The sequence below is a fragment of the Eumetopias jubatus genome, unplaced genomic scaffold (genome assembly GCF_037043125.1).
Source record: "Eumetopias jubatus isolate StellerSeaLion01/CBP00866 unplaced genomic scaffold, mEumJub1_p1.0 scaffold_9, whole genome shotgun sequence".
In the NCBI taxonomy this organism is placed as follows: Eukaryota; Metazoa; Chordata; class Mammalia; order Carnivora; family Otariidae; genus Eumetopias; species Eumetopias jubatus.
This window is the reverse complement of record NW_028274815.1, coordinates 44,092,150-45,245,582: the sequence shown is the minus strand read 5'-3', so window position 1 is coordinate 45,245,582 and position 1,153,433 is coordinate 44,092,150. Positions and strand designations below refer to the sequence as shown.

The 1,153,433-nt window shown below is 38.8% G+C and overlaps 2 protein-coding genes, 1 non-coding gene and 1 pseudogene across 8 annotated transcripts; 1 reads left to right on the top strand and 3 right to left on the bottom strand.

The window, feature by feature from the left end:
- Positions 1-122,399: 122,399 nt before the first annotated feature.
- On the bottom strand, positions 122,400-123,475 carry LOC114202673 (guanine nucleotide-binding protein subunit alpha-13-like; annotated as a pseudogene).
- Positions 123,476-185,043: 61,568 nt separating this feature from the next.
- On the bottom strand, positions 185,044-185,146 carry LOC114223520 (U6 spliceosomal RNA). Its single transcript, XR_003612174.1, has one exon. It is a non-coding gene; the product is annotated as a U6 spliceosomal RNA (small nuclear RNA).
- Positions 185,147-199,154: 14,008 nt separating this feature from the next.
- On the top strand, positions 199,155-1,143,365 carry CTNNA2 (catenin alpha 2). 6 transcript variants are annotated; one of them, XM_028122403.1, is made up of 21 exons: positions 199,155-199,256; positions 296,536-296,731; positions 398,028-398,194; positions 411,064-411,183; positions 414,818-415,084; positions 447,412-447,615; positions 541,183-541,191; positions 872,610-872,619; positions 874,762-874,778; positions 878,575-878,655; positions 911,612-911,764; positions 1,028,313-1,028,405; positions 1,028,987-1,029,143; positions 1,035,515-1,035,715; positions 1,055,171-1,055,322; positions 1,064,432-1,064,545; positions 1,072,269-1,072,450; positions 1,098,214-1,098,319; positions 1,102,233-1,102,367; positions 1,112,958-1,113,101; positions 1,143,078-1,143,365. In XM_028122403.1, the coding sequence occupies exons 1-21, from the start codon at positions 199,155-199,157 to the stop codon at positions 1,143,363-1,143,365; spliced, it is 2,898 nt and encodes a 965-aa protein (XP_027978204.1). The 6 variants fall into 6 exon arrangements, with proteins under 6 accessions (XP_027978204.1, XP_087882319.1, XP_087882318.1 ...); XM_088026193.1 differs by lacking the exons at positions 872,610-872,619; positions 874,762-874,778 and adding exons at positions 718,219-718,226; positions 843,104-843,122; XM_088026192.1 differs by lacking the exons at positions 541,183-541,191; positions 872,610-872,619; positions 874,762-874,778 and adding an exon at positions 1,140,364-1,140,480.
- On the bottom strand, positions 789,306-791,216 carry LRRTM1 (leucine rich repeat transmembrane neuronal 1). The gene is made up of 2 exons (XM_088026191.1): positions 791,186-791,216; positions 789,306-790,897 (listed from the first exon to the last, which is right to left on the bottom strand). The coding sequence occupies exons 1-2, from the start codon at positions 791,214-791,216 to the stop codon at positions 789,306-789,308; spliced, it is 1,623 nt and encodes a 540-aa protein (XP_087882317.1).
- Positions 1,143,366-1,153,433: the final 10,068 nt, after the last annotated feature.

Here is a 1,153,433-nt window from a genome sequence, read left to right as displayed (position 1 = left end):
CGTTCTGCAGCATGCCCAAGTTTGAGAAGCTCTGCTCTGTTCTATTACACAACCATCTGTAACTGTTTAACCTGGCCGAGCTGGGTCACCAACACTTCATCCTCTAAACATGACCAAACCTTCCCAGTGGGCCATGTGGGATTTACAAAGGGAAGGTTTTGGTTCTCTTTCTCCACCTGACAATTAAAAGGGCATTATTCTCACATGACCCCCAAATGGTCATGAATCCAACATGCTACTCTCTGTTTAGGCACTGAGCCTCACAGGCTCCATAAAATGAGGCTGAAAGCACACTTCAGGTTCATTTCTGCCTCTGATAGCCTGTGATCCTACCACTTTCCAACTAGAGGGGCTGTGATGATTTTTGTGCCTTTATCCCTGGACTCCACAAAGCCCACCCCATGCTCTATTGTTCCTATTGTTATACCCCTTTTTAAAGAAGGAATGAGAGGAGTAAAGGCATCAGCAAGCCTCAAATGCTGGGCAGCAGTCATGCGGCTCATGCAAAGTCAGTAACCTCTAGCAGCTGGGCCCATCTCACCGTGCATGGAGGTGCAAAGGCAGAAGTGTGCTGGGGAGCTTGGATTCCCTCCAGGGTCCGGAATGGCAGGAAGTACCCTGAAATTCACAGGGACGAATGTAGGTGAGTCCCTGAGAAGTTGTTTTTCTGCCTCTTCAGCCTTTATTTCACACTATGGGCCCTCTTTCATCCAGCAGTGTTAAAATCTGAGATGGTAGGATCCACACAGCCCAGTGATGAATGGTGATCAACCATCTTGGTTTGCCAGGGACAGTCCCATTTTTAGCACTGAAAATCCCACATCCTGGCAAACAAAACCTCAGTCCCTAGGGAAAAGTTTGGTTGGCTACCCTAGAGCACAGTGTTTTTAATGTTAGCACAACTGACATTTTGGTCTGGATAATTCTTTGTTGTAAGAGTCTGTCCTCTGTGTTATAGGATGGTCAGTAGTATCTCTGGCTTCTTTTTCTTTTTTAAGATTTTATTTATTTGAGAGGGAGAGTGTGCACGAGAGGGGAGAGGGTCAGAGGGAGAAGCAGACTCCCTGCTGAGCTGGGAGCCCAATGCAGGACTCGATCCTGGGACTCCGGGATCATGACCTGAGCTGAAGGCAGTTGCTTAACCAACTGAACCACTCAGGTGCCCCAGTATCTCTGGCTTCTATCCACTAGTTAGGACTCCCTCGGTTGTAGGGAGCCCCACATTAGTTGTAGATATTGCTTAAAAAAATTAAAAATCTTAAAAAATTTACTTGGAGTTTGGGATGGACATTTCTCCAAAGAATACATACAAATGGCCAGAAAATAAATGGAAAAAAATGTCATCAATAACTAGGGAAATGCAAATTAAAACCAAAATGAGATGCCACTTCACATGCTCTAGAATAGCTAAAATAAAAGGACAGACATAAATTATAAGTGTTGGCAAGGATGTAGAGCAATTGAAACACTTATAAATTGCTGATGAGATTGTTAGCTCGTGTAGCCACTTTGAAAAACCATTTCGGATATCCTTAAAATGTTAAATATAGAGGTTTTATATGACCCAGCAATCCCACTCCTAGGTGTATATCCAAGAAAATTGAAAACATACCTCCAGACAAAATACCATACACCGATGTTCATAACAGCATTATTTCACAGTAGCCAAAAAGTGGAAACTTAATGTCCATCAACTGATGAATGAATAAACAAATGTGGTATATCCATACAATAGAATATTATGTAGCAATAAAAAGAATGAAGTACTGATACATGATACAATATGGATAAATCTTTTTTTTTAAAGATTTTATTTATTTATATGACAGAGAAAGACACAGCAAGAGAGGGAACACCAGCAGAGGGAGTGGGAGAGGGAGAAGCAGGCCTCCCACTAAGAGCCCGATGTGGGACTTGATCCCAGGACCCTGGGATCATGACCTGAGCCAAAGCCAGACACAACGACTGAGCCACCCAGGCGCCCAACATGGATAAATCTTTAAAACATGATACCAAGAGGCAGAAACCAGACACAAAATACCCTACTGTCTTACTTGATTTATACTAAATGCCTAGAACAGGCAAATCCATAGAAACAAAGTAAATCTGTGGTTGCCAAGGTCTAAGAACAAGGGAGGGGGAATGGTGTGTGACTTGTTAATGGGTATGAAGTTTCTTTTGAGAGTGATAAAATTGTCCTACAATTAGATAGTGGTGATGGTCATGCACTTTTTTGTAAATATACTAAAACCACCACATTGTATATTTTGAATGGGTGGATTGTATGGCATGTGAACTACACCTCAATAAAGCTATTCCTAAAAAAAAATAATTATTGGGCACCTGGGTGGCTCAGTTGGTTAAGCGACTGCGTTCAGCTCAGGTCATGATCCTGGAGTCCCGGGATCGAGTCCCACATCGGGCTCCCTGCTCAGCAGTGAGTCTGATTCTCCCTCAGACCCTCCCCCCTCTCATGCTCTCTCTCTCTATCTCATTCTCTCTCTCAAATAAATAAAATCTTAAAAAAAAGTTTTTTAAAAAAATTATTATTATTATTATTAAGGATCTTGTTAAAATGTGCATTCTGATTCAGTAGGTCTGGAGTGGGGCCTGATTTTTCTGGGAATCATGCTTAAAGAAATCCCTAGACCAGGGTTCTCTATGTTCCCTAACCAGGAACATTAGAATTACCTGTGAGTTTTTGTCAGAAAATACAAATTCTCAGACTTCACCCCAAATCTACTAAATCAGAAACTCTAAATGTTTTAGAGTTTTGGCCTAGCAATGTTTTAACAGACTCTCTAGGTCATGTGTGCCAACATTTGAGAACCATGCTCACATCACCCCCCACCCTGATCATTGTATGTAAACATGCTCTGGGATAAACCATTAATTTTTACTGAGAAAATAATTATTTAAATTAATCATTAAATTTAATATATATCTTATTACTTTAAAGAAATAAGCCTTATAGCTAAAGAAACTTCCATATAAAGATATTTTATCCTTGCATTTTGGGGACCCCAGTTTGGCCCCATAACATTTGGTTTATTATGTACTGTAAGATTCCATTAAAAGCTAAAATTACCTTGCTTCAAAAGTGTTAAGTGAAAAAGTACACATGACTTCTTTGCATATTGCTATGTGTATTCTAACATCATACTTATGATATCCACCAACAACATGCTGCTTGGCATGAAGAGGGAGAGGAAATACATAGAGAAGGAATGGAGAAAGAGAAAAGTGGAGTTTTAGAGAGAAATGAGGGATTGGGGTACATTCTCTCCCTGGAATACGTTCCCAGCTCTGGAATCAGTGGACTGGAGAGTCTTATCTCTAGGCCATACCATCTTTTATGTGTGTCGTGGCTCAGTACTTGACTGTTCCCTTCATGGGAGGAAAAGAGAGTGCCTATTTTTAATGCTACTTACACTGTTATTTTCATTACAAAAGAAAATACTGTGTTTGTATGTTTTTGGTTTGTTTCCTAGGGAAGATTGGAACTGTAATGCAAAGACATGATACTTGGGGATTCAATTCCACAGAGCCTAATACACCTGGAAGCTCAATAACAGTCATTCACACAAGTGCCCTCACAGCCTAAGTGAAGCATACACTTCATTAAGTTATCCTGAGTTCTTTATTCACTAAAGAGGCTTCTCCTGGTCTGAAGAGTGAATGTGCTCCCCTGCGTCTCTAATTTATTTCAGAGAAGGGCTTTAGTTTTGGGAAGACTTAGGTCCTTCTCAGCTGATCATTGACTGACAGCCCCACAAATAGGATAGAACTTCACAAGCTTTTTTTTTTTTTTTTTTTTTTTTGCCCCTCCTAGTCTCATGGCTCTCCAGGGAGCACCACAATGGGATTCATATTGTCCAGGTATCACAATATAAGCCCCATCATTTAATGTATGCAAAATATTTGTACAAGTTATGGCAAATAGTGGTTTAGTGCCAAGCAATGTTCTCCTTAGAACCGTCTCTGAGAGAAGATTCACATATCCCAGAGTGGACCAATTTACTTCCTGAGCAAATGCATTCTTGTCCAATGAACTGACCTAATTTAAATACAAATAGTAGATTGTCTTATATAAGGAATGTTACATTCATCTCCTTCTTTAGACTATGGCTAAGTACTACCTCCTTTAGAAACCATACCAAAGTCAACTTTGCCAGTTATCTAAAATGTATCACCACTATATAACTCAAAATATTTCTATGATTATTGTGATTTTATAGTTTTATTCAGTGTGTGATACTTATATTGTAAAATCATTGACATAATGTATTTCAACTCCTAATATGCCTCTACCATATACATACCTTCATCTTAATGAATGATGCCATCATATACCCAGGTACTAAAGCATAAAACCTGGGGACCATTTTTCTGGCTCTTCCCTTTACATCATCCAAAACACCAGCAAGTCCTATTAGCTCTACTTCCAAATATGTTTTGGATCTGTCTCTTCTCTTGTTTCCATGGCCAACATCACCACATGTTCTAAACCACTACCATTTTTTGCCTGGATATCTTCAATGGCCTGCCTCATAATGCTCATGCTTTTGTTCCCTTTTTAATTCATCCTCTACACAAACAGTTGAGTGAGCTTTTAAAAATATATGTCAGATATCCCTCCTCATTTGAAAACTCTTCTATGACTTCCCATTGTATTTGGAGTAAAAGTCACAATCTTTACAGTGACCTGGAAGATAGCAGAAGAGTTGTCTCTAACAGTAGTTTCCTGCTAATTATGGATCCAAAGGCCACATGGGCCTTCTTTTCAGTTTCTAAAACAAGTGTTGCCTATGCAAAGCCTTTACCTTTAGTGCCGCATGTCCATAAAATACCATTCCCATAGTTCATACATGGCTTGTCATCCTTCATGGCTCCACCTGAAAGTCACCTCTCCACAGGGATCTTCCATAACCAATTAGCAATTAGTTATTCTCTATCATACCACACAGTTTATTTTTCTTTGTTACACTCTGCAGGTGTTTTAAGTATATATTTGCCTACTTGTTTATATCCATTTTCCTGACCTTAATACATGCTCTACAAGGGAAGAAACTTGTCAGTATATTTCACTATTTTATCCTTAGTGATTAGTACAAATAGCTTTCATAAAATAAGCTCCCAAGAACTATGTATTTAACTAATGAATTAACATTTATTAAAAAAAAACATTTATTTTTGTTCCACATATGCTCCTAAAGAATAGGAACTGGTCTATTTATTATTCAGCAATCCAAGGGTACATATAGTGCCATTCACATAAAAACACATGCTAATTAATGAAGTGACATAAGGATTTCTCATTGAAGTTGCCTAGGCAATAACATAAAGGCCTAATTTTCAAAGCTCACTCCATTTCTTTGCTATTCCTCTTCTCTTTTTTGACAATCATTATAAATATATGTTTTCTGCTGTTACAAAATGATTTACAAAGTAGTTTGAGAAATGAAGAAATAGCTTATCTAAATCCTTCTTAATCTTCCTATGTGGTTAAAGTGAAATAAGTATTATTAATATCATACACTTCAAAAAGGGATTAAGAACTTATTTATTAGATGTACTAGGTAAAAATATAATATCATCAATTCCTTTTTTCTCTCATCCTTGATCATAAAGTAGGAGGCTCAAAAGGGACATTTTTTTCTCAGACTGAGTATGGTCAGCTTTACGTGCAATGACAGCCAACACTCTTAGACCCCATTTAATTGCTTTGTGTATCTATAGGAGGCGTATTGTGAAAGGGTGAATTTTATTTCATAGCAGAGTAGGAGGACTATGGTCTTCAGTAGCAGTCTCCCACCATCTACCACTCCCACCTCCCCCCCACACATGTACATTTCTGAACATCAAAGACTGATTGCACTCTTACTGAGCTTTCCTCATCAGAGATGAGGGCTCACCTCTTCCAGATATATTTCACTCTAAGACCCTGTCAGAGGAGTCAGGGAGGGGTATATTTCCTATTCATCTGTCTTAATTTACTGTGTAAGATAGAATTTGACTAATTATAGAATTTAAAACCTTCTCTGACACAATTGAGTTGTCTAATACACTTTTCTCTCAGATTTATAATACATCTTAAGCAAAACATACTTGCTATCTAAGACTCAAACTGTAGTAGGCAGCTTCTCTCCTAGCTCCAATGATTCCCTACCTCCTGGCATTCAGACCTCTGTGTAATCCCTTTCCTTGAGTGTGAGCTGGACCTAGTGGCTTTCTTTTCTTAGTGAACAGAGTACTGCAAAGGTTATGACATATCAGTCACATGATCAGATTACAAAAGATGGTAAACATTTTTTCCTCCCAGCCCCCTCCCAGGTTCTTCCATATATTTGCTCTGATGAAGCAAGCTGAAGAGGCTTACATGGCAAGAAACTTAGGGAAGAAACAGCCAGTGAGGAACCAGTCCACTAGCTCTCAGGGAACCAAATGAGTGGGCTTTGAAGCTGATCTTTCTCCAGCTGAGCCTTCAGATAAGAGACCATAGCCCCACTTTGATTGCAACCTGTAAGAAACCCTAAAGCACAGGGGCTCACTAAGCTATGCTTATATTCTTGACCCACAAAATCATGAGATAATAAAGGGGTGCTATTTTAAGCTGATACATTTCGGGGTAAGTTGATTCATAGCAACAGATAAATAGTATATATAAATAGTATGATGTTTGACTTTTTTTTTCAGGGGGAAAAAAGACAACAGTATTCTATTGAAAAAATGCAAACATGGTTACATAGTCATAAAGAGGAATTCAAGAAATATTTTGTAACAATATACACAATTCAAGGAAACAGGTATAATTGTGGTGAAGGTATGGAGTGGAACATAATAGGCAGTGTGTACAGGAACAGAAATGGCTATAAAGATTTCCTTTTCCACAGGTATTCACTAGGTACCAACTGATACTCTATTAATGCTATTTGCCTTTCCATGCCTGCCTTCTCTATTATCTTGCCCTCTATCCATTTCCCCTCTTTTGAACCCCCAGTGGTTCTAAGCAGTCTTTTCTGAACTAATTAGTCCTGTGATTTTTTTGTTTTCCAGGAACTCTAAATGTGAATATGGGTCAAATGATGGAGTTGTATACATATCATCTGTAATTTGGTCCAAATGAGGTTGAGAGGAGCATGAATATCTCTCCAAAGGGAAAAAAGGGAATTAGGTCACCATTTAGATGCCTGTGATGAAAGTTCTGTTAGTTTTGTTAGTTCACTTTTGCTTACCCCTGCTTTGGAGTTGCTATGTTAGAAAAACCTAAGAAATTACTCCTCTGAAAAGTTAATTTGCTGATTTCTCCGGAGGAAGGGACTGATAAAGAAAAGTTAAATCTGGCTAGGGTCTTCTCAAAGGTCAAATAGAAGTACACAAGAATACTACTGGGGTAATTTAAGATGTATCATACTTGGCTAAATAAAGCAGTAAGTTGATTTTGAAGATGCTACACAGGCGTAGTTAATGAATGAATCAAATATATGGTGCTTTGTGTCACTTCAATTTTACCATGCTTATTTGATACCTTTCCTCCCCTGTGTCTTTTGAAGAGTAGGGAGTTTCCAAAGAGTCTGAAATACAAGTCAGAAAGTTTTGACTTGCAAAGGACACGGGGACTTTACCAAGGAGTCTGACTTTTCAAAGACTGGGTCAATTTGCAAGATGCATTGTCCTCAAAGCAGAGAAGTCAAAAGGACCCAAATTTGCAGAGTTCTGATCTCCACTCTGATATTGATTTTTTTTACATGGCCTGTGGCCAGATGTTGAACCTCCCATGGTTTCTTTTCCTACTTATCTGTGAAATGGAGATGAAAATTCTGAGCCTCAAAGTGATTTGGTGGGAATTAAATAATAGCTTAAAGCCCTTTGAAAGGGTGAAGTGATAAGTGTTTCCTTTTAGCTTCTATCAGATGTTATACAATTTTCCACTTAGGTGAAAATTAACTTCAAACATATCAAACTTCAGTTTTGACCTAATCACCTGTTGTTGTAGGTTCTAAAAAATCAATTGTGGGATGCCTGAAACAGCAAATTATGAGTGGCCACACTGAAAGCTCATATCCAGAGTAGCCTAGGATAAAACCATGCCTTTGATGGCATCCTCCCCCATAGACCATTTCACAGCTCCTGTCCTTCCAAGCAGATGGTATATGGAGTCTCACTGAAATTTAAAATATTATCCTTCTTGTCATTTAATTACTTCTAGACAAATATAGAACATTTATTTTGATTTTTCCATTAATATAAAACAAGAGCAAGTATGTTTTCAATTAGCATTTTTTCTTTCAAATAATTGTTACATTTACAGTGTTGAATAATTCCTGCTCAGCAGGCCAAGTAAATTCTTTAGATGCCAGAAAGCAACCCATAGGCAAATTCACAAAAGAGTTAGGAAGACTTTGAGAGCAAGGTAAAGTACTGACCTGTCACAAAAGCAGTAGAGCACAGTAGGTCGCATTTGGACTCCAGAATCAGACTCAAATTGAACTCAGACCTCAGATCATTTGGGTACAGGCAGTGTGTTCATGGACAAAGGAAACTAGTATTTTTATTTTATTTCCTGTCGAGAGTTTCCTGATGTCAACAAACATGCTGTATTTGCTGTCATATCTGAGGCACATAACACATAGTTTGGGCTTGATAAGTATTTGTTGAATAGATTAGATTAATAAAGTAAGGACTGTACTGCTTCACAATATTCTTCGGATAAAGTGGGCTGATTTGTACCCCCATGAAAGGCATCCTAAAGTGACACCACATTGAGAACCAGAAAAGGGAAAGATGGCTTTCCAAGTGTTTCCCAAGGGCAGTTTTATAAGAATTTGCTTCACTAGCATTTAGAAGAAGCTCCTATTCAGAAAGCACAACAACAGATGCAGAATTGCTGCTGAAGAAATCATGTGCCCTATTAGAGGACACCACAGTGGTTCCTTTCAAGCCAATTTGCTGAGGGAAGTACAAATCTCTTCTTGCACAGGAGCAGAATTACATTATCCTTGGCCTCACATAAGCTTAAGTATTTGCCAAGGCTGCCCAAAGCCCTCTGCTGGACTATTCCTTTGATGATGGAGAATGAGTTCAATGTGCCCACAATGCTGATGTAATATAACGTGCAATTGACTTTTATTGTTCAAAGGGACTCCAGCTTTTAGGTTGAGAATGAGGTAAGTTGGAAATGATAGTGTCATCTGGAAAACAAACTCAAAGCTATCATTCTGTGGCTGATATAAAAAGTGAACTTAGAATTTCGACTTATTAATGCTGAAGATTATGCCAAAACATCTAATCCTAAATTTGTCCTATACCAAGAATTGTACAATCCTGTTTGATTTCCTTTAGCCCATTTTTTAAGCTACTGTTTAATTTTTCCTCCAAATGTCCAGTGATTTATTATCAAATCTGTATTTTTGTCTCCATAAAGGCTTTGAGAAATAATTGCCTGAAAATACAGATGCAATTTTAAATAGGAGAGCCAACACACTCCTAGGGACCCACTTATATACAAAAGAGTAGTGCAGGTAACAAATATAGGAAAAAGTTTCAGTGGGCAGTCAAGAGACCTGGGTTTGAGTCCTTGCACTACCATATCCAGCTAGAGCCTTCAGGAAGTTTATTATACTCTGGACATTGGTTTTCTCATGGGAAAAATGAAAAGGCTATGCTACCAGATCTCTAAATTGACCAGATTATTGCTACTGTTTCCTCCAAGCTGTTCTATAAACCCTCACTCACCAAGGGGACAATTGTTTTATGCTATGAAAATTATTTTCCAGAGAAGTTTATATTTCATCTTCATGCTTATTCCTGAAGCAGCACGATTTTAGGAATAGAATTCCTGCTGTCTTCCTAAAGGATGAGGTAGTAATACAGCAAGTACCTGAAGAAAGAAACCCAAAAATGTGTGATGGAGGTGGCCAGAAAGAAACTGCCTAATGGGCGCCTGGGTGGCTCAGGTGGTTAAGCGTCTGCCTTCAGCTCAGGTCAGGATCCCAGAGTCCTGGGATCGGGTCCCGCATTGGGCTCCCTGCTCCTTGGGAGCCTGCTTCTCCCTCTGCCTCTCTCTCTCTCTCTCTCTCTCTCTCTCTCTGTCATGAATAAATAAATTTTAAAAAATCTTAAAAAAAAAAAAAAAGAAACTGCCTAATGTTCTAGGGTTATAAAGTGATCTTTTAAGGTCTCCTACAGTCCTTGGTTAGTTCCTCATACAGTTTATCCCCTATTGTTCAAGATCCCTTGAATGGGAACTGTATAAAATGTCAAGGACACTGGATTTTAAATCCCACATCTGCCACTTACTAGCTGCTGACCTCATCTGGAAAGAGAGCAGGAGGGTTGTAACTTACCAGGTTCCTGGGAGGGTTGGAAGTGGCATTTTACACAGAAGTGCTTACACAGTACCCAGCCCACAAGAAAGGCCTAAGACATTTGAATCTAAATCGAGTGGATTCTGTTCCTATTACCACATGTAAACTGCACTTGTACCATAAGACTTTCAGGCAGCATTGATTTAATTGGAAGGAGAGGGAAGAAGTTCAATCTCTGTCCCACAGCCCTTTTGTAAATAAAACCAAATAATTTTTGGTCCGAGCAGGTATTGGCAGTTCTATAGAGGGAGTGGGAAAGAGATGGGGGAATAATTCTGATACCTAAACTTCTGAAGTTAAATTTCCAGACATGGCAGCCTAGGAGTATTTGCCTAGATTTTCTTAAAGACAGTATAAATGATGTTCCTAGATAGATCATAAATTTGGGATTTATGGCAATAAAAATAATTTTAAAAATTTTCATAACAGTTCTGATGAGACCCTAGTGAATCTCAAGCCATTCTGAACCTTATCACATACTGCTGTGGATTTACACTGGAATAAAGAAAACTTTCTCCAGATCTTGATTTCTTCTATGATCACTTATTATATAATATTCGTAGTTTTTATAAACTGTCTCTTCAGATTCTGGTAGGCTTATTGTATCTTCAGATAACTTCAAAATGAGTCATGTTTGTGTGTAAACAATGTTTTGATGTATTTATCCAGTTGTTTTTTTTGTTTTTTGTTTTTAAGATTTTATTTATTTGGCAGAGAGACACATTAAGAGAGGGAACAGAAGCAAGGGGAGTGGGAGAGGGAGAAGCAGGCTTCCCGCTGAGCAGGGAGCCCGATGTGGGGCTCGATCCCAAGACCCCAGGATCATGACCTGAGCCGAAGGCAGACGCTTAAAGACTGAGCCACCCAGTGGCTATCCCTATCCCGTTGTTTTGTAACAATGTAACAATGTTTGTGACAATGATTAGTCTAATCATGACAAGCTTTCAAGTTTATTGTGTCCAAAGGATTATTAGATTTTTTTTTCAATGATCCAGATGAGTAGAGTGTGGCATGCTTTTGGAATTAGAAGTTGACGTAGAGCAGAAGGCACTAGACCTCTAGTATAACTGTCAAAACAAAGTAGCCACAGGTGAAACCAGTAGAGGACAATTGGTAGTTACAGGCAGAAGTTGGTATCTCTGAGTTCCAACACGGGGTGGTCAGAATAAGTTGACAGAATATAGAGCCTAGGAACAAAGAAATAATATTCAGAAATGGAGATAGACAACTTTGGTTGGTGTGACAGCTATTCTGGCTGCTCAGAGACACAGTGGCTAACTTGTTGTGTCATTAAGAATTGATATCCAAATGGTTTAATGGGAATCATGACCTGAGAGCTCAAATTCTGTAGACTCTGTGGATTCAGACTTGTCTGAACATGCTTTAAATAATTATTTAAGTGGGCCCACCAAAGCTCTATGGACATAAACAATCAAGGGACCTTATGGGAAATAAGTTATCCAAAAGGAAGAGAGTACAAAACACACATGTGACTCACTTTCATTGGTTTCTGATTGAAGCAGAGGCCAATTTTGAAACTGATGATACACTCAACTCAAGTTGGCCCTCAGGGTAGTTCCAGTGACTCATTACTCAGAGTTTTGAGAAGAGACTATTACAAGAAATGAAAGAGAGAGAATTCTAGAATGAAAGGTCCAGCACACAAAAATATCTACAGGAAATTGGGAGTACAAGAGCAGCAGGGTTTTGTGAGCTTGTTAATCAAATGAAAAGGGAAAGAGTTTTCTCCACTTCAGTGTGAGAGAATATAAGCAATAAGAGATTTAAAAGTACATCCTTCTTTGGAATAGAAGAGAAACAGAAGATCTTGTGTGTATAAGTAGAAATATTCCCTAAGGAACTTGGAAGGAATGAGCCACATGCCAAAATCAGAAACAAAACAGCAGTACTGGGGATACCACCAGTGTGTTGGGATGGCCTTCTCCTCTAGCCTATGAGAGACTGAGTTGGTCAATCAAGTCTTTTTCTATTGCAAGCAGCAGACACCCATTCAGTCAAGCATAATGGAGAAGAGGGATGCACTGGCAGCTGTAGGGTAACTCATGAAACTTGGAGGAAGTGTCACCAACATTAATTTACCAGATCAAGGAAATCAAAGACTTCAGAAGCAGTTTTCCTCTGTTTTACACTATGCTTTTTCATTCTTTCTGCAAACTGCCCGTTTCTAGTTCATCAAGAATATTGTGGAAAATGACTACCACCTTGCTGTTTCACATCAGCTTTTAGTTTCAGAGCCTTAAGGTACCAGCACCCTAGTCCCCCAAATAAAAATTCCTGTGAGGGAAAATCTAATTGTGAGTGCAGGTACTCCAACAAATATCCACCATACAGATATTTCCTATACTGGTTTCTTCCAGTACCAGTTTGGAGAAAATTATGGAGGAGAGGAGGGATTGGAGGTTTTGCCATTCTGTTGAAGTTGTCTGAGACTGAAACTAATTAACATGACACTCTTGTGTGTTCTAGAATGACAGTGCCTCAGAAATATGTGCCACATATAAGTCCCAGGAGAGGTAGAAAGATCATTAAAAGAAATTTGATACCAGTTTTGGAAAAGTCTATTATTCAGATATTAAAAGGTTAAAGAAGGAAATGAATATCAGATTCAATGCTAAGAAATCATGCCATGGTCCACTTGTATCCAAGTCATTCACAAAGGCCTACTCTACATACGTTTGACCAGCCCTCCCATATTTTAGATACAAGCTTCACCATATTTTTATGTCAAATTTATAAATATAATAGATCAAGGGGTTGTCTACCATGACCATTCCTGTAGTGGCAAGAAAAGGTTCACATTTTAAGTTTCAAGAATACGTATTACAAAACTGTTCCATAAAATGAAGCTCATTTTTGCCATTTACTTTTCATTTGAATCCAGCCATGATAAACATGATGGAAGTATCCTGAGATCATAAAATACTATGTTGTAAGTGACTTGAAAGTTCACGTCTTCATGAGATTGCCAAATTTATTCAAATACGAGGACCCCTTTCTAAGGTCAAAACAAACAAAAACCCCTATGGATATGCAGGGACTGATAGTTTCAATTGATTGAGAAATTACATTATTACATATAGCTACTATAAAATAAGTGCTTTTTGAAAAATTTTATATCAAATACACTTTAATGTATTATGCTTAGGTGAGTAAATCATTAGACTACCTATAAGTAAAACTTAGTGCCTATTTGGAATTTAGACCTTGTAAAAATAACTCTCCAACCCCCAGGAACGCATGGCTCACAAGTTAGTAAACACCATTTTTTCTCACAACCACATTTTTAAAAATCTACAGAAAACTGAGTGATTTTCCCAAGGTCAAAAATTTAGATTATCGGTGGGAGAATGAGCACTGAAATTTGGGCAAGGATATCAAGATTCTTCTATCCAAATTAAAGAAGAAGTTGCTTTATTCTTTTTATCTTTATCACTACTTAGCTTGCATTAAGTTACATAATATGTATCTCAAATATAGACAGTATATACATGTCATACATAGATTGTGGGAAAAATGTATAATGAGTAATATATATGTTTTTTTCTTCCACAATCCAAAATATCATAGCCATTTTCCACTGAACAATGTCTAGGTACTCTGGTAAGAAAATGGTAGTGTGAATAAAACCTCACACTTTAGAAAGCTTTCCTCTATCCTGTGTGGGAACATTTTGAAAACTCTGAACTTACTCCAAAGGGGCAGCTAAAATTATCAGAGTGTTTCAACATATTTCTTCTTCACTTTATTTTTCTTGCTAGTTGATAACATTAAAAACATTTTACCAGAAATATAAGGAGGAAATAAAAATTAATATATACCCTCATCATAACCCCAAAGACATGAGTGCGCAGCTGAGAAGGGCAAAAGTGCCTTCCATTGAGACCCAAGGTTTATGCCAGTCTCTAGAATCAGGTGATGAGCCACCACATTTTGGACAGACTTATTTGGGGGCCCCTCCCAACCGCAACCACTAGATATATCCTCAAGTTCAGTTACCACATCTCTGGCCTCTACTTGGAGAAAAGAAATGCCTCAGCCCAAAATTGGTTTTATCTCCCCTATTATTTACTACCAGAGCACCTACACGCTGGTGAAATAGAACTGTGGTATATAACTTACTTCTGTAATAAAAATAATTACCCAGATATGGTAGTTAGAAGGATTGTCCCTTCCTTTCAAAATGAAAATCCACATCGTGCCCCAATATTTTTAGCTCCACTTTACTATTTGGAACCAATTTTGTGAAAGTGCACATCATCATAGTCATTTACTTCAGCCATTTGGAGGCCTACATTAATTTCTGCAGCATCTTTTAAAAGATAAACCATATTTAATGGCCATGTTAAATATTATGAAGCCTTCAAACATCCGAAGGACAGCATGGTAAGTCTCCACTAGATTGAAGAGGACATTCATGTCCCATTTATAAGGATTCCTAATGCATTCTTCATTATCATTCCAGTCACTCATTGAATTCCATTATAACTTATATTGATTCTATTTTCAGAGGGAGTCTGGGGATGAGACAAAGAAGTAATTAAGTAGTTTTTCAAAGGATAACCACTGCCACCTAAAATCGTTAAAGGAAAATAAAATACCTACCATCCTCTACCATATCAAAATGAATTCATAGCTGCTTAAAGAGTAAACTTCTGAAACATTAAAATTTAGAAAATTTGGAGAATTTGGAAGCATAACTAACTGGAACTGACTGTTTTTACGAGTGCCTGTAGATAGTCATGATTTGGTGTGAATTCACATCTGTCTTGGATATCAGCTGTGTTCCAGGAATAGCTGCGGCTCTGTGCCACATCCTTGAAAATGTGTACTTTAAGAATTAATGTCCTATATAAATACTATATGCACTTTGGGCATATTCCTATGTTAAGGCGTTGCTTTGTGGAAAACTGGTGTTAGTTTTAAAGCATTCAAATAAGGTCCATTCAGGGGACCAAAAAAAAAAAAAAAGCTGTACCTAAAAGGAATGGTAAGGTGAGCAGTATCTGTTTTAAATAGAAAATTTAAATATGACTCATGCCTCTGGTACTTTAATTCAAGTAATTGATGTGCTATGTGTATGGCAATGAAATGTATAAAAGGAGTGGTAGAAATTTACAAGCTGTTAATGTGTATAGTCAGATAAGTTAAAAACAATCCGCTCTTTGTGTTTTGCAAGAGTACCTACCCGACCCAGAAGCAAACCAGCTCAGAGTAAGTCACATATGATCCTTTAGCAAATTAAGTAAGGTTGGCTCTCTGTAAGTGGTAGGTTCAGATATTTCCTATAAATATGAGTAGTAATTTACAAAACTACAACATTGTTTTTCACAAAAAAGGATGGTGGGTCCCTTTAATCAGGACTGGAAGCAAACTTAGTATTCAATCAAGCTATTCATGCTTTAATCCCAAAGATATACAACTGAAAAAAATCTCTTAGATGATTGGTTCAGTGATTTTCAAACTATATTCTTCAGATGTGTGTCAGAGGCCCTGGAGGCAGGAACAGGGAAGTGGAGGTAGTTAGAATAGATAAGTTCCCTGCACCATCATTCAAACAAGAACAATCACCCCAATAGTGGACTTCTGTACAAGATAATAAAGAAAAAATGTTCAGGCTGAAAACGTTTGAAAATCCATTCTTATTATCTTACAGTTGAAACCTTTTGGTTCTGGAGGAAAGAGTTTGCACAGGCCTATTAAATTATTAGAAATAGGATCAGAAACAGAACCTGATCCTAGGTCACACAGACAGCTGAGATAATTAAAGGTATGTGTGTTACCCTTCAGGGTCTGAAGGTCTTCATTGGCGGGGTCATTCTTTTAACTCCTAGGATTTAGTGTTTCCCACCCAAATCCTTCTGTTGCTCACAGTGTTCTTTGTTTTATTTAAAATTTTGTTCTGTGAATAATTTTAATTTCATATTGCTACAAAAAAGACTGAATTCTGACTGATAGATTTACATTCACAATTGATGTAATTTCAAAAAATTGGGCAATTCTATCACATTGCTAGTACTTAATATCTCTCTCTCCCTATCTGTCTCTCTCTCTCTCTCTTCCACATACACATAGTCACACATTTTATAATTTCATAACTCTCCTACGCTGCTTTCATGTTATGCTGATAGTATAATAATCTGAATAAGAAATTAATATAATGCAATGTTGGAGGGTATGAACACTTACATGGAAAGCATTTGCACACTTCTTCCTAAGAGGCCCCTAAAAATGACCTAAAATATCTTAGGGAAATCACCCTGCTCCAGGATCCTATCCAGTCTTGAAGTCTCAAAATACCATATTAACTTTAGGTCTGTCTTTTCAGTATGGACTCATGTTAATCAAAATCAAAAGGAAAATAAATTTTCTGGAGTTTAACCAATTGAATCTCCATAGCCAGGATATATTTCTAGCATGCAGACTCACAGGAGAAGTGTCATCATAATCACTTTGCCATTTTATTCACTGAAATAAGGAGAAACAAATTGACATACAGGCAGACTCAAATATTTTTGTATTCTATGAAATATGGCTGCCAAGTGGACACTCGGCAGACATAGGCCTATGAATCTTTGTCCATATCTTTCTTGTTATCTCATAACAGGAATTTCTTCTATGTATTCATCTTATCTACATGACAGTGCAGTGGCAAGGGCTGGATCAAGTCAGCTCCTCATCCACAGACCTAACAGTCCCTCAATCATAGAGCATGCTCAGTCCATGTCACTGAATGAGGCAGTTTTAGAAAAGTTGATTTGAAAGCTAGAATGGTTAAGAATAAAGGGGGTGTCAGACTGAGTGAGAAGAGAAGGGTAAGAGACTTAAAAATCATTATGCTCATCTTGCATTACAGGACATAACTAAGAATTCCTAAATCTTAATTATTCTTCAGTCACATTTACTTCATATCTCTGGTCAAAATCTAGATCACAGGAATGGTGGTATTTTTAGATTGGGATATGTGCTGAGTATCTTCTTCATGTACCTCCATATTGGTTCTCCACTCTACTGTGCCAGGACTTTGGGTTGGGTCCAGCCAATGGAGAACATAAGCAGGAGAATAGAGGAGGGGAAAGGAGTGAGGCCATCATATTCAATCCTGAGCTCTCTTGCGGTAGGGCATGGCCTGGCTGTGTCTCATCACCAAAGGTGTCTGGGTTCCTGTAGGGCCACCCTCTCTCTACACACATCTCTCTGTTTCCAGGTTCTGGCAAATACACCCGTTGCTCCTATTTAGGGGAAGTGTCACCCTTCCCTTACTAGCTCACAGGGTACTCCATGATCCCTTGTCATTCTCTGTTACCTGCACATACCTTTTCAAATAGATTGTGTTTTTTTTTTTAATCAAATAGATTGTTTTAAAACACTTTTCAAAGAACTCAGTTCCTATATGCCATCAGCTTCCTGCTCAGATCCCAACCCATTGCAGGATCAAGGAAATAAATAATTGCACAAAAAGTCTTGTATGTAGGAAATGGTCACCACAACTCTGGCCATTTCCTTAGTATGGCCCATAACATAGTCAAGTTTTGGGGAACTGCTTTGCCATGTATAGTATTTTGTACTTTTGGGTATTGTGACCCATTTTCTCACTATTGAACTTTGAAATTTGGAGAAAAGAGACACACTGGGTATTAATTATAGATTTGTTAAGATAATTTCCAGGGCATTACTTTAAAATACAACACAGGCCTGGAAGTATCTAACAAAGGTTGAGGATATCTTGGTAGGGGATTACAATGAAAAGTAACTTTTTTCCTTCAAGGTAAGTGGGTGACAAAATCATTAAATCAGTTAGCTTATGATATCCCCTAAAACTGAAATAGTCTTTTGTTCTTTAAAGATCACCCCCCTCCCAACAAAGGCTTAGGAGAAGTTGATATCCTACATCTAGCACAAAAGCTTCCCTTTTATATTTTATTACTGACAATAATTAAACTTCTGTATATTCAGAAATGAATGCAATCCTTAAGGCCATTTTATTAATATTTTTGTAGTAATGAAATACATAAACATTAAACACAACCACAGGTCAATTACAGTTATTGTATGTGGTTGTATTTTAAGAAGTTTTTAAAATTATATCTCATTTGGTGCTATATTAAAATAGAGTGAAATTGGGTATTGTTTCTTTAGAAAAAGCTTTGACTTTCTCTAGTCTCTCCAAGGGAAATTGGCATCAACTTGCAGATTCTGTTCTGTTTTACAACAGGAGCCCACTATTGTCCCAAATTCTGGCGTATGTTTTGAAAAAGAATTTTTGCCACTCTGGCAACAATTGAAATTTAGAGAGTAAAAGAACACTTGCTTAGAATGCTAAAATTGCTAATCCTGCGATCTCAGCACCAGAGATCTGTCTACAATAGAGCAATCTAATGTTTTTGTTTTTTGTTTTTTTCCCTAGTGTGGAAAGAAGGGAAAGAAAAGTATAACTATATGCAGTGGAATAAAAATGGAGTAAAAGCTGATGGAAAATTTCAAAGGATTAAATAATAGAATGCAAAGTGTGCAGTTAAAAAGAAATTATGAAATAACAGGTCTATTACATTCAAAAGGAATAAAATCTTGTCTTTTCCCAAAGCCTAGGGCATGGATTTCACAGTGAAGAATGATCTATTTTTTTTAACACAAAAGAAATAGGAGCTTGGTTTTCAAATATGAAAAAAAAGATGACTGTAAATACAAGTAACTAAGGTCATTTAGTGAAAAAAATTTACTGTATTCTGTTATGTGTCATATGTAGAATTTTATCAACTCTTAAATCACCTATCTAATGAAACCAAGACAAACCCAACTAAAAGATTCTTATGAAAAACTGTATGTCAAAAAATAGCCTCTTGGGAAAGCTCAAAGCTTTTTCCATACCTAACTTCTTTACTGAACCTCTCTCTTTTCTTCCCTACGTGTAGGGAAAGGAAGGAAGGAGGGGAGGAAGGCTGGGTGCAGTAGATTGACCAGGTCCAAGAAGATTACATTGTTTATGGGGTTAATGGAGAAAGAATTGATGACATGAAAGTAAAATATTGTAAGCCCACATGTGCACTGGTGCTCTCTCACTCTCTCACTCTTTCTGTCTCTGTCTCTCCCTCTCTGTGTCTCTGTCTCTCTAACACACACACACACACACACACACTCTCTCTCTCTCTGTGTCTCACTCATTTCATTTTCCTCTCACTCTCAGCTGGCATCTGATGCCAGGAGCTATCCCCCTGACCTAGAAGGGACTAAAGCAGAGGTCTCAGGCTAGTTCCCACCACACACTGCTGACAGATTGTTCTGGCACTAGTGCCCTTTTCTCACACTGGGGAGGAATAATCTAAAATTCAGTTGTAGGCTTCGTGCTGGAAGTATCCTGGACAAACTTAAGCTCCAGTAACCCACACTTCCCCTTGTAGGTAATCTCTCTGTGGAGTTTGAGCATCTCAGTAGGGACTGGTTTTGAAGATTTGGGCCAAAGCCTCAGCAGAAAATAGTGTTACTTCTCCTTATTATAGAAAGTTCCTTATAGATCCTCAGGGCTTTTGGATATGGTCTAAATATTGCTATGTTCCCTGGCAAAATACTGAAACACTATCATTTTATTTCTTATAAGTCATGAAGTCTTCTCTTTCATGAAATGATAGTTTTGAAGAAAAGGAAAAATAATTCTTAACAACCAATATGATGAGACTGAGCAAGTATGAATGGCCTGTGCCCTTTCCTGGGCTGTAGTTTCATTAGATAGCAGTTACTGTGCCAGTGAGATCCTGATTTTAGAAAGATTTTGAGGAGTGCCTGGTTGGCTCAGTCGGCTGAGTGTCGGCTCTTGATTTTGGCTCAGGTCATGATTTCAGGGTCCTGGGATAGAGCCCTACTGTGGGCTCCATGCTTAGTACGGAGTCTGCTTGAGGATTCTCTCTCCCTCTGCCCCTCCCCGCACTTGCATGCTTGTGCTCTCTCTCTTTCCTCTCTCTCATAAATAAATAAATCTTTGGGGAGATAGAAAACTGAAGTAAGGGGCACCTGGATGGTTCAGTCAGTTAAGCATCTGACTCTTGATTTCGGCTCAGGTCATGTTCTGAGTCCTGGGAGAGAGCCCTGCATTGGGCTCCATGCACAGCAAGGAGTCTGCTTGAGGATTCTCTCCCTCTACTCCTCCCCACCCCCCCATGCTCTCTCTCTCTCTCAAATAAATAAATAAATCTTTAAAAAAAAGACTTTAAAGTGATATAACAAAGTTCTTCTACTCACTCATTGTTTTATCACAATAGACTTGTTAATAATGATAAGACCATGCTCTAGTTCAACCTGGTACAATACAAGCCCATCAAAAGGCCATTTTCCTTGTACTTGACAAAGGCGAAGAACTGGTGCCCTCTCAAGTTCAAAAACAAAACAATAAAGATGATTATATATTTGCCATTGTTTACATTCAAAACTTTTTAGGGAGAATGGATTTTGGCTGTAACTTTGTCTATTTTATTTTCCATCTCACACCCTGCAACAAATACAAAAATAATTAGGGTCTCCTCCCGCTGAATTAATTTCTTTATCTATTGCACTTTTGCCCAGAAAAAGATTAATAATCCTATTTTCAAAGTGAAGCTGCCCACTGTGAAATTTGTTCTCCTGCCATTTCTAAAAAATGCATGCCACAGAAAAGCTTCTGCCTGGCTTACAGCTAATTCAGAAAATAACTATCCTGACACTACAATTCTTGCCTGTGAAAATGAAATGGATAAAAAGAATTGGGTTTTAATGCACACTTAAATGCATTAGCAGTACTAGTAAAACCTGACAGAATTTAAAATATAATTATATCTGAAATACATTCAAATTGAAAACTTCTCACAAATTCTATTCTAAGCAACATAGAAAAGCAACCGAATAATGAATAATGAATTTGAGGGACAAAATCACGTATCTCAAAAGAATCTTCATGGTTTCCTATTCAACACCCAAGACAAAATACTGCATTGTAGATAAAAATAATTTGGTACTGTGAACTTCTACACTTATTCAAAGAATGGAAAATAATCTAGTTTACTTTTAAGATCATTGGAAGTGTACCAATGTTATTTTCCAGAAAAAAAAAAAAACAGTTACAAAGAGAATAATACTTAAGTATTATGACTGAAAATTAAAAAAAAAAAAGATTTTATTTATTTGACAGAGACAAGAGAGAGAGCACAAGCAGGGGGAGCTGCAGAGGGAGAAGGAGAAGCAGGGACGTGGGGCTTGATCCCAGGATCTGAGCTGAAGGCCGACACTTAACCAACTGAGCTACCCAGGCCCTGAAAATGTTTGTCTTTATTCAAAGAGAACATCAGAATGTACCCATTTTCTTCAATATGGCTTGAGGGAGCAAGGCTTTTCTTGCCTAAGAACTGAGATATCTATAATTAACTTGGATAAAAAGTATGTGATTTTTAATCCTCTAAAGGATTCTAAATTCTAATATTCTAAAGATGACTCAGTTTTACTCATGGGAACATTATGAAATTGAGAGATCAGAAATATGGTGAGATTTGTTTTAAAATCAGCAATCAGAACGGGGAAGCCAGCATTCCATATGCTCACTCTAGCAACTCTGATTGCAAAGGCAGAGTCATAGACCCTTGAACAAAATTAAGGAGCAAATCTACTGATTGTTCACTACCTTTAGCATCGGTCGTCTTGAACACTTTCCCTTGACACTCTGATGCCTCTTGCTTTTGATTTTCCTTCAGTAATTTGCATCTACTTCTCCTTCTTGGTTCTTTGCAAATAGTTTTTTTGTTGTTCATCCAACTCTTAAATCTTAGCATCCTTTATTCTTTCCTTATTTTTAATAGTGTGAAATTGTATTACTTAGCATTTGTCTATTTGATTATTGCTATTTAATACAGAAGCTTCTCCAGAGCAGGAGCCTGGTCTTTCTTCCCACGTCTTTATATCGCACGTACCTATGCCTGGCATCTTCTGTTGGCTCTTTTCCAGGCATTAATACTGCTGACTTCATAATCTGTATCTTCATTTTAATCCTCTGTCTTAAACTCTAGAACCATATATCATTTGAATATCTCTACCTGGGAATCTTATATTTGTTTTAAACATACTACATCCAAGGAGAATTTATTATATTCCACATTCAGACCCTCTTGTGATCTTTTGCCTCAAAATCTTCTCTTTTATCTCCTTTGATTTCAACATCTACTCTATCACATAGGCCAGAAACTGTAAGTTATTGTAAACTCATTTCATGTGTTTCTCCTACAATGAGTTGGTTGCTATTTTCATTCTGTTATCAAAATCTCTCTCAAAACTTTCATATTTTCTTCAACTACACTGCCACCACAATAGGTCAAGCCCTCACCTGAATTAAAGCTTCCTAAATAAGCTTTCTGCTTCTATTCTTCCTTTGTTCTGTCCATTATCCACACTGTTGCTTGAACGATTTTTCCTACTCCTAGCCTCCCTATGTCTGGCCTGGAGAGCTTAGTATCACATCTTTGAAGGGAAAGGATTTACATTCCTCTCTACCCCACCCACCAGACCACTCCATTGTGATCACACTAACAACCCCAGGCTACACATCAAACTGTACTATTTTAATTTTCTCAAATGTGTCTTGCTTTGTCCTATGGGCCAGTAATTTTTATCTCTTTTTACATAAGAGAGCTGAAGTTGTAGGGCAACCAGCCTACCCAAGATATAAAGAAAGACCGGCACCTCCAAGAGAGGGCACCAGCACTTATTTACCAATAATAGGCAGGTGACAACATACAAGCAAAATTTCAGGTAAAAAATTTCAGGGAAAATGTTAAACAAATGGCTAAAGGCCAAGGAAACACTAGTGGGAGATTATAAAACCACTAGGAGCCAGAGACACAAAAGGAATATTCATTTGCTCTCAGTCTCACAAGAAAGACTGGAGTTAGGGTAAGAATTTTACCTTCATGGTCCATACCTACCAGAGAGGAACAGCAGACATTTCAAAACATGAAGACTTTTTTGTAATGTCCCCATAAAACAAATGTCTTTATTTAAAAAGGATTTATTCATTTATTTAAGGGAGAGGGGGAAGAAAGAGAGAGAGAGAGCAGGGGGAAGGGCAGAGGCAGAGGGAGACCAGCAGACCCCCCACTGAGCAGGGAGCCCAACTCAGCAAAGCAGTCTTGAGCAAGGAGAACAAAACTGGAAGATTCATACTTCCTGACTTGAAACTCTATTACAAAGGTATACTAATCAAAACAGTGTGGTACTAGCCTTAAAATGTGTGCATAGACCAATAGAAGAAAATCGCTCAGAATTAAGCTTATGCAAATATGTTTAACTAATTTTTGACAAAAGTACCATTAATATACAATGGGGAAAGGATAGTTTCTTCAATAAATGATGCTGGGAAAACTGGATATCTGGAGAAGAAGGATAACAGATTCTTATCTTACACCATACACAAAAATCGACTCAAAATGGATTGAAGACTTAACCATAGACCCAAAACCGTAAAACTCCTAGAAGAAAACATTGAGTGTAAACTCCTTGACGTTGGTCTTGGCAATGATTTTTCTGGATTTGACACCAAAAGTACAAGCAATGAAAGCAAACTGAACAAGAAAAACTACCAAACTAGAAAATTTCTAAACAGCAAAGAAAATAATCAACAGAATTCAATAGAATGTAATAGGAAAAAAATATTTGCAAACTATTTCTCCATGTATCCGATAAGGGTTAAATATATAAAATTTATAAGGAACTCATACAATTCAATAGTTAAAAACCAAATAACCTGATTTAAAAATAGGTATAGCACCTGAATAGACATTTTTCTAAAGAAAACATGCAATGGCCAAAAGATATAGGAAGAGATGCTCATCAGGAAAATGCAAATCAAAACCACAGTGATATGTCACCTGACATCTCTTAGGATGACTAGTATCAAAAGTCAAAACATAAGTGTTAGAATGATCAAGAAAAGAAACACTTGTGCACTGTTGAAGGGAATGTAAATTGGTATAGCCATTATGGAAAACAGTATGGAAGTTCCTCAAAAAAAAAAAAAAAAAAAGTACCATATGGTCCAGCATTTCTACTTCTGGACATACATATCCAAAAGAAATAAAATCACTATCTCAAAGAGTTGTCTGCATTTTCATGTTCATTGTAGCATTATTCACAATAGTTAAGATATAGAAACAACCTAAATGTCCCTTGACAGATGAATGGATAGAGAAAATGTGACACACATGCACTCACATGCACAATGGCATATATTATTCAGTCTTAAAAAAAAAAATCCTGCCATTTGTGTCATGAATGAACCTGGAGGACACTAGGCTAAGTGAAATAAGCCAGACAGAGACAAATATAGCATCATCTCACTTGTATATGGAATCTAAAAAGAGAAAAACCTCAAATTCATAGCAACAAAGAGTAGAATAGTGTTTACCAGAGGCTGGGAGATAGGGGAAAGAGGGAGATATTGGCCAAAAGGTACAACCTTTCAGTTATAAGGTGAATAAGTTTTGGATTCTGAATGCAAAGCATAGTGACTTTAGTTAATAGTTAGGTACACTTGAAATTTTCTAAGAGAGTAAATCTCAAGTGTTCTCACCTCTGCACCAAAAATGGTGATAGTTATGTCAATTGGTTTGTAGAATCATTTCACAAAGTATACATATATTGAAACATCACATTTTATATGTTAAATATACACATTTTTTATTTTTCAAAAATAAAAAAAGGAAAAGGAAATTATGCATGCCAGAAAACAATGTAGTGTTGTTATTAAAGTGATGAAAGGAAACATAAAAATCGTTGACTAAGAATTCTATACCCTGCAAAAATATCTTTCAGTAATGAAGATTTTTTTCAATAAAACAAGAACTAGGAAAATTATTTGTAGATGAATTGCACTACAAAAAAATGTTAAAGGAGAATCATCAGGCAGAAGCAATATTTTAAACAAAACTCGGATCTACTGAAAGAAAGGATGTAAAAAGTTAAATGGAAATTTTTTTCTTAATTTAAAGGCTCTAAAACAGGCCTATATAAAAGAACTTCCCATAACAAGGAAACTATCAATAAAGCTAGCCACATATGCTATTGAACATGTTAAATGTGGCAAGTGTTACTGAAGAATTGTATTTTAAATTTTATTTAATTTTAGTTTAAAATTAACTACATGTGGCTAGTGGCTACTTTCTTAGATTATGCAGATCTAAAAGATAACTTATTGTCTAAAGCAAAAAGAGGAGCAAAGCATTGTGTGTATAGCATATAGTAAAGTAACATGACAACACTAACACAAATGATTAGTGGGAGAAATAGAAAATCTAATGTTATTCTCGGCTTTGCACATACACCTGTATGAAAATGTTTGTGTTAGCTTCACTCATAATTGGCAAAAAGAAAAGGAAACAACCTACATATCCCTCAACTTGGGAATGAATAAACAAATTGTACATTTATAATACAAAATAGTACTAAGCAATAAAAAGGAGTGAACTACTGACACAAACAATAAGGATAAGTCTCAAAATACAATGCATTAAATGAAATAAAACAATGTCAAAGTCTATTTGAACATATTACATGCTTCCATTTGTATGACATTCTGGAAAAGACAAACTATATGTACAGAAAAAGATCTGTAGTTGCTAGGGGTTGGGGATGGGGGAGAATTTGAATACAAAGGGGCATAAAGCTATATACTAAAAGTTTAATTTTACTGTACTTTAATTATACTTTAAAAAAATGAAATACCAAAGGAATAAGATTTATATAATGGATAATCATCATATTTTCATTTTAATGTGTATTAAAAATGCCTTTAGTGTCTAAGATATGGTTCATTTCCAAAAGAAATGATGATTCTTCAAGAACATGGTTTAAAATATTATTTTGCATTTTCAATTCAGTTATCATCAATCCATTTAGGTTAATGATTCTGACATTCCTTCTCTCACTCTGTTCTCTGCACCTCTATATAGTGCCTTTATTTTCTGCAATCTCTTCCCGCTACCCTGAATCTGCTCCAGAGTGCAGGCTTTTTACAGCAGTGGTGTCTGAGTGTCTGAGATTCTTCCACCTCTCCATGAGGAATGTCACAGAAAAGAAAATCCCATACAGCCACATCAACTTAAGGGGTCTTCTTTACCCAGGATGAAAATGTATGAATGGTATATTGGGCATAAAGAAGTAACCCCTAAATCTAATACAAGTAAAGACTCTGAAAAATTCTCATGTAAAGAAACCTCTTTTGCTTGCCTCAGTTTCCCATAAAGTTTTTCACTTTGAAATTATTTTTCAACTGACTTTTTTTTTTCCTTAAGAAACTGTGGCATACAATTGAAAATGCATAAGTTGCATTCTTTTCATGAGTTATGTGGAGAAAGATAAAAACCACCTACCAGGAAAAAAACAGGGCTAGAAACTTGTCTCTTAGAGGTAGCATTTTTTTCCCTTTGTTCTAGGTACAAGTCCAGGAAAAAGAGGTAAGGCAAGTGGAGCAGGAGGTGACAGAAGTTAATTCTCATGTTTTTTTCCCCTTAGGGAGCATCTACTCAGTAATCTTATTAATGGTCTTTCACCTTGTGCTAGCATTGAACAAAACAGATACGGCCCTTTCCTCTATGGAGATTACAGTCTCATAGGAAGCATCAAAGGGGAAAGACAAATCAAATTCCAATGAATATGTACCATGAAATTTTGTCAATGCCATAAGAAGAGGGCTTAGTTCTTCTGGAATATAAACCAAGACTCTGGTAGAGCCAGAAACCTGGAGTATAGGCGCAGCCATCTTCTCGGGTTCAGAGACCCATAGAAAGAACAGAGAGATCCTAAGCATCCAAGAGAACTCCGCAGAAGGAAGCCTAAGTTGCAGCATGGCTGTTCTACAGGGGCACTTCTGAGAGTCGTTATTTTATATATATATTTATATATATATATATATAAATATAATAATATATGTATTTTATTAAAGCAGGTTCCTAGTCTGCTCAAGTTCCTATACAAAAACACCATTGATTGTGTAGCTTACACAAGTATTTATATCTTACAGTTCTGAAGTCTGGGATGTTCAACACCAAAGTGACTGTAGATTCAGTATCTGGTGAATGCCTGCTTCCTCATTCATAAACATCTGTCTTCTTTCTGGGTCCCCATATGCCAGAAGGGGTGAAAGAATTCTCTGGGGTCTCTTTTATAAAGGCACTAATCCCAGTAATGAGAGCTCCATCCTCATGACCTAATAACTTTTTAAAGGCCCTATCTCCAAATACCATCACATTAGGAATTAGGTTTCAACATGAGCTATGAAGGGACACACACCTATAGCACAGACTTTAAGCCACTCACAGTAGCAATTAATTTTTCAGAATTCTGCTCATAAATTGTATTTAAATCTAGATATCATAGAAGGGCTATGAAATGGAGAGAAAACATGGCTGGTCTACTTTCATCTCATCCAAATGAGGAATATTTAATATGTGCACTGTTTCCTTTGCTACCCCCAACTTGACTCCTGCCACAACTCTCTAGACCTTGTCATCTTTTGATATCTCAACCCATTGCTATCTGGATTTTACTTTTTTACCCTTCTTCCTGAAGTTTCTGTTGCTAGGGTCTATCTTACCCTATGACAATTTTCTCTAACCACTGACAGTCTTTCTCAGCGAACTTCACATTCATGTCACATTTGTATATTCATCTGTACTCAATAAAACTCAATGCCCCAGGAAACAGGTAGGAGATCTCAGACTCTCTCCTGTTTAGAAATATGAAGGTATCTTTACTAACCTTCCTATGACCTTGGCCAGAGGTTCTTCTTCTAGTCTGCTGCCTTCAAAACATCCTACATGAGAATATAAACAAAAGTTTTTTTTTTAACCCATATCCCCCTAAATATGAAGAGGGAATCTATAATAATATCCCCTTGACAGATTCATAATGGTGAGATGAATAGCTTCCAACTCCCTTTTTTTTACCTTTCAGAACTCTGGTGTCTGTGTGTGTGTGTGTGTGTGTGTGTGTGTCTGTGTGTAAAGGAGAAAAAAATAAGAATGTCTTAAAAACATGTTCTGCCTGTTTGCATTCCAGCACTTTTTGCTCTCTCACAGGTGGATGATGCCTGTGGTGGTCCAGAAGTCAAAAATATGTCACCTCTGATCATAGGCCTGTGAGCTTACAATTCCCTCTGGAGTTAACTGAAGCCCCAGGCCTCCTAGAAATGAATGGGTGCAGGCACCGCAGAGAGGAATAAAATATGCCAGTTAGTGTTTCAAGTGAATGAAAGAATTTATGTAACCAGTATGCTAAACTAGCCCAACTGGTGGGATGCAATCACAAGGCAATTTAATTTTACATCCCCATTCTTCTTTAACTTTGCTCAGTGGGATTAGTTTTGCCCCAGCAATGAAAAGTCTGGCATTACCATATCTTTTGTAGTTACTTCTAAGAAATGTAAAGCCCTGAGATTATTTTAAGACACAAATCATAATCTCAAATTGCTCCTTAAAATACCCAATCCCATATATATGTAAAGCTTCCAAACTATTTAAAGTTGCAGTTACTCCCCTGCTTTCAATGCAGGACCACAGCAAGTGAGGGACAGATAGGTTTCTGCTCTATTCCCCAGTTCTTCCTTCCCAGTTTCCAACCCTTTGGGTGTTATAGGCTGGAGGTGGTAGACTGGAAGAGACCAGCTAGTTCTCATCAAAACCATTTCTTCTTTCTGGGCATGCCATGTCATCTAAGTTGGACCATGTGACTAGTTTTCCCTGATGGAATGTGAGTGGAAGGGATGGATCACTGGCAGTCTGTCATAGTTAAAATAGCAGTAGGTTAGGTGTACCTTCTCCATGCCTTCATTATCTCTTGGCCAGATACAGAAAACCCAGTAGAACACTCCAAGGCAGAGTCAATAAGTGAAAGCATGTTCTCAGTCACTAGATAGAAGGCAGTCCACCCAACACTCAACTGCACTATGATGGGAATGGAAAATAAGCCATTATTGTATTAAACCACTTAATTTGGGGATCATTTGTTATGGCAGCCAATGCAACCTACCTTAATTAATCCTAGGAGGGAGAAAAGATTTAAAAAAGAAGGAATATTTATGCTTGGCTGGAACAAATATGGTGGTTCGTAGACTATACCTTTGGGCGTTGCCTTATACTTCTTACCAGCAGCTCTCTTAACTCAGATGATATATTTTCCTCTTACTGATAATTTACTTCATCTACATCTTTTGGGAATCTGAGGATTACATTTTTAGCTTTTCCCTTCTGATCCTAGCCTTAACATCTAAGATAACACCCAAATGACTCTGTATCATGCATGACCCTCACCTGATCCACTGGAAACATTCACACAGATAAATATGCATTTAGAAAATTTATTTTTTTCCATGGGAATTCATACATTTAATCAGAGTTGTTCAGTCTCTGGACTCAGATCTTTATTCAGGGAAATTATCTTGTTATTGTTTAAATTATTGATTCTGTTAACCTTAAAAATAAAACAGTCATTTTACCAGCAAAAATGACTTTATACTGGAATAACAAAGAATAACATTTTGGGACATGCAACTATGGCAAAACCACAAGCAGGTCCCACAGATGAAGGAGAGGAACATCATTTTATGGAGAAGAAGGAAAAAGTTGAGAAGGGTTGTTTTGAATGAAAGCCCATAGGAGAAAAATGAGTCCAAGATAATGACAGTCTCTTGTTGGCTGAGTAGCAGGAGTGGAGTATTTCTCATAGGAGAGCAATGTACCTCCTGTTGAGGCCTGTAATTGATAATTCTTTCTCATTGACAGTTCTTCTGTTGGGGTCTGTAATTGATTGTTTTTCCTATAATTAATGTTGAGTGGTATGGATCTGCCTTCTAGTTCCTCCTTCTAAACTCCCTACTCCATTTTAGTGAAGTTTCCCTGTATTCATTTCCAAAATTCTGTGATATTCAGTGTGAACTTGTCCTTCTGGAAATTCTAGCATATTGATATCAAGATTCTTAGCTATATCTTCCACATTTCTCTTTTCTCATTTCATTTCATTATTTCTTTGAATTCTTAGATAATTCCTCAAGTTAATTTACTCATTTCTTTGTTAGCAACATCCATTCCATTCATTATATGTGTGTTTCTGGTTAATTTCAGTCATAATGTTTCATACTAAACATTCTGATACTTCATTTCCTCCTTTTTTCATAGCAATCTGGTCTCATCTAATGCAACAATCTCTTAAATTTTATTGAGAAAATGATTTTCAATTTTCTTGAAGTTTACACTTGTTTACTGCATTAATCCTGTCTTTTTGAGGGTCATTTGTACTTAGTGTTATATTGGTCTCCTCCTTTCAACTGATAATTTTTCTCAGTCTGATGATAAGTATTTTATTGTCTGATTATACACCTACCTCCAGATTATTGCCCTTACTGCAGTTTTAAAAAAAAAAACGGGCCCAAAGCAAGTAGCTATTATTTTTTATTTCACTAGAAATATAATTAATTCCCAAAACTGCCAGAGTCACACTAATTTTTCACATGAATAAAAAGTTTTTTTAGAAAAAAGACCTAATTATGAATAAAGTGAATATTAAAGAACACTTTCACCAGTCCGATTAAAATGCAGTTATAATTCTTTAATTGGAAAAAATTAGGTAGGCCACACCAAACCATTCTGGGTAAAGTGTCTCTGAATTTTCCCACTAGTAAAGTGTATCCTAAAAGCATATTTTTCTAATTACATATTAATGAAAAGACAACAAAAAGATGCTTTGCCTCTCTTTCTCATAGTACCTGTCCCTCTACCACTTGTCTTCTTATTTTCAAAATGGTAATAATCTGGAACAGGCAACTTTTGCTTAGTCATGAACAGGACAGATCTAGGTGTAATGAGGCAGTGAGAGGAGATAGTAGGAAAAGCCCTTTTTCTTTAGATGATACAGAAGGCAAAACAGTACTTAACAATACTGTTTTGTGCACTTAAAAAATTTTAGAAGGTAGATCTCATATTAGGTGCTTTTATCATACATACACACACACACACACACACACATGGGCATGAGGAAACTTTTAGAGATGATAGACATGTTTATTACCTTTATTTGGTGATGGTCTCATGGGTGTTTGTATATGTCCAAACTCATGAAATTGTATATATTTAATGTGTATTTTTTTTGTTTATCAGTTATAACTGAATAGAGCTGTGATAGATAAATGGACAGATAGATCGATGATATAGACTTTACAAAACATAAAAAAAAAAAAAAATAGAGGCCAGATGGAAGACAAGTCCTGAAGCTCCTCTGTGCTGACTTTGTCCTCTGAATGTACTCCAGGCAGTGTTTGATTTGACAGACAGAAAGTTAGAGGAGGAGAAGCAACTGAAGAGTAGGCTGAGGTTTATTAGATGGAAGAGGCCAAATACGTATTACGTAGCAAAGAGAAATCTTACACTTATACCAGATTAAACCCAGAGTGAAAATGACACTTTCAGTCAGCTAAGCTACATAGATCACATCGTGGCATAATTCAGAGTAAGATTTTTTTTCTTTACAATTGAAAAATATTATGTGTTAACTAGGAAAATGATAAACTATTTTAATGAATGTATAATGGATTTACTTTAATGTTAATTTCAGTTGAAGATTCAAAACCATGGAGACTACATTCTAAGTGGAAGGCCATCAAGGATTTTTCAATGAAGTGAACACAAACTAGTTTTCTCATTTTAATCTCTAGCGGACAACAAAGATCTAAGAGGATTAGGAGTTGGAGATTAAAGAAGTACATTTCCTTGGGGAGATGCCCCACCTCTTTCCGCACATACAGAGGTTTGGAGGATGACTTCTCCTGACCTCAAGCCTAGTGGGAATGGCTTCAACTACATCACTCAGAGTTTGAATGATATACCAGGGAATTTGGAAACAGTGGACTGGTTCCTGGATTGAGCCTGAGAAATGTAAAGGGTCAGGAGTTACAGCTGCACAGCTACTCTGATGGTGGCATATTGGGATCATCCTGAATTTCCAAATTTTACCCTGACAAAGTTGTTTTCTGTGAACTAGATGTGGGCCACATACTGAAGAATGTGAGCATCGGATCATTCTAGTTTCTGTCTCAGAGTTCTGCTTGGGGAGATAAGAAAGCCATGATAGAAAGGGACTAAAGAAAGAGTTATCAGAAATCAACCAAAACAAATGAATTCATTTACGTCAAGAGAACTGCAGATAATGAGAATAAGGGAAAACTGACCTTATCAGTCAGGGTAAACTAGAACAGTGGTTTTTGCCCAAGGATGATTTCGTCCCCCAGGGGATATTTGGCAATGTCTGGAGACAATTTCGGACATTGCAATTTTGAGAGACAGGGAAGTGTGTGGGTGGTGCTACTGGCATCTAATAACTAGAGGCCAGAGATTCTGGTAAACATCAAACAATATACAGAACAGCCCCTTACAACAGAGAATTATCTGGAAAAATATCATTAGTCCCAAGGTTGTGAAACCCTGTGCTACAGTATGCTGATTTAACAAATAATCCTCACATCTTGGTGGCTTGTAACACAAAGAATTATTTCTTACTTGTATGGGTGTCCATTGAAGATTGGCTGTGGTTCTGTTTCATGTGCTTTCATGGCAGCATCCAGCCTCTAACTGGAATACCAGTCAATATGGCAAAGCAGAAACATGTTTAACAATATACTGACTTGAAAACTTCTGATAGAAGTGACAAACATCTCCTCTATGTTTTATAACATTCTCCTCTATGTTCTAAAACAAGTCTCCTTATCTACTGGTTACCTATTACTGTGTAACAAATTATCCCAATATTTTTTAAAAGATTTTATTGATTGAGTGTGAGGAGGGGCAGAGAGAGAGAGAGAATTTCAAGCAGGATCTGCACTGATGCAGAGCTCAATCCCACGACCCTGAGATCATGATCTGAGCTGAAACCAAGGGTTGGATGTTAACCAACTGAGCCACCCAGCACCCCAAATTATCCGAACAATTAATGGCTTAAAACAACATATACTAGCTTTTATGGGCCAATAATCAGGCACAGCATAGTTGATTCCCTTCTTCAGGAAGTCTTAAGAGCTGCAAAGTATTAGGCAGAGCCACAGTCATCTCAAATATCAAATGGGACCAGATCTGCTTTTGATCCTACTCAGTGGTTATGGGCAGGATTCAGTTCCTCATGAGCTGTTGAACTGAAGACCTCAGTTTCTTGCTGACTAGTGGCTACAGATTGTCCTCAGTTCCTTGCCAGATATCCTTCTCCATCAGAACAAGCATGCATGAAGAGCCAAGGAAAGAACACCAGCAAGATAGAAGTTACAGTCTTTTATAACCTGATAATGGATAATGACATCATATCACTTTTCTATTCATTTCAAGCAAGTCACAAGATCCAGCCCACAGTCAAGGGGAGAGAGTTACACAATACAACTTCAGGGTTCCTGAGTTCAGCAGAGTTGGTTCCTGAGTTCAATGACTGTGGCCCTGCCTAATACTTTGCAGCTCTTAAGAGTTCCTGAAGAAGGGAATCAACCATGCTGTGCCTGATTATTGGCCCATAGAAGCTAGTATATGTTGTTTTAAGCCATTAATTGTTCGGATAATTTGGGGTGCCTGGGTGGCTCAGTTGGTTAAGCATCCAACTCTTGGTTTCAGCTCAGATCATGATCTCAGGGTCGTGGGATCGAGCCCTGCATCAGCACAGATCCTGCTTGAAATTCTCTCTCTCTCTCTCTCTCTCTCTCTCTGTGCCTCCTCACAATCAATCAATAAAATCTTTTTAAAAATATTGGGATAATTTGTTACACAGTAATAGGTAACCAGTAGATAAGGAGACTTGCTTTAGAACATAGAGGAGATTGTTATAAAACATAGAGGAGATGTTTGTCACTTCTATCGGAAGTTTTCAAGTCAGTATATTGTTAAACATGTTTCTGCTTTGCCATATTGACTGGTATTCCAGGATGTTTAATCCTTTCACAGGAAGGAGCACCATATAGGGAAAACCTAAAATATTGAGTGCAGACTGATACAATCTGCCTCTCCAAACATTTTCCTCTTTTCTAATTCATCAGGCTCAAACTGGGGGAGGAGTGAAGTCCTACTTTTAAAAATCATGGTTTTGAGTTTTGAATTATTACATTGAACTGGATATATGAATTTCTGACTGAGAGGAAAAAAACTGTATTTTATGACTCAGAGTAACCCGAGGACCTTATATCATCTAAGAACAATCAGAAGGGTTATAGAACCACCCACAAATTTCACTCAGGGGAATGAAATGATATAAACCAACTCCACACAATAAATTTAAAGAGACAGTGGAAGGCAAACATAAAGTTGCATCATATCCCGTGAGTCTATTTGTTCATTCCTTTACTCAACAACTGTGTATTGATTACCTACTATGTGTCAGGCTTATCCTAGGCAGGAGAACACCCAAATAAATAAAACAGATAAAAACTCCTATCCTCATGGAGCTTATGTCCAGATGGGTTTGGGGAAGATGATAGACCCTAAAAGAAATAGTTTAGGTATATGGTATTTCAGATGGTCATAAGTTTTACAGAGATAAATAAAAAAGGGAAAGAGATGAAGAACATGAGATTTTCAGAGGTGAAGAAAATCCTCACTAAATAAGATGAAACTATGTGCCATGTGAATATCTAAAAGACGGTCATTCAGTGTATTGTTTATATAGTTTTCAAAGGAGTTATTTTGAACATTAACATGAAACACCATCATTTTAAGTCCAGCAAGCAAGAGACTTTTTCATTTAAAAACACATTTGTAGTTTGTTTGGAAACTGGTTGATATGGTTTTCATGAGCAGTTATGTAGAATGCTAATTCCTTTTTGCAGACCTTACCTTGGTTTCAGAGCTTGTTGAGTTGGGGTCAGTGGTCTGACTCCTACCCTTGAACCACATAGGTGGATGGAAACTAAATGTAAGATTTTCTCACTATTTGTAACTGGAAGCAATAAGTTAAAAAAAAAAAAAGTTCTTTTTTTTTTTTTTTAACATGGTTGGTTTTCTTCTGAGGGTACCAGCTAAAAGTAAGTAATCCAGCTGCTGGGTCTGTGGCACATTGCTTTCACCCTACTCACCCGTCTTATCTCACTGTTGCTTGAAAACTCTAAGATTTCCATTAGTTGAATGATAGGCTTTATAGTTTCTCCTAATGAGAACAGAAATTTTCTGTCTAAATTACCTGTGCTGTCTTGACAGGAATTTGGGGAAGAAGGAGATTCTACACCCTGTGTAGTCCACACTCTTTTTCCAGAATGTGTTATAGTGCTATATGAAAAGAGTTGGAAATGAAACAGATATGCTGTATATCCCTATCTCCTTTTCCATCTCTGTCTCCATCTCTATGAAGATTATAAAGAGATACAGAGAGAAATAGGCCAAATGTTTAACAGTTTCCACTTTGTGCAATGGCATAATATGCTTCTTTTTAAAAAACCTATTTGTACATTTAAATTTTCCTAGTCTGGTCAAGCAATGCTTCTATACTAAGAAAAAAAAAACAATAAATTTTTTTTTTAATTTAAGCAAATGATAGAATCACAGCATGCCATTTATCTGGGGACTATGCATCTAATAGAGGAGCTATTTTAAACTGAGGGGACAGCAAAAACTCCATAGCTTTTGAAGATTCACTTTAAAGTGTTGGCACTCATGCTTAACAAAAGTGTTTCTACCTAGCAAATTAACATATTATGCATTATGCACAATACAAATTTATTTTGGGACAATCATAAGACACTACATTTTTATAGTGCTCTTAAATTTGCAAATTGGTTTGACATTTCATTTCATTTGATCATCCTAATGACCATATTAAAACAAAGTCAGGTTTTATTAACCCTGTTTGGATGAGGAAAAAGCAGCACAGGGCATTCCATGATGCACATTGATCTCAACACAGACTGCCAAGCCATTGCTTTCTCTACTTAATAATGTTGATTTTTATGCTTGTAGGCTGGATGTGGGATTGAAGGAGGCAAGACTCCCCATTAACTGAAATAGGGTCTCATTCCTCAGTATATGCAACATTTTACTTTTATTTCAGTCCCATGGATCTCCTTTCTGTTTTTGAGATGTGTTTTCCATGGAAAAATATCATGCTCAGTTCTCTCTCCTCTAAATAGCATCGTATGCAGAAAGAATAGGTATATATTTACTTCATAGAACTTCTATTTAATGATCTAAAGTTAATAAGAGGAAATATTATGAATAAATACGCTACTAATTTTTTGCATTTTAGCCAGTAATTCTTTTTTATTTAAATTCAATTAACTAAGGTATTAGTTTTTGATATAATGGGTAACTAGGTGATGGGAATTAAAGAGGGCATGTGATATGATTAGCCAGTAATTCTAAAATAGTTTAACAGATGAGCTAATATTAACTATCTTGACTATTTAGAAATTTAACCAGTTTCTGTTTTCATGATCTGGTAATAATAGATTTGATGATGAATGTGAAATCAGCAAGAGACTGATAATAAGCCTAGGGGAAAGAAAGATTGGGAATATTCTATACATTGCAAAATAAGTATCTTTAGTTATTTTAATCATGAATAGGGGTGGTAGAAGCTCTCCTAAGGTGAACTGTATCAGCTCCTTCTTTTCTATATACATGCTGCTTTTCACATAAAAAGTAGAAACTCATTTTATTAGTCTGGAATCAGAGATGTTCTGAGTGGTTTGCTTGATCAATAGAATGTAGTGAGCATTCAAAGACTACTGAGCCTAGATCTGAAGAAATCTTATAGCTTCTTCTCAGACCTCTTGGAGCACTCACTTGGAATGCTCCATCTGGGAATCCAGATGGCATGCTGGGAGATGCCTACACCACCCACAGAGGCAATGTGCAAGTGCTCTGGTGGTCAGCCCCAGCTAAGCTCTCAGCTTTCAGCTAGTATCCTGTAACTTAGCCATCTTGGATGCAACCCATCTCAGCCTGTAGATAAGTGGCCACTACTCCCATTATAACTGCATGGACAAACCCTAAGTGAGAACCACCCAGCTGTGCTCAGCCAACCAGGAAAACAAAAACCATGAGAAAGAATAACAAATGATTGCTTTAAGCTACAATGTTTTGGGGGGATGATTTGTTGTCTAGCAATAGATAACTGAAAAAGTGTGATCTGAGAAGTAAATAATGAGTTAAAAACTAAAGCAAAATTCTTCATAATGAAGCAGAATGTATACCTGGGCTCAGGTTCTGACACTAATTGTTTTAAGATTTGGAGATCAGTAACATACTCTATGATCCAATTTCTTCATCTTCAATGTGGAATATTGAGGTGTTAAAAGAAAATGTAAGTTAAGACATGTGTTGCTCTCTGACAGACTTCTATCTGCTCTGCAGTGAGGGTCAATAAGTGTGTCACTGACATTGGGCAAAAAGTATAGAATAGGTGATCAAACAGCTAGTTTTTGAAGACAGAAATGATTACTAGGAGCCAATATAGCTTGGCAATGATCATGACCTGCCAAAACCAACTTATTTAATGAAGTATCTAATGAGATTGTTGGGCCAGTAAAGTGAAGCATGTATAGACATTGTTCATCTATAACACTTAGCTCCTTCAGAATCTTGCTGGATTCCACTATATCTTTTGCACAATTACTTATTTCTACTAGGCCCTTTTCCTCAATCAATAATTCCTTGAAAGTATTTTTAATCCTATGTTTCTTCCTTTGACTCTATTCTCATGGTACTGGTTTTATCACTTTCATGTCCCTCCTTAAAAAACCATTCCCAACTGTTCTGCAACAAGCTTTCCTTGTTTTGTTGTTTCAATTCCAGTTCTTAGCAACTGTTTATGCTTCCATTATTCTGTTGAAATTGCCTATCCAAGGTTATCCATAATATTTTATTTTTTTTAAAGATTTTATTTATTTTTCAGAGAGAGAGCACAGCAGGGGGAGCGGCAGACAGAGGGAGAAGCAGGCTTCCTGCTGAGCAAGGAGCCTGACGTGGGACTCGATCCCAGGACCCTGGGATCATGACCCGAGCCAAAGGCAGATGCTTAACCGACTGAGCCATCCAGGCGTCCCTATTCATAATATTTTAATTGCTAATCTGATTAGCCTTTCATCTGTCCTCATCCTCTGCTTTTTATCTGTCCCATGTAACTGGGTTGACAGTTCCTTTGTTCTACGTTCTCTCCTTTACTGTCTTCCATAGTACCTTTGGATCTCTCTGTATTGCTCTGATTGCTTCTATTCTGTTGTCTGCTGTGTTTCCTATTGCTCCTTAAATGTAAGGATGTATCTTTGGTCCCCTTCATTCTCTTATTCTCAATATTATATCTGTTCTGTTATTCATTCAATGATTTCCTTTATAAGGATGCTATGCTAATTGATATCAACTCCTGTGCTCTTTTCTGAACTTGAGGCACCAAATATGTCCTGAAACTACATATTAATCACAAAATATTAGAGCCCTATTAGATGGTAAATGATATGGTATTATAGTCAGGGGATCCAGGGATACCTGATTTTTTTTTTTAATTGTAGCCATCCATCCTTTCCATGATTTCATGAAGGAAAGTTATATTTAAATAAGAATAATGGTAAATGAGAAACAAGGAATCAGTTAATCATTGTGATCTAAGCATGTCCTTGTAGTCAGTGCAGTGCTTTCTGGTAAACAGGACTTAGGTTGAGGTCCAACAAAACATGAAATCTTGTCAATTAGTAGCCCCCTTTAAACGATGTGTTATTTTCATTGTAAAAGAGAAAATAGAATATAACTACATCTAGTCCAAGGAGTCAGTTAGCTTCTTCTATTGCTTGAGTGAAAAGAGATGCCAGAGAATCAGAGAAAGAATGGAAAGCAGAGTGAGTCATGTCTATGTTTATGGACTTCTGATGACTGTAACACAATTTATATATAACTTTGGCAAAATCATTATCCTGAAATCTGACCCAATTCGATCAGTATTCCCTTTATGGAGAATAGGCCAGCATGGGCATGGGCAAGAAAGCCAAATCTTCTCCTGGTTCCCTCAACAGAGAATGCCCATCTTTCATGATCATAAGTTTCATTTTATGTTTTGATCCCCACTCTGTACTCTACTGTTTGCTTCTTAATATTCTATGACTGGAACCCAGCTCATTCATTTGGTAGCCTAGTTTTTACCAATTTCATCAATAAAATATGCTGTGTCTTGTCTCCATTATTTCCAACCTCTCTGTGGAGACATGCCCTGATATTCCCAGATCTTGATACTACTCTCTGACTATGTATAGTATACATATTTCCTACAACTTCTTGCTCTCTTACCCCTTCTATAGAATTAGAATTTAGGCTTGCATGAAAATGCCAAAGTTTGGCATATTCTTTGATCCTGTGCCATGAAACTCCTGTCTGTCCTTGATGTGAATAATTTTGTGTCTGGGCTGGGTTTTCAATTTGCTCTTGGGAGTGGAATTCTGCTATTCTTCTGGTTACCTGTCATTGGATATTTCATGTTCAATCCTGAGTCTTCGATGATAAAGTCAATGTGAGTCAACAGGACTATGAGGACTCATAGAAAAGGGCTTCTATGTTAAACTGCAAAAAAAAAAAATTATATATATATATATATATATATATATATATATATATATATAGTACTTTGAGATTTTAGTTGATATTTCCTTCCTACTCACAGTAATTTCTGCTGAAAACATGACCATCCACCATTCAGACAGCTAAGCAATGAAGGATCTGTTGTCACACTGAAAAGCTATTATAATAGAATACAGAAAGTGAAAAAGTATAATCATTGGTCATTGATGTTTTTGAGATGCAGAGAGTGGAACTTTTGGAGCTTCTTAGGCTTTTGGCTTTAAAGGTTATGTTAGAAATAATACATTTTGAAGAAGACATATTTGGAATATGTCATATTCCAAAGACATATTTTGGAATAAATATTCCAAAAGATTTTATGTTTTCTGTGGATCTGGAGAAATTTTATGATCCCTTACAGAAACAGTTGTTAGGAGAACCAGGTGGGTTAGGGAATCTTTTAAGAGAGGGAGTTTGGGAAATACTTCCCAGCAGAATCCAGGTGAATATGACTTCTGTGTTTCCCCGTGCCCCAGTATGACATATGGATAGTAGTAGAAATGGTTGTATGAATTGTCTTGGCACATACAATTTCTGTTAAAGTGTAGATGATTATATTAGAGAAAGCTTGCCACCAAAGAACAAAATGGGTAAGGAAATCCCAAAAGTGAAAGAGGAAGTAGAAGAGATGTGAGAATTACTTGGAGCTTACTAGCTCTTCTTTCAATAACATTTGTTATATGCCTATTCTGTGCACAGGTTGGAACTCTGCTTCTTACAATGTGAGTCCATTATTTTATTATTTTATTCTAATTAGGATGCATTTTATTTATATTTCAATTTGCACATTGTTTTGAAGCCTGTGATAAAATGACTATAAAAAGGGGATCAGTGTGACAGTCTGGAAAATAGAATTGTTCTAGTGTCTGCTGTCCCAGGTCTCATATGCAGCTGAAATCTTTGGTGGTTAGTAATCTTGAGTAATGTAACCAGTATATGCCATCTTTGTTGGGAAAAATTCTTGAAATGCCAAGAAGATTTAGGCTCAATTTGCCATAGTTAATGGAATCCAAGGGCAAGAAACACAAACTATGTTAAGTACACTGGGGATTGGAACCTTACACAAATCTTGGAAGAATTAGAGGGCTTGGATCTAGACTGAGCTGCAAGGAAATCCTCCCAGAATAGTGACACTGAACTGGGCCTCCAGGGAAGTTATAATTTCTGCTTCAATTACAAAGACAAAGAATCTGAACTCACCACTAAAACTGCTGAGTTTGAGATCTCACCATTGTAGAAGAGAATCAGGGATTGAGAAACTACTACTGTTGCTTCAACAATTCCCTGTCCAAATCCAGAGAGCTGATGGTTTGAATCTGAAAGACTGAAAAGACAATTCTCCCAACCATATTTTTATGCAGCAATAGATAAATCAGTAAAAAGGTGGCCTTTTCTTATTTTAGATATCTAAATCTGATTTATATGATGAAACATTTTTTTAAAATTTTTATTTAAATCCAATTTAGTTAACATACAGTATAGTATTAGTTTCGGGGGTAGAATTTAGTGATTCATCAGTTGCATATAACACCCAGTGCTCATTGCATCAAGTGCCCTCCTTAATACCCATCACCCAATTACCCCAGTCCCCTCCCCAGTCTCCCCTCCAGCAACTCTCAGTTTGTTTATTTCCTATATAAGAGTCTCTTATGGTTTGTCTCCCTCTTTGTTTTCATCTTATTTTATTTTTCCTTCCCCTCTCTTGTTTTTATTATAATAGTTTTTGGTGTGGATTTCTTAGGATTTTTCTATATGCCAGATCATATCACTGGAAAACTGAGATAATTTTACTGCTTCCTTTCCAATTTGGACACATTTTAATTTTCTTGCCTGACTATCCTGGTTAGAAATTCCAGTACACTGTTGAAGAGCAGTGGTAAGAACAGATATCCTTATCTTGCTCGTGATTTTAGGGGATTAGCTATGGGTTTTTTATACATGCCCTTTATGAGGTTTAGGAAGTTCCTTTTTATTCTAGTTTGTTCAGTGTTTTTATAATGAAAGGTGTTTGATTTTGTCATTTTTTTCTGCTTCTGTTGTAATGATCTTGTAACTTTTGTCTTTTTTCTTTTTTTTTTAAGATTTTATTTATTTATTTGAGAGAGAGAATGAGATAGAGAGAGAGAGCATGAGAGGTGGGGAGGGTCAGAGGGAGAAGCACACTCCCTGCTGAGCAGGGAGCCCAATGCGGGACTCAACCCCGGGACTCCAGGATCATGACTTGAGCCAAAGGCAGTCGCCCAACCAACTGAGCCACCCAGGTGCCCTGTCTTTTTTTCTATTGATATTATATATTACATAGATTGATTTTAGATCTTAAACTAACCTTGCATGTCTAGGATAAATGTCACTGGGTGATGATGTATAATCCTTTTATATTTTTATTATTTTTTTGAGGATTTTTGCATTCTATAGAGATATTAATTTGTAGTTCTATTGTATGTCTTTGGTTTTGCTATGAGGCCAATAATGACTTCATAGAATTAGTTGGGAATTGTTCTCTAAGTTTTAGAAGAGATTGTGAAGAATTGGTATTCATTCTTTTTATATATTTGATAGTGTTTTTTAAATTTTTTTAAGAGTAAGCAAATTATGAAAGTTCACATTTAAATCCCTAGTTTGTTCTTATGCTTTTTTATTCAGATTACAAATCTTCTATTTTCAAGTATAGCAATCACTTTTGTATATACTCTAAGCAGTGTTTTGTCCTGCTTACAATGGTTAAATACTTCCAACATTTCAAAACATATATATTTTACATATTCAATTTTCTTCATAAAAACTTGATTCTTTAAGATATAAAACCTATCCAAACTATTAAATAATTCTTATAAATATGTTAAATAAATTCATAAAAACAGTGAATGTAAAGTTCTCTTAGATGACCCAAGACTCGGAGTAAATTTAGTAATATTTCAACAAAATCTCACATCTCAATTAATATGCCATAATTGTACATTTCAGACTTAGAGTTAAATATTGTTATTCTTATAGACATTAAAATGTATAAATTTTATAAATATAAAATATATAATATCTCAATAAATAATCTCAAACAACATAAATATGTAAAACAATAGAAGTATATATTGTATATAAAACAATATAAATATATATTCAGATATTATTTAAGTGTAAAAATATTAATATTATGATTTTGATTCTCTCAAAATAATAACTACTATGATTGTAAAATGTTTCTCCTATAGTAACAAATATAGCACCTGAGAAAGCTAGATGGGGGTGTTTCTGCCTCTTCCTAGTGTTCCTCCTGTACTGCAATGGCTACAAAGCTAAAGCCTGCATTTCTAAAACATCTTTGCAACTAAGGTTCTGTGTGCAAAATTTGTTTCATCATAGTGGTACACACACACACACACACACACACACACACACACACACACACACACACAGGAATATTACTCAGCCATCAAAAAGAATGAAATCTTGCCATTTACAACAACGTGGATGGAACTAGAGGGTATTATGCTAAGCAAAATAAGTCAGAGAAACACAAATACCATATGATTTCACTCATATGTGGAATTTAAGAAACAAAACAGATGAACAGATGAATATGAACTTTGTGAGGACAAGGAAAAAATAATAAATGAATTTAATGTGAATAGATGATTGGTATCAAAACTCAACTGTATCTAGATTAACAATAAAAAATCTGAAATGAAATTAAGGTAAAATTTAATTTATAATGTAATCAAAAAAGAAGAAATAAGGAATAAATTTAACAAAATAATTGCAATATTTGCATTCTGAAAACTATAAAATATTGTTGAAATAAATTTAAAAAGACCTAAAGAAATGTAAATATATTCCATATTCGTGGATCAGAAGACTTAATAATAAAATGGCAATAGTTCCCATTTGATCTGCAGATTCAATACAATTTCTTTCAAAATCTCAGATGCCTTTTTTCTTACAGAAACTGACATGCTGATATTAAAATTCATATGTAAATATAAGGGATCCAGAACAGTCAAAGAAATCTTTAAAAAGAGCAAATGTGGAGAACTCATACTCTCTAATATCAAAACTTACTACAGTGCAACAGTAATCAAGACAGTATAGTATTGGCATAAAGATAGATATAGACCAATGGATTAGATAGAATTGAGACTCCAGAAATAAAAACTTCATTGAATGGCCAATTGGTTTTCTACAAAGGTGTCAAGACAACTCAATGGGGAAAGGGCTGGGACCACCACATATCCATATGCAAAAAAAAAAAGAAAAAGAATTTGGATCCCTTGTTTACACTGTACAAAAATTAACTCAAAATGGATCATATATATACATGTAATAGCTAAAATTATGAATTTCTTAGAAGAAAACACAGGCATAAACCTTTGTGACTTTGGGTTAAACAATAGTTTCTTAGATATGACCCTAAAAAGATAAGTGACAGGGTTGTCTAGATGGCTCAGTCAGTTAAGCATCCAACTCTTGATTTCAGCTCAGGTCATGATCTCAGGGTTGGGAGATAGAGCCTTGTGTTGGGTTTTATACTCAGTGGGGAGTCTGCTTGACTCTGCTTGAGGTTCTTTCCCTCCATCTCTCTTTTCCCTTCCCCCTCCCTGCACTCTCTCTAAAAAATAAATAAATCTTTAAAACACACAAAAAAGGGCGCCTGGATGGCTCAGTTGGTTAAGCGAGCCTTTGGCTCAGGTCATGATCCTGGAGTCCCTGGCGGGGAGTCTGCTTCTCCCTCTGACCCTCCCCCCATCTCATGTGCTTTCTCTCTCTCTCATTCTCTCTCTCTCTCAAATAAATAAATAAAATCTTAAAAAAATAAATTAAAAAAAAAACACACAAAAAAGATAAGTGAAAGAAAACATAAACTAGATTTTTTTTTTTTTTGAGAGAGAGAGAGAACATGTGTACACATGCACAAGTGGGGCCAGTGGGTATGGAGAGGAGGAAGGAGAGAAAGGGAGAGAATCTTAAGCAGGCTCCACACCACACTGGGCTCAATCTCACATTGCTGAGATTGTGACCTGAACTGAAATCAAGAATTGGGCGCTTAACTCATTGAGCCACCCGGTTACCCCATATACACTGGATTTTATCAAAATTAAAAACTTTGAGCTACAAATGATATCAGCAAAAAAGTGAAAAAAAAACAACCCACAGAATGGGAGAATATATTTACAAATCTTATACCTGATACGGAACTTATAGCCAGAATATAAAAAGAACATTTACAACTCAGTAATAAAAAGATAAATAATGGGTTTTTTTTAATGGATAAAGGGTTTGAATAGACATTTCTCTGAAGAAGGTAAACAAATTGCCAATAAACATATGGAAAGATGTTTAATATCACCATGCATTAAGTTAATGCAAATCAATAACACAATAAGATACTAACTGACACTCACTAAGATGACTAAAGTCAAAAAGAAAAATAATGTGTTATCAAGGATGTGGAGAAATTGGAACCCTCATACATTCTTATGAGAATGTGAAATCATGCAGCCATTTTGGAAAACAGTGTGGCCGTTCCATAAAGTGTTAAACATATCATTACCATGTGACCCAGTAATTCTCACCTACATGTATATCCAAGAGGAATTTAAACACAACCACACAAAAAAAACAACACAAATATTTATAGCAGCATTATTCATAATTGCCAAAAGGTGAAAACAACCCAAATGTTTAACAGTTGATGAATGGATAAGCAAAATGTGGTATCCATAAAAAGGAATATAGTTGGTAATAAAAAAATGAAATACTGATACTTGCTACAACATGGATGGAATTTGTGAACAGTTTAAGTGGAAAAAGATAATTATGAAATATTACATATTTTATGACTGCATTTATATGGAATGTCCAGAATAGGCAAATCTACAGAGATAGAAACTAGATTGGTGGTTGTCTGGGACTGGGTGGGGACAGGAAGGTAGGCTGAGGAATGACTGCTAATGGGTACAGGATGTTTTTTGGGGGTGATAAAATATGCTAGAATTAGATAGTAGTGATAGTTGCACAGCTCCATGAATATATTAAAAAGCTATTCAGTTGTATACCTTAAGTGGGAAAAAAGCAATAAAAAAATTGTAGCAAGTATTTTCTCTTAACCAAAGGCAGAGGGTATCAAAAGCAACTGATTTTAGCACATTCTTCACACTTATAAACTTTGGAATTTTAAGTATTATGTTTTTCTTAATATACAAATTTTTTATTTCTTTCTAATCAATTATTCTATATCAATGTAAAAAAGTCTAAAAATATTCTACCTTATTTTTTAAATGTAGCTTGTATCCTAAAAAATGGGTCTTCAGAGAATGGCTACTTTAGAGGTATAATTGTTTTTTGAAAGTTGGAAAGGTGAAAACTGGTAAATGTAAAACTCAAAACAGGAAAGATATTTTTAAAGGTGTGTTCTTTGACTAATTTTTTCATTTATTGGTATACTACTATTTCTCCTTCTAATTTTGGTTGAACCCATATTACTTTTATATATACTCTTATAGATCTATTTATTTAGCTTTATCTTCCTTTTTATATGCAGTATGGAAGGAGATATAATTTTATAATAATGGTTCAAATTCTATATGACATTTTTAAGAAATATTTTATTTTTAGGTAATCTCTACACTGAACATGGGGCTCAAACTAACAACCCCAAGATCAAAATTTGCACGCTCTACCGACTGAGCCATTTTGACATTTTTAAGGAAAATTATTAAGCTTAAATCTTTTGGAGTGTACCAGCAACAAAAGAAGAAATAAGTGAAATTGTAGGAAGTTCTGAATTTCAAAAAATGGTCTCTTTACCAAGAGAGATATTAGTTCCTAAACATTTCCCATAAGGCATATGTGGGAAACTTACGGCTTTAGGTTCCAATCCACCATTCAGATATGTTGGATTTTTGTGGGTTTTAGTGTGTGTGTGTGTGTGTGTGTGTGTGTGTGTGTGTGTTGACCTACTTCGTGTAGGCTTACACAGTGTTTTAATTTGAATTAGTTGTTAACATTTTAAAATAAGAACATTTTTCATAAAATCTGGAGTTCCAGAGTATATCACAAATTGAAGGGGCGCCTGGGTGGCTCAGTTGGTTAAGCGACTGCCTTCGGCTCAGGTCATGATCCTGGAGTCCCGGGATCGAGTCCCGCGTCGGGCTCCCTGCTCAGCGGGGAGTCTGCTTCTCCCTCTGACCCTCTTCCCTCTCGTGCTCTCTATCTCATTCTCTCTCTCTCAAATAAATAAATAAAATCTTTAAAAAAAAAAAAAAACAAATTGGAAGCTCTGGTAATTTCAGCCCACAGTTCTGCATGAAAGGATCCTGCAGGAGCTGAGGAGCAGCAAATGGGACATGTGTTTTCTCAGCACAGACTCCAACACCTCTGTTTCCCCAACACCAGGGCTCGGTGTCAGTTGCTAGTGGCCATTTAGCATCTTACACATTTCTGACTTTATTGATTCAGTTATGCCTAGGCTTTTGATTTTGTGTCCTCAGCTCTGGGCTTATCCTATTGCTCTGTTAGTTGCCATGTTGGTATTGATCCAGATGCTCCTAGCATTTGTTCTATATCACCTCTCATCCAGAGTCACCAAATGGTTATAGTTCTCTGTCCCTCCAGTTCTCTATTCTGTACAGGAAGATGTTAAATCAGATGATGTCAGATCAGATGATATCAACCCAACTTTGTATGACTTTAAATTCTCAGTGTCCTGTAAACTCATTCTCTTCAATGTTCTGAGGTTCATCTAGGCACACCCATGGCCACTAATTCTTTTCTTAATGATGTGGAGTTAGGCTATGTCCCTCCAGGAGACCCCACACTAAATAAGAGTACTACAGTATGCAAAATAACATTTAGTGATATTTAGTGTGCCTATAGTTCTTCTCCCTTATCTTTACAAAGCGCTATTTTTCTTTCAGTTTTGTTTCAGGCAACACCCCTTCCAGGGATTATGTTTATAATCTGCATTTGCATGTCATCTGATTCTTAACTTTGTATTCCCCTGTCAGGGTGAATTTGGATACAAGACAGAAAATCCACTCTGAACTTTCCAAAAGACGAAAGAATTTTATTGGCTTGTGTAAAACTACAGCATGAGGCAGGTTCATGCAGTGGCCCTAGTTTTGTTTTTGTTGCTGTTTTTTAGCTCCTTAAACTATGCCTCTCTTTTTACTTTGTCTTTGTCCTAAGAATGCACTCATCATAGTGTCAAAATAGCTGTGGCAGTCCTGGTTTTATCTCTATCTACCATGATAGCCATTAGCAGAAAATAAGGATTTAAAAGTTGGAAAAATATTTCCCCAAAATGACCATTTCATTAAAAAATTGTGCCCAGAAGAATGCCACGTCTTTGTTATTACATCTAGGTATTTAAATCAATAGTGAAGGGAAGGGAATAGAAATCATTCTTTTGGTTATAACCAACCAGAGTTTAGGATGGAAAATTTCCCTGATCACAGGATTTTATGGGGGAGGGTTGGACACCTGAATGAAAATAGTAATACTGTTAGGAAAAGAGAAGGGGAAACTGATAAAGAGTAAGCACTCAGCAGTGTTAACCATAATTAAATATCTTAGTCACCAGATGTTCACATACATCCTTCCCCCTATCTATGCATTTGCAAGAGAGTCCATGTCCAAAGGAGAACACCTAAAGTTTCATCCATTCTCTTCCCTCAGGTCCAGATGTAGCTATTTATATTTTGCTGATAGTATCCATACCAACATCGTGGTGGCAAGGGAACTGGACACCATCAGTAAAGTAAACAAACAAACAACAGCAACAAATAAGACAAAATAAAGTTCTATGAACAGACACTTCTCCAAAGAAGACGTACAAATGGCTAACAGACTCATGAAAAAATGCTCAGCATCACTCCACAGCAGGGAAATACAAATCAAAACCACAAGATACCACCTCACACTGGTCAGAATGCAAAAATTATTCATAAATGATTTGGCTTTTGAAAAAAAAAAGAAAGGGGATGAATGGGATCAGAAACGCTGGAGTTACAGGAGTTACAGGGTGATAGTAGACATCATGTCCACTTGGATAGGAGTGATCAGAAACGCTGGAGTTACAGGGTGATAGTAGACATCATGTCCACTTGGATAGGAGTGTCGAGCGTCTCATGATCTGCCAGAGAAGTGAGATCCTTGGTGAGCCAAATTCCAAATGCCCAGTTCTACTTTTAGGATTTTTTGGGGTTCATTTTCCTCCATGGTCATATTTTAAATGGACATTGGAAAGTTTGTCCTTTCTAGGGATGGGTATGACATTTGCAGTCCAGTCCCAGCTGGTACAAATTTGAGGATCCAGAGACTGTTCTGGGTTTGAGTGATCAAAGACCTGAGTGTTTAGCCAAGTATGGATTTTTTTTTTTTTTTGGCCTTACAGTTTTCTTAAAAAGTTAATAGTTTTTGAGCTTTTGCTTCCAAAAATTTACAAGCATGGTAGTCACACACAGTAGTTAATCTGGTCAAAGTCTATTCCAGTTATTTCATTCTCTCTCTTAGCAACATACTTCTATGCACTGCCAATTCCTTTGGAAATTGAATGGCACCTTCATCTTGACTTCTGTGTAAGAGCAATTAAAAAAAAATAAACCTTAGGTGAAAGGGCACCAAAACTTTCATAATTATCCCAGAATAAATCCCATCTGCACCTTCTCTATGGCATAATTAACCACTTCATCATTTGAAAATGCTCAGCAGAATTTTCTTGACAGAAGTCTGAGGAGTTAAGCTCATCTTCTTCTCATTTTGTCACCTTCTAGGCCCCCCACCACCCCTGCTCTGTTAGCAAATATCTTAGCTTAAGTGTAAAGACTGGGCATTCCCAAACCTATCAAACTCCATATTAAGTGGGTTTGAAATAATTTGGATTTCATCCATAGGTAGAAAAGAATGATATTTTCTTCCATTCTTTCTCTTCCCTATTTTCAAAAACTTCAATTTTAACTAAGCCATTATCTCTCTTGTAGACTTTACCAAAGGCTAGAAGACTAATCCAACAGTTTGATAGTCTGATTTTTTTTTTTCTCAGTCACCCAATATTTCACCCTCTGTAAGTACATGGTTGTTTCCTAAGGGAGCAGAGTTGTCATTTTACGCAGACCATATGTAACTGCTTTACAGAGATCACCAACTTCTTGGTCCAGGAGGGAGGGATTCTTTTTACTGACCTTGAGTCAGCACCACACACTTGGTAGCAAATTTTGCTTCAGCAAGGATCATGATAGCTACAAAAATAGAAGACTTAGCTCAAACTATCTTAAACAACAACAAAAAGAAATCAGATCACATAACTCAAAGTCCACGCGCACAATGGGTTTCACGAAGCTACCATATCTTGCTTAGTTTGATACAATATTCTGCCACCTTGTGTCTGTGCTTCTGAATGGGTTCCCTGAGTCAATTCTCCATATAGTGATCTGTTGAAAATTAAAATCAGGTGTGTCTCTCCTCTGACCAAAATACTTCAATGGTTTTTCATCAAAATAAGAATACAATTCTCAATTCTTCCCATAACCTCAGATATTCTTTGTGAGGTGGCCCCTCTAGATCTTTCTGGCCTTATCTGCTGTCTCTACTTTACTCCATTCCTACCCACTACTATTACTACTCCATTTCAATGTTCCTTGAATGCTATAAGCTTGGTCTTACCTCAGGACCTTGACATTTGCTGCTACTTATGCCCAGAATGCTTCTACATAGAGCGTTGGCAAGTACCACTCACTGAATTAATGAGGGTTCCCCAGAGAAAGAGAACCAAAAGGCTACTTACTTATTTATTTAGACTACTGTTTGTTTATTTTAAAAATATTTATCTATATATATATATTATAATAAGGAAATATATCTATATCTATATTACATATCATAAGGAAATATACTTGTATCAATATTTATTATAAAGAGTTGACTTACATGATTATGAAGGCTGGCAAAAATTTGTAGTGTGAGCCAGCATTTTGGAGACCCAGGAGAGTCAGTGGTACAGATGAAGTCTGAAGGCATTTACTAGAGGATCCTTCTTTCTCTGGGAAGCTGGTCTTATTCTATTTGGTCCTTCAATTGATTGGATGAGGACTGCCCATGTTATGAAGAGTAATCTTTTTACTGAAAGTTTACTGATGTAAATGTTAATTTCATCCCAAAACACCCTCCATGTTGATACATACAATTAACCATCACACTCATGTACTTTTTCAGATCTGTGTTCATCCATCACCTTCTCAGACATTCCCTAATACCTGTATTAAGAGGCTCTACCAATTCCTATCTCTCTCTACCCTTTACTATACTTTACTTTTCATGATTTTATCAACACTGAAAATTATATTACATACTTATTTTTTGTATGCTTTTCACCGGTCTCCATTTCCAGAGTATCAATATTTATTCTTATTTGCCACAGTTTCTATGGAATACAAATAATATTTCTTATATATAGGTGCTTAACAAACTTGAGTCAGATTTTTATATTTACCTGGGGGGACAAACACAAAAATTTTTCTTAGCCAAAAGGAAATGACTTATACACAGAAATACACAGAAATGACTTATGCCCCCAAATAAATCTTTTTGCCTGCATTATATATTTGCCTTTGTTTCTCACAGTTTCTCTGCTCTGAAATTCTGGGTACAGAAGACTACAAATTACATTGCTTAGCCTTCCTTCCAAGCTGACGTCTACTGAGATTCTTCCAAAAAATGATACCAGCAGAACATCAGATAGTTGAAGGAATACAGAAACTATTGTTCTTCTTTTCTCTTGCTCTTCTTCTGGCTGTGTTTATGAGCAACTGTATCCTTTTTGTCCATCAGCAACCCAGCTTCAGCTTCAGTGGCTCCACTTCCATAGTCTGGCACAAACTTCAGGGCCCTAGTCCATGGTCTCAGTCTATCTAGACATCACCCTAGCAGGGAAGCAGTGAGTGTTCTTCTGGACTCTGATTACACCATCTTACTTCTTTTGCTCTCCAAGAACTAGATTAAGTAGCCACTAACAGCAATTTCTAATCTCTGGTATACCTCATCTTCATCCCCTTTTTATTTCTCTCAGACTTTCTAGTAAATATATAATAATATTCCTGAATTAGATCCCTGAATTAAAGACCCTTGTTTGAGATCATTAGAATCCTTTTGGTTTTTTCAGGTTCTGGAAAAAGGACTTCAATAACGGGATTCCTAAGTTATATACCTTGTAGAGCTTGAATATAAATATGGCCTTATGACCAGTGGAAAATGGTTACTTCTTTTTTTTTAAGATTTTTATTTATTTATCGAGAGAGCTAATGATAGAGAACATGAGGCGGGGGAGGGAGTCAGAGGGAGAAGCAGACTCCCCGCTGAGCAGGGAGCCCGATGTGGGACTGGATCCCGAGACTCCAGGATCATAACCTGAGCCGAAGGCAGTTGCTTAAACAACTGAGCCACCTAGGCACCTGGAAATGGGCTACTTCTAATCGATGGCATGCACTGGCATCTCTTGCTTTGAATGAAATGCCTACTGAAGTCAAAGCTCTGGGAAAACAAGTGGTTAATGTATTCAACTTCTCTGGTGGTAATGATGACTACAAAAGCTGAGGGCAAGATTTTTTTTTTTTTTGAGACTGCATTTGATCACTCACAGAAAGAAATTGATAAGCCCAGGGCTCTAATCTCTTAGTTTGAGGCAAGTCAGGGACTCATAGAGATTTTATTGTGCTTCTAAAATAATTTCTCATGTACTGTGGCTGTAGGGGAGATTCCAAATTACATCCCAAATTTAAAAGGTAAAATTCCAGAATTATAAATGTAAGTATAATCCATGGTCCAAGTATCATATGTGAAAATTAAAGCACATTATCTTGTGTAAAATTTAAAGCATTTATTGGAAATAATTGAACTCTGGGGTTTGACATAAGCACATCTGGGTAGACATGGATCAATTTGAGTTTCTGAACTCACAAATTTCCTTGAACTTCCACTGTTAGCAGAAATAATTACCCATATCAATGGCTATTACTTTTGGACTCTTTGGAGACCCTGTAGTAACCTTCTATAACGGAGACCCTGTAGTAACCTCCCATAATGAAGTTGCTTTGCAAGTGGATGACTGTTCCTAAGACAAATCTCCCCCATGCCTAATTGCCTTTGAACATACAACTTGAATCAGATATTGGCATACATCAGGAGACAGGTACAAAATCTTATCCACAGGGATATGACTTATACATAAAAAATAATTGTAAGAATATTTTTTACTAATATGAGCTTAAACGTGGGGAAAATGTGTGAGAATGGATTCTAAGGATTTTGGAACAAACAGTAATTTACAGAGATTCTATATTCAATGTGCTATCTTAAGCAGATGGGGTGGCTCAGCTGTGGACATAATCAGCCTTTCATGTGGTGTTGGGGTTAATGTAGAGCATGAAATCATCCATAATACCTGGCTTGCTAAAAAGTAACATGGAGGCCGCTGGGAGCAAGGGAAATTTTTGGAGAAGGGCGTAGGCCTTTGGAATGCCCAGGCCTGCAGAACCACTCTGCTATAGGAATGCCTCAGGGAGTTGCCTTCCTGAAAGCTTTCTTAGCCCAAATAGCAGCCCTGTGATCTAAGAGATGTATGCATTGTCCCCTAGGCTATGTTTAGCAGAACTGGTAGAACACACAGATTAGCATATCATGTCTTTCCCGTAAACAAAAGTTCCTCCTAGTTCCTATAAGACCCCTTGTCACACATCATGTGCTTGAGAAACAGTGATAAAGATTTGTGATTACCCTGAAGGACCAATAAAGGTGGGAGCAAAGAAGAGCAAAGGGTCTTCATCTCTGAGTGTTGACCCCCTTGCCTTCTCCTCTTTTTCACGACAAAGTTTGGAGTTATCTTTCATCTGTCGGTACAGGGAGTTCTGGCCATTCCCCTCAATGTGGTCTATATTCAATGACACTGAGAGTATACAATTGCCCTGGCATAATGAAGAAATATTTCACAGTTTGGGGGGAGACTGAGTGGCTCAGTCGGTTAAGCATTGGCCTTTGGCTCAGGTTATGATCCTAGGGTCTTGGGATCGAGACCCACATTGGGCTCCCCGCTCAGTGGAGAGCCTGCTTCTGCCTCTCTCTCTACCTGCCGCTCTGCAAATTTCAAGGTTTAGGAAGGTAGAAATAACAGAGTATATTTATTATTTGCAACTTGGTCATCTCCCAGTATGGTTCACAGATGAGTCTAGAGAATACTCCATTCAGACATTGAGAAATATATTAGTGAGGGAAGTACTGGAATCTTAAAAAATTCAGTGATTCAATGGGTGGATACAAATATAGGGGGAAGAAGATTGGTAGTGAACTAATAATTGTTGAAGCTGAGTGATAGGTATATTTAATTATACTATTCCTCATCTTTTATATATTTTTGGAATTATCCATAGTAAAATGAAACAAAATGAGTTTTTTGGTAGATTTCTTTTGTTGGCTGGGGATGCCATTGCAAGAGGCCAACTTTGAAATAGTCTCCCTGATTTCATAAGAAATGATGAGATTCCTGAATGGCAGAAGCCAAGCAGCAGTGCTTTACTCTGAGAGAAAACACATACATGAGGACCTAGACTGTAGATATCAGCTAGACAGCAATTTCCTAGCCTCTATATCAGAGCGCTTAATTCATGTGTTCATGTGCACGGTAGCACAGAAGTTCTTCAGAAACCTTAGCACTATGGACCTTCTCTTACTAAAGCTATTTGACTACCGTCCTTACTGAGTGCACAGAAGCCAACAGCAGAGGTCAAATTTAGACCCTGATTGGCAGTGTTCCTTTGGGAGACAAGGCAGCCACCTGGTATCAGATTGATTGCTTTGGACTTTTTCCAGCTTGAAACAGTAAATGACTTTGTCTTCACTGGAACTGAAACTTATTCTGGATATTGGATATTCTTTTCCTACTCCAATGCCTCTTCTAGCACCAACATCAGGAGATGTTAGAGTGCCTTATTCACCATCACGTGATTGCTTCTGACCAAACAACTTGCTACAAGGCAAAAGAAGGACAGTGATAGGGCCATGTAGTTCATGGATCTTACCATATACTTCTTGACTCAAAGTAGCTGCTTTAACAGAAACATAGAATTTCTTCCTAAAGTATTAGATGCATAACAGCTAAGAGACAATAATTTGAAATTCGTTTTTTTTTTTCCTATACCACGCAGTATCAGATTTTGTTAGGCACCATATGATACTGTTTTACCCTTACTCTGTTAATTAAGAAGAGAAATGAACCACTCATTTTTCCCCCATGCACACAACTTTGGACTCTGTTGGTTGAGAGTTCTTATTTCCATAATGAATACTATTTTAACCAGGAGACATAATTATTTCATTGAAATGGAAGTTACATTTGCTACCTGGTCATTGTGGGCTCCTCATTCCATTGAAACAACAGACAAAGAATGGGTTACTGTGATTTATGGAGTGGTTTATTCTAATTACCAAGGAGAGATTGGGTTGCTGCCCTAAAGTGGAGGCAGGCAGAATTATCTCTGGAGCCAAGGAGGTTTCCTGGAGTGGCACTTAGTATTTTAGTATTCAATAGGAAAAATTAATGGAAGTTTAGACAAATCAAAAAGACATCCTCACTAAGCAGTCATACCCTCAGGAATGAAGACTTGGCTCATCCTCAGTAGGTAAGGATCCTGAGATCCTGGCTGGGGCCAAAGTAAACATGGAATGAGTAGCAGATAAAGGAAGTTGTTCATATGTGAGTTCTAGAACATAGTGTGTGTGTGTGTGTGTGTGTGTACTTTTAAATGTTAGCTAATTTCTTTTTCTCTTTTTTAACATAAGGAATAATAATAGTGAACAGAATATCCCCCTGGACTTGTGAGTGTGAATGAAAACAGACAGATGATATGTAAGTGATACGATTTTGTATTTTCCATTTTGCGGGAAAGGAGAGAATATCTTTCATTATGCAAAGTGTAGTTAAACCTAGATAAATTGCATCGCATCACTGTCTCTATGTTGTATTAAAATTTAAGGTAGAATGCATATGGATGTTGAGGTTTGAATGCAAATGGTTGAATGTGTTGATTATTTGCCTACTTTCTTTCATCCTCTTGCACACTGTTCTTTATAATTCTGTGGTTAGGGAGGCTATATGTTAAATTTTCAGGCTCTGTTTCTGGCTACTCTTAAATTATGCCAGTAGGAGACACCGGGAAAAGATCAAAAGACAGGAAGAGAGGAGACACTGTTATTACATCTCTCTTTTTCTTTCTGACAGTACTTCTAGAAATAGATAAACTCCTTCAAGGACCATGGTTTCAGCAGTAGAGCCCATGCCTTTCATGGTTCCAGCACTGACTCAAATAGTTCCTCCTTGGTAACACCACCACAGCACAGCCCTAGCTCTGATAAAACCACCTCTTCCCTTATTCTCCCTGTCCTGGCCTTATAGGTGCTTCCTAAAGTTGCTTATCTTTGGTTTACTCTGTTTTCTTTTTTACTCTTGCAATCTTTCAAACACCTATGCAATCAGTTCCCTGCATGAAATTCTATTTGTTTAAACTATCTGTAGTAGTTTATTTTTTTCCTACCTGAACCTGGACTGATAGAAAAAAAAGACTGTGTCATTTCCTTGCTTTATACCTATATGCCACTTAAAATCAAAAGAAAAGTGGATGTTTCTTCTATTAGCACTCTTGAAAAGAGAGTTATTTTTCAGAAGCCACTTAAAAAGTTCTCTTTTTGTCCCATATGTGAAAATTCCATCATAGGTCAATTCTGAAATCAAACCATATGGCCAGGGAATGAAAGGGAATAATGAGCTTAGGCCTGAACTTCTGAACAAATACCTGTGGCAAGGTCAGTGGGAGTCCCTTTTACCAGGCCTAGTCTTGGAGCCAGAGGTGAGGCTCACTTCAGCCTAAAGCACCTGGGCTACATGGTGGAGAAATGTACAGCTGTTAGAATGGCAATAGAGAGGAATAGATGCTGGATGAGCAATAAACAGTATGCTCTGTAAGCTCTCATTGCATTATACTGCACTGATCTCTTCTCACTTTGCTCCATTAAACTATGAGATCATTGGTGGCCCAAACTCTGTCTTAATTTATCTAAATAATCAACATTGAGAATTGTGACTGTAATCTCCTAGGCAAGTGTCCAAAAGTTTCCTGAATGGATGAATGAATCAATGTGCCAAAGCTTTAAAGGAAGGATTTTGAGCCTTTAGTAAGAATATCATGATAATACACAATGCAAACAGGCACTTGGAACAATAGGATTTGTAGAATTTGAGACCTGTTTGTTCAGCGGCCTTTATATTTTTTCATCACCAGAGCACTTTTCAAATAAAATGTAGGAATGTGTGCATGTATGAGTGTATTTGTACATAGAATAAGGACTGTAGATGTTTATCAGGTAGTTTAAATCTTCTTTGTTTGATGGAGCATTTGGTATTTTATATTCCAAAATCCTAAATCTCCTTCCTAGTGGTTGCATGTCTTATAAACAAAAAAAAAAAAAAAAAAAAAGAAGAAAGGAAAGGAATCTGCTTCAGTCACCTCACAGCTGAACTAAGAATTTAGTGTTTTGACTAGAAGGAAGGAGTTATTTTTCTTCCAATAGTAGGGAGGTAGTAGATTGCTATGAACAGAATACTGCACCCTGGATCCAGGCTGCATGGATTAAAAATTCACTTCTACCACCTACCTCCTCTATGACCTCAACTATACCCAGAGCCTTATGCACAAGAGTGACTTTCAGTTATAGTCAGGGGGCAACTCTTATTAAAACACCTTGTGTTTCAGATTCCTCATCTTAAAAATGTGGATAATATTAGTAATCTCATTAGTTAATGTGTGGAAAGCTCTTAATACAGTCCTTAGCACTATTAAATATTCTGTGATATGTTTATCATCATGCATCATCAAACCTTATTTGGAAATCAGTAGTGGTAGAGAGCGGTCAGTCAGGAAATCCTGTCCCAACATTTTTTTCACTGTGGTAATCAGGACTGCTTACCACATACTTCAGGTTCCTTGTCTCCCAGGTGTGTGGTGGTTCTGAACTTCAAAGCCCCTCGTGGTTATGTGGGCTATGTGACTAGCAGGATCCAATATATAAGTTACTCCTAGGCCAGACCAATTCATTGTTTTCTGTTCCTCTGCAATGATAATGAATTCGATTCCAGGTAGTGGCTGTGCAGTTAGCTTGGGTCTCAGGAGGAGAATCATGTAACACAGCACATGACCCTCTGAGATCTGGTGATTATTTGTTACCTCAACATAACTTAGTCTGGGTGATTCATAATAACATCGAGTCTGTTTCTCCATCTGCAAAATAAGGAGGTTGGATAGGAAAGATTATCATTAAATTCCCCCTAAGTTCTAAAATGGTCTTTGATAAGAATAATAATGGCAATAAGAATCAGATGTTTTTTAAATCAAGGAAAAATAGAAATAAGCTTATTACTAAGCTGTGAAAATCAAAGAATAAGAGAGTAAGGTGAAAACTAAGGTCAGCTTTTCCCAAAGTATGTTCCTTAGAATCTAATCTTAAGAGATGCTTTGTGACAGAGGGTTCCATGACCAAATAAGTATGGGAAACACTATATATGATATCTTTCTCTTAAATAATCTTCATGCATATTATCATATTCTAAGTATTAATAAAGGAAAACTTTAAAATGTGTTTCACCCAGCACTTACCAATACAATTTTACTGTAGAAATCACTTTTTTAAAAAAATATTTTATTTATTTATTTGATAGCGAGCACAGGTGGAGGGAGGGGCAGAGGGGAAAGGGGAGGGAGAAGCAGGCTTCCTGAGGAGCAGGGAGCCCGATGCAGGGCTCCATCCCAGGACCCTGGGATCATGACCTGAGCTGAAGCTTAATGGCTGAGCCACCGAGGTGCCCCCAAAATCTTTTTGATAATTCTCTTCCTTTTGCACAAAGTAACAGGAGTGGGCATATGAACCAGAAAATTCCATTCTTCTGGTCATAGTAATTTATTCATGTATGAACAAGACCCCAGCAAACCCAATCAGAGCCTTCAACATAATTAATATTTTTTGATGACCCCTTAGATTTAGGTGAGTCTCACCAAGACACACATTAGACTTCTCAGATATGTAAGCCAAAATTTCCCCTTTGCTCAGACTAAATTAAGTTGGATTATAGTCACTTGCTTTTGAAAGAATTCAAACAGGAACTGTTCCTCCTTGGAGCAGAGTTTGGAAAATGCTAGTTTCAGGGTAACAACTGAGAATAAAATGATACAATTTTGAAATTTATTAAGCAATAGACTTAGCTTTCTCTAGGGATAAGTGGGTCTATTAGGGAACCTGAAGATGGAAATGACATATTTAGTATGAGAAGACATTACAGCCTATTTTATCTTTTAAAAAAGATAATTTGGAAAAAAAAGATAATGGAAACAAATCCAAAATGGTCAAAACATACCAAGGAATAATCTTATTTTAAAGTCTGTTTCACTTATTCATATTAGAAATGTTAACTAAAGGAAGAGTACAACATCTACTTATGGAAAATAGTATATTGGAAATTTGACAAATATCATTTCATTTATTTCTCACAACAGAGGAAAGTAGATAAAAATTGCCATCATTTTTCAGATTGTGAAAATAGGTCTTATAGACATTAAGTAACTTGCCTAATATCACAGACTAGAATATGATAACACTGGAATAAAGGAACTTATAAGTGCTATTTAATGAAGTTCCTCCTTTTTTTTTGCAAATAAAGTAATTGATACAGAATTTCTACGTGTGAGTTTTCCATCACTGAATTCCCCTAAACTTAGTAACTTAAAACAACACAAATTTGTTGTTTCACAGTTCTGTGGTTCAGAAGTGTAGTGGGCTAGACTGGTTTTTCTGCTTAGAGTTTCACAAGGCCACTATCAAAATGTTGGCAGGTCTATGTTCCTTTATGGAGGCTTTAGTGAACAATTCATTTCTAGGCTTGTTCAGGTTGTTGGCACAATTCACTTCCATGTAGTTTGTAGGACTGAGGTCTGTTTCCTTGCTGTCCGTTGACCAGGAGTTGTGCTTAACATTTAGAGGCTGCCCTTATTTTCTGGTTTATGGCTCCCTTCAAAGCTAGCAAAACCATTCAAGTCACTCTCATGCTTGGAATCTCTCTAACTCTTCTCCTGCTGCCTTATTTCTTTAATGTATCTCTTGACTCTGCCAAGGAAAGATTCTCCATTTTTAAAATGACATGTAATTGTATTGAACCCATCTAGATAATTTAGGATAATCTCCCGTTCTCAAATTCTTTAACTTTAATTACATCTGTAAAGTTCCTTTTGCCATGTAACATATCATATTCATAGGTTCAAGGAAGTAGGCATGGGAATCTTTAGGGGTCCATTATCTTGCCTACCACATTCTATCTATATAATGTCACAGTTGAAATGTTTCAAAATGAAAAAGGTAGAAATTTATGATTCCTAAAACACTTTCTCTATTTCCTTACAAACATAAAAATTGTGTGTGTGTTTACACACACTAACACACCATTACACTATATACACACGATTACCTAGGGATACAAATGTACAAATGATGGATACGTTTGAAAAAAAGGAAAGTTAGAGTTGAAAGAATAGGTAGAAAACAAGAATTCTAAAACAATTTAATGCTTGTTTGCTTTTTTAATAATGAAAGGAGTACATATAAACAACAGTGAGAGTTTCATTGATATTTTTTAGACAAGAGATGAAATCTACTACGTTTGTGAGAACATGCTGAATCATAGAAGAGAAAATCCTGGGGTATGACTCATATGTAACAAATATTGTAAGAGGGTCTGAAATATTTAGGAGATTATTAAAAAGTGAAATATCTATATTCTCTTTATTCATAATTGCCAAAAGTTGGACACAATCAAGATGTTCTTTAGTGGGCAGACAGATAAACAAACTGGTAAAACCAAACAATGGAATATTATTTAACACTAAAAAGAAATGAGCTATGAAGCTGTGAAAAGACATTGAGGAAACTTAAGTGCATACTACTAGGTGAAAGAAGCTAAGGTTGAAAAAGTTGAATAGGCTACATACCGTATGATTCTAACTGTATGATATTCTAGAAAAGGCAAAACTATAGATACAGTAAAATAATTGTCAGGGGTTAGGGTCAAGGAAGGATGAATAGGTAGGGTATAGATTTTTAAGACAGTGAAACTATTCTGAATGATACTGCAGTGGTGGATACATGTTATTTATAGGCCTATAGAATGTACAAGCTGAACCTTAGTGTAAACTACACTAAGTGTTAACACTTTGAATGATAACAATGTGTCAATGTAGGTTCATTGTTTTAGCAAGTGTAACACTGTGGTTGTCAATAGTGGGGGAGGTTTTGCTTGTGTGGCAGCAGGAGGTATATAGAAACTCTGTACTTTTTGCTAAATTTTGCTGCGAAACTAAAACTGCTATCTACTAAAAAATGAATTGCACAGGAGGATTTGATAGAGAAATTTCAGGAGCTAACAGACTGAATGAGGGTCCCAGTATGTAGTGACCTAACATTTAAATGTATAAGCATGAGGAATAATTTTACTTAGAATTGTCAGTCTTGGAGTCTATTCTAAAAATCTAGATGTCATGTTATTGCAGGTTAAATTGTACTTTAAATATATACAATATTTTTACATTTGCACACGATAATATGCTTCTTGTTATTAATGTTGGTATAAATCTTTAATATGAATGCGGGAGGGGAAACTGCTTGTTTTTCTGAGGGCTTATCTGTTTATGTCATTGAAATGAAGGACAACACTTAAATCAAAAAAATTGGAAACAGCCAGATTCACAAGAAGTCTCAAAACAAAAGAAATAAAGGTAAAAAATTTATCCCCTTGGCTTAGAATGGGGACAAATAAAATGATAGCTATTCAGTATCCAACGATAGCTATTATTTAAACAAGTATGTTTAGACTGTTATCAGAAAGAAATAAATATAGCTAAAAAATAATACTCAATTTGCATGTTTCCATTGGAGAAGGTAGGGATGGAGGGCCCCTTTTATCCAAAACATAAAAGAGTTAGTAAATTCTTTGGAGGCAGGGAACAAAAATCTTAGCTGCCATTTGCCTGCTGGGAACTTAAAGACATTGCCTGGACAATTTCTTATCACTATCTGATTGACAGACAATAGTTTGGTGCATTTAGAAGGAAGAGTGAGGGAGGTCAAGGGTCTGAGAAATAAGGGATGCCTTTTAGGCTATTAATTTTTGTTAACTGTAAAGCAATTGCATGGATAAAACCTTATAAATATTTTACAAATGACTTTTAAAGGTTTCTCAATAATACCTAATAGTTTTGAAAGTCACTACAAAACAAAAATGAAGGAAATCTCATTTTGACAAGACAACACTGGATCTACATTAGTTGTTTTTTTTTTTTCTGTCTGCTGTCAATTGAAACAGAATTATAAATATAAGCCTAATTTAAAACAACTCACAAACCTATAAATGAATCCTCTCAATGTAAAAGAGATGAACTTGTCTGATAATTCTTTGGCCTGTATTTTTAAATTTATCCCCTCCAGCCTGATGAGAGAATGAAAAATCACAGTAATAACAAAAAAGTGTCAGTCCTTGAGACTGTATTCTACCTTATTTAACTGGGACTACTTTACCCTTTCCATATTCTTAGACCAATTAAAATCAGAAGTGTACTCTGCCTTCAGGAAGATATGGTGCAGTAGTACTATGAAGTATCCCTATTTTTATTTGAACACTTCCCTTGCTGACTTATCCTCCTCTTACCATTTTAGGGTCCAGTGATGTCTCCCTAAATGTTACCTACTCTTTCTTCAAAGTCTAGCTGAAGGGCCTACTTCATTCCTACCTACTCCAGTCCATGGTGTGTTCTTTCCTTTTTCCAATCTGTTCATATCTTTTGGCACAGATCATTTGGTGTTCAGCATTTACTTCTTGAAGCGCATCCTGTGTCTAAGCTGAGCTTAAGGAAAAGGCTTGGGGAGAGGAACATGCGGTGTCACTGTCCGTGGTCCTGAACCATCGTTGTCGGCTAAGGAGGTTTTTCTTAAGTGTACACTTGATTCCGGTGCACCTTTTCTCTCAGGAATTTTTATTTTTATTATTTTTTTAAAGTGGTGAAGTGCTGGTGACAAGGAAAATGTAAGGCAAGAAGAATTTGGAGAAAAAAGGAATGGTTAGAGATAGAGCTCTCAAGCCATTGCCTGGAGAGAATAAGACAATTGGCTTTGACATTATTTTCAAACAATCGCAGATGCCAGCTCGGGAAGAAGGGGATGTAACATAGCTGACATAGTCAATAAAGAAGGAGTGTAAAAAACGCGTGTACCAAGTGATATAAAGCCGTACAAGTGTTGGCTCGAACAAACACATTGATGCTGGTGGGCGAGCAGACCAGAGAAGTAGCATGTTGTGAATGCAGCATAACTTGTGTCTTACCAAACTGCCATAGATTTTGTTTTTATTCTCTCTTGATTAAAAAAAAATTGTCACTTGGTATTGTAGCAGAACAAAGATAACTGTAACTGAGTAGCTTGTACCTTCTTCATTTCTAGCATTTCTGTAACAGTTACATTCCAGCCCCAGTTGATGGTGATGGGCAGAGCATAAACTCCCTACGATCTCTATGTAAAGTCCCCAACTAAAGTATAACCTCCGCGAGGACAAACACCGGATAGTAAACATTTTGTGATATCTTGAAATGCTTAAGTAGAGTGGCTGGTGCAAATTGGGGGCTTAGTAATAATCTTTGCATCAATAGAAGAATTAGAATGCCTTCCACATACACAGCACTCAACAAAGGCTCGTGAAATGAGCAAATGTTGCATTTATTTTAACACTTCCATCCTCTTCCAGGTCCTATTTTAAAGTCCTGATCCTCCTCCCTTTGGTACTCCAGGTCCCAACAAACCTACCTCCCGTATCGGTCTCCACCATCCTGCACTTAGGCCCAGCCCTCCTCCTGCCACGTGTCTCTGCCCTCTCGGGCTCACCCTTTCTTCCCACTCGGCAACCCCCGTTCCTTCCCGCCTCCCACCCACCGCCCCAGGACCTCTCCCGCACGGTGTCTCAGAAACCAGTCCTCGCGGCTTCCGGCCAGTCAGCTCCAGGCCCCCGCCCGGAGGCTAACGCGGTTGTCATGGACACGGCACCTGCGCCCTTCGGCGGTGCCCCTTCGCCGCCATCCCCTCCCCCCACCTGCGGCTTGGAGCTAGCCTCTCCTCCCCAGCTCCGCCCCTGCCCCTCTCGCTGGGCGCTCCCTAGGCCGCGCGCGCCCGCGTCCCCCCCTACCCCGGGCCTCCCACAGCCCCGCGGAGCCACGGGGACCACGGGGGGCGCGCGAGCGAGCGAGCGGCCGCGCTTGCGCACTGGCCACCTCCCCTAGCGGCGATCCGGGCTGCTGCCGCTCGCGCCTGGGCAGGACGCGGGGCGGGCGGGGGGAGGGGGGAGCGGCTTCGCTTCCAGCCCTGAGTAAGGCGGAGACCCGGGCTGGCGGGCGGAGCAGGAGGCACCGCACCTCGGCCAGAGGCTGCTGCCGCAGCTGCTGCCCTCGTCCCCGCCGCCGCCTCTCCAGTCCCTTCTGTGATTACCCCTCCAGCTGTTGGGAACGGGCGAGAAAGAGGAGGAGGCGAGAAACTCCCACCGACCCACAGAGGTGAGTCTTGGGCAGAGCATCCTCCATCCTTGCCTGCCTCCCTCCCACCCTACCTCCCTCCCATCCTCTCCATCCTCCCCTCCCTTCTCGCTCCCCACCCTCCCGCCCTCATCCTTCCCAACATCCCTCTCTCCTCTCCCCTCCTTTCTCTCTTCCAGCCTTTCTTTCATCCCTTTCTTCCTCTCTTCCAGCCCCACTTCCTTCCCACCCTTTCTTTCTTCCCTCTCTTCCTTTCAGCCACTCGCCCTAGAGAGCCGCTCTGCATCCTTTCCTCTCCCCCCCACCCCCCTTCCTTCACCTCTTTCCCGGTGGGAGATCCCTCGCTTGCTACAACTGTCCGGATTCAGGGGCTTCAGAAAATTGGGCACATATACTGAGAGATACACTTCTTGCACAGCGGATGCCCTGCAGGTCCTTACATTATTTGTATTAAGGGTCAAGTTGGATGGAGTACTGGGACCTGGAAGGAGAAGAGGGTCGAAGAAGAATCTGTGGATTTGTGCAGTATTAGGGTGGGGGTGGGGAGGACTGTCACTTAAACATGTTGCCAACAACCCCCACACCCCCTTTTAGCAGTTTCTTTTTTCCTCCTGGGAATTACATATTCCCAGCGTGTGTCTCACTAATTTTAAATTAGCAGCTTTCCTGCTTTGACAGTCCCTGTGAGAAACCACAAGGAAAGAAGAAAAGAGAGGAAGAGAACAAGAGAGGAAGAGGGGAGGGGAAAAGAAGGGTGGTGGCAGTGGACGTTTGTATTCTTTTCCCCTAGGCCTCTTTTGATTGATATTTTCAAACCACCCGCCTAATATTTGTCTTGGAATTGAACCCGTGTGTCCTTAGTCCTGTCACTATCTCCTTCAAAGGCAGAAACTCTCTAAACTTTAATGCGTGTGCCCCATAGCATTATTTATGGAATGTTTTGGCCGGCATACAAACAGGAAGGTGCATTGATCTGGGAAAACCGGGAGCAGAAGGGTGGCAGAGATGCACTTTTGTTCATAATGGGTTAACTTCTAAAGGAGGACAATGGATAGATAGTTTTTGGAGTAATGAGGTTATACTTCACAGGCTTATAAATACCCTATTTTAATAACATTAGTCACGTTATAGTCTTTAACAGATATTCTTAGCCCTTCTCATCCACCTTACAGGACTTGTAAAGATCTTTGAAGAGAAACATACTGTGTAATTGTGTTTGTGGTTTACACCAGTGGAAAAGTTGAATTAGCTCTGAGACCATTATTGACAATTTAAAATTTCAGTTTCACTAAATGATATATTTCACTTTGCTTTCTTTAGCTTGCATTCTAACGCCTTCCATTATATATTTTAAGAGTAATTTTTCAGTCTTCCTTTTTGCAAGCATTGCTGCTGAAAAGTTTATTTATACGTGGTGGGACAACCATGCCTCAGAATGTTTAGTATATTCATCATTTTAGAAAGCTCCAACAAACAAAAAAAGTATAAATCAGAAATGGAGTATTTGGAAGCTTGTGTTTTGCCATATCTGTATTCTCTTTTTAAAAAAAGACAACAAAACCCAAAAACCTTAACATCCATAGAATAGCTGTATTTTATGTTTAATGAGTATGTGGGGAGGAACTGAAATTAATGGTGGATTCAGTGAAGCTGACAGTAAGATGCTGTGCTGTGGAGCAAATTATTGATTTCTTTCTTTTTGTTTAAATTATTATATGTCAGTAGTGCAATATGCATTTTGGCATTTTATGGGAATGTAAAGTAGGAGTTGAGATGAAGAGAATTACCTTGCAAAGTGATTGAGTGCTGATTTGATGAAGAGCTGACACTGTTAATCATCTGAATCAGTTTTGGAGAAGTAGGTGTTATTAGGAATGATGGACCTACCCCCTGCCTAAACTCCCCTTGGTAGGAATGCAATTCCATTAATGGCTTGGCTGACTCTTAGGACATGTGGCAGAAGCTTGGTTGAATTATCAGTGTTACCAACATCCTAATGCAGAATTGCAGTCAACCCTGTCTGTATTTGAGTGGTTACATTACTTAAAAGTGAACACAATTGTAGATGGGAGTGTTTTTGTATTGTTGCTGTTGGTTTTCATGGAATGCCACGAAGCTAGTGAAAGACTCTGGTAGTAATTGTATATGAATAAAATACATTAGTTTTATTCTAATTTACTCTCAAATGACTTTTCCCCTTCCAACATCTCTACTGCTCTTTCTTGGTTGGGCTTCATAGTTGAGAGTGTTGCAGAGGAGGCAGCCCCTCGGTCAGCCCTGCTCTTTCTTTGTTGCAGTTTTGCTACACAGAGTGATATGGGTGTATATCTCAGTTCTAATAATGTGCTTACTATGGAAAAAAAGGTACCTTTTATTTGTCTCCTTTGTAAACGTTTGTCCACTTAGTGAAAAAAAAATTTGCAAGTTTATTCAAAAATAGAAGGTAAAATGACATCTGTTTACAGTAAGATTTTGAGAAAGATGAGTACAATTAATAAAATATAAAATAGAAGAGGAACTAGTATCTTCAAAAAGCAGCCAGCTACTCTGACCATAATCAGTTTGCAGATAAAGACCGACTTTTGAGGAATTTCATTTCTGGAAGCTTCTGCCTTTAGTTGACTGGACCTTTAAGAATGTAGGGTACAGATAAAGGCCCAACAGAACATTTAGTGGATGCTGTAGGAAATATTCTGGGTACATTCTCTGTGCCTCCCTCACTCAGAGCTCTCCAGTCCTATGGTATGAGGTACTGGAAGGAAGTAAAAGACACCACTCTCTTTGACCTTAGCTTATAGTCTGGTTTAGGAGAACAGGCATTTGCATGAGGTCATATTTCACAATGTCAAACAAGATCTTTGAAGAGAGTTTTAGATTTAAATGCATGCTTCACTTAAGTAGTAGAGAGTGTTGTACCCTTGCTTACTATTTAATTCTTTTTCTTCATCAACAAAATGGGGATTTTAGTAGACTCTGATTCATGGGATTGCTTTAAGAGTTAAATGTGTTAAGCACAGTACTTGGTACAAACAATGCGTGTATTGGGTAAACATTATTGTAATCTGGAGAAATGATTTTAAAACAATCCAAGACAACATATGATTATGTACTAGAAAGAAGTGAGGAGCAAGTAAGTGTTAGAGGAATTCCAAACAGGACAGATGTTTATGTGGCTGGGGAAAGATTATATTCAGGAGTAGCTCAGGAGCTTGGACAGATACTCTGAGAAAGGTTTCATGCAGTGTGTGTACCACAGCTGGAACAAAAGCAGAAAGAGAAGCAGCAGCAAGGTGTGTTTGGAAAGACTTTACTGGAATAGTTGGTGATGGTATTAAAAGGTATTAAACATAAATAGTCAGTATAGTTATACTATCCCTTGAGATGAGACAACTTGTAGTGTAGGATCTATTTTATTATAGAATGTTCAGCCACCCAGGGGGTTTGTATTAGTTCCCACCAAAAGCCAGATCCCAAGGCACAGAATCCAAGGTTCCAGGTCACAGCGAGGATGCAGACTGTTTTTGTTTTTTTTAAATCTCTTTTCTTTAAATTTCAAGGCAGAGGGTAAACTTGACCTTTCTAAACAACAAAGGCTCAGTATTGTGATTATCACAACTCTCTCTTGTTTTGCCTTAACCCGAGGATATTCCAGTACTGTATCTTGGAGAATAATTTCCAGGATTATTTTATTTTGACACACATGAAGCTGGTAATTTTAGGGTAATTGTATCTCCAGAAACTTTATTTTTATTACATTGTTGACTTTTCCTAATAACAGCAACCCCCTCCCTTTTTTTGGTGTTCAAGATTATTAATGGTTCTGTATGGATTATGCTATTTCAAGTGTTTTCCTGGGAGACAAAGCTGTGACAGCAGAGGGTCTGTTTGGGAATGTGCACTGAGCAAGTTAAATATCTGCACTGCATGGATGGGGTGCCAGTGGCTTCTTGGCTACGTCTGTTGGTGCACTTTTATTTTCGGTTGGTGGTCATTAACTATTTTGAAATATATATCCATGAAGCAATAAGTGATATGAATTGTGTTATTTTGTCAGAAAAAAAAGATTTTCAGACAATTTTACCTGCAAATTAAAAGTGTTAGTATTTATAGTGCTCATGTTTAATCCATTTTTAGTAGATTGACACAATTTGATTGCTTTATCCAAAAATAGTAAAATGCTCCTTATATTTATATTTTCATAGTTTTAATAATACAGAAAATGTTCTCATGAATATTGTGATATGTAGTTATAAACATAAATGTATTTCCAAAAGCTAGCAATCTAACAGACCAGAGACTGTAGCATTTTTATTTTCTATTTTGAGGTTTATTCTCAATATTTTGATGTTTTAAAGATTCAGCAGACCTAAATAAAACATTTTCAAATGTATGACTTCTAGTCAGTTCTGTATTAAAGCACCAGTGATTTTTGACAGACTTTACATTTCTATTTTCCTCATAAGTGAATTTTTACCTTGGAGATGAATTCTAACTTAACCACAAATATGCATTCTACAACTCTTTGAGATTTGAGATTACTACCTGTGACACGTTATTAAAAAACACAAAGTGATAGTCTGATTTTATAAAGCTTAATTTTATAGGGCTTTTGTTCCTTTTTATTTCAAGGTTGTATCTGCATGTACAACTCTTAGACTATTATTTTTCAGTCGTGAAGACAGTGTGCATTAACAGGAGTGAAATAAGTAATTGTCTTCCCCTGTAAGTTAAGGTGGTGACCAAATGGAGAAGTGGAATAAAGATGAGATAAAATGAGTTTATTTTGTTTCATCTATTGAGCTGAAAGGGGTTTTCTATATTTTTTTCTGTCATGCTAATTAAATCCACATTTTACTTGTTTAGAAGTGTACACACACACACACACACACACACACACACATATATTTCAGTTAACATTCTTCAAAACTAGATCATAGATTAAAAAATATGTATGTAAAATCAGATGTTGGTTTTGCATTATTTTGCTCTCTTTCAGTATCTTGCTATTTTGTTTATTTGCCTTTTGGGGGGGAACCAAGTAATATAGCACCTGTGGGAGCTGCCTGATTGGGATCAAGATCCAAATCAAGTAATAACCCAGCTTGCTTCAACATTCCTACCTTAAAATAATGGACATGCCACCAGGGATGAGGTAAAATAAATAATTTTATAAGATTATAAGGACTCTAGAATCATAACTGAAAATTAAAAGGACATGTCTGGTATGTTGATGTTGTCTAAATTGGACTTATGTTGTTCATTACATATCTGCAGTAAATCCAAGATCTTTTTTTATAGTACCTTGATGTTTCACAGCCAAAGTCATGAACTCCTGATAGAGATATGTCAGTTCTCCCACAACATAACCGGAAACCACAGTGATTCCATAAATGAGTAAAGGATCTGATATTCTCATCTGATTTTAATTGTGATTAGACAAAGATTTGGTATGAATCCACTTTCACAAGTTTATCTTAAATTCAAAGTCCTGAAAGCTGTTAAATATCATTAATACATCTTTCAGTAAAAAGGTAGAAATGCTTCTTAACTATCTTGGAAAGAGCTAATAGTCTTCAGTTATTTCTGGGAAAGGGGATTCCATAGTTCTTGAGAGTTTACCACTTGTCTTCATTTTCTTTCTTTAGACATTGATACCGGCCAGAGTAATTCCATAAAATACGCTCCCCCCTCCCATAATATGCAGAAATAGCATAAAAAAGTATATACAGAACTTGTTGGGGATAATGTTTGCATCTAAATTTATCTCAGTATTCACTTATCCTTTCTTTGTCTTTTTTTATCCTATTACCTAGCGTGAATTTATTCAACAGGTTTTTTGTTTTTCGTTTTTCTAAATATCTGCTCTGTGTAGAGCACTGGGCTAGAGATTGTAATTTTATAAAAAAAAAGCACCAAATCAGGAATCAGGGCACCTCAGTTCTTCCTTGAGGTTTTCAACTAACTAACTAGTTATATGACTAAACAAGCCTCACATTCTCCAAGGTTTGCTTATTTAGTCTGTATTTTAAGTGGCTTGGACTATATGATACAGAGAGTGTTTTCTAGCTATAAAATTCTATAATACTACTTGTGAATTTCCCTTAAAATTTCAAAGCATAATGATTTATTTCTCACTGTGTCCCATTTGTTTTTTTCTTTTGAAACATAAACTGCTGCTATATGAGAAAAACCTTCATCTTCAGTGGCATATGCTTTCCCTTTCCTGAGAAAATTGCAAATTTAGCTTCACAGAGTCTCTGGGCCAAGGGAGAACTATGGCACATTTCCCTTTCTTACCTTTCCATCCTTCCCTCTCTCTCCTTTTTATTTTTTTAAAGATTTATTTATTTATTTGAGAGAGAGAGAGAGAGAGAGAGGGAGCATGAGCGGGATGGGCAGAGTATCTCAAGCAGATTTCACGTTGAGCACAGAGCCCTACAGAAGGCTCCATCTCACGACCCTCAGATCACGACCTGAGCCTGACCTGTGCTAAAACCAAGAGTCAGACACTTAACCAACCGCAACACCCAGGAGCCCCTCTCTCCTTTTTAAAAATCCTTCCTGGACTGAAGTTGCTACCTAGCAACTGTCAGTTGCTACCTCCGTTCAGTGACTAGTCCGACTTGTTTGAGTAATGCCACTGTCTTTGAAAGACTCTATGGCATTAATGAATTTAGAATAAGGTGATATTTATTTAAGAAATCATATGTGCTCCAAGGTTAGTATTTGTGCCTTAGGCACAGTAAAGTCTTGCTTATCCCCTAAATCCTATCCCATAAGACTGTGTGGTCACCAGTATTTCTAACAAACTCCCATTAAAATTTTTAAAATCAAATTTGTTGAGGTATGTTTTCTATATAATAGAGTATATCCATTTTTTTCTTTTTCTATATAATTTTTTCTATATAATAGAGTATATCCATCTTTTCTTTTATTAAAGTGTAGCTGGCATATAATATTGTATTAGTTTCAGGTGTGATTCAACATTATATTCAACATTATATACGTTACAAAGTGATAACCATGTCAAATCTAGCTACTCTCTGTCACCAAGCAAAGTTATTACATATATTCCCTATTTTGTACATTTATCCCTCTGTTTTAATTGTTTTATAACTGGAGGTTTGTACCTTTTAATCCCGTTTCCCTATTTTGCCCATCCCCTCACCTCTGGCAACCACTAGATTGTTCTCCCTATTTATGAGTCTGTTTCTGTTTTTTTTGTTGTTGTTTATTTGTTTTGTTTTTTATATTCCACATATAAGTGGAACTGTATGGTATTTGTCTTTGTCTGATTTATTTCACCTGGTATAATTCCCTGTAGGTCCATCCACATTGTCACAAGTGGCAAAACTTCATTCTTTTCTTATGACTGAGTAATAGTCCAGTGCATGTGTTCACGTGTGTCCATTCATCTCTTGATGGACACTGAAGTTGCGTCTGTATCTTGACTATTGTAAATAATGTTCCAGTGAACATAGGGGTGCATATTTCTTTTCAAATTGGTGTTTTCACTTTCTTTGGATAAATACCCAGCTGGATCACCTGGTAGTTCTACTTTTAATTTTTTGAGGAACCTCTATATTGTTTCCATAGCAGCTATGCCATTTTACATTCCCAACAACAGTGCCTAAGAGTTGCCTTTTCTTCACATTCTTGCCAGCACTTGTTATTGCTTGTCTTTTTGACAACATTTTGACAGGTGTGAAATAATATCTCACTGTGGTTTGGGTTTGCATTTCCCTTATGATTTGCCATCTTAGTGAAAAGACACATCTTTTCATGTGTCTCTTGGCCATCTGTATGTCTTCTTTGGAGAAGAAATGTCTATTCAGGTCCTCTGCCCATTTTTCAATTGGATTGTTTATTTGTTTGATACTGAATTGTGTGTTTCTTATATATTTTGGATATTAACACCTTATTATATCATTTGTAAATACCTTTGAGTAGGTTGTCTTTTCATTTTTTTGATGGTTTTCTGTTCTTTGCAAAAGATTCTTAGTTTGATGAAGTCCCATTTGTTTATTTTTGTTTTTGTTGCCCTCGTTTAAGGAGACAGATCCAAAAATAATGCTCAGGCCAATGTCTAAGAGCTTACTGCCTATGTTTACTTCTAGGAGTTTTATGGTTTCTGGTCTTACATTTAAGTCTTTAATCCATTTTGAGTTTATATATTTTTTTTTATAATTTCTGGGGCCCCCTTCTAGTTTGTTTATTTGTTTATTTTTAATATTTTATTTATTCATTTGAGAGAGAGAGAGATAGCACAAGCAGCGGGAGCAGCAGAGGAAGAGGGAGAAGCAGGCCTCCGCCGAGCAGGGACCCCGATGTGGGGCCCGATCCCAGGGTGCTGGGATCATGACCTGAGCAGAAGGCAGACGCCCAACAACTGAGCCACCCAGGCACCCCTTGAGTTTATATTTGTATATGGTATACAAAAATCATTGAGGTTCTTTCTTTTGCATGTGGCTATCCATTTATTGAAAAGACTGTCTTCTCCCCTTTGTATATTTTTGCTTCCTTTGTGGAAGATTAATTGACCATATAAGGCTGGGTTTATTCCTGGAGTCCATTCTGTCCCAAAATGCATCCATTATAAATACTGTTGTGTGTTGACAAATATACCTATGTAACCACTACTGCAGTCAAGATCTAGACTATTTCCATTGCCCTAAAAAGTTCCCTTCTGCTTGATCTGCTTTATTTCCCTGTTGATTAGTTTTTCCTGTTCCAGAAATGGATATAGATTGAATCATAGAATATGTACTCATTTTTGCCTCCTTTCATTGAGCATAATATTTTTGATATTTGTCTATGGCTTTGAGTATATAAACTTCAAGAAGAAAATATCGGAGAAAATCTTTGTGTTTTTGGGGTTAGGCAATGATGTCTTAGGTAGGACTCAAAAAGGACAAGTTTTAAAACAAATAAAGATAAGCTAGACTTTTTCATAATAATAATAAAAAAAACTTTTCTTAAGAACACAAGATTTGCTAGATCTCTGTATCTCTATTTCTATCTCTATATATTGGACAAAGGACTAATTGTCCTAACTGTATATAGGACTCTTGAATCTCCATAAGAAAACAATCCAACTAAAAGATGGACAAAATATTTGAAGATACATTTTACTGAAGAAAATATACAATGGCCAATGAGGACATGAAAAGGTGTTTCACTCCATTATTTGCCCAAATAATGAAACTTAAGAAGCACAATATGATACCACTGTACAAACACTAGAATGGCTTAATTTAAAAAGACTGACAATATCAAGTTTTGGAGAGGGTGTGAAGCAGCTGAAGCTCTCATACATTGCTGGTGGGAATGCAACACTTTGGGAAACAGTTTGGCAGTTTCTCTTAATGTTAAAAATACTCTTACCATACAACCCTGGAATTCCACTCCCAGGTGAAATGAAAACATATGCAGAAAGACTTTTACATGAAAATTAATAGCAGCTTTGTTCATAATAGCTTCAGACTAAAAACAACCCAAATACCCACCAAATTCCCATTTTAAAGTTACTCTTTAAACTAGAGAATGAAACTGCTGGTATATATATTTTTTGAAATTGTGCTATTTGTTCTAAGCAACCTGGCAGCAGAGGAAAGGGAATACATTCAAAAAGATTTGCAAAAGTAATAAGAAATCCAAAAGATGGGAAGGGCCAGGTGTCATACCTAGGCTTGATTTTCCCTCTCTTCCCTTGCCTCTGCCCCTCTGTGTCTAGACCTCACTGTCCACCAGTGGCGTGAATGATGGTTGCCACAATTCTAAGCCCACCATCATGCCACAGCAGTGTTTCCTCCAGAAAAATGAGGAAACCTTTGCCAAAAGTCCTCCCTTATCTATCTATCTATCTATCTATCTATCTATCTATCTATCTATCTATCTATTCATGAGAGACACAGAGAGAGAGAGAGGCAGAGGGAGAAGTAGGCTCCCAAGGAGCAGGGACCCCGATGTGGGACTTGATCCCAGGACTCTGGGATCATGACCTGAGCCAAAGGCAGACGCTTAACCATCTGAGCCGCCCAGGCGCCCCTCCCTAATCTCTTATCTCACTGGCCAGTGCTGGATCACATGGCCATCCCCAATCCATTCAACTGCAAGGGGAAAGGGAATACCCTGCACGAGAGTTTAGGCTAATCAGGATCTCCTGGCTGGGGATGAGGTCAGCTTTCCCTGAAGTACATGCTTGTGTGTAGGAAATGAAAGGGACAGATGAGCTGAATGGCAGTTCTGTTAAGGAAAAGTAAGGGGAAATGAATGTTGGATAAGTGAGTTATAATTTGATTTAGAGGCCTGCCATGATATTCTCAGTCTTATGGAAAAGAGATTGAAGAGGAAATCTAGGATTATAGTCATAGTTTGTTATTGTGGGGATGTGTGCAAAAACAAGTGGCAAAGGGTACTCTAGGAAAAAAGGGGGGAAGAAATTTCGATTCTAATGTACAGCATGAATTAGAGGAAGAAAGAATCTAGATCCAGGGGAATAATCCAAAGTAGGCAAGCATACAAATAGTGACGAGCAGCGCCAGGCACATTGGGGCCCATGGAGTTGGGACAGGAGGCGAAAGTCGGTGGTGGCAGTAGTCTGGAATCCAGGCAGGCAGACTTGATTGCAGTTTGCCCATCTGTGAAATCAGGACCTCAGGCAAGAAGATTTTCATGTTTTGCTTGTTAAGGCAGAAACTAAAACAGTGATTATTCTTTCTTTTTTTTTTTTAGGTGTTGTCAACCACTTTAGATTCTAACTATATCGAGGATAGAAGCCATACATTCATTTTGTTCTAATATTCCCATTACAGTCCTGGGCCCACAAAGTTTCTTAATAAATGCGAGCTGCTTGAATTGAGTCCCTGAACTCCCTCTACCTTTAAACAAATCCTATAGAAGTCTGGTTAAACAATCGTAGCAGCCATTCATCAAATACTTACTGTTTGGGAGGACATAGCCCTGGCTCTATATAAGTAGGATAGGGTACTTGACCTCACGAGTTGACAATCTGGCAGGGGTGGAAAGTACCTGAACAGGTTAATACCAGAAAGAATATGATAGAATGTGTAGTACAGTGTGGTACTGACTCCACGGTGGCATGGGCCAGAAGTCCAGGTGGGCTCAGAATCAGAAATGTAGTTCTAGTAATGGATGGGAGAGAGATGGAGGAGGGGAAGACCTTGTTGAGTACTTTTTAATTCAGTCCTGTCTAGGTCTGGGAACTGGGACAGGGCTGAGCCAGCAGGAAGATGGGATCAATGAGCACAGCAGTGGGAGAAGTGAAGTCACATCCAGGAGAACTGAAGCTGGGTTGCTAATAACTGCTCAGTAAGCAGCTGAGAAGTGGGACTGGAGTGAAGGGGAGAGGCTGGGAGTAGAGAAACATTTTAGCATTATCTGCATAGAGGTATCTCAAGAATGTAATAACAAGATACATTGTTTCAAAAACATGTTTTGTCTTTTACACTTGCAGTAGTACATGCCCATTGTGAAACATCTAGAAAATAAACAGAAAAAGAAACTTGAAAATAAAAAATACTGCAGTCCAACTGTCCAGTGAACATTTAGTGAATTTCTAGGTTTCAGCCCCACCACAAGTATATCTGAGTTTATCATGTAGAGGTCTCTTTAAGGCATAACTGAGATCATATGTATATGTATTTTTGTGTTCTGTTTTTTTAACTAAACATATGTAAACATTTCCTGGGATAATAAAAACTCTTCCTCCACGTTAATTCCTATATAACATTACTTTGATTGGAATTTAAGTTTCTAGTTTTTGCTTCTCTGCCTTCAAATATGGGTTGTGTCATGGGAGATGGACTTTGGGGCCCCAGGAGAGTGCCTTCAAGATATAGGTAGTTAATGTCTATGTAGCAAGATATATATTTTTATATTTACTGAAATGGTAACATGGTGTTCTGTGCCTCATTTTCACATAGAGCATAGTGGGTAACTTGAGTATATACATGTAAAACATATATATACATATAATATATATATATAATATGTGTAGTATATACATATAATATATATATAATATGTGTAGTATTACATATATATGTTATATATTATATATTTATATCTATTGTGTATTTATATATAATACATGTATATTTATATATAGTATATATACCTTATATATATATATTTTAAACTGCTGCCTGTTATTCTATAACATGGTTTAACCATGGTTTATTTAATCCTTGTGTTTTCATGGACATTTAGTTTATTCCTGTTATTTTGCTATTTCAAACAATCATCCTTATACAGGTTTCTTGTCCACATGTACTAGTGTATTTTTCTTAAAGGTAGACTGGTAATTGTAATTTTGAGCCATGAGGTTTTAGATTTTAATAGTTGATGCCTAATTGCTCTTTGAAAGGGTAGTACTACCTTACTTTCCATAGGCAGTTGGGAAGGTACATATTTCCTTAAACTTTTGCCAATACGTTATAACTTTAAACTTGGAAAATTTTACCAATGAATAGGTAAGAATGAGATCTTTGTTCAATGAATTTGTTTCTCTGATTTTTGGGGAGGTTGATTACTTTTTCATTTGTTTTTTGGCCTAATGGCCTAACGTTTTGCTTCAGCTGTGATAACTGTGTTCATATCTTTACCCATGTGTTTCTAGTGGTTTTATTTATCTTATTTGAATTTATAGGACTTATTTATGTTCTCTGGATATAAAGATTTTGTTGTTGTTATACTGTTATAGCTACTATAGCTTATGGTATGTTGTGATATCCAGTAAGTGATGATTTTTCTTTTTCCAAATTCCTTTATTGTTGGACCTTTTCTCCAGAAGAGTAGGATAACCAGGTTATCTAATTTCATAAATAACACCCTTGGGATTTTAACTGGCATTGTATTTAATTTAAGAACATTTGAGGGGAAAGTAACAACTTTCTCATTCATTGTCTTTCCCTTGGCATGTCTCATTTATTAAGGTCTTTTTCATGTCCTTCAATATTATAAATAGTTTTCTTCATAGAAGAAAGTCTTTCTTAAATTACATTTATTATCATCTTCTTTGTAGTTTCTAATACTGTTGGGAAAAGGATTGTTTTTCTTTCACATTTTCTGAAAGGTTATTACTGACAGAGAAACTATTCCTTTTCATTTTTGTGTTTGATCTTATATCCCGTCACTTTGTTGAAATACTTTATTCGTTGAGAAACTTTGTTCTTCTTGTGTTTTTCTTACCAATTTGTTAACCTCTTTGTACATAAAGATAAGTTTATGGTTTTATACACACACACACACACACACACACACACACACACACAAACATAGTAGCATATAATACTTTTTTTAGTTTTCTTTTAATTTTAGATATTTTTTTAAAGATTTTATTTATTTTTTGAGAGAGAGAGAGAGAGAGAGTGCAGCAGGGGGGAGGGGCAGAGGGAGAGAGAATCACAAGCCGAGCACAGAGCCTGATGGGTGGCTAGATGTGTGGCTTGATCCCATGACCCTGAGATCATGACCTGAGCTGAAATCAAGTCTGATGCTCAACTGACTGAGTCACCCAGGTGCCCCTAATTTTAGATATTTTTTCTTGTTAACTTAGATTTAGTATGAATGAGTCATTCTTCATATATGAAATACAGTATAGTGTGATCTGAATGCACCTTTTTGCTTTAAAAACTATTCTCAATACTTGTCTCTTCCATAGTAACCCAAATACATTGTTATATTTATATATAATATTTACATATTATTGTTTATTAGTGTAATTGTGAACCTTTTTCTTTGGAGTAAGCACAGTGTATACATGGATTTCATATGCTCACTTCCAAATATTTACTTGGCACTTTTCTAGGCCTTTATGAATATTTCATGGTGATGTTGTTTGTATGTGACTCTTCAAAGTCATGAACTATGTCTTTTTTTAGATCTTGTACTAAGTTGAGTGAGCAGCATTCTGATGATGGTGATAATGTGCTTATCAAAATGCTCATGGTAGTAAACTTTTAAAATTTTATCTAAATGACTTTGTTCTTTGCTGATACTTTAAATATTATGTTCTCATCATTTTCATACAGAAGCTGTTATGCTGCATACCATCTCTTCCTCATATTCAGCATTGTCTTTTAGAAATATATAAATATTAAGACAGCCGCCAGTTCAGCACCACTAAGAAGCTTTAGAAGTCTTTAATTCTTTAACAGAATTTAATTTTTGGCACTGGATCTTTTTCAAACTTCCAGGGAAGCATAACTTTGGTTTTATTTTCATGATCTTTTATTATGAGAAATGGTTATTTTGAAAGAAAACCTTTCATTGATTCTGCATATTGAGAAAATGGGCAAATTGCCTTGAATTATAATTACTCTTCTGGTCTAGGCTTTATGCATACATATCAGTATTGATTTATCATAAATGAACCCATCACCTTAAAATCCTATGATCTGCATTAAGATATTCTAAATAGGTGATGTAAATTTACTATTGAAAACAGGGATTTTTCTTTGTAGAATATTGATTGAATATGGGTGTGAAATTAGTCGCAAGTGGCAGGCCCTGATTCATAGAATTGTAAGGAATTTTTATTAACCCTGAATCAATAAATCTAAGTTTTAGAAATGTGGTTAACTTTGTAATAGTTCTGTCTTTTCCTAAAGAACTACAGTGAGTCACAATAATACTAATTTCATAAGTTTGAATAAAGATTTCAGTGACCAGCATGCAGCTGTTTTCTTGTTCTAGCTGGCTTGAATAATTTGAGATAGTTCTATTTATCTGATGAAATTTTCTTGATGCCTGGCTGCCTTTGGAACGAATTTTGTTTGCTGTTGCTGTTATGAATAACTGACTTCTTACATCCAGCTGTATTACATTTTATTGTTGTTCATCTTAATTTACAGTTGCAGAATTGTTCTTAACTAAAACAATGTATAAGAATACTCTTTTTTGAGTATTTAAAATATTTCATATCAGAATTATAAACATGTGACATAAAAGATTTTATCAGGTAGGAGAGCCTTGGTGCCTCAGTCGGTTGAGCATCTGACTCTTGATCTCTGCTCAGGTCTTTATCTCACAGTTGTGAGTTCAAGCCCAGAGTGGAGCCTACTTAAAAAAAAAAAAAAAAAAAGTTTTATCAGGTAGAATGTTAACTTTGATCAGATTTATTTCCATTCTTATTATAATTATGAAACAACCTGCCCTGTTACTATTTTGCCTTTCATTCAAGAAAGTGCAAACATTTTGTAACATTAAAATATCAAAGACTTGTATACTAAAAATTCCAAAACATCATTGAAAGAAATTGAAGAAGACCTAAATAAATGGAAAAACATCCATGTTCACAGATGGGAAGACTTACTTTTGTTAAAATGGTGGTATTCCCCAAATTAATCTACAGATTCAATGCCATCACTGTCGGAAATCCCAGCTGCTTTTTTTTTGCCAAAATGACAAATGATCCTAAAAATCAAATGGAAAGCAGGAATAACTCAACACAGTTTTACAAAAGAACAGAGTTGGAGGATTTATACTTTTCAATTTCAAAATCTACTTCAAAACTACAATGATCAAGACTGTGTGTTACTGGCAAGAGCAAAGACATATAGATCCATGGGATAGAATTGGGCATCTAGGGGTGCCTGGGTGGCTCAGTCGTTGGGCGGCTGCCTTCAGCTCAGGTCGTGATCCCGGGGTCCTGGGATTGAGCCCCACATCGGGCTCCCTGCTCAACGGGAGGCCTGCTTCTCCCTCTCCCACTCCCCCAGCTTGTGTTCCCTCTCTCGCTGTGTCTCTCTCTGTCAAATAAATAAAATAAAATATTTAAAAAAAAAGAATTGGGCATCTATAAATAAACCCATACATTTATGGCCAACTTATTTTTCAACAAAGGTGACAAGAGAGTTCAATTTGGTGAAAAGTAGTCTTTTCAATAAATGGCAACTGAGTGTTTACATACAAAAGAAAGAATTTGATCCCTATCTCATCCCATGTAAAAAATGACTCAAGAAGAAAATGCACCATAGATCAAAATATATCACATATTGTGTAATTCCATTTGTATGAAATGTCCAGAATAAGCAAATCTCCATAGGTGGAAAATAGAATAGTGGTTAGCAGGGTTTGAGGGAAGGGAGGGGTGGTGAATGAATGCTAATGGATTTGAGTTTTTGTTTTGGGGTGATGAAAGTTCTGGAATTAGATAGTGGTGATGGTTACACATACTGGTTGTGTACTTGCTAAATAATCACTGATTTGTACACTTTAAAAGGGTGAATATTATGGCATGAAAATTGTATCTCAAAAACTGTAAGGCAAGGAAATAAAATAATTATTTGTGGTTTTATTCCTTCTTCCATTTGGAAAGTAGATATTAGTCCTTGTCATAATTTTAAATCACACATTTTTCAGAGGCAATAAACTGAAAGCTAATACATATTGTATAGTAGAATTGTACTGTGTTCATGCAACCACAAAAATGAATATTTTACTTTGAAAATGATATTTAACCTATTGTGCCTACATCTAGCCACAAAATAGCTGAAATGACATTTTTTTAAATTGCCTTTCTTAGGTAAGATACCCTATTTAGAATACCAGGATGGGTGAGACATGGTTTCTACCCTTAGGACATCTAATGATATTAGTAGGAAACACAGATGATAAACAATTAAGGAGTATGACAGGGAGTAGAGTTATACACAAAGTTCTAGATAATGAAGGAGTATTTAAGTAAAAAACTAGAATAAGGTCAAGAAGATTCTCATTTGAATGAGAAATTGAACATGTAGAAGTTTCTCATAAAGAAAGCAGGAAGGTAGGAATGTCACTGTAAATTTAGAGACCAATAAATGATACAGTTGCCAGAGAGCTTAGAGGAGGGAAGGGATGATGCATGAAGACTTAGGAAGGATGGAGAAAACAATGCTGATTATTTAAGAGCTAGAGGACTTAGGGACCATCTGGTTGTGAGAGACTGAGGACAAAGGCAAAGCCAAAGGTAACTGATTTTTATCCCTTGCCCTCCTAGTGTGAAACATAGTTTGGGAGTAAGCTTATGTTTGGTTTTGGTGGTGTTAAATTAGAAGAGCTTACAGGAATTCCAGATGCAAGTCTTCATTAGACATTTACAAATATGTTCTGAGGTTTTTTAAATTCAAATTCGACATTTGAGGGCAAAGATGTGACAATTAAAACCATGGAAGTAGAATAAGTATCCCAGAGGTTACATAAAGGAGTGTAAGAAGTATGGGGTCTGCATCCTCAAAAATACCAATGCTTAAGAGACAAAGAATGAAAAACATTTGATGGGAAAGAAAATGAGGAATTATATGAGGTATTTACCACTGAAGTCAAGAAAATAAGCAAAGTGGAAAAAAAAAAAAAAAGCATGGCAGAGAAAGAAATGTTCAAACCCTTGGTTCAGATTTTAACCCAGAACATACAGAGTCAAAGAAAGGTAGATTGTAAGATCAAATCTTGCACCTGTTGGTTGTTTCCATCCATGAGGTCTTTGGATGGAGGTAAGAGATGGCATGAGTAGATGGTGAAGGCTGAAGCCAGGAGGCTGTTCTGTGGCCGTTGCCCTAGGATTGTACTGTCATGCAGTCTGCTCTCAGGGGCTGTGCGAGCTCTGCTGGTGATGAGAAGAGACAGTGGGAAGTGGCCACATCAGTGGTCAGACTGTGACCCCATGACCAATGCATGATCTGCCTAGAAGGCTGGCTGTGCTGGGAGGTAAGATTTGGTGTCTCTTCATGCTGATTTCTGATATTTAAGCCAAAAGAATTCTAGCACATTCTTCATCTTACTGCCCTTCTCAATTATTGGTGTAGGTAGCATTTTAAAAATGGAGCTTGCTATGCTGGAGAGTAACTCTTGTGAGTTTAGTGGTTTGTACAAAATATGCTTTCAATAAAAGCAGAAAAAGCCTTATCTGTTGTTAACAGTGTGCCTCATGTCTCCAGCAAGAAAAAAAAAAGTATTTTACTAATAGTGTCCATACAACTAGCAGAAATTGTTTTTCAGTAAAGAGGATGGTTTAGTTTAGTTTGAATTGTTTTAAATAGAGCAACCTGAGTATTGGATAACATCCTGGGTGGGGAGTTCATTGGTGAAATCAGTGTCCTGAAGTAGGTAGGAAGCAGTGAGTTTCAGCCTTTTACCACTTCATAAAATTTTTGCTTTGTCTTCATAATTTCTATTATTTCTAACTTTTTGCAAAGCCCAAATTAGACAAAACTTAGGAGAGCAAAGAAGATGATGCATCAGTTATACCTTGCTTTGTATTAACAGATGGATTTCTAAAATCCAGTTATGTAATTATAACCACCTTTTGTAAATCATAATCATTAGGAAGGTTATGATTTACAGAAATCCTTTTGTAAAGTTAATGCCATGACTTGTTTTTGTTAGTAAATAGATATTGTAATATATCTTGCTTAAGGAGAAGAATAAATGACTTACTTATGCTCCGTGTTCCATTCTTTCATTTCTCTTGTGTACAACAAATCAATTTATAAGCATCAAAATGCAAGACAGGTTAAATTCTTAATTCTTACTTTGAACAAAAGTGTTGAAAACATGAGGAGTTGGTCCTCAGATATGAACAACAGACTTGGTTGCCAAACTTGGGAAATAATCAAATGTGATGGTCTTGCATTTATATACCTACTAATTAAGAAATTAAATGATATTACCATAGCAATGGAAACAGTCTCCTTTCACACTTGTTTTGTGCCTGCAATAATACACAACAGGGTGTCCAAGAACATTTGCCTAAGGTTCAAGACAGGCAAGGTGTGTAAATATTGACACACAGATGTGCACACGGGATGTTATTGGACTTTTAAAAATTATACTTGAGTCACTAAAATCATATTAGTAAATACTTAAAATACTCATTCTCCAAATGACTAACTGTATTGAAAGACCTAAAGGACTTCCGGAAATCTGTCACATACACTGAATTTGGTAAATGACTTCACCGGTCTAAAGAATTCTACCACCATGTCCTGTTGTGCTTGAAGATGCTGAACTAACCAATTGCTGTTACAATTCTTTTGAAATGAACAGGATTAATGTATAAACAAATGTTGCCCTCTCAACCTGCTTCATCTCAGGAAATAAAATTGTAGAGGTGGACTGAAATCCCTAGGGAGTAATTCTGCCCTAGGGATTAAGGGAATGACTTCATGAGATGCTTGGATAAGCTTTTTGGAGCTTTCTGACTCCAGTTAATTTAGGAGGGTGAGAGAGAATTCACTCTCGTTTTACTTCCTTCTAGCCTTTGTCCCAAATAGATGTTATGATTGTGTTATTTTGCAATAGTACTACTGTGATAGAATTAAAATTTGAAGATGATTCTAGATGGATTCATTGAATATGTTTCAATGCTTTAAAAATTTCTTTCCTGACTACATTCCTTTGGTAAAGTAATTGATTTTTTTTAAACTGTCATTGACTATTCTTGACATATGAGTTTTTTAAACTTCTTTCTCTTGCTGGTTTCTGATGACAGATTTTCAAACCATCCCCACACCTCCAGGCTGTTGCTTAATGTGGTCCCGTCCTCCTGTCACATAATTTATTCTCCTGCCCCCGCCTCTCTTCCTGTCATTTCTTCCGTGTTACGTCCCTAATCTTGACACACACCTGTACCAGATTAGTTTTTCATAGTTAATTTTCTTGGCCAAAAAGCATTTGGTGTGCTTCTGTGGCTACCAAATTGAATCTAAATGCCTTAGCCTGACGCTCGGAGCTCTCCTGTCCCAAACACAAGCTCATATTCCAAAAAGATGCTCCTCTGTTTGAACTCTCTGCCTTGGCAGGTATAAAACATTGTTCCCCCGATATACATTTTCTTCTCCTTCACAGACACCTGGGACTCATTTTCTCCTGTCTGCTTAGGAGACATTCTCTGTGCCTTTCAAGTCCATCTAGTGTGCATCCGTTCTCGATGACCCTGTATCCGAGTCCTTACGATGGTCCCATTTCACTCTCCTCTGACTTCCATATCCTTTTCTTTGTACCCTGCTTATGTTTTATCTTGTCTGAGAGTTATCAGTGTGAATTTGTGGTCCTGGTTCCGTCTCCCACTACACAGCCTGCACACTTCACTCTGAATGTCTTTAAAGCCAGGATAACCTTTCTTCATCTGAGTACGCCTTTCAGTATATGTCATATAATCCAGTACATCTTCTGTGAGTACAAGAGTAATTCAGTAAACTTATTCATTAAATGTATTCAATTTAAATATATGAATCCTTTTAAGACGTGAAGTGAACAGAAAGCTATGTGAATGTGGGGGTATTTGGAAATGTCAGTTTTACAATATCGAAAACCATGTTAAGGCAGTTATTCTTCGAGAACTAGGAAAAACTCAGTGAGTTCCTGTGAGTTATTGCAGGGCATAGTCTTACATGATTTTAGTAAGACCATAACCTTTGCATTTTATTAACCAGAGTACACTAAAGAATATACAATTTGGTAATGGTGATAGGGACTATGAGTAACAAAAGTGACCCCAAAACTCATTAAGATCTTAATAGCGGCACATGTTTATAATGTTTTCAGAGTATCTAGAGGAGCATGATGGATGTGACTTCTGTGGGATACTAGTCCTGATTAATGCTTCCCTGAGCAAGTTCTATAGACTGGTCAACTTGGGGAATGATATTTTTGTTGTTGTTGTTTATAGTTTGAGAGTTTCTGCCATTAAACGGGCAAACACCCCAAAAAGCAAGCAACCTGATGCAGTTGAACCACATTTAAATATCATATATCCAGACATCCTATATTTGGCGGAAAAGCCTCTAAACAAACTGCTCTCTCCCCTGCTGGAATGAATAGCTAACTGGCATCCTGCAGAATACACCAGAGGAAACACCAACCTGGACCATTTATAAAGCTTTCGTTTAATTATTTTTGTGGCACAAATAATACTATAGTCAAGGATTTTTTTTTCTGAAGAGAGAAATTTTAACCCTGTGTCATCTCTGTAGCATGTTGTTTGCATTTCTGTGTCACCTTTCAGGTTTGTTCATGTTCATTTTCAGCATGCAGATGGTTTTGTGTTATTTCTAAAATTTATAACGTTTTTGGGGCACCTGGGTAGCTCAGTCAGTTAAGCGTCTGCCTTTGGCTCAAGTCATGATCCCAGGGTCCTGGGATTGAGTCCCGCATCCGGCTTCCTGCTCAGTGGGGAGTCTGCTTCGCCCTCTACCCTCCCCCCCTGCTCGTGATCTCTCTCTCTGTCAGATAAATAAATAAAATAAAATCTTAAAAAAATAAATCTTATTTAAAAAATTTATAGAGTTTTTAGTTGTTACGTACACTTTATCATTTAATGGCTACATAGTTCATTGTATTTTTCAAACATTTAAGTTGTTTCTGATTCTCATTTGTAAACAATTTAGAAATGAACACCTTTAAATGCATAACTTTCTATTAAAAATCGGCATAGAAATCGTAAGAGTACAGATAGTAAGTTGAAGGCTCTCGTGGTTGTAGCCGTATTATTCAGTGTAACTCCTAGATCAGTTTATGTACCTTCCTTCAGAGTTTGTTTATACTCAGACTCTCCATTGTCATGCTAGCAACAGCTCTTCTATTCAGTTTAATTGTCATGACATAGAAATTTGTGAAGAGACATTTCTTTTCTACAAGCTGTTATAGATGAAATTCACCTATTATAAAAAATGATGTATTAGTTTATTATAAAAAGCATAGATTTTGCTACCCTTAACCCATGACTTTCTAGACACAGATATATTTATTTTAGTGCTGATAGGGTTTTTCATTCTGAGTCACTCTTTTTCATTTTTGATATTGTGCTTGTTTTCTCTAATTTCTCAAATATAACATTGTACATGATTCCCTGATAATACTCATTATGTTTTAAGTAGCTTTTCCCTTGTGTCACACCTGGCTCCTCTTTAAAAAATATCAAGTTTTGGGTAATTTTTTTTTTTAATTTCTGGATTTTTAGTATTATTATAACCAATTAATTTAATTTGATATTGAGTAGCAAAGGCCTTTCTAGGCATAAAAAAGGAAGAAATTTAAAAGTAAGCAGTTGACAGATTAAATATGACATACATTTTTAAATAATAAAGAAATGAAAAAATAAAGTAGTGAACTATACATGCAAAACTTTTTAAATATATATGACACACAAAGTCTTAATCTATCTCAGTTAATGAACTCTTACACATCAGTAAACAAAAAGTCCCAAATACTTCTTTCAGAAAAAAAGTGGCAAGCTTTTTTTCAATGAACATATTTTGCTTTTATAAATCAGGAAGAAATAACATTTATAATCAGGAAAAGGTTGTGATAAATAGAACATAAAACTGAGCATTTTGCAATGGTGCACCTTTCTGAGTCATTTATTCTTAGATTTGTCTTTACAATGACATAATTATATATATATATTTTAAAAATATACAGTAACTTATTACCATATGTAAATGCTACCAGAATTTGAATTTCAAGAGATTGATCAGATATGAAGAGAAAGAAAAACAAGGCACTCAAAAGATACTTCCAGAATGAATTAAGGATAGTTGGTTAATATTTTCTTTTGCTTCCTGCCTCTTTTATGGCTGCACATTGTCAGCCCTGTTGAAGAATTGGAGAAAATGCCCACCCAATTATGATTAGACCTGTCTTGTCATAAAATACCACTGATGTTGTTGGAATGTCTCAAAGGATGCTTATGTGAACAGCTCTTGAGTTCTCACCAGATTTAGGCATTTATCATGTTAACTAGTTGGTCCTCAAGCTTCTTGAGGAGAGGCAATGTAGACAGATGATTTTCAGAGAGGCCACACCTGGAAAGATTGGCCCAAGGTGATAGAGCACTGAACGGTATCTGCTGAAAGGGGAAGCAAAGTTGCCAAAAAGTCAGAGGTAGAAAAGAATATTGCACCTGAATTCACATCTGTAGCCTCACTTTCCTGAGCAGCTAGGTTTTTTGTAGTTTAATTTGTCAAGAGTGGAGTAGTGGAATTAATTAGGTGGGAGCATTATCTGTGTTCTGTTGATTTCGATTGTATATTCATTCCTATTAAAGTGCAGACTATGGTTTGTCACTATCCAGATTGGCAGGAAAAGTGTGCGCAGATTCAATCAATCACATTCTTACAGAGGCCATCCTGGCTGATACACAGCCTCATAGTGAGTGAAATGGTAAGATCCAAAGAGATTCAGATATTTCTGGTACCGTTTTGCCATTTTTAAATTTCAGAATTGTAACAAAAGAGTTTTAACCAATAATATTGTTCAATATGAACAAAAATTATAGCAAGATTTTTTGAGTGATTAAATGAACATTTGCACCTGGGTGCCTCTAAGGGAACATGTGTGAACCCATGCACACATTAACGTTCAGCTAATCCCCTCCTACACTTGTTGGCCCCACTGATTTTAGTGGTAGCTACATCTTTGTCTCTTGATGTTCGTATCTCTCTTTGTTCTTCATCTGGGATTCTCATGTTGCTCACCTCACTTTGTCATTGGTAGCTGAATTGGCCATTCTTCCCTGCAGCGTCCCTGCCTTTTTTATGTGCATGTGGAGGGCTAAAAATAAGCCTCCTGAAAGTAGTTCTGTTGGTGAATTGAAAAAAATAACTCCTCAGCTGAATGATTTGACCCGCTTGATCCATCAGTCTGCCTTGTCATGAAATGTCCACCATTTTTAGAAATTAATAATCCCTTGAACCAAACATGTAAAAGCCTATTCTGTTTCTCAGTGCTTTCCTCCAGATTTCTATTCTGGGATTTGCCATCTCTTAGGAGGGTTTGCCTGTGCTCTGTTTCTGCCTTCCTGTCACTTCATGCTCTTCCTCATACCCTTACATCACATTTGACCCTTTTACCCCTTTGCTCCTATGGTGCCCGTATCTGTGTTTGGTGTATATATATATATATATATTTTTTTTTCCCTATATTTTCCAATCATGGTGAGAGGAATTACATATCTGACCTTAGGAAACCGAACTTGAGTAGAAAAGGCCTGACTTCCTGGCAGGGTAACTAAGGTATTGTCCCTTAGGAACCAAATCAGTCATGGTAACCAGACTTCATTCCTGCTCAAATTTAAGGGCTTTTCTTACAGCAAAGGTTATTTGCTGCCCTCACCACATAAAAAAAGAACTTTGGAACCATCAGAACCCCTTTCACTTTTCTGTCATAAATACCATGCTAGTCACATTGACACCCTAGAAGAACATGATAATTCTTTTCAACACACATTTATTGCATTTCCCACTGTGCATCTCTTTTCCTCTCAAGGGGAAGTTATGCATACAACTGACTTTGATACCAGTGAGGTTTTTGATAATAGGGTTTTATAATTTTATACTCCAAATTAAAAATCTAAGAGCATTTTACATATGCATAGTTTAGTTCAGCTTCCTTCAATAAGGCAATATAACAATTATTGATTCACTTTTTGGTGGAAAAAAATGGGTGACCGTGTTTATGCCAAGACAGACAATTGCTATTTTAAATCCATTTACTCAATATACAGGTATAAAGTCAGGGTCACAAAAACATGCTTTAAGATAGCAAGATAATTTGTAAAAACCAAATAAAAGAGAATACAAATTAAAATTTTTTTTTCAAACTTTATAATCTAAGAATTGTGGACAAATCAGCTTCTGCAAGGATGATGCTGCAGCAGTAATTATGTAACAATTGAAGATTATTTGAAAAAAAGAAAAAAACTTGCTAGAGTATGCTTTTAACCTCAATGTATCAAAAAGAGGTACCTTTGAGAAATTTATGCTCACTGCATTTCTAACGTCCAAAACTATTATTTGTTCCTTTTTTTATTTTAAGATTTTATTTATTTATTTGACAGGGAGAGAGTTAGTGAGAGCAGGAACACAAGCAGGGGGAGTGGGAGAGGGAGAAGCAGGCTTCCTGCTGAGCAGGAAGCCCCATGCACAGTTCGATCCCAGGACCCTGGGATCATGAACAGAGCCAAACGAAGGCAGACTCTTAACGACTGAGGCACCCAGGCACCCCTATTATTATCTCTAATCCCCCACTGTTATTGCTGTTGTTGGGAACTTGAGCAGACGGTCTTGGCTGTTTCAGCCATGGTATTTAGCAGTCATTGGGACTGTTGGAAGCTTCTGGATTAGAATCGTGCTCCGGAATACTGAGGAAGCACAGTGGATGGAAAGACCTGTTGAACGGGGTGAATGGGGAAAATGCAGTGTACGGCCTTGTTACTGAGAAGATTTTGAGAGTTGACACAGCAGTCAGGGCTGGGGGTGGTGGCATTCTGAAGCAGGGGGGAGCACAACTGAACTAAGGAAGCTCAGAAAATGTCATGGGGAGGTGAGGAGTCTGGTGTGGTTGGTACTTAGATCACAGAGGTTCAGAATGTGGTGGGAGAAAAGGTTGGGCGCAGATTACAGAGGTTTTTTCGAATGCTAATCTAAAGGATTTGGGCTTCATTTCTATGCAAGGGGAAGCTGTCTAATTAATGTGCTCTAATGTTTGAAGCGTGACATGATGACTGCAAAGAGAGGATCATAACCGGGAGAGGTGGTGGCAGAAAAATCAATTAGGAGGCGCTCGCAAAAAGTCCAGTGAGGCTCTGTGGGGACCGGAACGAGGGCAGAATGCTTGAGAATGGAATAACTTGGAGAAGCAATCTGCTCACATCCAAATCCAGATCAGTAAGGAAAAATCCAGGTTTCTCTTTGGCATGCAAACATCCAGATCATTGCACAGATAAGGGTAAGAAAAGACTAGCTAGGCAGGCACAAGTGCATCAGAAGAGACCTGGGAGCCCGAGGGGACCATATGGTGAATGTGAGTCAGTAGTGTTTTGCTGTTATTAAAAAACAGAACCAACACTATGGGGAAAGATACTAATAGGAGTGAGGCATGCAAAAGGCAAGGGGTAGCCTTTCTGCTCTCTTCGTAATTGTTCAAACTTTACTTTTTTTGTTGACTCTGTTGGCCTTCACATTTCAAGAATGTTTGGAAAGTGGACTTCCTAGAGAAGGCGAGCCCAAATGCTAGAGGTGAGAGAAGGCTTTATTAGGAAAGGCAGAAACAAGGCGGTCTGGAAATGCTACCTTTTACCCCCCCCCCCACCTGAGCTGTGTTTGCCTTCAGCTGTTTCATCCTGTGATCGCATCATGCTTTTATGGACCCTTCAAGCCAGGCAGTATTTGAAAGTCCCTGAGATATGGATTAGAGCTCTCTGTACTCTCCCCACGTCAGTGAACAAGCCTGGTCACAACTACATGGAAATTTCTAGCTCTTCCACTTCCCCAGCTAGTAAATGACAATGTATTTACAGCTCCTGCATAGTGTCACTTCAAGGAAAACTTTTGTGACTGCATAGGCCAGGTCAGGCTTCTTGTCACCACATACTTTGAGAGAACCTTTTTCTTGTAGCACTTATCATAATTAGCAATTGTGTACTCATTTGTGTAATTATTCAAAATGCCTGTCCTCACCACTGGACTGCAACTTGCATGAGAACAGAAACTGTGTCTGCTTTTGCTTACTGTTTCCCAGGAGCCTCTATAAATTTTTTTTGTAGGAAATAACAGTTATATCTATAACACAAAAGAGAATGAGTAAGATAAAGAGAATGCAGGAATGCCAGTCAAATCTTTGGGGTAGGTTTGGACCCTTCAAAGGGAGGCAGCATATCTTAGTTTAGGGGTGTGGACTCTGGGCCCAAATCCTGGTTCCACAACCTCATAACTTGGGCAAGTTACGGAACCTCTCTGGGCCTTTGCTATGTCATCTGTAAAATGGAAATGATAATATCACCTCTAAAGGGTCGCTATGAGAATTCAAAGCTTGATATTTGTAAAGTGCTTGCAACAGCGCTTGGCAAAGTACGTGCAGTATATGCCCTTAACATAAATAGAAGCGCAGGTGTGCTATGTGAGGTGACCATCTCCACTTGGAATATCCTGCCTGTACGTCTCTCCGGCCAAAAGTTTACCAATCTTCATTGTGTTCTTACTGTCAGCTTTTACCCTGGAGTCTCCTAAGGTGGGCCATGAATGCCACTGGCTTACACAGGGTGGTTTTCCATTATTTCCATTATTTTAGTTGATTTACAAGATCAGTGAATTTTTATTTATTCATTTTTAAAGATTTTATTTATTTATTTGACAGAATGAGAGAGCAGGAGAGCACAATCAGTGGAAGTGGCAGAGGGAGAGGGAGAAGCAGGGCCTCTGCCAAGCAGGGAGCCCGATGTGGGGCTCAATCCCAGGACCCTGGGATCATGACCTGAGCCGAAGGCAGTTGCTTAACAGCTACCCAGGCGCCCCAAGATCAGTGAATTTTTAAATAATAGTTACGTATCCCTAACTAGGACGCTAAATAGATGATTTCATTACAGTGAAGCTAAAGTAAATATTTTCGTGGTAAATATATAAGTAAATCAAATGTGACTCAATTTTTTAAAAAATATTAATGAAGTTACTTATAAATTAAAAAAAAGATATTTGACTCTATGGGTTTGCTTTGTGTAGTTTCTGGACACCATTCAATTCATCAATGATTTTTTTTTTTCTGAATACTTTTTTAGTATTGACAGTTTTTCCTACTTACCACAAGTTTGACCAAAGAAGCTGTTTCAAGCATCTTAACACTGTCTTAACACTCTCTGGAGAGTAGGAAATTGGTAGCTTTTACTTAATAGCTTTCTGATTGGTGTGATTAAACGTCTAATTTTAATGTTGTATTGGCCAAAGTGTTTTGGTTTTGTTTGCTTGCGATTTGCATTTTGTACCTTGTAAAATGCCCATGAGACAGGGCCTAAAAAGGGACATTTCTTTGTAAGGTTTTATTTATTTTTTTATTTACTTAAAAAATACTTTGTTTATTTGAGAGAGAGAGAGAACAAACAGGGTGGGGGGGAGAGAGCGAGGGAGAAGCAGACTCCCCACCACCCCTTTGTAAGGTTTTAAATCTAAAATTGTAACTATGCTTATGTGTGTGTGCTTTGTCAACATTTTCAACCTTATAAGTTTATGACAAGGATAAACTTATATAGTGGAAGATATGCCTAGTAACAGAGTGGACATATTTACCATCTAGCCCCAATTCTTATGGCTTAGGAGTTGATTAAATAGATAATATAGTGCCTGGTGCTTCAACTTACTAGAATGGTACTTTTGAGAACATCTGCAATTTGCATTTCCCTAATTTTTATAATTCTTGTGGAATATTAGACCTGGTACTCATGGTGATAATTTTTCATAATGCTAGAAAACTAATAATGCTCTTCAACTGAAAGCTTTCTGCCTTCTAATTTCTTTTCCTTCTTTAGCTTTTAAAAACTATGCTTTGTATTTCTACAATTGAAATATGCCTAACCCTTTAGACTGAAAGTACTATAAATTGTGTGAACGTTCTCAGTGCTGTTAGACTTGCCAGGATGACCTGAAGGGTTTTGTTTGTCTGCTGCAATTTCCTAGGGCCAATATTAGCCCCCATTTTCATCCCCTTGTGTGGGCTATTGTCATCAGTCTTTCGTTGTAGAAAGAAAAGAATTTGTATTACAAAATGTTATGTTATCTGACATTAAAAGGAAAAGGTTCTTCCTAAAATAACTATTCTATCTAGGATTCTTTACGTTAAGAGTTTTGCAAACTTAAGCGCCAAAACTTACTTTTCCTTTTTGCATTTATTATTTGACTTTTTTTGTTCTTGTGAGTTAAAAATAGTGAAATTAAGTTGTACACTTTTGAACAGAATATCTCCTTTTTTTTTGTACTGCTTGAGCTTTGGAGCAAAACTCCTAGATTTTAATCTTAGTTCCATTGCTCCCTAGCACTGGGCAGGATTAATAAGCATTAATGAGCCTTAATTTACTTATCTGTAAAATGAGGTATTAATACCAACCTGCAGAGTTATCATAAGGATCAGAGGTAATGCATATAAAATCATACCATAGAACTTGAAACATTATCAATAAATTATTATCTTACCAGTGTTAGAATAGAATGTAGCTGTTTTAGTTTTGGAAATCTTATACATATATACACTTATTTATTCTAATAAGATGATCTCACCATCTCCTAGTAAATTGGTCAAAACTGTCAAGAACATTTATATTATAATGTCTTGTTTTTTTCCATCATGATGCATTTCTGTCCTTAATGTGCCATTGAGAATTTTTTTTCAAAAAATCAGCATATGGAGGAGGTTAGTAAGTTTAAAGAATATCAGAATAAGTTTTATGCATATTCTACTATTTTAAAAATAGAATTCTAATGTTGTTAAAGTTTTCTAATTCCTCCTCAATCATTTATAAATGCACTGTTTGTCTTTAAGGCAATGTTTTCATATACACTTTAGCTTGCAGTGCTAAATGAATTGTCTGAAACTAACCTGGATGTTTTATGAACGATTGAAAAAAGTTGTAGTCACTTTTTAAGTTGATTTCATATTTAAAAAATATTAGATCTCTGGTATCTACTTCTACTATTTAGTTACATATTCATATTTTTCCCTTAAAACATTTGTGAAGCTTGCAAAAAACAATAAAAAAAGCCATGATAGCTAAAAAGGACAAAGAAGAGGTCATTATGGGTTGGATATTCTCTAAAGGATCATTATTTTTTTTAACTTTGAAATGTAAAATCAAATTTCCATTTTAATAACAAAGCATTATTATACCTCCTTCTTAAGAAGACTAATATGCAAATTTTAGTGTTTCCTTAATTAGAATACTTCTTGTTCGTAAAGGTTAAGTAGGCATCTGTAGCTGACTAGTTATATAATCAGCAATGGGAAATAAATATTTTTGACTTATTATTTTGACTACCTTGTTTTGACCACTTCAACCTGCCAACTTGTTTTCAACAACTCAGCTACTTCCATCCACCTGGTTAGACCTTTTCTTAATACATTGCTTTTATACTTGGCTAGCAAATGAAGAGATCATTTTATTGATGACCATATATGAAAATGTGATTATGTAATGGAAATGATTTTATAAGGTACAAAATATTGCAGAACTATCTGGAAATAACACATTGTATGCTTCTCTTTTATCAGGTCCATTCTGTATCTTTATCATAAAATCAAAATCTCATTAACATCAACTTGGAAATATTAAAGAATAAAAAAAGACTACTTAATTTAAATTCCTTGTTTTAAAATATTAAAGTAGAAAAAGACAACTGTTATTCTTGGGTCAGGACAGAGTTTAATAAAACTAGTCAGAAAGATCAGGCTTGGGAATTTTTCCATGGATAGGGTAGTAGTGGAATACATCAGTTGAGTTGTAAGTCACATCCAGAAAAGTCAGCCCATAGCCTCTTGAGCTTAGCAGACATAGCACACAGTCACTTTCTTGGCAGGAGAATGTAAAAATAGGAAATTCCATTTTGTAAGTGAAGTAGTTGAAGCATATTCTGTTGGATAGAAGGAATGGGTCAAAGTTGAATTTATTAATTCTGTCAAGTAGGTGGATTTCTGAGGGTAGAAGGTAACCCTACTAGTTCTTATATTGGATGTTACTGCAAGGAGGTCTTCTGTAGCATAGCAGATATAGACAAGTTCCTGTGGTTTTGTTGATAAGCAGGTTCTGATACTTAAAGGACATAGCTAGATTAGTTTCAGTGATTTGGTAGGAATGAATATGTCTTCAGAGCTACTTCATGGCGTTGCTAAGAGGATGGATTTTTCATGGGACCCAGAGTGGAGATGGATGACCTCTTAAATTCTGTGGGTCACACAAGAAAAATGCTTAGCAGGTATTTAGAGTCCAAGTGGCCTTATAGAAATATTTCCTTGGCATCCCTTGCTAGAGTTCTGGGCTCCCAAGCTTGGATAAGCAGACATCTGAATAGGAAGCAAGTGGCTGTCAATCATAAGACTCTGTCTAAAGGGTATCAGTTTGCTCTTCAGGGAGAAGCCCATTATGCTCCAGTTGGAGCAGAAGGCAATGGTTCTATTTTATTATAACCTGAAGGTGGGAATAGACCAGAGCTATCCAGAAGGAAGGTAACAGGGAAGAGAATTAACTTATATGAGTGCCTACTTGGGAATGTTGATTTCGTTAAAGTATGTCACTTGATCCTCTTAGTAAAGCTAGGTGGCTAGTAACATCATCCCATGTTAATGAATATTATGATGTTGTATATGCAACACTATAGCTAAGTTTCCATTATAAATTCTTGTTTAAAGTATGTAACACCAATATGAGTCTTATAGACCATGCAGACTTAGGTGTTTTCCTAGTTCCAAATATCTACATGACATATAAACTGAACTTCACAAAATAGCACTGTTGCAGAGACAGTATGTTAGGCCCCCTACCCAATTCTCACATTCTTTCTTATTTAACCCTTGCAGCTAGTTACGATCATTGACTAAGTTATGTCCAATCAAGTTTGAATTGAGTGATGTGTGCAACCTCCATCCAGGCCCTATGTTTTTTTTTTGTTGTTGTTTTTAAGATTTTATTTATTTATTTGACAGAGAGAGACACAGCGAGAGAGGGAACACAAGCAGGGGGAGTGGGAGAGGGAGAAGCAGGCTTCCTGAGGAGTAGGGAGCCTGATGCGGGGCTTGATCCCAGGACCCTGGGATCATGACCTGAGCCGAAGGCAGACACTTAACGACTGAGTCACTCAGGCACTCCAGCTCCAGGCCCTGTGTTTAAAGAGGAGAGGCATGCCTCCACTTCCTCTTTTCTGCTACCCGCAAGCTGGGTTGAGTTATGGTAAAGGGATTTAGAGCACACGATGGAAGCTCCCTATTGAAGAAGCCAGAGCAAGAAGATAGACGGAGCCTAGGTCCATGACATAAAGTAGCCCTATCAAGTATGAACTGCTAACATTTCAAGTGTTACATGAGAGAGAGAAAAAAAAAAATCTTGTTTAATCCCTTGCTCTGTTGACTTTTGTCAGGCAGCTGACCTGGTATCCCAACTACACCCATAACCTTAAATATCAATATGCTAAAATGTTAAAATGATGAAAACAACATTTTTCTGTAGTTAGGAATGTCTTTTCTTAAAAGAAACATCAACAGTGTTTTACTGATCCCCAGCAATTAATCTGTACACCCACCAGGGGTTAGGGATCTACCAAGTTACTAATTCCCGATTTAGGCAAAGCGGGGAAACATGTGACTAGAAGTGAAGTACTCAAGCAGGTTTAAATTAGTCTAGGGCAATAATAATGATAGTAATAAACACAGCTAGTAATGATAAAACAGTTAATATGTGTCAGGCACTGATATCCTAAGCCATTTGTCTATTTACTCATTTAATTCTCACAATAATCCTGTGGGATGGTTAGTATCCCATTTAAGAAAGGAGGGTATGTGTAATTCAAGCACGAGAAGCTAAGTAACATGGCCAAGATCACCCAGCTAGTTAAGGGAAGGGATGGGGTTCAACCTGGACAGGAAAGCTTAAGGCTGTCCTCTTAACTATTTTCTTTATCATAATAAAGATGTACTGGAGAAGTGGATGGCAGATTACACAGGGTTTTGTTTATCATATGTGTACAATTACTAATATATTGCCCAAGTACATGTTTCCATTTGAATGGGATTTTTCCTTCAACTGTCCAATGTTTCCTTTAGGTCCCAAATTAGAGAAAATTAAATTCTCAGGAGCTTTTAAAACCATGTCTCAGAGAGTAGCGCTCTGTGACCTAAAACAACTTAGTGTTGTTTCCTAGCATAGCAATATTTCCTAGTAAGTTGTATCCAGCCTTTCTTGACTTTAGAATAGACAAGTATCTTTTTAAAAATATTAAAAATTGTATCCAAAGTATTATTTTAGTCATACTGAATAAACTAAAAAAAAAATCACTAAATTGTACACCTGAAACTAATATTACACCATATGTTAATGAACTGGAATTTAAAAATGAAAAACAACAAAAAAATAAACTTCCTTTTAATCTCTTTATTTACTAAATCTCTTGTGCTCATTTATCTATAGATGCTCTATCAATTCTTGTACAAATGCAAATATATTGAAAATGAATACTAAAGGTAGGGTAAATGTGTATCTCTGATTGCTTCATATTTTCTTGCTGCTGACCAAAATGTGGTTTAGAGCAGACACATATAATAGATTAAAACCTATTAAGTGTCCGAAAGGGGTAACAGTTAAGTAAACAATTGCATATTAAGTCATTGGAATGTTACTTCCCAACTTTTGTTACAAGAACTGTATACAATACTTAACCTTCTCAGCAACAACACTCCCTACATTTTTATTTATTTATCTTTTTGAAAAAGATAAAAGCTGGACCAGCTCAACAGCAATTTGCTTACCTAATGGTTTCTTCTCAGGCAATTACTTTTGTAGGAATTTAAGGAATTTTTGAAAAGAAGAAACTCTGACCTATTTGTGTACTGAAATGTAGTGTGTGTGTGTGTGTGTGTGTGTGTGTGTGTGTGTCTCCAGAACCAGTTCTCTAGTGTTCATTTGGGGTAATAGCATGATTTTAAATATTTCTACATAGATGAAATTCACAGAGCTTCTCTCTAGAGTGATTTATTTGATGCAACATAAAGTTATTGCTCTTGGTGACAAATTTTTAGATTCATTATATTAATAAGTGTTTTCTCCAATATGGCTCTTCTGATAGCTAATGAGTTTGAAGCCATTAACAAGAATAATAAGTAGGGAATTCTGGTTGAAGGTAATTCCACATTGATTGCATTTATAGGGCCCTTTCAATATACATTCTTTGATAATTAATAAGGTTATTCTTTTGGATGAAGTCTTCCCAGCATTGACAATGTTTGTATAGTTGCTCTCTATATGATTTTTTGTATGCAAAATAAAGTCAGGACTCTGGCTGAAGAATTATCTACAACCTTGGCATTTATATGATTTCTCTCCAGCTTGGGTTCTTTGATGTGAAAAAAGTGAGGGTTTCAACTATTTTTCACAGTCTTTACACTTATATGGTTTCATACAGTTGTGAATTCTCCAATGCATAATGCAATGAAATCTCTGGCTTAAGACTTCCCACATTCATTACATTCGTAGGAACTCTCTCTTATATGAGTTCTCTGATACATAATGAACATAATGTTCTGTCTGAAAGAATTTCCACAATTAGGACTTTCATAAGGTTTCTCTCTGGTATGAGTTATGTCTCATAAGCCTATAGCCATGAAAAGAAGGCTTTTTCCATATTGATTATAGGTGGGCAGTTTGTCTCCAGCATGAGTTCTCCAATATGCAAAAAAAGCAATTGAAGCAGCTAAAGTCTTTCTACATATTTCTACATTCTTTACATTCATATTTTCCTCACTAATGTGATTTATGTGATGTTAATATTGTGAGAACTCCCACTACATATTCTTTACATTTGTGAGGTTTTCCTTTTTATTTATATTCTTAGATGTACCAAAGGATGTACTATGAGTAAGAGAGTTTAATCACTATCATTTGTAGAGTTTATCTCCTGTTCTTGCAAACTGACTAAAGTGAACGTTCCAATAAAAGATTTGATTACATTTGTTACTCTTATTTTCATCACCTCCCTGATGTCCAATGAAGTAAATTTATTTAACTATTTGAACTTTTAACACATATGTCTTATTTGCAGAGCAACTCCTCAAACATTAGCTGAACAGGAAGGATATGATCCCCTCAATAGTCACCATTTCCACGGATTTTCTCCTAAATAAGTACCTACTTTTGGGTGAATGCAGTTTGCCTCAAATGTCTCTCCTCATTTTCCTGATAATTGTCCATCTGGCCTTTACATTTCCAGATTCCTAATGACAGTTACTTAGAAATATTTCTTACCATTTCTTCCATTTTAATATCATAGAATTATTTATCTTCAGAAATGCTATTTTTGGAAATTGATGATTTAATTTCAACTGCAGTCTCTGAATCTGACCAGGTGTCTTGGTGAATTCCTTTCTCTACCAGCCCTGGCTATTTAGCCTTTAACAACTAGAGGATTTACATTCGTTTGGAAAGTTGATGCCTTGAGGAAACCGGGTTCTTATTTTTTTCAAGCATTGCAATTTTTATGCAATCTGCTGAGCAGTATAAAGCTGCTTTTACTCCTCCTTGGTGTAGTTTACAACCACATCCTTGAAGCTTACCGATGTCTGGAACTGGAGAGTTAGTAACTCAGCTTCCATTCCCTCTTCTTTCTTGATGGTGATTCTTTTTTAATTTAATTTAATTTTACTGTGTTATATTATTCCCCATACGGTACACTTGATGGTGATTTCTTGAGTAAGTGGAGAGACCCGAGAATGCTGTACTTCCTTGCTGAGCCAGGTGCATTTTGGTTTGGCTGCCCCCACAGTGCCTTCACTTTGACCTGCTCACAGGTACGTGGGCCAGCTGCTGCAGCCTTCTCCATATAACCCCCAACCCCCACTCTCAGGCACTTGGGCTGACCCGTGCCCAGTGCTGCCAACCTGCATAGGAATGTCTTCTATTTTATTTTATTTTTTTAAGATTATATTTATTTGAGAGAGAAAGAGAGAGCCAGTATGAGCAGGGGGAGAAGCAGAAGGAGAGGGAGAAGCAGGCTCCCCAATGAGCAGGGAGTCCGACTCAGGACTCGATCCCAGGACCCTGAGATCATGACCTGAGCTGAAGGCAGCCGCTTAACCAACTGAGCCACCCAGGTGCCCCTAGGAATGTCCTTTAAAGAAAAGACTGTTTATTCTGATGAAGATCTGCTATACAATAAGGATTATGTCGCCATAGGTCATGTAAAATATACTAATATTTCAGAACTCAGACTACTTCTTACCTATTCATAAAGTAAGGTAAGACTAAATTCTATCCTACTGATTTTAAACTTTTGTCTATGTTTCAGTTTATTAAAAAAAATAAGATATTAGAATATAAGGATTAGAAACCTGGTTTGGCCAGCAGAGTGTTTTTTAAAGCAATAGAACTTACATATGTTTGGTGGACCTTTATTGTCCAGTTCCTGTGGTTTCATAACTACCATACCATTTTTCAAAAGTTTTTGTAAGTATGGAATATGCTTCCATTAGAACTTAAAGCATTTTGTTTCTTTTTTACTCATCTGGTCTAATTAACTTGATTTCATTGACTTAGTGACAAATGCCATGTCTTTCAGAACATCCGGGAGGTTCGGATCCCCTCACACTTTAATATGACAGAAGATAAGAGAGTTAACATAAATGTAGTGCAAGACCATAAACTTACACTGTTTTCCTTCCCATGTATGAATGGCTTCTGAACATACTTTCCATACAGAGTTAGGAAAGGATCTATTAACCAACTCAGTGGCTGTGTATGTCAGGCTGTGTTCATCTGTTCTAGTAAAAATACCATGCCTGACACTGTGGCTGCAATTGGAGTTACATCTTGGTCAAGTTTGTGGTAATTTACTGTCATCTTTCAAGACCCGTATAGTTTTTGTAGAGGCCAGACTGGTGAATTAAATGGGGATATGATGGAGGTTGCCACCCCTGGATCCTTTAGATCTTTAAGTTTTTCACTAATACCTGCTATTCCCCCTGTTAGCAGATACTGTTGACCTTCCCTTCTCTGGTACTTTTATCTTAAAGGACAATGAGCCAAACTGGGAGTTCTGCTATCTATAAATATGTTCTTTTCAATTATACTTTCAGGGACCAGTAAATGACCCCTGACTGGATGCACAGACCCAGTGGGCCCATGTGAAGCAGACTTGGCTGCAACTCTATTTATTACCTAACTCCCATATACCCACACTCTAGTTGGGAGTGGGGAATGGGGGGTTCATAATGATCTTTTGAATCCCTAGATATCAATGTCAGTTCATACTCTGTGTCTAAAATTTCTCAAAGCATCTAGTTTTCCCCTTTCTATACTGCATGATTGACTGATTCTCACCTGATCCCACTGGGAGTGCTTGAAGTTTGAAAGGCTCCTCAGAGTTGCTGTATTTGAGGTAAAAGGATAAGATCTTTAGACCTCTGGATGGACTACTCACTGGATGCAGTCTTCCCCTGGGAGAAAGGCATAACTGTGGCAAGGCATCCTACTTCAGTCAAAGGCAGTTTTCAGAGAAGGGCTCAGATGTAAGCCAACAGTACACATCTCTCCTGGTAGCTGGAGAAATTGAGTCGTTTGGTACTGAAAAGGGGATCTAGGCAACATACCCCAGCATCCACTCTAAAACCATAACCCAATTGTGATAGCAGAATGTTATGAAATATAAGTAAAGAAATAAGGTAGGTGAGAAGGCCCAATATCAAAATGTTCAAACATAGCCCCTGTAGTATCACCATAACATCACTGAGTGCAGCATCCCTCCATCCAGCCGTCCATCCATCCAGGCAGCCATCTATCCAGCCAGCCAGCCAGCCAGCTAGCAACTCTATACCAAATCCTACACATTGTGAGCAAGATTTGGGATATTAGCATTGTTTGGATCCTGACTGTTTCTGGGAATTCTGAGAAGTACTTTTAGTCCTTACAACATGAATAAAATGAAGCATATTCAGGTAAACTAATTTTCCCACAGTCAGTAGCCTACTAAGTGGGAAAGTGACCACTGGAACCCAACTCTGCCTCTAGATACTTCTGTGCCCTTCCTACTAAACCTACAGTTCTTTATAGAGAATATTACCATAGATTTATTGCCTAAAAAGTGGAGTACATTGGACCTGTGTTAATGAGATGATTCAAGTCAATGAAAGTCAATGAGGGACATTTAAATGAATAGAAATTATTACTTTAGGAAATGAGAGAAATGTAACTTGCTCTTATAGCTGTGTCTCTTTTAATATGTATCTGCAAATAGATTCTGGATGTTGAATGGTTATGCCTGATCTGCTGTCTTATTCTTCAATGTGTCATACTATTAATATAAAGCTTATGCTAGATTCAGCAAAGGCGGATGGGAATTGCTTGTCACTCATATGCTGGCCCTTCTTCATAAACATTAATGCCTGATGGTATACAAAACTTTGTTTTAGTGGCTGAGAATACATATTGGAAACAACATTAATGGCTTCCTAGATGTTGAAATAAAATGACTTTGCAGTGTCATTTGAGGAAAACCATTCAATATTAGTTTGGATTAATTGTTGGAAATATCTCCTTTAAAACTGTTTGCGGGAGGGCATTTGTGTGGCTCAGTCGGTTAAGCACCTGCCTTCGGCTCAGGTCATGATCCCAGGGTCCTGGAATTGAGTCTTGTATGGGGTTCCCTGCTCAGTGGGGAGTCTGCTTTTCCCTCTGCCACCCACCCCTCATTCGTTCTCTCACTCTCTCTCGCAAAAATAAATAAATAAAAAATCTTAAAAAAAAAAGACTGGGGAGAAAGTATGTATGGAGATCCTTAACATAATGAGAGGGCATATAGCTACATAATACTAAAATCTAATTTTGTGCACTGTACTGCAGAGAACACTGATATCAGCCCAGGGATGATTCTAGATGTTACCTTCTAGTGAGACTGACACATTTAATTATTCAGGTAGTTTTGACATACCCATTGCCAGAACCAAATAGCCCAGTGGTTCTGCATCCAACTTCTGTTAAATTGTTGAGGTTCCTATATGAATGCCTCTATAAAAAGTAAAAAAATAGGTCATTAGGTCAAGAGACTCAAGTTACCTCATACAAAGCATTAGCTTGTGCTAGACATTCTGTTTATCTAAATTAATCCTCTTCTCAAAACACCCCACAAAAATCGGGGTTTTCTTACTTCATAACTGATGAAAATGGTGATAATTCTATGGTCTTGCTTTTCTTCACCTTTCTGTTTTCTTTCTTTTTGACTTTGCCTTCATTTGTCCAGAAGAGGCATAAAACAAAATCCAAAGGGCAAATAGAAATTAAACCTATTGTTATTTACTATCAGAATGTTCTAAAGACCATTTAGAAATCGTATCATTGCATTTGCTCATTTTAAAGATGAAAACCAAAAAAGCCAGGAGAGGCTGAGGTCCAGTGTCACCAGCTGGTTGCTAGTGTGGTAGGGGTTGGAGCAGATCTGACTGTAGTATGTTGCTTTTTGCCTTAATGCCCATTCCTTTGTGAATCTTAGTTTTGTATGCAAATTTGACTGTAGGTGACATAGTTCTTTAACCCATGGAGGTGACCAGAAAAAACAAAACAAAACAGAACTGTTCCTGTCTCTTTTCTTCCTTTTCAGCAAATCTCCTTTTGCTTTTTCAAAAGCAACATGTGAAAACTGTTGCATAGAGCATACTTTGGGGTACAGAGTAGCCAAGAAAACACCTAGCAGCCTGCACTCTGGGCCTCTCCCTCAGAATGGAGAGGTATTCAGGGCTAGGAGGGAAAGGGGATGGTGGAAGTGGCATCACACTAAACAATGAAAGAGATTTTTACTTCAAAAGCTCCCATTCATGTTGGAAGTTTCAGTAATCAATATGGGTTTATTACTATAATTTATTCTCTAATTAAAGGAAGCAATCAATCACCTCATTGAAACAATTTTTGTTTTAGCATTTCAACTGTTTTATTTTATTTGAATTGTTCCTGAATATATACTTTTATTCTCAAAGGCTATTAAAATATTTCTTTTCATGTAAGAAACAGATTTATATCAAACCGTATTCTATGTCATGGATAGAATTCTGACTAAAGCATTGACTTTCTTATTCTTAGTACTATGTTATTTTCACTTGGCAACAATATTTCACATTAGGTTTTGCCAAGGTCAACTAATACAATAATTACTCAGAAGAGAAGAGAAAAGCTCATACTTTAAACACAACTCACTGTGTTATCCACTGACCTTGGCTAAAGAAAAGAGTCTGTGCAGCTTCTATCAAAGACAGAGCTCAGTAAGTAAACAGCTGTGAAAAATGTAAATATTTCATTGGCAGTTTTCTGAATTTAATTTCTCATTGAATTTTTTTAAAGATTTTATTTATTTATTTGAGAGAGAGAGAGAATGAGAGAGAGAACATGAGAGGGGGGAGGGTCAGAGGGAGAAGCAGACTCCCTGCTGAGCAGGGAGCCTGATGTGGGGCTCAATCCCGGGACTCCAGGATCATGACCTGAGCCGAAGGCAGTCGGCTTAACCAACTGAGCCACCCAGGTGCCCCAATTTTTCATTGAATTTTAAGAAATTCACTTTCTCTGACACATTTTTGGTTCTATAAATTGGCCCATTACAATGTTTGCAAAGATCTCTTTTTTTTAAATCTAATTATTAAAACAAATTAGCCTCAAGTTTCAAAGAGAATAGGCTAGAGCCCTTTCTTGTATTCTAATTTACCATTGCTTTCTCTTTCTGATTAAGTAGTGCATTGTCCTTTATATAAATAGAAGATTCTACTGACTCATCATTCACAGAACGGGTTTTAGGAGTTAGTTTTCTAGCAGTAATGATAGGTGCTATAGTCTGAATGCTTGTGACCTGCCAAAATTCATATATTAAAGTACTCTAATGCCTGATGTGATGTATTAAGAGGTGGGGCCTTTGGAAGGTGACCAGGTCATGAGGGCAAAGCCCTCATGAATGGGATTAATGACTTTATAAAAGAGGTCCCAGAGAGCTAGCTCACAGTTTCCATCATGTGAGGACACAGGAAAAAGTCAGCAGTTTGCAACTTGCAAGAGGGCCCTTACCAGCCCTCTGACACCCTGCTGACACATTGATCTCAGACTTCTAGCCTTCAAATATGGGAGAAATAAAATTCTGTTGTTTATAAGCTACTCAGTCTGTGGTATTTTCTTATAGTAGCCTGAACAGACTGAAACAATAGATTTAGATTGAGCTGTCCTGATTCTCTTGTTTAATGTGTCTTGCCCCCACTGACAAGGTTTTATGCATATGCTTGGGAATTGGGCAGGGTTATAGAGGAGCCCATGGGTGACAATCAGGGATTTTCTTCCATATAATTCTATCTGGTTCATAGAAGATTTGTAGAGGCAACCATGTACCTACCCCAACTAGCACTTTTATTCACTATATCTGAAAAGTAGAAAACAGGCTGCCTTTTTGGTCTATGGCACCTTCAAACATATGTGATGATGATGGCTTCTCGTAGTGCTTAAATTGGAACCAGTCCATTGGTATATTCCTAGTTATATTGCAATGCACAAACTGGGCATTCAAATGATGTGTTATGAGTGTGTATTTGAAGGTCCCTAGTGCTTGGCATGATACCCTACCTACTTGCCAAAGGAAGCCAAGTACTAATATCCCTTGTTTGCTTCCATAAAAAATACTACAGTGAAATGGGATTTGAAGTGAGGCAAACCTAGCTTTAAATACTGACTCCCCTAATTTTGTTAATTATATAACTTCTGTCTGAGTTTCAATTTTTAGATCTGGAAACTGGGGATTATGTTTATCTCATAGGTTGATTTTAAGGATTAAATTACAAAGCATTGTTGGGAAATGTTCATTTTTGTTAGAGGCAGTCAGTGAAGGTTTTCTTGACTTACCCACTCTATATGTATATAAAATAAAATCAGAAAGAACTTCGTGAGTCCCCAGATTTACCTATCTCTATCTTCTGGGTTAAGTCACCCTACCTGGATGCAATCTATCCGATTCTTAAAGCTCTATAGCCTTTTCAGCCAGACTATCTTAGAATCTAACAGCGCTCAATAGTCCAGGAGCTCTTCCTCATAACTAACCTAAATCTCTGCCGCTGCTGAAATTTAAGCTCATTTTTCCTTGCCCTGTCCTGGGTGGAAATACAGAATAGGTAATTTTTATGTTGATTATGTTCATGGTAATCCTGGATATATAAATTTAAATATTGACTGAATTAGTCTTGAGTGTTTTTTTTTTCTTTATAACCTGAAATCTTTGCCTGTGGAAAGAGGTCAAGGCCTCAGGTATCCCTCTTAATTCTGATATAAGTGTTTATCTTCTTGCCAAATATTGTCCTTGGTGATTATCAGTGAGAAGCACTTTGTTTCAGAAACTGGGAACAGAATGTGATTACATGAGCTCTGAATGTTGGAATTTCAGCCAATATCTATGAGAGGTCTTGGAGAAACTAGTACCAATGCATATTTGAACATTAAATGTAATTCACTTTTAAGGTTACCTTAATTTACAAAAATGACCTGTGCTTATAATTTGCCTGTTTATTTTTAAATTCATTGCCTTTCTAATGGTCTCATTTGCATTCTATTACTAAATTCGAACCACTTACTCCCTGGGTATGGCAGACTCTTAGGGAACATTTTAAGCCCCTGAAAAATTACGTTAAGTTCTTTAGTTCTAGCTTTCTTTTTGCCTTCAAAACAATGGCTTTGCTTATGGTGTTATATTCTGTATGAAGTAGTGTGGCTATAAAATCCATCATATAATTTCTTTCTTTTTACCCAAGGTTCATATGTATGCGCTGCCTCTGTGTCTATGTAGGATTGGCTTCCTCAAATGGCATTCACACGTATTAGGTGTTATGTTACCACTGTGGTCCTAAACCTAATTAAGTGAAAACTTTTAGTTCAGTAGAATTACCTGTTTAGCTGTGCATAGGATTTTCCTGGAGAGGTTTAGGCTTAATTTTGTTTCGTTTTGTGTTAAAATGCGATGCTCACTTCACAGCATTGCACATAATCTCCAGAGTGTTTACGTATCTGGATATACACATATATAAACATTCACACGGAGGAACTCCCACATTTCAGACCAGAATATAGTTATTAGCATATTCTAGTTCTGTATAGATTTTCTCAAGAAAGTTGGGTAATATTCTTGGTATGTTTAGGTAGTTTCCTAGGCTAGTAAAAGCATAGTTCACAATTAAACAGGCACATAAATTGTTGTCAACTTACCACTAGACATGGCACTACTATGCAGACTGATTTAGCCATTTAGTGATGAGAAATGATTATGTCCAATTATTAATAACTTAAACAGTTTTCCTTTTATACTGATAATGTCATCTTAGTGAACTTTTTCTCATCAGATAAATCTCCTAATAGGTACCAGAATTCAGGTTTTATGTACATGTTATCTATCTATGTACCAAGTTATTTATCTGTGTTCATTAATTAAACATGTATTTGTGGTGTATGGTAGGTTCTGTGAGGATTCATTGAAAGATGCATTATTCAGATAGTCACTGAAATATGTAATAAGTAGAAAAGATATCAAATATAAGATCACTATTTTATGGGGTAGAAGGCACTCAGTTCCACCTAGGTCAGAGTAACAGGAAGAACTCATTTCCTGTGTGGGGAATTGGTGTAGTTCAGACACAGAAGATGACAAGGATTTGGGCCCAAGAAAATGGGATCGTACTGGGAGACGTGCTAGCCAGAGAGCAAACTGAAAGCCAAAATTTATGACAAAAAGATGCAGAGTTTTTATAGAAAACTTGGGAACTGTTCATTTTGATTGGAACCCTGGTAATGGGGGCAAATAAAGGTGCAGCCTGACAGTGGAGGCTTTGAATGTCAAGAGAAGGAGAAAATTAGATTCAATTGTAGATCCTTTATTTAGCATGTTAGATGCATTTAATAGATGCCTGTGTTCGTCACCTCCACTCTTACTGTCTCCTCCCAACTCCACGTCTCTCTTTGGACAACTCTAGATTGTTTGTTTCTCAAAGGTTTAATCCTTGGTTTTCATATACTCATTGACTATTATTGTCGATGCTGAAATGGATTTTGATGAATGAATGTTGAATAATTAAGATTGAACTTGACTCTGTAGGTAGTAGAGAGGTAGCTCATATTTTAGGGTAGTACTTGGGAAGTTACACTTTGGGAAATTATACCTGGCATTATTGTGGGTGAGAAGAAACATTGAGAAGAACTGATCTTGGAGTTAGAATGTCAGAGATTTTTCCCTGGCATATGTCATTCCTTTCTACATCTGACTTTATGCTAATCCACTGGAAACTTATCAATCTAACTGACTTCTTGGCCTTACTCTGAGATTATGATTTGGAGGGTGTGGGGTAGTGCCAACAATCTGGATTTTGATTGTGACATTTTGCCAGGTCTGGGAACCATTGATGTAAGTGAGATACAGTGAGAGCCTGGCCTCAAGGGAGGCATTCAGGAAATGTTACAGAGATATAGTTGAGTAAACTTGGGAACAAATTCTTTTCTTAATAGTAGGGAAGAATCAAACCTGACACCAGGCTTTCAAACCTGATGCTGAGAGGATGGAGATGCCATCATGAAGTAGTGATGTTTAATGGTTGTTGACAGAGATGATTAATTGCACTTTGGATGGATGGAGGGGGTGGGTAGGAGGACATGCAGCGTCTCAGTCCAGCAGAGGATTCCAAGGTTGTTTGGAGAGAGGGCAGCACAGAACTGGGAATAAAAGCTTTAAAGTTGATTATTATAAAAGAGGATATACTAATAGTGGTTGTGATGATGATGAAAATAAATAACACTAATCATTGCAAAAAAACCCCTACCATTTATGTGTCAGTCCACTGCTAAAACATTTACATACACTATCTCATGTCATTCTTACAAAAACCCTGGGAGATCTCCAATTTGCAGGAAAAAAAGAAGCGGGACTCTGAGAAGTTAGTTTGCTAGTGATCGAACAACTAGTGAATGTGTGGTATGTATACTTTGATGACTCGTGTCTGTCTCACTATTTCAAGAAAACTTTTGTGCCTTGGGACAGAACAGTAGATAGAGATCAGTTACAGAATTTACTTTATTGAAAGAGAAAATGACAACTTGGAGAAAGTGGCATTTTTTAAAAGTATCAAATGCTTCAGAGAAGTACATTTGTATCAGAACTTGGGAAAATATACTGGCTTTGGCAATTTGGAGGTCATTAGCAAACTCTGAGGTTAAAATTTCAGTGAAATGGAGATGAAAGAAGACAAATTACTAGTTTAGAAGTGTATCCTCAGAGACCATGAAAGGTTGAATGTAGCAGCTCTATTAGCAGTTTGGTGGTTATGGAAAAGTACGAAGAGGGACCCATTTGTGAATGTTCAGGGTGAAAATGTCTACACACTTTTAAAGCATAGAAATAGACTTGGAAGAATCTGGTTGTTACATAACTGTAAAAGTGTCATCAAACTTGGCTTTAATTCAGGTTGCTGGCTTCTAAGGTAGGGAAAACAATTGGAAAATGTGGGAAGTGTGGATGGTTGGATGAATAATGATGTGACTTTGTCTCTTTTATACTCTTGCTATTAGGAAGAAAAAGAAGATGGATATTGGAAAGACAAAACAATAGATCTCTTAAGCCTCCCAATTCAAGAGAATAGAGTGTGAATATGGTAGAAAAAGAATAGTAAGCACAAAATGATCAAAGAATCACAGACATAACCTGAGCTGTGACTATATCCCAGAAGTGCCTTCACTAGGAGGAAATGAAAACAATGAGCTATTTACTCAACCTCAGGGCTGGACATTCATGGAGAAGCATCCCAAACTTCACCTCCTTGTATTTTGTTCCAAATTTTCATTATTTTAATACTACCTTTTCATTTTTAATTGGGATCTAATTAACATACCATAAAATTCATCCTTTAGGGGCACCTGGCTGGCTCAGTCAGAAGAGCGTGTGACTCTTGTTCTCAGGGCTGTGAGTTTGAGCCCCATGTTGGGTGTAGAGATTATTTAAAACATTTTTTTAATCTTAAAAAATAAATAAAATTCACACTTTAAAAATATACAACATATAGTAGTTTTTAGAGTATTTGCAAAGTTGTGGAACCATACCACTAACTAAATTCAGAAGATTTTCCTAAACTCTCAGAGACCCCACAGTCATAAGTCATTACTCCCCATTTCCAAGTCCAGCCAGCCCCCAGTATCTACATAGTGTTTCTACAGACTTGCCTATTCTGTTCATTTTATATAATTATATAATATTTAACATTTCATGTCTGATTTCTTTCCCTTATCCTAGTGTTTCTGAGACTCATCCATGTTGTAGCATTTATCAGTACTTCATTTCTTTTTATGGTTTAGGAATACTCTATTATATGGACATACCACACTTTATTTATCCATTCATCAGTTGATGGACATTTGCGGTGTTTCCGCTTCTTGGTTATTGTGAATAATGCTGCTTATGAACATTAGTGTGTGTGTGTTTTGTAAACATACACTTTCATTTTTCTTGGGTATATATCTAAGAGTGTAATTTTGGTCATATGCTAATTTTATGTTTAACTTTTTGAACAACTGCCAACTCACTTTCTAAAGTGAGTACCATTTTATATTCCCTCTGCCAGTGTATACAGGTTCCAATTTTCAAATCCTTGCTAACACCTGTTATTTTCCATCTTTGTGAACATAGCCATCCTGGTGGGTGTGAAGAGGTATCTTATTGTGGTTTTGATTTGCATTTCCCTACTGATCAGTCATATTGGGCATCTTCTACTTTTCATGTACTTATTAGCTATTGTATGCTTTCTTTAGAGAAATGTCTATTTAAATCCTTTGTCCATTTTAAATCAAGTATTTGTGTTTTTATTTTTGAGTCATAATTATACTTTATTGTCAATATTAGACCCTTATCAGATATATGTTCTGCAAATTTTTCCTTCCATTCTGCGGATTGTCTTTACTTTTTAATGGTGTCCTTTGAAGCACACTTTTTAAAAAAATTTTGATGAAGTCAGGTTTATCTATTTTTAATTTGGGTTGCTTGCCCTTTTGGTGTCATAACTGAAAAGCAGTTGCCTTATTCAGAATCACAGAGATTTACATCTATTTTTCCTTCCAAGAGTTTTCTAGTTTATATTGTTTATATTTTTTCTAGTTTATAATGTTTATATTTAAGTCTTTGATCCATTTTTAGTTAATTTTTGTATGTGGTGTGAGTTAGGGGTTCAACTGCATTCTTTTGCATGTGGATATCCAGTTGTTTTAGTATTATTTGTCTCCTAAAGTTAATTGACCTAAAGTGTAAGGGTTATTTCTGGACTCTTAATTGTATTTCATTAATCTATATATTTATCCTTATGCCATTACCACGCTGTTTTGATTACAGTAACTTTATAGTAGCTTTGAAATAATATTACTATTTAATATTAACCACCATAACATTTATGATTGCCAGTCTAAAGTTTGTGTTTTTAAATAGTATTATAATCAGGTAGGATCATTTGCCAGTTTATGTTCTTAGTCACCCAGGCTGAAAGGTTGATTTTTTAGCCTTCTGTGGCTGAAAAATTGATAGGACTTTTGCAGCTCCTAAATTCTGTGAATGGAGACAAAGGAAAAGAGCCTAACTGGAGACTATCAGTCTGAACAAAAATTGATGGCTATGGTCATAGAAATTCTGGAAAAAAATAAAACATTAGCATTTGAGGTCTACAGTTTGAATATGATTTATTGCTAATTGTACTATAAAATTTAGTTTAACCTTGGCGCTTATGGATTTCTTTTTGGAAACACATATGGGGCATGAGAAGAAAAGCTTTGAATATGTATATATAGTATTTATATATGTATGCTACACTCATGCACTTATGCATATGTGAGACTTACTCCTGAGCACAATGATATCACTTTCCTTTTTATTAATTTGGAAAAGTACATAAATAAATTGGAGTTACATGTTAAAGAAGCTAGAATCCTTGTTTCATGCTAAAATTGTGTGTGACAGTGGGGGGAATGAGAATATTAATGAACTTATTTTCTAAGACATTGCTCTTTTCTAAGAGATGAATGTGAGTAACAAAAATATACAAACAACCTATGCATTCATGCACCAAGAATGTGTTTATTCATGGTATAGTACATTGGATATGATGGGTAAAATGCAAATCCAGCTGACCTAATCAGGTATGTTATTCATTATATTTTGCAGATACTGTTTTGTTACACATTTGGAGAAAAAACCCAGTGTAATAATAAGGATCGATGCATTCTTTCCTTCTGTCAATGTTGTTTTTCTCTTCTGAGTGTCATAAATACACACACACTTGTATGAAAAATATATTCATTATTCTCTATAATTTATGGTGGGATTCAGAGTTGTTTGGTCTGGATGGAAACCCACCCACCAAGCTCTAGCTAATAACATGCCCTTTGTTTCCTTAGGACAAAAAGTGATTTTTTTTTTTTAAATAAAAGTTGTATTGTACATGTAACTATCAAGACCATACACTACAATTAATTGGTTCAGTTTCAAATATTGGGTAGGGAAAAGTATATTTATAGTGCTCAGATTGCATCTTTTTTCGCAACATCATTGTTGGTCTCCAATGGGTTGTGGTCTATAAATCCATGAGTATGGGGCAGGACAGGGTTCATATTTGGTCAAAATGATCTTATTTTACTCTATGAGGAAAATAGCATATAAAATTCAGTACTAATGATGCAAATAGTTATTTTCACATATAGTTCATGAATTTCTTTTTTAAAACCCTGTGCAAAATGTGGACAAGCTTTTGAATCACATATTGTTCTTTAAGCCAACTATAATTATGCTATGTGGAACTCAGCAAGTGTACTGGTGCAACATGTACTTAGTTTTTATTAATTTGGAAATAGCGTGAATTGCTAAATTATACATTGGTAATGCAGAGTAATCATATGAGATGCAATCACAAGCTAGACTGAATGGCATGTTTCTGTTCCCAGATTATAGTGTTTTTTGACCTTGGGCATGGTCAGTGCTCTTTTCCCTCATCATAATGGAAGCCACCTCCAAGAGGCCTTTCTGGAGCCAGTTTGACCAGAATGCACCAAAGGGGTGGTGCAAGAAGCATTTCTTTCCCTCTACCCCAGTTTGGTTCTGCCATATGTAGACTTATGTATGTATCACCTATTTGTATCGTTACTCAAAATAGGAATGCAGCTATTATTGTTATAGGGAGGTGATAAAAAGTGAGTGCTAAGCCAATGTTGAAAAAAAGTCCCATTAAATTTCATTTTATTGATTTTATTATGTAATCTTGAAGATTCAATAATTTTTAAAAAATAAATGCCAGAAGGAAACGTAGGTCCCAACTCATTGTGCTACTTAATATGCCATAATATAGCTTAGTAGAAGACAGTCTTCAAAAGGTGAACTAACAATAGTTAGTCACTGATAACTGACACTTTTTAATAGAGGTTCTTTAGGAGACAGACAGAATATTTTAAGCTGGGAGAGGTGAAGATGACTGAATTTTCTTTTTAGATGAAGGAGCATTTTTAGCCTATTTTAGGAACCCTACTCTGGATGATGCATATTTACATTGATTTTTCATGGGACAAAAGTGAAATTAATTTACACCTCAGTACAGTAGTCTATAACACCTTTGTATTGCACATTAAAGTTTTTAAAATGGTGAGCTCATACTTTGTTCTCAAGTGTGCCTAAAGTCATCTTAATATGTGGGGCAAAGAGTAGGAAGAATGGCCTGCCACTGCTTCTCTGTTCTTAGTACAAATCCTGGATTTTTTTTTTTTTCTCTTTTGTTCTGGAGTTCAAGCATCATGCTAGTGATATTAGCAGCTATTAATTTGTACATCCTTCCATCTATTCATGTATTTATTTCAGTTGAACTATTTCAATCAAGCACTATTTTATTTGTTTTTTGTTTATTTTTTGTCTCTCCCAGTAAAACAGTCAACTTTCTAAGGGCAGGGACTTACAGCGATCGTAAAGGACCCGGCAGACCATACTAAAATGTAAACCTTAATCTTGTGGGCAGTGGGGGAGAGCAAAGATTTAAGTGGGGGAATGACCTTGTTAGATATATTTTAGTTTAAATACAGCTTAAGTTTGGAGAAGGATTTTGGTAGTCTGGCGGTGAGGACGTGTTCAGAGGCAGGGAGAGGACTTAGAAAGCTTAAGAGATAAGAGATGATGATGGCCTGATTGCAGATATTGGTGGTAGGTTCGAAAATCATGAAATAATTTAAGCAATAGTAAGAAGGTGGAACTCATGGGATTTGGTGCTTGACTGATATATGTGTTGAGCGAGAGGAAGAGTCCAGGATCATCGTCAAATTTCTTTTTGTGCAACTGGTAGTTTTGCAGGAGGAGAAAAAACCTTTTATAAAATTCAGTGAGTTCAATTAGGAGTTTATTTTGTATAAAGTACCTGAAGGTGGTCAAGAAGAAATATCCAGTAGATTGTTGGCGATATGAATCTAGAACTCAGAGGAGAGATCTCTGTGCTGGGAATTTGTTTATCAACACAGAAATGGCTATTTAAGCCATACTTAAAGAGATTTTCTGGGAAAAAATATAAAGAGAAGAATAAAGGATCTAGGGTAGAGCCCTGAGAATTGTTGACATTTATGGAATACACAGATGAAATAGAGCCAGGGAGACAAAATGAGGAGCAGCCAGAGAGGTAGGCAGAGAACCAGGCAAGTGGGGAGCCATGAGGAAGAACATTTTGGGAAGTTTGTGGCCAATGCCGTGAAATGATGTGGAGGAAGAATGGAGGAGGACAAATCTCTTAGGCACTTATCAAAAGCATTTATCAGGGGCACCTGGTTGGCTTAGTCGCTTGGGCCTCCAACTCTTGATTTCTGCTCAGGTCCTGATCTCTCAGGGCCATGAGATCAAGCCCCACTTCTGGCTCAGCACTCAGTGTGGAGTCCGCTACTCCCTCTCCCTTTGCTCCTCGCCCCCCGCCCCGCCCATGCTCTCTCAAATAAATAAATAAATGAATCTTAAAATCCTAAAAAAAGAAAAAAGAAAGCATTTATCAGGGGCCTATTGTGTGAGTGTGGTCTTCAAACAGTCCCAGTTAATGCTAGCCACAAGTTTTTAAAATAGTTAATAAAAACAAACAAAAAAAACAACCACAGTTTATTCCTGATAACCTATAATGCAGGTTGTGCCTTCTGACCATTTTGCCTTTTAAAATTTGAAGCTGCAAAGAAAGACCTTTCTTTGTAGGGGGGAAAACAAGCTAAGTAAGGGACTATCTTTTCTTTATTCAGGTCCAAATACATAATTCACAGGAAAATGTTTTTTTTCCCTATGAAGAATAATTTCATAAAGAGAAAAATGAAAATTTTTATAATGTTGCCAACCAAAGGGGTTCTCCATTTTACTTTCAGGGAAGCCAAATCTGCTGTATGTTGAAATTTTACCTTGTTACACAGAGACTCAAAAGATGAAACGCAGACACACCTAAATGATTTATTTTACTTTCTTGATGTTGACTGTGTATACAGACAGGTGGACAGCCATATGAGATATTTATGATTATTTGGATGAAAGAAAATATAAAATGTTGCATAAAATGATGAGAGAATATAACTGGAAAAACTGTAGGAGAAAATGGAAATCCAATAATCTTAGTATTATTTTTTCTCTTTAGTGTACAATTGATACCTCTCCACTATGATAAAATGGAATACTGTTAGGTTACATTGTATTTGGGAATTGAATTCTACTTTACCTTTTTGCCATTAGAATTCCTTCTGTACTTCAAGTTCCAACTAAAATGATATGTTAAAAACAAAAACAGCATCTTTATGATTCGCTTTAGTCAAATGAAAACATGATAAAATGTCAAATGCTAAACGTTGAAATTTAAATGAAAAGAAGATATTAGGCCCCCAAAATACACAGCTGGATAAGCATATAGAAAAGGTAGAACAAATCAATAAAGTAGATACTTTTAAAGTATAATTGAGGGAGAAAATTATTCTTTTTTATAGACGAGAAAACTGAATGGGAAGAAGGAAATTTATTTGACTAAAGTATTTTGGCAAGTAATCCAAATAGCTTTGAGATTGCATGAGGCCAATTTCATGAAGTCCTGCCTCTCTCCTCCTCCTCCTCCTTTCTCTTCTTCTTCGTTTTTTTTTTTAGTTGTTATCATTTGTAACCCATTCTCTTTGCCAAATGGATTTCATCTTTTTTTTTTTTTTTCTAAAAGGTAGACTTTGCCTTGGTTTTTAAAATAAACAACCTGGCACTTCTAGGTATTTTGTAGCCTATTTAATCTGCTTCCATACTTCTTGGTTATATGACTGAATGAGACCAAAGCAGGCTAGTCTACTTGACTTTCTCTGAAAGGCCTTTCCGTATCCCATTTTATGCCATTGCTCAATCAGGAAGGCCTCTCTACCTGGAGTTCCTTCCCCTTATTATTTTTACCTGCCTGGAAAGGTAAGGACCAACTCAAATGTTATTGCCCCTTACAGCTTTCACCTTTCAATCAGTCAGAAGGAGTTAAACCTTCTTTATTCTGGCTTCGTGATTTCCCCCTTCCCAGTCAAGTAGAGGCAGAAATGTTGGGTGAATTCCTTGGAGCTGCAGCCTGAGGCTGGGTGGCCATTGCTTATGGGAAGGCCACAGAAGGTGGAGCCAAGGGATGTATTTGATAATACAGCATCCTGGGAAGAAGCCAAAATCAGGCAATGACTCAACAGCTCTGAATGGTTAAGCTTTGAGGGCCAGTACAAACTGGAAACTCCAGTCAGAATAGAACAAATGGTTTGAAGTTAAGAGAGATGACACCATCTTCACCAGAGAAGATGGAACTATTCTCAGAAGATATCTGCAGACTTGGCGGGGCAGAAGGTAGGCACTAAAGACCTTGACCTCAGAGTGGACACCAGATCTTTTTTTCAGATATCCTAATACTGTACTAGGTCATTTATATACAATGGGTTTTTAAATTCTTATCTCACCTGGTAAATTGTAAATGTCTTCATAGTCATGTTTTTGTTATAATCTTCTTTATAACCATTCCTCATGTAGTATAATGTCTGGCACATCATAAGTGCTAAATAAATATTTGTTTCATTTATTAAATAAATGTTAAACCCATCTTGTATTTAAGTATGACATATTGACTTTTCTAGTTTTATAATTTTTATTTAAAATGTAATCGTTTGTTTTTAAAAATTAACAACTTACTGGGTCTTGGGAATTATACAGAAAGCAAAATTATTGTTTGTTTCATCTCCGGAAGAGAAGGCAAACAGTAAATAGTTACCACATTAGGTACAGTGACAGATTTATGCATAGTGCACTATGGGAACTCTTATGAGAGCAGCTATACTCTCAGGGAAAGGTTAAGGAGTCCATTTTAGCTGAGTGCAGGAATGAGAAGGGGTCTGCCAGGAAAGTCATGGGGTACAAATGCCAGTGAATGGGGTGGGATGGGGAGGGGATGGTTCAGTAGGTTAATGTACTGGAGATTGAGAGAAAGTAGGAGGCCACAAAGGCAGAGAGGGGTCAGATCATGAAAGCATGCTATACCAAAGAATTTGAATTTTATTCTTTGTCTTAAGAAGCGCAGAAGGATTTATGAAGGGGTTCTAAGTGCATTTCTTTGTTCTTCACTGCTTTATTTTCCACCTACGTTTTGACGTGTCATCTGACAGGTGCTTCTAGGAATCTATTAGGTCTTAACACATTAAGCCGTCCAGGAATTAATGGAGGACTTGATACCACTGCCATAAATATAGTCACCAAAGTCAGTTAATGGTTGTGTCTGCACTGGAAACGGCATTTCTCTATTTAATAACTCCTTTATCAAATTTAAAGTCAGTATCAGTTAGGCTTAAGCAACATATGCAGGCTGACTTTATTTTTTTTATCTATTGAGATCAAAATAAAACATAATTTTTCTCATGCCAAAGCTCTTTTGGAGTTGAATGTATTGATATTTTTTGTGGGGATACCTAAGCTGTAAATTCTAAAAACACATTTTATTACTTTCCAAATTAACTCAGATAAGCTAAAATGTGACCATGGTTTATAATGACTGGTTGAATTGCAGTAATGTCCACTTAAACACGGTAAATTGAAATTGTTATGTATGGTCCTCATATTCTAACAACATTGTCTTATAATACTTAGAGAATTCATTTTGTACCTTGACTCCTAAATGTGTTGAGCCAGGACTTTCATGTGATGGGTAAAATTATATTCACATGTGCCAATGATAGTACTTTTTATAATTAAGGACAAAAGTTGAGGGTTTTTACAGTTATCATTTAAAGAAATTTAAAGAAAGGTAGACTTAACTTTAACATTCATTGATAGTCTACTGATTTTATTCTTCAGAAATTTTTAGTGAGCTAGAATTTTATAAGAAACCTTGATACATTTGTTTAAACTATAGCAGGTGGCTGTCTAAATAACCCAGAGCCAACAGATGGTTGTCTGTCCTATTATTTCTGAAAGGTCTTCAGGAACGTAATTCCATCACTCTCTTGAGTGGATTAGTTCAATGCTTTATTCCCCTGGTAGTCCGTTTCCTTCTGATGAGATAACATGTATCTCTTAAGTATCATTTGGGTAAGATCTTAATATCACAGTCGTGTTTAGCTGGTACCCAGAAATAATTATTCCTTTACCTGTTTGGGATATATGGTGAGTTACTCTTGTAACTTTATAAACATGGAAACAAATTTCTTACAAACAATTGCTGTTTAAAAAGTGTATCATCCAATTTGGATAATGGGATTAAGAATCTGTGGATGAAATTTGGTGATTATAACCTGTCAGCATAGGAGAATATGACAGTAGTTGTATATCACACTGGGAATACCTGAGGCTAGATGCAGAATTCAAACCACTTTTGTAAATTGGAAAAAAGATGAGAAATTTTGACAGTAAATTTCATTGGGAGCATGTTCGGGGAAGTACACTTCAGAATAATAATTAGCTATAAATTTTTAAAATGAGAATGACTCATTATACATTTAATAAGTGAAAAAAGATCTAGAGATAATAGTGGACTAAAACTGAACAGGAATTAGTCAACTCTTTTACATAAAATGTGTTGATTAATGCTGTGCAGAGTTACAAAGAAAATGAAACAGAATATAATGTTGCCTTCAGGAGACCAATGAACTAATGAAGGAAAAATATACATATAAAAGATCCAAACTCTAAAGTATGCATGTTGTTTTCATTCGTATTCAGAGGTCGATTTGCCTAGAAGTTGAGTGTCTGTGTGACCAGTTGAAAGGACCAAATGTTAAATGATTTTGCACTGTTTTATTTCAGCACTGATAACAACCCAGTTCACTTCCTTCTGAGCTATTTCCTTGATGTATAGCCTGGGAAAATGTGGGTCATTAAATCATTACAGGCACTTGACTCTAGAGGATTATGCTCCATAATATACTCCTTGGTTTTTTGGCTTAAATTATTTCAACATTTTAAAAGGAATTGTACCTGATCTTTATTTCTCTTTGGGAGTGGTCAATAATAGATGTCTCACCTTGGAAATTATATCTATCATTCTTGTAGTCACGCAGGCTTTAAACTTTTCATTTGTGTTTGGTTCCTCCCCACCCCCACTCCTTATCAATATATTCTACATAGAATTTTAATTTCAGAACTGGAAAGGAAGCTTAGAGGTCATGCAGTTCAATTATCTTCTGAGATATGAATCCTCTTTACAAGATCTCTGATAAATATCCAGACTGTATTTCTAATACCTGGAATGACAGATAACTTTCTAAGGCCTTTCAACTCTTCCTTCCTGATATTTTTTCTACACCCTCCCCCCTGCCTTTTTTTTGGCCTCTCATCTTTTAACCTGGTTTTTATCGTTATCATGCCTGAATGTCTGCAAATAGCCTGCTAACTGATCTTTCTCTTCCAATTTTTCTCTCCTAGAATATCTTTGCACCACTGTCTGAATAAAATTCCTAAAACACTTTGATCATATTGCTACCGGACTCAGAAAACCTTCAGTAATTTCCTGTAGCCTTCAGGATAAAGTCAGAATTCATTAACTTGAAATAATCCGGCCTCGACATATATTTCTGGGTTAAACTTCACCTTTTTCAGCTTCCCTGCCCACCCTTTGAGCTTAGTTGGTCTACTCATATTGAAATTATATTGTGCTTGTTTCACTGCTGTTGCTAATGCTCTTCCCCTCCGTCTTCCTCTTTCACTACTACCTGCTTATTTCAGTGCTACTCACATTTTAAGACCCAGTCAGCCTTCTGTTTGGTAACTCACTCCAGACCCCAGCCAGCACACACTGGGATGTTTCCTTTTCTGAACTCCTGGGATGCCCATTTTCAGCCTCACTCATTTGGTGCTTAGTGATGAGCTAACTTGTGACAGTTCTCATAGTGTTATACTGAACTGTGATTTATCTTTTGTATCGATCTTTACTTTTTTCATGTTTTTAAACTTGGCTTTTTTCCAGGTTTATGACCTGGTGTAGAGCAGATGGTTTTCAAACCGTAGTCCACCAAACTTTAGGTATTCCCCAAAATAGGACTGGGGGAAGGTGAGGTAGTGGCCCTGGACTTGGGGTTTCCCACTTGTGTCAAGCAGAACATCTCTGTTTCAGTGTGCGTTTTATACTGAACTACTGCCTTTGATTACTTTTGAGAAAAGCATGGAAACTAATGATGTTTGAAAAATATGAATGAGGGCGCCTGGGTGGCTCAGTCGTTAAGCGTCTGCCTTCGGCTCAGGTCGTGATCTCAGGGTCCTGGCACCGAGCCCCGCATCGGGCTCCCTGCTCAGCGGGAAGCCTGCTTCTCCCTCTCCCACTCCCCCTGCTTGTGTTCCCTCTCTCCCTGTCTCTCTCTCTCTCTGTCAAATAAATAAATAAAATCTTAAAAAAAAAAAAGAAAAATATGAATGTGGAGGACAGGTATCCAGACTTGGCATAGACCGGCATGTATGTCCAATTTTAACTCCTTCCTGTTCTCTGCTTTAGCTTCCCCATTTAAAAAATCATAACATCAGTATGTATGACCTTACCTCCATCCCTTACAGTGTAAACATCTCTGATGCTAAGGAAATTACCTTTATGAAAATAGAGTGACGTTTTCTTAATGTTTAAAAAATGTGTATTTTTGTATTATGTAAGAAAAGGTATACTGTAATGTGTAAAAAAGGATGTATTTATTTAGACAGTTCTATTACGAATTTGCTTACAGTTTTTGGTTGCTGTTATGGCCAGAATGTTTCACATATGGCACATCAATTACATGATAATTAAATATGGAAAAGGCAAATTACATTTCGCTCTTTCCTCTTGATCAGAACATTATATGTGGCATTTGTTTGTCTTTTGCTCCTTCATACCACTAGCAAATTCTTCATTAGCATCAGACCAGAAATCTATGTAAACTTTTTATTTATTTATTTTAGACTTTTTATTTTTTTTGTGAGAGAGAGAGAGAGAGAGAGAAAGAGTGAGCACGAGCAGGGAGAGGGGCAGAGGGAGAAACAGATCCCTGCTGATCAGAGAGCCTGATGCTGGACCTGATCCCAGAACCCTGGGATCATGACCTGAGCCGAAGGCAGATGCTTAACTGACTGAGCCACCCAGGCATCCCAGAAATCTATGTAAACTTTAAAACACCAAGGACACCATCTTCAGAACCACAGGATCTAAAAACAACATGGCCATTGGTGTATAAGCAGCTTAAAAATTATGAAGGCTGGATCTGTGTAAACCAATGGAATGCCATTCCTTAGATCAAACTTTTTTCATCTCTCCCTTGCAAAGCAAGAGGTTACCCTGAAGATTGGTAACGTGTGTGTTACTGCTGTGCGTAACCACACAAAAGACTTTATGCTCATTTTACTTGTGCTTAACCTCATACCTACAAGTATGTAAGGACACCAATAGTTGGCACCACCAGAATATTCAGTTTGAAAAGTGGAAGAATATAAAGCCCAATGTATACCTAGTCTGAGATCTGCCGGGGAATTACAACTTAAATCCAGTTGTAGCCATAGTGAAACACACCAAAGCCTGCCGTCCACAGCAGGTATTGGCAGTGTGTTATTCAGCAGGTTTAAACCACAAACCAAAGTCTGCAGACTGGATTACGTTTTCCAAGGGATTAAACATGTAATCAAAATTTTTATAAATCCTGTTTTAAGTGTCTATTTTAAGAAACAAAACAAGCAGAAAACCATTAAAAACACAAAACTATATTAAAATAGCAAGTCTTTTGTGAATCACTGCAGCATAAGGTTCTTGAGGTTGTCGTGAGGAATAGTACGCTTCACACAATGGCAAACAAGGTGGGTGTTTTCCATATTGCTAGGATTGTGAAGTGGGGGTGGGAGGGTTTCTGCTACTGGTCCTGGGACTTGTTACAGCAACATTTTACCAGGAATTTTTAGGTGTCTTAAGCAGTGCAGATCCCCTTCAAATTCTAAGAGATAATCTCTCAGGGGAGCCTGGGTAGCTCAGCTGGACTCTTGATTTCCACTCAGGTCATGATCTCAGGGTGGTGCGATCCAGCCCCACCTTGGGCTCCAGGCTCAGCAGGGAGTCTACTTGAGATTTTCTCTCTCCTTTCCCTCTACCCCTCCCCCACTCTTGTGTGTGCACACTCTCTCTTTCTAAAATAAATAAATAATATCTTTAAAAAAAAGAAATAATCTCTCATGTTCACCATTTGCACTTTCTCCTCAAGCATATCGGTCTTGTTTGAGAAGAGAATTATGGAGACATTGCTGAAAACCTGATTATTGGCAATCATTTAAAAAATGCTCAGAGATTCTGTAAGGCTGCTGGGCAGTCTATCTTCCATAAACATTCTGGGCCAATCCGCTGTGGAAAAAAAAAGAATCACTGATGTCATACCCTGGGAGGAGCATTCAGACTAACATTTCCTTTCTGATCTTTGACCACCTATCAGAGATTTTGAAAGGAACATATTAAGTTTCAAAGTTGTACTTATGAATATTTTGGTAGGTCTTCTGACAAGTAGAATATCTTCTTGCAATGGAATGTAATCTAGCTCTCTGAGCTTATCTGTTATTAAGAAAATCTTTTTACAGATTTGCTCAGCTAAAATTATCCACACTGGTCATAGGGGTTCTGTATGCTTCTGTCTGCCCATAATGCTCTGAAATGTAGCCAGAAAGATATACAAAAACCAAAACCAAAACCAGACATTGTCACTGTTCCCTGAGCTGCATGGGTGACTTGATGTCAGATGTCATCATCTTGTCTCCATTGAATTAGTTTGAATTTCCCCACCCCCAAAAAAGAAGCTTCTCTTGAAATCTACCAGCACCTTCATACCTTTTTGATCATGTTGCTGGAGACAGTGAAGCAGAAGTCCTCATGGGCACTCCTTGAAATCCTGCCCATGGATGATCTGCATCAGCTTTAGGAAGGTGGGTTTTAAACTGCTTCAAGGAGAATACTTGAGATCTGACTTTTCCCAGGACAGACATTTGTCCATCTCCTTGGACTTCCATTACTGCTTAGCCTCACCTCCCATCACCACACAGCCAAGTAAGTGGTAGCACAGAGACAGGAAGTTGCACAGAGAGACAGGAAGCCCTGATACTTTATTTTTTTACTCCAAACAATACTAACAACTCTAAAGAGTCGGCTTGGAGTGTGGGACCAGAGCATCTGTTTTGCAGTAAAAGGTCTGGACTTGAATCCTGGCTGTACAAATGAGGAATCCTAGCCAAATTACTTAACTTTATTGAATCTCAATTTCCTCATTTCCAAAATAAAGATAACCATAACTATCTCTCAGGATTGCTGTGAACAGCAAATAAGAACATTAGTCTACAGTGGTTTGCCCAGTGCTTGGCATGTAAGTTTCTAAAGTGTGTCACCTCCTTTTTTCATTTCTAATTACCCTTTTTAAAGATTTATTTATGAATGACTTTGAACTTAATGTTTATCAATAATCAGATACTTAAAAGATGAAATTTTGTCACCATTCAGGCTCTGAAAACATATGCAGATGACATTCAAAATTTGTTAGTAGTGGCAATTTCAATGCAATAAATTGCCGATGAAGATATTTAGATGTCTAGTTCTATTTGCTTTGTTAAAAAAAAAAAATCAACCACCTTTCCTTGGGGGAAAGGAGAGGAACTTATTAGAAAAGGGTAAAGGGGTGGACTTTTTGGGATATGGGAATTTTCTCTGTTTTATATTTTTCTTTGGTTGGTGGTTACATTGGTGTATTGGTGTATACAAATTGCAAAACTCAACATACTAAGTATTGGTGCTTTCTACTTGTTATTTATACCTCAGTTTTAAAAAAAGCACCAGCATGACTTTTTACATTATTCAAGAAGGTTATACCTTCTGCTTCAGTTTGACTCCACATAAAGAGTCCAGAGCAAGAGTCTCATCACTTTGTTAGTTGAGGCTCATATGTTTATGTGTTGTTCATAAGAACAGGTATTAGCATATCTGAAATGAAATTTATGGGGTGTGCCATGCTCATTGATGGATGACATCATTCATTTTTAGTGTTTGGTTTTCTCTTATGTTTGAACCTACAACTGCACTGGGCATTGAGCCTGTTGTAAATAAGTAGGTCAGTTATTTTTAGAGTTTAAATAAAAAGCCTTATGCATTTAAACTTGCTCTTAAAATATAGTATTTCATTCATAAATGTAGAAAGTCAGTGATGTCTGTGTTCTCTGAAATGGAGTTACTTGATTATGCATCATTTAGTAAAGAAATGCTTGCTAAAAGCTATTAAAACGTAACTTCCACTTTAACTTAAACTCATTTTACTTAAGTTAGTGAAAATGTGAGTATAGAAGTTTGCAGCCATGTTCTTCATGTAGGTTTTATATTTGAGGCTTTCTTTAAGCTTGTATGAGTTCATTATTTTCCTCTTTGATCTTAGTGCAGCTCAATTTAAAATGTTCATATGAGAACCATAGTTCACTTGCTCAAGGCATGTGTTTTAGATAGCATTAAGATATTATGGTCACCTGAAAGTTCTTATAATTGGACTTCATTGTAGGATTATTGCTTCCCACTCACCCCCAAGTAGGTTCAAATGTGTAATGCTTTCTTCATTATTTGAAGCAATGATGTATTTTTAGTTTAATTCAATTTACTTATTTTTTCAGATAAAATTTTCTAATATTACATTAAAAGGCATTTAATTGCATCAAAATATATGTAGGAATTAAAGAATATGTCTATTCAGCCAAGGTTCATAAAAAAATACTGATACATATGAGACAAAAGTGTAGGGTTTTTTTTTTTTTAAAGATTTTATTCATTTGAGACACAGAGATACAGAGAGAGAGAGCATGAGCAGGGGGAGCCATAGAGGGAGAGGGAGAAGCAGGCTCCCTGCCGAGCCAGGAGCCCGATGTGGGGCTCGATCCCAGGACCCCAGGATCATGACCTGAGCTGAAGGCAGATGCTTAACCATCTGAGCCACCCAGGCACCCCAACAAAAATGTAGTTTTAATTTAGAAATGTTATTTTAGGTCATTTTGCAAAGCTATGATGAGATCCTGGAAAGAAAGTGACATTTGCCCTTTCAAGATGGAGGAAAACTATTACAAATTATGTTAGGCTTGAAGAAATTACAAAAAAATTAAATAAATTATGTAATGTTTTGATTAGTGGGAGACTCACTTTTATCCATTCTAAATAATTTATTACAGATAGCCTAAAAATTATTTAAAAGTAGTTATTAGTTTGATGGTTTCAAATGACATTGACTTTTTTTCCCATGATTTTAAAAATCCAATTAGGTCAGGTGAGTAAAAGTAAGTAGCGTTTTAAGGTGTTACCAGTTCAGTAGTGCTGGCACTTCACATGAGTTTATGACAGTTTTGCTTCATGTAATGACTCTGAGCTGAATATATTTGCTATTCTAAAAATGGGGGAATCTTAAGTTTAATTCAGTCTCTATGTTCAGGAAGGTGATATTGTGTCCTTGTCTGACACTTTAATATAAATAATAACTTCTTTTTTTTTTAAAGATTTATTTATTTATTTTGAGAGAGTGAGAATGAGAAAGAGAGAGTACATGAGAGCGGGGAGGGTTAGAGGGAGAAGCAGGCCCCTCGCCGAGCAGGGAGCCTGATGTGGGACTCGATCCTGGAACTCCAGGATCATGACCTGAGCCGAAGGCAGTCGTTTAACCAACTGAGCCACCCAGGCGCCCCTAAATAATAACTTCTTATGAATTCATTTGATAAATATAAATGAAAAATATTTAAACAGATTATTTAAACAAAACTGAGGCGTACCAGTGTTGCCACTGGCTTCGGTAAAGAGTGGTCATTGAGGTGTGCTTAGTTACCCTGTGGAAATCTTTATGTGGGATAGTGGGTACGGACAGCCCAACATCTGAATGGGAATTGGAAATGAATGAAAGATACCCAACACTTAGTAGCAACATCTCAGTAGCTCCATAACTGAAAAATACTATTTCATTACTTATTTTGATTTATAAATTTCTTGCTTAGGTGTTTTGGCCTTTTTTTTTTTTTCTGTTGGTGCCATTTGTCTTTCTTATTAATATGTGGAATTTCATTATATCTTCAAGATAATATTCCTTTGTTAAATAAAGTTTAAATATTTTTTTCTCGGTGTATATTCTGCCATTTTATTTTTTGATGGGCTCTTTTGACACTAACGCTTTTAAGAGAGTTGATTTATCATTGTTTTAGCTACATTTTGTGGGTTTCTTTTTTGTGGGAGGGCATCTTGTGTAGGAATTCTTTTCTAACTTAAAAGCAGAAAAATATTCACCTATATTTTCTTCTTAAAGTTTAAAAATTAAAAAAAATGGTTTAAAAGTGTTCACTTTATATTCAGATCTAACATTCATCTAGAATATATTTTTTATGTATGGCTCAAGTAGGAATCTAATTTTGTTTTTTATTCTTGGGAAAACCACTTGCCCCAGTAGCATCTGTCACCTGTCTACTCCCAGCTCCACCCAGCATGCCTTACCACATAGCACAGGTCCGCTCCTGGGTTCTCTGTTCTGCCCTGGCCTATGTGATAGTCTCAGGTCAGTATGTTTTATTTTAATTGCCAATTTATATTAAACCTTAATATCTTTCTAGGTAAGTATTGTATTTAATCTTCCCACATGGTGCATCATATCTTTTTTCCTTTTTGTGTCTTTTTATTTCCTTTTTAGAATGCTCTTCATGTTGTAATCTGGTACCAGGCCAACCTATAAGCCATATTTTCGAACGCTGGTCTGTCCTGAGTCTCTGGGTCTCCCTCATGGCCACAGAGGTTCCTACTTTTTCAAGATCTCATCAAAGATTTACTCGTGTGCTTAAAGGTACTCCAGAGCCCATGACAGATCTGCATTCTTCCACTAGTGGGATGGTTTAATATAATTGTTCCTCACTCCTCCTTTGTTATTCAAATTAAATATTTGTCATGCCTCAGCTTTTAAATTGAAACCTGTTTGTTTGGGATGAAGTCAGGACAATATGGTTTTACTTCCAAATCTGTGGTTATTTTCCAGCACAAAGGAAGGATATTTTTTTCTGAACAAAGTTGCCACAAGCTTGTGAACCATCTGACACCAAAAACAGAAAATGTCATGGCAAAAGCTCTGTTCTCAGGTATTATTACTACAGATTTACTGCTAGTTCAGGAAAGGCAAGTAGGTCTGAACTGGACCTTTGGTTGAGATGCCCATTCATTGTAGCAACCCCATCTCCTGATTAGATTTGGAAACCCATGTTCTTTAGGATGTCAAAGATTGGGAAATTTCAGAAATCCACTAGACACCTTTTTCTAGATACTCATGAAAATAACTTTATTTTACCTTTGAACTTATCAAATTCCAATATTAAGAACTATGCCTGACTCCCAGGAATCCTTAAAGAAATGTATGTTGAAAAAGTAAAGAGGGAGGTGGGATGTAGTGCTGAATAAAAGGACATGCAAGTGACAAAAAATAGGCAGAACTGAAAGTAGTTTCACCCTCCCAGCTCTAGATGGACAAAAATACCACCACAGTAGTGGAATTTTATGCATATCCACTTTGGCGATTTCCCAGTGATGTTAATTTTAGGAACTCACACCTAATTTAATTGTTGGCTCATAGAGGGGTACACTTAGAAACTGATGTTTTGATTTGCGAGGATGCCAGAGGGATTGAACACTGGCAGCTGTGAAATATCTTCCATAGCCGTTCAAGATAATTTTTGCAGCAGTGAATTTGGCAATAATTTCAATGTTTCAAGGAAGCTAGTGGCAGTTGTAGCTTTACGTAGCATACACTTCTGAGGGTCAGCTTAAAGCAACAGTCCTCTGTGTGTTTGCACAGAATTTTGTAACTGCAGCATGGTGATACTTAGGATTTTATGGTGATCAGAAGTTTGGAATCAAGCACAATCAACTGTGCCTCTGAATACTTTTTAAAGAGAATTTGTTAAATAATGCAGGCTGGATAATAGCTTCTTTATGGTCCTCATTGGTGAAAGGGTTGGAAAAATTCAGTGGTTGCAATTGGCGCCACTGTTTCATTGCCTGCTCTTGGGTTACCAGTTACCATTAATGAATGTAGCCAAGGCAAGGATACCTGAAAATTCATATTGAGGCAGCAGAAATTTAATTCAAATTCTGATGTTGTGTGGTAGGCAGAATAACGGTTCCTCAAAGGTGTCCACAGTCTGACTCCAGAACCAGTGAATATGTTCCGCTACATGGCACAGGGGGCTTTGCAGATGTGATTAGGGCTAGGGATAATGAATTGCGAAGATAATCCTGGATTATATGGTTGGGCCCAATCTAATCACGTGAGTCCTTGAAAGTAGAGACTTTCCTTCTTGTCCTCAGAGAGAGAGATGTAATGATAGAAGAAGGATCAAAGAGATGCAGTGTAAAAAAAGATTCCATCTGCTAGTTCTGGCTTTGAAAATGGAGGAAAGGGCCCAGGAGCTAGGGAATTTAGTGGACTCTAAAAGCTAGGAATGGCCTTCGGCTGACAGCCAACAAGAAAATGCAGTTCTGCAACCTCTAGGAACTGAATTTGGGCAATGACCCAAATGAGCAAGGAAATGGATTCTAGAGTCTGTACAAAGGATGCAACTCTGCCGACACCTTGATTTTTGTCTGTTGAGACTCATGTTGGACTTCTGATCTGCCGTACTTTAAGGTCATAAATTTGTGTTGCTTAACCCACTTAATTTGTGGTAATCTGTTATAGTAGTAAGAGAAAGCTAATACAAAGGATAATTGATTTTTTTTTCCTTTTAAATGGTCATGGGTACAAAAGAGAAATATAATACAATTTTTGAAGGCATCTGTTCTCAAATAGAACAATTTTTCTTTTTTGAAGAAGAACCACGTATTGACTGACTTGTGTAGTCTCAACTAACTAATCCTTTTCCTAGAGTGTATTTCCTGAGGAAGAGGAAACATTGACAAATTACTACCTGGTATATAATTATGAGGAAAAATCAGAACCCTTGATTCAAATCAAAATTCATTTATAGTTTTGAGTTGATGTGGTTTTACCACTATGTTTCCTTTTCTGTCCAGAAAGAGCTGTGTTATCACTTACTTCTTAAAAATGTTAGTTGATTAGCTTCTTGATTGCCACCCAGAAGAGCAAACTGCTGTTAGGATCACCTCACATTATTCCCTAGATGGAAGAATCTCGGCTGAACTTTCATGTGCAGATTAAATCCGTCCATGATCTTGTTGTTAAATATTCTTCATGGAGATGTACCTCCTAGAAGGCTCACACATATAGCCCTGTGGTCCAGCTGATAAAGACAGATAAAAAAAAAAAAAAGAAACATTGATCTCTGCTATGAGTTTGATTTTGCTACAGTTGGAAGTTTATAATTTTCCCCAAGGATAAAAAGGACGGGGAGAAATGGAAGTCCATGGGCTGAAAAGTTATTTGCCATTGCCCATATTTTCACCTGATAGTAATTAGCCATTTCTATACAAAAGTACCTTTATAAATATTCATGAGCCTGTTCAGGGTAGCTTTGTCATGCAGTACACCTCTTCGTTATCAGTAATAAGAAGTGAAGGCAGATGGACAAATGGAATTGAAGGTATACATGTGAAAATGAAAAGGAACCAGTGTAGTAATCAATTTTATTATTTACTAAGTCATTCTCTTGGCAAAAAACAAAAAAAAAACCCAAAAAGACATTTGGTAGTTCAAATGGATTTATTATCTTATTCCAAAGTATATACTAAATTAACTTTTACATTCTGTTGCTTTCATTATCTACCTGGTCCTGTTGCTACAATTTAGAGAATCACAGGCAGTATGGTGTCTCTATTTTGGTGTGAAATTAGCAGAAATAAAAAAAAAGGAAACTTATGGAAATGAAGAAATATAGCTGAATGTGTCAACATGATAATTGAATTAAGAGAAATAACAGACTATAAGCAAACCTTGTAACCTATATTAAGATTTAGGAGTGGTTAAGAGTGTATAGCTTAAGCCTACTTAGCTCTTACTGGCTACTTGATATTGGGAAATTTTTAAAACTGTAGAGTGCCTCAGTTTTTTTTTTTTTGTTTAAAATGGGGATTATAATTTTAGTTTTGTCATGAACATTAAATGTGTTAACATATAAAGTGCTTAAAACGTTGCCAGGCACAAGATAAATACTCAACAAATGTTTGCTATTGTTATTTTGGTTTTCAATTATAAACATTTTCAAGCATAAACACAATAGTTGTTTGTGTGACTAGCTGGTTTCTTTTTTTATAATTAACTGGCATGTATCCATGGCCGAGGTGCTAGAATTATACAAACTTTACCTCTCCTTTTTTGTCTTAGTTTTTTTCTGAATAATTTAAAGCATATCATTTCACACCTATATGCCACAATGTGTATCTCTTAAAATTATGGAATATGGGCTTCAAAAAAAACTGTGATGTCATTATCCCATCTAACAAAATTAAAAATATTTTCTTGGTTATGGCCAATACTCAGGCCGTAATTACATTTTCCAATTTGCTTTAAAAAATGTTTTATTTCTTTGAGTCCGAATCCAAACAAGTTCCATATACTGCATTTGCTGTTATGTTTCCCATGCTTTTCTCCCTACTCCTGCTCTTTTTAATGTCAGTTTATTGAGGTATAAGTTACATGTAGGAAATTTTACTTCTTTTAGGGGAGTGGTCCTATGGATATTGGCAAATGTATACAGTTGTGTAACTACCACCATAATCAAGACGTTCTGTCAGGGTCCTTTTAGTCTGTTCCCTCCCCATGACCCTAGTTCCTTGCAACTGATTTTTTTGTTGTTGTTCCTATAGGGTTTTTTCTTTTCCAGAACATCGTATAGTTTCTTTCACTTAGTGTAATTGTTTTGGAATTCGCCATGTTTTTCCTTTTATCAGTAATTTGTTCCTTTTTCATTATTGAACATTATTCTATCATATGGATATTACCACAATTTGTCATCCAGTCATAAGTTGATGGACATTTTGGGATGTTTTGTCATTTGGGTGGTTTTGGGTGAATATGAGTAAGTCAGGTATAAACATCCAAATAGAGGTTTTTGTGTGGATATCTGACATTTCTTTTGGCTAAATGTCTAGGAATATTTACCTACATCTGCTGGGTCATGTGGTAATTGTATGTTTAGCTTTATACAAAACTGCACACTGTTTTCCAGAGTTGCTGCACCATTTTGCATTTCCCAAAGCAGGATGTGAGAATTCCAGTTGCTCCAGGTCTTTGTTAGTACTTGTTATTTTCGGTATTGTTTTTATTATCTAACCATTCTTAAAGGATAGAGTGGTATCTCACCATAGTTTTAATTTCCATTTCCTAATTACTAATGACCTTGTGACATTTTAAATGCACTTGTTTTCCTTACCCTTCTTTTAGTCAAGACCAGTCTCTTTCCTGCATATCATTTTTCTATTGCATTGACTGGTAGAAGAAACTAAAAATGTCTTGTTTTTTTTTCCCTTCATTTTGTTGTTTGACTTGATCCTTGATCCTTCATCATTCCTATAGGCTGGAAATTATCTGGTAAAACTTGATTTGATTTCAATTTTGTTGCTTTGATGGAATACTTCATAGGCTATTTAAATTTATATCACTTTAGGAGGCACCCAACATCAGACTGACATTGGATTCAGATGCTGGCAGTGTTATCCCTCCCTCATAAAGTTACCCACCAACTTTTCATCTAATGGTTTTGTCCATTTACCTTTTCCTGAGTCAGTTATTTAATTAGTTGTTATCAAACAGCTATATATTCTAATTCCCCTTCCTTTCAGTTCATCCGTTTAATGTCTTCTGTAAAGGAAGACTTTTCTTCATGTAATAGAGCCAGCTGGTCACCCTAAGGTAGAGTTTATAGAGAAAAATTAGAATTGTTTACTTTTATTTATGTATTTATTTATTAGTTTATATATTTTTTTGAGACAGAGAGAGAGTAGTGGAGGGGCCAACAGAGAGGGAGAGAGAGAATCTTAAGCCGGCTCCATGCCCTTTGCAGAACCCGATGAGGGGATTGTTCTCATGACCCTGAGATCATGACCTAAACCAAAATCAAGAGTCAGATGCTTAACCAACTGAACCACCCAGGTGCCCCAGAATTAATAACTTTTAGAGGAAGGAGTTAATTTCCCTGAAATTTCCAGTGTATACTTAATGGGTGCTACTGGGAGTAAATTATTTCTTTGTTATTATTGTCTTTGTGAGCATCATTATGAGTTCATGGGTTTTATATATTCAGTATCTTTCAGTGGGTTTCAGTGATTCCTGTTTCATTCAAATTCAGGTTATATTAATGAGATAAAAAAAACAACAACAGAGTGTAGAAGTGCATAGATTTTCATTTGTACTTGAGTCTAAGTCTGGACATTTTTTCCTGGTTCTTTGACCTGTATGTATATGGACCAACTTCACATTCATAAAATTATCAAGTTCTAGAGAAAGAAAAATAACCTGGTAGTATTTCATGGGGATTAATATAAATTAATAAATTAGGAAGAATTTACATTGTCATAATATATCTTCCTATCCAAGAACGTATCATTTCTATTTTTTTAAGTCTGTTTTTGGAGCTTTCAGGAGTGTTTAAATATTTTTCCTCATGTAAGTTTTTCACATTTCTAAATCATTTATCTTTTTTGGTGCTATTATGTCTTTTGTTTTATTAGATTTAAAATGTATATATTTTAAGTGTATTTTTGTTTGTGTGTATGAAGGCTGTTATTCTCTGTATGCCAATTTATGAATTTGCTCTTTTACTGGTATCTCTTCTTGTTTGCAGTGGTTTTCCAATTGATTTTCATAGTTTTCAAGGTATTTATTTGCAATGAGAGATAATCCTGCCTTTTTGTTTCTAATTCTGTCTCCAAATCCTTTTTCTTGACTATGTTGCATACCACTTCCAAGTCAATGTTAAATAAAGAGTGATGGTAATAGTGGACATACTTCTCTTATTCCTGAGTTTAATGTCAAAAATTCTGGCCTTTCCCCATTAAGACCTGCCTTTATTGTTAAGATACTATAGTACATAAAAAATGGAAACATGAGATTGGTTTAGTATGTGGCTCTCTATCTCAGAGCTGACTGACAACTGCAAATGGTATTTTAATGAGAAAATTAATCACTGGTGGGATGTCTTCCTTTTTAATTCCTGGTACAAAAATGAATGTCCTTGCACAGTTCGGCATATTTGCCTGATCTGGCTCGCACTCTATGCTAGTCGTGTCAGCTTCTCACCCCCATTGCTGCCCCTACTGTCAGGCAACCTGGCCAAACATCCCTTCGGACTCAGTCCTCATTTTCCCCTCCTGGTTCTCTGCTTACATTCTAGATCTCTTTCCCTAAAAGAGGCTCAGAAAACAGTATATCTAAGTACATTTGTGACCTAAAACTCATCCAAAAACAAAAACATCAGTTTTAGAATACCACAAACCCCTAGAAGGAAACGGAGCTCCTGAAGTGATTTTTGGCCCTTCGGCATCTCGTGTGCCCACGTTCTTGCTTGCTGTCTGCGTAAGGGTGCTGAGGACCCCGTAGCCCTCTGCACATCACTGCCTTCTCTGCTTCTCTGCTGTGTAGTAAATCTTGAAAGATTACCACACTGTCAAGAGTGTAGCATTCTTTTGATTATTTTCTGTCAAGAATGTCACCTCCTAAAACCCTGGCCTCCTGTCTTATTTATTATTGTCAGTGCTGTCAGCCTTGTGGTCAGATGTGTTAGATTTTGGAGTCAGGCTCACTGCCTCTTATTCCCCTATTCAGCCTCTGGCAGGTTCCCTGTGTTCTAACTGCATAACCATGTTTTATCCCTTATTTTCATTGCTCATAGTTTTTCTTTTCTACTAAGCCTTTGCTTTTTTTTTAGTTTTTTTTTTTTCTTTTTAGCACTTTCCTTTTTTCTGTGTTATTTTTGTGTTCTAAGTATAAAGGTTCACTTGGGCAAGTCTTCATTATCTTACTCATCATCCTTTATAAGTTTACTACTTACCTCTAAATTCCTGTAAGAGCAGATCTTTAGCCTTGGGTTAAGCTTCCTAGCTAAAGATATATTTGCATTTATTGTAGCGTTTTTATATTTATTTGTAATATAAAATATATCTTGAGTTCCTGTTTTTCTCGGTTGTCCTGCAACTAAATGAGATATTTGGAGTTGATAATCCTTCCCAGAAATTGAAAAAAGCATAGCCTCTTATGGATGGGAAAAAAAATGCTCTCTGATAGGTATATGGATTTTATGTAATAAAAAGTGTATATTAAAATATGTAATATGTATATATACACAGTTATACTATATGCATAATTATTTGTCATTGTACAGCAAATATACTGAGAAAATAAGTCAGAGATGAAAAGAGATGAGAAGTACCAAACATTTAACAACTATATAGAGTTCCCTGAACTTATGGAACATTATTTTTTTTAATGTTTTTTTATTTATTTATTCCTGAGAGTCAGAGAGAGAGAGAGAGGCAGAGGGAGAAGCAGGCTCCCCGCCTAGCAGGGAGCCTGATGCGGGACTCGATCCCAGGACCCTGGGATCATGACCTGAGCCGAAAGCAGACACTTAACCATCTGAGCCACCCAGTCGCCCCTTATGGAACATTCTAATGTATAAGACTTGAAGTCTCTTGAGGCTACAGTAGAGTTAAGATTGACACACAAAATATTGGAAAACAATATTGGTACTTGTCTATGGCAAATACCATATGGGAAGTACAGAGAATAGCATATATAGTCAAGAGCATATAAGATCTTTTAGTCTTTGATGTTCAGATAAATTAATAAAGGAATGATAAATAGAGAAAAGAGTACTTGCCTCATAGGGTTTTGGGAGAGTCAAATGGGCAGTGGGTAGAAAGTTTTAGCAATGAGCCTACTGTATAGTAAATGCTCAATAAATGTTAGCCATTGGTATTACCAGTGAGCAATGGGTTTGAAATATCCCTAATTCTGTGTTAGTGTCTCTACACTTTAAACTATTAGGAGGGAGGAATGACATTCTGTCCTGAAAATGGAAAAATCTGAGCAGGATTCATGGCCAAGCCTTCAGCAAGCCAAGGCTATTCTCTGGAAGTAGTTTTGGGCCTGAGCCACTGTTTGGGAAGCTGATCAGAGGGTCATAGTTCTATGTAATGAAATGCGTCTTCTATAATTTTAGCCTGGAAAAAATTATTCATCTTTTTTATTTTAAATGAAATAATTGCTCAGTTTTCTTATCACAAGACCCATTGACTTATATATCAGAAGTGTGTGTTTTGTTTCCTAAATCTTTGTATAGTCAATTCAGTGGTCTGAATTGTCCCCACTAACTGTCCCTTTTCTTCCCCTATTGAAGTTCATTTACCACATTGCCATTTAGAAGACATATTAGTGGGAAGAACTGTTTTTCATGTAGATTTTCCTTAGACTAAGCTTAGCCAAGCAAATGAAAAGTTGGGATTTAGACTCAGTACCATAAGCAAGGAAGTGCACAGTGTTAAATAGCACTCTTATTGATTAAGATAAGAAAGATGTTCATCCAGAATCATAGTTGCTTTTCTGTGACAATTTCCAGATTTCTTTTTTTTTTCCTGAGACACCAGTTTACTCATAAAGGAAGGAGTGGAAACTAAGCCATGCTTGTGGGAGCCTTAAATCCACGAAGTTCATTGTCTCACTGAGCTGCAGGCATCTTCTTTTCTCTCTAGGAATTGGAAGGCTGATCTTGGTAAGAACAAAAATGTGTTCAGTCTTCAAAATTTAATTAGAAAGCAGGGCTTAGAACTTCCTCTTATAGGTATACACAATCACAATAAGTATTTTCACTATAGATGACACTTGGCTTTTTATAATTGTTACTAGGATATCTGAGTACTTAACTGTTCACATCCCACCCCCACCCCTCCACCTGTTATTTTGTATTACCAGATCTAGTATTTCTTTTAAGTTGGACTGCCAGGGATTGAAAAGGTAAAGGTTTCTTTAAATCCTAATTAAATCAGGTTTTATTAGTTATATGTGCTGTCACTGCTCCTTTGAGGAGGCTTGTGAGCTTTTTTTCCTGGAGACGTTGTTGAAACATACATGCTTCATCACACTATGCTGGTCCATATTTCACTGTGTGTGTGTGTGTCTGTGTGTGTCTGTGTGAAAGGACTTGTTTTTTTACTGCCAAGTTTTTGTAGTACTTCTCAGGGAATGCAAAGATTGCTATATTTTTAAAACAGTTCATCAGCTACTGTCCTTGTTTCTTCAAATATGATGAAAGTCTATTGTGGTTTAACTTATTGAGTGTCTTCAGATATTCAGAGGCCATTGGATATTTTCTAACTGATGGGGAGGTGCTTAATATAAAATGTTTAATTGAGATGGAGAACTTCACATGTCAAAGGAACAAAGTGGATGACAGAATATCCTTCCTTTATTCTTTTCTATCATTTTCTCAATTTGAGATATTTCCATAAATACATCCTACTCATATTTTAAAATTTCAGCTTTTGTTCTTTTAAAAAATCCTACATTATATTTGCTCTTCCAGGATAAGAGCTTTTCTATGGCTGATAGAGACCTCTTTATCTGGAATATATGATAACTGTTGCTACAGTAAACATTATTGCTGTGCGATATTGGTAGTTTGCTTTTTAAAAACTTATCAGGTGAGGGGAAAAGCTATATTTTACTTGAAAATTAAATGGCAAATGAAATATTATCTAAACCTTCTAACATATAAAAAGTAGCTTGCCTTAATTTTTGGTCATTTCAGATGAAAGCCACTCTTCCTGAATAGTGAATTTCACCGTTTTGTTTTGCTCTGAGCGTAAGGGCTGAATGTAAGGTGCTTTTTTATCTCCCACTTCTCTCTTCTCCTACAGTGTATTTATGTTGCTTTTCGAGACATAGCACATGTATTTATGTTGGTATATAAATTCAAAAGATCAGCATAAAAATGGAATGTAATAACCAAGGCTTTTATTGTTTATATGAAGCAAACTATTTTAAAATAGTACCATCAATAAATGTGATAATTGTGATTTTTTCCTGTGAATTTTAATTTGAATTACCTCATACTGGATCACTTAACCTAGTATTCTGGTTTGTACCAGAATACTATTTGGGAGTGAGTGGATCAAATGAGACAATTTATATGAGAATGGATTGTCAATAGAATGTATTTGTGGATGTTATTTGGCGTTACTTTAAACCATGATTTAGAAAAACATTTTGAAACAAGTGGTATGGTGGAATGTTTCTAACTGGAATGCTTTATCACACCTAATGATGTGGTTAACTATATATTAGACACAATCAGGAAGAAACACTCACCCTGCAGGGGGCAAAACAGCAGAGTGTGTCATAAGATTCAACTTTAATTATTTAAACTTCACCATCATCGTTTTGCTTTACAAAAATATTCTGGTGACATTTCTTATAATGAGTTCCTTCCCATCAAAATCGTAGAAAGAATTCTGCTGCTTACTGGCTAGCAGGGGATCAGTGAGTTTCCATTTTATTTTAGCTTTCCCAAATTTTCTGAGCCTAAGGCCAACAGTTCTGAGGGGATATTGGTCTCCTCTAGAGTCTTATCTTTTGAGAGAGGGAATTCACGGGTGAGGGGAAGGGAGAAAAATACTGGTGTTGCTTTATGAAAACTAATCTGCATTTTATGTGTGAGGAGCCTGCTCTTAACAGTATGTTCTCAAAGGGGGTGTTTTAATCTATTGGTTGTTTCTTTTGATATTGACTTTTTTTTTTTTTCCGTTTTACTTGCCTCCCCCCCATCCCTCCACAAGGGTGGTCATTAGAGCTGGTTTTAATACATTTCTTTTCTGGATTAGAAATCATCTCTCTTCCTCTCATTCACTTAATCTTAATTTTTTTTTTGCTCTCTCTCCAAAGAGTATGAACTGATGAATTGCATTTAGAAGTGGTGCCAGATAAACATTTGAGTATGTGTGTGGGAAGAATTCCTTTTTTTTTTTGGTGAGACTCTTTTGGGACTGGGGTTAATAGTTTAATTATCCTGATCTTCCAAGTTCAAAATGATAGCACCATACATACACACACACACACACACACACACACACACACACACACACACCCCTCACACAAATTCTTGCCTTTATAAGTCCAGTATCATATGTAATGCTATTTAATGTTATGTTAATTATTAGATGGATCCAAAGGAAAAGTTTGTGATTCATGTAGCAAAAAAGAGATAATCAGTGATTGTCTCAAGACACTCAGATGATCTGGTTTTGCATCTCACTCATTTTTTTCCTTGAGTCAAGTCCCTTCTAGTCTCCTTTCTGATTTACAAGAAGAGTTGATGCCTAAAGGATCTTTTTCTAAGGAGCTTCTTAGAGATAAATTCAGCGATGAGTTCAGCCCAGCAAGTATTTACCTAGTACTTACACAATGTCTTCAGAATTTTATTAGGATTTGGAAAAACCAAACTGTGCATAGGTTTCTGTCCTTAAAGGAGATTATGATCCATCTGGACCAGGAAAGCAAACACAGGAAGAGTTTGACAAGATGAAATTGTATTTTTTTTACCTTTGGGTAAAATCCTTATTCTAATTCCAGCTTAATTTCAGGCCATCAGAACTCTCCCAAATTAATTTTCTCCCTACCCTGCCTGAGCATCATGGTTGAATGTCTCTCATGGACACTCACCAGCACTTCAGTGCCATTGTTAACTCTCCTTATACTTTACTTAGATGTTCCTCAACCCTAGAACAATACACTTGACCTTCTCCTGTACCTGGAATCCATTGCTGCGGTTATAGAACATTATGGACACAGTTGGAATGTTGTTGTAGAGCATCAGAGGCAGTCTTCAGTTACTGTGGAACTATCAACACTAGATTTTGCTCACCTTCAAAATCCTTACATAGAACATCTAGGTCTGATTACAGCTTTATTTATAGCTCTTACAATGTGCACTTACAGCTCTTCTCTCTCATTGCCCAGGTTTGTCTTCAAGACTGACCTCTAAGTGGTTAACCTCACTCTGTCATACTGCTCTTGCTTTTTCTTCCTTCCCTATTCCCTGTTGACCCTCTGTCTGACAGTTGGGTTGAAATGCTGACTTGCCATCTTCCTCACATCCATTACCTCCCCTACGTTCATGCCTTACCTTTTCAGCACAATTCTAGTATGTGTCAGTGTTTTCTCTACCTTCTTCTTTCTTGTGCCCATGTGATGAGCACTTCTGAAGAAGTAGTGTACAGTAATTCAGGTTCACTGCAGATCCATGGTCATCAACTGTGGCTGAGCCCCAGTGCTGCTCCCCACTTTTCTTAGTTCTGAGATCTATTTGCTTCATTATTTTTTAAATTTTATTTTATTGTGGCAAGAACATAAAATAAGATGTGCCCTCTTAAATTTTTAAATGTACAATATATTATTGTGCACTTTAGGTACAGTGTTGTACAGCAGATCTCTAGAGCTTATCTTGCTTACCTATAACTTTATGCCCATTAATTAGGAATTGCCTATTTTCTCCTCCACTCAGCCTCTGGCAACCACTATTTCACTCTTTGATTCTGTGAATTTGACTATTTTAGACACCTCACATAAGTGGAATTATGCAGTCTTTGTCTTTCTGTGACTAGTTTATTTCTTTTACAGGGTCCTCAGAGTTCATCCATTTCATCCATGTTGTTGCATATTGCAGAATTTTCTTCTATTTATAGAATAAATAGTTTCTACTCTGTGTGTTTTTGGGTATGTGTGTGTGTGTGTGTACATGTGTGTATTTCTTTATCCTTTAATTTATCAGTGGACATTTAGGTTGTTTCTGCTTTTTGGCTATTGTGGATAGTGCTTCAATGAATGTAGGAGCGTCAGCATCTCTTTGAGATCCCAGTTTTAATTATTGTGGGTAGATACCCAAAGTGGGATTGCTGGGTCATTTAGTAGTTCTATTATTTTTAATTTTTTGAGGAACGTCCATACTGTTTTCCATAGTAGTTGTACCATTTTTCAATTCCACCAACAGTGCACAGCTTCCAATTTCTTGACATGCTTGACACACTTGTTGTGTTTTTGATAATAGCCATGCAGACAGGTGTGTTGTGACATCTCATTGTGGTTTTGATTGGCATTACCCTGATGATTAGTATGTGGAGTACTTTTTCATATTCCTGTTGGCCATTTGTGTGTCTTCTTTGGAGGAATGCCTATGCAAGTCCATTTTTCAATCATGGTTTTTCCCCCACTATTGAGTTGTGGTTCTTTATAGATTTGGGATATTAACCCCCCAGAAGATATGTGGTTTGCAAGTATTTTCTCTCACTCTGTATATTGCCTTTTTATTATGTTGGTTTTTTTCCTTGGCTCTATAGAAGCTTTTTAGTTTGATGTAGTCCCACTTGTTTATTTTTGTTTTTGTTGCTTGTGCTTTTTGGCGTTATATGCATGAAATCACTGCCAAGACCAATATCAAGGAGATTTTCCTCTGTTTTCTTCGAAGAGTTTTATTGTTTCAGGTCTTATTAAGTCTTTAATCAGTTTTGCTCTTGTTTATTTTATTGTTTTTTTATTGGTCTGTACCAAATCATTTCCCATGACATTTATTTTTTCCAAATCATCCCCCTATTGGTCTCCACCTCTTCCCACTTGATACCTTCTTGTTTAGAGTAGTAGTATAGCACAGAGATTTGGAACAGGTACGCACCATATAGACTGGGTTCAAGCCCGTGCTCTGCAAATTATTTTATGATTATGGTTAAGTAATTTATCTCTCTTTGCCTCTATTTCTTGATCTGTAAAATGAGGATGATAATGCCACCCATTTTAAAGAGATATTGTAAGGATTAAATAAGTTAATGTTGGTAAAAAAAAAATCGCTTAAAATAGCACCTGCCACATAGTAGGAAACATGTTAATGTTGGTTATTATTGCATATTTTATCACTGATAATATTGAGGCTTTTGGGTCTCATACACTATTTCTATCCTACATACTTACGATTTTGTCAACAACTCATCGACTCTTACCGCATTTTCTTCATTTTCAGAAATGGTGCATTAAAAGATCATCTTTCTTCCTGTTTCTTCCTGCCTGCGGCCTAGTTTCATGTTTATCTCTCATTTTCTCCCACATCTTAAATCTATTGCTTCATACAGAATTCATACCCTGAGTCTATAAGCTTCTTCCATTCCAAAAACAATAAAAAGAGTATCATCATCACTATTCTCATCAGAAGCTACCAAAGAATAGAGAGGAGTCTTCCTCTGATAATTCCTCATATACTTTCCCAAGTCCATCCTTCTTCTCTTCTCTCATATAGATTTTTTTTTGAAGGATTAGTCTTCCCTCCTTACTGCACTACCTTCTGGCTCTAGCTGAAATTTACTAATACAGAACAAGGAAACCAACAATTAGGTGTTGGTCACATTCAAAGATTTGCTTTCTGTCCTTAGTCCACTCTCCTTCTCCTCCTCACACTTTTAGCCAATTTTGACTTTCGTGACATAAGTTCTCATCTCAACCATCCCACTCATATGGTTTTGCTCCAGGCTCTGACTCTCTCCTTGTCTCCTTTCTTAGGTCTTCCTCCCACCTCCTAAATATATGCTTTCCCCCACGTCCCATTTTTCACACTGATCCTTGTTATATATGTTCCTTGGGTAATTTAATCTATTCCCATGATTTATATACTGTTTACCGGATGTGCTGGTGACTCAGAAATTCTCTATTTCTAACTCCAAACTCTCTCCTGAGCATTCAGACCTCTTTCCAACTATTTCCTAGATATGAACACCCAAAGGCATCCCAAATTCAGTGCATCTAAAATTAAACTCATACTTCCAATTGTCACATTGCTCCTGTATTTCTATTGTAATGGGTCTCTTCACTATCAACCTAAAGAGCCCAGGCCAGAAACCATTCAAGCCTCTATTTGTATCACGATACTTAAAATTGTATTGTACATTTCTCTTCCTTCCGGTCTTAGCTCTCACTGCCTTACTTTAGGCCTTCATTTTCCTCTACCTGAGCTATTCCAAGAAACTTTGAATGATTTTCTCTGCTGATTTTACCAGCTATCCAGTCTACCTTATGTGCACTTGACAGTTATATTTCTAGAACATTAACCTGATCATGTGCTGTTTTGCTTAAACTTCTTAGGTGGTTCTCCATTGCTTACATTTTATGATCCAACTCATGATAAAGCAGTAATTTTCACCATCCAGCTACAACCTTTTTTTTTTCCAGCCCCAATTTTAGTCAGAGCCCCTGATGTACAAATTGCATAGATCTATTCTTCCATATGATGCTCTTCTCTTTAATGCCTGTATGTCTTGTCTTTGCACACATTAATCTTACCTATTCCTATTCTCTAGAAAATTGTTATTTAATCTTCTAGACCTAGCCCAATTTCTCTCTTTGGGAAGCCTTTCACAAATTATTCATTTACTTTTTTTTAGATTTCATAGTCTTTTGTAGATGGTAGTTATAACACTGGCCTGGAACTATTTTTTTGAATTCCCAATACTCTTGTGTTCCTGATACCCAGGACACTGCCTGGAATTTAGTAGGTGCTTAGTGAATGTTTGAATGAATTTTAGAACTAAGTATTTTTAAAAGATGAAGGAGATAGTTTGTGTCATTGTAAGTTAGCTTAAAGATAGGAAAAGTGGTGGAGGAAAAAAATGTTAGTAGACCAAATGATATAATATATACGATCCAAATGGAGAAGGAAGAGAACATGAAGAAATAGATTGTTGGGTATAGGAGAACATTGAGAAATGACACTAGAAAAGGAAGAAAGATAATACTGTTAAACCTGTACTGACCATGGCACTGAAAGAATGTGAGGGAAGGGATGGCAACAGAAGGAAAGGGCAGCCTTGTGAGAGATAAAACCCTGAGTATGAATGTTGTCAGACAGCATCTGCAGAAGAAAGACGGGCCCCCTCGTTGCAGCCATGTGGCGTGTTTCTGCTGACAAACGGGGCTACAAAGCCATAGCCTTCTCAATTTTTCTCTAATATGTATGCTCAAAGAACCCTAAGCCCAAGTTGCATTATCTCTAATCTACATTTCACTGTATAGAAAACATCCTTGATCTATAGTTGGTCTCCTGTGCAGCAACCTTCTAGGACTGTGCTATTCACCAGGGTTTTTCTGGCAGAAAGCAAACACCAAAATGATATTCTATGGAGTTATTAAGCATTATTTTGTTCCTGAAGGATACTGGGGAATGTCAGTCTTGGAGGGTCATGAAAATTACTCTGCTCAGTGTTTGCAAAGCATGCTTGCCTTGCATAGTGCAGTAGATGACATCTACTATTTATGGTAATGGGGCCTCTGATGTATGGGTCAGTTAGAAACCATATTTAATAATCATAAAATAAACCACATGTGTGCAAATACATATTTTGTGTGTGTGTGAAGAACTAAAATATGCTACATTTGGTTTTCTTCTTAGAAACATTAGATGCCCCATAGAGAGGTTCACAGACAGAACATATACAAGAGTGGGATCCGAGCTTATGTTAGATCTGAAAACAGGGCACTGGGGCCTAAGGTTGGCTTTGTATCTCAAGGTCCTCTGAAAAAAATTTTGTAAATGAATACAGTTAATTTTTTTTACAACAGTTTTAGGTTTGTAGCAAAATTGAGCATAAGGTACAGAGATTTCTCATATATCTTGTATCCCCATGTATTCACAGCCTCCCCCCTTTATCAACATCCCCCACCAGAGGGTACATTTGTTACAACTGATGAACCTGCATTGACACATTATTATCACTCAAAGTCCATAGTTTGGATTAGGGTTCACTCTTGGTGTTCTAATTCATGTTGCTGTGACATATGGGTTTGCATCAATGTATAATGACACATACCGACCACTAGTAGATTATCATACAGAATACAATCATTCAGAATATTTTCATTGCCCTAAAAATTCTGTGTCCCTCTATTCATTCCTCCCTCCCCCCTAAAATCTGGCAACAGCTGAGCTTTTTACAGTCTCCATATTTTTTTTTCTTTTTCCAGAATGTCATATAGTTGGAATCATACAATATGTAACCTCTTTGGATGGCCTTATTTCACTTAGAAATATATATTTAAGGTTCTTCCATGTCTTTTTATGGCTTGAAAGCTTATTTCTTTTTAGCATTGAAGAATACTGAAGGACACTATGGTTGCTTCAAATTTTGGCAACTATGAATAAAGCTGCCATAAACATCCCTGTGCAGGTTTCTGTGTCAATCTAAGTTGTCAACTACGTGGGTTAATGCAGGCGTAGCTCATTTTATTGCACCTCATTTAATTGGGCTTCATAGATCCTATGTTTTTCACAAATTAGTTTGTGGCAATGTTGCATCCAGCAACTCTATCATCACCATTTTTCCAACAGCATTTGCTCACTTCATGTCTTTGTGTCACATTTTGCCAGTTTTCACAATATTTCAAAGATAATTATTATAGTTATTATTACATTTGTTATGGTGATCATGATCAGTGATATTTGATTTTACTGTTGTAATTGTTTTGTGATGCCACAAGCCCACCCATGTTAGACAGCAACCTTAATTGAGAAATGTGTGTGTTCTGACTGTTCCATTGATCAGTCTTTCCCCATCTCTCTTCCTCTCCAACAGGCCTCCCTATTCCCTGAGACACAACAATATTGAAATTAGGCCAAGTACTAACCTCACAATGGCCTGTAAATGTTCAAGTGAAAGGAAGTGTCGCATGTCTCTCACCTTAAATCAAAAGCTAGACATGATTAAGCTTACTGAGGAAGGCATGTTGAAAGCTGAGATAGGCTGAAAGCTAGACCTCTTGCACCAGTTAGCCAAGTGCTGAATGCAAAGGAAATGAAAAGTGCTACTCCAGTGAACACAGGAATGATTAAGAAAGTAAAATGGATTTATTGCTGATATGGAGAAAATTATAGTAATCAGAATAGAAGACCAAACCAGCCACAACATTCTCTTAAGCCAAAGCCTAATCCAGACCAAGGCTCTAACTCTCTTTGAGTCTGTGAAGGCTGAGAGAGGTGAGGAAGCTACAGAAGAAAAGCTGGAAGTTAGCAGATTGATTAATGAGGTTTAAGGAAAGAAGCCATTTCTATGACTTAACATGGCAAGGTGAAGGAGCAAGTGCTATGTAGAAGCTGCTGCAAGTTATCTAGCTAGGGTAATGGGAATGGCTACACTAAACAACTGATTTTCAGCGTAGCCAAAACTGCCTTCTATTGCAAGAAGATGCAATCTAGGACTTTCGTAGTTAGAGAGGAGAAGTCAATGCCTGGCTTCAGAATTTCAAAAGACAGGCTAACGCTCTTGTTAGCGACTAGTGACTTTACGTTGAAGCCAGTGCTCATATACCATTCTGAAAATTTTAGGGCCCTGAACAATTATGTTAAATCTACTCTGCCTGCACTCTGTACATGAAACAATTAAGCCTGGGTGACAGCACATTTATTTACAACATGAATTACTAAATATTTTAAGCCCACTGTTGAGATCTTGTGCACAGTGGAAAGAAGATTCTTTTCAAAATATTACTGCTCTTTGACAGTACACCTGGTGATCTAAGAGCTCTAATGGAGATATATGAGATTAATGTTTTCATGCCTGCTAACACATCATCCATGCTGTAGCCCATGGATCAAGGAGTAATTTTGAGTTTCAGGCCTTATTGTTTAAGAACTACATTTCCTAAGTCTATAGCTGCCATAGATAGTGATTCCAGTGATGGATCTGGGCAAAGTAAGTGGAAAACTTTCTGGAAAGGATTCATCATTCTAGATGCCATTAGGAACATTCATAATTTATGGAAAGAGGTCAAAATGTCAACATTAAAAAGAGTTTGGAAGATGTTGATTCCAGCCTTCATGGATGATTTTGATAGGTTCAAGATTTCAGTGGAGGAAGTAACTGCAGAAATGTTGGAAATAGCAAGAAAACTAGAATTAGAAGTGTAGAGCCCAAATGTCTATCGACTGTTGAATAGATAAAGAAGATGTGGGATGAATATATATATATTTCTCAGCCATAAAAAAGAATGAAAACTTGCCATTTGCAATGACATGGATGGAGCTAGAGTATTATGCTAAGTAAAATAAATCAGTCAGAGAAAGACAAATGCTATAAGATTTCACTCATGTTAAGAAACAAAATAAATGAACATGGGGGGAAAAAAGAGAGGCAAACCAAGAAACAGACTCATAACTATAGAGAACAACTGTTGGGTACTGGAGGGGAGGTGGGTGGGGGGGTAGGTGTTTATTAAGTAGGTGATGGGGCTTAAGGAGGGCACTTCTTGTGATGAGAACTAGGTGTTGTATGTAGGTGATGAATCACCGAATTCTATACCTGAAACTAATATTGCCCTGTATGTTAACTAGTAGGAATGAAAAAATAAGAGGGGAGCCCGAAGATGTGACTGAATTGCTACAATCTCATAAAAACTTTCATGGATGAGGAATATCTTCTTATGGGTGAGCTAAGAAAGTAGTTTCTTGAGATGGAGTCTACTCCTGGTGAAAATGCGTGAAGATTGTTGGAATGACCACAAAGGATTTAGAATATTACTTAAACTTAGTTGATAAAAGCAGCAGCAGGGTATAATCCATAAAAACATTGATAAACTGGATTTCAATAAAATTTATTGACTCTGTGAAAGACAGAGTCAACAGAATGAGAAGAGAAACCATGAATTGGGAGAAAATATTTGCAAAAGACACATCAGTAAAGGACTGTTAGCCAAATATATAAATTACTCTTAAAACTCAATAGTAAGAAAATGAACAACCTGGTTAAAAAATAAGCCAAAGACCTTAACAGTCACCTTACCAAAGACAATATACAGATGACAGACAAGCATATGAGAAGATTTTCCACATCATATGTCATCAGGGAAATGCATATTAAAACAACAAGAGCTACCAGTAAATAGCTATTGGAATGGGCAGAAATCTAGAAGACTGACAACATCAAACGCTGACAAGGATGTGGAGCAACAGGAACTCTCATTCATTGCTGGTGGAACTGCAAAATGATACAGCCACTTTGGAAAACAGTTTAGCAGTTTCTTACAAAACTAAACTTACTCCTCCCGTAAGATCCAGCCATCATACTCCTTTCTAACAGGCATACCTCAGAAATATTGTGGATTCAGTTCCCAACCACTACAATAAAGCAAATATTGCAGTAAGTGAGTCAAATAAGTTTTTTGGTTTCCTAATATATATAAAAGTTATGTCTACAATATACTATTGTCTGTTAAGTGTAGAACAACATTTTGTCTAAAACAATGTACATACCTTAAGTAAAAATACTTTATTGCCAGAAAATGTTAACCATCCTCTGAGCTTTCAGCCAATCATAATCTTTTTGCTGGGGGAGGGTCTTGCCTTGATCCTGAAGACTGCTGAATAATAAAAGTGGTGGGTTGCTGAAGACTAGGGTGGCTGTGGCAGTTTCTTAAGATAAGACAACATTGACATTTGACACATTGATTGTCTCTTTCTTTCATGAACAATTTCTCTGTAGCATGAGATGTTGTTTGATAATATTTTAGTTGTATCTAAAACGCCATTGCCATACCCAAGATCACCTAGGTTTTCCCCTTTGTTATCTGCTATGAGTTTTATAGTTTTGTATTTTACATTTAGGTTTGCGACCCATTTTAAGTTAATTTTTGCAAAAGGTATAAAGTTTGTATCTAGATTGTTCTTGTTCTTCTTCTGTTGTATGTGTATGTCTATTTGTTCTAGTACCAGTTGTTGAAGATACCATTTTTGCTCCACTGTATTGTGTTTGATCCTATATCAAAGATCAGTTGGCTGTATTTATGGGAGTCATTTCTGGGCTCTCTATTGTTTTCTGTCTAGTCTCTCACTGGTACCACACCCTCTTGACTGTGGTAGCCTTACAGTCAGTCTTGAAGTCAGGTGGTGTCAGTCCTCTGATTTTATTCCTCCTCAAAATTGAGTTGGCTTTTCTGGGTCTGAGTATTTTTTTTTAAAGTGAGGTCATGAGCAAAAACACCTATATAATTGAGGACATATATACAAAATATGAATAAATGTTTAGTCTGCTCTTATATGTGTATTATAGTGTTAAAAATAAATCTGCTCATGGAATATTTTTATGAAAAGAATAATGCATAGAACTAAATTTTATTTTGTTATTGATTACCCAGAAATTCTCTGTGACCTGTTAATCTTAGGATACCTATTATTATATCTGCAATAAGGCTGTTTTGGACATCATTGCTAAGTGGAATTATGTATTTAAATTGAATGCCCTTCTTCAGCATTCACAAATAAAATTGGAAGAATATATTGTCAGAAATAGTGGGAATGGAAACAATATCTGGATTTATAGGACACAGAAAAACAATCTAGAAAAATCTGATGTTTTTTTAAGTAAGGTATTTCAAAGACAATATCTTGACTATTTAGGCAATGATTTTTCCTGATATTAAAGAAAAGTGTCCTTTGCTATTTTACTTTGACTTATTAACAGCATTTTTTTTTTTTTAAAGATTTTATTTATTTATTTGATAGAGAGAGAGAGCAAGCAAGCACACAGGCAAGGTGACTGGCAGGGAGGGGGAGAGAGAGAAGCAGGCTCCTTGCCGAGAAGGGAGCCCAATGTAGGGGCTCGATCCCAGGATCCTGGGATCATGACCTGAGCTGAAGACACTTACTGGATTGAGTCACCCAGGTACCCGAAACAGCATTCTTTTTAGAATGTGACTGACCAGATCTTGAAGAGATATTAACTGAATACTAACCCTATCTTGTGAGGAACGACTGAAGAATTTAGGAGTGTTTTGACCTGGAAGAAATAGAACTTGGGGGAGTGAAGCAAAGAAGTTCAGGAAAGTAGTCTAAGTTTCTCCATATATTTGAGGAGTCATTGTGTGAAAGGCAGATTAAATTACTTTTGTGTTACTGTCAGAATTCAGTATAAGAGCTAATTTTCCATAATTTCCCATTTATAGGGAGGGAAAGATAATAGTAACATTTGCATACTGAATTTAACTAACCCTGAAGATAGTGAACTTCTCACCACTTGGTTATTAACAGTAGGTATATAACTAGTTGTGTGGAATGGATTCATGCAATAGGTGAAAGTGTCAGCATATATGGAAGTAAAAATGTGCAAATTATGTTCAGTTTCACTAGTGATCAAATAAGGAACGACAAAAATAGTGAAGTACCATATTTATTTTTTCAATTAGGAAAGATTAAAATACATTCACACATCTCCATTGTTAGTGAGAATGAGGAGAAACCATAATTCATATTACTGACAGAAATACAAATTTATCAACCTTTGTGGAAGGAAATTTGTCAAAAGCCTTAAAATGTCAAATTTGTCAAAACCTCTTAAAATTCCAAGAGGTTGGGTTGCCAAAAGCAGACCCTGAGATTAAGACTTCATGTGCATGTGATTTGTTAAGGAACTGTTCCATGGGGGACTGATAGGAGCATAGCAGAATTAGGAGAGTTGAAGGGGCTGGACCACAGGCCAAGTCCTGCAAGATGGTTTCTTGGGATCTCTAGAATATTAGTACCCCTCAGGATTGTCCTGATTTGAGGCTGGGGAGCTGAGCTTTCAAACTCAGCAACTGTCAGTTGTTGTTCAGTATGAGGTCATGTGCAAGTGTAAATGTTCCATAGTCTGAGAAAGAATCCACCAAAGAAAAGTTATAGGTAGCAGCTGTTAGAAGCAAAAGCCCCATGAAGCCACCGAATTGGAAAAAGTGATGCAAGAATATTTGAGCAAAACATTGGTATGGACTAGTACAAATATTCACTACGTGATAAGTATCACATTATTTAAGAAGGCAAAAATGTTTAAAACTGGATAATGAAAAACATGATATTGATAAAATGCAAACATTTCAGCTATGTGGTGGCATGACATAGAAAACTTTCCATGGCATGAGAGCTCTCAAATAATAAATACTATGCACAATACAATCTCATTTAAAAATATATTGCATAGAAAGATACAGTTACATGTAGAGAAAATAGAAAGATATGATAATCATATGAAGTTTATCTCAAGAATGCAAGGTTGGTTTGGCATTAGAAATAGTATTAGCAGGGGCGCCTGGGTGGCTCAGTGGGTTGAGCATCTGCCTTTGGCTCAGGTCATGATTCCAGGGTCCTGGGATCAAGCCCCGAGTCAGGCTCCTTCCTCATCGGGGAGCCTGCTCCTCCCTCTCCCTCTGCCTGCCGCTCTGCCTACTTGTGTCCTCTCTCTCTGTCAAATAATAAATAAAATCTTTCAAAAAAATAGTATTAGAATAATTCATCACAATAAAATACTGTTTGCAATGACAATCCTCACTGCCTGTAAAAAGCACCTGATAAAATTCAACAGCCATTCATGACTAAATAAAAACCCAAACACTGGTTATATAATAAAGTTCTCCACTCACCCCTAAAGCAAATAACAGAACTATAAGGCCAAGAGTGCTTTTCTTTGAAATTGGGAGAAAGTGATGCCACTCTCACTCATTTTACTTACCACTGTACTCAAGATTTTGGCTATAGTGTTGAGATATGAAAAATAAAAGGTTACAAGAACTTGAAACAAAAAATCAAAACTATTCATTATTAGATGATAACAGTTTTCTTTAAAATATTAAAAAATACAAACAAGCCATTTGTTGAAGAAGAAATAGACATATCTACATTATAACCAGAAATTTCTGTACTTTATGGGTAAAATAAAGTAGACAGAAAATCAGTAGGGACATAAGACATGAAAGCAGTATCAGCCAACTGGATCTAATTGCCATTTATAGGGTGTCCACCCAACAACAGCAGGATACATATTTTTTTCTCAAGCATGTATGGCTCCTTTATAAAGATAGACTATATTGTGGCAATTTTTTTAAAATCTCAATAATGCAAAAGAATTCAAGGCATAAATAAATTAGTAATTTAATTGTAAGTTAATAAATTAATAAGTATGTTTCTGGCAACAATATAATTAAATTAGAAATCAATAACAGAAATCTGGAAACTCCCCAGATATTGGGAAACTAAATAATACATATCTAAATAATAAATGTGTCAAAGACCAACTTCTTAAGGGAATTATAAAGTGTTTTTAACTGAATGAAATGAAAACGCATAAGAAAATTTGAGGGGGTGCCTGGGTGACTCAGTCAGTTAAGTGTCTGCCTTCTGCTCAGGTCCTTATCCCAGGGTCCTGCAGGGAGTTTGCTTCTCCTTCTGCCTCTGCCCCTCCCCCTGCTCGTGCTCTCTCACTCGTTCTCTTTCACAAAAAAAATCTTTTAAAAAAAATTGTGGAATGTCTCTAAAGTCATATTTAGTGGGGAAAGTCACAGCAGTCCACATATATAAGAGAAATATCTCAAATTAATTGCCTCAGTTTTTACTTTAAGAAACTAGAAAGAAAAATGCAACTGGAAAGTGCATTAAACCCAATGTAAGAAAAAGAAATGAAATAATGATGATCAGAGTGGAAATCAGTAAAATAGAAAATAAAAACAGTAGAAAAAATCAATGCAAACAAATGCAGTTTCTTTGAAAAGTTCTTTAATAAATTTGGTTAGTCTTCAGTCAGACTTAAAAGAAAATAAAGAAGATATAAATTGGTGTATTAGGCATGCGAGTAGTTTAATCACTAACAAGTCTATAGAAGTCTATATACTAATGAACTGAGTAAAGCAATGAAGAAGCAGAAATTGGTATTTATAAAGTAATATAATTTATAATAGAATCAAAACATATGAATTACTTATAGGTAAATCTGAAGACTGTGCATGAACCATACAGTGAAAACCATAAAACATTACTGAGAGAAATCAAAGAAGATAGAAGTAAATAGAAACTCTGGTCATGGGTGAAAATACTCAATATTAAGGTAGTGCTTCTCAAAGTTGCTATATAAAATACAAGACACCTACTTAAATTTAAATTTTATGTAAAGATTTAGAATTTTAGTTTAAGTATATCCCTTTCTATGTTTTTATTTGCTAAATCTGTTAACTCTACCTCAAATTGGTTCTATACAACCATAATCAAAAATCACAATAGGATTTTTTGTAAAAATTGACAAACTTACTCTAAAATTCACATGGAAATTCCAAGAATCGAGAAAAGTCAAAACAACTTTGAAAAGATAGAACAGTGTTAGAGAAGTAACAATATGTGACTTTAAGTCTTATTATAGAGGTATGGTAATGCAGACAATGCATCAAGATAGATAAATAGAAAAAGAAAATAGAAAGTTCAGAAATAGATCAACACATATATGGTTAATTGATTTTTGACAAAGGTGCAAGGACAGTTCTTTGGAGAATGGATAGTCTTTTCAACAAATACTGCTGGAATATTTGGATATCTGTATACCAAAAAATTATTTTCAATCTATAACTCACATCATATAACAAAATCAATTCAAAATGGAATATAGTCAATGTGAAACCTAATACCCTAAAACTTCTAGAAGGAAACATAGGAGAAAATCTTTGTGAATTTATGTAAATGCAGAAAGCACTATCCATGAAACAAATCAATGAATTGGACTTCATCAAAAGTGAACTCTTCTTTTTTTTTTAAGGCATTGTTATAGTTTCCAGCCAAGGATTGGAAGGAAATCTTTGCAAAGTATATATCTGATAATGAACTTTTATCCAGAATACATAAGGGATTCTGAATAATGATTTAATAAGAAAAGAAAACAATTTAAAATAAACACAAAAGTTTTGAACCAGACTTCACAAAAGAAGATATAAAAATAGCAAATAAACAAATGAAAATAATTGAAAATTATTTGTCAGGGATATGCAAATTAGAATCACAATTAGATATATGCTATTTAAATAGCTAAAATTTAAAAGACTGATCGCACCAAGTTTTTGTAAGGATGTAGAGCCACTGGAATTCTCATACACTCCTGCTAGGAAAGTAAAATGATAAAAACAGTTTGAAAAACAGTTTGTCAGTTTCTTAAAAAGTTAATCATGCACCTATCAGATGTCTATGTAAAGACTTGCAATGAATGTTTATAGCAGCTTTTTAAAAAAAATAATAGCCCAAATTGGAAATAACTCCAAAGTTCATCAGCATAAATGGATAAACGGATTGTGATATAAGCATGTAATGGAATACTGCTCAGCAGTTAAAGAATGAACTGCTGATACAAACAACATGCATGAATCTCAAGATAATTATGCAGAATGAAAGCAGGTAGACAAAGAGTACATACTCTATGATTCCATTTATATAAAATTCTAGAAAATGTAAAATAACTTGTAACCCAAAATGCATCAGTGATTGTTCAGGTAGAAGAGATGGAGATGGAAGTGGGAGAGAGGGAGGAAATTATAGGAGCAGAGAAAGTTTTGGGGGTGATGGATATATTTATTATCATGCTTGTGGTTATGGTTTCACATATGCCATAATTTAGCAAATTGTGCAGTTTAAGTATGTGCGTTTATACTTGAGTAAAGCTGTTAAAATAGCATGAAAAATACTGTAGACAAAGTAATTCTAAAGAACCAATAATACCTGCACACAAACAATGAACTGGATCTATATGTGTCCAATGTAAATAAATCTCAAAAATATAACTGCAGATCAATATGGATATATGCCATTCTGTAAAAGTGTCAGCTAAACAGAACACTGGTAGGTATGCCTAATGAACACACGAGTGTCTGTTAGGTCCTGGAAATCATTTACTGTAAAACATGGGGTTCATACTCAGCCCTGAAGAGAATGGTTACTTTTGGAAAAGAGAGAAGAGCTGGGTTGAAACGTTAGTTGTTTTGAAATATTTTTTTAAATATATTTAAAAGTTTAGCATACTGTTACCATCTGAATTGAGGGTGGAAAAATGAATAGTCTTCTATTATGTTAATTTCCATACTTCTGTGTTCTTGACTCATTTCACATTTAGCACCATCCAACAGCGATGGGTGCATATATGCAATGAAGGCCCCTTGCCCAGTATTTGTACAGGTGAAGAAGGAAGAAATGGTCATTTGGGAGGCAAAATAAGTACACAGTTAGACAGCTAGTCTGTTAAATTTGTGAAAAGTGCTGTAAAAGTGAAGTACAGATATAATGAGAACATATATTGGGTGTATCTAATGTCCGGGGATCAAGAAAAGTTTCTGTGAATAGGAAGAATGTTTGTAGTGAGATACACAGAAGAGTCTTGGGTGGTGGGACCACAGAAAGAGGACAGTGGAAGTTCTAAAGACAGGAATCACCATGTGTGTTCATTTACATAACCATTTCCATGGTCAGCCTTTAAAAAAAAAATCATTTATTGTAGCAGGAGAAGTATAAGCCTGGTTATTATTAAGAATGCATTTGCCATTTTTGTGTGGAATTGTGCTAGTCAATGATATAAGTAACTGAAAAAATTCACACTTTTAAATTAGGCTAATTTAGATTTTTGTCATTGTAATTAAAATGAGCAAATTAAAAATCAGTATATTGACATAGGAAGGCTATTTTAAGTGCCACTTCAATGTTACAGCTCTCCTATCCAGTAGGCCTTTCTTAGACACCATAGTTTAACTAGGTTGCTTGAATCCCTCACAGTCTGCAAAGTTTTCACCTACAGTGCACGTTTCCCACTCTACAGATGCCATGATCTTAGCAACTTTTGATTATTTCAAGAAACATGTTCATGAGTGAGTAAACAGTACTGGTAGAACAAATCAATCCTGCATGCAATATTCTGCATGTCAGAGGCTAGCCAAGATGGTTGTTTTACCCCAGTATACATTTTTAATGGTCCACATCAAACCAAGATATACGGGTAGCACACATTTCATAGTTGTTTTACTGACAACTAAGGGGAAGCTATTTGAATTTTAACAAATGCTGACCTCAAATACCTTTTTAAAAAGTTTTTATTTAAATTCCAGTTAGTTAACATACAGTGTATTGTTCGTTTCAGATGTACAATATGGTGATTCACCACCATCTCCATATAACTCTCAGTGCATCAGTTACACTCCTTCATCCCCATCACCTATTTTACTCATTCCCCCTACCCACCTCCCCACTGGTAACCATTTGTTTGTCCTCTAAGAGTCTGTTTCTTGGTTTGCCTCTCTGTTTTTTTTCCCTTTACTCATATTTTGTTTCTTAGATTCTACATATGAGTGAAATCATATGGTATTTGTTTTTGTCCGATTTCTTTTGCTTAGCATAATACTCTCTAGCTCTGTCTATGTCATTGCAAATGAAAAATTTCATTCTTTTTTATGACTGAGTAATATTCCATTTTATATTTATACCAAATCTTCTTTATTCATTCATCAATTGATGGACACTTGGGCTGCTTCTGTATCTTGTCTGTTGTAGATAATGTTGCTATAAACATAGGGGTGCATGTATCCCTTTGAATTAGTGTTTTTGTTTTCTTTGGGTAAATACCTAGTAGTGCGATTGCTGGATCATAGGGTAGCTCTATTTTTAAGTTTTTGAGGAATCTCCATACTATTTTCCAGAGTGGCTGCACCACTTCACCAGTTTGCATTCCCACCAACAGTGCATGAGGGTTCCTCTTTCTTCACATCCTTGCCAACACCTGTTGTTTCTTGTGTTGTTGATTTTAGCCATTCTGATAGGTGTGAGGTAATATCTTTTTTTAACAGAAAATTCAGAAATTTCTTTTTTCTTTTTTTTTTAAGATTTTATTCATTTATTTAAGAGAGCGAGCGAGCGTGCGCGAGCATGGGTGGGGGGGAGGGGCAAAAGCCAGCTCCTCGCTGAGCAGGGAGGATCTCAGGACCCTGGGATCATGACCTGAGCTGAAGGCAGCCACTCAACTGACTGAGCCACCCGGGTGCCTCCCAGAAATTTATTTTTTGTTTTATATTTTTGTTTCACGTTTTTATTTAAATTCTAGTTAGTTAACATATAGGGTCATATTGGTTTCAAGAGTGGAATTTAGTGATTCATCACTTACATATAACACCTGGTGCTCATCACAAATGTCCTCCTTAATACCCATCACCCATTTAACCCATCTCCTGCCCACCTCCCTCCATCAACCCCCAGTTTTGACTTGTATTCCCCTGGTGATCAGTGATGTCGAGCATCTTTTTATGTATCTGTTAGCCATCTGTATGTCTTCTTTGGAAAAACATCTATTCATATCTTCTGCCCGATTTTTAATTGGATTATTCATATTTGGGATGTTGAGTTGTATAAGTACTTTGCATATTTTAGATACTAATCTTTTATCAGGTATGTCATTTGCAAATACCTTCTCCCATTCTATAGGTTGCCTTTTAGTTTTGTTGATTGTTTCCTTCGCTGTGCAGAAGCTTTTTATTTTGATGAAGTCCCAGTAGTTTATTTTTGCTTTTGTTTCCCTTGCCTCAGGAGACATATCTAGAAAGAAGTTGCTACAGCTGATGTCAAAGAGGTTACTACCTGTGTTCTTGTCTAGGACTTTTATGGTTTTAGGTCTCACATTTATGACATCAAGTATTTTTGAATGAAGTTTGTAAATCAGAATGCCTGGCTTTGTTTTGGGGGGGATGTTTTATTATTAGTTAGATTATTTTAATAACAGATCAACATATGAGTACCTGCTTTGTAAATCTTGCTCCATTAATAGAGGCAACCCACATTTTGTAGCATCAATGATTCACTATTAGAATACAGCACACTCTTTAAAAAAATGTTTCTTTTGCATAAGTGAGGATTGCGCATTGAATATTAACTATTGTCTTAGGCGAAAAAATTCAGATTACTCTTGAAAAAGTTCTGTTGCTTGACTTAAGTTAGTGGGAATGAGCATGGGGGAAAATAAAGCATTTGTGGGATGTGAATTTTAAAAATAATTTAGGCCTAATATTAATAAAAAATAGCAATTTGAAAAATAAAGTTGGAAAATATTACAAAAACCTGAAATGAATTGCCCATTTTAACTCTTACCAGAGAAAATTGTGATTTAGGTTCTTTTATATTAAATTTGCATGAAGCATTTAAATTGAAAAAATCATAGGCTAGAATTCATAAAAGTGAAAACCTGAATCCTTGGATCAAAGATGTTAATCTTCATATTCTTGTTAAAGATTTATGAGAATAGCAGATTTCTATTTACATGATTTATGCAGTATTACAGTCATAAATTTATAAGCATAGCAAAGGAGTTTAAAATATTCACATTTTTAAAAACTACTTGTGTAAAATTAATACATTTTATTGGACTACAGTAGCATTTGTTAGTAATTTAAATTAATTGTGCTTAATTTTGCATCTTTAAATCATCGTGATATAATATTCTTTTTCCCTGGGAATGGACTTCAATAGATTTCTTCACAAATAATTTCTGAGAGCAATTTTGGTAATGCTCTACTTGGCCCCCCAATTTTGCTAAGATGAAAACATCCACCATTATTATGTGTCTAATATTCAGAGCAAAAATACTTGTTTAATGTGTGCTGAGTCATCTCTTCCTGTAAAAATTAAAATGTATAGTCAAGCTTCAACCTAAGGAAGGCATATCAGCTTCATGGATTTTTCTGGGATTAGTTATCACCATGCTGTTTTTAGTTAGGCTATTTCCAAAGCTTCAGAGTGTGGACATGTTCTTTTTTGGGGTGTCACAGTTCTTTTTTTAATGGTAAGAGACAGCTGCAAGTTTTGGAGGGAGTTCCACTATCCAGAGTCAAGAGCTTATAATTCTTGATGTTAAAAATAAATAATAATAAAATAAAAGTGGTTGAATCAGATTTGCTGTGTTCAAAACAAACTTCCTGTGGTTGCTTCTTTTTATTTCAGGTAGGGGATCCTCTGGTTGGCTTTTTACTTTAATTACAGTGTCCAGATGATAGGGAGGGATTATCACTGTTAGTGATAAAAGCTACCGAGGGTTTACTGTGTACTGTTCTCTTTTTTAGGCAACATGCATGGGTTATCTAATTTGATTTTCACAATAGTTTCATGATATTGGTAATCTAATTGCAATCATCATTTTACTGTTGGGACATGAAATATAGTCAGAGTAAATAACTTGGCCTAGGTCAGTGAGATACCACATGGATTCCAACAAGAGCAGGCAGCCTACACTCTTCCACTAGACTAACCTGCTGCTAATCATTAACTTGGTTTTATTTAGTTCTAGTATTCAGCAAATTAAGATGTTCTTTTTAAAAACATAATGAGCTTTATCAAATAAAAATTATTGTAAAGGAGATGGGTTGGTAGCTAGATGTATGCTAAATCCCACATTTTGCCTATTTATATTTTTTGCATTTTTTTATGGGAAGTACAGATAGAGGATCCCATTTACTCTAAATTTTATAAAAATAGAATGAACAAAATAGATACTAAATTCAATTTAGCAAGCAATCTGCTCTTGAAATTGTTGTGTCAGGAGAACTAGAGATTATTCCAGAAGATCTGGCCAAAGAGATAATGCACGAAGATTGAAAATGAAATATATAATTGAGTAATTCTGAGGCTGATGGGGGACATATAGCCTTAAAAAGTAAGCTGAACATTAAAAGCAATGTCTTCTCTACTCCTCTCTTATGTGTTGTATTATTTATTTTTGCTTAGTCACAATATAAGGATAACCTGGTGTTGAAAAACAAGAAAATCACAGTAAGTTTCAGAGGTATTTTTGCATCTTTATTAAAGCACTTCGGATTATGTTACACATATCCATTTTTCTGAAATGTGGTCAAAAGTCCTTGATCTAAAGATATAAACATCTCGTTTCAATACTTGCAAGCATTTTTTCTAGGAGGTTAAGTGGTTATAACCAGTTATAATCACTTTGGTTATAACCAAAGATCCAGGTTCTTTGGGGCCTGGAAAATACTCAGTATGGGGTCTCCTTAGGAAAGTGAATAAGAATTAGAAATATGAAAATAGATAGATGTGGATATTTATTTAGAAGAGAAAAAGTCACACACAACAAAATATGTATTTTAAGACTGATAAATAGCACAGATGTCACAAAATTCAGAAAACTGAATTATCTTCTTATTAATTGCCAAACTTATTACTATTATACTTTTTTCCATACATTTTTTTGGCTATAAACCTTTTGATCACCTCTTCATATGCAAAAGTATATTGTTATTTTCTATAGAAAAAATTGAATCATAGTTCAGTCTGTCCTCTACTATGGTTGATGGAAGTATGTATGTGTGTTTAATTATTACCAGTTTAGAAAAATATCTTTTAGCTTTACAACTCATTATTGATAATGTTACGTAAATGTATGAGATTGTTTTCAAATTTGGGCAAACCTTTATCGAATTATTTTCATGTATGAGCTGTTAGATTTCAGGAAATTTCAAGGTTTCCTCAGCAGTAACTAATCCTAAATACTCTGAATTTACGACAGAAGAGTTTTGTGGCTGAAGAGAAAGCATATTTAGTGTTTTTGTTAAATTGATTGATGTTAATATCTTGTGTAAAATTATAAAGAAGTTTAATGTTTTTCCAGCATGCCCATGTAATTCATTCCTCTTCTTTAATTGGATTATCAAATAATCAAAGTACTTATTACTTTTATTTGAATTTTTTTCTCTTAATAAATTCAGCTTGGTATAATCTGACAGAAAGTTTGATATAATTTATTTCTAAATATCAGAATAATTTATTTGCACTTGATTTCATTGCTTATGTTCATTATATTTGTCTCAGGCCCGTTAAATTTTCTCCTTAATTTTCTCTCAGTTGTTCAAAAAATGCATTTAAAGATGACTAAAAATGTTAACCTTTTTATACAAACAAGTTAAGAGGCTATATGGCTCTATTGATTTACTGAAATATTCCAAAATTCCATTTATAATGGAGTACCTGATCTTTATTAAATATTTCATTTCCATCAAAAAGTAATAAAAATATAGCATGTTTTTGATTATACATGCTGTGTTATAGAGTATATTCCTGACAAGAGAGAATGGATTTGAGGAGGTGAAAATGAAAATCTGTCTTCTGTGTACAGTTCGTCACATCTGAAGTTTGGAGGAATTTCCCCAGACTAAGTCCTGGTTTTATACATTTTAAGCTTTCTCCTGCGCTAAACACACATATACACTTCTACTGTATACACATGTGTCCTCTGGGCCCTATACATATGCTTCTGTAAGGCATGTCCATACTCTGGGTATGCACCTCCCAGTCATGGTGCCAGTTGAGTTTACCAAGTGGGTAGAAGGGAATTCTTCATTTCTACACCATGAGAAGGATGGGAGGGGTGATGTCGAACAATAACTTAGTGATACATACGGGTGACACTGAACTGTGTCAATATATACTGTGACACCCAAATTAAACATGTCACTAACTCAGCTTCCCTTAGCTATGTGCCCAAACCACCTGGCTTGCCGTGCCCTGCTGTGAAGGGAAATGAGACAGGGGAGGAAGAGCTGAGTGGCAAGAGACATGACTATGGTTGCATTCATGCTACAGCAACAGAGTTGAGAAGTTGTAACAGAGACGTTACATCTCACAAAGTCAAAGATATATACTCTGGCTCTTTACAGAAAAAGTTGGGTGACCCTGCTCTAAACTGTGTACTCATTAAAATAATAAAATAGCATGGTATTATGGACTTATAAATATATCTTCGATATATTAAGGTTGATGAAAGCAAGCAGATGAACAGTATGCATAATAGCAGTATTTTGGGATGCCCTCTGCATGGGAAAATCATTATACATTTATAATTGTATGAGAAGACCTACATCTGGAAGGATCATACAACACAGTGGGAACAGTGATTGTTTGTGGGCATGAAATTTAAGGAATGGCAGTCACTTTTCATTAAATCTTTAGTTTTTGAATGCATTGTTAATTGTGTTCAATGGTTAGTTTTTGTCACAATGAACATACATTACTTTGAAAGTTTAAAAATAAACTAGAATTGGGGTACCTGGGTGACTCAGTCGGTTAAGCGTCTGCCTTTGGCTCAGGTCATGATCCCAGGGTGCTGGGATCGAGCCCCGCATCGGGCTCCTTGCTCAGTGGGGAGCCTGCTTTTCCCTCCCCCTCTGTCTGCTGCTTCCCCTACTTGTGCTCTTTCTGTCTTTCTCTGTCAAATAAATAAATAAAATCTTTTAAAAAATAAATAAACTAGAATTGATTAAAAGATGAAAACAAATAATTTAAAGAGGATAAATCTTTCCATTGTAAAACAGCAACAAAACTTTTGACCTCCTCCTCTGCTATCTGTCCACCTATCATCTACTCAACCACTTATATCTGCTTGCACTTTGTAGTTTTGTGCATCCCAAACCTTCCCCTCAGTTCACTTTTTTTTTTACCTAATGGATACACCAGTGAGAGTCTTTACATTTCCAAAATAACCTTAGGTTTGCCCTCAATCACTCTTGAATGAGAATTTAACTGATTAATCGAATTCTAGATATATGGTTGTATTTCATATGCAATTTATAACTATTATTCTGGGCCTCTTGTGGATCTGTCATTTACCCCTGCTTTCTTCTCCAATAGCATCTGGTATTTTCCTTTTTTCCCTAACATTCTGAAGTTCCCACATCTTCTGTCTAGGAATGAAAATATTGTTATTCTGTACTATAGTAAATCAGTAAAATTTGTAGCCATTATCCCTTTAGGAAGTGCCTCATCAATACTTCTTTCTTCTTTGTTTTTGGAATTCCTGTTGAGCTTATATTGAAGCTGTTTGATTTACTGTCTTTTAGCTGTTTAATTTACTGTCTAATTTCTCATAGATCGATTTTTCTAAGTGCTATTTCCTGCATTATTTTCATATACATTATTAATTTGGTGCTTGTCCAGTTTATTTCTTTAATGGTTACATTTTTTCATTTTCAGATTTCTATTTGATTATGTTTAATATGCAGCTGTATCTGAATCCTATATATTATTTTGTTACATGTCATTCTTTTTGCTTAATGAATATTATTCCTTTGTTTCCGAGGGTTTTAAAACTACTGAATAAGTTTGAGTACATTTACAAATAACAGAGAACTTGACCAAGAGTGCTGAAGTCATGAAGGTTTATTATTCATGAGTGAGAAGTCTGGAGGAAAGAAGGCCAGATTTGGTTAGGGGCTCCATGAGGCCATTAGGGGTCTACCTTCCTCTTGTCCTTCTCTCATCACTTCAGAGTGTTGGTTCCTCTTATGAGTCAAAAAATGCCTGTCTCAGCTCCTCTCCTGTTTTCATTTGAGAGTTTGTTTCGAAGCATTGAATAAGGAGGATGGTGTCAAAAATGATTTCTTCTCTCTAATCAGAGAGGAAAATCTCTCCAATTAGGCCTCAGTGAATACCTTCTCATATCCCTTTGATCAGAGGTGGGCCATGCACACACACACACACACACACACACACACACACACACACAGGCAGGTACACATCCTTAGACCAATGACTGACAAATAGGAGTTGGTTAGGTAGGCCCTAAACCTCAAGGGATGTGCCAAGGCTGGACACCTAATGCGTGGGGCAGGGAGGAAGAAGGTGTGTCCCTTGGGCAGCAACTAACTATGCCTGCCATGTACTTGTTTTAACACCTTTTTCAGAAGATTCTGTTTTCTTTTAATTCCTCAGAGTTGAATTTTTCAGTGTAAGTTAAATATTTTGTTTATCGTTTTTCATATTTCCTTGCAAGTATTCTTTCTATGATAGTTATAGGGTTGTCTCTGGCCCAATAGCCAGAACCAGTTCTTGTGTCGATGGTTTGTGCTTACGTTTGAGGTATTAGAATTTAATTCCTATGCTAGTAGGTGGTTTAGTTTGCTAATGATTTTTTTTTTTTAAATGCCTGAGCTAAGCCTCATGCTTTGAAGATAGTGTATGCTCTTCTATATTCTTTAGTGTAAGTTCTGTAACTCATGTTCCCTGAGTCGGTCCCTCATCTCCCATTCTTGTTTTTCTTCCCCAAGTCCCAATGTGTCTATCTATATTCCCTTCTTATTTCTGGAATCCACAATTGCCCATTAGCAACTTAAGCTGTGAAGTAAATTGGAGCAAGTGTGCATATCAGGCCCCCTCCCTGCGCTCCACGCTATGAAAGTTCCCAAGTGTCATGGCCAGACTTCCAGAGGCTTGTTTTGCAGTTGGGGAGAGGGACATGCACACAAATGCATGCCTAGGAGTATCACATTAAGAATGCTGACCACTGTACTCTATCAGCTTGGAAGAGAATGAGCATATTATTTCCTTACCTGGTGATGAAAATTTAAAAAAGAAGAAGGGCCCTGCAGGCCAGATTCTATATAAAGAGTGATAATTGGGTATTAGCTCCAGCTGTTCTGGGTTGTGCCCACAATAACAATGCTAGCATGACATCAGATCACGCTGCTTTCATAATTCCTGAGGAACAGATTTGTTTAACCTTGGCTACAGTGGGCCCTGCTGACATTATTTATTGCAGTTTTCTAATTTTATTACTTTTCTGTTTTCCAAATGATGATTTTTGCTTTACACCTTGAGTTGTTTTGACACAAGATTTGAATCTCAAGATTTTAAAACACCTTATTTGAAGTTCCTTAATATCGTGGGTGAATAGTTGTCATTAAGAAAGTGTTAGAATATAGCATCATCTTTCAATAGCTGTGTCATGAAAAATCCCCTGCTTCTGTGGCTTCTCCCTTCATATTAAAGGACTCAGACAGATTCTGCATCCCATAATCTCACTGACTTCAAAGCAGATCGTCTCTTGTGAGAGCCAGAAAATGTGCACAGCAATATAGCACTTAAAGCCAAACTTTAACGTTTTCTCCATTGCAGATAGAAAGTCTACTAATAAAGAAAGCAACATAAAATTCCTCTTTTTACTGACTTGATTTTTCAGATTTTTTGAGGCCTTTTTTGCAATTTAGATGATAACAGTCTACAATAAGCAACGTGAGTGTAAGATGCTATACTATGTGATTTTTTTTCCCTAGTAAGCAAAAGCTATTTTCAGTGTGATGGGTTCTAAGTTGGCTTTGTTGTGGTGTATGAGGCTATAGCCACAGCAGCAGCATATTTGTAACCAGGGTTCGCAGAAAATCTATTTATGTCACTATGTGGTTTAATTTCTTCCATAGCTTCCATCACTTTTTGGTAGCATCCAAACTCCTGATCACAGCCTATGAAGTGCATTTGTTCGAGCCCCTTCCAGCTCTCTACCTTCCCTTCCCTTTACTTTACCCCATTTGTGAAGTCCTTCTAGTCCTTAAACACTATAATTGCCGCTGCTTCTGTACCTTTGGAGTGCTCTTTGTTCTCTGGAACATTTTTGTCCTGCTTACTTTCACCTGAAAAATTCCTGCATGCCTATCAAGATAGTGGAAATATCTCCCTATGTGTGGAATCTTCCACATCCCACCCTCTCCACTCATGCTCTTATGTGCCCGTCACCCCCAATAGGATGTAGCTTCTGTAGCCATAAGGACATAAACCTTATTCATCTCGGTGCCTATTGTTCCCCTAACATGGTCTGTGACTAGACAGACATGCTCGATAAACATCAAATGGGACAGAAATAGGCTGATTGTTAGGAACTCTGAGCTAAAACCATTCCTGTAGCAAAGAGCCAGGCTGAGAGAGGTACTGTTTACCTTCAAAGAAGGGTCCCGTGGCAGAATCAATTTGAAGCCATCTGAAGGTTAGCATCTATAGTTTTGCTGTCCATGGGCAGCCATGGACACTAGTAGTGCAGGAAGGCACTCACACAGGGGCAAGTTGAGAGAATCAGGTCAGGAGCCGGACTAGAACAATATCAAAATCCAGGTTATAAAAAGTTCAGTGGAGTTTTAAAAATTAACCTGTGTGCACATGATGTGATCCAACAAGCAGGTCAGCTGATCTGAGTAGATGACAAATAGGTAGTCTACAGGCTTTGCAGGAATGCATCTAGAAAGCCCCCTCCCCATAACTTCCTTTTCTTAAAATAATGAAAGAGTACCAGTCCCTGTGGCAACACTCAATGACTGCCTTGTGTTTTCTACATTTGTGGGTAAAAGTGAATTTTCCCTGTGGTGTTTAAAAAAAGAATAGGTTCCTCCCATTTTCATAAAGGATGTTATGCTCCGCTCCCCAATTCTGTTTGGAGAGCATGATGTTAGAAATTTTTAAAAGGATGAGAATGCAAAGGGAAGGGGAAGGAGTTGGAGTTCAGGGAGAGTGAAAGAAACATCTGTCAAAAGTTGCCCAGCAACAGACGAAACTGCTCAGTTGAACCGAGGTAATGGCTGTATCTTTGTCCCTGTCCCAGGCCCTCCTTGAAGGCTGCGGCCACAGAAACCCCACGAGGCCATCCAAAGGACAGTGCTGTTGGCAGTGCCCATCAGGAACACGTTGCCTTCCTATTGCATAGCAAATCACAGGAGAAGCATGGACTTTTTGATTCATTAGATTGTTTTCCTCATGATTAGATTGTGATTATGACTTTTACTGAGGAAGATCACAGATGAATAAGTCAGTCTAAAACATGTTTACTCAGGCGCCTGGGTGGCTCAGATGGTTAGGCATCTGCCTTCGGCTCAGGTCATGATCCCAGGTCCTGGGATCAAGTCCCGCATCGGGCTCCCTGCTCCTTGGGAGCCTGCTTCTCCCTCTGCTTCTCTCTCTCTCTCTCTCTCTCTCTCTCTCTCTCCCCCTCTGTCTCTCATGAATAAATAAAATCTTTAAAAAAAATAAATAAAACATGTTTACTCAATGTAAATATAAGTGGTTACATATAGAAATACTCATAGATAAGTGTCTCTAAGTGAGTTGGTAGAGACAAACACAGCTTTCTGCAGTCTATTAGCTGGGAGGGCTTAGAAGCAAAAAGCACACCTAACCCCCAGAGTTTGGTTTCTAATACCGCTCTTCAGTGAAAGTAACCAGGGCTCCTTGGAAAAGTGGATGATTCTAGATTTGAGGCAGAAATATATGACATGAAACTAGAGCATCTTGTAATGCCAGAAAGTAAGGAAATAAAAACACAATGGCGATATATGTGAAGGGGACATAGGAGCCAATTGGAAGTGCTTCCTGTGGCCAAACCTACCACAATTTGTGCTATAAAATAAAATATATTAGATTCCAGCATGAGGTATAAGATAAATATCCATAAGTAAACATTGATATAAGTACATAATTGAATAAATAGATGAGAATAGACAAATTTCTCATGAGAAGACTTTCAATAATTTATGTGTTGTAACTACTCCTTAAGCATGGGTTTCATAGTGAGTTCCTTCTAAATATTATACAATGGAAGGGAAAAGTAACTTTCCAGTTTTAAAAAAAAAAAAAACTTGCAAAACACTGCTTCAGCCAGGTGATCAAGTTTAACATCAATTGTGATGCCATGCTGGTAGCTTATGTAATGAGAATGACACTTTATGTCTGTGGTTTTCTACTCAACAACCCATAATCCCAGTCTAATCATGAGAAAACATCAGACAAATCCTAAGTTAGGGTTATTTTACAAAATACCCAACCAGTACTCCTTAAAACTCTCTAAGTCATCAAAAATAAGGGATGTCTGAGAAGCTGCCACAGCCCAGAGGAGCCTAAGGAGTTATGACAACATCCTGGAAGGGATCCTGGAACTGAAAAAAAGACCTTACATAAAACTGAGGGAATAAATAAAGTATGTACTTTTATTTCCAGCAAACAAACAAACCAGAAAGCTTCCATAAGAATGGTGAAGTCTTTTGTAATCTTCTCAAATCTTTACCACTGTACAATATGAATTTGGAGAATGAATGTACCTTAGTATTTAAGAAATAATTAGTGATATGGTGGCTGGAATTTTTTATTTTCTTCAATTTCCAGTCTCACTTGTAAAATTCCCCCCCCCTTTTTTTCACTAACCCTCCCCTTTTTATTTACTAAAACTTTCAATCTTTTCAAGCTGGATGCATTAGACTGAAAACACTGTAGAGAAAGAACATAAAAATCCTTAAAATAAGGAGAAAGGACTTATTTCATGATCATTTAAACTGTGATGAAAATATGAATCCTTGATAAGTGACATTTTTAACATCCCTCCTAGCAAAAGAAAAAACAATCCAAACAGCAATGATAAGAAAACATTATTTTTCAACTGGTGTATTAGGGAAAGCTGATTGCTTAATAAACACTTGCCCACACCTCATTTTAGTATATTCCAATGCAGGCATGTTCAGCACAAACATTTCTATTTGGATGACTGTTTATTGAGGTGGCTTAGAGACCTAGCCACTTTGTATTTCATGGCTCAGTCATCCCCTAGCGCCCTCTTTCTGGCATCCCAGAGAGAAAGGAAGTGGGTATAGGGAAAGGTCCATGATGGAGATTTTTCGTAGCCAAGTCTGTAGAGGATCCCTCACTCCCACTCTTTATAAACTAAAAGTTCCTTGTATAATAGAAGAAGACTAATTTTTAATGGGGCATTATCCTTTCTTAGAATAGCATCCCTTTTTATCTGCCCACTAATTCTGTAACTCACCAACAATTGACTAAGAGCTAGGACTAACAGTAGTTTAATAAATATTGTTGCAAAGCCATCTTAATAGGTTTTTATTGTTTTGAAATAAATGAGCCTTTTGGGGGTAATTGTAGGAGATAGATTTTTGTGAATCATTGACTATCGTCATTTTGTTTTTACAAGAAAAGCTTTTGGTTCTTGTAGAGCTAATAATGGTATATTAGCTATTGTATACAAAGAGGCCATCCTGAACCTTGTGGGTGTACTTGACATTTTTCTGATGGTGAGACATTTGTGCTCATCTATATCCTGTGTAGTTGTGACTGTTGCATTTTCTCGGAGGTTTACCAGCATTATCCATACAGACTCAAGCATTTACAACTACAAAAGCAAGTAGCCCTTGAAGAGTTTTAACCAGTGACTTAGGAAAGAAAACAGTGAGTCAGATTAATCAGCCTTCTGTGCTTCCAGGATCTTCTCTCCCTTCCCAATTTATCCATTCCTTCCATTCCAAGTAAATGCTGATGATAATATTCTGAAATACCATAAGCCTGAAATTTGCATGAATCTGGACATAAACAGTCTTTTAATCATTACAGATTTAACAAGTTCTGTCTTTTATATGTGATTTTTAGATTCAATATGGGGATAGAGAAAATTACTCTTAGGATGTACACCTTTCATCTTAAGTAACTAATTTCCACTATTATAGACAAGTATGCAAAAAGTTAGATGCATGTGTACAGTCTACAAATAAATATTGTGTTTATGCAAGAAGTTGAAATTTTTATAAATTGACAATAGAAGAAAAGCGAAATCAGTTTAGGCTTAAAAATATATGAGAGGGCTGAAAGATTAATCTCACCATGTTTTTACATTGTTTCCAATTTTGCAATAAATCTTATTAGAGCTTTGACAGAAACTGGACCAATCTATGGTCTCAGGCACATTCTTAATAGTAGCTCCATAATTTGACTTTCATCGCTTGTGAAAAAATTCTTGAGCCATATGGAAGAGATCTCCCTCCCGCACATCTCCCTCTCTCTCCTTCCTCCCTTGCTCCCTTCCTGTTTTCCTTACTTTCCTTCTACAACTTTTCGGGGGAACTCCCAAAATATGTTTTATTTTTTTTCCATAGCAAATGTGAGGGAAGCTGTAGTCAAGTCTGGTTTAAAAAAAGAAAAGATTATTCCCTGATTTCTGGGGGAGGATAGACAGTTTTAAACAGAAACAAGAAAGATTGGGGATTCGGATGGATATGAAAATAGCTATATTCATTAAGTAGAGCTATGCAAACAGCTGTAAATTTGGATAATAAGCAGGGGAAGATATTTGAATTTCATTAGGCTTTTTTCTTCTACAGTTAGCAAATATCTCACCTTCTAAAATTACTTCAATTGTGATTCACCACAATAAGCATGTAATTAAAATTGAGGAATGTTTACCAGGTGAGGAAAGTTGATGAAAGGAGCCAGGAGAAGCGTTTGGAAAATGCGAGAAGAAGAGCAACTCAGGGAACACATTGTATTTTGAAAAATATTTTAGGAAAGGTAATGTGGGGGAGGATTTCAATCAAATAGTTGCTGCTGGTTCAAGACTAGTGTAGAGAAGCTAAGTCATCAGGATGCTTTTGGTGGTGAGCATTAATTAATTAATTCAATCAATATTGATTGAGAATCTATTGTGCTTTGCCTTCTGCACCAGATCCTGGGAGAATAATTGCTAGGAACATGGTTTCTGTACTCATAGAGCATATACTCTAGAAGGAGAGATAGAAATAAAACAATTAACTATAATTATGATAGGAAGTATGGGGTACTGTGGAGCATTGATGTGTGGGTATGTGTGTGGGGTGGGGAGAGGGATTTTTGACCGAAGCTGGGCATGGGGTCAGCTATATGGCCCTTGTTCTTGCTTCAGGAGCCAAGTATGCATGCAATTACAGGGGAGCATGATTATTGTTCTTATGGAAAAATGTGCCATTTGCACTGAGAGTATATAAGAGTTTCAAGTGTGTCAGGGAAGGTACACAAAAGGAAAAGTAGAAGCCAAGTCTGGAAGTGGAAACCAAATCTGGAAGGGTTAGCAAGTCTGCAAATTGACATATTTGAGGAGCCAATTTACAGTTCTTTTGAATAGAATATCAAAAGTTAGGAAATAACTTTAAGTAAATTACGAATTGCTACAGTTTAACCTTGGTGGAGTGGTATTATAAAATGAGATACCCAGAAGGGGAGAAACTAATCAACAAAGGACGCTTTGGATCATATAATAGAGGCTGAGTTAACATTTGTTTAATGAAAGAGTAATGGATTGTGATATGATCTTTGCTATAATTGAGAAGTGGAAGATTATACCTCTTAAAATGAACTTTTGTAAATGAGATACCTACATTTCTTTAAAAAATATATATGTGTTTTTCTAAATGAGGGAATAGGTCCATATTAGTGGGCTGAGAAATCAGTGTACTGAGGCCTGATGAGTGATTAAGAAATAGAATAAAATAGAAAAGAGCATCTGAAAAAGTAGATACAATGAAAGTAGGTATTTCAATTGTATAGATTATTTGCTCCTAACAACAGAGCATCAAACTAGATATCAAGCAAAAACTTATAGAACCACAAGGAAAAATAGATGAATCCACTATCATAGTTGCAAACTTCAACACCTCTCTCTCAGAAATGGGCAGATACAGCAGACAGACAAGTAAGGACATACTTGAACTCAATAATACCATCAGGTAACTGGATATAATTGCTATCTATAGACTATTTCATACAACAGCAAAATACATATTCTTTTTAGGCTCATGTGGAGTATTTGCCAAGATAAACCACATTCTGGGCCACTAAAGACACATTAACAAATTTAAAACAACAGAAATCGTCTAGTGTTTGCTCTTAGACCATAATGGAATTTAAAAAAATAAAAAAACAGAAAGATGACTGAAAAATTCCAAAATATGTGTATATTAAATAGCACACTTTAAAATGATACATGGATCAAAGAAAATATAAAATATTTTGAACAAAATGAAAATGAAAATACAACTTACCAAAATTTGAGGGATGCAGTGAAGGCGGTATTTAGAGGGAAATTTATATCATTAAATCTATGTATTAGAAAAGAAGAAAGATATAAAATCAATCATCTAGGTTTCTACCTTAGAGAACTAGAAAAAGAAGAGCAAATCTGAGTAAATCCAAAGTAAACAATAAAAGAAATAGTAAGAATTACAGCAGAAATTAATGAAATTGAAAACAGAAAATTAGTAGACAAAATCAATGAAACCCAAAGGTGGTTCTTTGAAAGATCAATGAAATTGATAAGCCTCTAGCTAGGCTAACTAAGAAAAACAAAGAGAAGACATAAATTACTAATATGAGAAATGAAAAAGGAGACACTGATACAAATCTTATGGAAATTAAAAGGATAGGGGCACCTGGGTGGCTCAGTCATTAAGCATCTGCCTTCGGCTCAGGTCATGATCCCGGGGTCCTGGAATCAAGCCCCACATCGGGCTCCCCACTCTGCGGGAAGCCTGCTTCTCCCTCTACCACTCCCCCTGCTTGTGTTCCCTCTCTCGCTGTGTCTCTCTCTGTCAAATAAATAAATAAAATCTTAAAAAAAAAAGGATAGTAATGAATATTATGAACAACTCTGTGCCCACAAATTTGATAACCTAGACTAAATAGACCAATTTCTTGAAAGACACAAACTGCCAAAATTCTCACAAAAAGAAATAGATGATCTGAATAGTCTTATATTATTAAAGAAATTGAATCAATAATTAATAACCTTCTTGAATTAATAATTAATAACATTCTAAAATGGGAAACACAGGTCTGTATGGATTAACTGGTGAATTCTACTATACATTTAAGGAAGAAATGATATCAATTCTCTATAATCTCTTTCAGAGGATAGAAGCAGAGCACGTACTACCTAACCAATTCTGAGGCCAGCATTACCCTAATACCAAAATCAGACAAAGAATTTACAAGGAAACTACAGATCATTATCTCTTATGAAGATGAAGATGCAAAAATTCTCAAAAAACTATTAGCAAATTGAACCCAAAAAAGTATAAAAAGAATTATACACCATGGCCACATGGCATTTCTCCCAGATAAGCAAGGCCAGTTCAACATTCAAAAGCCAAATAATGTAATCCATCACATCAAAAGACTGAAAATGAAAAATCACATGATCAAAATGATAGATGCAGAAAAAGCCTTAGACAAAATCCAACACCTAAAAAGTCTCAGTAAACTAGGAATAGAGGAGAACTTCCTCAACTTGATCAAGAATAGCTACAAAAAATCTACATTGATATCATACTTATCAGTGAGAAGATGGAAGCTTTCCCACTAAGATCAGGTATAAAGCAAGATGTACTTGCTTTTCAGCATCATATTAGAAGAACTTTTTAATGCAATAAGGCAAGAAAAGGAAATAAAATGTATACAGATTAAAAAGGAAGATATAAAACTATCTTTGTTCACAGATAACATGATCATCTATGTGGAAAATCTGAAAGAATTGACCAAAATCCCCTCCTGGACTAAAAAAGGATTATAGCAAATTTGCAGGATATAACATTAATATACAAAAGTTATTTGCCTTTCTATATACTAGTAATGAACAAATGAAATCTGAAATTAATAACACAATATCATTTATGTTTTTACCAAAAGAGGAGAAATACCTAAGTATAAACCTACTGAAATATGTATAAGATATATATGAGGAAGCTATAAAACTCTAATGAACAAAATCAAAGAACTAAATAAATGGAGAGAATTTTCTATTTTCATGGATAGGAAGACTCAATATTGTCAAAATGTTCATCCTTCCCAACTTGATCTACAGATTCAGTGCAGTGCAGTCCCAATCAAAATCCCAGCAAATTGTTTTATGGATACCAATTAATTTATTCTAAAGTTTCTATGGAGAGTCAAAAGACTTGTAGTAGCCATCACAATGTTGAAGGAGCAGAACAAAGTTGGAAGACTGAAGCTACCCAGTGTCAACACTTATTATAAAGCTATAATAATTAAGACAGTGTTGGTATTGGTGAAACTTTAGCCAGATAGATCAATGGACTAGAACAGGCAGCCCAGAAGTAGACTTCTATAAATATAGTCAATGATTTTTTGCAAATGAGCAAAAGCAATACAATGGAGCAAAGACATAGAACTTGACATCCACATGAAAAAATTTAAAAAAAAATGAATCTAGACAAAAATTTATACTGTTCATAAAAACTCAATATGAATTATAGACCTAAAACACAAAACTATAAAACTCCTGGATGATAACATAGAAGTATAGCTAGATGATCCTGTGTATGGTAATGAGTTTTTAGATATGATGCCAAAAGCACAATCCATGAAAGAAAGAAACTGAGCTGCATTAAATTTTAAAACTTACCTGCCAAAGACAATATTAAGAGAATTTGAAGACAAGCCATAGACTGGAAGAAAATATTTACAGAACACAGATCTGATAAATGACTGTTATGCAACATACACAAAGAACCCTTAAAACTCAATCATAAGGAAACAAACAATCCAAATAAAAATAAGCCAAAGACCTTAATAGGCATTCATCAAATAAACTGTACGGATGGTGGATAAATTTATGAAAAGATGATCCACATCATATGTCACCCGGGGAATGCAAATTGAAACAACAGTTACATACCAGTACGAAGCCTATTAGAATGGCCCAAACTGGAAGACTGAGAACATCAAATGCTGATGAGGAGGATGTGGAGCAGTGGGGACTCTCATTCATTGCTGGTGGTACTGCGAAATGGTACAGTCACCTTGGAAGATAGTCTGGCGGTTTCTTACAAAACTAAGCATACTCTCACCATATGTTTCAGCAATTGCACTCCTTGGTATTTACTCAAAGGAATTGAAAATATATCTACACAGAAACGTGCACAAGGGTGTTTATGACTGCTTTATTCATAATTGTAGAAACTTGGAAGTAACCGAGGTGTCCTTCAGTAGATGCATGTATAAACAAACTGTGATACATCCAGGCAATAAAATATTATTCAGTGTTAAGAGGAAATGAATAGGTCACGAAAAGGTAGGAAGGAATCTTAAATGCATATTGCTAAGTGAAAGAAAGCCATCTGAAAAGACTACATTATGATTCCAACTATTAGACATTCTGGAAAAGGCAAAACTGTAGAGAAAATAGAAATACCAGTGATTGCAGGGGAAGGGGTGGAAGGGGGAGGGAGGGAAGGGAGGGGAAGAGTTGAATAGGTGAAGCACAGATCATTTTTAGGGCAGTGCAAATACTCTGGATAATATTATAATGGAGGTTATATATCATTATACATTTGTCCAAACTCATAGAGTGTACAACACCAAGAGTAAATCCTAAGGTAAACTATGTTATTTGGGTTATTATGGTAAGTCAATGTAGTTTCATCCTTGGTAAAAAAAAATGTACCATTCTGGTGAGTGATGTTGATAATGGGGGAGCCTATGCATAGGTGGGGGACAAGGGGTATGTAGGAAATCTCTGTGCCTCCTGCTCAATTTTGTCGTTCACCTAAAGCTGCTCTAAAAAATAAAGTCTTAACAAAAAAATTAAAATATACCTAAATTAAAGAAATATTACACATTTTCTTTAAGTTCAGTATTCACCTAATATTATTATAAAACTAATGCAAAATGAATACAGTCTTCTACTTTTCTTTTTCTAAGTATCTATAAGATATAAATGTTCCCAGCATAAGGATTGTGCTTTATTTTCTGTATAGTGGGAAATGCTGTCATCTTCCAAGAAATGGAAATGTTTAAATTTGCATCATTTTCTAATTTATAAGCATATATAAACGTGGAATAAATAGAAATGAGTTTTTCAAGTTCATAAATACATGCATACACTGAATTACTGATTTAACTGAAACATTATTTTGTAAGTCTCCTGTATATCAGTCACTGTGCTTGGTTCTGGGAGTGTGAAGATGAAGGAGACTCAGCCTATTTTAGGGAGGGATATATAAATATGGAATTAAAGAGTGAGTAGTTGTGCTATGTACTCACAACTCTGCCTAGAGTGGGGTGTGAAACAAAAAACGGAGAAGACAGAAAACAGCATGCTTTTTTTGAGACATGAAAGAGCAGTGGGTGTTTGTCTGCTGGGCAAGAGAGAGGCACACAGAGGGTACAGTTCTGCATAACCTATGTGTGTGGGTGGGCATATGTGTCCTAGAAATATGAAGTTGGTTGTGCATATGTGTGTATATTTGGAGTCCTGCGGGGAAATGAGTGTGCATCTGGAAAGCACAATGGAGGGGTCATGAGGATCAGTGTGGACAGCTAAACAGGGCCAGATGTTTAACAACCCTGCATGGTAGGAGGTGATGGCAAATGGCTGAAGGACAGGTAGGAGGATAACAATGGGTTGTTGTTTAGAACATTTGCTCTGGAGACTCTTAACTCTAGGAAACAAACCGAGGTTTGCTGGAGGGGAGGTGGGTGGGAGGATGGGGTAACTGGGTGATGGGTATTAAGGAGGGCACTGGATGTAAGGAGCATGGGGTGCCATATGCAACTGATGAATCACTAAACTCTACCTCTGAAACTAATAATACCATGTTAATTAATTGAATTTAAATAAAAAATGTCAAGGGAAAAAAGAATATTTGCTCTGGGATGAGTGTGGTGGGTTAAATGGGGGCAGGGGGATAGAGATGATTACACTAAGGAAATTTTCCAGAACACACACGCAAATACTATATAAATAAAAATCTTGCATGTTTAACAAAATTTTGCATAGGTCCTGAATATGATTCTGAGTTTAGTAAAGATGTGTAGTTTAGATGTAGATTTTCCAAGATCTCCCGTCCCTTGTTCTTACTTTCTGTGTACCTGCTCCTTTTCAGAACTGCTTCTGTGCTAGACGTTTTGGGGGTTGTAGCTCAGGGAATGTATTTTGGCCTTATCATCTTGTGAGATCACCACTCAAACGTGAAGGAAAGAGTTACAAACTTGCTTCTAAAGATGTAGATGGTTTTGCCATCAAATAAAGAATGTGTTGTTTCAAAAAAACAGATTTCTTCCAACTCTAAAAAGCCTGTAGTTTTTAATTATTTCAGCATTGGCTTCCCGTTTGCCTTAAGTCACAAAAACAAGTTAGCATGTGAATCCAAGGAGTGAAGCAGCTCCAGAGTCATGTGAAATATGCCAGGAGGGTTTGACACACACAGTAATAAGGCTACACACATCCCCGTTCTCAGAGCTACTTTAAGGGAAGTTTGTGGGATGATTATCATTCTGTGAAAACCCAGTGCACTCACTACTGCCTGCCACCTCCTCCTAGAAACACATTTCCCGTGGGTGTCTGACAAATCTGGTTGAACAGATAAAGTGCAGTTTTGCTATTATGAGCCTGGTTGCATCCTAATGGCAATTACATCACAGGTTAAATTCTATCTTCATAAACATATGGTCAACCCCCCTGTTGTATTATGGCACTTCTCTATTAAATCTTATTTTCCATTGTTGGTATTAAAATGGAATTCCACTGTAGTGTACTTAGACAGTTAATCTTGTGTGCTTCAGATGATTTACAAGTTTTTCACATAAGTAACTCCTGGTCCAAACATATTCAATCCATGCTTTCTGTTTGGAGTCTATTGTTAGTTTATTTAGTGTTTAACTACACACTGTGAAAGTGTTAACATTTCTTGTTCAAGGTTTTTGATACTTGATGTCTTAAAAACATGCTGCTCAATACAGACATTATACTTAATGAGGGGAAACATACTGTTCCTTGAATAGCCTTGACACTGTGCCAAATCATAAAGATGTTATAATATGTAATGATGAATTCTTTGCTCAATAGAATGACTGTATATTTCCATAGTTTAGATTTATTAAAAATAGAATATTCATGATTTTAAGTCATTCTTGAGAAGTCCTCGTGCAACTTAGTTGATATTTTGACCTAGGTTTTTCCTATTTCAAAAACACATTTGAAAAAGTTAATCTAAGATAGATGATATTGCTTAAAGTTGGTGAAGTTGTCAACTGTTTTTTTTATAAACTTTTTTTTTAATTTTTAATTTTTTCTTTACAAAAACTTTTTTGGAAATCTAAGTAGTTAAGCTTTTAAAGAATTAATAATATTTCTCTTAAGATTAGTCCAGACTGAATTTTATTTTTTGTCCCATAGAAGCAGTTCAGATTATTCCTGCTGATTTCTCATTTTAGCCATAACTATCACTTAATTTGCTGTTAAGCTATTTTCCCTGAAGGAATTTTTCTTCCATAGCTTTTAGATAAACTCTGACTTACTATTTTCCACTATCACCAACTTCTTTATTAATTTTATTTTCTTCAACTTCACAGCATAATTCTTATCTTTTTAGATTGTTTTCATGAGTTTTTACTCTCTTGTCTTATAGGCAGCAGCTTCATCCTCTTTTCTGCTCTTCATGGCTCTTCAGGCATATTTTTCAGAAACCTAACAACTCTGCCTTTGGAGTAGTCATGTGTATGGTGAAGGAGGTCATAAAAATTGACAGAAGCTGATCACTGTCCTGCTGGAAACCCCACATTTGTTTCTCTTTGCACAGAGGACAGAGTCCACATTTTTGCCCTTGTGCTGCGAGCCCTCCTGAGACCTTCCCCTTCCAGTTCTCACATTCCATCCTCCCCTACACTCTTCTGTGTCCCAGCCACACTGGCCTTTGTGCAGTTTCCCAAATATTATGAGAATATAAACATAATGAGAAAAAATTGTGAGAATTGTGTTTTATAAATTTTATCATTGAGATACATTACTGGAAGTTGAATTTCAGAGACGAACATATGAGAATTAAAATTTTTAACTCAAAAAGTACAGTACCAGCTTACCCTCAAAACAACTGTTTATGCAGAAGAATGAAGAGTGTTTGTTCCCAAAATGGTACTGATGCTCTTTCAGATGTTTTGATCTGGAGCACAATTTGGTGATCTTTTTTAACGTTAGGAGAACCTAGCTTTGAGTTGATTTTTTAAAAATTCCTGAACCCTTTGGCATTATAGCTCCCCAAACTGCCTTCTGATGCCAGTTCTGGTGATGAGTAGGCCAAGGAAGTGGTTATGGGAATGAATGGCTGGAATGGAGAGAAAGAAAAGTCAGAGACCCGGCAGATGGTTCAGAAACAAGGACTTTGAGGTCATCAAGAATAAAGCCAGAGTTAGGGTAGAAAAGAATGGTGCCAGATGCTGAAGGTATCGATGATCTAGGTGGATGGAATCCCAGTATCTTGATAGATCAGGGAGGAGGAGAGGCTGCTGAAGGGAAGCTCACTGGGCATCTGTTTGTATGGGTGTATTCCTTATGTTTTAATTTTCTGTATTTTATGGTATTTTAACATCTTGGTGCCTTGCAAGTCCTGAAGAGACTGTCCTCTCAGGGCTAGCTAATTCCTAAGGATAAGCAGTTTGCCTGGGAGAATGCCTTTCTTACGTATACCAATCACTTCAAAGCCCATATCTGCATCCTTCTCTTTTAACTCACACACCAAGCCCCGACTTTTCCTGCCCCAAATTACCACAGGACCAAGTACCAGACAGCTAGAGACCATGCGTGTAGTTCAGAGCCCGCTGAAATTATCCATTCCTAAACTTACTCAAATTTACCTATCCTGCCTCACCCATGTCTTCCCTTGGAAACCACAGTAAAGGCTCTGGGCCACGCTCTCCTCTCCATCCCCTTCTGCCTCCTGACTAACCCTGCTGCTTCCCCATGTGGACCTATGATGTGAAGAGACATGCCTCCTCCTCTTGGGAACTGTGAGTAATAAAGCTTCTTTCAATGGCATTAACCTGTTTATGTCATGCTTCCCTCACCTCTATGAATTAAATCCCCGGTACATTTACAACAATGAGGAGATACTGTATGTGTCTAACCACAAAGAATCAGGCAGGAAAATTCAATAAAATGGCCTACCGTGCAGTTATTTATACACAGAAACACATTAACATTGAAAACTGGTTTACTATATAAAAAAAACGACAAACAAAACAGGTTGTTTAAAGCAGTGCACATGCTGAACCCAATTTTAAAGAAAAACTTTCAACATACATAGTATGAGATGCAGAAACAGTCTGTCATGAAATATACACCAGGGTGGTTAGAGTGGAATTTTAGATCATTTTTCTTTCTGTCTGTATTTTCCAATTCCTTCCCAGTTGTGATGAATCATTTTGTATAATTCAAAGTCTAGTTCAAAAGTGGTGTTGCTTACCCAACTTTTGACCCTTTGGGGTATTAGAGACTTGGCGGTAGTGTTGACACTACCGCATTGTTCAATGAACAATGCTATGTGAGTTAGCCTTCAACTTTTTTCCTAGAACCCAGTATTTTTTTTTTAAGATTTATTTATTCAGGGCGCCTGGGTGGCTCAGTTGGTTGAGCGACTGCCTTCGGCTCAGGTCATGATCCTGGAGTCCCGGGATCGAGTCCCACATCGGGCTTCCTGCTCAGCAGGGAGTCTGCTTCTCCCTCTGACCCTCTTCCCTCTCGTGCTTTCTATCTCTCATTCTCTCTCTCTCTCAAATAAATAAATAAAATCTTTATTAAAAAAAGATTTATTTATTCATTTTAGAGTGTGCACATGCAAGAGTTGGCAGGGGAGGGGAAGAGAAAGAGACAGAATCTCAAGCAGACTCCCTGCTGAGCACAGAGCCCCACTCAGGGCTTGATTCCATGACACTGAGATCATGACCTGAACTGAAACCAAGAGTCGGATGTTTAACCGAAGAGCCACCCAGGCGCCCCACCAAATATTTTTTGTGTGTGTAGTTGGGCGGGGGAGTGGCTGAGTTTGTCTCTAAACTGAGAATTATGTACATTTTACTGTACACATCAATAGATAACAAAGTATGAGTCATCTATAGTATACTTGGATAACAATTTCTACTTCTTCCCTGAAAACTGATTAAAACCCTTCATTGTGCAGGAGGTGTGTTTCTCGTTGTGTTCTTTTCATCTAGTTTGTAGGATCCTCTTTTGTCCCATGGCAGGTTTTTTTTGTTTTTTTTGTTTTTTGCTTTTTTTCTGTTGCATTTTGTCAGGGCCCCGAATTTCTCTGGTGTATTTTCTCAGCATTCCCTATAAGCATATTCATTTTGGAGATTTGCCTTTATTCCCATATGCTGTGCTCATAATGCTATTTGCCTTATATGTTAACTCCTAATTTTGCTTTTGTCTTTCTGTTCCACCAAATAGCTTTGTTTATCTCGGTGTATAGTACTGTGTGTATTCTGTCTGCCAGCTACATACTTGTTAGAATCGGTGTCCTGTACACCCATGAGAGGAGTATTTTACACTGTTTGTGTTGGTGGGGTCATTCATACTTTGGGTTCAAGCTGAAACGACTTTCCCACTGTTCAGTGTCTCAGAACCACTGCGTGTCTCCCAGGCAGTGGTACATTAGCAATATTTGCTATTATTACCAGGGGCTTGTTACATAGCAGATCAGTCTCCTATATGCAATGCAACCATTATAGATAGTAGAGGAGTTGGTGGCACGTTTTTATTGAATATTGAGGAGAGCTTTAGGTGGTTTTGTTTTATAAATATGCAAGAAATCCTAACTCTCAAAGAACAGGAGAGGATTTAATAAACTGGAATACTACTTGTCACATATGAAGTTTAGAGCACCTTAATGCCTCCCTCTTACTTCCTTATCTACTCTGTAAATTGGAAAAAAAAAATAACAGTTGGCTCAAACAAGAAAAGTTGAAGTGCTATTTGGTTATTTTCTAAAGGTGTGAGCCACTTCTTCATCCTCCTGGTTTTACGGAAGCAGTACAGAGTCTGGTTTTCCAAATACTTGTTAGTTTTGCAGTCTCTTCATTGAAATAACAATTTTTGGTGAATTATGATTTATAGAAACTGCAGTATGTGCCACTGAGGATAGATTTGTTTTATATCCTGTGAATTGTTTTTTATGAATGCAATTTACGTATTTTAAAACCCATATAATTTTCATGTTTCAGCTGACTATATAGTTAAGGTTATATATTTCTTTTTTTTTTTTAAGATTTTATTTATTTATTTATTTGACAGAGAGTGAGACAGTGAGAGAGGGAACACAAGCAGGGGGAGTGGGAGAGGGAGAAGCAGGCTTCCTGCCAAGCAGGGAGCCCGATGCAGGGCTTGATCCCAGGATCCTGGGATCATGACCTGAGCCGAAGGCAGACGCTTAACCGACTGAGCCACCCCAGGCTCCCCAAGGTTATATATTTCTTGATTGTGAAACAATTACAGTGGTTTCAAATGCACATGTTTTTCTTTCAAGTTTAGATCTTTATACTAGAGCGAGGCTAATTTAGTTCCTTTCAATAAAATATTTTAAGGTCTTTTTATTAAAGCAGGAATTAAAATGATTATCATTATGTATTAAAAAACTGCTTAATATAAAAGGAACTCCAAAGAAATTATAATCACTCTGTAAAATTGAAAGTAGAAAGCACTTAAAAATTCATGAGTATAAAATAAAATATGCCTAAATAAAAATTGTGTGCAGAGCCAATTTGTAGTTTAGAACAAAACTTAGAATGTTGTGTGTGCATTTAAGCAGTTTTCCAAAACAGAAAATTCTAATTTAAAAAAATAGCCCCAAAGTAATGATAAATATATTTTCTCTAATTAATCAATAAATGTCTAATGAGAATCAATAGTGTGTTCACTACTATGCTTTTGGTTTGCTGTTCACCTATGGAGGTGAATCCTTCGAACTTGTGGTGGTAGGTGCAATGTAAAATCCAATTCATGTGGCCTAAGGTATGGCACACAGTTAAGGGTTATCATAGTGAATATGAGTAGTATTTCTCAACAAGATCACTCTTGGCATTTTGGGTGGGGGTATCCTTTGTTGTGTAGAACTTTAACATTGCACAGCATTAAACCTTGGTTCTGTAGAACTTCAGGATGATCAGGACATCCAGAATGGCCCCTGGAAAATATTTCTCAGTGATACAGCTCCTAGCTGAGATCTGCTGGTATAGAACAGGGGCTGGAAAACTTTTTTCTGTGATGAGCCAGATACTAAATATTTTCAGTTTTGTGGGCTATGTGGTCTCTGTTAAAACTACTCAGCTCGGCTGTTACAGCAGGAAAGCAACCACAGACAATCAAAAAAAGAGTGGCTGTGTTCCAATAAAGTTTTATTTACAAAAGTAGTTCACGGGCAGATTTAGCCTGCCAGTTATAGTTTGCCATCCCCTTCATTTGTAGGGCAAGTCCACGGATTTCAACACAAGGAGAGCTTTTTTGAAATAATCAGTAGTATTTTATCCATCAGAAGGATTTTGGCTGCAAATAATATCAAATCATATCTACTATTTCAAAGACAGGATGGTTTCAGTCTTGGTTAATTGAATGTATTACTGTCATAAAAGACCAAAGTACCTTCCTTCTTCCTCTTTGTATCCTCAGCTGTTGTTATTATCTCCCCTCATTGTCACAAATGGATGCAATAGTGTCATGTGTAGTTATAATAGTGGACGGGGGGAATAACATATCTGCCTATTCTCCAGGAAGACTTTTCCCAGAAGTCCCCGGCTAACTTGGACCTTCACATATTTGTTATGGGATAATTATAATTCTCTTTCCTGGGCTGGAGAAAGATCCAGACCTAACACAAACCTGTGGATACATGATAATTTGAATGAATTGAGATTGTGTTTAAGAGAAAGAGCAGTAGGCTTTGAGGGGGTTAGTGGAGGAAGATATCTGTGAGATGTGGTATTTTCCATATTAATTATCTTCTATTTTAAATATAATTCTGTCTTCAGTGTTACTTGAGAGGCCATTTGTTTTCCTCTGTTTCCCATCTAGTCAAAGGAGCATTTTGTGCTTGCCTGTCTTTGGTCAGAGGAGAGGGAGGAGCGTGGACCAAGGTCCATTGATGACAGATAATTTCTCCCCAGTATTGAAGAGCCAGTATAAAGCCATGCTGTCCTGTTGTGAGATCAGTAATACCAGTGTGAGAAACACGGTATTTAAATTTAGTTAAAAAGCTTACTTGGTAGTCCTTAAGGGACTTCTTAACTTAAATAAGCCCCCCAATAATCATATATAGTTAGTAGATAATCTTGTTTGTATTATAAGAGCTGAAACATTGAAAAGCATTCTCATGGAAATGTTATAATTATTTATTTTAGTGCTAAAGGGAATACAGAAGACCATCTGGTTCTTTCAGGCCTGTGAAGGTGCTGCCCTATAATTTCAGATGAAGCAGGTGATTTGCCAAGAGAATCATTTGGGTGGCTGGAAAGTAAAAATATAACTAGAAACTGTTTTTTCTCACTTGTGTGCTGTGTTCCTTGCATTACATCATGGCATTCCTGAAGCAAAGTGCCAGCTTAAAAGACCTTATGCTTGTCAGTAAGAATGGCTGTAATTCAAGTTCTGAATTTTTTTCCTGGAGCTCTTCCTGAATTTTGAGCTCTTTAAGCTGTCAGTATAGGGGTTGAACAAATACCATTAGATGTACTTATGTTTACTTTAGTGACTTTTGAAGAATGACACTGTAGTATCTCATGGGTAAATTTGTTCAAGAGACCTTGTTTTGTATTTCCTTCTCATCACATCAGCTGGGAAGTGGTTGCCTTTTGTATGCCAATCATTTACTTATGCGTATATTAAAAAAAATACTAAATTCACAATCCTTGCCTCAAGGAGCTAAACATTCTACTGTGAAAGAGACAAATGAGTGAACAATTAAGTAGAGTGTGATTTATAGCCCAGTAGAGGGAAGCAAATGTACTCTGAGAGCAAATGTGGGTCTGAGCACATCAAGAAATGAACCCTGAGTTGAGTCTCAAAGGATAACTGAGACTAAATCAAGTTAAGAAAACAGGGAAGGAGTTTTTTGCAGATGGAGTGACATGAGCAAAGGCTTAGAGGTATCAGAGAATATGGAATGTTTGGAGAATAGCTAGCAGTTCAAATCTAGAGTTCAGAAAGACTGAAGATGGATGCCAAGTAATAAGTCTATACTGGAGGACAATAAGTATAACTGGAACTTTATCCTTAGACAATGGGAGTCATCACAGGCTTTTCAACCCAGAGTGACATGATGTAATTTATATTTTGGAAAAACCACAAAGGCTGAAGAACCGAGAAGGGATTCAAGGGGGCTAAGACTAAGGACAATGTGATAGTCAAGAGGCTGTTTCAGTGACCTAAAGAAGAAATGATGAGAGCCTTGATTAAGACAGTGGGGATAGAGGAAAAAAGAAGTGATGTTTATGAAATATGGGAGATAGAACTATTTTAGACTTGAGCTTTTAGATACAGGAGGTAAGAAAAAGGAAAGGAATAAAAAATGACTTCTCCATTTTTGACAGGGCTTGATAGATGGTGGTTCTGTTCACTGACATATGACTATAGGAGTTGGACCAATTTGGCAGGGGGAGAATGAGTTCACTTTGAAGTGTCTGGAAACCTAGTAATTGATTGCATATAGGAGGCTGGAACTCAGGCAAGAATCCTGAGCTAGAGAAATAGAGTTGGGAGTTTTCAGCATCATGTAAGCCACTGACATGAATGAGGCCACCCAGAGACTGTGTGTAGAAAAGGGAGAGACTAAGAACAAAATGCCAAGAGGGTAGAGAAAGAGCAGGGGAGAGTGGTGTTCTTGAAGCCAAGGAAAGAGAAGAGTAATAATCCTATTAAATACTGCTGAGAGGTCCAATAAGGTAAGAACTGAAAAGGGATCACTAGATCTTTTGAGGTGATATATTTATTTTTATTTAGATAAGAAATATCTAATCATTATGTAAGTTGAAATATATATGTATATATACACACATATATATGGTGAAAACATATACATATATATATAAATTATGTATAATTTAAGAATTGCCCTAAATCCCATCGCTGAGCATAACTACTGCTAAAATTTTGATGTATATCTTTCCAGACTTTTTCTATATGCAAATATATTCTCTATATCCAGATATGTCTATATATAACAAAATGAGTTCCTACTATAAAAATATGAAGCACTGCATGAATTTGCTTATCATTCTTGCCCAGAGACCATGATAATCTTCTCCACATCTTTCCAATTTTAGTATATAAGCTGGAGAAGCACATGTTGTCCATTGAATTAAGCAACTAGAAGATCATTTGTAACTTTGCAAGGCTAATTTCAGTGGAATGGTGAGGGCAGTAGCCAGATTGTTGTGGGACGGGGAATGGGTAGGTAGTGAGAAAACGGAAAAAGCATCCTAGACCACCCTTTCCAGAAGCCAGGCTGTAAAGGGACAGGAAGTACAGAATGCCAGGAGAGGAAGGGGATGGAGGGGGTGTTTTTGTTTGATTTCTGGCTTGAGGGGGGTTTTGTTTTTGTTTTTTGCTTGGGTAAGACTTTTCACTGACTTGAAGGAACCAGAAAAGGGGGATAAATTGAGGATACAAAGGAGAGGTTGTGATTCATGGAGTGATTGATGCCTTAGAAGGCAGGAAAAGATGAGATGTAGGTAGGAAGGTGGAAACAGGCCCCATCTTATTATTATAAGGCAATTAGGCCTTATAATTGCCTTATTAGGCAATTGGGAAGGAGATGAGAGTGGAAAAAGATGTTGAATAGCTTGCAGATGGTTACCTGAGGTGATTCTGGTCACCTTAGAATGAAATGGCTTATACTCACATGTATTCAGTTATTTGCTGAAGACTTTTGGGTCATGCATGAAACAGAGAACTGCCATATTGGATCAGATCCATCATCAGTTCACTTGTATCCTGAGAGTGGTGCCAAGAGATGAATGTTAGAACGGTCTCATTTTCTCTGACAAACTGAAAGGTCAGGAACATCCCCCAAATGTTTTAGTTACCTTTTATAATCTATTTGGGATTTATTATCCCTATATTTCTGGGAAGCTACTTGAAGATATATTTTCTTAACTTGTCTGCCCCCTGAGACTTAACTACCTGAAAAGTAAAGTATTGAACCTAGGGAAGTTGCATTGCATGTTGGGAAAAAAAAAACCCCACAGATTTGGAACAAATCTTGGTTAAAATTCTATTAACCTTGGGAAAATGACTGAACATCTTGTGCTTTAGTGCCCTTATCTGTAAAATGGGGATGTGATCATACTGACCTCAGAGCACTGAGACAGTGTAAAGTGGTATATGTGAAGTACCTGAATTACAGCTGCTCAGTGTAGGTGTTCAGCATGTCCTGGTGACCTCACACGTTGCTCTCTTGCACACATCTTGTCTCTCTCAGTGATCAAGGGCTCCCGTTCAGCCCAGCACACCAGGATTTGATGATCGGAACATAAAACTATAAATAATGATAATAAACTTTGGCCAGTGGCCAGGAGTTTTCAATGAAATCTTTGCTGTTGTGAAATTAGGAACTAAATGGGAAGAACTACCTTGCTATGTGCAGACTTAACAGAAACCCATATGCATTTCCTAAATGCCATTGTACATTTTATTTCTGTATTTACAAAAACATATCACCTGAGGTATTTTTTGGTTCGTAAGCACATAGTTATGCTTCTGACCAGAAGTTTGGTTTATTGTATCTGTTTTTCACATATGATTTTATCAACAAGTGTAACAAGGTGATTTATCAGGGGGCATATATGCTGAATACCACAGGTGCTCAGCTATCAAATCTTGCTACAAAAGAATTCTAAGCAAATATGATTGTTGTACGTGTTATGACTTTTCAAGACTGACAGTTCAATAGAAAGGGGCAAGGATAACAATGAAGAAGAATTATCTCCCATTTTTGACAGTTCCCACTGGATGCACAGCACTCTGTTTACATTAGACCTGGTGAATAAGCCACTTCCGCTTGGGAGACTGAAAGAGGCGGGGGGGGGGGGGGGGGGGGCAGTAGAAGGCTTCGCTAATTTCTGAGTTTCTGCATCTTAATTCCTTATTGACTCACCAGCACGTGTACAGATTTAACTTTGACTTTTAAAATAAAATGTAGTAACTCACTAGAGCTTACTTAAAAAATACAAGTCCTTGAGTACTAAGCAAGTATTCTTATAATCACTTAATTTAAAATAGCTCTTACCTAAGCTCTTACCTGCATTTATTTTTTTATATCATATCTTAATATTATGATTACTTTGTTTTCTTGACTATCCTTGAGTTGCTGGATGCTTTTTCATAATCTGGCGCATTTTTGTTTTGAGCACTTTTCTGGCAGCAAATCAAAAAGGGACTGATTATTTCCCCATTTTTCTGCTGCACAGACTATTCAATATTAATCCATCGGTATGTACAAAATTTAGAGGTGCTGTTGGTTACCTCTCTATCACCTGATCTAAGTGCCCTGTTGAAATGGAAGATAATGGTCTTAGAGATGCTCATCCTCAGCTGAGCTCATCTCTGAGCACTCCTCCCTTAAAGAACGGTTTCTCTTTTTGCAATCTGTTGAGGTGGAGCAATTCTTACCTCACCAGTGAGCATTAAGCAGGTCTGAAACACTTTGCTTTCAGACAAGTGGCATCAAAAGTGATGTGTTCTCAGTCGAAAAACCCTGCATAAGAGTATTAGTATTATAATTTAGGTATAGTCATCTTTCGGGTGTGATTGTGAGACTTGAAGTTGGCAAAGAATCAAGTCTATGAATCCTCATAACATTTTGCCTAAATAACCAACACTGTGTTAATCATTATGGAAGGGGCAGAGTCCCTGTCCCTGAATGTATTAGAGAGGACAAAAGCTTACATAAAACAAATAGACAACACCACAGGCAATTTGTATTCAAATTAAATATTGTGTAGTAGTCATTCTAATTAGATGGGATACAATGGAATTCAGAAAAAGGCCAAGTCACAGGGCCTTGGGGGCAAAAGGTAGTTTGGGTTGGTGAAGAGAAGAAAGACTTCCTAAAAGATATTGTGGTCCCATCTGTAGAGCTTGTATAGTCCTTTGCAAAAAATTCCTCCAGTGGAACTTGGCAGTGAATGAAATATCAAAGCAGACCTCACTAGTTTGATGAAGGAAGCCCCAAGATTTTTCCTAAACAAAAATGAAACCCAGTTTTAAAACATAATAACTAAAAACTAGTGATATAGTTAAAATAAGCACTGAAACTATATATTTTTAAATATGTAAAGTAAGAGAATCCTGAATATAAATTATGTTTTCTAAACAATACCAAAATCTTTCTTGTTTTAGGTTGCTAGTAAGTACTGAGCAAAGAATATCTCTATAAAACTGTGTCTAAAAGATATTTTTAAATCTATTACTATCTAGGAAATGGACTCCACTATTGAAAAGATAAAAAAAAGATAAAAATTTGAAAAAAAAGGAAAAAAGATAATTATCTGAATCTTATATGTGCATACCTAATCAAACATTTTTGAAGGCCATAGACCTAACACCCTACTTATTCTATAGATGATAGAAAAGAAGTAAGGGGCATCTGGGTGGAAAGGTTGGTTAAGCGTCTGACTCTTGGTTTCAGCTCAGATTGTGATCTCAGGGTTCTGGGATCGAGCTTCACTTTGGACTCTGCTCAGCATGGAGTCTGCTCGGGATTCTCTCTCCCTCTCCCTCTGCCCCTCCCATCCATTCTCTCTCTCTCTAAAAATAAATTAATTAAATAAAAAAAGGGAAGAAGTAAAAAACTTGATTTGTGCCCTAATGAGTTTATAACCAAGTGCATGATGTAAAAACTAATGTCCATTTTTAAACAATGAGCCACTTTAGAAAACAGTAAGCTCTTCTGTTACTGACTGCAAACCCAGTAGCAGTTTAGGGGTTTGGGAAAAAATGAAGTGGGAGGTTGTCATTATTTGTATGCTGGATGATGAGAAAGAGGTGGGGGCTTTGGGAAGTAGCACGAACCAGGTGTTATAATGTAGTCCAAACCTGATGGAAACAGATTTTTGTTAAAGAAATAAGGTCCAATAGACCGTGGTCAGAAAGTGGGAGTGCCAAGCCATGCCACAAGGAAGACTTTGCAAATTCTTGGGGAAGAGAATGAAGCAGTCATTTTGGTCTCTTAGAAAAGAAGTGTATCAGATGATTAGTTTGGACTGAATTATATATTAAAGTGACTGAAGATAAAAAGAGCAGTTTGGTGGTTATTTTGCTGTAGTCTGAATATGAAATGTTGAGATTCTGGCGAAGATAAAGAGTTATATAATCGTTGCATATGGAATCCTAATTTACAGGAGGTTAGAAGGACATAGAATAAACTAATTGCCAAAGAAGCTGTGTTTCTATTAAATAATTTGAAGTTATTTCTGGACTGTATAAAGATACTTCCTCAAAATATCTAAAATATTAATAGTCTTATTCTCAGTGTTTGGAATCTACTTCCCAAATCTGAATTATATCATTGCTGAATGATAATAGGTAGAAAAATGTTTCCCTTTGGTCAAGTGTATTTTGTTTAGAAAAACTTAATCCTTGTTGGGACTTTGGAAATCTAACAGAGCATACAGAGTAAGTGCCTACCTGCATGTCACATATTTTTACACCCAAATGGAAAACAAGCCATAATTTAGGAGTAGATTGAGTTTCTTTTTGCTCCACAATGAATTTAAATGATGAGACTATGAATGCAGTCAAAATAAGGAAATGAATTTGACAGATACGAGTTTTCATTTTAAATTTCAAAGTACTGACTTTCTATTAGCATACTCCAGGAGTAGTGAATTTCTATTAAGTTGGCACATAGTTTTAAAATTTTATGAGTATGCTTTTGTACATATAAAAACCCATTTCAGTAAGATATGGGCATGGTTATTTTTTTTTTTTAAATCAGCAGGCTATAGGCTATATATTATTAGTCTAAACTTGTCATTCTGAAAGTCTTGAGGCTGTGGAGTTTTCTTCATATATTGTTTTTTGGTGAAGTTTTGTTTATTTGGGTAGAAGAAACAACAGGCTCTGAAGAGAATATAATAGTATTTTCAAAAAATGTTAAGGTATCTTTTAGTAGGCATTTATGCTTAGACATGAAGTGTTATTATAGCCTTTTGAAATCATCAGAATGATATTTTTGTCCCATAGCATTTCTTTTGTTAAATGTTTTGTTAAGAAGTATGGACTTACTGGGGCGCCTGGGTGGCTCAGTCGATAAGCGTTTGCCTTCAGCTCAGGTCATGATCCTGGGGTCCTCGGATCAAGCCCTGCATCGCGGGCTCCCTGCTCAGCAGGAAGCCTGCTTCTCCCTCTCCCACTCCCCCTGCTTGTGTTCCCTCTCTCACTGTGTCTCTCTCTGTCAAATAAATAAATAATCTTAAAAAAAAAAGAAGTATGGACTTAACCATAAATAAAAGCCTTGCAGATATTGTAATACTGAAGTGTAGTGTTAAACTTTGCTTTAACAGCCGCAGAGCTAACTGCCCCACCCCCCAGATAACTGCAAATAGGGAAGAACAGTTGGAAATTACATATCACTTCAATTTTGAATACAAATGGTGATAGATCCTATAATTGCACCTGTGATTTGCATCTTGGGTCATCTCTCAGTTCACTGAGCCAGGGCTTTGAATGGTTATTATGTAGATAGGGATGGTCAATATGCTGCCTCTTTGCAGTCAAAATAAGAGGAAATGAGCTTACATTGAGCAAAGTTAATGGAGGAAAAATAAGAAGCAAGACTTTACCATAGCTAAGCCATTAGGCCAGGCTATTTCTACACCAGATACCACAGGAAGAGTGCCCAATACCACTCTCCCCCGCCACCATTTGAACCTGGTTCCATTGCAGCAGAGTATATTTTGGTGGGAATCAGTATGACTTCTACTTTGCCAGGAATGGCCAGCAATCCCTGTACCGATGGATGAAAGATGACTCCAAACTTTGCTGTGAAAGAGAGGAGAAGGCAAGGGTCTCAACACTCACAGACGGAGAGCCTTTGCTCTTCTTTGCTCCCGCCTTTATTGGTCCTTCAGGATAATCACAAATCTTTATCACTGTTTTTCAAGCACATGATGTGTGACAAGGGGTCTTACTGGAACTAGGAGGATCTGTTTACCAGAAAGATATGATATGCTAATCTGCGTGTTCTACCAGTTCTGCTAAACATAGCCTGCATACATCTCTTAGATCACAGGGCGACTGTTTGGGCTAAGAAAGCTTTGGGGGAAGGCAACTCCCTCTGGCATTCCTAGGCTAGAGTGGTCATGCAGGCCTAGGCATTCCAAAGGCCTACACCCTTCTCCGAAACCTTCCCTGCGCCCCAGTGGCCTCGAGTGACAATTTACCAAGTAAGGTATTATGGCTGATTTCATGCACTACATTAACCCCAATGCTACTTTCTAGGAATATTTGAAGCGTTATCAAATAACCCTTTGATACCCTTCAATATCCTTCCCTATCTTTGTTTCTTACCTTCTACTCTTGCCTGTGATATTTACATACACATATATTCTCCTCAATTCCAGAAAAAAAAAATAACCCCTCTTACAATAGGGTACCTGGATATTGGGGGTATTTTTATTAGCAACAGACAATTAGAACTACTTTGTGTTTCAGATACAATATTTGGGAGACTTTTTTTTTTTTATATTAAGTAAGCCAACATATAGTGCATCTTTAGTTTTTGATCTAGTGTTCAATGATTCATTAGCTGCATATAACACCCAGTGCTCGTCATAGCACGTGCCCTCCTCAATACCCATCACCTGGTTATGCCATCCCCCCACCCACCTCCCCTTCTGAAACCCTCAGTTTGGTTCCCGGAGTCCAGAGTCTCTCACGGTTTGTCTCCCTCTCTGATTGCTTCCCATTCAGTTTCCCTCCCTTCCCCTGTGGTCCTCTGTGCTATTCCTTATGTGCCACATACGAGCGACATTTTTATAGCCCTCAAATAATTCAAATTATTTAGGAACACCATTTCTTTAGAAACATTTATTCTCTATTAAGCAAGTATTGGTTGACCTTCATTTCTGCTTCTGGGGAACTGAGGGGGGTGACTCTCTCCTACTGTTACTTCACATTCTTCACAGTGACCACTACAATGGCCGTGATTCTAAGAAGAAAAGGTGTCTCCTGGGGGAAACTATTGGAACTTTTTGGGAGATTGGGGGTTGGTTCATGTGTGGTTTGAAAAACCACATGTGATTTAAATATGACATTCTACTTTCCTGTTGAGAATCATTTCAAGGCAGTGGATCCCCTAAAAAGTGTAAATGCCTTTTAGAAAGGTATAATAATAACAACAATTAGAGTGGTAATTGTAATAATAACAGAGGTGGTATTATTACTGGTCCTTGGGTCTCCACAGAGCTATCCTGTGTGTTCCTGACCCTGCTCCCCTGCTGGAATGCATGGTTATGGTCTGTTTACAACAGTGGTTCCCAAAGTGTGATTCCTGAACCAATAGCATCAGCCTCATCTGGAAATTTGATACAAGGTGTTAAAAATGCACACCCTTGGGGCGCCTGGGTGGCTCAGTCGTTAAGCGTCTGCCTTCGGCTCAGGTCATGATCCCGGGGTCCTGGGATCGAGCCCCACATCGGGCTCCCTGCTCCGCGGGAAGCCTGCTTCTCCCTCTCCCACTCCACCTGCTTGTGTTCCCTCTCTCCTGTCTCTCTCTGTCAAATAAATAAATAAACTCTTAAAAAAAAAAATGCACACCCGCCAAATGCAAATTCTCAGTCCCGCCCCAGACCTGATGAATCTCAAACTCTCTGGATAGGTCCCAGCAGTTTGTGTACGAGCATACCCTCCAGGTAATTGTGATCACACACAAATCTGAGAGCCACCTATTGCTGCCGTAAAAACTTACCACAAACATAACAGCTGAAAACAACACAAATTTATTATCTCATAGTCTCCGAAGGATAGAAGCCCAGGTGGACTTGGCTGGGTCCTCTGCTTAGCATCTCACAAGACTGAAACCAAGGTGTTGAAGGGCTGTGTTCCTTATTGGAGGTGCTGGGGAAGAATTCACTTCAAATCTTATTCAGGGTTTTGGCCAAATTCAATTACCTGGTGGCTGTAGTACTGAGGTCTCATTTCTTTGCTGGCTTTCAGCCAGAGCCCACTCTTAGCTCCTGGCTCTCAAAATCTACCCATATTCCTCTTCCTGTTTTCTATATGGCTGCGTCTAGCAACAGTGGGTTGAGTCCTCCGCCATCCTCTTCTGCCCCACCTGCTTCACCTACATTCTGGTCTGCTACATCTCTGTGACTTCGTTGTCTACCCATTGCCAGGAGAATGCTGTTTTTAAGGGCTCAGCTTTACATTGGGCCCACTTAAATAAATACAGGATCATCTCCCTATTTTAAGATCCAGTGATTAGTGACCTTAATTATATCAGCAGAGTCCCCTTTATCATGTAATGTAACCTGTTCACAAGCGGAACACAAGGAGACCAAGGTCATGGGGGTTAAAATTCTGTTTCCTGGGTATGACTCACCGCAGGGTCTCTCTCTTGGCTTTGCCAGGGTGTTATGTTGCTTACTAGCTGGGCCAGCCTCATTGTGTTCATCCCATTCTTGCCTCAAGGAACCAAAGGTATCTGGAGGAAACCGAACTCAGGACCAGCTTTGTCTCACTGGAAAGTGCAGCTACACGTCCTGTGGGCTCCACATGTGGGTCAGGGCACCCGCCTTTTGGGTCTCCTTATGTAGCATTCTTTTTGTCCCTCTTCCCTGTCCTCCGGAGAGGCTAGCTCCTAGGTTTTTCCATTTCTGTCCATATTCCATCTTCCTCCCTAGTTCAGAAGTCCGATAGTGGTGCTGGCATTAAACTTATCCTAGGAATTCTTTAGAAGCAGTAAGACATAGTAGTTGTAAGCACAGATGCTAAATCCAGGCAATTTAGGTACAAATTTTGTGACCTTGGATAAGTTTCTTAACTATTTTATACCTCTCTTTCCCTAGGTATAAATGGGTGATAATGATAATGCGAGGTCATTAGCCAGTATTGTTATTACTCATGAAAGTAACATTATGATTCAGTGTTTCTATGCTTGATTCTTTTTTTTTTCTTTTTGAAGATTTTATTTATTTATTTGACAGAGAGAGACACAGTGAGAGAGGGAACACAAGCAGGGGGAGTGGGAGAGGGAGAAACAGGCTTCCCGCTGAGCAGGGAGCCTGATGCAGGGCTCGATCCTGGGAACCCTGGGATCATGACCTGAGCCGAAGGCAGATGCTTAACAACTGAGACACTCAGGGGCCTGCTAGGCTCGATTCTTTAAATGCTGAAGAAATTTAGAAAATTATCTCCTTTTCATAATTTTACTTTCTTTCTTTTTTTACAAAATATATTTTACTTTCTTAACAAAGCTTTGTTTATAACCATCTTGCCTTACAGGATCTCCATGGGTCCCCACCTCAATGGACGTCTTGAACTGGACACTCACACAGACAACATGCAAAGAAGTAAAACCAGCACTTTTTGCATATGCAATTATTTGGTTGATTTCCAGAACAAATTCATGAAGTATGTCAGAGTATTACCATCCTTATTTTACAGCAATGAAACTGAAGCTTAGGTTAAGTAATTGACTCAATATCATAGGTGTGGAATAGGTGAATAAACCCCACTATTAGTCATTAACTTCTTCTGAATTTGCCTGTCAACTAAAGCTAGCTTATCATCGAATAAAGCCTCACAGAGTTTTTTGGCAGTGGTGCTTAATGTTGGTGAAGAGAAAGATTTGTGAAGAGAATCTGAAGCTGGAGCCCTATGGAGGGAAGGCAGGTTTGGGTGGCCTCCCAGGCAACTGGAAAGCATCCTGGACTGCTTTGCAAAAGAACAGTGGAAGGCATGGTGAGGACTTGGGAAGGTGAGGCAGAGAGTTCAAAAGACATTTTCCAGGAATGCCTGGAAAGGGAAATCTCTGTGGTGAATTATATACTCCATTAACATATTTGTCATATGAAGGCACATTCCCTGGAATAGGTGACCTTGAGGAATTTTCTATCAGGACACAGTCCAAGGAAACAAGGCACTTGACCCTTGGCTGTTTATAAGTGACCTCGTTTTACTCTGGCTTTTCTTTTTGTCAGGTTTTGCTTTTTCTGTTGTGAGTGGCAGATGGTTGCTAGCATCCTGGTCCATGATTCTTCTTTACCCCCATGGAGAGAGTCTGATATGATGTAAGATACTACCCTACAGACCATGTTGGCACCTTTCATTGATACACAGTTTGATATTTAGATACTTTTCAAGAAGAAAATCTTCTCAGAGATTAAATAAATTTCTAAGAGCTCATTCTTGGGCTTATAAAATCATGATGTATGGAAGAAGACAACTTTGCTGTCTTTTGTTACAATGCCTGTTTTTTTATTCTTACACTGTGTCCAGTCAATGTTCTAAGTCTCCTTACCAAAAGCAAGTAAAATAAATGTGTTTTTTTTTTTCCTTTGAGTTTAAAGCATTGAAAAAATGTATTTGCTTTATATAGAATCTCTTTTGGGGGCAAAACAGACTACATTAATTGTACAGATATGTAGTGTGGATTTGAGACAATGTGTCATTCCATCCTTGGAAAGATGGAAGGCAGGTGTGTGTGACTAAACGCTTGATTTGTTCTCTGGCTTTCTCATTTGAGTCAATTTGGTTGTTCCACTCAGAGGAGTGTCAATCTGGATCTTTATTTTTAGTGGGTGTTTCCCTATTCCTCCTAGAGATAAAAAAAAAATTGCCAGAATAATATACTTAAAGTTTAGAGAATAAAAACAGTAGTAATATTTCCAGAAATGTTTTCTATCTACTAAATTATTTAATCTTCACAATAACCCTATAAAACACTTATCCTGGTTTTTCATTTGAGGAAACTGAGAGTCAGGAAGAATTACCAAGTTACTTAATTTGGACAACATCACATTGTTGATAAATTATGGGGCTTCGATTCAAGCAAAAGTCTGTTTGCTATCATTCTGTTAGCTATTGTCGAATAATAGTTAATGACAAAATCTCAGTGATATACCATAGCAAGCATTTAATTCTTGATCCTGTTTCTGTGGTTTGATTGGGAGCTGTCTGACCAGGCTTGGCTCAGCTGGTTTGGACTCCAGCTGCAGCTTGGATTCAGGTTTGCTCCGTATGTCTTTCTTACTTTTTGGACCAGTGGGCTATACGTGATTCTCATCATGTACAAGAGACAGTAGCACAGGAGGACAAGTCTAACCACACAAGCGTATTTTAAAGGTCTATTCAGATCATATTTCCTAACATTCCACTGCCCAAAGCCCAATATCAGTGAAGTGGGGAAGTCTCTTTTCATGGAGGTGAGAGATGGAGTGGGGGATGACTATTTACCTAATAATCATTTGATCTACCTTCAAAGCTTATGTATTCTTTGCTTTTCTGAATTTATAAATATTGAAAGCACAGGGATGACACTCTCAGTTGTGAGTTAGCCATCTTGTGTATGCTTGTCATGGGGATCACACACTGTCATTTCTACTGACTGCAGTTGCCCCAATTCTGTGCCCTAGAAGATATTTGACTATTTTTATCTTTTTTGACACCATCTGTCCTTACTAGCATTGAAGGGGAAGATCATCAATAGTTGAATCTAGAAGACTAAGGTTATGATCATTAATGTAAAATAGAATCTTTTTTTTTTCTGGTTTATGCAATCTAAGGGCTTTGATGGGGAAAATGTTTCTAATACAAGTGCTAGCACATATAGTAGAAAGCAATCAAGTGTTTGTCCCAAATAGCAGGACACAAACTCTTCTTCTAGAAACAATAGATTGCAAGGATTATACCGGCTCAGGTAGTGCAGCCAAAGGAGCTTCTTACCTTCTTCTTCCTCATGCTCAATAGCTAGCTTGAAGCTAGGATGCTCCTCACATGCAATGCAATGAGAATCTTACATATCAACATCTTGGGCTATGAGCTAGAGATTTTGCAGTACATATCCCTCATGGTTGGTCCTTGCTAATTTGGATATTAAGCCAAATTATGAAAATATTTTAGGGTAGAGACAGAATTCCTAGTTTCAGTCCAAACCATATCAAAAGCTTAATGGCTGGAAAAAAGACCATTGAAAGTTTCTATGACTAGGTTTTCCTCTTCAACAAATTAATACCATGTAACCTTTCCTTGCCTTTTGCTTTTGAATCTTACCTGTGTCTCAAGAAGTGGCTGAAAAGATTAATCCCCAGAATAAATTAAGTCAAGTGTTTTGCCCAGCAACTCTTATGCTTTCATGTCTAGATTTATGAGGACTATGAGACCTTTAGGACTCAAGGTGCTAACTCTGCTTCTTGGCTTACAGTTGGCTTGAGGTCTTTGTTTAGTGTTTCCCATTTCTGCCTGATGCATGCTAGCGTCTCTGATGTGATTGTCCTAGCATTTTTGTTTCTCACCTCAGCATATTTTGAATGCCATTTCTTTACAGTTTTGCACTGGAACATCCATAAAAGACTTTTTGTGCTTTCCTTGGTCCCCCAGCTTATCCGCAAAGCATGTTCATGTGACAATGACAATTCGCTACACAGTTTCAGTGCCTTTCACTATTGTGTTAAAATGACTTCGCTGCTAGTTATCCAGCTTCCCTACAGGACTTCCTTGTACATCATCATTCATTTTGCTACTCTTTATTCCATTGGAGCTTGGAAAAGGCTTTCAGAGAACCTCCCCAGAAATTTGCAATAACTGTGTCATAGGTACTGGACCAAGATCACTTAGGTAGATGTGGCCGCAGTAGGGACAGTGGTATCGTGTGCATGCACAACACATCTGGCATTTTCATCCTTCCATAGCACAAGAAGGTGTGCTGCCCAGTAGCAGAATTCCGTGCATGTCAGAGCTACCATTTGGCAGTTGGTAGTGTGAATGGGAAATGTGTAAAGTGTTTTTAGGTTTTTGGAGGACAGGCAGCTTATCTGTGCCAACTATTGTTGTTATGAAGGAACACAAATCTAAATCTGTCTGTATGGTTGGATCGCTGTGCTTGGTTTATTTAAAACATGGCATTTGGAGAGAGGTAAAATACCAGCACACTGTGTCTTTGCCTTTTTTCCCCCCCCAAAGCAAATTTGTTGGGTTTATTTGCCATAGCCGTGCAGTAAAGAGGCATGCGCCTATTGTGACAGACCTTCTTTGTACTGTTAATTCTAATAGAAATAATCATCTACATTAATTTATAAAGATAGAATGGAGTGCGGACGTTGACTCAAAAGAAGAGAACAGCAATGAACAGTTTGATTTATAGTGGTATTAAAGCAAATGATTCAGATTTAGTTTGTACATTCTAAGGTTGCTTGTCCAGTGGTTAGTTGTTGAAATATATTCAGCAAAGAGCAGTCAGTTTCTCACTGAGCAACGCACCCCTGATAAAATGTGTGATTTATTCTGTTGAGGCCAGGGCCATATTTTGCGCTTGATATGTGAGAGGCTGCTATCCGCACATCAGAGTTTCTTAGGTAGGAGAGGATTGCTTTAGAATGAAATAAATAACCGTATCAGACACTAATTTTATGGGACTAGAATGTAAATGCAGTGAATAATCAGAGAGCATGTAAATAGCAAGCTAATTTTCAGAACCATCACCACTCAGTTTGCAAAATGTCCTTCCTATTTAAAAGAATGAAACTCAGCTGCCACAGGGAGTATAATATGCTCAGTGGTCAGTTATGATATGAAGAAAACAAAGTAGGATTTTGTTATGACGTAGGTCCCTCATGTGGTATCATGATGGATTTACTGTGCTTCCTGGAAATCTTGGTTGGTCTCCCAGACTGACTTTGGTGTCCTTTCTCAGGTTTTCCATAGCCCTCTGCTTTCCTTGGTCATAGAATGGGTCACACTGAGGCATAATTGTTGCCTACCTTGGATCTCGCTACCTTGAAACCATAAACTACTTGGGGTCAAGGTCCAACTCTTTCTCAGCATTTGGCAGGTGGATGTATGTACTAAATATTGAGTGAGTAAAATATTTCCATGCCAGTTGAATCCCAGTAGTTTGTCTAACATATATAGGTGCCCTCAGGAGCTCCCAGTTTTTAATGTGATTCCAGCATCACTGCCTCACATAGTTCTGGTTCTGATTTCCCCATCTTTAATTTGATGAGTTTCAACGAGATATATAATCTTCAATTATGTTCTGAGTTTTGGTGACTTATTCATTTTGAACCCCCAAGGTAACCGATTATTTCAGTAATCATTATTTCTTACCAGTAATGTGTGTTTCTATAGGGAGCATGACTTCGGCAACTTCACCTATCATTTTAAAATGGGACCCCAAAAGTTTGGAAATCCGGACACTAACAGTGGAGAGGCTTTTGGAGCCACTTGTTACACAGGTAAGGGATGATTTGAAACACTTCGTTACTTGTATATGTTTCTATTGTGATTATATCATGACTCTTCAAAAAACTTAGAAATTGCTAAGAGTGAATACTACATCATGCCATAATGCTAAATACTGAAGATATGTTACTGCCTGAACTCTGGACCGTTTTATTGCCCAATAACATTTGAAGTACCTTTTTCAAAACTCATCATATGATTTTTGAAATTAAGTTGATGAGATAATTAAAGAGGGGGACTCGGTAAATGGGGCTCTCATTCTTAGTAATGAATTCAAGTCTAAATAAACCATTCCTAGCTCACTTTCAGATGCTAATGCACAGTGGGAAGAACTGTATTGACTATTTAAGAGCAAAGTATATTACTTTTCTTTAGTTTAAAATGGAGAATTTATCATGTTGGAAAAATGAAATGTTCCATTTTTTTTGTTGTCACAGTTGCCACATCTCCACAGGTGACTGTCAACAACAACAAAAAAATTCTGGGAATTTAAGTTTTAAAAGTTAATTTTTAGTATCTTATGAAGCATATTATTTGCTATATTAAACTCAGAAATACATGGAATGTGAAAATTAAAGATTTTTATGGTGTATTTTTAGGGAAGTATTATGCCAAATTAAGTAGAAATTTCTTTTTTGTTTCCTTCTTTTCATTATTATTTTTTAAAGTTTAAATTCAATTACTGGTTTTTCATACTGGTTTCCTATAGCTGCTATAACAAATTACCACAAACTTAGTGTGTTAAAGCATCACAAATTTATTATCTTATGGTTCTGGAGGTCAGAAATCCTCAAGTCAAGGTGTTGGCAGAGCTGCATTCCTTGTAGAGGCTCTGGCAGAAAGTGTATGTCCTTCCTTGTCTTTTGCATCTTCTAAAGTCCACTTGCCTTCTACCCCATCCTCCATATTCAAAGCCAGAAGTGTAGCATCTTCAAATCTCTCTCTTGACTCTGACCTCTGCTTCTATCCTCACACCTCCATCTTAGAAGGACCTTCTGATTACATTGGGCCCACTGAAATACTCCAGAATAATCTCAAAATCCTTAACCAAATCACAGCCATTTAAGATAACATATTCACAGTTTCCAGGGATTAGGACATGGACATCTTTGGGGGTCATTATTCAGCTCAACATAGTCTGCCCTCTGTCCACCCCCAAATTCATATCCTTCCTACATGAGAAACACATTCACCACATCCCCAGATTCCCCCAAATCTCAACCTATTATAGAATCATTTCAAGTCCAAAATCTCATCAAAATTTCATCAAATTCCAGATCTTTTCATCTAAATCATCTAAAGTAGGTGTAGGTAAGTTTCTGGTTATAATCCATTCTTGAACAAAATTCCTCTCCATCTGTTACCTGTGAAACTAGAAAACAACATATATATGTTCCCAGAATGCATTGGGATAAGATACACAGGCATAAGAAAATAGGTAGAGATATTCCCACTAAAAAGGGAGAAGGTGGAAGGGAAAAAAGGATTATCAATTCTTCCTCAAGCAATTTAGAAATCCAGCTGGGCAAATTCCCTTAGACTGGAAAGCTTGGGAACAACTGGCAGTGTTTCTACTGATATAACATTCTTTTTTTTTTCTTTAGACTTTCTTTCTTTCTTTATTTGAGAGAGAGACAGAAACAGAGAGAGAACACGATCCGGAAGGAGAGGGCCCCGACACGGGGCTCCATCCCAGGAGCCTGGGATCATGACCTGAGTGAGGGCAGATGCTTAACTGACTGAGCCACCCAGGCACCCCCTGATATAACATTCTTAAGAAACCTGTGGTTCTCCCATTTGTCTCTAGGATTCACGCTGTTAGAAAAGAGGCTACTTCACAGAACATTCCCAGATAATCCCATCTCCATTTCTGGCCTCTGCTGAATTGGTCAAAGCCATCCATGAATTACATGCCTAATTTCTTCAAAGCCCTCTGTATGACTGAATACTCTGAGCTTTCAGTCCTTCCAAGGCACAAGCCAGAGGTTATCTAGACATACAACTGGCTTTCTCTCCAGAGCATACTTTCCCGAGAGTGAGTTTTCTAATTTTAGTGCCTTTTCCAGTTTACATAGGCTGAGAATTTTCCAAATCATCAAGTCCTGGTTTCTTTTAGCTTAACAGTTCTTCTCTCAATTTATTTCTTTCTTCTCACATTTTACTATAAGCAGGAGGAAGAAACCAGGGCACTCCTTCAACACTGTGCTTGGAAAACTCTTGACTAAATGTCCAAGTTCATCCTGTACAGTTCTGATTTCCACATAACTGTAAGACACAATCCATCCAAGCTTTCTGTCACTCTTTCTTCCATTTCCTAGTAACATGTTCTTCATTTTTTTCTGAGCCTTCTCTAGCATCTCTTTAACACCTGTGTTTCTACAGTCTTTTTATAATGATTTAGATATTCTCTCAGATGATAAGAGGCTTTCTCTACCTTGCTCCTCACTTCCTTCTGAGTCCTTGCAAGCAAGGCCTTTATTATCCCTGTTTTTACTAACAGTCAGTGCAAGGCAATCTTGGATTTTTCTATTAAAATTCTTTAAATTTTTCTAACATCTGCCTGTTATCAATTCCAAAGCCACTTCCACATTTTTAGGTGTTTGTAATAGCAGCACCCTACTCCCGAGAACTAAAATCTGTATGTTTCCAATTGCCACTATAACAAATTACCACAACCTGAGTAGCCTAAAACAACACAAATTTATTATTCTATAGCTTCAGAGGTCAGAACTCCTAAAATCAAGGTGTTGGTAGGGCTGTGTTCCTTAAGGAGGGCATTCCTTTCCTTTTCAACATCTGGTATGCACCTGCATTTCTTGGTTGTGGTGCTTTCATCCTTCCTTAAAGCCAGCATCATACCACCTTCACATCTCTGCCTCTGACTTCAGCTTCTACTGTCTCACCTCTTGCTCTGACTAACTCTCTGACTTCTCTCTTATGAGTACCCTTGTGATGACATTGGAGCCAGCCAAATATTCTAAAATAATCTCTCCCTCTTGAGATCTTTAAACAAATCACATCTGCAAAATCCCTCTGTTATTGAAGATAACATATTCACAAGTTTTCGGGTGTAGGAAGTGGACATCTTTGTATGTAATTGTTGAAACGTTTCATTAGATTTATGCACATTTTTCAGTTGATTGTGATTCTTGTTAGCTCTATGAAAATTTCTTTTGAGAAACACTTATTCCTGAATGGCTCTTAGATATGGGAGTATGTTGTCTACTCAGATTATGGTCTGTAGACTAAGGCCTATGCATGAATTGTTTGTTACTGGTCTGCAGTAAGCACAGAAATTGAGAGTAAGTGCTTTTAAATTTTTATGACATTTTACAGAATAATTTTATGTATGTTGAATCAAGTAATTTTAGACTTGAATTTTTTATCTTTTAAATTTTTTGAATCATTCATTTTGTTGTATTTTATAGTGCTTTGGTTTATGATGTATTGGAATAACAAAAATATGGCTTTTCATCGTAGATAGCTTGAGAAAGATTGGCTTAGGAGATATTTTGGAGTCAGGTCAATTTGGTCTGAAATGTAGTTCCTTCAGCCTAGTTAAAAGCAGACTGTCTTTTTCTAGCCTCAGAATTTTACCTTCATATCAATATTAAATTTAACCCTTCTTTTACAGATAAATGAAACACAATAATTAAAACACAATGACTGGTATAAAGTAAATGTTGATTAAATATAGTTTCCATTTTTCTGTTTTTTGATGGCTATATATTCAGGCTTGTGTTAGCCATTATCCAACACTGTATAAGTCAAGGAGAAGGATATAAATGAATCTGGCATAAAAAAACAAAATATTACACATAAACTATCTTTCATTTCTTAAAATTTTCATGTATTTATATTTTGCTCATATTTCTCTTATCTATAGAATAGTATATCTAAGATTATAATTAAAAATTATTTTTTTCCATATATAGGTACCTAAATTCTGTCAGATAAAGGCAATGCATTAAAAACGTTTATTAAAAGTTAGGACAGTTAAATGTCTAATTTATATTTGTTCATTTAATGCAGTGGAATATGTAAAACTCTTCTTGAATTTCACACAGTGACTTAGCACTGTAATGAGTCTTAGCATCCCTTTAATATCTTCTGGTATCTATGTGGCTTATCTTTCTTTTCAGTGTTCCTACCCTGACTTAGAGAGAGAGATTCTTTCAAAAACATGACTTTTCAGACAAGCTTCTCTATTATTTCCTCTAATATTATGGCTCTGCTATCAAGACTAAGCATTCCCTCCCCTAGAATAAAGCCTTAATGTTAGGACTGATGTGATTGTTGACCTTTGAAAGGCATATGAATCAGAAAGGAGAGATAAGAAAATACTGGATATAAACTCCTGCTGAACATTTTTAAAAAAAGTGGAACTGAGAAAGAAAACTGAATCAAGGCCCTATTTGTGTCACACACACACACACACACACACACACACACACACACTCTCTCTCTCTCTCTCTCTCTCTCACACACACACACACATACCCCTTTATGAATTGAATAAAGTTCATAGTGGTATTCAGTGATGCAATATGCTCATAACCATCCTAGTTTTTCTGATAAGGATAGATAAGTAATGAAATAAATACCAGGAATTAAGGGTTCTCAGTAAAATTCATTCACTGTCATAAGAAAAATGACATTAGAAATTTACTGTTGATAAGTATTTAAAATATGCAACCAAATTATCTCATTTTAATCATAATGTATATGAGGCTGCATATTTATCTCACAATGTCAAAATGGCAAAATCCTTTTTGAATAATTTTTACATTATGGAAGTCATGATATTTCAAATGAGAAAGGATTTATCTTAGAAAGTTTAGTCCTTGAACAAGGTGCCCAAATTTTTTATAAATTCCAGAAAGTAAAAATTTTTAATAGGTCACATCCTGTGATATTAAGTTTTATTAGAAAACTAAGATACTTGATTAGGCAATTTTATTAGAAAACTAAAAAATAATATAGTAGAAATTAAGAAACACTCTTAGATAACTCTTAGAACCAAAGGGAAATGCAAAGTATATATGAGTTAATGAAAAAGATGATGTCTTCTAACAAAATATACACACCCAATAAAAGCTGTGCTCAGTACAAAATTTTAGGTTTAAATGTCTTTTTTGTTGTTGTTGTTTTAAAGATTTTATTTACTTATTTGACAGAGAGAGAGAGAGACACAGGGAGAGAGGGAACACAAGCAGGGGGAGTGGGAGAGGGAGAAGCAGGCTTCCCGCCGAGCAGGGAGCCCGATGTAGGGCTTGATCCCAGTACCCTGGTATCATGACCCGAGCTGAAGGCAGACGCTCAATGACTGAGCCTCCCAGGCACCCCTTAAATGTCTTTTTTATTAACAAAAAAAATAAATAAATAAACTAAGTGTTCATCTTAAGAACTCAGAAAAAGAACATCAAAAGAAACTAGAACAGAATTTAGTTAACAATGGAAACTGGAATCAGTAAAATAGAATATAAAAGTTAGAGTGATTAAATAAATTCAGAATTTGATTTTTCTTTGAAATGGCCAATCCTCAACACACAAATTATGGAAAATATATAAAGAAAAATATATAGGATTTTGAATGAGAAAGCATAAATAATTCCAGGAACAGAGCAACTCTTACATGCAACTCTACTCTGATGAAACATGCAAACCTACAGGAAGGAAATAAGTTCCTAGAGAAATTTAAATCACCACAGTATATCCAGAAGGAACTGGAAAACTGGAATAAGCCATATAAATATTGGAAGGCTGTTTGAAGATCTTTTATCAAAAAGCACCAGAACAGATGGATGCATACCTAAATATTATTAGACATTTAAAGAACAGATAATCACAATATTATTTCAATTACCATTTCAACTATAGAAAAAGATAAACAATCCTCAATCATTTTTTGAAGAATCATAATTTTATTATTAAAAATTCAAGATATTTTTAAAAACTTTTTTTACATAAGATAATGTTGGTTCTATATCATTTCTGAATTTAAATGCAACAAAAAACACCAAAAAACAAAAAAAAAATTCATGAAATATAGCAAGTACCATCCAGCAGTATGTTCAAAGATCAGCATATATATAACAAAATAGGAAAGTTTTTTTTAAAGATTTTATTTATTTATTTGACAGAGAGAGACACAACGAGAGAGAGGGAACACAAGCAGGGGGAGTGAGAGAGGGAGAAGCAGGCTTCCCGTGGAGCAGGGAGCCCTATGCAGGGCTTGATCCCAGGACCCTGGGATCATGACCTGAGCCAAAGGCAGACACTTAATGACTGAGCCACCCAGGTACCCCTATAAAATAGGAAATTTTAGGAAATATAATGATAGCCTAGTATGAGGAAATGAATAAAAATATTTTAGTAGCTCAATTGATTATACCATTAGATGCTAAAAAGACATTTGATAGAAATTTTGCACTTATTTCTACTAAAAAGTGTAAAGAGGATGGGATCAAACTTAAAATAAAGGAATGTACCATGTAAACATTGAAATAAGACAGAGAAAACACTCTTTTTATGCTGTTGTAATTAAAGTTAATATGAGAATGGGATTAGGTGACTAGATAAAAGATAAACGTAAAAAAATAAAGTTTCCATTTGTTCTTAGCAGCTAGAAATCAAAACAGGAAAATATACTCTTTTTAGCTGAAAAAATATATAAGGGCAATTATTTTTCCTATATAAAATGGGTATTAATTTTATAGTGTTTAACGTGAAAATTTGTAATTACTTTTACTCCATTGAAGTAGAGATTATGTATGCACAACCATTGAAGTCAAGAAGGCTTGATTATAAGTACAGGATTCCCAATGATAACTTAAATATGTTACTTAATGTGTCACCAAATGTAAATTATAGATAATAATAATTTGTACTACAAAGGATTATTGAAGGGATACATGAGATGGTGCATTAAAGTGATTGATGAAATGTCTGATGTTATCCTGATACAAATTTGCTCTTAATGCTGTGTTCTTTACTACCTGGTAGTAATGGCTTTCCAGTTATTAGAGAATGGGTGCCATGTATAAAATAGGGATTCATTAGATACTTTCTTTAGAAAAATATTTTAATGCAGGTTTAGAGAAGAATAAATTGTGTGTTACATTTAATCAAAGATTACTAAAGCAGGAACCTCTAAAGTTATTGGGAATTCAACTTCAGCAAGCTAATGAAACTCATTCCATCACAATAGGATAGAATGGAATTTGCTGGAATTTAGTTCCTTATTTCCTTTTAGTAAGATGAATCTGCAACTTAAATCACAATAAGCATCTGAAAAAAAGAATACCATTGATGTTTAATGAGCTGTTCTGAATAGGTGTAATGGGGAAAGACCCTCCTAAGAAGAGGACCTTTCTTTAATCATTTCCAGTATTATTTTGAGTAATGTCTATGGGCCTCTTTTAGATTAGACTCTAGTGACTTCTATAGTTAGGTCCTTTAAAATTGTACTCAAAAATTATTTCAAAAGTAAATAATTAGAACTTCATACACTTGAAACTATTGTTAAAATTTAAAATTTAATTTTATACTTTAAAAAAATACTTGATTTTCTCCTTTTTTTGATACTAAGTCTTCTTAAAGTAGTCATCTGTGTGACTCACAACTATAGTTAATTTCCTCGGTGCATTTAAAATTAGGAAATCATGAGATTTAAATTTAAAATCAGGGGATTTAAACTGAAAATTATTCTAGAAATAAACTGATACTCAGAAATGAAGTAACTTCTGAGGCTTAAGCCAGTGTGTGCCTCTTTATGCTATCCCATACTCTGTCTTACACAGTTTACAAGATAGAGTATTTTCTGTATGAATTTACCAAAAGAATGAAAGTATAAAATGAGGTCTCATGGTACCCATCTGTCTGGAGCATATCATTATTGAGAACTACCTTAATTCATGGTTTATTCATGAGATTCAAGGTTAGGTGGTTTCTAGGGTGACACTACAATGTTACAGTAAATTGTGTACTTTTGTCAAAGGGTTTAAATTGTATAAAAAGTAAAGGATGTGCTAAAAGCAAATGATGTGAACTCCATTAAGTTGGTTTAGTTCTTTGATCAATGTTATATATAGCTTGATTACTCTGTTTCCAAGTATTTTTCCTATTTTTATTGTTTAATATTTTCATACCAACCCCATTTTAATTTTTGAATGCTATTTTCCTTATCTGAGAAAATGGTTTAGTTTATCTGCCTTTAATAGACGTTTCTGTGGGTGAATGAACTACATAAGATACCATAACTTTTTATTTAAAAATATCTTTATTTTATATTAAAATAGGATTTGAAAGGAAATAATAAGGTTATGATTTAGAAGTTTACTTATCACAGACCTGTACCTCTGAAAAAAATAACACATTATATGTTAAAAAAAAAAGATGAAGAAGATAGCAGGGAGGGAAAAATGAAGGGGGGGAAATCGGAGGGGGAGACAAACCATGAGAGACTATGGACAATGAGAAACAAACTGAGGGTTCTAGAGGGGAGGAGGGTGGGGGGATGGGTTAGCCTGGTGATGGGTATTAAAGAAGGCATGTTCTGCGTGGAGCACTGGGTGTTATACGCAAAAAATGAATCATGGAACACTACATCAAAAACTAATGATGTAATGTATGGTGATTAATAAAATAATTAAAAAAATAAATAGTATATATTATAGAAAAAAATCACATATATAAATATTTAATTGAAAGACTATAAAATATTTTTCTTTTGCAAATATTGTTTTATCCCCTAATATTAACATTTTTTAAGTTGCTGCATTTTTGTTTTGTTCTGTTTGTTTGTTTTTACAGTAGATACATATACCTAAAGTAGTTATTATATTGGAAATAATTCTTTGAATTGAGTTTTTATGGTAGATTACTTGGTAGTTACTGTGTCTGCCACTTCTGAAATAGGTGTTTAGTTGACTAGTATATCGTGTGGTATTAGATTAATTTCTGTTTTGGGATTATGTTCAAGATTTTGTTGTCTGCTACCAGATGGGAATGACGCTCTTTTTGTTTTATGGCCAGCTGTGTTGGCCATGTTTTGAAACTCGAGTAATGTATGGAGCCCTTTTAAACAAAAAAAACAAAAACAAGACAAAATTTTCCCAAATCCTAGAATGGACTTAAAGTAGTATAAATGTGGAATTATGTATGCACATATGTTCATTCATAAAGAAAATTACAAAATAAGTACTAAAACCACAAAAACAAAAATTGAAATCAACATTAATTTGATGGATGATGTTACATCATTGCATTTGATGTAAATGATTATGTGACTACTCTAGCTCTGGGTCTTTTGTGTTTGGCAAACACTCAGTACCATGTACCATGTGATGTGTCAATTCTCCCCCTACCTTTAGAATCAACTACTGCAAATCAGAATTATTGAGTTCACCATGGCATCATTTCACCTTTGTTTAGCATAAATAGAGTCACAGTTAACACACAACATCTGCCTCTATTTCCTTCTCATTAGCCTAGGACAACAGAAGTTAAGCAGTATGATACTATATGGTTTTAGAATACAAGCAAACTATATTAACAATGATGCAACTAACTTCTATCAAAATGTTTCCTTTCAAATAATTTCTGACTTAAACACAGTGATTATTTTATGAATGCTAATAAGAGAAATTTTATTTAGTAGAGGATAAAAGAGAAGTCCTAAGGTACTATGAAATGAGTGCTCTACATACTACCTCAGTTTATTAAGTTCTTGTTCTCCATGAGAAAGGGGGTTTTGGAGGTTTTCCCTCACACTTTATTAAGCTCACCAATCCTGATTTCTTGTGTCCTGCTCCTAGGGATGGTCCAAGCTGCTGAACTAAGTTTTCTAAATAACTTTCATGAGCGTTTTGTCATTGCTTTGGACAGTTTTTACTGCTCTTGTTTTAGTTGGAGCTCTTCTCCATTAGCACAGAACTAACCATAAATAATCTGGAGCCTCTAAGGAGAAAAGGGGGGAAAATTCTAATGTTTCTTGAGTAGTTGCTATGTATCTGAAACCATCTTAGATATTTCTAGGAGTTTTCATTACTTCTTGGGTCAACTTGGTGAAGTCAGTATTATTTTCTCCATTTTATAGATGAAAAAAGAGAGAGACTTAGACCACATAATAAAAGGCCTAGGATGAATTAAACTGAATAAGTGTGCTGCTCCTAAGGTAAACGTGTGCTGAAAATACCGAATTGGCAAGTTGCTAGTACATCAACCACAGAGAATTAGTAGAGTAAAATGGGAAGAGAGTACGGGATTAAACTGAAGGTGGGGAAGGGGTGAACTCCCAACATTAAAACAGACAGAGGAAGGGGGTAGAAAAAGAGAGGTAAACCATAAAACAGACTCTTAACTATAGAGTACAAGCTGAGGGCCGTTGGAGGGGAGGTGGGGGCGATGAGTTAAATGGGTGATGGGGATTAAGGAGGGCACTTGTGATGAGCTGGGTGTTCTGTGTAAGTCATGAATCACTAAATTCTATTCCTGAAACTAATATTACACTGTATGTTAACTAACTGGAACTTAAAAACATGAAACAAACAAAAAAGAGGAAAAGAAGCAAGCCAAAGAGAACTGAATATATTCATACAGTCAGGAATTAGTTCCTTTTCTAGTTTGCATTACCTAATTCTTGCCCACACCAGATATTTGCTGAATGCAAACATGATGTAAACAAATTCCTTAACATTCAAATGAATAAGTTAAACTAAAAACCTATTTTCCCTATTAAGTGGTTAATGCATGTGAATTCTCAAACTTAGCAATAACTATTTCTTTTATTCTGTTTGGCAATAAACTCAAACCTTAAAATATTTTTCCTCTTGCACTTTCCATTTCAGTGAACAGCGACTATTTTAAAGGGGAAAATGGTACTTAAAACTAAATTTAAAAAATTAATGTCAGAAAAGAATAATGATTTTTATGTGCTTGACACTGGACAATTAACAAAATCTTATGCATACTAATTCAAAAATTTCAAGCAAGAAACTGTGTGAGGTGAGCTAACAAAATTGCTCAAAACTACCTTGGACAATATAGAAACCTTATTAGAGCTGGCGACCAAAAAATCCACTCTACCAAGCATGAGAATGCCTACAAAGTGACAGAATTGCATTTACTCGGGAGCCCCGAACTAGCAAACTAATTAAAGCTTGTCAGAGATCTAAGATTAAGGATTGGGGCATGGCAACACACATGCTTTTCTGTTTCTTGTCATCCTGTTAAAAGTACAAAAGATATGCTTTGTTTTCACATAATTAAGAAGGAAGGAAGGCCAGGAAAAGTCATAGGAAATCTAACCAGCTATTTTTCTTTCATTCTGACATAATTCTGAGTCCTTCTCTAACTCGACTCTCTTGGCTTCATGGCTCTGCCTTCACAATCTGTGCTTTATCTTATTTTTCTACCTCAGCTTTAAATGTTTATTTTTTGGGGGGCTTAGACTTAGGACTCCTCTTTTCTTTTTTCCGCATTTTACCCCAGTTGATTCTACCCATCCGTATGGCCGTAAGTATCGTCAATATACTGACAATACTCAAATTTGTATCTTCAGCCTACATCTCTTCACTGAGCCTTCATCTCACACATAGGAATTCTCCTTGGTTTCTCTCTTCTCCGCTATGCCTTCCTCTCTCCATCTCTGCTGCTGAAGTCCTGGTTCTAAACCCAAGTCCTTTCACACCAATAACCAACCATGGTCACTTACTAAATAATCCACCAATCCCAGTTTTGCTCACTTCCTATACATTCTCTAAATAACAATCAGAATGATCATTGGAAACGATGTATAATTTGATCATATCATTTTCCTGTTTAAGACTGTGCAATTAGGAAGCTTGCTGTTGACAAGCAGAGGAAATCTTTCTTTTTCTTACTGGACTATGCAAGCTATGATGAGTGGTACAGGACTCTTACAGAAGATGGACAGATCCTAAACTCACCTCTTCCCATGGGTATTCTTAGGCAACACCTGCAGCAGTGTAAATAACCCAGAAAGTGACTGGCAGAACAGACTTTCCACAGCTAAACACAGAGAAGAAGCCACATCAAAGAGGGTAGGAAGGGCAAAGACTATCGGGAACCAAGCTGACCCATGAGACTTTCCACGGGAGGGAGGGCCGGTGCAAGCACAGAGAAGGGAGAGGAACAGACACTACACCAAACACCCTAGGCATGGGGGATCCACACTGGGAAGACAAATCCCCAAAATATTTGGCTTTGAAAATGAGAGGGGCTTAACATTCATTGGCCTTAATGCACAGAACTCTGAAAATCAGGGGCTTGGCTCTGGGAGAGCCAGCGGACATTAGAAACTGAGCGCCTGCCTTTAAAGAGACAACTTGACAAATAATGCTTCTGAGATACAGCATAAATCAGCAGTTTGAAAAATGCCTGGGATGTATGGAAAGAAGATTTATTTACTAATCTCAGAACATGTGTGGAGAAGCAGGGATCTTTAGGAGATTTCTCCAAGAACAAAAGAGCTGGTGGTTGACATTTCCTTCCCTCAGTGCCTAGCCTAGATACAGGACCAGCTGCAGGAACGAGGGCAGCACAAACACTCTCCATGTAGCTTGCTAACAGTGTGCCCTGTCCCTGCACTCTCCTGGGGATCCACCCTGCCCCTCCAACCCAGCCTCCACAGTTCTCCAAAGCAGAGACACAACCATGACATTATGTAAGCAGCCCTGACAGGGGCTAGCACTACCGCAAAGTGACTCCTGCCCCAGGCCATTCATACCAGTTTGCAGCCCCAGCAGTGTGCTGGGGGCAGACATCTGATCTTCCTGCAGGCCCTGCCCACCAACAAAAGCTTCCCGGGGTCAGCACGGGGAGAGCATCTCACAGTTCAGTACAACTGCAGCTCTAGGAGCTGCCTGGTCTGACCCAACTCGAGCCCATGGTGGCCCCAGACTGGCTCACTAACAACACAGGGACTGTACCCTGCCCACAACAGACAAAGAAAGCTGATGAAGACAACTAGGCAGAAGGCAAATGTGGCTCAATCATAACAACATGGCACATGCAGCAGACATGAGACATCCCTAAAGCACCAGGTTCTAGTGAACTGGGGACGTTGCCCTACAGGACACCACAGGACCTCTTCTTCATAAGGCCATGACTTTCAAGAGCAGGACATGTAGCTGACTTTCCTAACACATAGAAACAGACACAGAGTTACACAAAATGAGGAGGTAGAAGAATATACAGTTTTTCAGCAGAAACTTTATAGGTCAGAAGAAAGTGGCATGATATATTCAGAGTGCTGAAAGAAAAAAAACCTGCAGCCAAGAATACTCTATCCAGCAAAGCTATGATTCAGAAGAGAAGAAGAGATAAAATGTTCCCCAGACAAAGGAAAGTTCAAGGAATCCATAACCACTAAACCAGCCTTACAAGAAATGTTAAAGAGGACTCTTTGAATGGAATGGAAAGACCAGAAACAGGAGTAACAAAAGTAGGAGGCACAACGTGGTAAAATTAAGTGTATCTAAAAAAGTCAGTCCAGAGATTTCTAAAATAAAAGGATGTGAAGTATGACAGTATATACCTCAAATGTGTGTGAGGGGGACAGGAGTAAAAATTTGGTGTTTTTAGAATGAGTTCAAACTTAAGTAACTATCAGTATAGACTGTTATATGCTTAAGATTTTATACAGAAACCTAATGGTAACTACAAATCAAAAAACAAGTAATAGATATGCAAAAGATAAACAAAAGGAATCCCAGTCTATTACTAAAGAAAGCCAGCAGACCATAGAGAAAGGGGAGGAGAAGAAAGGAACAGAGAAGAACTACAAAAACAACTGTAAAATAAGTAACGAATGGCCATAAGTACATAGCTGTCAGCAATTATTGTGAATGTAATTAGACTAAATGCTCCAACCAAACACATAGGGTGATGGAATGGATAAAAAAGCAAGACCCATCAATATGCTGCCTATAAAAGACTCATGTCAGATCTAAAGATATGCAAGATTGCAAGTGAAGAAATGGGGGCACCTGGTGGCTCAGTTGGTTAAGCATCTGACTTTTGGTTTCATGATCTCAGGGTCATGAGGTCGAGCCCTGCGTTGGGCTCTGCACTCAGCCCAGAGTCCCTTGAGATTCTCTCTCTCTCCCCTTGCTCCTCTCACTACTTATGTACTTCCTCTCTCTAAAATAAAATAAATAAATAACATCTTTAAAGAAAAAAATGAAAGTGAAGAAATGGAAAACATTTATCATACAAATGGAAGTGAAAAGAATTCCAGGACAGCAGTACTTATATTGTACAAAATAGACTTTAAAACAGATACTGTAAGAAGAGACAAAGAAGGACACTGCATAATCATAAAGGAAATAATCCAACAAAAAGATATAACAGCTGTAAGTATTTATGCACCCAAAATGGGGAGCACCCAAATACATAAAGCAGCTATCAACAAACCTAAAGGAAGTAAGCAATAGTAATACAATAATAGTAGGAGACTTCAACACCCTACTTACATCAGTGGATAGATCATCCAAACAAAAAAATCAACAAGGAAACAGTGGCTCTGAATGACACATTAGACCAGATGGATCTAACAGATACATTCAGAACAGTCCATCCTATAACAGCAGAATACACTTTCTTTTCAACTATACATGGAACATTCTTCAGAACAGATCACATATACGGCCATAAAACAAATCTCAAAAAATTCAGAAATATTGAAATCATACTATATATCATCTCTGATCACAATGCTATAAAACTAGAGAACAGACACAAGAAAAAATCTGGAAGGAACACAAATACACAGAGGTTAAATAACATGCTATTGAACAATGGGTGGGCCAACCAAGAAATCAAAGAAGAAATCAAAAAATACATGGAGACTGCTGAGGAAAATAAGTCAATCAGAGAAAGACATGTATCATATGATCTCACTGATATGAGGAATTCTTAATCTCAGGAAACAAGCTGAGGGTTGCTGGAGTGGTGGGGGGTGGGAGGGATGGGGTGGCTGGGTGATAGGCATTGGGGAGGGTATGTGCTATGGTGAGTGCTGTGAATTGTGTAAGACTGTTGAATCACAGACATGTACCTTTGAAACAAATAATACATTATATATTTAAAAAAAGAAGAGGATAGCAGGAAGGGAAAAATGAAGGGGGTGATATCGGAGGGGGAGACGAACCATGAGAGACTATGGACTCTGAGAAACAAACTGAGGGTTCTAGAGGGGAGGGGGATGGGGGGATGGTTTAGCCTGGTGATGGGTATTAAAGAGGGCATGTATTGAATGGAGCACTGGGTGTTGTACGCAAACAATGAATCATGGAGCATTACATCAGACACTAATGATGTAATGTATGGTGATTAACATAACATAATAACAAAAATACATGGAGACAAAGGAAAATGAAAACACAGTGGTCCAAAATCTTTCTCAGATACAGGAAAGCTTTTTTGTAGAGGGAAGTTTATAACAATACAGGCCTACCTCAAGAAACAAGAAAAATCTCAAACAACCCAATATTACAACTAAGAGCTAGAAAAAGAACAAACAAAACCCAAAGCTAGTAAAGGGAAGGAAATAATGATTAGAGCAAAAATAAACAAAATAGAAATGAAAACAGCAATAGAACAAATCAATGAAGCCAGGAGCTGTTTCTTTGAAAAGATCAACAAAATTGATAAACCTTTAGCCAATCTCACTAAAAAGAGAGAGAGGAAGAAAGAGAGAGAAAATTCAAATAATCAAAACCAGAAATTAAAGAGAAGAAATAACTGACACCCTAGAAATACAAAGGATCATAAGAGATTTTATGAAAAATTTTAAGCCAACAAATTGGACTACCTAAAAGAAATGGATAAATTCCTAGAAACATATAACCTCCCAAAACTGAATCAAGAAGAAATAAAAAATTTAAGCAGAATGATTACCAACAATGAAATTGAATCAGTAATCAAGAAACTCTCAACAAACAGAAGTTCAGACAGCTTTACGGGTGAATGCTACCGAACATTTAAAAAAGAGTTAGTACCTTTTTTTTTTTAAACCATTTTAAGAAATGGAAGAGGAAGGAATGCTTCCAAATTCATTTTACTATACCAGCATTACCCTGATACCAAAACTAGATCAAGACACTATAAAAAAAAAGGGAACGACATGCCAATATCTCTGGTGAAAATAGATACAAAAATCCTCAATAAAATATTAAGAAACTGAATCCAAAATACATTAAAAAAATCATTCACCACAACCAAGTGGGATTTATTCCTGGGATGCAAGGGTGGTTTAATATTTGCAAATCAGGGGCGCCTGGGTGGCTCAGTCAGTTCAGCGTCTGCCTTTGGCTTAGGTTATGACCCCTGGACCCTGGGATCGAGTCCCACATCGGGCTCCTTGCTCAGTGGGGAGTCTGCTTCTCCCTCTTTCCCTCTACTTCCCACCCCCCCGCTTGTGCTCTCTTGAACTCTCTCTCTCAAATAAATAAAATCTTAAAAAATATATTTGAAATCAATCAACATGATACATCACATCAATAGAAAGGATAAAAACCACATAATTTCAGTAGATGAAAAAAAAGTATTTGACAAAGTACAACATCCATTCATGATAAAAACCCTCAACAAAGTAGTTTTAGAGGAAACTCAACATAATAAAGGCCATACATGAAAAACCCACAGCTAGCATCATACTCAGTGGTAAAAAAGTGAGAGCTTTTCCTCTAAGAACAGGAACAAAACAAGAATGTCTACCTTTACCACTTTTATTTAGCATTGTAGTAGAAGTCCTAGTCACAGCAGTTGGACAAGAGAAAGAACTATAAGGCATCAAATTGTAAGGAAGAAGTAAAACTTTCACTATTTGCAGATGACATGATAGTATAGATTAAAAACCCTAAGGACTCCACAAAGAAACTACTAGAACTAATAAATGAATTAAGTAGAATCACAGGATACAAAATCAACATACAGAAATCTGTTGCATTTCTGTGCACTAATAATGAAGCAGCAGAAAGAGAAATTAAAAAAATCCCATTTGTAGTTACACCAAAAATAATAAAATACTTAGGAATAAATTTAACTATGGTGGTGAAAGATCTATTACCCTAAAGCTATAAAACACTGATGAAAGAAATTGAAGATGGCACAAACAAATGGAAAGGTATTCCATGCTCATGGTTTGGAAGAAGAAGTATTGTTAAAATGTCCATACTACACAAAGCAATCTACAGGTTCAATGCAATCCCTATCAAAATACCAATAGCATTTTTCACAGAACTACAACAAATAATCCTAAAATTTATATGGAACCACAAAAGATCCCCAATAGCAAAAGCAGTCTAGAAAAAGAACAACAAAGCTGGTGGTATCACAATCCCAGATTTCAGGATATACTACAAAGCTATAATAATCAAAACAGTATGTCACTGGCACAAAAATAGACCCATAAATCAATGGAACAGAGTATAGAGCCCAGAAATAAACCCATGATTATATGGTCAATTAATCTATGACAAAGGAGGCAACAATATGCAATGGGAAAAAGACAGTCTCTTCAACAAATGGTGTTGGGAAACCTGCATAGCTATATGCAAAAGGATGAAACTGGGCCACTTTCTCACAGCATACACGAAAATGGACTCAACATGGATTAAAGACTTAACTGTGGACCTCCAAGTATAAAAATCCTAGAAGAGAGCACAGGCAGTAATTTCTCTGACATTGACCATAGTAACATTTTTGTAGATATGTGTCCTGGGGCAAGGGAAGCGAAAGCAAAACTATTGGGACTACATCAAAATAAAAAGCTTCTGCACATTGAAGGAGACGATTAACAAAACTAAAAGACAACCTGATGAATCAGAGAAGATATTTTCAAATATATCTGATAAGGTATCCAAAATATGTAAAGAACTTATACAGCTCAACACCAAAACCCCCCACAAACAATCCAATTAAAGAAATGGAAGACATTTCATTTCTTCAAAGAAGACATTCAGATGGCTAACAGACACATGAAAAGATGCTCAACATCACTACTCATCAGGGAAATGCAAGTCAAAACCACAATGTGATACCATTTCTCACCTGTCAGAATGGCTAAAATCAAAAACACATGAAACAAGGGTTGTTGAGGATGTGGAGAAAAAGTAACCTTCCTGTACTGTTGTTAGGAATGCAGACTGGTGAAACTACTATGGAAAACAGTATGGAGATTCCTCAAATCATTTAAAATAGAATTACCATATGATCCAGTATTTACTCAAAGAATATAAAAACACTAATTTTGGGGCACCTGGGTGGCTCAGTTGGTTAAGTGTCTGCCTTAAGCTCAGGTCATGATCCCGAAGTCTGATCGGGTCCCACATCGGGCTCCCTGCTCAGTGGGGAGACTGCTTCTCCCTCTGCCCCCCACCCTGCTCTCAAGCTCTCTCTCTCAAATCAATCAATCAATCTTTAAAAAATTCACTAATTTGAAAAGATATGTACACCCCTATATTTATTGCAGCATTATTTATAGTAGCCAAAATATGGCAAAATATCGCAGCAACCCATGTGTTCGTCAATAGATAAATGGATAAAGAAAAGGTGGTGTGTGTATATACATACTATATATATATATAGTATATGTATGTATATATACACAATGCAATATCACTCATCAATAAAACAGTGAAATTTTGCCATTTGTAACAACATGGTTGGAGCTAGAGTGTATAATGATAAGTGAAAAAAGTCAGAGAAAGACAAATGTCATATGACTCCACTCAAGGTGGAATTTAAGAAACAAAACAAACAGGAAAAAGAGACAAACAGAAAAGCAGAATCTTAAATATAGAGAACAAACTGATGGTTATCTGAGGGAGGGTGGGTGAAGGGATGGATGAAATAGATGAATGGGATTAAGAGTACAGTTAATTGTGATGAGCATGAGTAATGTATAGAATTGTCAAAATACTATACTGTACACTTGATAGTAATATAACACTATGTTAATTATACTGGAATTCTAAAAATAAAGAAATTAATTTAAAAAAGACTAATTATTTTTATTGCATATTAGTATAGAATTAAAACTCTTAACCATATCCTGATTTGTCCCCTACTACCATCATCTAGTACTGGGTCCCTTTAAGCACCATACTCAAGCCACAGAGCTTTTCTTTCAGTTTTTTGGATGAATGGGATTCCCCCTGACCTCAGGGCCTTTGCATATGCTTCTCTTTCTGTATAGGATGCTGCTGCTCTTTTAATGCTATTACTGGCTTCATTGCATCTTTCAGCCCCTGTATTACATTTTCTGATGTCAGAGAACTTTCTTGACTACTCTTTTTTTTTTTTTAAGTACATGCCCTTTGCCCCGCCTTCTCCATGTTTTATCTGTTTCTTTCTTTCAGAGCACTTATCACCATTTGTAATTGTCATATGTATATTTCTGTGTATTTTGTCTGATTCCTCCAATAGGTCAAAAACTCCAAGAGGATAGGGATGATGTCAGTCTTGTTTACATACATATTCCCAGTATCTTGGACGTTTAAATATTTGATAAATATTTGTTGAATGATTAAATAAATACTCCTCCTTTAAAAAAAAGTCCAATTTGTATATTTACTTTTTGCCTGCCTCATTCTTCCAAAATTAGTTAGTAATAAGTAGTAATTATATATTGCAGTAGTTTTTTAATGAAAATGTTATCAAATAACAATTGTTTTTATGGGATTTCAAGGATGAAAATATGTATTAGTTTTCTAAGAGTGTGTATCAATGTTTTGATACATAGTCACCAATAAGAAATGATATTTTTGTTTTCATATGCTGAAATCTGTAATATTTCATATTCATAATAAAAGGCATAGTATATACATTTAATATGTATATTTGTATATGTACATGTAAAGAAAATGTCTTTTCACATTGCCTATAATCATATTCTCTTTAGAAAAATAATTTTGCTTGACCTGTGTTCAATGAAATTGTTCTTCTCAATTACCAGTGTTCAAAGGAATTTATGAGCTTTATTGTAACAGTGGGCAAAAGGATCTTCACTAAAGTTTCTGAAAACATTATGAACTTCCTATTTGCTGAACTGGCATTGGAATATCGGTACCACACGTAGCTGTTATCAATCTTGTGCCATTTAGTTGACTATCCAAATATCCTTCCTTGACTGCTACTTGCCTGACTGTGATTGCTAGATTTAGTAAATAAAAATTCAGGACACCCAGGCAAATTTGAAATTCAGATAAACAACAAATCATTGTGTAATTTAAGTATGCCCCATGCAATATTTGAGACATAGTAAGAGTATTTGTTATTGTGTAGGCTCTGGAACAAGAATTGATTTCATTACTAATTGGTAAGTTCTAGATAATGCCAAAATTAATATCTCAAATGAGTATGTTAGCAATGTAGGAAAGAATAAGCAGAGATTGTCAACACTTTTTTAGAGCAATTTTTGACCACTTCACTTTAAATTAAATACAACTTCCTCATTTGTGTTTCTTTTTACTCCCGTTCTTGTCACTCCTGCTTCAATTTCTATCCTCAATCTAGAAAGGACTGCTTTCAATGTCTAAAACTCAGTGGTTTCTCATTTTACATATGCTTGGAAATTCTCTTCTCTTTCTTTTCCCTTAGATTGGCTAGACTGGCTAGCACCTACACATCCTTCAGTTCTTATCCTAGATGCTGCTTTCTTCAGTTTTTTTTTTTTTTTAAACACCCACAAACCTGGCTTGGTCTCTGTCTCAGAGCATCCTGTATTTCCCCTCATTATGTTTCAAACTGCAGTGTTATAATTCCTTGTTTTAAATGTGTGTGTGCGTGTGTATCTGTGGGTTTTTGCATGCATGCGCGCTTGTAAGCATCGTCTATATTATCCACAAGACCAGAAATTCTTTTCTCTGTGTATTCTTGTCTTGTCCTGGCATGCAGTAATTATTTGGTAAATTTCTGTCACATGAGTAGAAGAATGATGATCTCTTTGCTGACACAGTAAGTGCTCTCCTTAATTGTTGTTGTTTTTTTTAATGCCTTCCTTACTTAATGAGAATCTTTCTTTTTCTCTCTTTCTCTTTTCCTTTTGCTCTTTTGCTTTTCACCAATATAAGTCTCCAAGCTTAACAGAGCTAAGATACAGTTTTTGGAACAACTCAACTATAATTATTAGGTTATACTGTCTTTTTTAAAAGTATATTTTGAAAAATTAATGGGCTTAGGATAATGTCATATCTCCTGGTTGATCTTTTTACTAATAATTTTGTGTTTTATCATCCCAAGAGTATCGATAATTGTTGCCATATTATTACCTGGGCTTGGAAAAATGAAAGGGAGAGTAGAATGTATGCTTGATTTTTTTTAAGATCTCCTGCAGCATGTTATTTAAATTTAAAAAGGAAAACAATGTATAAATTACTTGAATACGATGTTATTACAAAATATAGCTATTATTGTAAGTGTACTATGGAGCCCTGTGGTGATGGCTGAGATGGTAATTTCATTCTAAACTGCAGTTTTCAATGGCTTATTTAACATGAACTCCCAATTTATACTGTTGACTGAAACCTTTCAAGCTTGTGTTCATCCCCAAGGGGAATTTTAGGAAAAGATGAGATAAAAATCCCTTTAGGTGACTTATTCAAGCATGGTAAAAATGATTTTCACCCGATAATTAAAGATTTCAGAATATTTTGTTGGGTTGTAAAATTTTTAAATGGTTTCCAAACTTTATCCTTCATAGGAACATGTTTCCCAGAAAGGACAGGCATTGTATTGAATTAGGGAAGGTGGACATTTGTTCTAGATTTGTTCTGGATTTAGCAAAGGAAAGGATGTTAGGGAGATCTTTTCTCTAGTGTTGTCTGATGCTTTGATGGGCTTCATCGTTTTGAGCAGGAATTGTTATTTAATACAGTTTAGGAATGATAGTTTAAGTAGGTTATATTTGAAGTAGGTACTATGAATTGGAATTATGACTCTATTTTTAGAAAAGTCACCTTTATTAAAGTCTGTGTGATCACTCATTTCCTATTGTTGGTTCATGTCTGGCCAGGCTTGCTTCATCCCATTTAATCTGCTTTTCCTCTCCCCAGCCAAGTTTGATAACTCCTTGTATTTTAGAACTCCACCTGTAAGGATGGGTTCTTAACTACAGTCCCAATCCTGATGCCCAACACTGCTCCATGCTTCCTGAAGCACAAGCTTCTTTTCCCATTATAGTCCCATTTGATGTTCTATAAACAGCCATGGGAGATACTAGGATTCAGTGAGCCTATTTATGGGAAATATTTTTTTTAATAAAACATAGTTGTATGGAGAAGATGATGAATTGGGTGTAAAATATGGCTCATGGATTGGAGATATCACAAGTCAGGGCACAGGAAGTTCTGGAGAGGTGCTCAGTAGGAGGTATATACATCAGATGTTCTTTGTTTTCCCTTTTTGCTAATAAACTTGTGACTTTGGGAAATTACTGTTTTGGTATTTTTTTAAGAATTATTTATTTATTTGAGAGAGAGAGCAGGGGGAGGGGCAGTGGGAGAGAAACCTAAGCAGACTCCATCCTGAGCATGGAGCCCAGTGCGGGGCTCCATCTCAGGACCCTGAGATCACGACCTGAGCTGCAATCAAGAGTCTGGTGCTCAACTGACTGAGCCACCCAGGTGCTCAATTACTCATGTTTTTAAAATAAAATGAGAATATAATATATTTTCCATATATAATCCTGCAACTCTTTCCTCTTTGAAGCAAAATTATTCCTTAAAATACCCTAGATCTAAAAAAATAAAATAAAAAAAAGTAAAGAAAAGAAATAAAAATATCCCAGATCTAAGAGACCATAAATGTGGGTGGCTTAAGAAACCAAGTGAACTCTATTACAAGTATTTTCTAGAATGTATGGTGTGGTGGGCCCCATACTTAATCTCATATTCCTGAATTCTGTTACTTACGTTTTCCACTTCCAGATTTATTCTCTATGGATTTCAGATGAGGGAACTCATTCGTAGGGACTCTGTTACCAATATAAGCTACAGATATCTCACAGTCCCCTGAGACAGAGATGGACAGATTATATCTTTGTCCTACCTGGGTTGCACTAGAGACTTTGAGATTCTCAGTTCTGTGATTCTAGCACATAATTAGAATGCCACCCAATCTGGTAGTTCTTCAGATTTCTAGGGAGCAAAATCAACTTAGAACAACCCAGCATTCAATAATCAGAAACAGGAGGGCTCATCTTGCACCATGGCCTCAGGTGGTCAAACACAGAAGATACCAACATTAGCATTTTTAACAAAACAAACTCCTGGTATATTGCAGGTTTGGCAATATGTAGAGTTAAAAAGGACATAAGAGGACTCTGTGTTTTCAGTCATCTTCAGCTGCAGAAAATCATTCTCAAGATCCTTTCTGATGAGGAGAGAACAAAATGGAAAAAGAAATTGGATAACAATTTTAAATAATAGGCCTGTGAAAAGAAATACAGATGAATGTGGGGAAAGAGAGTGGAATGGTTGAGATGTTTTGAGATGCTTTGTTAGGGGAACACCAGAGCATATGAGAGAAACAATTAAAAATTAAAGTGTTTAGTAAAAAGTAAGTGGGAAAGGTAATAAAATGTTTTGGAAAATTTGTAAAGAATCATGATGTGTTGGAAAGAAGCCTGCAGAGTGTAAACTTATAAATGAAAGTAGTTCACGTTTTTTCTTCCTTGAAACTTGAAAGATGGTGAGGGCACTAACTAAAAACTGGTTACTAAGGAAGAAAAAATAAAAGACAGCTAAGTCTTAGCGAGAAAGACATGTATTTCACCTGCCTGAGTTGTATGGGGCATGGTTATTGTGAATGAGATCTCTGATGCATGCCTTTGAGTGATAACTTTCTTACTAAGAGAAGCCTTTTGTGATGATAGGGCTTTTTTAGGGTGTGGAGAAAGCGAGAGAGAAGAATAGAGTATTTCTGATATTAGAAAGTTTGCACTGAGAAGGCTTTCCATTGAAGCCATATTGCCAAAGGAACTTCTCTTCATTTCTCTGTCTTTTTTTTCTAACTTCTAGTCATCTTAAGAAGTGTTTATCAGTGGAATTTGCTCTTTTTAACTCTATAAATTCATTTGTTGTTTGTGTGGTGCTTTCATCGTAGTTGATAAGCCAGGTCGCAAGGGCTGAAGAGTATGAATCAGTCTCCATTGTTATATTAGTGAAGATATTTGGTTGAAAGTAATGTAATACCCAAATGGAAGTGGCTTACACAACGAGGGTTTGTGTTCCTTCTGTGATTTTGGGTCGGTTTAGTAGCTGAGCAAGGTCAGGGCTCAGGATCACATCCCCCCTTTGACTAGCCTAGTCCTCAGGGTCACAGAATGGTTTCCTCTGAAGAATGATCTACAGAAGCCTCCAGACCTGGAGGAAAGGACCTAGACCTCAACTTTTTAAACAGAAAGGAAGCTCAAGAAGGATTCTGAGGGAAGACACAAAGACTCTTAAGACTGACAAGGTCATCTTTCCACTCCTTTGCCATGCTGACCCTAAAGCAGAGTTCTTCAAATGTAGATTAAATTACTTAGACAACAACTAAAACAAACTTTGCCTAGATTTAATATCTAGAATTCTCCTGAAGATAAGGTAACCATCTCGTAAATCTGATGATTTATTCAATTGAGTAGCTCAAAATGGGCTACCTCTGGTGGCAGCTTTCATGTTTTAGTTTGGGCCTTAATAAATTTTTGGCTTTCTGTATGCTTATAGGCAATCATTAAGGCAAGAACATTTGACATTTTCTTTCATGTCTTTCCTTTTGTATTCATGCTCAGAGAATTAGATAGACTTTATATTTCAAATGAATTTCCAGTTGTTTCCCTTTTCCTAGAAGGCTCTTTCTTTGCAATGTAGCATTTATTTGGAGGCTTTGGGAATGAATAGTCTTCTAATTTAAACCTTAGGAGCTTGTTGAATTGTTTGTTTTTAAGTAAGTGAGAATCTGTAGTTCAATACCTAATGCAATGTGGCAGGAATGGGTTAAGTCCAAAGCATTTATGGTGGGAGGCATACAAGAGGTAAATTCTCAAAATGGATTTACGGTTTACCATCCATGCCATGTTATTCCATAACGTGAAAATGAATTGCACTTTTGCATGCTAATAGCAAGTTCTTTTATTACTAGCTATTCATGTAGAAGCATAATCAATCTTGGCATACTGAGTGGTTACTGGATATTGAGTTATTTCGAGAGGACATATATTAATGTATTAAGGTTTGCACAGCAAATTAAGCACATCCATGAAAACTATAGAAAGGAGTGATTAAATGCTAATGCACGATTTGTAGTATTTTAATTAACCATACATTATTCTGAAATCCTTCACTAACTAAAATTCATAATACTAAACACTTGAACATCTTTCCCTTTTCTGTCATTTTGGAAAATTATGGAATTTCTTTTCCTCATTTGTTTCTGGCCAGGTGGACTTTATAGTTTAGTGATTTAAGACATTTCAAATGAGTGCATTAGTTAATTCCTTTCCCTCACATGTTTTCAAACTCCATTAATTTTTTTTAAAGATTTTATTTATTTATTTGACAGAGAGAGACACAATGAGAGAGAAAACACAAGCAGGGGGAGTGGGAGAGGGAGAAGTAGGTTTCCCAAGCAGGCTTCCCGCTGAGGAGGGAGCCCGATGTGGGGCTCCATCCCAGGACCCTGGGATCATGACCTGAGCTGAAGGCAGATGCTTAACGACTGAGTCACACAGGTGCCCTCAAACCCCATTAATTTTTGATCTCCCCTAGCTTTTCTCTTGATGTACCAACATCAGTGAATAGCAGCATCAAGTTTCTTGCTAACAGTCAGCATGGCTTTGAATCCAGGTCCTAGGGAATGAGAACCAGCTCCTTGAGTATTAATTTCTTTTCTCAAGAAAGTGTGCCACTTATTTTTCTCATGAAGACATACATCTCTTGGAACCAGTGAGCCTTGTGATTATTACTGTGTTACCTGCCCCATGATTTTACCTTCCCATTAAAAAATAAATTAAAAAAGAAAACTTTTGCCAGTGAAAATAAACAACATGATATTACCAAGTAACAGAAACATTGGTGAAAAAATACCTAGTGTTTCAGAATATAGATACAGCCATAATCTGTAGATTGTGGATTTGTTTTTGGAGCATTAAACTTGGCAGTTTGGTATCATTACTTGCTGTGCTATTCTAGATTTGTAAATACTGCCTACCGTATGATCATTTAAGTCAAAAATCCCCAGTGAAGTGGAGGAAGGGATGCAGAGCGTCTAACCATGAGGACTAGATCATCACATACAGATTGGGAATGAGACTGTAGCTGTTTGCAACCCCTGCCTTCACCTTCTATCTGGTAATCCTAGCACACCAGATGAGGTTTGGAGGTAGTATCTGACATAGCGATCTTGTAGGTAAGACCTTGAGACCTACTGACAGGTCCTGATTCTCTTTGGAAATCTTGATAAGTTCTAATATATTTAATAATTTTATCTTATCTTAGATATATCCCCATTGTGGAATCTGGCATAATGAGACAGACCAGTATGATAGTAATTCTTAAGTTTATTAAGTGAAGAATAGCAGGAGAATTGTTGCTAACACAGGATCAGTCAACTATATGGTAATTGGGACCTCCGGAAGCAAATGTTTTAAGTTCCCCTCCACTGCCATCTACTATTCTAAATTAGCATGTTGAAAGAAAATAAAATTTGAACTTCTGAGTTAATCTCATCTCTTAACAGCCTGAACAAATGTATAAAAAAAATGTAGCCCCTTTATAGTAATTGTGGCTTACCAACTTTTGTGCCTTACTCTTCCCACTTTTGAGTTCCTTACTGGATTTAAATTTTTTTCTTTGTACATATATAATGTTAATTTTTAAGATAGTTATATCTATTTCTTTCTTTTCTTTCTTTTTTTTGGGGGGGTGGGGCAGAGGGAGAGGGAGAGAGAGAATCTTTAGCAGTCTCCATGCCCAGCACAGAGCCTGACACAGGGCTGATCTCACAACCTTGAGATCATGACCTGAGCTGAAATCAAGAGTTAGACCCTTAACCAATGGAGCCACCTGGATGCCCCTTATATCTATCTCTTTCTTTTTTGGTGAAAATTATACTTTGACACAGTGGTTTTTGACAATTTGAGTTTGGCTAATTGAAACCAAGTTTTGTGGTTAATGCTTTTGGCTTTGAATCATGTATTTATTTCTGTCTCCATCATGTTCTGTTTGCTTACATTTTGGAGGTTAATTTTGATTTCAAGATGTTTCATTTTTTACTTCCTGCCTTACTTTGTAATTCATATTTCCTGTTCTACTCTCAAAATCAAGACTGTAAACAAGTTTTCTCACATTTTTTGCCAACATGTTAAAAGACATATCAGTAGATAAAGCTGAAAATTGGAATATGTGTCAGTGAAATCTGCTCCCCCCTGCTCACACCCCTAAGAAGCAAGAACTTCATGGCCAACTGCTAGTTACCAGCACAGACTGGAAGCACAGGACTATCATGAGCACGTGGATGAAATGATGCCTCAAGAGACACTGCCCTGTAAGGTCTCTCCTTTGAGAGTTGCTGCCTGGCTGATTGATAACCTCTTCTTTGCATTTACTGTGTTAAAATGCCACAAGGAGCAGGAAGCAGAGTGGGAATGAAGTCCATCCCCCTGTAGGCTAAGCCTGATTACATGCCAGCATTTTTTTTTTTTTAGATTTTATTTATTTTAGTTGAGAGAGAGAGAGCATGTAAGCAGAAATGGGGGAAAGGGCAGAGGGAGAGGAAGAAGCAGACTCCCTGCTGAGCAGGGAGCCTAATGCAGTGGGGGGACTCAATGCAGGTCTAGATCCTGGACTCTGGGATCATGACCTGAGCCAAAAGGCAGACGCTTAACAGACTGATCCACCCAGGCGCCCACATGCCAGCATTTTGATTCCCTTCCATTTCACATTGCTCAGACAAGTGATAACATGAAAGCATTCTGTGCTTTCACACTAGTCCCACATTCAAGTCCTGGGTACCTTTTTCCCCTATACACTCTGCTCATGGAAACTGCCTAATATCTCCTTTTCATTCCTCTGTCTGTCTTGGAAAAAGGTCTCAGAAGATGAGAAGAAGCTTTGAGCAGTAAACCATTTTTTAAGCAAAATATTTTCATAGAGGAAAAAACAGGAGACAAAACTCTGAAGAAGGCAAGAGATCAATGTTAAATTTTACGATTTATCTTTAAAAAAGGAATGCATTTTCAACTTTTTTAAGTGCTAGAAGAAGCAATGAGAAACAAACGAGATAATGCTGGGAGCCCCATAGTGCTTGGCATATAGTAAATATATGTGTTTGCGGCTATTACAAGAGGAAATGCCATGTGTTTTCTAGTATACATTTAGGATAAATGTGATGCAAAGACAACATGAGAGCCACCAAGTTTTCACATATTGATTGCAGGATTACTGTCCTTTTAGCCACTTAATTTTTTGTAGGCAAACTAACCATCAATGCATGTCTAGTGGAAGATAAATGAGCAAAAGTTTCAGACCCCAGAGTGGTGCAGTGCATTAAGTATCCAACTCTTGATTTTGGCTCAGGTCATGATCTCAGGGTCATGAGATTGAGCCCCTTGTGGAGCCACACCATGCTCAGCGTGGAGTCTGCTTGAGATTCTCTCTCCCTTTGCCCCTCCCACTCATGCTCTCTCTCTCTCTCTCGAAACAAGTAAATCTTTAAAATAAAAATGAGCAAAAGGCTGGTGAGCTAATTTACTGCTCAAGACAGTAAATTCAGTTTCCTAAATACACACACATTTTATGACCTACAACATACATTTATTTTTTATAATGAAAAGTTCTTTTTAAAAATGTTTTGCAAGCTGATGGGTGTCCAAAGCTTCAGGACTAAGAAGATATTCCTTGAAGGTTAACAAAATCCCTGACCTCTACTTGAGTTTTTGAAGTATGCAGTTATTCTTGACCATGACAATTTAGTCAGAAATAAATTTCTCTAGGAAAAAACAAAACAGAGTTGGTTATCACTCACTCATGATCATTAATAAATAATCACCAACATTAAAGAAAATTTAATTAGGTTAAATAGAACAGAACATGAATAGAAAAGTTAGTTGTTCTTTTTATCTTAATTAATTCTAAGAAAACTGCCATTTTTACAGAAATATAAAGAAAGAAAAATCTCACAATAGAAAATAAACTCATGGAAAAAATGTAAACAGAATATGATAACCCTGTGCTTTTTGCTGTATCTGTTTTGTCATTACATAGTAAATACACATTTTAGAAAAGTTGAAAATCCAAAAATATTCACTAATAAGATAAAAATAAGATGACCTACTGAAATGTTGATTTATCTTAATATTTTCCTATGTAAATTTTTCAAAATGATTGATGCAAAAAATTAATTTGTTTTATATCATGAATCTATGCCATTAAATTTTTTTTGTGATTTATCATGAATGCATGTTAATATATTGGATCAGTCTTTATAGATTTTGCTTGACCACTTTTTCTCATTGCTTGGATATTTAGGTTTCCCTCAGTTTCTGTCTACTATAAATTTTACTGTTTTAACAACATACTGTTTAGTGTCCTGGTTGGTTGACCTGGCAGCACGCTACCACCTTACTATTTTTTCTTTGTATCCCTTAAATGTTAGATTCCTTTTGGAGGTAAAAATATTAATATTTTATTTATTTATTTATTTATTTATTTTTTAATTTAATTTAATTTTATTATGTTATGTTAGTCACCATACAATACATCCTTAGTTTTTGATGTAGGGTTCCATGATTCATTGTTTTCGTATAACACCCAGTGCTCCATGCAGTACGTACCCTCCTTAATACCCATCACTGGGCTAATTCATCCCCCTACCCCCTCCTCTCCAAAACCCTCCGTTTGTTTCTTGGAGTCCATAGTCTCTCATGGTTCATCTCCCCCTCTGATTCGCACCCTTCATTTTTCCCTTCCTTCTCCTCATGTCCTCCATGCTGTTCCTTGTGTTCCACAAATAAGTGAAACCATATGATAATTCACTTTCTCTGCTTGGCTTATCTCACTTAGCATAATCTCCTCCAGCCCCATCCATGTTGATGTAAAAGTTGGGTATTCATCCTTTCTGATGGCTGAGTAATATTCCATTGTATATATGGACCACATCTTCTTTATCCATTCGCCTGTTGAAGGGCATCTCGGCTCTTTCCACAGTTTGGCTATTGTGGACATTGCTGCTATGAACATTAGGGGGCATATGGCCCTTCTTTTCACTACGTCTGTGTCTTTGGGGTAAACACCCAGTAGTGCAATTGCTGAGTCATAGAGTAGCTCTATTTTTAATTTTTTGAGGCACCTACACACTGTTTTCCAAAGTGGCTGTACCAACTTGCATTCCCACCAAGAGTGTAAGAGATTTCCCCTTTCTCCACAACTCTCCAACATTCGTTGTTTCTTGCCTTGTCAATTTTTGCCATTCTAACTGGTGTAAGGTGGTATCTCAATGTTGTTTTGATTTGAATTTCCCTGAGGGCGAATGATGATGAACATTTTTTCATGTGTCGGTTAGCCATTTGTGTCTTTTGAGAAGTATCTGTTCATGTCTTCTGCACATTTTTTGACTTGATTATTTGTTTTTTGGGTGTTGAGTTTGAGAAGTTCTTTATAGAACTTGGATATCAGCCCTTTTTTGTAGTGTCATTTGCAAATATCTTCTCCCATTCTGTGGGTTGCCACTTTGTTTTGTTGACTATTTCCTTTGCTGTGCAGCTTTTTATCTTGATGAAGTCCCAAATGTTCATTTTCCCTTTTGTTTCACTTGCCTATGGAGATGTATCTTGAAAGAAATTGTTTTGGCCAATGTTGAAGAGGTTACTGTCTATGTTCTCCTCTAGGATTTTGATGAATTCCTGTCTCACATTGAGGTCTTTCATCCATTTTGAGTTTATCTTTGTGTATGGTGTTAGAGAATGGTCGGGTTTCAGTCTTCTGTAGATAGCTGTCCAGTTGAAGAGACTGTCTTTTTTTCCATTGCATATTTTTTTCCTGCTTTGTCAAAGATTATTTGACCATAGAGTTGAGGGTCCATATCTGGGCTCTCTATTCTGTTCCATGGTCTATATGTCTTTTTGTGCCAGAGCCATGCTGTCTTGGTGATCAGTGCTTTGTAATACAGCTTAAAATTGGGCAATGTGATGCCCCCAGCTTTGTTTTTCTTTTTCAACATTTCCTTGTCGATTTGGGGTCTTTTCTGATTCCATACAAATTTTAGGATTGTTTGTTCCAGCACTTTGAAAAATGTCATTGGAATTTTGATCGGGATGGCATTGAAGGTATAGATTGCTCTGGGTAGCATAGACATTTTAACAATGTTTAGTCTTCCAATCCATGAGCATGGAATGTTTTTCCATGTTTTTGTGTCTTCTTCAATTTCTTTCATGAGTGTTCTGTAGTTCCTAGAGTATAGATCCTTTACCTCTTTGGTTAGGTTTATTCCGAAGTCTCTTATGGTTTTTGGTGCTATTGTAAATGGAATTGTTTCTCAAATTTCTCTCCCTACAGTTGCATTGTTAGTGTTTAAGAAAGTAACTGATTTCTCTGCATTGATTTTGTATCCTACCACATTACTGAATTGTTGTATGAGTTCTAGTAATTTGGGGGTGGAGTCTTTTGGATTTTCCACATAAAGTATCATGTCATCTGTGAAGAGAGAGAGTTTGAATTCTTCTTTGCCAATTTGAATACTTGTTATTTATTTTCGTTGTCTGACTGTTGTTTCCAGGACTTCTAGTACTATGTTGAACAAAAGTGGCGAGAGTGGGCATCCTTATTGTGTTCCTGATATTAAGGGAAAGGCTCTCATCTTTTCCCCATTGAGGATGATATTCGCTGTGGGTTTTTCATAGATGGATTTTATCAACTTGAGGAATGTTCCCTCTATCCCTATATCCTGAAGAGTTTTAATCAGCAAAGGATGCTGTATTTTGTCAAATGCTTTTTCTGCATCAATTGAGAGGACCATATAGTTCTTCTCTCTCCTCTTATTAATGTGTTCTATCACATTGATTGATTTGCAAATGTTGACCCACCCTTGCATCCGGGGGATAAATCCCACTTGGTTGTGGTGGATGATCCTTTTAATGTATTAGTGGATCCTATTAACTAGGATTTTGTTGAGGATTTTGGAATCCATATTCATCAGGGATATCGGTCTGAAATTCTCCTTTTTGATGGGGTCTTTGCCTGGTTTGGGGATTAAGGTAATGCTGGCCTCATAGAATGAGTCTGGAAGCTTTCCTTCTGTTTCTATTTTTTGAAACAGCTTCAGGAGAATAGGTATTATTTCTTCTTTGAATGTTTGGTAGAATTCCCCAGAGAATCCATCAGGCCCTGGACTCTTGTTTTTTAAGAGGTTTTTGATCACTGCTTCAATCTCATTATTGGTTATTGGCCTGTTCAGGTTGTCAATTTCTTCCTGTTTCAGTCTTGGTAGTTTATAGGTTTCCAGGAAGGCATCCATTTCTTCCAAGTTGCTTAATTTATTGGCATATAGTGGTTGCTAATAATTTCTAATAATTGTTTCTATTTCCTTGGTGTTAGCCGTGATCTCTGCCCTTTCATTCATAATTTTATTAATTTGGGTCCTTTCTCTTTTCTTTTGGATAAGTCTGGCCAGTGGTTTATCGATCTTATCAGTTCTTTCAAAGAACTAGCTTCTAGTTTTGTTGATCTGATATACTGTGTTTCTGATTTCTAATTCATTGATCTCTGCTCTAATCTTAATTATTTCTTTCCTACTGCATGGCTTAGGCATCATTTATTGCTTTTTCTCTAGTTCTTTAAGGTGTAAAGTTAGTTGGTAAATTCGAGATTTTTCTTTTTTTTTGAATAAGGCTTGGATGGTATGTATTTCCCCCTTAGTACTGCCTTTGCAGTATCCCAGAGGTTTTGGACTGATGTGTTTTTGTTCTCATTGGTTTCCATGAATTGTTTAAGTTCTTATTTGATTTCCTGGTTGACCCAAACATTCTTGAGCAGAGTGGTCTTTAGCTTCAAAGTGTTTGAATTTCTGCCAAGTTTTTTTTTCTTTTGATTGAGTTCAAGTTTTAAAGCATTATGCTTTGAGAATATGCAGGGAATAATCTCAGTCTTCTGGTATCAGTTGAGACCTGATTTGTGACCCAGCATGTGGTCTTTTCTGGAGAACGTTCCATGTGCACTTGAGAAGAATGAGTATTCTGTTGTTTTAGGGTGGAATGTTCTGTATATATATCTATGAGGTCCATCTGGTCCAGTGTATCATTCAAAGCTCTTGTTTCTTTGTTGATTTTCTGCTTAGATGATCTGACTATTGCTGAGAGTGGAGTATTGAGGTCTCCTACAATTAACATATTGTTACCAATATGACTTTTTATTTTGGTTAACAGTTGGCTTATGTAGATGGCTGCTCCCATGTTGAGGGCATAGATATTTACAATTGTTAGATCTTATTGTTGGATAGACCCTTTAAGAATGATATAGTGTCCTTCTGTGTCTCTAACTACAGTCTTTAGCTTAAAATATAATTTGGTATAAGAATTGCTACTCCAGCTTTCTTTTGAGGTCTGTTGGCATGGAAGATGTATCTCCATTCCTTCACTTTCAGTCTGGATGTATCTTTAGGTTCAAAATGAGTCTCTTATAGACAGCATATGGTTGGGTCCTGTCTTTTTATCCAGTCTGCAACCCTGTGCCATTTTATGGGAGCATTTAGGCCGTTCACGTTCAGAGTGATTATTGAAAGATATGAATTTATTGTCATCATGTTGCCTGTGAAGTCCTTTTTTCTATAGATTGTCTCTGTAAATTTCTGTTGCATATCACTCCTGGGGTCTTTCTCCTTTTGTAGAACCCTCCTTAATATTTCTTATAGGGCCAGATTAGTGGTCACATATTCTTTCAGTTTCTTCTGATCTTGGAAGCTCTGCATCTCTCCATCCATTCTAAATGACAACCTTGCTGGATAAAGTATTCTTGGCTGCATGTTCTTCTCATTTACTACCCTGAATATGTCTTGCCAGCCCTTTCTGGCTTTCCAGGTCTCTGTGGATATGTCTGATGTTATTCTTATGTCCCTCCCTCTGTATATAAGGAGTCTCTTCCCCCTAAGTGCCCTTAAGATGGTTTCCTTGGTTCTAAGATTTACGAGTTTTACTGTTACATGCTGGGGCATTGGCCTGTTTTGCTTGATCTTCAGAGGGGTCCTCTCTGCCTCTAGGACATGAATGTTTGTTTCATTCCCCAGATTAGGGAAGTTCTCAGCTCCGATTGGCTCAAATATATTTTCTAGTCCTCTCTGTCTCTCTCTTCCTCCTTAGGGGTCCCCATAATTCTGACATTGGAATGTTTCATGGTGTCACTTACTTCTCTGATTTTGTTTTCATGGATTTTGGGCCTTCTCCCTGACCTCCTCTTTTTACTTCTCTTCTGTCCAGTTGTTCTTCTAGATCGTCAATTCATTCTTCTGCCTCGCTTACCCTAGCTGTAAGATTATCTAGATTAGATTAGATCTCTTGATAGCATTTTTAAGTTCTGCCAGTTCAGCTTTCATTTCTGCCCTTAGAGACTGTATGTTGCCATTCATCGATTTCTCCATTCTAGCTCTTGTCTTCATAACTGCTACCCTGAAGTCCATTTCCGACATCTTGGTTATATCTGTATCCATTTGTAAATCTGTGGCAGAAGTCACTGTCTCTTAGTCTTTCCTATTTGGGGGGTTTCTCCTCCTAGTCATTCTGTTGAGGGGTGGTTGAGGAAATGTACAGAGTTCAAATTATTGTCCACAACCCTAGCAAGATGCACCTGTTTTATAGGGACCTTAGGGTTGTCGGCCTTTTGTTCTCCCAGCCTGTCTTCTGGGGGAGGTGCCTACTGCACTGTTACTCAGGCAACCCTGTTTGGACAGAGTTGCCCTCCCTCCTGTGGGGCGGGGTGGGCTTAGTGAAAACCTTTTTTGGGGGGTTTTTGTTCTCTGGCGGCTTTCCCTGGCAGCTCTCCACGTCTCTTCCACATCTCTTCTGAGAGTCAAAGCAGAAGAGATCATTTCCAACCCTCTGCCTTAGAACAGAGAGATCGCAGTCTATTCTTCAGTGAGCTCTGCAGGCCACACTATGCCCGTTTCTGTCTGTGCTGCTATAAACTGCAGTGTCCTGGGTGTTGCGCCCCTCATCAGGGCTCCCGGTCCTCACATCCAGGTTGGGGCACGGGGGCACATCTCTGCCCTTTGTGCTTTTAAAACTGTCAGCCGCCCCCAGTTCTCACTCCCGGCCCCACTGCTACAGGTTTCAGTCTTGGGGGGCTACCCTAAAGTCCTTTCCCCACCACTACTGGTCTGCGAGTCTGTGCCCTGTCCCCAATGCAGGAGGCTGTCGCTCACCGGTATAGGATCCCCACTGCTCCCTCCCCCTTCCGTTTATCTTTGGATATCTGCCTGCAGAATCACGTCTCCCCACTTCATACCTCGAAACCAACCACCTGCGATATTCTATTTGTAGAGATCCATATATATCTTCTTACATCTCACGCTGATTTCGTGGGTGTTCAGAGTGGTCTGATAGATATCCAGTTCAATTCAGGGGACTGGTTGGAATAGGGTCCCCTACTCCTCCACCATCTTTTCCTCCTCCAAATACCAATATTTTAAAATGATAGCTTTTAAAGTAAAGGGTTACCTTTAATTTATCTTTTTTTCTTAATATAAACCTAGAGTTCCATGAATTTGTATTGTTAAAAGTATAAAAATAAATTATAGCTCTTAAGGGGGATCGAGTTATATGTACTGCATGAAGAGTGTAGAGGATGCCAGGGAAATGCAGATGAAATCATAATGAGATGTCACCTCACACCTGTTAGGATGGCCATTATCAAAAAGATAAATGGTAAGTGGTAAGGGTATGGAGAAAAGGAACCCTTGCGCACTGTTGGTGCGAATGTAAACTGGTACAACCACATTGCTAACAGTATGGATGTTCCTTTAAAAATTAAAAATAGACTGACCACATGATCTAACACTCCTTCTTTGGGGTATATATCCAATGGGCATGAAATCATTATCTTGAAGAGATACCTGCACATCCGTTTTACTGCAGTATTGTTCACAGTGGCCAAGGTATGGAAACAATGTAAGTGTCCATTAATGTGTGAATGTATAAGGAAGATATGGTATATATCTACAGTGGAATATTTTTGGGGCCTTAAAAAAATCTTGTCATTTGTAACAACCCGTATGAACCTAGAGGACATCATGCTTAGTTAAATAAGCAGGACATAGGAAGAAAAATACTACATGATTTCACTTACATGTGGAATCTAAAAAAGTCAAATCCTTAGAAGCAGAGGGTAGAATGATGGTTCCGGGGGCGGGGTGGTGGGGGAAATGGGGAGATATTGGTCAAAGGGCACTAAGTTGCAGTTATATTGGATAAATAAGCCTAGAGATCTAACTTATAGCATGATGATTATATTAATACTACTATATAGTGGAAATTTGCCAAGAGTAGATTTCAGGTACTTTCACCACATAACACAAAAAGTATGTGAGGAAATAGATATGTTAATTAGCTGTAATAATCATTTATCATATATCATATATCTCCAAACATCATGTTGTAGAACTTGAATTTTTTTTTCCAGAAAAATAAAGGACATCAGAAAAAAAAAATTCCAGTGATTTTGTTGTTTTTAAAAAGTTGACCTTACAGGGCACCTGGGTGGCTCAGTCGGTTAAGCATCTGCCTTCAGCTCAGGTCATGATCCCAGGGTCCTGGGATCGAGCCCCACGTGGGCCCCCCTGTTCAGCTGGAAGCCTGCTTCTCCCTCTCCCTATGCCTCTACCCCCTGCTTATGCTCTATCTCTCTCTCAAATAAGTAAATAAAATCTTAAAAACAAAGTTGACCTTGGCTAGAAAGAACTGTTTTCCTTGTTTTCCCCTGTGAATATAAAGTAAGGAAATATTTTTTTCAATTGACTTTTGCAACATTTTTAGTCAAAGTAATACAGCTGTGTGAATTTATAGATAAAGGAATGACTATTTGCCTTTTATAATAGAAAACACTCATCTTTTATCTTAGTGTTTCCCTTTCTGTGTGTGTGTTACTGTGAGAATGTGTGAGTGTGTGTGTGTTTCAGCATTTCTTTTGAGTATTTGTTTACTTCTATGGTCCTTTTTTTGTGTGGTTACAATTACTTTTATTTTTATGTGTCTATTATCTCTGCTCACATTGACCGCCTCTATCTCTATTCTGCATCTCATTTCCTAATAGGCCACACTTAAACTTTATGCTCATGTTTTCCTCTTCTGCATATATTCTTCTCTCCTGTGGCCCTAAATTCTAATGCAGCCACTATTTATTGAACTATGCATAGATCAGTGTTGGAAGTTGTGGGGCAGTTGTTCTTAGGCTTTGGTTCTCAGGGGAATCACTCTGGAGGCTCATTTAAATGCAGGTTGCAGGGCACCATTTCCTGAGTTTCCAATTTGGTAGGTCCAGGATGATACCTGGGAATGGGTGATTTTCAAACTCACCCTGGGCGATCTGGTGCATATGGATCCTGAATCACACTGGCCAATGGTCTATTTAAATGAATAGGACAACTTGACTTCCAGGTCATTGTTAGAATGGCAATGTCCTGTTTTGGAGAAAGCTTCTTGTGGTAAATGTATATTGAGCGGGGCCTTGAGGGTAGAATTTGGTTTGTTTGAGGGAATGCAACAATTAATTTCAAGGAGAAGCATAGACTGTGCTCCAGACCCCACTCATGTTCCATCTTCACAGTGTGGTGTCACCTCTGCGACTTCAGTTTATATGCATCATAGTGACTGTCTTTGTTGTCATCTGGTCCAATAAATGTGCTGCTTCTCAAAGAACTCAAAGGACAGAAAAGAATAGATAGGAAATTGCTAAGTGGCATGGCACATAGTAAATTATCATACAGATGAGAAAATCATATTGGAGAAATAGGGATTTGTTTTATTTATTTTTTATTTTTTTATTTTTAGATTTTATTTACTTATTTGACAGAGAGAGACACAGCGAGAGAGGGAACACAAGCAGGGGGAGTGGGAGAGGGAGAAGCAGGCTCCCTGCAGAGCAGAGAGCCTGATGTGTGGGGCTCGATCCCGGGACCCTGGGATCATGACCTGAGCTGAAGGCAGACGCTTAACGACTGAGCCACCCAGGCGCCTCTAGTGATTTGTTTTAAAAAGTTCTGTAGGGGGGCGCCTGGGTGGCTCAGTCATTAAGCGTCTGCTTCGGCTCAGGTCATGATCCCAGGGTCCTGGGATCGAGCCCCGCATCCGGCTCCCTGCTCAGCGGGAAACCTGCTTCTCCCTCTCCCACTCCCCCTGCTTGTGTTCCCTCTCTTGCTGTCTCTCTGTCAAATAAATAAATAAAATCTTAAAAAAAATAAAAAATAAAAAAATTAAAAGTTCTGTAGGTTCTCTAGCCTATCATTGTACCCATTTCTGATCTTACTATGATCTTCTACTTACTTTTTAATAGGATATATAAAGACATATAAGGGACATGGCTATTGAATGAAGACTTGAAGGTGGTCAGTTGCACCAAAATACCTGTTAAGTACACTAAACTGTTTTCATTTGACATTTTTTATTGTTGGCAACTACAACTGAAATTCAGGAAACAATCCTAAGTCTCTAAAAGAATTTGCTTCTGGGAGCTGTTTTCCAAAATTTCTGTATCTTATTGCCAGTTGAGTTTAAGTTTCATCTAGAATTAATATAGGAAATATTTATCAGGTGCCTTTTGCGAATGCTACTTCGGGTGATTATAGTTGTTCACAAGATACATTGACCTTAGTTTTCTTAATTTTGAGTGTCTTATACAAAACAGTAGTTTATATTTAAAAAATAACAAGGTGAGATACTATTAAATTGTTTTCAGTTGTATATACCTTTTGATTAGCTGAAATAATGAGCACCTAATTCTGTGATATCAAATGTAGGAATACAACAAATGTCATGAATTTTAGTATCCAAACTGAATCGATTTCTTCATTATTTGCTTTTAGCTGAAGAAAAATGGGAAAAATAGTTACTTGAAGCTTGACTAGAAGCCATTCCAATAATGGAGAGAACTGGAGGTGTATAATTGGTATTGATTTAAACTGTAAGAAACCAATATCACCTAATTTTATGGCTGTGGATAATCCATATTTCTTCTTAGAGTATTAAAGGATTTAGAATTCCGGTCAAGAGCTGGATAAAGCATCTGGGTAAAGTTGAAAGAAAGCATTTAGTCTTCTATTAAAGACATATTCTAGACTTGGAAAACTGGGGCTTAAGAATTATGTCATTGCTGTGTGGCTCATAAAAAACAGTTATGTGGCTTTATCTGATTGCTAAAACATATGTATAACATGTAACTTCAAGTAGATAAAATTTTATTTTCAAATTTTATATTCAAATACACCAAGTATTTCTTCTTTATCAAAATATTCAGGTACATTATGGAAGACAAAGTACTTCTTGGGATCCGTTAATAAAGAAAATGGACAGAAGTCAGGAGATATGGATGTCTATTTTATCATGCTATCTTTAGGGCCTGGAACAGTATTTGGCATATGGTAGTTACTCAATAAAAATTTCTAGAATGAATAAATGAATGAATATTTCTGACTCTGTTACCTTTATAAGAATAGGATTGTCTGGGTGGCTCAGTCAGTTAACCCTCTGCCTTCAGTTCAGGTCATGATCCCCGGGTCCTGGGATCCAGCTCCACATCAGGCTCTCTGTTTGGCGAGGAGCCTGCTTCCTTTCTCCCTCTGTACCATTTCTCACTCTCACGCTCTCTGTCAAGTAAATAAATAAAATCTTTAAAAAAAAGAATATAAAAAAATACAACTTCATTTTTCTGTAACATAAATTTAACTGCTATTTCAAGCCCTTATTCTATTCTCAGTCCATTTCTAGGTTCCTGTTGCATTCCGCTAGAGTCATACCTAAGTTCTTGGGAGTTTATAGAGTGTGAAGGTATTGGGGTCAGCTATGTTCCCCTCAGGGTCATCTCTATGTGAGGGCCCCCCAAGTGATGCCCATTGAGCCAGCTTCTCTCCAGCTCTCAAGGCATGTTCCTCCTGAACTGGCCTTTTGGCTTTCATTTCACAACGGGAGGCTGAGTTCATGCTGTAGCCTCCTTTTCCTGCATCCAAATCCTGAGTGATAGAAAAGATATTTTAGAGAAATAAGTAACAGAGATAATTAAATAAGCTGAGCTCAAGAGCATCTTTAAAAACTTTTGGTGGAGCAAGAATTATGAAGAATCTTCAGAGGTTAGGGCTCGTTAAAGGAGGAAAGTATATAGCTCAGGACTTCCGTGGGTACCTGCTGCTTGAGAATATGGGAGCAGCGCTAAGTTCATGTTCAGAAGTGAGTAAAACTGAGGGCAGTGGTCTAGGCCTGGGCCAGGGACAATAAATAGCTGATTTCATGGGAATTGGCAGCCAGGTCACACTCCAGACCCCACACTCCTCCCAGGGCCTGGCTTACTAACTGTGGTTTCTGTGTCTAGTTGAGAGCAACAAGTGTGGGAGCTCGGTTTCAGGGTACAAGCTGGGAATCCATGGTGGGCGGACATAGCTGGGAGAAATATGGTACATGCAAGCCCAGGGGATCAGCTCTGGAAGTATCTACCGGCAGCAGTACTCCACCTCTGTCTCTGAATACTCTTTCCAAATGCCGGCTAAGGCGTCTGCCCCAGAGGTGGACAACACAAAAGGTGATTTCAACTATAAATATGTGCACACAATCAAGAAGAAAAAAAAAATAAGGAAAGCCCACTGTATAAAGCATAAAACATATAAAGTATAATTTTAAGAACTGGAAAGTTTAAAATATACTCAACCATTCTGGGGTGCAAAGGATTCATTCTGAGATGTGAGCAACTCTGAAAAGCTTTGTAAGTACATCATTTTTTGCATCTTTCAGGTCAGAATTGCCACCTCGATGGTCTTGGTGTTGTGTTGTTGTATTGCGTTTTTTAAATTAGACCCAGAGAAAACTTTATATTTTTCTTAGACCTTTGGGTCTTCTTGAAAATACCTGCTTGCTCTCTTCTCCGCTGTACATGTGAAAGTCTTTCTCATAAAGACAACATAAATCACAATGTAGAGTTTATTAAATCACAATGTAGAGTTTATTAAAAATTGCAGATATCACCCAACACATTCTAGTTTTGTGAGAGCTGCATCTGTCTTCACTGCCTTCAGGTCTCTCCCTCTGCCGTTCAGGTTTTAATTGTTGTTGTTGTTTTTATTCAGTTGTATTTGTATTTGTGCTCACACACACACATACACACACACACACACACACCTGTATATGCATATATAAAATAACCTATACCTGTGTGGCCTACTTGGCAGAAAATTAAGACACAGAAATGCATACTTACAAAATAGATAATTTAGGAAATGATTACCAGCATTATGAAAGACTGTTTTTTGCTTCCCAGTGCATTTGTTGTAATTAATTTTTTTTTTTAAGATTTTATTTATTTATTCATGAGAGACAGAGAGAGAGAGAGGCAGAGGGAGAAGCAGGCTCCCAAGGAGCAGGGAGCCCGATGCGGGACTCAATCCCAGGACTCTGGGATCATGACCTGAGCCGAAGGCAGACGCTTAACCATCTGAGCCACCCAGGCGCCCTTGTTGTAATTAATTTTAACAGTGGATTTCCCTGGTGTATTCAAAATATAGTTTAGCTTTCTTTCTTATTTTTTATTTTTTTAGCTTATCTTTCTTTAAATGATTTGTTTTATACCTAGAAAATAATATACTGAGTGAATATAATGACTCTTTTTTTCCAATGGGCACATAGTCCCTAGATCATAGTCGCCTAGAGATAGAACGAAAGGTGTGTGTTATCACTAAAGCCCCCACTGATGAGTGAGTTAACATCCTTCCTTGCTCCTCACACCCCTGCCTCTCCGCAGCCATGTTCCCAAGCCCTTTCCTTAGCAGATCCCAGCTGATGAACACATTCACCATGGCAGTCACTAAAGACATCCTGCTCTGACCCTCGATCCCGTTCTTCCTGTCCCTCTGCACACAGCTGTGAACCTCAGAATGCTAGAGCCCCTTTCCCATGTCTGTGGTCCTCGGCATATCTTCCTGGCACTGTACCCCGCAGTGGATTTTGTTTCTGCTCTGTGGCAGCTGATCCTGTCCAGGCCAGTTAGGGTGAGCATTTGCTTCATTAATGTCTTCTGCTTTTTCTAATGCCTTAACTCTTTCAGTGTTCTTCCGCCTCTCCCTCCAACTTGACTGTCGATCTGCAAAACCTCCCCTTTGAGGTGTGTGGTGGGAAGATGGTAAGGGACAGCAAATGTGTAACCTCTTCTCTCTTGGGGTGAGATCCCAGTCAGGTGACAGAGTGTGAAGAGTGTTCTACGTCTTCTCCAACATGCCTTTCAGAACACAGAGACCATCTCCATGGCACGGCACTCCCAGGCCCACTTTGCAGCTTTCACATCCAGACTGGGCTCTTTCTCCACTAACAAAACTTGAAGATTCCTCCAGGTTTCATCTTAGGAGCTAGCAACGTTTTGTAACAAATTGAGAAAGGGAGATGAGCAGCAAGAATAGAAGAGAAAGCAATGATAAAACATTACTATTTTGGACATTTGGTTTTTATTCTTATTTTTGGGCTGACTTTTATTGCCACTTCGCATTCACCTTTACCATGAAAGTTTTTGGTTTGGGTATTGTTTTAAACTAGGCAGCAAATGAAGGAAACAGAAAGTCTCAGGGATTTAGAGATTTACCTTCCCTTAGGACCTCTCTTTCCTTTCATGGATAGTTGTCCTACAGATCCAGCTATTTCTTTTATACTGAAGAGATGGGTTATTTGAATGTTATTTTTAGTTTGAGGCCAATCAGCAGAGTGCACTTGCTGCTGTAATTTAGCTCCTGCTCTGCCAGTGACCTCACAGGAGGGGAGGGGACCGTCTTACTGATGTGCTTCAATTCTGGGTCTTATTTTCCACATTGAAAAGAGTTGACAAAAATACAAAAAACATTTTTTTTTTGTAAAAGACACAAAAAATGGACTGTGTGCATAAAATTAAGACTTGTTCCTGAATGTACCATATTGGGATGCTAAGTTACTGGGAGGCAGCACCTTGTCACCAGAGGCTTTTGAATTCTTGTAGTACCAGGAATGTTCTTAGGCACCACGGAGGCCAGTGATACAAAAATTTCATCAACTATGTGTTACTGATTTAAGAGAGTTCCTGTAAAACTTAATATTTGGACATTCTTGATGTCAGTATTTCCTCTAAAGGTGTTTTCAGAAATGTAAAAAGTCAACATAAATGTGGAGGATTATTGCTGCTGCAATATTGACAGGGGGATCGTTGTAATATTCTCAAAAAAGAGAAACTGGCTTTCTGATCAGGGCAAAGCTTTGCATGTGTAATCACATACTCATTGCCTGTTCTGAGGAGCTCGCTGCCCTGCAGAGCTGGCACCTTAAGCACCTCGGACTTCAGGACAGCAGTGGGAATTGGAAGTAACTAACTAGAGAAGTTTTTTTTTTCCCCTTAAAAAGCAAGTGTAATTTTTGTATCATCCTGTGTAACACTTTTCTTTCAATTTTGTACGTGGTATTATTCTTTCTGTCCCCTATTCTAAAATGCAGTCCTTGGAGGCATTTCTTTCTTCAAGATTTCCCCATTTTTGTAAAGCCTTCCTTTCTTTTATTAGAAGGGCCTCCCACTAGACCAGGTCAGTAGGGCTGTTAGGTGTATAACTTTTCGTGTCACCTTGACATATAATGTGTTCAAATCCAATCTCTGCCTCTTCGAAGCTCTGATGTCTTGCACTGGCTACTTGATCTTTCTAAGTCTCTCTTTCCTTACCTGTGATAATGGAGGCGATGGGATGGTAGTCATGGTACAGATGTCAGTGTGTTTTAAGAGAGGTAAATAAGACAAGAACTATCTATAAATGTCTTGAAGTGTTGTTACTGTATTATTAGCGAAATGAAACATTGAATTGACCCATTCAGACATACCAGCTGCACACATCAAAATCTTTTGCCTCAAATTTCTTGTTATTTTAGATGAAAGCATTTCTTAGGATATAATTATACAGTTTTGAACCTGCATTTTCTACTTAACTTCATTATTGTAGATAGGGCTTGCATGCAAATGAGTAGGCTCAGTGTGCACAGGTAACATGGTAAAATTAATTATTTCCCATGGAAACAGAACATTTTCCTGGGAAGTATATCCAACTTGACCATGTAATTATTGGATAATTATCTGGCTATTTCTTTGGACTCTTGTTCTAGAGATCCCAAATGGCATGGACTGTGGCAGTGTTGAAAGAAAATTCTCAAAAATCCCCCTCAGGGGATTCCAAAAGGTATTTCTGAGGCACAACAGGAGATCTTTGTTAGTAAGGAATTACACTTTAAATCTGATTTTTCTTTCTAGGAAATGGTATTACTCCTCTATTTTTATAAGATTCAGATTAATACATTCAGATTAACAAAGTTGTTTGAGGACTGGATCACTCTAGATTAACATCCACTTTTTGTTTGTCGCGTGAAACATTTTTTCTTTAAACTTTTTAGGCTAAATGTTTGTAGCTAAGAATTTGCATATAAAATCCAAGCCTAAATTGGTTTGGATTGAAGTAATCTCGTTCCATTCTTTTGGCAAGACTCAGATTTAAAGCCTGAACAAAAAGCACTGCTGCTTTCACAATTTTAAAAATGCTCGGAAAACCCCATAACATAAATAAAACATGTAAAAATGTTCTAACAATCTAGAATTATAAATGAGTCATGAAGTATAACGGGGAAAATTCATAGAGAGATCTAGACTTGAGCCTTCTTACAGAGATGACTTAAATAATTTAAAACAGAGCTTACAAAGTTTTTGCTTCTGTGTTTTTTGTTTGGGGGTAGGAAAAAATAGATATATATATATATGCATTTTATGATTTTTGATTATTCATTACATCTCCATAAATTGTCATAAATTGTCCGTGAATATGTGCCTAAACCTTATATTAAGAAAATATAACACGCTTTGGGTTCACTTAGTAAGAGAAATACTACTTGTCTTACTTATGAAAATATAAATATTATATATTTTTTATAACTATCCATATGGTTTCAAAAGAAGCTGCTATAGAAATTATAAAAAACGAAATACCATTCATGAACAGAGAAGTGTTAGATTAAAATCTATATGGCAGGTTAGTGATTTTTGGAATGACACTGTAGGTGCTTCATAATTCAGGGATTGTGTCATTACTTAATTACATTTTGGTGGAAAATCTGTAGCCCTGAAACTAAGCATCCTCTGTGGGAGTCTGACCTCCAAGGCACTCCCTGCCTGCCTAACACCGGGTCCAACACCCACACCCCAGGTAACTCTGGTAATGGTGCTCCAGACCCTTCTTTGAGGAACTCTAGTTCAGAGATGAGATCCACTCATCCATCTCCTTAGGTTCTTCTTGGTTCTCCCACTTGAAGGAATTGGTTATTTAGAACGATAGTTATCTGACTTACATATACAGAAACAATAACAATATTCTTTGTCCTGCTTCAGTTTCCCTAAAGCAATCAGTTTTTGGGAGCCAAAGATAGAATAAATTGTGATACCAGGTTAGTGTAAACACCAAGATATCCACTGGCCCCTTGTGCTTAGAAGTAGTATTTGTAATAATATGACTATTCTCCAGCCATAATCCGTGGGGGAAGGGATATGGGATGAGTTGTCCTCTTTTAAGTAGATCATTGGCACATTTTTGCCAAAGAAGACTCTCTTCCAGATTGCTAAGTGTCTCCACTCATTGGGGGCCCTTACTTTGCCCTATCAGTTCTTGTCGTTCACATCAATCACTCCCAGTGTATGGCTGATTTTTTTAAATTAATTTTTTAAGAGTTTATATTTAAATTCCAGTTAGTCAACCTATAGTGTAGTATTGCCTACAGTAAATATTAGTACAATATAGTGTTTCAACACTTCCATACAACACCTGGTATTCATCACAACAAATGCACTCCTTAATCCCCATTATCTATTTAACCCATCCCCCCCATCGACCTCCCCTCTGATGGCTGACTTTTAGAGTTGAAGTTCCTACACTTGAAGAGACTTCCCATGAGTAGCAGGTGCTGCAGGTGCTAGGGGAAATGTACCTACAGCCCAGACAAATATGGTCAAAGGGAATCTCTTAAATGGCATGGTGGGTGGGAAAACTAAAATAAGGATTTAAAAAGCATTTTGAGTCTTTGTGTTTCCAGAGGCACAATGTGAGTCCTTATTTCTATATGGGGGTGGGGGGAACAGTAGGTGGCCCCAGAGACATGAGACTTGCTGTCACCGAAGGAGCGTCTCCTTCATAGCATTCTGCCCCAAAGCCAGTCTTTCCCTACTTCAAACTGTTCAAGAATAGGGGGTAACCTGAATCTGGGGTGTAACAATCCACTGGGTCTCAAGAATGGACAGGATGGAGTGAAGAAGTAGAGTCAAGATAATGAGTTTGCAACTGTGATGTCATCAGGCCTTTGGCTGTGCATCTAAGAGTAGGGGTACCTTACAATGATTCATTGCCAACTTTTTGGGGGACTGAGCTACACACAGATGAATTAAACCAAAATAAAACTTTCCATGAAAAATCATGTATGCATACTCTAGTCATTGTTTTCTGGTATTTTCTTTTTTTATTTATTCTGCTCTCCCCAGTTGTGTGATTTATTCTATATAACTTTGTTTTTTAAATCTTTTTCATTTTTTATTTATTATTTATTTGAGAGAGAGTGAGAGAGAGATCATGAGCAGAGGGGAAGGACAGGGGGAGAAGCAGACTTCCCGCTGAGCAGGGAGCCTGACGTGGGACTCGATCCCAGTACCCCGAGATCATGACCTAAGCCGAAGGCAGACACTTAACTGACTGAGCCACCCAGGCGCCCCATTCTAAATAACTTTAAAAAAAAGTGTCTGACTTCAAATCATTAAGTTGATTCTGCAGTCCATTAATGGGTCATGACTTGTAGTTTAAAAAGCTGTAATTAAATTTTGATATACTTACATTGTAGTCAAATAAAAATAATGTAAATTAACATTGAAGATAGGGGTCTGCTAGGTTGTTTTTAAATAAGTTTCAGAGGGAATATATATAAAGTGCTTGCAAATACCCTGACATACAATACAAAGTCATTTATTATTGGCTATTATTTTTATATGTAAGCTGAGACAATTATTGCATGAAAGTTTCCAATGCTTTATTGAATTATTTGAAAACAAAAACAACAATAGCAATACCTGTGACAAGTACAATAATTATTTTGGGTAAATTGCTTGAGGGAATTAGCTCCATGGCCCAGTGATTGGGATGTACTGCTTCATTTGTCATGAAATGAAGATACATTCCCTTTCCTTTATGCCAATAGATAAGGCTGAAGATTTCTCAAAGTTTCCTTCAAATGTTTTGCTTTATTTCTCCTTTTTGAGCTGACCTCTTTTTCTAGCCTTTTTCTGGGCTCTGGAAGTGCATCCTTTCTGCCCAGTGCCTCTTGAGCTGGATAATGCTGAAATTAATGCTAATGGAAGGAAGAGTACCTTACTTCATGGAAAGGATTACCTTCTGCCTTTGCTCCAAGTTTTCAGCGTTACGGTCATTGCGTTTTCCTTACATTTTGATCAGTGGAATAATATTTATAGATATGCTGATATTAAATGTTCTTATACTCTGTAATTAAGTTTATTTATTCTTGTTAACTTATTCCTTAAAGATTCTACTTGATTCATTATGCTACCGTTTTATTTGGAATCCTTGAAATTATATTCATAAGTTAGTATATAATATTAGATTCCTGGGTTCATTCATTCATTTATGAATTTATGTGGCATTAAACAAGTATGGATTGAAGGGTCTTATGGAATTTATAGTCTGGGAATAGATACATGCAAATGTCCTTGAAGAAATGACATCTAAAATGACCTCTGAATTAATGAGGCTAGGCCACTATAACAGAGATTTGACTGTCTTGACTCAAATAAGTTCAGACTTATTTGACTCAAATAAGAGACATAATTTATTTCTCTCCTGCATAGCAGTTTGTAATGGGGAGTATAGGCCTAGTGGGGTGTTTCTACTAATTTCAACATGTGGCTTGCAAGTGTAGTGCCAGTCATCACCTTTTCCTAGCCATCAAGAAGATATACACAGAGAGTCCAGGACAAACATCCTTGTAGAGATGACCCACAAGTTACATACAGCCTTCTGTTCATATCTCATGGCCACACTTAGTTGTAAGAGAGGCTGGGAAATATATTCTGTATTGGACAACCAGATGCCCAGCTAAACTGTGGGTGCTCCAAGGTAGAATGGGTAATGGAAGGAAGTTGGCATTCTTTGCCAAACATCTAAAAGAGTAAATAATGATCAGCTGAAGGATGCTGGGATTAGGAATTAGTATTTTAGTTAACTTGCAGTTCATAAAAGGATATGGAGAAGTAAACAGGTCATTTTGTAATGAAATACAGAAAATGCAATAAGAGGGCATGCACAGAGCACCGACCACTCAAGTATACTATATATGAGGCACATTTAAGCCAAGCTTGGAAGGCAGAAGCCTGTGAGAGGCTTTCCTGCCTACGTGGAGATCTGAAGAGTGAAGTGGACAATCAGATGATAGTTGGAGGGGGGTGTTCAAGGCAGAGGAAGCACAAAATTCAAAGGCCTTGACATGAGAATGAGTATGGAATAATTAAGAAGCTGGAAGAATTTCAGTCTGGCAAGTGGACATACTGAAGGGCAATGCTAAGAGATGCGCTGGAGGCAAATTATGCTTTACTCCATGCAAAAGTGATTGAACTTTAATCTAAGGACAAGAGGAAACCTTGGAAGTGTTCAGGTAAGGAGATGGATAAATGCTATTCATTATTCTAAACTAAGCCTGAATTATAGTTGTCACACTAATTCTTGGAGCCAAAGGAGGAAGGTGTGAAATATGAAAACTTTCTATTCAATCCTTGAGAATAAAGATAATACAAACATTTACAATACAGCTTAATGTGGCTTAGACTGTTTAGCTACAAAATACTTAATTTAGGTAATGATAACATGGAGTTTCTACTCTGTTTCCTACTCATTGATTGAGCTGGGTAAGACATATACTCTGAGAAACAAACAAACAAACTAACAAAAAATCATTCTATAATGACCACAAAATAGAATTCCTCAGCATTATAAATAGACTGTTGAACAGAATGGGAAAGAGAAAGAAGGGCCAGAAAAAGAAGTAAGTAGTAGTTGAAAAAAACTCAGCCAAACATGGTAGAAGACATGAATGTGGAGGTGGTACTTGACAGTAACATCCAAGCATTGGATCACCAATTTTGCCACCGTCATAGCCCTGGGCTTCTAATAATTAAGCCTCATGTGGTTGGTAGCAGGTGACAACTTTCTTAGAAATCTCATTTTTGGTTTTAAGAGGAATATAAATTTTATAGAATATCTTTGTGCTTTTTTAAATTGAACTGTGTTTTTTCCTCTAAGTTTCTGTTAAATATTGTTCCAGGAAGATGCCTTATATTATTTTTAAGGCTTTTTGCATACCCTGGTACTGTACAATATGTTACTGATGATACGGATATCCCAATTTGAAAAATACTGGCCTGGTCAATGCCTAGGGTGTAAGAGGGCTGAGAGATAATTAAAATTCATGAATTAGCTAGGGAGACACTTAAAATGTCACTCATTAGTTTAAAGTGCAAAATGGAATGGTTACAACCAGTGGAAATGTACCTGTCAGCATAATCATCAGCTTATGCTGCTCTTTAGTTAAGGTGTTGGGAAAGCCAATCATACTCAGACATCACTTTATTGATTTACTGAGAGAAATTACTGTCATCCAGACTATATATAGCCCTCTCAGTATGATCACCATGTTCTTTGCTCATAGACAGGCTCATGTGGGAATCAAGAGGTTGCTTTGTGGACATGGAATCATGTGTTAGGTAAATAAAATATAAAGACACTCTGCTGGCATATTGTGATGTTCCTGGGTTACGTTAGATCCTAGAAAAGGGTTGCTGTGTTAAATTTTAGTTTAACTTTCAAAAAATAATCTTTTATCTTTCATTTCTAAGATCTTGGGGGCACAGTTGCTCTCCATTGCTTATAAATGTACAAAAGATAATTTGAGTTAAAAACAAAGATATTTAATATATTGCTATAGTATTAAGCAGCAGCAAGAAGCCATAACAGGTAATTTGGGCCCACTTTTTTATACTTACAGATCATTTTTTTTTAGCTCTCACTTTTATCTGCACTGGCCAGAGGGCACAGACTGGCATCCCTCAGGACTGAATCTACCTTGTTTTGTTTGATTTGCAATGCATTTTTAAACTGGGTATATCACATGAAAATTACATATAAATTTGGATTTCTGGCTGCCATCTTGAAAAAGTGTGTAGGATAGGCTGGATATGTGACTCTTTTAATGAAAATAACTAAAAAGGTAGATAAAATATAAATATTGTGACCTGGAAATACAATAATAAATCCCAAAATGCTAAAAGAGAAGAGAAAATGGCAAACTTGAAAGATAAGTGCCCAAACTGGATTTCACTCTTCTATTATCTAAGAAGGCCCAATTCAGGTTTGTTTGTTTTTTTTGGAAGGATGCATAGACTAGAGTAGACAAGATATAAAATCTAGGTTGAGGTAGCTATCAAGAGGTAAGTAGGAGACTCCCCTCATACAGTGGGAATAGCAAGAGACAACAGCAAACTATTGATAAACTCAATCCACAAAGAGTGAAACCACCTTGTCTTTGTTAACCTGGACTTGAGTGGAGGAAAAAAAGTTTTCCTTGAATATTTGAGTTATCCTTCAACAAATTTTGCAGTCAGAATTCATGTTGTGTGATCAAACTCCAGATAAAGACTTCAATGTACGGTAGTCCCAGGATGACAGTGAACATTATCATGCAACAGATGTCCAATTGGCAGAAACAGATTTTTTTTTTTTTTTGAAATATGAAACTTCATATAAGGTATAAATAATTTCTAAGATATTTTTCAAGATGTATTTCAAGAAATATTGTGCTTAAGGCAAAAAATATGAATATATAACATAAGCAAGAATGAATAGAATAAACAGAAAAACACAGGAGAATCACATTCATAAAAGCTACATATATTGGAATCATCAAACATAAATATAAACAATAATTTTGTAGGGGCACCTGGATGGCTCAGTCGTTTAGACATCTGACTCATGATTTTGGCTCAGGACATGATCTTAGGGTTGTGAGATTGAGTCCCCACTGGGCTCTGTGCTGGGCATGGAGCCTGCTTGAGGTTTTCTCTCTCCCTGTCCCTCTGCCCCTCCTCTTTCTCTCTCCCTCTCCTTGTCTAAAAATAAAATAATAATAATTTTGTGTAATTTGTTTTAAGAATTAAGAGGGGCTTTAAAATGTTAGTGATGTTGGGGTGCCTGGGTGGCTCAGTGATTAAGCATCTTCCTTTGGCTTGGGTCAGGATCTCAGGGTCCTAGGATGGAGCCCTGTATCGGGCTCCCTGCTCAGCAGGAAGCCTGCTTCTCCCTCTCCCTCTCCCCCTGCTTCTGTTCCCTCTCTCACTGTGTCTCTCTCTGTCAAATAAATAAATAAAATCTTAAAAAAAAATGTTAGTGATATAAAAGATACTAAAACAACACAATTAAAAAATGACCCAAATAGGATTTTTGGAAATTAAAAATGTGTGTGTGTGTGTGTAATGACTGAAATTAAAAATTCAATGTAATAATTCAATGTAATAAGCTGACATATGCTCCCAAAGGGGAGAATTAAATGTTTGCAGATGAACCCTCCCAAACTAAATTATTAAAAGCACTAGAAAAATACTAAGTGAGCAAGCTCTTGAAGGGTCAAGGTTTTGGAAAGAGGAGAAATCCAGAAATACGGATGTCTGCCAATTACAAAACAATGAATAAGATGATCAGGAACTGAGAAGAGCTTTTGTCAGCTTCACCAGTCTTGAGGGACAGAAACTGAAGTTTAGGCAAAAAAGGTCTGGAAAGTACCTGCTCCAGTTACTATTGCTGCATCCAAATCACCCCAATTGTAGCTTGTGGAACAACCATTTTATTATGCTCAGAGATTCTGTGGGGTGACAGCAGGTTTCCTTATCTCTGTCTCACAATATTTGAAGCTTCAACTGGGCAGATTCAAAGGCTGGGGGTAACATGATGCCTGAGAACTGGATTCATCTGGAGGAGACTTCACACATTATGTGTGGGACTTGATGCTGGCCATCAGCTAGAAGCTGAGCTGAGAATGTCATCCCAAGCACAAGATGTAGTCCGTTCATTTAGCAAAAGTAGAAGGCATTTTTCTGATCTATACTAAAAAATCACGTGAAAGGCTTTCTTTCCTCCTATGTTGATGAGGTGGTCACAGAGCTAAGCCCAGGATCAAGAGAAAAGGATAACGATTATTAAAACCATCTTTGGAAAATAAAAGCCACAATACTGCACATTTTTATTTGGGACTCTGGAATGGGTGAGAGAGCAGATCTTATAAAGACTAAAGCTCAATTTCATATCAGTTCAGTTTCTTACTGGATTAAGATGATCTGTCTCTACCATAATATTCTCCTCACAACCAAACTAATTTCTCTCTAGAAGAAGATATCATCTATAACTTCCTATATATGCTACAGTGAATGCACAGGTTATGACATTAAATATAAAATGGTAAGGCATGAAAAAATAATATTGGCTAAAACAAAGAGAAGAACATTAACAAAAAAATGATCCACAAAAGATGTAATATTGGAATTGTCAGACAGGGATATTAAAATATTGCAGGTTAATATGTTTAGGAAATTAAATGACAAGATGGAGAATTATAGCAGGGGTGGGAACTATAAAAATAATAAAACAGAAATTCTGGGATTGAAAGTTACAATAATTGAAATGAATTTAATAAATAGCTTTAACAGCAGACTAGACAAACATGAACAAAGAATTTGAACTGAAAGATAAGTCAGAATTAATATTCATACTAAAACATACAGAGGCAAAGGATAAAAAACACAGGAAAAAAGTGTGAGAGATGTGGTACAGTAAAAAATATAACATACACAAACCTCAGATCCTAGAAGTTGAAAAGATAAGAAAAAGACCAAGTCGATCTATAAATGTTAAGAATTTTCCAAGATTGATGAAACAGATTAAGACACAGATTCAAGAAGTGCTATGTACTTCAGGAAAATCGCATGTAGTTATTTTGAAATAAAACATCAAAAGTCAAAGGAAAAGAAATTTTCAGAGCACTCAGAGATAAAAGAAATGTTCCCTTCAAGGTATCAAAATGAGAGATACAACTGACTTTTCATTAGTAACAATGAAAGCCAAAAATCAATGGAATGAACTAATCAGAGTACTGTGGTCCCCCCCTTAACCACAGTTTTGCCTTCTGCAGTTGCACTTTCCTGCAGTCAGCTGTGGTCTGGAAGTAGATGATTCTCCTTCTGACCTATCATCAGAAGAGCAGTCGTAGCCTAATGCTACTGCACAACACCTATGCATTTACCTTGTTCATCTCATCATGTAGGCATCTTATGATCTCACATCATCACAAGAAGATGAGTACAGTACAGTACAAGAAGATATTTTGAGAGAGAGACCACATTCACACAATTTTTATAACTGTTCTATTTTATTATTAGCTATTGTTAATCTCTTACTGTGCCAACTTTATAATTTAAGCTTTTTCATACGTGTGTATGTACAGGAAAAAATATAGTGTATTTAGTGTTTGGTACTATCCATGGTTCCAGACATCCCCTGGTGATCTTGGAATGTATCCCTTCTGGATGGGGCAGAGGCAGTACTATACTGAAAGAAAATAATTGCTATCTTATAATTTTGATTTCAGCAGTGTGTTATTCAAAAATGAAGTTGAAATAAAGGCATTTTCATATAAATGAAAACTGAGAATTTGTCACCAGCAGATCCATACTAAAGGAAATGCTTGAGTGTTCTTTATGCATATGGAAAATAATACTGGATGGAAGTACAGAGATAAGGTAAAGAACACATAGCAAAGAGTAAATATGTGGGTAAATCCAAATGAATGTCAACTATGTAAAACTATAATAACAATAATATCTTCTGAAGTGAAATATGTAATTAATTAAAATATATGACAATAACAATACACACACACACACACACACACAAGAGGGTAGAATTGGCAAAAAATAGAAGTTAACTAGTCTAAGATAGTTGGATTGTTCAGGCTGTGGTAAAAGGAGCCTTTTGTTCTATGTTCCTCTTTCTTTTTTCCCTTTGGCTTTCTTTTGTATTATTTAATTATTATTAGTCAGTTATTCATATGTTTGCTTGTTAGTTATACATTGTTTCACTATACCATAGAGATTATCACATGTGGTCTACATAGAGCAAATACTAAGATATATATGAGTAATTGCACAGCAATAGTAATTTAATGTAAACAGATTACTCCAATTAAAAGACAAAGATTTTCAGGCTTGATTTTGAATAAGTCCGTATGCTATTTATGAGACATGACTTAACTATAAATATACACAAAGTTTCAACAAAAAGATATAAAAAGACATCCCATGCTATCCCCTGATATAAACTTCCTACAATGAAGAAAGGGAATTAAAGTCAACACATGTAGGGAATGCTTTGTAACAGCGGGGAGGGTAGTACTAAAAGTGGGTGAAATTTGTTCTTTTTTAAGTTTGCAGAAACTAGACTATGATGTTTTATAGTATTTCACTATAGAATTTTTCCAATATAAAGATAAGTTGAAAGGATGTTAACGGTTGAATGTTCAAGCCCTGCCCTACCACCTAGATTCAATGCAGTTTGCTCCATTTGCTTTGTTTCATATCTATTCATTTATCCATTCATCATTTCATCTAATTTTTTATTACATAATTCAACATCAAGCTGCCAATATCAGTGAATACAGTATGTTTTTACACCAATGAAAATGATTTAGAAGAAAGAAAAAAGTTGCTGATTTTAAGATAGCGTGAGGTAATTGCTGGGACAGTGGCCTCCCATAGTCAAGATGGGTTGGGATTAAGTGAAAAAGCAGAGTTGTTAATTAGCATTAGTGGAAACATGAGAATTTTCTCAGGAGAGCAGTTCAGAATATAAGGCACAGGAGCAAGTGGTAGGTGGAGATGATAGTGGGGCATATATAAGTTCTCTTCTTATCATTTCTCTTTTTTTCCAGAAATATTAAACAAGATGCAAAGAGGTTTTCAGCTGAGAATGAAGTTGGAGAAAACAGAATTGGATTGAGGATTGAGGAAAGGATATGAAGTAATCATCGGGATGAGTGAGAGTCAGATTTTAGGGCATCCCTAAGGCCTATTTAATGTTTGTGGTTATGAATATTTTCTGATGATATCAATGTGGAGGGGTTAGGAAACATTGAAGGCAGTGGTTTTTCCAGATATTCTCATATTATTCTTACAGAGTTTTCATGTACCACTCTGAGTAGCCCAATAGTAATAAATTTTAGTGAACATTATTCAAAGACATGGACAGGAGCCTCTTCTTGCCACTCAGACAACCCCACAGCAATCACAAACTTAATGTTTTTTTTTTTTTTTTATAGTTCTGTCAGATCGCTTAGCTTAACTTAGAAATGTTACACTTAAAACTTCAATTTTAAAGACTCAATTTTAAAGAAGACATAAAGTGTCTGTGAGTCAGATAAACTGTTCATAATCATTTTTAAGCTAAGTAAAGTTCAGAAGGAAAAGAAAGTATTTAGACTATCCAGCAAGGAAAAATAAATTATGAAAGAAAATATTCAACCATTTAATTTTCTGGCATTGATGGTTTGGACAGCATTATCATGCAACAGATGTCCAGCTTTATGGTTGAGGAATTTATTTTTAACTAAGGTAGGATGAGGAGTGTATTGCACTTTTTGAGGAAAAGGGGACAGTCAACCCTGAGAATAACTGTATATTCTATAAAACTGGGTATGTAAGCCTCATTTTTATTTTTTTACATCAGAAAATGATTTCACATATGCATAGAAGATGTCAGAGAAGTAACAGTTATACACCTCAACGCATATCTAGCAATTCTATGAGTGCTGGATGTAGTGAGGACTTTTGGGGCCAACTTTGTTTTTCTGCTGTGTCAATTTAAATCATTGTTCAGAATTCTGTCGTGTCCCCACATAAAGAACTAGAAAGAATTTTATTAGAAAGTACCATTGATAACAAGTGGCTTTCTTAAAACTCATTCTGCCTTTAAGAACTAGTAAATTAACAATGGCAGGGAGTCAGGAAAGGAACACCTCATTTACTTTGTTGTGAATTCTATAGTGATTCATGGCAAACTCAAGAAATAAAGCACAAGGCATCTGTTGTTAAAGGAAAATTACCCATTTTATATCAGCCTAAAGCAGCATCATTTTTAGAACCTCCAGGGCCATATTAAGCTATGCCTTACTTCTTTGTTTGGAAATTTGGCAGGGGGTGGGGGGGAGCTTTTACTACATTGTCTTTTTTTTTTTTTTTTTTAAAGGAAGTACTGCCTTTGACAAAGCACTAAATACATTTAGAATTTTAACAATTGCTAAACTCAATTCTGCTATGTTTTGAAGGTCATGGATTCTTTATTTGGGGCAAAGGCAGAGTTGTCATCTTGACCTCACTTTAGTATATGAAACTACAGACTGAATAATGTAAAATACTCCTAGAACCAAACTTAAGTTCTTAGAATCACCTTTTGAAGGAAGACTCTTTCTTCCTCTGTGAACTTAGCTTTGGCAAGTCAGTATAGTCTTTGAACTAAGAAAAGCAGGTTTTAACACAGCTCCAATTTCTTTGAAGTAAGACAAGCACCCAAGAGACATTAATTGCTGTCTTTTCTAAGCCATTTCATATATAAGATCATGGATCTAAAAATTACAGAGTTGGAGGGTCAGAGATGGTCAAGTCTAAACCCGCATTTTGTAAATGAAGAAATTTGGGACCAGAGAGAACTAGTTTGCCCAAGGTCACATAGCCAATTAGTGAATTCTTAGTTATTTTTAGAGCAGAGGGATATATCAACATGAGTCTTAACAATTTAAATAGAACTTAGTGAGTTTCATCTGAAACCTAATTTTAAAAATCTAGACTCACCAAGATGTTAGTTTAATTGGAGTGTGAAAATAGTTTCCCCACAGTTATACAATGTCACTCCTGACAAACTTTGTGGAGCTACAGTTTGAAGTCAATCACTGCTACTTTAAACTTCCATGCATTAAAAAGAGAATCACTGATGCATCTCCATTTCTTGTGTATTATACTCCCACATTGTCTTTTGGAATGCCTGCAGTTCTGACACGCTGTCAACACAACCAGTCAAGTTCAATTCCTTAGTTTCCTGGATATCAAGCATATGTAACTAGAAGTTACATCTTTGAGTTACCTTTTCAAATATGTTGCAAAGAAAATACCAGGATAATCTTCAAGTGTGTGATTTAAGTATTTGATCATGTTGTAGACCTTCTCACCTGGCTTTATAGTTAGTATCTTTTTTTCTGGCATAAAGCCAATAGTAATAGGCATGACCTCATTCTCAAGCACACCTCTTCCTCCTTGAAAGCATCTGAAACTTTGTCAATAGAAAATTGTTCCTTTGGTTCCTAGAGTAGATGCTTCCAATCTTCTAGTGTACACTGTTAAAACAAATTAGTACCCTACATTGTTATACTAATTTACAAGTTATATAGAACTTCCACATGGTATTTTAGTTGAAACTCGCCAAACAGACTTCTTTAGACTCTGTGGTGTACTAAGAGGATTATGGTTAGTTAGTCTACCTGAGGTACCACCAATAAGGGAATGTAATGTACAGAATTTCAAAACAATGATAAAACCATATAAAATTGGCCTACATTTCCTTGTTACCATGTGATATCAATTGTCAACAGTCTTCATGATAAAATATTCCTCCTCAGAAAACCTTTCTTCTGGTGGAAGTTCTGAAAAGATGCTATGTTTACTGAATTATAATCACACATATGTAAACTTCAAATTAACATATTTTATATTTTAGGCCTTTTATTTCATATGGAAGTAAATTTGGATAATTCCCAATTGTACAGCTGGTTCATGGACTATCTGTTGAAAAGTCAGTTTAAGTTCTTAACAGTTGAGAATTATTTAGATTCTCTTAGGATACAATTTGTTTCTTCAGAACTTGTGGTACTACATATTCTTGCATTTAAACAGTAAATTGGAAAGTACAGGGACTGTAAATATGAAAAAATAGAACTTGAGTCATTTCAATTATTTCACTGTATGTTACCACTTGGAGTTTTATTTGTGTTTAAAGTTTCAAATGGCAACACAGTGTGAATTGTAAGATATATTTTCCACTTGGTAAGAGTGAGTTTTTGGTTGGTCATACATGAAATATAATTGTTTGGTACAGAAAAGGTGTCTATTGCATGTGTCAAACTAAGTTTGCCCCTCCTTTGGAAGAATATTTGAGAGTATTCTCTCCTATCGTATTACTAAGGATTATTTAGGACTGCACTGAGTACACTGTCCTGAGGCAGGAAACGGAAGCAAAGAGCATGATAGTAAACAGGGATGCGTGCACGAGTGTACACGTGGGTGCATATGTGAGTGAGTGTGCATGCATAGTGTGTATGTGGTCTTGAGATAAATATAGCTTATTTTATACTTTGTCCTGATAACTGCAATCCCCATTTTGGGGAAGGAAGCTAAAAAGAGACTGCAGATATTTATCTTAGCAAGACAGTGGTAAAGAGCAATTTTCTATTAGTCTGTCACATTTGCTGAGTACACACTTGCAAAAGTTTATAAAAAATGAGTAGAAGGGGCACCTGGGTGGCTCAGTCGGTTAAGTGGATGGCTCTTGATTTCAGCTCAGGTCATGATCTCAGGGTCATGGGATCCAGCCCCCTTTCAGGCTCTGTGCTCAGTGGGGAGTCTGCTTGGGGATTCTCTCTTACCCTCTCCCTCTCTTCTGCCCTCCCCTCACTCTCTCTCTAAAATAAATAAATAAATCTTTTTAAAAAAGTGAGTAGAAAACATCTAATTCTATTTGATCCTTCTATGTGAATAAATTGAGTAGTAAACAGAATTTTGGGAGAACTGATACATTGTCCATACTTATTTGTAAGATGTGATTTGGCTCAGCACTTTAAATAAAATTTGTACCAAAAAATATACTACTATCAGAAAACTTTTAAAAAGCCACCTTTCCAATATGCCTGTAGGACATAGTGACAGGGTAATATTTATAAGATTTCCTGATTAAAATAATAATAAATAATGAATAAAGTTAGTAAATCTAAGTAGGAAACTTTATAGAATATTGAAAATTAATGAGATCTGCCATTTACCTGCTGTATGACCTTGGGTAAGTCACTTCACTTTTCTGTTCTTGTTTCCATATCTGTAAGGTGAAGATAATAAAAACACCTCATTGTGGGGTGCCTGGGTGGCTCAGTCAGTTAAGTGTCTGCCTTCAGCTCAGGTCATGATCTCAGGGTCCTGGGATTGAGCCCCGCATTGGACTCCTTGCTCAGCGGGGAGTCTGCTTCTCCCTCTGTCCCTCACCCCTCTCTCACTCTTCCTCTCCCTTTCTCAAATAAATAACTTAAAAAAAAAACACCTCATTGTTTTGTCCAAATTAATAAATTATAGGTGGACAGACAGATGGTAGATCATGGCACATAGTAGGGGTTGAATAAATGTTAGCTTAAGATTAAATAGAATTCAATTTATTTTTAATTTCAGGACCAAAGGTCTATATACAAAAATATATATAAAGATCCCTAATAGCATACTAGTATTTCTGACTTTAAAGGGCTGAGGCAGTAATGTATTTCCATAATGAGCCAGTTTTGCAAATTTCTCTTTTTATCCACATATATGTGAATCAGTAACCAATTTATATATACTTGCAGTGGTAACAGTCTTGCTAGTAAGAATGTCAGTGTAGCTGGTTATGTATGTAAAATATCTGTATAGTAATTGTTCATTATAGTATTGTAGGTGGTATTATACTCATAAAATCATTTTTGAAATTCTAACAATAAGAATTGCATTGTTCATTCCTTTGGCCTACAGAGTAATAAGATTTAACCTCATAGCACTTCCGATGATGATACCGTTCTGTTCAGCCACAATCATAGCCCAAGAGGAAGAGAGGGATGATGCTTGTGAGACAATGGGGCTGCCATGAAAGCCAGGAGTCAGTAGTCTATCATCTTATAGAACCGGCCATCTGCAGTCCCTTTTTGCCTAGTATCAGTAATGGGGGCTTCACCCTTCTGGGGGCAAGTGGCCTCTAGACAGCCTTGCCGTATGCCCTTCTTAAAATGGAAAGCAAAGGTAGTGAGATTGGGATGCCACAAAAGTGAGTAAAAGATGGTAAGGCCTATAAAACACTGTAGTAAAATATTAAGGACACCATCGATCCAAAGCACCCCACGTTTGTCACAGCCATTGTCTATTGCCACCTCTTGGGGAATTGTGGTGCCTGACAGGCGGTGGAGGGAAGTTTGGGTTGTGATACAGAAAAAGCAACCCTCCTTCTTAAGATAAGAAGGAGGGCTGCTGCTTTTTTTTTTTCAAGATTTTATTTATTTATTTGACAAAGAGAGCACAAGCAGGGGGAGCAGCAGGCAGAGGGAGAGGGAGAAGCAGGCTCCCCACAGAGCAGGGAGCCCGACGTGGGGCTCCATCCCAGGACCCTGGGATTATGACCTGAGCTGAAGGCAGATGCTTAACTGACTGAGCCACCCAGGCGCCCTGAAGGAGGACTGCTTCTTATTGGTAAGGTTATCTGACTGAATCATCAGTCCACTTAGAATACTTTGGTACTGTGAGGGACTCAAGAAGGATCTCAGAGAAATTAAAAGGTGAAAGGTGAGCAGAAATTAGTTTGTAGAAGAAGGATATGGAAAGAGTATTGCAAGAGAAAGAACAAGTACAAAGCTTTTGATGCCAAAAAGAATACAGCATGTGTAGAGTACTCAAGGTATTTTATTCTATGGAGTCATAGACGATTGTCTGAGTGAATTGGAGGCTGTGGTGGCCGAGGTGGTCAAACTGTGGTTGTGGACCAAATGCAGACCACCTTCAGTTTTTATAGGCCCCCTGCATTTTGACATTTTTAAATGATTTTTAAAAATCAAAAGATGAACAAGCATATTCTGTGAAATGTAAAAATCATATGAAATTTCAATTTCAGTGCCCATAAATGCAGTTTTAGTAGAATACAGCCATACTAATTTTTTTGTTTTGTTTTACATATTGTCTAGGACCACTTTCATGCTATAACAGCAGAGCTGAGTAGTTGCATATGAAAGACCATATGGTCTATGGAACCTAAAATATTTACTATCTGGTCTTTTACAGACAATGTTCTCGGAATCCTGCTGTGGAGGGTGAGATGTAGGATGAGTGATGAGAGATTGATATGGAGTCAGATCATGAAGATTCCTGTAGCTTATTAAGGGATTTCTATTTTATTCTGAAAGGCAGTGGAGAGCAACTAAAGGTTTTAAGTACCTCTCAGTTTCTGAACTTGGATCTTAGTTAATTTGCTTCCTTTCATGCTTTCTTGTCTTGGATTTCTGGGGAAGCACTTTTCCTACAATGATTTTAGTACCTCTTATGCTATTTCTGGAGTTTTGTAAGTTAGTAGTCTAATCATAGCACCCATAGATTGCCCTGTTCACAATATTGGGCTTGTCTAAAATAAGTGGTTTCCATTTTCAAGTGGGTCCATTTTAGATACTCCCTTTACCTCTGCCTCTGATTCTAAACCATGAGCTCAACTGTGATGTTAACTGATGAGTTCTAAAGAAATAAGGTCCTTTTTTCCCCTCCTCAACCTGGTGTGTGTGTGTGTGCATGTGTGTGTGTGTGTGTGTGCACGCACACCCACAGGCATGCACACACACAGCAGAAGTCAGTTGGTGACGTTGGTCAAGTGGTTACCTTTAGAGAAAACACTCCATTTGAAGGAAGCATTGAAGCATAAAAGCAGAGAAACAGACTGAGAACAGCTGTGTCCAGACATCTAGATTCTAAGCATTGAGGAGAAATCTGGAGAACTTGTCATAGCTCCATCGGGACCATTTGTCTTTCTCCAATTTAGCAGAGAGGCTATTTTCTGCTACATTTGACAGGTGGGTGAATTATAATCTGCATGTCTATTTTGAAACATTGCTTACCCAAGGATTAAACATCTGGTTGAAAACACAGACAGGCAATGGTTTCAAAACCTATTACTTGATATGAATAGTTTAAAAGAGTATAACTGATTATTAGTTGTTTTCAAAGTTGGAATAAGGTGATTGTAATCAGTTAGAGAGATGGGCCATTCAATTTCGTCTTATGTGTTAACACTGCTGAATTTTGTCTTATCACTTGCCTTTCAAAAGTGAAATCCTTCCTCCCAATATCTACTCATTTGCTCTGGGTCGCCGTAGAATAGAGAGAATCTAAATGTGGGTGCCGGTGTTGGCATTCCCTTTGTTAGAATTTACTGTTAGAATTTTAAATTGAACCCTCCTTTCAGGATTTTTTATCTCTTGACTACAGATTAGGTACATGTGCCAATCCTGCTGTGTCATTTTAAAATTCTTATTCTTCAGAACTATTAAACATGGAGTAATTTTGAACTGAATATTTATATTGATTTGAATATGGCCTAAGCTTTTCATTTAGAACTTTTAAATATTAGCCGAAATTTTTAAGAATTTGCATTAAAATCCTTCATATTCTGGTGACACAGAGAAGGACCCAATGATTAAAACTTTTAACATTTTAGATAATTTACTTTATACTCTAGTGAATGAATGGATTTTTGTATATGTAAGTAATAATTTCATCATACATTTACATATATAATTTTGTTTTTAAATTTGTATGTGATGCATTTTAGATCACATTTTTATAATTAAATTTATAATTAAGAGAAAGTTAATATATATTTGGTAAAATATATAGGCACATATGTATGCATGCACATGTATACATAGGGATATGCATGCATACACACATACATACATATGTGTATCATCATCATTGTATCCTTAGCCTCAAGCGACTATTATGTAATAGGCATTGTTTCATTATTTGTTGCAATGTAAGTTTTGGAGATGTGAAACCCTTACTTGGGTCTGTGTTTAAAAGATGCTTTGCCTGATGGATCTGAAATGTATGAATTAATAACATTTTCTTAATGCCTGAGTCATTTGACTACTTTTCTTACTGCACTGTGACAGTAGGAGAGGATTTCCTTCTGTGGATAAAAGAAAAAAATATATTTTTTAAAGAGTTTATTTATTTATTTGACAGCGAGAGAGACAGCGAGAGAGAGAGCACAAGCAGGGGGAATGGGAGAGGGACAAGCAGGCTTCCTGCCAAGCAGGGAGCCCGACATGGGGCTGGATCCCAGGGCCCTGGGATCATGACCTGAGCCGAAGGTAGCCGCTTAAGCGACTGAGCCACCCAGGCACCCCAAAGAAAAATATTTTGACTTCACCATCTACTATTCTGTGCCTGATACTAAGTTTTGGCACAGAGATTCAACTTGATCTTTCCAAATCTCAGTGTTTAATGGTAAATGTCTTGGAGAAACTGGAAACGGGTATCTGGCATATGTTAAAGAAGCACTCGTGCTTCTTTAAAATCAGAGCATCGTAGAAATTGGAGGGTTTTTAAAAGCTAAATGAGAAAGATATTCTTTCCGTATCCTACCCAAGTGAAGCAGGAAGGAAAGGGATACAAATCTGAGGCTACTAAGCAAGAAATAATGCCTGGAAGCATTTTAGCCATTCCCTTTTATTCATAAATATTAGTTAATTCTGATTCTTAGTTCTAGGTGTAGATTTTATGTTTGTTTAGAATTAAAATTAGAATTCTATATTTTATTTTTTTGAAATCTGTTGTTTTGCTTTAGTTTCTTAATAAAAAGTTAAAAAAAGTTTAAAAAAATCAAAGGGCTTTTCTACCCCTTTCGGCAGAGCCCTGTATTTGTTTATGCAATGGGTGAAATTTCTTTAGGAAAAAAGATTCTCATGCTCAAAAGTGTGGAAAACCTCTGGTGTAGACAATCTTAAAGCCCCCTCTCTTCACCGTGGACATTTATCTATGTCTAGAGATATTTTTGACTGTCACATGTAGGTGAATGCTATTAGCATCTAGTGGGTCGGGGCCATGGATGCTCTAAACATCCTATAAAGCACTGAACAGTCCCTTCTCACTCCTCCCTGCAAATAGAATTATCTGGGGGCCACAATGTCAATAGTGCCAAGATTGAGAAACCCTGCTCTAGAACAATTCCTGATTTGGCTGATAAGGAAACTATACAGTGAGATGGGGAGATCTGTTCCCTCACACAGTTTATCCCATGCCTGAGTTCAAGTCTTGATTTTCTTTACTTCTTTTTTGTCCTTTATCCAAAGACCCATATGAAATGGCAATATGGAAAGAAAAATAACACCAAAATATAAATATAATAAAAGAATAGCATTTTATAGTATTGTGTATGCTTTATTGCATTAAATAGTTCACTGTTATCCAATACACTCTCTGTAACAAAGGTCACTATCCCTGGGGCACCTGGGTGGCTCAGTTGTTTAAGCATCTGACTCTTGATTTCAGCTCAGGTCATGATCTCAGAGTGGTGAGATTGAGCCCTGCATTGGGTGTGGAACCTGCTTAAGATTCTCTCTCTCCCTCTCCCTCTGGCTCTCCCTCCCCAATGCCCCCTGCACTCTATCTCTAAAAAAAAAAAAAAAAAAGAAAGAAAAGAAATACATTATCCCTGTTTATAAAGAGCTATTTAGGTGGAAAGATTGAGAGATAAATAATTGTGATTCAATAAGTTATATATTAAAACATTCATACAGTGCTATCTGAGTACAAATGAGGGAGGAAACATTCACCCTGGAGGTGGTGTGAGGAGAAGGAGGATAAGCTACAGAGAAGAGGCAACAGGTAATCAATCAGGATCCTGAAGAGTAAGCAGGTTGTCAGGCAGGAGAGAGGAGGGAGAGAAGGAGGGCATTCTGGGTAGAAATCACAGTATGGTAAAAGGGACAGAGGGATCAAAGTCCATTAGTGGATTCTGATTAAAAATTAGCATGAGCGAATTAGCAATTTGCCCACTTGAGGTTATTTGAGAGCAAAGGATGAGTGAGGGGAGAACAAGCCTTTCATTTGCAAAGATTTCCACTTGTGTGCCATAGTTCAAGTTTCACTGCAAGAGGTCCTTTCCTTTTGCATTAAATATTGCCCTTTCCCTCTCATCATCTCTAAGGAGGAAATGTGTCCAGACATACTGTGTCTCCAGGGGACCTTCAGGAGACAAAATATATCCAACTGCTTTTCTCTCTGAAAATAAAACTGACTCACTAGGTAATAAGAGTCCCAGGCGGTTCAAGAGGTAACAGTGGCAGCAGCAGGGACTGGAAAGAAGAAGAAAATTGGGGGCAGTGGGCGGGCAGCCGGTTAGCGTGCCTAACTCCTAGTGGTGTGAGTAGCTCTGAGCGGGTACTCTCATGGTATTTTCACGACTGAAATTTGTATAATTTTGGAGTTAGGTATTCTAATTTTATTATCAATATATTTTTCCAAGTTAGTTGGTGAAACAGGCATTAACACATTTTACAGTATGGTAAGGGGTGCTGCTCATCTAGTCTGGGCCCTCAGCCACAGAATCCTGGCTGCACAGACCCTGTCTATCTGTCTGTCTGGTAGTTTGGTTCAAATAATACATTTAACCTATGACACTGCAGTCACTCCCTAACTTTTATCTTGTAAAATGCAGAAAGGATCAGAGCCACCATTTGCACATCTGGGGCATTTTTATGCATCACACAAAGGGCCCCTCTGGAAGGCCAGTTAGAAAGGCACTCTTTTCTCCTTGCTCTGGTAGCACCTGCCAGGGCAACTGGTCACGGCCGCTGGCTTGGAGAAAGGAACACGCCCTGGATTTCAGCCCGGCTTGCATCCCTTCTACCACATGATTTTGTGCAGAACATAAACTATATTCCTGTTTGCAGGGGTGCTGGACAGGATGAACTGGGAGACATAACCCATACCATAGATGAGTTATGTCCAATTAGTGTAATCGCACGTGTTGAGAGAAAGATCAGATGTGTGTATGTCCGTGGGTACGTTTGTGTGTGTTCCTGTGTGTGTAGAGCCTCAGCTGCTGTTACCTTGCATCCCACCTCACTAAGAAGGTGGAAAACATCTCAACAGATGGAGCTCTGGTGAGTTCCTCCTCCCTGGTCTGTGCACCTCCTGCATTGGCATGCTTCGTTGCTGAATTAACTGAGGGCCTTTATTACCATGCTGAGGAATTCTGATTCTGCAATCACATTATGAATCCAGGCTTAACCACAGCACTTAAATTGGTTCTTCTCCTTCAGCATTCTCTTTAAGATGCCTGTTTCTTGTGTACACATTCACCCTGTATGTCTGCATGGTGCTTCAACGCTGTCCTCCACAGCAAACTCTGTTATCATTCACTGAGGTCGCAGGAGTAGATACGTTGCATCCAACTCCTTTTGGCTGGTGAAGAGTTTCCAGCTTGAGTGGGCTCTGGGGATGGCTCCTCACATTGTCGCAATGACATTGAACTCTGTAGACCTTGCTCTTTCTCTAAACACACTGCTCTTTCTCAAGCCACTTGGAAATTCACTGTGTCAACATGCAACAAGTATTTGAAAGTTTACTATGTGCCAAGTCCTGAGCTGGTGTCCCTAATGTCTGCCTTTCCCTACATGTCTTGTATAGTTCCTTAGAACGGACAGATGGAATAAAAGTAAGATTTTACATTCAATTTCAAGAAATCATATCACCTGGTCTGCCTTGATCTCAAAGTTAACAAATAAATTATAGATCTTTCTCTTTGTGCAATTTTGTAATAAAACAACATTAAAAAATCAAAACACCAAGGTATCACAGTAATGCTCACGGTTGTTAGATCCTGTGGTTGTGCAAGGAGTTGCATTATGCCATTCCACCTCTTGCCGCGTGGTTAGGTAACGCATTATACTCATTTCAAGGTTTCACACTTGTCCCAGTATTTTACGTTGAGCAGCTGAAAGCTCTAATAAATAGTTCCTCTGTTAGGCTTCACCTCCTTGGTTTCAGCGTGCTGGTTAGTCACACCCAGTAAGTAGGTAGGAACCTCTGTGTGATTATTTTCCCCTTCTTCTGATTTATATTCACCCTTCTCTTTCTTTGATGTTGAGTAAGAACCTTATTTCAGTTTTTACTTTATTTGATTTCTCCTTTAATGTTTTATAAGATGTGTTCGGGTCTCTCAGTCTTAATACTCTGTTCAGACATTTAAATGCCTTCAAACTTTTAATTTTTTGCTTACAAAAATAAACATTCAAAATGATTAAAAAAATCAAGGGATATAAAATGCTTTAAGAAGTAAACAAGTTTCATACATTTTTATATATTTTAATGTAATCTATTAAATTTAAAATATGATTTAAGTATAACTTTACATATGTAGATATGAGGATAATAAGGATAGCTTTGCAAAGAATAAGAAAGTAAATATTCAGAAAATCATTATTTTTGTAAACAGTTACAACCTACATGTCGTTTCGGTGGTTAACTTTTATAAATTAATATTTATGGAATTCATCTTGATCAAAATATCTTTACGTATAAAGACTATTGTCTGAGATCAGTTCTCTATAAGAGATGGCAGGACTGGTTTATAAATTATTGCAGTCTTCCTAGCCAGAGGTAATAATATACTCCTTAACATTGTATAAAATGTTCTTTTTCTTTTTCAAATTGAGTGAAGACTGGGAGACAGTCCTTGATATTGTTGACCTATTACCTATTATAGTTTTAAATGTTTAGTCTAGGGGTTTACATTTCAATCAGGCGGCTCAAGTGGAATAAAATTGAAAAGCAAAATGAGTTATACTTCCTTCACTGATTTTTACACATTAGAACAGGAACTTTTAATTACCATACGGGCAAGTGAAGTGCAATCTGTGTTTTGAATCAAGAGGATTTTGACCTCAGGAAAGATGGCAACTTTTACATTTGAACCTGGCACAGGATGAGTTCTGATAGTTAATCAGATGCCATTTTAGGGGCACTGGGGTGGCTCCATCATTTAAGTATCCAACTCTAGATCTCAGCTCAGGGCTTGACCTCAGGGTCGTGAGTTCAGTCCCCACGTTGGGCTCCACGCTGGGTGCAGAGCCTACTTAAAAAAAAAAAAGACAATTTTATCTGAAGATGAAAATTTAACAACAACAAAAACAAGTTGTAATATCATCTGCTTTAAGGGTATTAACAAAAGATACAGAGGAGAAGGGGAAACAGTTACTTATTTAATAACTATGTAAAGAATATTGAGTATATAAAAGGTATTCTGCCAGGGAGTAAGGGCAGTGGGAAAGTCACAGTACTTTTCTGAGCTTCATTCTTTCTGTCAGTAAAATAGGGAGAAGATGCCTATCTTACAGGGTAACTATGGGGATTAGGGGTAATATATTTAAAAATATTTGTCATTCAAAAAAAAAGGTAACTGTGGCTGTTATTACTGTCAAAAATAATGAATATAGGCTAAGGAATTTTAACTTTTTCTGTAGGCAGTGAGTTTCCTTTGAGGGTTTTGAGCAGGAGTCACTACTGTACCTACTTGGGCTGAAGCTCAAAAGCCATGGGAATAGCTTTACAGAAGTTAGAAATGAGAGGTGGAAGACAAGTGAACTAAAATGAACTAGAATGTGGGGGAGGGATTACAGAATTGGACTAAAGAAAGGAAGTGTGGGAGAAAGATTAAGGTCATGGGATCAAAGGTTTTGTGGCTACTTTTGCCAGGCCAAGGGAGTGATTGAAAGGATGGCAAAAACATTCAGAGGAACAGAAAACACCATGTCAGGAGTCGGCATTCAGATCAAAGGAGAAAAATGAATGAGTTCTGATTTGGACACACCAGACTCGGAGCTTAATAATGGCACTCACTAGGGACCCGTGGATGGCTCAGTTGGTTAAGCGTCTGGACTCTTGATTTCAGCTCAGGACATGATCTCAGGGTTGTGAAATCAAGCCCTGTGTTGGGCTCAGCATGGAGTCTGCTTGAGGTTTCTCTCTCCCGGGGTACCTGGGGGGTTCAGTCAGTTAAGTGTCTGCCTTTGGCCCAGGTCATGATCTCAGGGTCCTGGGATCAAGCCCCACATCAGGCTCCCTGCTTTGCAGGGTGTCTGCCTCTTCTGCCTGCCACTCCCCCTGCTTGTGCTCACATGTGCTCGCTTTCTCTCTCTCAAATAAATAAATAAGATATTAAAAAGAAAAACTAAAAAAAAAAATTCTCTCTTCTTCTCCCTCTTCCCCTCCCCCCCCAATTTGTGCTCTCTCCCTCTCCCTCTTAAATAAATAAATAAATCAGTAAGTAAATAAAATCTTTAAAAAAATTAATAATGGTACTCATTGGTTGCTACCAACCATTTTCCCCCAGGGTAGAGCATTATTAGGAATGAATTCCTGTATTTATCTTGCATGAATTCAGAAAGCCTATGCACATGAAGAGAGATATTTTTTGAAGCACTCTGCAGACTTGGTGGGAACATGGTAGGAACTCCGTCTCTGAGCCTGGCAGCTTCTTCTGCCTGACTAGTTCTGAGAAGTTGTGTTTCTTCTAAAGAATTGTCCCAGAACAGTGGATGACACCTCATGGTTGCCTTATTCCACAAAGAAAAACACAGTACAACCTTCCTTAATGATGTTGTTGCTTTTATCTTTATTATTACGGCTATTGATTACCTGATTTGTGTATTATCTTAAAATATTGTATTTCTATTGTGCTTACAGTGAGTTATTGGCTCAATTTGAAAAAATGCTCAAAACCAACTTTGAGAACCTATCTAGAGATGTATATGAAGGACGGATCTTATGTAGGAAACAGCATAATATTTGTTAGCCATGAGAAAGAAAATGAATGGATGTGTCTGTCAGTGGAGCATGTTTTGATCCATGGGAGACACATTAAGCACAGTGAGAGCATTCGCTTTAAACATTCTGTCTTTATTATCTCTGTTCTTTTTAATAAAGATGTGCTGCAGAGGTATTTGCACCTGTAAGTTAATTTCAGCCATAAGCCAATCAGCTTTCAAATATGACAACCCTGTCTAAGAGAAGAATACTTGTGTGTGTATTTGCATTTGTGTTGTGTGCTGTATGTCTGTGAGTGAGTACACACCTATTCTCACTTAGTAATGTCCATCCTGTATTTTCAGAGAAACATCTTCAGGGACTTAAAACTTCACATCAGAAGTTCCATTTTTTTGTTGTTGTCATTTTGCCTTCTAGTTTGAGCTATCATTTATCCACATTCTTTATGGGCTGAATGTACCTTGAGGCATTTTCAGCAAAAGATTACCTTTATCATCAAACCCAATCATATATACCACTGCTAGCTGAATAGGAGGGAAAAGATCTTGAGTTATTAGTGAAATACTGTTATTTTTTGCTTTTTTTTTAAAGGCTAAATATAATTTCTGAAACAGTGTTAAGCAGAATTAGACTCTCAAGATACTTATTTTGGACTGTGTTTAGCTGTAAAGTGGAATGGTAACTCTAGCTCAGTTTTACCTTTGTTTGAAGCAAGAAAACCTGTGGCAGTCTCTCCACTGATATTATTTGATTTATTCTTTGTTTCTTAGTCTCGTGGGCAACGGGAACAGACTGAAGATAAAGTGGTTCAAAGACTATTGTTGACACCGCATTTAGCTGCACCATGTTGCCTCCTCGTTCCTTCTGCTATTACTTTTCTTGGATTCCAGATATGCTGCAGAAGGAAAGCTCATCAGATCACTGTGCTATCATCTGATTAATGACAACTCAAACTTTAGCTGGCCTAATTTCTTTTTCTCTCTCTCTCTCTCATTCTCCCCCTACTTTGCTCTCTGAGACAAAAGAAGGTGAGGTTGAGATAAAAACAAAAGACAAAAGATGTATCACAGGCCTTCATAACTGTTCCTGATAATAGTGAATTATCAGTCTTCCTATGCCTGCCTTCCTCCTTATTTTCTTACAAATAAGAGGTAAAGTGGGTATATAAAAATAAGTCAGAAAAGAGACCATGACTCTGGATAGCTCATCAGAAAACTTTAGCTTGATAGTTAAGAATAGGGGGTGGGACACATTTTCTCTAAAGGGCCAGAGAATAAATATTTTCAGCGTTATGGGTCCTATGGTCTCTGTTGTTTGTAGAGAGAAATTGACCATAGACAAAATGTAGACAAATGGGTGTATCTGTGTTTCTGTAACATTTATTTATGGAAAATTAAATTTGAACTTTTTTTTATTTTCATGTATCATGAGTCATTATTTTTTAAATTTTTTTTAACCATTTAAAAATGTGAATATTATTCTTAGCTTGCAGGTCACAAGACACAATTGGTAAAAGGAGAGACAGTAGAAATGGCACAGATCAGGGAAGAATTTCCTAATCAGGGGAGATAGGAGCTAGTTTCTAAAGAATAACAGGGCTTTGACTTGGCCAAGTGGTATTAATAGATATTTAAGAATAACAAATATTTGTTGATGCAAATTTCCAACATTGACACGCAAATTGAATCATTAATCAACAACTTTTTTTGAAATTGTAAAGAATTTGTGAAAGAAATCTCAAAGCTAATGTTTAAGAAATCATAGGTAAATTATGCATAAACCCAAAACTCCAGTTCTGCCATAGTTTTCACAAAAAAAGGATATGTTGATTCTAGAAACTCAGATTGATAAGCCTAATTAAGATGCCTAGCAATAGTCAACAACAGATTTTTAAGCACCAGGTATGTGAGTCCTTAGAAAACAAGATATCCTGCCAAGGTTTCCTTACAAAAAAAAAAAAAAAAAAAAAAATTAAAAAGGAAGAAAGAAAAGAAATCCATCCAGGTCACAATTATTTCTCTTTTTAATTGGGCTTTTAAAACATAGAAATCCACATGTTATCACATTCTCCCTGAATCATTCATTCTATAAATATTTGTTCAGGACCTACTCAGTCTTGAGAACTGTTCCAATTGCTTAGAATATGTTGATAAAACTGACCAAGATCCCTATGCTCATGGAGCTTATATCATCAAGTAGTGGATCCCTGGGCTCCCAACATGGCCAGGGGCTCCCACTGCCTTTGTTGCTAGTCATTGCCTGGGACACAGTGTCCTTGATAGTACTTTGCACATGGCACCATACAAAGGTGAACAGGAGGCAGATAAAATTTTCACTTGCTGCCCTTTTCATTTAGATCTTTTGCCATGGGCAGACTTATCAGACTTCACACAACTGCTGGCTTAACTAAAGAAAATTGGTGTACAGGAAAGAGAAACTTTCAAACAGTACACTAAATATGACTGCTAAGTTGATATGAAAAGCACCCAAGAAAAGGACCTTCATTGATTTCTGTACTTATTATTAGTCTATTTCCCTGTCCCCATCCTCCAAGAGGATCAGTACTTATTCATATGACCTATGTATGAACAACAACAACGAAAAGCTGCCCCTTCGTGTGGTTGACACTTGGCTTGGAGTGGGGTTTAAAAAGCAGAACGAGGGCTGGATTCAACCTTCTTTGCACCTACATCGGGGACCTTCGTGTAGAGCACAACCTGCTCCAGCCTAGATTGTAGACTTGTTCTTCCTCCAACGGTGCATGTTTCCAAATATGAGTTATACAATCTGATATAGTACGCCAGGATTTCAGCAGGACAGTCCATAGTGACCTTGGTCAGACAGACATAAAAAGCTGTCCAGGAAAGCTCTAGAGATTTTTTGCGTAAAAGTGTGCATATAGTTGACACTGTTTTACTGTACACTTAAAAGAGTTAAGATGACAAATTTCATGTTATGTGTTTTTTACTGCTCTTAAAAGAAACCTGTCCAGGGCAAGTGTGGTTATCAAATGGTCCCTCCTCATTAGAGAATTGTAGACATTCTCTTGATCTTCCAGTTATCTTGCTGATATCAACTGTATTAGACATGTGCTCACTTCTAAAACACATAACATGATTACTGTAGGTAGTGCTGGTTCAAACCATAAGGAAAAAGAGAAATAACTTTCTGTTCCCTTCCCCATCAATATGCAGACAAGTGTGCATTCCATATATCTCTCAACACTCACTCGTTGACCCAGCTGAACTTGAAAAACCACCATCTTTAAGGGTTTAATTACCTTCTTCAACACTGATTATCACCTTCCAACATATATGTGCAGGAGAATGAGATAAGGTGGAGAGAAAGCTTTCATTATTCCAGTCATGGAAGTGTGGTGTGTCATTCATGACAATTAATAAACTCACTGAATTCTCTACTAGTTAGTCCATTTCTGGAACATTACTTACAGGTTTATTTTATATATAAATTAAAAGGGATGTTGATCAACTAGCATGCATCCTCAGGAGGGCAAGCACTTAGAGAAAGATCTTAGAAGCCAGAGAGTAGGAGTTGAGGAATGGCCGGTATTTGGCATGAAGAAAGAAGACAGAGGAGGGCGCTGCTAGCATCTGCACATATTTGAAGGACTACCATGAGAAAGCATGTCTTCCTTTAGATGGTAGATCTAGGCCCAATGAATGGAAACATACACATCATATGGTAATATGGTTGTGAATACCAGAAGAAACCGTTTTTAAGACATGAAAGTCACTTCTATTTGTGTATGAGTGCTGCAGAGGGGAGGGGAGGGTTGCACAAAAGACTACTGTTTTGGTAAAAGCCTTTTAGCACTATGTACATCTTTTAACTATATAAGTAACTTACTCGATGAAAGTAAACATTATCTAGGGGAGGAAAAAAACCTACAGGCTGCCTTGGGAATAACTGAGTTTCTTGATTTAGAAAGATTCAAGTGGCGGTTTCCTTCTGATTCTTTTGCTCGGTTCTATCATGCTTCCTTCAACTTTTGTTAGTGAAGAGATAGCAGAAGATGTGGTACTTCTCTTGGTACTGTCTCCTCCAACCAGCTCATGGCACCACGACCTCTGCACTGGGGCTTCCTAAGAGAAGTGTGGTTTAGGCTGCATGATGAAGGCATGGCTACATCACGCCAGAGGAGAAGCAGCAATAGCGTGGCCAAGAGAAGCTACTGAAGGATTCCCGGGTAGCTGGAAGCTTGACCAGATCATTGCTAAGATATCATGAGTCTGAGATATATAAACAGCAATGTCTTAAATTCTGTAATGTGTATTTATAAGTATGACAGATTCCATTGGTCACATCATAGCAGAAAATTAGGAGTGAATGTGATCAAGGTGATGCCAAAGTCAAGGTAAAGTGTGAGTTGGTGAGTCAGTTGAAGAGTCAAAATTCATATCCAGGTTTCTAGGGATAGCAGTTCATGAGGTGGGAGCAACTTTGGTGATTATATGGGACATAGAAATGGCAAAGCCTAGAGAGTAAATATTGCTTCATGGACCGGAACTAGAACCCACCTTCCATTCTAGAATATACCTGCTGGTGGACCTGAGTCAGAAGAAGTTTATTATCTGGCCTGACAGCAAAGTCCTCAAGGTTGGAAGGGGATTTTGGTACCTCCATTAAGTCTAGGATGGATGTGTGTATCTCTATTAGGTGCCTTAGTTTTCCCAGCACTGAGGTCATCTGCAATCTCTTGAGGGCGCCTATCTGGACCAGGGGCACCTGGGTGGCTCAGTCGGTTAAACATCTGCTTTTGGCTCAGGTCATGGTCCCAGGGTCTTGGGATTGAGCCCCGCATCGGGCTCCCTGCTCGGCAGGGAGTCTACTTCCCCTACTCCCTCGACTGTCCCCCCCGCCCCCGCAACTTGTGCTCTCTGGCTCTCTCTCTCTATCAGATAAATAAGTAAAATCTTAAAAAAAAAAAAGAAAAACAACTGCTGGATAATTTCCTGGGTCAGGTTTGATGCTTGGAGAGTAATTTTGTCCATATAAAAGGAAAAATACAAGACAGCAGATGTAACATCCCCTTTTAGTAATTGTATCTCCCTTACAGAAAACTACATGCTTTGGTTTATTCTGTGACAAAATATGTATTGCTTTTCAGATGCAGTTAACAAGTACATTTATTAACAAGTGCTTCATGATAGAATAATTATGTCCTTTCTTAATAATAAAACCCTATAGAGATTAGAGGAATCATATTCAGTATACTGTGAGTATATGAGAGACTTACATATGCCTACCATAAAATTTGACGTTATTAGTAAGTTAATTATCAATGAAATTGTTTCATTAATTCTGAAAATTTCAAATTTCTCCTGAGTTAGGTAGTTAACAGGGATAAAAAATGATCAGCCCCTACTTTCTCCTGTCTTAGAATTCTTGCTGCCTTTATCCATTAGTTTGATGTAAAAAAAGAACACATGTAATGCAGGCTGTGATTTAAAGATGAAGCCTCTGGGAATGCATTGCACCTAAACATTAGACCTTACTTTTACAAAAGACATACCTCTTACCTCTTGGAAATTATTTTGTTGCCTTCTTTGTTGGTTTATGAAAAACATATAAGGTAATGCATGCACATCTAAAAGTAGCTCTGATTATTGTACTTTAAGTGATAATAATACCAATGTATCAAAAAGGTTTTTGTTTGAAATGTCTGATGCTTTCAATGGGAAAGTTTCTGAATGGGCATCACACTTTTAGGGCAACTTTCCCCCTACTTATTTTAACACTGTGAAAAAACCTAGGGAAGGAAAGGCCAAATAAAATAGAAAACGTACATGTGTTCTATAATGAGAAAAATCATCTATAAACTAATAGGTGACTTAAGAGATGAAGTATATAATCTAACCTGCCATTGGTCTAGAAAAGTATGATTTATACCACATTATGCTCCTAGTTGGGGCCAAGATCTCATTCGTTAAGCTCAGCACATGTGTTCTGCAGTCTGGCACTTGCTTTATTCTGAGTCTAGAGACTTCTGCTCTGCATCTGAGCTTCAGATCATATTTTGTACCTGCTTTGCCTTTCTGCTTAATAAATTGCTTGCAGGTAGGAATGGTATTATCTATTAACAAACACATGTATTGTATTCCTAAATATTATGTGGTAAAATAATTTTCTTTGTAATAATAGGTTCTAAATAATTTTGACTGCAAACAGAAAATATCAGACCCTTTTAATAGAGTAGTTCTATTGAATCTATTCAAATTTGGTACTCAAATTCTCATTATTAGAAAATATGCCATCACCACCGTATGTTCTAGTTTTCAAATTAATATATTTGGATGAGGAGGTAAAATAATACCAACTTTGTTGAGGAGGTATTATGTAATATGATGGGAAATGTTTCTGTTTTTATAATAACGCTATATATACACACAGAGGGGTCCGAATCAACTAAATTAGAAAAAGGAAGTCAGAAAAAGTGGAAATGGGGTGTTTATAGTAATATTTCTTAGCATTTCATCACTTTTCCAATTGACTTTCTGTGATAATCTTTTACATTAGAATTTAATGTAATTTTCTAAAAAGTAATTTATATAAATATTGGGGGGTACATGTGGTCATTTATTCATTTATTCAAATTCCATTTTTTGAACACTCACTGAGAGCTACACTCTCTGTGAGATCCTGGGCATGAAATGAGTAGCAACATGGGCATAGGCTTATCACCAATAGAAGGCAGAATATATTTAATATGTTTGATAAGCCAAAAACTGAAATGGACCAGCCACATGTGTGAGAGGGTGGGCTGGGCTGAATTTTATTGTCTGAGGTGGAAGACGTGGTTGAATTTGTTTTGTTGGAGAGTGGGAGTGTGAGATAGGATCATCATGCTCTCGAAAATGTACATGGAGTTAACATAAACAGGCGGTTCGCTGAAGTGTTGACTGAGCTTCGAGAGTGGTTAATAATTAGAGTTTGGAAGTTTTCCACAGTTCTCCTGACTAGCGTGTCAGCATGGAGTGGTACTTACACATCTCGCAGTATCTCTGTTCCCTGAAATCATCTAACCTGACTCCCACAGTCTTTCCTGATCATCCATCTACCTCTCTTCCCTTCTGTCTCAGAGCATGCTGTTTCCTATGTCTCACCAGTTAAGAGTTGTATTACATATTTATTACATTTATTTCCATAATGTTCTTCTCCCCCATGGCTAGATTCTAATGCCATGAGAACAGGGACAATGTCTGTGTCGTTCACCTGGGTATACCCATTGCTCATTATCCTGAGTGGCACACAGATGTAGTAGGGGCTCAGACAGTATTTGTAGAGGCTGGAAGGTGAGTCGCTAAATTAAACATACAATTTGTGGCTGATCTTGGTTACATAGTTGAGAGTAATGTTATTCTGAATTATGATGCTGTTTTTTCCTCTGTGAACTTTAGTATTTCTACAAAGCTGGAACTGCCTTTTATTTTTATTTTGAAGAAAGGAATTATACATTCGTATAGAGAGAAATGAAGGTGAGTAAATGTGATAAAATAAAAAAGCCAAAGAATAAAGTAAATGAATGGGATATTGTAACATTTATAAAGGTCCCTTTAAAAAAAAAATTGTTTTGCTATTTCCATAAGAAAAGTTTTCTGCCAAAAAAACAAGCAGAGTTAGATGAGTGTCTTTCTCACTCCCTGAAGACTTACATGGTTTATCTCACTTGCTCCTTCACGAGTCCTATTAGTTTTGTAAAGATTGGATGACTTTTTTTTTTTTTAAACCAGATTTAGAGTGGGGCTCTCTTGCAGCCCTGCTGATTTCTTTGGCAACGGTTTCTCCTCTCTTGTGAAGAGAATCTTTTCAGTTGCACTGATTATCAAAAGTCATTTCTAAACATAGATGGCTTTCCCCTCACTGACATCAGTCAGCATAGCTGTTCAGAGTTAAAATGCAAGAAGACAAACTGAAGTGAGGAGTTCAAGTATTTAGACTCTGTACACCAGATTAGAACTTTATTATCTTACTCATTGTATAAATGACTTTGTCATCCAAATATATGTATATGTTGCCTATTAAATGAGCTTCCAGCATCAGCTAAGTAGACAGTATGAGTTGTTCTCAGGATTTACTGTGTCACTCACTTAAGAAGCTACTGCTTTATGAGCTGCACATAGATGTGCTCTGGTTCCATGCACAAGTCTGGGTTGATTTATAATAGGAAGATACCTGGCTTGGTTAAAAGGGTATGTATATGAGAACTGCAGGCCTGTCCAGTGTCCAGTCAGTCATAATAGGAGCTGGAAGCATTCCAGAAGCAAAACCCCTCCAATATGGGTTGTACAACTGGGCCTTACTGCTAATGTATGCGGCACTTTATGTCCAGGAGATGAATATATGTGAATTCTAGCATTTCCCACTCCCTACAGATTGGTTCAATTTTGGGGACTGATCTTCTGACTCATTTTCCCTGTATCTTTTCTCTTGATGCTAGAGTCCTTCTCTGTACTAAAGCCCAGAGCCCCAGGCCTGACTCCCTACAGAGCTCTCAGCTCCATTGTCTCCTGGCTGGGTTAGAAAGCCTGAATCCTGCCTCCAGATCCTTCCACCACTGCCTCGATCTTGCCTCAAATGTAAAGCTTGCTCTGACCCATCATGGCATCAGCACCAATCGCCTAGCTTAGGACAGCAGCAGCCTGGAATTCCTCCATCATTTCACCATCCCGAGCCCTGGGCTGCCCTGCTGGATGCTACCTGTGTTCATACTTATGAAATTTGTGTCACCAGCCCAACATGGAGGACAGTTGCTCCTAATGGCCTCTGATGGCCCCAGCCTCTTTCTCCAGATGGCTTCTCTAGTTCTCTTGCCCATTCTCTTCTAACTATGGGCTCCATCTAGTATGCCTATCCCTATTGTGACAAGTGACACCTCTTAAGGGAAAAAGGCACAAGAAGGGGAGGCTAGGGATCCTCATGTTTGTGTTAGGGCTTGGTGCTTTAAGAATCACAGGAGATGTGCTGCTTTTCCTGCTTCAATTGGTGGCTCCTTGAGAAACCTTCATGGGAATAAGGAGGAACTTCTGCATTTCTCAAGTAGACTCAGTGCTGTTTACTGAAGATGTTCATGTTTAATGCTAGCACCACTTTAAAGAATTAATGAGTCAGTCATGAGTGACTAGCTTGTCTTGGCAACACAACTAACCTGCAAATACCCCCACTCTCTGGTCGTTTTGCTGCCCTGCCTGGTGTTCTCCTGCTATATGGCACAGATTAATAGCACTTCATAGCTAGAAGGGACCATAGAGAATCCTTTGTCCAAATGTCATAAAAATGTAAGCACATTTTATATTTTATGGAAGTTAGGCCCGGAATGTGAGATGTATAAGCTTTCATTGTAATTAGAAGTTATGATTCTACTTCCACAATGATGCATGTCTTTCATATTTAGCATGCCATAATGCTCACTTTATATGAATTTTATCTGCATTCATATCATAAAGGAAAACATCTCTACCTGCATTGTCAAAATCCATCTTGCTATTCAAACATAAAATAAAGGGTGATCAGGCTAGAATGAGGAGTAGAGAGAGTCAGGTCTGGCTACAACGCCTGACCGTGCTACTGACCTCTGTGTGATGTTTTAGCAAGAATCCATCTGATATTACTTCTCTCTGGCATATGATTGATACCATTTTTTGATATGTTTGTGCACATTGATTGAGAGAAGGCATTGTAAATACCCAAAGCTTTTCAGAGCAAGTTCCCTAAGAATGTGCTTTCCTTTCCTTACTGGCAGAAGAGTCAGTTGGTGAATATTCATGTATGTTTTTCTAATATCCTAACATTAGTAATAAATAGATAGCATAAACTTGGCATTGGGCAAGGTCTGAGACCTCCTAGGACCTCATAGCTATGCATTTTCAGGTAGCTAAGAAAATTTAATCATCTGATTACTGTAAAAGACTGTCCACCCTCATTTCTTTTTTCATCTTTCTTCACTTTTTCTTTCTTTTTGTCAATGCACTGTATCATGAAACACCTCCTCTCCTTAATGCCTTAGAGATTTTCTCCTATTCTTTTCTATGAAATCTCGATGCCCCATAGATTTACAGCACATCATTTACAGTACCTCTTTCTCCTGTGCTGCCAGGGAGATGCTCTTTCAGTCCAGAAGGAAGTAGTTGCAGCACAATAAGTGAATAATGAGAGGCCCCTGATATTGCTAAGAAAGTGCATAGGAATCCAGCTGCCTGGGCATTTCACCATGTTCCGGGTGACCTTGGGTCTGCAGGTCTCTAAGTACAGGGCTGTGAAATTGGGCTTAGGCACACGGGCCATATGAAATTTAGCCAGAAGTTTGCAGTTAGACAATATACATGTCTATTTCTCCCTAATTTATACACACATACATAGTACCTTGAGGAACATATAAACAGTACCTTAAGGAACCCTAACTGGACTTGGATTTTGTTGTGTAGTCTGGTGATTTATAATTTCACTTTTGGGACATCTACAGGTATGGGGAGAAGGATGAGAAAAAGAAGAATATATTTTGCCCTTCCCCATCTGAAGTTTGATAATCACAAGCAGTGTATAGCTAGTTGATTTAAGTGGTTATAGTACTAATGCGGCCCGTCTTTCAGACTTGATCCCTAGGCCAACTAAATATATTGATTTTTCTTCAGAGTGAGTCAGGCAAGAGAAGATACATCTTATTCTTGCTAAGAAAAACAGTAAGAGCAGTAAACCATATAGTGTTTTGTGTCCTTTATATATGGGGAACATTTTATTATTCTTATCTCCTATACTAATGTTGTTAAAGTAATATGAAAAAAATTAAAAAATGGTGGTTAGAACAAGAAGAAAAATATGTAAGATTTCAGATCACATTTTATGTTTTGAGTTTGTAATTGTGGGTTAAAAAAATTCCTTGGCTATAAAAAGTGAGTTGGTTTTAAATAGTCTAATTAGGCAATCAGTTGTGTTGCTTATCTACATTCACAAGGAGCAAATGGAAAACCGGAAGTGACTACATGTTGCTTAATTAGTCCAATTAAACACCTGCTTAAGACTTTCTGGCTCAGCAAAGCTTTGGCTCCTTAAAATCACTAGCACATTGCTAAAAATATAATTTTTTGAAATGTAAATATTTAATTAAAAAATTGTTGAACTATTCTCTATACTGTGTGAAAAAAGTAAAGAAAAATGTGAATTATGCATTGCTTAAGATGAAAAATTAGACTGAAATTAAGCTCATTTAACGGTACTATACAGGTATATTCAGTTTGGAAGTTTAGAAAAACATCTGAGAAAATAAGGTACATAGCTGAAGAAAATTATGAGAAATTTAATAAAATACTTGGGATACTTAGGTAAAAGACTGGATGAGGATCTGAGGATCAGCATTAATATTAAATTAATATTCTCCCATTTATTTAGTCTATCTCAGTGGATAAAGGGAATAAACTTCAAATATTTATGTATAAAGCTTATCATCATGAACCACAAGTGAAGAACTTTATTTTATTAGGATATAGAAGGTAAGAATTTAAAATAGCTTAGGGATAGTTTTTAATTTAGAGCTAAAAAAAAAAGGTCCAAAGAAATTAATTGACCTCAGTATTACAAGCTAATAAGTGATTGGTCTGGGGCTCAAGTTCAAGTATTCTGATGTCATATCCAAGACTTTCCCCACAAGGTTGTGTGTTCACTATTATTTTTTTTGGAGCATCTCCTTTGTTACTAAGCATCTCCTTTGTTACTAAGCATCTCCTTTGTTACTAAGTACCTCACCGCATTTCTATGAGGTCTGCATTATTACCCTCAATTCTAAAAATAGGAAACTGAGTCTCAGATTCAGTGATTTCTCACCCAAGTAAGAAAAGGCAGGCTCCAAAACTTGTGTTCTTTCCACTACCCCATGCCACTGCCTTTTGATGACATTTCATTCTGCTGTCATATTGCTTTAGTACTGATCATTTAGATGCCATTCTGCAATTTCAAAAATGCTAATACAGTTTTTAAAGAGAAATGAGCTGCCTTCTTTTTTGTGAATTGTCCAAATAAAGGTTTACAAGAAGAATCTTGACAGGATAATTACATCCTGCTCATTTTCCCCCTTATTTAATCAACAATTCCCTAGAACCTTGAAGCCTTTTAGAAGTGATGCTTAAGAAATGTAGCTAGACAATATGGCAGTGCATTCAAGTGGAAGGCTGGCTTTCTATCCATAAAGAGATGACCCTACAGTAAAATGTCAATGTGGCTTTTTTTTCAAGCCATTGGCATTTTGCTAGTGATTTTTAGTTTAATGGGAGAATAATAACAAATACTTACATGTGGAAATCAAAAAAAATGTCATTAGAGGATATAATTATTTCTTTGAAAAACCAGAGAACATTTTTAAAAAGGGTATACCATACATACCGTAATGAAATTGTGTAGCCACATTTATTTTAGTTATAAAATACAGAGGATTTATTTTTAGAAACTTATACTGTATATAAAATGAGGCAAATATGTGTTGAGCATTATTTTAGTGTCAAATTAAAACCAGAATTATTCTTCTTCAGTGGGCTTTATGACCTCTGGCGGGCACATTTCTCAGTGCTTCAGTGTCCTTTTCTGAATCATAGGGACAATACTATCATTTCCTCATTTTCACTGACATATGCTATGTGGGTAATAAGCTGGGCATATCTAGAGAGCACTTATTTAGGGTTCTGTTGAGAAAGAAAACGTGGTATTCTTAACCATGATTTGTTGTGATTCTAGAAACTAATTAACAACAGAAAAAAATGAGATTTGGGTGGGGTTATTTTGCTTTTTGTTTTGGAAGAAACTTTTTTAAATATGCTAGTGGGGAAACAGGTTGTTTTGTGTTAAATGTATCCCCCAGTGGCTTGCATCTATCATTCCCTTTATATGAGACCAGTAATGTTGGTTCTGTTCCAAGAAAAACTAATGGCTTATATATTTCTTCATTTTTGTATTGATTCCAATTATTATATTTTTTGGTTTACCAAGAATCTGAAGCTCCTTATCAGTATTTACAAAAGATGGCTTGAAATTTATGTTTTAAATATACCAAAGTTACCAGGATTTGGAATTTGACACAGTATTTTAAAAATATATGTCATATAATAAAACTATAAAAGTCAAGGTAGCACATAGTAGGAATTCTAGCCCGTATTTTATTTTCTGTGTGTATGTGTGTATGAGTGTGGTTGTGTGCACCCACACTCACACAAACACAAGGAAAAGGGGTAAGAGAGAAAGAGAGGGTAAATTTAATGGCTACTACAAAAAGTTTGAGAAAATGTACAAATCATTTTTATTTCATATGATGAGGTTTATATCCCTACTTTCCTGCTGGAGACATTTCTTTAAATACATTTAAAATATCAGGTGAAAATAAAGAAATTAATACCATGTATGATTGCTTCTGAATAGCCTGATCATTTGATTCTCCTCTTTTTTATTGTTAACTGAAGATCAACCTGATTTATGGTAAAATCTCTAGGACCATGTTAGAATTTGGGTTTTTGTTGTTTTGTTTGTTTAGGTTACCGCAAGATTTCTTTGTTTTGGTATTACTAACTTTGAAAGTTGCTTCAGGAACAAATATTAACTTTAGCAAACGAAATAAGAATAGACAATATGTTGACAAAGTAATCAAGTCACCTGTGTTGCAACTTTGATTTCACTGATGCTTTTAGACTTCCTTATTAGAAGTGTTGAGCCCAGGAGTCCTGTTACCTTTCTTGTCATCTCCAGTGTTCTCTGTGCCTGGTTGATCTATTTCTGAATAACTTTTTCTGATTTCTTAAACTCATTAATGTGTTTTTCTGTACCTAGTATTCAAGCTGATTTATAGTCCCCCAAGACATATATTGTGTGGGTTCAGTGACAGGCGGGAGGTGTAGTAGCTGTGTTTAACCGCCAGACCTGTTTATGCGGGAGTGTTGTGTGTTCAGTCAAACCATGGGTTTTACTTATCATTTTGGTCTGAAGGAAAGAGATAATTTAAGATGCATGTGAGTGACAGAAATAGAAGATGTGTCATTTGTAGGAACTTGGTAAAAATTTTAGTAGGTAGAAAATCTGGCTGGTAGTCAATGAGGTGCATTGGGGCAGGAAGTATTGAGGGAAATATCCTGACATTTGGGGTATCTTCAAGCCTTTGACAGTAATTCCTTAAAGTGATTTCAAATTGAAAAGGAGGAGGAAAAATATTTGTCTTATAACTGCATTCCAGTTATTCACCACTAAATGCAGTTTATTTCTTTAAATAAGAGCTAAAGGGAATAATCAGATGAAGTTCTCCCAGGTCACAGAATTATACTTGCCTCCTCCTTAAATCAGGTAAGGGTAAAGGTGGTAACGTCAACAAGGAGCATTTATTAAGGTGAGTCTTTGTAAACACAGTAGGTTACATCACTAAGGATTATATGTACCTATATCTATAGACTTATTTAACAATATCTATACTAATGTCAGTTTTTTAAAGGCATTAACTGGCTCCCTTGAAATTTCATATTTAATAATTCTTTGATTCAATAGTTGGATCTTAACCTGAGAAAAACCTTGTAAGCTGACTTGTAACACTTTAGATTTGTGATTTTAATCCCTGTGTTGTTTGTTTTCTGCTGTGAGAAATAATACCATTAAGTGGCAATCATATTATCCCTATGTCATTGAATTATTATGAAGAGTGGCTTCTCAGAACTGTAGAAGAAAAAGAACTTGGTACTTTTAAACCTTCTCATATGGAAAATGGAAATTTGTATCCTACAATTTATAGAAAGAACTGTATGAAAACCTGTATGAAAACCAGAAGACTGACATCCAAAGTTTTATCTACCAAATATTATAGTAGAAATGTTATAAGATCTAAAAACAGTAAAATATATATGTACATATTTTTATGTATCTGTGTGTGCATATATTTATAGTGTATGCTATTTATTTTTCTAAATAAGTGTGCATTCCTGAACTAATATATTAAATACATTATAACATATACATAATCATAGATATTTTAAAAATAATGATGTAGTTTTAAAAACAATATTTTATTTTAACTACAAATAATACAGTGATGTAGTTAATATTAGCTGCTATAACAGATAAACCACAAAATCTCAGAGGCTTAATATAATAGAAGTTTTCATCTTATTACATAATACCCAGTGAGTCTTTCTGATTCATGGGTCACTCTCCTCCAAGGGAAAACTTAGATACTTTGGCTCCTTCTATCTTGTGGCTTTATCTTCTTCAAAACCTGGTTTGCAAAATTGTCTTCGTCTTGGGGGAATAAACATGGAGGGGAATTTTAACAGAGCAGATTGAGAAGAGCTCACACTGCTGATTCTCACATTCTGTTGGCTAGAATTCAGCTGATCACACCAACTCCAAGGGAAGGTGTGAAATCATGTTATCTTGTGAGCAGAGGAAAAAGAAATAAGTTTGGTAGCACCCAACATTCTTCTCTATTAACCATAATAAAAATAATAAATAAGTAAAATAAATACGTAATATATAACTAAATGGCTAAATATTCTATAGGCTTAACTTTTTTTAAAGTTTTGCAAATCATAGTTGCTTTAGACCATCATTAGCTAATATCATCACTAATAATGATGGATGAGATTCATCACTAGTAATGATGGATGTAAATACATAATTCAACTTGCAGCTCTAAGGAAGTTATCTTTTCTTCAGCCTCATATGTAGCTGACAAAGAGCTAGTATTAAGAGTAGGGGGAGGGTCAGCTCTGTATTTTCTTAAAGTTCACTTGTGCTTGCATTTTTAGTATTATCTTCAGGCTCCGGTTTTTTTGCAAGAGTCTTTTTAAGTCTCTGGTCCATTTCGTGAGTGTGTGTGTGTGTGTGTGTGTGTGTTTGACAATCAGTTAATATAATCCTCAAATCCACTTAACTAGGGATACACTGAAGTGTAAGGGCACTACTGCCAATTCCTTGGGTTTGTGAACCTTTACCCTTCCCTCAAGATAGCTCATATGTGGCTCAGGACCATCTGATGTATGGCTGGGGTGGTTGTGTCAGTGTAAGTCCTTATATGAAACATTAATCTGACTTAATTTTTAAAATATTTTTAGATTAAAAAACAATATAGGGACGCCTGGGTGACTCAGTCAGTTAAGTGTCTGCCTTCGGCCGGCTCAGGTCATGATCCCGGGGTCCTGGGATGGAGCCCTGCATTGGGCTCCCTGCTCAGCGTGGAGTCGGCTTCTCCCTCTGCCTGCCGCTCCTCCTGCTTGTGCTCTTTGTCTCTCACTCGCTCTCTGACAAATAAATAAAATCTTAAAAACAAAACAAAACAATATAAAGTTCTGATATTTTTCTTGCATCCTACTGATTGTCCATTATTCCCTATAGAGTGTCTAACATTGTTAGATAGAGTCTACTAATCTTAAAGAAGGAAAATATGTAATCAAATGCCTTTTTTTAAAAGATTTATTTTATTTTAGAGAGAGAAAATGAGTCGGGGGAGGGGCAGAAGGAGAGAATCTTCAACAGACTGCCTGCTGAGTGGGGAGCCTGACAAGGGCTCAATCCACGACCCATGAGATCATGATCTGAGCCCAAACCAAGAGTTGGATGCTTAGCTGACTGAGCCACCCAGGTGCTCCAGAATCCAGTGCCTTTGTCAATCAAAGACTGTAGTAAAAAGATTTGATGGATTTAGAGAGAATGGAAGTCTAGATCAGTTGAATCCATTAGCTAACTGCATTGACTAAAAAATATTTTTTGTTTCTTTTGGTTTCAGATTTGTTTCTGCAATGTCTTAGAACAGTCTGGTTTTATTTTGTTTCATTTTATTTTAATCTTCATAAATGCAAAGTAGTGAATCATGGACATAGTTTAGTCATTCTTTTATTTTTAGTGACATTCAAAACAGCCTGGGATTTCCTCAGATGGACAAGGATGGTTAAAACATTTAGGACTTTTAAAAACAGAAATGCCTTCTTACTCACTAAATCCCCAACTCTAAGTGATGCTCTTTCAGTGAATGTCTGGCATTGTTTCAGTGTCTTAATTTTGAGCTTCATTTTTCATTGGCTATAAGTAGACATTGAAAGTTGTGCAGATTCTAGGAAAACCCAGGTTGTAAGTAGAGCCTTTAAATAAATTTGATCTTGTGATTATTTGATTTATCATGTTTTATCAAATTTAAGATGCCATAAATTAAAAGATACATATTTAAGTGCCTCTGAGGAAAAAAATACTATCAAATATATCTTTTAAATGACATAGATTGTAGGACTCATCCTTTTTTCAGACATAGAAAAGTATGGGGGAAAAAGCATATCTTACAATGGACAGAATACAATATTTAAGCAAAAATATAAGGAGACATTACAGGATATATAAAATACTAGAAGGTTAATATAGCTTAAAGGAATTTTTTTAAAAAGCAAGGTAGATATAAGCATAAATAAGAGCAAAGATTGAGACTAATACAGTAATAGTAATTATTAAATCATATGCCTTCTATCAGGGACCACAAATTTAGGTTAAACTTTTTGAAGTCAATGCAAAAAGGAAGCATTAATTTATTATACAATTAATGTCCATAACATAAAGTCAAACCTGTTTGTAAGGAGAAACTGCAATATTCTTGGTACTAAAGTGATAGAGAAATTTCTCTGTGTAGTATGGAGAATGACATCAAAAACCCTGCAGTGTACACAGTGATTTCCTAAAACTCGGTGTGGTAGTATCCCTCCATTGATGTAAGTGATATCATCCTATGGTAGTAAAAACATTTCTACCAGTCTCCAGTATAATACCATTTCTCTTTTTGCTTTTCTGCTTTGATATTGAGTGGCTGTGATTTTATTATTGGTGGAGAGAGAATGGACAGAACTTCCTTCAAGCAAACTAAATGCTGTTTCTCTCAGACAATTTTTGGAAGGCAGTTAATCTAGACCATACTCGTCAGAGGTTATGAGAAATGGAGCTCCTCTGGACTCCTACTTAAATATGAAACAGCATGCCTTAATAAAGAGTGGGGAAAATGTTAGCTTAACATCCTTGAAAGAAAATTGAGTTTCGTATGAAGAACATATATCTAAAGAGAAGGCTACCCTATTTCATCTTGGCTTATAGACACTACTGAGATACTTCCTAGGAAATAAGTTTGAATCACTTCTTACCTATAAGATGAATGGATAATCCAGTACTCAATTGTACCTCTTCATAAATTGCAGCCACTTAAGTCTAGAAAAAAAATTATTATATTTATATATATTATTATGTATAATATATATATTTATTATAGAATATCTGTTTTGGGGTTAATTTCTGAATTCTACTTTTTGGCATCATATATAGTTCAAAAGAAACTATTTGAGAACTGTGTACCAAAGCAACTGAGTGAGAAGGTTTGCCTTGTAGTTTTATTTAAAAGTTGAGGGTGTTGGGGCACCTGGGTGGCTCCATTGGTTAAGTGTCTGCCTTTGGCTCCGGTCACGATCTCAGGGTCCTGGGATCAAGCCCCGCATCAGGCTCCCAGTTTAGTGGGGAGTCTGCTTCTCCCTCTCCCTCTGCCTGCCACTCCCCCTGCTTGTGTGCTCTCTCTCTCTCTCTCAAATAAATAAATAAATAAATAAATAAAATCTTTAAGAAAAATAAAAAATAAAAGTTGAGGGTGAGGGGTTGCCTGGGTGGCTCAGTTAGTTGAGTGTCTGTTGATTTGGCTCAGGTCATGATCTCAGGATTGTGAGATCCAGCCCTGTGTCAGGCTCCATGCTGGGCATGGAACCTGCTTGAGATTCTCTCTCTCCCTCTCCTTCTGTTCTTCCCCTGCTGCATATGCATGCTCTTGCTCTCTCTCAAAAAAAAAAAAAAAAAGTTGGTGGTGAGTCTACAAAAAATAATAATTTAAATGGAATATATTATACATAGGCTTTCTTTATAGAAATAATTAACTAGTAGTATTCAGGTCTATTTCAGATTAAATAATAAATTCTTATTTCAAAGTTAAAGAGTGTTTGCTTCTAGGTCTGGAAACCAGTCTCAGTATCACTGAACATGTATCTGAATTCTACATTGTCAATATCAGATAACATGAGGAAATTTCAAAGGCAAAGAGACAGAATAATTCTCTATTTTATCCCTCCACAAATCACTAGTGTATTATTAAAAGACTGTCATTTCTTTTTTAAATTAATTAATTAATTAATTTTTAAAAAGATTTTATTTATTTATTTGACAGAGAGAGACAGAGTGAGAGAGGGAACACAAGCAGGGGGAGTGGGCGAGGGAGAAGCAGGCTTCCCGCAGAGCAGGGAGCCCGATGTGGTGCTCAATCTCAGGACCCTGGGATCATGACCTGAGCCAAAGGCAGACGCTTAATGACTGAGCCACCCAGGCACCCCGAAAGACTGTCATTTCTGATTCTGACTTTTGAAGCTGTGGAATTATCAATAACTGTGCATTTTATGATTTAATTCTTTTTGTTGAAAATGGGTGGGGAGTTGTGTTGGGGTAGAAAGACCAGTTCAATAAGAAATTCTAGTGTAGTAGTTTCTGACACATGGAGATCTTGCTTTAGTTATTATGAAGTTACAATAAGTTTGTATTATCAAAGTCTTTTCCTCCAGAAGTAGTCTCACCTTGCTGGGCTTCCTTTCTGTCCAATGTGCACAACATCCATATACTTTAAATGTCATGGAGATTCTATGATAAGAAATAACTTCTAATAGAGTATACCACAAGATGAGCATATATCTTTTCATATATTTTATAAGGAAAAGCATAAGCCATAATTATACTTACTCTATAATTGTTAAATGAATAAACGAGGTTATCGAGGAGTAATTCAAGGATAATGTCATTTTGACTAGTTGGCAGTTCTTTAAAACCTGATGTAAGATTTCTCTGGAGAAGCTTCATTTTATCAAATATATTACCATTTGAGCATTTAACTTTCTCCTATCTTAAGTTAGACAGGTTTTCTTCTTTTAGAAATTTTTCATTTATTTTCAGTTGCTCCTGGAATAAATAACTTGTTGATAATTTTGTTTTCAAATATTTTGCCTCAGAAAACTCTTGCTTTTTTTAAGCTACAGCAGTCATCACAACCCTCTCTTACTGTAGCTGAGAAATTATGATGAATGAAGTACTTCAGAGAGACACAACCGTAGAATTCACAAAGACTTACTCCTCACATCTGCAAAGTGCACGAATCCAGCAAAACAATGCTCAAGTTACCATTTTTATTTACAGCTCTTGGTTCAGTTTTATTGTTTTTCTGGATTGCTCCAACAATTGTTTGATTCATAGCATCCACATCTGTATAACCTTACTTTTCCAAGTTCTTTGTGATTGTGCAATAGATGAGATTGCCTTCTAGCCAAGAGTCAGTTGGTTAATTCATCAATTAGCTGCATGGCACCCAAAATAGGAGAAAGAGGTCACCTGTTAGAAGTCATTGCTTCACCTCTCTCACTTTTTTTTTTCCGCTTCAACTAGACTACTGTTTCTCAAAGTAAGGTCCATAATCCATATGTATATCATAATTTTGTGTGATAAATTCCAAAATTCCCTAGCCCAGACCTACCTGAGCAGAAACACTATAAGATCTATAAAATTGTCTTCTATTAGGCATGTTGGTGATTTTTAGGCATGATCAAGTCTAAGAATTGTTGTCCTAAAATTCAGTGTTTCTTAGATTTTAATGTGCATATAAATTACCTAGGGATCTTGTTAAAATGCAGATTCTCTTTTAGTAGTTCTGGAATGGGGCCTAAAATTCTACATTTCTAACTAGTCTCAGGTGACAGTGATGTCTCCAGAGTTCACTTTCAATTGACTGCCCTATAGGTAAGGCTTAGACAAACTACTCTGTTGCTGGTTCTTGTGTGACAGAGTTGCTGAGACAGTGTCTTGGTGTCCTGACTATGGCTTATTGTTTTGGAAAAAAGTATTCTATGTCTCTTGAGCTTTTAGATCATGGAATCAGAGAACTGATCAAGTAGAGATCATAAAGACATGGTCAGATAAACAAATTGTCTTACAATAAAACATATTGCAAGAAAAAGTAAAGAATGAAATGATACTGGCCACTGCATTATTGCTATTACTCAGGAATGGAGGGTCGACTTTTAGGACATTAGCTGTTGATTAGCCTGTCTATACCACTAGATTAGCCAGTCTATTCCAGCCTGGCTCTCATGGTTTTATACTCAGATCATACCTTCAGTGCATCTGAAAACACTGGTGCCCATCCTCTGGCTATTGCTAATGTTTTCTGTTGGCCAGGGTCCATTGGGACCATCATTATGTCAAGATTCAGAGACCTTTGACCACTATACCCTTATCTATGAGCTGAAGGATTTCTTCTCTTCTCTAATGAGAGGCAGGGACACTGAAGAAATATTAGAGGTATAACTAGAGAATAGTTAGTATCCTTCTAAGCTAAGGTTGAAGAGCCTACAGAAGGGGGCATGTGAAAGATTTAGAGAGAAGCTGACATGGTTAATGAAACAGGGTTCTGGAGGATGTGTTCAGAAGACCAGTTAAGGGAGTGATGGTAGCAGAATGCCTTTCTTAGCATAGGAGGGAAGGAGGTGAAGATAGGTACAGAGAGAAATAAGTTCGATGATAATGTCCTTTTTAAAGCTACAGGAGTTTGGAGAAGATTATTGCTAAGAGAATAGCCAAGAGACATTTCCAGAAGGAAGGAGAATTGAGTCAATAGCACTAAATGTGGCAGACTGGTATGATGTGATAAAAAATAATTAGATTTTGGCAACTTATTGATTACCTTAGTGAGAGATCAGTTTAAGAGAACTTTGCTAGAGGAGGTGTGGGAATAAAAGCAAAATTTAGTGGGCTGAGAAATGAATAGAGAGAGTAAAATGAACACTTTAAATATATGCTCAAAAAATTGGCAGTGACTAGTAAAATCTAAACTCTTTGGCTTGGCTTTCATCAAAGTTTGTTCCACCACATCTGTCTAACTTTACTTCCTGTATCATTCATATAGCCTTTTCCCAAGTAGGTCTGGTCTCCTTACTGCCTTGCAAATATCATTCCAATTCTGTATGTGTCAATATTCATGCTATTACTCCTAGTCTCTGTTGCTGGATGGAACTTTTTTCTCTTCTCTTCTTTTCTCTTCTCTTCTCTTCTCCCCTCCCCTCCCCTCCTCTCCCCTTCCCTTTCTTTTCTCTCCTTTCTTTTCTTTTCTTTTCTTTCTTTCTCTTTCTTTCTTTCTTTCTTTCTTTCTTTCTTTCTTTCTTTCTTTCTTTCTTTCTTTCTTTCTTTCTTTCTTTCTTTCCTCCTTGCTTGCTTGCTTGCTTTCTTTCTTTTCTTTTCTTTCTTTCTCTCTCTCTCTTTCTTTTTCTTTCTTTCTTTTCTTCTTTCTTTCTTTCTTTCTTTCTTTCTTTCTTTCCCTTCTTTCTTTCTTTCTTCTTTCTTTCTTTCTTTCTTTCTTTCTTCTTTCTTTCTTTCTTTCTTTCTTTCTTTCTTTCTTTCTTTCTTTCTTTCTTTCTTTCCTTCTTTCTTTCTTCTTTCTTTCTTTCTTTCTTTCTTTCTTTCTTTCTTTCTTTCTTTCTTTCTTTCTTTCTTTCTTTCTTTCCTCCTTGCTTGCTTGCTTGCTTTCTTTTCTTTTCTTTCTTTCTCTCTCTCTCTCTCTTTCCCTCTCTCTCTTTCTTTTCTCCTACTGCACAAAAGATGTACTCGCAAATTGTTAGAAAGGAAAGAAGAGATTTGGATCTTATATGACTCTCGGCTTGGGTGAAAGTTAGTGTGGGCATTAGAGAGTGCCTGGTTGGGGTAAGAGGAGGTATAGCATTCAGCCAGGAATTTCCACAGAATAGCCATCTCTTAAAAGACTGCCCTAGACACTTAATAGTCTGTAAGTACTGTCTACCCAAGACCTAGTGCCTGTCTGAATATCGAACCTTAGGCATAGATACCTGTAGCCTCAGAGGTCACTGAGCTGCCTCTGTGACTACCACCTTTTGAACAGAATGTGTCCCTGCTGCTCTGATCTCTCCAAGGCATCCAATCATGGATTCCATTACATTCTTACATTGAAACTACCTGTGCTATTGGCTAGCATTGATAGTTTGGATACTCCCTAACTTACTGAAGAGGTGGTAGATGTATCTGTGAGACTAAATAGTGGTAGTCTTCATTAAAAACTCTCTGATTCTTGCTCTTTAGTATATCTCAGTTCTTCAGGACTAAGGAACAAATTCCTTTATTCTGTATCTTACTAGTAGAAGAATACTGTTTTATGGAAACCCTAAGTTCTACCATTTTGTTAGTTACAATAAATTTAGGACACTTTTGTCTATCCTTCACACTCAACTGATACAAAGATCTTTGATATGTTTATTCAGCTTGAGACCATTGAATACATCAGATGTTATAAGGCATTGCAGAAAGGTAGGATAAAACTGTCGGTTAATGTTTCCCTAATATTGATAAGTACATTCTTATATTGAGATATCTAAAGAATGCCATTGAATATAAAGATAACAGTAGGATGCAAATAACACACGTAGACAATATGGAGACAAATTGAAGAATAAATATATTTTAAGATTATTTTATCCTTTGACAGCCTCTCATTCAGTTAGACAGTAAAACTAGAAGAAACTACTGAATTCTAAAGTTCTAAAGATACAGTATCGGGCACAGGAATAATTTAGCCTTTGGTTTTTCTTGAGCCATATGAATTTAAGGAAGTTATTTTTTCTACCTCTGATGCATCTCTAAGCCTAATTTCTTCATCTATAAAATCCAGAATAGAACCGACATAGATGGGCTTTAACTTTCACACTTTTAAGTGTGAATGTAGGTATCAGTCAAGAAGAATAAAAATATATAACATCAAGGTGAAAATGACAGCTTCAAGTGGGAGAAAAGGAAAATGTGTAACAGAGTGCCGTAGGTTCTTACTGGAGATAGGAGAGTGTGCTCATCTAGCAGGAGAGGGGGACTGAATCTGAGAGTTGCCTAGTTGGTTAGACTAAGAATTCCCAAGAGTAGTTTATCCTTAAAAGGATAACCTCCACTTTCTCATGTACTGTTAGACCTAAACTACTTTTGTTGTTTCCATCCCAAACATGTGATATACTGGCCAAGAAGTGAGCAGCAAGAGTCCTACATATGCACATCCTAAATGACCTTTCTCTAATTTACTAAAAGCCTTTTAACTTTGCAATTGGAAGGGAAATGAACTGAATGAAGAGAAATTGTCTTGGCTTTCTTGTTGATTTACTGTATAACTATCTGGAATGCTACTTGTAGAATAATATGGGAAGAAATGACATCTTAACATTTTTGTCTTCCCATCCAAGAATATGGAATGTCTCACAATTATTCAAATTACCTTTTATGGTCTTCATTAAAATTTTTATCTTTTTTTTCATCTATGTTTTGTGTTATGGTTATCTCTGATAATATCAATTTATGGTTATTGTGAATAGGATATTTAAAATTACATTTTTTAAAAGATTTATTTATTTGTGAGAGAGAGAGAGAGAGAGAGAGCACGTGTGCAAGTGGGGGTGGGGACCAGAGGGAGAAAATCTTCAAGCCGACTCCCTGCTGAGTGCAGAGCACACCCAGGGCTCCATCCCACCACCAATGAGGTCATGACCCGAGCCGAAACCAAGAGTCAGACACTTAACTGACTAAGCCAACCAGGCGCCCCTAAAACTACATTTATTTACTAGTTAGTGCTGTTGTGTTAGATTTTTTAATTGTTTATCTAGTATTTAGCCACCTTGTTCTTTGCTCTTATGGTAATTCTAATAGTTTGTCTTTGAATTCTTTTGCATTTTATTGATATGGTCATATTCTGTATAGGTAATAGCATAATTTACTGTTTGCCTAACATTTATATCTTTTTTTAAATCCAATTTGTTGACATTGTCCTCTAATAAAACACTGAATACCAGTGGGGAGGGTTGACAATTATTTCTTTCTTCTAAACTGATTAAGACATGAGCATTTATGGACCCCTATCACTTCCCCTCTGTTTTTCTCTTTCATCCTATCATGGTCTTCCACTCATGAGCAAATGAGAGCTTTGACTAAAAGAGGACTGAATTGATTTGCTTCATTTAGATGTAATCACATTTTTTCTTAGGAACTTCCTGTAATATTCCATGGCTTTTTTTTCCATATAAGTAACACTTTATACTAATTTGTTATTATGAGCATACCTAAATTGTTTATACAGTAATGCAGCATGAGATAACAGAAAATTGAAATGTGTTTACTTTTACAGAAAATGAATGGATGATATAGTCAGTTTTCTATTTTGACAGCTTCACTATCAGCTTCTACTCCCCCAAGTTGTCAATATACCCAAAATTAACAGCTCCTCACCCTCTCTGTTGTTTCTAATTTGAGAAGACTAAAAAAATTAGATCTCAAAACTCAGAATTGCATATAAGATGAGAATAAATGAGATATCAGTGAGAATAAGAGTATTTGCCTCTGATAATTAGCCTAGCATAAATCAAGATTTTTGAAGTGTTTACAGTATTTGCTTAGGGGCCTTCTGAGCTTATTTCCAGGTATTGGCTGTTTGGGGGAGTTGAGGTTCTTAGAAGAGTAGTGTGTTAATGTGTTAGAGTATATCCTTAATAAGGAGAACACTCTTGGGGTGCCTGGGTGGCTCAGACGGTTAAGCGTCTGCCTTTGGCTCAGGTCATGATCCCAGGGTCCTGGGATCGAGCCCCACATCAGGCTCCCTGCTGAGTAGGGAGCCTGCTTCTCCCTCTGTCTGCCTGCCGCTCCCCACTGCTGGTACTCTCTCTCTATCAAATAAATAAAGTATTTTTAAAAAAAGAGAGAGAGAACACTCTTGTACCTTAGGAAAGTAACTTTTGTGACAGGCTGTCTTTCTTCTGATGGTTGCCTCATTGTGGGTGGAACTGAAAAGACTAATGTGTTATGGGCTACATACACATTTTACAGCTAACCATCGTTATCCGACAGTCTTATTCTTAATGATGGTACCTTCCTTTTTTTTTTTTTTGGCTCGTCTTTGTACTTAAATGTCCTTATAGAGTCTTTCTTTGATTCACTGTATCTAATTATTTAGCAATCAAAAGAGAGCTAAGTAGGACAGGTCCCAGTGTTACATTCACCACCTCTTAAGTATTGGTTCTGCTTGTATTCATCATCTTAATTCACATTTATTCAATACTTGTTTCCTTCTGGTATTATCGCTTTCCCTATAAACTGACTGGACTTTAATTGTGACTTTGACTAATCACTTTGTTTGCTTTTGGATTTAGAGTAAAATAGGAGAAACAACAGCATTTGGAACTTTTCTGTGGACTAGCTTTCTTGATCATCTCCAATAAAATCCTGAGTCTGCTAATCAGGGCAAATGTCAGTGAAAATAATCCACAACACCCACATTCTTATGAAGGCAATAAAAAATATGGAGGCCACGATGACTCGCAACTTTTGCTGAACAGAATATGAAACCGGTTTTTTTCATTCCACTCTCAAACTTCTCACTGGTAGAAAATAAAAGATCAGAAATCTATAGGAGATAAGTTGTTTGAAAGATAATAACAGCTTTGTTAGCAAATTAAATAACTCTAGTTATAGTGCTAAAAGAAGTTTGGCAGTTGAGATGTGTTACAAACTATGATACTTGGAAAAGGAGTGGCAATGAAAACCTAATTTCAAGTCTGGAAATTTTAGCTGGTTAACCAAATGTTGAGACTGAATCATTCGGTTCCCTCAGATCAGATTTACCATTTTGTTTTTATAAGATGAAATCAGAAATAGCAGAGCTCTTCAAAAGTCCTTGGTAAATGACCTGTAAGTAATGGGTATTGATGGCCCACTCTTTATTAACTGTTCTTTCACCTCTGCCCTGACTCTGGGGACTCAGGACTGGGTGTTGGTTCTCCTGAGTCAGTGCTCAGAGGCAATTCCACATTGGTTTTCCTTTTCCTGCCTTCCGGAAGATGGTTACTCCAGTGTGCACTGTTTTATCAGTCTGTGAAAGCACAACCTCCAGTGACCTGGAAACTAAGTTACCGGTGGGTCAGCTCTTCCAACGTATTCACATACTTTTTTTTTTTCTCTCTATGAAATAAATAACTGTTTATTTATATGCTAACTTGTATAATTCCCCGTTTTCCTTAAGATTAGATTATGGAATGTGCATTCATGATTTAATAAACAAGGGCTGTTTTAAAATGATGAGATGATACTGTGTTTTTTTCTAGACAGTGGTGCAGATTAGTCTGACAGTTTTTCTTTCATCTTTAAGGTAACGACCCTTGTCAACACAAGCAACAAAGGCCCATCTGGTAAAAAGAAAGGGAGGTCAAAGAAAGCCCATGTACTGGCTGCATCTGTAGAGCAAGCCACTCAAAACTTCCTGGATAAGGGTGAACAGATAGCTAAGGAGAGTCAAGATCTCAAAGAAGAATTGGTCGCTGCGGTAGAGGATGTACGCAAACAAGGTAGGAAGAATAATATTGTTCCAGAGGGATCTATACTGATGTGCAAACAATCAATTTATCTCTAGAACCAATGCATATTTGCTCAAAGAAGTCGTCTTATGTTTTTCCTCAGTATCTGCACTTGTCATTTTTAATATTTGCTGGAATTAGGTGAATAGACAAATAGAGATATTTTTAGTTGTGGTTGTGTAGCTCAGCTATGAAAGCTTTATGTCTGCTGTTACTTCCAAATTTTCAAGTTGTTTTCCCTCGGTAGATGAACACAGACTCTTGTGTCAAACTGAGGCTCCAGGGAGGACAGGATGAGAATGCCTCATACTTAACAGAGTCACTGAACACCCAGGGTTTTAATGAGGAGGGAGGAGATGATTGTAAAGCAGTGTAATAAAATTATTGTTGCTTTGTATGATTTTCAAATTTATATCTTCAGTTCACAGCTAGTTAGCTCTCTATGGATCAGTTAACTATATAGCTAGCTAGTTAGCTAAAATGTAGTTTTTCAGCATACTTAAAATTTTTAATTGTGGTAAAATACCCATAACATAAAATGTACCATTTTAACCTTTTTTAAACTGTATAATTCAGTAGTGTTAGGTATATTTACATTGTTGAGTAGCCAATTTCTAGAACGGTTTCATCTTGTAGTACTGAAACTCTATACCTAAAGAACAACAATTCCTCATTTTCCCATTGCCCTAGCCCCTGGCAACCACTCTTCTACTTTTCTATGAATTTCACTACTCTAGATACCTTTTATAAGTGGGATCATATAGTATTTATGACTGATTTTTTTCACTTAGCTATCTTCATGGTTCATCCATGTTGGAGCATGGGTCAGAATTTCCTTCATTTTTAGGACTGAAAATATTCTAGTATATGTATATACCACATTTTCTTTATCCCTTCATCCCCTGATGGACATGTGTTTCTTCTACCTTTGGCTATTACCCCCAGCCTGGCCCCCCTACTGTGTTTCCTATCTCAGTAAAAGCTGTCATATGTATCCAGTTGTGCACTGCAGAAATCTTGATATCGTTCTTGTTATTTTTCTCTCCTTTCAAATACAGTCTATTACAAAGTCCCATAGATTTTTAACTCCAAAATGTCTCTTAAGTGGACCAATTCCTGTCTTATTTATTCAAGGTACCATGTTTTACCTGCCCCTGGGCTTTAGTACATGCTCTTTCCTTTTACATAGTTAAGGATGACTCATCTGCACATCCCAGCTCAAAGAAAACCTTCCCAGGGAAACCTTTCCTGACACTCCTGTCATACTTTTTCATGGCTTTTTCCATTATCACTTTGCACAGGAGAATTTAATATTTGTGAAGTAACCTGATTGATAACTTTCTACCATGACACACTATAAATTAATAAAGATAAAGACCAGACTGTGTCTCTTTTGCTGATCCATGCTTTGCAGTTCTTAGCAGTCATAAGACTTGAATGAATATTTGCTGAATAAATGAAGCAATAGATGAATAAATGTTCTATCCCATTTCTTCTTACAAACTTACCACTTTTTAAATTCACAGATGGATATTTAGTCCCTGGAAATACCAACCCTCCTTCTTCACCAACAACCATTATTTTTCATGCTGCCATCTTTTTCCCTGTCTTCTCTCCCCTGAAAGTTAATTTCATTTACATTACTCTAATATAAATTGTTATGTAATTTGAAATGTTAAATTTTACATATTTCATCTAATGTGGATGGAGTATATTTGTATACGTGTTTTAACAACATGAAAGCTTCCAAATTTTCAAGTGCTGTTGAAGACTGGTAATCCTTCTGAATTGCAAATGTACCCTGTTTGTTTTAATGCATATGTAGTTTTCTTTTCTTTCTTTTTTAGGGTGACTGCATACATTTAAGTGCACTATTTTATAAGCTTTGACAAATGAATACACACTGTAAAACCATCACCACACTCAGGATAGTGAACCTATCCCTAGTGAAGAGGGCTTTGATTAGTCCCTAGGATGCTTTCTCAGAGCATTTATCTTTTATGGTGATATATTTTCCCTTATAGTGTTTTCAACAATCTTTCAGCTTTCCCTTATTTTTCCTCACAATTTAATTTTCACACATTCTGTAGAAATTAATATTTCAGTTTTCTCAAAGCTTATATAAGGAATGCTTTTTTTTTTTTTTTGGACATGATATAAAAACCAACATAGTTCTTAGCCAGCCTGTCCAGGAGATATGAGAGTGAGATTTTTTTTTTATTTTAAAAGATTTTATTTATTCATTTGAGAGAGAGAGAGAGACAGAGAGAGCACAAGCAGAGGGAGAGTGAGAGGGAGAAGCAGGCTCCCCGCTGAGCTGGGAGCCTGACACAGGGCTTGATCCTAGGACCCTGGGATCATGACTTGAGCCAAAGGCAGATGCTCAACCATCTGAGCCACCCTGATGCGCCAAGAGTGAGATTTTTTAAAGATGCTAGTTTAGGACAGCTTACAGAGGTCACTCTTATGGAGGATATTTTAAACTTTCTCTATATTATCCACTTCTTATTATAGAAAAATTATGCATCAGAAATGATGCCTATGAGTTGACTGTATACAAGTCCCACTAGTGGGGGCGCCTGGGTGGCTGAGCCCCGCATTGGGCTCCCTGCCCTGCGGGGAGTCTGCTTCTTCCTCTCCCTTTGCCTCTCTCTCTCAAATAAATAAATAAAATCTTTTAAAAAAATAAAAAAATAAATAAAAGGTCAACTATCACGTGTCCCTTTTGCTGAACAGTGTCAAATTTAAGGAAACATTGTTGTAGTCTGCAAAATAGCAAACATTGTCCGGGCAAAAGTTTTAGAAATTTTCTTTTCCTGGGGAGTCTGGGTGGCTCAGATGGTTAAGCATATGCCTTTGGCTTGGGTCATGATCCCAGCGTCCTGGGATCGAGCCCCATGTCTGGCTCCTGGCTCAGCAGGGAGTCTGCTTCTCCCTCTGCCTCTCCCCCTGCTCGTGCTTTCTTTCTCTTCTCTCTCTCTGTATCTCTGTGTCTCGAAGAATAAATAAAATCTTTTAAAAAAATTTTTCTTTTCCTGTTTCTCTCATTGTCAAATATCTCTCACTCTCTCTATATAGAGTTCAGATGCCTGTCTATGTGAGAGATGCCTCTTGTGCCTGACAACAGAGTCCTCAGGCTCTCCTTTCTGCTCTGTGCCCCTTCTCAGTTCTTAGTGTATCTCCTTAGCCCATCTGGTTTTGCCCAATTTTCCCATTGGCCCATACCCAGATTTTATTCACAACTGAAAGCCTGGGTTGATTTTCAGAGAGAGATAAGGAGATCAAGGGGAACACCTAAGGATTAGAACAGGACTATTTAGTTATTGGAAACTTCGAAACTTAGTATCTTTCCTTCCATCATGGAAGTCTACTTTCTTACCTGTAAGATGATATTCAGAAATTATGAGAGTGCGGCCATCTAGAAATAATATCCTCCTATAAAGTGGCCCTAGTATCTGTATATGCTCACTTATCAAATAATGTGTAGTTTAGAACTAAATCTATGAGAGGGGATCTTTTACTATTGAGTTGTTTTTGCTTTTTTAAATCAAATGATCTGAAAGTGTTGCCACTTTCTAAATTATGTTCAGCACAACTCAATGCCAGAAGTTTTAATATTGTACAACTGCATTTTCAGACTTTTAATACAGAACCATTTCTTATTGGGGTTTTTCTGAGATTTTACAGCATCCATGATTATAATCACTGTAATATGGCAAGATTATATATGAAATTATCTATTTATGCCATTATTGTTTCTAGGCTAGACTTAGTGTTATTTGAATTTCTTTATCATTTAAAAAATGTATTATCTCTTTTAAACCTTAAAAATGCTCAGTATGAGGGGTGACAATATTTTTACTAAAAGTATATTATTCCAGTAGAAGATTTTCCTGTGCTTTTAAGTTCTAACCTGCAAAAAGAAGTGTTCGAGTACATGTACGATAGAGTTTCTGTTAAAAACAAGTAACAAGGGCGCCTGGGTGGCTCAGTTGGTTAAGCGACTGCCTTCAGCTCAGGTCATAATCCTGGAGTCCCCGGATCGAGTCCCGCATCAGGCTCCCTGCTCAGCAGGGAGTCTGCTTCTCCCTCTGACCCTCTTCCCTCTCGTGCTCTCTATCTCTCATTCTCTCTCTTTCAAATAGATGAATGAAATCTTAAAAAAAAAGAACAAGTAACAAAACTAAATCATCGAAATATGTATTAAAGAAGATAAATCATTGTACTCAAAATTTAGAACTCTGATATTTTAGACTTAGGTAAAGATGGGATATTTGGTCAGAGGTGTGTGTGTGTGTGTGTGTGTGTGTGTGTGTGTGTCTGTGTGTCTGTGTATCTGGGTAACTGTTTTATCATAGCTAAAATAAAGTAATTACATATATGTATATTGTCTTCCTAAATTAAGTTTAAACTTCATCAGGATAGGAACAATGATGTGTATGTGTTTTTTTCTACTCCTAAAGTACTTAGCATGGTTGCTCTAGCACATGGCAGGTGATACTCAGGGGAAGGAGGCTTGCATGTCAGCAAAGCAGGCTTACAAGTCAACAGAGCACCAGATGTTTGGTTAAGATACCTGCTTTCTAATGTTACTTTAGCCAAAAGCTACATGATTTAAACTAAATCACTTAACCACTTGAAGCCTCAATTTCTCCAGTTTTCAAATACAGACAGTAATTGTTGCATTTTCCTCACTGGATTGTTTAACATAATGAAGTCACAAAGAGATTATAAAAACATTAAATGTTATATAGATGTGAGGTATATTTATTAATTATAATTTATCAAAATAATCTGTACTACCTATGGCAATAGCTCTCTTTCCTATCACTGAGCAGTCCTGGGCCTTCCAGGCAGGATGCTGGAGAGCTGAATCAGCATCTAGTAGTCTCCCAGAAGGGGACCGAGTAGCTCAGTTTGGCTTGGATTTGGTGGTAGTTGTGTGTGGTCCCAGAAAACTGTGATTTAATAGTTGTGCAGCCAGTGAACCATATGTAGAAAAGCTCCTAATGAGGAACGCAAAGGGAATTATTCCAATAGTGTCTTTATAGTGAAGCTCTGGGCCAAAAACAAAGCTTGGGACAGAGAATGCCAAAACATTTTTAATGTTTACCATCAAGACCTTCCTGGATGGAAACTCTTTCTGAACTATGGACTAATCTGGGTTTCTTAAATCTCAGTGAATATTAATACCTCCTGGGAAGCTTTTGAAACTCTTGATGTTCAGGCCTTCACCCTTATCAATTAAGTTAGAAACTGTGGAGCAGGACCTAGGCATCAAGGTTTTTAAAGTTCCCCAGGTGATTAATCCACTTCTTGTCCATTATCTCCACTTTGATGACTCATCAATCCCTGTTAGTCAGCTAACGTTTCACATTAGGTAGCAGATGGCAGTCACTCATTTTAGAAGGCCTATAAGCTTATAGTATGCATAGAGTTAGAGAGGAGAAATTTACATAGGAGAAACAACCTGATATTCTATGCTAATATGTTGTGGATAGATATATTCTGTGCTCAATGAGGTCTTATAATGCCTGACCTTCTGTAGGCACTCTGAGAATATGCTTTAAGTATATGCTAAGGAACGAGATCTATAGGACAGTTAATATTTAAATTGCTGTTGGAAAAGAAAGGTATGAAGCTGGAATTAGCAAGGAAGAAAGTATGTTTAAACTGAGCTGGATTAAAAATCTGTCAAGGATAGTGTGACAAGCATTTCAGGTTGAAGCAACCTGATTTTTAAAGGCAAAGAGATAAGAATGACATTGATAATTGGGGGATGGGTAGAAAAGCCTTGATTTGTTGAGAAGTTTCATATTCAGGCATAGTTAGAAATCTGGTAAGATGATAAGAAGGGACCACAGTGGGAAAAGTTTAGGAATTAGGCTGTGTATAGACAACATGATGGAATAAAGATAGGAAGAAAAGAAGGAAGCTAGCTGATTGGCTTCTACCTTTTAAGTGATATTTTAGAGATTATTTTGGCAACTTCATGGAAAGTTGACTAAATCAGAGAAAGATTGGACTCAGATTGCTTATGTGTTGTTGTAATATTGAAGCGAAAACAAAGCAAAAATACTTTGAGGTTCTAGGATTGATGTGGTGGCAATAAGAAGAGAAATAAGAAACTAGATGTTACAAACATTGTGAAAAAGAATAAAAGATTTGCCATTTGTTGAAAGGAAGAAACAAGAGTCAATATTTATTCTAAATTTTTGGCTCTATACAACTTAATTGGGATATCTAAGTGGTGACAGGGATGGGGAGAAATGACTGATTTGATTTTAAACATCGATGAATGAGAGGAACTGCCTAGCAGATGGTTAATGCTATGGGAATGGAACTTTGGAGAAACAGAAATTTGACATCTTTTGAGGTAATGAATGAAGCTTTTAGAGACAGTCCTTTTTTTTTTTTTTTGAGTACTTGCCAATAGATATATATAGAGAAGAATAGAGAGATGTAGGTTTAGTTTTGGATGAAAGGCTCAATTAGGATTACAAGGTGGGATAGAAATAGAGGAGAGAGGCATGCCCTGAAATATGACCAGAGAACAAAGATAGTACAGAATCCTGAAATCCAAGGGAATAGACTATTTTGCAAAGGAGACAGTGATCAATTTAGATGCTAGAATGCTGTTGCAATTAGGTCAAATTCTTCTGAGATCATGGAGGATTAATAATGAGAAAATGCCTTGGATTTTGCTAGAAAGGTATCATTAATTTTATTTAAAAGTTCATTTTCAGGAAGCTGAAGGAAAGAGTAGATGGTGAAGTAATGGATCTAGGCAGGAAAGCTCACCATAGTCGTCTTTGGCCATCAGTGCACTATATATATCATTGTACTTTTGCTTCTGCAGATAGTCTGGTACTCAAATGAGGGACCATATGTTATCATGATTTCATGTATCTCTGGAGCCTGGCACATTGTGAGCACTTATGGCATGATTCCAAAGATTGCCACAGTGTGGAAGGAGAAAAATCCAAGAGTGTTTGGAGAAAATATTAAAGACAAGCAAAGAATATGATTTTTGCTTACTTTGCTTATTTTGTTGAGCCCAGATCAGAAGTATCAGAGCATATACCCAGAGAGGGAGCCACTGGTGAGAGCGATTGTAGAGGGAAAAGGCTCAGGTTGGTTGTATGAGATAATGCAGAAGGTACATTTCTTTATCTAGAAAACAGGTAGGAAGGAGGAAAGATGTACCCAGCAATGGGTTTTATAGAAAAGATTAGAATCAAAGTAAATTGGTTGAAACTATCTCAATTATTTTGAACAAAAGAGGAGGTGATTTTAATGGATCATGTATATCTAATATTTGACCACTGTTGTGGATTTAAAATTAATGTCTGTTACCAGCATCTGTGTGGATCTCTCATATGTTTCTAAGGGATTTATTTATTGAATACAACTGATTGTTACTGCATTTGAAAAGGCCAATTTATAACAGGCTTAATTGTCTAAGAATTTTTAAATTTAATGTGTTTATTTGGTATGTACTAGCATCTGCTAGCAATGGGATGCTCACATATTGCCTTTATGAATCTTCTTTGATTTGAAATGGATCCAAAAGCTGTGCTTTGAGTGATAGGCAGTCTTCATATTTGTCCAATAAGCAGCTCCATTTAAGAGGTAATGCAGCAGTTGCTTCGCTGCCATCCCATTTTTATAACTCCACACCCTCTTGAGCCATGGATCAGTTGCTTGGGCTTTCTGTCTTCTCAAACAACCTTCTCTGATTGCCCACTCTCTGTCTAGGAAGTTACAACAAATAAAAACAATTAAGACATGACCCAGCCACCAAGATATGCCAGGCCAGGGTACAGACAGACTTGTATATGGCCCTCATCCAACTTTAAGAGAGATCTCATGGAGTGAAGTGACAAGAGGTACAGATACAAGAGGTAGTTTTTTTCATGGAACCATTTTTTACGTCAGAGATGGTCAAACCATTCACTGCTCATACAAGGTTTTGGTTTGTTTGCATACAAGTTCAACTGTTAAGTGATATGGTAATATCAACTAGTTCCATCATTAATTTTTTTACCCAATCAATATTTATTGAGCAACCGGGGCACCTGGGTGGTTCAGTCAGTTAGGCATCTGACTTTGGCTCAGGTCATGATCTTGGGGTCCTGGCATCGAGCCCCACATCAGGCTCCCCACTCAGCAGGGAGTCTGCTTGTCCCTCTGCCCCCCGCCCCCTGCTCATGCTCAGCTCTCTCTCTCTCTCAAATAAATAAATAAAATATTTAAAAAAATATTTATTGAGTAAATGATGAAGAGTGGACTGAGACAGACAGATCAAGACTGAGAAAAAGTATGGCGCCTGGGTGGCTCAGTCGTTAAGCGTCTGCCTTCGGCTCAGGTCATGGTCCCAGGGTCCTGAGATCGAGCCCTGCATCGGGCTCCCTGCTCCGCGGGAAGCCTGCTTCTTCCTCTCCCACTCCTGCTGCTTGTGTTCCTGCTCTCGCTATCTCTGTCTCTGTCAAATAAATAAATAAAATCTTTAAAAAAAAAAAAAGACTGAGAAAAAGTAGTAGAGGGAGAGAGAAATGTGTCCCTCACATCTCTGAGGAGAGAAACCTTTTGCCTCTTGATGACTTAGACTTTCTCTTTCCTTACCCCCTTTGTTATTGGGGTGTGATGTTGGTGGAATGAGCTGGTCCAACAAAAACTCTAGTTGTTATCAACTCTGTGAACTCTTTAGCTAAGATCTGGTCCAAGGCCATTTCCATGGCCAAGAGGCTCCTACTGTCAGATAGTCCTGTCGGTCATCCTCCACCTGCCCTGTTGATATGTAAAACAACTGTGTGGGGAGGGGTGAGGGAATGTTTTCTCTTGGAGCACTATCCACAGAGGTCAACTCTCTAAGGAGAAGGAGAGCTGGGGGTATTGCAAGGATTCTGTTACTCCTCTGCTTGTCCTTTTTCTCAGGACAACTATCTCCCAAATGTCCCTTACTTTATGCCTCTACTCTTGGTGCTCAGAATTTTTGGTCTCCTAGAAATACTGGACTTGCTTTTCTGTGCTGTGTGCTGACTCTTCACTGCTGCTTGACTATCCTTGTATGAGTGGTATGTTACTGTGTTCTAATGTAGCATCCTATTGGTCATGGGGTGAGATTTCACTGCTGTATAGTTGGAGGGCTAGGGGAGTAGGTCTCCACTGAAGGGGTGTACCTTCAGTGAAGACCTACTAATTCTCCTCTTCAGGGAGGAGGAGAATTTCATGACAGAAAATGGAGATTTGAGAGGCAAATCCTAGGGAAGAGCAAAAGAAAGAAGAGGAATACTCATTTCTCTCTTTGAATCTTGCTTCCTTGAGCTCGGACTTTGCTGACTGTAGATCCATTGCTTTAAAAAATAATATTATCAGGATACCTGGGTGGCTCAGTTGGTTAAGTAACTGACTCATGAGTTCAGCTCAGGCCATGATCTCAGGGTTGGGAGATGGAGCCCCATGTCGGGCTCCATGCTGGGTGTGGAGCCTGCTTAAGATTCTCTGTTTCCCTCTCCCTCTCCCTCTGCCTCTCCCCTGGCTCACACACTCTCTCTCTCAATAACAATAATAATAATATCAAGTAATATAATAAAGTGCATGTTTATTAGATGAAGCAAAAGCAGACCTTGAAGTTGGGATGGGAAGTATCTCTTCAGTCTCAGACTTCAGTACAGCTGAGTCATGGACCTGATGATGCTCTGCTGTGTCCATGTACCACTGCTGCTCACTGTCCCTCACACAGCATCTCCTCCCCTTCTTTACAGAGGCATCTTTCACCAGGTGTTTCTCAAAATGAAGTTCACAGACCACTTGTTTCAGAATCACCTGTGTGAGGATGGGTAATGTCTATAAAAATTCAAATTCCTGAGCCTGGCCATAAACCCAGATTCAGTATAGCTGGGGTACCACTAAGAATCTTTATTTCCAGCCAGTACCCCAATCTTATGCTTCCAAAGTTTGCAAATCACTAACAGTCCAAGCTTTATACATCTTCACACACAACACTTTTAATTAGTTTAAGTCTTTTTTTCTTCCAGTGAAAAGGATGTTATCCAGGAATGAAATTAATTTTCAGAAGCTTTAATATCAGAAGTTAAAAAAAATAGAAAAAACCTTAGAGATACATACAATGACAAAAAAATAAAGAGGTTTAATATGAAAAAATCATAAAGAAAAATGCATAAATGTGAAAATGCTGTACAATTTAAGATTCCTCTTAATGCCTAGTTTAACATTTGCATTAGTTTTAACTGTTGCATATTTGGTTAAATAAAACATATTCATATGCCAAAGTTTGCACTAGTTGAGGGCCCAGGAACGTCCCATATCAACTTGAGGCCCCATGTATGGCTCTTGTTTCAACATATTAGGAGATAATGACAGATGACTCTTTTCATCTGATCCCTCTTTCTGGAGCTCTTGGCTTTTGAAAATGCCATAATCTTTCAGGAAGAATAATAAAAGCAATAGCTTCCATTGATTGGTTGCCACTCCATTTGTAAGACACTTGGCATATATTCTTTCAATATTATTTTGTTAGTTATTTGAAGTATTATTATCCATATTTTATATAAAATGATATTGATGCTGAAAGATCTCCATGTACATTCATTGACTAGGACAATTAACTCAACAACTATTTAAGTACTATGTACCTGCCCTATTTTAGGGACTGGGAATATAGTATGCTGAAGAAAGAAAACAGATATTCCCTGCCTATGTATCATATGACCTCACTGATATGAGGAATTCTTAATCTCAGGAACAAACTGAGGGTTGCTGGAGTGGTCGGGGATGGGAGGGATGGGGTGGCTGGGTGATGGACATCGGGGAAGATATGTGCTACGGTGAGTGCTGTGAATTGTGTAAGACTGTTGAATCACAGATCTGTACTTCTGAAACAAATAACGCAACATATTTTAAGAAAAAAGAAAAAGAAGATAGCAGGAGAGGAAGAATGAAGGGGAGTAAGTCAGAGGGGGAGACGAACCAGGAGAGATGATGGACTCTGAAAAACAAACTGAGGTTTCTGGAGGGGAGGAGGGTGGGGGATGGGTTAGCCTGGTGATGGGTATTGAGGAGGGCACATTCTGCATGGAGCACTGGGTGTTATGAACAAACAATGAATCATGGAACAGTACACCAAAACAAATTATGTAATATATGGTGATTAACATAACAATAAAAAAATAAAAAAAAATACTACATTCTGACATAAGACAGACAATAATAAAAAATAAAGCAGGCTGTAGAAGTGTGATTTAAAGATGGAACAACCCAAGGCATGCTGAATGAAAGATAAATTGATAAGTTGGACTTAAAATTAAAAACTTTAGCTCTGTGAAAGACAGCGCTAAGAGAATGAAGACAAGCCATAGACAGGGAGAAAATATTTGTAAGTCACATATCTGTTAAAGGACTTGTATCAAAGATATATCAAGAACTCCTAAAATTCAACAATAAGAAAAGGAATTACTGGATTCAAAAATGGCAGAAGACCTGAATAGACACATCACCAATGAAGATATATAGGTGGCAAATAATCATATGGAAAAAATATTCAGCATCATTTGTCATTAGGGAAGTGAAAATTAAAACGAAGAGATTTTACTGTATACCTATTAGAATCCGTAAAATTCCCTAAGTTGACAATACCAAATGGTGGTGAGGATGAGAAACAAGAACTCTTATTCATTCAGACGCAAAATCATACAGCCACTTTGGAAGACAGTTTGGTAATTATTTTTATAAAACTAAAAATAGAGTTACCATATAACCTATCAATCTCAATGTTTGGTGTTCACCCCACTGTTAGGAAAAATCATATCTGTACAAAATCACCCAACCTTATTGTATTAAAAACAAATCTCTTATTTTAGAATAATCTTAAATTTACAGAAAATTTACAAAGACAGTACAGAACATTACCATATACCCTACACCCAGTTTCACCTAATGTCATTATGGTACATTTGTAACAACTAATGAACCAATATTGATACATTATTAATGGACCTGAGCACAATAGTAAAAACAAAAACAAAAAACAACCCCCCCCCAAACGCCATAATAACACGCCCTTCTGCTGATGTGATTAACGAAAGTGGCAAGAACACAGTGTGGATGCTGAAATATTCTTGTTCTTACATGGACTTGCAAAGAGTGATAAATTACACATCGGTCTGAATAAAATGTGGAATCTAGTTTAGAAGATTGCCAATCCGGGACTATTTCCTCTAATACCCTTTATTGAGATCCTGACTTGTCAGCCTCAGTAAAACTGTCTTGCCTTTCACAGAATAGATTTAAAGAGGCTTACAGGATATACAAAACACAGTAAGAAAAAAAAAAGAAATCCATGGAAAAGAAGAAAGAAGGGTAAGGTCAGAGACTAGAGAGAAGCCAGGAAAGTGGCTAATGCACATATAAATCAGTGCCCAAGCATGCTGCGTTGTGTGTACGTGTCCACTCCAGAGCGGGAAGATGGCAGGAGGAGCATTAAGGGGTATGGAGGGCAGTTTTGTAGCGGACCCAGAGCCAAATTCCAACTCTGCAATTATCATGCTGCCTGTGCTGTGTGACTTGGGCAAGTTCCTTATCCTCCATGCATCAGGGTTCACATGAGTTAAGTGGGGCTAATCGCGCATACACTTTCAGGACTGTTGCAGAGCACAGATAACAGGATGCACGTAAAGTGCTTAGCACCAGACCTAGCACGCTGCGGGCTCTAAAATCCTGGTAGTCATTGCCTTTACCATGAATCGTTACTGTTACTGGACTTGCTACAACTGGGCAACAGGTTAGACTCTTAGGCTTTCTAACTGACCAATTGTAAATGCAAAGTATTATGATATTTTTAATTATAAAACGAAACAAAATCTTTCAGATGGATTGCTAAGTCACCTCCATTTCATCTGAATTCCACTTATTTTAAGGGAAATTCCTTAAACAAAACTTTTGATCCCACTCATGCATAAATAGAAATAGTCTACATTTCCGCATAATGATAAGGAAACCTGGTCATCAAGCACTTCCCTTTTAATAACTAAGTCTGTAATTCAATCAAAAATGCAACTGACATAAACATCTTGAATAACCACAGGATAAGACTGTCCAGGATGAAGCTGATTCACTGATGCATCCCTAACTGTGACCTATGCCAGCAACCTGATGCAGCCTGGTCCATCTGCTCTACCTGCAGACCCCCCTAAAACTGAGACCAAGTGAGCATGCTTTTATATGGAATTCTAACTTGTTTTTTGAAAGATTTATTTATTTGAGAGAGAGAGAGAGAGAACATGAGCAGGAGGAGGGAGAAGGAGAGAGAATCTCAGGCAGACTCCCTGCTGAGCACAGAGCACACTGCAGGGTTCGATCCCAGGACCCCGAGATCATGACCTGAGATGAAATCAAGAGTTAGACACTTAATCAACTGAGCCACCCAGGTGCCCCTCCCATGAGTTTTTAAAATAAATTTGCTACCTATAAATGGTTCCTTTTCACCTACACCATTCTGGCTTTCAGGCTGACCACTCTCTGGAACCTGCTCTGGTCTGAGTCACTGAGCTCAGCGTTGGTCATATCTGGCCATTTCTCCCTCTACATCTTAACCTCTCAGTAGCATTACATGGAGTTGACAACCACCCATCCGTCCGGTCACCCTTTTTTCTCACTTCTCTTGGCTTCTGTAGTACCTCCTTTTCCTCCTACCTCTTTCTAGTCCCACATCTTAGAATTCTGAGTATTGGAATGTCCTAGGGCTTAGGCCTGGGCTTTCTTTTCTATTAGTCATTTCACTCTATTTACCAAAGACTTAAATTTTTTTGCCTCTGGACCTTAGATGGGTCTATGTACTTTGCTCCCACTCAGATCCAATTATACCCTCCCTCATTTTTTTCCCATTTAGGAATGGCAGTAACCCCGTTGCTTAATAGCATGAGAGTTATACTGTATTCCTTTTTATCCCTTATTCCTTACATCCAAAGCCATAATTTAATTTTATAAGCCTTGCTCCAAAACATATTCTAAACCTATCCATTTTAAAGCAGTGCAGCATAATCATTAAGAGCACAGGTTATGGAACTGGACGGCCTACATTTGAAAGCTGACTCCAATGTTTCTAATGTGTGATTTTAATAATTCATATAATCTCCCATAGACCTCAGTTTCATCATCTGTAAGGTGGGAATAATAATAGTACTCATCTCATGGGATGGTTCTTAATATAGGCAAGGGACTTAAATCAGTGCTGACAGATAGTAATATATAAATTAATACTTATAATTATATAAATGCTAATTTAAAACACTTGCTCAGAAAGGCCTTTCCTAACCCCTCCATAAAAAACAAAGTAGGAACTATATTCTTTTTTTTTTCTTTTTGATCTACAAGCCAACTGAAAGAGAAGCTAGATTTATCATATCAGTCAGTGTTATACAAAGAAATAGACAATAAGATGTATGTACATATTTGATGAGATTTATTTTAAGGGATTGATTCATGAGATTGTGGGGGCTAGCAAGTCCAAAATCTTTCAGGCAAGCTGGTAGGCTGGAAACTCAGACAGAAGTTACTGCTGTGGTCTTGAGGCACAATTTGTTCTTCAGTGATTCTCAGTTTTTGCTTTTAAGTCTTTCCAGATGATTAGATGAGGCCCACCCACATTATTAAGGGTGATCTCCTTTACTTAAAGTAAACTGATTATAGATTTTAATAGCATCTACAAAATACCTTGAAAACATATCTAGATTAGTGCTTGATTAAATAACTGGGTACTGTTATTTAATAATAATAGCCTAGCCAAGTTGACACAATTAAACTAACTACCACATTGGGTAGCAATTGATAAATTACTCTGTGAATTTGAACCAATTATATAGAGATGAGAGTGCATGTTTTCTTTTTCTAAACCTCCCTATTATGCACTCTTCATGAGCTTGCTTTTGGAAATAGGTTGCCACTTATTGCTGAACTTCTCTCGAAAAACCCTGAACCTACCAAATGGAGGTTGTGGAGGTATAGACTCCAAAAAGGCAGGTTTCTTGTGGTTTTATTTGTGTTTCTTGGAGACACTGGAGCTTCAGCTCTGCCAAAAGCCACCTGTAACACGTGCTGAAACTAACCATTTTCTGTCAGAATTCTTGTTCGTCAAATAATAATGCCAGTCCCATCTAATCTGTAAAATTTTAAGAATTAGATAATACCAGAATGAAAGAGTTTGAGAAAACATGAACCACTTTTCAAAATGAATATGTACCTATTCAATTGCTTTTTTAAAAGCATGAGTTTTCCTTTATGAAACTAGAAGATAAGCTCACAAGCTGTATGTTTTAAGCAAATATTTAGATAATTTTTCCATTTTTGGTCAAGTCTATGTTTTAGGTTCACATTGTCATTTCAGTTTGGATGATCATGAGGATTTAATGAACTGTTTGCATGATTCATTTGAAGTTATACTTTTTAAAAATACTTTTGTTTTTAACAACCAAAGAATAACTCAAATTTGTTGGTGCTATTAAGCCAATCTGGCCTTCTATTTAGCATTTCTAAAAATAATTAATGCTATGTAAGTTGATGCATATTGTTGAAATGATGTATTTTCAGTGTTGGTACCATATTTATTTGTACTTTTTGTGCTCTCACAGATGGAATGAAATTTGAGCTTCAGTATGATTATCTTTTTAAAACATAAAAGCATTTAATAACATTGTCTTTTTAAAAGCTCTTAAAACATGCACTGTATTTGAATAGGCTGTAGTTTGTTGTTTCCTATAATAATTAAATTACAGTTCACTGATGTAGGCTCATCTGGGAGTATTTAAGGGATGAAAGATCAAAAGTACTAAATATTTACATTCATTATTGGTTTACATCTAATTGTAGGCTTTATGAATTTACTGCTTTGGTGATTTCTGAAATGTCACAACCAAAAATATTGACCTATTTCTCTGTGGGCTTCCGTTGAAATGGTAGGAGTCATCTGTGATAATACCTAACAAATTTTAAAATACGATGTTGAGCATATAAATGTGACTACTATAACTAATATTTCTTCCTTTCATGCCAAAAGCTCCAAAATAACAAGTGGTTGCTCTTCTCGGTATAATAATCTCCTGAGAGCGCCAATGTATTATGCTTGTTTTCCTCAAGAGAAGGGAAGCAAGATAGTTTCATCATTAATTAAGACGTGTTTCTCTGAGCCAGCTTACTTTTATCTGTGGTCTTAATTTCTCACGTCAGAAACAAAATCTTAAAATTAGATGTTCTCTAGAATGTGTTTAAAATATATATTTTTGTTATTTTTTTAAAGGAAGAGGAAGAAGAATTAAGATTGAATGTGTTCAGTCCTGTGTTATTTCTTAAAATTTTTTTTCCAACTTTATTGAGATATAATTAACATATAACATTACAGAAGTGTAAGGTGTACAAAGGGAAGATTTGATATACGTATATATTGTGAAATGTTTACCACAGTGGAGTTAGTTACTACATCCTTCACCTCACATAATTACCATTTTGTTATTATCGTTGTTGTGGTGGTGAGACTATTTGAGATCTACTCTCTTAACAACCTTCAAATATACAACACCACAATGTTACCTGTAATCACCATGCTGCACATGCATCCCCAGAACTGACTCCTCTTATAACTGAAGTTTATACCCTTTAACCAACATCTCCTCATTCCCCACCCCCCATCCCCCTGGCAAACATCACTCTACTTTCTGCTTCTTTTGAGTTTGGCTTTTTTAGAATCTACATATAACTGAGGCCATACACTATCTCCCTCTGACTTCTTTCCTCTAGCATAGTGCCCTCAAGGGCCATTGATGTGGCTGCAAATGGCAGGATTTCTTTTTCTCCGAAGGCTGAAAATGATACACACACATCTACACATACCACCTTTTCATATCGATTGATGCATCGATGGACGCTTAGGTTTTTTCCATGCCTTGGCTCTTGTGAATAGTGCTGTAGTGAACATGGGGTTGCAGATACCTCTGAGATCTTGATTTTGTTTCCTTAGGATAAATACCCAGAAGTGGGATTACTGCATCATATGGTAGTTCTATTTTTAATTTTTTTTTGAGGAACTGCAGTACTGTTTTCCACAGTAGCAATACCAATTTACATTGTGCACTGTCCACCAATAGTGCACAAGGATTCCTTTTTCTCCACATCATCGCCAACATTTGCTATCTCTTATCTTTTTGGTAAAAGACATCCTGACAGATGTGAAGTGATAGCTCATTGTGGTTTTAATTTGCATTTCCCTGATGATTAGTGACATGAAGCACTCTTCAAGTACTTGTTGGCAATTTGTATGTCTTCTTTGGAAAATGTCTATTCATATCTTCTGCCAATTTTTTAATTTGGATTATTTGTTTTGTTTTCCATTGAGTTATAGGAATTCCTTGTATATTTTGGATATTAACCCCCTCAAACCAGATATATGGTTTGAAAATATTTTCTCCTGTTTTGTAGGGTGCCTTTTCATTTTATTGAAGGCCTGTATTGGATTTTGATTAGTCAACTAAGACATAGTGGCCCCTGAGGAGCTTCCTAGTAAAACCAAGAAAAGTGAGAGGGAAGATCTCTGGGGCGGGGGGGGGGGGGGGGGGGGGGCGGGTTGGATATCAAGATATCTTTTATTTCAGCATTGGAAACAGATCATTGCATTGTTTAGGGGTTGTAATCTGAGGACAATGAGTAGATTTCATTTTTTTTCATTTTGTTTTCAATTCTGGGTAAGATGTGCTTTGAGTAGAATGTTCTGTAATTTAAACAACAAAGATAAAAAGAAGTATTAGAAACAGTTTGAAGATAGTTGACCTACTTTTTCCAGCTTTCAGGTAGGACCTGGCTAAAAAATCAGCATCTGTAACTCATATTTATACTTCATTTATAATGTTCTTTCTCAATTAAAATTAACATAATCAGAAAAATAATTGGGAATATTTCTATTCTGATCTTTCTACCCCCAATTTTAGCTTTCAAGAAAAAGATAAATTCTGAAACATGCAGTTATGTGAGCTTAATAATAATGATCTTAAATCTAGTTCTAATGAAGCTTAGTTATCAAAAACTGATACATTTACACAATTTTATGTTGTTAATTTTGATTCTAAATGAGTGTCTCCTACTCCAAGAGTGCCAGGGTTTTTTTAGTAACATTTTCAAAGATTGGAACAAACTGTTTTTCAGTATTAGCGATTAATTAACTATAACTTTAACCCAGATGCCCTGTCCCAGTAATTTCGAATCTTATTCTAGTTTTTTTTATCCTTCGGATATATAAAAACAGTCCTCTTATTTAACAGTTTTGTGATCGTCAATTTAGATAATAATTTGGTCTTCCCCTCCTCTTTTTTCTTTCTTAATCAAACCTATACCACTAATATTTTTTATCTGTTTTCTTTATGATTTTCAAATTGTATTTCTCTATAGTAAAATAAAATTATAGGCTCAAGCCAATTCTTCTGGTGTAGAATAAGATTGATGTTGCTATGTTTCTTCCTGGTTTTGTTGAATAATTCAACTTTATTTTCATCTTGCACAGACCTTGGTATTTTTCTTTCATGCAGCAGAAATTGGTTTGAATTTATTGCACACTTTGATCCCCAGCTTCTTCCCATGTAGTCTTTCCTGCCTGCCTTTCCCATCCAGAAAATAACTATTTTGGTGTTTATGACTTGTATGTTTTTTTCAAGTTAACTATCAATATTGTCTGTTTATATCCTACCTTTTTCTTTTATTTCAAAGGACATGGCAAAGTAAAAAGTCTGTTTGGATTGGCAGTACTAAACCACTTATTATTTCTTATGTAGTTTTCTACCATCTCTGTCTGCATGCCACCATCATTTTTCCACCCCTGTGCTATTCATCATCAAACTTAATATGATCTAATAATACTATCCATCTTTTTTATAATAAAGCCACAGTCATAGGGTCATATAATTTTTGATCTGAAAAGGGACTTGGAGGTTGCATTGTTTTCTGATATTCTAAAGATGAGGAATCAGACTTGTAGAAATTGCTCATTAGATGCATTAGATTCCACTAACCCATTAGAGGAGGTTTGGGGCTAGAAAGAACATTGGTTTTCATTCAAGAACATTGGCTACTCTTTTTCCTGTACTATTTAATATGAAGTAATCAAATAGATAGAAGTTGTATTTAAAAGCTTTTATTGGCTGTATGGTGCTTGTAATGCATTAGGGCTCATATTAAGGTACTATCCCACCCTGGCTACTCCCTTGTCCCTTTAAAGAATAGGAATAGTGAAATAATGAAATAGAAATAGAAATAGTGAAATAGGAATAGAAATAGGGTCAAGGACAAAATGGACAGTGGCATCCTCAGGGATACACAGTTACACAGTTAGGTGACTCTCCTAGTGAGTCCACATAGGAGGAACAAAGGATACTTTATTTATTTATTTTTTAAAGATTTTATTTATTTATTTGAGAGAGAGAGCACGAGACTGGGGTAGGGTCAGAGGGAGAGGCAGGCTCCCACTGAGTAGGGAGCCCAATGCGGGACTTGATCCTGGGACTCCAGGATCATGACCTGACTGAAGGCAGTCGCTTAACCAACTGAGCCACCCAGGCGCCCAGGAAACTTTAATTTATACTACCAACTCCTACTCTCCAGTGGGGAAAGATAAGTTCATTGTTATAAAAAATTAGGAATTAATTGAACAATTTATAACAAATTTGGGTTGGCGACATTTATAAATCACTTTGTATTTAATAAGCAGGATTTCATGTTTAAAATACTATTTTCTAAATTTAAAGATAACTTAGTAATGTACTTTTACTTATTTAACCATATGTTCCAAGTTATTTCAGTAGTACAGAGCTACAGGCAACATATCACTAATGAAGTATCATTCAACCAATAAAAATATGTTGTGTGTCTACATTAGCAATAAGTATGCAGAGAGCTATATTTAAATTGCAGCATATCCATAGACATACACTGAAGTCTAGCAACTGAAATTTTTAGGCCAAAAATACTGTTGAAAAGTTATGCATCACTAACATTATTTAAACAGCCCGCAACAGACTAAATTGATGAAGTGGGTAAAAAAAAAAAAAATAGTGATTTATAATTAAAATCTGTAACAGCAGCTATCATTGCTGATGGCATACGGTGGCAAACTCTGCTCACAAAACTGTTTCACTTTCCTTCTGGCATATAAGTAAGCTATATTCACCACCCTCCTCTGCAGTCAACTGAGACCATGTGACTGGGCTCTAGCCCCAGAATGTTGACAAATATGGTGTGTAACATTTCCAGTCTCAGCCCCTAAAACACCCATGCTGTCCTCTACCCTTTATCTTTCCTGTTGAACCATGAAGAAAATCCAGTGCAAGACTTGGAGGCCCAAGCATGCAACAGTCTGGGTCCTAAAATAACCAGATCTCCCCATCTTCACATTTGTCCCTCATTGGACTGTGGCAAGAAAGTGAAATAAACTTTTAATGAGTTAAATTACTGAGGTTTTGGATAGTTTCTGATAGCCCTCAGCCCTGATGAATTAAACATAGAAATGAAAAATTATCAAATCCCATCTGTAGGAAACAAAAAGAACTCATCTATAAGAAAGACAGGATTTGCATTCTTTGATAAGTCTGAGAGCCCATCAGAAAAAGCCTTATTGGTTCTCTGGAGGCCACAGAGTAGCCTTTGAAATCAAAGAGTGGTCCAGAAAAGGCAGAAAGAAGTGGGTGGCTTAGACAACTCCTTCCTGGAACTTTAGGACTAAGATCTTAACTTTTTTTTTTTTTTTTTTAACTTCTTCTTCCCTCGATAGATTACACCAGAATGTGGTCCCAGGGAGGAAGGGCATGAGCTGACCACAGCATCTGTCTAAGCTAAAGGGACAAGAGAGAGGCTTACTTATGATCCACCAAGCTAAGAACAGATGTGCAAACCCAGGTGATACAAGGGCAGTTCTGCTTGAAGGGCATCTTGTGATATCGAGAGTAAACAGTAGGCATATAGGTTAGAAACAGCAGGAATAATTAGAGGCTTTGGTAGGGGTTAGGAAAAAGGAATTAGAAATTAAGGATCAGAGCTCTTGTTTTCATGATCTTTCAACAAGAAGACTTAGCAGGTTTTTAGTTTATCCTCAAAAATATTTGTGCACAATGTGGTTAAGATGAAATGAGGTAATGTATGTAGCAGTACCTAGCTCAATATTTGTTCCAATAAACAGTCATTGACCATTTGTTGAAACGATTTTCTTTAAAAAATTATAGGAGAAGAAAAGAATATCTCCTTTATTTGTTAGACATTTTTGGAGGTATAAATCACTAATACTTTTTTGTTCCATTCAAATTTCCATTTCCAAAACCATTCAAATTGGCTGCATTCCCTGATTTCATATTTTCAAATATTCTTTGGCTTAAGCCAAACTGCAGTATATATTAAAATTGCCTGGGGAGCTTGTTACAATATAAATTTCCTAAGCACATTGAATAAAATTATTTTATTTCAAAGAGAGACAGAGACAGAGACTGAGACAGAGAGATGCTTAAAACTGTTGCTTAGCTTCCAGACTGCCTGTCAGTGAGATCTGTGTCTGCATCCCAGCATGTGCCATGCCCTTCAGAATATACACCCATCTCCTCTGCATTAAAGGTTGGCTTTAGCTGGAAATAGCATTTCTTCCCACAGGAAAATGGCAAAATCCTACCTAATCCTCAACATGTAGTTTAAAGGCCACCTGCAGAATGGCTTCTGAATTTCCACAGTGAGATGTAATTTTTCTCTTTTTGTATAGCTTTTACATTCTATCCTGTTTGGTGTTGGTGTTGCTTGAATTCTTTCTCATTTTGCCCTTCTATCATTCCACAGATTATATTTACTCTGAGAATGTTCTTATTTGTGTACATTTCCAGTGCCCGGTATAGGTGTTGCATTTAATAGGAACTTATTTTTTAAAGTGAATTCATTAATGGGATCTTATTCAGCCTTCTTGTCATAAAACAGAACATAGTAGATATTCAAAAACCACCTTCTGAATCAATGTGTCCACAATAGCATCACATGCCTAAAATTGTCAAATATCAGTGGCAGTATTGTTTATTCCATTTGTGGATTAAGATTTGAGAGAGGACATTAATGGTGTTTTCAAGAGCTTTATTAAATATGAAGCTTTATACACACAGATGTGCTCCCTCTGACACACACTCATACTGTAGGCCTGCTTTTGTGAAACTAGAAGCAGGCTGTTTGAATGTTCCTAAAGTTTCTTTCATAGGATCCTGATTTTTTCCTTTAGTACAAATCCAAAAATCTTGGGGCGCCTGGGTTGCTCAGTTGTTAAGTGTCTGCCTTCGACTCAGGTCATGATCTCAGGGTCCTGGGATCGAGTCCTGCATCAGGCTCCCTGCTTGGCAGGGAGCCTACTTCTCCCTCTCCCACTCCCCCTGCTTGTGTTTCCTCTCTCGCTGTCTCTCTCTGTCAAATAAATAAAATCTTTAAAAAAACACAATCCAAAAATCTTGACTTAGGTTTGCCTGGTCCTCTTGATTGTTAAATGTGGCCTCATGTTGGCACCTTACCAAGATGAGGGCACTTTTTTGATCTGGAAACGAGGAGGGTCCTTCAATCAATATATTTCCCTTGGACCAGATGGCTACAATCCTCAAAGGACTAATATGCTCAAAGCTAGATGGCTCTGCAGGCCACTTCTGGTTTGAAGTTGGTTGAAGTGAAAGCCTCCATAGGTCAGTTGGTATTTTCAAATTGTGGTTGTTTTAACCACAGGGTCTTCAACCAGATCACGTCTCCAGACCTCCTGAATTATCTACCTGTTTAAGATTCTTTTCACACTCCTTTTTAATTCAGCTATCAGTGGAGATTAACACCCCATTATGCCTATTCAATAATTACTTGTTTTGCAATTATCCTTAAGCATTAGTTACATTTGAACTATTAGGAATAAGCTCCCTAGAAATTTTTAGAAATGCACAGCAGATGTGTTGGGATAGTCTTTATAGAAGAAATAAAAGCTGAACCGATCATCTGGATGATTAGGAGTTCCACAATCTGGAAGGCTGCCATTATGTTCGTTGCTTTATTATATTTTTGTCATATCTTTGGTTTTCAGCAGTTCTGTCCAATAGAACTGTCTGCAACAATGGAAATATTCTATATCTGTGCTAGTATGTTAGCCACTTAGCCACATATGGCCACTGAACGTTTAAAATGTGACTAGTGTGATAAGGAACTCAATTTTTAATTTCACCTAATTATACTTAATTTTAAATAGTCAGCTTTTTGGACAGCATAGATTTAGAAGCTGGACAGCCATGGGGCATTTGACAACGTTTGGAGACATTTTTGATCATCTTAATTGGAAGGGTGTGCTACTGTCATCCGGTGGGTGGAGATCAGGGATGCTACTGAGCATCGAACAATGCATAGGGCAGCCTCTTACAACATAGAGTAATCTGGCCCAAAACCTCAATAGGGCCCCTGTCTAGGTTTGAAGATTTTTTAGAGAAGGGTGGCTTCCTCTTCTCAGTGCCTAATACAACACCATATGTATATTTTTTTGTTTGTTTGTTTAATGGCCCCAAAACAGCAGAAAAAAGAACTGGAATAAGAGACCAACTGGCCAACACCAAAGGCACTGGAAGTGTATCATTTTTAAACAAAAATACACAGTCAAGTACTTAGGAGACTTGTATAATGAAAGTAATGGTCTTTGTAAGCTCATTAAAGCAGGAAGCTACAAGGAAAAGATAACACTAAGATGGGAAGGCATAACATCCACACACTATTTGCACACAGTGAAGCATATTCAGTGTTCATAACATGATTTAATATTATTAAAGAAAATATTAATATTTAGCATTTTTTAAAAATATGAGCAATCTATGTTTAAATCTATGGAGAACAAGAAATAGAAAACAGCATTCCTTGCATTTCTGATTACCAAGACAGATATATTTGCTCTTTTCTACACTCAGTTAAGTAATATTTTCCTCATTTTATGGTGCAGAGTGGCAAGTCTCAGAGAATTTAAAGTAACTAGCCTGAGTTATGATAGCTAGTCATTAGCAAGCCCAGTTTCAAATACAGTTCTAACTCTACAGTAGGTGAAATATATCCCTTCCTTGTGTACAACTTTCTTTGTTATATTTTTAGATGAAGAAACCATTGCAGAAACTTTAAGAGAATTACCAAGTAACACATTAGTTAGTGGGCAGAGCAGGAATTCGAATCCAAGCCAAATGGGTAACCCCATGAAATTTCTTTCTTTTTTTTTTTTTTTTTTTAATTTATTTGACAGAGAGAGACAGAGAGAGAGGGAACACAAGCAGGGGGAGTGGGAGAGGGAGAAGCAGGCCTCCCGCTGAGCAGGGAGCCCGATGTGGGGCTCGATCCCAGGACCCAGAGATCATGACCTGAGCCGAAGGCAGACGCTCAACAACTGAGCCACCCAGGCACCCCACCCCATGAAATTTCTAATCATAACCTATTTCTTGTCATTGAAAGACAAGACTGATTTGTTTGGTTTTGTTTTTCCAAATCAGACTATCTGTTAGGTGGTGAATCATGGTGGGAAAATTTGTGGGTTGGACTGATTTTTATGAGACTTTTTTTTAAAGCAGTTTTAGGTTTACAACAAAATTGGGGGAAAGGTACAGTCATTTCAAATATACTTACTTTCTGTCCTTATACATGCATATCCTCCCCTCTTGTTGATATCACTCACCAGAGTGGTGCATTATTTTTACCAGTGATAAACTACATTGACACATCACAGTCACCCAAAGTCCACAGTTTCTATTAGGTTTCTCTCGGTGTTGTACATTCTGTGTGTTTGGACAAATGTACAATGATATATATCCATCATTATAATATCATACTGAGTATTTAAGTGCCCAAAAAATTCTCTGTACTCTGCCTATTTGTCTCTTCTCTCGACCCTCCACAACCACTGATCTTTTTCCTGTTTCCATAGTTTTTCCTTTTCCAGAATATCATATAGTTGGAATCATATAGTATGTAGACTTTGCAGGTTGGCTTCTTTCACTTAAGTTAAGGTTTCTCTATGTCTTTTCATGTCTTGATAGCTTATTTCTTTTTAGTCCTGAGTAATACTACGTTATCTGGATGCACCACAGTTTATTCATTCATTCACCTACTGAAGTTAATCTTGGTTGCTTCTAGGTTTTATTAATTATGAGTAAAGCTGCTATAAACATCTTTGTGCAGGTTTTTTTGTGGATATAAGTTTTTAGATCCAGTGGGTAAATACTAAGGGGTGTGCAATTGTGCTTAGTTTTAAAACTTATCTTTTTATGTAAACTTATTCCTTGTATATGGCATCAAAATTAGAGCAATATACTAAAAAGTCAGAATTCATTAAGCTGATAGTAGAACTGTAAAGCATAAAAGTATTGTGTATTCTGGAAGTCATTATCTTACTTGATACACAGTGCTCTTCCAAACAGAATTCTCTTTGAGCTTTTTTTTACATAAACTAATTATGTATAAGACTTTTATGAAAAAAAAGTTTTATGAACATGATCACATCCTTACAAAAATCTTACATTAGAAGAGGTAACAATTTCATGTTTTGTGTTACAGTGAGCTTTTGCCTAAGTTAGTAATTATTATTATTATTAATTTTTTTCATGGTGGCAGTAGGGTGGGGTCAGAGAAGACCTTGCTATAGTATGAGATACTGGATTCATTTCTATCTGTTTTTCTTTCCTTCTGTCCATTCTCCTTTCCTCCCTGGCTTAACTTCCTTCTTTCCTTTCACTAATATTTAATAACTACCTACAAGATATCAGATGCTCAGCTAAGCCCTGGGGATTCAAAAGGAAAAGGTAGGAACCTTAATTAGTTTGGTGTTAAAGAACCTACATTTGCCAGGTCCCATTATACCCTAAATCCCTTTCCCAAAGAATCAAACCTCAAATGTCTCCATTCCACAGCTAGTTATTTGTTAATTCCTATCAATGTAGTGTGTGTGTGTGTGTGTGTGTGTGTGTGTGTGTGTGTGTGTAGTTGCTGTAACAAAAAGATGCAAAAATTCAGTGCCCTAAACAAGCCAGCAAGATAGATTCTTTTTGTCTCAAGTAACAGTCCAGAGGTGGATGAGTGGTCGAGATCTGGTAGATAGCTCTGCCATCCTTGGCATGTGGCTTATACTTATTGGTCCAAGGCTCCATTTTTTTTTTTTACCATCTTTCTTTTTTCTTTTATTAAGATTCTATTTATTCACTTGAGAGAGAGAGAGAGAGAGAGCACAAGCAGGGGGAGAGACAGAGGGATCAGGAGAAGCAGAATGCCCGCTGAGCTGGGAGCCTGATGTGGGGCTTGATCCCAGGACTCTGAGATCAAGGCCTGAGCCAAACGCAGAAGCTCAACCATCTGAGCCACCCAGGCGCACCTTTTACCATCTTTCACCAGTAGAATGAGGTACAGTAGCCAGGAGAACACAGACCCATTAGTCTTAGGAGCATATATCACTGCCACTCATATCCCATTGTTCAGAACCTAATCACAGGGTTACACTAATGACAAGAGAGGCTGAGAAATGAAGTCACTGGCTGGTTGGCCATATATCCAGGTAATATTCTCTCAAAGGAAGGAAGAAAATGGATCTTATGGGCCATACCAACCTGCTGCAGGAAGTAGAAAGTGGATCTTATAGGCTATAACAACCGGCTGCATAGTAATTTTTTGGCAAGTAATTTTTTGTTTTGGCAAGTAATTTTTTTAAAGATTTTATTTATTTATTTAACAGAGAGAGACACAGTGAGAGAGGGAACACAAGCAGGGGGAGTGGGAGAAGGAGAAGCAGGCTTCCTGCTGAGCAGGGAGCCCAATGCTGGGCTTGATCCCAGGACCCTGGGATCATGACCTGAGCTGAAGGCAGACGGTTAACAACTGAGCCACCCAGGCACCCCTGGCAAGTAATTTTTTGATGCTTATACCTATCTCCTTGCCTTGATTGTAAGCATCATGAGGACAGGGAGTATTTGTTCATTTTTACATACCAAATAAATAGTACCATGCTTGACTCTTGTAGGCTGTCAGTAATACTAGAATGAATTTTTTTTAAATGTTCAAAAATCTAAATGTAACATTTTTCATTGGCCTATCAAACATAAAGTACTATTTTAGGAACTTCATTTCACTCTGTAGGAATTTTATCTCACTCTGGGATTAGGTAGGTTTAGCGCTTGCTTGTTTATAATTTTATTTCCCATAAGCCTTCCAAGTCCCTTTACTTCCAGAAAGTAAAGTGGAACATTTTAAAAAAGCATCCAGTAATGTGGAAACAGCCATGAAAATTAGAAAAACTGTAGTCAACAGCACCAAAGCATAAATTGAAAACCACATGAATATAATGATCATAAAAACACACATACATACATACATCTGTGTGAGTTAAGACTTTTAGCTCAAATTAGCTTAAGCAAGAGGGGCAGGTATCTTATGGATAAGGAGTATCTTAAGGCACCCACTGAGAAGCCTCAGGGAAAGATGGAAACAAGGACTGAAATGTCATGAGTTTCTCTATGTATCTCAGCTCTGCCCCTTCCTGTGTGCCAAACTTTTTTCATGCTGATAACGATGGTTATGGTTAACAAGGGTTTGTTTTTTTGTCTGTAAAGCAGTAGATGGATACCAGTCCAATCTGTGTTTCAACCAGAGAAAGCCAGAGTCAATTCACTTCTTAGTATGAGTTAGGTTAGAATCTGAACCCCTGTAGTAAAGAGCATCATGGGTAAAGCTTCAACCCTTTATGGTACATTGTTTTCAAAAGATGGCCACCACAAGTCCTCACATGCTCCATTGCAGTGTGTTTCCACTGCTCCTCTCATCGAGAGCAGATAGAGGTGGAATCTTTTTCTCTACCCCTTGAATCTGGGCTTACCTATGAGTTGCTTTGACTAACAGATTGTGGCATAAATGACAGAGTGAGTTTTGCATCCATGTCTCAAGAAGTTTTGTAGCTTTTGATTCTGTCCTGTCGTAATGCTAACCCAAGAGAACTAGGGCATGAAGATCCCATGGTAAAAAACTAAATAGAGTAAGAAGTGCAGCCATCATAGCTGATCCTAACCCCTAGGCAAGAGCCAGTGCCAATTACTAAATGTGAGTAATGGCATTTTTAACCTTCTAGCCCAGCTGACCTTGTAGTTGAATGTGCTCATAAGGGCCAGTTCAAAGGACTCCCTGCTGCCAACTCATGGCAAATAATAAATGGTTGTTGTAAGTCCCTGAGTTTGGAAGTGTTTTTGTTTGTTTGTTTGTTTGTTGTTTTTTATTTTTTGTTTGTTTGTTTTCTGATGTAGTAGTCGGTAATGTGACACCTTTCTTCTAGTCATGTGTGCCAGGGATAGAGTACAGAGAAACATGACAACTCCCTGGACAATCACATGTGAATAGTATTGGTTGAAGACACGATTTTTTTTTTCTTTTTTTTCTTTTTGAGAGAGAGAGGGCATGCACAAGCAGGTGGGGGGGAGGGGGGAGGGGCAAAGGGAGCGGGAGAGACTCTTAAGCAGCGTCCATACACAGCATGGAGCCTCATGCAGGGCTCGATTTCAAGTCCCTGAGATCATGACCTGAGCTGAAATCAAGAATTGGATGGTTAACCAAATGAACCACCCAGGCTCCCCTGAAGAAACCATTCATTTTTAAGAAAGCTTTGGGAAATGACTCTGAGAAAAAGGCTTGGTTATGAGCAAACAAGGTAATAAGAGTGAACTAAAAATTATATATTAAATCATTAAATATCCACACAATAGCACCATTAGATTATTTTTTTGGAATGCACCAAATGAAAATACCTGATACTGGTATTTTACACAATTTATGTAAAGTCTCTGGCACAGTATCAGGTATTTTGAGTCTTATTCTCTCCTTCATTTCCATTCTGCTTACCAGCAAAGGGATAGATTCCTAAGCTTTATTAGCATGGGGAAACATTTCCTCTTACCTTGGACATTTATAATTTTAAAAGATGAATTATTCCTGTAATTCAGCTTGCATCAAGAACATTAGAGGTGATGTCTATCAATGAATATTTTAAAGCCATCCATTTGTAATGGGACTACATCTTTAATAGTGCTGAGCTCATGTAGTTGGAGCACTTCTTGGGAAGGGGGTAATGCTCATCGGAAAGACTTAACAATGGCAGCAGCTGCTGACGGATGAACAGTGCTGCGTTTCTGCCATTTGGTATAGTCAACAAGGCATGAATGACAGTTTAGGAAGTAGTTCTGCTAGAAGCAGCTAAAGCCCTGATCTTTTTATATTCTGTTTTAAAGATTCTGCATTTGTATGGTGTTGTGGTTGTAGAGGATGCAGCCTGTTAACGTCTGTTTCAATTTTTTATTTGATCTCTACTTAAAAATGTTTCTTTCAGCCATGCTGCCATATGTAATGATTTATTTAAAATATGTCTCACCATTGGTGTTCGTGTTTCTCAAGAAGCTACAGTTAAAGGGTATGGGAGAAAAGGATGAGAGTATGGGAACTTTGGAGGAACTCAAATAAGTTCTAGCATTTTTAAAAATGAAAACTGAAGCCCATGAAGGTACAATAGTAAGGCAGAAGGCATGTGGAACATAGGAATTGTGGGACTTTTTAATATTTTAAAAACAAACAGAGATCATTTTCTGTTGTTCTTTATCTTTACCTTTGAGTTTCTTGCTTGGTGTCCCATACCTCTCATAGCTCCCATCACCATCATTTCCACCACCAGTCCTATGCCACTCTAGAATGGTAATGAGACCTTTATTTCTTGGGGAAGTTTCTAAATTTGCTAGGTAAATCTCATAAATTCTCCTTCTACCTGAGAATTAGGAAGTACTTGAACTCTTAACTCAAAATACTCTCAAACATTGGTAAGGGTATGAGTAAGAGAAAAGTCATCAAAATGTTTATGCTGGGAGTCACTCATTAGTTATAAATAGGCAAGAGTCATGCAATTATATTCCTGTCCTATGAGCTGCTGCAGCTTTGGATAAAAACCAGAAAGTCTGAGCAGGAAGAGAGGTGTTCAGGCATAGGCTAATGAAGGCCAATAAACTTTCATTTAACTGGAATTTCAAAAGGAATCCTCAAATACTTAAAATTTGCTTACCTGCCACCACTGGCCTCTCTACCCAGTCACATCCCTGGTGGAACAGTTAGAAGGGTTCTTGTTATACAGTAGGTTTCTTAAGGGTGAGGGAGGGTTTTTGTTTTACTTTATTTTGTGTGTATATGTCTGAGTTGAGTACCTAACAACAAATTCTGCTAATTGGTTAAGGTTTGGCAATTTTTTAAAAAATAAATCACGAATGACCAGGATACAAAAATGGAAAGGTACTGTATGATTCTTCTTGTCATGAGGATGTCTGGGCACCACCAAAAAAATTACCATGGTAACAGTTATCTTCATTATAACTAAAGGCTGCCCAAATGTATGTATTTTGAAATACTAAGACTAATACATAATAGTCCAGGAAAAACCCACTATATAACTAAAAAGACAATCACTCAGACAACTAGGAACCATCATCAGGTCAGTTGGAATAGAGTCTGTATATCCAGGAATTTAAATCCATATATGATAAAATAATTCTAAAATTCCAACTGAATATCTTATCTTTCACCAGTTTGTTACTCATATTTCAAAAACAATGAAACAATGACATCACATTTCTGTAGTTATATTATATATTTTTTAATTGAGGACAGATGGCTGTCCTTCTCTGCTGCAGATAATATATTTCCTCATTATGTAGCCTAGGAGATAAAAGAATTAGCTTAATCTCCAATTCTTTTAGTTATTTGAGCCAAAGCCTCATGGAGTTTGTTAAAGAGCCCAGTCACATTGCTACAGTTTCTAATTGTTTCTTTATGAAAACCTAAGAGCCTATTCTGTGAGTGGCCTTTTACAAATAATGAAAACGTTCCCTTGGAACTAGTTCACAACTTGATTTATGCAGGTTGTCCTGACTTATTTACATATGCGAGACCTGCTTGGGCATCAGCTGGGGTAAAATATGTCCTGCAGCCAGTGCCAGCCTTCCACCCAGAGCTTTGTTGCAGACACTCCAGCCACACACAAACCAGTTGATGGGAAGGGAATTTATCTTAATCCTAGAATGGAATTCATAAGAATCTCAAACCATAAACTACTTACTATATATCTGTGCCTCATGGGCCCCTACCTAGAAAATGGTCTACAATAAAGGCAGTCTGTCAAGAACTGAATGATTTATCTACTATAAGAATAGCCAGTATTTACTGAGCTCTTCTCCTACACCAGGGAATTTGTGTGTGTATGTGTGTGTGCACGCATGCATGTATATCACATATGTACATACGTATTTATATGCATACACACATTCATTTGTATTCCCTACCACATTATGAGTAAGGTAGTGTCATTACCCGTGGTTCATAAAAGGGAAAAGTAGAGCTTATAGGAGCAGAGTGACTTACAGGTCATAGTTTTTTTTTTTTTTTTTTATAAGATTTTATTTATTTATTTGAGAGAGAGAGAATGAGAGATAGAGAGCACAAGAGGGAAGAGGGTCAGAGGGAGAAGCAGACTCCCTGCCGAGCAGGGAGCCCGATGTGGGACTCAATCCAGGGACTCCAGGATCATGACCTGAGCCGAAGGCAGTCGTTTAACCAACTGAGCCACCCAGGCGCCCATACAGGTCATAGTTTAAAGCTTTCTAGTAAAAGGATTCTGAAGCAGGCAGTGTGCTTCCAGGGCCCCTCACTTAATCATTACACCATTCTGGGTCCAGGAGAGAGGCTGCTTCTTGTCTGTGCAGAACACGTAAGGGGTGAGCATGAAATGTGTAATTAAGACCCAGTTTCCCAAAAAGAAGTATGTGTAGTGGGAGTAATAGGGAGAGGTTGGTATAAGGGTACAAACTTGCAGCTATAAAATAGATAAGGTCTAAGGATCTAATGTAAAACATGGTGACTGTAGTCAACAACACTATATGACTGAAATTTGCTGAGAGAGTATAACTTAAATGTTCTTACCAAAAAAAAAAAAAAGATAAATATGTGAAATGATTGACTAGTGGGAATCCCTTTACAATGTATAGATAGATATGTCAAATCACCATGACGTATGCTTTAAATACTTCTAATTTTATTTGTCAATTCTACTCAATAAAGCTGAAAAAAAAAGAAGTATGGGAATCAGACCTTCTTTTATTTAATGACTTTTCTGATGCCAAACTGATTTTTCCCATATCAAGGGAAAAATTAAATTTATGACCTCATTTCTAACCCATAATACTACTCCAAATGAGTTGGCAGAAACATAACAAAAATGAAGATAGATATTTGCAAAGAGGAAATCTCCAGGTAGCTAAAGTCTACAAGTCATAAACTAATTTGTTTTTGTGCTTGTTTTGCTAGCACAAAAGACAAAAATAAAAGATGATTTTTTTAAAAACCCAGGTAAACCAAATGCTATGTGATCACCAGATCTGTGTAAATCAAACAGTTGTGTCTCATTGTTCACATTAGAGTCATATTCATCAGTTTTATATTCCATTATATCATTAGGTGCTTTTTCTGCCTGCTTCTAGTTTTTCTCATTTAATCCCTTAGTATGGTAATTACATTGCTAAAGGTCTGATGTTGAACCATATTTGAATTCCTAGGGGGAGTAAAACCTACTTGGTCATGATGAATATATATTTTTAAATACTTTGAGACATTTTACTTGTTAATATTTTATTTAAGATGTCTGTTTCTATATTGATATGTAAATTAGAATAAATTTATTTTCTTGTACCTCTCTCTCTTTTTCTCCTTTTCTCTCTTTTACTGTGATTTCTATCTCTCAGACAAGGGGTAGGAATATTTGTTTTTCTTTGAAGAGCCAGAAATAATTTAAGGTTTGTGGGCTAAGAGGAAAAAATCAAGGTTATTATGTAGGTACTTATTCAACAACCATTTTAAAAACGAAAAAAATTCCTAGCTTGTGGGCACTATAAAAACCAGTGGCAGGAAGGATTTGGCCCATAAGCCATACATATTTTGCCAATTCGTGTTTTAGGGGATTGGCCCTAAGTTAGAGGGCCATTCCTTTGGTTAGAAAAATCAATTAATTCCATCCAAGGGTCAGGCTGATGTGCCAAGCTAGGCATTTAGAAATGGCAAATGACCTACTTTGTGTGCATGCTGGTATGTGCTGAGTGAAATGGGTCTGGCCATTGGTCATTAAATCGTCATTGCCCCTGGAAGTCTCCTGAGACCAAGGGATACAGCATTCCCTTTAGAAAGAAGGTAAGTAACATCACTGTACTCATAAACCACATTTTGAAATGTGAGAGAAACAGATATTAAATGTGAAAATATATAATGTTTCTATTTGATTGAATTGCAATTTCAAAGATACTTTCAATGGGAAAAAAATCTTGAGGTTGGTGCTGTCTTTTGGGATGAAAACTGATGTAGGAAAGACGTTATTAGGGTTCGAAGCCGATGGCCAAGAATGAATTCTTGAGACATCTTTGGTGCAAAAAAGTGATTTTATTAAAGCACAGGGTCAGGACCCGTGGGCAGGAAGAGCTGCCCTGGGGTCATGAGGAGTGGCCCATTATATACTTTCAAGTTGGGAGGAGGTAAGTCTCTAAGGAATTTTGGAAGCAAGGTTTCCAGGACCTTGAGAGGGCTAGCTGTTGTTGGGAAAAGGTCATTTATTACCGTCTAATAAAACCTTAGTCATGAGATCCTTCAGATGTGTATCGGTGGGTCATGTGCTTGGGGGATGATTACCAACATGTATCATGAGGGTGTTAGAGATAAAGGAAGTTTCCAAAGGAATTTTTTTTTTATTTTTTTTATTTTTTAATTTTATTTATTTATTCATGAGAGACAGAGAGAGAGAGAGAGAGAAGCAGAGGGAGAAGCAGGCTCCCAAGGAGCAGGGAGCCTGATGTGGGACTCGATCCCAGGACCCTGGGATCATGACCTGAGCTGAAGGCAGACGCTTAACCATCTGAGCCACCCAGGCGCCCTCCAAAGGAATTTTTATATTTAAAGTAGACTTACAGGGTCCTGGGGTTGGGCTAAGATTGCCTTTTGCCTTAGCAAAGTATTAACATTGAGGCAGTTGAGTCCCTAGAGGAATGTCACTCTGCCTGTTTCAAGGACTTGTCAGTGGGCTCTAGGTAATAAGGAAATTTAATAATTTTTCTTCTGACTTTGTTTCCCACATCAAAAACCTCTCAAACAATTTTGACACCCAGAACAGTCAACTGAAGCCTCCTGGAGTATTTAAGGGTGACTGGCTGTAGGAATTTCACAAGGGCTCATCTCCCTTAGCTTTTTCTGTCAGGGAGGGGAGTGAAGGCAGGACTGAACGTGGTGGCAGGTGTCCAGGGAAAGTGGGGATGACCCGAGACAAATGTAATGCCTGACTAGAATATAAAAGGAACAGATGGGCAAATGGGCATGTTTCATTCTCCTGTCCTGCCTTCATTAACTATAACTTCGATATTTTCTTCTTCCCTTCCCTGTATAAACCAAGGTGGAAAGACAGAAATTGAGATGGGCTTTTTATGTATGTGGCAGACACTCTTAATATGTTGGACTTTCTTGTAGTGTCCATGCTACTCATTATCATCATGGCTTTATTGTCGGGTATTGGAAATAACCAGATGGTGGTCACTCAGAGAAGAGCAGTTGAACGATGAGTTTCAAAGTTCACATTGACCTGATGGATCAGTTTGACTCTTAGACATCTGATAAACTTGGGAGATTTCAAGGAAACTTGGAGAATCTCAGCAGTTTTTGAAATCTTACATGGGGAATACAAATCCCTCTGAGGTACGGATAAGCCCTAAGGACTGTCTTTTTCACACAAACGTAGGAAACCACAACACACATTCAAACACATTGAGTACAATTTCAGGGTTTCATGGGCTTCCTGTGAACTCTCATTTTTGGAACCCAGGTTAGATATGGCTGGTCTGGTTTGGTTCCTTAAAGGGACTGAGGAGGTTAAGACATGTGCCCAGGCAAGCCCTTCGCCTAGTTCAGATGGGGAGATAATGCTATCTAATATGAATTATTTTAAATTGCTGCACTTAGTATTAACTCAAGAAGTGTCTTTTTGTTTCATAAATTCATGCAACTTATACTTGCCCACATTTAAGTTTGTATTTGTATACATACCTATAATACAGCATTCAACATATAGGTTCAGGCAACGCAGGAGAGAACACTGGAAGGTAGTATTTTCTCTTTTTTCAAGCAATGACTTGTAAAACAATTTTTAAACAGAGGAAAAATAACAGGGATGGGTCCTAGCAGCTTTAGTATACATTACGTTTGCCAAAAGCAATAAAAGAAATGCTCATATCTGGTGACACTAATTAATGGTTTCTTAAAGGCGATGTAATTGATTTTTATATTTCACCTTTTGGAAGATCTAAAAGGGCTTTCGGTGTGTAAAAGTATCTGAATTGTACCTAAGCAAAGAAAGAATGAAAGGAAGCAGGCTTCCACAGAATTCAAATTTAAGGAAACTTGGACAAGTGTGAGAGAGTGTGTGTATGTGTCCACGCACGCATGTCCCAGCACGCATGTCCCTGCCTGCATGGCATCAGTAACAATTCTGAAAAGGCTACATTTCAAGGCAAAACAGACATTATTTAGTCTGAAATGATACATTCCCAAATTTATGACATCCAGTGGAGTCAGAAGACCCAATTTAAATAATTTAAATCGTACAATAAGAACACAAAAGACTTTCTCTTATTTATTGTTTACACTATTATTTTAATGGGAACCTAAAATTAATTAGAACTATGTCACCAAATCCTTTTCCTTTTAAAATTCCTCTGTTTAATTTAAAAGGAATTTAATTTCCTTGGGATTTGTAGTGCTGGAAGTGAGATAATAAATTATTTTCTAGTTTAGTGGCATTCAAGTCAGTGTTCAGCATTAGCTGCTTGCCAGATTTCTAAATGTTCTTAGGATATGTTAAAAATAATTTTCTACACTTAATTTTATGTGTAAAAGAAAAATTAACAAGGAACTTTTCAAAGAGGTTAGCTCGCTTAACTCCCTGTTGCATGCCTTCCTTTAAATGTACTCTCAGCTAGAAGATTTTCTTTCTTTATTGATTTTTGCAGCCCAGAAAATGTCTTCTCTTCCCCCACAATTGCCGTGTGGTGATACTGGCTGTCCTCCTTCACGGGCAGGATGCCTAAGTCCTTAATTGTTCATTCTCTACATAAGAATCACTTTGCCTAACAATGAAAGGCAACTACCTCGAGGGTAAAATGCAGCAGCTGTTGAGAGGCAGAAGCTCAACTACACACCAGTTTGGGGCCTGGCAGGAAAAAATGCACACTCATTTGCAAGGAAGGGAAGGGATTGGTGGTCTACTGGCAGTAGGTTTTTAGTTCTAGCAAACCTGGCTTTGCCCTCACCGCCATTCCTGCCCATCCCACATCACCCCTGTCCTAACTGCTGTATTTTGTCTTCCTCCGATCTTCAAAGGGTTAGTCTTTCTCTCTTCTGCCAGTTTCCTTCCCTCTTTTCTAGTTGATTCCCCTAATTGTCTGCTATTGTGTTGAGTAATTTGCGATTTCAAGTCAACTGTCAACTGGCGTTGTCTGTTGAATTTCTGGAATTAATCTTGACATTTTGGTCCCTGTGTGCGCGCTGAGGGAAGTTCTTTAATATGCTGAGGGAAGAAAGAGATGCTGAAGGAAACCACTGGGCTGCCTTGGGCTGGCAACCCTGTGCCAATGGAGGCCAGTGACAGAATCTGAGTCTCACAGAGCTTTCTAGTTACTTTGATTTAGTCATATGACCTTTGTGACTCAGCCAATTGCAGGAAAAATTAGCCACATATTCCCAGGCTGGGGGCCTTTTACCGGTGTGTCCGGTTAACTGCAGTGAAACCTCTGCTGGGAGTAAGATTGCAGGGCTTCTCTTAAATTCACCTTTTCCAGAAACTCCTCTCACACGTCCCTAATTTTTATCTCTTTTCTCAGCACTTGTATGGATTTTGTTCTTTATACTTCGCAACTCATCACACATAATCTTGTAATCCTGTTGCATTCCTTCTATTAAGCCCTGCAGGAGAAGCCTGAGTGTGACGAATAGCTTATCCTCTTACCTCCTAAATTTCACTTATATCTCCCCCCCACCCCCCCTCTCCCCGCCACCTTCCTTGCAAAGAGCTTTATTGTTTCCATTTGATCCACAGCTCAGGTAAGAGCTCCAGGGTGGTTAAAAAGCTGCCTGGTGGCTACAGGGAGAGGCTCAGGCGGAGGGCCTGAGGCCCCCCCCCCAGAGGGGCCCCTCTAAGCCTCCCAGTCCTACTTGCGGGTGAGCCTTTCAGAGACATCTTTGCCCAGCCTAGACTAGGGTAAGCCAGCCTGCAGAGGTGAGTCAGATGGTTATCATCTTCTTAATGAGCTTCCCCTCCTTATCTAGGAAGTGCTTCTCCATATAGTGGGGGAGTCTACACAGGCAGAACCCAGGGCATGCAGAGCCAAAGGACCTGGTTCAGGTTCTTCTCTAGATCCATGTTGGCTTCCACGGTTTATGCCACGGCTTCTGCATGTCCTGGAAGATGGTGGGCTGCCGTCACTGGTTTTCCATCTTCCAGAGATGCTGGGTGCTCTCCCTCAAAGTGGCCCACACCTTCTACAGCCACATCATGGTGGTTGAAGCCCAGAAAGAGGTGGGTGCAGGAGGCTCGCAGATGCCTGTTAACCATGTGGTTGATGGCAGTTTCCATCTCTGGAATAATTCTGATGAATCTGGAAGCTCATGGTAATTGACAAGGAGATAAGCTCAAAATATGGTGTTGGCTGGTCCCCAAGGTGGAGGATGGCTGAGAAGATAGTTCCAAAGGTTGAGATGGGAAAAGAGGTTGGAGGGTGGCTGGAGGCTGGGAGAAGGGGTGTCCCTGGGTCTGTTCAGTGCAAACACGGTTGAAGCAAGAGATGGATTGTGTGCCCCCCTCCTTTTTTTAAATTTGATGATTGCTGTCCTTATCATGGTTGTCTATAGGACCTCACTCCCTATACTCTTACCACTCTGCTGTCTCCCTCCATTTTTTCCTCTACCAACCATAAGCAACCTTTTTCCTTCTTTCCTCCATCCTTCCCTCCCTCCCTTCCTTCTTTCCTTCTTTTCTTTCTTTTTTCTTTCTCACAGTGAATTAAGCACAAAGGGAGAATAGCAAGATAACACTAGGAGGAAAACAAAAAGACTTTCCAAAATTTGAGCCATTCACATAGTAATTACAAAAAAAAAAAAAAAGCCTCAACTTTATAGTCACCTGGTCCAAGTCCCTTGCTTTCTAACCTGCAAACAGATGGACAGCAGTATGGAGCCCAAGCACCCTCTTAGAGATAATGAACTGTCCTGTGATGGACACAGGAGAGCATGATTTCTACCTTCAGCCTTTTTAGGATTTACCATTTTACTTGTGATTTTGTGATTACAGTCCCAAGAGATAGGCCACTTCTCCAGATAAGAGCAACTATCTCCCTGCCCCTACCTAACACACACATACACACACAGAAGCTTTTCTTGATACATTTAATATAATTTGTTTATTCTCCAAACCAGATTGTACAGATGATGATTTTTTAACTTTTACAGATCTATAACAGTGAAACTCATACAGTAGTCACTAAATACTCATGAATTGTATATGGAATTATTTTTTCAACATTTATTGAGCCTTTGTACATTTAATGGCAGCTATTGTCAAAAAGAAACATTTTAAAGTTCTAATAATGTTAAGCAACTGTATTTTAGCTCTATGATTACATTAAAGTGGAGATGCAATTTTTCTTCTGCACATATTGAAGTAAGTGAAAGGAATAGATCGGCGTTTATGTGGACAGGAATGTCACTTAGCAAACTGTGTGCCTGCTGACTGATGGTAGCACCTCCATGTCCCTGTGTCCTCCTCCTTCCAGTGGCTGAGTCTAAGAAAAATACACTTAAACAAAACTGGAGCTAGCTTTATGATTCTAAATGTTTATATTCCATAGGCTGGTTCTTAGTTAAAGACCTAGATATTCAAATGCCTCTAAGTTAAAGTCGATTTATCCCCTCAACCTTAAGGGCTGTAGTGTTCCAGAAAGGTCACGACCACACAGGCTTTTCTAGTTAACTCACTCCCCAGGTAACTGATCTGATCACATGGCTTTATGTACCAGCTGTACACACCAACTCTCCTATTTACATCTTTGGCCTATATGTCTCCCCCAGAACTACAGGTTCATATCTTCAATAGTTTACTAGAGACTCTGTTGGGATAACTAATAGACATCTTAAGCTTAATATGCTCAAAACCAAATGCAAGATTTTTCCCCCCAAACCTGCTCTTCCCCAGTTTTCTTTATTTTAGTTCCAATTTCTCAGATCATATTCAGAGTTATATTCCATTCTTCTAATACCCCACATCCCTTCTGTCTTCAAACTCTGTTGGCTCTGCTTTCGAAATATATCCAGAATTTATATGCAAAATGTGACGTACTCACACTTGGCATTTATGTAGCAATGAGAATGAAGTAATACATCTACAGTAACACTATGATTGAATCTCACAAAATATAATGTTGAAAGAAGCCAGATGCATAAGTACATAATCTGTGATTTTATTTATATAAAGGACAAAACCAGGCAAAACTAACCTATGCTATTAGAAATCAGGTTGCCTTTGAAGGTTCATGACTGGAAGGGGTTGTGAAGGAGTTTCCAGATGTTTAGTTTGTGAAAATTTATCAAGCTATACGTTTGTGATGTGTACACTTCTCTATATGATACTTCAGTATATTGTAGGAGCAGGAAAATGTTCCCTTTTTCCCTTCTAGGTTCTTTTAGTTATTAATTAAATTGACATAAGACAGATTAACAGCGAAAACAAATTTAATTTCATATGTATGCGAGTCTCCAAGACAGGCAATTGGAGCTGATATGCCATCCTAAGTTAAGGAGAAAGGGTAAAGGGTCTGGGGCTTCAAAGGGAAGAAAAATAATTCACAGGAAGATGGGCAGAGCAAATGTTTGGTACACAAATGTTTGTCATGCTAGGGATGCAGGGAGGAATTTAAGCAACAGGTTCTGCACAGCTCCTGGAAGTTTCCCGCACCTGGCCTAGACTTCCTGTGGTTATCCCTGGTAATAGCTCTCTTCTGGACCAGGCCCTCTCTCTCAATTTTTAGAGGCAATTAAAGGAAGGTTAAAAAGCTCCTCCTTGGGGCACCTGGGTGGCTCAGTCCGTTACGCGTCTGCCTTCTGCTCAGGTCATGATCTCAGGGTCCTGGGATCGAGCCCCACATCGGGCTCCCTGTTTAGTGGGGAGTCTGCTTCTCCCTCTGCCTGCAGCTCCCCCTGCTTGTTCTCTCTCTCTCTTTCTACCCCACCCCTCCATGTGTGTCAAATAAATAAAATCTTAAAAGAAAAATTTCTTTTTCTTTCAGGAAAATTTCTCTTCCTGAATCTTTTGGACCTTTATTGTCTTTAGCTTAAAATAATCTGCATGCCAAAGTGGCCCATTTTGGGGAGGCCTGTTCTAAAGCCCTTCAATATGATATTTCTGTAAAAATAATATGGGTAGGCACTGCCACCTCTCTGGTTGAAACACTGTCGTCTATTGACTAGATCCTAAAAGTGGCGTCCTACCTGACTCCCTTGCTTCCACTCCTGCTCTCCTACAGCGTGTAGCCAAGAGTGTTCTTTTCAATATGTTACTTAGTTTATATCATTTTGGTTGAGAAGCTTCCAGTGGCTTTCTCTTTTTCTTGAATAAAAGCCAAATAAAAAGCCTTACAAAGCCCCACGTGATCCATTGCCCTCAACTCTCTGAAGTGCCCTTTCTCTTATTCCTTTTCTCAAAGGTCCCAGCCACACTGGCCTGACATTCCTTGATCCTGACCTCTCCTCTCCTTTAGGACAATTCAGCTGTCTTGTCTCCTTACCTGAAATGTCCATCCCTGTTCATATTCAGGGTTTATTCCCACTTTTTCTGTTCTCTGCTTTAGTATTTCCTCATCATTGAGTCCTTCTGTGGCCATTAAATATAAAATAACATCCCTGCCACTTCCCAGTCACATTAATCTACTTATTTTGTTCTTACAGAAATAGTACCATATGACAAATTCTATTTTTAATTTGTTTAATATGTTTGTATCTTCCCTAAAGTGTTTAATCCATGAGGGCAAGGATTGATGCTACGTGTTCACCTAGCAGGTTTCTCTCTGTATCTTTAGTGTCTGGAGCAGGGCCTGCCACATAGCTGGACCTCATGAATACTTGTTGAATAAATGAAAGCAAATGTGGAATAGGTACTCAATGTGGCAAGAGCTATAATACGTCATAGATCCCAGACCTGGTATTGCTAACTTTGTGAGTATATCCCAAAGCGGGGGGAAAAAAAATAGCAGCTTTCATGATACTGTTCACATGCTTTTTTCATCTGTCTTACACAAATGCTTAAGTAAAGGAAGAACTCAGCTAGATGATTCTAATTGGGGGGCTGAGTATAGAAGATCCCCAACACCTGTGAGGAGTGTTTTGTGTGCACTTTCTATAAGGAAATACATTGCTACTGATTGAAAGGTATCTTATCCCACCATGTCGAAATATGAAAATATCTGAAAAGCACTAGCAAGTGTTTCTGTGAGATTTATCACCTATGAAAAACAAATGACCATGTTAGCATAAACCATATTTAAGTAGCAAAGCAGAACAGAGAACAATAAGTAAGCATGGATTGTGATCTTCTAATTTTATTCATTGAGATTAGCAGAGGTACAGAGTATAATTTAATTGGGTGTAAGTTTTATTTTTGATCCTAAATATGGGGCCTCAGTTGGCATATTTTTATCTGGAAAAATAATTTTTAAAACATTTTACACACATAATGTAAAATGTAAGGCCACTAATTAAACACATCCTATTATAAGATTTACTGTTGAGACATCCAGCTTGTTTTCACTTTGTGGAGTTAATAAATTAAGAATCTTTTTTCTCTTGGAGGCATGGGGGGGACTAAACATTTGTTCCCCAAAAAGGTGGGCAGAGGTGAAGTGAGGACCACACTTTTATAATATTGGGAGACTCTCCTCAGCTAACTTAGAATACACTAAAGTCGCCAGCCAAGAGGTACCTGTCTTACACAATGCCAGAGAACTTCCAAGAGGGATAACATCCTGTAGATGTTTGATTGTGATTCTTACTAACATATGTCATTCAGCAACAGTTTCTTAAAACAACTCTCCAACTAGCCCCTTTTTGCTCACCTCCCATTACCTAATTTTAATTTCTCACTGTTCTTCAATCCCACAACCCATCATCAGAAAAGAAATTTGATCATTTCTTCTTCTGAACCCTATAGCCATTGTGGAATTATGCTTTGTTCCTTTCTCACCATCAGGTGCCCAGCTTTTTCTTCAAAACGTTGAATTATCTGTCAAACCCAACCCCTCAACATGCTTTGGCATTATCTCCTATTTAAACTTACTATATTCCTGCCTCTATGTTCTTCACTTTTATTTGAAATCTCATTGTGATTCTTAATAATAAGCAACCAGTAATACCTATAATAAATTAGATGACAATCCTTAAAACTCCTTAAAACATTCCTTAGATTCTCTCAGCTTCACAATAATCACTGCTGTCCTAGGGCTGTAATGTATATGTGTAAGCATACATGTACACACTTCAGTGACCAGGGTAGCATAGCATAAGTGATCAAAATTTCCAGATATCAATGCTCTTTTGAATACAGACATTTCTTGCATCCCAGCCCATGTGGACTTACTCATTTTATAGCCTTCCTTTGCTGACATTCCATATCTGATCTAAGTGTAAAAAAACAAACAAAAAAAAACCAAAAAACACAAAGCACTTGGTAAAAACAACAAATCGATCCACACTACAAAATTGAGATGTGCTTCTTTTATTTTTATTTTTTTATTTTTTATTTTTTTTTTAAAGATTTTATTTATTTATTTGACAGAGAGAGACAGTGAGAGCAGGAACACAAGCAGGGGGAGTGGGAGAGGGAGAAGCAGGCTTCCCGCCGAGCAGGGAGCCCGATGTGGGGCTCGATCCCAGGACCCTGGGATCATGACCCGAGCCGAAGGCAGACGCTCAACGACTGAGCCACCCAGGCGCCCCGAAGATGTGCTTCTTTTAAAGAGTGTAATGTTTAATGAGACAAATACAAGCAAAAATGATGCAATATGTCACTTGTTAAAAATACCTAATATTTGAGTTTCAATCTTACGAGCTCTGCACAATTCAGTCTTTTCAACGTGTTAACTGATTAAATCTCACAGACCTCATAAGAGGTAGGTATGCATTGTGTGTGAAACACACAGCAGGGGAAAGGTTGACAGCATATTTCTAGTAGAACCTGAGTGAGTCGGGGAAATGGTCATAGAGGAGACACCCCTTGAAATGAAACTTCATGGCTGAAGTCTTACAGGTCTATAAATGTGAAAGGCATTCAAAGGAAGAAAAATGTTTTAAAAAGCTAAGAAATCTGAGTAGGCACAGAGTGTCAGGGAAAGAAGAGTGTGCCAGATTTTGAAGTGCCAGAGGAAGAATGACAACACATGAGGCTTGTCAGGAACACGAAGGTAAAATCACAAAGGATGTTGTAGCCATAGTTAAGGAGTTTACTTTCTATCAGTGGTTATGAGAAGATTTGAATCACGTTGAACAGGATAGTGATCTGATTTCCTGTTAGCAGAGCCTTTCTCGCATCCTAATGCAGGATGCGTCCCTGGAGGACGTAGGGGAAGGTGAGGAAGCCAGGAAGCATGACAAACACTGAGGGGTCAATTTCAATAGTCCAGGTAAAAAGTGATGAGCGTTGCACCTATGGCAGTGCTGGCAGTAAAGAAAAGGGCAAATGTGCACTTTGTTATAGTAGAATTAAAAGCATGTGGTTAGTGGAAATGGGGAGTGAGGAAGACTGGGGAACAGAGGTTTCTGTCTTAGCCAGCCTGTGCATTTTGAGGCCACTTACCAAGATTTTCATTATGAGGAGAAGAGAGCTTCTGGGAAGGTCGCATAGTGACATTTGGAGATGTTGCATTTGACGTGCTTCCTGGACATCCGGACAGAGATGCCCCAATAGGCAGCTGGACACAGAGCCCTGGAGCTCAGAAAGCATTTGGACTGGACTTGCAGATTTGGCAATCTGTGCTGAAAAGGTGGAAATTAAACTCCTGGGAGGAAGCAAGCCAGTTAGGGAGAGGAGATCAACTGAGAAGAGGAAAGAGCCAAAAAAGGACAACTCAGGGAATATCTACATTTGGAAAAATGTACTTCTGGAACAGAGAGTACCAAAGAGAATCGTAAGTAGTGATTTTGTAGTCATTCATCTATCAGTGGTAGCCGAAATCAACAGTGGATGTAATATGTTAAGGAGAATTTGTAAAAGGAGAGTCTTTTTTTTTAAATTTTTTATTGTTATGTTAATCACCATACATCATTAGTTTTTGATGTAGTGTTCCATGATTCATTGTTTGTGCATAACACCCAGTGCTCCACGCAGAACGTGCCCTCTTTAATACCCATCACCAGGCTAACCCATCCCCCCAACCCCCTCCCCTCTAGAAACCTCAGTTTGTTTTTCAGAGTCCATCGTCTCTCATGGTTCGTCTCCCCTCCGACTTACTCCCCTTCATTCTTCCCCTCCTGCTATCTTCTTCTTTTTTTTTTTCTTAACATATATTGCATTATTTGTTTCAGAAGTACTGAGTCTTTTTTTTTTTAAGATTTTATTTATTTGAGAGAGAGAGAATGAGAGAGAGAGAGAGAGCGTGCACATGAAATGGGGGAGGGTCAGAGGGAGAAGCAGACCCCCCGCTGAGCAGGGAGCCGGAGCAGGACTGGATCTGGGGACTCCAGGATCATGACCTGAGCTGAAGGCAGTCGCTTAACCAACTGAGCCACCCAGGTGTCCCTGTAGAAGGAGAGTCTTAAGCTGAGGTGTAATGACTGTTGATTAAATAAATGACCTTCAGCATCTTTTGTAAGTCACTTCATTGTGATGCTAGAAATACAGTGGGGTTGTGACTTTTTAATGAAATTATTTAGGAGTCAGTTTGTAAGGCCAGAGATTTATTACTGGAACCAGGTAAACTGTAAATAGAACTATCTATTAGCGACCTCTGTACCCATCATCAGGTCTCGTGTTACTTCTTCAACCTCCAGTTTTGATTGAAATAGGAGTCCATTGTTCCAATCATTCTTATGATGACTTTTAATACCCCTAATACAGATCATTACTCAGACCTGTTAACATGCATAATAAGACATATTAGTCACCTTATATAAGCCATAAAAAATAGGGTTAAAGAATTATTTTTATCTGACTTGTTTCTAAGAAGTAGAAATATTCTTCAGATCATTTAAAACTTAGAGAATGAATATTGGCTGGACCTGAATGATTAAGCCTTTTATAAATTTATTTTCTAAAAATTGAATGAGTCTTTTATTTTGAATTAATGCAGATCTGCAAAAATCATACTTTGATTCATGGTTTACAAAACTATGGGCAGAGACATAAAATTAGCCCAATATAATTATTAGTAGAATTGAAAACTATTTAAATAATATTTTCACCTCCAACCTAATCATTAGACATATAAGAGACCATCAGAGATCTGTTAATTGATTTTCACTGGGTATTGGGGTATTAAGTGTAGGAGGTCATAGTTTGAGCTGCAGGGCCATAATCTCATGAGGTCATTGAGACCCCAGAGTTAAATCTGGATTTTTTTTGTATTCCTGTCCTAAAATTTTCTCAACTGGTTCTTTTTACCTCTGCTTTCTTCTTCTGAATTCCCAAAGGTTTATACAATAAAGAAATGGTACTTGGTATGCCAACAATGATAATGGGTCAGGATAATATTTTGAGATACTAATATTTGTTTCATTCTGCTTGTATCTTCTCTCATGAAGTGATTAGGTCTCTGTGTGTGGCTGCTTCAGTGGTACTGTGATTGCTTAGTGATAGATTTTTTTCTTCTTTTTTTATGAGAACCTATACTCCTTTGTGGAATCAAGCTGATGGGGAGGGAAAAAAAAAAAAAACTAGTGCTTTTGAGAAGAGGAAGTAGAAAAAAGTAGAAGTATTCTCCTAAGACTGGAAAGGAGATGGAAGAATGTACTCCCTACAAAGACCAAACCAATGACCAAGCCTTAGCAGGACCACAAAAGGAAATGGTCTATAGATGCTCCTCACTGCTGCAGATTCTCAGCATATGTAAAGATGTAGGCCCATGTCAAGCAAGGGATCATGTGAAATGTGAACAATGAACTATGATCATTCTTGACCTTATACCAGAAGCCCCTCCTCAGTGTGGTAAAGACATCGGTATTATTTGTAATTCTAAAGAGGAAGGAGGGAGGAGTGGTTTCCTGAATTCCGATGTTTCTGAAGAGCCAGATATAAATAAAATAAGGTCACATTTTTACACAATGCAGATGTGGATGTAAATTTACACCAACTATTATAATTCTTTTATTTAGCAAAAAATATTTTTGTATCAGGTCTATTTTTTCTCAGCTCTAGGAATGTAGCCTTGTAGAGGACTGACATGTTCTCGACTCTCATAGGCCTTGTAATGACAGACAGTCCTCCATGACTTTCTTACATTTCTGCACATTTTGTGAGCAGAAGCACTAAGTGCCCTTTGTACCATACTATCTTTTCAACAACGTTTATATAGTAAATGGCCTTGGAAATAGAGATAGTGTCTCCCTCTGGACCAAAGTCAAGTTCGTTTGCATCCTTAGAAGGCAGAGATAGTGTCTCTTTTCAGAGCTAAGGGCAGGCATACCAAATGTCCAGTATAACTGGAAGTTTGTACCTCTTAAACCCCTTCATCCCTGCCCCCACCTCCCCTCTGACAACCACCAGTTTGTTCTCTGTATTCAAGAATCTGTTTTTCATTTGTTTTGTTTTTCAGAGTCCACCTATAAGTGAAATCATAAGGTATTTGTCTTTGTCTGAATTATTTTGCTTAGCATAATACCTTCTAGGTACATTCATGTTATCACAAATGGCAAAATTTCATTCTTTTTTATGGCTGAGTAATATGCCATTGTGTGTATATGTATATATCCCACATCTTCTTTAGCCACTCATCTATCACGGGATACTTGGGTTCCTTCTATATCTTGGCTATTGTAAATAGTGCTGCAATAAGCATTGGAGTGCACATGTCTTTTTGAATGAGTGCTTTTGTTTTCCTTGGGTAAATACCCAGTAGTGGATCATAGTTCTATTTTTAATTTTTTGAGGAATATCCATACTGTTTTCTACAGTGGTTACACCAGTTTATATTCCCATCAACAGTGAATGAGCGTTCCTTTTTCTCTACATCCTTGCCAACACTTGTTATTTCTTTTTGAGATGAATTGTTTAATATTATATTTCTCTGTCCCATATGCAACTGATGCTAATACTGTGATATTTTGTGTGTGTTTCAGAACCAGAATTTGAAACAGAAAGAGAAGCAAAAAATAGGCATTCAACATAGTTATGAAAGAAACCTGCTCTGTGCAGGAATCTTTTGTATTAATGCTATCTCAGAGGAAGGATATGTTAATTTGTCTTTTTAATGAAATAAGTGCTTTCCTTCAAATCTCCTTGTTTTCAGGAAAAATATTTGTTTCTAACAACACAAAAGAGTTCTTAGCATGTGGGCACATTTGCCTTTCATTTTGAGGGCATTGGGCAATAGATGGGGAAAAGGGTTTTTCTGGACCCTAAAAAAAGTTTTAGTCCTGAGAATGAATACTTAGGGTTATAGGTTTCACTGTGCCAGCAGTGAACACCAGATCTCAAGTGACAGGGATGCCCATCTGTTCTTTATTACATTTATTTTGTGTGTGTGTGTTTGTGATTTTCAAGGCCCTCTAAAGGGATCCTGGACAGGGGCCCCCCACCACTGTAAAGACTGAAACAGACATTGTAAAATAGGTAGAAAATTAGGTTTGGGAACCTTTCTGGAACTTAAGAAAGATTTTGACATTATAATCCCATCAGCATCTATTTAAAAATGGTTTAAATTATGCCCAGATTGGTGATAAATTTATAGATAAATGCTTCTCTTATCTGGCCAAAAAAACCCACCAAAAACCCAGAAGCAAAAACAAAAAAGAAAACCAACACATACACATAGTGTTAACCTCTCTAAAGCATGAAGGAGAGCAGGGACCAACAGGGAAGAGCCCACTGGGAAGCAGCATATGGACCTGCTGGACATGTGGTCAGAGCTGGATAGCCTTTGGCAAGCCCAGGGTTTCAAGTCAAGTAAGGGAATCATGTTGGGAAGAAAAATGCATATAGCGGCATCGGTTAGGTAATGAGAAATGGCTTTATTATGATCCAGATGGACTACTAAGAATGCAAATGCAAGCTTCTTGCCTGTATATGTTTAAAAAAAAAAAAAAAAAAAAACAAAACCATTCAATCCACCCAGGTTTTCTTTTATTTTCATCATGACCTGGAGTTCTGAGTTAGCTGTCCTGGATAGTAACAGTGGAGGATGAGATGGATGTGACCTGTGAGGCTCACAGTCTAGTTACACATGTTAAATGGATTACTTTCCATGTGATTTGTCTCTAAAGAAGGGCCTTCTTCCTCTTCTACTTCCAGGTCTGTTGCCAAAATTCTCATTAGGGTTATATATTATGTCTTTAAAAGATACCTCTCAAAATGCAAACAGTGTATGAAAAATATAAAACATTATCAATATAAGCTATTAATGCCAGAGTCATATGAAAGGGACTTTCTGGTTTTATACCACAAAATATTTGAGGGACTAGGATGAGGAAGGAACTAGTAGTCATCTAGCATAAACTCAGGTAGAGGACAGATAGGATGTGCTGGAATGTGGGGAGGCCCGCAGAAGCTCAAGCATGCCAGGCCCAGGCAGTTGTCTAAAAGGAGGTAATAGTGTTCTTGTTCCTCTTGTTTAAATGGGAGACTTAACCAAGAAAGAGTAGCTTAATCTAACAGAAAAATTGCCTGTTTTTCTTGTGTTTATACATTGAAATTTCTTGATTTACCGAAAGACTTTGGGATAAGGAGCTAACCATTTTTAAAAGTTTAAATTAAATATGTTCTACTTTCCTCCTTTGTAAAAATTAGTAGAGGCTTTAGGATTGCTTTGTTTCCTGGTGTAGACTTCATTAAATCAAACATCCTTAATCATTTATTTTTCTTTATGTTTACACTGTTTATATAGAGGGTTTTCTGATATATATATATAATAAATAAATGTAATATAATATAATCTTAAAAAAAAAAAGAGAATTCCCATCTCCGGGAATTCTTGTCGGTTGCTTTCAAATTTGCTTTCGTTTTTAGATATTCAATTATCTGTTTCTTCTCTTCAATTAATTAGTGATACAGAGTCCTTCTGAGTCATTTTCGAAGTCTCAGCTTGGTCACGTCATAATTTCTAGATACCTCACATTAACTTGCTATTCTTTCAAGCATCACTTTATTTTCATTTAAAAAAGTTTGCCCTTATTATATAAATTAGTTGATTTTTACTAGATCCTGTTTCACCCCCGTGCTTCATCTCCTCTTCTGCTCCTTGTGTTACAAAGATTTTAGATTTTCAAACAAAAATTGTAAGAATTCTAATTGACTAAAAAGAGAAAAAATTGTCCTGTTATACTATGAGAAGTTTCTGATAGCTTTGGAATGTCTGTGGAGGATTGGAAAGTCCAGGATCCACCAGAACATAACAGTTGTGTTCTTGACATGAAGCTTAGCACAATGATAAAAGCACTAGAGTGGGCGTCTGAAAACTAGAGGACTAGTACCATCTTGCTTTGAGCCTGTTTCCTGATCTGGAACTGTTAAGAGTTCAACTAGACCAAAGGTTCAGAATTCTTTGGAAGTTTAGTTAAAACACAGATTGCTGGGCCCAACCCCAGAATGTCTCATTCAGCAGGCCCTGCGTGGGGTGGAGAATATGCATTCCTAACCAAGTTCCCAGGTAATAATGATGCTGCAGGTCTTGGGATCACACTTTGGGATCTACCAGACTAGTTAATGACAAAGATCTCCTTTCTTGCAGGGATATATATATATCAGAAATATCCAGGTGCCCCTGGAGATGGAATTCTGAATAAGACTTTCAGGATGTCGGGGTGCCTGGGTGGCTCAGTTGTTAAGCGTCTGCCTTCGGCTCGGGTCGCGATCCCGGGGTCCTGGGATCAAGCCCCGCATCGGGCTCCCTGCTCCATGGGAAGCCTGCTTCTCCTTCTCCCACTCCTCCTGCTTGTGTTCCCTTTCTCGCTGTGTCTCCCTCTGTCAAATGAAAAAGACTTTCAGGGTGTCCTTATAGAGCAAAGCGTTTGATTACACAGATTCTTCCCAGGAATTTTGTTTTCACACGCAGAAACATAAAACCAATGGATTGGAGTCCTCAATGAATCTCTGACTCTTCCAAGGTGAGGAGGGGAAAGTTGGCACGACAGCGTTAAAAACAGACAATCTGATTTATTCTTTTTTTTTTTAAAGATTTTATTTATTTATTTGAGAGAGCGAGAATGAGAGAGAGAGAGCACATGAGAGGGGGGAGGGTCAGAGGGAGAAGCAGACTCCCTGCCGAGCAGGGAGCCCGATGCGGGACTCGATCCCGGGACTCCAGGATCATGACCTGAGCCGAAGGCAGTCGCTTAACCGACTGAGCCACCCAGGCGCCCCAATCTGATTTATTCTTGAAGGAAGGTGGATGAATGTCAGTTTCATTATCCATTTGCATGCTCTCCTCTTTTTCCCTCTGGTGAGCCATAGCCCATATTTGCAATCTAGTCATTTGAGATTAGAAGAAGCAGGAGCACTTCTAGGCAGCTCCTGCATGTGGTTTATGGCTAAGTACAGCTATTTTGGGGAGTCTCAGCTTTTCCATTACAGTTCCAGTATAACCTCAGACCTTATTTTAACCTTGCCAACCTCATTTCCCCTTTTCTGATATATGTTCATTTATATCTAAATACTGTATAATTATCTTCCTGAATGTAGGTCTACGTGCTTTAATCCTCTCTCCTGCCACTTTTCCCTTAATCCCATAATCAACCCTTTCCTGCAGTATTGACCTTCTATAGAGTTAGTCTCCACAAAGGCAGACTGAAAAGGGACCTTCTTGGTATAGCTTGAGTGTTGTTCCTCCAAGAGCTCTCCTTGCCTTATTGTCCAGAAAGCCATGTAGAAATAAGTCATGTGGAAGATACTGTATAATAACCTCATTTTGTACAACCTATAAAGCTGCAGAAATTTAAAGCCCCCACTGTTTTACCATACATAACAAGGATTTGGGGGTATTAGTTGGACTGATATGTCTCTGGAACAAATAATGAAGCTTAGAAAAGGAGAGAGCAAGAGAAATATTACTGTAGCTTTTAAATTTTTTCTTAAAATTGTTTAGCATCATTGAACTGAAAGGAGCCTCAAATTCACAGTCTTAATGTCACATTAGCATATTCTATTCATTTTATAAACTACATTTAATTTATTTTTCCACAGGGTTAAGGTAGTGATCATTATGAAAACATTTTTTTTTCATCTGTCATAAAGAAAGCAACATCTCAGACAACAGATGTAGGTCAGTAGTCATGGTAATAACTTACTCAATGGAATGATAGAATAATGCCAGTTTTTCTGAGAAGGGAAAAGTTCAGGGATGTGGAACTGAGTAGTGAAGGAGAAAACAATCACAGGATCAGAAAGGCCAAATGACTGATATTTTTTTTTCAGACATTGCACAGGATTGTTTCCTGGGGAACTTCACATCCATATGTGGATTAAACTCTGACTTATGTCAACATTTCAGATTTTACTAAATGTCATTACTTTGTCAAATGCAAGAGAGAACTTGTGTAGTGATTGGAACTCAAATTTAGAAGGAAATTATTTTTACAAGAGATTTTAAAGTACTTGGGAAAGTTAGAGAACTTTAAGAATTTGGGGGAAACTTGAGTTGTATATTATGAAAAACAACAAAAAAAAGGAAGCTGGAATTTTGCTGCTAACCAGGTGCCATACTTATGCTAAACACTAAGGATTAAATGTGACCTTCTTTTTGGGTGGTTACTACATTTAGATTCGTTCACTTTCACCTCTGATTGTATTCTGATTCCCTCTTTGAGGGAAAATTGACTCCCCAGTTAATTCTCTTCTGCAATCAGTTTTACCTCTCCTTGTCAGAATCTCCACAATACATCTCCAATATTGAAAACTAAAGGAATACCATCAAGACTCAGCTCAGATGAACAATGCCTTCTCTCTTGTAGAGGACTGACAGGGGTCTTGTGGAATTTGGGGGAGCCATCCAGCAGGGGCCAAAGAGATCACTTCTACCTGGTGAAAGGGGCAACAGGCAAGGTAGATGGCAAGGAGGAAGGGGCTTCCGTTCTAGGAAGGCATGTTGGTGGAAATTTAGGCAAGGGCACACTGAAGGCTAAGCAGGAAGAGAAGTATTGAGTAGTCAGTATATTTTTCTCATAACTTGCTTGCTGAAATCAAATTGCAGTCTGATGCATGCTTGTTTGGGAGATTTAGCAGGTGTAGCTAATTATTATTGGTTACAATGTGATGCTGACCATTGATTGTTTGCATCTGGTCAGAAAAGCTCACATCATTCAGAAATGGTAGAAAAGTGTTATGGAAATGGACTTAAAAAATGGTCCTTGGAACCTTGAAAAATATTCAGTTGTTGCTTCTAGATTAATATATCAGGGGACCTACAAGGACATTTTAACCCAGCAATGCCTGATATCCAGATTTGTGCCTTTTGTTCAAGGAAAGGTAAGAGTGGACAGTTTATTTGCCAATTACAGGTTTTTTAAAGAAGTTGGAAAGGGTTTGTAATGGTTTTTCTGGGTTTTAACTTATTAGAGGGGGCAAATTGTTTTCAAACAGGATAGGAGTATATTGGATAATACCTCTTGTCCCCAAACTAATATTCTTCAGCCATAGCAGGGAACAGCTTCCTAATATGTAACCTAACAGCAGGTGGCTCAGCTGCATCTACTTTCTCTTGCTTTCTTCTGTAGGAGACATTCCTGCCACAGACTTTCAGAACTCTTGGGAGAAACCATCTGGGTATTCTTGGTCATGTACAAACTTTTAGTTCCAAGTCAGTGATGCCCCTTGACAAATGAAGGCACTAGAGTCAGTGGATAAGTACTCCTTTTTCTCTGCCTTTGGCAGACAATGGTGAGGTGCATTCTACAATGATGAGGTGAATTTATGTGCAAAGGTTCCCAACAGTATCAAGTCCCAAATCCCCACTGTGGGAATCTGCTTGAAAATAACACCTTGTTTGGTTGGTTTTCTCTTCCACCATGTTTCTCTTTTCCTTAACCTTCATTTCTTTTTTCTCTTCCACCATGTTTCTCTTTTCCTTAACCCTCATTTCTTTTTTCTCTTCCACCATGTTTCTCTTTTCCTTAACCTTCATTTCTTCTAGTTCTTCTAGGGATTGCTTTCCAAAATAAATTAATTACACAGAAGCCCTTTCTTAGAATCTGTTCTTTGCAGACATTCAGACTAAGATAGTTGGTACTAGAAGTAGCCCTAGAAAGTAAACCCTCAAGAATGAGATTTTGAAATAATATGGAAGAGATGATTCCACTGGTATGTCAAATAGGGAAGTGATAATTCTAGGCATTCGGTAGCATCACATTTACTTTTATTATCTCACAGTTTACCCAGGGAATCATAGGCCCACCCTGTGCTAATTTCTTTGGTTCTTGAGCACAAAATTGGAGTAGATACTCTGAGTAATGATGGGACCCTCATATTAATTCTCTGATCTTTAGAAGTAAAAGCCATTATGATAGGGAAGAACAAAGAGAAGCCTCTGACTCCTCCTCCCAGAACAAGACAAATCAGAGCTAACACTGTATCCCAGGAGTAATTGCATAGATTAATGCCACCAACAAAGACCTAAGGCACATAGTGGTTATGACTCCCATTCATTTTACAATTTATTCAATCTGTACCACCCTTGAAACCACCAGAGGAATCATAACGTATCTGTCTCTTGGGCCATGTAACCTGGCAGATCCAACAGTGCCATGAAACATGCACTGGTTAAGCATGCTGTGTGGGTTTGTTGACAAGCTCCAAGAAGAAAAGTGCATTGCAGACCCCCATGGTTCTGGTGTATGCCAGTGCCTTCTACAGCAGATTCCATACCTGAGCCAAGAGAGGGAGATAGTCACAGAAGGGCAAGGATGGAGAGAGAAGAAAATGGATGCAGTAGCAAGGGCTGAAGCATTGAAGGTATGCTATCAGGCAGAAACTTGCCTACCCTCCTGGAAAAAAAAAAAAAAATTCTAAATCTGTGAAGGCAAGAGGCTTAAATTTCTATCTCTGAGTTGTTATATCCATTAATATAGATTATAATGTGACATTCTATAGGAAGAACAAGAATTGTGCCTCGTTTTCATTAAATATTAGTTTTTATTTTTCTTATCATTGATGACTAATTAGATTGAGTATGTTTCATAATGAATACTAATAAAATATTAGAACAAGTTCTGTTTTAAATGGTCACATTTAGCAGCAGAGATCATAGTATATAGCTTAGAAATAGGTCACAGAAAGAAAGGGACCTTTCTTTCTTACATAGAATATTTCTTCCTCTATTCACAGAGTGGAACTATAGGAATTAATTACTTCAGGAAAATAGTGATGTTACTAAATGGGTAATGTTGTCAGATCACTGAATGATTTTCGTTTATTATGCCGAATTTTACTTTTTTTTTTTTTTAAGCTCTATGCCCAACGTGGGGCTTGAACTCATGACCCTGAGATCAAGAGTCACATGTTCTTAACAACTGAGCCCCACCAAATTTTACTTTTGCTCATTTTTTTATCCTTCCTGGAGCCCTGGCCACTCATATTCTCGGACTGAGTAACACCTAGGGTTAGTGAGTGATTGAGGTGCTTCTGGCCTACACTGTTCCCATTCAGCAGCTGGACTATGGGTCTTTTTACTACCCCCCAGAGGGTCTTTGAAGAAAATGCTGACAAAGACCAGTTATTAGAGAAGTAGTTGGAGATAGAGGGTGAAGCGGGGAGTCTCAAATGGTGGAGGAAAGACAACTTGGTTACGTGCCTTTTTATGTATTCCTATTTATGACTTGTCATTTTGGGTGACAAAGTGGTTTTTAAAATACTTTTGAATATATTATCTTTTCTTTCCTCTTTCTGTTCTTAATGTGCATGAACAGGAAAATAATTATGTTTCAACACCAACTGGATGAGATGAGATAAATGGGGTAATAGCTTTGAAACATTTGAAAAGTTAAAAGCTATACCAAAGTTGGTTCTGTAAGAATTTAATATTGTATATAATGTAATGATAAAAATGTATTTACATTGTCTTCTTCGTGGAAATTTCTTATTATATACTGTTAACATTATTTTCAAAGAGTTGAATCTCCTTTGAATTATTTCCCTCACCCACAGTTGATTTTATGTTATTCTTCCTTTATACTCTTTTTTTGCAATGATGAAAAATAGTGTGATAATGCCTTAGACTATGGTCCCTTAGAATTCACTTGTTCTTGCTAGAGAAGACATTGGACAATTTGGTTATGGTCATGTGCCTAAGTTTTATTATAATTTTAATGCCAGAGAAAACACTCTAGTAGGCTAATTCAAAGAACCATTCTTGGTGGGAATATTTTATAGAATAGGGAAGTGACTAGATAATAATTTTTAGACTGATGCAAAAAGAAAAAGGAAATCTGGATAAAGATTACTAGACTCTTGACTAAGGGGCAACTGGCCGTATGATAATTGGATTATCACTTTCCCAAACCAAGTTTGAAATCTATGATCATCAAAAAGGTGTTTAAAAAATTTATCAGAAATGCTTATTTTTTCCCAAAACTGGTTAAAAATTACAATATTGTTTCCAGATTTAGGAAAAAAATATCTTTACATACCTGATTTTTTTCAGTATATTTCTTCCTCTTATCACAGAAACTGTTTCATAAATTGCCAATTTTTTAAACCCTAAGAAAGTATGTTTACTTTTTATTTTTTTTTAAAGATTTCATTTATTTGGCAGAGAGAGACACAGTGAGAGAGGGAACACAAGCAGGTGGAGTGGGAGAGGGAGAAGCAGGCTTCCCGCTGAGCAGGGAGCCCGATGTGGGGCTCGAACCCAGGACCCTGGGATCATGACCTGAGCCGAAGGCAGATGCTTAACGACTGAGCCACCCAGGTGCCCCAGAAGTATGTTTACTTTTTAAATATGTACTGAACTGATAGAAAAAATGTACTAGATGAGAAAAAACATGAACTGATTTTATTCTGTTTTTTACCAGAATCACAATTACACATTCATTTTTTTATTATGTTTGTACAGTGATTGTTTTGTTTTTTTCTTCACTTGTTTGTTTTTTGGAGGGGTGGTGTTGAGCAAAATGAAAAGAATTACAGCAATAAAAACACACTAAGAGAAAATATATATTTCTTACTTGGTGTAGTCGAATTGCCTCTGGCAGCATTGACCAACATTTTTCTGTACTTCAAGGTCAAAGCACATCTTGAGGTTAAGAGCCAGAGTGGGGCAAATTCAGTGGAATTTATAGGTTGACTTTAATCCATGCTATGAAACATGGGAGTAGATTATTCTAAGAAGGATGTCACCCAATTATTTTTCTATGTATTTAAAGAATAAAAAAAGAAAAATGTGTGTGTAAGTTAAGACTGGATATTAAAGACATCATTGTAAAAAAAAATGAACATGGGATGAGGGATTGAGAAATATCTTCTTTAAAGATGCCAAAAAAATTAAAATGCAAGTTAAAGCACTTTTTGGATGGAAGGGAAAGGATTATTTTTAAGACTGATCCAAGAATGCCTCAGAAGTCTCAGTTCAAAGCAGCAGAGGTGTTGGGAAACCACATAAGGGGTAAGGACCCTTGTGGAGTCTGAGAGGGTCAGAATGGACTGAGCAATTGGAGAAGAGGAGTGAGAGCAGCATGACCAAAGAGGCTGAGGAGGATAATGTTTCATAAGTACCCTATTAATTGAACATAAAATGCATTCTGTAATTTGGTGTGGAAATCACTGGAAGGATCAATTGTAGTCACAAAGAGGCCTTTTTTTGGTTTGCGTGATTGTTTGATAAGCCTGAGAATGAGATCCCCCTCCCCACCAAGTAGCATGCCTGAGTAACAATAGCACAGTAACGAGCATCTTTGTGAGATTAATTTTGGTACAACTTCTGGGCAGTATTTTTCCAAGAATGAAGAATATTCAGAGGTTATAAGGTGGTAAGAAAAAATGGAATAGCCCATAATTTTCAGAGAATGGTAGGTTAAAAATTATCATTCAGGCATGTCTTTTCCTTAGCAGTATTCCATGTAGAATTGATATAAATTCTCTTTCCTGCTCCTCTCAAAATTTTTAGTTGGTTATACATTACTCACTCATACTACACATAGATTCAGATGACACATTGCCGTAGTTAATGGATTCTTTATGGGCACCAAGTGGGAACTAGGCTACTTAGTAGGGCCATGTGCCCTTTGGACATTAATTTTTTTTTTTTTTAGAAATTTTATTTATTTTTTTGACAGAGACACAGCAAGAGAGGGAACACAAGCAGGGGGAGTGGGAGAGGGAGAGACAGAAGCAGGCTTAATGCTGAGCAGGGAGCCTGATGTGGGGCTTGATCCCAGGACACTGGGATCATGACCTGAGCCCAAGGCAGGTGCTTAACGACTGAGCCACCCAGGCACTCCTGGACATTAATTTTTTTTTTAATAATGTTGACTTCTTAAAGTTATTGAGGCTTTTGCATGAGGGAGTGAAGGGAGCAGGTTTGCCTTTCAGATAGATGGCTTTGGGGGCAATGTAGAGAACAATTTGGAGGGTGTGGGAGTGATCCAAGTTTTAAAGGGCTTGTGCAGGCATCTAGGTAAGAGAAGAAGTGACTACTACAGTATTCTTAATAGAATAGAGGATGAGGTTATCTACTATAGATGAAGGGTTGAGGAGGGAGTTGATAGATTGGAATAGTTACTAGGAGGAACGGCAGGGTGTGACTGAACTCAAGGGCTTCACCCCTTAGGGTGTGTTAAATTGAACATAACCCAAGGAAATGATCCAAGAACTTTGTATTACTTATTACAAATAAGGAGACAGGGAGATAGCTCTCAAAACACTGTCTCCCCATGACGTTAGTACAGGAAGCTTTTATAAAGGGTATCCGAGGGTGGGGGCAGGGAGCTTGTGTATGTGTTCAAGAACTTACCCGTATTCTCTGAAGCACTTTGGTTCAGCTGTGGGGTGCCTAGCATCCTAATGCATACTTACTAAATTCAAAATATGGCAGAAAACTCCTCCCATAGGAGGAGATCTTAGTATTATAATGAGCTAAAGGTAATGTTAGGACCACTTGGGGGCTCAGTGAGGTCCTGACCTCCACCCTGGCTCCAGCTGGTTCACGTGAGGGGCTATCAGGTCAGATGCCTAGTTGAGTGTCTCCTTGGTAGGAACTGCTGGTTCTGTAAAACAAAACACATTCCTCCCGTGCTTTCTTGCGTTCCACTTCCTCCCTTCTGCTGGTAGCTTTCAGTCTTCTGGTCTGAGTAACTTCCATTAGCATCCTTGCTAACAGGAGGAAGGTGATTGGAACTCTTCTAGCCCCTGTTCTGTGTCATTTGTGTCCCTGTTGGGGAGTTAGAATTCCTGTCCCCTCAAAGGTCCTCCTACCTGGACTGGGAATCAAGTTGACGTGAGACACATTAACAGGAGAAAATCTAATTTAATAGGCGTGTATGTATGGTGTCCACATAGACATGGAAAATCCAAAGACAGGCAAAAAGAGGTCTATATGTCATTCTGAACTAAAGGGTAGGGGTTAGGGGTCTGGGACTTCAGAGGAAAGGAATGCACTTCACAGGGTGATGAGAGGAGCAGATGTTTGGTACTTAGATGTTTGACTTACCACACAGATGGTCACTCGGATAAAATTTATCTCTGGTAATAACCTTTATTCTGGGGAAAAACCCCAATTTGGATTTTTCTGTTTGGTTAAGGGAGGGACAAAAGTTTCTTTTGAGCCTACAGGGTCGCAGGTACCTTCAGCTCAAAATAACCCATATGCCAATGTAGTACACCGTGGGGAGGGGGTGGCTCTCCTGAACCCCTTATCCCCTAAATGTGCACAGGTGACTCGACTTTAATGCCATCCTGAGTACACAGAAGGCATCATCCCAAGTCCTTTGTGTCCCAGGACTTCTCTCACCACTCCAGCCTCCCGTGCTTGCTTTCTCCTTTGCCGCTTTTCCCAGGTTGGGCCTTTAGCTGAAAACCTAGTGGTCTCATGGAGGCGACTCTTCTCTAGAACCAGCCCCTTCCTCTTGCTTGAAAATTATAGTATCTCTGGGAGAGCTTCCATCACATTTTCATTTTTCTCCCATGTTCATCACATAATAGATATGTATTAAGGTCTGAATAAAGGTGACTGCCAAGTATCCTTCTCATCCGTATCCTTGCTTCTAGCAACCAGCATGCTCAAGCATTCATTATTCTAGAACAAAATTCTTTTGCCGAGTCCTACCTAGTTTACTCCAACTCTCTTTGCTTCTCTTCAGGACCAAATGGCCTCTTACAGCAGAATGCATTTAGCCTCTCTTTTCGTCTACCTTCACTCCTCAACCCTCCTGGCCATCTTCCTTTAACCATCATTCCCATGATAATTGCTCTCATTTTGATTGCCATATTTTTTATTTGATCATCATATTTTTACTTACCCATTCTGCTAAACTTGGGATTCTTTCCCTCCTGTATTTCCTCATTTTCTTCTTTTCTGCAGATATGTGGTTTTTATCTTTTAATGTTCTTACTACCCTCTTTCCAAAAAGACAACTCAGTAAGTCTCTATTCTCTGGCTCTTACCTCTACAATGTTCAAAAATGATGTTTCAGAAGGTTAAAATCAAGTGTATAGTTTCTTTGAATGGTTGCTAAATTAGTTTTTTGTCATAATCAGCATTTTGACTATTCAAAAACAATTTTCTCATCTTAATTTTAAGCATTTTTTCTGCTTAGAAATAATTTAAATTGTTCCTAGTAACTGAAAACATGCTCTATTAAATTTCACTTGACTTAATGCAATGTTAATTCTCCCAGACTTATTACATTTATTTTATTTCATTCAGTGTTCAATGTATTAGTTCCTTGAAACTTCTTAAAGTTTCTTTTCAATAAATGAATTGAAGTGCTTACACTGAATGAACAGCAGTTACATTACACATTTAAGCATGAAAAGTGCTGATATATTTAAAATCTTTTATTGAAGTTACAGCTGCCCCTCTTGGCTTTAAAAAAACACAGTGCATTATATGGATTGTAAATACCAAGATATTGTTCTAGGAAAAGAAAAGCTAAGAATGTTAGAAGAAAATTGTACTTTTATAGTATGGTAATTGGAATTCCTATTTTTTGTATTTTTTTTTGCACAGATGAAACTCCTTACTTTGATATCAAGAAATTATAAAGAGATCACTTGTGGGGCACCTGTGTGGCTCAGTCATTAAGCGTCTGCCTTTGGCTCAGGTCATGATCCCAGGACCCTGGGATGGAGCCCCGCATTGAGCCTCACATCGGGCTCCTTGCTCAACGGGAAGCTTGCTTCTCCCTCTCCCACTCCGCCCCTGCTTGTATTCCTTCTCTCACTGTCTCTCTCCCTGTCAAATAAATAAATAAAATCTTTTAAAAAAATATAAGGAGATAACTTGTAAAATAACATCACTTTTCAGATTTTTCAAGTAACTAATTGCTACTATCTACTTCCTTTAAGGATTCACTGTGATCTATGACATCAAATCTGCCTTTACAAAAATTACTTTTTACATAGTATTTAACTTGTAAAATGTACTGTTCATAATTGACATGCTGATGGGTGTAATTTAAAGTATATTAGAACACTCTCTCTTTAGGGGACTACATCTTGAAATTCTTGCCATGGCTTATAATGCCCTGTATGATTGGGGCCTAACTGCATCAGTTTGGATCCTCTGGAGTTAGAAATGGAAAAAAAAATCGTTATCAGGGGTTACATGTATGAAAGATAAAGGGAAGAGAAAACAAGAGTAGTAAGGAAAGATGGAGGATTGGGTAGGAAGAGCCTCAGACTGTAGTGCGGCTCTGAGAACCCCTTAGCCTACCCAGTGGGGAATTCTAAGGCCCAAATTCCCCTTTAGAGGAGATAATCATTGAGCAGAAGTGCTCAAGTCCCAGTTACTGGTGACACTGCTTGGGGGAAGCATGTCTTTGGCCTGAAAGCTGTGGTGGATCCCAAAGCCTCAACAGCTGGAGGATGGCCCCTATTTCTGGCTTATCTTTTCATTTTCCTTATAGCATCTTTCAAAGGGAAAATATTTTTATTTTGATGAAGTTCAGTTTATTGATTTTAATTATTTTATGGATCATAGTTTGGGTTTTGTATTTAAGAAATTTTTTGCCTAATCCAAGGGCACATCAATTTTATTCTATGTTTTTCCAGAAGTTTTACAGTTTTCAGTTTTACATTTAGGTCCTTGGTTGAAAATAAAAGAAGAGCTAATTTTGTATATGGGCAATGTGTAAGGATCAACGTTATCTTTTTTGCATATGGATGCCCATTTGTGCCAGAATCCATCCATCCTTCCTTCCTTCCTTCCTTCCTTCCTTCCTTCCTTCCTTCCTTCCTTCCTTCCTTCCTTTTAAAGATTTTATTTATTTATTTGACAGCGAGAGAGACAGTGAGAGAGGGAACACAAGCAGGGGGAATGGGAGAGGGAGAAGCAGGCTTCCCGTTGAGCAGGGAGCCCTATGCGGGGCTTGATCCCAGGACCTTGGGATCATGACCTGAGCCGAAGGCAGATGCTTAACGGCTGAGCCACCCAGGTGCCCCTACAGAATCCTTTCTTAAAAGATACTCTTTTACCACTGAATTGCTTTTGCACCTTAGACAAAAATCAATTAATCGTATATATGAGGATCTATTTATGGAATACGTTCTCTATTCATCTGTGTCTATACTTTTATTGATACACTGTACTGTTTTTTTATACCACACTGTATTGATTTTTCTCTTTGTAATAAATCTTGAAATTAGATATGTATGAATGTTCCAATTTTTTTAAAAAATTGTTTTGCATATTTGAGTTCCTTTGCTTCCTATATACTTTTTTGAATCAGCTTTTTTATTTAAAAAGATTTTTGCTGGAATTCAGATTGGGGTTGTGTTGAAGCTATAGATCTAAATGGGGACAACTGGCATCTTAACATTATTGAGACTTCCAGTCCATGGACCCAGGATATCTCTCAATTTATTTAAATTTTTTTAAATTTTTTGTTAGTTTTCAACATACATATCTTGTATGCATTTTGTTAGATTTATACCTAGGTATTTTATTTTGGTGCTATTTTAAATGATACTTTTAAAAAATTTATTGTTATTGTATAGAAATACAATAGTGAGTGTGTGTGTGTGTGTGTGTGTGTGTGTGCGCGCACGTGTGTCTGTGAATTGGTCTTGTATCCTGTGACCTACCAAACTCATTTATTAGTTCTAATAGAGAACTATGTTTTATTTGAATAGAAATAATTTTATTTATGTTTTTTCATTCTTTATTATTAACTTTCTTTTTCTTGCCTTATTACGCTAGCTAGGACACCTATTATGACAGTGAATTGGAGTGATGAGTGCAGTGATCCTTGTCTTGTTCCTGATGTTAAGTGGAAAGCACTTAGTCTATTGTCTTTAAGTAAGATGTTATCCATAGGTTTACCATAGATGCCTTTGTCAGGTTTTAGAAGTTCCTATTACTAGTTTTCTGAATCACCAGCATAAAAGCATGTTAATTTTTTCAAAATGTGTTTTATTGCATTTATTGCAGTAATCACAATGATCACAGTAAAATAAAAGGGGAAAAAATGGTGCCACACAGATTTCATGGTCAAGCTTATTTTCTTTCACCTAATATATAAGAAACCTGACACCTGCCTATGTCCCTTTAATATCATCTCTTGTCATTCCCCACCTGCACCTTCATTTGTTCTAGAACAAGGAATTACTTGCATTTTTCTGAATATTATCATGTTCATATTTAGCAGTATTTATAGTGAACACTGTGCTGAGCCACCAAGACTTCCGTGAGGCCTGCAAGACCTATTCCCTCACCTAAGAGTGCTGGTAGAAGACAGACCTCAGCGGTCAGCCCTCCTAGGAATTACCTCCTGAAGCAGAGAGCTGCCTTATACAAGACCATGTCACCTTACCTAGAACAGACTGTGTCAAAGCAGGGTCATTAAGACTCAACTCTCTCATCCTAAAGATGGGCAGTAATACTACAGGTCCAGTTCTGAAGGAGTATCCCAGCACTGTAGGTCTCCATGGGTTCAGCTGAGATTTTGGTTTAAATTCATCACCGTTAAGGTGAGCAACAACTGGAAAAAGTTTCAGTTTGCCCACAACCGAGAGGTTTCCCAGGACCCGAAACTTTCAGTGCTAAAAGTGGGAAAGTCTTGGTTAAAATAAGATGACTCAGTCACCCTAATTTTACAGCCCAACTCCTTTCTCCAAAATCCTTTTCCACTGCTTTCCCCAGTAGGTACTGATTCTGAGGTAGCTTGGTGCTTAACTGCCCCTATGCAGCTGTTTGTCCAGGAACCTCACTGCAATAATGAAAGAGAGGACAAAAGAGGAAGCCGGGAGGCCAGCTAGGGAGGCAATTGCATTCCTCCATGAGAAGTCAGGGAGTGGCAGACCCAGGATGGTGGAAGCAAAGAGGGAAGAGAAGTAGACAGGTTCATGACTTATTTTAGAGGTTCAGCTAACAAGTCTTACTGATGGATTGGATTATGGATCGTGGCCGGGGGTCCAGGGGGCTGGCCACTCAGCATTGGGTTTGAGCAGCTAAGTGAATTGTGGCATTATGTACTGAAATGGGGAAGGGAATGATAATTCATCATGTCCTCCATTTAGTGTGGAATAAGTAAACAGAGATTTCAAGTAAACTTAAAGATCTAGAGCTCTGGGGAAGTATACATTGGTGTACAGAGTTGGGAAACAGAGACCTGCAGATTCCAGTTAAAGTCATAGGAGTAAATGAGATCAGCAGAAGAGAGTGCAAGGAACAGTGGATCTGAAGCTTTCCTGGGTTTTAAGTCCTTTGGAGAATTTGATGAAAGCTGAGAATATATATTTTTTTTAAAGTACATTCTTGTAAATATTTCTATGTTGGTTTCCTAGGGCTTCTATAACAAAGTACCACAAAGTGGGTGGCTTAAAACAAAAGAAATTTATTGTCTCATGGTTCTAGAGGTTAGGAGATGAAAATCAGGGTGTTGGCAGGCGCCATTCTCCCTCTGAAACATGTGGGAGAAAATCCTTCATTGACTGTTTTTCCCTTCTCGTGGTGGCTGTCAGTCCTTGGCATGATTTGGCTGGCAGCTACATCACTCCAAGTTCTGCTTTAGTTCTCATGTGCTCTTTTGCTTTCTGGAGCTATCCCTTCTAAGGACACTGGTCATATTAATTAAGGGCCCACCCTACTCTAGTGTGACCTCATCTTACCTAATTTTGCCTGTAATAACTCTCTTTTAAGGTACAGGTGGTTAGGACATCAGCATACCTTTCTGCGGGGCACAACCCATAACGATTTCATACTATCTTAAGGATTCAAAAATTCCTTGAAGTCCAGTCTCCAGAGGCATAATGCAGAACTCATCCACATTTGGAGGACGGGCATGGGAAGAGACAGTGGCAAAGAGAATGAGGAGAAACAGGAAGAACAAGAACCCGTGTCCCCTTTCAGAAAGGCCAAGAGAAGGAGATCGATACAGAGGCCATGTAAGGAAAGCACTAAGGAGAGTGCCCTGGAAACCAAAAGTTTCTCTTGTTCCCCACCAGCAGCTCCACAGTGCTGCTGATGGTACTAGCAGTGCGTGTTAATTTTGGGGGGGGGGGGGGTTTGGATGTTTGGCATTATTCCAAGCACTCTCCATGTATGATATCCTTTAATCCCTACAATGTCTCTATTACTATCCCCATTTTATAAATGAGGAAACTATAGAGTTAAAATAGCTTCCTTACAGTGATATTTTAGGTAAAAGCCATCTTAAACCTTAAAATGTTTAAATCCTAGCCTTTGGCTCCCCTTGTCTGCACATCTCTATTCTCCTTTTCAGCCATTAGGAAAATCCTCAAATCATGGACTTTTTGTGTTTAAAATCCAATCTACTCATCTCTTTTCCTTTCATGGATTACATAGATTCATTTTTTTGTTTTTTATCAAACCAGAAGACTTACAGTGATTTATTTCACCCTTTTCTGCCCTTTTTCAAGTTAACTCAGTGACCAAATGTTATCAATCTCTAGTTTAAAATCTGCTGGTGGTTTTGCATTGCCCATTGGGTAAGGAGTCTGTGATGAGGCTCTTATACACACCTCATCTCCTGCTGTTCGCCTCTCCTTTGGCAGCTCTCCAGCCACACTGAACTCCATCTTGTGTTTCACCCTTTCCTTTTGCTCTATCTCGGATGGGTTTTCCTCCTGGCAACTGCTAACCCCTCTTCAGATTTCAGCACCCAACTCACAGTCACCTTGTCTTACAAAATCTTTCATGAGGCCTTCTGTGAATCACTGAAGGCAAAACCAAAATGAGGAAGACATGAGCTTTGCCTTCAAACATCCACTTGATTTTATTGAGGTCTGAGGGTGTGAAAGCCATAGGAGACACACAATTAACTTGAATAAAGGACAGAATGATAATGACAGAATGATGCTGACAACAGGTAGTTACAGAATTTTGAAGAAGGAAGATCCGCATCCAGCTGGAGGACCACTCACTCAAAATCATATTACACCATTACTGGAAATCACCCCCTCTTTTAAGAAGGGAACTTTGTAGATATATGGTGAAGACCTTTATGTTGTTCTGTTAATATCATTTTTACCCTTTTGCATATTTGGCTTCAGGTTTTGTTTGTTTTTTTAAGATTTTATTTATTTATTTGACAGAGAGAGACACAGTGAGAGAAGGAACACAAGCAGGGGGAGTGGGAGAGGGAGAAGCAGGCTTCCCTCTGAGCAGGGAGCCAGATGCAGGGCTCCATCCCTGGGACAACGACCGGAGCTAAAGGCAGACGCTAAAGGACTGAGCTGCCCAGGTGCCCCTTGGCTTCAGTTTTAAATTTGCTCTTTTCACTAAGCTTCATTAGCCCCAGGTTATTTATAGTTTTTAATTGTTCCTAAGTATTTATTTTTCTGAGTGCTCTTTGCCTTATAAATAATGCCTACAACTATATAACCAAAGCAAATGACAACATATTTCATTAAGAAGTTTACTTTCTGTTCACTTTCATATTACTTATTTTTCAAAATTTAGTATTACTGGGGATAAAGTCTAAATTTCAAATGTAGTATGTTCTGCGTTACTCTTGAATGGATGTTGTTAATTCTTTCTAAAAGACTGTTAGTGAGGTGATTTTAGGTAAGACCAAGAACCCTCGAACTTTAGAATCTTGAAATTTTAGTACTTTAATTGCCTAAGTTCTCTCTTAGTCAAGTTATATAAAACGTCTTTTGTTTGTTTGCTTTTAAGGTTTTGTTAACAGCTTTGCTGAAAATTTTGCATCACATACTTGAGGATTTTAAATGTACTGACAGATAAAGATAGAGATACGAGAGTCATTGCAAACTCAATAAACAAAGCACTATTTGCTGAAAATTTTGCATCACATACTTGAGGATTTTTAAATGTACTGACAGATAAAGTTAGAGATACGAGAGTCATTGCAAACTCAATAAACAAAGCACTATTTGCAAGAACAACAACAAAGTATTGTTTTGACCCTATCTACTATTCATCCTCCATCTTCAGTACTGCACAGAATTCCCTCTGTATTTTATAGCTTCTTCTCAGTACGATTCTTAGGCCATTATATACAGTCTCCTATGATTATATACATAATTGTTTACTTCTCTGTATCCTCCAGTCTTTGATAAATTCTTGGAATATACTTGCATTTTTGTGTGTCCTTAGGACCATGCTCAGGGATGACAGGCACTTGAAAAGAGAACAAATGCATGTCTGGAGTTCACTCTATGTTGTTGAGTCTTCTAAGGACTTGAATGCCTACATGTGGGTTAAGAACATCACAAAACATGACAGCTTCCATTGGTGTTTTAAGATAACTTCAATCAGAAGATAAAACATTTCCAGAATTAAAACAAGTCAGTTGGAAAGTGATTGAAATGGCTACACAGTTTCTCAAAGGACATTTATTGCTTGCAATAAGGAAGACTGACGTTGTTAGTCCGTGGTTGTTTTATTAAATTCTTTCTTGAATATAATGTCCATGTTAGTGCTTCTTCTCTGGGAAATTTGATTCACATATTATTGTGTACTTTTTTTCTTTTTCCCAGCAACTCTGGAATTTTCATCACAATTCACATGTAGCACACAAAGCAGGTTTTATTTTCGGAAGTGGAAGTTCAATTACCAGGAAACACTGTGACAATAGCAAGCCCTAAACCCATAAATGACAGATAGAAGTGGCAGATTTCCCACTTGGCCAAAGTCCTTGTCTTTGGAATGTCTTTCAGTTTACTCATAATAGTTGAAAAAATATGGAATCTTTTAGGCCTGGCTTTCCTGGAGTCACAGTGTTGTGTTTATTTTTATTTTGTATATATTTGTATATATATTCAACAAATAATAGCTATTGTTCACATAATTTTGTTGAAAAGGAGAAGAAAGAAAGGAAAGGTTTGAAATTCTCCATATTTATTGTGAAACATGTCTGAAGAGTTTATTTATACTCTTAACTTCAGTAAATCTCAAATTGAAGCATAGAATCCCTGTTCTCCCATTCAGTATTTATTCCTCTTTATTTTACCATTACTAATTGAAATATTACATGAGGAAGGGTTTTTCCAATTGGAAATTCTGTGGAAAAATGTTCATGGTATTGTTTTCTTTTATGTATTTCCCAGAATGGTTGGTTCCATGTCAGTTAATATGCTTATCTCTTCATAGTGTTTTCATAACACTAATATAACATGAGCAAAAGAAATCTCATAGTAATGGCATTAAAATTGATAACCGAACATTTTAAGGATAGCTGAAACTTTTCTTTAGCTTGTTAAAATTAAAAAGAAAAACAAAATAAATACAACTTAGTGTGAACTATTAACTCTCCTGAAAGAGAATTCGATCATTCAATCATTCATTCACCTATTATGCCTTAATTGTTTTAAATGCTGAACACTCCATCAAATAATGAGGGAAAAACAATTATCTTGAACATGAGATATATAAAAATTAAAAAGAATTCCCTTTACCACCTTTATCTATTACTGAAGTGAAATGCATATTGAATGATATGAAGGCTGTAATAACATAGGCATCATTTTTCACATCTTCTTTCCCTCTATCCTGATTTCCAGTTTGCCCCCAAGTTTGGCTTATTTTGCCTCCTGAAAACCCTCAAATCTTTATGCTTTTGTTTGCCCTCAGCACCTCCTAGTCCAAATGATTGTTTATTCTCTGACTATTACAGTGGCTTCTCACAGTGATAAGGAAAATCTGTGTCCTAAGATGGCCGACTGAGCCAGCTAGAGAGTCCCAGCCCTTGCCCCGGGGCTCTTCCAGGTTCTTCTCCCTGCTCTGCTTCCCGCACTCTGGGTTCTTCTCCCTGCCCCGCTTCGCATACACGCCAAAAGTGCCAAGTATACCGAAGTAGAAGTGTATAAATTGCCCCCTTTGTTTGTGCTCTGGGCTCAGACCTTTGGAGACCACTCTTCTCTGAGCCCGCCGGCATTAAATAAACTTCCTATCCTCCAAGCTCTCTGGGTGCCACTCAGTTCTTCTGTCGGGCGATCCAGTCCAGGTTCTGTAACAACAGGACTACCCACATCCACTTGGGTCCCTATGGCCTTTACACTGTTGGGGGCTCTTTCCAGGATACATTCTTCATTACCAGGCTTTCTGATTCAGATCATGTCAGGAGTCTCTCTGGACTTTCAGGTTAAAGACAAAATTTGTGAGGGATGTCTTTAAGGCTATGTGTGATCTGTCTCCTTCTGTTTCCTTAGGCCACATTTTAACCTCCCTCCCTGCTCTGCCCATCACTATCCTACTCAAATTATAATCATACATGTCTTCAGTCCCTTGACTTTGACAGGCTCTCTCCTGTCATGCTGGTCTTTTGCCTGATCCAATTTTCTCCTGCTTGTCTTTTAAATGTCAATAATCTATCATTTCCTCAAAGAGTTCTTTGACAGCTTGACCCCAGTCATATCCTCCCATTATAGCATCATAGCCACGTAACTTGTTCTCACTGCAACTTTTCATTAGTTAGGACCTAAGCCATGTCTGTCTTATTTTATGACCTGGGTACAGAACATAGAAGAATAACAGGTAATCAATAAATATCTATTAAGTCCATGAATCGTAAAAAAGTCTTTATATTTTAAAATCTTATGAATGTGTAATATTTAAGAGACAGAACCAAAAAGAGAGAGACAGAACCACCTCATCTCATGGTATATGAGATGTATATGTATGATACATCTCTTAATCAGAGAAACAGGGATGGAAGTTTGAAAGTTCATAGATTATATGATCAAACTCCTGTTCTGTAGATTCAACTGTTACCCTAATTTCATCAGTTAAGTACAAATTAATCTTGTCTTCATTGTTGTAATAATATCGAGATGTTGTTATATGATATTATCAGTTATATAAAATGACATAGAAAATCAAGTTGCTTATCATTTCCAAATCTTCACCACCCCACCTCTCAAATGTCACCAGTTATTCTTGGTAGATAACAATGCTACCACCTGGTTTTAGTCTTACTTAGATTGAAGAAGTTTGTTTACCCCTGGAGTAACTATAAAGACTTTCTAAGAAGCCAAAATAGTACTAAATCCAGGGAGCTGGAGGCAGTGTGGTTCAAGGGAAGTGTGGTGTATATGGAATATGGAAGTTGAGAGGGGAAAGAAAAATAAAAGATGACTCCCAATTATCTGGCTTGAGCCACTGGGGAAGCTAGTGGTGCTATTACTGAAAGGGGGAATACAAAATATGAAATAAGTTTAAGCAGTAAGACAGAGGATGGAATGAAGAATTCAGTTTGGGATTAAGATGGTTATATTCCACAAAAATAGTGGTATAAATAACATAATTGACAATACGAATTTGGAATTCATAGACAAAGGTAAGGATTAGAAGTAGAAATTTAGGAGATATTATATAGATGATATTTAAAGACCTAGGGATGGCAGAGTTAATCTAGGAAAAGAAGATTTCTTTTTCTACAGAGAGAGAAATGAAGTTTGGACCAAGCTCTAAGAATCTCCAACATTTAGAGGAAGACACAAATATTCATTTCTTATTACTCAGGATAAATGAGTGATTGCTTTATCATAATATAATGTGTAATCAATACACTATATTAATGCTCTATATTGTATGATATTATGCAGAGATGGAAGAACAATAAATGCTATATTTTTGGGATGCCTGGGTGGCTCAGTCAGTTAAGCATCCGACTCTTGATTTCAACTCAGGTCATGATCTCAGGGTCGTGGGATGGAGCCCTGCTTCGGGCTCTGCACTCAGTGGGGTTGGTTTAAGGATTCTGTCTCTCCCTCTCTCTTTACCCCTACCCGCGTGTGCTCATGCTCTCTCTCTCTCTCAAATAAAAATAAAGATTTTTTTTAAATGCTATATTCTCTCTCTTTGCTATTGTTTGCTTAGGGTCTCTGGAATTCACTTTCCCATAATATAAAAATAAGTAAGTTACTATGAAATGTATCCTAGATACAAAGTGATACATATGGTATCAAATAAAAATGTATGTTAAAAATGCTAATCTATATATTATTTCCAAATATTTGTATTACCCAATGCAAAGTAAAAAGGGGGAAAAAACCATGGTAATTAGTTGAGTAATTTTATAGGTGACCACTTACATAGTGTATTTATTCTTTCATGAATACTATCTTGAGAAAGAGTGGTAAAACTAAGAGACATTTATGCCCATAGGAAAATTTGATAATGGTCAGATCAAATTATCTGGTTACAAAAAGAGAAAGGGTTTGGATCAGAGACAAATGTCTGGACATTATCAGAGACAATATGACTGGAGGGTGTTTGTCATTCTTTATGACTTACCTTACCCCTCAGTTCCATGGTCCTGGCAGTTATAGGGATTGGAAACAGTGGTTTGGCCTTAACCAAACTAAGTGTTCAAGGCCTCCTGAAGCATCTATGGCCACAATCATCTTTGTCCCCAGGTGTCTTCTGGTGCCCAGAAAGGAATGGAGCTCAGAGTGTTCCTTGCTGTCATAAGTCATAATGCCAAGGAACAAGAAAGTCTGTGTGTGTGTGCACACATGCACACTTATATGAGAAATTTATTAAATCAAATGTCAACTTCTTCTGTTGGCTTTAACCTTCTTTATTCTTTTCAGTGAAAGCTCTGTGTACAGCTCCTTTCTGAATTCACTAGTGTGATCACCTCCAAACACAATCGTCAGGGAGGGAGAATAGAGGCTCACTGGAAAAAGCTTGCTTAGAGAGTGGCATAATTCAATGAAGGAGTTAATCAGATCGCATCCAGACTCACGAAGACAATGAGGAGTCATTAAATTGGCTTCAGAGACACTGGTCACTTTATTAAAGACATCCAAGCTTATGGCATAAAGCCACATGACATTTTTCAAAGAGATTATATGTCTCTTGAGCATAGAAGAATGTTTGAAGTTCATATTGCTCTGGTAGTAACATTTAGTAAACATCATAACCCATACAATAGTTAGATTGTAATTGTTTAAAAAGCCAAATAATCAGGATATTTTATTGAACTAAGCTGAAAGTTGGAGAACTGTAATTCATTTGCAGATGGGAAACCACCAAGGGGTCATCCAGGCTACTGGCCGGCCATGGAGAGCTATTTCTTTGGTACCTAAATACAAACTAACAAACCTTTTGTCTAAGGATCAGTGAACCTGCATGTGGGTAATGACCAAGAAGTGTCCCAGATGGAATGCTGCATCGTGTAGCTGAGGAGATAGCTAGAATTAGAAATGGACTTTATAACTGGCCAAGATATACACTTCTGTAGATAGAAGCAACTCTGTTGATACCTGCAAAAGAAAGATGTATTATTCTGGGCCCTTTGGCATAACTGTATGATTTTTTGGTCTTATACTTCATTGAGAGAAACAATACTTTGTAGAGGCAAACGAATAATTGTTAAAAAAAAAAAAGGTCTGGAATGAGTGACAGTGATCACACTGTCATGCAGTCATGCCAGATGCATTGCATGGTAAATACCAACAGCCCTAGGTAAGTTATCCAAAGTAGAGTGGTATTTGTTCATTGTTTTATTTTCTGGGGTAAAAAAACAAATCAAATTTTTATAATTTTTATCTAGTCTACCTAATAAATTATTATGCTATTGAATCTTTAAAAATGCCTTTTTATGCATCCTTTTATTTCCTTGTTGATCTGTTCCTAAATAATTGCCTTTTAGTTATGTTATATGCATTGAGTTATATTTCATAGTATAAGCAATAACCCACATATGTGGTTAAAAGGAAGCTATGAGAAGGTAGTAATCTTTTGCATCAGTTCTTTCTATTAAAGATTTTGTGCATTTGATAATTTTTTCCTTCAAGTTACTATATTACTATAACTTGAAAGTATTTTATTTTTGGTATTTCATTTCTACATAGAAGACAACACTTTCAACATATTGCCAAATGTGGTCTTTGCCAACTAAATCTAAGGTGCAACATTTTTGAGATGTAATCATTATGATTACTATGGTATTTTATTTTTGCCCATTTATAAGGTAGAACTGTGGGAAAGAATGCAAAAACAACTCAGTGTGGGGACCATTACTGTCATATTCACTGCGTGGCAGAAAATTACCTTCAGTGTTGAGTGAATTTAGAGAATTTACTTTTACTCTATAGAATGATGGCTTAAAGGAGAAGGTGAGTTTAGCAGGCAAGAAAGAATACTGGAAAACTATATTAAAGATGAATTGCAAAGTAATGGCATTGCCTTTTGGTCAGCCACTAAAGCAAAAGGAAGGAAAATCCTAGGAGGGGGAAATGCCTGCTGTCGGGCTGTGTTTACTGAAAGAAGTGCAAAAAAGTCTGTTGAATTTAAAGATATAATATTTGGAAGGAGAATATAAGAATTGTCTGTAGTTGTGGAAAACAGTATGGTTTTCAATATCAGTTCCTCAGCTGACAGCACCTGCATCACCTGAGAACTTGTTCGAAATGCAAATTCTCTTCTTTATCCCAAACCTGTTGAATCAGACCATCTGTTTTGACAAGCCCTCCAGGTGATTCTGATACACACTCAAGATTGAGAAATACTAGTTTGAACTGGGATATTTGTCTGAATTAGCCAAATGAAATGCCCACATCTATTAGATTGACCAGTGAACTGTGCAACCTCAGGCTGAGTTGGAATATTTCCTTGGTGGACTTACTGATATACTGAAGTGAAATGTTTAGGACTCTCCCCAGCCCCATCCAGTCCCTAGGAGTTCTTTGAGATGGGACAGTTGAGAACTGACCACTTCAGAAGTTATACATTATCCTTAGTTCAAGTAACTGAATCTTACATTTGATGATGATCAGAAATAGCTCTCTAGGAAAAAGTGCTTATTCCTTAGGGAAAAATCTGCTGCTATAAAATGCCTCATATTCACCTGTTTACTCATGTCTGTTTTTAAAAAAGGCAGTTTGTATTCCCTTGAAGGTAGATGTTTTAAGATACAAAATTATTCAAAAGTAGGTAAAACACATTGGTTGAAATGCACATAAAGTATAAGCAACCTTATTCCACTTTTTAGTGATACCAAATCCTGATTGGAGTATGTCTGTTGCAGTGCCCTCAGAGGTTGACTTTGAGTAAAGGATTCCAGTTCAGGTAATTTATTTAGAAGATGATCCCAGAAATGTTGATAGGAGAATGGAGGCAGAGGTAGACATGGGCAAGGGGCCAAAAATTGTGTCTCTTGTAATTGGGAACCCCTGGGATGCTGCCTAAAACCTGTCTCAGAGTTATCCTACTGAAAGCTCTTAGGAAAATGGGGTATTTATCCAGGCTATTGTCAACTCCTGTCTGTCATTCATTATGGGCTAGTAGAAGAGGTACAATTGGCATTATTTCTTTGCCATTTTCACTCTGGAGAAGAGAAAGCTTCAGGCAAAGACTCTTGGTACTGGCATGGAAGTGACACACAGGGCAAAGGGAAGTTCTGTGTGGACAGGATGGGCTACACAGTGGAGTGGGTGAGAGAGTAGGTAGGTGGTGGAGAGTTGTAGGCCAGTGGATACCTACAAGAGGAAGTGTAGTTGGCTCAAAAAAAAAAAAATTAAAAGCAAAAGAAGAATGCTGGGACTCCCAAAGGGAAACTTTGTCTGCTTCAGAGTGTCACCAAGGCATGATCCTGGCTTTCATCATCCCGGAGCATTATTTAATGTTCACCTGCACGGGACATTGTGATCTACCCCAGGAAGATAATGAAAGCAATATGGCTCCTCGCCTGAGGTGTTTGACAAGCTGGTCTAGAAGCAGGAAGCAGAAAACTAGAGCTCCAGGCTTGCATTCAAAATGACAAATGCAGGCTGTAAAGAGGATGGCCCTGGTGTTTATGGAGGCTACAAATTAAACGCAACCTGCCCAGGTTTGATCTGATGCGCACTCATACGACTGTGTACTGACACTTTCCAGAAAGTTGCACTGTGAGTTTCCAAAGATACTTTACTATTCTATTCTGCCCTGTCAGAATACCAAACTTGGTATATTCTAAGATGTGTATTTTATGAAATATCAGAATTATTAATTCATGATAATTGAAAAAAATATATTAATGGTAACTAGCTTATCTTTGAATGCTTTTAATGGCAAATGAGACATATCACCACTCCTCATCCACCTCTCTCTTCTTCTTTTTTAAACACAAAGTTTTAAAAACCATATATCACTCCTTTTGGATCAATATGAACCCAACAGGCCAAATTACTATACTTTGCTTAATCATTTTTTTAAAAAAATTAATTTTGTTTTTCCTAATAAATTTACAAGATTCCCATAGTGAATTAGATTTTTTTTATAGCAGCTGTTAAACTTTGGTTTTAGTTCTTAAACTAAAAAATATTTAAATAAATTTGGAAATAAGGATAACATTTCTTTTCCTCCCTGAAGTATATCATAGTTACTTTTAAATTGTTTTTCATTTTTTCTTCCCTTAAGCCATCTCCAGTATAATCATATTTCCATTTTCTTTTTAAGACCTTGCTTGCATCATTCAGCTCTATATTGTTAACAGCCCAGAATTCCTTTACAAATACTTCCTTTTCTAGTGTTTTTAGATAAGCAAGGTATTTTTTTTTGGGGGGGGGTCTGTGTTCCTTTGCATCCTTAGGAAGCATTGGTTTCTTCCCGCATTTTCTCTTAATAAAATTTGACTTCAAAATCATATTGGGAAATTGGATATCTCATTTGGGTAGCACTCCAGCTTTTCCTCTCTAAAGGTTGTTGCAAGGTAATTGGTAATTCAGCTATTTCCTCCTGCCTCATTTCCAATTGCCACTGTCATTTTACTAGAGGGATTCTTTTGTTCTCAGTGTTTATTCACTAAGAGTACACATTTTTTTTTTTATTGTTACCAGAGCAATTTCAATCTTCTGTCCTCCAATTAAAAAAAAAAAGTTTGCACTCCAAAATTTTTTTCCATTCCTTACTTTCTTATTATGGCCTCTAATTCACTACAAATATTCCAGTAAATTTCATGCAGACGATTAACAACTTCCGCATTTTGTTGGCTTTGTTTTCTTTTTGATCTTTGGCATTTCCAATTTTCTCCAATAATTGTCTTAGGAATATGAAACCAAATTTTAGTTCCCTCATTACTTAAAACATTTGGCTTTTCCTTAAGTTTTGGCTCAAAAATAAAGTGCCTATGCTCATTTTCCTGTTAAGCTTTTCAGTTTGGTGTGTGCCTGCTAACTCTGTGATACTTCCCCAACTTCAATCTCATTTATCACACTGGACGCATTTTTAAGATGGATGGTCTGTGTTGCCCATGGCCATGTTCGATATACTCACTGTGAAAGGAAACACTTCCACACTACCTGGAGGAGACTTGAAAGTGTTCCATTGCTATTATCTGAAACAATACGTGATTAATCCCCTGCAGAGAATGTTCTGACTCAGGTTGGCCTCCCTGATTTTTCTAAAGCATTTACTAATAAACAGCGCTTTCCATTGCCTGGTAAATTTGTTGCATTAACAAAGGGTTGCTTATGCTTTTTCCTTAACTTCCACCCAGAAGTTATTTCTATGGCAGCTAAATTATGAATATCTTTTCTCTCATTCCTATTATTCCATTGACATGAACATGGCCTGGTTCTTTGTCTTTGCTTACCTTCCATGGACTTGGCAGTTTCCTGGTATGCAGTTTCTGACCATTATCTTTATACTGATCATTTAGTCATTGGTTATATCCTGCTCTGTTTTGCTGAAAGAGATCTTGAAAGAGACTGAGCATCACCCTTTGTCTTCATATACATCCAAACAAAAGCAGGCTGGTCCCTGATTTCATTTCAGCATTTAGTCACAGTACATGCGTTCCTAAATCAATGAATATTAAATGAGATGAGCATTTGTTTAAAGCTTCATGTGTGCCTGCACAAGGCCTCGAGGTGGTTATTCAGCAGTGCCAGTACCAGATGTGACAGTGTCAACAGCATATCCAGCCATTTCTCCATCAACCATTGTGTTTTTACTGTTCTTGCAAGTTCTAAATCCTATTTGTCTTCCACTGTAACTGATTATACTTATCCCTTTTCACTTGTTTTGTTCTCAGGAAATGAAACTGATTTAAATGTTAGTCAACATTAAACCCTCAGGAAAGGTAAATTTGTAAGCATATGGATGCATGTATAAATTAGAAGGTCACCAAACACAAACTAAGTATCTAGGGCATGTGGTTACCTGGACTCTCTTCTTGGCATTAGATTTTGAGAATATAGTCAAAAGGTACTTAAGTAGAACCTAGTTCCGTGGATCTCAAGAAGGTGTATACTGTGACTGAAGATGGTGTTATTTTGGAAATATACACTGGCTCTGGGCAAAATAGTGAAGCAGGAAAAGTTTGTCTTCCAGGATCACAGCCCTCCTGGCCACTCCTGCCCTATGTTCCCTTTGGGAACTAGCCTAGGAACTCAGTGCCCTTTTTTCTTTTCCTGAACTACAAAGGAATGCCTACCTTTGTCAGACTTCCTGCCCCATCAAAAGCAATGCTCTCAACACCTCTCTTTACAGAGACTGAATTTTAGTAAAAAATTGTCAGTTAAGAACTGATTCCAGTAATCATTACCTTTTCCAGACAATACATTCTTCAGACAAACCAGTGGGGATTCCAACCATTCCAGAGGGCTGGCGGGGAAAATGCTTCCATTTAGTCAGTCTTGATTTCTTGGTTTTCATTGTATGGCATCCTGAGAAGCCAGTGTACTCAAATTGGTGAGCCCTATGTTATTTTTTTTATTGCCAAGTATGAACCAATAAAACAGTACAAATATTCTTGGAAGAGATCTATTTCTCTTTCTTAACCCCTATCATAGAATAGTCTTGGCATGAAGAATCTTTTGATTACTTCTTGTGATACATGTATCCATTCATAAATCATATATATGATTACCTGGAATTTCTTTAATATTTATATTTTTATATTCTGTTGGAAATACCATTTACGTTTGCATTTTTCTAACTTAACTAAATGAACCTAGCACATTCTTTGAAATTTTACCTTGTATATTACTCCATTGGATGCACAAATTATCTTCTTACTGTTGGGCATTTGGAGTATTCGCAAGGTCTCCTTATAATACACAGAGCTACAATACACAAATCATTGTGCGCATCTTGTGGATAAGTACAAGAATGTCTGGAGGGAATATAGAATACAGAGGGAACAGAGAATTCTAGAAGTAGAATTGTTAAATAATGCAGCTCATACATAGTTGTAAGTTCTAACAGTTGTTCTGGAACTTGCTTTCCCGGGACAATAACTGATAGTGATTTGTTCTTAGGTCTATGTTTTTTCTCTTATAGGTAGACTAAAGCTAGAATTGCTGAGTACTGGGGCAGCCACCATTCACCTTTACTAGATAATGTGAAAATATTCTCTAAAGTAGTTAAAACAATGACAGTAGTAAATGAGATTTCCTGTTTCTACCATTCTTGCTAAATTTTATCAGAATTTTTAGTGTTTTCTCCCCAATTTTGTGGGTGCAAAATTGTATCTTAATGTAATTTTATTTTTCATTTTTTTTATTGTTGGGCTTTTTCATATATTTATCATCCATTTGAGCCTACTCTTCTTTCATTTTCTTTGCCTACTTTCCATTGGGTTGTTCTTCATCTCAAATAGCTATACTTATATTTTGGACACTCAAATTTTGTATTTTATATGTTTTTTTGCAAATATGCACTCCTAGTCTGTGAATAGTATTTTAATTTTGTTCATGCCTTTGTTCCCAATTTTTAAAAAATATAATGTAATTTTTAGCATTTCCTTGATCCCAGAACCAGACAAAGATTCCACCAAAAAGGAGAATTACAGACCAATATCCCTGATGAACATGGATGCAAAAATTCTCACCAAGATACTAGGTAATAGGATCCAACAGTACATTAAAAGGATTATTCACCACAACCAAGTGGAATTTATTACTGGGCTGCAAGGGTGGTTTAACATCTGCAAATCAATCAGTGTGATATACCACATAAATAAAAGAAAGAACAAGAACCATATGATCCTCTCAATAGATGTAGGAAAAGCATTTGACAAAATACAGCATCCTTTCTTGATAAAAACTCTCTGTAGTGTAGGGATAGAAGGAATATACCTCAATATTATAAAAGCCATATATGAAAAACCCACAGCAAATATCAACCTCAATGGGGAAAAACTAAGAGCTTTTCCCCTACAGTCAGGAACATGACAGGGATGTTCACTCTCACCATTGTTGTCCAACATAGTACTGGAAATCCTAGCCTCAGCAATCAGACAGCAAAAAGAAATAAAAGGCATCCAAATTGGCAAAGAAGTTGAACTCCCACACTTTGTAGATGACATGATTCTTTATGTAGAAAACCCAAAAGACTCCACAAAAAAATTGCTAGAACCGATACAGAAATTCAGCAAATTGGCAGGATATAAAATCAATGCACAGAGGTCAGTCACATTTCTATACACTAACAATAAGGCCAAAGAAAGAGAAATCAAAGAATCGATCCCGTTTATAATTGCACCAAAAACCATAACATACTTAGGAAAACCTAATCAAAGAGGTAAAGGATCTGTACTCTGAAAACTATAGAACACTTATAAAGAAATGGAAGAAGACATGAAGAAATGGAAAAACATTCCATGCTCATGGATTGGAGGAACAAATATTGTTAAAATGTCTATGCTACCCCAAGCAGTCTATACATTCAGTGCAATCCCTATCAAAATACCATCAACACTTTTCACAGAGCTGGAACAAACAACCCTAAAATTTGTATGGAACCAGAAAAGACCCTGAATAGTCAAAGGAATGTGGAAAAAGAAAACTGAAGCCGGAGGCATCACAACTCCAGACTTAAATCTCTATTACAAAGCTGTAATCATCAAGACAGTATGATACTGGCACAAAACAGACAATGGAACAGAATACAGAACCCAGAAATGGACCCTCAACTCTGTGGTCAACTAATCTTTGACAAAGCAGGAAAGAATATCCAAATGGTATTGGGAAAATTGGACAGTCATATGCAGCCACTTTCTTATGCCATATGCAAAAATAAGCTCAAACTGGATGCAAGACCTAAATTTGAGATAGGAATCCATCAAAATCCTAGAGGAAAACACAGGCAGCAACCTCTTCAACCTTGGTTGCAGCAACTTCTTGCTAGACACGTCTTCAAAAGTAAGGGAAAACAAAGGCAAAAATGAATGATTGGGACATCATCAAGATAAAAATCTTCTGCACAGCAAAAGAAATAGTCAACAAAACTGAAAGGCAACCTACTGAATGGGAGAAGATATTTACAAATGACACATCAGATAAGGGGCTAGTATTCCAAATCTATAAAGAACTTACCAAACTCAACACCCAAAGAAACAAAAAAATCCAGTCAAGAAATGGGGAGAAGACATGAACAGACATTTCTCCAAAGAAGACATTCCAATGACCAAAAGACACATGAAAAAATGCTCAACATCACTTGATATCAGGGAAATACAAATCAAAAGCAAAATGAGATACAATCTCACACCAGTCAAAATGGCTTAAATTAACTCAGGAAACAACAGATGTTGGTGAGGATGTGGAGAAAGGGGAACCCTCTTACATTGTTGCTATAATGCAAACTGGTGCACCCACTCTGGAAAACAGTATGGAGGTTCCTCAAAAAGTTAAAAATAGAGCTACCCTATGACCCAGCAATTGTACTACTAGGTATTTATCTGAAGGATGCAAACATAGTGATTCGAAGGGGCACATGCACCCCAATCTTTAAGCAGCAATGTCCACAATAGCCAAAATATGGAAAGATGTCCATCAATAGATGAAATAGATGAATGGTTAAAGAAGATGTAATATATATATATATATATATATATATATATATATATATATGTCATTGAGTATATATATATATACTCAATGATCAAAAAGAATGAAATCTTGCCATTTGCTATGGAGGAACAACTGACTTGGTTGGAACTAGAAGGTATTATGCTAAGCAAAATAGGTCGGTCAGAGGAAGACAAATATGATTTCACTCATATGTGGAATTTAAGAAACGAAACAGATGAACATAGGGGAAGCAAAGGAAGAATAAGACGAAAACAGAGAGAGAGAGTGACAGACCATAAGAGACTCTTAACTATAGGAAGCAAACTGAGGTTTGCTGAAGGGGAGGTGGGTGGGGAATGGGGTAACTGGGCGATGGGCATTAAAGAGGGCATTTGATGGAATGGGCACTGGGTGTTATATGCAACTTACGAATCACTAAATTCTACCCCTGAAACTAAGAATACACTATGTGTTAATTAAATTGATTTTAAATTAAAAAAAAATCTATGAAAAGTTAGTTCTGCCTAAGTAAAAATGTAGGACTCTAGTATGGTGATACATGCCTTCAATGAAGAAGAAAATGGCAGCCTTGGGAGAAAAGTATTTGTAACATTCAAAAAAAATAAAGTCTGGTATGGACTGTAAAAAATATATATAATATAAATTTACTATTTTTTATTATTTTGTTTGTCTTTTTAAAGAAATTATTTTCTACCCTTACATCATCATACATATTTCTAAATATTTTTGTAAAACTTTTAGAGTTTTGCTTTTACATTTTTCGTTTTCTTTAATTTTTATTTTGTGAATTAAGATCTAGTTTTATTATTTTCCTTTTTCATACTTGGTATTTAGCACCATTTATTGAACAGTCTCCCATTTGTCAAATGTCATATTTACATATATAAGTTGGGCTGCTGCAAGGCTCTCTATTATATTCCATTGGTTAATTTCTCCATGCATACCACTTCAACTTAATTATCACAGAGTGTTAATAAATACTGGTATCTGGCAGGGCACAACCTCATTCCTTTTTTGTTGTTCTTCAGAATCATCTTGGCTATTCTTGATTAGCCCTTTGTTCTTCAATCTAAATCTTACTACATGTTGTTCATTTCTTTCCAAGAGAACTCTGTTGGGATTTTGATTATAGTTGCATTGAATTTATAGATGAATTTGGAAAGAATTTCCATTTTGAAATATTGAGTCTTAATCATCATTATGGGTATCTCTCCATTTCATCATGTTTTGTTTTTTATATTTCAGTAGTTTTATAATTTCCATCATAAAGGTCTTCATCCTTTTTCTCACTTTTATTCCTAGGAATTTCTAGGGTTTGTTGTCTTCTTTTTAAATGGCTATTATGATTAAAAATCTTTAGTCTCCATCTGTGTTCTAAACATTTTCTTAATGCATTGGGGACATCACCATAAACATGAGCTGTCATGCTACAACTGGAATTTGGTTACATGTCTAAAAAATAACTAATCTAATAGTTCTGGTGGTGGCCTTGGAATTTGTTTTCCAGGGACAGTGACTGACAGGAATTAGCTTTGAGATCACTGTCTTTTTTTTTTTTTTGCCCTGTAGAAGTGGGCTGCAAGTAGATTGTATCACGTGTATTTCCTGGACAGTGACTAAATACTGAAGAAACCCTTTTTTCTAAATGATATTTTTTATTTTTAGAAAATCAGCACTTGTTCACATTTACAATCAGCTGCCTTTGATTTAATATCTTTCTCAAAATTATTTGTCATTTCAATTTTACCGGTGTTCCCATGGATAACTTTGATTGAGTAGTTATCAGGCCTCAAGGTATTTAGAGATAGGCATACTTTAAGTACCATTGACACTATCATTATCACTTAGCATAGTACCTGACATAAAATAGATATTCAGTAAGAATATCATTCAACAAATACTCATACAGTATTTCCACCTCTGTTCCATCCTCATACATTTCAATTTTACCGGTGTTCCCATGGATAACTTTGATTGAGTAGTTATCAGGCCTCAAGGTATTTAGAGATAGGCATACTTTAAGTACCATTGACACTATCATTATCACTTAGCATAGTACCTGACATAAAATAGATATTCAGTAAGAATATCATTCAACAAATATCAGTGGTGTTATCACTGGAATATTAAAGGTAAGTTACAGACATTATGATAGGCCATGTTCTATTTATAAAGAACTTTTTAGTGTTTGATGTTTACTGGAATTCTAGGCAGAATAACATTAAAAATTCCATCTTTAAGTGATTTGTTTAAAAATCCTATACACTGAATCCATGATGGTTTTGTTTTGTTTTCCATTAAGTCAGATATTTAATATGATTTTATATTTTGAATAGAAATAGAATTTTAGGTAGACTCAGTCAGCTAATATAGGTAGGAAAATCACCAAACGTTTCGGTCATTATTAGGTCCTCCTCTGGGTGACCACCAGCATTACTGAGTATAATGAGCTCCAGGATGTTTTAAAGAATTAGCTTGGCTTGCTCATGTAGGCAACAGAGATTTTACTAGCTTTTGGACAACACCTCCCTCCATGTCTTCCTGTATATGATGCAGAGGTCACCTACATTTTCTGTGTGTCCTAGGATAGTGAGGCTCTTAGAGGAGAGACTTAAAGGATATTTGATACTTTCCATACTGCAGAACTGCCTCTCAGCCTCACTGACTGTCTCCTCTCATCACCGACCCATGCGATACAGTATCCACTGCTCACTGCCCCCAGTGCCATTTCTAATTGCTGCCATTCCTGATCTCCAGTTTTCCTATTTCTTATTTCCTCTGCTCTCCACCACTTATGGCTCACTTCCCAGCCTTTCGTGGAAGGGATGACTTTTCACAGATTGTTCCTGTCGATCAGAGCATGACAGCCAATTCAAAGCCCATTAAGTTTAATCTTGGGAGTATCAGATGCTCTTGGCAATGTGTCTCTCTTCCCTGGCACTTGGGGAGGCTGCTTTTTCCTCTGAAAATTGGTTACATAATAAACCTGCCTATTTTGGGGTCAGCAGTCATTAGAGAATCTTGAGGTTCTTGAAGGCTGATCCCTTGATGGCTAAAATTTTATTCTGAGTGTGAATTTAATCTTTTTTTTTTTTTTTTTCGAGAGAGGGAACAAGCGTGGAGGTCAAAGAGAGGGAGAAGCAGACTCTCTGCCGAGCAGGGAGCCCAATGCGGGGCTCGATCCCAGGACCCTGATATCACAACCTGAGCCGAAGGCAGATGCTTAACCAACTGAGCCATCCAGGTGCCCCTGAGAGGGTGAATTTTAATGGCATCTGCTCAAATTCTTGTGGGTCATCTTGGTGGTTGAATAATTTTTTTCGTGCTCGAACCAAAGTTGAGATGTAGAATACATTAAAAATATTTCTGAATGTAATATTTCTCAGTAAGGGGGTACATATGTCTCCTTTTGTGTTAGATTCCTAGAGCTCTTGTCATAAGGTGACCACAAACCGAATAGCTTCAGACAACAGAAATTTATTCTCTCACAGTTCTGGAGGCTGTAAGTTCCAATCACGGTGTTGGCAGGGCCATGGTCCCTCTGAAACCTGAAAGGGAGAATCCTTCCTTGTCCTTTCCTAACTTCTGGTGGATTGCTGGCAATCTTTGGTGTTCCTTGACTTGCGGCTTCAGTATTTCCATCTCTGTTCCATCCTCATACAGTGTTTTCCCTTTGTGTGTCTATACCTGGTCTCTTCCTATGACACCAGTCATATTGGATCAGGACATATTCTAATTCAATATGACCTCATCATAACTTGATTACATCTGCAAAGAGTCTGTCTTTCCAAACAAGGTCACAATCATAGGTACTGGAGGTTAAGTATATGTTTGACATATCTTTAGGGGGGTGAGGCACAATTCAACCCATAGCACCATTCACCAATGGACTCTCAATTGAGCATGATGGCCTAGGGATGTAGGTTGGAGATGCATTCTGTTTTTCTTTTTTTTTTTTTTTTAGATGTATGTGGGGGGTTGTCAGGGAAAAATTTTCTCTCTCCTCCACATCCATTCATTATCTTCTTATTCCATAGTCCCCCACACACTCACCCTTCATAATTTGTTAGAAAATGGGAAGAGGTGTTTAAAAAAATCATTGTTTGGAAGTACAGTTTTATAAATAGTTTTAGTCTATGGGGAAATAACCCAACTCTTCTAAGAGATCTATGCTTTTAGTGTTTAGATCTTTGCAATTTCCATAAGTGGTTGATTTTATTTTTAGAAATTTACCAAGTTTAAACAAAAAAGAATGATGTTATTCAAAGTGTTATTCCAAGATGTTTGTGATTAGGGCTGATTTTGAATATTCATTATGATAATACTGGACCATGTCCTTTATATTGATTGGTCCTTTCTCTGCTATCCAGAATGGTGAAAAAATGAGATTCCATTTAAGAGTTAAACTATATTCAGTAAGTAGGTCACTACTTTTAAAAGATTAGAAAAGAAGAAAATGCATTTAATACTATGATTATACTCATGGAGCTCAGTTTAATATTTCATTGAGAATTTAGAAGACTGTATATTATTTAAGATAACTAGAATTACATAGGCTAGCTTTCTACAGCTCAGGGAGATGCAAAACCAGTTGAGATCAGAAGAGCATATAATGGGGTGCCTGGGTGGCTCAGTAGTTAAGCATCTGACACTTGATTTCTGCTCAGGACATGATCTCAGGGTCCTGGGATCGAGCCCTGCATGGGCTTTGTGCTCAGCGGGGAGTCTGCTACTCTCCTTCTCCTTCTCCCTCTGCTCCTCTCCCAGCTTGTGCTCATTCTCTTTCTCTCAAATAAATAATCTTTTTTTTAAAAAAAGATTTTATTTATTTGACAGAGAGAGACACAGTGAGAGGGGGAACACAAGCAGGGGGAGGGGAAGAGGGAGAAGCCGGCTCCTCCCGATGAGCAGGGAGCCCGATGCAGGGCTCTATCCCAGGACCCTGGGATCATGACCTGAGCCGAAGGCAGACGCTTAAGGACTGAGCCACCCAGGTGCCCCTAAATACATCTTTTACAAAAAGAAGAGCATATACTGATGATGGAAGAAAGAATGTAGGGGTATGTTAGGTAAAGAAAGCAGAGCAGGAGTTTGAAGGCAGAAAGTAGAGTGTCATTTTTTCTTAAAAGCTAGGTTTTTGATGCCAGAGTATAGTATAAGCTAAAGTACTAAGAGGCTATGTCTGAATAATGAGTAAAAGAAGAACTGGTAGAATTCCTTAAAACTATATATATATTATCTGAAGTTCTTTAATTATTAATTTCTTTAATTATTAAGTTCTTTAAGATCATTTATTCTGTCATTTAGCACATCTACTGTGTTCTATAATTTTAAACTGTATATTCATTTTTCATGAAGCCTTATTGAGAGAGTTTTATGCTTCCTTCCAAAAAGCATTTGTTTTTTCTGATGGGGACCCCAAAACACCACCAACCTCAGTTTTTTAAAATAATTTCTCTGCTCTGGATTTTCTAGCTTACGTAGGTAGTATAAATGGCTTTCCTGCAAACACATGAGGCGAGTTCTCTGGTTATAAGCTGTCATTATCATTTATAAATAAAACCATCTGATTTTTTTTTCTGGGATGGGACAGACAAGTTTCTTTACCATTTCTCTTTGTTGGAGGACATATTTTTCTTCTAGTTAATATTTTCACTGATGTAGCACTTTAAGATTATAAATTTTACTTTGCATGGATAACATTATAGTTCCACTCCTTCTGAAGGTTAAGAGCTCCTGTCCCATATGTGGCCATTAAAAAATCTATCTTCTTAGTTACTGACATTGCAAATAACTCTAAGATGGTTGGTGTTTCAGAATCAGTTTACCATTTTTATTTCAAGTTTGCTAAGTTTTCTCTCTCTCTCTCTCTATTTCATGTTGCCCTTCCTTTCTTTTCCTTTTCCCTTTCCTTTTCCTTTCTTCCTTTCTTCCTCTTTCTTTCTTTCTTTCTTTCTCTTTCTTTCTTTCTTTCTTTCTTTCTTTCTTTCTTTCTTTCTTTCTTTCTTTCTTTCTTTCTTTCTTTCTTTCTTTCTTTCTTTCTTTCTTTCTTTCTTTCTTTCTTTCTTTCTTTCTTTCTTTCTTTCTTTCTTTCTTTCTTTCTTTCCTTTTTCTTTTCTTTTCTTTTCTTTTTTTCTTTTCTTTCCTTTCCTTTTCTTTCCTTTCCTTTTCTTTTCTTTTTTCCCTCTGTCTGTCTTTGGCTCAGGGATTGCCCTTCCATTTATACAGATATTTGCTGTGTTACATGCATTTCCAGGTGTCTTGGAGAAATATTTCATGCTATGCAGTCTCTCACCACCTCTATTTACTCTTTTACATAATAGTACCCCATCTGTGACATGGGGTACTATTTTCATTTTACTGATGAGTCTTAGAAAGGTTAAATAACTTGCACAAGGTAACACAAGGTAAAAATTATCAGAAGTGGGACTGAAGCTCAAGAAGTCTGAGCCCAGGTTCTTCACTGGTATGTTCTCAGAGGAAGAGACAGGTGATTTTAAGAGCTTGTCATACTGATAATTTTGTTACTTATTTTTTTGCTAGAATAATATTAATACTATTAACATTTTTACTTTTATTCTTAGTTTCCATATGTAAAAGTTGATGAGCCTAAATTTCAATTGGGCCACAAGTTCTTATTTAAACGATCTTGTAGATGATATCCAGTTAATAGTGAGAAATGCTAAATCTATATTTTTGAGATGTGACAATTCAAAATGATTAATCCCATCTGTCATGTGATGGCATATTAGTTCTTTTTGTTGCTTCTTTGATCTATTGGGCATACATGTGCATAATAGGTGCAAAGCAAACTAACATTTGTAGGTGATGATTGGTTTCTTATTCTGCTATAAGGTGTGCTTGCTTTTGAAAACAGTATGTCGTATTTGCATGCACAATGACTCGTCCTTTAAATATGTCTACAGTCTTAAGAAACGTTGACAGGAGCATCACAATGCAAAACTTTTTGCCCATAGACCCTTGGCTTAGAGTTTCAAGGTTACTGAGATCCCATACTTTTAAGTCCAGCAATCTTATCAAATTCTAGGGCTGAGGCTGACTAGGTAGATGTGTGAACTTGGACAAGTTTAATAAACCTTTCTAAACTAAGCCATGGTCTCTTTTATCTTTGAAATGAAACTGTTGTCCACCTCATTGTGAGATCATATATTTAGAGTGCTTATCACTGTGCATGGTATTTATTTTATAAATAACAGCTATTAGTGGGGTTTTGTGGGGTTTTTTGCATTATAGTATCCAAAATTGGAAGGGGTCATTGAGATTATTTAGCCATCTATTCTTAAGTCTCTCTGGAAAAGGAAAGTGAGTTAAAGGTACTAGAAGTGAGGGAGCATCATTACTTAATATTGAAGAGATCCACACAGAGTAGGGCAGAATAGATTTTTGCAATGGTGCCATCTTTGGAAATGATCTCTAGCTGCATCTGTTGATTATCGAAAATATTAGGTTTGGGGTTTCTCAAATGTAATTATAATGTGTGGCATATGAAGTAAAAAGAAGGCTTAAGGCTAAATTCTATAAATGGTTCCATTTACTGGTTTTGCCAGCTCTCCATGCCAAAGCCTTGACTGGAGTATTTAAATTTATGTGATACGTGTGTGCATGCTCATGCATTTATACAAAAAAGATTCTTTAACTTGGAACTGTGTGAAGAAAACAATTGGATCTATTAAAAGTCACTGAATCTGCACTCTGTCCTGGAGTTATGTTGACTACCCCTCATTTATATAGGGCATCCTGTAAAGGATGCAGGTGGATTTATACGGACTTATTTTCCACCTTAGTAACAGCCTTGGACAAGTGTGACTGGGTGGTGACTCTCTGCAGGCATGGACCAATCAACCTAGGCTGACATTGTCCCTTGTCCGGTGTGCCAGGATGCCTACTTCTTACTGCATGGCTTGAATACTATCTGAAGGTGATTTAGAATTGTGCTTATTAAACCCAGGTATTGTTCAGTAGTGTTTCTCTGTCTCTAAAATGAGTTTACTGCATGTACAGATTTTTGACATCTGCATTTTCTTCCCCAGCTTTTCCTTTAAACTCCTTTTAGTGAGAAAAGCCACTTGCTGCTCAGTATAGGGATTGAAAACGAACTCTCCTTCGTTGTTCAAAACAAGTTCCCATATACCCATAGACACCTCCCAGCAGTTCCCCAGGGCAATTGCTACTCAGTCTTTCTGTCTAGTAATATGTAAGTGAGGTAAGAATTAACCAACCATGTGTATTTGCTTTAAAAATCCATGTTAGTGTATTAATCCTTATTATGCTGTCTTACGGAGTGGAATACTAACATCAGCATGAACAGAATAGTCTCTCCCTACAGGCCAACCTCCATGGGAGGTTAAATTATACTCCCAATATGAGTTCATTAATTTGTAGTCAGAAATATGTTTACTGAGGGGCTGTGCACCTTCATTCACTGGCAAGTGTGTATGGTGCAATTTTCAAGTCATTTGTCATGATTTTTCTACTTTTATTTTAAAAGAAATTAGCACTAAGAAGCACAGAACGGCCCCCCACACTCTCCTTTGCCTGAGAACAGCCTTCACAAGGCAGAAAAATTTTGAGACTGGCAAGAGAATCTGAGAATGGTTCCAATTATTAACACAACATAGAGTGTCCAAAAAGTCTGGAAATGCGGAGAAGAGTATATTTATTCTACTTTTTTTTCCAGTTTAACAATTGAATCCTTGCTTTAAATTTTATGTACTTTATAAGAAATGGTGTCTGGAGGGGTGCCTGGGTGGCTCAGTTGGTTAAGCATCCGATTCTTGATTTTGGCTCAAGTCACGATCCCAGAGTCCTTAGATTGAGCCCCGCATTGGGCTCCACACTCAGTGGGGAGTCTGCTTAAGATTCTGTCTCTCTCTCCTTCTGCCCCTCCCCCAGCTCACGAGCACTTGCACTCTCTCTCTCTCTCTCTCTCTCTCTCAAATAAATAAATCTTTAAAAAAATAGTGTCTGGAGGTTGAAGAAAAAATATTGAGCGTGTTATTTGAAAATACAACTAGCATACTTAAAAAAAAGTCCTGTATTTCCTTTCATTTTGCATACCCTACATTATTTTGACTAAGTTGGTGGATCTTGTTTCCAGTGGAAGGAGAGAAAAGGTTAAAATTCACTGACTTTCTATAATCTTAATTCTTTCATTTCTCTCCCTACAGTTCCCTCCAGTTTCATGAAACTGGTGTGATAAGATGGGGTCTCTTTCCTTTGGAAATCTTGATAGAAAACTGAATCAGCCCAGGAGAATGGAGTTTTAAACCCCTTAAGCCCACTTTTCATTTAGGGCTTGATGCCAAGAGGTTAAAAAGGCCCTGGAATCTCACTGTTGACCTAGACCTGCTCAATATGGGGCCAAGGAATTAATGATGAAGAGTGTGTTTATCTGCGTCATTCTCATCTATACTCTTTGTTCTTTAGTGCTCTAGCAGGGATTTGAGGGAGGGCATTGGCAGTGAGTGGTTGCCTCTGCCAGTTCTTAGAGTTAAGGCTAGGAGCTACTCATTGGAGGGCTAGAGAAAGAAAAACTTAATTTAATCTCTATGTCACACACATAGATACATGGATGGGTAGACGGGTGGTTGGATGGAGAGATAGGTAGATAGACATACAGAAACACAGATATATATGCACATACACGAATATTTCTTGGCCACCTTATTATAGCCAACTGAGCGTCCTCTATACACTCATGATTCCCAACTTCCTAAAATGAAACTTCTTCTTTTTTATATTTCCAAATGCCTACTCAGTTGGCATTTCTCTGCAGATGTTCTACAGATGATCCTTTTTAGTTCAGAAAAAAATCAGGTTGCAAGTAAGTAGAGGGCAGGAATTGTGATTTCATCTTGAATATCTAGAAACCTGGCAAATGCCTGACACAGAGCAGATACTGAATAAATGCTTGTTGAATGAATAAAAAGATGAATGAAATAATATATAATTCTTTATACACTTTGTACACAAACACACATTTACAGATATAATCATATAACCAACCATACCAATTAAGGCAGTTATGGACAGGACTGTCACTCTCCTATATCTAGTCCCCCAAATTTCCCTTAAGGCTGCATGCCATCCTGTTGGGATATTTTGTTTGTTTGTTAGGTTTTTTTATAACCTTATTTCACTTACTTTAAAAAAAATGTACTTTTGAGGTGGAAAGACAGAAGCCTGTCTGAGACTGCTATGACCTTAGTGACAAGCTATTGATCACAGAAGTGAAGAAAGCTTTGATTAGCACATTTTGGCAATTTGCTGGTTTTTCTTTTCTTTTTTTTTTTTTTGATTTAAGATTTTGAGTTACTTTAAATCAATTTTGTTCATTACCTATTGCTGGATCCTGCTGAACAAATATATTTTTGTTAGGGGTGTTTTATTACAATTGATATACTGATGTTGATTTAGATGTGGTTTCTTCCTTGAGCCCTCTTAATATAGGAACCAAAATGATGGTGGCATGGGTGTCTCCTATCAGTTCAGTAAAGAAGACTCATGGCTATAATCACATTTAACAAGCTGCCATTTCTCTATGATGACTGGAAAATCAATGGCAGTTCAGCAATTAAGGCAAAGACTACCGTTTAAATCTTAGAATCTGATCGTTACGTTTTTTCATCCTCAAACCAGTGAAGACAATCAGTTTTTTCCATGTTGTATTTTAAAATATATTTTAATCGAGCTGTAAATTTATAGCACTGTTTACCAGATTCATAATACCAATTACTTGGAACCTTGTTTGTTTGGCTTCTAATTTTGAACTGTGTGGTAGAGTTTCTATCCTTAGTCTACTTTTCTCATTATGAGGATTGTTCCTGTGTTTTGTTTAGCCAAAGACTACTTTAGAAAAGGTAAGTTGGTTTGTTATTTTACAACATAGCAATTGAAGCATAGTTTATTTTTCTGTAGGCTGTAAGATGCAAATTACATAATGTGCCTTTTTTATACTCCCCTTTTGCTTTTCTTTGTGTTTATAGTTTAGCTGATATGAAATCAGTGATGCAAGTATTATTTCATTGTACTAATGACAATTTTGAAGTACCTCAAAATTGAAACTAGAGACTTAAAGATATATTTGCACATAAGCATAGTATCAAGACATCCAAACTGGTATAGATAGGCTTAAATTATATGGACTAACTTGGAAGACAGTCAGTTGTGAATTTTTGAAACCCTATGAAAAACAGAATGCATCTAAAGAAATATACCACAGAAGTTAAATTGCAGTGAATCCAAACTCAGAGTCAAGAGATCCAGCTGCTAGTCTGGACTCTGCCCTTAGTGCACTGTGTGACCTTGAGCATGCCATGTAAGTTTCTTGAGACTTGTCCTCTTCTATCTGAAATTGAAGAGTTGGGCTCCACCAATGAACTTATATTCAGTATCTTTCAAATATATGTAGTAATTTAGATCCTGAAATAGATCAGAGTGACTAGTTATCAATTACTATCTTTCTTACTAATTGTTTTCACAACTTGCTAAAAACCAGGTTTATCCCCTCCAGAGGTGATTGGCAACACCTTTCGTGCTTACTATTAATTTGCTTCAAAGGTCATGTACAAACAAATTATCCTGACTTGAATGACTAGTTAGTAGGTATTTAACATTTGGAAAACTGTGGGGAGTTATTTGTTCATTTATTTATGTTAGTTGTTCTTTTCATAATCTGAATGAAGCATTAGTTCTTAGGCAAGGGCTAATGAATGTTTGCTTTGACATTTCCCTTCTCTTTAAAGGACATTTAAAAATTTTTTTCTTAAGATTTATCCTATTGAGAAGGGGGTTGTATTTTTAGGTATGGTTCAGAAAAATGTATCAAAGACCAAGTAGTTGAAAAAATAATTTTAATAATTAGAGTGTTCTCAAATTGGGTGTCTTCTTAGGGAAGCAGAAGGATTTCTGTCCTAGAGGTCACACCTGGATTTTGTGTCTTCTAAGATTTAGGCTGCATCAGGTCCTCTCAGGTTTTCTTAAGTTCTGGTATTTGGACATTAAATCCCTTCCTCCACCTCCTTAGTCTACAGTTCCTTACACAGCCTCTTAATTAGCAAGAAAAAACAGAAATGTCCTCTACATTTGCCTGTTGAAATGTGGAGCCTGCTGGCATTTTTGATGATCATGTTATCTCTCCTGTCCATTCTCGAGGCCAGTTATGGTATTCTTCCTTTCCTTATCACACGGAAAGTTTTTGAAATCACAGTTCAACTACCAAGAACTGTATCAGTCTATTGACATTTCAGTGGGTTTTGATTTGTGGTCATGGTTGTAGGAGAATATATAAAGACACTGACCAATAGAAACATTTATTGACTTAAGAATATAAATAAGTCCGCAATATGCTTTCTATACAGACACTTACATTACATATACAGGGTTATTGAAATTTTGGTTTTACACAAAAAATAATTTATTAGCTGCTTATTTGCTTTACAAACCAACTTACAAGAGGCCTTCTTTAATTATATATTTGATATAGTACACATATTTCAGAAACAAATATACTGTACAGTGAGATTTACATGTTCATCAGTTTCTTTTTCCTTGTTTTATAAAAATATCAAGTGACTCTGGGTTCAATACTGATCCTCCATACTCCATTTTTCTCTTAAGCTTAACACATCACTGTTCAATATTTCCAAGTTTATGGTCTTTCACTGCATTTGAGCCCAAAACAATAATCACATTTTTGTGGAATATGGCTCTTGCTATATTTAACAGGTCCTTACAAAGGTCTCATTTGTGAAGTGTGCCATATTGTAGCATGATAATCTTTCTGGCTACAACAATGTGAAATTACCCTATACCCTCTCCTCCCTACCCAGGAAAAGGCTACAGCTGAAATAATTAAAATCCATACACTTAATGATCTGTGCCTTCTGCAGGGTGGCACATTACTGTCTCTAACGATGTTTAATAGCTCATAACATTCAATACACTTAATCATCAATTACTGGCATTTGTAGTACTTTTGCACACAGAACATATCCTGATAGGGGGAAAATTGCATTGGAACGGACTCAATTACCCACCTTGAAAAAAAAGGACACTGGGCCAGACTGAATGCAGATGCATGGTTGTCTTTGGAGCTGCTCAAGCCACTGAGGCAGGACTGTAACAAGGCCATGTGGTTAGTTCAGATTTTGTTAGGTGAGGAGGAAGTTTCAATTTGCTTGTGTCACACTGCACTTTGTTGGTCTCTCAGCCACTTTGCGATTATCCCTGATTGGGATGTCAGGTAACTGGGATGCTGGCCCCAGCCAGCCACTTGACCTCCCACAGGTCAATCACCACTGAGTTTCTGTGTCTTTCTATGGAAGGTGAGAGTGAGGTGCTAGACAAGCCTGGAGAGATCCTACCCAGATCAGAAATTCTCCAGTCTCACAGTCACTTCATGGACAATGGAGCCATCAGCTTTCTGTCATTTTCCATGTAATTTCTTATTTGTTCAGAGTTGCTTGGAAAAATGAAGAAAGATATAGAGCCCATGGAGTCCACTACCTTTGGTAGAATGATAAAGAAAAAAGCAGGATTCTCATTTTATAATAATTACATGGTTTTGATGTAGTTTATGCAGTACCTACTTTATATATATATATGTAAATATGTATAGTATGCAATATATATGTATATATATTATTTATTCATCATGTTAATTATTTTAATTACTTGTTTATTTAATATTACAATTGACTATACTATTATAAATTGCATGTATAATATAACATGCATGTATATATTGTATTTAATATTATAATTAATTATTGATATTTAATTATTATAATTATATGTGATCATAGCATGCATAATTATATTTAGATGCATATATAAGGCTTTGTTTGCATATTTAGGCCAAAGATTATTTTGCTTCTGGTAACAGAAGGACATGAACTGTGCCAGCACTTCTGCTGATGCTTGGTGCTGGAAGTGACAGGTTCTGCAGGAGGTAGCTTATTTTAATGCAGAGTTTGCTTGAGAAAATAACATGATTTCATCATCTCTGAGCCTCCAAGAAAAATTCTGATTGTCGACCTTTCCTCCTAATCATGGATTTGAGTCATAACCACCCTGGGGTGAAATGCACACATTGCTCTCTCAAGTTCTTGATTGTTTCCAAAAAAGTTTTAAGACTTTTTCCCTGTTGACAGCAAATGCTTATGTGGGCAAAACAAAGGAGAAGCAAAGGTGTTGCAACTTCTACTATCACCTGTCTTTCTCAAACGTTACAGCTTCTCTGGGGCTGGCTGAACTCATAAGACCAACTTAAAAAAAAAAAAGTGGAAGAAAATATTCATATTACGGCACTGATAAGTTCATAGCATTCAGGATTTTGTCCTTCTTGCTTCAGCAGCAGTTGGATGTGTTTTATTTATTTATTTAAATATTTATTTATTTATTTATTTGAGAGAGAGTGTGGGCATGAGAGCTGAGGGAGGGGGAGGGAGAGAGAGAACCTCAAGCAGACCCCGCTGAGCACAGAGCCCAACGCAGGGCTTGATCTCAAGACCCTGCGATCATGACCTGAGCCAAAATCAAGAGTCAGATGCTTAATCGACTGAGCCACTAGGTGCCCCAGGATATTTTTTAAAACATAAAGTGCCAGGCCTGCCATTCTTTGCTCTTCCCAACATTCATTGAGTGACTCTAGCCAGTCAAATGTAAGTTAAGTGCTAGGAATAAAGAAATCAATATACTACAATTATGGTTTATACCCTAAGCTTATAGTCTTGGCAAAGGATTGAAGACTCAGATGTATGCAGCATAAGCAGTCATAAATCAGCCCCATAGAGAGTGGTAGAGCCTGGAAATAATTAGAGAAATGTCTTTATTTAGTTCTTCCCTCTCACCCCCATCCTTCCTTCCTTCCTTTCTTCTTCATAATACTCTGCTAACTAAATAAAATAGTGCACTAATCTTCAACTCATAATAAAGATCCAGATGGAAATATATAAACAAATAATTTTAGTAAGAAGTAAGTAGAATCTTAAAAGTTCTTTCTAAATCACAGTTGTTAATAGCACAGACCCTAGAGCCAGCGTGGCTTTGAATGCTGGCACCACCGTTCACCAGCTGTTTGACCTTAGGCAAGCAATCTTCCTTTGCTCTCTTCAGTTCCCTCAGGTGTAAATGGTGACAATATAAGTATTTACTCCATCAGGTTCTCTTGAGTAGTAATTGAGTTATAATGTATAAAGCTCTTCTAATAGAACTTGGCACACCATGAGCTCTAAATAAAAGAGACTGTTCTTAGTAGGAAAGAGACAATACAGCACATGTTAAGATATTAAGTCTGAAGAGACACAACCTGATAAAATCTTAAAATGGAAGGAATCCTGAGTTACCTTATGGGCACCATCTACTTGCTGCTGGAATCAGCCCAGAAGAAACTGTTCCTCAGTGTTTACTCATGCAGTTAGTTCAACTCATCCTTTCCTGTACACCGGCCAACTCTGGATAATTTTATCAAGGGTGTGCTCACCTTTGTCTTCAAAAAAGGAGCCAAGAGACGTAGTGTAATGTATCAAGATCTCTTCTGGTAACATTGTAACTTCCATGATGTTCTCTACATTGACCATTCTGGTGTTTTTGTTTGTTTTGTTTTGTTTGTTTTTTAAATTGGAAGATCTAATTGGCTTTATTAAGCAATTCATGAATTGGGCAGCATCCCATTTAGCAAATAGAGAAATGCTCCTCACATTGACCATTCATTTAGCATTTAATTTGCTTTATCTCAAATGAAGATATATATTTCCCACCATGCTTCAAAATGAGCTAACCACAGCAGTAAATTGTTTTTAAGCACTGCATTGCTTTACAGATTCTACGACATAATCAAAATGATAAAACATTCAGAAGATGTGCACTGTCCACTCAGTTATCATTTAAAAATCCTGTTGTGTCTATTCCTTCACTTCTGTCTGTGACTTCATGGGGATGTACAGTTTGGGGGACAGAACTAGCCAAGAGTTTGTGAAGCAGTGGTCAGGTATTAGACCTCACTAAACTTTCTTCTCTTAAAATATATTGCATTTTTTCCATTGCTGTAGAGGATCCATTTCTCAGGATCTTTTAAGATTTGTACTTCAAGGAAAATATGTATGAAAAAGGTTCTGAGGAAGCCTAGGTTATTGGGAAAAGGGAACAAATCATAGCTAAGAGGGTTAGAACTTTTTGCTCTTAATCTCTCATCTTCTCTAGGAATTCTACAATGGGAAAATATCAAGAACATGAACCATCAATATATGCTAGATACTTTATGCAATTAGACAAAGAAAAATCTATGTAATTAAAGGAGAATTTATATAATTAGACAAAAGAGAATATGCAGTTTTAGATATTACATACGATAAATGCTGGTTAAACATACAGGCATAGAGAACTTTCTGGAAGACAGCTTAACACTCTCTGAACCTAGCTTTGCATCATACCTTTTCCCCCCACTTTCCACAGTTTTCCCATAGTTCGTTTATCAAGTATTTAAAGAGAGCTGTTGCATGCAGGCTCTCCCTTCAAAGGATGCACTACATGGTATTCATGCCATTTTGGTTCATAATCTGCTTCCGAAAAGACTTTTCTACTCCTGAGACTCTGCCCTCTGCATGTTATCCCTCTCTTCTAAGTATTATTACCATCCTGCATCATTCCACATTTGAGTTGATATTACCTCAAGCTTATGCACAATTATCTGTCCATCCCCTAGTGCCGCCACGGTAGCATAAGAACCAGAACAAGCACCGATTTGCAAGCCAAGCAGGGGAACCATTTGGGAGGGGAGTCATTTTCTGCCCTAAAACAATAAGTATTTTTATTGGGCAGATGTTTTCTTGCTTCTAAATTATTATGTATGCAGGAGTGGAATCAACCAACAAAAAGCACTTCCAAATCTTTAACCAGGAGTTCATGAATGGTTCTTGTCACAGAGAGGACACAGTGATGGTGGTAGCAGTAGTATTAATGACAATAATGAGTAAGCCTTCGTTATGGGTAAAGCCTTGAGCTGGGGGCTTTGACTGCATCACCTCTATACTTTAACCCTAATGGCAGTCCACAAGGCCGCTCTCATTATTTTGGCCCCATGTTTTGCAGTTAAGGTGACTGAAACACAGAGGTTGAATAATCCTCAAGTCTAATTTTTGGTAATGGTTGGCGTGGTTTGTGATTTTAAAGATTACTTATCTTTTAATCTATGACAATATATCCATATATAGTTTTTAGAACAATACTTACATAATAAACCTTTATATAAAAACGCTCTGTGCATATTAATTGCTATTATTTCCTTTTGGTCACTTATTTGGAGATGTTAATTTTTCTTCTTTCCAGCAGGTGGTAAGTGGCTTGAGGAGACCAAAGACTTTACTAGAGACACCCTGCTCTGAGCTTAGGTCCATATCAAGTAATTGAGATTGAACACAGTGGTATATATAAAAGAAACAGGCAGATCTGTTATCCCCTCTTCATTGATCCCTTCCATCTCCTACATATGCATGCTCTTTCTTAGCTAAATATTTTAGTCTTACAGAAAAAGCAGTTCCCTGGGAAAAGAGTTAATTTTATCCTGATAAACTCGCTTATCATTGCATAATATAGATTTCCATTTTAATTCAGTAATCTTAAAACTACAGGGATATAAAATGCATTAAAGTTGTAGTTGACTTCAGATTGCTTTTCCTTTAAAATCTTTAACAACATGAAATCATTTGTACCTGCTTAAAATGAGTTTTTAGTTGTAATTTAAATTGAATTAAATCATCTTCTATTTATCTTAAAATAATCTCAGAATTTAGCATGAGATTTCCATTTGCAGAGTCACATTTACTAATGTGGGTCTCTCTCCTTCTCTCAACCTCTACCCTTCCCCTTGCCCCTCCCCTTTCACGGACGTCTCCAGAGTCCCTTCCTGGGGTGCCTGTTTTGGGGGGGGCCGAGGTCGATGAGCTGCACCTGACAGCTTGATGCTGCTGTGTGTTACTCCTAGTTTTGAAGCAGTATTGCTGACCAAACGGCCAGCACCTGGATTAAGTGGCATTATACTGACCTTCTATATAAAAACCTGACCTTGAATATTAGTTTCATTAGGCATGGTTCCTCCACATGCTGAGGGGTGCAACTAGGCTTGCCTCCCAGGGTCCTTTGTGTACAGAGTAGCCCTACCTGAGTGACCTACTGTTACTGTGGCTTATATACCAGTTTAACTTGCAGAATTTGGGATCAACCATGTAGCTCACTAGGTTTATATGCAGAATAAATCTCTGCTTTCCTTGAGTAAGTAGATTGATTCCACAGCAGCTGCTCCACCCATTAATACCATACGCAGATATGTCCATCTTTAGCTGTGGTGACCTTCTCCATGTTTCGTTCGATTCACCTACCATTGTGAATGTTCTTTCCTGCTGCGCAACGCAGGGTGAGAATGAGCTGGTTTTCTCCTCACAGCATGGATATCTGCCAATGAGTCCTTCTTTTTCAGGGTTCGGGGTATGAGGAGATTTATGTAATCCTGTTGTAGCAAGGGTGGGACACCTGAATTAAATATGTATTTCCTAATTGCTGGCCTCCACCTTATTTAGTCCTGGAGGGCCAGACATCTTGGAAATTCATCTTTTTGAATTTGTGCCCATCCGGTAATGAATTGTTACATTTCTCCCATGCTGTTATATATCAAGCTATTTGTGTCTAGGCACTGGGACTAAGCTGGTTGGCTATATAATATGCTTACTGTAAATGGTAGCTTCTTTTAAAAATCTAACAGCATACTCTATTTCCTGACACACCTAAGCATGAAAGTATTCCTTCGAGGGTTTAAGTAACTGTAACACTGAGTGAATTACATTATATTCTGATCTGCTTGTGAAATGGTAAGAGCTGTTATTTTTTTTTCTCTTGTATCTTAGGATAAATTACAGGATGCCCAGTGTTTCAATGGTACAATTGACTTTATTTAAATGAGCTGGGTTTTGATTAACAGATGAGAAATAACCATTTCTAAAAATGAAATATTGAATGAATTGCTTTACCCTAAATCAAATAATTGGTCATATTAACTCTATTCTTCAAGTTTACTGACAAAGCTTTTACTGCCACTGTGTATGCTCTGCTATGTGAGGCTTCATTATGCTCCCGTCAACCCCCGGTGGTACGCCCCGTCCACTGATACGGGACGTGTGTCATCCTAGTCATTGATCTTTGCTTCCCACTGCTGGGTCCCTTTGTACAAATACTTAGTATTCGCCAACCACTCCACCTTCTTTCCGATCTCCACCTCTCGTCAGTCCCTAAATCCGCTCTTTTCTCTAATACAAATCTCAATATGCCCATCCTCTCTGTATCCCGTTTCTATTTCCCTGGTCCATCCAGGCCCTCGTTATTGCTCCTCTCAGACTCTAATGCCTTTGCCCTAATGACTTGTGTCTCCGCCCTTAGCTTGTCTCCCTCAGTTTATTCTATGAAATATAGCCAAAATAAAAATCTATTGATGTCACTTCCCTCCCTGCTGAGGACCCCGTTCGGATCTCCTTCACAGCTTCCTAAACACCACCACCTCTCCTCTGTACCCCTTCCTCACTGTGCCTCCCACGTGACTGTAGTTCCTCACACTCAGTATCCTGCTCCAACGTTCAGAGCCTCACACGGCGTTCACCCTGCCAAGGGCGCTCTTCCCGCCGCTGTCTTTCTGGGGAACACCTCTTCGTTCTTCAAAGCCCATCAAAGTTGACGGCTTCTCCCAACCTCACACTAAATAAGTAAATCACTCCCCCTTCTTTCTGTACATGCTTAATCGTATGTGCATTGTGATATGTAGTCATACATACTATAAGTATGTATTTACATCATGTTCCCTTATTAGATGGTGAACCCCTTGAGACTAGGGTATCCTCAGTCACCTTTGTAATTCCGGAGCTTAATAATATCTGACATAGTATGGGTTTGTTGAATTGGTTCAATTCTCCTATAAATGTTCTCTCTATTAGAGAATAGCTTCTTAGCAGAGTATTAAAAGACTACATTTGGGGTATCTCTGTAGCCTATTATTGTCTGATTAGTTCAATTAAGAGTACACTGTTAATGAGGCCAGAGTTTTAGTTTCATTCCTCTGTGGAGCACTTAACGTTGTACCTCAACTGTCAGTAAGCTCCACTAGCTGCCTAGTAAATCCCATTGCTTCCAAGGGAAATGGAAAATGAGAATGATTAAGGTCAGGGCAAATTCATCTCAACTATTAGACAAATGGAATTGAATATATTCCTTATTGATGTTTAAAGCACAATTTCACACTTCTGTGTGAAATGAACACCGTATTTTGTCCACAGCCCCTGTCCAGTGTGCACTGATGCATTTGCCTTGAAAGGTGGGCTGTGATGGAGGTAGCAGGAGGACCTCCTGTTCATGGCGGGTTTTACAATAGGAACAATAATCATCCATGCACATGGATGGGTGATTGCTAGCCTCTGAGCTTCCCGTCCACTCACATGCCTCTCCGTCTTTGTCTTCCAGGTGAGACAATGCGCATCGCCTCTTCAGAGTTTGCTGATGACCCGTGCTCATCGGTGAAGCGTGGCACCATGGTGCGGGCAGCGAGGGCTTTGCTCTCAGCTGTAACACGCTTACTCATCCTGGCGGACATGGCAGATGTCATGAGACTTTTATCTCATCTGAAAATTGTACGTATGTGGAACTTATCAAAACTTGCTTTGGGGGGGTGGCAATGCTGACTAAATATATTGGAGCTTGGAACTGCTCTAATGATGTTTCATTGCTCACCAGCTTGCTTACTCACCCAAGTGGTATACCCCCCAATTTTTCTAATGCTAAAATTATATTCAATAATATACTCAAAAAGTTATAGAGGATTCACTTGAGTTTGGAGTGCAAAACTGTATATTCTTTTAGGCTGCAGAGGCTGAGCATTGTGTACCTGCCTTGGCCCTATCTTGAGATTCAGATTAGTGCTGGTCCATGTGGTAATTCAGAGGAGGTCAGCTTTTCCGGTTAGCTGGCCAAATGACCACCTATGCCCACCTTAATATGGATCATGTGTTGAATTACATTTTGTTACCTGCTCCAGCCTTGCACTTTTGTAGAATTAGGGACTTTGAATGTACCTTTGTCTGGCAATAAAGAGCCCTGTCTACACATCTCTTGGCTAAGGTCAATCTTGTTGCACCAAGCCTGGCATCTAACATAACTGGGCAGTTACATGTCCTACTAACCCATAGACCCCTATTAAAGTGCCTCGCTTATCATAGTTCCTTGGTTTCTTTCAGCATTTTTGTTTCATGATGGAAGTGGAGCCCTACCCTCGTCACAAATTTTACTGAACTAGGGGCTAGGGCAAGCTTTGCAGTCCTTGACAACTAGGCCTCTCTCTGCTTTTCTAGTTGCTGACTGGCCTCTATTGGCAACTAGGATAGTTCAGTCCTCTGAACTAAGATGATGTAACTCAATTGCTTCGGAATATGACTTCTGCCTAGAGAGTTTCTATTTCATGACCTCAGTGAATTTCATTCCTGGACAATTGGCACCAACTTTGGACTGATCTCAGGGTCCTTAGATGATGGGATGTGAACCACGGGTTTTCTTTTTTTGGGAATCAACCTATTGCTGGTTTAGTTCCCCTAGCTGTGGCCATTACTGTGTTGTCATCCACCACATAACCTCCTTACATATCAGATACTTTATCTGTTAACACAGGGCTAATGGCTGTATAGCCCTTAGAGTTGTGAGAGATTTAAAATGGGTGCCATTCCTATGCAGCATTTCTTACAGAGTTTGGTGCAAAGTAAATGTGTGGTAAATGGCAGCCATGTTGCTATTTTCAGATCCCTGGAACCCCTTGCAGACTGCACTGGTGGTTGTCATTCCTGAGGTTCCAAGTGGCTATGTGCATCTTTTGAGCAACAAATTACGTTGTTCTCACGTGTGTGGGAGAAAAAGTTTTGTTATCTTTCCCTTACAGCCTCCTGAGACTTTAAAGACCACATTTTCAGAAAGATCTTACCCCAGATGGACAATCTTCCCTTCCCAGGGGGGAACAGGACTGAACCTAAAGAAATTAACTTTACATCCCATATGTTATTGTTCTGTGCTGTGGAATGCCCTGGTCAGCCATTCCTAGGGAGTGATGACAGGCTATTCTCCCTGAGCTGCCTACATGCAGAGAGGGCTCCTTGTGCATCCAGGGTGCCGTGTGATGTACAGCCCCAGTTCCCGCCTTTAATCCTGCCTTTCTGCCCGTTTGTTTTGACCAGGGCTGTCTACTGATCATATCACTGCAGGCCTGTCGTCCTGTGGAGTCAAACGTATTCTCTTCCCGACACAGCAGATTAAGGGAAGTTTAAAAAAAAAAGGGGGGGGGGTAGCACAAAATCACGGAGAGGTCAACCCAGCAATATTAAGTAGTCCTGTCAGACTGTCAGTAGTAAAATTAAAAATGATCGTAGACTAAATAAACACATTTGTTCTGCTTAGAGCGCAGCCTCTGCGGAGGCAGCCGCGGTGGGATGTCGCTCTCTTGTGGAGCGACGAGGAACTGCAGTGCCGGGGCGGCCGCTGAACCAGGCTGTGGCCGGTCTGTGCTGTGGGTTCGCTGAGTCAGGGTTTCATATGCTGGGGCTGTTGCTCCCCCCCCAACAAAAAACCGACAGCGTATCAACAATCCATTACAAATGAACATGGTATATAATTCTGCTTTAGCTTTTCGTTCTTTTCCACAGCAGCTCATTCTCTCATGAACAAGCCAGTGTCGTCGGAGCATCTACTTATTTGTTTTTAACTCAGATGAAGAAAATATCTTTATGTGTTTGGATGGGACAGGTTAGAAATGGTCATCTACACCTTTTCTAAGGGTTTTTCCAGATTAAAAAAAATGAATTTCCTTACCACAAACATAGGTAAGAAAAAAGAGTGACAGGTGATTTTTCCATAAAAGTGGTGGCTCCGTTTTCTTTTGGTTCAGATGCTTGAGTAATACCCTCCATGAGTCTGCAGCTTCCTGCCATGGTAACCTTTTTAGGTTTAAGCATTATGCATTTTACTTTTTATCTCTTAGGCCGTATGCCAAATTTTTATTGCTCTTCTCTCCAGATAATGATTTTTTCTCATTTCTGAATAACTTACAGGAACACGGATGGAATTGCCTTATCAGAAACTTATATTCATGTTTTCCCATCAATAATACACTGAGTAGATGAAGGATAGTTGGTTTATTCTCCTAAAATACCCACTTTCATTCTCTGCCCTGTACCCCAATAAGTAATTGTCAGCAAATCAAGTAGTCAGGTATAATTCACACTGTAAAGATGAGTAAAGAATTAGGATATCGGTGGAGAGGGTGTGAATTGGCAGGGTAGAGGTCTTTACATCCGCTACCTTAAAATTATGTTCGGAAACTTACATTTACATGACTGCTGAAAATTTGTCTTTTCACATGACGTACAAATATTCTGTTTGGCCATATGAAGCTCCTTGTTTTGTTATGCAAGTTTGTTATGCTTTAATGTTGAGCTCTTTTTTAAACATGTTAAGGATTCTCATGACTGCAAAAGGTTTTTGCTACTGTAGTTGTTTAAATTCAGGACGATAGTGATGGATTAGTGGGTGAAATATAGTTCAAAGCTGGGTTATCACCTAGGTGGAAATTTGATGTCCCTGAGGAAAGCTAAAGTAATCATTTGCACATCAGACATCATTAAAAAATACTGAATTATAATCACTTTCCTTGTTGAAGTTGCTGGTGAGTGATTCCCTAGCCAGTCACCTGATGTATCCTGCAATCAGTTGACATTGTCAATAGGTTGATATGTGGCATTTTAGACTTTTCAAGGAATCCTGCATTGCAATTGATGATCATGAAGAGGGATATTTACTTTCCCTAGACTCTGAATTAATGTAATCAGAATGTATTGTCAGTTCTTAGCATTGGTGATGGCATTACACACACAAACTCATCTTGACATGTATGTATTAGAGAAAACAACCCCCTTTTTTCTACCCTCAGGCTAGTTCCTGGAATAATGATGTTCTTGATTATCTCAGAATTTCTCTCTAGAAAATGGAATGGCAAAATAGCAAAACAACAATCCCTTAATCAGTTTCCCAGAGAAGTCAGAATACCTTCATAACCATCAGGGGCCAGATCTGATGCTGCTCTCGCCTTGTTTGGGAGGTGTTGATGAGGCAGACTTTAATATTACCTGTGTTTTTTGTGACATTAACCTAAAATAGTGTTGTGTTCCTCAGTAATGGATTATTTCTCAATAGTTGCCTGTTTAGTCCTTCAGCTCTAATGTCGCTCTGGTGAAGAACAGCAGTTAATTGATGTAAAATAGCCTTGTCTCTGATTATAAAGATAGAAATTATTGCCCCAGTTCTTAGCATATCTTTTTTTTTAATTAAAAATTAATTTATTTATTTGAGAAAGAGAGAGCATGCAGGGGGAGGGGCAGAGGGAGAGGGGGAGAAATCCTCAAGCAGACTTTCCACTGAGCATGGAGCCGGATGCGGAGCTCGATCCCAAGACCCGAGATCATGACCTGAGCTGAAATTAAGAGTCACTTAACCGACTGAGCCACTCAGGTGTCCCTTAGCATATCTTTTCTGTCAGAGCTATCGTGGCATTAATTTCATGCAGCTGGGCTGTTTGGAATTTATGTATTCAGTTATCCTTTCAAGAAGTACTTACTGGATACCTACTATATATAAGACACTGTGCTTAGATAACTCCAAAGGTGACTAAGTCTCAGCCCCTGCCTTCAAAACTTTATAGGCTATTGGGGGAGACATAAAGAAAGCAAGCTCTGCATGTTGGGTACATGTGCATATTGCTGTGATCTCACCTAGAATAAAAATATAAGAATTAGTATGTTTTCCACTTTAAATAAGAGAACCCCAATTCAATGTGGTATTTTAAAAAGGGAATATATTGGCTCAGCCAACGAAGAAATCTAGAGGAAATTAGCTTCAGGCAAGGCTTGATCAAGGCACAAAAAATGTGCCAAGAACCGGGTTCCTATTTCCTCTTCTCTGTAGGACCTTTTCTCACAGTCCTGAGGTAGCTGCTAACCATTCTCAAGTTTACCCGCTTCTAGACTAAAGATAGCAACAAAGAGTAAATTCTCTTCCCTAATAGCTCAAATAAAAGTTCCATAGTCTTGTCAGTCCTGTCGGCTTATGAGTTAGGTACTTATCTCTGAATTAATTATTTGGGGGGAGGGAAATGGGATGTGCTGATTTTTAAAATTTGGTCAGCACTTACTGCTTCCCCTTACAATCCTCCGCGCCATGGATAGGATCAGTTCGACCAAGTTATAGTGTTGGTCATTTGAGGATAATATGAGGAAGGGTGATGTGGCTGGGAGAAGGAGGTCTCAGGATTGGGTCTCATTAAACTGAATGTGATTTGCCTTTCCCAGAACCAATTTCTTGGATCAGATCGAATAGGTTGGGGTCACAAGCCCAAGCCTAAGCTAGGGCCTAAAAGTTGAGGGTGACTGGGAAGAAGTTGGTCCCATCAGAAGAGTTGTGGGATGTATCATTCTGTGCAATAATGAGATTGAAACTACACAGTGATTTCAGCAGGGAGAGTTTAATATGGAAAATTGTTAACTCCAATAGCAGATTAGAGTCGTAAGAGACTGGGTAACAAGAAGACAGCTCTAAGGAACGTAGGGATGGCAGATATAAAGAGGACTGAGAGCACAACACTTCAGGGAGACCCCCCCCCCCCACCACCACCACCATGAGCCAGGGGCAAGATCAGATCTTCCTATCTTACTTTATGACAGGCTGCTGAGTTGCCGCACAAGCTAATGGAACTTGCTGGAAATCAGCCCTTAGGGTGTCAAGGAAAAATGCTCATCGAGAGGTGTCTCACTGGGGGCATTCCACTATAGCATCACCCAAGGGAGACCATGCTAAGGGGAGCTGCTGGCCACCTGGTGTTGGAGGGGCTACCTCTGCTGCAGAACCTTTGGAGAGAGCATACCAGAACCAAGAAACAAAACCTTTTCCTCCTTGGTTGCCACCCAGCACTCTCTAGAAACAAGGCTTGACATCAGGCCAAATGGGAAAGGAATAATATTTCAAAGGCCTAGGCATGATTTGACAGAGCAGGCCAAGGTGTGAATTTGGGTCTGATATCTAGCTCAGGCAAAGAGAGTTTACTGAATGCAGAAGGGGTGCTCATGCCATAAGAAAGGAGATGGATTCAGGTCAGACAACAAACATCAGCTATAGACAGCTTCACAAACCAAGAGGAAGAAGAAAGGCATGAGAGCAAGAGAAGGGATTTGGGGTATCTTGTCGGAGCATAGAGGGCAGGGTGGGGGGAGGCACTAACAGAGTTGGACAGGGAGACGCATGGACCGCAGAGAACATGATGATTTGTTTGGACTCTACATGTGGATTATGGGGAGCCATCGAGTACTTCTAAGTATCAGAATCAGATTCGTGATTTAGATAAATAATTTTGGTAGTGATGTGGAGAAAGAATTAGAAGAGGGGTGAATCTAAGCAAGGAGACAGATGAAGAGACCATTGAGATCATCCAGGCTAGTGAATAAAAAGAAAGGCTGGGTGAAGGCAACAGCAGTGTGTATTGTTAAAAGGAGGTAGATTTTATTTTATGTATTTATTTATTTTCTTTCAAAGATTTTATTTATTTATTTGAGAGAAAGAATGAGAGAGAGAGCACATGAGAGGGGGGAGGGTCAGAGGGAGAAGCAGACTCCAGGGAGCCCGATGCGGGACTCGATCCCGGGACTCCAGGATCATGACCTGAGCCAAAGGCAGTCGCTTAACCAACTGAGCCACCCAGGCGCCCTAAAAGGAGGTAGATTTTAAAGATATGAAAGAAGTGGAATGGCGAGAATCCAGAGACTGATCAGATGGGACAAGGCTCCTAGTGAATATTCATAATCAGCTGATCAATATAATCCAAACCCTTTATAAACCTATCTTTTTCTGGCAGAAGAGCGGGGGAGTTAAAAGCATGAACTCTAGAGCAAACTACCCTAGTTTAGACCCAGGCTCCCACACTCACTTGCTGGGAGGCCTTTCTTGGGAAGCTTGTGTAACTACATTGACCTCCGTCTCTCCTCCATAAAGTAAAAATAGGAAAAATTTCAACTGCAAAGGGCTGTTTTCTGGGACGAAATTAGGTATATGTAAGCCATTTAGAACAGTGTCTGGTACAACTCATAAGTATTCGGTGACACTGACTAGTGTCATTTTTCTTTCACCAGCTAAAAATAACTTTGGAAATAAAAGCTCTATTACTGCTGTGCTTCATAAAACATGACACTTTAAGAATACATGACACTAGCATTTAATCATTCTTGTTTTCAGATGAAATCGTTTTCTTGTTAACAAGAAAACAAAATTTAATCAGGAGGGGCAGCTTATCAAGGAAAGAGAATATTTAATCAAGAAGGCCAACTTTAGGAGGCAGACATAAAATATGATGATGCTGGGGTAACAGTGATCAAACCAAAGTACATGGCTACACAAGTAAAGTAATAAGATGCAGAATCTTACATCCACCCACATATTTACTTAGCCAACTACTATTTCCAAGATATTTAAAAAAAAAAACACTTTTTTTTTTTTTTTAAGTAGGCTCCATGACCAGCATGAAGCCCAATGTGGGGCTTGAACTCACTACCTTGAGATCAAGACCTGAGCTGAGATCAAGAGTTGGAGGGTGCTTAACTGACTGAGCCACCCAGGTGCCCCCAAGACAATATTTTTAATTTAGCCATAAAACTAGATCCTAATAAGAGAGTTATGTATGACTTATTAAATAATTTCATCAATGTCACTTAAAATCCAATCAACTCGATAGGACCCTGAATGAGGTCAATCTGTCTCAGTGGAATGTAGGGTCATTAGGACAATGATTTATAGGCCTGGTATGGATGGTAAATGTTGGTGGGAGAACCAGATTGCACAGTCCTGGAGGGGAGGGATCAGACTCCTCAGTTCAGCAGTAACCCCATCCTCAGATGCCTGCCTGGCTCCTAGTAGCTGCTTAACAAGTACTGAATGACTGAATGACTTCACAGACTAATTTGTGTGTGGAAGCAAATAACTGAAATGCCAATCGGGAGAATTGGAGACTGATTTAAAGAGTTGATTTCAAGCGATCTGACACAGCTGTAGACTGGCAGGCAGGCCTGCTTTACAAATGGGGGCAGAGGCTATTTTGAACAAACTCTTGAGATTTACGTGACAAGCTCTGAAAATAATATCTAAATCCACTAATGAGGGAAGAAACTGTAACATCTTTTCTAGCTGTTTGAGTCTTTTCAGCTGTACCCATGCACAAGCTACCAATATTAAGGACAGGAGTACATGGTTGAGCAAAGTGTTCTCCCTTTGGTGTTCCTAAGCCCAGCTTGCTGTGGGAGATCAGCTGGGTGTCATGTCCAGGATTGCCAGGCGTTTACCATAAGGGAAGCTATGGCAGCTGCCTGTAAGGGCCCCCTTTATCAGCTCATTGAAAACAACTTCCCAGTCTGGGACACAGAGTCTCCAAAGCACCCGCCCCCCCTTATAACTCTTCCCTGGGAGCATCATTCTCCTCAGAGCCCTTACCAGCAGCTGCTGTAGCTTCTTCACTGCGTGGCTTCCCCTCTTCCCAAGTGCCGGGTCTGCAGACCTTCCAAGAGTAAGATGAAGCCTTTCCTCTTTGAACTTACTTAGGAAAATATTTTTCCCTTGGCGAGACGCTATGCGGCAGGTCAGTATCCCCGTTTAAGGAGCTCCTGATTTCTGCCGGGTGCTCTAAGGGTTTGCTATTTTGCTATTTCTTTTTCTTTTCTTTCCTTCATATACAGTATGCCTGATTTATTTGGGAAAAGAGAGGAAGTCTTTGGCTTCCATTTCTGTAATAGACTTTGATCGAGTCGAGTTCTCGGTTTCTTTTTGTGCTGATAATAGCATTTTATATATTGAGAATTTATTGCATTTAAAATTCATTAGTGTGAGAGGTTTTATTTTCAACTTTTGTATCTTATTGTTTAAATGATCTCTTGGTAACATGTTGGGTCTGTTTTTATTTTATTTATTTATTTATTTTAAAGATTTTATTTATTTATTTGAGAGAGAGAGAATGAGAGATAGCACAAGAGAGAAGAGGGTCAGAGGGAGAAGCAGACTCCCTGCTGAGCAGGGAGCCCGATGCGGGACTCGATCCTGGGACTCCAGGATCATGACCTGAGCCGAAGGCAGACGCTTAACCGACTGAGCCACCCAGGCGCCCTGTTGGGTCTGTTTTTAAAAGTTCTATCTGAGAGTCTGTATCCTAATGAGAGCATTTAGCCCATTTATATTTATTTTATAATTGGACTTAGTTGGCCATCTTCATATTTTCCATTTATATACCTTCTTATTTCCTACAGTTCTTAAAACAACCTTGTGTAATATGTCAACATTTATACCTTCATTTTATTAATGAAGACAGCGAGGGTCCAAAAGGTCAAGTTGGCTTACCTGGCTCACAAGGCAGACAGATGACCTCGCTGGGCTTCAGACACAGAGCAGCCTGACCTGCAGCCCTCCTCACGTACACTGACTGCTTTCTGACACTGGGGGGTACAGGGAGGTAGAGAAAGTTTTTGGAAAAAGTGTTCCAGGCTTTTCTCTATAAGAACTGTCTTTTAAAGGTGTTTGTTTGGCTTCTAGGGAGTCCACTTCCTTTAACCCAGACACACAGAAAGAAAATACTCTTGGCTCTTTTCAGAAATAAAAACTTGATTTTTCTATTCATCTTGACTTCTCAAAAGTGCCTGGTCACTCCCTTTCTCCTTTTTTTCTCCCTTAATGTCCCTTCAGCAATCCCCCCATTTGTCTCTGCCTCCCCCAACATCCACCTCAACTTTGGTCCCATTTCTTCCATTTTTTGGGAAGATTTTGACCATTTTTTTTTAATTTTATTATGTTATGTTAGTCACCATACAATACATCATCAGTTTTTAATGTAGTGTTCCATGATTCATTGTTTTCGTATAACACCCAGTGCTCCATGCAGGACGTGCCCTCCTTAATACCCATCACCGGGCTCACCCATCCCCCTCCCCCCTCCCCTCTAGAGCCCTCAGTTTGTTTCTCAGAGTCCATTGTCTCTCATGGTTCGTCTCTCCCTCCGATTCCCCCCCTTCATTTTTCCCTTCCTTCCCCTAATGTCCTCCATGCTGTTCCTTATGTTCCACAAATAAGTGAAACCATATGATAATGGACTTTCTCTGCTTGACTTGTCTCACTTAGCATAATCTCTTCCAGTCCCATCCATGTTGATGTAAAAGTTGGGTATTCATCCTTTCTGATGGCTGAGTAATATTCCATTGTATATATGGACCACATCTTCTTTATCCATTCATCTGTTGAAGGGCATCTCGGCTCGTCCATAGTTTGGCTATTGCAGACATTGCTGCTATGAACGTTGGGGTGCACATGGCCCTTCTGTTCACTACATCTGTGTTTTTGGGGTAAATACCCAGTAGTGCAATTGCTGGGTCATAGAGTAGCTCTATTTTTAATTTTTTGAGGCACCTCCACACTGTTTTCCAAAGTGGCTGTACCAACTTGCATTCCCACCAACAGTGTAAGAGGCTTCCCCTTTCTCCACAACCTCTCCAACATTTGTTGTTTCTTGCCTTGTCAAATTTTGCCATTCTAACTGGTGTAAGGTGGTATCTCAATGTTGTTTTGATTTGAATTTCCCTGATGGCTAATGATGATGAACATTTTTTCATGTGTCTGTTAGCCATTTGTATGTCTTCTTTTGAGAAGTGTCTGTTCATGTCTTCTGCCCATTTTTTGACTTGATTATTTGTTTTTTGGGTGTTGAGTTTGAGAAGTTCTTCATAGATCTTGGAAATCCTGTTTCTATGTGAGAACTTTCCACTTAGGTGGCCTCTCCGATCCTTCTAGATTAAAACTCCAAGTAGGCTAAGTCTACCTTTACACAGACCCCATCATTAGCATTTCTTTTTGAAAAAACTTGATTGAATTAGAAACATAAATTCAAACCAGCATCTGGAGTCTTCAGAGAAAACTCATGAGAAAATATTAGGTGTAACACAACAAAATAATTACTCCAAATTGGGTCTGGTTAATAATCGGTAAGAAGACTGTTTTATATATATAAATTAGGGAACAAATCCAAGATTTAGCGCCCTCCGAGATAATTATCTTGCCTTCCCTGGAACCAGTTTTTATGTCCTCAGGAAAGATCTATAGCTCAAATAAGCAGCAGGAACAAATTAACTGCCAAGAGCTGTCCTCTCAGTGATGCTGTTGATAGCCATGTTAAGATAATTATAAATCTATTAGAAAGTGAGACATCACTGATTTGTTTAAGGGTTTGAGGTAAGAGATTCTAATTTAACTATGAAAATGCCTTCTATGGCCCATTCCATACCATAAAATGTAACTTGATTTGAGTCTCTTAAAAAAAAAAAGGCATCCGTAAAACAGTCCTTTTTTCAATGATACTTGTTGCTTTCCCTTGAACATTATTAGAGCCTGGCTACGAATTGGAAAAGACCGACACCGAGAATTTAAATTATCATTTTATATTTTTATAATTAGGAAGAAAAGATGGATAATTTCCATAGTAGATGTGAATGGAAACTTAATTTTATGGGGTGTCTAGATTATCACCATTCTAAATAATTTCCCTTGCTTGCTACAACTCTTTCCTTAATAAAATGGGTTAGCTTATTTAGTAAATTGAATGACATTATCATATCTATAGAGTAAAAGGTTTGATGATATCTATTATCACTGGTTTATACACACTATTCTCTTCCTCCACTCAGTGAAATTTGATAAGGATATTGAATTAGCTACCTTTGTGATTGTGTCAAGATTAAACAAAGCTATATCTCCATAGCCCAGAACTGTGTTCCTCTCTGCTTTTTCTAGCCATTTTAGTGGTCCTCCATATTTCTATGTTGTCAACATGAACTCCCTGTATGTTGTTTTTTGATTTGCTTCAGACTATGAGAGTGAATCAGAATTCTGCAGTAGGCCCTGCGTTTTCTGCATTTCACATTTCTGAGGGGCCTGTTCTTTTTCTATTGCTTCTATTAATACCCTGCACTAGTGAAGGCCTCTCTACTAGGCTCCCTTTTCATATAGAAGAACTTTGGTTTTGCAAACACATATCTGTCTTGTGCCTTATTCACTCAGAATTTTATTCTTAGTTATTTACTCTGATAAAATTGTTCCTGCAATAATGCAATGTAACTGACAATGATGTAGTGGGTTACTTCATAATATCTTAATTTTAATTGAGACCACAGGTGTTGTAGTCTTAAAATGTGAACAATTGTGGAAATCTTCATACCATATTAAAGTTAAAATCCTTCTGGAGAGGAGGCTTTAGTACCTTCCACATCGTCAGATCATTTATAAAGGAGTTCTTAGTGAAATTCATGATTCAAGTCCAGGGCCTTGCTGGAGAAGTTCCGTGACGCAGTTGGCAGGAATTTGGAAGCAGGGTGCATCATTAGGAAGGGGTGCTGATGTCCTTCTCCCCCCTCTCATTCTACCCCAGCTGATGCCAACTTCAGCTGCAACAAAATTTCTTTTTTTTTTTTTTTTTAAAGATTTTATTTATTCATTTGAGAGAGAGAGAATGAGAGAGAGAGCACGAGAGGGAAGAGGATCAGAGGGAGAGGCAGACTCCCTGCCGAGCAGGGAGCCCGATGCGGGACTCGATCCCGGGACTCCAGGATCATGACCTGAGCCGAAGGCAGTCGCTTAACCAACTGAGCCACCCAGGCGCCCTGCAACAAAATTTCAAATGCACTTACTTCTCCAGACTCAGTAGCTCCTCTTTCTAGTGGATGGCAAGGTGTAAACTCACCTTTCAGTTACAGTCCCTTTTAGTTCCTGCTTCGGAGGTGTTGACCAGAAGTGTGGTCACAGATTCAAGTGTGCTCAAATTTCCAGGAGTTCCTTCAGTTTTTGTTAATGCACTTCCTCCTCTGAAGATTTCTAGAATTTTTCAAATTCCTTATTTTCTTCTTAGATCTACTCTCCTGTATGTTTCTACTTGAATTTAGAAGTCTATATTCCTTTTTTTAAGATTTTATTTTTGTCAGAGAGAGAGAGTGCAAGAGCGCACAAGCAGGGGGAGGGGCAAAGGCAGAGGGGAAAAGCAGACTCCCCGCTGAGCAAGGAACCTGATGCGGGACTCCATCCCAGGACCCTGGGATCATGACCCTAGCTAAGGGCAGGTGCTTAGCCAACTGAGCTCCCTAGTTGTCCCTGAAGTCTGTATTCCTTATCAGAATCATAACCCAGTAAAATACAGTCAATATAGTTCTGATGCTCTAAGGGTTCTGCAGTTATCTCTCAGATACAAAATATTCTGTGTATCATGAACAAATATCCTGATTAAATGCTTATTAGGGGTACTCGTCTTCTGTTTTAAGTGTTGTTGTTTGTTTTACAAATTACCATTTCTAACATGTTTAATATTTTCATTCTAGCCATTTATAAATGTTGTTTCTTATTACCTCAGGTGGAAGAGGCCCTGGAAGCTGTCAAAAATGCTACTAATGAGCAAGACCTTGCAAATCGCTTTAAAGAGTTTGGGAAAGAAATGGTGAAACTTAACTATGTAGCAGCAAGAAGACAACAGGTGGGAGAAGTTTTGGAAATGCTCGGGGAGAAAATGTGTTTAACCTCTTAGCTTGATAGGTCTGAACAACAGATCAGTCTCATCTGCTCGTGATCAAGTATCAAATGCCCTCAGAACCTGTGATTAACAAAGGCTGCCTTCTACATGGGCCAGTTTTCATACCACTATGGGCCCTCGGGTACTCTCTGGCCTCTGCCTACCTGGAGTAGGTCATAGGCCTCCTGTTTGACTGGTAGGAACCATGCTAACCTTTTTGCCACTATAGGAAAAGCTCCCCAGTTAAAATATCAAACTTTGGTGTGGTGCTATGGATGCTGTCTGGATGCCACCCCTTTACTTGCCCTAATTTTGTATTTCCTATTTAATTTAAATTATCATTTTATATTTTCATAATTAGGAAGAAAAGATGGATAATTTCCATAGAAGATGTGATTGGAAACAATTTTATGGGGAGTCTAGATTATCACCATTCTAAATAATTTTCCTTGCTTTCTACAACTCTTAATAAAATGGGTTAACTTATTTAGTAAATTGAATGACATTATCATATCTATAGAGTAAAAGGTTTGATGATATCTGTTATCACTGGTTTATACCACTATTCTCTTCCTCCACTCAGTGAAATTTGATCCTTATCAAATTGAATACTTAAGACACCGCCATGCATATGCATAGCCAAAATGTGCAGCATTTTGAGTTAAACCTTTATGAAAGATAAGAAGAAAATGCAAAGAAAATTCAAGGAAAGGCAGAGAGAGAAAGGGGTGAGGTATGGGATAACACACGTGAGTGAGTTACTTTGAGGAAGGTGGCTCACAGGGGATCTTGTGTCTCCCTTTGTCTCAAGATAGCACCCTCAATTTTATCAGGTCTACTCATTAAGTACCATTAGAATTTTGTTCTCAAGGAGTGTGTTTTATTTTATTTTATTTTTTTCCCTAAAAAAACCTCTCCAAATGTGGAGAGGTCCATTAAAATCCTTTCCACCCATCCTCTTGACTGTTCCTAGAATTCAACATTTGGGGCAATTCCTAGTGCCTTAAGATTGTCTATGACCAACAAGGAAGTTCCATTCAACACCCATGGATTGAGTGTTCATCAGTGCCATGCTGAAGGAACACTGGTATTATAAACCTGGTCAGGATCTAGTTCCTGCCCCTAAAATGCTTACTGTATTCTTTGTGTGAGAGGCACACACATGTGATTTTAGATTACATAGTGATATTTAAGTATTTTGTAATTAGCAAAATTCAAGTGAGATCTTGTGTAATAGTCCAAAGCGTAAGATGGGTGAAGGAGTGAAGTTACTCTGAAGCACAAATGTGAGACCAAAAAGCTACCTAGCTTATTTAAACAACTGAAAAGAAAGAAAGGAAAAAAAAAAAAAAGACATTGAATCTTGATCTTAGTGAACAAAATGGGCAGTTGGCAAGAAAGGTAGGGGCCTTTGTCTCCTTTGTCTCCAAATGAAGAACATTCAGAGTCTTGGAAAATATTTGGATTTTATTGTAAGTGTGTGGGTAGAATTTGAGTAGTTCAAAATTTGGTATCAGGGTCTAAAACCAGTTCAGTTCTAAGGTTCTGGTTTGAGCAATTGGGTAGATGGTAGTGAATTTATAGAGATGGAGAAGACTGGGTCAGTTGGGTATAGAAATTAAGATTTCATATTTAGATACATTGATTTTTTTTTTTTTTTGAGATCCTTGAACTCTCCATGTAAAAATGTCAAAAGAGAGGGTTGGAGATGGAAAAATCAGTCATCAGTATATGTAGTTGGGTATTAAAATTGATGGGAATGTATGAGATATTTATGAGAATATATATTTCATATATTTCATTAATACATATATTTCATTAATACCTTGTTTTTAATTAACTGCTAGACTCTTCCAAGAAAATTTAGAAAAGTAGAATTGGAAGTAGGAAAAACACGTAACACCCTACCACCCAAGGGAAAAAAAATGGTGCAGTTTTGGCATATTGCCTTTCAGTTATTTATCTTCATATTTTAAAATACTTATAATACTACTTTTCATATAAGTATGCATATTGTGTTCTGCTTTTTCATTTATCTTATAAATATTATCCATATTTGTTAAAAATGAATTCTAATATCCACAGTCTACCAAATGCTTCTGTCATTTACTTAACCGATTCATAATTCAACATTTAGATTTAGATTGTTTGCAGGGTTTTTTTTTTTATGTAATTAAAGAATGTTTCCTCAGATAGTTTTATGGAGAGAATTACCCCATCCATCTCTCACTTCCACATTTAGGTTTTTCTTAAGTAACATCTAATTTCTGGACCACTCTTGTGGAAGTTAAAAAGGCCCTTCATGACTAGTCATGAGAAACCTACTTTCAATGCCTAGATTATTGCCTGGCATAGAGAATACACTCAGGTGTTAGTTTCTTATTTGTGTTCATGTTGAGGGCTAAAAATAAAAAAAACCCATATCCTATTGGCTGGCATAAATTTGTCGGTACATAAGCAAAAGAGGATAGATGGTTCAGTTAATTATTACGTACTGTCAGTTTAATCTTGACAATCCTGGATAAAATATAATGTGCTTGTCTCAGAATTATTTTGACTAATAAAAGAGAAGATGTCATTGTTGCCAAGTCATTTATATATGACATACCAAACAAACAAATAGAAATTGAACCTCAGTGGTTCAAGTAATCTTTAATGATGTTTTGAAGCTGGGAGGAAAAAAAATCTCTCCGAGATCCTCAGCTGGCAATCCTATATGGTCTCAGAGAGCCACACTGCCTTTAACATTTCCATAAATGATGTGAACATTTTCTTAACAATACTCTTTAAAGCTGAAGATCAAGAGACTCTCCAGTGGTGGTATTTTGACAGCCAAAACTAGAAAGACAAATCATCTTTGATCTATTTTTATTCCCTATAAGCTCAATGATTGAGCTGGCATTAAAGGTAGCTTAAAAAAAAAAATGAACCCTATTCCAGAAATGATAATGCAGTGGCAGTGATGGACTAAGCAAAAATCAGAAGAGTCTGATTGCCTATGTCTGTAATTGTAATTGAATACGGGGGCAAGCATTATCAGAAGACTGAAGTTTGGATTTTATATCTGCTGCTAATGAACTCTGATCCATGCAAGCTACTGACTGTCAGTAGCTTGATTTTTTTCTTTTTTTTTTAACCTTTTTCCCAGCAATACTTGAGTGCCTTTTATGGGCCAAACACTGCTAATGAGTAAAGAGCCACTAAACAAGACAGACAAGGCTTCCTGCGATCACTAGACACAATACATTAGGGAAATGTGTTGAAATAAATACAGTAAAGTTTAATAAATGTTGATAGGAGGGAGTAGGGGCATGTGGGAGCAGAGAGAAGAGGGCATAGCTTAGAGAGCAGGATGGAGCATGTTCCAGGAGGATCGGCCATGTCCGGTGAAAGGGTAGATGGAGGAGGAGTGCTCAGGTACTTCATACAGAAGGATTACATGCAAAATCCCGGCACCTAGATTGAGCGCCAGGAAGAGTAGATGGTTTCTAAAATTCAGTAGGGTTTCTAAAATGGAGTCTGTGACCCTAAGTTCTAGAACAGATGCTTCTCGGGCAAACTTGATGGATGTGCCACGTTTCCTATGTTGTGTACGCAGGAGCTGAAGGACCCCCACTGCCGGGATGAGATGGCTGCTGCCCGAGGGGCTCTGAAGAAGAACGCCACAATGCTGTACACAGCCTCCCAAGCCTTTCTCCGCCACCCGGATGTTGCTGCCACAAGAGCCAACCGAGATTATGTGTTCAAACAAGTCCAGGAGGCCATTGCTGGCATCTCCAATGCTGCCCAGGCTACCTCGCCCACTGATGAAGCCAAAGGCCACACGGGCATCGGCGAGCTGGCTGCAGCTCTGAACGAGTTCGATGTAAGTGTCTGAGTGATGCACGTGGAGCGGTACCCACTTGCCCTGACGGAAAGGATTTGGGGATGAAGGGCCTCAGTAGTACGCCTGGATTTCCCTCTCTTGCTTGTGATAGTAGGGTGAACGACCTAATGTGTTTGTTATTAGGAATCCAGCATAGTGGCAGAGCCTAGTTTTCTTGCATTGAAAGACTCCAACAACGGTGTTTAAGAGTACCTGATCCAATGCAAGCAGAAGCCCTGTAAACTGTTAGTTTCCTATCCCACTGGCTATTTTAGGGACCGTTCATCATTTGATTGGTTCTTTACTTTTAAAGGGGCAAATGTCCTAGGCAGTATAGGCACATCTTGCCTCTATGTTGCACCCGGGTGAAGAACTGCCCTCTGTGTCTTCATTTTAAATCAGTGATAAACTGTTGCCCTCTGATCCCACATGGGATCTCTGTCTTGCTTGAATTGACTCCTCTGGGTAGCACCTGTGTTGGACCCATGAATGACCCACATGCTGCACCGGCTATTTCTGGGGGTGTGTCCCAGTGAGGGAAGCAATGGGAGGATGGCATCAAAGTGAATGAGAGGGATGCGTGTAATCAAGACCCCAGAATGACAGCCCTCACTTGCCTTGGGTCAGGATATGGGCCCACCTAGGGGAAGCTGGAATTCATCTGAGTTCATCCTGTGTTCAGTGTGAGAGCCTACGTGTGTTGGAGAGCTACCAGGATTTAAAATCTGTATCTGTTTTCAAGGGTATTATTTTCCTACAGGGAGATGGGAGAAGTAGAATGTATTAAATACCTTTTAAATGATAAAACACAGCATTATAGGAATTCATAAAAGAAAAATAGGTTACTTAATAGCTGTGGAGAAGGATGATGAGCTTGCTTTTGGATCTGTTGACATGAATTTTTCACTGGGCATGAGTGGCTGGGAAAGAAGATCAGGAACAAAGCAGTGATTGCTAAAGACCTAAAGTGGAGAGAGACAATGGAGGAATAATTATAACACTTCAGATAGCCATTTGCAATTTTCACAGGGGTCTCTCCTCTTTTATTTTTTGTTAGTCAAAATATCCATAGCTTAGACTGTATATTCTTTCCTAGGGTTTTTTAGTAAGGATTAAATATAATTTAAAGCATTTACCACAGAAATTGGGGTTTAATACATAATTCACAAAGTGTCAGGAGACAACTGAAAATCCATTGTAACAAAGAGTTCAGTAAGGTCATTAGTTTTAAAATATAAGAGAAGTCAATAGATTTCCCAGGTGCAAAAGCGTAGAATAATGGAAAAACAGATCCTGTTGATGAAAATGAGCAATAATTTGTTGGCTTTATTTTATTCCTTAATTTATTTCCTTATAAATGTTAGAAATAATCCTGATACAGATGCGGAAGACCAAAAAAAAACACCAAAAAACAAAAAACCACCAAGTGGTACTTTTTGTACTTTCAGTTTGTTTCGTGCTTAGGTTGTACAATAAAGTTGTACTTTTTGGTAAATGGTGTCATGATCCTGGGTAGGAAAACTATTGACTCTTAATTTTTATAATGTTCAGACAATTCTGATAAAAATTTGACTTCTTTTGAAACTTGAGAGAGTAATGATAAAAGTTTATATCTGGAATAAGAATGAAGAAGCCCAAATTTTAAGGAAATGAAAATGAGCAGGTGATGTACTCAGATATTAAAACATTATAATGCTACATTAATTTTAAAAGTGTGCATTAGACCAAAAAATGCCTAATCAGTTAAACAGAATAGAAAATTGCAAAACAATCTCAAATACAGAATTACTTTATGAAATAGTACTTTTTAAAATTCATTAATAGGTGGACTATTTAGTCAGATTTTGACACAACTGTATTTTTAAAATCCTATTTTATAATCAAAAAGTAAATAAAACCTGTGAGGACCTAGTAATAGAGTAGAAACATAGCATACAGAGAACTCACTTGAAAGATAGACCCTTCAGCTGCTGCCGGCTTCTGCTGGAGTAGAATAGCTTCCCAATCACTTTGTGTCCAGAATCTTTTCACTGAAAAGAGCTTTTGCTCAAAATGAATTTAACAATTGAGTCATCATTGTAATAATACAAAAGTCTTTGGACTCATAAAACTTAAGGCCATGTGGGGCAAATCTACTAACAGAGTATGTTGACATATATTAAACTTTCAACGGACATTTTTGTTTGTTTTTTGACTGTAGCGATATGCTGGACAAATAGGGCTTTGGAAAGTTAATACATGAATATAACTTTTTTTATAAAACATGGCGTGTTAACTAATCACTATATTTTATTAACTTCAAATAAGTAATTTTTCTTGCATTAAGTGTGTATGTTAACTAATTATATATTAGCTAAATATATTAACCAAGTAATTTTTCATTATTTAAATGTATACATGTTCTCAAGCTATGTAAATTGCATAAAACATTGATGTTTAAAATTTTATTTCTCGGATGTTGACAAAAATCAACATGTGGAGCCACGTAAATTGGTAATTTATAGATAGTAATTCCATTTGGTGTGGTTCCCTAAAAATTTAGTTAATGAAATTTCAGTACTTTTTCAAACATAGTAATGCTAGTAAAGTATTACTATGACAAGGTACAAGGTAATTAACCAATTGTAGATTTTCTATCACCTGACACCAACAAACCTACCTAGACCTTAACGATACTTGAAATTCTCTCACTAAAAAATAATGTTCTCCTTCTCTTTGTAAAAGAATTATACATTTCTGTTCTATGGTTGCATAATGAATACTCTGGTATTCCTGCCCCCACCCCCCCAGGCATATTGACTTGAGATTCGTTTAGAATTCAGACATCTGTCTTGAATCCTAAGTGCTATTCTCAGATATTAAACAAATCGATACCACACTGGGTGGGAAACTCATCCAAACTTCCTGTGACTTATTTTTTGGCAATATCCCCTCCTGATGCTTGGTTTGATGGCTTGCCAATGTGATGGAGATTGTAAAAAGTGAAGTATGTTTGAGATCCTGAAGTGAAAGGAGCCATACAAATACACGATTTCATCAGCAGCATGGCTAGCATGCTTCTAATGTTGAATTTGAAACACATTTCATATTAGTCTTAAGTGTGCCAAACTCATTTTAATGGGAGGTAGGGTGCAGAAGTGACTTAAAGTGTGATAGTTGACTGAAAGCAAGGTGAAAATTAGTATTTTTACATTAATTTATCTAAAATTACAGGACTGATTTTTCTATCTGGGTAGTTAGAATTATGGCTCAATGCATGGTGACCTATTTTCTGGCACTATTCTTCTGCCTATGTGAATAGTTGATGTAGTGATTTATGAAGCAAGAGAATGAAGAAAAAAACCCAGTATTCTTAACAACTAGAAACTGTCAAGAGAGCCTCTAATGATAAAACAGCAAAAAGAAAATGATTGCTAATCAATGGAAAAATCAGCCTCCGTTTAAAATGTGGCAGCTTGAGGTGGTTAATTTTATCTGGTGAAACTACTAAGGAATACTAAAAAGAATTTGTAAAAATATAATGACTGCTTAGTAGTAAATCCTGTTATAATGTCAATTTTGACTGCCAGAAAATGTAAGAGTATGAGAGGAAAATTAAAAATTATTCTTACAGAACTTCTATTTAAAGAGAACACGTACTGTATCTTGTTTTTTGAAGCTTCTTTTGTAGATGAAGATGCTTTAGAAAAATGGAAATTAACACCATTCATGACCCAGTCTTTATAATTGATAACTATTTCCCTTTTAAAATTGTTTTCTCTCTTTTTTTAAAGATTTTATTGTGGGGGTGGGGAACACAAGCAGAGGGAGCAGGAGAGGGAGAAGCAGGCTGCCCGCTGAGCAGGGGGCCCCATGCAGGGCTCGATCCCAGGGCCCCGGGATCATGACCTGAGCTGAAGGCAGGTGCTTAACCTCCCTTTTGTTTTCTCTTAAATCCTGTAATAAACACTCTCTCAAATTCCTCTAACTTTAAGTTTTCTATATGTAACTTCTTTCCCCACTTGCCCTGGGCATTTGCTTGATTAGTAATTCTTTTTTTTTTTTTTTTTTTTTTTTTTGTACATTTAGTTTCTCTTTCTCCACTTGTTCTGTCCCCCCAGCCTGTGGAAAAATTTATTTCTGTTCTACAGCCTAGAAAGAAAATAAAGCATAAGGCTAACATATTTACCATTTTCTCATATTTCACTATTTTCCTTACAGAGTTCTTTAAGAAGATTCCAGTCCCTAGGGGGCACCTGGGTGGCTCAGATGGTTAAGCATCTGCCTTCAGCTCAGGTCATGATCCAAAGGTCCTGGGATCGAGTCCCGCATCGGGCTCCCTGCTCAGCGGGGAGCCTGCTTCTCCCTCTGCCTCTGCCTCTCTTTCTCTCTCTCTCTCTGACTCTCATGAATAAATAAACACTTAAGAAAAAAAAAGATTCCAGTCCTTGCTTGCACATGGGTCTTGGCTGCCACTAGCTCTTACTTCTTTGAGCCGTATCCTCTAATCTCTACTCCTGCCCCTCCTCTGTAACGCTGTGTCTGAGTTTTTAAGGACCCCTAAATCTATGTGCTTTTATTTTCTCGTTCTCAACTGTTTCTAGTTCTCTAGTTATTTTCTAGTTCTCAACTTGGGAATGGGGAAATTTCAATAGTACTAACTATACTTTTTTTCTTTGTATTACTTCGAATTTGCAAGATTTAAACATCTATACTTGAAGACTAGGACAGCCTGGCCTCAACCACATTGAGCTGAAATGTCACCATGACCTACCGACTCTACTTAAATTGTCCTTCCTATTTCTACCTGATTTTTTTTATACCCTCCTCCCTCTAGTTTGTTTTTTTCCCTCTCCTGCACACCCTCCTGCCCCCACTTCTTTCTCTTTAAATAGATTTCCTTGATCTAATTGTAATTTTGTACTGATCTAGTATTCAGTGGATAGAAGTGTTGGAAGGTGAGCATAAGGCATGGTGAGGCATATGCATCACAGGCCAACAGGGATAGCAAGACTGTGTATCCATCTGACAAGGTTAGGGGACTTAGGCTAATTGCAGTAAGGGGAGAATTGTCCCCTGGAGAGCATCTCCATGCTACAGTGGTCACTGCCCTTAGGTTATTCAAGTGTGTGCTCATCTCAGGTGTACAGAGACATTCTAGAAGCTCTAGTTGGAAGAACCTGGTTAAGAAACAGGAGTCCAGGTGGTATCTCATTTCATAGCAAGACCCCAGCCCATTTCTGGGACATGGAAGTTTTTGGACACTCAAGAGTAAGAACCTGGGCCTAGGGTTTAGGATCCAGGGTTGGACTACAAGTCCAGTGGAGAGCTGGAGTGCTTTACAGGTATCTTAGGTATGAAGCCCAATTGCATGACCTCAGATCTGTGCTGCAGGAGTCTGAAGAAGTAGAGTTTTTCAAATGACACCCTCCTCCAAACATCTCTCTTACACCTTTGAATAGTAGACTAATTCTTAGATGCTCCTGTTGAAGCTCTGGTCCCTTAAGGAGCCACGAACCAGAATTCTGGCTGGCTCAGGGATTCTTAAGGGTTTTATGGTCTCTCCAACAACAGGCAAGAAGGGATGCCTACTTGGAGAAGTATATTTTCACAGAGCAGCTTGTTGAGTTCCTTCCCAGTTCCAACCCTCCCTTTTGCTGTGGGGAAATCAACTTAGTTATTTATCTGAGAGGCTTACTCCAGATCTCCTCTCCTCCTTTGACATTCTGTAAAGTCATTCTGACTGCAGACATCTGGGAGCACCCATATTAGGTTATGAAAAGGGTAAGTTTCCTGTGTATTACATTAGATGAGGACAGAAAAGAGAGGAGAAAGCCCTGACAAAATACTGTAAACATACTGATGAGGAAAATGCAAGATGTAACTTATGTCCTAAAGCAGTTAGCAAGCAGGAGGCCAAATGCATAAAAATGAAAGCCAGTAAGCGGAACCATATAGCGTCAGGAAAGCAATTTTGGATTCCTAATTCAGGTACTAAAAAGATGGAGCCGGCAAATTCAGCAACTTTCTGCCTGTCTGAGTTCATGCCGGTATTTTTGAAGGCTTAACATCTGCACAGTTGTTATATCTCTTCTTTAATACTGTATTAGTTTTTTTTTTTTTTAAAGTAAACTCTATGCCCAACATGGGGCTTGAACTCACAACCCCAAGATCAAGAGTCTCAGGTGCCCTTATTAGTACTCCTTAATAATCTCCACCATGTTGCTCTGAAATAGTTCCCATTTAATGGCCTTTAGAAGTAGCCCAGGACCTTGGGATGAGCCCAGGACTTGAATTGCAGTATATAGTGGCTACTCCAAGCTCTGTAAATTTCTAGAAGTGTGTGACCTTGGGTTGCTGAGATAGTGTCTCTAGGCCTGGGAATAGGGTTTAGCTACTGGATAGCTAAGATCAGTAAAAGCTTACAGTGTGCCAAGTGAGATAAAAGGATGAAGGATTGCAAGGTATAAGGGAGACATGCTGTGTAAACAGCTCTAGTCACTGTGATGCATAAATGAGGTGGTTTGCACCTACAGATACAGAATGCACCTGACCTGAGTGTGTGTGTGTGGGGGGCATGGGTAAGATTAGGGACGGTGAAATCCTAGAAGAGTTCCTGGAGGAGGTGGTGTGTGAGTGGGAATTAACATTAAGCTCAAGTGTGAATGAGGGTGTTTCTCAGAACATCATGTCATGCAGAGGCAGTCTTCAGTAAAATACCCCATTCTGGAACCCAGGGAATGAGGAGAAATCTGGCTAAGTGGGTAAGCTGGAGGCAGATCCTGGAGAGCTTTGTAGGCCTTGCAAGGGGCTGAGTTTCAACTTGAAGGCATTAAGAAGTTGCTTGTGCTCTAGGCAGGGGAATGGGTGGTCAAATTTGTGTTGTTACAGTTCCCTCGGGCTGCAGGGTGGAGAGAATGGATTCTGAAGGGGCAAAGCTGCAGTGTAGTGGGAGTGATGAGGATGAGAGGTTATCAAGGTCCTAAGTCCATTGTTGGAGTAGGGCTCAGGAAGAGTGGATGGTTCGGAGCCATGTTGAGGGAATAAGAGTCAACAGTTCCTGAGGCCTGTACTTTTATTTTCATATATCAAAAGTGAATGTTTTATACAGTAAGCGTTAGTTAATTAAAAAGACCAAGTTGTTTGTAGGATATTCGATTTTTTGCATGCTCTAACGTCCTTGTGCTGTTTTTTTTTTTTCTAGCTCTTAATTCACATATATACCAAGCAGTATGATTTTTTTAAAAGCCTAGTAATTCATGTAGAAACATGTTTTGAACATCTAAATCTAAATTCTACATCTAGGATTTTCCTAATTTAGTTTATTTATGTGTAATTGAGCTTTCATTAGTTTGTGCTTACTAACTCACATTTTACTTCTTAAAAACAAACTCTCAGACATGCTTTAAAAAAAAATTAGAGATAGATTTTCCCATCTGATAGGACATAGTATCAATAACTGGGGGTCCAGTGATTCTCAGCTTTTCTCCCAACGAAATGCCTCTAAATTTTTCTGTTCTTTTCTACTCGGGCAAATTAAACTCATCAAAACGGCCTTTTAAGCCTTGCTAGTGGTATTACAGCATTCTTTATCATACACTGACATCTGGTGGCCAGATAGAACACTAAGAACACTCCAGTGGGTTTCTGTATGCCTGTAAATTAGAACAACCTAAATCCAAACTATGGGCCCAGACTCAGGATGTAAATATGGGGAGGGTATAGTCTGCCTTAACAGAATTGTGTTAGCTTAAGGCACCCCCCCCTTTTTTTTAAGATTTTTATTTGAGAGAGTGAGTAGGGAGGAGGGTGCAGAGGGAGAGAGAGAGAGAAGCCGACTCCCTGCTGATCAGGAAGCCCAACACGGGGCTCCATCCCAGGACCCTGAGATCATGACCTGAGCCGAAGGCAGATGCTTAACTGACTGAGCCACCCAGGCATAACGTACCCTTCTGTACACTAAATTTATGCAATGAAAGTTGCATTAATCCTTTTTGGAAAACTTACAGCCCTGGGAAAGGGTGAAGGTGGATAGAGAGGCAGATAGAAGGGAAGCTCTAGGCAGGGTGTAGAGCTGAAGGTAATTCAACTGGCTGAGTGTGGGACCAGGTCAGCCAACGTCAACAACATATCTTCTGCTTCCTGAGCCATACCACATCCCTTCCCAGGAGCCATTTATCCAGTATCCTCATTTACTGTCCAAAAATCTTACTGTGGGATATTGACACCTCCCATAACTTCTTGTCTGCAATCAGCTTTGGTTTTGTGGGGTTTTTTTTTTTTTTTAAGATTTTTTTTTTTGGTCAGCACATGCATACAGGCAGAGGGAGAAGCAGGCTCCCTGCTGAGTAAGGAGCCCAATGCAGGACTAGATCCCAGGACCCTGGGATCATGACCTGAGCTGAAGGCAGACACTTAACCGACTGAGCCACCCACACATCCCAACAAGCAGCTTTAATTTGTTAAGGTGTTATAAACCTAGGAATGTTTTCGATAGTATCATTTACCTTTATATCATTTTTTGAAATAGTAACTTCAAGGAAATATCCCAAGACTATTTAATTTTCTCTTCTACATTTCAATTAATAAATACAGAGCTATAAAAAAATCATTGAGCAAAAAATAGGATTTGAAATATTTGAAAGTTGCCGTTCAGATCCTTACTTGCCTCCCTGTTGTCTTTAATTAAAATCATTATATTTTCAATCGTTTTCTTTTCACAAGAGAAAATGTCAGAATCTTTATTTTTCACCCTGAGAATAATTTTCTTTGCAAAACTGAGAATACTGAGAATATTGGTAGATTCTGTGCATCTGAGCTCATCTTTATTAAAAATAATTAGTACTAAATGTAACTGGTTGTAGATGTAATGGATCATCATATTCTAAATTCTAGATCATAGTCTAAACATGTGATGGCAAATATTTTATCACTTAATTATTAGTCATACTTTAAAATTTGGGAACCAAATGAATTCTTCTATCTAGCGAACTATTTATAAAGTCCTGAAAAATATAGTTTGAAATACTGATCTCCTGGAGCAGCTGAGCGGCTCAGTTGGTTGAGCATCCGACTCTTGATTTTCAGCTCGGGTCATGATCTTAGTGGTCAAGCTAAGAGCCTGCTTGAGATTGTCTTTCCCTCTGCCCCTCCCCCTGCCCGCTCTCTCTCTCAAACAAATAAAATCTTTAAAAAATTAAAGAAGGTAAATCTTGATCTCCTTAGTCTTAGTTTCCTTAATGATTTCTCACGTTAGAAGTCCCCTAGCCCTTCAGCATTATCCTTTCCCTCTCATGTGCTCCCTGTGTTACAGTACCAGGATGTGTTCAGTACTCATTTATAGGATTTGGTTTGATTCCATGGTGAAGTAATCACATGCGCTCATGCACACACGCACTAACAATTCCTGCCCCTCCCCCTAAAAACACTGATTTTGGTTTCTTATTAATCAAAATCCTTAATCTACATCCTGAACTTCTCCAGCAGTATTTTCTGGAAACTTTAACCTATTGAGTCCCATTGTTCATTTCTAACAACTGTTCTCTGGTGCTGTTTTTTGTTTTGTTTTTTTTCACACATCCATTGAGCTAAGGCTGAAGGAAAATGGTTAGCCACAGGTGCATGTGAGGCAGTAAAATTGTCAGGCAGCTAACATCACTGAGGGCATGACTGCGTCCCATGCTGGTCGTCTTAGTTATAATGGTCATACTTGTGGACAGTGGGACAGTGCAGTGTAGGACAAACAGAACAAGCTTGTTTGAATCTGATCATACACCTCTTCCCCCATGCCTGTTTCTTCATTTATAAAATGGGGTAATAATGTTGACTCGTCAAGCCAGTCATAACAGTTCTATGAGATGAATATTCATAGGTGCCTCGACCTTGGTAGGCACTCATAAATGCTAGTTCTCTTTTTCTCCTACCTCACTTAACAGAAGTGTCAAACACACATGTTTCATCCCAAATTAGTGTTGAAACTATTCCCTAGGAAAGGCTTAGGGAACAATTCCTGATGGAAAAGTTATTAATATCTCTTGGCAGTAGCTACAGATACAGTAATGCCATTTGCTCTACCACTGGCCACATCCACACCCTAATATGCAATAGCCTCCAAGGAAGGTCTGGCCAAAGCATAAGCATTCATGAGGAAAAAGGCAATTCTATGTCCCAGGAGAAAATTCCAAGCATAGATTAAATTGTCACCTGGCCCAAGAATGATTTTTTTGGAATTTTTTGTTGTATAGTTGACAAAAAATGTTATATTCATTTCAAATGTACAACATAGTGATTCAATGGTTCTGTGCATTATACTGTGCTCACCACAATAAGTGTAGTCACCATCCATCACTGTACAACATTATTACAGTATCATCAGCTGTCCTCCCTGTTGCTGTACTTCTCATGCTTGTGACTTAAAGCTGGGAATTGGAACCTCTCGATTCCCTTTACCTCTTTGGCCCGTCCCCCCACCCTCTGCCTCTGGCAAGCGCCACCACGCTCTATTTAGGAGTCTGTTTATGGTTTGTTTTGTTTTTTAGATACCAAACATAAGTGAAATCATATGGTATTTGTCTTTCTCTGCCTGACTTATTTCACTTAGCACAAAACCCTCTATGTTCATCTGTGTTGTTGCAAATGGAGGAGCTCATTCTTTTTTATGGCTGAGTAATATTTCTGCGTGTGTGTGTGTGCGTGTGTGTGTATAAACATATACATACTGCATCTTCTTTATCCATCTATTGATGGACATTTAGGTTGCTTCCATATTTTGGCCATTGTAAATAATGCTATAGTGAACATAGGGATGCACATATCATTTCAAGTGAGTGTTCCTGTTTTCTTTGGCTAAATACTCAGTAGTAGAATTATTGGATCATATGGTATTTCTATGTTTAATTTTTTGAGGGACTTCCATACTGTTTTCCATAGTGGTTGTGCTAATTTACATTCCCACCAAGAGGGCACAGGGTTCTCTTTTCTCCAAGGATGAATTTTAAAGAGAGAAATCATAAGTTCAGCGCTAACACTAAGGAATGTTAGCTTCTCCGTTGTGTTTATCTGGGAATTCTCATTGCTTCTGATGTGGTGAAAGACACCTTTAGCTTCCTATTAAATATCAGATTCATTCAGGTTTGGCAGTCTCTGAAGATTCTCCTAGTACACTGAGAAAGAAAAGGAGTGGCTGACAGAAAGGGGTATGGATGGAGGATGAAATGACATAGATTCATGTGCCTCCTTCATCCAAGAACCACAATATAAAGGAATGTATAATTACTTTTTAAGACCATGTTCTACCCAAGTGATATCTTTCTACCACAGTTAATTAGCAAGACATGACACTTGTTTTAAAAAGCCTAATACAAAAGATAAGGAAAAAACAGTGTGAAAAGACATTAATTCCTACATTTAATGTTCAGCTTTTCTATCACTAATATTCTCTTGAAAACCTCCAGGATTAAACCCTTCATTTGTGATGAGGAGCAGGATGGATTCATATCCCTAGAGTAGAACATACACTTCTAAATCAGAGGGAATTTCTAATACCTGGATGATGCAAAGAATCAAAGATTACTGATAGTCTCCTTTTATTGTCAAGTTCATGTAACCCAGTTCATGAATGCAGAAAGTGATTTCCAGAGAACACAAACACTTAGTTCAAAGTGACAAAAGTAGTTATTCTCATAGCCAAAGTGTAAATACAGGTCTTTCCATATCACTGGTATTGGCCAAGAATGGTACAGGAAGTGCTGACCTCTCCATCTCTATTAAGTCCCTAAAGATACCCTCAAATACCGGTGCAATCTAAGTAGAAGGGTGTGCTTGCTCTGCAGATGCAGCTTCGAGACTGTTCCTGTCTTACTCCCTCTCTTACTAGTTTGCCTCTCCTACAGCTATCCTATGAAGGCGTTCTGGAGCCGACCTGCTTGTCTCCCAGGCCTTTGCTTCAGTCAGTCCTCTGAAAGGATGAGACACATATGCGCATCTGTCTGTTTGAAATGTCTTCCTGTCACCTTCTGTAACCTCCATCACACTTAAGTTTATTCTGATCACTGAGGGCTACTAAGCTGGTCATCATCTTGCTCTTATTTTCTTCTCCATTTTCTTTCTCAGTCTTGGCATATGTTTAGAAATTTTACAAATAAGCTTTCATAATCACATATTTTATATAATGTACATAATTCTTTCCATATAAGAAAAAGGCTTCGATATTTCCTTCTATTGTTTCTCTTTTGTTCTAAAGACATTTTATGGCTTCATTTCTTCCAGGAGATGTTTATGCATGCTACTTGAAAGGCCAAATGAATTCTTATTAGGGAAGTTTGAACTGACTGTGCTGATCCCTAGGATACTTTCCAAACCTAGCAAGACTGACTAGATTTGCACAAAAGTTAAGAATCTTTTGTACCTGAAAATAAATATCACTGTGAAGGATATTTGCATGTATTGGTTTGAATGAATGATCCAAAGATTTTTAAATCCTACATTTTCTCAAAATAGTCTTGTGTTTGGCATAGCATTTAAGCACAGAAACATCAACCAGAAAAAAAGTTTTCCTTTTTTTTTTTAATTTAATTTTTTTTTTTACAAAGCCCTGTGACAGATGTGAAGATGACATTTGTGGAGATCTGAAGTAGACCTCTTAGGATGGAAGAGGTAATGTACTTGATCTGTCACCAGTCTCCAGAGGGTGGCAGCCCTTTGGCCTGTGGATGCATGCTGGTTTGCAGATTCTCTCAAGCTTACATACCAGAATCACTTTTAAAATATGGAGCAGCGGGGCGCCTGGGTGGCTCAGTCGTTAGGCATCTGCCTTTGGCTCAGGTCATGATCCCAGGGTCCTGGGATCGAGCCCCACGTCGGGCTCCCTGCTCGGCGGGAGGCCTGCTTCTTCCTCTCCCACTCCCCCTGCTTGTGTTCCCTCTCTTGCTGTGTCTCTCTCTGTCAAATAAATAAATAAAATCTTAAATAAAATAAAATATAGAGCAGCAAAATAAACCTAAACTGGCACAAGGTAAAGGAAGACATAATATTAATCTAGCACCTAAGAAATTACTTATCCTGCGGTAAGTAAATATAAAAAAATTGTACTGAAAATACCCAATAAACCTGAATGTATATATGATATGAATATATAGGAATATAAATTATGTCTATATACACACACATCAGATGTTTATGGTTTTTCTTTGGGTTGTGGTGACTATAAGTAATTTTTCACCAATATTCCTTCCCAAACTTTCACAAATATTCCTTAATGAAAATATTTTGAGAAAATTTAAAATTATTTACAAATACACTGCAAATATAAAAATAAAGAATATCTATATGTTCTTTTGCTTCACCTATTAATATTTTATCCCATTTGCTGTGTGTGTTCTGACTCTTTCTCCTTTAGGTACATAGACTCCTTAATTGTTAAATGGGTAAAATCAACTTTATTATATATACTTACACAAATAGCAGACACTCTTACCCTTATGATTTTTACTAAGAATTACAGATTTATAAAAGGGTTGACCAGAGCACCTATAAATTTGCTAGTTTTGTGTGGTTCAAAGGGCTATTTAATGAAGGACTATAGGTACAACAAAATCTTCCCAAATACCGACTTTACACAATAGGCCATAAAAAAAAAAAAAATTGTCTTTGCAACTAGGTGGTTAATCAGTTACCTAAGTTGGACTGATCCATGCTCACATATTCTCAATTTTAGTGTTTAAAAGAAAAAAAAAAAGTTTGTTCCTGGTTGGTCATGGTATAATATTGAGTACTTCTTTTTTAACGTTTTTAAAGTTTAAGAAACATTTAAAATGGGAAAAGAAGTGATTTCCGATTAGATGTCTTGAACAAAGAAAACTTGGGACATCTTTATGATAAGGCACTAGATATTCCTGAAGAGTAATTGAGTGAGAGAAATCCATTTATTTCTAAAGCTAATTTACTACTAAGATCTTTTTTATTTCTTCATAGCTCTATAAAACTTCAAAATTGGTAAAGATTTTTTAGGACATTTGGTTCACATACCGTAAGATAGAAGTCCGCATTCCAGCATCCCTATTACGTGGAGCTTCTGCCTTTGCAAGAAATTTTTGGGAGGAAACCATTGGGGGAAATTACTTGTTCTATTTTGGGGAAGCTCTAATGTTTAACAAAAAATAAAGTTCCTTCTTACACTGAAATTTCAAAATCACCTTAGCTGTCCCCATTTGTTAGCTTTCATCACGTTTTATTATGGTCATAAATACACGTCTTACTTCCATGATATGGCTGGGAAATCCTTGAGGAGAAAATTCCATTGCAGTCTCCCCCCTTGATCATTTTTCACTTATGATTGGTAGTTAATATTTTGGGATATTTGGTTCTGCCAGATCTTCATGTCTCTTCTTAACAATGGCCTACTAAGTGGTTTTCTTTCCATCCTTCTTTGGCCCATTTCCTCACATCACTACTGAAGTTGTCTTTCTAAAAATCAGAAGTGTCCATGTCTCTCTTCTGCCCTGCCTAACAAGAAAATATGAAGTTCTTGTGTCCTCCCTCAGTATAGGTAGATCAGCTGTCGTTCATGGGTCTGGAAGCAGAGGAAGCCATTAGTCCTTGTGTTTCAAATAGACTAACTTGGTTTCCTCTCTGCCTTTCCTGGTGCTTGAGCGGGTCTGTGAGCTTTCCGGTCTCCAAAGAGAACACTGGCCTAATGTGGCCATTAGAGGTTTGTTAGAAGAATTAATGAAATCATAGACAAAAACACTTTGTAGAGTGGTTGATGCAAACACTAAATAAGTGTTAGCCCCGGTGCTGGTGAGAAATAGTTTTTATTCAATTTTTGTATTAGGAACTTTTTTTAACATTGATTTCTTTTTGGAGAAAGATCTACATTCACCTCTTTGGTTAAAAGTTAGATACTAAGTTTCAAGACTTGCTGCTTTAACAAAGTTTTTGTTGTAAATTCAGTTGGTATTGACCAATCTCTTAAAATAGACTCTACAATATTAGATATTTACAAAGATAAGTAACGTGCGTGCTGCAGCAGATTGCTACACACTTGAAAAAGCAAATTAAAGTTTTATTATTGGTGAAAACTGCTAGAAAATAAGGTATAAACTGTTGTGTATCTGTCTTAGACCCAAAACCTTCAAATGAATTGTTTCTCAAATCATTGCCAGTAACTTTGATATACCGTCTATTTCTTTTGCTAATGTAAAAAATCCTAATTCTGCTGTTTATTATTGTCCTCTTAAGTCCATTGTATTTTTGTTTGATTTTGCATTTATAATTTATGCAAATATCAGTTGTGCCTAGATTAATTTTATCTGAGAATAATTGCTGTATATTATAAAATAGTCATCCCTTAGTGACCACTGTTTACATTCCTATGTAAGGAGTGATTAACTTAAAATCAGCACTTGGGGGGTGTCTATGTACAGAAATGGACTGGGGGGGAAAGTGGAGAGATTGTAATTCCTAAGCAACTTTCCATCTGTGTGCCCTACTTAATTAAGCTTTGCATAGCCTTATAAATTAAAGTAAGGAAAGGCTAATTTTCTCATCAGTTAACTGCTGCCAGGCTGGAGCAGAACATTCTAGCAGATTAATAGCTGTGACAAAACCATGTACATTGTTAATAGTTTAAACTCATGTAATGCAGGCCTTATCCGGTGCCATGTGCAAGAACAGATAAGTGGTGGGAAAGTTGAGACATTAATTCCTACATTGAGATTTTGGAGAGGGTGGAGGATGAGGGGCTATAGGGTAAAGCAAGAGGAGTCTCAGTGGTAGAAGGAACATAGCAATATTGCTAAATTGAAAGAGCCTAAAGGAACAGAGACCAAGAGGAACCAATGAACAATTAGTACTACACACTTAGGTAAATAGCATTTATCCAGCTAACAGAGCTGTGTTTTCTTAGCAGGTTGCTCAAAAGTAACAAGAATTTTCCTGTCTTTCAAGCAACCCCAACTCATGACTTTCCACGTAGAGTTTTCATGAGCGGTTAAAATCAGTAACAGATGTCCAAGGTTTTCATGTGTTTTAACAATTCATATCCTTTTGGGGCATTCGGTGGAGTATGCACTTCTTGATCTTGGGGTTGTAGGTTCGAGTCCCATGTTGGATATAGAGATTACTTAAACCTTAAAAAAATTCATATCCTTTGGATTGTGTCCCATTGAAATTACTTGGTGGTAGCAATTTTACTTCTGGTAGCTAACACTGCCTGGTACTTAGTAAGCTCTCAATAAACATTTGTTAAACGAATCAATGAGTGACCATGTCTGCTGGATAGCAGATGCGGCCAGATGAGTCAGTCATTTTAGCCAAAGGGTTGTAGTTGCTGTCAGAACTTATTTGTATCTAAGGAAGGGAAAAAAGTATTACAGTGAAAAATTGTTCGTAATGATGTAAAACAAAACATAATAATTATAACAAATATCTTTGACCTTGCCATGTGCTTTAGCCCTTAGGTTAAAGTCAGTATATCTTTTATCTTGGATTTTGGAAAACTTAAAAGTCGTCAAGCCATCTGCCTTAGAAAGCTGCCACTTCTCTAGGCCTTAACTTCTGAGGTAACCCTGGTCATCCTAAATCATCCCTTTCCTCAAACTGCTACTTCCTTCAAGGTCATGTTCCCTTTGACTTTCATGAATAACTTCTTTATGCTTCATTTTTTACTTGCCTTTTTGACATCTCAGTCTCCTTGGCTTGCTCTTCTTTCCTGCCACCTAAATATGGCTTTTCCATAGAGTTCTGTCATTTACCCCATCCAATTCTCACTAAAGGGCCTCTTTTGCTGGAATTCTCTGTAGCCCACATCTGTTTCTCTTGTGCCAACCTCTTCTGAGCTCCAGACCTGTGTCCAGCCCCATAGTGTGACATATTAATTTGGATGACTTTTAAGCATCTAAATTCTTAGACTCAACCTAGTTTTTTCCTCCATCAATCCTAAATTTTCTTCTTGTATTTATTGTTTTAGTTAAAGGTACTATCTCTTTGAATGTGGTCATTCAGTCCAGAAAACTAAGAGTCTTATATACCACTCTCCTCTCCAGTTACTCTTGAGATCCTCCCAGTTCCGTTCCTTTTACGAGTCCTGCCTCGGCCCCTCACCATCCTCTCGAGGAGCACGGGTTTATTCAGGCCCATGTGTTTTGCCTGGATCATTGCAGTCATTTCCTAACTGCTTGTCTTGCCCCCCCTCCCAGCGTCTTCCCCCTTTATTCCATCATCTCTGCCTGTCTGGCTTTTCCAAAATGCAAATAAGCTACTCTGCATTATTTACCAGCAAAATTGCATCTTTGGGATAAAGTTAAAAGTTCTTAGCATGGCATCAGATCATTTCAGTCGGCCCCTGACTCCCTCTCCTGTCCCCCCCCTTTTTTTTTAAGATTTTATTTATTTATTTGTGATAGAGAGCACATGAGAGGGAAGAAGGTCAGAGGGAGAAGCAGACTCCCTGCTGAGCGGGGAGCCCAACGCGGGACTCGATCCCGGGACTCCAGGATCATGACCTGAGCCGAAGGCAGTCGCTTGACCAACTGAGCCACCCAGGCGCCCAATTTCTGTCCTTGCCTTCCATTCTAATTGTTTGTTCTTCAGGTAGACAATTGTTGTTTAACTCACATGTTGCCTTTTGTGGCGTTTTCTCTGTCTGAACTTTCTTCCCCCTTTTTTATTAACCTAATATATTTGTACTCATTCTTACCCAGGTAGTTTATTTTCAAAACTTTCCTTAATTTTCCAAATAACTAAACCACTATTACTTCTGTTGCTATTATACTTTATGTATATTAATGTTAAACATATTACTATATCTCTAGTTTCTGTGTCTCCGTATGTGAGCATCAGGAGATTAGAGACCAAGTCTCATTTATGTTCTCATCTGCACCAGCTAGCCCAGGTGAGCACATAGACCTGAAATAAAAGTTTGTTGAATGGTACATAAATGAATATACTCATTGTTTTGACCTTAGTGGCTATGATTTCTCCATTTATAATTTCTTCTCAGCTTTTTGGACTGTTGCCATATGCTATATTTTTTTACAATAGATATTCCCTGTCTTCATGAACATTGTTATGTTCCAGTGGGCATTCATTATCTTGGTTGCGTTAACCCTTTTGAGGTATCTGTTTTCTAGTGTTATGAAAAGAATCTACGTAATTTAAATTGTTGCCAACAGATATACATCAGAATCCAGAGTTCACAAGAGAACATGACATTCTCATTAGGCACAAAGAATATTTTTCCAGCCATGCTGTGTTACTTGAAAAACTATTAACATATTGCACATTATTCCTGTGAGACACAAACTATTTCTTTCCCATTTTAATTCGCCTGCTTAAAGATAGACAGAAAAAGATAGATGAGTTTACACTCAAGGTATATGCATTTCCCTTGTGGCCAATGAACCAATTTCCTTTTCATATTTGCAGAATATTGATACAATTATTCTTTCATCAGACATAAAATTTGAGTGTATAACCAGTTTGTGGAAATCACCTAGTAATTTATTAGGTTGATAACAGCAATTAAGTCATAATTGCTTCTGAGAAATATAAATTGACTGTTTTAAATGGCTAATTTAACATTCCAAACCACAGACCTATAGTGTAACTAATTTCTGGGATAAGAAGTTTGTTTCTCCTATCATTAAACTTAAAAAATTCAACTTTTGATAATCCAATAACTAATTACTCAGTTCCTGAATTCTTGGGTTCATGTTATATCTTTATTTTTCCCTTGTTGCTAATCTTTTTAATATTTAAAGATATAACAAGTGAGATAACTTTAGATAGAAATGTAATGTGTTGGTAGGCACATGGTTGTTTCAACTATTTAAAAATGCAAAAGCCATTCTTAGCTTGTAAAGCATACAAAAATAGATAGCAGGTCTAATTTGGTACAGAAGCCATTGTTAATTGACTCCAGTTTAATCAAACCTTCATGTGAGACTTTCAATTGTACAATTTTTATTTGTGACATTGCTGCTTGCAATAACACTCCCCTCTTCACATACACATTCTATACTTAGGTGCACACTTTATGAACACTTACTGGTGTAGCTTACGATGTATGGAAATCCAAAACCATTCCTTTTTAGATGAATCAGGATCAAGGATTTTACAATGGTGGTTCACCAACCAGAGGATTTGGCTGCCTCAGCGAGTTTGCCTCACCCAGACAGCAGAACTGACATTTGTCATCACGATAGGTGATGCACCCCATTCCAGTAATTCTGAATCTCAAGCTCACTGAGCCACATCAAATACCAGTGTAGACCAACATGTGCATATGTGACTGAAGGGCCACCCACATGGATTCATCTGCACATAGGTTCACTGTAGTGCCCTGCAATGCTCTAGATGCTTTTTGTTGAGGTAGGAAAAAGGGCATTTTTGTTAATGAACCCTAAATCTGCTAATCAAGTATTTGTCAACTACTTATGTGTGAAGCACTCAATGGAATGCAAAAGATACCAAATTGTAAGGAAAGCATCCTAATCGGTGTGTGTTCTCTCTCTCTCTCTCTCACACGCATACACTCACCCCACTAACAGTACATGATAATGTCAGACAAGAGTCATAGGGGTAAGCTGGATGATAAGTGACAAGGAGTTCAATAATGGGACTTAAGGGAGAGAGCCTAGTAGACAGATTTAAAGATAGTCTTCCCTGAGTAGGGTCAATAAGAGCTTCACAGAAGCATCAGGGAGGAAGGTATTGAAAGATTTAACAGAGAATAATTAATGCTGTGGTAACACATGAAGTATATGGGGTGGAGTGTGACAGTCGGAGACCACTTTGGCTGGAACCAGAGGTTCATGAGTGGAGTCATGGGAGGTGAAGTTAGAGAAGCAGAGACTGGTGTTAGATTGCAGAGAATCTTGAAGCCTGGGGACCTTGAACAGAAAGTGATGGTTATGAGCTTATATTTCTTTAGTCTGTACTTGCTGAAAATGACATCCCAGTTCTGAGGGTTGGGTGAAAAATGCAACCCATTGCTTAGTTATGCTCGGAATTTTGACATATTTTAAAAAGAGAGGACAGAAATAGGATTGGAAAGCTACCAGGTAAGATTGCAGCATCTATAAATTGTCAAGTGGTTGGTGATTATAGGTAGTTGGGGAGCCATGGCAGGTTTTGGGCCAGTTGGGTAATAGGGATTCAACAGAATTTTGAAAATGGTTTGTTGGGGAAAAATAAGTTGTACAAGAAAAGAGATCAATGGAGAGTCTTGATGGTAGAATAAATGGGAGGTGATGGTGGCCTAATAAAGGGTGGAGGATGGAGTGACAATGGAAGTATAAACTATTACATTTAAAAAGCTATTTCACATGACTTAGTTGTTATTTATTACTTCTATGTGTCATATATTATTCTAAGCTTTTTATACATATTATCTTATTTAATTAGCAACCCTATAGTATAGATACTGATACTGCTGGTATCCCTATTTTTCAAATGAAGAAACACTCATCATTTAAGCAACCTGCTCAGCTAGAAGTTACAGCCAGAAGGAGTTGGAGTCAGGATTCTAATCCACACCATCTAACTCTGTTCCATTTTACACCTGGTCATAGATTGTCCTGATGCTTGGTGTTTCAACACTAGTGCCTGGGAGAATGAGGCTGCAAGCGCATGGGCTTTGGAGTCAGAGACTTAGGTTGTTTATTGTGTGGTCTTGAGCAAGTCACTTACCCTGTGTGAGCAGCATTCCCTTCATTTTTTTTAAAAGATTTTATTTATTTATTTTGACAGAGAGCACAAGTAGGCAGAGAGGCAGGCGGAGGGAGAGGGAGAAGCAGGCTCCCCACTGAGCAGGGAGCCCAACACAGGGCTCAATCCCAGGACCCTGGGATCATGACCTGAGCTGAAGGCAGCCGCTTAACCAACTGAGCCAACCAGGCACCCCTCCCTTCATTTTTGTAAAGTGAGGATTCCTCATTGGTCTAGTTTCCCATTAGTGCACTGGAGATTAGAGTGAGGTAATGGGTTTCCATTTCCTTCTTGCTTCTGCTTTTCCTCCATGGAAATGAGGGTGCTAGGCTTTGGAGGATGAGGAGGAGTTTGTTCTTACACATGTTACGCTCGAAGTGATGGACATCCAGATGGCAATATTCAGTGTGCAACTGTAGTACTAGGTAAGGGCCTGGGCCTTGAGAGGGTCAGAACTTAAGTTCTCATTCATGAGCAGGGGATGGCTAAGGCATGGCAGGAGTTGAGCTGTCTGAGGACATGGAGTGGGACCTTGAGATTTGCCAGCTACTTGGGTAGATCAAGGACACAAAGAACTGGGGAAGAAATGAGAGAAAGAGCCCTCAGAGGGGTATAAGGAGAACCACAGTAAAGCAGGAGATTGTTAAGCATAGATGAGCCAACTAAGGAGTGGATGGTTAATTGATGAGAACTGAATTAAAAAGGTGGTTGGCAATGTAGAGAATTCAAGGGGGAGAAAAGAGATTTCAGCAAGACTAAATGTTTTCTTTCTTTGACCCTCTAAAGATTTGATTTGATTAAATGCCTTTTAGATACTTGCTTTCTAATCAGTCATTAATGTAAAGCTTAGGATGATTACCTTTGCCCTGCTTTAGTGTGGTTGTTAGCTATTATTCTTGTCAGAACTTGTGTTCAGAAAGTGTACACAGCATCTCAGCAACATCCACAGATGATGGGAGTAGGGAAAATGGAACCAGCCTCCACTGGTGTATAACATCTAGTAGGAACATCCCAGAGCTGGACTTGCTTGCTCGCTGTTTTTTATGCATTAACTTTGGTAAATAATTCTGTCTTCCTAAATAGTTTCTCCTCTCAAATGGAATTCATATAGGCTTTGATTTCTCTTAAAAACAAAAAAAAAACAAAACCCTTAAATATGTAAGAATAAGAAGTGCTGCATAATTATCAAGTCATTATCATTGTCATTTATTTCCAATTAAACTGAGCTGTTTAATTGCAAATAATATCTTAAGTAGATAAATGGCATAATTAGTTTATTTTTAAGTATATGCCTGAGAAGAAAGAGAAGAAATCAATAAGGTACTATGCAATTTTAAAATTAAAGCAAATCCAAATGGAGGTAAGAGGTTTTTTTGTAGCTTAATAAAAAATAGATGATTAAAACTCCATATCCTTAATATTTTGCATTCCAAATGTTACCTCAATTAGGCCAAGAGAAACTTTTCATGTAAAGATAGAAAGATTCTCACTGGGAGAGCTTGGCACAGAATGAAAAAGATGAAAATGTTTCTGTGTTAATTATTGATACACTACAGGGAGAATGAGTTTTCAAAACCGAACAAATAACATGCTTTTGATTTAGAAACCCTGGTTAATTTATTAAACTGGTCTTGATTTATGCTTTTATCTTAGACTTGAGTCTTTAAAGGAAGTATTTAAAGCACTCGGAGTCAGAGTTATGATCATGCCTCATTGTCTGTAGATGGCTTTCATTCTCAATTTTCCGTGCTACAAAATTCCATTATTTCCCCTCCGTCTGTAGGCATTTTAATGGGCAACTGGGAAAGACTGCTTCAGGGGTTACTAGTCAGATATTTTTAACTGGATAACAGACATTGTTTAAATAACACTGGAGTAAATAGTTAATAGGTGTTGCCAGGATTTGCTCACTTGTTTTGTTTCGCATTGTATCAGCGCTTCAAAATCATACAGGAATAAAATTAAATGTGTTAAGACACTTTGGTCCCACTAGGGCTCTTTATGACCTTCTATGATCTAGACCATTTCTAAAAGGCGTAGGTAGCATGAAGCTCTAAACCAAACTAAGACTTGGATTTCCCTAGTCCTGCTGCCACCAGCCAACATGGCCGTGTCCTCCTTCAAGTAGCAGGAAAACATAGGGACTCTCAAATTTTAAACTAGGGAGAAAGAAAGAAGGAAGGAAGGAAGGAAGGAAGGAAGGGCTATGGTAGAAGTGAAACATGACCTACCCAGCTACACACCACCACTGAGACCAAGCAAACAACTGAAATATGCCGAGGTAAATAGGAGAGTGAGGTGAGGATGAAAGTATGGGGAGAGGAAGTGAAGTCATCTATACATTGTTCTCTTTTCCTGGTAGAAGCTCAGAATAATTAAAGGAGAAATAGTATCCCACTAAAAGACGCATTGTCCTTTGGTTTTCTGATTGTCACTGCTTTAATGATTCCATATCAGAATGACTTTTTCGTTTAGAAGAATGCATCTGGCTGATGTTACCTTCCTCCTTGAGAATTTTTTTAAGACCTTCTGGAGAGGAAGGTGAATGACTGCAGAAGACCCTGTTGACCCCCCCTTTTTTTTCTATTTCTTTGATTCAAAATAGTTATGTTGGACAACAGCTGGTGAGGGTCCAGTATTCATGAGGTAGAACAGTACAAGTTATTATTTTTCTTAGTTGCTACTTCAAACCATGAAGGTAGTAAAAATCCCAGGACACATTTATCTTGCACGGTTGTCACAAACAACAAAGAAAACCATAGGACTTTCTTTTTTTTTTAATTTTTTTTATTTATTTATTTGAGAGAGAGAGAGAATGAGAGATAGAGAGCATGAGAGGGAAGAGGGTCAGAGGGAGAAGCAGACTCCCTGCTGAGCAGGGAGCCCGATGCGGGACTCGATCCCGGGACTCCAGGATCATGACCTGAGCCGAAGGCAGTTGCTTAACCAACTGAGCCACCCAGGTGCCCCATAGGACTTTCTCATACCACTAGCATTTGCTTTTTGCCTTTTCCATGTTTATAAGATTAGATTTGGGACAACAAATTATTAAATCAGTACATAGTTTATACTAAAAAATTATTTTCTTTGTTGTCTTTTTTTGGCATCTTGAAAATTATGCATACATTTGAGATGATTAATTTTCTAAAGGGTTTCACATCAAAAGACAGAAAACTAAAGATCATAAATAAAATTTTGTCCCACTTTTTAATGAGCAGTTTCTTGGTTACTAAAGAAAAAAACTTTACCTTTCTCATCTGTGCATTTAGAATCTTAGGAACTTAATAGGTGGGTATAAAACCACTCCATCAGTGTTAGGTGTATTCTAGAGCCTTTCTACTGGCATAACTGTAGTTAAACATTTGACTTTAATGCTCCAAATTATACCTGGTATGCCATTCTTGCTCAGCTACTGCTTTGAGAGCAATTAGATACAAATTCAGTTCTAAGATAGTCAATTCCTGGCCAAAGAAAAACTAAGATATATTTGTGTTTTCCCTCTTGGTAGAAAAAGTGTTTTAGAATACCCACAGTCCATTTTAAAACAAATGAGAAATTAAGAGTAGGATAAAGTAACATTTTAGAGCTTTTATCCCTGGTAATTGTTCACTGTCTTCCATACCTCCTTTAAAGCATATAAAACAATCACATACTACTGCCATTTAGTATCTGAGGTGGAGAAGTGGCTGGTCCATTAATTTTCTCATGGTAATGGGCATCACATGTACCAATAGATACATGAGGGAAACAAGGTAGTGTTGTGGCAAGATCCTGGACCCCGGAGCTGTAGGGCATGGGTCGCACTTCCAGCGTTGTACTTTGCTCTGGAATGTGTACCCAGACAATTACTCATCTATCTGAGCACATTTCTTGCTTTGTCTAATTGCCATCTAGGTGCTGTTTTTTTTCCTGTGTTTTGTTTTGCAGTTCTTGTTATTGTAAATTTGGTCTTCCAATTGGATATTCCTTATATATATGAAGGCAATTAATTTTGCATGTTGATACAAGTGACTTCATGAAAACAGTTTTCTAGTAATTTTTTTGGTAGATCGTCATTTTTACAAATTAATAGGTGTAACATCTCCAAAAATGATTGTATCATTGTCTTTCTAGTTTTCATACCATTTAGTTCTTTCTCTTTTCTAGTTGTGTTTTCTAGTACCTTCAGAATAATATTAAATAATTTGAGGTACACCTGAGTGGCTCACTTGGTTAAACATCGGACTCTTAGTTTCGGCTCAAATCATGATCTCAGGGTCGTGCGATCAAGCCCCACATTGAGTTCTGAGCTCAGTGGGGAGTCTGCTTAAGATTCTCCTTTCCCTCTGCCCCTCCCACTACTCCTGCTCTCTCTCTCTCTCTCTCAAATGAATAAATAAATCTTTAAAAAATAAATATTTTTATGAATTTGAGAATTTTTTTGTTTTGTTTCAACATTAGATTGCTTCTATTTACATCAAGTCTGATGTGGCTTTTGGATTAAGATATTTGTAAATAAATATAGCACACACAGACATACATAGGCACATAAGCACAATTTATCACCAGTGACTTCTTAGCTTCTAAACTCAGTGGACATTTTCAGTCTTGATCTTATTTACTCTCTTTGTAGAGTTCCCTACTGTTCTCCCTTATCGACTATGGTCGTGTAATCTCCGGGATCTGGTTAAATCTCTGACCATTCTTTACTGTATCATTTGTGAGCTTCTGGATGTTGTGTCTTGGACTCAGTCTTCATTCTGTTACTTTCCCTTGGGATTTCATATCCATTTTCATGGCTTCTACTCCTGCCTTTATTCTGATGATCCTGCATCTTTATAGATGGCCCATTTTCATACACTTATAATCAACTTCCACCAGACTTTTCCACTTAAGTGCATCATAGCCACCTTAAACCTATTCAGAGTCAGCAAATGTTTTCTTAAAGTGACAATTTTAAATATTCCAAGCTTTGTGGTCCATACAATCTCGGTCCAAACTTTTCAACTCTGCCATTGTAGCATGAAAATGGCCAGTATGTAAATGAATGGGCCTGAACTGTGTTCTACTAAAACTGTATTTACAAAATAGGAGGCTGACCCCCAGGATAGAGCTTGCTGACTCCTGCGTTGTACATGTTGCCCATGCTATAAATTTAGGTTTTATCTTTGATGACAACTCCTTTATTCTCATAGGATGTATATCTCCAAATTTTGCAGATTGACATTCTAAATATGTCCCACAGTATGTACTCTTTATCTACACAACCATGATCTTGTACTGTCCCCATTTTTCTTCCGGGTTCTGAAGGCGTGGCAATTGGTCTTCAGTCTTCTACTTTTAGTCCTGCCAAAGCTGACTTCCCTAACTGCCAGAGGAAACTTTCTAAAACCAAACAGGATTATACTACTCCTGTGTTTCCAACTCTTGATGACTCTTCATTGTCTGAAGCAACGTTCACAAAATGAAAGCTTGTTAACATGGCATAGAAGTCTCTCAGGATGTGGTTGGGCTCTCTTCACCAACTCTGTCTCCTGTTCCTATTTGGGTCCATTCATGTCCTTGGAGAAGCAAATGCCAAGGTAGGTGGGATTAGATATGTGAGGAGGAATTCCTGTGAAGGGTAAAGTGGGAGAGGACCAGCAGAATCAGCTGAGAGAGATTTTTGACTGCAGTGCTGGTCAAACACCTGTGCAAGGAGAGCAAGAAAGGAAAGAAGTTTGTGGGAAGAGGCTCAGCACAGTTCTGAGAAAGCCTCAGGCCTGAGGGAAATCCAGAGCAGGAGCAGAGGCAGCCTGTTGGGCCAGCCCCCATTGCACCAGAGTGGCCTGATTGTGCTCAGTAATTGACAAGGGCTGTCTGCGGTCAAGCGTGGCTTCTAATGAAACTGTGGTGGATCTCTAGGTGCAGCAGATGGAGGCAGTCCCTCAGCTGTGCTCACAGAGAAGTTTCTCTTAAAGGAGAATTGATAGGGGTACCTCCATGGCACCAAGCCTCTGACTTCACACTTCAGCTTCAATAAGCCTCTTGTAATATTTTTCATATACCATGCTATCCTTCACCTCCATGCATTGGTACCCAATTCCTCTTCTGTCTGCATGAACTCTTCCTGCCCCTGACTTTGCTTGGTCAACTACTTGTCATTCCTCAGGTCTCAGCTGAGGAATAACCTCCAGAAACATTTCTTACCTCCCACCTCCCAAATTGCCATCACTCAATCATTCCTTAACATCATTGGTATGCTTTCCAAATCAGGATTGGTTGTACATGTTTTTGGTTTTATTTTTGATTAGACCACAAACCTCTTGAAATAAAAAAGGACTATTTGGTCTGTGCCCTTAGACACCCACAGTAACTGGCACCCATTTTTGAATGGATGACTCTACACATTTATTTATTGGAAGGGCAAGGTGACCTACAGATGACACAAAAGAAAACAGTATGAGAGATGATACTTAGGCCATTATATTTAGTTTAGGAGAGTTCTACAGCTTAACTATGAGATATATTTTTCTAATTGTGATTAATTAGGCTCATTTCAACTGAATGTGGGCTATCTGATACAGCAACACTGCTTAAAGTCAAAAGACCGATGTTCAATCCTGGTGTCCTTTCCTAGCTGAATGACCATGTCTCAACATCCCACCATCATTTTTCTCTTCAATAAGATGGAGAAAGTAGTATTAAGGGCACCAAATTGTAGACCTATCAAACCATCTATAATGTATTCAACCTCTTGCTTTGCAGAGGTCTCTTTTCTGCCTCCTACTATATCAGCCTGCATCAAGCATGACTCAATTTCCCATGATTGTACTGAAATTTCTATCACAGAACTCCTTGTAGAGAGAATGGATGGTAGCTGTGATTTAAGAGCAGGGCTCTTCTGCTGTGAATTGTGTAAGACTAATGAATCACAGACCTGTACCTCTGAAACAAATGATACATTATATGTTAAAAAAAAAAGATAGTAGGAAGGGAAAAATGAAGGGGGGGAATGGGGGGGGGAGAGACTACGGACTCTGAGAAACAAACTGAGGGTTCTAGAGGGGAGGGGGTGGGGGGATGGGTTAGCCTGGTGATGGGTATTAAGGAGGGCACGTGCTGCATGGAGCACTGGGTGTTATACAAGGAATCATGGAACACTACCTCAAAAACTAATGATGTAATGTATGGTGACTAACATAATAAAATAAAAAAAAAATAAAAGCAGCGCTCTTCTAACAATTATACGTGCAGTGAGGAGGTAAATGTATTCTAGGAAGCAGTTTTGAACTATATAGACTCCTGAATTATTTCAAGTTAAAATTTTTATAGAGTTCAACATTGGGAGTAATGGGGGATCAATTATGTAGGACTAGAAGAGACCATTAATCACTGACTTGATGGAAGAATAGAATCCTAACCTCCTATGCTTGGGGATGAATTGTTTTGGCTGCTTTCTTTAAGGCCATGCTTTCCAACTGCCACTCCTTAAAATGTAAGAACGCAACATCATTTTGTAAAATTAAGGATGTTAATAAAGAATACAATAAGTAAAAATTGTAAAACATGCAACGTTATGCAAGTCAAATAAGCAGAATGAAAATAGGTGAGATAAAAAGAAATTAAAGTCTCATTTAAAAAAGAAACAGATAAAGAAATGTAGGCCTGCAATTTTAAAACAAACTAAAATGACAATATAAGATGGAACTGAAAGATCAAAAGCATAAAAAGACTAAATGAGCTTTAAGAATACAAATGAGACTTACATACTTAACATGTAAAATCTCAGGGGATTAAAATACGTTAAATAGTAGGAAACAGCATAAAATCCTCTCGCAGGGGCACACCTTAGTCTAAAGGGGGAGACAGGAAGCCTTGGCCTTGCCCTTTCTCTGGTGCTGGCCTGTTACCCACTTAAAAATACTCCTCTGTGACCAGGGAGGAGAGTTTTGATCCGGGATGCTGCTTCGCCCCTTCCCGCCAGTAGAGGGCAGCCGCACAGAGAGGTGAGGACAGGCCGCGCTGATGCAGGAAAGAGGCTGTTTGCTGGTCTGAAATGACCCTGAAGTGTGCTAGGAAAGACACCTGCCTAGATATTTCTTAAGTCACTCCCAAATCATGCAGAAGCAAATATTCCTCCCTCTCTCTGCTTTGACGTTCATTCTCTGTTATTTCTTGATCAGGATTCAGCTCCAGGAGTTTGTTTTTTCTTTTAACTTTAAATAGAGTCTGCTTTCTAGCCCTTGAGCCCCTGGCTTCATTTGGCTGTGTGTGTGTGTGTGTGTGTGTGTGTGTGTGTGTGTGTGTGTTCTTATTTTTTAAAGCTTGTTTGAGATCTGGCCAGTTTTCTGAACACACACCTACACCAACACACAAAAAACCCATACCCCCTCCTGTATACCACACATTCATCCCCCTCCACCCATTATACACAACCTAAACACACATGGGCAATGCATACCCTCCCCCCACACACACATACATGCACACACACACAGACATGTGTGCACTGACCTTTACCTTTATGCCTTCTCTCCCCGAAAGCCTTTTACATCCATCATTCTGTGTTTCCCATCTCCACCACAGATAGAGATGAGAAGACTGTAAATTTATTGTGTCTTTCCCAGGGAGATTTTTTAAAAGTTTTTCCCTTCCAATCTATAAATAATGAATAATTCCATTAGAAATGTGATGAACAGTGTAACTTTTATGCAGAGTTTTTCACGCTCGGTGTTTCAGTGCATTTACTTTCATGACAGCCTAGGGCCATGGCAGGCGGGAAGATCACTCAGCTGACACTGCCACAGTTCCTAAAGTGTGTTCCTGGGTTCTCCTAGGTAATGCATGCATTTTAAAGGGAACCCTCTCTTTGCTCAATAGGTTTGAGGACTGTTGCTGTAAACTGACTCCTTTAAGGCAGAACTCCCCTAAAGCATTGCATGTGATAATTTGCTCTGGGCCATGCAGTATTTCCAAAACATATTGGCCAGGGAAACTTATTTTTTCGTCAAAACATTACATCTCTATGCTCAGTGTTCCATGGAAAATAATTTAGGAAGTAATGTTCTAATGACAGTGGTACATTTTCCTCTGTTCTGCAAAGAAACTGTTTTACAGTGCCTTTATTGAAGAGTTCAAATTTACCTCAGTATATTTCCATCAAATTGGCACTTCTTTATATTTTTGTACAATGTATAATAAGAAAATCTATCCTAGAGCCAATATATGATTCTGAAGAGCCTCCTGAAACCTCAAAGCAGAACGAATGATTCTCATTATGTTTTATGTGAATCTGAGTTTCTGTAGAAGAGTTCTTTGAAAATCCATAATCTTTATAAAGGAAAATAGTTGAATTCTATTTTGATCAGGTGTTTCTTTAATTAGAGTGACAGTCCTTAATGCTTGTTCCATGATAAGATAATCATAGATGCATCAACCAACAGCAGTGGAAAGAGAGTGAGAAAGAGCATTCAAAGGGCTCCCCAGCTCTGGTACAGGCAGCCAGTGTGGCAGGGACGTCAATGTTCCCCTTCTCATCCTGCCTTTGTGAATGTTCCCTGTAATGATACATGCTGCAAAGCCATCCCCTGCACTGAGGCCTCTTCGTGATGTTTTGACACCGTTTGGAGGGTTACTAGTGCACAAGGCACAGGGTCTGAGTCATACTGGTCTGAGTGAAGTAACAAATCATCTTCTTTCTAAGATCTAAGCAAAAATGTGAAGCTGGTCTTTATGCCAAAACCTGCCACAGAAAAGCTTTATCTTCTGTTTGCATGACCTTATGCATTTGCCCTCTAAACTGACCAATGAGTAATTTCCTAGGAAATACAAGATTCCAGTGGACCTCAGACCTGGTCTGTGTTCAGTGGATGCTCTTCTTTTCTTTTCTTTTTTTTTCCTTCTTTCCTTCCTTCCATCTCTTTCTCTGTCTCTCTCTCTCTTTCTTTCTCTCTTCCTTTCTTTCTCTCTCTCTCTTTCTTTCTTTCCTTTCTTTTCTCCCCACCTGCACTCATTCCTCGACACCTCATAGCCCTTGTGTTGACAGGATCTCTGCCATGGAGATATGTGCATTATAACAGGAGAATCTGAGTCAGAGCCACTGATGCTTGGAGCACAACTTTCAGCAACTGCCTTAGGGTACATTGGAAGGCTAGGGCAAACTTTGCCAGAGCATATAGTCAGACCTATTTTGTAATAACTAAGCAGTTATTTTATATTCCATTAGAAAAAAAACACACAAGTACCTTTCATAGTCTCCACTGGTTTTTAGTACTAAGCATTCTAGTAGGTAATGTCAGTTTTTAAAATCTGATGAACATTTAAGGAATTAGGAAATCAAAGGAAGTTGCCATGAAATGGCAATCCTACCCCAGGATTGTAGTGTTGGAAGACCATTTACTCCATTACCGCCACTCTGGTTCTCAGACCTCTGAGTGTGTACCTTCTATGAAGAGGAGCATACCATTTCCTGCAGCAGGTCTTTCCACTCTAGTTAGCATTGTTGGAATGATCTTCCTTGTTTTGAGCAGAAAATGGGGCCCCGGTGGAAACCAACCATTGATTAAAGTCAGTTTTGTCTCTTTCATGTAGTTATCACACAATTTGTGTCTCTCCACTCCCTTGACATGCTGGGAATAATATTCTCCAGGTTCTGCTCCTATCCTATCTGGCTATTTATTTGATCTCATTTTTTTTTATTCTCATCCTTCTGCACACACTAGGAATTGGTATTAATTGGGTCTTATATGGTCTTCTTGTTCTATTGACATTATTAGTATACCAGTCACTGTCTTGTGTCCAGATAACCCTGATGATCCACAGGTCCTCATAGAGGCTGATTTATCTCTTGAAATCTGGATGCCTATTTCTGTATCTGGACATCCCCCACCTCTGGACATCCTCACCTACATGTTTCCAGGCTCCTCAGAATTAGCAGGGGAAAAGTGAAGCTTAAGTTCTCTGCAACACCTTCCTTTAAGGAAACATTTCTATTTTTTCCCTTATCTAGGCTCCTTCAGAACATGCCAGTATCTTTATCATGATACTGTCAATTAATTGTAACAAATCTCTCACTCACACATAATGAATCCTTTTCTAGCACACTAGTTTTTTTTATACAAAATATATTACTTTCTAGTGGGAAGTAACCTGTAAAGTATATTTCTGTTGGATGCTATTTGCTAAGGTTTCAGAAGGCATCCTGCCATGGGACTCTCCACTTCTCATGAAATAGATATAATGTGTACACTAGTCACTGATGGATCTTTAAGTCATTGATTACATATCATGTTCTTGCTCTGGGGCTCTAAAATCTTCTCATAATCCTTCAAAGTGCTCCCCTGAAATTGCTTTCCTTGAAGGCTATGAATGTAAAAAGAAAAAAAATAAAAACAACAAAGCCAGTGTCATAATCTTGTTAGAAAACCCTTTGGTTGATGCAGCCTTTTCCGAGAACACATTCTTGAAACAAGATGTGCTGTTTTTTCCCTGACGATTAGATTCAGGGGAAAGTATCTTACGGACAATTGCTACTTGGTCAAGGCCACTTTGGTATTGGTCTACGCAACCAGCTGCCTCTCCATGGAGAGTCTTGCCCTGGCTGCAAACATTTCTGGTTCAGAAAACAGGGCGCAAAGGCAGTCGTGTCTTCTCCCCTAATTCTTTCATGGTGCTGCTTTCAGAATAAGATAATCCTGGACCCCATGACGTTCAGCGAGGCCAGGTTCCGGCCGTCGCTCGAGGAGAGACTGGAGAGCATCATCAGCGGCGCGGCACTCATGGCCGACTCGTCCTGCACGCGCGACGACCGGCGCGAGAGGATCGTGGCCGAGTGCAACGCCGTCCGGCAGGCGCTCCAGGACCTGCTCAGCGAGTACATGAACAACGTAAGTCCTGGGCTCGCGGGGCTCACGTCCGGTGGGTTTGGGCGCCGACTCGTGGCTTTCAGGGAAGTGTGCGTAGCACGAGAAGAGGACAGGTGTTCCCGGGAGAGACTCGGCGCGGGGCGGGAGGGACACGGAAGAACCGCTTTGGCAGAGAGGTGTCTTGACCTTGCATCAGAAGGCATTGTTAGCCTGGAAGAGAGTGGTGGAAGGGCCTGGTTAGGAAAACTTGGGCCGTTTACTTGAATGATTTCGTGGTCATTTTGATGGCTGGCCTTAGATTGAGGTAAGATTGTAGTCGGTGAAAGTTGGATGGTGGATGGAAATGAGGATGTAATGAAGTCCTCTTACACAAGAGCACTTTCCGAGCTAAGGATGGCTATAGATGCTGATCTTCATCCTTAAGAGGCATTAATAAGCATAACAGGTTTTCAAATGTTTGTGCAGGCTCGGTTAAGGTGGAACTGTTCCAATGGCAGTAAAACTTGGAGAAAGTATTGATTCATTGTGCAGTTGGAAGTTCTTATGAGAATTAATCTCCAGGTTTTCAGTGGTATCTAGTGATATGCAGCACAGACAATAGCCGTCCTTTCCCACAGTTATGAAGTGTGACAATTGTTACATACCTGAAAACTATGCAAAGAAGATGAAATCCGTATTCTTTGTTTTGAAGGGCACTGAATTATGTTTGTATTGATTTGCTAAATTCATTCAGCTGAAGTGATGTTGGTGGTGCCCAGTGCTTGCGACCTTGAATGATCTGGAGTTTCTCCTGTCCTGGACTCCTGGGTTTGAGAGAATTCAGCATAAAGTGGTAAAATGTAGGTAAAGTGAGGTCTTGACATCACGTGTTGAAGTAGTGTTCTATGTAGTGGTCAAGTAGGGAGCAGGGCACTGAGAAAATCTCACGGCTTTTGAAGCCCATGCTGGGTCCTTTTAGAATACCATGAGGCAACCCTGAGACAACACAGTCAACCCATATCCTCCCTCCAGCCTAATTCTTCTTACCCCCACCGACCACACCCAACCTAAATGACACGCAGCCCACGGGTCAAGCCCCAGGAGTCAGCATTGACAGGAACAGTGCTGCTCCTGCCAGACTCTTCAGACAATGTTGATCTAGAAAACAAAAAGATGTAGAGTGCCTTACAAACTGAAAACCAAAAATCTGTCTCCTTTATATCAACCTTCAGATTCTTTGATTTGAGAAGATTTGCCCAGTTTCAACACACAAAGAATAAGGTGTGGATGTCTAACATGGTATCCAGCTGCTTATGGGGATTTCTCCATAGGACACTGGACGGCTCATACTTTCTGTGATTTTGGTCTGTGGGTGCTATGCTGGGTAAAGCTAGAAATGATGACTGCCATTGTCTCCCATGCCGAGTGAATCTTTTGAATAGCAGATTTAACAAAAAAAATTAATGATTATAAAATCTGGGATTCTGTGTGTTTGCTGTTTTTAACAGAATAGCAACAGGCTACTTACTTGTATGTGGAATATGGTTTTATAGTAAGGCATGCTGGTATTTCTAGCAATGAATTATTGCCAAAGAAGGAAGTTGAAACAGCAGAGATCACAGTGATGGTTCAGATGTCAATGTAAATATTTCAGAAAAAAAAGTATGTTCCTGTGAATAGTAATCACAGAACGTGATTAAACAAGAGTTGAAAGAGATATGACATGTAATTTTCAGTTTGGTGTCTAGAATCCTGTCAAGCAGAAGTTTTTTTTTTCTTTCAGTGTAAACTTATATAGATCAGTAGAGCTGATGAAGTTTTGTATTTTATTGACTCCATGTGCTTATTTTTCTGTTCACAACCTTGTGATACAGGAATGTTTTGTATTTTGTATTACAAAAACTTGGTTTCTACTTTGATATGGTTACAGATAATACATAGGTGGGCTTAGTGCTTAAATTTCAGTGTGCAAATGCTATTCACTTTGAACCATCAAGATCAAACGCTTGAAATAAAACACTTCCTATTGACTTTTATGTAAACTGTACAACTTCACACTTCTTTGGTGATTTCAAGGTAGAATTGGATGCAGCTGTATCAGCTCTGTCCAGCGCCCTCATTTCTACTGTCAAAATGTCAATTTGTTTATTTTGATATAGCATATATTAATATAAAACCCACAGACACATCTCTGCCTTGACTGAAAAGTCTTTTGTGTTTAACAGCAACCAATAAATTAGCCTGTTGTGCCTAGGATGTTCATTATAAGACACTTCTTTTTAAAGTTTGTAAGCTCTGAGAGTAAATGTATTATCAAATTATCACTCTGCAGATATTCCTCTTAGTAAGCTAAGCAATATTAGGATAAAGAATTTATTAGATTGAGAAGAAAAGATTTAAAAATGGGCATAACCGACACTTCTGGATTCTGAAAATTTCCTGATCTTTCCCTGATGAAGCTTCGACTTACAAAGCTCAGCAGAGCTGTTCTAAAATCATATAAAGGCTAAACAGTATCCACTGCAGGGAGGTGGAGATTGGGAAGAAGAGCTGTATGCTAAGGATTAGGAAAAAGTGTCTGCATGGGCCATGAGCCATGGGTTGGCCATATGAGTTACACTGAGCTCAGTAGGATATCTGTGGTGTGTTAGATGTTTCACAGAAGTATATACAAATTGATGTGTGTGTAACAAAAATTGGGTACCCCAATGAAACTGGTATGAGAGAAAAATGCTGACTGAACAGAGGCATGTGGCAAAAATTATGATCACAGTGTGGCAGTGGTAGAAAAGGAAAACCCTGGAGAGCCTTGTTTTTTCAAGTTGATGATGTAAGCCCAAGTGAGAAGATTCTTTAAAAAAACTCCCCCTTTAAATAGACCATCCCTATTGTACATATGTGAAGACTAATAATGGGTAGAGAGAGACTCTTTTTCTAAAGGATGTGTGGCTTTTGGATGAGTGCCATCAGGGTGGTGGTTGGAGTATTATGCTGAGAACTATAAAGAGTCCCAAATTATAATGAAGACAAACGTTTCTCTGTTAACTTACAATTTTAGACAGTTTTTTTTTCCTGTGGCAGTAAAACTTTTTTCATCAAAAACAAAACAAAACAAAACCCTAAAAGTGACCCCATGAGAGGCAACAATTAAACATGGTATTTTATTGGTAAGGATTTTGTGATAGATTTGAATTTAGAATATCATAATCATTCCACAAATATATATTGTGTGCCTGGTTACTCTGTGCCGGGCACTGTTATAGGATTCTGGGATATAGAAGGGAACAAAATAGATAAAATTCTCTGTTCTTGTGGAGGTTACACTCTAGTCGGGGGAGACAATAATTTGAGCAAGGATTATCTCAGATGATGACAAGTGATAGAAATCCTGGGAGACAGGGAGCATGGGGTACAGCTGTAAATAAGGATGGCCTGGAAAGGGTTCATTGAGAAAATACTTTTTGGTGAAAGACCTTTTGGAGAGGAGGGAGCAAAGAGTGCTTGAGGTGGAAGGACCATGGGGGTTAAGTACCTTGCTGTGAGCGGGTGCCCGGGACCCAAGGGACCTTCATGGGGAGGCAGTCAAAGACTGTTGGGAGTGAATGGGGGCCACAGGAGATGGGGTCTGCAAGGGTACTAGGTGGCAGGCTACCCAGGGCCTTGTGCAGTTTTGTATGGAATTTGCCTTTGATTTTAATGGCATGGGGAGTCGTTGGAGAGTGTTGGGAAGAAAGTGCCATGGCTGAGGTCCTCAGGCCATAGGAACACAAGGGGGTAAAAAAGTAGGGAGACAAGAGAGGGGGTGCTGAAATAATTCGTGAGAGGATGGTGGCTTGGCTCAAGTGGTAGCAGTAGAAGTGAAGGGCTCAAATTCTAACTGTATTTCAAACAAAGTTTGCTGATAAAGTGGCTGGTGGGAAGAATGTGTGTCTCATGAATACAAAATGGACAGCAATCCGTGTGAATGGCAGTTAAGGTTGTAACAGCCCCCTCTATGGTCTTCAGTTGGTATCTTCAACTGGCTTTGCTTGCATGGAAAATTCTGATGTACTCAGATGTAACGATTAGTAAAGACCTCACTTTTCAATGCCTGGATACTCTGCTAGACAGATTGCATGTGAAAAGGGAGCTAAGTAGAAAAATTTTGTTTTGAAGTTGTATCACCCAAAATACCCAACTATGGTTCACATGCTTATAAATATAAAAGGCTAGAAAAATAGAATACTCCAAGTACTAACCCTAAGTGTAGAACAATAAAGAGATGTGTTAAGCCATTCCTTCTTTTTTTTTTAAAAAAAAGATTTATTTATTTGAGAGAGCGAGAATGAGAGAGAGTACATGAGAGGGGAGAGGGTCAGAGGGAGAAGCAGGCTCCTCGCCAAGCAGGGAGCCCGATGCGGGACTCCATCCCGGGACTTCAGGATCATGACCTGAGCCGAAGGCAGTCGCTTAACCAACTGAGCCACCCAGGCGCCCAAGCCATTCCTTCTTTGTGCACAATTCCCTGTTAGACCTTGATGGGAATATGTGATAATTAGATGTGCCTGGACCTTGTGTGTTGTGCTGTGCAGGCTGATTCAATTTTACATAAACCGATAGTCTGTGTTGCTCTAAATTGTTGGGTTTTTTTTTAAGAGTAATGCAGAACTGGGCGCCTGGGTGGCTCAGTTGGTTAAGCGACTGCCTTCGGCTCAGGTCATGATCCTGGAGTCCCTGGATCGAGTCCCGCATCGGGCTCCCTGCTCAGCAGGGAGTCTGCTTCTCCCTCTGACCCTACCCCCTCTCATGTGTGCTCTCTCTCATTCTCTCTCAAATAAATAAATAAAATCTTAAAAAAAAAAAAAAAGAGTAATGCAGAACTACCATTTTTTTAAATGATCATACAAAGTTTAAATGCACAATGGTGGCAGAGAATCAGGTGGCATAAAGTAATGACTTGTGAAAATGTGGCAGGTTATTTTTTTAATTGTATTTTTATAAGTAAAGTGATCTATTTTTACAAAAGATTTGAATCCAGTTTTTTTCAAACCTCCTGAAGCACCTAAGTGGATTCCTGGGGACATTTTGTAAACCACTAATGTGCTGGACATGTTAAAAACACATGAGGACAAATTAACGTAGGAGAATATATATATATTACAAGTGCCTGAAGGATCATTGTCCTAGCCTTTGCCACAGAGTGGAATTTATTATAAAGAGGGGTCCTGATGGATCCAGTTTATGAATGACAAGGTCTGAAATGAGGTCTAAAAAGGTCATGTTCAGCCCAATTGTAGGTCCCATACTGTACCAAGCCTCCAGAACACGACACTGTATTAGTAACACATGAAGTGATATCCAGAGCCACTATGAACATAGTGGGCTTGCACACTGTTTTGTTGTTTTATTTTTTAATGGTACAGGAGAAATATATGTTTATCATAGTTAAATAAGAAAAAATTATTCATAATATCACCCCTAATCATTGTTAGCTATTTTGTATATGTCTTTCTAATGTTTTTAAACTTCCATAGTGATACATTTGTACACAGAAACACACAGGCATGTTATACCTTGGGTTTTAAAAAGTAGACTCATTGTATATGGCATTTCATAATCTCTTTTCTTAATGTATTGTGATTATGTTACCATGTCAATAAACATTCTCTAACTTTAGGTTTACTGGCTGCTTAGCATTTTATTATATAAACATGTAATAATTCACTGAGAAGCAATTCATTTTGAGAGTAATTTTTTTTTTTCTTTTACAGAAGAGTGTTAAGAAAGAGAAGGAGGGCAGCCTTTTCATGCTGGCAGCGTAGAGCGTTGTTTTAGACCCAAAGAATGAGTGAGGAAGTAGTGAGCAAGTGGGGAGGCACAGCTTTACAGTTTATCTGCTTTAAAGAGGTCCCTGAGAATTTTGTGCCATGAGACTTTTACATGTGAAGACATTTTAAATGCCTCTGAGGTTCTATTTTAAATGATCACAGGTGTATTCTTTCTGTATTTTATTGATTTTTTTAAATCAATTTGATTTTCATTTATCAGAGTTTCCCTAAGTTGGCTGTATGTAGTACTGCAGAGCGGGGTCTAGAACAACCAGTAGAGGGGTTCAATAGTTGGATTTGATCCAGGGTCCCAAAGAAGGCCCTGAAAGCTTCTAAAGGGAGTACCATCAAAAAGATAACTTTGTGATAAAAATTGTGATGCTGCCAAATTTCTCCCAGATGGAAAGATATAAGACTGAGTAGCTGTTGCCACTTAATAAGGCTAATTGTTAATTAAACATAAAAATTTCCAGTAGCATCTAGGCTTTCTCATTTCTCTCTTCTCAGTTACTTTGTAGAAGAGAGGGTGAAATTCACTAAAGTCAGTTTGGCTGATTCCAAGTGTCTCTACCAGAGTGTTTGGCTTAAAATAGAATACAAAGTAATGCTTGAAAATACTTGGTGGCCCTTTTTGACCCGGTGTTTCCCATACCTCCCCATAAAAGGCCTCCATTTTAAGAGGAAATTTAGAGCTGTCTTAGTGGAAGTGGTAGCTCCATTCTAGAGAAGGAATTCTAATATCCCGATTTGATGCCTTTGGTGAGAAGGTTTTCCTTATCTTTTCCTTATTTGCATGTTTTCTTCTCTTTATACTCTGTGCCTTCACATGTGTTCAGTGTTCTCATCTCTGTGAATGTTGAACTTCAAATTCATCTGTGTAATTATGCTTCTTCTATAAAACTTTTGCTCCATGAAGAGATAATTCTTAAATTCCTCTTTAGTTGTACTCCCTGCTCAGACATTGAAAAAGCACAATTAAGTTACCAAACCCTTTTTTTGAGGTCTAAAACTGTCCTTTGAATCTACTCTTCCTAAGAAACATGGTTGGGAAGAAGAGAAGTCTTTTGGATGGTGCATTAGACTTGATCTTGGAATTACCTAGCAACCCCATTTGCCTGCAGTGCCAGGCAGTTTCAACGTGACTCCCAGTGGAACCCTGGCTCTTGTAAGGAGTAACACAATTTTTTTTCTTTTTTCTTTTTTTACCATATTCCTTTTCTAATGGTATTTACCCGAGTTTGCTGCAGTGGAATCTCCAAAGCCAAGGGAGTGTTAAGGAGGGGTGTGCTGGGCCGCATTGGCCCAGGCACCAGTGGTGGGAGAATGTCCAGCCATGTTGGTGGGACATAATTCCCCAGGGGAAATTGTGCCATGGTCCGATGTCCCACAGAGCATGAGAGTACTCTGAGTGGCTCCAGGAGGAGATCGAGACTGGCAGATGGTTGGTTAGCACAGAGCACAGGCATGGGTAGCACCTGGTCCTTATGGGAATGTGGCAGGTCTCCTTGGTCTTAAAGGATTCAGAGTATGGGACAGTTATCCTGGTAGGGGAGTAAGGCCCTTCGAAAAGTACATCATGTTGTATGCATGTTTGCTGTTATTATCAGCTCATGACATACAATTAAATGACTTACAGGATCCCAGGACAGATGGGTCTGACAAGATGTGTTTCCTTTGTATCATCAGGTCGGTTCTTAATGCAATCCTGCACGCCATTTCGTGGCCAGGAGAGGTCCTTCCTACATCAACCTCTCCCCTGTTCCCCACTATGGATAGTTTGGCAGAGTTTAGAAGCCTCTGCTTTGTAACCATCTATACACCCAGGTTCCAATCCTAGTTTTATCCCTTATATATGACATGAACTTAGGCAAGTTAGATAGACTCTGAGCCTCAACTTTATTGGCTGTCAAGTGGGTGATAGAATATACCTATGGGAATATTCAGAGGTAAGGCAGTGGCAGCGAGAACTTTCAGTGTCAAAGGAAAGTCATGTTTGCTTCCTTTTTCTCCCCAGTGTTCTTATTTCCCTGTTTTGTTAACCTCAAACAAAAACCCTATTCTGTACAATTCATTGAGGGCTTTTTGGAGATAAGGAGAGTATTAGATAAAGGAAAGCATCACTGGGTGTGTCTGGACGGGGGCTGAGTGGCCAGAGATGTGTCTGGCTTTGTGTCCCTGTTTAGGGGATTACTGTGGATGACACTGTTGCCAAGGCTTGGAAACAAATGACAATCCTTATAAAATGAGCTGATTATTAGAGACCTTGGAGAAAAATGACTAAGACTGGCAGTCCTAGGAAACCAGAGGGTAAACAATAGGAGGACCAGGCCTCTGAGCTGGAAGAGTTTGAGTGCAGTGCAGCTTGTCTGAGTTAATGGTTGAGTTGCCTGCCTTTTCCTAGTCCTGTAGGCTTCTAAGAGAGAAAGACCAAGGTTCTCCATTGAACATGGGAATATCTCTAGTTCCTGTGGATCAGGGAGATGGACTAAAATTCCAAGAGTATAAACATGGGAAAAATTAGTGGTACATTGTACAAATATGGCCCTCTTCCTTAGCTCTAAAATATGATTCTGTGATTCTTGGGTCTTAGAGTTAGAATTTGGACTAGTGGTTAGAGGTAAGAAACTTTTGTTAGTGTTTTCGTGGAACCTTGATTTGCTTAAAAGAGTTCAAAGTAGTCACCCAGGGCATAAATTTTAGGAGCTTGACTGATACCCTGGCAGGCTGAGGGATCTGCTTAGGGCATTTACTTCTACTGGGAGTCCCTAAAAGTTGGCTGCAATCCACCAATAAACTTATTACCTAGTGTTGAGATATCCCCAATCAGCAAAGGTGAAGCCCACTGCCTGGCAATCTCTTGAGTAGGAAGATTTTGGGAAAACAGTTTGCCTTGTCATCAAAATGAGGTTCCCAGGGGCGCCTGGGTGGCTCAGTCGGTTAAGTGTCTGCCTTGGGCTCAAGTCATGATCCCAGGGTCCTAGAATCAAGCCCCGCATCGGGCTCCCTGCTCAGCAGGGGCCTGCTCCTCCGTCTCCCTCTTCCTGCTGCTTCCCCTGCTTGTGTGATCTCTCTCTCAAATGAGGTTCCCAGTATTGGTTCTATAATGAGTTAAGTCTGAGCAGTGAAAGTCACAACAACTCTATAGACGCTCAATGTTGACTTCTCTATAGAGGAAAAGAGGTACTAAGCAATCACAATCAATCAATCAATCAATCTCTCTTTCTCTCCCCCCTTCTTCCATCTCTAATTTTTCCTTCCCTTCTTTTCTTTCTTCTACCACCTGTGTGCCTGGTAGAATTTTTTTTTAACTTTCTTTTTAATGCATGGATGGACTCACAGGAATGGAAGGGAGTTATTCAGAGGCAATAAGTGGCAAGAAACAATAAACTAGAGACAGGTCTGCATATTCCTTCTGGCCTAGACTTGGGTTTTAAATGAGACAGTGTGTAAAGAGCAGGAGACAAAAATCTAAGACCCAGCTGGATAGCCAGATTAGGGACCTCGGTATACAGCCTGGATTCTCAGATGATGACATTATTAGGCCATGATCAAAGAACAGAAAACTTACCTACATAGAGAAACAATGGAAATGCATGCTGTCTTGGTCTTTAAAGAGCATTGTAAAACAAAACAAAACAAAACAAAAAAACCCAAAAACTTTTCACACAATCTCACCATCATTCAGTTTTGGGGTCAGAATCTATATTCTAGGGTGACGTAAAGCTTATCCAAAATTTCATTTAAAGGCATTCTGGGTAGTAGGTTGCCAGGGACCTGGCAGAAGCAAATACCAATTCTCCCTAGAGGAACATGCCTTAAACCCAAGCGTCAAAGAATTTCTACAGATAAAGTTACAAGGAGCAGAAGTTGAGATTCGAGAATCTCTAAACATAAAATGAAACAAGCCATCATGAGTGAGAACTGGCAAAAACAACCAGTTAGAGATCAGACTTACAAGGGCTGAAGGTTGGCAATTAATAGATACAAATTATAAACTGTCTCTAAAGAAATTGAAGAGGGTGTTAGAGATACGATGAAGGAACAAGAGACTGTCAAAATTGACTGGAAGTCTTAGAAGGCAGGACTGGGAGTTGCGTGGTAGAGGAACACAGCTTATTTGAAGGGGTGGAACAGGAGGGTCCTGGTTGCCACAAGGCTGGGCTCACAGGGAAGGAAGAGAGAGGGTAATTCAAAGCATTAAGAGGTAGTGCTGGCAGTCACCTCTTGAGCAGAGAGGCTGGTTATCTCTTGTAGCAATCCTTTGGTTGGATATCGGTCACATTATTCACAGTGGACTTCTATGAGGAACAGAAAAGGTCAAATCACAAAGAAAAGAAAAATTATCAAATGAAACAGGAGATGAAAATTCCAATCTGCCTTACCGGCAAAATTAAGTCCCATACTTAAAATTCTAGCTAGCTTCTCTCCTTATCAAACACATCCCTCTACTGAGTCCTTGAAAGATGGTTCTGAATCATACAAGATCAATCAATATGATGAGGAAGAGCAAGTGATGTTACGAGACTGTAAGGGGCTGTCTTTGATTTAGTCAATGAGCAGAGGTTGTTGACAGAGTTGACTGCTGAGTCATCAGATTTGGCCATCTCAGTGAAAACAGCCTGGACAGCACAATCCATCAGTTGATCTTCTTGGGAGAGTCTTTCTGGTATTTCAAGGAGGATCTCTCAAAACTGTCAGGGAAAGCAGCAGGCTGAACTCCACCACCAAACCCGTGACCCTGGAGAAACTTTTCCTTTTCAAAAGATATGGGAAACCCATAACCCTGGATTTCTTGTTCCCGGATGGGTTGTTCCAAAGATAAGCTCACAAGGGCCTCTTTTCTTGGGTCTAAGACTGCCTCAGTCTCATCCTGAAAAGTTTCTCTTAATTCATTCAGAAAATTGTTACACTCTGAGAACTGAGCGTTTTGCTGGTGGTGATGCCTGAATGCTGTCTTGTTCATAATCCCCAGGATCTAGAGTGTCTAATCTGGAAGAGTAAATATTTCTGAAATGAATAAATGAATTCTCTTTCATCCTCCTCTAATAATGAGGAGGGGGAAGAAGAAGGAAGGGAGGAGAGAGAAAGAAAGAAAGAAAAAGACCAGTAGCAACATAATCCATATGTTTTGAGTCTCTCGAGTCCCATGTTATGGAACAAAATGGTTCATGTTTTCTGTCTGCTCTCCTACCCATAGATCAAACTATAAGTAAAACAGCTAAAGTTAACTATAGTTGGTTTCTTCATGGCTTATTTTGAAGTTCCTAGACATTTCCTTATAGTTAAAGCTATATTTAAGGACCTCCACTTGCTTGCTTTTCAGTTCAAAGAACCCCACCAAGCCCCTCCCTCTTACTTCTGCCATTTTAAATGTTTCCTCTAGGGTGCCCTGTTTGGGCTGAGTCCCTGGTGGGTGTATGTGAGGGGCTGTTTGTAGCTGTACAGAATTCCGTAGGCTGGACTGGGGACTTTGGAAAATACTTATAACTGATCGCTTCCTGAAAGGCACAAAAGAGTTTGTATATGTTTCTAAGAGAGAATTCAACGTAAGAAAAGCATCACAGTTCAGCTCTTGAACCCCACTTAGATGGTGTCTTCAGAGGCCCAGCCTCAGCCTGTGGAACCGCGGTCTCCCAAAGAGGGGGCTGATAATCTCTTAACTTTAGCAAGTACCCCAAGTGATTTCTATGAGCAGGTGAGGCAGGGAGCCCCTGATGTAATAAATCAGTGGATCACATCAAGAGTGGATTTAATACAGCATGGGCTTAAAATGGGTTTTCTGTGAATGGAGATAAATACTTTTGTAAGAAGGCATCAAGTGAATATTGCCTAGGGAGTCTTACTGAGTGACATTTTACTCAGCCTGGACATCTAGGATTTCAGAAGAGACTAGTGAAGCTGGATGGCTAAACCCTTCTTTGAATTCCTGACACACGGACAAGTGAATCTGAATTATTATCTCACCTGTGAGCTATTAATTTGAAGGGCGGCTGTGGTTTTTTTGTTGTTGTTGTTACTGTTCTCAAAGCTCACCTCCCTCAAATGCACTTCTTCCCACACATCTATTCCCCCATTTGTAAAAAGACAATTTATCATCCTCAGGACTCTGCTCTCAATAAGTGCCAGAACTAAAATATCCAGTCTCACAGATGATTCAAAATCCTCTTTCTTAACAGCTTAATTGCTGATTTCAGTTTCTACTAACTCTGCAGGTTTGGCGGCAGCTGACAGATTTGTAGCATCAACCCAGAGCTTTGCCTTTGCCATTTCAATCCCTTGTTTGAACTTTTGTTTCAGGTTCTTTCAGTGACTATTCTAGGGAACTGTTTCTGAGAAGAAGCAACGTTTCACTGGACTACTCTTAGGATTCTTAAATCTACCTCTGTATCAGAACCACATATCAGAAAAGCACATATGCTAGTGCCCTAGCGGGCCAAGTTTTCCAGGACATTCTCATGCCTCCAGACCTGTACCAGCCTTGGAGTAAGCCAGCACTAGGGAATCAACCAACTTGTTCAACATCATTAGACTCAGAGACAGGTACCATGATTTTCCCTTTCCACAGTTTTCTCAGTAACATTTTCGAAGTATTTCTATCTTCACCCTCCACATCGCCCTCCCCCACCCCTTACCATGGCCCAGTGGACAGCTTTGCAAGCAGGTATTTGCATTTCTTTCCCCTTTTCCTCCTGAGGTGCCTCAAGAACACAACGTTGGCTTGCTATATAAATTTCATCTCAACAGGAGAAAAGAAGACAATATTGGCCTTTTTTATTATTCATTCTGCACACTTGGGGTTAGAGGGAATCCCTTAAGTGGCCCGCAGTGTGGTGGCTAATTTCCTACTTTTGATCCCTGCCAAAAAAAGACATGAACATCTTTTGGGAGAGGTGTTTTTCTTTGTATCCATGAAACATTTAGAAATAAAATTCTGTAAATTTCATCTTATCACAGGTATTGTTTCTTTTATCAGCATTGGCCTGATTTTATGCTCCTTATCACTTTGGTTTGCTCGTTTTCCCTCATCTGTTAGTGTTCCTTCTCCATTTGTAAAACGTATAAAACCAGATCTCTCGCTTTTTAAATTTTGTTTTGTTGTTGGGTTTTGTTGTTGTTGTTTTTAAGGATGCTGAAAGGATCACCGTCCATTTTCCTCAAGCCCCTGTTTTCTGATTTCAGGCTATTTGGATGAAAACAAACATCAGGATATTTGCAAAAAATCAAATGGCTAAGGACATTTTCAAAGCAACACAAATAGAACAAATTGGAATTCAGGTCTTCTGGCTTCTTCATTGCCACTCTTTGATTATTTCCATTGCCTCATGATCTATATTTTAATGGACTTAGACGTAATACTGGATTTTTAATATTCTTTTTCCTCTATTTGAGGCCCTAAACCATGTATTACTTATCTTTTCCCAAATAGTCCTTTCGATCTCTCAGGGTTAGTCATATGGTAGACTCTGGACAATTCTTCTTTTAGCAAGCATCTATAGATCCTAGCAGAACCCTGCCAAAACCTCAAATAGAAAGCAGACAGCAGCTGCCTTATGGAACAGCCACTAGAATCAGTCCTAGAGGGGCCAAAAGGACCTTTGTTGACAAGAGTAGGTGTTTATGGAGCAGTTAAATCTGATTTCCCCACCCCCCCGACAATGCAGACCCTCCTGGCTTCAGTCGCTAGTTGGAGGCTGTAGACCTTTTAGGAGTCAACAGTAGAAGTGGTAACCATAACAGCCAGCCCTGGTGTGTCAACCGTCCCACAATTTCCCAGGTGTTCAGCGCAGTGACTCTGCTCTCACTGAGTCATGCCTAACCAAAGACCGGCCTTTTGCTCTTTTCTGAAAATAAACCTCTAGTTACCTGCAGCCTGGATTAGGGGAGAGGATCTGGGGGTCTAACTGCTTTTTAAATGGAATTTCAAGTAGTCATCTTTTTTTTTTTTTTTAAAGATTTTTGTTTATTTATTTGAGAGAGAGAGAGAGAGACCGCATGAGAGGGGAAAGGGTCAGAGGGAGAAGCAGGCTCCCCGCTGAGCCGGGAGCCCGATGTGGGACTCGATCCCAGGACTCTGGGACCATGACCTGAGCTGAAGGCAGTCGCTTAACCAACTGAGCCACCCAGGCGCCCTCAAGTACTCACCTTGTTTTCAACCTCAACTTTGTCCCCCTTGCCTCCAGAAGAAGCTGATGCCTCAAGTGCCTTGATCTTTGAGGGTTTTGTAGTGTGATTTGGATTGTTCTGAGATTTCCCCATTGCAGGCCTAGGATTCAGCATTCTCAGCTGAATGAGTTAGTACTTCTCCCTCTGACATCCAGTTTCAAAATACTGGCATGCTGTTTTCCCCTGTTGTCTTTGTCCATAAGGATAGATGTGTCTTCAAAAGAAAATTGCCGTATGGTCCTTTTAATGGGGTTTCAGAAAAGACCAGTTATAAATCAGTGGGTTAAGTCTGCCATCTTCAGCCACAGCTTTTATTTTAAGTAAGATTACAGGTTCCTTTCATATCTATGTCCAGGATCCATGTCATTTTGCACCATAGCTTGACCAAAGAGATGAATAAAGCTGAGCTGATCAAAGCATTTCCAAAGTAAGCCAAGAGTTTTGGATAAAAGTGGAAGGGAAACAGTCTGTTGGAGTAAAGCTTAAAATGGGAGAATCTATTTGATCAAGGTACTCTGTTGTGTTTCCATGTCTCTGCTATTCCTAACCAGAACATAATAGATACTGGTTCCAATTTAGACCTTGAAGAAGCTGTGGTTGTGAATACTGATCTTATTGTTTATGTAGGGTAACTATAGAAGCGGAACATTTATCACATGATAGAAAAAATTCTTCAGAAACTTTGATTGTTTTTTTTTTTGAAACTTTGATTGTTTTTAAGGCTACTTGATGCTGTCTCCCTCTTAGTTACTGACTGATAACAGTGGTAGAGTTGACACCATACTGTGATCCGTACCACTATGTTAAGGGAGACTAGAGATTGATGTTATTATCTCAATCATTTTCTTAGAATTTGGTAATTTTTAGTGTCTCTTCCAAAATATTGAGAGCCACAAGCTTTATTCATTGAAATGTCTTTGAAAAGGAGATTCTTGTAAATTCCTTTGTTTTCTAAAGGTTACTTTAAGTCAATTAAGTTTATCTCATGAATTATTATTAAAATAATAATACCCTGTGGTATTATTTTGTATCTGACTCTGGCACTTGTATTTTTATATCCTTAGAACTTTTATCAGGCATATGACTGAATGATTTGATTTATAAATAGCCACATTGATATTTCTATTAATTCATATTGTTAGAAAAATTTATACCCAGTTGCCAAAGACAGTGATAAGAAGAGACATGGGATATTTAACATTCCAGACAGCCATCAGGGATGCTCTTGTGATTTATCCCTAATACATCATGATTATTAGCATGGCACCTGATGAAATTTTCCTTACAAAATAAGTACATCCACCAAATAATTCTCACTAAACCAAAGTTTATTTGCTAGGAAATCACATGTAGCTTAGCTCGACATATGTCTATATGTTTAAAGAGTAAGAAAAAAATAAGTTGGTTTATTAGTTTTAAGACTGCATTTCCTGGAGACCTAGATTCTTCAGGGTCCCCGGTAGTGAGTGAGGAGGACATAGGAACAAGTGTGACTCTCGTTGCCTCCCCTCCACCCGCCCTCATATCTACGTCTTCCTTAGCAGTCCTGATGCTAATTGAATTAAATATTTGGTTTTCATATAAAATTTCACTTGGAAAAAAACAGATCCTCTTGGCAAGACAGATTTTGAAAATTAATGATGTACTATATACCCCTAAGACTTTTGTCTGAAGTAACCAGATAATTGACAGGAAAGTTAATTGTAAGGTATGAATTATTTAGGTATCTGACCAATCTGTGATTATACTCATGGATCTGAAGGTTATGATAATATAGAGAGGCTCAGCTCTTTGCAGATAGGCAGACCTGCCCGAAAATATCCAGATGAGTACAAAGTATGAGCTTTTTACTGCATTCTAGTTATCAGTTTGGTTGTATTCATTCTACCCAAACAAGTGAGAATGGGTTTGGCCACCTCTCTGTCTCTGCTCTGAGTTTCATAGCAGCCCCTAGTCCAACCTGCTGCTACAGGGAGCCTCTCTCTCATCACTCCCCACAGACTCTATGCCGTGCCCTTCCGGCCAAGAACAGCATGCCGATTACAAGGTGTGATGCCAAATACCTTAGCACTCATCATTTTCACTATTTTCTTTAGAAATTGCCATGATTTGCAGTTTTTAGAATAACATAAACATAATATTTGTGGCAGAAATAAGTTAGAATGTTCTAAAATGTCTCCATAAAACATTTTGTTTTCTTTATAGTGTATCATTTTCTTCCCTGATAGCTACAGATGAATTGGAGGCCTTTTCCTAGACTGTAATGATATATTGAATTATACCAATGCAGTTTAGCAGAACTAATGCTTACTTGCTGGGTAAATCAATCTGTTCATTTTCTGTAACACAAAAAGGAAATGATAATGAATAAACTTGGGGATAATGTTTTAAACTTGTATAAAGTTATCATAGTAAGAGAAAATACTTGCTGTAGGGCTACTCACAGGGAAATTTTATTTCTTTAAAAATTTAAAAACTAAAATTTAGAATTGAGCATCTAAAACTGGAAAGAATATTAACAATTTATTGAGTATCTGTTATCATTTAGGAGTTACTTGATACAGAGTTTAGGACGATGGGCAGTAGGATAGGTGACTTACTTTGGAGCTCTTTAGTATTTTAAGATGATGAAGTCCCTTCCAGCTAACAATAATAAGTAGATAGCAAGACAGAAATAGGTAGTTAGGTTTTCAGAAGGACAACTGGGTCAAGATCCTGAAATATTTATGGCAGAGGAGGCACTTGAGCTGTTTGGAAGACATGTACGAATAAGAGAAGTCAGAGAAAGGGTACTTTAAGTGTGAGGAATGATAGTAAAATTCATTGAACAAATGTGTATGGTACCTTCTGAGCACTGTAAGTCAGCTTGATTAGATAAAAGGACTTTAAATGGAGGAAAAAAAGAGTTGGCAAAGGAAAGTCAACCTTAGATTGCAGATGACTAGAATTCCAAATTGAGAAATGCATGCTTTATTGTGGTAGACAGTTCACTGAAAGTTTTTCGGTTTGGTTTGGGAGTGATACTGGGTCACCTATGCAATGTTGGGGAACAGCCACCCTGCCTACAGCACAGAGCAGCTTCTGAGAGTGTACGCTGGAGATTGGATGCCTGGAGACACGTGAGTGGACTCTTAGGGTAAGTCCAGCCAGAAAATGAGAGAGTCTGGACTAGGGAGAAAGATGGGGGAATGAAAAGGAGAAAAACACATTCAAGGAGAAGGGCTAGAAATAACTTGATGGCTACTTTTGTTTGCTGTTTGTTTTTTGAATTTTTTTTTTTTTTTTGAATGGAGAATGGGGGAGGAAACAAAACTGTTGCTTTTATGTTCTCATGAGACATATTTATTGTTCATTTAACTAGCAGATCTTTAAGTTGGGCATGATCAAATTCATTGACAATATTATTCCCTCCACAAAACAAAACAAAAAACACATTTTACAGTGTTTAAAAGTCTGCCAGATACTTGATTTAATCATATGATGTTACTGTATAAATAAGTGTTTTCTTCTGCTCCTTATTATCTTCACACAGCAGACCATCAGTGCCTTTGATTTAGCATTAACAGCTGCCAAAAGCTCATGGTATCAAGTGTGTTGCAGTCGCTCTGAGTCCTGGCTTTGCATCTCACACCTTGTGGTCCACTTACAGGCTAGGTCTCTTGGGCAAGGGCTAATCTGGAGAGCAGGCCTGGCAAACGATCCAGTATCTGCTTCTCAGGTGGTCATTCTTGGTGCAACATATGGAGCATGATTTACAAAATGTTAGGTTAAAAATGAAAAATGTTATGTCTTTGGAAAAAAGTGGCCATAAAAAAATATACTTAGCTTTGTCTTGGGTTCATTGAATCTGAATGGGTTATTTAACTTTCTCAGGTATACTTTAATTGTACATCTAAAATTGAATGTTAGAAAAGGATTGTGAGGGATTTCACAAAGATCTCAGACATACCCCTGAAGAAACTCAAGGATCTCCTCTAAGGATGATGTGCTACTTGGAGTCCTCCTTTTGGTAGTCTCTGCCCTATGACAGCTGTGGTTTGAATTGTCATGCAGTTGATTTAAGCGTGATATTTCTATTAGTCAACAGTGTTCAGATATTTACTTGGTATCCACTATGAGCAAATCACTCTTCTAGATACCATGAGGAATATAAAGTTGAATAGAAGAGCCACTATGTATAACTTCAAGGAAATTATACTTTGTAATGTCCGGAAATACACTACTCTATTCATTATCTCTGATTCAGATAGCTACATTTTGAACATTGTGGTAATTCATGACATGAGAAAAAAAGTATTATGTTGATTAAGATGACTCTGTTTCAAATGAAATTTGATACATTATTATCCAACAAAGGGAGTATTACCTACCACAGGAAAACTGATAGATGGGCCCAAATTCTAGTCAGCCTGAGGCCAGTTTCATTTAGCTTAGGTGATAGATATGGAGCTTATGAAGCAGCTTCCTGTAGATGCAGACATATTTGATAGGGTCAGCCCCTCAGTGTGTTTTGAGATCTCACTGGGAAATGCTCGTCTTCCCTTGATTTATTATCAAGTGACACAGTCCAAATAGTACTGAAAAAATTATGGTGGTAGCATATTCCTGACCTTGGGGTATCTATTGTCTCTTTCATAATAATAACCAACAAAATTATGGAACACATTATTAAAGGGATGACTTGTAAGTTCATAGGGGGAAAATCTGTAGTTAATACAACCTTATATGGATTTACTGACTACAAGGATAACCTCATTCTTGTTTTGACAAGGCAATGCGATGATGGGTGTTGGGAAGCCAGCAAATCCTTTAAAACATTTTTGGTGTCCTTCTGGGCATTTTAATATGTTAAAAATTGGTTAAATCTTTGAATGGCTAGTAAACTGATTCCAGAGAAAAATTTATGGTAGTAATCTTCACAGAGTAAAGAAGGTGGTAGAGAATCAGAACAGTGACACTCAAGGACACAGGGATGTTTTGATTAGATTTGATCAAATTTGTGAGAAGGGAATCACAGTCTTCAAATATTTGAAGAACTATTAGACAAAAAAGAGAAATTTATTCTATATGAGTCCAAAAGTGTACATAAGATAGCAAGGAAGTATTTAGGCTCAACATAACACAAAAGCTTTTGAGTAGACAGAACTTGCCCATAAATCCTGTGGTCTGATGCACCATGAGCTGCCTCCAAGTCTAGTACATTCTCTTACTAGATGGTGCACTGCACGAGAACATGTGGCCCTTTAGCAGGGACACCGTAACAAGAGATTTAAATGGGAGGCTGACCTTTAAGGTTTCTTCCAACCCTGAAGTTAGTACTTCCGTGATTTTGTAGAAATGCATCTGTGGGACTGAGGTTGGCTCCACCATCATCAAGGCAAACTATTTGTCCCTTGATTGCCACTTGTCTAGGTTTTTTTTTATACATGAGAGTAGTTTGAAAAATGAGAGGAAACTTTGGGCTCTGAAATAATCAGAATGGAAATGATATTCAGCTCCACATTCCTTATTCATCAGTTCTTGACAGAACAATTTTGCAGCTTATCTAGCATCTGGCTGAGTTAAGGGCTTAGGTAGAGGGAACCTGGCTTAGATTTAGCCAAGAAGAGAATCATTCTTCCTTGCCATGAGAAATAACATGATTGCTAGCCACATCTTCCTTCCCAGGGAAGACTCTCTGGCTTAGTCTTTGCTGACACAACTTTGGGTTCTCCTAGATGTGCTTCTGTTCCTGGAGATAGTAAAGACCACTAGGTGTTGGTGCATCTGGAGGAACACGGAACTCTGGTCAAATAAGGATTTCATTATTATAAACCCTTCATGCCTGGACACCCGTTTTGGATTTCTGGCATGTACTTTGAGTTTGGCCACTACTGTGGGCTTTCTAGAGGCCAAAGGGCATTTGACTATTAATGAGTGGTAAAGATTCAAGGCAAGTTTTCTCCAGAGGCTGCAGTGGCAATTATGTTTTCTGAAGTTGCCACCAGAAAAAGAATTCGATCCTCTCAAGACCCTCCTCACGTGGGTCATTTCTCATATGAAGGTCAACTCTAGTTGTAATTCTTTTTCAAGCATCAAATTAACCAATATTTTGTTTTTAAAAAATATGACCCATGTTCTCATTGAAGGTAGAACTAGACAGGTCTTTGGAACATCCCTGAACTGTTAGGAATCCCACAACAGGAAATATCACTTAAAGCAAATTTTAACTCCTGTTTTCTGACAGAGCAGTTTAGACCTAGAATTCACCTCTGTATTCCACCTTCGTGTGGTTTGACTTGTTAACTACAAAAATAATATATGGTTTTTAAAATTTCAGGTGATTTTGGTCACATATTTTTAATTATGAAATTGAGTTGGTGATTTTAATGTCTTGCACAATGCCACCCTTTGTGCATATGGCTTTACTAGAGCTTACAAGACCTTGTATGTCCCCATCTCTCCAATAAGTTGTGAAGAATATATTTCTTAATTAGTCTGTACCAGTGTTCCTCAAAGTGTGATCTGTGAACCAGTACTAGTTCATAAATTATTACTAGTTCACAATAAGATAAGTACAAAAATACCAGCATTTAGGAACTTTTTGTAACATTTTGACTTTGTCATAACAATTTCATTAAATTTTAAGAAAAGGTAACCAGTTTGAGGTGCCTGGGTGCCTCAGTCACTAAGCGTCTGCCTTCGGCACAGGTCATGATCCCAGGGTCCTGGGATCAAGCCCCACGTCGGGCTCCCTGATCAGCGGGAAGCCTGCTTCTCCCTCTCCCACTCCCCCTGCTTGTGCTCTCTCTTTCGCTGTGTCTCTCTCTGTCAAATAAATTTTAAAAATCTTAAAAAAAAAAAAAAGGTAACCAGTTAGCAGTGGATTGGAATTTGATGGAAAAAAAAGTGCTTCTCACCCCAGATAGTTGGAGAAGTACTGGTTATACCTTTCAGATGATAGTATCGAAAGAGGAAAAATGGGCAAAAACTTCAAAAAAGACCAACAGATGTTCCCAAAGCAATATAGGTAAGCAAGGTCAGCTTAATGCTTTCCAAGGTTCCTAATCCCAATTTCCAAGGTTCTATATGAGATCCTGAGGATCTCGTATAGATCGCTAGTCCTCAGAATCCCTCTCTCCTTACCCTGTCATGGTGCCAAAACTCCCCACTGCCCATCTTTTAGCAAGAATAGTTGTGTCTGGAAGTCACTATTGAATACGCATGCTGTCTGGAATTGCCCATTTCCCCTCCCCCACACATGTGATTCTTTCATGAGGCTAGTTCACAGAGTGAGGATCTTGAGGTGCATTCAGATCCAGGAGGTCCTGAGGTGATGAGCACCATCCACTTAGAGTCAAAGGAAAGGAAATCTCACTACTGCATACCCAGATTGCAAAGTGCTGGCAACAGAGGCTGTCTGGGACTGACCTTCCTGCCCACTTTTAGCTCCTGTATCCTTCCTTGCTCTGGAAAGATGCTGCCTTATGCTGGTTTTAGAGTGAAGGGAGAGGACAGAAAGAAAGGAGAAGAAATGGATGGAAGGGAAAGAGAAGCAGGGGGAGAAAGCTAGTGTGGGGTACGGGAGAGGGAACCCTGAGTGAACTTGTTATTCACAAATATGTGAAATGTTAGTTTAAAACCTCTAAGATTTTTGTCTTCTAGCCACAGACACCTCTCAGCCACTTATACTGAAGCATTTGTGTGTGAGATTCTTTACTTTTGTGTTTTCTTAATTTTAGAGCAATTGAATTTAACCTTGAGTTTTGATACTTGATTTTAAAATATTATTCCAGCCTGAATGGTTGGTATAAATGGGCCACTTACTGAATTACACTCTATCTGTGGATACTGCGGACCACACAATTTACAATATTAAAATAATCTCAATACTGAGTGTAAAAAAAGTACATTTCACTTGATTGCTGGTTTAAGATTACAGAAGGCTATGTGAGTTTGAACCAGGCCCATTTTTAATAGAATATTAAAAAACTATGCCCTCAAACTTTTCATTAGACACACTGAATTATAGACGTGATGAGTCTTCATCCTGTTACCTTTACCATCCCACTTCATATATTTTATTTTATTTTATTTATTTATTTGACACAGAGAGACACAGCGAGAGATGGAACACAAGCAGGGGGAGTGGGAGAGGGAGAAGCAGGCTTCCCGCGGAGCAGGGAGCCCGATGTGGGGCTCGATCCCAGGACCCTGGGACCATGACCTGAGCTGAAGGCAGACGCTTAATGACTGAGCCACCCAGCATGCCGCTCACTTCGTATTTCATGCTCTGTATGAAAGGTCTCTGTTGATGTCCGAACAAAGGTGTCTGTGGTGGGATGAACCCACTGTCATGGCGGGCACTGATTCCTGGGATCTCTGGGAAGGAGAGTTTCACAGGTCATCCCCCTGTTATTTTTTCTGTAGACAAATTATTTCAGATTGCTTTTCTGCTACCAAACTGGATTTTAGGCATGTACTTTTGGCTAGCCTGACTTAGAGATTTTTGCTTCTGGATGTCTTAAGTAATTACAGTTCTCTTGTCTCACTTTATAGGGCTTTTGATTTCTGTGTTAGCATCACCGCCAACATGACCATCATCACATTAGTATTTATTGAACAGTCTCCATGGCAGGTGGGTAAACATTACCCCATGCGTCATAGATTCAAATGCTCGATATAAAATAGGGCTATGGGGAGGGAACTGACATATTATATGCCAGGAATGCTGCATCTTCTCACATTCGACCTTCCTGGGAATGCTGTTAGGCTGGGACTTTTATCTTCATTTTCTAAATGAGAAAATTGAATCTCATAGAGCTTGGGCCACAAGCCTAAACAATGAGGCTGAAATTCAAACTCAGGCCTTTGGGATTCTGGAACCCCTATTCTTTACATGACGCCATCACCCATTGACTTTTAAGTGTATTGAAAATGTTTTCTTTTTTCCATTTATTTCTATACGTTAGAGTGATTTTAGTTCTTTAATATTTTATAAGTAATTATGAGAGCTTGAATCTATTTCCAGATTACATTGTATATTATTTAAAGATCAGTAATATAAATTTTTTAAAGATTTTATTTACTTATTTGAGAGAGCGAGAAAGAGAGAGAGAGCACATGAGAGGGGGGCAGGGTCAGAGGGAGAAGCAGACTCCCCGCTGAGCAGGGAGCCCGATGCGGGACTCGATCCCGGGACTCCAGGATCATGACATGAGCCGAAGGCAGTCGCTTAACCAACTAAGGCACCCAATGGCCCCAGTAATATAAATTTTTTTAAAGGCACAGGAAGTAGTAGAAACCATACGACAAAGAAAAAAGAGGAGGTCTGTGTTTTAGGTTCAGGCCTACAGTAAAATGAATGTAAGTTTTGGCAAATATTTATAAAATGAGAAAGCAAGGCTACATAAATTCTTCAGTCTAAATTGAAAATTTTATAAATCTATACCAAAAACCTTAAAAATATTCTTGACCTATTTTAATTTTATGTATTATCAAAATGAACATTTTAAAAGAAATTTTATTTTTTCTGACTTTGAATAGATTTGAATGAAGATGAAAATAAACTTGGCCTGATTTCAAGACTTTATAATAATAGCAATGTCAACAACAGCAAAACTAATAACAGTACTGTGCATCCTTTTAAAAGCATACGTTATCTTTAACCCTGCAACTCTGCAAAATTGTTGAGTGGTTGGGGATGGACTGAATATTTATGTCCACCTAAAATTCATGTGTTGAAACCTTCCCCACCCAATGTGGTGGTATCAGGAGGTGAGCATTTTGGGAGGCAGTTTGGGTTCAATGAGGTCATGAGGGTAAAGCCCTAGTGAATGGGTTGAGTGCCCTTGTAAGAGGCAGAGGACAGTTTGCTTCCTCTCTCTGCTGTCTGCCACATGAGGACACCATGAGTGGTGGGCTGTAGGCAACTGGGAAGATAGTTCTCACCAGACCTCAGCCATGCTGTCATCCTGATTTCAGACTTCCAGCCTCCAGAACTGTAAAAAATAAATTTCTGTTTCTTATAATACATCCAGTTTATGGTATTTCTATTATAGTAACCTGAACAGACAAAGACATCGTCCCCAGCTTAAGAGAATAGAAAATTGATGCTCAAATAAGTTGATTGGATGCAGGTGACAAATCTATTACAAGTGGGACTTGAATTTAAACATAGGTTTGTCTGAATTCCAAACCCATTTTCCTAATATCATTCCATAGGAAGGCCCCATCCCCAACAGTCCTTGAGCTTCTCAAGTCGGAGGGCACGTGGCCCTGGAAGCCAGCTGCTGCCTCCCTGGTGGAAACTGTCTTGGCTCTGCAGCTTAGTGTTAGACACCAGCAGATGTGATATTGTATAGGGGAGCGAGGGGCTCTTCCCTGTTGCCCCCAAAGAAAGACATGGGACCCTTTGGTGGAATGGAAGCATCCAGCCCACTGGTTTAAGTCCTATCCTATATTCTAAATGTATTTACCATTGCTTAAAAGAGAGAAGTTTTGAATAAATACAAGATTTCACCTTAAAAGACGAGCAGAAAAATTGAAGTAGTTTTCCTAAGAGGTGTTTTAGGATGATTGTATAAATAGGTTCCAAAATTATTTGGATAAGATTATGGATGGCATAGGTCATTGAATTGATGCTTTGTATAGTTGCTTGGTGTTTCCCAGAGTTAGTGGATCTCCTTGAAGGAAACTAAACTTCTTCCCCAACTAGTAATAGTAATGAAACTAACAATAACAACTACCACATTAATGATAGGCTGCTCTGTGCCTGCCATGGAATCAGGTGCTTTACATTTCTTCTTTTTTTTTTTTTTTTTGAAGATTGTATTTATTTATTAGAGCAGGAGAGAGAGAGGGAGAGGCAGACTCCCCACTGAGGGGGTAGCCCAATCTAGGGACTAGATCTCAGGAGCCTGAGATCATGACCTGAGCCAAAGTCAGATGCTTTAATCCACTGAGCCACCTAGGTGCCCCTATTTCTCTTAATTCTGCTAACATATTAGGCAGAGAGCATTATTTCAATTTTACAGATAAGAAAGCAGAGGGCCAGGAAAGTTCAACATCTTGTCCGAAGTCACATGGACATAGAACCATGATTTAGACTCTGGGTCTGCCCAGAGTATCATCTCTTTCTTTTCTTTTCTTTTCTAACTCTGTGTTTGGAAATAATTTCAAATTTACAAAAAGCTGAAAAAAAGGGAAAATAAAAAAGAAATGTACAAAGAACTGGTTATACTCAGATATGCCTGTTAACATTTCGTCCCATTTTAGAGCCCACACACTCCTATTATACTGCCTCCCCACAAAGAGTACATCATTTATTTTTAGAGACCTGGATTTAGTTGCTCTCATGGTCAGCCCCGTGTGGCCCACCTAGTTTGGTGCCCTAGTGAAATTCTAAGCCTTAAATATCTTTGAAATAGAAGACTCTGTGTCACACTGTGGTTATATAAAGACTATACATGAGTCTAATACATAAGTCTTTTTGGGGTGGGAAAAGACTGCCTTTTGAAAATTGCTCTTCTAATATGTTTTCGGTTCTGCTACGTATTTTCCAAAGGATATTGACAAAAGACTGGCGGTGATAAATAATGTATCTTTTGTTCTTTTGTCTTGCTGGATTTCCTTTTTAAGTGACTTTTTCTTTTTAGGTTAGTTTATTTACAGAATTGTTGAGATAAAAAATTAAATGCAAGTCACAGTTCTTTAGGCTTTCCAAGGATATGCCCAGAAGAGGGCAGACTTGCATGCTATAACTGTTCCCTGTGTAATTAAGCGATCTGCATGCCCACAGTGTACAGTGGCAATGAAGAGAGATTTAATAATAAATAAAATGGAAGGTTTATTTTTATTTGGTACAGGATTTCTAATAAGACATCAGATTGAAAAGGTTTACAAGAACAATATACTCTAGTCAATGTATACTAAATTCAAAGAAAACATTTGTTTGAATCTATTTTTCTTTCCAGGAAAACAGTACTTTCCTCAGTATTTCTGACGGTGTTTAAAAAAATAAAAAGTTTTTCCATGCTGGATGTGTGTTCCCTCCTGTTGGAAAGTCACCGAGTCAATTTCAGTGGTGAATGCTTTTGAGGGCAGATAACTTGTAAAGGTAAAAAGTTTACCTAGAGTTTGCAGCATTGCTTAGTTTGCTCTGCTGCTAAAAGGGGGGATGGTGAGAATCCACTAGTTGTGAACCAACTTCTTGATTGTGTCCTCTGAGAGCAGAATTTTATACAGCCTGCCCCCCTTTCCTTCCTTAGGCTTAAGCCTGAAGGACTTTAGCACTACCACCTCCCCCCATCCCTGCGCCACCTGGCACCCTCGGTGACCCTTCTAATAGCACCACCTAGTGGCTGTTTCTAGGAATTCCAAGAGCTCGTCTCTCCTGGCATCTTTCACCCCATCTCATTTGTAAGTATCCTTAATTTTGTGTAGGGAAACTTCTTTCTTTTGGATACGGATGTAACCATTTTCCTCCTCTTCATCCATATTCCTACTTCTGCCTTGATATGTTGGAGAAATCTCACCGTATCTCCTAGGGTAGAGGGAAGTCTGAAGCTTATGCAATTTGGAAGTCATCCTTTAAAAAATACATACAAAATTATGAATTACCAGTGACTTCTAGAGGCCTTTTCCTAATCTCCCCCCTTCACTCTCTATTCAATCAGATCTCGCCCCACAAGCAAGCAGTCAGAGTTAAGTACAAAGATGTTTCTTATTCTGCTGCACTTTATTTTAAAAATCAATTTTTATTTCTAACATATGCCAGTTCAGCTATACTCTAGGGCATTCTGGCCTGGCTGCAAAAATTAACAACCACACATCACACCTTTATTAAGAAAACTGATATCAGTGTTCCGAATAACAAGCTTAGAAATGAAATTTGAGAGAACAGCCTGCTTGTAAGCTTGGGCCAGTCTTCATGATCTGGAAGGCAGTCTGGTTTTACTCAGTGTTCTCTGCATAGTGCCCCCAGTTTTCAGGCATATGTCTTTGCTCTGATGATGGCTTACCATGTCTGCACACCTCTCCCACTACTCTGTATTTCTCCACATTTCCTTGCTTTAAAATCATGTGTCTTTATAAGTTAGTCCTATGTTACTGTGCCTTCAACAGAACATCATTATCATTTGTCATGAAGCATGAGACAACCACAAAAATAAATACAATGAAATAAAATACTAAGGAGATCCTGAAGCGTGGCTGGGGCCCACTCCCTCTGTTCAAAAGGAAGATTGCTAGAGAGGCTTGAAGTATCAAGTTAGAAGCTAAGACTTTATTTTAGACGTAATCAGGGGGCCTCAAAGAGAAAATGGGACTGCATTTCCAAGGATTCAGTGGTACTTAATGTTCCATCCAGGTTCTGTCTAAGATCATGTTTGGGAAACTCTGATGGAGAAGGCCCTTGCATTTACTTTTATAGTCATTGCTCATGTTTTATGAGATTCTTTCCATTAGCCTACGATGGGATGGAATTTTAAGTCACAATATGTTGAGGAACATGGTTTTACCCTGTTTTTTTTTTTTTAATTTGTTGTTCTCAGATTTTATTGGTATAATACCTCCTTCCCAGAATTATTATAGTGTTTTGATTTTGTTTTCGTTTTTAAGATTTATTTATTTTAGATTGGGGGAGGGTCAGAGGGAGAGGGAGAGAGAATCTTAAGCAGGCTCCACGCCCGGTGCGAAGCGAGGCTCAGCTTGATCCCAAGACCCTGAGATTCCAGGATCATGACCTGAGCCGAAATCAAGAGTAGGAAGCCTAAGAGACTGAGCCGCCCAGGTGCCCCTATTGTATCCTTAAATAAGATCAACAGAAGTGAAAAATGCTGGAACAGTGCTAGGCTCTCAAAAACAGCCATGCCCTCACTTACTTCTCCTTCTTCCCACCCGAGGAGGATCTGGGAAGTAAGATGGGCAGGGGAAGATCTACTCATTGCCATCACTGTTTGAAAGGCATACAAGCCCCCTTTTTTAATACCTATGTAATGATTTGAATGAAAGTTACATTTTAGAGCTTGATTTTAAAGTGAATTAATATCAACATCACATGACTTTTTTTTTTCCAGTTTCAAAAAATGGAGTATCAGAAACACAGTAGTGAGGATTTACTTGGACTGACATTCTAAATAGAGATTTCTCAGTGTAACATTCATACGTACGCATATATTCATAATTTGGAAAATTTGAGGACACGTGTGTTGAAGGAATTTGTAGCTGTCAGAAGATTTTGTTATCTGACATTGTGAAAAATGTGAATGAAAATTTAAGAAACGCAAATGCTCTATTCACGTTTATGCACATGAGTTATAACTCGCATCACAGGTATAAAATCAAAGTATGCACTTTTTGAATAAGGACAAAGCATTTGTTCTTCAAATGAGCTGGAGGGAACCTTCAAGAGATTGCTGCACCTCTAAATGGCACTTGCCAATTTTTTTTAAAAGTATTATCTAGAACACCTTAAGGCTCAATGTGTAGTAAGGTAGTTACTACAGGGCTGTTAGATGCATTGCCAAATAGTGTTCAGAATCCAGAGATCAAATAAATGAGATTTTAATTGGGTTTTAAAGCTAAGGTGAATAAGTAGATAAGGTAGAATTAGTCAGAAACATACTAACGTAATAAAACCTTTGGTTCTTCGGAAGCTCTTGCACTGAGGACCAGGCAGCTATCACTGATAAACGATGTCATGGAGCAGTCTGGCAAGATGGACATTGATAGGTGAGGGTGCTGGGATCCAACATAATCATATTACCTGGAGCAGTGGAAAGCCAGGGGCCTGACCTGAGCTCTTATTTGTAGAATTTTTGAACACAGAATGAAATCTAGTTTTATCAAGCTGATAGGACTCCTCAAACCCAGAATTTATTATTTGTTGTGTTTTTTAAAACAAAATTTCAAGGCACAGTGCCAAGTTGTTTGTGTCTGAGTGTCTTGAGTGGCTGATTATGTAGAGGATAGTTGAAGTAGCCTGCATCAGCTGATTGTACATCGGGGCTCTTTAAGGTCTAACTTTCTACGGCCAGTCTCTCTCTCATCCCCCCATTATTGCACCCATCTGTTTACATTGGAGTAAATATATTCAAGTAATTGTTCTCTTAATATATACACTGAAATCATTTTGTGTTCTGTAACCTTTTAAAAAAATATTTTTTCCTAACATTCTTAGTTTCTTTTTTAAGCACATTAATTACTTTCCCCCTAAAAAATAGTGTTGGCTTTGAGAGTTTTTATTTGGCTTGTTTTGCTCGGTTTTTAAAAATATCTTTATTACGTATTTTATGATTAGTCATTTGTCAGTAAACCCAATTAGAAAGCTCCTAGAACTAAAGGTTTAGTGAGAAGTCTAGATATAGGTAGAGAGAAATGAATGGTTGTTTTATGTCACCAAAGATCAGTTACAAAATATAAAGAAAAATCTTACAGAATTTCGAAGTCATCATTTTCTTATAAGCACATACACATTACTGATTTATAGAACTTATCTGAACAGAGGTTAATACTGAGTCTTTTTCTCCTCATAAATTAGGTAGAGTTGGAAATTGCATCATGTTATTTCAGTATATAGGAGCATGAACATATAAAATATAAGAGCAAATTTATATGCAAAGAAATTAAAAATAAGAAAATGAAAATCAGTCTTTTAAAGAAGCGTTCTAGAATACTTCTAGGATTTTCTGATAGTTTTGTCTTTTAAGATGTTTGTGCTAATTACAAATGTAAAATTGCAGGTAACTACTATCATTTGGGAATAACTTCTGCTTGGCAATTCTCATCATTCCTATTATAATCCCTCACCCCATCCCCATTTCTTCCATCCAAGCTTTTCCTTAGCCTAGTAATTTGAAAAAAAGGTAGCAATCAGCCAGCCATCTCTAGAGCGACGGCAGGTAGCAGGTGAAGGCTGCTGGGAGAACTCACAGTCAGCCAGCGCGTGGGCATCCATGGCATGAGTGGGTTTGTCAGGATTCTCTCTCTGTCCAGCGTTGTGCTCCCTTCCTCTGGGACATTTATGTTAATAATATGTTCAAGTGGTCTATATGGCAAATGTGTTTCATTAGAGCACCTTACCAATTAGGTCAAGTTTCCAGGATTAATCCCAGTTTGGCTCAGTGAACAACTTGGCTGTCACCCCCAGGCTCTGGTCCTGGAAACAAAGTTCATCTCCAAGAAACATGCCCACTGTTATGTGAGCCTCTTGAGCACTCATCTCATGAACATTCACAGAGCAGGAAATTTTTGCAAGGCACCAAACATTGGTCCCCAAGCTACCAGTCTATTAGAGGAAAGAAGAGGCGTTTTATACAACACTTGCTATTGAAGAAGTCAAGATAGACCATTAAGATATTTGAAGAAAAAAAGAATACTTTCCAACTTAGGGGATTCTTTCTGCAGTGCTGAGAGGACTTGGTGTCAAGCATACATACGTCTCTGCATGCGAGAATATTTCACTCTGTGCATATGGTGACTCTTATTAATCTTAGCAACATGATAAATATTTATTAATTCCAAGCCCTGGGACCCCAATTGAATACCCTGTTATTTTCATATAAAATATGTGGGCTGATAAGAAACCCATACCTACGCAGTCCTGGATGCACAGACAATGAACAGAAAAGGCTCATTAACTAGGAATGACTCAGCTGTGTTTCATGCATAGGATTGACTTCTTTACTAGTGAGCCCCTAAACCAGATAGTTAGCCTTCAACTAGTCTGCTCCCACAACTTTGATCTTCAGGCAAATTAGTTACCAAAGAAATAAGGTCATTCATTAGCAACATTTGGTGGAATCTTTTATTTCAGCTGAGCTCCCACATAGTCTGCTACCTTTGAAAGCCTCACACCTTAGGGATATGTACACTTTGCAAAGAGTTGAAACATCAGTTATGGCTGCACAAATGTCTTAATATGCAAACTTAATCTTTTAACCATGTTAATGTTATTGGCCTCCTAGCAATGTAATGTTAATGATGTTTTTTCCCTCTCTCCAGTAAAAATCAGGGTTTTCTGTGGTGCAATCCCCAACTATTTACAGAGTTCCCATTGCACTTATTAGCGTGGGGTCACATGGACAAGGGTAAGAATTGAAACAGAGTAACACTCAGTGGTCTATAAAGAGTCTGATGCATATAAATGTGCAGATCACATGTACTTCTAATGGGTTCTGACTATCCCTACGATGTTTATATAGGAATTCCAAACACTTTCACTCTTCCCTGGCTATTTAGACATCCTCTGTGCCATCCAGTACCTATCCTGTCCACTCACCATGACTCAAGCCTCTCCCTACATGTTCATTGTACTTGCTCGGCTGAAAATCTAGGCTTCCCTGTCCTACCCTCAGAACTCTTCCATTTGAGGTGACATTTGATGAAGAGATAACTGTGTGTTAATTTGGAATGTGTTCATGGGTATTCCTCTGAAGGTACACATTTGCTTTTCAAAAAGGGTTAGAGAAAGAGTGCTTTCTCCCAAAGGAGTGATCCTTATAATAAGAACTTCATATACCACAGCAAGCCTACTGAAGGACATCTAGTCAGACCAGCAGTCTTCAGCTTCTGCATTTCTAAGCCGGCTGGGCAGCTGTGGGTCCACCTTACACAGCTCTGCAGATCCTAGCATTGTTACTAGGTCTGACTTTTGGACCCATGTTTTTTGCACCATTACTCAAAAACGAACATCCTCAACTTCGTTAGCTTGTTTCTCAGTAACAGCTCTTGTTTCTCCATAGCCTGTAATTTGAAAGTTGGCCTTTCACTGTGGTCTTAGACTCATTTATTTTGACTGCCTTGTTCTCATTACTGCTGCCTCAAAAGAGGTTACATCAGCCCTGCATCTGGCCACTAACTCTGTGATTCCTGTTTTGCTCTAGCTGGAGTAGTCCGGCAGCAGTCATGACTCCAGTTCTGTGTAGTTGACCTGTCATGAAACACTGAAGCTGCTATTTCATAAGAAGCATGTGTAAATCTCACTAGTGAGATTGCTCCACAAGTAGTAAGAATTCCATGGGCATACGAGTGCCGAGTGCAGGATGGTATCCATTTCTAAACCAAACTGGTGTTTAGTACAAGGAGAGAAAAATACTTTTTGAAAAGAAATGTAGTAGTTCTTAGAGAGTGTACAGTCTAACTTTTCATATTGGAATTAACAATAAACCCAACCACAACATCATTATTTAGCACTTTTGTTTCAGGCGTTTAAGTTCTTTATTTTGATTGGCTTAGGTCATCACCACCCCAACAGTTTGAGGAGGGACTGTTATTAATTGAATCTCATACTTGAGGACATTGAGCATTAAAAGAGTGTGACTACCTTGCTTCGTTTCATGCAGGCGGCAGCTGTCTGTGCTAGGATTCAGACCTGTGCAGACAGACTCCAGACTCTACCAGGAACTTGACTCCCAACCGACAAACTGGGAAACCTAGAACCAAGAAGGTGTTGGTCTGCCCAGGGTCACGCATCTAGTCGGGCAGAGCTGAGCTAAGTCTCTAGGCCCATGACTCCTAAGGCCAGGGCATGGCCATCCATCAGGGCGCTCCTCACTAAAATCCTAAGTTTTGTTTTGTTAGGGAATTGTTCTCAGTTTTTACAAAGAAAACCAAAGGGAAGACATTATTGTGGTGAGTACTGAAAGTCGAAATAAAATATAGTGAGCCCTGAGTCCTAAAATATTTTGATTCTGTCAGTCCAACTACCCTGATGGTAGGAATAGAATGCCAAAGGAGGGTGTCCAGGCACTAACATGCCTGATGATGGCTATCATTTCTTGTTCTCACACACTGAGCCACATTTTGCTGGAGTCGCCAAACCAGAGAGGCAGTAAGTTACTATCTCCAGTCAGGATTAGTTAGGCTCCCTATCTGACTGGCTACAGATCCCATTTGTGTTCTGCATTCTATTCGGGCATGGAGAAAAACCCATGAGACATAGGGTGGAAACTCTATACAGACTGCTCCATTGGACACATTGAGAACTTGAAGTTCCATTTATGGACATATGGCTTCCCTGAAGCCTGACTTAGGAGATGTCATTGGGAACACCTAGCTCCCACATAAGGGAACACATGAAATACCTTTTCAGAGGAGGAAGTTAAAAAGGAGTCTGTGTTCTCTAGCAAAACACCCTACAAGACAGGACTCAGGAATTGTATTCAGTTGCTAATAAGAGTGACATAAATCGCAGTGGCTTCGAAAGGATGGATGTTCATTTGTATTGCATATAAAAAGAAACCCGGAGATAGACGTGTCCCTGATGCTATCCTTGAGTGTCCCCAGCTTGCAGGCATATATATCGCCATTCTCGAAGAGCAAAGGTCACAGGACATCAATCAATACTATTACCTTTTCTTAAAAACAAGTTTATGTTTTTTTCACATCATTTGAATTTTAGAAGTAATACATACTCCTTGCATTGGAAAATATAAAATTAAACAGGGCAGAAAAAATATACTTTTTCATCACCCAGTCACAACCGCTTCGAACATTTGGTGTAAATCTTTGCATTATTTTTCCATGTGAAGGTTTTGATGTTCTTTTTCTACATAGTTAGCATCTTGTGTGTTCAATGTTCAATGTATTCAATTCTTTTTTTTATATGACATTTTAGCTCTTCATATCAGCAAGCATGTGACGTTTTGATTTGCGTATCAAATTACATCAATTTCTTTCTTATATACCATTATATACTGAGTATCCTGGAGATGAATAAAATAAGTCACAAGTCCAGCCCTCTGGGATTGTAGAGAAAGTCACTTATTCAGCAGATATTTAGATGAGTGCCCGTGATGTGGCTGAACAAGTCTGGTGGTCAGGACAGCCTGTTAGGGGAGACTCCAGAGTGATCCAGTGATGACTCCCTCGTAGGACAGAGCTACACACAGGGTGCTACAGAAGTAGAAAAAAACGGGGGCGGGCTACTAAACTGGATCTAGGGAATTAGGGGTGAAAAGTTGCAGGGACAAAATGATGTTTGGAATGAATTTTAAGGAGTTACGTGAAAAGGTAGGAAAGGATATTCTAGGCAGAGGGAAGTCCATGACCAAGAAAGGCAGGAAATATCAGTAGAATGGTCAGAACCCTTTGCTTCCATCCAGTCTAGTGCCCTCTTCTCCCAAGGGGGAGAACACAGAAACACAGGGAGGTTAATGTGCTCAAATTCACATAACTGATGAAAGCCAAAATGGGAACCAGAGTCATGGTTCTTTATCCTAACAGAGTGGGGGCAGTTGCTCAAGGTAAAGGCTAAGTTTAGCCTTCTACTCCATTTCATATTTAACACCAAATGAGGGAGATGATGAACAACACTTAATAATAATACAAGTATTTTGAGAGACCTGAACTGGGAGTCTATTACTTTGAACTGAAAACTAAGTCTATTACTTTGGCCAAGAAAGTAGATTTTTTTTCCCCAAACTTTTTTCTTAAACTTATATATTTTACTTAAACTTATATAACTTACAAAATACATATCTCAACGACATAAAGATAAATGCCTGGTATAGTCCAATATCAAATAGAGCAAAACTTTAATTAACCAGAACCCCATATCCCTCCATTATAATTACTCTTGCTTTTCCTTTCAGAGAGGAGATGGTAAGATCAAGGTGCATTATCAGACAACTAGCTGATAACATGCCAGACACTGTGTTCTGAACCCCCACAGTGGGCTCCCCAGTGTGTTCAGGACTCTTTGTCACTTTCACTAAGAAGGGTGCCCCTTGGGGCTTATAGTTAAAGTGAATCAATATAGATTTATTTCAGAAAGTCACTTCTGTGGCTTTCTGCATGGGTCAGCACACAATGAGTCAACACTTCCATTATTCTGCAGGAAACCTGAAACTGGTATTTACAGCAATAGCTCTGATGCATGGAAGATACCAGCTTTCAAAGGCACATATAGCTAGCTTCTGCTGACCCAGTGGGAAAGGGGTAGTTTAGCTATAAGTGGTCAGGTAACCAGAACCAATATCCCAAGAATTCTGATGTGTTAGTGTTCTAGCACGGGTAAGTTGTATTTTCAAATTGGTTATCTTATCCAGGGCTTCAAGTACTACCTTGTTGTATTTTAAATCCTACATAAGCAGAGGTCACTTTGAGATTTCCGCGATAACATTTCATAGGTTAAAATAAATTGCAGTCAATCACGAAAAGATTTATCATCAGTTCCAGTGGAAAATCTAACTCATTAGGAGTATTTCCTTTCTTTTCACTGAAGCTCTTCATTGATGGTGATTAGAGAGGTTTCTCTTACACATAGATGGGTCACATTTCCTAGTTAGTTTTTTTTTTTTTTAAAGATTTTATTTATTTATTTTATTGAAAGAGAGAGCACACAAGCAGGGGGAGCAGCAGGTAGAGGGAGAGGGAGAAGCAGACTCCCTGCTGAGCAGGGAGCCCGATGTGGGGCTTGATCCCAGGACCCTGAGATCATGACCTGAGCCGAAGGCAGACTGAGCCATGCAGGTGCCCTCCTAGTTAGGTTTTAATAGATTTTGTATCCTGTTGGGTCTAGTATATTTTTCCCTATTTTTGGTGTTCTCATTTACTTTTAAGTTTTTAAGGAAAACATCCTACAATTGAAATGATGCAAGAAGCACTGATATAACCAGACATTTTTATAAAAATAATATCCCCCTTGTAAAGCAGTAACCTCAGAAACCAAACAAAGGCATGTCTGATTTGCGTTGCTATGGAATTTATAAGTCATTAGGTTGGTTTCAAGGGTAAGTTTCTTCTAACAAAAATAAGTTAAAGCAATTAGTATATATTAGGTATTTGCTGTGTGCTGGGGGCCAAAGGGTGGGAGGGTATAAAGGCTTTACAGTATATGGCTCTGCCCACATTGTCTATAAATCAGCATTTAGAAGATGAGTACACAGAGGCCATATCATGAGGTGGTATAAGTGCCCCAAGGGAGGCAAAAAAATCGAGGTAAGGGGACCTAGAAGGACTTCATGAAGGAAGCAGAATTGGCTACAGACTTGAAGAGGCAGCTTTGATAAAGCTGTACAAGGCAGAGGTGGCGAATAGGAAGGCATTTGAAGGCAGCAACAAGGACTGGTGTGGTGATTGGGACTTGGGGTTACCTGGATGAATGAGTCACCCAGAGTTCCCGTCTCTCCACCTGTAGGAAAGGTGTGCCAGTGGCTTCTGAAGTTTCCCCATCCTACAGCACCATGTCTTATTATGCACACCAGGGGCTCAATAAATGTTTGCTAGATGAATAAAAGGAAGTGAGGTTTGTAATCAAATTCACAGTAGTTAGGGAGTTACTTTGTGAACAAGAGTAGGAGATGCAACCAAAAGCAGGCCAAGGACTTAACCCTGAATTTCATTCATCTTCTCTGGCACGGAGCTATGCACAGAGGATGCTCACAGAACACCCACCTACACCAGCTCGTGCATCTCCATGCATCCAAGCAAGATTACCTAGCTAATGAAATTAAAGTGTTGACAGCTCTTGTATTGAAACATGAATAAGAGTAATGCCATGCCATTAAAATGGTCATATTACCTAATGGCTAACAATAGATACCCTAAAAGTAGATTGCTCGGGTTCAAATCTTGTCCTTACCAGGTATGAGCTTTATTCATCTGTAAAATGGGGATAATGACAGTACTTACTTTGTAGTTGTGATAATTAAATAAAGTGCTGCAAACAGTGCCTGGCACATAGTGTTATTACTTTGGTTAAGGAAGCTCTTGATGGCGGCCTCTAGCTGGCTCACTTGGTAGAGCATGAGACTCTTGATCTTGGGATCATGAATTCGAACCCCATGTTGGAGACAGAATTTACTTAATAGTAGTAATAATAATAAGACTTAAAGAAAAAAGGATATTGAGGTGAGAGAGCCAAGCTATGGCTGTTAGAAGAAATAGGAGGTGGTGTGTCCAGGTGCAAACAGTCCCATATGTCTAGTCCAAGAAAATACTAGAGGTCTATTAAATATATTTAATTTAACCTATTAATCTGATAAGTCCCACTGAGTTGTTTATAAATATGAGGCATGGAAGTTGGAGATCTCTAACCAAACAAGAAAGATATCTTGGAACCTTGGAAATACAGATGCATTTGAAAGAAACAATATATTGGGGCATCTGAGTGGCTCAGCTGGCTAAGCATCTGATTTTTTATCTCAGTTCAGGTCACAAGTTCAAGCCCCAGGTTGGGCTCCACGCTGGGCATGGAGCCTACCTAAAAAAAGAAAGGAAAAGAAAAGAAAGAAACAATATATACAATTTAATCGTTGCTTTGCATTTCACTTCACAAAAGGATACCATTTATACTCCATATTGTAGGCTGCAAGTACATTTCCACCCCCAAGGCCTTGTTTAGATTTGATAAGGAGATAATAGGGATGGGTTTATTGCCTCTATGATTGTGTAAACTTTTTTCATATTTGAGAATATTTCAAATGAAATAGGAAAGTTCTAGACTGCTTTCCGTGGAAATGTTAATTTTGCACGTGAGTTATATGGAAGAACATTTTAACTTTTGGAACTGATCTTTATTCATATTTTAGGATTATAGGATTCATTAAAAAAATGAGAAGACCCATTAACTTCTAAAATACCTGATAATGGTTAAAAAAACAGGACTTTCAGATGCTGAATTGTCAATTTTTTCCCATATTATGTGTGGTTATTTGAATATTGTAAACCAGATTTTTAAAAATATACTAACTGTATTGTATAAGAGGACTGATTTTTGTGAACTTTTACAGAAATATTTTCAGAAGGTAGGTATGTCTTCAAAGCGATATATGACTGAAAATGTAAATAGAAAAGCAAATGTGTGCTTCGTAATTACCCAGTAAAGGAATATTTAATTTCAGCAAAACTGTAACTTAGCATTACGTGTAAGCATTAGCATTATTACTTAAGATCAATAAAGATTTTGTGAAAGAAAACATGATTTACTGGTTATATTAAGGAAAATGTAGCAACATCAGGAGAAGGCATCTTATGTGAGAGAAAATTGTGTTCATTATGAACAAAAAAACACACCTGCAAATATTTGTCCCTTTCTGTAAATTTCACATTGAATCTTTGGGGAATTCAGTAGTGTGGTAAATGTAATTTGTAGTTCTTTACAATTATGGTCTAAATAGATGAAGTCTAAAGGGAGTTTGCCTATTTGATTTTCAAATTTGCATCACTTAAAATCTAATCAGGCCAACTGTTCAGATTTTTATTAGATATGAAATACATGAATGGGTTCAAGCCCGCACTGTGTATTGAAAGAATATATCTGATTTTATGGCAGGTCTTGGCTAAGGGTTTCAGTTAGCTTGTGGTTCAGCCCCATCCCTGTAAAGATTGCTTATTTGAATTGCTACCATATTAAACCCTTCGATTTTCAGTAACCAGTGTTTTATAGGCCAGCAGATTGCCTTTGATTTTTGAGAATTTGTGGTAACATATTGAGCTTAACAGATTTATGCAGGAATGTAAAATAAAAATAGTGTAGCAGGCACTTGGGATTTTAGAACACAGAGGGGATTAGGTTTACAGATGGCTGGTACAGATAATGGCAGTGAGTAATTTAGCCATGTAAGGTAATCTGTTGTTGACAGAATATATTAACATTTACCCGACATACACAGGTGTTTGAGCTGTGCACTGCATGCGGCGCAGTGCGGGTAGTGTCGTTTGTCGCCTAAGTCTGAAATTGGAAATCTTTAAAACATGCCTGGGTCTCAGGATTTGTTTCATGGAGGTGTTCTGAGAGGTTGCCAAAATATGCCCTATATTTGATTCAACTCCTTTGCTTTTAAAATCATCATTCTTTGTTTGCCACTCCATAAAATCCAAACCATCAGAGAATTTGCAAGGGATTTTGATTTAATTAATGGGTGTTTTCTAGAAAAAGAGGCAGAAAATCGTGGATGTTGCTATTATATCAAAAACAATGTAAAGTTTCCTCCTTGTTCCCTTGGAGTAATAGTTCTTAGCTGCATATTAAAATCCTCTATGGAGCTTATTAAAAATACAGAGGTTGGGACCCTACCCTCCAAAGTGGTCAGATGTTTACAATGTACAGCCTATTAATAATCTGTATGCAATAACGACGTTTACTCTCACAGTAAAAATCAGTGCCCAGAAGGCTCCCAGGTTTCTTCGTCCAAACTTTTTTTTAACCCACAACTATTGGACAGTGTTTCCATAGCAGTCTTTGAATGGAAGCTTTAACCTTCCCAGGAGCCTCAGCATCCGTAGCCCCTGAGACTATTGATGCCATCTCTGTCAGGTCTAAACCCATTTTCCTGAACTCCTACGACTTTTGGGCCACGTCCCTTGGACACCTGCATTTGCAGTTCTGGGTACATCCCCAAATAGAGATGGAGCATAGCAGCTCATTTCAGAGGCCACCCCTGTTCTCATCTCTTGGCTGTTGCTCATCACTCTGCCTTTTCCCTGGAATCCATTCTTTATTGCCCCTGCATGTCATCCATCCAAATCCAAGTTCTCTCTCAAGGTCAGGTACCAAATTCTTAAGACCTTCCATCCCGTTCTTCTACAAGTAAAATGTTGCTGTATTCGTGGTCTCCGCTGTGCCTAACTTAGCATTCCCATTGCTGGTTTTCTTATATGATAAGCTGATTGCCTCAGACATGTCCTATATCTTGTATTTCTTCCATTACCCACTATTCACTAGCCATACCGTCTACCAAACCAAGCCAAACAAAACAAGCAAAGCAAAACAAAAGAACAATAACAACAATAACCTTGCATGGGGGTGGGCAGATAGTAGATGCTCAATAAATACCTATTGAATGATTATCATCAAAAGAGTGAAAAGTAGCACTGAGGGTTGCACAACTCTGAATATACAAAAAACCTGAATGGAACATTTTAACATAGTGAATTTTATGTTGGATAAATTATATCACAATAAAGCTGTTATAAAAAATGAGGGAAAGGTTATTTGAGAGACGTGCTTGTGTTGACTTTATTTTTCTAGCTAGAAACAAAAGAGCATTCATAGAACAGCAAATTGAATCCTACTCTGGGAGTGTTCTGAGAATGGTAGTTTGTGTTGCTTCTTATTATTTGAAACTTGAGAACATGGCCAGTAAACTCTGGCCCCATGTGTGTGTTTTTGTAAATGAAATTTTATATATTGTCTATGGCTGCTTTCTCATTACAAAAGCAGAATTGAGTAGTAGTGACAGAGACTGTATGTTCCACAAAGATTAAAGGATTTATTGTCTGATCCTACAGAGGAACAGTTTGCTGGCCCCTGCTTTAGAATTTATGTTAGAAGCTATGTATTATTTGTATCCTTTCTTGTACCATTTCTACTGCATACTTATGGAAACTAAAATTCTTATTAAAGTCTTTCTGAGGATGGTTAAGGTTTTTTTTTTTTTTTTTTTTTTGTGATGACTCAGGATGTAGCCCTGTGAAATTAAAGCCCTAAAAAAAAATGAAGATGTCCCTTTTCTTCAGAGTTTCTATTAATACAGGACACAGTGTTTGGCTTTGAGGCATGCTGGGCCCTTCTGACATTTCGTGCCCACTTGGATTCTTTCTGTCCTTCAAAGCCCTTCTCACATGGCCCCCTCCGCACGGGCTTATCCTCACCCTCCACTGAAAGAGGAGGCTCTCACTTTTCCCTGGCAGATTTGGTGCCTCTCCCTAAAACCATGTCCTTCACTGCCTTTTGATTGAAAATAATTTGAATCATTTTCACTCCAAGAATATAACCCGAACACTCTGCCTCTTCACAGTTCCTGACAAGAGAGGCACAAAGATGAATATAACGGTTTGTGATTTTGAGTTCACAGCCCTGTCCCTAGGAAGCCACCGCTGGCTTTCTTTGCCTCCTGCACTTTCCCTCTCATCCCCAAGCTACCTGTACTTGATTTGCACCACTGTTCCCTTCCTTACACCAACAAGCAAAGCCCACACAGAGGATGTTGCCCAAACTTTGCCTTTGCGCCAGCATTTGTTCAATCAACTCAGGAAGTGCAATTTATAGGGCAGAATCAGTTATTGGGTAGGAAGGAATGTGGGTCCTGTGATCCAATGTCTGCTTCAGGATCGCGCCTTCTCCGCCTGCTTGCTACATGAACTGAGCCTCAGATTCCTTCTCTGTAAGATGAGAAAATAATAGAAGCTGATTCTTTGGGTTGTTTGGCGTAAATGGAACTGTCAAAAACATGTCACCCATTGTTATTTTGCATTTGATTACTAATGCAGTGCTCATTAATTTTTTGATTCAGGTAGTTAGACTGAGGTCTAGTATCATGTGTTTTATTTTTTTTTAAAGATTTTATTTATTTATTTGAGAGAGAAAGAATGAGAGATAGAGAGCATGAGAGGGAAGAGGGGCAGAGGGAGAAGCAGACTCCCCGCCGAGCAGGGAGCCCAATGCGGGACTCGATCCCGGGACTCCAGGATCATGACCTGAGCCGAAGGCAGTCGCTTAACCAACTGAGCCACCCAGGCGCCCTAGTATCGTATGTTTTAAATATCCATTTTTATTCTCCCAGAATCTTAGGAAGTTGTAGAGTGTGGACCAATTCAAAAATTGAGCCGGGAAAGGGACATGACTTACCTTCAGTCCCATGATTAAGAAGGAATGAATTCCACTCTCCCACTCCGGACTGCTGATCCCAAATCTATTCTTCTCTTGACTCACTCCTGGCATCCTTCTCTCTCATTCTTGTATGTCATAGACACAGCTGTCTTATAAAGGTCTTCCAGTTTGTAAAACCATCAACCTCACCTGATGGTTACAATTTTCTACTACACAATTATCTAAACTCTTCAAAGAACATAACTAGACTCCATAAACTTTGCCTTTATGTGTTATTTCCCTACAAGTTTCAAGAGGCAATTCAATTGGAACAAAAAGAAAACTTTTGGATCAGCTACATTTTTATACTTGTCCTGTAAATTCTGAGTATAAGTGTCTAAAACTCTGTGATGATTATGCAAAAATGCAAAGAATAAACCAAGTTTTCAACCATCTTCTTTTGATTTGGACCTGTGAGTTTTCTTTATTCACTATCATTGGCATTCAGAGAACGTACATGATTCATGAGAGTGAACACTGATATATTTAACCTGAAATCTACTCTCCCAGAGTTGGTATATTGACTTGAGAAGAAATGTCCTTCTCTTTAAACAAAACCAAAATAAAAATGGTGTCTGGTTGTTTCCTTGAATACTGCTTCAAACCTATTTCTTGGACATCATTTCATTCCAAAGAAGAAGTTGCCCTTAATCTTGGACTATCAGTTTAAAGTGCACGTTTTCCCATGGATATTTGAGAGGTTTTACTCTGGCAGAGTTTGCAAGGTATGGAGCAGTGTTAAATATTTACATCTCTGTATGTTTACTTCTCAGTGCCCTGGTAAATTTAGCTCCCCTCCCCAATTTTGCTACCTTCCCTCCTTTGTGATTCAAGACCTCCCTAACATAGTTTAATATGTTAAACTTCAGAAGCCAGTTAAAGTCAGAAAAACCACGGGGAGTTTCATACAATGCTTCCATTGTTCTCCAGGAGAGATCTTGAAAGAGAAAGAGGAGGTGGCCTTTTATTTAGTCCCATGTACTTCATGGTACCTGTATCCTGATCTTACCAGTCAGGTGGTAGAGAAGGCAGCAGGAATAGGAACAATTGAAATACAGCTGCTTCTGCACATACCTGCCCTCTCAGCATTTCAGCTCTCTGCTCTATGCCTGCAAAGGCTTCTGGAGGTCCCAGCGGGGTGTCTCCTGTGCTCTCTCACACCAGGCTGCCCTCTGTTAGGAGTTAATGAGTCTATCAGCCATCTGCGAGAGTGGAGGTCTCAGGCTGATGCTTACGCACCAAGCTTCTGTTGGGAAGTTAGAGAGGATGTCTCTCTCCCCTTTGGATCACACATTCTTAGAGAGACACCCTCACCATTTTGCCAAGATAACAGGAGCTACACAATTCCTATTTACACTTACACTGCTAGATAGCTGCAGGCTAGGCGACTGAACGGAAAAACTGGGCATGATGGTTTCAACCTGTGAAGCAAAGGACCTATCACAAGGGGCCAGTGACAGGTTGAATGAGTGACCCTCTATTCCTTCCATTCCTACTCATCCAGAGAGGCTGACTTTCATCTGTTTTAAGCACTGAGACTTCAGAAAATTTTGCTTGTGGTGTCGCTTCTGCCCTAATCAGTTAGTTTACATTTATATTTCATAACTTGTGTTTTAGTCTCACACAAAATATTTCCTTTCGGCAGAGTACTTAGGAATTGGCACTGCTATGAATGTGATCTTATTATACCTTGGGCCTTTATTTATGTTTAAAGACAACATCCTATGATTTTATATTGAAAGTGATGGGAAAATGGACTTTGAGAAGAGAGAAGTACTTTCATGCAACTTTTAAGAGCTGTATATTATGCAAGATAAAGTACTTTTTTGAAGGTTTGGGCAAAAGTGACAGGAAAGGATATTTTATAATTACAGCTAAGTTCTAGGGATTGATTATTGAACATAAAATTCATTAACAAGTAAATTTTAAAAATGGTAAAACATTTGTTGAGCCCATTTTTCTGAAACAACAAAACTGCTTTGGAAATCTACTCTCTTCTCAGTGCAACCCCCAGAATATTCCCCAGTCAACCTAATGCATGGCAGGGCAGCCAGATAAAGGTAGATGTCATAAAGACAGAGTGAGTAATGCATTGCCTTATCCAGAGAGTCTGCAGAATCTTGAATAGTTGTCATTTACATGTGTTTTCTGCTGTGTTTGAAGCTATTTAGGGCAGTTAGGTTTGGAAGGAAGTAGAAAATTAAGGTAGATGGTATGGGAAGCGATAAGTGTGAAATTACAGAATCAGAGAATTCTGTATAGAAAAATGGTGACATAGTGTCCAAACCCTTATTGCAAATATGTGTCCCCTCTCAACATCTTCAGTCCCTCCTCCCAAACTGTCAGGGAGAGAGGGACGCCCCTGATAGGGAGCTGGTGCCCCGTCATGGGAATGCTTAGCACTTGTGCTCACCCACCAAGATTTGAGTGCTGGCCCTGCAGGATGCCTTCTACTGTGAGACCCTGAGGAAATAATTTTGCCTCAGTAGCACCGCATATGTCATTCGGCATCTCCCCTTGTATCTTCTTCATTCTCTATCTTTATCTGCCCTACTCTGTGCCCTAGAAGGCTGACCCCTTCACAAAGGATCGTCTTTGCCTCTTGCTTACCAGCGTCCTGTTGGGTTGGGCCAATGGAAGAGGACCCAGGAAAGAGCGCAGCGTACTTCTTTACTGTTCTCCCACTGCGCTGGGGTGCCTGTTGTGGTTGTGTCCTTCCCTGTCAACAGCTCTGGCTCCTACGTGGGTTCCCTATAGAGTTAGTTCTTCAGGCCTTGAAGTAAGAGGACACAGCCTTCCTGCTGTTGCAGTCTCTGAGAATCTCTGTGTCCCTTTGCAGTTCCCGTCACCTGCGCTTGCCTCTCTGTCCATCATCCATTTATCGGAGTGTATGAACCACCTGCATTGGATTTCTTGCTCCTGCCGGGACCCTGTCTCATCCAGGTTTCTGTACTAGCTCTCCTTCAGGTGTGTTGAGAAGTTCAAATGCAATAATGTATGAAAGCATTTTACAAATTCAAAGGAGTGATAAAAATGTCAGTTTTCAGTTGAACCTGCCCTAGACTACCCATTTGTTTTTCATTTGGCTTCCTTTGTTATTACTTTTAGCTTAGGTTTGCACATCCCTAAATTCTGTTAAAGATGATCTGTCCCCTTGTGTTAAGGAGTAAGTACAACCCCTGACAGCTCCTCAGGGCCTTGAAATCAGTGGCGTTTGCACTCAGACCTTCTTTTCTCTGAATTAATCAGTGTGAATTGCTTCAAATATTATTCATACTCCTTGGTGGTAAATGTCTCCTCCATTCTGGTCACTCTTTGGAACACATTCTGGTTCAGGATTGTTCCTTTTTCATGTAATGTTCAGAACTTAGTATTCCAGATACCATCTCACCACATAGTGGTTAACTTGTTTTGTTTGTTTGTTTGTTTTGTTATCCACCAACCTTTTCTCTTTTCCATCCACCTTTTCTTCTGCAGCTTTTTTCTTTCTAACCTTGTGTTGGTAGGCAGAATAATGACTCTCCCCAAAGATGTCTACCTGTTGCTCCCTGGAACCTGTGAATATGTTCCCTTACTTGTTATAAGAGACTTCACAGGTGGGTTTCAATTAAGGACCTGGAGATGGGGAGATTGTCTGGATGGGCTCAATTTAATAACAGTGGTCCTCAAAAGTGGATGAGAAAGGCAGAAGAGGGGGTCAGAGTGATGTGATAGGAGTGCTAACTTGCTGTTGCTGGCTTTGAAAATGGAAGAGGGCCAGGAGCCAAGCCATGTGAGAGGCCTCCCAAAGCTGGAAAAGGCAACAAATAAATTCTCCTGTAGAGCCTCCAGAAAAGAATGATGGTCTGCTGACACCTTGAGTTTAGTCCAGTGACACCCTTGTTAAACTTTTGACCTGTAGACTATAAGATAATAAATTTCGGTTTTCTTAAGCCACTGAGTTTGTGGTAATTTGTTATATAGAAAATGAATACCCTTTGGGTAGAACATTGATGTTTTTCCCTTTCTTTTCATAGGATTTGTCTCATCATTTCAAGATGTTGAGAATATGTTCCTTCATGTTTCCATGAGCTAGTGTATTGCCTGTGGGCATGAGATTCATTTACTCGTCAGTTTGTTCAGCCCCGTAACCATGTTGCCATTGCAGATATTGACCATGCCAGGATCCCGGTAAAAGTTCAGAGATTTGACATTTGGTAGTTTTCTCCCAATTAACAGTTTTGTATTAATGAGCACGATTTGTGACCCTACCCAACTGTATCACCATCTAGCTACTCTTCATCTATCTTGTCCACTAGACTATCTGGCCAGATTTGTTCAATAACTTTAAAAAAAAAACATCAGAAGCATACTTAGAAAAATTGGTACCCATACCTCCCTCCCCATCTACCATTCTAGTAATTCTATCAAAATTTGATAACAAAATAAGCTAAAGAGAACTTTGGAACACAAATGAGAATATTTTAAAGTCAAAACCTCAATCTCATCATTATGACCATGCTATAGAGCCTGATAATCCACATAGAGAGGAAAAAGAAACATTGTCACGAATGTATTGTTCTCTTATATCTTCTATTTCAGTGACCAAAGTGGATTTGTCTTAAGCCACTTTTTATGCTTGGCCTCTGTGTGGAAATGCAGGATTCCTACAATCCTTTGGAAGCTTGGAGTAACAACTCCATTTATTAGTGGCCATTAAGTAAACAATTAGCTACCTTGTTAATAGTATGGTAGGGATGACCCTTGACTTTGCTTCTTCATTTTGGACATTAAGGGTCTTGTGGCCTCTTCTAAGCCATTTACACAAAGCAGGAGCATTGAGATTTGCTCTTTTCATTGGATCATATTTTCTTCTGGCAGAGAAAGCCTTGTATTTTCTTCTAGGCACTTGGTTGAAATGGAATCTGTATGAATTTGTCTTAGCCACTGAATGGTACTTACTATGTTATATAGTGAGCTCTAAAATTCTGTTCATAATAAATAGGTGAACTGCTTTCCCAAACCTGTTTCTCATTTAATTTAATTTAATGCAGAATATTCAAACTGGCTACATGATGCTAATTCATGTTGAAAAGGTTCTGAGTTTAGATTACCAATCCTCAGAGTGTTCCAGGCCAAAGGGGTTTATGAGAAAAGATATACTCATCATTGAAATATTGAAACGAGTAGAAGAATTAAATTTTAGTTTTATTCTAATACTTAACACCTTCATAGCTGCTGCTTAAAATCCACTAGAGAAAATCTACTCGAGTCATATTTCCAAGATCCTGACATCAGAAAAAGCCATTCCCTTGAAGGTTGGGGGAAAGATTGTCTCGCTGTTCTGCTGACTCAACTGTAAAGTTACAATGAGTACACTTCATGCAGCTGAGAAGTGGCCAATACTAAGGAATTTGATGTTTGAACTGTTTAAATTACATGCATTTGCAAATCAGGCAAACTCAATATAGCTTATGAAAGTCCTCTAATGTTTTAAAAGTTGTTACCTCCATTTGGTAACAACTGATTACCATGTGTTAAGTAGGACAATACACCTGCAAACAATATCCTTGTCCTGCTATTGATTCTGCTTTAACTGTGCTTGTTCAGGTAGCAAAACCATTAGCTACTTCTTGATAGTTTTTATGATAGGACTTAGCACCTAGTATTGAGCAAGCACTGAAGAATGCATCTTCCGTTAAAAGGTTGATTTATTAGTTTATATGTAAAGGAACACTGGAGGTTATAAAGGTAACAAAGACCTTAAACATTATATCGATTTTTCCCCCCAGAGCTTTTTTCTGCTTGTTGTATTGCAGGGTAATAAAATTTCACTAGACCCATTGGATCCATAAAATCTGAAGTACAACCACCAACTGATAGAAATGAAATTGTTTGGAGCAATAAGCAAGGACTTGGCTCTGAACTCTGAGCAGTATAAGTCGTTCTGCTGGCCCCGTGAGGGTGAATCACAGCCTGCTGTGCACTAAAGGACAAGCATATATTTGCAGGAGCTCCCAATTCAGTAATCACTGGGTGATGCCCTGACCTTTACATGGCCATCGCGGCCTCAAAAAGAGCATCTTTAGTAATGGAAAATCAACACCATGCCTTTTTAATAGAACTTAGATTTTTCCTTGTATAAATTAAGTTGTGGATGGAAGATTTCAAATACAGAGTAAAGAGAATAGAAAAATAAGAATTTCTGTTGGCAAACTTCAAGATCTATTATCTTTGAATAGCAAACTTTTTTTTTTTTTTTTTTTTTTGAGCGGGGAGCTGCAGGTTCACCATCGTATTCTGTGCTATTCTGTGCCAGACTGGAATTTTCTGAACTTCTACTCTGCTGGGCACTGACCTGAGCAAACCATTGGCATGTGAACCATTAGTTCATGTTACTTGGTCTGTCCCCAGCCCAGCCCTGCTCTTCGGAGCAGGCCTGGGGTAGGGCTCCCTGATTAGCAGTCAAGTATAATGGACAAACATCACGATCTTTGCGACCCACCCAGGCAAAGTAAGATTTCTAAGATTTCAGTAGCTAGAGCTTGAGAACAATATGCAAGTCAGGGAATAGGTAAAGCTGCCTTACCTTAAAGCTGTCCCATTTCCATTCTTGTGAGCTGACACAGAAGGCATTAGAATAGGAGGACCCTTGGCCAGTTAGAAAAAATTTTAATTAGTCCAGATAACTGAGCTGGACTCTCAGCAGCTGTGATTTAAGGGTACCTGTGAGTGCTTTCTCTGGGGAGACTAGAGTGGATGTAAACTCACAGTAATTAGCTCTTGGTCTGTTTTGGTCAAAAATGTCAATTCTGAAACCACTGAGGCCTTAGAGCAAAGCCAGACCCTAGACCAGGAGCTTTCTTCCATAGCCACATTTATCTTTCTATTGTTTAGAATTTAGATTCAAATTGCCTGCATTTTTGTCATTTTTTTTCCTGTTTTTCAAACACCAAGGTGCATTAATGGGTCGATAACCAGAGACTCCATTGTTTTTCTGTTTTGTTTTATGTATTTCATATTGCGTATTAACTGCCTTATTAAGGGCCACCCTAGCTGAAAACTAGCTGTGCTGGCAAGGAGTCCAGTCAGAGAGTGATGAAGTTGCCTTTGCTGGGACCCTCTTGTGGTCTGAGAGGTGTGATGTGGGTTGTGCTGGTGCATACAGGGGCCGCTTGAGGAGGGCCGCCTGCTCTTGCAGTGAATTAATGTTGTACGGGTTTTCTATTTCACATAGTGCCTAAAAGCTTGTGCTCTCTGTGAATATTTGACAGTGTCCAATTCCAATTCCATTTTGGAAATAAGATGTCCCACAGCCCCACATTTCTCCTAAAGCATAGATGTGCTCGTTTATATCGTATGACTGCCATTCTTGTGCAAGTGAAGTGGGGATGGGTCCACATGGAGCACATCAGCTGTGAACATTTTGGCATTAGGCTAGGGTGATGCTGATGGCGGGCTAATTCAAGGACCACAGTCTGGTCAGCTCTTGGACCAGAGGGTCCCTAAACCAGGGAGGACAAATGTGATGCACTTGGGCTGTTCGTTCGCACTAAAGCACCCCTGCCAGACATCACTCATTGATTATAGCTTTCTTTGTCAAACCAAAGAATGTGTCTCAGCACTGAGTTCTCAGTAGCCTGTGTCAGTTACTCATGGCTGTCTTGCTACTAGGAACCCAGCTGTCTTTTGTCATCCTTACCTTAGAAGGTCATTTTAGGGTTACCTGGGTGGCTCAGTTGGTTAAGTGTCTGCCTTCGGCTCAGGTCATGATCTCAGGTCTCGATCTCACCTGGGATCAAGTCCCGCATTGGGCTCCCTGTTCAGTGGGGAGTCTGCTTCTCCTTCTCCCTCTGCCCCTTCCCCCTACCCCGCTCGTGCTCAGTCACTGTCTCTCTCTCAAATAAATAAATAAAATCTTTTAGAAAATATGTCATTTGAATGGCCATTTGGCAGTGTTCTCTGTGCTGCCAGAAGAAATAGCCATGGCTGTGGGGTGGCCCATAGGCTACATACCATGCCTGCCAGCCCAAACACATTATCCCAACAGAACAAGTGGGAAAACAGATTACTTTGCCACACAATGTCCATTTCCCTTGTGATTGAGTCAGTGCTAAACGAATCATACCTCAGCCCATAGAAATGACCCAAATGATATAGCAAAGCACAGCAAACCCCTGGAGGACCGTTGGAAATTTGATCAAGTAAGTAGCACTAATATTCCTGACTGATGTCTAGCCATGTTTCTATTTCTGTATCTGTCTAGAGCTATGCCTATTTAAACCTTTGTTATTGCTGGTGATTCCAGGAAGGTGGGAACAGCCTTTGAATGGAGTAGAATTTAGCATCAAACCAATGAAAAGTATCCTCAGTGTTCCAGGGGCCATCAAATTTAATACTGTACATGCTTGGGGAACCTGGGTGGCTCAGTCGTTAAGCGTCTGCCTTCGGCTCAGGTCATGATCCCAGGGTCCTGGGATCGAGCCCCGCATCAGGCTCCCTGCTCAGCGGGAAGCCTGCTTCTCCCTCTCCCACTCCCCCTGCTTGTGTTCCTGCTCTTGCTCTCCCTCTCACTATCAAATAAATAAATAAAATATTTAAAATAAAAAGACTGTACATGCTGCAGGCAGAATAGAGCCTAGAATCCTTGCAGGGTCAGTTGATTAATTTCAGAAATTGCATCACCTGATTTTCCCTTAGATTCTGTTCTTTCCTCATTTAAATGAACTTGATCTTCCTGAAGAGGGAGAGGAAATGAAGAAATGAACATATCCTGACCCTCTGCCATGCTAGCATCTTCACAGTTCTTTCGTCCAGTCCATACAATAACCCTGAGGCACGGGTATTATTAGCTCATTTTTCAGATGAGACAGCTAAGGCTCATGGGGTTGAAGGCACTTACCCACAGTCTTCACATTATTTCTCAAATGTATTAATGGCAGAGCCAACATTCAAATTCAGGTTTGAAAAAAATACGTTAAAGGAAATACAACTTTCCCCCTTTTAACAACTCAGGAGAAAAAAAAAAAACTCGTAACAAAGTTTTTCTTTGAAAATGTCATCAGAATCTTCCTTTTGCTCTAATAATCCATGGAGGGCTATGGGTTCTGGTTTATGAAAGAAGACGTGACTTATTCCATGACTTTCTACTAAAGAATAAATTTGAGAATGTTAAGGTAATTTTCCGGTTGAGGCAACGAGACAAACTATGCAAGTTTCTGAGGAAACATGTAGATGATAACAAATAGTGTTGCTCTACAGACGGATTTGGTGCAAAATCATCCTGTTCACACTGGGCCATTTGTCAGCCCCCTCACCCCACCAGCTTTGTCTCTCCTCTTCATTGTACCTGACCAATCTTAGGAAAGGTGAGCCCTCCGTGTGTGAACCCTATATAATGACCCGAGGAGCTCTTTTTCCCAGTCTCTCTAATCTAAAATGAGTGACATGGTCTAACCTATCCTACATGCTGGTGGGATAGTGGCCTTTGACCTTCAAGCCACACTAAGTGGCGGAGGAGACTTGACTATAAATAAAACTCGATTTAAGTAGTACTTTTTAGCAATCGACAGAATCAAATCCCTGAGCTTGAATGGCATTTTCCCTCTGCTCAAGTCACTCTTTGAGGAGTCATTTTCATTTGCCTGCCTCTTCAGGATTTTATGGCATGTAAGTGACAAGCACTCCCTGTAACGCATTGTGGAAGGGCGCCCGCTAAAAGAGAGCTCAAGCTGAATGACATTGGAAGTGAAATGAAACCTTTTTCTGCCAGGCTGTGTGATATTTAGCATGCCTTGACATATGCTAAACCACAAAATTTCAAAAATAATCAGAAATCCCTTGGGAATGTTACATGGACTATGTGGGTAAGAATTCTCCCATGATTAAAAGTCTGAAATGTTTTCCACAATTCCAAATCAATATTTTATCTGAACTATACCATATGGATTTGACACATTGAACCTACTATAGTCTTAAGTAATGGCTTTATGCTTTTGGGAGAGTAATTTATGGTGAATGTTCCTAATACATGCTGTCTATTGAAACTGACTTCTAAGTTTTAATAATGAAGATCTTGGTATCCTGAAACATCTAGAAATAAAGGAATTAGTGGTGATGGGTAATGGAATGATGTAAGTGTATACTTTTTTCTTCCCCAAGGAATTCTACGCACACTGCTATTTATTATTTTTCATATCCAAAAGAGACATTAGTAGCCCATTAATTTTTCTGTAGTGAATTATTTTCAGATCATGTATTAAGGTTTGAAGCCATCAAAAAGACATGTATTTTATTTCCATTTCTAGACTGGGTATTTATTTATTTTGCTAGCTTCTAGTTAGTTATGTTCTCCTTACTTATACCTTCTATACATAGTATAATTGGAATCTTTACACCTACATCATTAACCCCAGCAGCTCCTAGAAAAATAACATACTGGTGTTCATGGAAAGAAAGAAAGAAGGAAAGGGATAAAGAAAGCAAAATTATTTTAGTCCTTGCAACTCCGTGGAAATTGCTCTTTTCCAAAGCATCTATGCACTCTACCTTGCCCCAGATCCTTGTCATAGCTTCTTGACTTTTAGCAGCTTGCAAGCCAGGTGACTACTAAGCCTTTATTGAAACTTCCTCCCTTCCCCCCTCCCTCCCTCAGGAGACACCACACCCCCTGTATGTTTTGTTTTGTTTTGTTTTGTTTCCCTACTATTCCAGGCATTCCTAACAATCACTTTCCTGGAGCTTCTTCTGACTTCTGAATTTTGGAGCGCCCAGGCTCTTCATCTACGCTGGTTCCTTAGCCAAGTCCCTTCTATTTATCCCCAAGGCTTTAAATGCCTCATGTCTACTGATGACTCTCAAGCTTATAAATCCAGCCCTGATTTCACCTCTGAGTTCAAGTGTGTGTGTAACTGCCCATTTGGTATCTCCAGGGCGGGTGTCTGATAGGCAGCTTCAAGTGCACATGTCTAAAACCTCATCACTGTTTAGTCAAGCCTGCTCCCTCTCAAACTGTTCTGCCCTGGTCATTCCCATCTCAGTGCCCGTACTGAGTTTTTTAGACCCGCCCAGTTTCTTAGACACCAAACCAACGAGTTAACATTTGTCTCCCTTTGCCTTACACCTTAGATTCAGTCCATCTGTAGGTCCTTTAGACTCTTCCCTCAAGATATTCCAACCAATCTGATCATGTTCACCAATGTCACCCTCTACACCCTCTAAGAGCTTCTCCCTGGTCTTTCTGATTCCTCTCTTGCCTCGTGATGGTCAGATCTCTAAATAGCAGCTAAGATGACCTTTAACAGATGCGCATAAAAGTGTGTTGTTTTTCTGTCAGAACCCTACAGAAAGAATTCCAGGGCCTCACCGTGGTAGATCAATCAAGACCAAACTAGTTTATCCCACAATGACAAAAATGAGTGGTTTAAAATGACAGAATTACCTCAAAAGGTAAACATAGAACTACTGTATGACCAAGCAGTTTCACTCCTAAGTATACGCCTCAAAGAATTGAAGCAGGCACTCACATGTCCATAGCAGTGTTATTTGCAGTAGCCAAAAGGTAGAAACAACACAAAGCCCATCAACAGATGAATGGATAAATAAATTGTGGTATATCGATGTATTAGAGTATTATTGAAAAGAAATGAAAAGCTGGTATATGCTACAATGTACATGAGCCTTGAAAACATGCTAAATGAAAGAAGTCAGGTTATAAGAGGCAATATATTCTATGATTCTGTTGATAGGAAATACCCAGGGTAGGTAAAATCATAGAATTCTGGGCAATGATTACCAGGTGCTGCAGACAGGGGACAACAGGGAGCGTCCTCTCAGTGGGTATGGCGTTTTCTTTTGGAGTGATGAAAATGTTTTGGAGCAAGCTAGACGTGGCAGTTGTGATGCAGGCAGGCTCAGTTCAAGGACACAGAAGGCGTCCTGCAGGACCAGCCAAGAGGGTCGTTGGCTTCACACGGGAGAGAAATCCAACTTGAGCTGGGGACCGTGAGAGCAGAGTTGACTGAATAGCGTGAGTTACAGAGAGTAGCAGAATGGCATCTCTGGGAGACTCAGAAAGGAAATGCATGTCTTCATTGCTTGGGGTTAGGGGCTTAGATTGGAAAGGGGTTTAGGGGACGTGTTCCTTTAGGCCTGCAGGGTAGGGTCCATTCAGAGGTGAGTATCAGGTGAGCAATAGGTGTTACTTCACAAATCACTGAAGGTAAGAGTATTGATGCCAGTGTCAGCGGAGGTTTGTTTGAAGGTAATATTCTGGAATACGTTCTGGATCTGGCTCTTCTTAGTTGTTATGAGGTATTTGGGGCCTAGGACAAAACTGAGAGAGTGATTAACTTTCTTGCTTCCCGGGTGCCTGGGTGGCTCAGTCGTTAAGCGTCTGCCTTCTGCTCGGTTCATGATCCCAGGGTCCTGGGATCAAGTCCCACATCGGGCTCCCTGATCGGCGGGAAGCCTGCTTCTCCCTCTCCCACTCCCCCTGCTTGTGTTCCTGCTCTCGCTGTCTCTCTCTCTGTCAAATAAATAAATAAAATCTTTGAAAAAAAAACAAAAAACTTTCTTGCTTCCCCCTTGGCTTATTCAGAGGCAAATAGGGATCGTGGGTAAATGGTGTCTTAACGGAAAAACGGCAGACACAGAGCCCTTCACACACGGAGTGTCTTCAGCTTTCTTACCTCAGCTGTACAACATACTGAATGCACTGAATTGTCCGCTTTAAAATGGTGAATTTTATATTATGTGAATTCCACCTTAATTAAAAAAACAAAACAAAACAGTATTTTATTCATCTCGCATGCCCAGCCAGAGCCAGCGGGAGCGTGTGTTCCACATACTGGTCAGTTTCAGCCTCAGAATACAGGCGGACAGAGCAGCAGAACATTGCCAGTAAAACACAGGGTTCATGAGGACAGGGAATTTGATCTCCAGGAAACAGAACACAGCACCAGACACACTGAAATAGTGGCTATCTGTTGAGTGAAAGAACAACAACAACAAAAAGAATAAAAGAGTTTTACATGAAAATAATACAGAATAAAGATCTACTCCAAAAAAAAGTCTAAATGTCAAAAATCCCGTTTTATCTGCTGAGGTACTATCTTTACCTTAGTCCTATCACATGTTTGTTTTGCCTTTTTGGGGACTTGAAATTCCAGTGTTTACATGGACATTCATTCTTTTCTAGGATTTGAATCTTTTCCTTGTCTCAGCCCTCTTCCAGATTCATTAGTCACCTTCTGTGTGCCCCATCTCTCCTTGGGACTGCTGACAGCCCCACCGCACAGCACACCACATTTCCCTGCCTTACCCGTGGCTGGGATTTTGGAAAAAAACAACTATCTGCTCTAACCCAGAGAGGTGAGGGCAGAAAACTATGGACCTGTCAGCATTATTGGACGTGGCTGAACAGCAGCTTTCCAAACATCCCCCATGTGGGGCTTGGAGTACATGGAATCAGTTCTGCATGTCTGGTTGGATTCTCCCTAGGTCTCATGCTTCCCTATCCTCCCAGATCCTGGGTGCTTTTCACTTATCTGGATCCTTCCGGTGACACAGAGATCCTGGCAGCTTTGCTTCCAACGAGCCTTCCCAAGGCAAGTGGGGCCTACATTTATCACTAAGCCTTGTTCCTGCCTGGATCTCCCCAAGTAGCCATTTCTCACTCCCCTACGATAACTCCCTTGGACTTCCCCTCCTTGCAACATTGATACACAGTCTGAGTGGACCTGGATGTTTCTTCCCTGCCTGTGATTTATTTGCACTGCACTGTATTTTCCCTTGAAAATAGTTGGGGTCCCTACTTCTGTTTTAATTAGTCCCTTTCAGGTAGTTTGTTCCTGCCTGAGGTCCACTTCCTCCTCCCTGGCAGGCTGGCAAGTGCAGGTACTCTATGGTGCTGAACCCTTCCTGGGGGGCGTGTCTGCTGAGAGCTCACTGAGTCACTAAGAACCATGTATCTTAAGGCCCCTGATCAGATTCTCCCTTACTTCTAAGAAAAATCCTTTTCTGCCTTTGTCTTCCTGAAACAAGTTCCTTATTAAGCAACAAAAGGTAACCTTGCTTTCTTTAAAAAAAAAAAATCTTTTAAGGTAAAAATTCTTTCTGAGAAAAAGAATACTCTTCTGAGTTTACATTTGTCAGTGCTTTAGGTAATAATAATAACTAACATTTTTAGGTGCTTTTTATGTGTTAGAGAAAGGGTTGAGCATAATCAAATTTATACTCTTAATAGCCCTTGGAGACAGGTCCTGTGATTATCCTTATTTTACTGATGATGATGAAGGCTCGGGGAGGTTAAGTAGTCTCCCCATGGTCATACTATCTCTTAAGTGACAGAACTGCTTGTGGAGTTCAGACTGTTGACTTCAGGGACCAAGCCTAATGACTTCATTATACTGGCTTTCCTTATACATCACTAGTAAGTGCTAAATTCAGTTTAAGCCACTAAATTAACCAAAAGGCAAAATTCTGATGTGAGCAGGAAGGACATACATTTATTAGGCAACTGGCCATGATCGGAACTCAGTATTTTGGGGGATGCCAAACTAAGCCAACCCTCATGCCTGTTTTGTGAGCCCCATGCTCCTAAAATAACTCTTTTGAAATTCAAAGACAGTTGGGGCACCCAGGTGGCTCAGTCTGTTGGACGTCTGATTTTGGATCAGGTCCTGGGATCAGCCTTTCCTGGAGCCCCGTGTTGAGCTCCTAGCTCAGGGAGGAGTCTGCTTTTCCTTCTCTCTCTGCCCCTCCCTCCATCCGTGCTCTCTTTCCCTCTCTTACATAGATTAATAATTTTTTTTAAAGATTTTATTTATTCGACAGAGAGAGACACAGCTAGAGAGGGAACCCAAGCAGGGGGAGTGGGAGAGGGAGAAGCAGGCTCACCGATGAGCAAGGAGCCTGACACGGGGCTCAATCCCAGGACCCCGGAATCATGACCAGAGCCAAAGGCAGACGCTCAATGACTGAACCTCCCGGGTGCCCCAAATAAAATATTTTTAAAAAAAATTCAAGGACAGTAAAATTATATGCAGTTTTTTTCCTTATTAAACTGATTCACTAAGCACTTTGCATGAGAAAGTGGCTAAAGAGAGGAATGACCTTCCATCCACTCCTTTTGAATTACACTATCAAAAAAAGGGGGTCAAAAATAAATGGCAGGTTTTTTCATCCTCTTTATCAGTCCTTATTCCGAAAGAAATGCTTCCCAATAAATTGAGAGAAAACCCTAAGTCAATTACCTGGAAATGGAAGCTTAAGGAGCCCACCCAGGGGCAGATAAGGATATTCCTGTTGATTCTCTAGCTAAGAGCCTCAGCCCTGGGGCTCAAGGACTCAGAACTCTCAGGAGCCCACCTGTCTGTGCTCTCTTTCCCCCTTTGCCTCCTTGGTTGCTTTTCCTTTCAGTCTTGGCCAGTGCTTTTGAAAGTACAATATTCATCTCTGTGTACAATCAACTAAAATGGAATAGCTTTTTACATTTTAAAAATTCAGTGCAGGATATTGTCTGGCTTTGTGGTTTCTAAGATTATACAGCATGCCAAAAATGTGGTTTTATTGACAAATGAGTACATTTGTCTGGCAATGAGCAGGAATTAGTGTCATGGTAGAAATAACTTACTAGATGGTATGATTTGAAAGAGACCATAGCATAGTTCCACCACCTGTGAAAGTAACTGATACTCTATTCCTTCAGTGGAGGTTTTGAAAGGTTTGGGTTTCTATAGCAGAGAGGTGCATATTCCTAGGAACAGTAGCAAGAGGTTAGGCCCTCATGAACTAAATTCTTTCTTGGGCTGTGGAGAATGAATAGCTTCTGAGAAGAGCAGCCTAGGGATAAGAGAATTCATGTGGAAAAGGTGACTGCGGGAAATGGGAGGAGGGCAATGAGGGAAAGCAAGAGGAAAGGCTCTCCAGACAAACCCACAAGCTTCACGAACATGCCAGTGTCCTTCTAGATCCTGGGTGTGCTTCCGTTCCACTGATAGGAGGCTGCTTGAGACCCGCTGCCTTTTCAAAAACTCCTTGGGGAAGAAATTCTACCGATGCTTATTGTATTCAAGTGCCTTTCTTTCTTCTGGAACATAATTCCAAATATTCCTGGGCGTCTAGGGTACTTATTATAATTTAGTCAATAAACTCAGCCCTTTAATCTCCTCTGTGATACCCTGGAATGGACGGGGGGGAAGGGGGTGGCCACTGCCACCATCTGCTGAGCTGTGTGTTTTGCCCCAGGGGGAGGAAAGGAAAATGCGTTTCCAAGCTGATGGTTGGATTCGCAGCATCTATGTTAAGTACCTCGCCACCTTACATTTGCAACTGGGAGGGTTTCCCTAGGAATTCTATTCTGTCAGGTAATACATACAATAATAATAGGTGGCAGGCCATACCAGAGGATTGAGGGCTGCAGGAAATTACTGTGAGGAAAGCAATTTGACATCCTTTCATCCTTTGATGAAAGCTAAATGTGATATCTAGGTGTAAACATAGAAAAAAATTGGAAGTCACACACGGAGTGGGGAGACCTGGGAGTGCAGCGGAAATCTCTGTTCAGAGAGGGGGAAGCCTCGAGGGGGTGTGGTGATTTAACAGTGTGATTTCCTCCCAAGATTAAAGCATTCGTGGAACCCGTTGGCCTTCTTCCTGGAGCCTATCAATGGAGCGAGGACATATACACAAATGACTTCTGTAGTCTGATGGATATTGGGGCTGGAAACATTGGCTTCCTTCTGTTCGGAAAGACATACAATGCTGGGGAGTTTGGGCAGTGCCATTTTGAGTTCCTTGATCCATTATTATCCATTGGTTTAAGACTGACTAAATAAGGATGACAGACATGATTTTATCCTCTATCCAGCACATTTTGTAAACTCAAAAGCAAATGTTCAGACACAGTCAGATACCTCCTCTCACTCTAAAACACACCTTCGTTGGTCTCACCTCCTCTCCCTTCCCCAAGACACATAATGTAGTATCATTATTGACGTTATCATCTTTCCCTATATTATTTGTTAATTGTTTTACATGTATGTTTTATTTTCTAGATGAAATGGCATTTTTCTCAAGAGTGAATCTTGATCTCCACAATGCCTAGAAAAATAACAATAATAGCTAGTATTAGTGGCCTGCTTATCCTAAGGTAGGTGCTGTGTAAAGTACTTTTACATGGATGACCCCTTTTTCTCCTTTCAGCCTCAATGAACTTGATATTACTGTTTTCTCTCATTTTCAGATGTGGAAATGGGGCTTTAATATACTGTCCTGAATCACACCAAAGGGTAGTTAGAGGGATTTGTACTCAAGTTTGCCTGCCTGAAGGGCTGTCTTATACTTCTTCCTTAATAAGTATGTGGTATTTATGATCCCATAGTGCTGTGGAAAAGCTTTCCCAAAACCTTGTGGTTTAAAACAACCAACATTTTGTGCCTTTGTTCGCACTTCCACATTTTGGACAGGGCTTGGCAGAGATAGCTCATTTTTTTAAATTTAAATGTAATTAACATATAATGTATTATTAGTTTCAGAGGTAGAGGTCAGTGATTCATCAGTCTTATGTAACACCCAGTGCTCATTACATCACATGCCCTCCTTAACGTCCATCACCCAGTTACCTCATCCCCCCACTCTCCCCTCCCCTCCAGCAGCCCTCAGTTTGTTTCCTATGATTAAGACAGCTCATTTGTGTAACAGCTGGGACAGCTCTTCCTGGCCCTGAGGTCAATTCCATAGTGGCCGCACTTCCGTGGCTAGCGAGCTGATTGTGGCTACTGGCTTATTTCTCAGCTGGGGCTGTTGGTTGGAGACCTCAGTGGTCCTCCATGTGGCCTCTCTTCTGGGCTAGGTTGGACTTCTCTCAGCACAGAGGCAAGAGATGACCTGTCTTTTTAAGGCCTAAGCTCCAGACCCATTCAGCACTACTTGAAAAGCATTCTTTGGTTAAAACAGGTCACAGAGCTGGCCAGATTCAAGTGAGGGGCCCCCAAAAGGGAATGGATACTAGCAGGCATGGTTCACACCAGTGGTTCAAAGTTAGTAGTCTACCATACAAAGCCAACAAAACATTTGTTTTGTCCTATCGTCAGAGAATCCATGAAATACACATTTTATTTCTATCTATTCACCACTGCAATTGAGACAGAGAAGATACAGCTTATGCTTCTGCTCTATAGTAATACCTGATAGGCCAGCAGTTCAACCAGAAACCAAACCAAAACAACAGCAGTTAAACTGGCAAGCGAGAGTGGTGAACATAAACACATTGGACAATTGGGTGCGTTCATTCTGTGGGTGCACTTAAAAGCAACGATGACCAAAGGACACTCCATTGTAATTTCTGGGACAAGTGCCCCTTTATTTTGGGCACTTGAGCTTTCCTGCTTTGCACAGTTTAGGGAGATAGTACCCAAGCATGCATCTACCCTTGCCTCTCGGTGCACTTGAAGGAGTAGGAATTGAATATGCTGGGATTAGGTGATATGTGGAGTAAGAGATGCAGGGTGTCTAGATTAATGTGGGAGTTTGTTCCAAGAACAACAATCAAGAGTCATGTAACTTCTTATTACATACAGGGCGTCCATTTAGGGAATGGATCTTCAGGTTTTGTTTCTAAAATAGATCACATATTTTCAGTGCTTGTTGAAGGAACCAAGGGGAGTGGGTGAGAGGGTGTCATGGCAATCCTCGTTATTTATAGTTGTCGATATTGTTAGCGTTCACCCCACGGAGAACCAAATCACATCTAAGCCCATAATTTCCATATCTTTGGAAAGCTTTTAGCTCCTCACTGCCTGTTGGCATGGTAACATGACAAGAGTTATGATGTCAAAACCGTATGAACTCATGATTGATCTAAAATTATTTGGGAAACTTTCCCATTTCAAATTTCCATTGAGAGAGGGGGAATGAGAGGGCCACGTGGCAGCTTCATTCAAAAGAGAAAAAAAAATCTCCCCCTCCCCCCCCAAATTGTCCTGAAATAAATTCTCTGTTTTCCTTTCCACGTAATGCTAAAAAGATTACTGTCCTTCTGATGTTTTTTGGCATTTTTTTCAAATTCAGATATTTTAATCTCTCTTTCTCTATTTTTTTTCTCCTATTCTAATTGAAATCAGTGGTTGATGCTAGCATTCTCTTTAGGCTGCACATGAAAAGCCAGGCAGGCATGTCTTCTGGAATTTGCAGGTGTCTCCTGAAGTGAAGGTGACCTTGAGTAAATGTTGAGAGTTAGCAGAGAGGTCAGGGGAATACTAAGAGCTACTATGTTTTGCGTTATTTGCTAGCCATGGGTATTATTATCACTTCCGTGTAGAGGAGCAAACTGAATGGTCACACGGATGAAGTAAGTTGCTTGAGGCTGGACAGAGGCAACATGGCAGAAGAGATTTTTGGGGGGAAAAAATACATCTGAATCTGTTTACAAGAGAAGTGGGATTTACTCAGGTGAAAATCCGTGGAAAAGATAAAGCTGTATCACCTTTGGAAATTTATTTAACCTGGTTTCTTTATTTTAGCCTCAGTTTAACAATCTGTAAAGTGGGGATAATAATGCAAACCTGCTGTGAAGATAAAATATGAGAGTGGGAGCTAAAGATAGAGCCCAGTGCTTGCGGGAAGATGATCAAGAAATGCTATGTCCCTGAAGAAATGAATAGATTTACAGGGAGTTCTCAGAAATTAGAAAGAAGGATCAACACATTCTTGTTTCCAGTACTATGTGCTTTGTGACTTCAGATATAGAACTGACCGTAATGTTGGACTGTGGCTTCTCTAGTCCTGCTACCAAGATAATTTCTTGTCTCTAACCAGTTTGAAGTTGGAGGGCATTACAATTTTTTTTTCTGCTTAATGTTGTTAGACTCATATTCATACTTATATACATATATATTTGCTATATATTTTTTGGGGGGGAGAGAGAAAGAAACAGTGAGTGGGGATAGAGAGAGGGAGAGAGAAAATCTTAAGTGGACTCCACACCTAGCGTAAAGTCCAATGTGGAGCTCAGTCTCACGACCCCGAGATCATGACCTGAGCCAAGATCAAGAGTCAGACAGTTAACCGATTGAACCACCCAGGTGCCCCCACATATATTTTTCAGCAGACTTTAATTGAAAGCCTACCATGTGTCAGACACTCTTTCAGGCAAAAGTTGAAAAAAATGGCGCTCATTGGGGACCTTCTATTTTAGTGTGGAACACAGATAATAAAAAATATAAGGAGCAAACATACAGAATGTTATATAGTAAAACTGCTAAGGAGAAGAAACTAAGCCAGGGAAGGGGCTGAGGCAGTGGTTTGGGGAGTCAAACTAAGCATATAGGCATCAGGGCTGAGGTTAAGATGTTAAGTCAGCTCCAAAGGTCATCACTGGGGTGACTTTGTATGCAGAGATAGCTGGAGGAAGTCACTTCAGGCCAGGCAGAGGGAATCACAAGTACAAAGGCCCCAAAGCCCAATGTGTTCAGGAACAGCAAGAAGACCAGTGAGCCTAGAGCAGAATAAATGAGAAGGGTTGTAGGAGATGTCTTTTTTTTGTAATTTTTTATTGTTAATCACCATACATTACATTATTAGTTTTTGCTATAATGTTCCATGATTCATTGTTTGCGTATAACACCCAGTGCTCCATGCAGAATGTGCCCTCTTTAATACCCATCACCAGGCTAACCCATCCTCCCACCCCCCTCCCCTCTAGAACCCTCAGTTTGTTTTTCAGAGTCCATCATCTCTCATGGTTCATCTCCCCCTCCGATTTCCCCCCTTCATTCTTCCCCTCCTGCTCTCTTCTTCTTCTTTTTTTTTTCCTTAACATAATATTGCATTATTTGTTTCAGAGGTACAGATCTGTGATTCAACAGTCTTGCACAATTCACAGCGCTCACCATAGCACATACCCTCCCCAATGTCTGTCACCCAGCCACCCCATCCCTCCCAACCCCCACCACTCCAGCAACCCTCAGTTTGTTTCCTGAGATTAAGAATTCCTCATATCAGTGAGGTCATATGATAAATGTCTTTCTCTGATTGACTTATTTCGCTCAGCATAACACCCTCCAGTTCCATCCACGTCGTTGCAAATGGCAAGATCTCATTCCTTTTGATGGCTGCATAATATTCCATTGTGTATATATACCACATCTTCTTTATTCATTCATCTGTTGATGGACATCTTGGCTCTTTCCACAGTTTGGCTATTGTGGACATTGCTGCTATAAACATCGGGGTGCACGTACCCCTTTGGATCCATACATTTGTATCTTTGTGGTAAATACCCAGTAGTGCAATTGCTGGATCATATGGTAGCTCTATTTTCAACTTTTTGAGGAACCTCCATACTGTTTTCCAGAGTGGTTGCACCGGCTTACATTCCCACCAACAGTGTAGGAGTGTTCCCCTTTCTGTAGGAGATGTTTTATTTCCTATCCTTACAACACCCTTCGTGACATAGAGAAATAAATAAATAAGAAGTCAATAAATAAGGTAATGAAGTGAGTTTGAGTTAGACCCTGACTTCAAACCAGCCCCAGTATCATTCCACTGGAATCTGGCCTTCAGCTTTTCTTCATAATTAGAATCATTATGCTATTGTTCACTATTCAGATATATGAGAAGAAAACTTTGTAAGCCTTTTTCAATTGTGAGCATGTTTCTGTGATAATTCTTATATAATGACACCTGTCTCTGGTATAAAGAAGCTATTTGCTTGTTGCTCCTCACTAAGTTACAAGAAGAAATCCAGGCCAACTGAACAAGAGATGGATGGTGAATGAATAGGGATTAAACCACAGACATCTCTACTTTAGAGTTCAATCGCAGTCATGTGCACAAAAGTTGGTGTCGCAGATCCCCTTCCTCATTGTTGAGATGTGAATAACTTTTGTCTTCCACTCAGGAGAGTTTGCACCTTCTCTGGCTGGTAGCAGAAGTGTCTCTTTTGGGACTGTTCATCCACGCACGTCCAGTGATTAACGCTTTTATTTATATTTTTTTGTTATTTCTTCCATACATTTGAGATTTTATAAGCATTTATTAAGTGCTTTTGTAGCAGACAGTTTCAACATGATTTACATTTTAGCTTTGCATTGACCCTGAGAAGTGTATCATCCTCTGTTCATAAATAATACAGTTTTGAGATTTAGTAAATTATTCCAAAAGGTGAGGTATAGTGCAAAAGAGCCCGCTATTCTTTTGCTGTGGGCAAGATGTTCTCTTGTAGGTGGAGGGTGTTTGGCTGGTTTATCCCACCCTTGTAGAAAGCAAGGGCAGCACAGAGGAGAGCCACACTTGCCCCCTTAAAGGGACAAGGAGAAAGCCTTACCATTCTGTGGTGCATTTAGTACACTGTCCCTTCCTCTCTTGCACTATGACCAGCTGTTTCTTAAATATGAGACTTGTTCTCATAATTATACACTGAATCCTATGCTGATCTGCCGTAGAGTTGCCAGTTTTTCTGTCTGTCCTGTGGTTTTGGCTTTCTAATGCACACAGCAGAGCAGTTGGCACTTAAATGATCTAGATCCATTTAAAGCAATATTTCACAGAATTTTATTACTAGAAGCCTCTTATTGAATAATTGGAGATAGCTCTCCCTAATTTATTTGACCTATAAATGCATGAATGATGTGCATGCATTCACACACACATACTGCACTTCTCATTTTGATATGATAAATTGACTTATCATCTAGATGTAGGGATGATTTTGCACCCCAAGGGACAATTGGCAAAATTTGGAATCATTTTTGGTTCTCAAAACAGAACTGGTTGGGGGGGGGGGAGTACTCCTAGCATCTAGTGGGTAGAAACCAGGGATGGTGTTTAACATCCTACAATGAATAGGGCAGCCCCACAAGGATTGTTCAGCCCAAATGTCAACAGTACCATCTAGACTTCTCTATTTTTAACATTACCCTATTTATTACAAACTTGGATTTGGAACCAGTTTATCCTTAGAGAACATATTTTTGTTCTAATGTCAAAATTGTTTTTAACTCTGCATTACTAATAGTACAAAGATACTAATACCTTTGGGGGGAAAATGAAAGTTTTTACTCTATTGGAAACCTAAAATATAAACCAACTTTGAAGATATTAAAATTACTTGTATTTTACTAGACTTATTTTGGTTTTATTTTTACTCTGTGATGTAAAAAATGACCTGGCCAGAGGAAATTGTGTCTTTCCCCACCCTGATTCAATTCATCTACATGTCTTGACTGAGTACCTGTTGGGTATTCAGCCCTAGATGAGTACAGAGGGGAGAAATTGTTCATACAGGGATAATAGTGTAAGGCAGCAGAGGGTGATTTAGACCCCAAATTGAGAAATTCAAAGTTCTCTTTGATTCCTAGTTCCATTTGAACAGGTCTTCATTTGAGGTTTGTGTAGGGTGAGGTTTATACCATTGGGACTCTTTTTTCCTTCTGGAAGAGGATTGGTTTTATTTCAGGGAATTCATTTGTATTCATTTCTTAATGATGATGCTAAGGTAGCCAGACCATACATTTTGGACATATATTTATATTGAATAGATTTCTTGAGTCAAGGTTGGAGGAAGGAGCCCTGCCACAACTATTTATCAGGGTATCCCTTACTATTGGACATCTTTGACTTCTCCCATTTCCTTTGTGGGGGCCTTGTTCCCCATCAGTGATGTGAACCTATTTCCATTTTTGACAGTCAGAAGTTTGCATCTGACAAGTGTTCGGAGGACTGAATTGTTCTCTGACAGCGGATCCTAAGTAGTGAGATTTATAATCAGGGGACACTGCCCCTCCTCCCCAGTGTAGTTCTAAAGCACAAGCTATCTAAAGCCTTTTTTAACCTAAGTGCCTTTGTTCTGTGGCTTAGCAGCAGCAGGCAATTTGATACCAGTCTAGTAACACTTAAACAACACATTAAGGAAGACAAGAGTTAGTTTTTAGTCTGGGCATCTGCTTCCAGGTCTTGCCTGCCTAGTTGATCACGAGTGTTGGAAGAGCCAGCAGCTACTGTTGAACAGTTACAGTAATGCCTCTAGTTTTTTTTTTTCTACAGAAAAGTACTAGTAATTTTGGTGCGATTCATTGATTTTTTTTCATGGTGCCTCATGATCTTCTAACAATAAAAGCTAACATTTTTTGAACAATGCCAGGCACCATGCTAAAGAGTTTGGCTGTTATCTCATTTAATAGTCCCCAAGTAGGAATCCTCCTTGTAATTATGCTCATTTGACACATGAAGAAGCTGAGACTCAAAGAAGTTAAGTAAACTGTTCAAGGTCAAGAATTTTTTAAGTGGCAGAGCTCATCAGTTTGAACCCAGGGAGTCTATCTTTATATTCTTGTTACTTACTACATTATTTTATAATACATCCCTGAAGAATATGCCTTGGATGAAAGCAGTGTATCAAAACAAAACAAAACAAAACTTTGATGAAATGGATATATGGGATATAGGATTTTAGATCATTATCATGGTGTCCTAATACAGGACTGAATACTTTCTAATTGGTTGCTTGTTTTACAGCAACTCCTATACTGGAGCAAATTAGTTATAGTCAAACTTAATACCTGAACTCTTTAGCTCCCTTATTCCCTAGAAAAGCAGAGTCTTTTAATTGGAAGGGGTCTTTGAAATAATTTAATTTAATTTATTTATAACTAGTTAGTTATAGGAAGCATTTGAAGTGGTTTATAATGAAACTCAAAATGACAAGACAAAAAGACAGTGAGAAAACCCAGGAAAGGGAAAACAGGTATTTGAAGAAAGCTAAGGGAAAGCCAGAGATATTCTGCTTTAAGGCCCTGTACACATCCAGGTTCTAGACCACATATTTAAATATCAGTCACTGGCAACTGATGCCAACTAGGAAGCTTGGCCAGATGCTGGCCAGCAGTATAAAAGAAACCCCCCCCCCTGCCCCCACCCCATACTCAGTAGGACCTTAATTTGAAAATTGCAGAAGTCATGTAACTTCTTGTCTTCTCTGAGAAAATTAACAAACTATGAATGTACATAGCAGTTGGAAAGGCTAGGAGATTTGTCCTGTGGTCACAAACAGCCAAAATCCGAATGGATTAATAAAAGCTTTCTGTAGATCCTGGAGACCCTCTGGGTAGCTTTTTACCAGACTGATTCAATATGGTGATTCTATCATCTGAAAGTTGGGTCTCCCCATCCCCCTTGCAGGAAACGAGGGCTTGGAGAACCACTCGGGGACTATGCGCTGCCTTGATACTGAAAGGGCATCAGCATTGTTTTTACTCCTATCCCATAGGCCAGAACTGATCATGTGGCCTTGTCTATTTTATGTTTTGAATGCCCAGAAAAGAAAGGGGAGGGAGGGAGTATGATACTGATTGGAACCAGCAATGTCTGCCTTGTTGATCTAAATATTTTTAGCCCCAAAACCCTCTAATAGCACAAGTTAGACTTCCAGTGACTCATTCTCTCTGAAATTATAGGGGTTATTACTGAGATTCCTGATTATTTTTATCAATTTTATAATTAAACTTTTAAAACTTATTTATAATGTTTGTATTTATTTTTATAAACATCATTATAATTATGCAGATGTCCCTGAATAAAGTTATTTTTAAGGTTTTTTTGGTAAAATATAATGTTAAGAGCAGAGGGGGCAGTCTAAATTTGTTTTATATGCATCATATGTATGTTTTGCAAATTTCTGTAGATTTAAATTTTTCACACTATTTTGGGAAAAATAAGCAATTAGAAATTAATTTAGAAATAAAGCCTGCATAATCCTCATCTTGTAGTGGTGCTTTGGTAAATAAGTAACTGAGAGCTTTAAGTTTCAATAGAACTCATTTTCCATTTTTCTCATTTTTTTACAAATCAACAAGGAATCAATCTTTTTCCTTTTCTAACCGCCAAACATTCTGTGCCATCTTCCCCACTATATTCTGAATGGGCTCACTTGTTTTCACTAGTCTGCTCGGTATTAGAATTTGTAGTTGATGTGCCTCATTTATCAGCCAAGTATGGAGAGATTCTGAAAGATGTTTTGTCATTTTCCACTGTCAAAATGATGCATTCGTTTATGTCCTGGTTTCTCTGAAAGAGCTTGAGTTGCACTTATTTTGCAGGGTAAAGCATGAGTATAAATGATACAAAACTAAGTAAACAGGGCAAAAAAAAGCAGAGCTCAGAAAACCAAACATCAGGGGGCTTCATTTTCAAGTATACGTTTTAGAGTGAGAGGAGCTCAAATAAAATGTCCATGGCTACTTTTTTTAGGTTTTCTCTATCACCTGCTTGCATTCTATTACACCACGTACTATAATTCTAGTAGGCAGAGAGAGAGATAAAGAAGTGGCTTCCTTTCTTCTTCATTGACCCATTCAGGCCCTATCCATAAGAGGGCAGAATGCCAGGGTTCTTGTCTCATGGAATCAGAATCTCGTGGACACAAGAGGGTGAAGTGAAGTGAAAGTTTACTAAGTGAAAGTGAGAGCAGAAAAGAAAGGAAAAGCTCTCCAGAGTAAGAGGGGTCCCGAATGGATTGTCACTGAGGGCTTTTTAGGCCTGTCTTTTATTGAAAACTGGACCAGGGAGCTTGTGGCCTTGAGATTCTTTTTTTTTTTTTTTTTAATTTAATTTAGTTTTTTTTATTTAATTTAATTTTATTATGTTATGTTGGTCACCATACATCATTAGTTTTTGATGTAGTGATCCACGATTCATTTTTGTATGACACCCAGTGCTCCATGCAGTACGTGCCCTCCTTAATACGCCGTGAGATTCTTATGCCTTCTTGGTTTGAGAAAGCACAATTGATAACACCCTTTATGACTTACTTCTTTGAAGTTTGGTTATTTTCTGTGATCACACTGTAACTGACAAAGAAAAATACTTCCTAACATCTGGGGCCAGGTGGTCTGGTCTATTCCCTCATCTCTTGTTCACTTTGGCTTAGAGCTTTTGCCTGCCAGGAATAGTTTCAGAGCCTAATTAGGGGCCCCCTACCTCTCCCTGCCTATATCTTAACCCTTTCCTTACTCAATGGTACCTGTAAATTCAGGCAGAGCTTCAGTGCTGGAAGCCTCTAAGTTAATACAGGAAAATTGTCTGGTTGATCTTTTTCCTGCTTTGGGTTCTATGGATGTAGTTTTTAGCTGTTTTATTTGTTTGCTTGTCATGAATGTAGGAAAGGCCAGGGGGTGTTACCTGTAACTTGCTACCATAATCTGCTTATTACAAAACCTCCAATTCTGACAGTTATCACAGAAGACAATGGGAGAACAGAAACACATCGCAAAATCTGTGATTAAAATCATTCCCACAGGCCCTAGAATAACTGGCTATTATAATTTAAAGCAATTTTACTAAGCAAAAGTTTACTTTAAAAAAAGAGAAAGGAAATGTTTACTCATTATTTAGTTTATAACATTTAAGGTTCACGTTTATGAGTATAAACATCTAGGATCCTCTCTGTGGTATTAATGAATAGTTAGTTGTTCTTATGAGAGGGAGAGAAGTCAAGAACTACCTGTGTCGCCATCACTCTGAGCATAAACATATAACTAATATATGTCTTTCTCAAGAAACAGCATAAAAAAAAAAAAGAAACAGCATGGGGGAAAAATTCCAGATAAACTTTGATTAAGTCTAAATCCATAACTCAGAATTATTTTCTTATTTAAATTATTTAACTTTGAGTTTCTGTTTCTTCATTTGAAAAATAAGGAAAATAACCTCAAGAGGTTGTTGTAAGGATTAAATATAAAAACACTTAACAAAGTTTCTGGCTCAGGGTAGATTTTCAGTAAATGTTATTCTTATTGTTCTTTGCTTCCTATTAGCATAGTTTCCCCTGCACAATGTAAAATATACTTTGAATAGCAACTGTGGAAACATCTATACAATAACCTCTTCAGGGACCATTTAGTAGGAAAAAAAAATCAAACACGGGATTGAAGAAGATGAATTCTTACTGGCATGCAATTTATATTAATGGAGGAGACAGGCAGTAAATAAGTAAATCAAGTGAAAAGTATATAATATAATTCTTCATAAAAACTGAAGAACTTGACCCAGGATGGTAGTAAAGATGATGACTGGGCAGGGAGGGTCTCTTTTAGGCACTCATAGGGGAGACCTAAGAGGCCTGGATAATGAGAAGGATTTAGGTATTCAAAAATCTCTTGGCTATGTGTTCCCAACTAATGGAGGAGGAATCTTGCCCCAGAGGCAAGAACAAGCCCAGAGTCTTTAAAGAACAGCAAGGAAGCGGGGGAGTCTAAGATCTGAGGAACAAAGAGGGAGGTGGGGGCTATAACTGAGGAGAATCTCAAAATTAAGCCCCTGATTCTGTTTTAAACTTAAACTCCCTGTTTTTAAGAGAAATTTATAAATAATTACATAATTTTAATTGCTTTTGATTTGCTTAATTACTAGTGCAGCAAAGCTATCACTACCTATTTTTTTTTTCCATTTTATTTTTCTTTTGTGGGTTTACGTAAGCTTTTGAAGGGCTAGCCTGGGAACTAACCCACATTTATACCACGTTTCCCTAAATTGTAGAGAAAATTTTGGACCGTGGTTCATTTTAAGATGGAGACAGACAGTCTGCATTTGAGGGTCCTAAAGCAGGTCCTCTTCTTAGGAGAAAACATCATTACTCCCAACTCTTGATTGTCACTTCGGCTATATTGAAGATTACATTTGTCTTAATTAAGAAGACTTGCTACAAAATTCCCCATAACAGATTTAGAGTTGACACATTCAATTTAGTTCTGGTTGTAAAAACTTTAACACATTAATGCTGGTGGATTTTGTCAGTCACCATGGAATTTTTCTGTGTTCACTAAAGTGGGACTGGCAGGACCCTCTGTTTGGAAACCGTCTTCAGAAGGATGCCCAAGGAAGACTGGTTTGTTGTTTTCTCTGTCTCATCATTTAGCAGGTTAGTTTTGTTCTGAGAGGACTTAGTCATCAATGGGGGCATTGATCCAAGTCTTTGTTCCTTTTCACTTCAATATTAAAAGGAAAAAAGGGCTGCTGGTGCTCATTTATCATGCTGGTCCCTGTTTTATCTTAATCAAACCTTGATTGTCCACATTTTGCTTTATAAACCATATTTCCATCTCCTACACACTGTCAAGCTTACAAGTCATCTTTGTACCAATCTATATGTCATTTAAGAGACATTTTTGTCAATGCATGCTTTAAGAAATGCATCCGGTTTGAGAATGATGCCTTACTTTGTAGAACTTGAGAGTGGAGTGTGACTACAAGTCAGTGCCCTGAGAAGAGAGGGACACTGTTCAGAGGATGTGCACTAGAGAATTAGACTCACAAAGGCATCTATCAAAAATAAAAATTTCCTGACTGGTTCCTCTGCCTCCCATCTCCTTTCCCTCCACCATAGCCTCTGACCAGCAGCACCGTGACCTGTGTAATATACTCACTGTGTCAGACATAACCCCCTTGCTTCTAAATCTTACGGGGTTTCCCACTGCTTATGGCAGAGATTAGCAAACTACAGCCACAGAGCAAATCCATCTGACTGTCTGTTTTTGTCGGTCAAGTTTTAATGGAACACAACCATCCCCATTCATTTACATATGGTCAATGGCTGCTTTCGCCCTACAAGGGCAGAGTGGAGTGGTTGAAGCCAAGATTGTCTGGCTAAAAATATTTACTATCGGGCTCTGTCCAGAAACTGTTTGCCTACCTTTAGCCTGAATGATCAATTTCAAAACCTCAAGCATAGCACTTCCCAAGCTGCCTTCAGCTTGCCTTACAGGATTGTCTGCAGCCAGCTCCTCTGGCTTACCCTTACTCTGAGCCGCTTTGGACAGCTCCTTGTTCCTAAAGCATGCTGTTCCTCTGCCTTCACTGTTGAGAATTCTTTCACCTGCACTCCCTCAGCCCCAGGGGCTCTGACACCTCACCTTCTTGCCTTCTGGTTGATTTCTGTCACACTTTTCAGCATTGCTCAGGACACCTTACTGCCATCATCAGTGGCCTCCTCCTCCTGGGTGCGAACCCTCCCCGACAGTCAGAGTGGGAGCCTCCTGAGTGTCTTGTATGCTTTCTCCAGAGCCCAGTCTGGAACAAAGCACACAGTAGGTGCTCAGTATGTATGCGTTTATTTGATAGTAAGGAAATGAAGTGGTCATCCTGTTTATAAGCTGAACAAAGGACATCGTGGGGGGGGGCGGGTAAAGCAAGTCCTGTGGCATTGTCACATTAATCAGTGTGTTAATGTTGCTCGCTAAGCAAGCCAATCTAGTGTGTATGTTAACTTCAGGGGAGTCAGACAACACCAAGAAACAGGAGCAGCAAGCAGCAGGCTCAACAGCGGGAAGGTCTGAGCCTTATCTTTCCTGGTCTTGAATGTGCCAACAGCCAGCATCCGACTTCCCAGGCATTTCCTGGTGGACCGGGAACCAGGCGAGTGGCAGCAATGGCTGCGTTGTACATCAGGACAGGACAGCAGGACAGATGCAAGCAGAGGCATGGGTTCGGGTATCCCCTGGCAAGGAAAAGTCTGCCCTTATTCTCTCTTGGGAATCAGTTTCCCGTACCCCAGGAGAAAGTAGAAATAGACATTTGCTTTCTGATTATGCCTGTCCTGTAGCCCCACTGCTGTTTGATCATATGTCTGTGGATACACATAGGGTGGACGGGTCTTCTTTGAAGGATACATTTTGACTCCACTGACATCAAAACCTTTTGCTGAAATTTGAACACCTAATTTTAATTTGCCATGGCACGTGTTGATAAAAACTGCCGAGACCCCCTTTAAATTTTCAGCAAACACCGGGGCCAGCTCAGACACTTGCTGCGAAGATCCCTCAATGAGCTCACAACTGAAAGGAGGAAATACTATCGCCTTGGCTTCTTCCTTGAGAACAGAGATTCTTCCATGGTTGCTGGACATCCTCATGGCCAGCAGGGTTTCCTCTGTACTTTATAACCACCGCTTGCTACCCACCTTGGCTATGAACCCGTGGCCCCTGCACCTCCCTGCAGCTTCCTCTGTGGCATATGGAGTGCTTTGACTTTGGTCCAATGCAGTGTTGGAGGTGGGACCTCTGTTGTGAATTTCCAGGGTTGTGGTGGGATAAAGAACCCATTGCATATCATTATATAATCTCTTTTCCATCCCTCTGCCCGTGTGTGTGCCCCCAGATAGTGTTTTTCCAGGAAGTCACATGCCAGGTGGTTTTAGGATGGAGGGGCAAACTCACCACTTACACTTGTAAACCCACCGCTCTCCTCTCCTCCACCTGTGTCTAGTGATATCCCTGCTTACCAACAGCATGCGTAATGCTGCTCCATACCTCTTCCCCCAAGCTGTTTTTGGGAATGTCTGAGAGAGGAAGAAGAAGGTAAAGAAGAATTAAAGGAAGAGGAAGTCAGATGGATGAGGTGAGGACTCAGCCTCCCTTCTCTGCATGGAAAGTAACCCAAACTGCTCTCCAAAGAAGCCATCTTCAGGGCTTTGTTCCACATAGTGTCTTTAAGGATTTATTTAATTTAGAATGTAACAGATACTGTGGTCTGACCCGAATTCACAGGGATGAGTGCATATAAAGATGAAAACACAAGTTTGGATCTTGCTGAGTCAGGTAGAAGTTGTCAGGGACAGGATTAGGCCTGTGGGCACTTTCCCTGACTGTCAGCCCCAGGACCAGAGTGCTATGTGGCATTTCGTGTCTCACAGAACCCACTTCTTTCTCCACTGTGAGCTGTTTCTCTTCCAGAACTCAAGATCATGTTTCCTCAAGAAAATCAAGCCACGGGCCCCTGCTCCCAGTCCGAGTGTGAACCATGGTGTCCTTCACCTTTGTCCTCGATGTGAGCAGTGTGTTAATGTGGTAAATTTCTCTGAAACCTACGAGTTTCACACATGAGAATCACACTTCCGCTTTTATTCAAATCTCCAGTTGTCTCAGGCTTGCTCACTGTCTTAATGTTCTCTCACTTCACTGAAGCAGCTTGATATGATAGAAGGACAGTGTGAAGGTTTTGAATTCAGGCAGAACTGGGCTCAAGTTAACAAGCTCTGTGACCCTGGGCAAGTCACTTAATCTTCTCAAGTCTTTTTCTTCTGTAGGAGGAAAGGTAATTAATTCCTAAATTGGCTGTGAGGAATTAAACAAACAAACAAACAAACACACAAAAAAACCTTTCACCTGAAAATTAAAAATAATCTTCATACACAGCACAACCTCAATAAAGGGAGGCTACAAATTGCAGTGATGTAGTCCTGCTAATTTCCCTGGTTTAAGGCAATTAATGATACAAGCAAAACAAAAAAAACAAACTTTATGTCCTCTCTACCCGTGACACTAGAGATGTTTAAGGTGCTTGTTTGAATATTCATTCTTTTTAACATTTTTGAAAAATAATACTTCTACCACAACCACGTCAAAAGGGAGAAAGTAAGTACCCACTTGAAACTACTTGGACATGAGTGCTGGTAAGTGGAAAATGCAGAGCATATAATGATGCCAGTCATTCTTCAGTTTTTTTTTTTTTTTAATTTTATTTATTTGACAGAGAGAGGGAGACAGCACAAGCAGGGGGAGTGGGAGAGGGAGAAGCGGACTCCCCACTGAGCAGGGAGCCCGGTGTGGGGCTCATTCCCAAGACCCTGAGATCATGACCTGAGCTGAAGGCAGACACTTTACCAACTAAGCCACCCAGGAGCCCCTCTCCAGTTGTTTTTAAAGTTGGTTCAGATTCAGAGTCAACAAATAGCTTCTGTGTACCTAAAATACATCATATTCTATTAGAGCATATGGATATCCCATTCAGTTCTCAAAACAACCCCATGTGGTTTGAGGGAAGTCAAGGAAGGCTTGCTGAGTTGGGCTTGTCACTTCCTGACCTCTTAGAGTTGATAAAAGGGCAGACTCAGTTTTCATTTCCCTCAGCTTGTGCCTAGGGAACTGGACCATGGGCAGGTCAAAAGGAACACTTCATTTTGTGAAGGTTGAGAGCATGGGCTGTGGATTCAGACTGTCTGGGTTCCAATTCTGGCTGCTCCATACTCCAGCTGCATGACTATGGAAAGTTTTTGAACACTCGATGCCTCTGTTGCCTTGTTTATAAAGTAGGGTAATTTTGGTACTTCCACCATAGGATACAGGCAAGAGCTTAGATGGTGCTGACATCATCACCATTGTCATTGTGGCTCCCCCAGAAGCCACTGGGAAGTGTCTTTTTTGAATATATAGCAGTTGACTTTTAAGCTCTATATACCCAGAGGCAGATCATTAAGTGACCACATCAGGGAAAAAAAATAGGAGTTTAATTTTCTTTGTGTTACTATTCTAGATGAATTATACACATGACTGTGTGTGTGTGTGTGTGTGTGCATGCGTGCATGTTAGCTCTCTATTTGGTGAGCCATACTATATGTTAGGCACTATGCTAAGAACTGTGCATCTATATTTTTATTAAATCTGAAATAGGGGCACCGGGGTGGCTCAGTTGGTTAAGCGTCTGACTTGATTTTGGCTCAGGTCATGATCTCAGGTTCATGAGATCAAGCCCCTCTGTGGGCTCCACTCAGGGGTAGTCTGCTTGAGATTCTCTCCCTCTCCCTCTGCCCCTCCCCTCCCTCAAATAAATAAATAAATAAATAAATAAATAAATAAATAAATACATCTTTAAAAAAATAAATGAATAAACGTGAAATAACTCTGTGATAATTTTGCATACGTTCAATAATAGCTCATTTTACAAATGAAGACACTAAGGCTCACTGACAAAAGTAACTTTCCCACTCTTGCCAGGATCGGGATTGTAGGGTTCATGCATTTTTAAGATATATGTAATTGGCCTGCTTATCTCTGTGACTCTTAAGGAATGAAAAATCAGTTCCTGAGTCTAGGCCTAGGATAAAGTGATAGATTCAGTGAAGGAGATTTCTTTGTATAAAATGTTGCATATCTGAGGCTCATGAAGTAGGATGAGAAATAAAACCTTAAATACACATTTCAGAAAAACGTTATTGTAAGGTGTATTGTGTTGAATGTTCAAGTTCTTGAACTGTGTAACTCTTGCCAAGGATTTAGTTACAGGAATACTTTTGCCTGTAACTACAGATCGTTGTTGGCTAATGTCTAATGCCCAGCATGTTGAATAATCGTGATACTTCAAGGATTGTATTATTACTTTGGGCCAGAGAAGATAGGCCTCTAGAAGTGATTGTGATACCTGGAAATAAAAGTATGCACTGATGGGGAAGAAGTCCTCAAGGAAACCCTTGAAAACTGAGGATTTTGTAGTTCACATACATAAAAAACAAAATACGAATGCTTCAAAGGAAATAATAATGTGGGTCTATTCCCAATGCATGTTTATAGTCTCTTAGCCTGATCTTGGCTTTCAGATGGAAGTATTGCTCTCTCTTCCATGGAAAGCACTTCAGAATCAGAGTGATAGTGACTGAGATGTGCCTGCATTTGAGAGTCTTTGAGTGATTAACCCCCTCTGGGCCTGGTTTCTCCTTATATATTTCTTTGTTCCTCTGCTTTCTGTGGAAGCTGGAGTCAAAGTAGAGTTCTGTCCTAGACTCCAAGGTTGTGTAGGAGATGTGTCAGTGACAGCATGGGACCATACTAGATCTCTTGGTAATTCTGCAGCTAAGGAAAGCAGAAACAGAGACCTGTCTGCCTTTGTTAAAATGTTAATGAAAGCAGGGAAATTTCCAGGTTTTGTTTTCCAATTTGTATCCCCAGCCACTGACACAGACTTGAACTTAGATATTAAATTCATGATGTATAGCCCCTGAGAATAAGATCCTACTAGGTGTGGGCAGAAACAAGGATTAGATGCTGATGTGTCCCTGAGAAGAGGCTCTGTGCCCTTCCTGCAGCCAGGCTGAGAATCAAGAATGGGACAACAGAAGGACCTCAGGTAGATTTGGGAAGACACCTGCCTCATTCTTTAGGGAGCAGCGACTTCAAGAACATCCTCCCGGTGGGCCTGAAGTAGCCTCCCAGAGCGCCCTGTGTCCACAAGGTGCAGGACAATATTGTGGTTTGTGTGAGTCCATGAGTAGTATGGCAGTGATGCAAGATCCTACATAGTTTTCTCCAGGCTTCCTGTGGCCCCGCTGGGGCAAGGAGGGATACCTTAAACACAGAGATTGGAGAAAGTTAGGTCAGAAGAGTTGTACTGATAAATGGTGATTAAGAAAACAGACTTTGGGGGGGCGCCTGGGTGGCTCAGTCGGTTAAGTGTCCAACTTTTGATCTCAGTTCAGGTCTTGATCTCAGGGTCCTGAGTTCAAGCCCAGTGTTCTGGGAAGAAAAAAAAAAAAAGTAAAAGAAAGGAAGAAAGAAAACAGACTTTGAAGCCATATCATTCCCAGTCAAAATCCTCATTCCTCTACTTACTGACTATGAAACAGTGGGCAAATTCACCTCCCTGTGTCTCAGTTTCCTCCCTTGTAAAACAGAGATAGTAATAATAAAGTGTTGAAAATGAAACCTGGCACAGAATAAGAGCTTTATAAGTATTTGCTATTATTGTTACTGCTGAGTTTTTTTTTTAAAGATTTTATTTATTTGAGAGAGAGAGCGAGCACAAGCACAAGCAAGGGGGGGGGGCAGAGGGAGAGGGAGAAGCAGACTCCCCACTGAGCAGGGAGCCCGATGTGCGACTCGATCCCAGGACCCCGAGATCATGACCTGAGCTGAAGGCGGACGCTTAACCAACTGAGCCACCCAGGTGCCCCATTACTGCTGAGTTTTAAGAAAAGAAGGAAAAGTGTTATTTTTTTATGCATCTGAATTTGGGGACCAGAGACTACTACTTAGAGTCTACTGATACTCAGATTTGAAGGAAAGGAAGAAGTCACAGTGAATTTAAGCATTCTGCTGAATTTCAGTAGATCCCCACACCCAGTATACACCTTTTTTTTTTTTTAATGAGCCTCTTCTCATTTACTGGTTTATATACTTCTGACAAATGGACTATCCTCATGACCTTAGGCAAGTGGCCTAATTCCTATAGGTCTCAGTTTCCTCATCTGTGAAATGAACAACAAAGCAAGCTCCAAGGGTTGTTGTGAGTTCTAAACAAATGAATCCATTGAACGCATATACTGCAGTAAACATTGTGGTCAGCCTGAAATCAGCATACCATAAACCATAAATGTGTTTCTATTATCATTTGTGGGGGGGGGGCGGGGTGGGTGGGTGGTCTTCTTATTTACTATTCTACATTAAAAAACAACAAACATAGGAAGACTAAACCTAGAATAGAGGAAGTTGCTTAAACGCCCATGATCAAAGAAATGCTCTGGTGGCTGCCATACTTTTTCATTAGCTCTGGCTCCAACATGGCTGCAGCCTCCCATGTGTTTGAAAGTCAACTACCTGTGACATGTCAGTGTCAAAATGATTTGAGGAGTACTGCTGTCTGCTTGTTGATTATGACTGTAGATTTGCCAACTCTATATGTAATTAAATCCAGCCAAGGCCCCGGGTATATCCTTAGCCAGATCTGATTTATTTAGATGTTTTGCTTTAAAATGAATGCCAGGGTAAAATTTGTTTTGTTTCTTTTGCTCCATAAGTGCCTTAAAAGTCCAATCTCTGTGTCAGTGACAAGTATTGATACACTTTGTCAAACAAGAAATATCTTCAGCTTCTGGAACTAAAAATTCAATGATTTTCAGCCGACTTTCATAAGATAATAATGTAATTTATCTTTCAGAGAATATTAAAGGCAGGCCTTGAAGGTGAGGGCAAAAAGCCCATTTATGCCTCAAATTAGAAAGATAATTTAGAGAGAACATCATTTATATTCATTTGAATTTAACAACCTGGAATGGCAAAGTTCACATTAGTGATTATTTCTACTCAAGATTTTCATTGACAAAAGGAATAATTATATTTTCTGCTTTGAAAATTAGACATACTTAATGTTGCATATGGTGAAGTGGAGGCAATAAAACCCCAAGGAACCTAGATGTGTGAGGAATGAGGTATTCTGGTTAATTGAATTTTCTGGTGATTGTAGTTAAGCAAATGATGCTTTTACAATTATAGGTACAAAAATCTCTTGAAAATGCTCATGAATCTAACCCGTCTTAATCTGATAAAATCTGTTGGGGTCATCATCTAAGTGAGATATGGAGAAGATGTGGGACTGAAGAGGGATGATGCTGGAATTTTGCTTCTGAGAGTTTTATTGCTGTGGTGGTGGTGGTGGTTGATAATTGGCCTTACTTTGTATTATTCTACTTAAAGCTTCTACATTTGTGATCTGCTTTCTTCGCAAATATATAATAGGGACGTAGAGAACTGGGTTAATGGAAACTTCCAGCTAGTTTAAATTCATGAAGAAGCTCTTTGGATTTGGATCTCTTGAAGAGGGAAAGTAGGAACAGAACTGAATACTCTCTCTTGGCCCTTCCCCTTTAAGAGAATTTCGTGGAACGGAGCCAAATTGTGGCCAAATTATGGAATCAGCAAAATCTCCCATTTATTACTTCTCCTCTTCAATCCCCTCTTTCTGGGTTCTTTGCTTTCCTCCTCTTATCTTGAATAGCTACCCAAGCCTTTCTTGAAGTTTATTGAAGGGGAAAAAGCAGGAAAAAGGATTAAACTCATGCATAATGTAGCAGAGTAGTTGCCTTCTAACTTCTGCAGCTTTAGACCCACAGAGGTTTGTTCATGTCACTTAAGAAATCTGCTCTTCAATTAATCCTTAATTGTGGTTAAGTTATCTTTAAACCTGTCCTGGAACTCCAGCGACTTTTCAAGGTAGAGAGCTTGCACCAAAATCACTTTGCTGCCAATTGGCCTATTCTCTCTCCAGCTAATTTTCTTTCCCCCATTCCTTGGCATCCCACTTGGCCTCTAAGGTGAGTCACCACTCTTGGTGCAACCTGCCCAGGAGTTTTCAGTTTGCTGCCCTTAAGATCTCATCAGAAATGCAGTATACAATTGCTTGAAGAAGTGGAATAACAACAAAGGTGGTAAATGATTAAGTGACAAATGACAAATGTTTTAGGAAACCAGAGGAGGAAGGCTGTGCTATGGGTGGCGGGCTTGAGCAAAAGTCTGCAGACCAAATGGTGTGTGTAAAGAGAGAAGAGAGAGGAGTAGGGCATTCTGATCCCTGGGGACAGTCTCGCAAAGAAAGGTCTGAGGGTGGAAATGCTCTGAAATTTGGGAAACCAAGGGGTTGGAAGAAAAATGAGAGGCTTGGTACGATGACTTTACCACCCACCAAGCTCCTACGGTGTGCAGAACTAAATAAGCAGGAGGAGAGAGCTTACCATGGTTTTGAGGTCACAGATCTATCTGGGGAACATTGAGTAGGTGGTCCATGGTAAAATAGAGTGTGACTGTTTTCTGCATTTACCTACTGGACTCTGTCACTCCTTTCCTCTGTTCCCCCAGTTCACACACATTCTTGTAGACGTTATCACCTTCAGAGGGTGGTTTTCTAAAAATGACTTTGTGGTGACCACACAATGCCTTGGACAGCTAGCTCACTTTTCACGTGAACAATCATTGCATCCCCAACATGGTGGTGAGCTTGCTGAAGGCAGGCACTGCTGTATTTCTTTCTGTCACAGAGAAAGAAATTTGAGGGCTTAGGGGAGGTGGGGAATAGAATGTAAGGAGAAGATAGCTAAATTCAGAAAATATGAAATGATTTTTATTTTCAGGAGTAAAAAATAGCTCTGAAGAAAGATGCAAAAGAACATTTTTGGTATATTTTCTAAACATGCCTTCACTTGTGTTTGGCAGTCTGTACTGTTGTTTTTGTGCTCATTAACATCTTTTCTCAAGTAATTTCATGTTCCAGGTCTTGACTCTTTGGAGAGAGAGGCCCTGGTCTTCACTCTGCCACTCTGCCCTCCCCCACCCCACACTCAAAGAACCAGGGCTGTCCCAGGAAGTGCCCAGTAAATTGACAGGAGCTGCTCAGCCCGGGCTTTCTCGTTAACTCTGGCATTAAGCCACAGAAGATGTAATCGGAGCAGAGGGATGCAACCAGTGGTATCTGTTGGGCACCACAATGTGGGGGGAGCTGATTCCAAGCATACCATTAGGCCCTTATTACACCAAATAATGCAGTTTTAGAAAACAAAACGCGGAGCCTTAAATGGCATGTGGAGGCTGAATCATTTCGCCTTGGCAATGCAATTATCTCAGCTGGTTTCAGTCTGCTGAGAGGTAGCAATAATATTTCATCCAGCGTTCCATCACATTAAAATGTTTTGATACCTGTTTGAATAGCATTGCTTTAATGTTAATAAATCCATACTGGTCATGCAGACAGGGGTGGTGTATGAATCACTCTGGAAGGGATGGCCATTAATCAGCTCCTTGGGACTTATTTCTTTATTCATTCCCTCCTGAGGTTTGGCATCTGTGAGGAAGGAGACTAGCCCTTTGCAGTCATCCAGCATCCGTATTCTACAGTCATTTCCCTTTATGGTAGTCAAATCCACACTCTATCTGCACGAATGAATGAAATCCAACACATGGGTAATCCAGCATGATTCACGATTTTTTAGAAGTTTGTTTTGCTTTGGAATGTGTGCTATATTCAAACATGGATGTACCCACTATTTGATTTGATTAGATAGATTTACTTCATATGCAGTAATGACACTCTCTGGTGAAGACTTGATTAATTCAGGACTCTGGAATTTTTACTGTTCATTTCCCACACTTAACCCCTTTGTCACCAGTTCAAGGTTTCTCGTTTGTAGGCTTATTTTGGAGTGGGCATAAGCAGGGTTTTTTGAAGTCTACAGGTCTCTGGGCTTCTGAGATACCTAGAGAGCGTTGAGATGTCAACCAAATACCTGAAGTGCACAATCGTGCCACAGTTGTCAAGTTACTCTTGTCCCTTAACAAGCCTTAAAATATTATTTGCCTAAGTCAGAGGAATGTACTATATATTGGGCTCCCACTAGCTTATTAATATGTGAGCCCCACATAAAATTATTTCTGCAAATATGCCCTTGGAGCATGAGACTGATTATGTTATTGGATACATAGTATCAACAGCACCCTAGTGAGTGTGTCCTTTGTGCAAATTGATGGTTGATATTTGGCCCCTTCGTTATGAGGATTTACCTTCACCAATGAATAAATGAGAAAAGTCAGCAGAATGTATATTTGAGATCTGTGGGAAGTCTTGTTAGACCAGCGTGGTGGTCTGATAAAGAAGCAGAACAAAGAAGATAGAGGTTGTCTTTGACCAAGAGTCTCAACTCTGTTTTGAAATGTCTTATCAAATGGATATTGTTTTGTTTTGTTTTGTTTTGTTTTGTTTTAAGCTTGCTTGACCTTTATCAGAAAGCAACTCTGGGCAGAAAATGACCATCCTGAGTCACTGTAGAGCACTTATATAAAGCAAATATATATATATATTTTTTTTACCTAGTCAGGACATCAGCCCCTACTGAAAATATGTGAGGACAGCGCTGGTGACCCGGCCTCACTATTCTTTCTGTAAATACTGACCCGGCACCAAGATGTAGTGTGCACCGGGCCCTAGGGGGTGGTGATGACAGATAACGCCACCCACAGCTCGCTGCCCTGAGGAGTTTAGAGCAGCTCTAAATCTCCCAAACCACCTAAGACAGGGCAGGACAGCTGCCATGTGGCCCTCATGGGCCGTTTGTGCTGCAGGAGCTCCATGGGGGAAGTCACACTCAGCCAAGTGGCTCTGAGGGGACTGTGAGGGAGAAGGACTGTGGAGCTGCACCCTGAAATCTGGGAAGAGAGGGCAGACACGGTGGGGGCCAGAGTCTGAGTCAGTTTGAAATGCATCCAGCAATTTTACCCCCCCTTTCTCCTTTAGCTCTTCATAATGATTGTCTGGTTCGTCACCAAGGCTTCCTTCCCATAGTGTCTAGAAAATGGGCCCTTTGGGTGCCTCACTGCTACCACCCAGTCAAAGACCTTACTGCCTCCTGACGAGGGGACAAAGTCGTCCTTGTTTATTCAGATAGCTACAGTATTTAGTACCAAATCGTACTTCGCAAAACACCTCTGCCACCACACTTATTTCTGCAAAGAAAGCAAAGCCAAACAAGAGCAAAACAGACCCTGCAGGCCTTTCTTGCTCCTCTGGGGTCTGGCACAGACTCTTGAACCTGACGTGCCTTCCAAGCAGGCTCTCCAGCTGTGGTTGGCTTCTCTTGAATTCCTGGACACTTTCTTGGCACAGATTTCTTATTCCCCACCCTTTTGTATTCTTAATTTCCCTCTCAGCAAACAAAATTTTCTCATCCTCATCAAAATGCAGTGACTGTTTCTGGAAAGATCTATCTCGAAGCCCCTCCCTCTGAGCTCTTCCCACCTTTGCTAGACTATCTCCCCTGCCCTGGTTATGAATCAGGCGCTTTTGACATCGCCTCATTTCTCTCTCATGGACACCACTTTAGGCAGTCTTGGGCGTGGAGATCAAGGTCACCTCAGTGTGGTGACTAATCCATAGCTGGGACTAGTTAAGCACCTGCCTGGTAGATTCTTGCTGCCTGACATCAAAAACTGAACATAGGAGCTAGTATTGTTCTCTACTTCAGTAAGAGGAAGGAATAATGCTGGGCATTGATAGCACTGTGGGTGATGAATAGTTAACCAAGACTTTTGGTGAGCACTAAAATCCTAATTAAATATGATTTAATTCTGCTTATAGTGGCAGAAAAGGGTTCTTACAGTTCTTTTGTCTGATTACATCACTTGCTACATTAAGTTCATTAGGAATATTAGGCAATGAATAAAAGCCAAAGGAAATGAACCATTTTTAATGAATGAAGAATAGTATGGAAGCCATTTACTAGCCAAGATGAATAGTAGCAATAAACTGTGGATTCATTTCTTTGACACTCTATTTGCATGCATGCCTGTTGCCTGTTCTTTTCAGAAGCATGGACAGAGTAGGGAATGAGATTTACAGTGTTATTTGGAACTACGTTTTTTTGTTTTTTGGAAATGTTATAGTTGATAATCTGAAGATTCATAAATTATAGACTATGAATAACGTTTTGAGAGTTCAGCTTTCTTATTGAGTTGGGGTGAAGGGAATATTTCATGCACCTTTTTGTTTCATTTCGATGACTAGGTGGCTTCACTCATAAATGGAAGGGTACCTATTCCAAGTCAGCTACCTTTGAGAAACACGTGCTAAGCCTTTGCCATACCACTGACTCGAATCCTGGGCTTTCTGTAGCCAAAAGTTTTTGTATAGATATGTGACTATGAAAGATAAATCTTTCTGAAGTTTAAAATTCTGCAGTGTTTTCAAAGAGGTAGCCACTGCACTTTTGTAGGAATTTTAATTTAACTGAAAAAAGAGGAAAACAGTCTTATCTTTCCATCATTGCCTAAACCTTTTAAAAGTATATATTAAAATTCATATCACTTGGATATTCATGCCTATGGCCTTCAAAACTTTTTCTTTAATCCACTCCCCTCCCCAGCCCCCAGGAGAAATCACAGTGCAGACAGCAATTAAGAGACAGCTGGTTTCTTCCACAAAATGGGCTTTTTAAAAATACGCCTTTCATAACACTCTCCTTATAGGGAGTTCTGGTCCCTGGCATTTCAGCCTTCTCCGTAGGGTATACACTCATCAGGATATTAGTGATTAAAGGTGGTAGAAGCTTGCTACGCCAGGATTTGTTGTTGCTAGCTTTCAGCTGTCTGGAGTCAAATGATTGCTACCTTCAATATTAGGCAAACAAACAAAAAATAGCCATAAGGGACACCTGAGCGTTGGCCTTAGGCAGAGTTTGAGAGGCTGAGGCCAAGCTGTAGAGACTGTCTCTCACTCCCCAATAAGCCTACCAGTTCTGCCTCTGAATTCCCTCTCAAACATGTGTCTTCTCCGTGTGGTCCTGGTGCAGGCCCAAGAGTAAGCATGTCGCCGCCCATCCCACCTCTGCAAACAGCTGCTCATATTCCATCTCCCCGCTGTAATTGATTCCTAACAGATCAGCCAGGGGCATCTCCCCTAAACCCAAAGTTGCATGTTTTCCCCTTGTCTATAGTATCAGGCACAAATTCAGCAGTGTGGAAAATATGATCCTTCCATGATGTGGTCTTGACCTTTCATGTTTGTGAGAGCGAGATGGAATGGTACAAGGAGAGCAACAGAGAACATAGGGAAGGGAACCAACATTTAACAAGACTTGACTCTGTGCTTGGCACTTCTATATATATTTTTTATTTCTGTAAATCAGTTAAGGAGGTATTATTTATGCATCCAATTGTCTTCCATCCATCCAACCATTCATCCATTTTTTCCACTCTTATATTCATTCAACTAACCGTGCCCAGCACAGTTCAAAATCAAAGCCTCTACTTTCATGTAGCATATATTTCAGCTGGGCAATGAGCATTAATCAACTGTTGCTATCTGCGGCTGATCATGAAGTCTCCTGTAAGCAGGGGGAAGCCACAGGGCATTTTTGGTCACGCACTGGTGTTTCACAGTTGTGCTTAGCAAATTTTGACTCAGCAGAGTGTCCAGAATAGAACGAGATGGGATGAGGCAAGGGAGGGAGACCTACTGGGGGCCCATTGCCATAATTCAGGCAAGGAATAATGTGGGCCTGGAAAGGGCACTGGTAGTGGAATTACAAGGAAGGATGGATAGTAGAATATTTATGGATGAAGACTCTGGTTCTTGGCCATTGAAGGGATGTGGAGAGCAAAGTTGGAGGAGACTCAGAAATGACTGCAGTTTTAAGTGTGGAGAACTGGATGTCTGGTGTTCCCTTTAAGCACATATTTGGAAAATTGTGGAAAATGGAAAAGGAAGATTTCTTTGCTATCATGTTGACTTACAAGCATCACACAATTAGAGAAACACAGCTCTATCATTGCACACTGGCCTGTAGCATTGTTTGAAGGCATTAAATGAGTATTTGCACTTTCTGACAATGCAAAAAGAGCCTTCGATGGAAAGGTGAATTAATTTCTGCTGTGGGGTAGTAGAAAGGATGAAAAACAAATAAGCAAACAAAACAGCAATCACTGCAGGAATCTGGGATTAACAGAGCTCACCCTTTTGTTATTTAGGGGCAGCATCTTTAAAAACTCTTTCTGTTTACAATTTCAGATAGTATTTGCCTTGTTTTCATATCTTCGTATTGGGCCTGCCACTGCCAGCCACCCTCTCCCTATTAACGTTCCCTCCAAATCGATAATTGATACTGTACTTCCTACAGCGGGTAGAGTACCAGAGATAAGATTTTCTATTTTCCCAAAGCCTCAAGGTCACAAGTCCTTGGGGAAGGGGAGCATATTGATGACCTTGAATTGTCCAAAGAAGGGAAAAGTGCACATTCTCAGTGCCCTGAGCTAACAGGGCCCCTGCTGGGCTGTTCTTCCTTTCCTGCTGAGGCATTTGTGGCACAGGGTTGACAGGGAACCTGAGCAGAGCTTGAAGTGAAAAGGCAGTGGGGCGGGGAGTAGTGAGTCAGCAAATGACTTCCCTATCTGCCAACTGAGATTTCAACCTTTACCCCAAATGCTCCCATCCAGGTAGAAGCAGGCTGCCATCCCGGGCTCATCAGAGACACTTCTTACCACTAAGGGTAGAACATTTCTGGAAAAGACCTAAATAAGGGTATCCCAGAGGACTTGTAGCCAAGCTCTTACATGATTTTTACACCTGGCATGCGTTCCTGGTTTTGGTTTTAATTTTTCCCCCATTTGACACAGCTTTTTTGTGTCTGTGTTTATGTGTGTAGAAGGCTTAGATGATCCGTAATTGACAGCTTTCTCCCCAGAGTCTCTGTTACACAGTAGAACTCTGCATTAGCCATTATTGCCCCCTATGGTCAAATAATTGGGGAAGATTCTCTAAGTAAAATATTTCTCTAAGGTTATGGCCAAATTCAGCATTGTTTTTCTTTCCTGTCTTTCCCCTTATATTATCATACTCAGGCTTATCATTCTATTATTTTCTTTTGAGGGTAGCTATGAATTAACTGCATGGCCAATAATATTGTACATCTATCTAAATGTTAGAACATAAAAAATGATATTTTAAAATTTAATTTGATCCTGAACAAATCTTTGAAGTGTGAATATATGTGTGTTTTTGTTTTTGTTTTCATTTACGCTTCATAGTAGAAGAAACAGAACCTGGGCATTTAAGGGACTTTTCTCCTGGGCACCAGGCTAGAAATTGGCAGAGACTGGAATGGAGGCCAAGGCCAGGCATACTTACCCCAGGGAACTTGCCTGTCTATAGTAAAGGGAGAGAAGTGGACTAACTCAGCAGTTTGCAGACTGAGTTCTGTAGGTCACTGATGTTACCAGAGGATACCTTGAGGATGAAGGATGAGTATGATGCCTCATGGGCACAGCTTTGGGTTCCTGCCCTCCCCTCCCCCCTGTGACCCCAGGGCAGCTTTATGGCCATTTGTCTCACAGAGTGTGAGTCCACGTGCAGTTTCGTTTTGAAAAGCTAACATGTACTGTTACAGCTTTCAAACAGTTTAAAAACCATGGCACTGAGGTTTAGGATACTGTTCGTTTTTTACTTTCTCTATCTCTGAGCGTCAGATTCTGCTTCACCAAATAACTCAGAATTTACTCATTTCTGCACATATCTCTATTTACTTCTAAGCTTTTGAGGCTTTAAACAGTGTTGATTTTAAGCATGCTTCGTGACAACCCTAAACTATTCCAAATGATTCCAAGGTTCACATAGACTTTGTAATGTTCTCTAAGAAGTGCCTTATTGCATCTTTGAATTTGAGATATTCCTGCCTGGGTTTGCTTCCTTTGTTAAAGACACACCGTCTAGCCAGAAGGCTCTTCAGAGCAAACTTTTAATGTCTAAGCATTAGTTTAGGGGCAGAAGTGGGGTGGTGCCACATGGAGTACTCTTAGGCTAAGAGGAATATTGACACAGCCATAGAATTAGTTTAGATTTCACTAAAGCCAATGGCTGGAGTCAAGAGAGGTTTGGGCTCAGTCAGGTCTGGAAGAAGTTCCATCAAAATGAGTTTGGTCAAGTGGACAACGGATGCTCTGAATCATTGTCTGCAGTATTTCTCTGAACTCTAGAGCAAACATGTACATGACTACTCTTGGTGAAATCCTAGGAGGGAGGTAACCTTAGACTGTCTAATAAAAAGGAGAGGGTGGGGAGCAAAGAAATAAGGATGGAAGAGAAGTCTACAGTAGACAAAGGAGGCTTCAGTGGAGAAAATTCTACAGTGAGAACAGGGAAAATTGGGTTCTCAGATGCCAGGCCCCATGAGCTATGCGTATCCATGTGGTCACAACTCTGCTCCCCTGTTCCCTGGTTCTCTCAAGTCTGCACGCAGCCATCAGTCTCCTCAGAGCTGTGCCCTCTGCCCTCCTCACTGGTGAGCTCCTGTGGGCAGGAGAGCGCCAGGCCCTGTCAACCCAGCGTGACCACGCATCTAGCCTCCTTTCCCTTCACTCCTTCTTCCAGCCACATTGAACTTATCACCTCTCCTGTCTGTGTCTTTCTATATACACTGGAATGCTCATCCCTCTGTGGAAAATTTATCTCATCAAAATTATCTCCACATTTGTCACATTTTCTCACTCCCTCTAAGTGGTGAAACATGTTTTCAAAGCTTCTCCTAGCCATTAGTGATGGTCAGAGTGATGGTGCTACTGGAAGCAGCAGTATCTGATGAAGAGAACCATTGCTGCCGTTGCTTTCTTACCCTGATGCCACCAGGTCATGTTTTCATCTTGAGGGGACCATATTGGGGTTGACATGAGGACAGAGTTGTGCTGAGCACGGAGTCATCTGTGTTGTCTCCATTTCATTCGATCCCCTCTCTTATCATTGCACTGCCACTTCTGCCTGTTCTCAATCCATTTCTGATCTTAAAGCCGAGACTGAACTCTGTGAGGTGTCAAGGCCAAATAGAAATAACCTGCCAACATCACTGGGAGCTGGAATTGATGCCACTCACGCAGACTCCAATTGACAGCCATATAAAGAATGTAACTTCCCCTGCATGCAGGTTCCCTTGAGTCTCAGCAGTGGACATTGTGCCTTGAAAATACGGGGTCATAATCAGGACACTATTTTTTATCAGCAGAAGGGAAAATGAAGCTGTGATTCCTTTTTGCACCTTTTCTTACCTCTTAGTGGACCCCAAGTACAAGGAAATAGGTAGAATTCTGTATGTTTATTGCATACTTAAGGAACTCTGAAAGGCCGAGTGAAAGGAACCCTACATTTGAGGGGAAGGATGAGTTTGTGAGGCTTGGGCACCACCCATCTCCCCCCACCCCTGACAAGAACCCAACAGCTCCATTGGATTCAGCAATGGGACAAAATTGTCCAAAGTGTGATCTGAGACACATTAGATCTTTGGACTCTTAGTAGATATTACTAAGTCATGTTCGTTTACTCAAACTGATGAGAAAATAGAGGTTAAAATACTAGATTTTTTTTTTTTTTAACTGCAGGACTTTTCAGAATCTTTCTATGCTTGAATGTTTGTGATTTTCCAAGAAGAGAGACAATGTTTAGTCCTCCCAGACTTAGCTGAGTATAGTAACCATTTGGGGGGAGAATTTCATAGGACTAATTATTTTTTGCAGACTTTGTTGCTAGGAGATAGAGATAGGACATAGTTCAATGCTAATTGTGTAGGGCTGTGATATTGTGATTTATAATAAGAAATATATATTTGGGGGCGCCTGGGTGGCTCAGTTGGTTGAGCGACTGCCTTCGGCTCGGGTCATGATCCTGGAGTCCCGGGATCGAGTCCCGCATCGGGCTCCCTGCTCGGCAGGGAGTCTGCTTCTCCCTCTGACCCTCCCCCCTCTCATGTGCTCTCTATCTCTCATTCTCTCTCTCAAATAAATATAAAAAAAAAAAAAGAAATATATATTTGGGGCGCCTGGGTGGTTCGGATGGTTAAGCATCTGCCTTCGGCTCAGGTTATGATCTGGGGTTCTGGGATCGAGTCCGCGTCAGGCTTCCTGCTTCTTGGGGAGCCTGCCTCTCCCTCTGCCCCCCCTTTCATGAATAAATAAAATATTTTTTAAAAAAAGAAAGAAATATATATTTGGTCTTCATTTCTGTCCTTGCACAGAGCTTCTAAAACCTGGGAATTTCCTAAGTGCTAAGAGAGACAAAGGAGTCTTTTGGACCCCACCTAAGGATGGAGGCTGGTTCCAGGAGAACCATGTGATTAGAGGGTTGGAACTTTCAGTCCCACCCCTTGACCTCCCAGGAGTGGAGGAGGGGCTGGAGGTTTAATCCATAGCCAATGACCAATGATTTAATTGAGCATTCCTATGTAATTGAAGCCTCCACAAGAACCCCAAAGGACAGCGTTTAAAGAACTTCCAGGTTAGTGAACACATGGAGATTTGGGCAGAGTTGGTGGGCTTGTAGAGGGCATGGAAGTTCTAATCCTTTCCCTATAGCTTGCCTTATGCATCTCTTTCATGTGGCTGTTCCGGAATTATATCCTTTAATAATAAACTGGTAACCTAGTAACTAAAATATTTCTCTAAGTTCTGTGAACTACTCTAGCAAATTAATAGAACCAAAGGAGGAGATTGTCAGAACCTCTGACCGATCTTTGGATAAATAGTGTCAGAATTAAGTTGAATTATTAGCACACCCAGCTGGTATCCAAGAATTGTTCAGTGGTGTGTGTGTGGAGGGGCACCCCCCCAATGGTGGAATTGGGTTCAGAGTCATTTACAGGTATATGTTATAAGTGACAGAAAGTCAAAAGTAGGGTTTGTGAAGAAAGGGACTCATTTTCAAAGGACCCCAAGGAATTTTGAAAAGTGGAAGAATGAAAGAAAGCCTATAAGCTAGTCAGAGACAGTTGTGACCAATAAATAAATAAATAAATAAATAAATAAATAAATAAATAAATAAATAAATAAAATTAGTAGTGAATACCTACTTAGTTATTATTCTAGTTCAGGCAGTTGGATCAGTGCTTTACCTGCATTTTCCCACTTTATCTTCTTGAGATGGGGCTACCATCATCTCCATGTTATAGAGGAAGAGAAGAGAGGTTGGAGAAACTGTCCAAAATCACAAAGCTACTAAGTACGCTCAGTATTTAACTCAGGCTGCCTGACGCCAGAATCTTTGCTCTTTATTGGAAGATCCCTGTCCAAGGAGATGGCAGGGGGTAGGAGTGGGGGACTTATTGGTAGGTGTGAGTGGTGCCATTTGGCAATAATGCTGGGAAGACTGAGCAGTACTAGATTGCAGAGGACCCTGAGACTCTGCCGGGAAGCTCAGACTCCTCACATTTACGCCAGGCCACTGCATATGCTTGTGTATGTGTGTAGTTGTGTAGTTGTACACTGTACGAGACACCTTATAAGGGGCAAGTAGGGGCTACATCAGTCCAGAAGAAGGGGCACATTTTAAAAATCTGCATAAAAATGCCATCAGGGTTAGGAGTGGCCCAAATGATGTTGAGTAAGAGAAAGCCTTTTAAATCCCTTGTCTATCATCTCCAGTGAGCTTACTTTGTGGACATTTGTCACTCAAAAGAGAAATGCTTGAGTAGAAAACAGAGTACTTACTGGCAGCCATCAATATCTGTGCTTTATTTGTTTCACTCACCTGCTATGGTAGAAATCTTATAAATTATTAATGGTATGGAAAATACTAGTTTGGGTCTACCAAGGGGTGCCATGGGGAAAAAAAAAAGTCCTAGAAAGCCTATATCCACAGATTAGCTTTAGAGAAAAGAAGAGTTATTCTGCTTATGAATTAAAAAAAAAAAACTAATAGGTTAGCTGCATGCTCAATTAATTTGTTCATATTATGCAATTAGAAATAATCCAGATAACTCATGTTTATCAATATATTTGTTTTAGCAAGGGCAACTAAAGAATGAGGCGATTCTTAGATTAGTGGTTTTCAAACTAATTCAGGTAGTAGAACATCTGAAGTGTAATACATTGCAATATTTAATTATTTTTTAATATTTAACTCAATAAAGTAGGGGTATGTGTCACATTGGGACTGTGATTACATTGTATAGAGCAATATAAAATCTCACCCATGAACATTCATGTCCACTAAAGAACAAGCTTCTATAGTCAATGGCTATTCAAAAGTTTCTCTATTCAGTATCTAGTACTCATCACTTTTTAAATTAAGTTGCTTTAGATTTGATTTAGAAGGTGCTTAATATTTAAGGGAAAAATTAGGGACCAAGGCACAATTCTGACAACATTCAGTTGCTATGATTTGGAGGGAGACCAAATACATGTTGGCAATGTAACTTGGATGTTTAACCTGTATAAACTTTGAGAACCATGCTTCTAGATGTGTCTTAGTCCATTTGGGTTGCTATAACGGAATAGCACAGGCAACGTGGCTAATAAACAACAAAAATTTATTTCTCAGAGTTCTGGAAGGTGGGAAGTAAGATCAGGGAGCCATCATGGTTGCCTTCTGGTGAGGGCCCTCTTCCTGGCTCATAGCTGGCCCTTTCTAGGTATGTTCTCATATGGCAGAAGGGGCAAGGGGATATCTCTGGAGCCTCCTTTATAAAGCACTAATCCCAGGGCGCCTGGGTGGCTCAGTCGGTTAAGCGACTGCCTTCGGCTCAGGTCATGATCCTGGAGTCCCGGGATCAAGTCCCGCATCGGGCTCCCTGCTCGGCGGGGAGTCTGCTTCTCCCTCTGACCCTCTTCCCTCTCGTGCTATCTCTCATTCTCTCTCTCTCAAATAAATAAATAAAATCTTTATAAAGCACTAATCCCATTCATGAAGGTTCCACCTTCATCGCTAAAACACCTCCCAAAGACCTACTTCCTAATACTACCATCTTTGGGAGTTAGGATTTCAAAATGCAAATTTTGAGGGGACGCAAGCATTCAGACTACAGCAATATACTGTTTGCAGGAAGTGTTTCAAATCCATCTCAGTGATAATAATAATATTTGTTAAGTGCTTAAGATGGGCTACATGTTCTACACATGTCCTTTTGGAATCATAACATTCCTATGAGATAGATACACAGGAGGAAGCTGAGGCATAGAAAGCAACTTGTGTAGAACTCCACAGCTAATGTGTAAGAGGGCCATGCTTCAAATAAAGACCCCAAAGATCATACTACTATAAAACCATGATGTTATTGGGTTTAATTCCATCTGCTATAATCTGTGGAAATCTCCATTATGCTGAGGACCTGATCCCAAGAATGGAATGTCTGATGGTAGAGTTTCCCGGATGGATGTGGGTGCTGAAGCTTGGTAACTAGGGACCCTATAGCCTGTTCTTGTGGGCACTATTCTGGTTACCAGAATGACTAAAAGTTCCAGACACCTTGGAAAGTTGCTTTGAAATGTCGTCTGTTTCCCATGCATTGCTCTCTTTTTCTGTCATCTTTGCTTCCTTATACTGTTCTATTCTCTCCCATTGGAATCCCCATGCAGACCTGCCTTCTTTGACAGGGCCATAGAGTTGAGACATTCTTACCATTCACCTCACTGACCCATGAGATCTTATTATTTCTGGGTCCTGTCTCTTCAGCATCACACTGAATCTTTTTTAATTCATTTGTAGCTAGTATCAGTGTTACCCTTTTTATGTGAAGTTGTTTGATTATAACTTTCAAAGTGGGAATTTCCGTATCTATTCTTACTCAAAACAGTGGAGCCAGAGCTATCTCAAATCCTGAATTCATATGTGAGTTCCACATCTAATTTAAGCTTATTTACTTCTCTGAGTTTAAATTTGCTAATCTCTAGGATGGCAGTGGCTAACAACTATAGCCTAGGGGTTATGGAGAGGACAAAGATTATGCTTACAGATATCAACTAGCATAATATATTCTCATATTTGAGAGACCGTATTAATTGTAAATTGTAAATGAGTTACAATTCATTTTTCAAGTTATTTTTTTTTTTTCTTTTCCACTTCTATCAAGACTTTTTCACCTATCTTAACTGGAAGAGATCATAAATATTCCCATGTTTTATCACTAAGAACAACCAGGGTGTAAGTTTACAATTTGCCTTAAATCTTAATAGCAGAACCAGAAGGGAACCCACTTTTCCTGACTCTCGATCTTATGGCTTAGGGGAGACCAACCTTTCTGTACTCTTAAAAAACACACAGTGTAGGTATGTGTCCACTTTTGCCACCCTGTCTGTGTGGCTGGGTAGTGCTGAGGGACCGGGGCGGGGGGGGGGGGGAAGAAGATGAGACCCACCTCCTTCATCCAAGCCATCAGGAAGATGTGTCTGAAAGCTCTTTGAGATAGGGCAGCCTTCCCTTTCTAGTAAAAATCCTTGTGTCTCTGTTCACTTTCTTTAATGGTTCTCATTAGAGATCAGATTTGGGTGGGTTGGGGGGGGATCTATCTTATTCTCTACTAAGAGAAAAAGCGTTGGGGGTGTGGGAGGAAATTTGCCAGCAGAGTCCTAGAAGGACCAGTGCACCAACCCTTCCCATAAGTATTGAAGGAGGTGAAGATGGTACAAAGACAACCATGCTTAGAGTCAGAGCATGGGTTCGAGTCATCTGGAGGCTGGGAGATTCTCGAAAAGTTTCTCAGCTCCTCCTGTTTTTTATCCTGTGAAGAAGAGCCTCACACCCACTTCACCAACTTACAAGGCTGAAAAGAGGAAAATCTTTTGAAAACACTTAATGAACTGTAAAATTCTATAGAATTTTAGGAGACATTTATGATCATGGGGCTCTGTGATCCAGATCCACAGCTTTATATCAGGTTTCTGCTTCCCTTCTCGCTGTCGGGAACAGATGGAATACTAGAGTTCTGACTTTTTATTTTGACTGCCTGGTCTAGACATGAAACTTCTGTATGTTTTCAGATACCTCTCTGGAAGAAGAAGTGTGGCACAGACCAGGCCATTTAGAAAGCACAGTTGTTATTTGTGTTTCCTTATCTCTCCCGCAGTCACCCCACTGTGCTTTTAAGGATGGTTGGGGAGGGAGAGCTGGACCCCCATGGTGAGGAGTAATGAGTTTCCCTAGCTTTTCTGTGAACCAGCTCTTTGGAAAGCTAACCTTCTCCCCAGGCACTCACTACTAATTAAGAGGAGGCTGGTGGTGCCAGTGGAAGTCTACTGAAGCAGTTCTCCCCGTGTTTTCCATCACTTGCACATCAACTCTCTTTTTCTTCTTCACTCTGGGAGGAGTCGTGCACGGGAAGTCACTTGGGCAACTGTAGACCGAGACTCACGGACATGGCCATGTATCTGGGCGACCCACTGTTAGGTGTGGTGTCTGCAGTCACACTGCCTGGATTTGAATCCCAGCCCTGCTCCTACCTAACTGTGCATCTTTGCACACATTACTTACCATCTTTCATATGCAGGTTCATTACCTGTGAAATGGAAAGAGCAGTAGGTCCCTCAGTGGGGGGCTTGTTTGAATATTTGTAAATCATATAATGCTTAGTGCGAAATTGCTTCTCAGTGATTGGCCTCAGTGGCTCTTTTAATCAGTCCCTCATTGAGCAAATAATTCTTTTTTTTTAAAGATTTTATTTATTTATTTGAGAGAGAGAATGAGAGATAGCACGAGAGGGAAGAGGGTCAGAGGGAGAAGCAGGTTCCCTGCTGAGCAGGGAGCCCGATGTGGGACTCGATCCCAGGACTCCAGGATCATGACCTGAGCCGGAGGCAGTTGCTTAACCAGCTGAGCCACCCAGGCGCCCTGAGCAAATAATTCTTGAGCATCTACTTTGTGCAGGACGAGATGTTAGTGTGGGGGATCTTGCAGATAGTATTGCAGGCTTTCAGGGACACTGCAGTGCAGAGGGAGCTCTCTGTTTAAATCAAATCACAAGACATGTCTCCAGTCTGGGGTGTTGGAGAAGATGTGCTGGGTGGGATGGAAGGCGTCTTCTTCCACTTTCAGAGTGCTAGAACCGAGCCAAGCGAAGGAAGAAGGCGGCACAGGGAATCCCATGGTGGCAACCTTGTCCCAGTACAAGGCTGAGAGCCCCTGGGAACTGCAATTCCCTGCAGGAGCTGCTGTAAATCTGATTAACAGAAAAGGAAAGCGGGAGCTTCTCCCCACAGCTCCAGCTCTCACCTGGGCCCGCAATGTGGTCCTTTCGCTCTGAGAACTGCATACCTTCTATTTTCCTCTCCCCCAACATCCTTTCAAAGCATAGCCTTCCAAATGCCTTTCCTCTTCTGAAGCCAATATAGTTTTTACAGTTGGAGTTAGCTGCAATGTCTTTCACAGCTCGCAAGTCATTGGGAAGATTTGATGCTCATTCTGCTAAAATATTGCTGCCTGAAGACTCAACTGTGAAATGCAGCTGTCTTGTGTGTTCGCACTGAGCAGTATGCCTGGCATGCATGCGCACATATACAGGTTATAGATGAAAAAATTGGAAAATCAGTATGCTTATTATGTGAGGCAATTCTGCTTTATTATAGGTATTATTCATCCTGAAAAATTTAAGATTTTATTTTTATTTATGAGAGAGAGGGAAAAACAGGGAGAGGAACAAGCCGAGTACAGAGCCCAATGCAAGGCCGAATCCCAGGACCCCAGATCATGTCTCGCACCGAAACCAAGAGTCGGACACCCAACTGACTGAGCCACCCGGGCGCGCCCCTGACCAATTTAGAAGATAACATTGCCAGTAAGGATCTGGGTTCTACAAGGTGTGTGTGTGTGTCTGTGTGTGCCTGTGTGTGTCTGTGTGTGTGTGTGTGTGCGTGTGTGTGTGTGTGTGACAAAGAGACAGAACAAAAGAGGGAAAGAGGAAGAAGATATGTTCTCATCCAGGAAAATTGGTAGCAGTCTAAATTCTTGAGCCATGATCTATACACTGGGTAAATGAAAGCTCTTTATAAAAGACTTTGGAAACAATCCTGATTAAATGTTGTCTTTGTCACTATAGAAGTTGTATGAATCTGAGTGAATTAGTTAGACTTACCAAGGTATACTACCCATCTGTAAAAAATGCTACCCACCTCCAGTAACCTTTGTCAGAATTAAATGTGATCATATGAATAAAATGTACTTTGCACTCTGTCTGACAAACATTGAGAGGTAATATTTCCCTACCCCTTCTCTTCTATCCCTGGGGATTTATATAAGCAAGTAATGAAATTCTTCTCACCCTTCCCACACATTTCCTCTTAGAAAGCCATAGGGTTTCCTGATTTTAATCTGACTAGCATCTCCCAGGACGCACCTCTTAGGAGAACGAGACAAAGTTCAAGCTTACCCCTCAGCCACCTTCATCAAGCAGCTTGTATGATAGTTGCATTTGGTGAGGTTTTAATATGCAGTAATTTCCAATGATTTTGAAATTGTCACACGTGGTGAGGACAGTCTTATAAAACAGTCTTAAAAAGAAAATCTTATACTTTGTTTTGAGTATGCCCTCTTGGAACAAGAGTTGCAAGAATAAGTTTTTGCAACTGTTCAAAGAATCTGTGCTTTTACCCAGAATTTGTACCGAAATTGAAGAGCATCAAGTGCTCTGTAAGATTGAAGCTCTCCATGTGTAGATTTTCAAGTGTAGAATCAATGGCTTCATTGGGGTTAAGGCTTAAATGGAATGTTACCACCCTCATCCTTGCCATAAATTAGATTGCCAGCATCAAGAGCATGGAATTTACTCCTTTTTACAAGGGGAGTCTCCTCATCCCATGCAGAAGAAATACACCTCCTACAGATTGCTTTCTCCACCCCACAAGAGGAAAGAATATGTGCTTACTATTGTTTTAAAAACCTAGAAACCTTACTCAATCTAATGCATTACAGAAGCTTTCCTATCAAAGCTAATACTAAGAAAATTTTACTTAGATTTTCAACTAAAGGCAAGCTTGGTACAATGCTACAGTTCCAAAACTTTTTTGCTGTGTCATCCTATTTCAAATATAAATGTGGGCAGTACCCACAACACCCAGATGCATAACAGGTAATAAAGAGTTGCTCTTATGAAAGTTGGGAGCTTGGATCCCCATCTGTTTGGCCTCTTTTATGCTGCCTGCACCTCCTTCACCATCATCACCTAAGCCAGCACTTCGGAATACTAGGGCCGCCCAGATCACTGGGAAACTGCTGGCATAGTGGAAAGAGAACCAGCCGTGCAACAGAACACCTGGTTCTAGTGCTAGTTCAGCTCACACCTTGCTCCGTGTCTTGAGAGGCAATCACCATACCTCTCCAGACCTGTTTCCCCCTGTCCAGTGAGGGAATGAAACAAATGATCTTCATGGTCCTCCTGTTCTGATCTGTTGTTTGAAGTGATTGATGTCCATCAAAGCATTACCTTTACCTGCTTCATGCAGAAGTGCAGTGTTCAAAGATTGACCATGGTATTGAGCTCAAATGATGGAGTATTTCAGTCCAACCAAAGCAGGCATACAGTGCTTCCCACCACTGGGACATTATCTGGAAGCTGAGAAAATGTGTAGAACAGGGGTACTTTGTACATGCCTCTGTTATCTGCCTTCTGATTATTTGGGTCCTGTCTCCTTCCCTTGGTGTGCTTTTAGAGGGCCGACAGTATCTTATTGATCTCTTGGCTCTCATTGCCTAGCTTGGTGCCAGGCAGAGAGAAGATGCTTTGTTTATATTTGATGAACAGATGAGTGTGCAGTGATTGTGATGGGAAGAAGCCCAGCAGTTAGAGTTTTCCATTCAAAAGCCCCTTGTCATTGCCATATGTGGTCTCTTATTTGGAATGTGTTCCGTCAAGATAATGGTCCACCAGGGGCACATGAGGGAAGACTATGCCAATTCTTGAGGCAAATCTTATTAAGCAGTGTCTTGTTGCCTCTTGGAAAGAGGAGGCTCCTTTTCCTGAGACTTTTAAGTTAGCTTATCAAGGCATTTTTGCTCCCAAGTAGCTTCCTATTCCTGGGGTCAGCAAATACTTTCTATAAAGTGCTAGTAGTAAATATTTAAACTTCATGGACCATATGGTCTCTGCCATAACTACTTAGTGCTACTGTTATAGCAGAAAAACAGCCACAGATAATATATAAATGAATGAACATGGCTGTGTTCCAATAAAACTTTTAAAATCAGACAGTGGTCCAGATATGGCCCACAGGGTATAGTTGGTTGACCTCTATCCTAGCTTATGATGCAGAAGTCCCACAAAGTTCTTTTTTTTAAGTTTCCAGACCTATTTTATTTTATTTTTTTATTTATTTTTATTTTTATTTTTTTCTTTAAATTTTTTATTGTTATGTTAATCACCATACATTACATCATTAGTTTTTGATGTAGTGTTCCATGATTCATTGTTTGTGCATAACACCCAGTGCTCCACGCAGAACGTGCCCTCCTTAATACCCATCACCAGGCTAACCCATCCTCCCACCCCCCTCCCCTCTAGAACCCTCAGTTTGTTTTTCAGAGTCCATCGACTCTCATGGTTCGTCTCCCCCTCTGATTTACTCCCCTTCATTCTTCCCCTCCTGCTATCTTCTTCTTTTTTTTTTTTTCTTAACATATATTGCGTTATTTGTTTCAGAGGTACAGATCTGTGATTCAACAGTCTTTTTTTTTTTAATTTTTATTTTTACTTATTTATTTATTTTTTAAGATTTTATTTATTTATTTGACAGAGAGAGACAGCAAGAGCAGGAACACAACAGGGGGAGTGGGAGAGGGAGAAGCAGGCTTCCTGCTGAGCAGGGAGCCTGATGCGGGACTTGATCCCAGGACCCCGGGATCATGACCTGAGCTGAAGGCAGACACTTAACGACTGAGCCACCCAGGCGCCCTGTGATTCAACAGTCTTGTACAATTCACAGCGCTCACCATAGCACATACCCTCCCCAGTGTCTGTCACCCAGCCACCCCATCCTTCCCACCCCCCCACCACTCCAGCAACCCTCAGTTTGTTTCCTGAGATTAAGAATTCCTCATATCAGTGAGGTAATATGATACATGTCTTTCTCTGATTGACTTATTTCACTCAACATAACACCCTCCAGTTCCATCCACGTCGTTGCAAATGGCAAGATCTCATTCCTTTTGATGGCTGCATAATATTCCACTGTGTATATACACCACATCTTCTTTATCCATTCATCTGTCGATGGACGGCTTGGCTCTTTCCACAGTTTGGCTCTTGTGGACGTTGCTGCTGTAAACATTGGGGTGCACGTACCCCTTCAGATCCCTACATTTGCATCTTTGTGGTAAATACCCAGTAGTGCAATTGCTGGATCATATGGTAGCTCTATTTTCAACTGTTTGAGGAACCTCCATACTGTTTTCCAGAGAATCCCACAAAGGTCTTATAAATTCCAACTTAGTCTTTCCTAAGAAAGACTTAGGACATAGATGAAAATAGATAAATGATCACTGGAAATTTCTTGGCCCTGAAGGATTGGATGATCTTCCTGTTCCATGCTTCTTGAGGTCTAAAGTACTGTTGAGGAGATCTTTAAATCCCCTGGAACTTTACATTCTCAAGGTTTTCTCTGCCTACACATTCACATTTAGATTTGAATTTTACCCCCTTTCATGATTTCCATAAATGGACAATCAAAAGCATTCAAACTTATTTAAAGCATGAATAGAGCACTCTATACTGAAGATTTAGTGAAGAAGAAAGGAGGTTACATTGTCAAAATGCAGATATCTTCTAGCTGAACATTGAGCAATCCCAATTTTTAAATGTTTTTCAGCTATCCCCAAATTAGCAGGTATCCGTTGAGTATTTCTCCAACATAGCCCTAAACTTATGCCAACCTGCTTTCTCCATATTTCCTCCTCAACTGTTCAGATGTAAAACCAAAACCTCTATCTGCCTCCTGTGCAGTAGTTTTGGTTACCTTGGCTCTTGGAACTTCCATGCTGCCATGTTCTCCTCTTCCACCCTGTGCCACTTACCCAGGAATTTCACCAAGCTAAAACAGTTCCTCCCACAGTGGAATATGGGAGTGATGGGTCAAATATTTTCTCCCACATTGTAGTCACCACATGCTATTGTTCAGATACTGTATCCAACATCCCATTTGCTCATGAAGGCAAAGGCCAAAGTGACTAGGACTTTATAAGATTTGCCTCTAGAAATGAATTTATTCTGTTGGTTCTTCCTCAAGTGGCATCTGATTACAGTTCACAGCTCACCAGGTCTAGGAGGGCTTGTAGGAACTTGTCCAGTGCAGTGTCTTTATTTCCAGAAGAGATACGTGAAGCTCAGTAAGGACAAATGACTTGCTTAAAACCCAGTTGGGCACTGTGAATTGTGTAAGACTGATGAATCACAGACCTGTACCCCTGAAACAAATAATATATTACATGTTAATTTTTTTTAAAAATCTACAAAATAAATAAATAAGTAAAAATAATAAAACCCAATTAGGATTTAAGATACAGAACTAGCACTCAAGTCTAAAAGTTTTTACCATGGAAGAGAACAATGTCTGTCAGTTTACAGATCTACAGAATCACTAGAAACCATTATTATTTTTTTAAATACAGTTCATTGCTTATTGATTGCTACTTTTAGTAAATCACTGTACTCATTATTTCTATCAATAATTCTCTCAGTGATCATTCTGTAATAGTTCCTAAAATGGAACATTAAAAATAGTATAAAGAGAAACTGCAGGAGGAAGAGAACTAGGGGGAGGGTTTTCTTCCTGTATTGGCAAAGGGCATGGTTCCGGAGGGGCTGATGTAAATGAGGAAAGTGAAGAGGTCTCATGAAAGTATTTCATTCTGTGATCTCTTCTGTTTTTAAAGCTTTCCTCATCTCTTGAGACATATTTCCTATAATAAAGCCTTATGCTTATGTAACTCTTTGTTTTTCAAAGTGCTGTCATATATCCTTATATATTATTTGATCCTTACCAAAGACCTTGAACCACACAGTGAATATGCCAAGCTGTAAGGTACCATAAAAGACTGCATGCCAGCCAGCTTTCCCAATGACACCCAGACTGTCCCCTTTGTGTTCTTTCCAACTTCAGTAATGCACAAACACAAAGACATAGGTAGCCCTCTCCCTCTTTCCTTGACCCTTTCTCTATCCCTCTCTCTCATAAGAAGAGGAACTTGCAGACTACCTACCTTCTGTGTGATCCTTTCTGAAAATGGATGCATTGAGTAAGATAATAGCTTTGGAATTGTCATACTAAAACATTAAATTATCCAGCTAACATGAACATTCTCTTCATGTTGAGAATCTCTTTCTTCCAGTCCCCCAAGACAGGGATACAACAGTTATAGAAGGAATCTAGAGACTCCACAGTGTGAGGTAGTCAAAAGTATTTCTAGAAAGGAGTTTTTACTATTCTCCACCAAACTAGATAAAAAATTATTCAGTAAATCAATATCCACCAATAAATCAACTATCCCACCATTTGGGGTGTATATTTAATTTTTATGAATAGTCATGAAATGGATGGACACTAATACCATGTTTTCTAGCTGATTAATAACAAATGCTATATTCATTTTTTTTTTCATTTTCTTTTCTTTTTGATGCCCACATTTTCTTCCATATGTGCTCTGAGTGAACCTTATTTGGTGCTGCCTGATAATCACATAATATCTTTTTCTTTCTTTCTTTCTTTCTTTCTTTCTTTCTTTCTTTCTTTCTTTCTTTCTTTCTTTCTTTCTTCCTTTCTTCCTTCCTTCCTTCCTTCCTTCCTTCCTTCCTTCCTTCCTTCCTTCCTTCCTTCCTTTCTCTTGTCTGCTTGTATACCTGTTCTCTTGGCATTTGAAATTAAACCAGTTCCATGGTATAATTGAAAGAGAAAGAGCTTTGGCTTTAATTACTCTCAGTAATAGCTATGACAATAAGTAGGGCTCATTCACAGCCATTACATCAAGCAATAGAGTCAACAGGTCGCTGATCCTGACACCATGAAAGCCATCACCCTGAAGTGCTCTCTGATAGGGGCACTCACTGTCTTGAATCATAGCTATTTCTCCATTATTTGTAGTTGAGGGGAGGGATGAGAGGATAGTGTGCCTCAGTAGCATCCACAGAATGTGGTGTGGTCAAAAAGATAAAGAATGTTAAATTGGGAGAGTTGCCTTTGCTTACTAGCTCTTCACTGGCTGTGTGATACTAGATGAATAACCCTCTCTTTCCCAGTGTTGTCTCCAAAGCAAAGTTGATCCATGTCATGCCTAGATGAGCAGTTTTTTAAAACACTCAAGTACTGCAGCACTGAGGATTGTCAGGCTTTTCTACTTTGCCATCCAGTTCCTTCCTTAGCTAAGTGGAAATATGTCTTTGAGTTCCATCTAATTTTCATACCCACTTTCTAATGTCATCAAATCACCAGAAGGAAAATGTAAGGAGGAAAGAGAGAAGCAGAAGGAAAGACTAACCTACAGAATTGGTGGTTGGTGTCTACAGAATCTGTATTTGCTTCAGTGGACTGCCTTCACTTTAAGAAAAATCAAGATGGCACCTTTCAGCAATTCTCAGTCATTTCAGCTTTGGGAAGCCTTCATATGGGCAACCAAACTGAGAATTTCTTGCCTTTCCTATGCCCCACCCCCACCGATGGTTTTAAATAAAAAAAGGTTCTGTTGGTTAAGAAAGAATATCTGAGCATTCTGTGGCCATGGAAGATTTCCACATTATAGAAAAAGCATAGTTTGCATTAAATGTTAAATAAATCATTAATTTATTCGTTGATTCTTTGTGGACAACAATTAAATACTATGGCCTTGGAATTAAGGTTCTCTCCTTACCCACCGTATGGAGTCTAGTCAGAGAGATGTATTCTGAAGGCAAAGTGACAGTGCTGTCCTTAGAGTCAAAATGGAGTATTTTGCTCTCAGAAGTAAGGAGGGACATATTATGTTAAGTCCCTTGGTTGGGAGCATTCTGAGCATGCCAAGTGAGTCAGTGAGAAAGTGAAAGAAAGCAGGGCCAAGTGTCAGGGAATGAGGCTGATTTCCTCTGTGCTGTTTTATCTGTTTAATCAGTGGCACTTTAAGAGCTATGTTAACTATTTGAACAAATCATTACTGCAAAGAGAGTTTGCTTCTTGACCAACAGGAATGAATATAGATTTATTGTATTTACAAATATTTTTCCAAATGTTTGAATTAGGGGATCAGGGAGTTAAGAAAATCTATCTCTTGGTAAAAATTAAATTGAAAGAATAAGTAACTCCTCTTATGCATTTACCAGTAATTTTTTTGTCTTTTGGTTGGTTTGTTTTTTATTGATTGGTGTTTAATAGAGGGCCCAGTGAGACATTTGTAGCTAAATTTGTTAGGAGCCACTTCCAATTAAAGTTCATTTGTAATGAAGATAATGATAATCTGAGTTCTTAGTAAATCGGTATTCAGTATTACCTTTAAAATGATTTACACGGAGCAATTTAGGAGCCTTTCTAGTGCATAAATTAAGGTATCTCTATGATTAAACCCCAAATTACTAAAGCCACTCACTTAATTTGATGTACAGGATAAAATATCATAATAAGGAACAGGATTCCTGATCCTATTTGAAAGTGACTTCCTTTAAAAGTCTGCAAGGAACTGACCTTGAGCCAACCAGAGGAGAACCAGGGGCTCAATGCTGGAGTTTCTATTTTGTGTTACACTCTCCTCCCAACCCCCAACGCACACAGTTGCCCCTACTAATAGGTAAACTCTTTGCTAGAGTGTCAGCTCAAAGGAGTGGATGCTGGAGTAAGTGAGGCCCTGTCTCTGTCCATATTGAAGCCTAAGCATCTAAAATAGTGCTTGGCACTGGTAGGTGTGCAGCAATACGCTTCATGTGAATGGAGAGATGGGCGAGTGTGTGAATGTAATAAACAAGTAAAATAGTTAATGGATTGTTCTCCCTGTATATATTAATTTACCTCTCTGAGTCAACTGGGGAAGCATCAAACACCACTGATGTCAGCATCCCACTTCTAAACATTCTTATTGGATTGGTCTTGGGTGTGGCCTAGGCATTGAGATTTTAGTTTTTCTAGGTGGTTCTAATATGCAGGTGTAGGTAGAATCAAGATGGTAGGTCTCTTTCAGAAGGCCTGGGACCTCTGTTTCTGTTTATTTTCATCCCAGGCACTGCCATCTCACTGGGCCTCAACACTTGATAAGTATTAGTTCTGCTTTAATTTTTTATCCCCCATCACTATAGGCCAAGCGGCCATATAGTCCACATAGTAAGATGGTGCTGCCTATGAGATCTTCCACAAGTCACTTAACCCACTGGAACCTCAGAATTTGGATCTGTAGAATGAATATAGTGATCTCAGCCTTGCCTACCTCACCATGTGTTTGTGAAGTTCAGTTAATAGATGTGAAAATGTTTCAAAAACCATAAAGTGTTAAAAAATGTAGGCAATGATTATAATAGAAAAGTAGAGATACCTTGCTAATTAATTTGTAATTTTGAGGACATAGATTTGAAAATAGTTAAAATGGCATGGACTTTCATTTCAGAAAATAAGAAATGTGTCCTGGATTTGTTACCCACTATTCACAGTGGATATAACCATTTAAACTCTTTGAACTTCGGTTTCAAGAATACCACCTATCTCAGAAAGCTGTGAGAATTGGGTGAAAGCGTGTGAAAAAGTACTTTGTAAGCCCTAAAACACTGCATAAATGTTGGTTTGTTTTTGTTGCTGTTGTAATTATTTCTCCTGCTCACGAAACTGGCTTCCATTAGCTCAAGACAGATGATTTTGTGCAGCTCTTCCTGACTCCCAATTCAGTGACTTCAAATCGGTAGTGGTGGGAGTATTTATACCAGGGAAATCAGCAAATGGTACTGATTAGGGCTTTCTTTTCTGTTTCTTGTTTTTTTTTGTTTGTTTGTTTTGTTTTGTTTTTCGTTTTTTTGTTTTGTTTTGTTTTGTTTTGTTTTCCCTTTCATTTTCTTTTTTCTTTGGAGATGAGTTTACCAGCACCCTGCTGCCTCTATCTAAAGCTATGTGGCATTATGACAGAAAAAAAGTTTGTACTTGGTTTATACTGGGTGATTTGAGTAGGTTAAATTGGGGTCTGGTTGGAACCAAGAAAAACCGCAATGGTGAATGTCTAACTCGCAATACCAAGTATCTGTTCATTGAGAAGAAATTGTATCTACTTAACCTAGACTGAAAGCAAACAAAAGCCGAAACCTCAGTCATTTTCTCTGACCTGTTCAGATATCACAAACACATGTACCATTTGCTAGTGTAAAACTGAGAGTCACCCAGTTCGTCAGTTCACTGAAGCCAAAAGTCAGTTTGGATTATTCAAGGCTAAATAAGATTTGTTTCCTTTTTAGAAAATTTTTTCTGCCCTAGGGGAGTTCTTATTTATTTATTTATTTTTTGACAGGCCATTTATTTTTGTTTGTGGCTGATTGATTGCGATCTTTGTCAACCATCACCCTGATGACAGTTGGGCATCTCTTGCCCCTCACAACCAGCTCAGAGTTGCCAAAAGTAGTGTCCTTGTCATCAACCCAGTGGGGTGGCACATTTGAACAAACGCTGCTCCATCAAAGGCTGATCTCCACTTCTGTTCTCTCTTCCTTGTTCTGATCTAACCAAGTGATATGTCTGATTGGGTCCAAACACAGGAAATTTTAGAGACTAACTATAGTCTCTGTAGGATCAGACATTTAACCCCCTGTAGTTCTTTCTTCTTATTCCCTAAGGCCTTCACTGTTTCCTTGAAAATTTAGTTGTTACAAGTGGATCACTGGGGCATGGGGCATGCACTATTATAAAAGCAAGTTGAAAAAAGAGACATTTTTCCCTGCTAGTAATTTAGCCAGGTGCGCCATTATGCAAGGAGCTCCAGCTCGAGAGCACAGTAATTAAAATAACAATGAAATGATATCTTATGCAATACTTAGCAAATATGATATTTTCATTTGTAGTATTATACAAACCACACAATCAAGTGGTAATGTTAAGTGATTTGCAACAGATCAAAGGATGAGTAAGGACACTGGAAAGTAGTTTTTCTGGAGTCTTATCTCTCTATGCCAATCAAAGGCCTATTGTGCACAAGGGAGGTGGCACGTGGAGGTGTCTGGCTAACTTAGGTCTCCCAGAATGTTGTTATAGGTCAGCAACATTCATAGGATGTGGTCTAGGAAGGGAAAAGGAAGATAGAAAAACGTGCCCATTGGCAGGTAGTGTTGAATATGGAGTTTTCCTTTTACAAGTCCTAAAATGATTTTTTTTTCAGTGCACCCAGAAATGGGCAGATGGGAACGACAGAAGCATGATTACCAAGATCCTGGAAGACTGATTTTTAAGTGATTGCCAATATTTAAGTAATTGACAGTGAGGTGATGTTCGCCATCCCACTAATTAGGCTATTCTCTACTATTTAGGGAACCCCTTTTTAGATATTAAGATAAAAATAACTAATTTCTAAATAAAAGGTTTCTTTCATTTCTATTTTTCTATTTCTTCTCATCAACTTATGATTTTTATTCTGAATTTGCTGTGTTCTAATATATGGATTATCAACCTTTAAAAAAATAGAGAAAAAAGAATTTGGAAAGCATGAACAGCATTTACATAGGTCTGTGAATTTTATATCTAGTTGCTACTTGCCTTGGTATCCTGTGAACCAACCAAAATGAGGCAGCCTCCCCTGTGACATTTGAGAAGTCCTTACAGAGCTTACTAAAAACAAAAACAAAAACAAAACAAAACAACACTTTCCTTTGGTCAAAGTGTAGGAATGCCCAATCTCCTATCTTTAACTAAGAACATATTGATATAATACAAGAGTTTTTATATTGGCACTGATATCACTTGATCAATGATCTCGTACTGAATTACTTGCTGATAGATGGTAAGATGGTCAGTGGTGTGCAGATGGATGTGGTGTTAGAGGATTTGGAGTCTTACTAAACTTCTTCCCTAAAGATCTCATTCCACACTCTAGTAGCTCCCAGTGGAAATGACTGTGGTAATGTTAACCTTAAAATTAAAACTGCCAGTTATTGTACAGGCAAAAATGAGTTTATTCAGGAATAGCAGAGAATTGCAATCTGGGACAAGCAAGCTACAGTAAAACCACAAGCAAATCTAGCAAACAAAAGAGAGAAACATTGTTTTATGGAGAAGGAAGAGGAAATTGGGAGGGGTGTTTTGAGCAGAAATCCACTGGAGAGATGTAAGAGTCCAGGGTGTTGACAGTTCCTAATGGGCTGAGTTGCAGGGGTGGTTGATTTCTTGTAGAAGATGCAATATACATATTTCCCTTTTGGGGCCTGTAATGGATGATTCTTTACTGTGATTCTTCTGATGGGTCTTCTCTTGGGTCTGTAATTGACAACTCTTTCTGTCATTGACATTGAGTGGTACATCTCCCACCACCAGCTTCCCCTTCTAGCATTCCAATCCACTTTAGTGAGGATTCCCTTTATTAATTTTCAGTCACATGGTCTAAATAACTAATTACTGAATCTGTGCCATACATCCACAAAAATGATCACATTATATTAAAATAATAATTGATTAAAATTTGAGGGTAGTTCACAACGGTGAACAAAATATTCCTTACCTATTTTACCAACAGACAAAACTGCAGTTCTCTCTCTTCAGATCTGTCTCTTCTGTCCTTTATCTTATGAAATTAAAACTGGCCAAAAAGTTTAATAAAGTGTGAAGTTTCAAAGTGTAAATGTAGAGAAATCTACCACTACAGTGTAAGAACCCCTGGGTACTGACAATTAGTCATGTGGATTCATATGGCCTTGCTGATGCTGTGGATATCATTTATTCAATATTTATTGATAATGTCTGGTGCAGAATCAAAGCTGGAGACACAAGACTGAGTAAAACAGACATGGTCCTTTCCTCATGGAGCTTACTGTCAAGTGCAGAAGCAGCCAGCGCTCAAATAACCTCACATAAATACATAATGGTAATAAGTACTATGAAGGAAGTTAAAAGATTATTCACGCAAAAGCCAGCACAGGGGAGGATTTGTTCTGAGTAATAGAGGACAAATAAGAATTGGCTAGTTGAATGGAAATGGGGAAGGGAGAGTAAGGGAAAAATCATAGTAAAGAGACAATTTTGAGGATGACTACTTTCTTGGAAATGGACAAGTAGTAATGTGATTGGAGTGTAGACAGTAAGAAGGAACACCTCTCATCAGAAGATAAACAAGACAGACAAGGTCCAGAGAGTACGTATTCACAAGCCTTTTGACCAATTTTGATCTTCATTCTAGTCTTAAAATCTTAAAGGTTTTACAGTGGCATCATCCAGATTTGGGGTCATTGGGGCCTTAACCAACTGAGCCACCTAGGTGCCCTGGGGTCATTGGGGCCTTTAAGGAGTCCATGAATCCCCTGAAATGGAAAGACAATTCTGGAGTCTTGTTAATAACCCAGTGACCACTAGATCTCATCCACTGGTAGGCACCAGAAGCAGTGACAGGCTTTATCCATAATCCAGATCATGAAATTATAGGATATGGGGCAACATGGGCATCTTTTGGGCAGAAAAGGTTTTGGACCATGGATTCTCAAGAGGATAAAAAAATTAGACCCATTAGCAAGTAAACTCACAAATTTAATCTGGACTTCACATTCTGCATCTCCTACCATTTTTTGTTGCTTTGTTGTTTTTATGGTAAAATTTTGCTATTTCTAATATTTAAAGTGAACATTAGTGCTGGGTAAATTGCTTTACTTAAGAAATTGTTGGTGAATGTTACTAGTTAACGAACTTAGTAAGCACTCAAAATGTTCTCTAAGTTCCATTCTGTAAAGTGTGTGTATGTGTATCTATTTCTCTAATCACTTCTTAAAGTTTCTACTAGCCAAGGGGCAGGCGATTACTCCCTTGAACTGTGGATTCAGACTGTTTCAGGGCTTCTGATAGTATACTGCCCCTTTCTGTTCTGTGAGCGACCAGATTGTCCTCAGTCCCTAATGCTAAAATTTCATTCCTGTTTAGTTCCATACCACAGGCACAATGTCTATTGAGGTGCTGCCCTCTTGAAGGCCATTTTCTAAGTTATGCCATTTATAGCCATGATTAGAACTGAAACACAAAGTGATTGGTGGGGTTGTCCCTCCCTCCCTCCCTCTCTCACTCACTATATATCTCAATTGCTTCAGATTTTGTGTGTGTGTGTGTGTGTGTGTTTGCAGATAAAGTACTTCCTAATAACATATGATCAGTTACACAGTGACTTTTGATGGTTATGGCAACACTTTTGTGCAAATTACTGTACCAAGAAACCCAGGACTGCAGTCCACTACCTCAGAAATGTGCATTGATCTCCTACTGTGTGTCAGACATTTCAGAGATACAAAATTATAAATCATAGTCCCTGTCCCCAGAGGTCTTAGAGTCTTCTAGGATGTGATGGGATATGTTTTACAAATAATTAAAATAGAATATCTTGATTGATGTCATCAACATATATAATTTAACTCAGTTAATATTGATTGATTGGGATAGGCAATACGAAGATTTATAAAGGAGAATGCTGCCTCCTAGGAGCATTGGGTATGTAAAGAGGCCCTTTGAATAAAATGTGACAAACACCTGGATCCAAGTCTGCACATGGAGGAGCTTTACTCAACATAGGGCTTTGGAAAGGCTTTCTTTCTTTCCTTCTTTCTTTTTTTTTTTTTAAGATTTTATTTATTTATTTGACAGAGAGAGACACAGCAAGAGAGGGAACACAAGCAGGGGGATGGGAGAGGGAGAAGCAGGCTTCCTGCTGAGCAGGGAATCCAATGCCAGACTTGATTCCAGAACCCTGGGATCATGACCTGAGCCAAAGGCAGACACGTAACAACAGCCACCCAGATGCCCCTGGAAAGGGTTTCTCTGGAAAGGTTACACCTGCTTTAATTCTTGCCAGAGAAGAGGTTAGAATGGTAGAGAAGGGGCAAGGGGGCTTCAGGCCAAGAGCAGAAGCAGAAGGCATGCTGGAAGGGGAGGACATGTTGCATGTAAGCAAGTATATGTAGAAGCATAGGGGAAGGAATAGCTACCTCCTCTTCTTCCAGAGCAAGGTTCATAAAGGTGATTTTGGAGTCTTTTTTTTTTTTTTTTTTTTTGTTAGTTACCATACAGTGCAACATTAGTTTCTAGAGTAGAATTCAGTGATTCATCAGTTACACCCAGGGCTCATCACAACAAGTGCCCTCTTCAAGCCCCATTCACCCATCTAGCCCATCCCCCGCCCACTTCCCTCCATCAACCCTCAGTTTGTTCTATATCATTAAGAGTCACTTACGGCTTATTTTCCTCTCCTTTTTATTCCCCCTTCTCATATATTCATCTATTTTCTTAAATTCCATATATGAGTGAAATCATATGGTATTTATCTTTCTCTGACTGACTTGTTTTATTTAGCATAATACACTCTAGCTCCATCCATGTCATTATGAATGGCAAGATTTCATTCTTTTTGATGGCTGAATAATATTCTGTTGTGTATCTATACCACATCATCTTTATCCATTTGTCAGTTGATAGATATTCGGGCTTTCTCCATAGTTTGGCTATTGTTGATAATGCTGCTGTATTTATTAAAGAGATGTGGGAAGACATTCCAGGAAGAGGGAGCACTCTTGCGAAGTCATAAGATGGGAGTAAAGGTGTGTTTAGGGAGATGGCAGGTGCTCGGGCAGCGTGGCAGGAACTGATGGGAGTTTGTGGAGGTGGGAAAGGAGGGACTAAGTATGGAATTCTCAAACCCTTGAGATGATGTCTATTGGTGAAATGTTGAGGTATAATGAAATATAAGTAGTGATAGCTCCCTCCCATTCTTAGGCATGTTAGAATGTGTAGAGAGGCATGGGTAGGGCGTGAGAACTCACAAAACAATGTGTACTCGTCCTTCCTTCAATACCTATTGGTTGATCTCCTGTACCAGCCTCTGTTTTAGGTGCTGGGCATTCAGCATTGAAAGAAACAAACAAAAATCTCTTTCTCCTGGGGTTTACATTCAAGTAGGGATAAAGAGACAGTGAACAACAGAAGTAAGTAAATGTTTAGTGTGTTCCTTAGTGATAAATGCACAGGAGTCAGTCAAGTGGGCAAGGGGGCAGGGAGTGAGTTGGGGATGCATTTGCAATTTAGATAAGGTGTCTAGGAAAGGTCTCATTGAGGAGGGGATATTGAGTGAAGACCTGAGAGAGGTGATGGAATGAGCCGTGAGGACCAACTAGGGAAAGAGCAGTCTAGGCAGAAGAAGAAAGGCGAGTGCAAAACCTGGAGTGAGGAGCATTTGAGTGTTTTTCCAGAACAACAGGGAGGCCAGTGTGGCTGGACTGAGAAAAGGGGAAAATGAAAGAGGATGGATTCAGTTGAAGGGAAGTGAAATGGATAGCAAAGATTCATTGATCCAAAGATTCATCGATCCAGGTATTCCTAGGTAGAAAGTACAGTGACAGGTAAAGAGTTCTGTAGAGCTCTGACTTAACCTTTGGTCTTGTGGAAAATACGTGCTTATTTGTACTGCTGGGTGATTTTGCCTGACCTGAGGTTCACTGCTGCTGACTGCGGAGACAGTTTTGGTAAACAGAGAAATCTGCAGATAAAGAGTTAAGGGATAACTTTCCCTAAGGATGAATCAGACAAGGATGAATCATTTTTTAAATTATAGAGGTGGACACTACTTTACTTAGTAACCGTCCTTTTGAAAATTAGCTTTAATCTTTTTGCTTTGAGTCATAATCACGGAACTGTAATTATTTATAAAAGCCTTATTTGTCATCTAATCCCATTCTTATTTTATAGACGAAGAAGCTAAAGTACAAAGTATAAATGAAATGCTGTTTTAAATGTTTACTATTGAAAACACTATTCTGAGGACAATTCTTTTGTGAAATAAATGCACCCCCTTGATGTATGTGTTCAGAAATGTTCATTCAAGAATATTCGTGAAGCCCCTACTATGTATTTGACACTATTTTGGCATGCCACAAATCAGGCCAGTTTGATCCCTCCTTGATCAAAAAATTGTGCTTGTCAGGAGGCAGGTTGGGAGTGGGAGGTGCAGACAACAAACCAGTAAGCTAACAAATGGACCATGTAATTTCAGGAAAATGTCAATGATGTAAAGACAGTAAAGGTAGGTTGTGTTGGAAAGGGCCAGAAGTGAGGTGGGAACCTACTTTAGAGTAAGCGGTCAGCACCTGCTGCTCTGAGGAGGTGAACTTTGAGCTGAGGTCATTTGGATATGCAGGTATCAGCCCTGTGGAGATGGAGGAACAGGGTTTCCAGGCAGGGGGTGCAGCCAGTGCAAAGGCCTGAGCTTGGTGTGTTCAAAGACCAGACAGAAAACCATGTGGTTGGAACATGTGAGGGAGTGAACGATGAGGGTGGACAGGTGCGTGGGGGCCAGCTCACGTGGGACCTTTTTAAGATGGTGGCTAGAGTCCATCTGTATTCTCAGAAAATATCAGAAAGTTTTAGACAGGGATATGATGTGCCCGGGCTTAAGTTTTTAGAAAATCATTTGGTTTCTGTGTGGAGATCAGACAGACCGTGTTTGGGAGAGAAGAGGAATCAAGGGGACCAAAGAGAGGAGGCTGTTTCACCAGGTTGGGTAAGAGAAAGTGGGGCTTGGACTTGAGTAGCATTAGGTATGGAGGAGTCGGGGAACACATTGGATTTCTCCTATCAGCTTGGAGTCTCATTAGCCATGTAAATCAATGGGAGAAGATACGAGAAGAAATACAGATTTCTTTAGTCACCTCATATGAGATGATGGGAGGCTCTGTCAGTGATGTGTGGCTTTTCCAAAAACAATGAAATGATATCCTGAAAAGCCTAGATTTTAAGATTGGTTCCTGAAGTGAGCCTTGGTGGGGATGGCCCCTGCCAGTTAAAGCTCAGCCATCACTCATCTGCCTTGCTCTGGTACTAAGCTGGTCTTTTTTCCTCCCTTGTTCCATTTATGCCTTATTGCCGACTGGTATGGACCATTGCTTGCCTGCACGGGTTGCTTTTCCAGCAAACCTGGATATCAAGAATTTCCCCCAGCTCCTTCATTCCTTGGGTCCTTCAAATATAGGCTACCAGGACCTTCCTTTTTCAGTTCATCATGTAGGAGAAATTACTACTATATAAACTTCAAACATGGAGAACTTTCGGAGCATCGGTACATTTTTTCTAAGTTTTCATGCTCCCATTCTTTGTGAATATGTCTTATTTTTTTTTCTTATTCATTCCCAGAAGCAGTGCTGCCTGTGAGAGGCAGACATGACCCCTCTGAGATGCCCATATCCCAATATTTGGAATCTGTGAATAGATTATATTACATGGCAAGGGGAATTGGGATTGCAGGTGGAATTAAGGTTGTTAATCAACTGACCTAAAAAAAAAAAGAGATAATCCTGAATTTTCAGGATGGGTACAATGTAGTAACAAGGGCCCTTGACATGTAGAAGAGGGAAGCAGAAAACTAGAATCAGAGATTTGAAGATTTGGCTTTGAAGATGGAAGAAGGGAGCCAAGAGATAAGAAATGCTGGAAGCCTCGAAAAGCACAAAAGACAAGGAAACAGATTTTTCCCTGAAAACTTTGAGAAGGAATACAGCCCTGCCAACACTTTGATTTTAGCCTAGTGAGACCCATTTTGGGATTCTGACCTCCAGAACTGTAAAATTTATATATATATATATATATATATATATATATATATAGTAATAAAATTTATATATGGTATAGATATAAATTTAATATGTATAAATTATATATATTATTTTATGCCACTGTATTTTTGGTAACTTGTTATAGTATCAAGATAAAATGAATATACTGGCATTCTGCTATTATTTTCTGAGGAAGTGACCTTTGAGTTGAGGTCAGATGAATATTGTTAATAGAAAGTACTTGTCGAGTCTCCCCAGTTGATCTCACTTTTCTCCTGTGTGAGGTCTATTATGATGGATGCTATGACTACTATCACTTTTATGGTCACTCCTGCTGCGTTTGATCATTACTACCTAACTGCCTTGCATTGTTTTAACTGCCCTTGCCATCTTTATTTTACAAAATTGGAAACTGAGGCATAATGAGCATCTAGGCTGGGGTTCTGGCCCAGATAGTGTGACACTAGCTTTTAAAGGTACAGCTTACTTCTTTCTCCATGATGGTCCCCGTGGTCAGCACTTGGTAGGTGCAGGGAGGGTGAAAGGGAAGGCTGGATCTAGCGTATCATGCATGAGTTCACTAGCCTCAATTACAAATTTACATCTCTGGAGACCATGCACTGACTTTCCTCTCAGGGCTCTCCTAGCTTCGTGACAGAAAAAGAATTTTAGAGCATTTCTTCAGAGTTAAGTTAATTAACATTTAGAACCAAGGGTCTGGTTTAGGTGTACATTTCTTGATGAAGGGCTTACTGAGTTGCAAAAGTTAATGCAAGGCAGAAAGATAGAAAGAAAAAATCTTAATACAGCCTGGCATTTTTCTTCCAATTCAAAAGCTAAGATTTGTTAAGATTCTACTAAGTATTTTTACCTAGGTCAGCGTTCTGTGAGAGAAAGGGGTGAGATACTGAATACTTAAGTGCATCATGGTCTCTGCTCTGTTTACTGAGTAGTGTTACCCATGTACACATGACAGTATACAACAGGTGTTAAAGTAAAGAACGTTGTTAATAATGAAGAACATTAAGAAATGTAGATTTCTTTCAACATAAAGACCTGGGCTCATTTAGCAAAAATATCTTCCACAAAGGAAAGAAGGCAATGAGCCATTGTGTTAGCATGATGTAAGCCCATCACATCAGTGTTGGCTTTGGCCAATGGGGAAGGACATAAAAAACGGAAATAATTGGGCCAAGTCCCCAAGGCATGCACAGAGAAACTGCCCAGTTTTGGGCAAACAAGATTGGAAACCACAAGCTGGAGACAGCATGCTTTTTGGTAAAAGGAGCTTAGAAGACTATAATAAAGACACATAAATGGAAGACAAGGAGTGAAGGAAAACTCAGATTAACTGAAATATAATTGTAATTCACTTAACATCGTCAGTTCATAACCCAAGTGCTGTTTTCCATCCACAAACACACATTTTTGAAATAATTTTTGTTGAAAAAAAAATAGAAAGAAAAGAACTCCTGTGTTCCCGAATGTACTAGGGCTAGCTTCCATTTGAAATTCTCCTTAATTTTGGATGCTTGAATGTTTGTATTCTGCTTAATAACCCCACACAATCTTTAGTCAGACTCAAATTTGATGATATAGTGATGGGGAATGTGTACATGAGTAGAAGTTCAAAGCCCTTGAACAAGATTTTCAGTTAACAACAAAGGGTTTGTGGGTAGGAATGCTCTCACCACCGCAGGGATTCTAGGTGTCAAGGCTTATTTCACCGTTCTCAGTCCTCAAAGCCAGGAAGGCAAAGCTGGATGCAGACTTGGGCAGAAGTGTTTATCAGGTATAGTTGTATTTTGTTCTCTTAATTAGACAAGAATCAAATAAACACACTAAACTCAAAAGCCAAAAAAAAAAAAAATGAAAATGGAGAGATTTGACTTCATAAAAGTGAAAACGTTCAGTACCCTGAATTTAAAGTGAAAAACTGAGTAATGTACTGGAAGGAATTATCCACAACCAATGTAACAGACAAATGATTAATTTCTAGTGTATTTAAAGAACTACAAATCAACAAAAATTTGAAAAATGGGCAGAAGTGTGAAAGAATATCTAGAGAAATACGGCCACTAGACATGAAAAGATGTGTTCAACCTCAGCAATAGGGAAAATGCAAACTAAAAATAACAAAAATTCAACAAATTTATAATATCTAATGATGGCAGGGATGTGGGAAAAATAGCTATTTTAATTATAGGAAGTTTATTGTAGCTTTTTTGGATAGAAATACAACAAATATCTATAAAAAAATTTAAATGTGTATATTTTTGCCCCAGTAATGCCATTTATGGACATCTATCCCACAAACATACAAATGTGTGCAATAATGCACACTTTAAAATGTTCATTGGATCCCATCTGTTAAAAAAATTGTGTGTTACAAATGTATAGCATTGTAAAAGAGCAGAGCCTCAAAAAATATATATAACATTTTTAACAGTATTGTCTCTGGAGAGGAAAGTAAATATGGCAGGTAAGGGAGATTTCCACTTTTTATTTTATAGATTTTCATATTGTTTAAATATTTTATAATGAAAACATTTACATGCATTACTGTATAACTCAACACGTGTAGCCATAAACGTACCTTAAGAAATCCATTTAGAAAATTGTTAGATTTGGGTGCCTGTGTGGCTCAGTCGGTTAAGCGTCTGCCTTTGGCTCAGGTCATGATCCTAGTGTCCTGGGATAGAGCCCCGCATCCGGCTCCCTGCTCGGCAGGAAGCCTGCTTCTCCCTCTCTCACTCCCCCTGCTTGTGTTCCCTCTCTCGCTGTGTCTCTCTCTGTCAAATAAATAAAAATCTTTTTAAAAAATCTTATATAAAAAAGAAAATTGTTAGATTTGAATAATTCTGACTGGTATGGTTGCAGCTATTTACAGATGGTAACTAGGGCATTCTAGAATAGAAGGGATTAAACAAATACTTGAATAACAACAGTGATTTTTATATGTAATTGTGATGGTGGGACATAAAAATAGACTGCGCTCGTTCTAAAGGTAGAAAGTAAACCTTGAGGATATTTGGTTTGAAGGTGCCTATGGATGACAACATTTTTCTTCTCTTAGAAATCACACAACCACAAGAAGAAAGAAAAATGTTAACCTCTTTTTCCTTGACATTCTCTAAACTTCATAGACTTCATAGGTGTTTAAAAGGAAGCTGGAATGGAGCTAGAGTTGCCTGGGAAGAAAGAGAAGGAAGACATGAGAATGATTGCAGAAGGATCGTGTGGCAGCAGATCTTAGAGAGCACAGCAAAAGTACATGTTCTGCAGCTGGGGTCTCACCCTCTCATGGCAACCTATAACTCTTGCTGACTGCATTCTTACTTATGGATACCATTAAGAAAATCATACATAAAATATGACTAAACAAAAAGGAGCCACCTATTAAAATAACAATACTCTTTGATGAGGTGGGATTTATTGGAACAACACAAAGGAATATATTTATATAGATTATCATGCTTATATAAAGGTGAAAAAATCATATCAGTTATCTACAATGAAAATTTGTCAAAATTCAGCAATCATTCTTGATTTAAAAAAATATGGTCAGCCTAAGAATACATGGATACTTTTCTGATGGGATTAAATATATCGATCTTGACTCAAAACCTAATACCTGAACAATTACTACAAACAAAATTTAGTGAAATACCAGTCTATGAAATTAGTCTGCAAAAATCAGTACCTTCCATAAAATGGCTTATTAGAAGACATAATGATAGAAAAACATCAATTTAAAATAGCAACATACAAAAAATTGAAATACCCCAAAACAAACATTTCTTATCACCCCTATAAAGAAACTTTTCACCAATCCTGAAAACCAAACAGGACATCTGGAACTAATGGAAGGACATACCATATGATTGAATAAGATGACACAGTAGCATAAAGATGGCAGATGTCACAAAGTCAATTTACATATGCAACTTGATGCCAGCAAGATCACCAGATTTGTAGAATCAGACGTGTCTATACTGAAGTTCATGCACTAAATAAATAAAGAGAAAGTTCGTGTGCAAAAAAAAAAAAAAATTATAAAATGTACAAACACCAAAAAAGGAAATCAGGGAAGGTGTGTAGGAATTAAGAGTGTGCTGTGGACATTGGAATAGATGAACAGATTTCTGACAGAGAATGGAAATTACAGACAGTAGATCCAAATACATTTGGAAATTCAATGTATGAAAAAGGCACCCTCTCAAATCAGTGAAGAAAAAGAGACCATTCAATAAATAGGGTAGTAGTCTAAAAAAAAATAGCTAAACTTAGAGTTGGATTAATATCTCAAGCCATTCACCAATAAAAATTGCAAACAAATCAAAGCTTGGAATTTAAAAAATGAAACCACAAATAGGACTGAAAGAAAACATGATCAAATTCCTTTCTAACTTTGGAATGGAAAGCCTTTTTTAAAACTATGACCTAAGATCCATCAGTCATTAAAGAAAAAGATAAATCTAACCATATGAAAATAAAAACCTTCTGCATGGAAAGAAAAATCAAAAGAGCAATGATAAACTAGGAGAAGTATTTCCAACTCCTATAATAGACAAAGGGCTAATTTCCCTCATATAAGAAGGGTGTCTAGAAATTTTAAAGGAAAAGACCTTTGACCTAACCGGTAAAACTTTTAGTCATGGGCAAGGAAATACATATGAAAATTGTTCAATCTCATGTTAATAAAAGAAACACAAGTTAAAACTACATTGAGGGCGCCTGGGTGGCTCAGTTGGTTAAGCGACTGCCTTCGGCTCAGGTCATGATCCTGGAGTCCCGGGATCGAGTCCCACATCGGGCTCCCTGCTCAGCGGGGAGTCTGCTTCTCCCTCTGACCCTCTTCCCTCTTGTACTCTCTGTCTCTCATTCTCTCTCTCAAATAAATAAATAAAACTTAAAAAAAAAAAAAAACTACATTGAGATACTGTCCCCACCCTCCTCTACCTATCAGATTAGCAGAAATTCAGAATTTGATAACCCAGTCTGTTGGCAAGACCATGAGGAAATGGACATTCTCATCCAATGCTGGAGGGGGCGTAAATTTGTACAAACTCTATGGAAATCTATTTTTAAAAAACTGCAAAAATGACAAAATTTCAAATGTCTATACCACTCTGAGAATATAGAGAAATTCCATGCTTAGAATTTATCCTTCATATTATGTGAAATGATATGAAAAAGTTTATTATGGTATCTCTCTCTCTCTCTCTTTTTTTTTTTTCAATACCAAGAATTGGGGGAAACTCAAAGTCTGTAATTAGGGGAATGGTTAAGATATGGTCCATCGATACAAATAAATATTCTGTAACTGAAAAAACGAAAACAAACACAAAACAATGTGGCCACTTTCTATGAGCTGTTTTGGGAATAGATCTCTAAAATATACTGTGCAGAGAAAATGCAGGACGAGGATCAGGAATGTGTCTAACAGGCCTCCCTTTGTGTTAAAAAGGGAAATAATACATGTTCATATTTGCAGGTTTCCAATCCGTCTCTACCGCTTACATCTGGGTGAATCTGGGCAAGTTATATATTATGTCTGGGCTTCAGTGGCATTACCTAAAAATAGAGACAATCACTAGCACCTAAAATGGTACTGGAAGTATTAAATGAGAAAAAATGCACATAAAGCACTTAGCAAGACATTTGGTTCATAATAAGTGTTCACAAAATAGTGGTTATTAGAAGGGGCTCTGTCTTCTCTATATAAATTTTAAGAAATAGTGTTGACAGGCTAGCACCTACTAATAATTCTTATTTATTATAGCTCACCCAGTGTGTTTATTTATTTATATGTGTGTATATATATATATATATATATATATATTAATATCTCATTAACAAAGGGGCCAAACTGCCTGAGGATTGAAAGAGGGTAACATTACAACTCAAACATTAAGAGATACAGACCATTAAGACTTAATCGGAAATCAAATATGTTTAAAAAAACAAAACAAAACAACAAAGAAGTAAAATCCAATTTGTATAAAATTTAATTTGCACAGGTTCCCAGAGAAATAGCCACTGGATGAAGTGAATGCCACCTGTATCAAATCATCAGTCACCTTCAGTACCTAGGAAGACACCAAAACACAGCATCTAGCAATCAATTTTCCATCTCTCAGTGAAGCCTGAGGAACTGGGTACAAACCAGCATGGTATTGTAAAGAGAAAATCATGTGGGCCAATTCAATTTCCTCCTATGACAGAATGACAGGTCACAGAGATAGGAGAAAAGCAATAGATGTAATCTACATGAGCCACAGCAAGTCTTTGGATTCTGTCCCACATGACAGTCTCATCAGCGTGCTCTGAAGCCTGGGTCTAAATCAGAGTCTGAGGGATTGATGACCCCTCCCACCCGCCTTGGGGCACCCAACCCTAGCAGAGTGCTTGATAGAACTCCGTGCAACCATCTTCCGGGAGCCTGGAACATGGCAGGGATGGCAGAGAATACAGAGGGGATGGGGGGTGGGGCAAATTGATGCAGACCCAGAGACAGAGGGAGAGGGACAGAGGGAATAGATATATGTTTCTAGGATTAGGACACTACATAGGTACAAACACCCAGGGAGATAAATACGAGCCAGGGCAACATTGTTGATGGCAAGGAGCTTCTCATGGTTAGATCCTGTTGGAGGAGCAAATAAGCAGCACTGTGACATCCGTGATACACAGAAACTGTGGGCAAAGGAGAGTGGCATGCAGGGTCACTCACTCATTCCTTTTGATGTGTGTGTTTATGAGTGTTTGGGGGAGGGGAGAGAAATCTTACTCAGGGCCTTTGGGTGACAAACCAATGGGTTAGAAAGATGGGAAGGGAAGGACTTGAACTGGGGAGTGTGTTTTAGGAGCACAGAGACATAGGAAAGTTTTGTTTTAGACATTGGTGGAACATGCACAGTGATTAAGGAACTGAAAAGGAGGGAATGCATGTTACTGTGGAGTCAAAGATTTGAATATGAAGGCAGAAGCTAGATGGACTAATTTCTCTTTTGGTAACTCTCCTAGCTCAGATTCTGTACTTATTATAGAAATATGAAAGGGTGGGGGAATATGGGTCACACATTAGCTTTGATTTTAGTTTGGACCCTAACATGGCAATCCTGTCACGGGAACCCTCTAGTATAAAGACAATGGTATTGGAAATCATGATCTTGTTCTTAACACAATAAGGTAAATTTCCTCATTAAAAAGTTGTTCATTTGTCATGTCAGTAACCATGTCCTCTTAATTGTGTTGTCAGTTCACTAAAATTTAAAAAACAAAAACAAAACAAACAAAAAAATGATCCCCCATTCTGAACTCATTCTTGGTTACTGCATCATCTTAATAGGTTGGTAATTTTATTACTACTCTAAGGCAAGTGATCCTTCTTTTGTTGACTACTGAGGAGGAAATTGTTAATGACATTAATAGGATGATAATGTGACACAGAACTCTGAGTAATGTCTAGTCTCTGTGGTTTTTCTGGAGAAGCAAGTACAGTTACTAGGAAGAAACAACAGCACCATGATTTTATGGGATGCCCTGACACTCACCCCTGAGGTTGCTATGAAGATTAAATGAGGTAATGTGCACACATGTGTGCATACACACACACACACACACACACACACACACAAGGGCTGGGCGTGTATTAATGGTTTGATAATATTGGGGTCTTTTTTTAAGTTTAACTTACATATTGGCTTACTATCTTCTTTATATATATTTCTGTTTGGTGACTAAGGAAATAATGAGTTTTCTTATGAAACACTGGACATGAAGGAAGAACTTGACAAATTCATTCTTGATAGTAGTGAAATCAGAATCAATTAAGAGTTTTCATTGTAGTAGAATAAGCCTTTCTGATGACTTACAGCAGTGTCTGGAAAATAATGCATTTTTATTAAATATTTGTTGATATTATTAGAAGGGTTGAGGAAAAGATAATTTTGGAGATGGCATGAATAAACATATGGCATGAATAAGTATATGGCATTGACTCCTCTTCACTCAGGCAAGTTTATCTTGAAAAATCCAAATAAAAACTAACTCCTGACTCCGCTCAGACTGCAAAATTTGGATCCTGCCGCCCAGCCCCTGCCCCGAGAAACCTGAATCTGTGGGGAGATGGACTGCATCTGGTGTTGCCTTGGACAGCTCTGATGGACAGCCTTCAGAGGGTCAAGACTGCTAGTCTGAGACCAGCATAGTATGTTTGCCCTTCAGAAGCAAACACATTACCATCATTAGAGTATTCTTGTTAAAGAAAAGATAAAAAAAGGGAAGAGGGGAAGGGCTTTTTATAATTTGAAAAATAAAAACAAACACAAGACTTGTTTCATTCTTAGCCCAAGCTTCCTGTTGCTCTGAGGATTCTAGTATCATTGGTGCATCTGAAGAATTAGAGCTCTCTAGCCGATAGGACATTTTTAGGTTGAATCAAAAGTGCCTACAATGTGAGATTTGGTATTATTGTATCAAGACGTTGAAGCCAACGTTTCCATAGTGTGAAGAGATAGCCTTAAGCCTGTGAAGTGCAGGGAGAAGATGCTGTGAAAGACATCAGGGTAAGCTGAGTCAGGATGGGGATGGGAATAGTGTGCATGGGGGTGTCTAGGGCTATAGAGGGACCAGAGACAATGGATGATGCAGGAGTAGGGGGAGAGGAGGGGAGTGCCAGATGCCTGCCTGAGCAATTTTGGAGAATAGGATTCTAGGAAATGGCTTAGCAAGTGTTATGTTTAAAACCCCTAGTGTTCATAACCATCTCCGAAGCCCGGGGTAGACAGGCACTGAGGAATAAGGGTTATCCATGGTTTAGTCAGGGGGATAAGCAAAATGCTCCCTTCGACCCCCTTTCTGCAACTGCTGTTTTGGAAGCATGGCAGGCCCCCAAGGCACTGGTGGGAGATGAGGTGGCCACATGGCTGGACAGTCTAGACTAAAGTGACTTCACTTTGGCTAAGACAGGAATGGCTGGGGAGTGCTGAATCCCACAGGCAGTTGCCAGTAGACTTTATCTGTCACTCCTCGAATGGTTCTGTGGGAGGGTGTGGCTCGCCAGGTGACCTCAGGCAACAAGGACAGAATTCCATTCGGACCCTCTCCTGACTTCCATACTGAGCAAAACAGGGACAGAACTTTGTCTAAGGAAAGCAAGAACCTGAGAGAGATGGCTGACCTATCACACCTCTTTGATCTGACTCGAGTGGGGATAAATCTAAGATGTTGGTCCTTAAACTTCCACACTCCTGCTTTGGCCTCTAATGGGGTCTCCCAACAGCTCTCTTGACCTTCCTCTTGGTTTTTATTCCTGTGTTCATTGTCTTCTGTCACTTCTCTGCTGGGAAGATGTATTTTCCTCTGTATCATACTTAGAGTTTGGAAACGGAAGGCACCAGAAAGAAGCTTCTTTTCTTCTCAGTTCGGTTAAACGTGTTAGCGTGCTTCTTAGCATGAAGTGGTCAAGAAGACAAAGAGTTAATTTGTTTGGTAATTTCACAGATCCAGCTCTAATTAAAAAATTAAATAACATAATAAAAATGAGATTCATTTTAACTTCATGTCAAACCCTGAATCATAATTGTTATATGTTGAAAACTTGGTATGAATAATAAAATTAAAGGAACAATAAAATATATAAAAAATTAGCTAGATGTGGGATGCCTTTTGATCTTTTTTCATGTCAAAGCTTTTCAATTCACTTAAGCGTTGATGGAACTGAAATTTGAAACTGGTAGCCTTTTGTTGGATCTTTTTGGCAAGTTTCAGGTTTCTAGCACATCAGGTTGATTCCAAACTGTCACATCTTATGTAATTTGGTACTTTTTTATCTACTAACTTTAATATTTTTAATGCCAAATATCACCCTCTCTGGACTCTTAAATGGCATTCAAAAAGTTTCGTATTTTCCAAAAAGCATTTTTCTATTCTTTCTTTCTTTAATACTCCGAAAACACTGTGGGCAGATCTAATTGATAGTTGACAAATGAATCAACTAAGGCACAGAGAGGTGCAATGACTCTGAGAGCTGCACAGCATGATGATGGCAGAGAAATCTCTTAGGTCTCGCCTGGTTTTCTTGATCACTTGCTCTTCTGGTTATGTGATTTTTTGATAAGGTGCTTATGTAAACCCCCTTGCCACCTTCACCATTGTTCACATCAACTCCAGTATTTACAGTGTTGGACCCAGGTTGGTGGTCCTTCTTTTTGAAAAATAGCAGATTGTGTAGTACCATATGGGTGCATCCCCAAGCCTGCAATAGCATCCCCATTGGCCAGTGGCAGCATTGAGAATCACTCCCAAGTTTCTGTGAATGACTTAGTGCTTTTTCAGATAGTGCCAGGATTTTATGATCTTAACAGTTTTGTGTGGCACAATTCAGTTAAAGATCTTTAATATTTAATGTATATACCATTTGACCCAGCAATTTGATTTCTAGGAATTTACCTTAAGGAAATAATACAGATAATGAGTCAAAGATATATGTACCAAAAAAGGTACATTAACAAGAATATTTATGATAAAAAATAATTTAAAATTAACTAAAAGTCCATCACAGGAAATTGGTTGGGTGAATTACGGTCAATCCACACAATGTAATGTAGTTCATTTCTTTAACGTGGTCTGTAGAGTTTGGTTTATCTACAGGGAAAGACCTCCATAATATTTTGTAAATTGAAAAAAAAAGCTATTAACAATATGATACAATTAGAATATATAAAATTGCAGGTATTAATGATACTTATATCTGGGTGATAGAATCACGGGTGATTTAAATGTTCTTCCAAATAATTTTTAGAACGTGATTTACAGTGAACACTATGGTCTTCATGATCATGGAGAAAGGCAAGAAATGAGGCAGAATGTTTTTTCTTTGTTTTTTGTTTTACTTTGAACAGCTGTATGGTTTATTTCCAACTCTCTTAATGGGAGTGGTGTGAAAAAAAGGGTATTTGGTATTCTTAAAGTGTTAAAGAATAAGGCTATTTAATTGACTCCTGTGTAGACAAAGATCCATTTACTTTGTTCTATTCATGAGACTTGGGATAGGGGGCATCCAACATAAGTGCCACATTATGATAATGTGGCTGCTTGTATATAAAGACATTACCTAGCAAAAATTCGAAATGACTTTTCCCCTGACATGACTAATGTTATTGCTGTTAATTAAGTGACTCGTTTGGAGGGATAGAATAATTGTGAAATACTTTCAGTACATTCTTGTCTTTGAAGAGGAATGAGTTCCCATAGTAATAGTACATATTTATAGAATGAATAGTACATAAAACAAATTAGAGGATGAAACACTGTACTCCAAGCACTGTTTTCATCTTTAATAAGACAGTTTCAACCCCCTGGAAAATATTTATACCTGAGGCATTACTCTTAGAAATGTGGACTTGAGAGATTAACAGCAAGGTGGTCTCTGGGACAGATAAGGGAGAGCACACAGGTTTGGAGAAAGCCATTCCCAAATTCTCTCATGGATTGGAAGTAATAGCAGTAAGTTCTTTGATAATCTATGTGTTTTTTCTTAAAAGTCATACTTAGTGATCTAGTATAGGAAAGAGAATTGTCTCAAGGCCTAAACTAGTCTGCCTTATCTACTGAGGACCAAGTCTAATGATATTTATCTTATTGACAGTTACCTTACTGACAAAGGAAATTTACTTATGTTAAAAAAACATCAGTAAGGTGAAGGCAAATTGCAGTGAGCCTTTCTGACCACTTTTATCTGGTATCTTTTCTTCTTAAAGGAGGGATGGCAAGACTTCTAAAGAGTCTGTTCTAATCAATTCAACAATGTGTTGGGAAGGATCCTGAGGTCAATTTTAGTCTCTGTGGGAAAATTAGTGATATCTTTCATAGTTCAGTGTGGGAAAGCAACAAAGCCCATATGACCTATTCATCAACTCAGATCAAAGAAAACTCAGTTTATAAATAATAGCTTTATGGGGTTAGAGGACTTTGGGCCATGTCATAGGAGTTTTTGAATGTTGCAAGTATAAATTCTTGACTTCGTTGGCCTAATCTTCTCTTTGACTAAAATCTTCATTTATAGAACTTTAAGGACAGTGAAATGTCCAGTAGCTTTGGATAAATCTGGATCAGTTTGGTACTGGGCTTGAGGCTTTGAAGTATGTGGGTTGTTCTGTGGAAGCCGAAGACCTCTGTAGTCCTGTTCTCTGAATAAAGCTTGAAACTAGAGTCTTCTTGGGCTGAATGCAGAGCTCCCCACAAGCAATGGGACTGATTTCTTAAGGCCTCTCTGAAAGGTAAGCTGATGACTTTGTTGGTGCTTTAATATTAGTAAACATAACATACCACATTATCTCATCTAATCCTCATGGCACCCTTAGATGATTGAGATGGACTTCCCATTATATAGAAGAATGGAAGCCTGGAGAAATGAATCTGAGGTCACATAGGCAATCAATCATAGAAGCCAGATGCAAACTCATGTCTTTTCCCCATTCCCTATTCTGACACTGGTGGGAAAGAAGATAAATAAGTTTTTCCAAATATTTAAAGAGTAGTAATACTTTGTTCATTTACATGACTCTCAAAGTCGCAGTGTTTTCATAAGTGCTGAGCAGAATTTCATATACCAACTAGCGCACGCGCGCGCGTGTGTGTGTGTGTGTGTGTGAGAGAGAGAGAGAGAGCACAAACAAGCACATAAGCACTCCCATATTTGAAAGGAGGTAAGTGGGAGGGTAAAGTTACCAAATAAGAAGAGCTACTGCCCCAGCCATAAAAAAATACTTTAAAAAGGCATGCCTCTGACATAACCCCATAGACCTGTTCAGAAGGAACAGAATTACTGGCTCCATTTAAAACCTGTAAAGAGGACATTTATTATGATAATTTAAAAAATAAGTATTAAAGGAAAGACTTTATGTTAGTAGATATGTTAGTAGATAATTTAAACCATTTTTGGAAAAAGCATAGTGTTTTCTAATAAGATAGGAAAAGAAGGTAACCACATACTTTTCACACATTAGATGCCCAAAATTGTTTTATTTTTGTTTTTTGAACTGCATGCTTTGCTGTGTAATGTAAAGGGCATCACTTTGCAAAATATTTGCATTTATGGGTATGCAAATGGTGTTTTGCAAAGAAAATCAAATGCTAAATGCATGCTGAATGCTGATTAGTAAAGATATTCATGATTTTATGAAGGAAATAACCATCTAAAATACATCCCATTTAAAAAAAAAAAATACAGATGTTAAAATCATTTCATTGTCTACTGATGACAAAAGTCAGCCAGTTTGGGCTTGGGACATGGAAAGGGCAAAACCCTAGGTCTTCCCCTCCCTTATGTGGGGCTGTCCCTGGCTGCCTTGTAGACTGAGGTGCCTCCCATTCTGGGATCCCCTCAGGCTCTTCATAGCCTTCTGTTATGGAGCTTTCAGCACTGGGCCATAACATTTCCTGAATGTCTACCCCACAAGACTATGAGCTCTTTGAAGATAGACACTATTTCTTGCTCGTCCTTTTTTTTTTTATAAAGATTTTATTTATTTATTTGAGGGAGAGAGAAAGTGAGAGAGAGCATGAGAGGGGAGAGGGTCAGAGGGAGAAGCAGCCTCCCCACTGAGCAGGGAGCCCGATGCGGGACTCGATCCCGGGACTCCAGGATCATGACCTGAGCCGAAGGCAGTCGCTTAACCAACTGAGCCACCCAGGCGCCCGTTGCTCATCCTTTTTTCTTCAGCTTCAGAAAAAGAGGAAAATCTGTGTGCATGTGTATAAAATAATAAATATATCTATCTATATAATCAATTTTGTCACATGTGTAGAGAGATCAAGCATCTTTGCTCTGTATCAAGGGCCGCAGAAGGCTCTGCCCATAGCTTGATCTAGCCTCTAATGGGGGATCTCTGGTATTGGGGGAGGGGGTGCGGATGCTAATTACCACACAGGCAAGCTATTGGAAAGGCACCTTGTGGTAGGGCAGGGGGTGGGGAGGGGGCATCCTTCTCAGGCTGAATCAGCAGTCAGGAGGAAGACAGCTATAGTGTAGTGAAACAAATTGTAAATCCCCATCACTCAATTGTAGTTATCATTTAATCTAGACTTTTGGAAGTTTTGGCTGACCTCTGAATCTTGGCTAACTTTGAACCTGCAGTACATTTGGATTTTATGCCCCAGTTACAAACGCTCCTGGTGCTGGCTTGAGCATTCTACTGCCCATCTTCTGAGTTCTTTTACATTTGTAAATATTTTTCTTCTAAGCTTCCTAAAGGAACTCATTGTACAAACATTTAGAAGAAAACTGGGCCCAGTTCTGGGCAGATTTAATACTTATTCTGCTTACTGTTTCTGCTTAATGAATTACCCCCAACACCTAGAGGTATTGAACTACAACCATTTTATTTGGCTCAACTAGGCATTTCTCATTTGGGATTTCTCCTGAGGTTGCAGGCAGATGCCACTTGACACTATGGCCATCTGAAGGCTGGATACCCTTTTCCTATGGTTGGTGGTTTATCCGTCTGTCAGCTGGGAGTTCAGCCAGACTGTCCACCAGAGCACCTACCTGGCTTCTCCAGGGCACCCACTGGTGTCAGGGTCCTCGGACTTTGTAAACTGTGGCTGGTTTCCACCGGAGCCGGCACCCCAGGGGGATCAGGTAGAAGCTGCATGGCCTTTTATGACTTAGCCTTGCATAAAGAGCAGAGTCGCTTCTGCCATATCTATTGGTCAGAAGGGTAACCAAGGGGACCCTATCAGTGGGAAACTTTTTTTAAGTAGGAGCCTTGTTTTAAAACTATCACAGTCTCCCTTAATCTGTTATCCCTACTATGTTTTTTTAGTTGTAATAGCTTTTTACTGTTTTTTTTTTCTTTTGGTTTCTCCATATTTTTCTGAAGCTACCCCAAAATACCTAAGGGGGGTAACTCTAGTAATGCTTTCTTTAACAAATGTAAATTAAGTGTTCATCAGGATTTTGCAAGAAATCCACCACACCCAATTAAATAATTGAGCAAAACTTCAAGCTCCTCTGAGGTCATCAGTAATCACTATCTCAATCAAGAGCACTTTTGCCCAGTCCCACATCATAAACCCTGCAATCTCAATTGTTTTCATTTCCTGAATCTGTGATACCATTTTTTTCCCCAAATTTGTCCAGAATAGTACTGCCATGCTCTAGAATAGCGACAAAGAGGCACACTACAGATTTCACTCTGAGTTGCACCATCTGGATCAGGGGCTTAGAAATATATCCTAGTGAGATTTCATGAAAATGGGCCATTGAAAAAAAAATGTGTATTGTTAATCTTTGAGGAAACAATTGAATGGAAATAAAGATGGCATATTTTTTCAGTGTAATGAACCTCGACAGTTTCCATTGTGGCTGCCGGAGCGGGTTTGATTGCCAGTTGTTAAATGAGCCTGCATCCCAAAAAGTGGGAGTAGATCACTCAGAGAAGCAGACAGATGATGTTTGCTTTAAAGAGAGAGATTAAACCATTGCAAATATCATTAAGGACAGTTGCACAAAGACCAGTGTTCTGCTGATTCCCTAGGCAGCAGGGGGAATCTGCCCCTTCCTCCCCATTCTTGTTTGCAGAAGAGTTTTATAGAGTAGGGTGGTTTCCAAAGAGGCCCTCGTCCACAAGTATAAAGACAGTGATAACAAATGGAACACTTGGGAGCCACTGGGGGAGTTGCTGAGAAACTGTGCCATGCTTCCCCTGCCTCCTCTCTGATTTTTGGATTAGCCTTGACTCTGTCCCTTGTTTCTGGAAAATTTTCTGGTCCCTTGCCCAGAAGACATTAAGTGTCCCAAAATGCCTTAAGCAAGTCACTCAGATTCTCAAGATACGTATGTCTTCACCCACAGGAAAAAAGTCACAAGGACTCTTTAGGTTCTTAGCAAGATTAAACCTACTACACAGTACAATTGGAAAGGAGATAAAGGATAAGTACCCCTGAAGAGCTGGCTCTTCCTGCCTATGTCCAGTTTTCCACATTAGAATCACAGATGGGTTAGAGATGAAGAATTCAGACTTTTTACTTTTTGCCCTGTATTGAGACAAAAGCCTACAAAGCAGCTAAAAGAGTTGCTCTAACAGAGCATAGGAGACTGTTCAAACCCATCCATGCTCCAGGCATCCATGCCTCAGCAACCAAGGTCTAGGACCTGTCTTCCAAAAGCCCCAAAGAAAATGCTTTCATAGTTTTATCAGTGAAACAATTCCATAGCAGCTGCACTTTTAACTGAACGAACATTTTCTTTCAGACACTTTGTGTAATTTTGTCCTTATGACTCACCTTACGACCAATGGTATTACTGTTATCAGTACCATTTTATTAAAAAAAAAGTATCATATACATACAGTGGAATACTATTCAGCCTTTAACAAGGAAATTTTGTAGTGTGTGACAGCATGGATGAACCTTGAGGACATTATGCTAAGTGAAATAAGCCAGTCACAGAAAGACAAAGGCTACATGATTCTCCTTATATGAGGAATCTAAATTAGTCAGATTCACTGATTCGGAGTGGAATGGTGGTTTTCAAGGGCTGGTGGCAAGCAGGAAATGGGCAGTTGTTTATCAGTGGGCATAAAGTTTCAGTTAAATAAGATAAGTTCTAGAGATCTTTTGTAAAACATTGTACCTATAGTCAAACATCTTGTATGCTTAAATATTTGCTGAGAGGTTAGACCTCATGGTATATGTTCTTACCACAATACAATAAAATTAAAAGGAAAGTAATAATTTGCTCAGGTTAGGAGGTATAGCAGGGATTTAAATCTAGGTCCTCCTGGCTTTAAAGTATGAACCCTTGAACTCTGGGGAGAAATGAAGGGAAGAAACATGTCAGTCATATGATGGTGCTAAAAGCACAGGCCCACCAGCAAATGGCCTGCCTCCAATCCCAACTCCACCACTCCCAGCTGTGTGAGGCAAACAAACCACTTCACCTCTGGTTTTGTTTCAATTTTTAATCTTTTACATTTACTTCAATTTACATATTTAATGAAACTATATTTTAATGTTGTCTGTATTTTTTTAAAGATTTATTAGAGAGAACATGCGTGTGGGGGGGGAGGGGCAGAGGGAGAGAGAATCTCAAGCAGACTCTGCACTACGGGGCTCAGTCTCATGACCCTGAGATAATGACCTTAGCTGAAATCCAGAGTCGGCTACTCAACCAACTGAGCCACCCAGGTGCCCCTTACTGTTGTATATTTTAAATACAACATTTTTTAATACTACGTTAAAAATACTACAATTTTAAATACTACATTTTTAATAATTTTGAGAGAGAAGTCCCCCACATACCATAAAATTCACCCTTTGAAAGTGTACAGAGCAGTGTTTTTTTAGTATATTCGGAGTTGTGCAACCACAACCATTCTCCAGTTTTATAACATTTCATGCCCCTAAAAGGAACTCCACAGCTACTAGTAGTCACACCTTAATCTTCCCTTCCCCCAACCTCTGACAATCACTAATCTGTTTTCTGTAGATTAGTCTCCATGCTTTTGCCTTTTCTGGGAATATCATATAAATGGAATCATTTGCTATGTGGCCTTTTATGTCGAGCTTCTTTCACTTAGCATATTGTACTTCTTCACCTCTATTTCCCATCTATAAAATGGGGATAAATAACTACCTTGAAAGATTGTTGTAAAGATCATTTGCACAAAAAACATTAACATGATAATCAGGAATCAATAAGTCTAAGAAATGATAGCTTGTTATTCAGGACAATAATAATCAGGTTAATAAAAATAAGGATTATGAGAAAGGCTAGTAACAAGGTCTGTATATTAAAGGGGATGGCAGCCCTGGGCAGGGAGGTGCTATAAGCCTACACTATCCAACAGAGTAGCCTCTAGATACATGTAACTATTCAAATTTAAAATTTTAAATGAAATCAGAGGCACCTGCGTGGCTCAGTTGGTTGAATAGCCAACTCTGGATTTCAGCTCAGGTCATGATCTCTTGTCCCTCTGCCTCTGCTCCTCTCCCTGCTCGTGCGTGTGCGCTTGCGCACGTACGCGCGCTCTCTCTCTCTCAAATAAATAAAATCTTTAAAAAAATAAATTTAAAATGATATCAAATTTAAAAATCTGTTCTGCAATCACACTAACTACATTATCAGCATGTGTTCCATACCCGTACGTGTCTAGTGGCTACTATATTGGACAGCACAGAATAGAACATTTCCATTATGACAGAAATTTATGTAGGAGATCACTGCTATAGACAAAACCTTTCTAACAAGTGAATTTCTAGTCTTTGGGAATGAGAGACTCATCACTTGTGATTCTCTAGGTATTAAGAGAGAAGGCAGTCCCAGAAATGCTCAATTTGCAGACTATGGGCAATCAGCAAGTCTTCCCTCATTGAATATTCTTCGGTGTGTGCAGATACGGAGCAGCCTCTGGCTCAGTGTCTGCCCCGTGGGCTTCCAGAATGAAGGAAAAATGCAGATGAGACTACTTGAAAGAAAAGCAGAGACTTACCCATTTCCCCTTAAAGGTCGGTGATAAGCAGATTTGCTACCCACAGGGGAAGCATTCAGGGTAGGGAGTCCTGGACCCATCTAGAACTGGGGAAGTTTATCAAGAGGAAAAGCCTGAAAGGTGGTTGAAAGGATACATGAGCGCAACTAGAAGACCATACTCACGGTCAAATCTGAAGGGTAAGAGACAGCCCCAAGTGAGAGCATGAGCAGTCATGTAATCCTATCAGTTTGTTAGAGACATTTTCCTTACTTTCATCTTATGCCACCAACGTTAAGTGAGCCACTGAGGATTTGGGAGGCCTTCACGGTTGTGTTTTATGCCACCCCTGGGAAGCAAATACATTCCATTGTGAGCAGGGCTCTATTTTATGACTGAAGAAGGGGCTACCACGAGTCACTGTGGCAAATAATGGTTTAAGGAGGGTTGTAAAGAAAAGAGGGAGGTCAGATTTAGCAAGTTAAAAAAAATTACTCTTTCATATAAACTGTAATTTTTAATATCACGTACCATGCAATATTTGATATATACTAAAATATTTATTTGCTTTTTATCTGAATCTCAGATTTAACTGGAAGACCTGTATTTTATGTGACGACCTTAAAAGCAAGTGGAAGGTTTGCTGGTGAGGGAAAGTACATCTTGGGACAATAGAAGGGAAGGGGCAATGACAATGAAAAAGAAGATACATTTTAACTTAATTGATATAAATGAATTAGGTTGACACAATTCCGGGGCAGACTTGCTTACAACCAAAGCCAGAAAACTCAGTCCAGCCAATTGATTGAGTACCTCTTGTGCACTAAATATATGATGCAAAACATTGAGAAACTGGGATTAAGAAGGCAGAGGCACTGCCCCAGAGTAACTTGCACTCTTGTAGAAGAATCAGCTACGTAAATTGGTATTACAAAGAAAATGTTTGAAACAAAATCTAAAGTAATGTGCAGTACTGATATGGAGGAGGGAGTCATTAGTTTTGCCTGTGAGTTCAGAGAGAATTCTTGTAGGGGAAGCAATGACTAAATTGGATTCTGAGGAATGAAATCAAGAAAGCACAGAGCAGTTTATGAAGGGGCAGGTGTGATCGGGAGCTTGGCCAGTGGTCAGCTGTGGTAGGAATCTGGGGTGCAGATAGGCGGGAAGGTAGCTTGAGATCAGGTTAAAAGATGGTCTGGAATCACGCCTTTAGGGCTATCGTCTAAAGGTTATGGGGAGACAGTCCAATGGGGAGAAGCAAGATCTAATCTGTAATTTAGGAAATCATAATAGAAATTTAAATGGCAGTAGATTTAAAAATACATTAGAAAATAGAACACGAAACTTGGTAAATAATTTCTTGGTTTTTCTTTTAAATGGTCTCATTTGGGGCCAGTTTATGGGTCATTCAGAAGGGGAGCGATGGAGAATAGCAGAGAAGAACATGTACCTGAGGTCCCATGGCTCTGGGACAGAACCCTGCCTCTTCTGCCCTGAGGATGTCAGTTAACATCAGTCTACATCTGAAAGCTGGGGGCAGAAGGGCAGACCTGGTGGGGGTTTAGGAGTTTTAAAGAAAGTGATATGCATATCAAATGCTTAGCATAAAATGCCTCACAGTGCTCAAACAATAACAGATTGTCACAAGTTTTTATAGAAATAGTGCTTTTTTTATTTTTTTATTTTTACCTGTAGCTCTTATGCGTACCCTGCTAATTTAGGACCTCTAGCTCCCTTGGAAATTCCAGACTCATGGCTGTTTCTAGAAGTCAGGAGGCCCAGGCACAATGTTCCCATTGGGAGCCCTGGTGCCAAACAGTGCAGATACCCAAGCAGTAGGTTCTGGAATGCCCTTTCTCTGACATCATGGAAACTTCCTGGCTCCCACTGAGGGACTGCTGTAGCCTTCACTCCCTAAGGGCTACACCATTGTCTTTGTAGTTGTCCTGTCTTTAGTGTGTTCCAGAGTTTAATGAAGTTGCTCTTTCTGAATTTTTTCCCCTTTTCTGTTCTCTGTACAACCCTGCTATGTGTCCATTGGAGAGTTTGGCAGAAAAAAACACATGCCATCTTCATAATCTCCCCTCCCCACCAAAGACCACAGCTGGACTGGATTTTGGCTTGTTGGCTCAACCTGACATGTCCCAAGAGGCTCCTCGGTCGCCTGTTACAGGAGAGATTCTTCCCCTGTTGTGCCTTCCTCCCGGTCCTGCCCAAACTATAAAACAGAGTAGGGAATTATGAATAAAATAAGATTTTTCTTTATAAGTTGATGCTGCCCATTTGAATTACTAGAGTGATGTGCTGAGTATTACCACAAAGGGCATGTGGGGATGAGGGAGCCTGAATAAAGTCTTTACAAGCTGATTTAAACCTCCAGACTGCCTTCGTAAGCCATGAAGTCATAAAATATTCACAAGAAGGTGAAGTTACACCAAGTCTGCTTATGAACAGGGTTGCTCTGCATTTCCCTCCCTCATCTGGGCAGGGATGGCTCCCTCTGCCTTAAAGAGCCCACAGGCTCAGTGCGCCTTCCATCCAGCTGACCAGTAAATCACAGACATAGGTGGCTCATCATTTTTCTCTTGCAGCCTGTTTACAAAGTCAGCCCAACACCTGGCCTTTGCATTGTGTTCCCTGCTACCAGGCCCAGATGTGCCATCTGCTGAGCTATCAGGCCCTAGCTTCACAGTTCCCCGGTAGATGAGAAGTTACCGAAGAGAGGCCTGCCTCCTGAGCAAGGATAAACAGAGCCCCTGGAGGGGGAGACGCCAGACCGGTTCACCAGTCACAACAGCTCTGATGAGCCCAGGCTGTGGACCCAAGCCCTTACTAAATAGAAACCTTAATAAAAACTCCTTATAGAAATCTGACTCATTAGTAATTATTTTCTCACTATATATATATATACATATATATATATATATATTATGGGAAATATTGATCACGATTATTCTAGTAGCAAAGGGAATTTGTAAAGAGCACCAGTTAACAAGGTTTGGAAATTTTAAGGGGCTTCTAGGATCTCATGGGATTGTGACTGACAGTGATGTCTTTAGTCGTGGGAACATTTCTATTTTCAGGTCAAATGTGTTATTCCACTTTTATTACTGCAACTTTGAGCAACTTTGAGTCTCTAATGGTGAATCCACTTCTGTTTTCTGAATTCTGATGTATTGTGTAATCTCGGGAAAAAAATGGTTGGGGCATGTTTTCTATGGTTTGTAAACACACGTAGATTCAAGCAAATAATAGCGATGGGGATTTAGGAAAATCCTATTCTGCTCAATAGATCATTCATATTTTAAATGTAAAACCTTGCTGTTTATCCTCTAGAAAAGCAAGCAATTAACTTTAACTGCAAAATGCTACACCTGCACATTTGTCTACAAATTTACATTTTTGGATATTAGCAAAATTGCAGGGGATAACAAAATAGATCCAAAAATCAATTTAAACAACAACAACAAAAACCAAGGGCTGGCTTAAGTAATAAAGTAGCAGAGGTGAGTCGACTAGAAGAGAGCAAAGTCAGAGGCCACTGCTCAGTCCCTGCCAGTGTCTCTTTCTGAAGATCTCCTGAGGAAACTGAAGACTCTCGGGGTCTCCAGTGGAGCTCTGGCTCCTCAGGAAGAAGGAAGGGAAGAAAAACGCCCTTCCACAGAAGCATCACAATGTCTCCGATTTCCCCCAGCTCAGAAATAGAAAAATACTCTTGTCATTTTTTTGTTTATTGAAAATTTCATTTGTTGCAGTGCATTTTTCCCCTAGACAGACCTGTGTTCAACTAATTCTATTTCTAAGAGAAGTAGGTATTCTTTTTAAGGTTTTATTTATTTGAGAGAGCGTGAGCTCACAGGACAGAACACCAGTGGGGAGCGGGGCGGGGGTGAGAAGGAGAGGGAGAAGCAGACTGCCCGCTGAGCAGGGAGCCTGATGTGGGGCTCTATCCCAGGACCCTGAGATCATGACCTGAGCTGAAGGCAGACACTGAGCTACCCAGGCGCCCCAAGAAGTAGGTATTTTAAGTTGTTTATGTCTCATTGATTTTAAGAGCAATAAGGATACATCAAAGGTGTGTGTGTGACCTTTAAATGCATAGGATCACAAATGTTTGACTTGTTCAGAACTTTAAATATCATCTCAAATACTAACATTTTCAGATGAAGAAACTAAGATTGAGACAATTGAGACAATTTGTCCAAAACTTGTTATCCTGTCTATGAAACAAGAGTAAATAGACCAGGTCATAAAAGCCTCCACATATATTTGCCCATGTGTCCTCCAGGCTATACACAGATGTTTGTCTCATATACGTATGATACATCTTTGATGCTGTTTAGGTATTAATTCAAGCCATATTGAATTCCTGTATCAAACAGAGCACCCCACCATACACAATACGACCTCCCTGCAGTTGATTCATCTGTTTAGAAGACCTTGCCAATTGAAGCTACAGATTGCAATGCATGCATTTGAAAAATTTCTATAAAATGGAATTTGTTATAAAGGGTATGTTGGTGAAGCTGTTCCTACTTCAAATACAGTAAAACTTAAAGTATATATGTGTGTGTGTGTGTGTGTGTATGCACATATTGATATAGATATTTCTTTAATTTCCTTAAATCCAGGCACGTTTAATAACTTAAGCAGTATAACTGTGAATGCTCATCATGAGTCTTTGTTGATCTGTCTCCTCAGGTGGAGAGCATTTGAAATGGATAGAAGCAGTTTGCATAAAGTAAATGAACAGTTTTGTTAATTTGAACATTTGAGAGAGGCTTCCTTTCTTATAATCTGTACTCCAGGAGACAGTGTGAGTGTGTACTAATAAAGTTCCAGATGGGATAGAGGGTCTCCCTCGTTTCAGAGTGTATGTACCAGAATTGAACTAAATCACAGTGGATTAAAATTGGCTTCCAACCATTTTTCTCTTTTTGCCATTGTTCATGTTTGTTTGTTTGTTCTACTTCATTCGTTCCCTATGTCTTTGGTGTAGGGTGAGGAGTTAATATTTTCAGATTATGCTTCTCTAAGATGATTTTTAAAAAATTTTTAGCATTTGCATTGCCGTGTAACACATTGAGGTTGTTACATGGACTTGGGTCGAAGTTAGGACTTTCCTTTACAGCCTGTTTTTATACTCAAAAGCAGACTATTTCTCACTTACCCACACTTACTCTAGCTTTTCAGGTTTAGGCAAATGGTCTTCTGTCCTTAGTTCTAGCCAACACTTGGGCATTGTCAAGGTGAATTCCTTCAGGATAATTTTTTAAAAAGTGACCCCAAGATGTGTGGGCACGCAAAATGAGAGTGCAGGCGGGTGACACTTAAACAACTTAGAGTTGAGCAGTCCTTTAAAGTTTACGAAGTAAATATCTCCATCCTGTGAGACCTGTTATTACTCCCACTTTACAGATGAGGAAAATTGAGAAGTCAGGAAATTCTCTTAGTTGGTATAAATAGGACTCAAGGCCAGTTGTTCTCTACAGGACTGAGTGCCCACTCCAGGACACAGGTTGTATGTCTCCCAACAATACCTGTGGCTTTCTTTGTGATACTTTTCGAATTGTAATCAGTGCCTAGGCATCACCTATGAATCTTGTTAAAATGCAATTCTGATTCTGATGCAAGTCTGGGATTCTGTACTTGTAACCAACTCTCATTCCTTGCTGCCTACAATCCCACACTACATACCAGCTCCCTGACTCCTGGGCCACCAGCACACGTTGACTAGTAGTGCCCTCAGCAATCTTCTAGTAGCACAGAGGTGTTGCGTGGCACGTCTACCCCAACATCATAATGCTTTTCTACATTCACTTCTTCAACTAATTAACTGCCTCTCCTCAGAAAATACATATGTAGGTATGAATGCATCTGTCTTTACACACACATCTTAAACCTTAAGATGAATATATCTTAAATTATAATGGATATCAATGGACAGAAATTGTTGTTTATAATTATTCATTTTAAAAAGCAGCACTGCAGAGGGGTGCCTGGGTGGCTCAGTCAGTTAAGTGTCTGCCCTCGGTTCAGGTCATGATCCCGGGGTCTTGGGATTGAGTCCCCTGTCCCTCTGGGTTCCCTGCTCAGCAGGGAGTCTGCTTCTCCCTCTCCCTCTACCCCTCCCCTTATCCTCTCTCTCTCCCAAATAAATAAATAAGATCTTTTTAAAAAATTTTAAAAAATTAAAAATAAAAAGCTCTGCAGAGATCTATTTAGTTAAGTGGACCATACACTGGCAGGCGCCCTTGCATCCCATGTGACTGAAAACCAGACATATAAAGAAAATTAAAAGTGCCCATTCACTCTTTACATTGTGTGCTTTTGCTCAGTTGAGGCACCCAAATTGGGGCTTGGTCTGTTCTGAGAGCCCAACCTCCCAAGACTCTGCCCTTAGTGGTTGGGTCTTAAGCTCTATGCCTCTAAGGAGCCTTTTACTTCACTGGTGCGTATGCATTCCAGACTTTCAACTTACAACCTCCACTTCTCCCTCATGCTTATAACCAGTTGTGAACTGCTGGCTAGTGGGCCAAATCTTCTTAAAATTATTTTTGAACTTTTTGTTGCTAAAATTTAAGATTCAAGCAATCTCACATGAAAATTCAGATTTCCAGTGACTCTTGAAAAATGGAAGACTTGTCATCATGGGGTCTGAGTTGCAGTCACAACAACAGGGACTGAAGAGCAGCTTGAGGCTGGGGATGTACCCTCCAGTTTGCTGCAGACCTGGCCACTTACAGGGCCCATCCTCTGGTCTTCCCAGTGTTCCGTGCCTGGCATCAGCATCCAGTTTGTGACTTTGAAGCAGAATAGACTTTACAGAAGTTTGAGACCATGTGAGTGTTCCCGCATGAAGTCCAGCATAGCTGATGACTTTCAAGGGAGGAGAGGGTACCCCAAACTGGTGCATCCTGAGTGTACAGGTTTCTGGCTTTCGATCTCAAACATCTAAGCCAGAGAATTGCAGGTTTAAATTTAAGTTCTCTGGAAGGAAGAGTTTAGTAGGAGAGATTGTGTTTAGCTGTAGGTGTCTGGAAATCCAAAATAATAGTGATTTTAAACAATAGAGCAGTATATTTTTGACTGTCATAAAAGTTTGGGTGGGTGGTTCACCATTGGTGTGTGGTCCCACAACCATCAGAGACCCAGGATTCTCAGCATGAGGCCTCTGCTTTAGGAACTGAGATGCATTCCATCTATAGCCTCTGCATCCACATTCTAATGGGCAGAGGAGAGAAAGAGCAAGAAGAAGGCATGCCTTCTCCTTCAAAGGAAACCTTGAAGAAGTTGTTGGCATCATTTCTGTGTACATCCTGTTGGCCAGAATGGCTCACACAGTGATATCTAGCTGTAAGGAAGGCTGGAAAAGAATATTTACTCAGGTGACCTTGTTCCCAGCAAAGGATCAGCAAGGAGAGAAGAGATATTAGGGTGCCCCTGGCAATCTCTGCAGGAGCTACATGGTTTTAAAATTTCCCATAGAATTGCACATAGTGTACATTAGGTAAATATCATAAGGAAAAGAGAAGAAAATTATGGAGCCTCAGCAACCCCTTTTTTATATTCAACTCCTGATTATCCATAAATTGCCATGAACTGTGTATACTTCTCTCGTCCCTTTAAATATTTCCCTCATGCCTTATTCCTATGGCTTTTGCTTTGCTTTACCACCCACTAGTAAATCAACCAAATGTTTAAATCCTATGCAAGGTACTGTTGGAGAATCGAGATAAGGTGTCTCCTTCCCGGATAAAAAAGCAAATGTCTCACCATGATTCTTTCCCACACCTGAAGTGCAATTTCCCAGCAAGACTGATGCTAAAATTTCACCACTTCTTACAATATCTGCATTAACCTAAGAAGCAAACTCAGTCTTGGCACTTTTGGAGGGATCACGGTACCATGAGGAAAACCCTTTCCGGGGACATGGTGTCCTTCAAACCAGTGAGAACAGAAACAGAGTACCTGCAGCAAACTGTTGTATGGAAATATGAATTCAAAAAACCCCACTCTAGGAAGAGGTGGAGCTCACTCATTTTAGAAAACAAATTCTCCTTTTTCACAAATGTAAGGTCCCATTCTATGTGAATTAGTTTACAAAAGTTGGATTTATATAAAGCTTTTTGCACTTGAAACTTTTTAAACTTTTACTTTACAAAGTAAATCTATAAGATAAAAAGAAGCCTGTTAATAGTTTCTGTTAAGGAAAACTGAATCATAACTCTGGAGATGGAAGAGTCGATCTTTCCTCCTAATAGTTACACTGTTCTCACTGTTGAAAATGCCCCTGCTTGGTTGTTTGCCAACTGGTGACAGAGGATGCAATCATCATCTCGTTCTTGAGTGAAAGTATCATGTGATTTTCCCTGAATTAACTTTCTCAAATATACCATTAAGATGTAATGTGTATATTTTTGGTTCTTTGAATGACACACACACATATTTAGGGCCTAAATGCTAATTAAGGGAGAAGGTCTTTCACCGTCTGGGAGCAGATATCTGAGGGTGGCCTTAGCTCTGTGGATGGTCTGAGCTTTGCTGATTATATGGAACATTCCCACTTGACATCTGTGTGCTGTGCGCTGGGGCCCTGCCTTTCTTCTGTCTCTCTATCATTTCAGTATTCATCAGCATCTCTCCGTGAACAGACAGAGCAAAAGGCCAACACTAGGATCTAGACTTCAACAGGCAAGAAAATTACATATCAACAAAAACACTGTGGACTTGTTTTGTGTGTTTTGGAGAGGCTGAGATACATTTATGCTGCAAGTCCCCAAGTTAAAAAAAAAAATGTGATCTGAGAATCACCTTGCTACAAGAGCTGATACCATTCTTGATTGTAAGGAGATAAAAGAAAACCACACAGCACCTTTCATACTAAAAATGGAAGGGAAAAAAAAAGACTAGCTGGGGGAAAAAATAACAATCCACAATCATTCCCAAGCAGATATTTATTCGTCCATTTATAAAAAAAAGAAAAATGATTAAGTACGTATAGTCAGTGGTCTCTGGAAGCAGTGGTTTAATTTCCTTCCTGTTTCCCACCATCTGCAAGGGTAACCTTGTCGTATTTAACAGCTGTTCTGCAGATTCTCCTGAGAGCTGTAATAGAATGCTGGTTCTCCTTGTCATTCTGTAAAACAAGTTATTTTGAAGGAAGAAGATTAAGGAGACTCCATATAAAATACTGTAATGCCAGCATAGTTTTCATTTTCAGAGTTTTAAAATGCTAGGCAGTATTCATTATTCCCAATGTGCAGAAGAGAAAACTGAGAGCTAGTGGGTTTTGGTAGCTGGGGGTTGAAGGTTGCGTCGTAGGTGGTGACAGGGCAGATATCCTCATTTCTGATTCAGGGCTCTGTGCTGTCCCAGGTGGATGATGCTACTCTCTTGTTTTGGTATTTCTAGTTATTCTCTGGGAGTCAGCTACAAACAGTGAAGTGGAAAAGAGAAATGTTAAAAATTATTTTTGTTCCGAAAGAGTCCATATGACTGCCAATTCAGCAAGATGTGTTACTTCCAAGCGTAGAAGCAAACTTACCTTTTAACTACATGCTAATGACCATCTAGCTGCTTTGTAAGGGAATTAGGTCCTTGGGAGCTCTTCGGGTAGAAGATGTTCAGTGCCCTACAACCTTACAACTATTGCAACTAGAAGTGGCGATCCCCCTACTAACACCTTCATTTCAGAAATGAAACCACACCCACAGAGAGAGAGTGGCCCACCCCAGACCCCACTGCCAAGCACTACACCAAGCCCAGTTCTGGGATTCCTTCTTATGCTTCATTGTAAGCCCTTGCCCTGTGTAAGGGAGTACTGGTAGGCACGTCAACTGGGATATGCATTTCAGGCAGGTTTTTTACCTTCCCACTTTACATAATACCTCCAAAGATTCTTCAGTTAGCAGCTAAACAGTGCTAAAGAGCACTGTAGTTGTCATAATTCATGCAACAGACCTCTTCTTTTCATCTTCTGCTTTTTGCTCTTTTTCTTTAAAATGCCTCTAAGGATTGCAGTGCTGTTTTTAGAGAATCTGCGGAGAAGCATCGTGACACTGCATTTGTGCAAAATTACAGGCCAGACTCTTGCATTAGGAATGTAATCCTGTTAGCCCAGCTCCATGAGGAGCCACTCAAGCAAGGCTCCTCACTCTTCAGCACACCCCAAATTTCGTGGCATAGAGTCGGGCTGCCTTGCCAGGCTCCCCTGTCACATATTGCAGCAAATCCCTCAGGCAGGGCAGAGTCTGTGAGCAAACCTGCCTCACCTGGCATGACAGATGCAGAGGCGCTTACAGCATCCTGGACCTAGAACAGTGTCTGACACCTGTTGCCCAGTATATATTTTGCGTTGAATAAATAAAGATTGAAACCTTGCCTTTGGGAGGTTTTGAATCTCTGAATTTGAGTCAGTAGCATCTGAGCCCCCCTGACTAAGCCATTAGTACTTTGTTTCTTTTCAAGTGCCGGGGAGTCTCCTGGATTCTCTCAGCGTGTCAAGGAATATTTTAGTCGCTTGGATACCAGCCTACTGTTAGATCGGTGGGTCCGTATCACTGATTCCTAATGATTCCGAGAGATTCAGAGCCGTTTCTGCCCATCAGCGTGTGAGCCTCTCTCTAAACTTCCTAGAATTAAGACAATCGCTGCGCCCACGCAAATTACTTCTCTTCTTGTCACCATGGCAACACGCTTACTCTCTTGCCCACCCCACCCTGTTTGCAATCAGCACAGAGCCACCGGCTTAATAAGGCCTGACAAACTTAACAGGGATTTCTTCCCTGAAAGCCAAGATCTTTATGAATTCATAGTGACCAGAACTATGGGTTGCTGTCTTGCCGACACTGCTAGGCATTTAGGACAAAACTACCATGATTTATATCTACTACCTATGCTCAGCTCATCTCTTTCAAAAGTCAATCAGCCAATCGATTGATCGACTAGGGGAAGAAATTAAACTATTTGAATACTCAGCAGAGAAGTAATGCTTTGTCTGTCTACACCAGGATTTCTCGGCCTTGGCCAGTCCACGTGGTTGTGTGGGGGAGGGGCGAGCAAGGACGAGCCATGCTGGGTGGAAAGGGCGCGTGCCCCTCTTCCTCCAGTTGGAGCACATTGTATATTTGCTTCTGCCTGCTGGCCTCTTGCCCCGGACTCCCGTCCTCAGGCCTCTTCCATAACCTCGCTGAACTCAGTTATACCTCTTCAGGGGGGCCACCTGATTGGACCCTGGGAAGAGAGGTGGATCAAGACCTAGAGGCTCCTTGCAAGTTCAAGATCTTGGAGCCTTGGGCTGGGCTCTCACCACAGTTGGATGAAGACAGACACCATTGGAGGGGTCCCTGCAAGTTATGGCTGAAGAGTCAGAGGATCTGGTAGCAACTTTGCCACCTCCAGGTCTCCCAGCCCAGAACTGAACGAGAATGCTGTACCCCCGAGTGGAAGCAGCTGCCCTGATTAAATTCCCTGGGCAAACAGGGCAAAGCACTCAGTGTTTTCTATTTCTTACAAGATAAACTCCAAACCCCATGGCCTGGCTCCCCAACTGCATACCTCTCTCACTCATCTCTTCTAATCACTGTCTGCTTAGAATCCTCTGTCTTGGCTGTGAGGAGTGGTATGTTGCTTTCTTAGTTTTTTCTCCCTCCCTCCCTCCCTCCCTCCCTCCCTCCCTTCCTTCCTTCCTTCCTTCCTTCCTTCCTTCCTTCCTTCCTTCCTTTCTTTCTTTTTCATGCCTCCAGGCCTTTGTTCTCATAGACCCATTGATCTGTAATGTTCTCCCCTCTTCTCTTCCTATACATGCTCAAAACACATCTTAAATGCCCCCAAAAGGATAACGGATAAATGAATTTTAATATAGGATAGGTGCTGTGGTATGCTACTCTTCTCCCCTTCGGGGTTCAAGGCACATATTCCCTCAGCTGTCAGGATTGTTGGCTACTGACCATTCACAGCTAAGTCCCTCTGCTAGGATAGCTTTGGGTTGAAGGAATCACCTTGCCCAAGGTCTCATCTAATGACTAATTCATACACAGATACAGCAGCTTGGCCCCCTTGCCCCCATCTGAGATGACTGTGAAGGGCCATCCTAGCTGAGAACTCCTGATGGGGTGGGCTGAGGCAGCTGTATCACAGCCCTGGCTCTCCCTCTGCCCAGTCCTATGTCCCTCACTTCCTCACAGGCCACCTGCTGAGAATCCTTCCCAGCAGAACTCCAACCTGCAAACCTCCATCTCAGAGTCTGCTTCCCAGGTAAGCCTAAGACATGGCAAATCTAAGATGAAATAAAATGTAATCATTAAAAATTTAGAATTATGTATTAGAGAATATTTAATGACATAAGAAACTGTTCAAGTTAATGAAGTAAATATAAAAACAAGAGGCAAACCTGTGCATACATTATATTCCTGTTTATGTAAGAATATACATGAAGGAAAAAGAGAATGAAAGCAGAAAAGGGGGAAAAAAAGGTCTTTTCAGAACAAATTCCTCCTAAAAAAGAAATAAAATAGTATTCATCTCTGGAATTTTGTTTCTGTTTTCTGTGTGTTTTAAATATTCTACAATGAGCAAGTAATTATTAGGAAACCGAATGAATTCATTTAATAGTCAAATGAAGTAATGTTATCAAACAACTCCCCAGAATACAACACACAAAAACAAAAGTCTTCTTAACCCACCTTTTGAGGACAAATGAAAAACTTCTGTGTCCACCAGTCTCTCTCTGTGCTGCGTTCTCTCATCCCTGCCCCCTCCCCGATCCATGGAGCTGACTTCTTTCTTTTTATGCAACTCTGTCCCTATATGTACGCATCTGTCCTTACCTTTTTTTTTTTAAGATTTTATTTATTTATTTGAGAGAGAGAGAATGAGAAATAGAGAGCACGAGAGGGAAGAGGGTCAGAGGGAGAAGCAGACTCCCCGCTGAGCAGGGAGCCTGATGTGGGACTCGATCCCGGGACTCCAGGATCATGACCTGAGCCGAAGGCAGTCGCTTAACCAACTGAGCCACCCAGGCGCCCTCTGTCCTTACCCTTAACCACAGGGTACCGTAAATATTTAAATTTATCTCTCATATTCCACTGAGACTTGCGTGAGGGCAGAAGATCATGTCCCCATGTCTCAGATGTGACCTCTCCACTGCAAACAGTATTTTGTCCTGAATGAATAAATGAATGAATGAACTAGTGTTGGAAGTGTAGACTTGGAGAGTCAAGAATTTGATTGGCACGGGGACAAATACTGAAAGGGAGGGACAGGATGTAGAGAGAAGCATTGAAAGCCTAATTCGTGTTTTCAGATTGTGTGGGAAGAGAAGACTATGAAATGTGAAATCCTTATCCTGCCTGGGCTTCCCTGCCCTATGGTTTGCAAAGAAACTTTAGAAAATGCTGACTTTGCCACTGTGGCTTTGAGGATTTCAAGACAAGCATCAGCTTGGTTTCAGAAAGAAAATGATGAATGTTATTTTCAACTTTACAATGCTTTTTTTAAAAAAAATCATTCTTTAAAAAAATAATGTTCTTTTTGGAACATTTTTGCATTTCTTCATGTTAAATTTTGGAAAGTTGCATTTGAAACTTTCTGGCAATATCTTCTGCCCCTTCTGTCTTCTCCCTTGAGTACTCACTAAAAAGCACTGTCTTTTTTTTTCTTAATTGATGTAATATTTACTTACATAAAATTCACCACTTTATTTTAAAGTGTATGGTTCAGTGAGTATTGCCTTTTTACCCTGTTTTCGCTTCTCTCCTAAAATGGCAATTAGCTGGTCTTTGCAAAGGTACTAGGTGGTTCTATTGAGCTGACCTTGCAATAATTGGGTAATTGATACCTTAATTCAAAGAACTAATTCCATTTTTCCTTGGCCTCCTGTTACTAGAGAATATGGATCAAATTTGCTAGTGGTATACAGAAAAATCTTCTTGGACCCATCCCTGCGTATTCAGCTTTTCTCAGCTTCCTTCTTCGTGTGCACTGTGAGCCCAAGACGTACTCAAATATTTGTACTTCCTCCTGTAAGCCATTCTGTCATGCTTTTGTGTGTTTCTTTCTCTGGTTGGCAGATGCCTATACGTCTTTCCTGAAGACTAAGTCCAGGCCTTAGGATACTTGTCAAGCCTTCTCTGCCCTCCCAAAACTGAGAGGTGGCACTCTTGCCCCTCCATCTCCTTCTCCTCCTCTGCCTTCTTTCTTTTTCTCTTCTGTTCTTTTTATTATTATTAAAGATTTTATTTATTTGAGAGAGAGAGCATGAGCGAGCAAGGGATGAAGGAAAGGGAGAAGCAGGCTCCCGGCTGAGCAGAAGGTTTGGGATGGGGATGGAGGTGGGGTTCCTGTGGGGCTTGATCCCAGGACTCCGGAATCGTGATTTGAGCAGAAGGCACTTGCTTAACCGACTGAAGCCACCAAGGCACCCCTGCCTCCTGTTCTTTAGGCAACTTCACATGCCCTCAGTTCAACATTTTCCATATCTGTTTGCTACCTTCAATTCCATTGTTTTTTCCTAATAAGATTGTGAATGCTTTGAGCATAGGTGCTGTTTACTTATCTCTACTGTTCAATGATCTTGAAATACAGTAGATGCTCAAAAGCAGTTATTGATTGCAAAAAAGGGGGGGCTTTAATAATATTTAAGAATCTCTGGCAGACAGGTAAAGAATTTTGGTGGAGTGGGCCTTTGTGCACTTGACATGTGTCTGTCTACAGTTAGGACTGTACCTGAGGGGCAGGATTTGCCTTGAAGTCATGAGAGGAATAGGAATCCAGAATGTTTACATCTCTGGAAATTTTCTGAGATTCCTTAGAGAAAGATGCAAACTATTAATTAGATACATATTGTGACAATATGTATTTTACAGCAACCTGAACACTCATTCCAGCCTGTTTTATTCTTGTTTCTCTGAGCTTCAACACTGAATTTGTATTTGTAACACCTGCTGTTGCCATCCCAGGATAACAGACTGTTTAGCATTTCATCACTGTCAAAATATGGGAATTCACACTCTACCCACTTCTAGTTATTTGATATGGATCTCTTCTGAGGGCTCTCCAGGAATCATCTTGTGGTCTAGACTATATGACCAAGGCTGAGGGCTATCAAGCCAGTATTTAAACTACAAATGAAGAGAGAGATGTTATGATTATTGGAAACAGAAAGCAATAATGAAATGTGTGTAATTAGGGAGGAATCAGGAGAGAGAAGAGGGGGAGATGGGAGAGGAAGAAACCCAATAAAACTATAATTGTCTTCATGTCCAAATTCCTTCTTGCCCCAATCTACCAAGCAGAACCTTCCCCACTCTAAGCTGGAATGTGCACTGACTTCTCCAATAAAACGTAAAGATTGGGTTATCGATGTTCATGTGCATAATAGCATCTGGGGATTTGTTTAAAATGATGGATTCCTGAAACAAACTCATTATCTTGAAGATCTGTCTGTACTCCTGTGTTCATTGCAGCATTATTCATGATAACCTCCTTATGGAAACCAAACTAAGTGTTCATCTATGGAAGAATAGATAAAACATGACGTACACACACTAAAATATTATTCAACTTTTGAAGAGAAGGAACTCCTGCCATTTGTGGCACGATGGATGAACCTGGAGGGCATTATGCTAAGTGAAAGAAGCCAAACAGAGAAAAACAAATATTGCATAGTATCATTTATGTGAGGAATAAATAAAAAAATTGGAAATCATAGAAATAGAGAGTAGAATGGCAGTTGCCAGGGGCTGGTGGGTGGGGGAAACAGAAAGACTGGTTAAAGGGTACAAATTTTCAGTTATAAGATGAAAAAATAAAATGATAGATTCCTGGCCATCACCTCAATTTCTGATTTAGTTTCTCTGAAGTGCATCCCAGGAAGTTGCTTTTTTAAAAAGGCCCCAGTGATTCTGTTAGAGGTGGTCTGGTCCATGTACCACACTTTGAGAAATAATATAGAACCACCTCTTAGCCTTATTACTGTATTAGTTAGAATTTTTGCTAAAACAACACTCATGTGTTAACTCATTTTTTATTGCCGATTGGCAGTTTGCTTTGGGCTCAGCTAGATGATCTTTTTCACTCATATTGCCTGGGCTCACTCAAAAACCTCTGGTTAGCTGGTGGCTTAGCTGGAGCTGGATAGTCAAAGTAGGCCTCTGCACGTGACTAGCATTTGTCAGGCTATCAGCCAAAGGCACCTCATTTCTCCTCCATGCGGTCTGCTGCAGCCTAGCTTCAGCTTTTTCGTGGGGTGGTCTCAAGATTCCCAACAGCAAGAGAGAGCAAGCCTTAATGTGCAAGCATTTTTCAAGCCTCTGTTTATATCATATTTTCTAATGTGCCATTGGCCAAAGAAAGTCACGTGGCCACATCTAGATCTGAGGGGAAGAGAAGTAAACTCCACCTCCTGATGGGAAGCCTGGCAAAGACACATGGCAAGGGGTGGGGAGAATTACCAGGGCCATTGTTGCCAACAATCTGCCATGCTTATATTTCGGTAACTAGTATGTTAAATAATGGTTGAAGAAGTGAAGTTTATAAAGGATTTATATTTTAAAAATATAAATTAATACAAATGCAAGTCTGAGTTCCAAATAAAAGCCCTCCTACTGATTTGCATCCCCAAATATTTTTGAGTAAGAAATCAGTGGATGATTGATATACAGTGTGATGGGAATTGTAATCTTGGATAGACCCATGGAAATTTGTAGTCCTTGTTAATGTTATCTGCCATGAATGAATTGGTGGAAAAAGAAGAAATAAGTCCCATATCTGGGGAAAATTAAGTAAGGGGAGGCAGATGGTGATCTTTTGCTTCACTGCTTTTCTTTGGGGAGTAGATAATATAATGGTAAAGATCATAGTATCTGCCCACCCAGGTCCCAGTCGTGGCTCTGAACTGTTTACCTTGGGTAAATAAATTAATTCACCTTTCCAGACTTAATGGAGCATGATACAGGGTAAGATTTAAATAAAATGAGGTATGCCATAGAGCTCACAGAGCTTTAGCTCTCGTCCTCATCTTCCTTATCAATTCCAGACAAAAATGTTGCCAACACATCATTGCTCTTCTTACCCACCTGAGGAATGGGCAGTTGCCTATCAAATCTACATTCATAAAGCTCCCTCCCCCATATAACTTCCAGATCTCCCCAATAACCTGCAAAGAGTTATTGCAAACCTGTGGAGACTTCCATGCATCAAGAACCCGAGGCCTCTTACTGACAGCAAGTACAAACCTGTCAACCACGTGAGTGAGCCAACTGGGAAGTGGGCATTCCACGCCACTCAAGCTTTGAGATGACTACAGCCTCATGAGGGACCTCAAGCCACTAGCACTCCGCTAAGCTGCTCTCCAGTTCCTGATCCACAGAAACTGAGAGAGAGAGTAAATGTTTGTTGTTGCTCCAAGCCTCTAAGTCCCAGGGTGATTTATTATGCAACAATAGACAGCTAATACAGCTGTTTGGATGTGGGGAAGGAGAGAAGGCATAGATGCACTGGCTTGATGGAAAGTGAGAGAGAGGAAGAGAGAGAGAGAGAGAGACGAGAGAAAGATTTAGAAGTGGGGGGCTGAGGATTATCAAAGAGAGCCTCACAACGCTGCTTGTAGGCACAGTCCTGGAGACCATTTTCTGGAAGAGAAGCAGCAGAGTTGAGTGTGCTAAGTGCTTTGAAGTGCCTGGAGACCCCACAGAGAATGACACTAGGTAACTGGGAGGTCGTGCTTTTCCTCTTTATCATCTTGGCCATTAACTAGAGCAAAGCTCTTTGTGGGAAACATGCAAATTGCTGAAAATGGAGTTGAACTTCCTCCATCTCTCTTTAACTGGAAATATAATTGCAACTCCTTGCACATTGCTATGATTTTTTTTCTAATCCTGTCACGCTTTGTTGGCTCCCTGCTTTTCATCTTACTGTTTATTAAAATAGCCCACGTCGTCTTTGATGCTGAAAGCACAAGTATATGATTGGAGGCTATTGCCAAATTACAATTCATTTTCATTTGATACTGAGGTGTTTGACTATTCATTTTTAACTTTTTTTTTTTTTAACTTTGGAGTTGGAGAGTGGGAGTTGGGGGAAGGAGACCATAGGAAATAGTGAATGGCCAGTTGGAACCCTCTCCTGGGTTCACGAATCTGGCAGTTCTTGTCCAAGCATCACCACAAGCATTTCACATGTTCTTCTATGAGACTTATTCTCTTTGTCCTTAACTAGTGGCAGGTAGAATGAGCCCGGATTCATGGAATGATTGATGATTTGGCCACAGGCTTGTTTAACCCTTTGGAGCTCTAAGTACACTGATTCTGATTTGCTCTGACTTTCCAGTGATATTAAGATGGGTACTCCAATCTTCCAAATAAGGCAGTTTTGCATTTAAGTTGACTCTACAACCAGTGGTGTGATGCCCAGGCAGAAATACTCCCTGGATAGTTTCCAAAAATATCCTATATAAGGGGATTGTACCTGAGAAATGTATTCATTTCCTGTGCTTTTGTAACAAGTTACCACTAACTTGGTTCCTTAAAACAACAGAAATTTATTCTTTTATAGTTCTAGAGTCCAGAATTTCACTATGCCAAGATCTAGATGGTGGCCTGTGTACACTCCCTCTGAATGTTCTAGTGTGCAATCTATTCCTTGCGTCTTCCAGCTCTGGTGACTTCTAGCATTCCTTGGCCATATCACTCCAATCTCTGTGCTCATGGTCACATTACCTTCTCCTCTTCTGTCTGTCTGTGTCAGATTTCCCTCTGCATTCCTCATAAGGATACATATGATTGCTTTTAGGGCCCAACCAGATGATCCCGGATAAGCTCCCTATGTCAAGATCCTTACCTTAATCATATCTGCAAAGACTCTTTTTCCAAATAATGTAATGTTTTCAGGTTCCAGAGATTAGGATCTGCTAACTTTGGAGGCCATTCATTATTCAGCCTACTGCAAGGAGCTTCACATCATTTCATCCCCAGCCTTGAGCCTTTATAGCACCTCCGTATTTTCTTCATTGCTGCTGTCATCCAGTTGGTAGTGAATCACCGAAAGGACAAATGGCCCCCATCTTCTTTGAAAAACTGTAGGACCAAACACATTAGTAAGGAAGGACAGAGAGATGGCAAATAAGGCTCTGCTGAAAACTACCACCCCCAATTCTGTGCTTTCCATTGTAGAATCCTGCTCTTTTGAATGCCCTCCTTTGAAAGCTTCTCTAAGTTTTCATCTTGAAATACAGATTGGGTTACCCATTCAGAAATTGTCATCTCACATGTTGCAGTCAAGACCTTGTCTGTCATTGTTGCCCACTACAAAGTCTTATTGACCCTGGAGAGAATTTACTGCTCTACTCCTGCTGTGGGCTCCCTGCCTTGGTGTGTGGACCTGAGATGAAAACCACTTGATGTATGGTTGGAGGGTGATAGACTTCTCTCACGCAGACTGATAAGTCATTATAGGCTCTTCCATTCAATAACTCTGAGCTGGGTCCTGGCTTGCTCTTAGTCTGGGAGACGGGAGACTGGGAGTAAGGGAAGGAACCATTCTTCTCTCAAATGCTGCTCAGGCTTGCACATACTACTTGGTAGTAGAGGGGAACCATGGCAGGGGTTGTGGGGGTGGTTGTTGAAGTGATTGCACACTTGGTCTCCAAGGCTGTAGTACCTATGAGCTGTGAGCTAGGAATATAGCTCGGGGCAGCGGGGCGGGGGGGGGGCGGGTCGCATTCTTGGGTTGAGGAAAAACTTTCAAATGAAAATCGTGAAGTGAGGCTCCCGCAAGGTTTTTGAGTGTGTGTGTGTGTGTGTGTGTGTGTGTGTGTGTGTGTGTGTGCATGAGAGAGAGAAAGAAGCTAAGACTAAGATTTGGGGAAAAAGGAATAGTTCCAAATGCCCTGGCAAGGGAATCTTACATATTGGCAAATTTTGACCCTTTTCCGAGTCATGCAGTGCTTCTTAAACTGGAGTCTATAGAGACACAGAGGACTTCACAGACTCTCAATTAGAGAAACTCTGGCTTAAAGTGTAGTGCAAAACCTGAGCCTGATACCTTAATCTGTCCCTAATCTAGCTCCATCTGCCTCTCTTAGCCTACTTTTCATTCCTCCCACTGTTTTCCCAGTCAAATTGGGCTACTCAGAATTCCCCAGACTTCTCACATTTGTGACTTTGCACATTCCTCTAAAATGTCACCCTACCTTTCCCTTGCCTTCCCACAGTCCTTCCCTACAGAATACCCCCACCCAAGAATTCCAAGCTCTGTTCCAGTTCTGCTAGGTGTCAGGTCCCTGGACACTAGAGCTCTTGGTGCTTGCTCTTCCCCACAATTTCTGCAGCATTTAAGCTTTGAAAAGTATCCTGCTGCTCTGTCTTGCTTTTTTTTATTATTTGTTCTATCTTTTGGACAAGCATTCTTGGCTCTAGGATGATGTGTCTCTTTTGTCCTATCACATATCTCTCAAAAACCAGAATGCTTACTGTAAATAAATAGAAAGTATCCCCATTTCCCTCTTTGAAAGTTGGCAAAACTAACCCTATGCTGATGGATGCTCCCCAGAACCTGCTCATCTCTCATCTATCATTCTAATACTCTGGCACAATGTTGGTCCCACCACTTTCTGCTAAAACTGCCTGCAATCAACATGTTATTTTGGCAAGTCGGAGAGAGAAGACGTGGTGAAGAGAGGGAATCTGTGAAGAAATAGGAAGGGTAAAGGGCCACCTGTGGTGGTAGGGTGTCTAGAAAATATTTCCAAGAACAGCAGTGCTTGATGTTCAGCTGGATATTATTGTAAAACACCCTCCAACTCAGCATCAAACCTCCAGTTAAGTCTGTTTCACGAATGTGTTGTGTGAGTATATTTTTGTGTAGAAATTAAGGCAAGAAGACTGATTTCATATTTGAATCAATTGAAGTGAAGCAATCATGAGTAGAAGCCAGAAGCTTCCTACAAAGGTAAAAATGACATCGTAAGCACTGACAATATTTGTAGAACCATGGTTTGGTGATACGGTATTGCAGCCAGTCTTTTCTAGATCACCTGGGGATAGGAGACCTAAGGTGACATTTAAGAGTCCAAGGGATTTGGGGGCTAAGCAAAGAAAAAAGACACGACCACAAGGTGGCAGTAGCACACACAAGCCTTGTCTGGCACTCTGAGGACAGGCAGGGGAGTCCCTCAGGGCAGGCATCTGTCTGGAGGCGAGTGCCTGGAGGCAGCAACTCAGAAGCGGAGGGGGGCAGGGAACTCCTGAAGAAAAGGATCTAAGTGATGTGGCTTAACAGCATGGGGGAGTCTCTGGGTCAGACAGCTCTGATGGGCTTGAGGTGCTAGCTGGCTCAGCAGGAAATTCACGGACTCTTGATATCTGGGTTGTGAGTTCAAGACCCCGTTGGGTGTAGAGATTACTTAAAAAAAAATAAACAGAAAGAAAGCAAGAGAGAAAGAAAGAGAGGACTGAAGGGCAGCAATGGCTTGGGCTTAAGATGTTGAATGTAGCTTCAGGGGAATGCAAAGTAGGCAGTCTCCAAGTGGCTAAAAAGCAACTTATTTAAAATAATTTTGTGTATAAAAATGTGTCTCAGCCTACAGTCAGGAAATAGACATCCTAGGAGCCAATACACTGAGGGCATCTTTGGTTTGTTTATCTAACAGGCATCTCTCTCACACACACACACACACACACACACACACACACACACACTCTTTCTCTCTCTCTCTTTCTCTCTCTCTCTCTCTCTCTCTCTCTCACAGGATCAGAGTCATAGCATATATGGTGTTTCATAGCTTGCACAATAATATATCCAGCATTTTTCAATGTCAATAAAATTTCTTCTAAAACATTATATTTAATAGCTGATTATTATTTCATCATGAGCTTTCTCTATGATCTACCAAATCCCCTAGTTCTAATATTTTTCCACAGGTAGTCTAATGATTCTACTGTCACCCCACAGATCTTTAGTGATAGAACCTAGAGTCTTTTGCCTCCAAACCAGGTTTGGATTCTTAGCTCTACTGACTCAGTGGTTGAATGGGGGAATCATCAAATGATTTTTGAAAATAATGTCAGGAAGAAGAGATTTCATTCAGATTTTAAAATATTTATTTACACAGTTGTCTATTTGGTATATATTTATTTAACAATGTGATTAATGGCCTAAGCTTGCAGATGATATTTTAGTCAAAAAACAGTTGGGATCATCAAGCGTATTATGCAAAGAGTACTCCATCATATCGGGCCCCTGAGAAAAAACTGGTTTTGAGGTAAAGAACAGACCCCATCTCATTACACATACCTACTGTGCCAAATCACCATGACGCAAAACATTTAAACAGATAGTAGCTTGATCAGGAGTGGCATTTCCCCATTTTAAATGATGTAAGTAAAATGGCATTTAAAATCTTGACATTCGTTTGCCAGGAGTGGATGAGCTACAGAAGGTGGCACAATGACAGTGTGAGTCCTACTTTGCTCATTGTGTGTCCATGTGCGTGTGTGTAGAGTGCAGCAGGGGTCCTTTGAATGGGATGATGTGCTCTAAGAACAAAGTCAGATCAAACAACCTGCCTCCCGCACTTCTGAGTCCATTGCAGTGTGGAGGAGGTGTTCTCAGGCTTCTTCCCCCTCTGTGACCACTTATGCACTAAATACTGCTTAATCCTAAGGGGGAAAAAAAGGAGAAAGGAAACAAGATGAGATTTATTTACTAATCAGTGGCAAGCAGTTTATGAGATATTTCCTCACATGGAATTCCCAAAATAATCTTGCAAATTGTCTGTCTCCAGTGTTCGCATTAGGATACCAAGCCTCACCAATACTTTAATGACTTCTTCCAGATCCTGGCTGAACCATACATGAACCTAGCAAAAAGCCCTTGCAAAAATCTGTGCTATTTCTACAAGATTATACAGAGTTTCAGTTATCCAGGAGAATCCATTAAAACCATTAAACCACCATGTCTTGATTCTTTTCTACTACCCCATCTATATACCTTTCTTTACAGTTTTCTCTCTTCTTTTGGTTTTGCACTTCTATCCCTGTGTGATGTCCAGCCCCTTTGCTCTGCCCCTTGCCTGCCCTAGGAGGTTACTGAGGTAGGTATATAAACATATATATGCTCTTTCCTGCATTTTCTATGTCTCTCTGTTCCTAAGCTGTCCATTTTGTACCATCTAAAATAGTAACTAGTGTTAATGATAAGAGTTACCTATGGCTAGGTGTTAATGATTGATACTAGCACCCTGCAGCTTCCACCAAAGAAGCAATGTCTAATGGTAGATATCTCAGTAATGTGCAGGTTGGTAAGGCAGGGTGGCTTTTGATAGGCACTTAATCTCAACTCAGAATATAGCAGTCAAGAGCAAGAGTTTTAGAGTCACTTGGATCTAAATTCCAGTCTGGACTTACCAACATCCCTTTTCACTTTTGGCAATTTACTCTTTGTGTCTCATTTTCCTCCGTTGCAAAATGAAGGTGATAATAGTGTCTACCCCCTAGGCTTGTATAAAGATTAAATGACATACTACCTATACCTTTGTTTAGCAAAGTGTATGGCACATAGCTCTCAAAAAATTAACTGCTATAAAAATAATACGTACAAATTATTTTCTGCTGAATCTACCTGTATATTAGGCCAACCCTTTAGCCTACTTCATTGACTATACAGTGTTTACTCATCACCAGGTACATACGTTGTATGGCCAGAGACACGAAAAGGAAAGGGGCCCTAGGTATTGTAAGGACTTTGCTTCCCATTAAATTGTGACTTACTTAGTGACAATAAGAAGTAGATTTAAGAATTTCTCTGTTTCCTTACTATGCCTGGCTTTCTGATAAGAAATTATCAAGTCTTCATTGAAAATGACATCAGTGCTGCAGAATACTCTCCATCCTTAAAAAGGAAATGAGCCAGTATTTATTAAGACCTTCACTGCTTAGGCCTGTCCCAGTCTAGGGAATAGAGATGACCTCCCAGGAGAGCATGGGTTTTCTCCTCAACTTAACTGTGAGCTTTTCAGCCTTAAACTGAAGTCTAGTTCACGGTCTTTTATTTTTTTTTCTCTAAATCATGCTCCTGTGGACTTGTCCCCCTGCATCTCACTCTGTCCCTTTCTCTCATTACTTGTGTCTTGAGTCCTATTTATCTTGGCATCCTGCTAAATAGTAAAAGGGTCTTAAGACCAACTAAACATTCTCTTCATAAGACAAGTATACAACTGTTGGTTCTAGAATTCAAAACAAGGAAAAGGTACTAGAAAGATTAGTAAGGGAGGCTTTAAATAAAGTTAGAGACCCACTAAAATGGCTAAAATTAAAAAGCTTGATAATGCCAAGTGTTTGAAAGGACATACAACTACTAACTCTCATATATTTCTGGAAGGAATGTTGAATGGTATAACTACCTTGGAAAACAGTTGGCAGTTTCTTTATTAACATACACTTACCATACAACCCAACAATGATATTTCTAGGATTTTACTCAAGTGAAATGAAAACTATGTTTATACAAAGATATATACACTAATTTTCATAGCATCTTTATATATAATAGCTCCAAACTGGAAACAACCCATATGTCTATCAACAGGATTAAATGGATAAACAAATTATGGTATATGCATCAGATGGAATACTATTCAACAATAAAAAACATACTGATACAAACAACTAAACAGATGAATCCCAACATTTTGCTGAGCTACACAAGCCAGTCTCAAAATAATATATACTGTATGATTCTATGTATATAGAATTTATTTTTTCAAATCCAAACTGAATTAGAGTATCAGAAAGTAAATTAGAGATTGGCTGGCAGCAGGAATGAGAGGAGCATTGAGGTGGGGCACAAGGGAACTTTTTGGAGTGATGGAAATGTTTATATCCTGATTGTGATGGTAGTTACAAAGGCATGTAAAATTTCCAAAACTCTTCGTACAGTTAAAATGGGTACTTGCTTAGCATGGTATATGTCTTACATTATATAGTATATAAAATATACATTAAAAACGGTGATTGAAATAAAAGACAGGGGGAGATTTCAATTGTCACACAACAAAGATATCCAGGGAGATATATAGGGACATAAGATATACAAAGATACCCAAGGGATATAACTGTATTGCAAATGAATCTATTCAGTGTTAAATTGGCACACTTATTCATTCACTCAATCATTTATTCAGCCATTTATTAAACACTGACTAGATGCTAGGTTAAGTGTTGGGTACATAATCTACAGAGATCAAAAGCGACTTTGTAACCACAATGCATTTATAGTTTTGGCAAGTAGTCCAGCTGGAAAATGGTTGCCATCCGGGAGTTCAACGGGGAGGATCACTAATGGTCCCTGGGATGAGGTGAAGTTTGATCTGAATCCTGGGAAGAGAAGGAGTATAGCTGCTCTAGGTAGAGGGAATAGAAGGTGCAGAGCCATGACATGGTGGTTCCTGTGGCTGAAGTGAAGAACGTCATGTGTGAGAGATCACCAGTGAGGAGCAGAAAAGTGAACATGGGTCATGTGATGGAGGACTTTGGGTTTTGGACTATTTTCTGCTGGGTATAAATGAAGGATTTTAGGCAGGAGAATGAAATGCATTAATTATGATTTGGAACAGTCATGATAGGTAGCCTCAGTGTGGTGTATCATTTGAAAGGGTCAAGAATGAGCAGGGAGATCAGTTAGGGAATTGCTAAAGTAATGGAGTAGGGGTGGTAGGGATGAAGCAATGGGACATTTGGGGGCTGCCTCCAGAAATTCCCGTGTCACTCTTTGTAATATCTAATAAACATTGTCAGCTCCATGTGGTGTTGCTTTTTTATTTTCATTTTTGCTTTTAGTGTGTGTTTTGTTTTGCCAAGGGCATTTGGTGCTTACCCTTCTCCCTTGTACTTTGTGAAGCACATCCTGTCTTCCATGCTACTCCCTTGCCTTTTATCTTGTCCTAAACACAAACGAGGTGAATGACATGGTTTTCTTTTAGGTCTTTCTAGAACTATAAATCCTATTTGACTTCTCCTCTGAAAGGAATGCTGCCAGAGATGATTTCCCTCACCATTGTAAAGAAACTAAGATTTGGTCACTGCCTTTGAGACATTTACAATAGAAAGTATACTTATTCTTTTCTTTTTTTTAATTTTTTTAAAAAATTTATTTATCTGAGAGAGAGAGAGAGAGAATGAGTAGGGGGAGGGCAGAGGGAGAGGAAGAAGCAGACTCTCTGCTGAGCAGGGAAGCAGATGTGGGGCTCGATCCCAGGACCCAGGGATCATGACCTGAGCTGAAGGCAGATGCTTAACCGACTAAGCCACCCAGGAGCTCCGAAAGTATATTTAATTTTTCAATTAACTAATATTTACTGAGTGTCTGCTCTGTGTCCCAGGCTCTGTGAGGTGCTGGTGAGTTTGCTAGCTGGCTTGATGGACTACCCAACACGTCCCCTCAGCCACACCCTACTCCCCACCACATGATGATTATTTGTACAAAGGTCTGTGGAGATTCTTGGAAATATGAAAGGTAGTGTCTGCCCTCACCTGACATGTGATTTTGAAGAGAAGAAAACATGGCTACAAGGTAAGGCAAAATGTACAAAGCCATATAAAAGAAGTAGGAGGAGATAGGTTAAGGATTCTAAGGAGAATGCTCATACAGGCAAGGGTGGTGTGGCTGGTATGGCTGTTCCATACACAGAAAAAAAAAAAAAAAAAAATCCCCTGGATGCCATGGGAGCACCTACAATGGGCTGGAAACTCTGTCATGTGCTGGGAATAATACCAAGTTGAAGAAGAGCAGGCCCTGCCTCCAGAAATTCCTCTGATTGTAGAATCAGAGTTTAATTAAAATCATGATTTTAGAGGAGCCCTACATGTCGTTGAGCCTTTTAAGTTCAGAGCTCTACACTAGCCTGAAGGTTCAGGTGTGGAGGCCTGTTCACCCAGCTTCTTAGAGGCCCTGTCTCCAATGTTTTGAGCATGGTAGCATTGTAAAAGGTGACATTGGAATTGGCAAAGATTGCTTAGAGATAACTCAGCATTACCATAGAAGGTGTTCAAGGCTTCCCCATTTGGAGAGGACTTGTGTTGACACCCCAGCAGATACATCTATCTTTTGGAGACCTTCATTTACCTTCTATCCCTCCTGTTCACAACTTATGAAACTCACAGGCCTGGCCCAGGAAACTTTGTTCTAAAAGCAAGAACTAAATGTCAACATTGAAGACAAATCAGGTGCAAAGCTCCATGTATTTCTAAAGTCTCATTTCTTGTATATATCAAGATGTATTATAGTGAAAATTTCTAAAATCAGGACACTGCAGTCTAGTTGTGGTATACACTGTCAGAAAGAAACCACTTGCAGGCACACATGCCTCCTGCTACACAGAAAGAAAGACACACCTGCCATGTTGCAGATACATGGAACATATTTTATATGTGTGGGCCCAGTCACAGAAATGCCATTAGAGGAGGGAAGCAATAAAAACAGTACATTAATATTTTAAATGTTGGTAAAAAAGCATGGCCGGGTGAGGAACAAATGCTTAAGAACTTCCCCTTAGTAAAAACGACATTCTCGGTTATATGACCCACAGCAAATCAGCTTCAGCTGCGTTTTTATTTAGCAATTTGTGTTTGGTGTTTTCTCTTGGAGATGCTCCCCTATTCCGTTTTATGGCATGCTTTACATAAATTGCGAGGAGGATTGGGGTGTAAAACTGTCAATTCCTAGCAGCTCATAACTAATGAATTTAAATTTTAAATGGGAGATTTTAAAACATGTGGGGGCTATTTTCATTATCTGATGGTATGTATCTCCAATGATAAGTGGCAATCTATAAACACTGGGGATCACTCCCTTCAGAAACTTGTCATAAGAAAATTCTCTCCTCCCTTCCACCCTCCCCTCCTCTTTCCTTTCTCACTTTGTTCCTTTCCTATAAAATATCAAACTCCAATGAATTTCACCTTTGCAAAATACATGATATAAATTGTTTTAAAAATTGATTTGAAAAAGAAAAAGAATTGATTTGAACCAGAGATACTTTATTCACCCTCAAATCTCTTTCCCACCTCCCTTTATTTCTTGATGCCACTTTGTTCTTTTTTCTCTTCTTCATGCAGGTTATTGCTCCCCTAAGATGGGCAGACAGACAAATGAACACACATACACAAAGCCTTTAGACCATCAGCATAGCCAAGTAACCTTTTAGAGGCAAAGGAAATAAATAACAAGTCTACATTTGAAAATCTGTTTAGGCCCCTGCTAAATTACAAGTCAACTAGTCTTATGGAAAATGGGTAAGGAGGAAAAAACAAAAACTCTAACCATTCAAACATTGTCATCTGATGGTCAACATTGGACAGGTGAGTTCACTGAGCCAGTGACTTAATATAAGATGGTAGTCTATTTGGATTAGATCCAGGAGTGTTTTAAAATTCAAAAAGAGTAGATGCATTTTATTTCTTTTAAATATTTCTATTTCAAATGGAAAAAAAAAAAGATCAAAAGTACCTTTATTAGATGACCAGAATATAGTCTTTCTGCCAGCATCAAATTTGTTCTCTTTACTACTGCTCTGTATCTTCTAGGTTTAAATCACTTTTAAGCAATGGCATTTCCACTGTGTCACCTGGGAGACAATTGGATGGTCTAACCAATATCCTAATTAGATCATTTACAGCATAGGATGTAGAGGGCTGCAATAAGACAGTGCGCTATGTTTTTTTGCACTAAGGTAATTTCCCATGCTCCCAATTAATTGAATTATAATTACTATAGGGTTAACAGTATCCACAATAACCAAACTATGGAAAGAGCCCAGATGTCCATTGACAGATGAATGGATAAAGAAGATGTGGTAAGATTACTCAGCTGTTAAAAAATGACATATTACCATTTGCAACCACATGGTTGGGAACTAGAGGGTATTATCCTCAACGAAATAAGTCAATCAGAGAAAGACAATTATTGTGTGATTTCACTCAAATGTGGAATTTAAGAAACAAAACAGAGGATCATAGGGGAAGGGAAGGAAAAATAAAATAAGATGAAATCAGAGAGGGAGACAAACTATAAGAGAATCTTAACTATAGGAAGCAAACTGAGGGACACTGGAGGGGAGGTGAGTGAGGGGATGGGATAATGGGCATTAAGGAGGGCACGTGATATAATGAGTACTAGGTGATATATAAGACTGATGAATCACTGAACTCTACCTCTGAAACTAATAAATACTATATGTTAATTAATAGAATGTAAATAGAATAAAGTTTAAAAAATAATAATGATTATTGTTATGGGGTTATTCCTACCTTATAGAAAAGAGATGGGATAGTATCTCTGTTTGGGGAAGTGTTTCAACTTTTCTGTCACTGCAGAAATGCTTAGATTTTCAATCCCATACTTCGTTTTGATCTCATGTAGGAAACACACTTGGAGCTTGATCTTTTAAAACATGATTTGCCTTGATTCTCTGGACTTCTTTAATATTGATAGATCAGGGCTGTGCAGTCATTGGTAGAATTTGATTTGATGTATACCCTAAGGTCCCATCTATAACAAACTATCTTCTCTTGCAAGTACCCATTGAGAGTTTTAAAACTAGTTTCACTGGTATTTTGAAATTCCCAAATCAGGTTGGATGTAGACAGAGGAATTTGGCTAATGAACGATCCATTTAACGTATTAGGTTCTATTAAATACTGCAGGTTGCTTCGCCCCCACTCTAGCAAGCTGAGAATGAGTCTTTGAGGTTCTGGATCACAGATGTGTACAGAAGAGAAATAAAACTAATGGACTTTTAGTAGTTACGTACATGGCTTAGGAGGAGACAGAATATAGGGGCTGGAAATTCCAAGTATCTGTAGCCAATTCAAATGTTTTGGCTGAATGGGGGGAAAGGCACAGAGAACCATTGAAGAAGAAATGGTACTTGAATTATCTTCATTTCTGGTGAGAAAATAGAAGAAATGGAAGAGTCATTCTTGGAAGCTCTGTCAGAGTCACCAGCCTTGCTAGAAAGTTTTTAGTTCTATATGTATATAACTCAATCTGGTGTCATTAGAGTAAGGGACCTTGCTCCTTCTAACTTCCTATATTACACCATACTTCCCTTCACCAAAAGCTGCACTATGTTTTTTCATTGTGTTAAAAGGCAATAAGTTGGGCGCCTGGGTGGCTCAGTCGTTGAGCATCTGCCTTCGGCTCAGGTCATGATCCTGGGGTCCTGGGATCGAGCCCCACGTCGGGCTCTCTGCTCAGCGGAAAGCCCGCTTCTCCCTCTCCCACTCCCCCTGCTTGTGTTCCTGCTCTTGCTATCTCTCTCTGCCAAATAAATAAATAAAATCTTTTTAAAAAAGGCAATAAGTTTATGAATTTTTAATATTTCTGTCAAGATATTACAAGAAGAAATTACTTTGTGAGGTATGTAGGGATGCCAGCAGTAGGATGAAAAGTGGATCATAATCTCAAAATAGTAAATGCTAGCTCTTTGGCTTTCCTGTAGAGAGATAATGTGTCTTGGTGAGACAAGAGAGCCATTGTACAAGAGAGTTTATGTGCAGATTTCTACTGGTTCCCTTCTCTGTACCAATCCAATCTCCTGGGCTCTCCTGGGATCACATCTGTAAATACCTCCACAGCTGGGCCTGCATTTCTAAGGACAAGATGAAGGCCTCTTTCTTTACCCTTAATCTATGGTTTGTAATGGGGTTTAGGAACAAGCCAGAAGGGAACAGCAGGAAATACTGCTAGGTAGACACAGGAAAATGGGAGAAATAAAATCACAGAACCAGAAGGCAGGAAGGCATGCTAAGCATCTGGTAGAAATAATCACCCAGTGCTAGGATTGTTTCTCTGACGTCCCTGATGGATGTGTCCTCTGTTAGACATTTTAATTGACCCAGAGTGCATACAGTGTTTTTATGTGGGCAGTACACTTCTTTGTAGGGGATCTTTAATTGTTAGAAAGTCCTTTTTTTATCTTTAATTGACTCCAAATCGCTCTTTTAGGAATGTCCAACCCATTGGGTCTGGTTTATTATATATGACAGCCCTTTCTAAGAACTGGGATAGAATCAAACCTCATGTTGAATTTGTCAAAGACAGCTTCAGGGATTATAATTAATTACATTAATAATAATGTAATACTATAACTTATTACATTGCTTATTGAGTTAGTTGAAGACATAAGAATTTCTAGAGAAATCATGCTTTTCACACACTTCTGAGTCAGTGTAGGATGATGCTGCATGGAGCACATTAATTAACTACTCAAGAAACTTTCTAGTTGGTTTATTTTCTTACTTGTTGGTTCTTGAGGCATTTATATAAATGACCCCAAGAAGATGATCAGGGGAAGAATTGCCCATATTTTTAATCCACTTGTCATTTTCTGTGATGTTTTCGGTACAGGAGTGAAGATGAAGGAGCTGAAGGCAGGTGTGGCTCCTAAGCTACAATAGTCAACCCTATGACCAACAAAAGTGATATGTTCAGGTCGGGTTTTCAGAAGAGTTGGGTTCCTAGAGGAAGCAGACAGTAATATCTGAACAATGGTTGTAAAGATATTTGAGGGATAAATGGAGGTCAAATTACAGAAGATCTTAAACACTGGAGGAGGAATTCCAATCTATTTTTATGAGCAGGGAGAAGCCATCACTCTTTCCAAATATATCAGTGAGGATAGGCCAGATTAGTCTGAGTTAACCAACATCCCCCCAAATCTCAGCATTTTGATACAATATAAATTTTCTTCTTTCATATCCATGATGAAGATAGTTTGGCAGGGGCTATGTTCACCATGGTCACTCAGGAACCCAGGATAGTTAGATGTCCTTCTTGACATGTGTTTCCCGAAATCAGTGGGAGAAGAGAATATGGTGAATGATGTACTGGCTTTTAGAACTTCCTTCTGAAATTGGCAAACAACACTTGTATTCACATGTTATTGGCCAAAGCAGGTCACATTGCCCTGCCCAACTTAAAAGGGGCAGGAGCATCCAATCTTACTATGTCTGAAAAAGGAGAACACAAATAATTCAGAACAGCTCTAATAGCTTCCATCCCAGAGCACAAGAGAGAAATGATGATTAAAAAATAAGGCCAGTAGTGGTGTTTAGGGAACTTTCCTGAGTCATGTATCATGGTTGAGTTCTAAAGACCAGGCGATTTTGAAAAGGTTCAATTTGTTTAAACTTTTAGAACATTTACTAAAGGCAATATTTCATGCCCTTTTTTTTTTTTTTTTTTTTTGCATCTTGTTTATCTCTGGATCTTTCTTTAAGCTCTTAGGTTGCACTTGTATTGATGAATTACCTGGGAGGTACATGGTGGAGAGGAGTCTCTCGTGAATAGGCCTAGGGCTCCCTCCTTGTGTTAGTTTTGCTCAATATTTTTATTAATGACTTGGATTAAAGAGAGAAAAAAAGAGGTGGGGAGGGGGTAGTGTTGAATAAATCTACATGAGGCAGAGATCTGGGAGAGATATAGAACTCAATAAACATAGAAGTCAAAACGATCTTGATGGGAAATACAGGCCTACAGTTAAACTTAAGAGAAAATAGCTCTTTATGTAGATGTTTTTTAAATCACCTATACGTGATAAAGTTTGTGAATATCAGACTTGAAATCAATGATTCTAAATCCTTCCCAGAGCTCTTGGTTTGTTGCAAGTGATATAAGCCAATAGTGTGGTCTGGCTTTCTAAAAAAGCAATACTCACTTGATAAACGAATTTGACCCAGATGGCACACAGATTCTGGCATTGGTGGATGTTCAAAAACATCTGTCAAATAAATGAATGGATGAATTTAAAGAAAGATAAGTGTTTCCTGGCTTTCCAAAAGCAGCACACATACTTGGAGAAGGGCAAAATTCCCTCCCACTGTAGGAGAGACCTACGTTTGTTCTAAATAACCCAAAACCTCACGCAGACACACATTATTTCCCTTTGTGCTTATTTGAACTTCCTAAAAAAGCAAAATGCTCAGGGATAATAAGCAGGCTAATGAGATGGGGAGCCGAAGGTCATTGTAAGACCCAATTAATTTGATCCAGAAATTCTTGGTCAGAATCTCGACTACTGAGACATCTCCCTGGGCTGTGTGGGGTCATCACTGGGAGGCAGCACCACAGTTTGGGCAAAAGGAATCCGACTTAGGAATCAAGTAATTAGGCTTTGGTTCTGGCCCTGCCATTTACGAGCCTTCAGATCCTGGGCAAATCATCTAACCCCTCGAAGGTAAGTGACTCATCTAAACCCAGCCTTCTCAGATGATGACGTTTCTTCGTCTGTAGGTGAAAGCTTGGACTGTGTGGGTTGGGTGAAGCTTGTCCCTCCAGGCTCCCAGAGCTGTGGTGGTAGTTGTGTGAGAGAAGGTACACGGAAGAGTTGGGTAAATCATGAAGCGTTGTGTAAAGAGAGGAGGCATTGTGGTAACATTTTCCACATGGCCTCAAGAAACTCATTTGGTTATGTAGTATAAACCTACCACTCGGAGGCCAGGATTACCAGCATTTCTATCAGAGACTTTTCAAAATAAACACAGTGACTCAAATGTGTTTCCAGATGATGCTTTGAGGATTACTAACAGAGCAGCTATTATGAAGTCGACAGACCCACCGGCCTGTGCCCTAATCCTATTTTATAAGGCAAACTAGACACCACTTCTTTTGCTACATCAACCTTCCTTTGGCCGACACCAACAACTGTTAAGCTTATTATAAAAGGCACTCTGAACATTCGTAAAGGCATTTTACAGTGAGTCAGCAACCACAGCCCTGCAAACTCCCTTCAGTGTGTAGACAAATTTGTGGCTGGCTTATTGTGTGTATCCCAAAGTGAGTGTGGAAATTGTAAAACTCAAAGCCTATGGGTACTGGGTGCTTCTTGTGGGGCACAGAACACCCATGAATGACACACATCAAAGTGTGTATTGGGTACTGAGAAAACAGGTAGAAAAGCCTCGGGATATAATATATGCCCATTTCCATTAAGAAACCCAGGTCTATGCTAGTTACAGGGAAATGGGTCAAATCTGAAAGTTTAACAGAATCCTAATTTATAAGTATGTGGGCAGACCTCCTTAAGCACCCAGTGAAAATCTCTGTGCAGGCAAGTCTGAAGCTATCCATTCTTCCTTCTGCTTGGGAGTAGTCTTCCTGGTGTAGGCAGGTTCCCCAGCCCATATGGGCTGCTCTCTGGCGTGATCAGGGTTGGCAACCTCAGGGAAAATGGAGGTGACCTAAGATAGCACTTCTCTAATATTAGTATGTGTATAAATTGCCTGAAGGTCTTATTAAAATGCAGATTTTTTTCATTAGGTCTGGGGTGAGGCCTGATATCTCATTTTTTTTTTTTTTAAAGATTTTATTTATTTATTTGAGCAAGAGAGAATGAGAGATAGAGAGCACGAGAGGGAGGAGGGTCAGAGGGAGAAGCAGACTCCCCGCCGAGCAGGGAGCCCGATGCGGGACTCGATCCCGGAACTCCGGGATCATGACCTGAGCTGAAGGCAGTCGCTTAACCAACTGAGCCACCCAGGCGCCCAAAGGTTGGGTTTTTTTTTTTTTGTTTGTTTTGTTACTTTTTTTTTTTTTTTTTTAAATAGGCTCCCAGGGTGGAGCCCCATGGGGCTTGAACTCATGACCCTGAGATCAAGAGTGGGATGCTTTATCCACTGAGCCACCCAGGCGCCCCTTCTGATATCTCATTTGTAAGAAGCTCCAGGGTAATGCCCATAAGGCTGGTTCATAATCCCCACTTGAAGTTGCTTGAAGGGAGCCCCCATATTTCCAGTCCTGCCATAGAGGCATGAGATAGTTTCTCTCTGTCTCTTTTTCTCTGCTTCCATAGCCATTTAGGTACAACTGAAAATAATTACGGAGTTTTAATAAGAAAGCATATGCGTGGGATGAAACAAACATTAATCACTTCAGATTCACTGACCACCACTTCTCAGGGGCCATGGGTTACCTGTTCTGAGACCATTTTGTCCATGGAAGTTCTTGGTCTCTTCCTGTGGCTCTGCTGTTCCAGCAGCATTATAACTTTTAAACCTCACAATGTACCACTGAGTTCAGAAAAGCTCACTGTTCACAATGCCATCGTCTTAATACCACTATCTTGGAAAAGAAATGAATTTCCTGTTTAAGCTAAAGTTGATATGCATAACCAATAATAGTGCTTGTCATTTATTCAGGCTCGCTATAAATTATATGTTTCGCTGATATCGTTCTATTGAATCCCTATATTAATCCTTCAAGGTAGATACTACAGCTATCAATATTCTGTAGACAAGGATTTAAGCCTATGACAAAGCCCAGCCTCTGAACCACGTTGCTAACCTCCCTCTTGGTAACAGCCAAACCATGTTTTAACCTATGGATGTTCTGTCTCTTGCTGGTTATTTACAGGAGCTCAAATGAAAGGGTCAGAATATATTTGTAGAATTAGTGGGAATAGAAATATTCATTCAGCAAGTCTGTACTATATCTGTCTTCATCCCCTCGGCTGCTACAACACAATACCACAAACTGCATGTCTTATAAACAACAATTTATTGCTTACTGTTCTGGAAGCTGGAAGGCCAAGATCATGGCAACAGCATGGTCAGGTGAGGACCCTTTTTCTGGCATCTTTTTGCTCTGTCTTCACAGGGTAGAAGGGGCTGGGGAGCTTTGTGGAATCCCTTTGATAAATAGCACTAATCATATACACTAGGGCTCTACCTTTGTGGGTTGACATTTCAACATATGAATTTTGGAGATACACAGACTTTCAGACCATAACACTATGTTTAAATATAAGTCATTGTACTTGGAATAAGTAGAACACAGTTTTTAGCTTGTTTTGTTTTGTTTTTAAGAAAAAAAGGTCTGTTTGCCGTACGAAGGTATTTGGGCTCTTATTTTGATTTTGTTTTAAATCAGGGGTGGGGTTATTTGCACATAGATGTATAATTGGTGTTTGCTCAATTGTGGGAGAAAATAAAGAAAGACTAAAAAGTGAAGTAGTGGAGCAAAGCAAGAGCTATCATTTGGTTCATCTAATCTTTAGAAAAAGAAAGCAAAAACCAAACATGTTGGAAGCATCCTGAAACATTGGCTGCCTTATGTCGTTCTCAGCCGGCACCTGAAGTTCTGTCAAAGCTCTTTTCCCTTTGGGCGCAGTTTCTGTGCATAGGATATTCCTACTTCTGCTTGGAGATTTATAATGCTCAGACAGCAAAGTCTGAGATGCAGAGCAGTAAAAAAAAAACAACAAACAAAAATTGCTGTATTAATTCAGCTTCCCCTATGATTTGACCATGGAAACATTCTTCCAAGGAAGACTGCTTACCTTCCCCAGGAGGCCCATGAAATGTTCTTTGGGCGACATGGTTTTGGAGTGGGTATATTCTCTCTTAGTTGTTTTTTCCAAACGTGATCTTCCTAGGGTCAGAGTCCTCTAAAATCAGATCTCATGGTGTACGTCAGTTTTAAACTGTTCTGTCCTAGAGTTTGGGCAACGTAGTCGGGAAAGGAAGAGCTGGACACCAAAGGCCATGCTTTCTCAATTTCACAGTAGGCTTCCCTGAGCGTCAAGAGAAGTTGATGCCAATGAAGCCAGCACCTCGGCCAAAGGCTGCCTGGGTCCTCATCTGCTCTTTAATGCCCCCATCCTAGGAGCTCCCTTTGAATTTCTTGGGGTTCTCGGACCTGCACACTGAACTTGGCCTCCCATGCTAACCTTTCTTTGCTACTACCAAGATAGGCCCACAGACACTCGTCATTTTAACAACTTCATTTCTTTTGGCCATGGTAAATCAGAGAAGAAATAATGAAATGGAAAAAAATATATACATATATATATATATAGGGAAATTCCTTTAGAAGTGCCCTGATCTGAAATTTCTGACTCCTTTTTGTAGGGAAAGCACCATTTGGCTTCTGCCTGTTGCTTTTATCATGAGTGTATTGCCAACAACCAACCACCCCTCTCTTCTTTCTTCTTGTGAGAACTTACCATAGGGAAGATCTTAAGGAATACCTTCCCCAAATCCTCATCTTCCCAGCCAGAAGCTATGTTCTTTTTTTCTTTTTGCTTAAGATTTTATTTATTTACTTGAGAGAGAGAGAGCAAGAATGGGGTGAGGGGCAAGGGCAGAGGGAAGGGGAGAAACAGATTCTCCACTGAGCAGGGATCCCGATTCTGGGGCTCGATCCCGGGACCCTGGGATCATAACCTGAGGCCAGGGCAGACACCTAACTGACTGAGCCACGCAGGTGCCTGAGAAGCTATGTTCTTTACCACATGAACAGGGAGGTCCCCTTTTGTCAAGTAAGTTACATGGATCTCTGAGACTCTCCAAACTGGGGACTTTGATTTCCCTAGATTCCTGCCTTATCCAGGAATAATGCTCTCAGGTATTTTCTATTACCCAGTCAGGGCATTAAAATGTTGGTACACTATAAAACTGCTAATCTGCAGGGACCTTCAGGGTGTCCTCAAGAGAGGTTTGTCAAATTGGAACTTAGAGGTTAAAGTGTAGAGATGCTGGTGATCATGGTGGCGAAAGAAAGGAATTTTTTAATGTGAATATGTATGATTTGCTTGTTGAACACACACTTGGTGTGCATTTGCACATGCTCATTGTATGCTTGTGTAGGCCATATGGCCAAGGAGAGAGGAATTAGCTGGATAGCTAAAGAATGAACAGACTCTCTGCCTCCTGCTACCACCATTACCATCAAAGGAGGATTATACAGGGATCACAAGGGTGTCTAGGACTGAACAAGTCTGGGAAACAGTGCCTTTGGTAATAACTTGAAAGCTAGCTCTTGTGAATTTGTTCTTAGATCCAGACCATGATGATTCTTGTGAAACATATTATGTGTGGCTTACAGGACTCTCTCCAAAATGAATGAAGCTGTGTGTTCAGTTCTTGAAACTTACCCTATGTGGTATGTATTTGTGTGTCAGTATAAGCTCAAAGTTGTTCTAAAACAAGGTTATTTAGGGATAGGCTTCTTTATTGTCAGGAATATGAAAAGATGGAATTGACAGCTCTGTAAGGCTGACCATATCCATGCATAGGATGGGTGATTCCTTGACATGAATATAGTAGAACTACTCCAAACATCAGATAATAAATTGACCTTTTAAGTCTTTCCCAGAGCTGAGATTTTTTACTTCCAATTCTCTTCCTGAGGTGATCTTTCTCAATCAACTCCTTTACACTGGATTTCCAGGATTAGATGAATAGAATGTCAGTAATGGTCAGGGGAAAGTTATCTGCAGAGAATATTTTAAAATCGAAAGTATTGCTTTGCTTTAAATGTTGGATATATTTTGTGTCTTCACAGAGCTTAGGAATTCTATTAACATGTATGAGTGGCAAAGAGGTATAATCTCATCTAAACGTTAGCATTACACTCCAAGTAGCTTCAAAGATTTGATTAAACATACTTATAATAATTAGATTCAAAGCTTTTGGAATTCCAGCAGGTTTGTGTGTTTTTTGTTTTTTTTTTTTTTTAAGGATTCAGCACCTAATAAAGTAAAATAAATTGCAAGGCTCTTGGTCAGTGAATAAGCACTTTTGTAGCTTAGAGCTTCAATTTATCAATAGGACTTGTTACTATTAGACTTGTTTTCTAGCTTCCTTTGAAGGTTTAAGGGCCATTCTCCACCCACACATCAGATTTAGTCACAGGCTCTTATGAAAAGAAATAATTATTTTTCCAAGGTCTGTGGGACCAGATTCAATTTTAGAAAACTAGCTGGTATAATGGTTTGTGCCCTACCCTATCTGTCAAAAACACTAAGATGTGTGAAGCAGAGGGAGTCTGCATCTCTCCAAATAATTGGAGGACCTGGTGATAGCTGCAGGGTTTCAGGCTAGAGTCAGCATGCTACTCCCTATGAACAATCTGGGGTAAGCCAGGCTAGAACTGGACACCTGGGCTAGTGATAGGACAGGGTCCTGGGGCTCATGTGGGATTGGGGAGGGGAGTTATACCAGGCACATTAGAAGGAAATGCCAAAGGAGCCATAAGAACCTCCTTAGCCTTACATCAGCTATGAGGGGATGGGGTAAAAGCAGGGAAGGACCTAAGGGTAGCAGGTGTCCAGGGCACTAGAAAAATGGATAGCAAAATAGTTTTAAGTCCAGGGTTTAAGATGTGCTTGATGGTAACTATAAAGTACTGGACCTGTGGAGCAGAAATAGTCATCTGGTTTAAAGAAGCATATGTGGGGGGCGCCTGGGTGGCTCAGTCGGTTAAGTGGCTGACTTTATTTTGGCTCAGGTCATGATCTCAGGGATCAAGCCCCACGTTGGGCTTCGCACTTGGGCAGGGAGTCTGCTTGAGGCTTCTCTCTCCCTCCCTTTGCCCCTGCCCTTCTCTCTCTCTCTCTCTCAAATAAATTTAAAAAAGCCACACACACATGTGGACAGGACAGGACATATTCTAACCGATTTTCACAAAACCTCTCTAAAACAGAATCCTCTCACCTTTGCACTGAATTTTTGTTATAATAATGTAGAGTTAGAAATACCCTGATGTTTGTCATCGGTTTTTTTAATTAACCAAGAAGTACTTGACATTCAGAAATGTGTCTGATTCATTTTTTGCGTTTCTGGCAACCACCATGAATCCTTATTAGTAATAGGGGTGTGTGTGTGGAAACACACGCACAAATTATCATTCATCCTGCATTTGGAATGACTGTCCTATTGCCTGGAATCCCTTTAGTGAAGTCTCCAGAACCCTTTCGTCCCTCAGGCTTCTGGTCACTGGAGACAATTAAACACTGGCTTCTTAGAACCAGGCAGTTCAGTAGTCACAAGACTGCATAGGCACAGATAGCAAAGTCTTTGCCTAGCAAAGCCTTGTTGGAGGAAAGGCCTTGCACTTCTCAACAGAAGTGCAAGAGATACCTCCCTCAGTTATGAGGGGCAAGTGAAAACAGTGCTCTGAGTTCAGTAGAAGAAAACCAGGCATGCACCCATCACCCCCAAGCTCCTCCTCCCCTTGATCCTGAGGCTTTCTCGTGTTGTTTGACTTGCGTGTGTAATCTAGGATTCTGGGTAGATTTTCTTTAGAGATGAAATGCTTCAGGTGAGAAACTGGCATGGACAGTTTAGTGCCTGTTTAGTGACATGAGGAAAGAACTGTTAAGAGCTCTGTTTCATTTCAACATTTATTTATTTTTTTCACTATGGAGGACTGTCCATTCCACCCTACTAACCTTTCCAGGAATATAAAATCGTTGCCATGGTTACAGATTGCTTAATCAATAGTCAGGGAAACAGTAGCAGCCACTCCTTACTGGCCTAGCTGTTGACAGGGTCTCTCGTAAGATTGTCTCTTTTTCTCCACCTGCTATTGTCATGACAGCTGCTATTCCATCCAGAGATTCTCTTGCCGGGGATAAGGTTAATTTAGAGGTTTTGAAGAACAGGAAGTAAGGGCCAGATAACCTGTTTTTAGAATTAAGCATTCATTGAGTCATGCACATCTATATTTTATAAACCCTGATTTTAAATGCTAACACTGGGACACTGGGGTAGCTCAGTAGGGTAAGCGGCCACTCTTGATCTCAACTCAGGTCTCAACCTCATGGTGATGAGTTCGGGACCCACATTGGGCTCTGCACTGGGTCTGGAGCCCACTTAAAAGAAAAAAAAAAAGCTAACATTAAAGATAAGAATATATGCATGTGTTATATGTTATTCTTGAAGGAATTATGTCAGTGCTAATGCCTGTCAGAAACCACAGAAACACTGAGAACAAATTCTGACAAGTTAATTTTTTTTTCTAACAATTTTACTATTTACTAGCTAATTTGAAGTCCAGAAAAAGCTCATGAGATCTTAGATTGCATTAATAAAAACAAGGTGGACAGGACAGGGGAGGACGAAGTCCTATGTCTGCCTAGTAACAGTAAATGGAAATATTGTATTCACATTTGAGTGCAACTACTAAAGAAAGAGACTGAGAAACTGGGAGATTTGGGGAAGAAAGTGAGAAGAGGTGAGAATTGGTTAGAAATCATTTCTTTTGAGAATCAGTTGAAGCAACTCAAATCTTTCACCCTGGAGGTGAGTTTACTTGTGAGAACTGTGTGAAATACCTTTGGACATTTGGGTGCCTGCGTGGCTCAGGTGGTTAGGCATCTGCCTTTGGCTCAGGTCATGATCCCAGGGTCCTGGGATCGAGTCCCACATCAGGCTCCCTGCTCAGTGGGGAGTCTGCTTTTCCCTCTCCCTCTGCCTCCTGCTCATGATCTCTCTCTCTCTCTCTGACACTCTCTCTCTCAAATAAATAAACAAAATCTTTAAAAAATATATCTATGGACATTTAAAAGACTAGCCTGTAGACAGGCTAGTGATTGAGCATATTTTATAAGATCTCAAAGGGCAGAAAAAGTTACAGTGTGGTGTGTGGTGCCCTAAGTACAGACTTCAGATAAATGTAAAAAACTTTCAATGGGGTCATCCAGACTTCATCTACTGGTGCATCCATGAGAGTAACAGTTGCCAAGCTTAACTTAGGCTTGCACTCTGTTCTTCAAAAAACTCGTTTAATGGAACTGCAATCTGGGGACCACCTGCTGTAGATCACAGTAGGAGGTGAGAGGGAAGGTAGATATTCCTATACCTGGGTTAAACCCCAGACCTACAGAATCAGAGTCTTAGGGCTTGCTGACCTTCAGTCCTCATTGTGAACAGCCTTTACTGATGCTTACTAAAGTTTTCAGACACAAGAGCCAACCCATCTGGAATCTAACAAGCAGATCTTTCTACAAATACTGCTTTCATCCCTGGTCAAAGAACTTCTGTGTTGGTTTTCTAAAGTCTGCTTTAAAACCCTTGATTGGTGATGTTGCCCAACTTATGTAATTACGATGTTCTCTGCAGTCACCATCCTGCCTGTCCTTCAAATCTCAGTATCTTCTCCTGGTACTTCCCGCTGACTATATTAGCTTTTCATCACAAATCCTAAAATCATTCTAGTCAATATCACAGAATTACTCTAGTGCACTTTGTATGTTTCACTGTCACTTGTGGCATGTAGGTCTTCTCTCCCCAGCAGGTGAGAGGAGTGTCTAAAGCACCTCGCATAGTGCCCAGGCCAAGGTATTGCATGTGTGTCTTCCTTGAAGGACAATGTAAGCCATTCGGATCAACCTACCGTCTGAGGCTTGAATCTCTTCTATCAAGTGTTTCATCAAAGTCCAGCCTCCTGCCCACCATTGGTGAGCACTCCTCTTCCACCTCCATCTTTGGACAAGTTTGACTTGAGACATTTCTTCATGCTTTTGAGTGAATATCTTTCTCTAGCTTCCATTTGTCAGTCTGGATTCTCCTTGACTCTTCAGAGAACAAACCTCATAAATACCTGCTATAAAAACACATGCATTCTCATATCCCTTTGTTTCTCCCAAGCCTCATTAAATTTGCTCTCCTGATGTGTTTATGGGACCTCTTGCTGGAATAAGTCTGATTAGAAAGGAGAGTAGCATTTGATAAAAAATAAAATATCCAAGTGAATTTTTTTAGGACTGTCTAATGAATATCCCAGAGGATTTTAAATAGCTCTGATATCGCCCCTTAGCATATTAACCACCACCAAAAAAAGTTTTGAAAAATGTTGATTTTGATGTATTTCCCTTTTAGAATATGTATATATGAGAACATATTCATAGTTAGCATTCTAAAGTACTCTGTGATTGCCAGATGATAGCCCCACATTATCAAAATAAGTTCTGTAAATGCTGAATTGATAACATTGAAACAGTTGACAATATACATTATGATTTTAATCTGCCAAACCATCTCACATTGTGAGACTCATGAAATTAAAAATAAATACCATACCTATGGCAATTTTCACTTGAACTGGTTCTTTCTTTTTATTATCTTCTGAAACTTTCATTCAGAAACCTGAAATGAATATATTTGTTCAACAGAGTGTCTGTCTGTAGCCTACCCCCGTTTCTCATCCTAACAGCAAACAGAGGCACCGTTGAAGTCAGAAGGGCTTGGGTGGCAATTCCGGCATCATCCTTCACGTACAGAAGTGCATTATCAGTGGGATGCATACTCTGCAATCTGCCATTTGCAGCAGGAGTATATTATGACAGGCATCCACGTCTCCTCTCTGGGTCCTCCTGTGACTGACGCTGTGTTTCAGAGACAGTTGGGTTAGGAATGCACTAAAGAATAGAATCTACCATGTTCTTGGAGAGTTTCAAGTGCACAGAATTAATAGGCCTCTGTACTGTGGGTGTAGATAGGTGTTTTGTCCACCTCTTCTTCACCTCCTTGGTGAGGGAAGGAGTCCCATCCTAAGGTTCTGGGAATGGCTGAACTTCCAAGGCTAGGAAAGCCCCACTGTTGTAGGTTCTTATAGAACCACACAGCATTTCCATGTGTTATTGTGCACAGCTGATTAAAAAATTATTTCTGTGATTATTTGATTTATTTCTGTTGCGACTAGTCATGTGACTGAGGGCAGGTGCAGTGTGGATGGTTCTGTTGACTCTTGAGCTGCAGCATCTCCGATAGGGCTTAGTGCCTACTAAGAGGTTGGCAGTTGATGAATATTGGTTGAATTAATAAAGGCATCCATTCAGCATTTACATCTGATGTTTCCTTCACAGTCTTTCTCACATTTTCCTCTTCCCAGAGCCATTGTCCCCTTTACCTTCTGAATATGCCCCAACTAGTTTTGGGCAGTAGCCTCCAGAAGGCCGCATATCTGAGAGTGCCCCCCCACCTTTGCCTTGTCCTGTGTGTTGCTTCAGACTTATCTTCTCTGAACTCTTTTGGTCATGTCACTCCCTGGGGTGGTGGGGCTGGTGCTTCACCCCTTCAAATCCCTGGAACCCACAGATGTTCTTACTTTGACTCCTCCTGCAGGCACAGACCTGCCCATTTCCTCAAATATCCAGAGATCTAAAACACAGCTACTGTGTGTGAGGAACAGTGTGAGGGCTAAAAGGGTGAATGAAGCATGGTCCCATCTGCACATACACTCACAGTTGAGGGCTGGGGAGGCCGACCTAGAACAAATACTGATGATACAATGTAATGCAAGTTCTAGTCCAGGGATGTGATCAGTGTCACTCCTGCTTCAGTAGCTCAGGGCTTGTATGTGTGTTGGGGGAGGAGGAGGCAGGAGGCTGCTATCCAACCCCGACATTGACCTCCAGTCACATTTGACTGAATTTCCCATCCTTGATTCTCAATATCTCCGCACTAGTTTTCTCAGGCTACCATAATACAACACCACAGACCGGGTTGATTTTCTTACAGGTTTGGAGACTAGAAGTCCAAGGGATAAAAGGGTGAATGAGAGGGTGTCACAGAGTTTGGTTTGTGGTGAGCATTCTTTCTCTGGATTACAGATGGCTACCTTCTCACTGCGTTCTCAAGTGGCCTTTCCTCTGTGTGCCTCGGACACTCTGGTGTTCCTTCTTTTTCTTATAAGACACCAGATCTATCTGATTAAGGCCCCACCCTTATGACCTCATTTAACCTTTATTGCCTCTTTATAAGCCCTGCCTCCAAATACAGTCACACTCGGGATTAGAGCTTCAACATAAGAATTTTAAGGAAACACGATTTAGTCCATTGTAATCTCCATGGACTGGACTTACTATATGCATCTGCTGTGACTCCCTGCAAGCTAGTCTCCTCATCTGGCCAACCCAGCAGCCTTTGGCTTTTGTGTGTATTAACTCTATGCGTTTGCTACTGATGTATGGGTAGTGTTTTCATCGTGTATGCACACACCTGAGTGAGGTCTACTCATGGTCACAGCATTGATTGTGACACTGGGCAGTCTACATGATCTTTCTAAAGCCTTGCTTTTTTCACCTGTAAACAGCAATACTCCTGTCCATCTCCTGGGTCCATTGGAAGGACCCAGTATCATATGCAGTATCATATGCAAAGCACTTGGCCCTGTCCAAGCACATGCTTGGCACTGGTCAAAGGTTGTTTCCCCACTCAAACCCCTGCCGTCACTGCCCTTCTTGGACTAAGCTCCTGGAGGATGAGAATTATGCCTTCTCCTTCCTCTCTGTCTCCCCAGTAAAGACTCCTGTCCCAAAGGCTGCCAGATAGAATGCCTGACTGAAGGCAAAGTGGGGTGGTAGAGGAGAAATACCAAGTCAAAAGAAAAAACGAAAAAAATAGAGCAACGTGAAAGGAACCCTTTATTGCCTAGAAAGTGCGATAGAGGGTCTCTGCTTTGTGTCTGCAGCCAGGAGCACTAGAGAAACTTTTAACCGGGAATAGACCATTCCCACTGGCAGAATACAATTTTGTTTGTTGTAATACCAGTCATTCATGAGGAACATCTTTGCTTTTTTCTGGATCATTTACCTTGAGTTGGTAAGATGCAAAATGAATTAGCCCGGAGGACAGGAGTGGGGGGATATGATTTGTATTGGTATTTTTTGAGATACGATATTGGTATGCAACCATAATAACCAACACATTGAAAAGTTAATTCAGCAGGAGTAATTCTGAGAAGTAATGCAACTTATTTGTCACTAAGGAGGACTGCATAGCCAAGTGATTTCTTTATGCATTTTAAAGTGTTTTTAAACCCTTGGGTAGCTATAGTCAATTTTTAAACATGTTTCCTCATTAATTTTCAATTTGTAAATGTACATTGTACAGGAGTGTTTTAATCATCTGGGGAGGCTGCTTCACAGATGGCTCTTGTGTGACCTAAAATTTCAATGATTATAATGAATCAGAATGGATAATGGTAAACTTGCTTGGATATTTGCTGATTGTCAACAGTTCTACAGCTTTGCCACTGTTCTTGAGAGTTTAGTGCTGCTTAAAAATGAAAGGAAGCCAGTTGTAATGGCGCTATCAGGGCAGAAGTTGCCTGAGTGAAATAATGAATGAATGGAATAATAATGTTGGTTGGCTCCTTGCTATTCTGTGTGGAATGCTTTCCTGGGAAAACACACCAACAGAATTATGATAACATGTTGAATCCAATGTACATACAGAATGGTAAGGCGTCCGCTCTCCGGGCCTACACAAGGCAGGGCATTTCATGTCTCTCTGTTACACTACCTGTGGACATCCCAATTAGAAGATGAGAAGGCCTAAAACCGAATGCTCTTTTGAATTATTTATGTTTTGAATTATTTATGTATTAGTGTTCTCCTGTTTTGGCACCAGAAGTTAAGAATTGCCTGGGCCGATGATTTAGCAGGTGTTAGGAAACTATAACTGTTAAAGGTCGAATTTAAGATGCATCTAGAAACCCAGAACTCTAATCAACAAATCCATTTATTATGCCTCTCTTTCTGCTTCTCCATGTTAGGATCATATGTGTATTCTACCCCAGGATTTACCATGCAGTCTGCGCCAGTACTGTGCACAGAGTAGACCCACATGTGTTCTCCCTTACTATCTTGTGGCCTCAAGTGAATTAGTTCAGTTTTCTGAATTTTGGTTTTCTGAAGGACGGATAGTTATCCCTGCCAAGAAGAAAGGTTGTAGGGGTGAAATAGGAAGTGCTCCACAAATAGTATTCTTTCTTGGTATCTTGCTACCTCTTTCTCTGTAATGGGTAACCCCCAACCCTGGCCTGACTATGCAGGCCTAGGCCCTATGCTTTCCAAAGAGCCTCCACCATTAATCCCTGTTTTCTCAGTTTAACAATTCTCAGGGACCTGCCTGTAGCTGACAGATGCTTGCAACATCTTGACAGGGGCTCCAGGAGAAGAGCCAGGAGTAAAATGAAGCCAGAATATTCTCTGTCAGGTTGTTAGAAGCATTCTGATGGGAGTCTCAGTACCAAAGTGAGATACACAAAGATTGTCCTATGGGGGTTCTGGTAGGGAAGAGTCACCTCCTGTTCCCTAGTTTGGAGAATGTTGATTTGGTAGCTGCACTGAGCATGATACTTAGCACCAGCCTACAGGACTCCTCTTCAGCTAAATTGTGAATCATTAGCATTTGTCTTTTCTGACCATAGAGCACCTGTTATCTAGCGATCCAGTGCCTTGCCTATACCCCTAACAAATTCTGTTAGAAAAAAAGGGACATTTCATGAGCTTGATGCAAGTTGGTTGATTGTGTTACTCCTCCCAGAGGACTTTTCATTTTAGTGAGGATGAAGCCAAATGAAAAGCCAGAGGAAAGAAATGCCTACTGGCGGATTAGCAAATATTTACACCACTAGAGTAGCAGTTGAATAGCTATGGCTTCTGGATCCTGAGGAAGGTCGTCTCCTCTGACCTGGCCAGGGGGACTGTCCTATGGAACCAGCTGTGTTCCTTACATGGCAAATATGTGGATAAAGGCTCACGTTTGGACATCACAACCCACATTAACCAGAGCATTCAGTGAAGTTGCCTCTCTGCCCCCTCTGTTCTGTTCCTTTAGCAGACTGATTCCAGAGAAGTCCACGCTCATTGTCGATGGGGACAAATAGTCTGTGCTGTCATTGGCCTCTCTCCCTCACCTGGCAGATGCCACTCCTGCATCATCTCCTGCTTTCCTGCTGAGCTCATACATAGGCCCAGGATCCATCTCACCCCAGCCTCCCAGGCAGCTATTTTAGTCCATCAGATTTTACTAGTGTGATGAACTCTATGTGCCTTCCTCTGGCTTTGCTTTGCAGATCCTCAATAGAGTAGTCTGAGGAAACCGTAATGTCTTGCATTTTATTGATGAGAAAATTCACTTAAGAGAGGTCATGTAGCTTCACCAAGGTTACCCAGATGGTTCACTGCAGAAGGACAGTTTAAAGTCTGACTTTTCCAAATCCTGTGCTTTTCTACTGTATCAAGCTGTCTCCCTCAAACATAGCTCTGTTTTGTTTTGCACATACTTAAGTATATGTAAACACAAAGGTAGTATTGCTAGGGCATAGCCTCTTTCACTTAAAAATTCTTTATTTAGTAGAGGGCTTGGAGGTAGGGTTCCTGTGTGACCTCAGCAAAAGTAGGACTTATGTGAAATACCTCATCATATCCTTGCCTTTGAAAAGCTGCCTTTAACTTATGGGGATGCTGGTCAATGAAATAAATATACTGGTCTCAGTGATGGCAGGGTCCAAGTGAGCCCCTGTTTTAGGATTGTTCTATGAAAGGGCATTTCATATGGCCTGCCATATTGAAAGAAGATTCATAGCCAGACTTACTGCCCACCATAGTTTTCTGTTGTGCAGAGCCTCTGGTCCTCAGATCACCCCTGCATTGTGACTGCGGGGGTGAGAGGAGTATACTTTCAAAATGTTTGGCATTCTGAATTCCAGGAAGTGGCCAAGTGTAGCATAATATCCTCTGTTCCTCCAAAACATTCTGTTTGGCATGGAAATATGTGCTCTGCTCTGGATGTCAAGTTGATCTGCTCATGGCTTTTCAACCAAATAACCCAATGTAGGAGTATTCACGGGGAGCTCTTCTGAGAACTGGGTTGGTATTCGAAGGGTGGCCAACTCCCCAGGGCAATCCTGGCTACCCGCCATGATGTCCGCTAAATGCTTTCTTTACTTCCCATACCATGTCTCCACTTTTCATTGGCTTAAAATCTAACTCCAGCCCTGTTTGCTTATCCCTGCTTGTCCCTGTCCAGCCTTGCTTGCATTAACCCTTCCCTTCTTTAAATTAATCTAGTATGCATTTTGACAAGGGCCGCTGCTTATGGTTGGGTGTACGTATACTGCATTACTCTAGAGGTGCCATTCACATTGTTGTCATCATAGATTTTTATCTTCTTTACCGCATTTTTCCAGGATATGGTAGCAAAGTGCCTTGAAGCAGGGGTACTTTTTGCTAAATCATACAAGGTGCCTCACTGAATAGTAGCGGAGCTACCCACCAATGCCATTTGGCCCGACAGGCACTAACAATTATCTCATTCTCCATTGCAGAGCATACACCTTGAGGTCTAGAAGGAAACAATCACTGACTGCTTATCTGTTAGGTTGCCAGAAGCTAGGCTGGCCAATATATTACCTCACTTAATTCTCATAATCATCACAAAGCATAGGAATGATCTAGTCATTTTAGAGATAAAGCTATAAGTAATTCATTCAAGGTCATGTAGTTGACAGGGGCCGATCAGTGATTTGACTACTGGTCTGCCTGATTTCAAAGTCCCTCTTCTTCCCTATCTAGCCTACTAGTCCCCAGTACACGTGGCTCAGGGCTCATCCCTCCAAAGATGCTCTACAACTGTTATTAGAATTAAGTGGTAAAAGAGAATAGCAGAAAGCAGTCCACATGGGGTTATTTGGGGCTTTGTTGTATTGTCTGTGGAGTGCAGCCCTTTCCCAGGGTGAGGGCAAGGGAAAAAGCACTGACGGGGACCATCTGCTCCTGTGTGAGGGGCTCCACTGTAGCTAATGTGATGGTCAATAGGAGCTTGGTGAACACTGCCTACACCACCTCAGAACCCCCCTGGGAGTCCAGAGCTCACTGAGATGAAACTTGGGTTGAAACTACTTGGAGGGAGGACACATAGAGATCTTTTAAACCCTTTTAATATTCAGCATCTCACATTTAAAATGTCTAAACAGTATGGAGCTGTGGGCAATCTGGGGCCTTCCTGTGTTAGTGACATAAACAGTCAGCAGGCTGCAGCAGATGGAGGCAAGAATGAGGCAGTGGACTCACATTCTGGTGCAAGCCCTACCACCCCCCTACTAGCTGTGTGCTCCAGAAGAGTCACGTCATCATCTATCCATATTTATTCAAACATCAAACGGAGATAGTAATTTCTTCCCTGCATCTATCAAAGGAAATATTTTTATGTAGAAGTGTTTTGAAGGTGGTACAGTGATTTAGCCTTATAACTGTACTGCTACTAAGAACATTTAACCATTCAGTCCATCATTCAGTGACTCTTTATTAGCGTCTGTCCTGTCTCAGGTACTATTGTAGGCACTGAGGATACCAAGCTGAGAGAGAGCAGAAAAGGGTACATATGGCCCCCTGCTCTTGAAGAATTTACATTAGAGTGAAGGCAGATACACTATACACAAGGAAGAAATAGACAATATAATTTCAAATAATGATGAGCATTTGAGGCAAGAAGATTAATAGGGTGATGTGATAGAACAGGGATTGACAAACTTACGGGGCCACATCTGGCCTGCCACCTGTTTTTGTATTGCCCGTAACTAAGATTGGTCTTTACATTTTTAAATGATTGAGATTAAAATACTCAGAAGAAGAGGAAAATTTCATGGCACATGAAATTATGTTAAATTCAAATTTTGGTGTCTATAATAAAGTTGTGCTGGAATATGGCCATATTCATTCAAAGGCAGAGTTGGGTAGCTGCAAGAGAGATCATAAAATATTTACTGTTTGGCCTTATAGAGAAAGTTTGCTGATTGTTATCGGAACGCAATGGGGGTATAATTTAACTAGAGTGGATCATCATTATTGTTGTCATCATCATTATTATTTTATATCTTCTAGCTGACTAACCCCTGATCAACTATTTAACTCATCTTTGTCTCATTTGAACTGCATCAACTTTAAAGGCCATTCCTGCTGGATTCTGTGACCCTTGGAATGATAGGCAGTCAGGTTTCTCTCTGTCAGTTATATTTGTTCAAGCACAGAAGAGTTGGTATCCTACCCAGATTCCTCTTGCCGCCTACCTACGTTTTTGCATCCCTCATTCTGTGGTCAGATGGTGTGTGCCAACAGATGTATCAGTCTAAAGGAAAACATAATTATGAAGGTAAAACCGTTACAAAATAAGGTCATTTGCTGAACCAAATATAAATTATATTTGGATCGCCTATTGTTTGGGATTTTCTGCCTCAGTGCTCCCCCCATTAGAGAGCTAATCAGGAGCCGGCTGTGCCTGGGTCTGGAGCGGTGTCTTACATGTGAGTTTGGTAAAGGCTGGGTGGTGGAATGATTAGTCTGATACCATCCATCAGAGAGGCACCCCAGTATTGAGGTGTGCTTCACAGAGATGCTGGAGCCTTCTTCAGGCAGATGCCAAGGGCAAGGAATATATCACAGTTTATCCAATAGGAAAAATGCTGAAAGTCAGAAAAAATCTAGAGAAGTAGCTCTCTGCCTTTGGGATACAAGTCTGATTTTATACTCTTAAAAATCCTCACACAGAAACAATTGTATTTTCAACTTCTGATGACTGATAAAATAATTAATGGTAAGCAAAGCTGTGCGTTAAAGTGTTAATCACAGTAGTATTGACGTACATTGGGAAAACAACAATACAGACATGGCAAGAACTATTTTCATTCAGTAAATCATTCTTACCTCGCATATGGATTGGAATAGTTACTTCGATAAATCGCAGATCCCCCAGGCCTGTGTAGTTGATGGATTAGGAGTCATTCATCTGGATCAGGAGTTGACAAACTACAGCTAGAGGGCCAAATTTGGCCCTCTGCCTGTTTTGGTAAATAAAGTTTTATTGGAACACAGCCACGTTCAATTGTTTATTTATTGCCTATGGCTGCTTTTGCACTATAGTAGCAGAGTGGAGTGGTTGCAAAACATACCATCTGGCCCACAAGCCAAAAACCTTTACAAGCTGGAAAAAAGTATACTGCCCCCTGCTGTAGATTACTGTTTCTGCAAGGAAAGGGATTGTATTTTCAGGTATTTAAAGCTGAGTGTATCATGGACATGTAAGTAGTATCTTGATGAGAAGTGGGAAAATATGACAAAGATGTCCATGGGATTCTGCTATATTAATTCTGCTATTGTGTAAAATTCTGGAATAATAGAGTTGGAGAATATTTTGTTATTTATGCACATCATTTCTTAGCCTCTAAGGCCATCATTTATTTTAACCTACTTATTTTTTTTTTTTTTTAAGGGCATACTCTTTGAGTGTTTATCACTGTTTTATTATCTATATCATCAGATGTTTTTGAGTAACCCCTTTCTGACGATCACTGGGCGAGTATCCAGGAGCTTCATAATTTGAACATATAGAAAATACTCTCCTCTAAATAACCTAAATTGCTCTTCTGTCCCTTAGGTATATCTATCTTTTCCTCCTCACTTCTCAGAGAAGATGGAAAATATTTGGTAATGTGTTTTGCTTGAAAACTATTTCAGACATATTCTTTAATGCAGTAGGAAATAAGTTCCTGAATGGTAAAACAATGTTGATTTCAGGAAATTAGATCCAGAGTTTTTTTTTTTTTTTTTTTTGTGTGTGTGTGTGTGTGTGTGTGTGTGTGTGTGTGTACATGTGTACATACCTGGAGCAAATTCTTTTTTATATTAATTTTTTAAACCTGAAAGTGCAGCCTCAAATGTATAGATTCTGCTAGATTTTGTTTGCATAAAGTAGATTTTCTTTATTCTAAACTTTTCATGCAGTACATATTGTGGTCATACCTATTGTCACCAAAAAACTTTCCACATTTAGAGTAGAAACAGAAAAGACAAAGAAGCTGTAAATATTCTCAGTACAGTATCCAGTTAGAGTAACACCCTTTCTGAGAGACAAGAGCGGGCACTAACGCCAAAATTTAGGAGTTCCATAAGAGTTTGCATTGCACTGGGTTCCTGTTCCCATCAGACATACTTCTCACAGGATTGACACTTCTAACCTGCGTGGTCAAGGGGTGGCTAATACTTGGGGGCAGAGCCAAACACCAGTCTGCTGTCTTAAGTTTGAGAAGGTGCCTGAAGGTATCCTCACAGTTGATTTTTGCATCATGGTTTCTATCAAAAGTGTCAGTTCACATCTTTATCTTACTAAGAGAAGCCTTGCTGAGGAAACATCTAATTGAACTATGTGGTTGACCCCGTAAGCTTCAGAGAGCTGACTGATCTCATAAGGTTGGCCATTGTTGGAAACTGTGTCTACACCTCGGGAAATGGTCTTTTCTTCCAGAGTAGCCTACAAATATGAAGGCAATAAGCAGTGAATGTAATGAGTGTTTGAGGTACTAGTGGGTGTCTGGGGGCCATTGATACTTACATATGATTTGTTAGATAATGCAGTGAGAGCTGAGGCCTGACTCAGGCTTCATGCTTGGTGAGTTGCCAGTTTCAATGCTGTTTCTGTTTCTCTCAAGGCCTTCCCTCTCTGTGTCACCTGGCCCTTATTGGCCTGAGGATCATTTCATTCATTTATTCAACAAGTGAGTAAACGTATTTGCAAGGTGGATTGGGTATGCTGTGAGATGCTATGTGTACTTAGGATAATTGTTTGAGAAGGTGAAGAGACACTATTTGCCTGAAACTTGAAGAAATAGATGTAGACAGTGAGCTCCATTTTCTGAAGACTGAGCTCTCAAGGAACTGAGAATTTGCAAGATTCTATGACCATTGTTTTCATACCCTAAAGGCTGAAACAGAGAATACCAAAATTAACGGAACTAGTGAAAGTGAGAGGACAATCTGAAAGCATCATACTGAGAGAGAAAGGGAGACAGAGAAAAGCAACCGCTCGTGAACAACATGGCAAACGTTAAATATTTGCGTCTAAAGGAAGACATGTATAGCTCATTGGGTGGTTGTGTCCTGTGGAGGACACCATTCCTAGAGAGAGAACAGCATGTGCAGAGCACAGCCACGTGAAGGGGCATGGTTCTGGGAATGGGAAATAGTTCTGGATTGTTGAAGGAAATGAAAAAAGGTTCTCACCTTTGCATACTGGGATTGATTTCTGGGGTCAAAGTACCCCAGAAATAGTTCTGGAACCCAGTGACCAGTGACCAGGTCACTGACTCCACAACTTAATTGCTGTAGGACCTCTTTGAACAGGTAACTTAACCTCTCTGTGCTTCTGTTTCTCCATTCAGTAGGGATATGAAATGGGCTATCAGTCTGCCTGTAGTGGCTAACATATATTAGGGACTCAATATGTGTTTATGGTGATGATGTTTGGACAGATCATAAAAAAAATGTCTTGTGGTATAGAACGGAGTTTAGGAAACATTTTCTGTAAAGGGCCAGATAGTAAATATTTTAGGCTGTGGGCTAGCTACAGTCTCTGTTACAAATACTTAACTCTGTTGTTATAGCATGAAAGCAGCCAAAGACAATGCATAAACAAAAGAGCGTAGTTGTGTTCCAATAAAACTTTGTTTACAAAAACAGGTTGTGGATGGATTTGGCCTATGGACCACAGTTTACCGAGCCCTCTTTGAGAATATGGAATTTGTTCTGGATGTTATATGTTCATAGGTGTTACAGGATAGCATGTGGGGAATTCATTAACAGCTCTTACTGTAATAGCTGAGGAAGCGAGCCACACAATTAGATTTCAGAACTTAAAAAGAAAGCTCTCTGAACAGAGTGGAGGAGTTATCAAAGTGTGTGATTGTGGGTGTGCAGAGGTATAGTGTATGTTAGTATTCATAGAAGTGAGATGAATCTAGAGGCTACTGACAGTTTAGAAACTATGAGGACTTGGGCTAAGATTGGGCATTGGCAGTAGAGAAGAAAGAACACTTTGGAGACCATGTGTTTAGATGGTAGCCAAGTGTCTTCTTGGGTGATAGAAGGAAAAACCATTGGAGTAATAGACTTGGGGAAGATGCTGTGTTCGTGTGAGGATGGGGTGATTTGGTGGGACTATCAAATAACTTTTCTCACAGGTATCTTGAGGTTCAGAAGAGACAAAGTCTATAGATCCAAACGGAGAATGCCTTAATGGATGACTAATCCAATCCAGAGGGGGATGATAGGAAAGTATGTGTGCAAACATATTTTAGCTCATTTATTCATGTATTAACATAATATCCCTGGCAGTTCTGGAGATTGGGAGAAAGAAATTTTAAAAATTTGGTTCAAATCTATCAGCATCAGACTCTTTAACGGTATTTTTTAAAGGCGAGAGTGCATTTCCACTCCGAAAGTGTCAACGTTAAGTTAGTCACAAGCTGTTTAGCCCCTTATCTGGAAGAGTCTGGTAGAAGCTGAAGATTGCCAAGAAAGTATCTTTATGCTGGACCCTCAAGCTAGAGAGAAGGACCTACTTTGTGTGAACAAATAGGGAGTAGGAAATAGAAAACAAGCTGCTACACAATACTTAGACTGTATTTCTTTAATGAAGAACTTCTGTAAAATAGCTCTATTTCCCCTGCAGGGTACATATTTGACATAAATACCATCTGTATATGGATGGTCTCACTGACATACCCACCTAGGATTTCCCCCTGGATCTTCATAAGTTGTCATTTGGTGTATTTTATCCAGTATAAATGGCTCCTGTGTGCATGTGTGTTTGTGCATACACGCACACAGGCACGCAATGTGTCCCCAGCAACTGATTCCAAAAATGACTTGCTGAGATGCACAGTTCTGGATGAGCTGGCACTGATCTCTGATGTAGGTGGATTTCTGCTGATTTTTAGAAAGCTCCATGCCCCAACCTCCTGTGAAATCACAGCTGGCTTTTCCAGGCCAGTTGGCTGGAGGTAAGGGTACCATCTGGGGCCTTGGAAAATTGGGAGTCTGACTGGTCCACTGGGGGGGATTGAATGGGCCATGTTGATGGTGCTGGTAGTCAGTTTCACTCTCCCAAGAACCAAGTAGAAGGCAAGGTTCCAAATGAGACTTCAGCTCAAAACCCCAGTGTTCATGTGTCTTATATTACTGCATATCTGTCACCTTGCTTCTGACTCTGTAAACAAGAACTGACCGTAACTACCATTACTTACTTATTTATGTCTAGTGTCTAATCCTAGCAATAACCATATGAAGTTGGTGTTATTTTTGTCCACCCTCATTTTTGAGAAAAGGGGACATACAGAAGGGTTGTTACATAGCTCCTAAGTGGAAAGGCAGGATATAGACAAAAGTTAAGAACCTGAACTCTTAACCAATAAGACTACTACCTTTTCTTTTCACTTAAAATTGCATATTATACAAGAATTTGTTTCATTGTTCCTTATTTTGAGAATACATCATTTTAAAATGTTTGCTGACCAAACCCTGACTTGAGGTGTTTTCTTTTACCAGAAAATAAACATTTTTTTTCTAAAACATTCTCTATCTTGCAATCTGTAGGACTTCATACAAAATAAATGTAGAGAATCAGTAGTTCTATAGGGAGACCATAGGGGAACTCATCACCAACATGGAGGAAATCTTGGGTTCCTGAGGTGGTTTACAATGGCCTGGAAAGAAAGTTTCCCTTCCCAAATGGCTCTTTCCAAACTCTGCTTTTCTAAATAGCAGAAATTAGAAACCTTATGAATTGGCCTTACATTTATGCTTCCTTAACTTGCATGAAGACATGATTTGTTTAGTTTAATAAGACCTTGATTGCAGGTATCAGCACACAAGCGTTGACTGAAACTGGGTTCCTTTTGGTAAAATGCAAGCTGTGTGAAATTCATGGAAAATGCAATTACGTTCTAATTTACTCAATGCCACTGGCTTTAATTAAAGTAGATCATATTTCAATGGAGCAAATTCATGGTCCTCTTTAACAAAGGATATAGAAAACACAAGAAGGAAATTCACTATTTTTCTTTTGAATATTAACTCAGAGAGCATGGTTACTTTTCAGCAGCTATTTACGAAAGTATCAGGGCAAAGGTCCTCATTCCCCTTGGAGAGGCATGCAGGACCCCTGCCAAGCCAGCTTGTCTGCATCAAAGCCCCAGCAAAGCTTGATTCAGGGGCCCAGTGAGGGCATCTCCACTGGTTGTCTTCATCTGCAGTTCTTTACCACCAACCATCTCACCTGTCTCTTTACCCATCTCTTTACGTTGTCTACTTCCCAGGCCAGATCAGAGGTAAAGACTGAGTTACGTGTACACACAATACACTACTTTCATTTTTATGGGATCAGATGTTTTGGGTGGCAAGTGACCTGAAGCCTAAAAGTAGGCAGGGTCAGGGTTGTTTTGGAGCTGTCCAAGACCCAGCCTTTATTCAAACTCCATTCCCAAGCTCTGGTCTCAGGTTTGGCTCCTCCTGGTGGCATAATGCTGCTATGGTTGCAGGCATCTTAAAGAAGCCAAGAATGTTTGGCAAGGAGGAATGTCTCTGCAGTGCATCTATTAGGGAAGAAATCCTCTCCTAGAATCTCTGGCTGCTACCCTCACACATCCCATTGCCTGGATTGGGTCACATGCCTATGATATGGCAAGAAGACATGTAGATGGGTGGGGTGGGAGAGGCAAAGAGCTGGCAGGTTCTCACAAAGAAAGCATCTGGAGGAGAAAGATGAGGGGGCTAGAGAATGGTTATTGGATAAGCCAACACTCCTGTCTGCCATATCACACAAAGTCCATCATCATTTTTAAGATGTTCTTGTAGTCATAAAACTATTTGGCAAATGACCATATAGACCAAAATCATTGATCTCGTTGACTTTAGAAATGTATCACTCAGCTGATATTCATAAATAAGGGCACATGAAGTTCATGCAATATAACTATATTTGCTTCTATCCGGGATTCCTTAAGCCTTTATATTTTCTAATACTCAATGTGAAATGATTCAGAATAATGTTCAAAAGAATTGAAGACAGGTAGTCATCTATAACTAAATTTTTACATGCTGTAATGGGAGGAGGGATTGAAGTTTCAGTCATGGGAGTACCATGATGACAATTCTTAATTATATCTCCAGTGGACCATATAAGTCAATGAATTTAAAGTGCAACAATTTATGCTAAACAAGGTTAGAATGTGGCAAAGACTGACTATGTTTTAATGTGCTGTGAGGAAATTAAAAGCCTCTGGCACTCCATAAAACAGTAGCCTTTGGTTTTGACTGAAGTGCCCATTACCCACAAAAGGTTTAGTCAGTCACTGTGCTGATAACACAATGGGTAATTGCTAAGGGCCCTGCATTGCTGAGGAGGACCATTTTTAACCCCGCTCTCTTTTTTACACCAGACCAGTGTTCCTCAGTGCTTTTTTGATAGTCATTTTAATTTGTCTGATAATTTTTAGTTCCTTTCACAACTAAATTGACTGATTACAGTCAATAGGCTTTCATTAAGAGTAATAGCTTCATATAAGTTTGCTTAGCTAAACATTTATAAATAAGTCTTAGTATAAATTTTGTGAGTATATAGAAGTCCACTGGTTTATTTCTGTTTTAAGAAATAAAATATCATTCTGGAGAATGACATTCGGATTTTCCTAACATACCATGGAAAACTCCTTTGGGATACCCTGTGGTCTAACAAGGATGTAGATAAATAGAAATAGAAGGAAACTTAGTTCTCATCAGATCCTGTTCTCTCTTTTTAGAACTGATGAAACTGAGATTCACAGGAGATTGTGTTCCAAGATTAAGACTTCCATGGAGATTAGGCAGATGCCTTTTAACCATCCCTTTCTAATTAACTTCCATGCCTGGCATAGGGCTATGGACATGGCAGTCACTCAATAAATATTTGCTGTTTAGGTAAAGGGGTTATTTATTTATTTATTATTTTTTTTAAAGATTTTATTTATTTATTTGAGAGAGAGAGAGAATGAGAGATAGAAAGCACGAGAGGGAAGAGGGTCAGAGGGAGAAGCAGACTCCCTGCTGAGCAGGGAGCCCGATGCGGGACTCGATCCTGGGACTCCAGGATCATGACCTGAGCCGAAGGCAGTCGCTTAACCAACTGAGCCACCCAGGCGCCCTAAAGGGGTTATTTAAAGGTATTTGTATTTTCTTTTCTCTAGATGCTAGGAAGTTTAGGGCAATGATTAAGGAGTCATATTGGGCCTGAATCATGATGGCAAGTAGGACAATATAACTCTTACCAATGACCCTATATTTCAGGGCTTCAGTTTTTATTGTTCTGAGGCAATGTTAAAGGCATATACCTAGACTTATCTTATTTAATGAGATTGTTTGTAATTGATTGGTGGAATGGTTCCTTCAGAAGAGGAACCATTGACATTTGGTTTAATTGCCTTGGAACAGTTATGTCCCGTGTGCCTTAGTGATGGACATCTTGGATAAAACTAATAAATAAGTTGAGTATGTGGTGTGAATCAAATGCCAGCTTTAGATTTTTTCCACATGGTCCTTCATGGCTAATGAAGGTATCTATTCTCTGGGGCATGTGGAGATCATGGCTCAGATTTACAGAAAGTGCTGAGTGAAACCATTTCCCATTCTGATGTAGTTTAAAAGTTAAACTCTGCTTCAAAAGCAACTTTAAGGAAATATTCATATCTTATATGAAACCAACAGTCTGTTAAAGGAAAGGGCAAGCAATTGAACACTGCAGCAAGACCTCAAAGACTCCTGCATTAGAATTTTAGCTCTACCATTTATTATTTGTATGACCCTGAATAAGTCACATACTTTCTCTATGCCTCAATTTATTCATATATATAATGGGAATAATTCATCATTATTAAGTTTACCCTCTTGACATGGATTTTGAGGAATGAAACAATATAGGTGAAAAAAATTTGAAAATAGTATAATACTATATGAAATCTCAGGAATTACTATCAATACCTACAGAACCACACAGCAGTAAAAAAAAAAAAAAAAAAAAAAAGTAGTATTGGATGGCTGCTTTCCATAGTAGGAGGGATCTAAGAAAACCAAACCTATCCTAGCTGCCTCATTTGGAACTGACGTCCAGTAGAGTTTATTGATTATCTCAGGGTCCCATGGGCAGTGACAAAGCAAAAAACTGGGGCCTCAAACTTTTTATGACTTCTTCCTTCTTGATCACCAGGTTGCATGTATCAAAGATAACCTCAAGGGAAGGTGAGTGCTATTTTTCTAAAGTGAAAATCTAATCATGATGAACCAACCTCTGGAAGTGTACTAAATATCCAGTGTAGGGTCAGCCTCGTGGGAAATAAGTTTTCCCCTGCCCTGGAGTTGCTCTTAGTCCATGAAGAAGATCAGACATGCCCCTAAGAAAGATAGTGATGACTAAAGAAAGCACTGCTGGTCCACGAAGCAGGGCGGTGTGGTAGAGACAGAACTAGAGCAGGAGTACTCAGTTCTCTGGGCTCAACCACAAACTCCTAACTTTAGGCAAATGGCTTAATCCTCCAGTTAGACTGATAAGAATCATCCAGGACACTTGATAAATTCACACGTTACTGATTTGTTTATTAAATTCAATGCGTCTGAGTTGGGAGCTGAGAATCTCCATCGGTCTCTCCCTCCACCCCCTCAAAATTAGTATGTAATTCTTACTTGCAGGCATGTTTAGGAAATGAATATTTAACGGATATAATCTAACTGGGCCTATTTTTTTCTTCACAAAAATTGGAGTCTTGAAGTAGACAGCAGTAATTTTCAAGATGTTTTCACAGTTGATCTGTTTTACATATTGGTTTTCCACATAGGCCCTTTTTTTTGTGGAATGTGGCCCAAAGTTTTGCCCTCCATGGTTGGCAGAGGGCTGTGGATATAACGTGCACTCAATAAATGTCTGCTCTGTGAGTGAGTGAATGATATATAGATAGTTACATGAAGATGATTAGCTATAGGGATAACCATAGATATCTATGTAAAAATTTATGGTGTGTGTGTGTGTGTGTGTGTGAAAAGACAGTATAGTCCCTGCCCTTTGGTGGCTTACAATGACATTGAAGAATGAAGACTCACATCCTAAGAGCTATTTGGAAGATGCAAGGAGAACATTTCTACTAACTTTCTAAGCAGAGTCTAGAGTCATCTTACCAACTGGTGCTTTCCATCATCCAGGACAGTGAAACTCTGCACTGTGCCTATGGAAACTGAACTAAGGCTAATCAGCTTCAAATGGAATGGTCTGAATTCTGTCATTTCCAAGGGTGGAATGGTGAATGTCCCACCACTTTCTCCCTTCTAGGGACATGGTCAGGTTGCTCTTGTACATTCTCCAGTCAGCCCTCACATGTGAAAAGAATAGGGAAGGGCTTGCCCCATGACTGCTTTCTATTTCCTGTGTAATTACAATCTGCAGTTTCCTTAAACTGCTCTTAGGAGCCTACCATTGGGCTTCCCCACCCCCTGCTCCAGTTCCCAGACATTGCTTTCTCCTCGTACTATTTTCTGTAAAATACAGAGGAACCAAGTTATCCCTATAACTTTCATGAAGGAAAACAATATGATGGAACAGGCAAGTGCTAAGCAAAATGGAGAGAGACATGTTATGAGTTTAAAGACTATCAGAATGGGACACAGAAGTAGTGAAAAGGCAAGGAAGTACATCTAGAGCTTTCTCTGAAGAGGAGGGGTAGCATTTGAGTAGTTAGAGGCATAGGAAAAAATACTCCAAGTAGAAGCAAAATTTGAAAGAAGGCCTAGAGACATTAAGAAGACTTGATATTCAGTAGGGGTTTTTTGGAAACTGATCTAGACATAGTTGAATGAAACTGGTACCTCTGAATGTCTATAAAATTTGTTAGTGAACAATGACTCCTCAAATCTGATTTTCTCATTTCTTGTTCAGAATATATTGGCCTTGCCCTGCTTTCCTTCCTATTTTTATGACAAAAGTACTCATAATAGACCTTGCAAAGAGCTTTGAAGCCTGAGAGTGAAATAGCACTTGTGAAATAATCACCCAAAGGAGGAAAAATAAGATTTCACAAGGTTGTTATTGAACTCCTTTTTTTGTTAGACATTTACACAGGTCCCATAGCAGTAGGGGACTTCTGACCGTGGATAGTGCTCTCATCACTCTAGTTAAATAAAAAAAAAAAAAAAAAAAAATCATCAGAGGGAAAAGTAGGTGAATATAGAATCTTAATAGGCTGATTAGCTTAACTGAGAACTTGAAGTAAGCAAAAGTGGGGCCCAGGTTGGCCACATTCATTTACATGTGGGCCCTGACCAAGGCCCTAGGCCAGACCAGTAGTGACTCTGATCCTTCTTTACACACTGATATATGTGGTCTCAAGATAGGCTGAAGATGAATTAAAGGGCAAGGAAGCAGGCTTAGTGCTTTTCACAGGCTCCTCTGTCCTCTGCCTCCCATTTCCATCCAGATTGTTTAGGTTTTGGTTTAGAGCCAGCCATACTGTGAGAATAAGCCTTGCCCTTAGCAGGAAATATGTCATTGTGTGAAGTCTTGGTGAAATATCATGTTCCTTTCTGAGCCTCATGTCCCACATCTCTGTCTAGATTCTGTCACCACATTTCCCGGTCTCTGCCTTCTACTTCTGATTAAAACTGTCCAGAACATCCAGTCCCAGGAGCCATTTTTGACTCATAACCATGTCCTAGGGACTATGCTAAGTGCTTATGCACCTTGTCCCATTAAATCCTCATCACAATCCAAAGATATTATTGTTGTCATTTTATCAGTGAAGACATTGAATTGCTTAGGCCTTAAGCTAGTTTCCCAAGCTTATCTATCAAGAAAGAGACAGTCTCGAAAGTCAAGAAAGAAAGCCTTGGATCTATACCCAAATATAACCCAAATACAATTTTGTATTTCTTATACTATATACTCTCCACTAAAATATCTTCCTATTTTTCTCCTCATTACTTAGTACACCAAATATTTTCTCATACACAGTATAAAGAATGAGGTTTTCTGAAGACATTGGTTCTTAAGAACCCAAAGTACTTGAGAACCAAATTCTGTTGAGTCTAAGAGACATAGTCAAATTGTGAATGTTCATGCTCTGTACTTAAATGTACGGAGCTCCTATGTATTCTCCCAAGGAATGATGAATGTTCACTCCTCTTCCACTTAGTAAATGTGCAGTTCCCAAGCGTCCCTCAAAGACCCTGACAGGCTTTGGACATGTGTAAGACAGGATTGGGAGGATGTCAAGGTCACTGGTAGCTTTGTGGAGGTAGTTGAGCAGGAGAATGAATAGACTCAGGAGGCAAGCAGAGGAGCTAGGAGAGGAGCAGTGGCCAAGGCTAAGGTGAAATTAGCATGGCCTATTCAAAGGACAATCAGTGCTGATTTGCAAGCTCTGAAGAGGATACCAGTACCATTTCATACATTTAACAAAATGATTTTGGAAAGAACATCAGTGAACCAGTTTGGATGAGAACCAAATCTAGGTTTTGTCTGAAATGATTGAACTGAGCAAATCTGGGGCATCAAAATTTTAGAATTTTAGATCTGCTGTCATTTGGCTCAAATGACATCCTATAGTAGAGAAAGCTGAAGTGTCAAGACGGAAGTGAGCTTCTCTGTGTCATTCAGGGTGACAAGGCTGAGCTAAGTCCCAGGCTCCAGCTCTCAGTCCACTGCTAGCTCCACTGCACCACAGTGCCTTCCTTCCATTGATAGTGTCCTCGACTTGAGAACCCACAAAGATGACAGATGGCTAGAAACATCCCTGATGCAAAGATTTAAACGGGCCTCTACCTAAAGGGAGATCAGTCTTACCAGATCATTTCACATCCTACGGGGAGGTTAGTAACTCATGGGGCTGGCCATTCGGTCTGTTGCAGGAAAGGCAACTCTAAGGCAGACGTGCAGCCTCTGTCATCCTGTGCATAAAACACGTGTCACTCTCTAGACACTTCAACTTTCACTGCTGGTCCCAGTGGTGAAGGAAGGCTTCTAATTAGAGCCCTTCAGGAAGCTGGCTTCAATCAAGTGGAATTGGTGTGGTGAGATGAAACCCATTTGCCATTTCTGCTCTGTTGCTTGGTGCCATATTTGGAAATATCTATCTGATATTCATTAAAAAAAAGATTTAATTTATTTGAGGGAGAGAGAAAGAGAAAGAGAGGGAGAGCACAGGAGAAGGGGGAGGGGCAGATGGAGAGGGAGAGAAAGAATTTCAACCGGACTCCTTGCTGAGCGTGGAGCTCAACGTGGGGCTCGATATCACAACCCTGAGGTCATGACCTGAGCTGAAACCAAGAGTCAGACGCTTAACGGACTGAGCCACCCAGGTGCCCTTATCTGATATTCTTCATACAAATTCTTCTTGTTGTGTCACGGTCCCCGAGATCTAAAACCTGCCAGACAGGAAATCTTTGTGAATGGCAAAGTGAAATCCATACACAGGCCCATAATACTGCACATGACAGAAAGCACATAAAGGTGAAGGCTATTGTACACCTACAAAATGGAAATACCAGAACACCTGCCTCATTTTTGTAAAAAGTAAAAGCAGTGGTGTTCAGAAGTGCTTAGTAGCATAGCTTGTCTGTAGCAAGCTCCCTCTTCTCTTGCCTGCCACAGAGATTTTCTCATTTTCCTATTTAGACTTAGGTTGTGTGGAGTTGTGTTGGTTCTGCTACTGCTTGTTTGCCTACATTTTTACCTTCTGTGTTCTTTTTTTTCCCCTCTCTTTGCTTTCTCTTTCCTTCCTTCCTTCTTTCCTTCCTTCCTTCCTTCCTTGATGAAAAATGTAATCCAAATCATACAATTTGCAAAAACTTAAATGTAAATCATGGTGTCTGGTCAGTAGTGCAAGTTCAACATTTCCTGAATGTTTGATTGGGTGGATGCTTATATAGAGGTTTTAAAGGCCTTTTTAAAAGCATTATTATTGTTCGACTCCTTCTTCACTATTATGACCCTCCCCACACAAGTGCATAAAGCAAAGTTAAGGAGGAATCTTGGAGAGTGAAATCCCCTTCCCTTCTTTCCTTCTCTCTGGCCCATTGCCTCTCTGCTATGGTTTCAAATCTCTGAGCTTCTACTCTTCTTGTTCTCTCTTTCCCTTTCTCCTTAACCCTTTCCTAGTTTCTCTTCCTCTTTCTTCCCTCCATTCCATTTTGCTCTCTCTTCTGTGTTCTCCCTTTCTTCCTCCTCAACCTTCCCCTTTCTACCACCTCAAGATCTGGCCCTTGGTACTACCATTCCCATCAGTGCTTGATTAAATCAGGGCATAAATTTTTCTCATGTTCTGTTCTTTGTCTTATAGTCCAGAAATAACATCTAAACACTGAGAAAGAGACTTGGAAAAAGAGAATGGACTGTTTGAAGAAGCCAAATGTCGGAATAGGATCTCTGTTCTGCGTTTCCTTCAGCTCCTTTAAATACAGCTCCTAATCACAAGTGTAGGTTGTTGTTACGATCCATTGGCATTGTTTTCCATGGTCTCTTCTGACAGTGGACAACAAACATTCTTTTTTTTTAAAGATTTTATTTATTTATTTGAGAGAGAGAGAAAGAGAGAGAGAATGAGCAGGGGGGAGAGACAGAGGGAGAGGGTCAGAGGGAGAAGCAGACTCCCCTCTGAGCAGGGAGCCCAGTGTGGGACTAGATCCCAGGATCCCAGGATCATGACCTGAGCCGAAGGCAGACGCTTAACTGGCTGAGCCACCCAGGCGCCCTGGACAACAGACCTTCTTAGAGAAAAATGAGGACTAGATTCCATTCTTTGACAAGGCTGACCTTGGAAGTTAGCCAGGTAAACAGGTGTTTACATAATAATTTAGGGAGCCCCGGAGAGGGGTACCAGTCCCTAAATTCAATATTGTAGCCCATCTTTTTATTATCCCTATATACTACTTTAGATCTGAAAGCTCTTTTTTTGGTCTCCATAGGAAGCTGCCAATAACAGATTGTTAAATCTTAGCTGCATATATTTTGCTATTGGCTAAACTGTTCAGAGAGAGAGAGAGGAACTCGAGCTATGCCTTTTGGAATAAGGAAAGATACCCTCAGGAATAGATGTCCTTGGCATGACATGGGGATGGCTAACACTATGGGCTGACTTTACTAGTTTTGAAATGATTATCCTGACCCTCCAACTACCCAGCATAATAGATATGCAAATCTATATAGCCAGGTGTGCAGCCAAAAGCTAAATTATACCCAAGCTTATATACATGAATAATTGTTTGGAAGAGATCCAATAGAGAATGTTTAAGTATTGGACTCTGTCTCCTATTTCCTTCCTGCCCCTGAAGAACAAGAATAGATAATAAGGTAGATGCCTGTGACTGCAAATTAGCAGTTGAGATGGATCTCTTGCCTGAGTGATTTTAAAAGGAGATTACACTTGAGGGAGACAGAGTCAAGACATTAATGCCAAATGTGTCATTTTGACCATTTACTGAAATGCAACACTCTGGAACTCTGGGCTATCAATCAGTGTGGGATTTGCAGGGGCCATTAACCTAAGAGAGAGACATTTTTATTGGGAGTAAGTGGGCAGCTCTTTTTGGCTTGATATGATCTCTGTGGGAGAGTTCTTATTGGTCAAAAATCTCTAAAGTTATTGACTTCCTGAAGTGTCAATTATATTTGGTGATGGGGTTTTGTAAACTTTTGGAATCAAGCAACCATCATAGCTTTCTCTGCTCAGTGGTTTTGATAAAATATGCTGATGAAAGTAGCCAGATTCTTCTCTAGGGCAATGATCAAGAAGATAGGTGTTTTGGTGGAAGGAGGAAATTTGGGAAGCTACAGAAATAGATTAAACCTCAGGGTATCAGACGCTGGCAGACATTATGGTTAAGTTTGAGGTGTGTTTGGCAGTGCAAAGGCCAGAGTCAGTTAGGCTGTGAAAACAGAAGCCTGAAAACAGTGGTGCTTTAGTTTGGAAAGGGATTTAATCACAGTTGCCACAAAGGTGTGTCTACTCATTTGAGTGAGTGGTGTTAGACAGTTCTCAGCTTGGTACAGTGGAAAGAGGCTCAGTGCTGGGAGTCAGCAAGGCTGAGGTCCGCAGGACTGACACAATGGCCTCTGAGCTCAGTCTAGTCTCCCCATTTCCCCCCATCTCTCTGGGCCGTGGCTTTCAAATGAATAAAATTGAGGTAATAATGTCTGTTCCTCTGCTACACAGCAGTGTTTTGAAAACATTGTTAAGAGATGGAAAAATAATGGACCAAATTTAAAGTTCTACACATGGCTTGTATAACTTGTAGCCAATTCTGAGTATCAGAAATGTTACAGAAAATAGTGACAGTAAAACCCACAAAGATCAGAAGTCCCAAGTACCAGGAGCGATCTTCCAAGTACAAATAGTTTCCTGTTCATATTTTCTTTTTTGTATAGGCTCAAACAGTTTTGAAGTTATGCCTTTTGATACTTTTTTCTGTCTATATGGCTCCAAAAAGAATTGTTCAAAACTGCTGATCCATGAGTAGATCAATCTTAGACACAAGGACCAGGTGAAGTTTGTGAAAGCCTCAGCTAAGATGCAAGTATGACATCTATGGATGGACATAAAGAAGAACAGAGGGTTATAAAGGAAAACCATGACTTTCAGTGTAGTTCTGAAGAAGTCTCAGTCAGGCTTATGGGGAGTCCCTGGAAAAGTCCATTAGAGGAGCCTTGTATTGGGCAGAAATGACCTGGATCTAATACCTCGCCATGCTCAGTGGCCTCTTTATAAATACCCTGTTGGCTTCAAAGGAATGGCAGCTAGAGGTCGTCAGTCAATACTGTGCCTTACAGCAGGTTCTCTTAAAGTGAGGTCTGAGTAGGGCTTCTCCATGGTCACCATAGAAACTACTGGCACCTCTCATCCTGGGCCCTATGTTGTCACCTCCACACACCTCTAATGCCAGGTGCCTTTGCTATGTGCCTAGGCTACCAACTGCAATTTCAGTTATCCAACCAACCCAGCACTCACGAAATACTCTAGGTATTAATCACCACTGCTCTATGTGTAGTTTCATCTCATCTTTATCACAATGCTCTGATGAAACGATCACAAAAATCTCCATTTTGCAGAGGAAACTCCCAGGATAGATAACTTGTTCAAAGTCACATAGCTGTAAGTGGTGGCACTTCCATTCAAACCTGTCCAGCCTGGTCACTTGAATACCACACCTCCACCCATTTAGTGCACATCTCCTGAGGGCCTCTAGTAGTTAAGTAGTTATACTAGGTGCTAGGGCTTTTGTGGTTTGCAAGTGGACCATTGCTGTCAAGAAACTCTGGAAGAAGAACTAAGATCTAACCCCAAAATTATGGTGTACAGCTCAGTTTGGGAATTTCCCAGGGCACTGAGATAAACAAGAGCTCAGTCTTGAAGGGTGTGAGGAGTTAACCAGTGTGATCACAGGAGAGAAATCTACGTAGACCAAAGATCACTGGCCAAGTCCCAGCAATGCCAGAGAGAATCCATGGCCCTTTCATTTGCTTAGACTTTTTCCACTCAAGCTCTGCAGGTTTAAGATAAGATCTGGTTGCCTAGAAATCTTTTGTTTATTAAAACAGCTGTTTAAAACCATACTGTTGCTTAGAGATCAGTTCCAAGATGTAGTTCAAGGAATTACTATAAGTAAAGTCCTGGAGTAAAGGGAGCAAGGGGCAAGGGCCTGCAATGGGTATGGAGAGGACTTTAACTCTAAATAAGTATATTAACAAACAGCTGTTCTGATTTGGGATCCATGTTTGTCCTGTTATTTCTTGGATTCTTCATTGTTTGTCATATTTTCCAATATAAAATTATTTTGAAAAATGTCAGTGAAAATGCATGAAGTCCACATGAATAGGGGATAGAAATGAGGTTCACAAGACTGGGCCAACTCTGGGTAAATGGACCAATTAGACTTGTGATTTAAAATAATAATCATGATGAATCTATTCATAAGATAAAATTGCATAGACCTACACACAAAAAAATGAGAGCAATTAAAAACTGGTGATATCTGAAGAAGGTATATAGTGTAGATCTGAAGTATAAATCTGAACGTATGTGGTGTATTGTATTGTCAATTTCCTGGTTTTAAGAAGGGACTTTGGTCTTGTAAGTTGTTCTCGTTGAGGGGAACTGGGTGAAGCGTACATAAGAAGTCACTGCACTGTTTTTGTGACTTCTTGTGGGTCTCATATTATTTCAAACTAAAGATTAGAATGGTAATGATAGGATAAATTGCTACCCATTAATAAGGTATTCCTGTTTTCATGGAGGATTTTTGTCATCACAGCACTTTTCCTTAAAGAGCATAGGCACAGGGAAGGATCTCTATTAGTGACAAGCCAGGCATGGGGTAGGGTCCTCCAGGAAAGCCCATGGATCTCATAGCATGGATTTGAACCACCCATCTCTAATTCAAGGCCTCTTAATGTTTTTAATTATTAAAGCACTTTTACATATATATTGTCTTACTTTTTCTTGTACATGTTTGAGTCTTCTCAAGTAGTCCTTCCAACAGTTGTCTTATGCAGCTCATAAAAAAAAGTCTTGTGCAGTTGAATTTTCTGATTGCTATGCCTGCTATCATGATGTTTGTGGAATAGAAGAAGTTTCAGCAGTTGCTGTGTTAGCTGGAGCAAATTGGAGCAAAGAAGTGGGTACATTGCTACTGATAGCTACGTGTCACCAGCCTTAAATGAGAACCCAGGGTTGTCCCTGCATGTAGATGGGGGGGGGTGGGGTGTCTCTCCTAAGCAGGGCTTTGAAGACTGTTAGGGACAAGACTGGCCCCACCTGTTTCAAGGCTCCTTTCATGAATCTTCCTTCCAGATAAGGCTCAGTTAAAATATAAGTGGTACCCAGGGAGAAAAAGATGTTGATTCATTAGTATGTGCTTATGGTGTACTAGCCCGGAGCAAAGTCTGGAAGCAATATAACTTCCCTCCTGGGATGGACAATGTTAAGATCTTAACATTGTTACTACCTTTTCGTGAATTAATTTTTAAAAACCTATTTCAAATAACAAGCTACTTTTGGCAGTGCGAGACATCCGGCAGTTATCTGGAATGAGAGAGACAGAATATGAGAGTTGAAATCAGAACTCCTGTAAATCCAGGCTTTGGTGGGAGTAGAGGTAAGATTGATAGAATTTTGGTAATTATTAAGGTTGGGTGATAGGTATATGGGGACGTGCTGCACTGTTACACTGTTCTGTTTATAAACATTTGACATTTTTTATGGAAAAAAATCTTAAAAAAGAAAAAATAATTAAAAACTCTGTATCTCACTATATCGTCAATGGATTTTTAGCTATTATAATAATTTTCAAGAAAACTAAAATCATAACTCTCATACAGATATAGAAATGAATATATGTTATGTGTTGTGTCCTACAAAAAATATGTTGAACCCAATACCTGTGAATGTGACCTTGTTTGGAAACAAGAAACAAGGTCTTTGCTGATAGGTCTAATCAAGTTAAGATGAGGTTGTTAGGGTGGGCCCTAATCCAATACAAGTAGTATCCTTCTAAGAGGAAATCTTAGACACAGACACACAGGAAGAATGCCATGTGAAGGCACAGAGACACAGACATGGAGGGAAGTTAGCCAAGTGATTATGGAGGCAGAGATTAGCTACAGCCAAGGAACATGTGGGGCTACCAGAGCTTGAAAAGGTAAGAAAGGATCTTCCACTTGATGATTCCCAGGGAGGATGGTCCTGCCTACACCTTAATGTAGGACTTCTAACCTCCAGAACTTTAGAGGGTAAATTTCTGTTGTTATAGTTGCTCATTTTGTGGTACTTTGTAAAGGCAGCCCTAGGAAACTAATATACATGTAGAGATTTTATTTAAATCATTAATGAGGAATGAGGTGTTACAAACAATTGAAAGAAGTCAAATGCACAAATTTATATGGAGTAAAGGAATGTCAAAATGAATGTACACTATATGTTGGCTAATTGAATTAAAAAAAATGAATGTACAATTGTAGGAAAAACCATCTTTTACAGAGGGACAGGAAAGTCAACTGAACCTTTACTGTAAGAGCATACTTTGCATGTATATAGACTAAATATTTTGCATTGCCATCTGTTCATCTACAATTTACAGAGAGTTGCAAAATAGCTCCTGTAGCATCAGAATCAGGTAACCTAGAAAAGTGTCCTCTAGACCATGGGTTGAATGAACCACAAACTTTTTCCTATGATTCAAAAAAACAAAGAACCCCAAACAACAACAACAACAACAACAACAACAACAAATAAAACTCCTTGAATACAAATGTTCATTAGAAAAGAAGAAAAGAAAAAGATAATACTAGAAAATCAGATTTCAGATGCACCATACTTACTAAATGTGTGATATTTCAGTAAGTGAATGAACCACTCCGTGTCTCCCTTTACTCCTTTGTAAGATGGGAATAATATGGTATCACCCGGTTGGAGCCGTAGTAGTGAGGGTTAAATGAGATATTGTATGCAAAGTACTTGGCAATGACTGGCTCAAAGTATTTGAAAGGTAATTCCCATTATTATTGTTGTTACTGGTTTAGAAAGTGGCGGGAGAGTGAACTGGGAGACTCTGTGGGAAGTTCATGCATTGTCAAGCGGTACGCAAACTCAGCCTAACTCCCCCATTCTATTACCAGTTCTCAGGCTGGACTTGTTTTCAGATGAAAGTAACATGCAGAGATGGCAGGCTGGAGTAAGAGCATGTCTGGGAAAGGCTGGGGAGGGTGGCCTAGGACTTGAGAAAGTTGGGTGGTGAGAGGTAGGACAGGGAGGAAGGAGGCAAGGAAGAGAGATTTGGAACCAGGGTCAACTGATTGTTCCAGGCCATGTGCTAAGTGCAGATCTTCCTCCAAATGCTTTGGTTGGTATGCTGACTGCTATGATAAGTGTGAAACCTGCTAATGATCCAGTTTTAAAACCTTCCTAAGGATTCTGCAAGTCCCTTAATCAATGCCAACGCTACTCACTTCACCCTGAGACCTCACTTCTGGAGGGTGCAGACAGGGCGGGGGGTACCGTTCAGATGCGCAGGACAAATGGAGTGAAGGTGCCCTCGTGATTGGTTGCCTGTGCCGTCCCATTCATGTAGCTGGTCTGGTGTCTCCCGGACCTCACTCAGCAAAGCACTATGGACCAAAAACAGTCCCCGTCAGCCTGCCTTCCCTGTTGTGCTTCAAAGTCGTGTTTGTGTCGTTTGCTCTGGGTCTGAAACTGTTCCTCAGATTCCCTCCCTGGAGGAGTTTATAGACGTTGTACAAAGAAATTAATTAAGTAGATTTTCCATTTGCACAGTTTTAATGAATAAATGATGTTCCTATTTATCAGCTTTCTAATTATAACACAATTCAAAACATCTTGGTCTCCTGCATTCTCACAATGTTACTGTTATAGCAGTGTTATTGCTGCTCTCACGGCACAGGTAATAATATTTTTTTAGATAGATGCCAGGTGCAGTATTCCATATTTATTAAAGTGTGATCTGCATATTTTTCTCTTTTCATGTACTGCTTATCTGTACAAGAGCAGAAAGTTAAATATAATGCTCTGTTCTAAAGAGTCTGGAATGATCTCACAGGCAGCCTGAGGATTTGGGGTCTGGTGGGGGCATCAGGCCTGGCCAGTGCAGCTCAGGGCCTTACAGAGAGAGGCCTGGGCCGAGGGGCCCGGTCAGCAGAACCAAACCTCACTCCTCCAAGCTGCCAACAGGCTGTGAACTCCAGCCCGGAGGACCGATAGGAGTCCTGGCAAAGAAGCCCACGTCAGAGATTCAAAGGCCAGCAAGTCAGGTGCTCTGGGAGGGCAGCCCAGAAACAAAAGAAATAGAGCTCAGGACAGGAGACAGAGTCTCTTCTGGCTCCATCCCAGAGTGTTTGAGGTGAACAGTCAGAGATCACAGGGATTGTCATAGCCAGAGTTCAGAAGTTTCCAGAGAAACTCTGCCTGGACACAGGTGCGGGCAAGAGGTGCCAGGTCTCTATCTCTGCCCTTTCTGAGTGCAGGGCAGCATCATGATGCCCTTATGCCCTTGGCCAAGGGAGAATCATGGCCTGACCTCAGACAGGCATTTGAGTACCAGCCAGTTAACAACTGATTGCGGACCTCCCATGATGTGTCACCCGTGGCTCCAGATGCTGGGACCACACTTCTGCCTTCCAGGAGTTTACAGTACAGACTCTAGAAGTTTCTTAGGGAGACTGATCTGGCCATAACAAATCACCTGGCTGCCTGGAAGGGGTATACTCTTGGCCTGCCTTAAAGTCAGAAGCTGTGAATATTATTGCTCAGGGACTATTAAGATTATTCTCCTCTTCTCCTTAGACATTCCCTTTTACTCCAAGGGAAAGGTGGAGCCACTGATCTTTATACCCTTCTGATTTTATTTTCCTTCACTCTGTTGATTAAATTGTACTTCAGCCACATACGATGTTTATTAATGAGGCCACTGTTTAAGTGGTAATAAAGTCTAGTGTAATTGGCTCTATTGCTTCTGCTCCACCTCTCCACTGGATGGAAGGTCAGTCAAATGCATAGGCACATGCTTATTTCATTAATATGGTGGCATACCCCTTTGGCTTTTTCATTGCTTTCCTTATACCGTGTCTATTTTCTCTTAAACAGATCTTTCTTCCTGGAAGGTCATTCGTGAGCACATCACAGATGTGTACTGTATGCCAGGAATCGTGCTAGCTGCTGGAGTTTCGAATAAAAGATACTCCTTGTCCTTGAGAAGTTTATGGTTTACTGAGGGAGACCAAGAAGCACATGGGGACAGTCTTAGTTTGCTTGGGCTGCTATCACAGAATACCAGGCTTGGTGGCTTCTAAACAACAGAAATCTATTTCTCACAGTTCTGGAGGCTGGGAAATCCAAGATCAAGATGCTGACAGATTCTGTGTCTGCTGAGGCTCGCTTCCTGGTCCAGACACAGCAGTCTTTTTGCTGTAACTTCACATGGTGGGAGAAGAGTCAAGGGAGCTCTCTGGCCTCCTCTTCTAGGGCATGAGTCCCATTCACGAGTGCTCCATCCTTGTCTAATCACCTCCCCAAAGCCCCACCTCCAAATATCATCCCATCAAGGATTAGATATCATCAGATGAGTTTTGAGGAGCAACACACATTTAGTTTATAGCGAGGAGGAACGTCTAATCTGATCTGTTTTCTGATAAGGCTGAATATAGGTATTTCGAGAAACTTACTGTAGCTCAAGGGGGTAAAGGAAGACTTCTTTCACTCTGTGCTGAGTCTGATTGAGAGAGAGGAGTTTTGTTCTGCAACCCTTCCATAAGAGAAGTCACAGTCAACTAAATGTTGACAAAGTATAAGGACGAACTTTAAAACTGTCCAAGTTGCTCCAATATAAAGAAAGCTGTTTCATGAAATGGTGAGTTCCCTGTCAGAGGAGGTAGCAAACTACTTGATAGGAGTATTTTAAGAGGACTTATGAACTAAAAGTTAATTAGCAAGGCGATCTTTAAAATCTCCTTGAATTCTTGAGATACTGAGATTGCTAGCACTAATGAAAAAGTTCCATGGGAGAATGGGACATTGAGGTCCTTGATACTAATGAGATGCTAGTTAAACAAAGAGCAGTGAGAAGGAGCTTACAGACAATGGGACAGAATGAGTTGGGAGTTTAGACTCTGACCGATACTCAGATCTAGGAACATGCACATGGGCTCCCCAGCATGGATTTTGGCGCACCCAGATCTGTCTTCATCCTTTCTAAGTTCTCTAGCCATTAAAACAACCAGGGCATTCCTGTTGGGAGTTCCGTTTATTTTCTGATACTTGAACTATCTAGTGCATACTGTTTTGCTGGGGGACACACACTGCACTCCAGCATGCCTTGGTAAGGAGGAGCAGTGAGCTGTTAGAGCCACGGACCACATCGGGGGGCATATGGGCAGGTTCACACTTAGCTTTGTATCAGCCTTCTAGGGGAGAGGGTTGGATATGGAAAATACAGAAAAATTCACCTGGTATCCTGGAAGTGAAGATCTTCTGTCTTTTGAACTCTACTTAAATGCACAGTTATCTTACACTGCAGAGGAGGGGCTAAATGATCAGCTCACTCCAGTGTTATCAGAGTGGCCTTAGAAAGACCTGAATCTGAATGGTTCTTTTGTTTAAAATCTTTCATTTGTCCTCAGTCACCTTCACTAGGAACCCCGAACTCCTTAGTGTGGAAGATGAGATAGTTAAGGGCTAACCGCATAGGCCCTAGAGGCCTGTTGTTTGGGGACAAATGCTGATCTTAGGCCAGCTACATAATTTCTCTGTGCCTCAGTTTTCTCATCTGCTAAACAGTGGTGGTTGTAATAGCTCCCAGCTCACTAAATTTTTGTAAGGACAAAATGCGTCAACACGTGTATCAAACATGTAAAACAGTCTCTGACACACAAATGCTATCATTCCTGGATTTCTAAGCCCCCACTCACTGTGAGCTTCTTCAGAGCAACGATCATGTGCTTTGAGTGGGCATGCTCGGTACCCAGCCCAGTGGAGGCCTGGCACATGATATACGTGAGGTTGAAGAGCATAAGCTCTGGAGTTGGACTTGTTGAGTTTGCATTCTGGGTTTATCACAGGAACGTCTGCAGTGTGTAACTTCCTAATCCTTGGCTTTCTCATCTGTGAAATGAGGGGAATAAGTGAGATAATATGTGCAAAGCCCTTAATTGAGAACAGAGTCTGGCACTAAAATCATTAGCTAACATTATCATTTGAGATCAGTATACATGCTTGTAGAACAAATATTCAGAATGCTGACAGAGAGAACCAGAATGTGTCCACTTTCTTTTCGCCTCTGTCCCTCCCTCACTGCCATGGCGGCCGGTCAGTTCTCTGCACCTCAGTTTCCATGCCTCAGATCTAGAGATAATGCAACCAAAAGCTGACTTCCCAGGAGGACCAAGAAGATGGATGTTCATGTTTATAAAGTTGCTCTGAGCAATCTGAGGAAAATTGCTAGTGAAAAGTATTGTTTTCATCATGATTATTAATTGAACCCCCAACCGCTCGTCAGTTGGAATATGACTGATCCACAGGCTCTGGAGGAAGATTTATCACTTGCCTCCCCAAATCTATGGATGTGCCTTTTGTTAAATGCAGTTATCTGCCAGTGAATGCACACATCTTGAGTCCACCACCTCTTACTCAATGAAATCATTAAACCTCTTTGTAGGGAGGAGCCGTCAAAAGCCACCTGATGAAAAATGGCCATAGATTGGTATTTGGGTTTAATGACACAATATCTGCTATTGGAGAGTTTCAAGGATGCTGTTCTGTTATCTCTGCTCCCCTGCTATTGTTTTGTTTTGTTTTGTTTTTTATCCTGTGATCCCTTGTTACTATTTTAGGATGTAGAATACAAGTATATGGATATCCACCTGCCTCTTCTTAGGACCATTCCATAGGCAGGGGCCTGCCTCTGTAAGGGAGAACATATTTGAGAGGAGGGGTGGCGGAATCAGCCGTGTGTAGGGATGGCCGTCTAGAGCTCTCCCTTCTTGAAATCTCTACTGTGAGGGTGCCTACATGGCTCAGATGGTTAAGTGTCTGTCTTCAGCTCAGATCATGATCTCTGGGTCCTGGGATCGAGCCCCACGTCAAGCTCCTGGCTCAGTGGGGAGTCTGCTTCTCCCTCTCCCTCGGTCTCACCCCAACTCATGCTCTCTCTCTCTCAAATGAATAAATAAAATCTTTAATAAATAAAAAGAAATCTCTACTGTCGAGAGAGAACTCCCAAAGATTTATGAATCTTTGTTCTCCTAGAAGCCACATTTCAACACATAACTCCGTTTTCTTAGAGGGAATGTCAGAGCTGTTATGTTCCGTTAGCTGTAAGTAGGCTTAGCAAGTAGAAACTAAAGGTTCAAGGCAGGGAGTAAGGCCAGTAAGGCTGAGACAAGCCACACAGTGGGGAAACCTCAGGGCACATTGTAAGGGAGGGAGAGGTATTAGAGGGAGGAAGGGAACCCACCAAAGAGAAAATGGGCTCCTTCAGAGATCTGCCTCTGGCCAGCCTGAATAAGTCTTGCTGAGAGAGCAAGCATGGGTTGGGGCTGGTGGCATAAACTACCAGGAAGAGCAATTTCTGTGCACTGAATTCCACCAGCAAGAGAATATGAGGATGCCCTGGAGAAAAGGAAACCACTAATAGACAAGAAAGCAGAAAATGGGGTGGGGGAGACATACTGAAAGGGGCATCTGTGGTTAAGATGTGGAGTATTCTCAATTCCAAGTCCCTGGAAAACCCTATATATGAGATAGTGTCCTGAACTATCACAAAGGCCCTAGAATAACAAAGTACCTTTGGATGATCCCTCAGGTGATTCATCAAGATTAACTACAGTTCACATTACGTCATTTTCCAGTGGCCCAGTCTTTGATTCCATGTGCCAAGGCTGAACGGATGAAAGCTCTCTGTGCACACTTAGTGTGCAGATGTCCTTCCTCAATGAATGTTTCCTATAACTTTACTCTGTATTTATTCACAAGTTGGTTAAGTGTCTGCCTTTGGTTCAGGTCATGATCCCAGGGTCCTGGGATCGAGCCACGCATCGGGCTCCCGGCTCAGGGGGTAGTCTGCTTCTCCCTCTCCCTCTCCCTCTGCCCCTGCCCCTGCTTGTACACTTGTGCTCTCTCTCTCTCTCTCAAATAATTAATAAATAAATAAATAAATAAATAAATAAATAAATAAAAAGAAAGAAAGAAATTAATGGAATGGAATGTTGTCTTGAGGGACTTAGGGTAGAAGATAGATTTCATATCACATAAAGTCTATTCTTCTATTCCCTTTTTAATAAGAAGCAGACAATACAAATGAGAAGTAGAAACACCAAAGCTAAGGCAGTCCTATGTGAAACGTGGCACTGCTTGAGGGAGGGATCACATAATTGCAGTGAGAAGTTCTGTTTTGCCAAATACTTGAGTGGAAGAAAAATCAGTTCCAAAGACCCGGGAACTTACTGGTCAATATATTATTTCATATTTTGCTTGACAAAGAAAATTTTGATTTAAACATATATGGGCATGGTACTTAAAGCAGTCACATCTCTCCATTAGTTTGGTTGTCCTTAATAGTTGTATGAAGTACTTAGGGCCAGGGGTCTTGCCTCCCATCTAAAAGATGTGGAGACTGAGGCCAAAGGCTTCTTTCTCCCTATGTTCTTTCCATGTGATGATGCTGCCCCTTTTGTTTTCTGTCATTTTTGCACCATGCAATTTTTTTTAGCTCTAATTCAAGTGTTTCATACTTGTCAAAATATTAGAAATCTTGATGTATATATAGACAAAAGGAAGCAGTAGCATTATTAACCCAGCAGGTTATGGATCTAGCCACTCAACAAGTAACAAAAATTTGAAGTCCTAAGTGATAAGCTGACAACATGAACTTGTAAGAGACAAAAGATTTCTAACTCGGCTCCCAGGGTGGGCATCAGAGATGTCCCTTAGGTTCACCTGGATAAGATACAGCCTCTTCCCTAATAATAGCAGAGGGATCCATAGAACTTGCAGGTTTATGAAAAATTTTAAGAAATCTTTCAAGACTTCAAATCTACTGTGAAATGAATTTTATGTAAGTTCCTAATGACTAACTTAAGTACAAATGCAAGAATACAACAACTTATCACTAATGCAGTTTCACAACAGTATAATTCTGGAGCTGTTCACCAATCATTCCTTCCTAAATCATCACTGAATACTTACAGAGCAGTGTTGAGGGTCTTCTTCCTGTCCTGGACCCGATCAATCTCTTACTCTTGATTTGTGCTGATTCTTTTTATCTGACTTCCATTGTTATTTCTAACTCAAATCACTTTATATTATTCTAGGTAGGTCCATCTCTCTATCTGCAGTTGATCAATAGTCCCGAGATATTTTGCTTTAACCACAGTCTTCATTAACTATATTACTGTTTTTCTTTGTTTCTAATTTATTCATTCACTCATTCTAAAAATACTTATCAAATACTTACTCCAGTTAGGTTTTTTTTTTTTTTTTTCTGCTCAGCACTGTTAACATTTTGAGCTGAATAACTCTTTGTTGTAAAAGTCCGTCATGCGCATTGTAGGATGTGTAGCAGCTTCACTTGCCTTTACTTGTTGATGTTATAACACCTCTCCCCCAGCTGTGACAGCCAAAAATGTCTCTACACATTGCCATACTCTGGGAGACAAAATCACTCCTGGTGGGAAACCACTGCTATATGTCAATCACTCTTCTAGACCCTGTGGATATAGAAGTGAACAGAACCTCAAAATTGTACAAATGCATACATTATAAAATGTTGGTGTAAAGAAATCTCCTTGGTTACTGCCTGCGTTCTCTGCTTGAGATGAATGATCCTATATAAAATCTACTGCATGCCGGAAGGATACAGGAAGATAGCCACCAGGTTATAGATGGCAGCAAAAGGCATTTTCTGAGTTAAGTTCTCCCTAGGAGATCCTTCTAGTCTACCTTCAAAGCACTTTTCCTCCATAGTCATTCATCCATTCATCCAAGAAATATTTATTGATAGTCCACTGGGTTCCAAGCATGTTATTGTGGTTGTTCCCTTTTCTGACTTTGACTAGCTTTATCCATAACTTCCATCCCTAGCCGCTAGCCACTGTTGGGAGAGATTAAAAGCTATTCATTTACAGCACCAAGCTACCTCCCCAGAGCATTTCTATTGAACTGCCATGTGCCTACTCCATATAGAATATGCAAAAGATCGAGAAACTCATGATCCAGTTAAATAAGAAATTAATAAGCATCTACTCTTTGTGAGGCACACAAAGGAGAATGGTGGGATGCACCTTTCCCTTGACCATGAGATATTTTGGAAGTTAGGGCATTTTGTTTCCCAGAAGTACAGGGAGCATTTTCCCAGCAGATCAAAGTCTAAAAGAGAGTAGAGTTCATGGTGGATGCCACAAAGATTCATCACCAGTGATGTAATGTGTATATGACTTTAGAAAAGGGTCTTCTTCTTCTTCCTTCTTCTTCCTTCTTCTTCCTTCTTCTTCCTTCTTCTTTCTTCTCCTCTCCCCTCCCCTACCGCCTCCTCCTGGTAGCTGTTTTACTGAGGCTGCGTGGGAGCTTCAGGTTGTCCTGGAGCCCTAGTCATTATCACAGAGAGCACACGGGAGCTGTTCTTATTGAGCTCTGCCCAAATTGCAGAATTGTGAACAAATTAATAATGATTTTTGGTGTAAGCCATAAAACTGTGGAGTAGATTATCACTCATCAGTAGATTCAGAAGATAACCAAGACAGTTGCTCCTGAAAATTTCTTTCCTCTAAACTCTATTTTCTTTTTTTTTAAAGATTTTATTTATTTATTTATTTGAGAGAGAGAATGAGGGAGAGAGAGAGCATGAGAGGGGGGAGGGTCAGAGGGAGAAGCAGACTCCCCGCCAAGCAGGGATCCCGATGTGGGACTCGATCCCGGGACTCCAGGATCATGACCTGAGCTGAAGGCAGTCGCTTAACCAACTGAGCCACCCAGGCGCCCTAAACTCTATTTTCTGCTCATTAGAAAGTAAAATGCCTATTGGCTCTGTTGACTGTCCCAGCTATAGGGGTTTAAATATAGCTTCTCAATTCAAGTTCTTCTCTATCCTTAATGAATTTTCTTGCCTTTGGGAAGGAAATGGACCAGTCTTTAATACTCTATAGCTCACTCCTCCTTGCTCTCACTTGAGGCTAAATTTGGGCTACTAAACCCTCCCTTTAACTAGTTAACAAAAAGATGAATTTTTCTAGTTTTAGAATCAATTTGTAATAAAAGTTTTTAAATCATAGGGATGTTGTCAGTATGGGCTAAAGGCCCAAGATAAAAATGGTAAGTGGATACAAACAGTGCAGTTGGGAACTGTGGTCCTAACTGAGGGCATCAGGATCAGGAAATGACCACTCAGTAGCCATGATGAACTCTTAGAGGACTCCCTCTCAGACTTCCTCACAAAATGCCCCTTGTAAATCATTTTTAGAAGCCTCCAAATCCCTAGCTTTCAGTAAAGTCTTGCTGAGATGACCTGTATGCTTTTCTTATATAAAGTATTTAATGGTCAAACCGAGCCCCTTGTAGCAGGCTACTGCATTCCCTGTCCTGTTTTATTGTCAGTGTTTTGTGTTAGAGTCATTTATACCATGTGGTGGACTTCTCAGACCCTACCTTCCCCCACCCACCCACCCAATCCTGTTATGATGTTCATTTGTCACATGCAATACTGTGGTTCACTTGAGAAACACAATTGATATGCCGTCAATTTGCCCTTGACAGAGTGGTTTTAAAAGCTTTTAGGGCGGATGTACAGGGGGACGTTTTGTCTTCATGGAGTCAGTGTGGCTCATCTGTCTGTATTAAATGTCTAACAGTTACACTGAACATGAATGACATTTTAAATAAGAGTAAGTACTGTTTAACTTTTTAATGCCATTCTTCAGAGCCAAGGACTTGATTTTTTTTTTTTTTTTTTTGGTTAATGTACATAGTTCAACTTACAGGTTTGCTTTCTTTCTCTCCTCTTTCTTCCTTCGCTAATGTCTATGTCTATTTTCAGCTTAGTTGGTGGAATCTTTTTCTCTTGAGATATTTGGAGGTTTTTTAAAGGACATTGGCAGCTTTCTTTCTGCACAGATTTAAAGGTAGTCAGTCTTGTCTGGGTGCAGGGACTGCAGAAGGTGGCATTACCACCAGCAGCAGCAGCAAAGACTCTAGAGGACAGTTGGGAAGGGAGAGTCATATTATGAAACACAAGTCAGCATTCAGGTAGGCAAGAGACACCTAGGGAACACAAATGCCAGGCTATCCCTGATCCAGTGACATGATTCAACCCTTGCAAAGAAATCAGCTACCATGAGGCCTTTTAGGACCGGAGGGGCACAATGCAACAGCTGCTCACCCATCCAGGTGACCAGTCCTGGAATGGGGCAGTGCAGGTGGGAGAGCTGAGGAGGCCCTGGAAGCCAAGGGTTGGTCTTACCACCGAGGCAACTTGTTGTAGCCACAGGCTTTTATTTTGTGAAAGTTAATTTTTGGAGAGTGTGGTTTACCCAAGCTGTTGGCTGAATTTGAGTTCTGTTTCTCCAAAGCTTTGAAAGTTTGTGAAGGTATGCTGTATAGACTGTAGTTTTCCAGTGGTTCCATTAGGGAAAACTGTCTTCCTTTTCAAAATACAACCCAGGTTCTCCACATGTGGCTTTGGAAAGAGCTTTTCCAGATGAGGAGGGGGAGTTCACCAGTGGCCTCGTCCCTGCCCGGATTTGGCTTTGCCCTTCCTCTCTACTGTTGCCTCCTGTACCCTCTACCCCTCTGGGGTAGAGTGAAAAATCTCATCACTTGATGATTATCACTAGTACTGCTGAGCAAGCTGGAATTTACCAAATTAAAAGAAGTAAAACTCAGAAAAATCTTGACATTCTGACTTATAAAAGTTTCTCATCTTGTTACAATTTATAATATAGGCTTTCTTCTTTCCTTCTGTCTTTCTTCCATTACCCATGTCTAAATGTCTCTATTTTCAGTTCAGTTGGTGGACTCTTTTTCTCTTAAGATGTTTGGAGATTTCTTTTTTTCACTTATTTGACCTTGTTCTGGGACTCATTGCCCCTAGAAAATGTGCTCTTCACACTCTCAGTAAGACATTTATCTCTGTAGATGGATATGGACCCACATACACACACACTCGCCATTCGGTGAGGCTCAACTCAAAACTCCAATGTCACCTTCCCTGCTCCTCGCAGCCACTGACGGGTCCTCCTCCTTGTATGCCAGGACTTTTCTGTATTCCCAGACCCTGTAGTTCTCTAGGCATTAAGCAAGGGGAATACCCCTTAAAATGCCCCGTTTGTATAACATACCCATGTACCCGCAGGCCTGACAGAGTTAATCAAAGAGATTGCCTGAGCAGGCACTGGAATTTCAAGCAGCTAATTCCTTTCCAAGTCATGTTGGTTAGCTTTGCCTTGAAGATCTTCGCCTCTGGATTCAGGGAATAATCAGTGAGATTGAAAAACCAGGATTAAAAATAAAAGGAAAACAGTATATTCGCTTTCTGAAGATTTATTAGACAATGACCTAAGCTACAGATGATCAGTTACAGTTTTAAGGCACAATCACGATCTCGTTTAAACATAAAAACTATGGCTGAAGGATAAGTAGAACAGCCAGAGTGTCCACCCCAAGCCTGTTCTTCATCATCTCCATCCTCATCTGTTCCCTTGGCTTCTTGAGTCTTGTGCTGGTCATCACCAGGCTCCCGAGGCTCTAAGACTATCTGCTCAGGGTCTGATTAATATGGCAAAGTGATTTCTGGCCACACCGTGGAAAGCCTTTTCCGAGATGGCTGCAAAGCTTTGCTGCCGCCACCAGTGATCCTGCCATGATGTGCCTTTATTGGGCTTGAACACCAAGGGACTGCTTATAGCCCTAGGTTGAACTCAACCTGCCTGGCCCCCCGCCCTCTCCCCATCCTCCTCTTCTCATTATCTCCTCTCAAGGCACCTCTTTCTAACTTCTAAGTTCCATCTCAAACCTCAGTCCTCCCCGAGATTTCCACTTTGAGTCCCTGTCCTCAAGGTCACATTCTCATGTCCCTTCTTCAGCCCTGAGGACCATGCTGTCTGCCCAGTTGCTGACACTGGCCTCACATCCTTCCACTCAGGAAGTGGTGGTAACTGAGGCTCCTGGGTCAGACCTTTGGACTCAGACAAAGAAAAGTCCAGAATGCCACACCAAGGAGTCTGGGCTTCTTTAGGCAATGTAGAGTCTCTGTTACTCCTATTTTCCATTCCAAGCTGCAACTTTGAGGATTCTTAGATCTTGGAACCCGTGTGCACTGGAGAAGGACTTACAGTCTCTCAGGAGACCATTTGGGGGGAAAAAAAAACCCACAAGGTATAACTATTTCATTTCAATGAACACTGGTGTTGGTTCAGAGTATTATACCCCGTAATTGCCTATTTAAAGCAGAATGCAGTGCTGCAATAAAAATTTTTCCCTTTTTCCCTTTGTGGCTTCTGAAAAAGGATATTTAGACTGACACAGTACCTTTTCATTCACCTGGGAAAAATATGCCACCCTTTCATTTCCATGTGGATCACAGAACTATTTGCTGTTTAATGTTAGATCTGACAGCAGCTGGGTAGTCTGCTGGGACACACAGAGGAAACCAGTCTCTTAAAGGTAAAGCTGAAAGCTCCACCTATTTCCCACATAGTTACCCATGCTCTCCCTTCTCTCCATGCCTCTGTGCTGCGCAGTTTCCTCCTAGGTTCTGTGCCTTCAGCCTGCACAGGAGCCCATGTTTCCTTCTTGTGGGGCCACCTGTATTTCCCCTCCACGCCAATGTGCTGTCCCTCTTCCTCTGCAACAGTGATGCTGAGATATCCCCCCATCTGGTCCATGTGGATTCAAGGTCACACCAAACCTGGGCACACATCTAGAAATGGGATTCACTCTCCCAAGTGGAGGGCCATAATTTCTCTTGGGCTACATCCTGGAGTGTGGTGTAGAGTTAAGAGCTGTGGACTAGGAGTTCTAGCTCTAAAATGATCGTGAGGGCGCCTGGGTGGCTCAGTTGGTTAAGCGACTGCCTTCGGCTCAGGTCATGATCCTGGAGTCCCAGGATCGAGTCCCGCATCGGACTCCCTGCTGAGCAGGGAGTTCAGACTCCCTGCTGTCTGCTTCTCCCTCTGACCCTCTTCCCTCTCATGCTCTCTATCTCCCATTCTCTCTCTCTCAAATAAATAAATAAATAAAATAAAATAAAATAAAATGATCGTGAAATATATAACAAGAGCTATGAAATAGAAGCTATTTACATGCCACCTTTCAGGACTGTAACAGTGACTTACGAGTTCCTTCACCGATTGTTCTGAGCATTTCCGGATGTTTCTTAACACATACTATGGAAAATACTCATCTTGGCAACACAGAATCTCTGCTATTGTCTCATACCTTTTTCTCTTGTTTTTGCAGCCCTTAGCTAATACCCAAAGTGGCAGCTCTGCCACCGGCATCCTTGGTATGCACCATGACTATTGGCTAAACTTTGCTGGAGTCCCCAGGGCTCCCGCCGGTCCCAATTTCTGTGTGACGACTGACAGCACCCAGTGTTTTTGTCAAGGGTTGTTTTGCCTGATCTCCAGGGTACAGTTGCTCCTGCCGGTGCTGCCTTTTCTGTTGCCAACTCCAGGCCTTTCATCCTCAGCTGCTTCCACCAGCATTGCTGCTGTCACCACCGAAGTCACTGATGCCACTGCACTACCCATGGCATCAGGGCTGTGTCCATGGGGCTCTCTGACCACTTGTGTTTCTCCTTCCCTGGAAAATGTAGGCTGTGCAATAAGGGGGCAAGAGGCACAAGATAAAGCTCTTTAACAGGCTGTAAACAGAGTCAAGTACCCAAATAATTGGGGTAGTTGATTTTTTGCTCTTCTAGACAGTGGTTTTATAAGATTAATTAAGACCATCAGGTCCCCGTGATCCCTTCCCAATTGCATAGTCTGTAAGTCTTTTTAGCAGAGACCCAGGACCTCTGAGTAGATGGCGTAAGGCAGGTGGCATAAGCTTGTGGCAGATCCAAGGGAAAACCAAGGCCTTCTGACATTTTGATCCATGGCATTCCGTGTTCCATGTGTGAGCCTGTGTTCGCTGGCACGAATAGTCGTGTGTGTGTGTGTGTGCGTGTGTGTGCGTGTGTTTCTGAACGTACATGGTTTCTGTATCTTGTATTACTTCTACAGATTTTTCAGAGCACAGGCTAGTACTAATTATAATTCCATGAACCCACAAGCATGTACTCCGATGCCAAGCTGTGGAATTCCATAAATGTTGGATGAAGAAAAATTTTAAGCAAAGTTTTCCATCCAGAGTACTTTTCATTATTAAAAGCGCCAAATAATGAGGAGCAAAGTGCTTAACATTCCACAGCAACTCCACCCAGTCAACACATCAAAAGTTACCAAAAAGGGACAAGAGAAATCAAAGAAATGCAAATTATATGATGTCACCACCTTGCCTTTATTGTGCTTAAAATAAAGGGGGGGGGGCGCCTGGGTGGCTCAGTTGGTTAAGCGACTGCCTTCGGCTCAGGTCATGATCCTGGAGTCCCGGGATCGAGTCCCACATCGAGTCCCACATCGAGTCCCACATCGGGGGGTCCCTGCTCAGCAGGGAGTCTGCTTCTCCCTCTGACCCTCCCTCCTCTCATGTGCTCTCTCTCTCTCTCATTCTCTCTCTCAAATAAATAAATAAAATCTTTTAAAAAAAAATTTTCCCATTGACACAAATGTGTTTTGTTCTCAAAATAACTGGTAAGGTGAGGAAAGCACTGGGACATTTGTATTTACTCAAGTCCCAGCTCAGGTCTTACCTGTTTTCCTTCCAGAATTCAGGAATCTTTAGGCATGACTTTAAGAATTGGAAAATAATAAACCCTTAATAACTGGATTGTCCTTGCTTATCCTGTCTTTCCTTTAAGAATTCCAGCGCCTTATTATTCTTTCCAAATTGCTCTAGAAGTCTCCGGGGGATCTGGGCTTCGTTTATAAAACTAGCCATTGAGACAACTGTGGGCTTTTGAAAGGCGGTTCTTCTTCCCAGGTCACTGAGCTACGGTCTCCAGCAACCTCCAGCATTGCACTTGGCAGCCGGTGCCGACTGGAGGCATGCTGCATCCGATGCTTGTGCCCAGAAAAGCCACCACTTCTGTGCTTCAGTGTCCATGCTAAATGTGCTCATGCCCAGGGCCGAAGGCTCTGTTGTCTGGATCTGTCCGTGTCCCTCGGGGCTCACTGAGGGGGTTTTTTCATCCTGAGAGCAGCCTCTATTCCTGTCCTTTCCAATATTTGTCATCCAGCCCCTCCTGAGTGCCATTTCTTCAGGGCAAAACATGATCAGTGGTTTTAATGAGATTAAGACGATCCTTCCTGGAATGTCACCCTCCCCAGTAAGATAATTTGTCCCATTGACTCAAAGGCACCCAGTGGTCCTTAAAGGGCCGTCATGATTGTGCCCGCTGTTGGCCTGGTGTGGCAGGAGGGGGGTCTGGCCTTCCTGGCAAAGGTGACTGCCCAGTTCATCTGTGCAGCTCCCTCTGTTTCTTCCTCTTCCTATGGGCTTCCTTTCTCCCTGCCTTCCATTGCTGTGGGCTAGGGAAGGAACACAACCGACCACAGGAACCAAAGCACATGATCGCAAAGGTAAAAGGAGCAATGTGCAGAGTGGCATGGTAATTTCAAAGAAGGAGAAGGAGAGGAAAATACCCCCTTTTCGCTTCTCAAGAGAAAACGTTGAATCTTTGTGTGAGGTTGTTTTAGATTTAGGGAGCATTGTGGGAATAGTAGTAGTATGTTTAAATTGCATGGTTGTCCTTGAAATATAAGAGTGAATAGAGTGCTATGTTAAGAACACAAATTTTCACCTTGCCTCTCCATTTCCTAACTGTGCAACCTTGGACAAGTTACTCAGACTCTCTGTGCTTCATTCTTTCATCTGTGATATAGAGATAATGCCAGTGCCTGTCTCATAGAACACTTACAAGGAGAATATAAATGAAATGAAGGAGAGCCCAGAACTGTGCCTGGCACATAATCAGTGCTCATTAAATATTAGCTATGACTCTGAAATTTGCTATTATAATTATTATTTAGGCACTGCCACCCACACTTGGTTTTGCAGTTTATTTGGTTTGATTATTTTTCCATAGACAATGCCTATAGCTCTTGAGCTATGAAGCATTTTTTTTTTCTGGTGGCATTTTAGAAAGATATGAAATGACATCTCAGAAGAGCCTCTAGCTATTAGAAAGGTGAATTGCCCATTGTTTTAATTAGAAGGGATATTTTCAGGTGGTGCCCTGAAAAATGATACGATGTTTTTGAAGAGATACTGCTAACAGGGAGATATCTTATCAAGGTATGGGTTTCCACAATGCCAGGAGCCACGTTCCAGGAATAAACTGAACTAGGAAATATTCTGAGCATTGAGTGTGATTATGAGGGGAAGAGAACCTGAAAACTTCTGACATTAAAGTGATGTTCCTAGAGACAGAGAGCTCCATTCTGTTAGCTCCTCCGGTTACATAATCATTTTAGGCCTCCGTGGGTATTTTGTGCGTTTGTCAGCCTAGACCAGATTATGTTGAGAAACCAACAAACCTTCAGTTCCAGTGACTAAATACCACAAAGAGTTATTTCTATTCTAGATACCTGTCAAGTGGGAGGCACCTGGGGGGATGGGCCATGGGATCTCTCCATGTATTAGCTCCAGGCTGATGGAGCTTCCATTTGTAACAATAGCCATTCTAAAACTTTGTGAAATTTTGAGCTCTTTCACATTCTTAAAAAAAAATATTGTCGATCCTATGGCACCATTGTTTATGTGGGCTGTATCTGTAGATATTTACTACACTGTAAATTAAAACTGAGATTTTAAAAACTGTAAGTTTAAAGCATTTGCCTGGGGTGCCTGGGTGGTTCAGTTGTTAAGCGGCTGTCTTCGGCTCAGGTCATGATCTCAGGGTCCTGGGATCGAGCCTCGCATAGGGCTCCCTGAGCAGCGGGAGGCCTGCTTTTCCCTCTCCCCTCTCCCTGCGTGTGTTCCCTCTCTCACTGTGTCTCTCTCTGTCAAATAAATAAATAAAATCTTTAAAACAAACAAACAAACAAAAAAAGCATTTGCCTTAGGCCTGGGTGGCTCAGTCAGTTAAACATCCACCTTCGGCTCAGATCATGATCCCAGGGCTCCCTGCTGAGCGGGGAGTCTGCTTCTCCCTCTACCCACCCATGCCACCCTCGTGCACATGCCCTCTCTCTCAAAAATAAAAACCTTTAAAAAAATAAATAAATAATTGTAAGTTTATTCAAAAAGAGTGATAAACTCTTGTGTTCTAATTACCCATTAGTGAGGAGGGATTCTTGTGTTCCGATCACCCCCACTGGGGATGGACACACTATGTATCAGATGAGATCACAGCAGTGTGTGAGTCACCTATAGTCACAGTGTGGGGGGGGGGGTCGGGGAGGAGGATGCCACTTGAGTGCTCCAGGCCGCTGCTGCCCAGATTTTCCTGTGCACGATCACCTGCGGTTCCTGTAAAGGTAGATTCTGATTTGGTGGTTCTGGAGCTGGCTGAGATTTTGCATTTCTAAGGAGATGCAGATGCTACTAGTCCTGGGACCACACTTTGAATTGTAAGGCTCTAAACCCAATTCTAACATATATCCTCTGGGGGGGGCCATTTCCCTTGATGGTTTACCTCTGATTCCAGACGAGACTTTAGCAACTCTTCCATTTAAAGCCAACCATTCAAAAATCACTGTAAATCCCATCCACTACGAAATTTGTATCACCAGCATATTGGAAGATGCTCAACAGTTTAAGATATATATGTGATGGTTTTCAGTTTCTTTTATAACTGCCTAGAACCTGTTAAGGTGAATTCCCCTCTCCTAATTTGCAGTAACTCTCTTAACAAAATGTCTACAGAGTCTATCATTTTTCAGTTGCTCTTATTCACTTTTGAATAAAACTTTTGGTTTCTAAGGTTCTAAGTTTCTATCATGTGTGCTTCAGAGCTGGTCATCTCTCCACTGTGGCAGTCCAGTGAGGTTTGAAAGGAAAGGGTAAAGGGCACCTTGGTCCTCACATATCATGTCCCCTTTTAACGCTGATGCTAGTGGGCTAGAGCAGAGGGAAACAGAATAGACCAGAGTCTCCTCACTTGACCTGACCAAGTTTCACTTGGTCAGGCTCAAGTCTGACAGGCAGGCTCACTGTCTGAAGACCCAGCGCGGCGAGGTGTTAAGTACCACATGCATTGCTGATGGGAAGTGCTGCTCTGGGCACCTGCCTGATTGTGCTGATCCCTCTGGCCACAGCCTCCAGTTGAAAGCACCCCTCTTAACCCTTGAACTGGAGCTGTAGATCCCCAAATTTACCACCTCCAGACTTTGGATCCAGACAGTATCTGATGTTTCTGCTTCTCCAGAATGGGGAACTCCAGGGAAGGGAGAGGGAGGAAAAGACTTCTTTGTCTGCACTTCCTCATTGCATCTTCTGTTTCTTCTGTCTGCAGGTCTAATTTGCTAACACCTGCTGTGTCTTAAGAATGTGCGATACAACTGGCTAAGTGTGTGTGTGTGTGTGTGTGTGTGTGTGTGCGCGCGCGTGCGTGTATGTGTATGGTGTATGTGTGTATCACAGAGGAATGAAATGTAAATCTTTCCTTGTTGCAAACTCTCCCAATATTTCCAGGTTAACCTCTTGGTCTCAGGGTAGGAAAAGATATGCTTCCATCCTCTACAAGAGAAGACAAGTGAAACAAAGAGCTGCTTCTAATGAAAACTACAGTTTCCGAAAATGCTCATACCTTTCTCCCCACTGTGTCACTTAAATTGAGCAGAAAGGTGGGGGGATGATCTGTCTGAGGAATAGTTCTGCAGCAATTCACAGTAAGCCTCATGGGAATGAGACAGTCCCATACGTGACAGGTCCCTGAACGTCAACTATGAGGAACATGGTACCTTTATTTTCGACATTGGGACTTAAATGTAATTGCAAGACAACTGGAGAGATCGCAATTGACAGCCTGTTAGATATGTCCATGTATTGCATCAGATCTGATTGATCATCAGTCAGGTGAAGATTCATGACCATTTTTTGTTTGTTTGTTTATCAAAACCACATCAAGCAGAACTTGGGCAAATGAATGGTTTCTATTTTTTTTTTTTTTTTTTCCTCAGCTGTTCTGGTGCTGTGTACACCAGAATCAGGCCAAGAGAATATAGTTTTTCTAATTTGCTAACACCTGCTGTGTCTTAAGAATGTGCGATACAACCATAGGGAGAAACAGACACGTTAAAAAGGGTATGGTGTGTCTGTGACATTTGCTCTTATTTTATACGTTTGTGTTCACAGATGCAGATCCCCATAATTTGCTGCTAATCTCCACCTCAGTTCTGAATAAGATGATGAGTCTAAAGGCCTGTGCTTTGCCTCAGCTGGGGGTGGTGTTCCCTAATTGAAGGTCAGAGACTAGGCAGAAAGTTTCACACTCCTCTTTTGCATCCATTGGAATTCAAGCTCCCTTATCTTTCTCTACTATGTAGTTTGTTAAGGCTCCCATGAGATTTCAAATACGAAATTGACCCATCAATCAATTAGGTGAAAAACAGCTTATTTTTTTTTAATATAACCACTTCATCTGACATCCCTTCAGTTGATGTGCTTTTGAATACAAATGTCAGAAATAGCCCATTCCACCTCCTTAATTATGAAGCAGAGAGATCATCAGAGAGCAGGATCGCCTCGAGGGCTAAGCTTCTTCTATGCCTCCATCCACCAATTTTCTGGATCAGTGGCCTTTAAACATTTTGACTCAGGCATACCCCTGAAAGAGTTTTGAAATACTGTGTACTATTTCAAATATTTTATTTTTTTTTAATTTGGAAATAATTGTAGATTCGCATGTAAGAAGTAATACAGAGAGGTCTTTTAATACCTTTTGCCCAGGTTCCCTCAGTGGTAACATCTTAACAAAACTGTAGTACAATATTGCAACCAAGATGTTGACATTGATATAGTCAAGACAGAACCTATCACCACAAGGATCCATCCCATGTTGCCTTTTTCTAGATACCTACCTCCCTCTCAACCCTGCTCCCTCCTTAACCCTTGGCAACCACTAATCTCTTCTCCATTTCTATAATTTTGTCATCTCAAAAATATTATATAAATGGAATCATATGCTGTATAATAATTGCAAATTGGCTTTTTTCTCTTAGCATAATTCTCTGAAGACTCATCCAGATTGTTCTATGTCAACAGAACAACCATTTACCCATTTACCCATTGAGAAATATGTAGGCTATTTCTCAGTTTTGGCTATTATGAATAAAGTTCCTGAAAGCATGGTGTCCAGGTTTTTGTGTGAAGACAAGACTTCATTTCTCTGGGATAAATGCCCAGGAGTGCAATTCACATGTTTAGTTTTTTAAGCAATTGCCAGACTGCTTTTCAGATTGGCAGCAACACTTTACATTCTCATCACAATGTGCAGAGTGATTCAGTTTACCCTCATCCTCACCAGAATTTGGTATGTTCACTTAAAAAAAAAAAAAATTAGTGGTGCCTTGGGTGGCTCAGTCAGTTAAGCATCCAACTCTTGATTTCAGCTCAGGTCATGATCTCAGGGTTGGGAGATCAAGCCCTGCGTCAGGCTCTGTGCTAGGTATGGAGTCTGCATAAGATTCTCTCTCTCTCCCTCTCCCTCTTAGCCTCCCTTTTTTAAAAAAACAAAACAAAACAAAAAAACACAACCATTCTGGTAGGTATGTAGTGATATCTCAAAGTGGTTTTATTTTGTATTTTCATAATGGCTAATGATGCTGAACATCTTTTCATGTGCTTATTTGCTATCTGTAGGTCCTCTTGGTTGAAATGTCTCTTCATGTCTTTTGCCTTTTTCTGATTGGATTGTTGTTTTTACTGTTGAGTTTTGAGAGGTCTTTGTATATTCCAGATATTAATCCTGTGTTGGATATATATTTTTCAATATTTTCTGTCACTCTATAGGTTCTCTTTTAATCCTCTTAACAGAACTTTTGCAGAACAGAAGTTTTAATTTTTACTTATTTTAAAGATTTATTTATTTATTCCAGAGAGAGTGTGTGAGCAGAGGGAAGGGCAGAGTGAGAGTGAGAGAGAGAGAGAGAGACAGAAACAGACTCCCTGCTGGGTGCAGAGCTCAACGTGGGGCTCCATCTCACTATCTCACAACCCATGAGATCATAACATGAGCCAAAACCAAGTCAAATGCTCAACTGACTGAGCCACCCAGGCACCCCAGAACAAAAGTTTTTAATTTGATGAATTCCAATTTAACTTTTTTTTCTTTTATAGATTATTCTTCTGGGGTCAAGTATAATAACTCTTTACCTAACCCTAGATCCTAAAGATTCTCCCCTATTTTTTTCCAAATTTTTATATTTTTCCATTTTCTATTTAAGCTATGATCCATTTGATGTTAATTTTTTGTATAAGGTGTGAGATAGGTAAAAGTTCACTTTTTTGCCTGGATATTAAGTTGCTCCATCACGATTTGCTGAAAAAGCAATGCTTCCTGTTGAATTGCTTTTCTACCTTTGTCAAAAATCATATGGGCATATTGTGTATATTATGTCAAGGTTCTCTGGTATGTTCTACTGATCTATGTTTCTGTCTCACCACCAATATCACATGATCTTAATTGCTGTAACTATAAAATAAGTTGTGACATTGGTTATATGGATTCTTTCCACTTTATTCTTCTTTTTCAAAATTATCTTAGGTTTTTTAGTTCCCTTGCCTTCTCATATACATTTCAGAATAATTTTGTCTGTATTTATAAGAAATTTTGCTAGAATTTTGATAGGAATTGTGTTAGCCACTATATCAATTTGGGGAGAATTTCCATTTTTATTATGCTGAATCTTCCAACCCATGAACACAGTATATCACTCTCTTAGATCATTAAAATTTTTTTTATCAACATTGTATAGTTTTTAACATACAAATTCTGCATCTGTATTGATAGTTTTACATCAAAGTATTTTTGTAAGTAATTATATATGGAATGTTTTAATTTTAGTGTCAAGTGTTTATTACTAGTATAAGAAATGGAATTGTGTTTTGTATATTTTATATCCTACAACCTTGCTGAACTCACTTATCAATTCTAATAGTTTTTTTGTAGATACATTAGGATTTTATATGTAGACAGTCATTCAATCTGTAAACACAGGCTTAGTTCTTTTTTTTTTTTTTTGCCAATCTGTATACCTTTCCTTTCCTTTTCTTGTTTTATGCACTGGCTAGAACTTCTAGCACTATATTAAATAAGAGTGATGAGAATAGACATCCTTACCCCACAGTCTTATGAGAAAAGCATTCAGTCTTTCAATATTAAGTATAATGTTTGCTGTAAGTTTTTTTTTTTTTTGTAGCTACTCTGTCAGATTGAGGATGTTCCCCTCTATTCTTAATTTTTCTGAGAATTTTTATCATGAATGAGTGTTGAGTTTTATTAATTGCTTTTTCTGCATCAACTGATATAATCATGTGATTTTTCTTCTTTAGCTCATTATTATGATGGATTATACGATTGATTTTTAGATATTAAATCAGCCTGCATCCCTATAATAGACTCTACTTGGCTACAGTATATACTTTATATGTGTATTATATATTGCTGAATTTATATAAACATTTTGTATATAAATATATATTGCTGAACTGCATTCACTTTTTCATTAAGGACTTTTGCATATATTTATGATGGATAATAGTGGATAGTTTTCTTCTGCTTTCTTGTCTTCTCCTAGTATCAGAATAATATTAGTTTTATAAAATGACTTGGGAAGTGTTCCCTTCCCTTCTGTTTTCTGGGTAAGATTGTTGGCTTTAATTCTTCTTTAAATGTTTGGTGGAATTCTCCAGGAAAACCACCTGGGACAAGAGATTTCCCTTTCATCCCTTATTTTAAAGAGTATGTTGTTTAGTTTCTAAATATTATCACTCTGTGAATGATTTTTAGTTTGATTCCACCTAAGTCAGAGACATAGTCTGTATAATTCCAGTTCTTTTACATTCTTCTTTGAAGTTTGTTTTGTAACCCAGGATATGATCTATCTTAGTATATGTTCTGTGAATACTTGAAAAGAATGTGTATTCCGCTATTACTGGGTGGAATGTTCTGGAAAGTTTGATTTGATCCTGATGATTGCTGGTATTGTTTAGTTCTCCTATATTCCTGCTTACTTTCTATTTAGTTGTTCTCTCAGTTATTGAGAAAAGAGTGTTGACATCTCCAGAAATAACTGTGGATTTGTCCATTTCTTTTTTCAGTTCTGTCAGTTCACATATTTTGTTACTCTGATTTTTAATACATACACATTTAGGATTCTTCTATCTTTCTGGTGGATTAACCATTATATATAATGCTTCTCTCTCTATTTTTGGTACATTTCTTTTCTCTGAGGTCTACTTTCTTTAATATTAATATCACTACTTTTACACACATACATACACACACGCACATATGTATAATTACTTCAAAACTGCCTATATTGTCACATTTGAAGTGACTTTCTCATTGACAGAAAATAGTTGGATAATATTTTCTTAATCTACTCTGCCATTTTCTGCCTTTTAATTGATATATTTAGAACATTTACATTTAATGTAATTATTGATATATTAAAACTTAAGTCTGCATTTTAGTTTTTGTTTTCTGTTTGTCTCCTCTGCTTTTTATTTGTTTTCTTTTGTCTGTGTTACTTGAACTTTTTATAAAATTCTATTTTTATTGGGCATCTGTGTGGCTCAGTCAGTTAAGTGTCTGCCTTCAGCTTAGGTCATGATCCTGGAGTCCTAGGATCAAGTCCCACAGCAGGCTTCTGCTCAGTGGGGAGTCTGCTTCTCCTTCTACCTCTCCTCCCCACTCATGCTCACGTGTGCGCATGCTTGCTCTTCCTCGCAAAAATAAATAAAATTTTTTTAAATCCATTTTCATTTATATCTCTTTCTCTGACATTGTTCATAATTAACCTAGGCATTACATTATTTACATATAAATTACTATATGATGTCTACTGATAATGCTGTTTTACAGATTGAATGAATTGTAGAAATCTTACCTCTCTTTTTGTCCCTTAATTTCCACACTGTTATAATTATCTTCAGTATTTCCTATACATACATTTAGAACCACATCAAAGAGTATTATGTTTGCTTCAATTATCAAATGTAATTTAGAATACCCGGGAGGAGAGAGAGAGTATAGTATTTACCTGTATTTTTGCTTACTATGTTCTTTCTTCCTAACATCCCAAGATCTTTAGCCCTTCTTTTAGGGTAGGTTTATTGATGGTAAACTCTCTTGCTTTGCCTCCAACTGAGCATGTTTTGATTCCTTCTTCATTCTTAAAGGATATTTTCTCTCGGTATAAGATTCTAGTTCACAGTTGGTTGTTTGTTTGTGTTTTGTTTTTGTTTTTACACTTGAAACAATGTGACACTTACATGGTCTCCATAGTTTCTGAAGAGAAATACGCTGTTGACCATATAATTCTGGGTCCATTTCTAGGTTTTCTACTCTGTTCCATTGATCTATATGTCTGTTTTTGTGCCAGCACCATACTGTCTTGATGCCTCCAGCTTTGCTTTTCTTTTTCAGAATTGCTTTGGCTCTTCAGGGTCTTGTGTGGTTCCATACAAATTTTAGGATTGTTTGTTCTAGATCTGTGAAAAATGCTGGTGGTATTTTGATAGGGATTGCATTAGTTGTGTAGATTGCTTTGGATAGTATAGACATATTAACAATGTTTGTTCTTCTAATCCATGAGTATGGAATGTTTTTCCTTTTCTTTGTGTAATCTTCAAGTTCTTTTATAAATGTTCTATAGTTTTCATAGTACAGATCTTTTACCTCTTTGGTTAGGTTTATTCCTAGGTATCTTATTGTTTTTAGTGTAATTGCAAATGGGGTCAATTCCTTGATTTCCTTTTCTGCTGCTTCATTATTGGTGTATAGGAATGCAACAGATTTCTGTATGTTGATTTTATATCTTGCTACTTAGACATGTCACTAGAGGCAAGGGAAACAAACAAAAAATGAACTATTGGGACTTCATCAAGATAAAAAGCTTCTGCACAGCAAAGGAAACAATCAACAAAACTAAAAGGCAGCCTACAGAATGGGAGTTTTTTTGTAGCTATTTGCAAATGATACATCTGATAAAGGGTTAGTATCTAAAATCTATAAAGAACTTATCAAACTCAGCACCCCGAAAAACAAATAATCCAGTTAAAAAATGGGCAGAAGACATGAATAAATAATTTTCCAATGAAGACATCCAAATGGCTAACAGACATGAAAAAAATGCTCATCACTCATCATCAGGGAAATACAAATCAAAACCACAATGAGATACCACCTCATACCTGTCAGAATAGTTAAAATTAACAACACAAGAAACAACAGGTGTTAGTGAAGATGTGAAGGAAAGGGAACCCTCTTGCACTGATGGTGGGAATGCAAACTGGTGCAGCTACTCTGGAGAACAGTATGAGGTTCCCTAAAAAGTTAAAAATAGAACTACCCTGTGATCCAGCAATTGCACTACTAGGTATTTACCTAAAGGATACAAAAATATAGATTCAAAGGGTACATGAACTCTGATGTTTATAGGAACATTATCAACAATAGCCAAACTATGGAGAGACCCCAAATGTCCATCAACTGATGAATGGATAAAGAAGAAGTGGTGTATACACACACACACACACACACACACACACACACACACACACACACACACGTGGAATATTACTAAGACATCAAAAAGAATGAAATCTTGCCATTTGCAAAAATGTGGATGGAGTTAAAGTTATTATGCTAAGCGAAATAAGTCAGTCAGAGAAGGACAAATACCATATAATCTCACTCATATGTGGAATTTAAGAAAGAAAACAGATGAACATATGGGAGGGGGGAAAAGAGGGGGGAACAAACCGTTAGAGACTCTTTTTTTTTTTTTTAGATTTTATTTATTTATTTGACAGAGAGACACAGCCAGAGAGGGAACACAAGCGGGGAAGTGGGAGAGGGAGAAGCAGGCTTCCTGCGGAGCAGGGAGCCCGATGCGGGGCTCGATCCCAGGACCCTGGGATCATGACCTGAGCTGAAGGCAGACGCTTAATGACTGAGCCACCCAGGTGCCCCACCATTAGAGACTCTTAATAGAGAAAACTAGGGGGTGATGGCGGGAGGTGGGCAGGGGATGGACTAGATGGGTGATGGGTATAAAGGAGGGCACTTGTTACGATGAGCGTGGGTCTTATATCTAAGTGATGAATCACTGAATTCTACTCCTGAAACCAATATTGCACTGTATGTTAACTAACTAAAATTTAAATAAAAATTTAAAAAAAGAAATAGAGAAATATGCTGTTATTTGAATAGATTTTTTCCCCCCATATTGATAAAGTATTGTTTCTCTCTGGCTGCTTTCAAAACTTTTTTTTCTCCTTGATTTTCAGAATTATAGTAATGTGTCTTTTGGATTTCTTTGGGTTTATCATGTTTTGAGCTTCTTGAAACTCCTGTAGGTTTATATCTTTGGACAGATTTTGGAAGTTTTAGCTATACTTACTCTTTGAGTACTTGTTCAACCCCACCCTCTTTCTTCCCTCCTTCGGAAACTCCAATGACACAACTGTTAGATAGATAGATAGATAGATAGATAGATAGATAGATAGATAGATACATAGATAGATAGATAGATAGATAGATAGATAGATAGAGATAGACAGACAGACTTAGTCAGTTACATCCCTAAAAATCCTGAGCCTCTGTTAATTTGTTTTCACTCTTTTTTCCTCTATTGTTCAAATTGGCTAATCCCCCACTTTTTTCTATCTTCTAGTTTACAGATTCTCTCTTCTCCACCTCTCCCCCATTCTGCTATTAAGCCCATCCACTGAGCATTTCATTTTGGTTTTTGTATTTTTTTTGTTCTAAAATTTGATTTTGACTCTTCTTTATATTTTCGTTTCTCTTTCTTTCATGAGACTTTACTTTTTTGATAAGGTTCTCTTTCCATTTGTTTCAAGCATTTTTATAATCACTTTTTGAAGTGTTTTTATCATGGCTGTTTTAAGAACTTTGTCAAATAATTCTGATGTTTCTCTCATCTCATTGTTGCCATCTATTGATTGTCTTTTTCAATCAGTTCGAGATGTCCCAGGTTCTTGGTATGATGAGGTGTAAGTCTCAGTCCCTTTGCTGGCCTACGTGGGCAGGTGAGGGTAGAGTCAAAGTTTTTTTTGTTTTGTTTTTTGTTTTTAATAGTGATTGCCTGGAGTTAAGTGGGTTTTGTCTAAAATTTTCCATGTTAAAACCTTCCCATTTTCTGATCTTCTGGCTAGAGAAAGCACACTTTATTTTTGTGCCATTGGTGTGTCTCAGTTGCCAGTTTCTTCTGATCCAAGTCTGAAACATGAGACATAAAGAAAACCCAGGGAAATGACCACTGTATTTCTTCTGGTCTTATAGTCCCTAGCTAATATGCCCGCTTTCCACCATGCAGAGTACTCTGTCATATATTTTATATATAACAGTCACAGATTTGAGTCGTACTTAGCAGGAGCAATAGCGAAAAGGATGTGTGCTGTATCTTCCTAGAAGCAGAAGTGTGTCTTACATTTTTAAGTAAATACCTAAGCATTTTAATCAAAGTTTAAATATAATTTTTCTTGTTATTAGAAGCTTGAAAACATGAAATAGCTTAAAGAGTGAAATAAAAGGGATTATTGGAATAAATATTTAATATTATTACTTGACTAATAGGTTTTTAATTTCATTTTTAACATAATTTACCAAATCTGAAAGGAATCATATACTCTTTTATCCATACATTTCATCCAATGTTATTAAATATATGAATGCATATGGGAGTCCTGCAAACGCTCATTATATTTATCCATCACTGTCATTGTTTTGGCATTTTAACCCGGGTACAAAATACTTCTTTGTGATCCCAAGCTACGTGCTTCAAGGAAATGTGTAGAAGGCAGAAAAAGAAAGGAATGTATCTTGATTCGTTATTAATGAAGCTTCAGGGACTTCCTGAAAAATAATATTTAGGTTTATCCCTTTGGTGTCTGCAGGTATTTCTATGCTCAGGGCAAAAACAATACTCAAAGCCATGCATTCTTTGTAACTGAAGAGGGACTATTTTGAAGGGATGCACTGTACATTCTCAGGCTAACCAACTTGCGAAAGGGTAAAAATGGACAATGACAATGTGGAATTCATTTTTCTTACAATTATCCTTGACTGTGGACCTTAGGGGTATACATATCCATGTTTGAAGATCATTGTTCTAAACAAAGTTTGCTTAAGCGAAACATCTGTCTTTTCTAGACTTTCAGCCTAGAAGCTAACAAAAGGCAGATCTCTTTCACTGACCATATTTAGAATTTGTCTTGAGCGGTAATTGGAAATGAATTATAATGCAGGAAATTTGTCTTATAATTTCATTTATGTATACAACTTAAATTTTATATCCATCTACTAGATTAAAAAAAAAAAATGCCTGAAAAGAAGGTAGCTGATAAGTGTTTGTAACTGAAATTTGCAGCAGAATCTTAGGAAAGTTGTGCCTTGATAACACTGATGGAGATGAACTAGGGAGTCGGTGGCTGTTTGTGAGGAAAGCGTGTAATCTGTGTGCATTTATGTGCTCAGAGTGCCAAAACACTCTTGCCCACTTTTTATTCTTAGTAAATACACTTAGTACACTGGTTACAGTGTACCTCTGATGAAACAAAATCAGTGCCTGGGCGGGAAGCAGGGAGTTGATACATGTGTGTGTTTATCCCATCTCCTAGATGGACATCAGAGAGGTGCAGCCAGGCAAGTATCTTAATCCTTTCAGGCTGCTGTTTAACAGAAAGACATCATCTACTGGTGGCTTATAAGCAACAGATCCTTTGATCTCACAGTTCTGAGGGCTAGGAAATCCAAGATCAAGGAGCCAGAAGTTTCCATGTCTGGTGAGAGCTCACTTCCTGGTTCATAGACAGTCATCATCTTTTTTGCTGTGTCCTTGCATGGTGGAAAGGGCAAGGATTCTCACTGGGGACTCTTTTATGAGTCTGAATCCCATTTATGAGGGCCCCACTCTGAAGACCTAATTTTCTTCCAAAATCCGCACCTCCAAATACCTTCACACTGGGGATTAGGTTTCAACATAGGAATTTTGAGGGACGCAAACACTCAGTCTATAACAGAAGGGGTGTGGCTCGGTAATGTATGGGAAGAAGGGGACAGAGGTGTCTGTCCTCTGCTCTCCTGTCCTATGTCACTGTGGCCGCTCAGTTCTCAAGAAAGAAAAGTCAAGGCTATGAAATGAACGAAAAGTCTCTCGCTATATGTAGGAATAAGACTTTTATCAAAACCAATAGCTTGAAACAGATGACAGGCATTGAGGTGCCTACATGCAGGACAGTTTGAAAGAAAGAACTCATCCATGAAAATCAAATAAACTAATTCAGTTCCTGACCTGACCCCCAAAATCACATAACTTTACTCTTGGAGAAATGTTCTTCCATCAGATGAATGGGCACAGCCTTGCCCCAGTGTTTTGCCTCTGGCCTTGGCCTTCTCCGCTCCTCCTCCTGATCATCTTCCTCCCATACTCACTGTTACCCTTTAGGAATCATCAGAGTTTTGCAGACATGAGCATGGTGGGGGTGGGGTGAGTTGTTTTCAGGCTATAGGACACATTCTTTTATCTCAATAGTGATCTGCAACCTTGGTTCCACACTTAAATCCCTTGGGCAGCTTTGTAAATTCCCAAAGCACAGGCCCTTCTTCATACCAATTAAAGCAGATTCTCTATGGATAGGGCCAAGTATATACATTTTTTATACCTTCTTAGGTGGTTTGCAGGTACAATGGGGGTGAGAACTGATGAACTAGAACATACCCAATCTAGTTGAACCCCACAAACCAAATCTTCTCCCTTTACAGAGAGAGAATTCTGTGACCCTCCCCAAGATGGATCATAGACTCAGGAAAGGGCTACCCCTGCCCTAAGCCATGTGATTTAGAGGCCGCTGTTCTGGCCCTCCTCTAGCTGTGCTGCTCTCCAGGCATAAAGAATCCATGTACTCAGGAGATGTGATTTTTGGGGCCCTAGGCTTCCATCCTACACCACACTCTAGTACCAAAGCCTTTGAGTTGATTGGCTGTCCAATAACTCTGAGCCTCCTTGTGGGGTGTGCGGGGCTTCTTGCCTGGGGCAGACAAGCAGCAGTGCTGTGTCCCTCCACGGCTGCCCAAAATGTGCTCACTTGTAGGGAAGAGCATGTAGATGGCTTTGGACATTGGGGCTAGGTGTCCATAGTCATGGGTACACAGCCCCTTACAATGGGCTATGCTCTGAAGCTGGGGGTAGGAAAAAAAGGGGGGCAGGCTTTGAGGTGGTGGGTAGTGAATGAGGTCACAGGCTGACTCTCTAGGTGCTGCCTTTGAGAGGCTGGGAAAATCCAACTCAGAACCTGGCTTTCCCAGGTGTTACAAAGCTGTGCTTGATAAGAAAGGAGAATGGAAGGGTGGGGGGATGGGTTAGCCTGGTGATGGGTATTGAGGAGGGCACATTCTGCATGGAGCACTGGGTGTTATGAACAAACAATGAATCATGGAACAGTACACCAAAACAAATTATGTAATATATGGTGATTAACATAACAATAAAAAAATTTTAAAAAAGAAAAAAAGAAAGGAGAATGGAATATGCCTTATTTAAGTTTATTTGCTTGATTTATAGCATTCAAATACTTTAAAATAGGGTATTTGTGTTTCCACTTTCACTCTTTGCAGGGCTCTGAAAACGTGAGAGTCTGGCAGATAACTAACTGCTCCTACCCTATTCTATGTCTTTGCGCCTGTATTCTATGGCCGGAAGGTGCTGGCCTGAAAAATGCTTTGTGACCCTCAGATACCTCTCTTCCATTATTCACAGGGTCTCTACCCCGCTGACATTTAGCCCCTTGATTTTTCTCTCTCGCTTCCTGCCAGCCTGATTGTAGTGCTTTCTTCTCTTGCATGGACTCATATATGGTGGTCTAATAAGTACCAAATACCTGGGGTTTGGTGACAGATATGATTTCTGATTCTGGTTGCCACTTGTGTGACTTTAGGTGACATTCTTAACCTTTCCAAACCTTGGCTTCTTTGTCTGTAAATCAGAGTTAGCAGTATCCCCCTGGCTCAGGGGTGGAAAAGATTAAATGGGGAAACACAGAAACATATGACAGCTCCTAGCACAGTGCCTAGAGGTAGCAAGAATTCAGTGAATAATTGCCTCCCTTTCTCAAGGTCAATTCATTTAAAAATAACAGTTCTCCTTTACCTCCTTCATTCACATTTTCTGGACTAAATAACTGAATTATTGCCATTTCTCTTCTTGTGATTCACTTTCCAACTCAGTTCTGCCTCCATGTGTTGATGTGTGTGTGTGTGTGTGTGTGTGTGTGTGTGTGTGCGCGCACACGCATACTATGTCCTTCATATGTCAGAGTGACCACTAACCTGCCATAAGAAATCTGAGCACTTGAGTTTTTTATGAGGAGTAGGGTTTCATATTTCTCCCTCTGCCAGTATCTTTCTCCCCCCACACAACTACCACACTGTGTAGTTTTTCTGCAGTGACAGTGGTAGAATTGGTATGTATGTGGATGGAGCTTGGTGGTTGGGTTGGGTATACTCAGCTGGTGGCGCTCAGTACATGCTGGTCAATTGAGGCAAGATCGACTCCAGTCTACTGATGTTAACCAAGCCCTATCATAACCTACATTTGGTGCTTCACAACGAGGCCGAAAGCCCCTTGTTCAGTACCTTCCTGCATGTATCAGGTCACATGTTGTAAGTGTTTAATAACTGCTTGTCAGATGAAAATTAAGTAAATGATAAATAATGCAAGTAGGAGTTGCAGCCCATTTTACATTCAGTAACAGCTGAGCTGTTACTGTCTTTGTTGAATATTTGAATAAACTGTAAGAATAAATGAAATGAATGAGCCAGGAATGAATGGTGAAAAAAATTGTGTCCTGAGTGAGTAGGATGCTACACTGAGGTGACTTCTGTATTTAACCGTTGTATGCATGACAGAATTTAACCTTCTCATCTTTCAGTTTTCCCATCTATAAAATGGGTCCATGGTATCTGCTCAAGTGGGAAAATGTTTAATAAAACTAGGTGCTCTGCCTGAGTGCTGTGAATTCTTGGGGGTTGCTCTCAATATATTATCAGAACACTTGGCTGTGCATATACTAGTTCTTTAAAAAGGAGATATTTTAATATTATTATTTTTATTATTATCATTGTTTGAAATTCTCCTTTGTCATCCAACACTTGTGTTTGTCTTTGTCCAGGCCTTATCCAGTCTGTGCATATAGGTGGGTGGAATAATACTGGCTCTAAATGAGGACAAGGGGCTATCTCAGTTCAGACACTGTAGTGCTTAATGGGAAACCAGGTCCTAAGGCCTGTGCAGTGACTGGGAGTTGCCCTATAGCCCTGACAAAAAATGAGGCTGCTGATGTTCTGGCCTAGGCAGAGACATACTTTATCACTACCAAGCCCCATGAACCTCAAATAAAGCAGAATGGAACTATCAGGCCATGGCTTAGAATTGGAAATGGAGAGCAAGTTCATATAAAAGTAAAGCATCATTGGAAAGCTTTTTGGAGAATATTAGTTAGGATACGTGTAAAGACGCTGTAACAAAGAAACCCATAAATATGTGATGGTAGAAAGCTAAGTGAGCAGTCTAGGGTAGCAGGTGTGAGATGCCTTCCTGTGTGCGCCTTCCATTTATGAGCCCTGCTGCTGCTCATGTTGCTGTTTCCTAGCTGTGGGAACAGGGAGAAAGTCCAGGGCAAGTGCTCTGTATAAGAACATGACCTTGAAATTCTACACATCATTTTAACTCATATCCCATTGCCCCAAACTTGATCACATGGCCACACGTGCAGAAGATGCTGTGAAGTACAATCTCCAGCTAGGAGGCCATATGCCCTGGTAAAATTCATAAAAAGGAAGAAGGAGATATGGTCAATAGGAGACAGTTTAGTGTCTCTGCCAGAGGAGATCAATGGTAGGAAGCAGATGTGTTCAATTTTACTCTTTCTTTTATGTGTGTGTATTCTAATAGAACACTCAGGTTACAAATAATGAGAGAAATAAAAAAGGATGTATTGTCATTGTGATGAGCACTGGGTGATGTATGGGATTGTTGAATCACTGTATTGTACACCTGAAACTAATATAACCTCTATGTTAACTAACTGGAATTAAAAACTTAAAAAAAAAAAGAGGTATTGTCAGAGTACCTGCAAAGCAGTGAGAGAGAAACCGTAGAAGTTGAAAGGCAGGCATGGCTGGATTGGACCTTGCAAAGATGGTGGTGGGAGGTGTTTCCATGTTTAAACCCGCTCAAGGGACCCCTGCCGTTGGTTAGGAAATCTTTCACCTCTTGCACTGAAGTCATTTGGCTACATCTGTATGTGTGTTCATTCAGCCCTACCAATAACTGGATTTCTCTGCTTATTCCTTTTAATTTACACTTGTAGATGAACTGCCTTAGGCCTTGACCTTACTTTTAACAGCACTGTAATTTCTTCCTCCATGGTTAACTAGAAAATTCTTTTGTTGTTTTGAGTCAGATCACATGGGTGCTGGGTCACTGGCCAGACTATGGTGTTAGTCCTTTCAGCTGGTGGTGCTATAGAAAAAGGAATGTTAGGAAAAAGAAGAGTTGGCAGGGATAGCGCCATCTCTAACACATTAACTCCTGGCCACTCAAAGTATTATCCAAAGACCCAGCGTCACCTGGGAGGTCGTTAGGAATGCAGAAGCTCAGGCTACACCCCAGACCCGCTGTAGGGCTGCCTTAACCAAGTACCACGAACCGGGTGGTATCACTACCATAATGTGTCATTTCACAGTGCTGGAGGCTAGAAGTTTGAGATCAAGTTGTTGGCAGGGTTGGTTTCTTCTGTTGTCTGTGAGGGAGAGTCTGTCATGTGCCTTTCTCCTTGCTTCTGGTGTTTTGCTGGCAATCTTCGGCATTCCAGATGCATCATCCAGATCCCCGCCTTCATATTCACATGGCATGGCATTCTCCCTGTGTGCAGGTGTGTTTTCTCATGGCATTCTTTTTATAAGGACACCAGTCATATTGGATTGGGTCCCACCCCACTCCAGTATGACTTCATTGTAACTCAACTAATTACATAGACAGTGACCTTATTTCCAGATAAGTCTGAAGTACTAGGAGTTAATACTGCAACATATGAATGGGGGAGGGGGGCACAATTCAACCCACAACCACTGAATCAGAATCTGTACTTGCAAAGATAGGTAAGTTGTAAGCATATTCAATTTAAGAAGAAAAACCCTAAAGTTCTTCAAAACCTGCTTCCATCTACCAACATGCTTCCTGCTACCCTAAATGTGTGAGAGAAAACACTCTCAACTTGGATCCCTAGATTTTGGCTCTACCTTAGAGACTTTGAGTGCTCAGCCTTGCATCAGGTCCATATTCAGCCCTCAGTAAATACTTACTGAATTAAAGAAGAAAACTTGCCCAGTGGGCTTTCATGTCTAAAATAGAGATACCCACTTCACAGGAATATTTTAAAGGTTGTATCATTTATTAGATATGTTTTAAAAAGTAGAAAGTGTGACTGTATCTGTCAGGGTCCAGTCAGGAGACTAAAAAAGCAGTTGATTTGAACAGGAAATGTTTTATATAATTAATTATCTATGAGAGGGGAGTAACTACAAAGGCATAAAGAAAACTCTAAAGAAGACTTTAAGGGTGAGAGAGAATGTGCAAGGAAGGAACAAATTCAGAAGGAAGGACCTTATTCTCAAATTTTGTGTTCAAACTTCATTGGAGAAGGTGTGCTTGCCCCCTCCTGGATGGCAGAGAGCTTTCATGGGTTGCCCTGGGCTGGAGTTGGTCGACAGTCCCTGGGCAGAAAATATCCTCCTTAGGATAGGCAGGTGGATGCTGGTGAGTGGGACCACAGGAAAGGTTGAGGTTCTGGGAACCAGTTTCCAGTCTAAATCAGGAGAGCTGCAATGAAGTGGTCACTGACCTGGAGCCAGCCCTGAGCACCAAGGGAATGTGTGCACCACTGGATGCCCGCATACAACACCAGCGGTAGCCCTGTGGTAGGAAGGAGGCAAAGGAAGAAAAACGGAAGCACACCATCACTAGGAAGAAAAGACCCTTCCTCCTGCAGTGCCCCTCCAGCACCCTCTACTGGCATCATTCAACATCATGCCTGTTGCAAAGGAGAAATGGGAAAGGTTCCAGCCCTCTCCTGTACCACAAGTAGTGAAGGATACATTTTGGAGCTGAGAGGCTGAGACTGATAACTGGCACACACACTATGCAAATATAAAGTCTTTTTCCCAGTACTTACATCAACTATGGTGGCAGAGAATAAGGGAAATAAAAAATGTGGAATGATTAATGCTTCATCAAGTATACCAAAACTTTAGTCTCCCAGCTTTTCTCTAGTTCCACACACATAGAACCTGCTTTGTCCACCCACATTACCTTATGTGATTTGTTGGAGGACGTCAGGGGTGGCATGAATTTTGAAGGGAGAAGTTGCTAACAAAATTGGAAATGGAGCAAATATTGATGACGGTACCCACCTGTCCATATACGTGCGATGTGATGCCCAAAGTATCCCTAGGGACTCATACTGCTCCCTCGTTATTTGGGACCCCTTCCTCTGGGTTCTCTTCCTTAGGCTGTTCTCCCTGGGCTCAAGGCCATTTCTGCCATAGCTGAGCTCAACTACACAATCCCAGGCCATCCCATCATTGCCCTTGAACTGTCAGCTCCGTGCAAATGACTCACAGACATATTCCTCTAGCAAGGCTGCTCTTCTCAGCTCCTATACAAGTCATCTTAAAGCTGATCTTGAATGTCTCAAAGGGAGCCCCTAATTCAACATCCCCAAGCCAAATTCATTTATGTCACTAACTGTCCTTCTCTCTCAAAGAATGGCACCTTTGGTCTTCAATATCTTTCTCTCTATTCTCCCTTCTATAGGATTTCTGCTATCCAGTCCCTGGATCTTCTCCCCTAAACATCTCTTAAATTTGCTTAGTTCTCTCTATCTACAGCAGCACAACAAAATTCAGGTTATATTCCCTATGACGTAGATCACTGAAATAGCCTCCCACTACTCTGTAAGCAACCCCTCTGGCCTCTTAATATGAATCTGATGATATCATCCTCCAATTCTGTTCATCCTCACTGATTAAATTTGGCAGTGGCTTTCTCACTGCTCTTAGGATAAAGACAAAAGCCCTTGCCATGACTCAAAATCCTGCATGGTCCAGTTCCCCTTCACCTCTAAGCCTGACTTCATCTTTAGCTTTCCCTTGCCCTTTCTGCATCAACTACACTGGCTTTTTTCCAAGGCTCAGTCCACTCTTTCAGGCTACACCTTTGCAAATGTTGCTGGCTCTGCCTGGGATGCTCTTTGGATCTTGTCTTAATCACTCCCTGGTTACTGTATCTGTTTCAAACGTCCCCATTCTGAGCTTCTATAACATTGTGGGAGCTACTTCTACCTGACAGCACTTTTCAGTGTTAAATGTTGTATTTACTAGTTTGATTATTTCATTGATTATGTCTATCTATTCCTACACTGTAAGATCTACTTGGGCAGGATAACATTCATTTTTTTCTCAGTATTCTCAATGCCTAGTCCAGTGCCTTCCTTTTAGGCAAATTAATGGATCTAAATATTCATGTGCTAAAAATTCTTCCTAAAATTCACTCACCTGCTCATTTATCCCTTCAACAAATATTTATTGAGCAACTATATGAGTTTCCCATTGTGTTAGGGATTGTGCTTTTGGAGCTGAAAAAAATAGACAAGAATCTTGTTCCCTTGGTGTGACCATTCTTGTAGGAAAGGACACAAAACTTATAACCATAGAAAACAGATTGCAATAAGATCAATGAAGAAAGCAGAATAGGGTGGTGTGATTAAAAAAAAATGAGTATGAGACAGAAAAATGACATTGTGAGAAGAGTTGCATTGAGTGAGCAGGCTCTCTGAGGAGATGCATTTGAGTTGGAGAGGGAGTCAGCTCCTGAAGGTGATAGCAGTGAGTGCCAGGCAGAAGACACAGCAAGTGAAAAACCCCTAGGATGGGAATGGGTTCAGTATGATGAAGAAGTAAGGGAAAAAATTAATGTGTTATTACTTCTAGGATTAACAAGGGCAAGGCTTTGACCCAGAGGCACACATCTTAGCATCCTTGAATGTGAGATTAGAGGGTGCCTTAGAAAACCCAATTTTTCAAAGGGGGAGCATTAGCACTTTTTTTGGACAATTTTTTGTGCAGATCTGTTATCACAGTACAAACCGTGTATCATTTCTAGCTTCACTGCTGCACCACCTCTCCTAACCCCAGGGACACCTTGTACATTGAAAACCACCTGAATGCTATTCTAGACATTGGGCAGGTAAAGGACCGGCCTGCTGACCCCTCCACATGCCAGCAAATATGTCCAGACTTTGTTGATCCCCAGATGCCAGCATTCTGTCCGTGTCACACATACACCTGTCAGGGAGTGGCACTGGTCCTGATTAGAAGTACTGGAACTTTCTGATTTTACAGATGTGGAAACTGAGGCCTTATAAAGAGAAGCAAATATGTGGCAGGACTCCGTCTTTCTGATTCCATGCCTACTGTTCTTTGACAAGAGCTGAGCTATCATCTTTTTTTGTTCCCTCCCTCGTCATAGTTGTTTTTGGCAAATGAAAAACAAGCAAACCAAACCATAAAAATACTGTGTAAAAGAAGAATTTTCCCCTTCGATAAATTCAGATTTCTATGCATGACATTTTCTTTTAATGGTCCTTATCTGTGCTTTGGGGGAAGGTAAACTTGAAAGCATACCTTCTGTTCAATGCTGCTTCAGACAAGGAAGTTTAATTTAATGCAGTAAACATTCTTCAGTTGCTCACCACAGCCTGATGCTGTTGGCAGTATTTAATCTGCCAAAGCACATTGTATATTATCATTCGGATGCAAAATAATTTATGGCTATAACTCCCTGTGCATTTACATGAGTAAATCACTTGATCTTTATAAGAGGATATGATTGTTGTTTAATTTTTTACTTTGCTTAACTTTAAATGTTAGTACACCTTCAGTTTCATATTTGTTTTAGATTAACCTTGTAATTAAAAAATAAGAGATGGAAGTGTGTGCTGTGTATATATGTGTTTGTGAGTCTAAGAATTGCATGTGGTATCTTTGGAGATCTTAAATCATAGAAAATCATCAATTTGTGAACTTGTCCCTTATTTTTTGAAGCAACCAACATCACTTAAATTATGTCAAATGAAATGAATAAGAAAATTGGATTTTTCCATGTGAGAGTTTAATAATAATAATAATATCCACAAAAAAGCTTATTTTTAAAAAAGTAACCCAAAAAGAAATTATGCAAAAAAACCACGGATGATGACAGCTTCTTCAGAAAAGTGTAAAGACCTTCAGTGTGTTTTCTTTGAAGGTGATAATGCTCATCTGTGTTAGTGCATTCTGTGTATTTATTAGGAAATCAGCCTCATTAATTTTATCATGTCATTGACAGACAGATGCATACTTATTTTTGTTTATACATTCATATATTCATTAAGTGTGATAAAGAGATAATGGAAATACTAACATTAAGCCTGCATTATGTGCCATCAGAGTTCCCAGTGCTTTGAAGTTATTCTAGCAGTTTTTTAGTTCTGGTGAGACCACAAAATGTGGGATCAGAGTTTCCAAGTGGTAGAGAAGTTTGATAATTTATAAAGCCTGCTTGTATCAGGGACCTATTCCAAGGAAGAGCAGTCTTAATGAAATATTGTGAATTTACACAATTAATATTGTGAGTTTTGTATCAAAACTGAAACTGATCCAAAAATGTGTAGACAAGAAGTCTTTTGCAGACCTGCCTTAATGCATAAATTTTAGTTTGCAGAAAGCACCCCCAGGGATTGGAGTATATCCAAAGTGCTTGAAAAATTTGCACCTGTCTTTTTCATGCTTTATTTTTGTAGATCCTTTCTCATTGCCAGTGAAAAGGTGAATCTCAGCTCAGTCATTTTAATTAGTGACAATTGAATTCATATCATTTAAAGGTTTATGTATTTTCTTCTCTATTGTGATAAGGAAAATCTATTTTCCAATGATTTGTTTTATCTCATACATTGAAAAGATACCTAAGAAATAACCTTAAAAATCCTATCAGGGCTTTCCAGAGTGAATTTCTCATAGGGTATTTCTATATGCTATTGTGTTAGCATTTGCTGATTGCTGCATAACAAATTACCCTAAAACTTAGTGGTTTAAAATGATGTTTATTATTTCAGAGTTTCTCTGAGTCAGGAATCTAGGTATGGCTTAGCTGGATCCAGTGGCTCAAGGTATCTCAAAAAGCTGCAGTTAAGGGGTTAGCCAGGTCTATGGTGGTCTTAAGGCTTGGCTAGGGGAAGACCCACTTTCAAGTTCATTCATGTAGTTGTTGGCAGGAGTTAGCTTCTTGCTGGCTGTGGGCTGGGGACCACCCTCAGTTCCTTGTCAAATGGGCTCTTCCATAGGTCAGCTCACAATAATGGTACATGGCTTCATCAGCCTGAGCAAATCAAGAGGCAAAAGAGAAGAAGGAGATCACAGCAACTGATAACCTATTCTTGGAAGTAACACCCCAATTGCCTTTGCCCATATTCTATTCATTTGAAGCTAACCACTTGGTCCAACCCACACTCAAGTAGGAAGGTTATCCAAGTGCATGAAAATCAGGAAGTGGGAATTCTTGGAGACATTTCACAAAATATCTGTCACAGGTAGTAATGTTATAAGAGTTTGATGATCAAAAAAAGATTGTGAAATTCCAGAATTGGACCAAGTTTTGGCCAGGACTTTCAGAGTTTTGAGCATTCTAATTTGGTGGGAAGGAAAGGGGGCAAGGAATATGGTAGTCGTGTTTCCTCAATCCTGTTTGCACAGTCCTTTTTGTTGGAAGAGGGGCATATTTGACTACCTTTTCTCGGCACATTTGGAGAACTGCTGTCCAACGTGTTCACTTGATGCACATACATGATGTTACTGAGGGCCAGGGAGTCGCCTTGCCATTGGCTGCAAAACGTGGAATCAGTGCAGGTCATCTGAAGCTCTGAGGCTCTTTCCACCTTATTAAATTGCCACAGGTTTACTTATGCCACCACCATTATGACTTCTTTTGGTTCACCTTCTGCATCACCCGCTGACAACATAAGCTCTATATATGAAAGATAATGTATGACTTGATGTTGAACCCGTTTTTAGGAACTGTTGTGAACCAACCATCATGTATATCAACCCCTGGTCAGTACTCTTTCTTCAGCCTTTGTGGATGGCAAAACCCAGACTTCGGCTAATTCTGCCACTTCTGTCCCTGGCTCCCTCCCGCAGCCCTGCAGGAGTTGGAGAGTCACCCATATCCACTTTACTCTAGAAAGAAAGATGTTAGAAACTTCACAGTTCACTTTTAAAAAGGTTACCAACTCTTGCTGCAAAACATGTTGACATAGTGTTTTTACATTTTGCCCAGATCGCTCCTTTAAAAATGCATCTTCTGTGCTTTGGCAGTTCATGTATAGAAAGATTACATTACTATTTAACTTTTTGTTTGGACCTTTAGTGGCCTTTGTACTTTGTTCTCAGACAGAGGCCTTGACCTCTTGGACATGACCATGGTTGGCTGCATCTCCCTCCCCATTGCTAGTGAAGGCAGTGTCCAGGGCATCTTTCTAAATGGGTTCTGATCATTGGCGGGTTGAGTAGTATGTCATAGGAGTGGGTTTGGGGCAAAAATATAGTTATTGTTAGGTTTTAGTTATGTCTGAACACATGAAGAATGCTCTTTTATATTTAGGCTTGAAAACTACTCTTTTTCTCATTTTTCTGCCACTTGGGAAAAGTATTCTGTTTGTCCCTGAGGGCAATGAAGAGGGGTTTAGGAGAGGATATTTAGACAGTACTTATTTCTTTGATGCTGGGCCTGCTTCTCTGTAGCAGTACTTGTGAATTAGGTTAAGTCTGTGTGTGTGTGTGTGTGTGTGTGTGTGTGTGTTGTTTCTCCACAGGTTTGTGCTTCTTTCCTCTTCATGACTCCTATAATTTTATTAGCCATTCTTTTAGCAAAATGAGAAAAAGAGACTTAGCATGACACCGTGTGAGTCTTACAACAGAAGCCACCAGAAATCTAGAAGAGGATGGTTCTTGGTGGAATATTGCTTCAGTACTAATCTACAGGTGGCTGATGCATCTAGAATTTCTTTAGTTCCATAAGTTATTAAAAACTGTAGTGAATTGTGGTTCTTGCTCCAGATGCTTTTGACAATTATTTATTCATTAATGACTTTTGAAGGTGAGCAGATGTTTCCATTTGTTCATTTTGGTTCATGGCCCATTCAAGCAATTGGTATTGCAGTGTGCATGTTTCTGTTATATATACACCATATAGTCCAATACATTGAAAAAAGAGAGAAACTTACAATAAAAACATAGGATTGCTGACAGCAATCAGTATGCCTGGAGCTCATGGTGACTTTAGCATTATGAGAATGTTGATAGCATTACATCTGTTGTGTCTGAAAAGTGCCAAGAAATGATGCTAATTTATAATGAGGGGGGAGTGAAGACAGATATGGCAAGAAAAAACAGTACATAGTAGGAGATAGTCAGCTAAATAGTTAATTTCTTAAGTTTTATTCATATCCTACAAAAAAGTGCTGTCACAGACTCTGGTTTGGTTTATAAATCAACTATGTATGTTGCACATCTGTACTTCATGTGGAAACAGAGGACTTTTCTAAATAGGGACCTTTCCCTTTTGTCGCACAGAAAACATTTGTGTATGTCTAAGTGTTACGTGGGCCAGTGCAAGGATTAGAATGCAGTAATAGGATAAAATAAGCCCTCTGACTACCAGTGAACTTTGCAAGGCAAAGGGCAGGTCATGAGGCAGAGAAGCAGAGGTGAAAGTGTAGAAAGGAGGAGGCAGATGGTCGGAAATAATAGAGAAAATGATGCTTATAGTTATCACGGATGCCTCTCAGTTTTTAAAATTTTGAATGCGTACATCTTTGAGAAGTTTATACACTTTTTTAAAAAATGCCTTTTTTCCTTTCCTTTTATTTTCATTCCTTTTACTTCTCATCCTACTACCAATATGCCCCCCTTTTTTTTCCTTCCCGAATTCTTCATTGTCAGTATATAGTGTGTTACTAAGACCACTAGGTTGGACAAACTATGCTCTCCAAATAACAAAACAGCAAAAGTTTACAGGATGTCAAGATGTAGCCTTAAGGACAGAGAGAGTTTGTACCTATGCCTGAAAGAACCCTGTCCACACTCCATTCTTCCTCATCGCTGGCTGTTCTTTGAAGATAAAATTTTGGAAGTTCATTTCTTAATCCAAGGCTTTGATCCATATAAATGCTCATTGCATATTTGAACTGGCATCAGTCACTTATATACTTACAGTATATTGGGAATGTTTTAGGTTCAGGAGTGTTTCCTGAGCCTGAATTGTGTTAAGTAGAATATGTTGATGTGCTGATCCCTGCAAGGGAGAAAGATGACAAAATAAGAAGTTTTGTGGGTGAGACATCTAACTGCTTGGCAGTGTTCTAGGACCAGCCTGGAGTGTCCCCGGACGCCTTCATCCAGTGGCACTGTATTAAGTTCCTATTTTTGCTGTAACAAATTATCACACGCTTAGTGACTTAAGGCAACACAAATTTATCGTACATGTACAGATGTCCAGAGTGCATCTTACTGAGCTAAAATCCAGGTTTTGACAGGGCTGCTTTTTTTTTGTTTGTTTTTCTCCTCGAGTCTTTAAGGGAGAATCCATTTCCTTGCCTTTTCCAGCATTATGAGACCACCCACATCCCTTGTCTCATGGTCCCTCTCTCTGTCTTCAAAGTCAGCAGCAGTGGGCTCTCTCTCTTGTTTTCTGCAGCTGAAAAAATTTTCTGCTTTTAAGGACTCATGTCATTTAAGACTAAGCCCACCTGAATAATCCAGGTGATGTCCCCATCTCAAAATCTTGAATCACATCTCTAAGTCCTTTTTGCCGTGTAAGGTAACGTTCACAGGTTTCAGGGATCTGGATGTGGCCATGTTTGGGAGAGAGAGCAATTATCTGCCTACCACAGGCAGACTAACTAGAAAATAAAAACAAAAACAAAACCCTCTTTCTGACCTGTATCTTGTCTGGGAGTTGCTTTTTATTAAACAGCCTCAGTTAACAACACTCTCAGTCCCGGTCATATATTTCTACCAACACTTAATGCTGTTTCTCTGCTGTGATCAATGGGAACCAGTTGCCTCATCAGCATCCCTTCCAAACTCTAGCTGAGCTAGCTACAAGAGAAATCTAAGTCAAATCTTTGATTCCTTCCTGATGCTTATAAATTCTTGATTCCTACCTTTCCATCCCCAACAGGACTCTTAATTGTGTCAACCATCATCATGGCTTGCCCTCCAGGGGGCAGTAGCATTTTGGGGACCTTCAGCAGCAACTTTTCCAGGCCTTACAGAGGAGCAGACTAGGACTCAGAGAAGGAAAAGAAATTAGCGAAGATATACAAACTTAGATCTGCAGTTGCCCAGGCCTGGGCCTCTGTGGCATACTTCCACCACACAATACCTAAGTAGAGATGACTCAACGTGGGCCTCAGTCATTTAAGAAAGCACTCGTAGGCGAATTTTCCAGATAGGAGTATAATGCAAATGGGGAGCATTTGTACTAACAAAACCAAATCAGAGGGTGCTTTTTTATTCCTTTTAAAAAATAATCCTTAATTAATCAGAAGATGTTGTAATGGGAACAGGCCTTTATGCAAGGCATATCCCTTAGCTAAGATTTGGAGGGAGGAGGAATCATATGGAGAAATCCACGGGAAAAATCTCATTACGCAGACTTTTAAGGTCTGGCCATAGAGATTCAGTTTCCATGTGGCTCCTTACTTTAATTGGTGAGTTCAGTGACCAAAGATAATATGCAGGCTACCAGAGATTTGGGTCTAAATATAATCTCATAGGAAGGGCCATATTCAAGTGGTTTTGTGAAGTCCATTTCTCTAAAATGCTATCTCCTGTGGTCCCTTAATTTCTAAGTTGTACACATTTCTTTTGCAGCTGTGATGTGTGTTTCTGAGAAATCTGGTTGTTCAATTGTTGCTATTGATTATTCTCTCATATATGAGCTGACCAGGGAGGAAACAAAGGAGATGGCTAGTTTCCATGACCTGAAATTCAACTTGTCTGAACCCATTTAATACAGGCTACAGGGGCGCCTGGGTGGCTCAGTCGTTAAGCGGCTGCCTTCAGCTCAGGTCATGATCCCAGAGTCCTAGGATCGAGTCCCACCTTGGGCTCCCTGCTCGGTGGGAAGCCTGCTTCTCCCTCTCCCACTCACCCTGCTTGTGTTCCCTCTCTTACTGTCTCTGTCTCTGTCAAATAAATAAATAAAATCTTTAAAAAAAGAAATACAGGCTACAACTCCTTTGGTGTATTTACGGCTAGGTGTTCAAATTCACAGTGGCCTCAAGACTTCCTCTAGTGAAACATCCTTTTTTCATAGTCATAGTTTACACAGTTCAAGATGTTAAATCAGATAGTGTTTTCCTAGACGACTGTGCCAGGAGATGAACACTATTGTGCTTTCACTGTCTGAAGAAAAATGCAGAATCGCCATTACTTTCAAAGGGCAGACAGAGCCATAAAAGAGAAAGGTGGGAGCTATGCAACTGGTTTAGGGGAAAAAAAAAAAAAAACCTTGATACTATTTTACTGACATTTCATATCAATATTCCAACAAATCCTAGCACCGATTAGATCCTTTTCTGCCTTTTTTGGCTAAATTTCTGGATTTAGTAGCTCTCGTTCCCCGCCCCCGAGAAAGCATTTATTCAGCACTCACCATGTACCAGGAATGGTGCTCAGGACAGGTGAGATGTGGTCCCTGCACATCCTTTGAAGAGACTGAGTTCAATTTGGATGAAGAAGTGAGGTGCACATCTACCAAGTCAGTTGTCCTTCTTAGACCCTCCTTCAGCTTTTCCTTCACTCCTCATTGGTTTCAAATAGGAAAACAAGTAATATTGCTATATTCTAAGCTTCAGACATTTTTTTTTATTCATCTTAGAGTTGAGACTAGACACTAAGGACTATTTGAAGAAAGCTGGAAATATGGAGAGTAACAAATATTCTTTTAAAGCTAAAAGTGCCCCACTAAAACATCTCTTTGGGGGAAGGGGAGGTATTACCAGTACATTTCACCATTGTAATGTGTGATATGGTGACTAGATGGCATTCTGATTAGGGTATTTCAGCTACAAACAATACCTTATTTGTTTTCTTGAGAAGCAACTCAGACTTGAGATTGTGGTTAAATAAAACCAAATATGGACATCTTTTATTTCTCTAGAGCTAGGAATAAAGTCAAGGCACAAGGAAAACAAGATTAATTGGCTAGTCAGGACCCCTTCTAGAAAGTAAAACTATTCAGAGCGTTAGGACCTGTGAGGCTCTACCATAATTCAGTTTGTTTAGTGAATCTTTCCTAAATTTATACCTTGAAAACATGGGCTTTCTTATTTTCGGAAGGAATTTATCTCTGTTGCCTACAATTGCAAATACTCATGGAATCAAGGATTTTCAAAATGTATTTTTGCAGGTAATCTGATCTGTCTCATTTTCACCCAGATGAAGAAATGTCCTCATTTTACAGATAAGTATTTGAAATTTTAAATGTCTATCAAAGGTCATAGAACTACATACTGGCAACATGAATGTTAGAAACTTGGACTCCTAATTCAAGGTTATGTCCCCTTGAGCAGAAGCCTTACATTAACCAAGGCCACCTTATTTTCATCTGTAAAGGGGATCCTCTTGCCAAATGATCGTCATGATTTAACTTTCTGTTTTTCTTCCTTTTTATCTTCCTTTTTTTACTTTTGTTACTTCTCTTCTGTCTCATTAATGAGAAGAATAGAAAAAAAATTTTTTTAGTTGGTTAATGTGTAGAACTTTTCTAGGAATCCACCTCTACTTGCTACTCTCATGTCCTATAGTGATAGGAATGATTAAACTACTGTGGACATATTTGTAGGAGGGAGTATGTATGCATTGATATGTGAGTGTGTTTGCAGTGTGTAAAGTGTACCTAGGACTTTAAGTCCTTGATGAGGACAAACTTCATCTCAAAATTACTGTCTTCCTCAATTCTCAAGGATCAATCTTCACCTTTGTTTTGTAACAAAACCCCTTGACCTTTATCCTGTTTTAGTGTTGTTAGTAGTAATAGTACATTGGTAATTAGCAAACTGAGTTTTGATTCATATCAACCAGTAAGAAATATTAATTCACAAGTATTTCTTGTTATTTGCTCCCCTTCTGCTCACACATACACCAAACATCCAGTGTGATTAATGAGGACATGGTTATAATCTCAGGGTTGGTGAAAGGGAAAGTATTATAATAGAAGTATATTTGGGCTGGGAATCTGGACATTTGGGTTCTGGTCTTGAAAAGTCCCTGAGAAAAACATCTTCATTGAGCCCTTGTATATATCAGGTAGGTGTGCATGTATTCTCATTGACCTGTTAGATGAAAATTCTTTCAGTCTCCATTTTAGAAATGCAAAATTTGAGCCTCAGTATAAGAAGTGGCCTATCACAGAACTAGTAAGTTGAAGAGACAGAATTCAAACATAGATTTTCTGACTCTAAATGCTAGGCCAATATATTTCCCCCCCTTGATAGCACTGCCTTCTCGCTCTATGTTCTTGGAAAAATCACTTGGCTTTGCTGGGACTTGGGCTTCCTCATTAATCACATGGTAGAGTTGAGTTCTTATTGTTTCTAAGGTTCCTTTTAGCTCCAGGGATTGCATAAGGTCATTTTCCCTTTTCTCCCTCCACTCCCCACTCCTTCAGCATGTATCTGTCCCATCGCCAGCGCTTAATCATTAAAAATGAAGATGGTACTGAAAGTAATGTCTGGCCATGAAAACACGATCTGAATGTTTTCATTCTGACCTCCAAATCAGTCTGCACATCTTGCCTGTAAAACAAAATCAAAGGGTGGGGTGTGTGGGGGGAAGGACAGAGGGAGGGACCAGGAACTTTAATTAGATTTTTAAACAATAGATTTCCATTAAAATTGTATTTTTCTACACCTCTGGAAAATTACATTGTAGATGAGATAAATGCAGCCTTGCATTTAAATTAAGGTTATCTTTAGGCTGGTAATCTCATTTGCTGTTTAGCAATTTTAATTCAAGTCAAGACAGTGTAATTAGTGCCCTCAGCCAATTGCCATTCCTCACTGCTTTGTAGCTGTATTTACTACTGTTAAGACAAGATTACTCGTGTGGAAAGTATAAGTCAACATACTAAATTATTAAAGGTGGCATACATCAACAGATAACTCCCTGTGCATGCTGATGCTTCAGATTCAGAGGCCTTCCATCCTCATGTCCAAGGGAGTATTGGTACCATGGATGGCCAATGTGGACTCTCACTGTTTTTAATAGAGAGAGTAATTAACTTGAAATGTTGCTGTTACAGCAAATATACTAAGTTTAGCAATCCTTTAAGTATTTTTAATTGGAGACAAGTTTAGCATAATTTGATTTAAAAATTATATTTCTTGTTATATGACAGATGTCGTTTTCACACTAAAGTTTGCAGGTTGTGATGATGGAGGGGATGATAGGTGGGTGTGTGCCTGCATGTCTGTATACGTTCATATTATAGCTTAAAACCAGAGCCAGGCAAATATCTGCAGGTAGTTTAAAAAAAAAAAAAAGGTTAGGAAATTCGCGTGTTAAGGTTCTATTTATACTATTGAGATGACAGGTAACCTTTTGTTTATTTGAGGTGAGGAAAAAACCCATGCATTTATATATATACTTTTTATTAATATTAATCATGTAGATTAATGACATATACTTGTAACTGACACATCAGGGTGTGTATGTGTGTATGTTTTAACTTCAGATTCGTGCTTTGAAGAGTGAGCAATATTCAAAGTCAAACATAAATTCAAAACTATTTCTCTTTCATGGTACTTACTAATGGCTTCAATGAAGAAAATCTACATTTTATCTTCCTTTTTATATTTTAAGTTTCTTGATAACACAGGCTTTATCAGTTTGCATTTCTTGCGGTAACTAGCAGAATCACAATTTCTTAGTAAATGTTTGCTGAGCTCAATTATGTAAAGGACTAATTAACTGTTCTTGACAATAGCTTTCTCATGTATGAATGTTCTCCCAGTTGTATAGTCTGTATATTGAATTTGGTATGTCTGCTGCTTTTTACCACTCCAATAGGAATATAAGCATATTTACAGATAGACAAATCTGTTGCCTATTTGAAGAAAAGTGTACCACTTAGAACTTTCTTACAGAAATATTAGCATTGTAAATTTGACTTTTATGCCTGGGGGGGGCGGGGGGGGGCGGAAATCTAACAGCGTACAATATATTCATGTGATATTTTGGTTTGTGAAAACTTGATCTAACAAATTTGAAAGGTAAACTTAAAGATTCCATTTGTTAATTCTAATAACTCAAGATAAAATTTATAGCCTTAGTACTTCTGATTGGCCATCAGTGACTTCTAGAGATAATCAAGTGTAATGGCTCATCTAAGCCCATAGTGGAAAACCAGAAAAACATCTCTTCTTAGAATCAGAATATGACTTAGAAAATAAAAAATACAAAACAGGAAAGAAGTTCTTTGCTTTTGAAGCAAACCAAGAAGGAAACCTAAGTGTTTTTCTTTTCCTTGGATATTAGTGGAATGACATGAGAGATATTGCTCATTATTTTACTAGATGCTTAGGAGTAACAGTGTCTTGAGAATGAGCTACCTTAAAACTGTGTAGGAGACAAAGTCCAGACATTTTAACGCCCAGAGCTCTCTACAGTTTCGAGAAATTGGATTTGCATCATTATAAAACAGTGGGTGAAAAAAACATTATATTGAATACTAATAGATATATTACTTTGGTCTGTTTGGCAGGATACTGAAATTACATCTTTGTGCATGTCTTTCTGTTTATTTGACCTGATCTTGCATCCTTTTTGTAAGATGTGTGTAATTATAAATCTTTGCGAGAGAGTATTAGAAACATACACACAGATTAAGTTAATGAAGAATAATAATGTGCTTTTGTGTCTGCCTTGGGTTAGTTGGGTCTCATAGCTTTCATCTGCTGGTTTAGCTCTTCCTGATGTCTGAGACTAATTCTATTCCTAGTTACAGGATATTAAATGAATTCCAAGCCATTATTTCAGGCAGCTCAGCATAGGGTGACCATGCTGTTTCCTCTGAACTTGTGTCCCACTCTAGTAACTGTGCATCACCTTATATGCAGTCCCAGCAACTTGCACTTCACAACTGAGTCCCTATTTTGATCTCTTGGCACTACCACAGGTTTAGTTGAAAATGGAACCCCACTTTGCCCTTGCCCACGCTAACTCGGCTCTGGCACTAATATCAATTTCCTAGCACCCTCTGTACCTACTGTCTCTTACTTTGATTTCCTTTTTTATTGCCTGACTTTGGAGCTTCCTGTTGAAGTTTCACCCAGCTGCTGGAACAGCCACTGACTACACCTTCCTTCCTGAACTTCTTGGAAACAACCTGCCATCACCTGAGGCAGAGTGACCATGATGTCTCTCTGAAGTACTACAATAATCTCTCCCTGCTTTCTCTGTTTGCATCTGCCCAATACGTTCTCCAGCCTGTAGAAAGATCACTTAGAACAGTACATTGCATCAAGTGGCTTCTCTACTCAAAACCACTCCATTGGCTTCCTGGTATGGTTAACAGTTCTTTTGTATGCTGCTGAAGGCCTACACAGTCTCTCCCATGACTAATTCTCCCAGGTCCTTCTCTCCCTTACTCTTTGACTGCTTTCAATCCTCACACTCACTGCCCTTTGCCTTGCTGTATATCCTTTGCACATACCACTTCCCATCTCTAAAGATCTCTCCCTTCTAAACACTTTGAGTTAATGCCTACTCATCTTTCATGTCTCTGTGAATGTATGTTTTCCTTGGTGTACACTGTTATTTTCTCTCTGAGGTTTCTATTCACAGCACTTAGCACAACCTGTAATTAATTGTTTATATGTGTGTTTCTTGCTTAATGGCCATTCAGACTGTAGAATGTGTGAAGGCAGGACCCATGCCAACTTGCTTCACTACCAGATACCCTAATCTTAGCAAATTACCTCACCTATCGAGTAGCTTAGTTTGTAGGCTTCATGTTAAATGATTAAATGAACAGATTATCTGCTTGGATCATAATGTATGGCTTCTGTTCTTTCCTCTTCTAATAATTTGTTGCAGTCAGTTTCTTACATACCAAGGAATCAGCATTCAACATTACCTTAAATGTTCACAGTCCCAGTATAAGTTAGAGTTTATGATTCTCATATTAGAAAATGAGAATTGATTCTGGAAGCATATAGTAATTCCTTCTATATTACAAAAGTAGTTATGGTGAAACCAGAATTCTACTTTCATCATTTATTGCCCAAACTTTATCCTCTTAACAGATGTCTTTTGTTAAGCCATTACTAATTACCTGCCTGACCCTTGGTATGTCTATTAGCCTTTCTGGGTCCAATCTGCCCCACCTCTACTCTCTCAGTCTGTTGTGGAATAATCTTATTCTAGATAAATTCTCAGTAATTGAATCAGAAGGTAGTATGCTTTTTGTAACCCAGGGACGTGCCACCATTTTGTTTAGTTAGGCCTCTCCTATTCTGGTGGTAGCTCCTACCTAAATTATTTGGTATGGGGCCTCAGGGAAAACAAGTTTCCAATCTGTAATGTGACTGGGCTCATGGCCAAGCTACCCCTACATTGATTCTACCTGATGAACAGTTATGACTGTGGCACTAGTCACTCTGAAATGCTAGCAGGTCTCACACTATGAGAAAACATTTAGAGAATAATGATATTTTATACTACACAATTTGGGATTTTGATTAGTAGTTTCTCTGCCCTCTTACCACCACTCATGTGCATGGAATAAGCTGTGTAAAAACAAGCTAATGAAAGTGTTGTTGGTGTGAGTCCATGATAGAATCACCATTGTTAAAATTCAATCATGACACCAGAGCATCTACGACGCCTCAGGAAGTGAGCTCGCCAGTTACATCATGACCATGTTCTGCTTATACCCTTGCTTGAGGTCTTTGCTCTTTCAGATTCATAGGAACATGGGGACTTCAGAAAGGGGATTGCTTTCAAACTGATTAAATTCTGGACAATAATGTCCATGAGGAGGTGAAAGGAATTAGTATCAATGAGGCTAATTTAGTGAAATGAATGAAAGCTGAGCTCTGATAAAATACTCTTTATTATCTAGAGAAGATGTCTTTGTTGGGTAGACTGAACCTGTGCTTAATAAGCCATAATGTTCACCTCTCTTCAATTTATGAGATTTCCACTTAATCTGACTTTTTTTTAAATTGCATTTTTCAATTTTCAATGTTTGAAACTGTTTTTAACCAATCAAATTAGAATCAAATTTGCAAGTGAAATGCCACAAGATAGAGCAGTATATTCTCTCCTGAAGTTGAAAAATGAAACATCGTTCATTGCCGAAATCACTAATTTTATGACCCCATCCCAAAGTGCTTGGAAGAGGATTTATGTTGACTATATCCGTGAGGCTTATTGCCTCATTGCTCATTAGGATGTTTACTGATTTATTTCTCATATGCCCAACATCAGTTTTTTTTTTTTTTTTCCCTTCAGTGAGTGAATCTGTCCTTTAGAACTACATAGTTCACAAGAACAGTGCTTTATAAACTCTCTAATTTGGAGAAATCAAGGCATTGCTGCCATGTTTTTTCAACTGTCTAAGCTAGCCATATGATTAGCAACTTGGAAAGATCCTTGAATTTGGCAAGAGCTAGGACTAAGAGAATGTAGAGGGGCTTCATGATTGTCTGCTCCAAGAAACATCCTCATTAATAGGACAATTTTGCTGCCCATTCTAAGATCATCTCTGTCTGGAACATTTCAAGAAATGCAAAGATTTCTGAGAGTAGTAACCTGTTAATACATCTGTGTTCATAGAGCTTCCCAGGTTAATGTATCAGCAGTAGCTGCACTTGGGAAGTGAAAGTGGAGTAAGAAGAAGGGCAAAGGAAAACTTCTGAAGAATTAGATACAACTTGGAACACTTCACTGCCAATCTTAGGTATCATGGTTGTGTCTTTGGAATCTCAAGTTGGAAATTTATTTAGCCTTGGCCCTTCCTGAAACAATGGACTGGTCAAGATAGTAACGGGAGTTTGAATGTAATTAGATATGGTCCCTTTAGACAGGTCCATCAACAGAAAGCAAGAGGGCTGTTGACTATTGGACATACTTAGAAAAAGTATAACCAGGGACACGTGGGTGGCTCAGTCGGTTAAGTGTCCAACTCTTGATTTTGGCTTAGGTCATGGTCTCAGGATCCTGAGATCAGGTAAGGCTCTGTGTGTTGGGTGTGGAACCTGCTTAAGATTCTCTCTCTCCCTCTCCCCTCTGCCCCCCCCCCCCCCCGCCTGCCCCTTGCACTCTCTCTCTCTCTCTAAAAAAGTATAACCAGGGGCGCCTGGGTGGCTCAGTTGGTTGAGTGACTGCCTTCGGCTCAGGTCATGATCCTGGAGTCCCGGGATCGAGTCCCACATCGGGCTCCCTGCTTGGCAGGGAGTCCGCTTCTCCCTCTGACCCTCTTCCCTCTTGTGCTCTCTATCTCTCATTCTCTCTCTCTCAAATAAATAAATAAAATCTTAAAAAAAAAATAAAAAAAGTATGACCAAAGTGGAACCAAGGCAACGGTGAGATCTGAGCAAGTCTTCTTTCTTTTCAGTGTAAGCAGAAGGCAAAAGATTTCACCAGGAACTCACCTGACCTCTCCTCTGGGCACTAATTCAGCTAAGCTCTAGCATTTCTGACTTGCCTTGGATACATCCAGAAAGTGAAGCCCCTATCCTGAAGACAATTTGAATGTTTTAAGCAAAGAGAGTGGCAATTTACTATCCCTGGTTGCCTGTTTTGGGAGATAGAAATGCTCCAGAAGAAAATTTATTCAGCACCACTTTCCCATTTTGACCTTTGAGAAAGAAGAAAAGGGAATCCGCAGTTATTGAGCAGTCTGCCATGTGCCAGACAGCGTGCCAGGTACTTTATACACAATATCTCTCAACAGTCTTACAGCCGGCTGTTCCTCCTTTTCTGTAGATGAGAAACAGAGTCTCCAAATTGGTATATGATGACTAATGCAAGTTGATGAGGCTCACAAGGGGTGAAGCCAAGATGTGAATCCAAGCAATTTAATTCCTAAATCTGTGCCTCCCCATTAACATTATGCCATTCTGCATTGATATCTGCACTTCATAAAAGATCATAGCTAATTTCCACTTGCATGAGCATAGTGTGTATGTGTACACATGTGTTGTGTGTAAACCTACACATGGACCCATTGAAGTCAGTGATTGTTTTCACCAATCTTGGCTTTCCTTCCTGTACCCTCCCCAGTATACTCTTGAATGGGAGCCATGACACCTGAAGAAATGATGAAGATTATATTCCCAGAGAAGAAAAAGAAGGGAAGTATTTTTGTCTCAAACATGGAATTGTTCAGCCTTTGCATTTAAGACTATTTGGGCATGTTTTACCAGGCCCATGATATTTCTTTTCCTAATCATAGAAAAGTATTCAGCAAACATGCCAAGTTTCCTAATATCCCAACCTGCAAGACCAATCTTGTGGTTAGTGGATATTCATTCTCTTCTTGAGCTTTTCTTCAGGAGATGTTTTTGCCTAGTGTCGTTATTTTTCTAATTGCCCAATTTTCTTTTCTCTTTTAAACACTAATTAAAGAATGGGCCCAGGACTGCCACCTTTTTGGAGACAACATTAATCTCCTGCCCTCTCTACATTTTAATGGGCCTAATTTATCCCTATTATCTACTGCTTTCACTACCCCAACTAAGTGAAGAAAAGATTCTCATTCCTTTCACCCTTCTCATTAACTCTGCTGCTTTTTTGCATTTTATTTTCCCTCCCACACCTGATTCTGCATAGCCTTGTTTAGTTTTCACCATCACCATAGCCTTCTCGCCTCCTTCCTTCCCTACCTGATCTGTTCTATACAGCTTCCTTCTCCCCCTCTCTAATCTTCTATATGCCTGGGATCAATTAGCCAGACATAACTCAACACCTACCCTGAGACAGAGACCCTGAAGCATCAGTCCTGGTCTCTACGAACTCAGTCTGAAAGGGGAGACCCACAAAAACAAAACAAAACAAAAAAACAAAAACAGTACAAAAAATAAAATGCAATACAGGTAACAATATAGATTAGAAAAAGGTGTGTGGGAAAGCAAAGAAGGAGCTCCCACTCCAGCCTGGGGGGCACAGAGGCTTCCTGGAATGGCTGACATTTGGAATGACTGGATATCTGATAGGTAAACAAATGGAATGAATCCCATCATTCATCTGCATTCATAGCAAACCTGATAATTATAGTGATACTGACTTCCCTTACAAATCCTTTCTACAACTCAGTAAGATTTCTATTAAGAAAGTGTTCTAAGGTACTTTGACATGCCGATATTAAAATTAGTGTATTAATTAAAATAGAGCAAGGCCCACCTAATTAACCCAGACATAAGCTCTAAAGCAAAGAACTTGGGTGCTAAGTGACTTTAAAAAAAGGGGTGGGGGTGGGGCGCTGGGCAAGGGCTGGTTTCAAGCCCTAAGCCAATTGTACTGGTTTTTAAAAGAGTTTTTAAAACCTCTCATCTTAGAGCCTTTTACATGTAATTCTGATACTCGTCTTTCTGATATCTTTGACTACTTTCAAATTAGAAATAACCAAACCTGAAGGATTGAGAATTCTTTGAAGGAACATACCTTCACCCCAGGGATAAGTGATCCCTAATACTTGAATAATGAAAAAGAAAACAAACCAAAACTATAAAACAAATTAACCAAGTCTGTGAAAACCAACAGACAGACACAGAGAATAAAAATATTTATATTTATTATTTTTATATATTATTATATAATTATTATATTATTATAAATAATATATTTTTATATTTAGCTCCGTAACTCCCAGTGTTATCCCTAATGCTAAAGAGCAGAATAATTGGTGTTAATAGTGATGGATCAGAGTCAGCAAATAAAGGTTTATTTAGATCCAAGGAACTGTATTTCAGAAGGTGAGAAAGTTGGATAATTCATGGTGGAAAAATTTTCACAAAAACTGGAACATAATTCTTTTCTTAGCACAAATAAATTTCAATCAGCAAATGAACACACATGTTCAACACTATATATCCCGGTGTTTAACACTGGATGCTTATGATTTTCTTTGGGGGGTGTGTGTGTGTGTGTGTGTGTGTGTGTGTGTGTGTGTGTGTGTGTGTGTATCAACTGTCACTCTTAAAGTTTCCCAGGAAGAGAAACCTTCACTCTTGAGATCCTCCTAGATTTCTAAAGGAACTTCTCAAATGGAAGGTGACCCTGATTGTTTCAAAAGGCAGTTTCTTGTGTCAGCAGTATTTCCTTACCATTAAATCTTACATATATACATATATATGTATATTCTTAGAACGATATATATATATATATATATATATATATATATATATATATATATGGGGAAATGCTTATTTTAAAAGTCCAAAGTTCTGACATCTTGAATATGAATAATAGCAGGCACTAGAAGTTTTTATAATTGATTCAACATGATGAATTTAAAAGTACTTTATATAGATCATCAAGTGGCTTTAGTATAGCCTTTCACATCACAAGGAAATATATTTTGTTTTTTTTTTTTGTCATGGTAATCCATTTAAGTGTTTCCTTTTCATAATTACCGTAATAATATGACTCACTATTGCCTTTTCCCAAAATTATCAGCATACTCTTCTTAGTAATGCTGAAATCTATTATTTTTGTGCTCACAGCATTACAGAATGTAGAGGCGTAAGGATCTGAAGACTTCCAACCATGTCATTACAGATGAAAAGATGATTCTTCATAATAGAATGTGTATTCTTAGGAATTTACTGTGTTCTCAATCCTGATCTAAGTATCATTATTCTAGACCCCAAGGGATCTTTGATTTCATGCATAGCCTTACTAGGGAGAGATATTCCCACACTAGGATTTAGAACAGTTTGAAGCCTGTGCATTAGTATGGGCTAAACAGAATATGCTGTATTGAACATGTAGGGGAGATCTTTGTATTTGTAAAATGCTATCACATCCCATTCAGTGTTTTTTTTTTTTAATAAAACATGATCAGTTTTGAAATTCAAATGTTTGATATGCTTCCACAGAGAGGCAACGAAAGCGTGCAGTTTTGCATGGTGGAGAGATGGAAGATGAATCTATATACAGTGAGGGGCAGGGACAAGCAAACCCCTTTTACATCCACGTTTATCATCTGTATCACCTGTACCTGATACTCATTTTGATTTTAGTTGTCCCTCCCTCCCCCACATCTCCCACCCGAGGTGGTGTTTTTGAATGACCTTAAGAATCTGTCACATTTACTTGATACGATTTTTACCTGAAAACATTGGAATTGATAGATCAATTTGTTTTTTATTAATCACTGAAGACTTTACTTGGTCATGATAGATTACTTCTAAATGCAGATTTCATTCTTTCTTTGCCATCTGATACAGAAGCTGGCCTGGGGAAAGGTTGGGGCTTCCTCCTGAAGTGTTTCTCTAGTACAGTTTGATAAACCATCTGAAGAGGCAGTGTCTGCCACTGAGGCCTCCATGGTCTAGGTTGGCGATTTGGAGCTTTGATGCTCCCTCCATCATGTACACATGGGACTGGGTAGGAGATTTGCCAAGCTACTTATTGTTTCTGAGACTCAATTTCATCCCTTGTTAAGTGAGTGACCTCCCCGCACCCCAACCCCAGGAGTATTTCTGAAATGGCTATGGAAAATCAGTGGGGAAAATCCCAATGGGGAATTTTAATATATATTTTTTAATTCACTCAAATAAGTTTTTATTATTCATTTTTACTGAAAAAAAAGATGTATTAGAGATTTATTGGAAGGGAGGGAGGTGGAATGGGGGAGGAATTCCAGATGAAGGGAAATGCAGGTGACAATAGCCTCCTTGCTAAGAAGTTTGGAATTGATGCTAAAGGCAATAGGGAGGTCAGAATTTATATGCTTTAAAGATTTAACTGAGGCAATGCAGGAGAATGGAGTAGAGAAAGGAGAAATGGAATCAGGGAGTTCTGATGGGACACTCCACAATAATCCAGTGGAGAGACAGTGAGTACCCGAACTAGAGCTTTGGCATGAGGGATGAAGAGGCAAGGGGACGTATAAGGAGTAACTGAAGTGTACAATTGGCTTGCCTTACCAACTGATGTGGGAGGTGAAGAAGCCAAGAAAAGATGCTAATTTCTGTCTGAGACAAGTTGAGTTCCAGGGCACACTGGCAGAGTGAACGGTTTTGTGTAAGTGTTGGAAGTGTGAGAGAGAGTTTCGGGATGTCACTGTAGATCTAGAACTCAATTGCACACCGTATATCAGTAAGGATGTTTGGGCCACTGGATTAATGAGACTGTCCAAGGAAGGAAAAGAAGAGAGCAGAGAGTAGACCTCGGGGAAGCAGCAGAATTTAGGGAGCAAAGAAGAAAGGGAGCCTGAGAAGGAAACTGAGAAAGAATAGTCAGCACTGAGAGGAGAACAAGAAGAGTGGAGTCTGAGGAAAAAAAGAAATTGCCAGCAATAACACATGGAGAGAGTTGAGATAAAAATAGAGTGAAAAATCACCCAGGGGTTTGTGGATCTGGGAGAGTAAGCGGGAAAGAAGTCAGATGTGTTTCCAGAAAATGTCTATTGCTTAAAGCAAGGCCATCCCTGTACAAGGGTGATATGCCAAAGTTTCTGCATTAACTTTAGCTACAGAAAGATGATACCTCTACAAACACACATGTGTCAACCAATCCATTCCTCTCTGCCAAAATCATTGTGACCTCTATTCTAATCTGCTTTTTTTTTTTTTTTTTTTAAATAGGAACATTGAAAATTAACCTTAAAGCCAATTTGGTTGTGTACAACTGTTAAGTTTTATAGATAGATAAATGGATGGATGGGTAGGTGGGTGGGTAGATAGATACATAAATACATAGATAATTAGAAAGATGAACAGTATCGACCAAACTGTTGAGGAAGAGCCCTAGCTACCCCACACCCCTATACTGCTAACAATTACAATGAAAGCATTTCTTAGAATAAATCTGTTGATGAGCTCCCAGTTTCCTATCCAGGTAGATACTCTAAATAACACCTTGCCTGAAAGGTTCACTTGAGGTAAATACAACAACCTTTAAGAGGTAGGATTGTTACCTTGTAGAAGTCTTCAGGCAAGTAAAAATTCTGCATCCCCATCTCTGGGCCCAAAAGCCTTTAGGGCTCCAGACTCTGGTGCCATTCCTACAGGTCCAGGTCCAAGGCCTCGGTATATGCTTTGTTGTTCTTACAGTTGTGGGCAGTGTCCATAAAACATGTTAGCCAATCTACGGGGTCGAACACCAGTATTTTCACCAATGAATTGTTCATGTTAACTAACAAGCCAGCAATTTCATCAGTGAAAGCCCATTTTCTGTATTTATTATGAAAAGCCCCTGATGCTGACTGAAATATGGCTAGGAGAAGCACTTGCCAAAGGCCACCTCTGCTGTGTAACTTTCTGTTGGGAGCACTCGTGGCTACCCTGATCAGTTAGATTCCTGAGTAAGGCAACACACTGTCCCGTGACTCTTGCTTTAACTAAAGGACACGTACAAAATCTCATGATCTTTGCTGAAGAGAACTTTAAAGTCAGTGACAAACATTATAGCAAAGAGTAAGGAAGCCTGAGACGACATCATGAAACACCAACAACATCTTTGTGATGAATGAAAATACCATTTGGAAATAGTAGCTGTTTAATGAGAACTAGTGTGTCTTGGCATATTTATTGTGCCCACAATTTTTTAGAACCCACTCTATAGCCAGTATTCAGATCTCATTCTCATATGAGCCATTTTATCATAGTCCACCCACCAATATAGAAAGACTATGATTGTCAAATTGCCTGTAGTATCCCATCAAAATATTTCACATCCATGGTTGCACAAAGAGAAATGTTTTAATGCTCTGGTGCACCTGCAAATTATTTTAATCTGTTAGTTTCCTCAGCTAACAACCCAGATGAAGCTTGATAACAACCCACATGATAAAGAAAAACACTGAAAAATCAGAATGTTAGCATAGATGTTTAATATTTGTGTCTTAGTTGTGTTTCTGATCACAAAAATATCAGTATACACATTATATAGAATTAAAACATTACTGAAAAATGTAATCCAGGAAATGAATATTCCCCAGTAACTATCTCCAGAGATAGTTTCTATTGACTACTTGGTATGGTTTTTGGCAGTAATTTTCCCATGTAAGAATAAACATATGTAAATAAATATTTTCCAATAAGATCTTAACCACACATATTGCTTTACAGTTTTTTAAACAATACATCCTGGACGTATCCTCTCATCAGTATGTGGAGATCATTTTTTAAATAACTATGGAGTTTTCCATTTCCAGTGTCAAATTAAAGCCATCCTCTTCATTGCTGTTCTGAACACATTCTCTGTGGCAGGCAGAGTGGTTTAAATAATGAGGAAATAATAATAATAGTGAAAACCTTCACAGACATCATGGAAGAAACAATTCTGGGAGGCCTGGCTTAGCCTGAACTCTTTCCACTCCTTGCTGACCCCACAAAATGATAATGACCCAGACAAACAGTTTCTGTGTGATTTTTTTTTTTTTTAAGGAAACACAACAGGGCTGGTTGTCATACACATTGCCAAGAAGGCAACACTTAGATTACTACCCTCAGGTTCCCACGTATGTCTTGGTCTCCAGCACAGTAACTTCATCCTGATCCTCATATCAGTGCCCCAGTGACCAGGGATACCTTCCCAGTTTGGCCACTCATCAGCTTTGTAACTGTGTGTAAATTATTTAACTTCCCTGAGCTTTTTTGTCATCCGTAAAATGGACCTGATCCCTACCTAACAGAGGATTGAATGAAGTACTAAAAATAAAAGCTGTGCCCAGAGCCTCAGCCCTACTATATTTTAAGAAATGTTACTTTTGGGGCCCCTGGGTGCCTCACTTGGTTAAGCGTCTGCCTTTGGCTCAGGTCATGATCTCAGGGTCCTGGGATGGAGCCATGTATCCAGCCCCACATGAGGCTCTCCGCTCAGCTTGGAGTCTGCTCCTCCCTCTCCCTCTGCCCCTCCCCCCTGCTCATGTGCTCTCTCTCGCTCTCTCTCTCAAATAAATAAATAAAATCTTAAAAAAAAAGTTACTTTCTAACTTCCCAAATTCAAACCTGTTCTGAGGGAGAGATAATGACTTTTTCTTTTTTAATTTAGACATGGTACTAGACCTTGCTAAATACAGATTTCACACTCTTCCACTAAACTTGTGATTTCCATATTTTTAAACTGTGAAATAGTTTTATTGTTGCTTGTTTTCACCCCAATGAAATATACAGCCTAAGCTATGAGCAGACAAAAAGCAGAGCGGGTGTGGCTGAAATGGGGAAGTAGTGGGGGCTGACCCGGTGACCTCCTGCATACCTGAGTCCCCTCTGAGGAGCACAACACTCCTGAGAAGTCAGAAAACCTCTGCACAAGACATTGAGCTTCTTGTAGAATAATTGCAAAAAGATCTCATTTATTAATGAGGCCATAAAAGAGGTTAATAACCCATTATAACCTATCCTCTCAAAGTGCTTGAATTTGCCATGTAAAAATGACAAATTCAGGAAAAAAAATTAGCTATAGATATTCACATATGGACAGCACCAGTCAGCTAGAGGTTATTTCTTGTTGCTGATTTTGGGGAGGACTTGGAAAAGTGGGGAGGTTTAGGCGTTGATTACTTCCCAGGGTCATTCCTTTCACCAACTGTGGAAAACCCTCTGTTCTGTCTACTCATTTGGCTCTCACCACAGAACGGTGAGCTGCTTTGGGCTTCAAAGGAATGAAGAAAAGAAAAAGTCTGAAGGTCTCTACCTGTACCAGATCTTATGGGATGAGGCTAAAGGAGGCTCTGTCAACAAGGCAAGAAAGCTCTTACAGTTCCTGGAAGTGGGCGGGACTTCAGGACATTCTGTGTTCGTTGACAGTAGTTTGGGGATTAATGTGAAGAGCAGGTAATCTATATTTAAAGGGGTTATCCTGGAGTACACATCATTTATGAACCAAGGTGTTATAAGGTGAGTAGATAGGCAGTATAACAAAATAGCTGAGGGCAAGAGCTCTGGAATCAGAAGAGCTTAGACCTGAACTCTGGTATGATTAGCTGTGTGACCCTGAGCATATTCCTTACCCTCTATTAGGCTCAGTCTCTGGACTGTAAATGAGGATAATAGTATTTACTCACAGGGTTGTTTTGAGATTTAAAAGACATAATGTATGCAAAGCCCTTAGTGCAGAGCCTGACATATAGTAAGAACTCAATAAATATAGCTATTAGTATTTGTTGCGGCCTCTTTATATACTCAACTTTCTGCCCATTTGAAAGGTAAAAATATATTTAAGAGTACTTAGTCATTGAATTAATACCATAATTTCTTTAATGCTTAGAATCATCTGAGATATAGAATAATACTTAGTAGAAGAACTATTTAATTGTACCATTTAGTAATGGATGATTACACATATTAAAACCTCAATTTAATATTATGTAGAATCATATGCTAGGGATCCACAACCAGAAGTATAATCACCTATGTATACTGCATTTCGGTTACTTGGCTATGGTGGTAATTAAGAGTGGAGATGGTGAAATCCATTTTCAGGAACTAAAAATATATATATATCACCAGATGGAACCTTGACTGATTTACAAAACAACCTATGCCATTCTCTTCTGCTACAATAGAATTTTGAGTATACATTTTCTGCAATGCCATCTTTGACTGTAATAATTCTGTGCAATAAACTTTGCTCAATGTCCCACTATATCCCCAGGATTCTGCACAGTGAGAAAGGATTTAGCCATATCTATATAATGCAACGAAATTATTGAGAACCTCCTGGGTTTGAGATACTCTTAGGTATTATTGATGTCTTAATATAAAGTAGGCCTATGGCATTTAGTAATTTTTAAGAAGTTTTATCATTGATGCAACCTCAGTTAATCCCTATGAGTTAGTTAGGCAAGGATCAACATTTCCCTTTTATGTTACTTTCATTTTAAGCGTCTCCCACCTAATGTGAGTTCCAAGATACTAGTCTAAGTCCATCGACTCACCACCAGCCTATCCACCCATGTTCTTGGTAATGCCTATTACACGGATTATAGCCATTGGCCTGTACTTTCTTAACCCTCACACCCTGTATTTGTAATGCCTGGATTTAGAAAGAGGTTTAATTAACAGAAAATATCTATACATAATAATAAACATTAAGTTTACAACAAAACCTCAATCTTTTAAGTGTCTCTCATCCTAGATCTTACTTCTAGCCCTCTACTTTCTTACTCAGCACTAGTTTCATTAAACCCCTCCATTTTCTCTCCATTTAACTGAACCACATCAAATAGGTTTCTCTTTGCAACTTTACTTTTCATTACTCTGCGTTTTATATCATCTGTTTACATTTTTATGATATAACAGATGTATGTTTATCCCCTGCCTCACTGTACATTAAGTAGGAAAAAAAAAAAAAAAAGCCCCAAACAAACAAAAAAACAGCCTCCAAGATTGCATTGGTTTATTTCAACTGCAGTGATGCTGAGGGTACATGCTGCAGTCCTTCTGGTAAAAATATCTGTACGATTTAACCATTTAAATAAATTCCTTTGCCCTGTTCTAGCATCAAGGTACAGAGGCATCAGTCTATGCCTGACGCCAGAAAAGAAAATTCACAATGTTCCTGTTTTCCGGCCTCCTTGAAAAGTATTAAATACTTTTGACACACTCAAAAGGTTCACCGCAGAGGCTCGCAAATAATAAAAGATTCATCGGCATTCACATGGCACCCACCTTTTTTCCCCTCCTTGGAATGTCATCCAGGGTTCTGGGTGCTGCTGGTACATCTTCTAGTGCTTTCTACCTTGTTTGCTATGTGTCTTGGGCCTCGTGCTACTGATTGTTGGAAACTACTGTGTGTTGCTAAAGTCCAGCTGTGCATTCTGTCATTAGAAGTGGAAGAATGGAGAATGCTTTTCAAGGCTTTTAGGGTTACACGTTTTCCATATGACTGTCTAAATATGGGGACCTTTTAAGGCTTATTAGCAACAATACCTCTTTCTGTTTTTATAAAAGCCCACCAGGTCCATATGACCGTGAATCAAGTTCGTGGGTCTGAAAGCTTACTAAGTATAGAACTGCTCTTTTCAAGGATTAAATCGTTCTTATTGGGACAAGTTATTCTGTGGAAATTTTTCCCCTTAGAATGAGTTCTCTATGAGGAATCTCTTCTCAGCTCCCTTTGCAGAAAGACTGCGGGAGTACCCTCCCCCACCGCTCTATCAGAAATGCACAGGTTTGACTGAATTCTACCAACTTGGACTAAGTTCTGATGACTTCCTTACAAGAAGTCATAAAAATATCCTTTGTCCCAGGCTATTACAGTCTAGTAGGGGAAAGAATAGGTCCATAAGTTACTGCAACACAAAATAGATAAAAATGCTAAAGCAGAGTTGGAGAGGTGTGTCATTTCTCTGTTGATTTTGAAAGGTGGCAGAGATTTGGCCATCTTGGAGGATCAGAGGGATCGTCACTGAGAAGGTGACAGGCAAAGTGGACTTTAAAAGATGGATAGGGTTTGATGAAGAGATGAATAGCCCTGTTAAAGAGAGTAGAATTAACAAAAATGTTTGAATGTTTAAATGCCATCCTGGGTCCTGAAAAAGAGAGATCAAAGAAAAGTTGATCACTTGGGTAGGAGGTATATCCTGAAAGCCCTCAGTGTCTGGCTGGGGAGTTTGAACTGTATTCTGTAGGCCTGTGTTTTCTTACTCATTTTTTAAAACCTCTATCATTTTTATGGAAGGTTAAATAAAATAAAAGTAAATATATCCTTTCCCTCTAATACAGTTTAATATCATGACCATCTTAATTGTGAGGTTGAGTCTTCTCATTGGAAATGGTTTTCCAAACTAGGCATGACATTTCTAGATCCATGCCTTCCTCTCTTACTGCTCCCTGCACCCCCTTCATGGAAGGAATACTTAGGGAGACAAAGGCCCCTTGATGCCTCAACTCCCCCAAACAAGCATAAACTAAAATATTAGCAGCTTTGCCATTCCAGTGCACTTTCAAGACAAGGCTGCCGATCAGCATTTGTCTTCTCACAAAGATCCTCAAATGGAAAATCTAAGTTAAAACTGTGAGCTTGCTGTGCAAACATTGTTTCAGGACAGATTACTTGGAAACCACCCCTCGCAAACGTCACCCCTCCAACTCAACTGGTATCTATAAGCCCTATAGGGAAAAATCTGGAGTTTCCTCAGGCTTAAAAACAAACAAGACACCTTGATGACTTCAAAATAGAATTATACTGTATTTCATCAAATATAAGAGGACATCATTTGTAAAATGCTGTGTTATTTTATTATTATGAAAAAAGACTCAAATATTGCCTATTATTATTATAAGACACAAATGATTATAGAGTAATTTCTCTTCTTTATTCTCCCCCACAATTAATTGAGTTTCCTTCCTTATTCTTCATGTTTTAGGGCTTTGTGACCTGTAGGAATGGCTTGGTCTTAGGTGCTCCATCAGAGGTTTGATTTACCATGCACACTTCCCCATCTCACATCCTGTAGGAGGAACTGACAGATTTTTGGCTGTTTGCCCCAAGGCTCCAGTCAGCTTTCTTCTGCCACCAAGGCCTGTGTAGTAGAGCTGTATGGTGACCCCGGGCTGGCTGACAGGTTGAAAAGGAATTTCTCACAGTGCCTCTCCCAAATTGGGGCTTATAATTCTGCTCACCCTCATGGGCTCACTGTATCACAGGACTGGATGATGGAGAGATGACTTTTTACCAATTCAATGACTGAGTTAGAAAACGTAGTCTGAGTATAAATCTCTCCCATAAGCCACTCATGCCTGCTAGGCTAGTCTCCTGACATTCAGCTTCCTTTCTTCCATCTGCACCTCTTCTCCTGAATCATTAAAAATTTTCATGAAGGAAAGATAGAGATGGATCAAACACTACACTAGTCTGGTTTGGTTCTCCTTGTCCTAAATATCTGAACCTCCTGAGCAACCAAAAAGACGAAGTAAAGAATGAAGTGGTATTGGATAGCTAAAGAGCATTCAGATTAATGGTCAAAAGGTGTGCAAGATAGATCCTTTTGCTAGACTGCTTTTTATAGGTTTTTAATTTCTGAAATTTAATCATGCAGGTTTAATCACCTCCGCTTGTATGGCTTTAAATTGAAGACAGTTTGCTTTTTATCCAAATTGCCTCATAATAAAACCAGTGCTTTTGAGAAGGCTTACCTCTCTCCTGGAAGGCTTTGCCATTCCCTTCCATGGCCAGCCAGCCTCTGTGATCCTGGGGAACAAACCAGTGGCAATCCCTTTTGCATAAATCCAAGTACTAGGAATATTTGCCACTTGGACAATATATGGTGAGATACGAGGCAGGAAAAGAGCTTTGATGACTAAAGCAAGAGTAGAAAATTACCCACAAGAAGTGGGTTCCATGGTGTAATGGTTAGCACTGTGGACTCTGAAAATTACCCCCAGGTGTGACCTCCATCATCTTATCATCTTGACCTGGCTTTCTTCTTCTCCTCTTCCTCCCCCTCCCCCTCCTCCCTCCCTCCTCTTCCTCCTCCATTAACTTCACTTCCACCTTCCAGTGTCTCAAATTCTATTCATATGCAAAGCAAATCTCACCTTGACAAGAAATATAACTCATAGTGATCTTAGTCTATATGCCTTCAAATTATATCTTTACCATTCATTAGTCACTTATATTGCCCTGTACCAAACATAGTTTCTTTCTTTATTATTTAAATATAAATGTGTTATCTTATTATATTTGCAAATCTTATCTCTAAATACAAAGGCTAGGTCATGACTTAGATCTTACTTCTATTTCTGGAGACTCAGGATGATTAGGCAACCTAAACCCCAAGGGAATGCAGTAAGTCACACACACACACACACACACACACACACACACACACACACACACACACACACACACACACACACACACACACACACCGTTAGTGGCAGAGAAGGAACTAGAGCTCAGTCTTCTAAAACCCAGGCCAAACTCTTCCTACTGCTTCCCTCTGCTGTCACAATGAGTAAATTCTTTATCTGGAGGGTAAGCCCTAGGAAGCTAGCTAGATTAAGTGTGTGCAAAAACTCAAGAGAGAGTGTATGCCATTCCTTAGTATTTATGCTGCATTCTCTATCAGGCCATGGTTACTCTATGCCTAGATCACTATGACCATAATCTCAAATCTTATCAAATAACGAAATATGATATCTCAGTGGGGTTTTTTTCTGTTGTCATTGTTGTTTGGGAAGTCAAAAGATACTGACATTTGAAAAAAAGAGAATGGGATTGTATTTCTCTGGTGATTCCATCTAAACTGACTCCTCTCAATAATTTGTCTTGAATTGGAACTCTATTCAGAAAAAAAACCCAATGGTTTATCATACTCATGCAGCTATTCCTAATTTCTATTCTTCCAAATCCCAGGTTTCAGATGTCCCCCATGGCCATCTTATTATCTGGCCCTTGAGTTTATAAATTCTCTTGTCTCTCCAGTGGAAAGATCAGACAGGTTGGTTTGAAGTGGGTGCTTCTCAAGACTTCACTGAGGGGGTTTTTTGAGTGGTCTGTATTTCTAAATTTGTGTGTTTGTTGGTTGGTTGTTTTGGGGGAAGGGCACTTGGTCAAGACACAGGATAGAAGAAAACATCAGAAAGTCAAGGGAGGAAGGACGGTGAGAGAAATTTTGGTGAGATAACTTGCCACCTATTAGGTACATACGTACTTTTCTCACACACAGTCTTCCTTGAATAGCCATGTTACAGAAGGCTCCAAGTAAACCAGTAACTATTCAAGCTGTCTGTTGGAAGGAGAAAGTATCCACTACTCAGGATCTCTCCTGAGAGCAACTCTGCTTTCCACAGAATGAGCTGAACCCACATCTGGTGTGGAGAATCTGATCTCATTGTAAACAATTAGGACTTTGAATCAGTGCCCATCCCTGTGGATTCAGAGGTAACTGATAATCTTAGAAAGAGAATTATCCTAGCTTTCCTAGTTCTGTGGTTTTCCAGACTCAAGGTAATCATAGATATTGCATCTGCTCACTGACATTACCGGATGAGAAAGTGGACTCAAAGGAACTAAGAAAAAAATCTGCTAGTGCAGTTCCTGGTCTACTGTAGGCACTCAGTGCTCTAAGATGGCCAGCCCCTTGGTTGCCCAAGCCAGAGTACCAGCATTCCTTCTCATGTCCTGTGATCTGTCCTAATGCTCTTACTACAGATTTTCTTGTGTCTTGTGTCCCTAGAGGTCTGCCTCTGCCTGCATAGTGAAGAATATAGATGACAGTCTCTACTCTCTGCTGCCTCAGAGACCCCACCCTCCTCATCACCCCTCAGTTTATACCCACCATATTGTCTGCATTTACACCCACCCTTGTTCTCTTCCTCTGGCAAGACTCTCTCTTCAGTCTGAGCGTCTGGAACAATATTTGCATACTCATAGCTTTACTCCCTGTACTCACATGTGGCCTCTCCCTGTTCAGTCCACCACATGTGTAATACTAACACTACCAGTGACCTAACTCTTAATTGCTGAACTCCTAGACCCTCTGTCGTCGGTTAATCATGTCCTCAGTTATAAAGCTCTTTCCTCTTCTCCACACCTTTCTGGCTGCCACAGATGAAACCTAATCCTCCTTTTTAAGTGAGAATTTTTAACACAGATCATTCTCACCTCCCAACACCCTACCCCCTCCCCTACCACTCTAACACAGGGCAAGTGGCCTAAGTTAACCCAGCCATTCCCCTGCACCAGAATCCCCACACCCTTCATGGTTCTGATCACTCTCATGTGGACCCTTTCCAGCACATCAGTGTCTGTCTTTTTTTTGAAGGTAATTTCTATGCCCATTATGGGGCTCAAACTCACCACCCTTAAAATCAAGGGTCGCATGTTCTTACCGACCGAGCCAGCCAGATGTCAGTGTCCTTCTTAAAGGGAGCCACATGATAAAATAAATGTTGGCTCTCATGAGGGGCTTGACAGACACCAAAGAGGGCATAGCTACCCTCCTCCTTAGGAATGTGTGTCACTGTCCTCAGGTGACAGCCTTTGAGCAGGTCCACTCCCGGAGCTCCACCCTAGTTATGACTTACATGTGGAAAAAAATGTTTAAATGTTTTCCTAAATATTTGAAAAGCAGGACACGGTTGCCATTTTTCTCAACTTTGTTCCTTTTAATCAAAGCTGCGAACAAAAGTCACACTTTGTGGGAAGAAATCTCATTTGTGTCTCTGGGCACTGCTTTAGGATTCGGAACTTAGGTTCTTAAGATTTATGACTGACTGATGTTGTGAAATCAGTTGTTTCTGACTGCAAATCATGAAATCAGCACCGAGTTGGCCATAAAAAATGAAGGTTTTATGGTAAGTGGTTTAAGAAAAATGCAGAATATGAGTCCTTTGCGATGTATATGTTTTATAGCAGCAATTCCCTATTTTTAATTTTTTTTGAAAAAAAAAATTCCATTGCTATGGTAGGGAAACATCTTGAAGTAACTTCAATGAAAGCAGCTATGTATATAGAATAACATATAATGGCTCTGTCAGACTTATTCTCGCACTAACTGAGGCATAAATCTAGGATGATGATTTTTTTCCTTGCAGAATTAGATTTTATTAAAATAGTTACTTTGTATCCCATCCAGCCTTGAGTCAAAGCAATGGGATTCTATATAAATGAAATTTGTTGATCCTAGTGCAAGTTAGGGCAGAATCAATTTCAATTTCCTTTGGTTGTACTATTGGTGTTTATCTGATGGTGTATTCCTTTTGTTTTTAAGTGATAGCTATAACAACCACAAAAAATACTGATTAGATTCTGAGAATCTTTCTGGATCTCAGTTCAGAAAGTGTGTACATTATCCTTTTCCTGAATAATGAATTTTCTCTGTATCATGGTTTTTAACTGATCATTCCCACACTGAGTCACTCAAAAAGTTTAGTATATATTAGGGGGACCCTGGGTGTCTCAGTTAAGTAAGCATCCGACTCTTGATTTGGGCTCAGATCATGATCTCAGGGTCATGAGATCAAGGCCCCATGTCGACTCCGCACTGGGCGTGGAGACTGCTTAGGATTCTCTCCCTTTTCCCCTTCACCTTCTCTCTCTTTCTCTCAAAAAAAAAAAAAAGTTTATTTTTTTTTTCCTTCAGCATCCATTATCAGATGAAGATCGAGATATTCCATCCTTGTAATGGCCTTCAGTGGCTTCAGCTAGTGGGACTATCTTTTTCATGAAACATACTTAGATATTGGGGTTAAAGACAAATAGCTCCTTTGGGTAATTACAGCTGGTCTCTCTTGATGTGTCTGTGACTTTACTGAGTGTCCCATTAGACAAATACATAACTGTTACTTCATGGCAAAGGGATAAGGGCTTGGTTAGATCAGAGCTCGTTTGAGGGGCTAGAAGACATTCTTTATGCTCGCTGGATCTTGAGAGTACTTACTGGAGGTTCAAAGTCACATAGCAGCCCTGAAGCTTGAGGTGCTGGTTGTTCAGATGTGTTTCTTAGTGGCAGGTGGAGGGTTGGCACAGGTGACTTGCAATGTTAAAATTTACAGGACCTCTGGTTGTAATTTTGTATACCCTGCCAGACCCAACTCAGTGGAGGTGCTGTTCACATATGCTCTGATTAGAATGGTCTTCCTGGAATAATGCAGTGCACAGCCTGTGCACCTGCACACAGTAGCCATACTTTTCCCGGCCTCATTTTTCTTCATGTCTCCACCCTGCTTTCTTGGGGTTAAATGTGGGAGCTGTGTGGATGGGAAGGTTTGGTGACCGGTCCTGAGTGACAAAATCCCCAAAGAGATATTGTGACCCTAGTGACCAAAGTGACTTGAAATTCAGGTAAGTGACTAAAATACTTGATGTAAAATGTGTACTTCTCTCACTTATCCCACCTCACACTGGTACTCTGGATGCATCACTTCCTCGCTCATCTCGGGGATGAAGTGCATTCGATCCTGCTCTATGCCACATACCCTACCACTTCATTCACCTTTATTTCATGTCTGTAAAATCAGCCCTGGAAACTTCTTGCTTAGAGAAGTGTATATATTATCACGGATGCTAAACCTGGGTTACGAACAGCTTTAAGAGATACCTACAACATTCATCCACAGGGTTACATGGGCACAGGTGTGGTCCAGGGTCACCCCTTTTTTGGGATGACATCGAGCATTTGCAGATGGGAATCCTCCACCCCAAGCCTATTCTTAAGGATCTCTTTGCTATTTCTTCTTGCTTATTGGTGTGTTAGTTTAATTTCACAAGTATGAGTGAATTTTCATGGGCCGATGTTTCCAAGAAGGGACACATTAGGCATTGTTTCCCAAAATAGTAAGTACGGCTGCTTTTCTGAATTCTTACCTGGTGTCAGGGGCTGAATGATGAAGTTTCTATTTATTTTCTGAATTATTTTTTTTCCTCACACAGTACTATCAGGGGAATAATATGATCTTCATTTCATAAAAGAAACACTAGAAGCTTGTCTGAATTTGGTCTGACTCCTGAGTTTATGAGCTTTCCTCTCATGTTGTGATGCTCCCCTAAAATGACATTCCTGGGCATTGATTCCTGCTATCAGATAATTATCCTTCGCAGCAGAAGCACACACAGGAGCTGATTCTTGCCTTTGCTGGTGGCTCTTCCTGCCCATGGCCATGAGCCCAAATTGTGCCTTCAGTGCTGATTATCCATGAGTGGGGTCTGGGCCCTCCTCACACACTCAGGGCAGCCTCTCTGGCTTCAAGCTCTCCCACTGTGCTTCCACTTCGCTGGTCTACAGATGTAGACAGGATTGATTGATGAAGAAACATAGTGAAGATGACATTTATGACTTGTCTGAGAGATCCAGGAAAAACTTGGGTGTTTGGCAGTTTACTGATATAAAAAGACAAAATCCCAGAGATATCCTATCTATTACAGAACCTCCATGGAGAATAACTGCATGCATTGTTATTGTGTGCTCTGGATATTGGTGATGTTGGAAAACTTTGAGAAAGAGAAGTTGCTCAGGATATTTTTTCCCCCAAATGCCCTCTTTGATATGTAGCTGGTGGTTCAGTGAATAGTGCACAGAGTTTCATGCATTTGAGTCCAGAGTAGGCCTAAGGTGCTTTTCTGCCATTTAAAACTAAACTTGGTCATGATCTTTCCATGAATGCACATGGTCAGGACCAGTGTTCAGTAAGATGATGTCATTAGTAAAGTTGTCCATTGTATCCCTCAGGTCTTGGTGGTCCAGTGGACCAGACCCCTCTCCTGTTACCCCTTTAACTTGCACTGAGGTGTTGCCTTGTTTTGGTGTCCCGAGAAGCAGATTCTCCAAGTTAGGGAAGACTCATTGCATGGATTCTGATGCCAGTCACTGTCACAATCATTGTTCACTGCACATCAGTGACTGTTAGGAGAAGTGGACACATGAGCCAAAATACAGGGACAAAGCTGGTGGTGGCAAGAGCATATGGAAGACAAGAGCTCGATTGCTTCGATAATGTTGCTGTTGAAGGCTTGTGTACTGCTTAGTCACTTGTGATGGGGCTGTTCCTAAATACAGTATTGTATTCCTCTTCCATATTCTTTCTCATGATGTCATAGCAAATTTAAATGCCTGAATTTTATGTTAGTCATTCATATCTTTTTTTTTAAAGATTTTATTTATTTATTTGACAGAGAGAGACAGCAAGAGAGGGAACATAAGCAGGGGGAGTGGGAGAGGGAGAAGCAGGCTTCCCGCGGAGCAGGGAGCCCGATGCGGGGTTTGATCCCAGCACCCTGGGATCATGACCTGAGCCAAAGGCAGACGCTTAACGACTGAGCCACCCAGGTGCCCCTCATATCTTTTTTTAAAAAAGATTTTTTATTTATTTGAGAGAGAGTGAGCGAGAGAGAGAGAGAGAAGGAGCAAGGGGAGAGGCAGAGGGAAAGGGAGAAGCAGACTCCCTGCTGAGCAGAGCAGGGAGCCCGAGCGGACGTTGGGCTCCATCCCAGGACTCCAGGATCATGACCTGAGCTGAAGATAGACACTTAACCAACTGAGCGAGCCACCTACACACCCCCATTCATATCTTATGTGTACACATTTTAAATGGAAATCCCAGCCCCGTTTTCTGTAAATGGAAGAATATTACTTATTCCATGCTAAAGGAATTTCAGACATATAAATGATGGGAAAGGATTATTTTTATTTTTTAATTTTATTTTTTAAAAGATTTTATTTATTTATTTGAGAGAGAGAGAGAGTGAGCATGAACAGCAGAGAGAGGCAGAGGGAGAAACAGGCTCCCCCTGAGCAGGGAGCCCGATGCTGGACTCAATCCCAGGAGCCCAGGATCATGACCTGAGCCTAAGTCAGACACTGAACACACTGAGCCACCCAGGCGCCCCTGGAAAGGATTATTTTTTAAAAGATAGCTCTCTCTCTCTTTTTTTTTTTTTTCATTTTTGAAAAAGATTTTGTTTACTTAAGAGAGAACGCGCGTGAGCTAGCGGTGGGAAGGAGCAGAGGAAGAGGGACAAGTAGACTCCCTGCTGAGCACGGAGCCCCCAAAGTGGGGCTCAATCCCATGACCTGATATCATGACCTGTTACAAGAGGAATCAAAAGGATGAAGATCGTGGGGGGTCTCTCACCACCATGTGGGTATAATGGGTACTGTGGGTGTTTTCTCATCCATTCCCATGCTCGCGTGCCCTGGATTAGTCTAGAAGTGAATCCAGGTATAAGCTTACCAGTTTCTGGCATTCATCAGTTTCTGATCACAAGGAATGATTCATGACTGGGCATCTGTTCTCATTGGGAAAATCGCACAGAGAAGAGATAGATTTCTAGTGCTTAGGTAAAGTGTTCTCCTTTTTAGGACAAAGAAGAAAAGATATTTCTGTCTTTTTCTGGATACTGCCAAATGTGGTATTTTGCTATTAGCCTGAAAATTAAATCCACACATGGAGATAACAGAGAATTACAGGGACACAGAGCTAGAGCCACTACATAGAGTTTACTGCCAAAGCCTGCCTTACCTTTGTACTTCCAGTTCTGGAGCCAATAAAAATCCTTATTCTTTAAGCCAAGTTGAATTGGACTTTTTCTTACCTTCAGCCAAATTCCTCTCAGCTTACACAGGGTGGAAATAGGCATGAAATGAGTGTATCCCTGGTTTTTGGATCTACTCTGAGCACCAAGTGACTCACAGAAGCCTGACCTCTGTGACTACTTCTGATGGTATAGCATACATCCGAATATGCCTCATATCTCCCACTGACCAGGCAATCCATCCAGCCCAGTCTTGGCTCTTCTGCTTACATTACGTGAAGCCCCTTCCCCAGCCTCCTCCCTCTTCTCCATCTCCTACACCCAAGCCTGACTGCACCAGGAGTGAGTGGCTGATTCAGAAGTAATCTGGGCTGAGCAATCAGATGTTCTGTCTTGTGAACCTGATATAGAAATTGCTTATTGTTATAGAGTACTTTAACTGGGAAATTGGATGGATTACAAACTCGGAGTGGCTATTCTTATACCTTGTGCATAGCAAAGCAAAGAAAGCTGGTTGGTGCAAATGAGGTGGTAAAGAAACAGACATGGAGAAAAGCATTCCAGGAAGACAGGCCTTCCCATGGCCAGGTCAGGTCCCGTCCTTGAGTTCAAATCTTCCTTCTTCCTTAAGAAGCTCTGAAGGACTTCTGCTTCCTATGACCAGCGAGCCTTGGCTAAGAGAAGAAGGGGTTGTTTTCACCTCAGTTTATAGATGATGAAACTGAAGGTGAGAAAGTTAAGCAAAGCTGTTTTGTAGCAAGCTGGGCATCAGCCTAGCTTTCCTAACATCATAACCTTTGTTTTTCTCCAGTTCACTTGCTGGTTAAGTGACCAGGAGAGACCAATTCATCTAAAACATTTTGTGACCATTGCCCATCATGTATCAGAGAAAAGAGAATCACTATTCAGCTGCTCTGGAATGTCCTTGACAAAGTTGAATGGGTTACAAACTGCCAGACTGAAAACTCAGTAGTGAACTGGGTCACCATCAGTATAGGTCCTTTTACTTCCATATTGATCCACACGGTTTCTTTCTTAAATGATCAAGAACTCACCAGCCTTGGCAGTGTTGCTACAATTGTTAATTACCTTTAAATAAATACCTGTTGATATCCATACCAGGACACTTGTGCACAGAGTTGCCCATGTGAGAAGCAACCCCACTGAAAAGCAGCAGAGTGTCTGTTGCCGAGTTTCAGTCTGAGACTCATTTGAAACCACTCCTTTTTTTCCTCAATACTTGTGGCCTGTCTCTTCTGACCAAGGAGCTTCTAGACCTCCCATCTTATCTTAATGCAGCTGCTCTGGAGAATAACTTCATTTCATTTTTTGTAGTGACACCCCCCCAACCAGTCCCCCAAATTAATTTTATCATATGACACATAGCCTTCAAATTTAATGAAAATCCACTCAGCCATTATCTGTGATATGACAGACTGAAACTTAATTATATTGACATGGATTTGAGCTAATGCTATCATATTCTGCTAGAAAAGGCATCTCTTTAGGAGTGATTACAATTAGCAGTCAGATTGGGGAAACGCAGCCATGGAGAAATATCTGTGCAGCCAAATGGCATCCATACCTTTAAGACACCGAACTGGTCAGAGACTGACTATCATCTTCATTCACCCAAGTAATCACAACTAGACTTTGGGTTAATAGCTTTGAAGAAGTGTTTGATTGCATGTTAGAACAAGGAAAGACTTCTAATAATATTAAGTGCTATGCTTACAGAAGGCTGCATCTAGTCCTTTTTGGGCTTTTAAGTTGCTATAGAAGTAATAAAACATTTGTTGCCTGGTACCACTACCTTGAAGAAGCAGCTTTGTACAATCTTTCTCCACCTCCATGCCCAAATAAAGGATATTAAATGTCTGACTATGCTGCGAAGGAACTATTGCATATAGAGGAAGCATAAACGTCAGAAGGCATTAGGTTTCTGTACTACCATCCTTCCCTAACCCTTCCACCTTCATCCTTTCTCTTTGGGCTTCCACGGAAAATGCTTTAGTCAATATGTCACTAACCTAGCTTCCATTTTACTTTTGTAATCTTCCCCTGGGAAGGGTTCTTTCTTTTTCTCATGACCTCTCAAAGTTAAAAGCAGGGATTATGTCATTTTGAAACTTGGGTTGCTGCTATTGAGGGTATCTTAGCCGATTGGGTCTTATGGAGGAAATTCTCATAGCGGTGGCTCAGGCAAGGGGATGAGGAATGGATGACAGGAGATGTGTTGAGGGCTACTGCCACAGGCTGGAGGATGGGGACTAAGTATCTGGACCATAGTAGGCATACCAGGAATGAAGGAAGAGGACACAGTGATGGAAAATATGATGAAGATAGGGAAAATGGTTAATATAATTTCTTTCCATCCAAGAGTTGGCAGATTTTTTTTTTTTTTTTCTGTAAAGGGCTAAATAGTAAATAGTTTCAAGCTTTGGGGGCCAGATATTTTCTACCACAACTACTCAACTCTTCCATAACATAAACATAAACATAGACAATGATATATAAGTGGGTATGGCTGTGTTCTAGTAAAACTTTACTTATAAAAAAGATGGTAACTTATTTGGCCCAAGGTCCATCTAGTTACTTGTTTATAAAATCTGTTGTTAAAAGTAAATACTAGATTAGTTGCTACATGATATGTCAGGTTCTAAATTCAATTCTTAAATTTATTAAAATTCCAGAAGCCCTAGGATTCTGAAGATTATTAACTGCCTTTTAAGTTTAGCAATATTTTTTGAAGTTCATTTGTGCTGTGGTCGTTTTGATAATATTCTAAGTGTCCAGATCTGCACACGTGAAAACAAATTTGTTTGGTACATAGAATTAAGCTTGGCACACTTATTCCTATAAAAGAAGGATTGTAATAATTAACCCTGGGAATCATTAACCCTGAAAACAACAATGCAGTTCTATATAAGTGGAGAGCCCAACACTGTACTAACCATTATAGGACATTTTTCAAAGTCCTGGGGCTGGTATTTCTTCTCTTGAGGAACTGTCCATTACTGTTAACACAGTGGAAGCCTGCCGAAGACAAATGTGCAGCCCTGTGGCCAATGGGTGGAGCAGATACAACAGCGGGTGGCTGCTAGCTTATTTGCATTAATCAGAGAGTCCTTTGGTTGTAGGAAGCAGAGACTCACCCAGGTTAATTCAGGTTAATGGAAGCTTATTGTAAGAATATTGGGATCACTACCATTTGCCTGAACTTTGTGAGAACACAGAAGGAGTCCTGACTACCTCAGGAAAGAACTAGAACCACAATCAAGGATCAAGACACCTGAATGGGTGGGTCTCTTGGTCACTCCTCCTGTCTTAGAGTTATACCATTAATGTTAATCAGTGGTTTCCTATGTCTCTGCTTTTACTCTCATTGCTAAATAACAAATACTCTTTCTATATCTTTCAAATTCTCAAGGAAGTTACTGTTAGGAGTCTAATCGGTGGACTACAGTGTGGATGGTGGGTGGTCTCTCCCACACAGCCATACTCTTAGACAGCCTTTTCTCCCATCTTGTGTCTTCTCACTCCTTAGTATCTATAGTCCTCTCTCTCTTGCTTGCAAATGAAAACTCAGTCACTTGGCGGCACTTAATTGCAAGGGATGCTGGGAAATGCAATCTACCTGCATGTGCAGGAAGAAAGGGAAATGAATTAGATGAACTAGTTGGTCTTTAAAACACAGAAAACAAGCCTAAAGATTACCGTCTCTATTTGCACAAGTGCCTCTGAACTTGCTTGAATTTGTTTTCAAAGAGCCTTAGGTCTGTAAAATCCCTAGGAAAAGTGAAATAGAGTTTTCCTGGGCTCATTCCTAAAAAAGAAAAACTTGTTGCTAATCAGAGATGGAAAATCCAAAATGGTAGGAATTCTTCTCACTGTTAAATGTGAGCCAGCACCAGTGTGTATACTCTGAAGTGTTTATCACTACACAGAGGGAAGGAACTTTTCCTGAACCTGTTGTTTGTTTTTTTTTAAGATTTTATTTATTTATCAGAGAGAGAGATGAAGGCAGGCAGAGGGAGAAGCAGGCTCCCTGCTCAGCAAGGAGCCCGATGCGGGACTCGACCCCAGGACCCCGGGACCGTGACCCGAGCCGAAGGCAGACGCCTAACTGACTGAGCCACCCAGGCGTCCCTCCTGAACCTGTTTTAAGAGTAACAACTGGAGGATATAGAAAGAAATGACAGTTTGCTTTTCTGTCATCCCAACAGCTAAAACTGTCCTGGAGTTTCAAGGATCCCATCCCATTTTCTGTCCATGTTTCCTAATCCTTGAATCAAGAAACATGACCACAAAGATGTGAGTTCTGAATAAGTGTCTTGCAAGTCAAAGGAGATAATGAACGTCCTATATGATTGAGTCAAGAGCATGGAGACTCTGATCCCAGCCTTGCTATTATCCAGCTTGGTAACCTTGGATATGTTACTTTGTGTCTGCATTTTTGCCTTGAAGTTGAGCATGATTGTTTAAAATATATCATTTAGAGAAACCCAAAAGCCAGTGGTTGTGTTTTCTCCCTGGCAGTGCTGGGTAATAACTAGAGGGAGGGATACCTTTCTTCCTTTTTGCTGCTGTTGTTGTCAACTCCAAATTAGGCCTGCCCTTCACAGTGGAAGTTTTCAGGGGTAAAGTGAGACTGGGTGGATTTTGCACCTATACAGCCCAGCCCTAGGCATGAAGATTTTGAGAAACACCTCCAGCCAAGAGGTCCTAAGGATCTATGTGGATTCATCATAGCGGGGATGAGTTCTCAGAACACTGTTCTGAATATGGAACTGGGGATGGGAAATGAAGTAAGAAAAAGAAGGAATAGTCTTGTGAAGCTTCTATATCCTGGGCAAAATTGTAGTGGATTGAGTTGGTCCCTTCTGTGCCCTTTATAGGGTTAGCTTGCCCTTCTTCCCTAGGAGTCTGTTCTCGGTATCTATTATGAGTTCTCTGGGTTCAGTGCCTGCCTGCCTGCCTGCCTGCCTGCCTTCCTTCCTTCCTTTCTTGAGAGAGTGCTCGGGGGGGACAGAGGGAGAAAGAGAATTGAGAATCTTAAGCAGGCTCCACACCAAACACAGAGCCCAACACGGGGCGCGATCTCACAACCCTGAGATCATGACCTGAGCCGAAATCAAGAGTCGGACACTTAACTGACTGAGCCACACAGGCACCCGCATTGCCCTTCTTTCTAATTTGACTCTCATTCTTGCTCCTCTTTGACTACTTCTGTGGTCTCTTAAGCCTACATCTGGGTGTGTGTGCCTCTCAAGGATGTACTGCATCAGATCAGCATAGCCACATCCAGAGATGTGGGGTATAATAGTACGTTCTCACAAAGAGCATCTGGAAACAAAATCCCTTTCTTCATTGTGTGACCTCAGGGAATCACTTTACTCCAGATCTTTTGAGGCCCCAGAGCAAGGGATAATGGCCACATGCTAGGCAAGGCGGGGGCTGATCGAGGCTTGAGCAGTCAAGACCCTATATATAACCACTTCCTGCATGGAAGTCTCCCACTCTGCAGTTGCAAAGAGCTGGCCTTGACGGGGAGCTGCGGTTTCCCCCGGACTTAATTGATATAAGAAATAGCATTACAGTGAATTAATTAGAAGCCCTTGAGTCTTGATAAGCATTTGTTACAGGCTGCTGTGCCTTTTCATTATGATGCTGGGTAAGGGACTGAGGAGGGAAAGCATGGAGGATATTTTATAGGCGGATGCAGAAGAGACTTTGTAGGCAGTGTGGGGAGAGAAATCCCTGCATAATGATAGCTCGCTAAGGGAAAATTCCAAGACTCCCATGAGTCCTGAGCTCTTGAGAAATAAGAACTTCCTGACAAGTCACTTAGTTTAGCTTTAAGAAAATGAGCCTCGATTTATGAAACATGTCCAGGAACTGGCATTTGGATTAAGAAGCACTTTGCTCTGAAAGAGAAGTAGAGAGATGGAAGTGGGGTAAGGAACACAGTCATCAGGATAAGTAAAACTAGCCTCCGAGACCATAAGACATCAAACCAGAAAAAATAGCCAAAGTTTCCAAGGCCCGCTCAGAAGACTTCATCTCTCAGTGATGAATCACAGCCGTTAATTAGTATTGGCCACCTAGTGGCAGAAGGGGAAGCAGCATACTAACATGGGCCCTGTTTTCTATAATAAAGTTGTATTTACAATGGAAGCTAATTGTTATAAAAATGTATGAGTAAGAGGGGGCTTAAGATATATCACATCAGAGGAAGATTTTTGCATAAGAGAAGTATAATTTTGCACTTAAAAACTCAGCCATCTGAGGATTAGATGATCTTGACTATGAGCATAATTGAATACAATTAACTCCTACGTCTTCAGTCCATGTATATATGGAGATTACAAGTACTATGCTATCTTTCAAATGCCTGTTCTGGATAATGGCTCTTCCATGAGATCATGCTTTCGATGTAATCTGAAAAGAGTGCTCTCATGCCAGGAAGATTATCAGTGTACTGAAAATAAATTACAGCTTGGAATTGAGACTTGGGTGACCAACCATCCAGCTTAGTTATGCAAAAACTTCGTGATTATCAGAAAGTGATTTATTTATTGTGCAGGGATGTTTGTATATGTGGAGTGTGTGGGCATATGCCTAAATATGTATCTGAAATTAAACCAAGTATAGACATTCTTACATATCTCTCAGGACATATTGAGGGTACCTAATAATGAGTATTTATTGAACACCCTCAGTGAACTGAGTTCTGGTCATCCCAGTGAGGGATATTAGAGGATGAATAAAGCCCCTATCCAATCTAAATGGGGAATCTAAGGCACATATGAGATAATGATCAACAATAGAAGTCATCAGATGGCCTTGGTTTTAGGATATCTTAGAGAATACACAAAATGACTTGAATCTAACCCATATGTAAGAACGTATGTACCATGGGCATTAAGGAGGGCAATTGATGTAATGAGCATTGGGTGTTATATGCAACTGATGAATCACTAAACTCTGCCTCTGAAACTAACAATACACTGTATGTTAAATAGTTGAATTTTTTAAATTAAAAAAAAAGAGAGAACATATGTACTGTTAGTACCAATGCTTTGCATCTCCCCAGCAGCACTCTATCCTTGATGTTTTCCACTCACATTGCTTACCATTCCTGCCTCCAGCCATCCCCACAGATGTGTGCAACCCAGTCCAACTCCTTCCCACATTACCTGTTCAGTTTATCTCTCGAGTGTGATTCTGTATAAGCTAGCCAGTCTCTCTGGCTCACACAGCCCATGAACATATATTCTTACTCATTCCATTCCCAGATCCTTGTTCCCCTTTCTCCCCCACACAGCATAATATCTCACGAAAAACATGTCTTCTCCATATTACACCCATGATTTTATTTCTTCCTGCTCCCTCGTCATTATTACTAATGTCCTTACCACCGTTGTGTAATTTATAGATATAGATGCCAGATGAGCTCATATGGGGAAGTGTAATCATTAAGGACTTCCTATCTAGTTTCTATTTTATAAGGTAAGATTCATTTATACAGGCCTAAAATACTGGGTTAGTGATGTTCTTAGTTTACTTGATTATATGACAGTTGGTATTAAAAGTGAGTCCCAAGCATGGAGCCTAGAGATAAGGTGAACTTTGCTCTAGATTAATGCCAGTTCTTCAAGAATCAAAACTACTTTAGCATGATCTATTGATGATAAATATTTTGCTAATCAAGCCCTATTAGTTGCAGATTCTTTGTTCCAAGAGAGGTGGTTGATCTAGTAACCACTAAAGAAGTTAATCAGCAGATGAATTCACAGCAAGTGAAATTATCATGCATCTTAAATTTCAGAAAGAGTGAGAATGTTTTAGCAACAGTGAGTGACAAAAGAAAAAAATGTTTGAAAACAAAATCACCTTGGAACTTCAGCCATCTCATTAGTTTCTATGAATTCCGTGTGAGAAAGAAATGATATGAAGTGTAGTTGAGACTAGATAGGGTTTTATGGTAGAAATCCATCAGACTCCTTTATCCTGGGACAAAATTCTGAACTTGAGAATGGAGTATTTTCTCTCATGGACATTGGATTTAAAGGCTATTGTATCCAAGGATGTTCTCTGTGGCATAACTCTTACTGTTTGCATGACCTGCAAATGTTCCAAAGCCCAGAGTTATAATTAAGGACCTTGTTACACCATAAAAGATTTTCAAACTTTAATCTATGACAACCCACATAGCACTCAGGGCTTAAATACTTTATTGACCAGGCTGGCAGGCTGACTCCTCTGTTGGAGCCGGGAGAGCCCGGCTCCAATTTATCTCTCCCACACTACATATTTGTAGTCATAAATCTTTTGCTAGGCTCTTTGAACATTAAAAATAGCCCAGCATTGCTGGCTTTTCTTCTAGTGCCATGAGAGCCAAATCAAAGGGGCCAGCCCCCCATGGCCTTTCCATGTCACGCTGCGGCAAGGAACATTTACATCTGTCCTGGCCCTCCCTGTCTTAAGTGTCAAGTCCAACGACAGCATTTCCCATTCAGAGTTTGGCTCCCTCTCCCCAGATGCCTCCCTTGTATGGATCTCAGAACTGAATGGCAGCCGGGGCTGAGCTGTCCCTGTGCCAGCCTGCATCTGGTCCCTTCTCTCCATGATGACTTTGGGCTGGTATGTCTTCCTCGTTCTACAGGGATCCCGCTAGATGGAGCAGACTCACTGGGCTGTCACCAAGGCCTGGGCACAGGGTTTTCACCCGGATCTCTGGAAAGAGGCAGAGCAGGCAGCAAATAGCAGGGAATAGTTTCTGAAGGTGCAGAAGAGAAAAAGTTTCAGGATAGGCCCAAGAGCAGAGAAGAACTTGAATCTAAATGAGAGAGTGACCCCACATGTATCCGCCAGGTTTAGAGCAAAGAGCAATGGGTTCCAATAGAATGTCTTCTTCTAATATGAGAATAGGGTTTTGTTTGGATTTTTATTTCAGTGGTGATTAGAAAAAAGCTTTATGGGAGTCATCCTACAGATACTGTGCAGGACTTCTGCATCTCTTCCTTTTTCTTCTAAGCTCTTGTCCTGATGGTTTATAAAACCAGCTTTATTGAGGTATAATTGCCATCCAATAAACTGCACGTGTTTAAAGTATACAGTTTAAGGTTTTTGTAGGTATTCACCCATGAATCTATCACCATAACCAAGATAATGAATATATCCATTTTCCCTTCCGTTTCTTCGTGCCTTTTATACTCCCTCTTTCCTACCCACCCCCTCCCCCATCTCCGGGCAGCTACTAGCCTGTTTTCTGTCACTACAAATTAGTCTGTATTTTCTAGACCTCTCTGTAAGTGGCATCAAATGTTATGTGCTCTTTCTATTTTGTGCCTTTCCCTCAGCATAATTATTTTGAGATTCATCCATATTGGATCATGGATCCACAGTCCGTTCTGTTTTGTTGCTGAGGAGCATTCCATTGTGTGGGTATACCACAGTCCATGTATCCATTCACCTGTGGATGGACACTTGAGTTGTTTCCAGTTTGGGACTATTATTAATAAGCTGCTGTGAACATTTGTATACATGTTTTACTATGCTTTCATTTCTCTTGGGAAAATATCGGGGGATAGAGTAACTGGGTCATTTAAAGGTATATGTATAACTTTTTAAGAAACTGCCAAGCTCTTTTCTACAGAGGCTGTACCATTTATATTCCCACCAGCTGAGAGTCCCAGTTCCTCCATATCCTGGTTGACCTAACATTGTAATCCCTACTCTGAGGTGGCTCTCTAGCTTGTGTGCCCATCTGCCTCAAACATGGCCACTTGTCTTGGCCACACATGAAAAAGTCAAGGGTTGGGCTGGACAAAGAAGGAAGACACTAGACAGGGATGTTCGTGACCTAATGTAGATAGAAACTATCTATTTTGTGAGATTCCAGGTAACTAAAGAACTTTTGTTATATGGCATTAGCCATAATCATGGAATAATAGATTATTATGGATTGAAAGTTCTGACCATTATTCCATAAAAAGGAAGGAAAGGAAATATACTTTGTCTTTTATTTTATGGAATCCAGTAAATGTTGCTCACATCTTGACTAGAACATGATGCTCAGAGATAGAAAAATGCACTTAAGATTGTTATTCACTAAGAGAAACATGTTTCTACGTATTGCTATTTAGCCTAAATGCCCTGAAGAGAAATCCCTTTTATATCCTTTCTGAACACAAGTGACCACAAACTTATTCTACCTCCTAGGGAAGCCTATTTCTGCAGTCAAAAGTTTTGTTCATGGGGGCGCCTGGGTGGCTCACCCGTTAAGTGTCTGCCTTCAGCTCAGGTCATGATCCCAGGGTCCTGGGATCAAGCCCTGCATCGGGCTCCCTGCTCAGCGGGAAGCCTGCTTCTCCCTCTCCCACTCCCCCTGCTTGTGTTTCTGCTCTCGCTAATTCTCTCTCTGTCAAATAAATAAATAAAAATCTTTTTTAAAAAAAGTTTTGTTCATGGAACAGATTTTTATCTAGGGTATTAGTGACTGCTAGCCTGGGCATGTGAAATGATTGAGAATCACAGTCCACATAGCACTGCTTAATTAAAGTAGGTTGACAGTATAGTGTGAGGAAGCCAAATTAGGTTTTGGAAAGTGGCATTCCTTCTACTTCTCTTATTTTACACATCTTAGACTCATATAGCCAGGTGGTATCTTAGAGATCATCTGGTCCAGTAACTCTCAAATTATGTTCCTGGCAACCAGGTTTGGAATAAGAAAGAGGGAGGGGCGCCTGGGTGGCTCAGTCGGTTAAGCGACTGCCTTCGGTTCAGGTCATGATCCTGGAGTCCCAGGATCGAGTCCCACATCGGGCTCCCTGCTCGGCGGGGAGTCTGCTTCTCCCTCTGACCCTCCCCCCTCTCGTGCGCTCTCTCTCTCTCTCATTCTCTCTCTCAAATAAATAAATAAAATCTTTAAAAAAAAAAAAGAAAGAGGGAGAAAATGAAGAAAACAGTGTTGTTCTTTGTCCATATGTTTTACAAGTAGAACTTCTATGTAAGAGTTTGTAAGGATCCTACCACTTCAAAAAAAAAAAAAAAAAGGGAAGGAAAGAAAAGAAAAAGAAAGAAAACCATTGATTGCATCTAACTTCCATATATCAGGTGGGAAGAATGAAACCTCAAGAGCAGATATAATTTGCTCCTGCTTGAGGTCATACTATTCGTAGTAGAACCAGGGCCGAAACACAGGGCTGCTAGAACCAAGGTTGGTGCTACGTTCCTATGACCATGTTTTGTCTTATTAATGTCAAGATTAGAAAACTAAGTGGAGAAGACCATGCGTGGTTAAATCTAAAGCATGTGCTGTTCTGTCACTTGTGTAATATACATTAGTCCCTCTCCAGACCTTCAAAGTCACCACAACAGGAAAATATCTATATAAAACAAAAACAAATGTAACACCAGAGCACTAATCCAAACCATCTGCTCTGAGATATTTATGTCATTTTTGTCTGTCTATATATGCTTTCTTCTGATGTCTCTTGCTGAGTAGAGAAACCCAAATCAGAATAAATAGTGAGACTTACCACCAGGCCCTCTGTGCTCTGTGGTGATTAGAGCAGTTCAAGGAGTGTGTGTGTGTGTGTGTGTGTGTGTGTGTGTGTGATTTTAGGGTGCTGTGGAGGTCTTCCATTTGTTCCCTGCAGGGAGTATGGAAAGGATCTTTGAAAGATCAGAATGATATAGTTGACAAACCCTCATTACCACTTAAGTTGAAGTATCATGGTGCAGAGACAGGGCAGGACATAGCCTTTAAATGGCACAAAAGTTAAGTGGGCTGGTGAGACATCTGGGCCCTTCTGCTGCCTCTAGAGCACCATACCCAATGTGGAGTAACAAAGGATTGGCCAGTGACTTCTTTTCTTTTTTTTTTTTTAAGATTTATTTTATTTTATTTTTTTATTTATTTGACAGAGAGAGAGAGAGAGACAGTGAGAGAGGGAACACAAGCAGGGGGAGTGGGAGAGGGAGAAGTAGGCTTCCCGCCGAGCAGGGAGCCCGATGTGGGGCTTGATCCCAGGACCCTGTGATCATGACCTGAGCCGAAGGCAGATGCTCAATAACTGAGCCACCCAGGCGCCCCATGGCCGGTGACTTCTGAGACTAGAAACATGCCTGCAAGTATCCCCATGGGCACCTCTTCATTTATTCCCCAGTGATATACTTACTATCACTCATGCATTTCTTTGAACAAGTTTGGCCAAGATATGAACAAAACACTAGGTATAATTTTTGCAGAATTTCCTACGCAACTCTAACCAAATATTAAGATATTTATATATTATTTAATATGCATATCTTATTAACTATTAAGTGAGGTCATCATTACAATTATATGTCCTTTAAAGTTCTAAGATGAACTTCAGACCACAGGCATACAAACTCACTTTAAATAAATATCTGCAGAGAAAGGAATATAGAGAAGGAATAAATTTTTTAGGTCAGGCACTCAACTAGATAAAGTTATTTTGTAATTTATCTCATTTAATTTGCTCTTCAATTCTATGCCATATGTATGATTATCTCCACTCTGTAGACAAATAAATAACTTTCCCAAGGTCCCAAACTTAGATTACTTCAAGGCCCATGCTCTTTCTTGGACCCATGATAACAATTTTAGATATTTGGTATTAATGTTTGGGGAAATCATGACAAACTGGGGAGGTCACAGGCTGTAAACACTGATTCTGGCTCTTTGGTGAGTTGCCCCCACAAGAACTCTCCTTGAACTTGTTATCGTAAAGCTTCAGGGCTAGACCAGATGGAGTATTAGTGGTTTGTAAAGGGGGTTGGACCCAAGAAGCCCCAAGGGCCATTGGGTTCTCAGCTCTGTGCCTTACTTATTCCAGAAAATGAAGAGCCAACCACTCTCAGCATAGCACTCACAGAGTTCTTGTCATTGCCTCACCACATCATACATCTCAGCAGAAAAATGAGGAAATCTTAGTGGAGAATCTCGTTCCCTACAAGTGGGAGCCAGGTGGGAGATTTGACCTAGCGCTAAAACCAGCTCATGTGCATGTGACAAAGTGGGTGTTTTTACTGTGCAGGACTAAAACAAACAGAAAATTATCAAGTGCACAAAAGGATTTTCCACATTGCTGAGCCTTGCAAAGTGTTCACACTTGAATTCCTCTTTTTGAATTCATTATCTCAGGGCAGCATTAGGCTTGGAAAGTCAGGGCAGCTGAGATGAAAATGTGTCTTTTTATTACTCAAAGTTGGTGGGAACGGCCTGCAAATGCTGCAGTGTTTGGAACCAGCTTTGCTTTCTGCAAATTCTTTCTCAACAAACTCTCCCTCTTATTCTGAATGTGCAGCTCTATATAAAATATTAATTTAGGGCCCAGTCTTGACCATTTGTTTTAGCATCTTGTATATTTGGAGAGCTCACTTTATCTGAAAGTGTTTATTAGAACTTTTTCTATACTTGTATCACTTGCATTTTGCACATTCTTTAATTTGAAGGATGAATCATGGGTGAATATCTAGATCACACCCACAAGGAATCCATATATGACCATTGCTCTATTAGGTTATTCGCCTCATAGTCCCATGAGCGTGTCATGTCCTTTCTAGCTCCTGTGCCTTTACTCAGATATTTTTTCTTTTCTCTACCCCAATCCTATTGTTATTTAGCATTTAAATCCCTGCCCTCCTCTCTTTCCCCTAATTCTTGTCAGTTACTTTCTATTCTATTTATCTGACAGCTAATCAGATGCTTTATAACATCTCTTCTATTTATTTTTTTAATCTTAAATAACAATTTAAAATTGTTACCACTGGGGCACCTGGGTGGCTCAGTCAGTGAAGTGACAGAGACTCTTGGTTTTGACTCAGGTTGTGGTCTTGGGGTCCTGAGATCAAGCCCAGCCTCAGGCTCCATGCTCAGTGGGGCATCTGCTTGGGATTCTCTCTCCCTATCCCTCTCTGCTCCTCCCCCCAACCTGCTCTCTTGCATGCTGTTTCTCTCTCTCAAATAAATAAATAAATTTTTTTTAAAGTATCATTTTTTTACCCTTTTTCCTATTTATACCTTGCCTCTCTGAGTAGACCAGGCACTTCTTTAATTGAGAGACTGTATGTTCTCCTGTGTGCTATTTGTCACAGCACCAAGCACTTGCCTTCCTACTAGATGGACTTCATGAAAGGATTTCTTGAGTTGATGAATCAGTTGATTGATAAAAATGTGCTATTGAATCATCAGTGGCTGAAGGTGAGGAATATACTTGAACTCATTTATTTCCTTTTCTCAGCAGCTGTTTCACAACTGGCTGAAGGAGATGGTGGCCAGAGGGCTGACTCCAAGCCCTAGTTTATGAATAGTTTCACAAGAGTTCATTTAGTGGAGCCAGAAAGTGAGAGAGTTCCTGCTTTTTAGCAGGAATAAATTGCTGTTAACTGCTATTGTTTGCAATTTGCTACTGAAAGTAGCAAGGTAAATTTTAGTGCACATACATAATACAATTATATTGATTGGACCGTCTTTTTCAAAGTTATTGGTGCAATTAAATTGATCTTTTGCCAGTACAGAAATAACTTGTTTAATAAAGACTGAACAAATGAATTGAGTAGAATTTTAAAATAGTAGATAAACAGAGCATGGGCTGTAAGGCCTTTGTAAAATCACTACAAAGGCTAAGCATGAACCTATTGAGCTCAAGCATTGAGGAATCCACTTGGGTGCGTTAGGCATGATGCTAGATGCAGAATCCCTTTACAAACAGGAAGCACTATGCAAAGACAAGGGTTGCTTGGGTACTACTCCTGGGCATGTGAACATATTTTCCAGCCTTACCACCAAGCCACTGACACTAACTGGTTCATGATACGACCTCTGAGACTCTAAGATACCAAGTTATCCAAGACAGCAACCAAGGCCTCTGGAACCTTTGTATATGCTTTGAAGCACAATTCTACTTACTTCTACATAGGCTCTTACATTCCGAATGGGAACTATTTCACTGGTATCAGATGTTTTGGTGAGCAGCTCTTCTCTGAGAGAATGTCGCTTACTGTGCTCTACATTGTGTGTGGCATCCTTACCAGGAGGGGCAAAGAAGCCTAAGGCAGAGCCATTACCTGTGGCACATTCACACTCTACATGGCACTTAAAATACACCTTCTATTGAAATCTATAAATCCTCCCAAATGTGAATCTCCCGGAAGTGCATATTAGAACACAGGCTTCGGCACCTCCCCACTCTATCGAGTCAGTACAGTCTCTGGAGGTGGAAAAGTTAGAGATCTGGAATCTATATTTTAACAGAGAGTCTCAATGATTCTTACAAAACCAAAGTGTGAGAACTACTCAAATAAGGGTTATCGGTTTGAGAAAGGACAGGAGAAAACATAAAACATAGTGAATATATTTTGTATTCTTTTATGAGACAGTCAGGTGTGTCCATAAGAGGAGACAGATGGAAAGGCTGAGGTAAACAAAGTTTATTAGACTTACAGTTCTTAGAACCAGAAGGCACTGCGTCGGACCTAGGCGCATGCGGGAGGGCCGCGAGGGCGCTGCGTGGGACCTAGGCGCATGCGGGAGGGCCGCGAGGGCGCTGCGTGGGACCTAGGCGCATGCGGGAGGGCCGCGAGGGCGCTGCGTGGGACCTAGGCGCATGCGGGAGGGCCGCGAGGGCGCTGCGTGGGACCTAGGCGCATGCGGGAGGGCCGCGAGGGCGCTGCGTGGGACCTAGGCGCATGCAGGAGGGCCACGAGGGTAATCAGGAGGCAGAGGACAGGACCAAGGGGAAGCCTTAGGCCAAACCTTTTGCAGGGGTGGGGTGGCAGTTTCTTTGGGAAAGGCAAGGCAGGGCAGTTTAGGATTGCTAGTTTGAATAATTTGGAGTGGTTTTGAGCTATAAGAATGGTGTCTAGTTGACCAGCACCTGGTCCCTGGAATGATTATAGCAGAGGAATAGTGCCTCCCAGGGTGCATGGGCCAGATAAAAGAGGTATGGCTCTGGAATGGTTAGTTCACATATCAAAGGCATGCTCCCAGCTGAAATCTTTTGCTATCTCTAAGAATTGACTGACTCTTGGAGAAGTCTCTCCCCAGCTAGAAAGGTTTTTTTAAGTCATCAAAACATCATAATATCCAAAAGTTAAGTAAATAAGCAAGTACATGCTTTTAAATACTTAAATATATAGGGGCGCCTGGGTGGCTCAGTGGTTGGGCGTCTGCCTTCGGCTCAGGTTATGATCCCAGGGTCCTGGGATCCAGCCCCGCATCAGGCTCCCTGCTCCGCAGGAAGCCTGCTTCTCCCTCTCCCACTCCCACTGCTTGTGTTCCCTCTCTCGCTGTGTCTCTCTCTTTCAAATAAATAAATAAGTAAATATTTAATTTATATTTTCTGTAGACAGAATGTCACTTGACAACAGGCATGTGAATCTGTGAATGGGATGAAGAATCACCGCAAGGGAAATACAGTAGGAAGTGAAAAGGATGTCAGCCAGGCCACACAACTACCTAGATGCCCACTACTGCTGCCTAGGTTTGGAATGTGAAATCTATCTGTGCTCCGAGGGCAAGAAATACAGATTTTTTAAATTACTAGGTTATATATGGTATGTGTTTCAAGATGGAAGACCAAGAATGGGAGCCTAGAAAACATGCACGTTTTAAGGGATAGGTTTAGGAAGAAGAGGAGGCGGTCAAGAAGAAGAGGTCAAAGTTAGCAGGAAGACCAGTAAGTTGGAGGAGCACAATGAAAGGGAAGGATGGAGAAAGCTTTAAGATATCTGTGAAGTTATAAAACTCTGTTACAAGCTGCAGACAGTTCAAATGATAGGAGGATGAGAATGGGGTACAGATGCTCATGTCCGGCATGTTCAGTAGAAACCAGTAGCGTTAAATTGGTAAAGTTTGCATTCTCCGTTGTCAGTAGCAATCATAGTAACTGTGTTTGCTATATAACATTGACCAATGTATTTGGGCCTTAGTTTCCTCACCTATTAAATGAGAAGACTAGAGACTCGACATCTCAGACACCTTCAAACCCCACCATTCTCTGTAATCAGTCATGTCCCAGAGCTCCTTCTGCAAACCTCCCATATCTGACTGATTGTGGAGCCGTCCCTCCCTTCCACACCTTAGACTACGCCAGTTAATGTGTCCAGCATCCTCACTTGAGCAAGTCTACCCTCATGTGACTAGGGAGATAGCTCAGTGTCTTGCCTTTTCTCTGATTCACTTTTCCTAATCATACTTACTGGCTCCTCAAGCCCTACCCACCCCTTTCCCTCTTTTTCTGAGTTCTCTGTGCCATCTTTCCCGAGTTAGTTTATCTTTCTAATCCCTCTGGCAGACTTTTCTTTGGCATATACAAAGCACTCACCCATAGGCTTCTGACATATTATGGAGGGTGATATCCAAGATTTAATAAGGCCTGAAGTCTAGAGGAAAATAAAATTAGAGGAACCAAATTGATTCCTATATTGGTTGGATACCAGAAACTCAGAATAAATATCCCAAGCGGTCTTACTCTGCAGGTTATTGAAATCTGGGATTTCTCACTGAAGCAATCTACATGTTGTTAGAATTATAAAAGTCCCTTAAAACTGGCGCTCATGTAATTTTTTTTGGTTGATTTTTTCTGGACTTCAAACGTTATGTTGGGAACTGTGGCTGTGCCTATGACCTCTTTACCTCTTAGAGGTGTGTACTAACTTGTCGGTGTCCCTGTCTGCCTTTATTATTTCAGAGCATCTTACCATTCCTGCTATTGCCAGGTCTATGAGCAGAGGTTCATTCTTCAGTCAGTTAGCAAGTTCTTGTCAAGGTAGATGGAATTTTAGACTTGTTCTGAAATATGCCCTTCTCCATCTGCTTTGGAAACAGCTCGCAAATTCTTCTTGTTTCAGACATGATCATCAATCTCCCGCTGGAGGAAAGTAAGAATCGTTATTTGGTTTTTTGGGTAGGAAAAGTTCTGGAATTCAGACCCCTAATTGCTCCTCTTTCTTTGTGTTTGCATGCAAAATCTGACTAAGGGTCTTCTTTCATTTCTTAAGAGTTTTTGCCTTAACAAGTTTTTATTCCATGACTGTCCCATTTAGCCATATGTATCAAAAACAAACACAGCCAAATTGTAACCTAGTTAGTGTCTAACCGCTGTGTGCTTCCCTGGGCAAGGTGGCCAGGTCAGGGGTGGGGTGTCTCTCACCGGCTACTGGTTGGACCCTTGACTCGCCCCAGGGAAGGCATCATGTTTTTGGGTGGAGGTGGTTGTAATTGGCTCTCTTCACCCTTCCAGTGGTGGTGAATATGCCTCTAGAGCATAGGATATGGGTCCCCCAAAATGAAGAAAGATGGCTAAAAGCTATATTGGGCCCAATTTCTGTAGTAAAGCAATGAGTTGTATTCAAGTAATATAAAAACTTGTTAAATAACTAAAAACTCTGAATTTTGGATCTTACTAGCATTGATACTTGAAGAAATAACAGAGATGCAGGGAGATTGTTTGATAAAGTAGAATTCCGCCTAATTTACCATGCTGAACATTGTGATTGCTCCATTAAGGGGCAGGGCCTGATTTTCTTTTCTGATCAGAATCTTAATAGAAGGCACTTCCAGTACATTTTTCTTCTCCATCGTTGGCAAGCTCCTTGGGCAGAAATGGTGATGATACGGGTTTCATTTCCGTGGCATGTTCTTGTTGCAGAGAGCAACATGGCTGGCTAGGCAAACCTACATATATCCAGAGAGAACGTGCCAAAGTCCACGCTTGGCATCACAGTTCTCTTTGTTCACGTACCCTTCCTCTGACCACCATATAGTGTTTTAAAGAACCTGCAAAAGCACTGAGGCTAACTCTTCTTTGCATAGGGCATTCAGGTGCATTACTCAAAATCACAGCTAATTATGGGCGGGTTCAGGGCCAGAATTCAGGCCTCCTGACTTCCTATCCAAGCTCCCTCCATATGGCTAAGCAAAGGAAGCTCTTGGGGATTGAGACAAAATCACTAGGATACTATTTATCAAGGAGTTAATAGTATAATCATGGTTACCATTTACTGAGCAGGCCCTATGTGCCTGGCACTTGTCTAAAGCTTGCAAGTAGTTTTAATTTAATCCTTACACACAAACTCTTAGGTAGGTGTAATTATTGTCCTGATTAAAAACAAAAAAGAAGAACCACAAACAGCAGAAAAAGAGGAAATTTAAGTTTGGTGAGCTTGATAGCTGGCTCAAGGTCGCCTGGTAAGTTATGGATTAGAAATTCAAATCTGATCTGTGGATTTTAAAATACATATTCTTAACTGTTGTACTTTGCTGCCTGTAAAAATCCTTGCATGTTGTACATAGTTGTGATCATTTGTACATGCAGTTTTGTATCCTGCTTTTTAAACTAAGCATTCCTTGTTATTAAAAACCATAAGCATCCTTGTTATTAAAAATTCTTCATTATCACCATATTAATAGCTTTATAACCTTCTGTCATCTTGCTTCATGTTGTCTTTTTTCCTATTCCCTTAATCTTTTCCTTCTATTCTTTTTTTTCTCCACATATTCTGTTACATTTCTTTTATTTTCTGAAGCTATTTGCAATTAGATATCTTGGTTCTATCATTACTAGCTCTTAAGTTAGGATTTTTCAAAGGCATCTTTAAACGTATTTAACTAATTATCAGTGGTAGAAATTGAACAATGTTCCAGTCCCACTTCCCCAGTATATAAAATTAATAGTCTGCTTCCTTATATCTTTTCCCCTTTCTTAGCCTCTTATGTATTTAACCTGAGGCTTATTTTTTTTAAACAACTATAGCATTTCTATCCTACAGTTAACCTATCTCTCTCCCTGTCTCTCCCTCTCCCTCCCCTGCCCCCATCTATGTATCTCCCTACAAATATGTGTGTTTGTGTATGTGTGTGTGTGTCTTATAAGAAGTTCGTGAAATGTTAAATTTAAATGACTATAGGGAATCCACGTGGGGATGCTTAGGAAGTGGAGGAGAGAGAGGCTAGCAGCTCAGGAGTCAAGTCTAGCTTGTAGATAAGGTTGTAGATAAGCTTGTATATATTCCTTTGACCATCATTAGCACATAACCCACAGTGGAAGGCTGTTGGAATTGTGGAGATTTTCCAGGGAGTGAATATGAAGATAGAAGAGAAGCTAACTGAGAATGGGATTCTAGCGCACATGAAGATTTTAAATGCCAGTGACAAAGAATGAGAAAAAGTGATCAGAAGAATTGGAAGCAGATTAAGTGAAAGGAGTCATGCCATGCAATGGAACAGAGAGTTTCAGGAAGGTGGAGTGCTTTGGAGAATGTGCCTGGAAAGTTTCCCCTTGGGCCTGACTTTGTAGGCCTGTGGGGACTTTTGGAAGTGCAGTTGCGTAGGGATAATTAACATATAGGACTGGGGTGTGGCTAGGGGCCAAACAAAAGGTTCAGAAACAGACTGCTCCTCTCTGTGACATCCAATAGGCTGGGCTTCTGGTACTCGTTCCAGCAAGTGATCTTGGACAGCACTTAATCTTTCTGAGCCTCCATTTTCTAAGCTGTGTGGTTTACATATAATGTCTAGAATGAACTCTAATTCTAATGGTATGTGTACTATGATACTGGTAAGTATTAATCTTTCCTCCGACTCCCCAAGACAAATATTTCAAGGGGAAACATTAACCCTAAAGTGGGTTCTCAACTTGTGAGCCAACTGAATCTTAAGGGAAGTCAAATAGCTGGGCTTCTGAATATTGCTGTTGATATCCTGACAATTTTTATGCCTCAATCTTAGTCATGAAAGATTAGTAAATGGTCTATGTGATACAGCCTTTTAATATCTCATCCAAAGTTTCTTCCCAGCCACTTATAGAAACATTTAAGCAAGTTCTCAGGAACACTGATGCAAGGGTTATTAGAACCTACAACTTGGTATCTGTCTTGATTAGGTACCAATTATGTATGACACCTGACACATTCCTTAAACCTTGTATCTTGGTTTATTCATCTTTCAAATGTAATTTGTTAACTACAAATGATTGTAGCAACAGTCCAATTGGTACCACAAGCAGAGTTCACTGACAGTTCAAGGCCTTGACACCCATTCTTATTTGGTGTGCTATCACTCCAGTCAGTGTTCCTCATTTAGAAGCACTGCAGTTTCCCCAGTTTGAGAAATAACAACCCATGCAGAGAAAGGAATCTCATGAGACTGTGTAATGAAAAACTGAGAACACTCAAATGGATCCTGTTGAAGCAAATAGATGAACTACCCACCCCATTACATTCTAAAGAAAGCCAACCAAACCAAAGCCAATTTTCTACAGGTGATGCACTTTCCCCAAGAGTTCCCTAAGATCTTCAAATCCAGTTGGCTCTCTCTTATGTTATTGAATGATTGTTTATTTCTGAATGCTTAGAAGGCTAAGAAAAAAAGGAAATGCCAGGTAGCAAAACCTGCCTTGGGTCCTGCATCAGTTCACCTGGGAAAGGCCACATTACCAGGCGACATTTACAAGTCATTAAAGCCAATAGCTTTTTCTCTTTCTGGTTGAGAATAGCCAACATTCACCAAAAAAATCACCCCCACATTTTTAAAGTGCTATTCTGTTAACAAACATATAGATAAAATGCCAAAATTATAAATGACTACAGTTTTATCCTTTTAATTTTCAGTCAGAAAAAAGTTTATTTAGTTCACATCATTGCTTACAAGTCACAAGATTTTGTTTATAGAATAATAAGATTTAAACTTTCTTGAATCAGTTCCTCTGGGGACCTTCAGCATGTTGCTTGGGTCACTATAATACTTAAAATATCCCACTGTCCATTACACTAATTTATTTACACCTCTCTACCCTCTTCTGTCTTGGGAACTCTTAAAGATAAGGGACTAAGACTTACTTATTTTTGAGCCTCTTAATATCTACAACAGAAGCTTGTATATTAGAACTGCTCAGTAAATATTTGCTAGATGACTAAACTCTGAGGAGGAAATTAAGATGATGATTTAAATGCCCATTTGTCTATATTCCTAATTCTTTGTGCCTTTACTTTTCTGTTTAGTGGGACCCCTGTCCCCCTGGTTTGTGAGGTGCGAGCTAGAATCCTTGCTTTGTAATGCTTTGTTCTTTGGAAATCAAAGTTCTTGGCTCAGCCTCTTGGGTTGTTCTGCCTTTTATAGGCACTATAAATTTGATCACCATCAAGGGCTGTTAAACAACATACAGTGATAAAAATAGTTCCCTTTGCTGACATTAGGTGTTTTCTAAAACAGCTTGATAAATTCTGGTCAACAGAAACTCTTTGTGATTTCAAAAGTCAGAAAGTGAACTGTTGACACATATCTGGGCAGATAGAAAATAAATTGCTCTGTACTTGCTCAGAAATATGTCCTAGGTGCTTTTTATTATGACTAGTGGTTGACTTTGCCTTCATTCTGTGATATTTTAATAGAACTTATGCAAGCTCCGGAGGTTACAAGAGGCCTTGTAGGAGGCAACTTGTTTGCAAAGTGATGTATCTGCAGGAGGCATAATGGGTAGGGTGGGTGGGGAAGGTAAGTTGGTAACTTTTGCAAAGAAGAGACTTGATTTTAAGTTTTATTTATCAGGTTCTTAGGAGAGAGATAGTGATATTGTTAACTCTAAAGAAGCCTGGCCTTCAAATAAGACCTGGAAGCAAGAGTTTCTGGCATATTTCACCAAACTGGAAATGAAAAGGCCAGTTTCCCTCTGTGTATATCCAGGCACATGAACTTGAGCAAGTTACACAGCTATTCTCTGGCCATTTTCTCCCCTTAAAAAAGAAAAGGTGTGTATATGATCCTTAAGATCACTTCCACCTCTAAAATTCACTCAAGTCACCTCAATTAGTTTTCAAGCACTGCTAATCCTCTTAACCACCCTGCTTTTCTAGCCTGGTTTCCTGTTAGTTCAAGACTATGTACAGATCGTTTTGTACCTTCCTGATACCTCTTTAACTGAATTGTGAATCCTTTTAGGCAGAGTCCGCTCCACACTCTTTCACCTTATGTGTCCCTCATCTTCCTTACCTTCTAGGCCCTGGGAAAAGGTTGAGTCTGTATGTTCGTTCACCTCTTTGCTGTTGTTTTGCACTTGCTTGGTTTTAATGTGTCGCCTTTCCCATATTGCAGATTTCTCGATCCTCTCTCCTCAGTCTCTTTTCTTGGCAACCTTCCTCAACTAATATCCCTTCTCTCAAAATTTGATTCATTGAACATCTCTTTCAAGACCCTATGTAAGAGTGGTGCCTGGGTGGCTCAGTCGGTTAAGCAGCTGATTCTTCGTTTCAGCTCAGGTCATGAGCTCAGGGTCCTGGGATTGAGTCCCACATCAGGCTCCCTGCTCAGCTCCCTGCTCATCAGGGAGTCTGCTTCTTGCCCACTGCCCCTCCATCCCCCCACTGATGCTCTCATTCTCTCTCTCTCTCTCAAATAAATAAATAAAATCTTAAAAAAAGAGATCCTACATAAGAGTGGTACATTCCAAAAGCATCACTGTAGATTGAACATCATAAAAAACTTCATTGATAATCAAGAGCTATAGGATTCTAGTCTTGCCATAATGGCAAGGGTGTTAGCCACCTTGAGCCTCTCTTTTCTACTTTTGTATAATGCTTGTTGATAGGGTGGGGGTTGAAATACATCAGAGAATATTCTCGCAAATGTCTTTCTGAGCAGATAGAGAATATAAATCTGTGAAGCAGGCCTAGGGGTAAGATTGTAGACAGAGTTGAAGACTGAGGACAGGTGTTGCATTATTTCCTTTTTTAAGTAATTTGCGGGCCAAACCAAACATGCTTGACAGTTGAATTCAAACACTAGGCCACTGGTATGCAGGCTCTGAATTAGGTGGCCTCTATAGTGCCTTTCAATTCTAAGAGTAGGTCTTTGAATATCTGTTCAACTCTGACTGTGTCTCTGCTGGGATGTATTATTGTATGTGTGCTATTATGTTTCTTTGTAAGTTTTTTCTTGAACTGCTTCATCTGTCTTGACTCTTGACTCATATATATTATGGGCATGCATTATTCATTTTATAAGCCCTGATAACACCTACCACATGCTTCTGCCCACATTGATTCTCAGTAAAAATTTGCATTGAAGATGGCTAAGTTAAGAGTTGAGAAGACTGTAGAAAAATAAGAAGGAGAGAATGGAGAAAAAAAGTATTTGAAACAGAATAAGAAGCCTCTGTAAGAAAGAAGCCAAGGTATGGGGTAGTGGGGACCTGGTACCTACACTGATCTGGCTTTGACTCCACAGTACAATCCAGAGTTGAGTGAGTGATCATTTTACCCAGTGTTGCCCAAAACGGGGAGCCAAGGGGATAAACATTTTGACTGTAATGGCTGGGTATGTTATTATGTCTAGGAAATGTTTTTATGTATTTTAATTGTGTTAGAAAAGTACTGATTTCCCACTTACAGAAATAATAGGGTTTTCTTATTAAATTTTAAAACGTATTAATTAAATCATAGGACATAGTCTACAGATGTAGCGAAAATCATGACGGTGTTACACAAATTACTAGGTTTGGGGAAATCCCTTTGTTTTTCAAAAGATGAAATTGACTTGGCAAAGGTCACAGAAGGAGGAATGTTCCCAGGAGCTTTAGACTCCTGCTTGTGCCCACTTTTTCAGACATTTGTGTCAGCAGTAATACTGCTTTATTAAATGAAGCCATTTCCGTGTGGATAGGGGATATGTTAAGTTCAGCAAGCTTTCTAATCACAGCCAGCTGGCGTGGCCCCACTATCCGTGGCTGGTTACCAGCCCCCTCCCTTTATTAATAGGCTCCCTTTGCCAAAGGATGGAATACAATGTTTTCAGAAACCCATTAAAAGATACAGCCTATTGTTACTGCCCCCAGCCATAGGGTGTGAATTCGGTTTTCATCTTTTGTGTCGAGGGTGAGTCTTCTCAGGAATATATGTGTGGGCTCTATCTAGCCAGCACCACTCCCTCACACACTCTGTATTTTAAATCTTGCACCCAAGTCCACTTGCTGCTAGATGTTCTTATGGCTCCTCTAGGCTGTTCTTCATCTCCCTGCAAGTTGAGACAGCTATGGTATATCCAGAATCCTTAGAAACTAAGAGAACATAGCAAGAAATAGCGACTCTTTCCCAGAAAGCATTCAGGGTCCTTCAAGGAACTCCTTGGAAATTTGTTTTTGGTATATTGTTACTCCATCTACCAGAAACCCCTACTTCTAGATATAAAAACTGGCTACCTGTTCAAGTATCCATTTAACTTTACATGAGGCAGTGACTCATTTAGGTCATCCCTAGAAAGTGGCCATTCAGCCTCTCACCTGAACACTTTCAATAAAGCAAATCACCCAGATCCTGAAGAAGGAAGTCCATCACGGGGGAGCTCAAAATGTTATAAGCATATTCCTTTGTTAAGCAGAAACTTAAAATTTTGCTGCAGCCAGATGTAGGACAGATTAGTGCATCATTGTGGGTATTCTACAAGTTGAGCAACACTAACTGCAGGAAGCCAACCTCTGAATTAATAACACCATTGGTTGGTCTCTCCCAGATGCTTAGTAGAAGAGATTTGTCTAGGATGCTCAGTTTGTTCAAGAAGGGTTCTGTCAACAATCATTTTAATGAGGCTTTTTGTGCCAAGGATGACCTCACTTAAATAAACCTATGAATATGACCCAGTATTTACTCTTTAGTTAAAATGGGCATATCATATTTAGAGACATTTATGCATTCTGGAAAGTTCTGAGGAGTCATATGTTCCAGTAAGAGGGCATTTATTCATCATTGCAGCCTTGTCTTGACTCTACACATCTACTTCCTTCCTACCTAAACATTCTGCCTCCTCTGAGATAGGTGATTATAACTGGAAAAAAAAAAAAAAACACCAAATATGTGTATATGTAAAATACATAAAGACACACACACACACACACACACACACACCAATTTGGAGTCAGAATCTTAATTGTTGTACCTAAAGCTATCCTATATTAGCTATAATATTGTCAGCAAGTCATTAACTAATTTTTAAAGTGAAAATAATCATGAAACCTACCTCAGAGCATCACCGTGGGGAGCCAATTTTGAGATGATAAACATGATGAAAGGACTTTTTAAATTATAAAGAGCCCTGCAAATGTTAAAGATTGCCTTGTTGCTGAGGGAAGGAGCAGAAAGGGAACCATTCATCTCATTCTGAGGCCTGGATGTAGCCACCTGATGAATGCAGTGCCTGAGAGGTAGATCTTCAGAGGAGTTCCAATGAATATATGATGCATCTCCACCAGCTGTCAGTGAACATGCCCAGATTTGAATGTACGAGAGGATCCAGTGTGAAGCCCGTGTCTACCCTAACCCAGCCAGTCAGTTTCTGGACAGTGAGTTATTATGCAACTTGGTCCTAAATGAATCGTATATAGAGCTATCTTTTCCTCTAGCATTCATTCTCTTAGGTGTGCTACAACTCTGCTTTTGGCATTCTGTCAAGGATAAGCAATTATTGAACAAGGAGACCAGAGATTGGTGTCCATGAATAGAGATGCTGGTGAAGTCCACATTTTGGCAATTATCAGTGCAGTCAATTAAACTGCAACTTGTGTTTTAAATTTTATTTGGGCCCAGAAGGCAAGAGTAGAGTCCCTAGAGTCAGCAATTGTATCCACGGTTAAATTCAACATTGCCACATACAGTTGTAGAGGTTGTACACTGCACAACGTTAGAGTGCATCGTGTACACCACAGATATCAGAGATTTATATATTTATTGTGACAATTTTCCTAAAGTGGCTTTTTCTAACAGTTCAGCATTTTACAATATGTTTCTAATAGATGGAAATAAAGTAAGGTGTTAAATGAGATAGCTAAAAGAACACATTTCTCTTACTTTAAAGAGTTTTATTGCTCTTCGTGTGAGCCTTATGTGTGAGTTCTTCCTACCTTGAGCAAAGTGACAGTCCATCCTTTTAAACCGAAGTAAGCAAAACTCACTGTAAAATTTTTCCAAGGAGAATCTTCAGGTTATTTGTGCACATCAGAAGCTTTATCCAGAAGCTATTATTATTACATTATTATCCCACATTATTATAGAGACTTCCAATAGTTAAAATTTTTCCTAGTCTTCCAATCCTCTGACAGAGCCAGTATTCAAATCTTGGCACCCTCCTAAGCCCACCTTCTCAATGATCACAGTAAGCTATTTTGCAACGATGTTGCAATTAATAATAACAAAACAACTATCTGAAAATTGGTGTGCCTCTGTTAATGTGACAATGAGGGAAAATGATGGAGGGTCAGCTGTCAGTATGTATTTTGTAGAAATTTTTCATGGCACTGTTTCTCATGGACCGTTCTATCCAAAGATTATCTCATTTAGTGGTGTCTAGGGCTCTGTCTCTCTGCCTGAAGGCTCTAGAATGGATTGGTTGATGTTGTTAGGTCTTTCCTAGTCTTGTGATTCCCAGTAGGTGTTTGCACAAAGCAGAAGCTTCATCTGTTTGTTAATGAAGAACGTCACTTCTTTGGTTGTTGTGTTTTGTTTTCAGGATGGCATTTTAAAGTCCTAGCGGTGACCTCCCTCTCATCTGCCAATAGAGTACGTCAGGGAAACCAAGACTCAGAGATAGACCAGAGGTTGGGTACTTATTACGAGGTTCTCAGAACAGGAGGGGCAGTAAGTCAAGTGTGAAGGGCAGCAAAAAGCAGAGCCAGCCTACATCACCCTTGATAAACTCCGTTTTGTCTGTTTAGTGGGAATCCCAATGGTTGAGAAAGATGTCTTCATTGAACAGGTGACTAAATTAAGCATTTAAAGACACAGTGGACCTTTTTGAGTTGCACCTTTTCCTGATGTCCATTCAAGCATCCCTTCCAAAATGTTTAGATGACATTTGTTACCTTATGGCCCAGTGCAGATGCTGGGGACCAACTGTTGAAGGACTGACACTGTCTCTACTCTTGTGGTACTAACTGGTGGCCCACCCATGCACCTGGTAGCACCACGGCCACAGTCAGACTGTGCACCATTCTGAACATTTGCATGTTTGCTTTCCAAACCTTGTTCGAATTGCTTGATTTTACGGTGATTGTTCAAAGCGGGATGCGCTATTTGCCTCTCAGTTCACACATAAATGCAGCTTTCCTCAGAGGACACATACACCTGTAGAGTTAGTAGAAAATGTAGATGTCCATTTGCTCAGATTATTTGTGTGTGTGCTCCAAGTGTCAGTTCAGGTTTTGCTGGTCAAACACGCCTTGTAATGGGCTTTGGTAATTTAACTCCTAGGAATGGTGTGGTTAGAGAAGCCCATAAAAGTTTATTGACTTCTGCATGCTGGCTTAGGCTGTAGGTTAGAATGTACCTCAGAAATTAGCTTCACCCAGCTTAATGACTTCATTACAGAGCAGTTTGTGTGCTCTCAAGCACTTCCTAATATATTTTTTTAACACCAGTTTGTAGCTATCATGAGCTATTTCTGTGTAGTAGGAGAGGCGGATTGGCTCAATTAAATGGCCAAGATTAAAAAAAAAAAAAAAAAGCCCCTGAAATGGGTTTTCCCTATAGTGTCCAGGTGGTTGGGGACCTTTGCTGGTAATATGGTTAGAGATAATAATTTGAATACAGTAGCAGCTAACTCCAGTGCTATAAAGAGATCAGTGTATTAGTCGTTGCTTTTTCTAAGGGTGAATAAATAGCGATTGCTCATAGCCGTTTGAAAATTATATTTATGGTTTACATAAAACCAAAGGCAATAGATGTTGATGAATATTTATAGCCATTTATTAGTATGTATCTATCATCAGATGAGCTCGGTTTTTCTCCCTATGTCTAAATAGGGTGTTTTAGAAAGATTATTAACCCTTTTATGGTTCCCTAAGATACATTATTATACATAACTAATGAACTGTACATAATATAGTGACATCTACTAAGCTAACTGCTTACCATTCTGTTAATATATTGGAGTCTTTAACATTTTAAAAGGTGGTTTAAAATAGGATTTATAATTTTTCTTTTAATTATTAATACATGGTAATTTTGAAAAAAATATGTATGAATATGTATCTGTGAATAGGAAGATACATTAATAATGGTATTCTCCAAGTGATAGGAGCATGAATGATTTTTTTTTATATTTTTTTCTAACTTTAGACTATATAGAGACAGAGATACAGACAGAGGTATCCTCCTCCTCAATACATATTTCCACTTATTTTACACTAAGTTTATAGTAAATTTTGAGAATATTTCCATTTTTGATTCTTCCTAAGTATACTGTTGGCTAAAGAGTGTTCTGTAGATTAACTACTAATCAGTTCCCTACTGTTGGGCATATAGATAGTTCGTAGGCTTTCATTGATTATAATAATGCTTTTGTTATATACAACTTTGTGTATATATTTTTCATACAAGTTTTGCAGTGTTTCCTAATGGTAGTCTCTTAAAAGTGGAATTGCTGGATGGAAGTCTGTTTGTCTGTGGTGCTTCCTGACTCTCTGAGGCTTACCTATGTGGCTATTCCATGTCCGCTCCTGAAACCTACAGTGTAGTCCTTCAGGCCTCTCTCTACCTTTTCTTCCACCATCCACACATACTCATCACATGTCCCATTGCCTTGGGCTGCTTCATTCTTTATGAGGAGGCCTCTGGATGGTTTAATAGGTAGAGTTAGCAGTGTCTTAATCAGTTGGATAGAAATATCAGTGTCATACCTGCTCCCTTGTTGGCTAGTTTATATGTTATCCCTACTAATTGTCAGCATGCCCTCAGCTCAAACCTTCAAAAGATTCATTCTTTTTTCTTAAAGATTTTTATTTATTTATTGAGAGAGAGAGAGAGAATGGTAGAGAGAGAGCATGAGAGGGAGGAATGTCAGAGGGAGAAGCAGACTCCCTGCTGAGCAGGGAGCCCGATGCAGAACTCGATCCTGAGACTCCAGGATCATGACCTGAGCCGAAGGCAGTCGCTTAACCAACTGAGCCACCCAGGCACCCCAAAAGATTCATTCTTAAGAACTGAAAATCAGGACCATCTACAAAATTTTCAAATCCCAACACAAAGACTGCCTGTTCTGTCCACAACAATATTGACACAAGTTAAAAATAACAAACATAATAATAGCTAACAAAAACTCCACTGTGCCAGACTTGCATTATCTAACATAACCCCCAGTAAATAAGTTTCCTTAGAAATTGATTTCAGAACACCCTTTGACTGGGGGTGGAGTGGGGGTGCATAATTGCTTAATTGGGTTCTTGGTCCCAGTAGGATGTCCTTATTGATTTTCATTTGTTTTCTGTTTCACTTGATGAGGTGGGGGCAGTGGCAGGAAGAATTAAAAATCTATAAATCCACCAAATGTTAGATATTATTTTGTTAAAACTGTTTTGTGCATGAAAAAACTGAGAATGGAAGGGTTATGAGACTTGTGTGTGGTGAATTTCATAGGAAGGAGTGAGCCTAAAGTTGTCTTCAGTATGCTCTCCACTAGTCATAGGAGACTAGATTTAAATTTATAATTTAAATTAAATGAAATTTAAAATTCAGTTCTTCAATCACTGTAGCTACAGCATAAGTGTTTGATAAGTAGATATGGCTAACGGCTACTATATTGTTAAAGAAACCGCTATAGAAATGTTGTAGAACATTTCTGTTATCCCAGAAAATTCTACCAACAGTACAGAACAGCTCTACTTTTTAACCTCCAGTCTAATACTGGTTCCACTCTTCCACTGCATTCTCTATTGAAACATTTTTCCCAGCCACAGAACGCATTCTAGAGCAACCCTGCTTATTTGTAACTTTGTGTGCGGACCTTTTAAAAGAGATTCATTATTGCATTCCACAGCCATCCCTAGGTTTATGAAAGCATACTGTAATGCCACTATGTTTAAATTATCCACACTGGATGCATAATTACCACCTTAGGTCTTTTAATATACACGTCTCTTAATTTTGCGTTTTTCTTAAACATATCAATTTGCACTTAACCATAAATAATAGTGTGCTTAGCTCATACATATCAATGAGAATCCCTTTTAGAAATGAAAGATTGCTTGCTTAATACCAAGGAATATTTTGGAGAACGTCAAATCCCTTGACAGATGCTTGTTGCTACAAGGATTTATTTTCTTCTTCTGGTAGCTAAAATAGCATCTGTTGCATTTTGCTATTTAACGATATTGGAGGAGAAGGTTATCGCAAAATGATTTACAAATAGTAATTGCATTTCCCGGCTTACCTATTTCCATAAGTGAGTCCAAAAATTTAATCTGGATTTGGATATCAGTCCCAACAATATATTTGTATCTTTACCAATCTCACAAGAAGGTGTTTGCCTTTGTTCCAGATAAGAATGTATCAGAAGTTGTTTCATGTCCTGAGATGCACATCTTTTTCCATTTGATTTTGACTTTATGCATTGGCAAAGGAGACATTTATCTAGAAGTTGTGATTTCAGTGCCTTAAATGCCCATCAGTGTCCTCATTATTGGTTGATGCCTAGAATTCCATTGTTAAGATTTCAGTTTCTTTAACTTTTCTTCCTATTGAAATGAAAATATCTCTGGGGTAAGGTGATATTATTAATTGGAGATGAGAGTTCAGCTAGGACGTGAAGGATATGTGCTGATTTTCTAAGTGGAAATTGGGAAGAGAGGACAGAGGTGTGATGAGAGCATTCGTTATGGAAGGGAAACATATGCAAAGACATAGTGATATCTTTGAGGGACAACTTTTTTTTTTTTTTTAACATGGAGCTCAAGGTGTGTAAAGTACAGCATTGAAAATGAAGTTAAAAACATAACCAAAACCCAAATTAAGAAGGGTCTTGGTGGCATTTTTAAGGCTTTTGGACTTTAGTTTATAAATAGGAAGGGCTTAAGAAGAGTTTTTGGCAGAAGAACACCACGAAAGCTTTGTATTTGTGAGAGGTTTCTCCGGCAACAACATGAAGGATAGATGAGAGAAGAGGGGTGCTTGAAGAAGGAATACCATTTAGGCATTTGTGGGTGAAACTAAAGCAAGGGAATCAGCTGTCAGGACAAAGGTGGTGGCAGTGGGCACTGGGAATGGAAAAGTGTCCGGGATTCAGGAGACATTTAGAAATTACCCAGACTTCCCTCTTTCACCAATTTCAATATAAAGGACTCAGAGTCCAGTCCTTGAGAGCTTTCCCAAACCTGAGAAGTGACACTGAGCACCCTTCTCTGCTTCCGGCACCTGGATTGACTGCTGTTCCAGGTCCCTTATACAGCCCAGTCATCTGCGTCCTCACGTATCTCCCGAGTGTGCCTCATCTCCTCAGCTAATGCACGAGCTTCTAGAAGTCAGAGGAGACCTTGCCTACCTTCCTTTATCATCCTCTATGGACACAAATAACAACTGGGATGAGAGGAGGCTGAGAGGGTGTTTCCCAAATCTGCCAGATCACCTAGGAGCTTTTGGGAAGTAAAGACTCTGGTCCCTGCTGTGGAACTTCAGACTAAGCAGCTCTAGAAGGGGATCCAGATGTTTGTTTTGTTGTTGTTTGTTTGTTTGTTTGTTTGTTTACTTGCAGCAGATTCTAATGGCCGGCTGGGTGTGTTCAACAATGGGCAGCGTTTCTAATTCAGACTTGGATCTTGTTTGACTCTGTGGTCTTAATCAAGGCACTGAACTTGCATGGTCTCAAATTTCCCCGTTCAAGGAATTACAGGATATGGTACTGGGATTGCTTCAGTCCCAGGACTTGCCTAGATGAGGCCGCTTCCTGCGTCGTAACTAATTCCTCATCCTGGGAGTAGAGTGTGTATTTTTTTTCCTGAATGTATTGCTTTGCAGTCCCTCAGACTAATGTTCCGCCGGCACTCCTCCCAGAGGGGTCCTCTTGCCTGGGGATTCTCCCTGTGAGGGGGGGTGGGGTGGGCACACAATCAGAGAACTAATGGCTGATGCCATCGTCCACAGACGAGCGTGGTTGACAGTCCTGTGTGGGCGAGCGTGGTTGAGAGTCGTATGTGGAGCACAGATGGTGGTAGGTGGCTAAGGGTGTGTGTGGGGGGCTCTCTTCAGAAGCCCGTGGGCCACTGTCAGCTGTGCCCCTGCGTCTTGCCAGCTTTTCGCCTACGAATCTTCCTTGGTTCCTGAGCCACACCTTAGGTGTGCTGCAAGCTTGGTGATTTGTTACACATTTTGCTGTGCCTTCTTCTTCACTGGGGAGCTTGTAGGAATTTTCCTACGCTAGCTTGACAGCCAGCTTCTTCTCACTGAACCACTATGGATAAAGAGTAATTGATGCCCAGTATTTTTAAAATATATAGATATGTTTTTTTTTCTGTTTTGCTTTCTTGACTATACTTCATGGGAAGAAGTTGCTTATGGATCCCTTAGTGCTGAGCTGGACTGCAAAGTGAACCCAGGGGTAAGCCACTTTTCCAGAATGAGAGACCCAGAGGCCAAACATCCTGATCAGTGCCTGGGTCCTACCACCTGCTCCCAGCACAGAGCATCTTCCTAACCCCCTCTGGAGGTCCTGTCTCCTGAGTGGCAGCTCTAATCTAGGATTCTGCAAGCAGGTTAAGCCCGAATGCCTCAAGGCATCCATAATATGTAAGGATTAACTTCTTTCTTATAAATCTTAGAATGGCATTATTTATGTACCCTCCCTGAGAGAATTGAAAAAGTCACTGAAATCATTTTATGTGTTCTAAGGATCAAGGAGGAACCACCTGAGAAAGACCAGTGTCTGGCTGCCAGTGCCCTGAGGACACCACCTTCCGTCATTATTTCCTGAGGGCTATCTTCATGCCCTCTTTCGCCCTTATGGGCTGGTCTTCCTGGTGGCGCCCTCTCCCTTCTTCTTTCTTCCTTCTCCCCACATTCTCACTGCCCTCACAACACCTTCCCACAAGTTCTGAGAGGATGTGCAGTACGGGGAGGGGAAGACCTTTAATAAGTATGTTAAACTCTATCAACAGCAGTCATACTCAAAGGTAAATATAGCAGGTAGAGAAAAAACGGAGAGAAAGGACTGAGAAGAGTGGCAAATAAGTCTGGCTTATGCTGACGGGGAGCAAGATTCTGGACCCCAGTACATGACACACCTCCTAACTGAAAACCTAACTGGATTTTGCTTGGCACCACTCTCATGCTGGAGGCATGGCTGGAATCTGAGGCTAGAACAAGGGGCAGACAGACACTGTCCCCGCCCTCAGGGAGCTTGCAGTCAAGTAGGAAAACAGATTGAATCAAATTGCCACCCAAGTGAATAATTACAAATGACAATATGTGCTAGAAGAGGGAATTGGGTCAGTCTGGGAAACCTGGAAAAGCTTCCCTGAGGAAGATGCATTTGAGGAGAGAATTGAGGGATGAGTAGATATGCACTAGGCACCGAGGGCCAAGAGGAATGCCAAAGTGTTCCCAGAGGAGTGAACAGAAGGCTGCGTAAGTGGATTTTTCAGTGAGAGTTCGAGAGGAGTAGGAGGGAGGGAGGACATGATTGCTTTATCCAGTGTTTTCTTTTGTGACCAGAAGGAATTTACCAAAGTGGGCTGCCTCGGGACTTCCTCTGGAAGCCAGGTAGATGTGGAATTGCTTGTGCTCCAAAGTGGCTGCAGTTGGGTCCGCAAAACAGGCCATAGGCCAGGCTCTGTGCAGAAGCCGGAAGCCCACAGAGCTTAGCTCTTGGTCTTCTGGAAACGTGTACCATACCGAGAGTTGGAGTAGCAGCCGCTTCCCTGAAGATTGTGCCCATGGCCAAGGCATAGTTTCACTCATAGTCTTGAACCCCAAATGCAGGCACAGACTGGGCACAGTTTTAGAGCAAAATGAGCACCCGATAAATGGAAAGTGGCATACAGGTATAGAAAGCTATCTGTCAGTTCTAGAGCGAGCTCTGCTTCCTTGTGCAGTGTTTTTAAATTGGCAAAACTGTTCTGCATCTATTTTTATTTCATTTGATATCCACATACCATATCTAGTGTACAGATGACAAAACCGTCTTACAGAAAGATTGAACGACTTAACCAAGTTCACAGACCGTATTCCTTCCAGTCTTCCTCATTGTTTCTTACTCAGTAATCCTCTAGTTAGGATCCAGTTCTTCCATTGACAGAAATATGGCAAGAAAATTGAAATCAGAATATCTAGAAAGACAAATCTAGGACAAGTCTTGGTCTAATTTCTTGCACGTACTCTGCCACCTCAGCTCCTATATAGTGAAAATTTATATTCTCACGAATAATCCTGCACTGTTGTATAAATCATTGAAGGAAGATTTAATTTAGTTCAGTCCCATTAAGGGTATTTTATTGTACTCTGAATCATTGGTATGGGATACATATGACAACTCTTAGGAGGCTAGACTATCACAATAAAAAGAAAAATTCATTTTTTGGCTTTTTTGTATAAACTGGTGACCACTATGCTAGTCCAGTGCCAGAAAGTGATTAACACACCCACAAACAGTCTGGATGTTGGAAAGGCTGGGGGGCTCCTTGACTAGCCCGCAGCCCTCTGTTGAAACTTACGACTTTTCTAGAACATGTTTAAGTAGCAAAATATACACAAGTGAGAGGTCTATGTATTTCCATGCAGCACTGAGAGAAATAGCTGTCTCCTAAAGACAGCATGCAAGTTTTTATGACTGTAATGTACAATAAAGGCTTAGATTGTATCATCTTGTTTGCTGTTAGAACTTGAATTTTTATATTAAAAGACTATCTGAATTTTAATTTCATCACCGCTCCTACAATTTAGTTATTTCTTGAGAAAGTGTTAGTATTGTTCTGTATTATTCATACAAATAAAGTGGTATGTTTCAATCATACACAAGCCCAGTAGATTTAACTTGAAATTTCTTTTTTCTATATCAGAAATGAGTTTATTTATAAGAATCATACAATCTGACTATTAAATGGTCCTTCTACTTTAAACTGAAAATTCTGAGCACTCTGTCATCATGCAATGTGGCACAGATGGGTAGTTTTTCCCACCCATTCTTCTACGTATTCATTTATTATAAGTAAGGTATTAGAATTACAATGTTTAATTACAATGTTCTTTATAAATTACCAACATAAAATCAGGATTCCCCTGGAATTTCCTTAGAGTGCTATGAGCTTCATCTGAGTCAAGCTTGCCAGTGACTGAGGCAGCTTTGAATAACTTAGCAAGAGCCCCCACCTAAGAAATCTGGGATTGTGAACAATAGGCTGAAACTGGGGCCATAAGGCAGAGGTTGTAAAACTGACTGTAAGCAGGTCAAATCCAGCTGTGTTTATTTGGCTGACACAATTTGCATTTAAACATGGAGGTGAATTATTTCAGACGGAGAAAATATCAGTGTTTTGCCACAGGCCCCACCCTTCTCTATTGTTCACTTGGCCCTTTTCATTCATTTATGCTTCTTGCCAGCCTCTGTGAGCAACCAGGTTGGTGCTACTTTTTTTTTTTCCCCCTCACTCCAAACTATATTAAATCGTGTGGTGATTTTGTTCTTGTTTTTTAAAATTTCTTTCCAACATTCTATGACTTAAAAACTGCCTAGGGAGATAGAAACGGGAAGACTTAGAGGTTTCTTCCAGTACTGTAAGCCTTTCCTTGCCATTGGTAGAGTGCAGAGCTTAACGATCTCTCTCATTCTAGCAAGGAAGTGATCACCTTATGTATAATGATCTGTGGACTTACAGCATGTAAAATAACTGGTTCAAACCCAAACCACAGTCTCTTAGTGAAGAAATTGTTTGGACAGAATTTGATTGTAGTTTAGTTCATGTCTTCATAGAGCTCTTGATGGTTTGCTCTGACTTGTGTAACAGTCTCTTCAAATCACTGTTTTTGAGTCTGAAAAGAATTAGCATACCAGAGGTAGTACTGTCGTTTTCTTGGGTAGTCAACTTTTTCAGGCAAGATCACCTTCTCTTAGAGGAAGGCAGGGTGTCTTTTTTTTTTTAATTTTATTTATTTATTTATTTGACAGAGAGAGACACAGCGAGAGAGGGAACACAAGCAGGGGGAGTGGGAGAGGGAGAAGCAGGCTTCCTGCAGAGCAGAGAGCCCTATGTGGGGCTCGATCCCAGCACCCTGGGATCATGATTGGGTAGTCAACTTTTAACTCAGAATTCCAGTCTTAGACAACTTTACATAGCTTATCAGATAAATAGGGTGGAAGCTTCAGAGAGGAACTTCTTCTTCTTCTTCTTTTTTTTTTTTTCTTAAGATTTGGAACCCAATGTGGGACTGCATCCCAGGACCCTGGGATCATGACCTGAGTCGAAGGCAGATGCTTAACCAACTGAGCCACCCAGGCGCCCCTTCAGAGAGGAGCTTCTTAAGAATATATATATATATATATATATATATATATATATATATATATATATATATATATATAAATCAAACAAAGTATGGAGGGAATATTTACATAACAGTTACTTCAGCTTACCCAAGGATTTAATAATTAGATGCTAGCTACCCCGGTATTTTTAGATGATTATTTTATGAGACTTTGGCAGTTTGAGAATTAGAGTGAGTGGGTAAGTGGAGGGCAAAAAAATGCTTTTGGAAGCTCCTGCCAAGAAAAGTACTCTCTGAAAATATAAAATCCCCTCCCCCACAAATGTGAGATGCCCTTTTAGAAGACATGGACTAGTTGTCTATTAGTGGAATGGCAGAGGTTTCAATATGATGGGAAGGTATAAATCTAGGGAAAGCAAGAAAAAGAGCCTCTCTCTTTTCCCATGTAAAATTGAGAAATATATTTGTAGAGTATATAATAAGGATAGATGGTGAGGGTATTTTTTTTTTAAGATTTTATTTATTTATTTATTTATTTGACAGCGAGAGAGAGAGAGAGAGAGAGGGAACACAAGCCGGAGGAGTCGGAGAGGGAGAAGCAGGCTTCCCACGAAGGAAGGAGCCTGATGCAGGGCTCAATCCCAGGACCCTGGGATCATGACCCAAGCAGAAGGCAGACACTTAACGACTGAGCCACCCAGGCGCCCCCAGATGGTGATGGTATTGATGGGGTATATGTGTGTGTATATATTATAAGACATTGGGCAAGTTTCTTTATCCTCAAGGTATCACTTTCCTTTTTCATAAAATGAAGATATGAGGAATAACTACCTCAGAGGGTTGTTTTGAGTGGTACACAACGCAGGTGTATACAGTAAACACTAAATATCTGGGAGAAAATCCCATATAAGGATCAGATTAACAGTTTAAAGCCTTGAAGGGTCTCATCTAGCAAGGTTTTATATCACCCTGATCTATAGGAGTCTTTTTGTGAGTGCTCTCTGCCTTGTAGATGGAAGATTTAGATCTTCCCTTTAGATCAGATTCCACTGTAATATGAATCACAGAGGACCACTGGGGAAAAGACTGTTTGAAATAGCACTGGTTACATCTTATCAGAAAGTAGTATGTTGGTGTATAATTACTTATCATTACCGCAATACATCATTTTGAAAAGTATTTCCCAACTGCTTCTTTTCCCCTTTATAAATGTATTATTCATATCTATATAAATAACTGTTCACTGAATTCATTTAAAGAAATCCATTGATTCTAGTAAATTATTAGACACATGTAACTGTCACTCAGGAAATAATCTTGAAACACACCACTCAGGATTGCTGGAAACTAACTCGGGGGATGAAGGATGAACAAAAATACCATTCCATCTGTTAGCCAAACCAACTGCACCAAATAATTTGGAACTTAATTACAGAGTTGGCTACATTTTCAAAATGTGATTTCCAAAGGCTATAAGTTTTATTTAAATCTCTCCATGTTTATTTCCTCCAAGGACCATCACTGGTGGTTGCAAATTGCAGTTTTAAAACCGCTTGCTGTTAAAGACCCAAGGGTTAGGAGTAAATCCAGGGTAAGGAGAGAAGTGGAAAAAACTGTGGTCTCCCTCTTCTCCCCACCTTTTCTATATTCCTTCTTCTGTCCTGGGCTAGCTATGAACAACTCCACATATGTTCATGTACAAACAGACTATCAGGTAGAATACAGGACATCCAGTTAAATATGAAATTCAAGTGAACAAAAAATGTGATACTTGAGACATACTAAAAATAATTTATTCTGTATCTGAAACTCACATTTAACTGGATGTTTTTATATTTATATTTACTCAATCCGGCAACCCAACCCACAAGACAACTCTTTTGTCAGCTTATTTGTTTGAAAAATAGTATCAGAGTTATTCTCTCCAAAGGCATAGATGTTTTTATTGGGAAGTCCTAAAGACCAAACTTTTCAGGATCTCCAAAAAAGTTCCACTTTTGGTGGAACTCTGGGCACATTTCAAAGGTGGTTTAGAAAGAGAGTTCAGTTGGAAAAGCCTTTCTGTTGTACCTAAGTTTAGAACATGTCCAAGGCATCAGTTCATTGCATTCACAAACCTGGTAGAGGGAAAGAGGGAGGGAGTAAGACTAAGACACGGTAACTGTTGCATTTTATTTTATTTCCTATTTTTAATCATAATGATTAACAAACGTGGGTGGAGAGGGAAGAAGGTGAACTTTCCAATTCATCTTTTCGGTTACTCAAGCCAAAATTCACTTGACTCCTCTCTTTCTCTCACATCCCCAATCCAACCCAACAATAAAGGTTGTCAATTCTACCTTCAAAACAGAGCCAGCTTGTGCCCACTTCCTACAACATCCACTGCTAAAAACCTGGTCCAGGATGCCATCACTTCTCACCTGAATTATTGCAACAGCATCCAGCCTTCAGCCTTGGCTCTTATCTGCTTTCACCGTTGCCCTTTTCTGTTTAGTCACACCCAGCATCATGACTGATCTTGTTGAAACCTAAATCTGAGATGTCACTTCAAACCCTTCAGTGGCTTCCATCTCACTCAGGGAAAGTCCTGACAGTGGCCTGTAAGACCAGCCCCAGGCCCCTCCACTGTACCTCTCTGAGCTCTATAATGCCTCCCCATCACTCTTTTCCCGCCACACTGGCCCCCTTGCTAGTCCTCCACTGTACCACACACCCCTGCCAAGAAACTTTGCAATTGTGTGTCCTCTTGCAGCAGGTGTCTGCATGGTTTGCTCCCTTGGCTCCTTCAATGTTTCATTCAAATATCTTGTTCTCAGTAATTGCAACCCTTCTCCACCCCACTTTTCTTATTTACACTTTTCTTCCTGGTATGGACCATTGCCTATCCTCCATCTTTTCCTTGTTTGTCTCTAATTGTGTATTTTTCCCCACTAGAACGTAAGCTCTGTGAAAATGCTAGAATTTTTGTTTTTGCTCTTATTTAATTCTGCTATTGCCATATCCCAGTGCATAATGCCTGGCATGTGGAAAGTGCTCCATCAATATTTGTTGAATGAATGAATGGACCATTAACAGTTTTTAACAAATTTGTTTTATGGATTAGATAACTATCTGCACATAACAGAATCATGGGAGAATGAGATGTGGGACCCTTATGTTATGTTGGCCAGGTCACATTCTGCAGCAAATCCAAGGCATGGTGGCAGGAGATGGAAAGGGCCAAGACAGTGAGGGGACAGTTGGATATGCCGGCAGGTCAATATGAGCACCTTGGATGCCTGAGGAAGCATGAGGCACACCTTACAATTTGGTCAAGGAATGTCCTTTCATGAGATCAGATTTCAGAAGTACTCTTTCGTCTCATAGCTATGAACTGTACATCAGTAGTCTTCACTCTGGGGCTCCCATGTCATCACCAGGATCTGGGAAGGCATTAAGAGCATTAAAAAGCCAGCCTTCTCTGGGTTTATGGGGGTCCTTTCTGCATTGGGCTATGGCGACCAGTCTCTTGAGGATCTTCTCTTCTCCTCTGTGCTCAATTTCTAATTCCCAAGTCCCTAACAACATGCTTCCAGGAAGATCCTCCTAAGAAACAAATCAAGTCATGTCCTTGTCCAGCTTTCAAACTGACATTGTAGGGGCGCCTGGGTGGCTCAGTCAGTTAAGCATCTGCCTTCAGCTCAGGTCATGATCCCAGGGTCCTGGGATAGTGTCCCACACCGGGCTCCCTGCTCCATGGGGAGCCTGCTTCTTCCTCTGCCTGCTTCCCCCTCTGCCTGCCACTCCCCCTATGTGTACTCTCGCTCGCTGACAAATAAATAAATAAAATCTTAATTAATTAATCAATTAATTGACATTGTAAGCAGAAAGAGTTACGGGTTCCAAGAAAAGGAAAGAAGAAACAGAGCTTGCATGACACAAAAGAAGTCATTTTAGGCCCCCAGCTATTTTCGGTGATCTCTGCCCCACCAGCTCTACTTCTCCTTGCATGCTTCCTGCAGAACTTTCTAGGGGGTATTACAATTACAAAGAAATGCAAAAACCTCAGTAGTTAAAGATTTTAAGGGAACAAAGGGAATGCAAAAATGAGCAGTCTCTACCAGTCCAGGAAACAGCCTAACCACATCTGAGACACTAAATCAATGGTGAAACTCCCAGTGCTGTTTCAAAGTAAAGATTGACCTAACTCACATTCCTGAGTTGTTTTTGCAGGATTGAAACCATGCCCCATAGGGTTAATGAAGTTAAAACTAGCAGAAAATGTAAAGCTTGTTTTTTCAACCAACTGTTTGGTTAGCTCAGACCACGCTAACCAATCCACTAGCTGTCACTGCAGAAGTCTGGACTCAAAGGTTAAATGATAGGGTTCCAGCCTAGGAACAAGCAAGACCTTGTTTCCTTACATGAGAGAGAGCCCAAAACCCCATCTAGTTTCTACCCGCTCCAGGAATGTGCCCATAGCCCTGCGCCTTGTCAGGTACCTCGATTTCATTATAGTGTTAGTCTCTGCCCTAGAAGGAGCACAAGCTTCATAACGTAACTAGGGGGCATGTGTAGGCATGTTTTCTGTGTCCACCTGAGCAACCTTATGCCCACCTTTACATGTGTTGATAAAGCTCCTCCATCTGAATATTCATCCCAAATCCTAAATAAAAAGAAACGGCTCACTGCTACTTGGGCAACCGTGGCTTTGGACAGAGGAGGGTTTGGAAGTTAATTCCCCGTGATCTCCTTATTTGCTGCAAGGTTGCTTTGTGTGACAACTCCACCTGGGGTAGTCTCTGTCTGGAACTTACCAGGGAGCAAACTCTCATTAGTTCAGTTACGTCTTTTTTCCCTGTTGGGCATAAAGTCTGCCTCACCCTGCTTCCCCATCCGTATTTCCCTTTGGTCCTGCCTGCAGGCTGAGCTTCTGCTCAGTTGGCATATTTTTCGATTCTAGGGTGGCTTTGTTACCCAGAGAACTTCTCAGCTCTCAAAATTCATATATCACTTCCTTGGTGAATTTTTAAAATTTCTCCTGAAAGCATCTATTCGTTTTTCACTTAGGGTCTCCCAGCCCCTTGCACGTACCTGGAAGGGCATCTTTGTATCTCGTCCACAAAGTGTGGTATATAGAAGGTGTATAATAAGTGCTTCTTCGAAGGATTGTTTTGGAAACTTCAGAGAAATCTATTCTTGTTCCTGGAGTTCTCTCTAGCTACTGGCTTTGCTTTCCTTGGTCCTTCCTGAGAACCTGCCTAAAGTCAGACCCTAGGACTCCAGGGTTGAACCTGTCCCAAAGCTGGAAGGAGCAGAAGGTTTTTCTAGTGGTAGCTCTTTTGTTTTTAATACCAAAAGGCAAGATAATCATCGACCTTCTGCTTGCTCTTAGAATTTGCCGCATTGGTCAAAACACGTCATTACATGTTGTCAGACTTTGAGAGAGAGCATCCTTCATTTTAACTCTTTGCATGATTAAAGTCACTCAATTACCATTCAATTTAATTAAGTGGCTTTTATGATATAACTTTAGTGAGGGGGGAAAATGATCAGTCATTAAAATGATGATTGAATGATGATTTTTTAAAAATTATTGCAATAGATAACAGGAAAGAGTCTTTGAGATAAGTTTTGCAATAAAAAATCCTTCTGGTAGTCAATAAAATGTGTTATCAGTAATGAAAAAGGAGTTGTTGATATTGTTAATTAATAAGTGATGAATAAGTGTGGAACCTGACACCTCATTTACCCCAGTAACACTACCCCGGGAAATTACAGGGACTATAAGTCTGTCACTCTTTACAAAATTTTTCCTTGAGAGAGCAAGAAATGGGGGGACGGGTGGGGATGAATAAAAATGGGTAAGCTTTTAAAGTAAAAATTTTCAATTGTAGTTTAGCACTCAAGCAAAACTAATTGGTTAAAGAAAATACATGGTCTACATTACCGCATGTTGTAGAAATATCCGAATTTATTTAATAGCATATATTTTTCTTTTTTTTAAGTGAAGAATTGATACTTTAAGTTGTATGTCATAATATTTTCTTCCTTGTGAATTTCATTAGGAGATTTCTTTTCCATTCCCATCAGTGACATTCTTTGGTTGATAAATACTAACTTGGTAATAGAGGAGAAAAAAATTAAACAATTAATAATGGGGTTCTTTTCTAAAGAAAAGTATCCTAAGTGTGTATATTTTTAATACAGCTTATTGGATTTTTTTGTTTTTCTGATCCAGGAAGAGATAGTCTAAAAACCAAGAAATGCCCAGTTATTTGACCGTGGGTTGTGACACCGATTCTTTGAATGTAGTATCCTACAATTCAGTTCAATTCTGATACTACCTGAAAGTCCACTAGTTAAGGACCAAGTCCTTCACAAGACTGCCCCCACTTCAGATACAAGCTGCAAATCTCAGGGTCATCTGCACTTCTGACCAACTGGCTACAAATGTGTAAATTCCCACAACCCCCTCAGGCTCCATAATTTTCTTGAACTCACAGAATTCACTGAAAGTACTCTACTTAAGATTACAGTTTTATTTTAAAGGCTGCTTCTCAGGAACAACCAAATGGAAAAAACATATAGGACAAGGTCCGTGGGTAGTGGGAGTGTCTGGACACAGAGCTTCTATACCTTCCCGTGAAATCTGACACATCACTTTCCCAACACATGAATGTGTTCACCAGTCAGGAAGCTCTTGGTGTCCAGAGGTTTTATTGGGATTTCATTATACAGATATGATTTATTGAATCCTTGGACATGTGATTGAACTTAATCTCCAGTCCCCCTTCCTTCCCTAGAGGTCAGGCTGGCCCAAAGTTCTAACCCATGCAATTGGTCTGATTGCTAACCACCATCCTGAAGCTACCTCAGAGCCCCACCAGGAATGGTCTGTTAACAATAAAGACATCTTGTCACTCAGGAAATTCCAAGGGTTTCTTAAGCTCTTTGCCAGGAACCAGGGACAAAGACCAGATTTTTTTTTTTTTTTTAATTTTACCACAGACTTATTTTATAAAAATTTTTTTGGATTTAGCTTCTTGAGGAGTTATTAAATCAGTTCAAGTAATAGTTTTAAGGTATCATCTATGTGCTGATTACCTGTTTTGGGAGGCGGTAGAGTCAGGAAAGTATAAGTTACGTTTCCTGCCTAGAGGTTTATTTCGGGAGACCAGATGAATGTGTGGACCGCGGTAACACTAAAGAGCCACCATGCCAACCGAGCACTTTCTATTTATGTTCTCAATGTATCTTCATAACCGCCTCATGAAGTAGTCCAGGAAGATAAGTAAAACACACTATTAGATTCAAATGTAGGTCTGTGCAATTCCAAACCTCTAACCTTCCACTAGTCTACATGGTAATATGGAATGGAATTGAGTTATATTGAGAGGTAGAGGGGAACTGGTATTGTTGGTACAAGTTCAGAGGAAGGAAGCTTGGTGGTGGTTGGGGGAATCTGGGAAGGCCTTGTGGAAAAGATTGGACTTCGGAACTTGAAGACTCTGTAGAAAATAGACCCTAAGAGGAGAAAAGAGAGCGTCTTTCTGATGAGAAGAACAAAATGAGTACATGTGAGGCAGAACTCAGTGTGAGTATTCATGGATGAATTAAATTTCTTTCCTTGAATATCTCTGGTTATAGGGAACTCACTTTCCCTTGAGTGCCTCTGTTCCATTCTGCATCACACTTTAATAGAAGCTTCCTCCTTTCCACAAGCCATCTCAGCTATCAGATACCTTCTCCTCAGAGCTCTCAGTTCTGTCCTCTATAAGACAGTTACCGGGAGAGTGAAAATTTTTCTCCTGGCCCAAGAGTCTGCTTCCTGCAGGTTAAACCAATCCAGTCCTTGCCCACATTCTTCAGACCACATGGTTCTGAGATCATCTGTCACTGAATTGTCTTCCTGGTTTGGATGGTAGTTAAGGAAGTCTCTTGTGGGGTGCCTGGCTGGCTCAGTTGGTGGAGCACGTGACTCTTGATCTCGGGGTTGTGAGTTTGAGCCCCATGTTGAGTGTAGAGATTACTTTAAAAAAATAAAATCTTAAAAACAGTCTGTTGTGACATCAGAGAGATTAGGATTTGAAGTGCTACCTGCCATTTACCAGGTATGTGAGTGTAACCGCCTTAAACCTCAGTTTCTTCCTCTATAACTGCCTTGGAAATAGTGAAAATCATGTGAAATAAGACAGTACCGCAAATCGAGTTAAGTATTCATTTTACACGATCTATTATTAGAGTACTGTATCTGTTAGCATTTGCTCTAAAAAACAGACTAAAATTTAATAATTTCAAATAAAGAAATTAATAGCTCATGATTCTGTGTGCTCACAATTTGGGCTGTGCTCAGCTTGAAAGTTCTGATGATCTTGGGTGGGATCCTTTATGTGTTTGCCATCTGTTGGTAGTTGAAGGTCTCACGTGTCTGGTAGTTGGCTGGCTGCAGGCTGTGGTTCTGGCCGGATGTTCACATCATCCATCAGTTCGCTTAGGCTAGTTCACATGGTGAGGGCCCCAGGGTCCCCAGGAGCAGCAAAAGGACATGTTCTGTTGTACAAGCCCTTTCCAAGTCTCCACTGGTATCATATTCCACTGCTTTGCCATTGGCCAAAGAAAGTCCAGAGGTGGTATTGCACCAAATGTCATTGATGTAGGGAGAGGGAAGATTTATGGCTAATCTTCTAATTTACCCCAGCCTATTTTTTTTACTAAAAAAAGCATTTTACAGGCAATAATAAAGGATAGATTACTCTGTTGGAGACTGAATTCGCATTTATCTCCCATCACATATGTGATTTTGTACTTCCCTGTGGGTGTATTTGTGCATTTGGGGTGTGTGTGGTGTTTTTGTGTGTATGAGAGAGAGAGAGAGAGAGAGAGATGAAGAGAGGGAGGAGATGGAAGACTGATGGGTGACTAAGATGGTTAAGCCAGAAAAGAGATTACTGAGTCAAACAGCCTTGGTAGCCTCATGCCCCATCTGAGCAAGAGGAACAGAGAACAGTCTCTAGCTCAGGCAGCCACCTCTACAGCACTACATGTCCTGATAATGTGATGGAAATCAAGGGTACCAGACTTTTCCCTGAGAGTTAGGTTTCTTCCATTTGTCTTTTCATGCTGCAAATATGTGTTAAGTACTCTCTCTAGGATAGGTATTGGCTTGAGTGCAGTCCAGTGTTGACACAGTTACTCTTTCTCCCAGTCATCATAGACAAACCATTTTGCCTATCTTCAGCTTTTTAATCTATTTAATGAGGGTGTTAGATTTTGTGATTTTGAAGGTATCTTCCAGCTGGGATGCTATACAATTTTATAATACTAGTTATTTTGTTTAAATGTGTACATCTTCTGTCCTGGCTCTTCAGCTCTCAGCTTGTTTTGATGGTACCCACCAATGGTGGAATGGAATACTGACAAAAACAAAAACTGGACCAATAAAATTGATTTCTATGGGCAGAGGCTTTTCATGATCCCTTTTATCCTATCACAAAGGGAGCCTTGTACCCTTTTACTTTTCTTGCCTAAATGAGATACAGCGGTCAATGCCCTGAGACTTCTGTCATGACCTCACCTCCTGAGTGGCCACCTGATGAAAATGTGAGGTTGTTCCACCATAAGGTAGGGATCAAGTTCCCTTTTCCACCTATACCTGTTCAACAATAGAGACGTTTGTTAGATTTGGAATAGGAAGAATGGCATTAGCTCTGGGTATTGGGCATTTACTTACCTTCTCTAAACCTCAGTTTTCTCACCAATTCAACAATACCTCCCTGAGTGGTGTTGTTATAAGGAGTAAATGACATAAGTTTCTATAAATGCCAAGGTTAGGACCTGTCTCCTTGTGTGATTTCAAACAATATTTGTTTTCTTTTCCTCTCTTCACCTCTTTGCTGAGCTGATCAAAGGGGATGTTAGCTGCAGCACTTTGTAACTCTAAGGTACAAAACAAATTGGAGATTATGATTACTGGCACCAGCCCATGCTCCAGGAAGTTGGAAGTACCACAGGGTTTTCACTGCTTAGAGATACCCAGCTGCGTTAGAGGCAACACTGGGGATGGTCCCCGGTCTTTGCCTCCAGTCAAGAGCTTTGTCCACTTCGACTTTGTGCTACTCAGTTGTCCACCCACCACTCTGGGGAGGTCAGCGTATAGGCAGGGTATACATATCACCTTAAGTTCTAGAGCCTTAGGTAATACAACCAAAACATAAGCACCTGCCCTTGATTTGAGCCCTGCAGGGAAGCATACATTTAGATAAAATATTTCAAGGATAGGGCTACTTCACCTACCGGTGGAGTGCCTAACCCTGGGTCTTGCATAATCGTGTGCTAACCTTCTCCTTTTCTTTTGTCTTTTACCCTTTGAAACAGATAGCAAATTTTTATTGGCAAAGGATTCTCAGATATATCTGAAAGGCATTCAGTGAACACTAAGTATTGTTTATTTCCTTTGGTAAGTTGATTTTCCCCCTCAAAGCGTTTCTCTTTGAAATGCTGCATGGAAATACCATCATTTCTCTTTGCCTTCTCAAGAGAGCCATAAAATGCTATTGGCTATTAGTTGAAGTGCTGCCTCTTGGCTCCATTGCTCCAAAGGGATTTGGGATCCCCAGGGTGACCAGAGATTAATTATACACAAGTTATATTCAGAAATGTCCCTGGGTGCTTGCGTGGGATCTGCACTGTTAAGACAGTACTTTGTTAAGGCCCAGGCCAGGGTTATGAGCTCATCAGAAATTCAAAGACTAAGTCCATCCAGCATGTTGGACGCAAGACTATTAAGTGATTCACTTCTGGAGGTGAAGTCATTGGAGCTCATAATAAGGGCAGCTTCTGAACCTATGGGAATCAAGCCTAAGTGATATTCCAAATCAGTCTTTGGGCATATAAAGGATGAGAGAGAAGCAGGAATAAGCATCTTACAAATGGTTTTAATCTGAAATACACAAATTAGCTTTAAGCAGGTGGGCTTGAGAGTAGGGGCTGAAATTACTGAAATGTGTCATTAAAGGGTTTTAAGAAGTCATTTTCTAAGGAGTGTACATTAGTGTCTGTGGGCATAAAGAATCAAAGAGCAAGTATGAGATAAACTTGGCAAAGGGAATAACCTTACAAATGTAATCTGAGAAGTGAAATTGTAAGTATTTGAGTTGTTTTCAATGAATATTGTTTGATAGGCTAGGAAAGTACTCACTTTTATGGCATGGCACAAGTTATAGTAGATGATGACAGGTTGTATATGCTTCCCCTTGACCACCCCGCTCACTGCAGCTGGGGGAAGCTGGGAAGTGTGTCCTTGTGCCCTCTTAGAGCTGGAGAAGCAGCTAGCCATTTCTCTAGCCACTACATACAATGAATATTTAATAAGAAGAACAGAAGAGGGGAGGCAAAGGAGAGGGGAGGGAAAGGAAGGATTAGGAACGAAAGAGAAGGGGACAAGGTGGGGGGGGGGGAATGGCCGGCCATTCATAACCATCAAGTGACCGATTCTAGGCAGCATGCCAGGTATTTGTGCTTGCATTATCTCAGTTTCCCTGCCCATGGTACAGTTAGTGTGAGCAGAATAATTTTATTCATGACAACACAAGTGGAAGGCATTCTGCCTTCCTGCTTCAACAGCAGTTATAGCAGGGGGCATTGTAAATTCAGTGGGACTGAATTTAGTTCTTACTGGATGATTTTAATGTCTTAATAAAGAGTTCTGGGGCACCTGGGTGTCTCAGTCGGTTAAGTGTCTGCCTTTGGCTCAGGTCATGATCCCGTGGTCCTGGATTGGAGCCCTGCATGAGGCCTCCTTCTCCCTTTCCCTCTGCTTGCTGTTCCCCCTGCTTGTGTTCCCTCTGTCAAATAAATAAAATCTTAAATATGTATATATAAAATAAAGAGGTTTTTTTTTGTTTTGTTTTTTTTTAAAGAAGATGAGAGTAGAGAATTAACAAATAACGAGCTGTCTTATTAAGGAGTTAAGGAGACCTAACTTTAGATGGCACAATGCTGCCAGGTGACCCCTTTCAAGTACTTCCTTCTCTTTAATAACCTATGAGACGATTCTGCAAGACCTCCCCTCAGGAGGCCTTAGAAAACACTCCCCTGCACTCTCTTCTCCTTCTAACAATTAGTATAGAGGAGCGATAGAGGAGTTGTTAGTTGTCTTCCCACTAACCCATCCTGTTTGTTTGTTTTTTTAAAGATTTTATTTTTATTTATTTATTTGACAGAGAGAGGCACAGCGAGAGCAGGAACACAAGCAGAGGGAGTGGGAGAGGGAGAAACAGGCTTCCCCGCAAAGCAGGGAGCCCAATGTGGAACTCGATCCCAGGACCCTGGGACCATGACCTGAGCCGAAGGCAGACACTTAACAACTGAGCCACCCAGGCGCCCCTAACCCATCCTGTTTTTAAATAGGAAACGTTCCTTATTAAAATGGAACATCACAGTACAAAATTGCATTCTAGATTGTCTTGCTGATTAAGTATCTACTTATAACAAATCAAATCATAACATGCTATTGAGCACCTTGCCAGTGCATTTGGCCAATGCTTCCCTTTCACTTGTTGGCCTTAGTAATATACACAATGAAAAGAAGATATCCTGGGGCAGTCCACACTGACAAACATGGGTGCTAAGGTCAATGAGTGGTTAACACCTTCTGGTGGCAAGAGAAAGGACCACAGAGAGCCGAAGTCATTGGAAAAGGCTTCATAGGTGTCTTTAGAACTTGAACTGGATGTTGCATCCTGGTGAAAATTTGAGTAGAAGAGGAAGGAGAGGAGGAAGAAGGCAGGGGCATAGGGAGGAAGACAGAAATGACTTCAGGCTCCTGTGGATTGGTTCGGATAAACCAGGAAGACCCCTAACGGTGCCTTATGTTTTCATCAAAACTGACAACTTAAAAATTTCTGTCATCTATATTACTTTATGTGATTCCATCTAGTAAGATCCAGAGACCGAATTCTACTTTTTTGCGAACAGCATTGCAAAGGAGACTCACGGTGTACACAGTCAAAACCTCCTCCAGGGGTACCAGATCTGCGTGAACCAAAAGCAATGCTGAGGAGGAGGAGGGGGAGGAAGAGAAGGATCAGACTCTGACCCCCCGAGTCCTGAAGGCTGAAGCAACAGAAAGCACAATGCCACATAAAAGAAGGGCACAGATTTTGTCTCGTGCTGTATGCTCAGCTCACAGCTCTGATAAGAGTTTATGCATTTATATGTAATCTGTGTTAACCAGGTCAAAGTTCAGGGCACTATCAAGGCACTCATTGAATTTACTTAGTGCTTCAGCCCCTTTGAGGACACAGCTGTGTGGGTTTAGGCAATTATTTTCTTAGTTAATGACTTAATCACCTCAGGATTCAGTCTTGACACTCAAAGCATCTCCTACACCAAGCCTGTTTATGTTGGAAACCTACAAGTTCATCTTCAGGCTTTTGCCCTAGTTGCTGCCCAGGGTCTCCCCAGTGATGGTGTCAGGAATGAGGGGTATTTACCTGAAGGTGAGACAAATAGTTGAAACCCCATGGCCTCCTTAGCATAGGGATTGAAAACCTCTTAGCGATCACCAGAAATTTATGTTTGCTGTTGGAAAATTGCTTTGGGGAATGATGTGGATCAGAGAAGTAAATTTTCTGTCAAGATAAACTTTAGTAGTGAGCAAAGCAAAATTTGGGGGGGGGGAAGATCCCTAGGTGTTTTATCTCATTTTTATTAACATTCTGTAATATTTACCACAGTTGTACTCTGTGAGCCAAACTGTCAGTGGAAGCACTGAACTACAGAGAAGATTCAGGAATTTCTCTACAGAGGCTACCTCAGTCTCATTTTACAAACAGAAGCTGTTGATAACAGATGTGCTTCAAAAAGCTGGCAGCTTTTAAAAGAATTAAGGTGAAACATAAAAGCCCTAAAACCCCACCAAACCGAGACCAGGAATCCACAGCCTCTGGACTGGCCCAGACTTTTCCCTGTGTTTCCAGAAATTGCTGTTATGCAGTCTGCACAGACGGTGGAGTGCTTGGACTAGCAAGGGAGGGGAGGGAGCTTGGCAGGGCACCAGCTCTGAGCACGATTCTTCTTTTCTTTTTCCCAAAGAGCTGAGCCTGGTAAAAAATAAAAACACAAACAGACCCTTTCCCTCTTTCCCATCTGCTTTCATCCCCGTTCTTTGGGGTTGGTAGCCCTGGGTGAACCCGCAGAGCCCAGCGGGCTGCTGGCTGCTGAATGTGTTGCTGGATTTTGCTGCAGTTCAGTGCTGCTTGGCCTGGGGTCCAGGACCACTGAGTGTCCCCAGCCCACAGATGTGGGACCAGAGAAGTCACCTGTGCATGAGGGCTCGGAGAAGCAGCATGTGCACTTTTGATGGCAGTCATATGAGGCAGTAAGTGATTAGAACGGAACGAAGGTTGACTTCTGCCTCCACCTTCTATGGGAAGTCTCAATCAAAGGTGTCTGGAGATGGAGCAGGTATATGCTGCTGAGGAGAGGCATGCTCAGCAAAAGAGGACTGCGGGTTGAATCCGGTGACAGATCGGGGAAGAACCATTGTATTGAAACACACACACACACACACACACACACACACACACACACACACACACACACACACACACAGAAATCCTCTGAGACAAGTCCTGGAGCACCACTGTGATAGGGATCTTTGTAACCTCCTTCTTAACTAAGTATTCCAGCTGATTTTAATAGAGAAGGTGCTGTCTTTCCTTCTTCCCACTTATTGTAGTTGCTAATTTATACCCCAGCCTTCCCCGCTATGGAGACAATTTTTACATTACTAATGTAATGTTCTCTTTAAATTAACCTCGTATAGCCCCTTTCCAGAATCCATTTCCAGAAACTAGTTGTTCCTAATGCCTTTAGATCCTCCCCAAGTCTATTTGCATAAACACACTGTGTAACTGCATTGGTGACACAGGTTGGGAACGAACATTACTTGAGAATTCACTATCCGCCAGCGTGTGGCGGACACAACACACATGATCCCTGATACTCTTCCCAAGAACCTGCAAGGAAACCAAATGTATGTCCATTTTAGAGATGTGGACACCAAGGTTCATGAGGTGAAAAAAATGGCCTGCCCAAAGGCCATTTGGTCAGACTCTGTGCCACATGATGAGGGACAAAGTCAAGTGAGATGAGGGCCTATCCCTCAAGGAGTAAACAGTTTAGTTGCCTCCCTGCTGCATATGCTCTAGACAGAGGAGCCAGGAAGGACTTAATTCAGAGCAGTGACTAGCAGGGATGTTAGTGTCTCTGGAGGAAAGTTTGAAACGTGGCCCTCTAAAGTCACACTGTGTGGGTGGCCACCCACATGTCACCACCCTCTTCTTATGCCCACTGCTTATATCTTTGCATAGTACCTCAAAGCATTTGAAATTGTCACTTACATTATCTCCTTTAATCCTTACCAGATTCTGGTGAAACAGGCTGAGTGTGGATTATTTTCTGAATTTTATAGACAAGGGAACTGAAATCCAGAAAAGGTGGTGATTTATCTACGTCAGTAAAATGGCAGAGCCACGACCAGGATTCTGTCTGTTAATTCCTTACCTATTTTTCCCCCTAATATATCATAAAGCCTCCAAATAAGGACAACTCTGGGAGGTGTTGATTCAGGAGGGGCTGATAAGACCAAGTTCTCCAAATTATATGCTGCTGTTCAAATAATCTCTGAATTCTAGTTTTCACTTTCAAAAACCCAGACCTCCTGTGACCTTCTCAAAGTCTTCAAATGGTGACCTGCCATAATGCTTTAACCTTTTACTATCGTCTCTTCCCCATGTTAATCATTGTCTATCTCAGTGTTTCTCAAACTGGTTTTTTTCATTATCTTCTACTAAAGAGATTTTTTACACATTTTTTCCCAGTTGCCCTCTCTGAAATTTTACTACCACACATATATTGTGTATCTGTTTATGTACTCTGTATGATATATACACCTGTGCTCTATACATATGAGTAAGATTTTTTTAACCCTCTCAAGAACCAGTCTTTACCACCTTGGTTCAATATTGCCCCCATTGGGAATGCATAGTGTAACTCATAACTATGAATTCAGTTTAAAAAAAAAAGAGAGAAGAGAAAGAAGTGAATGAGGAGGAAGGAAGGAAGAAGGAAGGGAAGGAAGGGAGGGAGACTGGCAGGGAGGGGAGATGGGAAGAAAGAAAACAAGTCAGCAAACAGAAGGTGGTCCTCAATTTCCCAGGAGCTATCTCTTTTCCTGCAATATAGATTCATGTGTTGGGGTTTCACTTTAGCCAGAGTATCCCCAATAATGCCCGTCCAAAGCAGGGGCAGAGCATTCTTGAACCATTCTGTGAATGAAACACAAGGAACAGGCAGTGGTTTAAAAGAGTCACCTCTCAGTATAAATTCTCTAGGTACAAAATAGCGCATCCCCTCCTCCAACCAAACCTAGTCTCTGTCGGTGGTGTTGGGTAGGTCTCCAAGGAGGGTGGAACCTCTCCTTCAGGGAAGTTTGATGAATTCACCATTTTACCTGCTGATAAGCAACAGTAAAGAGGAATGTATTGGAAATGACTCCTACTCCACCCCTCCACCCCCTTAACTCCACACCCTGCCTACTAAATGGGACAACTAAAAGGAAAGCCAAAAAATCACTCCTACCCTTGAGAAAAAAAAGGCCTGGACAGGTAGCCCAGACCTGCCCGGGGCCAGCAGCAAATTACTATCAAAACTGAACTTACATTCAGCCTCTTGACACATAAGCTCCTCTCCCAGAAGAGAGTCCACCTCAGATGTGTCTCCTTTCGTTACATTTGCTTGAGCAACATCAAACTGTAGCTGTTAGTACACAGAGAAAAAACATCTTTAAATAAACACCAGCAAATCTGTTAGGGGCTGAAGATATATGTGCAGTGTCCCGGGGGCCAGGATGATTTAATATTACTGGTATTAAATAAGATTTTGGGAGCTGGATAACAGTTGCAAGCTGTGTAGCAGCTTTCTACCTTCAGGAATTGAGTACACAGAGCAAAGAGCTCTGATGTAGAAATGAGTTTTGCTATATCGTCAAAGACTCCTAAGAACCACTCTGGCCATCAGCCTTCAGCTCATGTGGAAACTGGATGTTGCCACACCTGCACGGGAACACAGAGGGGCATGCACGCGCATGCACATCTTGCAGAGGTGGGTACATTCACCAGGGCTCCCTGCCCTCGGTGGCAAAGCGAAGCCAGTTCACAACCAGAACAAAGTCAAACATGAGTGTAGAGGCCGAGGTCTGAGCCAGTACCAAAGCTATGAACAAAGGTCTTTGGACTCCATCTTCTGCCTCCTTATCTTTTCCTTTCAAACCCAATGCTTTCAGAAACTCAAAGTTTTGTATATCATCTTATCACAGAAGAGAAAGGGGGGAGCATGGCTTTGGAGTAGAACTGTCCTCCCTGGCTGTGTGACCTTGTTTTATTTATCTTTTATTAACAATATAAAAGAATATAAAGCAAACAAAACAAAACAACAACAAAAATCATCCTTATCTAGCACCAGGATGTACGAGGCACTGTTCTAAGCACTTTACAAAGAATAACTCATTTATTTAATTCTCAATACTAACTTACTTAATTCCCATAACAATCCTGTCTCCAATTTTCCAGATGAAGGAACTGAGGATCAGAAAGGTTAAGTAACTTGCCAAACTCACTCAGCCAGGATTTGAACCCAAGCATTTTGTGTCCAGAGTCAAGTGCTTGACACGCTCTGCTGTAAGTGACCTTGGCCAAGTCACTGAACCTCTCTAAACCTCAATTTACCCATCTGTAAAATGAGGATATTAATACTTCTCTGGACAAGGAGGGGTGAAGGTTTATTGCAGAGTTTAACTGAGAAGATGTTAAGGACTTAGCAGGTTGCCAGGCACCTAGTAAGGAAAGTATTTTAATAAGCACTTCCCAGGGGGTGGTCACCTTTCATACACGGAACAGGATGAAATGGAGGTCTCTTCTGCACACATTCATGGTGAATCTGGTGGGTCTAAATTCGTCGCACAGTCCTCTTGCTAAGGCCTCTTCTTCAAGTTAAATTGTTCTCTTGTTCACTCAACACATATTTACTTAATCCCGACACAGGGAATGTTGGGCCACTTTGAATGAGTTGACCAATAGAGTTAGAATTTAAAAATCTGAGTGATATGTTCCCTTAGCTCCATTTCAGTTACAGTGTGGTTTCTCAAGACTCTTTTTCTCCAGAGCATGTTTATTCTTTTCTTTTTGGACCTTTATGATTTTTGAAATAGTGTGCAAAATAGGATCAATATGAGAAACTTAGATAAAAATGACCTGGACGGCAAGCAAAGGAGTGAGGCTGAATTTCAAAAAGGACCATTATTCTTAGAATAAAACATATGCAACACATACACAGACTCAGTTGCAGGGAAATATGGATTTTACCACAAATGCAATCACTGTGGAGCAGAGACAAAATCATTACAGTGCATGGTTATTCTGCAGCTGAGAGACAAGTGACAGGATTGCCTTGGCCATTTGGGGACACATTGTTGCACTGTTCCATTAATTGTGTATAACTTGACTTTTTCGGACCTTCCTGTGGCACACTAATGCAGCTCTCGCTTGCCACTGACTGGGCCTTCTCCCTTTTCTCCAGGGTTGCCTACTGTATCTCTGAGATAGAGGTCCCTGCCGCACGTAGTTTGCAGTACTCAGAATTCTTCACTGAAGATAAACACACTGATGGTGAACACCTAATAATACATGACTTTTAAAGAAAACACTGGTTTAAGGAGATAAAGTATGCTGCAAGATTCAATCTTTATCCTTGCTTTATTTTAAGCCCTTAAACTATTGGCAGACCTGGTCTTACACATGAGCGATGGTCTATGTCGTTTCATATGAGGGGAACAACAGAGGATCTCTTGTCCAAATATACATCACCCAGCTGCTTCAGCACCTGAAGTTCTAACATTGGAGCAATTTCTTTGTTATTTCCCCCGAAGGTCCTTTTTTTTAAGCGTGCGCGCATGCATGCACGCACACGCACACACACACACACAATTATCACCATCCATCAATTTTTTACTGGGATTTAGTTTTCACATTCTGTAAAGCATTAGTAGCAAAGGAGTGGACGGCAGTGGTCTAGTGGAAAGGGAACTTTTGGTGCTGGGGTATTTGGAAAGAGTTGGCACCTATTTGGATGTCTCTGAGGCATCATAGAGGTTCCTGGGGCAAAGAAAAGAATGTCAGGCATGGGCAGGGGTGGGGGCACCAAAGGGGCAGTGGGGCAACTCTGATGCCAAACCTTGTCATTGCTAGACTCCAGCAGGAGAAGGAGAGGGTGCGAGAGAACCATGTGTGCAATATGTTTTCTCCAGGACTCTTCCTGGAAGACTTATTGATTGATATCTCAAGCAGGGAAGGAAAGGGAAGCGTTGGAAGGGGAAGGGCACAGAATTTAGAAGAGGTGATTCTGGGTGTCAGGCCTGGCAGTAGCCTTGACCTTGTGCAAGCTGCTTAACCTCTTCCCATTGGAGTCTTCTTGTCTTAAAAAACATGGGACAAGTTTGTGTCTGCCTTGTGAGATTGTTGAGGGAATTAAAGCAAATAAAATCATTAATTGTAAACAGTACTTTGTAAACTATGGAGTGCTCAGGGACAAATTACAAGTCCATCTATGCTTACACATCTTTCTCCTAATATCAGCCCCACCAGGTGGAGTCAGGGTGGGAACTCCTTACTTGGCAAAGACCCTGTCCTGCCCAGCCACCAGCCACCGTGTGTAAAGAGCTGCAGTCAACCAGTGGGTGGGGTCAGTCACTGAGCTGTACCTGTTGTGACGCTTGTGACCCTCTAGCGCGGTGCTTGTCAGCCTTGGCTGACGTTTGGAATCCCCTGGGAAGCTTTAAAAAAAATCTCCTCACCAAAGCCATACTCCAGATCAATTAAATCAGAATCTCTTGGGGAAGGACCCAGGGCATCCGCGTTCATTCAAGCTCCCTGGTGGTTCCCCTGTACAGCTTTCTCCTGGCTGAGCAAGAGAAGGGAGGATGCAGCTAGACAATGACTTATTTTTTTCTCATCAAGTAGGGGAGAAATGGCTTCCCAGCATCACATTAGGAAGAAGAGAATAGCCCACGTGGTAGACCAGCATAAAGAAAGAAAGGACTAAGGAGTTGAGCTGATGCGTTACAGCTACTTAGGATGATTATTTGAGCAATAGAATTCCCTCTTGCTGTCTTTTCCCCCCTCCCTCCCCTCCCCTGCCTCTGCTCACCTGGCCTTTTACTTTTCTCCCATCTCTCCCTCTTTCTGTCCCTCCCACCTCTTCTCATGTTACAAAAGGGCTCTGAACTCCAGTATTCACTGTAACTGCATATAATATAGGAAGTTATTCTAGGAGTCCTGTACAAATATTTTTCCATACTGCTTCCCTACTTGCCCCCACCCCCATTCCCAGCCCCCACCCCACCCCACCCCTACCCAGTGGCATTCATTAGCTGCTTTTTTTTTTTTTATTGGGCCTGCTTCAGAGTACATTCCTAAGCCTCCGGTCTCACGTGTGGGTGAGTGTGAGTGAGTCCTTGCTAGGATTTCCTTTTATCTCTTACTGCACATTCTGAAAACCCTATTTTCCCACCCACACCTGCTTGTGCTTTCTCATCTGTTTTCCAGCATCCCCACCTCCTCTCTGAAGCCCTTGTCTCTGTGATTTTTTTTATCTACCTTTTTTCATTCATATGTAGGCAAGCCTGCTGAATCAGAATATCTGGGGAATGGGAGTTCAGGGGAATTTTAAGTGACACTAGCTTGAAAGCCACTTTTGTTTCATGTTTTATTGTTGGGAAATGTGGTAGGATAGGAGCCCAGAACTGGAAGGGTTCTTAGTGAATACCTGGATGAATCCACCTCAAGGCAAAGAGACAGAGACTTAGTGCAGTAAGATGAGCACCACATGAACCCATGGCATGTGAGTAACAGCACCAGGTTTAAAGGGCACGGCTCTTGAGTTCTGGACCCTGAACTTCCAGAGCAGTCACTTGACCTGGTCTGCAGAAGTGTTGTGATTAATCAGGGCCAGTCAAATGTGAATTGCCTGTTTTTAAGTGGACTCTCCAAATTCCTCATAATGTCATAGGCCTATAAACTTCATTTACCTGTGTTGCTTTGCCTGGCTCCCAAATGCATTTCGGTTTGTGATGCCTGCATCTCTAGACCATCCTGTTTCTAAGGTCTGTGATCATTTCCCTGATTAAGAATATGTCCATCCTACTCACTAGACAAAGCACATTGATTTTTTTTACAGGGAAACCCATTCCCACCTCAAGAGACATTCCAGGCTTGGTTGGAGAAGGAGAAAGCACGAGCAGGTCGGCTAAATTTGTTCAGACTTCAGAACACCTTCGGGAAGAAATACCATGTTTCTCATTTTCCTTCTTGTTAAGTAAATATCCACTGTTAACTTGATTTTTTTTTCTGTTTCCTAAATGAGGTATTGCTAAGAAAAAGTGGGTCAATTGAGGGTTCTGACAAGTTTCGTCCCAGTTAATTTAAGTTTTGCCATATGTTCTCTGAGAAGCATGTGCTAACTACAGGTCCTCTTGCTGATTAGCAACCAACCTGAGGGTTTTTAATTTAGACTTTCAGTTTTCTGGCAAGAGAGAGGAAGATTCAAAGAGAATAGATCTGGGTGAACCAAAACTTAACTCATCAGAAAGGCTACTCCATGCAAAGCTGGAGCATAATAGGTTGGTTTAGACAACCTCATTATTTTATACCATGGAGCAGAGATTCTTAACCTCAGCACTCTTGAGAGTTTGGAACAAACCATTATTTGTGAGGGGGCTTTCTTGTGCATTGTAGGATATTTAGCCGGATCCATGACCTCTACCCACTAGATGCCAGTAGGCCCTACCACCATGCATGAAAATAAAATGTTTCTAGACATTACCAGTTGTTGAGTGTGTGGCAGATATGCCTCTGGTTGACAACCATAGAGACATAGTCCTTTTAATGACCAAGAAAAAAATGTGAACAAATCCTCAACAAAAATATATGGGTGGATGCCTATACCTTACTCCCTGTGTCTAAAATCCTCTGGATAGAGTTTGGACTGGGTGATTAACTGGACGGTTCTGTTTCTGGAAGCCTGGGGGAGGTATCCTCTGTTGGCAGAGTCCTGCATTAGCCAGTTAACAGAGGCGAGAGCAAGCGAAGTCATTGTGAAAATTCTTAGACTCAAACGTTGTACCTACGTCATCCAACAAGAACATGTGACCATGTGCCCTGTGTCCAGGTCATCCTAGGCTCTGCTGGGTAGAGGAGTGGAAGGGAGCAACTATTCAAGGAAACAAGAGATAGGGTATAGTGAAAAGGCCACTGGACCTGAATACCAGTGCTCCTCCCCATTACGAGCTGTGTGACCTCGCACAAAGCACTGAACGTCTCTACACCTCAGGTTCTTCCTGTATCGCTCACATATCGGGATTTAGGCAAAGGCTCCCATACTCAATTAATTTGAGTCCCTCCATCTCGTTTACATCTCTGACTAAACCTTAAGGATGTGGTGGCCAGGCCATGGCCTCTGAGCAAAAAAACCAGAGACCTTTGGAAACTGGGTCTACTGAGGAGGGCCAGAAGATGGTGCCCAGTCACAAGTTAAGAATTTTGCTGCTTGGATCCCTGGGAAAAAATCAGAGTAGAATATTTTTAATGGAGAAATATGTTTCCTAACCTTGAGATGGAACTTATTAGTTAGGAAGTTACTATCAAAAGAATGCATTGCCATTTGCTGGCTCTTACCAGTAGGTAGCAGGCTTACACTCTCCTACAGCAAGAGGAGCTCAAAAGATCCCCCAGCCTGCAAGCATCTACCAAGTCCTTAACTGATGCCTGAAAATACCATCAGCCACCTTTACACTTTAATTGTGATTGATTTTATCAGGTCCTTTCTTGAGGAACACTTTGATCATGGAAGAAGAAAGTAGGAGGGCAATTAATGCTGGAAAGTAGTTATGTCATTTAATTGTGTGTGTGGCTCTACAGATGGTTATATGAATACAGCAATATATGCATGTGTGTATGGTTACATCTGTGTTATGTATGTAAAATGTGTGTGTGTGTCCCTAAACTTCTTTTAAAATGTATTTCAGGCGCCTGTTTAATAGTCACATTCCTGCTAACTCCTCGGTATTTGTCATTCCATCAATGACAAAACCCAAATCAACCAACATAACCGCCTATCTAGAGGAGATAATGGATGCTTATTTTGACTACCCTGCAACATTATAATACCCATTCTCCAAAAAAGATATACATTCTGGCCTTTTGATAATGTTCTCTGGGAGAGAGGTATCCGATGCCTTTTATTTTACCAGAATATGTGACCCACTGTGTCCCCTTCTATGTGGTGATGCCAGATAGACTAGGCACCAAACTTGATAACAAGTCAATTAACATAACCAAAAACACAGGCAACCCCTGAGCACTCCAGTGATCTGTGTGCAGTTGCTTACGAGACTGGGGAGGAAAAACACGTGGCATTTGCCCCTCTAATTATTTACATATACTCAGAAATGTGTTGTTGATGCTAAGTCATACCAAATGTCTGCCTTCCTGCAGGCAGGGAGGAAATGTAAGGTACTCTAATACTTGAGGCGCTTGGGAGAATATAAAAACTGGATTTTAAAAAAGGTTTCCTTTTACTGGAATAATCTTCTTTGTGATGGCAACTTGCAGTCTTGAGAGGATGGGGTGTGCTTTGGACTGGTGTTCTTAACCATCACGGCTAAAGTCTGAGCATCAGGGGCTGCTTTTTCTCTAAATGAAGGCCAAAGGATAGGTATTCTTTAAGCTGCTCCCTCTGGCACAACCTAAAAGACTACTTGGGGCTAAGACTGGTCTAAGAGTGTCATTTGTCATCAGAAAGGACTTTTTTTCATACAAATATTTGAAAAAAACCTCTGTGCCATGGCTGAACTTTGATCCTCTGGGAAGCTACTACAAATGTGGGGTTAATCCATCACAATGGCCAGGAAGAGACATGAACTGTGGCCTTAAAGTCTTTTCAGATAGCACAGGATAACAATATTAGCACCCTCTGTGGGAAGAACACATAAAAAAGGTGCTACACCTTTAAAGAGTAGATTCTCTTTTAAATGCTCAGTAGTCCCTTAGAGGGGTCAGAGCAAGTTTCTTGAAGCTTAAAGATTAATTTGTGAAAGAAGAGATTTCAAGTGTCACAAAACCTTAGTTAAAACCACAGATTTCCCTTATTCTTGCCTTTTCCTGCCCCCTGTCCTTCTCTAAAGCAGGAGGTGCAGGAGCATAAAATGGTGTGAGCTGCATTCCTGTTTGTGTAGAGAACATATTTGCTACAAAGACACACAATGCAGAGATATACAGACACACAGAGTAAGAACAGTTTTCTATGGCTAGCATTTTCTCTCCAGTTGCCAGATTGCAGATTCCTCTTTACAATGATTTTTCATTAGATGTACATGGACTTAAATTCTACATATGTGATATTTAGTCATTTGGGGGTGGGGGTTGTCAGGAGCATAAAAAAAGGCACAATTATTCTCTGGCTATTTCTCATGACCACAATGAAAAAAGAAGAATGAAAGAAACAAAGGTCTTGGGTATAGGAAATAAACTCTACAGTCTCCAATATCTATATTTCTGGGGGTAGGGGGTACCTGTGGTTCTGATGTTTGCCAGAAAGGATTTGCTTTTGGAAGCTTTCCCTATAAGCACACCAACACAGGCTTTAATGCACCAAGCTAGAAGTAGCCTTTGGCACTGGATTCCAGTAGTCTTCCTACGAGATTAAGTCAATGGAATCCAAGGAACTTTCCTTCAATTGCCACAATTTGGGAATTTTTTTTTTCCAAAAAAGGGTATGTTGTCTTCTAGAAGAGATCTCTTTACTGGAGTTCAATTACAGATGGCACACCCCTAAGCAAACCTTGTTCCTACTACCCTTGCCCCTGAGGGATATGATATTTAAAACGGCAGCCCCGAATTGTCATGCATAGTCTGAATCCAAAACCTTCTCCTCAAAGTTATCAAATAAAGCACCTCTCTTCTCACCTAAATAGATAATATGAGCATGGTGTATGTCATAATGTCATGTTTTAATTAGAAACAAAGATGAAATTTTCTGGTCAGGAAAAATGAGCTGGGGTGCATGTGCGTGCCTGTGTGTGTGTGTGTGTGTGTGTGTGTGAGAGAGAGAGAGAGAGAGAGAGAGAGAGAGTTTTTAAACTCTACTCCCAAGGCTTAACATCTTAGAGACATTTGCAAAGCATTTCTGTAGAAAGGGCCCCTTACATGCAGTATTATTAGGCAAATGGATTTCTCCATAGGTAGAAGAGAAACCTACTACCAATCCTCAGCCTAAGTAAACCTCCTGGTGTTGATATTCTGCATTTCAGATAGCTGATTTTTCCTCTTTAGATAGGTGGCTAGAGGCATTTGCATTTGGGAGATGGTGGCGTGTGTGTGTGTGTGTGTGTGTGTGTGTGTGTGTGTGTGTGTGTGTTTCCCCCTTCCCTCTCTCCCTACTATTTCAATGTCTCGCTTAAAAAAAAAAAAAAAAAAAAAAAGATAAGAAAGGAGGAAAGGAAGAAAAGGAAAGAGAGAAAGAAAGAAAGAAAGAAAGAAAGAAAGAAAGAAAGAAAGAAAGAAAGAAAGAAAGAAAGAAAGAAAGAAAGAAAGAAAGAAAGAAAGAAAAAGAAAAGAAAGGAAAGAAAGAGAAAAGAAGGAAGGAAAAAGAAAAAGAAAGAAACATGTCGGGCTGTAGAATCTTTCAGAAGGGTAAGCACCTGAGTTTGAAAAAGACTTCTGGGCATGGGTATTGGTTCAGTATTCACCATCTGCTCTCCATCTCCATTTATTTCCATCATATATTTGCTTAAAGTGTTAGCGAGTGAACGACCCCTCTCATCCAACACACAGCACTCCTCCCTGCTTCCCTGCCCCGCACCCACCAACTGCTACTACTCTTTAATTTAGTTCAGTAAACAACCTAAATCTCAATGATGGACGGGAAAACCTGTGAAGGGTGGGAAGAAGCAATCATTGATCCCAATACAGAAAAAAAAGTAAAACAACACAGGGAACGCAGACATTATACAAAAGGGCAATCTGAAAAGACGCAGCTTTTCTGTTCCGGGCTAACACATTATTCCCATCTCTGTAATACTTGAACACAGGAACACATCGTGATCTTCCTCTGTCCCACCCCACCCCCATCACTTCTGTATCAAGTCTGCCCCTAAAGTCTCCTGCTATCAGTCATTACCCACTAAGCATTCAACCTGAGGTAGGATTTTTCTCACTCTTCCCCAAAGTAACTAGGAGTGTGCTGTCACTGCCCAGAGCCCAAGCTTGCTGCAGTCTTAGCAACGTGCTCCGGGGAAGTACAGCTTTCATCTGCCAACACTTGTATTCTACCTTATTCCCCTTCTTCCCCTCAGTCAGATTGTGGTGAACAGAAGCTGAGGGTCTCTCTTTCACTTGGGAGAGTCCGGCAAAGGGCACAAATGCTACCACTCTGGTGAATCAAAGGCATAGGAGAATTAGGAGCTAGTGGCATTTGGGGGTGAGATTTTGAATTGATTTGAAAGATGGTTGTATTAAGTGCAAAGATGTTTCTTGTTCACAGGACAAACACTGGCAGTCTGACACTGCCTTTTTAAAAGCTATTTGTAATGATCTCTGCCTTCAGGGCTGGGCAGTGAGGCTCAGTCCTCAGTTCCCTTTCACTTGCGTTCCAGTGATTGTATTGCACTCCCCTAAAAATAATATGAAAGATCTTGCTTTTCCCCCCAGTCATTAGTCATGAGCTTTATTTGTCCTTCTTAATATTTCAAACTGAGTCTAACTGCTATGCTCCTGAATTTCTGGATTTTCTTTCCGGCCACTGCACCCTCTCCCCCCTCCCCAACACACACACAGACACACACACACACACACACACACACACGAAGGACATTTTAACTGTTGCTTCTCTTTTAACACAGGTAACAGTTCATTTAGGTTACACCAGTCTGTAAAAACTGTAAATGCTATTTTATTTTAAACATTTTAGTTTACAAAAAAAAAAATCAATGATTGGTACCTTTTTACACTCTCAGATTCCTGAATATGGACAGATCTTCAAAGGAAGGAAGGAGTTCTCATATGAAATTTAAGATAGACTGTCCTGAAGGTTGTGGGGCGGGGTTTTTGTTGTGTTTTATTTCGTTTTTGTTTTTAAGACACAATAAAGCTAAAATGTCAAGTCTCTGGGAGATATCCCCGTACAGTTTCAGTCAAGGAGCATCTCAGAGCACAGACAAGGAAAGACCCCAGCCTGGCGCTGGCCGTCGCCCCAGGGGCCCAGGCGTATTTGGTAGCGCACGGGTTGAGAGCGACTGGGACAATCACACCTCGCATTCCCTTGCGGGCTGCTGGTGGCAGGTACAGGATCCATACTCATTGATGATCACCAGGGCTCCTTCAATGTGGTTGGGTTTGTAATCAACGTAGTATTCCTGGGCAGACATGGCAGCCATCTGATGCATGGTCTGTTTCTGCTTTTGCTTCCTGCGCTGCGTGACAAAGCACTGTCTGAGCTGCCTGAGGCTGGCTGGGAAACACTTCCAGGAGACATAGAGCACCAGGACCACAATGAGGAAGGAGAAGATGAGGGCCATGGTGCCTGTGACCACCTTGTGGATCTGCACGGCGTTCTCGGCGTGCTCGCCGCCCGGGAGCGCCACAGTAGCCGGCTCGTGCGTGCCGTCGAGCTGCCCCTCCCTGCCGTCAGCGAGCGTGGTGGCCGGGCTGGCCGGGAGCCCCAGGTCACTGTGGTTGGTGACGGCTGAGAGCAGGTGGCCGCTGGTGGGCTCGGCCCCATCCTCGCACAGGTGGAAGGCGTACACAGCGTCTAGGACGTCCTCGCCCTGTGCGTACTCCGGGCTGGCGCACTGCAAGTTGCCATCGTAGCGCCCCTGGAAGCTGTTGAGCCATGAGGCCAGGGCGCACACGTTGCGCCCACAGTCCCATAGGTTCCCGGCCAGGGTGATGCTTGTCAGCGATTTCCAGGAGTTGAGGATCCGGGGCTCGATGTAGGAGAGGCGGTTGGAATCCAGCTGCAGAGACTGTAGGTGCGGCACGGTCTCGAACACATGGGGCTCCATGTACTCGATCTCGTTGCCTGACAGGTCCATTTTCTCCAGGTTCCAAACCCAGTCTAGCGAACTAACCACAATGGCCACCTTGTTCCTCTTCAGGCAGAGAGAGTGCAGGGAGATGAGGCGCGGGAAGTGGGCGAAGTTCACCTTGACCAAGTCGTTGTGCTCCAGGTGCAGCTCTGTGAGCTTGAACAAGCCGGCGAAAGAGTTGCGCGCCAGACTCTTGAGCTGATTGTATCCGATGTCAAGAAACTTGAGGCTGCGGCAGTCCTGGAAGATGCGCACCGGCACGAACTGGATAGCGTTGGACCGCATGTGCAGCGTGGTGAGCTTACGCAGCCCATGGAAGAGGTCGGGCGCCAGCGCCTGCAGCTTGTTGTACGAGAGGTCCACGCTGCGCAGGTTGGGCATGGGCCGGAAGGTGGTGTTGGCCAGTTGGGTGATCTGGTTGGAACTCAGTGTGAGTTCCTTAACTCGGCGCAGTTTCTGAAAGGCGTCCCCCTGCACGGAGCAGATGTGATTGTGATCCAGATAGAGCCACGTGAGCTGCATTAACCCCGTGAACTGGCCGGCGCGCAGCTCCGAGAGGCTGTTGTAGCGCAGGGACAAGCCCAGCAGGCCGGACAGGTTGTGGGGCGCCTCGGTGAGGTTGAGCGCCTCGCAGTACAGCAGCCGCCCCTCGCACCGGCACAGCTGCGGGCACCCGCTGGGGGCGGCGGGCAGCATCTGAAAGCAGGCCCCCAGCAGACACAAGACCACCCCCGAGGGCCTCCTCAGCAGCCAGTATAGACAGAGACCGAGCAGCAGGAAATCCATTAGCGAGAATCTTTCCAGAGAGGCTGGAGAATGTCCATTGGAAGCGCTCGGTCAGAAATCTACATCATATTTTATTCCAAGGGAGGGGGAGAAAAGGGCAAAATCAAATAAATATATTGAAATAAAGAAGGACCCCCCTCCCCAAAGCCACACGTTCACCTCTAAGCATGCAGAAAGCTGGGCAGCATGGAAAGTTCACAGCCACGGAAAGATCAAAGAGATGGTGATTTGGTCCATGTTAGATGCTGCAGCAAAGAAAAGGGAGGAAAAAAAAAATCTTCGGGAAAGAATTTAATTAAAAAGTGTCTTACCCACCCTTTTCCAGAGAGTGACAACCTCCATTCAGCTGCTCCCTTTGTGTGCAGGCTAATTATATGCAGGGCGAGAGAAGACCCCTCTGTGTTTCCGAGGCAGCCCCGGTCCGCGGCCGGCGGATCTGGCAGGCGCACAATGTCTCACTTTGCTGCTCGGCTCTGGGCTGCAAGGGCGGCTGGCGAGGCGGGGAGGCGACTTCTAGGACCCGCAAGTTTCCCAACTACGTGCCGGCGCCGGGCTTCGCCTTCCTGCCGCTGTCCTTTCCCTCTGCAGTTCGGACTGTGACGTTGTGGGGAAAAAAACTCCAAACTCGGGGCTCACGACTCCCCTGGATTTGACAGTCTGGTTAATGTCCGTCATTGGAAAGGACCACTGACCGGCGCCACCTTTTACTCCGCGGAGACCGCCTGCCATTCGCGCCCGGGGCGGCTGCGGAGAGCGGGTTCGCTCATGCTTTGCGGGGAGGTGCGGGCGGCGGGCGGCGGGCGGCGGGCGGCGCGGGCGGCGCGGGCGGCGGCGCGGGGAGCGGGGAGCGGCGCCCGGGCTCCTTCCCTCCGCCAGGCAGTGTGCGGCTCGAGCTTGCACAGGCACCTACTGCTCACTGAGTGTCGTAAGCTGCTCACGATTGTGCGTCTTCCCGGAGCACCTCAGACATGGGCAGATTGAAAAGGGGTGGGCATAAAACCAACATTTTACCGAGCCACTAAAGTAATATATGTTCTTTGATGAAACGGAAAACACTTTCAGCTTTTTTGTCCATATTTCAAAAAGGGGGGAGAGGGGATGGAGATGTGGGCTAGCATCATCAACGACAAGATATTTCCAAGCAGGAAACTGAAAGATTCTGTTCTGTTCTCTCCCCCTTTCCTTTTGGGGATGTTCCCCCCTCCCCCCTTTAAAGCTGTCTACATGTAAGAGACACGTAGGAATCTGTAGAGAAATCAACATTTGGTCCTTTGCTTTAGAAAAGCAACTTGAGAGAAGATAGAGTAAAGCAGTGATTGTGGGGGCTTGGCTAAGATTTTTATTTTTTTCCCTTTCCTTACAGGCACTGGAGTTCTGCAGTCAGCCAGCCCTTTTTTAGTGGTAGATGGGGAAATGGTTTCTAAACCCAGTGGATTTGGAAAGCCATCCCGATTTGGTGGTATGAGACCAGTGTGTCAGAAACGTATGTCTGTGTGCAGGGAGTCTTGCCTGAGATCCTGCGGGGACTTGACCATTCCCCCTAGATATCTATAAGGTCCCAAGTGGATCAAAGAAAGATTCTGCTGTAGGGGCGCCTAGGTGGCTCAGTTGGTTAAGCGACTGCCTTCGGCTCAGGTCATGATCCTGGAGTCCCGGGATGGAGTCCCGCATCGGACTCCCTGCTCAGCAGGGAGTCTGCTTCTCCCTCTGACCCTCCCCCCTCTCATGTGCTCTCTCTCTTTCTCATTCTCACTCTCTCAAATGAATAAATAAATAAAATCTTAAAAAAAAAAAAGATTCTGCTGTATGACACCCAGGAGGGCTGACCTCAACATGCTGCACATGGTGATTACAGCACCCTTTGGTACCCTCTAGGAGAATATGCTAGAGAATAAGCAGAGAAAGGGTAGTTTAAACCATAACAAAGCCTACCCCCCTCCATACACATAACCCTAATTAAACTTTGAGACTGTTGCTAAACTGTGTCTTCTAAGTATGAAGAGAAGAAGTCTTTGCCTGATTATTTCCATTCACAATCATCTGTAGATGGGGTTCTTATAATGAGCTCTCTCTCTCTCTCGTTCCAACCAACCAGCTTGGAGAGGGTCTGTATGGCTACTGTCAGGAACCTGTTGGTCATTTGTTTAAAAAAAAAAGAAAAAAAATCCTCAGAGATGGCAGAGGGAAACCCTTCTGGAAGTGAGTGTGGGCAAGCCTAGCTTCTTGACAGAGATGCCCAAGGAGGTGGTAGGGGGAATCAAATGTGAATCTCCAGCTCCTCTCTTTGAATTCCTATCATCTCTGCCTCTCAGGAATTGAAAGTAAGTGGGCATTATCTGTAGTGGTACTCATTTTGATAAGAAGGCAGTGGATTACCAAAGCTCCCAGGCTGGATTGACTTTGGACAAGTAACTGGATTGGTCTTTAGCATCCAAGCTGAAGGCACCAGCCAGGGGAGTTCAAAGTCACCAAAGACTGGTGGTACTTTTCAGGAAAAGTCCTATGAACAGGGGCATGGATTATTACATTTTTTTATCCATCTTTGCTCTGCCCTGGTTCTTTATCTCCAAGAAGTATTATTTAATTGGAAGGAAAACAAATCCGAGACATTCTATACATCACATGTCATCTAGGAGCTAGAAGAGACGTTAGAAAATCAAGCCCCTTAATTTTGCACCTGAGACTGAGGCACAGAGATATCAGGCCATTACCCAAGGTCTCACAGCTTGTTACCCCACAGATGGGTTTTTTGCTGTCCCACACCCAAGTGGTGTTCTTCCCTTGCCATTCTTGATGGTTGCCTGTCACTCTAGCCTCCTACCTGACTCTGGACTGGGCACCTGCCGTTTTCATCCTGGCACCTGCAAGGTGCTGCGGAACACTTTAACAGACAAACAATTTCACCATCAAGTGTTTTCCCCTCTTGCCAACACAATTATTCCTGACAGCAGCCTGGCTGATTGAGCCATAAACTCTAAAGGGTGGTGGGGGAGGCGGGGGCAGGCAGGAGTAAACATTGGCCAACCATTCAGCAAGCACTGTGAGTCTAAGCCACCCAATCCCCACCGCTGCTAGGAAGAAAATCCTCCTAATGCAGGCGGCTTGGCAAAGTGGTGATGGAGCCTGCCAAATGGGCAAGAAGAGGTCCCACTTTGGATGTCACTTGATTTGTAGAGCTGGTACAGAGAGGCAGAAAAGAGTTCAGTGTTGGCAAGGAGGAAAGAGAATAAAATTAAATTCACTGCATTTATATGTGAGTTTTCTTCTAAGTATGCTACTCAAAATGTAGAAGATATGTCTAGGTTGTAATTAAGATATATATATTGCTTTTCACATTATTATCCTGCAAATCATTTCATCTGGATGGTATCTTTAAACCTTTCCCACCTCTAATGTGGCAAGTTTGCATCTTTTCTACGCTTTTAAACCCCTTGGCAGAACTGTATACATTAACAGATTGAAATGAGCTTTATTGAAATTTAGCTATTCTAAGTCATCTAAGTTGCAGAATCCCAATTTATTATGTATTTAAAGCATACCAGCACTGATTAAATCAATGCAAATTAGGTTAAACAAGAACAACATGAATCAAGTGTTTCAGCAAAGTTGAGAAACGACAACTTTTGAGTCACCACAGCAAGTTGATATAGGCTGTTTTTCGAGAGTTTTAATTTCATGCTTCTCAGGGTCCAATACACTAACAAGTAAAAATGAAGAGAACTCCCCTAAAGTTCTCTCCTTCCTCATGTCTGGTCTTTTCTCTCTCTTTAAGTGTCTTGTGAGAACATTTGATTCGGGTTATAATGTAGCAATTGTGTATATACTTGGGCGAACCACAGGTTTCTGTTGGCAAAATGTCCTCTCCTTCGGTGGTGGTTGCTGATGAGAGATACTTTACATGCTCTGAAAACACCCTTAACATTTTCCACATTCGTATGGGGAATGAGCTTATCCCTGTCTGGCTGAACCACCAGAGTACTGTAGTCAGATGTCAAGAAAACCACCCCGAGCCATCACGCCAACATGCAATTGGGAACTGAAGTCAGAAAGGAGGAGAGTCTTGAAAATGTGGATTCAGAAAATGGAAGGAACTCTGGGGTCCAATCTGATTGCCAAAACAAATCTGGAATTAAGAGGAGGGAGAAGAGCAAGCTTGAGATAGCTGGAGAGACCAGAGTATAGCTTGGAGGAGGGAGTGATTAATTTCTCCTCTGCTAAACCTTACAAATTAACCTTTGCCTAATAAACCCTCCTGCTTTTTCTTGGTACTTCATGCTGCGATGGGAGGGGGAGGTGAGGAGTGGGCTTGGGGGGGTAGTCACATACAATTTTGAAGGGATATGTCTTTCCCATTTCATCTCAACTGGAGGTCACCTCCAGTTTGTTCATTGTAGTCCAAATGGTTTGTGAACCAAGAGCTGCAAGTGAAGAACATCTGAAATGAGCATGCATTCTGGGGATTGGCTTTCCATTAGTAGTCTTTGGCAGTGTTCAAGGAAAGAGAAATTTGAGTGGTGATTTTAATGTTCTGTCATCGCCGGCACCAGCTTGGACCTTGATCTTTATGCTGTTCTCTTTAATTTTCAGTAGCAGTGAACCATGGCTTTCTTTAAAAGGAAACATTTAGAGGAAGGCGAGGAGGGTGGGAGTCACAATTTCAAAAGGAGAGAATTAACTCTCTTGTTTCTGTGGGCACACAGTATAAACTGGCATTTTATAGAATGCCTCTGAAGATGCACATGGGGCCAAAGGTGAGGGCCCTAAGGCTTCTCTCAGGAGTTCTACTTAGGAGAAACAAATTAAAGAGGGGAGGTATTTTTTTTCTTATCGACCTTTGTCCTCTTCTTAAAACTAGGTAGTAGTACAGATCGCGCTGAGGAAATACCTACCATGTTCAGTGCATGATGTGAGTAATGGGGGTAAACCCAAGAAATGCAGTGACTCAGTGCTTTCCTCCGGGAACTTTTAGTAGAAAGGAGAAGCAGACACTGAGGGACTTTGCCAATAATATTTATATATTGCCCAGTGCTTGAGAACAAATGTCTCTAGAGCATACAAATGAGAAGAACTGAGCGATCAAATGGGACCAGTGCTTAAAGGCTTCACTGATGGAGGTAAATCTTATGAAGGAACTTATGGACTCAAGATATAGGTGCACCTATATCAGGAGGGGTGGGCATCATAAAGGCATACGTACAAGTGTGGGAACTGGAATGCTTACATCTTTTTGAGTGGCTCAGTTTCTTGGGGTGTGGGGGAGAAGAAGGTAAACAGGGACAAGAGGAACCTCTGTGTTGAGAAGAGGAAGGAAGTTGGTAAAGGGCTTCCAATGCCATACTGAAAATTTGAGTCTGCTCTATTCTGTTAGTCTCTAAAGTCCAACACCTTAGAGTCATCTTTGACTCTTGTAATAAATACCTGTCTTAGTTCAAGAGGCCTGTTCTGTTACGTGGGGCCCTTCTCTGCAGGTTCATTCTGCACTGCCATATGTTCTGATCGTGTGGTATTATACCTAACTATTGTATCCTCTCTCAATCTCTGCCTACCTTCGTTCTAGCTGTTGTTCAAGGTTGATGTAATTTCTTCTATGAGTTCTTAACAGATTCCCTTGTAAAGTGATCTTTCATTCCTTTGAACTCCATTAGCAGCTTGTCTTTACTAATCTGATGCCTGGTCCTGTTCCCTTTGTATGAGTGTGGCAGTAACTTCTAATTATAGTATTTTAGAACTGAATGGAACATTAAAGGTCTTGGAGACTAGAATAAAAGGATCTTGATTGGGGTCCCTGCTTTGCCATTTTCTATCCATTTGATCCTGGATAGGTCACTCCATTATCGATGTAATAGGACTAAAGATGGCTATTTTAAAGGAGTCTTGGGGAAATTCAGAGAGATGGTTTATATTAGTGTCTTGCAACTTAAAAGTGTAAGCCTGGGACTCACAGCCTTGGAGCATGTTAGACAGGTGGAATCAGATGTCTTCCAACGCCCACTGAATCACATCTGCATTTTACCATAGGCTGTAGGTTAAAATTAAATTTTGAGAAGCATTCTACTGAAGCACTCACAAATTCTAACCTGAAAAAGGAACCCAGGGGTCACCAATTCCCTAGTTTTATAACTGTGGAATTGAAGGGTCAGTGATGTTAATTGATTGCCCATGACTGTTGGTAGAATTTGGACAAAAACCCCCTTCTGAATCTTGATTTCAAACACATAGAATGCAAAGTCTGTGTCTGTCGTACCTGGTACTTAGTAGGTTCTTAATAAGGTTTGGTTTTATCACTGGAACAGCAGGAAGTACAGAGCCCTTGTATGTGCTAGCTTTAGGTATCTTCCTGCTTGCTTGACCCCTCAGTTTTCCTGTCACTGCCAGTCTGCATGTATTTCTCATGGACATTTTAGTTTTACCTTTTTATTATAGAAAAGTGAAAATTGAAAAAAAAAACAAAAAAAACCCTGAAAATTAAAATGAAGATTGTCTCCGAAATTTCAACACCCAGAAATCAACTATTAAGTTTTGGGCATGTAATCTTTTAGAGTTTGTCTATTTCACACATATATTCTAATAATCTGATAACATTACACATATTCCTTTGTAACTTTTTTCCATTGTGATATTTTTCCACGTCAAGAATACAAATCAATAGTATCATCTTCAATGCTACAAAACATTCTATTTTATTTCTCTTATCCATCCCCTCTTGTTTACCAATTACTTAGTTTTGTTTCATAGCTATTATAAAATGGCTCTGATGAACATTCTCATACATATACTGTAGTAGATTGAATGCTTATATCCCCCTAAAATTCATATTTTGAAACCCGATCCCAGGGGTAATGCTATTTGGAGGTAGGGCCCGTGGGGGAGACTAGATCATGTGGGTGGAGCCCTCATGAATGGAATTAGAGCCCTGATCAAAGAGACCCCAGAGAGTTCTCTGGCCTCTTCTGGCATGTGAGGACAGCAAGAAGGTTATCTATGAACTAGGAGGCAGGCGCTCCCCAGAAACTGAATCTGCACGCACCTTGATTTTAGACTTCCAAACCTCCAAACTGTGAGAAATAAATGTTCATTGTTTAAGCCACTTGGTCTAAGGGAGTTTGTTATATAGCAGCCTGAACAAACTAGGACATGTTCCTTTGCTTGTTTGGACAACTGTGTCCTTAAATTTTAATTCTAAAATTGGTGTTCCAAGGGTGGGGACTTTAAAAAGACTTCCTGTACATAATGCCATATTGTCTCCCTGAAAGGTTGTACACATTTCATCCTCAAGAGCTCTTTTGCTGCTTTCTCTTCTCCTTGAGAAACTCCACCACATCACAAACAGAAACACCTTTTTCTCCCCTCTCCTTCATCTTGCTCAGGCACTGACTGAGATCTCTATCTGAATGTTCTCCCTGCCTTGGAACTATCCTTCCTCCCCATTCTCGTTTCTCCACTCCTTCCCATAGAGTCCATTCCCGCTTCAGATGGAGGGTTGGGCTTTGGGGGCTTGGGTGTTTCTTTTGGGAGTTCATGAGCATTTCATTCTCACATCTTATTAAGTAGCTGTCCAGCCAAATTATTTTCATAAAGGTGTTAATGTCTGAAAATAGTTTACTGCAGTGTTACTTAAAATGCTCATGTTGGGATAAGAATGTTTAAACATATTTTTGAAATGCACCAGACTGTGCTCTGTTCTGTGAGAATACACTCTTTATTTCAATCACAAGAAATCTTGTTTTTCTTGGTTTCACCCAATTATTTAGGACACCTCTTAACACCAAACGAATGTGCTAGGACAGCTTTGGAAACATCTATTTAATTGCAGTCCACAGGAACAACTGACTCTAACTTGGCTCTCTCCCTACCAAAGAGTGATTCTAAGGTTTGGATTTCAAGTGCTATAGTAGGACACTGGTGAAAGAACTTTTTTTTTTTTTTTTCAGGTCCTCAGAATTTATTAAGATAGCTGGACAACACCGTTCTTCTGCTTGGTATTAGCAAGTCTTACCTCCTCATCCTAGCCACAAATAATGAAACCAATTTAATTCTGTAGTAAGTTCTTTCTCTGATACATCTTGACATTTAATTATCTTGTTTTATAGAATTTTCCAGATGTTGCTAATTTTGTCCTTGCAGATAAAACAAAACTTCCTAAGAATAGACTTGTTATGTTCCTGCTTTTAGGACCCTCTAATATCTACTTCCAGATGTACAGAAGAAGATCAGATATGAGAGACCATATATGAAGAGTGGAGGAATAACCACCTAGCACTGATACACATGCACATTCTCTTCTGAATGTAGTCTGGCACAGTTCTGGGTTCGTAGAGATTCTTGGTGAATAGAGTTTATGAACTTGTTCAAATTCTTGCCTAATCAATAGCCAATGAAATCTGAGCAAATATAAATAGCCTCTAAAGTACACTGACACATAGGCACAAAATATTAACCCAACTTTTGTGTTGAATTCACACAGATTAATGGCATTTATACATGGCATCCTTACAAAGATCTGTTTTGTGTAGGAAATCTCCCACCATCCATAAGCAATGAGCTTTCAGTGCTAAATTTACCTGCTCATTTGGATGCATTTATGTCTTTATTTAAATGTCATCTCCCATTCTGTGTTACTACTTCTTAATCTCCCACAGACACCTTGAGAATGCCTTTTAGTTATTTAACATAAATGTCTGTTGCTGTTCTTATTTGTTTTTCTTTTAAGTCAAATGGAGGTTTAGCTGATGAGATACAGAATTCAATAAAATGTAGTCCCTGCCTCCACTGTTCTCAGATCTGGGTTGCAGGTGATGGGTAGTGAAACAATTTGATTTGTGCTGTGGCAGAGATGTAAATAAGAGCTGTGGTTGGAGAGATTTCTCCAACTAGTTAAGCGAGATCAGCCAGAGGAGCTGGGAGAAGAGGAGGAGGAGTTGACTAGATGGAAGGATGGAGGCCACTCCAGTTAGGTAGGCAAAATCTGTGGAAAAACTACAAGGGCTTCTGAGATGCATAGGATGTTGGGAGCACATGTATGAGGAGAGATGAGACTGGAATGTTAGCTTAGAACCAGACTAGGAAGACTTTCAACCTGGATTATGATTTCTAGAATGTGGGTACAATAAGTGATGGCCTTGAACGTGAAGGGCAGGGAAACAGATACTGGGAGGAAGGAGAACAGTTGGGAGGCTACCACATCTGCCCAAGTGAGATATTGTTAGCCCAAGTGGGACTTACTCTATTAACATCAGAGATGTATGGGGCAGGCCAGGTACAATAATGGTTTTGTAGTGGGATTGACAATCATGTAAATGGTAGTTTTTCAGAGAATTAATTTAAGATGATTTCAATAGAATGGGTTAATCTAGGGTAAATGGAAAGCAAGGAAGAATAAGATGTGGAAGCAAGCTAACATTTGGAGCTAAGAGTAAGCAGTTGAAAATAGAAACAGGTTACAGCGGGACATAGAGATCATGGCATCTCTGGGAGATATATGGTGGTTAGAGTGTCGGTGGTAGGTGCAAATCCCCAGGGAGAGAGATTAGCCTACAAGCTGCTGCACCATCAGAAGTCTCTGCAATCTAGTAAGGCAATGTGGGTGTGGGAAGCAGCTGGATGACAGGGAATGGCAGGTCCCAGGCTACCTGCAAAGTACATGTTTTGCTTAAAGTCTATTAAATTCTAATTTTTAAAAATCACATTATATTAGTAAGCAAGTGATATTGCAGGCCGTATTCAACTTGTGGAATACTAGTTTGCAAAGCTTCTTTTAAAATAATGTTCTCAACATAAAAGAACGAGAGGGAGCAGAAGAGGTAGAAATTGCCTCAATAGGAGGGTTAGTTTAAAAAATTGAGAAATGCTGTATAGTCCGTAGTGAGCAGCCTTTAATATATAGACATGGTCATGACAGTGTCATTAAAACATGGCTGACATTGACAGGATTCAAGAGGAGCCCAGATGGTCAAGGGTTAGTGATGCTAGGGGGAGAGTGCCCAACAATGAGTAAACCTGCAAAGGAAAAGTGCGGCCGTGGTCCTGTTTGTCTAGGGACTATGTCATTGGCTGGCTGAGGTGGAGTGTATCCTTCTCCCAAGAGAGTTTGTCATTGGCATCTCACATCAGTGTAAGATTGTTCCTTTGCGGATGGACCTTATATTACCTTCTCAAACAAGAAACAGGGTGATGACTGGAGATCATGTCCTTCAGAATGCAGTCCTATATTTGCGTTTTAGCAGAAGAATCTGAGACATTGAAGAACTTACTGAAAAAACTTGAAATTTCTGATGCTATATCAGGCTGAAAAGTATTCCACCATTTATAAGCGATATGACCTGGACAAAGTGATTTCACTTCTAAGTAGAAGTATTTAACATAGTAAAATAAAAAAAAATAATAAATTAAATTATAAAAATAGAGAAGTAGTACAAATGCTATTGTAATAACTACTTATCTCAATTTCTATTATATAAGGCCAAAGATATATCACTTAGACTGAAGACAAGAAGGAAAAAGAATCTTAAGCACAGGGGTGCCTGGGTGGCTCAGTGGTTGAGCATCTGCCTTCAGCTCAGGTCATGGTCCCAGGGTCCAGTCCTGGGATTGATCCCCACATTGGGCTCCCCACTCAGTGGGAAGCCTGCTACTCCCTCCCCCACTCCCCCTGCTTGTGTTCCCTCTCTTGCTATGTCTCTGTCAAATAAATAAAATCTTCAAAAAAAAAAAAAGAATCTTAAACACAATGGTATCATGCATCTCTAAACTTAAACTCTTACTGCTCCTTCTTTAAGTACCTGTTCCTACTTCAGAGACTGCATAAAAACAGAAACAACAAACAAAAAGCTTGCTGGTTAAACCAACAATTATTTTTATGTACTTCCTGATTCTGTGTGTTGGCCCCAGAGATCTTCTGTATGGGATGGCTTGACTGTGCTCACTCAAATGTCTATGATCAGATGGACAATTAGCTGGAGACTAGGCAACTACGATGTCTTCACTCACAGAGATGGAGATTGGCACACTGTTGGCTGGGGTCCCACTGACTGACTCACTGCAGCCAGGGACCCCTCAGTTCTCTTCCACACGGCCTTTTGTCCTCCAATAGGCTAGCTCAGGTGCAGTTATGTGGTGACTACAGGATTCCAAGAGGGGCAGGAAAGAGCAAGTCCCAGTATGCATGTACATTTCAGAGTCCAGAGTGCTAACCATAACGCCATGGGACCCACATCCTTCAAGTCTTGTCTTCCTGCAAATTGCTGTTGTTTGTTGGCTAAAGCTAATCACATGATCAGCCTGACTCAAAGAGTGGAGGATTAGGCTCCTTTTCTGGATAGGAGGGGAAGAACTTATGGTGGTTTTTACAGGTTAAATAAAGCGTCAGTGGATTAATGTTTACTCTCTCTGTAAGTACTAAATGCTCTAAAACAATTTTATTTCTCAAGCCATATGGCCCAAACACTATGGACCATAAGCACCAAGGCCCAGAAGCACAGGCATCACACAGCGCTTGTTAGAAAGGTAGAATGGTAGGTTCCACCTTAGATATGCTGAATAAGAATTGACAATTTTGCAAGAACCCCAGCTGAATCATAAGTCTGATAGGGTTTTAGGAGCGTGGTATCTTTTCACTATTCCTCATAATTCCCTTTGCTAGTTGCTATGTTCTCCTGTTGAGTGATAGATCTTTGATTTTTAAAGGTGCCAGAACTGTTTCTTTCTGCACAATTGAAACAGAACAAACATAGGTTTAAACAGTGAAACAGGTTGCTTCACAGCATGAATAGCTAGAGAGAGAGAAGGTATAACATTTTTCCGCTCAACTGTCCTTTGCCTATAAAAATGGAAATTTAAAATTAAAATAACAGTACATAAATATTAAAGAATGTTGTATTTAATAGGAAGCACCATTTAGATGTTAGAACAATTTTTAACGTAGAAACTGTGAGGCACATACTTACTTAAACCGACCTTTTACATTCCTGAACAGTTGCTAACTGGCCCTTGGTTTTCTAAAGATTGAAAGATTGACTTTCCAACCATTAGACCACAAGTTAAATATTTCTAGAATGTGCATGAGTCCTTAGGTCCTCTTTCGGCCTTTGTACAAGTAAATGAGACCAGCAGAACTTAGGAAGAATCTAGTGTGTGCAGACCACTGGTGTCAACTTATAGGAAATACAAGAATATCATAGCTTGTTGGGTTCTGTTCACTTCAGCCCCAGAAGTGAGGGGGAACAGGAGGGAGGAGAGCCTAAGCTTTCAACAATAAAAGTGTATTTTACCAGGCTGAGGACAAACAAGTAACATCTAAAAGACTTCTAGCTTTTCTCAACTTTTGGCTTTCTTCTAAGAGGAAGAACCTGTTTGCAACTTCTGGTGCCCTCCTCTGGTTTGCTTTGACCTCAAGACTGGAGGGGAAAAAAAGAGGAAGAGGAAAGCAACAACAAGAAGACATTTTGCATTAAAGCATAATGCTGTCATTCTGTGTGAAATTTGCTTTGAGTATTCCCTTTTTCGAATGGGATAACTTTTTCTTTGAAGCTGTAATTAATGCTGTCTTAAATATATGTGCTTTGGAGTCCTGTTCTTGTCAATCAGTCCACCAGTCACTAGTTAAATATCTGGTAAGCATTTAACCTATAGGCGTATTCTAAGTATAGGGCTACAGTGATGAGACCGAGTAACCTTGTAAGCAAACAGATAAATTGGATAATTTTTAGGTACTAATACGCTAGGGAAAGTTAAAATGGAACCAGGTGGAAGAGAGAAATTGAGGGGAGGGGCCTGCTTTCGTCTAAAGCTAGGCAAGGCTTCCTTGAGAAGGTGACATCGGAGCTGAAACTGAATGATAACAGTCAGCCATTTCAAATTCCATGAGATATGCGTTCCAAGCAGAAGGAACAGCAAGTGGCAAGGTCCTAAGGCCAAAACAAGCCTATTTTCATCGGATTGTAAATGGCTAGTATGCTGCATTGAGTGAGATGGGGTTGAAAATATGAGGAGGATTTTGAACATAAACTATGCTTTCTTCAAAGGTCAATGCACTTTTTATAAATCTGCACAAATGTTCAACAGCATCTCATCAGCTCCACCAAACCTTATAGAGTGACAGTTCTATCTCAGGCACTAAAGTAAAGCACATTAATATATTAATTCCATTCATTTGTTAAAGTTCTCTGGGATTATACTGTTTTCCCAACATACATGAGGAAATCCAGGCACAGAAAACCTAAGCCATTAACCTTAACACAGCTGGTATTAGTCATTAGTGATTTTTCTATATTCCCTAGATTCTCCGTTGGAGCAACTAAAAGAGCTGGATGTCATTCAGCCTTTTGACTTGGTGAACACCAAACCTGAGTTTTCTAGGGTCTTCTTTTTCCCCGGAGTTCATCCATAGTAGACCCAGCAAGAGAGAAGATGGGGCAACTTAAACTTTCCTCCTGGATTCCCACTCCTCCCGCCCCATTCCTTCCATCTGTTGCTGTTTGCATAGAAAAAGAACAGAACAGAGTACCAACGACCACACACATTCAGAAATCTCATTTTGTATGTGGGAGTCTGGATTCATTAACAAGTTCCTCAAACTCTCCCTGCATTTACAACACCAATCTAAACATAACCCAGTGAAGTCATGGGAATAGGCAATGATCAGCTGCATTTTGCTGAGATGTCAATGTTCAAATACATCATCAGATATATACTACATCCTAGTAAATGGTTTCTGCTTCAGACAGGTTGTGTTTTCAACAGCCTCTAAGTAAATAGCGCTCATTTTAATATTCTCTAACCTCCACACTGTCCTTCTGATTCTGACCCCTATTACATCCCACTTCCTTTACAAGGGCTTTCATTCTCTAGACTGTTTGCTTACCCATCCACAAATCCATATTGTCACCCATCCATTCAAAAACCATACAGTGGATACTTACTCTGTTTCATTACTTGTACTAAGTGCTAGGGCATAGAAAATATTTGGGGTAGTAGTCCATTCTTCAGAGAGTCTATTTGCTAGTGGGGAATCACACTCCCAGAAGTCCATATTAATCCATTCCTTCTTTGAACTCTTCTCTAAAAATTAAGTGTTTTGTTAAATACTGTTTTAAGTTGCTCTCTAGTTGTTTCTGAACTTCCTCTCCCCTCCCTCACCCACCCCTTATATCTGCTAGGTTGAAATTTCTCAAGAGCAAAATCCAGATCATAATTCTGGTATAGTGGAGTGACCTGAACATAGAGTTGGGATATCCATGTTTAAATTCTGATTTTGCCATTTACTAGCTCTGTGATCGTTTTGGGTACCTTCTTTCTTTATATAGAGAATGGAAGTTGGATGGGAGGATTTCTAAGATCCCTTTCAATTTTGACATTCGTGAAAATGTGAATTCTGAAGTACCCAATAAGCGCAGGAAAGTGAAAGGGACACTCACTATAAAAGCGCTGAGAGCTTGGGTGGTTTTCTACCTGCAACGTAAATTTGCTACTAGCCTAGAGAATGGAACACAGTATATATAAAAACAGTTTAGAAAATCAGATTGGACCTTTCTTGTGAAGCTAGGTATTTGGATAGGGTCTTCAGCTAGGCAGGGATTCTTCCCCAGCCCACAGAGCAATACAGACAGGAGATATGACCTCATGCTAAGCCAACTCTCTATTTCTATCTTTATTGAGTTGCTGATTTTACACTAGACGTTCAACACTGGCAGTATCAAAATGGTCCTAGAAGAGATTTTCACGTATGTTTGATGATGAAGACAGGTAGGATGTGAAGGCTTCAGCCCTGTGCTTTGGGAGTTGCGGTCAAAGGGAGAATCCCATCCTTTATCAAACTATCACAGATGGCAGCCTGGCCTGGTTGCAGCCCTCTCTACTCAAATGGTCACCTTGAGTTCCTTTGGCCATCCATATGCATAGGTTAACTATGTTCAGATAGTAATAACCTGTAAGTACTCATTTTAAAAATAAATAGTTCTCTAAAAGGACTTAAATTCATCTGTTTGATTTCAATATGTCTATAAATTCAGAATATTGTTTAATAGAATCAACTACTTCCTTTCAATATGATTGCCTAACAAGGGCTGATGCATGCCAACGAGTATTTTTGTTGTACAAAACTAAGTAGTTGTTTGACAAAGTGAAATTGGCATGTTGCCTAACTGGCCACATCTCTTCAAACCTAAACAAAGTTTGTTTCATTACATAATGTGGTGAATAGTACATCTCTCTTGTAGTTGCGAACATTGCAAAGGCTTCAGAAATCTTTTTGAAATCCAAGTGTCCCCACCACTTAGGATATTATTCAACCACTGTGTAAAGGAAACTCTGTTTACTTTGATGGTTTTGCTCTTTCAGAATCCCTGAGGGCTGAAAAAGAAAAGCAATACTGTATAACTTTGGTGATGTGGATATAGTAAGACTGTATCTGGGTCTCTAGTTCCAGAATTCTTTCTACTCTGATGCCATTGCCACATAGAACACCATTCCAACTGTCATAAGAATTCTTGATTTATAAAGTAAATAAAATGGCATTTACCACCCACCTAACTGCAGTGGTGTCAGGAGGGTTAAAATGAGACACATTCAAAAGCTCTCCAGAAATATTTGATGTTCTGTACGAAGACAGTAACAACTCATAAACTGGCGCTCTTCTGCAGCAAGGAGAGTCTCTTCTTGTAGCCTGCTGGTAGGAAATGAGGCAAGATTTTCCACCCAACTATTTCGGGAACAGATAAGGGAGGATTGCATGTTGTAAAGTAATAATCAGAATGTCAGGGAATAGTTTTTCTCCGATTCTGAGATTCTGTTACTGCCTTAATCTTAGGAATTATTTTTCATCCATTTAGTAATTTTAAACAACTTAAGGATAAATGTGAACTTAACTATCAAGACCTAAGTTTGTTCATCTATAAAATGCGATCTATATCTATGAAATGTTCTCGCTTTATAGAACTTTTAAAAAAATAAACATGAGCTGATACACTTACAGTAGGTTTTCATGTTGCATTCTACAGCTGTGGGATATTTTCATTATTATTGCCATTTTTGTAGGTCTACCAAAATAGTAGACCTACATTTAGCATTGTCATTTCCTTTCTCTTTGGCCAGGTAGCTACATTTGCCAGCAAAGTGGGGATCTGTATTCGAAGAAAGCTTTTTTTCCTAGCTGTTTTTCTCCTTTGGCTCCAGCAGCCCTTGTACCTGCCTCTAGGATTGAACCAGGGTTTACTTTCTCTGAATTATGATGCAGGCAGCCGCTTGTCTCCAGAATGGTTAACTAAGGAATAGACAGAATTTGAAATCACTCCCAGGTGACCGCCATGTGGAGATATAGTTCTTACTTTTATTCTTTATGATTATTTTATTCTTTATCAAATGTGGTGTGAAGGGAGGTGATGAAGAAATTACTTGATGAGGCTTAGACTTAATTATCAATGCCTTGCAACTTTTGTATCATTAATTTTGTGCATTTTAAAGTAAATTATACATCTCATAACATTTTACTCCTAAATATTTCATGTATATCTGTAAATTTTTTTTATTGAAGTATAGTTGACATACAATGTTATATTAGTTTCAGGTGTACAACATAGTGATTGGACAACCCTATACATTATGCAGTGTTCATTATGATAAGTGTACCATCTGTCACCATGCAGAGTTATTACAATATTATTGACTCTATTCCCACTTTGCATCCCCATGACTTATTTATTTTATAACTAAAGTCTGTAACTCTTAATCCCCTTCACCTGTTTTGCCCACCTCCCCAGCCCCCTGTCCTCTGGCAACCACCAGTTTGTGCTCTGTAAAAAATACTATATTGTTTATATAACCACAATATCATTATCGCACTTTAGCAAATTATCAGTAATTCCTTAATATTATCTAGTGTACAGTCCATATTCAGATGTCTCCCATTATCCCTCAAGTTTCTTTTCTTGTTCTTTTTTTGAAGTGATGTTTGAATCAGGATCCAAATCATGTCACCACGTTTCATTTCATTAGGGAGGTGATATCTTCAAGGGGACAGAGGGGGAGAATAACTCCCAGAATTCCCCTAGGCAGCCGTCGCCACCAGAGTATGCCAGCGTCAGCCATTATTCATTCACTCACTCAAGTATTTATTTGTTCTATGTGTTAGACACTGTATAGTGCAGGTATAAAGGTAAGTGTGACATGCTCACATATAAGAAAAGTCCATAGACTGAGATAACATGGAAAAACTTGATAACCTACCAACTAAATATTTACTGTGGTTAGAGTAAAATGGAAAGGCCTCCTGGAGAAATAAGGAAACTTGACTTTAATTGAGAGGGTTTGTGGTTTCACATAGGAGTTGGGAAAAGATGGCGCTATGGAAAACATATCATGATGGTTTTTCAGGCAGGACTAGTGGTGATGAGGTTCTGGACCCAGACTGGTGGGAATAGAAATTCTCCCAAGGAAGTATTCACTGGACAAAGTACAGATGCTGGGGAAAGTGCACATAGAAATCAGGTGAAAGAAGTGTGTTAGAACCACCCAGTGATTTGTGTCCTGTATGTTGTTTCTTTAATGAATGGCATATTTTAAAATAATTTGTGACATATAACGAATTCATGAAATGTATGCAACTACAACCAAGAACAATTGTGGAATATATCTTGTTTAAAGCATATAAGAGTGGGCTTTAAAAATATGTCTTTTCTAATATGTAAAAAGGCTGTATCTTCTAAATTCTGTTACTTGTGGCAAGGTTTAGTTTTTGTGAATGTGCGTATACTCACAGGTTCTGATGGATAATAAAATGCTAAATCACCAGTGGTGGGAAATATTAATCTAAGTTTAGTGTTTATTGTGACTGTATTTAATCAATACTTTATTTCTGCTAACATGTTTTTTGAGGCTGTCTCTGGCATGGTATGTAATCTATACTCTAGGAAAAACTATAGCCTTCCTGAAGGTGCTCTGTATTTTATTTTATTTTTTAAAAGGTGTAATAGGCTTCAGAGAACAGTGGATATTCCTCTTGCTCAGGAAGCAACAACAGAACAAAGCATTTTATATATGGTTGTATTTTTTTAAGATGATATTCTAGACATTCTTAGTATGTACAGAATTTCACAGAACTACTTCATCAGAACACAGCTCATTTATTTTTTTTCTTTCTAGAGACCAAATTAATTACCATCTGATAAGCATGCTTATTGCTCTTCTTTCTACCACCAGGCTTTTTTTTTTCTTTTCTAGTTACAGCCACTAAATGAAACTCAGTATAGGTCATCGTCGGTAAAATGCCCAGTGACTAAAACTAAGCGATGCGGCGGCTTGCCTAAGCCCCTCATTTTATGCGGTGTAAAAACAGACCCATGAATGGGTACGTGTGTGTTCTGAAACTGGAGAGAGATTGTGCCTTCTGCGGCTCACACTGCACGTAGCCACTTCCCTGAAAGCCAGGGAACCTATTTACCATTGTCATAGTAACACACAATTTGGGCCTACGAACACTTAATCCCGAGAGGCAACTGTTCCCTCGCCTGGGAGGCTGCACTCCCGGCAGAGCTGGCTGCCGCCCCCAGGCTCCCGCGGCTCGGGTGGCCCCACACACCAGCCTGGCCCAGGCGCACAGGCGCTTCCCCCGGCTGCGCCCTGCGCTGCATGTGTTGCCATGGCGATCGGAAACGCGTGTCAGGCTAGACGGGTGCCAGCGCCGCCTTGTCGGTTTTCCGAAACCGAGTCACTTTTGCTAGTTCCTCAGCATGTGGGAGAGATTTTCTTACCACTCGGTGCCAATCGGGGGCCAAACTCCAAAACCAGGCTGGGCCGCCTCGCAATCCAAGAGAGTGCGGGCGAGCCAAGTCTATTTCCCTGCCGCGCGCGGGAGCCACAGACAAAGGAGAGCAATGCCTTCCAACGCAGTTCCCTACAGTCTGCCACCTGCCATTCCTAACGCCGCTGAAAAGCATGTCGTTTGGGAACAGGCAAAATTAGGGACGGCTTCTAACAGGAGATCTCTCGTTCTTGAAGACGAGCTCGAAGAGAAATAAGTGCCCTGGGGCAGCACCACAGCTTTCACCACACCTCCAGGCTCAATGCAGGCATCAGCCCCGTTACTGCCCACTAGTCGCATCTTTCCTTTCTTCTCCTTTGCATGTAGCTCACGGGTTCACAAATCTGACTGCACAGCAGCATCATCTGGGGAAAGCTTTTGGTTTTGACTTTTGTTAGATTCCTAGGCTACAACCCGCTCCCACCCCCAGCTTTTGATTTAACAGGGCTGGGAACAGACCTGGGAATCTGCATGAGGCACATTCCCTTGGGTGATCCTGATACACATCCAAATTTGAAAATAATCTCCTTTCTTTCTTCCTCTTCATTTCCAGCTTTTCCTCTTATCTCTCTTTCCTTCTTGCTTGCATGCTATCTCTCAAAGTCAACTCCTCTTTTCTCTCCCCGCATTCATCCCTCTCTCCATCCCTCCTCCTTTCCCCCTTCCCCCCACCCTCCTGCCCACCCCACCCCCAACTCCTGTCTGTCTGTCTATCTCTTATGGCATCTGTTGTGTTCCAGGCACTGTCCTAGATGGTTAGGAGGTTTTGATCTCTGCCTCCATATAACATTGGTGGTCTCTCATCATTAACCATCTCTCTTTAGTTTCTCCATACCTTGCTGGCCCCTCTTTTTCTCTCTATACTCTCATCCTGTTTCCCCCCCCCAAGATCTTTCTCTTTCTCTTTTATTTTCTCCTTCCCTTCCTCCCTCCCTCCCTCCCTCCCTTTCTTTCTTCCTTCCTTCCTTTCTTTTTGCTATTAGTAAATCCATGTGCATCACTGAGCACCCCAGATATCATGTAAGATTACAAAGGTGAGGGCATCTACCTGGGTTTCCAAGATGCAGGCTCCTCCCATCAGAGCTTAGGGTACCTCTTTAGACTATAAGGAGCCAGGCAGAAGAAAGAAGATGATATACACACATCCAGTTCTTTGCTAATTACATGGAATTTGTCTTTTCTAGAAGTCAGGGTGAAAAATAAGTCAGGTTACTCTCAGCTAACATTGGAAACATTATAGTTTTCATAATGTTTAACAAGTTCTTCATTATACTTGCTTCTCTTAACAGGTGCAATTAAAAATCGCTCTCCAGTCAAAAGAAAGCAGGTAAAAATGGAATTCTCACTAAAGGAGAAAATACAGAATAACCTCTCTGAATTAATTCTGGCCACTCTTCAGGCTGTTTTACACAGATACTCTTTTGAGCAGGAACGCCATGCATTGTTACAGATTCACCTGTTCCAAAATTTAAATTATACCTGTGTGACACCTGAGTCCAAAGACCATGAGAAACTCTCTCCAAAGTTAGGGGAATCACTTTGCTCCCTTTGTTCCTTAAGGGTTGCTCCTAGGTGTGAGGCATTGTCCCGCGTCTCAGCTGAGAGTCATAGGCTGTGTGTGAGGGCATGCTGCCTCCACCCTGAGCTCATTACATAAGTCTTCATGTGGATTCTAGGTTGAGGGCTGCGGTCATCATTACCTCTGACTGCCCTGGGGTGAAGCCCCTACTTAAAATGTTAACTGACTTGAAGATGTCAGGCACTACCCAATCAGTCAGCTAATCAGCAGCTATTTATTAAAAAGTCTTCTATGTACAAAAATTCGGGCAGTGTAGGAGTTGAGAGAAATTTAAGAAGAAAAAAGTACGATGTTAACCTTTGGAGATCTGGAAGACCGATTTCCGTGAAAAGAGAACTAAATTCTTTGCTTAATTTCTCAGAAGGCTTGGAAGAAAAGCACATTTCTCAGCATGACCATGAGGCCCTGAATCATTTTGCCTGCCTCCCTTACCTTATCTTTCGTCGCTATCCCTCTTGTTGATTTTTTTCCAGCCTCACTTCTACTTCTGTTGTGTGCCCCCCCCATTTGCCAATCTGTTCCATTTTAGGAATAGCCATCTTCTTCTTGCCACCCTGTTCTAATGTTCTGCCATGGTACATGCTCCTATTGGACATTTTTCAGTTTATCTTTCCCTTCCTTTCCCGTTAAAATATAACCTACATGAGAACAAGGGTCTTAACTCTTTGGTTCCACCTAAAAGAATACAAGGAATCAAAACTGTGTTTATTAAATATTTGTTGAGTGAATAAATGAATGAAAGGCTGTCTGTGTTAATTGCGAAGTGAGGGCTCAGATATTAAACATTAGTGTTTCCAGAGGAGGGAGGAATCACTCTGGGCTAGACAAAAATTGATTAGAAAAGAAGGGACCCCTGATTTGGATGCTGTAGGTACACGGGGTTTAGACCTATAGAAAGAATGATGGGTTTATTTCAGGTAAGGAGGAATTGGTCAATTAAATGATTTAGCCCATTTTGGCCCCAAACCAGTTACTTGAATGTGGATGAGTGCCTTAACCTCAGTTTCCACTTCTGTTCTTCCAGGTTCCTTGCTGTTCTAACTCTGTAATTCTTAAAGCTGTTATATATTTTTTCTTTTTTTTTTTTTTTTCCCTCATCAGGGAACTTTGGTATGGCAGTTGCTGCTATAGGAACAGCATCAGAGAAATCAAGTTTAAATAACTGGCTCTTTGTCTATAATATGAGAAGGGGGAAAACATGTTTTCCCTTCATTGGCAAAGAAGATGGTTATGGCTGATTAATCAAGCCATTAGATACTGTTTTGCTGCTTTCAGTAGAAGCCAATGATGAGAATTTAGCTTGAATATTCATGTTATAAGTGCTACATGAGTTTGGAATGCTTATAGATTCACAGAATTTGAGACTAAAAAGGACCTTAGAGATCATTTAAACTCTGCAGCCCCTCCTCCATATCATTTATAATTTTATAGCTTAAAATACAAAGGCCCAGAGTAACAAAGTGATTGGCTTATGGTTCCATTAGGAGCTGGTAAGCAAACTGAGATTATTTACCTGGCTTTCCTGACCCCCAGTCCAGTGCTCTCTATATGGAACCTCAGTGAGCTTCAAGTACTTGGCCATGTTACATAAGCCGAAAGAAAATCTGTGAGCAATGACTAGGCATACTTATAGAAGAAACCCTATCATCAATTTCAGTTTCAAAGTCGCAGTGGTGAAAGTGAGAAATACATGTTGAGGGAATATGCTGGCATTTAAAAGGGTATAAAGCTGTATTCATCGTCTCTTTGAAGAGTGTGCAGGGTGCAAGTTAGGGGAAGAGGATGCCATTGTTTTACTTCCCCCATATATTTTCTACATTACCCAAAAGCTGCATGCTGAAATAGTAACACCCCTTCCCAGTTTTTTATCCTTTAACTTGCAGTACACAGTACATGGAGATGTATTATTTTGACTAATGAGTTTAGCTTTGCTCTTGCAAATAGTGAGTGTCAAATGTCATTCTTTCCATCCTCCAGCAGATGGCAACTCTAGTCTTCTTGTCATTGTATCTATTTCTACACTCAGATTTGGTCCTCCACCCCTGCCCCCCTCGCCTCTCTTTCAGAAGTGCATCTTTCTGCACTACTAAGGGTTATATGCACATGTGACTCCGTTCCTTTACCTTTGGAATCACCACCTTTAGCATCTGACACGAATGGCCAGTCTAAATGTGCCCAGAAATAACAAAATCAAAAATAAGCCAACGATTCTAACTTTTAAAAAATAGGAAAAAGGGAAGGTAAAGTTAGAGATTCTAAAATAAGATGTACCACAGGGAACTTTCCATTTAAGGCAACAAAGTAGTTTCTTAAAAAGAAATAAAAAGTCAATTTCTTCAGGTCTAGCTTTTAAAGGAGAATAGGTTTGATTAGATGCTCCTTAGTTATTGGTTAAAAAGTCATAAATATCTCCAAAATAAGTCAAATCTCAGAATGAAATCATGTCAAATTTGTCATGACTACATTTTTTGGTCTCCTGTAGTCTCCCCTCTTCCATTTTCCCCTCCCGTTTACACACACCCTTGCTCTCAGTGGTTAGAAAGTCCTGAATCTAGCATCCCTCTTTCTTTCTTTTTTTAGAAACCCCATTTCTCTCTCCAGGTGTATTCCTAAACCATTGCTGATAAAAACCTTCATTTATCTGCTTCCAGTGTCTTCCTCCAAATGTTGCCCCAATCACCTAGACCCTGAAGACTCCTACAGGACTGCAGCAGTTAGAACACAGGCTGTGATCTGGTTCTAAGTCTGAGCAAGCCATAAGAAATCACCAGAAAAGAGTAGCAGCCACTCTTTTTTGAAAGGTAGAAATTAATGATCACAGGCATGAGCAAGTCGATCCTGTCGCCAATTCCTCATTGAAAAGCTGTCTACAGATTTCCAAACCAGGTGTCCTTGATGTGCTTGCTTACATTAGGAATGCCTGAGATGGGGCAGAGAAGGGGTGCAGGAGTGGAGTCATTTGTAAACTGGATTCAGTGGTCTATAAATGCTTCATAGAGGGAACTTTTGCTAACTCATCCTCTTCCAAAGAACCTAATCATTTTTTCCCCTTCAAAGTTGAAGGAAAACTGTTACCTTGATATACTAAATACCAGACAGAGATTAAAGTCTAAAGGAAGTAAGAGTAATAATAACATAGTAATAATAGCATACCTCTTGTTCAGGAAAAAAAAAAAAAAAAACCGCAAAGCATTTTTAGCTGCATCAAGTATGGGTTCTTTCGTTATTACTGTCATCATGTGAAAATATGAACTGATGCTGCAAATACAGTTCTTGGAAGCAACTGATACTTGTGGAAATCCAAGTATGTTATCATTCACTGACAGCCACTAATGAAGACAGGGGAGCTTACTTCAAACCAACAAATAATTAGCACTGACAATAGAAGTATAAACAGAGCCTTAATTAATTAATGCCCTAATTGTCTGTACTGCTATATCATCCGCACCCCTGCTTCGACTTTAGCTATAGCATATGCCCAAGACTTGCTTCTTTCAGCTTTATGATAATCACTTATCCATGTGCTCAGTGTGGGCAACCATCTGCACTGGAAGTCTCCCTCCCTCTTATGTGTATATATGGTTTCATTCTTTTGTTACTTCCTCTGTTTTCTGGCAATTCTGATACCTGGAAATGTTTATTTATTGGTATGGATAGCTTAACTGGTGTCCATGGGTGGATGTATTTCACAGCTACTATGAAATGGGAAGTGATTGATTGGTAATTCTGCAGTTATGAGTAGAACCCCCTGGACTCTCCATTTGGTACTTTGTGACAGTAAACTCTCAGCAGTCCCTGTGCCCTGCCCTGGCTCACCCACTTTACAATCCCAGCAGTCAGAAAGCAGAGAGATTGCTTTCATTCTCCTTTTTCAGGGAAGGATGATCAGGTCTTTATTAAAGCACGAATAATGATTCTGTCTTTTCTTTCTTTTGAAAGAGAAGGCCATGTTGGAAACTATAATGTGGTGACTTTGAGTTGTGTGAGGTTAAAGGGAGATGCATGGTTTTGTATTGCAAGGATGTGCCTGTTGATGGTAGTGGGCTGAGCTGAGGGGCCAAACTGAAAGACCCACTGAGCAGGAGGGACAGGGGAGAATGGGTTGGAGCAATCAACTGGAGAAGCACATAGCTCAGAGAATCAGCATTAGTGGCCACAGTGGGTCAGCCAAGATCCTAGTGCTGAGCTCTAGGCTCTTTCCCATCCTTTTCTGTGTGGGCATCCCTGGCTCTCAAGAGTTGATTGTAGCCAGAATTTGAACCAGAGCCTGCTTAGGAATCCTGTATCTGAGAATGGCTAAGTGGAGATATCACCCCATGATGTAGTATGTGTGTGTGTGTGTGTGTGTGTGTGTGTGTGTGTGTGTGTGTGTGTGTCTTTAATGTTATCTGCTTACATGTATGTTTGTACAATGTTGTTAATATTCCTTCAGATTACCTTGCATATCATAGTTACTATAAATGTTTGCAGAAAGTTACTGAGGACTGCAAAAAGCCATTTGCTCCCATCTATACCATGTAAAGTTGGTACCCGCTGACTTCCTGTCACCCTTTATTTGATAGGTGTTCATTGGGTCATATGGGTGAGTAACCAGCCCATGGAAAATATGCACCAAGGAGAAGTTCCTGCTTTGGAGAACTAATGTTTTGTTTAAGGAAACAAGATATATACATTATAAGCAGTGAGAGAGAAGTGCTTACAGAATAGAAACAAATGAAAGGCTGTGGTGAAGCTGAGAGGAGATGTAGAATAGTTCTATTGTGCTAGAATGTGCTCATCTCCTCTCTTTGTTTCTCTTTCCCTACCCTCTCATAATGATGGGAAAGTTGTATCAAGTCTTTCTATAGAAATTTGCTTGCAGAGCAGACCCAAGCAAAAGAGGAAGTCATCATACGGTCACAGACAATGTTGGGGACAGACTGGCCAGACCGAAAGGGGTGTGTGTGTTAGAATGTGGTGTGATGGAAGGACAGAGAAGTTAGGACGGGTTGCCTCTCCAGGCACTGTGTGCTTCTTTCCTAATAGCTGATTATGTGGATTCTCTAGACACCTGCTTTGATTTTCTGTTTGACTTTACCTGCCTAGACATAGATATACTCTGGCAACCTAGAGAAACCTTCTGCTTTGCTTGTTAAAGCTGAGGCTTGATTAGCAAGCTTGGCTCCTTACCTGTCATTACTGGCTCTGGTCCTTTTAAAATAACCCCTTGCATTTGCAAGGTGTCCTGCCTCCCCTTTTCCTCCCATGTTCTACAGTGTTACCCTCCCTGCACCTGGCCCCTTCCTGCCGGCACCAGGACGGACCACGGCGGCTGGCAGACCTCTTCAGTTTGGTTGGGTTTCTCATTAGAAGCTCTTCTTGTGGCCTTTCCAGTAGTGGCCTCAAAGCAGCAGTGAATTTGTTCTGAATTTGTGTGGAACCACCTTGTGCCAAGCGAGGTGCCAAAAGTTAGAAATCTGATCTCTCTTCATTTTTATAACAGTCGTTGAAAGTGGAATCGTTTAATGTATGTTTATTGACCATGTTATATGACAAGGCCTGCAGGAATGTAAAACCAGACAGTAAGTAAAGATGTGGGCTCTGCCCACAGATTAGGTTTAGCGAAATACATACTTCTAGTGGCAGAGATGGAGTCCAGAGGAGGGAATAAAATTTGTCCTGGATTTGAAAAGTGAATCTAGGTCTTTCTGTCCCCAAAGTTATTATTATTTTTTTTAATTCCCTGACTGCATCTGCCTGGTTCTTTTTTTATATTTTAAATCAAAATTAATTTGAAATCAATTATTCTCAGCAATTTTTCATTTGAAGGAAAGCAGACAATCAGACCATTTAAGCCAGAGTGAGTCTTATATGACAAATTATCACCTCAAGTAAGGAAATCTTTTTGAGATGTCGTGTTCTGCCCTGGGTAAAGTTTTCAGCCTTCAGAAGCTGCCTTCTGGGGTCTCTCCAGGTCCAGGGGTCCATTGCCACCAAGTGGCTTGTTGCTCATTATTGCATTTAGTACTATAGCAACGACTTCACCAGTGTCTTTATTAAAACTTACTCCAGGCTAGCGTTTTCCCTTGGGTCAGTAATGAGTTTAGAGGAATGGATGTGGAAATGAGATTTGTTCTCACCGGTGGAGTGAATTATGTCTTGTTGGGGCCCCCGGGCTAATATTTCAAATTTGCCACAAGGTACTTCATCAAAAATTCTATTTTGGTTCCAAAAGGACCATGCAATGCCTATTAGCAAATTCAGAGCATGCCTTTAAACTGTATTTTTTTTTCCCTTCCCCTGGCTCCATCCATTGAAGGCTTTTGGAATTAGCAGTTTGTGAAAATGGTCCATTTCCACGGGCCAGTATAGGGCGCACCAAAGAAGGGCGGCTCTTTTATCTGACAAGGCTGAGCCTGTGACAACTGAGGTGAACCAAATGCAGAGCAGCCCAGAATGCATCACACATGAGGCATGCCTCCCCACCCTGGGCAAGAGTATTGCTCCAGACACATGCGTGTGTCACGAAGTGCGCTTGCTGTCTCTTCAATCCTCATGCCTCAGTCCATTGCCAGGGCTCATTTTAATACCACTGAGACTTGTGGATTTACATACTCCTGACCTGGGCCTGCAACATTCCAAAGAGGCCAAGTACAGAGATGGTCTATGAGGAAATAGGGCTGCACATCAAAGCACTAGTTTTCCGACAGTCCAAGACTCCCAGAAGTTCTAGATTGTTGGATAGTACCTCAGCTGCTGGTCATCCTCACAGGGGTTCCCTGTGGTGGGAAAGGCATAGGGAAGCATCCTGCATGATGATCACTACACTCCCAGGCCCTCTCAACTCCCCACACCGCTTCTGCTGCCTCCCAGATAAAAGATTGTATTTCAGAGCATTGGTGACTATTTTTTTGACGTGAAAGACTGAAAGGACAGGGACATCCCCACCCTATGACAGGCTGCATATGAACTGGCCTGACAATAGCGTGAATGTCCCTACTTTGCTTTCCTACTCCCTATTACGTTTATAGCATCAAGATTTTGCTTGCCTCCAAAATCTTGGCCAAGTTGTCAAAAGTTATACCTAGTCTAGCTCTGGAGGAAAATAAATAAATAAATAAATAAATAAATAAATAAATAAATAAAAAGTTCCGTTTATACCATTCCAATTCTTCTGCTTGCTGAGTCAGATTTTCTCTCATTTTGTAAGCTGCGCATTTGGGCAGATGCTGGCCTTGATTTGAGGTGTGATTCCGTGCAGAGATATACTAGACAGGAGAGAGGGTGCTGCTGGACACAAGCCTGTTCTGCACAAACACATTTTTGGTGAGGTGCATTTTATTTAGAGAGGACTTCCTGCCTGGGTCTAACTGCTCTATAATGAAACAAACAGGAATGACAGTCACTCTCCTTCTCACAGATGTGTCTTAGTTGAGTTTTAGAAATTATCATGCAGGGGCGCCTGGGTGGCTCAGATGGTTAAGCGTCTGCCTTCGGCTCAGGTCATGATCCCAGGGTCCTGGGATCGAGCCCCACATCGGGCTCCTGGCTCAGCGAGGAGCCTGCTTCTCCCTCTCCCTCTGCCTCTTTCCCGGCTCATGCTCTCTCTCTCTCTCTCTCTCTCTGTATTTCTGCATCTCAGATGAATAAATAAAATCTTTAAAAAAAAAAAAAGAAATTATCATGCAGAGAGAAGAGTATTTCTCTTTAAACAAACTGTATTTATGACTAGTGCAGAGTTTCAGATGCCATTGGACAGGCACTGATATATTAAATCCTGTGCTGCAGTCGCACTGGTGGGCAGGGGTGGGCCCTGGCACAGCTGACTGCAAGGCACAACTTTGTATAGTGACAGATGGTAATTAGACTTATTGTGGCGACCATTCATAATGCATATAAATATTGAATCACAATGTTGTACACCTGAAACTAATACAATAGTATATGTCAATTATTCTTCAATAATAAAAAATGTTGTGCATATCATTAACAATGTGAGTTGACCCCTACCTTCCATGAAGCTGACAGCCTCTGGATTTTGGGGTTGTCTATTTGTCCTGGCTGTTAATTGCTAATAGATTGCCAGGTGTAGGTCATGCTCTGTAGGTATCAATCCTTCATTTAGGAAGGTCTGAGGCTGCCCATGAGTACAAAAAGGCAAGTGATAAACAAAAACTGGAGAAATCTCAGCACCCTCACTAAAAATGTCAAACCCAGTAATGCTTCTGGTAGTAAAAGCAAAATTTATTAGTGAGAAAACAAACTTACACAATAAAAAAAAAAAAAAAAAAGAGGAGCCTTAAGTGGGGAAAGCAGAGAGAGAAGGAAGGCCCCCAAAAAAGATTGAAGAAAGAGAAAACAAACAAACAAACAAAAATCAGAGCCTTTTTAAAAAAATGAATTAGAGATCAGGCATGATGGAACTATAAATGTCTTCCTTGTTCTAGAGACAAGGAGAAAGAGAAAGCATTTGGGGTGAGCTTTTTCATAATTCTGCTTGAGAATATTTATGATATGAAGCTATGCTATACTCCATGTCAGGGAAATGGAGATACTGGTCCAGGGTTTGGTCAACCATAATCCAAAGCCAAATTCAGGCACTGCCTATTTTTATAGGGCCTACAAGTTCAGAATAATTTTATGTTTTAAAAGGGTTGAAAAAAAATCGAAAGAAAAATATTTTGTGACATGTGGAAATTATATGAAATTCAAATTGCAGTGTCCATAAATAAAGTTTCCTTGGAGCTCAGCCACACTCATATGTTTACACATTGTCTGTGGTTGCTTATTCATTACAATGATGGAGAAGACAAGTTGCTACAGATAGTGTATGGCCTACAAACCTAGTCTTTACTATCGGCCCTTTATAGCAACAGTTTGCAGATCTTTGTACTGGTGTGTTCATTCAGACCAACTGGGAATCTGTTTATATGGTCTTTAAAGCCTTCTGGCTCTCCCACGTCTAGTGTTCTCTTTGCAGAAGCTAACCCCCTTACCTGTCTTCCCACCTGTCCAGCCGCTGTGGCCTGTCGTAGCAGCCACTGCCTGGACCTTATGGCCATCAGGCTGAATTCTCCCAGTTATTTTTCTAAATATCTTTTTGAATTATCTACTTAGCTCCCTTTTTGATGCTTCCACCCAAATCTAGGCCACTGTCGTCTCTGGCCTGGATCATAACAGAAGCTCTGCTCAATGGATCTCTCACATCCACTCTTGCATTTGCCCTGTTTCGAATTCCCAGTCACACGTGATCCTGCCACTTCTCTGTGTGCGACTCTTCACACTGTTCTCATATTTCTTACAGTCATGTCCCAAACCTTTCGGGTCTCCCCTGATACCCTGAACAATTGGTTTTCTGCCACCTCCTCAGCCTCCTTGGCTCCCATTGCTGCCCTCAATCCCTCTGTTCTGGTCGTGTGGACGTCTTGCAGTTTCTCTGGCGCGAACCCGTAGTCATTTTCCAAACCAAGACGCTAGCGAAAGTGAACGGGGGCACTGTTTAGAATCAGGCTGGGGCAACAGGCTGTAACCAGGGCGGGCCCAAGCAAACCAAGGCATAGGGCCGCCCTATGTTTCTTAAACATGCCACACTCCTTTTGACCTCACAGGCTTTGAGTGTGACTTTTCTTTACCTGGAATTCTCTCAGTCTCATTCTTTAAATCTTAGCTCACATGCCCATGACCTCAGAGGAGCTTTCTAGGACTCCACAGGTTAAGGAATACACACTCAGAGCACCTTGGCAATCCTCAAACCATTATAACTGCATTATAACTTATAGTATAGTTTGTATATCAGACTAAGGTGGCCAGCAGTCCTGATCTGCCCAGGACTGAGGGGTTTCCCTGGACAGGAGACTTTCACTGCTAAAACCAGGGAAGTTCCAGGTCACCTGTGAGAATGCTGTTTCCTCGATGGCAAGGGCCATATCTGTCTTGTTCCCCGCCGGATCCTCTGAAGCTTGACATAGTTCCTTATAAGATAGAGATGCCTAATAACCTTCAGGTGGTTGAATGAATTAAGGAAGAAGGGAATAAAATAAAAGATCAGTTAAATGGCTTCCAGGTGGGCTTCTTAGGGATGCTTTGTAGATTGGTTCCATTTCAGGCTACAGGGGAAGTTCTGGCTGTGGTATGAGGTTACAAGGGTAATGCAGGAGATGAGAAAACTTGCATAATAGCACTTCTTCTCTTTCCACTATCAAGTAATATCTGGAAAGGATTTTAAGGTTAGTGCTATGAATGAATGTCTGTATAGCCCCCAAATTCATACATTAGATCCTAATCTCCACTGTGATGGTATTAGGGGGTAGGGCCTTTGGGAGGTGACTAGGTCATGAGGGTGGAGCCCTCAGGGATGAGATTAGTGCCCTTCTAAAGGAGACCCTCAGAGAGCTCCCTTAGCTCTTCCATACTGTGAGGAAACAGGGAAAGATGACTGTCTATGAACCGGGAAGCAGGTCTCACCAGACATTGAATCCACCAGTGCCTTGATCTTGGACTTGCCAGATTTCAGAATTGTGAGAAATAAATTTCTATTGTTTATAGGCCACTCAGTCTATGCTGTTCTGCTATAGCAGCCCAAATGGGCCAAGACAGTCATTAATAATATGGTATGAATGGCTGCTGTAGTTGAATGTGTTACCCACTCTAGGAGCAATTGTATTTTTAAGAAGAAACCCAGCCTTCAGTCACATTATGAGCTCCTTTTGACCTGGGAATACGGGATGAGGTTTGGGGGTTACAAAGGGGAGTTTGGAGGAAGACCCACATTCAGATAGCCCCAAATACCTACCTTGTAGGTGGCTGCCTGCTCTGCCTGATGTCTGACTCCAGGGCTGTGGGCTCTGAAAGGGCAATGAGGTACAATCACATCAAAATAGTTTAGGTAGCACACCATGGGCCAGCAGTCTAATTGTTTTCTCTCAAATTATCCAGACCAATCTTTACTAGCCCCAGTTTTGGAGAGGTTATTCCCACCCACCGTGTTTCTGGCATCTGCACTTGGCACCAGATGAGAAGTTTGCACTGGGAGAGATGAGATGATCAGAAAGGCACATTAGAGCTTTCCAATTGGTAAAATGTTGGATAATAGGATTTTCAATGTTTCCTTTGGACTACATAAATTCAATAAATGAGAGCCCAAGATTCCTATGAATTGAAGGCTTCTGACAATTCAATCCATGCTTGTTTCATAAAATAATAGGTTATTAGACACAAAAAAACACATCTGAGATTCTCATTTTGTAGATGGGGAAACTGAGGTTCATCGAAGTTAAGGTCTTGACCACATTTTATAGCGCATTCATACCACACTGAGAGTTGGATCCAAATCTCCTAATTCTAAGTGCTGTATCATTCTGATGCCACACATGCACTTTATTATGAAAACTTTTTGATATACAAAAAAGTTGAAGAAATTGTACAGTGATCACCCATATACCCACCACCTTAATTTTACAATGAGCTATTTTACTATATTTGCTGTATCACATATCTATCCATCCTATTTTTGAAGCATTTCAAAGTAAGTTGCAGACATTAATACACTTCACCCCTGACCACTTCAGCATGCAGATCTTTACCTAGAGTTTGATATTTGTTTGCCATTATTTTTTAATGTAAAATTTATACACAGTGAAATGAACATGAGTTTTGTAAATACATACACTTGTGTATCTTAAACCCCTATAGTGCCTTGCGTTTTCCATTACAAAGATTGTAAAACATGCTACATTTTTCTTAAATAATCATTTTGAAATCATTCATACTAGAAGGTGTACTTGCTTATTTAGAAATATTTTTACAGGAAATGGATTTGTGTAACATCAAGCTATAGTTTCAAGAGTAGGTTTTATAAGGTGCTGTGTTCAAGTGGTCACTAAGAGGAGATTCTATGCACATTCTTTAATTTCATGAGAGATATAAGTCTTGAAGTCAAGGAAATGCACCAGAGTGGGAGAAGAATAGAGATACTCAAATGGAATACACAAAGGTCACAGAGTCTTGTAGAAATTTTAGCATCCATCCCAGCTCAGTATATACTTGTGCATAACACCCTATGGTGCCTCTCCTCATCCCCACTCTGCATCTCAAAAAGGCAAATTACCTGGAAATTTCAAACTGAGTGGGGAGTGACATAAGAAAAAGGGACAAAAAATGTCACGAGTTCTTTTCTTCTGCTGTAGGAATGTTCTATTTGACTACAGTCTCCCCCCACACACACCTTTTACTTCTACGAAAAACAACAACGACAACAAAAAACACTAGAGCAGTTTTGAGAGACAGATGCTGAAGAATGATATTCCATACTGTCTTCCCCAGCTTCCTTCCCACATCCTGCAGAGTATATGAGGAGCTCCTGCTCCCACACATGCAAGTACACACACGCGCATATGCGTGCACACACACACACACACACACACACACACACACACACACACACACACTTGATTGTACCAAGGAGACAAAGATGATTGGGAAATTTTCGTGACTGAAGCTGTGGGTAGCTAGTGTTTCATTACTGTCCAGGCATGATGGGGGAATTCTGTACCAATAGCAATGAGAAACTTGAAGCATTTTAAGTGCCAATTCCTCATGCCAGCAGGTAAAGATAAATCATAGGAGCACTTGGTGTAGCCCCTTCTAGTAACCAGATTCACCCCACCATGGGAGTCTGTTGGTCAGAGCAGGGGTCAGTAGCAGGCCCAAGACAGCCAAAGACCCGCACCTCAGCTAGCTTCCTAGAGCAGAATTTATGGGCAGCAATAAAATTGGAATGGTATGATAGCTTGTTTTTAAAGCAGAGAAGGGGGAGGGAGAAAGAATGGAAAGGGAATATTCTGGAAGTCTTTCTGTGGGTGATCCAGAAAACCATTTTAGAGAAAACAGAACATTTCAAACAGCTGGGCCTTCAGCCAAGGCAGATGGTCCAAAATGAGGAATGGGAGAGCAGTGAAATAAAATCAAGTTGTTGGCTATGGCAGCACAGTATGAATGTGTCATGGTTGTGTTGGGTGCAAGCAAGTCCATCAGTGGTGACCCTGCATTTAAAAAGCACACATTTAGGCCTTGTCTCTTGGCATCTGAGTCTGGCCAACTCCAGAGACCTGCATGTACCACTGGCTGGTGTGGAAGCTGTTTTTTGCCAAAGAGGTCCAAATGCCCTAATGAAAACTCTAAATGATCAACGTATAGAAGAATGTGAGTGGTGCCAACTTACTGCAGTCTTGGTGGTTTGCCTAATGATTTGAGAGATCTAAGCTTGTGGTTACAATTCAAATCACCAGGCAGGATAGGGAACTCCACAGTTTTTGGAGAGAACAGGGTCCAAAGGCATAAGAAAAACTGAGGGAAAAATTTCAGAGCGAAACAGAACATTAATATGAACAGTCTATCCCTGATTACAATCAGAGCTGGCTATTTTTAGTGTATTTCTGATGAGTCTACTTCACCGTACTTCATACCAGAATGGCACAGTGAATGGTGTTTGTTCTCTATTGGCCGGTAGCTGAAGAGAGACATTTCCATGGAAGTATGTATACAGGGAGTGCTGAGGTTGACCTCTACAAAAAAGAAACCACTTTCACTAATAATGTAAGTGTGTTTGTGTGTGTGTGTGCACGTGCTAATCAATTCTGTTTTCCAAATGCAAGGAATAGAACATTTTATGGCTAGATAGTAATCCCCAAATCATGATTTAGAAACTGAGGTGCAGCTGGATGGGTTATGACACTGAGCTGGCTTGTGTATTAATGAATGGGGCCTATGTCACAGTTTTCAACAGACAGAATATTTGATTTTTATTGGAATGGATTTGTGTGGGGGAGGGGGTATCTTTACAGACTCAACCATCTAAGAGAAAACAAAATACCATAGCCCAGCTCTGCAGATGTATTCTGCATCAGGTGACATGGATACTTTGGTAAAATTTATCTCCACTCTGTAGCAAAAACTGGAATTTCCTCTTCCAATATGTACTTAGAACTCATAATTTCCTCCAAAAATAAGGTTTATATTCCCCTTTATAACCTGATGGGCTGGACAATGAGCTACATTTGCACCTGCTGCTTCAGCTAGTTGGCTCCTGCTCATCAGATGCCCACCAATGTGCTAGGTGCTACTGGAGATGCAAAAGAAGAGTAAAGCTAGATTCTGTCTTCAAGGGGTTGACAGTCTTAACAAGGACATCAGAAGAAAGTAAAAGAAACAAATCATTCAGTAAGAATCAAGAATGAGACAAGGTGTGAATTTGACCCCAAGGATTATTTGGGTTAGAACAGTTCTTAGATGTTTGAACTTGATGTTTCCTATCACCATGATCTTTGGTGACTCTTTAGTATCCTTGGGGCTCTGATTTCCAAGACATGATTAATTAAGGATGATATCTTTACATTGGGGTGCCACCAGGTTATTAATGTACCTTCTTGTCAATGTTAGCTATTGTGCCTACAAAGTATATGATGATTTTTCATCAAACACACAGGTAATTTAAGGGAAAGTGAGTAAGATTTTTTTGTGTGTGTGTGTCTTTTTCTTTTTCTTCTGACTGACAAGGTTAATCTGTTACACGCAGTCTTTATCTTTTAAAGCCAGGTTACACCTGTCAGTATTTTGCTATTCTTTTTGGATATGAATAATAACTGCAATTCACAGAGCAGTCCTGTTGTTAGGTCAGTACAACCTATGATTCCCAAGCCTTGTTCTGCATCAGCATCTCCTAGGGAAGGAACTTCTTGAACCTCCTTGTGGGTGTAGGCCATGTAGAGAAGGATCAGTAAAGGAATAATTTTCTATGAGGCCTCCTGTGTATAGCCTTTTGCTGACTACGGTGTTATGGTTTTAAGAGAGGCCTTTGGCAAATCTCTGATAGTTGTGAATACTGTCTTAGAATAGTCCACTTTTCAAAGGGCTTTCCTATTCGTAATTTTCTTTGATCTTCCTAACTCTCCATTGGAAGGGGGATAGAGAACTGGATCTTTTTCCATTTTACGTCTCATAAAAGAGAACCAACAAGAATAGTTCAATGTATCAAGGTGATATATAGACCTTGAGCCGTGCCATGGTGATCACTCAGTTTCCTGATGTCAAGCTTAGATTCTCATTCTATCCCTGGTGCAAGACATAAAATTGGCTAATGTGATTGCTCTTGCTGACAACTGCATATAGGATTTGGGGGCCAAGTTACACATATTTGACTTCTTGGTTAGCATTGATTTAGAAGCTAAATGGAATATTTTAAAAATGATCTTAAATAGACCTTAACTGACATTATATGCAAAATTAAATCAAAATGAATCATAGGCTTCAAAGTAGAAGTTAAAACTATAGAACTCATAGAAAAAAGCATAGTAATAAACTTTTGTGACTTTGGGTTAAGAAATGGTTTCTTAGATATACCAAAAGCATATGTGACAAAAAAAAATACATAAATTGGACTTCATCAAAATTAAAAACTTTTAAGCTTCAAAGGATGCCATCAAGACAGTGAAAACAACCCACACAATGGGAGAAAAATTTTCATATCATGTCATATATCTGATAATAGACATATCTAGAATATATAAAAAACTGTTACAGACAACCATGACAAGATAAATAACACAGTTATAAAATGGACAAAGACTTTGTGGGGTCCTTTGCAACACCGACAACCAATTCTCCAGTCTCTGACACCACTTGGGTGTCTACCAATTTAATTCAATTTTGACAGTATCTTCCTGGAGATAGCATCAGAACCTACAAGTTAAAGGACTCAGTGCCACAAGACTGCCTCCACTTCAGACACCAGTTGTGAGTCTCAAGTCCCCCATGTTTCTGACCAATCAGCTATAAATTGGGGATTCCCACAACCCCCTCCTCAGATTTGATAACTTGCTAGAATGGCTCATAGAACTTAAGAATGTACTTTACTTACATTTACTGGTTTATTATAAAGGATATAAATGAACAGACAGATGAAGAGGTTCATAGGAAAAGATCTCAAAGGGCCCTGAAAAAAGCAGCTTCTATCTTTTTGTGAAATTGGGGTACACCATCCTCCTGGCACATGGCTGGGTTCACCAACTCAGGAGCTTAAAGTCCACCGTTTAGGGCTTTTTATGGAGGTTACATAACATAGACATGATTAATTAAATCATTGTAATTCAACCTCCAGCCCCTCTACCCTCCCGGGAGGTCAGAAATGAGGCTGAAAATTCCAAACTTCTAATCATGCCTTGGTCTTCTTGGGATCAGTTCTGATCCTCAGGCTATTTAGGGCCTCCCAGCCACCAGTCTTCTCATTAGCATACAGAAGATACTTATCACTGTGGCATTTCCAAGGGTTTTAGACAAAGACTTTTTTTTCTTTAGTACTGCAAATTTAAATAGACATTTGTCCAAGAAGACTTGCAAATGACAAAGAGGTACTTGAAAGATGCTCGATGTCATTAGTCTTTAGGAAAATGTAAATATAAACCAGAATGAGATACTACTTCATACCCATTAGAATGGCTATAATAAAATGATAGAAAATAATCAGTGTTGGAAAGGATGTGAAGAAATTGGGACCCTCATTCATTGCTGATGGTGCTGATGGTAAAATGGTGCAGTTACTTTGGAAAACAATTTGGTAGTTCCTCAAATTGCTAAATATAGTTTCCATACGACCCAGTAATTCCATCCCTAGGTATAATCCAAGAGAAATAAAAACATATATCCACACAAAAGACTTCTACACAGATGTACAAAATGGCATTATTAACAATAACCAAAATATGAAAAGGACACAGATGTCCATAAACTGATAAATAGGTAAATAAATATTGTATATTCTTGCAATGGATTATTATTTGGCAATAAAACAGAATGAACTACTGATGCATGCTACAACATAGACGAACCTTAAAAACTATTATGGTAGATGAAATAAGCTGATAGGAAAGGACCACATGTTGTATGACTCCACTTAAATGAAGTATCCAGAAGAGTAATATCTATAGACAGAAAGCAGATGAGCAGTTGTCTGTGGCTGGGGCAAGGGGAGAAATGGGGAGTGACTGCTTTTGGGTAAGGGGTTTCTTCCTGGGGTGATAAAATATTCTAAACTTAAGATTGTAAGTATGGTACACAACTCTGTGAATATACTAAAGACCATTGAATTATACACTTTGGGTGAATTTTATGATATGTGAATTACCTCTCTATAAAAATATTTTTAAAAAATCAACAAATGGTACCTCCCAGAGTTGGGTCATCCCAACAAAGTTTAGGGATATAAAATTAAGTCTCCAAGCACTGTAATTCCTTCTGATGAATTTGGTCAACTAGAACTTGAAGTCAGTTCTCCTTATAAATAAACAAAACTGCTGCTCTAAGAGCTAATTGGCAGTATTGCCATATTGGCTTTGCCAGGAAGCAAGAAGTCACGGTGATTCTGAAATTAACAGCCATAATATACTGATAGATTTTATTTGAGAAGTTTTTTTTTTCTCTCTGCTTTTATACATAGCTTATTTTTCAAGCAAATAAAATGCTTAATACACCTGGAAAAGACAACTGCAACTTTTGCCTTTTGTACAAAATTTCAAATTAAGAAAAAAATTGCAGAGCACCATGATTTTGTTTGTATGTTTTTGTTTACCTGTTTAATGTTGAAGAAACACAATAAATCCAATTTACTAGTATATTAGTTTTCTAGGGCTGCCATAACAAAGCACCACAAACTGAACCATCTTGAATAACAGAAGTTTATGTCTCACTGTTCTGAAGGCTAGACATCCGAGATCAAACTGTTGGCACTGCGGTGAGCAGGGCTGGCTCCTTCTGAGGGCTGTAAGGGAGAATGCATTCTATTTTTCTCTTATAGTTTCTGGTAGCCTCAATGTTCCTTAGCATATAGATGGCCTTCTCTCTGTGTCTCCACAGCATCTTCCATCTATGCATGTCTGCCTCTGTGTCCAATTTTGCCCTTCTTATAAGCGCACAGTCATATTCATTATGTCCCATTCTAATGATCTTAAATTGGTCATCTGCAAAGACTCAATTTCCAGATAAAGTCACATTCACAAGTACCAAAGGTTAGGACTTCATCATCTTTTGTGGGAACACAATTCAACCCATAACACTAAGTCACATCTTAGGATTTATATATTTTTAATATTCTTTTGGCCTAGCTGAATTTATAATTTTCATTAATAGTATCCATTGGAATGGAGCAAGAAGGATGTTCTCTGAAGATCATCCATGTATTAAGTGAACTTTGTGTATAACCTTTGATTGACATTGTCGTTTTACATCTGATGACTTCCAATAAAAAACCACATGAAAAATCCTCAAGTTTCTAAGTCTACAGAGAAAAATAATGAAAATGATTATATAATTAGGAAGTTTGATCATCCTCTGGTTTTGTGTCACTTGTCTCCAGAATGCTGCTTTTATGGATTGCCAAGAAATATGTGTGTGTTACTATTTCTTAAATCTACTCAGCTGGTAGATTGAGGATAAAAGGTACAAGGATAAAGCAAATTTACCATATTCACACACTTATTTAAAAGAAAAAGAGAACTTGAAGCCACTTCCGATCATAAGTGTTTGAACCAGTAAAATGAATTACTGCAAGTGTAGGCAGTGATGTTTTTCTTTAGCAGTTGGTACTTTGGCTAAAAATAAATCAGTCAAAAACCAGAAAGAGAAGAAGGTAAGTAAGGTCTGTGAAGAAACCTAAACGATATTCTTTGTGGGAACAGATCATTCTCATTAGTGTATTAACATGTTCCATTCTCTCTCACAGATACATATAAACAGATATGATATGTACATATAAATACATATGATATGTACATATAACTTGACCTCAGTTTTCCTCTAGCTATTCTCCCATTTCTTTGTCCCTTTGCTAGCAAATAAAAGAGAAATTGTTTCCAGTTTTTTTTGTTTGTTTCTTTCTTTGTTTTTCCCTCCCTCATTCTCTCTCGAAGCCTCTCCAGTCAGGCTTCTACCCCAGCCCACTTTTGTGAAGGTCAGCAACAACTTCCAAATTCCCAGATCCAGTGGACACATGTCAGTTCACCTCTTACTCATCAGAACTCGGGCACATGTGATCACTTTCCCTTCCTCGAAACCCTGTCTTTGCTTGGCTTCCAGAACTCCACTAGGTCCTGGTTTTCTCTTTCTTCAATGATCACTCCTTCCTGTCTTTGTGGGATCCTCCTTATTCCCTGATCTCTCACCTCTGAAGTGCTCCAGGCCTCAGTCTTTGAATCACTCCCTGAGTGATCTTATCCAGGATCAGGTCTAAAATATCACCTGTGTGCCATCAACTCCCAAATTTATATCATCAGCCCAGACCTTCCCCTTGAACTCCATACACCTATGTCCAACTACCTATTGGACACCAACACTTAGATATTTCATTGGCGTCTCAAGCTTAACACAGCCCAGACCGAAATCTCAGTCACCCCTTCCTTCCTAATGTGTCCACATCCATCATGGGTGACTCCATCCCCTTTAGTGCTTTATTTCAAAAATCTTGGAGGTTTTGCCCCTCCCACATTCCATATATGATCCATTAGCAAATTTTGTTGGCTCCACACTGAAAATATATGTAGGATGTAATTGTTTCCCACCATCTCCCATCATATTGTTTCCATCATTTCTCACCTAAACATCCAAATGGCTCCCCCTGCTTCTGCTTTTGCTATCCTTTCTCCAGAACTAGTCTCAACACAGTAGCCACAGGGATCCTTAAAAAGTGTAAGTCAGAGTCAATCGCTCCTTCTCAAAACCGCCCGATGATTTTCTGTCTTATCCACAGTAAAAGCCAAAGTCATTACAATGGCCTCTAGCTGCCACAACTGCGGCCCCTTCCCCTTATTTCCCTGATATTATTCCCTGCTGTCTCCCTCACTCAGCTCCAAGCACACTGGCCTCCTTGCTACTCTTAGAACTTGTCAGGTATGCTCCTGTCTCAGGGCCTTTGATATCAGCAGTTATCTTTGTCTGGAAAGCTCTTGCCTAATATATATGTTCATGACTTATTCCCCTAACCCCTTGGGTCTTTGCTCAAATGACACCTACTAGGTAAGACCCACCCTGCCTGTGTATGATTTTAAGTTACCACTCCCAAACACTGGCTTCCGCTGTTCCTCCTCTCTGCTTTATTCTTCTCTGTGGCACTCATTGCCATCAAATACGCTGTCTCTTTTACTTATTTTATTAATTTTTCCTACCCTCCCAGAAGAATGTAAGCTTCTGGGAGATAGGGCTATTTATTTTGTTCACTGCTATATTCTCAGTGCCTGGAACAGTGAGTGACATAGAGTAGGGAGTAATAAAAACTTGCTGAATGAATGAATGAATGAATAATTTTTTAAAGATTTTATTTATTTATTTATTTATTTATTTATTTATTTGACAGAGAGTACAAGCAGGGGGAGCAGCAAGCAGAGGAAGAGGGAGAAGCAGGCTTCCCACTGAGCAGGGAGCCTGATGTGGGGCTCGATCCCAGGACCCTGGGATCCTGACCTGAGCCGAAGGCAGACACTTAACGAGTGAGCCACCCAGGCGCCCCAGTGAATGAATAGTTCTTAACCTTTTCTGGTTCATAGATCTGTGAACTATTTTAAGATTTGATGAAACCTATGGAAACTTTTCCCAGGAAAAATAAATGCTATATGTACATAATTTCGTACCTAATTCTGAGGTCAATAATATATCCACTGAAATCCATCCAGGGACTCTTTACCTGCCCAAGAACTCCTGGTTAATCATGTCTGGCCCGGAAAAAGGGTAAAATACAAAACCAATTCTACTATTGTTTGTTTGATGACTGCTATTCCTACTATAGGAGTCTTCTTTGTTCATTTTGCTACTGGGCCCTTAATACTGAGTTTTAGAAAGGTGGAAGTCATTTTTTTGAGAAACTTATTCTCCCTGTACCCCGCCCCCTGCCCACCCTAAGTGTTCATTTTCCTTTCTCTCCTCTCTTCCCAAGGCATTTCTCTAACTTTCATAAACCTTAAAGAGGAAATGACTGCAAGATCATAACTGGAGGAGGCTTAGGTAAATGGGCCAGGAGTGAAACAATTTTAATTCCTGCCTTTCCCATTTTAAGCTCCGCATTCATCCTCAAGTTAGGTGCCTCGTGGATTAAGCAGCAAATGGTGTCTTTGTGGCCAAGAAATTCTGTGGGAGCAGAATCTTGCCCTCAGCACTTCCCAAGGAAAATGGCCTCCACGAATTAAGGATTTATGGATGACCATGTTTCTGTGAGAAAGATTTGAAGATCTGGACTTACATGCTGGGATCCTGGCTTGATTAAAGGCTGCAGAGAAGCTGATACAGTAAATCGTCGGCTATCAGTGGATTCATATTTCCTGCTAGAGATAAACCAAGCCTTGTGCTATAAAGCAATCAGTGAGCATTGCAGTGCCTGATTCAGCATTCTGCCCTCTACTGTGCTGGCACCTTCTATTGGAAATGGCCTCAAAATCATAAATGTTGTTCACTTCGAAGATGCAGGACATGGGAGGAGTTGAATCTAAGTTGGATTAGTTCTTTCATGTAAACACCTGGTCACTTTCCCCACATTGCAGTATAAAACAAACGTGTATGGTTTTATTTCTCTGAGCCCTCATCGGTGCCATTTATCTGGAAATCCAGCGAAAGCCCTGGGAGAAGTGTGTGGATTTCTGAGAAAACTTGCTTGGCACAAACTTTGCCCTGGCAAAGAGAGTGTTTGAATTCCATGTATGTACCTGCAAATGCCAGCACCGGTCACAGGAATAATCCAACCTAATTCACTTATATTTGACTTTGAAGTTCATCATGTGCCTCAGATTCTTGCTAATTTTTTATGATAAATTTTTTAGGGAATGTGTGAAGGCTAATTGTAAGAGAGGTCTATGTTCTTTGGGCTCATATTGCATAATGGATATAAATAAACTGTGTCTGGACAATCCATGTGGATACTGAGCGGTAACCATTGTTTCAATTTAGAGCTTGCTGCTCACCGTGGGGTCCTAGAGTAGTAGCGTCAGCATTCCCTAAGAGCTTGTTGGGAGGTAGATTCTAGAATCCTGCCCCACACCTAATAAATCAGAATCTATATTTTAACAAGATGTTCAGGTGATCCATTTTCACATCGACTTTTTTGAGAAAGCTCTGTTAAAGCCCGGGTTTCCAAACATGGCTGTACTTTGAAATCTCCTGGGTGCTACTGTCAGAGAGCCTGATTCTATTGATACAGGGTTCAGTTTGGTATGATAGGGTGATTCCGAGCTCTTCTGGTGTCTGTAATGTGTAGCAGTTTGAGAGCCCATGGTTTAGAACAGAACCAGAAGGCATCTCAGAGTTGGTGAGATTTATAACAGACTTTCAGTTGCTTACCTGGCATTCTATCAGCCACAAGTTTCCCTTTGATTTTTATCTATTTATATAGTATTAGCTGACTTCTGAATCACAAAAGAGAAGTTATGATCGCTTTAGTTGCCACTTTATCTTATCTACCTATTTGAAAATGGGCAGATTACTTTTACTTCATATGGGTATTCTAGACTAGTCAAGAGATTTAATTTGAATCTCATTTTCTAATATGCTTTTAAAGAGAAAGGTATAGTCGAAAAGATTGCCATCTAAGCTCCCACGAATGGTATGCAGTCCTCGTTCCTACCTCCCTTAAAGCAGCAAAAGCTAAGATTCCAAAAGGATAAATAACAGCCCAAGTTGCACAGCTGGCCACCGGAAAAACCAATGTTTGGATCTGGCACTTGAAGAGGCTTTCTCTGATTCTTAAAGCTCACACTTTCCCACTCCCCCACATTGTTTCCCAAAAAACTTAGCTGTGTATGATTAATAGCAACTTAAAAAAAAATTATGATTTACTTTGTTTTTGGGTACTTTTTTATATGTAATTTTTAAAAATTTCATGTAAGCCATTCCACTAACCGTCACTGAGTAAAGATAGCATGTGTCCTGTGGTGCTGACTTAAAATAGTAATAAGCAAACAAACAAACAAGTTAGGGGAATTGAGGATGGTTTGAGGAGCACAGGGTTTTGAGATGCTTGCTAGGTAGAGTAGCTTGGGAGAATTTCCAAGAGGCAGATGCTTCTCCAAAAGCTGTTGCTCTGGTCAGATGGAGGGAAGGGACAGAGGAAAGACGAGCCCTAAGAAAAGAAAGGGAAAAGGGCCGCTATGGAAAACACTAAAATTCTTTCAGATTACATAGAACAGCAGATGGCACAATGTAAAGGACAAACGGATTAACTTGCTGTGATGTTTGGTGTCCACTTCATAGCCAACCGTAAAAGGCACTTGGATCAATTGGGAAAGCATTGACTTTGTTAAATGATAGTTTCCAGAACATGCCATCTGTGGTCTCTGCCTGTTCTTATTGCCTGATGAAGACTGGAATTGCTCTGCCTGAAAAAGCAAATTCTTTCATCTGGTTGTTTTTCTTATTCTTTTGAATTATTTTCAGAGATGGAATTTGTGTATATCTGAGAAAGACCTTGGCTTCAAAACATTTCTGCTCTCAATGGTTTCATATGTCTCCACAGCATCATACTGAGAGATTGTTAGCAAAGAGGCAGCTTTGTGGATTTGTTGATTCATTCCTTTATAGAGAAAGGGTATCTTCTGGCATCATATAGGATTCTAAACATTGTACAGAAATCCTGAAAAAGAAAAAATAAAAAGGAGATCCTGGTAGGTGAGTTTTTGCCCCATGTTCTAATCACCATTTCTCCTCTCAATCACTGTGATTACCTAAAATCTACAAAAGCAGCCATCTCCCTACCTCCCCACTTCCTCTGGCTTCCCATGCCCCCCCTCAGTATTCCTTTATCTCCCTAATGTCCATTGCCTTCTACTTTATCTTCATTGTTTATCTTAATTAAATCCTGAAATACTGTACTTTCTCCTGGTCAATTTTTCTTCTCCCATTTTTCCTCCCTGTGAATTCCCCTGCTTCCCCATGATCTTTTTGATTAAGAAGTTTTCTTTCAGGGGTGCCTGGGTGGCTCAGTAGGTTGTGTCTGACTCTTGATTTTGGCTCCAATCATGATCTCAGGGTCATTAGATGGAATCCCCCCGTCGGGCCCTATGTTGGGCATGGAGCCTGCTTGGGATTCTCTCTCTCTCTCAAAAAAAGAAAAAAAAAAAAGAAGTTTCCTTTCAACTTTATATATTTAAAACTGTGATGACTAGGCCAGGGACTAAACAGAAGTTTCTTTTCATATCATCTATATTTATAAAAGATCTGCTAAGATACTTAATTAACAACAGTGAATTCCAGGAGGATGTTTAAAGTATCATAGAATGGATCTTCAGCTCCACAGAAGCATCATTTTGATATAAATATAATTGCAGAGTAAGAGGAGGATACTCCTTGAACTAGCAGTGCTTTGGGAGTGGGAATGTGCTTTGGCATTTTAAGTGGGTAAATTTTTAGTATGAGGGACTACTGAGGCTTTGAGGGAAGTTTGGAATCTTTGGCCCTACCCACTAAATGCCAGTGGTACCAACTGAATCATTTGGCGACCAAAGACATTCACACAGATTTCCAAGTGAAATGGAAAGGCTTATTATATTGTAGCATTTGTATTCATTAGGTTTTTTAAAACTGTGCCAGTATTTAGATAGATATCCCATATAATTCATTCATATTTCTTACAGTTACTGTAAAATAATTATACATACATACATATATATGAACATGTCAGTGTTGAAGAACAAGTGCCAGGCTGTTGCTTCAAGAAATGGCATATAAAACATTCTACTTAAAAGCAAAACAAGTTGTCTTGATTACTTAAATGTTATCCTCCCATTGTTCCATCCAATCCTCTAGGCAAGCCCAATAGTTCCTACCCCGTAGTAATTTATAATGTGAAGAGTATTTTTCTGCCTTATAGTTTTAATGATGATTAAGTACGTGAACGTGTTAAGGAGCTTGAAAACAATTTGAACACTGGCGTTGTCTCAGTGAATTGTAAGAGAACTGCCTACTCCATCCCCAGTGCACCAGCAACCACATCTCAATGACTACATTCGTGCGTGGAGGAATTTGGGACCCTCTGAACATTGGTGTCAGCCTCAAGCATGACAAAGTTCTTATAGATGTTGGATTGTAACACTTTGCATTTCAAAACTGGGACTTAAATTCAGTCAGAACTCACATGTGGCAGTGCTCCTGGAAACATCTCCAAATAAGGCATAATGTAGGATTTAAACTCATATTTCAGATGACCTGAAGCCTAACCTGAAGAAACACATGAGTTTGATCATTAGCCTTTCTTGTGATGAACTCCAACAATTATTTATATGCATTTTGTTAGAACCCGTACAACCATTGCAAAGGGAATAAAAGAAAAGGAAATTGATTCTTATTATAGCAAGTAGGATTCAGATTAAAAATGAAACACACATACACAGAATCTGGCTGTGAATGTAGTTAAATATGATGAAAAGGTGGACCAAATTGTTTTCTTTCTCTATGTAGATGAGATTGGCTCTGAACTTGGAAGCATTTTGTTGTCCGGTGAGTAGAGCCTAAATGTGATGCTTGCTTCTAGCCAAGGGAAGGCGTCCATGCCCTCACCAGGTCCACTTTTGATTCCCTGCTGTGTCTGGGTTGCAGGTGGGAATGCACCCCCTCACTTCCATGAGATTAGTTAGCCTACAGTTCACAGTGGCCGCATTCCTGGGAAAACAACTTGGCAAGAGAAATTATTAAAGAGAGCCATGTTTGACTTCAATGCTGTCCAATTGGTGAATTATATTTTTAGAGCAATCAGCTTAAATCCTAGAGATTGAAATTGTGCTGCTTACTGACTGCCTGGGTGATTTGGCATGAAGTTTAATTTGCTTTAACATGCATGGGGGTAAGCAGAGGGGCATTAATTTCACATTTGAGGGTTGCTGTATTACTTTGGAAATAACTAAGGTCTTGGTTTAAGAGTTTGCTTTCATTTCTCTTCTTCAAAACAAGTATGATGCTCTATCCAAACTTAGTTCTCTAGTCTACTTGTCTGGGCAAATTTTCTTTTCTCTGTGATTTCCATTTTTTTTTCACCTCGATATTAATATTAATTGAGTACTTACCACATGCTAGGCACTTATTTAATTGATCATCTAATTAACATTCAGCACATTTAGCATCCTAGTTTTATATTTGAGGAAAGTTGACATCTCCTGGTCTTTCCCTCCTTACCTTTCCTGTATTTGCCAAGTTCCTGGGGACAACTCCTCTATCAGGGTTCTTAATCTTTTTCTCTCCTGTCTGACTTCCATATTCCCTTGATTCGAACCCCGATGCATGTTGAATGAGCCTAGTTGCAAGGGAGAATTTTAGGATCAAGGGCTGTTTTTGAAAATTTTGCTATGTAGGGATCCAGCTTTCAAGATATTAAGTTGGTCCTCAGAGTCCTGTCCCTTTAAAAAGTTATTTATAAGTTAAGGCTGAGCTAAGCTGAAAATTTGTAGGCTGATAACAACAACCACAACAATAAAGTGTTGCCAGTGAATAAATGTCTTGAACCTATGTAGAGAGCTGAATGAATAAGCCGTTTTATGTGCTCGAGACTAGTGAAATGTAATGAATATTGAAGATGTCTAAGCTAGAGGTCTTCCCTGCTCAGTAATATATAAGTGCCCAAATAATTTCCACTGGTCAGGGTTTACATCTCATTGTAAACTCATATCTACTTGGTCATTGGAATGCTAACCAGCAGCAGTTGATTTATACAGTGGGTTCGATGTTGGGTAATTCCCAGGCTTTGAAAACTTGAATTAAATGCTAATTGTACTTCCAGTAAATGTTTTAATAGGCCACTCCTTCAGTGGTAAATATTCCTTCACTGGGATCTTTTGGTAGATACTTTTCTTATAACAATTGTAAGGGATGCTTGCTTGGTCCCCCAAAGATCCTCTTAGTTTATCACTTTGCATGTTTAGTAGATGCTGGCATAATTTATTATTTAATAGGTTATGGAAATATGCCATTTCTTGAAATGATAGTAAGGACTGTAAAGAATCTCAGGAGAGCTATGTGCTTCATCTAATTAAGCTGTTTTGAGTTTATTATGAGACAAATGTTATTTTCAGTTGATCTTATTGCATGGAATACCAGGCAACAGGGATAGTTTTAACTTCTTCCTTACCATATATGTTACCCCACTGTAATTCACCACAAATAATATCAGATCTAGAGCTGATGTGTGTGTGTGTGTGTGTGTGTGTGTGTGTGTGTTTAAGATTTCAACAAATGTGTTCCCTTTGGAAAGGTAAGTTCATTACTTCTATTAGGACAGTACGTGTATCAGTGCTTCAGAAGACAATCTCTACTGAGTGTTCAAGAGGTTTAAATGTGATTATGTCTTTTCCAAAGGATCTAGTTAATTTTGTTCCACCAAACTACTGAGGTCCTAAAGTATCCTTATCATAGCTCAATTATCTTCCTCATCAATCAGCAGCATTTCCCTCATTCTCCATTTAGGTTCTCAAGCCTCTGATAAATAGCAAAATAAGCAGTTGGGGGAGGTGGTTTTATTTTTAAGCAGTAAAGGACAAAATTTAGTTATGACAGTGTAAGACTAAACAGAATACCCCAAGAGCTCTTATTGTTTTCTATCTTAATGGAATTAGGGGGTAATTTGCCATAGGTGTGATTAAAAGTACAACAGTCTTCCTTTTTTCAAAAATTTGACATACCACCCCAGTTAGAATCTTGCTAACTCTTCTTTCATGTATAGCCTAGCCATGTATTGGGCTATAGTATGCCCAGTTACACTGAATAGATTTAAATTAAAATATCTACAATACAATCAAAGACCACAGGTCCCCTGATTCAAGCTCTCTATTCCTTTGTGTCACTGTGGGGAAAATTCTGAATAAGTTAGGGGACAGATTTTCCAGGCCTGCCTCTGCCTATCATAGTTGCCAGGTGACCTCAGAAGAGGGGCATCCATATCATTACAAAACAATGATTACGCACCAATTCTACCTAGTGCACTGAGCTGTGGCCAAGATCGAATGAGATAACCTCAATGGAAGTGCTTTATAAACTCTAATGGCATTATGCTTTGAAAAATGTGATGTTATTTTAGTGTCCTGGAGCAGCAAGGTACTAAATCATACCTCAGTGGCTTGAATCAATACAGTTTCCAAAAGAGCCTAATTTAGGAAATTGCTTAAATGTGAAAGAATTTCATCCACACGCAGTGTTCACTGACTGACACAGACTTTCTGTGCTCCAGGAGATATCTTCATAGCAAGAAAGCAGGGAGCTGGTTGGCAGGGTAAATGGAGGCAGATGAGCGAAAGGGTTTCTGTTGCAAAGAGCAGCCCCTGAGAATTTGGTTAGAGCAATTAACCACACCTGGGCCACATTTGGAGCTTCCTCTTCTTAAGCTTTGACAAATGAGTCTTTTGCACCTCTTCAGTTGTGGCAACCTAGCTTCGGAAGTATTTATTCCAAAACACTTCACTGAAAGAAAGGGAAATGAAAATGCCTTGGATGGGAGGATATAGGGAATAGAATTATATAAGGAGGATGTATGGAGGAGGGACGAGGGAGGGATGAGTGAGGATAAGTTACATTACAGAGGAGAGGAGAGGAGAGGAGAGGAGAAGATATAATTATGGTGCTTGATTTGAAAAGCCTTTTTGGCCATTGTTATCATGACCAAAGCACTCATCTACTGGGTGCAGAACTAGAAAAAGCAGTGAGTGACATGACTCCCTTCTCCACTGTTGTAAACAGATGCATCTGCAGTGTGTGTGGATTTCCAGGGACAGACTTCTGAGAGGGCAAAGGTATAACTAAACGCACACAGGATCACCAGTGCTGTGAGGGCTGTGAAAGTAAATGGAAAAAGGAGTATTTGGGGGAAATTTTAGAAGAAAAGTTTTAGAGAAGATAGAATTTCCATAGTTCAAATATTTGAGCTCATGCCTTGGGCATGGTTGTAAAAGTATAGGGAAATATGTTTCCAAGGCAACAGGTAGATGATCTTCTCTAATGAACAGAGCTGTTCTCTGGAAGTGGTAAAGTCTAGATCAGTGTTTATCAGTCAGGAGCTGATGCTGCTGGTCTAAAGATGGCCACAAGGGTATGGATAGTCCTTGTTACTCAAGGGAGGACCTAGTTACATGCATGAGGATGAGCTGCCAAGGGTAGAAGTCAGGGATTGCTACACTGGATGGGAAGGTACACAGAGAGGCTCAGATGTCTCTTTCAACATGAAACCTCTCTAACTCTATTAACCTGAAGCTTTCTGTATATTGATTCATTGACTACTCCCTTTATTACCTAAATCCTCAGCAAGTCTTTCCTGTTGATGATGGTCCTAATTTTCCTTAGTACAAAAGGGATACATTTAGTGGGAAGGTTGGTGTCATGTGTCATTTATTTGTCTATATCCAAGTGTCCAGGGCACAGATATGGACAGGGTAAGGGCTCATTTAAGATATGAGAGAAGATAGGTGCTGTTTGGTTTAGGACATTCTGGTTTCTACATTTCACTATGACCCGTCTTAATTGTAGCAGACACTCCTATATGCCTACCACAAGTTCATTCTCTTTTTTGTCCTTACTGATAACACTATCCAGGTTGTCAGTGTGCTTGGCTCAAAAAAAGCTGACTTTCTAGATTTCCTTGCTGCTAGGAATGGCCCCATGATAATGTTCTGGCCAATGAAATGTAAGCAGAAGCCTTCTGGGAGAGATACTGCTTTTCTCATGAAAAAGCCAGCATGTTCTTCTTGCTCTTTTCTTGTCCCTTTCATGCCTGGAATATGGACACAGTGTCTGGAAGTTCAGCAGCTCCCCGGTGATGATGAGGACTGGAGCTACTTTTGGACAATGTTGGGAACTCTGACTTTTGTTATCTTCTGTACTAACCCTAAACAGTCTCCTAAACAACTTCTTGCTATGTGAGAAGAATAAACATACTGTTTAAGCTGCTCTTTGGTGGATTTCCACTACATGCTGCCATATATTGTCTTGACTGATATTCTAGCAATTGCCACGCTCCAGGCGGGTAACATTGTTTTTTGAGTTTGAACAACTCAACATCCTAAGTTATCATCAGCAGAGATACTCCATTACATATGATGATAAACTTTTTAATTTTTTTCACATTGGACTTATTTTTCTTTCTTCTTTGAACTCTTCTATGATTTTTTTTAAAGTTTTGTTTTCAATGAACACTAAACTGACATTTCTAATTAGGCAGAACAATTGGTACTGTCCTGAGGTTAAAAAAAGATGACATCCATGAAAAGTGAATATTTGCCTTCCATGGTCTATAATACTGGGTAAATAGTATAGTCACGTTGTTCACCTTTTTTTTCCCTCCAAAAGATTTTGTTTCTTAGTCCATCCATTTCACTCTTCAAAATAATCACCGTCCTCCACTGGAGCCCTCTTTATCCTTAGTAACTCTCTTATGTCAATTATGTAATAGTATGGCCCTTTTTGGCTTTTGTTTCTCTTTGCTTCTTTTCTCTCTGCAAAGCAGCCTGCAGAGCAGTAAGATAGGGAACATGCCTGCTGGGCCTGATTTTCTTCTCTAAAATAGCTTTGGCCACTGGGTAGTGATAAAAGGAGTTGGCTCATTGCAGAAGCTAAAAGCCAGGTAAGTGGATTTAGCCCCACATTGGTGCAAAGGTGACTTTTGCACAGAAAGTCGAAATCTGTATTTCGTTTGAATAAATATAAACAGGGGGCAGCAGGACTTGGTAAAAACATCGCTATACCCAGAGTCATATGACCAGAGAGTCCAGCCTGCTGACTCCACACGTTAATCCTATAAGTGTTGTGGTCTTGGGCCAATTTCTTAGTCGCTGTGGGCCTCATTCATAAAAGGAATGGCCTCTAAGATTTCTTCTAGCTCAGACATCCTGCACTCATTCCATTAAGTACTTTTGTACCCCCATGATGGGTCAGGGATTATCCTAATGATAGAGATGAAACAGTGAATACTACAGAAAGAAGAAGACACCAAAGTTGAAGAGTTCAGAGAATAGGAGAGAACAGAAAGCAGACGGTCATGGGGGGAAAGGAGGAGAACAGAAGGGAAAATACAAATGTTATTAAAATGTGCCTAGCTTCCACATCTTCAATGAAGACTCTTGGACCACCACAGCCTTCATTGATCTTACCTTCCAAGGAATCATGAAGCATTTCTGTTGGCATAATTTTTCAGCACTTATCAGTCACGTGTATTAGGAAATCTCTTTCTGAGCATTTTCTTGTCTTCTCAGCTAGGTTGAGAACACTTACAGATCACATACTTCTATAAAGCTACATCAAAGTAGTTTTGTGTATAGAGTATTAAATAAACCAGGCAAGTGCTTTGGATCTCTTCAAAAAGCTAGAGGCATAGCAAGAAGTCACAAAAGGTATTTAGTATTTATGGAATGAGTGGAGATCACAGGAAGGTGGGAATGATGAAAGTTAGGTAGGAGTGTTAACTTCAGAAAGGCTGACCACCCATGACCGAGCACACACCAGAAGTTATGTGAACCCCTTGGGGAGTCCAAATTGTGGCAAAGTGGAAGTTCAGTTAAGGGCTATCTGGAAGCACAGTGGTTTTCATTTACTTAATCCATGGCATGCATTTCTTTATCTTCACAGATCACAGGTTCACCTTAGAATTGCTTTACAAGGAGGGACATTTGGAGTATCTCATTTTTGACAAGGAAGGAAGGAAAAGAGTAAGAAAGGGGAAGGGAAGGGATGAAAGAAGATAGCATGATATTCTGTACAAAGGTTTTGACAATACCACAGTCCTTCTGTAATTGATATTATGTTCACTTTGACCCCTCTTTGTCAGTCCTCAGAGGGCAGGACTTACTTCTAGCTTTACCTCTCAGTACCTATCATAGAGCTGGGCACAAACAGGACTGATTTGGCATGTCGTGTCATACAGGCGTGAATAGGACTGAAGTGACAGATGATGGAACCAGTACCTCTTCCTGCCTCCCAGACTCCAAGTGCAACCAGAAGATGAGGTGGCAGAATATAGGGAAAAGGAGGGTCTCAAGGTCTTATTTCTTGATGCTTACATACTGAAGACAGAAGAGCCAATATAATTCTTCTAGTCAAATCCACCCATTTTGCACTCAAGCAATGAGAACAAAAGGCAGGGTTCAATGACTCCTGGCTCCAAACCTTGGACCAGTTCTTAATTTATAGATTCATATGGATGACGCCATTAAACACCTTCACAGATTTCCTACACCTACTGCCTGACCCAGGACTCTCTTAGCGGTAAGAGATACCATCTCTAAAGTTGATTTTCTTACTGACACTTGGTAATACAGGGTACTTTTAGGACATGGGAGGCCAGAAGTGAAACTCTTTGCACATGACACCCACTGATAAAGATAAATAGGGCTGCCTAATCCCTAGTCTTCATGGATGTAGGCTCTGTGAGGGCAGAAACTGTGTCCTTCTTGTTCATTCCTTCGCTTTGTGAACTGAGGCAACATCTTTAAACTTTTCCATGTCTAAGTTTATCATCCATGAAATGTGGATACCATTAGCACCTATTTCATAGAGGTGAGATGAGAAGGAATTCAGTTAATGCTTACAAAATGTGTAATACAGTGCCTGGCACATAGTAAGTATTCAATATACATTATTGCTTGCTCTTATTATTAACTATTATTTCAGGCTTATACTGTGTCTGGCACATAGTAGATATGCAAAAATATTTTTGTTTAGTTTGTGATCCCTTAAAGCATTTTTGGAAAAGCACGTGTTTCCTTATACATCTTTAAGTAGAGATCTAAATTGTTTTCATCCTAAGTCTAATCAGCTGCAAAGGATGCAGCTTCTAGTATTTTGTACATGTTGACATTTTAAAATAAAACCCTTACATCATTTTTTAAATTATCTAATGGAACAGAAATAATACTATCATCTGTTAAAAATATGAATAGGTTATTTTATTACATTTTCACATGTTGGATCATTTCTTTTCCTCTTTGGATTGGGATTCCTGTTCTCTCCTAGCATAGAAATTCATACAAAAACAATTTATATTTAGGCATGACAATTTTTTACTGATTTCTTTTAACCCCCAGTTACTCTAGGACCACTTATTGAAAAGACCTTTTTTTCTGTGTAAAATTGCTTTGATGTCAATATTAAAAATAAAGTGACCATATATGTGTAGGTTGATTTCTACACTCTACCTGGTTTTATTGACCTTTTTGTCTATATTTATGCCAATGTCACACTATCTTAAGTAGTACAGCTTTACAGTGAGTTTTAAATCTGATAGAGTACACTTTATTCTTTAAGATAATCTTGGCTCTTCCATTTCTTTGTATTGGCATATAAGTTTAGAATCATATGATCAATTTCTACAAAAAAAAAAAACAACAAGCTGCTGTGATTTGATTGGGATCACATTTCATCTGTAGATAAATTTCGGGAGAACTGACATCTTATCTATGAAGTCATTTATCTCTACAGGTTTTGTAGTTATTAATGTAGTAGTCTTAAATGTCTTTCATCATTAAATGTCCTAGGTATTTGATGTTTTTGAAGCTATTGCAAAAGGTAGTAGAATAAAATATTTAAACTGGTACTTATTTTTTTCTAAAATATTTATGCCAGATTGAGCTGTTATTAACACATAATTTATCAAAACAAAAAATGGCTTAACTTTTTTAAGTTTTTATTTAAATTCCAGTTAGTTAACATACAATGTGATATTAGTTTTGGGTGTATAATATAGTGATTCAGCATTTCCATACATCACCCAGTGCTCATCACAACAAGTGCCCTCATTAATCCCCATCACCTGTTTCATCCAGACCCCCACCACATCTCCTCTGGTAACCCTCAACTTGTTCTCTATAGTTAAGGATTTCTTTCTTGGTTTGCCTCTCTCCCACTTTTTTTTTTTAAGCTTTGCTTGTTTGTTTTGTTTCTCAAATTCCACATAAGAGTGAAATCATATGGTATTTGTCTTTCTCTGACTTATTTTGCTTAGCATAAGAATCTCTACCTCTGTCCGTGTCATAGCAAATGGCAAGATTTCATTCTTTTTATGGCTGAGTAATATCACACACACACACACACACACACACACACACACACACACACACATCACATCTTCTTTATCCATTCATTAGTTAATGGACATGGGCTATTTCTGTAATTTGGCTATTGTAGATAATGCTGCTATAAACATAGGCATACATGTATCCCTTTGAATTAGTATTTTTATATTATTTGGGTAAATACCTAATAATGCAATTGCTGGATTGTAGAGTAGTCTATTTTTAAGTTTATGAGGAACCTCCATACTATTTTTTACAATGGCTACACAGTTTGCATTCCCACCAACAGTGCATGAGGATTCCCCTTTCTCCACTTCCTCACCAATACCTGTTGTTTCTTGTGTGGTTGATTTGAGCCATTCTGACAGGTGTGAGGTGATATCTTATTGTACTTTTGATTTACCTTTCCCTGATGATCAGTGATGTTCAGCATCTTTTCATGTGCCTGTTGGCCATCTATATGCCTTCTTTGGAAAAATGTCTATTCATGTCTTCTGCCCATTTTTTAATTGGATTATTTGTTTTTGGGGTGTTGAGTTTTATAAGTTCTTTATATATTTTGGATACTAACCCCTTATCAAGTATGTCATTTGCAAATATATTCTCCCATTCCATAGGTTGCCATTTAGTTTTGTTGATTGAGTCCTTCACTGTGCAGAAGCTTTTTTTTTTTTTTATGAAGTTCCAATAGTTTATTTTTGCTTTAGTTTCCCTTGCCTCAGGAGACATATCTAGCAAGAAGTTGTGAGGGCTGATGTCAAAGAGGTTACTGCCTGTGTTCTCCTCTAGGATTTTGATGGTTTCCTATTTCACATTTAGGTTTTTCATCTATTTTGAATTTATTTTTGTGTATAGTGTAAGACAGTGGTCCAGTTTCATTATTTTGCCTGTGGCTGTCCAGTTTTCCCAACACCACTTGTTGAAGAGACTGTCTTTTCCCCATTGTATATTCTTTCCTGCTTTGTCGAAAATTCATTGACCATATAGTTGTGCATTCATTTCTGGGTTTTCTATTCTGTTCTATTGATCTATGCATCTATTTTTATGCCATTACCATACTGTTTTGATCACTACAGCTTTGTAATATAACTTGAAGTCCAGAATTTTGATGCCTCCAGCTTTGCTTTTCTTTTTCAGGGTAGCTTCGGCTATTTGGGGATCTTCTGTGGTTCCATACAAATTTTAGGATTGTTTGTTCTAGTTCTGTGAAAAGTGCTGTTGGTATTTTGGTAGGGATTGCATTAAATGTGTAGATTGCTTTGGGTAGGGTAGACATTTTAACAGTATTTGTTCTTCCAATCGATGAGCATGGAATGTCTTTCCATTTCTTTATATCATCTCCAATTTCTTTCATAAATGTTTTATAGTTTTCAGAGTATAGGTCTTTCACCTCTTTGGGTAGGTTTATCCCTAGGTATCTTATTGTTTTTGGTGTAGTTATAAATGGGAATGGTTCCTTAATTTCTCTTTCTGCTGCTTCATCATTGGTGTGTAGGAATGCAACAGATTTCTGTATGTTGATATTATATCCTGTGACTTTACTAATTTGCTTATCAGGTCTAGCAGTTTTTTGGTAGAGTGTTTTGGGTTTTCTACAGAGTGTCATGCCATCACAAATAGTGAAAATTTTACTTCTTCCTTGCCAATTCAGATGCCTTTTATTTCTTTTTGTTGTCTGATTGCTGTGGCTAAGACCTCCAGTACTATGTGGTGAGAGTGGACCTCCCTCTCATTCCTGACCATAGAGGGAAAACTCACAGTTGTTCCCCTTTGAGGATGATGCTAGCTGTGGGTTTTTCATAGATGACCTTTACTATGTTGAGGTGTGTTCCCTCTAAACCTATTTTGTTGAGGGTTTTTATCATGAATGGGTATTTTGCTTTGTCAAATGCTTTTTCTGCATCTATTGAAATGATCAAACACATTGTTTTCAAGTGCACCTGGGACATTCTCCAGAATAGATCACATATTAGGTCACAAGTCAGGCTTCAACAAATACAAAAAGACTGAGATCATACCATGTACCTTTTCTGACCACAAAGCTATGAAACTAGAAGCCAACCACAAGAAGAAATTTGGAAAGACCACAAATACATGGAGGTTAAACAACATGCTACTGAGCAATGAATGGGTCAACCAGGAAATCTAAGAAGAAATAAAAAAAATACATGGAAATAAATGGAAATGAAAACACAATAGCCCAAAACCTTTGAGATGCAGCAAAAGCAGTCCTAAGAGAAAAGCAATATAAACCTACCTTAAGAAGCAAGAAAAATCTCAAATAAACAGCCTAACCTTACACCTAAAGGCGCTAGGAAAAGAACAAAGGAAGCCTAAAGCCAGCAGAAGGAAGGAAATAATAAAGATTAGAGCAGAAATAAGTGATGTAGAAATTAAAAAACAATAAAACAATAAAACAGGTCAAGGAAACCAGGAGCTGGTTCTTTGAAAAAATTAATAAGATTGATAAGGCCCTAGACAGACTTACCAAAAAGAAAAAAGAAAGAACCCAAATAAATAAAATAAAAAATGAAAGAAGAGAAATAACAACCAACACCACAGAAATGCAAACAATTATAAGAGAATATTATGCAAAAATATATGCCAACAAATTGGACAACCTAGAAGAAATGGATAAATTCCTAGAAACATATACTACCAAATCTGAAACAGGAAGAAATAGAAAACTTGAACAGACTGATAACCAGCAAAGAAATTGAATCAGTAATTACAAAAACTCCCAACAAACAGAATTCTAGGGCCAGATGGCTTCACAGGCGAATTCTACCAAAAACTTAAAGAAGAGTTAATACCTATTCTTCTCAAACTATTTCAAAAAATAGTAAAGGAAGAATAACTTTCAAATTAATTCTATGAAGCCAGCATTACCCTGATACCAAAAACAGATCTATAGGCCAGTATCCCTGATGAATATGGATGCAAAAATTCTCAATAAAATACTAGCAAACCGAATCCAACAATACATTAAAAAAATCATTCACCACGATCATGTCGGATTTATTCCTGGGTTGCCAGGGTGGTTCAATATTTGCAAATCAATCAATGTGATACACCCCATTAATAAAAGAAAGGATAAGAAAAGTATAACTTTTGATGAATAATCAAGAAACAAAATATATTTCTTAAAAATATATATAATAGATAGAGGTAGCAATTATGACAGTTTGTTTAAAATAATTATCCCTTTTTATAGCACACCAGAAGCTTTTACACCTCAGAACAATGTACTAATGTACTAACAATGTATAAGATGCAGAATGGGTGAGAATCATGCCTTTATTTTGTAAAATGGGGAAATGGCTTAAGCATGAAAGTGAAGGAGAAAGAGGCAAATTTAAACCATGGGAATGTCTCTAACAGACTAAGTTTAAGTAAGAATATATATGGAGGATAAGGTATCTATAAGTTGTTCCTTTAAAATTATCCTGTTTGTGTACTCCTTGATCAGCTTTGTATGTTACGGACCCGTGTTCTTGTCCCTGCTTCTAAAACCTCTCCTCTAGGACAGAAATGCAAGTGAATTAAAGTGCCAATGTTTGCAAATGTTTTGCTTTGAAATATGAAGAGTTTCTCTGTAATAATGGCATTCTCACTTACTTGCTTTCTGATGTGATTATTTATGTCATGGGGATCTATGTATAACTTCCAGTCTATCTCTCTGAGTCACTATTTGTAATATACTACCAGTACATGTTAATATTCTATTGGTACATTGCTATTGATTATTATTAATTGATATTTATTGTTAGTTATTAATTATTGAACTTCTTGTAGTGATTTTAAAAAATAGTTGGCCTGCCAGAACTTGAGTATACCCTGGGAATGGATGGTGCACGTGGATATCATGTGAATGAGGTCCTCGCCTTAAGTATCCCAACTGTCTTACATTGCATCAGTGCCCTTTATTTTGGACCCCCATTAAGAACTGTGTGATACCAATTTATGTGGGCTGCAGATTGATTTTCTACCAGATGGAATATCAACCTGAGGAATTCATGAGTGTGTTTATTAATCAAAATGGGGCAGATATCTAGTCTTTCCAGTAACTCATAAGTATTGTCTGAGCCTCTATGAAGAAATAGAAGTGTATTTCTTAATAGTATAAGTGGTCAAAATATACAATAGCAAGAATCGTGGTTCTGCTTGCTCCTTATTTGGGTTGTTTCATTATCTTGGAATTTAGCATGGATACACAAGAGATTATGGCTCACTCATTTCTGAATATGTATGTACAAGTGGAGGTAGTTCAGCTTCATAAAACAAGGCGGAGGAGTATGATTAAAGGAAATGTTCATAAACCAGATGCAGTTTTTGAAAGGTTTATTCTTAATCCTAAGACACACACACACACACACACACACACACACACATACACACACAAACACATTAAGAGTTTGACTTCAGTTAACATGAAAGTACCAGTTCTCAAAGAAAGTCATTTTTAAAGTAATGATATGACATGGGCACAACCAGAAGGATACCCCAGGATAAGTAGCTGTGATGTACAGGGAAATGCAACAGATAGATTCAGGAGAGCTGGCCTGAATCCCAACTCTGTTTATTATATGTGGTACTTGTTGGGGAAATATAATTAAAAACCAAATCTTCTCCCAACACAGAAAATCTCTCCCAGAAGATAGAAAAGAAATAAAATAATTTTATTACTGAATATGCATTAAACCTGAATGTGCTGCACATCATAGGCATTCCTCCAAGAGGCTGCTAAAACAGAAAGAACTCTCACCCTTTCATGTACCCAGGCTGGTACCACCCAGTCATCCATGTTCTCAGGATAAACAAGACTAGTTCTCCAGTAAGACGACTGGACAGCCCCATTTGTCACAGATGGTTCATCCTGGAGTCACCTAGTAATTGGGATAACCATCTGTGTTAACACATTGGCTTTATCCAAAGTGAAAATAAAGTCATATCTTTATGACATGAGGTAGTTTTGCAATTTGGAGAGAGGAGCCAGCTGCAGTTAGGCTCCTATGTCACAGAACCCGGAAGGGAAGGCCTGGATCTTTTTTGATGATTACAATACAAAAAGGTGGCTCCCAAGTCTTTGAGAAAGGCCTCCTGAATTGTAGAGCTGACAGGAAGGCTCTTTTAACTTTTAAAAAAGATTTATATACATTTCAAAGACACAGAAAAAGAAATCCAAATTATAGGTTTTCTAAAGTAAATGCTCTAATAAAAAAAAGGGGGGGCTGCCTAGGTGGCTCCGTTGGTTAAGCGTCTGTCTTTGGCTCAGGTCATGGTCCCAGGGTCCTGGGATCCAGCCCCACATCAGGCTCCCTGCTCAGAGGGAAGCCTGCTTCTCCCTCTCTCCCTGTCCCTGCTTGTGTTCCCTCTCACGCTATGTCTCTGTCAAATAAATTAATTAATTAAAAAAAAAGGAAGGTGGGGGGGATGAGTCTCTTCCCTATTTTCAACAGGAAGAATTCCTTTTCTCCCATTTCAGATTGTATTTACATTTACACACCTTAGGGGGTAACTCAACCTCCCTGCCTCTGTTACCTCATCTAGGAGAGTGGAGTAGTAACACCAACAATTGGCTTCTATTGGAACTGTACGAAATGTCTTTGTCATTTTAAATGCCCAAATTAGTAGAAATTACAGATCTTTACTGGTATTAGATCTACATGCAAGCAGTTTATCTAATACTTAAATGGGAGCATACATTTTTAAGAGTCTCTCCTTTTGTAACAAAAATATGTAGCTCCACATTTATCAGTTGGCTTTGAGCATTTAATCTCTCTGTGTCTTACCATAAAATTCGTTTTTATAAATTTTGTCTACCACTTCCCCTGTTATCAGTGTGTTCAAGTACCATTTTATTGTTAAAAATAAATGTCACAGTAAATCCAAAGCTGGTTTAACCTCTATTAAGTTAGTCACTAAATAAACATTTCTAAGGAAATACGTTTAAAAAATAGATCCTAAATAATTATTTTTGCTTTAAAAACACTGCAAGAGGGGGTGCCTGGGGGGGCTCAGTTGTTAAGCGGCTGCCTTCAGCTCAGGTCATGATCCCAGAGTCCTGGGATCGAGCCCCGCATTGGGCTCCCTGCTCCGCTGGAAGCCTGCTTCTCCCTCACCCACTCCCCCTGCTTGTGTTCCCTCTCTCGCTGTGTCTCTCTCTGTCAAATAAATAAAATCTTTAAAAAAATAAAATAAAATAAAATAAAATAAAATAAAAACACTGCAAGATACATTTCAATACAACAGTTAATAAAAGTCAAAGAAAAGAGTTAGATATGATGAAGAACAAGCGAAGATATGTTTTATTTCCTGGTAAGTGCTTTTAAAAAAAACAAAAAGGAAAAAAAAAAACCTGATGCCATTACTTGAATCCAGAGTTATTTCAATTTGACATATTTGACATATCATGGGATAAAATATGAGCAAAGCAAAAATCCCTAAGAATAGCTCCGCGATCATGCTAAGTAAAGAATTACGTTGGATTGTCAGAGTCTCAGGGAGGTCACGGGCTTTTATTGATTCCGGCTTTCAGGTGAAGCCAGGCTGGGGCAATACTCAACTGAAACACAGTGTTGAGATGGGGCTTTCTTCCTTTGACACCAAACTTATCACTTGGTTATTTAACGCTGGCGAGACCAAAATTATATAAAGAAAAGCTCTGCCAGATCAAAGTTTTCTTCTCCCATTAATTTGGGGAGTCCTGTACTGCCACATTTGTTATGGTGGTGCAGCCAAATGGGTAGGTACAGTACACCAATCAATTATGTGGCTAGTATGATTCTAGCAATTACAATGCAAGTTAGAAATTATTCAGAACGGGATAAAATATTTAAAAACCCTCTTATAAATCTTAGCCAGGAAATAAATTTTCATGAGACCAGTGATTAACCCAATAGCAAAATGGAATTTATATCAACCATTCATTAATCCCATTTCCCTTCTCCCAACACCATTAATTAAGTGTCTGCTCAATTCCCATTCCTGTGCTCTACTTGTGTCGCTTACCAAATTACAGCTAATTTTCTTGCATGCAACAGGGGTGGTAATAGCTTCTAACAGTTGTTGAAATGTGGTTCCTAACGCTTATTGCAGTGTGTCATCCTTAAATATTCCATAACATGTTTTCTGGTTCTGTTTCTAAAACCAAATGTGTGTGTGTGTGTGTGTGTGTGTGTGCCAAATGTGTGTGTGTGTGTGTGTGTGTGTGTGTGTGTCTCTCGGCGGCGGCCGGCCGGGGCAGCGGGGGCTGGGAGGATTTAGTTGGATACAGGAAGTGGCAGATTTCCTTCCTTTCAGGTCCTTTGAGACCCTTATCTGATTTAAGTTTTGCCTCAGGAGAAAGCTCTACCACTGAGATCACTAAAAATAACTGTCCTCCCATCTTGCTATTTTACCTATGACTCTCTGGGAGAAGAAGCTTTGGAAAACGCAACTTTTGATGTTGTGTTTCATAAGTTGTACCTACCTGATCACTTCGAGTTCAATAGGGAGAATCAATTTAATTTTTTTTAATTGAAGCTTCTGTTACATGATGCTCCCCTCTCTTCTTTCTCTTTCTCTCTTTTTAAAACAGTTTATGAAAAAGGAGATATTAAACATAAACTCTGCCTCCTTTCAGTTGTACCCTGAAGATAACAGGTGTAAATTCAGCATTTGTATCCTAACATTTAGCTTCTCTTGGACTTCTTATTATTTGGGAGATAAAAGAAATCAATCTTTTGTTTTCTGACTGATCCTATCATGTGTCAGTAACTTCTAATAATTCACTTGATTAAGAATCCTCTCCCTGACATTTCCCACCCATTCTACCCTCCCCCACCTTAACATAATTGATGATCTATAAATAAACACTTAAAGTTGTTAGCTGGAGCTCACTATTTAAAATAAGCCCATAGAGAATCCTTTTGTGAAGCTAATAATCCTTTTATAATCACCTCTGCTTCATCTGCTCAGATTTTAGTCTATCAGCCTTTTCTTAAAGCAGAAAGTAATCTTTGGAAGCAAGTGGAAGACTCCCCTGATGTAATAAAGAGGGGCTCGGGAAGGGAGAGCAGGGAAAAACTCGGGGTTTATGATTAGTCATGGGGTTAGGTGCAGTAGTAATGATTTGATTTCAAGGGGTTGGCTTAGCCTGCGGTAACACACAGTGATCCCAGGTCATTGTGGGTTTTAGCCTCCTTATGGCATCCCCTCCTCCCTTTGCTCTGCATACTTGGCCTTTTGTCTCTTCCCATTCTCTTACAATTGGAAATGAGGTCCATTTGGGCTTGTTGTTACCTTTACCATTTGTATTCAAGAGCTAATACTCTTGTTTTATCTACATACAGAAAGCAGTTTGAGGAAAACCTATGAAATTTCAACCCACTCAACTTTCCCAATGTTTCTGATATTAAAAAACAAAATTCAACCAAGTGAATTTGAAGATCTAATTGGCTTGATGAGGAGATCCAGAAATCGGGCAGCATCCCCTCTCATAAGCAGAGAGATGTTTAGAGGCATTGTACAAAATGGGAGCTTCTTATAGGAAGGAGGGTGGGGTAAGAAGTGATTGGCAAAGGAAAAGAATGGATTGGTTCTAGTAAGGTCACTTTTCCTAAGGGGAGAGGGCAGGAGGTCTTATCTGGTGTATTACCCCCTTTGCTTTGGGGAATGGAGAGGACCCAGGTGACAGATTACTTCATTCATACTATTCATACTGATCAGAAAATTCCTGCCTGACTGGTTAAGACTACCTATCTGTGGGAGTTTGGAACTAAATTAGGTGTTAAGTTCCACTTTGTGACTTGGCCTAAGTGATTCCATTTTGGGCCTGTGGTTTTCTTTTTAACATTTAACACAGGAAATTTAAGGGATCACTTTGCAGCCAGTTGGAGAGCAGTTTTCTTTCCATCAACATGTAGGTAGTAAGCATTCACTGTTCCCAGGCTGCCAACATGTCTGTGAATGAAGGGGGACCCCTCGCTCTCTTACCGCTTACATTTCAGTGGTCACAAAATAATCTCATTTTTGTCAAATTTGGCAGTAGTGCTTTTTTTTTTCATGAGTTTTTTACGTGACTTTTTAAAAATTTGCTCAATCAAAATGAACTAGTACACATAAGCTTACTTTTCACATGTTGGCAAAAACATTTCATTGAATCATTTGGCTGCATCACAACAGAATGTTTTTAAAGAAATCTCTGTTACCTCCTTCATAGCATTTCTAATTTCTAAGAACCTTTTGTCCTGTAGATACTTTTTAAAAAAGATGCTTCCTAAATATAGGGAACATAAGATTGGGTAACTGTTTTCCTAAGTGAAAAACTTTAACATTTACTCTTGTAATCTGGGAGGAAATAATGGTTTCATTAGTTTTTAGATGAAAAGATTTCTGCAATAACACTGTGTTTGTAATGGCATTTATAAAACAATCCCCCCCCACACACACACACAGTAGCATTGTAATTAAGACTTTCAGTGAAATTGTCAAAGGAGAGGAGTATTCTGTTTCCTGTGGTCGGCTGTGACGGCCTGCCCCTTACAGTCTTCTGCTGCTCTGCACCAGCCTTGCATTAATGCCTGTAATCGTGTTTCACTTCCTCCAATTAAGCTGACAGGGAACTAGCCACTTACCTCATTGATCTGAAAGGCGACAGGATCAGACTGTAGCATTTTGTGCACAGAGCACTTAACATCCCAAATGCCCCATTGCTCAGAAGACTGTTAGCCCTGCAGGGAAGGCCCTAGGACTTCTGTAGTTCTGGCTCCATCTCTTGGGCAATGGAATGCCTGTGTTCGAAAGGTCATAGAAAATATCCTGTTCATGGATAGGTTCCAGTGTGCTCCCCTGAACAGCTGTTTCTCAAAATTTTAATGGATGTGCTGGGGAAAAAATGTTTTTATGGCTCACTAGATGTTGGAAAAGCAGGGTTAAATCAAGTTAAACAGGTTTCTTTTCTCTGTAACTGTCAGTGACCTCATACTTGCATTGTCAACTTCAAAAAAAGGTGTGGTGCGGTATAGGGGTATGTGTGTGTGAGGGGGGTGGGTAGTGTGCAGTATTTCATGAACATGTTAGAAAAATTTTTTGGAGATGAATGCAAGGCTTGGTATCCTGCAGATGACTTTTTGAGACTTGGCGGATCTAGCCAGTGAGGACCGTCATATGTTTATTTGGTGAAGGGGCTCTAGACCCTGGTGGTGGTGGTGGTGGTGGTGGATCTACATAATGTTCGATAACCCTTTTCTAAAAACATCTCCTCAAGTTTCCTTCATTGTCCCTTCTTTCTTTCTCCACTATTGTTGGTGGAGTGTGTCATATCCCTCGGGTATGTTACATGAAAAAACAGAAAGGTAGAGAATCATGTCACTGTCACGTTGTTCTTCCTTTCTGTTCCCTGCATTGCTGTACTAGAGAATGCCACTGTGTTGAAGGGCAGAGTGCCTAAGTTCTCCTGGGTTTAGAACCTCCAAATGACTAGTCTTATGAATGTTGGCAATCTTCTTAGGGCTTCTGAACCTCCATTTGTGCATCAATAAAGGAGCTGAAAGTACCTTGGTTCAGTTTTTATGGAGGTGGGGGATAACCCACGTGTCACCTGGACTGTAGCAGACACATTTAATAGTAGCAGGTATTATTATCTTAAGACTTTTAAAACTTCATTTAGATTTTTTTTGCTAGCTACTCCACTCTGACCAATATATAGATTCAAACAGAAAAAGTTGGTTGAGCATTTAACTGTTTACAATTAGCTTTATGCTTGGTAAAAACCAGCATTATGATTAACTGGATTTTTTTTTTCCCGCTGTCATATCCCATTTGCGATAGCATGAAAAAGGTTTTAGGGTGTTGGAATGATACAGTTTTTAAAAAATAGGTAAATATTCAGTGTCAATCAGCTCTTTCAACTAATAGGAATCATGTTCTCTTCTTTGTGATTTTTTTTCATCATTCAACTGAGTAGGGTATCAGAAATTACAGTATCTGTTCTATTGAACCTCTTAACAACTTGTTAATTTGCAAGGGGATTATATTTAGATGTGACTTTTAGCAGTTGAGATCCAAGCTATTTATCAATTTGCACAGACTGTCATCATTATAACTTGGAAATCCATGTTCCCAAATAAATGCCTGTAAATTTAGCTTCTAAAGACTTGACACATTCATAGAAAGCCACATTCCAGTGGGCAGATATCACTTAATATCAGTATAGAGTTTGATTCAACCTCAGAGACCATGTCAATGTCATGGGCTATTTTGGCATATATTTGCATTTCAACCATGCACGTCCCACATCATTAGATCTGCATACTCTTTACCCTTTTGGACCTTTAGCATCTGCAGATAGAGATTATAAATAGTACCAAAGTTACAGTTTGTTCTGAGGATTAAAATAAAGCATATAAAAGTACTTCATAAACTGAAATGCTGTACACAGCTAGTATGATTTTAAAATAGTATTAGTAATAGGGTACATTTAGAGGACAGGAGATTTGCACTGTAAGGCTAATAACATAGCATATAATCTTCTTTCTATAAAATTTCAGATGAATGTGTTAAGATTGAAGACTTAACAACACCATTCACAGATTATACATCTTCAACCATTTTGTTTCAATTTAGAAAGTAGGTTAATTGAGGTACAAAAAGTAAACTTAAAATGGCTTTCGACAGTATCCGGTTAGCCTGATGGTCTATTTCAGGCATAGATTTATTCTTAAGGCACTTACATGATACAGATGGTTTGGGAGATGTCAGATTCTCCTTTTGTGACACCTAACTCCAAATTTAGGGGCATATTCCAAATATCATGAACTTTACTTAGCCTATTTTGAATTTGTGACTGGCTGATAGGTTTGCCAGATTTAGGGGATGGTGTGTGTGTGTGTGTGTATTCAGTGACTTGTCTAGTCTCACAGAAAGATGAAGAAGCAAAATGGGAAATAAGATGCAGAAATTCTGGCTTTTCACTATACCTCACAGCACCTTAGTTATGTGTGTTACAAAGCAAAAGCCTCATGCCTACCACATGGTAGGCACTCAGTAAATTCCTAGTTATTGTCCAAAATGTGGCCATTTCTGATGTATTTATTTATTTAGTTAGTTAGTTAAAGATTATTTTAGAGAGAGAAAGCAAGTGAGCAAGGGAGGGGCAGAAGGAGGGGGAGACAATCTCAAGCATGGAGCCTGACACAGGGCTCGATCTCATAACCCTGAGATCATAACCTAAGCTGAAACCAAGAGTTGTACACTTAAACGACTGAGCCACCAAGCACCCCTATTTCTGATATTAACAGCCACCGTGGCAATCATTAATCTGCAAATATGTACCAAATATCAAATAAGTACCTGGTAGTGCAAGGCATTAATGATACAAAGATAATAGTGACATTCTAGTCATCAGTGATGAGATCACATTGCATTCTAGTAATGTGAATGGCACAGAAATGTGAACCTGCAATTGGAGGGTGAGAAGAACCATAAAGGAAGGATGGGTGAAGTGCAGTGCACACACACACAGAAAGGAGCAACTGATGTCTGAGGAAATCAGGGATTCTTTACCGAGATGACATTTGAATGAGATCTTCAACAGGCAGGTGAGGAGTGAAGGGGAGGACACTGCAGGGTCTAACACGGTGGTCAATATTATTGAACAACATGTGGAGGGAATATAGGCATTGGGAATCCATTTGGAAGAGCCTAGAGGCATGAGAGTACCATCTGTTCAAAGGAATAGTAACTAATACATGGGTTTGAGGTAGGGGTGGGAGGTAAGATTGGAGAGCCAAACTGAAGTCAAATTGGCCAGGACCTTCTTGTAGGTGCTAGGTTGGCATTAGAGGATTTTAAGCAGGTGGATGAAGTAATGTATGAGTATGTGCTAAGGATATCAATCAAATAATGGATTGGATTCTCAAATAGTGAATCTGATGACATAAAAACTGATCTAGTAATTTTTTAGCTTAAGACTTAATTAGACAAATGATAAGGTAATCATAAAACTTGTCATCCAAATTGGGACACTTTTGAGACTGGCAGGAATTTTTACTTATTACACTGGAACAATGGAAGCAAATTGGAAGGTATTATCATCCTACCTATGATAGAAGATGATTGATCCTATGGATGGTAAGTAGTTGACAGGTGGGCGTTTGGGGACTCCTGGGGACTGAGGCCAATCCATGGACTCTCATGGACATGGGATGGATGATATGGAACCCCAGAGCATCTTCAGTAGAACCTCTACTCATTGCAATTTGGGGTGCCTGGGTAGCTCAGTTGGTTAAGCGTTGGACTCGGTTTCGGTCTAGGTCATGATCTCAGGGTTGTGAGATGGAGCCCCACGTCAGGCTCTGCACTCAATGCAGAGTCTGCCTGAGATTCTCTCCTTCTGCCTCTGCCCCTGCTCCCGTGTGCGTGAGCTCACACACACACTCTCTCTTTCTCTCTAAAATAAAATAAACCAGTTTCCAATTTAAATTCTTTCAATGATACATTTACTTAGTGCCTCAAACTCCTATGCAAACCCTGTATTTAGAGAAGTTTTGTTTTGTTTTTTTAATCTGTGAGCTACTTTAATTCTCATGTAGCAGAAGTTTCTCTTAAAATTTCTCTATTCCTAAAAAATTAGCTAAACTTGAGTTTAGAACCCAGCTTAGATTTTGGGTCCATCCCTCACTCTTTGAATGTTGAACAAGCTTATTTCTGTCTTTGAGCACACCTATAAAGTGGTTAATATATGGGCATTTTGTAAAGATTAAATAAGCAATCAAAGTCTAGTGTTCAACACACAGTAAATACCCAATAAGTAGCTATTGTGTGTCTTTATTTTATATCTCTTCATTGGGAAACAGCTTTTTTTTTTTTAACCACCACCACACCCCTCAGTTTAAGTTCCCTTTATGTGCCTTGTATCTGTATCATAGTATTTATCTTACTGCATTGTAATTGCTGTTTAAATTATCTTTCTCATTCATTAGGGCAGTGGTTCTCAAGTGGGGGTAATTTTGTCCCCTCCCCAGGGTACATCTAGAAATACTTTTGGTTGTCATAACTAAGGGAAGGAGTGCTACTGGCATCTAGTTGGTAGAGGCCAGGGATGCTGCTAAATATCCTATAATGCATAGGGCAGCCCCCACAACAAATAATTATCTGGTCCAAAATGTCAGTAGTGTTGAGGGTAGCAAACCATGCTTTAGACTTACTCTGTGCTGGTAGAAGCTGTGACTCTCCCTTACCTAGCACTGTGATGAGTCCCAATGGGTAGAATGAATGAATCGGAACCAAAAATTTAGCCATGATCCAGTTTCCCAAGGATTTCATCACTCCTTTTATTTATTTATTTTTAAAGATTTTATTTATTTATTTGAGAGAGAGAGAATGAGAGATAGAGAGCACGAGAGGGAAGAGGGTCAGAGGGAGAAACAGACTCCCTGCTGAGCAGGGAGCCTGACATGGGACTCGATCCCAGGACTCCAGGATCATGACCTGAGCCGAAGGCAGTTGCCCAACCAACTGAGCCACCCAGGTGCCCTCATCACTCCCTTTAGTCAACATGTGATTGCTGTGGTGTCTCAAGTACGCTGCTATCAGCTGTAAGCTTGAAGTACCAGATATATTAAAATAGAACTCTGAAAAGGACAACAGAACAAAAAGTCACCAATAAGGAAATAGGCATCATATTGCTACTTAATACCTCATTCAGGTTTCTTTCCTTCCTTCCTTCCTTCCTTCCTTCCGATTTTATTTATTTTGAGAGAGAGCAAGTAAGAGAGAAAGAGTGTGCAAGTGAGCCCGGGAGGGGCAGAGGGAGAGAGAGAACCTCCAGCAGACTCCAGGCTGAGCACAGAGCCTGATGCAGGGTCAATCTCACAACCCTGAGATCATGACCTGAGCAGAAATCAAGAGTCAGATGTTTAACCAACGGAGCCACCCAGGAGCCCCCTCATTCAAGTTTCTTAATCAAAAGCACTTGCAAGCTTACACACAGGGAACAGAAGTCACATTTTTATCTCAATTACATTGTGAGGAAACATGAAATTAAATTGTTTTTGGCTGTTCTGTGAGATGAGAAATATCTGAGGGTCTTATAGGAAGATTACTTTAAATGGTTCTATCATCTAACATCTATCATCTATTTATCTACCTTGTATCTGATAGCTACCAGTTTTCAATAAGAGCTGCAGGACTCTTTGAGGTGCTTGAGAAAGACTGAGGAAGCTTTCTGGCATTTGGAGCAAGAAATGTGTTCTGGGACTTGAGAAACCCATTTTCCAATTGTTGGATGAGATGGGGCTCCTTCTTTAATTAGACAAATTGATTGATATAAGCCTCATGCTGTGAAAAACTGAAGAGCTTTCTGAGAAATCAATTAGGATTGCTGGAGACGGTCACATCTTCCCTCCCTGACCCCACCTCAGCCCTCTTAGACTTCTTACTATCCCGAATCATTAATGTATTTTAATAGGAAGCAAAACCTCAACAAATCGTTACTCTAGTATTTCCTGTCACACTGCATAGTTTGCTGTGGCTACCATAACAAAATACCACAAACTGGAATTTTTAACAATGGAAATTTATTTTCTCACAGTTCTGGAAATTAGAAGTCTGAGATCAAGGTTCCTGCAGGGTGGGTTTGTTCTGAGGCTTCTCTCCTTGGCTTGTAGCTGACCATCTTCTACCTTATGGTCTTTTCCTGTGTTTTTCTGTGTTTAATCTCCTCCACTTTAAAGACACAAATCATATTATATTAGGGACCACCCTAATGATCTCATGTAACCTTAATTATCTCTTTAATGACCTATCTCCAAATGCAATCACGTTCTGAGGTAAGGGGGAGGGGTAAGGGGGGGTAGGACCTCAACTCATAACTTCTGGGGAGACACAGTTCAGCCCATATCACACCTCTACAGGGCTCAATATCAAGTAAATGCTCAATATATACTTATTCTTTGCCAGAGTAATATTTTATTTGAAGTAGAGTGTGGTGGCGGATCACATAGAGCACATAGGGCACATAGAGACAGAGGTCAACCTAATTGGTGTGATTTACAGCCTACAAAGTCTATACTGGTCCAGACCACTGCAAATGGAAGCCCGGTCCAGTGCTTGATGGTCCTACCCCTGGAGTCACTGAGTTTGGAACCCAAAATTGGGATACTGAGACTATATTTAATGTGGATTGGTTTGGGAGTTCTTCTGTTTGTATGTTTTCCACTTAGCAGGATGAATTACAAGGGAAAGAAGGCAATGACATGGTTGGGATAGTCCTGGAGAAGGGGCTCAGGTGGGAGGGCTCTTCCGGGAGATGAGACTTTCTGTGGAGCTCTCTGGATAGGAAAGGAGAGTAGGGGGGGTAGGAAGGTGCATAGCTGGGTGGTGGTAAGCCTGGCTTTGTGCTTCTTCACATGTAGGCTGGGGAGAGAGGGTAGATTGTCCAGGCATTTTGAGCTTGGACCAGTCTGGCTTCTGCAAAGGGAATGAAGGAACTGGTGATTCCTCCTCAAGTCAGACTTAATGCTGATTTTACTCTGGACTTGAACATCCCTTCTAGTTCCTGATTTCTGATTTTTTTAATTTTTTTTTACTACCTTTTAGTGTTTTCTGTCTTGGTCATAGTAACTGGATTCCTGGCTGTTCTCCTGATAGTTCCTTTTTTTTTTTTTTTTTTTTTGATATTTCCTACTTTGGACTCACTACAGTACTGGAGTTCTCAAGTTTCAGGGTAAGATCTCAGCCACCTTTTGCTTTACTCTCCATAAACATCTTATTTTTTCCTTCTCCTCCTCCTCCTCCTCTCCCTCCTCCTTATTTTGTCTTCCTCATATCCCTACAATTATTTGATTTTTTTTTTCCTCTTAGTGTTTTGTGGTTGTTTTTGGTTAGTGTTGTGGTATGCCTAATTTCTAACTAAATTCCTTGATCAACAGCTTTCCTATGGAACCAGAATTTATTTTTAACTCTAGGCTTCCCTCACCCAACCCCCACACAGAAGTTTCTCACCTCCTACTTTTCTTTTCTCTTTAGAGATTAACTTTCTAAAATGACAACTATTTTATGTCCCTGATTCAATGAGAACCTTTATGCCAGGGACTGAACTTAGTGAAATACACACACAGGTAAACTAGACAGATGAAGTTACTAATCCCATGAAGTTTATAGTCTAATGGGAGAAACAGATGAAAAACCAGTAAGCAAATTATCTACTTAAGTAAGTTCTTTCTCAATTTTATTAGAACTTTAGCAGAGAACTCCAAGAGTCCTTATAAACAAATTAAAATCATTCTGTAATGGTAGGGCTCTAGACTTTACATCATAGGGAAAGGCGTACTTAGAAAAGAGGTGTGTTCTTGCTGTTCAGATCCATCTATGGCAGCCCCCCTTACTGAGGTATTTGCAAGTAGTTAGCAGCTCTTCTCACTGACTCCACATCAACATGGGGCAGACACGGCAGGCTTGTTACATCATTTCAGCAAGGCCATCCCTTCTTTGATGTGCCAAAGAGGGTGACTGAAATAGAATCCACTCATGCTGCTTGGGGAATCTCCCTCTTAATGGCAGTTAGGTATAGGTGCTCAATGTGATTAAAATCATCAGTGCAGTGTGTTCACTGCTGATTTCTTACCCATGAATTGGACTGAAAAGGAGGAATCAGTCCCCAACATTTGCTCCTTGTCCCTCGTTAGCATAAGAAACAACAGCTATCAAATTTTATATTCTTTACTACGTTTTTAGTGAAATTTCAGGGTCCATGTCTGGTTCTCCTTTTCTGCCTTATACTTGAATTGTGTCAAATGGACTTTAAAATGGTGAAAATTTCATGAATGTTAAATACCACTCAGATGTTAAAAGATTTTCAAATGGCAAGCTGTGGTAAACCCAGATCCAGCCTATAAATCAATATATTCTCCCTAGACATTCAGTCCATCAATCTTGCATCTTTTCATGGTTCGGAGGCTGAGCCCTGTGTTTTCCCTAAGTTTGCAATCAAGAGAGAAAAAAAAAAATCAGGTGTTTTCTTTCCTTCTTTTCTTCTTCTTCTTCTTCTTTTTTTTTTTTTTTTTTTTTTTTTACCATTTCCATTACCAGCAATACCATTTCTATGCTAAACTTAGAGACTGACATTTTGTGTGCATTATCTCATCGTAATCTTGGGTAGGGCATCATTTCCACTATTTTACAGATGAAGACTGAGACTTAGTGAGTTTAGGTAAATTGCCAAGGGTTACACAGCTAGTAGGTATCAGAACCAAGCTATAACTTAATACTATTTTTGTCTACTTCATAAATTCTTTCAAGGAAGAGAAAGCATGGGAGAGGGCATGAAGGAAGGGCAGATAGGGGTTCAGAATGGGAATTACATTTGCATTTTAATTTTACATAAGAATGAGATAACACTGATTTCTTTATCAAAGAATCCATCCCTCCCTTGCCATAAGTGTTCATGTCACAAGCACTGGGGAGACTAATGACCCTTGGAGCTGGCATGTGTATTTCCGTGGCTGTGCATGGCCAAATAGATAGTCATGGATGCAAATAACAGGTTAGTATTAGATTCTGGAAAGACTAAGATTTGGGATTTATCTTCCTCAGTGGTGTGTGGTTCATTCACCCAGGAAAGCTTGGCTATAAAATTCTTTGATTCTCTCTACCCTGTAGGAGTGAGTTATCCTGTCATTAACTACAGTTGACCTTTGAACAATACAGTTTGAACTACATGGGTCCACTTATATGTGGATTTTTTTGATAAATACAGTACAGTACTGTAAATATATTTTATCTTCCTTGTGATTTTCCTAATAGCATTTTCTTTTCTCTAGCTTACTTTATTGTAAGAATACAGTATTTTTATATACAACATACAAAATATGTGTTGATTGGCTGTTTATGTTATCAATGAGGCTTCTGGTCAGCAGTAGGCTATTAGTAGTTAAGTTTTTAGGGAATCAGAAGTTGTATGTGGATTTTCAACTGTGCGGGGGTTTAGCCCCTCTAACCCCCACATTGTTCAAGGGTCAACTGTTCAAGGCTTTATTGTGTACAAAAGAAACTCCTTTTGTGGACATTGTACCTGATACAGGGAAATGTGATCTTTCTTTCACAGAGCTTACACTTTGCTAGTGAAGAGGGTACCCATGCAGTTAAGTGATAATGGCAAATGAACTTGTAACACACACACACATTCGTATAGACATACATTGAAATGCAAAATACGATCACAACATTTTTATTTTACTCTACTGCATTATAAATGCAATTGATAGTTGTATCACCAAACGGTTCGGGGGTTATTACCAACCTATTCTAATAATTTATTTTCTTACAATCAGTGTTAAGAATCTAGTTTTTCATGGGCTTGATGACTTAATTAGAAGCAACAGTAGTTCATTCAGTTCAGCTTACTTAGAGTAAACAGAGAAAATTCAAGCAACAACCTTTAGCCTGAACCCTGCCTTTTTCACCAGAGCTTGGAAGTCAGGAGGCAGCTATAGCCAGATGTCTGACTATGAGACCACTCACCAAAGGGTGAGACCACTCAGTGCCAGTTTGCCCAAAGAAGGCTATGCAAGGAATTGTCTGAGGGGATGCTATGGTTGAACATCAGAAAAGGACTATGCTAATTACTATTGTGGTTGAGAGAAAGGAGAAGTCTATATGGGCTGTGTGGTCAGGGAGAGGTAGGGCCTGATCTGGCCCATAGATGTTGCTTCAGAATGGAGAAAAGAAGGTAGAACTGGTAGGTACAAAGTTGTTATGGAGTGCTCAAAGAAACTCTTCTCTGAGGACTGGGATGTACTTATGGGGGATTAGAGAAGTTGTGACCATGGAAAGAGGAGATTGGGAGTACATTTTCAGAAAATGTTGGGAAATTAGCAGAATGTAGACTTGGTTTACCAATAGAAGCTCTGAACTGAGGATCAGCGTGGATCAGGATCCTCTTTTATAGTTTGTGTGTGATGTTGCAAAATTTTCTTAAACTCTCTATGTTTTGGTGAGAGCAGCATCCTTGTTTATTTCCATGTTCATTGCATCTAGCTAGTCTTATTCTGATGTCTACATGTAGATGTAATAATGACAGGCAAGGAATTTGGGGAAGCTGATTTAACTTTTTCTTTATGCAGGGACTTTCTATGAAATGATGTGGCAGGCTGTGTCTACTCTATATTGTTTTGGTTTCTCAGGCAGCATAGTTTTTTTGTTTTTTGTTTCTGTTTAGTTTGGTTCAGAAACTTATGTTTTTAAGGGAGAGTAATTCATCAAGAATTAAGGAGAACTGCCTTACTTGTAATCCTTGGTCCTATTTTATGTTTACCACCAGTAAATTGTCACAAACCTCTTGGTTCCCAAAATTGGCTGATCAGTAGAACTTCATGGAAATCTGAAAATGCAGATCCCTGGGCCACAGTTGGAAAGATTTTGACTACCCACTGAACTATCCCTGTGTTTCCAGAGCTTGTCCATAATTCTTCAAATGCTCATTAAAAAATGAAGATTTCCAGCCTACTCCAGAGCTACTGAATGGAGGGGCCTAGGAACCTGTGTTTGCAAAAACTTTGTCATGTTGACAGTTTCTATCTGAAAGATTATGGAGCCCCAAACTCTCCTATTTATTTTCTCATTTCTAGCCACCATTTATCACTGTTTAACCAGCACCTCCTCTGGGGACTTAATTTACCTAAAAGGCACATTAGCAGCCTGTTGCCATAGCCCTGCGCCATCGGAGATGTGTGTTTGGGAACATAGATGTTTCTCTTCTGGCTTTGTGAGAAGACAGGGATAAGCAGTTGAGAAACACTCTCATTTACCACCTGAGGGCCCTGAGGGGACCCTGGAGGTCAGGAGTCTGCAATGGAGAATTAAGTCTCACCCAAGACGTTCTCCCAATTTTGGCTATTCACCCTCTTTGACTTATAGCTAAGGACTTTGTATTGTCATGAGCATCCAGTGAATTGGGAGATATGCACACAATTTGAAAATGTATAAGATGCTGGAATTATAATCTAGGACAAAGGCTTTGTTGTATGTATTTTATTTTCATTTTTTTTTCCTACAGCTGGTTGGAGAGAATATGATACACTTCTTAAAATTCCATGCAGACCTAGCAAACTTTCAACAAGATCCCAGCCTAGAAGGAAAAAGATCTCAGTGTCTGGCTAGATGTGATACACATTCTCAATGCCCTACCCCCTTAATAGACACAGTGTACGCTACAGAGACCAAAGTGTAATTTTAAGAACCTTGTAATTCTTTACAAATTAACACAGCAGATGGTGTTTATGGGAGCCACATAGTGAGGAATATTTGGGACGATGTGAGACATGTGTTCCAGGGTTTCGGCCTGCTTTCTACTTAGTTTAGTTTTTAACTATCATGCAGCAAAAATGCCATTTGCCTCATAAAGTTTTCATCAGTTCCAAGTGTGTGCAAATGCCCCAAGAGATGATTCTGTTATGGGGCAGATTCTAAGCATTCTCAGGGAGAAGGACATCAGAGAAGCCTCAGGAAATGCCCTTGCTTGCCCCTTGGTCACATGCCAGTGGCCTCCTGGGTGTTGGTGCTGGAGGTGGGGAGCAGCCTACTTCCATTCTGGCTTGGGGATGGGTTTACAAAGTGGAGAAAGAGCCCAAGCCTTCATAAACTCTGCTCCTAGAAAATAAAAGACAACACCAAAGGATTAACAATGAAGTTAATAGCTCTAGATTGAGGATTGCTAGTGTATAAATAAAATAGTTTTTCAGTTATTTTGACTGTCCAAATATTATTTTCTTTTAGTCCCTCACAGTGCTAAGGCTTACAGGTATCAGGATCTATGTGGTTGCTTTTCAGACAGTGTTGGACTTTTGGAAAGAGCATGAGATGAAAGCTTATGCCAAGATTGGTTGGTGGTGATGCTGGAGAGGACAGGAGGAGCATTCTTCACAGGCTTTGGCAAAGACCAAAGGAAGTCAGGTTTGTTTGGGTGGGGGAAAAGGCTTGGTTCTGAAGTATGAAAGGAAATCTCTTTGGCGGTCCCCGGGCATGCAGAAAGTGCTCAGTACTCCTAAACCATGAGTTTCCTTTTACCAGTGTTCACCAGGAAACTTCTTCCCTTTCCTTTGCTGTAGGGTTAGCCAACAGAATGATCCCAGGGGTTCTCTAGTACGGCCTGCTTCATTGTCCTAGTCAGGGTTCTGCTCCTCTCATAGAAGCAGCATTTCACCGAACCCATTCTTTTTTGGTGTCGTCAAGCTTATCTATCCTCATCTCCCACTATTCTAAGAGAAGGGTTTGTATGTTTCTTGTCCCAAGTGCATGTATCGTAATTCTGTGCATGCGATTATTGTCTTTGATTTCCATCTTCTTCCTGCTTAGGTGAGATTTTTGAACAGGGAAGGAGGAGAATGAGTATGGAAAGAGAGTTAGCAGCAATATTATTCTATCGTTGATGAAGCTACCAATACAGCTTCCCTTTCACTCTACTTCTGCACAAAAGTAGCCTTACTGCCAAAGACCCATATCATGAAGTCATGTCAAGTAGTCAGAATACTAATTACTTCATTTATATTCAATACATATTTGTATGTACATATCTATACATATTTCTAATTTGTTTAACACTTATTCTGCATAAGGCACTCTGTAAGAAGTTTCAGGGTTTCAAGGACATATAATTGGCTGACAACTTCCTGTCTGCTATGGACTATTATGTCTCTCCAAAATTCATATGTTGATGAATACCCCAGTGTGATGGTATTTGGAAATGGGGCTTTTGGGAAGTAATTAGGTTTAAATGAGGTATTAGAGTAGGGCCTTCATGAGAAGATTGGTACCCTTATGAAAAGAGACACCAGAGAGCTTGCTTCTCTACCACGTGAGGACGTAGTGAAAAGGTAAATGTCTATGAGCCACAGGGAGAGCCCTTAGAAGAAACCAAATCTACTGAATATTGATCTTGGACTCTTCCACTTCCAGAACTCTGAGAAAATAAATGTTTGTTCCTTAAAGCACCCAGTCTATGGTATTTTGTTATGGCAGCCTGAGTTGACTAATACACTGCCCTTAAGCTCCTGTGCTTCCAACTGGGAAGAAGGAACAGATACATGATTATATCATAACAAGTTTCAGAGCAAGACAATATCATAATGATGCATCTGTATATTTGTATTTTACCTTTAGAGTGTGATATCTGAAATTCAATTAACAATGCAAGAGATTTGCTTTAGACATCAAAAATTTAATTAACAACGCAAGAGACTTGCACAATATATGAGTGTTGCCTGAGTGGGAATTATTCATAAAACACCAAATAAATAGCTATTTGGATGATAAAGATAATGATGTAGATGTCTGCAGGCACTCAGAGGAGGATGTGCTCCTGTGAACTGAGAGGTCAGGAATGTGTGGTGAAGGAATTATAACATGAACTGGTCCCTGATATATTGTTTGATGTGGCAGAGAGAGGCTAAGGCAAGGGGGCTCTACACAGATAGACTTTCCATAAACTGAGGTAACCCTCTTCCTGAGTGTTTTCTGATTTCTGTGAACTCTCAACAACATGGACACTCTTACCTTTTTTTGAGAAGTTAAAAAATGCCAGACTCTAGGGATCGTTTAGGTGTTGATAGCTTTAACTGTAACTGAGTGGTTGGGGGAATATGCACTTAAAACTGAAGTGGAAGTTTAAATTTGACTGAAATTTAAATGATTTATTTAGTGTGGGTATATATGTGTTTTTGTGTGTGTATAAAATCAATGGAAATTTGCACTTAGCCTTCACTACTTTCATCTCAACTATAAAGACAAAATGACATTTTTTAGCAGTTTTCCCAGTTCATGGTCTCTCACAGGCTTTGAAGGAATGTGTGGTTAATTAACCCAAGGTTGGGAGCTGGGGGGGAGGGTGGGGCTTTGATGAAAAATATCTCTCTGCAGGGTTGTCTGGCAGATAATCATTGAGGACTATACCTGTGTTGATAAAGTAAGTAAAGAAGCAAGGACTGTAACATTACACAGGTGCCAACCACTTCCTATGGTTTTGAGCAGAAAATTGTGAAATAGGTGAAATTTATTTTTAGGACCCTACATTTTCCAAATCATTCATCCCTTGCATACCTTCTTCCTATCCACAGGTGCCTACTTGGAGCATCCATTTTTCTATACATGAACAGGTATTTCTGGGGCAGTTCTTAGGAGTTTCATACTGAATTTTCTGAAAGAAAACTCAGACATTCACCACCCACAAAAAGCTCAGCTTCTACTCTGCAGCCACATGAAAACTTAATAAATAATGCAGAATGGTAAATTGTTAACGTCTGTATCCTTTGGCATAATACCTGATTGAAGGATATGGTCAAAAGAGGTAAAGATCTTCAAGAGCTAGATCCATTTAAAAATACTTCCTAGAGGAGGAGGATTTTGAGCTGTTTCTGGAAGAATCGGTAAAATTTAATTAGGCAAATGGTTGAAGAGAGAATGGCCCCTTTCTTCCAGGCACTAACATGAGACAAAAAGTTTATGAATCATTGAAAAAGAACAAATTAATTAGAGAGGTGGGCTATTACAAGAAGGAAATCCGACTATGAAAATTTAAAATACAGGCCCAAGAGTTTAGTAGAAAGTGAGGATCCAGTAAGAATTAAATAAGAACTGAGGGATTGAGCCTCGGAAGTAAAAGCTTGGTTTTGACAGGCCATAGTGAGGATTATGAAGGAGGGAAATCAACAAAGGTGTTAGTGTGGTGTTAGAGGCCTACACTGGGATAGGTGCGTTCCATAGGGAGAAGGGTTTGAGGGAAAGCAGAAATCTTAGAGACTTTTTGATGAATAAACTCTCAAGGCTAGTGACTAATTGGTTTTTTTATTAGGATTTAGAGCTTGGGCAGAAATTAGTGCTAGAGAAAACCCTGTGAGTGAAGCAAAGGCCTGAGGTCTCAGGGAGTGCTCTGGGCTGTGTCCATAGCGGACCTTGCCAGGGTCTTCCCCTTCTACCATCTTGCTTTCAAATTATTTTGGTCGGTGTTTTAAGGTCTCTGATTTATTCAGGACTTTTTTGGTTGTAGCTGAGAGAAACCCAAAATAAAGAAACATGGGGGGGGGAATTAATGATTCACTCATCTCAGCAGGAAATCCACTGATAGACTTTGGCTTTAGGTGCAACTGGATTCAGAAGCCCATGTGTTTCATTCATTGGTTTAATATAATTTATTGAATGCCTATTATATGCCATGCACAGGTGCCAAGGATATAATGATAAGCAAAATAAAGACTATCCTCATGAAGTGTTACTTTACAAGTTAATACATAATGGAAAGTATAAATGTATGTAATGGAAAATATGTCCAATGTGTGTACTGATAATTCTGGCCCAATAAACAGGGTCAGGGAGTCTTACCAATATTGCTCTCTTGATATTCTTATCTTATATATTGATGATTCTATCCTTGAGCACTGACAAGATCTCAGAGAAGTGTCACGTGCATTTTTGCCCTGACACGTTGTCATTAGTTTTTTCCCTTTCTACCTTTATCTACCCCTCCACCCAACCCCATTCATCCCAGGTTCCAGGAAAGCTGGATTGTGATATGGTCAAAGTATCCTGATCATGGGTTTGATTTGTGGCCACTGCTAAACTTTTATCCATTCTAGAGAGATATTACCCATTTCTTTTCCAAGAGAAATGTCCATAGCTAGTGAAAGGGAAATGTTTAGAAAGATCCACGTTCTCAGACTGTGATTTACACATAATATAAAGGTATTACGAAATGTTCAAGGTTCCATAAATAATGGTGCTATTCGTAATAAGAATATGATTCCTATATTCAGAGTTTGAGGGTAAATGGGCAACCCTCCAAATACAATGGGATGACTGCTGGATCAATAGATAATTTTTTCTCCTCCTTCCTGTTGTCTAAATTATAGGTTTAAATGACAGGAAAATATGTTGGAGATAAACTGCATGGCATATTATTGCTTTCTGCCATTCTGATGATTTTGACTTCCACTTCTTTCAAATAACAACAGTTTGAAGACTGGGCATTTGATTAGCTCCCTACACATTCAATATATTAGAATCACAGCTATGTGATATTTTGAAGATTTCTCATACATTCAATCAAGTTGGCAGATACCTTTAGAAAAAGGAAAAGAGTGATCGACATCTGCCTTCTCATAGCCATTTCCCACATTAATACCATGCCTCAAAACTCACGTAAAGCCATGGATCTGGGGGAAGCACTGAGATGGTAGATTTATGTTCCAGGGCTTCCATGAGGACCACTTGTACTGAATTATGTGTTTAGGGTGGGATGAGGAATGACCTTTAAATAAATACTCAATTTCAGAAATTTAAAAATTAGTATTCCCTTTTTTGTTTTATAAATTGGGGACTTGGTATCAGTTATATAATATTCAGCGTATACTATAAATATATTTTACACCTCTTCAGTATTTCAGAAGTGGTAATGGATATTAATATAGTAAAAAGGAGGGGCGCCTGGGTGGCTCAGTCGGTTAAGCGGCTGCCTTCGGCTCAGGTCATGATCCTGGGGTCCTAGGATTGAGCCCCATGTCCGGCTCCCTGCTCAGCAGAGAGCCTGCTTCTCCCTCTCCCTCTGCCTGTCACTCTGCCTACTTGGCTGTCTCTCTCTCTGTCAAATAAATGAATAAAATCTTTAAAAAAAATAAAATGATCCTATCAAGAAATGGGCAGAAGACATGAACAGACATTTTTCCAAAGAAGACATCCAAATGGCCAGCAGACACATGAAAAAGTGTTCAACATCGCTTGGCATCAGGGAAATCCAAATCAAAACCTCAATGAGATACCACCTCACACCAGTCAGAATGGCTAAAATTAACAGGTCAGGAAATAACAGATGTTGGCGGGGATGTGGAGAAAGGGGAACCCTCCTACACTGTTGGTGGGAATGCGAGCTGGTGCAGCCACTCTGGAAAACAGTATGGAGCTTCCTCAAAAAGTTGAAAATAGAGCTACCCTATGACCCAGCAATTGCACTACTGGGTATTTACCCCAAAGGTACAAATGTAGGGATCCAAAGGGGTACATGCACCCTGCTGTTTATAGCAGCAATGTCCACAATAGCCAAACTATGGAAAGAGTCAAGATGTCCATCGACAGATGAATGGATAAAGAAGATGTGATATATGTATATCTATCATATATACAGATATACACATATATACACAATGGAATATTATGCAGCTGTCAAAAGGAATGAAATCTTGCCATTTGCAACGACGTGGATGGAACTGGAGGGTATTATGCTGAGCAAAATAAGTCAATCAGAGAAAGACATGTATCATATGCTCTCACTGATATGAGGAATTCTTAATCTCAGGAAACAAACTGAGGGTTGCTGGAGTGTTGGGGGGGGATGGGGTGGCTGGGTGATAGACATTGGGAAGGGTATGTGCTATGGTGAGTGCTGTGAATTGTGTAAGACTGTTGAATCATAGACTTGTACCTCTGAAACAAATAATACATTATATGTTAAAAAAAAAAGAAGAAGAAGATAACAGGAAGGGAAAAATGAAGGGGGGAATTGGAGGGGGAGACGAACCATGAGAGACTATGGACTCTGAGAAACAAACTGAGGGTTCTAGAGGGGAGGGGGTGTGGGGGGATGGGTTAGCCTGGTGATGGGTATTAAAGAGGGCAAATACTGAATGGAGCAGTGGGTGTTATACGCAAATAATGAATCATGGAACACTACATCAAAAACTAATGATGTAATGTATGGTGATTAGCATAACATAATAAAATAAAAAGTAATAATAATATAGTAAAAAAGAGAAAGAAGGAAAAAGAAAATCCTTATCTAAAAGAGAGAGGAGGCTTTTGTTTTCCAAAGAGGCAAATATAAACAAGTTATTGAACTAAAATATTGACTTGTTACAAAAGACTGTGAAAAATCAAAATTTCTATTAATGGCCCCAATCCTTTTGTGTAGGATTAAATGGAAATATGAACATCTTCTTGACAGCAGGTGATGCTTTGGCAAACTGGACTTGAGTTCAGAGCCAGAGAATGGGAGAATAAAGGATCCCCTGTAAAAATCCAAATCAGGAAATTCATTCTTTTCTTCCCATCAGTTCAAATCATGGCTATACTCCAAATGTGTTTTGTAAAACAGAACCCAAATTCTAAAACAAATAAAGTTTAATAATCATGCATCTCCCTAGCACAACAGATGGCAACTAGGAAAGTCGCCTGCAGCAATGTGAAAGAAGACTCCCGCCTGTCGTCCTCGTCGTCGTCGTCTTCTTCTTCTTCTTCTTCTTCTTCTTCTTCTTCTTCTTCTTCTTCTTCTTCTTCTTCTTCTTGTTCTTCTTCTTCTTCTTCTTGTTCTTCTTGTTCTTGTTCTTGTTCTTGTTCTTGTTCTTGTTCTTCTTCTTGTTCTTCTTCTTGTTCTTCTTCTTCTTCTTCTTGTTTAATAACAGTATTTATTAAATAGCTATCTCTATTGCAGACTCAGTCACATCTCTCTGTGAAGATAAAGTAAGCAAGTGGGGAGCATGTCCGAGAAAGGCACACAAGATCACGAGATCTGTGGACAAAACATGACAAAGGAAATATAACTCAAACTGAGATTTTTCTGTTTTTAAATTTTTTTGGTAACCTTTGAACAGAAACATGTGAAACTCTATAAAATCACAGAATCCTAGAATTTTAGAGATGGAGGATGGTTTGGACATGGAATGGAAAATCCCTAGACTGGGAGCACAAAGGTCCTGGTCAGACACTAAGTAGCAAGGTGATCAGAATCCGTTCATCTCTCTGGACTTTGTTGTCCTCAGCTTTGAGGGGATCCATGGGATGGGGAAGGAGAGGAAACTAACATTGATTGAGTTACCTCTGCTGGGTTAAGGACTGTGCTAACTCTTACAAATTCTATTTCTCTTACTGTTCCCGGCAACCCCACAGAGAAAACATTATCCACATTTTAGAGATGAGAAAGCCCCAACTGACTGTCACCCCCACCCCAGGTAACCCAAAAATAGTTTCTACATAGTTTCCAAATCAATTGTCTCATTTTTTTTCCACAGCAAAAATACTTTCCTAATTACTCTGAATACTGTTAATGCCTTTTATTTTTTTTAGCACATTGACATCATGATTGATTGTCCTGCTAACCTGGTGAAAAGACAGGGCATATATTACACTACCCATTGTGTTCATGAGAAAACTCAGACATAAAAAATGGGCAAATTGTTAGTCTAAGACTACAGAGCCTACTAATGGATGACTAACTCTAGGAGGCAAGACTTTTTTTTTTTCTCTCTCTCAGTGATTGTCTTCTTGTCCAATTTAAGTTGATAATTTAAAAGTATTTCCATATGTCAACCTAATAGAGCCCAGAAAAGCATGAAATGATGGTTTGCTAGTCCCCATTTGCTGTGTTAATCTGAGCATTAAGGATCAATTACCATTATTCCTGCACACATACCTTATTTAAAGAAATTAGAGCTGACAAAGGGCTGATGAATTAACAACTTCAGCCAGTGGACAAAATTTCCAAAGTTCTAGTCCTTGCTTTTCTATTACCCAGCCTCTCTAAAGAGTGAGAGCAAATATGGCACCCAAGTCATCTGCATTTTTTTAGTTATCTTTAGCCAAAGACTTGGAAGCTGAAGAAACCCAGGATTACAAATATTACACAAGCAGAATCCTGACAACACAGTGACGTGGAATGCTAATGTCACCAGATATCCTCTGAGTTTGAAGATCAAATATAGTTGGCAGTAATTACACTATAAAGAAGCTCTTATAAAAGTAGTTTTTCTCTCCAGTTTGTCAAACCTATCCCTCTATATGATAAAGAAAAGCTGGCACCATTCTGCTCACTGTCCTCCTAGAACCCACCTTGCTGTTTCTTTTTTTTTAATTTTATTTTATTATGTTACGTTAATCACCATACATTATGATGTAGTATTCCATGATTCATTGTTTACGTATAACATCCAGTGCTCCATTTGATACATGCCCTCTTTAATACCCATCACCAGGCTAACCCATCCACCTACCCCCCTCCCCTCTAGAACCCTCAGTTTGTTTGCTGTTTCTTGACTGGATGACTTTCTTTTTGCCACCCTGTCCTCCCTTCAAGTACTTCTCTCTTTCCTATTCAGATCTTACCGAACACTTAATGTGTAGCTAAATTCCCCCACTCCTCTGAGATTACTTGATTTCCCAAATGCATCATCTCCCTCTTTTGAACAACTAATTTAGCCTGTAACAGTGTTAGTCTCTCTGCATAGTTGTTAGTGTTCTTAATTTCATATTCTGCTTTACTCTCCTGAATTAGGGGCTCCTTGAGCATGAGGATCATAGATCTCACCTTTTGTGCATTTCTCACAGCGACCAAAATGATGCTTCACATCTAATGAACATATGCCTTGCAGTTACAGGTTATTGATCCCAAATGGCATACAGAATCCCGTGGTGCCCTTCTTTTCACAGAATGAGGCAATGGAGCCTTCCCACACGTGTCTTTAGCAACCCCAGTTATAATCTTGAGCATCACTATTACCCCTACGGATAAGGTTGCCTGATCTAGTGCATAATAATACAGGACACTCAGTTAAATTTGAATTGTAGGTAAACAGAGATTTATTCTCCTTTTAGTATACATGCATTCCTCAGTTTTCTTTCTTTCTTTCTTTCTTTCTTTCTTTCTTTCTTTCTTTCTTTCTTTCTTTCTTTCTCTTCTTTCTCTTCTTTCTCTTCTTTCTCTTCTTTCTCTTCTTTCTCTTCTTTCTCTTCTTTCTCTTCTTTCTTTCTTTCTGCCAGTTAGTTAACATACAGTGTAATACTGGTTTCAGGTGTACAATATAGTGATTCAACACTTCCATACAGTACCCAATGCTTATCACGACAAGTGCACTCCTTCATCCCCATCCCCAATTTTCTTAAATTTAAAAATTAAGAAATATCTGACCTACATGACTCACTTCACTTGCCTTACCCTAATCCTTGCCCTGTGGGATCCTGTTTTTATTTAAAATTTTGGTATTTGTTCGACATGGGTTTTTTTGCATTAATTTGATTTTTGAAAATATTGCATTAAAATATTATCTTGATTACTGAGTTCTTTGGTGCCCCCTTAAATGTCATATCTGAGGTCAGTGCCTCATTGCCCTCTCCCTAATCTCAAGCCTGTTCTGGTTTTATTTTTTCATTTCTCAAATGGCAATAATGAGATGCCACTGGCAGGAAGAAATGATCCCAGTGTCTAACACTTATTTTTTTTTTTTAGTAATCATTTTTTATATTCATACTGTCTTGATTTTTTGTTTTTTACATTGAAAAGTTCAGTGATCCAGTTTCCTTCTTTCATAGCCACATTTTAAACCAACTCATAGCTGTAGTTTTTCAAAGTAAGTTTTTATTACTATCATAAATAGAAAGGACATAGGAAATCTGGTTCTCAGAATGATCATGGGCTAGACCTTCTCATATTTTAATGGCGAACATCCTGTTTGCAAGAAGAAAGCTAAAGAGAAAAGCAGCTTTGGCTGCTTCACTTATGGCATACCTGAATATGGAGACAGGGCACCAAAGTCACACTTGCTGCATAACCAGCTTCCCTCCACAGATAATGCAGCACATTGTTCTTCTCCATATGTTTTTCTTTTCTTAGAGCTATTTGTACACTGATATTTTAACACTGTAAAATGTTACCATTTTATTTTAAGCTCTTTCTACTTATAAACTTCAGTGTAAACACATGAAAGGGTCAGAATAAGAGTTTAGGGAGTGGAAAAGATATGGGGGTTTATAAGATTTTAGATGGTTAAAAATATACAGACATATACCCTGGTTTTGGCTTTTTAGTAAAAACTATATAGGGTTATACATCAGATGTTTGTTCAGAAAAAAATAAGCAAGTTGCAGAAAAAAATGACTGATTTAAATCTAGTTGTAAAGAGACCTGATGTATATATATATCAGCTTTATGTATCCAGGATTTTGTCATTGGAAGAGAATATTTAGAAATCTCTTGAATGGTAATTTCTATGGATCCTCAAAATACACTATCTTGTTATTTCATCATATACACAAATTACTATAGAGACCTACATGACTCTACAGAGACTTGACTATGGAACAAGAATTGACTCACCACTAGGACCATAAACAAATAAATCTCTAGGGTGTTTGACTAAAGGAGAGAGAATTTAATATATTTGAAAATTTTTGAAAATAATTTTCTCTTAAAGGGAAGATAATGCCATCCATAAAGGTATGTAGAGCTTTCCATCCATGGGAATTTTGTTGTTCCTGTTGTGGTTTTAAAAAGATAATGTAGATTCTATTTTGTTTGGTTTAATTGTTTTACTATAGCCATTAAAAAAAAAGGAAGGAAGGAATAAAGAGAGAAAGAAAGAAAAAGAAGAAAGAAAGAAAAGAAAGAAAGAAAGAAAGAAAGAAAGAAAGAAAGAAAGAAAGAAAGAAAGAAAGAAAGAAAGAAAGAAAGAAAGAAAAAGAAAGAAAGAAAGAAAGAAAGAAAGAAAGAAAGAAAGAAAGAAAGAAAGAAAGAAAGAAAGAAAGAAGAAAGAAAGAAGGAAAGAAAAGAGAAAAAGAAACTATTCAGTGAAACTTCGAAACTTCTAAGTGAATAATTTATTAAAGAAGAGATTTTTGGATTTTTCATTTGTTTGTTTGTTTTGCCTTTACCTCTGCCTCTTAGAGTCATAAGGGACATTTTCCTTATGATTTCAAGCTGTGGGTTCCTTATTATCATGTTTAGCATCCCAGTGCATGACAGAACAGAAATTACAAACACTATATTTTGTAGTAAAGCATCTCTTTTGACTTTGATACAGAAGTTACAATATGGTCTAGGATATATTGGAATGAAATTCTGAATTCTGGTGATTTATTTTAAATGTTTTCTAATTTAGTTTTTATTTTCTCAATCATTTTCTATTCAGAACTGTGCTTACATAAGAGAGTAGCAAAAAACATTTGTATTTGAAGGCAAAAGCAAACCTCCTGTGTTTATTTAATTGATGAATGTCTGGAGCGGGAAAAAAACATACTTGCATGAAGTTGAGTATGGACATATGTGTAAACCATCCTGAGAATATATTGTTTTTCAGCAATTTAAATTTTTATTTCAGAGAAAACCAACTTTAGAGTTTAGAAATCCAACACATAATAGCTGTGTATTGAAAAGAATTTCCTCTCTCTCTCTCTCTCTCTCTCTCGCTTGGATTCTACCAGTCAAGTGTGTTTCTGAAATTTTTTTTTTTAATTTTAATGTCTCTAACATTGAATTTTCTAAACCAGAGATTGTTTCTCTTCTCTTAATAGACTGGAAGAAAAGAAAAAGGAGATCCTCTAAACATTGCAATTGATAAGATGACCAAGAAAACAAGAGACCTAAGGAGACAGGTACTGTTTTTTTTATATTAAGTGCATGGTACTGAGTGGTGGTTTTTAAGAATGTCCTTTTCCAGGGTGCCTTAGAGCAACATTCAAGTTGCTATTCTTCATAGCATCTACATATACACAGAAGCATTTCATCAACAAGGTAGTCTGCTGAGCAGACAGATGTGACAGCCTCAAGACGTGTGATGAAAACACCCTCTGAAGAGGCAGCATGCTAACTGCCCAGAAACAATCTTCCCAGGTAGAGACTTGGTGAATTCACTACCTTCTACAATTGGTTTTTCAGTTTTCCAGATCCAGGTATACAAAGAGCCGGTTGTAGTTTTCTAGATTCTGCCGGTTTTTACTTAACACAACTACAAAGGCCTTAAATGAATAAACGAAAATGCTGATGGTTAATGAGAAACACAACTCTTAATCTGATGGGCTAATTAAGGTCTCTGACCCTGTGTATTCCCTTTGGGGATCCAAGTCACCAGGGGAATGTTGGCTTATCAGATGGTTGTTTGCGAAACTGGGGACCGAAACAAGGAAAGTTAGTTGGATGATTTGAATGGCTAATGGTATCATTAGTCTGACAGGTCTATTTTTGGGGATGAAAAAAATCTCTGGTCAGGACCCCATTTTATCTTGAAAGTGCTATATCTACACTGGTAACCCTATTGTCTTGTAACCCTTATTTTGTTTCCATGGTGAGCTCCACTTTCTTTGGTAGTGTTCTTTCTAGAAGAGTTATACCATCCATTAAGTTACAATAAAATTCCCTCTTGATTTCTTTTTTTTTTTGAATTTTTAAAAATTTTATTATGTTATGTTAGTCACCATACAATATATCATTAGTTTCTGATGTGGTGATCGACGATCCATTGTTTTCGTATATCACCCAGTGCTCCATGCGGTACGTACCCTCCTTAATACCCATCACCGGGCTAACCAGACCCCTATCCCCCCTCCCCTCTAAAACCCTGTTTGTTTCTCATAGTCTCTCATGGTTCATCTTCCCCTCCAATTTCCACTCCCTTCATTTTTCCCTTCCTTCTCCTAATGTCCTCCATGCTGTTCCTTATGTTCCACAAATAAGTGAAACTATATGATAATTGACTTTCTCTGCTTGACTTATTTCACTTAGCATAATCTCCAGTCCCATCCGTGTTTATGTAAAATTTGGGTATTCATCCTTTCTGGTGGCTGAGTAATAGTCCATTGTATATATGGATCACATCTTCTTTATCCATTCATCTGTTGAAGGGCACCTCGGCTCTTTCCATAGTTTCGCTGTTGCGGACATTGCTGCTATGAACACTGCGGGGGGGGCATGTGGCCCTTCTTTTCACTACATCTGTGTCTTTGGGGTAAATACCCAGGAGTGCAATTGCTGGGTCATAGGGTAGCTCTATTTTTAATTTTTTGAGGAACCTCCACACTGTTTTCCAAAGTGGCTGTACCAACTTACATTCCCACCAACAGTGTACGAGGGTTCCCCTTTCTCCACAACCTCTCCAACATTTGTTTCTTTCCCTGTCCATTTTTGCCATTCTAACTGGTGGAAAGTGGTATCTCATTGTGGTTTTGATTTGAATTTCCCTGAGGGCTAATGATGATGAACATTTTTTCATGTGTCTGTTAGCCATTTGTATGTCTTCTTCAGAGAAGTGTCTTTTCATGTCTTCTGCCCATTTTTTGACTTATTTGTTTTTTGGCTGTTGAGTTTGAGAAATTCTTTATAGATCTTGGATACCAGCCCTTTATCTGTAGTGTCATTTGCAAATATCTTCTCCCATTCTGTGGGTTGCCTCTTTGTTTCGTTGACTGTTTCCTTTGCTGTGCAGAAGCTTTTTATCTTGATGAAGTCCCAAAAGTTCATTTTTGCTTTTGTTTCACTAGCTTTTGGAGATGTATCTTGAAAGAAGTTGCTGTGGCCAATGTCAAAGAGGTTACTGCCTATGTTCTCCTCTAGGATTTTGATGGATTCCTGTCTCACATTGAGGTCTTTCATCCATTTTTAGTTTATCTTTGTGTGTGGTGTTAGAGAATGGTCGAGTTTCATTCTTCTGCATGTGGCTTTCCAATTTTCCCAGCACCATTTATTGAAGAGACTTTTTTCCATTGCATATTTTTTCCTACTTTGTCGAAGATTATTTGACCATAGAGTTGAGGGTTCATATCTGGGCTCTCTATTTGGTTCCATTGGTCTGTATGTCTATTTTTGTGCCAGTACCATGCTGTCTTGGTGATCACAGCTTTGTAATATAGCTTGAAATCAGGCAATGTGATGCCCCCAGCTTTTTCTTTTTCAACATTTCCTTGGTGATTCGGGGTCTTTTCTGATTCCATACAAATTTTAGGATTGTTTGTTCCAGCACTTTGAAAAATGTCATTGGAACTGTGATCAGGATGGCATTGAAGGTATAGATTGCTCTGGGTTGCATAGACATTTTAACAATATTTATTCTTCCGATCCATGAGCATGGAATATTTTTCCATCTTTTTGTGTCTTCTTCAATTTCTTTCATGAGTGTTCTGTAGTTCCTAGAGTATAGATCCTTTACCTCTTTGGTTAGGTTTATTCTGAGGTAATCTATGGTTTTTGGTGCTATTGTAAATGGAATTGTTTCTCTAATTTCTCTTTCTACAGTTGCATTGTTAGTGTATAAGAAAGCAACTGATTTCTGTGCATTGATTTTGTATCCTGCCACATTACTGAATTGCTGTGTGAGTTCTAGTAATTTGGGGGTGGAGTCTTTTGGGTTTTCCACATAAGGTATCATGTCGTCTGCAAAGAGAGAGAGTTTGACTTTTTCTTTGCCAATTTGAATACATTTTATTTCTTTTTGTTGTCTGATTGCTGTTGCTAGGACTTCTAGTACTATGTTGAACAATAGTGGCAAGAGTGGGCATCCTTGACGTGTTCCTGATCTTAAGGGAAAGGCTCTGAGCTTTTCCCCATTGAGGATGATATTCACTGTGGGTTTTTCATAGATGGATTTTATGAACTTGAGGAATGTTCCCTCTATCCCTATACTCTGAAGAGTTTTAATCAGGAAAGGATGCTGTATTTTGTCTAATGCTTTTTCTGCATCAATTGCAACCACTGTTGCATCCTGGGGATAAATCCCACTTGGTCATGGTGGATGATCCTTTTAATGTATTGTTGGATCCTATTAGGTGGGATTTTGTTGAGGATTTTGGAATCCATATTCATCAGGGATATTGTTCTCAAATTCTCCTTTTTGATGGGGTCTTTGCCTGGTTTGGGGATTAAGGTAATGCTGGCCTCATAGAATGAGTTTCAAAGTTTTCCTTCTGTTCTTATTTTTTGAAACAGCTTCAGTAGAATAGGTATTATTTCTTCTTTGAATGTTTGGTAGAATTCCCCAAGGAATCCATCAGGCCCTGGACTCTTGTTTTTTGGGAGGTTTTTGATCACTGCTTCAATCTCATTACTGGTTATTGGCCTATTCAGGTTGTCAATTTCTTCCTGTTTCAGTCTTGGCAGCTTATAGGTTTCCAGGAAGGCATCCATTTCATCCAGATTGCTCAGTTTATTGGCATATAGTTGTTGATAATAATTTCTAATAATTGTTTCTATTTCCTTGGTGTTAGTTGTGATCTCTCCCCTTTCATTCATAATTTTATTAATTTGGGTCCTTTCTCTTTTTTTTTTTGGGTAAGTCTGGCTAGTGGTTTATCGATCTTATTAATTCTCTCTTTTTTAAAGATTTTATTTATTTACTTGACAGAGAGAGACACAGAGAGAAAGGGAACACAAGCAGGCGGAGTGGGAGAGGGAGAAGCAGACTCTCTGTCGAGCAGGGAGCCCGACGCGGGGCTCGATCCCAGGACTCTGGGATCATGACCCGAGCCGAAGGCAGACGCTCAATGACTGAGCCACCCAGGCGCCCGTCGATCTTATTAATTCTTTCAAAGAACCAGCTTCTAGTTTCGTTGATCTGATCTACTGTGTTTCTGGTTTCTAATTCATTGATCTCTGCTCTAATCTTAATTATTTCTCTTCTAATACGTGCCTTAGGCATCGTTTGTTGCTTTTTCTCTAGTTCTTTAAGGTGTAAAGTTAGTTGGTGAATTCAGGATTTTTCTATTTTTTTGAGTGAGGCTTGGATGGCTATGTATTTCCCCCTTAGGACCACCTTTGCAGTATCCCATAGGTTTTGGACCGATGTATTTTCGTTCTCATTGATTTCCATGAATTGTTTAAGTTCTTTGATTTCCTGGTTGACCCAAACATTCTTAAGCAGAGTGGTCTTTAGCTTCCAAGTGTTTGAATTTCTCCCACATTTTTTCTTGTGATTGAGTTCCAGTTTTAAAGCATTGTGGTCTGAGAATATGCAGGGAATAATCTCAGTCTTTTGGTATCGGTTGAGACCTGATTTGTGACCCAGTATGTGGTCTATTCTGGAGAACGTTCCATGTGCGCTCAAGAAGAATGAGTATCTGTTGTTTTAGGGTGGAATATTCTGTAAATACCTATGAGGTCCACCTGGTCCAGTGTATCATTCAAAGCTCATTTTTCCTTGTTGATTTTCTGCTTAGATGATCTGTCCACTGCTGAGAGTGGAGTATTGAGGTCTCCTACAATTAATGTATTGTTATGACAATAAATATGACTCTTTATTTTGGTTAACAGTTGGCTTATGTAGATGGCTGTTCCCATGTTGGGGGCATAGATATTTACAATTGTTAGATCTTCTTGTTGAATAGACCCTTTAAGAATGATATAGTGTCCTTCTGTGTCTCTAACTACAAACTTTAGTTTAAAATCTAATTTGTCTGATATAAGAATTGCTACCCCAGCTTTCTTTTGAGGTCCGCTGGCATGGAAGATGGATCTCCATCCCTTCACTTTCAGTCTGGATGTATCCTTAGGTTCAAAATGAGTCTCTTGTAGACAGCATATGGTTGGGTCCTGTCGTTTTATCCAATCTGCAACCCTGTGCCATTTTATGAGAGCAAATAGGCCATTCATGTTGAGAGTGATTATTGAAAGATATGAATTAATTGTCATCATGTTGCCTTTGAAGACATTGTTTTTACAGATTGTCCCTGTAAATTTCTGTTGTATATCACTCTTGGGGTCTTTCTCCTTTTATAGAACCCCCCTTAATATTTCTTGCAGGGCCGGCTTAGTGGTCCCATATTCTTTCAGTTTCTGCCAGTCTTGGAAGTTCTTGCATCTCTCCATCCATTCTAAGTGACAGCCTTGCCAGATAAAGTATTCTTGGCTGTGTGTTCTTCTCGTTTAGTACCCTGAATATGTCTTGCCAGGCCTTTCTGGCTTGCCAGGTCTCTGTGGATAGGTCTGACGTTATTCTGATGTTCCTCCCTCTGTACATAAGGAATCTCTTCCCCCAACTGCCCGTAAGATCGTTTCCTTGGTTCTAAGATTTGCGAGTTTTACTATTACATGCCAGGGTGTTGGCCTGTTTTCCTTGATCTTGGGAGGGGTCCTCTCTGCATCTAGGACACGAATGTTTGTTTCATTCCCCAGATTAGAGAAGTTCTCAGCTACGACTTTCTCAATATATCTTCTAGTCCTCTCTCTCTCTCCACTCCCTCTGGGATTCCAATAATTCTGACATTGGAACGCTTCATGGTATCACTTATTTCTCTGATTCTATTTTCATGGATTCTGAGTTGTTATTCCCTGGCCTCCTCTTTTCCCTTTTTATCTATTAAATTGTCTTCCAGGTCACTGATTCATTCTTCTACCTCACTTACCCTAGCTGTTAGATTATCTAGATTAGATTGGATCTCACTGATAGCATTTTTAAGTTCTGCCAATTCAGCTTTCATTTCTGCCCTTAGAGACTCTATGTTGCCATTAATCAATTTCTCCATTCTAGTTATTGTCTTCACAATTGCTAGCCTGAATTCCATCTCTGACATCTTGGTTATATCTGCATCCATTTGGAAATCTGCGGCATAAGTCATAATCTCTGAGTCTTTCCTATTTTGGGGGTTCCTCCTCCTAATCATTCTGTTGATGGGTGGTTGAGAGAATGTATAGAGTCCAAATTATTGACCAGAACCCAAGCAAGATGCACCTGTTTTCTAGGGACCTTAGGGTTGCTGGCCTCTTGTTCTCCCAGTCTGTCTTCTGGGGGAGGGGCCTGCTGCGCTGTTACTCAGGCAACCCTGTTTGGGCAGAGTTGCCCTGCCTCCCTGTGGCGGGGGGATGGGCTCAGTGAGAACCAGTTTGAGGGGCTTTTGTTCTCTGGCGGCTTTCCCTGGTGGCTTTCCGTGTCTCTCCCGAGAGTCAGAGCAGAAAAGACCGACCATTTCCAACCCTCTGCCTCAGAGCAGAGAGATCACAGTCTGTTCTTCAGTGAGCTCTCCAGGCCACACTATCTCCGTTTCTGTCTGTGCTGCTATAAACTGCAGCGTCCTGGATTGTGCGCCCCTCCGCAGTGCCCCCAGTCCTGCCTCCAGGTCGGGGCACATCTCTGCCCTTTGTGCTTCTAAAACCGCCTGCCACTCCCAGTTCGCATGCACGACCCCTGTCTCAGGGGCTGCCCTAAAGTTCTTTCCCCGCTGCTACTGGTCTGGGATTATGTGCCCCGTCCCCAGTGCAGGAGGCTGTTGCTCACTGGCGGTGTAGGATTCCCACAGCCAGGCTCCCTCCCGCTGCCATTTATCCTCAGATATCTGCCCACGGAATCATGGCTCCCTGCTTCGTACCTCGAAACCAACCACCTGCAATATTCTGTTTGTAGAGATCCAGATCTATCTTCTTACATCTCAGGCTGATTTCATGGGTGTTCAGAGTGGTCTGGTATATATCCAGCTCAATTCCAGGGACCAGTTGGAATAGGGTCCCCTACTCCTCCGCCATTTTTCCCCCCTCTTGATTTCTGCCTGAGCAGCATCCTGTCTCCTACTGGTAGCTTTTGCATATATCCGTCTCATTCATTAAGTATTGATTGTGTTAGTCACTAGAACCAACCACTTTCCTGAGGCAGCAAGAGCCTTACTTTGTGCAGCAGGAAAAGCTGGACTGGCATGGCTGCATCTAGTACTCACTGCTCTTATGTGTCAAGTACAGACAGGATTAGAAAGGTGCCTGGGCAAGAATGACTAAGGAGCATGTTAGAAGTAGCTTGAATGAGAGGAAGACACCCCTTCTAATTACTACTGGGAAGCTTCTGGGCTCCCTTCAGGATATCACCTGTAGGTTGTAGGCATTCTTGAGCTAATGTCCTCCAGAAAAATCACAATTAGTTCTGGAATATGAAGAGTCTAGTTTACCCAGTTAACAAGTCCTTGTCGGGGAAGCATTTGCTTTTTATTTTACCTTAAAATGAGGGAGAATAAAACATTGTCCTGTACCAGATGGATATTTGGCCAGGTCTCTTTGCCCTTTTAGACCATCTCTTCATTCAAATCCCCGTCTGTTATGAAATGATACGGGTAGTAGGAATTGGGACTGGGGTTAATGGGAAACATTGAATCAGGCGTCCGGAGCCAGGGTTTTACTTCTAGCTCTGCCACTGAACTGGCTGTGTGACTATGGATCTGCCATCTCTTGGTCTTCATTTCTTATATATAAAAGTAGAGAGCCAAACCAAATCTGTAAGCTCTCTATAAGCTGTATAAGATTGAATGAGTGCAAAAGAAATCTGCATTTATTTCCTATGCCACAGGTCCTAATGCTTGATTGATGATCACAGATTTTGAAGCAGTGGGAGTATATCTTCTTTAGGCCCTTTTTTTTTGGCTAGATTGTCAACCAGGCAAAATTCATGAACTGAGTTTTCTCACCTCCTCAATCTCTTGGTTTTAGTAGAGACCATTCTGTTACATTCAGGAGCCAGCAACCTCAGCTCTCTGAGCTTATGGACCTATCATAGCAACTTTTTATGTCTTATTAGGAAGGAGTGGATAAAGTAATTTTTACTCTGGTGTTAAAATTCTCAGAAAAGGGTTTACTCTTTTTTAACTGAGGATAGTGGTGAAATTTGTAGATGGAATTTATGGTAAAAGTTGAAATGTTTTGGTGACAAGTTCCTTGGAGAACTTCTTTTAGGATGGCAGTGGAAGGAGTATGTCATCCTTTGAAATCATTCCATGCATAAAAGAATTATTTTTCTGCTCACCTTTCCCAAAGATTGAGAGGAATAAAGATTAAGAGAATTGTTTCATGATACTAAGATCCAAAAGTTATGGCATAATTTCACACCACATCCCCAAATTTGGTTCAAACATCTTTCTCTTTCCCAATTTGCCTTTCTAGAACTAAGATGGTTCCCATCTGTCAGTTCCATCCCTATCCATATGTTGGGATATTTTTGTCTTTCTTTCCATCTCTTCTGTTTCTCCATGTACACCTGTAGTGGTACAAAAGCTTCTCTGATCTAAACAGAAGCTACCTAGCACTTACACAAATGGAACATGCAACAATTCTGATTAGCTTGGCTCTGGTAGACCTTCATCTTAGATTTGGGTAGGTAGTTAATTGGATTAACAAGGTTTTGTCTTAGTATCTAATAGTAGGAAGGTATTGTGGCCCCCTGAATGCTAGTGGTTCAAATGAATGTTTTCCTGTGGCTAAACACTTTCTGTTCTGACAAACCTTATTAGAAGAGATTTTAAATGGAAACCCTCCAGTGTCCATGTCCACTTCCCTGTACACATGTAATCCTGTATACAATATTTAGAGCAATCAAATCACAATGGAAAAAAAAAAAGCTGAAAGCAAAGAAAAACATTTCTAGTGACTCTCCTTAAGTTTCCACTCTCAAGTTTCTTGCTTCTTCCTCAGAACCCTAAGTTTGGGCAGTGTCCTTCAGAAGGGTGGCCCTGGAGTCTTGCAAAGTTCTAGTCACCAAATTAAAAAGAAATAAAGTCAATCATGATCATTATCTTGGACTTCCCTAATTTAAAAAAAAAGTAGACTTTTGTAGATAATTGAAAAAAATCAAGAGTAATTGAATAAAAAGGATTTCTGTTTAAGTAGGATTTTCAAGTAAGTGGATCCCCTTTCTTTAGACAGTATATCCCAAAGAAATGGGGAGTCACAAATTATGAAAAAGGTTGCAGGAACCCCAGGGTGTTATTTAAAATTGATTGGCTTAGAACCATCTTGCCAATTAAACCCATGAGAGTGGGCAGTGGTGGAGCAGAATCCTCTTAAGAGTATTTTGTTTGGAATTAAAAATGGATTTAGGGGACTATAACTGCCAGCTTTAAGCATTATGTTTTAATTTTAGAGCTGCGGGCAGAAGTATACCCATGTCTGAGCTATTGTCACTGCTGTGATTCTGGAATCAGACCATTATAAAAACAAATGCTTTTGGCTGACTCCCTGCCTGGGTACCTAGTAGCCCACATGGTCTACCCATCCTTTAGAGAGGACCCAGTCTGTGTCTGCCAGCTTGTCCTCCTTCTCTGTGCCCCCTGTGAACTATTCTAGACGTGGTCTCTTGATTTTCTCTAAGCTTACAGGGATGCTGGTCTAGCCTGGTTATTATTTTGGTCCTGTTATTAGTCTTTTTTTTTTTTCCAAGTTGATAAGCAAATCAGGACCCAAATGTTTCCCTATGAGAAGCTAATAAATAATAATCATAACAAGTTAGGGTGTTGCTAAACTTAGCAACTCTCTCATTCCCCAAACTAATCAAGGGCCTAATTCTTATCCCTTCACCCTTAATAGCCATCACAATAATTCCAGCAATGAGATTCAGTAAGTGTCAACTTGACAAAAATGTTAATTTTGCTATTACAATCAAAACACTTTCAACTAACAACGGAAGTCACGTATAGACTAATTTTACAACGGGATGAACACTTAATGGAATAGATTATGTAACAAAGGATTTAAAAACAAGCAAAAAACGTCATTGGATGGTATGTTTAAAGTGTATTTTTCAAGACCCTGTCTCCATAGAGAACTTATATAAGAAATATAACTAAAGGTGGGCAGTAATCAGCAGCAGCTTCTGAAATCACTGCCCACAAAATGAAAACTAAATTATAACTGACAGGTATTGAGTTCGTAAAATGTGCCAGGCACTCTTCTAAGTTCTCTACATGAATGGACCACATTTAATCCTCATACCAGCTCTATGAGACAGAAGAGATGACATCATGCCCATTTTACAGATGCGGAGATGAATTGAAGTAATGCATCCAGGGCCACATGGAGTATGGATACATAAAGGTTTCAACCCCCACAGTCTGGCTGTAGGGTCTTTGCTCATAACCCTTCCCCATCCTGCCCCTCCATCGAACCAGCATATGCATTTGGGTCACCCATATACCAAACTACTCTGGGGGATGCAGTTGGGAAAGAAGGAAGGTTAACATAAATATATAAAGGTGCTTTATGATTTTCAACAGCACATTTACTACTTCAGGGTTTGGGATGGGTGACATGTACATACTATATACAGAAAAAAAAAATCTGCAGTGAATGTCAAAAAAATGATGTTAGTTGCGTTATGATATTGTCTCTCAGGTTTCCAGCTGTTATGGTTCACTGGGTCCTCTTTAAAAAATGCTATTATGTTTAGGTAGCTGGCTTCTCAAAGTGTGAATCATAGATTTTGCAAAAACATTTACAGAAAAAAGGAATTTTAAGGCATTCACTTCTTTTTCTTACATCTGCTCATGATGGGGCCAATTATTTTTAGAGTCATTGTAAGATAACATTTTAAAATCACTTATTTCCAGACTTAAATCTGCTTTTCCTCATAAGCACATGAGGCTGTCTATATGGTTATAATAAAAATAAAATAAAATAAAAAAATAAAACAAATTATTGACTTTTTCCAAATGTTTAGGTTAATGTTCTTCACACTGAAAACCTATGGCAGAGTTAATAATCCCTAGAGTTTGTTCCCTAGGTCAGATTGCCTTGCTTCTGTAGAAATATGGAGACCAGAGAATGATCATACAGTGATTGGGATTTGAAATACAGAACATAAACAACTTAGAGACAGACAGAGACAAACTGCATCAGAAGCACCAAAGATCAGAATCAAAAAGGCAAGGAGGAGAAGCACAGAGGTAGCAGAGGGCTCAAGAGCACTGTGAAAGGCCATCCTTTTGACATGTCTCTTGAAAATGGGTTATATATTCAAGCCATCTCTCTACCTTAGGAAAATCCTGATATGACAGCCCTGAATGTCAGAGCACCACATACTTATTTATCTACTGGAAAATACTCATTAGGACAAGTTCAAAGTGCATGATTTCATCAGTTGGAAACAGTTCTTAAAATATCACTATGGGCAAGCTCTTCCCTTATGTAGACATTGTTCAAGTCATGAAGTGATTTAATTTCTTCTTATGAGCCATCCTATAGTTGATTACTAACACATTAACACAGTTTGTATAGGGCACCAAGCTTGACCTCTCCCTCATTAGCAAGTCTAGATCACAGAACAAATTCAGTAGCTTGATCAACATTGAATAATCAAATAACACACTGTACCGAGTGGAGGGATCTATAACATATGTGTGAATAGGAAAATGCTCAATCATGCGGTTCAGCTACTGATTTGTTCTTTTCTGCTAATTTCTCCAGGGCCTGGAAGTCAAGGAAAAGTGGGAAGGGGAAGGATAAGTAGCAATGATTGAGTCCCAAAACACATTCAAAAGAATATCTGTAGCTGGTCTAATCTCTGATACCTTCTCCTGTTCTAGGCAATGAGAATACCATTAAGAATCTTAACCCTGACACTGGACAATCAACTATAGGATTATTGAAAAAGAATTTTTTTTTTTTTTATCATATTGTCTAGGATGAAATTCCTCAGCAGGAAATTCTGGAAGATTTTCAACAACGATGATTTAAACAAGGAACTTTTTTTTTTTTTTTTAAGAATGTTGTTTTAGCTTACCAGAACACTCATCTTGATTAAATGAAGTTGGCCCATATTCATTGTTGGAGGCTATGTTTAGGCTGGGATTTCTTATCCAAACTTGTCACTGCAAGGGAGATAATTCTGAAGCATGTTGCACAAGAGTTTGCCACTACGGCCTGAATTGAAGTATTTCTAGAATTGATGATTACAGCTAATCGCCTTGATTCTGACTGAACATACTCAGTGGATCATTGCAGTCAACTTGTGGTCAAATATATCTGTTCCCTTTGACCCCTCCTTGCCGACGTTATCTTTTATTACCTGAAATGGCTGCCGGCATCAGTTTTCCAAGGAGAAATTTCCACCAGGGCAGCTGATATTTCTTTAATTTCCCCTTTCCCAAGGAGGCTGGATACATCTGAAATTTAGAAAGTGAGTTATCTACTTACAGGCCCTGCCTTTCCTGCTGTGGCCACCAGCCCTGCTGGCAGCCCATTTGCCCTAGGATCACTGTGTGTCTTGCTGGCTCCGGTGAATGTCACTAATGAAGGCTAAGGGAATTCAACAATTGCTCTTTGCTTGGGTAGAAAATTGTGAAGAAGAGGATGTTGCTTATTTTTTTTTTAAAGATTTTATTTATTTATTTGAGAGAGAGAGAATGAGAGATAGAAAGCACGAGAGGGAAGAGGGTCAGAGGGAGAAGCAGACTCCCCGCTGAGCAGGGAGCCCCATGTGGAACTCGATCCCGGGACTCCAGGATCATGACCTGAGCCGAAGGCAGTCGCTTAACCAACTGAGCCACCCAGGCGCCCCGAGGATGTTGCTTATAATGTCCATCTATTTACTTTATATGCCTTTGACCAATATTTGTCTTTTTTGGCTGAATGAAATTTCCAGTATACCTGAAAGCCAAATCCTCACCTCACCCCCACCCTACACAATTGTGTGCTTCCCGCTGTAATTAACTTTCCAAGAGGAAAGCTCCTCCCATTATCATTCTTTTAATCCCTATCAGTCATTCAGTCTGGTGGATTTCAACTCCTACGTGCATGTCCAGTCCATTCCTTTCTATCCACTCCCATTGGCACTGCTTAACTGCTTTTCATAAAAATGATGGTCACAGCCTCACAACCACTCCCCTCTACCCCAGGCTTCCTGCCTTCAGCTCACTCTAGCTCCAGCAATTTAAGTCAGCATTCACACATCCTCATGCTTTTGCACTTGCTTCTGCCTAGAATGCCCTCTCTCCCTTCTTTCTTTTTTTCCCCCAAGAAAATTCACAATTTTTTCTGAATGCGCTCTCTTCCTTCCCCCCCCCCCCCGGAAAATTCACAATTTTTCCTACAAGGCTTAGTTTAAATGTCACCTTATCATCACAACCTTATCCAGTTCCTATAAACAGGGCTTATCCGGTAGGCTCTGGAGCATTTTAAAATACCCTTATTATGACACTTTTTACAGTAGATTTTAAGTTATTTATGTGACTTCACCTATTCCCAAGTGTTATTATTTTTTGTTTCTTCAGGACATATCCTAGTTGCCAAAATAAAGTAAGCTTATACCACACAGGGGTTGAAAGAAGGAAGACTCCCCCATATGCAGCCTTGGCACCCAAGAAATGTCATAGTCATCAATTTCCCTCCATTCTAAACTCTCATGTCTCTGGTTCCACTGTTTTAACAACTCGATTTGTTAAAAAAAAGTCCACTTACACTGTGATAAAATAGCTATTTGCATTTTAATAGAGAACTTCTATGCCTTAATCCAGAAGTTTCCTGTTGCTGGGCTGACTTTAGAAAAGTCAGCTCAAGAACCAACTGAAATGCAGACATACGGCTCCATCTTGGGAGATTTTGATTTCATGTACATATGGTGGCACGTTAAACTCTGTACCGTAATAAGCTTTCCAGATAATCGATGATGTTCTGGCAGATTTGAATTCCTCTGCCTTTGTTTCTAAGAGTGGGAATTTTAGACCTCATTGCAATCTGTTGGGGGATGTATCTGAGGACTGTGAAGCCCTCCAACTTCTCTCTACTCCTCTATGAGAGCCTCCGCTAGACCTCGCCACCTCACAGATACAATATCTGTTTAGAGAGAAAGAGAATCCATGCTTGAGCCCTCTCTCCTCGTGGACCAAGATTAGAGATGGATGGTCTGTCTGATTGCTCACTATGCCATGCTCAGGGTCAAGACAAAGGCAGGGCAAGTGGGACACTAGCCTCAGGTACAAAATTTTAGGGAACACCAAAAAACTCAGTAATCAAGATAAACAATATTCTTATAGTATTTTAGAAAATAGAAATTAATGCAAAAAAATCCATTATGAGCAAATTATCAACACTGTAAATAAAGATAGGATCAGTAACAGGACAGTTACCAGAAGCTGGAAGAAAACAGCAGTACTGATCCTGTTTTTATTTACAGTGTTGCTATTTTGTTTATGATGGGTGAATCTTTCCTGAGTCTTGGCTCTGCTCCAGAGTTTCTGTCTATTAAAGTCTTTACTGCACCTGCTCTATGAGAAAGTTCCCCACCCCCAAAAGTCTCAATGTCAGGTGGTTTTCTTTTTTCCCCCTACATTAGTGGCAAAAGGGCTGACTTTTAAATTTTATGAGCTGACACCTTGGACTCTAGATTTGAAGACCTATTTGAATTGTGGTGTCTTTTAGGTTGTCTTGCTCCAAATGTATTTCTTCTCGATATTTATCACAATGACATGGGCTTTTTATGGTACTCTGAAGTGCTTCAGAGAAAATGGAGAGCATTTTAATACTGCTGATTTACTCTTTCAGGTCTATGGTAATTTCCTTACTGCCTAATTATAAGGCTCAGTTTAATTTACTCTACACATAATGTTTACTGATGCACATATGGTGCCACATTTCAGGAAACTGTACCCAGAACAGGTATTTTTGTCAGACTGGAGCATGGAAAATTTCCTTCATATACAGAAAAAAAAAAATGCCAAGAAATGTAATTGTCTCAACAAAGAATGTCCCCCAAACAGAGGTAGAAAAAAAAAATCACATCTATCTTTAACTTCATGAAAAAAGATATAGTCTCTTTAAATGCTTATTTTAAAAGCTCAATACTGATTTTATATTACATGTGTACAAAGATTTCCAGTTACCCCAAAAATTGGGAGGTAGGAATTGAGGGAAGGAGAGACAGGAAAGAAAAGCAGTAATATTTTCTGAGCTACTTCTTAACTATCTCTGAAAAAGGAAATATGGACTCAGTAGTTATGGATTCATAACTCTTAGAGGTAAAAGCTGCCTCGAAGATTTTTTTCCCCAGGGCAAAAGTTTTGTTTTTGTTTTTTAAAGATTTTATTTATTTATCTGACAGAGAGAGAGAGAGAGCGCACAAGCAGGGGGAACAGCAGAGGGAGAAGGAGAAGCAGACTCCCTGCTTAGCAGGGAGCCCGATGTGGGGCTGATCCCAGGACCCTGGGATCATGACCTGAGTGGAAAGCAGACACTTAACCAACTGAGCCACCCAGGCACCCCTCTAGTGCAAAAGTTTTTTATTGAACCTCCTTAAGACCCCTTCATCACCCTCCGATTTAGAGATTGGAGCTTATCCCTTCACCCAGCAATTTTAGTTGTTAGAAATTGAATTAAGATCAGTGATTTTGTAATTATCAATCATTGATGTTGGGTTTTTCAGCAAAACTGATGTTGGTTTCTTTTTCTTTTTCTTTTTTTTTACTTTGCCTATGGTTAAGACCTAGATAAAAGTCCAGTAAAGAACTCTATTTAGAGTTCCTTAACACTTCACCTACTGTCCCTACAACAATTCTGTGGAGGGGGCATTACTATCAAAAGATTTTTTCTTTTTTCAGAGTAGAGTATTGAAGTCCCAGAAATAAAATTAAATTTCTTACTGATACAGAACTCCTAAGTTAGAAAACCCAAGTGGGTTGACTCTGAAACCTGTTCTTTTAATGACTGTAATTGTTAAAGTTGATTCACTTTGGTCTTAGTTTATAGCTTTTATTAAAATTCCCTTAATAGGACAAGTGTCAGGTAAATATTAATTACTAATGAGTCTTGAGATTCTCAATAATAATCATAATAATAGGCTTCCTGTTTAATATAATCACCATTTTATTTCTTCCTTTAGCCATCCATATCTGTGTCCAGCCCAATGCAAGACACTGAACCATGAATGAGATTCTGATAATTATTTTTCTAATTAATTATAAGGGTGAAAATAGTAAAGGACTTTCATTTTAGCTGGGGGATATCTGATTAAGTGCAGATCAGGAGACTAGCAGACCTGCCTGGTATATTCAAATGGGAAACAGTTGAATGGATTATGCCGTAGTGTTCCAGGTTTAAAGGAGAACCATTTGTCCTGAAGACTTTGGTGTTCGGAGGAGATTTTCCATCTGATCCAACCATAGGTGCTTGTGAGAAGTTTGGATGGATAACCACTCTCAGCCCCTCCTTTACCATTCCACAGTTCCCTGGTTTGTCACTGAGTGTATTAATCCTCTTAACTGTTAAAGGCAGGACTTCTATATTTTTATGATTCCTTTAATTTTAGCAAGGATTAGGCTGCCTTAAATAGCTGTGCTCTAAGTTACCACTGTGTAAAGAGGGTGACCGAAAAGCTGAAAAGCACCTTTAGTCATGGCAAGCCAGGAGGTCTGGGCAGTTGAGCAAGGAGAAGCGGGGCACAGAGTCGCAGGGGCAGGAAGAAGTCCGCACTAATGAAGCCTGCCTGACTGAGCAGATTTCCCTCAGCCCCTCCTTTGAAATCTGCAGGCTTAGATCAATGTGGCCCTGAGGCTGTATCCACAGATGCCATAATAACTAGTTGAAAGTGGATCACTTGTGACTGATCAACTAGGCATTGTGTCTGCATATCACCACAGCAACCTGCTTGCCTGGTGCTCTTTGGGCGCATTCTCTGTGTGTTTAGCCTGTCCATGGTACTGGCTGAAGTACCTTCAGTTTGTTTGTTTGTTTGTTTGTTTGTTGTTTTGTTTTCTGTTTTTTTGTGTGTGGTTTTGTTTTTGGTTTTTTTGTTTGTTTGTTTTTGTTTTTTTTCTTGCCAAATTAGGGAGAAATACCAGTATTTGGAGTTTAGTCCAGGTTAGAGCACCTATGTCAAACAGGTCAGGCAACCTGGCCAGATATCCTCCTAATTCCCAAAATTTGGGGGAAAAGCCAACAACTTTTACACTTCCATCTAACCTTTCCTCTTAATTCCTTGCCTCAAAGCTCCTGCTACAAAAGGAATTGCTTCGAGACCATTGGAATAACCTATGTTTTCCAGCAGAACATGAGGCAAAGGGAGAAGAAAAATCAACTTGGTCAAATAATACCAGTCATACTGGCCACTTGGGGGCTCTTTGTGGCCATCTCTAGCCTCCTCAGTTTCTTAAGCAGGTGGGTCCAGCAGATGATCAGCTGTAAGTAAGCAATGGGTGAATGGAGCCTGAAATAGCCAGGGAATTGCAATAGCGATGCAACATAGTGATATAGGCAGAGTGGAATGCTATCAGACTAAAATCCACTGATGAAACTCTATACAACAGGTACCTGCAAACTACTACCTGTGGCCCCAATCTGGCTCTCTGCCAGAGTTTATGTAAATGAAGTTGTATTGTCAGTTCTTGTGTTGCAATGGCAGAGTTGAGTAGCCATGGAAGAGGTCAACTGGCTTCAAAGACTAAAATATATACTGGCTGCCCCTTCGCCGGAAAGCAGGCCAACCTTTGCTCTAGAAGTAAGTCTCCTTGAGAGAAAACAAATATGGTGTAAGAGCCTAGATTTCCCTGAAAAACTGAGGGACCTTAAATCTCTCTCAGTCTCTTGCCTTTCCCTGAAACATCTTTAGCACCAGTGTCATTTTATAGGATTTCTACACACTTGGAAATGTGGAGTAATCATTGGGCCTCTGTCTGAAACGAAGTCCCTCTAGGGAAAAATTCAGCAGCTGTTGGAAATGCAATGCTGTGCAATAGTTAAAGACAAGAAGCAAAGAAGTATAGCATATGGTGGCAGAACTCCGGAGAGCACAAAGTTAGCTCAGAGGCACACAGTTATCTATAATTGGAATAGAGCAGAGGAGCATGGTGAATGGTTTTCCGTTTTAGAAAATGTCATGGGCTCCTTAATGACCACAAGTGGTCAGAAGCTTCAGAGGTTCATTTATAAGTAACATCTGAACCATCAAGTAAGGGCCCATCATTCCTCTTCCTTTACCCAACAACATCTTATTCCCCTCGTTTCCCATCCTGCTCAAGTGAACTGAAGTGGCACTCATCTAACACCTGGAGTGGGAAATGGTGAGTTTCAGCAGGTTCCTCCCTGGGGCTCTTGTAGTTACAATGGGGATTCTTCTGAGACCCACAGGACTTCTGCTGTAAGGTAGAATGGCAGGGAATTTTCAAGTATGGGGCCAGATGATCTTACCTGGTACAAATTCTACTACACTGGGGCAGGTATGTAGAATTGACCCCATCAGAGAGAAATATGGTTTTGGAGAGTTGTTCCCTGTATCTTCCTTCAAACTCTTTAACCACACACCTTTTATAGGCTTCTGCTGTTAATCTGCTATCAAATCCACCAGTGATTGTTTCTCCAAATTATCTATGCAGTTGTGGGGGATTGAGCAGCATTTTATAAGCCTCCTAAGGGTCCTTGCTGGGCGAACTTATCTGATGCAACTGTTGACTCTCTCACAGTGGATTCCAGCAGCTTACACCTATTCAGTGCCAGCTAATCAATGACAGATATTACATGCTTAGAATGAAATATCCAGGCATCTAAATTTAGATCCCCTTTTGTGGTAAGCAGTGAATGAGGGGTGAAAATGCTGGAAGGTGGTTGAATAGGTGTGGGAGTAAAGGATAGAAAAAAAGATGACCGTTGTCCAATTAGGATTTGTGAATTTGAATAGCCAGATTCATAAACACATGGACCTTAAGTAAAAGAGCACTAATCTTGGAATCTGAAGTCCTGACTCTGGCATTTTCCTCTCCTCATCTATACAACAAATAAAATGATACTCTCCCCACAAACCACACCTCTCACACTCACCATGACATTGTAAGGAAGATCAAATGAAATAATGTCTAGAAAAGTTCTCAGCAAACTATAAAAACAAACATGCACAAGATTATCATTAAAGGTAGTAAGCACCCAGAAACTGAGTAGACTTTCCCAATATACAGGAGAATCATTCTGCTTTTTAGTGTGGGCTAAGGGATCTGAGCAAGGTAGTTATACCAGAAATGTCTTTCCACCTTTACCTATGTTACCTAAAATTCCACCCTTTTGACAAATGCCAAATCTTCTGGGCTAACAAACGGGATATTTGAAAGTATGTCTGTCATGTTGGAGGTGTGGAGAAATCCTGAGAGAAAAAAAATCTAAGAGAAACCTGAGAGAAAAAAATCTTTTTTTAAAAATGTTTTATTTATTTATTCATGAGAGTCAGAGAGAGAGAGAGAGAGAGAGAGAGAGGCAGAGGGAGAAGCAGGCTTCCTGTAGAGCAGGGAGCCCGATGCAGGACTCGATCCCAGGACCCTGGGATCATGACCTGAGCCAAAGGCAGACACTTAACCATCTGAGCCACCCAGGCGTCCCTGAGAGAAAAAATCTTAAGTAATATGATGTGAAGGAAATGTAACAAATTTAGACCTTTAAAAAGTGTTTCTTAGGCCAGCCTCCAACACATGTAATCAGAATTCATGCTTACCTCTAAGCAGCATCATTTATGAAGCCAGTCAAGTATATATATGGTGAGGTTGATCATTGTAGCTTTATTAGTAAATGGGAATTGAGACAGTAGAGAAGTTTTCAGCAGTGAGAGTAGATGGCTTGTCTTGTTTTTCTCTGGGTCCCTAGCCAGACATAGTGCTTGTAAACCAGGACCTCCTCAAATGCTAGTAGCAGGAATGAATGAGTTAACACCAATCACTGAGTAGAGAGAGTGGAATAAAGTAAGAAAGAGATAGAGCATATTTTTCCTCTCTATGAATTTATTACTCTATAATAGCATTTCTGCCTCCTTGAGCTAATTGTATTACTATCTACCCCATTATATTTTTGTGAATTTACTCTCATTTTTCCCCCCTTGGCATGACATTTAAATATCTTTAGTAATAGTGTAGCATTTATGTAGATTTTTCTTTATGGATCTTTTTTCTTCCTGCTTTGAGATCAGAAATTTTCTTACCCTTTTGAGATTTGAAATGCACAACTGAAGACAAATAATTAAGTGACTTTTATTGGTTTTGCAAAAATAAACATTTAGAGCCAACAATATGGAATGGGAAAGGATAGTATCTTCAACAAAGGATAGTTTCCAGTGTTAAGAAAACTAGACAGCCACATGCAGAAGAATGAAACTAGACTTTTTTCTTACACCATCTACAAAAAACAATTCAAAATGAAGTAAAGACTTGAGTGTGAGATCTGAATTCATTAAACTTGTAGAAGAAATAAAGGGGGTAAGCTCTTTGACGTCGTTCTTGGCAATGATTCCTTAGATAAGACACCAAAAACAAAGACAGCAAAAGCAAAATTAAAAAAATGTGGGGTTACATCAAACTAAAAAGCTTCTACACAGCAAAGGAAACCATCAACAAAATGAAAAGGCAACCTACTGACTGGGAGAAAACATTTGCAAATCATATATCTGATAATGAGTTAATAGCCAAAATATATAAAGAATGCATATAACTCAATACCATATACACAAAACTTTTCTTTTTGAATAGTCATTTTTCCAAAGAAAACATGCAAATGACCAACAAGTACATGAAAAAGTGCTCAACACCACTAATCACCAGGGAAATGCAAATGAAAACCACAATAAGATACTACCTCACACTTGTTAGAATGGCTATCACCAATAAGATAAGAGATAGCAAATGTTGGTGAATATATGGAGAAAAGGGAACACTTGTACACTGTTGGTGGGAATATAAAATTAGTGTGCCCACTTTGGAAAACAGTATGGAGTTTCCTCAGAAAATTAAAGACAGAATTGCCATTTGATCCAGCAATTTCACTTCTGGACATAGTTGACTCTTGACCAACATGGGTTTGAACTGCACAGGTACACTTATATGTGAATTTTTTTTAATAATACAGTATAGTACCAAATACACTGTAAATGTATTTTATCATCTTTATGATTTTCTTTTTTTTTTTTAAAGATTTTATTTATTTGACAGAGAGACACAGCGAGAGAGGGAACACAAGCAGGGGGAGCGGGAGAGGGAGAAGCAGGCTTCCCGTGGAGCAGGGAGCCCGACGCGGGGCTCGATCCCAGGACCCTGGGATCATGACCTGAGTTGAAGGCAGACACGCAACAACTGAGCCACCCAGGCGCCCCATCATCCTTATGATTTTCTTAATAACATTTTCTTTTTTCTAGCTTACTTCATTGTGAAATACAGAATATAATGCATATGACATACAAAATATGTGTTAATCAACTGTTTGTATTATCAGTAAGGCTTCCAGTTAATAGTAGGTTATTAGTGATTAAGTTTTGGGGGAGTCAAAGTTATACATAGATTTTTTTTTTTAAGGTTTTGTTTTAATTCCAGTTAGTTAACATACAGTGTTATATTCATTTCAGGTGTACAATATAGTGATTCAACACTTCCATACATCACCCTGTGCTCATCACGATAGATAAGTGCCCTCCTTAATCCCCATCACCTATTTCACTCATCCCCCCCACCCCCTCCCTTCTGGTAACCAGCAGTTTGTTCTCTATAGTAAAGGGTCTCTTTCTTTCTTTGCCTTTCTCTCTCTCTCCCTTAACCTCTGCTTGTTTGTTTTGTTTCTTAAATTCCACATATGAGTGAAATCATATGGTATTTATCTTTCTCTGACTGACTTATTTCGCTTAGCATGATACCCTCTAGCCCCATTCATGTCATTGCAAATGGCAAGATTTCATTCTTTTTTATGGCTGTGTAATATTCCATTGATAAGTTATATGTGGATTTTTGACTGTGTGGAGTGTTGGCACCCCTAACCCCCACTTTGTTCATGGGTCAACTGTATATCCAAAGGAAATGAAAGCAGGATGTCAAAGAGATATCTGCACTCCCGTGTTCATTATAACATTATACATAGTAACCAAAATGTGGAAACAACCTAAGGGTTTATCAACAGATGAATTGGTAAATATATATATATAATGAAATACAATTCAGACATGAGAAAAAAGGAAATCCTGCCATTTGTGACATGAATGGGCCTTGTGGGCACTACACTAAGTGAAATAAGCTGAACAGAGAAAGACAAATACTTCATGTTATCAATTATGTGTGGAATCTTAAAAAAAAAAGAAACTCATAAAAGCAAAATAGAAAAGTGGTTGCAAGGGACTAAGGGGTTAGGGGATATAGGGGAGGATTGGTCAAAGGGTGCAAACTTTCACTATAAGATGAATGAGGTCTGAGGATCTAACGTAAAACATGACTACAGTTGATAACACTGTATTGTAAAATTGATATTTGCTAAGAGAGTAGAATTTAAGTGTTCTCACCAAAAAAAAAAAAAAAAAAAAAGAAAGTGTGCACTGTAATGGGTGTGTTAATAAACTGGATGGGAGAGAGTCCTTTAACAGTGTATATGTATATCAAATCACCATGTTGTATACTTTAAATATCTTACAATTGTATTTGTCAGTTGTACCTCAATAAAGCTGAAAAAAAATTAACATCTGTCCATTAAAAGAATCACAGAGATATCCTCTCATTGGAGATTAAAGTTGGACGTGCCATCTTCAAAGTCTCATCTAAGTTTAAGCTTCTATGATTCTAGTTGGCTGGGGAGAGCCATTTTTTCTTGTTCTGTCTTTTTCAGGGAACTGTTTCATATTCATCAAATGGTTGTGGGTTTTTAGACTTTGTGCAAAACACTTTGCAGTATCTATTTGAAGGTGTCTCAATATACATCATACACTCCTCATGTCCCACCCTGTAGGCAGACAATTTCTGGTCATTTGAGACAGTCTATTTTTAAGTTTGTGAGTTAAACTGTGTCTATCCTTTCATCACTGTGCCCTCCTGTGAAATAAGGAAGTGGAGTGTCAGATTAGGTGCCATCCATTGACTACATTCCTTTTGGTTTGCTGAGGAAAATGCAGTTATTTACATTGATGAATGGCCTTAATTGGGTAAAATAGACTGGTAGTGCTGAGCTAATACCTTTAAATGTCTTGTCTTATGCAATTAATATTCCCTTGTCACACATACATTTAAACAGTTGGAAGAAAGCCTTGTGTTCTTGACTCCTGTCAGACTTAACAAATGATTTTGTCAAGTCATTCCTTTCTGCCCTGGTTGATTGATAGCTAAATTTTGGTCTTCTAGCTTATGTAAAAAGTGTTAACTATGCCTTTCAGCTTGTAGGCAAGGGCATTTAAACCATTCTAATAGTCAATTTACAGAGGAATTACATTGCCTGTTTACTGGAGGGGTCAAAAACTGTGCCCCTGTTCATCAGGGACACAAATCACAGGGCCCATGAGCTAATGAAGGCAGTATTTATGAGTCCCTGCATTTGCTGTATAATACCAGGTTCAAGGTGCCCCTGGTCTTGGCTGCTGAGAGCTCTGGTGCCCAATTTTGGGTGTCCCTTTGCTTATGGACTATGTAATAGGTAGATATATTTGGCATGAACAGGGTTTGCTTTGAAAATGCTTAAGAATGAGAATAAAATCTAGAATGCTAGCTAGATTTTTACAGTACTGAATTTCATGTGCAGAATTTAGCGATCTCTCTGTAATAAGGCAGATCTCTGCTAACCTCTGCTGCCACCTGGCTTATAGATGTTCATACATACCATGATTACCATCTCCAAGCATGCAAAGTGGATTCCAGTCATTTCTGGGAGGAGTCTCACTTCCCTTGGCTCGAGCCTTTGTTGAGAATCTCACAGTTTACCATTTTAAAACACTTTGGCCAATAAGTTGTTAAGATAGCTACATAAGAGCAAGTATAACCCATCAATATGTTTTTGCAATAGATATATCTTGAACCATGAGTCCTCCATTTTTTTTTTTTTTTTACAGACTCTTAAAGCCACAGGAAGTCACAGAGTCTCATAGTGAGTATCCAGCAGGTCCCTTTCAGCTCCTGGAGTGGGGATTCATTAGGACTCAACATCACATCTGCCTCTGGAGGGACCACTGATTCCCTCTCGTGGTGTCTGTCTGCCACTGGGTCTGTTCTTTGATTCTCTCCACTGTGGTTTTCTTCTTTGTGCTCTTATTATCTTGGGAAGGCTTCCAGAATTCTTTATGTACTTCATTCATTAACCAGGAAGCGGGATCACATATGGGCCTGCAATTTTTTACGCCACCATCATACATACCACTGCTTTTGGTTAATAATGTATGCAATACTGACACAATGTAGACACACACTGTGTGTATTAATTTAGAGCATGGATTCTGAGGCCAGCCTGGGTTCAAATTCTGCCACTGCCACTGATTTATTGGCCACGTGAATGTGGGCAAGTGACTGAATTCTATTGCCTCAATTTCCTCAACTGTAAAATGGATAAAATTGTAGCCAGCCCTTTTCAGAGAAATAAACAAGTTATTCTAAACATTCAGAATAGTGTCTAGCACAAAGTAAGCATAAATAAAGTTTTTAAATACGAAATATTAGTTTCCCCCAATCCTTTACTGCTCTCCTCCTCACCACCTTTCCTCCACGCCCCACTGCTACAGTTTATTTCTGCCTTCTCCATACATACCCTCCATTCTGCCAACCTCTCCTTCACTTCCTTGTACTGCACTCAGCAACTGTGGGCTCCATGTCCCACTAACATTTTTACCAGCACCAAGGCAAGCTGTGTACATGCTGGCTTGAGGCCCCTGAAGATTCACAATAATCCCAGCACTGCCTTGGATCCTAAAGCAACATTTCACTGCTTCTTCCAATGAAAACAATTGCCCTTGCCTATTGTGGAGGGAGAAGGGGACTTTGACACAGTCCTGTGCGTCCTGGGCAGAAAATGGAACCAAAAGAAGGAGCCAAGCGCTGCTACTATTCTTCAGGATGAGCCCCAACCAACCCTTCCTTGTCTCAGTCCCCATGACTTTTCTCTTAAGTGCAACTTTTGAATTAAGGGATTTGTTAAATCTATACAAATAAGAAATTGCAGCTGTGATATTTTTAAGCATGGCCCATGACTGTATAATGGAACATGTGGAGCAGGCTACTGTTAATCCAGTGATTTTGGTAAAATAACTAAATTAGAATGACACCAAACTAGTTAATTGATTGATCAGAAATCTATTTTGATGATGTCTGCCCAAAAAGATGATTAAGTGACCACGAAAACGTATTCTAATTAAACATGTATATTATCTTATCAGTTATCTATTGTCACAATAGTGCCATTTAACATTTTAGTGGCACACAATAATAACATTTGTTTCTCACTAGTCTGGGATGGCCACCTTGGTCGTGCCATCATGTGTCTGGGCTCGGTTGCTCTTGACTGACATAAGATGGCCTTCACGGGGATGACTGAGGTGACTCAGTTCAGTTCAACACTTTTGTTTTCCTTCTTGGGAGACAAGTATCTAGCCCAGGCATGTCCTTCTCAAGGAAATGGCAGCAAACAAGACCAAGCAAGCCCTGTGGTGAATAGGCCTTTAAACCCCCCGTATGCATCATGATGGCCAACATCTATTGGCCCTAAGCATGTCACATGGCCCAGGCCAGAGCCAGAGAGGGCAGGCATTGCAGAGTTACATGGCAATGGGCATGCATATGAGGAGAAGTGAAGAATTGGGGTCATTAATATAACAAATCCAATATAATTACATAAGTTGGCCTCAGTGCTTCTTATTCCATCAAGACATGTTCCAACTTTTATCCTGGCTCTATTAGCACTCCTAGAGGAAAAATCTAGAGGGCAAGGACTGTTTATCAGGCCAAACTAAACCATCACATGTTTGCTGTTGGGGCCATGAACATAGGTATCGCTAATGATGACAGCTATGTTTTGAATTAGTCCAGTAGAGCCGGAATGGGAGAGGGGGCCATAGAGAAAAGCCTGAAGCCTGATAACTTTTATTTTTTTTCCTTTAGAAGTAATTGGTTCCATTAAGTAAAGAAGCTAGTATCCCAATTAAAATGATTTTGCTTCATAGAAGATAGTGCCATCAGGATAATGAATAGAATGACCAACGAATTTTTTGTTTCTCTTATAAAGGAAACAAAATAAAGCAAAATCAGTGATTATTCTCTAAATGCTCTCCCACAGCATCATAGATATGCCTCTGTCCCTATCTGCCCCCACCCCAACCCAAACAACGAACAGTACCATCATTAACAGTGGACCGTGTGCACGGATAGCACCTTAGCTTAGTAAAGTGGCTTTCTGTGGATTACTGCACTGACTGATTACCTTAATTGACCTTCAGCCTGGCTGCAATTTGCCTGACTTAATGAGGCTCAATTTTTCTCAAGCCCCCTAGGCTGGATGGCTCCTGGCCCAGACATTTTGTTGCTTTGATTTTTCATTTTTAATAACAATTACACCCCAAAGCTTGAGAAAATATGGTAAAATATGTCAGTAATTGTGAAGAGCCCCGAAGGAGCCACATCCATGGAAAGATTTAAGGTTTCAAAGTTTTGAGCCCATTTAAAATCACCCTCTTACCCCAAACTTGACCTTGGTTGGTATGGCTTACAAAATTCTAGGGAAGAAGCTAATATGGTTAACAGGATTTTTCTGAACATCTGTCTAAATGGCAAGACAGATGTTAAACAGTCAGACATTTGTTAAATGTCATCAGCCCAGCCTAGACACTTGGGTGTTAACTTTTATTTCTAAAAGTCAGGATGGCAGTGGATTGCTCAGACATACACAGACAATTCTGCCTAAAGACTGGAATGCAAAAAAGACAACTTGCAGGGAAGTTTCAGCAAAGAAAGCTTTCACATTGCAGGAAAAATAGGATGGCTTAGTATTAGCTACCTGTGCTGAGAATTATGAAATAGTATTTGAACTCAGCATAAAAGAATGCTGTGATTGATTAATCATGTCTGGTGTAGGCATAGAAAGGAAATGTAGCATACTTTCCATTCCTGGCCTAGTTCATAGTTTCTGATCTTGTTCCTTATAAACAATGCTTCATCTTTAATTATTTCCCATATCTGTTTTGTCCACCTTCTGCCTATGCTTGAGTAACTGAATTATTATTCTACCAGATCTATTCTTTATTGGCCATCCTTTTGTTTTTGAGTCAGCCTCTGAATTCCTTTCCTGTGTTTGGGGAACTCCTCATTATATGAATTTTGGTGTAAGAAGTCAAATGGCTGGTATATTTGTTTTCACAAACACTTTTCCCCAATACCTTCTTTCTTTACCCTTGCAACTAGGTGTTGTCGGCACATGACCCAGGATTTGAGTCTATATTTTACCCAGATAAAAATCAAGTGCATTTGCCTAAGACTTTGAATCAAAAGCTAATGTCACAAAAGCACAAGGTGTTCTAACATTTCTGAATTCTGTCCCTTCTTTGAACTAGCAGACTAGGCTTTCCGCTTAAATCTGCCAGAATTAGTTTCTAATGTGTGCAACTGAGAACTTGACTGATGCAATAGGTCTTCTAAGGCGGGGCTCCTCAAACTTTATTGTGCTACTGAATCACCTACGCATCTTATTAAAATGCAGATTCTGATTGAAATGCAGGTCTGGGATGGGGTGGGAAGTTTGCATTTCTCCCAGGAATTGGCAGTTATGCGGGCCTGTGGTTCACCCTTTAAGTAGGAAGGATCTGAGGAAGGAAAGGCAGCCTGAAAGAAGACAGAGTGGGCAGGAAAGAAGAAAAGGGAAAAAAAAGAAAAGGAAATATGTTTCAATGTGTTCTAGTTAAGTTAGGGCAGACCAACTAATAAACTTCAAAATGTGCAAAGGCTCCAACACAGTAGAATTGCATTCTTAATCATGTAACAATACTGGATCAGTTCCAGGACACTTCATGCATTCAGGAGTCAGATTGATTGCTGGAGAGGGGGTTGTCCATCTTCTTCAGTAATGGCTTCCCAGGTCACCTTGGGTGTCACATCTGGATTCCACTCAGATAGAAATGGAAAAGAACATGGAGGAGTGTACGTTAGAAATGTTTGTTTATTTTTTTAAGTTTTTTATTATAAAATAGAACACAGATATAGGAATCCACACACTAGGAACATATAGTTTATTAAATTACTATTATCCAAACACTCATAACTACTATGCAGGTCAAGAAATAGAATTCTGCCAACCTTCTTAAAACTCCTTTCTATGCCTCCTGTCTCCCTCCAAAAGTAACCATTATCCTGACTTTTAAAGTGTTGACTTCCTTCTGTTTCTTTGTGGTTTAATCACCCTGATGTACATCATCAGATGATAAAATTTAGTTTTGCCCATAGTTTGGAATAGATCTCTTTAGTCTCTTAATCTATTGCATCCCTGCTCATCCCTTTCTTTTGCTTATAATCCATCTGTTGAAGAACCCGGATAGCTTGTACTGTAAGTTTTCCACAGTTTGCATTTGGCTGATTAGATGCATGTGATGCAGTTCTGTATTTTCTGCAAATCACCAGGGGGATCCAGAGCCTCTACCCATTTCAGGTTTGATCCCTTTGGCAACACTATGGTTGGATTTGTGCCATTTCATCAGAAGGTACATAATGTCTGGTTGTCTTTTGTGTGTGTGTAATATTTTCAACCACTGGTCTGGTGTTCATTGCCTAGATTTTTTAATTCATTAAAGGTTGCAAAATGGTGGTATTCTTTTTTTTTTTAAGATTTTATTTATTTATTTGACAGAGAGAGACACAGCGAGAGAGGGAACACAAGCAGGGGGAGTGGGAGAGGGAGAAGCAGGCTTCCCGTGGAGCAGGGAGCCCGATGCGGGGCTCGATCCCCGGACTCTGGGATCATGACCTGAGCCGAAGGCAGACGCTTAACGACTGAGCCACTCAGGTGCCCCAAAATGGTGGTATTCTATCATTTTGTTTTCATTTAAGTGGAGGAAGTTTATAAACAGTTTCTTCATAAAGAATTTCAGTTTATATAGGAAAGGCGAGATAGAGTCTTGATTCTTTCAAGAGAAATGAATTCGTTCCTTGTCATTGTCTAAAGGTGACCAGCTAATTTTTTATTTTCTTTTTTTAGTCACTATAAACTCACGTATTTAAATATATTTGATGGGTTTCAATCCACTGGATTTTTTGTGAAGTTCAAATTGTCCAGTCTTTGGCCAAGTGGGAGGCTCCTGAGTTATTTTTACATGATCCTAGTAGTCTTTGATAGCTCTTCGCTATCAAAGGCATAATAAGATATTTCAGACCTCTTGGTGTATTTTAGCCTCAAAGTACTAACCATTTCTCCAAGAAGCCGTGGTCTGTTTTAGTGGAAGACTGTGTTTCAAGATGTTCATTGTTATTGGCCTGGCCATTGTTTTTAGGCCTTTTCATTGGACAGAACTGGGAAATAGTATGTGTTCAATTTAAAATCTTGTCTTCGTATTGATATTGCTTCTTCAAATCCAGGATTAGAGGGTATTTCCTAAACCTCTTCTGTATTTTATCTTCTTTCTTATACACCAATACTCCTCATTAACAAGGACAAAGGAGATAAGAGATACATTCTCATGACTAATTATTTGCTTTATTCTACCTTTGAACACAATAGTGTAGGGACAATAATATTCATACTACCACTATAATTAAAGTTACATAAAATGGTTAAAATATTTTTGTATATCCTCTTCCCTTTTTCTTCTCATTTTTGCAGTGTTATATTATGTCTTCATTGCCAGAGCATGTAACTACTTCGTATGATAATCTCTCTCATTCAGCCATCATATATCCTTAGTTCTATCAACAAGTAAATATCTAATGCTCACTGTCAGTTTCATATTGATACTTTTTGAGTTATTTTGATTGTTAAAGTTCCTTCTCTAACAAATTCCCTGACAAAGTCTCATGGGAACAATATTTTCTGAGTTCTTGCACATTGATCAAATTTTGTCTGTGCCTTATATTCTTCAAAGTCAGTTTTGCTGGCTATAAAATTCTTAGCTCACATTTTCTTTCCTTGAGTATCTTAAATTATAGTATTTCATTTCTTCTGGCATAAAGCTTTGCTATTGAAAAATCTGAAGAGCATCTAATTTTCTTTCCTTTATAAGTCATGTGTTCTATTTGCCTAAATGCACAAGAATTTCCTCTCTTGTTTATTTTTTAAAATCCAGTTATTTTGCTTGAAAATATGCATCGGTCCTCTCAGGTACATGATATGTCCTTTCAGAATGTAGTTTATATGTATATGAAAGTTTTTATGAGTTATAATGTTTAGTATTTGTTCTGTTTTCTTGTTTTGATTTTCTTCTTCAGGGACCTCTGGTACTCATATATTAATTTTTTTCATCTATCTTCAATATTTGTCACTTTTTCTCAAATTTTTAAAAATCTTTTTAAAAAATTTCTTTTGGATTTTATTTATTTATTTTAAAGATTTATTTATTTATTTGAGAGATAGAGAGCAGGGGAGGGGCGGGGGGTTGGAGAGAAACCCAAGCAGAGTCTGACATGGAGCTGGATCTCACGACCTGGAGATCATGACCTGAGCCCACGATATGAGCAAAAACCAAGTCTGATGCCTAAATGACAGCATCACCCAGGCACCCCTCTTGGATTTTAAAATGTTGTCCCTCTTTTCTCTTTCCACTTCTCTTAAGGCATTTGCTATTGTGTTTATTTATTCTTTAGTCCTTTTTTTTTTTAAGGATTTTTCTTTTATTTATAATTCTTTCTTAAGTTTCATGATCTAGGGGCACCTGGGTGGCTCAGTTGGTTAAGCATCTCACTTTGGCTCAGGTCACGATCTAGGGGTCCTGGGATCGAGCCCCAGGTTGGGGGTTCCTGCTCAGTGGGGAGTCTGCTTCTCTCTCCATCTGCCCCCTTCCACTAACCCTCTGCTCATGCTTGCTTTCTCTCAATCTCATATGAGTAAACAAAATCTTTTTAAAAATAGTTTCATGACCTCATTCTATAATATTTTCTTTTTCTAATCTATGTCTTTTTTCATATCTCATATCATTTTTTAGTGTATTTTAATTTATTTGAGATAGTAGTTTACAGTTTTAATCTGTTTTATAGGTGTATGTTTTTGGCATGCTTTCAGTATGTGTAAGGATGGTATTCTATTCCTTTTTCTCATTTTTCTTGTAATAACTTTATATGAGTTTTGACCTTGATAATTTTAAGTTGTTCATTTTTATGTGAACTCACTCTCCTTGAAAGTTTAGAAAGAGGCTTGATGCACTTAGCTATTCTAGCTTCACAGAGCTCTCACTTCTGTTATTTTTGTGTGATGTTAAGAAATATGGTGGCTTGATTGGTGAGATAGCCTGGCTCTCTGCTCATCTCCCCCACTTCATCTGGGCCTTCTTTTTCTTTTACCTCTATTGTCCCTGTCAAGTTCAATTTTGATTATACTCCCAGTAGTTTCTCCTTCATGTGGGACTCTGTCCTGGAACATAGCCATGGCAGATCAGTTTCAAGTGTTTACTGCACTGTCCCCTTCAGACCTTCTTACTGTGGGCGCTGCCACTTGCTACCTTATGATTGCAGGCAAGTTATTTAATATTTCTTAATCCCATTTTCTTCATTTGAAAACCTGGTATAAGAATAGTGCCTATTTGGGGCACTTGGGTGGCTCAGTCGTTAAGCATCTGCCTTCGGCTCAGATCATGATCCCAGGGTCCTGGGATCGAGCCCCACATCAGGCTCCCTTCTTAGTGAGAAGTCTGCTTCTCCCTTTCCACTCCCCCTGCTTGTGTTCCCTCTCTTGCTGTGTTTCTCTCTGTCAAATAAATAAATAAAATCTTAAAAAAAAAAAGAATAGGGCCTATTTTATGGTGTTGTTTTGGGGATTAAATGATATCATATATAAAGATCTTACTTGAGTATCTGATACTTTGTGTGTATCTGGAATATATGAGCTCACCAATAAGCCCACATTATTCCCGAGCTGTAGTTTAACACACGCCACCAAATAAGTAGCTGACTAATGTTAACTTTGCATATATTTTTTCTTTTTATGGTGAAATATCAAGCCCCATTCAGAGGTAAACCAAACTAAGTTATATATACACACATACATACCTTATGGTAATTAACACAAAAAGGAACTGAGATTTGTTCAAAGTTTTCCTTCTGACCAATAATAAATATGTGTGTATCACCCTCCCAAAAGATTTGCCTGCGTACTCCTGAATAGGTATCCTTGTTTGGAAAACATACACATTATTTACCATCTTCTCTTGCATTTATTTGGGTGTTTTCTCCCTGTATACATCCTGACAATTTTGAGCAAAGCAGCCTTCAGGTGATTTTCCAGGTATGATTTCATTTTTTTTTTTTCATGCAGCTGCCCTGCTTCCCATTTTAACAATGTGGAAATGATGTGTAATTATGCATTGTTAGATATTTGGGTATGTTTATTTTTACTTACCTTGAAGAATAAGTACTTCTTTCTGGAGCACGGCAACTATATCATCATAGCACTTTGAGATTATGAGAGGTTTCATGTTTCTACCTCCATCAGATTCCAGCAATGGATGTAGAAAGGGCAGGCTACTGCAAAAAGGTGAGGTTTTAGGCGTGACAAGGCCCATCTCTTCATCTAAAGCTCTCCGTACTTGCTGGTTGATGCCTAGATTTCTCCTTTTTCTCAAGTCCTGTGTCCTTGAGATGTATCGTGATTCAAAACTTCCTGAAGGGAGACATTTGAGTCAGTGAAGGAGGAAAATAGACTTTGATAGGAGAGGGCCTATAATGTATTAAGCTACGGACCATATATGTGACTTTCAAACTGACATATAATAAAGTTAATTCAGAAGCATTTATCAGTCATCTCTCTTTGTTTTCCTTTGATATGATATGCACTGGGAAAATTAAAAAGAGTTGAAACATTATTTCCAGGGATAATGAGAACTGGGCATAGTTTAGAAAAATTTTTATTCTCAGGCAGTAATTTAACCCATATTGCTAAGTGAGTAATAGAGTCATAAATATACCATTCTTCTATTCCTTAATTGTGTGTGTTTTGTTTTTGTTTTTACTGCAGCTTCGGAAAGCAGTGATGGATCACATATCTGATTCTTTCTTGGAAACCAATGTCCCTTTGCTAGTTCTCATTGAGGCTGCAAAGAGTGGGAATGAGAAGGAAGTGAAGGAATATGCCCAGGTTTTCCGTGAGCATGCCAACAAGCTGGTGGAGGTAAGTCAGGAGAAGCCTGAAGAGTAGAATTTATTGTTGGGTTTAATCTCCACATATGGGTCTTGGAATTTCAGTAGATAACCCTTCCTGGAGAAATAAAGTCTTGGAACCTCTCTTTCTTTTACCTTCTGATGCTTCTATCTCTTGCAGAAGAGGAAGGTTATCAGTATTCTCTCCTTTCTCTATCCCACAATTCTAAACATGTTCTGGAACATGGGTGCTAATTTTCCTGAACAATAGGTAGAGGCTGAGACAGGAGGGGTAGAAGGGATGCTCCAAAGCACTGAATGCCAGCTTTGATTTGAGGGAATAGAATAAAAATTGCCAAATGGAAGTTTAAACACTATACCCTTCTCTTCTTCCTTATCCCCCTCTCCACTCCATGTCCCTGAACCTAGATTAGCTGGCCACCTTATGAATTAGTGAAAAAAGCATCTCACTTTTCCCAAAGAGATACTGGGATTCCTGATGAAGGATCCTGGGGCAGTAGGGTGAGTCCAAGTTCAGAGTCCTAAGTATTTTCTATGTGTTTGAGAATCCTGTGGGAGTTGTTTTATAAATGCAGAATTAGGCTATGTAATATTGAAAAAATATTTATTTAAGGCAAACAAAATAAAAGTGAAATGATAAGCTGCTTATATCTAGGAGCTGAAAACCAACAGCATGGCAAAGGTTGGATTTAGTGATGTGAGACTAAATAGAAACTTAGAGATGTTAAATAGGAAGTGTGTGTGTGCCAGAGGAAGAGTCCAGAAGGGGAAAAGATCCTGACAAATTTAGGGAATAGTTATCAGGGCCAGGCTCTGAGCACTTAAAAACAACAACAACAACAAAACTCTGGTATATCTACACTTTAATTTAGGATAAAATGAAATTACTCAAAATGACAGGCAACTTAAATACAAGCTAAGAGTAAAATAGATTATTTCTTGTTTTCTTCAGATGGCAAAATTAAATGCTGAATAAGGTCATCAAATGTGAAATCTTCTCTATTTTTCTTGGAGTGAGCGATAGGGTTGTGTTCCGATGTAATTGAGTCCTAAGCACCGACTTAGCTTGCTCTTTGGTTACTCCAGCACTGCTGTTGCCTCTGGGGCCGAAGACACCAGGCCAGCAGGAAGCCCTCCGTCAAGCCCAGAGGGAGCCCCTGGTCCTCTAGGACGCAAGCTGAGTCATTGTCACCCATGACAGCAGTCGTCAAGTTGAGTGTCCAAAACCCTAGGCCACAGTAATGGAACCCTTGAACTTACCTCCATAACCCCAGTGTCTTGAGGCAACACCAGTCTGGAGCTAAAAATAGACCTACTTAATGACATCAAGGCAGTCAATCTCTTGCTCTGTCTTCACCTAAAAGGCGAGCACTCCATCACTCCTCACATTCCAGCTCCATGTTCCAGTTCACTTGGCCATTGAGGAATCCAGTAGCCCTGGCTACTTCCTTGTTTTGAGAAAGAGAAGTTATAAAAGGGGGAGGGGTAGAGTGGGAAGGGGAGGAGGAAGAAAAGAAGTAATGCTGAATGAATGCTACAAAAAGTTTTAAAACATTCATATGTAATAAAATGGTAGTATTAACATTGAGGTAGATCATCGCATTTATATAACTTCAATGTTTACAAGATGATTGCAGAATTTATAGAAAACATTAATTAATGGTGTGTTAGAGGCATGGTGAACAGAAAAAGGGATATGTGTTTAAAGTTGTGAGATAAACATAATCTACTTCCAGTCTTGTTTGTGTCATTCTATAATTCTCTACATAGCCTCATTTGAGATAATACTTACTTGATGCCCTGTTTAAATGTGCGCCCAAGTAGCCCTCATGTCTACTCATTCTCCCTTCTCCTGTGATAGACCCTGGACGCATTTACCATATCCCCTCATCCCATCTGTAGGATTCACTGTAGGGGTATCCAGCTACTGTGAATAATCCTTGACCCTAAACTTGTGGCAGAAGCAGAAGCTCAGGTCAGTCAGAACTCCGTGTTTCAGAAAATCATTGTTTTGCTTCCCTCAGTTATTCCCTTCATTACCCCTGGGTGGTTACTGCAGCCAGCAGCATTTTGGAATGTCTTGGTGCCTAGGAGATGGAAGGACTGAGATGTGGGATTGGCCTCTGTTTGATTGGAGAGGACTGGAATCAAAACGATTTCTGTAGCTTATGTCCTTCAAACAAGGGCTAGATTGCTGATGCATACATGTAAAAAAAAGCTGGAGCACCAGGCTGAGAGTCACCAGTTTTCTCATCTTGAAAGTACTTGTACAGAAGTAGGCATCTTTCTGGGCCTTAGTGTTTATGTCTGTAATGTGAAAAATTTGGTTAATATATTGATTTTATGTCCATTGACCTTGAAAATTCACCTACTAATTCCAGAAGTTTGTTTCTTTTTGGAAGTTCTGTATATATAATCGTGCTGTCTGCAAATTATGACTATTGTAGTTCTTCTTTTCCAATTCTTTTACCTTGTTTTTTTCCCTTTCATTCTTACACTAGCAAGAACCGTCAGTACAATATTGTGGAAATTGATATTTTTGTTACTTCTAGATCTCCATGAGAACATTTTGATGTTACCATTAATTCTACTGTTGTTATAGACTTCTTACAGATATTTTTATTTGCTTAATTAAGTTCTCTCTTATTATTCATTCACTAAGAGTATAGACTTGTTTCAAACAAGTTTTCTGAACATTTTGAGACATTTATATGTTTTTTTCTCCTTTAATCTCCTTCAGAAGTGTTGGTGTCTAAATTATGCTTTCCCTCAAAAAATGAGTAGAAAATTCTTTCTTTTTAGCTTTTGGAAATGAATAAGATTGCCATTACTTATTATTATTTCTTTTTAATATTTGGAGGCATTCACTGATACAGCAACTTAAGCATAGGTGTTTATGTGAGGAAAGGTTTACAGATTGCACATTCAGTTATTTTTACTAAACATAAGACTATTTAACTTTATAATTTCTTTTTGGGTCAGCTTTCATAAGTTGTATTCTAGGAATTTGTTATTTTTATTTAATTTTCTTATTGTTTGACATAAAATTATCCATAATATTCTCCTTTTAAAAATAATCTGTTATCTGCATTATTACTTAACAAAAACTTTTTTACTCTTTATAATGCTAATTGGTACCTTCTCTCTTTTTTCTCAATTACTTTTTTTTTTTTAGATTTTATTTATTTATTTGACAGAGAGAAAGAGACAGCTAGAGAGGGAACACAAGCAGGGGGAGAGGGAGAGGGAGAAGCAGACTCCCCACTGAGCAGGGAGCTCGATGTGGGACTCCATCCCAGGACCCTGGGATCATGACCTGGACCGAAGGCAGATGCTTAACCAACTGAGCCACCCAGGCACCCCTTGATTACTTTTGCAAGAGGTTTATCAATTTAATAATATTTTCTATAACACAGCTTTAAAGTTCGCAGATTTTGTTTTCTATTTTATCTATTTATGCTGTTATCTTTATATTTTTTCTGCTTTCTTCTGGTATATCTTACTGTTTTTCTAACTTTCTAAAATAAATAATCGCATCATTGATTTTTAGCCTTCTTATTTTAGTAATATATGCATTTAAGGCTTAATTTTTCCCTAAGCTATGCTTTTATCTGGTTATTTTCTATTGACCTAGTTTTCAGTTCACTCATCCTGCTTCCATCTGTGTCCAATATGCTTGAAACTGATCTATTGGATTCAATTATTTTTTGAATTTCTAGTTAACTATTTTTCATTGATTCCAGTTCTCTAGTAAATTCATTATTACATCCTCTCTTTTAAAGAGATATGTTAATCATAGTTATTTTTAAAGTCTAACTCAAAGAACTCCAATTTTTGGGTGAGTTTTGTTTTTGTTTTGTGGTTACCCCAGAGAGGGCAACTCCTCACCAGCTACACACAAAAAATGGTTTGTATTTTGAGACTGATGATGCATCACACCTATGAATAGGGTATTAGCAGGTTTATTAGTCACAAAAAGGGACTTTTGAGGAAGAGCAGAGCAGGCACCCAGGCTAGTCCATAGTAGCTTCAGCACAAAGAAGAAAAAGTGGTTTTGTTTTTTATCATGTTAGGGAGGTGGATTGGGGTTGAGACCTCTGTGTGGGAGCTAGGGTTTGAATGGTTCAAACTTCCCTACTGGCATTGAAAAAAAGGTGGGCTTTCATAGCTGCTTGCCCAGTTGTGGGGCAAAATGGAAAGGGGGAAGGCTGGGGCTTAAAAGCTGTCAGCCATCAAACATTCAAAATGGAGTAAAAATCTTCATTTTGATTCACCCCTGATGTTTGATGACTGGAATGTGCCATGTTTCATTTAATTGAATTTGAATTTGTTTAAGTAAGCTATTGTGGAGCTCTGTAAGGCTTCCAAAATGGAGACATATTTTATTATGGCATCTGTTTTTATTACTTGATTTTTACCTTGATTATGGATTTTTTTATATGTCAGCTAATTTTTTATTAAATGGCCAAAATTTGTATGGAAAAATATAAAGGGTCTGTGTTGTAATCTGTTTGGGCTGCTATAAGAAAATACCACAGACTGAGTGGTTTATAAACAACAGAAATTTATTTCTCACAGTTCTGGAGGCTGGGAGGTCCAAGATCAAGGCACCAGAATGGGTGAATTCTGGTGAAGGCCTTCTTCCTGATTGATAGCCGGTGGCTTCTCACTGTTTCCTTACATAGTAGAAGGTGTAAGGGATCTCTGTGGAGTCTCTTTTGTAAGAACATTAATCCCATTCATGAGGTCACCATCCTTATGACCTTAGAGCCTCCATGGCTCCACCTCCTAGTACCGTCATATTGGATATTAGGATTTCAACATATGAATTTTGGAGGACAGACACCAACATTCAGACTATAGTCTGGATAGTGTTTTCTCTTTCCAGAAAGGATTCACTATTCTCTAAAGGGCAGAGATGTGATGAGCATCAGTTGTTGTATGGAAGTGTTGAATCAATAAATTATATACCTGAAACTAATATACTGTATGTTAACTAACTGGAATTTAAGTAAAAATTAAAAAAAAAAATAAAAGGCAGCAGAGAGACCCTTTCAATCCAAAGACTGAAGTGACTTGAGGCTAGTCTGTAGTCTTTGTCAGCTGTAGTCTCACTTTCTTTTACCCTAGTCCTATGGAATAATCTTCCAGGGGTGCAGCCAGAGGACTGGATGTGTTACTAAGTATATCACCTTATTTGTGAAGCTGTTTCTCCAGTTTTTGTTTTCCCACCATCATGATATGGTTGAAAATTTTATTTTTCTTTTTGGATTCCTTTAATTTGCTGTTTTTTCCCCCCCAAAGAGGGGTAGGGGCAGAGAATGGGGGAGGGGCAGAGAGGGAGAGAATCTTAAGTAGGATCCTCATCCAGCTCAGAGCCTACACAGGGCTGGATCTCACAACCCTGAGATCATGATCTGAGCCAAAATCAAGAGTCAGATGCTTAATGAACTGAGCTGCCCACGTGCCCCTAATTTGCTTCTTGACTGGTTGGTATATGTAACTTAATAGAAAAGATCTTAATAGAAAAAAAAACCTGTGATCAAGTGCCAGTCTTTGAACCCCCCTTCTTCATGAGACCTTTGCTTCCTTGGCTGTCCCAGACTCCAGTTTTTGCCTCTCCAGTCCTATGAGATTGTTGGAAACTCTAAATAATTCTCTTCTAAGCAGCTACTTTCCATCTGGTGTCTCAGTTTCTCTTTCAACACTAAGAATTAGCAAATCCTGGGGGAAAAAAAAGTGAAATGCACAAAGTTGGGCTCCCCTGAATAAGCATTCCTTTTGAGCTAGTCTAGATTTTGAGGCTCTTGGAAGCTGTTCCATACTTTCAAAGAAATGATTTTTATTCTGCATTTCTAGTTGTACTCAGCAGGAGAGTGGGTCTCTTATTGGCTACTTCTTTGGGGCTAGAAGTAGAAATCCCTGAGAGAGCTGGTTTAGATAAGTTTGTGAGGACTTTTTGTTTGTTTCATTAATATTTTTAGTCTGAGATCTCTTTTGAAATGGAAATATTGAGCTTCCATACCTCAAAGAAATGTATTAATCATTAAGAACAGTTCTTACTGAATTGAAATAACGATCTTGGTTCCTCATCCGCTTCCTGCAGTTCCTTCACTTAGTGCCTTCTTCTGCTGAACACCACCTCACAATTCTCCCAGGGCACATTGGATCCCTGTTTGAGAACTTCTGATGGAGCTCTGAGTTGCCATTAATGAAAATTATGTAAGAATTATATATCAGATCATTTTGAATGGAGAATGAATGAATACATAAAATAATCTATGAATCAATGGTGATAATTTTAGCTCTTCAACATTTTTTTTGTTATTGAGTTTCATGATCGTATATTCAATTTTCTATCAATTTCTCCCAGTTTTGGTATTTGCTGTTCACAGAGATTGATGTGATGAAGTGAATGGAGGGTGTCACAACCTATAACACAATGTTGTAGTCCTTAGAAAATAGCAAAATATGAATCAGAAAAAAATTAATTTGGCTTTTTGTGATTGCCTTAACAAGTAAAATTGTATGGTTTTCTTCCCCACAGTGTTGGTACCATTTAATAAAGGCCAGGTGAACTTACACAAGGGTTTGTTGATTAAGAGAATTTAACAGTTCTGCTATGATGCTTTATGGTCTATAGTATCAGCCACTATAGGAAGTATCACCAGTAGAAATGAATTTTTTTTTAATGTAGCTATTTTCCCTCATCTCCAGAGGCCAGCTAACTCATCCCCTCTGAGGTTTAGCTAAGGGCTTCAAGGCCCAGCTGACTCAGAGTGTGTGGAGCTGATCAGAGGATACCTGTTGTACCTCCTTTCCAAGGCTTTTGGAGAAATGGAATGCAAAGTATGGTAACTTAGTACCAAAGTAATATGGTCTGAGTAGGGGTGGCAAATGAAGGCAAAACAAGCATTGTTGCAAAGGAAATAAAAACTAACCTGGAAAATGAGATGCAGAATCAATAACAGCTGTTTTCAGACCCTCCAAACTGGTTTTATCCTTTCCATTGCTTTCTTAGTCAGTGCTCCTCTCTTCTTTCTCCTCCTACATCTCGACCAGAAGCACCAAAAGATAACGTATGCAAGCTACACGTGCTATTGTCTGATGGACTGCATTGTCCTCCCGGCAGCCATCTCTCATCTGCCTGGCCCTCCTTCCATCCCTTCTGCACACAGCAGCAGCCAGGGTGAACTTCTAAAAATGTAAATCAATCGTTCAGTGTCCCTGCCTGAGACCATTCAGAGGCTTCCTATTGTTCTCAGGCGAAAGACCAACCTATTCAAGAACTGTGCAAGGCTTGCATGATTTGGCCCCTTCTTCAGTCTCCAGGCTAGTCTTCCTGTCCTCTCCCACTTCCCACAACGTATCAGCCTGACACAAGCCATCTTCCACTTGTCAGGTGTGCCATTCTCCCTCCCCCCACCCCACCAGGCCTGCCCTTGTGTTGTCTCTTTCCTGACAGACACCCCCATCCCACCTCTTCCTCTCATTTCTAATCATTGTTCAACTTTAAGCTCGAACATCCTGTCCCTAAATGGGATCAGTTCTGTGTTTTTCGCTCTTGTGGAAACTTAGTTACTTTTGATTTGCACACATCCAGCTCTACAACTGTATGATAGTTCTCCAGCTAGATTAGCGATTCATTTAGGAAGGGGCCATGTCAAATGGTTTCCTAACTACACTGCAGCATGTGGCTGAGCAGCTAGCATATAGCAGGTATTCAATAAACAGATATTGCCTGAAGAATGAATAAAATAATAAATGCAGCCAGGGATACTGCCAACTTTTTGGGTCCTGAGGTAATATATTTTAATAGCACGGCTGCAGGTCCCTACACCTGTGCCTCTGGGCTTACTAAAGAGGCACTGTGCTTATTTAATTCCCTAATTAACTACAAAGGAGGAATTTCAAATCTAAGGACTAATGTGGAGACCTCCCATTTCTACCGAGGAGAAAGGCCTTGCTGTTTGCAGGCGTGGGAGAAGTTGAACGGACTCCGTCATGATGCTCCTGAGGTCGGGCACCTCACTGTGCTGTCATTTCTCTCCTGCCCCCTGCCTCACAAGCACGCAGTTGTCCTGATCCTTGGTTACCGAGGATGTGGGACAGGGAGCTGGTTCTGGCATAGTAAACACATGATTGAGGCCATAACAGTGATGAGTTAGACAAGGGAATCTCAAGTCTCTGCTTCGTCCTCTTAGTTACATCCGATGGCATCATGCCATGCAGGGCGAGATTTGTATCTGTAGCAAGTGGAAGGTTTGAAAATAGGGACAAACCCTAATATCAATGTGATCGTCAGTAAAGCACAGACTGCCTCTGTTTCAGCCTTGAGTAAATTGTTTCTCCATCAACCTTTCCACTTCATTCAGAAAAATTCATTCAGCAACAAAGGTACTGAGTGGCCACTGTGTGATGACAGTTGCTGGCAATATAACCATGAACAAGCCAGCTGAACTTCCTGCTCTCATGGGGCATACATTCTTCTGGCGAAGACAAAACAAATGAGATAAATGTACAATGAATAAGGTGGAACTAAGTGCTGAAGATCAAAATAAAACAGAGCAGTGGGATAGAGAATGATGAAGGAGGGCATGTGTGGGCAGAAGAGGCTTGTCTTCTAAGATGACTACTAATCAGGGACCTGAAGGAGATGGAAGAACATTCCAGAATGTGGGAATAGAAAGAGCCAAGACCCCCAAGGTGGCAGTGTGCTTGGCATGTTTGATCAAGAACAAAGAGACCAGTGTGCTTGCAGCTCAGAGAGAGAGGAGATATTTCAGAGATGAGATTGAGGGCTGGGTGTAAAGACTGTATTTTGCTCAGATATTTTAATCTATTGAAGGCTTTGAACAAAGACGTGAAAAAACCAAAGAATGGTTTTTTCTCAAAAAAACCATTTTGAGAATTACTGTCTGGGAAATATACAGCAGAGTGACAAAAGTAGGAGGGCGAATAGATAAAAGGATCTAATTATCCAGAGAGGGATTGGTGCTCTGATTAGAGGAGAGACAGTGGAGGTGTGGGCAGAAGTGCTTAGATTTGGGTTATATTTCCAAGGTTGAGCCAATGTATTCGATGTTAGGTTGTGAGACAGACAGGAGTCTGGGATGACCTTTGGACATGCTGAAGCGGTGAAATCACCTGGAACTCTTAAAAAACATAGCCTACACTCTCAGACTGGTTCTTGATTGGCTCTGCCTGCAGCTTCCTGACGGGTGTGATCCTGAAAACCCTACACAAATATCTTGGGTTTTAATAAACACAGTAGAGCTTTGCAAATTATAGGGTCTTGATTCAAACTGTGAACCCAAAAGAAAATCAAGAAAAGCTGCATCAGAAACTACATTGATGGAACTGGGTCCCCATCCTTTTTTAAAAGTACAAACAATATTATCTTTTTCTCAATGCTGCCCTCCCCAATCCAATTAGTACATTTGAACTGAAGTAGTGGAATTTCTCAAATAATTGAGCCATAACAAATCTGCAAATCATAATATTTTATAAAGAGCTATTTTGTTCAGCTTAAGCACATGTTAAACTTATAGTATTTTTTTCTGTCTTTGAAGACGTGTATAGTCCAATTCCATCGCTCTTCAAAATCCCTGATTCCTAAACTCTGCCATATTATATAATTTTTCCTATAGCACCCAATAAAACATTACCAAAAAGTTCAAGCATTCATCTTAAACTCTTAGTAATTATTTAAACATAGGGCTAAGGTTCTTTGTAAGCTCTCATTACCTTATTTAATGCTCTTGACAACCTAATGAAGTAGCTGTTATTTTTCCACTCCATTTTACAGATGAGAAAACTGAGGTTTCAAGAAACTTAATAACTTGCCCAATGTCATACAGATAGAGGCAGAATTCATGCACCAGTCCAAGTATCCCAGACTCCAGAGACCATGCTGTTAATCACTGCAACACTGCCCCCAGGCTCTTGTCCAAGGTGTATATACAGATTAGAGTCCAATCCTTCATGTAAGTAGTTAGTACAGTGCCTGGCCCCAAAGTAATTGCTTGGAAATGTTAGCTACTTCTGTACAGGTTCCATATCTCTCTAGTCACATTTCAGAGAGGAGTCATACTTGACTGCACACGGCCCTGGGGGTAACACATTACTGCAAGTGAATTCCTATACACTCTAGTGTGGTAGATCAGCCAAGCTGCTTTTTTTGTACTGGTATTTGGCATAAGTTAATCTTACTTACAGGTTTCATGAATCTTCATCTCCACAGCCTGCATCATTTATGCCTGCTCAAATTACTAAATGCCGTGGACTTTCAAGGTTGCTTGCAAATCGTAGATTCTAAAGATTTTAAATATTTCATGTCAAAGGTATACTGCGTTGCTTGAGTTAACTACCACACATAATGTAAACACTTCCAGGTTACATTTCTGTCTTTACGACATAGTCAGTATGCAAAGTGCATTTTCTGAAGTCAGTTCTTTTTCAGATGTAAGATGGACTGTTAATTTCCACAAAAACTTGGTTTCCTGGCATCTGGATAAAACCTTGTCCCACCATGACCTACCCCCAAATTTCATCCAAAGGTGAGTTAAGTACACTTAGAAGAAACATCCGGAAAAGAGAGGCCAGTTAACTATGTTGCCCATACCTAAGGAGATGAGGAAAAATAATCAATACTTAGCTTCTCTGTGCCAGATATTATTGTAATTTCCACATATTATCTCTCTTAGTCCTCTTAACAAGTAGGTGCTTTAATCATCAATATCATAGTTTTGCAGATTAGAAAACTGAGGCCCAAGGAAACTAAAAGCAGCCTGACCAAAGTCACCCAAATCACCAGCTGATGAGTAAGTGACAAAGACAGAATTCCCTCCTCCCACCCCTCTCTCTCCTTTTCTGTACATGTATGTGTATATATATATATATATATATATATATTTATTTATTTATTTATTTATTTATTTATTTATTTATTTATAGTTATTGGCCTTTTGCATTTATTAACAGTTTGTCCTCACCATAATAAAATCTTAACCCAGCACTATATTAATACTCTTTTAGTCTACTCTCCAAAGTGGAGAAAGAGTAGTATTATCATGTATTAGGAAGATTCTGAAGAACCTGGGGTCTGGGCCATGATTGTGGTGCTGCCAGATCAGACTTTGGAGGGTGATATTCATTGTCACTGCTGCAGATGGGTAGGAGATATTTGGTCTTTTGTTCTACTAAATAATGAGTTTTATTATTTCATCGTCCATGTAGGGAGTGACTGTTCTCGTGTGTGTGTGTGTGTGTGTGTGTGTGTGTGTGTGTGTGTGTGTGTTTTCTCCATAGTTATGTTTTCTGCAACTATTTAAGGTATGTATATTTAGTCCAGCTAACTCAGAGACTTTGCTGTGTAGTATAACCTTACATTATTAAGATCAGACCCCATCAGTGCAAAAAATGAAAAACTGAGCCCCGTTAAAAATGATGTGTTTTTTTTAATACCAAGAAGTTTTTAATTGCCCAGGAAAAAAACACTTTGATGCTCATGTGTTCAGTCTTTGTGAGCTCTGAGGGCTTTTTATATCACAAAACCTCCTGGCCAGCCTGGAGCCATAGTTTGAGAGGGATGATATGTTGGGGCATTGCTCTTTTGAACTAAAAACAAGTTTTCAGATTACTGTTACTCCATTAGCTTTAGAAGGTATGGAGTTTAACTGTACAGAGCCCTGTGGCCAGCCTGAGGCTCAGCATATATGTACTTTCAACCCTTACCTTAAAAATCAACACTGGGTGCTTTGCATCTGATGACTGGGATTTCTCTGACAGTATAATGATCTACCCTACGGTTGTGAGAATGATCAAATTACTGTAATTCCCTGACCCTCGTACTTTGCATCTAGCACCTCATCATTTAGGTCCTGTCCATCTCTGACATTCTGTATTCTAAGGACCTTTTGTGATTTCAGATTCTAGGAGAAGGGAAGACCCAAATAATTGTCCTGTTCTAGAATGCATTTGTGGTTGAAACTGGAATTTGGGGACTACAAAAAGAACATGTCACTACAATAGTTTACTGGTGCCCTCTTGACTCAAGTAAATATACAACTGAAGAAGCTTGGGGTATAGTTGGTGGCCAAGCTGTCTTGGAGCATAAAGTAACCAAAAATATGGATTCCATCATTACTTATCATACTCCCATGGCTTTTATCTGTGACCGATCCAGTGTCTGAAAGATAGGTTTGAATGGCTATTAATCAACTTGGTGATTATATAGGCGGGAACCAAAGAGAGGATAGAGGTCAATGCCTGCCACAGGGAAAAATCTTCATATTAGCTAAATTGTTTATGAGATAATTTATTTATATGAATTAAAAGCTTGCGTTTTTTTTTTTTTCTTTTTCTGCAGGCTTATTAGTGCCTGCTGGTGAAAGCCAATAGACGGGAATGGTGCCAAGGAACAGCAGGTGGTTTGGCATTCTATAGCATATCCCACTCCAATCTCCAAAAAGTATTCTCTGCCCCTCAGAGCCACTCTATCATGTATGAGTGTGTGGGTATGTATATTAGACATAGACACCCATTCTTTGATCTAAAGAACAAATTTTTTTTCCAATCATATGTAAGATACAATATGAGCCTCTTTAGGGAAAAAAAAAAGATGTTTTAATTGACCTTTAATACAAAATCAAAGTAAAAACTGCCTGTAATGCAAATGCACCTTCCAGAAATTTGCCCACTGCCATTTCCAACCAGATTGCTGCCCTCCTATTCAGACATTCTAGAGTTGCCATAGAGTGTGAATTTCACATATCCAAAGTACCTGGGAATTGAGTCAATATTTTCATATGCCAGTTGCCACCAAAATATAGTTTCTTACTTAGACTGACAGGTTGCTCTTTTCTATGCCAGAACAATAGGAGCCCATGATTTATCATTCTTAAATGTTTTCTTGGAAGACTGAAAACACAAACATATTTTTCCAAATCTCTAAAATGTCCTGAGTGAATGATTTCCTTACCAGGTTTATGTGGAAAGATCCAAGGCATCAGTCCCACCAGCTCCCTCACACACCCACGTAGTTTTTCTTATTTTTTTGTTTTCTTATTTTAAATTTTCTAAAAACGTTGGTTTGTAACTTAATTTCAAAACACAAGATGCTTTGATGTTGAAGCCTGTAATGTATGGGCAAAAATGCACTTCATTCAGACTGCCTGTATGAGGAATGGTGTTGCAGATTTTCTGTAAAATGTTATGACAGTTTCCACGTGGAGACAGAAGCTTAGAGGTTGTTAACGGCAGTGGGGCAGGAGAATTTCCTATGGATCAGTAGTTTTGCAAGCTAAAAATAGGCAGTGATTTGACCGATCTCACTGTAACACCCAGCTAAGAAGGCTGTTTTGATCCCATAATCAAGTAGCTCAAAAAGTCAAGTCTTTTCAAGTAGACACCTTCAAGTATCTGTTACATGGAGCTTAAAAACAACAACAACACCCAAATTTGCAATTTACATTCAAATTGGTATACTTTTCACATGCCCAAAGACGCCAGGCAGGTCTTTGTCCCCATCAGAGGACCCTAACATCTTAGCCTTATACCCATCTGGGGAAGAAACTCGGGTGGACCCCCCACTGCCCCCTATGGAGGGTGAATCATCCCTGCCCAGGTAAAATACGGAGTTGACAAAGACATTGCCAGACTCTCATTGAAGGGGCAGTCAGGAATTGAGGACAGGTCCCATTCTTGCAGAGGAAACTGGAAATACAGTTAGGAACAGTGCAAGAGGTGTGGTTCAGGCTGCCATGGCAAGGTCAGAAGCTCAGGGAGGCAGGAGAAGGAAGACTGAAGGGTTCGTACTGGTGGAAATTGGGAAGGGGAAGGTTTAATGGACAGGAAGGCAGGAAATCTGGTTGCCTCCACTAACTGTTCTACCTGACACAGCTCAGAATCATAATCATAAGTTGGAATCTTGCTATTTCTTTGCCCTTGAATTTTGCCTTGAGGACCATTTCCCCCTCTCATTGACTTCATACACTCTGTTTGACCTCTGTTATTTATCCCCATGGTCCTCCTATCACCAGAAATCCTTTAAATAGGCATCAAATATATCTGTAGGTTTTAGTGCCTTGTATATCTACAAATACTGGTTATATTATTGCCCATTACTTCCCCTGATTCTTTTTTTTTTTTTTTTTTTTTGAGGGGGGGAGGAACCTAATATCCAGTGAATTCTCTTTGTTTGGTTTTTGCCTGGAATTTTGAGAGTAACAATTGCTTTTCTCAAAAGGAAAACAAGTCAGCCTTTGTCCCAGTTGCTTCACTAGAGTTTTGGAGGAAGAGCTTCTGCTCAAATACCATCAATAAATGGCTGCCGCAGAATTCTGAATAGTTTCTCACGGTCAGAAAGTACCAATGACATTTGTACAAGTGATTTTCTTGCCCTGAAAAGTCCAAGTATAAATCCACAAGGAGAGTATTGAAACTTATATTTCTTCAGCCTGTCTTGGAGAACTTCACTGTGAAGTGACTATTTCCATTACAACTTTTCCTCCAAGGGGGAAGTCAGTTAAGTGAGATTTTCATTTTCACAAAGTCGCTTGTCATTTCCTAGCCACAATAACTTATTAAGTTATCTTCCACTATAGCTTTCAAAGGACTTAACTCTTTGTTCAAAGAAACTTACGATTTTGCAGAAACTTAATGCACTAGTAGCTGTTACAGTGGTGTACTTGGGATTGCATAACATTCTGAAATAACATGTGGGTGATCATGATTTTAAAAGAGCTGATCTCCTCTGAGTGAAATTTTGTACATGCATAGAGGTTATGAAGATCGAAGTGTTTAATGAAGAAAATATAATTACAGTAGGGTTTCTTGACCTCTTCGCTATTGACATTTTATGCTCATAAATCTTTGTTGTGAGAGGGTTTCCTGTGCATTGTAGGATGTTTAGCAGCATCCCTGGACTCTGCCCACCAGATGCCAGTAGTACCTTGTCCTCTAGTTCTGACAACCAAAAATGCTACAGAAATCACCATAGATCCCCTAAGGGACAAACTAGTCCTTAGTCAAGATAACTTCTGTGTAATCTTGAAGGAAAATAAATATGTATATCATAAATGTAATTGTGTACATTTAGTGCTCCTTACCTACACTGGTTAGTTTGTAATATACATTATTTTATCTGAATAAAATGACCAGATGACAAAAGAAATAGGTTGAAGGTCTATTTCTTAATTATAATTACCTCTGAAATCGCTGTTACTCAAAACTCTCACGAATTTCTCTCCCCATAAGTAAGTTGGTGAAAACTTGTCCCCAGATGATTTCCCTGTGATCTTTAATGTTTCCTAAACTCTCAATGCCTAAAGAATGTTTTAATAGCCTGAAATTACTTCTAGAAGGGGGCACTTAACTGTTGTTCAAATAGAAACACCTCATTAGGATTCTCTCGCTGATTTCTTTTCACTAAGGCAGCTGGCTGAAACTGAAGCTCTGATGAAAAAGGACAGGTATGGGTATTAGAGGAGAAGGTAGGTAGATAATAACGTGCTCGGAGAGATGCGCACAAAAAATATGGGAGATGACAAGGATGACAAGGGCCACTCTCTTCCATGTCACAGTAAGCTTTAGGACTAGTTATTAAATAAGACTGTGGGGCAGATATCAAACATGCTCAATAAACACTTATTATTTGAGAGTTAAATTTGGGTTGGAATTCCCCAGATTGGCCTGGTCTCAATCTGCCTTGGTTGTGTTTCTATTACTTTCTTAAAAAGGGAAAAACACTCCACAAACTCTCATGCAATTAATAGCTTTCCTTAGTGCTCTGATGTATCCAAACTTGCTATCTCTGAGCCTTCACTCCTGCCATTTGCTCAGGCAAATATTTGGTTATAGAAAACAACCAAAGGGGCTGACATGATGAAAGTAATGTTTTGGATGGTTACTTTGAATCAACTTTATTCTTCTTTCATGCTAACATATGGATAAAGTTTCAAATGTCACAGCATTCAACTTCCTAAAAACTATTTGCCTCCAAATTACCCTGTCAAAGGCAGTCCAGAAGGGGCATAATTAGTAAGAAGTCAGTGCTTATATTTGCCTAGTCTATTTATTTAGTTGGCAATTTTTTTCCTGGCATTTATTCCAAATCTATTTGATAAAATGGACAATCCTAAGGTATAGGCACTGTATTCATTTGCTAGGGCTGCCATAACAAAATACTACAACTTGAGTGGCTTAAACAACAGAAATTTATTTTCTCCCAGTTCTGGGGGCTGGAGGTACAAGAGGAAAGTGCTGGTAGGTTTGGTTTCTCCTGAAGCTTCTCTCATGGGCTTGCAGATGGCTACCTACTCGTGTCCTCAGATGGTCTTTCCTCTATGTGTGCATCCCTGGTGTTTCCTTGTGTGCCTAAATTTCCTCTTCTTATATGGACACCAGTCAGATTGGTTCAGGGCTCACTCTACCAGTAACTTAATCATTTCTTTAAGGGCCCTCTCCCCAAATATAGCCACAGTCTGAGGTAGTAGAGGTTAGGGCTTCAACATATGAATTTGGGGGACATAATTCAGTCCATAAAAGATACCATTTGGCTTTCTTTATGAGAAAAAAAGGGTAGAAATATTCACTTTCCTATCTGTTTTGAAGGATTTATGCTTCAATTTTTACTTGTTGTTTAAGCCAATAATTGCATACCTCAGAGGTGAATTTTCTAGTGCTCTCAGTTATCACTAATTCTTTTTTCTTTGGCAGATATTTTTACACATTAAGAAAAATCCTCCTTAACCTTTCCAAGCATAGAGCAAGCCTGACTGCCTTAAGAAGTTCCTCTAGCACTTAAGTCTGATTCGGGCTATGGTGGTCAGTCATGACATTCTTGGTATTCTTCATAATGTCCATTTCTTATGTATTGGAGAGAGATTCATGTGAGGTCTTCACTCTGCTGTAATTTATTTGCCAACACCTGTATTTTTTCCTCTCAGGATTCATCACTAACTGCTAACCCATGAAGCCACTATATGCTTCCCCCTGCCATCACACACTTCTTACCCATCCATGTTAAGGTACTCAACTTGCAATCTGAGAGATCTCCTCTGAAGGTATGTGCTAAACAGCTACAAACCCACACAAGTCCCAGCTGGCTGAAAGGGCTCACAGAGAGGTGAAGGGTGGGTATTGCACTGACCACTGCTTCCTATCCTCCGTCGGGGAGTATCACTCCCTAGCCTGAGCATCTGCCATTCTCTGATCCAGCCTGTTGCCACTGCTGCTTGAGGTATATATATATTTTAAAAATCCCTTTCTGCTTTTGATAATAAAGTATTCACTGAAAATTATATGAGTGAACACAGTAGGGGTGGGAATTGAGGACAATAATGATATTGAATATATCATGCAATTATGAGCTAGACTCTTCCAAGTCTAAATAATTCCTTGACTACTTTAGGGCCTGTTGCCAGCTTCATCAACTACAACCAGGGTATCTTATTATAACTAGTGATTTACCTTAGCAACGAATGCAGTAAGGAAAAATTCATCGTCAATTTATTTTTCTTTCTACCAAAGCATTTTAATGTTAAGATATTTGTAAAAAAGGTGGAAATTATATGAATAAATGAAGCATTGTATGCAGCTGTGCTTGACAATAACATCTAGTGTTTGTATGGCATTTTAATATTTTATATTTTTAAATTTTTCAAAAAACCTTTCATCAATATGCATTTGATTCTTGGAACAGTCCAGTGAGGAAGATAAGGCAAATTGCTTTCCCAAGAGATGCCACACTGCTAGTCGGTAACAGACGAGTTTATATAGTCAAATTTCCACCATTCTAAATTCATTTCCATTCAGACAGTATTAACTGAGCACCTACTATGTACCAGATACTGTTCTGAACATGTGAGATGTGTTCGTGAACAAAACAGAAATCTCCTCCCTTGGGAAATTTAATTCTAATTGTAGAAGACAGACAATAAATGATAGACAAAATCAATATGTGACTTATTTACTAATTAGAAAGTGGCAAGTGCTATGGAAGGAGCAGATGCTGAACAGTAATGGAGATTAGGGGTGGGGGTTGCAATTTTAATTTGAATTGTCAGAAGAGGCTAACGTGAGAAAATGACAGTTGAGCAAAGTCTGGAAAAGAGTGGGTGTGGTGTTTAGTAATGTATCCACTGCGCCTTCCTTCCATTTGGACATTGGTCATATCAGAATTACCCAAACAGCCTGCAAATATTTTCTTAGAAGCCTTAACAATCATAGAGTGATTAAAAAGAACAATGGGCATCAGCACTCCTAAAACACGGCAACGTGGAGCTCGGGGAAAGCCAATCCTCTTCTCCCAGAGTCCTGGTAAATAGGAAATGGCAATGTCTTTTTTTTTTTTTTTTTTGGTCCAACTTTATTGAGGAATAATTGACAAATAGAATTGAGTATATTTAAAATGTACAGTGTGATGGATATACATACACATTGTGGAATGATTACCAAGATCAACATAATAAACACATTCATCACCTCATATAGTTAACTTTTTTTTTTAGTGAGAACACTTAAAATCTACTCTCAGCAACTTTCAAGTATACAATACCATATTATTAAGTATAGTCAGCATGTTGTACATTAGATCCTCAGAACTTACCCTGTAACTGAAACTTTGTGCCCCATCTTCCCCTCCCCCCAGTCCCTGGCAACCACCATTCTGTTCTCTGTTTCTATGAAATTGGCTTTTTTAGATTCCACATGTAAGTGATGCCATGTAGTTTATGTCTTTCCCTGATTGGCTTATTACTCTTAGTATAATGTTTTCTAGTTTTATCCATGTTATTGCAAATGGGAGAATTCCCTTCTCTTGTATAGCTGAATAACATATATACATTATATATATATATACACACACACACACACACACACACACACACTTCTAAACACATACATTTTCTTTATTCATTCATCAAAGGTCACTCAGGTTGTTTCCATGTCTTGGGTATTGTGAATAATGATGCAATGAACATTGAGGTGCAGCTATGTCTTTGAGATACCGATTCCATTTCTCTCAGATATATACCCAGAGTGGGATTGCTAGGTCATATTAGGTTATATTCTTAACTTTTGGGGGAAACTCCATACTGTTTTCCGTAGTGGCTGTATCACTTTATACTCACACTAGCAGTATACAAGTATTCCCTTTCTTCCACATCCTCTCCAGCACTTATCTCTTGCCTTTTTGATAATAGCCACTCTAACAGGTGGGGGATTATATCTCATTGTGGATTTGATTTGCATTTCCCTGGTGATGAGTGATGTTGAGCACCTTTTCATTTACCTGTTGATCATTTTTATATCTTCTTTGGAAAAATATTTGTTCAGGTCCTTAATTCATTTTAAAAAATTTATTTGATGATTTGTTTTCTTCTATTAAGTTGTATGAGTTCCTTTATATATTTTGGATGTTAACCCCTTACCAGATAGATGGTTGCAAATGTTTTCTCCCCATTCTATAGGTTGCCTTTTCAAGTTACTGATTGTTTCCTTTACAGTGCAAAAGCTTTTCAGCCAATATAGTTCTGCTTGTTTATTTTAGCCTTTGTTGCCTGCACATCTGGTGTCTTATCCAAGGAATCAGTGCCAAGACCAATGTCAAGGAGCTTTTTCCTTATGTTTTCTTCTAGGAGTTATATGGTTTCAGGTCTTACATTGAAGTCTTTAATCCACTTCAAGATAGTTTTTGTGACTGTTGTAAGATAAGTGTCCAAGTTTCATTGTTTTGCTTGTGGATATCTAGTTTTCCCAACACCATTTATTGAAGAAACTATCCTTTTCCCATTGCATGTTTTGGCACCCTTATAAAAAATTAGTTGATGTTATATGCATGGATTGGTGTTTATTTCTGGGTTCTCTGTTCTGTTCCACTGGTCCACGTATCAGGGGGAGTGGCAGGCAGAGAGAGAGGTTGAACTTTGTAAATTTTTTTTTTTTTTTTGCTTTTAGTGAAAAGCAATAAAGTCATATGATTTTATCCTTCATTCTGTTAATGTGTATCACATTTATTGATCTGCGTATGTTGAACCTCCCTTGCATCACAGGGATGAATTCCATTTTATCATTGCCTTTTTAGGACAGGCACTTTTCAACTTTTTATGGAGATCGTGTGTTTAAAGAAATGAGAGATGTTTCTATCAATACTGAATTCATGGCCATCATGGGCTGATTGACTTTCCTTATAAGATGCCCACATGAATATTTGGGCATAAGACTGCTCACATATTAATAGAAAGTTAGTACTTCTCTTTGTCCCTATGATTATTCCTTAAGGGCTTTATTATATGCCATTGAAGACCTAGCTCCTTACTGTTGATGAGGGATAAAGAAGGGAAAATAGAACTTCAAAAGGGTAGTTAGGTGCCTACTCTGAGCAGCAAAAAGGACACTTTGGTTAATTTGTGATCTAAATGCTATTAAACTGTATCTGATATCCCTTAGAGGAGGGCCTTTTATCCTGTGATCTCACATTCTATCTTGTGATCTCAAATTACTTCACAAGGTAGGGTAGAACAGGCTGGGCAACCCCATGGTAATAAATAACCCTCATTGTCAGTGGCTTAGAATAGCATAGATCTAATTTTCCTTCCTACTACATGTCCATCAAGAGTTCTAGGCTTATTTGGGAGCCCCTGCTCCTTTTTGTCATCCTTACTCCAGGACTCAGACTGATAGAGGGGCCGGTATTTGTGGCTGAAACATGCCAGTATTTGTAGCTGAGGGGAAAGTAATGCTTCCACTTGGAAGTGGCGCATGCTTACCCTAGCATTCTGTCGACTAAAGAAAGTTTATCTGGACAGACCTATTTTTAAGTACTTACAGAATTAAATCCTCTCCTGTAACTGGAAGGAGAGAGAGCCAGAATATTTGTGACCTGTATAAGAATTAGCACAATGGGTACCATTTTGAAACTTCTATATATCTTGAGACTTTAAAAAAAAATTATTGGAGAAGTTGCTTTTTGTTTTTTTGGTGAAGTGTTCTTTTTGCTGCTCTGGCTGGATACCTGATTCTTCTTGTAAAGTTCTCATTTTTCAGGGAAGAGAAAGGAGGACCAATTTGTTCCAAGATTTGGAGTTAAAGAGATGAAATTGAAGATCAACACAGATGGGAAAGACAGTTTTATTGAGAGTACACTCAATATGCATTAATGATGAACTGATTTTTCTCAGAAGCTTGTGTTTGTTTGAAAAAAGGAGTCTTATTTTTTTTTTTTTTTAAGATTTTATTTGTTTATTTGACAGAGAGAGAGAGAGCACAAGCAGGGGGAGCAACAGGCAGAGGGAGAGGGAGAAGCAGGCTCCTCTCTGAGCAGGGACCCCGATGCAGGGCTCAATTCCAGGACCCTGGGATCATGACCTGAGCTGAAGGCAGACGTTTAACCAACTGAGCCACCCAGGCACCCCAAAAGAGTCTTATTTTTCAGTGATAAAACTTTTAAAAAATTACAACTCTCTACCACAGACAACACTTTGTTCAAAAGTCTCCATGACTTCTGTGATGAAATTCCAAGGTATTGGGATCTGTGGCTTCTAAGAAGGGCTTATGTGGGTAGAAAATTTTGACAAATACTACAGGTTAGATGAGTGATGGGCTTATTTAAGAAATGGAGACAGAACTGGGAGGCCAAATGGGTGTCAAAGATCATACAGGAAATAAGTTGAGACTAAGGATCAGAAAAGATAAAAGAGGGGGCGCCTGGGTGGCTCAGTCAGTTAAGCATCTGCTTTCAGCTCAGGTCATAATCCCAGGGTCCTGGGATAGAGCCCGCAATCGGCTCCCTGCTCAGCAGGGGATTTGCTTCTCCCTCTCCGCCTGATGCTCTCTCTGCTTGTGCTCTATCTCCCTCTGTCAAATAAATAAATAAAAATCTTTAAAAAGAAATAAATAAACTCAGGCCTTTAAGGAAGTTCCAAAAATAAATATTTTTTGAAAATGACTGAATCCTCAATCTGCAATGACAATGAGAAGTGGTTTATATTTGTACTTATAACCTGAATATGAGTGACCTTTCTTAATCTAGCTCTAAGACCAGTCTCTATAGGGGTTACATATCCCCAAAGAAGGATAGGTCTGGCTCAGAAAGCTTTGGAGAATAGCATGGATCTAAACTGAAGTTTTAACTGTGGATAGATAAGGCCGAGAAAGGGCTTATATAGCCAAATTTGCCTTAAAAATTCTCTTTCATAATCTCTTCCTTTCCTCACATTTCCGTCTTTTGTGCTACCACTCTAGTCTCTGATAATATAGCCTATTGAGTGACCAGTGGCAGGTGTAGAATTCCAATTGCCTAGTTTGAATCTTGGTTCTAACACTTGTTAGATGGGCTGTCCCTAAATTACTTAAACTCTGTAGATAGTTTGCTCATCTAGAGAATAAAAATAATGATGGGGTGCTTGTGAAGGTGAGTAGCTTATATGTAACAAACATAGAGAAGGACCTGGCACATACCAGGTTCTTATGAAGTATTAGCTCCTATTATATTCTGAACCCCAGTCCTTACAAACTTCTTCCCCACTTCCCCTACTTCTCTCTTCTGAGCCTCTGTATCTTTATTTCCACCTTCCACTTATCCATGGCTTCTTCATTTCTTCATCTTTGCCTATCACTGCATCTCCATATTGAAGCAGCTTATCTCCCCAGGAAATGGAGGAGGGGGAAAGGCAGTAAATACCTATACTTAATGGCATGCTTTGTCTCCATTACACATCCAACAAACTCTAAAGGCTATTTGGTGGCGTATATGACCAATTTACATTTCCTTCTTAACTAGAAACTTCTAAGATCCTCACTCAGTATGTCGAAAGTTATGTCTACCCAGGATTTTGACAAGCCCATGAAATCTCCCTTAGGCCACCCTAGCCAAATTCTCAATTCTTCATTCAGGGTTCTAACTGATAATCATTGAGAAGTTGTAGTCGAAACTTGTGCTTGATCAGTTTTCTTCACCTTATTTGGTATACCATTGGCTCCCTTTCAATATGATGCTAATGATAATTAACAGCCAATTATTGAGTTTTGGGTACATGGTAGATCTTATGCTTGGCGTTTTTCATGCAGTATTGCATTTAATCTTTGTAACAAACCCTATGAGGTAGGTAGTAGTTCCCCAGGAATAGGGAAACCAATGATAGGTCAAGTAACTCATCTAAAGTTACACCCCCACTAAGTAGTAGAATCAGATTTTATTTTAGTTTATTATTTATTTTTGAAGATTTATTTATTTATTGGGGGGGAGCATGAGAGCACAAGCGGGAGGGGCAGAGGAGGAGGGAAAGAGAATCTCAAGCAGTCTCTGTGCTGAGCGCAGAGCCCAAAGCAGGACTCGGTCTCACGACCGTGAGATCACCACCTGAGCCAAAACCAAGAGTTGGACTGTGCCACCCAGGTGCCCCAAATTTTAAACCCAGGTCATACCTGAATTGGAAACCACTTCCAACATATCTCCTTGTTTCTTTGCAAAGTAAGAAAATGATTGCATGATACTCTAGCATCTTGATTCTCTATCCTAAGTTTTTCCTGACAGCTACCATGCTGTGAAGTCAGTGTTCTCTGCATGCTAGTGTGGCAGGTGGTTGACTTTATCTCTCTTTGACAGGCAAAGTTTTCTCTGATGTGGAGTTGGAACTGAAAACACATTTCCCTAGTGAGGAGACATGTGGACACTATTTCAGTTTCTGTGCAATACCACTGAACTGCCTGAATTCAATTTTCAAAGCCATCTTTTACTGGTTGTGTGACTTTGGGCAAGCTATTTTATCTCATTGTGTCTCTAGTTCCTCACCTGAAATATGGAGATAAGTAGTATTGGCTTCATAGCTTTTTGTGAGGACTAAGTGGAGAATATTGTGTAAATTCATGGAACTATTTTTGGTGACTAGTAAGTGTGCTATAAATGTTATCACCATCATCATCACCATCATCATTGCTATTACTATTTCTCATATTCTTCTTGATATTGTTGTGGTTAATCTCAAAGCTGTAGCTTAGAGTTACATATGTCCTAAGTTATATCACCAGCCAGAGAATGAGCCAGGGCCAGGAAGCATAAAAACTATTGCTGATTAAGGACAAAAGAGCAACACCAGTCTTGCCAGCAGTCCTCAGGGAGGAAGATGGAATTATCCCTCTCCTGCATCTTTCTGCCTGAAGACCTCAGAAAATTGACTCCAGGAAGACTAGTAGTCTGCAGAAAAAATGGTTCATAAATATGACAAAAGTTACTTGTTTACTTCTCTAAAATAAACGCACATGTCTATGTGGTCCATCCTTGCATGTGTCTTCCCCTCATCCACCCACAGCCCAAGCCTCAGCCTTTTTTGCCATACTCCCAGAGGCCCTGTTTGTGGAACAGTATGGTGATGTGGTCCATGGGTATTAATGAGCTCATCTGTCACAGCTCCCAATTAATTGATGTACACTTTTCTGGAGTAGGGCAGAGGGCTGGGTCAATAGAGGTTAGTGTCTTGTTTGTTTTTTCACCTAGCCATTTGAGCACACAGGAAGCCTCTGTCAGAATTATAGGACTATAGTATAAATGCTAAATATTTCAAACCAGCCATGAACCATGTAGTGACTTCTCATAACTTGCTGTCCTTCAACACACACACTAGGCCCCACCACACTGTGGAACCTGACTGTATCTTGCTCTTGCTTCTTAATATCTGCACTTCTCCTGTTTCCAGGGAGCTCCTATGTACCATCCTCTTGGGATACAAGGATGATTTGTTGGTATTAGAATTCCAAACCATGAATCCTCTGTTTTTTTTTTTTTTCTTCTCCATTTTCTGTCTGTTAAATGGAGATCCTAACACCTTCCCCTCCTCTGGAAGACAGGAGAAGAATTTAATGAATTTAAGTCTTTGAACCTATCCCCTTGCCAAACAAAACACAACGGTGAGTGGCTTCAGAGAAAGAGCCAGACAAGGGCTCACATCATCTTTGCCATCATCCACATCTTATTTTCTCCCATTAATTAGTCTCCAGATATCTCAGAACAGAAAACAGAGTGACCTTAGCTCTGACAGAGTCAAAATTTTCCATTTCTGTCTATCCCTGGCACCTTCTGTAATAGCCACCTGAGGCTGCCAGTGAGAGAGGCCCGCAGTAAGGGACTGAAGCTCACACTGTTTCTTTTACCTGTTCACTTGTTTTAATCTGCCTTTGGGATCTGCAACTGGGGGAAAGGTGAATTTGTAGCCCAGAAGCATTATTAACCGCATGGAATAATGGAAACAGAGTTCACTTAATCGTGCCTTGGGCCTGTGTGTACACAAGTCATGTTTGTTAGTGTCGATTCAGAGAAACATCACCTGCTTTTATAAGATCGCAAGACAGTAATGGAAGCTGAACAAACCTTCAGCCCAGTGTGTAGGTTGGTTTTAGAATGGAGAACAAGATGTAATTTTCTATGCATAATAAGATTAATTCAAACTGACAATGTGAGGAAATTAATTTTTCAGGTTGCCATTCATTTCTTTTCTCTATCAGTCAATCAACAAATATTTATTGAGCACCATCTATGAGCTTCCCCTTGAAAAGGAAAGAGAATAAGCATAAGTCATGACCTTGCTTTTACCATTTGCTATTTACTTGGAGAAACAAAGCCAACATCCATGGTGTCATAGAAAGAACTCTTAACTTGGTATCAGGAGACTTGTGGTCTTGTCAGTTTGTTGAGTAGTATAGTATGTGGTTAAATGAATATATCCTGAAATTGGGCTCTCAGAGCTATAAAATCAGGCATTGTTATTAACCAGCAGTAGAACCTTAGAAAAATTCCTCACTTCGTATTAGTTTTCTCATCTGTGACAATGAAGTTAATAGTAGAGCCCAACTCAAAGAGCGGTTGAGGCCTTAGAGTTAAAACTTGACTAGCATCACATTTAGGACACATTGAGTATGAGATATTATTAGTTTGATATTTGAGAGCCTTTGAAAGTCTCTAGGAAAGGAAAGGGACCTGAAATGTGCTGTGTGCTTCCTGTGCCTCCAACACCACATGGGGGCACATCACATATGCGTTTTTATACATCCTCACAAATGCCTTGTGAAGTTGGTAAGGGAGATTTGAAAATGTTAAAATAGCTTCATAAGGTCTTCTATCTGGTGAAGGACAAAGCTGGGGTTCAAACTCTGATATCTCAACCCAAAGCCTATCCACTTTCTACCACCCCAAAACCATTCTGAGATTCAGCTTCCCCTTGTCAGGAGACTTTTGAGTGGATTAGAAGGTTCCTGAGTTCAGCTCTAAATTTTATGATTCCTAGTCATCTGACTTTTTAATGAAACTTGATTTTAGGTTAAGGGAGATTCGAGTGGGAGAATTCAGAGACATTTTTTGGAGGTAGTAGTACCTGAAGAAACAGTAAAATTTGGCTGTGTGGAAAAGAGGAGAGAGAGTATTTTAGGGAGACATAAACACTAGAGCAGTGGTGGAATGCTAACAGAGATAGGTAGGGTTAATTAAAAAGTTGTCCCTACTTGCTGCTACTGAGGAAAAGTAGGAGACAAGGCTGTACTCCTTCTTAGGCTATCCTTTATGGGATCTTTAGCAGCATCTCTAGCCTACACTCAATAGATACCAGTAGCACTCCACCCTGCCCCAGTTTTGACAACCAAAAGTATATCTAGACAGTGTCCAGTGTCCGTGGGAGTGGGGGGGGGGAATCACTCCTGATTGAGAACTATTGCCTTAGCCTTATCCTTTAGGTTATAATCAGAGTAGGGAAATTAACTTCATCATCTGTGAGTTTAATTTGCTACTGTGTGCTTATATTTACCTAACTTACCTCTCAAACTACTGTGTATAAGAATCACCTGGGGGAGCATGGTAAACTATGGATTTTTTCTCCCCCAGTTGAAAACTTGGTGCAATGGCTCTGGATTAGAACCCAAGAATTTGATTTTTTAACTAGCCCCTGTTTCTGTCATCTACCCCAGGTGATCTGATATAGTCCAGAGAACCCATTTTGGAAAAACACTGACCCAGTTGTTATCGTCAGAGTCAGCCTTGTCCCTGCTGGTATGGTAGAAAGCCTTGGGAAGCAGTAATTAAGAATTTAAACCTTTACTTCTTTATTTACTTGGGATTTTATAGTGATCTGGTGAAGTCAGATGCCCTGGTTTCAAAGCCTGGCTTTCTCAAACTTGCAGGATGGGTGGCCTTAGGTGAGTCACTCATCATTTCTGTGCCTTTGCTTCCTCATCGGTAAAATGGGGAATATTGTTAGCACCTGCATCGTAAGTTGGCATTACATGTGAGTGGATACATGAAAAGACTCTTATAATTGCTCCTGCACAAAGTGTTCAATAAATGTTTAGAGGTAGTGACAAAGGTTAATTAAAACTAAGAAGTGTGGAATGTTGCCATTGCAGCATCGCTAGGGCATTCTTGACCTTTTCTTAGAATCTGTGTTGCACTTAGGACAGGATTTTCTATCTTTAGAGCTCCTGAGAGTCACTTGGGAAGTTTGCAAAATGCATGCTCCCAAGGCACCCCCACCCCAACCAAGACAGTCTAATTCAGTATGTTTTAAATGAGGTGTAGGAATCTGCATTTCTATAAAGCTATTCAGGTGGGTATGATTCAACTGAGGCAAAGGTAAAGACCAGCTAGAAACACATTGTCTTGGAGGGAATAGTTTGTACTATGTAAAAATTTGACCTACTCACTGCATTGTCCTACTCAGGGTGATAGAAATATTCTGAGACACAATCTTTAAGGCTGTTTTCCAATGAACGCCCCATATAGTCGTGTCTAAAAAACATGGTATGATTTTTGTTTTGTTTTGTTTTAATATTTATCAAGCATTCTCTTTAGCTTCTAATTTTCTTTGATTTACTTGGAAACTTTTACCAAATTAATTGATTGGAGTCTAAAAAAAAAAGTATGTGAGGACTTTTAAAAGGGAAGGAAGAAGATACATTGGAAAGGATACCATGTAGATGTAAAGCCTTTTCAGCAGGACATTTCAACAAGTTGGTATTTGAACTTGAGAAAATTACTTTTTAGAAATTCTAAAGGCAGCACAGATCCCTTAACAAGCAAGAATCCAGTCATATGAAATTCTAAAGCCCTGTCAATACACATTTTCATTTTGTCTTTATTCCTATTTTTTGGTGAAAATAAAAATTTTTGAATAGAAAATAATTTCCTACTTGGATTCGTTCAGGGGAGGTTCTTTTTGCTTGTTTAAGAAAAAAGGCAAATGTATTCTGATTGTACCAACTTCCTTAACATGTACTAAAAAATCTCTGGCTTTTTTCCCCATAAATATGGTGAGAATTGTGACCATCATGAATTTGTTCATGATCAAAATCAAAGACATTGCTGAAAATAGGAAGAAGTTAAGTGTTCTTCCAGTTAAATGGTTTATCTTATTTCTGTGCCTTGTGCCATTTTATTGTTTTAAGTTTATATTCAGCAATAAGAGTAAGTTCACCATATTCTCAGTTTCATCCTCATTCACCTGCAATCTGAAAATTTTCAAATAGTCCAGAAAATGTAACTATTACTGTTTCTGAGAAGCTTCCAGCAAAATTGAAAAGTCAGTAAAGTTTGCTTTTAATTCCTGTGTTTCGCCTAGCCTGTGTGTTTCTGAATCCTGACTACACATCACCATCACTCAGAGAACTTCAAAAAATCCAAGCCTGGGTCCCATACCTAGAGATTCTGACTCAGCTGCTCTGGGATGGGGCTTGAACATGAGCCAGGTCAAAGATGCCCAGGTGATGCTAATGTGCAGCCAGGATTGAGAGCCCTTGCTGAAATATTTGCATACATCCCTTTTTTGCTCTTTTTTTTTTTCCTACTTGCCTGTCCTGGGACTAATTTTTATAGGGTCATGCTCTTAGTAGGCAAGGTGCTGACAAGGATCATTGCATCCCAGGGGCCTTTGGATTTAACAGGGTCTCCAAAAAACCAGGAACCCCAATAATGATGCTAAAATTATAGACTGATGGGTCAGCAGTGCTTTCATTTCCCATCTTCTTTCCTTCCCTCCCCCTTTCTCTCTCTGACTTCTTTCCTTCCATTGATTTTTTTAAAAGCAGTTCTTAAGGGCTTTACGCTCCAAGTTCCAAATTCCTACCAGGTGTTTGATCATCTACCTATAGAGCTGAGGCTAGGCCTTATGCTTTTCTAAGACTTAGTCCTGCTTATCCCAAACATTGATGATTTTGGTTTGAACATTTAGTCTGGAATCAAACATTTGAACATTTAGTTTGATTAGCCACCCACAATGAAGTTTTCAAGTCGGTAGAAGCCTGCTTAAGGACTCAGAATACTTAAAAACAAAATAAAACTCTTGTGGGTCTTTTTTGTATTGCAACAGTAATATCTGTTCATTGCAAAAACATTAGAAACTACAGATAAGTGAGAAAAAACAAACCAGAAATCACCTGTGACCCTTCTGTGTGGCCATACACTTCAGGTTATCTCTGACTTTCTTTGTCCATGTTCTTTGTTTCCAAATAGCTTCCTATACTTAAAATAAAGCCTCTAACTGAGGCAGGAACATACAGGATTTTTTACTAACTTTGTACTTGTGCAGTGAAGGCTCATATTTTCTTGAACTTCAGACACTAGAATGACTGTAGAATTTATCTGGTGATCAGTAAAGTTAGAGTCTCAGAGAGATTAGGAGCTTAAAGCAGGACTGGTCAGTGACAGATCTAGATATAAAGCCTAGGGTCACTCAGTTCTAGAGGCCATGTGCCCTACCCTGCACTATGACCTTGACGTGCAAGCAAGTAAAAGGTTGTCAGTTTCACCCAGTTCTGCTAATGGTAAATGATGCTTCTAAAAGTATTTATGGTTGCATCTACACATGGTAGGAGAAATGACTTAGGATTCACTATATTATTGGCCTGAGCTGAGAAACAAAGTGTCTGTGGCTGAATTTCCTGGATATTTTGGAGGAAAAATAGATTGATTATTCAGGTATGGGGAGGTATATATGTCTTCTCTTCTCAATGCAGAGCTATGATGTTGGAAATGTACATACACATTAGTCACAGAAACAATAGTATTGAAGCCAACATGTCACAAACCTTGATTTGCAGAGCACTGTTTTGTGAAATATTAATAGATATTTTATAGAAAACCCTGGATTAAACCATTTTAAACAGATTCCATAATTATAGGAATCTATTTAATATTTTTATTATAAATCTTTATGTGATACAGAGTATGCAGATTTCCTAGTTATATCAAAAACAGTTTTGTTTTGTTTTTTTCTTCTTAAGGGCACATGTATTAACATCTTGATAAACTACTATTGTGGCCAACAGTTTAGAACATGCTGGCTTAGTGTAGTTAGGCTTTGTATATTGGGAACAAGGGACCACCAAGAGAACATCTAAAGGATTAAGATGTGCTGGTACCATAGGGTTAATGTGTAGTAATTTAGGGAACAAAAGCATTTTTTCTCAAGGGATTCTTCTTAGAGCAATTATCCTTGTCTGGAGTTATTCCCCTTAACCCTCCAACTGCATCCTTTTTATTTTATTCATATCTTTTCTGAAAGTCCTAACTTTTAAAAAGCAGATGTCATACCTACTTTTTTTGAAAAGCCAACAGAAGAGACATTTTTCAGATGCTTCCTTGTATCTCCAGATTTCCAGGCTAGACAGTCTTAAAAAATTTTCAGAGGTGTCCAAAGTAATCAAAGTCTTCTGCTAAGGGCACTTGTTGGTGGCAGATCTGTATTAGTCTATGGTTTATGGTGATTAAAATTTGATATAGCACAGGTAAATCAATAGAATCACAGGACTGGATGGTAATTTGCAGCAATGGAACTTGAGAGGAGCATTTCTATTTCTGTTTTATAGGCTTTGTGTCTATTTGTCCTACCCAAGTCTTCATTAATAGTCTCCTGACCATTAAAGTGTCAATGTTAAAAAAAAAAAAAAAGTATTTTCCCCCTTCCCACTTTGGAAGAAATATATGCATCCCACTTATCTTTCTCTGAAAACATTTGGGGCATTGTCCTTCGCATGGCCTTCTCACCCTCCTGTGTTATTTAGTGTCACTGTGAATAGATGTGTAGAAGGTGTGACCTCACACCCGCAGTGCACAGCAATTGCTCCCATTGTCTTATTTGACTGGACCTAGCTCCATCTGAAGACACTGAGTTCTGAGAATCACTGCACAGGGCTCATATATAATCCAAGACCTTAATATATGATCCAGCCCTTTAATTCAGAACTCCTGCTCTCTTGGATTGGGCAGTAACCCAAATTCTATTTGAGTAAAATATCTGATATAATTATAGGATGTGGGAAAATGATTGGGATCTTATTTGTGAATTAAGTAAAATCTAGACAAAATCAGGTTTTATTCAAATTTAAGAATTATATATTCCTTCGTGCTAATGTTAGTTTCCTCAGTCCAGCAATTATTCTTAGATGGAAAAAAAAGTTTCCATGTATATGTAAATCAACATGCACCAGATTAGATTTCAGTTAAACATAAAAGAGGATGGCAAAAAATGGAATTTGGGCATGGACAAAATCCGGAGATCCAGAATATGAGAGTAGTTATATACCAAAGCATATTCAATATATGGCTAATTATAACAATATTTACACTGTATTTGGTACTTACTATGTTCCAGGTAGTATATTAAGAAGGCAACAACTCATCCCATCAGATATCACAGATACTTGTATTAGTTTGCTAGGATGAGTGTAACAATTACCACAGAATGGGTGACTTAATAGCAGAAATTTGTTTTTTCCACAGTTCTGGAGGCTAGAGTCTAAGGTCAAGGTGTCATCCGGGCTGGTTTCTTCTTAGGCCTCTGTCCTTGGCTTGTAGATGTCCATCCTCTCGTTTTATCTTCATACGGTCTTTCCTCTTTTTGTGTCTGTGTCCTAATCTCCACTACTAACAGAGGAAACCAGTCAAATTGGATCAGAGTCCATTTTACATTAATTACTTCTTCAAAACCCCATCCCTAAAAATGGTTACATTCTGAAGTTTTGTGCGGGTTTGAGATTCAACATACAAATTTTGGGGGATACACTCCTGCTCATAACAAATGCCATTATTTCCCTTTTTATAGTTGACACAGCTAAACTTTAGTTATATTCCTTGCCCATTGTCATACCGTGAATACACAATATAATCAGGATTTAAAACTAAGTTTATTTAATTCCAGAGCCTGCTCACAGCCACTGTGATGTGCTCTGGACCACAGCTCATCCATCCATTCATTTAGTCAACAAGTATCTGTCAAGGGTCTCCTCTTTGCCAGGCTTTGTGCTCGGTATTATAAACATTGTTGAGTAAAACAGATGATCCCTTCTCTTGAGGTACTGGTGATCATCCAGTCAGCTATGCACTCAGTGGCCTTAAACCCACTGGTCAATAAAGTTCCGTCTGTTTCCCAAATCATTCAGGTCTCAGAGGGATGATTGCCAAAATGGGAGGGGTCCTCTAGGCAGCTCTCACATATTAGCATCTCAGGCATCCCGAGTCATAGACTTTACCTTGGATTCGGGCTACTTTCCTCACAAGTGCACAGAGAAAGGAAGGGTGGAACTGGCGGTACTGGGTGGTCCTTGCAGAGTGGGCTGGGGAAATCCAACTTAGACAAAACATTCTGGAAGGGTCAAAAGTTCAAACCATCAAGTTTGATCAGAGCAGATTTGGGTTTGCATTGAAGGGATTTGAATTTATCTCTGGATGGTGGAATTAGGGTCATGGGGACCCAACATCCTGGGATATGATAAGAATCTGTCTTTTAGATCAGGGAGATTTGTTCTTGGGATAGGAAAAGCTCATCCTATCTTTTGGGAATGTGTAAGCTGGAATGAAACCAGAGCATGAGGGTCTGGGAAATGATGAGGTGAAGGTGTGAGGTTGGTCCTATTCCTGATGGAGCTGGAATTGAAACTGAGCACCTGGGGTCTATTTAAAGGCCAAGAAGGCAGGGCACCTGGGTGGCTCAGATGGTTGAGCGTCTGCCTTCAGCTCAGGTCATGATCCCAGGGTCCTGGGATCGAGTCCCACATCAGGCTCCCTGCTCAGTGGGAAGCCTGCTTCTCCCTCTGCCTCTCTCTCTCTCTCTCTCTCTCTGACTCTCATGAATAAATAAATAAAACATTAAAAAAAAAAAAAAAAAGGCCAAGAAGGCAGACTGGCTACAGTCAATGAGTATTAGTAAGGGGCTGTTGCCTAATGTTCCTGTGGGCCCTGTGGGCTACATTCACAGCAGATAGTAAGCACAGGGGTATCAAATGGATTTCCCATTTGAATACTGGTGAGGTTGGATTTCCTAACATACCCTTTGCCCAACTTTTCCTGGCTCAGGGTCTGTGCAAGGTTGAGAAGGCTGAGCACATGTCATCACTGGCCTTAGCTGGATATGGCCAAAGCTGGTAGGGACATATGGTGGGGGGTGTGGGGATGAGGAGGTGGGTCAGGAAGGTCAGTCGGAAAGCAGCACATTGATTTGCAGTATTGGTGCAGGTCTTCACTGTGGAGGCAGTCAGTGGGTGGTTCTAATATAGTGCCTTTAAAACAAGCATTCTCTGCTGACTTTAGCAGTGGTTTCAGGATGAGTGAGTTTCCCATGTGTGAGCTGTGCTCGGTTAATTCTGTTTGGGTACACAGAGGTTGTTAAAACAAACAAACAAACAAAACAGGAAAACAAGACAGAGAAGAAAAACCATCACAGAGCTAGCTACTTGCTTAAATAGGAAACCCTCCAGAACATATCTCGGTTGGGGGGCATCACAAGTTCTCACAAAACAGGAGTTGTGTAGGAGAATGTGAGGACAGACAGGGTAACTTAAAAGAATGTAATTTCAGTCAGAATGATTTAATCCTCTGACCTCTGACCAAAAGATATGTTTCTATTCTCCACCCCCATATTTTCCTTGACGGTGATTTCCACTGTATGCCGAGCTTTTGTGTAATGAAATAATACCCATTCTGTGGGCACTGTTACCAGCTGTCCTAGCTCCTGTAGGAACTTTCCTTGACTGGAATAATAATAAATCATTTCAATCATTTAGAAATTAGCTGCACAATTGTCAAAGCTCTGGCTTCTATTAACGTGCTGATGGAGTGAAAAGGAAGGGGAAAGAGGGAGAGAGAAAAACATACCGAGCCACCTTCGCACTGGCAAGGGAGGCTGTGTGAGAACAAAGGTGAAGGCACGTAGTTTACTGTTATCTGGTATAACTGTTCTTTATCTTAAAATATTACAATTAACTTGATTGAGGATCTTTATCCACATTGGGAGAGGATCAAATAAACGAAAAGAGGGGCTGAGTAGGCTATCAGAGGAAGATAGATTTTTGCCTCAGGGTAGGGAAGAGCTTTCCTTGAAAGGGAGGGAGTAGGAGCCGCTCTGGCTCTCCTGAGAGGCGGCAGCGCAGAGCTCACCTCGGGGAGCTCTGGGGTCAGACTGTCCAGGTGTCACTTAGCAGGTCCCCAACCACTCCACATCTTCCAAGTGTGCAGAGCAGGGAAACAGGGCCCAAGCTTCAGGTGTGGCTTTGCAGATTGAAGGAGACAATATTGTGCCTGGCACGTGGTAATAGTCAGCTACTTAATATTATTATTCATGAGTACTTTGTCCTTGGAGATGTTCCAATGCTGGGGGTTTTTTAAAGCCCTCTTCAGTTCAGAGATTGGGTCTTTCAGTTCTGCCAGGGAGATGAGGAGACAGATGAGCAGAACCGCTGAGGCTGACTGAGGGCAAGCTCCCAGGGCAGTGAGGCCCTCCTTATTAGTTGTGCAGGGCAGCGTTGCGGCACACTTGGTCTCCCCAGGTCCCCATTGGCAGCCTCTCAGACAGTGTGCTGAGCTGACATATGATATGGGGCCAGCCCTGGACGTTTGATCATTGTCAGCCTCCCAGCAGAGTCTTTGCCCTGAGCACAGATTGGCAGGCGGGCAGTTGGTACTTTCCTCTCTGATGATGGGCTAGCTGTGGGACGGCCTGGAGCCAAAGGTCAGAAGGAAAAGAAGGAAGCTGGGAAATCTAATCAGAGGATGTTCCTGCTGGAAGGGGGCCTGGAGTCCATTGGAGCTCAGCCTCCTCTTTTCACAGATGAGGAGCCAGAAGCTCAGAAAAGGGAGCATCAGCAGAGGCCACAACCCTGGTGAGCTGTAGAGCTTACTCCAAAAGACAAGGCTTTCTTCCAGATTAGCAGTTACTCTGGCTCAGCTCACTGGCTGTCATGCCTGGCAAAAGGACAGTCAAAATGGTCAGGTGGAGTGTTGAGGTGGCAGGGTTTTACGAGGCAGCCTCCTTACACCTGTAAATGAAATCAGAGTACTACAATGCTATATTCAATATGCTTCCATCAAAAAGGTAAACTTCCTGTGTAAGTCTGGGTGGGACCCCTCAGGTAGGGGCAGTAAAAAAGACATAAAGAGAAGGTGTTAGCGAGTTAGTAATTGCAGGGTCATCTCCATCAAGATGGTTGGGAAGGACTGTGCAGAACCAGTGTAAGAGGCTAGGGAAGCAGATTTAGTAAGAATGATTTTGTTGGGGAGATTAGGAGACAGCGATTTGAAACCAGCATCTGAGTTTGCAGGGGATTAGGACTCTGCAAAACTGCAAGTTGCTGGACTTGTGTGTGCCCCATGCCTTTAGCTCACTTGATCTTTTGTACCTCGTAACCCCTCTTCCATATCTTCCTGGGAAGAAGTGGACTCTGACAAGATGCTGTCTTCATTAAAGTGAGGAAAATAATATGATAGATGAATTCGCACTAAAGTGGTGGTGGCTAATGTGTACTGTCCATGTGATCTTTGAATTTTAAATTAGAAATTAAAGGAAAGGCCATTACGTCCCATTGAGCGGCGGATCTCCAAGGGCAGAATATCGGACAAGGGGAGGAGGAATTATGCGGCTAGAAACACACTACATGCCAATTTTGGTTCTAAGTGCACTGATGCATTTTAGTCTCATGAAACCTGTCTTTACCTAAAGCACAGAGTGGCTGTGTGATGTGAGGAAGGTCACATGACTAGAAAGAGAAGTTTGGAACAAAACCCAAACAGGCTGGCTCAAGGAGTTCTTACTGGCCTTTTTACTATACAGTACTTATGTGAACAGTTACTTTCTTATTTACAACATACTTTTCCTGAGGGCCATGAGGATTTTGATTTGAAGAGAGAGTGCCTTATGTCTAAGGACAGTTATGGGTACTGAGTTTCTAACTTATACCATAGGTCAGAAGCTGGACACCTGAGCCAATTGAGACATTCTGCCCTGCAGAATGGGTCGTAGACTGATGTTTCTATATGTAATAGGTTATTTATTTATTTAGGTTTATTTATTTATTTATTTATTTAAGCATCTCTTTTCACTGTGGCCACTTTAGTACCCCCTGGACTTTTTTTTTTTTTTAAGATTTTATTTATTTATTTGTCAGAGAGAGAGAGAGCACGCAAAGCACGGGGAGAGGCAGGCAGAGGGAGAAGCAGGCTCCCCGCTCAGCGAGGAGCCTGACGCGGGACTCCATCCCAGGAACCTGGGATCATGATCTGAGCCAAAGGCAGATACTTAACCTACTGAGCCACCCAGGCGTCCCACCCCCTGCACTTTGAATTGTCCAATGTGGCTTTGGATTCTGTGTGCTCTGCAGCAGCTCTAATGACATCCTGGGAATCACCAGGAATCTCAGGCTCATGTAGGCTCAGTACATGAAGGTTGAGGTAGCAGTGCTTTTGGAACATCGAGGGAGCAGGCTGGGGTAGTTAGATCCCATGCAAGGGCACTTTGCATGATGTTCCACCAGAATATATATTGTGCGATTTATCAAAGGGGTTGATGTCACCACTACAAAATTTCTCAGTGTTTCTCAGTGTCTTACAGTTAAATGCACTAAATGTTGAAGACTCAGGATTTAGAGGAGGTTAGATCTACTTTTGAAAACCTAGCACTTAATTCTAGCTGGATGGCCTTGGACAAAGTACTTAAACACTTTGAGTCTCCGTGTCCTTAGTTATAAAATGGGAATCAATCTGACCCTATGCCTGAAGGAATTTGGTGAGAAAATATATGCAGAAGCTTTTTTAGAACAGCATTGGCATGTAGTGAGTACAGAACATGTTGTATTTACTAGTAACATTAGCGTGAGTATCACCAATGCAAGAAAAAAATACCAACTTCTCCCTTGGCTTACTAAGACCCGTCATTTGCCCCTAGAATTCCCTTTCCAGATTCATCATTGCACCTCTCAAGGCTCAGCACATAGTAGATACAGAGTGGATTGATTCCATTCTTTTTCATGTTCTTTTCTCTTGAGAATAAACGTTCATGTGATGATGCTCTAAGTTTTATTTTTTCAGAGTGTTTAACACGGACTTGCTCTCCTTGTGTCTCTCTGCTAGTCTTTCTGCTCTTTAAGATTTTTTGTTTAGTGTATTTTGTTTAAAAGTCAGACACCCTTCAAACTCCCTTGCCTCCTGCCAAGGAGATCGAAAGGGGTGATCTACTTTTGAAAATGTGAAAAGTGACTTCCTTGAAATTTCAGTTACTATCCTCTACTGCCTCCCTCACCCCTGCTACTTCCTTCTAAAGTTCAAGTTAGGCTGCGTGTGAGGAGGGTAAGAAGGGATATCTCTCTCTTCTTGTATCCTTTCATAAGCGCCAAGGGACTCCGTAACTGCGGCTGCAGAAATAAGCTGTACATTATGTCTAACTTCATTCTAGCTCTTTGGAGAAATAAATAAGGCTTCAATTTTTTTTTTCTTAAAAATATTTAGGGTAATTCTATTTAGGCCAGTTGATAAGTTACCTCTGGTAGAACTGAGGGACTGTCTGAAATACTTGGATGTTTCAATTATTCATATAGTTGATCTATTTTGTAGTTAATATGACTCAGTGTCTATTAATTCAGATGGAGACTACTGACGCTTAATTTATACATAGTTACAGGAGTTAGGTAAAGTTTAAGAATTATAGAGTTGATTTTCTAGACTCTTGAGACCAATAAAAAATTACGTAAAAAACCAAATTGAGACTCTCTAGAAGATTATTGGCACAACTACAAAATACATATTCATGTTTATATTTGGTTGGTTGGAATTGTCTAGCTGGAGGGCTCAATTTTCCGATTCATTTTGCAAAAGTCTTTCTCTTTAACCTTGAAGAAGCTGTTCTCCGGCTATTTGTGAAAAATCATTTCTGTAGCCGACTGCTTTCTGAAACTCACTGACCCTTCTGTTTGGAAAGGACCTTGAAGTTCACCTCTTTGAACCACACACCAGAACTCTAATCTTGCCTCTAGCGACTTAGATAACAGCTAGTTCAGTAGTTGTCTATCTTAGGTTTACATTAGACTCCTGGAAACTCAAAAAATTACAAATGCCCAGACCTGCCCCCTCCGCCTGCCTCCCGACAATTTTGATGTAATTGGTCTAAGGCGGGGTCTGTCACTGGCATTAAAAAAAAGCTTCCTAGGTACTTCTAATGTACCACTACACCAGACCGAGCCCCACCATACAAGCTGACCTGTTATATCATGTGCTGATAGACGAGGGCTCGCAGGCCAAAAGGACCACAGACCTCTCTGACTTTTGATTATGTGAAAAGACATGCATGAGATGTTCAGATCTGAGGTGTTAAAGGAAACACGATAGATTTTTAAATTCAGTGAAAAAGGGATAGTCCTTTCTTATCCTAAGGGGCTCTCACCGAGAATGTGGGCCCAGGCAGGAGCCAGGGAAGTTTGTTCCAAGTGGCAGCTTCTCCTTATTGCCTTGATTAGTGCTTGAGATCCTAACCTGGAAAGTACCCAGTCTGTGTCAGAGATATTCTTGATCTTGCGTCTTTTTCCTGTTGCTTTTCTGTGCTTTTGACAATCCCTTTCTTTTTTTCACCAACAGAGTCTGCCATGGGTATGTTATGCTGACTTCCCTTTGCCACTTTGCTTTGATTCGCATGAGAGAGAGCACTCAGTCCTATATAAGGGCACTCAAGTCTTTGTAGATCGGGCTGAACCTGGTGGGTCAGTGAGTGAGAGCCTGCTGAGCAGGAAAAGACTTGGGGCATTCCCATGGGGCCATGATGTGCTAGAAGGTTAGGTAGCTTGTAGGGTGCCCCAAAACTCACAAGGATTCTCTTTACCCAGAGTTTATGTGGAAAATCCTTAAACTTTTCAGACATCTATGAAAATATGAAGGCTTTGAAAATAAACTACTTTTCCCCCACAGCTTAATCTGGTTAAGACTATGCAAAAGTCAGGTATTGCCCCACAAAAGGTAATTTGGGCTTAGTTAACTTCTTTATATTTTGTCCATAGAAGAAAAAAGTTGTCTTTGTGAATTTGTCCTCCTAGAAAACTGCTGTCAATCCAAAGCCTTCCTTTCTTTGGAAATGTAGAAACCAACATATGTCGCTACTAATCTTGAGTGACAGCCATTTAGCCAGCAGATATTTGCATGGTCTTTGGAGAATTATAACCCATATTAAGTATGCCTATATGCTGTTCACTCACAGACAGTACTTTTTAGATTCTAACATGAGGTTTCCAGAAGAAAAAGAAACTGTTAGCTTTCACAGAAGAATAAAGGATGTGAAAGGAATGCAAGGTTGGCTTTAAATAAAAGCCAGAGTATGAGAGCAGTTAGTAAACCTACCCCTCTATATGCTGTATACAACATACATATCTATGTATTACCCCCCACCATCCCATCACCCTTCTCCATCTGTCCTTCACCCCACCATCATCAGTTCTATCAATTTAAAAAGTCTGGCAAAAACCTCACCATATAATTTATTCTACACACAGGCACACCTATGCACACACAATCTAGTTCAACAATAAGCGCTCCTTATTGGTTTGCAACTTGCTTTTCTTACTTAACACATCTCAAACATTCCTGTTGTAGGTAAATGCAGGGCATCCTTTAACTCACTGGGTCTCAAACTTTCGCCTGCATTAGAATCACATGAAACACTTGTTAAATGCAGACTGTGGAGCCTTATCCCCCTGAATTTTTGACTGGGTAGATCTGGGCTAGGGCCCTTAATTTGCATTTCTAACAAGTCCCCAGGCAATATTAATGCTACTGTTCCAGGGACACAGTTTGAGAAAGACTTCTCTACCTCATTCTGTTTGGCAGCTACCTAACAGTAGAGTTAAAACACAAGTTTTTCAGTCATTGCCCTGTTGACACACATGCAATACTTTTTGCCTTTACATTCAGTGCTGCAATAACTGTTCTTATATCCCTATTTCCGTGTACTGGCACTTTTATTTTGATAGGATCCGGAACTTTTTTGAAACTGTCTTCTGAACTAGATTATGAGTCACAGGAGAAAATCAGTCTCATTGCTTTGTGGTCACACTTCAGCTAGATCTTATTCACCGGACTTGGATCCAAGTGATGGTGACTTTTTCCAGAAATCAATTCCCCCGATCAGAAGAATGATATTTTCCACCTTTGTGGATAATTAAAGGAATGAGCTCCTACAGCAGTTCCAGAAGGGGGGCTCCAGCAGTGAGTGTTGTCAGAAAGGGCAGGTTGGTTGAGTTTTGTGCATAGCCTTCCTGGGGATCTACTTTGCAAGAACATCATCCACCGTGCAGTAAAAGACTTGGCTATGTTTTATTGTTGTTTAAAAGTCAGTCAACTTATTTTATATTTGCAACTCACGTACGGTGCCTTGAGGCCAGGCTCAGAAGTCTGAGGAATGAACATTGTTAATTGAGCCCCTGATGCATCCTAGACACTTTAAAAATAAAATCTCATTGTACTACGCAAGCAAGGCTGGGAGGCCAGAATACTCACAAGTTCATTTTGTCTTGTTATTGAGGAAAATGAGTCTCAGGCTGGTGCAGTGACTTTTCCAAGCCTGCACATTCTACTATGTGGCCAATTTGAGATTTGAACTCAGAACTTTCTGGCTTCAAATTTATTTTTTCTTGAAACATTATGCCGTTTCATACAGCAGGACGTAGGAATTGCAAATGGAGTGTCTAGGTAGGCTGTAATGATTGAGTTGGAGATTGTGCAGGTATTGGTAGATTTTTAAATTCTTCTTTTTTAAGCCTTTGTTTCTTGAATTGTATCTGTTATAGGCAACATCAATTTCTTATTCAATTTTTGGGACTAATCATGACTAGAGTAGTCATTTGGTTTTCCAGTTGATGCCAGTTTCATCTAGCTACAGTTATCTTTCTCACCCTTCCTTCCTTCCTCCCTCCCTCTCTCCCTCCCTTCCTCTCTCTCTCTCTTGCTCTCTCTTTCTTTCTGAATAAATAATTGCTGGGTCATCAATTTTCAGCCTAAAAGTCACTGTTAATCTTGAAAGCAGTTTTCCTGGTTGAAAGGACATATAGACACAAGTGACAAGAATCCAGGAATTAGAGCATATACATTATTTGGATTTTATCCTCAAATTATCTCTTTTATATTGTTTCCTTTTTTGTCATGGAGTCACAGTTTCACCCTTTTATAAATTCCCACCCCACTCTCTCCACCCTAGTTTCCCTTTGATCTTTTATAGCTTATTTTCTGGTGAACTGTTTGACCTCTGCTCTGAAATCATCTTTCTATTTTTCCTTCCCACTTAACTGGCATACTAATTATTCCAAATTCTGTGGCTTCTGTTCCAGAACCTCTCAGACTTTCTCATCTTTTATCTGGTTCTCTGTGAGGGAGCGCTGTAGAGTAATGCTTACCTGATGGTTTATACTTCCATCTCTGGCATCTTTCCCATACCCTCGCAAACCACCACTTACTAAGGACCCTCTGACGAACCTCTTACTCAATTCATCATCTTTCTAATGGTACCCTTAACTGTCGCTTTATCATCTGTTCCTTTTGATGTTCATGTTTTTGTCATTTCTTTGTTCAGTAACATAGATATGTGAGCTGGGGAAAATAAAAGAAAAACAACTCACTTAAGACTCACCAGCACCGGGTCTCAATTCCTTTGTTATTATAGAGCTTTTTGCATTCTGAGGTGTTGGTAATTTTTCAAGTAGTTTACTAGTTGAGGTGAGGGTTGAATATTTCTTGGATGGGTTACAGAGTATGGGGAGGGAGCCATTAGACTGGAGTTAAATCTAATTTTTTTTCTCATTTTATATAAAGTTACTAGGACTGTTTCCTTGGAATTTTTAGGAGTTTTTCATGTTCATGCTGCTCTTACGAGTAACAGTCTCTGCAGGTGGGTACTCATAACTTAGGATAATAAGAGGAATGAGTTTTGATTTTACACATGAAGTTTGTTATGGAGCTTTCCACTATGTTACTGAATTTAATTACATTAATAGCTTTGTGAAGTAGATCTTAATATGCCTATTTTATAGTCAATAAACCAAGCTTAGAAAGAAGAAACAAACAAACAAAAAAAACATGTATCCAGTATATATTTATGTATATATCTAGTATATATTTTCTAGGCACTTTGCCTAAAGGACAAATGATTTGCCCCAAAGCACATTGCTTGTAAGTGGAGGAATTGGAATTCATTGTTTCTCCCACTGGCTTCCAGTGCCATTGAGACATACATTTAGGGATTGGGAGCTCATGTACTCAAGGGTTTAGAGATCAAGCCCTATTCTCCCATTTCTTCTTCTGCTTCTTCATTTCTCTCTTCTCCCCTTGCCTCTCCCCTTCATAATTCTGGGAACCTCCTTTGTATGTCTCCATCTTTCCAGGCCAGGAGGCTTACTCTTGTTGTTCTGTCCTTGGCCTGGCATTGGAGCCTTTCCTCCTTCCTCCAAGCCTTCAATCATCTCTCAGTCTCACTCCAGCAGCTTCAGCCTGAACCGTGAGGAGAGTAATTCCTGTCTGTCCTACGTGAACCATAAGAAGGAATCTTCTTCAACATTTGGGGCCCCAAGAATGTGTTTTGACAATATTGTGAAATCTAAATCTAAATCTTTGAACTTTTCATCATGGTAACAGGTTATCCTTGGAGTATTGGGTACTGGGTTAAAAGTGGTTCAAAGAATGGGGTGGATAAATTCAAGCTGTGGTAAGGTGTTTCAAGTAATTCTCTTTTTCTGGGAGATTCTCTTGCCCTGATGATTGAATCTCCTCTTTTAATCTCTCTGTGCTTGTTTTCTTGCTGTGAAATGAGGACAAGTAGACCTGGACTTAAAAATGGGTAGAACAAGTGGTATCTGTAATGATGGCTAAAATTCCAGTCTTTGCTAGAAATTTATGCTTTATGATTTTTTTCCCCTCCCTCAAAAGCACCCATGCCTATTCTGGCATGTACTCCTAAATCACCTTAGTATGACATCTTATTTATGGAGTAAACACTTATGCAGTGTTTCCAGCATTCCAGACACTGTCTTAAGAACTTTACTAGTTCACTGAATCACATGAAAAAGGCACTAGTAAAAATCCCATATCACAAATGAAGAAATTGAGACACAGAGAGGTTAAGACACTTAGCCATTGTTCCAGTAAGTAGCTGAGCTGGGGTTAGCACTCAGGCATTCTGGTTCCAAAATCTTTGCTCTTAATTACTCTATTTTCCCCCTACACCCATGGCATAGACCTTAAAAACGCATTGCACTGCATTTTATTTATTTGTCTAAAGGTGTGTCTTCCTCTACCCTGCTGCCCTGGGATGAGAGCTACTTAAAAGCAGAAGTTTTGAGTCATTCATATGCTCCAAGAGGAACTTTGTTTTGACTTGTTTACTGTTGAAACCTGGTGCCTACAATCAAATAGATTCTCAGTAGAGGCGCCTATTAATGTGGCTCAGTCGGTTAAGTGTAGGATTTATAATTTCAGCTCAGGTCATGACCTAAAGGTTGTAGGGTCCAGCTCCAGGCTCAGCTCAGAGTCTGCTTGTTCCTCTCCCTCCCCCCTGCCTCTCCCACTGCACGTGTTCTCTGTCTCTCATATAAATAAATAAATCTTAAAAAAATAGATTCTCAGTAAACATTGGTTGGATGAATTAATCTTTTCAGCCATAGCACCAGTCATAGTGACTCACATGTGATAGGCCCTATGGATGTTAAATAAATATATGCATTTGGTGGTGGAAGGCTATGATAACACGTGTGTTCTCACATAATCCCGAAATATGAATTATAATGTTTATTGCATTGTCAAAATTTAATGACTATGTAGTGAGTGTTTATTGGTGTAATTCCCTCCTATGGTTTCCTCAATTATAGAACCATTACAAATGGAGGAGTGGATGACAAAGACATAAATTACTCTAGATTGAAGAAGTTTAGCAAATGTTGCCAGGAGCAAGTATCTCTTTGGGTACCTTGGAATGCTTGAAGAAGGCTGACACAGAGGGTCTTCCACTCCCTTCAGATATTGCTCCCAAGCTTTCAGATTAGCTGATGCATTTGGAAGTCAAAGCAGCTCTTTGCAGAGGCCAATTCTGGGAAGCAAAAGGTGTCTTTTTTCCATCCCCCCTTCTCTCTCTCTCTGGGTCTCTCTCCCTTTTCTCATAACTTCTTTACTTCTTTTAAAAAGGGGATTAGAAAAGCTGTTAAACCAAATAATTTCATTTTTATAATTTAATTTTCATTTTATGATACAGCTGAAATGAGCTCTTCATTTGTTTAAAAAGCCCAAACCTTCACTAATGTTTTCCTAAATGTTATATTCTGTTCCAATATGGTGCGATGGCCTTTATTTTCTTTTTCTAAAAATGAAGCAAACACCTTCCTTCTAATATGAATTACTAATAATGCCTGTCATGTGGTTATTTAGTGCTATGTTTTAATCATCGGCATGTAGGGCCACGGGTCATCTGTAGCTCTTCTGCCTTCATTTGTGGATTTTTTCTTTGTTGCTTCTTCCTGCCCTTTTCCTCCAAAAATAGAAAAAGAAAGCAACTTCTTCTGTGTTCTTCCTCTGTACCTTCTATTGTAATTGTCACATTTCTGTTGTAATATTGATTTGAAAAACTCATCGGCGTTCCAGTGTATAAAGTAATAGAAATCTGAATCCTGCTGGAGGGAGTTATTTAGTCTTTATTGAGGTGATTTACAGAGAGCTTTTCATCCAGATAAGATGCTCAGAGAAAAAGGGGAGATGACTGAAAAGAAATCATGACTGTCTCCTAGGCAGCAACAAGAATACAGAGATTCGCTCTTTTTTGTTGTTTCGTCTATCCTTAGTTTTATGTATGAATAATGTTAATGAAGTAAGTAAATGTGCACCATATCTGGGTTTCTAGAAAGTTATGGATGATATACACCTGGCAAAGTCCATTTCTTTAACATTCAAATAACTTAAAATTTACGAGGAAACCCTCTTAAAAATGGCAGGAACAACATTTTTTTGTGAAAGAAAGAAAACTTTTTCAAAGTAATCATTCCCTTTTTGTTTTACCCACATAGTTTTCCAGAAAGTCTTACTTTGACTTGCAACATTCAGATAAAGATGGAAAAAGTGAATTTGATTGGTACATGAAAAGTGCTCCCAGTTCCCATAGCATTTGTCTAAGGTTCAGCCAGGATGTTATTTCTATTTGATGTTATCTTGCTTAGGCCTCAGCAGGATTTCCATCAAAGAGCTCAATGAATATAAGATTATAAATTTGGGGTTCCCCAAGGAAGGACATATTTTAGGTAATAAGGAGAAGGTTGCAATTGGTATAATGGATATATTGCACTTCTCTCCTCCTAGTATCACCATCAAATATCTTTTAAGTAAATGATATTCATAGGCCTGAACCACAAGATGTAGTTATACATGCAAGCCAATATGATGGAAAATTCTAGGTCTCCTAAAACGTCATTTAGCTTAGGAGCTTCACCTGTGACCAGGCACTTCATGCGCATTCATTACCTCATCATTAATGTCTTCAAGTACCCTACCTAACACAAAGAAACATCTTACAGGGAGAGATAGAAAGTCTCAGAGAGTTTATAAGTCCCACTGAAAGTAAGTCAGTGATAGAGCTTTGATCCAAACATAGTCTTACTTACTTCACACCCAGTATACTTTCCCGCTCTGAAACCCTCTATCTCCATACACAGAGACATACTCAGAAAGAAAGAAGAAAGAAGGAAGGAAGGAAGGAAGGAAGGAAGGAAGGAAGGAAGGAAGGAAGGAAGGAAGGAAGGAAGGAAGGAAAGAAGGAAGGAAGGTAGGGAGGGAGGAAGGAAGGAAGGAAGGAAGGAAGGAAGGAAGGAAGGAAGGAGTACATGCAAAAATTGGTGAAAACCAAGTAAGATCTGTAAGTTAGCCAATTGTATTGTACTGATATACTATTAGTCCTATAAGATGCCACCACTGAAGGAAGCAGAGTGCTAGTTACATAAGACTTGTATGAACTATTTTTGCAACTTCTGTGGGTCTATAATTAATTCAAAATGAAAGTGTGTGGTTTGTTTTTGGTTTTGTTTTTTTAACTATAATCTAGGGCACTCCTTCTGATATCTAAGAAATCAGTTTCCTGACATCTGGAAGTTGAAACTACAATGCAATGCTAATATTCCTTTTCTTTATTTTAAGATAAACATACTAGAATATATTCATCCAAAAAAGTGTTAGATTCCCTATGGAAATGTTGACACTTTTCCTACTCACTATTCCACTGTTACCAGTGTCCATGGGGCTTCTTGTGAGGAATTGCCAGAAAAGCTTATAGCCTATTCTTTTCAGTATCCCCAGTAAATACAATTTTATACTTTGAATTCAGGTTTGGCTCTTGGAAAAGCCAAGGAGCCATGTGAAACAGGTGAATTTTACTGGTAAACAAAGTAAAATAAACCAAATGGAATTTAGTGTCCACATAGCATAAAATTTGGGTCCCATTTGGAAACAAAACAACCACAACAAAAACCATGTTAAAGGCCACATTATTCACACTTGTAAACATGGAGATAGCCTTATGTAAGGCCTGAACACTGAGGCTATAGAGATGGATTTTATTCCTCATGTGCTATTTTTAAGATGAGAAGCCATCTCTACAGACTCAGAGTTCAACATCATGTTGCGATGATGAGTGTGAAGTTCTCAGCACAGGCTGATGGGTGATAAGTGATCTGTTAAAATTTAGCAGCTTTAATCACAATGGGAATGATGATGATTATGATGATGAATTTTTCCTTTAGACAGATGCTTTCCTTTTTTGAGCCTTTTTGTTTTTTTTTTTGTTTTTGTTTTTTTGTCATCTGCAAACACACGGATTGAACAAAATGAGAGCTAAATTTTGCACCTTTGCCATTCAGTTACTTAGAGACTTGCATTCTGGGTCAGATGTTAGGAGGCAGGGTGAAGGTGTGGAGAGTACAGGTGAGACTGAGCAGATTTGTTGTGTTTGAGGTGGTGTGACAGCTAAGAGGAGTCCTGTGTCTGGCACTGAGTTTCAATTCTTCCCCTCGATTTATCTCAGAGCAAGACCTTTCTTTTTTCTTTTCTTTAGATTCTGGGGTTTTGATCATTTTGCTAACATCTCCAGGCCGCACTGACATATATTCTGACTAAGAAATATTGTAGAAAAAAATATCCGAGGAGTTCACTATGTGCCTGAACAGCCAGAACCACCAGGTAATTGATAATTGTTTGATAAATAGACTTGTGTCTCTTGGTGTGACTGCCATGTTTTTGGCAGGCCAATGACTGCTGAATATCAGTTGCTTGAAAGATAGACAGAATTTTCTAGCTGTTAAAAAAATGTCAGTTCAGATATTAGAGAATTCATTGCATTTGGTTGGTGATATCTGACACTAATCCTTCAGTTGAAAAAAATAGCATCTGGAAAGAGCAGTTTCTGGAAAGTCAGCACTAGTTGCTTCCTTGGTGTACACTGAAAGACTGACAAGCTAATAGAATTTATCTTCTAGGTGCCTCTGAGATGTGGCTTATAGAGGCAGAGCCTGGATTTCTTTGCGGAGTTCAGCATGTTTGCCAGTGGGGTTTGAAACATGGGCATAGATAAGTTTATACCTCATTAGGTATAAGCCTATGTACAGGAGCAGGTGTGGGGTGATGGGGAAGTAGGAGGTGGGTGAGGAGCCTCTGACCTTGGTTGGTGGGAAGACTTTTATCAAAAGAGACATCATGTTTTCTCTAACTTTTCTACATATCTCAGTGTCTTATTTTTGGCTTAAAAATACCTTTTCATCATATTCTTGGCATTGGCCATGTCAATATACTTTTAGAAAGAGACAATACAACTCTTATGCATGAGTAATAGCAGCACCTAACCTGAGCTCTGCGCTTACAGTCTTCCACCGTGGCCCTCCTCCAGCATTCTCCTACCCACAGGGAGAAGAGTCAGTGTAGCCAAAGGAGCATGCGCATGCAGGAGCTCACACCCCCTGCCATTTAGACAACACAGAAATCCCTGCCAAAGAGCCCAGACCCAGTTCTAGGACTTATACCTTCTTCCTAGTCCATTTTTCTCAAGGGCAGCTGGAGCTGCTGATGTGCACACCTCTAGGCAGAAGGGTGGTCAGGGGAAGTTGTTGGGAAGAGGTTTGAGGTGTCCTCTTATTGAGTAAGGTAGAGCTGAGGGTGGAAAGGAGAGAAAAGGGCTAGATCAAGATTTGGAGGCCATGGGCCAACCACTTTCCTACCTTCATATTCTGGCACAGAACTCCAAGGAGTCAGAAAATTCCAAAATTGAATTCTAAACTTAGAGTCTTGCTCTAGATCCCAAAATGTTATGCATAGGCTTGGGGAAAGAAAGAATGCTCCCTGCTCCCAGCTCTCCTCCTGCCCAGGATATCACTCCATACCACAGCTAGCTGGACAACTTGCTAATGAAGATAGGTAGAAAAGCAGTTAATCACCGTTGGTTCATTCATTTACCAAACATCCATTGAATACTTACTCTGTACCAAGGTTCTGTAATGGACACTGGCAGACACTGACCCAGACAGATATATTATACCCTTTCTCATAAGACATGGTAGATAAATATACAAAAAATAACAACTACTCTACAATTGTGATAGAAACATGAAACAGAGGGTAGGGGAAAAAATGAGAGATGAACTGTTCAAGTTGAGTCTCTCTGAGCAAGTGACATTTAAGCAGAGCCCTGAAGGGAGAGAAGAAGCCAGCCAGCCAAGTGTAGAGTAGAGGGGAGGGTTCCAGCCCAGGGGACAACACATAGAAAGGTTGTGAGGAAGGAAAGAACTTGGAATCATGTGCAAAGTCAGATCATAAAGGACCTTGCAAGCAGCCTATGATAAAGGATTGGCATTTTATCCTAGTTACAGGGGAAGCCATGTAGGTCTTAAGTGTAATGTGATTTACATTTTTTAAAGAACATTCTGACTCCTATGTGGAAAATGTCTGGAAGAATGGAAACAGGAAGACTAACTAGGGAGGCATTGTAAGAATTCAGGCCAAGAGATGATGGTGCTGAGTCTTATCCATTAGAAAGCCTAGATGCTCCCACACCAAGATATCTTCTTTCTCCTGAGGCAAAACTCATTAAATCTTAAAGGCTGGAACTCTTAACCTCTGTTTGGGAAGAAGAGCTGCATTCTTTTAATACTCCCTTTATCCACTCATCCAACACATGTTTATTAAACACGGACTATGTTTTAAGTGCCACTTTAGGGCTGAGGATATGGAAGTGAAAGAGGCATGGTCCCTACTTTTAGAATACATGGAGAGATCCATGCTGTCTAGAGGCAGGGCCAGGGGCAGGGGGAGGGTGGCAGGAGTTGGGGAAGAAACCAAGATGAGGTAGTTATTACTGACGACAGTGGTATCAAAACAAAGGTTTATCTGATTTTCCAGTTGGCTATGGCCCTGTGATATGGCCTCACAGTAGCCAGTTATTGCATTGCTGGATTGTGAGTGATTTTAAAATGTTAATTATTTACTTTGCTCTCCTGTAACGAATGGATGAAAAGGAGAAGGTGGATGACAATTGAAGCATTCTTTTGGGGGAAGTGCACTCCATCCTCCTTAAGTATATTTTAAAATATATAAAGATGGAGAGAAAGGATCCAGAACTGGAAAGCTAGAGAACCTGCAGATAAGGGTGGGATTTGGGGAGAGGTGAATGAATGGAAAGAGAGTGGCCATGAATGGCTGGGGAGGGGATTATTATGAGGACGCTACAGTTGCAGTGGCACTAGGAAGAGCACACATTCCATGGACTGCCATGGCCAAAGAAGGAATGGCAATCTCTCACTGTCAAGCTACCCTTAAGTGGAGACTGATTTGGAGGGAGACCAGGAAGAAGGATGCCACTTCACTTCCTCCTGAATGTTGCAGTGCATTCAACCTGAATCAATTCTAGTGGGAAGAGGAAATCTCTGCACCCACAGGCTGGAGCCAAGAAAGCAACCTCCATTCCCATTCTCTGAATACTTAGTGCCAAATTTCTTGAAAGAAAGGATGATTTCCCACAATTTTAGTTTAGATTTTGATTAAAACTGAAGTGTGGGTCCATTAGATACCAGTTTCTCATGTACATTTATGGGAATGGATTCCATACCTTCTTGGAGGAAGGAGCTATGTCATGGCGTAGAATGCTCAGGGGGAGGTGGGACCCAAGAAGGCACATTTTTCTTGCTCTAACTCAGGTGCGGAGGGATGGAGCCCAGGCAAGACTAGTCAACTGTAAGTCAAAGTGAAACCAAGATTGTGGGCTACATGGGAAGGGGATTAGCTGACACATTTTTCAACGCAGGTTTTATATTTTTAATGGGCAGGCCTCCAGTTATTGGCATTACACATACTATTGGGCTAGGAGAGAATGAGATCTGACTCACTCCACTCTATCTTCTTGTTCAGTATGTCAGTAAAAATGTATTAAATGCCAACTGGGTGCCCATTCTTCTGCTGAATCTCTTAAAGGCAGGCACCACATTGTCATCAAGTTGGCCAACACAATTTCTGTTTGCACTTAGTACTATTTGAGAACAATAAAGATAGGAAGCAACTGAGCACTTATCTGAATGCTAGAGAAGGCTATGCTGCTCAGAGTGGGGACATTTAGTATAGATCCAATGCCTCCTCAGGCCTCAGGCTCCTCAGCTATTGAGCTGGGTGGCAGATTATTCCAGATGGTGGGAACACAGGAGCAAAAGAGTAGATATCAGGTTATGGTGCCCCCAGTCACTGGTGCATTGCTAAATGAGTTACAATATGGAGTAGTATGAGCTCATGTTTGTAAGAAACATATATGGAAGGACTTTCTCCAAAGTGTTGATTGTCTTAGGGTGTTTCATTAATGGGTGATTTCTAGTTTTGTTCTTTTTTTCTTTTCTTTATCCTTACCTGTGTAATTTTCCTAAAATGAATATATATGCCATGTAATATGTTTTACAAAATATGGGCACTTCATCCATTCTTGTTGAGATGAAAGTCTGTACATTTTGAAGAGGTCATAAATGCCACACTCTCTGAAACCTACTTCACCAGTAAAAGCTTATTTTATAATGAATATAGCAGTATGAGGATAAAGGATTATGTTTTGATATGTGGGTTGGGGGGAGTGGTTTTTCCATTCCAGGGAGATAAAGTCAGTTATAAGAAATCAAGGCAGCAAGATCATGGTTATAGAGGTTTAGGTATAAAAATGTGGTATTTATTCCTGAAAGCCAACTTCAGGTCAGGTATGCCTAAGGCTGCTCAGCTGTCAGTTTAAACTTTTACTAAACCTTACCAATCTCCATTCCTGAACTCCAACAGCAGAAAATGTTCAGAATCATGACTGTGGGTGCCTGAAAATCCTGTGATCAAAAATATTTCTAAATAACAGGTCAGATGCTGCAGGGAAGGGCCTTCAGTTCTTCTAATCTGGAGGTCCCTGACTAGTAGCTCACATATGTGGACTTAAGTTTTTATTTGCTTTGGTTTCTGGCCATTGTGAAATTAAAAAAAAAAAAAAAAATGAGCTAATGTTAAAAACCAAGAGGTTGCATATACATATTTGAATCCCTGTCTTCTCTTTAAAACTCTAGGTATTTCATACCACTGGGCTCATGTTCTTACATGGCTATGCTCAGCTCCAGTATAGGCATGGGTAATTAGTTCTTATGGAATCCACAATACCCTCTTGTTGCCCAATGCTCAAGCCAAAGGCAGTTGCCCATTTATCTTGGGTTTGTTTTTTATTTTTTCTTTTTTAGTGCCAGAGTCTTAATTTATCTATGTTTCTATCAATGGTAAAAAATAAAAAGGTGTATCAGAAGGGCTATATATATCAAGAAAAAATGAGATGGCATATTTCTTCCTGGAAGCAAAAAATTTTCAGTTAGCATAGAGACCCCTCTGTGGCATGGTTGGCTTCTGTCGACATTTGAGTTTTTGAGTCTTGCCTTAAGCTTTAAGATCTTCCTCACTGTGGCTAGAGTGCTTACAGAGAAGACCTTAAAGAGGGAATGGTGGGTGGATGTTCCATATTCAAAGCATACTTCTCCATTTGAAGACCCTGTCTACCTCCATCATGCTCCATCCCACCTCCAAAACAAACAAAAAAAAACAACAAAACAAGAGCTGGGCAATTCTCGGTTTTAAATGCTGAGAGATAAGGTTTGAGATTGCCTACTGATTCTGAACTAGCTTGTACTGTGCCTACATTTTCCAGCCACAAGCTGGACTGTTTCCTTCCAATGCTCATTAAAAGCCAGTAAAATGCATAGTGCTTGTATTATCTAGACAGCGACTAAATGGAAAACCAGAGGGCCTTCTCCAGTGCTCTTTATTGAAATTTTCCAAGAAGCCATGAATTCCCTATTATTAGGGTAAATATCAATGGAAGACAGGCTGGTTAGATAGCTACTTGGAAGTATCAGCAGGAAATTAAATTTGCAAAACAGGAGCAAAAGCATGGTAGAATTTCTGTATACAGGGACAAAAGCAAGGAAATTGAATATTGAGATTTTTGTATCATTCTTCCCTGGTGAATTGAGGAGTACACCGTTTGTCATTTATCAGAAGGCCAAACCTAAGATGACTTAGCAAGATGTTCATTGTAAAAAACAAAAACCATCTGACAGGCCCAAATCTCAGAGATATAGATGGCTAAGCAGATGAGGTATCTCTGAGTTAAACAGTTTTCACTCAGTATGTTGGTTTTTGTTTTATTTCTGAGGTTTTTAGAAATGATGCTCTCAGTTTTTTATTGTCTGAAGTCACTATGGGATATTAGCGCCATTTTCTAAGCAAATATGAATATTTCCTCAAATCAATTAACAATTTTATTCATAAATTCTTTGGTGTTAATAATAGATGCATGTGCCAATGAATGGAATGGCCAGTGCTACCCCTCCAGGGGGTATTTAAATTTTAACAGTGCATTTTGAGCTAACAAGAATTGTTGCATATCAGAATTCTTTTTGGCTTTCTTTCTTTTCTTTCTTTCTTTCTTTCTTTCTTTCTTTCTTTCTTTCTTTCTTTCTTTCTTTCTTTCTTTCTTTCTTTCTTTCTTTCTTTCTTTCTTTCTTTCTTTCTTTCTTTCTTTCTTTCTTTCTTTCTTTCTTTCTTTCTCTTTCTTTCTTTCTTTCTTTCTTTCTTTCTTTCTTTCTTTCTTTCTTTCTTTCTTTCTTTCTCTCTCTCTCTCTCTCTGTCTCTCTTTCTTTCTTTCTTTCTTTCTTTCTTTCTTTCTATGGTAATATCTCTTGATCATGTAATATAAATGTGATGGCAGCTACAGACTTAATAAAGTGAAAAGGTAGTCCAGAAAGAGAGGAGAATTTAAAAGACATTTTAAATTTATTTTAAAGAGCATAGTAGTCACACAGTTATTTATTTACTTATTTTTCATAAGAAAAGGACTGGAACTCTTACCTGCAAATTCAAGGTGAAGTGATGAAATGTAATGCCCTCCTGTGTGAGAGTCAGGAAATCCTCTGTTTTGCTACCAGATGCCCATGAAACCTTGTAAAGTGAAGGTGGGAGATCAGGTGTCTTCGAAATCATTTCAGGCTCTGACATTCTCTGATGTAATGACTTTGTCCAGATATGCATTTGCATATCTGGCTTAAGCTTAAGATAATAATCTAATTTACTGATTGTCAGCCTTCCAGGAGAGGTCTCAAACTGCCCAACTATGGATTACATGAGGCCTGTTGAGGAAATGTATGTAGTTTACAAGGTATTGTCTCATATACTATTAGGGGGAAAAAATGGAGCTTGTTGGAAATAAACTAATAGTTAAAAATCATATTTTGTAATTGCCTTTAAAAAAATCAGCCCTGGCAATCCTATAGACCCAAACAATACTGTTAGGGCAGAAATGGAGCCACCTCTAGGGAGCATGGGAAATGTGTCCCTCTTGGTACCAGCCCTCCTGATACTGACTCACCAGTTCTGATACCCAGTCACCAGTCTTCCTGATACTAAGGCCATGTGGGTTGTCAACCTTTCTCTTCACTGATTTACATTACCTGCTGTGTGGAAAGTGAGCTAAATATCATTTGTGAGATTAGTACCTATCTCCTTTAATTAGCCAAACCTATGGCCATTCACCCCCAAGGAGGCAGAAGCAAATGTGTTGAAATAGCTGAGAAGTCAGGCTGAAACTTTTTCGCTTGGGAACAGAACACTGTCTCATAATCATGTCAGTTGGAATATTTCACGCACTCCTTACGCCCTAGATATTGAGTGAGCTTTACAAAATTACCAATTTCTTCCCTTCCTCAACTTACTAGGTAAAAAGGTGAAATAATGATTGAAAACACTAGCTATCAGGAAACTGGGCTTTGACTCTGAGTGTGGTAATCAGTCAATTCCAAGAAAACAAAAAGTCAAAGAAGTAATTTTGTATTGGAAGTAAAAAGACCTTTTCTCTAGCTAATTGCTTTTACAAGTAAATTATTTACATGTATTGAGGGGTTTAGAAATTATTAAATGTACTTCCCCCCTTGCCTCAATCCTTTGCATTTCTCCCATATATAAGAAGTGAAACTCAGATGTTTACTAGGCAGATAGACCCGCAAATGGGTTTATTGACAGTCCTGCAACATTCCTCCTTCCCTCTTATTTTCTGGTCTCACGTAAAAGGGACAGTGCCTCTTCAGGAATCAAGTGGGGTACCATGGAATGAAAAAAATGCCCGCCAAAAAGGAAAGTCAGCTAATTATATGTTATTCACCTGCTTAGTTTCAGAGGGTGGACTTGTGATTTATGCTTGTTCAAGAAGAAAATTGCTTGATAGCAGTGGCCGTGCTATCCGGATTCGTAAGAGGAAGATGATTATCTGTTAATTTTTGAGTAAAAAGGCCTTTTGCCACCAGGCAGAAAAGAAGCAGAAATCATGCATTTCTCACACACACAAAAAAGTTCTTTGTTTTGTTGGAATAATTACTATTTAGAACATGTCAGGTTGGGCTTGTAAAATGACTAGTCTAGCGTTTATAGATACTATCAATGTGGAAAAAGCAGACAAGGAATATGCAGAGGTCATGATATTGATAAGGAATAGAATATATCTGTATCCATGTAGCATACATACATGTGCATGTGCATGTGCGCACACACTCCTTAGGAAGAAAACAGGCTTTGGAAAGTTAATATTTTTTTAAGACCTTTTTTTAAGAGAAATTTTAGGTTCAGGCAAAATGAGAGGGAAGTACAGAGATTTCTCATAAACCCATGCTCCCACAAATGCACAGCCTCCCCTACTATCTACATCCCCCACCAGAGTGGTACATTTGTTACAACTGATGAACCCGTGTTGACCCACACAATTACCCAGAGTCCATAGGTTACATTATGGTTCAACTCATAGTGTTGTACATTATATGGATTTGGACAAATGTATAATGACATGATTCCACTGTTATAGCATCATAGAATATTTTCACTGCCGTAAAAATTCTCTATGCTCAGCCTATTCATCACTCTCTTCCCCCATTGCCTGGCAAGTAATCTTTTTACTGTCTTCATAGTTTTGCCTTTTCCAAAATGTCGTATAATTGGAATTGTACAGTACGTACACTTTTCAGATTCAAAACTAAACATACTCTTATCATATGATCCAGCAATTGCGTTTGTTGGTACTCAAAAGAGTTGAAAACATATCCACCCAAAAACCTACATATGGATGTTTATAGAAACTTTATTCATAATTGCCAAAATGTTGAAGCCACCAAGATGTCCTTCAATAGATGAATGGATAATAAACTGTGGTACATTCAGACAATGGAATAACAGTGCTAAAAACAATGAGCTATCAAGTCAAGAAAAGATATGGAGGAAACTTATATGCATAATACTTGTTTTTGATTCTGATTCTTTTAAGTGGTTTTAGTAATGGTTAAAAAGACTTGATTGCTATCCTTAGTAAATAGAAATTACTTTTAATTTGGGAAACATTTTATTATTTATTAAAAGATTTTCTTTTCCTGACCATTATTGGGATCCAGTTTTTTTGTATCTACTCTTAGGATCCCTTAGAACAATGGTTATCAATCAGAAGCTATTTTAACCCCTCAAAATTGAAATATCTAGGGAAATATTTTGTTGTTGTGAATAGGGATGGAAGGAGATGCTATTGGTGTTAATTGAGTAGAGGCCAAGGATGCTGATAAGTACCCTTGGATGCGCAGGACAGCCTCTCAAAACAATTTTCTGTCCTAAAGTGTCAATAATTCCTGGGTCAGCAAACCCTGCAGGGAATAGTTGAAGGGATGGGATCTTTAGCATGATGGGGAAAAGACAAAGGAGAAAGCTGATGCTGCTTTCAATTTTCTGGAGGGCTTTGTGTGTAAGATGGGTAAAAATTGCTTTGCCTATTTTTTGCTGGGCAGTTGGACCAATGGGTGGAAATGATAGAGGCAGATATAGAGAAAAGTTTTCTAATGGATTATCTGTGAGCCTGGAATGTACCTCCTTGAGAACTGGTAAATTTCTCATCCAAAGGTAACTAAAACATAAGTTTGCCTGTCATTAGAGAGAGATGTCCAGTATCTAATTATTATGCAAAATTAGTTTACTGAGAATAATTTTTTTTCCAGATAATGTGCTAGGGATTCATAGTCTAGTATTACAGAGGCAATGTAAATAAAAGAATCTATGCTACCATTTCCAGATGCAAAACTTGAATGAGTCCATTCTTGATAATTGTGGAGAAAGCTTGGCTCCATGTATGGCATTATAAGTATACGTAGATAGCATTTAAGAAAGATAAATAGACTTGTTTCAACAAACCTTTTACTTCTGTAAGTTTTTAGGAATACATATAACATTTTCATGTCTTGCCTTATATAATTTCCTAGATTAGCAACCTCCAAATTTGATTGATTGTATAATCAATCAGCAATTTTTTAATCCTTTCCCATAATTACATATTTATGTAATTTAAAATTTATTTTATCACAAATGGAAATCTTAAAAGATGATAAAAAGAAAAATTTTATGTATTTTCCTACATGGAACTGAACCAATGGCTCTATATTAATGCTTCCTACCTATGAGAAGTGAAGGACCATTGTTTTATTTTTCAAATTAAAAAAATTCCAATTCGTTATAAAATTCAAATGAATAGCAAAATATATTTTTTAAAACCTACAAACAAAATACAAGTCCTAATTTTTTAAGTTAACTTTACCAGGGCGCCTGGGTGGCTCAGTCGGTTAAGCGTCTACCTTCGGCTCATGTCATGATCCCAAGGTCCTGAGATTGAGCCCCACATGAGGCTCCCTGCTCAGCAGGGAGCTTGCTTCTCTCTCTCCCTCTGTTGCTCCCCCGGCTTGTGTGTGCTTCTCTCTCTCTCTTTCTCTGTCAGATAAATAAATAGTATCTTTAAAAAATAAAAAAATAAAGTTAACTTTACCAGACATAAAATTACTCTCCCAAGTTCCTATAAGAGTTTCTAAATACTTACTCTGAGTTTCTGTTTGTCTCATCATGAATTAGTGACAGTTTGCAGACTGACCCTCATCTGTAGGCCACTCAGTGCTTTTAAAAAACAACCATGAGAAGTGGATATTGTTGCCCATAAGAAAATTGTGGCCAGAATTATTAAGTAACATGAGCCTACTGATGAAAAATCCCATAATCTTAGATTGATATCTTGAATTTTCCATCCAGGGCTTGTGTGTGTTATCTTTAATAATTCAGAACTCTTCCCATCTAAAAATAGGATGCTTGATCTGGAATTAGAAGTCTGAGCTTCCACTGCTAGCTTTTACCCTATTTATTACGTGACAGCAAGCTGTTCACTTATTCCTTCTGTATCTAGTTTTCTTATCTGTCAAATGGGCATAAAAGCATCTTACATCCTTCCTTTACAAGATTCTTATACCTAGAGATATCAGCTAGAGGAAAGCACTTTGATAAGGTAGTTATGACACATGAATGAGTCCTAGAGATTCCATGCCCAGGAATGTTCAAGAGATTTCCTAGCTCTAAACCTAAGTGCCTTTTGTGCTACCTCTAAGTTTTTCAAGCAAAAATGCAGTGTTCATCCAAGCCACTAATTATCTGAAAACTGATCCTCATTGGGTTGCCTAAGATAATTCTTTTCATTACTAATGTACTTGATGTAGTTAAAATGCTAAATTGTATTCTGGCAGTCTGCAAGAATGAAAGTAACTCTGATGGCTAAATTAAACCAAAGGAACAGTCTAGATGTGGAAATAATCTCTATTCTTGTATGCCTCCTTATAGTCAAATCATGTTTAAATGCCTGTTAGAGGAGAAGCCATGGGGCAAAGATGTTTCTTCTCATTTCTTTGGGTTATTATATGCTTTTACTTAACGCCCTTTCCTAAGTCCCTTGTTTGTAACATAGGGATAATCATAGTATCTGCTTCATAGGGCTGTTGTTAAGAAATAAATTAGATAATTCAGTAAGGCACTTAAAAGTGTGTGGCACAAAATAAGGGCTCAATAAATGACAGATATTGTTATTATTAATATTAATAGTACTCATTTTAACAGAAATGCCTGGCCATTCAGGATATTCTAGCACTTCATACTAAGCGGTACAATCACTTGGTAAAAATAGACTGGATGGAAACTAGAAGATTGTTAAGCTTGACCTTCCTATTGGCTCCCACCAACCAAAGGCCCTTGGAGTTCTCCCTCTTGTTCTACTTCCTGGTAGAGAGGACATCGTCTTTCAGATGGACACATTGCAATGGCCTGTTATCAACTACTACATGTTAGTGTTGAGCTTTTGTTTCACAGATCCCATGGGCCAAGGACTATAAGGACCTGGGTTAAAAGGCCCCCTGTTAAGTATGTGTTACATGAAAAAAAGTAAGAAATAAAATGATACTCTTAAAGGACTTCGTGTCTTCCATAGACCCAGGAGGCAAACAGGTGTTTACTTGTTGGAAAAGCAACTGTAATTTCTAAGGTATATGTCTAGATGGAGAACCAACTTTGGATAGCAATAGCAATATGGGGAATATTGTCCACTCCCCCACAATAGACCTTACTTGCCATGAACTATGGACATTTAATAACACATACAAACTATTAAAACTTAGAGTTACATTTGCCAAGATCTTTTCTTAATTTTAATTAATTCAATCAAATAATATTGTTTTTTAGAAATAAAGGCAATAGTCTTCTATCCTTTTGTTGGATGAGATCTTACTGTTTCTCACACAGGTCTATGGAACATCAGTCTGGACCAGAATTGAAATCTATGTATCTGGGTATGGGCTTTGTGTAATCCCTCCAATGAGGAAGCTCTAACTCAGAGAGGCTCTTTTTGCCATGTATGGTAGTTACAGAACACTTCCTGGCACTGGTAGGTTGTGCCACTGGCTGGAAAAGGGATATTTAGAGCAGGGGTCAGCCAACTTTCTGTAAAGGGGCATATCGTATATATTTCAGGCTTTGTGGGCCAGACAGCCTCTGCCACAACTACTCAACTTTGCCATTGTAATATAAAAACGACTCTAGACAATATGTAAAGGAACGAGAATGGCTGTGTTCCGAGAGAACTTTATTTAGAAAAAGAGGCAGTGGACTGGCTTTAAGCCAAAGGTGATAGTTTGCTGACCCCTCATTTAGAGGAAGGAATGGTTGCTAGTTCAGAGGCCACCTATTGGCAGCCACTAGCCAAATTCAGCTGAAAGACTTTTTTTGACAGCATAGTATTTGTCTGCATGATGTTCTTCTTTTCTATTAGTTAACAATATTTAACAATTAGGAGATTTTTTTTGTTTACATACAAATATGGAATCTGACATCTGAAAAACAAAGATCTGTTAACACTCATTTGTCTTCCTCCATGGAGACAGTAGAAGCACTCCCTTCAGAACAGGCATTCTGTTGCTTGTTTACCCCAGTACTCACCATTCCGTGGTGCCTTCCAGAAATTCAGGCTCACTTCCCTCATTTACATCACCTGTCTTACCCTTTCTCTACTCCTTGAAGAACTGGATCCTGTGAACACTTTATTTAGTAGAGCCTATCTCTCTTCCTCTTTTATTCTCTATTCCTTTTTAAAAAAAATTTATTTATTTATTTGAGAGAGAGAGAGATTGAGTATGAGCAAGTGGGGTGGGGAAGAGCAGAGGGAGAGGGAGAAGCAGACTGCCTGCTGAGCAGGGAGCCAGATGCAGGGCTTGATCCCAGGACCCTGGGGTCATGACCTGAGCCGAAGGCAGCCAATAAACCAACTGAGCCACCCAGGTGCCCTTATTCTCCATTTCTGAAAGCAATTTCATTTTGGCTCACTAAGGCTGAGGGCCAAGGGTACCTTGTAAACTTATATATGGATGTGCAACATGATCAGTGTTTCTGGGAAAGCAGCAGACCTGAGATTCAGAAGTAGTAAACTTCTGCTTATTTTCTGTTTCCATCCCAAAATAATTCCCAGGGTTCAAGACTCTCTTCGCTCCTCTTTCTCTTGTCCCCATGCAATGGACCAGAAAGAGTATATGTGTCCCTATTCATACCCTTCAGTATTTTACACATTTTGATCTTATGAGTGTTCAGTCTCCTTGTCCATCTAAAGAATCCTGTTTATTGTACTATATTATTTTTTATAAAAATAGCTTATTTACTGTGCATCAATAATGCTCAGATCTGTACTGGAGGTGGGATTGTTGATTACATAATTTAATTCATTTCATTCCATTATTTAGTACTTGCTGTGTACCAGGCACTGAGCTAGGCTTTGAAATGTGTCTGTCATGGAAGAGGAGAGGAGGCAAGCATGACTTCCAAATGGAGAATCTTATTTCACAGAGATCTTGGGACTTATAAATAAGCATATACATGAACTAAGAACAATGGAAAACACAAAGAGCTATCAAAAACTTTTTTTTTTTTCCAAATGAATAGTGTTTATTTTAGTCTAGGAAACAAAGCTTTGGGATAAACAGAAAATTCTATGGTTTGATAAGTGGAGTCAGTGGTGTTTTATTTAACATGTGCAAAACTAATCTATGCTTGAGAATACATAATGAGACTTCAGTATCTTTTCAAGTCCTACATAGGCTTATACAGGATAGCCAGGTGCGGAGGAAATAAAAAATGACTAAAAAAACCTTAAAGAGATATGTAAGGCAAGAAATGAACTTTATCACACAGGTCAATGGAAAGTGGCTACTTGAAGGAAAAACAAACCATTATGAGAAGGTGTCCTTTGGGCTGTCAATAATGCAATATAAAGTGTCTCTGAGGAATGTTCATTGAAAGACATTAGCCCATTATGTTCCATTATGTTGTTGTGAATAAAATATCACTAAAGTATTGGGGACCACAAAGAAATCTATAGAAAAACAAATATCTGCTTCTAAGGTTTTCTTTTTCATTAAAATTATACTGACTTAAGTTTGGAATTCTGAAGTACTTGTCATCAATACACCTCAAGCAAAATTTGTGATATTGCTTTGTAAGTAATACCTATAATAAATCAGATGCTCAATAGAGAACAGTTGAATAAGTTTGTGGATGTCCTTCCTGACACATGGTAGGTGCACATTTGAGAGCTGCTGAAGAAGTGAATGTGTGCAGAATGGAATTAAAAATCTTTGGGGAAGAGTAAGAACAAAAATAAAAGAGACATTACCAGTTCTTTTGAATTAGTAACAATGGGGGCACCTGGGGGCTCAGTCCGTTAAGGGGCTCTTGATTTTGGCTCAGGTTATGGGATCAAGCCCCTCATCCGGATGCCTGCACTCAGCAGGGAGTCTGCTTGAGATTCTCTCCCTTGGTCCCCCTTCAAATAAATAAATCTTTTAAAAAATAAAACAAAATTAGTAATAATAATAATAATAATAATAATACATGACTCGTAAGGTTGTTAGGCTAAAATAAGGTGTGGTTGAAATACGTGAAACCCTAATGCTTATGGATCAGAAAACACCTCTTGCTCTGGTCCATTGCAGAGGAGAGAAATGGAACTGTGGAAAATTGCTATAGGATATAAGGAACTACTATTTTGTTACCATATAATAAACATGAATCTCCTTGTTCTGTGATAATCTATACACTTATAAAGACAGAAACTGACAGAAGAACAGATACATGAATGATTTTGAAAATACAGATTTTGTTTTTTGGATAGTATTGCACAATTGTGTGTATGTGTTTGTACTTTCCAAAGTTCTTAAAATAGAAAAGGAATGTGTATGTAGATTCTATTTTATTTTCATCCACTGTCAACATAGCTTCTGTGAAATACCCTAGCATATATATTGTGTATTAGCATATATGTTTTTGGAAAGTAATTGACATCATTCATCTTTTTGACCCAACTGCAATCACTACTCCATGTCAGGAACGAATCAAAAATACCTTTACTGTTGCATTGATCCTTCCAAGAACTACCCTTCTGATAATTCCATGCAGGGTTTTTCTGAACCTTTCCGTTTATCTGCATCCCTAACAATTTGAGATTCTATTTAGTGGCCGAATTTTATTCACCCTGGAGCCTGGACCAGGACCTCTAGCCTGACAGCCCCGTTAAGCATTGTGTAAATGGGAATAATGAATGAAAAGGTCAGACGATCTATTTAAGTCATAACATTTTTCAAATTTCAAGATGCCATAGTATTGTGACAGAATCCATATATGTTTCAGGAGAGCAAGAATGAAAGCAAGGTTTTAACCTTTAATTTTAATAAATATTTTCCAGTAAAAAATAGAAACATTTTGATACTTTAACCAATGAACTGAAAACAACAACTAAAAAGAAAAAGTCAGCCAGGCCATTTTCTAGTTTCACAGAATTGGATAAAAGCAATTTAAACATACATCAGTCAATGTACATTCAATCACTATCTATTATTTAGAACAGTGGGTTTGGGTTTTGCTCTAATGGTATTTTATCTTGAGTTTCATGGTGGTATTTTGCAAAACAAGTTAAGCTTTAGGAGTTTAAAATTTGATTTCAATATATTTTGTGTTTGTGTGGTATTATTCATGTTGAATTCAGTCCTATTCTTTTTCCAGCTTCTAATTACACCCTCAGACTCTGTAAAGATGCATTTGTTCCTAAGTGCAATCATGAACCATATTAGAAGTCAGCTGTACATAGTTAAGCTCTTATAAATGGAAAGTCTATTACATTTGTGTTAGAAACAGAATGTTCATACTGGAATTCAATTGTAGTTGATAGACACGTATTGATTGCTTAGGACATGCAAAGTGCTGCACTAGACATTGTGGGGAATACAGCAATAAATAAAATACCATCCTCCCCCCAGGGAGCTAAGGATCCAGAAGGCAGTATTATGTAATGACTAATAGTTCAGACTCTGCAAATAGGGCTCATGTTCAAATCTTGTTTTTACTACCTACAAGCCCTGTGACTTCTGTAAGATATAATATTCTTCTCCACTAATGGGAACAATAATAGTCGTGGAAGCACATTATTATACTATATATTTCAGATTATAACAGCAATGCATGTTCATTATTAAAAATTCAATTATAACTGAAATATATAAAATAAAATAAGAGAAGGTTCACTGCTATCTTTTTTTTTTTTTTTGGTTCACTGCTATCTTATCTCTAATCCTGAAATAACCACTATGAAGAGTTTGGCATATATATTTCAAGAAATTTTTCCTAAGTATATAGTTATATACTATTAATTTTTGAGTAAATTCCATTTTTTGTTATTCATACTATTGATGAATATGCTTGTTTTAAAAATAAACTTTTAACTTCTGGATGATTGTATATTTACATAAAAGTTGCAAAAATTATGCAGAATCCCATTTACCCTTTGTCCAGTTCCTCTAATATTACCATCATGTATAACCTTGTACATTTACCAAAACAAAGAATTTAACATTAGTACATTCATATTAAATAAATTCCACACTTTATTTGGATTTCACCCGTTCTTCCACTAATGTCTTTCTTGTGCTCCAGGATCCAATCCAGGATTTTACACTGCATTTACTGCTGGTCTGGTTGTCTCTAACAAAGTGTTTTGGACATCTTTTCTTATCGGTACATGGCATTCTACCATGTTGTTTACAATAAGTACACAGCTTTAATCAATTTAGTCCATATAGATTAATTTATTTACCCTCCCATTGAGTGTTGATGTTTCTCATATGAATCTTAAATGGAACTCACATGTATCAGGACTCTCCATGCATTATGTGACTTACCATGATCTGTATCTCCAGGATACCACCTAAGGTTCTTTCATCAATCCTTCAGTGGTTCTCTGTATAATAAATGCCAATTTATTATTTTTGATATAGTTTTCCTCTGACAATGGATCTCTTCAAATTTTAGTTGTGTTCATTTTCACTGCATAGAAGTTAAATTTTAGTTTTTGAATGATCCAAATTTGTAGATCTTTTTATTTGCGATTACCTTTATTGCTTTTAAGCTGAGAAAATTATTTGAGTAACCCAGTTTTAATGGCTAACACAATCATGTGGAATCCTATTCCTTATTTATGGTTTTCCCGTTGTTGACTAAAAATGGCAGTGACCCTCTACTGATGACTGGACTTGTTCTTGGATGAAGGTCAAAAAAGGAGCCATCAGAAGATGGCTTTACTTCCTATGAATACAGTACAGGATTAAAAATCAGGACGCTGTTTCTCAAAGCCTATTTTATTATGTAAATCCGTAAATTTCCAAAAGCGATGATGGGTTTCTTGTTTATTTGTTTTGTTTTGTTTTTCTGCCTGGCCTGATAATTGGGAATGTGGCTGGTTGTTAGCACCTGTGTCTGCTCAGGAAAGAGTTCCTGTGTCTCTCAATTTGCTGCAATCTGTGCAGTCTTTCAGGACTCATTCTATGACAGGTGCTTTCAATATAATGAGCTAGATTAGAAGCTGAGAGAAAGAAAACATTTCTGCATGAGCTGTGGCTGTGTCTAATGTCCACTATGAAGTCGAGGGTAGGCAAAGGGTTAAAATTGGCACTGTTTCCCCCTTGGACACACAGAACTGAGCAGGAGCCTGACATAGCCACCTCTCCATTCAGCTTGTTGTTATTCAGCTTCCATTCTAATGCAGTTTCTTTCCTGCTCAATATCAGTTTATAAAAGCATGTTACATGTCCACTGACCCCAGATAACTAAATAAATCCCAGTTTGTAGTCATAGAACTAAGTCCTAGTTTGTATCTGTACAAATGCCTGCCGAGAATGGATACAAGGAATTCAAAATAATTCAACCGTTAAATCCCCATATCTTAGTGGAATAAAAGTAGGAACGAAGGAACAGAACAGTCTAGCTCGTATACCTTCTGCCCTTCCTTGCCCCCTGCCGGAGTGATACATTATTCATTTTCTTTGCTGGATTCATGTTTTGGGTTTGTTTTTCTTTGGGGGGCATTTATGCAGACTTGGTTGTAGGGTTTTGGAGTCCTAGACCCCAGAGAATGCCATTAACTTACGTCTTTGCATGTGCCTTTGCGACATATATCCGATAATTTTATGCAAGTCCGATCTCCCCTTTGGATAAGGTGGCAACATCCACCAAGTTATAAGTCCCTGAGATGGACATTTCTGCAGTTCTTTTCCATATGTTTCCTGCAGAAATCTTTTAAATCATGTTCACAATGAGGCTTAAAATTACTGCTTTCTCCAGAAAGGGAGATATAATCCAGGGGGGTTTTAAACTGCGTTTGATAGAAACCTTTGGAGAGAAAATAAAAATCAGTTCATTTTAATGATTGGCAATCAAAAAAGATAAACTGTCATTAAATTCTAAGAAGACCTGGTGTATTGAGTCTGGAAAAAAAAAAGCCCACATAAACTACCTTATAGATGCAGAACTGAATAATGTATTGTAGGTTCTCTCTTTTTCAGTCAATCATCCTGAACATATTAGCCCCAGGTTGCTGGAAATCAAAATAATGGCATGGTGATTGTTAAGGGACCATGTTATGTAAGGATGTTCTGATATTTAAATGAATACTCCACTTCTTGTTTCTGAAAGTGAATGTTGGTAGGTTGGTTTTGAATGTGTTTTGAATATTTTAATAGAACTGGATTCTATCTAGGCGAAAATAAATGTATCTCTGTGGTAGGTGCCACAGTTCCACTCCTTAGTTGTAAACCTTCCCAGTAGCATCAGTTCAGAATGTATTCCCATTGAAATAAATTTTATTTTAATGTCCTAATATGCTGATTGTGGAAAGACAGGGTAGGAATTCAACCTAAGGGCTCAGTCTGGCAGTGAGAGAAATGTATCCTGTGTTTTTATGTTACAAAATTTAAAAAAGGTTATCTGTTTTGGGAGACAAATTAGTACCAATTGAATATAGGGTATCAGTGGAGACCAAATGTGAAGTCACAAAGGTCCTGATGTCTTCTCAGAAGTAACTCATGACTCATTTCAAGTGACAGGGAACAGGTCCTGGAAGACAGGAGAGAAACTATGAATGAGGTCTAGATTCAAGTTAACCTTTTTGATACCTATGAAAAGTTCCTGAACAAAATAATCATGTGAACAACAACATAAAATCCTGTCTTTACTTAAGTGAACCAACTGCTTTGAAGATCCTTACGCCATACTCATTTCCAGAGATGTGAATTTGAATGTCAGTTACAAATCACTCTCATCTTTTCATGGGATCAGACCATGGAGGAATTATCAAAGTTATTTGAAAGTAATTAAAGTCAATCTTTAGATTTTGGGCTGGCAAATGTTGTCTGTGAAGCATCAGATAACAAATATTTTAAGCCTTGTGGGCCGCGCAGATCTCCCACCGTGGGTACTCAACTTCACTGTTTTAGTACAAAAACAGCCACAGACAATACATAAACTATTGAGTGTGGCCGTGTTCCAATAACACGTTATTTGTGGACACTGAAATTTGGATTTCATATAATTTTCATGTGTCACAAAATATTCTTCTTCTTTAGATTTTTTTCAACCATTTAAAAATGTAAAGCCACTCTCGTTTTCAAGATCTTACAAAAACAGACTTTGACCAGCCAGCAGTAATTTGCTGAATGTTGTGTTAGATAATTCAAGGTAACTACTAGTTCAAGCTATTTTCCACATTGGTGTAAAGGTTTTCCTATTGTTCCTTTTAAAAATAATTTCTAAAAAATAGCATGTATTTTTTTTAAGGGACAGGATGTTATCCTCCCCCAAAATAATTGGCCACTGACAATTCTTTCTTTCCTTGCCACGAGCCAGATTTGTCAGGGAGTAAGTGCTACTACTCTGTGCTATGTTCTTTTCTGAAATTTCAGTACTAGAAAGATATTTATTTGGTTTCATGTTAAAATGCAGGTGCCATGTTTTCCAATGAACTACCACTAAAGGTACAGTAGAAAGAATATACACCCCAGGAATCTAGGGGCATAGCTTCAGGCTGGCAGCTGATAAATTTTCTCTGAAATCTCGTGTTTTCTCTTAAAATGTGATGTTATTTCTGCATTCTATTTCAGTATGTATCTCTGTTTATTTTAATGTACACAAACTGACCAATTTACCTCCTCTAACCACAACCTTTGAATAATTATCCAGTATTCCTGGACTTCTCATTGCATCAGCATACCCCAGAGGTCTGGACACACTGCAGGATGAGAAATGAAGCACTGAGTCAAAGTGGTTGTATGTCAGTCTGAATACAGTGGTCCTCTGAGCACGCTTCTAATGGTGAAAGGAGAAGTACATTGAGAATCCAGTTTGTCTTGTATGGTGACCAGAAGGGCCTGCACTCCCCTGACATCTGAGGTTTCTAACTGCAGATCTAACTCTATCTAGCTCAAGGTGGTAGGATGGCATGATCAACATCTTTGTATACTGACGACATGGTTTTAAATTTTGACCGTGTCATGTATGGTTGGGCTAATTTCTGAATTAAGTTTTCTTGTCTGAAAAATGAGCGAAGATCATCAGGGACTCCGGTTAATATAATCCAAAAAGGATATAGTAGATGGCTACTGGAAGGCATATAGAAACGAAGGAAATCTTAAAATACCTGGTCGGAAGAAGGCAGAAACCAGAGAAATAGACAGGCAATCACCATTCCAGGGCTGATGCTGTGAATAAGGAGCCATCCATTCTCAATCTGCCTGGGAAAGAGCTGGTTTATACTCACTACATTGACGTAGTTATTCAAAGCTCCCTTTTCACTCTTGAAAGTGGCTTTGTTTACAAGGCAAATTACATTGTCACCTTAAAGGATGCAACAGTTTAATATCACTTGTGCTGATAGTTGGTCTTGTTCTTCCTTAAACACTTCAAAACCTGGTTTTGTTCACTGTGTTCCAAACCAATCCTTGTACTTGAGTATCAATTCTAGATTGTTCCAGATCCACCTAGTAGGTTCTGGTTGAACTGTCCACTGGTTGAACTGTCCACTAGTGAAGAGATTTCAGGTCTCATTCAGTTCATTTTCCTCCTATTAGTTTGAGAAGGGGATGAGATAGGATAGTTACATTGTATTTCAACATTTGCCACTATCCCTGACACTCCTTGGTCTGTCACTCTCCAGAGTTAACTTTCCTAGGTTAAACCCCCATGCTGTAACTGGAGGTTGCTTTCTGAAACACAATTCTTTCTAAAACCCCCTTTGACTGCCCATTTAGAGGGAAAATAAAGTTTAGGTTGACATACGAAACCCTGAGTGACCCATTTCCTGTCTTTTTAGCTTTATCTTTCCTCATATCCCCCATGTACCCTATCCTGTTGATTTCTGTTGATTCAGCTACTTGTAGTCCTGCTATTGCCAGACACTCACCCTTTTGTGGCTGGGCACATACTGTTTCCCCGGCCCAAAATGTTTTGCTACACCAGCATTGGGCTGATTTTTCCTTCCAGAAGCAGAGCAAAGTTTGGCTTCCTTCTCTAACCCTCCTTTCTCTTCCAGGTTAGTTATTTCTTCACCTTGCTCCCTTAATTCCCTAAGTACATTTCAATCCTAAAATTTAGGTCCCTGATTTTTATTCAGTACTTTTCCTGTCTAACTCCCTCACCAGGTTACTGGATTCTTAGAGAAAGAGACCATAATTTTTCCCTCTGCAAAAGCAGCAGAGTCTATAGCAGCCAAGTGGTAGTTGGACGGATAAATTAAGTAAGTCTACATGAGAAAGGAGGGTTATCTCTGGAAGAAAAAAAACATGAACATGCAGATAATGACAATCAGGATTTTCATAAGACATAGAAAACTATATAGAAGACATTCTAATCACCTAAATTTATATGGGGAGAAATCAGTGTGAGTCTTTATGTCTCAGTGACAGCTGCCTATTCCAGAATGGTGAAAAGAAGGAAGGATTTTCTTTAGCCAGCAAAGAAGGTTCTTACCTTGTTGTCATCAATGAACATTTCTCATTTTCTGAGTACAGGTGTTACCACAATGGTCAGCACCTCTGGTTTCTCTAGGAACTCTCTTAGTCCAATTGAATACAACTCAGAGTACCTAGAGAACTTATAGAATAGAAATTAGTGATCATTGACTAATTGTGGATGGCTTATGTAGTCCAGGAAGATTGAATATAGTTAAATGATGTTCTGAATTTTAAAAATAGTTAAGAAAGTGAATTTCCCAACCTATGGGCTTTTGAGGTGGATGCTAACTGTCACAAGTCTAAAAAGGATTATGAAGTGGATTATTTGAAAGTGTATAGTAGATCCATTGGGTTCCTCATGATCACCTCTCTTATGGGAATCATTTGGGCCATGCAAATCTATTTGTAGTGTAGCCTCTCCTTAGAAAGAATATCTAGTTTATTGTTTGTGTGCACATCTGTCTCCTCCATTAGGTAAATAATTTTATATATGTTTGAATTCTTGGTTTCTGACACAGAACCTGGCACACTGTGATCACAGAGTAGTTGCTGAATGAATAGACTGATGAACATGTGAGGGGGAAGAAAAAGTCAAAATGAGTCAAAAGTAGAATATAGCCATCAAAAAAGTTTTCTGATCCAGGACAATGTTCACAGAAGTGAAGTTTGTAATCAGAGGGGCTTTAGACCTGTTTAATTCTGCCCCTAAAGGACAAGAATAGGAGGGTTGTATTGAATCCATCATACCCCATGTTAAGAGGAACATTGAAAAGTAGGAAATTTTTTAGAGAAGAATGTCTGGGAGGGTGGCAGTCTTGGAAAACATAAGAGCATTTTAAAAAACTGGGGCAGTAATAAAAAATGATGTCTAGAGAGAGTTGAACTTAAAGTGCCTACAGCAAGATTAAGTGAGAACAAAAGGGGAAGTCACTGGAACAGAAGGCACACAGTCCATATCGGGAAATCTGGGGTGGTTGTAGGCTGCAGAACAAAATAGTGTCAACTGGAAACTGACTCCAAAGATGTTCACCAAAAGATTAACAGTGGCTGTCCCTGATGATGGGAGATGTTTCTTTGATGGTTTGTTTTTTCAAATTCTCCAATAATGATGTAGCATTAGATGTGTGGTGGGGAAACTATGCATAGACTTATTTCTCGTCATTAAAAACAAAACAGAAAGAACAGGGAATTCTTGTGTGAAGAAGACTTAGGGGTAGGGGAGCAGTTGGTAGAATTGTTTTCTAGTATTTATTGGGTCATGTTGTGGAAAAGAGATTAGAATTATTCTGTATGGTTTAGTTAGGAACACTTAAGGAAAAGCTAGAGGAAAATGCATTCTAGCTCATAGTAAGTGTATATTATGGTTCTGTAGTGTTAAAAGATACTTTCTAATAAAAGGCAAATTCATGAATCAGTGAACATGTGTTAAAAATTTCCTTAATTCATTAATGAGGGAACTGGTGTGATGTTACAACCAGTTCAAAGGCAAATCCAAAGAACAAACAAATTTAGATTTGTAAAATAGCTCCCTTAGAATCAGAATCTGATAAGGCACAATTTTCCCCTAAACCACAAAATTTTCCCTACAGTCTTCTTTTTTGATTAAAAGCCATGTCAAAGATTATTCTTTTTTTTTTTTTAAGATTTTATTTATTTGACAGAGAGAGAGACAGCGAGAGAGGGAACACAAGCAGGGGGAGTGGGAGAGGGAGAAACAGACTTCCCGCGGAGCAGGGAGCCCAATGCGGGGCTCGATCCCAGGACCCTGGAATCATGACCTGAGCCAAAGGCAGACGCTTAACGACTGAGCCACCCAGGCGCCCAAAGAAAGATTATTCTTGATCAGCATTTATGGAATGCGGCACTTCCTGGTTCTGTGTACTGTTTGCCACTAGAGATGATCGAGAAGTATCTGAATGATTACATGGTGGGGATATAATAGAAACCATTTATTTGTAAGATAGTTGCTTTGTCCAGGTGACTGTTAAGATAGCTAAGGACCCCAAATTCCTAAGATCTTACCTCACCACCTAGGGAGCCAGATCCTGAAACAGAATCGCCACAGCTAGGTTCTTTTACAAAGTCAAGTTCTCTGTAATACAAGCCAACTGCCCTTCCCCAACTAACGCATTTTTTCCCACGTTTCACACCATGCCTTGATTGTCTACCCGGGCTTTGGATTCTAGCTCTCTCGTTTTTGGTCTGACTTTTACCAACTAAAATCTTTTCCTGTCTTAGCATTTTTGACTCAGAAAAAGCAAGTGTAGAAAATAACAGTATGTGGACTGTTAGGGGTTAATGTATCTTCCTCCCCTCACCCCCCTGACAGAAAAAGAAAAGTTGAGGGGAAAAAAAAGAAATGTCCCAGTACTTCAGAATATGACCTTATTTGGAAATAATGTGTAATTAGTTACACAAGGTAGTAGAGGAGTAGGGTGGTCACCTAATCCAATATGACTGTTGTCGTTATAAGAAGATGGCCATGTGAAGACAGTGACACACAAGAATACCATGTGAAAATGAAGGCAGAGATTGGAGTAATGCAGCTACACACCAGGATCTCCAAAGATTGTGGGCAAACCATCAGAAACATGGAAGAAGGATTCCCCTACAGGAGACCATGTCCCTGTGAACAGGATGTTGGACTTCTAGCCTCCAGAATTGTGAAACAGATTTCTGTTTTTTTAAGCCATCCAGTTTGTGATGCTTTGCTACAGCTGCCCCAGGAAACAAGTACAGGGACAGACAAACTCCCCTGCCGTGGGCTGGCTCTGTACATTGTTCTAAATGTGAAGAGCCCAGCATAATGTGTTGTAAACATACATTGCCTGGCAAATATAAGGTACTCGATAAATATCAATTCCCCCTCACCGTCTTTTCTTTAATCTTAATACCTTTAATTCATAAATGAAGTGACTCTAGTACCACAGCTCACCATAGTATGCAAGAGCATGAATTGGACTCACAGCTGAGTTTAAATCCCATTTCCACTACTAGCTAGTTTTTTCTCTCTGAGTTTTCGTCTTCACATACATAGACCGGATGATGAAACCATCTTTCTGCTCAGAGTAAAGATGAGAAACCATGGCTACAGATCATTTGTTACATGGTAAGCACCCAATACTTAGTGACTCATAATTTTATTCTTCTTGCATGATTATTCTTATTATATTAGTTCTTCATGACTTTCATTGCTGCTGAAGTTTTTAATTATGATATTTGCTCAAACAATTGAATCGATGATCATTGCATATAAATTATAAAGAAAAATCTGACTTCCTTTAAAATTCTGTTTATATCCTAGACATTTTGAGAATTGAAAAATTAGCACTTTCCATTTTTATTTTAAAATTGTTACTAATTTTTGAGGACTATTAATCCCCCATGTTTATGACTCACCAATTCATCATCAACACGATGCCTTTTAAAGCAATATGTGACTCAGGAGAAACATGAATCAAGCACCTTAGAGCACTTGGGGGTGGGGAGATGATTGTGTTGGAGGTGGAAGAAGGATGTTTAGGTTTATTTTTCTTCTGAGAAGTGGAGGCTGAACAGTTTTGCTGAAGATAAAGATATTTGTTCATGTTTGGAATTTGATTCATTAATTTTCAGTGTATTTTAAACTTAGTTTTGCAACATTTCCTTGTTTTACAATCACAGGATCCATCAGCAGGAATGCCAAACAATAGTGCCATGGCCTTAATTGCTTTTGATTTAGCTTTTTTCTCTACCTTCCATCAATATTTAAACAGTTAATTCTATATATGTATCTATCAGAGATGGTGCAGATAGTTCTGGAAATTAGCCTAGCTGAGAACTATACCAGACTACAGAGGCATCCAAGGCAAAAGCCTCTGAGCCAGTGACAAGAGTTACAAAAAGGACACTTTAAAAAATAGAATTTGTAAAAAAAATCACTGACTATGGGCATGTAGAGTAAAAGGAGTCTTATTTACCTCCATCCTAACTGAAGGTATTCGCTTAAGTGCATGAAGATGATCCCTGGTCATCCAGAAAACAATGCATTATATTGACTCTGGTAATGCAGTTTAGGAATTATTTTAATAATATGCTGTTTTCCTTTTAAAATGTGAACACCCAAAGCAGTTAATTTTAATTACCAGAAATATTTATGCAAATGAAATCTGTATTGCCCATGCCCCATTTTTCTTTTTTTATGAGATTTTTATTTATTTATTTTATTATTTTATTTATTTATTTATTTTTATTTATCTATTTGACAGAGAAAGAAACACAGCAAAAGAGGGAATACAAGCAGGGGGAGTGGGAGAGGGAGAAGCAGGCTTCCCGCCAAACAGGGAGCCCGATGTGGGGCTCGATCCCAGGACCCTGGGATCAGGACCTGAGCCGAAGGCAGACGCTTGACGACTGAGCCACCCAGGCACCCCGCCCATGCCCCACTCTTAAATAAGTAGTGCCCACAGGGACTCAGGATTCACAGGGACATTATTTGCTCCCTCCTTTCCATCACCTTATTCCCTCCTAAGGCAAACATGGGCTGACTGTTGATCCGTACCTTCAGGTAGCAAATTCTAGAGCTGGAGCTGCCTAAAGAATGTTGCCAGGTAGTAAGCTCTGGAGGTAATTTCTCTCTTTAAGCACTTAAAGAGTGGGGTTGGAAGGCAGAAGGCCACAGGGAATGACTTACTACTGAATTACTATATGCATAGAGAGCAAGAGTGAAGAGAATCCATGGGTGGGGGTGTACTTACATGTATGTACCCACTTAGTATTCTTTTTTGCATGTGTGTAGATGTGCAGTACTGAAGACTATGGAACATGACTTTTTCATTCAACAGGCACTCACTAAACAGCTAAACTATGTGAGGCACAGGAGAGTTAAGGACAGTAAGGAAATTCTCCTTTGAGACTGATTTTCTGAAATACCAGATTGGCCACATTTCTGAGTGGCTAATGCAAGGGAGAGAAATCTACCTGTGATGAGGATAGGAAGACAAGTAGCTAGTTCCCTTCTTAGCCCCAGAAATCTCCAAGAGAATCTTTCTCATGGTCAAGATCAATATTTCCTTTTTCTTAAGCTCTATACCTACCAAACAGTGTGGCTGTGCTAATGGAAAGAGATCATATAGAATTTCCCATGAGTTCTGTTTACTCCTCATAGGCTGAAACCTGCTGGTTGTAGGCAGAATTCTGAGATGGCATGCAAAATTTCTGTCCCCTGGTAGGTACACCCTGTATAACGCCCTCGCATTGCATGTGGACAGGATTTATGAATATGATGAGATAGTCACTCCTTTGATTATGCTATGCTATGTTATATTAAACTCCATCATAGCAGAGAGAGAGAGAGAGAAAGGGAGACAAAGAAAGAATCTCTTGCTGGTCTTAAAGGAGCATATATGGAGAGGACCTAGAACAGAAGATAGTGGGAGGCCTCTAAGAGCTAAGAATGGCCCCTGATTGACAGCCAGTAAAAAAGTGAAAAAAACTATAGAACGTGTATACTCTTTAAAGTGTAGAACCTTAGCTTTATAACTACAAGGAATGGAATTCTGCCAAAAGCCAGTGAGCGTGGAAGAGGCCTCAGATAGGATCAGACCCCAACTGATACTTTAATTTCAGCCTGGTGAAACCCTGAACAGAGAGCCCACCTACCCTGTGCTGAACTCCTAGCGTATGGAAACTGAGATAATAAATATGTGTTGCTTTAAGCCACCATGTTTGTGTTTATTTGTTATGCAGCAATAAAAAAGTAATACACTTCTGATTTCCAGGTGTGGGATATCCAGTCTCTAAGTAAATTGATAAGCAAGAAAAATGCTCTGTGTACAACCCTATTACTAAATTATCTTTGTTCAAGTAATTCATAAAATGTTCCTCCCCTTCCCATTAACATATCCATTCACAAGGCAGTAGCAGCCTTCATAGGCTGGACATTGCTGTGGTCTACATGACTTTATAGATTACTCTACCTGAGCTTTTGCTGACTTACCAGAGCAATTATTTTGTGTAATAACTTGTGACTGACTAAATCCCTATTGTTCCCCACTTTTGTTATATGTCCTAAGAAGTTATTTTCTTAAGGCAAATTACAATCTCCTATTTCTCCCCCTCAAATAAAGACCTCGATCTTGAAGCTTCCCCTTTCTCATGCTGCTCCCACCTTTCTCTGAAATGTGTATTCTAAAGGACTCTTTCAGTATATTGCTTATTTGGAGTGAATGTGTGAAGATGCTTTTGTATGTGTGTGGGGAAGGAAAGAGAAGATCATCTAGTAGAAATTTCCCATTGATTTCCCATCTAAGTGGATCTTACTCAGACAGATGGACATCACTGAGGACACTCTGGATGCCTCCAACATTTCAGCATCCCATGCCCCATGCCTCATACTCTCTTAATTGGGAAAATGTTTTCACTAATTTCTTAATATATTTGTTGTTCGTTTGTTTTTGTTTTTGTTTTTTTGAGAGGGAGACAGAGAGAGCATGGGAGCGGGGGGGTCGGGGAGGCAGAGGGAGAAAGAGAGAGAGAATCTTAACAGGCTGCACACCTGCACACTGGGCATGGAGCCTGAAGCAGGGCTTGATCTCAAAACCCTGAGATCATGACCTGAGCCAAAACCAAGAGTCCGACACTTAACTGACTGAGCCACCCAGGTGCCTCTCGTGATGTATTTGAATTAATGTTTTCCATAGCATCCCAGATATGTGTGATAGGTTTGTAGGTGTGAATTTTATGTATATGACATTTTTCTTGCCAAATAGCAAGGGTTGTTGTTGTTTTGTTTTGGCTTTTTTTTGTTTTGTTTTGTTTTGTGTGTGTGTTTTGTTTTGTTTTGCTGGGTGGGGGACGGTGGGGGGGAGCTGGTTTATGACTTATGGACCTGTATTTATAGCTCTGTGAGGTATATAAATTCACACCTTAAAAGAACACCTTTCCAATCTTTCAGGCATCAGTCAGTTTACATTCAGACATAAGCCGAATGCTCTTAAAATAAAGGTGTTCATCAAGCAGTGAGTTATATGATTTCTTAATTGCCCTTTCTGTAGATTGAGACAGTTCTATGTGGGGCAATTTTTCAAGAGTGCTGAGAACTGTCTTCCTAATATTCCCCAACTCTCTCTCTCTTTACTGGTTCCCAATATTCCATAATTATATAATGATTCCTCTGACCCCTATAAAAATGAAAGTAAGCCTAGGAAAGGTGTAACACAATATAAACCCAGTTTGAGAAACTATAAACCAGGTCACCATATTTTACAACTATAAAGGGCACAGTTCTCACATTAGTCTATGTGCATAGTGCCCCCTGGTGCTGTGCACCATCTATGCTGCAATGAACTTAATGGATGTATTCTCAAGATTCTCCTTTTTTTCCCTTTAAAGTAGCTTGCAAAATACCCTAGTTAAAAAACAAAAATCATGTGATTCAACCAAATTCTATCAGTCTTTATGTTTTCATGGGAATGATCTTATCAGTTCATCTCTTGAGAACATGTTTGATCAGAGTGTAAGGATGTAAACGACAGAGGATATCTTGGAATGGACTCCAGGAGAAGGTATAGGAAGAAGAGAGAAGTTTACTTTCATTACCTATTTGTTGAGAACTCTCTCTCCTACTACCTTATTCAACATCTCTCTACCATTATCCTCCCACTCTTTCATTCATCCATTCATTATTTATCCATCCATTCATCCATCCATCCACCAATCTACACACTCACCCACCCACCCACCCAACCGTCCGTTCATCCCTTCCTGTATATATCCATTGATTCAACAAACTGTAGTTAAGTGTCTGTCATTTGCCAAGCATTAATGAGTGCTTCAAGAGCCACTGTGAATTTCTTTACATAATACCTAAGTGGTACAGAGAGAAAGAGAACTATTAAAACTTGACCACTGTCTGTCATTTAGAGACTGGAGACTGACGTACAGCCTAATACAATCCAAACCTTTGAAAATAGCTTTTGCAATTGGGCCTTCCACTCCTTCTTTCCTTATGGAATCCTGAAAGGGTCCCAGACTCAGTGATATGGGCACAATGCACAGGCTATAGCCTCCAGGTATGCAGTGTGGTAGCCCTACAGACTTTAGGAGCTTTGTCTTACAATATAAATTTCTGTTTCTTTCTTTTCCCTTCATAAACTATTTTCCGTTAAAACTTAAAGTTTATTCTCTGCTCCAAGAGGCTCATTTTCTAACAAGGTTAAATATTTTTTTCTCTCGTCTTTTTCTCTTATTTATTTATTTATTTATTTATTTATTTATTTATAGATAAGAGGAGTGAATGTCTCTATTCTGAGTCAGTCACTTTTTTTTTTTTTAAGATTTTATTTATTTATTTGACAGAGAGAGAGATAGCGAAAGCAGGAACACAAGCAGGGGGAGTGGGAGAGGGAGAAGCAGGCTTCCTGCTGAACAGGGAGCCCCATGTGGGACTGGATCCCAGGACTCCGGGATTATGACCTGAGCCAAAGGCAGATGCTTGACGACTGAGCCACCCAGGCGCCCTGAGTCAGAGTCACTTTGATTCCTTCTTTCTAAGATGAATTCAAATGTAATGAATCTCGTAAGCCAGACAGGGATTCTTGTTAAATATCACATCTTCCATTTCAGCTTAGTCTTCTACTTAATGGAAAACTGAATAGGTCCAAAGATTGCAATTCCTGCTTTATTTGGAGTAATGCCGATATAAAGATCAATTACATCTTGATTATTATATCCCTTATACACTTGATTGCTTAGGCCAGTATCAGTCCCATTATTTGAAGCAATCAGAATGCTTTCACTTGGTTCTGCACAATCAAAAATATGTCATTGTTACTCTTCCCTTCTGAAAGATAGAGCCATATTCTTTTGACCAGATAACTGAAATGAGAAAAGCTGACATTGTATTATTAACCAATCCCCTAGGCATTTGCTATAGAATTAAGTATGACACATTGAAAGACATGGTTAGAAAACTGCTTTAGTTCTCTGCCGGCTCAAGAACATAAACAATATTAACTGGGGCTAGAAACTCCCTAAAGAACTGATGGAAGAGAAATTCATTAAATAAGGTAAAATAGTGGCGGAGGGGAAACTGCAATAGCGTTCATTTAAAATGCTCTCAAAAAGTTGTATCTTGGTGTCTCCGAGAAAGCAGCCCTAAGTCAAGGGGCTGGGTGTAAGGGATTTATTCTGAAAGTGCTTTCAGGCGGAACCCCTAAAGGAGTGGGGAAAGCAAAACAGGAAAGGGGAAAAAGCCCAGCAAAGGTATGATTTGACCCAAACAGCCTGACCCCGAAAAGAAACCTCTGAAGCATAAGTTCCAACAGACCAACCTTAGAAAGTTGTAGGTACCAAGCATGCAGAAGATAGGTGATGAGCACATCAAGCTTGGTTAGAAGGGATCTGCGGTGACTTGGATAGGGTACCACCAGTATACACTGCACTCAAATACTGAACTCGAGACTGGAGAGTTTCATTAGAAGTTGATTTCTGTGAAATTGTCCAATTTTGTCACAGCTCATTTTTTTCCTTTAGAATAGTAGTACAAAAGAAAACATGTCTGTGGAGTCAGAGAAACCTAGGTTTGAATCCTAACCCCGTTATTTACTAGGAAAGAGGAAATGCCTGGTCTAGAGTAAATTGCTCTACCCCCAAATACATACAGGCAAATGAGCAATGCCCCTCCTCAGGCACAGCTGCTTCCTCTAAAGGTTGACATTTGGAACTTTTCCACCAGAAGTCATTTAAACCTTAGTTTTTGTCTTCTCTCCTCCAGGGATATTTTAATTTTCAAACTTATTTCTCATTGCAAAATGATGGGATTTAACCCAATTTAAAAGGATTCCTGGCATCCAAGAAATGGTTACGGCATGCTTATTTGTGGAAACAGAATGTCCTTCATCTTCCCAGAATCCTCTCTGCAGATGCATCTGCCCACTCAGTCTGCCCACAATGCTGGCCCCGTTTTCACACCCCCTTGGAAGAAAATTCGCCTAAACTCAAAGACAAATTATAAGAAGACATTGAACTTATTTTCATTGTTTTTCTAATCAGGCTCCTGACCTACAATTATTAGTATTGTTATTTTTATTTTTCTTCTCCCACGAAGATGACTCTCTTTTCCCACTGCATTCCCTGATCCAAGGATATTTGGCAGTTAGAGGCCAGCAACTTGCCATTTGGGTCAGAATCCAGGTTACCCCTGGACCTCTCTGCTGAAGCTCTCCGTATGTAACCTGGTAGTTTTGGAGGGAAGGTAAATGTCCCTCTGGGAACCAGGCAGCCAGATGGGAAGGTATGGCCCTTCTTGGTCTTGGATGAGGTAAGACTCTTACTCCTGAGTCAGTCATTAGGTCAACAGGTCAAGAGATTCTACCAACTGTACAATGTTAGGCATAAAAATCTTTTACTCATAAGATGTTATAGCTGTAAGGGGTTTTTGATATTATCTTTCCCAATCTACCCATTTCAGAGAGGAATGGCCTGAAGCCTGTAGAGCCTAAATGTCTTTCTCATGAACACATAGTACACAGTGCTGGAAGAACTCTCCCATGACACCAATGGTTGCCAAACTTTTGTTTATTTATTTGCACTACAACCTTTGTTTGGAACAAGACCTTGATATACTGGCAGGAGCTGACACGTATGAAGTTGGGGACAGGGAGATTGGAACCTTGTCTGCATCGTTTTCTCTTTTTTTGCAGCTCTGTGCCCACCCCACCCCCAAACAAAACCATCTGGTGGCTTGTAGAGACCTTATCCAGAGCTCTACATGTCTTCTTTTTTTTTTTTTTTTTAAAGATTTTTATTTATTTTTTTTTTGAGAGAGAGAGAGAATGGTAGAGAGAGAGCATGAGAGGGAGGAAGGTCAGAGGGAGAAGCAGACTCCCTGCCGAGCAGGGAGCCCGATGCGGGACTCGATCCCGGGACTCCAGGATCATGACCTGAGCCGAAGGCAGTCGCCCAACCAACTGAGCCACCCAGGTGCCCCGCTCTACATGTCTTCTTAATATTGTTTAGAGGGGCGCCTGGGTGGCTCAGTCGGTTAAGTGGCTGCCTTCAGCTCAGGTCATAATCCCAGGGTCCTGGGATCGAGCCCCGCATTGGGCTCCTTGCTCAGTGGGGAGCATGCTTCTCCCTCTCCCTCTGCCTGCCTCTCTGCCTACTTGTGCTCTCTATCTCTCTGTCAAATAAATAAATAAAATCTTTAAAAATATATATTGTTTAGAAAGTCCAGCCCTTAACATATTTCCAGCTTGGAATGTTCCTTCAGAGAGGGAAGCCCTGGTCACACAGGTGAGTGCCAGAGCTGGGTCCAGAGCCTGGTGGGAGGATAAAGGAAGCAGGAGAAAGACCCAACTAGTGGCTGATTTGAGCCCAGTTCTTCCAAACCTAGAAGTTGGAGTCCAGGGAGTAGTTTACAAGGCCAAGTAGAGGTGGCTGACCTGAAATCAGGATGATGGAACAAAGTTGAGGAGCTGGGTTGGAACTGACTGGAAGGAAAGGTAGGGGAATTGTACTAGTTTTTAATGCTGTTTTTTGTTGAAATTACTATAATTATTCAAATTGCTATAATCTTCATGGCTTAAAATGATATAAGTTAATCCTATCAAAGTTTCTGTAGGTCCATAGTCCAAGCATGGTTGAGCTAGGTTTTCTGCTCAGGGCCTCACAAAACTTAAATCCAGGCATTGCCCAAGCTGAGCTACTTTCTTGAGCTCAGGGTCCTTTTCCTAGCCTGTGTGATTGTTAGAAGAATTCAGTACCTTGTGGTTATAGGATTGATATTTCTTCTTTCTTGCTGGCCATCAGCCATGGGCCACTCTCAGCTACTAGAAGTCACTTGCTGCCCTCTTTGCAACATGACGGTTTTCTTCTTCCTTCAGGTCACCAGAAGAGCAGGTCTTTGATGTTTTACCTTCTTTGAAAAGACTGCACTGATTAGGTCAGGCTCACCTAGGATATCTCTTTTTTATTAAATCAGAATGGACTGATTAACAAGGGAGTAGAAAACTCATCATATTCACGGATCTCTCCCACTCTCAAGGGGATGGGATTACATAGGGTGTGCCCATCTTAGAATTCTGCATACAACAGGAATGAAGCAAGGGAAAGTAAGTGCAGATTTTTACTTCAAATCCAGGCTGTACAACATAGAACCTATAAGGCTTTTATTAGGGAGCTCTCCTCTCTAGATCTCCTTTATTTTGTTTTGTTTTGTTTTGATCTCCTTTATTTTGTACTAGTAAGATAGGACTAGTAATCACACTTATGTCTGAGGATTATAGTGCGTATTCAGTGGAATTATGCACAAAAGCCCTTAAATCAGTGTCTGGCCTAGGGCCAGTACTTAATGAATCCCAGCTTTTCAAACAGGTGGCCCATGACTCACCTTCTGAGAGCCATTGGTACTCTGGTGGATGTATTGGTTAAAGGGTCCAGGATCAGGGCAGAAATAGGAAGTCACAAAGCAGCTCAGAACCTAGTTGAGAGGGTATGTCTGCCAGGACTGTCATTCCTAATTCCCCACAAATCCTCAACAGGATGGACTGAGTCCTCGTCAGATGGCGTCCTGAGTGGATACCTTACGGAGGTTAGATGCAGAGCAAAATATTAAGTCTCAGCCCCAAGCCCAAAAGGGAATGTCAGAGTTAGCTGGAGTTTCCTGATGGCAGGAGGTTTGGATTGCGACCTGAAGGTGAATAGGATTTGGATTGTCAGAGAGGCAGGAAGAAGGTTTTCTTGATAACTGATTAAAAGTACCAGCACTTGGCCTCTCATGCACTGATGGTGGCTTATTTTCCTCCTCTCACGCCAAGGAAGAAAGTAGCTAACGTATATCGTGTTAAGATCTTATTTCCTTTTAAAATTAATTAAAACCTAATTATCTAATTTGAATATCTCTTAAGTCTTCCCATGGTCTCTAATGTGTGTGCACCATAGTTAAATGTAAATGGAGACCAAGCATATCAACGACTGTCACCTCTTTTCCTGAAACTGAAGTTATATGTCTTACACCGATTCAAAGGCTGTGGGTTAATTCAGCAGGGATGATGAAGGATGATCATCATCGGGCATGATCCCTGAAGCCGCTTAATGGTGGGCACTTGCAAAATGCAAATGTAGAGGAAGACAATTCAAGCTGTTCCTGAAGTCCAGTGAGTCATGTACATTTCCATTTGTTGCACAAAATGCAACTGCACAACTTTGCAGATATCTTGCTAACTCACTTCCTGCCCCACAAATGTTCCTGGATGTGAGAATTTCCAGGTGCTTTCTTTCTTTAGTTGTTTGTGCTATTAAAGTTAGTTTAAAAAGTTAACTGTAAGTGCTGTACCTTTTTTGAGAATGCTGCAGCTGTTTGAGCCAGTTATAAAAGATCTGTAAAGCAGTCTCAAGGGATATATGGAGGATTTTCATCAGCTAGGTAATTTATAGTTCTATTTGGCTCCTGCTAGATGTCACGTATTCCCAAAAAAGTGACAATAGCGTCAGCTTCAGCCTTATTATTAGTGCACAACTGAAAACATTTTGGAAACAAAGAGCCATCAAAAGACTTTCAGTGGGATTTTATAGGCACAGTGCATTTGCTGCGGAAGAGTTAACATCAAAGCACCAGTGGTCACTAATGGACTTTGTCTCACCTGAGTGACCAGTGGAGTCAATCAGACAACTGTTAGCAACAGTTATTGGTTAGAAGAGCCAGCGGGGGGAGGGGAGTGCTTCCTGGAGGAGGCAGTGCTTGAGCTGATTCTTTAAAGAATGGGTGGAAACCTGTCAAAATGGAAGATGATCCTGGGGAAATTCATTCCACGCAGGAAGACCAGTGGGAACACAGGTGATCAGGCGAGAAGAGTCTTAGGGGGAACTTCCAGTAGTTCAGAGTTGTTTGGAGGCTGAACTGTGAGGAAGTGAGGAAGGAGTGTGGGGAAGTAAAGCCAAAGAAGAAGAAAGGGTCTGGATAGATCATCACCAGCCTGTTAAAGGTAGAACTGCTTTTAAGATGGGTCCTGAGCCGAGTCCAGCTTGCATGTCCTGTGGGGGGCAGGGATTGGGAGGGACAAGGCTGGAAGCAGGGGTCCAGTTAGGAGGTAGCTGAAGGAATTCATACTGGAGAGGAGGAACTCCTCAGGAGATCCAAAGTGGAAGAGATGGGCAAGCGTTAGCACAGCTTTTTCACTTGTTTCCCTGTTCTGGAGAAGACTAGAACATACCAGTTACAAGGATGGATGCAGAAACCAGACAGCTCAGTGTGCGTCCTAGCTCCATTACTGTCTGGGTGATCTGTGCAAATTTCTCAGCCTCTTAGAGCTTTAGTTTCCTCCTCTGTAAACAGAGATGAGAATATCAAATCGCCCCAGTTAATACACATAAATGCACTTAGAATAATTCTGGAAGAGTGGCACGTTTTACATGTCCAGTATATGTGCGTGATTGTTGTCATGAAAGAGATTAGCCTGGGAATGTGTAGTTCTCAGTCAGGCTCCGTGATTTGGAGTCCTGGATCATAGACTTGTTAGGTTAACCATTCCATGCCTCAGTCTCTCCCACTACAAACATGAAGAACAGTAATATTTACCTCCTTGGGTTGCTGTAAGGATTAAACTTGGAAATAAGGGTAAAGCACTTAGCAAGTTCCTGACATGTCATAAATGCCAGTGCCTTTTTTTTTGTATTTTGAATCATCATCAGCAGAAGCATCTAGGCAACTCTCATTTCTGCCTTTTACTTTTCTTTGCAGGTGGTAAATTGAAAATTGATGTTTATTAGTTATATATAAAATGAAATATTCCCCACATACTTTTATTTTTGTATGTAATTAAAATTTCTCATAATATAAAACTACTTAGCCTGCTAAATTAACTGTAATGCTTCAAGAAAAAAAATATATAACAAGTTTGCTAATCTTATAATTTTGTATTTGTGTAGCACCTTTGACCCATAAGAGATGAAGGTGAAAGTAAAATGCTAATGTTTTCTTAATTCTGGCTGCAGCTTTATTGAAAAATATCACTTGGCTCTGGTATTTACATAATCTATTTTGTAGGAAATGTCATTGCTGCTCTCCAGTAGGGTTGCTCCCTGCCAGGAACTGATGGACAGACTGGAATTTGGCACTTGGGCTGGGTCTTCAAATATTAATGGAAAGTGCTCAATTTATTTCTACTCCTACCCATTACTCAGGCAACATTAAGCACCTACTATGTTGCCAGCTCTGGGCTTTGTGTGAAGATGGAAATGAATATGCTATCGAGGTTGGGAGACCCAACTGACAGTGACAGGGTGCTGAATGGGCATTGTGGACTGTGAGTGATGGCAGAGAGACTAAGCACTATGATTGCTCAGAGGTGGGGAGACGAGCAGTTTCCTGAACCCTATAGAGGGCTGGACCTGAAATCAGTCCTGGCAATGAAGGCTTTTGCCACTTTAGAAAAGATGTTTCCCATGTGGTGGCCTCAGTTTTGTTTTCAGTAAAATGGGGGTGGCACTAACTGATACGCATCTGGTTAAATGTGAGCTGGGAATTTTCTAGAAGCTTTCTGAAGAAGTGGGACTTCAGGATGTGAAGATTTGTTTGTGTGTGTATGTGAGGATTCATATCTCTACCCTTTCCCTGCTCTGTATTTTAACTCTGGATCAACTCTGATCAGACTGTGATTGCTAGGTCCTCCATGGAATAGAGTTCCTTGAACAGAGCTATGGGGGGTTATGCTGAGAAACTCAAGGTTACATTTATGGTGGATTTTGGTGGAGGAAACCATTGATCTGTTCACACAGAGTTCCCACCATGAGAGCCCATTTCCTTTAAGGGACTGATAAGTTTCTTTCCTGCTGCCAATGGCAAGCATGTATCAGACATGCTTCCCCTTGACTTTGCATGCCAGGAAAATCCGGGCCAGTCTAGTGACTGCTACATCCACATTTTAATGCTCCTGTTTACTCTCTTTTCTCTGATTTCTATTTTTGCCTTTTGTTATTTTTCCATGTTATTGCATATATGCATCTAATCCACCTTTAAGTATCTGTGGATCAAACTAAGCAGCAGTGTGATAAACAGAAGGTTCGGGTAACAACACCAGAGTTTGTGCTGGGGACACTGTTCACTCTTACATGAGAGAAGTAACCCTTCATGTGGGGATAGCACTCTTCAGTTTAGAAAGTACTCCTCAAATTTTTGTTATTACCTGGGTGGGGAAGGTCTTTATTTTCCTCATTTTTCAGGTGTAAAAACCGAGGCCTGGCGAGGTCAAGTGATTTGCTGCATGTTGCTCCATCTGGCAAGGGTGTGAGGTCTGGATTTAGGAACAAGCTTAAGTGGGGCATTTGCCAGCCAAGGTTCAGCAAGAGGAGGTTCACAGTCTCCTGTACCCTCATCCCTCAGAGAGGTGTGCTGAGGCCAGGGCAACACTGACACCATGCAGAAGAAGTACCCTGGTGTGAGAAACTGTCCTACTGATGCTTCTCTTATGGGGTAGGTGTGAGGACAGTCTTCTCTAGGGAATCACCATATTGGGCTCAGGAAAAAAGACAGACAACTTTCTTCTGCTTAGGAAAGTGCTAGGAAATGCCAGCTGCTGGGCACCTGAAGATCCTGACCCCCCCCCCACCCACGTGTTTGATATCAAGTTTAGCATAGTACCACCAAAGTGGGGAAGTGGAACCCAGGCCCCTGGGAAGATGTGGTCCTTTCTCCTGGGAAAATGAGTGCCATTAAGCCCATCTAGCTCATCAAGGGGCAACACCACAGGACGCACTAGGTCAATTATTGGATAGTCCTATTGTCTCCACATATGGGTAATATAATATATAATATATAATGGGTTATAGAGCCTGGACTGGAAGCTAAAGGCTTCTGACCTCAGATCTACAATTCTCTCCATTATCACATTAGTTTGCTTATAAGGCTGGGGAATGCAGCCATCCAAAGCAGTATCCCTTGTGCAGTTTCTCAGGACAGAAATAATGGCTTCCTCTGTTTTGCTCATTGCACTTAATCCTTTATTAGATTTGTTGACCCACCTGTACTTCTTACCCCCTCCATTCCTGATGACCCTATTGTGAGTCTGTATAGGGCAATGTCTATGTTCTATTAAATTTACTAGGCTGAAGAGTTTACTATAGTTTATGGCACACAATAGACACTTAAGAAAAAAATTATTTAACATATGAATTCAATAACTCTTTTTTAACTTTTTAAAATAAATTTCCTGGTATGCTTCAATTGTGTGTGTGTGTGTCCATTATTCATTGATCTTTGTCACAAAACACCAAATTGGATACATCTTGTTGATGATTAAGACCTATTGAGATGCCCTTCCAGTTTCTCAGGAAGCTATTCTCTTCTGTATTTCCCTCTTGCTTCAGACCTCATCATCTGTCCTTTGAGATATTATACTATTATCTGAAGTCTCCTTATTGATTTACCTTTCCCCTGTTCCAACTGGTCCCATCTTCCACCTTGTATCCTACCCTTATGACCTACCTATCAGACCCTAAAGACATCTGAAGAAGTCTTCCCATTCATTCCTCAAGACTCAACAATCAAAGCACCTTGTTTTGTACCACACTTACAAGTGGTTTTCTAGGTCACCTCTCAGGAGGAGTTCTGGGCTTTAGTTTTTGCTTCTGGATGTCTGCTGTAAAATTGGTCATATACTCTGCAATTTACTGATGATCACCAGTTATAATGGCATTTGAATCATTAAAAAATAAATTAATTTTCAGGCAAGAAACCTGAGAAGGCATAACTTTTAGGATTCAGGGCAAGAGCATAGGGTTATTATGGAATTAGAGTTATAAAATAAAACAGTTGTCTGGAGCAGACCACCTGGTTCCTCACTACCTAGCAGAGGATTCTGGTCTATATGTTCTTTATCAGATCTACTCAGAGAATTGAATCTTCTCATGGTTAGTTGTATTATTGTTAGCAAAGAGCCACTGTGTTGTCTTTTCCAGAACATGTGCATTTTAGTATCATCCCTCATCATAGAAAGAAAGCCTTTGGTGGCTACTTATAAAATAATTGCAAAGAATCAGTGAGCAAGCATAGAAGTTAATATGGAAAGCCACCGTTTTTGCTTTGGCTATCCAGTCATTTGCTGGGAAGTAGACTCATAAGCACCTGTCATACCCATTCCTCCTTTTTTATGCCTGCTGAACTATATGCGGATCCTCAGTGTGCATCTAGTTGGGCCAGCCTAGGGCAAAAATGTAATGTATAATCACAGTTTCACAGATGGAAAGATATTAGAGATCTCTCTTCCGTGATAAATTTTACCTTGTCTACTAACATTAGTTGTAGGGATTTGAAGCCTTTTGTCCAAAATAATTGTGAAGCCAAGACTAGGCACTCTGGCCAAGATGTCATTGTCTGCCACACTCATAGGTGAGTGCAAAGCATACCTGCTGTTTCTTATACAACTTCTTTTCAGTATAGGGAGCACTCCTACTACTTTCTTAACACACTTATGGGTCAAGGCTCTCTATTTTATAACATGAGCTTGTAGCATTATATATTGACAAAATACGTATCATTGTCAAACTCTCTCAATCTCCAGATGGGAACATACTGAATAAAATCTGAGGAAGGGTTAAAAGGAGAGTTGAAGTCAGTTGGTGTCTATAGTTTGCTCAATCTGGTAGAGGATAGAGTACTGAATTCCTAATACAAATTACAGAATTGTAACCAAGGTTAAATTTAATAGTGTTAGAATATTTCAACTTCTCCTATACCAACTGTATAACCATATCTTTCAGAAATATAGCATCTGTTACAGCCTAGAAGGATTTTGCCAAAATGGCTTTGTTGAGAGTATGTAGGAAGCCATAATGATGACTTTTGCTCTGGATTTAATTCTCATCTGTTAGATAATGTTGAAATTAAATATAAATAAAGGGCCTTGGAAAAATCTGACCACTTAGAGTTCATAATAGAGAAGGAAAAGAAAATAGGGCACAGAACCATACATACAGGAGAGTTCACAAAAGCAAGTTTAAAAATAAAAGTTCAAAGAAAAAAATGGTAATAAATCTATGGCTGAGGCTCTGTAGGTTTAGAATATAAATGTTTGGACTACATTGCTGCAAAGACTTTGAGGGAATATGGGGTGGGCATTCTCTGATGAGCTTCTAGGGCATGTACAGAAGATGGAAGAAGGGACTCTTGGTTCTTTTCCACCAAGACTCAGAGTACATTTTAAAGTTGTCTTTAATTCTGGATACCATTTCAGAGTGACCTGATTTCTTATATACACATTTTCTGTTTTGGTTTATATAAATGGCTATAAATATTTATCTTCATCTTTTTCCCTTTATATTTTTTCCTCTGAAAATCACATTTGTATACCTATGCCAGTGTTCCTTAATCTTTATTTTTTTTTATTACTGTCCCCCTAAGGAACTTTTTTAAAACTTTTTTTCTAATCACTTTTACATAAAATGTTAATACCACATTTATACTGTATATCTTGCTTATGCACTGTGGTCTTTTGGAAGGCCATGTACCATTGTAGTATCTAAGATTGCTTTGCTCCCACATTCCAGGAACTAATTTTTGCCCCTCTGAGAATGCATGGTTTATGCCACAATTGTTTTCCTCTATAGAAAGCATATAGAGTTTGGGCTTTTTTTTTTTTTTTTACATTTTTCTCTTTCCCTTAACATTTTGCTTTGTAACTCCCTTGTCTACATAAGAGACATGTACTGCTTTTTCAGTGAGGTTGTATCCCTTGCTTTGCAGTTTCCTGTAGTTCTCTCAACAAAAAATGGTGATGCTATCTGCATAACTGTGAAATTCCCCTTTGCTCCTTTTTCAGAAACATAAATGTAAAATGGAGAGAAAAAAAAAATACTACCTGGCCTCTTCTTTTCTTTCAGTTTTCTTTCAGCCCAGGTTTCTTTATTTTTCGGATGATGACAGTTACTTAGCTGTGTTTCTACAAATGCTGGTGAGCTCATTCTTGGCAGAGTCTTTGTACTACCTCAGGTGTATACACCAGGAAGACAAGGATTCCTATATCAGGACTCCTATTTTACATGATTTCTTTCATTTTCCTTAAGAAAGATTTTTTGGGGGTCACTGTACAGCTTTGTATTTATTTTATGAAAGCTGTGGTTGTGTATCAGTCAGGATAAATTAGGTTATGCTACGTTAACAAAACACCCTCCAAAAAAATCAGTATCATTAGCTAGAACTAGTCATATGGCTCCATCTCACCATAAGGAAGGAGGAACTGCAACTCAATGTGCTCTGAAATAAGAGGGACTCAGATCTTGGTGAGTAGAACTAATGAGTACCCTAGGCTAGGACTAGAATTTTCTCTCTCTCTCTCTCTTTTTTTTTTTTTGTATTTTCCCTTCCATAAATAGATAGGTACTCACTCTTCAGTCTTTATACATTATTTATAATTATGCCATAACACAAAGCCTCCTTTTCTTTCTCTTCTGAATCATATCCTTTCCTTCATCATCTCCTGGCCCCCTGTTTTCATAATCTTTATTTCTGCCTTGTTTGTTTTTGTGAATTTAAACTTGATTTTCCAGCTAGATTTGTGTATTTCTAGCCCATAACTACACTCACTCTGTAAGGTAAGCTGGATTATGAGGAAAAGTGCCTCAAGACCTTTGGTTTCTCCTTCCATAGGGAGATTTGCAGCATACATTCTTAGGGAAACTAAAAGCCTTCAACTATATGAAATGAATCTCATGGTATCTATCATTTCTAGGTGAACTACCTTCTTTTTACTGTTTCAACTTGGAAACTGTTCATTTTCTGGCCATTCTTATGAGTTTCATAAGATTTCCCCTCCTTAGAGTTCTACCCACTGCTTCCCCAGCAGCAAGAGAATGCTCAGTTCTACTTTGATAGAAATTTCTCTTCCTGTGTCTCAGGGCTTCCAATGTGAAAAAGGAATAAGATGATAAATTAATTGCTAATGGGACAGAACAAAAGGAAGACTTGACAGTCGCCTTCTTTATACCTTTGGATGGGTCAGAAAAGCGTAATAGTACTTCTGACTCAGAAGCTAAAGATGAGACTCAAAAAGAAGTACTGGGGCCTTAGATAACTTTTTGACACCTCGATGAAATTGTTGCCTCTGCATTTCTCTAGAAATTGATTATTTCAGTTGCCAGGGGCTGACTTTGGAATCTTTTCTCTTGAGCTGCTTTAGGGTGAGAAAGCATTTATCCTTCTCTAATGCTTAAAAGAAACTTTCGTTATGTATTCTATAAATTTGAAATGTGTTTTCCATTATTCACCACATGAGCTCGGATTTGTAAAGAAACATAGAAACCGAAGACCTAATTTACTCTTTGTTCTGTTTTGTGGAAAACAAAACAGAAAAGGATAATAGCCAAGGTCTGGTGGCTTCCGCAGAAATCAATCGGGGCTTTGGATTCTGTATGAATGGCAAAAGCCTTGGTATCGCTGAAATGCACCTCTATTTCATCTTCATAGTTATGTGCAAAAACATCCCCAAGTCCAGATAAAAGGAACCAGATCTGATGTGTTTTTTGTTTGTTTGTTTCTTGTTTGTTTTTTCTAAGGTCTGACTGTGCTTTCTTCCTTATCACCTTTCCACTTTTCTGTGTCTTCTCTCCCCTCCCCTTTCTCACTCTTTGCCTTTCACCTTGGGTGTTTGGATGACCTTCTCATAAGAGACAGCCAATGGAGTTCATTAAGCACAGCATGTCACCCTAAGGCAGAGTGCAGAGGGCAGGAGGGGGCCTTTCTTCCCCTGACAGAGCCTTGCTCAATCCACATTCAGCCGATTGGCTAATATGGAGCCCCTTTGGGCCACTTCATACCATGAATATCTGGACAACATTAGAATATTTTCTCAGAGCGGGAGCAGAGAGAGTGGATGACACTCTCTCTTTGGAGAGAGTGGACACCTGTTTGAAAGATGCCATTTAGGTCAAAGAAGCAAGAACTCAATGGACAAAGCACAGACTTGGTTTCCATTATGATTTTGTCTTGGTTATGCACTTGTGGCAAGGGCAGGGTGGCTCTCTCCAATGAACTGCCTGCTTGCCTCACACCACAAGGCTTTGCCCCGTCCTATTAATGCCACCCCTCTGGCCCTAACAGCTCCTTAACTATGTCCACAATTAACTCCAGCTGACAGGAGTAGGTCATCTGTCACACACGGCTGAGCAAGTCACGGGCACTGAGTGAACATCAGCTTTTCTTTCTCAGGGGTGTGGGAACTTTTTTGGTGTTGAAGTAAAAGCTGAAAAATATTCATCTTTAATGAAGAGTTTGTTTTACTCTCAGGAAATAGAATTAACCATTTTTAGTTCCGATCATGCATGTTTAGTTCCCTCTGCAGTCTTTGGAAGTTACCTGCCAAGGACAGAATTTGGTCTCAAGTGAGCAAGAAATACAGACAAATTAGGTGCCAGATTCCACTTGTCTAAAAATGGTAAATTAATAGTCCTTACCTAATGGTGTTCTTTTTACTTGAGTTAAGGCATAACTGAAATTTTCTCTTCCATGTAAAAACAGAAGAGATTCTTATGTCTTTGCTTCATCCCTCTCATGGGGGGTATGCTAAGTTTTATTTTCAGTAGAAAACTCCTAAGTTCCAATTGCTCTCTTTCTGTCACCCCAGCCCCTCCCCAGAAACCAATCCTCCCTTTAGTCTGAAATTAAAAAGGAAAACCACTTGGTGCTGCTCAGAATGGTAAAGGGAAATGGATGGGAACATTTGTTTCTGACCTTCAGCAAAAGAATTCTGTTAGTTAGGCACTATAAATTTGTTTTCTGAGAATGGGAGAGCATAAATGTGCTCCATTCAGATGAAGAAAGCATTTGCACCCGAAATGTGAAACACACAAAATAAATCGATCAAATTAATTTCTAGCAGTCATCCCTGGAGGCTCATTTCCCATCAGCCACATCAGGAGGCAAAGGAGCAGTTAACTTGCAATGATTGGGAAAGGTGGGGACCACTGATGGATTTGCTCACCAGTGATGGCACGTTCTTTTTTTCATGTTCCCACCATGGATTTGCTTTGTCTGTAATCACAGTCATCCACTGCTGCCAGGTGAGAGTGGGTAAGATGCCCCGAGGCCCATCTGCTCTCTAGCCTGCCACCCTAGTCCTTGGAATTGTCAGCAGGAATTACTTCTTTGAGTTAAAGAATGACAGGACCACCCAGGTACCTATCCATTCTCTAACTGCTCGATCACCAGGCAAAGAAAAGACTCCTAGGGGATGAGTAATGTCAATTTAAGTTATGGGTGGAGAAAATTTCTAAAGCTGAGGGTAGCATTGGGGAATTCTGCCACAAAAGGGTGCTCAGGTTAAGCCTTGGGCCATATAACCCCAAATCATTCATAACACTTAAAGTTTTATGCATTGCATTAACAGAGTCACTTTCTGGACAATATTTTGTTTACTCTTTGTTGCTTAAAATTGGTTCTGGATTGCTACTCTACTGATCCAGATAACTGAACTATTTTATGATCAGGGTGTATTGCAAAATTTGGCCTGTCTGTATGGATCACACTACCCAGATATTTGCCAGAATTCACTTCCCTAAAGTAGGTCATTTCTAGGAATTACACATAAAAAAACTTCAGGTGACAGATAGTCAATGAGTGAATTTGTTCTAAAGCAAGGTATAAGAGAATGGTTGAGACAGTGGGGCTAAAATTGCTATACTTCACTTAAAGCTATTCGTATTAAAAGCATTGATTCTGACCTGTGGTTTGATAGTTTAAGACCCCAGTGGATTATTGTAGGGACTCTTGAAGAATGTCTTATATATTTAGTTTAATGATGAAATATCATTTAGTTAAAAGCAGAGTGAGCTGGTGATCTCTTGGTAGGTGTGGCATGTCATGATGGAATAATTGGATCAATCTGGTCTTCTGGTTTTGGAACATCATTTGCCCAATCTGTCAAATTTTCCCCTCTTCCTACACCCACAGAAGCACAGATTTTGGTTATTACACAGGGAAGTCTCCAACTGTCCAAGAACATTCCATGCCCTTCTTGTCTTTCTGAATAGAGGATAATACTCCTGCCATAACACACACACACACCATGAATATTGGGCATATATATATATATATTTTTTTTAAGATTTTATTTTTAAGTAATCTCTACACCCAATGTGGGGCTTGAACTCACAACCCTGAGATCAAGAGTTGCGTGCTCTACCTACTGAGCCAGTCAGGTGCCCCAAATATTGGGCATATTGGAATATATGGAAGCTATTCTTGAGTTTCTGCCTAAACCTGGAACTCTGTGGGTTCTACTTCCTGGTTGTAATTATTCCTCAGTCTTTTGTTACCTCTCAGTGCCTTTTGTTCTTATTGTTGGTGATAATATTAACAATAGCCATTATCTGGAGTGGAATGTTTTAATCATAAAAATACAGTGGGGTTTTTCTATTAGATTCTTAAACATGCTTGCCTTGACTATCAAAGTGAATAAATGCCATTTAATTTCAGGAAAAGTTTGGTTCCCAAAGCTGAATCTGTAAGCATCTTTTTGTTGATTAAAAACCCCCTAACTGGGGTGCCTGGGTGGTTCAGTTTGTTAAGCGTCCGACTCTTGGTTTTGGCTCAGGTCATGATCTCAGGGTCCTGGGATCAAGCCCCTCGTTGGGCCCCGCGCTCAGCGGGGGAGTCTGCTTGAGGATTTTCCCTGCCTCTGCCTCTGCCTTTTCCCCCAACTCACACACATGCACTCTCTCTCTCTCTCAAATAAATAAATAAGTAAATCTTTAAAGAAAAACAAAATCCAAAACTTAATGCAACCCAATATTTGTCTGTTTGGCCTTGGTTCTCAAGAAAGTACATCTGAATTTGGTACCCATTTTAGGTGATAGACTTATCTGTGAACTTGCTCATCTGGGTTTTTGTTTATTTCTGGCCCCGGGTAATTGAGAGAGTAAGATAATTTACTTACTAGTAGACATAGGATTTTTTTTTTTTCTCTTGAACCCATAAGCATCATTTGTTGTCACATAGAAGGGAACTCATAATTTTTAGGTTCAACTGGGGCAGTGGAAAATATGAAAGAAATATCTGAAGGTTGAGTGGAGGGGGGATTACAAAAATAGCAGTGTGTTTGTGTGCCCTTTACAACATTTACAAAATCAGGGAGACCCAAGATGGAGAAGAATGTGTGGCTGACAAGGCTCAGGAAAGGAACATGCAGAAGGAAAACAAATTAGCATTGGCAAGTCCTAGAAACACTTTTTGAACACTGCCATGCATCATGCTTTGTCCTGATGAAACAGTGAAACACAGAAACCCATTGCCAAGTCCAGACTAAAAGAGTAGCAAGATCATTAGATTGGTAGTTGTGGTGACTGTTTTTAAGTCCTGGCTTAGTCACTAACTAATAGATCATCTTTGAGAAAATCGCACTCTCTCTAGGACTCTGTTTCTTCATCTTAACACGAGAGGTAGGGGTTAGATGCTCTCTAAATCCCCTCTAGCTTTAACACCATGCGTCATTTAAAAAGTGCTTCCCTATTGCACAAGTATTGGGAACAGCATTGTCACTCCCCAGCTGGTGGCCTGACCACAGCTCTGAGCTATAGATAATAATAGGTTGGAACTGATCTCTTGACCTGGTCTGTTCTGACCTCCTCTGGATTCTGTGTCCCAGAAATTTTTATACTTATTCAAAGGGTGACATGTCTGTTTGGTAATGTTTCCTTTAAATTATAGGAAACAACTACATGCTGGCATATTTCCTGCCCTGCCAAAATAGCACAGTAGTCCCATAGCACAGTAGTCTCAGAATAGCTCTCATGGATTTATTAAAATAACAGTCCCGAAAGGCCCGGCTGCCCATCAGACCAGTCACATAAAGGACAGGTGACACCCATGAGACCACCCAATGGAATAACACATACTGGACCACTCCAGGATACTGGCCATGTCTTTCACTGAGCACACTCTCTCTAGGGTGGAGTCTCGGTATTGATCTACTATTGCTTAGAAGCCCTTTCTCTTTCACCCCACAGAGGGGGACCATCTCGTGTGTTTCCCTGATTCCCTCATTCCTCCACCACCAGCAACGCTAATGAAATAGAAATTCCAACTGTCACTTGCCAAATTGAGGTGTAAGACCCAGAGGTGTGTTTTTCTGAGCAGCTGCCTGAAAGCTAGTTAGCAAACTCTTAGTACCCTCCCCCACCCTAGAGGTATAAAGGGATGCAGACATAGATGTTAGAGGGAAGACACTTTTGGAGAGGGCTGTTGGTATGGTGTGTCAGCCCCAATCTTTGGCAAAGGGAAACAGGTTTGGACAAAAGCACTGGAGAGTCCGATAAGTCCTGCATGTGCCAGTGGAGAACACAGGTGAATGGGGTCTCATCACGTTGGGAGACTCTAACGAGTAAGAATCAGGCTGCAGCTGCTTCTGCAGTGAAGCAATAAAAAGTCAGTTGCAGTGGCACTGGCCTACACTCCCAGAGTTTGTCCATGAAAAGAACTGTTAGTTCCCGTGGGTTTGAGATTCGGCGTGCAGTGATCCAAGCTCCTATTCAAGATGGCCGCTTGGAGAGGGGATAAATGCCAGTGGGAAAACAGGAGGCATTCTAGATTCTAGAGACTGAGGCGGGGTCAAGGGCCCGCGTGGAGAAGATGCAATAGCCCCCAGCAAGGGAAAGCCGCGATGACAGAGCCGTTGTGAACAGCTGCTAACCCCAGACAAGCTGTGTTGGGGCAGCATCACTGTGCAGTGAGAGGGGGCATTCCTGTTTCCCCTTTCTCTTCTCCCAGCGCCTGCCCCACCCTGGAGCCCTTGTTGAAAACTCTTGTGAGTGAGCAGGAGTTGAAGCTGCCATGTGAGGAAACAGAAGAGAAATGAACCAAGCGCCTCCTGATACTTATTACAGTCCCATCAGGGGAAGGAGAAGAACTTTAAAGCAAGATTTAAGCTTTAACTTTTACACAGGATTGTATGCGGCAGGCAGACTCCTGCCCCCACCTTGCAAAGAGCACCACATCCTAATCCCAGGCACCTGGGAATGTTAGTTTACATGGCAAAAGGCCATTGAGTTTATGGATGGAAAAGAGGTTGCTAATCAGCTGACGCTAAAATAAGATTAGCCTGGAGCTTCCAGGTGGGCCCAGTGTAATCACCCGCATCCTTACCGGTGAAGGAGGGAGGCAGGAGAGGCAGAGGCAGAGTGAGGCACCTGGAGAAGGACTCAACTGGACGGTGCTGGTTTTGAAGATGGAAAGGAAGCACGAGCTAATGGACCCACAGCTTCGAGAAGACAGAGAAGGCAACGAAGTGGATTCTCCCGTGGAGCCTCCAGAAAAGAGCACTGCCCTGCTGACTCCTTGATTTGAGCCCAGTGAGACCCACTTCAGACTTCTGACCTTCAGAAATATAAGATAATAAGTTTGTGCTGTCTTAAGCCACTAATTTTGTGGTAATTTGTTACAGCAGCTATAGGAAAGTAATATACTAAATAACTGAATTGTGACTGTATTGCTTCAGAATGGCTAGAAAAGTCATGGAGAGGGAAGAACTAGCCCTAGGGAATAAATTAAATGAAGAGCGGGAAACCAAAAAATAAAGTTGCTTTAAAAATATATGCCCCGCAACGTGATCACTTGCCATAACAATTTCATTACTAAATTGTGTTATCTGTTGGTCTTTCTGGAAGTTCCCTACAAGGCAGACCTGGAACCTGGGTCCTGTGTTTCTGCCGAGGGAATCATGCAGTCTCTGGTTCTGAGTGAGGTCATGTCTAAAGTCCAAATCCGGAGATGTTTTTTGTGGGGATTCCTTTAATTGCAAAAACTGTTCGATCAGTGATTGGTTGTTAATGTGAGCCTCTGCAGTTTTGCAAGCATCCTTGAAACAGAGGGCTGAAAAGGCAGGTCTCAGTGAAGGCTGTATTCTCTTGTGGCAAGAGGGTTGAAGCTGGATATCCAGGTTGGGGCAAGCTTGAATGGCTTTGGATACTATTAAGATATAGATTGCATTTTTATCCCAGTAATCAGAGTGAGAGTTAATGAAGATTTGAACTAGGGCAGTGGCAAAGGGATTATGAAGGAAGCAGACTGTAGACATTTTGCAGTTAAAGGTGACAGTGTTTTGGGGCTCCAGGATGGCTCAGTCGGTTAAGGCTCTGCCTTCAGCTCAGGTCATGATCCTGGGGCCCTGGAATCCAGCCCTGCATGGGCTCCCTGCTCAGTGGGGAGTCTGCTTCTCCTTTCTCTGCCCCTCCCCCTGCTCATGTGTGTGCATGCTCTCTCTTTCAAATAAGTAAAATCTTAGAAATAAAAGGTGACCAAAAAAAAAAAGTGACAGCGTCTGTGTTTAAACTGAATAAGACTCTTAGTTTTCTATCCCACGTAATTAAGAGACCAGGCATGTCCTTAACTGAAACTAAGGAAGGGAAAATGGGAAGGGAGTATAGTTTTTGGTGGAATCATACCTTTGAGGTGAGTGTGGGCCACCTTTTTGGAGCGATCCAACCAACTCAGAAAATTACATCAAGAGTGTAAGAAGGAATTCAGAGATTGTGATGATGATTTGGGTATTTTCAACTCAAAGATGAAAATAATGAAGGTCACAGGAGTGAATGAGATCACCTAAGAGAGTGTTGAGAATCGTCTAGATACCATACCTGTGCCATAGCAGGAAGAGCTTTTTAATGAAAAAACCATTTATAGCAATCTTGAACATCTCAAGCAGGCTGAATGGGAGAGCAGAATTGAGAGAAATTGGTGAGCAGAAATGAAAGCTGAGGTGTCAATGTGACAAAGGCTGAGTAAATATTAGGTTGGTCCTGGTGAGTGGAGAGAAGCAACTTTTAACAGAATCAAAAAAGATGTATAAATCTGAGGTGTAAATTGAGAGGAAAAACTCAGTGTGAATGACTGGAGCGTGGGAAAGGGAAGCAAAAGGAGGAAAATGTTAGTGATTTGGTGATAATGGCAGACCTGTGTGAAGAGAAAGTTGTAAGGTAGAAGATGGAGTGAAGAAGATAGGCTATGTCAATTCCTACTGCTGAAATTAAACTTCAATGACAGTATTTATGCCACAGCGGGGCTTTTTATATTGCAGTTGTGAGCATGTGAAGGGGGCTAGGCTCCAAGGTAAATTCCTCTTCCCTGTTGTGAGGAGTGAGTGGCAAAGGGACCCACCGAGGAAGCTTGCTTGCAGGAGGGTTTGGTGTCTGTTGTGTTCTCAACATATTTCATATTGAGATCAGTGGGGAGGGGCAGTCCCTGCCTTTGAGAAGCAGATGATCTAATTGGGAAGGCAAGCTCTTCACAGAGAAGAACAGTTTTATGGTAATCAAATCTGAGACAATATTTTTAAACTAATATGGTAAGATTTCAGAGTCCTGGGAAGATTATATTAGCCTATGTGGAGTTGGTCAGGGAAGATTTCCTGGATTACGTGGGGCTTGAACTTGACCTCTGGCTAGGTGGGTGGGGGGAGGTAAGCAAAAGCATAGAACAGGGCCTTTTGGTCTTGGCCCCCAGGAGTTGCCAGTCCCTGCTGATGTTGTCTCAACTAAAGGGTCGCTACTGGTGGGGAGTGCCCAACTTCAGGTGGAGAAAGGGTACATAGTGGGGAAAGTACAGGTTTGGGAGACAGACCATGGATTAGCCCTGGCTCTGAATCTGACCAACTGGGTGATTATGGGAGATGTATGTAACCTCTGAGTCCCAATGTCCTCATCTGTAAAATAGGAGTCAGAAGGGGTACCTTTAGAAAACTATCTTGTGCATTGGCCTCCATGCACCTTGTTCTCTCTTACCTTATGTAATAGGTGCATGTTTCTTTCCATGAGAATCTGACTCTATAGGCATGACTCTGCTCTGTCTCATTCTCTTCCACTTCCAAACAGATGTGCAAGTGCTTTTCCTAAAACATCTGTCCAATCATCACTCACCTGCTTAAAGCTCTCACCATTGCCTACGTGGAAAGTAAAAGTTCTACCATCTCTAGCTCTGGCTTCTATCCCCAGTTGTATTCCCTGCTGTCCTTTCCTACACACCCAGTTTTAAAGGCTTGTTTCCAATCTCCAAGTACCCTAGGCTCTTTGGACCTGGCTCACATTAATTTTTTTTCTCCCTCGAATGCCCCCCCCCCTCCGCCATGCTCCCAGCCTCTACTTTTAACCTTAACCTTCTGCCCCACCTTAGAGTCTGCCATATGCCTGACCTGGGACTTGTATCATTGAAGCAACCCCTGAATAACACCTGCCCTGCAAGCCCTCTGCTCCCTTCCATTCCAGCCAACGTAGAATTCTCCTGCAGCAAATTTTATATCTCCCTGCATTCGCTCCTTTCAGCGCTGGCCCACACAATGGCATCAGAGGCTCTGTGAAGGCAGAGATGATGTTGCTTGCTTTTGCTTGACTTCACAGAGCCTACCATGGTTATTGTGTTGAGGGAGTGAATGAATGAAGCTAAAGTCAAGCAGTATTCTCTCATTAACTCTCCTTTTCTGGTGGTCACTGGTTAGCCTGGGATAGAATTACACAGCTGGATTTTCTCTTTGGACAACTTTTGCTATCTTCTTTCTTGTCACTTAGAGAGTCAGGAGGCAGGAAGCTAGCCCAAGACATGCTTTTAGGCAGAATTTTACTTTGGAACCCCCACTCAGGAACCCTCTCCCGCTATCTTGGTAAGATGAGCTCAATGTGCCACAGGAATGACCTTGCGGGAATCCGGTAAGGCAGGTCCCTGAAGGCTTCGTTTGAGGATTGGATTGGTCAATGCCTTTTCGATTCCGAATGAGCGGCATCCATGCCAACCCCTCTATTCCGTGGAGACCCCTTCCCTCATAGTTTGTGAGGTAAGAGGAAGATGATGCCACGGTCAAGTTAGGGCAATTTGAATCTGACAGCCCTTGTGTCTGGGTAAACCTCAGGAGCGAGGCTAGCCTCAGGTTAAAAACAAAAACAAAAAAACAACTGTAGCAACCAAGCCTCACTCTCCACTCTCTTTCTCCAGTCTGCTCTCCACTGTGAGTATCGGATTGCCTCCTTCATGGTGTTGTGTTCTCTCTCCCATTGAAGCCTGTTCCTTGGAAAGTGTATTTTCTGCTAAAGGTCTTACTCTAGAGGGGCATTCATCTCCCTTACCATGTCAACTCTTCCTAAATTCCTCTTAAGAGAGTGACTTTAAGTTAAAGGTGAGAGGCAGCCTCGTTGGCTCTTAACTATCTATAAAGACAATGACTGCTTTCCCCACTGGCAGGGTTACAGGCTGTGCAGTTGTGCTATATATAGTATTAGATGCATTACATATACACATGGGGCCTGGACACAGACTCTGGGTTCAAATCCTGGCTCTGCCACTTACTAGCTTGTATGATCCAGGCAAGCTACTTACCCTCTCTTAGCTTCTGTTTTGTTATCCATAAAATGAAATATAGCCTGTTTTTGAGGTTTGTCGTGAGTAATAAATGAGGATCACGTAGGAGTTTGGAGAATATGCTTTGGAGTTAGTGTGGAGTTCAAACCTGGCCTGTCTGCTTATTTTTGTGTGATCTTAAGAAGCTCCTAACCACTTTGCCTCAATTTGCTCATCTATAGTATGGGAATGATAATAATAGTACTTACCTCATAGGATTTTATATAACGAGAAAATATACATGAAGCTTCCTCAGAAAGTGCACAATTACTACACATTCCAAGTCTTCTTATTTCAAGTGTTATGAGCATTGAGTGAAAAAGTGAGTCTAAAAGAGTCTTAAGCACACTGTATACATATGCAGGAATCCCTTGAACATAAGCTTCTCTAAGAATCCTGGAGATAAAGAACTACATGGATTTTTATCCTCCTCTTGTCACTCTTACAGCACTGGTGGGGGGGTGGGGAGTGGGTAATAAAGGTGATCATTGTGTGTGCACACATCTACATTTCAGTGGAAAAAAAGTCTGAACAATGTGACCCAGTTGACTTCACCACCCTGAATGCCCAGGAAAGTGCTTTGTGTCACATCCCAGGGTTTCACTCCTACCCAGAATATTCATGAATAATTAGAGGCCTAATAATTAGGCCTCTCTAATTAAAAGTGTTAAAAAAAAACCTCTCAAATGGCTTCCTTTTATAGATAAAAATATGATTTGGATATATTTTATATATATATATATATATATATATATATAGTATTTTTTTTTCCAGAAAGTAGAACAGGTGCAGTGTGGAGGAAATTCCTGTTGGCTAGAGTAATCTAGAAGAGGGGCATGGCTGGGCCCCACTCTGAGTTTCTGATTTAACAGGTCTGGGGGTGGGAGGCATTGAGAATATGCATTTCTAATGAATTCCCAGGGGGTGCTGATACTAGCCCTGGGTTAGATCAGCTTTATCTGAAATTTGCCTTATCTTAGGCACCACCTTAGGAGTCGTTTAGAAACAGGAATTGTCAGGCCCATTGCAGACCTCCAGAATCAGAATCTCCTTTGGTGAAATGTTTAGTCCACGCCCAAGAGGTACATCAGAATCTGTGAGAGTAAATCCCTGGCATCACATTTTGTTGTTGTTGTTGTTAATACTTCTTGGGAGTTTTCAATGTGCATCCAAAGTTTAAACTGACAGAAATCAAAAGACCTGAATCCTGGCCTCCGTTTGACAGCAAATTAGCTGCATGACCACGGGAAGGTTTTCTAAGACCTTTAGAATAAATTTTCTTTTTGTAAAATGGCTGGAGGTGGGGCACATGGGAAAGGGAATAAGAGTTTGTTTGGACAAATCAGTAATTTTCAACCCGAGCTGTACACTTGAATCATCTAGGGGATTAAAAAAATGAAAATCTGATGTGTAAGCTCCACTCCAGAATCTCTGTGGTAAGGCCTGGGCATTGGAATTTTTTTTTTTTTTTTAACTCTAGATGGTTAGAATGTGCATCTAAGGCTAGAACCATTGGATTAGAAGATTTCTAAAGTCACTTCTGAGTCCTACATCATATGTTCCTATGTGACTTGGTCACTGACTTCCTACAGCCAGTGTCAAGTCTCTGAGGCTCAATTTTTGTGTCCAGCATCTTCTATCAAGTCACTCCCACCATGCTTTCGTATTTACTGTCTTGTAGTAGCTCACTTAATTATATAACAGGATTTAACCTTTTGTGGAACACTATTTGACACTGTGGTAACCTTTAGCCTTGTGATGGAAGTTAGGCATTCTATCTATTTTATAGAGGAGGATGTGCCAACTTAAACAGAACAACTTACTTGCCCACCTGGAAAAACTATCCAGTTTCACATCTGATGCTGGCTGCATTAGGCCAATACTTTTTAACTGCAGTGTGCCTGGGGGATTACCTGAGGAGTCTATAAAATGTGGACTGTGATTTAGCTGGTCTAGGACAGACTCAAAATTCTGGGTTTCTAACTATCCCCCAGGAGATGGCTCTCCTACTAGCCTGTGGACAATGCTTTGAGTCAAAGTTCTTCCCCATATTCTAGCGCTGTGAAACAGTGAGCCAGACTCCAATCTTTGGCATTATTATGGACCTAATGTGTCCTGGCACATACAAGGTACAACCTCTACATACAACATACTCCTCCAAAAAAGTACTGTTTTCTTCAAAGTGGACCCTTTGTAAGTTTTAATTCTCTTTTTTTAAGATTTTATTTATTTGAGAGAGAGAGAGAGAGAGAGAGAGCATGGTGGGGGTGGGGGAAAGGGGCAGAGACAAAGGTAGAGGGAGAAGCAGACACTCTGCTGAGCAGGGAGCCCAACATGGTGCTCTATCCCAGGACCCTGAGATCATGACCTGAGCTAAAAACAGACACTTAACTGACTGAGCCACCCAGGCACCCCGACGCTTTGTAAGTTTTGCGCATTTTCTAGAGATACTGTCTCCAACATGATTTTTGTACTGATTGTCTGTGATTTCTTTTAAAAGCCCTAGACATATTCTTTGCAACGTTCCCTTTTTTTTTTTTTTTTTTTTAAGATTTTATTTACTAGAGAGCGCATGAGAGAGCACAAACAGGGGCAGGGGCAGAGGGACAAGCACACTCCCCACTGAGCAGAGAGCTAGATACCAGGCTCCATCCCAGGACCCTGAGATCATGACCTGAGCTGAAGTTAGACACTTAACCAGCTGAGCCCAGGGGCCCCTCTTTGCAACATTCTTAAACTTGGCAGGTTTTAGTCCCTAAGGATATATCAGATTTTTAGGCAAGCTATATCTGGTGAATTGTTGAATGATGTAATAGGGTTTAGGTAAATAAATATAAAGGAATGAGGAATAAAAAGATCCTTGTCTTTGAAGAACATTTCCCCAAGCTCTTTTCTGGTATAGTATAAGCACACAGGGCTTCATTGAACAGAGGCAAGGACATCCAGGACTGAAGCATTTGGAACAACTCCTACCCTGGTCCATGAGCAGACAGACACCAGAGAAGTCTTCATATTTATAAGCTTACCATACTGAGGGGGTTAGCAGACTTTTATTGTTCAAAGTACTAAATATTTTAGGTTTTGTGGGTCATATAGGCTCTTGCATATTTTTCTGTATGTTTTATTGAAGTATAATTGACATACAATGTTATTTTAGTTTCAGGTGTACAATATAGTGATTCAACAATTTTGCACCTTAGTCAGTGCCCACCACGCTAAGTATAGTTACCATCTGTCACCACACAATGTTATTACAATATTACTGACTATATTTCCTATGCTGTTCTTTTCATCTCCCTGACTTAGTTATTTTGTAACTGGAAGTTTGTTCCTCTTAATCTCCTTTATCTATTTTACCCATCCCCCACACACTTCCCCTCTGGCAAACACCAGTTCTCTGTATTTAAGAGTCTGTTTATTCGCTTGTTTTCGTATTTTAGATTCCAAATACATGTGAAATCATACAGTATTTGTCTTTTTCTGGCTGACTTATTTCTCTGTAGGTCTACCCATGTCACAAATGGCAAGATCTCATTTTTTTTTTTATGGCTGAGTAATATTTTGTTGTATATGATTGTGTGTGTGCATGTGTATGTTCATAAAAAGATGTGATGTGATATATAGATAGGTAGACACTTAGGATGCTTCCGTATTTGGCTATTGTAAATAGTGTTGCAATGAACATAGGGTGCATACATCTTTTTGAAATAGTATTTTCGTTTTCATGAAAATACCCAGTAGTGGGATTATTAGATCATATGGTATTTCTATTTTTAATTTTTTGAGGAACCTCCTTACTGTTTTCCACAGTGGCTGCACCAGTTTACATTCCCACCAACAGTGCACGAGGATTCCCTTTTCTCCACATTCTCACCAAAACTTATTTCTTGTCTTCTTGATACTAGCCATTCTGACTGGTGTGAGGGAATATCTCATTGTTTTGATTGCATTTGCTTGATGATGAGTGATGTTGACTGTCTTTTCATGTGTCTGTTGGCCATCTGTATGTCTGCTTTGGAAAAATGTCCACGTTCTCTGCCTACTTTTTAATCAGATTGTCTGGTGTTGAGGTGTATGTGTATGTTTTAACGCTCTTTTATAAATGTAAAAACCATTCTTAGCTTGAAGATCATACAGAAACAAGCCACTAGTTATATTTGGCCCATGGACGTAGTGTGTTACTCCTATTTCATCAGCAAATAATGCCAACTAAAAAATAGACCTCTGTGTCTGCACAGTATTCTGTTGTGAAATAATAGGTATGAAGCCCTGTGAAAGTTAGAAGTTTACTCAGGCTTCAGGGGAATGTTAAGATAATAGTTGTAACTCTATCTTTTTTAGCTAAGAACATTTATGTTGACAGATACCCTTGAATATCTCTATAGCCCTCTTTCTCTCCCCTCCTCTATGTGTACACACGATATTATTGGTTTTCCCACAACAAGTGTACTTGCTACACCTGGATCCCATGGAGAAAAAAAAATGCAAAGCTTATTCCAGGCAAAAGGCCACAGTTAAACAGCTAGGCTGGAGAGCGCAAAGCTAAACAGAAGCAAGATGTATGGAATTTCCTCATTACGTGCTTCTCTCTGGGACTATTAGTCAGAACACCATCTTTAGCTTTATTTCACATAGCAGATTGAAAGGTCAAGCTGACTGGCCATTCACTCAGACGACTGATTCAGCTAGGAGGGAAAAAAAAAATGACCCACTGAGAATGACAGCAAAAACCGTTCTGTTGTAGAAAGTTGCCAAGCTGTGGCACATTTGAAGGGTATTGTGGGGCTCAGCCTATTGCTGTGAGCATTGGTTATGAACATAATCATGGCTGGGAGTTGACCTGAGCTTTTGCAGGCCCAGCTGTTCCTGCCATCTAGACCTGCCCATGGTCTCCTGAGGGCCTGCTGATGAAACCAGGATGCATCTGGGTCCAAACCTGGCCATGGCTCTGGACTGTGATGTTGGGCAACATCTGTTGCCCAACAAGGTGGAAGTGGCTACTTGAAGGTCACCTAAGAAGAACAGGAGTTCCATGAGGCAGAGCCCATTTGCACATGGCTCACAGGTGACAGGACTAACCCTGCTGCCTACTCTGGGGCACAGCTCTGCCCTGCTCTTTGAGCAGCATGGAAATGTGTCCAATTTCAGAGGTGAGCAAGGCTCTGGAACATTTGCAGGCATCAGTTGGGGAAGTGGGGCAGTCAACAGGGGAGTTTCTAGCTTAGGAGAGATTTGTAAAAGCATTGGTTATCAATGAAATCAGGAGGCTTTAGCTGGCTGTGTTCTTGTAGGAAAGAGCTATAATTGCTACAGGTAATGATAGAAGTGAGGGAGAGGGTGCCCACCGGTATGATGATGCTAGATAGCTAGGCAAGAGCACTCATAGGTATTAAGCAAAGGAGAACTTGAAGCAGGATCGAGAATATGAAGGCAGGTCAAGCGAGCAGAACTGGGCTGAGAATGGACACACGTGACCAGCGATTGGAGAGTATTAATGTTGCTACACATGGATGGTTTTATTGGCAATGTGTCATGAGCCTGCGATGCAGCAGACCCTGGCAGCTCCCTCTCCACCCTTGTCACTGAGGGACCCGGACTACCACCACCTCGGGGTGTGCGAATGGGTGGGCTTGCCCTTAGGGGAAAGCCCTAGAGAAGGGAAGCCGAGCTCTGTATTCACACAAGCTTGGATTCAAACTAAGGGGAGAACTGAAATTTGGTGAGAGAACTGGGGGAAGAATGAAATGAGAGATCTGAAATGAAAAGAAGAGCTGACAATCAAGTACAGATGAGATGAAGCAAGGAGATCTGAGGGACCAAGCCTGGAAAGATTCTGAGAGGTAATAAAGAGAAAAAAGAATGTATAGGCGCCCGAGGGCTGGGAAGGTGGCTGTTAAGGGATGGAGCCTGTTTGAAGGTCGTTTCAGTTTCTTCCCTTGTGTGGCCTAGGATCAGAGTTGAGTTACCTCCTATACCCCCTTGCTCTGGTCCACTTAGAGCCCTCCAAAGCTGTAGTAAGACAGGTTCCCAGGATTTTTCCTCAGAACAATGCACATTGCAGTGACCAGGCACATGCTTCTGCCAAAGAGCCACCGGGGGACCAGCATCTTCTGTTAGCTATACTCCAGGTCTTTGTCTTGAGCTCCCTGTGCAGACTGCTAAAGTCCAGGGGGAGACTGAGTTTCAGGGGGTTAGGTGGAGTAGGGCGTAATGAAAGATAAAAGTGTATATCCAAGAAGGATGTGAATACAAACGGAAGGCTGAAAAATTGACCATGTTGGCTTATCCAAAGAAGCCCAGAAAGTAGAAAGTGATCCTCCTATTTCAGGAAGGGGTGGTTGATGAGGCTATACTGTGAGATAAGCCCAGGGCATTATTGACTCCTATTTGCTTCTCTTGACTGTTCACCAGAAAACCTCTTGTGTAAATGCTTGGGGCAGCGGAGAATATCCTTGAGGTCCTTCCAGGTGTCTCAGCACGGTCCCCCTCTCAGCGCTCCTGCCCCCCACCCCGCCCTTGCCCCAATCTTTTTTTTTTTTTTTTTCTTTTTGGTTTTAGAACTTACTGTTAGTAGATCTGGGAGGGGCACATATTTTTGTAGGCTAAGAATGTGAGTCCCTCTCTGATCTACTTGATTTTGTTAAATGCACTTGTGTCATAAATATAATACCTTTCCCAGAAGATGCATGGGCATGTTTGACAGGTCTGACAAAATTGACTGGTTGATTCTATCCAACTTTTCGTCTAAGCCAGGAGTTTGCGCTCTTCTTCTATAAAGGGCTAGATAGGAAATACTCGTCGCCTGTGGGTATGTGAACCCTGGTGTAGCTACTCAAGTCCTCCCTTATAGTGCAAAGGCAGTCATAGGCAACATGCAAGTGAATGGGCAAGAATGTGCTCCAATACTACTTTATCTACCAAAACTGGTGGCCAGAGAAAGGAAAGACAGAGGAAATTTTAGATAAAGATGACAGAGCTTAAAGAAAGCTCCCTGTCCTTACATACTTCTCCAGTAGCTTGCATGGGGGCCCTGAAGTTTCTGCAATGTACATTTTTCCTTAAAATTCATAAGGACTTGAACATCTTAATTGGGTTAAGGTGTGATAGTAGGAGGAATGTATTAGAGAATGCTACATTTTCTCTAGGAGAAGAAAACAACTGCCTTTGTGGATAGTTACTTTGATTAATCAATTAGCGTCCTTTTTCTGGGTAAACTGTGGTAAGAGAGAGTAGGATTCGCTAGAGGTACATGCAGGTGGGGCGGAAGGTAGGAAAACATCCAGGATAGGGAGGCTACCTTGGAACCACAAGATCTTGTATAGGGAGCTGTAGGGGCCATAAGGATGAATAAAACACAACCGTTCTCGAGAAGGTTGAAATTTAACCGAAGATGCATGATATCTGTATTTCTGTATATCTAATTGTGCGGGTATGGATTTAGCCATCAATCTGCACACATCACAAATAATAAAACAAATAGCATGCGGGGGCGCCTGGGCGGCTCAGTCGTTAGCGTCTGCCTTCGGCTCGGGTCATGATCCCGGGGTCCTGGGATAGAGCCCCGCATCAGGCTCCCTGCTCCGTGGGAAGCCTGCTTCTCCCTCTCCCGCTCCCCCTGCTTGTGTTCCCTCTCTCGCTGTGTCTCTCTCTGTCAAATAAATAAAAGCTTAAAAAACAAAAACAATAGCATGTGGTAAGTAGTTACTAGTGGTGTAGGCAGTAAGCCTGAAGAGCTTTAGAAGAGAGATTTATTCCTATTGGCCAATGTGAATGGGAGATCTTCAGGGACATGTGGACTGTGAATTAAACCTTGGTGAGTTACTAAGAATTTAATGGATGGAGGGACCTTCACCCCCGCCCCCGGAAAAAAACCCCAGAGGCATAAAGTAGAAGAAATTCCATCTTATCAAGATGGAATTCTGTGCAAAGGGGACTGAAGTCACAGAGTCAGAATCGGTTTGGATAGATGCCCTCTGAACTCTGGTTATGGCCTTGATTCCACACGTCCACCTGTTATCTTGAAATGGATGACCACGCTATACAGAGTAGATGCACTCATTTATTCATCTGGATCTTCTTTTGTAAAAATTCCTTGACTTCCACTAAAAGCAAAGCACTGGTTGGTTCCAGCCTTCTCCACTGCCAGAGACAGATCCTGGAGCTCCGGGCCCCCTGGTACACAGAGGGCCATTCATTTCACATAGATTAAGGTCAACATGTTCTATTCACAGGAAATCAGAGAAAATTACATTTAGGACATGGGACTCTGAGAAACTAAATATTAGTGGACCATAATAACTCATTTCCACAATGAAAGGTTAGAGAAAACAGAATCCCAGGAGACCTTCAGTAATTAAAATGGCATTATATTCACTGCATGATTTTAAATAACATATCCTAAGTCTCTCCTATCCTTTTCACATAACCACACATTATTGATGAACAGGCATCAAGAAAGCATTAGGTGATATTTTATTGCATTATTTTAAGCCACAGAGGTTTTTATATATGAAGGGTATAGATTTATGCTGATGATTCAGCTATGAAGCAAGCACATCCATTTGTTCATGAATGTGAACTGGTGATTACCTCCATTAAAGTCAACAGAGCAGACTGATCACTTTAATTTGGGCAGAGGCATGCAAACAGCATCTGCTAGTGGTATATGTACCTAAGAACACAAGCAAAAGAGCTGTTCTGCATCCCCGAGGAGCCCTAGGAGTGCAGATTTGTGTTCTTATAGGTTATAAGTATAGGCCAGGATATGAAGTGTAGTGGGATCAGAAAGAAATTGCTGCCTAGTATCGGGTGGCAGGATTTTGTATAAATTTCATTAAGTATTCACTTCTCAATGCTGATTGGATGATAAACTACCAAAAGGATGGCACAGAGAACATATACCTGCTCCCAATTTTAGATCCTAGAACTCAGGGCCCTCCTAGGTATTACTAGGTTATGACAAGTTGAATGGTGCTCTGCTTTATACAGAGTGGAGGGAACCTGTGGGATTTAGTAAATTAAAAACTGGAATTAAGTATCCATGATCCCAGCTATGTGCTAGGTGTAGTGAAGGCTTCTGTCCTGCAAGAATTCATGGTCTCACTGGGGAAACGTGAAGTGACTTTTTAAGCAGTGCTGATTTACATTTGTACTGTGTAGTTGGTTTAGAGAATGAAGGTTGGAGAGGCGTTCAGATGATGTGGTTATGGCCAAGAAGGCAAGGAAAAACAGTTTGAGTCTGGGACTTGACGTTAGTGACACTGGAGAATTAGCAATTCATTTGTTGCTAGTGGGGGGGCTTTCCGCGATCACTGTGGCCATATGTAAGCACGTGCTGTAACAGTTTCCCTGACTCAAAAAGTCTGTTTCTGACAGGAGCAAAAACTGGATGTCTAAAGATGTATGTTACTTTGTTCTTGGTAATAGCAAACACTGGAAACTCCTTTAAATGTATGACAACAGAGAATTGACTTCATCAAATAACGAAGCACAAATACTCAGGGGTCTTATTCAATCATAAAAAAAATAATTACAAGTATATACAGAATCTGGAAAATATTTGTGATATAATAGATAAGCAGTGAAAAAGATGCAAACTGAGATTGCAGCTTTATAAAAATTATACATAATTGAAGGATAAGTGATATGAATGATTATATGGACAGTAGACCCCTCTTTATTCTCTATCACTGCTTCTATTTGACTTCCTTTGTAGTAATATTCACAATATGAACTTTAAAAATGCATTTGCATGTTTAATTCTACCGAAATACAAGCTTCTCTAGGAAATATGAGTCATATTTAACTTGTTCACCTCTGTATCTTCAATGTATGGTACATATTAGGCACTCAATATATGAAGGGTTGAATACATCAGTGATTAGATATTGTTATTAAAAATATTTCTTTACTTTTATAGTGACTTTTCAATAAAATGCACAATATGAGAATAACATTTATCAGCTCCTTACTGGATGCTAGGTTAAGTACTCTAGTCATGTTTCATTTCAACCTTATCACCACTTTGTTGTTATTTTATAGTTCTATTTTATAGTGGAGGAAATTGAGACTTTATGGAGGCAAAGTACCCTGCTCTGCTAGAGAGAATAAGAGTCACGATGTAAACCTCAGGCTACCGAACTCCATAGCCCAAGATGCTGACCATTTTATGATTTTGAAAATTAAAATATATAGAATAAATGAAGAGTTTCAGATGCTTTAGAGAAGTCGTTTAAAACAAGAGCATAAAAGTGTTTCTCACTTCCTCCTGTCCCCTCCCCCCACCTAGTGTCTCTTACTTCCCCCAGCTGCCAACCTCTACTGAGCCATCCTTCCCTGATCAAACGATCCCTGTTGGCTGTGTCCTGCAGCCTTCAGAACTTCAGTTACTAGCAGTCAGGTTGATAAACTCCTCTCAGTCTGAGCCAGCTGCATTTTAAAAGGATTCTATAATATCTCCACGTGGGAGACATGGCTACAAACACATTCTGGGACATCCAGACCTTTCGGGCTCTTCTCAAATCAAGTTGTGAAGGTGGCCATGAAGTCCAATCAGACGTCCATTTCCGTGGAAGTCCATCATCATCTTAAGGTTGAATCCCTCTGTCTTAACATCAACTCCTTCTGTCTTGCCTCTCAGAGATTTCAGGGAAGTGTGTATCATTTTGTCTCTTACTGAATTAAAAAATCCCATCTGTAATACAGGAGGCATGTTCTGTAGAAGCCTACAAATTTGACCCAAGAGAGGCGTGTATGTTTTAATGCTGTTTGTGTGCTGATCTTATCAGTGCAGACAACTGAGCAAATCTGCAGATGGAGACCATGGCACCCTTCATTGCCCTGATTGTTATAGAGAACAACAGTTGGTGTGGAATTTGTGTCATCATCTCTTTGTGGTTTTATACGGCTAGGTGACTGTGGTGACTAGGCATTCCATAAATCCCCTTCTAATAGTAAATAAGTTCATTTTATTCTCAAATTTATGATGATGATGCAATATTAACATGAGAAGCAAGCGCTTTATTAACCTCCGAATTGTTATCCTGCTTTATTTCAATAATGTGTTCTTCTTAAAACACTGCGATGATACCTGAGGCTGTAAAAATTAATGAAATGATAAAGTGTTTTGGGGGTTGAATGCACTGAATATGTGCTGGTGTTTGGAATTGAACAGAATTGAAAATATTAAAAAATCTAATTTGATTTCCAGGACCAGAAAAGAAGAAAATGTTCTCGTTTTTTCTGATGCACCTCATATCACTTTGGAGTTAAATGCCTAAATACTTTATTAGCAGAGGTTTTTAATGTTTAATTAAAGCTCAGCCTTCCAGGCATTTTGGCTTTTCTTGTAAATGTTCAAACAGGTCTATGGCATTTTTGAGACAGAGCTACTTTCAGTAGTGATGTCCACACAAAACCAAATTTCACAGCCAGGAGAGGCTGTTCATCTGGAGCTTTGAACTGTGTGGGTTTTGTTTTGTTCTGTTGTTTGGTGGTTAAAGACCTCTTGCATTTTTTTAAAAGATTTATTTACTCGACAGAGAGAGACACAGTGAGAGAGGGAACACAAGCAGGGGGAGTGGGAGAGGGAGAAGCAGGCTTCCTGCGGAGCAGGGAGCCCGACGCGGGGCTCGATCCCAGGACCCCGGGATCACGACCTGAGCCAAAGGCAGACGCTTAACCATCTGAGCCACGCAGGCGCTCCTACATCTTGCCTTTTAAATGATCGTGGTATATTTTTGTGAGGGCTCCAGGCATTTGTGATTTTGCCCATTTTAACTCTGCCATCGTTGTCTCTGGAATATCCACTTTTGGTCAACGGTGGCGATTATTGAAGGGTTAGGGAATGGATCCCAATTGTACAGCTTCCGTTCAAGGAGCAGGTTCCTTTCTTGATGGCATCTGTACCCGTTCTCCTTGCTGGCTTGTTGTCTTTCGAATCTTGCTGGTGCTCCTGTCCTTTGCTCCTGTCTTTACAAAGTGCGCCTCCACAACAGCCAAACATGATCATCTCTGGGCATCCTGACAATTGTGCTACTCAGGCAATCAGAAAAGACGCATTGGAAGATGGATATCCTACCTCTCCTTGATGAGCTGACGGACTCCCACCCAGGAGTACTGATCGTTCCTTTCTCTGGACTCCTAAAGCTCTTGGAGTCCACAGCATACAATTCAATGATGGCTGGAAGCTTCCTCCTTTTCCTCAGGATAACTGGTTTTTGAGACACTGAGTGAGAGATAGAAGACTCCAGAAGACTCGGCTCAGTCTTCCCAGCTTTTGCTTCCCCAAATCCATTGTTCTCAGAAGGTATAGAGGATTTCTTTTCCTAAGAGATTGCTGGGAATTTAGTTCGGTTAGCTAAACCAAGGAGCAATGCCACTCCTACTCGTGACGGAGTCTCTTTCAGAAATTCCCAGTCTAAATAGCCCAACATCTAATCATTACTGATATGCTTTATTGTTTTCTAAGTTTCCAGGGCGGCAGATGACTCTTGTTGCCTCAGCTAAGCTATAAACAAATCAAGAACAAAGAAAGCAGAGGCCACAGGCAGCCCATGAATGTTACTTGCTTGGTTGATTCAAACAGGTTTCAAAGTTTTATTAAATTTAATCATATTGGTCAACATCTTTTAGGTTGCAGCCTAGTAACACTAATCAATTAATGATCTATTGTCCATTTTTTTTACTCACATGAATCTTTTTCAAATGTCTCATGATTCTAGTCCACCGATTTCTACCTGCCCCCCACCTCCCACTTTAGGAAGATCATCATGCTCAATTGGGTAAAAACACAAGGTGTATGGGGGGAAAATCGTGACTTGAAAAATAGGACATTTTATTTTATCTGAGTTTCTAATATCCTACCGTCAGAACTGTAGTTGAAGAATAGGTAAAATAGATCAAATATTTACGATGTGCAGTAAGTCTTGGACTGATGCTGGAACGTTAGCTGGCATTTCAAGCTACAGTAATGATTGGGAACTGCCTCAAAGACCAAAACTCAGCATTGGGTGCCAGAGTTGTAGAAATCACAGTATATTAAAACCATGTTCAGGGTCACCATGATGCAAAGGGTCCAGGGAGAAGCAGAAAGGCAAGCCTAAAGAAGATAGAAATTTGGATGGAGTCCATGGCCAATTTAAGAGAAGTACACCTGACTGCCTTTGGAGATATTGAAATCCTAAGCATCATGTTGGGAATATTTTCAGAGTGTTTGAGAATACAATACAAGGTAAATAAAATTCTGATTTTAAGTGGACTTAAACAGTACATTGCAGAGTGGAAGCTGCCAGACTTGAGGATTTATGGATCAGTAAATTAAAGAGAATAATTAAAGGACCACCAGGGGTTGCCAGCTCTTAATTTTTTCTAGGTGTTATTCGCACTGTTTCCCCCCTAATTAGATTGTACTGGGCAATGAGGTTCCCACATTAGATCTAAGCCATAATAGAGTTTATTTAAACAAAGAATGAAGACACATTTCAAAAGATACACAAAGAAAAGTTGATTATCACCATGCAGAAGTTACTGGTTGGCATCTCCTTCACTCGGGATCCGATCCCCTTTCTCTCAGCCCTCAGGCTCCCTTGTTGTCATATATAGAGCCACCTGCCAAAGTCTTCAGCTGAAGTCCAGGGCTGTGCAAAAGTGTGACCTCAAGTCTCACACACCAAGCAAGGATGATAGAGAGCAAACAAAACCATCTGAAATCCTCATTTCACAAAGTGGAAGGCTGTCCAACAGCAGAAATAGGAAGAATTTAATTGAAGATTAAAAGAATTATAAATTAAATACATATATCTTTCTGGAAAATTCACCCCATCCTGACTTTTGTTCATGCCACTGTAAACGGGGACACTGCATTCTGGACTCAAACAACGGACCCAAATATAGGAATCATTGTTGAGTACCATGGTGTTGGCAAATATCTGCTGGAGGGTAATACAAACTTTGTTTAGCCAGATTGAAGGGGTAGTTCAGCTAGATCTTTGAGAGTATCTTTATGATGTATTCCACATAATATATGTAATATAAAAGCTATTAAAAGCACTTCTTTAATTCAATACACGCATGTTGAGCACCAATTCTATATCACATACTTAATGTGGCTCTTGAAATATAAAATGCACTCGAATATAAATATAACAAAGACTAATAAAATGTGGAGTGGAGACAATAGAACAAAAAAAATCGAGAACCTGCATTATTCTTGCTCTGCCTCCAAGAAGCCTCATGGCGCTGGGCATTTAGTATCCTATAAATGGGTACAGTAAGGCATATTTGTCTTTAAAAACAGACTTAATTTTCACCATTTTACTGAGTTTTAAAAATATCTGAAGAATCAGAGGTAGACTGTAAAATATAAGAAGCTGATAATGTTTGGAATTCCACCCGTGGTGTCTCGTAGTACATATTCTCACTGCGATAGACTTCAAGTGTTCTTCCTTAAAAGCTTCAAAAATGGGACTCTTAATACTAATGACTTATTGAGGTCATCTTTGAAAGTATTCCTAGTATCACCATCTACCCATCTCCTTTTGCTGATAAGAACACAGTCCTCCAGATGTGAAGTGACTGTGTAACTAGTTAGTGGGTAAGCCTCCTGACCTCCAGTTCCTTGCTTGCTTTTGCATTTGGAACTACACACATGTGCTGTGCATTTTAATCTCCCAGAGCATTAAGGCGTGGTAGGGAGGCAGCCTGGTTTTGGAGAGCCGAGGTAGCAGGATACAAGAGGGCAGGTGGCCACAAGGCTCAGGGGATTCTTGCTCTGCTAATCACTTTTTCTGCTTGCCCTGCAGCTCCTGGCCCTGACGTCCCTCCTCTGCTCTTTTGCCCTTGCTAATCCCCATCTTCTTGTTCTCTTGGCACGAGTCTGATTGGACTGATCAGTGTTTTGATGGTGGCTTTGTGTGCTGTGACCTTGGCCAATCAATCTGACCAGCTCTCCCTCCTTGAAGAGGAGGAATGACATAAATTGAAATGCTCGACCAGGGAGCTTGAATTCAGTGCAGCTGTTTGGGCTGGCATTTTATTTTTAAAAATCAAAATTGAATGCCTTTATACTAGACCCACATATTCCAATTTGTTGTACACTCTTTCATTGCCTCCTGGATTAAGTCAGCCTTTTCTATGGGTTTCTCAGGACTGCCTGGACCCTGAAAGCCCTTGAGTGGGCTACTCGTGGATTAACTGTTTTCCTGACAGACTCCAGCAGGCAGATAAGGATTCCTTTGGGTAGAACTCTCTCATTTTCAGCTTCCTGTGAGTCTCTTTTAAATCTAAAGTGCACTGTAGTGTTTCCCTCATTGGTCAGAGTTAAGCACTCGTATGGCCAAAATCATAGTGTTCCACACTCCACGGGGAGGGTCAGAGGGCTCAATCATGAGAGTGTAGGTCATGAGACCAGTCCGTAGGGGAAAATGGATCAAAGCAACCCAGTTAAAATGCATTATTGTGTGTGCTTGAAGCAATGATTTGCTCTTAGCACTCTGCTTTTCTGGCATACATGTCTAATGTAACATGAGAACTAGTAATATTTGGTAAATCACTGAAAGGTGCCCTTACTTGTGGCAGGATTCCCCTGGATGCAGGACTCCAGAGAAGGTATCCAGGTCATGCAACAGTGTACTTCCCCTTTGCCCCAACATGCCTTTCACTCCAATCCTCTTCCGTCCAGGTTGCCAACTTAGCCTGTTCCATTTCCAACAATGAGGAAGGGGTAAAATTAGTCCGGATGGCAGCCACCCAGATTGACAGCCTGTGTCCCCAGGTAAGCCTCATTCACTTTGTTTCAAAAGCCCATTGGTGGCCTAACACTCAGGGTCCTTGCCAGTCAGGCCCTCCTGTCTCTTCCTGACTTGACTTGCCATCATTCTGGGGCTGTTTCAAGGTCTATCTTTCTCAAAAAGCAATTCTAACTGCCCCAGTCTTCAAAATTACTATGGTAATTACTGTGTTTTCCACTCCTATTGACTTTGTTCTGTTTGTTTGGGGCTGTTATTTAAATGCTCCACATCTATGTACCTTGTCTCAACTAAATTCTAACCTTGTACATGTAGGACAACAGTTAGCTTTTTACTACCTCTGTGCTGAGTAAATACAACTTGTCCAGGAAACACTTTTTGAAACTTGAGGCTGATGACTACATCTTACAAAAAAAAAAAAAAAGGCAAACAAAAACTAATGGTAGTTGATAATGTACTTCATCTTTCATGTTTTTGATTGTCTTTTGAACACTGAGAACCCACTTATCTGTAGAAACCCCAGGGTCCAGGGTTTTAATGTGGCCTTTGACCTTCTTGTTTCTTTTTTGAATAGTGTAGTATGTTTCTGGATATTTCTAACAAATAGGTCATCAATGCTGCTCTCACACTGGCTGCCCGACCACAGAGCAAAGTTGCTCAGGACAACATGGATGTCTTCAAAGACCAGTGGGAGAAGCAGGTCCGAGTGCTGACAGAAGCCGTGGATGACATCACCTCAGTGGATGACTTCCTTTCTGTCTCAGGTAATCACCAGTAGGCCCCTTCCAAGGCAGCTGGAGGAGAACAGGATTAGGAGCATCTTGCAAGGGTCATGGGTGTCTGTTTCAAGTGTTCTTCTTGGCCCTTTGAGCTTTCACTCATCTCTGCAAATGTGATTGGAACACCCTTTTTGGAAATTCCTTTGTGTGCACGTTATTTCAAAACACCGAGCCAAAGCATTTGAGAGGAAAACACAAAATTTCTGATAAAGAGATCAGCAACCTGAAAAGATTCTTTAAGGAGACATGGGTTCTATTTTAGTTCCTAGAGTTTTTAAAGCAGGTTGGCCTTTCATACATCTGAATTACTCATCTTAAAAAAGGGTATGGTATGTGAGATTGGTTAATCCTCGTGGTTTATATTTAAAAATCAAAAAAGCAATCAGCTAGCCCAATTTGGCCATGTTTAAGGGGGTCATTTTTTCCCAATAAATGAAGTTACCCAGGTTTGCATTAAGGCAGGTAGCAATACTAGTCACCGAATGTACCTATTAGGAGATACTTGGGAGCCATGGAGGTTTTGAATACTTATCTATGAGGATGTGTAAGGAAGTTAGAGAAAACAAATAGAACCAGTCATCACTTGAAATTGTAACTTTTTTCTTTGTAGAGGAAGCCAGACTGAAGGATGTTAGTATATTTGAATAACCATGTAGTCCCATTTGACCTTAATGGTACTTATCAGAGCTGTTTCAAAATTGGGCTACCAGCCAGCAAATGGGCCTTTTTCCAAATGGGCCTTTTTCCAAATACCTTTGTCCAAACACATTTGGCACATTTCACCTAGAAGAGTCTCTGTGGGAGGAATGGGAGAGGAGGTTGCTGGAAACATCAGCCTCCTTTGTGAGGCATTAAAATAATCAAGTGACCCTTGAAAATTCAGATTGACCAGATGTTGACTCTACCCACAGGTAGACCTAGCCTTGACCAGGGCCTGCCTGTCCTTGGCCACCTGAGGCCTGAGATGGAAGGGGTTGCAGCTGGTGGGATCCAGGCAGAAGGAGCTTCTGACCGCAATAATTTAGAAGGAATTTCTTGGGGAGGCGCTTGGAGATTTTGTCTAGGTGTAGTCTTTGCTTTTCTGGAAGAAACAGACAATGGGTTCCTCCTGGGGGCTCCTGTTGGAAGCTTGTCTGAGAGCAGCAGAGTCAAATCTGTAGGTCTGATGGATAATTGAAAACCCAACTTTGAAACCATGGAAAGCAAGAGAAGGCAGATGGGAAGAATGAAGAAACACAAGTTGTGTCTATAATTTACCTGACTCTCTGCTGTTTGCTTTAATTCTTACCAAAATTCTGTAAGATAGGTATTGGTATTCCACGTCTTCCTTAGAGTAGACTGAGTCACTGAGGGGCTAGGTAAGTGGGCAGAGGTGGTATGAAAATCCAGGTGATCCTCTTTTTCAGAAGCTATGTAGTTCTCAGTAAGTCAGGAGAGCGGGAAATTTCCTACGGCACATCCAGCTCGCACTGGTTCGCTTCTCCCCACCTCTGGTATCCTTGTTCCACTCTCTCATTCCTTTCAGAAATGTTTCTTGTTTTTCATTCCAAAGGTGGCATGTTTTGGTGACTTTTCAAGGCAGCTATTCATTTAAATACACCCATATTTGGGGGCTGTCTGATAAAGAACGCAATACGTTGCCCTTTCTGGGATGGGTTTTGGCGATGGCTGAGTCCTAAGCATGTAAAAGGTATCTGAAAAATGCGTCTCTCACGCAGTGCTTAGAAATTGTTGAGATAGGCATGTTGGGGAGATTTGGGTGGTGTGTAATAAATGAGTGGCCACCCCTTGTATCTAGTCAGTCTCTGCCAGGATGACGCTAGTGGCCCCCAGACAGGGCAGGGGCTCTCCTTCACCAGCCTCAGATCTCACAGCAATCCTCATAGCCCCTGGAAATTTGCTTCTGCATCCCCTTTTGCCTGCAAATGAGTAGAAAATATGACTGGACTGCCTTTTTCAAAGACGAATCATTTCAGTACTTAAAACCTTCCCAACTTCTCCTTTTCTTTGAATACTTGTACAAAATTTTCTGAAGGTAGGGAAAAGCAAGGTGAGGAGGTCTTATCTCCGACTGTTTCAATTCTGCCAAGCTTTTTCTTAATTTTCTTCCCCCAGCCCTGCCTCTTCGCCCCCTTTCTCCCTGCCATTCCTTTGTGCATCTCATTATTACCAGCAACAAGGAAAGGCTTTGGCTTCCGCTGATAACACTGTGCAGTCCAACCCCAGTGGTACAAGTTCCGCGGCATGCCATGACAGGAAAATGAACAGGCGCTGTCAGGGAGCCAGCCTTGGCAGGGCCTGCTGGAGCATGCCTTTGGAGTTGACAGTTGGAGGTGGCAGGTACCTTTCCACAGCCGGGCTTGACAAATAATGACACAGTCTACTCTGTCCTGCTGGTAGGCTATGGATACGGCCCAATTGTTGGGGAAACTACTTCTTCTCTCCTCTCCCGAGCTGAAGCCAAAACATTTGCATCAGTAAATTGCAAGTTTGGCCCAGGAGATCTTTTGGAATGGCATTAATGACATTTTATGTATCAGTTTCTTCTTAAGGGAATATCTGTCCTGGCAGGAAACTCTATTTAAAAAAACAAAAACAAAAAGCAAGCAAAGATCTTTGTTTTTTAAAGACTACAGTTTTGTTTGTTCATGCTACCTGAATCTGTGTACCTGAGAGCTTAATTTGTCCATAAGAAATGCAACAAGTTTGAGGAGCAATGATGCTAGCTATTAGCATTACAGGAGCAAAACCAATTTTCAGAAGTGGCCTGGGCTCGTAAAAAAGTGAAATGGCTGTGTTAGAACACTTACGTTTTTCCCACTGGGTAAAAACTACAATTTTTAATAGTGGTTTAAAATGAGTGTCTTGGCATTAACCATGTGACAGTTTAATTCTTGGGTTTGGCTCACATAATAGCAGGCATCTAAGATCGGAAGAAGAGATTAACTCCATCCCATAATGTCCAAGCATTTTGTTGTTTGCCTGTTCTTGTTTTTCTTTTGGCTCCAGGGTCTTGAGTTTGTGTGAATTTTTAAAAGGAAACAGTGAACTTTGGTTTTGAATTTAGAATCTGTACCTTTGAGGTTTATAATAAGTACTTTGGTCATCAGTGATTTTTTTATAAGAAAATTACATCTTTTCTGAAATAGTAAGGCTGCAAAAATTCAAGCAAGTTTATTGCAAAATATATTGCAGTCAAGTATTTTATGATATATTTAAAAACCATGCTTCCTATCCAAGTGTAACATCCAAAGAACCTGAGTGGTTTTTCCCAGCCATGGAGCCCTCTCTGGAATACCTATGCTTTTTATTATTACTTTTTCTACTGTATTCTTTTCTAGTTGGGAGAGCATTCCTGTTTTGACTTCTTGAGTTCTTTCTCTTGAAAATACCTTAGGATAAAAATGCATAATGGTCTCCTTTCAATAGACATATTTAGTCAGTGCTTTTTCTTTGATTATCTGCTGTGTATAAGGCACTGTCAGGAATGCAAATATGAAGGAAGGATGGAGTCCGCCTTCAAATAATTCACTGTATCTCTTGATAGATCCTAGACCAGTGTGCTTCCAGACTTGTGGGCCCTACACCTGAGGGTGGAGGGAAAAGGAGAGGAGGGGAGAAGTTATTACAAGGGGCTTGGGACTCCATATATACATACATAGGATCTTTTGATCAATTAACATGCCTATATGAACAGGTCCTTTCTTTCTCAAATACATTGTCCATACTGAGCTTAATAAAATGCAAATCTGTTTTGAAACGTTCCAAATCCTAGCTTTTACATATATACCATCTGCCAATATAACTACTATCAGGAGGGAATTGTGATTCATTTTCCCATAAAAGGGGTACCCCTAAATGGAGAATAGTGGAAAATGCTGAGTAAACTATCTTAGCATTTCAAAAAAAAAGGGGGCTGATTAAGAAAAATTAGTCAATAAATTGTAAAATTTATACTTTATTCACACAGCATGATTAACTAAACTAACCACTGAACAAATTAGTTGATTTTTTGACTAATTAAAAGCAATGCTTTTGATATCCTGGATTTCTAGCTTCTGCTAGCCTCCTTCAAATACATATCATTTAGATCTATTAAAGCATATATTTTTCTGGTGTCCTAATTAAATTAGTTGCACATTTCTAGTTTGGGAAATAGGTTTTAAAGAAAAAAATTACCATTTAATTTTAAGATATTAGGTTATGAGTGGGCTTCTTAGAATTAAATTTTTTTTTTTAAGTCCACTCCAGAGAGATTATTAGGATCTAATATAATTAACACATTCCATCTCTGTCCTGCTTTCAGGACAGAGATGGAATCTAAAATTCAGTCTATAAACTATGCGTGGAAAAGCAGTAGTGTTGCTGTTCTTCTACTGTTTTAGTCAAAGAAGATAGAAGAGGGATACAGGGTTTTGACATGCAGCCCCTCCCAGTTGCTTACTTTTGGGGACAAGGGCACATTTGAATAGTCTGGCGAGATCCAGCAGGATGGTAAGCTGGGCAGTAAGAGAGGACTTTCAAAATCAAACTTTTGTATTTGAAACCCTGTACCAAGTTTGAGTAGACCTTTTTCTCAGCTGTCCTTTTAAGTGAGTTTGCATGGCACAAACCAGGATCTCGGAAAGGGGTGGTTTTCAGAAGTTTCTTAACCAAACTGAAAACTTCTTAAAGTCTGTATTTTCACATTTGTTTCTGTTTTACTAAGGAAAATGTCAGCATTCAGGAAGCACTACTTTTTGTGAGTTTAAGTCCGAATATTAAAATTAAAATGCCTTTTTTTCTATTTTAATTTTGATTTGAAATTAAAGAACTAGAGAACATAGAAATCAGAAATTCGTAATGGTTTGAATGAGGAAATTCTATTGTATGAGGTCAAAACAGAGGTTCCATTATGAAAAGTAAGTTATACTTTGCAAGTTTCTGCCTAGGGGCCTGAAAGAACAGATATTCCTTCTGAGTGACTGGCTTAATGAAAGCAGGAGTGATCTGTGGTGGAGACTGGTGGTGGCTCAGTACCTTTCCCTCTTTCCCTATTTAGGAATTTTTAATTCAGAGCTAGCCCGAGAAAATTCTCAAGGAGGTAATAATTTATTTTAATCCTTTATTAACTATTTATTGAATTTGGCGGTTATAATTTTTAAAAGTTACCAGATTATTTAAGATTATTTCTCACTTGTTCTCTTTATAGTGGGTGTGTGTATTTTCAGCTTAAGTTCTTTTCTTTCCACAGAGCACTAAACTTTTTCAACATTTCCTTAAAATTCTGTTTCTAAAGAGTGTTCAAGGGACATAATTACAGATCTCACTTTGGGCATAAGAAATACAAAATTGCATACATGCAAAACCATAAGGGACCAAATTGCGTGCTTTTGCTATGCCACTAGAGAGTGAAACTCGCAGCCTGCCTGCCTGGATTCTACTTTGGGCAATGAGGGAGAGTGATCACTGACCTTGACTCTAATCTGTGGGAGCCAGCCACGAGACTGGATTATATTTTACCTGTGGAATACACGGTCATCCCCTTCATCTGGTCTATTTTCCTGTTGTATGTACCGTGTGCATGACATGACATTAAAAAACTGATTGGGTGGTATTGGTCATTTTAGAGTTTCCCTTAAATGTCTCCTTAATAAAAACATGATCAAACAAGCATGCACCCTGAGCTTGATTCCGGTCATGTTTGGAAATGTTTCTGCCTGATCAGGTTGGCTTCATGTTCACTGCCACAACCACTTTTTATTTTATTTTTTTAAGATTGATTTACTTATTTGAGAGAGAAAGAGTGAGAGTGTGGGTGTGCATGTGTGTGTGGGGGGGGGGCAGGAGCAGAGGGAGAGGGACGAGCAGGCTCCCTGCTGAGCAGGGAGCCTGAGCAGGGCTGGATCCCAGAAACATCATGACCTGAGCTGAAACCAAGAGTCAGATGCTTAACTCGCTGAGCCACCCAGGCGCTCCTGCCACACCCACTCTTAAAATACAATAAATCCCAACTATTAAAGGGATGCTCAAAGTATGATGTTGAAAGCATGGTCCCCAAACCCACAGCATTAACATCACCTGGGAACCAGGTAGAAATGTAATTTCTTGGGCCCACCCCAGACCTACTGAGTCAGAAACTCTAGTAGGAGTGATACCTTGGCATTCTGTATGATGCTGTGAGCCCTCCGGCTGGTGCTCAAGTTTGAGAACTGCTACTGTAACTATAAAATATACTCTTTAAATGTTATTTCAGTGTTGTATGTATTGAGATGTGCAAGGTGATGGCTCATGAAGTTGATGAATCTCTCTTAGATTGCTTATTAAGTGTGTGAGTGGTATAAAATCATATAAATATGTATGTGTTTCCTCGGCAGAGAATCACATCTTGGAGGATGTGAACAAGTGTGTGATAGCCCTCCAAGAAGGGGACGTAGACACCCTGGACCGGACTGCAGGGGCCATCAGGGGCCGGGCAGCTCGAGTGATACACATCATTAATGCTGAGATGGAGAATTATGAAGCTGGTGTTTATACTGAGAAGGTTCTGGAAGCTACAAAATTGCTCTCTGAGACAGGTAAACATGGATATTAGATTCAAACAAAATGTCAATGCCATGATTAATTTCCATATTTGAATTAATCTTTTTCATTGTTTTTTATACACCTCTGTGCTTCTAAATTACACCTGATCATAACAGAGATACTCTTGATTTCTTGAGTTTGAATTTGAATAACTTTAGCAGAATAACAACTTTATTGCTTTGCATGTACATATTACTTTATAGTTTTCCCCTATAATCTCCCTTGATTCTCACAAGGGCCTTATGAAGTAGGCAGATTTTTATTGTCTGCAACTATGCATATGAAAGTGGAGGTTTAAATGACTCGAGACTGGAAAAAGATCACAAGTCTAGAAAACAGTGGAGATGTGATGGGGACTTGGAATCTTGAACTTGAAACCATTTCTCCATCTATTTCTTGAGAAGATAGGACCTTGAGGAAGGAGAAAGCATAAAGGCTGTAGGTAGTATCTGGATATGAAATGCTCACAGAAAGGGGGTGGTAGCTGCCACAAAGGGTCAGAGTTTGAATATGTGCCTTGCTCCTCCAGGAAAGCCTTCCATGCCCTCTTCCAGATCATGTGCTGTCCACTAGGGGATCACTGCTGTGCTAAGCCTGGGTTACTCATGGGAGCCTGTCATAGCTCTCTGGTGCACTGGGGTGGAGAAAAAAGGCTTACTTTTACTGAGTTAGCAGAACAACCCATCCCTTTGAAAAGCTGTGTCAAAGACTGACCTATTTTTAGTAGTTTTTACTCTTGACTAGTGTCACTGGGCTTCAGACCCTTTCTCAAGCCCCTAATACTGTGTGTGTGTGTGTGTGTGTGTGTGTGTATTGGGTGGGGAACAGTGGTTAGAAAGTTCAGGGAAGGAAAGAACACAAAGGGAAAGAAAAAGAGAATTTAAGTTTACTTTGGATGGGGTTGTGAATAGGAAACGAACTGAGTCCTATGTAGGCAAACAAGGACCTCTCCTCAAACTTCATTGTGGGCCTTTCCTGGTCTGTAGATGGACTGTGGACACTATTAGGATTTAAAAAAACAAATGTGTTTCTGAAAGGTCACATAAAGCAGTGTTCCAAGTTCTACATGAAACAACATGTTAGTTGAAATAGGTTTCCTTCTACAGGGAAAAGGTTATTTACAAAGACTCCTGTAGATGTTTGTTAGTCTGAAATAGCAAGGAAAAACAGCAATAAACATGGACCTTGGTTGTTCTCTTTGAAATATAAGCAGAAAGGGAATGGGGTAACATCACATCATAAAGAGCACATCTGAGGATTGTTGCTCTTGAGAATAATCACAGACTTAGAATTAGAAATAATACCAGTAAGGATACTAAGATATATCTGCATTTTAATTAGTTGAAATTTAGCACTCTTTTCTTTCAAATAGGCTTGTCATTTGCATTCAATAAAGCAGCACAAAGCAAGTGCTACAGTTTCTTCCCTCACTGGGAAGAATTAGAAATAGGCATTTTACTCTCCGGTATGAGGACCCTTTTTTTTCTTCACCCTTTAGAGGACCTCCTCACATTTCTGTGGCTCTCAGTTTCTGGCCCTTTAGCTGTAATCTGTTACAAAGTCTCAGCTTTATGTGGGGTATTGGCCACATAGCACTCCCTTGGGTCTGACACTGGGGAAGGAGTAGCAGAGAAGGGTGGAAGGCATAAAGACAGGACTTTCAACGCATGCCTGCTCATGACTGGGTGGAATGCTCATTGTAATAGTTGAAAGACACAGAGCATATTGCCAATTTACATGTGACTTTGTGCACACCAAGAACTCAGGCATTGTTTAAGAGACATTCTGGAGTTGTTTTCGCATTGTATTTTGGGCTGCTTTAATAAACAGAAGGCACAGTGCCCATTAGGTCAAAATCTGCTTAAAGGCAAGGGCAACATGCTTAGTTGGTTGAACTATTTTTACCTAATTTCACTCAAACTCTTGAAATGTAAATAATTTTCTGGTTGCTTTTCTTTCTTTTTTTTTTTAACAACAAAATCAATGAAATATGAAACAGAGCCATCCACCCAGGATTGTTGTTGCTCATCAAGATTTTTCTCTTAGTTGTTCATGGTCAGAGATTTTACAACTCTCATTTCAACCCTTCCTGGCAGTGACTGAATACTCTGGGGACTTAACTGAAGATACCTTTGAGATTCTGGTGTTCACATATAGTTCTTAATTGAACAGAGAAGATGCACAAGGCTCTTTAAAATTTTCAAGAACTATTGATGATAACTAGGAAAGTAATCAGGTAGAAGAGATTGAAATAGTTTCTACACAACTGTAATTGAACATACAGGAATATGTGTCAAGGAAAAGTAGATGTTGTTGGGCTCAGAACTAGAATATACAATGTATATACATTCTTTTGCTTCTTTCTTCAGTTTTCTCTTTCCTGAACAGAAACAATACTGCTTCTTAGGAGTAACTAGAGAGGTTGTCAAAGAAATGAAAGCAAAAGCTTGAACTGTTAACTCACCCATGCTAATGAGAATTGTTAGGACTGTACTAGACACTTGGAGTTGGAGGGAGCAGTTTTGCGATTGTGGTCGTGCAGTTTTGTTCAGTTAGTCTTTTTGTCACTGGCTGTGCTCTGGAGACCTATGTCCTCAATATAAAAACTGCCGTGCATATCATTAATACCCAGATTTCTACCTTTGGGCTAATGCTTTGTTTCTGATTTTTTTTTTTTTTTTTAATGAGAGCCACATTGAATTGTTCACTTTTTTTATATGAGCTTATTAAACTTTGTCCTGAGAGTACATTTTATTTTGGGGATAGAACACAGGGGTAGTGGGCAAGGAGGGAGAAGGTACCAAAAGGAAGGATGAAGAAAAAGAAGAGGAGTCCAGAATACGGAAAACAAAATGTCATGTTTTCTTCTGCCTGCCACCACCTACCAGATTCTACCCAGTTTTACGTCTTGAGTTGTTATATCCTAGAACTTAAGGCAGAAGTTCTCAATCTCTGTACCACTGACTTTTTAGTTGAGGTAATCATTTCTTGAGGGAGGGGAGCTGTCCTGTGCACTATAGGATGCCTAGCCCTGCTGGCCTCTACCCACTAGATGCTTAGAGGACTTCTTTTCTTCCGCATTCCAAGTTGTGATCATAAAAGTCATAAAAGACCATAAAGGTATCTTTAGATATTGCCAGATGTCCTTGAAGGGTGGGCAAAATAACCTCCATTCAGGATAGCTGCTCTAAGGGGAAGAGATATCCCCAAATAGCGACAAGTTCAAACAAGGCAAAATGGATCTTACGTACCGTGGCCATAAGATAAAAGACGTGAAGGGGGTGGGGCAAGAGAAGAATTACATATATATTACAGAGAAGAATCTAAAAAAGGGCTGAACATTCCAAGTCTTGACTAGACCAGACTTTGCTGCTGAAGGGGTTTGCAAACATAGGCCAGCCCCCGTTTAGACATGGAAATGTTGCCAGGGACGGCCTCTGCAGAAGGACTCCCATTTTACCACCTGGCTGCCTTCTCTGAGTGGCTAGAAATTGGAAGGGATCCAAAGAGTGACATAACAGTCTGTAGTTGATTCTCCATGAATTACTTTACTTTCTCAGTAAAGACAGTGTTTTGTTGAAGAGTTGCTTTTTGTGTTTTTATGAATGCTGAATTAAATTTGTGAAAATAATTTTGTGGATTGTTAGTATGCTAAAATCCTAGGGCAACATTATATAAAAATTTACCTTTTTTTTTTTTTTTATAAAACTGTCTAGGGTGATGAAAACACAAACCTGATCTACATCAGACCCATTAACACTTACATAGTATATTTGATGGGCTCTTCAGTAAAACCTGAATTATAACAAATTGCCAACAGCATGCACAGTTGACCAGACCCATCTTCAGAGATCTCATTTACAAAGTCAGATTGCTCCAGGAGGTTGGGGGGGGGGGGGTGGAAGTACATTCAGTCATGGCATATTTAGATGTATAAAGAGTAGCTCATCTTCACCAAATGGATGATATTGAAATGTCATTTTTATAAATTTGATATCTGATACAAGCTTGTGGCAATGTGAATGTGGTTGGGTTGAGAGATCTTTGAGATTCTGCTAGCAGTTCCCTCTTCAGAGGGCACAGATAAAAAGGGGTGAAAAAAAAAGGAAATAGGAAAAAAAAAGTATTTTAAATGAGGACTCCATGTTTGTGGGCACTCCATATGTGGAGATTAAAATTCCAGTATTTTGGAGAACATGTGGTCGAAACAGATGGTATAGTTTTTCTTTCTTTCTTTCTCTCTCTCTCTTTTTTTAATTAAGACTATTTTTTAGAGCAGTTTAATGTTCATAGCAAAACTGAGGGGAAAGTACAGAGATTTCCCATGTACCCCTTGACCCCACACATGCATAGGCTCCCCTGTGATCAAAATGCCCTACCAGAGTAGTACATTTGTTATAATTAAAGAGGCTGCACTGACCCATCATAATGGCCCAATGTCCATAGCTTATAGTACTGTTCACTCATGTTATACTTTTTGTGGGTTTAGACTAATGTATAATGACCTGTATCCATCATTATGGTATCATACAGTATATTTTCACTGCCCTAAAAGTTACCTGTACTCCACCTATTTATCCGTGTCTCCCCCCACCCCTCACCCCTGGTTCCACTGATCTTTTTACTGCTTCCACAGTATTGTCATTTCCAGAATGTCATATAGTTGGAATCATGTAGCATATTGCCTTCTTAGATTACTTCCTTCACTAAGTAGAGATGGTATAATTTTTACTTCTATGCTTTTGTAAAGTTTTCATAAGAACAAAGAGGAACTTTTTATACCATTTCTATATATTTTGCCTAGAAAATGTAAGAGGATCAGCAAACAGAAAGTATCAAACTTGGAAATAGTAATGAGTGGTAAAGCTGTGTCAGTGCAATGTAGTTGAACAAATCCAGATTAGGAATCAGAAGAACTTCATTCTTTGACTTCTGGCAACTAACTATAATTTTAAACTAGTCAATGCCTCTGGGCCACAGCTTCTCCTATGTGGCCTGATGTTTTGTCGTCTTGGGTTGGTCAATACCTTTGATTATGGAATAAATGTATCACTGTTTCCTGGCTTTCTGGTGACTGCACCTAACTTGGACAGTTGTTGCCCATGAATCGTCTGTTTGAACCCTCTGCTTTATCCAGACAGGCGTGGTTATTATTTTCGAGGCAAAACACATCCATGCTGCCTCCACTCTCCTTCCTGTGTCCTTCCTGTCCCATTTCTTTTCTTTTTATTTTTTTAATTAACATATAATGTATTATTTGTTTCAGGGGTATAGGTCTGCGATTCATCAATCTTACACAACACTCACCACAACACATACCGTCCCCAGTGTCCATCACCCAGCCACCGCATACCCCCACCCCCTCCCCTCTAGCAACCCTCAGTTTGTTTCCTAAGATTAAGAGTCTCTTATGGTTTGTCTCCCTCTCTGGTTTCATCTTGTTTCATTTTTTTCTCTCTTCCCCTATGATCCTCTGCCTTGTTTCTTAAATTCGACATATCAGTGAGATCATATCATAATTGTCTTTCTCTGATTGACTTATTTCACTTAACATAGTACCCTCTAGTTCCATCCACATTGTTACAAATGGCAAGATTTCTTTTTCTGATGGCTGTGTAATATTCCAGTGTGTATGTGTGTGTGTGTATATGACATCTTCTTTATCCATTCATCTGTTGATGGACATCTGGGTTCTTTCCATAGTTTGGCTATTGTGGACATTGCTGCTATAAAGTTTGTGGTGCAGGTGCCCCTTCAGATCACTACATTTGTATCTTTGGGGTAAATGCCCAGTAGTGCAATTGCTGGGTCATAAGGTAGCTCTCTTTTCAACTTTTTGAGGAACCTCCATACTGTTTTACAATTGCACCCCAAACCATAAGATACCCAGAAATAAATCTAACCAGAGGCAAAGGATCTGTACTCAGAAAACTATAAAATACTCATGAAAGAAATTGAGGAAGACCCAAAGAAATAGAAAAATGTTCCATGCTCATGGATTGGAAGAACAAATATTGTTAAAATGTCTATTCTACCTAGAGCAATCTACACATTCAATGCAATCCCTATCAAAATACCATCAACTTTTTTCACAGAACTGGAACAAATAATCTAAAATTTGTACAGAACCAGAAAAGACCCCGCATAGCCAAAGGAATGTTAAGAAAGAAAACGAAAGCTGATGACATCACAATTCTGGACTTCCAGCTCTATTACAAAGCTGTCATCATCAAAACAGTATGGTACTGGCACAAAAACAGACACATAGATCAGTGGAACAGAATAGAGAACTCAGAAGTGCACCCTCAATTCTATGGTCAACTGATCTTTGACAGAGCAGGAAAAGAATATCCAATGGAAAAAAGACAGTCTCTTCAACCAATGGTGTTGGGAAAATTGGACAGCCACATGCCGAAAAATGAAACTGGACCATTTCCTTACACCACACACAAAAATAGGCTCAAAATGGATGAAAGATCTAAACGTGAGAAAGGAATCTATCAAAATCCTAGAGGATAACACAGGCAGCAACCTCTTTGACCTCGGCTGCAACAACTTCTTGCTAGACACATCTCCAAAGGCAAGGGCAAAAATGAACTATTGGGACTTCATCAAGATAAAAAGCTTTTGCACAGCAAAAGAAATAGCAAAACCAAAAGACAATCGACAAAATGGGAGAAGATATTTGCAAATGACATATCAGATAAAGGGCTAGTATGCAAAAATCTATGAAGAACTTTTATCAAACTCAACACCCAATGAACAAATAATCCAATCAAGAAATAGGCAGGAGACATGAACAGACATTTCTTCAAAGATGACATCCAAATGGCCAACAGACACATGAAAAAGTGCTCAATGTCACTCGGCATCAGGGAAATACAAATCAAAACCATGATGTTCTCCATTTCTTCCTCCCCCTCTGTGTATTGACCTTATACTTTAAGACATGGCTCATTCTCAGTTGAAGACAACAGGGAACATTATCAGGCTTTTGATGTTTAGTGTGTCATCTTCATTGTCGGCCTCAGTGGTCCACAACTAGGTTGTCTGTTCCTAGAGGCAAGTGTTTCTGTAACTCCCTAGGATCTAGAGCAGTGTTACCACACAATTAGCACTTAATATACATGCATTGATAAAATGAATATAAAGAGTTAGGACCTTACATTTCATTAATTTTCAGTAGAGAATAAGCCCACTAGCAGCCTCTGGCTTTCAGCTTAAGATTCTACAATGAAGAGAGACTTCCTCCACCACCACCCCCTACTTTGTATATAGCAAAAGAGAGCAATCTGTTTGGCCACTTTCAGGGTATGCTTACTCTACTTGGACTGATTACTGTATTTAGTGGGATTAGGTTTTATGATTGGATAGGTCTGGGTGACCTGCTTATCCCAGTGGCTGGGTTGTAGAAGGTATAGACAGAGGTGAGATCAACCTCAGAAGGAGGTGGTAGGGACAGCTTCTTGGGAAGACAAAATATTAGATATTATGGGTAGGAAAGGCCATTACAGTCTAAGGCACTTCTCCATGACTGACTTTGAAATTAGATTATGAAAGTAATGAATTTCAACAGAAGCTGTAATGACCAAGATTGTTTACCTTAGACATCCTAATATCTTTTAAATACATTTTAATATAACCCTGACTATTGGTATAAAGTATCTTATTTCTCTCTGAAAGGTCAAAGTGATTAGGATATTCAGGAAATATCTTACTTATTTGGTGGTTGTGGTATCCATGGTGGTGGGAAATCAGAAGTAGAGGAGGAATGAGAAGGAAATCTCATCTACTTAGTAGTCCTTCAATAGGCAATGTGTAGTTTGTCTTAGTGCCTTTTCTGTATGATTGAAACCTCCATACTCTAGGTATTTTAGGGATCTGGCTGATGTGTTTTAATACCTATGTTTACTTTATCCTGAAAGCAAATGCAAAGTTTCTGGCTGAGAGGACAAACTTACTACTCACCACGCCAGTTTCCCATGCCTCATTGTCCCTCTTAAGGCAATGTGATGAAGGCAGGTGAATTACATGCCCACAAAGGAGGTCCATGTGACGGGAGAGGACCATGAAATTATGCATCTGGGAGCTCATCTAGGAATTGGTGTTCCGCAGCCTCTTTCCCCTCCCGAGAGGAGAAGAGAAGCCTTTGCTCTTTAATGTTAATAAACTCCCTCTAGGAAACGTCTCCTACTTGTTATAAGCCTTTGAGATATAAATGAATGTTGCCTGGTTTTATTCCCCTTTGAAATGTAAACACACATTTCTGGGGAGAGAAACGTGTAAATCTCTCTCCCGGTCCCTTCACTATTTTAGGACTGCTACCAAGTCATGCTTTAAACCAGGTTACCTGTCATTTTAGCTCAGAAAACCCTGGCTAAACAGAAACATGAAAATCTCTACCCCACATTGGCTTCTTCATAAGTAGTGTGTTCTGCTAGAATTCAGACGTGTCCAGCTCTCTTAGCATGGGGGCTGAAGAGCCATTGGAGAGGATACAACTTGAGAAAGTAAGAGATACAGTTTTAGGCTGGTAATAAAACTCTGATGTGGAAGTGGAAACGGGATAGGGTGGGTATAGAAAGGCCAGTGATTACACATTCCTGTGCCATAAGTTAGGAGCAACATACTGGAACAAATAGCATTTTCTAGTGCTTGTTTGTCGGAGTAAAACCAAGAGGAAGGCTATTCATTTAATTCTGTATGATTCACATTATGGATGTAGAATCCTAGAGACTGCAAACAGCGTGGTACTTCTCTGTCACTTGAAGAGCATTAGGGGCATCCATGGTGGGAGCAGTGGGGTGGCAGAAGGGCCTGCGTGTTTTGTCCAGCAGGGCTAGTGTTGGTGTCCATAGGACTTGGTGGCCAGGATATATTTATTGTGCACAACTGAGGCAGTGGTAAGTTCCCTTTACCCAAATTCTCTGCCGCATCAATAATAGTTGTTTGAATCCTACAGAAGAGGAATATGCTGACAGTCACTTGTTTGGGAGCACATGCGATATATCACTGGAATATCCCAGAAATAGTTTGATTTGGAAAAATGGGAAGCTTTGCTTGTGGCTGGACGACCTGAAATACAAAAGGGCATAAGAACCGAAGTTCTGTTTATTCTTGTCAAAGTGACTCCGAAATAATCTTCCCACCTGGTTTGTCTTTCTATATTTTACCTAGTCTCTAGCACTAGCTAGATTCTTCCTTGTCAGTGAATTCCTCTAACCACACCAGCCAATCCCTCTTCTCTGTGCTCTCATTACTCATATTATCTGTGTCACTTTTTAGGCACCTACCACTTACTGCCCTGGTTGCAAACTCTGTTTCCCTATTTGTCTCTTAATGTAAATATCTGCCCTCTGTCTGCCTTTCTATCTAGATAAATATAGGTGTGTATTGCTTCCGAATTAAATTTTAACCCCTTGAGAACTGAGACCACCTCTTCATTTCCTCCAGGCCGATTAGAGTTGAAGCTGCAAAATGTTTTTTTTTTAAACATAAATGAAAAATATAATTAACACTGTATAATACCTTATTTTGGGGTTGTACCCTTTTTAAAAATTACATGCTTAATGATCAAAGTCAGAATCTTAGCAGTTATAACATCTTAATCCTTTAAATCTCACTGATGCCAAATTTAACTGTAGTTACCAAGTTTGGTTTCCACAAATACTATAAGCTCAATAAAGCATCGTGCTCAATTCTTTATTCATTCCTTAAGTTTCAGAATTAAATGTGCCATCCTTTCCTTTTAACTTATAAACCATTTGTAATTATTTTTGAAATGCTTATTTTAAAATATAAGAACTTTCCAAGCAAGTATTTTCTTTCCCTAGGGAAAGGAACTTGTGTCTAGACAAGAGCAGATGGATGCTCCCTGATTCTCTTAGGGTAGTTATCATGAATGAAATTTAGAGGGTTGTTTTTTTTCCCCCCTGCTTCTTCTAGGCAGTCCTTTTTCATCTTTCATCAAACAATTCAGCTCATGGGTTATGTATGGCCTTCTGGAACTTGAATTTGATTTTGATGTTTGAAATGTACATTATAATTTTCCAAACATGAATTTATGAAAATGGCAGCCTTTAGAAACTCCCACAGAGGGAACAGATGACTGACTCTGACGAAAAAAAGTCCAGGAATACACACAGGATAGAGGGGGAAAAAAAGAATACACATGGAGTGGAAGAATTAGGACTAGCCAAGATGATGCTGATGGTTGTCTGGAGAGTAGGAACAGCTGACAAATAGTCACCAGGGAGTAAGGAGCAGATTAAACTGGGCTTCTTTTGTTTTTGCTCCTAGTTTCCAGTGCTCAACATCTTCTAACTTGATTATGAGTTATCAAGATAAAGCATGGTGAAAGCTAGTAAGTGTATCACTGGTCTGGACAAGGTAAGATTTAAATTTAGGGAGTATTTAAATATTATTGCTACTACTCCCTCTACTGCATTTCAAAAGGCATTGAAGGATACTTCACTCAAAATTTAAATTCAGTTAATCAACTAAATAAAATAGTGGCATGAGTTTGAGATAGAAGGAAAATACTTTCACAACAATATTAGATTAAGTTAGAGGTCTTTTGGGGAAAAAAATGAGGTAAGGAAGCTGGTGTTTATTTTTTGCCAGTTATGAGCTTTTTGATTAAGTCATAACTTATTTAAAGATTCCCTTTCCTCATAGATCTGATGAGGTCATAATGGATACAATGTTTAACACTGGTCTTGGCAATCAAGATAAAATGGAAAATTATAGGAGTGGGTATATCAAATCTTGTCCTGAGGGCAGATTTCATAGGAAATTCACTATTAAGAATGTAAAACCATCAGAAAGGTGATGTGGTCCTGCCAAGGAGAGAGAAGGGCATAGAAGTGGGGAAACCAAGTTTTCAAGACAAGTTGTACAAACTTCCCAATTAGAGATTTTAGCACTGATATGAGTATTTTCAGTTTATTTTGCTCTCACAAAGCCCACTTTTTGGTGATGAGTTATGTAGTTGTACGTCTGTCCAAAGGAGACTGGATGATTCTGCCTACTTATAAACAAAGAAAAAGATGTGTGGATTAGTAGATACAGAGGCTCATAGTGTGAAGATGATAACTATAAGAGCCATTTACTGTGCATCTTATGTGCCAGGTATGATGGTATCTTGCATATATTCACTTTTTTTGTGCCTTGACGGCAAGATCATACTTGTTTTGTCACTTTATTCCCAGTGGCTAAGTACTGCCTATGTTTATATATAAAACTGTATACAAAATTTGTTGAGTGTATTATTTTTAAACCATATATAAAACCTGAAGGGCAGCAATCATCCTTGTTTTACACTTGAGTAAACTGAGGCTCAAGTTGGTTAACTTGTGAAAAATTGAATATCAAGGTTCATGTATGCATCTTCTTGAACCCAATAAATATCCAGAAACCTAGACCAAGCATAGTTGCTGCAAATGAACATAAATTTAATATGTCCTCTTATCTATTTTTGCTGATATTTACTTCTGGCATAACACACTTTATTAGTTAGCTATTACTATGTAACAAATCACCCCAAGGCTTAATGGATTAACATGATAAACATTTTACTGTCTCATAATTTCCATGGGCCAGGAGGCTGGGTACAGTTTAGCCATGTACCATAGACTCCAGATCTCTCACAAGGATGCAGTCATCTTAAGGAACAATTGGTGAAAGAGCCATCTCTAAACTCACTCATGTGGTTGTTGGAAAGCCTCAGTTCCTCATTTGTTGTTGGACTTAGGGCCTCATTCCTTACTGGCTGTTGACCAGAGAGGCCTCTCTCTGTTACTTGCCATAGAGACTTTTCCATAGATCAACTGTCTATCATCAGAGTGAGCAAGTGAGAGAGCAAGAAAAGGCAAGCAAAATGGGAAGCCAGCATCTTCTTGTAACCTAATCTCAGAAATGACATCCCATCCTCCTTGCTATATTTTACTGGTTAGGAGCAAGTTGCTAGTCTCAGCTCATGTTCAAAGTGAGAGGATCACACAGTGGCATAAATACCAGGAGAAGAGGGATCATTGGGGCCCACCTCAGAGACTATCACACCTACATATTTGCAAATGCATCAAGATGGGATGGACTATATGGGTGATGACTAGCATAATTAGGATAGAACATTAGGACATGTGGACAGATCCCACAACATAGACTTAATAGGGACTTATTTAACTTCTGGGACAGTGTACCTATTTGCTTATACAATGGCTTCCAGGACACAAAAGATCCACTGAATCAAGATAGAGCTATGCAGTATGTGGCCAGGAGGGTCATGAGAATAGTGGAGCTAAATAGTGGGGAAAGGAAGGCCAAGATTGACTCAAGGTGATTGGTGAAGGGATTTGGAGCAGAGGACAGGTTTGAGAAACTGTACAAGAGAAACAAGATGAAGCTAGTATATAATTTGAAGATAACAACGTGCCATGTCAAAGAGAAGAAAAAAGTAATTACCTGACTAGGGAAAATTCCATTTGACTTAGGTTCTGATATTCAGACATTCATCTCAGAATCTGAAAGAAGCTATGTTGCCAGAAGTGACTAAAGTCATAACCAGATTAGTAAGAGGATACAAAATCAAGGTCAGAAGTGAAAGGTCTGGATAATGCAGGAAATCCTAGCCAAGTGCTTCAGCAAGATTCTGGCCATTCTTGTATCTTGAAGGAAAGCATCTATGTCCAGTGGGAGTATATGCTTCTGTAAATACTTGTAGAAATGAAATAGCCATTATTCATGAGGTAGACTTACAGATCCATTTGATTAGCAAGCAGCTCAAAAAAAGATTCTAAGTTCGGAATTTTGAAAGATCCCTGTTTGGATGGGGAGAACCTAGAACGCTTCTAATAACTTAATTAATGATCATGATATTCTTTACTAAAACTACCGAACTGGTATAAAACAATGGCCAGCTTCTTTGGTTTGTCCTTCATTATTTTTGAGTGGTGCCAAAGCTACAAAAGTGTCAGCTTCAGTTTGCATTGGACCCTCCTTCTACACTGAGTATGACTTGGAGCTTCAGACTCTGATGGTTTCCTCACTAAATGATTATACTTCACGAATGTGCTGAACTGACAAGGTACACCCAGAGCCTTTTAAATGCCAGTCTTTCCTTTGGGCAAATTTGTGCCCCCAGTGGTTTGGGTCTACTCTCCTATATACTCTCTTCTCCTCTTACTTAACATCTAATTGGGGGCCACTTGAATAAAATCCCTTAGGAGTGTCTGATAGAAACCATTTTGGGGAAAGAATGCATTATCTATAGAAAGCACATGAAACAGTACTTTCTTGCTATAAGGGAATATTACCCCCTCAGAGGATCCCCAAAATAATACCTTCTGTCTCCAGTTATTCTGATAACGTCTAATTCTAACTCCAACTGTTAAAATGGAGGCGTAATAATTGTTTGTGATTGGTGGGACAGTGGGGGAGTATAATGTATTCCACCACTGGAGTCGGCCACAATTCCATCCCACTTTTGATATTTTATTCTCTTTCTAGATTTTTTCAAATGTTTTCATTCTTACTTTTTATTTTATATTAACACTTACTAGACTGGTTCTTTCTCTAAAGCTGTCCATTTTCTCTTCTCTTTCCTTGGTACTGAAGTTTGTGCAAAGAACACACTCACGAGAGTGTGTTGGCTGACTACACCACCACAGTTGAGAGATCCAGATGCATACAGATATCCTAGTTTGGCCCTGGTGAGCTAGTCAAGGATACAATAGTGAATCTTTCTCCTTGCTCAGTGGTGATGCTCCTACTCAAGCAGTCCTGGAAGGATTCTGTGCTCAGGTTTCTGAAAGGTCCCTAGTGATCAAACCTAAAATGCCCACTAATAACTTGGTTAATGACTCATGAAACTAATAAAATTATTGAACTAATATGAAATGATGGGCAGAAAGAGACTTAGAAATTGAAATATGGTACTGCTCATCGGGTCCCTGCAATAGTGAATGGCAAGGGAGTTCTTTTCTACATTCCATTCTTTCATTTCTCATCCTTCTCCCACTTGGATAGATTAGCTGTGCCAGAAGCATGATAAGGGCCTAAGATGTAAAGAAGAAGGAAGAGCTGGTCTCTTTCTAAAAGCGACTCCTAATGTAAAACAGTTGACATACAGAAATGTCAAACAATTTTAATATATTATACTAAGTACTATAACAGTACATACATAATCAGGATGCTATAAAATTATAGAGAACTGACAACTTTGTGAATTAAGGAGCATTTAACAATAGCAGTTAATTCTAAATGAGATACCAGAGATTGAGGAGGAATTCACCTGGGCCAAAGAAAAAGAGGTATATTTAAGTATGAGAATAAACTCATCATGGACATGTTGGTATGACATGGCATGTTTCCATGTCACCTTTGAAGACATTAAGTCAGTCTAATTGGAACATTTGAATATATGTAGGAATAGGTGGAGAGGCATAGATAAAAATCATAGGCAGGTATCTGATGTTCGTGTTTGTATCTTGTAAAGATTTTAGAGTCCCTCTATATTAAAGGGAATCATTGGAGTGTTTAAAGTTAGATGTGGACCTTTTAGGTGTTTACTCAGGGGCAGCAGAGTGGGTTGGCCATTCACGTCCACTACCTCTAGTTAACCTTAGATTTTGCTCTTATAGTTGTCAGCAGTCCTATTTGCATCTTTAGTGAGACTTCTTGTTTGTTTTATGGATTTACCCTGTGCTCTGAAACGTCACTTCTGATGTCTCTCTGGAGGATTAAGTCTAGATCTTCTTCACCTCTGTTTTAGGATCTCAGTAGACACTAGAATGAGGCGACCTTGATTTTTATATGCGTGCTGAACTCTGATTTCATTACTCTTGGAATGTCATCATTCTGTGGCCTAGTGTGTACTCTGCGTACAAAAGTATAACAAGAACTTACAAGTTTATTTCCAAATTTGATCACCCTTTCAGGAGATAAGCTATTAAGAGCAATTCAGTATTTCTGATAAATAACAGTAAAGTGGTGTCTACATTTTTGGATGTAATTCAGAAACTAGAAAGAAACTTCTATTTATATAATCCTATATCAAAAACTCTGTTAATATATAATGTGTGAATCACAAAGGCAATGCTGTGTTCTGTCCTAATTAGTGGGAAGCAGAAGCAGCATCATATTTGAAGTATATGAATATATATATATTTTTTTCAGATTTTTCTATCTCAGTATTACTTTTGGGATATTTAATTTTTCAGACATTACCAGAGGCGTTAGAAGAATTCATAGCTTAACATCTTAAGTTCTGTCAAGATGGATCATTGTTCTATGAACTTTTTTCTGTCTTATCACTTTAGAAACAAAACAGTATAAAACTAAAACAAGAAAGAGGGCAACAGCATGGAGAGCAAAGGTATATTGGTTAAAGAGTGGTAGCAGTTGACCAAGCCATAATAAATAAGTATTGAATGTGCTTAAGAGCAGAGCACGGAGAAAGATTTTCTTGAGGGTCAGACCCAGAAAAACACTGACTTGAGGTAAGAGAAATGAATGTCTTCTCAGTTAAAGTAAATAAAATTGAATTAGTTCAAGTTGTGGGTTTTATCAGATTGAGGAATCTAATAAGATCATTGGAATATTAAGGATAAATTGAACTCTGAGCCCCTACTTGTAAATTGAGGATTCTGTACCTCCTCTCCCACCATTTTTTCTTCCTTAGAAGGTTGATGTTATGTTCTGTTCCAATCTTTTTATTAAAGAACTTTGTTTTTTCTGCCTCTTCTGACAATGCCACATCCACAACAGTGTTGTTCACACCAACATGCCACCCCTTCAGTCTTCCTAGAGAGATTCTGTACTCCGTGTTAGAGCAAACAGAATGCCTTTCTCCAAACTTGGGGTTTCAGAGCAGTCCTAGGCATGTTTCGGGCCCCAGAGCATCCCTTATGAAAGTGGTCCCTTTTTAGGTTTTAGCTTTCCTCTCTCTTCCTTGGGCACAGAATCAAACCTGGAGGCTGGTGAAGAAAGATAACATGTCACCTCCTGCTTTTTCCTCCTCCTCAGCTCTTCTTCAGAACAATCTTGCACAAACAGAATAAAGCCACACAACAACACTGATCACCCTTTTATATTCCATCAAAGTTCTTTATGAAAATAGAGGTGTGTGCCCAAGAGCCAGCGTCCAGTGGGTGGGTACTACCTAACTCAACCTTTTTTTTAAAGATTGATTGATTGATTGATTGATTGATTGATTTGAGAGAGAGATGGGGGTGAGGGGAGGGGGAAGAGGAAGAGAGAGAATCCCAAGCAGACTCCCCACTGAGCGTGGAACCTGAAGGGGGGCTTGATCTCACAACCCTGAGATCATGACCTGAGCTGAAATCAAGAGCGGGATGCTCAACCAACTGAGCTTCCCAGGCACCCCTACCTAACTCAACTCTGCAGTGGGCAGTTATTAATTAAGGTTGAATATTAGGCATTTGATCACAGTCACAATTTCTGAGGGACTTACATAATACTGTTGATTGAAGTGGTTTCTTTTACATTCTGGTCCAAGAGCTAGAACTTTATTTTTTCAGAGCCTTATTCTGTAAAAAGTACAGTCTTGAGGATAATGTGTTGATCTTTTTTAAAATATTTGAATCATGAGAAGATTCAAAATAAAAAGGAACAGAGACTAATATAACTGAGACCCTGCTTCTACCCTGAGGTGTAAAAAATATTAACATTTTGCAATATCTGATTCACATTATTATTTTCTTAAGAATTAAGATATACTTGAAGCCTCCTTAAGACCTCTACCTCATCCCATGTCCCTCCATCCCCCTCAAAGGCAACCACTGTACTTAAGGTGGTATACATACTTTCAGAACATGTGTAGTAAAATGTATATATGTTGAAATTATGCATAGTATGCTTTTATGAATTTTTAAATTTCTCACAAATGATATCTCTTTTCAGTTTGCTTCTACTGGTCAACACTTTGACCTTAGAACTTACTCACTTGACTACATTGGCTGTCTCCTGAGTTACATCCCGAAGTCCATTTTGTTCCATCCTGATGTACTGCCCATGAACCTGGAGTGAACAGCTCCCTGTGTCTCCCCAGCGTCCCACTTAGTGGACTCAACAGTCCTGGGATAGTGCCAGTCGGAAGGGATGCCTTAAAGCTGTTACTTTTATTCCTAGATTTAATATAACTCTTCTTATTAACTCTTGGAATATTCAACCTATTAAGAAACAACTATAACCACAGAGACAAAAAGATGTTCCTATGACTCCAATGTACTCAGCCCTCCTAATCATTGCCTCTTTAGAATTCAATATTTGGCTATACCGTAGAAAATGTCTCAACTCACTGGTTGGGACTGGAAGGCTTCACTTTCTTAGATTTTTATCAAAGTGTTTGCCAGAATGATGTGTGTCCATTTGACTTTCATCTACAGTAGAAGGGTTCCCTTCTTTCCCCATGCTCAGTAAGATCGGTGTTATTAAGCTTTAGTTTGCCCATTCGAAGAGTATGAAATGATCTCTCATTGTTTACACTGTAAGTTTTCCAATTATTAGTGAAGTGTCATGTATTTGTCAATAATATGGGATTTAGTATTTTGTGAATTACCTGTTCTAATCTTTGGTCTATTTTTTTATATTTTGCCAGTTCATTTGTAGGAGTCGTTATTTTATGTACATGTAAAACTAATTTTCAGTGAAACAATACGGAAAAAACTTCAGGCAGCTAACTGCTACTAATGGTACCACACAAATCTGTAAAATTGTTGATGGTCATGATGGCAGCTTAGGCATCAAATAGAATGAAATTAATATTCAGAATTTTCAGTTTAGGAAGGGAAGGGAATTTGTAATTTCATTTAAGAAAGATACTCATGGGAAAATGCCAAATACATATAACAATATTTTCATGCCTAGGGAGGTCAATTTCAATGGTCTAGATTATTTACTCATGTAAAACAGTTTATTCCCAACACAAATGGATAGCTGGAATGGCCTTAGTTTAATGTGGTAGTTTTTAGAAGTATATTTTTGTTTGATTTTTGCAGCAGTACAACTCAATGTCCACCAAATTCCTTTTATGTAAAAGTATTTCAAAGGCACAAATGAAAAATTCAAATGGTATAGAGAACCAGTCCTAGTAATTCACTCACAGAAGGAAATTCACCCCATGCATGCTTTGGTTTTGATCATTTCTATTGAAAGAACATTTTCCTGTAACCCTCCTCTTTTTTTTTTAAATATACTTTTAAACGCTGGACTTTTCCTAGTAGAAATACATTTTTCTAGGAAGGTTTTATCTTGAATACTTTGACCCTAGAAAGTAAAGTAATTTAGCAGAGTTTCTCTCACTAGGGATTAAAATGGATGTTAAAGTATCCACAGAGGATGAAAATGAGTAAAAAGATGAATCAGGCATGAAAGTTCACAAGTGGAAAATAGATGAATGATGTTTCTCTTTTATTGTCCTTGTAAATAAAATGAATTGTGCTTTTGGCTTTCATTTGCCACATGAATTGATTGTTACAAGATAAAACCTGAGAAAATTGAATTATAATTTTCGAGAATCAGTGAATCAGCAGCATCTTTTAAGTAGCCAGTGGAAGTGTTCCAGACATTCCACTGAATTTACTTTCCGCAAACCTCCACTATGTATATAGGTGTCTTAATGTTTAAAGAAAGAGGTGCTAACATTTTAGGAATTTATATATGTATCTTCTTTCACATCAAAATGGTCCTGGTAAAATGAAACAAAACCGAATTCAACTTTGAGCCTTCTGGTCTCTAACCCTAGGCTTAGTGCTGGAGTGCCCTGGGATTCCCTCTCCTCTCTTGTAAGGTCCTTCTGCGAGCCTCCCTCTACTGCCATCCCCCTACCTCCAGTCTCAAGTTCTATCTCAACAAAAGTGGAATACGTTGGATCACTTCATTCACATGTTACTATGAAGTCCTACAGGTTAAGATCTATTACTCATCACCTATGACTTTAGCATATGGTATTAGTTAAATATTTACCAAGACTTTTTGAGAGCCAAATACCGTCCAATAAATGTGTATGCATTGTTTCATTGAAACTTAAGATTTTATAGATTTCTTTTATAGACAAAGAAGCAGGTTTAGAAGGAGTTAAGAAAACTTGGCTAAGGTTTCATAGCTAGTAACCAGCATAAATGAAATTCAACTCAGTTTATAATAACACAGAATATGTACGCATATACACTATACCACACAATCCTGAGCAGGTTTCAAAACTTGCCGTTGCATAACATCACCACTCGTGGAGTAATGGTTTACTTCCTCTGCTGAAAGTAAGTGGTACAAAGACCACTGAATCGGGTCCACCCCAAACTGGGCAGGTAGGCACAGAGCTCCACTGAGCTGTTAGAATATATGGAGCATGCCACCTTGCCCAAGGGCTGGAACAGGGAGCATGAGAGAAAGTTCGCCTAATACATTGTTTCTCACTTTGTTTAATGCAGTGATGCCACGCTTTGCCGAGCAAGTAGAGGTTGCTATTGAAGCCTTGAGTGCCAACGTCCCTCAACCATTTGAAGAGAATGAGTTCATTGATGCCTCTCGCCTAGTGTATGATGGTGTTCGAGACATCAGAAAAGCTGTGCTGATGATCAGGGTATGTAAGGCCTCTCTAGTTTGGAGCTGATCAGAGCTTCTGGTGTGGACTCCAGAGAATTTACTTTTGTTGTTTTAATTACTTAGTTTAACTTGTTAAGCTGTTTGGCTCCTCATTTAGTCAGACAAGGGGAACCATTTAGTCAGACAAAAGGGACAAGTGATCCCAACAAGCCTAGATTCACACTGAATAACCCGAAGAGTGATACTCTGCCTATTTCTTGCATGCATTGTTGTCGAATTTTGATACTAACTTTCAGGGGCCCCTGCTATTATCCATGTGCTTCTCTGGCTAACATGTTCCCATCAGGATCAGAAAGCCATGGGATCGAAAAAAAGGAAGAGAACCCAGCGTAGTAGCAGCAGCAGCAGCAGCAGCAAAAGTAGTAAAAATAATAATAATAATCTGATACAGTCACATTATCTTTATAACAAACAATTACAATCTTGTAAATAAGGCTGTATAACTTTGTAGCAAACCTCTTCCCATCACTCACCCTACTATCTTCCCATGCTCAGTCTTCTGTTGTCAGCTGTGAGTCTTCCAAACGATTGTCCAAGTGATTATATAGAGACATACACTAGAAAACATATAGTAGGTTTTAAAACTCAACATAAGTATCATTTACAACTTGCTTTGTTCACCCACAATATACCTTCATTTATTTACACTAAGACACATATCTTCCCTAGTTCCATTTAACTGCTACATAATATTTCATTGTAAGACGAGATTTTGTTTTCTCCTTACCTTACCAACAATTTGGCATGGTTTTCAAATAATTTTCTTACCCATAGAACTCTTTCTTAAAATAAACTTAAATATCCAGAAGTATAATTGATGACACAAATACATTTGTGGCTATTACAGCTGAAGCAGAGATGGGCCTTCTGCAGTGACAATCATAAGAACATGAGAATATGTTGTCTGATAGCAATATACTGTGAGCCACAATTGTAATTTCAAATTTTCTAGTAGACATATTGGAAAAAAAAACAGTTGAAATTAATTTTAATAATATATCTCACTTAAATGTATCCAAAATGTTACCATTTTTGACATGTGGCATTAGCTACATTTGAAGTTCTCAATAATTCATTGTAGCTCATGTCTACCATATTGGATGAGATAGCACTGGAGTGCATCCCCACCTTCATCCTCTACAGTTGTCTCTGAGGCTGCTCAATAAAACCACAAGGTATCTGCTGACTGCGTTCTGAAAAACTTTCTCTCAGGGTGATCATTGAACATCTAAACTAATATACCCTCAAACACTGCAAGACAATAATAACCAAATAATATCTGTGGTATTTTGTTCTCTTTGGACAATATATAACTAGTACTTTGAGTATTTCATGTATGGAATTAATTCTCCTCTGAATCTTGTTATCTTTGAGGTCATTAAATTCATGAGTGATCCTCTTCAGCTGTGGTATCCAGAGTGCAACATGGTGCTTCCATGGTGATCTGAGCAGGTGGAGTAGAGTAACACCAGGAAGAGTCTCTCTTCTCTCTTTGTTGGCATCCATGCTTCCCCTGAAACATTACCAAACGCCTTCACTTGGGAGCACAAAAAGCATCTTCAAATTTTCTTGTCTTTAAATTCGGCTTGATTGTTTTCTCGATACATATGTCTGTCTTTCATAATAATTTCATGATCAATTCAAAGTGTTCACATCATTGTATAAGTTATATCAGATGATTGTCCTTATACTTAATGTGGCGTTCATAGTTGGAATTTGGAGGCTATCAGATGTATTTCCTGTTCTAGCTTGCCCATTTTAGATCTGTCAAACTCTTACCACCTTGCAAGACTTGGCTGAAACCTTCAAATTTTCTCCATCAAAAATATTGACCATCTCCTTTAACTATGTATAACTGTTTCTGCTTATGATAGTATTTATTACATTATTCCCTTTTATGTCTATTACCTTCTTAAACTGTGAAATTTTGGAAAGCAAAGGCTGTGTTTTTATTTTCCCTTCACTGTGGTGCATGGTCTGGCACAGTGGTTAATGGTGTGTGTGTGTGTGTGTGGGTGTGTGTGTGTGTGTGTGGGTGTGGGTGTGGGTGTGGGTGGTGGTGGTGGTGGTGGAAACAGATACCCGGGGAGATAGGGAAGGTGACAGAAAAGGGATGAGAATTGGAGAAGAAGGAAAAGATAGGTAGTCAGGCTTTTAAACCTGTAACAAATTAGATCATTTTTTCCCATTACATACTAACTTGTGAAATAGGTAATAGACCATGAGAGTTATGTTTTCAAAGCATTTGACACTAGATTCCACTATAATCCTCAAGACATATTCCGTCTTTTGCCATTTTTCTGCTTTGTTAGCCTTCACATTTTTGTGACAACCATTCATCTGGGAGGCTGAGGAGGTTTATAGCCATCATTCATTTATTCATTCATGAGCTGTAAAAAAACATAATTTTAGATAAAATGCCATATCTTTGTTGCATGAAGTGTCATTCCTACATCTCGACATTTCAAGTCATTTGATCAGATGGATTTCACACCATGTAAAACTTAAGAGAGAAATGTATAGTATGTACAAATTGTTATTTTTAAAATCCTTCTTCAACCCCCACATGGCTTCATTTTGTACTTAATTTCTTGCTTTGCTTTTTGAATATAATGATTAAATCTACTTAAAAAAAAATCCATTGCGCTAGTTCTAAAGAAAGACAGTGAGACAAGTAGAACTGTTTCTTTCCTAGCAAACCTGGCCATGCCTCCTTCCCTCCAAAGTGTCGATTATACTTCGTAAAAATAAGAAATCTTTTTCTCTGAAAAAATAAATGCAGAACAGACCCTGAAGGGTTAAGTTTTCCATCACCTTGCTTGCAGTGATCAACACATATTTAATGTGATGTTGGTATCCAGGCACTCCAGGGCAGCTCCAGGCAACCCTCTGAAGTAGACAAAACTATCTTTTCTGTATCCTAACCTCACCTTTCAGAACCCCACTTCTCCCTTGAACAGGTCTGCTCTTCCCCCCTGCCGTGAGACTATTTCTTTTGTTCGCTTCTTGCTGAGACTTTTCCTTGGTGACCTATCAGCTACGAAGGAATTTACAAATTACCCGAGCGTGGTAATTTAAAAAGCAAACAGACCAATCTGGCACACCACCATACCGTTGATTCTCATTATTTGCAGTAGTTATATCCTATAACGTTGCTGTGAACATTGAGTTAGAGAATACTGAAACACTGTTCCTAGGGGAACATCCTAGGTTCCTATGAGCCTCTGGTTACATTCATTCATTGATCAATATTTAACTGTGTTTTATGCATGTTTTTGTTTAAAGTCACATTATTTTGTATATATTGTTGACTCATTAACAGTGAACTCACACCAGCCTCACCATAACACATTCCTGAAGGAAACTCATCTAACACGGGCCTTTTCTCTGTAAAGGCACATCACAACTTTCTTACACTTAGGACCACTAAACAACACTTCAGCACTGCACTTGGAAGCCATTGTAAACAGAGAAATCACCAACAAAACGCACAAAAATGCAAAATATGTGGCACTAAATGAATGCAAAAAGGTTATTTACAGTATAAGAGCTGAAACAAAAAGGCGGAACTTTGTGCCGTTTGACCTCAGCTGGAAAAACGCACAGGTTAGGTGACTCACATTTTTTGCCACATTGTACATATCTGTGAAAAACTACACAAGCATTGCTTTGGGGATTACAAAGAAGCTTTTGGTGCATAGGCAAACTCACAAGTGAGGTGTCTGCAAGTAATGAGGGCGAAGTGTACATTTAAGACACAGAGTTAGACATTTAATATTGGAAATTAAGATAACTGGGTAGGGTAGAAGGAGGTAATATCTTGGTGTTAGGATATCTATATTCAAAAAAACAAAAAACAAAACAAAACACAGTAGTTTCTTCTCGTAAGAATAACCCTGGAAAAAATCTATTATATCTATATTCTTTTATAATATAATTGGAACCCATTAATTTGGTTGCACATGATACTTTTGAAAGCAGGTCGTGGAAAACAGTTAAGGCCTGATAAAAGTCTAAAGTTTAACTTCATAAATCCCAAACTGTGCCTGAAAGGGCCCTTGGAGCATTGCAAGATGTTTTTTAAAATTTCAAGGGAGACATACAGATGTCTCTCAGATATTATGTGAAATAATAGCCGACAGCAGCTCAAAGTTTAAACAGTAGGTTGGTATATTCCTTTTAATAACATTCTATATTTGTGAAGCTGGGTTTTTGGTGGTTGCCATGATAAAAAGAAAGCTTTGGTTATGTTCCGAGATTTGAGAAGTCATGCAGTGCACAACAGGCACCAGGAACTAGGTTGTTAAGTTTAATCAACTTATCCATTTTTGTGACCTAACTGCTTAATCAACACAACTGTTTGGTTTGTGGTTGTTTTGTTTGCTTTTTGTTTTGTTTTGTTTTTAGCCAAGGGGCACCTTGAAAAAATTACTGAGGCTCAGTGAGAGTATTTGAAACAATAGAGTTTGGGAACCTATGGCTTAAGTATTTTTTGGTCTTTGGCATGCTTGTTTTCATCTCTTTGCTTCAGTTTCCATATCTGCAAATGAGGACAGATATTGCCTTTGCTGTAAAGCACTAGCCTAGACCTGGCATTTAGTAGGTTCCAAAGAAATATTTTTCTTTTCTCATCCTGCTGGGATGAAGTTTCTTATTGCAATCAATTAATGAAATACAATTTGTTAAATAAATTAACAATATTATTAAAACTGCAGGTACTAGAGTTACTCATCAGAGCTAGAAAATGAGGAGTTGAAAAGACTTTTATGACAAAACTGATTTTCCTATTACAGACTGCTATTATCCAGTTAATTAACATGGTCCTGTAAGGTTCCCTGTTTTGTTTTCCTAACTCAAGTAATTAGAAATAATTTCATATGAATTTTCAGAAAAATTCAGTAATTTAGTTTTGGTCATTCATTTATTAGGCATTTGTTGAATGCTTACTAGATGCCCCACACGGTTGGAGGGGCCCTGAATGGAGAGGTAAACAAAATAGAAGTCCCTCTCTTCAAGAAATTTATATTCCCCTGGTGGGAGACAGTTTTATGAAGGGTGGTCAATGATTAGATGGCATTTGAGAAGAGAGTTGGAGAAGGAGGAGGAAACAAGCCATAAAAATATTAGGGAAAATGCTCCAGGCCCGGGGGAATGGCAGGTGCAGTCTAAGGATCACTCTGAATGAGATGGGAGCCCTTGATGTGTGCTGAGCTGACTTTGCTCATACAAGGATCATCACCCTGGCTCTGCTGGAGAGAGTAGAATGGATGGAGAAAAAATAGAAGGAAGGAGATCAATCAGGAGGCTTCCAGAAGAATCCAGGATAGAGATGCCAGTAGCCAATCAGTCCTGACTTAGGGGATTTTCTTCTACATTGGGAAAGTGTAATCCCAGCGGTATAGCTTTCTGTCTGCGAAATCCTTCTTCTTGCGTCACCCAAACCCTCCTGTTGCCTCTCCATGTCTTCATCTTTCTACTCCCAGTTAAGCTCTCCTACACATTGGAGCCTCTCTTTTAAATTGTCAGTAATATATTTTTCATGTGTCCTGGTGAAACAACTCTAAATCCTACAGTCCTTTCTCATTTTGCTCCCCTCCAGAAACTGTTGTAGAGAAGATTGAGCATTTGATTGGCAGCCAGGCTCGTAGACTGATGCTGTTCTGTAACTGACAGGGGGTGTGACCCTGGACAAGCACATGATTTTCTTGGGCCTCTGTAATAGGCACACACTAATCTCATAGAGGAGGAGATTTTAGAGGCCAAATACTTTAATTGTGCCATTTTACAAATAAAACCCACTTTTGCAGCCTAACAGATAATAGACCCAGGGAACCAAGAGTAGACCCAACGTAGTTTTTGATGGTTGTAAAAAGGCCTTCCCTGGGAGCACAGAAAGGCAGAATTGAGGCTTGACCCCCCAGTTTCCGGCTTCCAATCCAGTGAATTATACGTTTTGGTGATTCTTTTTACTCTATAAATACTACCTAATGATACAGGTCTTATTATCTTTGGGCCCATTTGCAGACCTTCACTATTTTCCCATGTCTCCTTTAATGTACAGAGGTCCTTGACCAACCAGAACCTAACACTGCTACTTGTTAAAATGAATAAATCAAAAAATAACAGCATGAGAAGTAGGCACATTTACATGCAATTAGCAAACTGCACATGCACAGAACTGTTTATATGGCTTGGATGGGTTTACTGCATGATTAAGGCACAAGAAAGTATTTTAAGCTCATCCATTCGCCTGGTGTTACTTGTGATGGTCAAAAGCGTAGGCTCTGGAACGCCCTCAACTTGCTAGGTGTAACACCCTGGAAAACTGACTTAACAACTCTGAGCCTATTTATACAACTGTAAAATGGGCATTAAATTTTTTGGGAGGGGAGGGGCAGAGGAAGAGAGAGAGAGAAGGTTAAGCAGGCTCCATGCCCAGCCTGGAGCTTAATGCGGGGTTCGATCCCACAACCCTGAGATCATAACCTGAGCCAAAATCAAGAGTTGGACGCTTGACTAGGCCACCCAGGCACCCTAGGCATTATATTTATTTCATTAGGTTGTTACAAGGATTAAATCCTTTAGCTGAATGCCTGGCCCATAGTGGTTGGTAAAAATTATTTCTATATTATGATTATTACAGTCGTTATTATGTATATGTTATCACTTGAGTTCAGTTTTACCATTTACAAAGCATTTTCATATATATTTTATCCTAGAATCCTGTCTGGTAGACAGGGCAAATAGGAATTATTATCTCCATTTTATTAGTGAGGAGAGAGAGAAGCAGAAAAACTGTAAGTGACAAACAGTTTATAGGTGGCAGAGTTGGGCCAAAAACACTTAGATTCCCTGGGTCCACATCCAGGTTATTGATTTATTTATTTTTTCATTTTTAAACTTTGTTTTGGTTTCTGAGCCCTAGTCACTTGAATGAAAACTCATCATCATTAACCTTATGCTGCCGGGTTGTGTCTGTCACTGACTCATCTGCTAAACACACAGATCATTGAAATGTTTGGACACAGTACTATAGTAATATTTTCCTTTTTTCTATTGAGTGAGGTTTTTCATTTTACTTTTCTCCTTTTCAAAAACTAATGATGAAAAGCGCTTGCAATCTTGTCATCTCATCTGTCAGCAGAATTTACCAACTTGCTGTAATTGTTCTGCAGCACATTCCAGAAGAGTGAAAAATGATCAGAGATTATTGTCTCTGTCCACAATGGAAATACAACCAGTTATTGGAACCAGGTTCTGCCCACCCCACCCCTGATTTAGTTAATAAAGTGTGGGAACAAAACTTCTTTCTTCTCTCTTTCTTTTAATAATTCTGTGAAAGAAAATTGAACATCTGTAGATGACTGAGTGAATATTAATAAGGTTGATGGAGAGAGAGAAGGAAAACAAGAAGGAGATGCCAAGGCTTGGAAATTACTATGCGTAATGTGATATTGGCACGAAGACCCCATTTTATGCCTGTCTGACCAATCTCAAGCCTTCATCATAACCACACCTGATTAATTACACTGAGGTAGCCAAAGAAACCAGCAGAATAAAAGTGTGCCCTTTTGGGAATGGGCAACTGTATCATCAGTACTGCAGTGGTCTGCTTCTTGCTTTTTGAAATACAGAGCCCTGGATGGTGGTGCTCCTTATGCCAAGGGGCAGTCTGTGAGTGAACTGTCAGCTTTCAGTCTAGTGACCATTGATCTGAGAAGTTCTCACTAATGCACTGTCTCCCCTCATGCACCATCCTCACCAACTCCACATTCATCTTCTTAGAATTAACAGAGGATGATAGTCTACAGTACATGCTGCATGATTTAGAGGGCTTTAAGCAAGGTGTAACCGATCATGCCTCAGTTTCCTTATCTGTAAAGTGGAGGAAATGGTGTCTACATCATAGGTCTGTGAAGGAAAGTCCTTAGAGAAAACCATGATTGGCACATGAAAAGCACTTAATGTATGTTATCTATTATGATCATTAAAGATATGGAGTATTTTTATTTCTGGGTTTATGGATTAATTCATGCCTTTTCTCTGACACACAATGGATAGGATCTTCATGTAACTACTCACTTTAAAGCTGTTCCATAGCTCCAGTTCTTATCTGATTTATAATGTGAAAAAGATAGACACATTTGGGTATTTGGGTCTATATTCTAATTCTGTTATTAACTAGTTTAGAGACACTGGGCATGCTGTTTCTCAGAATCTTGGTTTTCTATCTCTAAGAATAGAATGATCCTTATTTCACTGTGCTGGTTTTAGCTAAATTGATACTATGAATGAAAGAGCTGTTTAATCCTTGATGGTTGTATAGTTATTGGTAGGTTCACTTTTTAAAAGTGTCTGAATGAATTGATTTCAGAATCTTAAGTAATGATGATGGCAAACATTTTTTAAATGCCTATTATATGCCAGACACTTTACACAAAGTACATTCCTTAATCTTCACAAAAATCATAGAGGAACTTTTATCAACACCGGTTCACAGGGGAGGAAACCAGAGCCAAGAGGATTTTGCCAGTGGTCACACAGGGATTCATATTCAGGCAGTCTTGACTCTGGAATCTATAGTTGCAACCTGTACACTACACGGTTTAGTGACCACATCAGGTATTTCATCTGGACTAACCATTGGCTTGGAGATGATCAATTCTTTTTGCTTATTAAGACTAGAAAAGACTGGGAATAGAGCAAAAAGGGCATTATAGACCAAGTATAGGTACAACTTTTGTTGTTGATGGTGATTTTCTATCTTAGAGTAGATTTCTATGGGTGGAAAAACACACGAATATATTTTTCTTAAAATTAGAAAGCATGTCAAGAGCTAAACAGACTTTTTATACCTACAGGAGGAAGTAATAGAGTGTATTTTTTTAAGAGATAAATCAGGGCAACTTGGTTTTTCTGACTCCATTTAGAGCCAATACCCTCCTCCATAGCCCCCTACATGTAACTGCCCACAAGATCTCTTTTCTGGGAGCTACTTAGCTTTTGCAGCCACACAATATATGGGTGCAGTTGAAGTTTATCAATTTAAAATATGCTGATTCTTCTCTTTTCCTTTGTACCTTTAGACCCCAGAAGAACTAGAGGATGATTCTGACTTTGAGCAGGAAGATTACGATGTGCGCAGCCGGACAAGTGTTCAGACTGAGGACGACCAGCTCATTGCGGGACAGAGTGCACGGGTGAGTGGACATTCAGGACTTGGGTTTCATGCACTGGGGTTGTGAACACCAAATTGGTTTGAGGGGATTTCTGATCCAGGGTCTTGGAATCCCAGAGATTTTGTAGCTCAGAAATCTGTGCTTTCATCTGTGGTTGTTCTTAGCAATTCATATTTTACACAATGGAAATAACCATCACTGCTTCTGATTTCTGTTAACTCCATTCTCTCTCCATCACTTGAAACTTAGCAGTCACATCAATGCAAACAGTTTAAGAGTCTAGTGGATTTTGTTGGGTTTAGCATCATGATGAGATGCTTCAACAGCTAGGGGACACAGGAATGCTCAGATCTTGCATTGGCACAGACACCATAGTGCCGCTTGAAGTCACCGAGCTTGTTAACACAAGAGGCAATGACAAATGGAAAATTAGAGTACTACTTTGTTAATGGCTGGGCTGTTACTGTTACATACTCTGACATAGGGTCTCTCATGAGTAAGACCACATCTTTGAAATTGGTTCAAGGACATCGAAATAGAGACAGAACTCCCCCACCCCCTCCACAATATCTACTTATGGCAAGGGCAGTAGCCCTAGATCTGTCTGCCATAGGATAGAAAAAGAAATTATCGAGACATACTAGAAATATGCCAGCTTAAGACATGGAGCAGGAAGCAACAGAAAGATCATTGCTCTGGCTGACATTTGAACACTCTGGAGCACTCCATGACACTCTCTGCCAACACAAGTGTTTCAAAAGAGGATTCTGACCAATTCTCTTAATCGTATCTCCTTGAGGCGAGTAGATGCAGGTAATCAGGAGATTAAATCTCTGGGGATTCCAAAAGGAGGTGAGATTCTCCTCCCTTTAAAGTTTCAGTTTTTATGTGGTAAAAACAGTCCCATTATAGATTGTGTTCTTATTCTAATTAGAATTACATTCTAATTCTCTGTTAAGTTTTACTTAAGAAAAAATAAGGTAGAGGATGCATGAGTTGAGACAGAGGTGGTAATTTAGAATAGTGGCTAGGAAACCCCAGAAAGCTTACACTGGTTTAGGAATTGTGAAAGAAGAGTAGGAATAGCCAGTCAGAGGTTAAAATAAAGAGGACTCAAAGAAGAATAAGCCTTATGTTGAGTCAAGAAAATCTTTGTACATAAAACCCAATTTTTCTTTCATGCTTTATGTCCTAAGAGTCTCATGCAACAGTGAAATGATTCACAAGATATAGATGGACGCTGATAGAGGAAATGTGAGGGTAAAAGCCAGAATATTAGAGATGCACCAGCTTTGATTTTAGACAGACTTGGTTTTGAATTGTAAAGAGTGGAGTGAGAACCATGCTATGCTCCATTACATGTTGCTTAATTTCTCTGAGCTTCAGTCCTATTATCTGTAAAATGTGAATAATAGACTTACTTGATAGGATTCTTTTGAGGTTTAATTACTTAATATTTGTAAAATAATGAATACAATACCTGACATACATTAAATACTCAATAAAGGATGACTAAAAATTGTCATCCCTTGGAAGAGAAATTATTTTGGATCACAGATTAGTGACAGTAGAAAAGTACACAGAAGAATATGAGACCCCCCTACCCAGAAAATCTTTTGTAGACTCTAAGCCCCACCCCGAACACCCCCCTACCAGTGTTGAAAACTAAGAAATTCATAAAGCTGAGAGGCTTTTGAGCCTGTGTTGGCATAACACTAAATCAGTTCATCCATCAAGTCAATTAATCTTCAAAATTAGGTAAAACCAGCATTTTTATATCAATGACAAAGGGCAAATTTGAGTAATTCATCCAAACATTAATCAATTCAAAGTCAAATTTGATTGACTGCAACTCGGTATTGATACAGTCCAGTATCCATTGACTTGTTTTCTCAAAGACCAAGGCATATTATACTACCCTTACCGTACTTTATAATCACTATCTTGTCAAAACGGCATGATTAGTCCCACTTCTTACCAGGAAGAATGCAGTCCTGTTGTACTTCCCGTTTCGTGCATCTTATGATAGATATCAAGTCAATTAAGTGGAAACAAAAGTCAGATAGCCCCTGTCTGTATCATTTATTATTTTTTTCACCCATTAGGTGAAAAGACAGTAGTCTTGTTTGAAAGGTTTTTCAGCGTGAATTATGAACATGGTCCAGGATGGTAAGAACAAAGTACCCCTATAATCCAGCACTTGCTGATTTGTCTTTGAGATCCATCATGTGGTCTGTGTGATTAACTTGCAGCAGACAGCATTAGTTGTTGAGTCAGCCTATTTTAGCCTGTAATTATATGATGACAAATCAGAGACCTAGAATTATGGCTGTAAGTTGGAAATAAGAGGGTGCATTGAATTGCTGAGATGACAGATGGTCGAACTTTTGACCAGAGAAGTACGGTAGCAGGAGGCAAAAGTTGTCTTTGACAGAAGTAGTTGCTCTTTGCAGTACCCAGTCCTTCCCTGATGTTCATGGACTTCACTTTGTGTTCTCATTCAGATAAATTCTTCCTCTCTGAAAAGGGTAAATTAATCTAATAGGAGGTTAAGGTAGAAGAAAAGCTTTTAGTATCCACTCCCAACTTTTCTCCCAAACTCTGAGATTGGAGTGTTTATTTCCTTTATGTGTCCCTACGTGCTGCTTCTCTACAGCGTTTTATGAGCAAGGGAGAGGCAGAGAATGATCATACTCTGATCTGATCAAATGTAGAAGTAATCAGACCTTATGATCCTAGACATGACATTTTATAAACTGTTTCTTCACAGGTTGATGTGGTTAAAATTGGTCAGCGACAACTCTTGGACACTTACCCTTGGTGATGGAATATATTATTTGGAGGCACACAGACCTTATTTTTAATATGGGCTTGGCCAAGCTGTGTGACTTTGGGCAACTTTCTTAACCTCTCCATGCCTTATCCGTGTATGTGTGTGTGTGTGTCTAGGCGCAGCGTTCTACCTCATAATGTCATTAAGAGAACTGCATGGTAAAATGTCTCACAAGATGTGTCACATGCTGTCAAGTTGACAAAGAAGATGATGATGATGCTTATAGCATAACGTAGTTCTTCATTACAAGGCTGGTCAAATAATTGAACCTAAAAAAGCATGGACAATTTAGTAAATCATGAAAGTTTTTACTTGACTAAATGGGGCAATTACCTCAATTTTCCCATTTACTTCGTGGTCTGAGACTGGTAAAAGTCAAAGGACCCACTCTTTAACTGCTTATATTTATTATTCTGCTTTAAAACCAAGTAAGTAGGAATGGAAACAGTGAGTTTTAGCCCTTTTAATCATTATTTATAAACATTCTTGTACTTGAAGCCTAAATGTGAGGGTCTTGCTCTAGTTTAAGGAACTAACACTTGTCAGTTTGGAAGCCCATAGACTTCAAATGTCATTTCTCTCTTTGAGATTGGAAAAATAATCATATCAAAAACTCCTGAGATTTAGATTGAAGAAAAGATTCTGGGCCAAGTGATTATTGGCTTGTTTCAGTGATTTATACTTTTATTTAGTAAGTAGAGTTTATAACTTCAATCACAAAAAAAAAAAAAAAGGCTGGCTGTTCAGAGGAAAGGCTGGGAGCCTGGGTGGGGGCACAGGAAATTCTGTGGATTCAAGTCTCTGATGCCACAATTTCGGGCCCCAGATCAGCCAGATCAATGATCTGTAGAGCTGTGCTTGACTACTGTGCATAGAAGGAGCAGAAACTCTCAGACCACCCCAGGTGATCACATCAGAGAAACAGAAAAGCTGATTTGTTCCCTTTCCTTTTGGCCATGAAAATCACTTTTCTCATGTTCACTTAGTTTGAGGGAAGGAACAATTGCATGTTACATATTTTGTATTCAACTTGATTTGAATGTAGTCAGCCTCTTTTTTTTTCTAGCTAGAATGACTTTAATGTGTTAACATTTCAAACTGCTGAGTTACATTGATAAGACCTAATTAAAACTCATGTGTTGAATTTTAATTTGATTAACTTGCAAATTTCTCAGTTTGTGATCTACTGTTTATAGATAACCTTTTTTTTTTTAATTCCAGTTTCAGAAAAGGTCAATTATGAATTTTTAAAAGCCAGGAGCATTTTAAGAATATTTAGGAAAAGACTTTGGCTCATCGATAGCTACATAAGCAGAAGCAAAAGTAATGACACTTGCACCCAAGTCACACACCATTAAGTGCATTATGCGGGTCGAGCACCCCTAGAGTCAAAATAACATCTTCTTTTGTAAATCTGCTTTGAAGGGGACATTTTTTTCCCCTTCAGAATTGTGCCCTTAGAAAATGTTTGTCAGTTCTGGTAAATTCTCTTGAACTATTTTGACGCAGTAAGTGGAAAAATGGTTACACAGTCAATCAAAAGATATTTATTGAGCTTCTATTCTTTGCAGGATGCTGAAACCTCTACCCTAAGGAAGCTCAGAGAGAAGTCAGAAGTAGAGCATTAATAGGAATTAGAGAGTGGAGCAAGGAAGTTAATACTCAAATCCTAAATTATACAACTGAAACTCATGTGATATAGTTGAAAGATAAATGTACACCCTTCAATGCACAAATTAACTCTTTTGAGACAATGAAAGTTTCATTGCTTTACATCTGGGGATTGAATGTAGAGTCTGGAGTTCTGCCGGGTAGTTTTACAGATTCTTCGACAGAGAAGTACCTAGTGAATGGCTTAAATGATGATGGTCAGGACTTGTGAGGTCTAAGTAAAACATGATTATCAGCTTTATATGAGGAGGACAAATTAATGTAGGATAGAAGCATCATCAGACAAGGATGCTTCAGGAGAAAATTGCATATTTAACTTCTGCAAATCCAAATCTATCTCAAATGCATTGGAATAGCTGTCTTGTTATTAGTACAATATTGTATATGTGAGTTTGTAACCAACTCTTTGGTTATATATTAACCACCTTTTTTGGATACAGTTTTTAAAGTATTTTAAAATATCTTTCAGAAATACAGTGTTTTAAATATTTTAACTACAGTATTTGTACCAGTCTGTTTTTTTAAATATGGATTGTAATTTCTGTATATACACATGCACACTCACACACATACACATATGTACACACATACACAGAGACTCACATGCTAGTTATATAAAGTCACACACGTGCATGCATGGAAGTTAGTAAACATGGCTGTGTATTAGTAAAATGTATCTGTGCAGGTAATAGTCCGGGACACCTTCATGCAAATCAAAGACACCCCTTACTCTGGCAGATAAAGCCTCATCTCTAGGTTGCTCAGCCTGGTGAGACAATGCCCCACTGGGATGGGATCATTGTGCAGTGTCTAACCTGCATGGTTGCACATGGTGATCTAGTTGTGCTCAATAATTAAGCATGGTGTTAGTTGACCTGGGTATGAATCCTATTCCTGCAGCTTATTAGTTGTGTAATATTGAGAATTTAATTTCTCTGGGCCTTAGTATCATCATTAATAAAATAATAATACTATTATTAATCTTGTAGAGTGATTAAGTAAATTAAGTTATTTTATAAACATAAGCCTCTTAGCACACGACCTGGTATACATTTCTGTACTCAAGGAATCCTGTCAATCTTCTATTTACGTATAGTCCCGTAGACCCTGGGCCCATCCCTGTCTTTCATGGCACCTAGATAATAAGCTAGAGAGGTAGCTGGAAAGGAAAACTAATACAGACGTGATGATAACATATTAGCAGTACTCCCATATATGCTTTCATTTTTTTTGACAGAACACATTTATTATTTCATTTGCTGTCCACCATAACACTTTGAGGTAATTGTTTACTATTCTTAGATCTGAAGAATATAAGAATATGATCCAGTAACAAATAGGTCTTAACCTAAGTCAGTGACTGAGCCGTTTTCCAGAGCTTATGTCCACTGATGTTTTTATTAGAAATCAACTACCATGGGTAGGGGGATGGGGTAATTGGGTGATTGGCATTAAAGAGTGCACTTGATGTAATGAGCACTGGGTGTTATCTGCAACTGATGAATCACTAAATTCTACCCCGAAACTAATAATACACTATATGTTAACTAACTTGAATTTAAATAAAACCAAACAAAAAAAAGAGAAAGAAATCAACTACCTTTCCTTCCAACAATTCACTTACATTGGGAGGAGCTTTATAATTAAGGAAGCAGAGTTTTCTTGTATGTGTTATTTTACTTGTCCTTTGCAAATCATGCTCTCATTGGTGAATACAAATATCCCAGAACCATAGGGCTACTAGTGCTGTCGTACTTACCCACATGCTCCTTTCTCTGAATCAGGTTGCACATGGTTCTAAGAAGATGCAGTGAGGTGATGCCAAACATCACATTCAGGGCTTGCTACATACATGGTGTTTAACAGATATGGTTGATTGTCTTCATTTGTGATACTTATATTCTGCAAAGTCACCATGAACACTTAATTAGCAACTATAGAGTCATTGCTTCTAGAGGAAATAGAGGGTTAGGTTCCTGAGAGCTGCTAGTCTCAACATTTTGTTTCAACCAATCAATAAATAATGTTTAACGAATGTTTCTTCTCAGATACTTTATTTTATAGTTTTGATTCATTATCATGGAACTCATGGCCAAGAGCACTATAGCCCCTGCCTGCATGAAGCTTATCTAACGCACGTATATTTCTCCATAAGGCACATCACAGCCTCTCTATTCTTAGGGGCACTAGGCAGCACTTGAGCACTATGCATGGGGGCCATTTTAAATAGCAAAATTACCAACAAAGAGCACAAAGATGTGGAAAATGTGGCACTAAATAGACGACAGAAAGGACATTTGTTTAGTGCTGAAACAAGAAGACAGAAAATTTGTTGTTCAACCACATCCGGAAACAGGCCTGTTAGGTGACTCAATTTTTTTGCAACTCTGTGCTTGTCTGTGAATGACCAAAAGTATCACAAGTCTTGATTTTAGGGTTGCCAATAAATTTTAGAGAATAGGCGAATTTGTAAATAAAGAATCCATGAATGACGAGAATCGGTTCTTGCTTTTCTATATTCCCTTACCGAGCAACTATTGAAAATCGACCTTTGCTTCCTAAACCTGTATTTTATCCCATCACAACTTATTCTACATACTTATAGACTCTATGGTTAGCGATGGTTACCTCAGGATTTGCACAGAGGAGGTGGAAGAAGGCTGGGTCTAGGTATGCCATCCCTGAAATGCCCTGGGCTAGGGGATTGTTAGGTATCTAACCATGGATTCCTTCATTAACACTCATGGCAAGTCTCTCCACCACCCCCCCAACTTGGATGCTCAGATATTGTTTAAAATTCCTGTCCTTCCTAGCGACAGAAAGCCTTTTTTTTCCTTTTTCTTTTTCTTTTTCCTTCTCTGAACAGATTTCAGTGTTGAAAGAGGTGCATTCTTTCATCTGGTAAAAGTTTCCTGAGACCAAATATAAAAATTGTCAAGAATAGATTCTTTTGAACAAACATATGTCATCAAAGAGACACAGAAGTTCTCTTACTGTCAGTGTGCACCTACCTTTTGGATCTCTATATTTTCTGTGTATAGGAATAGGGATGGGATTTGGGGGACCTTACCAGTCTGCGCTTTTGCCTTCCTAGGAATGGAGAAAACATCCTTTCTGGAGTGGTGGGGCAGCCTGTGAACTTGTCAGGGTCTGGCTTTGCCATTAGCTTGAGGCAAAGTCAATCTACTGTCTGTATTTACTTTGTCACCATTAGTCACACTGTTTCTGTAACCCACACAGGCCATCATGGCGCAACTACCGCAGGAGGAGAAGGCAAAAATAGCTGAGCAGGTGGAGATATTCCACCAAGAGAAAAGCAAGCTGGATGCCGAAGTGGCCAAATGGGATGACAGCGGCAATGATATAATTGTGCTGGCCAAGCAGATGTGTATGATCATGATGGAAATGACAGACTTCACAAGGTGAGGCCCAGAGACAGGAAGATCATTTTCTCATTAAGCCCTGAAGTGTAACAGTGTATATTAGCATGTGAAAGCCTGCTGAAAAATTAAAATACTACATCAAAGCAAGCTAGTGGTATTATAAAATTTACATGTGTAAGTCAAAATGATCTGGACCTAATTCTTAGCAGATAGTCAAGGAGGACAGATTCATTTTTGTGATTATTATTGTTTTAATTATCTATCAGTCATAAAGTCAGTCATAAAATCTAACCCCTTGGGGTTGAGTGACTCATTTTTGTTCTGTGTTGTTTTGCAGTGTATTTAAATACTGTTTTGAAGATGAGGTGAATGATTTGTTCATATCCCTTTGGAAAAAAAGTATATCGATGCATATGTGTGTGCATCTGTACATGTAATAGTCTGAATGCTAGGTCATGACCTAGCATTAATTTCAGCTCATGTTCTACCTTTGCATATAAAGAATCAGGTTCAACAATCTGATTCCATAATTTTGACAGGGAAATTAAAAATTGTATAACTTTTATTCCCTTTTGCTCTCAGCACTGCTTTTTTATTGTTATGTTAATCACCATATATTACATCATTAGTTTTTGGTGCAGTGTTCCATGATTCATTGTTTGTTCATAACACCCAGTGCTCCATGCAGAACGTGCCCTCCTCAATACCCATCACCAGGCTAACCCATCCCCCTACCCCCCTCCCCTCTAGAACCCTCAGTTTGTTTTTCAGAGTCCATCATCTCTCATGGTTCGTCTCCCCCTCTGACATACTCCCCTTTTCTTCCTCTCCTGTTATCTTCTTCTTTTTCTTTTTTCTTAAAATATGTTGCGTTATTTGTTTCAGAAATACGGAACTGGAGGGTGTTATGCTGAGTGAAATAAGTCAATCAGAGAAAGACATGTATCACATGACCTCACTGATATGAGGAATTCTTAATCTCAGGAAAGAAACTGAGTGTTACTGGAGTGGTTGGGGGTGGGAGGGATGGGGTGGCTGGGTCAGCACTGCTTTTAATAAATCAAGAGACCCTTCAGAATTTTGTCAGGAGCCTTTTCTTCTCCAGGGGTCATTGCTGTTTCTGCCACTGCAATTTTAATCTCCTCTTTAAAGGGAGGTGACATTTCTGCCCTTCCTACTACACAAAGGGCAAATCAAGGGAGAGCAAAGCTCAATGAAAAAAAAAAAAAAGCCTGGATTTTGAAGCTGAATACCAGGTGATTTTGGACCAGCCTCTTACTGTGTTTGTTTATTTTGCAAAATGGGGAAATAATGCTTTTCTCATCAACTTCACAGGAGAGTTTTAAAATCCAAAGAGGTAATGTGTTTATAAATTATGTTGCTATACAAATGTAAGCTATCACTTTATTGTAATTTTCCCCCCCTGGGAAACACAAATACACATGAGCAGAAGTGTTTTAATGATTAAACATGATAGTGGTTAATAAAACTATGTAAGATATATGGCAATGTCAAAGTATCACCTTATGGGTGACAATATTTTTAATGATTATTGAATGCTTCTAATAAGAGAAGGCTGCAATTGATTTTAGGCTATAATAAAATATAGAATATCTCTGCTTCATCCCCCTTACCCTTTGCCTCTGGCCAATATATACTAATGACATTGCTGGGCCCTTTCTCTAAATATTTTTAAATTGTTTTTGACTTCGGTGGAATTACTTTAGTGTTATGAGGGTGACCTTTGAGACTTTTAAATGTCATTGTATTCATTAGAAGTTCAAATTTGTACATTTGGTTAGTCTTTGTTGGCTTCACAGATTTATTTCACACACGAAAAATAATAATAGGAAAAAACAGTCTGAGCCATTATTTCGGTCTGAATTTGCTATGAATCAGACTATCCTGGCAGCCTCAGTCATTGCTTTTCTAGGCCTGTGATGACTTAATTTGCTTGTTTTCAAGATTGTATTAGTATTTTATCTGATGGATATTATGGAATCCATTAATAACATCACTTGAACAATTAATCTCATTAGTTTAAAGTGAATAATGAATCTAGTCAAGTTGCTAGTTTAGATCAGAAGAACGTTTTATAATGCTCCAGATTATAAACTGTGGTCAAGGAAGAGAGAGAGATTTGAGAGGGGCTTGTTAGATGACGTTAAATAAGATGGACTTTCTATTAGTCAAAGTACAGTTTTAAAAGTGAAAAGAAGGCCACTTCAATTTCCTAGGGATTTCATATAATCACTTTATGCTGATTTGAGTAATGAAATATCTAGAATGCTACTGGTTATCATTTTTCCCACCGCCTGATGAGTAGTTTCGTGCCTCTTTGTGAGGACAGAGGGAGGAGCACAGAAATTAACAATGAGAGAAACAGAAGAGGGCGTGCATTGGCAATAGAACACAGGAGGCTGTGCTTTTGCTGCTGCCTCCATCTGCAGAGTCTCTTCCTTGACCGAGAGGAAGCTGACTTGAGCCTTTATTTTGGTGGACTGTCACCTGAGTTCTCTACACTTAACCATACACAGTATTATTATTATTGTCCTTGCATTTTCTGCTTCAAGGAGGAATAATTTCAGCTGTATACCTCTAAGGAGCCCAATGTACTGTATTCTGTATTTAAAGGAAAGGCGATAGCTGGTTAGGAATCAAAACTTGACTCTTCTCAAATCATATGTTTAAATGGCATCTGGGGGCAAAAAAATACCCTTGCATTTATTGTCTTGTTGTTTCATTCTTATCAGTCGCTAACTCATTAATTTGATTCAGTAATTTCAGTGATCTACACTCCATTATTATTAAAATTGGAGAGGTTCTGCCTCATTATTTGTGAAATAACTTCTTCATGGAGGATAAAACTAATTATGCCTCATGTCTCTTTCCTGTTGAGTTCTTGACTTCTATCTCATGGGCAATGGCAGAAGCACTGTCCTGCAGAAGGTGAATCCATATTTCTGATGTCATTCTCAGTAAGAAATAGCATATACCAGTCTTCTGTCCCAATAACATAAGGTGTGCAGATGGCAGAAGCTCAGAAAAGAAACCCAAGTTTAATTGTATAGCAAGGAACAAAGCTGCCTTTTGAGACCGACTGTAACTTCTGATCTGTAAGGAAAAGGATTTAGGCTAAGAAAAGTGACTTTCAGGGCACAGTCAACTGTAAAATGCTAAGCACTAGGCTCAAAAAACATATAATCATCCCATTCTTCCCAAACTTCATTTCTGCTTTAGAATAGACACTCAGTACCTCAGCCTAGGTGTCATTTGACCAGTCTTTCAGTTCCAGTTCTTGACACTTTTCTTTTCATTCCAAGTCACATCTGGCCATTAAAGGGCAACCATCTGCCTCCCTTTACACCAACACCCTCAATTAGTTCTGTTCATAGAAAAAAATAAAAGTACTGAGTTTGCTATATAGTGCCTACCTTTTTAAAAAATTTTTATTGAAATATAGTTGACACATGATACTATATTAGTTTCAAGTGTACAACGTGATGCTTTGACAATTTCATATGTTATGCTCACCACAAGTGTAGCTACCAGTACAACTGACTGTATTCCCTATACTGTGCCTTTCACCTCCATGGTTTATTTATTCCATAACTGGAAGCCTGTATTTCCCTCTTCTCTTCATCCATTTTACCAGTACCCCCATCCCCTCTCCTCTCTGGCAACCATCACTTTATTCTCTGTATTTATGGATCTCTCTGATGTGTGTGTGTGTGTGTGTGTGTGTGTGTGTGAGAGAGAGAGAGAGAGAGAGAGAGAGAGAGAAAGAGAGAGAGACCTCATTATTCATTCATCTATTGATGGACACTTGGGTTGCTTCCATATCTTGGCTATTGTAAATAATGTTGCAATAAACATATGGGTGCATATATCTTTTTGAATTAGTGTTTTCATTTCCTTTGAGTAAATACCCAGTAGGAAAATTACAGGACTATAGGGTATTTCTATTTTTAATTTTTTTTAGAAACCTCCATACTGTTTTCTGTAGTGGCTGCACCAATTTACATTCCCACCGACAGTGCACATCCAAACCAACACTAGTTATTTCTAGTCTTTTTGATTCAAGCCATTCTAATAAGTTATAAGGTTATATCTCATTGTGGTTTTGGTTTCCATTATTCTGATGATTAGCAATATGGAGCATCTATTCATGTGTCTCTTGGCTATTTGTATGTCTTTTAAAAATGACTATTCAGGTCTTCTGCCCATTTTTGAATTGGATTGTTTGTTTTAGTGTTTAATTGTATAAGTTCTTTATATATTTTGGATATTAACTCCTTTTTGGATATATCATCTGCAAATACCTACTCCTATTCAGTAAGCTGTATTTTTGTTTTGTTAATGGTTTCCTTCACTGTGCAAAGGTTTTTTTTTTTTTAGTGTAGTCTCAATAGTTTATGTTTGCATTTATTTCCCTTGCCTGAGGAGACATATCTAGAAAAATGTTGCAAAGGCCAGTATCAGAGAAATTACTATGTTTTCTTCTTGAAGTTTGTGGATTCAGGTCTCGCATTTATGTCTTTAATCCATTTTGAGTTTATTTTTGTGTATGGTATTAGAAAGTGATCCAGTTTCATTGCTTTTGCAGATAGCTATCTTCATCTGGCTTTGGTATCAAGGTAATGCTGGCCTTGCAGAATGTATTTGGAAGGTTTCCTTTCTCTTCCATTTTTGGAATAGTTTGCAGAGAATAAGTATTGATTCTTCTTTAAATGTTTGACAGAATTCACCTGTGAATCTGGTCCTGGACTTTTGTTTGTTGTGAGTTTTTTTTTAATACAAATCCAGTTGCATGACCATTCAGATTTTCTATGTCTTCCTGATTCAATTTTGGAAGAGTGTATGTTTTCTAGGTATTTATCTCTTTCTTGTGTTATCCAATTTGTTGACGTATAATTTTTTTGTAGTACGCTCTTAGAATCATTTGTATTTCTGTGGTGTCAGTTGTTACTTCTCCTTCTTCATTTCTGATTTTATTCATTTGGGTCCTCTCTCTTTTTCTCTCCAGTCTGGCCGAAGGCTTACTGATTTTGTTTATCTTTTAAAGAAGCAGGTCTTGGTTTCATTAATGTTTTTCTATTATTTTTAGTTTCTTTTTCATTTATTTCTTCTCTGATCTTTATTACTACCTTTCTACTAACTGTGAACTTTGTTTGTTCTTTTGTCTAGTTCCTTTAGGTTAGATTGTTTGAGGTTTTTCTCATTTCTTGAGGTAGGCCTGTAGTGCTAAAAACTTACCTCTTAAAATTGCTTTAGCTGCATTAGAAACATTTTAAACTGTCGTGTTTTCATTTATTGGAACATGTACACCATTTACATTTAAAGTAATTATTGATTGGTATGTACTTATTGCTATTTTGTTCATTGTTTTCTGGTTGTTTTTATAGTTCTCTGTTCCTTTCTTCTTGTTCTCTTTCTTGTGATTGGTGACTTTCTGTAGTGTTATGATTGGCTTTCTTTCTCTTTATTTTTTGTGTATCTAGTCTAGGTTTTGATGTGTGGTTACCATGAGATTCATATATAACATCCTAAGTATACAGCAGCCCATATTAAATTGATGGTTACTTAAGTCCAAACACTTTCTGAACAATTTCATTTTTATTCCCCTCTCCACATTTTGTGTGTATGTTATATTTTACATTTTCTTTATTTTGGAAGTCCTCTTCACTAATTTTCTTTAAGATTTTATTTTGTGTATGTTATATTTTACATTTTCTTTATTTTGGAAGTCCCCTTGACTAATTTTCTTTAAGATTTTATTTTGTGTATGTTATATTTTACATTTTCTTTATTTTGGAAGTCCCCTTGACTAATTTTCTTTAAGATTTTATTTTGTGTATGTTATATTTTACATTTTCTTTATTTTGGAAGTCCCCTTGACTAATTTTCTTTAAGATTTTATTTTGTGTATGTTATATTTTACATTTTCTTTATTTTGGAAGTCCCCTTGATTAATTTTCTTTAAGATTTTATTTTAATTCCACTTAGTTAACGTACAGTGTTACATTAGTTTCAGGTATACAATATACTGATGCAACAATTCCGTACATCACCTGGTGCTCATCACAAGTGTACTCCTTAATCCCCATCACTGACTTAACCTATCCCCCACCCACCTCCTCTCCTGTAACCGTCAGTTTGTTCTTTATAGTTAAGAGTCCAATTCTTGGTTTCTCTTTCTCTCTCTCTCTTTCTTTTGCCTTATTTATTCATGGAGTGCATGTAGGGGTGCATGTATCATTTTGATTAGTGTTTTTCTCTTCTTTGTGTAAATACCCAGTACTGCATTGCTGCATTATATGGTAGTTCTATTTTTAACTTTTTGAGGAACCTCCATACTGTCTTGCACAGTAGCTGCACCAGTTTGCATTTCCACCTTTCTCTACATCCCTACTAACACCTGTTGTTTGTTTTGTTGATTTTAGCCATTGTGACAGGTGTGAGGTGATATCTCATTGTAGTTTTGATTTGCATTTCTTTGATGAAGACTGATAAGCATCTTTTCTTGTGGGGCGCCTGGGTGGCTCAGATGGTTAAGTGTCTGCCTTGGGCTCAGGTCATGATCCCAGGGTCCTGGGATTGAGTCCCACATGGGGCTCCCTGCTTCTTGGGAGCCTGCTTCTCCCTCTGCCTCTCTCTCTCTCTCTGTCTCTCATGAATGGACAAATAAAATCTTTTAAAAAAACAGAAACAACAACAACAAAAAAACATCTTTTCATGTGTCTGCCAGCTATCTGTATGTCTTCTTTGGAGAAATGTCTGTTCATGTCTTCTGCCCATTTTTAAAATTGGATTGTTTCTTGGGTGTTGAGTTTGATAAGTTCTTAATATATTTTGGATACTGTTTGTCAGATATATCATTTGCAAATATGTTCTCCCATTCTGTGGGTTTCCTTTTAGTTTTGTTATTGGTTCCCTTTGCTATGCAGAAGCTTTTTATTTTGGTGAAGTCCCAGTAACTTATTTTTGCTTTTGTTTCCCTTGCCTCAGGGGTCCTATCTAGAAAAAAGTTGCTCAGGCCAATATCAGAGAAGTTACTGTTTGTGTTCTCTTCCAGGATTTTGATGGCTTCCTGTCTCACATTTAGTCTTTAATCCATTTTGAATTAATTTTTGTCTATGGTGTAAGAAAGCAGTCCAGTTTCATTATTTTGCCTGCGGTTGTCCAGTTTTCCCAACACCATTTGTTGAAGAGACTGTCTTTTTCCCATTGTATGTGCTTTCCTGCTTTGTCGAAGATTAATTGTCCATATAATTGTGGGTTTATTTCTGGGTTTTCTATTCTGTTCCATTGATTTATGTGTCTATTTTGTACAGTACCATACTGTTTTGATTACTGTAGTCTTGTAATATAACTTGAAGTCCAGAATTGTGATACCTCCAGCATTGCCTTTCTTTTTCAAGGTTGCTTTGGCTATTTGGAGTCTTTTGTGGTTCCAAACAAAATTTAGGATTGTTGGTTCTAGCTCTGTGAAAAATGCTGGTGGTATTTTGATAGGGATTGCATTAGATGGATAGATTGCTTTGGGTAGTATAGACATTTTAACAATATTTGTTCTTCCAACCCATGAGCCTGGAATGTCTTTCCATTCTTTTTGTTGTCTTCAATTTCTTTTATCAATGTTTTATAGTTTTCAGAGTACAGACATTTCACCTCTTTCACCTGGTTAGGTTTATTCTTAGGTATCTTATTATTTTTTTTTTTAAAGATTTTATTTATTTATTTGAGAGAGAGAGAGAATGAGAGATAGAAAGCACGAGAGGGAAGAGGGTCAGAGGGAGAAGCAGACTCCCTGCTGAGCAGGAAGCCCGATGCGGGACTCGATCCCGGGACTCCAGGATCATGACCTGAGCCGAAGGCAGTCGCTTAACCAACTGAGCCACCCAGGCGCCCGGTATCTTATTATTTTTTGATGCAGTTGTAAATGGAATTGTTCTCTTAATTTCACTTTCTACTGCTTCATTATCAGTGTATATAAATGTAACAGTTTTCTCTATGTTGATGTATCCTGTGACCTTATTGAATTCATTTATCAGTTCTAGTAGTTTTCTGGTGGATTCATTTGGGTTTTCTATATAGAGTATCATGTCCTCTGAAAATAGTGAAAATTTTACTTCTTCCTTGCTGTTTTGAATGCCTTTTATTTCTTTTTATTGTCAGATTGCTGTGGCTAGGACTTCCAGTATTTTATTGAATAAAAGTGGTTAAGAGTGGACATCCTTGTGTTGTTCTGACCTTAGGGAGGAGACTCCTAGTTTTTCCCCATTGAGGATGATGGTAGCTGTGGCTTTTTCATAATAGTCTTTATTATGTTGAGGTATATTCCCTCTAAACCTACTTTGTTGATGGTTTTTTCATGAATGGATATTGTACTTTGTCAAATGCTTTTTCTGCACCTATTGAAATAATCATATGGTTCTTACCCTTTCTCTTATTGATGTGATGTATCACACTGATTGACTTGCGGATATTGATCCACCCTTGCAACTCAGGAATAAATCCCACTTGACTGTGGTGAATGATTTTTTTTAAATGTATTGTTGGATTCAGTTCACTAGTATTATGTTCAGGATTTTTACGTCTATGTTCATCAAGGATATTGACCTGTGGTTTTCTTTTTTAGTGGTGGTTTTATCTGGTCTTTGTATCATGGTAATGCTGACCTCATAGCATGAATTTGGAAGTTTTCCTTCCTGTTCTATTTTTTTGTACAGTTTGAGAAGAAGAGGTATTAACTCTTCTTTGAATGTTCTATAGAATTTGCCTGGGAAGCCATCTGGTCCTGGACTTTTGTTTTTTGGGGAGTGTTTTGATCATTGATTCAATATCTTTACTGGTTATCAGTTTGTTCAAATTTTCTATGTCTTCCTGTTTCAGTTTTGTTAGTTTATATGTTTCTATGAATTTATCCATTTCTTGTAGGCTGTCCAATTTGTTGGCATATAATATTTCATAATATTCTTTTATAATTGTATGTATTTGTCCTCTCTCGTTTGTGATTTTATTTTTTTTTTTGAGTCCTTTCTCTTTTTTTTCTTGATAAGTCTGGCTAGAGATCAATTTTACTGATTTTTTTCAAGGAACCAGCTCTTGGTTTCATTGATCTAGATGTTCTATTGTTTTAGTTTCTGCATCATTTTTTTCCTGCTCTAATCTTTATTATTTTCTTCCTTCTGCTGGTTTTAGGTTTTGTTTGTTCTTTTTCTAGCTCCTTTAGGTGTAAGGTTAGGTTGTTTATTTGAGATTTTTTCTTTTTTCTTGAGGTTGGCTTGTACTGCTATAAACTTCCCTCTTAACACTTCTTTTGCTGCATTCCAGAGGTTTTGGACCATTGTGTTTTCATTTTCATTTGTTTCCATGTACTATTTTTTATTTCTTCTTTTAGTTTCTTGTTGACCCATTCATTGTTTAGTAGCATGTTATTTAACCTCCATATGTTTGTGGTCTTTCCAGATTTTTTTTCTTGTGCTTGACATGCCCTTAAGTAATTTTTAACATGCAATTGATTTTACTACTTTTGTCTTTTAATCTTCACACTAGCTTATAGTGATTGATCTACTATCTCTACTGTATGTTCGCTTTTGCTCATGATCTTTTTTTCATAATTTTCTTCCAATTATGACTTTTTTCTTTTCCATTTAAAGAAGTTTCTTTAACATTTCTTGTAAAGTTGGTTTAGTGGTGATGAGTTCTTTTACTTTTGTGTGGGAAACTTTTTATCTCTCCTTCAATTCTGAATAATAACCTTGCCTGTTAGAGTATTCATGATTGTAGGTTTTTTTCCTTTCAGCACTTTGAATATATCATGACACTGCCTTCTGGCCTGCAAAGTTTCTGCTGAAAATCATCTGATAGTTTTAGGGGGTTTCTCTTGTATGTTACTAGTTTCTTCTCTCTTGCTGCTTTTAAAATTTTATCTTTACTCTTCAGTGTTTTAATTACTATGTGCCATGGTGTGGGCCACCTTGGGTTTATCTTGTTTGCAACTCTCTGTGCTTCCTGAACCTGGATGTCTGTTTCTTTCTCCAGGTTAGATAAGTTTTCAGTTGTATGTCTTCAAATAAGTTTTCTGCCCCTTTTGGTCTCTCTCTTCTCCTTCTGGGACTTTTATAATGCAAATGTTTGTTCATTTGATGCTGTTTAAGCAATCCCTTAACATAATTTTGTTTTTTAAAATTTTAATTTTATTTATTTTTTTGCTGTTCAGCTTAGGTGCTTTCCAGTACTCTGTCTTTCAGGTTGCTAATCCATTCTTCTGTATCCTCTGATCTACTGTTGATTCCCTCTAGTGTATTTTTCATTTTGGTTTTTGTATTCTTCAACTCTGGTTCTTTTTTATATTTTCTCTTTTTTGAAGTTCTCACTAAGTTCCTTCACTCTTCTCTCCAGTCCAGTGGGCATCTTTATGGCCATTACTTTGAACTCTTTATCAGGTATATTGTTTATCTCCATTTCATTTAGACTTTTTCTGAGGTTTTTTTTCTTATTCTTTCATTTGGAGCATCTTCTATCTCCTCATTTTGCTTGACTCTCTGTGTTTGTTTCTATGAATTTGGCAGAATAGCTACTTTTCCTAAACTTGAAGGAATGGTCTTGTGTATGGTTTTCCCCTGTGTTCGCTGTGTGTGCCTGGTGACTCTGGTTGGTGGGCTGGAGCTGTGGCTAGTGAGAGATGAGGGTCTCGGGGAACTCCATGCTGGGGCTGCCCTAGTTTAATGGCCAGAGTTGAAGTAGGTGTGGGCTTGGGTGGCCCTAGGACTCTCTACATAGAGGGCATACTGGCAGAAGAGCTGAAGTGGGTGGAACCTGGAAGGTACTGGGGCTCTCTGTGTAGAGGGCATCCAAGTAGGACAAGTGAAACTAAAGTGGATACAGCTGAGGTATCTCAGGGTGCTTAGTGCAGGGGGTGCCCTTATAGGGTGTGCATGGACCAGGGGTTCCCAGGATGATCTTTGTAGGGTGGTTCCCTGGTGGGGTAGCTGGAGCTGAAGTGGGCTTGAGCTGTGAGGTCCCAGAGTGTTCTGTGTCTGGAGTGTCCTGGCAAGTCATCTGGAGGTGAAGTAGTGCAAGCCTGGAGTGTTCCAGGGTACTTTGCACCTCTGTCACTTTGGTGAATAGTGCACACTTACCAAGGGTGTCTTAGTATGTACCACACTAGGGCCACCTTGGTGAGATACCTTGGACTAGTGTGAGCCAAGGGCCCAAAGTTCTCTGAGGTGATAAGCTAGCCAGAGCACCCAGATGCTGCTCTCATCTGTGCTATGAAAGTGGAAGGGGAAGGTAAACCATGGCACTCACTAGGCCATCTGAGCCAGAAAAATCTCAGCAGCTCCTCCACCATTAGGCAGAGTTCTAGGGCTGAATCTTTTATATTCTAGTTGTTTTTTTTAAACTATAGTTGTGTGTTTTTTTGTGTGTTTGTTTGTTTGTTTGTTTGTTTTTACTATGCCCCAGATCATCCCAGGCTTGTGTAGTCCAAGGAACTCAGGGATCCCTGAAGTGGCAAGCCAGCAATGATGCCTAGACCCTACTCTATATCTGTTATTAAGGTGGAGTAGGGACACAAACCATGGTGTTTGTCAGTGCGTCCAACCTGAAGAGAGTTTCAGCAGCTCCCCCACCATTTGGCAGGGTTCTGTTATATGCTAGTTGCTCTTTGAAACCATGGCTTTTTTCTTGGTGCCCTAGGGCAGATAAATCTGTTCATAGTCCTCAGTGCTATTTCTATCCACTGTAGTTCCCAGTGTTGGGGTAGGGGTTACCTTTGTTACTGGGTCTCTGTCTCTCTTGCTGATCTCTCTGTAGGCTCTCGATCCTTTAGTGTGCAGAATCTGTTCACTCAGACCTCAGTTCATCTTTAGGAGGAACTGCTCTATAAATAGGGATAGATTTGGTATGTCCATGGAGGAGGTGAGTTCAAGGTTTTTCCTCAATGTGATCTTGGACTGAAACTCAAGCCCTGACTTTATTGACCCTTAGACTTATTTCTCAGCTTTGTACGTATTTTTACTTCAAGGCCATAACGTAAATGTTACTTCTTTTAATACTTGAAGTCATGGTCTTGCAGTCCCATTGACTCATCATTATTCCCCATATTCATTCAACTTTTCTACTATATTGTTTTTATACATCATACTGCATCAACTACTTGGTGAAAGTGTATTTTCCAAGCATGTTTTATGGAACTCTGTTTCTGAAAAGAAGCTTCTATAATTCAGTACATTTGCAGATACATTCCTATATATTTTATATCATTATTGGAGAGTCACAATATATTGACAAGTTAGAGGTATAACAAATAAACCTTTTAATTTGGAATAACTCAGAATTTCAGAATTCTGGGTACTGAGTACATTAATTCAGAATGTACTCGCACATTGATTCATCCCATTAATACTTACTACCTTTCCATGAAATAAATGTGAATTCATTGGTAAATGTAGATAGCAATGATATAGTAATAGTTTTCCATGACTTTCTTTTTATGAGTGATTACTTCCTGGGAAAGCTTCCAAATATTGAGCCTTATATAAGAATGACCTCTTACCAAAAGAGAAGAGGAAGAGGTTATGTGAGCCTCTATAATAGAGCCAATTCTATGACTTGATGGTCTTTCAAAAAAAAAAAAAAAAACCCAAAAACCTAAAAACATGTTCCAGGTGGAACAATATTATGGTTTCTGTCTTTAAGATCATAAGATTCCTCAAAGCACCTTTTAACATGCCTAAAATAGTGAATCTGGTTTAAGGTAGGGAAACACAAAAAGTGTAGGCCACCATTTTGAGACTAGAAGCTATACAGCTAATGGGGCCAGTTCCTTTGTCAACATTTCCTTTCACTGATAGAAGACTCAAACATTATCTTCTGTTTTCCAGGCCTGATACATATTTTTTTTCTGTTGGCCATTTGTTTGTGGGTTCTATCCCACTTTGCATTATTCAGATGGCTGTGGTTCATTTAGACCTGTGCTGTCAAATACAGGTAGCCACGTGGCTATTTATTTTTTATTGCACAAAAATATATATAATAAAGGGCACCTGGGTGGCTCAGTTGGTTAAGCGACTGCCTTCGGCTCAGGTCATGATCCTGGAGTCCCGGGATCGAGTCCCGCATCAGGCTCCCTGCTCGGCGGGGAGTCTGCTTCTCCCTCTGACCCTCCCTCCTCTCATGTGCTCTCTCTCTCTCTCATGCTCTCTCTCAAATAAATAAATAAATAAAATCTTTAAAAATATATATATATAATAAAACTCACCATTTTAACCATTTTTAAGTGTACAGATCTGTGGCGTTAAATACATTTATACTGTGTAACCATCACCACCATCAATCTCAAGAAATTTTTCATTTTCCCCAACAGAAACTCTGTACCATTGCACACTAACTCTTCATTCCTCTCTCTCCTCTACCTCTGGCAACCACCATTCTCCTGTCTGTGTGAATTTGACCAAGTATCTCAGATCAGTGGAAACATCGTGCATTTGTCTTTTTGTGACTGGCTTATTTCACTTAGCATAATGTTCTCAGGGTTTGGCCATGTTGAAGCTTATGTCAGACTTTCATTCCTTTTTAAGACTAAATAATATCACATTGTATGTATATATCATATTTTGTTCATCCATTCATACATGTTGGAAACTTGGATCGATTCCAACTTTTGGCTATTGTGAATAATGCTGTAAACATTGGTGTACAGATGTCTTCTTGAGACCCTGCTTTTAGTTCTTTGGAGCACATACTACAGAGTAGAATTGCTGGATAATATGATATTTGATTTTGATTTTTTGAGGAACCACTGCACCATTTACATTCCCATCAACAGTGCACAAAAGTTCTAACTTCTCTACATTCTTGCCAACACTTATTTTCTGTCTTTGTTTTTATTTGTTTTTATAATAGCCATCTTAATGAGTGTGAGATGGTATCTCACTGGTTTTGATTTGCATTCCCTAATAATTAGTGATATTGAACATCTTTTCATGTATTGATTAGTCATTGTATATTTTTTTACAGGAATGTATACTCAAGGCCTTTGCTCCTTTTTAAATCAGGTTCATTTATTTTTAGTGTTGAGTTGTAAGATTTTTTTTTTATATATTAGATATTAACTCCTTGTTAGATATATAATTTGTAAGTCTTTTCCCTGATTCTGTGGGTGTCCTTTTTACTCTGTTGTGTCCTTTTATGCACAAAAGTTTTTAAAATTTTGGTATAGTCAAATTTATCAGTTTTTCTTTTGTTACCTGTGTTCTTGGTATCATATATAAGAAATCATTGCCAAATCCAATGTCAGGAAGTTTCTTTGTTTTCTTGTAATATTTTTATAGTTTAGCTCTTATGTTAAGGTCTTTGATCAATTTTGAGTTAATTTTTATATATGGTATAAGGGTCCCACATCCTTTTTTTTTTGCATATGGATATCAAGTTTTCTAAACACTCTTTGTTGAAAACACTGTCCTTTTCCTGTTAAATGGTCTTGTGACAACCCTGCTGAAATATCATTTTGCCATATGCATGAGGGTATACTTCTTGGCTCTCTATTCTGTTCTGTTGGTCTATGTGTCTGTCTTTATGCCAGTATTACACTTTTTTGAAAAAAAAAGTTTATTTTTTATTTTTTAATTAAAGTATAGTTGACATGTAATAACATTAGTTTCAGGTGTACAACATAGTGACTTGACAACTATATATGTTACAAAATGTTTACCATGTTAAGTGTAGTTACTACTTGTCACTATACAAAGTAATTGCAATATTATTGACTATGTTCCCTGTGCTGAATATTACATCCCCTTGACTTAACTGGAAGTTTGCAACCCTTAATCCCCTTCACTTATGTCACCCCCTGCCCCAACCCTGCCAAGACATCCCAGTATCAGACAGCTTGCTTGTTCTGTTTCTTTGTTTGTTAGATTACACAGATAAGTGAAATCATATGGTATTTATATTTCTCTCTCTGACTTCACTTAGCATAATACCCTCTAAGTCCATCTGTGTTGCCGCCAATGGCAAGATCTCATTTTTTATGGATGAGTAATATTCCATTGTGTGTGTGCGTATATACCACATCTTTATTCATTCATCTGTTGATAAACAGTTACATTGCTTCTGTATCTCAGCTATTATAAATAATGCTGCAATAAACATGTGGGTGGATGTATCTTTTCCAATTAGTGTTTTTGTTGTCTTTGGGTAAATACCCAGTACTGGAATTAGTGGATCATATGTATTTTTGGTTATTTATTTATTTATTTATTTATTTTTGAGGGAACTCCATATTCTTTTCCACAGTAACTGTACCAGTTTGCATTCCGAACAACAGTGATTAGGGTTCCTTTTTCCCCCCCACATTCTTGCCAATACTTGTTATTTCTTTTTGATTTTGGTCATTCTGACAGATGCAAGCTGATATCTCGTTGTGGTTTTGATTTGCATTTCCTTGATGATGAGTGATGTTGAGTATCTTTTCATGTGTCTGTTGGCCATCTGTATGTCGCCTTTGGAAAGATTTTTATTTAGGTCCTTTGCCAATTTTTTATTTATTTTATTTTTTATGTTATTTTTTAAAAGTTTTTATTTAAATTCCACTTAGTTAATACACAATGTAATATTAGTTACAGGTGTACAACATGGTGATTCAACACTTCCATACAATACCTTGTACTCATCACAGCAAGTTCACTCCTTAATCCCCATCACCAATTTTATCTATTCCCTCACCTGACCTCCCTCTGATAACCATCAGTTTGTTCTTTATAGTTAAAAGTCTGTTTCATGGTTAGTCTCCCTCTCTCTCTTTTCTCCCCATTTGTTTATTTGTTTCTTAAATTCCACATATAAGTGAAATCATATGGTACTTATATTTCTGTCACTGACTTATTTTGCTTAGCATAATACTCTCTACCTCCATCCATGTCATTAAAAATGGCAAAATTTCATTCTTTTTTATGGCTGAATAATACTCCTGTGTGTGTGTGTGTGTGTGTGTGTGTGTGTGTGTGTGTGTGTGTGTGTACCACATCTTCTTTATCCTTGCATCAGTTGATGGACACTTGGGCTGTTTGCATAATCTGGCTTTTGTAGATAATGTTGTTATAGATATCGGGATATATTATCCCTTTGTTAGTATTTTTGAATTCTTTGGGTAAATACCTAGTAGTGCAATCACTGAATCATAGAGTAGTTCTACTTTTAACTTTTTGAGGACACTCCAAACTGTTTTCCAGAGTGGCTGCACCGGTTTGCAATCCAATTGACAGTGCAAGAGGGCTCCCCTTTCTGTGCATCCTCACCAACACCTGATACTTGTGTTTTTTAATTTAGTCATTCTGACAGGTGTGAGGTGCTATTTCATTGTAGTTTTGATTTGCATTTCCCTGATGATCAATGATGTTGAGCATTTTTCATGTGCCTGTTGGCCATCTGTATGCCTCCTTTGGAAAAATGTCTATTCATGTCTTCTGCCCAATTTTTAAATGGATTGTTTTTTGGGTGTCGAGTTTTATAAATTCTTTATATATTTTGGATACTAACCCCTTATCAGATATGTCATTTGCAAATATATCCTCCTATTCCGTAGGTTGCTGTTTAGTTTTGTTGATTGTTTCCTTCACTGAGCAGAAGCTTTTTATTTTGATCAAGTCCCAATAGTTTATTTTTGCTTTTGTTTTCCTTGCCTCAGGAGACATATCTAGCAAGAAGTTGCTATGGTTGATGTCAAAGAGGGTACTTCCTGTGTTCTCTAGGATTTTTTTTTTATGGTTTTACTTATTTATTAGAGGGAGGGAGGGGGAGAGAGAGAGCAAAGAATGGGGGAAGGGGTAGAGGGAGAATCAGACACCCAACTGAGCAGGGAGCCTGATGCAGGGCTCCATCCTAGGACCCTGAGATCATGACCTGAACTGAAGGCAGACACTTAACCAACTGAGCCACCCAGGCACCCCACTCCTCTAGGATTTTTATGGTTTAAGGTCTCACATTTAGGTCTTTAACCCATTTTGAATTTATTTTTGTGTATGGAGTAAGAAAGTGGTCCGGTTTCATTATTTTGCACGTTCCTGTCCAGTTTCCCCAACACCATTTGTTGAAAAGACTGTCTTTTTCCCATTTGCTATTCTTTTCTGCTTTGTTGAAGATCCCTTGACCATATAGTTGTGGGTTCATTTCTGGGTTTTCTGTTCTGTTCTTTTGATCTGTGTGTCTATTTTTATGCCAGCACTGTACCATTTTGATTACTACAGCTTTGTAATATAACTTGAAGTCCAGAATTGTGATGCCTCCAGCTTTGCTTTTCTTTCTCAAGGATGCTTTGGCTATTCCATATCTTTTGTGATTCCATACAAATTTTAGACTTGTTGGTTCTAGCTCTGTGAAAAATGCTATTGGTATTTTGATAGGGATTACATTAAATGTGTAGATTGCTTTGGGTAGGGTAGACATTTTAACAATATAGGTTCTTCCAATCGATGAGCATGGAATGTCTTTCCATTTCTCTGTCATCTCCAATTTCTTTCGTCAGTGTTTTATAGTTTTCAGAGTATAGGTCTTTAACCTCTTTGGTTAGGTTTATTCCTATGTATCTTATTATTTTTGGTGCAGTTGTAAATGGGACTGATTCTTTAACTTTCCTTTCTGCTGCTGCATCATTGGTGTATAGAAATGCAACAGATTTCTATATGTTGATATTGTATCCTATGACTTTACTGAATTTGCTTATCAGTTCTAGCAGTTTTTTGGTGGAGTCTCTTGGATTTTCTATATAGTTACATGAAGTTACACATATGATAAAATGGCCTGTGACTTACACACATATACGCACAACTACATGTCATCTGCAAATAGTGAAAGTTTTACTTCTTCCTTGCTGTTTTGAATGCCATTTATTTCTTTTTGTTGTCTGATTGCTGTGGCTAGGACTTCCAGACTATGTTAAATAACAGTGGTGAGAGTGGACACTCCTGTCTTATTCCTGACTGTAGAGAAAAAGGTCTCAGTTTTTCCCCATTGAGGATGATATTAGCTGTGGGTTTTTAAACATAGAGCCTTTATTATGTTGAGGTATGTTCCCTCTAAATCTACTTTTTTGAGGGTTTTTATCATGAGTGGATGTTGTCCTTTGTCAGATGCCTTTTCTGCTTCTATTGAGATGATCATATAGTTCTTATCCTTTACTTTATTAATGTGGTGTATTACATTGATTTTTTTGTGAATATTGAACCACCTTTGCAACCCAGGAATAAATCCCACTTGATTGTGGTAAATTATTTTTTTAATGTATTGTTGAATTCAGGTTGCTAGTATTTTATTTGGAATTCTTGCATCCACATTTTCAGGGATATTGGTTTGTAGTTATCTTTTTTAGTGGAGTCTTTATCTGGTTTTGGTATCAGGGTAATGCTGATAGATTTTTGTATGTTGCCTCATAGATTTTTGTATGTTGGTTTTATATTCCACAATTTTGCTGAATTCATTTATTCCAAGTTTGTTTGTTTTAGAATATTTAGGGTTTCCTACATAAAAGATCATGTGTCTGTGAACAAAAATAACTTTATTTCTTCCTTTCCAGTCTGGATGACTTTATTTCTTTTTCTTGCTTAATTGCTCTGACTAGGACTTCTAGTATTTTGTTGAGTAGAAGTGGCAAAAGGGGCACCTTTGTTTCTGCTTTCAGAATAAAAGCTTTCATTCCTTCACCATTGAGTGAAGGATGTCAGCTCTAGGTTTTAAAATTTTATTTAAGATCAGATAACATTGAAAAATAATATGACAATTTTAAAACTAAAAATGGATTAATCATAGAATAATCATAATCATTAATTTTGTTCTTGGGCATTTATCCCGAAGTATGAACATTTATATTTACCCAAAAACCTGTACACAAATATTTATACCAGATATATTTTTAATAGCCTAAAACTGAAAACTACCCATATGTCTTTCATTTGAATAATGGTCAAATAAACTGGTGCATTCATTCCACAGAAGACTACTTAGCAATACACATATGCAGCAACTAGATGAACTTCATGGACCTCACACAGAGTGAAAAATACCTATCTCAGATGATGACTACTATATGATTCCATTAAGATAACATTCTTGAAATAAAGATAAAGAGATGGAGAACAAATTATTGATTATCCTCTATGGGTCAACTATGGGTGATTACCATTAGGGAAGGGGGGGCAGGTGATACAGAGTTAGTATAAGAGAACCTTGTGTTGATAGTACATTTCTGTACCTCAATTGTGGTAATAGTTACATGAAGTTACACATGTGATAAAATGGCCTGTAACTTACACACATATATGCACAACTGCATGTGTAACTGCTGAAATCTGAACAATCTCTATAAATCTTATTAATATCAGTTGCCCACTTTTATTGTACTATAGTTATGCCAGATGTTAACATTGGGGGAGGCTGGGTCAAGGGTGCATAGGACATCCTCATATATATCCTTGTAAGTTCCTGGGAATCTATAATTACTTCAAAATGAAAAGTTAAAAATAGAAGAAATAATTAAATCAAATTAAACTCAGTTCCTCAGTCATACTAGCCACATTTTAAGTGTTTTATAGTCACATGTGTCTAGGGGCTGCTATATTGGACAGTGTAGAATTATAGAACATGTCTATTATTACAAAAATTCTCTTGGACAGCACTGCTATAGATAGATACTCTGATGTCTGATGGAGTTTCATAATTCACTCCTGACCTTTGCAATGATAACATTAAAAGAAAATGCTACCCTTGTACATATGTTGAGTTCAGGGTCTCTTCTTTTAAAGATACTGCTTGTTACCCCACAGTTACCACCCAACTTCCAGTAAGAGCAGCCACACAACCTGGCACAACATAAAGAAGCTAGTAACTTTTTGATTCCCCCATTCCCCCTAGTGACACAACTATCTTTTCTATCTCCTTTCTCTTCTGTTTATGATGTGGGGAAAGTGGGTCATGTCACTGATTCTATACTCAAAGAAATCTGTGCTTTGAAACTTTCTTGAAACTTGCATGATGTTCAGAATCCTATACTAGAAAGGGTTTTCCAGATGTTTCAAAGAATTTTAATTCATTTTCATGAAGCAATGAGGATGAACATAGCTTTAACTTCACTTTAGTACCTAAAGAACTTATGAATATCTAGACTATTCCATTTAATAGTTGATAGTTTTTCTTGTGCCATTTTCTGGGTAATTATAATGCTTTCTGTTTTTATATTTACATTTTTAAATTTGATATATATATTGTGAAATTATCACAGTAAGTCTAGTTAACATCCATCACCATACATAGTTACAAATTATTTTTCTTTGATGAAAACTTTTAAGATCTACTCTCTTAGTAACTTTCAAATTTTTTTTGAAAGTAAAGTAACTTTACAAATTTTTTTCTTTGATGAAAACTTTTAAGATCTACTCTCTTAGTAACTTTCATGTATACAATTTATTATATTATTATTGTTATTATATCCCGACAATTTAATTTTACAGCTGGGGGTTTGTACTTTTTAATTTCCTTATCCCATTTCACTGCCTGCTCTCTTCTTACCCTCCACCATCCACTCCACCCCGGGCCTCTGGTAACCACCAATTTGTTCTCTGTATCCATGAATTTGAGTATTTCTGTGTGGTTGGTTCATTGGTTTTGTTTGTTTGTTAGACTTTTGTTTTGTTTTGTTTTAGATTACTCATATAAGTGAGCCCAGATGGTATATATCTTTCTCTGTCTGACTTATTTCACTTAACATAATACCCTTAAGGTCCATCCATGTTTTCACAAATGACAAGATTTCATTCTTTAGGGATGAGTCAAATTCCATCCAGTCCATTCCAGTATTGCTGGACCATGTGATAGTAGTATTTTTAATTTTTCAAGGAGCCTTCATACTGTTTTCCATAATGGCTATACCAATTTACATTCCCACCAGTAGTGCATGAGAGTTCCCTTTACTCCACCTCCTCACCAACACTTGTTATTTCTTTTCTTTTTGATAATAGCAGTTCTAACTGGTGTAAGCTGATCTCTCATTGTGGTTTTGATTTGCATTTCCCTGGTGATTAGTGATGTTGAGCACCTTTTTTAGGTTCCTGTTGGCTATGTGTATATCTTCTCTGGAAAAATGTCTATTCAGGTGTCTTGCTCATTTTAAATTGGGTTATTTGCCTTTATTGCTATTGAGTTTATGAGTTCTTTATGTATTTTGGATATAACTCTTTATCAGATATATGATTTGCAAATATTTTCTCCCATTTGGTAGGTTGCCTTTTCATTTTGTTGATGGTTTCTTTATTGTACAGAAGTTTTTTAGTTTGGGATCATCCCACTTGTTTATTTTTGCTTTTGTGTCCTTTGCTTTTGGTGTCAAATCCAAAAAATCTTCAAAACCAGGGTCAAGTTGCTTATTGCCATGTTTTCTTTCAGGGTTTTTATGGTTTTATGTCTTATGTTCAAGTCTTTGATCCATTTTGAGTTTATTTTTATGTGCAGTGTAAGATAATGGTCCAGTTTTATTCTTTTGTGGCTGTCCAGTTTTTCCAACACCATTTATTGAAGAGACTGTTCCCCACTGGATAGTACTGGCTGCTTTGTCATAAGTGAGCTGACCATATATGTGTGGGTTTATATTTACATTTTAAAGTAATACATCTACTCATGTAGAATTTAAAAATAAAAAAAAGGTACATAATTTAATCATAACAAAGACTATAGAGGAAAAAATTTACTTTTCAATCCATGATCCAGGGACATTTGGTTACTGGTATGAAAAACTAAAGTAGGATTGTGATTTCTATCTCATCTTATACACAAAAAATAAACTGCATGTGGATTTAATATCTAAATATGAAAAGGAAACTTTAAAATTTTAGAATAAAATGGGAGACTATATTTATGATCTTGGGGTAAGGATGAGCTTTTATTTTCCAACTTTATTGAGATATAATTGACATACATCATTGTGCAAGTTTAAGGTGTCCAGTGTATTGATTTGATACACATATATATTGCAAAATGATTACTACCATAGCATTAACACCTCCAGCAGGGAAGAACTTCTTAAAGATCAGAGGAAAAGCACAAACTCTAGTAGAAATGATTTATACATTTGGTCCAGTATAATTACAATTTATATTAAAAAACTGTAATGAAAGTAAATATACAGGCTAAGACTAGAAGTAATTTGAAGCATGAATAAATAACAAAAGATTAGAAACCAAAATACCTAAAAAGCTTAGATACCAATTTAGGTAAAAAAAATGCAAGTCATTAGGAAAATATACAAAAGCTTATATTAACAACTCAGAGATAAAAATGATCAATAAATGATAAAAACAGACCCAGCCTCCTCTGTCATTATGGTAATGGAAATTAAATTTTTTCATATCCATCAGATTGACAGAAATATAAGCAAGTAAATATTATTTAAATTGACATATATGTACAGAATAGTTCATGAAATATGAATGTACAACTTGAACATTATTGTAAAAGTAACCTGTATAACCATCACCCAGCTCCAGATACCCCCATATACCTCTCACAGATCACAGTACCCTTGCTCTCCACTGGTTGTAACTATTACCTTAAGTTTTGGCAGTGGTGTGCTGATTTTGTGGTAGGGGATGGAGTGCAGAATAACCCTTACTTATGCAGCATTTGCTGATTTCCATGGAATAAGTACTCATCATGGCAGATTTCAATCAACCAGCAAGTCAACTGACTCACCATATTCTTTAGAATTTAACAGCAGCTCTTGTGAGAATGTGCAAATCTACTCTAGCACTCATCTGCCACTTCCTAACTTCTCTGCTTTTTCTTCTTTTTCTTCCTTTTTTAAAAAAAGTTTTATTACCTAAATAAGCATCCTCAAATAGTTTGTATTAGCTGCTTCTCACAACATCAGTATTATTATATTACTTAATTAAATTGTTTTTGAAGGCTTCCTGTATTCTGGAAGAGTTTAAATAACATTGAGATTATCCTCTTTTTAAAGGTTTAGTGAACTCCTCTGAGACACCACCTGGGTTTACTGATTATTTGGACTAGCTTTCTCTTTAACAGCTTTATTTCTTCCATGGAAATCAGACTCTAAAGATTTTTCAAAATCTCCTCTCTGGTCAGCACTGGTAAATTATATTTTCCTAGAAAGTTACATCCTCCAGGTTCTCAAATTTATTAATATGTATTGAAAATAGTTTTATGATACTTTTAATTTTCTGTTTTCTAGGTTATTTCACTGTTGCCTTCTTTTTACTTTTAAATATTTGTTTTCTCCTATTTTTTCTTGATAGTAATCTAGGTATATTTCTTTACATCAGTTTTGTCTTCTTTCTTTATTTTTTTTGAGCCTATTCTAGATTTATTTCCAGTGTTTCATTATTCTCTAAATCATTAATCTGTTCTCGTAATTTTATTAATTTTTTCCTACTTCTTTCTAAATTCCTGAGTCAGATCATTATTTCCATCATTTCTGGTACATTCATGTTTGTAATGAAGGCCATTTGTTTTCCTCTGAGATCACTACTTTAGAATTCTTATAAGAATGAAACATATATAGTAAAAAGAGTAAAGAGTACTAAATTGTGATTCAGGACACAGAGGTCCCAAATGTAGTTCTCTTTTTCTGTATCAGTCTATCTGCCAGTATCATCTTGGGCATGTCAGTTAGCCTTCCTCCTTCAGTTTCTGTTTCCTCAACTAGAAAATAAGGAAATATTTGATGATCTCAGAACTTCTATTTTGCTGTTTCATTTAATGAAATACGTTCCTATCACCAGCTTGCCACTTCAGGAATTTGAACTGAGTCTACAAAATGAACTCTAGTCTCAAACTTCTTAAGTAACAATATGCTAGTTTGTCTAAGTACTGTAGTCTCCTGTGTAATCACAAAATCTGTTCTAATCATTCTTTGGCTGCAAGATGGGAGTCTGTGCCTTAGCCAAATCACTCTATAGGTGTTCCTTACTAACTTAGCATATTTTGTAATAATCAATCAACTGTTGAAAGTTATATAAAATTGATGAGGAATTGTTTTCCCAAATCCTTTGAAATTCTTGAAATAAACACATGCTATTGTCAGTAATAAAAAAAGTAAGCAGCATGCACCTCTTTTTGAATGGGTTAAGATGAGGAAAAAGTAACAGATATTATGTCAGAGTAAAATTGTAAAAAATATTCTAAGGCCTGGATGTTACAGAAAAATGTGTAATAATGACAACAGTATTAAACATTGACAGATTCTGCATCTTAAGAAATATATAGCAAAAACAAGGAAAAATTTATTTAGAGATAGCAAAAAAAATTTTAGAAAATGGGAGCCAGGTTGTCACAGAATCTTTTCCATATTACATAATATTTGCATGTAAAATCCCTGTCATATTTAAAAATCTAAGCAGTAATTTAAAAAAAAAATCTATGTCCTTTGTGGAAGAATTGATGTTACCATAGCAAAATGAAATATCTTAAGTTTTGAATTTACCTGTGTGTGTGTGTGTGTGTGTGTGTGTGTGTGTGTGTGTGTGTGTGTGTGTGTGTGTGTTTAAGCATTGACATGAACACAATATATTTTTGGTTTTGCTATGAATGTAAAAAATGCCAGAAGGGAAATTGGGAGGGAGACTGAACAAAATGCCCTTCATTTACATTTATTTTCTAAGCCATTTGAAGTCTCCCATTTTATAAAATGTTATTATATAACAATGGCAGTCATTGCCCACTTTATAGATCTCTACATGTTCTAAATAAATCACTTCTGAGTAGTTTTTCTCCACATCTCACCACATCTCTAAGAATTTAATTTTGTAGCCTTAAAAAATGCATTGATTTTTAGATGCACATACGGAGAGCAGAATATGTAATAATGCTAAAAAAAAGAATAAATTTATTGTTTTATTTACCTCTCAAGAAAAGAAAAAGTAAAGTTACATGCTACATTTTGTTTAAGGATTTATGATGCAGCATAGTTTCCTTTTATAATACATATTTAAAATCATGTAATATTAAACAGTCCACCAAATTGAAAACCTTACATGAAAATATGGGACAATGGTTTGGAAGCATAAAGATATCTGCTGTCACACAATGTTTCGTGTGTTCCTTCATAAATCAGTACCAGAAACATATACAAGCCAATGAGATGAGAGCTCAAAAGATTTCTGAAATTCTGGCTGAATGGTTCCCAGTTATGTACGAGAGACCATTGCTTTCAAAATGTCAAAGTAGACTTACAAATATAATTAATACAACATAGTGCTGGACATGGTATGAAAGACAGTGCATGTGCATTTATTTTGGTTAAACTCTGATTTAAATGTAGAATTTACACTATGACCTTTATCAAGATTAGATGAGTTAATAATTTTTAGTTAGTTTTTCTCTCTAAAATGGGAATAATGATGCTTACTTGCTAGGGTTGTAATAAACACAAATGCGGTAGTATATATAATAGCACAGGCACATTTAAGTATTTAAATATTAAATTCCTATTGCCCTTGTAGTGATCATCTTTTTTTAATGAACCACTGTTTAAAAATAAAGAAGTTAATGTAAAGAATAAAATATGAGCATGCACATCAAAATAGGGAAAAATATTCCTTAAAAGTGAATGGAAGTAAAGTGCACTATTAACATGGAAATTGAAGTGAATCCGGAAATTTTTCAAAATTCCTCTAAGGTGGCCAGAATAAAATCAAATATAAAAGCAAAGTCCTGGACAAACAATATGGTAGGTTTGTTTATTTCTTCTCAAAAGTGAATTTCTAATTATGTTATATATGTTGTTTCAGAGGCAAAGGTCCATTGAAAAATACATCTGATGTTATTAATGCTGCCAAGAAAATTGCTGAAGCAGGTTCTCGAATGGACAAATTAGCTCGCGCTGTAGCCGATCAGGTAATGTTAGAGGGAAGAGCAAGCACATGCTGCTTGGTATCATTAATTAGTGCTTGGGTTCTGTAATGGGTTTTATGTACCCTATAAAATGCTTCTGAAGGATGAATTGTAATCACTAACATTTTACAAACAGGCCTGTAACTCTGCTGAGACTGAGCTGATGGCAAAGGTAGGGTCAGTTCAGGAGGGACTCATTAAAGCCCATGACCAAAACTTCTTGAGAAAGAAGAGTACGTGCTACTTAAGAGACATAACTCCCAAAGCTTGGATTATGCTGGCTGCCCTCATTCAGCAAGTCAAGTACACTACATAGGGAGGAAGAGAAAGAAGAACTTTAACTTTTGTTATTTCATGTTGATCTTTCTGTACTGATGCTCTTTATAATTCATAATAATTAATGCACTAGCATAAATGGGATTAATCCACATAATCAAGAACCTCCAGATCTCATTTTCATCCGGATTTGAAGGTATCACAGATCAATGAAATTCACAGAGTATCTTTTCAGACTGAAATCGGATACATGTTAAAGTAGTTCTCAATCTCACCTTGAATGTTTGAGTTTATCTCCACACTTTTCATGTTATGTGGCTTAAATTGGAACTCTAAAATCCTGTTCTAAATATGTCTCATTGCAATAATGTCCCATTCCTTATAAGGGTACTTCAGGCAGTAGACTTTTACAGGTAACTAATTCTTATTCTTATTACGAGCATGAATTTGCTTACTAGACTGCAATGCAGTGATGCTCTCTGGAGACACTGAGACAGGATTTTTCCTTCTCCGTAGATGGCCCTAATCTCCTATGATTTTTGAGTTGCTTCTCATCATTTTCTTCCTTCATTCCTTAATATTTGGCTGTTGCCATAAATACATGCTGTCTTCAACCTCCCAGATTCTAAAGTCCTTTGGGTCAATACCAAATTCACTCATCTTCTAAACACTGAAAAGAAAAACACATGATTGAACTATTAAGTCTACATTTAAAATAAGCCAACAGGTTGTCTCATTTTAATTTTTTTTACATATATGATGGCTAATCCAAGGGAATGTATTTTGATTGCTTTAAAATTTTTGAGAAACACTTAATAGTAAAGATTATTCATTAAATATTACCCTCATTTGACTATCCCCTAAAATTTGTGTGGGTTGAAGACCAAACTATTACTGAGTTGCTAATTTCAGGGCACTATCAACTGCCAGGCTTCCTGCAGTTTGCAGCATACATCGAACTGCTTTATACAGAGTTCCATATGTATCCCAGAAAGTTCATGGAGACAATGAATATACTTGGGAATATGCATGCATGTATGCAAACAAACAAAAATACACCAGCCAGGAAAAAACACCACATTTTTTCCTTGCAAATGTTGAGGGTACTTGGCATGAGAAGAGTGAGAAGGGAATGGTGGTGGTCCTGAAAAGAGTTTTCTGAGGAAGGACTTCTTCCCAGAAGGGAAGGTGGATGGAATTTGGATGTTTTTTCCATTAAACTCTGAATCTTAGTCACTGAAACTGTTTCTTAGTATGTTTAGGCTCCTTGAGTTCAATATTTTTTATTGTGATTTTTGTTTTTGCCTTTGCATTTTTAGACCCTTATTTCCAACCATTATGCAACTTGAATCCTAGCCAAAAACAGTTTTGCTATCTGGAAAGCATACCACACATGCACACAAACAAATCCCAGGATTCTAGATGTATTTTGAAATTAAATGACAAAGTATTTAAATGCTATTCTATGATGACTTTTAAAATAATCAGATGGGGGTTAAATATAACCCTCTCTTTGTGGCATTCTGTCATCAGCTGTGAAACAACTTGCAATTTTGGCTAATGTTTTGTCTGAATAGGACGCTTCTTTCTCAAAATCTGCACCTATTTCCATGATACAAGAATTATTTTTCTTGGTCCATCATGCTTTTATGTATGTTTTAAATAATAGAATAGAATGAGCATTAGCAAGGGGTTGATTTGTTGCCTTTATTTTGCCTGAAAATATTTTTATGAAGATTTGAGATACACAAGCAATATAAACTTTTTACGGACTGTTGCATTTTTAATTACTGTTCCATTGAGATAGAACTTCCAGTTTAATTTGCTGCAAGGTATTTGTATCAAAAGCCTTGTCAGCCCTCTAGGGAGATATCATTTTAAAGTTAATTCCTTTCAGTATATAGGTCTCGGGAGTAGGATAAATATTACAGTATTAAGTACTTGTAGAAAGCTAAAAACAGTCTCTGTGGGATTCTTTCTTGATAAATGCAGTTAGTGAAAAAAGTACTATAATGGTGTTATATATAAAAGAGACCCCTATGTCATTTATTAAAGAAATGGTTATGTCACAACTGCTGGCTTCACATTATTAATGAAAAACCGCCTGCCTTTCTTCTCTTTTCTTTTTTCTTCTTTCTTTCTTTCTCTTCCTTCCTTTCCTTTTCTTTTTTTTTCTTTTCTTTCTCTCTCCTTCCCTTCCTTCCTCCCTCTCTCTCTGTCCCTCCCCCTCTCTCTCCTTCCCTCTATTCCTTTCCTTTCTTTTCCTTTCCATTTTTCTTTTTTCTTTTCTTTTCTTTTCTTTTCTTTTCTTTTCTCTTTTCTTTTCTTTTCTTTTCTTCTCTTCTCTCTCTCTTTCTTTCTTTTCAGAATTGCCTTTCTTCAGCTTGAAGAAAACCTAGCTGGAGTCTTTTTTTCATACTCTTATTCTAAATAAGTTACTTCAGTTTGGGGTCTAGGTACTTATTTCTTGCAGTGTTTCATCAAGGATCTGGTGAGTGTATGTCCTTTACAAGTGTCAAATTGAGCGAGAACAATGGGATAGCCTGCAGAATTTTGAAATGAACTTCGGATAGCAATAGAAATATATTTCAGTGACTGAATAGCCATTGGTATTGAAGCCTCAGAAATGCTTTAGGGAGTCATATAAATGTCTGTGGAGGTGTTCAGCTAAGTTCAGTTGTATCTGATGGACATCTACCCTCTAAGTAACGAAGAGAACTCAAAATCCTGGTCCTAGTTGACTCTAGAACAACCTTTGAAGAGTTCTGTTTTTACTCTTAGGAGTTTGTTTCAATTGGCTTCACACTCATTCTACTTAAATCTGTTGCTCTAACAGTGGTCATGATCCTTCTCAGAGTCTTTTATTTTAAAAAGTTTATAATGTTGGGTGCCTGGGTGGCTCAGTAATTAAGCGTCTGCCTTCGGCTCAGGTCATGATCCCAGGGTCCTGGGATCGAGTCTCACATCGGGCTCCCTGCTCTGCGGGAAGTCTGCTTCTCCCTCTCCCACTCCCCCTGCTTGTGTTCCCTCTCTCGCTGTGTCTCTCTCTGTCAAATAAATAAATAAAATCTTTAAAAAAAGTTTATAATGTTAAAATTTTGATAAATATAAAAATCCAAAAAGTGTAATAGGCTTCCTTTAGTGAATGACACTTCTGAGAAAGCCAAAGGAAACAAGTGATTTCTCCCCCCAACTAACTGAATTGAAATTCTATCCTATGCTGTGTCCCAGAGATTGCTACCCGGAGTGATTTCCTTCTAGCTTCTGTTGCCTTTGTTGTCCATATTAAAATAACTACACAGGGTGAATGTTGGATGGGCCACTAGGAAAAAAACTGAATATTTAGTTTTCTTAACAGTTCAGAAGACAACTAGTAAAATACTCATAAATGTATACAGAAGTTCCAGTAAAACTTTCTGGAAGATCTTCAATATTCTTTTTATAGAATTGTATCAAAGTAGAGCTGACCATTCTAAACTACTGGCTGTGGCCTTCCTAAAATGTGCTGTAAAGTGAAGTTAAATGGATGTAATTAAGGTATATGACACTAAAACCTTTTCTTCTCACAGCTTTTGTAAAGTAAGTATTAGAAACTGAAGAGTACTTACTAATTGAGATCACTTTGTTTAATGTTTTATAGTGTCCTGATTCAGCATGTAAGCAGGATTTATTAGCCTACCTTCAACGAATTGCCTTGTATTGCCATCAGCTTAATATCTGCAGCAAGGTGAAGGCAGAAGTACAGAATCTGGGAGGAGAGCTCATTGTGTCAGGGGTAAGCCGGGATTTGGGCTTCACAATTAAAATTCCCACTTTTGTACTTCCAAGGCAAGCATTCTTGGCAACAGTACTGCTAAAAACATCAAACTACAGTGATTCATAGGGAGTTGTTTTTTTTTTAAATAAATGTTATCACCATTATTCCAGACCTTACAATAACTCACAAAGAGCAATTTGATTTTCCAATTACCCTGTGTTTATACTAGCCTTGTAAAATCTCCATTCTTCACAAGAAAACTAATTTCATAGTCTGGAAACTCATTGCCAAGCTGTGACTATTATAATTATTTGGAGCTTTTGTACATTTACTCATTGTGAGTCTACTTCCCTTTGTTAGTCCTAGTAATTTTCACTCTCGTTCAGGAGCCAGCCTCTCTATGTGTGGATTGTGTTCACATGTTAGAGATGATGAAAACAATAGGAATTCATTCATCAGGTTCCAATGCATACTAGGTTATCAGTAACCCTTGAAAGCCCAAATTTAATACAGGTTGATGTGCTGTTGCCAAAACTAACATAGTTGTCAAACACTAACAATTATGTATTCTTTGCTTAATCATTCCAGTATTTCCCTTAGTATCTGGTCCACTTTCATCAAATGTAAAGAAATAAGTTCAATTAATAGAAGCATTATGATTTCTTGGCAAGATTTCTAAATGTATGTGTTGAGGTTCTTCACCTTGGCTTCTCCTCCCTCAGTCCCTTTCTTTGAACATGAGGTGCCATCTATTGTTAACTATTTGCAAATTCCAAAGTGTGGCTCTGCCACCTTTAGTTCTTTTCCCAGTCAACCACGATGCTGCCATTTTAAGTGTGGCATTACCGGGAACATAACATGATCAACATGGTGAATGCCTTATGAGAATCAGACTAGTCATGAAGCTCAATTCTTTATTGAGACATTTTCAGAAATTCAGCAGTTTGACCATTTAATAAAAATATGTGGAAAAATCATTCTTGAACTCAAAGGTTTCAGGTTCTATATTGTTTGGCTTGCAGAAAACAGCTGGGAAAAGAGCTGATCTGGCTTGCATGGAGATGCCATCTGGAAAGCCTGTTCCATGCAGTCTCACCTAGAGTCCAATAAATTGGCTATTTTGTGCCTCTTCCCAAAGCATAGTCACCTCTTTGCATTTCCAAAATGATCCTGCTTCAACATTCTTCAACAACCAAGAGCAATCTGTCTTGCAATGTGTCCTTTCTGCTGAGTTGGTAATTACCAAGATTCTCTCTGCCAAGAAGTGATCAAAACATTGCATATCCCTTGCTTCCTTTCTTATCTTCAGACTCGATGGTATAGTCTCCCATACCATTTGGCTTTCATGTCCATCTGTATATAGCACCTGTGGAACTGAGTGCTTTTTGTTTAGCTTGCCTTGTGTGCTTTCATTTGTCACTTTCCAAATCTTATTATTTACATGGATGCGCAAAGCATCTTTGTGGATCTCAGACTCCACAACCTCATCTGGGCGGTATTTGACTGGCAGAGTTGCTCTCCATTATCCTCTCAGTACCCATTGTTCATCACTGCTTCCAGAGCCTCATTTTCATTGTCTTTTCCTCATTTAGATGTAGTCCAAACCATCACTGGCTTTTATCACTTGCACTGTTGGCATTTGTAGAGGTGTTTAAGATTGAGAACACCATCAAGAAGCCTGTTTCCTTCTTTGAGTCTTACTGGCAAAGTTCAAAACTCCTTGCATGGGAGAAGGCTTCTTTTAGTGCAATGTTATATGACTTTATAATAATTCTGAGTCAAATGCATTATAAAGGTTTGCTATATATTGCTTAGTTATGGACCTGCTCTTGGCCTCCTCATTTTTTCCAAGCTTGATTGCTATTTGGTGCCATACCTGCATCTGTAGTCTGCTGTCTTTGCCACTTCTGCCTCCATCTTATTCTTCATCCTCCTTCACTGATGGCCAATGGAGAAAAAAAATCAATGTTTATTTTGCAAAATAACCACAAATGACTGCCTTCAAGGTTCTGAAAGAGTCAAGAATGTAAGACCCCATACACACAGACTTTTCAATGATTTTGCCAAGAAAATGTGCCCATGCTTTGGGCCCCATTTATTTTATTGTCTGGCATGACAAAGTTGCTACATTTTTAAGGAAAAACTACTAGAATATAACATGCAATCAAAAAAAGAAATGTTTGAATCTTCCTTCCTTTTTCCTTATGTGTTTATGTACATGGGGTTCAAGGTTGTGGCTTCTTCTCTGAAATATATGAAAGCCCCCAAGAAGGTATATGTGTTAGTAGTCAAAATTTCCCCTAAAATAAGTGATTTGGATAGGTTATTCCCATTTTGCCAAGAAAAATTAATTGAATTTCAGTGCTGAGAACTGCATTTTTAGAGCCTTGTGCTAGCATGATGAACAAAATGCACATGTGCACAGTTATGTACCATGTCAGCATGTGTATGTTTTATGTGATTCTGTGTGTACAAACTGGGAAAGGCTTCTGTTGTATCTGCGTTTGGCTTGAGTGGTTGTGGCAGGAAACTCAATAGGTCATGGGCAGAGGGACAATGGGTACAAAAGCTCTTGAATCATGATGGCAAGCTAGAGAGATAATTCAGTTCCGGATATATGCCTACATGTGCTCATTCACACAACTGCTGTCTAAGAAGCACCATTAATTTCCCGGCTAGAGATCTGTTTTTAAAGTTATTGGCTTACGTCTTTCTCACCAGCCAAAAAAGTACTGTTCTTACTAAATCTCAAAGTAGAAGATGTATCTGTGAGCCAATTCAGCTTAAGCCATTTGTATGATTGCTAAGGGGGTCAATGGGGAAGAGAAAATTAAAAAACAAAAACTAAAACTAACAGTGCTAGAAATGCTAATGAGAAAGTAAAGGAAACCAAAGTCCAGAATATTAAACATCCATTCATTTATAAACTGGCTTTCTTTACTTAGTGTTTGTTTATTTAATCTCTTAAGTCAGCTTACATGCTTTTTGGAAAAAGAAATGTTCAAAGAAGAAAAGAAAAAAGAAAGGGAGGAGAGAGAGTAGGAGGGAAGAGACATGAAAGAAGGAAGAAAATAAAGGAAAGAGAAACTTAACCATAGCATATTGTAAATTATTGTAGTGCAGCTAATAGCCATTAAACATGACAGCATTAAATTCATCATGGCAGAAAAGTTGAGCCAATTTTTTTTCAAGTATGTAAACATATTTTGAAATACAAGTTCGTTCCAATGCTGTGAAGTGGATATTACTTCTATATTTGATTGTTGTGTTTTTAATTTTTTTCACTAGGTTTCAGAGGATTTAATGGATTCTTTTAAATTTTAAAATGAAGATTTACATATGGATCTGGAGAAATAAAAACCATTCCATAACCTTTGATTAGCTACCCTAAAATTTATACTTTTGAATTTTTCTCAATGAGACTGGAAATGCTAATGTGGAATTTTAGAATGGAGAATGCTAAGCATCAAGCATTCTGATAAATCTGAAAAATTCCACCTAAATTTTTTTGAAGTTCAAATACATCATTAAAACAATGAAGCCAGAACGCAAGAGCAGTTAACCCTACATTGGACAGGAATTCAGTGTTTAGGTTAGAGGCAGAAGGACACAGATTCTAAGTAATAGTTGACTCCACATGAAAATGCTACAAATTTTAATAGATTTTATTGCATATAAATGTCTTTTTCTCATACTTAACAAAATATAGGAGCAGAGTTTGGAGGCGAGTAATGTTAGTTTCCTACATCCTCAGCCTGATGGAATGGAGCCCTACCCTATTCCTGAGGGATTGAGTAACCTGGTCTAATGTGCACTTTTGTTCTTTGCCATTTAAATCTCTCCTTTCCAAATTTGACCCTCTCAATTGGGTTATGGAGAGAAGCTTGACAAGGTGAGCAAATATAATTTGTGATACTGGTAGGATTTGGATTGGTAAAGAGAAAATTGGAGAATAAGCAGTCAGTTATAGTCTCTTTTGCCTATGTTTCACATCATTAAAAACAATTGGACTCAATTAAAATCAACATGAATATTCATGGTAATAAATGAAAACCATTCATATAATACTAGAAACTGATAATGGTCAAATCAGTCATACCTGACTGTGATATGTATAAAGATACATATGTGCATATGCATATGCACAAACATACATATGCAACAAATACACATGATTTGATATTTACTCCCTTACCCCCTGAATAAGCAGTAATCAGGAACTGAACTAGTGGTTGATAACTGACATATCTGATCCAAGACAGTTTAGGGAAAAGAAAACGTGGGAATTATTTGTACAATGCTATATATATGTTTTAAAATATATATTATAGATTACATTTTTATATATTTGTATTCCATATTTAAAAAACATATTTTAAAAATGTGACTTGTTGAGATAAGAATTGCATTTAATTTGAAAAATTCTGTATTTCATCTATAAAAAATAGTATATTTTGTAATGGGCGGAAGCAGTCATTGAAACAAGCATTGTACTTAGTTGTGTAGCCTTATTCTTTTGTACAACTTGTACCCTTATTTGGGGAGTCTTTTTTTTTATATGTTCTGAGTCTGTCTATTGTCAATTCTTGATTATCTCTGCTGATCAGAGTGTAGTAGTAATGGAAACAAATCTAAATTGCTAGCTATTTCAATTTGGGCTCTGGGATGCATTTCTATGCTTCATTTGAAAAAAAAAAAGATATGTATTCAGAAAATTAACAGCAGTTCCAAATAATTTTCTCCAGATTTTCAGAGGGAAGGCCGTTAAGTGTTTGGGTTTACAGACTTTTCCTGAACTATGGAACAGTAGGAGAGTCCAGATCTAGAGAGAGTAAGACTAAAACAAACTTCAGATTATAAATCTGGATGGAAGGATGGTGGAAATACTCTGTAGCAGTAAGAAAATTAAACAAATATTTATCATTGGCAGAATGGTCATAGTTCTTTGCATATACTTTACTAGTAAGATGGTTTGCTGCATAATTCAGTCTTTCTCCAAAAAGCCTAACCCTCCCAATCTGTTATGATAGTAAAACTATAACCATTTAAGTTCTGATTCCTGCATTAAGTCTTCCTTAGTTACCGGTGTACATGGTCATTGATTTTTATACAAACAAAATTATGCAAACCTTCAGGGAAAAATAACCCTGAAGTGATTTTTCAGTGCAAATTCATTCTCCCAGTGTTATAAAAGTGACATTTAACAAACTCGAGGCTTTACATGTGGAAGAAATTGGAGATGGGGATTTTTATAAGAAAAGTGAAAATCTCCTTGAGTGCCAGGCATCATAGGAAGTTTTGAGTGTAGTATACCACACCTGTCAGGTGTCTCCCTAAATTTAAATAGTCTTGTGCAAAGGAAGATGGTATATTGCTCTGTTATAAAAAGTAGCTCTGTAGTTACTCGGTGACGGTGACCCTAAACTTACCAATTCGATCTATTCATTAAAAAAAATCAGTTTTTCACTGATGAAATTAAATCAGTTGGTTATTCAATTTGTTTTATGCCTGGAAAAAATTCTTTTTATTCTAATGCTCTCATTTTAAAGTAAAAAGACAGACTCCTTTGTGGCAAAGCTGGAACAGGAAACAAGCAAAGAACTCTTTTTACCTTAAGTGGAGACATGGGTTGACCTAACTTGGATCTACTCAGTGGATTGATTTGATTGCATCACCTGTGCTTGTAAATGGAGACATTTCTATTTTAGTTTGAGGGTGTTCATTACTGCGCATTAAAGTAGAAGTGGCTAGTGGCTTTATGAAGAATGTCTCTGCCTCAGAAATGTCAGTGCCATTACTTGTCCTTCAGTCAGTGAACTTGCATTCCTTTAGGTTTTAGAAGCTATTCAAGTTTTAAAAGCCTCGAATTAAAAAGAAGGCAAATAATTCACACCTTAATCTATTAGAAATTAATGTTTTAGATTTCAGTTAATATTCGACCATTATTTGGCAGCCAATGATGGTAATATTTTATGAAAACTTGGAAATTAGACACATGGGAGGTACCTGGATGAGGAACACTAATTTTGCATAGCTTTTGATATCTGTGCAACACAGGCAAACCTATTGAAGAAGTACTTGTTTTATAACATTTTCCCATGAGACATATTCTAATTTTGAGATACTGTTATAATTGATTTCATCCTAAGATGTTCTTTCTTCATTAATATATTTTAAATAATTAATGTTTATAGTAGTGTCTTAGGAGCTGTCTCCTCATTTTTAACTAGTTTTGGATATGTGAGAACAAATCCAGATAATACCTGTTCCCTTAAATTGAACCAAATAATTATGGGAAGCCACAGTGTTGGATAGAATACCTTTATTTAGAAACAGCATCTGTAATTTAGTTTATGCTTTCTGGTTTTCCTGTGTACACTTGGATTGGTCAGCTTTAGTCAAGAAATACATTATTTTGAATTGGTTACCTAAATCCACTGTGATTTTGTTTCCTTGTTCCTACTTGGATATACCTCAAGAATTCCTGGACTGAAGGTAGTTGGAAGAAGAAGAAGCTAAAATGTGAATAAGTTGATATAAAAAATATATAAATAAATAAGAGAAGATGAATATTAAAATCTTATACTAAATATTATCTGGGGAATTTCATGACTGATTTTGCACAATTTTCCATTACCTCAGATGACTCAAAATAAAGGAAATTAAGAGACTCCATAGCAAAACTGAGACTGGATTTTATGTTTGGTACTAGATTCGATAAAATTTTGACAATCCTATTTTTCTAGAAAAAGATTAGCATTTCCGTATGTTGTTCCTAATTTCTAATGACAAACCAGCAATCAGGGCTTCAAAGAGTTATATACGTCCTGTTCACATAAGGATATTTTCTGATTCATCGAACAACATTTCTAGGGTGTTGCAACTCCTTAAAAGGCACAGTGCTAAATATTGGTTGGGTGAAGGTATTCAAAGTCCTTCATTTCTAGTAGCAAATAATTTCCATGAAGAGGATAAATTTTTCTGTCCACTGTGCTTTTGTTAGATTGTGTAGTCCAGTGGGTTTTCTTTTTTTTTTTTCCATTTAGTTTCTCATCATCCTGTTTAGCTTTCTCAGCAAGAATAGCAGGGTGTCTTGTTGATGGCTATCTCTGTGTATTCACTGTTGTTCTTGATTTACTATATTCTAGAAATAAAAGTGTGTTTAACTTACTATCTTCTCATTCTTTCCCTACAGATTATTTTGTCAAATGCTTTCTCCAGCTTAATTTAAATGATTTATAAAATATGGCTTTTATCACAGCCCTTAGGAGAGAAATATGTGCCATGTTATGGCCCATGTATCTTACAAATAGGAAAAACTTCTGGATGGGCAGTGTGTAGTTTTCTTAGTTCAGATTTCTTTTCCTGCTTCAGAACAGATTGTCTTACTCTATCTTGAACAGTCATTTTCTTTGTGGGCAATAAATATATTTCAAATATTTCATCCTAATCCAATTTTCTTGAAGGCAAGTCTTACTTAATTTAGACTTTAATCTTTTCTTTCATCACCAATACTGTATCTTATTTTATTGCTTTTCTCTGAATACCTTCATCTGTGCAGATGCCTTGCTGATAATGAACTTGATGGGAACTCTGGCTAGATCTTCTGTCAAATCTGCACAATCTGTATCTTGACCTCTTTCATCCATTTCCTTCTGCAAATCTATTTCTCAGCTTAGAGAAGTTCCTGGAGAAGTTCCAGTCAGCATCATCTTATAAGAACCATGTACTCTTTTAAGTTCAAGGTTCTGTATATGAGACATTATGATAAAACAAACTCAAAATAGAATCTCTTTATCTAGGAACTCCCAGTTCAAATCTGTTGCTATCAAAATTATTTGGATTCTGTCTTGCTATTTCTCTTCAATAATAACATTTTGGTCAGATTGCATGCCAACTACCTGATCATGTCTTCCACGATTAATTACTTTATAAATACACCTCCAGATTATTCTTTCAGAATGTACAAATTATTCCACCTGACTTTTCTTTATCTTTTGCACTAAGTCAAATAAAAACACTTTTTCAACAAGCAAAATTTTGAAACCAATCCTACATCTCTGTTCAGAATAAAGTTATAACCGTGACTTCAATAATGGGGTCTCTTGACTGAAATCTTACAATCACTTCATACCTTGTCTTGAAAGGCTAACTCATCCATTTATATGATATCATAGAAAGTATGCATCAACCCCATAATTGTAGTGACACTTAGTTTTCATAAAAATGTCAAGAGGCTAGATCCTAAGAAGAGTTGGAAATTATCTGATCCTGGCATTGCATTCTGTGTCAAAGAAATTTTTTTTAACTAATATAACTAAAGACATTATTGCAATCAATCATACTAAATTCACCTAAAAAGTCAGCACAGTTCACCACTCTGCATCCTTTTGATGCAGCCTAGTTTTGCATTGGGTTCCTGAAGTCATGCTCCATTTCCAAATAAGCAGTAGATAATAAGAAATATCAGTAGATTATAAGTTAGTTTTATTTCAATATTTAAAAAGTGTTTAACTCCATTTTTATTCTGATATCTTAACATTGGCAGATGTGTACCTTTTTTGTTGGGTAGTAAAATTTTTAAGGTGTTTATTGGAAGAATGAACAATTGCCATAAGTAATCTTAAAATAATGAACTTTAAATTTTGTATGAAAGGTGAGATGACACAAATAAGTTTCTAATACAAAAGATTAGTTTCTGAAACTGAGAAATAATGGTAAATGAATAGCACATTCCCTATAATGGTAAAGTCAGGAGATGCCTAATTTCTAAATCAAATGGGATCATTATAAAGCATAAAAAAGCAAGGATAAGCCAACTAGTCAATGATCCAATAAGTAAAAATAGGAAGAAAATAAGGCTTCATAGGGCCATTAAGTGTGAAAACCCACAGAAAAAGAGCTGTTGACTACAGAATTTGAATTTAGATTTAGTATTACTGAAAATAGAAATACAATAATACAGAGAGGGAAACATGCAGAATATCACTGCTTTCTCTAATAAGCACAGAAAACGTCAAGTATAAGAAAAATTCCATTTTTTCTTAATACATTCCAGAAATTGTTTTTCTATTGTCTTTAATTCTCTAAAGACATTCTTTAAATGTCTCTAACATTTATTTTGAAGTGAAAGATGGGAGTAATGTTGCCAAATCCATTATCAGCTTGAATGTAGTAGCATCTGTGTTTCAAAATGCTCCTAACCTGCCTATTTTGCTTAATTTTTAAATTGTGATTATTTAATACACTTACACATTTAGTGAGCTAAGAATGGCAGGACTAAAAATAGAATTATATTTGCTTGAAACATAAGAAAAAATTTTAAATAAAGAATATTTTTTATCTGCATATAGAAACAAGCTTTCTTTGAGCTTTACCCATTTATGATGCCATGATGCCATGAATTGTAAGCTATTACTTTTACTAAAATATTTTCTGTGGAAAGAGTGGGTTTCACTTTTCATATATCCCACCAGGCAGATAAAAATCTGGCTTCCATGTGGATGGTTTCTGGACCTCCTTGCTCTTCAATATCACCCCTTTTTGTTTTATCAGACTACCCACTTGACAACTTTGAGTGGTTCATCATTTTTAACTTCTAAATCTCCATTTAAAAAAAAAGATCTTAGTGTTCTCCATATTATTCTCCCATCTTGCCTGATTTACTCCCCTCCCCCACCCCCCCACCCCCGCAAATGGACTCAGAGTTTAAATAAAGCTATATGACTTTAGCTTTCCTGCATGTGACACAAATGTTTGGTCAGTTAGCATCACTGGGTCACTTAAACTTGACCGTTGACTGTGGCAGTATAGGGACCCTATGGTTATAGAAATCCTGATTTTTCTTCAATTTTGAAGGTGGGCTCTAATAACCCCATTTAGATATATGTTATATTCTGTACACACAGAAAACCTGGTCAAGATTGACAGTAATATTTTATGCTGAAGATAACATTTTAAGAAGTAGAAATAGGCATTGGTTTTTGGCTTATCTTTTAAAATGTGCCTGTCACACAGCCCCTCCTTGGGTACAAAAAGGAAGAGTAAAAAGAGTTGCAGTTGTAGCAACAGTGAATGCATTAGTTCTTCAGTGATTCCAGTAAAAAGGGTAAGTATCCTTTTAGTACCATGTACTGGCTGGAGATGCAGAGGCCAAGGGCTTGATGAAGGTCACACAGCAGGGCAATGGAACTTCCAAGAAAGACATCTGAGATTCCCCGCATACCGTTCCAGGCTTTAAGAGCTGCAGCCCTTGCTTTCTCTCTTGGTGATCTTCAATGCTTTAAACAGGGGTTTCATCCCCTTTGAACCCCACTATGATTGTCCCTGACAATGCCTGACAAGGCGGGGTGCTTCTTCATTCTCCTTCTCCCAGATGGTCCATTTATCTGTTCAAGAGAGCCAATGAGGAATTCATATGGCTGGGCTGCTTAATATCATGGATGCCCACCCATATCTCTTTCAGCACCTAATTCCTTCATATGCCTCTTTCACCCAATGACCCACTCCCTCTTCCACTTCCCTAATCCCTTCCCAATAGGGTACGTTTTTTTATTTTTCTCTTGCTCTCTCTCTCACTCACTCTTTTCTGTATCTCTCGGAAATCAGACAGGAGTTCAGAGCACTTTCACTACCTTTTATGAGGTAGATTGTGATGTCATAGATGGGGGCAGGGCTAGTCAACTTTCTACCCACCTCCCAACCTGTGCTGAGGGAGCTCCGATCGGGAGTGGAAGCAGTGATTCCTCCATGGTGAGTAACTTTGCTTTCTAATGTAATCTGTCTCATTGTAAACATTAATTTTGAAAGCAGGTGGATGGGGATTCAAAGAAATAAAGACGTGACCACTCAAGTCTTCTTTATTTACTATTAACCAACTTTGGGCAAAGGATCTACTTATTTATTCTTTGTATGTTTTGAGAATTCCACAGCACAGATATATTCTTCAAGCATGATCTAAACTTGAGATGTAGAAATGGTATTTCATTCCTTTATTTCTTAGTCTTTCTTCCCATTGGGACTGAAAGTCATGCATATGTGGAATGAATCCATTCTGTAGTTCTTTGGTGAGCTTCTTTAAGGAAGGCTAGTTAAGAGAATGTGTTCTTCTTCATTTGAAAGATTCCAGGGTCACAAAATATCCTTTATTGATGTTGGCCCAGAGAATCAGTCTGCTCTTTTAAAATTGTGGGGTAAAATTGTGAAGAAACTGACATATAAAGAATTAACAAACTTGGTTTTGATGTAAACAAATGAAAACATTCTAATGTAAAGAAAATAATATTTAAAACAAAGGAGGCACCACTCTTGCAAGATTAAGGTTGCAGCCATTTCAAGGTGTCACAGCCAAATTTGCTAACTTTTTTGTTGATGTTGTATGTCATAACACTGACACTGTTTTGTAAGATTTCTTCGTAGTTAAGAGCTGTGAAATGTCACTGTTCTTTGTTTCATTTGGGTTTCTATAATACGATTACTTCTTTTGTATGCCTTAGTATTTAGAAAGAAAAAAATCCACTGGAGTGAGCATTTTTCCTCCACTTGCCTTGTTCTCTCCAGGGTACCTATTAAAACTGTCAAGATGTCAGCTTTTATATAAAAGGGCAAAGGAAGTTCATGGAGGTGGTTAAATCTTTAAAGGATGTTGAAGCATCAGAATGGGTGTTTTTAAAAGGGTTTGACCATCAGAATGTGAGGCCCTGTTAGTTTTCATGGGGTGGGATAAAAGCTTTTTGGTGTGGATCATGGGTATTAGGAAATATGTTAAGAGGATATCATTCATTTTCTTCAAAGTGTACATCCCTAGTTAACTATGTGTGTTTATTGGTGTTGGAACATTGGAGGCAGTTTAAAAGGAAGAGTCCTTTCTCATCATTAGCTTTTCTGTTATATGTAGAAACCTCTCTCCCTCCTGCCCCGCCAAGTTATGCATTCTTAGAGCTCAAAAGTACTAGAGCTAATCCTGTTCTTTTCATTACCTGGGGTGAAGCAGCATGGCAAGTTCTGAAGTAATTTTCCCACCTACACTTTCTAACTTAAAGAAGTGACTGTAATGGTAGAAATTTCAGGTACAATAATGAAAAATAGAGCCATAACTGGCCAATAGGAAGACTTAGGTGATAATCATCTATAGTCAACTTAATATTGCAATGTGGGGAACAATGCCAAAGTCTTATATATTGGGTGATCTCTCTCAAGTCTTTGGCCTACCTTCCTTTAAAAATGCTAGCCCCTCAAACCCAGGTAGAAGGAGACCTTCAGTGCCAGAAAAATCTAATGTCTAACTATAGCTCAAGTTTTTAATGTCTTTTATCAACCCTTCATACAGCTGCCAGGTAAGGAATGCTCATATTTACAAACAATCATCTTTAACTTCGTGAGTTAAGAACAGTTGTGTTGTGCACTTGTGCAAATTCAGAGAGTCTATCATGGAATGCATTGTGCATGCACTTGTTTATCTTCATGTGCATGTTTCATTTATAGTGGTGTTCATTATTTTTTAATTCATTTGTATGTATTAAAGTTCTAATTTAAAAATACTATATATTGTGCTGTAAATAAAACACTGAAGTGTAACAGAAGTTGAATTAATTTGGGGTCTCAACACTGGTAATAGTAATTTCATTTCTGTCACTAATTAGGTAACTGAAAGAGAATTACTTAGATCTCTTGGGCTTCAGTTTTCTTTGTAAAGTGGTGATTGATCATCTACAGGATATATCCTAAAGTACCCTGCTCTAAAATTTTGTGGTTTTATAATATATTTTTTAAGAAATTGCTTATGGGAAAAAGACTGAATAGTTGATGAGACATTGTTTTTGTATGAGACCTAGCATTCTATAGACCAGAAAGAAAAGTTCAGTCCAAAGTAGGTTTTAGAATGTACCCTATATTTGATGTAGTGTTATTTGGTTAACAAGTGGGCTCTGTTCTTTTAAATGGACAATATCAAACCTGTGATAGTTAGCTATGTCTTTTTTTTTTAAAGCTTTTATTTATTTATTTGACAGAGAGAGAGAGAGCAAGAGAGGAACACAAGCAGGAGGAGTGGGAGAGGGAGAAGCAGGCTTTCCTGCTGAGCAGGGAGCGCAATGCGGAGCTCGATCCCAGGACCCTGGGATCATGACCTGAGCTGAAGGCAGATGCTTAACGACTGAGCCACATAGGCATCCCTAGTTAGCTATGTCTTGATTTGGAAGATTGATTTGTTTTGTTAACTCCATAATTTTGTTGTTCTGATATTTCGAGATTAAAATAATCCTTAACTACTAGGTAATGGATGAATCTACATATCACTGGGAATGTAAAATTAAAAACTACTTATGCAGTATTGTAGGAATTATTTTGTGGTATTGGTAAGAGTTGATGAGTAGAGAATTGGTGGGTATTAAGGTATGTGTTATGAGGGATAGAACACATATAGGGCCTGGCTCCTGCTCTTGAGGAATATGCAACCTTTTTGGGTGTCTAGACATGTGCCAAATGTTAACTTAGAGGCAAAGACAGTACATGTCTAAAGAACTAAGATATATCCTTGTGATGTTGGGTAGACTGGATTGCACTGGGAAGGCTTTTTGAGAATCTGAGAGCTTCAGCTCACTTGGAACACAGCAGTGGTTTAGATTTGTGTTACTGCACATAAGGAGAGCAGGGAAGCATTTCAGGTCATCAAGACCATGAATTGTAAATCTTGCAGAGGAGGTCTTGTGTTTAGATATGCCATGTATCAAAGCGACACATCAAAATATTTGCATATAATCCAGTCCCATACCTTTCCTGAGCCCTTCCTTTTAATCATTTGCTGACTTTATAATATATATTAGACCTGTTTAGAAGAGTTGAGGAGGCTGCAAGAGAGTGAAGTGTAAAGATTATTTATTAAGATGTAATCAGGCAGCCATTTTCTCAGTTATACAAAAGATCATATCATCACTCACAGCCAGCAGAAGAGAAATAAATAAAAGGGAAGGAATTAGGGACAGGAGACTCTATCTCTGATACATTCTGATTTTCTGACAAAAGTGGAAAGGGATTATGTTACCAGTGACAGATTTAGAAATATTGATGGCTGTGAAGAAATGCCCATAAGCTAGAGAATCCACGTAAGCAGGACAATTTTCCCTCTCTGGGAAATTTTTTTTTTTTTTTTTTTTTACTGTAGTCATCTTTATTAAGCCACAGGATTCACAGGCATTTGGTAGCTGGTGTCCATGAGGGCAGCTGGCTGACCTCCCTGCCCCCACCCCCCTTGAGTCCCCAGCTGCGCAGTGTCTGGCTGCTCAGCGGCAGACTGGAGCAGGACAGTTCTGGTTGTCTCCTTGAGAGATAGCTTCCTCTTTGGAAATGGCCTCACTCAGGCCCTGCAGATCATCGAGCAGGACAGAGAGGGATCCTTCCAGAAGGTTCTCTGTGTACTGAGCAGGAATTATGTCAGACTTTGCTCTCAAACAGCCAATGTTGAGAAGGTTTAATCACTAAAACCTCACACGATTATGTAAGTTTCCTTCCCCAGTGCACTTGGAAAGAGGGTATTCATCTGGGCATGATTTGCCCACATTGACAACAAAGCACACTTATGTTTGAAAGCTTCTCTGGTGCTGTAGATTCATAGATGATTTGCAGTGTATACTTTGCATCATTTAGAGAGCACTATTTCTTGTATTTCTTGCCATCCAAATTCCTTCTAAGTTATTACTTTGGGTTTTCTAATAGACTGGAATTCCATGAGTAGAACTGGTTTTTCACCTATCCTAGATTCTGAAGACTTAGTTTACATCACCCAGTAAAATGTTTCTTAATTTCATATCATGGCATAAAAATGAATTTCTAGAATATGCCATCTCAGGAAATCACTTTCAAAAGCAAAATTTATATATATGGGAATGATGAAATAGCATGATCAGTCTGTGTTCTCTTAGAAATAATTTTTCCCAAAAAAGTTCAAGTAGAACTTAGATAAAATGTTGTCAAACAGTATAAATTATGAAAGGAATATTAGAGATATTAGGATTATGTTTGTCTCAAAATAACAATGATAAATGCTAGCACTTCTAGAGATGATTCTAGTATCAGATTATAATTCAACAAGTGTTTATTGAGTAAATAATATGTGATATTTACTGTCCAGTGAATGGACATGGAATTAGCATGGAAAACAGAACCATAATCAGTAACTGTAACAGTAATTATAGGTTTTAATAATCACTGTAACAGAAATATATACAAGGTGATGTGGGCATTCCTGAAGAGAAGGGGGAAGAGGAAACTTCATAAAGGGAGTAATATTTTTTTGAACCTTCATGGATAAGTAGATGAGAGTTTTCCAGGTAGAAGAGGAGAGAAAGGATTAGCTCAGGAGAGGAACGGAATGCCCATAGTTTTGAGGTATAGATGTATTCTGTGCTGATTGGACCTGAAAATGTCAGAGATGGGTGGAAAGATGGAGAAAAGTAAAAAGTGGAATTAGAAGTAAGACAAAAAGTGGGGTCTGTATAGCAAAGAAAATTTTCTGACCTATTCTGATTTTAGTGAGTGTTTCTCACAATGATCAAAGATCATCTGCATGCCAAACCCATCAAGTGGTGGGAGAAGACTGCTAAAATGCAGACCTGTGGCTAAAATGCAGACCTGTTCAAATCAGTATTATGGGGAGTACGTTTTAGAATCTGTAACCAACTACCCCATCCTACCCCCATGTTTTAGAATCTCTACAAGGCAACAAAACTGACTCATTATGTTTCTGTGTTCTTGGAAAAAGCTTCAAAAAAAAAAAAGAATTATTAAGAATAAAAGACTTGAGAAAAATAGGATTTAAAGGTAACATAAGAATGTTCCTGAGCAAATTGGCTTAAATTTTTATGCTTATGACTAAGCATAAAAACCTTTATAAGAATGGTGATTATTAAGTGTAAAGAATTGCCAAGTGATGCTATTACATCTCCTTGAAGGAAAGGCATGAGACAAACATTTAAGGGACCGTCTTGTATCTTTCATTTTTATGCTCCAATACAAGGAGTTAATGAAGTTTAGGGCTAAGTTGTTTTACAACAGTCCAGAGCAATATTTATTTCTGGGTGGTATTTTTGGTAGAACTATTTGGCTACTTTTACATTTTAATTAGGGGAACTTCTTGAAAGTAATAAATGTATAAATTAGCATTACCATCATGACTGGAAAATCAAACATTCATGCCAATATAGAGCCTAATCTATAGGGTCTGTGTTGAAAAATACGAATCATCTAAATCATCATTTGGAAGTGACTTTTTTTTTTTCCTCTGTATTTTTCTTTATGGACAACAATTACTCTACCCATCAGTCTATGTAAACGTTACACAGGCGTTCAGATGCAAGAAGAGAAAGGCACTACAGAGGTATTTCACATTTGACTAAGACATGAGAATGAACCCTGATCTGGAAGAAGGTGGCCCTCAGATCAGAGCAAGGAAAATCCATTTTTGATTCAACCCCCTAACTATTTTGCACACAGTTCTCCTGTTTCAAATTGTCAGAATCTCTTGTATTTGTTTTTTGAAAACTTTGAAGTTAAGAAGTGATAAGGAACCTTGCTTTTTTCTCCATACTCACCTCTGTGCAGATAATTGCAGTAATTGCTGTGGCAGAGATGGTAATCCTGTCACATACTAGAAGCAGTTGACTGGCAGAATGCCAGTGCCTGCCATTCATTGAGCAAATTGATTTTGGCATGGTGACCTAAAGATCTTTTTTAAAAAATTCTTAGATATTTTTTACTAAGGGTGTGTAGCTCTGTTACTGACTGTATCACACCAACCCAGGCAAAAATAACCTTGAGTGGTTCTTAGAGGACGTGCCAGGCAAAATTATTTACCTGAAGAAGGCCTTGCATTTTACATGAATAAAAGTCCTGGGTGGCTCAGTTGGTTAAGCAACTGCCTTCGGCTCAGGTCATGATCCTGGAGTCCCGGGATCGAGTCCCACATCGGGCTCCCTGCTCGGCGGGGAGTCTGCTGCTCCCTCTGACCCTCCCCCCTCTCATGCTCTCTCTCTCTTTCTCTCTCTCTCTCATTCTCTCTCTCAAATAAATAAGTAAAATCTTTAAAAAAAATTAAAAAAAAAGCCAAGCAGAGAACAGTAACAACCGCATGGTTTTGATATCAGCTGTCTGAAAAGTAAGTTCGAGTACACCATATTCTCTTAAGGTAGATGTTAAAATTATAAGCAATGTATTGCTGTTAGATGTGAATTTGGAAACTGACTCTTTTACAATTTGGCTGATATTGGGCAACATTCCTAATCTCTGAATTTTTGTTTTTGCTTTATAAATTAGAATAGCAATACATTTAGAGGGACAATAGGACAACTGCATGTAGTAAATAACATTATTATACTAGCCAAGATACAATAAGGGCTTAGTATGTTCCAGGCACTGTGCTAGGTATTTTAAATGCAGTATGCAATGTTTTTAACAGTTATCCTTAGGCGGAAACACTGTCATCCCCATTAAAAATATTAGGAAAATGAAGTTCATAGAATTGAAGTAACTTCCTGAAGGTCACAAAGTTAGTGACTGACATACTATAGTGCTTTCCAAGAAGACTCCCTTGATATTCTCCCACAGCATGATGTGTTTTCTCTGTCATTCCTAGTAGGACACTGCAGTGTAAGAACTTAATCCAATTATGTCTCCCAACTACTCTGTGAACTCCATAAGGGTAGGGAATGGGTCTGGATGTTGAATTTTTCCCTGATTCCTTGCACAATAAGCACATAATGTGTGCTTAATACAGCAGCTTCCTAATTTTTTTCTAGCTTGCTTAATTCCTTTGTAATTTACTTTGTTAAACTTTCTAGTACATTACATAGACTGTTTTCTAAGATTACAGTATGGAGACATGCAAAATTTCTTCCAAAATAGCTGAATTAATCAAATAAATAATTTATTTTAAAAAGGAATTTGAAAGTAAGGGCCCCAGTGACAGAGTTCATTGGCTTTCTCACATGAAGGTTATGATACACTAAAATGTTAATTATATCTAGATGTGAAATATTGTGTTTTAATTACCTTAAATTATTAATGCCCAATAATAGTATTAACAATTTGTATATTCTTTCACATATTTTAATTAGATATTGATTCAGCTCCATATGATAAAACCTCCAAAGAGGGAGTTATTTTTTTGTTATATAGACTAAGTCTAGATGTGGTTCAGGGCCAATATAGTGAACTCAGAATCATCAAGGACCCAGAGTCCTTCTGATTTATGATCTGTTCTACTTAGTGTGAGGCTTCTACTCTCAAATTCATCTTTTGGTCCAAGATGACTGCTTGTGCTCCTTCTATTTTCCATACAGGAAGAAGAAAAGAAGTGTGAGGGCAAAATGGTGTGCTTCCTAGCTGTGTTAGCACCCTTTAAGGGATTTCCCAGGAACATCTGTCCCCCTACCCCAACAGCTTCTGTTTACATCATATGGGAAACCTGAAAAAATGGGAGAGTTAGGCATGGAGTGGTAGTTCTTGCCCATGTATACCCTCCATTAAATGGAACACAAATAGAATTCTGACTTCTAGTTGTTTTGTGATCTTGGGTAAGTTGCTTGACTTCACTGAACCCCATTTTTCTTAGCTGCAAAGTGAGAGTGATATTAGTATCTACTTCAGTGTGCTGTTGTTAGGATTAAATGTGTTAATGTGTGTCACGCACGTAAGCACAGTGTACAGAATGGGGAAGTACTAAATAAATGGGTAGCTAATTTATTTTTCCTCATCTTGTCTCTCCCAAAAGATGACATTCTTTTTGATGATGTAGGTGCCACTTGTTTTATTTCATCATGTCTACTCCAATTAAACCATTGGATGTACAGTAGTGAATAACCAGCCAAGGTCTGTGCCCTAATAGAGATTCAATTAGTTTGTCATGGGGAGTCCTGGAGGAATCACTCACAGAGAGGTGATATTTGACAGTACAGAAGAGAATGACCTCAACAGAGAAATGAAGTAGTGATTTTCACATTACAATCTATAAAGAATCACACGGGAAGCAAATAAAAATTTGCTGAGAATTCTGAGCTCTCCTTCCACAGTTCTAATACCACATCTGAGATCAGGAATATATAATTCTATTCCTAAATGTTTCTGATGCAGAGGGCTCATGGATCACACTTTGAAAAATACTGGTCTAGGAAGTGGAGGGAAGAGAGCCTTATGAGCTGTGGTGAAAGCTTTCCAGTATTTGACGTCAGTTTGGACTCTTTCCTAGAAAACCCTTTTTGGCTTGTTGCATTAGGCTATTTTAGCCTAGCCTAGCCTGGATAATTCCCAGTTATGGGGAGCTGGTTGCAGTTGTCCATTGCAGGATATTTAGCAACATCTCTGGCATCTTCTCTATAGATGCTTGTAGCAACTTTCCTTCTCCAGTAGTGACAATCAATCAAATGTATCCAGACCTTGCCAAATGTATCCTGGGGTACAGGAGCAAAATTGCCCCTGGATGAGAACTATAGATCTGGTTGATCTTGACCTTTCACCTAGAATGTACATACTATTTGAAATGGAGTCTTTTATTTCTTCCTTCTGGAAAGGTGGGAGATGACCGATAAAATGGTCCAGACTCATCTGCCAAATGCCCACTCCCAGCATGGCAGTGGGGTGTGGATATGCACTTTCCTAGAGAAAAGACTCCTGAGAATCCATCACAGTCCTGCTCTGGCCATAGCCTTCATATACCTTTTAAAGGTCTCCATCCACCTCTCTTCTTGTTTACCCCAAATAAATCTTCCTGTCTTAGAGATGCAGGCATTTCTACTATTAGAGGCAATTAAGGGCTTTGGTGAGAATGTTGCTCAAAAGAAAGTTTTAAACAAGGTAAAATTTCTTCAGTTTCTTGCTTTTTATAAAAAAGCGTTTTGAAGGTTAAAATAATTCAGTTGTTTTTACAGCACTTTTTTAGAACAAATCATTTTAACATATTATATATTTAGCCATTCTTTCTATATTTTTAAATCCTTATATGATAACAAGTACATTTTTTTTAAATATGAAAAAAGCTAAGCATATTTTTTCCTTAACAAGCTAATATTAAGATGTGCATCAGGCCAATGGTCTCCTTGAAATTCAAATGACTTATGCAGGTGTTTTTGAGATAATATTTATAATGCTGAAATTAGTGGGCGAGCCCTTGAAACCAAGCAAGTGGTAGGTAGAAACTGATTATGTTTCGTAGCTTAGCATTAATTTCTTTAAAACAAGTTTGGAGAGATCTAACAGGTGGTGACTCCAGATAGAACAGAGATCACTATTTCAAAGGTGTAGCTGTAGTGCATTTGAAGAATTTGCCTTGGCATTTTTTAGTATATCAGGTAAAGAAATAATGAGGTAGCCTTTACATCTTATAATAAATGTGGAGGTGATTTAACTTTGTTAAAGACTAGATTCACAGGGACTCTTAAGATAGGGGTTGTGCCTTGAAGAAGCTTTCATCTTAATATTAAGTCCGATTTTTAGTAGAGGCAAGATACTGTATCAGACTCTCTCAAACCCTTTAATGTTTATCTTTGTTCACTGGTTAAAAGTTGTCATTTTCATGAAAGTTTGTGAAGTCCTTTTTTTTTCAAAGAAGTTTTCCAATTTCATAGATTTGATGCTTTCTTTCGAAGGAACCACTAATATTTTTCTGTGATTTTTGGCAATACTGTTATACATTTCCCATCTTTTGAGGATGCTTTGTCCTTTTATCTCTGGTTTTGAAAGTTTCTTGCATAGTTCAACCTCTTTTACAAAGAAACATACAATATGTTGTCCATCCATAGAGGTTCTTTATTAACCAAACAAATCATATTTCCAGTTTTAGATTGAAGGGAACCCTCTGGTGCTTTTGCTGCATTTCCCCTAAAGTATAGTCACTCCAGGAGAAACAGATGATAAGGTTCCAAACCAGGTCAAGCCCTAGCAGGCATATGTAAGGGGAAGTATCCTGGCTTCTCAGGGGAACTACCTTAAATGGCCTTTATTCTTATTTTATTCAAAAGCAGTTGGAGCTGCAGTATATTCCTAAATACACCAGGAACAGAAGTCATACACTTGTATTTCTGGTAATTGTCTTATTAGCTAGAAATTTAAGCCTCAGTTCCCTCATCTGTTGGATAGTGAGAGTAAAGTAATATAATACTTTATTTTTGTGTGTGTGAGGATTAAATGGTGTAACATATAGGGAAGATCTAATTGGTTGGGATGCTCAATATGTATTGAATCTGGAAAATATCCAGAGTATATTAACTCAATAAAGAGAAGTTATCAATCAACTTTTATCAGTAGGCTGGTCTTTTATAGGTCAATTTAAGAGGCAGCCTGAACTAAGAAGCCATCATTCAACTGACTAAACACTGGTATATGTAGACCAAATCCCAATACGGCTTATGCAGTGCTAGCCTCTGTGGACAACATAACCAGTAAAGAGCCAGGAAGTACTTGTTTATATATATCCAGAAGTCTAGCTCTGGAGATAAGACTTTCACATACATACAAAGCTTTTGAAGACAAAGTAACAAATAAGTAACTAATTATATGATGCTGAAAGGAATGTAACCAAACTTGAGCTGGAATCATTAAGGAAAGTAACCAATTATATGATGCTGCAAGGAATGTAACCAAGCTTGAGCTGGAATCACTAAGGAAAGCTGTTCCTCTTGCAAGAATGGTTTACCTTTATTTCCTGGTTGATCTGGATCTCTTTTTGGACTGCATTCCACAGCCAGTTTTTGGATCCCAAACAGAAGGTTCCTGTGTTGTATTTTTTGAGACTCCTATTTCCTGACCATTCACCATAAATGGGAAAAGTGGGATTGTAACCAGACTTCCCCAGCCATGCTTTATCTTTAGCAATGGCCACTGTCAGGTGGAAGAAGCAAGCTTACCTTCTTTTGGAAGTACCTTGTTCTTGTCTTACTTGGGCTTATGGTACTCTCACACTACCCTGGGTATTTATTGAAATACTTTTACCTATGCAGAGTTTCTTAGGCCTAAGTTACCCAGGTGATCCACAATAAATTATGATAAATACTCTAAAAGGATTCCCAAAAGGTATTATATTATTAATACTTTATAGTGACATTTTTTAAAATAAAAAAAAGTGTTTTAAGTTTACTTTCTCACTTGGACCTCAATGACTGGTGAAAGTGTGTTGGTATTCTTAACCCCACTTTATAGATGAAGAAATAGAAGTTCAGAGAGGTTACTATAGTGTCCAAAACTTTCACAGTCAGTGGTTGGCACAAGCAAGGTTGGAGCCCGTTTCTCTGATGGGTAGTCTTGTGCTTTTTGCAATGTAAGGTGTTGCTGCTCCTAGTAGTTGAACTAGTTGTTGAACAGGAGATAACAGGAAATAGTATGTCAGATGCTGTAGATGATGGTAGCAACTAATATATATTAGGTTCTTAAAATTAATATCAGTCAGCCTGACAGCGTATCATGGTACCCATTATATGGTGGAGTAAAAAGCTACGTTGTAGAAATTTTACATAGTCTTTTCATACTATGTGAATAAATAGCAAGCAGTGTATATTGTGGATAGGGGAAAGGAGAACTATAGGTTGTATTTAATCAAGTTTTCTTTGAACATGTAGATGACTTTTATAGCTGGCAAGAAAATGAGTAAGTAGATGATGTCCCTGATTCTTGTCTAGTTCATATCTCATGTGAATCATGATTGCAAGATTAGAAATTAGTGTGCCTTTTTTTTTCCTTTGTGGCTAAGGGAAATTCACCTCATTACTGCTTGGTCACATGACTCATACTTGAAAATACTGTGGTAGATTTACCTGGTCAAAGAAGACTGGATGTTATATGTCACATGGACTGAAGCCCATTTCTATCAGATATGAATTTTGTGAACCCAAGTTCACAAATTTTTTTCTGTATTTGTTTCCTCATATGTAAAGGATGGTGGTATCTACCATATACATACATATTATTTTTTGTAGATTAGAGATTATGCATTAAGACACCAGCACTATACCTACCAAACACAAGTCAAGCTTCAAAAATGCTGGTACTATTAATGAGGGAGATGATCTTTAATGAAAACTCAGTACTTTATACATAGAAAGCAATAAACACAAATTAGATTGTGAATGTTTTCTGAGCAAAGGATGATCCTGATTGTACCAGTGAAGCACAGTAAGAGGAAGAGATCATAAGATTTGTGTAGCAGTTTGGCTAATGTTTATGTTGTCTATAATGTCCCTAAATTCCACTCTCCTGCCAATATCATTATTTGGGTACTCTTCCATGGAAGAATGAATAGGTGGAAGGCATGGAGAGTTGGATACTATAATAGACATTGTGCCCCAGTTTGTCTTTGGACAAGCTTTGTCATCTATTTCCTCATCTATAAAGTTTCAATTATTCAATAATATTTAGTAAATATTTATGGAATACCCATTTGCCAGACACAGTTTCAGGTGTTTGGAATGTAGCATGGGGTGGGGGATAGTAAACCTAGAAGAAAATATTTGTTAGATGGTGATGACTATATGAAAAAAAATAATAAAACAGGGAAAGAATAGCAAAGTAAGACAATAGGGTGAGAATGGAATTTCAATTTGAAAAGGAAAGTTTTCAGTAAGATGTTGGTATTTCATCAAGGATCTGATGGAGATGAGGGACCAAGCCTTACAGTTTCTGTGGGAAGAGCATTTAGGCAGAGGCAGTAATAAGCACGAAGTCCTTGAAGTATGGGCATGACTGGTCTGTCTAAGCAATAGGCAAGGAATCAGTATTTTGGAGTGGAGTGAACAAAGGAAAAATCAGAACAATTGGGGATCAGAGTATATGACCTTGAAGGCCACTTTAATAGCTGTGGATTCTACCCATATTGAAATGGGGGACTGTAGGACAATGTTGAGAAGAAAAGTGACATTATTTGAGTTCATTTAATAGGATAATTCTGGCTTTAAGAATAGACCAAAGAAGCACATGTTGTGATGAGCACTGGGTGTTATACGCAACTAATGAATCGTTGACTATTACATCAAAAACGAATGATGTACTATATGTTGGCTAACTGAACATAAAAAAAAAAAAAGAATAGACCAAAGAAGTAAAAGGGAATGAGAAGAAAGTAGTTAGTTAGAGGAAGATACTGCAACGATCCAGCAAGATATTCTGATGACTGGGTCTTGTAACAGTAGAGAAAGTGAGGTCAAATAATGGATAGATTTCAAAAATGCTGTTGCCAAAATATGATGGCAGATTGGAGGCTGGATCTAAGAGAACAAGATATATAACATAAGATTCTGGGTTTTTAACCTAAACAGGTGGAAAAATTGTGTTGCCAATGACTAGGAGGAGCAGGTTTTAGGGAGAGGTGGAGTTAATCATAGAGTCCTTGCTATCTTGGAATGTTGGGAAGAGTCAATAAGAAAACTTCAGATCAGCTTAGATCATTCTCTAAATGTCAGGAGTCATCTTTGTGAAAGTAACAACTCTTGCAAGAACCTGAAGTGGTACTAGGTGGAAGTTAAAGACTTAATGGTACAACTAATTGAGTTGTGTTTTGAAGTAAAGATAGGAAACCTCTACCTCAATCTGTGACTGTGTACACTGTGAATGCTTGGAAGTTATTTGAATATGTGATAAAATTGTAGTGGGATTACTTATTAAAAATAAGTGACCAGGAAGAAAGGAAAAGATTTAGAGGGTATTACTCTATGTCTACTCAAAAAATGTTTCAGAGTAGGCAGAAGAATGTATTCAATTATAAAAAGCCAGGGAATAACTGCTCAAATTTAAAACTAGTTTAATTAAAATTACTGGTTTTACTATGCATTATACTGAAGACCTCTTATGAGCCCTTGAATAATGATATCCATTTCTTCTTGTAATTTTCATTTCTCTAATGAAAGAAGAGTTAATTTCAGGTTAGGATAATGAATTCTTTTACCCAGTTACATATGTGTCTAACAGTTTTCTGCATTATATTTAAGATATCATTCTTTATGAATTATATGAGGAGAAATTAGGATAATGAGAAATGGTATTAATATACTACTCTGAAAACACAGCCTTTTATCGGAAGGGGGTGGTTTAGAAGGCCCATAGTGGGTATGGTAAGTGGGTTTAATCTGTTTTTTTAAATTGGTTTATTTATTTCAATTGATGTATAGTTGGCACATAGTGTTACATTAGTTTCAGGTGTAGGACATAGTGAATGGACAACTCTGTTAATGCTTACTACAAGTGTATAGCCACTGTCACCATACAAAAGTGGTACTATAATACCACTGACTATATTCCTATGCTGTTCCTTTTATCCCAATGACTTATTCACTCCGTAACTAGAAGCCTGGTACCTCCCACCCCCTTTCATCCATTGCGCCCATCCCTCCTCCCGACTCTGCTCCTCTGGCAAATACCACATTTTTCTCTGTATTTATGGGTCTGTTCCTGCTTTTTGTGTGTGTTCATTTATAAGTGAAGTCATATTGTATTTGTCCTTCTCCAACTAATTTCACTTCACCTAATGCTCTCTAGGTTCATCGATGTTGTTGCAAATGACAAAATCTCATCCATTGTTATGACTAATATTCCATTATATGTATATACATCTTCTTAATCCATTAATCTATCCATGGACACTTTGGTTGCTTCCATATCTTAGGTCTGTTGTAAATAATGCTGTTATAAACATACAGGTGCATATATCTTTGTGAATTAGTGTTTTTGTTTTTTTTGGGGGGGGTAGATGCCCTGTAGTAGAAATACCAAATCATATAGTATTTCTATTTTTAATTTTTTGAGGAATCTCCATGCTGTTTTCCATATTAGCTGCATTGATTTACATTTCTACCAACAGTGCATGAAGTTTCCCTTTTCTCCAACATCCTTGCCAATACTTATTTCTTGTCTCTTTGATTTGAGCTTTTTTGACATATGTAAGCTAATATCTTGCTGTGGTTTTGATTTGCATTTCCCTGATAATAAGTGACATTGAACATCTTTTTATGTCTGTTGGCCATCTGTATATCTTCTATGGAAAAATATCTGTTTATGTCCTCTGCCCATTTTTAAATCAATGTTTTTTCTGGTGTGGAGTTGTGTAAGTTCTTTAATATATCTGATAAGGGGTTAATATTGAAAATCTGTATTTGCAAATAAATTCTCTTATTCAGTAAGTCACTTTTTTTTTTTTTTTGATGGTTTCCTTTGCTGTGCAAAAGTTTTCTATTTTGGTGTAGTCTCAATAGTTTATTGTTGCTTTTGTTTCTTTTGCCTCAGAAGACATATCTAGAAAAATGTTGCTAAGGCAATGTCAAAGAGATTACCACCCATGCTTCTAGGATTTTTATGGTTTCATGTCTCACATTTAGTCCCTTAATCCATTTTGAGTTAATTTTTATGTATGGTATAAGAAAGTGGTCCAGTTACATTCTTTTTGTATGTATCTGTCCAGTTTTCCCAGTACCATTTATTGAAGAGATCTTTTCCCCAGTATATTCCCCAATATATTTCCTAATGTATTCTTGTCTCCTTTGTCATTGACCATATAAGTGTGGGCTTATTTCTGGACTCTCTTCTTTTCCATTGATCTGTGTGTCTGTTTTTATGCCAGTCCCATACTGTTTTGATTTCTAAAGCTTTGTAGTATACCTTGAAGTCTGGGATTGTGACACCTCCAGCTTTGTTCTTTCTCAAGATTGCTTTGGCTGTTTAGGGTCTTTGTGGTTCCATAGAAATTTTAGGATTCTTTATTCTAGTTTGTGAAAAATGCTATTGATATTTTGGTAAGTATTACATTGAATCTGTAGATTGCTTTGGGTAGTATGAACATTTTAACAATATTCTTCTGATGCATTAGCAGGATATAGCTTTGCATTTGTATGTGTCATCTTCAATTTCTTTCACCAATGTTTTATAGTTTTCAGTGTACAGGTCTTTCACTCCCTTGGTTGTTTATTTCTAGTTATTCTTTTTGGTACAATTATAAATGCAACTGTTTTCTTAATTCTCTGCTATATTATTAATGTATAGAAATGCAACAGATTTCTATATGACTTTTGTATCCTGTGACTTTACTGAAATCATTTATTCTAATAGTTTTTTGGTGAAATCTTTAGTGTTTTCTATGTATAATAGCACAGCATCTGTAAATAGTGACAGTTTTACTTCTTCCTTGCCAATTTTGAGGCGTTTTATTTTTTTTTCTTATCTAATTGTTGTGGCTAGGACTTCCAGTATTATGTTGAATAAAAGTAGCAAGAGTGGATATCCTTGTTGTGTTCCTGATTGTAGATGAAAAGCTCTGTTTTTCATCATTGAGTATGATGTCAGGTGTGAGTTTGTGATATATGGCATTTATTATGTTCAGGTATGTTCCCACTAAACCCACTTTTTGAGAGCTTTTATCATGAGTGGATGTTGAGTTTTGTCAAGTGCTTTTTCTGCATTTTATTGAGACAATCATTTCATTTTTATTATTGTGTTGATGTGATGTATCAGGCTGATTGATCTGTGCATATTAAACTATCCTTGCTTCCCTAGCATAAATCCAATTTGTGCTGATCTTTTTAATGCATGGCTAAATGCAGTTTATTAACATTGAGGATTTTTTTTTAAAGATTTTATTTATTTATTTGAGAGAGAGAGAATGAGAGAGAGAGCACATGAGAAGGGGGAGGGTCAGAGGAAGAAGCAGACTCCCCGCTGAGCAGAGAGCCCAATGTGGGACTTGATCCCGGGACTCCAGGATCATGACCTGAGCCAAAGGCAGTCGCTTAACCAACTGAGCCACCCAGGCGCCCAACATTGAGGATTTTTGCATCTATGGTCATCAGCCTGTAGTTTTTTGTTGTGTCTTTGTCTGGTTTTGGTATCAGGAAAATGCTGACTTGTAGAATGAGTTTGGAAGCTTTCCCTCCTCTTCTATTTTTTTGGAATATATATTAACACTTCTTTAAATTTTTGGTAGAATTCATCTGTAAATCCATCTGTTCCTGGACTTTTGTTTATTGGGACTTTTTGATTGCCAATCCAATTTCATTACTGTTCACATTATCTATTTCCTCCTGGCTCAATTTTGGAAGATTATATGTATCTAGGAATTTATCCATTTCTTCTGTATTAGTCATCTCTTATAATCATTTGTATTTCTGTGGTGTTGATTGTTACTTCTCTTTCATTTTTTTATCTTATTTGGGTCCTCTCCTTTTTTCTGGATGAGACTGTCTAAAGGTTTATCAATTTTATCTTTTCAGAGAACTAGCTCTTGATTTCATTGATTTTTTTTTTTTTTGGTGTCTATTTCATTTATTTCTGCTCTGATCTTTATTTCCTTTTTAGAAAAAAAGTTCTTTTGATTGGGGGGAGGGAGCAGCAGGATCTCCACTGAGCAGGGAGCCCGATCCCAGGACCCTGGGATAATGACCTGAGCAGAAGGTCATGATCTTAACTGACTGAGCCACCCAGGCACCCCTATTACCTTCCTTCTACTAACTTTGGGCTTTATTCTTTTTCAAGTTCCTGTAAGTATATGAGATTGCTCTTCTTCCTCAAGGTAGTCCTGCATTGCTATAAATTTCCTCTTAGAATTCCTTTTGCTGTGTCCCAGTGACTTTGCACTGTTTTCATTTTTCTCCTTCATATTTAATAAATTAGTCAACATGTTGGTTGTTAGAACCATGCTGTTTAGCCTCCACCTGTTTGTGTTTTTTCTATTTTTTCTTGTAATTGATTTCTAGTTTCAAACCGTTGTCATTGGAAAAGATGCAGGACAATTTCAGTGTTCTTGAGTTTATTGATACTTGTTTTGGGGAATAATACATGATCTAGCCTGGAGAATGTTCCATGTACACTTGAGAATAATGTGTATTGTTTTTAGGTGGAAAGTTCTGTACATATATGTTAAACTGGTGTGATGTGTCATCCAAAGACAGATTTTCTTCCTGAATGAGCTATCCTTTGATGTAAGAGTGTTTAAATCCCCCTACAGTTGTCTGTTAATATCTGCCTTATGTATTTAGATGTTTCAATGTTGGGTGCATAGATGTTTGTAATTGTTATATCCCCTTGGTTGGATTGACCCTTTATCATTATGGAATGCCCTCTTTGTCTCTTGTTTTAGTCCATTTTGTCTGATATAAATATTGCTACCCTGGGTTTTTGGTGTTCCATTTGCATGGTATATCTTTTTCCATCTCTTCATTTAGTGTCTTTAGATCTGCAGGCAGTATCTCTAGGCAGCATATAGGTAGGTACTTTTTTTTTATGCATTCCATCACCTTATGTGTTTTGGAGAATTTAGATCATTTACATTTAAAGTAATTATTGATAGTCATGTACTGATTGCAATTTTGTTCATTTTTTTTTGGCTGTTTTTGTAGTTCTCTATTTCTTTGTAATTGATTTTCTGTAGTGTTATGTTTGACTTTATTATAAGTTTTTAATTACCATGATGTTCATATATAACATCCTAAATATATAGGAGCCCATATTGATGGTCACTAAAGTTTAGATACATTCTAAAAAAACTGTTTTTACTCACCCTTGCACATTTTACATGCTTTTGTGAGTTCCCTTAACTCATTTTAAGATATAATTGATTTTACTACTTCTGTCTTTTACAGTGTTTGCCTACTGACTTTAGTGTATGCTTTTACTCATAAGTTTTCTTCTAAGTATGCCCTTTTCTTTAAATGGGTTTCATCTGGATTACTGTCATCAATTGCTAGTGATTGATTGGGCTATGCTTTGAGAATTCTGAGACCATGTCTAAGACAAAGGACTATTATTGACCGGCCATGCCTACTACATGTACCAATGAAGAAAGAAATGGCAACAAGTGTGATACACAACAGTCATTCTTGCTTTATTGGTTTTGGAAGAGGCTCAGAGCATTGACAAGTAGGGCCAATCTTGAGGTTTCCCATTGTGTTGTTTTGTATCTCCTGGCCTTTCCAGGCCACAGCTCACACACTGTCCTTGCCTGAGGATTTATTTTTTAGTCATCCCAGATTTTTTCATAAGAAGCTCTATTCTCAAAGCCTGCCCTTTGCTAACTTATTTGCCTGATAAATGTGAGCACAGTCAAACGGGACTTTAAAGTACCCCTAAAGAATGTACAGATCCAACAGTGAGAGTTAGGCCAATCTTAAGTGGAGATGGCAAGTTCTAGGTCCAATGGACTAAATAGCCTATTCTGTAGGAAAAGAGATTTAAAACTTTAGAAAACAAGTCTAGCTAACCCAGTTATTTGGGTTTTGAGGGAGATGAAGCACCAGGCTAAAGGTTGATCTTCACTAGGCCAGAAGGGGCTCCTTTTTTTTGTATTCATTCAATATAATTAACAGTGTTATTAGTTTCAGGTATACAGTATAATGAACTAACAATTCTGTATATTACTAAGTACTCCCCACAGTAAGTGTACCCCTCAGTCGCCTTCATCTATTTCACTCATCCTTCCACTCAGTGCCCCTCTGGCACTCACCAGTTTGTTCTCTATATTTTCTTTGCCTTTTTTTCTTTGATCACTTCTTTTGTTTCTTCAATTCCACTTAGGAGTAAAATCATATGGTATTTGTCTAATATCACTTAACATTAGAATCTTTTTGAATTAGCGTTCTTGTTTTATTTGGGTTAATACCCAATAGTGGAATTACTGTATTATAGGGTAGTTCTATTTTTCCAAAGTGGATGAGGGTTACTTTTTCTCTACCAATAATTATTTCTTGTGTTTTAGTAAGAAATTAACCAAAATGAAAAGCCAGAATTTTAGGCCCTATAAGTTCATGAGTAAAATATTTTATACTATTTATTTTACTGCCTCTCAAATTAGAGGTTTAAACCTCACTTTCATAGACTAGATCATCTTCCATCTCTTACTATGACCATTTTTATTTTCTACTGTCAGTCTTTCTCCAACCCCACTTAAGGCCCAAATGTTCATAGATATTATGGGTATCATACATCTATGTAAAACCCATGCTTTCTTGTAGTGAATCATGATCTCAAATTTCTTCCTTCCAAATAATTCAGTAGTGTTAGAAAAGATACTAATATTTTGATGCTTTTCTTTTGCCCCTGCGAATTTCTCCATGCATTTATCCTATCACATTAAAAGTATGAGATGCAGGCATTGGGGCAGCTGGGTAGCTCAGGTATCGATCTCAGGGTTGTGAGTTCAGGCCCCATGTTGGGCTCTGTGATGGGCATGGGGCCTACTTAAAAACCAAAAAACTATGATATACAGGCATTGATAGCAAGCCAAAGTGGTGGTAACTTCAGTAAGAAGACAGTTGGAGAAAGTCCAAATGCAGCATAGTGGGGGGACCTTGAAAGAAGTAGAGTCCAAGAAATATAATTTTAAAAGACCTTTTTGGACTCAAATGGTTATTTAAGGAAACATGGATCACAGTAATAACAAAAGCTTAAAATCATTTGCCAGGCACTCAGCTTTGAGGGCATTATCTCATTTAATACTAGAAAGTGCTCATTTCATTTTTACTTTAAAGATTTTGAGGTAGAGCTAGGTTAAGTAGCTCTCTCAAAATCACATAGCCAGTGATTAGTCCAAACAGGTTTGGAAGTGTAGAGTGCAAGCTTTCATTCACTGTAAGAGAGGAAAAAATAGGAAGGGGGGGCAGGAGGTAGAGCATAATATGTAATAATGTACTGGAAAAGGGGTCTAAGATCCTGAGGAGAGGCGCCAAAAAAAAAAAAAAAAAAAAACCTCCTGGGAAAGGAGCCACTTCACCACCAATCAGGTAGCAACAGAGGCTTCAAACAGTTCTTTCTACCTACCTGATAAGGAGAGGGTCAGGAGCTGGATAAGAGTTTCCTTTCTCCAATATATGAATAATGCCATGTAACACAATTCCTAGTGATTGAATGTGAAGAGAAGTAATAATCCAGGGCCTTCTGATTATGCTCATTTACCAGGCACAGTTCTCCAAACTTTGTGGTCCTTAACTCTTGTCTACTCCTTTCTTAATGGTTGCATGTTGGAGCCTAGAAGATATTTCATGAGGTGTTAAATTGCTTTCATCATGTATCAGCAGATCCTACATCCATACAAAGTTAGACACTTCTGATAGTATAGTGGCTCATCCATTTTATGAAGATAATGTTCTTGGAGTCTTGGACAAAGGCTTGTCAGATTTGTCTCCTAGTAATGATGCTGCTTAAGGAAATTGATCAAAGGTAGTGATCTTCTGCTAGCTGGCTCTCCTATAGGGAAAGTAAAAAGGAGCTTTAGCCCTTTGAAGAGTTACTAGATGGTATGAACCCTGGATGGTGAGGACATGCTCATTATTACAGATGACAAGATCAGCAGTCAATACCTGGTATATTTATGTGATGTAAAGATTGTCTTTTTACTCAGAAATATCTCCCAGTCATGGTGGGTGCCTAAAAGTCCATTGGTACTACTCTTGCTGTGGTTCTGTTATGTGAGAACAATCCAGAGAAGGCCTCTGGGTCAGGAAATCTTGCAGTATTAAAAAAGGAAGGTTATGGGAAGAAAGAAATATAGAAAAAGGAGCTAGGGAGTTCTAGATGAACAGACATATCTGTTCCTAACTTTCCAAGGGCCAACACCTCTTGATATTCCCATTTCTCCTTGAGATTCCACGGTTAGCAAGAATGCCTTGTTTTGGGTTGAGCAAAAACTGTTCTGCCTTTAATAGAAAAAAAATGGCTTTAAGCCATATTTAGGAAATTTGACTGTAATTAAGCTTTCATGGGAGTCCCCAAGGTTTACTTACCTATAATTGAAAAATGCAAATGAAGACAGTTAATCAGTGGACTGGCTGAATATGAAGCGCTACTTCTTACCTAAATGAATTAAAGACACAAATTTGTCCAGTTGGAAAAGTTACCTGAGATCCAATTGGTAAATTTCTCAGTAGTGCTGTGGAGATTTTTTTCTTAGATGGCAGTGCTTTTCTGGTAAGGCCTTTGCCAACTTAATCTTGAGCCATTACATACAGATTTCCTAACAACTGGCCTTCAGCATTGGTAGAGCACCAGCTGCCTTCCTGGCATCATTCAAGGTAGCCCTGCAGAAAAATATAACAGACCTCTTATCCTCCCCTATGTTGTGATTGATCCACTACTTAAAGTTATACGACATTTGCTCAAGATACCAAATGAAATGGGAATACCCCTGGGATTAAGCCAACTCTTCAGGAGTTATCCTACAGTACTTCAACTGTCATTTATGAAGGACTGTTACATGTTCTAATGTTACCAGATTTAATACACTTTTCTTTTCTGTAACAATAATTGCTGCATACCTGTGATGGTCATTTCACTTCAGACACCCTACTTGTTAATATATTCAGCTAACTTTTATCACCTGATTAAAATAATCCCCCCAATACTTCAGACTTCCTTTAATACATATGTCTTCTGTTTAATGATTTCATTAATTAAACAACTATTATGGCATCAGCTATAGGAACAAGAGTCAATACAGCATCATACTTGTCAGCAATCTGATTGGTAGAAACAAAAACATAAGTATTAAACAAGTCAATTTAGATATAGAAGTAGAGGTAGAGTAGACGAATCTGTCAAAAGGTGACCTCTTGGAGAAAGGAGGTAAAGATGTTTCTGTTTCCATGCCCCTCAGCAGCTTTTGAGGGAGCAAAGTGCCCTGAGTAATAATGCCAGCCATGGCCACCATAAAGATAAGTGGCCAATTCCTGCCCTATTATCCGGAAGGAATACTAACTCACTACATTGTTGTTTGATGAAGAACGAGTGGACTAGGAGCCTGAAATGAAGGCTCACTGCAAAGGAATTGTCTTATTGGCAACTGTGTAAACATCCACAAAGTAGGGAAAGATTCAGTTAGGCTGAACCTTCTCACCATGTCTTTGTTTGCTTGAGTTATTTATTGCCCTGGACTTGCTAGAGCTTTTAAAAAGTGCTATTGATATAGACTATGGAAGAAGTAGGCAGGTATTTCAAGGTATTTCAAATGTATCACAGTTTCTAAGGAGATCAAATATCTTTTCAAAGCCTCATGGATTTTTAAAACATGAAATGTTCTTCTTGGTGGATAATAGGCTCCAATGCTCTGGGTTTCTAACCTCCCATTCATTAATAGCAAAGCTGGCTTGTAGCAAGGTTTTTGTTTGTTTTTTGTTTTGTTTTGTTTTGTTTTTTTCCTCCTGCAAGCAATTTGTGACTCCTTTTGGGGAGGTAACTGTTTAAATATAAATAAATGACCAGCTCCAGTGGAACAATTCCAGTTTTCTCAAGGTGTTTACTTTCAGCTTATTGTCAGTTCTCCTATTACAAATTCCTCCCTGCCAAACCCTAACCCAGACCGGAATATGTATAGAATAGTCCCATTAAAATACATCTTAGGCATGAAATACTAAGTTATTCTCACTGAAAGATCTTGCAAGAGGCTAAAATGGACTCTACCCATATTTGTAGAACCCTTTTAGTATTCTCAAAATCCTTAGCACTACCAGCTCTGACTTGAGAAAATTAAATTAGCCTAGGTCCAAATGAGACCGGGTTCCATCCCCCAGGCATTTCTAAGTCTTCTGAGGTAACTAAGTAGAACTATTTTATTACCTTGAAATGAATTAGGTTTATTTTATTCTATTTAGTTTAGCTAATAGTCCCAAGGACAGATAGCTTTGTACTGGGGATTTCCATGAACTACCACTTATGGTTTATTATTTTTCAGTAAAAATCAGCTTGAGTAGACTTGTTTCCAGGTTATATCTCTCTATGTAATCTTAAAGTGGATTAATGTAGAACACACAGTGAAACCCTAACTTTCTTCTATAATTATATACCTGGCTCTCACAAATTAACATCCTAAGACACTTACCATGTCCCAGATATTTAACCCAGTGTGTTTCTCTTTTACATTACTTTGCACTTTTGACAATGCTGTGTGTGTGTGTGTGCGTGCGTGTGTATTTAAAGGCAGTTGTTAAGTCTAAACTGCATTTGTTTTATTGCTGGGTAGTCCCAGGAAGTTCATTATTTTCAAAGGTGAAAGATTGCTAATTACTTAACAGAAAGTAGCCTTGGTTGTCAGGGGAATAGTTAAGATATTTCTTGATGATGTTATGCTTTAGATTATTAAAATATTGATTTTGATCCTGAAAGTATAATGTTGAGAAAAAATTTTGAATCTATTGAACTTTTTTGACCAGAGAAAATATGCATTCAGCACTTTATTCTCTTTGTGAAAACACTAAATAAGGGATCTGAAGGGAAGAAGAAATCAGAAATTGACATAAATACCTGTAGCATGCAGAATGCTCTTCATGAAATAACTGGGAAAAGCAATATAAGCAAGACATGTGGTTTCTTAAAACTGGCCCCCTGATTTTCATCCCCACACTTTCAACTGCCCCTTTGATAACTTTACTGACATGTAACACAAATTCAGGACGTCCAGAGTTAAACTTAACATTGTTAACACCTCTGTTTTCCCCTTATTGCCATCATCTGGCTTAAGAGCATCAATTTATACCCAGCTATACTAGCTAGGAATTCCAGATTTGTCCTTTTTTATCACTTAGCCATCTAGTCACCAATAACCACCTATTTCATCCATTAAAGTGAGTTTAGAATATCACTCCTACCATCATGCTTTATTTTCCTATGCTATCCCTTACCTGACTCAAGGTAGGTCCTGTATTGTTTCTTTAGTACCTTACATCCTACTAAACAACTTACCAGCATTAGATCTTGTGATTTTTGTGACTGTGTATGTATACCCAACACAACCATGTGGTTGGCACAAACTATATATATAGTAAGTATCTGAAGAAATACCTAGGAATATCTGGATGAATCATTGTAGGTAGAAGGATGGAGGGTAGACCAAAAGAGTATACAAGAATTGAAGCATTTCTAGAAATGTAGGTGCACTTTCATTTGAGAATTTGATTGAGTCATGCAGTTATATTTGTGTCAAAGTCTGTTTCTATCGAAACTGAACACCTCTTGCAAGGTAAGCCCTATGTTCATGAAATATTGTAAAACTTATGACATGGGGTTTCAGAATTTTTCAGGTGATCCTGTAAATTTTAAGTCATTTTAAGCACTTTTCATGACAGTCTTCATCTTTGACATTAAGGAATTAGCACAAATATCAATTAATGGAAGAATCACAATTCAGGAATGTCTACCTTCTAATATTTCTCTGCATTCAAAACACAAAATGAGGATGGTGTAGGGAAAGAGAAATCTGTCTATTAGGATTCAAGTGAGGTTAAGAAGAAAAGACCAGTACAGAGGCAGAAAAGGAGCTAGAAAAACCGTATAGAAATGACTATGAAACAGCTCTCCCACCCTTATTTGCTTTTCACGGATTGTAACAGAACAAGATGTGAGGAAACATCTGCTACCTTTTTAAAATAGTACTTTGATATTTAAAAAAAAATAGTGACAGAATTAGGAGAAGCCTGATTTCTATGGTTAGGGACAGCAGACACCTATGAAATGAAATAGGAAGAATTAATTAGTCTAGCATAACTTGATAGATTGGTGGACTGTGGCTTCATCTGCCATGCATGGCTCTGGAAAACAGCATCAAGTAATGGTTAGTCCGTGGGCTCTGGAGTTAGGCTGGCTGGTTTAAGTCTTGGCTTCACCACCTACCTGTGATGTGATATTTAGCAAGCTGCATGGTCCTTCTTTGTCCCAAGTGGGCATAATAGTATTACCTGTCTCAGGCATGGTTGTGAGATTGAATGAAAGAAAGGAAACTTGGGGAGTTAATGCAGAGACTGGCACATAGTAGCATTTGCTAAATGTAGGCTCTTTTTTTTTAATTAACTGAAAATTGGGACACTTTTCTTAGACTAGTCCAATAGGAATAAAAAGGCGCTAAAGCAGGAAAAGATACAAGTCTCTTTCTACTCCCAGTTTAATCAGTACATATACAGGCTAGCTAGAGGAATGGTGGAAATATAGTCCACACTAAGGCTGTTATAAAGCTAGGAACACCAGCCCTGATAAAAGCTTAGAGCACTAAAGTAGCTGAGCCCCACCAAAGGCAACCAGTCTTTATAGCTGTGTAGTGAATGTGCTTCAGAGAAGCTGAACAAGTACAGGAGAAATCTGCAGGGATCAGATTCCAGTCACTGCTGCCATGAGGGTGAATCCAAGCCAGGAAGGACAGAGAAGGGCTGTGCACTGGACAGGAACACACCTGAGGCCAGGAGATCTAGTTATAAAGAATTCAGGCTCCAAGGATGACACTAAGAGTCAGAGGTGAGATGATGCATATAGAATGGTACCAAGTTTAAGGACAGGCATGTCCTTAACATTGAGATAGGTTCATTCTGAATGATAGGTAGTCACTGAAAAACAAGACCCCAGAGATTAAAGAGTGGTTCAGAGGGTAGTTTTTGGAGAAAAACAGTACAGGTCCTAATCCCTACTTTTGCCCATTACTTCAGAGGCAAGATCTATTAGCTAAGTTCAAGGATTTTTAGAACTTAAACCATGCAGTTTAATTAAAAGAACAAAGGCAATGTCTAAGCACCTCCTAAGTGCTCAACTAATATGGGTTATTAGGACTTCATTTGTACATATTCATTTACATGTCTTGTCTGAAAATGCTGTAGTTACAGTATAAATTGCAAAACAGAATACAATTATGTTAAATAGGTTTTCCTAAACCTTGTACTAAAAGATCTTCTTGCCATGTAGCCTTAGTATTTTTAGTGTATTTTCTTTAGGAGTGAATTTTCAACAAAACATGCCAAGTCTCTGTGCTATTTTGGACAAGCATAAAGGAGAGCCATTTTTAAATAAAAGAAATTCTGATTGTGGCAACAATGATCTAAATAATTAAAATGGATATAGAGAAATAGTGAAAGTCAAATTTAATTTTAGATTGGGCAAATTGTCTATCAATATACTTGATCAGGTTTAGTTCACTAAGTTCCTCACCTGCTAGCTTTACATCTTGCCACAAATTCATATCTGCCTTACCAGGTGCCTTGAATGAAATCATTGGCTTTATATTTCAGAACTGTCTCACTCTCAACCAATGTATTAGGTTTATTCACAGGATTCCTGCATCAGGCTGGGAGAGCAAAGGGGTTCTGAAGAAGAGACAGGCTATCATATTTTTGCTGCAGAATTAGACACCATCTATCTGAAAATGGAATCTGTGGTAAAAGTTTCCAAATTACTTGTAATTCTTCTCTTTGGATCCATTCAATTCTCCCAAGATTTGCTTTCAGAGAACCATTTAATAATGCAATAGATGCATTTTGTCTTATTCTACTTCTACTAATTCTATTGCCCAGAAGCCAATCCACAGAACTGTCCCTGATGCCATTCTCTCCTCTCTTTACCCATGATACACAACAGAATTAACTCACTTTATGAATGAATACTGCTCATTTTTGAAACCTGACTTACAGGGAGCTGTCAATTGGCCAAGGGCTATGGTATCTAGCTACTAAAGAAACCATGACTGACCCAATTGTCCCAACATTTGCTATCTATCTCCTCCATTATTTACACTTCTACCTGGGGGTATAATAGAAAAGATGTAAAAAGTGAAATTCAGCCAGATAACTTGCCCAGATGTTACCAAACTCATGTATGATCAAAGTTCTAAAATCATTAGATGAAATAAACCTTGAGATAGTCCTTGGGTTTCATTAATCCAGTGGTTCTCAATCTCCAGCATGCATCAGCATCCCCTGGATTAGAAATTTTTGATTCAGAAAGTTTGAGAGTGGCCTAAGAAGTTGCATTTCTAACAGGTTCCCAGGTGATACTGATACTGCTGGTTCACAGACCATGAGAATCGCTGTACTAATCCATGCTTGGCCTTTCTTCTATTAACATGAATAATCTAGAATTTGCTTTTTCTTAGCTAGCTTTCAAAATTTATGCTCTATAAATAAACATTATGGGTTAAGTAGTTATTTTGGTATATGTGTACCTTGTACAGTGTAAAAGAAGTGGTAAAGTAGTTACTCTATACATTTGGTTGATTTAATTCACAAAGCAGTTAATTATTTGCTGAATCATGGCTCTAATCCACAAATCTCTTTGCTTCTATGTTATTGTGGGGTCAATGTAATACTGGCCTCCAATCTATTTTTAAATAGTGGGGCCTCAATTCTATGGTATTACAAGGAATTATTACATAGAAAGCATTGTCCATTGTTTTCCCCAATGATCTGACTTTATGAGCTTTTCTGGTGGTAGGAGAACTGAGAGCTCATTTGTCATAATTTTTTAAAATTTAGCATCACATTTATTTAGCTCTAATGAAGTATATAGAACAGAGAACAGCCCGAGCAACAGCATCACAGAGACCTTAGATGTAACTTCTGATTTGCCGAGTCACTGCTTGGGACATGCTTTGGTCACAAAACATGGCAAGAAGTTAAAGTGAGGGCAAGTCACATCACATAGGGGAGTCACAGTGTTTGGGGTCCCTTAGCTTAAAAAACTTTGCTAATCACCTTGCACCCAGAGGGTGTATATCTAACTCCCATTCATTAATGCAGCTAGAGCACATCAGTCTCAACAATGAGAAATATTCTTGGATCCCTCATTTAATTGCAATGTATATATTTCCTTAACCGATATTGTAAGAAATTACACTCAAGCACCCGAGAGGCTAGAGTTAATATTTGCAGTCAGCTGTTAATTCTTTCCTTTTACTAGGTCACCTGTAGAATCCTGGCTGAAAGGGAGTCTGGGAAATGCAGTTTTGAACTTTTCCAGCATTTGTAGTCCGGGAAGTGAAGCAGGTTGAAACGGATCATATACAATATATACCACACTGTCAAACTGGTTAAAAGTAGAAAAGACCCTGGCTTTAAGAGTCTAAGGATGAGCTTCTAGACCTACTCTAAGTTGTGACTATTACAGTATTTTAGCTGTCCTACCCAACAATGTGGCAGTATGATACAGTCTTTAAGGACTTCATCACTTAAGCTGTATAAAGCACCAATTCTCTCATCATAAACTGCAGTGACAATAATAGCTACCTCCTAGGGTGTTTTTGAGTTAAGTGAGGAAATACAAAGTTCTTAAAATAGTGTTTGCCACATAGTAAGAAATCAATATTTCATTAACATGTGTATATGGGGGTCTCACTGAATGCTCTCTGACCTATGAGAGCCTGACATGATTATTATTTTTCTAAGAGGTATATTCAAGACCCGAGAATAGTTAAATAGATATTCAAGTTCAATGAACACCTCAATAAAAGGCAGTGCACCATGGGTGTGTTTCTCTGCTTAGCTGTCTGCATTCCTATCATACCTGAGCTCAGGATGGAGAAATAGTCTATATTTCCAGGGGTAGAGCTGTAAAATTGAGATATAACTCTGTATACCTCTTTATTGTACAGTGCCTGCCAAATGCCTTTTAAGCATTTGAGTTATTCTCACCCTTACCAAACAGCCTAATGTAATAACATGAGATGTTCCACTTTGGAAAACTTGTGTTACATTGGAATTCTTACATGCTAAAAAAAAACTTGGTCTTTAGAGGTACTGCAGTTTTAGAAAGCTATGCCTTATAGAGTATCCTCTTTTTTTATTTTTACCTTGGGATTAAGGATAGAAGAGAGTGACTGCTATGTAACTTGTTCACTTTATCATGTAATAATTTGCTCTTTTTTGGTCAATACTGTATACTTGCACAAGCACAACACTATTTGAACTGTGAAGTTACACCACCATCTTGTGAATGCTGTGCCGCGACTAACCCAGGTATATCTCTCTCCTCCTGCTCTAGCTGGACAGTGCCACATCACTCATCCAGGCAGCTAAAAACCTGATGAATGCTGTTGTCCTTACGGTGAAAGCATCCTATGTGGCCTCAACCAAATACCAGAAGGTCTATGGGACAGCAGCTGTCAACTCACCGGTTGTGTCTTGGAAGATGAAGGCTCCAGAGAAGAAGCCCCTTGTGAAGAGAGAAAAGCCTGAAGAATTCCAGACACGAGTTAGACGAGGTTCCCAGAAGAAACACATTTCGCCTGTACAGGCTTTAAGTGAATTCAAAGCAATGGATTCATTCTAGGACGATAGGCTTTAATAAGAAAGCTTTTTTTTTTTCCTTTTCTTTTTAATTCCATTTTTTGTATGCATACCTGCCGACTCGTATGCCTCTGGCATGGGGAAATTAAGGGAGCAGTGTCTGTTTGCATGTGAGATGAGATGTGATCAATACTACTGATTCATCAGTAGCTGGGGAGGGAACAGGGAATTCCTGTCCTGAGGTGGCACAGAACTGTCCTTTGCAACATTCTCATAAAATTGGACTAAGAGTTCGCATCGCAATGTTTATGGGAGTGGGAGGGATGGGGAAAATAAACTTAATTCTACAAAAGCAAACTCTAATGCATGCAAGAATCATTAGGTTGGCAGGTATCTTAATAAGTGAAAAATCTGGAAGTGTAATGGTAGAACATAAAGCTTGTATTGCTTCTGTTTCAGTGCAAAAATGTACTAGCCAATACGCTGAAGTGTGTGGCCCACAAATTGAACAATATAACTTTGAAGTCATATCCATGATATTAAGTGGATTTTTTACTAAGGAAAAACTAACTCATCCAACCAAAATGTTTCTTTTAATCTGTATTCTATTCTTTCTCTTGTAGTAGTGCCATTACTAGTGCTCATATTTTCAATTTTCCCCCTTTACTGAAAATAAACACTTATTTGAGACAATTATAATCCTTCTGGGGGCACTGGAAGCACAATATGGTGATCCATATTTTACTTTAAAAAAATTTGAACTATGATTTTGCTAGAAATAGGAGACCCAGTGATGGAATGATAGAAGAATGGAAACTGACAATGTGTGAAGGTTTAGAGGCAAATACATAGGTGTAGCTCAGAGTGCTGGTATCTAAATATGCCATTGTATCCACTAACTCAAAATAAACACATATAATCTGGAAATTTGACAAATGCTTCTTTTTTTAAAAAATGCATACTTAATGAAAGATAAGAGCATCTTTTTGAAAATCGGTTAAAAAATGCTTTTTTAGAGGTTGGGGATAAAATTGGTGATATCTCTGGGTCATCTTTGGAGCCCAGAAATTACTTTTGATTTATTTCATATTTTTCCATTTGTTTTTATTCACTTTCAAACAATCTAAAATGATAAAGTCATGTATTAGTCTTACCTGGGCCATGTTCAGCCCTGGCTAGACTTAAGATAATGTGTTCTCAGAAACTGAATAAAAAAAAAAAATTCTAGGGGGACTCATTAATTTCAAAATATTTTCTCTCCAAATTGTGAAAAGAAGGCCTCTGTCCCATTACTCAGAAGTAGGCTGTAGTCTTTCAACTATGGCTTGAAGAGAAAAAGTCCCCAAATGTTCATCTGAGTGCCCAAAACTCCTATCATTTGACTTATCCCTACAGGTTAGCATGTTACAGTATGTCTCCAGAAGATTTCTGGTAAAATAATATGTGTTTCTTAGCAATATGATAATGCGTTGGGAGTCATAGACCCCTAGGCTATATTAGTTTAGGTGAAAGGTCCCAAAGAGAAGAGACCTTGGAGTTGAGGAAAGAGAAAAGCTTGGTCAACACTGTATTTAGATATGGTTCTACTCCTCATCTGGACTCAGAATGATCTATCAATAGAGGACTCACCATCAATGGTGTAGACGAATTTTCAACACTATTATACAACCATTTCAATTAGACTGCCCCTTTAATTTGCATACACATTGATACTCATTCTTCCAGATATTTATGGAATGACTTCTTGGAGCCAGGTCCTAAGCTGAACATAACACCCAGTGAACTTATTGGCAACCTTCCTTATTAAGACTTGAGTATGGCATAATTCTCTGGGTTTGTGCACTATTCTATGATTTAATGGGTTGAAGGAATTAAGTATTCTTCAGACCAGCCAAGAAACTTGAAAACTCCTTGAGAAATCCTAAAACATATTCAGCAGGCATAGAGGAGCATATAGAGAATGCCTTTGACTTTGCTCTATAAATTCTAAATGTTTTAGTACATGCTTATGAACAATGCTTATGTGTGTGTTTTCTGGAAATCAGTCCTTGCTTTTTATCACTATCCACTATTGTTCTTATGATCAAAGAGAATAACTACTCAGAAAGACAATTAAATATAGACACTCTGCTGAGAGCACTGCAGCAATGAAAAGGCTTATTGTTTGTTTCCTGTCCTTAAGAAAATAAGTCTAGTCGAAATGATGCGGACAGAAAAGAGATAAGTAAATATGCCAAGAAAGCACAATGTGCCAAATGAATGGGATAAAGTGATAACTACTCTGTGAGACTAAAGAAGTCAGAACACATTAAGGACTGAATTATTTGGGGAAGGATTAATAGAAGAGGTAGGATTTGGAAATGAGTAAACAGTAAATATATTCTAAATGAGTGAAAGATAGAAATTAATAAATTTGGTAAGGGAGATGACTGGGGTGGGCCTTCAAGCAAAAAGAACAGCATACTTCAAGGTCTGGCAACAAGTGCAGTTGCAGGGAACATGAGTTTCATGATGGGGACTAGTGGGAAATCAATGTGGAGATGTGGTATGAGGCTAAACTGTAGAGGGTCATGAAGGAATGTGACCATTTTCCAATAGGTAATATGGAATTTTAAATGGGATGGTGATACAGACAAAGCAGTGCCTTCATAAGATATAGCTGATAATATGGGGGGATGTGAAGGCTGAAAGGCACTGAGGTTAGTTAGATGGGACAAATGTGATAGAACCATAAGAAGGATTTGCAGTTATTTGTTGAATAACTAGATTTGAGGTAAGAGAATAATTAAAGTATATAATTTATTAAGGAAGATTAAAGAGTCAGAAAACTGAAAATTATCTACAAAGGATAAACATGGATTAGAAAAAAAGCTGAATATATAGTATATTTGAGAAAACACAGTTGGTAATTAATCCCAAGCAAATGGAGTTACTTGGGTTATTTCCTGCAGTAGTAGCATTTTGGGATGCATGAGAATGGATGTTCCTGATGGGAGGGAATTAAATAAATTTCAATTTCCTTTGACTCTCTGTGCTAAGACTGATGGTTCAAAAGACAAAATCTTTATATTCTCAAGGACTTAAACTATCCAGGGAAACATGGATTATCTATAGATCTGTAGTTTCTTTTCATTAAATATTCAAGAATATGAAGTCAACTTTATTTTTAGATGTCAACTTTTATAAAAATTAGGTCATGGTTTTAGCTCATAGAGAAACAACGGATATAGGTGTCATCGTGATGGTCATCAGTTTTTGAGCATCAATAATATGGTACCTCCCAGACACTTGAGGTATAACAATCTATAAAATATTGTATATAGCTGAATCATCCAACAAAAGAAGATTCAGAAATATTGTGACTTGATAAATTGTAGTCCCTAAATTTGCTGATAATAGATTTTAGTCATTTGATTTTTATTGCTGTGTCATTACATATTAACCAGGTCAAAGGGGTGGGTACTTACTCTTCATTTGGAGATTTTTAAAGGTAATGAGAGGAAGTGAATTAACTACAGAAGGCTATTAATAATATTTTTAAAAATAGTGCTGAGGAGTGCTATCAGCAAGATAGTGGACTAGGATACTCCAGGCCCTTGTTCCCCCATGGAAACACAAAGTAAATAACACACTGACCACAGTATCTTTGCGGGAACTCTAGAACCCAGTTAAGGATTTGCAGCAACCAAGCAAATGTCTAAACAAGATAAAGTCACAGTCAATATGGAAAGAAATTTTGGGGGTTATTGCTCACCCATGCCCTGCCTCTTCCCTGGCACAGCATGATCAGGGGGAAGCTATCCAGTTCTTGGTTCTTCACATACAATGGAAGGGAAAGATTTCCTCACTTGGAGCTCTGGTGGACATGGTGGCATAGTTTGGATATCAGGCTGAACGCCACTAAAAGCAGTGGCAGTCACTACTGCATTGAAGAGCTGAAGGGAGGCTGCAGACCCATGGGCTCCTGGAGGTGAGAGATTATCTGGGCAGAGGAATACAGTAGAACATCTAAGATCTTGAAGGCAGCCATGTAGAGGGAGGGATTGAGATGGGGTGTGGGGAATGCACAAACACAGGCCCAGGGAAAAGGTATGCTTAGAAAGGCTTGAGAAGACCATAAACCTTCATGCCACGTTGATTAGTGAAGGTGTTTTCCTTCACAGAGCCAGTCAATAAAGGCTGGAAAAGGCCCTGCTTTTTTTCAAATTACCACCTACATATTATCTATGAGTGACTCACATTAGATCTAAGCAAACATATAGGTTGAAAGTGAAAAGATGGGGAAAAAAATCCATATAAATAATAACCCAAAGACAGCAGGATGACTATTCTAATATCAAACAAAATATACTTTAATTCAAAGCTGTTACTGGATACAAATGACACTACATAATAATTAAAAGGTCAATGCACCAGAGAGATATAATTACAAACATCTATGCACCGCATCAAAGCTCCTAAATATATAAGGCAAGCATTGACTGGATTGAAAAAAAAGCTTTAGAATAATATGAAACCTCATTCAAGAATGGGTAGAACAGACAGACAGAAGATCAATAAGGAAATAGGAAACTTGAAGAACACTATAGACCACTTGCACCTAATAGACATTTGCAGAACACCCCACCCAACCACAGAAGACATGTTTTCTCATGTTACTCATGTAACATTCTCCAGGATAGACCATATGTTTGGCAAATAAGTTTTAATCAATTTTAAAAGAATGAAATTATACAAAGTAGCTTTTCTGATCACAATGGAATGAAACTAGAATAGCAGAAAGAATACAAAAAAATCCTCAAATATGTGGAAATTAAACATCAAACAACCAATTTGTCAAAGAAAAAATAGGGAAATTCAAAATTATCTTGAGATAAAAAAATTAAACATACTAACACTTATGGAATGAATTAAAGACAGTGCTAAAGTATAAATTTATAGTTGTAAATAATTTCAGTAAAATAAGGAAGTCTTACATCAACAACCTAAATTTACATCTCAAGGAACTAGGGGAAAAAGAAAGCTAAACCTAAAGCTAATAGAAGAAAGGAAATAATAAAGATTAGATCAGATATAAGGAGAAAAATGAAAACCAAGATTCAGTTCTTCAAAAACTCAAACTGAAAAAATTTTAGCTAGGTTGACAAAAACAAAAAAAAATAATTGAATCATAAATGAAAGAGAGAATTTCTACTGATTTTACAGAAATAAAAAGAACTATAAGTACTATGAGCAACTGTTCACCACAAAATGCATTACCTAGATGAAATGAGTTCATAGAAACACACAACCTAAAAATACTGAATCATGAAGAAAAAGAAAATATGAACAGACCCAAAACTAGTAAGGAGATTGAATCAATAATCAAAACTCTGCCAACAAAGTAAAGCTCAGGATCAGATGGATTCATTGGTAAATTCTAACAAACATTCAAAGATGTAAAACCAATCCTCTTCAAACTCTTACCAAAAATTTTAAAAGGAGGGAACACTTTCATACTCCCTTCTATGAGGCCAGAATTGTCCTGATACCAAAGCCATACAAAGATACTACAAGAAAACTACAGACCATTATCACTGATGAACATTGATGCCAAAATCACCAACAAAACTCTAGGAAAGGGAATTCAACAGCACATTAAAAGGTTTATACAACATGACCAAGTGGAATTTATTCTAGGTATGCAAGGATATTTCAACATGCAAAAATAATGATCGTGATATACTACATTAACAGAATGAAGGGGAGAAAATCAATTATCTCAGTTGATGAAAAAAAAAGCAGTTGACAAAATTCAATACTCTTTCATAATAAAAACAATAAAAGAACTAAGAATAGAAGGAAATTACCTCAGAATATTGAACAGATGGTGTGAAAAGCCCAGAGCTAACATCTTACCAATGATCAAATACTGAAAGCTTTTCCTCTAAGATCGGGAAAAATGACAAGGATGTCCATTTTAACCATTTCTTTTAAACATAGTATTTGAGGACTTAGCCAGAGCAATTAGGCAAGAAAAATAAAAGGCATCCAAATTAGAAATGAAGAAGTAAAATTACCTGTGTTGGGGCGCCTGGGTGGCTCAGTTGGTCGAGCGTCTGCCTTCCGCTCGGGTCATGATCCCGGGGTCCTGGAATCTAGCCCCGCATTGGGCTCCCTGCTCGGCGGAGAGCCTGCTTCTCCCTCTCCCGCTCCCCCTGCGTGTGTTCCCTCTTTTGCTGTCTCTCTCTCTCTCTCTCTGTCAAATAAATAAATAAAAACTTAAAAAAAAATTCCCTGTGTTTGCAGATGACACGTTCTTATATGTAGAAAACCCTAAATACTACAAATCTTCTGCAACTGTTAAACAAATTTAGCAAAGTTGCATAATACAAAATCAACACACAAAATTTAGTTGCTTTTATAGATACTAACAAAGAACAATTAAAAAACAATCCCATTTACAATAATACCAAAAAGAATGAACTGTTTATGAATAAATTTAACTGAGGAGACAAAAGACTTGTACAGAGCAAACTACACATCACTGAAAGTAATTGAAGAAGACATAAATAAGTGGAAAGACATCCAATGTCCATAGCTTAAAGGACTTAATGTTAAGATGTTGATACTACCGGGGTGCCTGGGTGGCTCAGTCGTTAAGTGTCTGCCTTCAGCTCAGGTCATGATCCCAGGGTCCTGGGATTGAGCCCCGCATCGGGCTCCCTGCTCAGCGGAGAATCCGCTTCTCCCTCTCCCTCTGCCTGCCTCTCTGCCTACTTGTGCTCTCTCTTTCTCTCTGTCAAATAAATAGGTGGGATCTTAAAAAAAAAAAAAGATGTTGATACTACCCAAGGTGATCTACAGATTCAATGCAATTCCTGTCAAAATTCCAACAGAAAGAGAAAAACCCTCCCTAAAATTTATATAGAATCTCAAAGGACCCTCAAGTAGCCAAAACATTCTTGAAAAGAACAAAGAGGTTTCACACTCCCTGATTTTAAAAGTTATTACAAAGCTATAGCAATAAAAACAGTGTCATACTGGCATAAAGACAGACACATAAACCAATGGAATTGGAGAGCTCAGATATAAACCTCACACATATGGTCAAATGATTTTTGACAAGAGTGTCAAGAGTATGAAGTGGGGGAGAGACAGTTTTTCCAACAAATGGTGCTGGAAAAAAATGGATATTCCTATGAGAAGAATGAAGTGGGAGCTTTATCATATACCATATACAAAAATTAGCTCAAAATGGATTGAAGATCTTAACATAAAAGCTAAATTATAAAACCTTACAAGAAAACATAGGGGGAAATCTTAATGACATTAGCTTTTGCCATGACTTTGTGAATCTCACACCAAGAGCACAGGAAACAAAAGAAAACTTAAATTGGACATGAATTGTCTCTGCCTCCGATTCATGAGAGACGATGGACTCTGAAAAACAAACTGAGGGTTCTAGAGGGGAGGGGGGTGGGGGGATGCATTGGCTTGGTGATCGGTATTAAAGAGGGCACGTTCTGCATGGAGCACTGGGTATTATATACAAACAATGAATCATGGAACACTACATCAAAAACTAATGATGTAATGTATGGTGATTAACAATAAAAAAAATTTAAAGGAAAAAAAAATGTACATGAAACTTCAAAAAATAATTCCCCAAAACTATGTGCATTTAAGGACACAAACTAAAAGGGCAACCCACATAATGGGAGATGATATTTGCAAATTGCATATCTAATAAGTGGTTAATAATCTCATGAGCACTGGGTGGTATATGCAACTGATGAATCACTGAACACTACATTGAAAACTAATGAGGTATTTTAAGTCGTTGGCTAATTGAATTTAAATAAAAAAAAATAGACTATATAAAACTCTTTCAACTCAACACTAAAAATCAATCAGCCTGATTAAAGAATGGGCAAAATGCTTGAATAAACATTTATCCAAAGATGCTATACAATGGCCAATAAACACAGGAAGTTATTCAACCTAAAATGTGGGGGGGGGGGTAAAATTTTAGTGCTTATAGAATGGGTTCAAACTTAAGTGACTATCAATTTATACAGGCTGCTATATGCATAAGATGTTATATATGAACCTAACGATAATCACAAATTAAAAAAAGAACTATAATAGGTACACAAAAAAATAAAGAGAAAGGAATATAAGCATAACACTAAGGAAAGCCATTAAACCACAAAGGAAGAAAGCAAGAGAAGCAAAAAGGAACAGAGAAGTACAAAACCAACCATAAAACAAGTAACCAAATGGTAATAAATATATACCTATCAATAATCACTTTTAATGTAAATGAACTAAATGGTCCAATCAAAAGACACAGGGTGACTGAATGGATAAAAAGCAAGTACCATCTTTATGCTACCTACAAGAGACTCACTTCAGATCTTAAAACACATGTTGACTGAAGGTGAAGGGATAGGAAAACATTTACTATGCAAATGGAAGAGAAAAGAAAGCCTGGGTAGCAGTACTTATATCAGATAAAATAGACTTTAAAACAAAAACTGTAACAAGAGACAAAGAAGGACACTACATAATGATAAGGTGAACAATCCAACAAGAGAATAGAACAATTGTAAATATCTATGTACCCAACAGGGAAGCACTGTAATACATAAAGCAAGCATTAACAAACATAAAGGAGGAAATTAAGAGTAATACAGTAATAGAAGGGACATTAACATCCCATTTAAATGAATGGATAGATCATTCAGGCAGAAAATCAGTAAGAAAACAGTGTCTTTGAATGACACATTTGACCTGATGGACCTAACATATATTCAGAACATTCCATCCAGAAACAGTAGAATACACATTCTTCCCACTGCACATGGAACATTTTCCAGAACAGATTGCATTTTAGGCCACAAAACAAGTCTCAATAAATTTTTGAAGACTGAAACCACATAAAGCATTTTTTTCCAATCACAATGACATGAAACTAGAAATCAATTACAAGAAAAAGTCCAAAAGGTTAGTCAGAAAGATGGCAGAGTAGGAGGACCCTAAACTCACCTGGTCCCATGAATACAACTAGGTAACACTCACATCAGCATAAACAACCCAGAAAACAATATGAAGACTGGCAGAATTAACCCCACAACTAAAAGCAGGGAAGAGACCATAATGAAGAAGGTAGGAAGAATGAAGACAGATTGGGAGCAAAATGGACCATGGTCATCTGTGGTGGAGAGGGAGCCAGTGGTGTGGAAAAGAATGAAAAACAGACACCAGGGAGCTCATGGATGGGGAGAACTAATCCCCATAACATTTGCCTTTGAAAGAGAGAGGGGTTGAATTTTTTGAGTTCTTACAACTAGTAGGACTTAAAGCTTGGAATTTAAAAAGGCTGTGGCCTCAGCTGTGAGAGAGCCCAGAGGGCTTTAGGAAGCAGAATCCCCACCCTTAAAAAGAAAGTACCAAAAACAGCCCTTGCAGATACACCTTAGAACCAGCAGTTTGAAAAACACTGGGGGCAAATGGGAGGAAGAGTGATTTGCTCATTTCTGAGAATGGCCCTGGAGAGACAGAGATTACTGAGAGACCCCTCCAGGAATAAAGGAGCTGGCAAGTGCCTTTTCTTTCCAACATCCCCCAGTATGAACAACAGCCACCTGTGGGAGCCAGTGCAGCACCAACTCTCCTTACCTAACTTGATCACACCAAGCCCTGCCACTGCCCCCCATCCTGTATGCTTCAGTGGACCTGCCCTTCCCAGTTACACTAGCCTTAGTGCCTGTGCTGTGGGCCCCCTTGCCCAGAAGACTGGCCCAAACCCTGACAATGCCACATCTCCCAACCCCCCGTATTTTGTGGGACCTCAGTTCCAGCAGTAGCAGGGGCAGGTCTCACTTCACAAGGAGACCACTGCACACCTTATTAAAATGTATCCCCCTCTGGTGGCGACCAAACACTGCCCACAATAGGCAAGAGAGCCTCTGCAGACAACTACACTGAAGGAAAAAGAGCCCAAGACTCAATAGCACAGCATACACATAGGAGACATTCTGTGAAGTACCAGGCCTTGAGGAACAGGGGACACTGCACTGCAGGATGCTACAAGACCTCTTTTTATAAGGCTATTATCATTAAGAGC

Bases quoted from the DNA above. Each gene is read 5' to 3' on its own strand.
- CTNNA2 (XM_088026192.1), top strand. From the start codon at position 199,155: ATGACTTCGGCAACTTCACCTATCATTTTAAAATGGGACCCCAAAAGT. The intron at 398,195-411,063 runs GTACGTATGTGG...TTATTACCTCAG, and splicing joins TTTTATCTCATCTGAAAATT to GTGGAAGAGGCCCTGGAAGC. The intron at 411,184-414,817 runs GTGGGAGAAGTT...TTGTGTACGCAG, and splicing joins TAGCAGCAAGAAGACAACAG to GAGCTGAAGGACCCCCACTG.
- LRRTM1 (XM_088026191.1), bottom strand. From the start codon at position 791,216: ATGGAGGTTGTCACTCTCTGGAAAAGGGTGG. The intron at 790,898-791,185 runs GTAAGACACTTT...GACATTCTCCAG, and splicing joins CACTCTCTGGAAAAGGGTGG to CCTCTCTGGAAAGATTCTCG.